At 35.8% G+C, this 1,083,075-nt stretch overlaps 3 protein-coding genes and 1 pseudogene across 6 annotated transcripts; all 4 read right to left on the bottom strand.

Annotated features, from left to right (window-relative positions):
- Nucleotides 1-18,002: 18,002 nt before the first annotated feature.
- Nucleotides 18,003-221,631, bottom strand: Akt (AKT serine/threonine protein kinase). 4 transcript variants are annotated; one of them, XM_081771806.1, is made up of 11 exons: nt 221,533-221,631; nt 198,122-198,198; nt 121,257-121,380; nt 80,044-80,278; nt 66,728-66,890; nt 61,759-61,956; nt 58,229-58,420; nt 54,760-54,900; nt 41,137-41,274; nt 30,847-31,011; nt 18,003-21,048 (listed from the first exon to the last, which is right to left on the bottom strand). In XM_081771806.1, exons 3-11 carry the CDS (start codon nt 121,327-121,329, stop codon nt 20,815-20,817), a joined length of 1,539 nt encoding a protein of 512 aa, XP_081627932.1. In that variant the 5' UTR covers nt 121,330-121,380; nt 198,122-198,198; nt 221,533-221,631; the 3' UTR covers nt 18,003-20,814. The 4 variants fall into 4 exon arrangements, with proteins under 4 accessions (XP_081627932.1, XP_081627930.1, XP_081627934.1 ...); XM_081771804.1 differs by having other exon boundaries at nt 221,344-221,605; XM_081771808.1 differs by having other exon boundaries at nt 54,772-54,900; nt 221,344-221,604.
- A 94,555-nt stretch (nt 221,632-316,186) lies between these two features.
- On the bottom strand, nt 316,187-832,858 carry Appl (amyloid-beta-like protein). The gene is made up of 12 exons (XM_081771803.1): nt 832,701-832,858; nt 621,823-622,005; nt 523,049-523,175; nt 439,483-439,704; nt 347,816-348,180; nt 346,032-346,129; nt 342,117-342,273; nt 338,646-338,836; nt 333,360-333,520; nt 328,106-328,356; nt 323,223-323,369; nt 316,187-318,634 (listed from the first exon to the last, which is right to left on the bottom strand). The coding sequence occupies exons 1-12, from the start codon at nt 832,773-832,775 to the stop codon at nt 318,524-318,526; spliced, it is 2,088 nt and encodes a 695-aa protein (XP_081627929.1). The 5' UTR covers nt 832,776-832,858; the 3' UTR covers nt 316,187-318,523.
- An 80,654-nt stretch (nt 832,859-913,512) lies between these two features.
- Nucleotides 913,513-914,148, bottom strand: LOC145660979 (uncharacterized). Its single transcript, XM_081726429.1, has one exon. The coding sequence runs from the start codon at nt 914,146-914,148 to the stop codon at nt 913,513-913,515; it is 636 nt and encodes a 211-aa protein (XP_081582555.1).
- A 59,780-nt stretch (nt 914,149-973,928) lies between these two features.
- Nucleotides 973,929-974,366, bottom strand: LOC145660978 (protein GVQW3 pseudogene; annotated as a pseudogene).
- Nucleotides 974,367-1,083,075: the final 108,709 nt, after the last annotated feature.

The following is a 1,083,075-nucleotide window of genomic DNA, read 5'->3' as shown; positions in this document are numbered from 1 at the left end:
TGTGACTGAACGGTATATGATATGCTTACCTGAATTACATTAATGATGGAATGTTTTTTGTAATAGGATAACATGAGTTTCTTTTTGAGAAGATGTGAATGACCAGAACATGACGCTATGTTGTGTTTTAAGAGAATAAGTGAATGCCCTTGTTCACGTGAATAACATGTACGCTCGAAAGAAAAGTGTAATTGTTCATTAAACTTTGTAAATGAAAACTATTAAAATTTGTGTTAACAAGTGGAATCCTAATAGTGTTTTACTATGTGAGGGATGTGTTTATGATTCCGCGCAACAAATGTTGCACAGATGTCTTTATGAAGACATCAAGTAATCTACTTTCAAGTAATCACAATCAATTATCTCTCTGTATTAAGACGAAATTTGGTTGTAACAGGGAAGCGAAACTATGTAGGACTGAGGGCAAATGACAAACCGGCCACAAGAAAACATTGGGGTGAGCATGTTGTGATCCTGAGGAAAAGTCTCAATGGACACAACCAGACATCACTGACCGTTTGGTCACTGTTTTTTATAAAACAGTAGAAGGTAACGGTATTCTGGATTTCGGTGGAATTGCTTGAAACCATGATAACAAATATCGTTATAGCCAGCTGTTTCAAAACACTTGGACCTGTAGTAGCCAAACGGTCAATAATTGATGGGTGTGCCCATTAAGACTTTTTCTCATGATAAGAAGATCTACAACATATCGCACACTCGGTGGAAAAGTGTTAAAACCAGTGGCGAAGCGTGTAGGGTAGGCCCGATAAACTAGTAACGCAATAACATTTAGTGTATCATAAAATGTTTAAAATTATAGTCAGAATTCTTTTTTCTTATTGAGTTAAACAGAAAAACTACCAAAACTACGTATTTTAAAGAACTTTCTTAGTTTTATTTCTAACACTGTTTAGAGTCAAATTTATGTGCATGTATACAGTTTTTTTGGGGGCGGAGTTAATTTAATAACAATGAATGAATATTTATGTAAGCAAAAGTAGACGGAAAGTAGTCAATTATTATTATTTTTATTATATTATTATTATTATTATTATTATTATTATTAAACAAATATTTACATGAGAAAAACACGCAATAGTGAAACATTCCCATTTAGCTGCACTGCAAATATTTTGAAGTGCAGTTCATATTTTCTGTCTGGGAATTGCAGGGGAAATAAGGGGAATTTTCTTCTCACTTGATGTTTTTATTTCCTGGATATTTGAAAATGGAAGGAGAGAAAAAATGTACATTCTTACAGTTAACTGTCAAATTTTTGGGGTAAGTGTTTGTTACTTGCACCTCCCGCTTTAAAGTAAGTACAACACTGCATTTAATTAATGCATCACGTGATAATGACTTCACTAGAAATGTTAATGCTCAGAAGGAACTTCATTTGAATCAACGCAAGATATTTAATATTGTATTCCACGCAGAGACATATTTAAGGGGGTAGCTTCCGGGCTTAAGCAATCACCAAAATTTTATCACAACTTTTTATTGTTTTATAGATATATCACAGAATTTTCACATTTCCAGGAATAAAGTTAGCAAAACCTCTCCCGAAACAAGAAAACAAAATCGTAAATACCCCACTGATTCTATGAAATGGTAAACTCAACTAAAATTACACAGAAATATTATTATTTTATTGTATGGTAGCGTTTGGTAAATTTATACATACGTTTAATGCACTAGACTTATATTTTACAAGCTATTATGGACCAGGCCCTATGTAGGAAAAAACGGCTACTTTGAATAACTCTTGAGAGTATATACCTAAAATAAACAAGTTATCACTAATAGAAATACATAATACTACACACAAACTTCGTATCCTGTGTTCAAGAAATCATTTTATAACATATTAGGATTGAAAGATGCCTTTAACGCTAAAACTCCCAGAGGCCAGCCTTTGCGCCTTCTCAACAATGCGTACAATACCCAGCGATAATAGCTTCGTTCTGTGAGCAGCATAGCCCGTAAACCTGTCTAGCGAACTGGTGAGGCTCAGATGCAAGAACCTCCTAGTGTTTCCAACCTAGTATTTTGCTACCAAAAAAACAAAAATGTTGAAGTATTGACTTTATTTTGTAAAAAATCAAAGTTAAAGAAAATATATGGTGTAAAACCGGCAGATGCAGCACTTGCATCATTAAACGTGCTGGTACACCGTGTATCTCGCGTATTTCGGTATACAAGCAGGACACCGAAACAAAACTTGGGCACCCCACTATGTTTACTGTGCATGTGTTGAAGGACTAAGACGGTGGTTAACGGGAGAACAACAGGCTTTCAGATTTCGCGTTCCGATGGGGTGCCGCGAGCCACAAAATCACAGTGCTCATTGTGGCGTTTGTTCAACCAATGTTTACGGTTTCAATATCAAGACTAAAAGAAACATTGTCTCTCCAAAGTGCCATCGGCGTCATGTCCTGTCCCTCATATTCCAGACGTGTCCGTGCTAGTGCAACCAGAACGTTTGCCTGATGTAGGTGGTTCCGAAAATGAAATCACCGACGAGAACAACGACTCTTTCGAACCTAGCACGTCTGAACCACAACCATGGACATAATCGGAACTGAACGATGTAATTCGCGACTTACATCTCACCAAACAGGGGACAGAACTACTTCGTTCCAGGCCAGAAGAAAAGAATTTGCTAGCAACTGGCACTTCGTTGTCCTGGTTCAGGCACAGAGAACAACGATTTCTTCCAGATTTGTCGAAAGGAGGAGACTTAGCATTCTGCAATGATGTGTGTGGACTGTTTCAGACATTTAACATTCCGTACAAAAGCACTGATTGGAGACTATTCATTTATTCGTAGAAACGAAACCTAGCAGTTTGCCTGCTTGACAATGAAAACAGGTATGCGACATTCTGTACACTTGCAAGAACGTTACGAAAATTTACCATTTGTTCTCCAGGAAATGAAGTATGATGATCATCAATGGGTCATGTGTGGTGATTTTAAGGTAATATCGATTATACAACTACGCCATTAAGTCGCATATTTGTGATATTTTTCGACATATACTAGATCTGGTACATTGGCATTTGCAAACAAGTCTGACGTGATGGAAACAAACTAAGGTCCTTTTTAGATTAAGCGCACCAAGATACATAGGAATCCATCATCAAATGTTGAAAAACAGAACCATTGCAGGCTAGTGAGTGCTTGAACTTTTCAGGTAAACAGTATCCGCCCGATACCCATTGCGTTTGGTTTACTCGATCCTTATACCTGATAAACCCGTTTGGCCTGTTAGGACTGTTTGACCCGATAGACTCGTTATAAGTTCGTACATGATAATTAGAACAATTTGTGTTACGATAATAAAGTGAAACAACACACTATTTACAATCATGACAGACTAAGCATGTTTTCATAAAAACGGGGTTATCAGGTCAACCCTATTCATATGGTTCAATCGGGCAAACCCGATTCATACGAGTAAAAATGCAATATCGGTCCAACGGGCGGTCTAGGCTTAGACCTGCTTGTCCCTGGGGGTGGGATAAGAGGATAGCCAATCACCACCCTTCAGATTTGCCTAACTTACTGCAAGGTCACTCAACCTCAACCGTCTACTGCGCTCAGCGAGCTACGAGTAACCGAACTGGCAACTCCGCATAAAAGTCACTCCAATTTTTCGCGGGAAGCCAACAATGTTATACCTTCCGTACTATAGTTGATTGTTGAGGTGACAATGAGGTAGTTATTATATTTCATAACTGTACAAAAGTATCCCAAATTTACATCGTATAAAACTACATTCTAAGTTAGGTTCATTTTTATTTTTTTAAAATAAATATACTTCCCTTTGGAATTTATTTTATAAGTCTCAACTTAGAAATGTACAACTTACTGTAGATACATTACTATTGCGAAATCAGTATTTATGCGTACGTTATAACATAGCAAAGGCTATCGAAAAATGATTTTACATTGTAAACATTTTATCCTATATAAGATGAGGTAAATACGTTCACATTTTAATTATACAATTCTGATAATAACATTTGCAAATAAAAAGTGCATATCAAGTTGGCAACACTGCATATTACAGCATTGATGTTAATGCATTACAATTGCGACAGTGTGTATAATATTACTAAAATTTCTTAAAGATTACTTAAATTCGTTTGAAGTTATTTGAATTTATCTTAAAATTTTACCATTGTTTGAGTTCACTTTGCCCAAATCTTTATTGTGCTATAATTTCATTATTTATCACCATTAGCAGTAAAACTTTGGACTAGATTACATACTTCGAGAGGCTATTTAAATCTGTTTTTCGAATAGGCGAAGTTTATTTTACAATTGAGAAGCATTCCTTGTAAGTTCAGTTTGATTTAAATGAATTTCTTTCTACTTCACATATCAATTTGAACATGAGCAAGTTAAAGGATCCAAGGTAGTGGAGGGTAAAATTTTGCAAACTGTTATAAGATTGCATCCAGTGCTTTCATTGGAAAATGGATAACGTTATCGCACCTTCTCGAGAAAAGTGATACAAGTCAAAAAACCTAAAGGTCCAAGTTCGTATCCCTCGCGAGAAAAGTGACATAAGACGAAATTTATCATTTTTGTTCTAATACACTCTAATTTTGGGATAATTTTAAAGCTATGTTCACAACACTTTTACACATAAAAGGAAAAACCATTGTGATTATAAAATAACTTTAAAACAAGTTACGAGTTATGTCATTTTTCTCGCGTGGGATACGAACTTAGACCTTTAGGTTTTTTGACTTGTGCCACTTTTCTCGAGAAGGTGTGATTTATGAACTTTATATAAAATGCATATGAAAAGAAAAGGACCCCGCACAATCCTTATGGACATTGGATTTTGGTGAAATTGTTTGAAACCGTGATATGGTGTATATATTGTGTTCCTGAGAAAAAGCCTCAATGGGCACAACCACCAACCACTGACCGTTTGGCCACTACAGGGCCACTTTTTTGTAAACAGTCGAAGATACCGATAGGCCTATTCTGGATTTCGGTGGAAATGACCGAAACTGTGATATCGCATACCCGATGGAAGACTCTTACAAGTCAAAAATACATATTTGTGGGAAAATGACTTTTAAATTGTTATTCTATCAAAATTGCTCCCTGGAATACTGGTATTTCTGCTATCTAGGCGTTATTTTTTCAGTTACGTTTATGCGAAAATACCAGCAGGTAGAGCTTGCTTCTCTCTCCATTCTCTTTTGAACGATGATAACTCAAAATTTCCTTTTTTTTTTTTTTTGAGTTGTAACCAGTGGCGAAGCGTACTATGAGGCTCTGAGGCCGGATCTGCCGGTTTACGTTGCAAACGATTAGTTGTTACCATAAACAAACAGATGGCAACATTTCCTATGTCCTGATATCTATCCATACGTTTCATATTTGTGCTGCTTTTAGACATAGAACACATTGTGATACTTACGATTTGCAAACAATTCTGACGTGATGGACAAAAACCAAGATCATTTTATGTATTAAGCGCACCAAGATACATAGGAATCCATCGTCCAATGTTGAAAAACATGACATAACCGAAATAATGCAGGCCTGTGTTACCGGTATAGGTTAAAATCATACTTAAGAGCTCTAATTGTTTGCATTCACTTTTTATTTTATTTTATTTTATTTCTTTTAGTTAGCCGACCAACGAACTTAGAGATACATAAATATAAATGCTCAAATCTAAATTACTGCATTATATTATTGCAATGAGCATGAACGTGATTTACTATTAGGAGTTAGCGTGGTGCACTAATGTTAGTCTTTTATAAAAAGCATTATTATTATTATTATTATTATTATTATTATTATTATTATTATTATTATTATTATTATTATTATTATTATTATTATTATTATTATTATCGTTTATACCCTTCATGCAACTTATAATCAATCTCACATAAAGCACTATATCAAACTTGATTGAATATCATTTTGAAAATTCTCAGATAAATAGATAAAATAAACAATTGGAACTTGACACTTCAAGAGTTTAAAACATGTCCTCGTTCTCGTTATCCTCACTTGTTGGACATGTCTACATGACAACATGATCCTTGTCTCCAACAAAAACATTTTGCAAGACACGATAACTTTGTTAAATGTTCTGGGAAAACATTATTATTATTATTATTATTATTATTCGACAGGCCGTCTGTCTACAATGACAATTTAAAACTTTTTTCTTTAAAAAAGAAATGATTAAAAAACATTCTATTAAGTACCTAGATCCTCATATTTATTAATGTATGCAGATTAATATGTGAGTAATAAAGCTATCATTATTAATTTCCTAGATATTTTGAATTTTAATGAAAAAGATTATTCTTGATTGGTAGAGATAACAAATTATGTTATGTTATCTATGATTTCAGTTGAAATAGTAGTCTGAAGAAGGAAGTGATATACTTCCGAAACTGTTACATTTCTCGTTAATTTATAATAAAGAATACAGACAGCCTTGTAAGAAAGTTATGTTTAATTTATATTAATTTCCTGTGTATAGTATCCTAATTTGTAGTTTGTTCAGTTTTTATCGTCCAGTAACGTGACGAATCACATTAGAAAGAAACTTATCAATTATTGGCCTGTCTAACTATATCATAAAGTTACAAAAAAATGTACTTACGAGCAGAGCAGACAAACAGGCAGTATTTTTATTATTAAGCCTACTACTAATATTATTATTATTAGCAATAATAATAGGCCTAATGATAACTAAATTCCTGGCGCAACAGCCCTTAGAAGGCCTGGCCTTATGGCACTCATTCCTGTGGGGTGATGTGTTGTCAGCAGATCGGCTACCCTCGTCATTAATGCTTGCTTCCTGGACTGCAGTTCGCTACTTTTTTTCTTTCAAGTAGCTCCCAATTGTCCTCACGACGCTGGGTGGACGCTGCAGCGCAAACACCGTCTGGTGAGTACGAATAGTCACACCAATCTTTCCTCTGACAAGACCCAGGACTGCTTGACTTCGCTGATCTCATAGGGAGTGATATTTCAGTGTGACTAGGACGTTGGTAATAAAATAATAAATGCTTATTGAAATAGTGAGAAAATTAGCTAGGAAATATAGATAAGTACTAAACTGACTCCCTGGAGCTACGGTCCATGAGGGGCTGTGCCTACCCAATGTCGCAATGCAACAAGCATCAGCTACGCACTGAAAATATTCGAGATAGGAATATCTCGGGTTTTAAACTGTCTTTTTTATGGAGTGCTCGAAGTGGAAGATCTAAGAAAGTATACCCCGCATACTCCCCCTCTTCTATTTAGAGCATTGCCTTTACGTTATTTATGAAAAAAAAAAAAAAAACATAATGCAAAGGCTTGTATCGGGAGTAAAGAAGATTTGCTCTATTCGACAACATTTACATACTTCCCGACATAATAAACATCAAAGTAATTCGTGTTTTAAGCTGAACAAAGTAGAATAAAATCGCTTTCATATATTGTCACATGATGTGGGCTGATTGCAAAACCTAGCTACCGAAATATACGTTCCTCAATCACGCTGTAAAAGCTGCAAATGCCAGACGGAACAAACGCTGTACGGTGCTACTATGATAACCGTAATGGGGTTAGCCATACTGAGAGCTTTAAACAGTTCTACCTAAATTGGAGCGGCAATGCCGAAATCTAGTTACAATGAAGGATTTATGGTAGGGACGTAAACCCTTAGATCTTGACCTTCGAGGAAAAAATTGGTTATGTTTTGTCGCTCAGGCCATTGCTTTAGAATTCTGTCCACCAAATTGAAAGCCATCTAGTTGCACAAATCTTCAACAATTTCAAAGGGTTTTCCCCGTAATTTATGATTTCATTATTTGTTTGTATTCTTCTTGACGGATGGGTGATAAAGAAAACCAGTTATATGTTTCCCTTAAAAGGAATTCAATATTCCTTGGAAGAGTAGATTCAGAAGCGTGAGACACTGCCAGCAGTAGAGAATGGCAAACATCCCAGAAGAACTAAATGAGACAAACCGAATCATTCTTTCAAAATTCTGTATACTCCGTTGTTCACTCCTGTCATTACCGAAGCATTGTCCGTGCCAATGCCTGCAAGATTTTTTACATTCAGTCCCAAATTTTTCAGCATGTTTACGAGCATCAAAGCGATGTCTCACGCACTAGCTGAAGGGAGGGAAACAAGTACTAGGAACGTTGAAATAACCCGATACTGAGATACACTAACATACCGCATTACAACACCTAGTTGTTTGGTTACACTAACGTCCGTTGATTCGTCCAAAATAATGCTATATTTATTATCTCCAATATCAGTCACAATTTTTTTGCTGGAAATGTGGAGGTAACACATCACGAATAATCTCACTGTATTTGATTCGACCTAACCTAATTTTTGGACTTGCCGCGGAATCCGAAAACACTGCCTTCTGCAACTCTGGTTGGACTCATAACTAGGGGTAAACGATATTTGAGGTAGCGTCTTCGAAGTGTGCAATTTTGAATTTTCTTCATGCTTTCTACTTTTAAGGTGTTTATCAATGCCACTTACCTTTACGTAAAATGTAGTTTTGCAATAAGCACATAATGCTTTGGTTGAATCTCCATCAACTGGCTTTAGCCAGCCTTTAAATTTTGAATCACTTTCCCATTCCTTCCTATAATGTTGACTATACGATTTTATAATAATAATAATAATAATAATAATAATAATAATAATAATAATAATAATAATAATAATAATAATAATAATAATAATAATAATAATATTTGAGAGGAAATTCATATTGCTTTCGTATTGGAACACTTCACCCAACTCACCCCACGAAAATTTCTGTATAATTTATATTAAGAACAACCGCATTTAACTTAATATACAAATCATACGCACTACACTGAACCAGAAAAGCACAATGTTCTCCAGCGCCACTGTCACTCCCCACCACGGTCCCTGATCTCACACCTCTTGACTTTTATCTGTGGGGTTATTTGAAATCAATTGTGTGCGAGGTAAAAATCAACAACGTAGCCCATCTCTGCCGGCGTACTGAGAAGGCATGTGCCTCTGTTGACCCATAGGCCCTGCGACGTGTGCAGCAGGACTGGCAAAAAAAGACTCCGATTGTGAATGCAGCGCAATGGAAGTCATATTGAGCATATGCTGTAATGCCGACTGACAAGTGTCCCAAAATTTAACGTCATAAGCCTACATAAATAAAGATATCGCAAAACGGATTGAACAGGTGTATTCTTCAGAAATAGGCAGTGTAAAATGATACACAACATGACTCCCTTCCCATGTGAAAAATGTAACCCAAATCCAAGATGACCGACGCTGTCGCCATAGCTCCTATAAGTTGCGTCCCCACCTATAGACACCCCATACCAAACGACATTATGATTACTCACACCGTTCGACTTCTATAGAGGTGTATCCAGACTTTTGCTTCACCCTGTATATTAATTTCTTCAATTCTTACCTGCTTGAAGCTGAAGAGGAAGGACGTGTTTCGATATCTTGATTAGCTGTTCCATCTGTAGATAATACTTCAATTTCATGTGGATCATCTACACTTCTCTCACGTTTCTCAGATCCAGACTCAGTTTTAAATTCATAACAGTTCAGTGGATGCTTTGTTTTCATATGGTTGATAACAGCAGAAGTGTTTCCAGATTTTGAAGAAATGACAGCTTTACAGTAATGTTACCAATATTCCACTTAACTTCGTCATCGCACGTATTGTAATAATGCCACACAAATAATCTTTTCGCTGACATTTTCACTATACAGTAACTTAAACACACTTTCCAGCAACGTTTCAGCTTGAATTAGTATAAAATTGTTTCCCACAGAAAAATCTGATTACAACTGAAGTCCGTGTAATCGCAATGGGTTTGAAAGACATTGATTGGCTTTTTTGTTTTGGAAAAGAAAGGAACAGTGATAAGTATTGTATGTAAAACACGACAGGAGAGAGAATATTTCTTTCAACAACTGCAAAGCAAATAACTGCACGACCGTCTTTCTTTGAAAGTCTGCAACGTAATACTAAGCAGCTGAGAGAACTCTTGAGGAAATAATGTTTTTTTCTTTTTTCCTTAAGAAGTGATCGGAAGTTATTTTGAAATGGAAATTGAATCAGAGCCATATGAAATGTAAGTCAGAGCATGTATGTTTTTCTCCCCTTTTCCCTTCATCCCTTTTCTCTCTCCTTGGTTTGATCCCCGAACAACTAAGTTTGTGGTGGACAATATCGTGTCCGTAGGGTTTTCTTGGGGTATTCCCGTTCCCTCCCATTCTCATTCCACCAATTATTCCATCATTATTCACTTGCCTTAATCATCCTTCTCCTTTAGCTTACAGGGCATATTCGTGGGACGTTAAACTGGAAGATTTCATTTCATTTTCCTTTAGTCTCCTTCTGTCATATGAAAAGTTCTCCCTTGTGCATAGTACCATGCCATGAGGGCATATAGAGAGTGCGGAGTTAATTCTCCAAACTTTATTGATCTCAGTCGTTCGGCCGCATCCCCCCCTCCAATGTATCCATTGAATCTGAGGTTGGTAATGCCCCAGAGCCTCTTGGCATCGTATGTATAAAATCAAATGTCGTACGGTAACCAAGAGCAACATATACTTGACATATGTATTTAAACCAATCCCCTTTAAAATTGGACAACTCATTCGAAACTTATTGTAGCTTTCACACGACTACGCTCAAAGTAAGAACAAATACTCGGATTCGTGAAAACTCCCCTTGTTGTACGGCAACTAAAACAATAAATATCTGGCGAAAGCTAAGGAAAACATTTAAAAGTTAAGTTCAATCAAAATTGGACAATTCGTTCGAAAGTTATCATCGGATGTCACATACAGACAGACAGGACGACCTATAATAGAAAGCTTCGCACCCACATTCTCAAGGTTTGTTTCACTGATACTCGAAGTTCAGATATTACACGAAATTTCGGCAGTCTCAAATACTCGAAGGGCTTCGAGTGCCGGATAATAAATTTTTGAAACGGAAGTTCGATAAGTTTGCAGCCTTATCGAATTTCCTTACCTCTATCCAGAACTTTAAATTAAACCCCCGAAATCAGATGTAAACTTCTTTTTCTGCCTACTATTGGCGCAATCGGCAAAGTAACTGTTAGTAGACTATAATGGTGTCTTGGATTCCAATCCCGTTCGGGTGTTGCAAGTTTTCTCTTGCTCTCTCTCTTTTCTGACAGACTGCTTAAGTCTTGTACAGATCTGTGGAGAAAAAACTTTTCTTTCACTTCATTTCTAAGCAGACAACTTTTAAAATGAACACCCTGCATATATGTAATACATATTATGTACAACTAATAACCTCAAAGACATCGTTTCTTCCGAATACTCCGATAATCCCAAACTTTTTCAAAATATACAAGCGACTCGACAAATGCGATCATATTGATATATTTCTGTATTTGCTGCTTTCAAACAATATGAGAGTCCCGAACAGTTCGAGAGTCTCGAACTTGTCGAATGCTTCTTACGTTTCGAGTGCCTCAAACATTTCGAGTCTCGAAAGTTTGATAATTCGATAAAATTAAAATTGTTTATCGACGAAATGGTTTTGAAATTTTATCGAATTTTTATCGATTACTCGATTATCGGAACAGCCCTAGTTCCAATATCATCACTAAGTTAATCCTTTCCTGCTGGCTTTTTCTTCATCATAATAGTAACCACAGAATCCAAGCTTTCACATACGGCCTCACACAATGGTGTAATAGAGTATTTGTCTCGGAAATCTGTTACTGCAACTTTAGCAGGCATGTTTTTATACTTTTCTGTTGGCTATTTTTTCCTCTTTCAATTTTTCTGCACAGGAGCGGCAAATTTTCTGCGATCACATCGCAGATCGCGGCATGTTCTGCTATGCCCCCCCCCACCTGTTTTATAATCATTCATTTTCAATAAACGCCTATCACCTTTAGCCTAAAGAGTATAAACGTGGGGCATTAAATTAAAAATTGTATTCCTCTATTATCGTACTTTGATAATGGCTGTATTATTTCATATACTGAAATTCAAAGTGTTGTAATCTTGGAAGATATTTAGCATGATGTAGTTACTAGACTATGTAATTTGAATGTTTACAGCAATTTGGGGCCATTATTCTTTTCCTATCAGACGTTATCACCGCAGTAGCATATTTTGTTTTTCATAATCTCTTTTTCAAGAGGTCTTAAACCCAGAAATCCCTTGCGTACGCCACTAATCACATGAAATTGTATATGGATTTATTTAGTGTACTTTTCACGACTTTTCGTTGTATGGTTAGCAAACGCGACTTTGAAGTGAAAGGTTCGGGTTCGATCCTCGGTGGGAATTCATTGGTTTGGATCCCACCTTAAACTGTAGGTCAACGTCGCATGTAGGTTTGATGCTCAACGAGATGCTAAACTCCAAATGAACTAACCAATTAAGTTTCTTATTTTATTACTTGGAGTAAAATTAATTTTAAATAGAGAACTTCTGAACATTTGTTTTCATACAAGATATCATAGCCAGAAAAACAGGGGGTAGAATGTCTTAAAAACTACAATCCTTATTAGAGGAACCTAAAGCTGATTTAAAATGCCATTTTATTCGGTGTTAAAAATCACAATATTTTCTCCTCTGTATAGTCTTGTTTCAGCGATTGCGATACTATTGTGTCGACTTGAGCTAGTGACTGATTTTGGCATCCATATTTCAGAATATCACACTTCCCTACTGGCTTTTCAGTTCAAATTTGATCACAATGTGTTTCTGAGCTTCCAAATAGATTTTCAGACTGGTAAGGTCCCAAAAAGTTGCCCTGAATTACGATGAAATTTGTCATCAATGGGCGGAGTAGATAAACAGGACCTCCGGTTTCTTGCTCCAAATTTGGTCATAATGTGTTATTGAGGTCTCGAACACTATTTTCAGAAACATTTCAACTACGGACGGACACGGAGAGAGAGAGAGAGAGAGAGAGGAAGATTTGGTTATATTTTATTTTAGGTATGTAATTAACCCGTTGAAGAAAGTAACGATTACATTAATCAGTTTACAATTTTATGTTATTTTTTTATAATTTAATCAATTAAATTTTGCAAGAGTTGATTTTTAATTGCCAATCGTTAAAAATTCATAACTATTACAAATTATACGTTATTTTTTAAGATATGTGAAATGGACATCCTGTAAAAACTACGCGGCTTTCCAAAAACTTCGCATGCGATTCCACTACAGATTTGCAAGCTGCTCTCCCCGCCCCCTTACCCCCAAATGTCTCCTACTAGGCAAGAGGATGATAAAATCAATATTATTTAAAGATGAAAATAACCTAAAGTTTTTCCAACGTTTGGTCTACCCTATTTTACGGGAATAATCTGCATTTTTTTTCACGGAGTTTGATTTTATTATAGCACATTTTATTTCTTGAAAGTGTTTCCAGAAAATATTTCATAGTGCAACTCTCGAATTTACTTCGAAACATTGACTCTTGATAGTATAATATGTTATCTTTATGGAATCTCAGAAATCGTGTATCACTTGAAGGAATTTTTGTAAATTTCAGACTTGTTTACTAAAACTTAAGTGGGTGAAGTTTGCTTGGAGGAAAGGAGGAGAAAACGGTTTGGTTGTACAATTTATTACAGTATCGAATATTAAAAAGTGATCGGTAGGTGTCGGGGAACGTTGCCTTGTTTCTCAAATAAATAAATAAATAAATAAATAAATAAATAAATAAATAAAATAAAAACGTAATGTTCAAGAAAAATTCTATCATAGTTTTGTGCAATTTATGAGGTTTCTGTGGTCTAAAATTTTCCGAAAACACTGGTGGAGACCTCAGGAATATATTGTGATCAAATTTGAATCGAAAAGTCTCTGGAAAATAACTTATTCTGTATACTTCCACTTTATAAATAAAGTTTTCCTAATATATATTTTAATTGCAGTCTTTGGTCAGATCCTTAATCATTAAATAATGATTGATAATAGTAATGATTGAGGATCTGATCAAAGACTTTGCAATCTCGATTATTATTATTATTATTATTTGGTTTAGGAATTAATTCGTGCGGGTGGACAAGAGATGGCGCAACGAACGGAGCGTCCCACAGTTCCGTGTATCCACACATGTGTTGCAAACCCCTGTCATCGCGTATCGTTCGTAGTATAGGGCAGTGGATTAAAGCGTCAACAACACCAGTTTGTAGTTAAGTGAACATGGCGCAATTTGTGCCTGATAAAGTGTTTTTGCGGGGTGTCCTGCTGCATTACTTTAACATGCAGAAAAGTGCGACTGAAAGTCATCGTATTTTGGTGGAAGTGTATGGTGACCATGCTCTAGCTGAGCGAACGTGTCAGAAGTGGTTTGCATGGTTTAGAAGTGGTGATTTCGGCTTGGCAGACCAAGAGCGAGCTGGACAGCCAAAAAAATTTCAAGACGAAGAATTGACAGCATTGCTCGAGCAGGATTCGTGTCAAACGCAGGAACAACTTGCAGCAGCATTAGGCGTTGATCAAACAACAGTCTCCAAACGCTTGCAAGCCATGGGAATGATTCAAAAGATGTCACATTGGGTTCCACATGAATTGAAAGACAGAGACGTTGAAAGACGAAAAACCATTTGCGAATTGCTGCTTCAACGACAGAGCAGAAAGGGGTTTCTGCATCGAATTATTACGGGTGATGAGAAGTGGATCCATTACGAGAACCCTAAACGAAAAAAGGCCTGGGTGAAACCAGGTGAACCAGGTCCATCACAACCAAAACGAGATATTCACTGTGCAAAGGTTATGCTGTGCATATGGTGGGATATGAAAGGTGTGGTGTACTATGAGCTGCTGCAACCGGGTGAAACTATGAATGGAGAACGTTATCGACGACAATTAATGCGTTTGAAGCAAGCTCTGGCCAGAACACGACCAGAATGGGAGAACAGACATGATAAACTTATTGTTCAACATGATAACGCTCGCCCACATGTCGCAAAACCGGTCAAAACCTATTTAGAAAATGTCGGATGGGAAGTTTTACCCCACCCGCCGTATTCACCAGACGTTGCTCCTTCGGATTACTACTTGTTCGATTGCATGAACAACGATTTGATTGGACAGCGGTTTACTTCTTCAGAAGATATCGAAACATGGGTCTCTGACTGGATCGCTTCCAAGGATGAGGACTTCTTTCGCCACAGAATCCGTACATTGCCTGACAGATGGGCGAAAGTGGTGGCTAGCGATGGACAATATTTTTCTTAAGGTATTTATGTATTTTGTGTTTGTACTACAGCTTCAATGTGTGCGTACCAACCGCACGAATTAATTCCTAGACCAAATATTATTACTTCCGCAGTTTTTTTTTTTTTCGGTACTGACGTTGTACAAAAATTATACGAATTTCGCAGACTGCATATAAAGTTTCCTCTGCTTTAATTTAGGCTATGTAGAGACTTCTCTCAAGTTCACGACCTTTTGTGTAGGTTTGCACTCTGTGTGCTTTTATTATTAATGTACCATATATATATATATATTAGTGATTACTTTTTCATTTAATGTGGAGAGGATGGGCAGTGATTTCCGGATATTGGATCAGCTGCACCATTTGCAGTGTTGTACCATATAGCCCAGTGTTGCATGGTAAATTGGACTATGGAAAATTGATATGGTGCTCTCTGCGCTTGAAGTCCTAAGTACGCGATTATTTTGCTTACTGATTAATCCACCTCTGCACATCTCACAAAAATTATGCATTTACTCGCCTATGGCAATGTTGTCAGTTCTTTATTTTCAACCCACGTTTTCTATACATTGTAACATTGGATGTACACACATAACCCACATAAACTCGCTTTTTGCGCGTTTCTGTGTGTGGCTTTGGTATAAATATTTGCAGACTTAAGTTGATTCTCACCTCTCTCTCTTCAATCTATTCTAAACTCAATAATAAAAGCAGTAAATGTAGGATGCTAAAAATCAGTATGACTACAGCTCGCCACGTGATTCCTCACACCAAATATGGTTTCATCAAGGACTTGAAAAAATAATAAAGACATGGAAAATTTCATTGGAAGGGAAATGATTGTAGTTTTGTCAAAAAAGGTCGGACATCTCTTCTTGAAAACCCCTGTACTCTTCCCCAAGTCAGAATTAAATCAAACAAGTGTGTATTTGCTTTGGCTACTTGAGTTTTTATTTCGAGTCAAAGTATTATACTCTATACGGTGCCAGAATATGACCTTTTAAAGCAAGATAGATGGCCAACTTTTTTGAACAAGATTATATAAAGGATAGTTAAACTTCAGAAGAGATACAACATATCTATTATTACTATTAATAAAATATCTGAACGTCACGAATATCTTTATTTGGCCTGTAATGAGACTGGATTATTTTGGAAATAAAATGTATTGATCCGATTGGTAGAACTTGTTAAAATTCTCCGAAGTATTCTCCTTGGCTATCGACACATCGCTGCCAGCGCGAATTCCACGCAGTGGCTTCCTGGAAGTCAACTTTCGACAACCTCCCTAGAACACCCATCGTTGCTACTTGGATGGCCACAACGTCATCAAAATGGCGAATTTTCAACCTTCTTTTGAACTTTAGAACTTTGAGAATAGAAAAATCAGCTGGGCAACGTCGGGACTGTACAGTGGCAGCGACAACGTCGATTCTAGCCAGTAATGATGTCACAACGAACGTGATGTGACTCTTGCGAGTTATTGTAGTCGAGTTTCCAGCATTGTAGTCTTCCTGTATACCATTCCTTTCTCGTCAAAGACGACAATGAGCATTTTATTGATCGTCGACTTCGACATCCTTGCCTTTTTGGGGCGTGGGGACTCTTTGTTATGTCACTCCGAACTTTAGGGCTTACTTTCAGGGTTGTATTGCAACACCCAAAATTCGACGGCTGTTATTACGTTGTCTAAAAAGGCCGGGCCACTCTCCACTTGCTCCAACACTTGACGGGAAATGTCAAGCCGTTTTTCCTTTGTCCGTCATAAAGCATTTTTGGCACCAACTTGTCACAAATCTTGCGAAAGTGATTTTGGAGCACATCTGCTTACGAAGCATTGGTCACTATTCCCTTCTCCCTGTAATATTCCAAAATTACACTATTTTCATCCCTGATGAGAGTGAGCTGAACTATTCCTGCTAATGGCTGGATGCGGAATTTTTGAGTTTTGGCGATTATACTATGGCGCCATTGTTTGCTCGCTCTCTTTTCTTCAGGTTAGTGGATTCAATTTTATCTCCTGTAACAATTCTGTGTATGTCTGTCTTCGGCCTAAAAATAAAGCATAAATTCCTCACAGGCATAAAATACCATTATTTTTCAAGTCAGCAAGCAGCCAACTGAGGTGGCATCAATTTCGCAGACACGTTATAAAACCGCAATATATCACGGACAATTGTGTGGATTAAAAGAAAATGGTAGCTACTTCATTCAAACTAATGTGCTTATTTTCCTTCACAAGCTCTTCCCACTGTGGCCATGTTTGTCACCAGTCGATGTGTCTGAGGCAGTCGTGGTCCTCCTCCACGGAAGTTACACCACTTTTAAAACTATCTACATCTCTCATATACTTGCTGCAGGACGTCTGAAAAATTACCGCACTGCACTTTCATCCTGTGGTGAATATAAATTGGTTTAATATTTTCACTACTAAAAAAGACGTTAAAGATCGCTGCTCTAACGTGGTTCATGTCGTCAATGGCGCGGCCTTCTTAGCACTGGCGCTGCTTTCCTGTTCAGTGTTCCTAAATGATCCTTCTTGAGATTTTATACAACTGCTTTTAATAATGTTTGTATGTTCGGTTTATCCTGACATTACATACATATTTCGCACTTCACTTTTAAAAAGGGAGGACATGAATATATCTACAACATGCTAATAAACTTTTGAGATTATTATCTATGCAGGGAACAATGGATAGTTAAGTGGAAAGGACAGAACATATTTGATAGATCAAAATTACAACCACACAAGATTAAAAATTCTATTTATATTGTAATGTCGTGAACTCTTTCACAACAGAATGCAACAAAAACAGATCCACTGGTATAAAAGAACGCAACAGAAATTACGGATCCACAGCTTTAACTAAGGTTCAACACAAATATTAATAATAGTATTTTTTTTTTCTTCTTTTTACTCTAGTACTGACAATGAGGTCAACAAAGTCTTCAAGTCTGAACTTAAACATTAATAGAATTAATACAGCCGAAAATTATTTTACACTTATCTTCAAGATTACAATGTTAATCTTACTTCTCAAACCCAAGACAATTAAACATTTTCAATAAATAAGCTGATTTCGAAATACCTCTTTGAAGTAACTCTTAAAGCAATCAGAAAATTCGCCATATTTTTTTTTTTTCCATCACCACAGTAACTGAACAAATGCTACACAACAGAAGTTATATTAACAATTTCTTTAATAAAACGTTTTTTTTTTCGTAAAGGCATTACAATAAATATTGGTCACTGGTAATCAAAGTAAAATTTAAAAATAATCTTATATATATTCTTTGAAAATATTCCATTTCCTTATAAGATTTCATCATAGCTGTTCAACTATATAAGTAAATATTTCTGTTGCAAAAGATAATTAAAATCTCTATTTACACAATAATCAGTTTTCATTTACAAAAATCCAGATAGAATTAAGAAGCTCTAAAGGATTATTTTACTCCATGAAAATGTAAGGAAGATAAAGTATACAAGAACAAACTCAAACGTTTTGGAGTGCTCAACTGTGTTGTATATAAAGATTCTTATCCAGAAAAAAATCTACAGCAGTTAAACAACTCTCTCATCTGTAAATATGTTCAGTTATGGGCCAATCTATGTATGTATGCTATTTAATTACTTAATAAATTCTTGTTTTCAATTATATTTTCTTTGGGATCATGTCACTGTTACAAAACTACCGAAATCAATTATATTTGTCACTGAACTTTCCCTGTTTACATATAATATACAATACAAGAAAAGGTAGTGGTTAATTCGAGAGTTTAAGTTCAAAATTTATTTTGTAATAAGTAACTAAAGATTTATTTTCTCTATTAATATGAAAAAATTAAAAGAAGACACTACAGCAACGAAAAAAAAAATGTAAACTTATTTGGATCAGAAAGTTACAGTAAATTAAGGATAAGAATATCTTTAATCAATTCATAAACAGCATTGCCAGTCGACACAATCTGAGTAAAACAAGTACTCGACAATCTCCATGTAAGTATACTGAAGAGCTATTTATATCTCAAAAGAAAATGCTAAAGAGCTTATTACTATGTATTATAGCGTCATCTATTTTAAAGCTCTACATATTTTCAACAGAGTAGATAAGAAGTCATGCTTATTTATTTTCAGAAGTTAATCCCATAAAATGAAAGAAAATTACTAACTAAAGGAAATTACTACCATTATGATGAAAGATTTTTGCTTCTAGAACTTACGAGTAAAAGCGTATTGCTAAGGCTCTAGTGTGCATGACAGAAGAACTCAACATGGGTTACATTATTTAAATCAAGATTTTATACAGTTGTTTTTCGTGGGAGGTAGGATTAAATTGAACAGTATGCTAACTCGCTCAAGAATTTAATCATTATGTCTCTTACTTCAAGCTGTGATTTCTGAATAATCTTTGCATTTATAAGCTTTCGGTTCTCCTCTAGAGCCTTCTTTACGAACGATAAAAACAGAAGAAAAGTAAAATGAAGGAATAGATAAGGTGTATATTCACCGATCTTCCTCGGCAAATCCATTCTTTTGTATTTCCTTGATAGTTTATCTTTGTTTATATTTTATTTTTATCTTCAATGCGCAAGGGTTCAAAAGAGAGCCAAAAGCTTAAAAGTTCAAAGAAGCGTTATTCAGCAATCCGAAGTTGAAATAAGTGAGATGAGTGTTAAACTGTTTCATATTTTTATTACTACTAAAACATTTAATGAATTATCAACCCACCCTCCTTTTAATTCATACCTGTTTAATCTTTACTTAACAAGCACAGAGGCTGAATTATCATCTCCATATATGACTATGGAGTATATTTTCCTTTTCTTTTAATAAACTGCCAGAGCATTAACTTGTTTTGCATATGATTTTCGATGATCTAATAGTAAAAAGTAATGGCGCGAAAGAAATTAAAATAAAAATAATTCCGATGTTGACTGGAATCCGTATAGATTCTTTACTAAGGAAAGATGTTATTTTAATATAACGATCGCTATATAACGAACAGAAATCAACCGAGTTAAAGCAGATATAATATTAACACAGGAGCAACTAAATTGGAGTACAGAAATCGACGTCATGCGATTATTAGTATGCGGAAAACCTCATTCTTTCATTCATTTCTTACACTCTTCCTTATCATTAACACAAATACACACATTGTAATTCTAAGGACTATTTTACAAAATAGAACCCAAAGATACACGATTTATAGGCAAGTATTTTTAACATGATCAAAGAGGGGTAAAAAGTTCAACATTATTATAACGTATATGTCAATTGCCCAATTCATTATTTTATATATGGGACTTACAGGATACCTGTAACACAGACCATCGAATTTCAAAATACTTATCACAATTCTAAGGTTTCTTCATAGAGCGAACATCAGCTGCTGATACCACTCAGTTTTGGCATACGAAGTTGTTTCACATGTCCTCCTTGAGAGGACCCAGTGAATTCAGAATGCCACAAAGCACTATGGAGGGGAAAAAAAACTAAAAAATAAAAATAATAAAACAATGTTTTCAGCACAAAGCACCATAGAACTTAAATTATTCACTGTTGAATACTTCGTGCCAATGACCCACTTGCAGCTGAGCTTCCTAGTGTTGAACTAAGGTCCTGATATGAAAACTGAGAGAAATAAGGTTGTTCCATTTCCTCAGATATACTGTTCAAAGGACCATCATGTTCAGGTGGAGTCAATTCCACAGATTCACCAGTGAATTCAGAATCAAAGTACCGTGTATCGGTGTCAGACGTCACCAGAGGTTTGAAAGGTGGTGCAATCTGAAAGAAAAGTGTCGAAAATTATATATTTTTAAAGTAAATAGAAATATGCAAGTGTAACATAATTGGTATAAATATTCTCAGGTTATGTTTTCAAAGACGACATTTTAAAAATATGTTTATAACCATGGTTTAGAAATTCGAAGTTTCAGGGCACAGATGTTTGAAATATTGTCAGCAAAAGTAAATTACCATGAAGCTGAAAATCAAAAGAAAGCTGCGTATTTACATCAGTTAACGAAACAAAACTAAAAGAAGGAAAGAACATCGGCAAAATCCGTTCATACTTTTCTTTCTTTTTTTATTGTTGGGAAACATGAGTTTGGTGAATGCATTACGTAAGTTTTGCAATATTTTAAAATGGAATGCGTGACCAACCATATTTCAGATTCCCATTCGCACTATCTCACGTATTTCTTGGTGAAGAAAGATAGTAAAAACAGGCTAATGTGATTTTTCATCGTGCGCAGATGACGCAGAATGGATTTAATGAACACACTGCTAATAGTAATTCCTTATCCCTTATGTTTGCCAAATCTGAGTTCTATTTAACATATATAATAGAGTAATTAAAACTAACTCGATATTTGGACTCAATCCACTGTGTTGTGGACAGGGATGTAGCCACGAGAGGAGGGAGATGCGGTTTATCTGTTATGTATTTATTGAACTTGTTTAATGCCTACAACAAATTAAGAATATCAACACATTAAAATAATTAAAACAACTACATACTCATTCCCTTTATCATTTTCATTTGCGTAGATGGATGTACACAATTGCAATTTACGACTATTATTAACACATAACAGTGCCAAGGTTTTTATTATTATTATTATTATTATTATTATTATTATTATTATTATTATTATAACTGTCTATACAAGGAAGGTCCTTATTTTTCCACTTGCGACTTGTTTATTGAATCCCCCCTAAAATGGTTCCATATTGTACAAAGTAACGTATGTAAAAAATTAGCTCAATTGAATAAATTAAATGGCGCTCCAAGCTACCTCAAGTTTTCAATGCAGTTACAATCTATCTTCTAATATAAACAAAAAGAGTTTGTTTGTGTTTTTGTCTGTCTGTGTGCGGCCTGGGGATCAGACGAGTGGACCGAGAGTTACCAAATTTTGGTCAGGGGTACCTTGGCCCAGGCCCCAGATCAAGACGAAGCCCTTTTTTCAAATTTCGAACCAGGGGAGTCTCAGGGGGGCGTTTACCGGAACCGGCTTGGGAATCAGACAAATTGACCGAGAGTTACCAAATTTTAGTCACGAATACCTTGGTCTAGGCTCCAGACCAGAGTTAAACGTTTTTGTCAAAGTTCGGACCAAGGGAGTTTACCGGGACATGTAAAAGTAGTAGCAAATGACCGATATTAGTGTCGAATTCATTCTTCCCAAACGGACATGACACCTTTGCCTCATACTGTATATCGAAAATGCATTCAAAACTTGAGATCGCTTGGGTTACCATTTAATATTATTCAATAAAGCTAATTTTTCTCATGGGTTACTTTGGTCTGATATAGAATCGTTTTAGAGGGTGATTCCAAAAACAATTCGCAAGTGGAAAAATAAGGACCACCCTAATCTATAATCATACAAACGGGAAGTCAAACAAATGGACTTCCATAAACAATATTGGTTTCTATATGAAGACTTTATTGGTCCATTTCCTACAACCTGCGATTCTCATTTCACGAACTGCCCAGACTCATGCTACGTTAAGCAGCATACTGATAATAATAATAATAATAATAATAATAATAGTAATAATGTTTAAATGTTTATTAGGGACAAACAGCTACAGCCACAAAGTGCCCCCAAGAAGGATTATACAAATATTGGGCGCTTACATTTAAACATAACATAAAAATGAAACATACAAATATATATATATATATATATATATATATATATATATATGCAATGGGTATTACAGATAAAAATACAATGAAAAACATAATGAGAAAACAAATAAGCAGAAATATCATCTTAAGTACATCTCAAACAAACAAACAATAATAATAATAATAATAATAATAATAATAATAATAATAATAATAATAATAATAATATGTATAGTGAGTTATTACTGCTTTCATATTTTGAAAAAAAAAAAAAAAGACTTGGTTTGTAGAATGTAAAAACCTTTTCTTCACTGTGGTACGCCGTTGGGTGTGGATACCTATAGAACACGCCTGAGTCCCAAAACCTTGCAGAACCACGTCATGTTGAAGACACCGTAAATTAAGCGAAGGAATGAAGAACTGCATGTTACTGTGTTGAATATATTGAGATATAAAAAGTTTTGAAATACACGCTGACATGTCAGCATTTAATTAGTGGTTGCAATAGTTTGAATTTCGGAGTCAAGTAACTATGTGAGAACTATAGGCGGCCTTACCCTTTGCGGGACTTAGGGCGAACAAGCTCTGCGGAGCCCTTCACCGGTGTCATGACATAATTTCAAACGTAAAAGTGTTGACCACAGAATATCGCCTGGACAATATCTACAGGAAATAAATAATTTATCTAGATTTCAGCAGTGCTTGTTAACAAATCAGTAATATTGTAGGAAGCTGCTAAACACAAGTGATGCCTCAAGAATAATGGAGCACAGCTAGTATTTTAACAACTTTTATTTTTTTTCGGCGTACTCGCCAGATCTAGCATCGTGTTACTTTTTCCTGTTCCACAGAATGAAAAAATCTAAAAGCGAAGCGTTTTGATGATGTGGAGGCTGTAAGAAGAGCTTCGTAGAGTGCACTGGACTATATCAAATTTGAAGAGTTCCAGAGGTGCTTCAAACAGTGGGAAAGAAGATTGGAGAAATGCATCGCATCTAATGGAGAGTACTTTGAAGGAAACTGAAAGAATTTTGTATAAAACTTAATTTTTTTAGAACAAAAGTCCTGTTTCTTTCGCCCCCCCCCCCCCACACACAGGAGACGATCGTACTGCTTACTACTTTATTTGTTTCTTATCGATGAATATATTACTTTTATGATGCCTTTCTATTCATATTAGTTCTACATTATGAGAAAATTTTGGTAAAAACACCTAGTGGTAATATTTACTTGTGTTCCGTAATTTTTCTTTTTGTGTTGAACTTCTTTCTCTTCTTGTCTCATGAAATAAGTAATAAAAAGTTCATTCTTACTTTGTGTGCTATGGATAATGGTTTCTAACGTTTTCTGATTAGAACTTGCTTTCCATGCCAGCTTTGACGTTTCTTTGTTTTCACTATATATTCACTCATTTATACATTTAACAAGCTTCCAGACCCACATACAAAGCTAATTCACTCTGGAATTATTAATAGTTAATAAGAATAACGATGGAAAAAGGAGCGGAAAGGGTTTATATAAAGGTAGTGCTTGGCAGAACTAGGGATATCTCGAAAAAAAAAAAAAAAAAAAAAAAAAAAAAAAATCCTCCGGAAACGAATCCTGAACCTATCGATTGCAAAGCAAGAACGCTAACTACTAATCTACACCCACTTCGTACATATACACAAGATGTTATCAAACATTAATGCTTATCATCCAAAGAACAAAAAATAGTAACAAACGAACAAATGTTATTACGTAGTACAACTGCTAAAGATGCCACATTTTTTGACACGTATTTCTTACTGGATAGATCATATCTACAAAAAAGATTACCAGGAAATGGCGTATCAATCGAGACCTCGTTAATATCAAGTCGGTGTGAAAAACTAAAATACTTAGCTACTCAAAATTCGCCTTCTGCAACCAAACACTTTTGCCATCGATCAGCCAATAACTGGAATCTGTGGCGAAAGAAATTTGGAACTACAATGCGGAAGTCCTCACCTGTACGTTATACAGCCCAATCACCAGGGACAATCTTCCCTCCTAGGAAGTGATCGAGATGCCGGAAGAGGTGGTATTGAGTGGGAGAAATACCGGGGGAACACAGTAGAGAAGGAAGGGTTTCATACTGCAACTCACGGAGAGTCTGCACCGTCCTTTGCGCGACATATGAATGAACGTTGCCGTCCAGCAAGAGGACACCATATCTGTTAACCATTGCTGGATACCTGAGGACAAGTTTGTAGTGTATTTCATCGAGTTCTGCACCATAACGATCTGAACTGATGCTTTCACCTCACATCAGAAAGACATGGATTATTCACACCATCCAATCACGATGGTTAATCACGATCCAACCATTATTCTGACCGTTTACATTGTGATAGTAGATCCATTTTTCATTTGAAACTTTCTCGGTTATTCCTTACTCTCAGCAGATGGCGAGTTTTGTTAGCCGGTGTTTACTCATATGGCACCCTTCAGTCTAATTTCCACCTTACCGACTGCACGGAGATGTCAAATCACAGTGATATGGTGTGTGCCTACTTCATCTGCAATGACCGAAGAAAGTTCGCTTCCATACTGTTCTTGAGGAGCTCATCTGTATATACTGGTCGGTGACATTTGCAATGCTGTCACCGGATCGAAATTTGACAAACCAACGGCGAATGGTGCGTTCATTCGCCATTTCTAACTCAAATACACTGTTAATGCTTTCTGTGGCTTGTGCTGTAAAATGTCAGTTTCAATTCGTGAAGAAAAATTACTCGCAATTGTGTGATCTTGATGGTGCATCTTCATACTACAATGTTCAACAATACACTACCTCCTAACTGTCTCGGTACCCCAGCCTATGTGTTGGAGAACAGAGTTTGTGACGTTAGACGCATAACTTTAGTTCATTCTTGTGTTGCGTTGCTGAGGCGAGTTTCCCACCAGACATCAAAGTATGCATTTCATTCACGCCTATCCAATACGAATTTCGGGTTTAGCCGAACTGAAGTGGGACATCATGATGTATTTCTGTCTAACTTAATGATGGGTTGATGACAGAATTACAATTAACATATTTTATGTGTATTACAGTGAAACAAAGACTGTATGATCCAAGAAAATACTAGAAAAATGGATACGGAAATTACGTTACGAAATGTATCTGTATAAAAATAAATATGGAATATATGCAGACTAAACATTCTTTGCGTAGCAACCAGGTTGTTTGAATTAAGAACTGAACACATCTCAGTAATTTCTCGACACAAAACAAAACTCTTTTTACATATTTACCTCCTACGTTGTTCGGCACTCTTCTATAGATTTTACATCGCTGCAACAAACTTGCATTGATACATTTTGTTTACAAACTTGCATTTAGCATTATGAACTTTCTTTTAAATCAAAGATATCAATCTTTCTTTTGTTGTTAAGACTTTATGCTATATTGTACTTTTTCTAACATCACTACTATTTCAATATTAAAATTCTTGCTTTATACTTATACTAAGCTTAAAGGCCCGTTCTTCGCACAGGAAACTGAAATGAATTTTAAGCCCCTGACAATGTGTACTTGAATCAAAGTGAAATGAAGAAACCTCAGCCAGACCCCAATTCTACGTTTAAAATCCATTTCAGATGGTGCAGCCATTACTCTCCGTGAACAATTAAGACCTCTTTCCTCTATTGAGATATGCATTTCAATCAAAAGGAAATTATAAAAACCAACGTTGACCCAAGTGCTATGTTCAAAAATTTACTTACTTTGGCCATTTTACTAACAGAAAATGTGAAAATAGCTTTTTTTTTAAAAAAAAAAAAAATCCTCTTCCATTTAGAAGCGGAATTTTCAAAAATGTTTAGGCACGTAACCATTTTCTTTTTAATAAGGAGTTATACAAGGTTGATTCAGCATGCTCCGCTTCTGATCCACTTCCAGTTATAGCAGACACTTGTAATTTTAGGCATGACATCAAACATCATTTAGACTAATGTGCACAAAGTTTGAAGTACTTACAATTTTTCTGTTCTTTACAGGTTGTTGATCAGTAAGAAGTGTAGCTTGATTGGAAAACATGGAAAAACATAGCTCCGAGCAATGGCACAATACTTAATGAAGAAACATCTAATAACGAAAGACATTCGTGCTGATACGGTGGAAACTCTTGGGGACTCTTATAACCCCTCATATGACAAAGTGAAACGATGGCGCAGTGAATTTAAATGACTTGTGAAGATGAGCACGATGGTGGTCCATCTGCAATTGTCACCATGACAGAAACGATGACAAAAGTGCATGGCATCATTTCGACTGACCGACGAGTGACTATTCGTCACATACAAGAGACATGTAGTATCTCAACTGTCAGTGTTAATTTAATTATTCATAAACATTTATTATTAAATAAAAAGATATCTGGATGGTGGCTTCCAAGAATACTGACACGTCCAGATCAGAAGAGGACACGTTGTGTAACAATTCGGAACCCGTTACGGATGATCAAGACTGACAAACGAAAGTTCTTGCGGAGATTTATAACCATTGATGAAATGTGGATTCACCACTGCGATTCTGAGTGTAAACGCCAAAGTATGTAATGGAATCACTCCCACTCACCAAGAAATTCGCGGTCCAACAATCAAAGGGCAAAGTAATGGTATCTGCTTTTTGGGATACAGACCGAATTACATTCATTGATTATCTCGAACAGGGAAAGACAATCACATGTGTTTATTCTGCATCTCTAATTGGAAAATTACGTACTTCCATCAAAGAGAAACGCCATAGAATGTTGGACTGTTGTGTGTTGTTTCATTGCGATACCGCACCCGAACACACCTTCCAAGTTGCAGTGGCTGCAATTCATGAACCAGGGTTCGAACTCATCCGCCATGCTCCAGATCTGGCCCCCAGTGACCTCTATCTGTTCCCTAACCTGAAAAAGGCCTTTCATGGCAGATATTTTCGTAGCGATTTTGAGATGACGGACACTGTGGATATTTGGCTCCAGGACCAACCAGAAGACCTTTTCTTCTGCTGGGATTGAAGCATTGGAGAGTTGATTGGAAAAGAGTATTAATGTTGCAGCAAACTATATGGAAAAATAACAGTGGTTTGGTTCTCGTGTGGGGATTCCATCTATGTTAAGGGCAGAGCATGCTGAACCACTTTGGTATGTATACCAATTTTCATCTCTCTAACATGAGAGACTCATGAGATATTCAATTTTTGGCGTACATTTTAAATTCTTTTTCCCCTTTAGGATATGCATTTTAATGAAAGTGACACTATATACAGCTGGCTCGAGCTACGTGATAACTGAGTTCAATAATTTATTTGAAACAATTCAGCCATTTTTCTATGATGATGAGGCAGATAACGTCGATGTAATTTTTACGCAATGATAAATTATGGAAATATATCTTTTTCTTTTCTCCCCTCCCCCCTTACTTAGTTCAATTTTCAAAAACTGCTGGGACATATGTTCACTTACGTTTAGTGAAGAGTTTATATACCGAGTTTCATCTTCCTATATTTTGGAGTTTCTGAGGTTACTTCTGACATAAATTTGAACCCCCTCCCACCCTTTAGGAAACGCATTTTAATTAAAAAAAAAAAAAAAAACTATGGTAAAATTCCAGCTTAAGGAATTATTAACTATATTCAAAAATTTATTTGAAACAGTTCATCTGTTTTCTCGTGATGATGAGAATATAATGTAAATTATTATAATACATAGCGTAAGCTCCCGTTCTTTATATGGGGGAATAAGGTTTAATGAATACTACATTTATACCCTCACGTGTGTGGCTATTTGTGGCACACTTTATACATTATCAGCAAACTTCTGCCGGGCCGAGGGATTGAAGGAAGCGGGGTGGTGCAAGCTCGACTTGATCTTCACTTCCTTCTCTTTCTTCTATGTCAAACAATATCAAGAAACACACACATATATGTTTAATAATTTAAATGAAAAGTTTAAAATAAAAAATGTCACTTTTTTAAATCTAAGGGATTTCGAGATAAGGACATCTTATTACAGAATTTGCAACTACCTTACTTTTCACTCCCTTACAAGTCGAATTTCGATAATAAAGTGTTTATCTCCCGGAATTCCCTAAGTTTAAAGATATGATATTTGCTACTTTGATTTTTTATTTAAAATAACTAGACATATGTTTCAAGGTATTTTGATACTTGACCTACTGAATCTTCCCACTTCTTTTTCTTCTCTTCTATCAAATATCAAAATACATTGAAACACGTGTTTACTTATTTTAAGTGAAATATCCAAATAATAAATTTCATGTCTAACCTTAAGCAATTCTGAGATATGGATATGATTATATGATAATTGCAACCACAGCCCTATTTCTTCCCATATCTTTTCTTCCCTTCTAAGTAAAAATTAAAAACAAACGCTGTAATCCGTGGTTAACTATATGAAATTAAATATCAAAATATCGAATTTCAATTCTCTAATTTTCAGAACACACAGGCATTCTCCTTTGATGGGCATAAATTTTTATTTTTAAATCTAAAAATGAAACGCAGCTATATAAAATTGTGTAAAATAACTAATTTCAAGTTTAATGGCTCTTTATGTCTTTATTCTCCAAACTTCAAGTCTATAACCTTGAGAGACTCAGAGATATGGAAATAATAGTTGTCACTCCCATTTTCACGTTTCACTCATCGAATTTTCAAAAATTCTTTCTTAGTGGTACCTTATGGCACAAATCTTTTGTATTGTCTAAATTTCAATTTTCTACCTTAAGCAATTTGGCTTAGACATACTCTGAGTGAACACTTGAAGAACATCCATATACATCGTCCAACTCGGATGGAATTCTTACTACAGAACGCACAGGGTTGGTAGCTAGCAGCTTAAAGGTCTTCGGACAACACGAGTATAGTTGTATTCTGGGTGGATCTGTTGTGTGTGTGGATCACAGTGTCTGCAATGCCAAACGATGCCAGACAGCGCCTACTGCGTAACAAACTTTACGCGTGGCCATATAGTAGGACTAGAAGACTAGAGTGCTCGTCATCCATCGATGGTTTACACGATAGGAGAAGGTACAGGGTTCCCACAGCAGGCGTACCCCTGCGATGCACCGAGGAACCCATAGACAGAAGGGTCGTTTGGATCGTATTAAATGACAAGACAATCAGAGCTGCTACTCCACCACCCTGTGAGCGCTCGAACACTGAACATTCGATTGTTGAAGAGGCACGTCTATGCTCTCGCATTTTCTCGCACGATTACCCCTCATACTTGCTCATCGCCACAAATATATTTGGTAGTATCGGGAGAGGCTGCAATGATCAAGCAAATGGAGAGCGGTGGTATTAAGCGACGAGAGTGTTTTCTTAACGGTTGTTGTGTGTGTCCACAGATATGTAGAAAGAGAGAATCTTCACTGTCTGTTTACACTTGCTACACAAGACCCATACCTCATAGTTAAGAATAAAGGGAAATAAGCTACAAGGCCCGCTCGCCTCTATTTTCCCTCAGGAAAATATTAACTGTACATTCGTGACATCATCGATCCTATCACCAACCTTACCTAAACCTTTTACTGTACCACATTTTCTGATAATTCGCATCTGCATATCGCCAGAGCAACTCAGTGAGCTTTAGTCAGTATAGGTCTTCTAACTTGGCTACTTGCTTTCCGGATCTAAACTCTATCAAGCAAATGGGAGTGTGCATTACCATCAGCTGGGGGTCTAGAAAGCGTACTCAGCTACTCCGAAGTCAATATGTTTAGTTAGTAAACTGGAACGCTGTTACTATTATTTTAAAATAAACGTTGCTTTGTTCAGTGATTTATTTTTCTACTTCAAGTTATTTAAGATAGCAAAGCTAATATGAGTAAGTTAGTTAATATCTATGTACCTCACCATATTTTAGAGTTTAAACATACTACAGTGTGCTTAAACATAATATACTTACTTTCTTCTTAACTAAGTCTGACCAGTTAATACAGCTAAAGAAAGCATGTGCCATGATCTCTTTTGCATCATCAGGCCCACCTCCGAGTCTTTTGTTTGGGTCTTTTGCTAAGAGTCCACTCAGCACATCTTTGGCTTCTGATGAAATGGTGCGGGGAAATTTCACCTTCAAAATTTAATAAATAAATAAATAGTAATAATAATAATAATAATAAAAATCAATTACTAACTACGACTAAACATTTGTATAAAAATGTATTTTTACTAGTAAAACTTAAGCATAGTCGCAAAATATCGTCCTTCATTTTATTTTTCTTTTGCTTGTACTAACTTACAAACCAAGGGACTGAAATATTTCAGAAGCTTGTACAGCGCGTCAAGGTATACCACCATGCCAAATTTAATTCAGAACAAACTAGTTCGGCTTAAATCGTACGATATATAGTGTGTGATTTTTCAGGAAAAAACAAATGACGGACGAAAATAGGCCAACAACGCTCCAGCACAGGAAAATGGAGCAGAGAACATGCACCCTTGACCGTCGATGACTGGATACTCTAAGTACTGGACCATCGATGACTGGATGGCCCAATGAGTTCTCTTTCACCTTCTTTCAAGCAACAGACTGTGTTTATGAATGACGAACGTGCAAGCAAGCTTATGCTCCTGACTGTTTCTTCCGAACCATGTAGCACAGCAACAGCTCTGTGATGTGAGAAGCAACTTTCTGGTATTCCATGAGTCATGCAATTATGCTCTCGTGATGCATTATTCAAGTCATTATATCGTCGTATGAGAACCAAAGTAATGGAATTTTTGGAAGGAAGTCTTAAGAATGGAATTTTTATTTGCTTCGATTATGAACATAATTCTGAGAGGTCCCCTTGGTGTTATTTGAGTGTTATTGGAGTTGACTTTGTCATTGACTTGCCTGCTATGCAATAATGTGTTTATCATCTTATTAAAACATTTGTTTGAAAAAAAATCAACATATTTCCCTTTCTCCTTTAAACCTACGAAAATGGAGTTACGTTTCTTTGGTTCTTATATGATGACATGAACATTTTAGGTGATAAGTGAATCCTATGACCCACATGTTTTTTTCGACCATTAACTAAACTTTCCAAGATAACAACGCACCAATTCACACTTTTACTGAAGCTGTTGAGAAATCATTTCATGAACATCGGAATGGGTTACACTTAACACCTCCCCTTGTCTGTCCTATCCCCATACATTATTTGAACACGTTGGTCAGTTCTGGAGCTCAGATTCCGAAGCAGATATTCTCCTCTATTCCCAATGACGAAACTGAGTATTGTACTACACAAGAAATAGTACAATATTCCTCTGGAAACCATTAGTGACTTATAGGCCTCCAATGCTTACAGAATTAAAGCTGTTCTGTGGATTAACAGTGGTCCCACGCCGTATTAATACAGTAAGTTGAATTACCTTAAGTTGTTTGTATTATTTTCATAACGATCTCATATGCATCACTTTCCGTGTTCCATTTTCTCAGAATGGCCATTGTCACAAAATTTTAAGTATATTTTGTTACTAGTGCGTTTTCGTAATAAAAGAAAAAAAAATCATTATATTACGTGTTACTAGTGCGTTTTCGTAATAAAAGAAAAAAAATCATTATATTACGTGCGGTTCTTTCCTTAAGGTCTTAACAAAAAAAGTTACTAACGTGGACAATAAGTAAATACATTATAATCTACCTGCCAATAAACTCAAAACACTAGGGTCAGGATTATGGCCATTTGATTATATATATATATATATATATATATATATATATATATATATATATATATATATATATATATATATATATATATATATATATATATATATATATATATATATTAAAAAATGAAATTATATACGCTGCAAATGAAAAACTATTTGCTGTTATACAGTATACACATCTTAAAATCTTTGTTGTTGTTCTACTGTGGTTAATGATTATGGTAAAAGTGTTGATGATGTTATATTAAACTTCTGTCCAGAGTTTCAATCTTGGAATGTAATTTTGATTTTTCAGTGATTCCTACATATTCTGTATTTTTCCTGGACAGAAGTTGGAATTACATTAGTGATATCTTTCTCGTCGTCATTATCGCACCCCCCTCCCCCCCAAAAAAGAAGAAAGAAGTGTATATAATGTGTAGTAGCAGCAAATAGTTCTTAATCACAAATACAATAGTTCTTAGTCACTTCCAAAATGTTCACTTTATACCAGGCCCGTATTTATATATTGTGCGCCCCTGTGCTCTAAATAATTAGCCGCCCTCCCTCCCCACACAAACCTATGTCTCAAACAAGGAAACAAACATACCAGCCCCTGTCAAGTAGCAGTTTAGGTATTACAAGTTACAAAAGTTACAACGTAATTTTAAGTGGCTTAATTCTCTCAATGATGATTCTGACGTGGTGTTCTGCCCGAAGGTGAACCCATGGTAGTTTGCCATTGCCTTTCACGGGATGACGATGACGACTACTAACGACGGGACCTACAGCTTAACTTGGGATCCGAACCACTTGTGTCCTTACCGGGAATCGAACCGGGAACCCCTTGATTACAAAGCAACGACCTTAACCACTCATCCCTTGGGAGACATTCTCATAATACTGGCATGTAATTTATTCATGTAGGTTTTAATTTACTGTCCGGAAAAAATGCATTCTATTAATTCTTAATCAACCGTTATGTCATTTTTATATTTCACAATTTCATTTGAATTATGATTGAATTTCTTAAATATTTAATCTTATTATTCTAATAGTAAAATATGGAATAAAACCTAGGTAGTGTGTTTGACATTGTTTATTCTGAACTTATCACAATTAAAAATTATATTGAGTTTAGTACAAAGCATTTTATAAAACTTCATATGTAAAAAATTATATTAGTTTACATGAGTATGTATTCTTTCATATGTTTTTAAGCTACTCGAACGAATAAGAGAAACTTTCTCCAAACTCTTGACGTCACTGTGAGACACCAATAATTATTGGTGATAACTGATAAGAATTTTTTTTTTTTTTTTTATATTATTCACCATCAATACTGGTTTAATAGCATCTACATTAATAATACAATAATCTGTCTGTCTGTCTGTCTGTAGCCCTTTTCAACCCGAAAACCATAATAGATAGAAACATAAAATGTTAATGTTTTAAAGCTCTCAGAGAAATGATACAAATAACTTGTTCCGAGTCCCTAGGTCACACCTGAGCTGAGATATGGGGTGCAAAATCCCCATAAGAATAACATGGGGGCAATTTAAATATAATCGAAAACGACCAATATTAGATGTGAATTCATAGTTTCTGAGGTCGCTGAGATTAACAATAAGTTTTAATCCAATTCAACTTCAAGGTCATATTCCACTCCCTGAGATTTTAAAAGTAATCGAAAATGACAGACATTAGTGTTGAATTCATAGTTTTCGAGGTCACTTAGTTGAACGGTTATCAGTTTTCATGATGTTCAAGTTCATCTCCACCATTTGGGATGGAAGTGGAAGAGACTGACTTTTTAAAAATAATCATAAAGCTAGCTAACTACTAACTACTGTAATTAGAGCGAATTAAGCACATTAACACACTTTCTCGCACTTGTGCGAGGCTCTGTGGGTTGCTAGTTTTAAACAGGGTTGGCAAAAACCATGTTTAAAAAAAAAAAGTTTTTTTTTGGTTTAAACCAGTTTTTTTTTTTTTTTTTTTTTTTTGTTTAAATAATTTGTTCTGAGTATTTATATTAGAATTTGTTCCGAGTATTTGAAATAACCAAAAAACCCGTTTTTTTTGGTTTAAAGCCGTTTTTTAACCAAGCTTTTTGGTTTAAATAGTTTGCTCTTTGTATTTATACTACATATGCACAAAAATACATTTGTTTCGCCTTGGTGTTATTATGCAATAACGGTGTTATTCTAGAAGGGATCACATAAAGCTTAAAAAGGAATCCAAACCGCTTCTCGGCTTACAGAGAAATTGTCCTCTATTTGGATTCGAAACCGGGACTAATTGGCCACAAATGCGATGAGTCTGCCGACTCACTCACGAAGGACTCCTGATAAAAATTCGTTGAACTGATTTTTACATACTTGTTAATATAATTGTCAAGAGTCATTTCAGAAGGACAAAAGATACACAGTTACAGAAGTGAAACCATTATACAGAATTATATAAGTATTAAAATAAAATAAAATAAGTATGAACAATTTCAAAATACTGCAGAGTGCAGAAGAACTAATTTAGCTCAAGTTAGTTCACTACGACTTTTATTAGTCCAAGCTAGTTTAAGAAACACCACGACTTAATTTGCATATCAGTAAGGAAAGTGAATAAAGATACGAATTATTCGAGGCCAATTTGGCTCTGACCCACTTTATACATAAAAAAATCCCAAAGATATTTTTGATTTCAATAAATGCTTCTCGTGGAGTTTATATGACAAAAAAGTTCGAAATTTTGATGTATCTTATCAACGTCAACATTACTGAAACGAAACAATATTTAGAATTTTTACTTTGATTGCAATTGCATAATAATAATAGCTAAGAAAATATTACAAAAGAAACATTCATAACATTATAAAATGTTGCTTTCGTAGTAGAATATCTCTAAATAACGAATGGGAAATTTAGGTCTGAATATAATACGAATAGTATACGAGAGTGAAACGTCATAACCACAAAAGTATGTTCCAAGCTTTTACGAATACGTATTGAAGACCTATAGCAACAATTTTAAGAGATTTGACTTACAAGAGAGTCCTTGTTTCTCTGACCATAAAAAGTTGTCACTGCATTTAATAAAAATAGTTTTCGCCATATTGTGAATTCTCATGTTTTACTTCCGAACTCCTCATATTCTATACTTTAAGGATTAGTTTAAAATTAAAAATTTAGATTCTGTTTCAGCAAATCACAAATCATCACTAGAGATTCGTAAGAAATCTAAATACACGGTTCAATAGTAGTACACATATTTCTCATAAACCACAAGGAGGAAAACACTTAGAACTCCTCAGAGTCTTCAACATCGACAGGCACTTCTTTGTTGACTACTTTAAAAAGAAACACAAGGTTGGACGCTTTTTGAATGTCCAATCTATTTCTAATTTTAGAATGTACTAGGCCAAACGAAGAAAAACTTCTCTGCACACTTGCAGAAAGTCCGGCTGTGAACAGCTGTTCAATTATTGGAAACACTTTTACAGTAAATTTATCAAAGTCATTTCTCTGACCAGTCATACGCTGTCACCTCGTCAGTCACTTGTGGTTGGAAAAGTGTTTTTTGGGATGGAGATGATTTTGCTTGAAACTTTATTATTAATGGTAGTAATTGTGAGTCGGGGTATCTTTCATTAGCGAAATTCAGAGCAGATTGCTTTTCTTCTGCGGTAAGGTCCAGGTCGGTTTTTTTTTCTCTGGGATCTAGCAGGTACGCCAGAAGATGAACTGGACTAATTGCTATGTCGTACCTCTCTTTCACTTTCTTCTTAGAAGCATCTTCCGTGATTAAGTTAAGTAGCTCCCTCCATGCTCTGACTGACTTTGAGAGAGTGCAGTCATTTTTCTGCACCTTGTTTAATGCATCTGAAGTTGGTGTTAGAAGTTCCCCAAGATCTTCACCATTCCTTTACAGAAAAACATTCGAAACCTTTTGTTGAACATTTTTATCGATAGCATCGCGATTTTCTTCACATATTTTTATTAGAGTCGGCCAAGCTTTGATTTAAGACTGAAACCAGTCTACTAGTGTGTTCCATCAAACTTCACTTGGTACGACAAGTTTTGTACACCCAGATTAACGGAAACATGCATTGGCGTAGTGGTTGTTCTGAAATATTTGATAATACTAAGTACATGTTTTTTAATGTCAGACATTAGGAGGTCATTACTTAGAAGATTCAGGATATGGGCAGAGCATCCATATGTGATGACATCCGAACTTCCCCCCCGTTTTGTATATTTTTTTCCTCATTTTTGTTACATTTGCGGTACTATCAGTAACAACTGATCTTACTTTGACTGAAAATTCCTCCTCACATTTTCGAATACTGTCTTTGTAACATCAGCGAGACTCCGCAGTGTGAGGTTTACCATAAGTATCAACCGTGTCTACCAGGTAAACATCTCCATTTGCTGTAGTTATTGTCACACATATAATAGGTTCATTATGAACATTTGACCAACCATCAAAACCGACGCATACCTGTTTCACCTTAAAGAATGTGAGTAATTTTGTCCCTTTCCTCTTCACGAATGAAATCTAAGAGAGGTCCCCCGATTTCTTTCCTGTTTGGCGAGCAGTATCCAGAACGCAAGTCATTCATCAGTTTGATAAACTGAGGATGTTCCACACTTCTAAAAGCAGAGTTTGTGGCAAATATGTAACGAGCAACTTGATGGTCCAGTTTCTGTTTTTGAATTGGAGTGATCTTAGTAGTGTAAGAATCCAACGAGCTGGGGCGCTTTCTCTGAAGTTGTGAAGTTGTAGAAGTACGCACATCGCTAATATATTTCGAAGTGGAAGGAATACTGGATTCTGCTTGAGAAGACTATTGCACCGATGTCCCACTTAATGCTGAAGGTGACGAAAAGCTTGTTGTACTATCTGGAAGAAAAGAAAAAAAAGAAAAAAAAAAACAAGCTTAGTAATTCTAATACAAAAAATTCTGAAAAAAGTAAAAAGGTTCAGAAATTTATTTAGTAGAAAAAAGTCTTTCATCAAGAATTTATTTAGTAGTAAAAGTCTTTCAACAAGAATTTATTTAGCAGGGAAAGTCTTTCAAGAATTTATTTAGTAAAAATATAAAAGTATTTCATCAAGAATTTATTTAGTAGGAAAAAGTCTTTCAGAGTTGTCATTCGAATTTAGCTGGAGCGAAAGCAGTACCACTTTATAATCAAGAAACTTGCTTTATTCGCTAGGGGTTCGCTCCAAGGCCTTGCGTTCTGGCTTGATGGAGGCTTCGCCCACAGACTCCGTAACTTATTTCTTTCTCTAGAATCAGAGAACATTATTTCTTGTGCGTTACACTTTGAAATTTGCAAATTGATTCTAGGGATACTCTTGCTGGGCTTTATGATTTTTTTTTTTTTTTTTAAATTGTATGTTTGTAGCTATCGAACTTTTATTTTAATTCATTTTTACAAGAGAGAGATATTTTGTCCACCTATCCATATAGCCTTAGGGGCACTTTTTCAACGGAATTAAATACCATACTTGAAACAAGTTATCCATTTTTGCCTCGGTGCGAAGCCTCAACGTCATGCAAATCCTTTCATGGTGTATTTCAAGCAGTGACCCAACGTACTTTGCTAAAAATCTTTGTTTCTATTGAAATTATAACGTCTTTGCGAAATCTGGTGGACAATTTCATCGAGAACGAGGTATGCTTTACGAATCTTACATCAACAATGTATTCTGCCATTAATGGCAGGCCATTCTTGTGAACTAAGAGGTTTTCAAATCTTACATTGGAGGGAAAAATTAAAACAAAATATGTAAGAAACAACTTCATGTCTTCTGCTTACACACACACACACACACAAAGGGGGGGAGGGGGGGACAAGATATTTCCAGGCAAAATTGTGCGATTCAAAAGGATATTTAATTGAGTGGTGAGAGAATAAACAAATTTCATTTTAGTGTTTGCTTTTTTGCACGAAGGAAGTAAGTCTGAAAAACTTTGCTGGCTCACGAACAATTGAGAAATGATGCCAATTTTGTATCTCATATTAACAGGCCTATAGACTTAAATCACCACTTGTTTTTAACTTTTAAAAATTGAGGGGGGAAACTGAATAAAATATTAAAATCTTTGGAAATTGGGCTGCATAGGGTCATGTAACTCTATGGTATGAACTCAGGAATGTTTTAAATAACTTATTTCTAACTGAAATACCTGATAGGCCAGGCCAATGATTATTTCAGTGCACAGAAGTGGGAAAATGTATGAAAAATAGGTATTGTAATGAAATTTCCGCCGAGATCTCAAGCACCCGGAGGAGGAATTGAGGAATCTTCCCCGGACCACCCCCTGAAATCATCACTGGCCCACACTATAACGCCACAATTTGTGGGTCATCAGATATTTCAGCTAGAATTAAGTTATTTAAAACATTTCTTATCTCATACCATAGAGTTCCCGTGACCTCTCTACTTTCCAAAATTATACTTTAGTTTCCTCACATTAAAATAAATAAATAAATAAATAAAATAAAATAAATAAAAATGTAGGGATTTTAGCCCATAAGCCTCATGTTTCTTTTCAGAAAATCGAAAGGTGAAAAAGTTTGTTTCCCAATAGGTATTCATATTGTCCGGACCAAATTTTCAAACTACTTATTTTTAAAGTTCACGCTACATCACTGACACTCATAGCACGTTAAACCTAGGCTTTCATTTTATAAGACTTCTTAGCGTTCTCGTTCTCATTCAGAGCTGAAGGGTGTAAGCCGGGCTTATCAAATCTCCAGGTCAGTCATTCCGACAAATTTTCGAGGTTTCCCCTCAGTTATACCAGGCGAGTGCCGTGGTGGTTCCTTACACTTTTATTTCTTTCAAATTGTCATCCTTGCTCATTGTGAATAATTCCAATGTAAATTGGTTAGCCTTGCAGCCTATTATTTAGATATATTTTACTAAATAGATAAATTAATTGAACATTAAATAAATAGAATGCTCTTACCTGATTCCTCTTCAGATTCCCTTTCATGGCTGTCACTGGAGCATTTCTGCAAATGTTTCTTCATCCTTGCAACTTGCCCTTTTAATTCAAGTTCGCATTTTTTTCACCTTGCTCGTCTTCCTTTTCTGTTATCTTTTTTACTACGCCGAAAAAAGTCCACGCTGTTCCGAAAGTAGGCATCGAAAGAAATGAAATGTTCAACTTCCTGGTCTAACAGGATAAGTAACGCTATTAAAACCAAGTTTTACAAGAAAAGTTCTCAGGTCGGTGTACTCACTACTTGAGTAATCACTATCTGATTTCGTACTACGTAGCAGCAGAATGGAAGTTCCACCCACTTCGCTCCAACACCAATAGTGTATTCGCTTATCGGAAATCGGAACTGTTTCATTATAAAGTGGTTGGTTTAAACCAGCCAACCCTAGTTTTAAATATTACTTTATTGTGAATCTTTATTATTATTATTATTATTATTATTAAAAAAAAAAATTGCTGCCCTGTGCTAGAGCACAGAATAGCACTTACCTAAATACGGACCTGCTTTATATGTGAAATTCCCCTACATCCCTAACCCCATTAAAATCTTTTCTTACGTATGTCTTGACAGCGAAAACTCAACGTCTAACATGTCTGTTTAAACTGAATTACAGGACAATACAGCAGAGCAGCTGAGTACTTTTTGAGTTCGTTGTATAAATAATATAGTTTAATTTCTATATATATAACTAATTTTGCAAAAAGAAGAAAGAAAACTAAGTTTATGTACTCACCTTTCTACCTGCAACTTCGTTCAATAATCGCGTCTTTAAAAGTTTTTCAAGTTAACTTATTTTTTCAACAATATGACTGAGAAAAATGGTCAGGGTCAATTGAATACACTTATTTGAAGGAAGTCCCAAGGAGAGATAAGTACATATAAGCTATAAAATGTTCTCTACGTACCACTTATACTGAGAAGAAAAGAAATTATAAAGTGAACATTTAACCTTTTCCTTTAGACCTGACAACAAATTACGACACTTGAAAATATAAAAAACAAAAATATCCTACGTAAACTCATCTTATGAAAGAAAAAGTAAGGCTGCTGTGGTTCAGTGGTAGAGCACTCACTTCGCGTGGTGATGGTGGGCAAACACCGTGTGCACAGCACAGGGTTCTCCCGTTTTCTTCCACTTTCTACATTCCACCACTTCGTTCACTTTTATCTTCACCGTTTTTTGTAGCCTCGGAGGATAAACATGGAACGTACAATAACACCCAGAATGCGAAATGTGATGTAATAGTGATATTTTCTTTTTCTTTTGATTCGGAGTTACATTAGGATACTCTTATTTTTATATTTTCTTGACATCAATATTTAATCAGTATTAAATTTCGAAGAGGAATATCACAATCAAATTACAGTCTATATACCATGAACTTTTATTTATTTACTTATTCGGAATATGAAAACTAGAACTTGAAATAACCTTATTATGACATACTGTTGCTTATTGGGTGTTGTAATATTTTACTAAAAATCAATAAACGAAATATAATGGAACAGTTACCTTAATACTTTTAACTTTTACTTACATCTTCCATTAGAATCAACGTGAACAGAACATCATGATCCTTATTGTAAAATGGGAGTCTTCCACACATCATTTCATACATTACAACACCCACGCCCCACCAATCTACTGCTCGCCCGTAATCATTGTCCTCTAACACCTAGAAATTACAATCAGGTGATTAATCAGTATTTTATTATTGATTTCATATGCATTAAAAAATATTTTAACGATTCGAATTCCTAATCATAAAATTTTTCAACTATTTCAAGTTATGGCCAGTCAGCCCATGATACAAAGAACTTTTCATACACCTAGTACGTCGATTACCATATACGCCATTTTTCACTAGAATTACTAGATATACTACCAAACTCTTCTTTGTATCTACCAAATATTTTAAAAGGTACAGCAATGGCATACAATTGTAAACGTGGAGTTAAAAAGAAGCTTGCACCTCACACACTTCATGCCTACAAATTCACATAAACTGGAACATCATCTTAGAGTAAATGAAAACAAAGTTCTCTGAATTGTTAACATAATAGTCTTTAGCTAGAAAAGTAAGAAAAAGAGAATATTTAGCTACATTGTGAACTGAAGGTAACCTGAAAGGTAAAAACTTTCACATGCCACCGAACTTTAAGGTTTTTAGTATGATACACTGACAACAGTCCAAAATTCTCGAATATTTACGGGAATTCGGAGTGTATCCATTTCTAATACAGCTAACACACCTGATTACCCTTGAAAAACAACTTCTGAAGCAGCTTTTTCTAGGGCTCTGGAGACATCCTCAATTTTTGGACAGAAAATTTACGTCGCCTTCTGGCTAACTTCAAACTTGACCCTTTTGAGTTTTCTTGAAGTCTTGAAAATAGAAAGCATTCCTAAGGTGCCAAATCCGGTGATTATAATTTCTGCAGGATGATACATGCTTAGGCCAACAGCACTGTAATATCTCAAGGAGGTTGTTTACGCAGCACTCAGGTGGTCGTGAACAAGCAACGTGAAAACGTGTGGACAAAGTCACTCTGCCTAGTCTACGTCAAGGAGTGCAATATAAACATACGGTTATGTTTCGAACAGGGTCGCAAGATCAGAATACGTAGAGCGCTTCTCGCACCGCGAAATTAGTGACATAACAGTGATGCTTATGTGAAAGCATTGACGAAGATAACCGTACGCAAAAATGATCGGGCAGTTGACCATGCAATGTGAGCACACTACGGGTTTACAAACACCTTGAGTACATGACGGCGTGACGGATCGTACAGTATCGATTTCCGCCCGACGCCGGAGCACACTAACAGGTCTGGACCCATCAGAGTCTGCTGGACGCTGGATAGGTGACACCACCCATTTAAATGGGTTTCCATTGACCCAGAATCATAAATGCCTCAAGATACAATGGGCTCATAAACAGTCACTGACGTACTGGTGGTAGACGTTCGCCGCTTCCACCGGTCGTGCAGTGATAATCGCACACCTTTTAGAAGCTACTGTAGTGATACAATATACCAATGTGCATTATCGAGCGTCAGAGCGACCGAACGGTAGGTGTGATGGTACGAGGCGCCTTTCGATACAATATGATTCCAGTTGCTATGCACTGAAGGCAAATCCTTACCTGTGGCCGCTAAACCAGAGAAGTTTCTGAAGCTGGAAGCATATCCTTCTCTTAGTAAACTACGGACACTATATTTCAGCAAGACAATGCCCGGTCATATGACTTCCATGCTCTGCAAGTCTTCTTCGAGAAGCGACGGGTACCGCTGTTTCTCTTTCGGCACAATCCCTTGAGATATCAGCCTTCACCCATGAGTGGGTATCTTGTTAATCAAGGTTCTTCATCAGACAATGTCTTGATCTTCTAGACTAGCATGAAAGCGTGGACCCAAAAGACTTTTTTACTGTTCTTGCTGTTGGGGGAAGAAGACCAGAGTCTTCGTCTTCCAGAAGAGAGCAGGTATCGTAAGCAGGTGGGGTGTAGGTTTCGCACTGCCCTACCCAAGGTTCTTGTGCGTTGGTGCACTGAGCGATTTAGCTTAAACCTATCTTTAGAAGGAGTAGTACTTGATTGGGTGTGGGTTTCGCACCGCCCAATCTGGTGAATCCTTTGAAGGGAGGCGAGACCACAGCACGCTAATCCACGTCCCCGTCGGTTCTTCTGGGCAACAGCTGGCAAAGTGATTAGCGTCCCAATTGGGATATTTAATCGTAGATAGGCGGGAATCTATCCACGAAAGAGGGAAGGCCTAGCAAGTCAAGGATGGCACCCTCAAAGGGGAAGCCGGAGGACAAGGGGAGGAAGACCCGAGCCACTGGCAAGGAGTCGCCCAAACCGAACCCGAAGGCGAACCCAGCTGCCAACGAAAGTGGCAGTACCAGTGCTCCAAGAAAAGAAAACTTGGAGAGCAAGCCAATGGCTACAATGCAGCCACCGAGCAGGCAACCCGAGCAGCCTCTCAATGACAGCAACGTCAGCGAGAGTGGCTCGGAGGTAGGCACTTCCTCGTCGGGTTCTGAACCGGAGGAAGTGGAAAGTGTACCAAACACCCACCGTCTGCTCATGGAGAGCGCGGAATTTCTGGATTCTACTCTCAAAGTGGAAGAAAGAGTAACCGAAAAGGCAATGCATCGCCTAAAGGACAGGCTGATTCAATGGGCCATCGAACGGGGCAGGCTCCTGGGGAAGATCGAGCAACTGCAGGTCATGAACCAGGAACTAACGCTCAAATTGGTTACTCAACTAAAGGAGAGCCAACCTCAACCTGTGTCTTTCGCAAAGGTAGCTGCCAGGGCTGTCTCAAACGTGCAGGGACAGACCACTAGGGCAAAACCAGTGGCGCAGCCGCGACATGAGGTATTCATCAAGCCAAAAGCAGATGAAACCCCCAAGGACATCAGGAAGACCCTGACGCAGGAACTTAACCCTGCGAAAGAAGCAATTAAGATCAGGGCGGTGAGGAACGCAGGTAACAGCGTGGTCATTGAGACTGAATCGGCATCAGACCTGAGGAAAATCCAGGACAATCAGGAACTCTCGGCGAAGCTTAGGGTTGAGCTTCCGAAAAAACGGGATCCACTGGTCATCATCTATGATATACCGGAGGGCAAAAGTTCCGAGGAACTCATTGAAGAGGTGCACAGCCAAAACTTCGGTGATGACTTGCCCCTCTCTGAGTTTAAAAAGAACTTCAGGCCGAGGTTCAAAGCTGGACCGAAGGGAAAGCCAACAGTCTATCACGTGGTCGAGGTCTCGGCCAAAATGCGGAATCACTTACTGGTCCGAAAACGCATCTTTATGGGTTTTCAGTCCATGGCAGTCAAGGACTTCCTTGTTGTGCCTCAGTGTTACAAGTGTAGGGACCTAGGTCACGTCACTAGACACTGTAGGTCGGAGCAGGTGTGCTCCCATTGTGGTGTTAAAGACCACAAAAAGGAAGCATGTCCTCGTAAAGACCGTGAAGCTACTTGCATCCCATGTAAGAAGCGTAAGCGAACTTGCTCCGGGAAAGACCAAGGATTGCGCCACGTACAAAGTCCTGTTGCAAAGGATAGTCGATCACACCGACTATGGGCTGTAATTTAGCTAAAACGGCAACACAACTGGTAAATCGAGTGGTCGGAGCATGTAATACCTATAAGGTATTACAATTGAACGCAATGCGATCCAAATCAGTTATGTATGAGGTCCGCAAACTTGCGGAAGACATGTCGCTCTGCAAGAACCCTATACAGAGTATGGCAATTTATCGGCCTTGCCTCTCATGGCACAGGTAGCGATAAAAGGACAGAAGCCAAAAGCTGCGCTCGTACTGCTGAACCGGAGTCTTCGGATGACGGTGGTCTCACAATTGTCGTATGAGTACACTATCTGCGCGGAAGTGCAGAGCCCGCAAGGGACGATCATTCTACTGTGCATGTACTTTCAGTTTAGCCATCCCATTGAATCGTTCTTAGACAGGGTGCGGGAGATACTAGCTGTATTTCCCAGAAGGCAGGCAGTCATCATGTCTGATGCCAATGCCAAGTCTCCCCTCTGGTACTCTCGAGTGCTTGACAACAGGGGGGAATTGGTAGAAGAGCTCATCCACGAGTTTCGGCTGACTGTGGCAAACAGGCCTAGTCATGTTCCCACCTGCTCAAATAGAGTAGGAGCTACTGGGAACATTGACATTACTCTAGTTAACGAACCAGCCATCGGCGTGGTACAGGACTGGAAAGTGCATGACGCAACGTGGTTACTTTCGCACTGACAATTGAAAGGAATGGAGTCCAAGGGGCAGAAGTTCCTGAGAGACCAAAATACAACCCTAGGCTCCTTAACTGGGAGCTGCTTAGGGATGTGCTGGATCTGACTCCCGTCATGGCACCCACGGTAGACGAGTCAGCTCGCAGACTACAAGAAGCCATTGTGAATGCTATTGAACGCAGCCAGCAGCCACCTCGCCCGCTGGGTGTAGCTTCCATGCCCTATTGGACGCGACGCCTCTCGAGGTTACAAGCGGCCAGCAGAAGGGAAAGGAAGCTGTACCAGTCTGCACCAGACCCGGACGTCCGACGGGACAGACTAGCAAGATATAGGGCGGCGAAGAGGACCTTCGAAAAGGCTCTCAACGTTGCAAGGGCTGCCTCGTGGGAGAACTACGTCCAGAGCAATCTGGAGACTGATCCCTGGGGTATACCTTATAAAATTGTCAGCAAAAAGATTCGAGCACCGGAGGTCATGCAAACCCGCCAAAAAAGTGCTAATGCGCTCACGGAGGGAGGGCAGGAGACGGGTGAGCTCCTGCTCAAGGTTCTCCTCCCGGATGACAATCCAGAGGAGGACGATGCAGACCAAAGAAGGATGCGCGATGAAGCCAACAACGACTATGACGCCGAAGAGGACATTCCTATGTTCTCGGAGGCAGAACTAAAGGAGGCAATCTCAGGGCTGCGGTCCGGACGGGCTGCAGGTCCAGACGGGATAAGGCCCGAAGTTGTAAAGCAATGTTCTAATGAACTTGCTGGCCCGCTGACAACCTTGTACAATGCATGTCTGGAACAGAGGAGAGTGCCTGCTATCTGGAAAAACGCAGAAACGGTCGTCTTCAGCAAAGGCGAGGATAAGGATCCTCAGGATCCGAAATCGTACAGGCCAATTTCCCTATTGAATGTGCTGGGCAAAGTTCAAGAAAAGTTGCTTATCCAGAGGTTGACTCTGCACCGCCAGAGAACTGGGATGGTTGCCAATCAGTACGGTTTCCGACCGCGGAAATCAACTGAGGACGCAATAAACCATGCGCTCAGGGTGATCAAGGAGTCTCCAATGAAATATACCATAGGTATGTTCGTTGACATTTCTGGGGCTTTCGATAATCTCTGGTGGCCAACCCTTTTCGGGCGCCTCAGGGAGATGCGTTGCCCTAAGAACTTGTATGAGATGTTCCGCGATTATTGCAGGGACAGGAACACGAGGTTCCAGATCGGAGATGTTTGCATCTCCAGAACCTGCACCAAGGGCTGTCCCCAGGGATCTGTGTGCGGACCAACATTCTGGGACGTAGCGACTGAACCACTCCTAACGGAGATACTGGGAATGCCTGAGACAACTTATCTGGCGGCATTCGCGGACGACTTGCACGTACGCACGGGGGGAGACTCCCGCAGAGAAATAGAGGCAAAGGGAAATGCTATTTTAGCAATACTTGATGCCTGGTGTAGCAGGAATAAGTTGACTGTTTCAGTCAACAAGACGGTCTATATGCTATTTGGGGAAAAGCTCCTCCGGGATCCAATCCTAAAGCTCGGCAGACAGACCATCAAAAGGGTTCGTTACACCAAATACCTCGGAGTGATTCTAGATGAATCACTCAATATGCAGAAGCATATTGAGTATTCCTGCAACCGAGCAAGTAGCATAGCACAGAGGATCCCCTCTCTAGGAGGAAGGAAGTTCCAACTCCAACCCGGCCACGTCAAAGTGTACAATGACAGCTTGTGGACCTCAGTGTTGGCCTATTGCGCAAGCACGTGGGCACATCGGCTTGTCGTGCGCGATGAGAACATCCGAAAGGTGAACAGAGTGCAACGCTCGATCCTTATGCCATTGAGTGGAGCATATAGGACAACTCCCGGGAACGCACTCTGTGCAATTCTGGGAATAGTCCCTGTACATCTGAGGATACTCGAACGAGCTGCTAACTACTGGATTAGGAAGAATCTTCCCGAGAAGACAGTGGATATACTCGGCCGTCTGTGCCTAACAAAGGCAGAGACTAAAGCCCGGGTAGTGAGCAGGTGGCAGGCGGAATGGGATGATTCCGAGAAGGGAAGGAGAACCCATGACGTTCTCCCGGATGTGGCCGAAAGGCTGCAAATGGGATACATGCGCCCAGGGAAAGGCCTTGTACACTTTGTAACAGGACATGGTCCGTACAATGCTAAGCTCAATCAATTGGGCTTGGCTAGAGCGCCACAGTGTGATTGTGGGCGTGCCCTGGGCACCCCGGAACATACTGTCATCGAATGCGCGCTTGTTCAGCAGGTTCAACCGGCTGAGCGAGCAAGGTTGTTGCATATACCGCTAGGGACGCCTTGCGTTCCGAAGCACTATGCGCCGACTTGGGAAGGCTCACCACCGCAGTGTCTTCCTTTTATAAGGAAAGATACTGCGAGCTTCTCAGAGAGAGGCGCGGAATTCTCCCACGGGAACACAATGGAATTGACGAGCGTCTGCAGCAGGAGTGAAACCTTGTAAATAGTGTAAATATCGTGTACCAAACGAACTCCAACTCGGAGGGATCCGGATGACGAGCTCTTAAGCGCGCCATAGACGCACGCACTTGCATTACCAACATGTATGAAAGGTTTCTTTCATCAAGCATCTTGAAAGAATTTTTTGCCCACACACGTACCAACGTGCTGTCCAACATACTGAAAGTAGTTGGAGAAATGTGGAGGACGAGGAAACGCGTGCTTTTTCTTTCTGCAACTGCACGACCTTGGCATGCGACGGAGGAGAGACTCACGTGATTTCTTCCGCTATCGTGATTGGCGGACCTAAATATAAAACAGCCACCTTGCATGAACGAGCCCCATACACGGTAAACATGCACGCAGAACGGCAAAAACATCAAACATGTTTTCAGAAGATTTTGAAAACTTTTAACATGAATGAACGAGGCCATACACGATTAACTTGCCTGTGGTTTTATCATTTTTCATACAAGTCGGGCTGTTTCTTCAGGCATGTGTTTACGTGTATGGGCTGCTATACGCACAGCAGACAGCTGACAAGGAATGCTTGCATTCCGCTGAGGCAAGGACTTCCCGATTCTTCTTCCTCCCCCAAACCCTGCCAGGGGATGAGGGATTCCTATGGGTCTCCCGCTGACTCCCAAATGGGAAACTAACGCGTCCCATTGGGTCTGGTAGCGTATGTGGTACCTCAACACGGTAAAAAATGAGGAAGCCCTCTGGGCGGCCCTACCGGGGGAGAGCAGTGGCCACGGCCCTTCTCCCAAACGGCGACCTACACGTGCTGTTGGGTCCGGGAAGAGATACTCAGTATTTCAGCGTGTACGTGGTACCTCAACACGTAAAAGAGAGGTAGTCCCGTACTGCTTGGACGATCCTACCGGGAGGGGAGAGTCGGATTTCTGCCTGCCAGGAGGACCAAACGGAAACGGGAAAGGTCCAATCCCAGATATCTGGGCAACGGTACTAATTCCGCGGAAGGGAGGTAACCCTACAGGATATGGGCCGGCTCCAAACTCAAATGGTGACTTACACGTACCATTGGATCCGGGGTAAGATGCACTGCATCTCGACGTGTGTGTGGTACCTCTACATACGGCGGTTGCCAGTTGAACGATAGAGGTAGGCAGGGCCGGGACACAAGCCCCCTCAGGCATTGCCTGGGGTTCCCGGATTGGGTTGGACTCTACCGGGTTGTGGTCATACCGTGGGATTCGGTAGCATATGGGAACCAATCCCAGGAACCTGGGTAACGGTGAACGTATGCGGGAGGTGAGCTCGCCTTATAACGCTCGGGCACCATGCCTGCAGAGTATGGTAGGGCCTGACTCGCTAGCAGGACTGCCTCCACCAGTAGGTTAACTGGTAGGCACTCAGGACTTCGGTCTGGCCACGCAGTGGGCGTATTCCACTCCCTCAGAGAATGGGGGTTACATCGCTTCGGCGAGTCAGAATTAGGGGACAAATTCTGATGGTGCACTACGTGCACGAGGATCAATAGCGTATATTGAGGAATTACGGGCGGGGTGCGACACTTTGAAGCGGTACCCGTCCATCAAATAGACCGAACGGTCGCGGACATGCTCCCCATGCATGCAACTAAGCGTGGTATAGTAGACCACTAGCTCCTAATGTTCTTGCTGCTCTGCTAACGTATATAGATTCTCAAGGTTTTTTTTTTTTTTCTAAACAGCTTTTCTTTAGAGAAGCGATGTAATTTTCCATAGGCTTGGTAGTTTTTTGTTTACCACCTAATATATAATTTGGTGGGATTTTTTGCGAAAATAAAATACCAGCTAATAACAATTAGGAAGTGAATCCGACCATATCAGCGTTGCCAGATCTAGCATAATGATGCTAGATCTAGCATAATTTGCATGTCTCTAGCACCTAGCATCTTGCTTTTAGCATCCTGCCCAAATCTAGCACAATTTCAGCAAGTTATCAAAAAGCCGTAAAACCTGGAGAAGTTGGTCGTGGGAAGAAAAAGAACGGCAGAAATGTATCCTCTTCCATTGATTCATACACTCGGTAAACCATACAGGCAGTCTTATTTTCCTAAGTAAGTTCGGAACGGCTTTGGGCTTTTTTTTGTGGCTCCACCCAGGGTTTTCTAATCCTTTAACTCCGAGGCATGGGCGGAGCTATGGGGGCCATTCTCCCCCCAACTTTTTGACAACTTCACCATCTTTACTTCTGACTTCATGATCATATTTATTCCTGAAATGACAGCTCCGAGACCGACCAAAAATCTGCCCCCTCCCCCAGCAGACGATTCCCAACTCCGCTTATGCTGCGAAGTAATTTTCTTTCAAAATATGTAAACAAAAACTTTGCATTCATTTATACGATATATACGCCATTGAGTTTGGCAACGACTGCAGTAATTTAGTTGAGTTAAAATTTTGGTGCGTGAAGTATTGAGTTCTATCCATGCATTCTTGCTCTCTGTGTATTTTAAGTTACGTTATCGTATCTCAACTTTGTTTTTTTTAAACTCCTGAATTAGTAATTATGAGGATCTAGCATAATTTGACCGAATCTAGCATAAGTTCGATCAGGTTTTGGAATAATTCCGAGCTGTGAGTCTGGCAACGCTGGACCATATAAATGAGACTCTCAGCGCTCATTCCTTTTCCAAAGCAGGGTACCTTGACAAGCATCCAGGCCCATTTCAAACTCCCACTGAATATTGCTTCGGTAGTATCAACAATGTACTAATCCTAGTTTCGTTACAAGGGATATACGAGGAGCTGCTGCTTTGTTGCGAACAACTATCTTCTACAGCTTCAATGGATGTTTCTAATTTAGAAACATCATCTTGCTCTTCTAAATCGTTATCGGAATTATCATCACCATCACCATCTTCATCCGGTTTCAAGTCGCCATTGATCACCAATGTTTGTATCTCATTTACTACACTTTCGTTTTCTTCCAACAACTTTTTAATTCTTTTAAAGACACTGTATTCTTTCGACGATGGATCATCACTCAATGTCACAATAATCGAAGGCTTTATATTTCAAACAAACCGATCAACACTCGAGAAATCCACCTCACCTGATAACTTATTTTCCGCTACAACTTCATTACTGTATTCGACTGCTGTAGTCCATTTTTCATCCAGATATCACACGCGGCGTTCGTCCCACGAAGATGAACAAAGGAAGTTCGGTGAAAAATATAGTAAGTGGTGAAAAACAGTGCTTTACGTACAGTACGTAATAATTGCATTCTAATCTAGCTCTGGTCAGATTTAAAAAGCAAACTGGAATTTCATTGCATTTTTTTTTTTTTTAAATCTTTATGAACAAGATCTATATCAATCCTACCTGGTTTTAAATTTTAATGGAGAAGAAAGTAAACCTTTATCCCACTGACAAAAACTTTAGATTGCTCACTTGGTAAAGACGTAGTAAGATGAACAATATCACGAATTCTATTTGTTGGTGACTCGGATGAACAAGGCTCACACCTAGACGAGTCGAGTTAATAAAGGAAGTTAATATCTATACAGATACGAAGTAGACCACAACAACCTCTCTCCTTGTTTTGAAGTATTAAAGGATTATTTTTTAAAACCTTTAAATTATCATGGCATATGGATTCAATGATGTCCAACCAACGTTCAATAAAAAGCTGGTTAACTATTAAGTAACAAAGATTTGAGAAAATTATTTACTCTTTAAATCAGTGGCTCGTAACGTGGGAAGGGAAGGGGGGTAATCGTGAAGAGGAGCAAGCAAGCTATTGACAGAAATAAACTGGAATTTGTAATCACAAATATTACGAATATTATACCTACCTACCTACCTACCTACCTACCTACCTACCTACCTACCTACCTACCTACCTACCTACCTACCTACCTACCTACCTACCTACCTACCTACCTACCTACCTACCTACCTACCTACCTACCTACCTACCTACCTACCTACCTACCTACCTACCTACCTACCTACCTACCTACCTACCTACCTACCTACCTACCTACCTACCTACCTACCTACCTACCTACCTACCTACCTACCTACCTACCTACCTACCTACCTACCTACCTACCTACCTACCTACCTACCTACCTACCTACCTACCTACCTACCTACCTACCTACCTACCTACCTACCTACCTACCTACCTACCTACCTACCTACCTACCTACCTACCTACCTACCTACCTACCTACCTACCTACCTACCTACCTACCTACCTACCTACCTACCTACCTACCTACCTACCTACCTACCTACCTACCTACCTACCTACCTACCTACCTACCTACCTACCTACCTACCTACCTACCTACCTACCTACCTACCTACCTACCTACCTACCTACCTACCTACCTACCTACCTACCTACCTACCTACCTACCTACCTACCTACCTACCTACCTACCTACCTACCTACCTACCTACCTACCTACCTACCTACCTACCTACCTACCTACCTACCTACCTACCTACCTACCTACCTACCTACCTACCTACCTACCTACCTACCTACCTACCTACCTACCTACCTACCTACCTACCTACCTACCTACCTACCTACCTACCTACCTACCTACCTACCTACCTACCTACCTACCTACCTACCTACCTACCTACCTACCTACCTACCTACCTACCTACCTACCTACCTACCTACCTACCTACCTACCTACCTACCTACCTACCTACCTACCTACCTACCTACCTACCTACCTACCTACCTACCTACCTACCTACCTACCTACCTACCTACCTACCTACCTACCTACCTACCTACCTACCTACCTACCTACCTACCTACCTACCTACCTACCTACCTACCTACCTACCTACCTATCTATCTATCTATCTATCTATCTACCTATCTATATATATATATATATATATATATATATATATATATATATAGCTATAGTGTCTGTAACAAAATAACTGCACACTTAACCCAACACAAGAAATATTGTGTTTTTGATGATTCATAACAAATAATACTATTCATATTAAACATTACATCTATCCAAGCCCTTTGTTGCTATGTATGTTAATAACTTAGAAACTTAACTGTTCACATAATGCCATGATTTATGTCTATATGATACAAATAGTCTGGGTATGTTGCTTTTAAATAAATTAATACTATTAACATACTGCAAAATATGACATTACATTAATGATTTTTATAAGCAAAACTTAACGTATATGTACAAGTGAAAGACATAATGAATGTTAAGATAAACAAAAAAGTTCATTTTTCTATAAATGTCTCTCAGAACATGATATCCCATCCCTTAGCTACTTTCAGTGCTGCCAACCTCTGTGACATGCTGTACACCAATGTTTGGCATTCATCAACCTCTGTTTTTTGGTACCATACAACAATGGCTTAAATACCCATTGTCCTGGTCTTAAAGATTATTTCCTGAAGAAGATGGGACATAAGGTGCCACAAATTCTCAATGGGGTTCATATCAATGGGGTTGTAGATTTTTTTGTGAATAATGATTTATGCTATATTATCTGGATTATAGCACATATTTCTGTGAGTAGTAATTTACAGATCATTATAAGTTTAGTATTGAAATATGAACAAAATCGCCTAATTCGTTTTTTAGAAAATAATTACAGAAAGCTAATTCCCAACAGTAAACTACTCCTTGTGGATTTTGATCATAAGCAATGACTTAACTCGTCTTGTAGGATTAATAGTACCATATTCATGAAATATGAACAAAATCGCCTGAGTCGTTTTAGAGAAAACAGTCCGATAAAATCTCATCTTCCAAGAATAAACTACCTCTTGTGGGTTTTTTCACAACAAATAAATTATGCAATATTATTAAGTTAATAATGAAACATTTATTTATGACATATGAACAAAATTGTCTGAATCATTTTTCAAAAAAACTGTTTGAAAAAAATCACCTCTTGTGGATTTTTTAAGACAAAAATTATGCCATACTGTTAGTTTATTAATGAAAATTTAATTATGAAACATGAACAAAATTGTCAGGGTCGTTTTCGAAAAAATCGTCCAGAAAGAACCAACAAAATAGTAAACCACTACATCTGGATTTTTCCTTAAAAAAAAACTACTTACACCATATTTCAGAGTTGTAAATGAAACTTTGATTTATGAAATATGGACAAAATCGCTAGAGCTGTTTCTGATGATAGTGTAGTATTTCTAATTTCCTCGTTAGTAAGACTATTCATGGCTTTGGATTAATAAGAGACAAAAATGAAGGAACGTGATTAATTGGAAAGTTAACACGAAGACTTATAGGATTGGCTGAAGGCCTCAGTAAATAAGAAAAATAAATAAATAAATAAAAATAAAAAAAAAGTACAATAATGACTATATATATGCCTGTTAAAAGAATTTAAACTTTTTTATAACAATGACTATATATATGACGGTTAAAGAATTTAAACTTTGTTATAACAACATTTATATATATGTCTGTATTTTCATTAATTTTGATAGTGTCTGAAGAAGGATATGCTAGATATCCGAAACAGTTACAAATTATAATTTAAAATGAAGTAAAGTTTTAAGCTTTGGTCAGTGTCTCTTTTGTTAAAACTAATTTCCTCTTCACTAAACTACTCTTATTTTGGAGGGTAGGGAGAAAATTCGAAAAGCTCCAATACAAAAACTTATGAAAACATAAAGTTTAAAATTTTGTCTCGATATTTTTGAACAATGAGGCCTCTACGTGAATGAATCGTAACCTTTAGATCAGAGTGAACGGATGAAAATAAGCACAGACATCCGAAAATCCGTTTTGAGCCAAGGCCATGAAACGTACATCTTTTGAAATCTTGAATTCGAGTTTCTTTCTCTTTCTCCCATCGTCACTCGAAAGGAAAATGATCATACGTAAAGCAATTTCAATTAATACCTGCGAACATACCTCCGGAGCAAGGTATTCAGGAGTTCCACAGAAGGTTTTCGTAGTTCTTCCATACGTGATATCTTCTTTACAAAGTCCAAAGTCTGCTATTTTGATATGTCCATCCTTGTCCAACAGCAAATTTTCCAGCTAAAAATGGTAATAATACATATCATAAGTAATATGTCAAAACCAATTAGGCAGAACTTCCTATTAACAATACTTAATATATTAGAGAATGAACATATACAGGGTGGACCGTTTAGTTTAAAACGCCCTTGTAATTTTAAACTAATAGATAAAAAACGCTGAAATTTATACCTTGCAAATATCGACAGGGGAGGACATTATTTGGTATACCTGTAAATACCACAAGGTAAAAAGTGTTGCCACCCAACGTGAGGTTTTATTATTTTCAAATGGCAGCAAGTCAGATTATTACACATTTCAAATCTACATGTTAAAATTAAAAGATAACTTACAATGTTACATTCATTATTCAGTGTTAGAAACTAAAGGCGCTACGGCATTACGAACATCCAAATTTTGGTGGCATCTACAGCAGTAACAACGCCAAGTGGGACACACGAGGCAAAGCACAGCCAAAGTACTTTAGTGTCTAATAATATTATCATGATATGATGGATTTCAAATGAATACGAACAAAGTTACAAGGGATTAAAAATTTTACTTTTTCGAAAGCCTATATTTCGAAATTGCTTAGGTAAGTATCCATTTACTTTCATAGATGGTTTTCAAGATATGTAAAGATCACAATGCCGTTTACAGCAATTTGAAGTCATAGAGAGTACCGTTCCTTGCCATAATAACTGACATAATGTAACCCATGACTTAAATAGCCCATTAAATTTATATATGCAGCATCTGCAACTAAGTTTTCTACTACAACCATTGGGGCAATTCAGTTGTAAAATTCGCCATTTCTATGCTGTTTGTTCTTGAGAAAGATATAATGATGGTTCCTCGTTGAAAAATCATGACAAAATAATTTAAAAAACGAAGCCAAGACAGAAAAAGTACAGATCGAGGACCAGTTTTGGTTTCAAAAAGAATACTGGAACGCGAGAAGCAATGCTTACATTAAAACATCGATAGAATAAAGTATTCGAGATGGAAAATCAATTTACGAAGTATTAATGGATTTGGAGAAGTAAACATTTCATAATGCAGAATGGAGCAAAATATTTGTAGTGATGTGACCCCACGCTGGGCAACTTATTATATTTGGTCATATTTTAGAATGTGAGCTGTACGAAATGACTGTTTATATTATTATAACCAGAAATTATTATATTAATACAGACGATGACGCTATACATCAGACATACATAAACACACACACATACTCACACATTATATATATATATATATATATATATATATATATATATATATATATATATATATATATATAGAGAGAGAGAGAGAGAGAGAGAGGGGGGGGGGTAGTTGGTGAGTGCTTCATTATATGTCCGTAGCCAAACTCCCTCTATAAAAATTGTTGCGAAAGTACTGCAGGATTCTAAAACATGGATAGGGCACGTACTGGTTCCTACATGAAATCTTGACCCGACTACGGTAGGTCCCATAGTATTGGAGCTATGAACCTTTAAACTTCATTTTCTCATGTTTTCGGCAGTTTATACCTCCGAAAGGAAGCATTTGTGCACACCCAGGTTGGTTTATACTTTTCGTCTTATCTTGGTGTCAGGAATCACCTCTCAAACGCTGTTGTTGGTGGTGTTATAATATATATATATATATATATATATATATATATATATATATATATATAGTGGATGTGTGTACATGTATATACTTATGTCCCTTACTTATGTATAAACTTATGCACCTTACAAATTTCTATATAAAACCTGGTGTTTCCGGTCACACAGGTCTTTCCACGTGATAAAATTCTTGGTTTTGATCGGCCATGATGAGATCAAGCTGTAATTCAAGACCTTAACTCGGAACGAAGTGAGGAATGTAGACTCTTTTGTTTGTTTGTACGAAATTTAATTTAGAATATTGAAATATGTAGTGAAAGCGTGAAAAATAATACTATTAGTATTGATTATTGTTATACAGTTTATATAGTGCTCAAGTTATTGATTCAAGTAACGTGTTGCCGGATTATTCGCGTTGTTGAGAAATTGAAGTCATAAATTTGAAAGGCAAGGGCCTGAGAGGTTTATCCTCTTGACAGTTCCACTGGGTACTATTAGTAAAGCTAATTGTTAATTTATTTTTGTGTTAGTAAATATCGCTTTTTCTTATTTGTACTATAGTTTTTTTTTTATTTTTAATTTTTTTTAAAAATTAATAAAAAAGATATTCTGGATGCAAAAGTTAACCCATATAATTGCCCTAATTTATGTTACCGGTAATATTAATTAACACATGTCTGAGCTTTGCATGTAATACCGGGTATCAGCTGTTTTGGTTGTTCTGTTCTGAAGGTTTGGATTTCATGTAATAATCTGTGAAACAATCCCCGTCCTGAATAGTACAAATCGGAAACCAGCGTTGGTTACATGTTCAAGATTCTGAAGGAACAAATTATGAAGAGCGAAAAATAATACATAGTTTAGTAAATTAATTATGAAGAGTTATACAGTTTATTAACTTTTTTTTTTTTTAATCATCCTCCTTACAAAGTTCTTCGCTTCTAAGCTTTCGACTTTCCCCTAGAGTCTTAGTCACGGAGGTTAAACGAAAGAAGAAAAAGAATAGAAACATCAAGGAATAAACATGGAACGGACTTACCAATAGAAGAGCTGTGTTGACGGAAACGTCAAGTACATCAGCGATCAACGGATGAAGATGATGCAAACTAAAATATATTTTATATCATATCATATTTTAGTTTGCATCATCATCATCCGTTGATCGCTGACGTACTTGACAACGTGTTTCCGTACAACACAGCTCTTTCCTTGGTAAGACCGTTCCATTTTTATTTCTTGATATTTCTATTCTTTTTCTTCCTGTTTTTAACCTCCGTGACCAAGACTCCAGGGGAGAGTCGAAAGCTTGACAGAAATCTGTAGGTAGAATAATAGAATTCCTGAGCGTGGTTTTGCATTGTTTTAAGTTCTTCAACCTGAGACTGCAACATGTCTATACTATTTACGGAACAAGGATCTAACTAACAAAAAAAAATTATATATATATATATATATATATATATATATATATATATATATATATATATATATATATATATAAAATAAAATAAAATAAAAATAAAAGTAAAAATAAAAGGTTAATATTTTAGAGGGGAAAATTCACCGGTGATAAAACTAGCCCATCCCAGTTCCTCCTAAGGTGTTGGGAAGCATTTAAAACTTAAATAGAACTCCATTTTTTTTTTATTTTTTATTTTTATTTCAGATTCAGATTATACGGGGAAATATAAGTAAATTTTATTTGATTTTTGCGATAGAGTTGTACCTACCTTCAAATCCCTATAGATTATACCTTCTTCGTGCAAATACGCTAAGGCAGATATTATTTCTGCTCCATAAAATCTCGTTCTATCTTCTGAAAACACTCTTTCTCTTGACAGATGGAAAAATAATTCCCCACCATTTACATATTCCATCACGAAACATAATCGATCAGCTGTTTGAAAAGAGTATTTTAAAGACTGAAAGAAAAAAAGTAACACATTAGAACAGGATACACACTAAGAGCGAGATATTACTATACTCAATAAACGAAAACTAATTTTAGAACATTTGCATAAAAATAAATATATCAACAGAAATGTTATATTCAATACTCAATAACCACACATTTTTAGTCCACCAGCATCCTGTGATGTCGCTTTAGAATGGATATTTCACTTTCAAAAAAATGAAATTTACGAGGAGCAGTGCTGGCTGGAAGTTTTTCACTTTTAATGGCTGGAAATTAAATGAGCTCACTGCACCGATTATTTTCTAACGTAAATTTACACTAAATTAAAGACGTAATCATTTTATATAAGATATCATCATTGGTAGAAAGATTAGTATACGAACATGACTTCATCAGAACGAAAAATCGTAAGTTCAGATCTAAGGCAACTTAGATAAATAATGGGATTTTATAATAAAGAATTAAACTTAAAATAACTATGGTAAAACTTCCGTACATACAATTTAGACTGAGCTATAAGCAGAAATAGTGTTTAGTAACAATAATTACAAGAAAAATCCTTATAAATCAATATTTTTTAAGAATATGAATTAACATGTTCACAATGAGATGAATGTAAAGGCAGCTCAGTTGCTAATAGATGGCAGCACATCCCCTTTCAATTTATTTATTTACTTATGGAAAGACAATATTCATATCAATTCAGTCAAACCCAAAAGATGGATGTTAAAGCTTTGTTCACAGACAAAACTGAATAAGTAATTAGAAGATAATATGTGCAGTTTTTCTCATTATTTTGTTTCATTCATTGTTTAGATTATTATTATTATTATTATTATTATTATTATTATTATTTTTTTTTTTTTTTTTTTTTTTAACTTTACTCTACTCTTCAACAACATGTTTGTAATTTTAATATCCCTTCGTAATGAACGGAAAGAAATAAACTTTTTAAAAAATACACAGATTAATCTCTGATTATGATTCTATTATGTTTCAACATCCGTCTTTTGAATTTTTTGACTGAATTATAGTGAAAAATTATTGTGTGTGCTTTCAGCCCCTTTCCCCCCCTCCGCAAAAGAGGGACGATAACTTTACTTTTATACTCATTGTACTGTACATCGTAAGCGTACTATTTTATTTACTCCATCTAATACTTAATGTTTCGGTGTTCCCTGAAGTAGTGAATGTTAGCGTGAAGTAAAATGGAAGCCACTGTTCACTAATATTTACTGTGTCTTACAAACATATCTTCTTAAAGAAGCTACTTTTATAAACGATACTAGTGTCCTGTAGGTTACTTCTGAATAAAGGCTATTTCATGGCGTGAAGAAAATAAAAGAGAAGTGTCAAGATGTAATATTTAATTATAGAATGTTTAATCGAAATTAATGCCATGGATAAACTAAATTTACATAGTAAATAGGAAAAAAAAAATCTTCATTTTCAAATTAGTTTATTAGTAACAATCGAGAACATCAATAATTGTAGGTAACAAAATAAAAAAAAAATTGTAGTACAAAAACATCAGCAATCTTGTCTGTACCCTACTCAAACTAAAACCTGCTAAATGAATTATTGGGTTAATAATGACATTTTACACAAGTGTTACTTCTTAGATATATGAAACCACATTTACACTGAAAACTTGAAATAGCCTTTCTGAACTGGAGGGAAATATAGAAACATTCAGTTTAGGTTGGTGCCAAACTTTTCCCTTAGTGTAACAACACAAAGCAGTCCACTAGCAGCTAAATAAAGGTTTATAGTGACGAGGATATTCTTCCACTACACCCAGTTTCAGCATCCATTGTGTTATCGAGCAAGTGGTAATCTTATGTACGACTAGTGTTATCAAGTGAGTGCATTAGAAATTAATGAAGTAAATGATAATAAACCTTTTTGAGATACACTGTATTCAATGACATTACAAATGCTCTTTTGTATATCTAATTTATGAACGTCATATATAAATACTTAACACTATTTAACAGTAGATACAGTTAATAATATGAAAAAGATAAAAAATAACACTAATTTTTCTTTCAAAACCTGTGTATTTGCATGGATAAACTAGACAGCTCAACACTAATGAGTTTTACGAAAGAATACAGAAGAAGAGGAAATTTATTTGTATCACATATTCCTATTTATAGGAGAGAACATCTCTCAATAAGAATAGTGATTATTATGTTTTAGCGTGAATATATTTTACGCATCATTTGTTATACCATTCTCTGTCCTGCTGAAACTACTTTCTTCAGACACTTTCACTAATTATAGATTATTCAGTGTTCTTACAGCAGATAAAATAAAGGAATAACTACGTCAAAACACTACTTGCGTACATTTTATTAGCTATAAATAGTAATTTTTCATACAAAATATGGTATAATAAATTAAGTAAGAGTTGGTAGAATTTAACTGTTTTTGACTGAATTTCTAATAAAGTACCTTTAAGAGATAATAGTAACAAACTGACACAGTGAGACATGACATAGCTAAATTAAATACTTGTAATTTTTAGAAAAGGGACAGAAACTTTGCTTCCTCGGTTTACAATGAACCGTATCTTTAACATGTTTCCTTCCTATGCTCTACTAAAAATAAAACTAAGGATCTAAAATTTTAAACTAATGGTGATTCACAGACGGCTTTCACAGAGATGGCTAGATGTATGTCATACGATGTATGTTCAATTATGAAATAATACTAGTCTGTCAGTTATTAGAACTTCTTTGATAAGCAACTAACTTTTCTTTTCACTAAATTCTATTCTACAACCTCTTGGGGCTTTTTGCAATATTCAAAATTATCATGAATCTAAAACACGAAAGAAGTTCTAACGTACAAGGAACTGGAGAGATTATTACTATCACAGATCCGCAGCTAGTAATGACCCTATACACCAGTAAGCTGTTTTAAGAAGAGGTCAAAGAAAAAAAATTATACTTCAGGCGGACCAACAGATTTCTTTTAAAAAAATACATTTTACGAAATTCTTGTAATGCTAGGCTTTATAATGACTGAAGGATGTTGACGAGAAATGTGATGAATGAAATTGTGAGTATTTCTAAAAGTGTCTCATAAATTGATTCGAACTGGAATAGACTGATTCTCACAAATGAAGTAAAATTAGTCAGATTAGGAATCAAGCTGCGAGAAAAATGGAATCTTTCAGGAGATTGTATGTGACCGGCGGGCCGTAGTTTATCCATTACTCTTATAGGCTGTTAAGTATCCTAACAACTGCCTTTACCACCCATCCCTGTTGTTCCTTTTCTTTCGATTACCGATAAATACACTGATAGTGTGTGTTCAACAAAACCATTGTCTACTTACAATTAGAAATGGATGACTCGTTGTCCTAAGAACTCTGTTTTCTGTTAACGTATGAGCCACTTCATCTTTCTTGATAATCACTTCTTTCTTTAAGATTTTTATAGCATACAAGTGACCTGTTGTTTTTTCTCTACATAAAATTACTTTACCAAAAGTTCCTTTCCCTAAAACTTTCAAGAATTCGAAATTTTCTAGTGTCTGAAAATAAAAATAGTGATAATTAATACAATAATGTTGTAGTTAAGCATGAAAAATAGTGATATTAAATATTCTTTAAAAAGTTACTTAAAATGTTCATTATAACAACACAGAATAATGAATTTTAATAAGTGTGTATATAATAAGCGAAAATACGGTATGGTTATTTGCCAGTTACTGACAAGTATTACAAAATTGATTACTTTACATTTAATTTAAATATCTCTTCACATATGAATTAATCTCTACACGAAGAACGATTTACTTTTAATAGAATTCAACAAGGCAATTTCATTCGTTAGAAATGTTAACAATTGCTACTCTATACAGACATAATAATAATAAATATATATGAACAAATATCGATGCATAATTAAGGAAATTTACTATTATACAGTAATAATTTACACTTGCGATACAAGAAAATAATTATTATGAATGGTAACTTTTGTAAAATTATCTCACATTAAGAAAAAATATCAAGAAATTTTAATACTGTAGTTACACAGAATATAGATTAATAAAATGCTCTTTCTACACATTGTTGTACGTTAAATAAACCAAATCAAACTAATAACACAAAGAGTGAAAAGTGAATGTCTGGACCGAGACTCGAACCCGGGATCCCCAGCATACCGTGCCGATGCGTTAATAGTGATAATTAATACAATAATGTTGTTGTAAGTATGGAAAAAATATTAAATATTCTTTAAAAAGTTCCTTAAAATGTTAATTATAACACAGAATAATAAATTTTAATAAATGTGTACATAATAGGCGAAAATAAGGTATGGTTATTTGCCACCCACCCAGGCCGCTTCCCAGAACAGCCACACACTCTCTCACTCCCTAAGTCGGTGCTCTGCATTCAGACCACTCCCACCAAACTAATTTCATATCTGAAGGTGAACTCTAAACTCTACTTTTCTGACTACCCTAAATTCCACTTTCTAAAAAGGTAACCGAGAAAGTTCTGTCGCTTTTTGTGGAGGTCTGTGTTCAACTAGCCCTTACACCCTCAGTTGAATGCGAATGGAGATAAGACGAAGGTCGGTTGTTGGTCTGGGTATATCCAACATACTACCTGATTGTGACAGTTCAGTTACACCGTGAACTTGCGTAAGGACAGAGTGAACACGGAACCTCCACAGAGCGTCATAAGAGTGTGTATGCTGTACGACTTCAAACTGGGGTCAAATGCCGCTGCAGCGGGCGGAAGATACGCCAGGCCTTTGGTGAGGGTGTCGTGACTACGCGGACAGTGCAGCGGTAGTTTAACAAGTTTAAGAACGGTGATGAAACACTCGAAGACTCACCACATGGCGGAAGATCAACACATGCACAAAATTAAGATCTTCACGCAGCAATTGAGCCGAACAGTGACCAGACATGTGAGGAACTGGAACTACAATTCAGTGTGTGTGAAAAAGCCATTCGGCAGCATCTCCATCAACTTGGGAAGCACTACATGTTGTGTCGATGGGTCCCGCATGTTTTGACTCCGGGCAAGAAGACAACGCGAGCAGACACCTGTGTTTCTTTGCTATCTCGTCTGAGAAAGGAGCTATTTCTGGACAGGGTGTTGACATGTAATGAGAAGCGGGTCCTGTAAGAAACTTCATGGCGCCGTCATCATTAATTAGCATCCCATGAACCAGTTGCAAAACAGCTGAAACGAGCACTGCACAAGAAAAAGGTCTTCCTATGTATTTGGTGGACTGCTCGCGGCATCGTCCATCGGGAACTGCTACCAGCTGGTCAGAGCATCAATCAACTGTGTACTATCCGCAGTTGAGCCGTGTTCAAGAAAAACTCAAAACTCTGGAGCCAGCACTTCTGAATCGCTAACGGGTCCTCCTGTTACAGGACAACGCTAAGCCCCACGTGGCTAGGATGACCCGGGACACCATTTTACGCCTTAGATGGGAAACACTATTGCATCCGCTATAATCCCCGGACATTGCACCGTCCGATTATGACCTCTCCCATTCCTTGGACAATCACCTTAGAGGACGAGAATTCAAATCCATAGTAGAGGAACCTTCTTCGCTTCACGACCACCAAGTTCTACCGCGATGGAATCCATGGCCTTCCATAACATTGGCAGAAGGTCGTCGACGCTGATGGGGACTATTTTTGATCTTCCAGGTACGTCATGGGTGACATATCGATGTTCGAAGGAGGTGGGTAAAAAAGCGACAGAACTTTCTTTGTTACCTTTATAGCAAAATATTTTACAAGTGTACGGTGAAAATTGGTTTATGAAGTGCGTACCAGAATCACTGGTTATTTTCTTATACATCAAACAATTTTAATTTCCAGTTGTTGCTTAAGATATTTCTGTGGCCACTCTTATCTACTTTAATACATTGGGGGCAACATAAGTTGAATCACTTCGATGTTTTTATCTTGAAAATGTCTATCCGAATCAGTAAGATAGTGCATTGTTCTTATAAACAAAAACTGATTTAAGGATGCCAACTTCAAAAATATAATTCCATCTCAAGAGGTAAAAAATGCCATTTTGTTTTTGAAAATGAAATTGAATTTTACGTCCCACGATTATGCCGGCTAGGCTAAAGGAGACAGTGATGCTGAGAAATGAACGAAATTGTGGAATGAAGAAAAAGAGGAACCCCGAGAAAACCCACGCATATGGTGTCTGTCCACTACAAAGTTTGGCGCGAGCCGGGATCGAACAAGGGACTCCAAGTACCAGAGGTGAATGCTCTGCCATTGAGCCACTGTGGACCCCCATTTTGTCTTTGAATTTCCCACTTAATACTGATTATATATATAACATAGAATATGAAATAAATAAACTACTGTATATTACTCCCTTTTTCAATATTTGAGTAACGATTATTCCTTGCTTGTAAAAAATTTATGAGTAAGTGTTCTTAGTATTCGAAAATAAATAAAGTTCGTTATCAGAAATACAGTACAGTTATCTGAGCCTTTATTTCTGATTTTTGAGAATCATACTTATGATTGTCACTTCACAAACCACACGCACTATCCAGATAAACTACTTCGAGCCGAACTTTGACAGTTAACCCTGATTTCACACTTACTGATGATTCACTATACCTATTTCCCAACTCTAAAGAATTTTGTTGGCGTGGATTCTTAAAAATTCCATAAATGTGGTCAATTTCGAGAAAAAAGAATCCCTTTATTTCTTTCCCAAACATTAATGTCAAAAAATGCCACAAAATGAGGTTTTATCCCACGGGTTTGCATCAATGAACTGATTGAGGGGATTATTCACTTGCCCAAAAGTCGAATATGTTTGATGGTCAGATTTACCTTATTTTGTCTCAGATGATGGCATAAATACTAAAATAGTGTTATTTCCTTTTAGTTACCATGGTGACCATTTTTTAAATATAAACATGTGAACCGACAGGTGTGTTTTCTTTTATGTCTTGTACATGAATACTATAATAAGATATGTAGAATGATATAATAATGGCTGTAAATTTATTTACAATTGTAGAATACTTTAACCATGAAACAAAATTTGTGGAAAAGCGTCATACGAAGTGGCTGTTAAATTCGTGGCCTGAGGTACTAAGTAATCATTCTTTTACTCATTAATGATAGCACTAATTGCAACAATCTTTGGTAGTATAAACATCACCTCATTTCAATAACGATCTCATTACGCTTTAGTTGTGGAACGTCAAACATCGCCATGTCAGCCAAATCCGAAAATTCTAACTATTTTGAGTACCACGCCGTGGTAAAAATATCTCGTGAAGAAAGGAAAATTGCCCCTAAAAAAAACCGTCAACCTTACAGGATTCTGAGGCAAGGAAAAAAATGGGCCCGCCTACCTTAACAAGGATGAGAGAGTTGTGATGATTACTCCCACCAAAGGCGTCCTGTGGTATTGGTCACTGAAGAAAATATCGCAAAAGTCGAAAAATTAACTCTAGCAGAGCGGAGAATAAAACTCTGCCAGACAGCGGAAGTGTTGAAGATTGGTAAAGAACGGGTCGGATAAATTTTGCACGAACATTTAAATATAATGAATGATGAGGATTTATTAAAAAACGAGCGATGGGTACCGAAAATGCTCATGTCGCTGGACAAGCAACAACGACTGGAAAGTTGTATGTATGTATATATATATCGCCCGAATCATAACTCTAGATGAGATTCGGATTCGCCAATATGATCCAGATTCGAAACAAAAGTCTATGCAATGGATTTTTTAAAAAATGAGAAAGGCCGCTAAAGAAAATCAAGATGGAAAAGTCGAGTTCACACCTTATGACGGCTGTTTTTTTAAGACACTGAAGGTGTATAGTTGATCGATTATCTGGCAAAGGGAACTACAATGAATGGTCGATATTACGTAGATTTATTAGCTCGGGTTCCTGAGGCACTCTTACAGAAGCGATGTGGGAAACTCAGCCATGGAGTGCTGTTTTCGTAGAACAACAAACCAGTTCACACGGTGTGAGTTTCGACACAGGCATTAAAACAGAAATAGACCACTTATCCTACAGCCCGAACGACTATCATCTTCTTCCGATCTAAAATACGAGTAACGAGGCTGCAGATTTGAAGATGAGAACGGAAACAAATGCATATTTTTGGATCGATTTTACGCTCACAGATAAGATATATAAAACTTGTATTAATAATGAAGGGCAAAGTAAAGAGTATATTGTGAGACATAGCTATCAGACTGAGACAACTAGTGATACGCCATTGCTGTTTAAACTCTTTCAAAGTTTATACAAAATACATAAATACGTACAACTTTCTTCTTTCCTGAACTCTTGATGTTTGACTGTCCCTGTAGTGAAAACTTTATACTTAAATCGTCATTTGAATCAACAGATGACATTTCCACATCTTCCGTGTTCTCCAATTCGGATAGTCTCTCAGCTACATATTGAATGGCTTTTACCCAGTCTTCTCTGTGGAAACAAAACAATTTCAATCGATATGAAATTAATATCAATCATATTACTATCATGTACACTCATGTCCAAAATGATTGTCGCATATCTATAACTATCTTCTTGTAAGAATATAATTTGATAAAAGTTTTTTCAGGGTCCTTTTAATACTGATACTATGTGTATAATCGGGAAATGTATATTTGTGGTAAATTTCATAGGGAAAGATTTATAAATACGAAAATTACCAGGGAAGCAAGAAAGTTCGTGCGCTTTTGAACCACTCCCGCTTCCATTTGGCTGCTGCGGCGACATCTGTCCCCGTAGCATGAACGTTTTGACTGTTTGGGAAAGCTTATTCATCGACGCATCAGCCACGGTGAATATAACAACGCATTTGTCAGTGTAGGGTGTAAAAATCGCTCGTGATCATGTCAGTGTCAAATGAAGTTTTTAGAGCTTGTTTGCTTTACGAGTTTAAATTGGGGACAAATGGTGCAGAAGCAGCTAGAAAAATATGTGTTGCGCTCGGAGAGGGTGTAATAAGTAAATGTACAGCACAAAAATGGTTCCAGACCTTTTCAACTGGTGACGAGACCTTTCAAGATAAGCCTCGCTCTGGGAGGCCTAAATCAGTGGATATGGACCACCTGAAGGCCTCTATTGAAGATTATTGCAGTCAAACATGTGAGGAACTTGCTCACCGATTCGAGGTAAGCAGGAAAATTATTCGGGTAAGTCTGCATCAGTTGGGGAAGACCTGAAAACTGGGTCAGAGGGTCTCTCACGAGCTGACCGCTATGAGCCAAGTTCTAAGACTGAATATCTGTTCATTTTTGTTGACGAGACACAAAATCTGTCCAATTTTGGACCGTATAATAACTTGTGATGAGAAGTGGCTCATGTATGACAATAAACGACGGCCATACCATTGGCTATCACCGAATGATCCGAAGCCTTTGACTGCAAAACCGAACATCCATCAACACAAGGTTTTGCTCTGTGTTTGGTGGACTACAAACGGTATCGTGCACTACAAATTCCTGGAACGTGGTAAGACAATTACCAAAGATGTATACTCATCACAACTGAGAACGGTAGCCATCAAACTGACCCAGAAACAGCCAGCACTAGTGAACAAAAGAGGTGTGCTCTATAACCAGGACAACGCGCGCTCTCACACCGCAAAACAGGCGCTGGAAGTAATCTCAGAACTTGGTTGGGACCTTGTATCTCATCTTCCCTACTCCCCAGATGTCGCTCCTTCGGACTGCCATTTATTCTTGGCCATAGACAACTTTATGCGTGGCAGGCAGTTCAAGACTGAACAAGACGTCAAAAATGCAGTTGCTGAGTTTTCCGAGTCTCGGGAACAAATATTCTACAAAACTGGCATTTACAAGCTTGTTGAGCGCTGGGAGAAGGTTGTAGAAGCAAATGGAGGCTATTTTGCCGAATAAACAAACCGTTAAAACCCTGTAATTGACAGTTTTCTTCCATAGTATAAAAGCGCACGAACTTTCTTGCTTCCCTGGTAGAATGAATAAAACAAAATCTTGCTAAATGGACAAGAAAGTTTTATTTTCGTTTTATTGTTATTATTTACTGCTCTTTTGACATGAAATTTGCCACATACATGTCTTTACCGATTATACACATACAAACATTATAAGAAATACCGGGCGATTTCCTTATCAAATTATATTCCTAAAACAACATATTTATAGACATGCGACAATAATTTTGGACATGAGTGTACATATACTTACCTACGTGATTAATTAATAATTTTTTTTTAAGAATCTCATTTTGTAATCTTCTACTTTGTATATAATTATGTCTACAAATTACATGTCTATTAAATATATATGCACACACACCACTGTTATAGAAACTATGTGACTATATACATACAAGAAAATCTTGAGCCTAAGCCCTGACGAAAAGTGCCCACGGGAAGCTCTTGAAATGTAAGAATTAATAAAGAGAATAAATGAAGAAATAAAAACTACGAAATGTTAAACAATAACAGGTGCATTTTGTACAATTGGCAATGCTATTGTTTCCTCCTTTGTGTATCTTTCAATCACATAATTTAGAGCGTGTTAAGTGCAGTTGCTTTAGTGCAGTCGCAAAGTGTTACATTGTTTTCACGCATCTTTTGACGTTGGCGCACCACACACTCCGCTACTAGATACGTCAAAGAATTTCTTGTACAAACTGGCATTGTGTTCACACGATGATCTTGCTGCTACAACAATACTATTGGTTCTGATTACAGTGTTAGTGTTGCACTTGTATTATTGAAGTAATAGAGAAGGAAGAGGATCATATCAGTTGATTGTCACAAGAAAGTTAACACGAGGAAACGGCTGAAGATGGAGATGAAAGTGATTTACGATCCGACTGACAGTGAAAGTGAACACAAGTTAAAAAAAAAAAAAAAAAAAAAATGCTGAGTTAATTAGTTTTGATAATGATTCAGATAATGTCATATACAATACGGAAGACTATTATTTTGGCAAGGTTGGCACTACCAATGTGAAAAAAAAAAAAAATCCTCCATCAAATACAAAAACGAGATCTTTTAATATTATAAGAACACGTATTGTATGTGCGAAAAGTGAGACCAAGGACTGTGAAAGTCCTTTACAATGCTTCCAATTATGTGTTAGTGATGACATACTGGAAACAATCGTGCAATACACGAACACAAGCTTCAGAAAATTCTTCTGATCATAAGGGATGTATGCACGAATTTATTCCGGGGAGATCTAATTTAATATCAGGACAATTTGTGCTAAACTTTGTAAAATCACCCCTAAAATTAGACTAAATTTACAAAAAAGTCGGGATTTCGGGAGTGTTCGGACTCCTAGGGCTCCACTCCCTGCATACGTCCCTGGTGATCATTGGAAGCATGAAGTTTGTCCATGGCACGAACATACAAATGAAATGAACAAAATTTGGATAACTTCTGCGTAAAGAGATTGTACTGGACTGGAGATTTTTCAGACCACTATTACTTTACAGCGCTTGACGTTCAAGTCTCAAGTGTCTTCGATTTGATAGAAAAGTTGCGATCATAGATTTCCAATGCATTCTCTTTAATAGCATTGTTCTTCAGTTTCAAGGTCTGAATAATTTGCTCAGATACAAGATGTTAGTTAACCTATCTTGATGATACAATGTGATGCGGTAAAATCTACTTTCTTTTTTAAAACATATCTAGCAAACATAAGTTATTTTATTTATGTTATTTTTTATTTACAAACTCTAGGTAAAGTGTAATTTTGCATACTGACGGAATAGCGTAAAGCAAATTACAAAATTAACAAAAACCTGATTGTAATCACACCAAATCTCGAAATAAGATAGCCCATAAACGCCATCATCATCAAGGCAAAGTGTGAAAATAATTTGGTCGGTCGCTTTCTTGTGTTCTCAGAATAGTTTCAAATAGTACTAGTTTAAAATTTTTCATCGTTAACGTTTCTCTTCCATTTCCTAAATTTTACGGTAAATTACAATTGTATACAAGCACACATCCACTTCTTTCATTTTTGTTGTGAGTAAATAGAAAGAGTTTGAATTTTAGGGATATATCGGAGCTGGTGTGAGTTGTACCAACAGATTGTTCGTTGTTGTACTTTCTATGTAGGTTGTTTCACGAGTTGAGGATTTAAGGATTGATATAGTGTCCTCGGTGGATATTCTGAAAAGCATTTGGGTGTAAATAATGTTAGTGGTTACAAGATTCCTTTAAGGATTTATTATTGGAAAGAAATACAAGAATTGTGACACATTGAGTCTATGCACGTTTATGAGTAATCTAGCGTCCTGACTGGGAAAGTTCGTACCCCAGAATGATACTATTAGAATTTGCCCGCGGGATTTCAATACTGAGATTAATTAAACAGAAAGCTAATCATGTCAGCTCTACCGTATTTATTTTAAATTTTTCACTTGCTTTACACTGAAGATTTCTGAAAAAAAAAAAAAAAAAAAAAGACAAAGAAAAAAGAAAACTACATAGAATTTCAAAAATCAAAGCAAACTATATAGATTTTCAAAAATCAAAGCTTAAGTTAAGAAGCTTCCCGTTACTTTCTTACGCAACTTCCCCTCATTTCTTTAAAGAGCTCCCAGACGTCTCGGATTTATATCATCTGTCCCCCCCCCCCCCCAAATTGTTTAGAGCTCCACTGTGTGCGGTTGAAGACTTCTTCGCAACCCAGACTCCTTTCGAAACGGAATCTAATCGTTGGGTAAGCCAAGGCATAATTTTGTGGTTGCAAACGGCCACTATTTTCATTAACCAGGAATTGCACTTTTCCCTTTGTTTTTCCCCCTTCCTCTTGAAACTGATGCATCTGGGGTGGATATTTCATTCGCACCAACTAATAGGCTTACTACAATAATACATTAAATAACTGTTCTGGAAATCTATTTTCATGATGAACTCAAGAATGTGTGACAAGAGTGTTTAAAATAAAAACATTAAAAGTGCGATAAAACTCCAAAATTTGTACCATTGATCTGTAAATTGTCAAAAGTTATCATTGTTGTTGGAAGGGATGATCAGCATGTGGTATCATTATTGAGGAACACTGAAAAAGGAAGCAGTCTCTCTGCAAAAATGGATACTTCATTGGTGACATGTACCGCGAAAGAGCAGCAATCTGTCGTATGTGTTTTTGAGTAGTAGTGAAAGTGTTAAACCAAACTGAAGTTCACGAGGAAGGTACAGTGTGGTGACTTGTGTGTGTCCCTCATGAAGTCTATCACGAGCAGTGTGCAAAGTTTAAAAGTGGAGCAACTTCTGTGTAGGATGGCTCACTACCTGACAAGGCATATCGAGTGGTTACGACGGAAGACATTACCGTAGTGGAAGAGCTTGTGAAGGAAAACAAACTCGACTTCGGTGAAAGAAATGGCTAACACTCTGGATATTAGTGTTGTTCATGATGTACTGTGGTTCAATAAAGTATCTGAGAGATTGGTTCCATATGAATCGACTGCTAAATTGACAGACCATCGTGTTGATGCTTGTGATGAACTTTTGCATCGTTTTCATGCCAAATATGATGTATTTCTGAGCAGAATTCTTACAGAATATGAAACCTGTGTTTACTAGCAATAACCTGAACAAAAGACAGTGAACAAGGAATGCGTCAATGCTCGTTGCTTCCCCATTCTTAGAAAATTCTGCACCCAACCATTGGCTAAAACTCAAACTCATGTTCGTTCTCTTCTAAAGTGAAAATGGGAAATTTTGTAACATTACTTAGAAAAAAGAACAACAGTGACCAGTGCTTCATACGCAAAAGTGCTCTAATGTCATCTTTGTATGCAGACCTGCTTCGATATCATCTTTGCCCCGCAATCAGGAGTAACCGACGAGATCTTCTAACTTCATGCATTTTGTTACATCATGACAACGCCCGACCTAATATTGTCCGTTTCACGATGTTCGGAATCTAGGATATCAAATTTGAGTGTCTCATACTCGCCCTATTCTCTAGATCTATGACATGTTTCGAGACCGTCCAAAGAGGCGATACGAGATAAGCATTTCTGAGGCAATGATGAAGTGAAAGTCGTGATTCACGAATGGCTAGGGTTACAACCAAACATTTTTCTCACAAGGTATCCATACACTTCATTATGTACATTATTGAAACTACCTAAAAATATGAAGATGTTTATTTTTCTCCTTTTCTTTGTCTTTCTTTTTTTTAGCAAATTAAAAAAAGAAGTTCTTATTTGAACAACTCTTGTAACATATTCTCGAATTTATTTGATAATGAAAATACAACGGCTACTTTTACCTCTATTTTTATACATGAAAGTCAAAGTCAATTTACTTCTTAAGTTCAACCATGAAAATAAATTCATAAAACGATACTTTAATATTTTATGAGCCTTCATTTCCAACAAATATAGGCATGACTTACGCATAACTATTACTGGTAATAACCAACAGAGATTTTGTGATTACCAGTACTCACAGTCAATGTTGGTAACAGAAATTCAATTTCCAACATTCACCAGTCCAGGTGGTGATTACTGATAAGCGCGGTTGGCTTCCGGTTATCACAACATTTCCAACCTTCTTTTATTACTCTTTAGGATTGGTGGTGTGATTTTGTACTAAATGGACATACATGCTCCAACAAAAGATAAAAATGACGATATAAAGAATAGCTTTTACGAAGAAGTAAAACATCCATTTGGCAAATTTCCGCAATAACATACAAAAATTCGATTAAGGGATTTCAATGTGACGATAGGACGAGAAGAAATTTTTAAACCAATTAAGGATTACGAAACTGCATAAGTAATGAAAATGGCGATAGACTGATTAATTTTACAACATCCAGTTTCATCATGAAGAAAATTCTCAGATCACGACATTCATAAAATAATAAAATAGCTAACGTTTCAGTACACAAAAGAAAACAGCCTAGCGTAATTGATATTAGGTCGTTTAGAGGAGCGGACTGACACTAATCACTGCCACTACCTGGTAGCAGTGATAATAAGAGAGAGATTATCGCTGAAGAAAGAAAATCATCAGGATCTGAAAACTGAGATGGGAAAGTCAGGGAAAAATGAATATCAGACTGAAGCGTCGAATAGATTCTCGGTTTTAGATGGTTAGAATTCACTGGTGCTGGGGATACTGGATTAAAATTACGGCTAGTATTAACATTTCAGTAAAGGAAAAATTGGGGAACGTGGAAATACATAGGACCAAGCCATGGTTCGATCAAGAATGAATTAAACTAGCAGAGAAGAAAAAACGGGCAAAACTACGTTGGGTAGAAATCCGAACGATATACCTGAACAAAATTTTGGTGGCATTAAATGGAGTGTCTTCCAAAACTTACAAAACAAAGAAACTTTTTTTTTTCAAAGCTAAAATTATTGAACTTGAAAATAGTGAAAACAAAAATATTCGGAACATTATAAGGGCATCAACGAATTTAAGAAAGGTTATCAACCTTGCGCTTATATATTTGAAAGAAAGCGGAAAGAACAGTTCTCACGGATACAGATAGTATTTTGAATAGATTGAAAGATTCCTCCAACAATTGCTTAACATGCAGCCAGTGACGTGTATATAGCAGAACCGTATTTTCCAGAGCGTAACTGAACAGAAATAGAAATTGCTATAAAGAAATTAAAGAAAAAATTTTCGGGGGCAAGTGAATTTCCTGTTGAGTTAATTTTTGCTGAAGGGGGGAAATTTTGAAACGAGATACACAAGCTCATTCTCCTCATTTGGAACAAAGAGGAATTGCCATTGCCATTGGTAATTGTCAATTAACAAAAAAGGAGACAAAGCTGTTCGTAATAATTATCGAGGCACCTCTCTTAACATCATATAAAATCCTTTCAAATATTCTCTTAGGAAGACTGAACCCCTACGCAGATGAAATTATTGGAAATTATCAATGCAGATTTAGGCGAAATCGACGAACTATCGACCAGATATTTATCATTGGTCAAATACTCGAGAAGAAGTGGGAATACAATCCTTCTGTACACTGATTATTTACTTCAGAAAGGTCTACGACTTAATTACGAGGGAAACACTCTACAACATTCTTCTTGAATTTGGTATAGAGTAACTAAACGTTAGATTAATTAATACGTGTTTAAATGAATCCAAAAGTAAAGTCCGAATAGGAAAATATCATTTGGAGAATGGCTTGAAACAAGGAGCTGCGTTATAGCTATTATTATTCAATTTTGTTCTGGAATACGCTACGGAAAATCAACGACAGTAATCAGGACCTAGAGCTGCAGATCCTCATTCAGGTTATGGTGTATGTTGATGATTTAAATCTGATAGAATATTATATGAGAATAGAAAGAAGTGCAGAGGTTTTATTAAACTCCTGCAGAGACATAGATTTAGAAGAAAACGCACAGAAAACCAGGGTGGATTGATTTAAATCAGTCTGATTTAAATCACGATTTAAATCAAGATTTAAATCACTTGATTTTTTTAATAAAAATCGTTGATATAAATCGAATTCCTAAATAAATTAATTTAAAATGAAAATAAGTAAAATCCCGTTTCTGTTCTGTTATTTCGATTATGGAAGTTAATAATATAATACAATGAGACTCAAATGTACAGTATAGTATGAAAACAAGTGTCATGCAGAGGATGGTTAGGGAAAATTCCGTTTTGAACAGGTAACGGAGCAATCCTTCTTTCTTCTTTTCGTAACATTGGGTTTGGGTTTTAAAATCGTTAACTATTCAATGGGGAAATCACCATTGACATTTAAGACGAAAATTCTTTTTTGTGCGTGTCTGTTTGTTTGTCCTCAGATAATAGGGCGTATTTAGAGGGGTCCTATCCCCCCTTTTTTTGTTAATTTTATAACTTTAGCCGAAATTTATGTATTTCATGCCGCAAGCTGGTTCTGAGTTTTTAAAAATAGGCCCCTGCCAAATATCAGTAACTTTTGTGAAAAAAAAAGTGTCTTTTTGATAAACGTTGCTGTACTTTTTCCTTAATGCTTTGACCTTTTAAATTATATCACCTATTTTTAGGTGATATGGTAGAATCTTCATTATTCAATTTAAAAAGTACCAATAAGGCTTTTTACTTCGTTTTCTTTAAGGCTGGAGGCATTTTAGAACACGTTACTTATGCTTTCACGCAGAGTTGGCTGGTTTAAACCATGCAAAAAACGAAAAATGTTTGTAAAAGTGTAAGTTTTCGTAAAATCTTCCACACACACATTAGTGGGTTACCGCGTGTCACTCCCGCATATTATTCCTATTATATTCAAATTTAAATTCCCCATTCATTACTCAAAGAAATTAGCCCTACAAAAGCAACTTTTTTTTGTAAGGTTATGAATGTTTCTTTTGTGATTTTTTTAATAGTTTGTTATTATTGTTATCAGGGTTGGCTGGTTTAAACTTTGGTTTAAACCAGCTGTTTAAAAAAAAAAAAAAAAAAAAAGGTTTAAACCAAAAAAACGAAAAATGTTCGTAAAAGTGTAAGTGTTTGTAAAATCTTGATGAACACACATTTGTGGGTTATCACATTTCACTCCAGTATATTATTCGTATTATATTCAAACTAAATTCCGCATTCATTACTCAAAAAGATTATACTACAAAATCAACTTTTTTTTTTTTTTTTTATAAGTTTATGAATGTTTCGTTTGTGATTTTTTTTTAATAATTTATTGTTGTTATGTAATTGCAATCAAAGAAAAATTCTAAATATTCTTTCGTTTCAATAATGTTTACTATTGATAAAATACATCGAAATGCCGTATTTTGTGTGCGTGTGGGTGGGTGGGTGAGAGGTCATACAAATCCCACGAGAGGCATTTAGTGAAATCAGAAGTATCTTTGATATCTATTTATGTATAAATGTGTCTGAGCCAAAGTGGACTCAAATAATTTGTATTTTTATTCTTTATTCACTGATATGCAAATTAAGTCATTGTATTTCTTTAACTTGGACTAATAAAAGTCGTTGTTAACTAAGTTGGACTAAATTAGATCTTCTGTACTCTGTAGTACTTTGAAATTGTCCATATGTAATTCTGTACAATGGTTTCACTTGTGCAACTGTTTATCTTTTTGTCCCTCTGAAATGACTCTTGACAATTACATTAACATGTATGTAAAGATCAGTGTAACATATTTTTATCGGGAGTCCTTCGTGAGTGGGTCGGCAGACGTATCGCATTTGTGGTCTATTAGTCCTGGTTCCGAGTTCAAATGGAGGACAATTTCCCTCGGATCTAAGTCGAGAAGCGGTTTGGATTCCACTTTCTCCACTCGGAACCAGGACTAAGGTCCACTTTAATAAGGTCTACTTTAAGCTTATGTGACCCCTTCCAGCATAACCCAGTTGTTGCATAATAACACCAAGGCGAAACAAACTTATTTCTGTCCATATATGATATGAATACATAGAACAAATTATTTAAACCAAAAAGCCTGGTTTAAACCAAAAAAAAAAAAAAAAAAAACCGGTTTCTTGGTTTTTTCAATAAAAACCATGGTTTTTGCCAACCCTGATTGTTATGCAATTGCAATCAAAGGAAAATTCTAAATATTGTATCGTTTTAGTAATGTTTACTATTGATAATATACATCAAAATATCGTACTTTGGGGAAGGGGGGTCATACAAACCCCCCGACAGGCATTTACTGAAATCAGAAATATCTTTGGTATCTATTTATGTATAAATGGGTCAGAGCCAAAGTCGACTCAAATAATTCTTATTTTTATTCACTTTTCTTACTGATACGCAAATTAAGTCGTTGTATTTCTTTAACTTGGACTAATCAAAGTCGTAGTGAACTAATTTGGACTTAATTAGTTCTGTACTCTGAAGTATTTTGAAACTGTCCATATGTAATTCTGTATAATGGTTTCACTTGCGCAATTGTTTATCTTTTTGTCCTTCTGAAACGACTCTTGACAATTATATTAACAAGTATGTAAAGATCAGTACAATGCATTTTTATCAGGAGTCCTTCGTGAGTGAGTCAGCAGACGTATCGCATTTGTGGCCAATTAGTCCAGTTTTCAAGTTCAAATGGAGGACAATTTGTTTCGGATGTAAGAGACGAGAAACGGTTTGGACTCCGCTTTAAGCTTATGTGATCCGTTCCAGCACAACCCGGTTGTTCAATAATAACACCAAAGTGAAACAAACTTATTTCTGTTCATATGTGATATATAAATACATAGAGTAAATTATTTAATAAAAAAAAACTTGAACCAAAAAACCAGGTTTAAACAAAAAAAACTGACTTTTTGTTGTTTTTTTCAATAAAAACCATGGTTTCTGCCAACCCTGCCACGCCTTTCTGCGTTGAGGCATAGTATGTGATGACGTCATAAATTTAAAAAGATATTTTTTGTTATGGGTATTATTATTATTATTATTATTATTTGGCGGGTTACATTTTGCATTCAGAAGACTGAAATTTTGCATACTCGTTCAGTGCACCCCTTAATAATTTTCAGATGTTTTCAGATCTCTGCGTGGAAACAGTGGGGTCCCGAGGGGCAAAAATGTTTAAAAAAGGATATTTTTTAATAAAAAATAGCTTTTTTCGTGATTTTCCCGTCTCAGATGAAGACATATGAATGGTGCCGTTTGAAAGGCTGTTCTATTCTGAAGAAAATGATGTACGTACTATGCTCCTAGGATAAATAGGGATGTCTCAGGAAACTGTTACCTGAGATCCTGTTTTATACGGGAATCTGGGGTATTTGGGGAATATTATTTTTCACGGGCTTACTTTTGCACCTACAAGATTGAAATTTTGCACATTTACTCAGTGCACCCCTCAGTATTTTTCAGATTTGTTTCAGATCTCTGCCTTAAAACAGGGGAAGGGGTCCACAGAGGTAAATTTTTTTTTAAAAAAAAAGTACATTTTTAACAGAAAATTCCTTTTTTTCGTTATTTACCCGGCCCAGATACATGATGGAGACATGTGAAGGGTACTGTTTGAAAATTTGTTTTATTTTGAAGAGAATAATGTACAAATCATGATCTTAGAATAAATAGGGATGTCTGAGGAAATTTTTATATTAAATCCGGGTCATCTGGGCATTGTGGGAATGTTCTTAGCTCATTGTTAAATGGTTTCCTCACTCATACTACTCAAAAGAGAAGCTTGAAATTTTGTACACACATTTAGTACACCCCTTAGCATTTCCCAGTTGATTTTGAGATCCGTGCTGTAAGACAGGGGTATCCAGAGGGGACCAAATTTAAAAAAAAAATCTAAAAAAATTCCGATTACTCTCAAAATTTCCCGCTTCAGGGACATGATAAGAAAATGTGAATGTTACCGTTTCAAAAGCTGTTCTATTCTAAAGAGAGTGATGCATGTACCATGATCCGAGGATAAATAGGGATGGTGATGTAGCTGCTTGACTGAAAGTCTATAATTTACCTTTAAAAAGAGCCATAATTTAAAAGCGTTAAGAAACATTGTTTGGGACTGATATAGGTTAACGATTGGGGATAATTCAAAACTCAACCCCAATACTTTCACTTAAATGGCATAATTAGCATTGAATACTAATTCCTAATGCTTTATCTTCAATTCGCGACTTGTATTATACCAGGAGAAAGATTTGATTTAAATTAAAAAAAAATCAACATAAATGATTTTTATTTAAAAAATCATGATTTTTTTCCACCCTGCAGAAAACTAAAGCATGGAAATTCACCGTGGCCATGGTACTGGAATTTATGGACATGTTAAAATATCAAATAGTATCTTCGACGAAGTGGATACTTTTAAATAAGGTTCAACATTAACAAACTAAAACCATCAATAAAAAAGTAAATGTCGATTGAAAACGGAAAATTCGTGTTATTATTCAGTTTGAATTCTTTTGTCTTCGCGAGTTCTGTCGACGAATTTGAAGCTTAAAATATATAAACTGATAATTACGACTTTTGTGATGTATGATTGCGGAACATGGTGGGGAAGAAAAGTATTTGTGAATAAAATTCTGAAGCAAATATTCAGTCCCAAGAGGGACCGGAATGAGGAATGGCGGAAAATTCATGACGAGAAACTCCATAATTTATACTGTTTACGAAACAGTTCGGATTATCAAGTCTACGAGTCTCGGATGAGTATGTCATGTAACCAGAATCTAAGCGCTTTCAAAATTTTAACTGGAAATCCAACCAGAAAAAAAAAAAAAAAAAAGGGAACACTTAGTCGTGGATGGGAGGAGAATATTAAGATGGATCTTGCAGAAACAGGAATACAAAGCAAACACTGAATCCAGAAGTCGTTGTAGAGCTCCTGTGAACGTGGCATTCAGCCTTCGGGTCCTATAGGGCATAGAGTTAGTTGGAGAGATGTGATAAGTAATTCATATGAATTTTATTTCATTTTTAAACTAATGGTTAATTTGAGGGTATAAGAACAAATCTTGAGGATCACTTACGGTTCACGGACCACACTTTGAAAAATGGTGATGTAGATAATAGAATATATGAACAGACAGAACTTCACTCTCAATTCTATCTAGAACTTAACAACATAATACAATATTACATTTAATGTGCTATGCAAATGAAAAGATAAACTTTACTTTCAGTACCTTATCAATATTATACTCCTATACTCAACATACCTCTCCTTTTCTGATTCCACATGAAACGTTCTTTCTATGACTGTAGTCCACTGAAGACCTCGAATGATGAATGTGTAAGGTTTCGGCCTATCAACACTCATTATTTGACAGCCTTTAACAGTAAAATTATTCAAGGGATCACTTAGGCCATGCTCTGGTTTATTCTTGAATCCTATTAGAGATCCATCATCCAATAGCACAAAGTACCTTGACCGCCAATTCTTGATATGTTCACCTGGAAAAGAAAAAGAATATATTGCTGTAACAAATCCGAATGTTGAGATGTTTAGAAAAACAAAGCAAATTAAAATAGGCATAATGTTTTCATATTTGTAAGTTTGTGTAATACTGAGACGAGTTATTTTACTTTTCATTCATAAAGCATTAAAAAGAATAATATAGAATGACAGGTAGATTTAGTGGCATATTTAAAATAATTTAACCTCATAAGTTATCAAACACACTGTCAAGAGTTGTTATTGTCACTACTAACCTCTCAAATATAATTTCATCCACTAATATTTACTCCTACTTCAACCATACACAGAAAAACTTGTGTATTTCTGTAGGAGTATAAATAAATAAAACTTACAAAGTTAGCTGGTTTTGTAAAATTTTAAGTACATTTCTAAAATAAATTCATGAATGAATCTTCGAATTGAGGTATACTGTGAATATATAGCTTCACAAAGGTAAAGTTTTAATTTAGTTATACAATTTAAATTTTCAAACGGAAAATTATTATTATTATTATTAATTATTATTTTGTGCTATAAAAACCTAAACTGTGGGGAAGTGGTTGTGAAAAGTGAAAGTTTTGTCAACTCGTGTCTACGAGCACAGCAAGAAACAGGAATAAAATTACACACGCTATTCATTCTCATGAAGATAGGATTTTCTATTCATTCACAAACTCAGAGACAAGAGCAGGCGCGTGCATTTTTTTTCTCACGGTTCATAAATTATCTTCACAAGCTATAAGAACAATGTCCAAAAGAACACATCATCTTAAAGTTTTACAAGAAAAGGATTGGACCCAACATATAAACTGCTCGATATTTGTCTGGGTATTTTAAATTTCTCTTAGATATTAGTAAGAAATTCCTTCCTTTCGACACACTTTTATTATTATTATTATTATTATTATTATTATTATTATTATTATTATTATTATTATTATTATTATTATTATTATTATTATTATTTCAGAACATCCTATTGTTATAAACCACTTGCTCTGTTCTCTTCCTTTTTCATGTTACAGTTCTTCGTTGAGAGTTCTTCCAATTACACATGAAAACCGAGAGCTAACATATCCCAATGGTACGTATACCACGGGAGCAGATAAAAATCAAAGAACGAAATATATTGCAGTGCAAATAGTAAATTCTGTCTTTTTTATTTTTCCGATATTAATTTTGGTACGTCATGTTCCGTAATTATCTACTTGGTTTTTCGCTCTACAGTGGCAGATAAGTATGGTGTGCATCAAGGATACTACCAAGCTACAGATTAGCGCATATTTCTGAAATCCTGTTCGTACGTTTTTCAGACGTTTTTCCATAGGGGGGAAAAACTATGATATACTCGACACTACTTCACTGAAGTGGCGGATCCACGGGAAGGGGTGATCGCCCCCCAGAAGTCCGTCCTGGATCTGCCCCTGCTTCACTGAATACTATATCAAATGTACAGTCTCGTGAAGGTGGAAATCTGATATGTATGCTTCATATACTTGCTCATCTCAATCCAGCGCGAAGTGCTCTTCGTTTGTATGTGTCACCGCATTATGTCTGTTTCTGGGTTAGATTGTGTTTCTTTGATGCCGGTAACACTTGAATGCATCCTGGTAGGAAGTACAGAAGTATTTCATGGTATTCACATTATGTAACACTTCCTATTTAGGTTGGATGCTCAATAATGAACTGTGAAATGGGCTTGCAAAAAAAAAAAAAAAAAAAAAAACAGAAATTAGATGTTTCTCTCGAAGATGAGCTGTTCTATGATGTGAGCAGTGCCGCTTACACAAATCAGGAAACCAATACAATTCGGTGCTCTCTTCCCTTCAGTGAGATCATTCATTCTCTGTTTTTTCTTTACAAGACTACGAAGGTAAGTCAATAAGTAACTGCAACATTTTTTAAATTTCTTTTCAGGTTGGCTTTACTGCACTCTATGCTCACTAAACGCTATGTGTCACCGTTGGCTTCACCCATGCTAGGTTGCAGTGCTATCACATAAGTCTGCTTTGCACTGTTGCGAGGTAAAGATGGCCGTGCTACTTTCTGTGTGTACCAGCGTTCTGTCATCCGTCTTTTGTGATCTGAAAGCCGAAGCCGAAATTCATAGAAGACTTTCAGCACAATACGGGGACAATGTGTTGTCACAGTGAAGTGTTTACAAGTGGATTGAACAGTTCAAAAGTCGTCGAACAAACGTGAAGGATGTGGAAAGAGCAGGGCGCCCAGCTACAGCAACAACTGGTTACATTATCGAACGAGTCCGTGCCTTGATTCTGAATAACAGACGAGTAACTGTTGATGAAGTGGCAACATATGCAGATTAGTCTTGGTTCTGTATGTGACATCCTGCATAACAGGCCAACTTTCACAAAGTCTGTGCAAGCTCTATGTCACAAAGTGTTCTGAAAAAAACTCGATAAAGAGCACAGGCGAAACCGTGTGAGAATCTGTCAGCACCTACTGGACCGTTATGCTAACGAAGGTGAAGTGTTTCTCAGGCGAACCATCAATGGAGGGAAACGTGAACTCATCATCTGAACCAGAGAGCAAACGCCAAGAGCATGGAATGGAAGACCCTGAATCTCCCGTCAAGAAGAAATTCAAGGGTCAACCTTCTGCAGGAAAGAAGAGACTCACAGTGTTTTGGAACTCACAAGTGCCAATCCTGGAACATTACCTCGAAAAGGGTTAACAATACACAGCAAAAGGTACAGTGATATGCTGGTAAGCAAGTTCAAGACTGCAATTCGTAATAAACGCAGAGGTCGACCATCGGAAGGCATTCTTGTGTTGCATGACAATGCGCGTTAACATACCGCCGCCTACATCATCAAACTCTTCAGACGCTGCGTTTCGAGGTGCTGGAGCATCCTACATACAGTCCCGGGTCCACTTAAAGATGCTCTCACCATCAGAGGGAGGCCGTCGATTCAGCTCCGATCAACAAGTGAAGGAAATGGTTGGTGCATTCGTTACTTGCTGCGCACCAAAATAATAATAATAATAATAATAATAATAATAATAATAATAATAATAATAATAATAATAATAATAATAATAATAATAAAATAAACTTTTTTGTGCAGAGCGTATCGGAAAACTTGTGCAACGATGGACAAGGTGTATTAAAAAGCAGGGCGACTGTTGAAAAATCGTATGAACAAAAACATTGTACTCTTATGGTAATGAATAATAAAAATTGATTGCACATTGTCTTATCCTCGTATTTTAGTTCTCACATAAAACGGGTAGTTTTCTTGTATTCTGTTGTGGTTCATTTCATACTATGCAACCGGAAATTAAACCCAGGAACCCTTTAAAACATTATGTATGCTAATCTAACCAGAGCCAATAGGTTAGTGAGGAAAGCTCTCATTTATATATATTATTTATTTATTTTATTACGAAAAAACTGAAACGTAACGGGATGTGGGCAGCGTTTCTTTCAGAAATATTGTTCCTGGGGACACAGTATTCCGGGGGGGGGGGGGAAGCAATGCTGATACTATTATAGTTATTATTATATTATAGACGTATTATTTTGTTCTGCTCCGGGGCACTCTTAGAACTCCAGGAGGCAGTGCCCCCCCCCCCCCCAAAAAAAGGTTTGGAAGAAACACTGGATGTGGGACGTTATATAGGGTAGTGTGCGTAAAGTCATCTGTCGCCAGAAGTCAGCCACATATGGAAAAAAAATCTTATCAAATAGAACTAAAGAGTCACATTTGCTGTTAAATTATCAGTCGAGTGGATGGTTTACCTTCCAGTAGTCAGCCGCCAGTTTGTTGTACACGTGAGATATCTGGCGTAAAAAGAGTAGATTTACATTTGAATGGATGTTAACGAACCATAAAGAGCACGTGGTTTTCTTACGAAAAAAATAAGGACAATTTTTGTTGTAAGTGGTATAGTAACATAAGGACAATTTTTGTTGTAAGTGGTATAGTAATACTGCATACTTTAAATTTAATTTGTAACATTTCTCGGATGTTAAAAATGGCCCAAAAACACTTTTAACTCAAAATTTTGTAGGAAAAAGTAGTTTTTCCGTGCGACGGTGGGAGCCTGAGAAATGGATATAAATTTGGAAGAATACGTATTCCAATACTCGCTCGCCTGGGGCTGACTACTGGAAATATGGGTATTCTGCGCGATCAGCACACAGCTTGGTAGTTTAGAAGAAGAACGTGCTGTCTATAAAACAGAATGTAGAATGACGAATTTGGAAAGTGAAATAAAATCTTTGAGTTTTACGTCCCACGGTTATGCCGGTTAGGATAAAGGAGACGGTGATGATGAGTAATGAATGAAATGGTGGAATGAAGAAAGTGGGAGGAAACGGGAGAACCCGAGGAAACCCACGCACACAGTTTGTCCACCACAAAGTTCACTTGGCGAGGGCTGGGATCGAACCCGGGACCCCAAGCACCAGAGGTGAACACTTTACTACTGAGCCACCGCGACCTCCACAATGACGAATTTGGATCTAGTTTTCCAATGGTCAGCGCTCTGTTCTCCAAAAAAGACTGAGTACTGGCTAACCGATATTAAGCCGTTCGCTGATACATATGTCTTTGTCTACAATAATTACAATAGCTTGTTTGTCTATAATTACAGGCTAAAGCCTAGGTCTACTATTTGTACTTCGTCATTATAATTTTTAGCAATATAACTGATATTAAAAAAAAATAAATTCTGTTAACCAAAGAAGTAAAAGACATGTCTTGTTCTTGCTTAGTCGGGAAAACCTAATGACGGGTACATGCAAGACAAAGTAAGAGAGGAGTGGACTTGCTCTTGCATCACTAACTTAGACTTTGTCTTTATACGTTTGTCACTAACTTAATCTTGACTTTGTTTTTTATGTTTGAATAAATTAAGGAGAAAGTTCTAGAGCACATACAGTGAAAGTCATAAGTATTCGTACACCTACTGCAAGCAATGAATAAATGCATGTAGCTCCGACTTTGTTGGAGATAGAACATTGAAACAAACGGCACTACATACTCCATTAAGTTCTTTATCATTTACAAAACAAACGTTCCGTGAATATGAAAACATAGACAAATAATGGCAAAAGAAACAAAAATGAACATGTTTTTGATGTGTCAAAAGTATTCGTACACTTACGAAACGTCCAGAAAGAATATGATTGTGCATGATTCAATACTTGGTCGGGCACCTTTTGGTCCTAACTACAGCTAGAAGGCGCTTCAGTATCGAGTGAACCAAATGTCGAGCATCTTTGACTGTTATAGAAGCTTCTTCCTGTTCATCTCGGAAACAAAAAGTTTCTTCCGACCAACGCGCCCATTATAACCTTGCTTGTTGTACGCACGACACACAGTGCTTTCCGAAACTAACATACAGCTCACAGATTACGAGAAGAGCCCTAAAAGAGGGGAAGCGGGGAAATGTCAGCGACACGGTCAAGTCCATTTTCGGTTTTTGAGGTGTGGTCTATACTTAGATGTCGTCTGCTACTCCGGGTAGTTATCTGTGTGCTATTCCGTGATGTCATTTGAAACCCCCGTGCGAAAAGCGGGCGAGCCCATACCTACATCACACTATTTCTGCTAGGGTTCTTCTCGTCATCTGTGAGCTGTACATGATTCAGTTGCTTCTGCCGCCATCTGCGGAGCACTGATTCTTGGGTTTTTCTTAATTTTACTCAGCAGTATGCGCTCACATTTTCCCAAGATCTTCCGTGGACATCCACTTCGTGATGTTTTTGACTGTGTTTGTTGCGCAGAATCGATCTATGATTGACTGCACGGTCGAACATGGTTTTCCGATAATATCTGATATCTTTCGTAAGGATTTGCAGTCAATGATAGATTGTTATGAAGCCTTATAACTATTTTTCTTTCTGCATCTGTTGTCCCCATTTCTTTTTTACCTATTACGTCTTCCATCTTGAATCTTTCTTTGAACTTGAATGATATTTCACTGGCTTGTGGTTGTGTTTAGCTTTGCAAACCGCCAGAGGGCGTTCTGTGTGAACAATCTCTAATTTTAGTGTACGAACACTTTTGACCCATCAAAAACATGTTCATTTTTGCTTCTTTTACCATTATTTGTCTAGATCTTGCATCGTTTGGCCTAATCCTCGTTTCGCCTAACCAATTATCTGACACTTTTCTGACAGTAAAAAATAAGCTTTATGCCTGCCATTTAAGGCGAAATAAGGATACTCGTTTGGCCTAATCCTCGTTTTGCCTAAAATGGTGGACTATAAAAAAAATCGTGGAGATAAAACTGGAGGGAAATTTTTCGAAAGAAAAAAATATTCCCTACTATGTGAAGAACTGAGAAATACAGATGCAAAAACAGTTAAATCCCTCTTCCATATTCAGTTTCATAAACTGTTAAATCCCAAACCTGCAAATATCCTAATGAGAAAAGCGGAATCAAACCCGGTTAATTCCATATTTCAAACAATTTGAGGCTTCGTACTGTATAGGATTAGTTTAGTAATCTGAATATTTATTGCAACTCTTCGTAAATCATTCGAAATTTTATTTAGCAGAATTTGAAGTGTGTGCTTTCATTGTTTTTTTTTTTATTTTTGGACTGAAAATTGAAAAAAAGAAAAGAAAATGAAATCTCTATTTTTACGTCCCACGGTTATGCCAGTTAGGCTAAAAAAAGACGGTGATGATGAGAAATGAATGAAATGGTGGAATTAAGAAAGTGGGAGGAAACGGGAGAACCCCGAGAAAACCCACGAGCACGGTGTTTGTCTATCACAAAATCCACATGGCGCGAGCTGGTGGTCGATCAGGGACCCCAAGCACCGGAGGTGAACGCAATACTACTGAGCCACCGCGCACCCTGGACTGAAAATGGAGACACTATACGTCTTAACCTAACTGTTCGTGAAACTTTTCTGTGCTTATTTGCTTTTCTTTAATAATTACTAGACAAATGCACGCAAAATCGAAAGGAAACGATACCCAAGCAGCGATGATCATAATTTTGTTATCAGACAATACCAAAATTGTCTAGAAAACGTACACGACACATGAAAAACTGGAACCGAAATGTAGCCAAAAAGACAAGGTGAGTGGACTATGATTAAAAGTCGTTTGTTTTGTATTTCAGGGTAACTCTTTACTTTGAACAGCACATTGTTGGATTAGGTTCTTCTGTAAACGGTCTCTTCAGATTCAGCAGAACCTCTTTCTTAAAATGTCTCGTGTCAATTATCATTCAAAATTATAACATGCTTCTGGTACATGTTAAAAAATTTTTGCCAGTTATTTACCATTTCTGATTCTCTTTCTGCCACTGTTTTGCTCAAACTCAACATTTGCACATTTTGTTTTGCTATATTTCAAATTCATATATTGGGATAATTGGCAAATTAATATTCACCCTATGTTAGTCCATAAAAGGTTACAAACTCTTCCAAAATATAGTCATTCAGTTTAGAAATGTATACGGATAGGTATAATTAACTCCGCTTGTAGTTACGAAGAGTTTGACGATTGAAAGCAGCTCAAAGCTCACGTTTTACAAAGAGGTTTTTGAGGAATAGGAAACCGAGAAAATGGTGATTCACCAGAGGACGATGACGATATGGATTTCCATTTAGTAGATGATGATGGAGAAGAGCTTATATAATTCAATTTTTTGCACATTTGGATCCATTGTTTTCAATTTAGAACAATATTAATGTAGCATTTATGTATCCATATTCATTTGTGCCAACCTTGTGCAATGTATAGTTGATAATACATCCCCCCCATATTTTAGTAGGCATAATAATGATTTCTGACTCTGACTCCCTTTCTTTTTGATAAGTTTTGTATCTTGAGCTTCAAAATGGCCGCTCGTCCAGATGCAGAAGTTGTTATTTCAATTTACATACGCAAAACCTGTTAAATCCAAACTATTTTCTTCAATAACGCAATTCACAGACTAGTGTGATTATACAGCTTTCGACAGACCAATACTAACATTATTCTTAATTTTTTAATGTTCTCTAGTTTCTAATGTTATTTTACAATTATGACGTGTTTAAACAGTTTTTCTCGATTTGTCACAAATTTTAAAATATGAATTTAACGGGTTTTGCTATTCACCTACTCATATATATTCGTATATATCCATGGTCCAAGTAAATACATAAAGGAGTTTTGGTAATCCTAACTCCTCGAAAATAGTTAGTATAATATTAATCTATATATTTTGCATTTCTTAATTCTTTATATACTAGGGAATTTTCTCTTATATAATTTCCCTCTAGTTGATTTTCCACGATTTTTTCTTATTGTCCGCCATTTTAGACGTAACGAGGATTAGGCCAAACTAGGATCCTTTTTTCCGCCTAAAATGGCGGACACAAATCTTATCATTTATCTGTCATAAAAGTGTCAGATAATTGGTTAGGCGAAACGAGGATTAGGCCAAACGTGGCGACACGATTTGTCTATGTTTTCGCATTCACGAAACGTGTATTTGATAAATAATAAAGAACTTAATGGAGAAAGCAGTGTCGTTTGTTTCAATGTTCTATCTCCAACAAAGTCGGAGCTACAGGGAAATAACCATAGCTTGAAGTCGGTGCACGAATACTTATGACTTTCACTGTATAGGTCCGCACATATAGGAGAAACTGGTTACTAGCCAGATTGTTTCCTTGTTTTATCAATCCTCAATACTCAATTCCTACCGAGCCAGCGATAGCGATTAAAGGCGAATTGGTAGAAAGGCTGTTTTTCTTTCTTTATAATAATACCTCAATAAGAATACGGGCCAATGTTTTAGAACGGCAGGTGGCGACTGGTATCCTGCACAAGGCAACTAAGAAGCAGTTTTCTTTAATTGTAGATGCAGACTGTCATAAAACATCATTTTAACTCTTAATTAAGACATTTTTTAATCTTAACTGAGATTTTCAGGTCAAAAATGCCGCCTGTTATAAAGAAAATGATTGTGAAACGTCCGATTCATCAATATTCAGAAGATTCGCTAGTGAACGCTCCTCGAGGAACTAGGAAAGAAAATATGTATATTCTTGAAGCAAGTCGAAGATAGTGTGCGAAGATGGACATCTGTTTACATAGTCCTGTTTGCAGAACAAAACCGTACAATGAGTCCAAATACTATATTACGCGAATACTAACACGACAAATTAGTAGAGTGGCTCAAGTATTCGGCAAAGACAGGTTTTGCACAAAAGAGATCCAATTTACTAAATACTGTGCTTGATATTGTAAAGTCAGATTGGCATGTGGGATTTCTTCGCCTCTTAAGGATTTGGTTCTAAGAACACCTGAACGGATAAACCTAGCAAAAGCAGAATTACAGAAGAAAGTATTAGGAAGTGATACAAGAAACTAGAGCAATTTTAAGCGGAATTGGTGCGCAAGATAGTATATTGGATGAATTTTTAATGTGGACAAGACAAGTTTCTGAATGTGTCCCAAAGGAGCCTGAAAAAACATTTATGAAGTTCAAAGAGGAAACGCAAAGGAAACTATTACAGTTCTTTTTACATTCTGCGCGAATGGCGATACTGTTACATCTATGATAGTTTTTTTCGTATATCAGATCACAAGCAGCTGGCATACACAGTGTTCCATCATAATGGTTTATTGGAAAATCTGATAGTGGCTGGATGAAGAGTGAAACTTTGTATGAATACTAAGTAATTGTTTACATAAGTGGTTACTGGAGAAAAACATTACTAAACCTAAACCTGTTTTACTTATAGTTAATGATCATTCCATTCATTTAACGATGGAACTCAATAAATTCTGCAGTGAAACCGAATAATTCTGTATGCGCTACCGCCAAACGCCACCCACATTCTACAACCTGCTGATGATGGTGTTTTCGAACCACTCAAATCAAAACGGAAAACGCATGTCACAAACTGGACTTCATTCCCACAACACGTAAATAGAGTTTTAACCAAGACCTTATTCTGTTTTGGAAGAAGTAGTGCTCAAAACCAGAAATCATACGAAAAGTTCGTGGCTTGTATCGCTCCTGACTTGGTAGACTACAAAAATGCACCCAAAACACTTTAAAAGCTAGAGACAACTACAGAGCATACATCAGTTTCAATTATTCCAACAAAAGAGGACTACCAGGCAGTTGTGAAAGTTATTGAATACTCGAAACCGACACTTGAAGAAAAAGCAATTACTATTGAAGTTCTTCAGGAAACTAAAAGGGCTGCTGACCCTGAAGAAAATATATCTATCATTTTAGGAACGCAAAATGATCCTAACCCTACTTCCTCCCTCAACCAGTCTAAATCTACATTCTGCTGGAACGGAGGCTGTGTCAGATGTTAGAAACGACGTCTTGAATGAACCTCAGCGAATCCAACTGCGCTGAGGATACTGCTTTCAAACTGCCTTCTACTAGTTTTACACTAATGAATGTATACATACCTATTGTTCTGTCTGAAGACGATCGTAACTACTTTGCTACATCAATACTTGCCAGTCGAACATTCGATACTCTTAGTCCACGAACATACGAAATTTCTCCAACAGGTCTTATAGAGTCTACAAATAGATCTGTTTTCATTAGAAATAGATATTACGTCTGCCTCTAACCAACAAAACAACAAATCCCTTATGCTTTTTCTTGTGAAACAACTAAAAGTGGAAGATCTGCTTTGATTTCTATAATCGAAAATGCCACAAGTAATTCCATAACCTCATAAGAAAGTCAAATACCTACATCGAACATTTCCACAACCCCAGCAAGAGTTACTCCACCTGTTTTTGATCAATATCGTTTGGTAGGTCCTATCAAAAATACTACCAAAAATGTATCCAAAGAAAAACCTCCACATCCAATATTCTCTGAGACATTGAGAAATTATGATACAGAATGAAAAAAACGAAGAAGAACTTCTAAACCAAAAAAAGGGAAAGAAATAAACCTGCAAAAGTCACGCAGAAAGAAACGGACTGTCAAGACAAGAAGAGTTAGTAGTTCAGAAGATAAACATTCCGGAAGTTTTTGAAAGCTGTGCAAAGTGTAAAGCCTGCGAAGAATTGACAAGTGATATTGAGGGGGGGAAAACTACAAAATATTGGGAGTGATTTTTGTGATTGGGGTACCATTTAAAATGCACGTGTCAGTAAATTATACGAAGAAGCTGCTCAACAAGAGTTCGTGTGTCCTGAGTGTGCTTAATGGGCTTGGTATAACAGCATTTATGTGATGGCTAAGAGTATTTTTTTTTTTTTTTTTTTAATATTGTCATGATTTTGGTAGAGTCAATAATGGATCGAGATTTTATCCTTTCACCAATTTAAACGTTACTCCGTGTAATGATCTAGGCAGTGAAAGTGATTACTGAAAATGATTTTATTTTTTTATTTTTTGTAATTTAACGAAGTTTAAAATTTCTTTATGTCGCCGACTACTGGCATATTTACCCTAGTCAAAGTTTTGTCAACAGAAATCCAAGTGTATACAGCAATAAACCGAAACAAAACTACATACTATTCATTCTCGCGAAGCTACCATTTTCTCTTCATTCATTCAATGAATGAACTTGGACGTGTGAACACAAGAGCATTTTTTCCTCGCGGTTCACAGATTATTTCCGCAAGCAATACGAGAAAAGAATCAAACTTAAGGTTATAATTAATATATTTTCACAGACTGTTAGACAATAATAATAATAAATCATAATAAAGAGCCGCGGTAGCTCACTTCTGGTTCATGGATTGTCTGGTTCAATTCCAGCCGCACAACTACGCTTTGTGGTGGACAAATACCGTGTAAGTTAGTTCTCTCGCGGCTCTCCCATTTCCTCCCACTTTCTGCATTTCACCATTTCATTCATTATCATCATCACCGTCTGCCTTTGTCACGGTGCATAATCGTGGGACGTTAAACTCAATGATGATAACATCAAAAGTAAAATAATATTTCAAGGATCCCATCACGCAAATATCACCATCGCAATAAGTATTTTTCCAATGCTGACTACTGACAGGTCTTTTATTGCAAACTGACACGTTCCACGCAATGTAGTCCGCCGTTGTGATGAAAAGAACTGTCCATTAATTATAATAATCTCAGCCGGCAAAAGTTTGTTTATGTCTGGGTTGGCAACACTACCGACACAAGGCCACGTCCCGTTTTGGCCTGTTACGTTTTCCGTAACTTGATTCGAATTCAAATGACAACACGGAAACAAGTGGTAATGTAAAATACACAGAAGCCATTTCTGGTAAAAGCAACATGACGCTCACATTACTTAGTAAGCAGACACTGAACAAGCAAGATGACGGCATGACGTCAAAAGATCAAATTAATATTTTGGCGGGTTCATGCAAAATTGTCGTCATTTGAATCATAAAATTGGCAACGTTGTTCCAGACAGCAGCCCCCCTTCTTATAGTGACGCTGATACGTAAACAGGGGGCCGAAATTAGTAGCGTGTCTGGGTGGCGAAGAGCAGTCCTCGATGATCTACATCCTCAACTCAGGAATGTGTGAGAAGACACGTCATTGGAATCCGACAAAAACACGCGCAAGCGCATCCCAGGTATTACACTAAGAAGCAGACAATATATTTAGCGAACCTGTTCATTTCAGTTCACGGAAAGCCCTCTCTCTCGTTGCTAGGCACTCTCCGTGCAACGTAGAAAAGAAATAACACCATTTAGTTGCGATGATAAATGACTTTTCCACAATGGGAGCGTGTATTTCCTATCGACCTATTATTACTCAGTCTATTGATACGAATATTTTTTAAAAAGTTTCCCATCCTTTCTTTTTTATTTATTTATTTATTTATATTAAAGGAAAAGATATCAAAATTTGGGCTTTGCAGATATTAGTAAGGAATAAAATCAACTATGCTCATTGTTAGCGAGTAAAATGTACTTGATGTAAGACAGGCAATCGCTAGTTATAATTAGGGGCTAAGAATGGAATGAACGAGACAAGACTTGATACAGAAGCGGTCGACAAATAGTCTCGGTCTAGTCTTGAGTCGAAAATCGTCCTCTCGGTCTCGATCTCGTCTCTATCAACAAAATATTTGTCTCGATCGTGGTCTCGAAAGAAATTTATGAAATTAAAAATGCGCAAGTATTATCCTCTTACAGCCTGTCGTTTATGCTTTTTTTTTTTTTTTTTTTTTTAAATTTTTCATTTCATCCTCGGATGTACAATTACTCTAGCACCTGTACCCCTTTTTCGTGTTAGATAATGGGCTAATTTCATTCTATATTGTATGTATTCGCGAATTCAATTTCTAGTGGGTATGTCAAACATAGGATAAAACCCAAATAGTGATTCAGATCCTACTTCAAACCAGTGGTTCCCAGCCATTTTTTACGGATGATACATTACTGAATTCCATGACATAGCGATACACTTGCTTGATTTATTAATAATAGGCATATAATTGTGTAAACCTATTAGCTATCAAGTAATAACTCCATGTAGTACTACTCAGCATTGTTGCTGATGCTGAAGGCATTGACTGATACAGTGTGTCTCAAAATTGATTTTAACTAATTATTAAATGCTTCATGATTCCTAAACCCTAAAATGTCGCAACGTATCCTACGGAACTGTGCGACACACTGGTTGGGAACCACTGCTTTAAGCAATATAAATTGTCTCATATAGCGGAGTAGCGTAGGAGCAAGGATGTGGAAGACAGCGGTCCTGGCCTTAAGGAAGGTACTATCTCGGCATTCTCCTGGTAGGACTGAGCTTTGTAGTAATAAACATTGTCACCCATGTAAATAATTAGCGTCACCAACGTAAATATGTTTGTGAGAAAAGCACATATTAATACCATCACATTTTGCAAAAATGTTAATAACGAAATAAATATTTATATGTATATACAACGCTAAATACGAATTTTGCTTCGTAACAAAGATAATCGATCTTGTAGGTGGCATGTAAATGGCATGGAGGTCAGAAGCACTATACTACAGACCATTGGTTCCCATTGGATGTGTCACGAAATTTTGAAATTTATAAGTCATTAAACATTTAATAACATTGTTCTACAAGGGTTTGATTACTGTGATAAAAATGAGTGATCCTATACGAAATTACCGCTCTAAATCCGAATCCGACAATAAAAATGGCCGATTAGGGATAGTTTTCTAGTAATTTGATTGATATATATCGGGTGTTGCAAAATAAGTGTTACAACTCTTGGGAGGTGAATCCTGCCACTGAGACAAGAAAAAAAGTTCTCTTGAACTTTCGGCTATCGGACATAGTTTCAGATCTACAAGGTGCCGAAAGCGTGGGAAAATGACTTTCAGACGCTAATAGTTCGGAAACTATCCAACGTAAAGAGGGCGGGTAAAAAAATTCACTGAAGAAGTCATACCTGCTGTATTGAATTTTGCATGTTTCACAATCCTACCATGCACGCGCAAGGGATTCCCCAAAGGAACGTAGGGAGTCCCGAATAATCTGCTAAATGAAAATCGGTCTAAATGGATACGAATTGATGGGGTTTCTACCAGGTAACAATAATTCGTTTGTATTAAGTCGATATCTGGAACAAATACAAAATGGTGGACACCTTCATGCTCGTTGTGTGTGGTTGCATAATCGCCAGGTACGGATGATTGGCAACAGTGAAGTTCTGAGTATTAGGTGTAGCGAATTTGTACTCAGATGCTATAGAAAGACATCTGGAGTGTCGGTAGAGCACAACAGATGGAGCAGGTTGATTCACATATGTGGAACATGTAAGATTATTCATGGCTTTGGATTAATTGTTTTAACAAAAGAGACACTGACCAAAGCTTAAAACTTTATTTTAAATTATAATTTGTAACTGTTTCGGATATCTAGCATATCCTTCTTCAGACACGATCGAAATTTTCATTAATTTTCATTCAAAATTCAGGTCTGTATTTTCATTAATTTCGATCGTGTCTGAAGAAGGATATGCTAGATATCCGAAACAGTTACAAATTATAATTTAAAATAAAGTTTTAAGCTTTGGTCAGTGTCTCTTTTGTGGAACATGTAATGAAAAATGCCCAGAAATGCACTCATACTCAGTAAACGTGAGTTCAAAGCGTCGGAAATGTAAGGATTAGCGTCAAGAACATGAAAGTCAATTCACCAATAATTTTCCCTCAAACCGACGCAATATGATGTGCACGGTTGCATACCAATAAGGATGCAACAACTGAGGCCAAGTTGAAATTGTGCAAGGGGTCTCACTAAGAAACTGGGAAAACTAAATGAATGTCTCTAGTGGGATCACATGATCGATATTAAAATGCGGCCAATGTGTGTGTTGATATCGACATGTAGATAATGGACAAATGTGAACATGTGCCACTAATGCTGGGACACCATCCCACGTGGGAAAAATAGGAAAATAACTACTCGGGTTCTGAATCTGAGGCCGTGGGCTCCCAGTAGGATTGGAAACTGCGACCACGCGAGCGAAAGCGAGCGTACTAGCCCTGAGGCTCGAGGGAGCCTGACTTTCTCTGTATACATTTCTTTGAGGAGTACCCACTTTGTTTGGCAAGAGCTCTTGTACAGCCTTCCGACATGCTTGTGTGTTACATTTTGTTACTCCTGCTGCACAGTTGTAAACAATCAGAGCTTTAAGATGTTTCTTCCTATTTCTCATGTCGTTTTATTTTCCATATGTATGGTGTTCAAGCTGTAGTGTTACATGTGCCAAATTTGTTCATTTTCGTCTTTGTCTTGGCATGTGTAATGTGTGTAAGATACATATTTCTCGAGGTATTTTGATATCGAGTACATCATACGTCCCAGAAGACATATGTCCCATGAGACATGATACAAGTTTGTTATTTTCACGCTCTATCACAATTTGAACCATGGATTAAGAGATTTCTTTTCATATGTGTCGACTGTGGGACAATATCCCAAACAAAGTGGGCCAATGATACAATTTTGTTCTAGTTACGTTCTACCAAAAAGTGCACCAGATGTAATAGCAGAATGTACAACGTTATTTTCCTAGCTTTCGCATGTAAGACGGTGTCCCAGCAGTAGTGGGACATGTTGACATTTGTCCATTAGCTACATGTCGATATCAACACACACATTGGCCACATTTCAATATCGATCATGCGATCCCACTAGAGGCATTCATTTAGTTTACCCAGTTTCTTAGTGAGTCCCCTTGCACAATTTCAACTTGGCCTCAGTTGTTGCATCCTTATTGGTATGCAACCGTGCACATCATATTGCGTCGGTTTGAGGGAAAATTATTGGTGAATTGACTTTCATGTTCTTGACGCTAATCCTTACATTTCCGACGCTTTGAACTCACGTTTACTGAGTATGAGTGCATTTCTGGGCATTTTTCATTACATATTCCACATATGTGAATCAACCTGCTCCATCTGTTGTGCTCTACCGACACTCCAGATGTCTTTCTATAGCATCTGAGTACAAATTCGCTACACCTAATACTCAGAACTTCACTGTTGCCAATCATCCGTACCTGGCGATTATGCAACCACACACAACGAGCATGAAGGTGTCCACCATTTTGTATTTGTTCCAGATATCGACTTAATACAAACGAATTATTGTTACCTGGTAGAAACTCCATCAATTCATATCCATTTAGACAGATTTTCATTTAGCAGATTATTCGGGACTCCCTACGTTCCTTTGGGGAATCCCTTGCGCGTGCATGGTAGGATTGTGAAACATGCAAAATTCAATACAGCAGGTATGACTTCTTCAGTGAATTTTTTACCCGCCCTCTTTACGTTGGATAGTTTCCGAACTATTAGCGTCCGAAAGTCATTTTCCCACGCTTTCGGCACCTTGTAGATCTGAAACTATGTCCGATAGCCGAAAATTCAAGAGAACTTTTTTTCTTGTCTCAGTGGCAGGATTCACCTCCCAAGAGTTGTAACACTTATTTTGCAACACCCGATATATATATATATATATATATATATATATATATATATATATATATGTGTGTGTGTGTGTGTGTGTGTGTGTGTGTGTGTTTTAAAGTGTTCAACGCTCGCAGTTCCGAAGCAGAGAAAGCGCTTGAAAGAGAATCTCAGAGATTTACATTTTCAAAAACAATTGAACGCAGAGGGCGCTCTGAAAAATTACACACGAGGTTAGAACTCCAGCGACATTCTTCACGTTAAACAGTGCTGAAATACAGGCCTCTGAAATCCACGCTTCTGACACCGTCGAACTCCAATATTACGTGCATTGGTAAAAAAAAAAAAGGGGGGGGGGAGGCCTTTCTTTCAGTGACAATAATTGCCCCGTTTTCATGTACGATCATCTGAACATCCTGTGTATACAATGTAGTAGTTCATAAAATACTGCGTTTTTAGTAGATAGTAATTTGAATATAATCTTTCTTTTCCTGACTCTTGTATGTAGTCGTGTAATGTTGGTACTCCTGTTCCGATAGGGTTTTGTTTTAGTATCCAGATCTTGGTATTACTGTTAGGAGAGTTTTGTTTGAGTACTTGAATTTGTGTTGCTGGTGAGTGGCAAACATTTTGTTTACGCTGATTTTAGTGTTTCTCAAATACACAAAGGAACTGAGACAGTAAAAGAACTGTTGTAGTGTTCTAGAAAATGTCTCGCCGTCGCAGCTGTCGGTATAGTCCAGACAACTTCTGTTACATTTGTGGGATGTCACCTTTTTTTCGAAATAGGAAGAAAATCTCGCCTATCAAAGAAAGCTTACAAATACTACTTTGGAGTAGCAGTTCGAGACCAGGATAAAGAGTGGGCCCCACATGTGTGTTGTGCAAATTGTTATTGTAAATTAATTAAGTGGTGGTCAGGTAAAAGTAATGTATTATTTGCTGTACCCATGGTATGGAAGGAACCACGAGACCATTTAAGATTGTTATTTTTGTTTAACGAAATTTCAAGGTTTCACAAATAAGAAATCGAAGCGACACATTGTTTACCCGGATTTACTTTCTGCCACACTGTGAAGTTTGCCTGTACCTTTAAGACCAACAGACAAGGGCGTGATAAGTGAAAGTGAAGAAAGCAGCTCTGAAGAAATTAATACATCACAAGAAACAAATGATCCTCTATATCAAGGAACGAGTGATTCAGCTCCCCGGTTGTTACTATAGCCAAATTTAAATGATATAGTGCGTGATCTCGGTCTAAGTAAACACCATGAGGAACTGCTAGGTTCGAGATTGCAGAAATATAATCTTTTACACCCTAGTACAAATATCAGTGTATTTCGGCACAGGGAACGTACTTTTAGTCCGTATTTTTCAAGTGAAAAAACGCTGACATTTTGCAACGACGTTTATAGACTAATGAAAGCTTTGGACATCAAATACAAGCCAGAGGAGTAGAGACTTTTTATAGGTGGGTCGAAAGTTACTCTCAAGGGTGTTTTGCTCCACAATACACTGCAATACACTGGTAATACACTGCCCTCTATTTCAATTGCATATGCAAGTTTAGGTAAGGAAAGTTACGAGATTCTAATATTAATTAAATACAGTGAGCATAAGCGGAAAGTATGTGATGATTTCAAAGCAACTGCGTTGTTATTGGGAACGCAACAAGGCTACACAAAATATGCACGTTTCCTTTGCGAATGGAATTTTCGAGATAGGAACTCTCATTATCTAAAAAAGAAATGGCCCGAACGAAATTAGGTAGTTGGTGAAAAAAAAAGTGCAGCGTGAAAGTCTCGTCGAGTGTGAAGATACAATTCTTCCACCGCTTCACATAAGACTGGGCCTCATCAAGCAGTTTGTAAAGGTTATGGATCCAACTGGCCCTGCGTTTGCATATCTCGTTGAAATTTTTTTTGTCTTTCAGCTGCAAAAATAAAGGAAGTGTATTTGTGGGCCCTCAGATTCGAGCACTACAAAAAAGATCACCGTTTCGAAGAATGTCTGACAGAAAAAGAAAAGCGAGCATGGATATGCTTTTGTAAAGTAGTGGACAATTTACTTGGAAGAAACAGAGCTTCCAATTACAAGGAACTAATGACTGAAATGATTGAAGTCTATAGTTAGGATGCAATATAATATGTCTTTGAAAGTTCATTTCATGGATTCTTATTTGGACTTTTTTTTCCGGAGTTGTAGTGATGTATCGGACGAACACGGAGAAAGGTTTCATAAAGACATTTCTACTATGGAGAAACGTCATGAAGGGAAGTGCATGCCTACCATGTTAACGGACTATTGTTGGACAATTACTAGGGACAAGAAAGACGTGTGAAGTACAAAAGAAAAAAAAAATAGTCAAGAGACCTATAATTTTGTGCCAACAAATTAATACATATACATTTTGGTATTCACTGTAAAGATGTATTTAAACCTAATGCATACCTGAATGTTGTCTTTATTATGTCTAATATTGTAAAGTATGAGGCTTTTTAATAGGTTACAGTTCGAGCATGTACAGTTAACCTGCTCGTGAAGTTCTGCCAACCTGTTTAAAAATTATTATGTAACATAATAACCAACAACAGATTTGAATTCTGCGCTAAAATTCAAATAAAGTCAACTTTTTGTTCAAAAAAAAAAAAGAAAAAAGAAAAAGAAAAGAAAGAAAAGTTAATATTTGCAGAACAATGTAATTAGTTAAAATCAATCTTGAGAAAGAATTACCAGTCAACGCTTCCAGCGGCAGCAACAAATCAGTACTCTGTATAGAAACTACACTACTGAAATGTGTTGTGAGTCAAAAAAGGTTGGGAAACACTGCTATTGATCAGCTCAGTCTCTCCGATCTCGCAGAAATACTACGCAATCCTATAAAGCGCTTATACAGTGTTTATCAAAATTACACGTATTACCCCAATGTTGCTGGTTAAGTGGCTATAACTCATAATCTCTCCTAAATTATCGTAGTTCAGTCCTCATTAACTCAGACTAAATATATGAATTTCTTGCTAGCCACATGAGCTTGAAATTAATACCTGGAAAGCACACCATTTATTTAAATCAGAAACGTAATAAGATATGTCGCGCGACAAAAAAGGGCCGATATTTTTTACGCGAGGTCGGCAACACTGATGAGTTGAGCATGCGTTGGAGCATGTCCTTGTATTCTGTACTTGCAACCGGGATACAATCGTCCGAGTGGAGTTACATACGTGCGAGCAGTAGTAAGGTGAAATGGCTGATGCTGCCGTAATACAAAATCTCTCAAAATGTGGGTGAGATCTGATATACGATTTCTGAACGCCAAAGGATACGAATGCATTTCACAGCCATCGGGAACTGCGTGCCATTTACGAACCGACATTAATCAATGGAGGGAAGGTCAGGCAATGGTAGTGTGTTTCGGAAGGGCGTTCTAATGTTAATAAGCGTAGCGAAAGACTTAGTATAGAGACAGGCAATCTGGTGCAACACGTTAACGAGAAGGTACGATCCAATCGCCGGTTCACAATAACTGAACTCGCCAAAGATTTTCTAGAAGTGTCTGCGAAAACAGTGCATCAAACTGTGTAGGACAAGCAGGGTTATCACAAACTATATGCGAGTTGAGTGCCAAAAATGTTGACAGACGCTCACAAAGAACAGAGAATGACAGATGCACGTGTTTTGGTCCACTTGGGGGAGGATGGGGACGGCCGCTTTTCTCCATAGTGACGATGTATGAAATCTGGGGACGAAGCAGTATCAATGCAATGGCGGCACTCTGGTTCTCTTAAAGCGAAGAAATTCAAACAAACACCATTAGTTCACAAAATCACGGCAATCGTTTCTTGTGGAATTCTTGCAACCAGGAGGAACAATTACAGCAGATGTGAATTGCCAAGCACTGAACAATCTGCGACGGGCCATCCAAAGTCGGCAGAGAGGAATGTTACGCTCTGTAATTCTTCTGATCCATGACAAAGCAAGTCCATACACAGCTGCTTGTACTGTTGAGACAATTCAAAGATTTCGATAGAATATTCATTCATCCTCCTTACAGCCCCAACCTTGCTCCCAGCTATTTCTTTCTTTTTCTTCACCTGAAAAAGTGCCTTACATCGAAGTGAAGTTAATGACAGTGAAGTGCTCAAGACATCAGTTCTGGACTACCTGCACTCCCAGGCTGTAGATTTTTACACAAAGGGAATACAGAAACTTATGCACGCTATCAGAAATGTTTGGAGGTTCATGGTGACTATGTCGAAAAATAGCCAAGATACATATTTGTATATGAAGCAGAGTAAATTTCTTGTATCATTTTCTATTTTTTTTCTTTTTTAATATTGCGTCTTTTATTGTTATTTTTTTACATGCGCTTCATGTATAGAAATAATACATCAATACAAAATATCTTGGTATATGCGCTATCAAAGTTTCAAGTTCTTTTCAATCTTTCTTTTTATTTCTTTTCACTTTCTGAAAAATTGTAACTCTACGTCAACTTTGTTACCATCACAATACCTACTACATACACCGTATATGTAGCATCTTTTCCACTTACGAATCCTAATACGGTAGAAAACATTAAAGTTTTTTTTTTTTAAGTAGGTTCCCCGCCCATATTGTAAATATTGACAATTATATCAACGACTACTAATGAATTACCTCCTGCGAAATTTGTATGAAATGTGGAACAGGACACAGCAAACATTTGTTTCACTCATAAACATATCGGTTCACTTTTTTTAAAAAATGGTTACGTTTTCCCATATAGAACGTAATCACTACATCGTCCTAAATATCGGATCAGGTTGCACTAACGTATCTAAAATTAAAGTACACATTCAATTAGAGCAAAACTCTAAAACGCTTGCAACATCAATTCTCCACTGCATGAATATATTTAAGAGACTTCCATTTTTTAAATCGTACAACCCAACTCAGAGTCAATGACCATACCTTGAAAGAAACCTAAAATGTAATTAGTTCTGGTAATCCACAAGTAGTTGTACTACAAAAGGTTTTTAAAAAATTCACGAAATGATTCACAAATGGCAGCTCTAGTTTCAAACAGCTTTATGTTATTTACGGCCCATCTTCCGTTCTGAAAGTCTGTATTATTGTTTAGATCAGGGAACCACAGCCGAAGTTATAGTAAATCGTTCTGCAATTGCAGTACATACGCCACACGCGTTATTTTACGTTGTTGTTTTTAAATGACAAATATGAACATTAAAGCAGTTATTGAATATTTGGTGAAGAAGAATATAAAGCAATAGAAAAACATAATGGTATCTCTGAAAGACTCAATTCCGTCCTCTTCAACTGCTGTCAAGTGGACATCTTAGTTTAAGCGAGATCCTCAAAGCCTAGAAGATGAACCGCGAAGTGGATTACAAAAATTTTACTTATACCAGATCTCATTGAAAAAGTGCGATAGTCGATTAAAAGTAAGTAATACTGCAGAAGCTCTTAATTATCACGTGTGCGAATATTTTACATTTCGACCGAAGGACTGCGTGAAGAGACTGTTTTCAAGATGAGTGACACGACTGTAGGAAACTAATCAGAATGGAAACCTCTTAATTCCGTTTTAGCAATTAATTTTATCCGTCGATTTATAGTCATTGATAAAAACATGGGTACACTTTACTCATGAAACGAAACAACAGTGAAAATAGTGGAAAAATCCTAATTCACCTCCGAAGATCACCATGTGTATGAGATCTGCCGCATCATGGCGGATTCAGTATATTTGGGGAACCTTTCAAAAGGTACCCTTCTGCCTGGCTACCTTTCATCTGGTAAAAACCATCACCGCTAAACACTATGCAAAGATTCTGTACACACAGGAAACAATGATGGGAAGCAGCCGAGTTTATCAAAGACAAAACTAATTGTGTCTCACGACAATGCTCGCTTTCACACTTCCGATGGATAAAAATAATGAGCTGAGGTATGATTTACGGCCGAATTCGTCAGATTTGGCTCAATTAAAATTCCAACTCTTTCCAAAGCTGAAAATGAAATGAAATCTAAGTTTTACGTCCAACAGTTATGCCGGTTACGCTAAAGGAGACGGTGATGATGAGATGTAAGTGAAATGAAGAAAGTGGGAGGAAACGGGAGAACCCCGAGAAAACCCACGAGCACGGTGTTTGTCCATCACAAAGTCCACACGGCCCGAGCTGGGATCGAACCAAGAACCCCAAGCACCAAAGGTGAACGCTCTACCATTGAGCCACCGCGCCCCCTCTTTCCCAAGCTGAAAAAAACTACCTAGTGGCTTCGACTTTTTTTCTCTCAGACGAACAGGTATCAAAACATTTGAGCAGATCCAGCTTTGAGCGCTATAAACTACAATAAATACTCGCCCGCGAGTGAGATCTAAAATCTGTGTACGATAGTTGCCAGCTATCCAGAGAAAACGTGCTAAATCTAAATCACAAAGTGCCTACATAAACACACACCAAACGGAAAGCACTGTTTAGTGATATTAAAGAAAATGTATTTTATATATTATTTTATAATATATAAATAACACAGGGTGTCCAATATACAACGCAACCCGGAGTTTGGGATAGTAGAACTTTTGAACCTGAAGCGATACACAATGGTTATACCAAAATGAAGCATTGTTCATGCGTATATTTTTAAACTAGGAAGCAACGATTGAAATACACTAGGAACCACACAATGTTGTCAGATGTAATGGAAGGTGTAGGCCTAAATCTTTTTTTTTTTTCAAAACATGTAAATTGACTCATATCTCATACGTATGGACGTTCTGTTATTAATTTTCAGTTTGTTTAGTTGGAGTAGTTGGAAACTATGGAGCAGTAAAAAGAATTTTTCATTTCCACCCATAACTAATCGGATGAGGCCTCTGTAATGGGGAAGTAGGGATATCGTAGTTTTCATCTGAATTGGAAACATTGCTGATGTTTCTGTCTACAATATGCAATTCCTGAAAACAACGAAAAAGAAACTGAAATTATCACGATAAAACTTTTACTTACATGCACCCGGCAACACTGCTATTCATTTCTATGGAGCTACTTAAAGCAAGAGGTATACAAGAAACATTCTGAAACTACACAAGACCTGCAAACGAACATTCGCAGTGTCATTAAGAACGCTTCTACTCTTCGTAAAGTTGCTGCTGCCAAGATTGTGAAACGTGTGGACAAGTGTTAGAATCAAAACAGGGGGCACTCCCAGCATCGCTGCAGAGCTGATAACTCGTTTCGCGATAGCAGCAGTGTTGCCTGGTGCATGTAAGTAAAAGTTTTATCATGATGATTTCAAAGTTTCCTTTTCATTGTTTTCAGGAACTGCATAATGTAGACAGATCCTTAACACACCTTTTGATGCACTGAAACATCAACAATGTTGCCAACTCAGTGTTAATTTATGAAAACTTCAAATCCCTAAGTCTCCCCTTATAGAGCCCTCATCCGATTAGTTATGCGTGGAAATGAAAAATTCCTTTTTCTGCTCCATAGTTTCCAAGGTACTACAACTAAACAAACTGAAAATTAACGTATAAGTTATGCGTCAATTTACAGGTTTTGCAAAAAAAAAAAAGTTACACCTGGTAACACTGTGTGGTTCCTAGTGTACTTCAATCGTTGTTTCCTAGTTTAAAAATATTTGCATGAACAATGCTTCATTTTGGTATAACCATTATTTGTGTATCACTTCAGGTTCAAAAGTTCTACTATCCCAAACTCCAGGTTGCATTGTATATTGGACACCCTGTATAATGTAAATTTAATATATAATATAAATGTGCACCTTCACACACGCACTTCCGTGCAAGTGAGCCGTGGCTCTGGAGTTGCTATGAAGAAAATAATACGCTGTTTTATGAGAGCCCTTCACAAGTGAGCGTGAACTCAGTTGCAATGAAAAAATATGTACATAAATTTGATATTGAAAATTTTATCATTTTGGTGTTACTCTGATGAAATGCACATTTTATTATACAGTTCGTTAAACGAAGATATAGACATCCTGAAGTAACTGAAATTTTTTTTTTCATCTTTCCTCAATTTAGGAAAAACTAACGTGAACCTGTATTTACGTTGTTTATTTCATTTAATATGTTGGGCAAAAGTGCTTTAATAAGCATAGACAAACAAGTCTGGCAAGGGAACTGTTATCATAGTAACCATGCGATTGCCCTTAACAACGAATCAACAAAGACTGCTATCTGCGACTGAAAATATAGCATCTACAAGATAAGATTATTCATGACATTATATTATTTTCCTCTTCTTTTTCTATTGTATAGCGAGTGCATACGTTAAGAGTACAATGCAAGAGGACGCCATGTTATTATGCAGAAGTGTACTGAATCGCTGTGAAACAAGTACAGTAGAATCCCGATTATCCGAGCTAATGTGGACCTGATGTAACTCACGTAAGCAAAAACTCGGTTAACACGGATGTATTCATTTAAAAATGTACAGTATTTACTATTATTGTTTATTGACTATTTCTCTTTATTATTACTGTATTTATTATTTTTATTGGGCATACAGTGCAGTACCTATATTCGTAAGCCCCACCAATATTACCTCCAACCATAAGTGCTCTAATTAAATTACTTGGGGTCCAGATAATTTGCAGTTTGTAAAACGTCTGGGCAGATGCAACCCAACTTACACGTAACTTTTCTCGGCACTGACAGAAGTTGGTAGCACTGAGTCAGGCCTTTATGCAGGTAAAATGTTAAAGTAAGTGACGAACGAAACATTTTAAGATGAACCTGTATGGTTCGGATTGTGTTGTCGAATGAACACCATACATTATTCTCAATATTGCTGTGTATGTAATATATTATTTCTTTATATACTATATGTTCAAAGAAATAAAAACACTGACCACGCATGAATTAGAAAATGCTTGAAAGTAGGTAAAAATATCAAATCTAGAACTGATTTTTTTAAAAAAAATATTGTTTCCATTGACAGAACTTCTCAAATTCCCCTAATTCCAACATCTTTTTCTTCTGGAGAGGAGATCTTGCATGTCACTGAGTGTGTATTGAAATTGAAACATTTGAAAGTTTGAACCTGGCTGGGATTCGAACCCGGATCTCTGCCATACGAGTTTTATGTTTTGCCAATCTTTATTTTTTTAAAATTCGCCCCAACCATGGTATTGTTCGCCAGTGGAACATCATGTCCTTTCGACTTATTCCAAACACGACAGGGACACGAACACAGAAATATCGAGGACAGTTAAAAAAATTCCCATCTTGCTCTTCAGAGGCATTCGAACCCCCAATGGGCTTCACCTCACAATCATCAGTAATCTACCACAAATTCCTCATACAAAGATAAGAAAATAAACTAGTAGTTACGGAAGATACAAATAGAACTTTCTATTTCTACATAAGTTGATACCAGGGTGGAAAAAATCATGATTTATTTTAAAAAAATCATTTTTGTTGATTTTTTTGATTTAAATCAAATCTTTCTTCTTGTATAATACAAGTCGCGAACTGAAGAAAAAGCATTAGGAATTAGTACTAAATGCTAATTATGCCGTTTAAGTGAAAGTATTGGGGTTGAATTATCCCTAATCGTTAATCTATATCAATCACAAACAATGTTTCTTAACCCTTTTAAATTATGGCTCTTTTTAAAGGTAAACTATAGACTCCTTATCATGTCCGTGAAGCGGAAAATTTTGAGTAATCGTTTTTTTTCTTTTTACTTTTTTAAAAATTTTGATCCCCTTTGGATTCCCCTGTGTTAACGCACAATCTCAAAATGAACTGCGAAATACTAAGGGGTGTACTATAAATGTGTGTACAAAATTTCAAGCTTCTATCTTGAGTAGTAAGGATGAGGAAACTATTTAATAATGAGCTACGAACATTCCCACAATGTCCCAGATGACCCGGATGTAATATAAAAATTTCCTCAGACATCCCTATTTATCCTAGGATCATGATTTGTAAATTATTCTCTTCAGAATAAAACAAATTTTCAAATGGTACCCCTCAAACGCCTCCATCATGTATCTGGAGCGGGTAAATCACGAAAAAAAGGAATTTTCTGTTTATATATATATATATATATATATATATATATATATATATATATATATATATATATATATATATATATATATATATATATACCTCTGTGGACCCCTCCCCTGTTTTAAGGCAGAGATCAGAAACAAATCTGAAAAATACTGAGGGGTGCACTGAGTAAATGTGCAAAATTTCAATCTTGTAGGTGCAAAAGTAAGCCCGCGAAAAATTATATTCCCCAAATACCCTAGATTCCCGTATAAAACAGGATCTCAGGTAACAGTTTCCTGAGACATCCCTATTTATCCTAGGAGCATAGTACGTACATCATTTTCTTCAGAATAGAACAGCCTTTCAAACGGTACCATTCATATGTCTCCATCTGAGACAGGAAAATCATGAAAAAAGCTATTTTTTGTTAAAAATATCCTTTTCTTTAAAACATTTTTTTTTTTTGCCCCTCTGGACCCCGCTGTTTCCACGCAGAGATCTAAATCATCTGAAAATTATTATGGGGTGCACTGAACGACTGTGCAAAATTTCAGTCTTCTGAATGCAAAATGTAAACCGCCAAAAAATAATAATACGCATAACAAAAATATCTTTTTGACGTCATCATACACTATGCCTTAACGCAGAAAGGCGTGAAAGCATATGTAACGTGTTCTTAAAATGCCTCCAGTCTTGAAGAAAACGAAGTAAAAACCTTATTGGTACTTTTTTAATCGAATAATGAAGATTCTACCCTATCACCTAGAAATAGGTTATATTATTTAAAAGGTTAAGCATTACGGAAAAAGTACATCAACGTTTATCAAAATGACACCTTTTATCACAAAAGTTACTGATATTTGGCAGGAGCCTATTTTTAAAAATTCAGAACTGCCTTGCGGCATGAAATACATAAATATAGCCTAAAGTTATAAAATTTAAAAAAAATGGAGAGGGGATAGGACCCCTCTAAATACGCCCTATTATCTGGGAACAAACAAACGGACACGCCCAAAAAAGAATTTTCGTCTTAAATGTCGATGGTGATTTCCCCGTTGGAATAGTTAACGATTTTAAAACCCAAACCTAGTGTTAAGAAAGGAAGAAAGTAGGATTGCTCCGTTACCTGTTCAAAACGGGTTTTTCCCTAATCATCCTCTGCATGACACTTGTTTTCATAGTATACTGTACATTTGAGTCCCATTGTATTATGATTATTAACTTCCATAATCGAAATAACAGAACAGAAACCGGATTTTACTTATTTTCACTTTAAATTAATTTATTTCGGAATTCGACTTAAATCAACGATTTTTATTTAAAAAATCAAGTGATTTAAATCTTGATTTATATCGTGATTTAAATCAGACTGATTCAAATCAAGCCACCCTGGTTGATACAATTCAAAGAATGCGAAAATAATGTATCGCGTCTTTTCATCTTTGGAAATTAGAAGTTAAGGTGACAATGTAAACTGGGTCCATTGTTAAAAACTATGAAGTAGCCTCAACTCGAACGTTTTGTGATATTTTCCTCACTGATGAAGGTCTATATAACTTGTTTTTGAATTACAGAAGGAAATCTCGAGTGTCATTGTGACACTCACATAAGAACGTCTCTTTATACGATCATTAGTATCTTGTGTATAGTCTTACAGACAACGATTTTAACTAGCTAATAATTTGAGTGGAAGCTGCAGTGACGCGGTAGGTAAGTGGTTTGCGCATTGAACTTCTATTCGGCGGACCGGGTTCAAATCCCGACCAGGTTCAAACTTTCTCAAATGTTTCAATTTTAATACACTCAGTGTGACGAGCAAAATCTCCTCTCCAGAAAGACAAGATGTTGGAACTAGGGGAATTGGAGAAGTTCTGTCAATGGAAACAATGATTTACAAAATTACTTTTAGCAGTTGTTCTAAATTTGATATATTCACCTACTTTCAAGCATTTTCTGGTTCATGCGTGATCAGTGTTTTTATTTCTTTGAACATACAGTATATAAAGGTATAATATATTTACACATACAGCAATATTGAGAATTATATATGTGTTCATTGGACAACACACTCTGATCCATAAAGATTCATCTCAGAATGGAGAAATGTTTCGTGCGTCCTCATAATTTTACTCGCATAAAGACCTGACCTGGGGTTGCTACAAACTTCTGTCAGTGCCGAAAATGTTACGTGTAAGTTGGGTTGCATCTGCCCAGGCATTTTACAAACTGCAAACTATCTCGATCCCAAGTAATGCAATTAGCCATTTTCTCCAGTCACCAACAGTCACTTTACCAATCACTTGCCACCTTTTTGAGAGTTTCACCACGATCTAGTTGTTTAATAGCTGTACGCTTTTCTTCTCATGATAAAATACGTTTTCTTTTTGCAATCATTCCCACAAGTAGTCAAGAGAACCAGGAGAAACACCCATCGCCGCTTACACTGCTCTGTTAGACAAAATACGCCTTTCGTGATTTCGGCTCAAAAACTGATATTCGAGACGTGCAACAATTAAAGTTCGCTGGCTTAAATATGGCAGCGTCGGGAGGGGATCGTTATCTTTACGCTAGCTTCATTTTCCCTTTGTTGCTGACACAAAAGCCTGTAGACTACTATTATTGTAACTAGACTAGTTTTTAAAATATTTTTTGTTTGGTTTAAGCTCGGATAATCGGTACTCTACTGTATTCTGAAATATAGTGCATTTAAATGATTGCAAATAGGTGTACCAATATATACTTAACGTAGTAAGTAGCAGTCATATTTTTACATGAGTTATACTACAAAATAAAACCGAATTGAGGGAAAATATAACGAACGTTTGTTATGTTGTATATTTTCTTTTCCTTTTTTCCTTGCAATTTATCGCCAAGATAAGGCCGCAGTTTCTGACTAACATGGCTGCCATTTTGGTATCACTATCTTTTGAGTGGCTCAGAAGTATTCAATGTCTTCACACTACAGGTTCACATGAGCGGCAATACGAGAGACTCACAAGATCTATTGCACTTACTATTACTAAAGCGCTCTCTCATATCTGTCATTTTCAATCATTCTTATAAGGTATTTCTTCCTCTCCTCCTTCCTGTGTTGCGTGGTTGAATTTGGATTTAAACGGCATCGGAAGTGTAATTGTTCATCTCAGTGATCCTGAAACTATGGATTCGACACTAATATTGGTCATTTTTGATCATTTTTATATATCTACCCTCTCCTCCCCTCCTCACGTCGCGGGGCTGAATTTGGATGTAAATGGGATCGGAGGTGTCACTGTTCAACTCAGCGACCCCGAAAACTATGAATTCAACACTAAGATTGGTTATTTTCGATCATTTTTATAATAGGAAGTTCATAAAATAAGTTTCGTTTTGACCTTTCTCCGTAGAACGCTACGATTGCAGTTCCGCTCATGCGCACTAGTTACTCTGATCCAAGCAGAACGAAATAACGCTGTTTTGAGATCGCTCTGTGTTGGGTATCATTTGTTGTGATTGTTTATAATGACAGCGCTGACCAAAAATCCCACCGCTTGTGAAATTAGATCTGTGATTCATTTTCTGGGTTTCAATAGGGAGAAGATGGGTCCGATAATTTAAAGAAGGGAGTCCTCCATCTGTGGCTTCTGATGAACTGGTGAGTGCAGTCGAAGAAAGGATTAAAAACAACTGTAGGTTTACGATTAATGCTCTTAGTCTTGAATTTCCACAAATTTCACGAGCAGTACTTTACGAGAATGTTCTTGAAAAACTGGGTTTTCGTAAACTTTGCGCATGTTGGATGTCTAAACTTCTTACTGAAGAACGCAAACAAACAATGGATGGGCAGCGCACTTGATTTTCTAACACGTTATCATCATGATGATAAGATTTTATCGCAGATAGTCACGGGGGATTAAACTTGGGTTGCTTATGACACCCCTGAAACGAAACGGCAATCCATGGAATGGAGGCACACTTCGTCCCCAATAAAGCTTAAACTATATAATTCTCGACACCCCGAAAAAGTCATGTACACAGTGTTTTAGGACAGACAAGGCATTTTACTGATTGAATTTTTACCACGAGGCGAAACAACCAATAAAAATGTTTACTGCGAGACACTTAAGAAACTGCGCCGCGCAATACAGAACAAGCGCAGAGCAATGCTCTCAAAAGGTGTGGTTTTCATTCATGACAACACCCGACCACACATTGCGAATGTGACCAAACAACTCCTTGAAAGCTTGGCTGGGACGTTTTTGGCCATCCTCCGTTCAGTCCCGATCTCGCTCCCAGCGACTTCCATCTCTTTCTGCATCTGAAGTCTTTTTTTGGTGGTAAGCACTTCAACAGTTAAAGGAGTTAAAAGAACATGTTGCCATATAGTTGACAACACAGGCGGCAACATTCTATGACGCAGGAATACATAAACTTACCAAGTTATGAAAAATGCCTGGAAAATTACGGGAGCTATGTGGAAAAGTAGTGTAAGTATTACTGATTTTTGTACATTGCTTTCTTTATCTATACTCGATTTCTTTTATTATTATTATTATTATTTATTTATTTATTTATTTATTACCAAATGGAACTTACTTTCCGAAAGAACTTCGTATATCTCCTCTCCCCTCAAGTTGCAGGGCTCATTCTGGATTTAAATAAAATTTGGAAGTGTTACTGTTCATCTCAGCGACCCCCGGAAACTAGAGATTCGACACCAATATTGAACATTTTCCATCAGTTTTAAATGTCTCTCCCCCTCCCCTAAGTTGCACCGTCAAAGTAATATGATAAAATCCATCCCAGGTCCGAACCTTAACTATATTGAAAATTTGATTGGGAAAGATCGATAGGGTGGTTCAAGAGTTATTAACTCACAAGTATAGTCACTTTCATTTTTATATATTCCTCCCTCCTTCCCCTCCCCTACGTTGCTCCGTCAAAGTGAAACGATAAAAATCATCCTAGGGCCAAACCTCATCTATGTTGAATATTTGATTGAGATCGGTCGGGTGGTTCAAGAGATTGAGAGTCACAGTCATTTTCAATTTTATAATATAGATTTTTTTGAATGAAGTCGAGTCTCCTTCAACACATAGCTATTAGAGGGAGAATCCTACACTAGAAAGTAGGAATTGAACCGCAGAGAACTCAGCTGCATATTATACATAATTGTAAAATTTTGCTGCAGCATAAAAATAGTGTAATATTTATCGATTTTTAAAATTTAGAGAGTCAAGATAGAATGCTAATTAAATAACTTCAACAAATAATATTGATGATACAATGTTTTCTCTCTCACTATTTTCTCCCTCTAGGGTAATGATAATTCCATCTACTGATATCCATAATGAATGCCAAATTATCTGTTTTTGACCAACACACTATCCGATTTTTTATAAATTCTAGCACGGAACTTATTTATTACCTTAAATACTGAAATTTAGGCGTCAGACAATTTAATTATCTTTAAATATGTTTTCTTGTAAGATAGCTGTCAACTCATTTAGTTATGATGAACACCAACGTGAAGAATTTTCAACACAAACAAAGAGATAAGATATAAACAAATCAATCTCATTTATCATAAATTATAGCAGCCTCTCACTTATTTACTTAAAGAGTACTGCAGTATTAATGGCATACAACAAATTTTATGGCACTCCTCTTAGCTCGCCAGCCTTCAGGGAAGAAACGTTGCAGGTTCGATGCTAGGCTATGTAAGCTTGTGATGCACAACCTCGTATATAAGTTCCCTCATCATTTCACCAATTACTTCATTAGCATTCACTTCCATCAGCCGTTTCCTTTAGTTTATAAGGCATAAGAAGAGAGGTACTAAGACTGAGACGAACATTTATGAGTCAAGCCCCTTTAACTCGCTTGACTGCGAGAATAAGTCAAGCAGTTAAGAGGATTGAAAATACCATCATCATATTAGAATTTCGATGTATAGTACAGTTGGCCAAAGTAAATGTAATATATGTACGTAATCCAAATACTAGAAAGTAGGAATCCACATAACATATATTATTTTCTTTTGCCGAAAACTTTTTAGAGCAATTTGCTATAACACGCGATAAGCACATAAGCAGCATATGGACGGTTACAAGTAATTCCGTTTGATACAGTCTAACCATCTATACACAGACTAACTGCTCTAAATCATGAAATCATATTTTTCTTTTCAAAAATTACTTCGGATACTTTCTGTTTAAATAACCGTTCCTTATTTGTCCTTACAAACTGAAGAAAAAAGCTCACTCATGACACTGACAACAAAATTTACAAGTTCAGAGCTCTAAATTAAACAAAATACCTTACATTTCTAGAGTGATACTTAGTGCACCACCCCATAAACCAGTGAGTGATTGCTAACTGGTGCGTTGCCAGTCCTATTGTATGTGTCGCCAAATTTAAGAATTTAAAAATCGTTAAACATTCAATAACAATCTAGAGACAGACTGTACCAGTTAACTCACCCAACGGCAGCAATAATTCTCATTACTGCATAGTTACTACTTTATAAATACTTGTAGGCTTATAATAATAATAATAATAACAAACCAAGTTTTGTCGCGATGTTGTAAGTGTTCAGTAAAGTGTGACGTCAGTCAAAGGAGGTTGCTACTACTTTACCTGAAATATATTACTAAATAAAACATCGTATACTGGTCTGCCTGTGGATGGGAGTATAGGGTTTAGGCTATATAGCAAGAGCATTTGGCGCCTATTTTTAAATACAGGTTTTTAAACTCTATAATATACTGTATATAAATTTTAATTAATTTTGTGCAGCGGAACAGATTACACACAGAAAAATCACGCAAACCATCATTAAGAGCACGAAAATTAGGAATTTGCAACAAGCAATTTTACTGCTTTATGGCCACTCCAACTATAGATATTTTTTAAGTTTCCAGTCCACATCGCTAATATATTGATTACAATTATCTTTAGCTTATTCTCACACGAAAATATACTAGACAATTACCCATTAAAAAAATTTACTGTAAATATGTATTTACTGATGTTCACATAGTTTAAGGAGCTTTAGAAGATAAATTAATACTGTTACAAATGACTTACCTTTGAGATACCTACTCATTACACATGAAAGGTACTAATAACTATTACTGTACGTCTTTCTATTTAATTATGATGTACACAGTTTTAAACAGTTTCAGAAATGCACATACGTTAATTTACACTAAGCATTACATTTATAATTTTATTGAGTAATAGTGATGTAACAATTTTTAACTATGTTTAATAAGTAATCTTATATACACTAAATAAAGTTGAATGTCCACTGTACAAATTCGTACGATTGACTTTGCATACTTAAAGGTAACTGTACGAAGGAGACTAAATCATTTAAAAATATTGTGTATGTGTACCCTAACCGTCTTCAATGAGTTTGGAAAAATGAAATGAAATCTTTGAGTTTTACGTCCCACGGTTATGTCGGTTAAGCTAAAGGAGACGGTGATAATGAGAAATGAGTGAAATGGTGGAATGAAGAAAGTGGAAGGAAAAGGGAGAACCCCGAGAAAACCCACGCACACTGTGTCTGTCCACCACAAAGTTCATTTGGTGGGGGCTGGGATCGAACCCGGGACCCCAAGCACCAGAGGTGAACGCTCTACCACTGAGCCACCGCGGACCCTCAATGAGTTTGGAAACTAAAGTAAATGTATCATACTTCTTTTAAGTTCCTTTGCTTTAAATATTAACCAATTAGCTTGGATCCCAAGCAACGCCAATTTCATAAACTTTCTTTCCGTGCAAATGACGGGCTAACTAGTTTCATTGTACCGTAATGGAACTATCCCGCGATGAAATATTCAAATTATTATTACTAGTTGGTCTGTAATTTGTTTCCTATTTATTTATTTATTTATTTATTCGAAAGCTGAAATACTGAAAGAATAATTTATTTAAACATTACATTGATAAATATAATCATAAATACGAGTTTAAGAACATATAAAATAATGATAACTTATGACTCTTTTTTCCAAATACAAAAAAAGTAATGAATAAAAATATGCATATGTTCCAAATTTACGGTGTGGAGAATAACTTATATGGCAAACGCTAACAGAAAATTAGAAATAGTTATTAAGTGATAGAACACGCGCTATATAACGTGAATGTGATGGAAAATGACAACTCAGCAGTTATCTTTCTAAAGAACAACATATCTATTTACATTCAGTTTATTGGTTGCTGTTTCAATAAAATCTGACTTCTGATCATCTGAATTATGACCTTTGTCTAAAGTGTTGTTGTAACACTGACAAGTACACAACATAACTTGGGAAACTTGATTAGATGGAAAAGGTCATTTACACAGATTAGAAATATTAATAACCCAAGTAATCTCGTTCGTAGAGTATTATAACTTACGGACAAGAATTATGAAAAGCGATCACTCTGATTTTAGGTTATGTCATTTCGGTTAATCATACCAACAAGTAATTTGGGCGAGAGCTTAATTTCTTTATAACCAATCAGTCCAGCTGCAACGTTATTTTTGTTCCGTTCCTGGAAAGAGTTTGCAAAATAATATTACGAAGGGAAGAAATAATACTGAAAGAACTGAACTACACTGACTTTCACTAACCGGAAAAACCGTCGTTTGTATAGTCAATACCAAAAGACTTTCTGTTTTTAAAATCTACAGTTAATATTTTCTTTCTCTCTAATCAATTTTCTATTGCTTACGTTCGCCAAGTTTTGTTGCAACAGCCGATTAAAAAATAAACGTTACTGAACAGTATCAACGCTTTCTAGAGTTATTCTTAAATAGGTTTTCGTACTTTTAAAAAAATCCGGAAAAAACAAATTAACGTAGAAATTAAAATATATATATATATATATTAACAATTTAACCCCATTATATTTTACAAAGAAAAAGTTTTTGAACTGTGTTCTAGTGTATACAGAATCCGCAAAAGTTATATGATAAGTGTCCCGATGAAACTCACTATCAGAATAATTTGATCATAGAAATGGAAATAGATTGTTGTACTATATCTATTCTTACTATTTTTATTATATGCTTAGCGATTTTATACGGAGACGGAACACACTGCATAGCTATAAATTTCCTTTCCGCGTGCATATTAATTTTCATTGAATATATATATATATATATATATATATATATATATATATATATATATATATATATATATATATATATATATATATATATATATATATATATATATATATATATATATATATATATATATATTCTTCGAAGTCGTGTTCTAGGCCCACTTACCGTCACTGAAGCTGGTTGACACTGGATAAAGTTACTTTGTTGCTTTATCCTACTGATTAAAATGTATTAAACGAAACAAAATCCTGCGAGTTAGAGTGAAGAGTTTGGAGAATCATGACGTACCTCATATATATACGCCTATACTTCGACTTCGCATATATACTTCGACTTCGTACTGTGTTAAGAAGCTAGATGCTTTACAGACGCCCTTCACAAAATGTTCTGAAAGTTAGTCACTGATAACAGATAAGTATTTAAAAAATGGGGGGGGGGAGTAATATTGAAAGATAACCGGGTGGACCCGACGTGGTGAATTACTCCAGAAGATTAGTGTAGAAGTGTAGAAACAATTATTACACCTTATTTCCAGAAATAAGCTGCTGACCAACATAAATTACAAGTAACCATATGGCAAAATTTGTGAACATCTGTTTCATTCGTCTAATCTTTCACGATAAATCACTGGCATTGAAAACTGTCGAAGAATAGCAACATCATAACTTCCCTCCCCAACAAAGCGAAATTCCTTCTAACAAAGTTGGAGAAAGAATTTAGCTTAACAATGACTAAATCTAGAATGGAAATACAACTACAGGCGCCAATTATGCCAACTTGTAAATAAAATTATGGGAGAAAGTGAAACCAGGAAGGCGAGATATGTAGCTAGAAGTGTGACTCCCACAAGAGATTCCATATTATGGTTTTAATATAGCAAAAAAGGTAACCAGCCATGTGCACAGCCACGTGTGCTCTATTTAGTTTACTCATCCAATCTTACACCATCTAACTTACTATTTTCCTTCACTGTCATCATTTTCTGACGACCACTTTACAGATCAACCTCATCATTCACAGGCACAGTAAATTATTACGTGCTTCATTATCAAAGGCAAAGTGGTTACACAGAAATGGTCTACATACAGTCTATGTCAAGAATTACTAGGCTAAGAATATCTGTAGGTAAATCAAGGCGATTATTTACAACTAGAGATTAAAAAGCCTGCTTTCTTGAGGAGGAGTTTTCTTAAAGCTTGCTTTAAAAAAAAAAAAAAGAAGAAGAAGAAAAGAAAAGCTGAAATTTTCGTTTTTTTTTTTTTTGACATTTTATGACTTTCTCGTTAAGTCCCCTTTTCTTTTTTTGTAGTGTATGCTGCAATTATGAAAATGTGTTTAAAACATTCTGTATTTGCGATCCCAGGATCAGTCGTGTCTGGTTGTCTTGACGGATTTCAAACTGTTATTGAAGCTATTTCCAGGAAGTGTATGTTATGCAACCACAATACCTCCAATGTCGTTTTGGTTGCTTAACTACCTCATCAAATTTCTGAAAGTTTTACGTCTTGGTATGTTTTCTGGTTCCCTAAATGCAATCTGGCGAGCAGGATAAATCACCATGGATCAAGAAATAATATATAATACAACATTAAAAGGTAAAAACGGCTATTTTGGCTATGATGTTAGTTGAAAATTATTATTCATAGAATTCATTTTTTCTTTACTGTTGTATCGTGTTACAATTTTTGAAGTCCGAAATTTTTGGATAACGTTTTAGATTTTCTCTCTCGAATTTAAGGGCTCCAATGAAGTTTTAATTTATTCATAAACTTTAAATGAATTTTGTTCCACGAAATCTACTACATTTTCTGAATAGTTATTGTTAACACTATTAAACATTTTAGTAGAACATTTTTGTCGCTGAAGGTTAATTTAATAGCTTTATAAACAATGCTTTGGCATTGTTTCTTCCAGATATGTTTTTGGGGGGCACTGCCCCCCCCTCCCGAAGGTCTGAGAGTGCCCCCCCGGAGAAGACCAAAATAATACCTCTATAGTATAATAAATAGAATAGTACCGTGTGAAAATACTACGTGGCCCTCCGTATACTAAGTGTGCCCCCGGGAATATTTAGTACAGGGCGGTCGGTGGTCCGGAAGTGGGCGTACCCCTAAGTGGTGTTTTCTGTCGGTTTTAGGTTTTACCCAGATTTGTTTGGTAACATTGCTTGGCATTGGGGGTTTCATAAAGTAACAAGTAAGAAACACTCGATATCACACAACGCAGGAATTACGAGCAGCTGTGGAACACGCCTTCACCCTCGCGACTCCGAAGTATCTCCGCAAAACATCTACAAGAATTTGGAACAAAATTCAGCTGTGTTACGACATGAATGGTGATCATACCGATGTTTATGACTCTTAAGACTTCAAAGTAACTGTGTATAGACATTCTACCATAACTAACACTATTCAGTTGAAACTAAAGGGGGTACGCCCACTTCCGGACCACCCTGTATGCTAACAATGCTTAAAGGGAATTCGAAGCGCCGCCTTCAAATGCCAAAACTCCGTCCTTAAGTAGGCGGCTATTTAAAGCGTTCGCAAAGGGTTTCTATTGCTCATGCGTACGATTGGAATAAGCTGACCATGTACACCCTGTTTCAAAAAGAATATACGTATTACGAAGAATTATTTTGTCCAAACTATCGATCGCTGCGCCTCGGCTCGGCTATTGGAAAACGAATACATACTCTAGTCTATATTAATAGCCTCTAGATGTCAGTTGTCTTCTGTTTTGCTTAGTATCCGTCATATGTTTAAAATGGCTACTCCGCAGCAGAAATCATTTTGTGTTCTCGAGTTTGCGAAGTGCAATTCCGTGATTACAGTGCAAAGACGTTTCAGGTTGAGGTACCAAATTGATCCTCCGAATGGGTGGAACATTCGCAGATTGTATCGACAGTTTGTAGATACAGGATGTGTATTCTCTATTCCATGAATACATGTGCAGTTTGTATATAAAGGATGCCGCCTTCTATGTGTGGGGGCTTGTGCCATAAATAAGTCATCGTCCGCGAGAACTTGTGGAAAACACCCTCGATAACTAAATGGCCAACCAGAACCCTCATTTCCTGCATTTGACAACCGCTCGTCAGGTCCACGTGGAGTGCTTAGTTGCCACAGTTCGAACCGCTGTCCTTTCAGTCAGTGTTTAGAAGATTGCTGTTCAACATATATAGTTTTCTTATATATATACTCTATATTATATTCGATTGTAACAAGATGTGGAGACCCTGGGAGCAAAATTCAGCGAATGAACTTGTAAATAACATGCAGCAAGGTGATCAGACATTGCAACCCCGCACATGCGGTCAAAAGAGGGTTGGAGGGAGGAAGGGATACTGTTGTAAAATCCAGCAGGGGAAGTTCAAACAATTTGCCGAACTGCACATCTATTGATGGAATACACAATATGTAAAGGAAAGAGTCCAGGCCGCCCTCGTGTTCCTGAAGAAAATGTTGCACGAATTCAAACTGCTTTATAACGTAGTCCTTCAAAATGAACTCGTCGTGCCAGTCAGGAGTTACAAGTGCCGACAACAACAATTTGGCGTGTTTTGAGACGTCGGTTGGTTATGAAGCCGTACAAGTTACAGCTGTTACAAGCTCTGCGTCCTGATGACAAACGCAAACGTGTGACATTTTGTAACGAGATTCTAGATGCTATTGACAATGATAACACTTTTGCACAACGCATCGTGTTCAGTGATGAAGCGACTTTCCGTGTTAGTGGTCAGGTAAACAAACAAAAATGTTCTAATTTGGGACCTACAGAACCCACATGCAGTCACTGAACATGTACGAGATTCGCCCAAAGTCAATGTGTTTTGTGCGATATCCCGACCATCTGTTTACGGCTCATTCTTCTTTAATGGAAACACGGTTAACAGTCAGCAGTATCTCGCTATTACAAAACTGGTTGTTTCTGAGGCTGCACGAAGACAACTTCATTTTCCAACAAGACGGGGCACCCCCTCACAAGAGTCTCCAAGTGCGTGAACATCTGAATGAAACTCTACAGAACCGCTGGATTGGTCGTCAAGGAGCTGGCGACTTAGCATGTCTCAGCTGGCCTCCACGGTCACCGGATTTAGCACCCTGTGACTTCTTCCTGTAGGGTTTCGTTAAAGACAACGTTTATGTACCACCACTCACACAGATCCTGGAAGAGTTGAAGAACCGGATCAGTACTGCCATAACATCACTGACGCAGGACATGCTTGCCCGAGTACGGGAGGTATTGGAGTATTGATGTGATATTGTTCGTGTCGCTGATGGAGGACATATTGAACATCTGTAATTTGAACCTTGAACTGTAATTTGAACTTGAGAGGTTCGTAAATGTGTGTGTAAAATTTCATATTCGTATGTCTTAAAGTTTAATAAATATATGCATTCGAAATACGTATATTCTTTTTGAAACAGGGTGTATTTAAATGTGGATGGCTAATCACAATGAGCTGCAAACGCGAAAGCAATAAAAACCGGAGAAAACGTCGGATGGAGCGTATTTGATGCGTTTCGGAACAAAGATTTCTAAAGGAAGAAAAAAAAGGAAAGACGGATTGCCAGGCAAAGGAATTTTAGCAAGAAACAGCTGCTTGGAAGATGTTTTGTGCAGAGTATTGGAACTCTGCTATTATAGACGTGGCAAAAAAAAAAAAAAAAAAAAAGACCTGAAAACCTGACTGGCTCATAGTATGATTTATAACTAAGCGATGTAAAGTTACAGAGTAGCCCCCAGGTCGCGTTTGCTGCGGGTGGTAACGCATCAAAAACGCATTCTCGAATAGCCATGCGGTTAGAATAAATACCATAAAAGTGGAGAAAATGGAAAAGTCCAACATACTTAGAACATATTGTTGACCATGAAATTATTCTATAAAACTCAGCTGTCTACCTTGACGCTCTTATAATTGATATATTTGAGAAAAGAGCAGATTAACTTACCTCTCTTAAAGAGCCATCCCTCCTTCACTACGTTGGCGGGATGTGTGCTACCTGACCCTGTCGACTCCGACATTATGTCGTCGTGTATCGCCAGGGCCAGTCACACTCAGCTAGCTTCCCAATCCTGGAAGAGAAAGAAAAAAATACTTATGGAAAGCCTGTATAAAATAATATCTTTGTTTTACGTCCCACAATGATGCCCTGTAGGCTAAAGGAGACTGTGATGATGAAAATGAATGAAATGGTGCTATGAAGAAAGTAGGAGAAACCCCATGCACACAACGTCTGTTTACCACAAATCCCATTTCACATTACGAAGCAGGGACGCCACGCACCAGAGGTGAATACTCTACCACTGAGCCACTGTGGCTCACAAGTCTAATATAACAATAAGAACAAACAAACAATTGCATAACCAAACACTAAAAATAAATAAATAGCAATGTCACCTGTACACCACGTGAAGAATTTTTATTGGCATTTTCTCAATTGTTGAAACCGGAAGTAGTAGTATATTTATACCAATTTATACCACTTCCCATTTTAGTAGAGAGATTAAAGTGGAGATGCAATATATTCTTAGAACGCTTAATTGATTACAGAAAACCGCTTCTCCCTATCTGGTACAGTTTTCACTCTATAACGATCAACGTTTAAACCGAGCTCTATCTTTTTTATTCTATGTAGACCAGCGTTTCCCAACCGGTGTGCCGCGAATGGGCCGATGGTGTGCCGCGAAGAAATCGAGACAAAATTATTAATTCTATTACAATCAAATTGCAAGACATTGAGTCTCACATTATATTTATGAGGAAAAATGTATATATGTGTTTCACATTACTATGAACCTCTACTATGAATCTACAATTTTAAGTTTCATACTCTGTTAATATTCTGTACATTTTTAATGTTAGAAAAGTATTTGTTATCGTTGTTATCACCATTATTATCGCAGATTATTGCTTCTTTATTGTTGCAGATTATTTCGGAACTTGAAATTTTAAAATATCATTCAATCCTTTCGACAAAGCAAACATGGATACAAATGACCTACATTTGTGTTTTAAAAGTACAAAAGATTTGTTCCTTTGTTCTTTAATGATGTTCCTTCTTAATGAAAGTTTGGATACAGTTTTCGAAAAAGAAAGCGTATTTTTAAAAGCCTGAGTGCTATACTTCATTGTAATTGTTTTCTATTTTTAAATTAGAATGAAAAATAAGCATAATGATTTACCACGGAGGAAAACAAGTGATCGAGCTTTCTTCTCTGTGAAAAGGATATCAGTAATCACAGGAAAAATTACCACGGTATTATATATTTACAAATAATAATAATAATAATAATAATAATAATAATAATAATAAATATGAGTGTGCCGCGAGAATTCAAGTTACATCTGTAGTGTGCCGCAAGTTGAAAAAGGTTAGGAAACGCTGATGTAGACAAATGTTGAAACCGAAAGTTGTAGGGAATTGCAACCACTTCCGGTTTTAAAGGAGTAAAGGATGGAGACGTAATGTATTTTGGGACGCTTAATCGATTGCAGACAACTGCATCTATCTATCTTTTATAGTTTTTGCTCTACAGCGATAAACGTTAAAACCAGAATTGGTTAATTTCTACCACTTTCGGTTTGAGTATCGGCTCGAAAAACTAACTCGGTTCCTAACTTTTGATCTACATTCTGACCAAATTTGGTGATGATTGATCAAATAGTTCTCGATATCTTCTTGTCTCCCGGATGGAAGATATATATATATATATATATATATATATATATATATATATATATATATATATATATATATATATATATATATATATATATATATCATAAGAAAAGCAATCATTTTACAATACTTTAGAAACTATACAGAGCCTGAACAGCGCTAGAAAAGCTAAATTCGTGTATTTACATTACTTTGTATTTATTCATGAGAACGAAATTTTGTCTTAGTAGGGAAAAAGAAACATCTTTTCTGACGTACGTCTTGTCAAAAATTTTATTTCATCTACAAATTGAGGACAACAGCCCACATTTCTGCTTCTGTCATTGTTCAACAGAAATGGAAGTTGGAAACATCAGTCCTGTACTTTCACACTGTTTTACTACCCGTTCAGCTATTTCGATTTTCTGTTCTATAGTGTATTCTTAAGTATTAACGAAAACTATTTCCGTAATCGAGCCAATTCTGTCTATTATCCATCTAAGAAAAATGGAAACGACTGTCATAATTGCTTACTGAAGATCAAGTGCACGCGTGCCGTAAGATTCTGGGTACTACAAAAAGAGCTGGGGACAAGCTGGCTCAGAGGTAGAGCGCTATCCCTGGTACATGGTATCTGGTTCGATACTCGGTCAAGTAAGTTTGTGACGGACAACATTGTGTACATGGGTTTTCTCAGGATACCCTCGCTTCCTTCCACATTATCACTCCAATTCTTCCATCATCACTCACTAGCCTTAATCATCCGTCTCCCTTAGCCTAAAGGGCATAAACGTGGAACGTCAAACTGAACAATTTCATTTCATACTACAAAAAGATTACTTAGTCTACTATTGAACAAAGAGCGTTTTACTCACGATTTCGATATTTGTTACACTGTATCTTACACCCACAATATTTATAAGATGCTTTACTAATTTTAAATTCAACAATGAAATTATGATGTAGTCAGTGATGAAAATTTTCCGGAAAATTTTCCGATTCATAAAAACATACTCCACTTATTCCTACATCGTTGTTAAGCCGTGATGTGAGGTGGAAAATTTTCTTCTATATTCTTCCGGAAAATTTTCCGTTTTTAAATATCAGTGATCAAGTAACAATTCCTCAGTATTCATAAAATTGACTAAAATCATGTATAGAAATGTTAAAAAGTGAAAGATCGTTAAAACAATCTGAAAATTTTCATGGCTCACACAATTTTCAGTACTATGTAGGACCAAGTGAAACAATTTTTCATGAATCGAAAAATTGTCTGTCCTGTACAGTAATAAACATTTTTCGGAAAATTTTGAAACGGAAAATTTTCCGATTTATAAAAACATATTCCACTTAAACCTACATCGTTGTTTAGCCGTGATGTGAGGTGGAAAATTTTCTTCTATATTTTTCCGGAAAATTTTCTGTTGTTAACAAATACCAGTGATCAAGTAACAGTTCCTCTGTATTCATAAAATTTTCCGATGAGACAGAGAAACAGTGTAAAATTTTACTTCCCAACTTGAAATATTAGAAACTATTTTGGTTCCCGAAAGTTAATTGGAAAATTATAATTGGTTGCTAACTTTCCTCTACAGAAATTCAATTTTGTAGCTCAATGTGCAGTTAAACATAGTGGAAAATTTTCCACCAAACATCACTATACATAATATCCTAAATTGTCCGGATTATGAAAAGTTTTTTCTACTTGTTTCTACATCGTGATGAAAATTTTCCGATCTATGAAAATTCCTTTCACTTGTTTGTACAGAGCAATAAAACTTTCCTATTCACAAAAAGTTTTTTTTACTTTTTGCTTCAAAATGATGAAAATTTTCCGACTCATAAAAAGTTCAATTTTTCCATATTAAACAGAAAATATTTCGATTCATGAAAAATTGTTTAACTTGTTTCTACATAGTACTGAAAATTGTCTGACCTATGAAAATTTTCAGATTCTTTAAACGATCTTTCACTTTTTAACTCGGAAAATTTTCCACCTCACATCACTAGATGAAGTATCATATCTATATTTTTCACAAGATTAATAATATGCAGTTCGAAAGCCTTGTGTCTTGCACACCTTGAACAGGGCCTCTATATATATTAATTCTGTCGGCCTAAACAAACACCTCGTGATCTTGGAACCTTGATTCTGCCAGAAATACTATTACTATTACAAATTATAGTGGGTGCAAACAACTTGGCGGCTGACACGAATATTCAACACTCAACACACAAATGATCACAATGGATGAAAAAATAAAATTATAAGTCTCTTCTCCGAAGATAATGATAAATGTAATAGGGAAATAGAATAAGCGAACAGATAAGTGTGGCTAAAACAGTTTCTACATTTTGAGCCACACAAATGTCAGGAAACTGCTTATATAAACTGGAAATTATATAAAACTGGACATTTTTATTTCCAAATGAGAGAAAGAAAGAAAGAGAGGGAGGAACTTACATAATACTTTTTTTTTATGGACATGGAAATTAGAAGGTGTAAAGCCCAGCAATTCTATATCCACTTCAATTCTTCTAATCCGTACCTTCATTAAAAAAAAAAAAAATGTTGGGGACCCAAGGCTTTCCAGACTCAATCAGAAAATATCGCACGAAAGGCTCGGAGATTTACCGCAACCATAATTCCATTTGCTCTTCGAAACAAATGCAGGAACAGTTCCTTATGAAAATTGAGCTATCGTAACAGGAGACAAGCAGTTAATGTGAACAGCACACTGAGTAAGAAAAGCAGATGTGAAATAACTCACAAACGTACGTAAGAGAACAGGGAGGTAACCAAAAAGATTGCGTAATAAGAAACAGCTGTTTGATACGAACTGTATTTACGTTTAATACATTTACAAAACGAGATCCTACTGTTACTCCTTTATATGATTATGAATATACAAAATTTCTCCCTTCAGTCTGCGAACTCATTAATTGCACACTTCGCAGACTTTACTCTAAACCATAAAGTGATAATGATCTACAGTAGCTTGCATTTTCCTTCCATGAGTACCCAACTTCCTGTTGGTGAGCTGCAATTCGTTATAATTGGATCCTAGTTCCTGCATGCCTTTCAGTGTTCCCATGTCACAACAGCATCCGCAGCTAATAAAACCATCTGCGTGCTGGTAATTGTTGCTTCATAATTTTGTTTTTCTAACCATTAGCACAGCGAACTTTACTTCGTATCTATTACCTTCAAGTCAAGATTATAAACTTTCAGGAAATAATGATACGTTCTAAGAAGTGTAATTACGTTCACCCTGACATTACAGTTATTCCATGTATCCATTACAACTGTAGCAGAATAATATTGCACCAAAGATGGCATTAATAAGATTTTACTTAATTAGTATTACAGTGTATCTGGCTCTAACGACTTCTGTAGTAAAGTGTAGAAAGCAACTAATGAATGACTTAACGATAAGTATATTCAAATTTAGATATCCTACCAAACAAATATATGATCCCTATCGGTTGGATAATGGGCAACTCACAAAACTTCTGCTTTGTTACTATGAAAATAATTTTAAATTAAACTGTATTTAAAAATGGTTGTCCGTCTAAATAAATAAATAATAAAAAAAAAAATCAAATGTGTGCATTGATCAGCAAATTAGAGTTCAGAAGCACTTGGAGGATAACACAACTTGGATCAAATATTATTTAATCCATATCAGAAGTGTTGGGTAATATGTTTTTCATGAACCAAGAGAATGACTGGTCTATTCTGTATGCGAAGGATGTGATTATTTTGTTGCTATAAATATTCTTCATCTCCCTGTCTGACTCCGAATACTTTCATCCAGTGATGTATTTTGTTGACTACCGGCAGTAGCCCACAACATTACAAAGAAAATTCTATAACACGTATGAACTCATTTGTATAAGTTTACAGTTTATTTTTTAAAAAACGTTTCTCTCAAGTTTTTGCAAACGTGAATACGTACTAAGATACAGCCGTTATCAGCTCTGTGTGTAGTCCATCTCGCTTTTTTTGCGAAAGTAGCAATGTGGCAATAGTCTAGAAACCGCTGCCTAATGTCAGCAGCCAGAATCATACCACGTGTACATATTCACGTTTGCTGCGTCGTAACAGTGTATTAAGAAGCTATTAGGTTCTTGTGGTTACTGCCGAACTTACCACTTTCCTTGGGTACGAAGAGTAAATGAAAATTATGTGAGTAATGACTGTACCCATTTTGGTGGTTTCTGGGATCGATGGGAGAATTGGCTGTCATTACTCACACAACTTAAATTTATTCTGATGAGAGGAATATTGGAGTAGAGGTATATATCGGAAAAAATAAATACTAGCAAAAAAAGTGTTCATTTTGTTATTTTTGCACACATTTTTGTTACAGAGTAACTAGAAAGTTTACTTGTAAGCTTAAACCTCAGTAGGATAATTTAAGATTAAATAACAAAATCTGAATCTTTTTCAGTGTTGCAAACTGATGGGTAAATTGAAGCGGATTTGTTTCAGTACTGGAAAAGTGTTGCTTGATGTTTTTTAGTAGCTTTCTGTTTGCAGCCATTTAAAAACGCGAAAATAAATACTGATTTTCTAAATGGCTGGGAATCGAAAGCAGATAAGGGAGTCGTGATAACGGTATCACATGTAAAATAATATAGTCTAGCGATCTCTTGTTCCACTCTTCGATTATCTATTTGATGATATCACACAATTACTATAAAATTAGCGGTATTTTAATTTCGCCGTGATGGGGCCTCTCAAATATCAAATAGTGTTTTCTTCTAATACACTAGTAACAATACACTTCTAGCAGTGGCACATATACTCCTAACAGTTACGGACATGTTTTAAGAACATGCAACATTTGATTATATTAATTCGATTTTTTATAAATGGTTGCATATTTCTCTCAAAAGTAGAAAAATGCATAAAAATGTACGTAGAAATTAAAATTTTGTAATGTAAATAATTAGAATTCCATAATATCAACTGTTTTGATTACTTGTAGTTCAAAAGCACATACTTTAAAATGCATTATTGCATATATTAAAAATATAACTATAAATACATAAACAGTGCCCTCGAAGAATGACAGTCTACTACCTGAGAGGTGGCATCTTAGAGAGAAAGCTTCTCTAACGAAACGGGTCGTTATATGGAATACTAGCGTATACATTCGCGAAACACCGTGGACAGTATTCTTCATCTCTTCCCCTTCTTGCATCCCATTTCTCTTCATCTTCGATATTGAATGCAAGTTAAGATCACATATACAACAAAATAACTATTTGGTCTACCTCACTCCCCCTAAGGATAAGCAATTCCCGAAACTTTGTCTTACTTATTGCCTGGGGTGCAACGAGAACATTTATACAGAATTTCAGGGTTCTCTGCCTTAAAGTTTTGGAGATCTAATTAACATCAAAATCATTTAAGCCCTAATCCCCCACCCTTAGAACATGTAGTTTTTACCTATTATGCATTATTTACAGTCTAGGGTGACACAACATTTATTCAAAAATTTTAGGTGTTACGTCTGGTAGTTTCTGAGGTGTGTTCATGAGTGAATCAGTCAGTGAATTTACTTATATTATGAGTATACTCGTATACATATTATTTCTTCTGATAACCGATCACAAAAGTTTCTACGTTGTGTATAACAGAAATTACATTTTTTAAGTGATTTCTTTTAAAAAATACTATTCTAATTTTTGAATTGTACTGCAGAAATATTTCATTTTAATTCTGATTCACGTGACAAATTAATGATGAAATCGGATTCTACAGTAACACCAAGTGTATTTTCTGCATAGTGACAAAATGAAATAAAATTTTAGAGTTTTACGTCCCACGCATATGTCGGTTAGGCTAAAGGAGACTGTGATGATGAGAGGATGAATGAAATGGTTGAATGAAGAAAGTGGGAGAACCCCGAGAAAAACCATGCAGGCGGTGTTTGTCCACCACAAAGTTCACTTGGCGGGAGCAGGGTTTGAACCCGGGACCCCAAGCACCAGAGGTGAACGCTCTACCACTGAGCCACCATGGCCTCCAAAATGGAGCTTAAGGCTTCTATTTGCTGCGTTTGAAAGCAAAGGAAAATCCCATATCTATTAAACTAAAGCAAACTAAGGTTAGTAATGGATATTCAACAATATTACTAATATTTAACGACGAAAAAAGTCCGAAGATGAAACATTTAATAATGGATAGATTTCACTGAGCTGAACAAAATATGGGCATCATCATCATCATCATCATCATAGGTATTCTGCCATTACTGGCAGGTCACTTACTGCAGCTGAGAAGCTTACATGCTCCACGGTCTTCCGTGAACCTCTTGGTTTTCACGTACGATTTTTCTTTTGATATCGTTCATTAACTGGAGTTTCCTCTTCCCCTCCCTCTCTTTCTTACCGCCATACCCTCTAACATGTCCCTTATGGTACAGTTCCTTCTTGGCCAATGTCCCAGCCAGTTTCTCTTCATCTCCTTAATAATATCTAAAAATGTTCTTTTCTTCTCCATCATTTTTAACATCCTCTCATACGGTTTCCGGTCGACCCAAATAATTCTCTCCATGTTTCCAGTCGTTTTCCATCATTTTTGCGATGTTCATGTTTTAGACCCATACAGAACAACACTCCACACGAAGCGTTTTATGAGTCTTTTTCTCAACTCTTTATTCAAAGTCCCAGAAAATAGTCTTTTCTTCGTCCTAAAGGCTTCTTTCGTCATTCCTATCCTTGTTTTTATTTATTTCACATTCACACTTCATATAATTGCTAATACTACTACTCAAGTATCCAAAACTACGCATTTGTTCTATTTTCTCTCCTCCTACTTCTATATTTGACACACACCCCTTCGTTCCAATCACCGTGGCTTTTGTCTTTCTAACATTTATTTTAATCTCATATTCTTCACAGCTCTTCCTCAAGTTTTCTAACATCTTATCGATTTTCTCTTCAGATTCCGCAATAAATGCCATATCATCCGCAACTAGGGTTGCCAGACGTCCGGTTTTTGGACATAAAAACCGATGTCCGGCTTTGTACTCAAACCGGACGTGCTTTTGTCCTCCATTCCGAGTTTGAAGACTAATTTATAAAACAAGTCAAAGTTTCAAGGTTGCCAGAATGGAGGTAGAATAAATAAGTTATTAGTACAATGACTTAACGAACCAAATTCCTTCATTTGACTCCTTGCTGTCTGCTGTTAGAAAGCTAAAAATTGATGATCTTAACATGGATGAATTCTATGAGGAATATTGTTTAATGAAGGAAATAATTTCGTCTGGAAATCTTCAGGAACTTGTATCTGATGAAGAAAAGTATGCACGAATTTTTACGGAGTTGTCATCTCCTACAAACTTGAGGAATTTGAAACTCGTAGCATCTTATATTTTCTCCATATCGAATTGTAATGCAGAATGTGACAGAATATTCTCAAGAATGAAATTAATTTGGACGAATATTAGAAACAGAGTTAGTGTTGATACTGTGAAGGCTGAACTTCAAATCTTATGAATTATAGTAGTGATGGTGATTCTGAAACATGTTTGTGTGCAACAATGTATAATAGGTTCTTAAGTGATAAATCATTGACAGAAACAGCTCAAACGGACAAAAAAGTATCATTAGTATTGCTGTCTGCTAGTGAGTCATCATTTTGTAGTTATACTTTTTGTATTAGTTTACTTTGATAATGTATTAACTTCTATATTGTTTTTCTTCTTTGAAATGTGCTATTTGATATAATCTGGAAGCAAACTTAGGTTTCGGTAAAAGTTTTTTTTTTCTCCTTTTATTTCTTTAGTGACTAAGTCAAAATGTCCTCCTTTCTGATTTTTACAAATCTGGCAACCCTATCTGCAACCCGTGTACACATAATATGGGTGAGTGTAAATCCTCATGGGTAGTCTTCGAGAACATTGATAAAAATGTTTCTTATTTTGTACACTTAAAAATATATATTGTAGGGTAATCACGCTACCTATTAACACGAAACTGATGAACTGATAGAAACTTTAATTTTTTGTTTGAACTATAATATTGTCGAAAGGTAAGACATAACATCAATCGATAAATCACATCGAATTAAACAAAATGTTCTCAGATCAATTCTCATGCGTGATTTTTGAGAAAATAAAGAAAAACTAATTTTTATGGTGTTAAAAGATATGTCGCTCTTTACCAATCTGATGCATTTCATATTTTTTATTCTGTTGGAAGAGTTTATCTATTTTACTTATTTATTTATTTATTTAATTCATGTACTATCCATGCTTTGATTTCTTCTAACACTGACGCCCATACTACTTTAACTGCTGACCGATTGTTTAATTATTAAAATTTGAGAATAAATTTGAGAATATAAACATAATGAAACAAAAGGGAAGACTGGTTTTACAAATACTAAATATAAATTATGCAGAAGTCATCGTTGTTTTTTCCCTTTTATTTTTCCTTTCACAGAAGTCGTACTGTTTACTTGAAAGCCACGAAAACATCTTATCTATTTACACTGTATTGACTTTATCAAACTCAACACTTGTATTATCCTATTATTATATCATGAATTTTCCTTTTTTTTTTTCAAATGAATAACTCACTAACATTTTATCAGTTATGAATTAACATTGTCAGCAGATTGTTTGAATTGATAATCCTTAGTATTGAACAGATAAGAACGTATCTTCGATTTTATTTATTCAAGAATTTCAGAAACTAGTGTCAACTTAAGAAGAAGAAAAATGCAAGTAATTGTTTTCATTGTCTTTGAAGCACAACAGTTTTTAAATATTTAAATCACAGGATTTCTTAAGCAGCTCATGCCGGCTGGTCGAACAGTCATTTCCAACTGGATGCTCTGTCACGTCGTAGTTTGGTGCTCGGATTCTCAGTAGGAGTAAACCACTCAGAAAGCAAAGAGAAAGTAGCAAACGTATAGTTGATATATGACAGTGGTGACAGGAAAACTGGGCGTAGTCGATGGATTCATATAACACTACTGTCGATTCATGACTAATTGAACACTGCCAACACTTCTTTTATTCTATTCTACCGACTTCGTTCCCCATTTTCTTTTTTTTTTTCGCTCAACCTGTTCCCTTTCTCTTGAATTGTAAAAGCTCGCTCCTACGTCATATATGGATTAGTTGGAAATGAAATAAATATTTCAGTTTTATGTCTCACGTTTATGCTCTTTAAGCTAAAGAGGATTATGATTAAGGCAAGTGAATAATAGAACAATTGGTGGAATGAGAATGTGAAAGGAAACTTAATATCCCGAGAAAACCTACGAACACAATGTTGTCCCCCACAAACTATATAAGGGATCGAACCAGGGACCCCACGCAGCAGGGATAAGTGCTCTACCATTGAGTCACCGTGCCCCCCATGGACCAGTTGGAAATGACATTTTAAAATCATTAGGCTGCTATCTAAGACAAGGCGAGACATGTTTGCCCGCTAAAAGCATGACATATCCTTTCATTACTCATTTCATCATCATCCTTGATTTTATATCGCCGCCTTTAGCCTAAAACGCACAATTTGGAACGTAACACCGAAAATCAATAATTAAAATTTATCAGTATATTTTTTTAAACGTAAAACCACCTTCAAACGCAGATACTTTAAAGGTGTGTTTATTGTCTATTCTTAACGTGAACTGGAGTTACTGAACAATTCTACTTTCTATTTGCTCTACATACGGTCGTGAGTTACTGTATTGTGAACCATAGCATGCTAAGAAATAGCTTCCTTGGGAACAAAGATGCCGCATTGGCGATAAGACAAATTTTCTCAGACATGAGCATCTTCTAAAACTCATCATCACAGATCAAGGTCACGCACTACTCTAAATTCCTATTTTACTTCTCTTTTTACAGAACCTGGAAAGAAAACTAAGTTGATGACATTTTTCATGAATCATTACCATACGCTACACTACCAGCTACAATATACACTTTTGTTTATACGGTTTACATGAAAAATCATAATATTCTCGCAGCCAGTTTGGATATAAGTGATATATCTTCTTTTTCGGGAAGACGTTAAACCATATTCTATTAGAGAACGGAAATGAGTTAATTAATTAACCTTCATCTCGATCGTTAACAGCATCATTTATCTCATCCACAGCTCCCGTTTTCCCGAGCTGTCATACAATAATGATCAATTGAATCAATTAGTTCAACACTTAATTACAAGCACTTCCTTCACATGGAGCTCAATGAAATGTGCAGTTAGCATCTCAATAAACTAAACGCAAGCCTATTCATTCATAAATGTAGCTACATTTCGTGATCCTCTTTAACAGAGTCTGTTTTTCGTCTAGCGTAACCGGGTTACCACACACAGTCTCAGATAGGATTCGGGTATGGAGACAGAATTTTCGAAACTGAAAACAAATACCTCTGAAACTGCGGTAAGGTGACTACCTATCAAACAGATGAATGCGTTACATTCACGGCGGGGAGGTATTTATTTATTTATTTATTTTCGTTACACCTTCGTTCAATTACGGCTCAGGCATTCACACATAACGGCAAAATGAGTATTTGAACAAACCTGAGGTGGAAGGCTAGAATGTTGAGAGTGCATTCCATGTACGTGGCCCAAGCACTTACATTAGGTTAGTTTGACATTAAAACTTAGAAACTATACTAGTTTTAGTTGGACTCGTGAATACTCAATCACGTGTCCCGAATAGGTAGCATTTCCATGCTTTTCTTGTTCTATCGTGAGGCACTTGGGAAACAACTTCAATTAAAAGACAGCGTACTTCAATCTAGAAAGCCAAAAATAATGATAATGGGGAGCCGATGTATTCACCACAAATCACCAAATTGAAAGCCGTCTTGATGACCATAACCCTTCAAGTGCTGTAAAGCCACAATTTTATTCTACTTGTTTTTTCGGTGAACTTCCAGTGGATACGAGGCGATCTTGGTGCTACGTGAAGTGCAGTTGGTATATACTTATATCGAAGATCTAGTACAAAAAGAATTACTATTTGTTTGATTTACCTATGCATGCGGCAAAGTTGCAAAACTAATTTCCTTGTTTACAAATGACATCAGCCACATGGCTAGGTTGCCAAAGGCACTAGTTTACTTGAGATTTCCTTCATATGCAGTTTTCAAAAACTCAAAGCAATATACTGAACCGAATGAAATTTAATGAAAGCGATCATGCACATATTTTAAGTCATTTTTTGCGCGAATACGTTTACTGTACAGGATGTAACTTAATGTAAAAATGTCGAGAGGTGATTCCTGACACCTAAATAAGCAAACAAGGATGAACATATGACATATTGGTCATATTGGCAGTTAGCGAGGGCCGAAAGCAGGAGAGCAGTATGTTCAAAGCGGTAGATATCGGCGTGTAGAGAGACCATCATACGTTCGTTGGACACATTACAGGAGATGTTTGAAGTGTCTGCCATAGACAGCAATGCATTCATGACAACGCCGGATCACGGATTGACGAACCCGTTTGTGGATACCTAGGTCACAGCGAACAGTAGCACAGGCGTTATGGATACCCTAAGTCGTTAACATCGTTGACAGGAGTAACATACACTACACTTTTAAGGTTGGTTTAAAGAGACAAGTTTTACTGATACGTGTCACTACAGTCTTCGTATCTCTCTCATGTATTTTTTTACCTTTCACGAAAATTCACAGGTTTCTCTTACATTGCAAACTACAAATTTTTAGAGAGGGAACTTCGTAACCTATCGGAGGCAACAATACGTGCCGATTTTTTATTTAGAATTTTCTTCATTCTTGGAATGGCTTAATTGTTGAAATTGAATATCCAAATCTTTAACAATATACAACTATTTCAACAATGAAGAAAATTCTAAATAAAAACTTGGTACGGATTGTTGCCTACGATAAGTTATGAAGTTCGTTCTCTAAAAATTTGAGGTCTAGTTTGAAGAGAAATTCTGAATTTTCGTGAAAGGTAAAAGACACATGAGAGATACGAAGACTGTAGTGACATCTATCGGCAAAATTTGTCTCTTTAAACCAAGTGTCGCTACAGATAAAAAATCCAGAGGATCCAGGTCCGGAGACCGGGCAGGCCAATTGACTTGACCGTCACGCCCGATCCAACGTCTTGGGAAGCTGCTGTTCAACCACCGGCAAACATTCACATTGAAGTGTGCACGAGCTCCATCATGCATACACCACATGTTGCAGCGAATCGATAGAGAAACATTTTTCAATAATTTGGACAGTGTATCTTGCAAGAAGATCAAATACTGTGCTCCATTCAGTCTTCGGGATAGCATGCATGGGCCGATCAGTTGATCATGGACAATACTACATCATACATTCGAGTCCAAATTGGTGTTGCTGATAAAAGATAACCGTATCATGAGGATGTGCATCTACCTACGTGTATGTGTTATTTATATTGATACCATTCCTTCCAAACGTGGCCTCGTCAGTGAACAGTAATGATGCCTGAAACAGCATGATGGAGTGATATGTTGAATAAATACTGGCATAATGCTTCATGTGGTTGGAAATCTGCTTCCGTCAGTCTTTGTACTCTTTGCAAGTGGAATAAGATGCACGACATTTTCATGAACGGAAACCACACAGACAAAGAAACATGCATTTCACGGCCAAGTTCCCTCGTACTCGTACTTGGTTCATTGCCTACAGCATCTAACATACGTTCGTCTATAAGAGATGTTCGTACAGGATGGGGTCAATCAGCAAAATTTTTATGTTTACAAGTTAGTTAGTTTGGTTAAACTTAATGAGCTCTATCGATTGGTATATATTTCGTGGTTGGATTTTTTCCCCCGTTAAACGCTAATAACATTGTAGGATTGAGAGGAAGCAAAAGTAGATGAGTAGATGGAGCTAGAATGGATTAAGAGATCCGATTTAACATGGGCCATTAATTTTCATTACGAATCTAGTTTTTGTTTGTTTGTTTTTAATGGCACCATAGTTCAATGTAAACGACAGATGCGTAATGCAGCTTAACCGACGAAAGCTTCATGGAGCATATTAAATTTTGTAGACAGATATAACCTACACGACTGATCAGAGATATAGATGGCTAGGATTTTTTTAACAAAACTGTATTTCTTTCTTTCTTTTTATTTACAAAGATTGATTTGACAAGTTCACCAACTACTTAAAGTTTTAAAATAATACTTTAAGAAACACGAAAAAGGTTGAAAAAACAACAATGCCATAATACAAGAAAAATAATGAAAGCATTTTGTGGGAAAAAAAATTAGAAGAGTTTGAGCTTCTGCTCTCAGACAAAACAGAGCGTTTCGTCACTAACGAAATACGAAGCTTTTCGAAACATCAGGAAAATACCTTGCAGGGAAACAGCAGTGAAGAAATTCTTATTTTTGTTACAACTTTTCAGAACTTTTAGGCGGAAGTAACGTACGGAATGGACTCTTATCTGACGTTATTCATATTTCAAAACATTTTTTAGGAAGAGAAGGCAAGGCAAGCAAGATAAACCACAAACCTTAAAAGTTTTGTGTCATTCAGGAAGTGCACATTGATATGATAATGCAAAACGCGGAAACTTGATGGCGCCACGAATTGGATGAAAGCTTGAGACTGCCCAACAGATCGATAGGCGTAATAAACGTGGCTCGGAAGTATTTCGATTGCTTGGTTTTCCCTATAAATCATCCATAAATTCATATACTACCGCAGTTATCAGTATTATCATCAAATAAAATATAAAAGTAAGTGAAGATGATTATCTAATACTGTAAGTACGAAATGGGGGATATTTTGAGTGTTATTTTTAACACACGTTTAACTTTTGATGTGCGTTTACAAAGGCTATAGGCTTACATTCAGTTAATATTGGTCGGTTGGATTTTAGTTGGGAGGCTATATGAGAGTTGATCTACAGCTTAATGTGGGAACCGAACCACATGACCTACCACCGGGAATCGAATTCGGGTCTCCCGCCTCAAAGGCGTGTATACTAACCACATAGTGAGGACGGAACTAAGTTATTATTTACAGCCTATTGACGTAGAGGCAATTCTGTGTACGACCCGAAAATTGTATTAAAATCAAGTCATTTATTCCGAGCTATTGTTACGGACAATGAAATCTAGAGATGGAATGCCTATTTGCTTTTCACTAGCAATGTTAACATGTTTTTAAAGTGTGTATGCGTCTTGCACTTCGCTACTGTTATTGGTTTAAATTATTATTATTATTATATACCAAACAGTTTTAGCTCTATCTTCAATTACAACACTCACTCTTCTAGGAGATTCGTTTTGAGTATAGTCGGAGCGATACCCGGGGAACGCGCCGGTCAACGAAGCAGAGGAACAGTGTGTCCAACCAGGAAGCGTAAGACAGTACATGCAACATGAAGCCCCGCATTATCCTGCTGAGATATACTCTCCGGCAGGACCTGCACTAAAAGGACCAAAATATGGTCCAGAACTTCGTCAATTTATTGTTGGCTGGCCAAATGTCAGTCAATGCGTACGAGATACGAACGGGAACGGAATCCAATGCCACCCCACAGAACACGGGTGACGGACCACGCAGCGAGACCAATGTAGGCATCGCCCAGCTTAATGTCACGATACCGCCAGATACGGATATGCCCATCATTATGGTGCAGACAGACACGGCACTCCTCTGAAACGAGGGTTTCCTGACATTCGTCTCTCCATATGCAACGTTCGCGATACGATCGTAGTAGTCTCCTATAGCTATGTTATGCGGTCAACGCAAGCCGCAGCAATTGACGCACTAAAAATATATCCCGTTCTCCAGATGACGTAGAACTATTCGTGGGGATACTGGGTGTTGTACAAGTTTCCAGAACTTGCACCACTGTGTGGTATGTAAATGTTCGATCTGCCAGAACCATATACACAAATCGTCTGTGCTCATGGTCCATGGTATGACGCGGTCGTTGGGATTCGGCGTAGTGCTTTCGTGGAGCCATTGAGTTTATGGGACTTCTACTATGGCCGCATTTCGTCAAATATGTCGCGGAAAAATAAACCACATTCGCGATATTATAAGGTCGAAACCAGCTGGAAGAACTGTGTATTCGATGACGCGGTATCTTTTGACCGTACGCACACACTCATGTTACAATAACCATTATCTACTGTGGTTCTCTGGCTGGCTTCAGCTTACTGTCACTAGATGGCATGCCCGGTTCCTTCACTGTTTGACAGCGCTGTCGAGCTAATCAACTGTTTATCCTTTCATGCTACAATATTCGGCAAATCTGAACTTCCTACAATGTCTCCCTGTTGGTACTATATTTTTAATGGCAAGCAATGTATTCAATACCAAAGGCGTGCGATTTCTCTGTAACTTTGGGGGGAGGGCATATGAGGATTATAAGACAAACTGAATTCAAATTATGCCAAATATTATATATTCATAAATACAATGTGGAGGTCCACATGAGCTTTGGGGGGTCCGGGCTCCCCTCCGCCCCCCAGGATCGGCGCCTTGGGCGTTCCCCAGTACTGGCTTCTATCAGTAACTACCTATTCTTTAAAGCAGGGTTTCTCAGCCTATTACATTTCACGGTCCCCAGTTATCATACCCTCTTCCCAGTGACAACCGTAATGATTTTCAATTTGTAATAAATTTCGATTATTGTTGCTTATCACTTTATATATATATATATATATATATATATATATATATATATATATATATATATATATATATAATGTGTAAGTATATATAGTAATATCAGTTTGATAATAAGTATGGAAATAAAAATATGTATAAAAAAATAAGAAATTTCAAAATAATATTTAAAAATATATTTTTCGCACTAGATCCTAATTACATTTCTATTTTCCTCTCCCCCTCGCGATCCTTCAGGTTAAACTCCGCTCTAAAGAATCCAGTCTTTTAAGGAATGCAAAGTTACAAAACCTGCAGTTTAAATATGCTCTCAATCCTAAGTTAACAGGAAATTTTTGAACGTACATAATTATCAATTGTTGTAAGGATAAGCAATGGTAACAATTCCATCTCAACTGTGATTTTAGCATCTCTATAGACAAAATAGTGTGACGTCACAACCGTGTGGTTGCCATGGTATTTGTAGTTTTATTTTCTAAACAACATGGCTTAGGAACCTAAGTACAAAGCGAAAACAGTGACGTGTTAACTTCCGTATTTCAAACAGAGTAAAAACACTTGTATATGTTTTTTTTTAATCCAATGAAAAACTACGAAAAAACAGAAAACGCAAGCAATTAGGTAAATATGTTAAAATATGTCAGGCGACGAAACTGAAATGTTTCCCCTGGTATCGTAGATTTTGGGATTTATACATTTGGAGGTTATGTTATGCGTCAAAATATGCTTAGCTTATTTATTATGGGATATTAAATTTAAATAATTCTGGAAAATTTTTATTTAGTACCATCAGTATTACACATTACATTCCAAACGTGTAGGTCTACAGAAAAAGAATTTAAAACTTCTGCTGAACCACTCATAATTGGATTTTCTTGTACTGTCAATATAGATGTTTAAGGTACCGTAAGTAGGAAATATGAGGAAAGATTTGATGCATATTAACCGATCAGAAATTGGTCCAGATTGAAAATTCTCAGAACGCATATCGTTACAACCTTCGTGTCTAGTGATGAGCGCAAGAGTCTTGGTCTTGCAGTTTTTGCAAGACCAAGAATCCCGATGCAAGACCAAGATCAAGGGGTGCAAGACCAAGACTCTTGCGCAAGAGTCTTGCACAAGTACCGATACTACCTACTTTTTTATATAGATGTAAAAAGGAAGAGAAAAAATAATTACACCTTTCACTTGAATTTTTTTGGCTTCAGTAAAAATTTCACTAGAGTAAATATGTTCCCAGTAGCAATGCTATCCATGTGTGTAGATCTGCTCCTCTAGTATATAGGCCCAGTATGTATTTTTTTTTTTCGAATCGGTTGTTCCCGTTTTCTGTAGTTATTACTCGTTTTCAAGCTACACAGGTGTCATTCTAATCAAAGCTTCTTGCACACAAAGAAATTTATCATTGGTGCTGAATTACGATGCATTCCTGCGTTTAGAAGATGACCGAGACCATAATATGAATTGTTACAACGTATAAGAACTTCAGTGTCTAATTTACTTTGGTCATCATTTGATTCATTTCCTGCAGTCCATGATTGGATTTTGGGAAATCATACGAAGAATAGTTGTGTCCATAAGAAGAGGATAAGCAAAAAGTAAACTAAAACATGTTATGGCCGCAGCGGGTCAGTGGTAGAGCGTTTGCCCCTTGTGTACGGGGTCCCTGGTTCGATCCCAGATTGCGCCATGTAAGCTTTTTTGGTGGAGAAACGCCGTGCACGTGGGTTATCTCGAGTTTTTCCCGTTTCATCCCACTTCCTTCATTCCACCATTTTATTTATTTCTCATTATCACCGTCTCACTTATCCTCGGTGCATAATCGTGGGACTTGAAACTAGATATTTTGTTTCATTTCAAAACATGTTCGTGTTCTTCTTCTTCCAAAACTATAGAGAAATGTAGTATTAAACATCAGTAATTCCGTACAACACAGGTGCCGACTACATGGGTATGGCCTTGGCTCCGAGGCTTAAGCATCCGTTGGAAATGTTTGTGTGCTCATATCGAATTGTGCTTAATATCGAAATAACTTTCTTGACATTGACAAAAACTTAGTGCATCTGATCGCAACTTTGACTTCATGGTCGGATCTTATACGTTGAATAATTGTTTATCAGTATAACATTTAGCCTAATAAGGTATACGGTACATCGAGGATTGAGCGATATAGCATTATACAACAATAAATAACCCATATTCACAAGTGAGAGTGATTTTGTACAATTACTTCAAATAACTTTGAGTTTGATGCCGTTATTTTGTATTTCCAATATAGGTCAAAAGTATTTATATAAATTGAGTTTACACAAAAGATATACAGTTGAGTCGTTTTCAGGTCTCACTCAAATTATTCTAAAATATTAACAGGTTTGATTAATAATCATTATTAATTAATTAATTTATTTATTTTTATTTATTTATTTATTTTTTTTTTTTTGTGAATATTTCTAAAAATTTCATTATCATCATAGCTATTCTGCCATTATTGGCAGGTTACTTGCTGGAACTGAAAAGCTTCAATGTACAGTGGCATTCAGCTAGTCTCTTCGTCTTGACGGTAGCAATTTTCTGTTTTAATATCTTCCTCCAAATACTGTCTCCTTCACCTCTCCTCTCCCTCTCTTTCTTTCCATCATACCCTCTAGCACGTCCCTCATAATACAGTTCCTCCTCAGCCAATGTCCCAACCAGTTCCTCTTCCTCCTCTTAATTACATCTAAAAATTCTTCTTTTCTCCCCTACTTCTACTATTTCTAATACCTTCTCATTCGTAAAGCCTCCATTTTCTCTCGCTTTTGCGTAATGTCCATGTGTCTGTCCCATAGAGTACATATTGGAATCAATAAAACAATTACAAGTTTTTTCAATACAAAGATTAGCTAATCGTGGTTGAAAAGAAAAAATCTGACGCCTTTAGAGTGTAAAAATAATTTTGTGATTCATGGTATTTCAGTAATCTGTTCCGTCTTGATTCTCTTTTATGCGTCTCAGGGGTAGCCTCCCCAGTTTGGGAACCAGTGGAGTGTTGGATCTGTTAAAAAAATATGAAAAGATTCGAAATGTTGTGATTTGTCTTATAAGTAATGAAGCGTGGGCATCCATTGAAGAAAATTAAAGGTCGTCGCCTATGTTGTATACTGTCATCATACTTACAAGAAGGTAAACTATATTATATTTAGGAACATACGTTGTATTCCCGTTACTATTGGCGCATTATAGAATTTATTCTCTTATATCCAGAGTATAATTTGCCTTTGAAAAGCATAAAATTTGTTAAAAGCAAGACTTGCAAGACTCTTGCAAGCAAGACCAAGACTGGATGTGCAAGACCAAGACCACTCCGGTCTTGGTCTTGGTCTTGCATTTGCTCATCACTATTCGTGTTCTTTTATTTTATTTATTGATTGTTATTTTCTTTATTTCGTAGCCACTATAACTATGCACTCGTATTTTAAAGGGTGGGCGTAAAATATTTAAATGTGCCAATATAATTAACATTATTTTGAAAGTAGGCAATTTTTTTCCTTGTACACAAATCGTATATTTATTCTATATTCATTGTGCCGACAGCTCATTAATCTTTGCCTTAAAGGTTTTACATTGCATATAGTTGCTTTTGTTCATTGTGCATTACGTGGTAATAGCGCACACATTATTTATAGAATTTCAATCTTATTAGATTACATGGAGATGTAGCCCCTGTAGAAAAAGGTTTCTTATATGTTATTTCGTCAATGACTAGATTTCACATGTAAATTTTCTAAATAAGAACCCATTTTCTTAATCTGACTTTTCCTGCCAACTTTACTTTGTCCTCAAAATATTCTAAAATTATTATTAACTATGTTCTCTTATTAACAGTATACTTCATAGTATTCCTATCGCTTAATGCATTTGTTTAGAAAAAAACATGGCGATCGCCATGGTAACGAAGAGGAATAAAACGGGAACTGTAACATTCGCTACCGACAGTAGCAACATCATGCGGCGCATCTGTAAAGCTTCTGCTTTCATCAGTCAACGGCAGTATTATCTGTGCTTAGCTGATCTTATTATAGAAAAGTCAAAATCAACCTATTAACAAGTAAGTGTGGTAATTACAAACGATCAGAAAGAAAATACTATATCTAATGAAGACAACGTTAAGTTGTCCAAACTAACACTTATTTGTTTTAATAAGTAACTGTATTAAGCACTGGTCAGAAGTTGTTAGTTATTCATAAAACTATGCTTTTACTTAGGGCGACAATATATCTTTGTTATGTTAACTCATGCTTCTGGATTTTGCGGCCTAAAAAGGCATGCTTGACCACTACAAAATAACTAAGCACGAAAAATGAGAAAAGTGAACAAGGGGAAAATAAAACAGCAGTGTTTCAACTACGGATCTCTTTTTGAAAATGACAAAAAGGGAAATTTACATCCACTCCCGGAACCGAAACCGGAAATCTGAGAATGCAAAAGTAGGTAAAATCTTAGTTTTACTTGGTTTATAAAATTTACAAAACAGTAAAACTGCAAACTTAATTTAAAAATACGATTCTCGAAATGGCGCGAATCACAAGGACATTTGAATACAAATACCACCACTTCTTGCTTATTATAATAAACATCCTGAGGGCGTCAACTTCGTAACATCAGTTAAGACAAGATTTGTGGCTTTTGTATTTAATTAGCTAATATTTGTATGGCAAATATTAGCCTTTCTTTCGCTAAGTTAATCTGTCTTAACATTTGTGAGGTTTGTGAATGAACAGGAGTAAAACAAACTCATTCAGCATGCACTTTCCCGGATATGAGAAAAATCGTAAGAGGAACTTACGCTCTCACAAAACAGATAACACACACACAAACATACACACTAACGTTCAATCACCCAGTATCCGGCTAACATTTTATTTATTCTTTCATTTAATCTGTATTATGCTCTCTAGAACAGAGATTTGTACTAGATAACATAACAACCTAGATTTGTTCTAGATAACAAAGAATCTAGATATAAAAAAAGAGACCAAAGAATATAAAATATACGAACTGCGTATTTCACAGTTATAAAACTGACTAGATCGAAAGAATCTTTAAAATTTCCACAACATAGCTGCTTCAAAGACAATCTCGCAAATCATGCCTTAACTACTCTGAGCTTTATATTATTTTAGAAACTTTTTCGAAACTGCCTTCCAGTTAGATCAAATCACAGAACTCTGTTCTCCCCTCTGCCTCAACAATTAACCTGGATAAGAGTGCAAGATCGTCATACTGAAATCAGTAGCCATCGATATTTCTGTAAATAACAATCCTTGGGGGGCCTTGGGGGTGAAAATTGCAAACATTTCTGTACAATGTTTGTAAACATTGTAAATATTTTATTACTGAATGTCATAGCCTTATTAGAAAAGTGACAACTTAAGATCATCAACCTGTCAGGAGAGCGACTTGAAGATTGGCACCCCTGCCGGTTGATATGCACAAATGACAATTGCTCCCTGGGGGCAAGGGGGATTGTATATCTTCACCTCAGATTTATATATATTATATATATATATATATATATATATATATATATATATATATATATATATATATATATATATATATAGTGTTGTAAAAAAACGGTTTTTTTCTGTGAAGTTTTTTTTCAATAAAAAACATCGTTCTTTTTCATGTTTTTTTTTTCAAATGTCTGTTTTTTTTCTGGCAGCTATTATTTATTGATTTATCTTGAAGATTATTGAAATGATCAATAGAACTTGAATCGAAGCCCTCGTAATTTACAAATCATTTGTTTCCTTGTACCTATACGAGCAAAATCGTGTGATTATTCCTTTCGGACCCAGATCATTTTTGGCGTTTTCCTACTTTGTCAATTAGTAACTTATTGCTCAAAAACCATTTACCCTATTGATATGGTTAAGACCTTGTTTTTTAGAAAAGGAATGTGGCTATTTTTTGGTGTACGTTACATTGCAGTGTTGCGAGCGGGTGGGAAATTACTGAGGGAAATGTAGGGGTGAAAATTTACAAAAAATCCCTAACCGAATTTCAAGATTTTTGTATCTAGCACCACTGATGCCATATGGGTCTAAGTCACCTAAAAAAAATTCTTTGGTGCATTGACAAGGTACAGTGAAAACCTAAAGTCGCTGGCTTCCATTCAAAGAGAGAAAGAAAAAATTCTATGTTTCCATACACATGAAATATTGACACTTTTTACGCCTCAGAAGCAAAAACCAACAGATATGCCGGGGCTACAGCTTCTCTAATTATCCTATTGAAACTTTTTATGGTGCGTTCTGTAGGCTAAAGAGAAGGCTTTCAGGTAGTGGTACATTTGTTGCAACGTAGCGAGCAAGAGGGAAATAATAGAGGGGAAAGGGAAATTTGCCAATTTTTTTTACTTAAAATCAGGAATTAATTGTTTTGGCTGAAAACACTGTCATAAAACAGACGTAAAGTATCTGAAAGTAAACCTTCGTACCCCAAGAATACTCCGTACAAGTATCATGGCGATATCTAACAAAGTAAGCATATTTTTTAAAAAAAAAATCTCATTCTACCTCAGAAATTCACAATTTTCTTAACATTTACAGAACATAGTTTATTATAAGCCTTAACTGTACTTTCCCTAATTATTCTACCGAAACTTTTTATGGTGTGCTGTGTAGGCCAAGAACGAGGCTTTCAGACAGTGGTACGTTTGTTCGAATGTAGCCAACAATAGGGAAATGATAGAGACAAAAAGGGATTTTTTTACAAAATTTCTCCCTAAAATCGGAAATTAAAATTTTCTGTAGCTGACAACAGTGCTAGCAGACACACACAAACTATCTTAAAAGAAGCTTTGGTATCCCTATAATATACCCTACAAGTATTGTGACAATATCTAATAAAGTAAGCAGGTCATTAAAAAATATTTCAGTCTACCTAAAAAAATCACAGTTATCTTTCCACTTAGAGAACAAGATCTACTGTAAACCTTAACTGTACTTCCCCTAACTTCCTATTGAAACTTTCTATAGTGCGTTGTGAAGGGTAAAGACAAGACTTTCAGACACTGGCACTTTTGTTCCTATGTAGCCAACAAGAGGGATATAATAGACAAAACACGTAACTTTCCCCTAACATCTTGAATTAAAATTTTCCGTAGCTGGCAACACTGCTATCAGACAGACGAAAACTATCTTAAAATAAACACTGGTACATTACTAATATATCCTACAAGTATCATAGCGATATTTAAGAAACAATGCTTTTAATTACCAAAAATATATTTCGATGAATAGAAAAGTAGGGGAAAATCAAGAGTTAGAACCTTAATCCGAATTTTTCGTGCTTCCCCTAATTACCCCACTGTAACGATATGTACCCAAGTTTGTTCAGTAAGAACAAATGTTCGACTGACGTAAGTTGACTTGCACTCGGACGTATAGGTACGGTTTATAACAAAAATTTCGAATTTTTTGCCCAAATTTAAGATGATTTTAATTTCCGTAGTTGGCAACACTGCGCGCAAGCCCGTCCAATTGATATCAACAATTAGGTATCCATCGGACGTATCTACCTGACAAGTCTTAAGGAGGTCTCTCTACAACGAATGAAGCTACAGGGGAAAAGTAATAAAGAAAATTCGAAAATTCTCGAATTTTTGACTGGGGTGAAATTTGAGAGGGAAATTCGACACACAGAAGAAAAAGAAACTAAAATGATAAACTATGGACCAACCATATTTGGCAAGAAATATATATATATATATATATATATATATATATATATATATATATATATATATATATATATATATATATATATACCGATATCTTAATTAGTGACCATACAGGAGCGGATTAAAAAATTGACATATCCGTATGTGCCACTTTGGCCACCTGGGTCCGAAAGGGTTACGAGTGTACATTTAATTAGATTTTTTGACTACTAACTCTTGTTGTTGTATTAATTATAGTCTTGACTAATAATAATATCGTTGTTGTAGACAATCACAATCTCTACTTTTTACATCTTAGTTTCAATACTGATGCTGAGAAATGCAGGGTGTTTCAAAATAAATATCGGGGAATTAAGTCTTCGTAGTACTTAATACATTTCACGCACAATTATAAATAATACATCAAATAAAAGAACACCTCAAACAGTTTTTGCTTCAAGTGTTCGATGTGAGCTTCATTCGTCACATGGCACACATTGAGTCAATAGGTGAGAAAGGCCCAAGGCCCATAAACTTTCCGCCGTATGGCACAAAACATTCAATTCACACAGACGGTTACACTGTAACTACAGATTCAGTCTTTGCAAAGTTAAAACACACAAAGCTTTCTGGTCTCTAGTCTCCATCTTTGCTACTTGCTCTTTCTAACGGCAGACAGAGGAAACAATGCATAGCATGCGTGTGTACAAAACTGTTTGAGTTGCTCTTTTATTTGATAATACTTACAATTGTAAGTTAATTGTAATAGATACAATAGTTACAATTGTAATAGATACTACAAAGTTTCAAAACCCTAATATTCATTTTGAAACACCCTGCTTTACTTCAAATTATGTCATCCTATATTCATGTCTTGTATGTACACTCATGTCCAAGATTATTGTTGCATGTCTAGAAATATGTTGTAGGAATATAATTTGATAACGAATCCGCCTGGTATTTCTTATAATGTTAGTATGTGTATAATCGGCAAAGACATGTATGTGGCAAATTTCATGTCAAAACAGCAGTAAATAAGAACAATAAAACGAAAATAAAACTTTCTTTCCATTTAGCAACAGTTTCTTTTACTCTTTCCCATTTTCGTATTTATAATTCTTTTCCTTTGAAATTTACCACAAATCCTGCAAAATCATTATCAAATTATATTCTTACAAGAAGACAGTTATAGATATGCGACAATCATTGTGGACATGAGTGTACATATCATCGGACCGGCCCTAGGCAATTTGTCGCCCGCGCAATGACGTAATTTGCCGCCTAAATCTTTCTCCAGAAAGAACAAATCTTAAAAGTCACGATTTTAAGTATGCTACTCCAGCATGAACAACGAAAGGGAGGGGAAACTACACTCGCACTCAGAAAGGCTTAAATACTTACTACAAATACAATATTGTTGTGTCTGTTTTTTTCTTTAAATATTAATCTATTATGTTAGTAAAAGATAAAGCAAATACATCTGAAAGATGGTAATCCTTTTTATAGAATTCAATATCGAGTTTCAATCTCAGCATATCAGTTTGCAATTATAGTGCAACTAGCTCTTTTGCCTTTATTTCTTGATTTTCCTTCTACATCTGTTATTTTTTTTAAAAAAAATGTTTCCACTTTCCATGATAATCTTATTTGCGACAAAGACAAGAGAAGCTTTCAAATCAGAACTTTGATAAGTAACCAAAGGGGACAGGCATTCGAGAATTGAGTTCCTGTATTTGACAACAATCAAGCAATTTATTCTGGGATTTATTTTACCATTTGCTTTAGCACTGATCATGTGACTTAAACTAATGCGACCTAAACATAATTTATGAATGTAGTATTCAAATAGAATGTCAGCTTAGTCAGTGGTGCCCACCCCCCTCATATCCATGACGCACCCCCCTCAATTGTCTATCCGTAGGTGTTCTTCCATGAAAAAAATCTTTTCTATTAATTTTTACACACCCTCAAGCATATTTATATAGATTTTTAACCCCCCCCCAAATATTTCAATGACGCAATTTGCGTCATAGCCCCCCTTGTGGGCACCCCTGGCTTAGTAAATTTAGCTACCATGATCATGAAGTCTGTCTCCGACAAGAAATATTTATTTTAAATAAAACACTTATGACAGATATTGCATCCCAGTGCAAATGCACGTGTTGCACATATGATAGAGCCAGCAATGCATATCATATATCTAGTAGACAAATTATTAATATGATATTCAGAAAATATTAGTAGGCAAATTAGTATTAGTTTTTATCTTTAGACAAGTTATTTGTATTTTTTAATTATTTTCGTACTTATTAAAGGCCTACTTTCACGAAAAAAAAAAAACAAACAAATGTTCATTTATACTTTTATTTCTTCGTTGATATTGGTGAAACAGTACAGAAACACGGATTATTAGTAGGTACGCTACTCATATAAATTTTAAAATATTTGTACCGTATCAGTATCTAGTGTTTAATTTATGTTGCATTTTATGGTAATTACACCTACATAAAAATACTTCAGACTTAAATGACGTAAGATACATTACAAATGACTATTTGAAAAAAAACGAAATTTAGAAAAAAAACGAGAGGCAATGTTTTTTTCTAAAAAAAAACGTACATTTCTGAAAAAAAAACGAACGGTTTTTTTTCTATTTACAACACTATATATATATATATATATATATATATATATATATATATATATATATATATATATATATATATATATATATATATATAGGGTGTTTCAAAACACCGACAACGTTTCTTCCGGAGTTATAAGCTGCTGAATATAGTAGGGGAGCTTACGGGAAGTATCCTGCACTTTGTGTTAAAAAGGTGCCACTCGGATATGTTGTTTCCCTGATCCAACTAAGCAGGAATCGAAGTGGCCCCACTCCGACAGGTGGCCAGAATCCAATATGGCGGCTATCAAAGATGGCCGCCTCTGCGAATTCATAGTGTTGGTTTTAGAGGCCTATATCTCCTTAACTAATAGTCCAATCTTTACGATTCAAAAACTAAATGACGTAGAAGATAACAGGGTCTAATAAATGAGCAAACGGTTTTACCTAACACTGAAATTAACACCTACAGAAATTATTTAATTTGGAACTCTACATTTCTTATGATGGAGTTTACTCAATTTTATAAAAATAACAAGTAAAAGGCTGGGATTATCGAAAAAGATGTCGTATAACTTTTTAAAGAGTGTTAAATTATCTTTCGTTTGGTGTATAGTTCTTTCAGATTGCTTAATAAGCAACGAAGTTATGACAATTTAAATTTTCGCGTTGAGTCGATTGATCTTCCCAAATTTCGAACGAGAGTTCATTTACAGTAATAAAACATCACGGATGGATGCGGCATTGTACGAAACAAATCATTCTTTTGTGATGTATTCTTCATAAGTCCCACTTCCACCAGAAGCACAAAGTAGCCTGATCAACAGGCCCGTATACAGGGGGGTCTAGGGGGCCGGCTCCCCCTAAATTTTTGCTGGCCCCCTAAAGTTTTCACGGTAGGTTTGCAAATGAACTATAATATGGTGAAGAACTATGATATGGTTGGATCGCCCCCCTAACTTCAGCCTGCCCCCCCTATTTTTGGGCTGGATACGGGCCTGATGACCAAGCTCGGTTATAAATCCAATATGGCGGCCATTAATTATGATTCATAAAAATTATATTGTTTCGAAATATTGACCTGAGTATCTAGATTTGTACCTGAGTATCTAGATTTGTAAACGAATATGGACAAAGTAATATCACCTATTCTATTACTATTCACTTTTACACATGAACCAAGTTTAAGAATATCTTAAGAAATTACGTGTGTAGCGTCACGATAGAAAAGTTATATTGTTTCTTCTGAATTGAAAGAGGAACTGCACAGGAAGACTAAGAAGTAAGTTCTGTCTTTAAACCATAGACATTGGCTTTATATTCTTTACAATATTATAAGGAAATTACATAAAGCAATATATTGTTATAAATTAGAATGTAAATAATTTATTTCGTATTGTAAGGACAGAAACACAACGCAAACACTTGGTTCGATAATTTGAAATTCACAATATATCTTTTGGATTTTCTATGTGTACAAATAGTTTTATGATTTCGACGAACAGTTAATATTACTTTGTGTACAAGCTATTCTATAAAGAATCATACATTTAAGTTTATCTATTTATTGGTACGTCCAACGTGGTGTAAATTTACTGTGGATCAACTGAATTTTGAAAAATAATGAGTGCTACTTACATGAAAGTTTTATTGGTCTAGATCTTCGTTTTCAGTTTCCATCACGTTTCCACATGTCCCCCTACACATAGAACAAAAAAGCTGCACGGGACGCTTGCACTTCTACAACGATATCTTGTGGTACATGTCTTGCACACACATTTCAAAAAGAGTTTCCTACATGCTTCGTATACAACTGGAATGGAAGTCCATGTTAGAGAAAGTTCACTTCCATTGTCAGTCCATCCCCAGTTTACTGATGAAGGAATATGTGCTGTCTTCTTTATTGCCTGGGCCCAGATTTGTCCAGCTTGGTATGCTGCAAACTTGGTGTGAAGAAGCAAGGCATCACAAGTTGGAGGAAGCGCAGTAAGAGATCTGCCCTTTTCCAAAAAGAATTCTTACCGGGCTTCATTAACTTTAAATTTTTCATTTGTTTTTGAATATAATAGGACAACATATCGTTGCAGTGAATTAAAACAATCTTCGCTTATGTTGATTACAGGGTGTGAAATTGTTAGAAAAGCTGTGGTCACCTCTGGATACAAAATCCATGTTTTCCATGCTTATAATTTTCCATGTCCGAGAAAGTATGACACTGTATCACTTCCTGTAAATGCGTGGAGGAGGCCTCGTAACGCAGTTGATTTTTCTTCTCCTAATGCTATTGAAATATGATGAACTGGGAGAAATCAATGACGTTTCTTGGTGCCGAAAGATATCCATAATTCTTCTAAACTGTGTCGCTCAAAGTCGTAGAAAAACGATACAGCAAGTATTACATCTGTGTCTACTGTGCGGATAACTGTCTTCTTGTGTCCATTTAACTACATCAAAGCAATGTAACACGATCCTACTATGAGCTTCTTCTAAATGATTTCCTGATGATTTGTTTGAAAATTTTTGAAGATTTCTTGAAGTTTCTATGTGATATCCATTGCTTGTTGCTACCTCAAAGTAAGTTCCTTCCTTTTCACACACAGACTTTCCAACAAAAAGGAACAGTTCTTCTTTATTTTCGTCATTACGAAGGAAATCGTTCCACTTCCTAGGAATTGGTGTTACTTTCGTCCTTATTCCTACATCCCTACTTTTTCTTGTGGGAGATTTTATGCTCTTTGAAGAGTATCTATCCCATATCAGATCCACTCGCTTTGCATGGAATGTGTCTGTTTCTCTGTGAACATATTCGAAGAAATTACACTGGAAATAATCACAAAATGTTTCTACCGATGCTGGTTGCAAAATGTGAACCAAAACTGCTCCATCAAATAATAAAAGATCACAAGAATTAGGAAAGTGTTCTTCTTTGATGTTCGCTTCACTCTCAAGAAGCATAACTAAGTCGGACTTTTTTTGAGGATTGTGAGTTATGGCAGAGACAGTGGAATTGGTTGACTCTCGTGCTGAAAGAATTCATCCAAGTCAAGTCGTCTTGTTTGACTGACGCGTAGTAAGCAAGAGAATAGCTCAACGTCCATTTTAAGTAATTTTATTTCATTCCTGTTTGTTTTATTCTTTTGAAGGAAAGAATGAAGCACTAGAGAAGATTTTTTCATGGGCGAAAAGAATGGCTTGGTACATTCTACTAATCTTTCTTGCACAAATTCCTTGTACATATTAGACCCTTTTTTCTTCTGCTGAATATAGGGATTCAATTATATCACCGCTATAGATGATTCTGGAAGCAACATTAACAAGTCCATTATTTTCTTCAAACGGATTCCCCAATTCAACGAAAACTTCTTTCATCTTTTCAACATACGATTTAAATCTTTCTTGCATCGACGAGTAATCTTCATGGTGCTTATTATCAGGATCATATTCATTATATGACATTTTGAATTCATTAATTAGTCTACTAATTTCTGGTCCCTCTGTCATGCATTTAATAAGAGCATTGTCGTCGTGTAAGAAACCAATCGCCCCTCCATCCCCCTTTATAATTTTGTTATTCTGTTCGTGAGCTTGATCTATAGCTATTGCAAAGAAAGGTTTAATGTCTTTCTTATCACAAAGTAACCCATTTCGAAAGCATTCATAATCTCAGGATATGTTTCTTCCAACTTCTTCAAATCTAAAATGCGAACGGGAAGCCAACGAGCATAGCTAAGGTAGTCCATTGCGAAAAACAATTCTGCCATTAGTTTTGGTGTTTCAACGTAGAGCTTAAAATTTCCTTGACGTATGGCTCTGATGTAAATTAAGAGTAAAATCACGAGACGGTAATATATTATCCAAAAGTTAAGCGTTGGACACGAAGATTTCTTTTAAGTGCACCAGTCATTGAAAAATTGCCCTGATGAAGAATTCTGATATGCATCACGCGGCAAATGATGTAAAACTGTCAAAGTAATCTGATGAGCAAAGCGAGCTTTTGTAATGTGAGTTACTTTCAATATACTGTCAGCGGTTCCTGGTGTTGCTACATCTGACTTGTATAAAATTTCTACCCAACCACTTCCATCTAACCATTTGCCTATAAGATGCAGGAAGGTTTGTTCGATGTATAATCCTCCCAGCATCAGAATTTGATGATCTTCGCCATATAACTCTGGCCAATTCCTTTGAATTCGTTTCCCCAAGGCAAATAGTGGTTGATCAGTTACAAGAACCGGAACTTGTCCTTTGTTGAGTTTGTCTGTAAGTTCTGGTACAACATTTATTTCGTGCCGTATCATAGCAACAGATTTAGAGTTTTCCTTAAACAACGAAAGCAGGCAGCATATACTTGGCATTTGCAGAGTTTCAGTTTTCGAGGCATGGTGTACAGACCAAGTGCAAGTAGAGCCATTTTTTAAGCATGCTTCAAGCCAACACTCCTAGTTTTTTTCTTCTGCGAAAACTCCACTTCGTGGAAGACCTTTCTCTACAAACTGCGGGTTCTGTTGAAGTAAAACTGGTTCCTTATTAGTGATATAAGCAGGAGGTACTATAGTATAATTATCGAGGGGAGCAGAAGCAGTTCTCATTTTTATATTCACTTATCCAGTAAGACATGGTCACATCGAATGCTAGGGTTATCCTTAGAAGGATGCTGGAAAATAGAAATGCTCGTACCATGAAAAGAATCCTTTGATGTTGTACTAGAAGAATTGTAGTCAATATTATCTAATGCTGCAATGGTTAAAATACCTCGACGAAGAGTGGAAGGACACACCCATTTTGTCACTTTGATTTATCAAGCACTGAGAAAGACTTCAAGATATTTCCTGTACACGTGTAGACGAATTGCCTAATGAATGCAATTCATTTATGAGAGATTTTTTACGAGTTTTAGCATACACGCTCAGCCCAATATAGAGAGGAAGAGGTGGCATGCGCTTGCGTTTATGCCTTGCTGCTTCTGTTTCAATATCGCCTGCTTTCTGATGGAAATTATAAAATATAAGCTAACTAATAGTTGAAGTGCTTGACTTGCGTTGCTATCAGGGGTGACAAATAAACCATAAAGTAACATATTAACAGCAGCTATTAGTGAAGGAGGAACAGAATCTTCGTGGCAGTGATTCTCAAATTTTCCTGCAAAATGACTTTTGTGGTTTGCCATATCCTTTCGAAGCATCCTAACAACACGAGTTAGTGCCATAGCATCTTCATCAATGTCTTTCTCCAGCTCACTTATTCTATCAGATCCTTCTGAAAGTAAAACATATTCTCTGCCAGACAGATTAGCTGTTAGCTCGGGCATGTGACGAAAAATCCTTTCACGAAATCTTGTACTATGAACGTCTATTTCTTCTGATTCAGGCTTCTTCATAATCGTCATTAACCGTGTTTTGTACAATTTAAGAAGATCGATCATTTTGAATCGACGACTTCTTGGTAACACAAGAATTGCGTAGCGGCCTCAAACTTTGCCTTTTTGTGTGATTCCGAACTATTCTCGCCGAAACATTACACGGGATTTACACTACTGTTACTTTCAATGGAAATACTTCGAGAATAGTGCAGTTGTTATTACTCCAAATCTTTTAACCACTCAGTTCTATCTGATTCTTTTGGCGTATTTCGAAATATGATTTGGAGTTCATTCCTTCCCATACTTACTCTGTGGGGCAGAAGGATGGGGGAGAGAAAAATGTTTGTTATTACTTTGTCGTACTTGTTTATAAATCTAGATACTGCAATAAATATTTCGAAAAAGACTTATCTTTATGGATGGTAATTAATGGCCGCCATATTGGATTCAGATAACCGGGCTCGGTCAGGCTGTCTTGTGCTCTGGCGAAAATGGGACTTCTGAAGAACACATCATAAGAGAACGATCCGTTTCGTACAATGCAGCATCCATCAGTGATGTTTTATTGCGGTAAATGAACTCTCGTTCAAAATTTGGGAAAATTAATCAACGCAACGTGAATCTTTAAATTGTCATAACTTTGTTGCTTATTAACCAATCTGAGCGAACTATACACCAAACGAAAGATAATTTAACACTCTTTAAAAAGTTATACGACATCTTTTTCGATAATCCCAGCCGTTTACTTGTTATTTTTAAAAAATTGAGTAAACTCCATCATAAGAAATGTAAAGTTCCAAATTAAATAATTTCTGTAGGTGTTAATTTCAGTGTTAGGTAAAACCGTTTGCTCATTTATTAGACCCTGTTATCTTCTACGTCATTTAGTTTTTGAATCGTAAAGATTGGACTATTAGTTAAGGAGATATAGGCCTCTAAAACCAACACTATGAATTCGCAGAGGCGGCCATCTTTGATAGCCGCCATATTGGATTCTGGCCACCTGCCGGAGTGGGGCCACTTCGATTCCTGCTTAGTTGGATCAGGGGAACAACATATCCGAGTGGCACCTTTTTAACACAAAGTGCAGGGTTTGGCCATTTTTTTGCCTTAAGCTCCCCTACTAATATATGAAAAATGAACTTCAAAGGCCCATAGCTCCAAAAACTATGGACCTACCGGGTCAAGACTTCACTTAGGAACTAATATATGCGCTATCCAAATATACATGTTCCAGAATCCTAAATTACTCACACAACAATTTTTTATAGAGAGTGTTTGGCTACGGGCATATAATACGAGGTACTCACCAACTACCTCTATAAAAGTTGTTGCGGAAGTATAACAGGATTTTGAAACTTGGGTATCTGGATAGGGCGCATACTAGTTCCTAAATGAAGTCTTGACCCGACTACGGTAGGACCCATAGTTTTGGAGCTACGAACCTTTAAAGTTTATTTTTTCATGTTTTCGGCAGCCTATATACTAACTCCGAAAGGAAGCATTTGTACACCAAGTTGGTCTATACTTTTTGTTTTATCTTGATGTCAGGAATCAACTCCTAAGCACTGTCGGTGTAGTTTTGAAACACACTGTATATGCAAACCTCTCCTAGCCTTTTGGAACATTTTCAACATTATATACCAATAAGGGTACTTTTTTTTTAGTTTTTCAATTTTCTATTAAAGCTACTATGTATTCCTTAATGGTTCTAAGGTGCGTACACACTGGACTATGAAACTATTAGGTGAGTATACGCCATATTACATCCCTGATTGGCAATTGCTGTTGTCACTGTTGAGATGCCTTTACACTTTACACATACTAACACTAAATAAAGGAAATAGGGCGTATACTCTTCAACTCAAAGAGTTACTGTACATTTTTAAGGAGTCAATTTTGAAAAATAATTAAAAGCTTTATTTTGATTTAGTACAAAAGTAGTGTTTAATGGGTTACAGTAATTGGATATTTCGCGTACCTACTTAGTGCGTATTTCCGTTCAACATTCATTGCTAGAAATAAAACAAGCTATTATTATCATCTGAAATATGCGTTCTACGCATGCGGAGAAAAAGTAAACGGATATTTGAATCCCTTTCCCTCTTAGGATACATACCAGAAAGAAAGCGTAACGATAAAATCCATGTATACTCTACTCTCGATATCCAGTGGAACACGCCTTTTGATCAAAATGATATGATTTTCTTTTAATAAATTAATTTAAAAAGCTTGAAATGAGTACTAACTAGGGACAGCCAACTCTGGAATCCGGAAAGTAAAATCGGAAAAAATCCTGATTTCAGAAAAATTCCAATTTCGGAAAATTCTAAATTCCGGATTGTGAAATTTCCGATTCCGGAAAATTTGTCATCCCTAGTCTAACTATGTTCCAAATTAATTTCAAACGAGACTGCCATTCCATTCACCCCAAAAACTATGGATTCTACACTAATCTTACTTGTCAGTCATTTTAATTTTACTGTTTTCTACCCACCCACCATGTCGATTAGGGATGCACATGAGACGAGTAGAGACAATTTCTCTGACAAAATTCGAGTCGAGACAAAGCTCTTCCAATAGAGAAATATACATTTTTCGAGTCGAGACATCGATTTTACAGCACATTTTCGAGACGAGACAGCCTCAAATATTGTCTCGTGTGCATCCCTAATGTCGATGAGGATGAACTTGAACATGGAGAGGTCACTATTCATCTCAGCGACTCCTAACCGCGAACTATGGACTGCACACTAATATCGGTCGTTCTGGATTATTTTTGCGGTATTTTTGACACCCATTTCCACCTCTTGGGGTGTCATACCCTTAGTATTTTTTTTTTTTCAGATTATACGCCGTGCTTCACGTTCCAGAGTTATACTGGAAAACACACACACATATCTATATATATATATATATATATATATATATATATATATATATATATATATATATATATATATATATATATATAGAGAGAGAGAGAGAGAGAGAGAGAGAGAGAGAGAGAGAGAGAGAGAGAGAGAGGAAGAGCGGTAATTTGGATCCCCAATTTTATTTTTAAACAGAAATTTGTCAATATACACATGTATTGAATACTATTAGAAGAAAACAATTCTTTGTTTATTTGTACAATGTTTGAACACAACAATTTCACTTACGTTGTATTACGTTTTCAGTTATTCCTTGTTAAATAAAAAATGGTGAGCTTTGCCCGTTTGCAAACTGGTCGGATAAAGTGAACCCCCGGATCACAAAATCATAAGTAATAAAAAGAGACGACGTACAATAACTAAAATACATGTACTACGCGCTCTTCATTCACTTTTATGCCAGAATTAACAATTCACAGTTATCTGAGCACTACTTAGCTCTCCCGAGCTGAGCAATATCTATTCTTTACACAAATCACAAACATAACGCTCAACATTATCTAATCCAGTGCATGTTTCATGCCACCACTCAAAACACTGTGCGCACTGGATCCACTTCTCGCCACCACAATCTTCGCTAAATTTTATACCACAAAGAACGCAAGAGACATCGTTACCCTCAAGTTGATTATCATTCACATGAGTGGAAAGTGTTTGCTTTTTTCGTCGCGTTTGAACCATGTCCAAAATTTAAATAACAAGATTATTTTAAGCGTTTAGTTGATGCTGCTAAAACTTGTTGTCTGAAAGGGTTGGACGTAACAACACATGTAGACCCCGTAGCTCTGACACGTCCACCATGTGTTGCAGATGGAAGATATGGTGGTGGTGGTATCAAGACTTGGGAAGGAGGATCTCCGAATTCGGAGTTTGATGACGTGGAAAGTTGACATATGGCATCAGAATCCACAGGCATCACTGATAATAACTTTATAAATTTTACGTTATTAGTGTAATAAATAGTAACACAAAAAATAAAACACTCTACTCAAAAGATCGAGCAAAGTGGACTCTACTCCAGTTTAACCGCCATATTGGGGTCCACTTTAGCCGCCAACAGGGATGTTACATGTTTCTTGAATAAATTACATGGTACTCATTTTAAGGTCTCACCAAGCTAACGTAACATACAACAATATTTCATTAGTGATACAACATTGTTTATACAATCCTGCATGTACAGATTATAAGAAGAAAACCGTACACAAACATATCTTTGAAAAATGTTAGAATCGTCTTCACACACACAATAGTATCTCCTGACTCGACTACAATGACCTCCTTACTGAAAATTTACGTAGATGACTGGGGACGAGAGTGACACCTTCTGACAGTATTACCAGTTCGCTGTCCTCATTTATTCCGGAGAAAAACAAGAGGTCCACTTTACCTGCCCGGGTCCACTATACACGCACTTCCTCCCCCCCCCCTCTCTCTCTCTCTCAGGGTGAGTCAGAAGTCCTTGGACACCTGCATAAGTTTGAAAATCGACGGGAAAAGTAAAAAGTGATGATGGAAACAGAGGTTTGATGAGGGGCCGCAACTTTTGGAGTGTATGTCATTCATGGCGGCCATCTTGAAATCCGCCATTTTGATTCAAATCTTTTTTTTAAATGGGAAGGGGGTGCATGCCACATCAAATAACACTAGCTTGAGCACAGTTATTTAGTGGTGTATTTTTTTTCTATCTTGTACAGTTTAGAAGTTATTAATGTTCAAAGGTGGGAAATTACCTTGATACTGACCCAGTTCTCTCTTTGTTCCAGGTGATTTAAAATGGGCCTGACACGTAAACAGAAGATCGAAATCCTTCTTAGATCAGGGGAACGCAGCTACCGAACAATAGCAGCTGACTACAATAGACGGCACCCAGACAGAGAACCGGTATTGCACAGCACGGTGGCTCACGTGATCACCAAATTCCGGGAGACGGGCTCTGTTCAAGATAGGGCACGTAGTGGGCGACCAAAGACTGCCACCAATGAGGAAACTGCAACGGCGGTTGTTGCGTCGTTTGTGAAAAGTCCTAAACGAAGTACCTGTCGTGTGTTCCTAGCATGTGCAATAAGCCAATCCTTCGTTGTCCGGATATTGCACGCCAATCAGTGGCATCCTTACAAGCTGCACATGCAACATAAACGGAATGAGGATGACCCTGATCGCCGGTTGGAGTTCTGCATGTGGGCTACTGAACAACACGAACTGGATCCTGCCCATGCGTTTGCCAAGGGCATACTGTTCAGCGACGAGGCGTATTTCACTTTGAACGGGGAGGTTAATCGACATAATTGTCGATACTGGTGTGACTCAAATCCAAACTGGGTTGACCCGAGTCGAGAACATAGTCCAGCGAAGGTGATGGTGTGGTGTGGCATATGGGACACCCGCATCACTGGGCCATTTTTCATTTACAACACCTTCACTGTACCACAGTATCTGATGCTGCTGCAGGACCTTGTGTTCCCTGCCACACTGAACTCTGACGGCATTTTCCCATCTTATTTTCAACACGATGGAGCCCCTCCACACTATGGACTTGTTGTCCGTGAATGGTTGGATGAACAACTGCCAGGGAAGTGGATTGATCGCCGTGGTCCCGTGGAGTGGCCGCCCAGATCCTCTGACCTAACGCCCCTTGATTTTTATCTATGGGGACATCTTAAGCAGATAGTGTATGCTGAGACAATACGTGATTTGAGACACCTGGAGGAATGCATCCAACAAGCCTGTGACCAAATTTCAGGAGACATTCTCCTCCGTGTGCAGTCAGAGTGGCTGCGGCGACTACAGTTGTGCATTGCACGGGATGGACAACACGTAGAATATGTTTTGTAGCATTCAGTATCAAGGTAATTTCCCACCTTTGAACATTAATAACTTCTAAACTGTACAAGATAGAAAAAAGAAACAAATTACACCACTAAATTCCTGAGCTCGAGCTAGTGTTATTTGATGTGTCATACACCCCCCTTCCCATTTAAAAAAGTGACTTGAATCCAAAATGGCGGATTTCAAGATGGCGGCCATGAATGACATACACTTTAAAAGTTGCGGCCGCTCATTAAACCTCTGTTCCCATCACTTTTTACTTTTCCCGTCGTTTTTCATTTATGCAGGTGTCCAAGGACTTTTAACTCACCTTATATATATATAAAAGCAAACTTGGGCTTCAATGTCATAGGGATTGTAACATGCCAGCTTAAAGACCCCGAAAACCATGGATTCGGCACTCATTTCGGTAATTTTACACTTTTAATTTTTTACCCCTTCTTACCCCCATATCAATGAGAGCTGAACTTGTACTTCAAAGGTATCGCGTGTGACTATTCATCTCAGCGACTCCTAAAACTATGGATTCGACTATAATATCGGTGGTTTTTCAATATTTTTACACGTTCCACCTCCAAGACGCTAGGGGTCTTACGCCACTGGGAGCTGAAGATGCCGTAAACGACATCTATAATGTCACTATTCATCTCAACGATCCAGAAAACTTTTGGTTCGTCACTAATACCGACCATTTTCGATTATTTTAACCTGTCACCGAACTCACCGCCTTCCCATCTTAACTAGGGATGATAACGGCGACTGAACTTGAACTTATACGGCACTCACATTGTCACATTCATCTCAGTGACCACACTGAAAACTACGACTGACACTAATATCTTCTTTTTTTTAAATTTCCTACGTTTTCCCTTTTGATACCCCTTAGTGGCCCAGCATTTTTTTTTTTAATTTTCAGATAATAAGTCATGTGTTTGGTTACAACTGAGCCAGGGTTCCACAATTATGCTAGAATATATATAGAGAGATCGGCAGGTCTGGGAATTTATAGTAGCTCCCCCTTTACGTTCGCGTCTCATGTTTCTTCCATGTTTTTCGATCTTCGGCTTTCTCTTTCAACTCCCAATATTTTCTTCTATTTTTCAAATAATCAATCAGTTAGTTATGTGTTTCTTTTGCTACTCCTCGCTTTCCTTCCATTTTTTCCTCTATGACGTTATGAAGAAGACAATTGCTTCGCAAGATGTGTCCAATTCGCCTTCCTATGAAGGATGCTAATTAAAAGCGTTTTCTTTTCTGCTACCTGTTCTAAAACAGCCACGTTTATTACTCTCCTCGTCCACTTTATCTTCTTCATATTCTTCCAACACTACAATTCGACGCTCTTTAAACATTTCTTCTCCAACTTTCGTAATATCCAAGTTTCCGAACTATATTTCCGTAATATCGAAGTCCCATTGATCAGCTTCTTCCTTAGTACAATGGTAAGCCTTTTAGTTAGGAGTGATCTGATCTTGCTGAATGTCTCTTTGGCTAAGGTAATTCTTTTTGGTGCAGTAAGTGTCTCTTGTAAAAAGACTTCCCAGATATTTGAAATGATCAACCTCTTCAAGTTCTATTTGTTCTACTCTGATCTGTAAGGAATTGTTTTCACGAAATAACCTCATGACTTTAGAGTTTTTCGATTACTTTCCAGTGTCAACTATTATATTCTTCATATCCTGCAGTTCTTTGGTGCAAGCTATAATAACCGTGTCATCTGCATACCTCACCTTGTTAATGATCTGTCCTCCAATCTTGAGAACTCCAACTTCCACTAATGCTTTCTCCATGCAGCACTCTCTGTAAACGTTGAATAATTGGGCGATATACTATATCCTTGTCTGACTCCTCTCCCAACCCCAACACTTGCTTTCATCTTGATTAAGCGCAACTTTACTTTTTGTTCCGTATACACGGACTGCGAATGGGTCAACGATCCCTTCTAGCAATAAAAAAAATGATAACGAGTCCCATATACTTCAGAAATTCTCCAATTACTAGCATACAAAAGATTAGAGAATATTATCTGCACATATAGCATGAACCGGCAGAAGTAACGTTCTTATAGTGTTACGGGATAAACCCTTCGCTAGATAAACCTGATCTATTCTCTGAAATAACGTTGTGATTAAATGGGTAATATCACACTTCAGCCTATTTTATGGTGAGACAACAATCCAACAGATAATATAACCGTCACCAGGTTATAGACGTATTTTGTGGACGCTCTGTATATTTCGTAAAGACAGTGATTATTTTTTCGATTTATACCGTACTTATTCTGCGACGCAAATAAGTTCTTTCTTGGGTGGGAATTGCTTCTTTCCCACGCAATTGAACAATGAAGTCTTTCATCATTTTTTCATATATATACTTAAAACATTGCTTTGTGGTGAAAACATTTCAGTAAGCGACGAAGCTTATCAGTGTTTCTCCCTGACTTATTAATATGCAAAAACTATGTGCTATGGTCATTTGGAACTGAATTAAGTGTATCTTCCAATCATTTATGGAAATACTGAGATCTGCAGCACATCAGGTGCAGAAACGACTGAATAGCACCAGCCACATCGCTTTAGCACCTCGTTATCTAAATGTTCCCACAGTCAAGTTATTGCAATGTCTTGTGCGTCGTGGCCAGTGGACTAATATTAACGTCAACTCTTTTTTATGTTCTATTTGCATGTACATATAGGTGTTTTAACCTGAGTGCTTTTAAGAATGAACTGTCAACATTGATTAATGGACCAATGCAGCTCGTATCTCGAACCTCTTGGTTCGGGGAGTGTTACTCCATGTTTCGAAGCAACAGTCACGCACGTTGTGTCAAGCATCAAGTATAATATTGTGCTAAGTGGCACAAGCTATTAGCTGGTGAAGGACGTTTTCTTACGGCTAGCCCCTATCAATGAGTCCTAGGTTCGTATACCTTGTGCGTAAAGTTATAAACGCGCCCTCCAACATTAGCATTCCACTTTGGAGACTATGTAATTTTGTTGAAGACTCGTGTCGACTCTTCAGGACTGTTTGGAGCAGCAACCATATTACTACGTGGGATTATCCCGGCAACTTTCCCCTCGGTGCTAATCTCCCAAGTGCATCAATGGTGTGAGAAAAGCATTTATAGTGAAATCTCAATTATAATCTTCCGGATATATATATATATATATATATATATATATCAAAGTAGTAAAGGGCTACAGTGTAGTGAAGAAGTAGTGTGATTTTAATAATGGGAATAAGTGTTAAGTGTTGTGATCGTTTCTCTTGTTTATTTTTCTTTTTAATAGTGTTCTAATAAATAAGAACAGTGTCGTTTAACCCAGTGTGCTTTCGTTGTGTCTGTGAGTGATGTTTGTGTGTGTTGTGGTCTGGATGACCGTCTGATCGTCCGTGAGGTTTTCGAGACGAGACATCCGAACCTCTCGGCGCCTAATGCTAATCTTATCACTGAGACCGACAAGCAATTTGGGAACAATCCTGTAATCCCTTTTTGGAGATGCCCTTCAACGTCTTACCCAGGTAAGTCCAGGTCTACGGACAATACTCATTGGTAGGGCAACGGAGGACAGAACCACGAACAGCGACCAGAGGCAATTACAATATCTAAGTTTCCTTGGGGTTCCTATCTCCTCTCATTTTCCCATTTGTCCATTTGTACTTATTATTCGTCTCCTTTAACAACCTTTAGGGCATCACGAGACGTTCCATCAGATTTTAGACACTCATTTTTAAAAGCTGGTTAAAATTATCAGTCTTCGATATATTATTATTATTATTATTATTATTATTATTATTGGACATCGCAACCTACTACGCTGTGTGTGTTCAAGCGAACCAATCATTCTTTCAAAAACAGACTATGTAAGCGAAGAAACTCTTCAAATAGTGACAAAAAATATAATTCGTATTCGAAAATTCAACAGATTTTAACGTTTCGTGGCCTTTTCATGATGGACTTACGTTTTTTGTACTGCAGAGATCTATGTAGACCAAACTTCGCGGTTTTAAAGGTTTCATTTAGACCCAATTCTTCCTTCCAGGGGGACTTCCGTATCCTCCTACAGTCAAAAATAGTTTGTTGGTGACCAAAATCGAAATATTGACTCATATCTCGAAAACAATTCTTAGTAAATATTCTAATTTCAAAAAGAAAGATATAGTAGGACCTTCCTAATCCGGCATTTTACGGTTCGGCATATTTTGTAGTCCGGTTCGTGTTTTTCCCAGGTGGATTCCAACAAAAGCTACAATTCTGCAGAACTCATAAATTTGTGAATAATCTGTAAGTTTTTTGAAGAAGAGATCAAAATCGCGGAAGCAACGTGACTTTTATAACCAACAAGGCTCATGTTCAGTTTTTGTTGCAACAGAGCAGCTTATTACAACTTCTTTAAATATCATGGTACGGTATTCCCATATTTATTTTTTGCTGTGCTTTTCACTAATACAGGAATATTCAAATAAATATTCAACGTTCGAACTTAATTTTGTACTTATTGCATTATAAATAAGAACAATATTTTAAACCCCGCACTTTTTTAGAATAACAAAATACTCTGTAGGATATTTATATAGTTTGCACAGGATCAGAATGTGCGTAAACACATGAGAAACATGTTTCAATTACTGGCGTTTTCATTTAGAGTGATTTATCTTTGATATCCCCGTTCAAGATATATCGACATTAGATAATCCGGCATGGAAATGGCCCCGAAAATGCCGGTAAAATCTCTCAATTTAACGTTCCACGATTATGCCTTTGAAGTTAAGCAAGATGGATGGAATGGGAGTAGGAGGAAACAGGAGTACATCGAGAAAACCTGAGGACACGATATTGTTCACCACAAGGTTATTTGACCGGGGATCGAACCAAGGCCCCATGCACCAGAAGTAAGTGCTCTACCACTGAGCTACCGTGTCCCCATACATGTCGGATTAACGAGCGCTACTGTAATAATACTTTCATATAGCTCTAGTTATGTCTAGACGAAAAGTCCATGAAGGATTTTGCAAAGTATTGCGAATGAGTACTATTACTTTCTCACCAACGCTTTATCAATTTTGAACACATTCTATCAGTAATCCTATAGTGTGTAACTATTTGTTGTTCGCGAAATCTCGAAAACAACTATAATGATTTTGTTCATATTTCATAGACAATTAACATTTAAGAATCTACAATATGGAATAATCAAAACTTCTCACAAAAATCAGAAAAGATAATTTACTGACGGCATGTCCTTCAGCTTTTTTCTTCCTTTTTTCTTTCGAAAACTGCTGTCACGATTTTGCTCACATTTCATAATTATTTTAATAATAACTCTTTGTATGCCATGACATATAAATCAACTTAACAAATGGAATTATTTTTAATCAACTTGTATGATTAAAGAAATAAACTTATCTAGCCTCTAAAAAATTTCGACTGTACACTTGCATAATCTTTTAATAATCAACTGCTGCTGAGTGACAAAAAATAGTGCGGTAACCGACGTCATTTATTAACTTTGAAATATTCCTGAGTACTTAGGGTCGAGTGCGCGTTCTTCCTGTAACCTACGAACAAATTTCTTCCCTTTGAGATCTGTCACTTGGATTTCTCAAGTACTTGTTTCATGTCTGTAACAAATTTATTTTCGTAATTATATTTACAACTGTATTCTTTTGGGAATTAAACAGACAATGAGTCATTCTAAAAAATCATCTCGAAACATGATAAGATACAGAAGACAAACACGCAAAGTCTAGGACACACAATTTAAAAGAAAAGAAAAAGAAAAAGAAAAAAAACTTTCATTACAATGAAACTGATGACCTTGCACGACAAGATTGATGTTATTAATATCGAAGAGAAACACGGAGCCAAAGCCATTTAAGTTACTACAATAATCTTTGTATCCTGAGTGGGAAAATTTGTAAAGATTCTACTGATATGTTTCCATAACATATGACCAATGTTACAAATATAGGTTACAATTATGCTTTACGCAAGGGTTAATGATTTTTAAACAACTACACGTCTAAGACTTCTTTCAATATTCTAACAAAAATATAGATGAAGTAAAAGAGCAATTCTGTGTAATGAACAAAATAATAGCCAGATTAAGTATCCTGTGGGTACAAATACCCACTTTCAGCATCACTTGCAAGAATGTGCGTGGGTTTTCTCGAGGTTCTCTCGTTTTCTCCCATTTCGTATCATCATAGTCTCCTTTAGCCAAGCCGGCATAAGTGTGGGACATAGGACGACGCCACTGGTCCCGGCGTTCATAAAATATATTATTCTCTTCTTTTCCTTTCTTCCGACTAAGTAGACAGTGTGAATAGAAGGAGCGATAGATTGTGATGAATACCAAGATATGCAGGAAGGAAATGATCCATGTAGTATTCTCAAGAAGGCTGCTACGAGGAAGAAAATATAGAGTTCTAGGAGAATCTGGGCCGTAAACTTCGCAGCATCCCAACAGAGGAAAGTCATTGTGAGTGGTGACTTAAATGGACATGTCAGTAGAAGTAGAGAAAGGATTTAGAAAATACACGGTAACTAGTATTGGAAGAAAATGTAGAAAGAGAGTGATAGACTTTGCGATGGTATTGGATTCGGCAATTTGTAATACACACATTTTCAAGAGGAAGGAGCACTTTTTGATATACAAGAGTAGTGGAAAAGAAAATCGATTAAATTCTGTGCAAATAGGCCCGCTTTCGTTTGTGTTCAGTTGTGCAAAAGCATGCAAGTGGCGTTTGTTCCGTTCTCCTAATTCCATGATCATTACCACATCTATATGTAAGGGGATTAGCTCCCCCTTGCATCCACGACACCCATCGTCGAACTGGACCGCGGTATTATGGCACTAAATGTATCAGCAAAGTGTCATTGAAATCCAATCCCAGTTACGAAAGTTAATGTGTTCACAAGGTTACGTTATAGGATAGATAGATATAACGCACGGCGAAGTCCATTATCACCTAGTTAATTGTTAAGTTATTGTGTCACAAAGGGTGAAATTTTGGCATTGCAGCATGTTTTTTCTGTTGTTCCAGGTGATGTAAGATATCGCTAACAATCCCCAGGGTAATTGCGACTGAGTTTAATGTATCCCACCCAGAGAGGTAGAACATCTCACACGTTGCAGCATTCAAGTTTTTGAAGTTGTATGAGACGGGCTCGGTGCACAAGGATCGATCTGGACACCCGAGGACCGCTACTGGCGACGACTAAGCGACAGAAGTGTTGGTTGCTGTTGTGAAAAGCCCAAAACGCAGTTCTCGTCGTGGGGCATCCAAAACAGAAATCAGTCAGCGATCAGTGCTACGGGTGCTGCATATAAACAAGTAGCAACCATACAAGCTGCAACTCCCGTAGTGGTTAACAGATGAAGATCCAGACAGACAAGTGCAGTTTGCTGAAGGGACCACAGAAAGAAGTGAGGAAGTTCTTTTCAGTGATAAAGCATTATTTTTCGTAAGAGGTCAATAAACAAATTCACAGATACTGGAGTGACACAAACCCAGATTGGCGCCAAGACAGCAAAGAAGTGGGTGGGGAAAAGTGGTGGAATGTGGTGTGGAATCTGGGGGACGCGCATGATTGGATCATACTTCATCCACGGCACCCTGACTGGTGAGAAATATCGAGATCTGCTCGAGAATGATGTGTTCCCTGCTCTCTTAAATGAGGACGGTGATTTCCCAACCTTTTTCCAGCGTGACGGGGCTTCACCCCACTATGTTATATTCACGCCAATGGCTCGATAGACATTTTCCGGGACTTTGGATAGGGCGATGGGAACCGATAGAGTGGCCACCACGAACCCCAGATCTTACGCCGCTAGACTTCTTCCTCTGGGGCCATCTGAAGAACCTGGTTTATCAAGAATCCATCCGTGATATCCATCTGATGCAGCAAATTCTGCAATGTTGTGAAACCGTCGACCCTGGACATGCTGTTGCAAATAAATGTGGATTGACAGAGGAGCCTTGTAGTGTGTCTTGCTCAAGAATAGCACATAGGACACATGCTGTAATGCCAAATGTTCACCCTCTGTGATGCAATAACTTCTTAACCAATAACGGTAGGTGAAAAATGGACTGCACCACTGTTTCCCTGAGATCGAGCTTGTGTCAAATGATACCCCACATGCCCCCTCCCCATTTAAAAATCCAAAGCTGAATCCAAGATGGCCGTCATGGCAACCATGTCGTGCAATATGGTCCATTATCCACCCGAACAACATATACCATGAACCAAGTGTGAACGTCAAGCCATTCGTGTGCTACTAGGGTGTTAACTGACTTATGCCTCAGCCTGTACAACACAAATAAATACTATTCCTGCGGTGGCTCTGAAGATTTTTTTGCTTATCATCCAGTAATTTGACAAGTTAAATGATTTATCATTACTAATGTAGTATCTCAATGTCAACAATTTAATCATTTACTACTTTTACAGTTATATTTGATCATATTGGTCAATTTGTTTCAATCATTTCACGACAATTACTGTAGAATTATTACATGTCATCAAACTATTATTGAAAATTGTGTACGTGCAGATATCAAGTACAGCCTTGAGACCAACTAAAAGGATGAGTCCAAAGACTGTCTACAGAGCGGTTTACTTAACAAGATCATCTTATTCTTAGTGTGCTTGCCGGACCTTCTGGAATGTCGTCTTCTATCTTTTGCAAGGGTAATGAAAATGTGCGAAAATGCGTCTCTTAAATACGTAAGTGTAAACGACCATGTTATCATTCTCACAGTCAATTTATTTTGTCTCTTTGTTACTGTAGTAAATGATCATGTCAGATAATTGTGTTCCAATCTCCCGATATTGAGAAAAATGTAATCTTCAAATTATTCAGTAAACATGTTTTTGGATTCAAGGTTATTATGACTTCTTTTTTAATGAAATGAAATCTTTAAGTTGTACTTCCTACAATTATGCTGGCTAGGCTAAAGGAGATGGTGTTAAGGAGAAATGAATGAAATGGTGGAATGAATAAAGTGGGAGGAAACGAGAAAACCCACACACATGGTGTTTGTCCACAACGAAGCTCACTTGGCGCGAGGTGGGATCGAACCAAGGACCCTATGAACCAGAGGTAAACGTTCTACCACTGAGCTACAGCGGCCCAAATTTAAAAATTAGATGTAAATAATTAAAGTAAATTGTTTGGTATAGGGAAATTATTTATTATATGTTTAACACATTTAACATAACGTTATATTTTGTCATGTTTTAAACAAATGCTTCACTTTATTATCAGCAATCTGACAAGATAAGTGATTTATCATAATTAACAATCACTAATGTGATTTCTCAATGTCAGTAATTCAATCATTTACTACCTTTACGGTTATATTCAATCATATTTGTCAATTCATTTGAATCATTTTACGATGATTACTGTTCAATTATTAAACGACATAAGCTTCACAGAATACTACCTAGGTATATGACAATGATTCAATTTGCGTCTACAGAAAGATGACTGTTTAGTTAGAGCTAGAAGAGTAAACAATGAACTAGTAACTCGAAAAATTCAGCTATCAGATATTTGTGCGTTTATCCTAGAATATTATGCTTGTTTCGTTTTCACTACTACTGCTATTAAGGGAAACATAACCGGTGTATGAATAAATAAGTTTAATACTAAACTGCCAACACCAAACTTGATCAACACACAAGGCAAGTTAAAAAAAAAAAATCCATATTCAGTAGGAATAGTTCACATACGAGCACAAATTGATTATTGATTGTTATTGATTAATACTTAAATTGATTAGTGATAACATGAGCACAATGTTATTGATTAAGTATGAACTTATGTATGTAAAGTGCAAAACAAGGCTGCACTGCAATAATTATCTTTCCTTTGTCGGTATTGCAATGAACGAAGGTGCAAGAATGGACACGGCACAATACAGAGTAGTGATTCGATTTTTCCTGCAAGGCAAAGCTCACAAACAAATGCATGAGAAAATATCTGCGGCATATGGTGAAGAATATCCTTTGTATAATGCTGTTGCTGATACTGAGTAGTACATATACTTCAAATGTGGATGTACGAACATAAGGGGCAAAGAAAGATATGGTAGACCGTCAACAGCAGTGAGTGATGAGATGATCCGAAAAAGAAAAAGAAAATTGAAACAATCATAAATGAAGATCGCCGGATGAAATATTCCATGATATTCACCTAAGTATTGGGTCAAAGGAAACTATCATACGTGACCAAATGCATATGTATGCACGGTGGATCCTTCGTTTGCGGACAAAGACTGGAATGTTCAAGACAATTGCTGGACCTTGCTAACCATGACACAAATTCGTTTTCTTCCAACTAGTGGCAATGGATGACACGTAGATTAACCACTTTGCTAGAAAAAGAAACAAAAATGAACATTACGACTCTCCGTTTCCTAAGAAGGCAAAAGTCCAAATGTCTGCAAAGGCAATGCTACCCGTTTTCTAGAAGGAACGTGGCATTATTCCCCACAGATTTACCAAAAGGCCACACAATTACTGGGCAATATTCTGGCCAAATTGTGTGACAAAATTAAACATTGCAACGAGGAATGCAGTCCAAAAGTATGTTCAGATGATGTCATCCTACATGACAACGAGCGTGTCCATGCGTTCTATTTTGCCCTTGTCAAAGCACTTAGCCGTGGCTCTATTTTGCCCCATCCTAAATACTCCCCGGGTCTGGCGCCTTCGAACTTTTTTTTCTTCCCCAATATGAAATTATTTTTACGGGACAAACATTTTCAACACGACAATGACGATTTCCGCGACAGAAGCTTGCAACTTTTTTCGACTATCTGAACTGTTTTTTTTTTTTTTTTTTTCACAGACCTTTAACGAGAAATAGAAGAAAGATTTGTAAGATCACAGTAGTAAATTCGAAGTCGTTGATCCTTTGTGTGCTATGTTGTTTTATCACTTTAGACTGAAAGCCTACGTAAGACATAAGATCAGTGGAATGCCAACAAAAAAGAAAAAATCCATGTTAAATTTACTATTTCTCTTGACGTAAATGGTAAACCACTTTTAAAAAATCGAATTTACCAAAGTATATTTAACAACTTGCATAAGTTGCTTGAACAAACCATACAAAAACCACAATTGAAATGACCTCAATGGAGACCAAGAGAGAAGGATGATGGCAATAAACGGAGTCTGTGATCGATCTTTCACGCCTCACGGCAACTGCAAAATGTGTTTTAGTGCACCGCATCATGCATCCCCAGGTAACGAACAGTTAGAACCACACCTGCATACTGCACTGCAGATAATCTGCATCAATGCCGTTAACTTCTCAAGAAAACATTTAAGAACAAGAATTAAAATTTTCCTATCGAAAAGCAGTAATACCTGTACATTCGTGTTAACTATGTAGCAGGACTGTTACGCTGCATGAAATAGTTGAAGAGTCAAAACCGTAAAAAGCATTAGGTATGTCACTCACGACGCGAATTTGAGTCCTGTCTCGGAGAGTCGTCATAGTAATTTGTTAGTGATATCTAATTTAACCTGTAAGGTTCATCATCGAACACAAAACTACTACATCATCATAATTATAATACAATTATTACAATTATACAACTTAGTCATATCACTATTACTTTAAATGGAAAATTATTAGAGTTCTAAACTATGCTATGCATAAATGTCGGAAGTCTTATATGAATAGATATATCCGTCCGTCCGTCTCTCTGTCTATAGGAATCAAAGCAAAAACGCTAACATATCAAAAAGTGGTTTTCTGCAATCGATTAAATGCGCCAATAATGGGTTCCATTCTCTCCACCATCCTCTTATTCAAACCGGATGTAGATGAAATTAACGATTTCCAGTATTAAAGGTTTTCGCTGTAGAACAAGAACGGTAATAGATCACGACAAGCAGAGTTCAGCAATCGATTTAATGTCTCAAGAGGAGATAACATCACCATCTGCAATTCTACCAAAACCGGAAGTACACGGTGTCCAATATACAACGCAACCCGGAGTATAGGATAGTACAAATTTTAAACCTGAAACGATACACAATTAATGGTTATACCAAAATGAAGCCTTGTTCCATAACATCCAAAATTGTCCGGATTATGAAAAGTTTTTTCCACTTGTTTCTACATCGTGATGAAAATTTTCCGATCTATGAAAATTCCTTTCACTTGTTTCTACAGAGCAATAAAACTTTCCGATTCACAAAAAGTTGTTTTACTTTTTGCTTCAAAATGATGAAAATTTTCCGAATCATAAAAAGTTCTTTGTCCGTATAAGACAGCAAATAATTCGATTCCTGATAAAATATTTAACTTGTTCCAACATAGTACTGAAAATTGTCTGAGCCATGAAAATTTTCAGATTCTTTAAACGATCTTTCACTTTTTAACATTTCTATACATGAATTCAATCAATTTTATGATTGCTGAGGAATTGTTACTTGATTACTGATATTTTTTGAACGGAAAATTTTTCGAAAAAATATAGCGGAAAATTTTCCGAAATGGAAAATTTTCCACCTCACATCACTAATTCTACTTTAACTCAAAATCTTACAGTGCTAACATAGCACATACTCTCATAGTCGACGTAAATCATGTGTTACTGCCGTTATAAATAAACGTACCAATATGGTGTTGTTCTCATCAAGGATCATCTTAAAAGTAGTAGAACCTTAATATATCAAGCTAATGTACGTTAATATTTAAAAAATATTGAGATTTTGGATGTCAAAATTCAGAATTTATTTATTGTGATTTGAAAATAACGTTATGAAACCACATATGCACAATTTTGTTCGATTATATTCTGCCGATTTTCCGGTAACACTATAATCCCATCGCTATAGAATTACTGTGTTTTCTGGTCAAGAAATTGAAACACATGGTTTTCAGAGACATCTTTTGAAACTAACTTATCATTCAGGGAATTCTGCAGAGACCGAAACAAATAATCTGACGGTGCTCGGTTCGGCCTATACGGTAGGTGCATTAAATACTCTGTCTCGTTTCCTTAATTTCTGACGAGTCGTTAAATATGTATGCGGCCTGGCATAGTTAGCGTGGCATACGACACCATTTCTGTTGAACAGTCCCGGTCATTTCTTTTGAACTGCTAGGTGTACTCGCGCTAATTGTCGACAGTACATGTCCGAGTCCATAGTTCTGCGCAGCTACAGCAGTTCGTGATGCAAATGATGCCCTTCCAATCCCACCAAATACACAATATAACCTTCCGCGCGTCAGTGTGGGCTTTGTCCAGATTGTGGAACTTCTCGCTTTGACCATGATCTTTTTCGCACATTCCTGTCGTAGGATATCCACTTTTCGTCACTCATGATTAACCTCTTCAGAAATCGCTCGAGTTCGTTAGTTTTCAGTAAAGACTGGCAGATAGAAATTGAAATGAGTAAATGATTTTGAGTCAGATCATGTGGCACCCTAACTCGACTTTTACCAGAATATCATCCGTTTTTGTAGTAATTGGTCGTCCACTGCGAGAAGCCCGTTTGACATAAAAATTTCCACCAAAACGAAAGTGACTGAATCATTTTTTGGCTGTTGCTTTTGTTAATATATCTTACCTATAAAAAGCCCAAATTTCTCCATAGAGCTATGCAGCATTTGCGCCTGTATCGAAATAAAATTGTAAAATATACACCACTTTTTAGCAAAGTTCACTCATCTTCAAGGCGCAATATCTTCCGTCTGACTATAATGAATTCCAACATTTTTTGCACATCTACCAGCTTCAACTGGCAGCTGTTAAATGACGTTAGGCCTGACCTACTACGGCTAATATAGCCTCAGATTTGGAACACTAATGCTATCTCATGTGCAAATGGCAATACTTTTTAAGCTACCTGATAATTTTGCCACTTTTACCTGACTGTAAAATATCACACTGACATGTAATAAAATATGTTCTTAATTTGCAGGTGATTATACAAACACAAATAGCAGAGGAAAACACACAGCTATAATCCCAATCCGCAAGACTTTTGGTGGCAATGTGGGAAGATGGATTAAGAAGTTTTATGAAGAGAGAACTTGGATGGCTGACAAACGTCGCAGGGGGAGGCCCCGCAAGTGCTGTGAATGATGTGAACAGAGAAACAATGAATGAACTCATTACAACTCATCGTCGTGTAACTATCCAGGAATTGTGTGTTGCAATTGTGGTCATGGTACGATGAAAACTTTGTTCGTAATCTCAGCAGTAGAAAAAAAGGTCCGAAATATTTAACATAAAAACAAGGTAAGCAAAGGCTGACGGGAACGTAATGATAGGGGATGAATCCTAGAATTTCCTCTACGAAAAACTCTTTGAATCATACGGCATCGAAATTACCTAACGAAGGTGAAAACCATTCGATCCTCACGGAAACTTACGTGATGATCAGATTTTCTAGGGCTCATTTTCAAAACTTCCTTGAGCATGGTGAAAATAGTAGGCCTACACAGTGTCCGATGGTGTGAAGTTTAAAGTAGTTGTGGAAAGTCAGATAAAGGAAGAAATACCACATTCAACTGAATAGTATTGTAATGCACCATCATAATGTCTGGCCAACACACCAATAGAAACGTCACAACAGGTTATTGCTAAAATGGGGTGAGATGTGATGATCGAACCTTCACAACAGTTCTGATTTGGCTTCTTTAGATTTCCACTTACTCTTCCCTCCGAAAACCAACTTTTGTGGATAACGTTGAGGATGTAAATGACATCTAAATTTGCTACGAATGTATGGGTAACCAAACAGTAACCAATATTTTTCTAGAGAGGGTTTTCACAGTAAATTAGACAAAGGACAATTTTTGAATAGGTTTACATTGTAGAGAACATTTGTATCTATTTTAACACCAACTTTCAATTTTTCTTCAGAAAATAGAGCTATAGGCATATTACATCCATAGCTAACACCAAACTCATAATCACACTTGTTTTTTGTTTGTTTGTTTTTTATTTTTATTATTTTATCAGTTTAGTATATCATACTGATTAACCACGCCTATGAATATTCAGTAGTAAGTACTGCATCCTGGTCCTCGACTAACACAATGAATTTTAATATAACAGCTTTCCTGCCTTTTTAGCTGCCTATATACTACAATAACATGATCTATTTGCTGTAATGACAATGTATTCCAATTTCCCACGAACACAAAATTTCCTTGTAATAACTATAACGCCGTAATTTTCTGCGGAAAACAAAGTAAAAATTACTACGAAATAAAATTTCTAGCTTTACATCCCACGCATATATCCTGCCTAAAGGAGACGGATTAATGAACTACATGGAAGATCTAATATCACAACGGTAATATCTTACTTTCATTGAAAGATATGAACTGGAGACGAAATTATTGCAGATCTTACTGTTTCCGCGCAGACTGATGAAATCATTGATTCTTCTTACACTGAATTAAACTTCTAATAAAATTATGCACTTTTAATGTAATATTTTAAGGGAAGCTGCCTATCTTTTTCTACACTTTAGTATCCCGCTGAAATATTGTTTCTCTCTCTTCTACGCTTCTGGTATATTTGGACATAAATACACTACAGAAAAGCAGAAACACATTTCTATGCAACAGGTACTTGCCAGGAGTCACAAGCACCAGGTATTTCATTGAAACTTGTTTCTTGGAGGCATTTTCTCATTTTTGCTGTGTCACTATCTGTAAGTTCATTGTACGAACATTCATGGTCATTTTTTTTTTTTTTACTTTATTTCTTTTCATATGTTATTAGATGGAAAAAATGGGCTTACAGTACAAGCTACCTATACAACTTAGCTACTCGACTTTCTCTCTTAATATATATATATATATATATATATATATATATATATATATATATATTAATAGATTTGATTACTAGTTGAATGTCATCGAAAGGCCTCTGTACAGTATTTAGATCCCGCAAGACTTAACATTGGAGAGCAGAAGCTAAAAAACACGTTCGCATCCTCCCATTTCGGTGGCCCAAACGAAGACATAAAAACAGAAGAGTAGCTAAAAGGATAACACAGAGATCAACCAGACACACCCACACAAAGAAACATCCGGGACGGCAAAAATTCCAAGGCCTACAACCTTCTCACTTATTGTCGGTTTGTTAAAGTCCACGCCAAGAATGACAAGATTGAAGGCCACCCACGAAGAATACAAATCGTACAGTAAACTTTACTTCGACATTATACGTAAAATGAGTCAGCAAGGTCGAACAAAAAGAATTTGAATAAAGCATTTTCATCTAAAGGTGTAACGTAACAAAAATTGCACAAGCCAAGTTGTTATACGAAAATACATTACAAAGATTCAAAGAACCAAACCAATACTGCCTCCTACAACTTCTACTCAAAGGCCAAGCATAGCTTAGTGTTACAGTTCGGGAGTTGCTTTGACAATAAAGCACGTTACTGACCTAAGATATGAAACTAAAAAAGTCAGTGCCTATATTCGATACCTTCTACTTAACTTAAACTAACAGATAAAATGATGTGGGTGCAAAGGTGCACGTGCATCCCCCCTCGTTGTAAATATACACTATCTAAAATGAGAAGCTAGAAGTGAAAATAGCAACACATCCGAAACTTTCTGCCATCATGTTTCCGTTTGGGGCTTAAAAGAAAGCAGAGCTTTGCAGAAGCAATAGTTTAAGTTGATTTTAAGAAGGTTGAAGGAAAAGAATTCGCCAAGCAAAATATTACATTTGTCAAGTAGGGAAGAAACAGAAGGCAGGAGGAGAGAAGGGCATTTTTGTCCTGCATTCCACTTGCGACCTTTTTTAAAATACTTTCTTTTCTATGCATCAGTGTTGTCAGGGGTAAAGAACATTGTCACATGTTACTTGAAGAGTTTCAGTATGGTTGGTTATTTTGGTAATTATTGGTGCACCCCCTCAGACAATTCTAGATCCGGCCCTGTGTGGGTGTGTCCATAATCAGATTTTCGCATAGAAAGTAGTCATCTAGAGCCACTCAATTTTGTATACAGATACATCTTCACCAGATCTAATCGTGTAAAAGTAGTATTTCATTTTATACCAGGGTTGGCTGGTTTAAACCAGCTGGTTTTTTTTTTTTTTTTTTTAAAAGTTTAAACCAAAAAACGAAAAATAATTGGAAAAGTGTGTGTAAGTGTTCGTAAAATCTTGATGAACGCACATTTGTGGGTTGTCGCGTGTCACTCCCGCATATTATTCGTATTATATTTAGACCTAAATTCCCCATTCATTACTCAAAGAGATTATACTACAAAAGCAACTTTTTTTATAAGTTTATGAATGTGTCTTCTGTGATTTTTTATAGTTTGTTGTTATTGTTATGCAATTGCAATCAAAGAAAAATTCTAAATATTGTTTCGTTTTAATAATGTTTACTATTGATAAAATACATCGAATGACCGTACTTTGGGGGGAAGGGGTCATACAAACCCCACGAGAGGCATTTACTAAAATCAGAAGTATCTTTGGTATCTATTTATGTATAAATGAGTCAGAGCCAAAGTAGATTCAAATAATTCTTCTCTTTATTCACTTTTCTTACTGATATGCAAATTAAGTCGTCGTATTTCTTTAACTTGGACTAATAAAGGTCGTAGTGAACTAATTTCGACTTAATTAGTTCTTCTGTACTCTTCAGTATTTTGAAATTGTCCATTTGTAATTCTGTACAATGGTTTCACTTGTGCAACTGTTTATCTTTTTGTCCTACTCAAATGATTCTTGACAATTATACAATTATATTAAATTTATATAAAGATCAGTACAAAGTATCAGGAGTCCTTCGTGAGTGAGTCGGCAGACGTATCGCATTTGTGACCAATTAGCCCCGGTTTCGAGTTCAAATGGAGGACAATTTGTTTCGGATGTAAGTCGAGAAACGGTTTGGACTCCGCTTTAAGCTTATGTGACCCCTTCCAGCATAACCCGGTTGTTGCATAATAACACTAAGGTGAAGCAAACTTATTTCTGTCCATATGTGATATAAATACATAGAGCAAATTATTTAAACCAAAAAAGCCTGGTTTAAACAAAAAAAAAAAAAAATGCCAACCCTGTTTTATACTCAAGGGTATGGAAGTGAAAATGAAATGTTCGAGCTTCACGTTCCAAAGTTATGCCCTTCAGATTAAAGGAGATGGGAGGGGTGCGTGGGATTGGGATGTCAAAATTTAAAGTGCATAAACGTATAGTGAACCATATTACCCGTAAAGTAGACAACCAAAAAGTTTTTCCTGTCATCCAGATTGCATAACTTCAGATCTTTGAATTCTTTTGCATTAATTTTATTCAACTCCACCGAGAATAAGTTGAGGCATTATCGAAGACATTGCTCTTTATATATTTCATGCATTTCTTTACCTTCAAAGATGATCCATAAACACTATTCTTCCCATGAGAAGAACGGATATTCAGCTAATATTTAATGCTTGCATTAATTCCAAATGCTGGTCAATTTTAAGTTCATTTCTGCGTTTTCGGTTAGTCACACAACTAGGTAAACGAATTATATGAAAACATTATTCCCTGACATGGACACCCATATAAGAGAGCAGCATGGAGCTGAAGTGCTCCCCTACTAGTTCTTGTCACTTTGGTCCATTTTGTACTTGTATGTGTTTAAAACACACACTATTTCTCAGTGCAGTTAGTGAAACAGCTATTACGTAAAATATGGCTCCTTTAGTCTTTGATACAGGCATATAACGAACAAGCATACAATTTAATTATTTCCAATAATATTTAACGGAGGAAATGAATTTTAAAAATCATTAACGTGAACACTATCCGTTAAGAAAATGTCTCAGACTCCTGGTGGCAATCCTGATTATCATATATCTACCACTGTTCGTGCACATAAAGCACATTTTACCTCGCAAAAAGTATTATTATTATTATTCAAAAGAAAAGCAGTAAGACACCCAAGAACTCCTACGAATTTGTCGAATTTTTAAAAACAAGAGCCATAATATATTGGGATTTTTACCTAGTAAATGGTACTATTTCACATAGATTTTGCGTACAACACTCGAGAAAAACATTCTATAAAATTTCCGACACTTACGCACACCATAATATGAAGTGTAATTCCGACACTTGTTCATTAATACAGTTTGGAAGTCTAAAATGAGCGATTTTGAAACTTTATTACAAAAATGACGGATTCGAAGCTTTATCAGAATGTCTGGTATTAACTCATCTCAAATTCATTTCCAAGTTTCTTTTGAGACTATCTATAATTTGTAAGTTTTATTTCCTTTGACGTCAAAAGGTTGTCGTATTATGTTACTTGGCGATGATCCAGAAGCATAAAGAAAAGATGAACATGTGATCTGCATAACGTAACATTATCCTATAAATCCTTTCACATCATTCAACTTTGTATCTGTTACACTCCAAACGAAATGTCTGATGTAATCATACAAGTTACAAATAATACTTAAAAGTAACCAAATATCTAGTTCGTTTGAAGCTCTAAACCATACAACATGAAAACATTTATTAGTATTATGAGCGAAGTCAGTCTATCACAGAGTTTCTCAAACATTTATCAAAAAGAGGCCATTTTATTAGCCAAAATACTCTACGGATAACCTATCTCTTGGCACCTTCGGTAGAGAATTATATATGTAAGTTTTTAATGTTTTGAGCACATATCAAAATGTTTATATTTTAAGAATAATATTAATTAAAATTTCCTTAATTTCACATTGGTACTAGCAGAATACCCGTTTTTCGCACGAGAATAGTTTGATTTTGGACAGAAAGGGCTAAATTTGGATTTAACGGCATCAGATGTGTTACTGTTCGTCTCATCGACTCCGAAAACTATGGATTCGACCCTAATATCGGTTATTTTCGATCAATTTTAAGTATTTCCCTCCTCCCCCTTTCCTACGTTGCACTGTCAAAGTGAAATGATAAAAATCACCCTACTTAAGAACCTCGTCTACATGACAAATTTGATCAAGACCGGTCAAGAGTTATTCAGTTTTAGGCTTCTTTATTTTTATATTTCTCCCCCTTTCCCTAAATTACACTGTCCAAGTGAAATTATAAAAAACATCCCAGGCCCGAACTTCATCTATGCTGAAAATTTGATCGAGATCGGTCGAGTAGTTCACGAGGTACGAAGTAATAAACATATCGACTTTAATTCTTTATATATACCCTATATAAATTAACAGAAACACTAGTCATTAAAAAATGTTGGGTATTAAAAGTATCTTATTACAATACAGTAGACTTCCGACTAACCGTCCTAATGTAGCGGAAGATATGCCGGAGATCTATAATTTTCACTTTTTGCCCATTCATATCATTCGATTACGTGCGGTTTGCTACAACTCGATTTTATTGTTGTTTACCACAGTATTGTTATTATTATCTTGTAATCCTGATGACTGACACAAAATCGATTCATAAGCTAAGGGTTGTCAGATGACTAGAAATGTATTATAACAATCTAATCCATTATAAATGGAATACATACAGACGGCGTCAAACATGTTATCAGATCACTGTACTATCTGCTGAGTTGGTTCAAATAAGTTCAAGCACTCTTAAGATAATTCTTGGGACACTGAATCGATTAAAAAAAAAAAATCTCGATGTATCTTACCTTTCTTTTTGATACCGGTCGATCGACAGACGGACAGACATAGCCGTTCTGTTAAGATTTCCGACACTTATCTACGAATAGTTTTAAAGTCTAGTAAGTAAGATACCTCTGTAAGTGGGATTAAGTGCTCTCTTACGATCTCTCATATCCAGGTTTGACACTATATTCCAGCACAATGGATCCAAAACTGTACCATGTGGTAAGTGCCCTACATGTAAAATAGTTATCATTCGCAAGAAGGTAGCCAGCACAAAGCCTTTTCTCCCTCACTTTTATATATATTTTATTTTGGCAGCGCATACGAATGTCTGTCATGAAATCTTGCTACCCAATTTTTGTGATCATTGAGGACAATAGCTATTTCAGTATATTTAATATATGAAAGTTTTTAAAGTTTTAGACCAGCGTTTCCCAACCTTTTTAAACTTGCGGCACACTATAAGTGTAACTTGAATTCCCGCGGCACACTCATGTAGATATTATTATTATTATTATTTGTAAATATGAAATATAGTGGTAACTTTTTCTTTGATTACTGATCTCCTTCTCACAGGGAAGAAAGCTCGATCACTGATTTCCCCCCGTGGTATATCATTATGCTTATTTTTTTCATTCTAATTTAAAAATAGAAAACAACTGCAATGAGATATGGGACCAAGGCTTTTAAAAATACACTTTTTCTTGAAAACTGTATCCAACCTCTCACTAAGAAGGAAGATCACTAAATAACGAATGAACAAACAAATCTCTTTTACTTTTAAAACACAAATGTAGGTAATTTGCATGCATGTTTACTTTGTCGAAAGGACAGAATGCATTTTAAAATTTTAAGTTACGAAACAGTCTGCAACAATAAAGAAGCAATAATGGTCATAACAATGATAACAAATACTATTTTCAACATTAAAAATGTACAGAAAAGTAACAGTGTGAAAGTCAAAATTGTAGATACATAGTAGAGGTTCATGTTAATGTTAAATATAAATATACATTTTTCTCTATGTCTTGCAATTTGACTGCTACAGAATTAATAATTTGTTTCGATTTCCTCGCGGCACACCAGCGGCCCATTCACGGCACACCAGTGTGCCGCGGCACACCGGTTGGGAAACGCTGTTTTAGACTAACATTTTACGTTGAACGTAAAATGTATCAATGTATCATGTAGTTTTCCATATTATTATTGAGTATAATAATATTAAGTATACTCATTTCCTAAAATAAAGTCGTCGTCTGTTGAAATAGTCTCATGACAGTTTCATGAGCTAAAACTGGTCAACAATAATAAAAATATGGTTAGTAAAATACATTTGCGAGATTCTGCTACAAATATCTTCCCCTCGTGGTTATATCCCTGTTATTCGATAAATTTGAAATAAATGGAATACTTAATTTCCCGTGTTTTTATTTTTTTTTTTTTTTTCAATTATCCTTAAATCGTCCTTCGCATCAAGTTTCCTTCAAATCATATTCTATTTTTCACCATTACTATTAAAGAAGCATACAGAATTCACCATGATTCATATTAGAAGACTTCATTTTTATTACAGCAGCTGTCACTTTATATCAATCCCCTTCACTCTAACACGTGTTCTACCTTTCCAAATCATCTGAGTCATCTTTAGATTATCATACTTATTAATAGACCTTTATCACAACTAATTAATAGTGTCTTCTTTGAGCAAAAGATAAGGGTTTTTAAATGAAACTGATTTTCAGAAAATACTTTTTACTCTTATATTATTGGGAAGTCATGCTGGAAGCTGCCAATAGTGGACCCGCGTAGCGCAGTCGCTAACGCTTTCGTTTTTGGTGCGAACGGTGCCGGGTTCGATTCCCTATGAGGACATCTGGTCGACAAAGTTGAAAAGCTTTTTCAGGCTAGTCATCCTGAGTGAGATTCTGCTGGGTAAATGTCGGGATGGGATCAAACATAATGGTCCTAGGCCGGTTCCTTTCTTCTCCATTCCTTTCCAATTCCTTAGTAATGTGAGCGCCGAGGGACATCATCGCACAAACGTTAACGGGCTAACTTAGGCATAGATACCAAAAGTCAGAGATTTAATTCCTATTCCTGGAAGTTGTCATAAGCTAGGAAATATCAGGATCTCCGATAGTAATGTCTGAGCTACCAGTAGAGAACAGCTGAATGAAAAAAAAAAAAAGAAAGAAAAGAAAGAAAGAAAACAGAAAATCAATCTAGTCGTGTGGATAAATATACTTAAATATTTTCCACTCCTTGATGAACAATGGAATATAGTCGTTAAGAAAAGGTGTTCTTTAAATCTTAAGTGTAGTTTTCCAAATTTCATGCTTATTCATTTGTTTACTTAATGTCACTGCAAGAATTAAGTGATTTAGTATTAGAAATATTGTGTCACTGTTAGGGAAAATCAAACAGCAATCTGCTAGTTACCATGAATGTTTTTCATAAATAAATACATAATAATCTATTGCAATAGTTTATAAACTATGAACACAACATCAAACTGACAACGGATAACATACCTTTCAAAGCCATAAAAAAATTAAAAGTTTTCTCGATTTACTAGAAAAGTACGGATGAGAAAGAATATCTATCCTCAAGATCTATCACTTTATTCAGCTCGATGTGGTCTATCGATTGATGTGTCTTACCTTTGATTGTCTTGCCTTTGGACAATATTATAGTTAAATAAAAAATTAAAGCCTCGAAGATAATCATACTACATACTGTAGTCTTGCTAGTATCATAATGAAAAGCTTCATTAGTGTATACTTCAGTATCAGTTTCATCTTAATAGATGGCGTAAATAAAGCACACCATTAACTTCTAGGTTTACACACACAAAAAAAAAAGTTTTTTTTTTCGAGTTTCCCGAAAACTACACATGAGGATTTACTCTATCATTTTATTCAGCTCAAGAGATGTACTGATTGGTATATGCCTCAATCTTTGGACATTTTTTTTCTTTTGTTACTTGCTAATTATATTGTAGAATTTACTCGAAAAAAAATCTATTTTAACCCCTGATTTTACTGACAACATGAAAGTTATTCCATCCTACATTTTTCAAAAGTGTAGTGTCAAGGAAGACTTGAAAAATACACAATTTTCACGAAGTAAATCAATGGTTTATAAATAATTCATGAGCTTTTCAATTAGCTCTTGTATTTTATACATAGGTTGTTGTTGTACAGTGGTGAAAATTAATTAATTGTGCACAAATACCTGAAAATGAACTTAAAACTAAAGTAAATTCATGAGAATTTGGTACGAGTCTTAGGGCAATCTACTTAAGTATATCTTATTGTGCTGAATAGTGTTGAGAATTCAGATACTGTAGTAAGTAATGCTATGATGTCACTGCAGATACACAATTAACAAGATTCAGGACACGGTTATGGCAGACAGAAGAATCACCATCAGTTACATCGTGAATTCTACTAGCTTATACAATGAGAATAGTCTGTAACATATTAACAAAACATTTCTCTATGAAAACAGTGTCAGGGGTATCTTCTAAAATCTGACTTTTGAGCATTGCAGTATCGGAATATGTTGAACAGTTCTTTCACCCATGTATCGGAAATACTCAAAGGCTTTTTATCCTATTCACGATAGGGTACGAGAAACGCAAACTGACTACAACGCAAACAAATTATTTTTAAAAAATCATAAAGTGTCAACAAGATGGGTATCTAGGAGCTGGCAGATTAATATCGCATCAGAAAATTGTATTCCAGTGGACTTTCCGACAGGTATCATTAGCGTTGTAAAGGGTCGGAGGGGGGGGGTTTGGGGGAAAAAGAACCTTTTTTTATCGTTTTTCCCAGGGCCGGAAAATAATGAGAAAAAGAAAAAATAGTTTTTACACTTTTTTAAGCAGTTCTTTGTTACACAGTTTTTGCAAAACTAAATCTAAGTAGCAAATTTTGTACAATACCCTGTTCTTCTTGTATGCATCTGCAAATCTACGCTCATTGAAATTACATGAAAAACATATAAATACACAGAATATGCCCTCACCATTCGAAACTTTTACGTGGTGGAGTTAGATGTAAACTAGGGATGGCCAGAAGGATCCGGATCTCGGATATCCGGATACTATAATATCCGGATCCGGATCCTATAAGATCCGGATCTCGGATCCAGATCCGAAATTTCGGATCTTGGATCCGGATATCCGGTTCCTGGATCCGGATCCGAAATTTCGGATCTTGGATCCGGATCCGAAGTTTCGGATCTTGGATCCGGATCCGGAATTTCGGATCTTGGATCCGGATCCGGAATTTCGGATCTTAGATCCGGATCCGAAGTTTTGTATCTTGAATCCGGATCCGGAATTTTGGATCTTGGATCCGAAGTTTCGAATACTGGATCCGGATCCGAAGTTTCGAATACTGGATCCGGATGTTCGGTTCCTCTATCCACACCCGAAATTTCGAAGTTCAGATTCGGACTCCTGATTTGAATATTTTAGGCCTTAGATTAAGACCCAGTACTAAAATATCCATATGTATAAAATTGACTAGGCGAATTTTATCTAACTCAGTGGGAAGACAATTCAATTTAAATGACAAAAGATTACATGAAAATCTCATTTTCACATTTTTCGGGGTTAGACCACTGTTGCGCACACCCCATCATTTAGTCTTTAGTATATCTTTAAACGTACTACAAGTATGCCACTTTCATCTCAAGTCAGTAATTGTATAGATCTGCCTTTTGTTATATATTAATCGAGTTAGGATTAAAACTCGATTGTTTGTGAGACCTATGATAATATTTTCAGAATGAGTTATAACGTTGAAAAACTGCATAGTAATGCTGCATATTTTCTTTGTGCCACATTGGAATTTAATGTAGTCTATCTTATACAGTCGGCTCTTATGATTAATTCAATGATCTGAACTCCTGCAGCATTACGCTAAAATCATGGATGTCTTTGAATTTTCGTCATTATTTCTATTTTTTATTACGAGCAAAATAAATATCATAAGCGGCATTTTACATAATACATATAGACGCAGTTCAGTCAGTTGATTGCTTAAAGTTTATAGCAAAGCTATTACATTTCTAAGACACTGGCGGCTTTAGGACAAAATCCATGGCTTTCCCATAAAATCTTAAATCTCGCTATATAAAAAGGGCAAAGTCCTGAGTGAGTGAGTGACAGATCACCGTACAGGCCAAATCGCTTAAGCTACAAACGTGAAATTTGGACAGTTTATAGGCTTTGTGACGTAGGATACTACTAAGGAAGGACTTTGGGAAATTCGACGAGGAAGGGGGGAAAATGGGGTGGAAAATATTGTTGATTCTTGACGTTAGATACTTCAAATTTGGTATTTAATTTGGATTTCTCATTGAAAATAATTTGATACTTGTTAAAGTGCTTTTTGATATTTAAATTAGAAGGGGCAGGGAAGATGTAGAAAGTAAAAGAACGGGTGGTACTTGCAATTATTGCAATTAGTATAATAATATGCCTATATCTTGGAAACTTAAAGGGTTAGAAACATGGAATTTGGTATTTGGACTTCTCACTTAAAATAATTAGATATGTATTTCAACGTTTTTTTGATATGTGGCCCAGAAGGGAAGAAAAAGGGCGAGAAGAAAATTGAGTGGAGATTAGAATTATTGTATTAATATGTTCAATCATTTAAGGTTAGAGACTTGAAATTTGGTATTTGCATTTCTCATTGAAAATAATTTGAAATGTGTTTCAGTGTTTTTTGACGTTTTAGTAAAAAGGAAAAGAGAAGAGATAGAAAGGAAAGAGGGTGGGGATTGTAATTATTATAATAACATGTCGATATCTGGGAACCTCTGAAGGTTAGGAGCATAGAATTTGGTATTTGGACTTTACATTTGAAATAATTAGGTATGTACTTAAGCGTTTTTTGATGTATATCTTAGAGGGGAAGAAAATGGGCGGAGAGAAAAGACTTTTATATCTCGGAATCCTGGAATGATAGAGAAATGAAACTTGTTATTTGAACAAAAATTCGTTACGAAATCTTTGAGTTTTACGTCCCACGCTTATGCCAGTTAGGCTAAAGGAGACGGTGATTATGAGAAATAAATGAAATGAAGAAAGTGGGAGGAAACGGGAAAACCCCGAGAAAACCCACGAGCACGATGTTTGTCCACCACAAAGTCCACACGGCGCGAGCTGGGATCGAACCAGGGACCCCAAGCACCGGAGGTGAACGCTCTACCACTGAGCCACCGCGCCCTCTTAAAAATTCGTTATGTTTGCAGGCGTATGATGTGCGAGGCCGTAGACCGAGCAAATGTGTGGGCTAGGGGGAAAGCCCCCATGTACTCGCACTGAAATTCGGTATGTCTCGGGATACCGGAATTTTATTACATACAATTTGATATTTGAACTGATTCGGTATGGTTGTAGGTTTACGAGGTACGAGGTCATAGGCCGATCAAATGAGATATCAGAGGGTCTAAGGGCAAATCCCCAGACATTTCTTTTTAAATTGATTATGATTAGAGGCTTTAGTGGTGCGAGGCCCTAGTAACGGGGGTCTAGTGGCGAAGCCCCCAACTAGCCGAGGTCTATTAAGTACATAAATGTATTTGCGTAATGACTGGTAATTGCATGTATGCCTGTGGACAAAATTGCATAAGTAGCCATGAGAAATGACAATCCTTTAAGATAAAAATTTTAAAAAGCTACCAAAATGTACTCTTGAATGAGTTGTATATTATGTTTGCACAGGGCCGAATCCAGAACGGACTCCTGGAGGGGGCGGATGGATGCTTAGGGGGCGGTTGGGGATGCTAGCAGTGAAAAATTACTTAGATGATCTGAAATTGCCACAAATTACTACTAAAGTACACTGTTAATGGTGGCGCTGGGTAGAGGCGAACGACTTTTCGCCCTCCCCCTGCATCCGCCTATGTGTTTACATGAATGATATAGCTCCTTATACAACCTATGCAGAGTTAATAGTAGTGGATTACTAATTACAAAGATACGTGTTACTGCTCGAGGCTCCATATGGTATTTTGTATACACATACAGTACATTAATACATTGATTTTGATACATTAATTGCCATTTAGAACTTCATCTCTACTACAATTCCTAATTCTAACTGGAGTGGTACGGTCACAGAGAAACGTATTTTTAAAGAAAGAAAAAAATCTCATCTAGAGCAAGAAAAGGAAGTTGCTCCTTAATTTGATTTGATCTATATTTTATGGGCTGTTCTATTAGCAATGGCCTAGCCCATCACGACTAGGAAATGGCCTCATTCAGTGATCACAATAACTCAGAAAGAATTAGAAAAGTAAGCAGCCTGAGTCTAATGAAGAAGCTTGGGCTTGAGACTAAGGTTTCATCCCAGCATTTGACTAGTGTTACAGAAAACAAAGGACAAATTTCCATCAGGACGACCGCTTTAAAAAAGATTTACTACCTTTTCGGTCAAGTATTTCCACTAGAATCGAATCTGACAATGAGATTGCTCTCACCTAAGTCGACAGTTTTACTCAATCAAATTTGGAGTAATTGTGACATATTAAGGCACGAAAACCAAATATCAACAGATGAAGAGAACGCAAGGCTGTCACACGATCAGATACCAAAAGTGTCTTAAAATCTTATTTTAAGCATAGGAATGAAAATCACTTTGTCAATAATTTCGAAAATTTTGCTGATTCGGAACACCCGAATTTTCTGACACAGTTTCGAATCCGGATCCAAGATCCGGTTTTTCAGGTCTGGATCCAAGATCCGAAATTTCGGATCCGGATCCAATATCCGAAATTTCGGATCCGGATCCAAGATCCGAAATTTCGGATCCAGATCCAAGATCCGTGTTTTCAGATCCGGATCCAAGATCCGTTTTTCGGATCCGGATCCAAGATCCGTGTTTTCAGATCCGGATCCAAGATCCGTGTTTTCGGATCCGGATCCAAGATCCGTGTTTTCGGATCCGGATCCAAGATCCGTGTTTTCGGATCCGGATCTAAGATACGTTTTTTCGGATCCGGATCCAAGATCCGTGTTTTCGGATCCGGATCCAAGATCCGTGTTTTCGGATCCGGATCTAAGATACGTTTTTTCGGATCCGGATCCAAGATCCGAAATCTTGGATCCGGATCCAGTGTCCGGATATCCGGACCCAAGTGGATCCGGATATCCGGATCCAAAAATATCCGGATCTGGCCATCCCTAATGTAAACCGACTCATATGTTTCCTTTGGTACGTCCCCGCGGTCGCACTAAAAGTAATGTGCTGAAATTATTGTTTAGTATTGTTTAAGTTCAGAAAATAACATACCTGACAAACTTTGAATTATGACCATAATTGATTATTTTCTGGCTGGCACAGACGTAAACACTAAACTACGTGTGAACATTAAATCGAACTGTTACATAACTTATTAAGTATCGCTATTCTTTCAATAATTGTGTTGGTCGAACAACAGTTTATGTGCAATGCACAGTTCGTTCAATTTAGCCTTCCAGTTGTCACTATTTGAATAACTAGTGATTAGTTTCCTGATTGCGATTACAAAAATATGCTCTTCATTGATTTTAATAAGTCGTTGTTATAAGAACAGACTCCATTTAACGTAAAATTTTAATAAGTTTGTTCCATGTACAATATCTTCGTCAATTCTTGTTCTTAGTAGCAACTAATGATTTTTTTTTTTTTTTTTTCAAAAACTTTGCAAAGTTCAAATCCCAGCTTTGATGGCAAATTCATCGGGAAATAAAGATTTGCAAAGGAAAATATTTTACATGCTTATTAACCAAGCCAAGGGCTATCTCCATCCCGAGTTTAGTCCAGACAGAATGTGTTCTGTAGAGCGCATACAGTACATACTGACCTTGAGATTAAATTTTTGAAAGAGGAATCAAATGTACTAGACGGGTTTCACCTTATCATTATCATAGGTATTCTGCCATTATTGGCAGGTCACTTGCGCAACTGAGAAGCTTCCATGCTCCACTGTCTTCAGCTAACTTCTTGGTCTTCACGTATAATTTTTCTGATTTGATATCGTCCGTCCATCAATTGTAGCCTTCTTCACACTCTTTTTCCTGCCACCATACCCTCCAGCACTGCCCTCATGATACAGTTCCTTCTTAGCCAATATTCCAATTAGTTTCACTTCCTTTTCTCAATAATATTTAAAATTGTTCTTTTCTTCCCCATTTCTAACACCCTCTCATTGTTTTTTCACTCGACCTAGCTAATTCTTCCATTCTTCTCTACACCCATATTTCATAAGCTTCCAGTCGTTTTTAATAATTTGTGCGTAATATCCATTTTCTGCAACATATAGTACAATTATAATTCAGAACGTTCAAAAATGCAGAATATTTGTTATATAGAGTGAGGTAAATGATGAAAATACTTTGATATAGGAGGAACAATCTGTATGTTCCATAATAATTTTCACATCTAGTCAGCGTCAGATTGGCACATTCATGGGCTCTCGGCTACCATGTGTCATGAATTTTCCTTACGGGAAACTTTCGTGTTCAGGTATCCATAATAAACCCAATTACTAATAATATATACTATATATTGTGGGGATAACATCCTGGCCTTTTCTCTGTGCAGCTACAGGCATGTAGTTTGAGGCTTAACAATCAGTTGATAAGAAAGGCAAAACTGCAGTTTCGAGACGAATGCTGGTGAAAAGAAAGTTGTTTTCCTATAAAATCAAAAAAGCATTCAATACAGTAACTTTTGTTTCAGCGTATCACAGGAATTTCATTGATAACATCATTCTTATCAATATTCACAAACAAGTCTTGCTCTACATTCATTAATATTACTGAAAACAGTCAATTTTCACTTAATGAAGATCTTAGTTGGTTTTTAATTATTTCAAGTTTAGAAGAAACACGCTCACAAGTCATTTGTGTACTGAAGGGGTCATTACAAATTTGAACACGGTGTATAAATTATTGAACAGTCCAAACTCAGATGCAAGTTCATACAGAAAAGGGAATGAACAAAATAAAACACTTTGATCACTCTCTCTTCTTAATATCTCGATGGACTTCATTCTTTATCGAGTCATTTTCTGTCTCTTGTTCGGTTTCAGAAACTTGATGTAAATCATAATCCTTAACTTTCCTCAGTTGTCTCTGTTGTACTTTCTCTTCTACATTTCCGTGAACAGGGATGAAATTCTTATACTGATTTGCGAAACGCTTTAGTTCTATCAATACATCACTTCTCTTCACTTTCGACAGACAAGAAACAGTAAGCAGACTGGAAAAAAATCATCTCAATACATTTTGGATCCAAGAACAATCAATCAGCAAAGTTCGTTTGGAACAAACCTCTCCTCAATACTCCTGATTGCACAATCGAGAATATTAACATAGGATATCTCGAACTGTTAAAAAGGTGAATACGCTTTAGGGTCAGTCCATGTCAATTCATCCAGGTCATGAAACCCATAGTCTCAGAATGGCATGAGGATTTTTCTGTTTACTCTACTTGCCATCCTTATTGATCACACCAAATGTTAATTTGATATCTTATATACTTTTTTAGTTAAATTTTTTTTTTTTTTTTTAGTTTGGTAAAATATAAGTTTTTGTTGTTGCCGAGGGTTAAAGAAATTACGACATTGATATACTAAAAAGATCATAACTTTGTTAATTCTCATCATATCACAATGATTGTTTCACTAAAATGATCACAATAAGATACAGAATAAGGTAAAAATACATTCAGCTACTTGTACTTGAATTGTTGTAGTAAATATTAGCTCAAACCTGGATATTACGATTTTTTTAAAAGAAAAAACATAAAATTTTAAAATACAGTAAAAACTTAAAGGCACTACATAAACCAAAGTACAGTGAAACTTGCTTAAACCGGAACTTGAATAAGACGGAAATCTGTCTATAGCGGACATTTTTCAAAGTCCCGGCAGCTCTTATGGGAATTCCTTTACAAATAGTTTCTGTAAAACGGAATCTTCCGTAACGCGGAAACGGAAAGCAAAAATAGTCCCAGGGAACCTTTGAAGCTTGCATAAAACGGAATCTCTTTTTCGCAGTGGAAGGCTGCAAAAGGTTACCTTTCATCTCTCTTGTGCGTGTCTTATTTGGAGGTGAAGTGATGAATATGGAATGCCACTTAATAGAACAAGTGAACCCTCCTCCATTAGTTCTTGCCTTTAAATAATGCATCACAAAATACCGCTACAGATTTGACCTCGTTTTCCTATGACGATCTTTTTGCTGTTTGGAAGCACTGAAGCAGATGATTGACAGGTTATTATTGTTCATGTACCATTTTTTCTATCTGCATTTGCTTTCAATCCTCCACCTGTGAACTTGGTCTGGTCTTAAAATAATGTTGGAGTCCACAAGTCTTTTAAAAAAAAAGAATGAAATCTTTATTTTACGTCCCACGGTTATGCCGGTTAGGCTAAAGGAGACGGTGATGATGAGAGATGAGTGAAATGGTGGAATGAGGAAAGTGGGAGGAAACGGGAGAACTCAGAAAAACCCACTAGCACGCTGTTTGTCCACCACAACGTCCAAACGGGGCAAGCTGGGATCGAACCAGAGACCCCGAGCACCGGAGGGAACACTCTACCACTGAGCCACTGTGTGTGTATGTGTGTGTGCGTGCGTGCGTGTGCGTGTAGAGTATGAAAGACTGCATTTTGGAGTTCCACAGCAAATATAAAGGTAAACTATAAAACCATTTCCATCTGTCTTATTTTTGTAGCTATTTTCAGATTTGTATAAAACGGAAATCTGTTCAAAACGGAAACAAAATTTGGACCCGTCGCTTTCCGCTTTATACAAGTTTCACTGTATTTTATATGTATTTATAAGCCTAAAGGCATGAGCTAATGTGTTCTGAAGGAAAAACTGTGGGTTTTTAACTGCAAATATTTTTAAACCATTTATCTTTAGAGTACGGCCAGGTGTTTTAAGAAAATCGTAGACCTTCACGTTGGTAGCCCTAGCGTTGTCCCTAATTGTCACAGGGACATGAACCATATCACGTTACAAAGCTTATGGAACACAGATTCCAACAAGATAACTTCTGTGCCCTCTCGTTTCCAACCCACAGAAGAAGAAAAATGGCTTTTTAAAAAAAAATGTTTTGTCGGACTCTGGCAACACTGTTCATTGTCATACGCAGGAAAAAAAATTCTCGCATACACACCAGACATTGGGTGGAATCATATAAAAAATAAAGGGCCTAGGTACAATAGCTTGCGAGATAAAAATTCGAAACCTCGTATATACTATGGTCAACCTGTATATATTTTACGAAGGAACTGTGGTCTACCCTCAGGTTGGCAACCCTGTCGTCTTCCCTAATTGTCACAGAGACGCGAATGATATCTCGTTGCAAAGCTTACGGAACACTGATTCCAATGAGTTAACTTTTGTGCCCCCCTCCCCCGGTTCCCAACCCACAAAAGAAGAAAATTGCTATTCACTATGAGTTTAATGAATTATACATATTCATCACATACAACAGATTGAATATAATCAGTGAACGACTGAAGTGGTTCATTTACTATTTACACCATAGAGGTCCTGAAGTAGAATTACAGAAAATATTTAAGTAAAACACTAACAACATTTTATTTCTGGGCTTACATTTGTTTCAACATCTTGTTGCACTGATGATTGATTGAACCTATTTCCTTTTCGGAAAAATAATACATTCTTCCGGATGCTTTTGTGACTGGGAGGGGGGGGGGTACAAATGAAATTATGTTACTCATAGGAATCCAGCAAACATCTTCTTTTGGGGGCCAGTGAAAAGATGTAGCAGGCCCATGGGGATGGATAAATTTAATTTTAACGTCTCCTTCATCTTCATGTTTTGGCAAAACTAATCCAAAATACCACCGGTCATCATAAAGGCATGCAATGTAATTGTGCACACCCACATCAGGCATTTTCACCGAATGATTTTCTCCAGAAAAGTTGAATATTGTGCAAAAGTTGTCATCTAAACTTACTCGTTTTGTTGCAGTGGAGTCTTCAGATTTGGGCTCAAAGTGATGAAGACTACGTTTTCCAGGTACTGCCCTGGATTAAGTGAAACGCCCTTCTAAGTTTTTTCGTCCTCTATCAATGATTCTTTTCTAATCATTGTGAACTTTATATTTTCTATATTTTCCTTGCAAAAATAATAAAAAAAATTCGGAATTATCAATAGCATTACCAGGACTACGATGGAGACTTGCTTTTGTCACGATGCGCTTGACAGTGCCACCTATACCGTCACAAGGAGACTTCCAATGGCTAGTGGCAAAAAAAACACCATGTAGCTTTTAATCCAAAGTCTTTTTCATGAACTCATGTGGTTCGGATTCCACGTTAATCAGTAGGTCCACGTCTCATATAGCCTCGCTGCTGAAAGGGACGCTAAACTGAAATCAACTCAACTCTTTTTCATGAACCTGAGGGCTGTAGGATTCGCACTCCTCAAGATACCGAACGAAATTGCTACCTAAACTGATATAAGATTCCAACGAACTGTTTTGATTTGTGAAATACTTTGTGAAACGATCTTACTTTCTAAATACATTAAATATATTTTTAATTTATTAAAAACTAAGACAGTTATCGAAAGCGCTTATGAGTAAAAATAATAAAATTATATTTTGGTTATTTGATTTTAAAGTTTACTGTAAAATCTTATGTGCAGTTGTATTAGTTCTAGAACATTGATAAATTTACTGCAGCTTAAATAATTTAACATCTTCAGCTTGATTAAAATGTCATAATTTTATTACGCCTTACATGTAAATCATTCAATGAGTTTTTCAGAAAGTAAAATGTGCACTATTTTAACCCTTAGAAGATGCCTGGCTCATCCCTTTCTGTTAGCGCCAGTCGGGGGCCGCGGTAGCTCAGTGGTAGAGCGTTCACCTCTGGTGCTTGGGATCCCAGGTTCGATCCCAGCCCCCACCAAGTGAACTTTGTGGTGGACAAACACCGTGTGCGTGGGTTTTCTCGGGGTTCTCCCGTTTCCTCCCACTTTCTTCATTCCACCATTTCATTCATTACTCATCATCACCGTCTCCTTTAGCCTAACGGGCATAATCGTGGGACGTAAAACTCAAAGATTTCATTTCATTTCATTTTTCTTAGCACCAGTACTTCAAACTTCTGTTGCTCGGCTCCTAATGAACCTAGACTGTGCCTCCCCATGCCGAATCCGTAGGAGGAAGTGATTTTTCTTTTATGACAAAAAACAGTGTTGTCAAAGTCCCACAAAAGTCAAAGATGATTTTCATCTTCTTTTGTGGGTTGGAAGCCGGGGGGGAGGGGGCACAACAGTTACCTCATTGGAACCAGTGTTCCGTAAGCTTTGCAACGGGGTATCATTCGCGTCTCTGTGACAATTAGGGAAGTCGCCAGGGTTGCCAAGCTGAGGGTAGACCACAGTTCCTTCGTAAAATATATACAGGTTAACCATAGTATATACGAGGTTTCAAATTTTTATCTCGCAAGCTATTGTACCTAGGTCCTTTATTTTTTATATGATTCCACCCAATGTCTGGTGTGTATGCGAGAATTTTTTTTCCTGTTCAGGTTCAGGTTCAAGGTATTTTCCTTCCTTCTCTTCGGAAGTTTGGATTCTGAAAAAAAGAAAAAAATAAAGTAAATATACTGCTTTTTTTTCATTTAACGTTTTCCATTTTCTTTTTCCACCAAAATTCAAGAAGTTCTTTGGTTTTATCTATTTCTTTCTCACTTAGTTCCCTTCCATTTACATTAAAGCCTAGCCTCCAAGCTAATTTAATCAAATTTCCTTCCTCTTTCACTTCTTCGATCCATTGCCATTTTTCCCTGATTTTTTGGGTTTCTTCACATTTTAACAATAAGTGTTCTAATGTTTCATCTTCTTTAAAACATAATTGACATTTTTTGTTCACTTCTTCCTGTGTATGACAATGAACAGTGTTGCCAGAGTCCGACAAAATTTTTTTTTAAAAAAGCCATTTTTCTTCTTCTTCTGTGGGTTGGAAACGAGAGGGCACAGAAGTTATCTTGTTGGAATCTGTGTTCCATAAGCTTTGTAACGTGATATGGTTCATGTCCCTGTGACAATTAGGGACAACGCTAGGGCTGCCAACGTGAAGGTCTACGATTTTCTTAAAACACCTGGCCGTACTCTAAAGATAAATGGTTTAAAAATATTTGCAGTTAAAAACCCACAGTTTTTCCTTCAGAACACATTAGCTCATGCCTTTAGGCTTATAAATACATATAAAATACTTTGGTTTATGTAGTGCCTTTAAGTTTTTACTGTATTTTAAAATTTTATGTTTTTTCTTTAAAAAAATCGTAATATCCAGGTTTGAGCTAATATTTACTACAACAATTCAAGTACAAGTAGCTGAATGTATTTTTACCTTATTCTGTATCTTATTGTGATCATTTTAGTGAAACAATCATTGTGATATGATGAGAATTAACAAAGTTATGATCTTTTTAGTATATCAATGTCGTAATCTCTTTAACCCTCGGCAACAACAAAAACTTATATTTTACCAAACTAAAAAAAAAATTTAACTAAAAAAGTATATAAGATATCAAATTAACATTTGGTGTGATCAATAAGGATGGCAAGTAGAGTAAACAGAAAAATCCTCATGCCATTCTGAGACTATGGGTTTCATTTGATATTTTAACTGGATGATTTGAAATGGACTGACCCTTTATCATTACATTACTCCCCAAACATTTATTTTTGACAGAAATTCGTTTCTCAGGGAAGACAAGTTCAATCTTAATTTTTCTTTTTCTTTTTTTTTTTTTTTTTTTAAAAAAAAAGCATTAACATCTGCTAAACTTTTATATTTTAGATATAATCTCTAAATCCTTTATCCAGTCTCAATTATGAAGTAACTATCAGAATGTTTGTTCTTTGATTTAGGAAGAATAAGGTTTGTGGAAGGTATTTAGACTAAAACTATATAACTTGTATAAATCTTTTGAGTTTCAAAATAGTTGATGCACGAAAAGTTACGAAAACTCTAGCCCGTTTCATTCTTTGCGCTTACATTTCGTAGAACTGAATGTTATCTTTAGCATAGGTTGCACGGGATATATTTATTAAAAACTTCAAACTTCAATACTCTAAGAGATTTGAAGACCAGCAACAAAACATTCAAGACCCCCCCCCCTATTTCCCCGTTAGAAGTTCTATCTTGCAAAATCTGTCTTATCTGCAACTTAAGGTAAGAGGATATTATTTCTTCAAGATTTCAAAGTTCTGCTTCTAATAGTTTCAGTTTTGGAGAACGCCAGAAAAACTTTCACTCCTTCCACACACACCCTTTACGATCCGAATCTCTTAAACTCCAATCTTACAAGCCATCTGGGTACAAAATTATTTCTGCAAAATTTCAAGGTTCTACTTTTAATAGTTTCGGCGATCTAACAAGTGAATTAATTACTGGATTTAACCTTATAGATATGTAAGTTGAATCAAGATCATTCATTCTTCACTCAATTCCATTATTATTGGCTAGGAGCTTTGATTTCATCATAGTTGTCAAAATTGATGCAAGAAATTTTAAATTTTAAAGTTCATTAAAGACAATGCATATTGAGAGAAATGATATACAAATAAGTTTTTTTCTAATTTTCTAATCTTTCCGAAAAAAAAAACTGTTTTCCCACGCGGTTCAAAATTTCCGGAAATTTCACAACTCTACGTATCAAGCAAATTCACAAAGCTTTCTATTCCAAGTGACGGGGGATGAAAATTGATTTACCACTTTCGCCAAAGTCCATAACAGTTTCTATGCAGTAGTACACCACCTCTTTCCTTCCTCCAAAGGGATTTGAGGCAAAACACTAACCAGAATGCCAACTATTCCACAAGACACGGAGATACTGCTATTACATTATTAACTGAATCATGAAAAAAACAACATACGTTGATACATATTTACGCCAAAATCGGAATCAGGAACAAAAGGAGGAACCTAAGATAAGTATGGTTCTGCTACATCAGGATCACAGAAAACAATGTGTTGCAATGGCTATCACTCATACTCTGATCTCGAATTGGGGGATCAACTGTCGTGCTCATCCACCTTACCATACGTAGCTTTTACCTGTTTCCAAAACTGAAGCGACATGCCTGATGAAGACAGACATTTGTGGATAAGAATGGCACCAGGGATTTATCCGATGTATGCTATTACGAGCATAAGGATAGTTTCTTCCAATAGATCATTGTAGCTTTGTAGATGAACTAAATGTACCGAGAAAGCATGGAACTATGTTCAAAAATAATCGTATTTACTTTCTGTATTATTTTGATTTTTTAAAATGAGCATTACAGGATATTAAATGCCCATCATACGTAACTTTTTCCCCCTGGGAATAAAAGAAAGAAGTATAATATTAAAGCAATTTTTCTTACCCCAGTGGTGCTGCAGAGCTGTATCACAGTTTCAACCTTCCTGAACACGCATTCTGACAGACGTTTCCATTCTTTATCTAAAATGAACAAATAGAAAATACTATTTTAAATATGTAGTAGTTAAACTGCTACTAAAAACTTATTCGATTTAATTCCAACGTATCACAGAAACAACATATTCCAACAAATCAGAATAACACACACGAAATTACTAGGAAGAGGCATATATGCAAGAAATGCTCATAGAACTCATATTGCATGATAAATATCCGTACATATATTCATTGCTGAAAAGTAATAATCTACGGAAGTTCATTTTAGATAATACAAGTTGATGCTGCTAATACCAAAGTAGTAGATCACAACTAATAAAAATTCCAAACCTTCATATATGATTTCACAATTGATCCGTGTTTTCATATAAACTTTAATATACACAAACAAACATTTTACAGGCCACTAGTCACAAATTTAGAAAACTTTTATGGATTCGCTTTAATATAAGAATCCACCTATTTAATGTCTTGCTATCATGTTTCCCTTCTTCTACCTTCAACCACACTTTTTATCACAACCCTTATACTAAATTTATTCTTAACCTAGTGATGCTGTGCATTGCGGAAGCTACCTACTCTCTCTAATTTCAACTTCAAATTATAGGAGCAGTGATTCACGAATTCGAATAATAATAATAATAATAAATAATAATAATAATGGTATGAAGTATTAAAAAATTGGAATATATATGAAGAATATTTGTTATTATTTAAAATAAATATATCCTGTTAAAATCTGACTTAATGATTATGTTAGTTAAAATAACTAATCTGACTCATCTATTTGAATATTCCATTAATAAAATATGTTTGCGTCGCATTGGTTCACATCTTGACAATGCAGGTCAGTTGAAAACTCGAGTAAGTGCATTTTCAATTACATTCATGACTTGACTTTTACTAAATTTAAAATGCCTACTATTGATTACATTAATCAAATTTCAGTAATTAAGTAATATTCATCTAATATAAATAAGAGTTTGTTTGTGTGTCTGTTTGTGTGCGGCCTGGGGACCAGACGAGTGGACCGAGAGTTACCAAAATTTGGTCACGCGTACCTTGGTCCAGGCCCCAGATCAAGGTAAAGCATTTTTTTGTCAAACTTCGAACCAGGGGGCGTTTACCGGGATATATAAAAGTAGTAGAAAATGACCGATATTAGTGTCGAATTCATAGTTTTCGCGGTCGCTGAAATGAATGGTGATACTCCCACAGGCGTTGACTTCCAAATACAGCCCTCCTGCGAAGAATGGGTATATTCAGCTAGTTCTAAATATTTACAAAATTATAACATTATACATGGTCTGTACTTTAAGTAATGAGGATATTTTTGTCTTGACGCGACTATACGTCAGAGTGCGCTGGGACCAGTTGGAGTCGGTAGCGGGAGTTTGACCTTGAAAGCGCTCCAAGCGGCAGTTTGCTGCTAGCTTCCGTTGAGGCATGATCAAGCGCGGCGTGCACATCTGCAAAGAAGTGTGTGCAAGAGCAAAATGCAGCAAAGCATTGAACAACGTTACGCAACCAAATTTTGTGTTCTTCTTGGAAAATCTGGTGCATCAACGCTGGAAATGATTCGGCAAACGTATAATAGCAACAGTTTATAACAAGCCCAAGTTTTTAGGTGACACAAAATGTTCAAAGAAGGTCGGGAGAGCGTAGAAGACGAACCCCGCACAGGTCGCCCGTCGACCTCAAGAACGGGAGACAACGAACTACGTGTGCGAGATTTGCTAAACTCGGACCGGCGTTTAAGTGTTCGTTTTATCGCGGATACGCTAGGAATCGATAAAATGGTTATTCATAAAATCATCACCAAGGATCTTGGGATGAGGAAAATTTGTGCCAAGCTCGTCCAGAAAGTTTTGACGAACGAGCAAATGCAAAACCGTGGGGCCGTTTCGAAAGATCTTTTGGCACGCATTGAAAAAACTCTGTTTTTGGACAATGTCATTACTAGAGATGAAAGCTGGATCTTCGAATACGACCCCGAAACAAAACGATAGAGCACCGAATGGCACACTCCGCAGTAGTCTCTTACAAAACACGCATGTCCAATTCCAGAATCAAAGCATTGCTGATTGTGATTTTCAACAAGAAATGTGTAGTCCACTCGGAATTTGTGTCTGAAGGATAGACAGTCAATGGCGTCTTCTACGTGGAAGTGTTAAAATGATCAAAGAGACGGGTCAACCGAGTGCGACCAGAAATTGTCGCCGATTGGAAGCTCCATCATGACAATGCGCCATGTCATACCTACTTCGAGTTTACAGAGTACCTGACGAAAACTTGCATCACAACGATTCCTCAGCCTCACTACTGCCCCGACCCTGCCCCTGCAGACTGCTTTCTCTTTCCCAGAGTGAAAAAAGTCCTCAAAGGACACCACCCCGGAACTCTGGATACTATCAAAGCTGCTTGACGCGTGCTCTAAAGGCTGTTCCAGTTGTTGACTTTCAGGGAGCGTACGAAGCGCGGAAAACTTACCTGCAAAAGTGTGTTGACGCTCAAGGAACATACCTTGAAGACTATTAAATGTTTGTAGTGATATCTGTAATTTTTTTCAGGATTTATTATCACTACTTAAAACACAGGCCCTTGATTTTTAATTGTAGAATAACATTAATTTTGATTTTCATGCATCATAATGATTTGTCTTTACGAACTGTCGTCCATCTTCAGACATATTGACATTGTTTGTTGGAGAGAATCTGTCTAGTAAGTTGATTTTGCTATATGCCTATAGTATGTTTAAGTAGTCTAGCACGGGCGTCTCTGGGCGGGGGACAGGGGGTGCACGTCCTCCGCAAAAAATTATGTAGAAGAGGCAATGGGAGGAAGCTGAGCGTATTTATTTGAACGAAGTAAAGAAATAGGATGAAAAAATAAATGTCATATTTATTGTTTAGTAGTTTTGCATTGGTAACGACGTTCACCCTCACTTTTAACCCTGTTTCACATCCACTTCTTCCTGGAAACAAAGTGTAAGAGTACAGAAAACAATGCTCACTCAACTTTACCTAACAATTAGAATACGCGTGATAAGCATCTGCCCTCTGTTGCTAACGCTAATTAGAATAACCGGTTTACACATTGCAAAACGTGTTAAGGTTATACACGGTGTCCAAATGTCCCTACGGATTTTCTCACTTGCTATGAAACAATCTTTGGATCTAAACTGAGTCTTTATACTGTATACCTTATGTAGCCCAATCTTTATATGGAGTGTACAATTACAGTGACTAGCAGAATTATTCGGACAGATCCAGTGAAGTACATATAACGGGCTATGGCTTCGAAATGAAAACATATTTTGTACGCAACAATACACAAGAAAAAGGAGCTATATACGCATACCTGAAAAACACAATGAAGCGTGTAGTTGCTGTCAACAGAACGGATATAATTAATCGCAATGAAAATCATACCCAAATTTTCCCCAGCAAAATTATTCGGACAGTACGACATTTGTGAAATAATGTGAGCACTATGAGACGTGGCGCTAGTGCTGAGGGTTGTGTTAAGTACTGTAGTCGTTATCGTGGCAGTTAGATACTATAATTCGTTGTCAACACGAAGAATGGGTCAAAGAGGAAAGAACACGACATTTGAAAAGCGGCAATTAGCAATTTTTCATTATGAAAAAGATAAAAGGTGCAGAAAAATTGCAGAGATGTCGCAAATGAAAAAAGTGCAGTATGTGATATTATCAAGCGATACAAGGTTGAGGATAGAGTTGATTTCCTCCCTAACACGGGACGTCCAAAGACCATTTTCGGACAGACGGGAATCCGCCATAGTCCGAAAAAAAGATAAACGAATCAAGGATCAACGAAAGGATCAGTAAAAAAAGAATCAATCAGCTCCAAAAATCGCTGCCGAGGTTGGAGAATAAATGGGGATGGACGTGAGTCCCGATACAGTTAGAAGAGTCCTGAGGAGAACTAGTTTTCATGGCCGCGTAGCATGCAGAAAGCCTCATATCAACAAAACAAAGAGGAAGAAAAGACTAGTTTTGCAAAATAATACCAGTATATGGGTGCCAACTGGTGGAACTACGTGATTTTTTCTGGTGAAAGTAAATTCAATATCTTCTGTTCTGATCGGAAGGTAATTGTGTGGAGAAGAAACAATACCGAGCTGGAGGAACAATATTTGCAGCCGTCAGTAAAATACAAAGGAGGGAGCGTAATGGTATATGGCTGCATGTCAGCGTCTGGAGTAGATGAGTTGGTGTTCATTGAACAGTCAATGAACAAACACTTCTACCTGCAAATTCTCAAAGATAATTTAAAGAAGAAGGCAGAAAATGGGGATATTAGATACATTCAAATTCTACCCGAAACACAGCTCATATTGTAAATCTGTGGTTACTATACAATTGCCCAAAGACATTCCATCCCCCTCTCCAGTCTCCAGATATGAAACCCATTGAACATTTGTGGGATAAACTAGACAAGCAAGTTCGAAATGTGTGATAAACTAGAGAAACAAGTTCGAAAAATATGCATAACCTCGAAGGCACATCTGAAGGACGTGCTTCGTCAAGAATGGGCCAAGATTATTGTTGCATACACTCGCAAACTTGTGAATGGTATGCCAAATACTCTACATGCAGTTCTTAAGCAGAAAGGACTGCCTACTAGATATTGAGTTTTATATTTTTTGCTCGATAAGTGTCATATCTGGTCAGGTGTCCGAATAATTTTGCAACACCCGAATTCGTATTGTTTGTTTTGATCTCGCTACTTTAGATTGTTTGTTAAGTTATTTTATTTTCGAAGTGTAAATTTGTTTATGTTTGTTGGATGTCAGAGAAAATGATAGCATATTATTTGCATTTCCTTTTTCTTTGAAATAAATCCCATCTTTTGTTCAAACACTATGGTGTCCGAATAATTCTGCTAGTCACTGTATCACCCCTCCTTGAAAAACTCCACTCTGGGTGTATTTGGGTTCTGTTTCAGAAGCTATGCTTGACATGAGTTGGTTCATGCGTCAACATCCCAGAGACGGAGTGAGTCAACAGTATGTGATCCACTGCGACTCACCATGACCTACTCTGACCCACCGACCCATTCTGTTCAGTGCATTATAGACAGCATCTTCTGAACACTGGTGAATTTGTCTACGTTTTATCTTCAAAGCCTCCATTTTCCTTCCCTTTTCATTTGTTTCTATTTACTGTGCAGAAAGAACTTTAGGTATTTTAGATATTGATATTTGTAATTGTAATAATACAAATATGACTTACTACTTGGCTTTCGAGGGTTTCTTTCTTTCTTTCTTTCTTTATGGCCTACTTTACTTTGATTTGAAACTTTCAAATTTAATCCTATTTTCCACTGAAAAGTATCTGTAATTCAATATATTACAATTAAATTGAAATTCATTGTAATATAGCCCATGACAAACAATTTACCATTTTATATCGTAAAAATCAGATCCACTGGTATTGTAACGGAGCGGTGTTGAGCAATTGACCGTAGTAATCCAAATTCCGATTAGTGATAATTTCACAGCCTTGTCATATTACAAGTGTAAACTATTTAGTTAGTGGAGAGGAGGGCGTGCATCATGGGTCAGAGTTGATCATGATGGGTTTGGGTGAGTGGTGGGTCAAGTTTTCATTCACCCACGTCATCTCTGCAACACCCACTTCAATTCCTCAACCACATGGGAAATTGAGCTTAAACTAATTGTGCTTCATCCACTTATTTTATTACTGAGTTGATATTATTCCTATGGAAAGGGAAAAAAAGAATAAGCCGATAAGATCTATTACATAAGAATTTCTTACATTTTTTAATGACTGCACATCTGCATAATGATAAAAGATCAACATTTTTTTTTTTTTTTTTTTTTTTTTTTTACATTTTACGATATTTGTATGTCAAACATTGTTCTAATGTTTATTTTTAAATGGTTCTTTCTTTTCCACGCACTATCATCATCACATGCGAAAAGTTTACTTTCCCTGATCAACATACATTTGACCTTAAGGCATATTAAATATGAAACAAATGTGGCAATATTACACAGTGTGCGTCATACAGCTTCGTGTGTTTACGTAAGATGCCACAACGAAAAAAAAAATACATGTATAAAATGTAATAATAGCTATACAGTAGTGTTCTGAGCCGAACACGCTATTTTCCCCACTGTATCAGTGATATCAACTTTGATCTTTATGTCAGACAATCCAAACAGCCTGTTACTTTCGATTGAAGTGCGTGATCAATTAATAACACACTATACCCTACATGTGGCACAATGATCTATAAGGATGAGGATATTTGATCAGTGGCAGAGCGCTCATTTCTGATGCGGAGGGTCTCAAATTCGATCCAGGATATGAGGGATTGAACTAAACGAGTTTTGTTTCACCCAGGGGCGGATCCAGGGGTGGACGATCGCCCCCCCAGAAGAGGAAACTTTCTTATTTTATATATATAAATAAAACCCATCCCAAAGTTTGGAGCCCTTAAAAGTAGCAGTATGACAACCCACCGCCTCCCACCCCCAGAAGTCGGTCCTGGATCCGCCCCTGGTTTCACCAGTGCAACTACGCCAGACTTTCAAACCATGTGAAACCATGCTGATGTTTGGGAGAGTTATAGTTTCTAGTCTCGGAGACGAGAACGGCAACACTAGTGATGATTCAAGCCCCGATTGAGGTTCGAACCCCACATTAATAGTAGGTCCAGTTCTTCATAAACTCGGCATTGAGTAAGGATACAATACACAAGTCAGAATTCCATATGTAGAATACAATACAACAGACACTATATAATACACGTACGCCACTGAGGTCAAGTGGTTAACGTGCTGCTGTATGTGTGTGGGCGTGATTACGGGTTCGATTCCCCTGGGGTACTTGCTTTGCATACAGACACCATAATGGTTTGGAAACCCACGTTAAACAATTTATTTCATCCTGAAGCCTTCGATGCTGCTGGTACATTAATTAATAGATATGTTTCTCCGAGCTTTTGACTATTCTTTTCAATGAGTTAGTACCAAATAAAATAATGATCCCAATGGTACAGAACTCTTAAGAAGTTTTCTTTTTTGTTTTTAAATATATGTGAAGATACGTATTTTCACACGAATTACAAGGAAATATTGTCATACTCCTAACATTAATATCAAAGCAAGTCAATATAAGAGTCGGACAAAAAAATCCCTCCGGTCGGACAAAATATGTTACCCTCAATATTAGAAAGCAATCCGACCTACCGCATTCTCCCGCACACAGGTCGATCGATGCCTAGTGTGGAAGAAAGAAAAGGAAAAACAGAAACAGGGCTATCCAACAGAATTGTGGGTCTTCTACAAAGTGGAGGGTTATATATTTAATCACATTCGAGAAAGATTAATGGTTTCGAAAATAAATACACGTATTCACTTGTTAGAAGACAACATAGGCATACAGTAGCTGTCGCTAACTCATTAAGTAGACGTTAATTAATGATATCCATAATTATGGGGAAAACTGAACATTACGTCTGCAAATGTAGTGTTTCCTACTATCACTATTCAATCTTGCTCACAGTCAAAGCATCATTGCTGATGTTTTGCACATTCTCTATCACAACTAATGCTCCCAATGCCTGCATTACAATGCACTAGAATTAGAAAAAAGAAAAAATGACCACAGCTGATACGAGGGCCATGCCTCAAGTTTTTTTTAGCTCTTATTGATAGTTTTTCAAAGTACTCTCCACGGACACGAATACACTTTTGCATCCTTTCAAACCACTTAGAAAACTGTTTATTCCACACTCTTTCGTCTATATGTCCACAGACTCCAAATAAGCACCAATCGCGTTATCATCCTATGAAAAGCGACGTCCACGCAAGTGTTCCTTCACTTTGGAAAACAAAAAAAAAAAAAAAAAAAAAAAATCGCACTAGGCCAAGTCCGGCGAATAGGGTGGATGTGGCAACACTGACTCCTTTCTGGTTCAAAAAGTCTACAGTTCTTGCAGCACTGTGGGCACTTGCATTGTCATGATGCAACAGAAGATGACCGAGTTTTGATCTTGGATGTTGGGCCTTCCATTTCTTGAACACAGTGGGGAGACAAACTGTTGAATACCACTCAGCATTCACCGTACGCCGATTGTCAAGTACAACAGTCGCAACATGTCCCTTCCGTGAGAAAAAAGACGCAACCATTTTCTTTCCAACACTCCGAGGTCTCTTCACTTTGGTTGGGGGATCTTCATTTGTCGAAGCACCACACTTGCGACTGCTACTTGGTAAGCGGATCGTAATGATAAATCCATGTTTCGTCACCCGTGATGATGTTGTAAACATCACGACTTTCCCCTTGGTTGAATTTATTCAACATAAATTCACACCATTTTACCCCACCCTCTTTTTCCCTTTCCGTGAGTAAATGGGAGAGCCAACGAGAACACCTTTTCCTGAGACCTAAGTGTTCATGCATAACTGTCTGCGCTGCTGTTGACCCAATGTTGAGAGTCGCTTCGATCTCCAGGAAAGATACATGGGGATCATCTTTCACCATTTGCTTCACAGCTTCGATGTTTTCGGGAGTCACTGCAGTGTTTGGCCGTCCGGAACGAGGTTCATCTTCAAGTGGCGTACGTCCCCTTTTAAATTCCCAAAACCAATTTCCAACACTGGCTCGCGAAGGAGCAGATTCCCCAAAGTTTCAAGGCATTGCTCCATGGTTAAGCCCTTCTTGTAATCGTAGAAAATCATAGCGCGAAAGTCACGTCTTTACAGCTCCATGGCTAACTAAACAATGGATTATGCGCGCTTCCTTCTCTCTCTCATCTCTGACCATGCTATCACAGACTCATTGTTGCCATTGATGGCTTAAGTCACAAAATATCAGTGTCGAATGCAATAAACAAAATGCTGTGATGTTAGATTATTGCGCTGCTAAAAACTTTCGGCAAGGCCCTCGTATAACTTAATTGTACCAAGATTGTCTTCGAATTCTGGCAATTAAGGCACATTTAGTTAACAGTGTATTCCTACGTTAACCAACAACAATTGGCTGAAACAAGCCACAAAATACAAAACACTATCTGCGTGATTTTGACACTATTGTACTTTTTCTTGGCGGGTATTTTTCCTCTGTCTTATAAACTACTTTAACTGCATTATAATTGTAATCTTGCTGCGTTCCATTTACACTGCCTGATTATTATATGGTATAGAACATGTCAAAGATGTGAGTATACATATATATTCATATTATACTAAAAACGTAATTACCTTTACAATATTTTCATATTTTATTTACAATAATATTTCTTTTGTTACCCTACTCTAAAATCCACCCTGCGAAAATGAATTTTCTAGTGTTATGTCCCACAATTGTGATGTGTGAGCTAAACGAGATGATTATTTTTTACTTAATGAAACGGTAATGATGGGAATCAATGTAGTGGAATAAAAAAAAGGGGGAAAACCTAAGCGCAAGCACAAAGACCACCTGGCGCGATCTGGGATCGAACCAGGGACTTCACGCACCAGAGGTGAACACACTACCCTGAATCACCGCTGTCCCGAAACGGATGATTAATGGAAGTAGACCTAAATGATTATGAAAACTTATAGAATGAGAATGTACGAGGAAGCGGGAGGACTCAAATAAACTACGGACACGGGTTGTCCAGATCATACTCACTTTGTGATCAAGCCGAGGGTCCCTCGCTTTACTGAGCCACCATGCCACTTCTCAAATAATGATATGCAGGGGAACTTATTAAGTGGCCCCACGTAGCGCAGTCGTTAACGTTCTCGCCTTCGGTGTCAGTAGTCGGAAAAATATAACAGCTTTTTCACATCAGCCATCCTGAGTGAGATTTTTCTACGTTTTTTCGAATTCACACCAGGCAAATGCCGAGATGGTACCTAATGTAATGGTCCCAGGCCGCATTCTTCCTTTCCCATTCCTTTCTTCCTCCGCAATTCCCCAGGTAGTGTGATTGTCGTGGGTCTTATCCTCATAAGTGAGGAGTTAATACGACCATAATGTCGAAAACCCAGAAATCTAATTCCTAAACTCCTCGTTATATTGTATTTTGTACATACGGTTCAAAAGTCCATAAGATATTTTAAACAGTTACAATGTTGTCCAATTCTTAACTTATCCAGATAGTACGATAGTATCTGCGATAATACGCTGCTCTGATTAGAAATAGTAGTTCAGACACTACTTCACTCATTGTGGTTTATATATAAAAGGTACGTTTCAGCGAATTTATCATATAACCAAGCTTTTTAAATGTTTCAGCTTTTATTCTTAGTGACTCAAGGCAAGGTAGAACAGATCGTAGTCTCACATGATGCTAAAACGGTACATAATGATGAGTCTTGCTTGTTTATAAGGGAGAATGCAGTAACTGTGAGGGTGACACAAAAGACACAAGAATTTTCACTGAGATAGAGGCTGCCGAAAGATAGGCACGACCACAAACCATCAGAGATGAACTGAAAACCATGATTGAAACTGATACAATTTACATTTGTCGGAACTGCAAGAATGATTCAGAGAAGATAATACTGAAATTCGAGACAAGAGTTGAGTTGCGCATGCCTCCAGGAAGATAAAGACGGCCCATTACAACGAAGGTTGTTGACGAGATCGCTGTGGTTGTAGAGGACCATGTAGCACATGTATTCCGCCATCAATGCTTGGGCGGTATCACAGGAATTGTCCACCCCGTGGTCAACAGTGAGGAAACTTCTTAGGGTTATTTTACATTAGTATCCTTACGGGATTCACAGTGCAGCAACTGAAACCCCAAGATCCGCCGCAACACCTTGAGTTTGCCCTTCTGTTTATGCCACGGATAGAAGTAGACGACACGTGGCCGTGAGGTATCTTGTGGACTGATGAGGCATATTTTACACTAGAAGAGGCAGTGAACACGAGAAACTGCCGGGTATGGTGCTCAGATAATCTGCATGTTATGCAGAAATAGTTATTACACTCTGCGTACGTGACTGTGTGGTGTGGATTCACAGGAACGTTCATCATTGACAGTTTTTCTTTGAGGAAATGACACCCCAAGAAGTTGTCACCTGTACCGTGACATCAGTACTTTATAGGGACCCATTAGTGTGACATGTGATTCCTGCGTTACAGGTACGAAACTGTTTTCATGCGAGACGGGGCAACGGGCAACACCGTACATCGGTCACAACTTGAAAGAAGTGTTTTGTGAAAAATTTACTGCATGCTGATCGCATCATCTCCCGAAGTTTTCCAGATGCGTGACCAGCAAGATCCCCCGATCTAAATTTATATGACTTCTGGCTGTGGCGAATTTATAGCTCTTTCAATGTTTCTTATAGACTGAAATAGTGTGACGTCACATCCGTCTCGTTGCCATGGTGATCGTAGTTTTATTTTCTAAACAACATGGCCTAAGAACCTAAGCACAAAGCGAAAACAATAACGCGTTAACTTCCGGATTGCAAAAACAACACTTGTATATGTTTAAAAATATTAAATGAATGAAGCTAGCAATTAGGTAAATAATCAGTTAAAATATGTTACGCGTTGAAAGTGAAATGTTTCCCCTGATATCGTGGATTTTGTGTAGCTTATTTATACATTTGGATGTTACGTTAAGTGCCAAAATATACTTAGCTTATTTATTATTGGATATTAAATTCAAATAATGCTGGAAAATTTTTATTTAGTACCATCACATATCACCATCAATATCACACATTACATTAAAAAACCTTTAGATCTACAGAAATAGTGTTTAAAACTTATGCTGAACCATACATAATTGGATGTTTTCTTGTACTATTAGTATATATTTTTAAAGTAAGTAGGAAATATAATTCAGGTCCTATGCATGTTAACCGATCAGAAATTGGTCCTGATTGAAAATTCTCAGATCAAATGTGTTTGTTATATTTTCACTGTGCCGACAGCTCATCAATCTGTTCCATAGAGTTTTTACATTGGGTATAGTTGCTTTTGTTCATTGTGCATTGAGTGGTAATGGCGCTGGCATCACTTATGCAATTTCTATCTTGTCAGATTACCTAGAGATGTGGCCCCTGTAGAAAAAGGTTCCTTATGTGTTACTTCGTTAATTGCAAAATTTAATTGTAAATTTTCTAAATAATGGACCCATATTCTTAATCTGTATTTTCTCCCTGCCAACTTTACTTTGTACTCAAAATATTCTAAAATTATTATTAATTGCGTGTTCTTATTAACAGTATATTCATTCATTCATTTATTTGCCTGTTTCATTAGCTTACAAAGCATGAGAAATTCTCATGTAAGCATTACAGTTGTCAGAAAGAAAAAAAAAACATACAATATTGTCAAGTACCAGAGGTATACATCATGCATCTTTCTAAAATATAAAACCACATAAATAGGATACACTAAGTATAAAAACATGACAACTTACATCTAATTAGGTAACTGTTTGTACCACACCAGGCATGTACTCACGGGTAAGTATCTGTTACCAACTCTTCAGTTAATGAGTCATTTGAATATTCTTTAATTGTATAATAGCACTTTTCAGTAAGTAGATTATATAAAGTCTTACCAAGAATGGAAACATTGGTCATATTTTTCAAGTACAGGGGAAGTTTATTATACAATCTAACACAATTCATGTACACGGTTTTGCTTATATTAGCATATTTTTGATGCATCACAAATATGTCACTACCTTGTCTTGTATTATGGCTATGAACATTTTTGTTAAAGATAAAAAGATGCTTGTTTTTCACAGTAAAAAGAATAGATTTATAGATGTATAAGCTGGGGAGTGTTAAAATTTTTGCTTCTCTGAAAACCTTTTTACATGTCGATTTTGTGGGTAACCCAAAAATTATTCTAATCGCTTTCTTTTGCAATCGGAAAGTGCTTAAACTATTTTCAGCAGATCCCCAGTGTATTATGCCGAAGTTAATTAATGAATTAAACTTGGCGTAGTAAAAGCTAAGAAGTGCTTCTCTCGATACAGTACCTTGAAGTTTGTATAAGGCAAAACACACGCTACTTAGTTTCTTGTTTAAAGTGGAGATATGAGCAGACCATGAAAGATCATCACTTATGATTACACCTAAAAGCTTTGTTATGCAAGAATATTGGAGTAAGTTAGAAGATATTTTTATTCTAGGTGATATACGCGGTTTCCCTGGAAAATGAAAATGTAAGAGAATCGACTTATCATGATTTATAATTAACCTATTCGCTGTTAACCATTTTACTAATTTGTCCGTAAAAATGTCAGATTTCCTCTCAACTTCTTCTATTGATTTTCCTGATATTATCATACTGATGTCATCAGCATATAGAATACATTTTGCTGGATGCATAAATTCTAACAAGTCATTTATATATATCAGGAAGAGAATAGTATACCTATCGGTTCATGCATTTGTTTAGAAAAAAAAAAAAAAAACATAGCGATCACCATGGTAACGAAGAGGAAATGACGACATCACTATTCCAGTCTATTTTTCAAAGGACAAAATTGTCAATATTTCCACACTTTCTTCTTTAAGGGTTTGTCTCCTTTCCGTGACTACGGAGTTGTATTCTGAAAAACATCTTTCAAAATCAACGTTGGAAGCTGGCAATGAAACTGCTTCAAGAGCACATGCAACAAAATCTCAGGGGCAAACTTTCACTAACCAACCGATCTAAAAATAACAGGACTGATGTTCTTCTGTGAATTACATTTTGTTGCAAAGGAAATTTGTGTTATTTTATTAGTATTACCGGCTAACATGGCGATTTCGCGAATCTATCACCTTATGCAGTGCATTTCGGTGTTATTTTGAAAAAAAGTACCAAATTCGCGTTATTTCGCGATTTAAACATCAAAAACGGCCTTTTAATATATATTTAGGTATGTCTATATATTTTACTTTACCTTTTCAAGTTTTCAATGTTATCGTTAAAAACGAAAACTTCGCGTCCCTAGATATAAGTCTTCGCAGTACAGACCGTTAATACCATGAATTAAATAGCAAATTCATTTTGAAAATACAAGGAACATCTGACTCGACTTGAAGAAGAAATAAATAAAACCATACCATTAAAATTCTAGTTCATCTCAATAAAATTAGAAAAATAATTAAGGTGGAATATGTACCAGACACCGTTAACCAACATTTTTTTTTTTTTTTTAATAATTTTAGCCTTTCTATTTTTTTCTCTATGCTTCGACAACGATCTAATCTGATTAAAACATTTTATGGTTGGAATATCCAGTTTTTAGTGTAAACGCTTTCCTCGAAGAATGAATGAAATTTATAGTTTAATGCCCATGATTGGACTCAGCAAGAGAACGCAGACTGATGATAAGCACAAGGGGTCGATACTACAAGAATTAGTGAAATAAGAAAGTAAGAGGAAACAGGAGAATCCCAGAAGCCATCTGTCCGGGATCGAACCAGAGTTCTTTGATCAGAAATTAGCACTGCTGTGCTACTGACAACTCCATGTGTTACTTTAAATAAATTTTCAATTATGAATGTTATAAACCCGCTCTAGTTTCTTTATTCTAACTACGAAATAGTGACAGAAATACATAAATAAATTTACCTACAAAAGACACGAAAAAGAAATCAGTCGGAAAGACGAAGGAAAGTAATTTGTATGACTACAACTAAAAGAATGTACAATAAATTAAGAAACAAACCTTTTGTTGAATGTACATTTGCACTTATCAATGCGACGTAAGTATTACACCAGAGTCAGTTTCGATACTTACTTACATCTTCTTCAGTCCTGGTTAGATTCAAATTCACTTCGACATATCGAAGATTTTCTCAATAAAAATTATGCTAAAACGCTTCATTACTAAATATAGGATTTGGTAATACTGATTTTTCGGGACTGCTTTTGACATGGCATCATTTAAATACTGAAAGTTACATTAAAAATAAACAAAATCTGATTAAGGCAAACCCTTACTATTACTAATTTGTGTTACATCTTCCGCAATATGGGCCTATCATTGTCTTTCTCATACATGTTATATTTTTGAACCTAATTTAAAATTCAGAACTTATATAAGTGGAAGGAATACTTGGTTGTTGGACGAACTCCCCTCTCATCTTCTGAACTATATAAGCTGTAGCTTTAGACGCTTCTTTCATAATGATGTCTCATAAAGGTAAGATATATTATTGAAACTCTAACACAGACAGATTAGTAGTAAGCTTTTGCTTGGTCAGGTTCTACTGTTACTTAAGTTATACACGTAGTTCCGAAGCTAGAATGAGCAGTATTCTTACAGTTGCAATGCTAATAGTGAAGACTCATGTAATAATTTGAATAAGGTGTATACAATTATACTCAGGAGTGGCTGGTATAATGATGGTCCACTGTATTCATACGTCAAAAATTCATTTGGCGTTGTTTATATGCTTTATCAAATATTAATTTTTCTTCTAACCTATAAACAGCAACAAATATATTAATATAAAAACGAAAGATTTGAGAAAGTTCAGAAACTTCAAAAAGGAACATTTTCATACCAATGCATGGAGTGCATAATTGGCATTATCATGTTTAACTGTAAATAAAATGGAATTGATGCTTTCAGTTATTTATAATGAATTTAAAACAACGCTTTTTTTTAAACAAAAGTTTTCACGTCTTAAAAAGCTTACAGACTAGTCTCGTTAGTACAAATTTTTATTAACCAAAAACTAACGTAAACTAAACGTTGAAGCAACAATTAAAACACTGGGTTTTTCTCCTCAAAGTTTACTTCCAAACTAAATGTATACATGCTAACCTAAAATCTAACTTATTTTCACATGACTAACAATGGAGCATAGGTTTCATTAAAATTAATTTTGCGCTGTTTCGTTTTTAGTATAGTAATCGCTCACAGCTTCAAGATCGTCAATCACTTTGTCGTAATTAAACGTACATGCTGTTTCTATGTATAAAAGAAATTCTTCCAGTAAACCTTGTCCACGTGGAGAATGCTAACTATTTTTATTACTTTCACGACAGAAAATTCATTCAAGATATTTGGGTGCACGAAGCTTTATACAACGATGGACATAATGATCTATATAGTTTTAATTCGTGAAGCAACTGCATTGCACAAGGTAGATATACTTTACACTGTTTTCCAGCTTTGCATTACCATCATCTTCCTCTTTTTCATGTCTATGATCATATTTGTCATTATCAGCTTCAACACTTACAATATCCTCCTTTTAACATATTGGTTGACCATAATCCTTACAATAACCAGCAAATTGAAGCAGTTCCTCTGAAATTTGTTATTTGCCCACTTTACAGCTAGGGTATTTTCCATCAGTATTTATATTAATCTTACAATCACTGTTATTATATATATTGAAAGAACACAATAACATCTATCTTCTACGACCAACAAAACGGAACTGGTATTTAGATAACTGACTTTTACTATCGGAATAAAAATTTTGCTCTTTGACGTAACAACGGATGAGAAATGCAAGTGTGAAAAGATAGAAGAGAAAAGCATAACTTCACATCAATTATTTACAGTTTTTTGCTCAACAAATTGAACTCAGCGAGTAGATTTCCTCTTCCTTTTCATTCGGAACATAAACTTGCGAAATATATACACATAAAACATGGACTTCTTCTAAGCCTTGGTCCCAGAACAATGAAGTTGAAAAGTGCTCTGCCTTTCCATAACAATAATAAACTAGAAAGAAATGTTTTTTTAAAATATCGCCGGCTTCCCAATAGCGACAGTTTAAAAGTCAAGTATAAGTATGATTCTTATATATATATATATATATATATATATATATATAACTGACTCATTAACAACAGATACTATGAAGCAAAATCACGCAATGTTCGAGGTACAATCACCTATCCAACCCTTTGATGCTGATAAACTGAAGATTAAAACGTTCAATTTTAAAAATGTAATTTATTTTCTATCCAGATAGAAGTTAGCTAGAAATATTTTTCATGTTGGTCTGCTCTCTGGGGTTTAATAGGGCCCACCAATACCTAAAATTGGGGTGGCATCACCGTGTATTTGCAGGGTAGCAGGCTAGACAGTCCGCCCTTGATTACACCTTAATTCTTGTAGTTACGCTGATACCAACAATTACTATAATACGATATGCACGTAGCAGCAGAAGCAGATGTAAGGTAACAAGTGGAAGAATTTGCACCTAATCGGTACTGATGATACAATCGAATACCGAAATATTCACTAGCATAATAGAACTATTGAGCACTAGAAAATACAACTTTACTCTCAATAGCAGAAAAAAAATCATTTGTAGTTTTCGTTACTTTATACAAACCTTTCAAATACTTAAAAATTAAATTTGCTAAATAATATATTAAAAATATAAGAAAACCATAGAAAGATGAGATGTCAGTCAACAAGAGTACATTACAAAATCAATGAAGAGTTCCCAGCAGCACAATAAGTACAATTATTAATGAAAGAACTTTTAAATATGATTAACAAAATCTATATATATACACACAGTAGACTCCCAACTATCCGGCCTAGTTTTAAAAGGAAAACTGCGTAATAAAATTGGAATTTTCCTTTTTGAACAATCTCCTCGAACTGTAACCTGATATCATCTGCTTGCATTACGATGAGAACCCTACGATGCAGAAGGGGACTAAAACGGAGAAGCATCCATCTAGCTTATCAAGGACTTTTTAAAAAATTAAAAAACTTTTGACACTTTTTATCTTAGGTTTACCTTTTCACATTTCTGTAATCATTTACCAATGAACAGTGAAGTAAGTTTAAATCGTTTTCTTGTTAAAAAATTAGGCCAAGCCTCACGTTAATAAGTGGTATAGATTCATACTACACAGTGTACATAATATTTATGTTCTCTGCAATTAAGTTCAGACATATGATGAAATTTACATTAAAACGTGCATTTTAATATTTTTATTCTTGGATTTCCTATTTCTTGCAGTTAAGTATTAAAACGTGCATTACAATGCATAACAAACATTTATAAAATATTGGTCTGTACTAAAAGGTCAAAAAATGTGACTAAGACCGGGTTTCCGATATAAAAAGTTTTTTTTTTTTTTTTTTTTTTTTTTTTTATGGTGTTGGTGAGGCAAGTAGTGAATGATGATAAAACTTCCGCTGTTATCTGTCCTGATCTTCTGCCACACTAGGTCGGATAGTCCGTAGTATATAGTCCGTGAGGGTCCGTAGTATATATAGGGTGTTAATAAACTATACCGACAAACTGTAAGGGGTGATTTTTCACATCAAAATAAGTGAAAAATTTCATATGGACCTATGACGAAAAGTGCATAGTTTCAGAGCTAAGGCTGTGCAAAATCGCGATAAAGCTAAATTTCAAAAGGCCCTATTCCGAATTCCAGAAACTGTGGATGGTGGTTCGTATCATTTAAAGGAAGCCATGCATACACAATCCAAAAGTGCATATTTCATCAATTGTCAATAGGTGTAGAGAGTATTCCCAACAGGGTGTAATTCTCCAATATGTGTTGAATAGAGTTTTCAGATATACAATGATTTCAAGAAGGGTCCAAAGTAAGCAGGAGGTAAACCTTGACAACAATGGACATCCAATGCTTCGGAGGGAAGACAGAAGTGTTAGGAACCGGCAGCTCCATGTTACTTTGTGTTCAGGATAACGTGTGATATGTATTTCGTCACGGTATATTACACGTTTTCTTCACTTATAAGCGTGAAAAAAAATCGCACCATGTGTTTTCCCGAGTACGAGAGACCGTGCCGCTGACGATCCTTAACACTTCCAACATCGCGCCAAAGGATTCCGTGTTCACTGCTATCAAGGCTTATCGTTTACCTGCTTTGGACCAATCATAAAGTCAGAGCGTATCTCAACATTCGGTTGATGGCATGTCTGGGACTTTCATCCTGCAAGGAATAACCTGTACACCCACTGAACATGAATGATATATGCATTTTTGGATTGCGTATGCGTGACTTCCTTTACGCTAATAAGAACCACCATCTACAGTCTCTCGAATCCGAAATAGGGCCACTTGAAATTTGGCCTTTTCGCGATTTTGGACAGCCTTAGCTCTGAAATTATGCACTTTTCGCCATATGTCCAAATGAACTTTTTCTCTTATTTTGATGTGAGAAATCACCTCTTAAAGTCTGTTGGTATAGTTCATTAACACCCTGTATATACAGGTATATATGTATATCGCTTGCATGTTTTCAGTATTTTCTACTGAATACGTAGTGGAAGGTTCACAAGAGTAAATTTTAGCACCTAGAATGCAGGAAGAAAACAGTATACTCAACTTTACAGGGCACGCATGTAAAAGTTAAACAAGATTTAACCAGAAACTCAGATGCTAATATTACCAGCACGAATTCGGGATTCAAAGAAGCATTTAAGAAGAATGTTTCATCTACAGAGGACGGTGGAAATCTCCACAGAAACAAGACACATTTCTGGGTAAGCCAATTTTTCTTTATCTTAAATATTTTAAATCTTATCTCTTAAACATTTTAAATCTTATACAGGCAAACATATTAAACACGGATATTTTGCATCATATTACATGATCAGTTATACCAGAGGTTATCATAGAGTTATCTTCCGGATCGCTTATCATGGAGTTTAAAATGGCACATTTACATAAAGGCAAAACTAATAAAACAAGCAAGAAAAATTAAAAAGAAAAATATAATGTAGTTAATAAATGTACTAGATGCTTCCAATATTTCAAAATAAATAAATAAATAAAAAAAAAAAAACATTCATCAAACATCAAGTTGCCGAACAAAGGAAACCAGCTAGTGCGGGACAGAGACAAAAATGTAAAATATTTGGGTGAAAGGAACCGAACAATCGTCGTACATATGATTTATGAAGTGCTGTAAACATGAAAAACTTGAAAATATTGCAATCATTAGTTCTTATTGTGGTAACTCTACTCTAATTACGAGAAAAATATCCGATATTCAAAATGCAGTATTTAAAAGAAAATGAAATAATTCAGAGCAACGTCCCATGATCATGCCCTTTAGGCTAACAGAGACGATTAAGGCAAATGATTGATGATGGAACAATTGGTGGAATGAGAAAGTGGGAGGAAACGGGAGTATCCCGAGAAAACTTACGAACCCAAGAGTTGTCCACCACAAACTTACTAGGCCGGGGATCAAACCAAAAACACCATACACCGCAGGTAAGCGCTCTACAACTGAGCCAACGTTTCAGAAAACATTGGAAGTATGAGCTAGATGTCACATATCCATTTTCGTTCTAAAGTGGAATGCGCCAATCAATAGGCATTCCATCTAATGACAATGATGGCGGGAAAAGAACTTTATGCACAACAACTGAGTGTAATTTATGTTACAAATCATCTTACACCAGCACTTAAAAAAAAAGAAAGAAAGAAAGAAAGAAAAAGAAAAACTGAAAATGTGTTAGGAAGCACTTAATACAACCCTGCCTTGAAAATCACCGCCTTAAATTTATACAAAATGTTCAAATCCTGTAATATGTACACTCATGTCCAAAATTAATATCGCATATCTATAAATATGTTGTTGTAGGAGTATAATTTGATAACGAATTCACCCGGTATTTTTTATAATGTTAGGATGTGTATAATCGGCAAAGACATGTACGTGGAAAATTTCATGTCAAAAGAGCAGTAAATAACAACAATAAAACGAAAATAAAATTTCCTTGTCCATTTAGCAACATTTTGTTTTACTCTTTCTAATTTTTGTAGTTATAATTCTTTTACTATGAATTTTAGCACAGATATAAATTTCACGATTATACACATAGTATCAGTATTAAAAATACCCTGCAAAGTCATTATCAAATTATATTCTTACGACAAGACAGTTTCTAGATATGCGACAATAATTTTGGATACGAGTGTACCAAAATATATATTTTTTTAAAAAAATCAACCTACACCAAGAGGTTGTCTTGATCAATTTGGCGAGAAGAACTACATCCACAAATTTGCTGAGGAAAAACAAAATATTTGAGAACTACAAATTTACGTACCCGTAATTCTTTCTTTCAATGCAAATATGTTTCCAAACACCTTCCTCCCCTCAACCGTAGGTTGCCGAGCAACATGGAAATTTTAAAACTTTTCTCTCTCTTGGGAGAGCTGTTTTATACTATGATAAGGTCTCTTCTTCATAACTGCATCTATAGACATTCTATCCTTGGTCTTCCCAACATCAGTACTAAAAAACTCCACTCTGGTCAGCATATATTCGAAAACTTAGCAAGTTTTCCTATAGCTTACAGGTTAGAGTTTTCGTGCAAATTAAGGATTTGTGTACTACAGCATACTGACTATATATATACATATATGCAGGGCAAGTCAAAATGATGGGATTGATTTCAGAAATTTGTTCTGTGAAATATACAAATTAATGAACATACGTTATAATAAGAGATGTGCTTCGGAAGATTTAGTTTCCACTTTCTATCGCTAAAAGTCAGCAGCTAGCATGAAATGAATTACTAATATTGACCGCAACATGCTACAAAAGTTTTGGTGTGTGTCATGTTACGCGAGGTGTTCACCCAGAACACTTGTGATGTATGAAGAAAATTTTGACTAGCATATGATTCACAAATCACATATGCTCAATTAGATTTCTGAAATGGGGTCCATAATTTTGACTTCCACTTATAATGTTATCTTGGAAAAGTGCCGTTTCTAATGCCTTTAGATATTGTACTCCATCGGCGTATTAGGGGGGGTCCGGGCTTAAGCCCCCCCCCCCCCCCCCCGAAATCTTACTATAGTAAAGTATATGAAATATCTTGCAGAATTTCCTATTTTCAGGCAAAGCCCCTCCCCCCCCCGAAAGTTAGCAAAGCCCCTCCCGTAAACAAAATCGTAAATACGCCACTGACGGCGCATATAGACAATGATCATACATACACTGCCCTATTGATAAAATCGATAATGTCATATATTCTGATCTTTAACATATTTACACGATTTTCAACTTACAGACATGCTCACACGTCAGTATTTGTTCCTAATTAAATCAGCGGGGAAGATAAGAGCATGAGCGAGTATAACTGAAGGTTTCGGTGCCGAAAGCTCAGAGACCGAAGATATTTGACGTCATTATGACTTAAAAGTATGTTGGCAAAGCGCACAGAAGGTGTTAAGAGGGTTTGTACTTTGTACAAGCTCTCCTCTTGCGAAAGATTATATGGTAATGATGCATATATTATATATATTACTTCAACTTTTCTACTTTAACTGGGACGAACGGCACCTGTGTCAATGAGTTCCTTAGATACTAATCTTTCCTTGTGAAGTAACACATTTTACCTGTAAATTTTGCGAATAGTGGCACCCAAATGCATAATTTGTACCAAGAGCTATCCTATACATTATAGTTTACGAACACAACACATATGTTAAGCAGAAATTCAAGAAAACAATTATTTGCATACAGAAGAATATCTCTCATTGAAAAAATATGCTTTAAAAAAATCGTACTTTAATCAAGTGGTAAATAGAGCCGGTCACTTCAAATACAGTACCGGTATGTAGAGCATAATCGACGATCAAAGCGAGACACGCAAAACTGCAACCTCTCTCAACAGAAACAGCAATTCCGAGTTACATCTGTTATAATTTTATCTTGTAGTTCTATCTGCATTCTTACTCTCTCGCTATTATTTCTTTCCTGAATTTTCAAAGCAGGTTATAAACGAATTATAGTGTTTAAATACTGTAGTACTGTACAAATATGCACCAAATGTACAAGGGCAACACGCCGACAAACCATTAAAAATAAACATAACGGAATTCACAACAGTTTGCTGCTATTTGAAGGTCAATCTACAAATCAACAGCATAACAAAGTAACAATAATCTTCTCTGCTGCATTCCGGTCCTGGCATAATCTCATGTCTGACCTTCACGAATGATTCCGCACTTATTTCTGCACCGTAAGGCTAGGTACTTACTGCCCGTTCTTTACGATTTTTATGCAAAGAACATAAACAAAGTATTCCCTGTTACGTTCTTGCACCTCCTTATATTTGTTCGGCTTAAATTCAACTAAAATATTATCAACCGTAACATAATTGTGATAATTTTTGTTCATTTCCCATCTAACTTGTTCAAAATACGCAGGAAGTTTTTATTCTTACCTTCCTTGCCAGTATTTCAGCAAAAAATACAGACGTTTGTAAATGCCGTTCACAAACACTCACTGAATATACAAACACAGCAAATTATCACAAAACTGTTACACCTATCACAAAACACATACAATATCGACAACGCACTAAACATAAAGTTTACATCCTGCGCACCCGTAAAAATCAACACATTCTCACCAGCCAAAGACACTGCACAGAAAACAGCATATCCATCCCATCCAACTGCTACTTGCTAGTTGTTGTTACTTGGCTAGCCGTTTCTGACGTCACGTCAAGCTCTTTTCACAGTAAACCGTGCTGCTATCTAGTGAATGAGACAGAAGTACATTCATTCATAAAATTCTGTTCTAATATTAATGCGTGCTACGTTATTATGTCTGTCGAGCTTGCAGTCTTGCGAAACGTACGTACGGTGTGTGTACAAATGTTAGCGTATCGTACTCAATAGAAACTGAAGAATCAAAATTTCTCCTTGATTTCCGCGTTTCTGTTACAATGATATACAATAGTGTACGTAGTAAGAGGTGACAGGCCCGTATCCAGGAGGGTCTAGGAGGGCCGGACTCCCCCTAAATTTTCGCTGCCACCTAAAATTTTCACGGTAGGCTTCAAATGAACTATAATATGATTGGATATCCGCCCCCTAACTTCGCCCCCCCTACATTTTTGGGCTGGCTACCGGCCTGAGAGGTGGGGGGACTGATGTTAAAGTACCTCTCTCCTTTTTATTTTTAGAAAATCATCATTTTCAAGTGCAAGGAGTAAAGATTGAGTTTTAAAAAAAAGAAAAAAACTAGTCGGTAAAATACAGTTTTGCCCGAAAGCCAATGAGTGAAAATTTCCTGTTGCAATATATACAAAAAGTAATGAAAAACAAAATGCAAGTAAACTTCTCTATATAGAGGAGTTTCTGACTCGTCAAAGCTTGTCAAACTGATTAACCTAGAAACTTGCAATGTGGCCGAATTTTGTGACTTCGAATTAAGACATATTCTATTTGATACGTGCAGAAAGAATAACGCGAAATATTGTCCACTGTAACACGTCGGGGTACTTATTAGGGATGGCCAGAACCGGTTCCTAGTGGAACCGGTTTTCGGGTCTGAACGGATCCGGTTCTAGAAGATCCGGTTTTTCGGATCCAGTTCTAGAAGATCCGGTTTTTCGGATCCAGGTCTAGAACCGGTTCTTCGGATCCAGGTCTAGAACCGGTTCTTCGGATCCAGGTCTGGAACCGGTTCTGAATCAGAACCGGTTCCGCTGGAACCGAAACTTTGTGACCATCCCTACGCTAAACCCAAGCTCCTGGCAAGCTGTGAACAGTATGCTAGATGAAATGGTGGAAGCGACAGGCAGGCGCCCAGGCGGCGGCAGCTTGTCTCATTTGGCTAAATAAACTGGGTAACTGGCAAACTCATTGGTTAAACAGGCAAACTGGCCAACTCATTTGGCTAGACACCCACTGGTGGACCAAATTTTTTTTTCTGGGGGCACAAGCGTGTCTGGGCGAGGAAGGCACAAGCGCATGGTCCTCTTTGCATTATTTTTGAAGGTGATCTTTATGCCTCATTTCTGGGTCTTTGGGGGCTTTCGGATCCAGGTCTGGAACCGGTTCCTAAGATCCGGTTCTGGAACCGGGTTTTCAGATCCAGATCTGGAACCGGTTCCTAAGATCCGGTTCTGGAACCGAGTTTTCAGATCCAGATCTGGAACCGGTTCCTAAGATCCGGTTCTGGAACCGGGTTTTCGGATCCAGGTATGGAACCGGTTCCTAAGATCCGGTTTTGGAACTGGGTTTTCGGATCCAGGTCGGGAACCGGTTCCAGAACCGGTTCTGAAAACCGGATCTCCAAGAACCGGTTCCTCGCGGAACCGGTTCCGCCGGAACCGAAACTTTATGGCCATCCCTAGTACTTATCAGTACTGTATACGCTCGAATTGATCTTTTAGTGTGCTGTTTATCCTTTTCCCAATAAATTAGCTTTTGAAAGTAGAAATAACACATTTCAGAAAGTAAGAGCTTCTTTGAAAGTCATATCTATTAACGTGTGAGCAACTGGAAAAACTTATTTGCTAATATAATTCAACAAATAGAATGAGGTCCGTAAACTGTTTGTTTATCGAAAGAAAAGGGAATAAACCTTCATATCATAACAAATAACACAAATTGAACACACTACTTTAGATAACGGAAACAGAAGTTAATAATGCAAGGGCGGGGAGGTTAGAAAGGTAAGTGCAATTGGACTACATAATTTCTTGTTTAGATGAAAGGTTTTTAGTGCACCAGGATTCCATGTGATTTCTTTAGTACCTTAAGATATCACGTTCCAATAGTCACATCCAGTGACGATTTCAGGAAGTTCACTGGAAAATTTACCCCGGAGCTAGGGAAATTCCTCTCAGGCTAATATCTTCGATCATGTTCAATATATATAGTAGATTACTAGTAATTTAGCAATATAGTACACTTCCCAATTATCCGAGGTTCGATGAAGTTATACCTCAGATACGAAAGCCTCATATAATAGGATGGTGAAATGTGTTTTGAGGTTACTTTCTAAATAAGTAAATGAACATCTTTATTATCAATACCTCCATAGTTAAGTCTACAGAAAAATGGTTTTAAAGAAAAACAGTTTTAAGAATGATACAGTAAAATGAAATCGTTCATGAACTACACAACTTTACGAAAACTAAATTTAAATTTAATTACGGGTACTACAGGTGCAGGAGGAGGGGATGTCTGTAACTACACGAAAAGGCTTCAGATTGGGCGTAAGAGTCTGATCAGGACCAGAGCCGTAGTTAGTGGGGACAGGGGGGCGGTCGCCCGGGCGCTGATAGCAAGGGGGCACCGAACGAGCAAGAAGAAAGAAAAGGTTGGCCAAGAGCAAACGACGCGGCGGCGTCCCGTATAAGTATTAGCGCCATACCAAATCAATATTGTAGTCGGTTTGCAAAAAAAAAAAAAAAAAAAAATGCTCGCTCCGCTCGCAATCCACACGTTTCAATGAGTCACAACAAATTATTACTTATTACTTTGATTTGTTAAAAAACAGTGTGATATATGAAGTGCCGAGTAATAACTTATTGAGTACACAGGAGCGGTTTCAAAATCGAGAACGATCGAAGTCTGAAATACGTGTTCGCCGTTGTGATGGTGATGAGTTTGCTTAGTTAATTACGCTTTTCTACCCAATCGAGTTAATCACGATGGTGAGAATAAAGGTATGAAAATGAGAGAAGTTAAGAGACACATGCAAGTTGCTGTTTGCGCGGGAATATTAGCACTAGAAATGAACGTAAATAAGGGTAACAATAACATTTTCGAACTTGTAGAATAGTGGCTTAAGGGGTCAGATCTTAAATCAACGAATTTCGTCTTTTTCAAAGGCTGATAACTTCGAGTGATTTTTCTTTATTCCATTGACATACATATGTATAAAATGCTTCCAATTTGAAGGAATTTATTGGGATCATTTCTCCATCAACTACCTGTATTGCCAGGATTTTTTTTCTGTGTATACCTATCTACCAGGCAACAAAGAAAGTTCGTGCGGTTTTTACACCTGCCTCTAGTTTTCGTGAGATAGCAATCATTTCCGCCGCCAGGGTTTGTTTAGTACGCAGTAATCAGGGTTTGTTTACTGTATGAGTTCAAGTTGGGCACAAAAGGCGCGGAAGCAGCAAGAAAAATATGTCCAGCGTTTGGGGAAGGTACAATTAATGAATAAGCAGCTTAAAAGTGGTTTCAGACCACCTATATCCTTTGTCTGTGTTTCAGACCTTTTCGACGGCGATGAAACACTTGAAGACAAACCTCGATCGGACAGACCAAAATCTCTCGATTTACACCAACTCAAGGCAGCAATTGAAGAGGATTCAAGTCAAACGTATCAAGAACTCGCTCAAAGATTTGGGGTAAGCGATGAAACCATTCGTGTGTACTTGCATGAGCTTGGAAAATCGTGGAAACTGAGTAAGTGGATCCTTCATGTGCTGACTGCTGCGAACCGTCTCCAACAACTCAACATTTGCTCTTCCTTGCTGACTAGGAACAACAACTGTCCAATTTTGGACCGCATTTTGACGTGTAATGAAAAGTGTGTAATGTACGATAAAAAAAAAAAAAAAAAAAACGCTTGAACCATTGGTTGTCAAATGACTCAATCCATGCCTCTAAGTGCAAAACCTGCTCTTCATCAGCGGAAGATGATGCTGTGTGTATGGTGGACTACCGCTGGGATTGTGCATTATAAGTTCTTGGAAAGTGGTAAAACCATAACCAAAGAGATGTACTCAGCACAATTGCAGAGTAGCCGAACAGCTTGCAAAAAAAAAAAAAAAAAAAAAAAAAAAAAAGCACTAGTGAATAGGAAGGATGTTATTGTCCACCAACACAACGCTAGACCTCATACAGCAAAGATGACCCTGTAGGTGATTTCTTCTCTCGGCTAGGAACTTCTGCCACATCCAGCGTATTCACCAGACATTGCTCCATCAGACTACCATTTTTTGTCTATGGACAACCATATGCGCAATCGACAATTCAAAACTCGAGAAGAGGTTGAAAATGCGGTGGCGCAGGTTTTTGAGCCCCAACACAAAGATTTCTTCAAAAATGGCATCTACACGATTATAAAACGATGGGAGAAGGTTGTAGAAGCGGATGGTGGATATTTTGAGGAATAAACAGAAGGTAAACGCCATTTTTTGGAACTTTTTTTTTGTACTGAAACCGCACGAACTTTCTTGGTTACCTGGTAGTTGTGTTTTGTTTTATCTATCTACATACATACAATATACAGGGTGTTTCAGAACAATACCGACAACGCTCGGGAGACGATTCCTGACACCAAGATAAAATAAAAAGTATAGACTAACCTGGGTGCACAAGTGCATCCTTTCGGAGTTATATGCCACCGAAAACATGAAAAAATGAACTTTAAAGGCCCAAGACTATGGGGTCTACCCTAGTCGAGTCAAGACTTTATTTAGGAACTAATATGTGCCCTAATCAAATATCTATGTTTCAGAATCCTGTGGTACTTCCGCAACAACTTTTATAAAGGTAGTTGGTGAGTATTTCAAATTATATGCCCGTAGCCAAACTGCCTCTATAAAAATTATTCCGTGAGTACCTTAGGATTCTGAAACTTGGATTTTTGGATAGGGCTCATATTAGTTCCTAAGTGAAGTCTTGACCCGACTACGGTAGGTCTCATAATATTGGAGCTATGGACCTTTAAAGTTCATTTTTTCATGTTTTCAGCAGACTATAACTCCGAAAGGAAGTATTTGTGCACCCAAGTTGTGTTATCTTGGTGTCACTATTCTTATTTTAAGGATTTTAGTGCGTAAACGGCGGGCACTAGGACAGTGACAGCCACTGGTGCATTTACCGTACTATACGTAGGTGACAGAACAGTAAAGTGAATTCACGTTTGTTTACCGACTAATTTGATGAAAATTACTAATTTGTGTGAGTATGTGTGTCAGTGCTACTGTTCACAGGGACCTTTTGGATTTTACTTTCCTTAATTCGTTAGCTGAACACAATTCTTTTAAGACAGTGAAGAAAAGGGAGATTTTATGCTTACCTGTTTCCTAATAGATCACCTTAACAGTAGTAATCTTACTACATTATTACATATTCAATGCACTTCTAGAGCAAAAGAAGCATTCTAGAATAAAAATGTTTCAAATAAAATTTTCCTATTTTCTTCCGTACATTCTAAATCTTGATTTTAAAAGTTGCCACTTTCTTTTTTTTTTTTTTTACTATCGATTTCCGATCTTTTTTGGAAATTCAAAATATTAGCAGTTAGTGATTCAGTTGGGGGAAAATGTTTATTACAACTCATCAACTTCCGGGTCTCCATATTTGTTATGGGGACACGATAGCTCAGTATTAGAGCGCTTATCTCTGATGTGTGGGGTCCTTAGTTCGATCCCTGGCCAAGTAAATTTTTTGGTGGACAGCATCGTGTCCGTGGGTTCCTCAGGATATTTCTGTTTCCTCCAACTGCTTCATTCCACCAATGATTCCATCATCATTCACTTGCCTTAATCATCGTCTCCCTTAGCCTAAAGAGCATAAGCGTGGGACGTTAAACTAATAGTTAATTTCATTTTTTCCATATTTGTTACTGGACTGCAGAAAATCTAAGACGAATATTTTCTGTAACAGCATCCGGTGTTCAGGTCCAACTAAACCACCACACAACAGTAAATTTCGAACGTTTTGAGTAAGAGGGATGCAGTGACTCAGTGGTAGAGTGTTCACCTCTAATGTAGGGGTCCCTGGTTTCATCCCAGCCCGCGCCAAGTGGACTTTGTGATGGACAAACACCATGTACACTCATGTCCAAAATTATTGTCGCATGTCTATAAATATGTTGTTGTAGGAATATAATTTGATAAGGAATTCGGAATTTGATAAGGTATTTCTTATAATGTTAGTATGTGTATAATCGGCAAAGACATGTATGTGGCAAATTTCATGTCAAAAGAGCAGTAAATAAGAACAATAAAACGAAAATAAATTTTCTTGTCCATTTAGCAACATTTTGTTTTGCTCATTCTAATTTTCGTATTTATAATTCTTTCTCTATTAAATTTACCACAAATACATTTCCCGATTATACGCATAGTATCAGTATTAAAAGCACCCTGCAAAATCATTATCAAATTATATTCTTACAGGAAGACAGTTATAGATATGCGACAATCATTTTGGACATGAGTGTACGTGGGTTTTCTAGGGGCTCTCCCACTTTGTTCATTCCGCCATTTCATTTCTCATCATTACCGTCTCCGGACTGGCATAACCATGGGACGTTAAACTGAAAAATTCAATTTTTATTTGTTTTCAGTAAGACTCTTGCTTTCACATAGGCATCAGTTTCCACAAATTTTCAGTACTTTTTTTGTTTTCTGCATGGTGAGTCAAATGCCAGTTTACATAGAGATTTCTTATAGTCATGTTTAATATCTCTACACCTTTAGCATCAATGCATTTGTCTAATCAACGTTTCCAGTTCTGGGAACCTTTTATATGTTCTGCACAATGCGTGTCTTTAGGCCCTGGATATTCTGAATCGTACCTGAGTAGATTGCTGCCTTGAAATGACCCCCAAAACATATAAATTCACCGATGTTAGATCTCGAAACTCAATGAGATCACAGTGTTGAATCCCTGAGTCAGGAAACTGGACATCAATTATTTATTGAGAAAAAGTGTATTTTGGTTCTTCGTCATGTTCTTCTAAGCAGTTCGACTGATTTTAAGCAATTTCTTTTTATAGCTATCAGGACTGTTGGTGGCCAGATATAATAATAATAATAATAATAATAATAATAATAATAATAATAATAATAATAATAATAATAATAGCAAAGCATTGGCAAAAGATATGCAGCTATTTAATGTTCGTTACTGCTGTTGATAATTTAATATTACTGTTGTCCACGAGATGAGAAATAAGGTTTCCTTGTTTCGCTTTGTAAATCTATGTACGAGAGACATACCGAATTTTTTGACAAGAAAGCTATATCATAAACAAAAAAAAAAAAAACAATGTCATAACAAAATACAATCTTTTGGTTATTTTCCCACAGAGCCGCCTCCGCGACTGATACTTTGTAGTACCAAAAATCAACTTTAGGAACCCTTCAGGTAAAAATCAGTGCTCAGCGATTCTTCATAGCTTGTTGCACTTCTTCGTTGCTTTCAAAGTGTTGTCTCGATAGTGCTGACTTCAAAACAGGGAAAGGGAAAGTCTGTTGGGGCAATATTGAGGCTGTAGGTCGAGTGATTCAATCTATCCCATCCCAGACGATAAATGTGTTCTGCAATATCTCTTGAAGGGTGGAGTCTTACATTGCCATCCAAGAACAAAAGTCTTTGACTCAAGAGCTCTGATATCTTGCGAAGAATGGTGGACTTTAGTTTGCTTAGTGTGTGGCGCAATAGTGTGCCGCATTGACTGTCCCCGTAGTGAGGAAATCAAGTAATACGACATCTCTCGAGTCTCAGGAGGACATTGTGAGCATAGTTTTCCCTGCAGACTACAGCATTTAATTTTTTTCGTGATTGGTGAGCTTTGGTGTTTCCATGTAACTGAGACAACCTTGATCTCTGGAATAAAATTATGCACCCATGACTCTTCGGCTGTGATGGTCCTGAACAAGAAGTAATTGCCCTAACACTCGTACGGTATCAGGTGTTCGAGATTTCTTGTCCCTCGTACAGTCTTGTGATCAGGAATGAGGCCTCTCGCACCTATCTTGCCGACTGTTGGGTGAAAAGCGTTAGCTAATACGTGAGTGGGCGGTACGTTGTTAGGGAAGTTTTATGTGTAAATAATATAGGCCTAGATGATTATGTCGTGAGTTTTGAGTTAAGTTTTAGATACGAACGATACTAAGAATTGCAGTATAGTAAAGTTGAGATTTAGTTGTGGAATTACGAATATGATTTGTGTTGTTTAAGAATCACTAGGGGCAAAGAAAGATATGCAATAATTATAGGAGGAGTCCAAGTTCTGTGGTCTGTCAGGTACAGAGAAAATGTAAGCCAGTTAAATGGAGTATAAACATATGTAATAAAACATTTTGCTTTTACATACCGACATCTTCCGATATCCCAACACGGTATATATTATGTGGTGGGCTCGAGCATGCCCAACATCCAATGGGGATACTGCATCGAACAAAGTTATGCGCCTGTTGGTAATCACCGTTTCCTGCACTCTGTCCACTTTTGTTGCAGTCGTGAAGTGGGAGGGGCGCCCAGATTGGTCTTCAACTTTCACACTCTGCCTTTCTTCATTGAACATTGTACACAAGCTTCCAACTATTTGACAGGACATAACGTTGTTTCCATAGATGCTCTGTAGGCGTGGATGAACACTATTCTCACACGTTTAATTTTTTTCATATTTATTTTAATCTCAAATAATTTTCACAAATTTTCTTTATTATTATTATTATTATTATTATTATTATTATTATTATTATTATTATTATTATTATTATTATTATTATTATTTGATATCAAATTGATTTTCAATCTAGATTCCGGAGCGGAACCATATCATGTGAAAAGCAAATATACAACGCTCTGTAATCGTTTACCAAACATCGTTAGGGTCATCAAGTCTAGGAGGCTCAGGTAGACAGATCATGTAGTCAAAATGAATGAACGAAGGAAACCTCTCAAAATTTTAACTGAAAATCCAATCGGAAAACATCCATTAGGAAGACCTAAGCCCAGATGGGAGAATAATATTAAGATGAATCTCGCAGAAATAGGAGTATAAAGTAGAGTTGAGTTGATTTTGAGTTTAACGTCCCGTTCAGCAGCGAGGCTATATGAGACGTGAACCTACTGATTAACGTGGAATCCCAACCACATGAGCTCCCGGAATATAAAGTAGAAACTGGATCCAATTGGCTGTGGACAAAAGTCAATAGAGAACTTCTGTGAACGTGGCATTGAACCTCCGGGTTCCATAGGCCATAGAGTTACCTGGGTAGTTAGGTCTTATACCATTAATCATGTATTACAAAATCAATGTTTGAATCCTAACATTTGGTGATAGCTAGTGTTACCCAGGAACCGAGAAATTTATCTTCTTGTGTGCAACACTATTTAATAGAAGTTTTCGTAAGATTCGCTGTTCTCTCGGAATACACGTGTATCAAGTTCATCATATTGATACCTACATTAGTAACCTTCCAAAAATCGACCTCAAGTGATGAATTTATTTTATCACGAATGCAAGAAAATTCTTTGAAGAAAGTTTAACCGCTTTGCTCCAACTGTTACGTATAATTTTATTCAGAAATGTATATATATATAATGATCATCATATTTAATAAATAATAATAATAATTTAAGGTATTTTCGTAAGTAAAAAAAAAAAAAAAAAAAAGATGGACGTTCGGAACTTTGTGATCAACACTACGAAAGTGATTTAAGAAAAAAAAAACGAATACACTTTTGAATAAAACAACGTCACTTGCAATTTTTAATATTTTAGAATATATTTTTCCTTGCCGTTTCTTAATTAGTCCACTGGGAACACGTGACTCAGTGGTAGAGAGCTCTTCTCAGATGCGTGGCATACCTGGTTCGATGCCGGACAATTAATTTTGTGATGGACAATATCGTGTCCGTAGATTTTCTCTGGATACTCGCGTTTCCTCCTCATTCTCATTCTATCACTATTCACTTGCCTTAATCATTCGTCTGCCTTAAGGTTAGTGTAAAGGGACAAGTTTTGCCGATAGATGGCACTACAGTCTTCGTATCTCTTCCATGTATTTTTTACCTTTCACGAAAATTTACAATATCTTTTACAAATTTCAACGTAGAGACTTCAAATTTTTAGGAAAGGAACTTCATAACCTATTAAAGGGAACAATCCGTGCCGATTTTTTATTTAGAATTTTCTTCATTGTTGAAACAGTTCTATTGTTAAAGGTTTGGATATCCACTTCAACAATCAAGCCATTTCAACAATGAAGAAAATTCTAAATAAAAAATTGGCACGAATTGTTCCCTTTAATAGGTTATGAAGTTACTTTTCTAAAAATTTGAAGTCTGTAGGTTGAAATTTGTAACAGAAATTATGAATTTTCGTGAAAGGTAAAAAAATACATGGAAGAGATACGAAGATTGTACTGCCATCTATCGACAAAACTTGTCCCTTTAAACCAACCTTAACATGAATTACATAATCATGGAACGTTAAACTGGAATATTTTATTTCATTTTCGTTTCTAATTAATTCAAATACTTCTCAAAATAAAGGATTTCTCAAATCGTGCTATAGAATGAAAAGAAAGAGTTTCTTTTGTTAGTAATACTATTGCAGTTAAATTACTACATCTTGTGTTGGGGAAGGGGAGGGGGTGCTGTTTTCATGACAATCATTCATGGATATGAAAATTTGTGATCGCATTGACTATTCTGTTTTCAAATATTTCATTTTTACACAATTAGCAGAGCCTGATTTCGAAATTAATGAAAAGACAATGTGTCATCGAAGATAAGCACGCTTATAAAAGTGTAAGGAAATAAGATTTGAGTAGCAAATAAACAAACTAAACAGGCACAATATTTGATCAAAACTAATGCACATGAAAATGAAGTTAAAAAAGGAAAATTGTGTAAACATGCAGCGAAAGAAATGTTGGATGTTTCATTAGCACGAAGACTAGGCACAAACTTTCGACTATTCGGCTCCGTGTATACTGACACAACTCACCACCCACTTGTAACGTATTATGTTTCAGAGATCAAATTCCAAATCAGCATGATACGCCCCCTATCACCAAGAGAAACTTAAGAAGCAAACCATGGACTGTTATCATACATTTCTCTGACAAAATAAAAGAGAGAGTGAGAAAGAAGCAAAGAAAGAAAGAAAGAAAGAGAGAGAGAGAGAGTACTGTTAGAAACATGTACTTACTCCATACTGATTTGTATGTAACAATAACTGCAAGAAGTATGGATCTATTTGATTAGGGTTACCATAGACAGACTTAAAAAAATATATATTTCATCAAAAAAAAAAAAAAAGAGAGAGAGAGAGAGAGAGAAAGGGAAAAGAGTAAAGTAAAAGAATGCGAAAAAAAGATATGTACTTCGACAACTTTCAATGGCATAAGAGAAAAATAGAATTTATACAAGGAGGAGGAAAAAATCCTATTCTTAGGGCGCTAAATCGATTGAAAGAAACCGTTTCTCGATATCATTTAATGTTTTTACTCTGTAGAAATCAGTATTGACACCGGAAATAATATAAAATATCACTTCCGGTTTTGGGAGAAATTGCGAATAATAACGATATACTTCCTTGAGATACTAAATCGACTGAAAAAAAAAGACCGCTTGTCACTATTTATCATCGTTTTTGTTCTACGGCAATAAACGTTTAAACTGGAAATGGTTCATTGAGGCTCAGTTTGAATAACAGCTTAACGGAGATGACAGGTTCTATTTTTGGGACATTGAATAGATTGTAGAAAACAGCTTCTTCCTATCTCTTACCATTTTTACTCTGATATCTGTCAATATACTGACGAACGGACGAATAAAGCTGTTCTATAGTACTTCCGAGACTTATGCGTAGTAATTTGAAAGTCTAAAAAGTGTCAGCGATATCGAGAAACGGTTTTTTGGAATCGATTCAACGTCACAAGAATAGATTCCTTCTCCGACTGGGTTTCAACATTGATGACCATAAAACAATAACGGTAATATATAGGGTGTTTCAAAACAACACCGACAACGGTGATTCCTGACACCAAGATAAGACAAAAAGTATATACCAACTTGGGTGCACAAATGCTTCCTTTCGGAGTTATAGGCTGCCGAAAACATGAAAAAATAAAGTTTAAAAGTCCATAGCTCCAAAACTATGGGGCCTATCGTAGTCGGGTCAAAACTTTACTTAGAAACTAATATGTGTGCTATCCAAAAATACATGTTTCAGAATCCTAAGGTACACACGCAACAATTTTTATAGCGGGAGTTTGGCTACGGGCATATAATTTCAAGTACTCTCCAACAACCTCTAAAAATTGTTGCGGAAGTACCGGGGGACTGGGAACCTTGGGTATTTGGATACAATACATACTAGTTCCTAAGTGAAGTCTTGACCCGACTACGGTAGGACCCATAGTTTTGGAACTATGAGTCTTTAAATTTAGCTTTTTTATGTTTTTAGCAGCCTATAACTCCGAAAGGAAGCATTTGTGCACCCAGGTTGGTCTATACTTTTCGCCTTATCTTGGTGTCAGGAATAATCTCCCAAACGCTGTGAGTATTGTTTTCAAACACCCTGTACAGAGATACGTTTTTTTTTTCTGTAATTGATCGAGAGTCTCAAGAAAACGTAAAATCTCCGCCTGTAGGCCTAAACCTTGTAGTTTCAATATTGAATTGCCTAGAGAAAAAACGGTAAGAAATATCGAATAGCGTTTTCTTTTTTAATCGATTCCACGTCTCAAGAATGGATTTTATCTCGGTTAACTCTCCAAACCAGAAGAGGTAGAAATCAACCGTTTCCGGTTTCAACTTTAATAGCAATACAACCAAAACTATAACAGTAAGTGACAAGCAGTTCTTTGTAATTGATTCAATGTTTCAAAAAGGGATACCCATCTGCACCCTACTCGTATTATTCTGCTTAAACCGGAAGTAGTAAAATTTACTAGTACTTCTGGTATAACGTTGATGGTCATACAACAAAAGTGGTAACAGATATTTGGAGTCAATTCAGCGTGTTAAGAAAATATATTATCTACTGGAACTGGAGATAATAGAAATTTAGTAATACTTCCGTTTTCAGTATTTATCTCCATGAAATAAAAGCTGTAAAAGATATCGAGAAGCGGTTTTAGTAATCGAATCAACTTTCCATGAAAAGATACCATCTTCATCTATATTACTGTACTAAAACCAGAAGTGGTAAAATAGACGAAAACATTACTAGTGTTTTGGGTTTCAACGTTGATTTCCATACAACAAAAGCGGTAATAGATAGCAACAAGAGGTTTCTTGTAATCAATTCAGTGTCTCAACAAACCTTACCATCTCCACCCCAAAACAGTCTACTAAAACTGAAAGGGGTGGAAAGGGCCTGTGACACATCCATAAGGTGTCTGGGCCACAACAACAAATTTTGATGAAACTTGGTAGACTAATAGGACACCTTGCAAAACTAATGTAATTAGCAGGAATTTGTCGAAAAAGCTGTAGTTTCTGAGATACAGTCGATTCAGTAAAGATGACATTTGTCGTGATATCTCGAGAACGGATCCACCGAGATCAAGCAAACTTTGCAAGCCATAGTAGATACATGATAGCCTTGAAACGAAATTAAAACGAATTGTCTGCACCTGCGCAGAACTGCGCAGAATGCGCAAATAGTTGTGCGCATGCGTATATCTCGAAAACGTGAAGACTGCGATATATTTTTCTCTTGCTTAGTTTGAACTATACGACGAGTATAACATAATGCAAGAAAAAAAAAGACTTCAAGCAATTGAGGTGAGAAGATGTTGGGGTGGTCTGCCCCCCGGACACCCGCCTCTAGTTACGCACTCTGTCTGGCTTCTCAGTCATACATTTCCATTACACCTGTGTAGAAGTAATATAGTTAACGTTAATAGTCGCCATATTCGGGTCGTAGTGATATCAAGTACTGTAAGTCATCAATGTTGCACAACAGTAACACAGTATTAAGAGAGCGTAAGGATAAACTATGAGGCCTATAGTCGCGATCTATTGAAACTAGTGATAGGCACAAAAACAGGTTTTTCGGTTTTCGGTTTTTAGGAAAACCGAAACCGGGTTTTGAAAGTTTCAAAAACCCGATTTTTCACCGAAATCGGTTCGGTTTTCACCGAATCCGGTTATCCATTTTGTACAAAGCAGGTTCGGTTTTTCACCGGATCCGGTTTCGGTTTTATTCAAACCCGGTTCCGTTTTTTTCAAAATTGGTTTTATTTCTGACGAGAATAGTATCCGTTATTCTCCGGAAATCGATTCCGTTTCCACACAAATAGTTTTATGTTTTACAAAAGTTTTCACAAAAATCAGTTTTGGTGATAAACCGAACCGGTTTTGAAGGAAATGAAACCGGGTTCAGTGAAAAACTGAAAAGGTTTTGGTGAAAACCGGACCGGTTTTTGGAGAAAACCGAAATGTCGGTTTCTCGGATTTCGGTTTTTCTAGAAAACGGTTTTCGGTTTTTTATAAAAGAAAACGGTTTTCCCCATCCCTAATTGGAACCAGGCTATACTTTTTGTGACGAGACTGTTTCACGCGACGAAATGAGACAACCCCAAAGATCTCGCCTCATGGCCACACTAACTATGTATAGGTAACCCTATGATTTTGCAAGTTTCTTTGAAGCCTGCATCACACTGACGTGTTGCAATAGACCGCGACAATGGGCATGACAGTTTATCCTTATGCTCTCTTAATACTGTGTTACTGTTATGCAACATTGATGACTTACAGTACTTGATATCACTATGGTGACTATTAACGTTAACTATATTACTTCTACACAGGTGTAATGGAAATGTATGACTGAGAAGCCAGACAGAGTGCGTAACTAGAGGCGGGTGTATGGGGGCAGACCACCCCAACATCTTCTCACCTCAATTGCTTGAAAACGCTCACCTTTGAGTCTAGTTTTTTTCTTGCATTATGTTATACTCGTCGTATAGTTCAAACTAAGCAAGAGAAAAATATATCGCAGTCTTCACGTTTTCGAGATATACGCATGCCCACAACTATTTGCGCATTCTGTGCAGTTCTGCGCAGGTGCAGACAATTCGTTTTAATTTCGTTTCAAGGCTATCATATATCTACTATGGCTTGCAAAGTTTGCTTGCTCTCGGTGGATCCGTTCTCGAGATATCACGACAAATGTCATCTTTACTGAATCGACTGTATCTCAGAAACTATAGCTTTTTCGACAAATTCCTGCTAATTACATTAGTTTTGCAAGGTGTCCTATTAGTCTACCAAGTTTCATCAAAATCGGTTGTTGTGGCCCAGACATCTTATGGATGTGTCACAGGCCCTTTCGTAGTGTACTTCCGGTTACAATATTGATCCCAAAGAGGAAAAATGGAAAGACATATCGAAAAGTGTTTTCTTGAAAACGATCCACAGTCCAAAGAATAGATTAATCTTATATTCGAACTAAAAGTGGTAGAAATCATTCATTTCCGATTTCAACGTTTAACGCCATAGAACAAGAACGGAAACAGATAACGAAAAATTGTCATCTACCATCGATGGAGCGTCTTAAGGAAATATTCCATCTTTGTCTGTATATTTCTACTAAGACCAGAAGCGGTAGAAATTTACTACTTAACAAGTTTCATCTTTCAGCATTACTCGTATTCCTCGATTGCAGCCGGGAGTTATAGAACTGTAGCAATATTGAATTGGTAGTATATAGTTTGGAAGTCTATCGTAATTCCACAACTGTGGAACAAAACACATTAGTTAAAATAGTATTATTAAACTGTCATTATATTGGTATTTATAAAAGAAAATACATATTGGTCATTAAACAATTTGAAGGTTATTTAGAATAAATATTTTATATAATAATAATAATAATAATAATAATAATAATAATAATAATAATAATAATAATAATAATAATAATAGATCTATGGCTATATATATAGTACAGCTATTAGAATTTGTATAATCTTTATCTTGTAAAAGTATATAACCTACCTATTTATGATCCTTAAGTATAGTGCGTAATACGAAATTCACTTGAATTTTTATATGTAAAATGAAATGAAATCTTTAAGCCTGACGTTTCACGCTTATGCCGGCTAGGCTCAAGAAGACCGTGATGATGAGAAAGGAATGAAATAGTGGAATGGTGGAAGAAAACAAGAGTATCCCTAGAAAATCTACGCACACGATGTTTATCTCCCACAAAGTTGACTTGGCGCGAGCTGGGATCGAACTAAAAACCCCATGCATCCCAGGTGAACGCTCTAACACTGAGCCTACCACAGTTAAAAAAGCTAAACTTCTAGTCACGAGAGTGTATAAGTAGAGACCTTGGTTATATTTCAATTTGCTTCGGTGTACACACGGAAAAGAAAGTATTTGATAGTTGACAAATTTGCTTTTGCCATTAACTCGGGAACAAATGAATTAATTTCGATACTTTTGTTGTTATCCTTAGAATAGTTATAATTTGATAACTTGCCAAAATCGGTACTCTAATAATTTAATTTATTCTTGAGTTATTAGGGAAAGAAAATTTCTCAACTGAAGAATACTTTCTATCATGACTACTAAAAAAAAAAAAAAAAAAAAAAAAAAAAGTGAGTACGATAGGCTACGATTCCTAAAGAGTAGAAATAGTAAGTAACGTGTCGAAGTTTCCGTTTGTGTTTGAAAACAGGATAAACAGATATCACACTGTTGAAAATGGCATAGGTCTAGGACAAGGGATGGGGAATCTTATTTGTTTTAAGAGTCACATTAATAATGTCCATTTCTCAAGAAGGCCACATATGATACTTTTGAATAGATGCTTTTTTGTAGTTATTTTACAGTTACTAGTTACAGGATTACATTAATATTTTACATGAAAAGGTACAGGTATAACACAATAACATATTAAAGGGATAATATAAGAAATATTATCATTTATTTGCTTTTTGCTATTTATTATCATCTATATTAGTTGTAATAAGAAGTGTGAACGTGAAATAAAAGCAAGGATAGGAATGGCGAAAGAAGCCTTTAGGAGGAAGAAAAGTCTGTTTTGTGGGACCTTGAATAAAGAGTTGAGAAAAGACCCAGAAAATGCTTCGTGGAGCACTGTGCTGTATGAGTCAGAAGCATGAACATAAAAAAAGATGGAAGCTTTCGAAATGTGGAAATGTGAATGTGGAGAAAAATGGAGAGAATTAGATGGGTCGAGAGGAAGACGAACGAGAGGGTCTTAGAAATGACAGGGGAGAAAAGAACGATTTTAGACAGAAAGAGAGAAAGATAAAATGATTAGGGCATTGGCAAAGAAGGAACTGTATCATAAGGAATGTGCTGAAGGGTATGGTGGCAGGAAGGCCGCACTTTCTGACTGAAGACTGAAGGTAGAACTAGAAAATGCTTTTTTACAAAACCAAAAGTGTTATGAGTTTTTTAAGTGGGAGGAGGTGAGAGTACTGTGGGAAAATCCATACATACGAAGTTGCTCCGTCGTAACACTCACATATTCTAGAATTGATCTCGGATCCTTGTGTGGAGAATAGATGAACGCTATAGCACTTAATGATGTTCAAGGTTTTCATGTTAACAGCGTGCGAAATCCTGGAGTGATGGGATGATTTCTCTCACTTAAATAATAATAATAATAATAAAGAAAAGACCACAACTAATAAGTAACTGGGGGTGAGTAAAGTGATTTACAGTTGTCAGAAGTTTGTAAATTATTTACAGCAATTCATATAATTAACGGATGAACCAGTGGATAGCGGTATCCTTAATCTTACATAGTTTAATACTTATGGATATTCAATTATGTTTTTTTCGATATATATTTTTTTATATTCCTATTTCCTACTTACTTCGACACAATGAGGACGTCAGCTTTAATTTCTTGGGGGAAGGGAGTGGAGGAACAGATAAATTTTTGGTGTAACTATTCTTTTTATACCGAAAATAAGTTTTATATTACTGCACATACTGGTACGTAGGCCCCTATTTGTACAGTACCTTATAACACAATATCTGGGGAACAGTTGGGAGGTGGAAAATGATAACGGGAGCCTCCCGTCCCCTTCCTCCCCTTTTTGCGACGTCACTGCTTCGACTGTGATGATTTCGCACCTTTGCATGTGTATATCAGGTAATATCCTAATTAAAAGTCTCGAGTAATATTTCATAACCTATTCATAATGAGTAATTATCGCCCTTTAGCCTTGTAAGTGTGACAGAATATCTGAGAAAACCAAAGAACGTTGCAACTCTATGGTAACAATCTCTATGACACGCGTGTACTCAGCTCTGAGATACAATTAGACCTAATTAAGAACATAATAGAAAAAAATGCAAGGGCATTGTTTCTAATTTTGTAACGGGAAGTAAAAATTAGAACAACTATTCATATTTAGATTGAAGTTTTTTTTTTCTTCCTTTCATTTTCGTTGTACGTACGTTTTTCGGTGATGTAAGAAGCAAGAAATAGTAGGAATGTGTGTCAACAAACTACGACTTATTTATTAATAGACTACCACGAAAGACGGAAGCCGTCAAGGATGAGTACGCTACGAACTACGGATAAAGTACAGAAAGAACGTCGCAGAACTTACAAATGATAGTTATATACCTGAACACTAATAGCACATGGCCTTCACTCCTGTGAACTGTCTGCGTAACATTTTCACATTTGCTTAGGAGTTGCGTCACGTGGGTACGCTGTTAGATTTGTAGATCTGGTTGACGATTTCTCATCTTTCTTGCCTGTTTTTTCTCGTTTCCGACCAATGGCGTAGCTAGATTTATTTTTCTAGAGCTGCCTTCCCACACACTATTGCACTGTACCAACAACAGTTAAAGACGTTAATCACTTCAAAAATTAGTCCATTTAAAAATATGTTTTCCACTGCACAATCCAGTTTTAAATTCATTGCTTCTTATATTGATAACTAGTAGTGATGTATACAGAATGCCATCAAGGGAGGGGTGGGTCCGTAGCCAAGAGAAACGATATCAATTTTGAAAGTGCTGACTTGAGATTAACCTTATTCATACATATATACCAAGGGAAACTGAAAGTTATAGGGGGGCTGAAGGTGTTCGCAAGGGGTTCAGGCCCTTGTCCACCCTCTCATACGGACCTGAGGGAGTACAAGCATCCAAATTCAAATCACTTCTGGACATATGTATTTTTCATTCATATTTTAATATAGTAATTTATATCTTTTCATATCGTGTAGAACGAACAGGTTAAAACCTAGGGTGACCAGATTTTTTTAAATCCAAAAGAGTATATATACAGTATATATATCTATGTAAAAAAAAAATTGACACTAAGTATAAAGTTAAACACAAACAAACTATTTGCTGAGCAAAACAATATATTCACATAAAAAACTACATGCGTGTTACAGTTTCGCCAACTAACATTTTGGCTTCAGTTGGGATGAAGCCAAAATGTTAGTTGGCGAAACTGTAACACGCATGTAGTTTTTTATGTGAATATATTGTTTTGCTCAGCAAATAGTTTGTTTGTGTTTAAGTATATACAAAGCAAAGCTTCTACTTATGGATAATATTAAGTATAAAGACAAGGTGAATTACAGTATTTTATCTAATGCGCATGCAAATGAGTTAAATACTTCACCATCATTCATACTTCTGCGACAATCTTGCTTTCTTGTGTAAGTTAATGTCATCCTTTATTGCCAGTCTGAACTCTTCACAGATCATGCTTACACTGAACTTCACTTTCATCACTTGTTCCAGTGTCGACACTGTGAGTTGACTTTTTTCCTCGCTCTAGTGTTAATAGCATTGAAGAGCCTCTCACAATCAACATTAGTGCCCGGTAAAGTAAACAAGAATTGCACGAGTGGCACAATCACTTTTAAATTTGACCCACCCCGCACTAAATCTTTGTACACTATTTTCCATTTGCCCATCATTGTCTCTCTTTTCTCTCCCCATTGTTCAAGGTGTTCTTTAACACATCTGGGCAAATTTTTGACACTTACTGGGTATTGCACAGTAAGTGTCAAAATTATCATTATCACTGAATTCCAACGAACTGTCTACATGTTTTACCTGCTCATAGAAATATACAAACGACTCCTGAAATTCTTCATAGGTAACTGATGTGTCAAGTAGTAAATATTTCATCTTGTTTACTTCTCCGAAAAAACGTTGTGACCACATCTCTAAGTATGTTATCACTGCAAAGTAAAACCTTCTTGACACTAAGTAGGCATATTCCTCTTTTACATTCCCTTCTTTTACAAGTTTCGTAAGTAAATTTCTAGCAGAAAACGAAAAAAAGTTTTGTTCAATTCTATCTTTGTATTTCCTCAGAAGTTCAAAATATTCAACAGAAACTTCAGTCGCTGTTATATCCTCTTTCTCAATTTTTGTAATTGTTTCAGTGAACAAGATTAGCTGAGTATGCAGGAATACAGCCACAACTCACGTGTTTCGTCTCGAAAGAAATTGACTATAGCTATTGGAGCATTTTCATCACTCAAAAAATACCCCTTAAGTGGTTCATACTGACGTATAGTTTTTTCTACACACGGAAGCAGAGACAAGAATCTCGTCTTTGAGTGATACAAAAGACCCTCATAATGACAACCAATGAACTCACAAAAGTTTTTCAAATTTTCTGTCCTTACAGTAAAAATACTGAAATGGTTGCATATTTTAAAAACCAAATTCTCAACATCGATCGGTATTACTCTCGAACACGCCACAGAAATTTCATTGTGAAGGATATGAGCCCCACACCCGATAGGCAAAACATTTTTCTTCAACCTGAACTCTAGTTCGCTATGCACGTTTCCTGTTGTTTTATTTTCTATGCTTCCAAAATTTACTGGTGCATTATCAGCTACAAAACCGATGACCTTATTTTCCAAACAAAACTGACGTAATGTACCCATTAATACGTTCGACACAGTTTCCGAGGTTTCATTTGACATGCTATGAATTTTTAGAAGACATGTTTTTACATTAATATGAGTATCTACTTCACAGTACCGCACTAAAACAGGCATGAGTTTGGTTGCTTTACGATTGGAAGCATCACAAGCAACAACAACGAAAGGAGCCTTTTTAACACTATTACTTAAAATATTTTCTGACCACACTCCCACCACATTTGTTAACAAAGCCTCCGTTTTCGTTCTCGCACATGCAAATTTTTTATTCACTGTTGATTTCAAAAGTTTGCTAGTGCAGTCCATGTTTCTAAAAGAGTGGTTATGTTTAACATTATGGTATGACCACACAAGTTCTAGTCGAATTAAATCTAGCTCTTCTGAAGATTCTGTGGTGAAAAAAAAACTATCCAACTTACCTGCTTCGGAAGTTGATGAGCATTCAGTGTGTGACTTAGATTTTATACGTTGTTGTATATCATATTTACCTTTATTTTTTTATAGAGAACTCCTTCTTACATACCGTGCACCATGCTTTGTAAACATCGTTACTGCGGGCCCTTATAATGCAAGGATAGCTTATTTCAAACGCTTGATTATACTGGCATTTTCCTCGCGACATTGTTAATAAAATAAATCATTCCAATCCTCGAATAATATAATTGATTGAGTGTACGTACGCACGTTAATTAGAATAATAATCACTGCTGATTCCCACTACCAAGAACTCACTCACTTTGAAGGGAAATTAAAACCCCGTACCATGAACTGTAGGAATACCAGATATAAATTCCGAAAATCTAAATCATTCCAGGTACTCAAATCAATTTAATTAACAATTTAATAATTAAAACGTTGAAAGTTTGGATAAATCGATCACTTTAATTTTGCCGTCTTTACTATAGTTTTAGTACTAACTAATAAAAACAGTTTAGTTATATTATTATTATTATTATTATTATTATTATTATTATTATTATTATTATTATTATTATTATTATTATTATTATTATTATTATTTTGTTTTGCAAAAAGAAAATCTGGCAACCCTACAATGCAACGAGGACGAGAAACGCAGCACAGCGCAGCGGGTCTGCTACTACGAAGTACTAAACAGTGCTGTCAACGTCCAAGTTTTTACAGGAAAAAAAAAATGCGATTTTCAATGGGAAAATGTATTAAACGTTAAATGAAATTGAAAATGCCATAAAAGAGTATAATTCGATATTTTTGGGAAGAAAAAAGAGTATAGAGTATATGAACCTCGAAAAGAGTATAATACTCTTAAAAAGAGTATGTCTGGTCACCCTATTAAAACCTCTCTTTTGCACATGCCACTGATCAGGTACGGAGGAAGAATTTCATTTCGGGCAGGAACAAGGATATGAAAATCTTTCGAGGTTTCTGCTTCAGGAACTTCCTTTTTTGCCTATAGGACTGAACATTCCGACTGGGAAGCACACACACCTAAATTTATAATTCATTAAATATTAATTTATCAAACATCTATCAGAAAAAAAGAAAGAAAAATCCTTTTCATTTCTCTTTAAAGTATGGACATACACTTACTACAAAACGCAATGAAAAGAGTTCATCTCCGTTCACAAAAAGTTTTTTTTTTTTTTAATTTTGATTTATTTATTTATTTATTGTCCGCTAGTGGTCATAACATCTTTTCAACATTAGGTGACAGGTGGGAATGGATTGATAGAAACTTAAGTCCTGTAAGCCGCTCCCCAGACATGATGTTTCGGAGACATGACTTGATTCTGTACATTGAAGAAAATGATCTCAATTCTCCAGCAAAGTAGTTGAAACAGATACCAAGCTAAGATATTGAGTAGCTTGCTGATTGTTGGAAAGAAGGCTGGATTACAGGCATCCAGCGTATCCATAATTTTGGCAGGTTCATGATGACATTTTTCACACCACATACTGTATTCAACCTCAAGGATGGATTCTGAAGCATTTTCAGTACTATTTTTTAAATATGTAGGAACAAGTGAAACAATTTTTCATGAATCGAAATATTTTCTGTCTTCTATGGAAAAATTGAAAAACTTTTTATGAGTCGGAAAATTTTCATCAATTTGAAGCAAAAAGTGAAACAACTTTTTGTGAATCGGAAAGTTTTATTGCTCTGTAGAAACAAGTGAAAGGAATTTTAATGGATCGGAAAATTTTCATTACGATGTAAAAGCAAGTGGAAAAACTTTCATAAGCCGGACAGTTTTGGATATTACATATAGTGATGTTAGTTGGAAAATTTTCCACTATATTTAACTTCACATTGAGATATAAAATTCAATTCCTGTAGAGGAAAATTACACAGCAATTATAATTTTCCAATTAGCTTTCGGGAACCAGAAAATTTTCAAATATTTCAACTTGTGATGTAAAAATTTAGACAGTGTTTCTCTCTCTCTCTCTCTCTCTCTCTCTCTCTCTGTGTGTGTGTGTGTGTGTGTGTGTGTGTGTGTGTGTGTGTGTGTGTGTGAAGTGTAGGGAACATTTATCGAGTTCGTAGAGAACAAATATTTCATTCCAATATTTAAAATTTAACAAGAAATCGAAAACAAACCTTTGTGAATTTATCAATTATTTGAAAAACAGAAAATTTCACTATTTCTTCACATATAGGCTTCTGTAATGAAATAACTACATGAAAGTTCATGATGAAGATTATATTCGTAACAGAAAATAAGAAGAAATGCTTCGATTTTATTGTGTTTAACACTCGTAAATCATAATTTTAATATTGGAATTTTGTATAATCAACATCTTAGATCAGATATTTGTATTGTAAAACTACCATTATTATGTATAAAAATGTATTGGAAATAATCATGATTCGATAGAACAAGTACATACATATATAAGAAAGAAATGTGTTTTTTTTTTCACTTTGTAAATTAAAATGAAATTACTTGTTGCTTTTAGAACGCAGCGCTAATAGTGCAGCTTTTTACATTTCTTTTATTGTTTTATTGGAAGAACAACTACACAAATCAGCTTCCTTATTAGTTATATTTCACTTTCTCTTCTGAATGAATATATGAATAAATAAATGTTGATTTCCAGAAAATGGTCAGTATTTGTTTTCATGAGTTACTTAAACTCGAATTTTGGATAGTCAAAAAATTTACAGTAGGCACTTTATATTATCTCTACTTATTTATAAATGTTGCAGTATGTAAATCTAGAAAAGTAGTAAAGCTATTAGAAAACTTCGTTTTACGTGTGTTAAACTGACGAAATATAATTTTGTGAGATCAAAGGTGGATTCTGAGGGAAGAACGCATTGAAGTTTTTGAAACATTTTTGAAGAAATGAAGAATCGTTAGATTTTCACTTCATGAAACTTTTTAAGACATTATTTATTACCAATAAAGTTTACAGCTAGCCAACGATGTACAAATAAGTAAAGTATGTTTTTATGAATCGGAAAATATTCAAATATTCATCACTTTTAATAAATTTAAATTTTAAGTAATAAAATGGGATATTTGTACGCTACGAACTCGATGTATGTTCTAGGCTCTTCACACACACACACATTATATATATATATATATATATATATATATATATATATATATATATATATATATATATATATATATATATATATATATATATATATATATATATTTGGTCTAGGAATTAATTCGTGCGGTTGGTACGCACACATTGAAGCTGTAGTACAAACACAAAATACATACATACCTTAAGAAAAATATTGTCCATCGCTAGCCACCACTTTCGCCCATCTGTCAGGCAATGTACGGATTCCGTGGCGAAAGAAGTCCTCATCCTTGGAAGCGATCCAGTCAGAGACCCATGTTTCGATATCTTCTGAAGAAGTAAACCGCTGTCCAATCAAATCGTTGTTCATGCAATCGAACAAGTAGTAGTACGAAGGAGCAACGTCTGGTGAATACGGCGGGTGGGGTAAAACTTCCCATCCGACATTTTCTAAATAGGTTTTGACCGGTTTTGCGACATGTGGGCGAGCGTTATCATGTTGAACAATAAGTTTATCATGTCTGTTCTCCCATTCTGGTCGTGTTCTGGCCAGAGCTTGCTTCAAACGCATTAATTGTCGTCGATAACGTTCTCCATTCATAGTTTCACCCGGTTGCAGCAGCTCATAGTACACCACACCTTTCATATCCCACCATATGCACAGCATAACCTTTGCACAGTGAATATCTCGTTTTGGTTGTGATGGACCTGGTTTACCTGGTTTCACCCAGACCTTTTTTCGTTTAGGGTTCTCGTAATGGATCCACTTCTCATCACCCGTAATAATTCGATGCAGAAACCCCTTTCTGCTCTGTCGTTGAAGCAGCAATTTCGTCTTTCAACGTCTCTGTCTTTCAATTCATGTGGAACCCAATGTGACATCTTTTGAATCATTCCCATGGCTTTCAAGCGTTTGGAGACTGTTGTTTGATCAACGCCTAATGCTGCTGCAAGTTGTTCCTGCGTTTGACACGAATCCTGCTCGAGCAATGCTGTCAATTCTTCGTCTTGAAATTTTTTTGGCTGTCCAGCTCGCTCTTGGTCTGCCAAGCCGAAATCACCACTTCTAAACCGTGCAAACCACTTCTGACACGTTCGCTCAGCTAGAGCATGGTCACCATACACTTCCACCAAAATACGATGACTTTCAGTCGCACTTTTCTGCATGTTAAAGTAATGCAGCAGGACACCCCGCAAAAACACTTTATCAGGCACAAATTGCGCCATGTTCACTTAACTACAAACTGGTGTTGTTGACGCTTTAATCCACTGCCCTATACTACGAACGATACGTGATGACAGGGGTTTGCAACACATGTGTGGATACACGGAACTGTGGGACGCTCCGTTCGTTGCGCCATCTCTTGTCCACCCGCACGAATTAATTCCTAGACCAAATATATATATATATATATATATATATATATATATATATATATATATATATATATATATATATATATATATATATATATATATATATATAGAGAGAGAGAGAGAGAGAGAGAGAGAGAGAGAGTTGAATTGAATTGATTTTGAGTTTAACGTCCCTTTCAGAAGCGAGGCTATGTGAGACGGAACCAACTGTTTAACGTGGAATCCAAATTACATGAGCTCCCGCCGGAAATCGAAGCAGGTCTCCCATGCCAAAGGCGCATATGCTAACCGCTTAGCAACGAAGGGTCTTGCAGAGTGAGAGAGAGAGAAACACTATGTAAACTTTTACTTCCCAACTTGAAATATTAGAAAATTTTCCGTTTCCGGAAAGCTACTTGGAAAATTATAATTTGTTGCTGACTAACTTTCCTCTACAGAAATTCAATTTTGTAGCTCAATGTGCAGTTAAGTATAGTGGAAAATTTTCCACCTAACATCACTATATATAATATCCAAAATTGTCCGGCTTATAAAAAGTTTTTTCGACTTGTTTCTACATCGTAATGAAAATTTTTCGATCTATGAGTATTCCTTTCACTTGTTTCTACAGAGCAATAAAACTTTCCGATTCACAATAGGTTGTTTAACTTTTTGCTTCAAAATGATGAAAATTTTCCTACTCGTAAATAGTTCTTCAATTTTTCCATACAAGACAGAAAATATTTCGATTCATAAAAAATTGTTTCGCTTGTTCCTACATAGTACTGAAAATTGTCTGAGCCATGAAAATTTTAAGATTCTTTAAACGATCTTTCACTTTTTAACATTTCTATACATGAATTCAATCAATTTTATGAATACTGAGGAATTGTTACTTGATTACTGATTTTTTTAGAACGGAAAAATTTCCGGAAAAATATAGCGGAAAATTTTCCGAAATGGAAAGTTTTCCACCTCGCATCACTGGTACTAATACAGATCTCGCTCGATTTTCACTGGTTATTGCACCCCTTTGTGATTAAGGCAGTTGCTAACGCAGTGTTTTCTTTCTACATAATACAGGATTCGATTCCTAGTGGGATGAGAGTAACGTTGGCGATTTCAGATCACGCAGTAGGACTCGTCTCATATAATCTCGATGAATATTCGAACCCAAGAGGATCGGAAATGGGGAATGGCGGAAACTTCACAACGAGGAACTACAAAATTTATACGATTTACCAAACATTGTTAGGGTCATCAAGTCTAGGAGGCTCAGGTGGACAGGTCATGTAGCCAGAATGGAAGAAAGTAGGAACGCTTTCGAAGTTTTAACTGGAAATTCTATCGGAAAGCGATCGTTAGGAAGACCAAAGCGCGGATAGGAAGACAGTATTGAGATGGATCTCAGAGAAATAGAAGTACAAAGTAGAAACTGAATTCAATTGGCCAAGGATAGAAGTCAATGGAAAACTTTTGTGAACGTGGAATTGAACCTTCCGGTTCCATAGCCCCAATCGAGTTAGTTTGTTTTATGTATAATGTAATTAGTTTTGTTACTGTTTGTATGAATATTTACATTTCAAATTTTCACCTTTTTCCCAATATTTTCGACTTTTGAAACCAAGATTTTGCACCTAAAATTCAAACTCTAATCATTATTACATGTCCTTCAGGCTTTAAAAATGATTTTCTCTTAAATTATCTCGAGTACGAAATCACGTATACTATATAAAGCGCAGGCGAAGAGCTTCAAAACAAACATTCTCGATCAAATCGGATATACGTTCACTATACTACGTAGTATAAACGGATGTATTTTTCAGCGTTGAGAGGTATCACGATAGTTCATTAACAGTTATCCTACGTTGATAATGGTAGTCTAAAACTAATACGCTGTTTGTTTAATAGAGTTAAATTGTTGAACAATTAACTAATATTATTACACTTAATTTTTCAATGCGTATGTAGGTGTGTGTATAGAAAGTTGAGTTTTTTTTTTTTTTTGAATGGTCGCAAGTTCTGCGTTAAGGAAAGAAAATCCGCCTCTACTTGATGACGTTTCAGGAAGTTTTCTTTACGGGAAAAAAATTGAAAAGAAAAAAATAACATCCTGTTTACATTTATACTCGTATTCTTACACAATAAACATACGGATATATGCAACATGTTATGTAATGATAGGAAATTAAAGGAAGTCTAGACTACGTACTCTCATACTGAATTTACGCGTACAGCAGGAGCGAGAAGTGACGAATTCAGACATTTTCACCCTGGAGAGAATGTAAATTTTTCTTGAGCTTCCTCGTGGTTAAGCGGTTAGCATACGTACTTTTGGTGTGGGAGACCTGGGTTCGAATCCTGGCGGGAGCTCATGTCGTTCGGATCCCACGTTAAACTGTAGGTCCATGTCTCATATAGCCTCGCTACTGAAAATCAAATCAAATTATTCTTGGAGTGGTGGGTAGGAGAAGAGATATTTTCTCACCTGTGAATATTATGTTTGATAAAACATGATCTACAGCCAGTGATGAAAATTTTCCGATTCATAAAAACATTCTGCACATATTCCTACATCGTTGTTTAGCCGTGATGTGAGCTGGAAAATTTTCTTCTATATTTTTTCCGGAAAATTTTCAATTCTTAACAAATATCAGTGATCAAGTAACAGTTCCTCAGTATTCATAAAATTGATTGAATTCATGTATAGATATGTTAAAAAGTGAAAGATCGTTTAAAGAATCTGAACATTTTCATGGCTCAGACAATTTTCAGTACTATGTAGGAACAAGTGAAACAATTTTTCATGAATCGAAACATTTTGTCTTGTATGGAAAAATTGAGGAACTTTTTATGAGTCAGAAATTTATCATCGTTTTGAAGCAAAAAGTAAAACAACTTTTTATGAATCGGAAAGTTTTATTCTCTGTAGGAACAAGTGAAAGGAATTTTTATGAATCGGAAAATTTTCTTCACGATGTAGAAACAAGTGATTTTTTTTTTTCATAATCCGGACAATTTTGGATATTATGTATACACGACTCCAAAAGTGCATTACCACCTGCAATTCTCCCTTTCCTGCAATAGCAGGCAACCCAAAAAGCTCAGCGCTTGGGTTGGTTGCACATTCGAAAGGCGTTGGGCCAAACCTCAATTTTGTTACAAATATATCAGTGTGGCAAACTGCAAATAAGAGAATAAAATAAATTGTTAAGACTTACCATTTTATTATCGTGATGGCAATGGATGACATAAAAGTTACAAAATCATCTTACCTAAGCAGTTCAAACAAGGTGAATGGTAAGAAACACACATAAGAGGAAAGCAGTTTCTTTCCTTTTCCAAAAGAAAATCTCGTAAAAAAGAAAAAGATTTTATAATGTAAAGGTTTAATATAAAAGCCTAACACCCCAAAACAAACATCCACACGACACAGAAAGAGAGAGAAACACAGAATAAGGAACACCAATGGTTTAGCTGACTAGCGGGCCTCTCATACAAGATAAAGAGATGGAACCCTAGTTGTAAACCTAATTGTTATAATAATAATAATAATAATAATAATAATAATAATAATAATAATAATAATAATAATAATAATAATAATAATTATTATTATTATTATTATTATTATTATTATTATTATTATTATTATTATTATTATTATTAAAAATCGTCTACTTTCCCAATCTCTGACCTACCTAAGAGCATGTCTGTATATAGCGGTCATGTGAGTACCTTTTGTCAATGAGTGGCCCTAAAGGTAAAAGGGATGCAAATCTCTGAGAGAGAGGAACAAAAAACTTTCTTCTGATAAATTCCAGGGGAAAGTTCGAGGAATTGCTTTCGACGGGTGCTTTCTTGTTTTTCGGGGACAGAAAATTGTATCGGCTAAGAAATTACAGTATATAATATTGCAAATTTGCAAGTGCATTTATTTACAATGCAATTTGAGGTAATAAAGAAATTGAGGACTTCCGGACAAACGACTTGTCAAGTCCAAAAAGTGAAACTATAAAGGAGATAGCTTCACAAGGATTTCTATTCATCTGATTTTCTTCAAACTTGGCACATATATACTAGACCGAAAATAAATGTAAACATGTTTTTTTTTGTTTCTTTCGGAGAACAGGTTAAAGGAGGCAAAGGGTCCCTTTTAAAAAAAGGGTACCTTTGATTTAAAAGGACCAAATTAAAGGAACGATACTCTGCCGATGCAAAGATGACTTCAAAGTACAAAATACGGGTTTTGAAGTTTTTTACAGAGAAGTTTTGCAGAGGCAATGCTCCTTCGAAATGAGAAAGGACTCCGAACAATCTTTATGGAAATTGGATTTCGGTGGAATTGCTTGGAACCGTGTTATGTTGTAGATATTATGTTCCTGAGAAAAAGTCTCAATGGACACAACCAAAAATCGTTGGCCGTTTGGCCACCATGAGGCCACTTTCTTAAAAAAAGCCGAAGAAAATGACATTCGAGATTTTGGACAAAAATACTAAAACCGTGATGTTGTAGATATTGTGATTCCGAAAGGTCCTAATGGCCATAACCACCAAACACTGATATTTGGCCACTACAGGGCTACTTTTTTGAAAACAGCCAAAAATAGTGATATTCTGGATTTCAATGAAAATCAGTAAAACTTGATGGGTTGTAGGTGTTGTGATCCTGAGAAAAAGTCTCAATAAGCACAACCACCAATCACTGACCGTTTGGCAACTACAGAGCCACATTTTTGGCAACAGCAGAACTTAACGTTATTTTGGATTTCATAGCAATTGCTTGAAACGGTGATATGTTGTAGATATTGTGATTCTGGGAAAAGGTATTAATGAGCAAAACCACTAATCACTGATCGTTTGGCCACTACGAGGCCACTGTTTTGAAAGTAACCGAAGATGGCGATGTTCTTGATTTCGGTAAAAATGACTAAAACTGTGATATGTTGTAGATATTGAGATTTTGAGAAAAGGTCTTAATGGGCACAAACACTAATCCATGACCGTTTGGCCACAATGAGGCCACTTTCTTGAAAGTAACCGAAGATGGCTATGTTCTGGATTTCGGTAAAATCACTGAAACTGTGATATTTTGTAGATATTGTGATTCGGAGAAAAGCTCTTAATGAGCACAACCACTAATCACTGATCGTTTGGACACCACGAGGCCACTATTTTGAAAGTAAACGAAGATAGACACTTTCTGGATTTCGGTAAAATGACTGAAACTGTAATATGTTGTAGATGTGGTAATTTTGAGAAAAGGTCTTAATGGGCACAAACACTAATCAATGACCGTTTGGCCACAACGAGGCCACTTTCTTGAAAGTAACCGAAGATGGCCATGTTCTGGATGTTGGTAAAATCACTGAAACTGTGATATTTTGTAGATATTGTGATTCAGAGAAAAGGTCTTAATGAGCACAACCACTAATCACTGATCGTTTGGCCACCACGAGGCCACTATTTTGAAAGTAATCGAAGATGGCGATGTTCTTGATTTCGGTAAAAATGACTAAAACTGTGATATGTTGTAGATATTGTGATTCTGAGAAAATGTCCTAATGGGTACAACCAATAATTACTGACCGTTAGGCCACTTTTTTGAAAGTAACGGAACATGGTGATGTTCTGGATTTCGGTAAAAATGACTGAAACTGTGATATGTTGTAGATGTGGTGATTCTAAGAAAAAGTCTTAATAGGCACAACCATTAATCATTGACCTTTGGCCACTACAGGGCGACTTTTTTGAATGTAACGGAACATGGTGATGTTCTGGATTTCGGTAAGAATGACTGAAACTGTGAAATGTTGTAGATGTGGTGATTCTAAGAAAAGGTCTTAATAGGCACAACCATTAGTCACTGACCTTTGGCCACAACCAGGCCACTTTCTTGAAAGCAACCGAAAATATTGATGGCCTGTATTTCGGTAAACTTGACTGAAATTGGGATATGTTGTAACCATTGTGATTTGAGAAAAGTCTTAATGGGCACAGCCAATAATCACTGGCCGTTTGGACACTACGAGGGCACTTTTTTGAAAGTAACGGAACATGGTGATATTCTGGATTTCGGTAAAAATAACTGAAACTGTGATATGTTGTAGATGTGGTGATTCTGAGAAAATGTCCTAATGGGCACAACCAATAATTACCGACCGTTTGGCCACTACAGGGCCACGGTGATGTTCTGGATTTCGGTAAAAATGACTGAAACTGTGATATGTTGTAGATCTTCTGATTCCGAGAAAAGGTCTCAATGGGCACACCCACTAATCACTGACCGTTTGGCAACAACCAGGTCACTTTCTTGAAAGTAACCGAAAATGGTGATGTTCTGGATTTTGGTAAAAATTACTGAAACTGTGATATGTTGTAGATCTTGTGATTCTGAGAAAATGTCCTAATGGGCACAACCAATAAATACTGAGCGTTTGGCCATTACCGGGCCACTTTCTTGAAAGTAACGGAACATGGTGTTGTTCTAGATTTCGATAGAAATGACTGAAACTGTGATATATTGTAGATATTGTGATTCTGAGAAAATGTCCTAATGGGCACAACCAATAAATACTGAGCGTTTGGCCATTACAGGGCCACTTTTTTTAAAGTAACAGAACATGGTGATGTTCTGGATTTAGGTACAAATGACTGAAACTTTGATATGTTATAGATCTTGTGATTCTGAGAAAAGGACACAACCACTAACCACTGACCGTTTGGCCACTACAGGGCCACTTTTTGGAAAGTAATCCAAAATATTGATTTTCTGGATTTCATTAAAAATGACTGAAACTGTGATATGTTGTAGATATTGTGATTATGAGAAAATGTCCTAATGGGCACAACCAATAATTACTGACCATTTGGCCACTACCGGGCCACTTTCTTGAAATAACGGAACATAGTGATGTTCTGGATTTCGATAGAAATGACTGAAACTGTGATATGTTGTAGATCTTGTGATTCCGAGAAAAGGTCTCAATGGTCACACATACTACTCAGTTTCCGTTTGGCCATTACAGGCCACTATCTTGAAAGTAACCGAAAATTTTGATGTCCTGGATTTCGGTAAAAATGACTGAAACTGTGATATGTTGTAGATTGCTGATTCTGAGGGAAGGTCCTAATAGGCACAACCACTAATCGCTGACCATTGGCCAGAAGCAGGCCGCTTTCTTGAAAGAACTGAAAATATTGAAATTCTGGATTTCGGTAAAAATGACTGAAACTGTGATACGTTGTAGATATTGTGATTCTGAGAAAAAGTCTTAATGGGTACAGCCAATAATTTCTGGCCGTTTGGACACTACGAGACCACATTTTTGAAAGTAAGCTAAAATGGTGATGTTCTGGAATTAGGTAAAATGACTAAAACTGTGAGATGTTGTAGATATTGTGATTATGAGAAAATGTCCTAATGAGAACAACCAAAAAATTACTGTCCGTTTAGCCACAACCAGGCCAATTGAAAGTAACCAAAGATGGTGACATTCTAGATTTCGGTAAAAATGACTGAAACTGTGATATGTTGTAGATCTTGTAATTCTGAGAAAATGGTACAACACCTAATCAGTAACCGTTTGGCCACTACAGGGCCACTTTTTGGATAGTAATCGAAAATGTTGATGTTCTGGATTTCGGTAAAAATGACTGGAACTGTGATATGTTGTAGATCTTGTGATTCCGAGAAAAGGTCTGAATGGGCATACCCACTAATCACTGACAGTTTGGCCATTACAGGGCCACTTTTTTAAAGTAACGGAACATGGTGATGTTCTGGATTTAGGTACAAATGACTGAAAAGTGATATGTTTTAGATCTTGTAAGGTCTCCATGGGCACACAAACTAATCACTGACCTTTGGCCACAACCAGGCCACTTTCTTGAAAGTAATCGAAGATGATGTTCTGGATTTCGAAAAAATAAAACTGTGATATGTTGTAGATCTTGTGATTCTGAGAAAAGGGCACAACCACTAATCACTCAACGTTTGGCCACTACAGGGCCACTTTTTGGAAAGTAATCGAATATGTTGATTTTCTGGATTTCGCTAAAAATGACTGAAACTGTGATATGTTGTAGATGTGGTGATTCTGAGAAAATGTCCTAATGGGCACAACTAATAATTACTGACCGTTTTGCCACTACCGGGCCACTTTCTTGAAAGTAACGGAACATGGTGATGTTCTGGATTTCGACAGAAGTGACTGAAACTGTGATATGATGTAAATCTTGTGATTCCGAGAAAAGGTCTTAATGGGCACACACACTAATCAATTTCCGTTTGGCCATTACAGGCCACTTTCTTGAAAGTAACCGAAAATGTTGATGTCCTGGATTTCAGTAAAAATGACTGAAACTGTGATATGTTGTAGATATTGTGATTCTGAGAGAAAGTCTTAGTGGGCACAGCCAATAATTTCTGGCCGTTTGGACACTACGAGACCACATTTTTGAAAGTAAGCTAAAATGGTGATGTTCTGGAATTAGGTAAAATGACTAAAACTGTGAGATGTTGTAGATATTGTGATTATGAGAAAATGTCCTAATGAGAACAACCAAAAAATTACTGTCCGTTTAGCCACAACCAGGCCAATTGAAAGTAACCAAAGATGGTGACATTCTAGATTTCGGTAAAAATGACTGAAACTGTGATATGTTGTAGATATTGTGATTCTGAGAAAAGGATTTGATAGGCACAACCACTACTCACTGACCGTTTCGCCACTACAGGGCCAATTTTGGAAAGTAATCGAAAATGTTGATTTTCTGGGTTTCGGTAAAAATGACTGAAACTGTGATATGTTGTAGATATTGTGATCCTGAGAAAAGGATTTAATAGGCACAACCACTAATCACTGATCGTTTCGATACTACAGGGCCACTTTTTTTTTAAAGTAAGCGAGGATGGTGATGTTCTGGATTTCTTAAAAAAATAACTGAAACTGTGATATGTTGTAGATCTTGAGATTCAGAGAAAAGGTCTCCATGGGCACACCCACTAATCACTGACCGTTTGGCCACAACCAGGCCACTTTCTTGAAAGTAAGCGAGGATGGTGATGTTCTGGATTTCGGTAAAAATGACTGAAACTGTGATATGTTGTAGATCTTGTAATTCTGAGAAAATGGTACAACACCTAATCAGTAACCGTTTGGCCACTACAGGGCCACTTTTTGGATAGTAATCGAAAATGTTGATGTTCTGGATTTCGGTAAAAATGACTGGAACTGTGATATGTTGTAGATCTTGTGATTCCGAGAAAAGGTCTGAATGGGCATACCCACTAATCACTGACAGTTTGGCCATTACAGGGCCACTTTTTTAAAGTAACGGAACATGGTGATGTTCTGGATTTAGGTACAAATGACTGAAAAGTGATATGTTTTAGATTTTGTAAGGTCTCCATGGGCACACAAACTAATCACTGACCTTTGGCCACAACCAGGCCACTTTCTTGAAAGTAATCGAAGATGATGTTCTGGATTTCGAAAAAATAAAACTGTGATATGTTGTAGATCTTGTGATTCTGAGAAAAGGGCACAACCACTAATCATTCAACGTTTGGCCACTACAGGGCCACTTTTTGGAAAGTAATCGAATATGTTGATTTTCTGGATTTCGCTAAAAATGACTGAAACTGTGATATGTTGTAGATGTGGTGATTCTGAGAAAATGTCCTAATGGGCACAACTAATAATTACTGACCGTTTGGCCACTACCGGGCCACTTTCTTGAAAGTAACGGAACATGGTGATGTTCTGGATTTCGACAGAAGTGACTGAAACTGTGATATGATGTAAATCTTGTGATTCCGAGAAAAGGTCTTAATGGGCACACACACTAATCAATTTCCGTTTGGCCATTACAGGCCACTTTCTTGAAAGTAACCGAAAATGTTGATGTTCTGGATTTCGGTAAAAATGACTGAAATAATGGAGTGTCAGTGGGTCAATTGGATTAAGATTTTTAAGTGGGTTGTGGGTCAACAGGATATGACTCACTGCAACACACAACCCACCGTGACCCACTTTGACCAAACAATCCGTTCTGACCCACGCTGACCCACCGAACTACTGTGACTCACCAACCCATTCTGCTCAGTGCATTGTAGACAGCTTCTTCTGAGCACTGGTGAATTTGTGTACGTTTTACTTTCAAGGTTTTCTTTTTTCTTCTTTTTCACTTGTTTCTATTGAAGAAAGAACTTCAGGCACTCTTGCAGAACTTTAGGAAATTGATCATATTTGCAATTGTAATAATAGCAATAGGACTTACTTCTTGACTTTTCAGACACAGCCTAATAGTTTTTAGAGGAGCTAACTAAACTAACTAACTAACTAACTCTATGGCCTATGGAACCCGGAGGTTCAGTGCCGCGTTCACAAAAGTTCTCCACTGACTTCTATCCTTAGCTAATTGCATCCAGTTTCTACTTTGTATTCCTATCTCTGCGAGATCCATCTTAATATTATCCTCCCATCTGCGCCTAGGTCTTCCTAATGGTCGTTTTCCTATGGGTCTACCAGTCAAGACTTTGAAAGCGTTTCTACTTTCTTCCATTCTAGCTACATGACCTGCCCACCTAAGCCTCCTAGACTTGACGACCCTAACAATGTTGGGTAAACCGTATAAACTATGTAGTTCCTCGTTATGAAGCTTCCGCCATTCCCCATTCTCGTTCCTCTTGGGTCCGAATATTCTTCTCAGGATCCTGTTTTCAAATACTTTCAGTCTATGTTCTTCCCTCAGAGTAAGCGACCATGTTTCGCAACCATACAGAACAACAGGCCTGATTATCGTTTTATATATTTTAAGGTTCAAATTCCTCGACAGAATTCGCGACGACAAGAGATTTTGAACCGAGTAGTAACACGAATTCCCTGCTTTTAGTCGACATTTAATTTCTTCGTGAATATGATTTTCGTCTGTTAATATTGATCCTAAATATTTGAAAGTATCCACTTTATCAAAAGCATCATTTAATATTTTAACGCCTCCACAATTTGCCGTATTACGGTCCCGACGCACTTCCATGTATTTAGTTTTCTCTGCATTTACTTCTAAACCCATGTCCCTGCAAGCGTTTAATAAGATCTCTGCATTTATTTCTACTGTTCTCCTATCCTCCCCTATTAAATTTACATCATCAGCATATGCCATAACCTGGTGAATGCCGTTCAACTCTAGGCCCTGGTTGCTATCTTTGATTTTCCTTACGGCGTATTCCAGCACGAAGTTAAATAATAATGGCGACAACGCATCTCCTTGTTTCAGGCCATTTTCGACGTGGAAGCTCGTGGACAACAATTTTCCTACCCGGACTTTACTTTGGGATTCACTTAAACATATATTAATTAATCTAATTAGCTTTCTCGGTATTCCAAGTTCTGTAAGAACGTTGTATAATGTTTCTCTCCTAACCGAGTCGTAAGCCTTTCTAAAATCAATAAATAGTTGATGTACCGGGGTATTGTATTCCCACTTCTTTTCGAGTATTTGGCGAATGGTAAATATTTGGTCGATAGTTGATCGATTTCGTCTAAATCCGCACTGATAATCTCCAATAATTTCATCTGCGTATGGGGTCAATCTTGCTAACAGAATATTTGAAAGGATTTTATAGGATGTTGACAGAAGAGAAATGCCTCGATAATTATTACAGTCAGTTTTGTCGCCTTTCTTGTGAATTGGAACAATAATTGACTCTTTCCACTCTTGTGGCAATTCTTCCTTGTGCCAGATAAGGAGAATGAGTTTGTGTATCTTGTTCCACAATTTTTCGCCTCCAGCTAAAATTAACTCAGCCGAAATTTCATCTACACCCGGAGATTTGTGTTTCTTTAATTTCTTTATAGCGGCTTCCACTTCTATTCGATTGGGTTCTGGAATATACGGTTCTGCGGTGTGTATCTCCTTTTCTCCACGCACATTAGTTTTTGGCTGCGTGTTCAGCAAATCGTCAAAGAAATCTTTCCATCTATTTAAGATGCTATCCGTATCAGTGAGAACTGTTCCGTCAGATTTCTTTTAGAGGAGCTAACTACTTGTTTTATTTTGAATCATCTATAATGTATGAATTATTATATAAAAATCTAATATAACTATGTATGTGTGATCATCAACATCAAAGTCAACTGAAATTACATTTGGCATATACATAGTTAGGCCCTAATCTCAATATCATTTTTTAAAACTCCCTTTTGTTGGGGGGGGGGGCATTTTCTATATATAGGATTGATTTCTAAAAATAATCGAAAACGATCGATATTAGTTGACTGCCTAATATTGATATTAGGCAGTCCTTGATATGAACCACCGTGACTGCCATGATATAAATTTAACTTCAACTGCTTCTTCAATGTTCTTCTTTTTAGTTTTTACTTTCTATGGCTAGAGTCGAGGGTGAAAAAAGATATGCTGTTCAGAAAATGCTGTTTACAATGCAGTGAGCAGAGTGGGTCATGGTGGGTGATGGGTCACGGTGGGTGGTGGGTCACATGCTGTTGACCCACGTCCCACTCAGAAAACTCGACCCACCGACCCACTCACCCACTCCAACTCTGGTTAACGTTTCGGCGTCTGGAGTAAACAAGTTCTGCCAGGGAACTTTTTTCTTTCAAAATGTATTTTTATATGTTCATATTTATTATTATTATTAATTATTTTCTTGTATTTTTTCCTACATTATCTTAGATTAGTGACCGCGGTTTAGGATAGATTATGTAAAGTCAAATACGGTTATGTATATTTACATTTTCGTTTCTTTCTTTCAAAATGCACTCCTATCTGTTCACGTAGTCCAAACGTAGGCATACACCTCTGTATTGATCAACTATAACATTCTAGTGTATGAGTTTATTTGCTTCGGCTCTTCTGAGCTTAAGATGTAAGTAAAAACATATTAAGAACAAATAATAAAGAAACTAAGTCTACCTGATGGATAAAAATAGGAAATTATATAAAATGCAATGAGCTGATCAGTACGGTACTGTATACGTACTTTTGGGCCACCCTGTATATTATTAATAATTTATTTCTTGCATTTAATAATAACTAGCTGAAAATAACCACTTTTTGCATGGGTCAGATAAAATATCTATGTAAACAAACTGAACAACGAAACGAAAAAATATCGGTAATTTTCTACTACTTTTACATAACGCGGGAAACGCCCCTTGAGACCCCCTGGTTCAAAATTTAAAAAGAACGCCTCTGGCTCCCAAGCGATGGGATCTGTATTTAGAATTCAACGCCTCTGGAAGAATCACGATTCATCTCAGCGACCGTGAAAACTAAGGATTTGATACTAATATAGGTCATTTTGGAGTATTTTTACGTGTTTCTGTACATCTCCCCCTCCCGGTGACCCCGGCCCGCACGCAATGGTAGCTGATTTTGAAAGTCATCGCTAATTGAAGTGTCACCATTGATCTCAGTGACCGTGAAAACTATGAATTCGACACAAATATCGGCAATTTTCTAATATTATTACATGTCTCGGTAAACGTCCCCCTCCCCTGAGACCCCTGGTTCGATTTTTTAAAAATAAAAACCACTTGGTCCTGGTCTGGGGCCTGGACAAAAGTATCCGTTATTAAAATTTAGTAACTTTTTGTCAACTCGTCTGATCCCCAGGCCGCACACAGACAGACACACAAGCAAACTCGAACAAATAGAACAAACAGCGTTCTTTCGCATAGAATGTTGTTGCTTCCACCCAGCCTAAGTGCCGGAGGGCTTCTTTTATACGTAAACACGTCTATTGAATCTGCCTCTTCTATCGAAGTAATGGGTCACGTGTAGTGCTAGTATTAGCTACTTTGTTGTTATTGACCTTGAAGAACTAACAAATGGTTTCACATCAAGTCACAAGTCGCTTTGGTCCGTGAAGTTGATATACAGTAGAAATGACCTATGCATTACTCACCCGGTGTGAAATAGAAATATTATGTTGGTTTTATCTGAACACCCACAAATCTGTTATAGCAAGAGGCCTTTCCACAACTACTTCCAATCTAGATTAAATTTCACGGCTAACTTTTTGAATCATACACAAAAGTATCATTGATATGTTAGTATTAATAATATTTATGGAACCAAAGACAGGTTTTAAACTACCAAACTGTGCTGTGCATAAAGTCGGAAATCTTATAGAGTGGTTTCATCCGTGTGTCTGTTGATAGATACCAAAGCAAAGACAGAAAGTGATATAGAGACAGGGGCGGATCGCCCCCTCAGAAGAGGAAACTTTCTTATTTTTTATATATAAATAAAATCCATCCCAGAGTTTGGAACCCTTAAAAGTAGCATTATGACAACCCACCGCCCCCCCCCAGAAGTCGGTCCTGGATCCGCTCCTGTATAGAGAAATGGTTTTCTGCTATTGATTCTTCACCCAATGAATAGAATAGGTTCCATCTCATCCGTTAACTTTATATTGAACCCAGAAGTGGTTCAAATTAGCAATTTCCGGTTCTAACATTTAACCCATAGATGAAAACGGTGACATACATGAAAACGTTTTTTTTTTTTTGTAAACGATTGCGCGTGTATAGGCAACATATCATGGTCATTCACAATCTCGACTAAAATGGAAAATGGTTTAAATTTATTATTACTTCCGGTTTCAAAAACAGTTTCAACTTTCATCGTCATAGCATAAAACGGTAACATAGCGAGAACTGATTTTTGAAAACGAGTTATCATCTAGAGTCAACATCATGGGTACACAAAATATTCTACCGAAATTATAAATGGTTGAAATTTACTATTACTTCCGGTTTCAATTTCCAATTTCCACCTAATAGAAATAGTAAATGCTTCAAGATGTGGTCTTTTGCAATTAATTCAGTATCCAAAGAATATATTTTATTTCCTCCGTTAACCTTCTACTCAAACCGGAATTGCTTCAAATTAGCCATTTCCGATTTCAACGTTTGTCGATATATAAAGAAAATGATAACGGATAGTGAGAAGTGGTTTCTGCAAACGATGTAGAGTCTAAAGACAAATATCTACAATACTAAATTCGTCTGTAGTTAGAATTTATTATAACTTCTGTTTTCAATAACGGTTTCAACGTTTATCGCTATAGAATGAAAACGGCAGCAGATAGCTAGAAACAGTTTTAAGCAAACGATTCAGCCTCTCAACAAACATATCGTTACTATCCATATAACTCTACTAAAACTGGAAATTATTCAAATTTACTAGTACTTCCTGTTCCAATACTGATTTCCGTAGAGCAAAAATGGTAAAAGATATTAAAAAGTGACTTTTTGCAATCGATTCATCGTCTCAAGAATAGCCTCCTCCATCTCCGTGGCAGCTTTGATCAAACCAGAATTTATTAAAATTAGCCATATTATGTTTGAACGTTCCTCGCCATAGAGCAAAAACAGTAACAGATAGAACATTTTTGTCCAAACGATTTACCGTCTCTAGGCAACATACCATAATTATTGTCAACACCCTACCGGAACAGGAAGTGGTTCAAATTAACTATTACTTCCTATCTCAATTCTTTTTTCCATAGATCAAAACAATAGGAGATATCAGGATACGTCTTTTTTTTTACGATCAACAGGAAGTGGTTCCAATTAACTATCATTTCCTATTTCAATTGTTGTTTGCAGGAATCAAAACAATAGGAGATATCAAGATACGGCTTTTTTAAATATATCAGAGTCGTAAGGAAATGTTCCTCCAAGAATTCAGCATCCCAAGAATACTTTCCACCAATTCCTATTCAAAAAAGAAGTAGCTGAAGTTAGCCAAGCTCGGTTTCAACGTGTATTGCTACATTTTTAATCTATGACTAAAAGTTTCAACTTGTTGCATATATTAGAGGAGTTACCAGTACCAATACCAAACTAAAAGAAGTGAGTATCGTTTCACAGTATGAAACGAAGATTTCCAAACAATATGAATTCAATAGTGAAACTTGAAGTAGTGTTATCATCTGTCACAAAAGAAAATGTACGTTTTTCGCGGGATAGTATGTTTCTATCACCTCTCGATTTAATTAAATGTTTTAAAGGAGCAATCCCTAACCATAAATCGATAAACGTATTACCTCTCGTTTTGCAGCTCAGACAAGATACGATAGAAATATCGTAAACCTTAATAGAAAGACAAAACAGCTACGTTCTTTTACAAGCTTGAAACTTACGAATATTAGCAGTATATATTTACAGAGTAGGGAGTTTCTGCTACGTTATTCCGTAGTTCATTGGATCCGTACAGAACTACCACTCAGATGCTATGTGAGCTTTGTGGTGGACAAATACCGTGTGCGTGGGAGTTTCCGGGGTGGTCCCGCTTCCTCCCACTGTTTTCGTTCCACCAATTCATCCCATCATCATCCATACAGCCTGAGCCGTAGTTACCTAAAGAACGTATGACAAAGTCAAGTACTTGACCTACTAAGTAGAATTTGGTACGCTACCTTTAGACCACGGAGGCCAAAACCGTGAACTGGCGTGCTCATAAAATCAGTGCAATTTGTAGTTATGTTCAATTAGCAAGCCAAATACCAAATGATGTTACATGTTCCTGTATTCTTTATATCATAGTATGATACTACAAATATAACAAAATATTATGATAAAATAAATCACCAAGACGCCAGGGCGGATTAGGTGTTCCTGGAACGGTGGCTCAGTGATTGAGCGTTCACCACTGGTGGATGGCGTCCCTGGTTCGATCCCAGGTCTCGCCAAATGAAATTTGTGGTGGACAAACACCGTGTGTGGGGGTTCTCGACGTTCTCCCGTTTCCTCCCACTTTATCAATTCCACCATTTCATTTCATTTATTCCACCATCATCACCGTCTCCTTTAGCCTAGCCGGCATAACTGTGGGGCGTAAAACTCAAAGATTTCATTTGCATTGTTTTGTTTTCGTATTACTAGTAATAGCAGTAGTGGTATTCGCTGTCGTATTAGTATAGTAATAAGTAGTAGCAGTAGTTGTAATAGTAACAGTAGTAGCAGTGGCGGCAATAGTGGAATTAGCACTAGCATTCATAATCGCAATAGTAATAATAGTATTAGCAGTAGTAGTTGTAGTATTAGTATCACATACGGTGTAGAAGTTTTACATATCTTCTCTGTTACTTGTAATGCATTAATGAGTGTAGTATAAGACTTTTACGTCCATGAGCTGTATTATTGTATAATAAACATGGCTGGACAGAGCAAGCACAAATAACAAATAGACAGACAGTATAGGGATATAGAAAACAAACCTGGGGTAACTTTTCACACGATTTTCCTATTTGAGAAGGACAAATAGACAGTGCAATATTATGACGACATATTTCTCATTTTCCATTACATATTGAAGGATTGACTTGATTTATCAACTTGGTTGTTCTCAGGCCGGTTACGCCCGGCCCGTTTAGAGCCCGGCTCCTTTGTGCCCGGCCAGTTTAGAGTCCGGCCCATTCTCTGCCCGGCTCGAGATTCGGGCCGGATCGGGTCGAGACGGACACAGAATACAGATCCATCCGGGCCGTCTTCGGACCTGGCTTTGCAGGGCTCTGGTCTACAGACACACGGATAAAACCGTTTTATAAGACTTCCAGCATTTATGCACAGCATAGGTTTGAAGGTCATTTCTATATTAACTTCATGAATTAAAGGGAACTTGTATTCCTCGAAAGGCATTTGTTGGTCCTTCAAGGTCAATCGAACAGTGAAAAAACTGATACTAGGAGTATTTTAACACGCCACTCACTACAACGATATAACAATGCTGCCTCCGGCTGTTAATAAAAGGCTTAACTAGCTGGAACTCGCTAGTACAGGAGCAATGTTATATGCCAAACAACGTTGTACTATGTAAGAAATGCTAGGGGTTGTTCTGTCTATGTGCGCCGCCTCCTTGGTGTTCCCTGGTTAAAGCACTCACACAAATAATCTTGTCAGGGCGCTGCAGGCAAGATTTTTAGTTTCGAAACATAATAAACATAATAAAATAAATATTTCTCTCTTGACACTATTAAAAAATAAACAATTAAAACATAGAGATGGGAGTTAAAATTTCTAACCTCTAAAACATAATTGATTGTTTCAAATGTGTTTTTGCAAAGGCAACCAAGGAACACACTAAGTTAGTCACTTTATACTTTATGTCCACAACAAAATCCTTGCAGGGGGCGCGGTGGCTCAGTGGTAGAATATTCACCTCTGGTGCTTGGGGTCCCGGGTTCGATCACAGTCCCCGCCAAGTGAACCTTGTGGTGGACAAACACCATGCTCGTGGGTTTTCGCGGGGCACTCCCGTTTCCTACCACTTTCTTCATTCCACCATTTCATTCATCTCTCATCATCACCGTCTCCTTTAGCCTAACCGGCATAACCGTGGGACGCAAGACTCAAAGATTTCATTTTCAAAATCCTTGCAAGTTCTTTTTGCAATATCGTTAAAATTATTTTCTTTTATGATGATATTTTCATTTTAATTTGTATGAATGTAGTATTTTCTTTTAGTAACGTTTGATAATATCACTGCCTCTTGCACTCATTGTGCATCATGTAAGTTGTTGAAAATATACACTAAATACCACGATTATATATGTTGGGAATATGCATTACAGGAATTAAACTTGAACCCGGGTTTCAACCTGTTTCTTTACGTTTAAGTCAGCCGTGTTACCGACTGAGCTAGGACAGTCCCAACCTATCCTTATATTACCGGTATATTTTACTTTATCACAGAACAGCCCTTTATGACAGTGTTCATAAAAGATTTTAACTAAAAAGAAATCAATCAAAAAAAATCGAGACTCCCCTGAAAACATATAACTCGTCCCGCCATTTATATGCACCCACATACATTTTGGAAAGTCGGCGCCGTTGGTTCTATCTGTTGTGTTTGAAATCAGTGTTTCTTTCAGAAACTATGTTCCGGGGGCGGGGCACACTTCGTATTCCGGGGGCACTATCGATAACTTTCTAGTTTTTATTATATTATAGATGTATTATTTTGGTCTCTTCCGGGGGGCACTCTCAGAGCTCCGGGCAGGCAGTACCCCTAAAAACACTTCTGGAAGAAGCACTGTTTGAAATACACCTAATCTAATATAAATAAAATAAAAACTTGTTTGTGTGTCTGTCTGTCTATATGTATGTATCTGTGTGCTGCCTGGAGATCACACAAGAGGACCGAGAGTTACCAAATTTTGATCTTGGGTACCTTGGCCCAGGTTCCGGATCAAGACGAAGCGTTTTTTTTAAATCGAACCAGGAAGTCTCAGGAGACGTTTACAGGGATATGTAAAAGTAGTAGAAGATAACCGATATTAGTGTCGAATTCAAAGTTTTGGCGGTCGCTGAGATCAATGGTGAAACTCCGATTGCATTAACTTCCAAATTAACCCCACTTAGTTGAGGGTCGGGGTACCGGAGATGATAACTGACATGTAAAAATAATCCAAAATGGCCGATATTAATGTCAAATCCAAAGTTTTCGCATTCGCTGAAATCAACAGTGATACTATAGAGGCGTTGACTTCCAAATACAGCCACCATGCGAATAATGGTTTTTTCTGATAGTTATTAATAAATGCAAGAAATAAATTATTAATAATAAATGGGAACAGATAGGAATGCATTTTGAAAGAAAGAAACGAAATTGTAAACATACATAACCATGTCTGACTTTACATAATCTATCCTAAACCACGATCACTAATCTAACAAGAAGAAAGTAGACATTGGTAAATTAACTTCGGGGTCATTTTTCGCGAGGTAGTATTGCACATTTAAAATATGAATATTTAGGGATGCGCACGAGTCGAGACATGTCTCGAATCTGGACTGAAATTCGAATTGACACACTTTGTAAAATTCGAGACGAGTCAAGACAAATTTATTTCTCGACTCTAATTTTCGAGCCGAGACACGAGTCGAGTCGAGACTTTTCGTAAAAATCTCGACTCGACTCGAATGTGTCGAAAATCTTTCTATAATTTTTAATATTATTTTGAAGAAAGTATTCAGTCAGAAACAGCCTTGAAACCAATTCCAGTATTTCTTACTTTAGAAAGGTACCGAACGCATAAACTTAATGGTTAATCTTTCGAAATCAAGATTTAATTTTCAGCTCAATTCCGTTAATTAAAACTAATAATTAATGTCGTGATATTTGATTGTACTTCAAATATTATAATAATAATAATAATAATAATAATAATAATAATAATAATAATAATAATAATAATAATAATAATGCTCTGGGGGACATACACGTGAGCATGTATCTAGTATAGCTCGAGCAAGGCACAATGACGGCCGACGCGTATCGCACACTGCTTGCAGACTACGTACACCCCTTGATGACGACCATGTTTCCCAACGGTAGTGGCATTTTTCGACAAAATAATGCACCATGTCACAAGGCTAGGAGTGTGATGAAGTGGTTCAAGAAATGTTCAACAATGTTCTATATCTGTTGACGATGTGCGAATTACAAGGGGGATGAGGGAAATCCCCATTGGTAATACTATATGCTCCTATAGCCAAAGGAGATTTCCCTCCATGTCAAAGAACTATGTGCTGTGTAATTAAAATGTATGAGTTGTTTTATCTGTTGTGTGTATGAAATAAATTATTAAAAAATGCAACAAATAAATTATTAACAATACATGTGATCTCTATTTTGAAAAAAAGAAAAGAAACGGTAAACATACGTAACCGTATTTAATTATACATAATGTGACTAAACTAACCGATGGTAACTAATCTAGAATAATGTAGGAAAGATACAAGAAAGCAATTAATAATAATAAATATCAATATATAGAAATATATTTTGAAAGAACAATGTTTCCCAGAAGTAACTTTGTAAATTTAGGATTTAGGATTTTGATTTCTGGGCTTTCGGCATCTGAGACCATTTAACCCGTCACGTTCGAGGGATGACATCTCTAGGCGAACACACTTTCCGAGGAAAGGGAAGGAAGAAAGGATTGGGGAAGAAAGGAAGTGATCTGAAACCTAAGGTATCACCCTGGCATCTTCCTGGTGTGAATGTGGAAAACCAAGGAAAATCTCATTCAAGGTGACTGGCCTGAAAAACTTTTAAATTTTTCAACCGAGTGCCCCCTCCAGGAATCGAACACATGACCGCCTTCATGTAACCATATAAACGTATGTTTGTCTATTCCATTACAATGCGAATAGGCGAAATTGGAACAATGTTGCATCGGAGTCAGTCAATTAGTTCGAATAAAATCTGTTATTCATAGCACAATCCCTTCGAGGACATTTCCAAGATCGAGGCAGTAACCCACATGGTCGAAAGTAGTGTTTCCACGAGATGAGACGAGAGAAGACTTCAAGCTGTCTAGTCTCGTGAGACGAGACACGAGAAATGTCTCGTCTCGTGGCAACACTAGAGCGGATGAGGCCCACAAAAAGGAGCTGTTATACAAAGTGGTTAAAATTACAGCTTTTAACCACTTTTGTTTGGTTATCAGCACAACACACAACACGACTACAATCTTCCAATCAGTGTTTCTTTCAGAAAAAATGGTATATTTAGGATTCCGGGGGTACTGCTGGTATTATTCTATTATAGATGTATTATTTTGGTCTCCCCGTGGGGGGTACTCTTAGAGTTCCAGGGGCAGCACGCCAAAAACATGTCTGGAAGAAACACTGCTTAAAACAACGACTACTTAGTTTCGACCACGGGCGCCCGAAGGGAGGGGGAAGGGGCCCGGCCGCCCTTGCTCACGAAAATATATGTGTAATATAGCAAACTACGTATATTAAATATCAGGCGTAATATAGCAATCAAGGAGATGACCCCCTTAAAAATTCTTCGGGCGCCAATGGTTTCCAGTAATGAATTATTACGACAGGAATATTTGTCAATATCGTCGGTACAGTCGAAATCCTTCCCCACTTATTCTGAAATCCTTTTTTCAAAACCTCTGGCGCCACTTCAAAATATAAGAAGGCCCATGTGACTTTCTGATTTCAAAAATGACTTTGGTTCGAATAACATCATAAAACAATAAAACGAAACTAAATTTTATTGTCAAACCAGCATCCTTTAAAACTCAGTACAGGAAAAGGCCTACACGTTTCTGTCTTTGTTCGGAACGAGAAAACTCATGAACAATGGTTAGTTGCTGATGAAACTGGCATTAAGAGAACTTGTATTTCTATAAAGGATTTTTATACATAGATATAACCACCAGCCCTCGGAATGAAATATTCTGAAACACTGATCTCAAAGAATGGTTTAACATTTTACTTGAATCTGGAAAAGTATCACTAAATATTTAAACTTGAATCGGTTGGAAAATAGAAATGAAAGCTGTTTGTAAGAATCATTTAAAAAATAACTTTAGGTCTTCCTTGTTCTTTTAGGATAGTCCTCATTTGAAATAATAAACGCTGGTATACTTTCGAAGGCAATAATTTATTCCGAGTTAATAAATTTTTAAACAATTTCAAAAACTGTCTTTTCATTTTTGAGATATGAGACGATACGAGGCATTTCAAGAGACGTCTCGTCTCGTCTCGGAAACGAGACGGGACAAGTAGTCTGTCTCGTCTCGTGTCTCGTATCAAAGGTTTCTGTCTGGTCTCGTGGCAACACTAGTTGAAAGAAAGAAACTAATGAAATCTTTGGGTTTTACGTCCCACGATTATGCCGGTTAGGCTAAAGGAGACGGTGATGATGAGTAATGAATGAAATGGTGAAATGAACAAAGCGGGAGAACCCCGAGAAAACCCACGCACACGGTGTTTGTCCACCACAAAGTTCACTTGTCGGGGACTGGGATCGAACCCGGACCCCAAGCACCAAAGTTGAACGCTCTACCACTGAGCCGCCGCGGCCCCAAGAAAGAAACAAATATGTAAAGATACATATATGAGTACACACACACGGATAAAGTAGTCATACATGTATTTTAATCTTCTGATTACTTAACCCTGACTAAGATTGCAAGAAAGTAATTATTAAGAAGAAATATAAACATATAGAAACGTATTTTGAAATGGAAAAAAAGCAAACCGTACCAGCCGTGATATGAATCTGTGTTGCCCACTCAACAAGCAGACACCTTACCGAATTATCTGCAGAAGAACTTGCAATTTGTGGTTTTGAAGCTTTATTTATACTGTGTGTTACGTAACGACGCTACGGAATGTCATTACCAGTGCGACCACCTCATTCAAGACCCTTTTTGTAAATTGTTTGAGGAAAAAAGAGTGATTTCGTAAATCAACAAGACGGATCTTGTATATAGAGGGTGTAACTAAAAGGTACGACAAAACTTCATGGGTGGATTCCTTATTGGTAGACAAGCAAAAACGTTCCGATGACCATATGTCGGGAAATGCATCCTTCCAGAATTACGGCCTTTGAGCTGACTACTGGTGTGAAATAGTCACATTCTGGTCGCTCCTTAATGTGTCTCAATTTAAACCTCAATATATCAAACTCTGATTAAGATAGAAAGGTAATTTTAGTAGCAACGTGTTCTGCAAAAATTAAGCTTTCCGCTGATACGCATTTTATGAGTATATCCCCAAGGAATGCCATCTCCAAAATGCTGATGCAAAAATCAAACAAAAAACAAGTAATTACCCTCCCATGTCCACCGTGGTACTCCCACACATACATAAAATATACAGCGTGAGTCCAAAGGCCTTGGACACCTGCATAAGTGAAAATCGACGGGAAAAGTAAAAAGTAATGATGGGAACAGAGGTTTGATGAGGGGCCGCAACTTTTGAAGTGTATGTCATCTTGAAATCCGCCATTTTGGATTCACGTCATTTTTTAAATGGGAAGGGGGTGTATGACCCATCAAATAACACTAGCTTGAGCTCAGGAATTTTGTGGTGTAATTTGTTTTTCCTATCTAGTACAGTTTAGAAGTTATGAATGTTCAAAGGTGGGAAATTACCCTGATACTGAATGCTACAACACATGTTCTACGTGTTGTCCATTTCGTGCAATGCACAACTGTAGTCCCTGCAACCACTCTGACTGGAGTCTCACACGGAGGAGATGTTTCTTGAAGTTTGGTCACAGGCTAGTTGGATGCGTTCCTCCAGGTGTCTCAATTCACGGATTGTCTCAGCATACACTATCTGCTTAAGATGTCCCCATAGATAAAAATCAAGGGGCGTTAAGTCAGGGGATCTGGGCAGCCACTCCACGGGACCACGGCGACCAATTCACTTCCGTGCCAGTTGCTCATCCAACCATTGACGGACACCAAGTCTATAGTGTGGAGGGATCCATCGTGCTGAAAATAAGATGGGAAAATGCCGTCAGCGTTCAGTGTGGCAGGGAACACAAAGTCCTGCAACAGCATCAGATACTGTGGTGCAGTTAAGGTGTTGTAACTGAAAAATGGCCCAATGATGCGGGTGTCCCATATGCCACACCAAACCATCACCTTCGCTGGACTATGTTCTTGACTCGGATCAATCCAGATCGGATTTACGTCACACCAGTGTCGACAATTATGTTGATTAACCTCCCCGTTCAAAGTGACATACACCTCGTCACTGAACAGTATGCCCTTGACAAACGCAGGATCCAGTTCGTGTTGTTCAGTAGCCCACATGCAGAACTCCAACCGGCGATCAGGGTCATCCTCGTTCAGTTTATGTTGCATGTGCAGCTTGTAAGGATGCCACTGATTGGTGTGGAATATCCGGATAACGGAGGATTGGCTTATTGGACATGCTAGGGACACACGACGGGTACTTCGTGTAGGACTTTTCACAAACGACCCAACAACTGCCGTTGCAGTTTCGTCATTGGTGGCAGTCTTTGGTCGCGCACTACGTGCCCTATCTTGAACAGAGCCCGTCTCTCGGAATTTGGTGATTACGTGAGCCACCATGCTGTGCGATACCGGTTCTCTGTCTGAGTACCGTCAGTTGTAGTCAGCTGCTATTGTTCGGTAGCTGCGTTCCACTGATATAAGGATGATTTCGATCTTCTGTTAACGTGTCAGACCTATTTTAGATCACCTGGAACAGAGAGAACTGGGTCAGTATCAAGGTAATTTCCCACTTTTGAACATTAATAACTCCTAAACTGTACAAGATAGAAAAAAACAAATTACACCACTAAATTTCTGAGCTCAAGCTAGTGTTATTTGATGTGACATACTTTCCCATTTAAAAAAAGACTTGAATCCAAAATGGCGGATTTCGAGATGGCGGCCATGAATTACAGACTCCAAAAGTTGCAGCCCCTCATCAAACCTCTTTTCCCATCATCATTTTTTACTTTTCCCGTCGATTTTAAAACTTATGCAGGTGTCCAAGACTTTTGACTCACCCTATATATATAGGCGGAAAGCATCGTCCTTTAGAAATACATAGATGTCAAAAATATCTTCCTAGGTTAATTAGGGTCTGAGTTATTGAGGTTTAAATTGAGTCACATTAAGGAGCGACCAGAATATGACTATTTCCACCATTAGGCGGCTCAATGGCCGTAACTCTGTAATGATACATTTCCCGACATATGGTCATATGAACGATTTTGCTTGTCTACCCATAAGGAATCCACCTCTGAAATTTTGCCGTACCTTTTAGTTACACCCTGTATATATGTGTGTTGGTGCAACAATAAGTTCGCAAGAATATAGATTAATTCATTTTTGATTTTAATCTACACAACAAATGCTTTTTATGAAAGCAAGGAGCCTGCGAGTTAAAGATGGTTAAAGACCGTAAATAAAATTGAAGATCTGAATTGCAGAACATCCGAAGTCCACCGGAGTACTTTTTTGTTTTTTGAAGAAAGACAAGAAGATTATACTTGGAATGCTATTCTGTTTAGCTGAAATTATTTTGATTTTTTTTAAAAAAAGTTTTGACTTGGACTTACGTATTATGCAAGTGAATAACCCTGAAACATAGATGCTAACATAAAAAACAGAAAACGAAAAATACGAAGAAAAAGAGTGGACTTGGGATGTTTTGTAATTCAGGTTTTCAATTCAAACTTCAAATGGAACTGGGGTAACTCGCAGACAATGGCTGACTTAACACTTTGATAATAGCTGGTGTAATGGCTGGTTTGAGAACACAATTGATATGGCCTCTGTAGCTAAGTAGACTCCCACCCTTCCCCCTCAACATTGGATACGGAAATGAAAAACTTATTTAGAATTTGATTGTTGATTCCAGTATATTTCAAGCATCACTTCTCGAAATCTGGGCCTGTGATATGTCAATATATCGCTATCATCGATATCTATATTATCATATATCAACATTCGATATCCCAAATATATGGACATGAATATAATCATTCTAAATTTTCGATATCGATATTCGGGGAGTGGGGATACGAGGTATAAAGGTCCCCTAAGACTTGCGATGGATGAAGAAATTAAACTTACTTTTTGCAAGATTGTTTTCTAATCATAATATCTTTATTACCAAACATTGCAATGTAAATACATCCACTTGCAAATTTGCAATATTATATGATGTAATTTCTTAGGCGCTAGAACTTTTTTGTTCCCTGAAGAAAGAAAAAAAACTCACGTGGAAAAGCAAGTACTTCGAACTTTGAACTAGAATTTACCGTAAGAAAGTTTTTTGTTTCTCTTCCTTGGAGATTTCCATCCCTTTTGGCCTTTGGGACCGCTAATTGGCAAAAGGTGCACACATGATCGCTATATGCATTTATGCTCTGAGGCAGAGTCAGAGACTTAGAAAAGGAAACGACTTTTCAATAATAATAATAATAATAATAATAATAATAATAATAATAATAATAATAATAATAATAATCATCATCATCATCATCATTATTATTATTATTATTATCATTATTATTATTATTATTATTATTATTATTATTATTATAACAATGGGGTTTACAACTAGGGTCTTGTCTCTTTATCTTGCATGGGAAGGCCGCAAGTCTGCTACGCCACTGGTGTCCCCTATTCTGTGTTTGTCTCTTTTTCGTTTCGTGTAGATATTTGTTTTTGTGCTGTTAGGCTTTTATATGAAACTTTTATATTATGTAACTTTTTCTTTTTATGAGTTTCTTTTTTTTTGGGTGGGGCGGGGGGAAAGAGAGAAATGCTTTCTTCTGATATCTGTTTCTTACCATTCATCTTGTTTGAACTGCTTAAGTAAGTCATTTTGTAACTTTTGATGTCATCCAACTCCATCACAAGAATAAAATTGTCATTCTTAACAATTTGTTTTATTCCCTTATTTGCAGTTTGCCACACTGATATATTTGTGAAAAAATTGAGGTTTTGTCCAACGCCTTTCGAATTCGCAACCAACCCAACCGCCGAGCTTTTTGGGTTGCCTGCTATTGCAGGAAAAGGAGAATTGCAGGTGGTAATGCACTTTTGGAGTCGTGTATACATTGATGTTTGGTGGAAAATTTTCCACTATACTTAACTGCACATTCAGCTATAAAATTCAATTCCTGTAGAGGAAAGTTAGACAGCAACAAATTATCATTTTCCAATTTGCTTTCGGAAACCAGAAAATTTTCTAATATTTCAAGTTGGAAGAAAAAAATACAGTGTTTCTCTCTCTCTCTCTCTCTCTCTCTCTCTGTGTGTGTTTGTGTGTGTGTGTGTGTGTGTGTGTGTGTGTGTAAAGTACAAGGAACATGCATCGAGTTCGTAGAGAACAAATATCCCATTCCAATATTTAAAATGTAACAAGAAATTGAAAAGAAACCTTTGTGAATTTATCAATTTCAGAAACAGAAAATTCCGCTATTTCTTCACATGTAGGCCTGCCTATGTAATGAAATAACTACATTAAAGTTCCATATGATTATTTTTGTAACAGAAAATAAGAAAAAATGATTTTATGTGTTTAACACTCTTAAATCATAATTTCAATATTGTAATTTTGCATAATCAACAACTTAGACCAGATATTTGTATTGTAAAACTACCATTATTATGTATAAAAATGTATTAGAAATAATAACGATTTGATACAAGTATATCTATCTATCTATTTATCTATCTATCTATCTATCTATCTATCTATCTATCTATCTATCTATCTATCTATCTATCTATATATATATATATATATATATATATATATATATATATATATATATATATATAAGAAATATGTTTTTTTATTTTATAACTTAAAATGAAATTACTTGTTGCTTTTAGAACGCAGCACTAATAGTGCAGCTTTTCATGTTTCCTTTATTATTTTATTGGGAGAACAACTACACAAATCAGCTTCCTTGTTAGTTATATTTCACTTTCTCTTCTGAATGAATATATGAATAAATAAATGTTTATTTCCAGAAAATGGTCAGTATTTGGTTTCATGAGTTTTAGGTAGTCAAAATTCATGACTCGAATTTTGGGTAGTCAAAAATTTACAGTAGGCACTTTATATTATATCTACTTATTTATAAATGTTGCAGTATGTAAATCTAGAAAAGTAGTAAAGCTATGAGAAAACCGTGTTATGTCTATTAAACTGACGAAATCTAATATTGTAAGATCAAAGGTGGATTCTGAGGGAAGAACGCATTGAAGTTTTTAAAACATTCTTGAAATGAAAAATCGTTAGATTTTCATTTCATGAAACTTTTCAAGACAATATTTATTACCAATAAATTTTACGGCTAAACAACGATGTAGGAATGAGTGAAGTATGTTTTTACGAATCGGAAAATATCCGTGACTGTCAATAAATTGAAATGTTAAATAATAGAATGGGATATTTGTACTCTACGAACTCAATGTATGTTCTCTGCAGTTTGCATACGCACGCACACACACACACACACACACACACACACACACACACACACACACACACACACACAGAGAGAGAGAGAGAGAGAGAGAGAGAGAGAGAGAGAGGAGTTGAATTGAGTTGATTTTGAGTTTAACGTCCCTTTCAGCAGCGAGACTATATAGGACGGGACCAACTGATTATCGTGGAATCCGAACTACATGAGCTCCCGCTGAGAATCGAAGCCAGGTCTTCCATGCCAAAGGTGCGTATGCTAACCGCTTATTAACGAAGGAGCTCGCAGAGGAAGAGAGAGAGAGAGAGAGAAATACTGTGTAAAATTTCAGTTCCCAACTTGAAATATTAAAATTTTTCGGTTCCCGAAAGCTAGGAAAATTATAATTTGTTGATGACTAACTTTCCTCTACAGAAATTCAATTTTGTAGCTCAATGTATAGTTAAATGTATTGGAAAATTTTCCACCTATCATCACGATACATAAACATCCAAAATTGTCCGGCTTATGAAAAGTTTTTTTCCACTTGTTTCTACATTGTGATGAAAATTTTTCGATCTATGAATATTCCTTTCACTTGTTTCTACAGAGCAATAAAACTCCGATTCACAAAAAGTTGCTTTACTTTTGCTTCAAAATGATGAAAATTTTCCGAATCATAAAAATTTCTTCAATTTTTCCATACAAGACAGAAAATATTTCGATTCATGAAAAATTATTTAACTTTTTCCTACATAGTACTGAAAATTGTCTGAGCCATGAAAATTTTCAGATTCTTTAAACGATCTTTCACTTTGCAACATTTCTATACATGAATTCAACCAATTTTATGAATGCTGAGGAATTATTACTTGATTACTGATATTTTTTAGAACGGAAAATTTTCCGGAAAAATATAGCGGAAAATTTTCCACCTCACCACTATCTACAGCATTTGGAATATTTTTAAAAATTAGAAATTGAGATCTATCACACTTCGTGATGGTGCCAGACTGATAGAAGAGTGTGCCTAGGAGTTATCCAGCCCAAAATTTCAGGTTCAGATTGCTCAACAGGTATTAATCAGGGTCGTAACTACAATGGCGCGAAACCCAGCAATGCGGGGGGGAGGGGGCTGGTTTAACCAGTAAGATTGCAAATTAAAGAAATGAAGATAACCGCTTGATAAAATGAATAGATAATTTTGAATTTGTATTTCTTATAGTGATAATGTCCACAGTATTGTCGGAAGTAAATATAGTATGTAAATTACTTCAGGAAAAACTTTGTGACCACAACCCTTTTAGGATTTCCATTTTTTGAGGTAAACTTTATTAGACTTTCACTTAAACAGCTACTGCTTCCCTACTATTTATCGTAGGATCATGGTTCATACCTCTTTTTTTTTTTTTTTTTTTTTTTTTTCAGGATAGAGCATACTTTCCTACGGTACCAGTCGCTTATCCGTATTGTACACCAGAAATGGGAAAATCGGGAAAAACCGGGAGATTTTTTTTTAAAAAAAATCGAAATTGGGCCCTTCTGGCTTGGGTCTGGAGTCACGTAGGGATCTGAATTTTTTAAAAATACGTTGTTATGTACATAACATGAGTGTGCAAAATGTCAGTCTTGTATCTTGAAAACTGAGGTCGGTAGAAATTTTTCAAAGTCTGAAGATGACCCATTTTTTCATATATATATATATTTCAAACATGTACTGCGTCATTACTGTTTGACTTAGAGTCATGGTTGAAACGCCACTTTCTTCAGTATAACAAGCACTTTCCAACGGTACTACTCACATATCCGTATCATACACCTGAACTGGAAAAGTCGGGAAAAACCGGAAATTTGTTGACCTCCTCGGTACACTTGCGCCCCTCGGATCCGACCTTGGTTTTACGTAGGGATCTCAAAAAAATTGAGAAGTACCCAAAGATACACACATATGCGAAGATTCAATCTGATGTCTTGCAAACTAAAACCGTGAAAAATTTTTGAAATTTGCATTAAAAAAAAAAAATAAAATAAAGTCATGCACCTTCTTCCCCACTGAGCGCCCCCAAGTAGACCATCGGGTTTCAAAATGCATCTGGGGTGTTCTTTGCTCCATCCTTGACTTGACCAATAAAAAAAAAACCGGCTTAAATATCTGTTATAGAACCTAAATAAGCGGTCAAAGACGATACTACGCCATGTTAACAAAAGTTTCCAAAAATCCTGCAAGGGTTAAAATAGGAGTGTCGGCTACAAGAGAAAAGGAGTCACTACAATATTCTGAAGGAAGAAGCAATTAAACTGTGTGAAAAGTAGAATGTTCAGACATCATTTAGATTCAATCGATTCAAAAAGGTCAAAAGTTATTTTGATGAGTTGTGTGAAGATAATCGTCTCAGTGACAGTAAATTAAACTTTAGAATTAATATCTGTATTAACCTATTTGACATACTAGATTCATAGTAATGCTGTCGTCTTACATCTTTGTGTGATACAGTATCCAAATTTTCCTATTTGTTTCCTGTTACTATAATTCATCTCACTGATGAAATTCTACGACGGGCACAGATACTTCAAACAACTTACAGCTGTGATATTAGTTCTTCTTTTCCGATGGAAATAATTTGTTTTGTGAAACAGCTGAAATAAATGTTCAGAATTCTGTGTTGGACGTAACAAGGCTTTTAATTGTGACATATAAGTCATTGGCGTCTACTTCTGTGTTGGACGTAAAAAGGCTTAAAATTGTGAAATATGTCATTGGCGTCTAGCTTTTTAGAACTATTACCACGTATTTGTCGTTTTTGACGCTCTCTGTCTATGTCAGTTCTGCGGAGAGGTTGTTCTCAAAATTTAAATTAGTAGAGAACTATGTGGGAAACACAATGGGCCAAAATAGATTAAGTAATCTAGCATTGCTCTCAATAAATGTGGACGAAGCTGAAAAAATGTATGTACGGGAGTTAGTAAAGGATTTTACTGACAAGAAGGAGACCATTCAATTAATTCTTGCTACCCTTCATGAAGACTGATGTCACTGACTGCAAAGAGTTCAGTCCATCTTCCCTTCTCAAGCTTATTGAATAAATTATATGTATAACAAAGTGGTTTCCATTTATGAATATTGAGACCTAGTAGTTACATGCATTTAACCATTATTCAAAGATACAAGGAAATATGGTTGTTTGTTATGTTATCTATCATTCAACAGGAAGACGTTGTTAAGGCGGGGGACCTGGTTATTCTCTTGCGGGGGGGGGGGGGCATGAAACGTAGTTACGCCACTGGTATCAATTAATGTATGTTTATATTGACTCTCAGGCAAACTTATAGGACTTACTTGAAAATTCATCTATTGGACATAATCCTGTCTTGTTTTCTGTGCAAATTCGATTCATGGCATTATAGATTGAATAGAATCTCAGTGGCGACTCCAGAGTTCTACAAAAGGGAAATCACATTGATAGTGGCAGCAAAACCGGCTTTGTTCCCGTTCCACAAAAAACCCTCTTTCCCATGCTTTTGGGCCTCCAGGCATTCTTTAAATTCTGATGTAAGGCACAAATATTACATGAAAAATAACAAGGAATTTGTTATTGCATAACCATATATCCCGTAGCCCCTATATGTCTTATTTTCAGAATTATGAACTAAATTTTATATACTTTACTCAGCACAAAGAATTAAATATATTCCAGAAGTGGAAAGCACTGATGTCAACATTGTTCAATTTATTTCCTCAATTTACCCTTAAATTTTTCAATAGATTCTACCAAAATCATTCAATTTACAAGCCCATTAGCATTTATACTTACAATGTTAGACTCTACTAGCATCAATAACTCGCTTCTCTGGGTTAAAATAAGAACAATTAGTAACATGTTTCGTTATTCAGTTACTTTTTACTATTATTGAAGCTCTCTCTGATATCGGTCACTTTCGATCATCTATATATATAAAAGAGAACGCACAAATCCTTTGTTACCTCATCACGCTAATACGGCTGAACCAATTTATTTCATTTTTGGGGGGTTATTAGGATTTGGACCCTAGATGGTTTTTATCATATCACTTTAATTTTTAATTACCAGTGTCTTGAGATAATTGACCATTCAAGTGTCCATAACGTACAAATCCTTTGTTAGTTCATCATAGGTAAAAATAAACGTATTTATATGCAACCCGCATGACCGTGTCACTCGGCGGGTTAACATAAATGACAGGCGATATAATGTTAACATTTACTGCAATCTACTATGGTTTTTATCATATCACTTGAAAGCGAAAAAGTAAAAATTATCTAAGTAACAAAGTTTATTGCGTTCCGGGGTGACCGCAGCGAAGCGGGGCGGGTTAACATAAATGACAGGCGATATAATGTTAACATTTACTGCAATCTTCTATGGTTTTTATCATATCACTTGAAAGCGAAAAAGTAAAAATTATCTAAGTAACAAAGTTTATTGCGTTCCGGGGTGACCGCAGCGAAGCGGGGTGAACGCTGCTAGTTTTATATATATATATATATATATATATATATATATATATATATATATATATCCCTCTCCTCCTTCTCCAAGCTGCAAGGTCGAATTTGAATCTAAACGGCATCAGAAGTGTCACTGTTCATCTCAGCGACCCCGAAAACTATGGATTCGGCACTAACGTTGGTCATTTTCCTTGATTTTACACATCTCCTTTCTTCCCCTCCCTCAAGCTGCGGTGCTGAATTTGGACGTAAACCGGATCGGAAGTGTCACTGTTCATCTGAGCGACCTTGAAAATTATGATTCGACACTAATATTGGTCATTTTTTATTATTTTTATATATCTCCCCTCCCTTCTCCAAGTTGCGGTGCTGAATTTGGATTTAATCAGCATCGGAAGAATCACTGTTCATCTCAGGGACTCCGAAAACTATGGATGCGACTTTAATATTAGTCATTTTTGGTCATTTTATGTATCTTCCCCCTCCTCCCCTAAGTTGCTCCGTCAAAGTGAAATGATAAAAAAAACAACATCTCAGGCCGAACCTTACCTGTGTTAAAAACTTGACCGAGATTGATCGTTTGATTCAATAGTTATTAAGTTTTATTTATTTTTTATAACTCCCCCTCCCCTACGTTCTACTGTCAAAGTAAAATAATAAAAGTCATCATAGGCCCAAATCTCATCCATTTGAAGATTTGATCGAGATATCGGGTGGTTCAAGAGTTAATAAGTTATATTTATTTTTATATATCTCTCCCTCCTCTCTCCCTCCCCGAAGTTCTATAGTCAAAATGATATGATGAACCTCATCTATGTTGAAATTTTGATTGAGATCGATCGGTTGGTTCAAGAGTGATGAAGTCACAGAGACACTTATTTTTATTTTTATTTTCATTTTTTTTTACATATTTCTCCCTTCCCCCTCCCCTCTGTTTTGTCGTTAAAGTAAAATGACAAAATCGTCCCAGGTCCGAACCTCCTCTATGTTGAAAATTTGATCGAGATCGGTTAGGTGGTTCAAGAGTTATTAATTTATTTTCATATTATATATATATATATATATATATATATATATATATATATATATATATATATATATATTAAGTCTCAAATCTAGTTATTTTTATTTTTATATATCTCTCGTAACCTTTTCTTAAAATGGTCCCAGGTTCGATTCAAGGTCTTGAAATATGCGTTTATGGTTGTTCTGTGGTAGGGATTCAGAGTTTTACGTAGCGTAGCGGCTATGACTAGAAGAAGCTTGGCGTGCTTTCATGATGATACGAAAAAAAAAAGTCCAATTATGGCTGGCCGTTGATCTGAAACAAAAAAATGCACTAAAACGGATCGTAAGTTAGTACTGTCTGATGAAATAAAGCTTGATTAAACTTCATTTCAAGCAATATCAATGTCTCGGTCTGGCTATGGCTTACCAAACGGTTCATCTCTCAAAACTTAGTCCCAAATATTTCTTCAAGACAATTAAAATTTTAAAATCAGTAAACAGCTATGGTTAAATATTTTCAAGAAGTTTGAAAATTTCGAATTATTTCTTTTGTTCGAAACTTTAACTTTCAGTTCGACAATTTTGGTTTGAAATTTTAGGTCCAAAAATTTGATTTGAAAATTTCGTTATAAAAATTTTTTTAGTTCGAAAACAGGTTGAAACTTTTAATTCGAAAAATTTTAGTTTCCACTTTCTAGTTCTAACATTTGCATTGAAATGTTTTGGTTCGAAAATTTTGATTCCATTTTTTCGAAAAATTTTAGCTTAAAATTTCTAGTTCAAAAATTTCAGTGTGAAACTGATTGGTTTCAAAAATTTGAATTCGAAAATTTTAGTTTCAACTTTCTAGTTCAAAAATTTGGACTGAAATGTTTTAGTTCGAAAATTTTGATTTCATTTTTCGAAAATTTTAGTTTAAAATTTCTAGTTCAAAAATTTCAGTGTGAAATTGTGTGGTTTGAAAAAATTTGAATTCGAAAAGTTTTATTTCAATTTTTTTTGTTCGAAAAAATTAGTTTCAACTTTCTAGTTCTAAAATTGGTTTGAAATGTTTTGATTCGAAAATTTTAGTTTAGAATTTCTAGTTTAAATATTTCAGTGTGAAATTGTTTGATTTAAAAAGTTGAATTCGAAAAGTTTTATTTCAAATTTTAGTTCGATGTTTATAATTCGAAAATATTGATTTCAACTTTTTTGTTCGAAAAGTTTAGTTTGATGTTTTTAATTCGAAAATTTCAGTTTGAATATTTTTGATTTGAAAAAATTTGAGTTCGAAAAAATTTAGTTTCAAATTTTCACTTGAACTTTTGTAATAACTGGAAAATAGTGGACTCAAAATTTAATCGAATAGTTAAAAACCGTTTATTTGTTAATCGAATAGTTAAAAACCGATAAATTTTAATCGAATAGTTAAAAACCGGATAACGTTTGGCGGTTAACCGTGAAACAATTCCCTCTTTGCACTCACTGAAAAATTTTGGCTAAAATATTTTGAGATGATTTTAACTAAACCATCAATGTTATTTAAGATATAAATTACACGAACTAACACCAAGACCAAGAAGGTAACCTTAAAATATCGTGGTTCTCTCTTATCAAAAAGCTTAAGAGGAGTGCATAGGGGTATTATAGTGATCTATATTAGGGTTCTATACTATTATACCAAATGTTTAAATTGGGCGATTTCCAAAATTTAAGGGGTGGGCCAGGGTACCCCTCCCAAATTTTTAAAGGGGTGCACAAATGTACCTATGTCTTATGATAGGGCATAGACCCCTATATATAACCATATAACCATATAATGTAATAGGACATCATCCAAGAGAATAAATTAGGCCAAAAAGACCAAACACGTGGTTGGGCAATTTATAAAATTTAAGGGGTGGGCCAAGGTACCATTCCCAAAAATTTCAAGGGATGCACAAATGTACCTATGTCTTATGATAGGGAATAGACCCCTATACATGACCATATAACCATATAAGGTAATAGGTCCTCATCCAAAAGGATAAATTGGATCAAAAAACCAAGCACGTGGTACATCATATTGCTTATGTTTATATTTTGGCAATTTTGTACCCTAAAACGGAACGAAGTGAACCACCCAAATTTATCATGATACATATTAGAGTCCAGTAGTATAATACCGAATGCTTAAACTGGAAAATTTCCAAAATTTAAGGGTGGGCTATGGTACTCCTCCCAAATTTTAAAGGGGTGCACAGACGTACCTATGTCTTATAATAGGAAATGTACATCTGTATATGTCCATATAACTATATAAGGTAATAGGACCTCATCCAAGGTGATAAAATGAGCCAAAATACCAAACACGTGGTTGCAGTAAAATTTGGTAATTTTGTGTCCCTAAAAGGAACGAGGTGGACCACCCAAATTTATAATAATATATATTAGAGCCCTATACTATTATACCAAATGTTTAAATTGGGCAATTTCCAAAATTGAAGGGTGTGGGCCAAAGTACTCCACCCAAATTTTAAAGGGGTGCACAAATATACCCATATCTTATGAAAGATAATGAACCCCTGTATACGCCCATATAACTATATAAGGTAATAGGACCTCATCCAAGAGGATAAATTGGGCCAAAAGACCAAACACGTGGTACAACGTATTGCTTACGTTTATATTTTGGCAATTTTGTACCCCTAAAAGGGAACATGTTTTCCCCTGTTTCGTCCTATCATTTCTCATCACCATCGTTTTCACGGGGGGACGTTACATTCAACATTTCCAAGAATTGAACTCGGGACGATTGCAAGGTATCCATGTTCACCCCTGAAGCGGAACAAATGGATCACAAAGTACTTATCAAATTTAAGGAAATAATTTTAAATATGCCTCCATATAACGTAATAAGGCTCCAAAGGAAACGATAACTCCCAAAAAGTAAACCATTGTACTCTATTATATAACAAAAATGTCTCGTGAAAGATAATAGGATAAGTTAAAAACATCCAAATTTTAATATTTTTTATACTCATCAAAGAGTACGAGGTGCGATACTCCCCTCCCTCCCCCAACTCCTGATGTAAATCAATTTGATCTTATGTGTCCTGAGTGATCCCTGCCCCTGAGTAAACATAAGCAAAATTTCAATAGGTAATGCAATCCCGGCCAAAACATCTCTAACTCATTCGTTATGGTCCATGTGTGGGGGGGTCCCAAAAGTGAAATAGGATCACCCGACGTCAAGCAATCACATTACCTCAAACCAAATACCTCTACTTCATTCGCACCAGTAAGGGAGGTGGTGGCTCAATGGTAGAGCGTTCACCTCTGCTGTATGGGGTCCCTGGTTCAAAGTAGTTTTGTGGTGGGTAACATTATGCTCCAGTTTCCTCCCACACTTTCATTCCTTTCTCATCGTCACCTTTAGCCTAATCGTGGGACGTAAAACTAAAGATTTCATTTGCACCAGTGTTAGTCCATCTCATCAAAGGGATAACAATCCGAACCGCATGAGCTTCTTCCGGGAATCGAACCCTGGTCTCCCACGTTAAAGTCGCATACGCTAACCGGTTAGCCACGGAGGAACTCCAAAGTTTTCGAGTTACTCCTAATACTAATTTATACTATTACTGGGGTCTACTAATTCATAATGTAATAGGTCATCAAGAAAGAGATCAAACCTTGTTTTGGTAATTTTATACCCATAAAAGGGAACGAAACAAGCCATCATAAGCTCCAAGCTAAAAAAATCCCAGTTCAGTGACGTCAAACGAACATATTAGCTCGAACCAACTACCTCTCATTCATTCATACCAGTAAAGGTGCGGTGGCTCAGTGGTAGAGCGTTCACCTCTGCTGTATGGGCCTTTAGCCTAACCGGCATAATCGTGGGACGTACAACTAAAGATTTCATTTGCACCCGTGTTAGTCCATCTCATCAAAAATATAACAATCTCCAAATTTTATGCCATAAAAGGGAACGAAAGCATTCGTAAACCTGTACTATTTCATAACGTAATGAATCATCAAGACCATATTTTTAGTAATTTTAAAGAATCATCATGACCTCTGATCCAATACTCCCAATTCAATGACGTCATAGCATGGCCAAGGTACCTCTGACTCATTCGTACCATCGTGCATGGCCCCTGAATAAGCAAAAGCAAAATTTCAATAGGTGACGTAATCCCTGGCCAAAGCATCCCTGATTCATTCACTATGGTGCATGGGGACCCAAAATTGGATTATTAAGAGTTCGGTAGAGTGGGGCCAATACTACTGTTATTAAGTTGTATTTATTTTTTCTATTTCCCCCTTCTCCCCCTCCCCTAAGTTCTACCTTCAAAATGAATAACTAAAAACACTCCCAGGCCAGAACCGCATCTGCGTAAAAAAATTTGGTCGTGATCAGTCGGGCGGTTCAAGAGATTAAGAGTCACAAACATGGTCTTTCAATTTTATAATATAGACTAGATTAACAGCGTAGTTTGAAATGGATACAAAAATCTAAGGACTAATGATGAAAAGTTAACTAGCTTTGTTTCTGACATACGAGGTGTGTTCAAAACGTATTGAACCCTTGGTTGGCAAAAATGCATTTATTGATTTGGAAAACCGAAAGACTAACCCCCTTCTATTTGGTAATGCACATACTTCTCTCAGCGCTCCCGTCATTGTTGGAAACACTCTTGGAACGCAGTTTTTGAAATGGTGAGCAACCATGCTGTCGCATTCCACATGATATCTTCTCTTGACTCAAATAGAGTCCCTTTTAGTGGCATTTTCAAGTTGGGAAATAACCAAAAGTCACACGGAGCGATATTGGGTGATTAGAGAGACTGACGACACACAGGAATGTTGTGTTTGGCGATGAAAGCTTGAATCAAATTTTGCGGATACTCTGCTTATGCCCAAATTCTCGTTCAAAATTAAATGTACCGATCCGATTGAATGGTTTCCGCTTCGGTATCGCCAAGCTTTCGGCAAAATTTGATACAATATCGCTGCTCAAGTTTTTCTCTCATTTTACAAACAACTAAAATCCGACCACCACTCACTACACGTCTTCACTCGTTAGCCGACTGACTGCGACTGACCCGACTGACGCTTTCTGCGGCACTGTTGCCAATACTCACTGGCAAAATGTCGCTGAATTCAGTTCTCAAAGTCACTAGAAAATCGCTAAAACAGATAGTTGCCGAATTTAAGCTTAAAAGCGATGTTTCGTTTTCTTTTATTTTCTTTCTTTCTTCATTTTAAACAATACTGTAGAAATATATATATGTAAATATAATGAATTAGAAAAGAAACCACTTGAAATGACGTACCTATTCGCAAACAAATACTGGAGTTATTCCGTACCAGTCTTCGCAAATGTATATGTACAACAACGCAATGCAAAAAGTTCAGAAAGTCATTATAACTGCTATATCAATTATAGCAAAATAAATCGCAAATTTTGAGCTGCGTTGACCCAAACGGCTACGAAATTTGCCTGATGTCTCCTCCTCCATACTTCTTCTCTCGTGCGTAATTAAAGAAACTGACCTTTTCAAGGGAAGTTGAAAAAAAAATCGCCCAGATCGCACCCTTTAATATCTTCAGTTTATCAATTACACAACATGCACTACATAGCATATACTGCAACTAGATACAGTCGAAAATTCATTTAAAATAGCCTAGTTCAGTGTTGGTTGAACTACGTCCTACGGACCAGATGCGGCTCTCTGAAAGGTTCTATCCTGTCCGTGACATGCTACCTAATCTGAGAAATGAAAAGAAGAATTAGGTTCCTTCGAAATATTTGTATGAAAAACAGACTGACACATGAAAATTTATTTTCACTTCTGAAAATGACTTTATTCAAATTCGAACCACATTATGGAAAACTTCAATCATTAATAGGGCTTATTATTACAAGAATGATATCAAATATAGGATTCATCTTTTCAAAATTTATTTTGGAACGCATAAGATTTTTCATTTTTTCCCTCGGCCCTTCTCTAAAAAATGAAATGGAATTTTTGAGTTCTATGTCCCACGGTTATGCTGCCTATGGTAAAGGAGACGGTGATGATGAAATAATGAATAAAATGTTGGAATGAAGAAAGTGGAAAGAAACGGGAGAACCCCGAGAATACCACGCACACGGGGTTTGTCCACCACAAAGTTTACTTGGCGCGAACTAGGATCGAACCAGAAACCCCAAGCACCAGAGGTGAACGGTCTACCACTGAGCCACTGCAGCCCCTTTCTCTAAAAAGAAGTTTGCCCATCACTGCCTAGTTCCTTGTGTGGAAAACGAATGTGGAGTAACCAGTGTACGAATTAGATAATCTATATTGGGGAGGGGGGATAAAATTAGGCCAACAGAATGTAAAGTTTGAAGATGCAATAATTCAAAATGAAACAATAATGCCTTATCCCTCCCCCCTCACATACGGAGCTCAGGAAGTCTAGACTTACATTTACTTTACTCTTAGGTTACAGATGAGTTGATTCACTATGTGCTTCGTTAGTCAAATAAAGTATAAACATTACATTGATATTTTCCAGACAACATTATTGGCGTGGATAGCAAACTGTGCAGCGAAAAGAAAGATGGACAAATAAAAGATAATTTTAAAAAGCCCGCTCCAGTTGAAATCCTTATACAGACACAGACAATCACATGGAGAACCAGTCATATTAGCAAATGCTGAAGCAAATCTTCAATTATGCGCTTACTCACCTTCACTAACATCCCCAGCGCATCCCCAGCGTGTACGTTAACATATAGCCACGAAAGAATATATCTCATTGTCAGATTTTGAGTAGTTTCAAAAGTTCATTTCCGTAAACTGTAAAATACAGTGACTACTATGCTAATTACCACAAATTAAACGCAACTTTTGAGTTGCATACACGCAAACTACTAGGGAATGAGGACCATGCGCTAACAAGGAATATACTGGAAAATGAAATACGACAAAAATAAACACGGCATGATAATCGATATAAATGAAGAGGATGAATATGACATGTCAGACCTTCGCCAAGTATGGTGGAAGAAGTTATTTGTTTACTTCTTCTTGGCCAACCGTTAAGAGCATTTATAAATCCATATGTTATGTTGTGACTTTGTTATGCGCAATTAGTATATTCAAATTCACGAACGATGACGAACTGAAGGGTAATGGGAATACAGTTGCAGTTTACAACCGTAGTCATAATAATATAGTTCAACTAAACAAAGATGAAAATAGTGGGTAAATTAGAAATGATCAGAAGTGAATAGTTTACATCGCTTATTTCGAAATACAGCTAGAAGTTTAAACTTACAAGAAACGACAAAAATCATTGAAAATTGGCGTTATACTAAGCATAGTTTGGGGAGGGGAATTAAGCATCCCCAGTGGGGATACTTCAGCTGACTTCTTTAGGGGGAACAAAATGTGATTGAGGGGAGAAATCCCCCTCATCCCCCCGGTATTCCCACCCTGGGAGTAATCACTAGCAAATAATTTCCTCCTCGCCCTGTCCCGAACTGTAGAGTGTCAATTGATCTGATACCAACTACCGTTGTCAAGAAGTTGTGTTGTCAGTTCTAACAAGGCACAGGGGAATTCCTGAATTGTCACACATGGTGTATGCAGGTGGTGACATCATGAACCACCTAACTTATTCACGAATTATGAATTATGCCCAGTGGTATTCACATAGTGTTTCTCGTTTATTTTGTTGATCGTCTCTTGACAATAGCTCAGAAAATAATATAGACATTTTTAAATGCAAACCGCTAAATGAACTCTTCAGTTTTGTCGCCAAGACATTCCAAAACTCGCTTTAAAAAGTCTTAGTCACTTCTGTAAAAAAAAAAAAAAAAAATGTTGCTATCTGCTTCTCCAAATCCGCTAGATTGGCAACGCGGGCGGGAAAAAATTACGGAAACTCATCTCAGGAACGGGAATTCTGTTCTGCAGACGCGAAAAAAAATTCATGAGTGTCCCCTCTACATCTACATTGAAGAAAGTCTCCAGCGCTGCATTGGTTTACGCGAGAAAAATATGGTTTGATATTAATATTTTCTAAAGCAAATGAGTAATTCATTCGACTTACTGTTTAACGTTGAATCTTTAGCTCATATCGGGAATCGAATCCTGGTATCCTATGCTGAAGACGCGTTTATTAACCATTTATGCTCGAGGAATCTCCAAGATATAAGTGAAGTTTCGTAAGTCTAACGGGAACTGAATTTATTGAATCCTCTGTGAGTGTTCTCCGCCTTAAACCTACCCTACATTCAGAGTTCGAATCAGGGGGCAGACGGGGGAGGGAAATTTTCGTCTCTCGACAAAGAAGAATTTCTTTCTTGCCAGGAAAAAAAAAGCAACTTGAATATATATGGGAAAGCGGGTTAGTTGCAAGACTTTTGAAATTTTCAGTTTCAAAAAAGTTGTATAAATCTAGGTTATCAACATACGCCCAAGCTTTGTAGGTGCAAGGTGGAATACATTCCACTTGCACAGAAAATTTGAGAACTTCGACACACACATACTTTTTTGGGAAATTTAAAATTTCCAAACCCTTTGTTGCAACTTGTGGGGCAAGTTGCAACAATTAATTGGGTACATCGCAACACATGACAATATAAATAAAAATAAGAACATAAATCTTAATTTATACAACAATACGAATATTATGATATTGTAGGTAGCGCTTACATCACACATTGTCTTCTCTAACAGAAGTTTAAAAAACTTATACTCCTAAAGAACAAAATTGCAATACTATCAGGCTAATCCGCTCTGAATGTAATATGTGGTGCAGTTACCTTATATGTACGTAGCCTAATCAAAAATATGACGTAATATTTTAAACTTTAGGTAGGCTTAAACCTAAATTTAGTATAATTATAGGTTACAAAGTTAGTAAAGGAATATGGAAATAAAAGAAGCACTTTCTTTATTGAGCAAGTGTACGTACAAATGTATGCTAAGTTGGGAAGTTTGGGTGGGGGGGTGGGCGCACCCGGCGGAATCCCCTGTGAGTGCGTCCCTGTATTGTACCCATTCCATTCTATTATTTTCATGTCTTGAAACCATAAATTATTTTTCTTCTGCAGCGAGAGTCATTTGTACATGAAGCATTAAAAAAAATAATAATAAATAAAAAAAATAGTCTCACGCTCAAAGAAATGTTGGCAATTCAGAGAAGGCCAATACTTTAAATGAGGATAACAAAAGTGAACCTTTAATTTAGCGTGCCAAAGTACTACCATGAGCAAAATAAATGACGCGTCTCTTTATTTTGAAGTTTTTTGAAAATATCTCCGTTTTCTTTATATGTTCGAAATCTCGGGGTTTCCCCAGCAGGACAGGTTAATAACAAACCCGTTTTTAATATTTGTGTTAGATATTAGCTTAAAATAAAGAAATTAGAAGCAAAAAACATTAAATCGACAGAAATCTCGAGAATTACCAACTCTGCTAAAGTGGGAAATTTTCAAGAACGCGAGGGAATTCTGCAGTTCAACACGAAGCAGCGACATCTATGTCAGTGAGAGAAGCGTGGATTAGATCTACAAACGAAAATTTTAACGAAATATTTCTCGTATGTCTTATTATATGCATTATCAGCGAACTCCAAATATATGAATCTATGCTAAGTATTAACGTATAGATAGTGCAAATAGTGTAAATTACCTATGGAAAAAGACGAGTTGTTAGCCCAATCGTAATGAAAAATCGTCTTTACTGTAGAACAGGTTCAGCTTACGTAAGAAAGCAAATAGCTCAGTTAGATAAAGTAACGAGTTTGTATACCGAAGGTAGACGGTTCGAATCCCGTGAAGGACTGTTGTCATTTTTATCACTAAGGTTATTTTATTTATTTTTTATTTGGGAAAGAATCAAATTGTAACATATGTGTAAAACTCATGACGATACCAAAAAAAAAAAAAAAAAAAAAGAGAGAGAGAGAGAGAAAATATCGTCGCATTTGCATTAGTGTCTCTAATTTTTGTTTGCAAACAGAATCGTAATTATTTCCCCTGTGCTCACTGATGCATAACGAATGTTTTCCAGTAAATGTTAATTCTAATTTGGAGAATTTTATAGTTTCACAATTCCTCACTACATAGTCTTCTATCTACGTGTTTGGATATTTTGATAACAGATTTCCCTATTAAATGTTTAATTTTCTCTATAAATATTTGTCTTAAATTGAAATTGTTTTGAATTTACTACATAAGCAAAGTTGCCCGAAGGAGGAGAGCTCAAGTAATAGATATTCTACGTAAAAGCAACCTATTGTAGAATGATGATGCTTCTTACCTTCAGCACATAATCTTAACGTTAGAGAGTCAGAGAGAGAAAAATCCTGTTTTTCCTCCCCTATGACCACTCATCTTAAAGCTCTACCTATAATGATTCGTGTCACATAATTTCGGCTCTCCAAAGACATTCATATTTATTATTATTATTATTATTATTATTATTATTATTATTATTATTATTATTATTATTATTATTATTATTAGACCCTATTATTATTATTATTATTCCTGAATATGCCACCATTACATAATGTTGTAACTTTAGACATCTTAGTTTAATGTGCTTTCTTTAGTAATAATATGAGCAACCACGTCACAAAATTTAAAATGTATAAGGGGGCACGACGTTTTATTTCCCCTCCTCTCTTTTCAGCACCCTCCAACACAAGGTATATAATTTCTGAGAAGTAGGGCAGACAAAATGAATAAGAAATATATTTAGAGCATCCTTTCCTCCTTCGTGAATGTAATATCACGTAGCATTTTTTATTCTACCTAAGACGACCCTAGGCCGTTATGGTTAGGTAACAAAAGAAATACCTAACATATTTATAGCGCCCCTTAACTGTAATATTACCTCTTCTTTATTTGTTCGAGGCTTCCCTACACAACCAAGGGTGACAAAAAGAATAGGAAAAGTGTCTAAAGATTACAAAAGACTTTATATTTTGTCAGAAACAAGGCAGTATATACACAACATTGCTTTCGTTAACAAGTGTTTCACCCTTGAGTCGCTTATAAAATTAGGCAGAATAACTTTTGCCGATCATTGTTCTAGAGGGATTTGTCCAGGATGGTTTGGTGTCGAGCTAATAACGATGAGTATGTTTATTTACATCACTGTTAAAGAAATAGCAAACTTTCTGAAAGGAACTTACTTAGGAAACAGATCTTCCTTCTACTTAGCCAGAGACCACTCTGAAAAATTGCATCTGACGTTCTGAGTGAAAGTTCTATGGGACTATTAGAAAAATATATTCCCGTTTCCACGCTGATGGTAGAATTTCTTAAACCGTTATTGAATTACGTTCGAAGGGTAGGCGTAAATAGCGCCCCCGCAACAATGTGGCGTGGGGACCGCACAAGCTGCAAGGCCAAAAAGTATACAGAAAGTACGCAGGGGCGGAGCAGGCCAAATTTTCACACGGGCAAAGTGACTTTTTGGCGCCCTTCCCCTAGTAGTAGCCTATATTTTACATTTTATCATAGTGTTTTTAATAGTTTAAACCAGGAGCGTCATTTCAGATTTTGCTTTGGGGGGGGCAAGACCTCTTGATATAAGTAAAATTTCGCGTTTTTCCCTGATTTACTACTATTCTAATGATAAAATCTATATACATCTCAAACTCAGGGGGGGCAAATGCCCCTCCCTGCCCTCCCTAAATGACGCCCTGTTTTAAATCCATTTTCAAAAAGAAATCCTTACCTAGGAAAACTTCACAAAGAATATGGCCCGCTATAAACAATACCAACTCCACCCCCCCTGGTCTAGTGGCTAGCACGCCTGCCTTCTGTGGTACCGGGTCCAATTCCCGGTGGATTACTGTTGAACGATAAAAGTGGTTCGGATTCCACTATAATTAGTATCCACATCTCCCTTGCCCATTAAGGCATAACCGTAGAACGCTAAACTCAAGCAAACAAACAAACAATACTTAATTCCCGGCACTCTTTATTCTACATGCCACCTCTCAATTTTTCGATACAGCCCCCTTAGTACTATGAAACTCTCTTCTTCCATAGTGAAATGGAAAAAGATCATATAATTGCCACTACTTTACAAGAATATAAACCAAAAACGTCAGTATTAAGCACATTATAAAATTTACTTTTTGAGTCTCGTTTTGGTGCCCCTCTTTCTCTGGCGCCCCGGGCAGTCGCCCGGCCCTTAGTCCGCCCTTGAAAATACGGACGCATAACTAAGGACTGCGGAGGAGAGGTTAACCTTCATGTTATGCCACTGGTTTGACGTGTTTGAAATGTTCAGTAAGTGATCGGTTAGTGAAATAATTTCGACAGTTACTGATTAAAGTTTAGCTAAGACAAAGCTACCTAATCAAATGCATTTGATATCGGGATGTCACAATTTGATTTTTCCTCACATAAAAAAGATAAAAACAATAGTAATAAAAACCCTTACTCGTACTGGGCTCCTAACTAACTAACAACCTAATTCTTACAGACTAGTTGCTCTGACCAACTGAGTTTCGATTTCTTACGCGAAAGAAGTCTGTTATATTAAGAGGCATGCTTTTCATTATCAAAACTGTTCGAAATAATACGAACATGGCTTAAGAACAGAGACGGAACTGAATTACCACTCGATTGACCTTGAGGGCAAATCACCAAAGCGTAGCTATAAACGTAAGTTCAGCATGCATTTCTCTGGAGTTGTGTTCAGTATTCCTATCTGCCAGTCATGCTTGTTCGTAGGAGTAATATGCTACAAACCTCACCTTTCGATACAGCACAATAGCAAAAGAATAAAAGGGAAGGAATTCTTGCCCTTGTGAACGTTGGATACCACCATGTGCAATAAAACTGTCGCGTCTCCTTGAAGTGATATTTTATCGAAAATAACTCGTTTTCCTTTATATAGTCTATTCGAAGTTTTTGAGGGTTTCAAAATGAGGAAATGTTACTGACAAACAAGGACGCATTTAGGGGTGGGTCCAGGGGGCCCGGACCCCCTCTGAAACCCCAACTTTTTTGTAAATTTAGCCTAATTTTGGGGATTATCTTTTAAAATTTTATTATAATTTATCCTAATATTGAATTCGGACCCGTCCCGAAATAAATTACTGCATACGTGTCTCTGACAATTTTCAATATATTCGTTAAATAATAAAGTAAAATAACTAAATTAGGAGCAAAAAGCTTTAATAATAATAATAATAATAATAATAATAATAATAATAATAATAATAATAATAATAATAATAATAATAATAATTGAAGCGAGCTTAACGAGTTTCAACCGTACGACTCAACCAACGTTTGGGTGCCTGTTAGTTCGTCTGCTCCTCTCATAAAAGACATTTCATTTTAGTGAAACTAGTAAGTGCCTTCTTTTAGCTCTGCGGAGTAACTATTGCTTGGAATATGAATCTGCAAAACATAAGAGGTAAAATTAACCAAATGGTGCAAGTTTCCACTTATATATATAAAACAATTTTGCAATATCAACTACGTGAATCTTGTCCCATAAAAAAGCCGAAACCCCTACACCGAAGAGCCCTCCGAGATTTGATCATTGTCCACACGGACTGAAATTGTCATTTGAAGCCAAGACTCTAATATGAAGCCAATAATTTCTTTAAAATAGACGGAAAATTCGGAAGTTATAAGCATTTTCATATTTTTGCCTTTTCCCATAAGGGAGCCGTAGCCCCCTATACTGAAGAGCCCCCCCCCCGGAGATTTGATCATTGTCCACTCGGACTGAATTTGTCATTTGGAACCAACACTTTAATACGAAGCAAAATATTTCTTTAAAATAGACGAAAAATTCGAAAGTTATAAACATGTTAACAATTTTGCCTTTTCTCATAAGGGGGCCGTATTAGCCTACACTGAAGAGCCCCACGAGATTTGATCATTGACCACTTGGACTGAAACTCTCATTTGAAACCAAAACTTTCATATGAAGCCAAAAATTAAACTTTTACATCAATTTAAACTGACTGGGTTCCGGTTCCCCCCACTATTGTTTAGTTTAGTTAAGTGGTAATTTGTGACAGCTTCACATCATCAAAAGAATATTTCACTTCCCCTCCCCTGCCCCAGGAGTTCGTGCTGGATCCACCCCTGGAATCAATAGACACTCTTCCTATTCTTTTTGTCACCCTTGATTGTGTAGGGGCTCCCTCGTACAAATAAAGAAGCGGTAATATTACAATCAAGGGGCGCTATATATTAGGTATTTTTTTAGTTACCTACCCCTAACCGCACAGGGCCATCTTTCGTATAATAAAAAATATTACGTGATATTCCAATCATGAAAGGGGAGAGGATGCTGTAAATATATTTCTTATTCATTTTGTCTGTCCTGCTTATCAAAAATTACTTTCAGTTGGAAGGGTACTGAAATGAGAGGGGCAAAATAAAAAGTCGTACCCCCTCCTTCATGGTTGCTCAAATAAGTACTAAAGAAAGCATTTTAAACTAAGATATTTAAGATTTAAACTAGGAAACTAAGATATCCTTACATTATGTAAGGATGGCATATTCAGGATTATTATTATTATTATTATTATTATTATTTTTATTATTATTATTATTATTATTATTAATAATAATAATATTATTATTATTATTTGAATGTTTTTGGAGCACCGAAATTTTGTGAGACGAACAATGATATGTAGAGGTTTAAGATGGGTGGTCATAGAGGAGGAAAAGCAGGATTTTTCTCTGTCTGACTCTCTAACGTAAAGATTATGTGCTGAAGGTAAGAAGCATCATCATTCTACAATAGGTTGCTTTTACGTAGAATATCAATTACTTGAGTTCTCCTCCTTGGGTCTACTTGCCTTATGTAGTAAATTCAAAACAATTTCAATTCAATACAAATACATTGTAAAACTTTTCCGTAAAACATCTAGGGAAAATTAAACATTTAATAGGGCCATCTGTTATCAAAATATCCAAACACGTAGATAGAAGACTATCTAGTGAGAAATATTGTGAAACTTTATAAAATTCTCCAAATTAGAATTAACATTTACTGGGAAACATTCGTTATGCGCCAGCGAGCATATGGTGAGCAGTGAGCACAGCGGAAATAATTACGAAACTGTTTGCAAACAAAATTAGGGACGCTAGTGCAAGTGCGACAACGGCATTTTTTCTTTTTTTGGTATCGTCATGAGTTTTACACATACGTTACAATTTGATTCTTTCCCACATAAAAAAATAAATAAAATAACCGTAGTGTAGTGATAAAAATGACAACGGCATTTCCAGGGGATCGAACCCGCTACCTTCAGTATACAGACTCGTTGCTTTAACTAACTGAGCTATTTGCTTTTTAGGTGAACTGAGCCTGTTCCGGTAAAGACAATATTTCATTACGATCGTCCTACCAATTCGTCCTTTTCCATAGATAATTTCCACTATTTGCTCTATCTTTATGTTAATACTTAGCATATATTCATATATTTGGAGTTTGCAGATAATGCATATAATAAGACATACTAGAAATATTCGTTAAAAGTTTAGTTTGTAGATTTAATCCAGATTTCTCTCAATGACATAGATGTCGCTGCTTCGTGTTGAAATGCAGAATTCCCTCGTGTTCTTGAAAATTTCCCACTTTAGCAGAGTTGGTAATTCTCGAGATTTCTGTCGATTTAATGTTTTTTGCTTCTAATTTCTTTATTTTAAGCTAATATCTAACACAAATATTAAAAACGGGTTTGTTATAAACCTGTCCTGCTGGGGAAACCTTCCGAAATTTCGAACATATAAAGAAAACGGAGATATTTTCAAAAAACTTCAAAATAAAGAGACGCGTCATTTATTTTGCTCATGGTAGTACATTTAGAAATACAATTTCTTGCAACATTTTAGTCAGTGTTCAAATTAAACTTCCGAACGAGAGGGGAATGCTTATGTATTGTCGCTATAAATGTAGAAGGCGAAAAAAGGGATAATGTTATGTTACTTCTGTGATACGAGCCGGACAAATTTTTACGAAAGGTTAATTTCCCCGGCATTCCCCGTTAATTCGAACTATAGTTTTAGTTAGGGGGGAACACAGAAAATTTAGGAAACGCTGAGCCCGTCCTAGCCCTCTCTGACTACGGGCCTGAACCATAACTCATTGTGGGTTATAATAATAACAGATACATTTATTTTTATTTTTTCGCTGTCACGTTGCAACGAATTGCTAAAATATCACGTCTATAAGATTTTGAAGTAGTTACTCCTCTCGACACTAGATAGCAGAACAGGAAAGATCAATTGTGACATCTGGAGAAAGAAATATGAATGAATTGCTAGGTGTAAATACTGAATACAGAGTTTGCTATGTCTGCTCTCTCTTCGAAGGGCAGTGACCCCAAAAACATGTCTGCTCTCTCTAAAACCTACTCTTGACCCATCCTTCTGCTCTCTTTTTTCCCAACACACATTTACTTTTAATGAGGAGTTCATATGTCGAGTTTCATTTTCCTAACTTTAGGATTTATGTGCTAATCTATTTTGGAGAAAACATTTGAATCCCCTTTACCTCCCTCAACAATACATTTAAAAAAAAAAATCCCTTCTTATTTATTTCTCTCGTAACAAAAGAAGTTTTCTATTCAAACCTCACGTTTCTATATAGATATTAATATGGCCTGAATTTTCAGTGAATCACTTTCATGCTTCCATATAATCGTACATATTGCCCTCCTCTACCCGTTGCAAGAGAGTAATTTTCGATAACACTGAAATACGGGTTATTTTTATTTTTATTTTTATTTAAGAGTTTATGTAACGAACTTCACACTTCGAACTTATGTAAATCTTCACATTCAGCACTTTCTGAACATATAATGGGAAATGTTTAATATTATAGAAATTATTCCCCTTACCCTCCTCAGAAGCGGAAATTTTGCAGACATTGAAATACTGTTTCATTATTCTTATTTAAGAGTTTATGTACCGATTTTCACATCTCCAATTTTTTAAAAATGAGCATTTTCTTAAAAAAAAAAAAAAAAAAAAGAGATATGGATATTATAGTATTGACCATCTTCCCCCCCCCCTAAGGATCGGAATTTTCCAAAATATTGATACATTGGTCTCATTAACTGTATTTAAATTTATATACCACATTTCACGTCTCTAACTTAAGAAAATCCCCATATATGATACTTTGTGAATTAATAAAGAAAAGGATTCAATATTATAGAAATGTCACCTCTTTCCCCCTTATCAATTTTCAAAATTGCTGAAACACATATTCTCTTATTTTTAATTAAGATTTTACGAAGCGAATTTCACCTCTTCAACTTAAGCGAATTCTTACATTGGGCACTTTCTCAAATTAAAAGAAAAAGGGAAATTGGATGTTATTGAATTGACTCCAGTTTTCCTTTCTTAAAGAGCAGAATTTTCGAATACGCTGAAATATGTTTCCATTTATTTTTATATGAGTCTATATACCGAATTTCACATATTTAACTTAAGTGAATTCACATATTCGACACTTCCTCAATTGGGAAGCGAAATTTAGATGTTAGATCCTACAAAATCATTTTTTTTAGGAAGAGGAATTTTGGAAACTGATAGTTCCCTTATTTTTTAAATGAGGACTCATATAGACCTACCAAATTTTTCGTGTTCAACTAAGCAAATCCCCAAATTCGGCACCTTTCGAATAAATAAAGGCAAATGTCAGTATTAAAGAAATTGTCCCTCCTTCCCACCTTAAGAGCGAAATTTTCGGAAACGTTGAAACACGTATTCGCTTATTTTTATTAAAGATTTTATATACTGAATTTTACATCTTCAACTTAAATAAATCATCACATTTCGTACTTTGTGAATAAATAAATGAAAATTTCAATATTAAAGAAGTGTCCCTTTTTCTCCCCTAAGAAGCGAAATTTTCGAAAATGCTGGAACATACATTATCTTATTTATACCCAAGAGTTTATATATCGAATTTTACATCTCCAACTTTAGCGAATTATCACATTTGGTACTTTATAATTAAACAAAGGGAAATTTCAGTATTTTAGAAATGTTAATCTTGTTCCCTTTTGGAGTGAAAATTTCGATAACACTGAAACACAGCCCTTATTTTCAATGAAGGGTTCATATGCCGAGTTTCATCTAACACCAGGGATTCTTGAAGGAAATTTTGACCTCCTCCCCTTATAATGTATATTTCCAAAAATCCTTCTTTATCCCTTACCTTCTTGACAAAAGGACTATTCTCTCCGAATTTCACGTTAATACTACAGTAGTACGGTATGGGCAACCATGAGCCATCCATTTTTTTTTCTTTTTTTAAATATGAAGTGTATTTACCACGTGTGAATTAATAGTACTAACGGAAAGCAGCTATCTCATAGGAGACTGTGAAAGAAGCAAAAAATGTCTAGTAAACATAGGGCGGAAAATGCCTCCTTCCAAAGTTCTGAGATGTTCAAAATAACTGAAAATAAATTTTAAAACTCCATGGCTCGAAAACTAATGGACCTGTCGTAATCGGGTCAAGAAATTACACAGGAGCTAGTATACGACCTACCTAAATATCCACGTTTTAGAATCCTATGGTAAAGACGCAATGAATTGTATAGAGGAAGTTGGGATACGAAGAGACACTTTTGAGTACTCATTAAGTACAAATAATAATATTCATGTGGATGCAATTTTAAAATAATTTATTTTATTTTATTTTTTGTTAGTAATCGGAAATGATTAATATCATCTTTCCCTTTCACGTGGCAACCAACATTATTTTCAGGAGTTATGGAACCACACACAATATAGTTTAAAGAAAAGATGTTCGTAATAAGATGGAATCAAATTTTGACTCGAAATTTAATTTGGTAATGTGTGAAGGACGTATTTACGAACTTGCTCTTGTTTAAGAAAAAAATGATCAAAATACTTCATAACACAGACTTGGACCACCACTTTTATGTGGAAATTCGTAGTTGTTTTATAAAGAGCTTAACCATTGTAATCTAGTTGGTCATTAGAAGGTATATACGTTTGAGAAAAACTGTCTGAAAAGAAAAGTAAGATCTCTGATATGCTGACTGTTGAACCACTGAATTGGCATGCATATATATATATTTCCAATACTGCTTCTTTGCTTTGTATGAGAACTAAACGATTTAAAAAATATTTTTTTTTTTGGATATTTACACGAAATAAATCCGTTTATAATACTTCCAGTAGTTTGTGGTGTCTGCAATATAACGTTTGAGTTGTTACAGCGAAGTAGCCACGGGGAAAAGAAGGTGGCAAACAGAAACTCAGGATCCCAAACGATTTTGTACCTCTATTAAACGTGTTTAAAGCTTGGATGTTTACAGTAAATGAAGAATATTTATATAGATTGGTGCGAATGAAATGCCCACCCCATGTTCGTCATTTCCAGAGGCTAAAAATATCAACTACAATAATTCGTTAATGAAAATAATCAATTACACACTTTTGCCATCGTTCAGCCAACGATTGGATTCCGTAGCGAAAGAAGTATGGATGCGGAAAAGTTCTGAACCAGACTTTACATCGGCAAATAAGGGAAGGTCCACTCTCCCAAGTAGTGACTGAGACGCAGAAGCTATGGTAGTTAGTGGTAAAGATATCAAGGTAGAAGAATAGTTTCATACCGCAACTCACGGAGAATATGTACCATCTTTTGCGGTACATCACGTCCGTCGATCATTGCTATATGCTGAAGAACAAGTTTGCGGTACATTTCATTTAATTCAGAGCTGATATTTGGTATCTCCCCCAATTTTGCACATATGTTACTTACTTCACAAAATATAGCTGAGCGAGCGAAAGGGTTTAGAAGCCCGCAGGATCTGTTTTTTTTTCTATCTTTATCATAATTTAGACAAAAACAAGATACTCGACTCTGGAGGCATGAAACTAGTTGGGGGATATGCCATCCGAATTCAGCACTGTAACGATCTGCATTGATAGTTTCACCTCACTTGATAAGGACATGATGGATTTCTCCCACCATAACTCATGTCAGCAACAACACATTCTGTGGATAGAGGAGTAATTTAGGAAACCTTCCTGGTTGATTACATTCCAGTCATTATCCTGATGATTTACGATTGTCATACTAAATCTTTTTTTTTTTTTTTTTCATTTGAAATGACAATCCGATACCAGAAACATTCTCGGTTATTCCTTACCAGATAGCGATTTTTGGTCGGTGTCAATTCATGTGGCACTCATGAGTTCAACCTTTCCACCTTACTGATTGCAAGGAGCCGCCGGACGACAGCCGTATGGTTTCTGCAAACTTGTCTGAAGTGGTACGAACTTTTTGAGGATCGACTTCGCGGTGTTTCTGAGGAGCTCAATCAAACATAATGTTAGTTGGTGCCCATAGACTCATTGTGCAAGGCTGTGTCACCGGAACGAACATGCTATGTCACAAACCAACGGCGAATTCGTCATTCCTGGCCCAAATGTTCCGTTATCTATTTATTACTATCATTATTCTTATTTCCAGCTTGCTGTGTAGAATATCTTAAGTTTCAGTTGGTAAAGGAAAATCATTCGCAATTGTGTGTTATTCATGGTGCACTTTCATACGATATTATTCAAAAGCGCACTACCTTCAAGACTGGTAACATAACATGTTTGTCGGACATGTGACTGAGTTTGTGACGTTAGACATGTGCACTTAGTCCATCCCTGTGTTCTGTTGCTGAGATGAGTTTTCCAGCAGACGTCAAAGCAGATATTTAATTTGCACCACCTTATTAACAAAAGATGAAATATATTTTGTAATAATAAATCAAGTCAATACGTGATACAAATTGTAGGCCACAACACTGATGTTTGGTGATTCATTTTCAACATTGACACGTATGCTCGCACCACACAGGCATTTTGTTACATTGGCAAAAGGGGAAGTAAGCTTTACTTGCACTTGAAATGAAATATTGTAAAACATTTCTTCAGATAACTTTCTGAAAAAAAAGAAATATCCAACAAATCAACAAGTTGCAAATATTTTGAGCAAATTTTGAAAGAAAAGCATTGTCCGAACTTTGCAAGTAATTATTAGTGCAATATTAATTGCTTTCAGATGTCGAAAAGGATGCACATAGCAACGAATTTATCGCTTTACTATTTCATTAAAGTGTCTGAATTTCTTCTAATTTTCTCTTTTTAATTTTTTTTTAAATAAACGCATACTTATAAATGGACTTCCATTAAAAAAAAAAAATTGCTTCCGTATGCAGGAGCGGATTAAGGGCGGAGCCAATGGAGCTCAGACTCCGGGGCCCACTTAAAATCCTTCTGTTTAATACTAAAATACAGCAATCAACTTATTATAGTATAAGCTTCAGACCCATGCTAATTTTTTTCAGCAGCATTTAACTGTTAATAATGAATGTAATTATTTAACTGTTAATAATGAATGTAACTAAACTAATTATTGTAAACTTGTAGCACATTAAAATATTATAGCATAGTTCTCGGTGGTTCGATAAGCCTATGAGGCTGTGGAAGGCAGCAAAGAAAATATATGCACTTGAACTATTCGTAACATAGGGCCCCCTTGAAATAGTCGGCTCCAAGGCCCCAAAAACTTGAATCCGACCCTGTCTGTATGGATAGATTATTATTGGTACATTCCGTACAACTTATGACTACCTTCACACGCTGTGAAAGTCTATGTTTCAATAAGGCTATTTTTGTTAGTTCATTCATTATTAATTTAACACTATTCCTCAGATGATGTCTAGTTTCTCAAGATCAAGCTCATTAAGAGCTTTCAGGAATATCATGGAAATAAATCAACCGTACATGTTTAGCAAAAATTCACTTTATGTTATTTAACCAGATTAAGATTGTACCAATTACTACTTGCATAGTAAACTATCTTGTTTTCACGGAGTGCAATGCACATGGAACAATGTTGTGAAATGCAACAAAATTAAATAGCCTGGAGTGAGGATGAATTGAATTACTTTCTTGGCGTTTACCACTGAGCCACTATGCCCTCTCACCATTGTTTTGTGTCTGCAGATAATTAAGTGCAAGCCAATAATTTTAATTTTAGTTGCATAACAACCGTAGTCAAACAAGAGACTTGGGCTTCGATTTAATTGCAACTTGCAGTGTTTCCAACAAATGTGCATGTGAACAGTCTTGCCATAATATAGAAAAGGGGAAATTTTTATGTCTGTGTTATTACTAAAGACCGGACGTTATAACAAAATGTCATATTTTGCCATTTAAAAAAAAGAAAGAAAAGAAAAAAACTTTGATGAATGCCATTTCTTAAGTAAATTGCCATATTTGCCATTTCCTGACTGCTGCTTTTTTTTAATTTTTCCTTGCAACGGGAAATGTGACATGTTGCTAACTGATAGAGCAGAACGCATTGTCACTCAATGAGATAAGGAATTTAAGGTTTCTAGCTGGTTCGTCGGAGGGGCTGAATCACCGTATTATTGACCACCTGAGTCCCACAAATTCCTGGAAAGAATAGAAGCTAGCAGATGCTCCGATGACAAATTATTTCTTCAGTTAAAGGAATTCAGTCTTGTTTGTTTCTTAGTGCTGTTCTGTGAGTTACTGTTTCTCTCTGACTATGTTGGACTTTCATGAAAGACAAAATTGCTGACTTTGTAAAATAATTTGGACGGGACATGTTTTCAACAGATGAAGCAGCGTTATTTTGCAGAATTTGTAAAAAAATCTGTTTGTGCTCGTTATTTTGTGACACATCATCTAAGTACCACAAAGCACAAGACAGCAACTAACAAGAAGTGCAGTACAGATAAGACCACTCAACTATTACCAGTGTTTTGTGCATCCAATTTACGCCACAACCAGTTAGCGTATAATTTGCGTAGTGCGTTCGTTGCGGCCGATATCCCTGTTTCCAAATTGGAAAATCAGTCTCTGAAGAGCTTTCTAGAAACGTACGCAAAATGAGAAGTACCTTGCGAATCTACATTAAGAAAGACATACTTAAAGGCTACATATATTGATGCCATTGGAAATATCCGAAGGGAGCTTGGAGACAGCAATATTTTCATTTCCATAGACGAAACCACTGATGCTGTGGGTAGATTCATCTGCAACGTTATAGTTGGGACCATGAACCCTGGACAACCATCGAAGATTTTTCGGTCCATGTTCGGTGAAGGGCCTAACCTAACCTAATATAACGTTATATTATGTAATCAAACAAAAATCAATGGAAAGAAGTGGAGAAATTGCAAATTTCATGTGGAAGAAATTACTGGAGCCCCTTAACGGAACATTTACCGACTTTTCTTCTTACAGCAGACGTTGTGGAGAAAACCAACAGCTCACTTTATCGCAAGTATTTAACAGTGCTCTGAATCTTCTTTGGCCTGACGGAATAAAATATGACCGTGTTCTTCTCTTCCTGACTGATGCAGCAACATACATGAAGACAGCAGGTGAGGCACTTGAACTTATTTTCCCCCAAATGTTACATTTGACATGCTTGGCACACGCCTTGCATAGAGTTGCAGAAACAGTTTGTATATTCTTCCTGGACATTGACAACCTTATTTCAAATGTAAAGATCTTTATTAAAGCACCTTCTAGAGTTGGAGTCTTCAAAGAGATTGCACCAGATATACCACTGTCTCCAATCCCAGCTTTGACGAGGTGAGGAACATGGTTGGAAATAGATTTTTACTATGCCGAGCATTTCGACAAAATCGACGAAATTGTCAACGTATTGATGAAAGGATGCTTCTTCTATTAGAATTGCATCCGTGAAGAATGATCTCACATTTATCTTTTCAAATTTCTCACAGATACCAACGTCAATAATTTCCCTGCGAAAACAAAATCTGGAACATGGGCTGCTATGAACGTCTTTGATGGTGTAATGAAAGATATATCCAATATTCCCGATGAAAAAAGTGAAGTTTTGAAGAAAAAGTGTGGCCGTCTTGTTAGTGAAAACCGCGACTTGCAGAAAATTAGAAATATGTCTAAAGTTTTGGAAGGTGAGAGCACCGTTGATGTGGTTTTGGATCCCATTGTTGTCGCGTAATTTAAATGCTCCTCTCACATCGGTAAATGTTGAAAGATCGTTTTCGCGTCTCAAACGAATCTTAACAGACAAGCGACATAATCTTACGGTCAAAAATTAAAAGAAGACTTCTTGTTATTACATGCAACAAGAAGTGAAATATGTGCTGTGTAGCAGACTGCTTTCCCGAGAGCCAAGGTAGGCTTATCTCTGTTCACGTTTCTCTAACAAGGTAGGCGTATCTCTCTTTGTTACACGTTTCTTTTTCATAGACACACACATAAGATTATTTTTGTTAAGCTTTCCCTGTGCTGCAAAAACTGCTAATATTTATGTTCTATGTACTTTTTTAAAAAATCTGATGTGTCCTCTTTTCTCATGATTCCAAGGTCATGAATTAAATTAGTGATACTTGCAATGATTATTTTACTCATCATTACTTTGCTATTAAATTTAATGATCTCCGTAGTATTAGAGATAAACGATTTTTTTTTTATCACTAAGACGAAGTCTTAAAAGTAAAACGAATATTCTGATTTCTGCCCAGGCCGGTAGCCAGCCCAAAACTGTAAGGGGGCCCGATCCAATCATATTATAGTTTGTTTGCAAGCCTACCGTGAAAATTTTAGGGGCCAGTAAAAATTTAGGGGGTGCCCCCCCTAGATCCCTTGGATTCGGGCCTGTTTCTGCCACATGAAGCGTAATTTTTGGAATTTATTTTGCCATTTGCCTGCCATTTTTGGTGTTTTATTTTGCCATAACTTCCCGTCTTTAGCTATTACCAAAACCTTATGAAGATTTAAACTATCTGTGTGTACTAGATGTCCTATGGTAAAAAATTCTAACAGATAAAGAAGCTGATGCATGTCCATTTTGGTGTGTTTACAAATTAGATTGCTGAAAAGTTCCGTCTCTACAATATTGAACAAGAAACAAATCAAACAGTAACATAATTCGCATTACCCTCAAGCAAATATGCGTCATATTGCAGTTGGGCAGCTTACTTGGAACATGCCTTGAGGAACCATTTTTTTTTTTAAATCAAAAGTTTCTCTTTTCAAAAAGTATCCCGAATTTAGGTGGTAAAGTAATATAGGCAAATGTTATAATCACAGAGATCATCAAGCTCATTTTCTACAACTTCATCAATCAGTCTATTTGTAGCAGTAGCAAACTGGCATTACTCACTTGGACATGCACGAAACATACCTAGGTAGAAAAGTTTACCTCGAAGTGTACGTACGGCGCCCCAAACTGCGCCTGGAGCAAGCAATGTTTTAGCTATTCAACAGAAAACCACTTTGCTTACGCGTGTAACATTAAACAAGATCATCAGAACATCGAAGATATAGAGGTGACGGAGTTTAACCAGTTGGAAGATGCAAAGAACGTAATGAAATCCAAAAAGTTCACGATTAGTTTAATTAACTAAGATTAGATTCCATTGAATTCGCATCACAGAAAAATCAGTAAAATACCTCATAGTCATGAAGTACACTGTTTGGATCTTTGGGTAGATTTAAACACTTGAACAGGTTGCCAGCTGATATTTGTCACGGAGGAAATTGTATATTAGGGAGAGTTATGGGGTGTGGATATCGGCAAATTATAGCCATTATACACTTACTGAGCTACAAGGAAAAAAAAAAAAAAAAAAAGGAAGAGGTATTCGGAAAAGAGGTCCAGCTACAAGTTGTTGATGGTTTCTAAAAGCAGTGAAGAATAGGATGCGGCAAAGGAGAAATAGGCGAAGCCAACCTAAAGTAGATGATAGAAGAAGACAAAAGAGTCAAAAGCAGTAAATTCAGTATGTCTGTGCCAGTTTTCCGTAATGCGTTCTAATTATGTAAGTGAAGCGGTTATCAGCACATTTGACGAATTCACAGACACGATTGTATAAGAGAGTGTTTATATCATGATCCAATTCTTTACAAGTGAAGTTAGTTCCGTATTTTCTAATGTTTTGTAAACTAATATCACTAAAATGAAATTATCGTAGATTTGACTCGAAATAAATTAGATCTAAGAAATCTACGATTAGGACTACCACACAATGAACCAGTTGCTACAGGAAAAATGGTTTATTATTATACTAATGTTGAATTTTATTAGAAAAAGAGGGAGAAATTATTTTTCTTCATTTAGTTGTAGACTGGGAAGAGTAAGGGAATGAAGAATAAAATAATTTCTCAAAGTGTTTTTTGTAATTGCGCGAATCACTTGTTGTAATAGGAGTTATATTTACTTTTGTTGATTTAGAAGATTTAAGTTCTGTATAGAGTAAAAGACACTCAGCATTTCTTTTACTCTCACTACAAATGATGTGCGTCAACACAGCTCACCCTGAAACGACTAAAACTAAAACACTTCAGAAAATTGGAGCATAACAAGTTATCATAATACCATTCTTCTTTTCAAGGCTATTGATAATTATAAGTCCGAAACATCTTTGAACATCTTTCGGAACTAGAAACAAGCAAGCGGTTATAACTTAGGTACTAATAAATTATAAGTCAACAAAAATGCTCATCAGTAAACAGCTGACGCTGAAAGCAGGAGAAAAAAACGTATGAATAATTCGTCTTCCTATTAATAAACATCCTGAATGAAAGAAAATGGTTGTTCGGGAACACTAATATTATTTCAAAAAGTAAATAATATGTTCCCGAAATGGGAATGCATTTGAATAGACATTTTTAATAGTTTCTCAAGAAAATTGTTTTGTAGAAAAAAGAAGACGAAAATGGCACAGAAACATTAGGGGACTCAGCCCACTCAATGATATAATTAGGGGCCTCAAGGGGTTTGATTCCTCAGGTTACTGAAATATTTATTTATGAATTAAGAACAAAGTCAACTGAACAGTTTCTGAAAAAAAAAAAGAAGTCTAAAAAAGAAAATGACTAGGTTCGTGGCTTCACACGTTGTTGTCTTCAGTGTGAACAGAGATTATGAACGATACAATATATGTGTGTCACGGACAGTTACGTCCATATTATACACATGCGTCCATATTATATGGTAAAAGTTTTCTGCGTAATATCTTGCTGAAGGGGAGATTAAAACTCTTAGACCACTTCTTCTGTATCCCACTGGTCACACGTTATTGCACTTGTGTAGTAATGGTGAGTAATTACATTATATGGCTTGAACCCAAAATACATTTTTTAATATTATTAATGGCTGAAATAATAGATTTTATCATTTGAGATTAACTTATTTGCTGAACATATCCGAAATTCTTTTTTTTTTCTATTGTAATATGAACAAGAAAATTATCATGAAACGTCTATAGCAGATAAATCATACAAATAAAATAACAGACGTCCCAATCGCTCCCTGTCCATATTCCAGGAAAAATACATCAAATTACCATCTGCATCAACTTAGTATTCTAACTGTTTAAGACTTTTGAATCAATCCAGAGCTCCTCGTCGCTAAGCGGTTAGCGTGCGCGCCTTTGTTGTGAAAGACGAGGGTTCGATTCCCGGCGGAAGCTCATGTGGTTCGGATACACGTAAAACTGTAGGTCCACGTCTCATATGGTCTCGCTGCTGAAAGGAACTCTAAAGCCAAAAATCAATCAAATCTTAAAATCGATCCAGTACTCCCCCCAGGTTGCTTCTTAAATATATGAAAAATGGCGGCTCAGGCGCTTCCGGCCTAGTATTCAGGGATAAAATATAGCCTATCACCATATGCATTATATTGGGTTTTCAACAGAAATACCTGCAGGATATTTTAAGGAGTGGGAGAAAAAGACCGATACACAAAAATAAAAATGAAATGAAATATTTCGGTTTTACGTTCCACGATTGTACCGTGCAGATAAAAGGTAATGTATGATGGGAATGAATGAAATGGGGAAATGAAGAAAGAGAACTCAAGAAAAGCAACATATACGGTGTTTGTCCACCACAAAGTCTACTGGTGCGAGCACACACACACACAAGCGAAGTCATGAATATACGTACCTTGATACACGTAATATTTCATGTGAAACAATTAATATTAACCCACATTGCATAACTTTATTTGCTAGAGTAAATATGTTAAATAATGGAGTGGATTAGTAAAGAAATCTAACTTTTTTTGATTTGTATTTCGAAAAACCGAACCTCTTTAGTAACTCCAGGGGAGGGCAATTGCCATCTTTGGTCTCTGCTGCGGGCGCCCATGGATTTGAGTGATGAAGAAAAAATTAAAATGCTTTCATTCTAATTTCTCACATTAAGAATACAAAATACGGGCCCAAGTTCTCGCTGCCCCGTATGCCAGGATAAAATATAGTTCATCACCATTTGCATTAAATACGCTTCTAATCGTGAAATAATTTTTAAAATCTTCAGTCGTTTTTGACGAATTAACTGGTTTGAAACGTGCAACACAAAGTTGATCACATGATTTTACTCGCTTGCCCCAGCGTGTTTCTCGTTCATGGTGTAGCTATCGTTGCAGTATCAAGGTTTTATTTTTTGATTTGTCTGGATGTTGGTATTCAGATTTCATTTCAGAAAAAAAGTGGCAGACTTTGAACAGCCAACTTTAGGATTTTGTGTAATTCGTTGCCCACCTATTTTACCTACTACTCTGTTTTTATACTAGCTGGTAGTCGTCTCTTCTTGCGATATCTAAAGACGGTAAGAGAAGTTTGCAACTCTCACATTCTGATACTACTTTTCATGGTTTGCTTTAATTTTATGTAAATCAATAATTAGTATTCATCTACTAGGATGCTGCAGTGAATATCTAACATAGCCTCATGACAGAAAAATGTAATAAAATGTCAAAATGTTGAATCCATACACTTTCTGTGTTGTGTGCTGAACAGGGTTGGAAATTATATAATAGAGCAGCATAAAAATTACCGTGTTCTATCTAGAATTATCGAACACAGTGTACTTAATAATAATAGTAATATAAACGTAAAACATTGGGATATTTTGTTATCTTACGCTCCGAACGTACGTCCTGCCTGAACGTTTTACATGAAAGAAAATAGCACAACACCCTATATAAATTTCATTCTCTCTATACTTCTAAAAATAACAATCAATTTCAAGATCTGAGTCACGCGAATATAATCTACTTATTTTAAGAAGGTATGCTTTTAGAAGAGTCGATATTAAATTCAGTTCCTGGAATACTATTAATTTCAAATGCGGATCGATTATTTTAATATTATGAAACATCAGTATTATTCCTGCCTTAAAAATAAATAAATTGCTATTCCTGCCAGAAAGTGGTAGTTACGAAATTTAGCTTTCTGTTTAACGTCCTATGAATATGCTCCGAGATTAAGCAAGTCAGTGATGATTAATGAATGAAATGGTGGAATGAAGAATGTGGGAGGAAACGGGAGAACTCCGAAATAATACACGCATATGATGTTTATCCACCATCAAACTTCAGAGCAAGCTAGGATCGAACCAGGCAATAATGATTTCGGACTTTTTATCCCGGAGGAATTTCAATACCCAGAGCGTTTAAGTAGTACTGCGAAAATATTGGTATTGATCACGATCGGATTTGTCTACCGGGGGGAGGGGAATTTCGTAGCTACGTGGGCCACCCCTAAAATCATAACTGAAACCAGGGATCCGCGCAGAGATGAACATTATACTATTATACTACTGAGCCTCTGTGTTTCTTTAAAATAGTAAATTGGATCCTAATTTAAAAATAGATGTAACAAATAAATGTCTTTCTAAAATAAATTCTTATTTTAAGTATTTCTTCACATCAGTATTTGGATTTTTATTTTCTTCACTGAGTTAATGTCTAAATAGGACTTTTCAAGAATCAGTTGATGTTATTTAAAAAAAAATCTACAGTATAACAGAAATTGAGTAACAAACAACGTCGACTATTTCGCTGAAAGAAAGATTGTTTTAAGAGTTCAGGGAGGGAAAAAAAAATCGAAGTATGCACGGAAAATGTGAGGTAGGCCTGTGTGATTCTTCAAACTTCGATTTACTTCAAGTTTTAACATATAACTAAAGTGTCATGAAGATTGTAATAGTGACAGTGCAAGTAAATGTCATTTTACTTCTGTTTTTTGAAATCTTCAACTCATTTCGGAATAAAGATCGGCTTTCCTCTCTACCTCCTATGCAACAGATGTGTCATGTGTTTCCAGGAAAGACCAAAGTATTTTACAAATATTATTACTTACAACCTGCTGATTTCGACAGGTTTTTGACAAAGTACTCCGTGGTTTTGTTTCCAAGGAAGCTCACCAGAGAAGGCCATGTGAGGACACTTGAATTGGCAGTGAAATAAAGCACACGAAACAAACGGTTAGTCGTCATAGTCTATTTGGATATATGATATTGTCACTACTTCGATCTCTCTCTTTTTTCTTTTTCTTTCTTTTTTTTCTTTTTTTTTTTTTTAATCGTTCTAAATTTCAAATACAAGTTATATTTAAAATTTGCGCTTTACAACTACTGTATTTTCTTGTACAGTAGCTATGTTTTGATCATACTCCGTACAGTCAAGCAAACTATGGTGTATACAGCAATATTGTTCAACTCTCTATAAAAATGCTGAGGAAATGAGTAAGATCTAAGAGAATTTGTAAGGATTTAGGCAAGGTTGTTATAAAATAGAGGATGCACCCATACTGCAAATTCACGAAGCCATACGTTACAGCTTCGCAATGCCTATTTAACCATCTTTGTTGAATCAACATATAAACTACAATGTCTTACGTTCTGTTTTTGAAAATTAAGCAAACAATATGAAATGAGCTCGATCACGAAACCAACTGAGGTTAATGAGCTCAAACCCGAGTCCTACCTGATAGTAATGAGTTCGAGCCACGTTAAAGGTTACGATTCCAATCCCGAACAAAATTATTGCGCGCGAGCCCAAATGAAACAAACCTAACTGCGGATAGAGCCCGAGCTCCACATAAGTGCAAACTCCACTGATATCAGTAAGCTCGAGCTCCATTTATTATAGTGAGCTCGAGCCCAGTTTGATTTGATTTTCAGTTTAGAATCCCTTTCAGCAGCAAGGTTATATGAGACTTGGATCTACAGCTTTACGTTGGGATCCGAACCAACATTACTTCCAGCCGGAAATTGAACCTTGGTCTCCCCGCTAAAGTCGAGCCCAAGTAAACAAGTGCCAGAAAAAAGATTAGAGAGTGCGGGAGCCTCATTGGAGAATGTCAGACCGAGACCGAGTAAGTGCGAGCCTCATTCAAGAATGTGAGCCCGAAGCCAAATAAGCGTGAGCCTCAATGAGAATGATAACGGCGCTCGAGTAAAACTGAGTGTAGAAGCCCAACCCCGAGCCCAATAAGCGTGTTCCTGAAAGATATTAGTGATCACGAGCTCCAAGGAGGCTAATGAGTGCGAGCTTTATTGAAAAATGGAGCCCGAATAAGCACGAGTCTCAAAGAGAATAGAGAGCGCTTGCCCTTGAAGGTAATGAACATGAGCACAAATGAGTTCAAGCCTCACTGACATCATTGAGCACGAGCCCATTGGTGGCAGTGAGCCCGACCCCACTGAGTGTAGTGTGTTCGAGCCGAAGTAAAAGTGTACTTCAACGAAATTAGTGAGCGCGAACTTCAAGGAGGCTAGTGAGTGAGATCCTCATTGGAGAATATGAGCCTGGGCCGGCGTAAGCACAAGCCTCAACGGGAATAGGAACACGAGCCCATTGAAGATAATGAAAACAAGCCCGTAAGCTGTACGTGTAACCATTTTGAACGTTAAAGCGAAGATTTAAATAAAAATAATCGCAATAAACACTACATGCTCACTGAAGAACTTAATATTTTGAGCGAACATTTATGGCGGCAAAGAGAGGAGCCAATCAGGTTTAGCAATGCTCTCTTGTTTTTCGGCTTCACCGAGTTACGGGAACGACGATAGCAATGGGCAAGTCCTCTATACGTCCTTGCATTTAGGGTTCTTTTCTCGGACTTAGTCTCTGGAAAGCAATCTACGTTTTTGCGATCAGAAATGTGTACAATAAAGGAAGAAATCCGAAAACTGGAAATTTCCTCCTACAAGGACGAAAATTAGGTGACATGGCAAAATTATACATGCAATTACATTACTTGATTCAAAACCTATAGAGTACTATCGGTAGACATGGAAACTTGAAATTTGGCACAAATATAGGATCAGTGATACAAATAACGGAACAATTCGAAAACTGGGAATTTTCCCCTCCAAGTAGGAAAATTAGGGGTCAGAGGATTTCTTTTTATAGTTACGTCACTTGATTAAAAACGTAGAAAACTTCTAAGGGCACTTCCACTAGACATAACTTCAAATTTGGTACAAATGTAGAATTTGTGGTACGGAAAGGAAAAAATATCCGAAAACTAACAATTTCCCTCTCTAAGGAAGGAAAATTAGTGGGGCTGTTCAAAACTACATAGTGTTACATCACTTACGATGGTTCAAAACAAATAGGGTACTTCTCGTATACATGGAAAATTGAAATTTAGTGCAAATGTAGGATTTGCAATACAAATAAAGGGAAAAAAAATCCAAAAACTGGAAAAGTCTATCCTCCAAGAAGGAAAGTTAAGTGGAAAGGACAAAATTACATATCATTACGTCATTTATGACGATTAAAAACCTACAGGATTCTTTCTATAAACATGGAAACTTGAAGTTTGGCACAAGTGTAGGATTTTTGTAGTACAAATAAAGGGAGAAAAAATTCGAACACTTGAAATTTCCCCCTCCGTAGAGGAAACCTACAGGGTTAAAGCCGAAAATTAGATCATGTCACATCACTTATGAAAATGGTTGGAAACCTATAGAGTTTATGTAAATATTGAAACTTGTAAGTTGGAATAAATGTGGAATTTATAGTACGAGTTAAAAGTCCCGAAACTCGAAATTTCCTCCTCTATGGAGGAAATGCAGGAGCAAAGTGAGAAATTACACTTATGAAAACTATTCAAAATCTATAGCCTACTTCCTGTAAATATGCAAACTTGAAATTTAGTACGCATGAAAGAGATAAGTTGCAATAAAATACAAAAAAAATCTCTCTGAGATGGGGAATTAGAGGGCAAAGGCAAAATTGCAAAATTTACATTAACTTGTGAAGACTATTATAAACTTCTACCGTCCTTCCTGTAAACATAAAAAACTTTCAGATCTGAGTAAGTGAGAAATCCTAACACATACAGTAGAACAATTCCTCTAAACAAAGGATTTTAAATTCCACACAAATGTAAGTATTTGGTATAAGCAATGATAAAACTACTAAAAAATGTTAACTCTGCCAGTTCATGGAGAATAACAGGGACACAGGTACGTTTTAAATTGTATACTGGATCGTTGAGTTTCTGTCACTAAACAAACAAACAAACAAAACAAAAAAAAAGTACTTCCTATAAACGAGGAAATCTGGAACTTGAAAGGGAAAAGTAAAGATTGAATATTTATTACTGTCATTATTTAATACACAAGAAATCTAATGGTCTATCTGCTACTTTAGATACTAAGGAGACTACTAACAATGCTTTCCAAAAAATCCACTAGAATCACAAATATGAAAAACAGAGCAAAGTTTTTATTTCATTCGCCGAAAAAAAAAATCTAAAACGATATCAAGTATTATTGAAATTCAAAAATTGGAAAATGAAATTTGCAACTTTAGTGCTGAAAAGTTCTATACAGTATGGTCTATAGAGGCTTTTGCCTGGCAAGTTGTTCTCGGCAAATTTCATATTCCGATTTTCGAACTTCAGCAGAGCTTGGCATTGTTTCAGATTTCTATTCTTTTTCTTGCCGAATGAAATAATAAAGATACGAGATGCTTTTGGTGGGATTCGTATAATAGTTTTAGGTACAACCGGTAATCCTATTTAATCGGAAACGTTAACAACGGCAAATTTTTGGAAGGATGTTGACAATACGTTTATATCAAAAAGCACTATCGGCAATATCTCAATCCGCTGTGTGTATATAACGGTTTTAGTTGTAAATTACGGAGTGTTGCTACGCAGGCGTTGAATTTCGCTCTTACAATAGGCAACTGAAAATAGAAACAGCTGTTTCTCATTGTACGACTCGCCAAGTTAGTGGCGGAAATTTATATAGTCATTAAGCTTTTCAACAGGGGGAAGACGGTCAGTTTTTTCAACTATGATTCTAAAGGCTATACAAAAGTTGAAAATTAGAATTATTTGGAAGAACTGAGAAGTTATCGCTTCATTACACTGAAGAACAAGTCAACATCCTTTCCATGAAAGCTACTCTTGACATCTTACAGTCTGAAGAAGCCAGATGCTTGATAGAGGTTATTGGCCTGATGGAATTGACAAGAAAAATCTTGCATCATAAACGACTGACACTGTGGGACTCGAACTCAGGATCTCCAGAAGCATTTATATACGTTCACCCTTAATTTTGTGATACCAAGCTGAACAATAATTTGCATCAATTTGTCAAACAGGGATACAATTCAGATTTTTTTTAAAAAAAAAGACTAATTAATAACTCTTACATTTATTTATTGTTAGATAAAATTACAATGGCCACGGATCACGATGCTGAGTAGTATAGTTGATTGTTTATTCACACTACATTTAAGTGAATAAATAAAAGATATTCAGGGAAACACCAACCCTTTTCATAACAATCATATTAGCACGCAAAAAAGAAGCACCACAGAACAAAAAGAGACTTAAAAGCTAGAACAAACACATGAAAAAATTACAGTATAAAATCAGTATGGCACCTATCAATCGACTCACTGGTGGGTTGGCATCTTCCTCATCTTCTTCAAAATCTGGACAGAGAAGCTACTGTTAGGAATTCTTTAATTTATTTATCTCTGTTATTAATTATTGTTCATCAACCTTAACTCAATAGAGTTTTCTGTGGCCATTGCAACTATGAAAAAAAACTGACTTATTTTTTTACGAACATGAAACAATAGACAAAAAACGTAGAAAGAGAGAAATATAGACAACAAAAAAATACAACAACAGCAGCTTCTCTATCCATTTTAAACATTCTGTAAACAATTCCCTATAGCTGAAGCAAACAGCAAATGTTACTGCTTCACAAGCACATATAAGTTTCCTTCATTGATCATTTTATTAATTAATTAGTCAATCAGAGCGAATTTTTCTTGACACATTTGTTAAATATCCATAATATTTGTTAATTATTTCGAGATTCTCACATAGATATAATAACAGCTAAAGGGACATAGTCTGCTAAGTACCTCTGCTCTAACCTGACATACTGTACAGCTTATGACAAGAATAACTAAGATTAGCAATGAAGGAATGTGTAATACGAGTCGTGCCTGATATTTTTGTTTTTTCTTCTCCCAATCAAGAAAAAAATATATTAAAGATAAAATTATCTTTCACTTTCCACCATATTATTAATAACTAGACATATTTTTATTTTTTTAAAATACCACTACAGACACCGATTTGTCACAGCGTACAACAAATTTAAATACTAAGACACTTTCATATTGGCAAAAATGTTAAGAAGTGACAATATGTGTGCCTAACTGTACAAGATTTTCATTTTTTTAAAGAGATATTTGGTGCAAACTGACTCATCTCCTAGTATGTATAATGCTTACATATAGGAGAAGTGTTCTTTTCAAATTTAAAATTAAACTGACATCCTTCTTGTATTAATTAATTAAACAAAAAAGAATTCCTTTATCAAAATTCATTCATTATTATTAGCTGCTATTATTTCACATCATATCGGCAGAATTAATAATGATATACACGATTCATGAAATGGGCAAAATGTACAGCATACAAACTTCCCTCCATAATTGTAATAATACTGATATATCCTGTGCAATCACTGAACTTAGCAGAATATATATATATATATTATATTATATGTATATTTATATATATACTTTTTTATTATAGTCAGTAGTCCCCTTACGTTTTCAGCTGTAGAAGATAAATGCACTACACTTGGAATAACTACCATGGAAGGACACTTTTCCTCATTAAATAAAATGGACATAAGTGATTCTTTTTTTGTTTTCTTTTTACAAAAGCTGGCAAATACTTCTTAAAGAGTGGGGAAACTAAAAATCATTTATAGAAATGTTTAGCTACAACTACCAATGCTACTCTGTGTCATTTTTTGTCTTGGACATACAAAAGAGATGTTCATACAAGGGGTACAGCCACATCCGTTTTATTGATGATACACCATTATTATAATTATTATTATTATTACTTTCTGCTTACAAATTAACTTTATACAAAACTTCAACATATACAAACTATTAATGTACCCCTTTGAATGACATCCCTATTAAATGAGCCTATTGTCAGCTTTTCCCTCGTCTATTTAATGAACTTTTCATCTCTTCGGAGGGTTGTGTTGTTATTCTCCACATTTTAGTTTGATAATATTAGCCAATTCCATATAACTTCCCTTTTGACAGAAAGAAATATACAAAACACTGGAATAAAAACCTTGAAGGTGGAATGGCTTGAAGCTACGTACGAATAATAGAGGAATACACTCAGTTTTCTTTGTAGAGTTTTCACCACAATACAAAAGAATGATATATGTATATATATATATTATTTTACAGTTCTTGTTTTTCTTTATCCATAAATATTTTGTCAGCCAATTTGCTTTCTGTTACTGGAGTTTGATCAAGCTTTTTTTTTTTCTTTCTTTTTTTTTAATGTCTGAGAAGTTCATTGTAGTTTTAGTGAAATCTAACTAAGGGTCACTGACCAGCCATATGAAAAGAAAAACACTATGAACTTCTCTTGGGAGCAATGAAGAGCTCTTTGTTCTTGAAGAATGAAGATTTTTATTTACTCCTTAGCTTCGAAATATTTATAAGTTGGATTTTCATAGCCATTGATTTGCATGTTGGCAACATGTCGCTCTTCGGGAGTTGCGGCTTGGTCAACCTCCACAAATCCCTGAAACAAACATTTCAAAAATAGCTTACAGTAAAGTATCAAGCTTACAGTAAAGACGCTAAAAATGCTATAGTGGAATATTGCAATAATACATTAATATAGCAATCCCATCAAAACTTAAGACTTAACTCTTTCGCTACCACCGAGACGTATGTGTCTCATCATAGTTTCTAGCACAACCAATGGTAATTTGACGTTATCGTATAACCAGAGGCAAAACTTGTTTCACACTGCAACATCTGTACAAAGACTCATGCCACTGAACAAATTTATTATATAAAACTGCTTCAAACAAATTTCTCATATAAAACTACTTTGATTTAAATATAATGATGAAGTGATTGTCAGTAGGTTAAGTTACCAACTTGTCAAACTTTTGTAGTTATATACACATTCTAAATATTTTTATGCCAACACATATAATAGGTGTAAATATACGAAATTCATTTACTTCATTACCAAAGGAACATACTGTGTATGTCCCACGTAAAATACCACTGGAATACTTAAATCACATTCCTTCCACCGTTCAAAAAAGAAGTTTTTTTTTTCCTTTCCTTTCTAACGAGTTATTTAAAATAACTATATACTAATGTCATTCGGTAGTATATAAAGGTTATACACTACTAAGTTTTCCTATAGCAGAAAAAATCGTCCATTGATCGTCATTTACATAACAATTAATAAATTTGTTAAGTTCACCCCACATTTTGATGACATGTAACTGAGGAACCAAAGGTTTCCACTTGACCAAATTTGAAATAGTGCTAGATTTAATGAGTTCAGCAGGCATTTGCAATATGGTGTGCACAGCTTTGGTTCCCGGAGTATCGTGAATCAAGTTTGGGATTTGGACCTAGTCGCAAAAAAATTAATGGCCAATAACTAAAGAATCAAAGGTCTATACATTATAGTATTTCATATGCCTAGCAAGGCTGTCAAGTTCTATCATCTCAAATTTGATGAAGATCTAATGTGTTCGCATCTAAATTGCAATTAGTTTTTTTTTTTTTTTTTTTTTAATTGTTTTGTTTTTGGACTAAAATTGGACTAAGTGAAAACCTTGACTTTGATGGGCAATAAATTGGAAATCAAAAGTCTCCACTTGAGCACATATAAAATGGTAGTAGATTTTAATTGGCCTAGCTGGCTTATGAAATATTATGGAGTTATTGGTCAACGAAGTTGGGGTTTGGACTTAGTCAACAAATAAGTTCAAACCCTAACTCTGATGACCAAATGTCTGTACATCATGATATTTCACTACTACAGGATGGACAATATAGTTGACACTGGAAGTACTTCATATGGGGTACTGAACTGTATGGTTTAAAGACTTCGATATTATGAAAGTTAGAGAAGAAATATTTAGAGAGCTTTGAAATGTGGTGTTGAAGAAAGATGGAGAAGATAAAATGAACAGTGAGAATTACAAAACGAAGATGTTTTAAAACGGATAGGAAGGAAGAAGACGCTTTTAGCCTGCATCCTTCGTAGGAACGCCAACTGAACTCGACACAACGTGAAAAAATTTTTGTCTTCATACCGCAATTGAGGGAAAGATGGAAGAAAAGCGAACAGTAGTAAGAAAATGAACACAACAGATCGATGATTTTAAAAATAGAAGAACATTTTGGGAATTAAAGAAAAGAAGCTGAAGATCGAGAAACGTGGAAGAAGTATTTCCAGGCCAAACCTTCTCCTCCTTCTTCTTCTTCTTCTTCTTCTTCTTAATAATAATAATAATAATAATAATAATAATAATAATAATAATAATAATAATAATAATAATAATAATAATAATAATAATAATAATAAACTCATTAGCTACCTTTGTGACTGATAAACCAAACGAAGGACAATAATAAAGTAAAACTGGCTACATTGATAACTTGTTAATATATTAAAGCATTGAAAGATATCACTGTATTGTTTCAAAACACAACAATTATATACACACACACACAGAAATGTATTACTTATCTACAAATAGTGAAAACGTCATCTCACTGAATGAGAAAGATACACTATACTATAAGTGCTTTTCCTCTGATTGCAATGTTGAAATGCAGGATCGCGTCACGTCAGATGTACATTGATAGAGTTGTGAGCATGAAATATTTCAAAATGAGATATTTGCTAGAGCTGTCTATGCAAATTGAACACCTTTACTGATTGCAGAAAATCCGTACTGGGAAGATCTTTTTCGGAAATTGCAACTGACATGGAAAATGTCCAGTCGATTTCCACTGTCAGAATCACACCATGACTTGATTCGATTATGCTTTATGTCCAGGAGTGAATTTAAGATAGAAAGCGCTTCATCATTTGGACTAATGTGTGATGGGTGGACAAACATAAGAAGAGAAAGTATCTTTAACTTTGTTGTAACTACACCCGAGCTAGTTTTTCATAAGTTCTTTCCAACTAAAACTGCGAAACATGATGCTCCATACATTGCTAAAACCGTAACTGATGTGATGGAACAAGTCGGACCAGAAAAGTTCATTGGCATAGTAACAGATAACGCAGCAAATATGAAAGCAGCAAGAAGAAAAGTGGAAGAAAATGACTTACATGTCACAACTTATGGTTGTAAGGCACACGGTCAGAACTTGCTTATTAAGGGCATTGCGAAAACAGATAGCCTGAAGCACCTTATTGGCCAAATAAAAAGTGATAAACGAAATCAATGGGAGTACAGTGGTGAATGCAATGTTCAGGGAGGCGAACTTTTCCACGGGCCAAATACCATCCACTCAGTATCAATCAAGTGGTTTTCCACCATGTCAGGTTTCGAAGAAACTGTAGGTGGCTTCCGAAAAGGTGCAGATTTTGTTCTTTTTGGAGAAAGAACCGCATCATTAAGCTAGCGTATATGTTAGTTAAATTTTAGACCGGCTATATAAGGTGAATGGCGATGAATTGGGGTTCGCCGAAGACCAACACTAACAAACACACGTGGGGTTTTCGGGTATTCGCTACTTGATGCGACTGGGCTCTTAATTTCTGAACTTTTCTCGGGAACAAGAATTGTTTGAGTGGAAACGTCGGACGTCTGGATTGCCACAGGTTTACAAAAAGTAGCTGCAACACTGGCAAAGGGCATAGAAAGCGAGGAAGGGAGGTTTTGTGTGAAGCGACACTTAGAGTCGGCTGCAGAGATCTTCTCAATAACCATTGGCTCTCGGATAAGTTTTTCACGTTGAAAGGCTGGACCGTCCCGAGACCAAGCAGAATGCTCGCAATTGCAATTAACACAAAAAGGCTTGGTCACTGTACAGGGTTCCACACAATGAGTACCCTTGCCACAATTAGCACAAAAAGCACCACTCGAATTACACGACGTGCTGGTATGCTCGAAGTATTGACATTTGAAACAGCGCAGGGGACTGTGGATTAAGTCTATAATAACCAGCCTTCAAGTAGTCCGGAAGTGTAGTAATGAGTTTATCTGACTTCCTACTTTTAATGCGAGCTATCTTTACAACATGTTGGTCAGCCAGCTTCGATTTAACCTCCCCTCAGTGGCGTTTAGGAGACTCCAACATGATATCACACCGCGAGAGACCAATAACATGCCATTACATAATTTCTTGATATCTTTAACCTGTCCGGCGTTATAAGTAATAACTTTACTAATGAGGAAAGGGGAAACACCCTAAATATCACATGGACAGTTAACTTTATCATTGTCACTAGCAGTATTATCTTTAATACAAGATATCGGTTACAGGCGTCGCGATACTTGTCTTTTCCATAGTATCTACAACTTGAGAGTTTGTCTCACTCTCACTTGTTTTGGACTTTTTACAAGAGGGTGAGCCCATATATACATATTTTGCTGCGAATAAAGATTAATCCAATCAAAACACAAATTTATTTCTGTACTTAGCTAGATAATTCCTTTGCATTTTAAAAGTTGCTTCATAAGAATTCTTCATTGTATTTCCCATTACGAGAAATTATTATTATCTTATTAGTAATCGGAATAGGGGTCTCAAGTGTTCAAAGTCGAACGTGGAATATATCTTCTGAATTACAATTTTGACAGATTTACGGTAAGTCAGATTGTCGTTGCAAAAGAATAATAAATATTACTTTTTATTTTAAGTAAAATTTCATTTTTAGCATTTGTAGGGATATACCTAAAAGCTATTAAAATGGTGGCCCAATTTCAGAAATTATACACTTATTATTATTATTAATACATATATGTTTTTAAGTAGTAAGTACAAGTACTACATATGAGTGACATGACTGTTGTCTGAAAATAAAACATTTTCGATGTTTCTTCTTATTTTATTTCTTTGTTCTCCTCTCTTGGCTTAACTATTAATTTTGATCGAGTCTTTGAGTAATCAACTTCAAGAAAAACAATACCAGATCGTATTTTTATGTTAATAATAATAATAATAAAACTTATTTAGAGTGTTGCAAAAAGAAAAGTAAATACTTTGTTCTCGTAGTATAGATCACTTTGGGTAAAAGATTATACGAAAATAACAACTATCCTTTTCCTATAGTCCTTCTTAGAAATAATTATAATAAGATAACATCTTGGAAATAATGAACGACAAGTACTAACCTGGTTGTGAGGCAGTCGAGCGTTCCTTCTTCGAAGAACGGCGATTCCAACTATCATAGCGCCCATCAGAGCAATGCCAGCAAAGGCTAATGTGAAGTAGATACTCTTATTCTCTTTATGGTATACTTCTCTTCTAACAGAGTATGTCTAAAACAAAAGAAAGAGTATGTCTGAAAATATTTATATAATAAAAAATAATTCTGGAACATTTCCATGAACACGATTCCTAAAATTACATAATGTAAAATAGGTATAGTATTCAAGATCACATTATTAAATTTTAGTAGTAAAAGAGATGAGCTGTGAAATATTTTCCAATAATTCAATTTACGAAGATTGTAAAGTTGGACAAAGAGTCTCTTATAGTGAAACAACAATTTCCAGTCTTTTTCAGTTTCTGGCACACTTGTGCAATTTAAATCTACGATATATCTATAATTTAAAAAAAAAAAAAAAAAAAAAAAAAAAAAAAAAAAAAAAAAAAAAAAAAAAAAACAAACTATGGAACTGTAACTTCCTACCAAACAACGAAAAAAAAAGTTATTGTTATCACTTTGGAAGTTTATTAGAAACCTTTCTATAATTAGAGCTGGTAGATATCTATCTGTGTACAAAATATGGGTGGTTCTAGGTGACTCCTTTCTATAGGCGAATAGAAAGTTATATAATACAGAACTCCACAACACATATTCGTCACCGAATATTACACATATAAGTAAATAGAAAAGTATGAAATGATTAATTAACTAACTTATTTAACGAATTTCCATATACAGCCTCTAAGGACAATTTGACTTGAAATTAACAATACAATGGCAAAGGAAGAGGAAGATATTATTCCAATATTCGTCTGGTGGAACTGCGGAAAGAACCCTGGAAGAATCTCAGTCAGGATGGTCGGCCACCAGATTAGAATCCTAAATACTAACTTACGCTTGTTCGTTAAATATATCTATGTGCTCAAATGGGAAATATACGATGAGATGCATTGAGTGTCAGTTGGCACATCTTTGAAGAAAAAGGAACTCTTTGGACAAGCTAAGTAGAAGAGAGTAATGTAATTAGAATTGGATGTTAAGGAAATAATTACCAATCTATACTGGATGGAATCCAATGGATTCATTGGCAGGCTTTACTAAACTACGATTTTGTTAATCTGTGGAAAGCGAGATTGTGTGCTAGTTAACATATTATATATATATATATATATATATATATATATATATATATATATATATATATATATATATATATATATATATATATAAGTTCTTTCATGAAATAATTGGTTCTTTACGCACAATTTTTCAAAGCTGGATTTTCCGCCTTCAAGAATTACAATTACCTAGGTAGAAAACTATTTTATACTATTAGTTTTAACATGGTTTTGAGTTATTTCGCGAGAAACAATCATAAATTGAAAATACTTAGAGATAAAATGCAGATGTATCTAGTTTAAGAATATAAAAGTTTTATTTAATGAAGTCGACTTTTCACATCTAGGATGTAATATAATTATGATAAGGATATATTTTCCAAACAGTTGCTATATTTTTTAAACTTAATTTATGAACATGTTTCTATAGGATTATACGACACACGGAAGTGCTATATTCTCATATATTCTTTTCTTGGATTTTAATTTTGAATCCCTGCTCTAAAATCCAAATGCTTAATTGATAATACATCATCATATGCAATGTACCGCACTAATTTACAGATATTTATCAATTTAATAAAGACATCTTTAGAAAGTGCAACTTAACATATTAATATGGCGTTGGATAACCTTTCGCCTTTAGAACAACTCTGATGTGATGTAGAATTGAGTCACAGAAATCGTGAAGCAAGTGGAATATTACACCACTGCGGGTGTAAAGGCATCACTCAGTTCCATAAGAGACGGAGTCGGTTATCTGCGCCGGATTCGTGTCTTCAAAATGGACTATAGATGTTCACTTACGTATGTTCAGGTTTGAGGAGTAAGAGAGCCTAGGATCATTCCAGTGTTCCTCGAATTACACCACAATAGCTCAAGCTGCGTAATGGGCACATTATCATCCTGGAATTTGGCGTTGTTGCCCGGAAACATATGGATCATAGGATGCACATAGTCTCCTAAAAAGGCGACATAATCACGGGCAGTGATGTGACCGGTTAAAGTCAGCACAAGACTCGCTCAAAACTACGTTAATGCGGTCTATACCATCACAGAGCCGCCGCCATGTTATAAGGTCGGCAGACATACTGCGGAACATAACGCTTCTTTCTCGGGTTCCGCCACATATAAACACGACCCGTGGTTTGTAATAAGGTGAACGATGACTCATACCTTATTACACGTTTGCAGTCATCAGCGGTTCACGCTGCATGTTCGGAGCACCATTGGTGTCGTGTTGAAGCCGTGGTGGGTCCTTAGCAGCGGTTTCGCCCCTACAACCCGATCTCGTATACTCATGTCTTGTAACTTATAGTGTACGTACTATGATTATCAGTATAGGCTCTGAGAAATGCTGCTCGAGTTTTCAGTCACTTGCAGCTGACGATTCTGAGTAACAATCCGTTTAAATGCTCGGCGAGATCTGTCACTGAGAGTTTTCTTCCGATTTCTATTCCTCTTCTCTGATATGGCTTAGCCGTGAGTTTTGTAGTCTATCACCACTTTGGACACTATCCCTCGGGATACATCTAACATACTTGCCACTAGCGCCACGCTCACACCACATAAAAGGGCGTTAATTTGTCATTTTTGGAAACAAAAGGTTTCGTTCATTTTATACTATTTTAGTCTGTTCAATTCACTGCACACTGTCACTCTACTGCTCCCTTATTTTGCTCACTCTAGTCTTTCCCTTATTTTGTCATTACTGCATTAATTAGAATACCGTATTTAATTAGTTTATAGACATGAAAACAGCAATGTGTTCTGTGCTAAACCAGCCAAAGATATTAGTATGCGATGCAATTATTATTACTTAGGTGGATAGTGCTTGGTGTGATGTGAGGTAATTTGTATAAAGGACCTCATAGTCATAAGGTCATGGTGACTTAGTGATGGATCAGCATACTGTGACATTTTCTGTATTCCAGCTTCCTCCTGATTTGTACATGTCGGTCTCCATTTACTTAGAGCGAAGATAAATTTCAAGAATAATCCATAAGATAAATTATCGCCGGATATTTATGCCATTTTCCATTGCTTAGAAAAAAAAAGAATTTGAATCATCATTGGTTTAAAAGTGAAATCGTGGAAAGAAAAGTAAAATATTACAAAACATGTACGTTAAAAACCTATTTTTCTTTTTTTAATTATTCAAACGATCGAATATCGGCTTAAACATTGGAGGCTTTAGTTTTCCATATGAATTTATATTTCGTGAAGACTTGATTACAAACTTATAAACTACCTGAAGTCAATTCGAACAATTAACACTTTTTGTTCCACATCTCTGAACATTTTTAACATGAACTAAAAATCCTGGAAAATAACTGAATCACATGAGTAAGTCAGAACATTTCATTCTACGAGAACATTTCATTCGTTCTCGTATTGTTTTTAATATGTGCATATTGTTGTGTAACATTTCTATGATTTTCAGGTAATACGTCGTGTGTTTTATTTCCGAACCGACAACTGTTTCGCTGATCTTATCGCCAGCTTCCTAAGGGTCAGCATTAAGATTAACGAAACAATCGTCGGTTTAGGATTAAAACACACGACGTATTACCTGATAAATCACAATGAGAAATGTTGAACTATCGTCGTGCAAGCTTAAAACAACGAATATTGTTGGGTAGGGTTTATAATTTGTACTTCTCTTAAATGAAATGTCAAAACGAGTACTATAGTCAGAAACATTGATGGAATCATGACTGACTGACTGACTGACTAACATACATACATACATACATACATACATACATACATACATACATACATACAGTGCGCGCGGAAGTATTGACGCCTAAAGCTTGGTGTCAATATTTTTCGCGTTTTTACACACCATCCGCGTACTTCCTTAATGACACCGCGTAAAGTATTGTCGCTCGCCTGCAGGAAACTCGCCTGTTGTGTTAGTTGCTGTAGAGTAACAAGTTTCAATTTGCTCTGGTGGGTCGACAGGATTACTTGGAGTGTGCACGTGCTCTTGGTATTTCATGTAATTTTGATGCTGCTCTATGTGTGTTGCGATCTCATTTCTTTGTGACACGATGCCTTACTGCGTTCTGATACCTGGTGAAACTGAGGCGGTGATTGCCCTGTTTAAAGCTGGTAAAAAATCAAAGATATCTTTAGGCAAACGGGTCTGAAGCTGAGAACAGTACAGCATTTAGTGAAACGTTTTAAGGAGGAAGGAGAAGTCAAAATGCCCCATCCAAAACCAAAGTCTGGTAGGTCTAGGCAAGTGTCTCAAAGAACGCTAAAGATCATGAAAAGGTAGTTGCAGACGCAACCTTCTTTAACAGCTAGGGAATTAAAAGAAAACAATCCTGCATTGCTTGGTAATGTGTCCCTACGGATGGCGCAGGAGAAAATCCATGGCAACTTAGGTCTAAGTAATTACAGAGCTTCCGGAAACGCCTTCTTACAGAGGATCATCGTAAGAAAAGACTGGCTTTCTGTAATAAAATTAAAATGTTTGGACTGTTAATGACTGAAAAAAAAAAAAAAAAAAAAAGTGCTGTGGACTGATGAAGCCACGTTTTTCGTTAGTGGCACTGGCTGCCAGCGAATGTACCGTCTTCCTGGTGACGATTCCACCCTTCCTCAGCAACACATGTCCATCTGTAAAACACCCTGCCACTATATCGGGCTCCGAATTTTCATTATTTCTACTGAATACATTTTTAAAAATACGAAATTATAGTACATAAATACTTACTGCTTCATTGTGGCTAACATCATGTGTCTGCGCATGAGCAACCTTTACTGCCTCTTCGTGATGTGTTTGGATAGCTGGATCGGAGTCTGGAATAGGTGCAATTCTTTCATCTTCCATGTTCTCTGGATCGAATTTTCGGACTTTTTTACCCAACGCTGCTTCCACTCGCTTCTTTTCTTCTCGAAGCTCTTGTCGTTCCTTTTTCCTCTGCTCCTTGCGCTGCTTCTCCAGTTGGCGCTGACGTTCTTTTTCTACAACACAAACAAGTAAAATAATATGATAAAGGAAGGATTTTCAGCACATCACTATGCATGATAATGAAAACACAGCATCTAATAACAACTCTTTTGTGGGTTGAGTCAAGTTTACTTCAAAGAACACCCTGAAGAAAGAATTGAAAATCCAATTTATTAGCATAATGAAGATGTAAAATCGTACCAGTTAACTTACCTCAGAAGTAATATGTAATAATATTAGGAATTTTGACGCTACTTTTCTTGTTAAGAATTGAAATTACAAGATGTTCCGAAATTCTTGTTACAATGTTTGAGAAGTGATTCACTTCACTAAAATAAGCCAAGAAGTTCATTGTATGGTTCGATACGCTTACGTGTACGCAACTATTATAAATATGCTTCAGTCACGAACAAATGTTATTGTGTTCAAAACATAAACACTAGCAGGCAATGAAAGTCGGATACGAGGAAGGATCGGAAGAAAACCAAAGATGGCCGACCTCTCCTGCAAGAGGATGGAGGCATCAGTCTACAGCTGATCAATAACCTATCAACACCTTTCTCCTGGGGCCGCAATGGGCTATGGAGTAAAACCCTTTAAGCTTATCTCTGGAGGATACAATGAGCTACAGAGAAATCCTATAATAAGTCTCCTGAGGCTGCAGTGAGCGAAAGAGAATTCCTTTAATCTCCTACTCCGGAGGTTGCAATGATCGGGAGCGGAGGAATTTTCGTCATAACCTAGTCATATTGAACTTTTATATTCGAAGCCACTATTGTGTGTGTCAAGGACTTGATAAACTCTGAAAACATTTAGTGATTTACAAAGAAACTTTGCAAACTGTTATAGATATTTATTTTATAAATAAAAATAGGTGAAGGACCTTATATCCCGGACTTTTATTAGACTCTACCGAACAAAACATTGCAATATGTACAAAGAATCGAAATCACCTTTGTTTGAAGTTACAAGAATAGATGAAAAGCAAACTTTTGAAGACCACTTAATCTCTATTCACTTCATCATACCGAATTAAGGATCTTAGTACATTACGAAACGAATTTTCCGTAAGAATATAGCAATCTCGAATAATCAGTCTAGGGAAGATATTAATACGAAAAATCCCTTCTTAACGTTCTGAATTGGATACCATTCGCTAGTTTTAAATTTTTCTTTTAAATTTTCTACGGTTTTTAAGTCAATGGTGTTTACCTTATGTAGTTTTGAAATTCACTTTCACACACATTGCGAAGCTCGTAACTGAGAAACGGAACAAATATATAAAGCTGCATAAGGCGTAACTGTCCACTTTACTTACAATTCTTCATACTGAGTTGCACGACATACATTCACACGATAATCAAACCTGATGTAGCATGTTCGCTGTAATGGCTTGTAATGGATATATTACGAAGACCCAGATGGCAGTGTACAATGGTGGTACATAAACGCTGTCTTTAATTACTCCATAAAAAAAACGCATTTTGTAATCGCATGGTGTAAGATCCGGCAAGCTGAATGGTAAGGAAGAAGGTCATTTGCAGCACGTCAGATGCGATGTGGAAAAACAATTGAGTAGTAGCCCCATAAAAAATGTAGGACGCTCCGTCCAGTTACAGAATGAAATCATCTTAATTGGTATTTAGTTGAGGTAACAACCAGTTTTCCAACTTGTTCAGAAATCAAGTGTTAGCCACAGTTGCTTTAGTAAAGAAAAATGGACCGTCGCTTTTTCGTGGAACAACACACAGAAAACGTTTACTTTTGAAGAATTACGTTGGTGCTCTACCTATGGATGTGGTTGTTCGGTTCCCCAGACACTATCTGTTCTCCTCGCCCCTTATGTGCAATGTGTCTTCATCGTAGATGATGTCTACGGAAGCATTTTCCTCAGTCTTCAACTGCATCTTCTACCGGAAGTTACATCTTTCACTTGTTTGCTAATTTAAAAGAATGAATATATCATGCATCTTATGTGACTTAAAACATGGTCCCGCAATAAGAACGAGAAACGAATTGCTGCCAGTGCATGAGAAACTTGGAGAGTTACCCCTGCTGACGGTTTCGGTTGTGATCATGTAAGCTGAGAAATAAATTTTGGTACTAACTTTTGAAAACAACACATACTTTTGAGTATGCCTTGTACTTGTTAAACAAAATACACACATACAGGGAAGGTATTAAAGAGAGATGTTTAGCTTTTAAATCTTCAACCATTTGTTGACGTTGTATGAAAGAAAGAAAGAAAAAGCCCTAGACAGATAGTAAATAGAATACTGTGCCTCTGTTCCCATTGAAAGGTTTCAAGAAATTCAAAATGGTTGACAGTGAAATTACGGCTCATATGCAATTAACGTTTATAAAACAACGCAAATGTTGCTCTTTCATGATTTTAAAAACAATAGGTATGTGATTATTTTAGACCTTCTAATGACACGCTCAGGAATTCTAATTATCATTCTACTCACAGTTTTATGCAATTCCTGCATACCACTGCTTTTCCGAGCTTTCGACTTTCCCCTGGAGTCTTGGGCACGGGGGATAAAAATAGAGATGAAAAATAAAAACATCAGCAAAATAAAAGATTTATCAGGGTAGGGCAGTGCTGGAGACTTCTTGTCCAAACTAAAGAACACATGTCAAGTGATGGACACGAGGGTTCCCGGTATTTTATGTGTAATCTTTAGTTTGAACAAAGTGCCTCCAGTACTGCGCTACCCCGATAGATCTGTTTCTTTTATTTTCCTGATGTTTTTATTTTTCCTTCCCGTTTTTACTCGCCATGCCCAGACACCAGTGGAGAGTTGAAAAGTCAGAAGTGCAAGTGGTATTTAGGAATTGCATAATCCTGTAAATAGAATAATGGGTGATTAATTTTCTTAGAATAAAATTGCCTTAGAAAAGTTGAACGTTGTTTCTTTCAATCACCTACAATAACACTTTTGTCTGCAAATTTAGTATTCCAATAATTTTGATACTGATTCTTTCAAAAAAGATTATTTTAAACATTACTGAATTTCAATGTTTTCGAACAATACCACAACTAGTTTGTGGCTACCATCCACCTATTATTCACTTAATGTTGGAATTTACTTAAGTTTTAATGTTCAACCTATTAAACAAACTTAGTCTATTGAAATTTACATTTTTGTTTACGTATTGAACAGCCACTGTAAGAATTTTATCGAAAAAATCATGAATCTTGATTTTGTTACATAAATAAGATATCCGATCCAGATGTGTGTTCTGCAAGCTCCGATTCTTGCTTTCGACATATTAGATATATATGGAAGTTTCTATTATTGTTATATGGTTTCATTGGATTCTCATCCTTCACTTGATTTTCCTTTAAAAAAATCATTACCGCAACGACAATATATAGTATATATATATATATATATATATATATATATATATATATATATATATATATATATATATATATATATATATATATGTATATATATCGTGCGTCCTTAGGTAAACTCATCCGATCTTCATAATTTTCATCCAATCTCCTTAGTACTCAGGAGTCTTTTGAGTCCCGAGTTATGGGCTATTAAAGCTCGAGTACGAACTTATTTTCTCAAATTTCCTCTATTTGCTATTTAGAACAACACCATATCGAACAAATCTGTCAAACATTAATTTCAGCCATAACAGGGTTCTTACAAGATAATTTTTATCTTTTTCCCCTGTCTTTTTTCTGATTTCCAGGTGACAGATCAATCATTTTCCCTGACCTACGGCATCTAATGAGGTAAAGGTGTATTAACGAAGCTTCCCTGTACGAGCTAAACAAAAGCTTGGTTAATAACAGTGGATAAGGAAACACGTAAACTAATCAAAGAATCTGTACTTGAGCTACGGAATAAATTTTATAAGACATCTTAAATTAATACAAATCAATGGAATATTTTACAATAAATAAACAAATTAAAAAAAAAAAAACTCCCTTCTCCCCAACGAGCAATTGACACATTAGGATTTTCAGGAAAGTATCAAGATACTGATTCAGTCAATTTCAAAGAAAATGAGACTGGCTCTTGAAAAATGTAGTAAATAAAGAAAAACAAATGAATTATTTTATTAAGTTATTTCAATTTTTCTTCTAACTTCATAAAAAGAGAATATTGAAAGAATGTTTTGTATTTGCTTATGAAGGTAAATAAAGGTATATATTCAAGATTTGGGTGAGGGCACATTACAGCTGCCGACAATTCTCGAACCTTCCTTTTCTTGTTCCTTTTTTTAAAAAACAATATTATTTATGTTAAGCGTACAAACATTGTATTGTGCAAAATGTTAAGGTGTAAAAAACAAAGACAAATGATATTAAATAGCTAGCTGTAACAGCTCAGTAGCACTACATGAAAGCTTCCTACAGTGACAACTATTTTAATTTAATTAATGTTTTAAAATTATTACAATAATTTCTTTACAAAGTTGTTAAATGTAAAAGAAAAAGTAATATCGTACAAAACATTAAAATGTAAAATAAACGTTAAATGATATTACTAAATAACACAATTACTTAAACTGACTGCTTCAGATTTGCTTAAGTGGGTTCCCGTGTTTGAACTATCGGTTTGTCTCAACAATAAGCAAAATGAAAAACTATTTTCTAAACAAAATCCCCAATTTTACCTGATATCAGATTTGTAAGAAGCCTGCATAAAACAGTAAATAATGATACAACTGATGAGCCATGCTGTAAAGGCAGTGTACCCAGAATGAAGATTTGCTAAAATCAATAAAGGTTACTGATTTCTGCAATGTGGAAACTCATTAATTAAAATTTCCATTACTAAGTCTAATCTACTGAAGTATTATATTCCATAATAAAAGACTTTTAAATAAATAAATAAAACTCAACAGATATTTTCAGCATTAGCTCAGAATAGCGTATATGACATACATGACAATATTCATGCAATTTTTATCATCACAGGTTGCTGAATTACCAACTGTATAGAAATATGATTAAAAGAAAGAGACAAAAGAATACGATGCATACCTTCTTGTTTAGCTGCCACTTCTGCCCTGTATTTTTCGAGAATAGCAGACTCGGCATCTCGTGTCATGGCTAACAGAGAGCCTGGAGTTTCATCCTTGCTTCTTAAAGCTTGGATATAATCTTCCATTAATTGTCGGATCTTTGAAGAAAGGTCTGGGAACCTAAAGAGAAAGTACTTATTACTACTGCTCCTTACTGTAATACATTGCTTATTGTTTAAACTATTTCTTTACAGTAGTATAAAATTTGCGCTGTGAATATATAATTTCTAAAGTGATGCAAAACTGCAGATTTCTACCATATTGTTATTTATTTATATTTGAACTCAACTCGAAAAGGAATTACGTAAGACAAAGATGTTTTCTTAATGTTTATTACAAGCGTTTGTTGTTGCACTCTTATTTTGGACTTCTAAGATCGTTGAATATCCATGAGCAATTATGCTATTCTACTACTTGTCTTATTGATAGGAAGATGGATAAGTTCTGTCATATTTCTTACATAACAATCGTGGAGTAAAGTGATTAGAAAAAAGAAAATACATAATTTACAAACATTTTAACTTCGTTAATGATGCATTTCTTTTATGAGCAAGATTCAAGCAATAGAAGAGGTTGAAAAAACTGCTACGTTCAACGAATTATTTCAAGCCTTGAAGTCACATCCGTCGCAGCAATAGTAATCACAATTCTGTATCTAACGCGTTGAAGATCATGGCTGAAAAGCACTATTAAACAATATTTGGGGAATGATCCGAAGCTTCAGAAAGGAAGTAATGCCTTAGACTCAAATAATGTTCCCTGATTATAACGAAGGTTCAAGACCTCCTTGCTGGTCAAGTGGCTGGTGCGAGCGCCTTTGGTGTACATGGTTCCGGGTTCGATTCCAGGTGGGAGATTGAAATATGAACGTATCACAATTCCTCCTTAAACTGTAGTTCTACTTCTCATATAGCCTTGGTACTACAAAGAACCGCTAAACTTCAACAACAACAACAACAACAACAACAACAACAACAACAACAACAACAACAACAACAACAACAACAACAACAACAACAACAACAACAACAACAACAACAACAACAACAACAACAACAACAACAACAACAACAACAACAACAACAACAACAACAACAACAACAACAACAACAACAACAACAACAACAACAACAACAACAACAACAACAACAACAACAACAACAACAACAACAACAACAACAACAACAACAACAACAACAACAACAACAACAACAACAACAACAACAACAACAACAACAACAACAACAACAACAACAACAACAACAACAACAACAACAACAACAACAACAACAACAACAACAACAACAACAACAACAACAACAACAACAACAATAATAATAATAATAATAATAATAATAATAATAATAATAATAATAATAATAATAATAATAATAATAATAATAATAATAATAATAGTAGTAGTAGTAGTAGTAGTAGTAGTAGTAGTATAGTAGTAGTAGTAGTAGTAGTAGTAGTAGTAGTAGTAGTAGTAAAATTTAAAAAAAAAAAAAACAGGAAGAATGATGTGTCAAGGAGATGGTTAACATCAGCATAAATTTAAAAAAAAGTACGAAGTTCGTTTCTGGAAGAATTTTACTTAGAAGATCTCAGCAATTATTTAATAACTTGGAAACTTACAACTTCATACGTTATGAAAATGAATATGACACAATATCCGATTCAGATTGAAAAATCGTTAAAATAAATACACGTAACAAATTGGATATACGTAATTAGGCACACAAGGTCTCTATTGCGAATATCGTAATATAATAGATACGAAGATGTGGTTTATTCCTTTCTGTGGTACACACAGTGCCACTCTCATATGCTAAAGCAGCAAAACTATTGAAAGAAATAAAGCATGTGGCGCACGAAATCTCATACACATAAATTTCCTAATATAATATTTAATATACAAAATGTGTGATGCAACTGAACACTGATTCATTCTTTGGAATGTGCATGACCAATGTCATGAAAAGACATATTCAATATGTGCACCTCTTTGGCGTATCACATCCCAGACACGAACATTGACGTTATTTACAACCCTAAGACACAAGTTCTCTCCAATTCCCTTATTTAAAAAAAACAGCCAGGATGGTTGTTTACAGTTTTATGAGATTTCGTGGTTTCCTCTGGTAGACAGTTTTCTTTAAATATCCCCATAAGAAATAATCATAGGGATCCGGACTGTGTGGCGGCCACATTATACCATATGGAGAGCTGAGGACCGTATGAGGTCGAGCTCCGTCTTGCATGAACTAGGGAGAAAATTGTTTTGCAACATGTTCGTTAAAAAAAAAAAAAAATCTTTAACTCCATAGTTTTCTGCCTTACGCACAATATTAGAAGCATCTCGCGACCAAATCTCACATTCTCCTTGTGCACACAACCGTTTAGAGGAACATGAACCTCGTCAAAAAAATGTGTGTTGTAAGTTACTGCATCACCTTCTGCTATAGCCCATTCAGAAACTGAACACGTCTACCTTTATCTGTCACAGTTTACGCAACACTGTAATTTTGTATGGAAATGATTGCAGATCCTTCTGGAAAATTCTCTGAAGAGGACGATGTGCAATGCCTAACTTCTGGTTGATTTTAGCGGGGTTCCGCGGCAATATTCTCTGGAGTACGACTGTGGCGGGACGCGGTCGTTTCCTTTTCAAGACACTACCATCAGTTTCAAACTTTGTGGACAGTCTACACATAGATTTTCTGCGTAAAAAACACTGTTTTTACTTTCTGCTCAAGGGTCAACCGGCCTTTGTCCTCCATGTTGAGAACAAACGAACGGCACATAACACATGCACGGAATTCACAAAAGTTGAGCCATACATAAATCTATGTTACATATGCCAAAATCAGAACACATTAAACCTTTACACTTGAATTTTATTACATATTTTCAGTGTATGACATTTCGTGCGCTACCCTGTATATAACTAATCTCTTCATAGCCATCTTCAAGACACAATAAAATTATTTGCCTATTTATAATGAATACTTTCAACTGTAATATTTTATTTATTTATTTATAATAGGTTTCAGATACAGCACTAGGCCATACTAAGATTTTCAACCATTCTACTATACGTTCTCAATATAGTTTTATGTTCGATTTACAGCGCAGTTGTTGCTCGGGAAATTGACTGATCTGGCGTATGACTGAAACAGCCCATAATTTATGAATTTGGAACAGACCAAAACTCAGTAAATATTATCTGAATAACTGAATAGTTACAGATAATGAGACAAAATGTATTCGCTTCATGTTTGTATTACAGCTTCAAAACGCTAGAATCAATGACCATGAAAAACATAGTCATCGCTACTTTGAAATAACAGTATAATATACAAGTATAAATCAGAATGCAAAATGACCACCGTTTCATTTAACTAATGTATTTTAACTTAAAATGAAGATGAGAAATACAAAACACGAAATATTAAAAACTCTAACAGTAACATTAAAGTTATTCAAAATTAAATTAATATTATAGTATGGAAATCGACGTTATTTAATACAATGGGCTAGAATTTTTAAGAGGGGCATATAGTGATGGGTCATGAATGTATGAAATAATATTTTCTATTAACGCTGAAGATTCACAGTAATTTGTAACTCTTGAACGTATTCCTAACGTAATATAAATTTAGACAGCTTGATTGACTTTTATGCCTTATAACGTCATACATGAGTGTCATTCCTCATGCTTTGTTTTTACCCAAGTGTATCGATGTTTCCGGGATATTTTTCATTTTTCCCTATGATCAATTTCGTCTGTGACACTCGCTGCTGTGGGTACCACCGGCTGACATGTCGAATCTGTTGCTGTGGGCTATGTGTACCATCCGTGATACTCGCACCTACTACTCTTCTACGCCGCATAATCGGCCAGAGGACAGATTCAACAAGGTTGAGTGCTGTAGGAATGGCCTCTCAATGACATATCAGAGTGGTCCACGGCTGGTTGAAAAAGACCGCTCAGTAGTAAGATTGTTAATTAATGATCAAAATGGGTAAGGATCAATTTCGGTATTTGAAACTTCACGTCGAGCAAGGTTTACAAGAGGAACTACGTTTACTAAAGTTTTGATTATCTATTTCTGATGCTTAACGAACTATTATTTTTTTATTTTTTAGTCAAGTGTGCCAATATTTTTTTCTTCTTTCTTTCTTTCCTATGATCAATTTCGTCTTTACTAAATGATAGTGAAGAGTAACGCTAGAAGTAAGGAATATTGAACTGAACACCAGTTTGAAGAATTCTGTGTTGCATTTAACATTTGTTTGTACCTAGTTATGACATTATGCCAGTTCTTGTTTAGTTTGTCCTGTTCAAAACTTAATTGTAAGGATGTGGTATGCTTCAAAATCAGTTCTTGCAATTTGTGTTATAGCATTATGTAAAACCTACTCATTTTCAATTTCATGTTATATCAATTCTGAAAATATCGTGTTCATGTTTTTTATATTTCTGATATGGTCCCTACCTGTATTTTTATTTTTGTCATTAATATGTAATATCCAATGCACTGACATACTGCCTCGCACACCCTAGAACTCGTATTATTTACAATGTAATACCTTTTCTAATCAGTACGCAACATTTCAAGATCTCTGGTTTAGAACTTAGTTATGTATTATTTGCCCCTGCTCGGAAATGAATCATGGTTATTTCGTAATTCACGATTAAACGTTTTTAACGTGCTAGTAATAAATAAATAGATTAAAAAAAAAACATATCTTTTTGTTTTCATTACTGCTTGTGAATGGTTTTTGTCCTTTTTTTGTTACATTTTTTAAAAACTGGTACGATATACAGTATGTATACACTATTAGGTGTTTACAATTGTTTCTCTTAAAATAATAGTACAAAATGTCCCCTAAAATAACAAACAGTTTATACTTGACTGAAGAAAGCACCAGAATGTGTTGAACGTACTTCGAGGGTCCCGAGCAACTAGGCAATTAATATTAGACTGTTCTGAATTCTGAATTCAGTCAACAGTAATTACAGAATGATGCATAATGTAGTTATTCCCTGTGATACTTACTTTTATTCTATCTGTGTTTATATTTAGCTTTCCTTAAGTAACAACGAAGCGAAAACCACATTAAATTGCCTTTACCTGCACACAATAATTTACATTAAATCTCCGAAGCGGATTAAGGAGCATGCGATTGCCTTTGTATTTTAAAAGTTTATGTACCCGTTGCAGATTGTGTAACTTACCTATCGAGCATCTGTAGTGACTGGTTGACCATCTTGTCAATGTCAGTGAGATGTTCCAAAGTAATACCCTTCTCCCGCTCGGCTTGTTCAAAACTGGAGCTCAGCAAGTGCCGATAGTGGGATATTGTATGGTGTCTGTCTTTGTGCAATGCACGCAATAACTTTTGAAGACACTTCTGCACCCGATGAGTCTGCCACAAGAAATAAGTATACATTCAGTAAAGCATATAATATACCTGTATAATAGTATACATATCAGTAACGTAGCTTCAACGATCATATACATACAACATTGAAGTTCTGTATCCTGTTGTCTGCTGAGTGTATATTTTATTAAGTTAGAGTGTTTTAATTTCCTGATTTGGTCTAATGAAGTTGAAAATCTAGTACTCATGAATGTTAATCACATAATTCTATGTTGAAGAATTAAACATCAACATTGCCAAAGTGCTTTTTCAAAAGATTCAATAGACTTTTGTCATTTTGTATACATAAGAAAACTGTTTAAATGCAAAAAATTATATCATTAAGTTTGTAGACCTCATCATTCTTCAGCTGTACATACCAAAAGCACAAGATGACATATAATGAGAAATGAGAAGACTACCATGTGAATGTCCCAAATTCTACCGATGAAGGTACCAAATATAACCGAAACTATCTAGTAAATTTAATTCTAGACACAGTAAAAAAAGAGTAAGTAAGAAATTTCTCTTAAAAGATTAAGTAAAAAATAGGCTTTCCGCTTTTTCTCAAGAAATTATTTATTTGAATCCCTGGAAAATTATGAGTTGATATTTTAGAGGAATCAAGCTGGTCATTTCAATTATACTGTTTTCTTTTTTCTTCTCCTTTCTTGAGATGTTATAGTTTGTTAGTATTTTTAGACCTCGTTTTTACTTGTTATTGGCATTAAAATTTTATATAAGAGCAGTAAAGTTTCAATATGATATGATATATCATGCGCATAATTTTAGTATATTACACTGTCCTCACGTTTTACGTTTCTGTCACTATGATTGGCAATTCTTTGAATATGTGTTTCACTGAGTATGATAAGCATACGTAATTAACTTCAAATGTGACACGCCCTCTGAGAGGTTAGGAAGTATACAGTTCTGGTAGTAAAAGTATCCATATATTGTTCAGTATCACTCTTACTGTAAACCGAATCAGGTAAACGTTAATCGAAAACTGTCAGAATTCACCACGAAACTTGGTATATATAGAAAAGAACTTTACGAAAATAAATGTTAACATACTGCGAAAACAAGTTGCATATTATCTACATTCCTCGAACATACACTGACAAGTCAACACATCATGAGTACTTAAATATCTGGTATGTCCAATTTTGGCTCGCACGACAGCAGCAATACGGTTTGGCATGAAAGCAATGAGACCTTACTAGGTGACTGGAGGTACGGCGCACATCTGCACATAAAAGTCACTTAATTCCTGTAAATCCCGCGGAGGATGGGGTAAGGGGTGATGAGTTCAGATCTGATGTTCGATGATATCCCAAAGGAGTTCAACTGGAGTCAAAGGAGTTCAACAAGACTGGGTGAGTTTGGGGCCCATTGCAGCAAAAATTTACCACTGTGCTCTTCGAATCACTGCATCACAACATTTGGCCTTGTGACAAAATGCGTTCTCTTGCTGAAAAATCCCACTACCAGCTGGAAATATGGCTCACATGAATGAGTGCACATGATCAGGAGCGACCTGCCGTTAGGTAGGAGCCATCGTGGTGACCTCCACTCTGCATAACCACATGATATGAAGGTCGGCCTGTTGTCGTCTTATTGTGCATGACTCGAGCAGCTGCTCCACTAGAATTCTCGGTGAACCTTTGCTCAGACACACTTGTGGCGTCTTGTTCACTATTAAAGTCTTCTGTTAATTCTGCAATAGTTTGTGCCATACCCTACTATACCACCCTCAACAGCCAACGCCTTCCGATATTTTTAATGAGGTGTGACTGCCCATTTCTTGTGGTTCGGAGGTGGTTTCACCATTCTTTTCCCGCATTTGGAAAACATTAACAACAGTAGATCGCGAAAACCTGACAAGTTGCTGTTTCCGAGATGCTTGTTTACAGCCGTCTATCCTTCAGAATCTTGCCCCAATCAAATTCTGATATATCGCCGGCCTTCCCCATTCTACGCATAAGCATCATAGTGACTGATCGAATTTGACGAATGGTTCTGCTATATTTCAGGTCTCCTACGTCAGCCCAACGACTTCGTTCAAATGGTAGCAGATAATCATACTGTTTTGGCTGTTGAGTGCATATTTTGATATTACATCAGAGAGAAAAAAAAAAGTCCAAAACCTTTGTTGTGTTACAGAATTTTCAGAAAAGCGTTCATATTCATCTCAGTTTAATGTAGTATTTATTTACCCTTTTCTTATTCACTGTCAACTTTCATTAAACTGTATATTTTTCATTTTCTTTCTTTCTATTTTTGACCATCTACTATTCATGTAGCATATTCTTTTTTTTTTTTTTTTTTTCAATTATCCTACGAATTTTGGGATACATTTAACGAACTTGCGTTAAAATTCGTTTCGCACTTTTTTATGTAATACCATCGATTATTATCACACGCCTGTTCTAGCCACATTTCGTCGCCCGCAAGAACAGTAGATTTCATAATTTGTTACGTGGTGGTGTTAAAGTTTGCAGACAACGAAAAGCAAAATAGGGCAACGGAATTTACAAGCAGATGTTAATAACTTACATTTAAGCCAAGTTGCTTATATCAGTACTACAAAATCCCAAAACAGAAAAAAAAAAAAATATTAAGTTTAAAGAACTTTACACAACAACACACGAGGAAGGCTATGTATGTGATAAAAATATATAAAAAGACAAACATGTAACAGTTTTGACACACAAATTGTTGCGTTTGTTTTTACACATTTTTATCACACAGCCTTGCTCCGTGTGTTCTTGTCTTTAGTCTGACAATATGAAAACAAAGCCTGATAGAATACTTAAAGGACTTTGTAAGTAAAAAGAAGTAATAACTTCTTTGATGCTCTGCTTGAAGTATACCCGTATCTTGTACAATTCTAAAAATAAATAGTACAAAAGGAATAACAGTATTCGATACTCATGGAAGAAGTCTAACCGAAAGCACAACATAGTGTCAATTTCATATATATATCTACGCTTTTATTATCTCACTTATTTTAGGGTAGCGAATATCTCTTGATACCCTACCGGTAGACAAATACCAAATAATTTAGGATTTCCCATTAAATATATTGGAAGAATTACACTAATTACACTAATTAGTTGGAAGAAAAAGGATAATCATGGTATCACGCTCATAAAATTTAGGTAGAACCACTAACATCATTTGCAAGGTAACTTCTGGGTTTGATTTCGTGAGTCTGCGTTTAAGATCAACAAATCTTTCATTAATACAACTTAAACTGAATGACAACTTCACCCGTACATACATTTGGTGGATTCTCATTAAGTGCCTCTGTATAGCATGTCATGGCTTCCTTCTTCCTTTCGTTGATATGAGCCATTACTCGCTGTTGATGCATCGCTACTAACTGATGTTTCTCGGCATCTCCTTCCTCTTCCAAGGCTTGGACGGTTTTCTGGAATCTGTACAGATGAATACAATTCACATTAAAATTAATCCAAGTAGTTTAACCCTATGGTATGAAATTAAATGTGCTATTTTCCATAAATAGTAGCTTTGCTTTGTATATACTTATAACACAAACAATTTGCTGAACAAAACAATATATTCCCATTTAAAAACTACATACGTGTTAGTTGGCGAAATGAATATATTGTTTTGCTCAGCAAATAGTTCGTTTGTGTTTAAATGTGATAGTTACAGAATATGGAGTATATCGAAACTGATGTATGGTTCTACTGTATTAAGAATGAAGTATCACGTTCTAAATAATTATAATCTTAAACTACAGAAGTGAAAGTTACTCTCGTCTCTGTAACGATAATCTGGATAAATATGTAAATGTTGTTATGGACAATGGCCCGGTACGGAAGATATCATTTTCTTTTATGGCCAGACCTGTACATTTACGTTGTTAGGTTTTGTGGGCAGACAGATTTTTAGGCAGTTAAGATATAATACGCAAGAATGCCATTGTGAATGGATGTATGTTAAATTTAAAAAGAAGAAATATTGTAAAAAAAAAAAAAAAAATAAATAAATAAAATAAAAAATAAATAAAAAAATAAAATAAAATATAAGGTAGATGTTGAAAAGTCTTCGGAAATATATAAGTTTAAATTTATTTTATTTTGTGTGTTATCATTGAACAACGTGAATTACGTCTTAAGTAGTTCAATAATCATATTCTGAAGAACTTAAGGCAAATATGTAACTAACTACCAAAAAATAACTGAAGTTAGAATAAATGTTATAGCTCTAACTTGTAGGTAGAAGATTGTGTTTTCAAATATGCACTAAACGAGTCCACGAAACAGCGTAATCTACACGTATAAACTAACTAACTAACTATATATGTATATATAATGCATAAGACAGAAAGAGAGAGAGAGAGAGAGAGAGAGGGAGAGAGAGAATGTGTGTGTGAGTGAGTATGATTTTATTACATGCTCACTGAAACAAATGAACATTTTAACGATCAGATTTCGTTTAATTTTACACATAGTTGCTTAAATGTATCGCTTTGTAAAAACAAGTTTAGTTTTATTACAGAGTTACGGTTAAGCAAGTTATTTATTTATTTATTTTTTTTTTTTTTAAAATTTAAGAGATCAAAACAAGCAACATTTACATGATTTTGTACAACAAAATAGCACACTGATGTCTATATTAATTTTAATAAAATGAAGGAAAATAGGTTTTCATATAAATTAATAACCTAAGACTAAAAGATTATATTGATATTGTTGAGTTGAGTTGATTTTAGTTTAGCGTCCCTTTCTGCAGCGAGGCTATATAAGACGTGGACCTACTGATTAACGTGGAATCCGAACCACATGAGCTCCCGCCGGGAATCGAACCTGGGTCTCCCACGCCAATATTGATATTGTTGAAGTGACTAGTACGAAGACCTAAAATGTTTGAAGATTTGTATTTTATGTTTGAGAATATGCATGTATTCTGCGGTTAGTATATACTAAATAGAATGTTTATATAATTTGAATTTCATTGACGTAATAAAACGCTTTCCTCTTTCTTTCTGGACGTGCTACTTATGAACTAAGGATTTCTAGTTTGTCTACCCAGGCTTCCAAATCCGGTAGAGATAATCCTAGTTTATTTGTTTTCTTCTTATACTCTGTGAAATTAGGTCTGGAATTTCAAAACATGACTTAACGGAGTTAATTCGCATTGTTCGTTTGTGGTCACGAGCATGGACTCGCTAAACTGACAGAAAGATCACTACTGCCGGGAATATTGCTAGATATGGAGAACATTGCTTGGAAAAATCTTCCTCGAGTTATCACCTACAATTCCTTTCCTACCTCTTTTGTTTTCTGTTTGAAACTTGTTTAATTTTAAAAAAGGTTCTACTAAGCGCGGACCCAAACACCTATTACTTGCTGAAGTCGTAGTGACCAGTGACTTGTAAAACTTCCCAGAGCAAAGTTTCTCAGCCTGTAATACGTCAGTGAAAAAGGTTGAGAACTCCTCTCCTCGAGAAGTTTCAATGTTTGAACAAAATTTGTGAATTGTCACTAGATACGAAATTTTAGCACATCCGAATTAACAGTTACTATTAAGTTTCACAAAATCTTTCTATCTTAAGTCAGTGGTGGAGTGCTCACCTCTGGTACGGACCCAGCCATACGAGTTAGAGAATTTTCCCGTTTCCTACCGCATTCTCATTTCACAAAAATTTACTTTTGTTGATCATCCGTCTCTTTTACTCTAAAGGGTATAAACGTGAAACTAGTAATTTCATTTGTATCATAAGTGTGTCGATTTTGCAGTTGTAAATATTACCTTCTACAGTTATAAATAAATAAATAAATAAATAAAAAAAAACCTTAGTATAGTAGCATTTCCTTGAGAACTGAATTACTAAACCTGTAGCTTTATATTATTGTTCTGTTTTACTTGCAGTGAGTAAAGTTTACTAAACTACAACTAATACTCATGTAAAAGTAATTGTGGCTGACAATTATAGCGCATAAATTAATTTACAAAACATTATTGTGTTACAAACACAAGTTCTTCGTTATATCCATGAGTTAAATGACATCTTGTTAAACGCAAATGAACAATATTGGTAGTTTAATTAAGTACACGAGGGGTAAATAAGGATCCAAATCGTCTCATGTTATTAATATTCTACTATAGCTACCACTTCATCTCATACTTACAGTTAAAAAAATGTGAATGTATTCGGAAACAATTGTTGTGGAAAAGTAACAAGGAATAACATTTTCCTGGTAATATATTCACAGAAGGTCATCGCTGAATTCTATTGATTGTTTATAAGAGAACTCCAGGAAGATAGAGGACAAGGAGAGAAAAGCAAAGACCTGGAGTAGAAAGCCTGACAGTGATTAATGAGCTTCTATTTCAACAGCAGTGATACAATCGATATTAGAGATTACACAATTGCTGCTACACTACGAAAGCTTACGAACACATGAACCGTCGTGATTATAGTATAGTATAGTACATGAGAGATCGCTTTTGTTCAAACAGTAAATATCAGGAAAACAACATCTCTTGATACTTTTAAGGGAGATTCATTAGAACCATTCCACTATAGTTAAAACATCTTAAATACTAGGTTAGTAATGAAGCTATATAGTAGAGAAAGAAAAAATACTTTTACTAGTCACTTAAAGAGAAGATAAGACTCTGGAAATTGGTGAGCTACCAGTAAATAAAACTCTTCAATGGTATAAACAAAACTATCCGTAAATCTCCCTTATGTTTGAGGATTCTTTTAAAACAATAATGCTGCAGAAATAAACAACTACAATTGAGATAATTAATTGCTTACTGGAAATATATTCTTAACTATATATACACATACAATACTGCAAATAGATACAGGTTAACTGAGTTATTTCAAGGTATAAGACAAATGAAAAAAAATAATAAACTGTGTAACACAAACAAGATTGAATGAAGATCACTTGGAAAGAATGGATACAAAAGAAAATTAAGAATAAACTTAAGACAAAGCTGAAGAACTAAAACTATAATCTTACTATGTTAATACGATAGTCGTACATAAAATAAATTGGAAACTACTCTAATGAGCCCATCTGTTAATCACAAGGAAGAATTAGAAAATGCTGAAAACTATTCTCACTTTCTGTGTAGCAACACTATGTTTTTATTATTTAAATTTCTCCGAAAAATGGCAATAAACTATCTCAATACGTTGAAATTATACCTTAATGTCATTTTCTTCTTGAAATCATCAGCTGCCTTTGGATCGGTGCTTCGCATGTCCTGATACCTTTCTTCTAAGTCAGACCAGTCTTTCATAACCTGAAATGTAAATAATAACAATAAAAAGTGTCAGGATGAAAAATATTACGACTATACACAGATATATTTTACAATCAGCAGTAGAATAAAAGACATGGGCCACTGCACTAAACTTTCTCTCTCCAATTTTTGAAACTAAATCACGTTATACTGCTATTATTTCTGATATATTTATTTGTGAAACACGAACACAATTATAGGCGTTTTCAATAGTAACTTCAACCAAAGAAAACTCATCCCAAAAAGTAAACTACCCAAGAAATAATTTACGCAACATTTTAGGTTATTAATGAAATATTACTTACGAAATACGAAGAAAATCGTCTGAGTCGATTTTGACAAACGTTTGAAAAGGAATTCATTCCCAAGAGCAACCTATCTCTTCTTGACTACTTCATGAGAAATGGCATATCGTGTATTCTGAGGTTATAAATGAAACGTTTATTTGAGAAATGTAAACATAATTGACTGAGAAATTTTTGAGAATATCACTTGAAAAAAAAAAAAAAAAAAAAAAAAAAAAAAAAAACCCTCAAGAGTACACTACACCTTGTGGATTTTTTGAGGAAAAATAAGTAATGCCATTATGATGTTATTAATGAAATATGCATTTAGTTACGAAATATGAACAAAATTGCCTGAGTAGCTTTTCAGAAAAAAGCCCGAGAAAAAAATCCCCCCCCCCCCCCCAGAATAAAGTATCTCTTATAGGTTCTAACGAAATATGTATGAAATACGAACAGAATTGTTTTTGTAGTTTTAGAGAAAATATCCTCCCCCCCCCCCCCCCAAAAAAAAAAGTATCCCCAAAAGTGAACTACTACTTGTATGTTCCTTCACAATATGTGATGTGATTTATGTCATATTGTCAGGTTAGTAATAAAATATTTACTTATGAAATATGAACAAGATTGCGTGAGTCTCGTTTGAGACAATGGCGTGCAAAAAATTCATTCCCCAAGAGTAACTACCCCTTCTGAATATTTTCAGGACAAGTGAATTACCAACGAAATATTTATTTATGAAGTATGAATAAAATCACTGAAGTCGCTTTTGAGAAAATCTAAAACTATGTACAGTTATTGAAGTTCAGGTAGGTAGGTCAGGCCTACTGTCGATGTCGAAATCATCGATTTCTAAAATCCATGTTACAAGAAAATTACGCTTTAAAGTTGACAGCTTTTTTGAAAGGTTAGGTATCTCTTTAGAGTGCAAAGTATATTTAGGAAAACTTTAAGAACTTTTTAGTTTAAAAAGTATGTTAAGAACAATGGAATAGTGAAATAAAAAAAAAAAAAAAAAAACACTGGTTCTCGAAATACTACAAGTTCCAATAAAACTAGTAACGCTACATTTGTAAATATACAAAACAGTTTTTGTACACTGTGCAGAAGTACTCTGTTGGCGAAAATAGTATCTAATACAGTTATCTTTTATACGCACTCCTTTAACCGTCGTAAAGCATTTGTAATGATTTGATACTAGTAACCCTGTACTTGTAAACCTAAAATACAGCAGTATTGCTTAGTACTTAATTTTACCCTGTAAAAATTTATTCCTTATAAACATGTTTTGAATGCAGAGTATTGAAGTTTGTCTGTAAATTTTGCAAAATACGGTGTGCTAAACTTGACCAACACGTTTTTAGCACGTTTTGAATTTAACTTTTAGAAATAGTCTACTTACTTTAGTGACTTTCTCGCGGTGCATTTCTTCCAACCGCTGCTGGGCTTCCTTAAATGCCTGGTGTTCAATGCGTGGGTCGAAATGAGTAAAGTATGGATCTGGAGTTGGAACTCCAGTTTTGGGCGTCTCCGAGGTTGGTGATGATGATGGAGCAACAGTACTACTCAGCTTCTCATCCTCCACATAGTCTTCCTCATCTTCCTCATCACCAGCTTCTTCCTCGTCATCTGGCTCGGAATCATCATCATCTTCATCATCGTCTTCATCTTCATCCATTTCATCATCTTCGTTATCTAGTGCTTCCTCTATTTCATCTTTGTTTTTCAAGGTGGCAAGATCCAGTGGTTTCTTTGGCTTCAGATTGTCTGAAAGCAGAAGAGTCTTGTCTTACTATATGATGTATTATATTGAACATACAAGCTTTATTGAAGAAAGAAAGAAAACGGCAGAATGCAATACACTGACCCCTCGTTTTAACAGATAGAAAGAGAGGACATCGGTCTGTTGTGGCTAATATTCACAATTACATTACGAAGGAAGAGGGATAATACAGTACTGTACTCCAAGGCGTGATTTCAGATTTTGCTTTGGGGAGTGGGGGAAGGACCCTAGATGCCAGTAGATTTTCAATTTTTTATTCGTATCTTATGGATTAAAATATATACAAATAAACTCAGGGGGAGGCAATTTTCCCTACAAGCAGCTTTAAATACCGCCCCTAACTGTACTTTTAATGAAGCACACTATCCGATCTGGCAATATCAAATAGCTTACACTGTATATATACACAATATAATACAGTAAACTCAACATTTTTAGTTTAACATAAGGACTAACACTGAATCAGAAGCTCCAGATTTTGTTTGTTGTTTCTGATATCCGTTAAATGGAGGTCCGTAAAATCGAGGGATAAATGTATTCTAACACAACAATACGGAAGGAAAACTGCAATTCGCAAGTTCAGTAACAAATCAAAAATACCGGTAGTTTCCCAATGTTATATTTTACGATTAGAGAAATAACATTTTGTATCTAGCACACATTATAGATTCATTTATTTCTTACACATTTCAGCAGTTGCAATATTGATTTATTACTTTGAAAACAATATTCTTAAGTTTCTCTTGCCACACTTTTTCCTTTACACTTTCTGCTGCATGTATGTAAAAGAAAAGCAAGAGAGAAAGAGAGAGCACATACACACAAGTATATTTTAGGAAAAATTAAACTGCCACTTCGTATGAAAAGAAATCAAAAGAAAGAAAAAATACAGAACGAATGAATTCGCCCCCCTTTTTTTAATAAGAAAAAGTTATTACATTAGTATTAAGAGTAAAATACTACAGTTAATTTTCAAGAATATTCGAGGCGCACAATCATTTCGTGAATTTATATAATGCTGAAATTATGTCTAAAATTGTATCACTGGTATTAACTGTCAAGAAACGCTTGACATGTTCATAACATGGTGCAAAAACTAAACATTAAAAAGAAATTGAATTGTGAACTTTATTAATATTTCCTGTACTATATTTATAATTATATTGATACGAATCAGAGATATTTATGTGCCAAGTTGTGTGAATAATGTCCTTTGCATTTATAAACAGTAAATTGAAAAGCACAAATGTACTGTATATCTATCTTGCTGCCTCTGTGCCTTAATTACATATTCAAGTCGTAGATTTCAACTAAATCAGCAATCTGTTTTGCTGGCTGTAAGCCAAAACAACAAACAAATGAAAATCGAACACTGGCAGCAGCTTGCCAGATGTTCGCCATGAATACAAACTTCAATAATTTCAGTTGAAATTATGAGAATCACCTGTCAGTTTAAAACCAAAATCGATAAATATCTCTCGCCTCATATATGCCGTAACGGATGTAGATAAAAATCGGGACAGCAGCTAGAGTACAATGACCAAATACAACCCATATAAAAACGCACCCACAATTGCATTGTAATTATTAAGTTCTTTTTTTTTCTTTCTTGTCTTTTCCTTTGCATGATGAAAACGTCATTAAAATCATGACATTTGGAAATATTATTATTGCTATTAATAGTAGTAATAAAATGTTTGGTGAAAGTTTTTCAGCTTTATATAGAAATATGTCTAATACTATGAATGTATTTTCAGATATTTGTTAGGGTTGTAAGATGATTTTTAATTCATTTTCTACTATTTTTTTTTAAAATTATATATCCTCTACATGGGTTTTTCCTTTACTACATACCCTACGGCAATCACAATCGTGACTCATTTCTATAGCAGCAAAATTTGTAAAGCAACATTATAATTTCATGCAAAAATAAAAGTAAATTGAAGGGAATTGCATGCTACGGCTCCCAACAAAATATTTGATCATCGTAACTACTGCCGAAGAATATATGAGTGGAAATCTATAAAAGTATAATTTGCCTATTATACATAGCATATGGATGAAAACTTAGACACTAATACGGATAAACAAGGTCTATGACTCTGTTGATATTTTCAATTCATTTTTACAATAACTTTTTTTTATTTACATTGTTTATTATTGTTACCGGTAGTCATTTTAGATAGGTATCCTACTAGCATTAGCATCCTCTAGGATACAATATGTTAGACTCGCATTATCGATTACAATTTTATTACAGCCACGATGTTCCTTTACTTTTTAAAATCTTAAGAAATCGTGTTCCATTTAATTTTAAACATTTCAGTGTACATTACACATTTTTAAAGTTCAACTATTGCTTGTTTATTACAAAATTGTACTTTCTCTACTACTTTGATTCTTGGTTCCTTCAATTAGCTATTTCGACCGTAATATTTATTCCTTCTTCTTTACCAATAATTTTCAAAGGTAAAGACCAGACTTTACCAAGAATATACCAACCTTTCTATTAAAATTCTAGGTTGTTTTCACTTTCTAACATTTCTCTGATTGTTCTTTCTATGTACGTTTTACTTCTACCTTTAATACTTCTGGATCTTGAAATAAAATTTTATGTTCTTCCACCACTTCACTCATTTCTCTCTGTTACCCGGCATAATCGTAGGACGCAAAACTCAAGATTTTATTTCACTTTTCTCTGCAACCGTATTTGTATGGTCTAATGTGTTCCTTTGTTTTTCCGTGGATACGATAATCGCACTTTGTCCTATATAACACATTCCATATAAACATCTTAGTCTTATATAACTACAGATATCATACCAAGTTGTCAAAAAAGTATTGAGTCTCTGGAGGTCAAAACTGAGAATACATTTATTGTGGTTTGAAAATAACATTACGAAACCACATCTGCGCCATTTTGTTCGATCAACTACTGTCATCTTTCTGTCAACACCATAAATCCGTCGCTATAGAACTTCCGTTGTTTCTGGTCCAAAAAACTGGCCATGTAGTTTTGACAGGCCCCTTTTGAAATTAACACAATCCAGGAAGTTCTGCAGAAATCGAAACAAGCGAGTCTGACGGTGCCAGGCCCACGCTATATGGTGGATGCATTAAAACCGTCAAGTTCCTTCAATTCTTGATACGTCATTAAAGTTGTATACGATCTGGCATTGTCAGCGCGGTATAGGACACTCTTTCTGTTGATCAGTTTCGGCCATTTCATTTGAATTACTAAGTAAAAGTAAAAGTAAGCTAAATGTCAACAATACAGGTCTGTGACTATCGTTTTACTCGGCACCAGCAGCTCGTGATACACGATGCCCTTCTAATCCCATCCAAAACCTTCTTGGGCGTCCATGTGGGCTTTGCTACAGACTTTGGAGCTTCTTCTCGCTTTGCACGATCTTTTTCGCATATTGTTGTCGTACTTTTTATTACTCGTGATCAAACACTTCAGAAATGGCTCGAATTCGTTACATTCGAGAAGAGACTCGCAGATAAGATATTCGATCGATTAAATGTTTTTCAGTGAAATCTATGACTCTTAAACGTCAAGCTTTTTTGGTAGCCAATTTTCTCCAAATGTTTTAACACTGTTTGATGAGGAATGTTTAAATTCTTGGTGATGCCAAGACTACTTACATGCTAGTCTTGCTCAACTTATCAGATTATCACCCACTTTTGCTGTGATTGTTCGCCCACTGCGAGAAGCATTTGATTATCGAAATTTCAAGAACGAAAGCGACTGATCCATCTTTTGGCTGTTGCTTCTGTTAACGTATCTTGCCCATAAACAACAAAACTTTCTTCATGGGCCTGCGCAGCATATGCGCCTATATCGAAATAAAATAGTGAAATATAGCGCATTTTCCAGGAAAACTTCATTCATATTCACGGCGCAATACCTTACATCTGATTATAAAAGTTTCAACACTTTTGGCACATCTATTGGCTTTGTCAGCTGTCAAATGATGTAAGGCCCGACCCGCTGCGACTCATACAGCCTGAGATTTGGAACATTAACATTTTGTGCGCAAAGGGCTCACTACTTTTTAGACTACCTGTTGCACTAAAATATGAACGTGAGATATGTCATATGAGACCAAATTAGTGATTGGTTAACGTATAAAGAAATGCACATTCCGCATAAACATGGTTACACACAAAAGCTGGCAGTAGAATATTCTATTGTGCAAAGACATAAAGTTTGTTTCATGATGTAGCAATATCAAAGTCAGAAGTAACGTACAGTCCGCAGCAAAAAACCTGCAACATGAGCATGTAAGTTTATTGTGAAACTACGCCTAACAGCGCAGGGAATCAACCTAACGTCTAAGTGGCACGAATCACGCCAGGAGACACCTTGGTGTCCTCCCCTGCACATTTATTTTAGAACAAAAGACTTCGTCGTTTCACAATAAACTTACATGCTCATGTTGCAGGTTTTTTGCTGCGGACTGTACGAGGAAATAATAATACGAAAAGTAATAATAATAATAATAATAATAATAATAATAATAATAATAATAATAATAATAATAATAATAATAGAAAAAACGACACATTCTTAAGTGAGCTCTGGTCTTCACTTCAAGATTATTGAATAAGGAATATGTAGAAACGAAAAAGATAGTTGAAAAGTCAGAAATCAATAATAACAAAGAACCATGCTACAAGAAACACACAATGTAAAAATACGATTTAGTATTTTCTTATACGAAAATTAAACACATTTTAAGAAGAAAAAACGAACTAACATTATAGTGTAAAAATAATAAACAGTGAAAATCTATGTTAATGTACTTTCGAGAATGTCAGAATAACGAAGGAAACTAACTAACGTTAGGAGAAATAATAAACACGTGGTGATTTCTCAAACAAGATTGCTTTACTGTAAAAATGAAGATAGACAGGTGAATTTGTAAATGAATATTTGAAGCAAAAACAAATGGTGTAGGCTACATAAAACAAAACTGCAAAATACATGTATACTCGTTGTAGAACATACTGTGAGCAATTAGATCGGGAAGTCACAAGGTAGGCGGTGTTGAGGTATACCAGGGAAGGAATGGGAAAATAATGTACGCCGAGATCTAACATCTTGCAAAGAACAAACCTTTTGTCTATCTTTTTTTAATTTTTAAATACGGTATTTCTCCTAAAAATCACATTTAAAAGAGTCAATACATAGGATACAATTCGTCCACTTCTGAAGTTGTGGTGAATTTTGTTAAACTATTAAATACTAGAATAAGTAAATCCTGAATGTTCTCTGGAACAAACCGATTTTTTTTTCTCTCTCTGCAAATCAAAATTTAAAAAATAGAATATGGTAGTTGTAAATTTCGGATCTAAGCTACGCCCAAGTATGGAAAATTTTATAGAACGATTCTATCTGTCTAGTATGAGAGTAAAAACATAAGATAAATATTTTTTTCATGTTTTTCTTTAACTTAAGATGGTCGAATCGTGTCGTCCAATTTTGCAACCTAATTTAACTTATTTTTCCAAGTCATACAATGATGAAATTTTGTACAGGAACGTAAGTCAGGTGACAATACAATATTTCACTGTTACTTCTATATATTTACTTACATTATTTATATTGTAAGGACACCCACATCATAACAGAAACACATGTCAATACAACATGTGTTATTGATTGTAAACAGTGTAGCAGACAAGCCGACACGAAAGACACCGAGGGAAGCCGAAAGAAGACGGACCTCACGAAAGGACCCGAAGAGGACAAATAAAAGCCCAACCACCGAGGGACCTGGCATCAGTCGACCAACTGATCAACTAACCAACACCTGCCCTAAGGTCGCATTGGACTAGGGATCCTCACTACAACGAAGCCTTGCGATGCTGCCTTGAGCTGAGGAGGCTTTCCTTCAAGACTCACCAGAACCTGCAGGTGCTTTGGAGACTGCCTTGAGATTAGGGGCACCGTGCAAAACACCTATTTCCTCTCATCTGGTCAATAACAAGATAGACACTATTTTACTCTTTGTAATCAAAGACATTTGTAATTATCAATTTTATAATAAATTGGTGAAGGGGAAAAGACTAGCCCGGACCGTCATTTAGTCTCTACCTATAAAATCATTACAATATTAATATTGCTCTCTATGAATTATATATCCTATTACTGTTATGCAACAAAAAATGCTTTGGAGTTGGCATACACAATATAACATGCAAATGATGTTTTAGATTGGTGAAGTACGGAAGACTTCAAGAGCTGATTAAATGTGAAAACATAAGAAAAGAATAAGCTTTTATAAAGTGCACAAAAAGGAGATCCTTCTGTGACTAAAATGAAGATAGGATCTAAGCCTGTTAAAGCATTGGGTGGGATGATTATAATGGATTATAGCAAAGCACCTAATGGGCTTTAAATTTTAGTATTATTTCTTTCATTTTACTGCACAAAAATTTTCTTATGCACATATATTTTTTTTAAAATCTCCCGCCAGGTAGACTATATTGTCGAAAGAGACAAGAGTCCACAGGTATGTAGGAAAGGAAAGGAACAAATTTCTACAACAATAGAAAATGTATTTGAATTATGACTAAAAAGCACAAAATAAAATATTTAAAGAAAAATCACAGTTTCCTTACAAACATAATAAAATAAAATATATCATAGTAAAAAGTACAAAATAATTATTTCCAAGAAAATTACTTTTTTAAAAAAAAATATTTACGCATGACTAAAAGTTTTTTTTTTTTTTTTGAAAACAGAATCATTTTTTTAGTCCGACTTGTTTCGATATGAATTCTGAGTCCCAAACTACGACTCTTTACTCTTATTTCAGTATTGAGACCGACGTAGTAAAACAGTATTTACGACTTGTAAATTATTCATTGCAGCTTTGGAAAATTCAAGATTGCTAATAAAACTCCAATTGACCAAAGTAGTATATATATATATATATTTTAAGATTATATATTTGTGTTACATTTATGTTATATTCTGTTATATTTGTATTACAGACAGATAATGTGTCTGAGGGAGACTATGTTACATAGCCGAAACTGTAACACAAATATATAATCTTTATATATATATATATATATATATATATATATATATATATATATATATATATATATATATATATATATATATATATTGCTTTGGTCAGTTGAAGTATTTACGAGTACCTTTCTCAAATTTTGATAACCTGTATCTCTGAAAACTGTACGAGCTAGGTAAAATCTACCACTTCAGGCTTCAATATTAGATCTCCATGTTTTGGAATGACAAAAATTACTTCGAAATGTGAGTGTGGAGAAGAATGGAGGGAATTAACTGGGTCGAGTGGAAAACGAATTACGGTGATTCGACTCCAACTTGAACTGTCTGTTTACGTCTTATATAGCCTTGACACTTAAAAGGGAAGCCAGTCTAACGTGATACTTTGAAATTGTTTAAATGTGATTGGGGAACTCACAGTAAAACCTAATTTAAGTCAGTCACTTTCGATAATAAATCTTGAGATCATGTAATTACAAAATAACTTCTGGTTAGTCAGTTGTGAACTGTATAATATCTAAATATTTTATACTGAAAACTTGTAAACACCAACTAAAACCAGCTTCTAGTCAATCAAAAAGGAGAGTCACCTATTACCCATGAACAAGTGCTATTTAGTAATGATAAAAGAGACAAAATGCCACTACTGCAGAACGAAACACGAAGGTATTTTTCGAATATTTTTCTTGAACCCTAAGATTTCTCTCTCTCTCTCTCTCTCCTCCTTGACCCATAGCTTTTATTGCCTTCTTCCTGCTACAAGCTGCATCACGGGAAATATCAATCTGCGATCATCTTCCTGTCGTCTTCTTTCCGTCTCTTGTGCGGTGAATTCATCATGTCATCCGTTGGCCCCACCCGACGAACACTCAAAGGCTTCTTCTATTACGACATTTCGGGCTGTGACGTGATGAATAATTCATGTAGCAAAATGACTGTCTAGGTACGTCATGGATCCTGAATTGGCACCTGCTGCTTGCACAATCATCTTGGATTAAGAAGCTAACGCATTAAGCTACTGGCAGAAATGAAGGAAAAACTCACTTTTACTGCCGTTTTCAACCATGGAATTTCAATCAACTCAGTTTTACTTAACAAGAAGAGACTACCCTGGTTTGCAGAAAATTAATAACTAATCTCAATTTCGGAAAGAATACGACGACACAACAAGAATACAACGATCCTCAACAATCAATACATAAATCAGAATTTTTTTGAAATTGAACATGACAACGGAATTCTAGATACAACATACAAGAAATGTGAAACCAAAATATAGCAAAAGCCACTGGTTCCGTTGCTTTCAATTAACTATCACAGACAATGATTACGGTCGCTCCACGAAGTGAATACCACCATATCTTCAGGGTTGAACACCTGCGCCATTTATATTTTCTAACCTATTTTTCCTTTGAAATGGACGACGAGTTTAGTAGTTTGATCTTTTTTCAAATCTCTTATCGCTTTTGAAAATTAAACTTTGTGATATGTAGAATTAACATTTACGTAGCAAATTTAATTTAAACAATATTACAGTTATAAGTAATGCAAATTTATCTCGACACAACAAGGGACACTTAAACACACTTGAAGAGGGGGGAATACGGTAACTCAGTGAGTCCTCACTTCTGACGTGTGAGATTCCTGATTCGATCTCAGGCCTAAGTGTTTGCGGTGAATAAAAGTCGTGTCCATGGGTTTTATCGGGATTCTCTTGCTTACATTTACATTTCATTAATTATATGTATTCCTTACAAAACATAATCATGGAACATAAAACTAGAAATTTCATTGAAAGATGTAAGTAAAATCAAAACATTAAACAGTAGATTTGAAAGTACTGTGGAGAATACTTTCCCAAATATACTAAAAAAAAAAGCGGCTAAGAACAAATATGGCCGGGGTACTTAACACCCTTAATATACTAACCATAAACAATGTTTCAAATAAAGAGATCCGTATTTTCAACGTTTTAATACGTGGATTACGTTGTACAAATACGGTATTCATGCTCATAAAAATCTACAAACCGAGAACCGATTTCTTGTGATATTCATCTTAACCCAGTTTTCCTCCTAGACACATTTGAGACGATTTTAAAGATAATACATTATAAGAAAAAGAGAAAAACTAAGTATATTGGAAATGCCAATGTATAAAGTATGAAATTTGAGCAAATGATACATCTTAATTACTTTTTTTTTCTACCACTACTAATTCCTTCTTTTCCTCCGTTCATGAACGTAGTTATGAATGGGATTCAAACAACACATGCCCCCACCGGGAATCGCTCATTCTTCCGCAGTAACGACTACAAAGTTAACCACTTAGTCACAAATGAGTTCTTTACTTAATAAACAGAGTCTATTGCATACATTTGGATATCACTAATACCATACCTTATTTTGGATAAGGAGCAAATACTCTAAAATTTCCTGGGGGGGCGCGGTGGCTCAGTGGTAGAGCGTTCACCTCTGGTGCTTGGGGTCCCGGGTTCGATCCCAGCCCCCGCCAAGTGAACTTTGTGGTGGACAAACACCGTGCTCGTGGGTTTTCTCGGGGTTCTCCCGTTTCCTCCCACTTTCTTCATTCCACCATTTCACTCATCTCTCATTATCACCGTCTCCTTTAGCCTAATCGGCATAACCGTGGGACGTAAAACTCAAAGATTCCATTTCATTTTTTCTAAAATTTCCTGGTATTATTGAAACATATTTTCTAGGAAGTTACAAACTCTCTTTTACATATGTTTTGATAGTTACGCATGTTGATGAGGTTTCCGTCATTACCGAACTCAAGTACGGATTACACGATTGAAGAGTTAAATTTTGTAACTATTTTGAATAACAGAAGTGAGACTGTGTGTTCACTAGAAATAATTGTTCTTTTTCTGATGATTCTTACGAGCTAACAAAAATACTTCTTTCTCAGGAAATCTTAAAGGCTATTAACATTATAATTGTGAATTTGTCTATAAATATTCTATTGTAATCTATTTTATTTTCGCTTGTCAGTGATTGGTGACAATTATGGAATTTAGTTAATTTATTCCAGCTATATTTTAAATAAATAAACATATTTGTTGTTTTTAATGTCAATGTTCAGTATCAAGACTTGAATAATATTGTATAACGCTATTAAGTGAATATGTATATTATAATTATTATTCTAGTGGTACTCAAAATATTTTGTCTGAAATACTTCTGGTATTCAAGATCATACTCAAAAGCAATGGCATTTTATTTCTGATATATACTCACAATCATATGTAACATGTATCATATATTTACTTAACCACATCTGTACAATCTATGTATTTAGAATAATATTACTCTACTGTTTCTGATTATTATTATTAGACCTATTATATGCATGTATTAAACAACCAAATAAAACAGACTATTTTATAACATAAATAACATATTGCTATTTTATATCGAAAGAGAAAATAATTTATATGTAGAAATATTAACCATGGTTAAAGTTCATATTGTAATATATATTTTTTTTTTTTTTTTTTAAAAGTTCTCTCTGGAGTGATGTTTTTCCCTCGTTGGAAGTCATCTGGAAATCCTTTCTCTTCTTTTCATGGACATTATGCAAATGTGATTGGTAAATGTAGACACTGATACCACTCCTGTGACTGACTCAACGGCACAATTTTTAGAGATGATATCATTTCTTTCGAAGGAGAAGAAGAATATTCCAACGCAATACTATGCAAGTGACACAGACACAATGATCGCGTCACTCGAGATGCATTTTTATTTCGGAGTGGAAAAAGAACGAAAGAAAAACAAGTAAATTTTATTACATTTTTCTTCACAGATAAAAATGTCACTTTTATTCCTTCGATATAATTCAAATTCTAATACAGTTCTTTGGTTGATGATGTTGCAAAATGTGACGACTCAAATGTTCTCTGCCCTTGTGTGTTTAGCGTCTTCTTTCAGGTATTTTATTTTCTTTGCTTAATACGGAAGGAAATGTTGTGAAGTGTTTTCAGTGATAATATAGGCAACAAATAAATACAGTAAATACAGTTTATCTCACAAAATTTCCGTTCATATCGAAGAAACAATAGTTTTCCATATAAATCAATGGGCTAAGAAATCAAGAATGTGCAGGTATTTAACACATTTAATTGAGGTACAAAGAAAATAATATAATAATAATAATGTTTATTTTCTGTGCCATGAACAGCCTAACGACAAAAATACAACACTTTATCCGACAAAAGCAAACACACATTGCATACAATGTAACCTACCTACTGAAACAATAAAACATAATGGTAAAATAAAATAGTATCGAATTATTAATTCTTTGTCAAATTAATACCAAATATTTTTAGTCTCAAAATAGATACATCGTCGAAAATACTAAAAAAAAAAAAAAAAAAAAAAAAAAAAAAAAAAAAAAAAAAAAAAGGTCAAACTCTAAAATTCATGCTTCTATACTGATAAAAATAAACTAACTTAAAAGAATTGGTCAATCTCCTTAAAAGTACAGATTTTGGATTCAAAGGAACTAATGTTAATCCTTTTGTCGCACTATACATTGGTAACCTTATATTATGCAATATTCACTATGGGGTCATTCCATGTCAAATCATCTAGAGCACTGTACTTCAATGTCTCAGATTCTCTTCAAAAATTTTTCATACATAAATGCCAATGAAATTATGCTAAATTAATTTTTTCTGATTTTTTGGACGAGAAATGGGCCGGGGAGAAATTTTTGAAATATGTGAATTTTGCTTCAATTTCACTATTTGGCACTCAGCATCATGGATCTAAATTACCATAACTTCCTTATTTTTGAAGTTATTGGGCTCATCCAGGTGTCAAATGAAAGCTTAATTTTCGCTCTTTCAGTAGATCTTGAGTAACCTTGCAAAAGGCTACACTGTCGAACATTAATGAGAATACAAACAAATTTTAGGGTTTTTTACAAATTGTGCCATTGCTCAAAAGTCACAACTATGAAACTTTTGAAACTTTTTTTGTACACTTCTCCAAAACATAATTGCATGCCCGACTTTTTCTAAGTCCCTTAAAATTCTAAGTTTGGCAACAACGCGTTCTGAGTGAGAGGAGGGGAAGGAATGGAAAAAGAAACAAGACTTATGAACACAGCTCACAGTTTGCTGTTTAAAATTCTCAGTTCTTCTTTTGTTACTTCTAATAACGACACTTCTAGTACAAAACAGTACCTTAGCATAAATGCAGCAAACTTTCTTCTTTTTTAAAAAGGAAAACACACACTTTTCAACGAAAAACAAAGATCGTCATAAAAACAAGGGTAGTTAAGGAGTTCGTTATCTATCAATGCAACTGAAGGAGCGTTCTCTAGTTGTTCCGATAGCCTGCGTGTTAAGTAGTCTATTTTTGTGTTGATGCAATATTTTAATCTGGTTCGAATCCCACTCGATGCATTTATTTTTTTTTATTTTGTAATTTTTCATTTATTCTTGCCTTACATTTTTATAGTACACGTATTACACGGAGGTGATGGACAACTTTCTAATTTATCCAAAAATAAGTGTACAGGCGTAGAACCTTTCCTACATATCCCAATGTGAGTCCCCCTATGGTAATACCAAAACTACACATTACACCAGTTCTATTTTTAAGCATACCTAATATTTACTAAAATGATTATTTGAAAAATTTTAAAATGTGACAGTTGTCACTTTAGAGTAGGGATGACCAAAATTTTCCGGAATCGGAAATTTCACTTTCTGGAATTTTTCCGAATTACGAAATTTTTCCGATTTTACTTTCCGGAATCCGGAAAATACAAATTCCGGAATTGGCCATCACTACTTAAGAGGAAAGCCATCATCTGTTGACAACAGTAAAACTGTATATTTCTGTACATTTAAAACACAAATTATAATAATAATAATAATACTTGCAAAAATACCAAAAGCACTCTTTTTATTTTTTAACCATATCATGTATGTGCTAAGATGATTCTATTAAAAAGGTTTCAAAAGTTTCATAGTTGTAACTTAGAGCAATGACACAATTTGTAACAAAACTTAAAACATATATCAGTACATAAAAAATAATAATTACAAAAATACAAAAAAAAACACCTTTATTTTTTAACCATACCAAGTACGTGTTAAGATGAATGTACAAAAACAAGTTCCAAAGCTTCATAATTGTAACTTCTGAGCAATGGCACAATTTGTAAAAAACCCTAAAATTTGTTTGTATTCCCATTAATGTTCGACAGTGTAGCGTTTTGCCAGGTTACTTAAGATCTATTGAAAGAGCGAAAATTAAGCTTTCATTTGACACCTGGATGAGCCCAATAACTTCAAAAATAAGGAAGCTATGGTAATTTAGATCCATGATGCTGAGTGCCAAATAGTGAAATTGAAGCAAAATTCACATATTTCAAAAATTTCTCCCCGGCCCATTTGTCATCCAAAAAATCGGAAAAAAAATTAACATAATTTCATTGGTATTTATGTTTGAAAAATTTTGAAGAGAATCTGAGACATTGAAGCACAGTCATGTTTTAAAATTAGGTGATTTGACATGGAATGATTCTATAATATCTATTGTCTAGTATTTTCTTAATAAAATCTTTTTTAATAAGGTTTAAATTTTATTTCAAACGGGTCAGCCGTTTTTCCGTGATGCGATAACAAACAACGTAGATTTCAATGTTTCAAAACCGGAATCTTAAAAACGATGGGGTACGTGTGGAAATTGGCAAACTCATCTCCTTCACTACTCATGCCGACAGGAGATAAACTTTGACTTACAATGGCATCAGGAATATCACTGATCATTTCAGCGACTCTGAAAATTGTGGATTCGATAACAATACGTTTATCAAAAGAGCCCTGATATCTCTCTGACAGGAGATGACAATATCCGTCGGCGTTGCCTCTATGAGAAAATAAAGAGATGAGGAGAATAAATAACGACGAGCAACGCCTTTCTAGGCTGAGTGACATGCCCGTTCTGGACAAACTTGGGTTTAAACGTCGTCTGGACTGTCACAAATCAGCTTAGTGATCCTGAAAACTAAGTTCGACGCTAATATCGGTCGTTTTATATTATTTTTACATGTGAATCCCTCTCTCACGCTAATTAGGACTAAACTTAGACTTACTATTCATCTCGGCGACCCGGAAAATCAAGATTCGACACTAATACCGGTCTTTTCGATTATTTTCATATCAACCCCTTCCCCTTTTCCTAGGGGTGCTTATGGCCTCGACTAAACTTAAGTTTAAGTGTAATTAGGACTGTCATCAATCAGCTTAGCGACTCTGAAACCTAAGGATTCGACATCAATATCGGTCATTCTCGATGTTCTCTAGAGATGCTACGGTGTCCTACTCCCACAGCATTCTTTTCCAGATTGTAAGTAATGTATAATTGTACCAGGCGTTCCAAACACATGAACATTTACAAGCGTCCATTTTTATATATAGATAGATCAGATAGATTTTAAGAATTCAAATATTTATAATACCACCATTGCACATGCAGTTTTGCACTAAAAGATAAAATAAAATAATCACTATTAGTGTAAATATTACATTCTAAGGCCTATTCCTGTAATGTACAATGTAACAGGTACTGTAAATCCTTCTGGCAATTTTATTTATTTGTTTCCCAAGATCAAAGAAGGATCCGCGATATTTTAATGACAATGATTAATTGTACTTACCGAATGAATAACATTTAATTAATCATTTTATACATTTCATATATAAGTATAAAAATGCAGAACTAAAATACTCAATTTACTATATCAAGAAAGTTCTGTCGCTTTTGTGGAGGTCTGTGGTCAATTGGCCTCACACCATGATCTGAATACAAATGGATATAAGGCGAAGGTCAGTTATTGGTGTGGGTATATCCACCATAATATCTGCTTGTGACAGTTCAGTTACATCGTGAACTTGCGTAAGGACAGAGTGAACATGAGATCTCCACAGAGCGTCAAAGGGCATATATGCTGTACGAGTTCAAACTGGGACCAAAAGCCGCTGCAGCGGGGCGGAAGATATGCCAGGTCTTTGGTGAGGATATCGTGACTACGCGAACAGTGCAACGGTGGTTTAACAAGTTTAAGGACGTGACGAAACATTCGAAGATGGAACACGTGCCGGAAGACCAACACATGTACAAAACGAAGATCTGCAGGCAACAATTGAGGCGAACAGTGGTCAGACATGTGAGGAATTGGGACTATCATTCAGTGTGAGTGGAGAAACCATTCGGCAGCACCTCCATTAACGTGGGGAGCATTACAAGCTGGGTCGGTGGGTCCCACGTGATTTGACTCCGGGCCACAAGGCAACGCGAGCAGACACCTGTGTTTCTTTGCTGTCTCGTCTGAGCAAGGAGCCATTTCTGGACAGGGTGCTGACATGTGATGAGAAGTTTACCCTGTACGAAGCTCCACGTCGCCGTCATCATTGGTTAGCATCCCATGAACCGGTTCCAAAACAGTAGAAACACTGCACCAGAAGAAGTTCCTGCTGTATGTTTGGTGGACTACTCGCTGCATCGTGCATCGGGAACTGCTACCAGCTGGTCAGAGCATCAATGCAACTGTGTACTGTCAGCAGTTGAGCCATGTTCAAGAAAAACTCAAAACTCTGGAGCCCGCACTTCTGAATCGCACAGGTGATTCTTTGAAACACCGCACTCCTCCTACAAGACAACGCTACGCCCCACGTAGCTAGGATGACCCGGGATACCATTCTACGCCTTGGATGGGAAACACTATTGCATCCGCCATACTCACCGGACACTGCACCGTCCGATTACAGGGTTCCCACAAAAAAGTGAAGATTGATTTCTCTGACATTCCGTGACATAAATTCTAGTTTTCCCTGACAAATTCTTGAATATAAATTGGAAGATATGGGGTAAATTCTATCATACACTTTTTTTTTAACGACTTCCTTCATCAGCCTAGTCGTCCAGCACACTCCTTTAGTTCAACATGAGTAATTGTTATTTACACAAAATTTAACATGTAGGTATATAATAATATATTTATGATACGGTACCAAATACCCTGACATTTCAAATTAGACTTTATTTGCTTGAAGCAACAATAAAGAGCAACGTAACATGTGCCAAGAACTCTCTCCCTGAGATCTAATATCAGTCCTAAAATGACATGAAATGAAATCTTTAAGTTTTACGTTCCATAGTTAAGTCGGCTAAGCTAAAGGAGACGGTGATGATGAGAAATGAATGAGATAGTAGAATGAAGAAAGTGAGAGGAAACGGGAGAACCCCGAGAAAACCCAGGTACACGGTGTTTGTCCACCACAAAGTTCACCTGGCGGGGATGGATCGAACCAAGGACCCCATGCACCTGAGGTGAACGCTATACTACTGAGCGACCAAGGCCCAGTACCAATTCTAATATTGGCAGCTCCGAGACATTTTAATCCTCTCATTTACATTTTAAATAGAATTTTGTTTTGCTTTCAGTTTTTGAATTTCTACTATGACAGCATCTTGTTCTTGTTTGTAACCTAATTCGATTTGTTTCTTGTTCTCTTCCAATTTCTTAACTTCAGCACTTAGTTTTCTTTTTTCACCTTTGATTTTACTTTTCATTGCACTTAGATTCGTTCTGTTTAAGATATTCATCATAGCGTCTCCGAGCTAAACGAATTGAGAGAAGCATTCTTCGATCAACAAGAATAAATTCCTCACCTCCATAGTACATAATTGCATCATGCACTGGCCTCTGTGCTACTAGAGAATCTTCGATTTGGTTTTCTACAATAACTGTCTTATTGCCTGAGAATCCGCCCTCCACTGAGGCATTGTCGTGGGATGAAATTAAACAGAATTTCACAATATGCTACAAATCAACTTTTCTTGCTTCTTGGACATTACCTTTGCAAAGAATCATCTAACCTGATACTGACCATCTTCTCTTCGTATTCTCTGAAGTCAACTGCAAGAGACCCCTGGATTTCATTACAGAAAGACATAAATTGACACTTTGTTTCTCAGTTACAGAATCAGATATTCTTTTCTATTATGTTCATGCTGAGTTTGTAGGATGCGTTTCATCCTAGTCTGAGCAACTTGTGGATTGTTCTTTTGTAGCCTGGGGTCCAAAGTTGACAGAGCACGTACCAGTTTGTACTTCAGAGGGCTCCTTTTTACAATCTTGATTGTGCCCAGAAAAAGTTTCGACAGTTACGCCTGAAAGCTAGTTTATCTAATGCTTTCAGTTCTTTCAGTAGTTTTTCCTTCTTAAAACCGATGTCCACGAAGATGACAAGTCATACTTTGATTTTTGCTTTAACATGATCAATTATCCTCCGTCTGTCTAACACATAAATACATACACATACACACAGTACCTCACTCCCTCAGCACGAAATAGCAATACAGCATCACTGACATGATTAAGAAAGATATCATTGTGGACTTCTTCACATGTTAATCTGTACAACTGATACAGAAGAAACAATGTTAAATTGAAAAAAAAAAAAAAGAATGTTACACTTGCGCATTTATGTTCCCTGACTTTCCACGACATTTTACGCAAAATGCATGATTTCCATGACTTTCCCTGATTTTCCAGGACCCTGGATTATCACCTGTTCTATTCCTTGTACAATCACCTTAGAGGACTCCAGTTCAAATCCCTATTAGAGGTACAAAATGCACTTGATACTCTCTTCGCTTTACCGCCCACCAAGGTCTACCGCGATGGAATCCATGGCCTTCCAGAACGTTGGCAGAAGGTCGTCGATGCTGATGGGGAGCTATTTTTGATCTTCCAGGTACGTCTTAGGTGACATATTGATGTTCGAAGGTGGTGGGTGAAAATGCGACAGAACTTTCTTGTTTACCTTTATAGAACAGAATATATGTTTCCCTCGACCAAGCCGATATAAATAATTTCCTTGTTCTGTTAAATGTTATTCCATTAGCATAAAGAAGATTGTCTGCAAATCATCATTGCAAATATAGAACAAACACGTTGGTGGCCGAAAAATAAATCTTTCTTTGAAAAATAATTTGAAGCATGGTCACGCAGACACGGTCAAGCTTAAGTGATATTGTTGATCCATATTGAAAAATCTGTTTAAACTTGAATATTGTATTGGATCACTTACTAAAGTAAATCTCTACCACACAGCATAGTTTAACATTTAACAGCTGACATTATGTCCCTTCGTTTCCCCCCCTTTGGTTACTACCGTTTCTTTGCCCGTAAATGAAATCAGGCTTTCAGTAACCAGAACGGTGCTGGACTATTAATACTTATGAATATTCATGGACCACATGAATTTTAATATCTTCATCGCTGGAGGATATCAACTCAATTACTCGAATTTGTGTACTAACTAAATTGAACAGTTACACAAGAATAGCGGATTTTAAGATATTTTCATATTTCTATCTACATATTTAAAAGGGCATAAGTTTGGAGACAATTCTTTACCTGTGCAACATGAAATATACAGGAAAATCTAACAACGTGTATATAACTCTTATCTTAAAAACAATGTTGCGTGTAATTTTCCAGAAGAAGGAAGTGACATAGCTATGTTCACAAACGAAGGTGTCAACTTCTGATTTTATTGATAATGCTAAATAATTCTTTGAACTGCTGTAACTGAAGATATTGCTTCTGAAATTTAAAATCAACAAATCTAGTTTATAACACACATACACAAAATACTTTTTACAATGACATTTTTAGTTAGGGTATTATTTTTTTCGAGTTTAAACTCTCACGATTTTGTACCGAGCTAAGAGTGGCGGTGACGGTAAGATGAATGCAAATGGTGAAATGAAGAAAGTGGGAAGAAATGGGAGAACCCCGAGAAAACCAATGCACACAATGTTTGTCCACCACAAGTCTACTTAACGGGAGTTAGTGGTGAACCAGCGACTCCACGCGCCATAGGTGAGCGTTCTCTCAACTGAGGTTAAGGAATTTAATTTGTGCTTAATTTATGCATTTAAATAATTTAAATTATTCCAACCCCATTCATCATATTTAAATTTCTATTGTTACCGAACTGTTTTATTATAACGTGCGTATTCGTTCTTATTATGTCATCACTACAGATTTATGGTTTCTTCATTTGGGTATTTTGTTTCTAAATATGTATTTCTTTCTTGTTTCCCGATAATATTCAGAAGTAATAAATGAAGCTCAATAAGAATACACACATCCGCACTATTGAAATAGTGATTAGTTTAAATTTCTATCGCCTTTGTTAGTGCCATTTTCTTTAACTTCATTTCTGCTTCTGATGCTTTTGAATCTTCAAACTTGAAACGCTCGCATAATAGAATGTTATGCCACCGACAACTTGTAAGTGTACCTATCTTCTGATGTGTTTATTTTTTCTTTAATTGTTTGTTCAATATATTCTACATTCACACTTTAATCAGTTAGAGATCTTAAATTGGTCTCAATCTTTCCTGTGTTTTATTTACTATTTATTGTATAGCTATGCAATAAAAGGGTAAATAAGGACGAAATATTACCTTTATATTTGTTTAATACTGTACTTTAACCCTCGGATGCATGTGTGGGGTCATTTTGACCCCAACATGCTTTTATTTCCTAGTATTACAAGGAAATCTCAATGAAAAATCCTGATGTTCTGTGACATCTAAGCAGGATGCTTCAACTACAAAAGAATGTAAACACATTTGTTTTGCAAGTTATTATTATTTATTTTTTTTACCATTTTTTATCATTACCCATCTATTACATATGTGGGGTCAATTTGACCCCAGTTTCAAAATAGTTTAGAAACGTTCAAAATAAAAAGTTTGGCCTGGATATAATGTTCAGCTATACCCAAAGTAGAGAAAATCTTTTAAAATCAGTATTCCCCGGTGGATAAGTGGTTACTCTCACCGCCTTGTAATCAAGGGGTCCCGGGTTCGATTCCCGGTGGGGACACATGTGATTCGGATCCCACGTTAAACTGTAGGTCCCGTCCTTAGGACGTCATCATCATCCCATGGAAGGCAATGAAAAACCACCATGGGCTCATCTTGCCCAGGGACCTTCGGGTCAAAGACCTGCCTTAGGGCAGAACAACAATCATCATCATTCGAATTATCGAGGGATGATGATGAATCTTTTTGTAAAACTGGATATTTTTTATAAGTTTTGATTTCGAGATCTTATTTTCTCTGGGAATAAACTTATGCTCTTGTAAAATTTCCATAAATTCGCATATTGCTGCAAGTATAGTAAAAATTTGTCGCGAATAAAAGGTTGTTTTATCTTATTTGAAAATATTTTTTTTCCACTGTAACCTGACAACACTGCAATCAGTTGTTGTTGACAGACCGCGTGTATAGTCGGACGACATTTCTACAGTGCTCCGCTCTCATGTTTGTTTGTGTTGCAGAAACAATTGCACACCGTTTGTGAAAGAACGCCGCATTTTAGGTTTGAACAAGTGCATGCTTATTGCTTTTACGTGATTTTATAAAATCCTGTTTATTAGACTGAAAGTGCCATAGACAGTAATGACAAAAAGAGGATTGTCTCTAAATGAAATAAACGAACTGCTTACGGAGGAGGATGATAATGGTGTTGCCAGCAACTTGGACAGTTTTGACGAAGATGATGGAGTTTCAGAGGAGGAAAACATTCCGAGGGAAGACAGTGATTTTGAAATGGATAATGGTGGTGATGATGATGAAGAAGAAGAAGAAGATGCAAGGGATGAGCAAGCGTCTTTCGGTATGATTTCGAAGAATGGAATTGAGTGGAAAAGCAAACCACCCGGTGTTCACCAGACTGCTAGGCACAACATCGTAAGGAATGTACAAGGTCTCCCGCGGGGCTTTGTCTTGACGTCACCCAAAGATGCCTTTGATTTGTTCATTTCCCGTAACATTTTGGAGGAAATTGTGCAGTGCACGAATTTAGAAGGAAGAAGAGTGGCAGTGAAATCAGTGAAAAAGTGGACTGACCTAACATTAGAAGAGCTTCAGGCTTTTATTGGCATCCTTCTTATCGCAGGTACTGAGAGAAGTTGGGATGTTCCTATTCGCGAACTTTTTCTCAACAAATTCGCTAATCCGAAATACAAAGCAACTTTTGGCGTGAATCGTTTCGAAGATATCAGAAGACTGCTCCGGTTCGATGACAAGCGAACCCGCGCTTTGCGTCTGGAAACTGATCACATGGCTGCATTTCGATATATCTGGACACTTTTCATAGAAAATTGTCGAAAAGTTATGGTTCCCGGAGTTTTCCTCACGATTGATGAACAGTTAGTGCCTTTCCGTGGGAGATGCAAGTTTGTGCAGTATATGCCAAGTAAACCAGGTAAATACGGCATTAAGATCTTCTGGTTGTGTGATGCTGAGAACTTTTACGCAAAAGACGGTTTAGTGTACTTGGGACGACAGCCAGGGGAACCAGTTCAAACTAACCTCGCCAGCAACGTCGTGAAGACATTGTGCTACACGCTGCGGAACTCCGGCAGTAATATCACAACTGATCAGTTTTTCACAAGTTATGATTTAGCTAAGGAACTGTTGGTACAAAATGTAACTATTGTTGGTACAATAAAGAAAAACAGACGTGAAATTCCACCTGCGCTGGTCAATGTTAAGTCAAGACAGCCTAGCACATCACAATTCGTCTTCAATAAAGATGTTACCCTAGTAAGCTACGTACCGAAAAAGAATAAGAACGTCATTCTACTCAGCACCATGCATCATGACACAGGCGTGGATGAGGAAGATTCCAAGAAGAAGCCAGAAATCATAAAATTTTACAACCAAACAAAGAGTGGAGTTGACGCCATGGACAAATTGGTTCAAACATACACCTGTAGGAGACAGACGCGTCGCTGGCCAATGGCCCTCTTTTATAATGTAATCAACGTAGGCGCTCTCAATGCATACACATGCTACTTATCACAACATCCGGATTATCATTCAGGGATCAGTCACAAGCGCCGTGTCTTTCTAACTGAGTTGGCGAACGAACTGATTCTTCCTCACATCAGGCTGAGGTGCCACAGTTTGAACCTAAAGAAACCAGTGATTGATGCGATGAAACTCTGCGGTGTAGAGAGGGAAACAAAGGCATTGGCTCCTACATCTTCGAACAAGAGAGTAAGATGTCAGATCTGTACAAGGGAAGAGGACAGGAAGACATCACAGCGTTGCAGCAGATGTGAGAAGTATGTGTGCAAATTTCATAGTAGTGTGTTAGTAGTGTGTTCTGAATGTCAGTGATGTGTATTGATGTGACAAAGCCAAAACATGGGTACTTTCTTCATATTTAGTGTTGTTTTCCTTGCTCAAGAAATCTTTTGTTTCAAGTAAGATTATGGTGCTGAATTGCAGCTCGGATAAGTGTAAGTGAACTGTTACTCATATTAATATGAAGAAGAGTGAACTATTTTTAACTATTCGGAAAGCGAGGAAGAGGAAAACAGTTAAAATATCTGAACAATATTTGTAATTGGTTTATTCCTTATATTAATGAATAAAACGCGATAACCTGAACTATATACCTTGCCTAATGTAACCTAATCTAAACAAACTTAACATACCTCCGCATTACCTAACTTAACCAAACCTAACGTAATCTAATTAACCTAACATGCATACTATGTTATATTATTATCAACCAAATATTGCGTGGGGTCAAATTGACCCCACATATGTAAAAGTGTAGAAAAAAAGCGACATGCATCCGAGGGTTAATTTTATAACTGGGTCGCTCTCATACATGAAGTTATAGCTGTTACTTCTCTTTGAGATCCCATAATTGATATGTATCATGTTGCTGATTCAACGCTCTTCTTTTCACTTTATATTTTAGTACCTTCAAAACAGATATTGAATAGCGAAGACCTCTGTTTTATACTTTTAGCTTTAATACGCACACAAACATACACAAATCTCTAAGAATAACACTGAATCAACAATATATGATGAAGTAACGAGAATTAACATGTCACGAAAAAGAAAAAGAAAAGAAATGCATATGAGAGAATTCAGTAATAAAATTAGTGAAGTACCGAAGAAATGTAAAAATGTGTTTATTCCTACAAATAAATGCAGGTAACATTAAAGTAAGTTAAAGGAATATTTACTACCCACTCCTGACATATACAGATTCACATGTGAATATAGAATATGATTACTAACTGAAGAATATGATTAAGGATCCAATTGTGTTTTGTTGCAATACTGGGAAATAAATTGTAATCACTGGCTTTTTATAGTAATTTTGTAAATCGGTTTTATATATATTGTACGGTATATTGAAAGCAGAATGCCTCATCCAAAATCAATATTGAGAAAACCACCTGAGTATGGAATATAGTTTATTTTTCATTTTGTGAAGTGCTCCAAAATAGTAAGAAAAACCTTCGTTAAAATCATTACCACAATTGTATTACGAGTTTTTTCCGGATCTTCATTTCGGAGAAAAACTGTCTTGTTTTATATCACAAACTATTGCTCTACAAGTTGTGGATTTTTAAGTAAGATTTGTGATATGAAAGAGGCGTTGCTCCTAAACGAAGATCCCGAAAATACTCGTAATAAAATTATGTATTGATGATTTTAACGAAGGCTTCGTTCACTCTTAGAATAGTTGTATTTTGGAGCACGTCTTAAAATTAAAAATAAACTGTTAGTTGCTCCTAAATGAAGAATCTTGAAAATAATAAGATTATATACTTTTTTTTTCTTGCACTCGGCAACAGCTGCATCTTGGAGTTACCTCTTAAAACGAAAAATAAATTATATCCATAATTAAATGCTCTGAAGCATGTAGAATAGATTCATAACTAATGTTTTACTTTTATTTCGGAAATAGATGTATACTTTGCGATATATGTTAAAACGAAAAATAAATGATATTTCACACCACATCGCCCTTCCCAATAACAGATTTCAGACTGGTCAGTCTAAAAGTTTTCAATATACAACAGCTGTCGAATAGTATTTTAAGACCGTCAGAGAAATTTACAAAAAGGTAACAAACTTCTTTTTTCTATTTTATTCACTGTTATTCTCCGACCTTTTCCTTTCCTTTTTCTTTCTTCTTTATAGCCAAGTCAAGAACGGCGAACTGCTCTTTATTTATGCAAGAGTTTCCTGACTGCCTCTGGTGCCAATTTTCTTCACAATGTCCAGTCATTTTGACTAATTTTCCTGACTACTTATAGCTACATTTCTCAAAGCTAAAGCAGTTTTCGCAGCATGGAGCTCATTCCACGTTCAAAATTGCTCAAAAAGCCGACATAAATATAGGGTTTGCTTAGAAATCTAAATATTAATGTGTTGATTTTTCAATTAAAACTGGAATTTATACACTTTACAAAAAGAGATGATTTTATTTTTGAATAAAATGCTGAAGAGAGAAAAGCATCTCGTTGAACGCGAACATTTCTGGAGATATGAGTAAGAATTGATGAATTTGTACTATTAATTCTTCCCTTTAAAATGTTTTTTTTTGGTTTAACGTCCCACGATTATGTCCTTTAAGTTATAGAAGACGGATGATTAACGGGAGTGAATGTGAAATTAATTTTTTGTGCTCTCTCATTGGGAATCGAATCCGGGCTCAACCATTGGGAATCGAACTAAAGACACATGCTATAGCACTAGCTCAGCGGATGAGGAATAGCTTTTTTTTTTTTTTTTTCAGTTTGAGGTCTCTATCTTAGCGATCAGTGAATAGAATGATTAAGCTGCAGGCAGCATTAATCCGAATTGTGCATATTCGCGAACGATATCCCTGAAGTCTACGAGTCACAAGACGAAATGCTAATGCACGTGGGACTTCTTCCAAAGATGAGACAAAAGGCTATTCTGAATATTAATAGACACCTATACATGGGATAGAATGGAGCTCCTATTTACGTGGTATTTATTTTTGACACTATTACAGTTGAAACGACGGCAATATTAGCAGCATTAAATTCAATTATTAGTACAACGATAAATCCTTCAAAACTCATTGCACGTGAGGACAAAGGTTTTTTTTTTTTTTTTTCAGTGAATGTGCTAAAGATTAAATTGATTTGGTATAAGCACTTTGATTTTGGATTCCATGTTAAACTAGACCCGTTTCATGTAGCTTTCGCGCTGAAAACAGATTTAATATTGCAATCAGATAAGAGTATTTATTGTAGAAATGAAAAATGAAATGAAATCTTTAAGTTTTACGTCCCACGGTTATGCCGGTTAGGCTAAAGGAGACGGTGATAATGAGAGATGAGTGAAATGGTGGAATGAAGAAAGTGGGAGGAAACGGGAGAACCCCGAGAAAACCCACGAGCACGGTGTTTGACCACCACAAAGTCCACGCGGCGCCAGCTGGAATCCGGGACCCCAAGCACCGGAGGTGAACGCTCTACCACTGAGCCACCGCGCTCCCTATTGTAGAAATGAATATCCACTTATTATTAACATACTAAAAAGTACTATTAATAATAAATGAAATTACTTGTCAGTAGCAATGTTTTCAATAAGAAACGAACAGAGAAAACTGAACAGAATTTGTAATGTATTAACTAAGAAGAAAGACAACCGCTGATAGTATTAAATGAAAACGCGAATCTTCACTTGCCACGATATCAATTAACAATAATCATATCCACTGGTTCTTACAGCCTTATTCCCTCAATTTACGATCATCGTAAGCTTAAAAATGTTTCCAAGTATTTTATTCTGTTTTTGTGAAACATGTTTTCCTTTGTAGGAAAATAAGAAGGTTAGATTTATTTTGTATTTTCTGTACCTTAGTTCTAACTACATCAGATATGAATATATTGCGACAGACTTTTAGAAGCTACACATAAAACTTAGAATTACAAGCACAGAAAATATAAAGTGAACTGTGATAGAAGACTGTCTGCTGTTTTTCAATCAACGGAGACGAAAATTTTGTGAAGTTCTCCTTAAAAGAAACATAAAATATAATCTACAACCTTGGATAGCCTATGTACTTGTTCAATTAATTTCTAGTACCAACGTTACTTCCAATTCCATTTTACGATATATTACGATTTCTCTGATGTTTAATGGGAAATTTAACAAGGAAGACATTTGATCCGCTCAATGTAATTGATTTCTTTCTTAAATAACAGAATCTCGTAATCCTTTGCTCCCTGACTGAACTCTAGCCAGCCTTCCATAGAAAGACGAGAATCTAATTTGATTCAGTCTGAAATAAGCATATAATTCAATTAGAATATTTCCTAATCAATTACTCTACCTACATTCAGTTTTCATCCAAGTTAGAGAAAGAACTTTTGCTTCTGGGTAATTATACTTTCTCTTCGATTAAGTTCTCTTTTATCAAATTTTAGTTCAATACGGTCTTCGTACTAGCTTTTTTATCTTTTGCTCTTTTCCTTTCCAACAGAGCACAACACTCATTCAATCAAGAAATGATTAACCTATTTGACATTGCTATATTTAATTTCTTAGATTTACCGAAATGAATAATTATATTATTTTTCTATTTTCAGAATGACAGAAAGGAAAAAGGGTGAAATCTGAGAATAATACAATGTTAAACGCTTGTCATTCTGCAGGTTTTCCTGCGAGCTACCATCAGGAAAAGCTGGCACATAGCCACTAAATAATGTATTTGTGGTACTGCTTGCTCGTGCATGTTAACTAACAAATGCATATAGAGGAAGAGCAGCAAATAAAATTACAATCTAAGCAAAAACTGCTGGCTACAGCAATGAAACCCTTTCGTCTAAACCTCTCCTCCTTTTTTTTTTTTTTTTTTTTTGTTGTTTTAATTTAAAACAAAGTGAGTTTCATTTCACAATGTGAAACTACGGTAGACCTCCAAAGAGCCATTACTTGCATATTATACATTTGATCTATGGCGACAAAAGTTAAAACCGTAAATCGTTAATCTGAACTTCTTTTGGTTTAAATAGGAGGTTAAGAGAGGAGAGACAACCTACTCTTGGGAATCTGAGTCAACTGCAAAAACTGCTTCTCGATATCTCTCACAGTTTTTGCACTACGGAATTCAGTATTGAAGCCGGAAGTAGTAAATTTCAACCACTTTCGCTTTCGGCAGGGTGTTATGGGTTGTGATTCTATATTCCCTTGAGACCCTGAACTGATTGCAGATCACAATTATTCACCATTTGTGTTCTATGGCGATAAATGTTGATACTGAAAGTAGTTAATCTGAGCCACTTCCGGCTTGAATAGAGGATTATCAGAGAAAACAGAATTAATTCTTGGAAAAACGAACCAATTGTAAAAAAAAAAAAAAAAAAAAAAAAAAAAAACGCATCTCGGTATCTCTTATCGTTTTTGCCATAAGAAATCACTATTGAAATTTGCAGTAGTAGTAAATTTGAACAACTTCCGGTTTTGGTAGAATGTTGTGAATAGTCATGATATGTTGTCCTGCGACGCCGAATTGCTTGCAAAAATAGCTTCACGCTATTTGTTACCGTTTACGTTATATGACAACAAACGTTGAAACCGGAAATAGTTGATTTGAAATATTTTCGGTTTGAATACAGGGATAATGGAAGGGATGGTACGTATTCTTAGAACGTTGAATCGACTGCCAAAAACATCTCGATATCTGTTACCATTCTTGCTCTATGGAAATCAGTATTGAAGTCAGAAGTTGTAATAAATTTGAATGCCTTCGGTTTTGGTAGAGTGTTGCGGGTTGTGATTATATGCTCTCTTGAGAAACTGAATCAATTGCAGAAAACAGCTTGTGGCTATCTATTACCATTTATTTTTATGGCGACAAATATTGAAATCTGAAATGGCTAATCTGAACTACTTCTGATACAAAATGAGGGTTTATGTAGGAGATAAAACCTTTTGGAACAACGAATTGATTGAAAAAAAAAAAAAAACTGTATATCTCTTACCGTTTTTGCTCTATGGAAATCAGTATTTAAAACGGACTTAATTGTGAATTTCAATCATTTCCGGTTTGGGTCGAGTGTTACGGGCTGTGGTTATAAGCTCCATTAATACCTTGAATCGATTGCAGAAAACCGCTTGTGGCTATCTATTACTATTTTTGTTGTATGACGATAAGTGATAAAACATGAAATTGATAACTTGTGCCACTTCCAGTTTGAACAGCGTGTTAACGTAGAAGATGGAACCTATTCTTGGGACAATGAATCGACTGCGAAAAGTCAAATTTCAATATCTCTCACCGTCTTCGCTGTGGAAATCAGTATTGGTAGAATGCTATGGGTTGTCATTATATGCTCTTCTGAGACTCTAAATCGACTGCAGAAACAGCTTGTAGCTATCTATTAACATTTTTGTTCTACAGCCGTAAGTGTTGAAAGGACGGAAATTGTTAATTTGAACTATTTCTGGTTTGAATGGAAGGTTAAAGGAGAAGATAGGCCTATTCTCAGTATGCTGAATCGATAGTAGAAAACAGCATCTCGATATCTCTTGCCGTTTTTGCTTTGCGGAAATCAATATTGAAACCGGAAGTAATAGTAAATTTGGACCACTTTCGGTTTTAGTAGAATATTGCGGATATCATGTCTTAAGACGCTGAGCAGCTTACGAAGAAACTGCTTCTCGCTATATATTATTCGTTTTCGTTCCACAGCGGTAAACGTTGAAACCAGAAATCGGTAATTGAACCACTTCCGGTTTGAATAGAGGGTTAACAGAGAAGACGGAACATCTTGTCGGGACACTGAATCGAGTGCAAGAAGCCGCTTCTCGATATCTCTTACCGTTTTTCCTAATACTTGTCGACAGATGGGCAAAGGCGTTCTATAGTACTTCCTTCACTTACAGTGAGTCAATAAAGTATTCGTACACCTCGTAATTTTGTAAAAATCGCGCCAGTGAAGCGCTATTTCATATGGAATGCCTGGAGAAAATAACACTGTTGCTGCAGTATGGCCCAGACAATTTATTCCATACAAAAAATCCACAACAAAAGTATAACATTTGCTAGAAAAAAATATAAAACAACAATAAACAATTTTAAGGTCCCAAACAAGTATTCGTACACCCAGCATTTTCTTGGAAGTGTGTTTGTTTTTGGACAAATCTCGGTTCGCTGGCTACGTGGGGAAGGAAAGGGTAGGTATGAGTGACGATAGATGTCTCGTCACTTCGGCCACAACGATCTTGGTGCACTCACTGAACTGCTGAGCGAGTACTACAGTCAACCCTGTCAACATGGGCCGGAAAGGGAAAGAAACGTCACTGGAGGAGCGGAGGCTCATTCTACGCCTCCACAACAAGTGCAAATCGCTGCGGGAGATATCGGAGCTAGTCGATAGGCCACGGTCAACGGTACAAAGTGTGATAGACCGTTTCTGTGTGACAAAATCTCTGCACAATAGGAGGAGGACTGGACGACCCCCATCTCTCAGCGAGCAAGACAAGCGTGTCATAGTCCGCACGATCAAGAAAAATCCCCGAACTAGTGCCCCTAAAGTTGCTGCAGAGCTAGAGCGACTCGGTACCAAGGTATGCAACGAAACAGTCCGCAAACAGCTACGGGCCGCTGGGTACAATGGACGGACTCCCCGTAGGAAGTTTTGGGTGAACGAGAAGAACCGGAAGAAACGCCTCGCTTTCGCGAAGGAACACTTGGCAGACACCCCAGAGCAGTGGGAGCGCGTTATCTTCTCGGATGAAAGTAAATTTAACATTTTTGGATCAGACGATAGCCAGAAAGTGTGGCGGCAAAAAAATGCAGAACTTGAACCTCGCAATCTGTTGGCAACAGTGAAGTATGGTGGTGGTAGTGTGCTTGTGTGGGGGTGCATGAGTGCCGCTGGGGTTGGAAACCTACACTTCATTGATGGAATCATGGACCACAAAATGTATATAGACATATTGAAACAAAATTTGGATGCTAGTGCTGCAAAACTAGGACTAGGCAAAAATTATGTATTTCAACAGGACAATGACCCCAAGCACACAGCTCAAACTACTAAGCTGTGGCTTCTGTACAATTGCCCTAAACAACTACATACACCTCCCCAATCTCCTGACATGAACCCAATTGAACATTTGTGGAGTTATCTTGAGAAGCAGATTAGAAAAAGAGTGATTTCTAATGCGTGTGACCTGAAAAATGCTTTGGCAGAGGAATGGGATAAAATTCCATCCTCAGTGACTGCTAAGTGTGTTAAAAACGTTCCCAAGAGGTTGCAAGCAGTTATCAAGGCCAACGGTTATCCCACCAGATATTAGAATAGTGAAAACGGCTGTGATAGTGATGATATCTGATGGACTGTACGAATACTTGTTTGTGATCTTAAAAATGATTTATTTTTGTTTTGTTATTTTTTCTACCAGAAAATTTATTTTTGTTGTGGATTTTTTGTATTGAATAAATGACCTGTGCCATACTGCAGCAAAAGCATTATCTTTTTCATGGGTTCCATGCGAATTAGCGCTGCACTGGCGCAATATTTACAAAATTTCGAGGTGTACGAATACTTTCTGGACTCACTGTATACATAGCAAAGTTTGAAAGTCTAAAAAGTAACTTTGAATTATAGAATTTCTGAAAATAGCGTTGATGCTATCAACAATTGTTTAAGATGTTTTTAAAACTTTCTTTAAATTTATTTTAAGTGCTTTTACATAGAGTGTACTTAAATAAATTATGCAAGTTTTCGCGTCTTCCACATTGCATAGTCACATAGAAAAATTGATTATTTTTATTTTCAAGAAACAAACAACTGAAATTGGACATGCATCAATTACTAACAACGTTGGCTTACGTGCATATGAAAACAAAATTTTATATAGTGCAAGTTCTATGTTTGACCAATAAACCGTACGCTCTGTTTATTCTGAGACAAGATACATATTAGTATTCTATAAAAATGTTAATTGTGTGAAGTAAGCATAGAACAGTTGTTTTCAATCTTTGTTTACCTATTCTTATTTAAGATGCTAGTGGGAATATGAAAGGAAGTCTTGAGGAATCTCCTAGAAACATCTACGGTATGTCTAAAACTTTGTTTTCATATTACTTAAACAGACTACAAGACACAGGCCCATATCCAAGGGGGATCGCCCCCCCCCTAAAAATTTTCACGGTAGGCTTGGAAATGAACTATAATATGATGATAAACTATTATATGGTCTAATCAGGCCTCCCCTAACTTCTACCGCCCCCCTACATTTTTGGGCTGGCTACCGGCCTATACAGAAATCAGAAACTTATTTGGTATGGAATGTGTAAATTTATTGAAGAAGAAAAGAGAGTTCGATTTCTTTCATAAGACTTTTCCCCCCACTAATATGGTCTCGAAAGTTTTTTCTGTTTTGAATGCATTTTCAAATCTACCTCTAAACCAGGGTTGAAAAAATAGTTTTTTTTAAAAAAAGAACAAAACGTGTGTTTAAAATATGAAAAAGGTGTTCAAAATGCTTTAAACATGTTTTAAAACACACGAAAAAACGTTTTAAACATTTTGAACAGTTTAAAACATGATTTTAAACGTATTTCAAAATCGTGTAATAACGTATTTATTAACACTTTTTTTCTCTTGCAACCGATCTTTTCATTTATTTTATTCTCTTAAGACTATATTGTGTTGGGTACAGAATATTTCAGTATCTAATTGTCAACTTATTTCACATTACGACTCCTTTTTATTACATCCTCTTGCCAGTGACCCTCGTAAGTACCTTCTTGGTTGTAATAAGCTTCTTAGGTAGATTTTAATATCTACCTACTATGGAGATTTCACACAATCTATCAATATACATGGCAAAACAAAAGTCCTAACCATTCTTGTGTGTTGAGAACGGGTTGAGGGAAAATGATGAAACTTAAAAGTGGTTTAACGCATCAGATGGTGCTATCAAGCATCATGGCGGACATCTTTGCTTGGTATTCGAAATTTCAAATGCAAAGGAAGTGATGTTACATGTTTTAAGGCTAGAATTTTACCAGAAATACGGTTGTGCGGTTATTTTAGCCCCAAAAGCAAGTCATTTCGGAGTTACCGCTTCTAAAAGTTTTCTAGATATGCCTTTAGGGGCTAAGCTTGCGTTTCGTTGAGGCAGGTGAGATTTTTGTTGCAAAATTTCATTACTATTTCAGAACACGATGCCAATAAAATTTTTAAAATAATAAATTTTCGAAAAGTAATGTTTGAAGCACACTTCATGTTGTGTTAACTCTAGAATCCTTTCTGCAAGCCTATGTAATTGGTTGTTTTTTGAGTCAATTTATTGAAGAAAGGTAATATTTGGGGCGTTCAGAGCACAATGGATCCAAATTCATTTTCAATAAAGTTCAGTTTCATTAGCAAATGAATTCTATTTCAAAACGTAATATCTTCGCAGTCAGGAGTTCAAAACAAATGTTATTAAAACCATGCGAAAAAGGAATGGGATATTTTCATAGGACAGCCGCTAGACAAGGGTGTCAGTGAGACTGGAGGGCAACCGCTCTCATTCCCACCCTGAATTTCAGATTTTGGGGGCAGTAAGGCAGTTTTATAAATCTTTTGTTAAGAAACTCCAAAAGAACAAACTTGTAGTCCTTACACCGAATAAATACGGAGAACATACAGATGATTAAAACTGGAAAGTTGGTTAGGCAAAATTTCCAAAATTTTAAGCAGGCCTGAAACTCGAAAGTGGAGCTACCTTTGGAATCCTTGGGCCAAAAAACATATAAGAGAGCAATATAGGCTTATAGCTCCTTACGGCCAACGGTAATGGATTATAATTGATCAAAATCCGTATAGGTATTAGTTTACCTATATTTTTCAGTCTTAAGAGAACAAACAAACAAGTAAGCAAGTTTTTTAAAATGGAATATGCCGCTTCAAAAATGTTAAAACTTGTTGCTCTTTTAAAATTCTAGGCTACAGCCTACTCAGCCTATTTAGAAATCCAGCCCTGATATATCTCTGCTGACAAGTCGTACTCCTGCATTCGTTTTTGTACACCTGTTGTAGTGGGTCATCCGACGCTTCCATAAACATTGCAGCATATACAAGAGTCCCATGGAGTCCCGAGACCTAATGCTGCTGAGGTACCCGTTTTGTAATTCAGATGGTACGTTACCAACTTGATTAATACGAAAACAACGTACCTAAGTACTCGGTGACTTTCTGAACACATAGCACTTTCGAGAAAACTGTTGAAAAGTTTAAATTTATACTTAATATACATATTCCATAATAAATAAGTCAAACCTCATAGTTTCAGGTTCTAAGTGATGCACTTGTAATAAACAAATTAAATTAAATGAATAACAAATGAAAATACTTTGACTGAAAGTAGGTATATGTAAGCAGAAACAGAATTTAATAACAGTTACCACTCTTACTAGATATATGTGGCCCAATTTATTAATACGTTTATTATTTATTTATTTATTTATGAAAACCCACATTTCGTTTATCGTGATGCTATTTATTCTGGGTAGTTTAGTTTCATCTCAACTAATCTAGAGAGGAAGTATTCGTGCTTCTGCTAAGTACGGTAGTTTTCTCTGCATTTTGTTGTTGGCTGTATTCCATTTCGCTGTTAGCTATCGTAAGCATGATTGTTCCAATTACGTGAGCATGTTAATTAGTCACAATGGGACCTTTGTAGATGTTGAATGTTTCGTGAGTTTTTGTTAGACGAGAATGATGGTGCAGGAAGATGTTTCCACGGTGGAAATAAAACATGATCACGTTGAATAGGGAGAAATACTTCGTCGTTTCAACGTTGGAACTTTCCCTAGAAACTTAGCTATATATATACTGACACAAAAATTAAATCTGGGACAATTCGAGGAAAGTACAGAGGTTCGCGTGTTGTGAATGACCTTTTCGCGTTCTTGTAGATGAAAGGAAAGAAAAGGTCATATGGTTGCTGCAACATTCTGATTGTAAATTCAACATTAACTATTATTCTAAGGATGTTATATCTTCGGGCAAATTTGTCATTTCATGAATCAATAATAAATAACTTAACATTTGTAATTTTTAAAATGTGGATGCTCTATATACGAGGATGTCATTCATAAGTCTTGCAATATTCTAGTACATAATATACTTGTATTTATTACAGTACAATGAAACCAGGTTAATATTCCTAATATAGCCTCTCATATTGGACTGTCTGTCAGCTCCTCGATTCCACCTTAATAACACATCTTGTACTTAGAGGCAAAGAAGTCGGTCACTGTTGTTTTCACCGCTTGAAGTAGTAATCCGAAAAGACATACAATCAAGTTCCTATTTGCCAAGTTTGATGCCATCAAGTTCCTGATTATTATTTTTTTTTTTGTTTTTCGATTCGAGTGTGGTTTTGCATTATCCTGTTGCAGCACAGGGCGCTTTCGGTTCACCAATACAGAATATTTTCGGTGTAGTGCAGGATACATGCGCTCTAACTGTTTGAAATAAAGATTGGAATTGATGGTGTGACGGTTAGCAACGAATTCGAAATGAATTATCCCCTCGTAGTTCTACAATACATTGGTTTTCTTTTGCTGAGAATCAAAATATTACTAAACAAAATAAGTGGGTATCTATTCGTCGATAGATTACTATACGTTTTGATTTCGGTATCTCAGGTGTCGGATAAAATGCTGTCCGAGCGAAAAAGGCTCGTAGGCTATTTGGCATAAAGAATGTAACCGATATGGCAACTACAATGCGAGCTGGCAATATCGTCGTTAAAGATCACGCTAGTGTAGTCTGTCAGGGTTGACCACGTCCTCTTTTGTTAGTGTCTTGTTATTACTGAAGTTGCAAGTTTGGAGTTTAAAATTTCAAATAGATATTAGATACATTTTTTTAATGTTTGAGTGCAGTGCAGTGTACTTGGAAAACCGATAAGAGTGAAATAAAAATATAACAATGGCTTCTTAATTCTACTCTAAACTCAGATTATTCTTTTAAAAAATAATCTACCAATCAAAAAGAAAGGCGAAGTACTGGAGGATGTAAACCTGATCTTGATATTGATGACCCAATGACTGACGTTGTCATCCCTAGTTGTTTTGAGCATAGCACTGCATCTGTTCCACCTTTTGAGATGAAGTTATTGATAATAGTGGAAGTTGTAAATTCAGAAAGTATATATATACCTAGTCTAGCCATGAATACTGTCACAAACTTTTGGCTTTGACTGTAGAACCTGTTGTGCAGATGGCATGGTACAATTTAGCTCAAGGTCAGCCCTGGCCAGTGTGTGTCGAACAGGGAAAGATAACGGGTTGGTCTGCTTCGCTTAAGCATGGAGTACGAAAATAGAGTTGCAGTGATACTGAAAGCAAGACAGCTCCTACAGTGGTAAGCCAACAATGGACATCGGCAAATCCTCTTTACCGACGAGAAAATCTTTACCATTGAAGAGAGCTTTAACCACCAAAATGATAGAATATATGGGGCAAGCTCTCGAGAAGCTCGTGGGAGAGTTCCTAAGGTTCAGAGAGGTCACCACCCCTCCTCAGTCATGGTTTGGTGGTGGGTGAGCTATGAAGGCCACACCAGACTTCACTTTTGTGAGCAAGGTGTAAAAACAAGTGCCAGGGTATATGTGGAAACTGTGCTGGAGCCTATTGTGAAGGACTTGAGTGACATCATGTTTAACAATGATCACTGGACCTTCCAGCAGGATTCTGCGCCAGTTCATAAGGCAAGGATGACACAACAATGGTTGGAGGCCAAGGTACCAGATTTCATCTCCAGTTCTGAGTGGCCTTCTGGTAGCCTCAATTTAAACCCTCTGGACTACAAACTGTGGCAGTGTTAGAAGACATGGTCTGCAAGAAAAGACACCCTTCGCTGGAAAGTTTGACGCGTTCCTTGGTGGCAGCAGTGGCGGATTTTCCGATTGATACTCTCCGTACTGCAATGGATGACTGGCCCAAGAGACTAAAAGCCTGTGTGTCGTGCCAATGGTGGACATTTTGAAGTTTGATAGGTGCCAATTGTAAAGAATGTATGTGGTTATAACATATTAAAAGCAAATTGAAAAATCTCAAACCGTACTTCATATATTCACAAAAAAGTATGTGACAGAATTTATGGCTAGACTAGGTTTAACTGTATTTGAAAAAGGATCCAGCTTTATGGGTTTAAAATGATGTCACTAGATATTTAATAGCAAAACATGGCCTTGATCAGAATATTTCATCTTATTTCACTAAACGTACAAGATCATAATAAAAACTAAAACCAATCCCTATCCAAATCACTGCTTGAACGAAAATTTACAAAATGTTTGAGTTAATAACAGAAATAATGTGATTTCTGAAAGTAAAGGATCAAAATTGTGTGGACCCTGTTGGGTATTTAATGAGTCATAAATTTCAATTTGACCATAAGGATGGTTTCAATAATTTGAAAAACGGAAAAATGAATATACATTATCATGAAAATTCACTTATAGGTAAGTCCTTAATAATTAGTTAAAAAGCAAGAGCCACTGCTCTCAATCGTGTTGGTAAAATGCTTATAAAATAATTAGACAATGAAATTTACTATTGGAGAAATGTTTTAACAGGAGTTGTTGCGACTATTAAAGCCTTAAGGTCAAGGGAGTTCGCTCTTAGAGATGACAACGAAATTTAGGTTCAAATGGAAATGGAAACTTTCTTATGGCGCTAGAGTTAAAAGCTGAATTCGACCCTTTCTTGGTAAAATATATAGTTGGTAACTATGGTAACTGACAGTGGTAGTACATATTATCTTTTCTCTTCAACAGGTAACAAAATAATTGACTTAATGGCTCAAAAAGTATCGTCAGTCTCAATTTGTCAATCCTATATATATATATATATATATATATATATATATATATATATATATATATATATATATATATATATATATATATATATATATATATGTATATATAAATCGTTGACTCAATCCCGGATGTGTCACAGGTAGTCCTAGCTATTAGATATGTTATAAGTGATTGTGTACGTTATCAACGTTTTCTTATTGTTATTGCATCAGCTGAACACAAAGCGTAACATGTGTTTCAAACCATTACACATGATCTTGATGAATTGAAAATAAAAATTAATTATTGTAAAAGGCAGTTCTATGATAATGCGTCGAAAATGGCAGCAATCTACACTGGTATGCTTGCCGGCCAAAATAGCAGACAGGGCTTCTTTTACTCTATCCATGCCACGTGCGGCACATTTCTTAAATCTTGTTGGAACTGCCGCTGCAGAGTCATGCACAGAAATTTGCAAATTTTGCCTGCTGCAGCAAGAGGCATATATATTTTTCACAAAATATACTAAAAGATCGGGGGTGTTTGATGGAAGAAATATTTACGAATGTCAAGAAAGTACGTACAACTCGTTGGTCATCAAGAGATTGTGCTTATCGAAGTTTGAGAGAGACTTGGGAACAAATCCAAAATGCTTTGGCATATATACACACAATGATGTTACGGAAAAAGCAATTATTAGGTGTGAAGATCAAGGAATTCTTCGACAGCTTCATCGATATGAAGCAGTGTTTATGGTATATTTTTGGAACATTGTACTTTACAGGATTCATAAAACACTTAAAGCTATAAAAAGCGGATGTCCAGACGCTTTGACGGTTTAGGTAATTTGAAGAATATGTCAATGATCAGAGAAACAAATTAGAATCCTTTGGAACACTGGCAATGAATTAAAAAAAAAAAAAAAAACTGAACGATAAGGACAGTAGATGACAGCATATATAGGAAAAGTTTGGCATAATGAAAATTAAAACAAAAATAGAGAGAGGAATTTCACAGGAAGAGATGATCTCAGAATAAACATTTTTTTCATTTATCATTGATTATACTTTCTTTGAAGCAAAGCAGAAAGTATACAGTGGAGGTTACGCGCTTTTTGTGGTGCTGTGATTTGTTAAGTCCCAAGCTTCAGAAGAGTATATATATCCATAAGTATCTATCATTACTCTTCTGTTGTCATTATTCAAGAAGATATTGTGTATCTGCATACATAAGTGACGAAGTAGGTCTGTCCAAAATTAAAATCCTACAGCTGCCTCTCAAATAGATCAGCTTATTTATTTATTTATTTCGTTTAAATGGCAAAGATAAAGCAGGTGTGTTTTGGTGTCTGCTTCATGACGTTGAGCCGCCTATAGAAAATCTCTACTATAGTTAAATTTAAGAGCTTACTTTTTATAAAAGTCTACTAAATATTAGGTTTTGAAACATACTTCTGAGGGTTTAAATGGCTCGTTTTCAAGTAGCATATTCCCAGAATTTTCCGGGAAGGGACAAACTTCCGATAGGGGCGGCAAATCAACCTCGATTTACAGAAAAAAACAACCTAAATACAGCTCCCCTGGAAATATCCAAACTAGTGAACTCGGCTCTCGGGGTCAATCGGAATAAAACTCAATAGCCTGTGTACATGCAAATGTCTTATAAATGGATACCGAGTCAGAGCCCAAGCTCGAGCGAACGAAAGCAATGAAGCTATAGTGAGCGAAAGTTCAACCCTTATTGAGAGCAAGCTCAATGAGGTTAATAGCCCGACGTCTTACTCAAGGTAACGAGTCAGTACCCAAGCCGCTGTTGGAGCTAAATGTGTAGGTCTACACAGTTTCCACTCGCTATGGCCTCAAACTCAGAAACAGTACAGCTTGTTCGTCCTCCAAGAGAACAATAGATACATGTATTTAATACAGACGCAAACTGTACGTCCTCGCAACGAAGTTAGTAGTCATATTATTAATTCACAATATAAATTCATATTAGACAATGCAAAATGGAAAAGTACAACAAGATGCTCCTGTACTGTACTGTACGTGCTACTATGCATATATTTAACAATTCTATGGAATTTATGAATGAGGTAGGAGGACGTGTTATTTCTAAGAACTTACTCGCGTCTTTTATGGAAGATAATTTATCATGATCACCCACGTACTCTTACTGAATTCCTGTAATAACTGTATGCATGGCCGGCGCTACTAAGAGATGCCAAATACTCCTCTGACTTTTTTTTTTATATGTGTAAAACATACTATTTCATTAATAATTGAACCCATGAATTCTTCCGTTTTGTTTAAAATTGATTAACATCAACTACTTAGCTACAACTGTTAACGTAACTGTTGCTATAACTCAATTATGATGAATTGATATTGATTTTATATTTTTTAAAAATATCTGTCATTTGTTAAAAGTTTTGTTGGAAATTTCAACTGTGCTGTGCCGTGGAAAATGAAAGCCAGGGGCGAGAGTATACGACGGCGCCCCCGTACATATGAGTGAGGTCGACAAACCAGCCACGAAGCGCAATAAAATTTTCAAAAATAAACTCTACTTTTCCTTGATTTTGAGCATTTTTATTAATGTTTACCTTCCATTTTATATATGTGCACATGCACATCGTCCCGAATTTTGCGTCGCAGTTGCTCCGCTTGCCCTCAACACTGTACAGCACTGAATTTCAATGCCCTGAAAGATTCTTTACAAATCGACTCAAAGGAACACATTAAAATGCTAGACGCAATCTTAGTGGTAATCACATCATCCAGGTTTATTATTGATATGGTAATTATTTAGCGAAATTCGTCATTTATTTATTTATTTAACAATCACCAGATACAGCTCAAAGGCCATTTTATACTGGATACCTAACAACAATAACAATGGAAAGGATTTGGGAAGGTATCGGACAGGACCTGTGTGGTAGGTAGCATCCCGGCATTTGCCTGGTTGGACTGAGGGAAACCCTGGAAAACCCCAGTCAGGATGGTCGGCAGCGGGAATTGAACCCACGATCTCCCGAATGCGAAACCAACGCTCTACCATTGAGCTACAAACATACAGTACTACGTACCCTATAGTGACCGAGCCTACATTGAGAACATTCAAATGCTGGCGACGTTGAATTTGAAATACCAAGACAATGTCAACACATTATGTGCACACGTTCAACAAACTTGTGAACACACTGTTTTGGTACCGATTCGATCTCGCTGCAGCTCTCAACAACCGTATTTAAATAATAATAATAATAATAATAATAATAATAATAATAATAATAATCAGAAAATGTAAAATAGTGCTTCCGTCAGCTAATATTTTGCATGTCTCAATTCGTTTATCGCTGGCTTGGATCTAAGTATTTCCCTTAAAACCACAATTGCTGGGAACTGTCTGTTTCCATCAACCTAAGACTGTTGTCGTTTAACAAGTACATCAAACTCATTTTAAAAAAAAGTATCGCTACAAACAATGACTTCCAAACGTCTATTACATCCGAAAACTGGCTCAAACTTCTCTAATAGATCCTTCTGCAGCTTCTGTCGAGATTTTACAGGCTGACTTGATGACTCAAAGGAGCTTTATTTTGCAAAGTGTGAGAAGACGTGACTAAGACGTAGAAATGTGTGAATAGTCTTTCCTGAAGTTTCCACCTTTTGACTCAATTTCTAGCAGTGCTGTTAAAATAAAATATCTGTTACTCGCTCCGAGTTTCTTTGCGACTGTGAAATACGTCGTGTGTCGGGATAACAGATTTCATGTTAAACAAAGTGACACCTGCTACTGATGATAATTAGACGTGATAAATAATATATTTCCCCTCTGTAATTCTGCAAAACAAAAATGGCGGGAACTAGTATCTCTTTGCTGAGAATGATCCCAATTTTTCGATTTTCTGAAGAACTAATACATACACTAATATGTAAGAATATCAAAATGCAAAACTCGCTTTATCCATTCAGTTTATATATATAAAACACGAAAAGCAAATTTACTCCTCAACAACAATGCAAACAGCAGCATTGACGAGTGCTACGTTTTTCGAACTCTTTGTCAATTAGGTCGTAAAAGCTTTCATTAACTAGAACATATAAGCAGAAAATAGAAATCATCATTGCAAGATCATCAACGGAAGAAAAAATGATAATCGATGGACAAGAGCAATACTTAACTAGATACCAAAAAACCAGAAACGAACTAGCAAACATCCGCATACAAGGTTGTGTAACGAAATCAAGAAGTACTGTGGAATAACCTGAAAAAGAATTACCCAATATAAATGACTCTGGAGAAGAGTTGGAGTGACTATGATCCAGCAGTTTATTGACAAAAATTGATTATGATATTATTGATATGAAGAACGACACCAGAAGGAACTATTGAATCCCATGCAAACCCAATGTTTCAGTTTTGGATAAGCCCAGAGTATAAGACATACATAAAAATGACACATCTAGAGTGCGTCTGGAAGAAATTAAACGTTGATCCTCCTCCCCACGCAACTACTAAAGAAAAATTAGAGGAACTCTCAAAACTGAGGTTGTTAGAAGAACCTAATTTTGATTACTAGACCACAACATGCACAACACATAATTACTTCATTTTCGTGACTATCTAGAAAGTTCTCGTTATTCTGAAGGTTTAATGAATATAACTCAACAGAAGGCTTCATGACGTTCAGATCTTAGCGGCAATTCACTTTCGAAATTATATCGTTATGAGGTTTCGAGATAACCAAATTAATGAAAAGTATTCTTCCTGTTTACCGAAGTTCTTTTACCTGTAAACTGGTTTCCATGGAAACAAAAAAGTTTCTGCTCTCATAAACACATATCACAAGTAATTGTGAAGGGAAATATAGCAACAAGAAAGCAAAAATAATATATACTTTTCATACATGCTCTCAGCATGCATACATCTAGAGTTTTATTCTACGCAATAGTATTAGTTTAAATATCTCATTACGTTTTACTGTATAGATTAGTATACCGGAAAATGTGGCACGTCCGCGAATCTTATAGAAACACTATTCATAGTTCATTCTCCAAAAACATAACGTCCTAGTTTTAAAAACAACTGAACACCTATTCTGATTCACACCCTGTCTCCCAGGAACACCTGCAAGATTTTTTCTGAGGGGGCAAAAAGATTAACACACAAACGAAGTCGCGAATATACACACCTTGATGCAGATAATATATCATACAAAACTACAGAAGGTTGATATGTCTGGGTGTCTGATTATAGAAAAAAAAAAAAAAAAAAAAAACCGGGACCACCACCGGTTGCCCTCGATGTGAGTATGATGTATCTTATGCAGCCAATAGCCCTATACCATAAATTCCATTCTGGGAGGCTCCGTTGAAGTACAAGAGCGGGAATCTTGAGCCACTCTTCCTGACAGGCTTTCCAGAGGCCACGGACAGTGGTGACACGACGAGATGCAAGTGCTCTTTTCAATAGGCCAAGCCCGCATATAAATACTTATAAAAATCAATTGAACTGGTATCGGGTGACTTCACTGGTATGTTCTGCAAAGGAATAACCTGGATGACGGTGTTTGCCATCAGACGTTGCAGAAATCTCTGTATAGAACGGGACGTATGTTATGAGGCCTTATCCATATCACACAGACTTGATTTGTTGTATTTCCATACAAACAAAGCACAGCTTCTGTATAAAATCGGTGTGAGAATATGTTGCTGATAAAATGCGGAGTTGATTTTGCAGTTTTTAGGCACCTGAGGAATCGTTAATTTGCCTTCATAACAGCATCCTGCGACAACTAGAAATTTCTTCGAGAAACTTTCCTTGCATTGATGGATGAAGTAAGGACGCGTTTTCGCGTCTCGTGGGGTGTACGTTACGGACCGAATTTTGACAAAATCTGGTAGATAAATCCATGCTTTATCGAGTGTAGCAACACACTTCCATTCCCCCCCCCCCCCCAGATAGCTGGCGTTCGTAGAGGCACCTGCAGTTTTTTTTTCTCCCTCTGATGGGTCGCAGACATGACCATGGCACTGAACACCATCCGGACCTTTAAGTTGCCACGCAGGTTGCGGTTCATAGTTGACTGTCATGTACAATCGTCTCACCATCACACGTTGTGTAGGAGGGTTTTCCTTTAGGATCATTCGGCGTTATGCCAGTATGTATTTTCAGGAACATTTATCTCATATTGTGCAAGTAGACATGGGATAGTCTTCCACGTCAGAAATAAGTTTTGGTACTCAAGGGGTACGCCATATCTTCAGATCAAATAGTTTATAAAACATATTTAGTGTTTGCAACAACAAAATAAGAATGTAACTTTTAATAATACGAAAATATAATTACACCCAATTAAAGTATATTCTAATACTCTACATTTACACTAGTACCGTACATTGACCTGCCAGAACATAATAACCACCTACTTTCATATCTGGTAAGTCCACCTTCGGCTCGCGCGACGGCAGCAATGTGGTTTAGTATGGAAGCAATGAGGCTTTAGTAGGTGGCTGGAGGTATGACGCACCACATCTGCACACGTAAGTAACTTAATTCCTGTAAATTCTGCAAAGGAGTTTATGTGCTCGGATTTGACGTTCAATGACATCCTAAAGGTATTCAACTGGGTTAAGCCGGGTGACTGAGAGTGCCACTGCAGCAATTTACCTTCACCACTGTGCTTCATGAACAACTGCAGAACAACGTTGACCTTGTGACAAGGAGTGTTATCCTGCTGAAAGATGCCATTACCAGCTGAAAATACGGTTGACACAAATGGGTATACGTGATCAGCACTGACCCGCCACTAGCTAAGAGTTATCACAGTGCCTTTCACACACATCACAGGGCCGATGGATGACCATATAAAGGTTCTTGAAATGATAATGTAGTCACCACTGGTATCATCATCTTGCTGTGCACGTCTCGAGCACCTGTTTCCCTGGAGACAAAGGATTCTGACCCGGCCATCGATATGAAGTCAGTATTGTGATTCTTCGGACCATACAACATTGTTCAATCGCTCTGCAGACCAATGACGATGGAGATGTGCCCATTCCAGTTGTTATCGATGACGCCGTGCGGGGTATTTGTTGTGGAGACCCATATTTAACAGTGTATGATGAACTGTTTGCTCAGGCACATTCGTAAATTTTCCATTGTTAAAGTCTGATAAAATCTGCTGTTATTTGTGCAACATTACGCATCCTATCTTGTACCAACTTCAACAGTCTAAGACGAGCGACTTCTTGTGGTTTGGTGATGGGTTTCACCGTCCTTTTCCCATCTTTGGAAGATTCTAACCACGGCCTCCTGACAAGTCACCTCACTCCCCGATCACTTGACAAGTCGCGCTGTTTCCAAAATGATCGTTGCCAGCCATCTGGCAACCACAGTCTGGCTTCTATCCATTCTACGCACAAGATCACACTGAAACTGATGGAGTGAGATCCCTGTCACCGTCTGCTATGCGGTTCTGCTGTGCCCCGTGCCTCTTACGTCAGACAACGATTCCGTTCAGAAAATAGATGTTCATAATGTTTTGCCTGGTCAGTGAATATTTCAACAGATGTCATTTACGGTGTCGTTTTGGATCTCAGCTTCTTAGAAGTGTCACAAGAATGTATAGGCAATAATTTTATACTACTGAGTACTATCTGCATACTGAGAATTATATTCTATACCTTCTAGTACGGAGACTTGGGTTTGACTCTGGAAAGACAATAAGTGGAACAGATTCCACATTAAGTTGTAGATCACGACGAATATACTCTTAGTGCTAAAAAAAAAAAAGCTACTGTAATTTCAAACGCAAAATTACATAGCACCGCATAAAAAGTAAAACGTGTGAAATTAAGACTATATTAAGCCTTCTGAGAAAGGGAAAAAGTAATTCTGAGAAGAAAAAATATCGACTTATTAAAAGACTTGTTGATACAATCTTAGATATAATGCATAGAAACAGTCTTCTGCAAATATGAATATCTGCATGTCTAATAATAATAATAATAATAATAATAATAATAATAATAATAATAATAATAATAATAATAATAATAATAATAATAATAATAATAATAATTGCTGTATCCATTCAGATATTGACGTGAGTGAACTATTTGCGGTTTCGGTTAAACTTCAGCTTATTGATTTGAAGCAATAAGAGAACAAGTAGAGTGTAATTATGAAACCAAAATGTGGAGATATACATGTGCATAAATTGATGATCGAACAAGCTTTGTGGCTGAAACGCCCGCAGGATTTTTTCTAAATGGAGGGAGGTGAAGGCCTACACTGAAGCGAAGCTTTAAATACACACACACCTTAGTGTACATAATACTTCATGTAAACAGCGATTATTAAGCACATTGCATAACTTTATTAACCACAGTAACTATATTAAATACAACAGTTAATGACAAAGGAAATTTAAATTTCATGCATTTCGAAAAACTAAGCGAAGAGGGGCAATTGCATCTTCCATATACTATGCTGCAGGTGGGTATGCTCTGTGGTATGTTGTTAAAGTGGCTTCCTTTGAATAATACAGGGGTTAGTCATAAAGCTTGCAATATTTCCAAAACCCAAACACCAATCGTGTATATACGCCATGATCGACCTTAAATACACGGTAAATGGCTCAAGAAGTGGTGTGGTAATGTATTATTTAACACGAAGGCCACCACGAGGAGTGTTCAACAACGTCTGATACATTAACTCTAACTGTATGAGTTTGAACTCATGTATAACGCTACGACAGCAACCTAAGACATTTGTTATGTGAAAGGGGAAAACACGGAGAACCATAGCACAGCAACTCTTGGTTCCAGAAATTCCATGCAGGTTGTAGACATGTCGAAGATCAGCCAAGGTCCAGTGCCCTAGGTTAATAGATTCTGAGGTTGTTCGACACGACATTAAGAAAAATCCATCCGTCAGCACAGGACGATTGTCAAACCAACTCTGCATGCTCCAGTCCACTGTCGTGTGTCACCTTCACGAACTCACGAAAACTATTAGAAGTTGCCTCAGTGTGCTACATGTGTGACGACAACTACTGAAAAATTAATTCATGTGTATTTCCTGAAACAAATTGTTACATGCGACGAAAAGAATCCTTTTCCGTAATCAGAATGTGCGAAAAGAGTGATTGAGCAAGAAGCAACTTCAAAAACAGGTCCGTTTCGAGCTTAAGTTATGCTTTGTGTGTGTGATGGAATTACGAGGGTGAAATTCATTTCGAGTTCATTCCTGACGGTCGTACCTTCAATGCTCATCTTTATTCTGAACAGCTGGAACGGATATACGCCGCACTAAGCAAACATTATCCTCCACTGAGGAGCCGAAAGCGCGCTCTGCTGCAACAGGATAACACAAAATCACATTCGGTTCGAAAAACGCAACAAAAGATTCAGAAATTTGCTGAGGACCCAGTATATAGTCGTGACCTTGCCCCTTAGAATTATTACCCATTTTGGTCCATGACACAATTCTTGAAATCACGCTTCTCCAACCAGCAGGAGGTGGAAACGGCAGTGGCTGACTTCCTTGCGTCTAAAGACAAGGCAGGCACCGACGTGAAATAGAGGAACTGACAGGAAGGTGGATGGAGATAGCTATACTTTGAATATTAACCTGATTTCACTGTACTGTAATAAATACAGTGTGTTGAGTACTAGAATATTACGACTCACTCTTGTGGTAGGCTGACAAAGATCTGATGACAGAATATTTTTTTTTTAATGCACTACAAATTAATGTTTAAAAATTGCATTTTAATTTACACTGATTAAACTTAAATGGTACTGTTAATGACAGGAAATCTAGCATCAAATAAACAAAAGTCCATTATGCATATCTTATTTTTATTCAAGAGATGATATTATGATATTTATATGATACAAAACGTTAAATTTACATGAGCAAATCACAAAAAAAGTTTTGTTTTTATCTCTGCCCACAATATGCATTTAAATTCAAACACATATGAATGCGTATCGTCACTTATTAATAGGCATGTGTCACGTAACCTGACAATTACAAAACTTTTCTGAACAACCGTTTCATGCAACTACAGCATTTAATAAAGGTTAAATATTATTGACATGAACTCTTTACATTACGTTAACTTTTCCCACAGTTCTTTCAGTAAGTTCAACATACACACATACGTATTCCGATTTGATTTCAAGGTTGGTATCATCCACACACCAACATAGCTCATTGGCAGGCAGGGACGTAGGGTAAGCTGAGGAGTACTCACTTTGAAGTCGGAGATATTCCTGGTTTAGTACAAGTTGCTGGTGCTACTGAACAGTTTTTCTGAGTAATAAAAGATTACCATCCTCTTAATACATATTCGTGCCCTAATAACCTGGTTGCATAATTCCAATATTATTTTGTGCAACCTGGACACTGAAGTTTCCTTTAAGATGAACTGATTACTTTAATTACAGCTATCTACTCACAAAACTGGATCAGTGCATAGAACAGAAAATTCTGTTGGATGATGCAGTACGATCAACTTAACAGATTCATCCAGTTAATGTGAATAATATTCCAAAAAGCTTTAAAAAAAAACAGTAGTTTAGTACTGTCTTTTTCACTTGAATTAAGACTACAAATGCTACATACAGTAGCATCAGTAGTTGATGTGCTGACCAGATCACGTATCAGTAATTTATTCAAAAACGGATAAAACAACACGTTATCGTTGTAATCCTTTATAGAATAAATTGTTCAGTTTATTAGTTCACATAAATGAGAAGCCAGTTAGACATGCCATGTACTATTATTCCTTAAAATTTTCACCTACGTAAGTTAGGCGATCACTGATGAAACAAGAATTGACAGGCAACACATAGAACAATGGTTCCCCACCTTGTTCACCTGTTGTACCCTTTCGTTAACCCTGTATACTTTACGCCTCTCCTTCCCAGTCGTTTCTCATGTGCTTTTCGTCTAACCTCTTCTGCGATTTCAGACGTAGCACTAAATTGTCAAATCTTTATATTATTATTATTATTATTATTATTATTATTATTATTGACCAATTTATGTTTACTTCGAGCAAGACTTATGCATATTTTGTGTATCAGCATTATTATGATTATTATTTTTACCAGTTTTGATCTAAATAAAACCACAGTTCTTACTCAATAGTTTTTTTTTTTTTTTTGTTTGTTTGTATCTGTACGGCGTTTTAACGCCTCTTTGTTACAACATTGTAATTATGAATATAGTTTATTTCTGTTAGTAGTTTGCGCTCCCTTCCTCTCTCTTCACGCCCCTAGGTTAGGAACCACTGAAGTAGAATGATAAATTTCACAGCATCTCTCTCAATAAGGACATACAAACTTCCCACAAAATAACTTAATTTTGTTTATCCAGTACTCAATTTGTCAATCTTCTTAACGGTGTTAAGTAGCATGCCGTCTTTGATTTTAAGCCAATTGATTTATATGAGAAAATTATATTTTGCTACTTTCTTTAAAATGAACTGGAATTTTAATTATGTGATTTCTTCTTCCAAGACTGGCTAAATGTCATGTCCTTGTGAAAATAAATTTGTAAGATATATTAATGTAATATTAGTTAATTTAAATTTTATTATTAAATGTTGAGATTATGCATAACAAAACTTAATTTTCACAATATTGAAATATAAGTATGCATATTTAAAGAAGAAATAAAATTAAAACCGTTAAAATTCGACGTCATTTCACACAAAACAAACGTAATTTACCGTAAATCAATGATGGCGCATGTAAATAACACTGTTAAACAAATTAATAACTATTTTGCAATTAACAGTGCGTTTTAATATTTTTTTCCTGCAACCAATATTTTAGCATTTTTTCGGTTTACATTGATCATGACATAATATCTTCATTAAGAATATGAAAAGGAGGCTTCTTTTTCTGCTTTTCATATGCTGTATTATACATGTGAAAGTCAAGATATAAAGTGGTTAAATGAAATATTGCATTTACCAACTTCTCTTTTAGGCGATAGAAAACGTAAGACAAAGACAAGGAGAAAAGGAAAGACGATCAGTGAGAGAGAAAACTACGCACTGACTGTGTGAAAACGCACTATCAGGAATGTAAGTTACCAGTCAAACTTTTTGGGAACTGAAACACTTGCCACAAGCTCTGTGATGGAGGGACATCGGGCGTTGTCTAAGACAAGTCACGCAAGAAACACCGAACGCCAAGTTAGATCTAAAAGAGCCAAGTAACTGAACGAAATATTGCTGAAGAATCTACACACAGAGCACTTTTACGCGACTTTAGTCTGAATAAACTTAGGAAATTTACGCAATGAAAACGTCTAGTAAGGCATATGGAAATGCCTTAAATGAAAAATTACACTCTCTATCCATTTTCTTTAGTGTATACTATTTTGTTCAATACGTGTTTAATGCTGCAAGGTTCTAATCGGAAAGCCTGTGAGAAAGAGACCTTCGAGCAGACAATGAAAGTAAACGGATGATATGAAACAGGATTTCAGGGGGAAAGAAAGTACAAACGAAACTGAATACGAACCTACGACAAGATTGTATTTATGTGGCAATCGATCTTTTTGGTTCATAGCTGTATTTAGTTGGATTTATGTTTACTAAATTATGCTGTTTACTAAATTATTCTATGTTAGTATTTCAATACAAAAAAATCAATGATTGGGTTTTATTTATATCAACTGTGTTACTGGAGTTAATAATATTTTACACAGCAAAGTATATGACACATATTGTTGCTTCAAATCTTCACGGGGTCTATAATACACATTATATAAAGAATTTGGTCAGCAGCGAAACTATATAAGATGAGACCTACAGTTTAAAAGGGAATATCTATAGTGAAACCGATACTCTTCCACCGGGGCCACGTGCGCCAAAGGTATGCGTGCTAGTCACTAGACCAGTCGTTCCAAACTTTTTTGACTAATGACGCACTTCGCTGAACACCAACGACAACGCCACACACTCGTTTGGATTTTTATTAGTAATACATATAAATTATAACAGTGTAAGCCTTTAAGTTTCTATAAACTAGTGACACCATGCACTACTCAGCATCGTTGCTGTGTTGGGGGCGTTGGTTGGTGCGTGAACTGTGTATACGTTCTGACAGGGGAACGTAATTCAATATCACCGGAGAAAACACTGCTGCGAGTCAGCGAATATGCGAAAAAATGAAATGATAATTGTCTTTCAGTTATACGTCTCACGATTATGCCATGTACGTTAAAGGAGACGGTGATGATGGGAAATGAATGAAACTATGGAATGAAGAAAGTGGGAGAAAACGGAAGAACCCCGAGAAACCCACGCACCAGAGGTTAACGCTCTACCACTGAGCAACCGCGGCTCTCAGAGAATAAGTAACATTGAGTAGTGGTGTATCTTAATGAAAACCATGTCCAGTTGTTGCAATTTCAATAAACGTAACACATTTTAAAATAAGTCTTGTACAACCACGAATGTAAAATAAGTAAAGGTTGAAGTCGTAAGAAATAAAGGCTCTTACCTTTACTTATTAATGTTCGTGACTGTACAAATTACATTACTAACTATACGGTACATTTTATGTTATAAATAATTATTTCGAGTCGAACATCAATTTAATGTTGTTGTGAAGATTGATAAATTTTCGATTTCAAATGGTCAGGGTGTATTGGTTGAATGATTTTCTTAAAAACCTTTAGGGCTATCTCAAGAGTACCAGGGAATGTGATACATTTAAAAAGAATGCAATGATGTAAAAATGGTTTTAAAAAAATATTAATGTTAAATTATGCTCTTTTACTGAAAACGTGGAACGATTGTGTGTGAGGTCGAGCTCCAACTGGTTGGTTGGTTAGTTAGTTTGGACTTCAACACACCTTTTAGGACAGATTATATGAGACCTACAATTTAAGCTTAACGTGGGATCTGAAATATATGAGCTTCCACCGGGAACAAAACTAGGCTCTCCAACGGAAAAAAAAAAAAACGTATGCTAATCATATAGCTATGAAGTTGCTTCTAGGAGCTCCGACATAAAATTGAACCGAAACCAAAGTAGTTATTTTAAATTTGACGACAGTTACGCAAGTTTCTGTTTGTAACGTTGTTTTATGAAAAACTGCTATTATAAACTGACAGGGAGAACTAAAAAAAAAAAAAAAAAACTTAGGACAACTGAACAATCAAAATTCGGCCATGGAAAAGGGTAAATATCCAGTTTCTTTGGGTTATGATACGGCGAGGTTGAGAAGGATCCGTATAATTTAAACTACAGTCAAAATTTGGGTAAGCATAATTTGTATTACAAAAGACGTGATCTTCATTGATTAATTAGGGTTTTGAGAGGACGTCAGCGATGAAAATAATCTGAAAAATATTTTATCTTCAACACATCCGGTTTGGGATTCGAGAGCAGTCAAACACCCTGGTTTTAACAGTCTTCAACTCATTCGAGTCTACAGAATTTAATCGACAGACAGCAACATTACATCGAACCAAATAACTGTATTATATTCAGTTTCTACAAATTACTCACTACTTGCAGTACATTGCCGAAAGCCCTAAAGCGAGCTGACAGTGAGCTAGATCTATGACTTTTCATAAATTTGACAAATTGAATAGACTTTTTCTTTTAACGTTTCAAATTGTGTTAATTTCGAAATATTTATTTTTTCTGTTTTATCAAGATTAATTTGGAGAATGAGAACTTGTGAAGATCATTTCTCAATACTTGAACATACTGTTATTCAAAGTTGAGTGCTGTGGCTCAAACAAACTGATTTTCACGTAGCGGGACAAATCCACTTTCCTGATGCAGCACATAAAGCATTGGTCCCTTGCCAAATCTAAAGCAGCGCTCACCCTACGAAAGAAAGAACTTTGATGTCTATGGTAAAATTTCATGAAGATCTTCCAAAGTAGCGCAAGACGTCGCCATGAAGCTTTACTGAAACCAACCAATCAATACAAGATTTACTCGCCAGCCATTCGTCGTCTACTATATATTTTATTATACGACAACAAAGGAATTATTGTCACTAAAGCTATTTGTTCCTTTGTAATTAAGTGAAATATGATGGCATACTTGAAGCTTTAGAGTTTTTCTTCTTTTTAACTAAAGATAACTTCAGTTTGAGAAACTATAATATACAGTTAAATGAAATCAGTTACGAAATTTGTCTGAGTACATAACACATAATCACTAACTGACGAAAGAAAAATACATGTAATTCTAAAGAATAACTAAATTTATAATTGTATATTCCCACTCTTTCTGCTTCAGCATTATCCGCACCTACAAACTTAATAAGCTTTCCCCAACTCAAACCTACTTTGTTTCTTTCATACTTATGGATGCCCTCTTCGCTGGTCTCGAGGCTAGCGATTGCGCGGGAACCGGATTCGATTCAAGGTAGAGAAGCATTTTGAACGCATTAAAGTCGTTTGGATTTCACCTCAAACTGTAGATCCATGTCACAGACAGACTCGGTGCTGAAAAGGGACGCTAAAATTTCAACAAACTAATACTTAGTGATGGTGAGAGATTCCTTGGTGGCTAACGATTTGAGTTTCCTCCTTTGCTTTGGAAAATCTGGTTCCATTCGCAGTGGAAATTTATTTGATTCAGATCTTATGTTAAACTGTGGGTCCATGTTTCATATAGTTTTAGGTATATGTTACAAGACAGATAAAACTCCGAACACTACTAACAAACAGTTAATACATGAGAGAACAGAGGAAGAAATGCGAGCTTCTTGTTGGGTCTTAATACAAGAGTACTATCACTTTCCTCTTTCCCTAAAGAATTATAGAAGCCAGAAAATAAATTTTCTATAATGCACATTCAACGGTTTTGGAACATAAAAGGAATAAACGCATTCAGCCGCGTAATAAATCACGCATTAAATTAGATGGTAAGATAAAACCTTATCAAAGCGTCAAGATGAGCTAAGTTAATACCAACGTTGTTATCATAATTTGTAGCCAAAGCAACAGGTGAGATTTACAAGCTTGGCTAAATTCCGAAGCTGCCGCTGCTGCTTGTACCAACAAACTTCCGGAACATATTTTGCTTAGAGCTGCTTTACTCACATTACACATTTTCTGCATCTGATGAAGAAGCATTCTTCAAAGGAAATTTCAAAATTGGTATACCGTTCACAACAAAAATTAAATGATTATAAAGAGAAACAAGTCATACAAAATCCTGCAATAATACATTCATCATTTCTCCACAATTCGTAGTTCAAGTTTATATTTATCTATGTTCCGAACTATTCTGTCATCTGTCAATTGTACTAATTAATATAACTTGTATTTTAAAAACATGATTTGATGTGCATTTAATTTCTTAATAATCGCGTGTAATACTAACTGAAGGGTTGGCCATATTACGCGATGAGATTTTTACAACCGAAGAAATCAACTAATTTGCAAATGGAATATTTAAGAGGTAACTGCCAAAGGCATAACTCAAATGAAAAATCGTGAAGACCTTTCGTATTCTATTGCATACACAAAAACTCTACTACTGAATGTCTATACACTTACAAATGAAAATGGGAACTCTTTTTGGACAATTTAACATGTATTTCAGACAAAAAATTATTTATTAACGTTTGTGCATTATTTATTCATTATTGATTGAATTACATAACATGATACTGCACTTGCATTGCTAATATATTTTACGGTAACTGGCGAATAAGATAATAGAATAATTTTCTGCGTTCCTATAGAGACCAAGTTGCAAACAAATGAAGAATATTTTCCACTAGGTCAGTGCTCAAAAATCTCACAAGGCAGGGTACCCAGGTGTAACAAGCCGATTGTGATAAGATTGCACAGACATGAAGAACATCGAAAAAGAAGCGACACGTATTTTTTATATAGGCCAACAAGCACAAAGAAAGGGTCAAATAGGGGAATAAAAACGGGGTCAAAATGAGATTATGTGGAATATAGCGAGAACGAGAAGAGATATCGGAAAAGTTTAAATGCACGAAATACTACCCATAGTCGACGCAATTCAATGAGGTAGAACGCGCCCATGAGAAGAGAGCAGAACATCCGAAAATGGACCAATCACGTGTACAACATTGTCACAATGTGTTATGCAAATGAGTGGAAAGGGTGATAAGGAGCAGGAAGAAAGAAGAAACGAAAACAGAAAATAAGTGGTTTTGCTTTGGGTGCATATGTTGCTCGTATGCGAAAGAGACGCAGATTTATCTCAATGCCCGAATATGGGATAACACGCAGGAAGGATGCAAACACCGTTCATATAGAAGCCAGCGAGACAGCATTGCGCGGTGGGTTGCATATATCGCGTAATGAGAACAACGATGAGATGGATGTTGGAAACGAAAATGTGTGTACGCAGTAGTAACACAAAAACAAAATTGTTCTATTACTGTTATGTCGTACGCGTATTTTCGTAGTGATATAAAGTTGATACTCATGTATCGTACTGATATTAATGTTGCTGTTTATCTTAAGTATGTGGACCACCTGCTATTACATTCTACTAGAGATGCAAAAAAACCGGCTTTTTTGAATCGATGGTTTTTTTCACATAAAAAGCCGGCTTTTTTGAAAAAAAAACCGAGAATTTTGGAAATTTTGGCTTTTTTCATTTTCATGATTTTTCTATCCAAATAGCTTTCTTATAGTATATTCTATAGTCAGATAAGATTTCCACGACCTGAATGCCATATTTAGCTCTGTAATTCACCATCAACATGGATGGAGCACATATTTTACGAATTAAAGCTAACATGAAGAATGTAGTATTTGAGGGCAATTTTACAGGTTATTTAACTTTATTTTAACTTTTGAGTTATCGACATTTTTTTCCTTCTCTAGATCATTTTAGTTTGTCATCCGTGTTTCATTTCTAAGAGCTTAGTACTCCAGCTTCTAGCACGAAAGTTAAACTTACGTTTTTCTATATATCCGTCAAAGCATACGTTTTTCAATATGTCCGTCAAACCGTATTTGCACATTTCTGTTATACTGTAGTTGTGCAATGATTTAGCAATAATTTTCCAGATACAACCTTGAATACCAATTTATACAAATAATCAATAGCGGATTTAGAAAAGTACTTTGGGAGGGGTTTCTCTGATTGTTTCGTTTTCTAAAAAGTTCTAATTTTATTTGGGAGGTGCTTGAAGTTTATGAGTACATGCATAACTAATATTTCGTTTCGTTTATATGTTTAGCAATAATCTTCCGGATACAACCTTGAAGATCATTTTATACTGAGAATCAGTGGCGAATTTAAAAAAGTGTTTTGGGAGGGGTTTTCTTACTACTAATGTTTAGTTTTTTCTAAACATTCGTAATTTTTATTTGACGGGAGCTTAAAGTTTATGAGTAAAGACATAACTAATAGATATTTCGTTCGTTTTAGACATTCCACAACTTTGGAGAACAGGCTTCAGTCCGAAAGACCGATCCTCTAACCTTCGCAAAACCGTCACTGCTGGTAATTAGTAATAATAACGATTTAAAAACAATAAGAAAGGAAGTCGGCCAACTCCTACACTCCTAGTCGGCCAGTACACGCACTATTTCTACATTCTCAGATGGAATGAAGGAAGGCTTTGTCAGAATGGTCGAATGCTGGGTTGAATCCCGGACTTCCCGATAGAAGCGCAAAAGCCAACCACTCAGTCACGTTTGTTGTGCAGTTGTATTTAGCTTAACTTAAATATATTCCGTAGTCTTTTTTTTTTCCGTAATGATATGTTGAATCCCTCTTGTTAAAAATTCAGAAAACTTGAGGACTGGGTAAACCGTGATGGTGGTCAAGGGCGCTCATGTTGTGGTTTCCAAAGAGGGGAAGTATAAGCGACGTTTCAAAAATAGTTTCAAATTTTGCTGTAACTAATGTAAAAATCCTATTGGATTTTCAATATTCTGAAGTACATTTTCCTCTAGGAAGGGGGGGCAAGCGCCCCCTTAACCCCCCTGATGGGCGCCCTTGATGGTGGTTATAAAAAACTTGACTGTAGAATTGCAAGAATATACAGAACCATGTGCAGCCTTTAATTGTATCATACAAATCTAAGTATTTCTCTTATGTTTTATTTTAATTTTATTTTGTTTCAAAAAGAGGGTATGGAATATTTTGAAGTAAAAATACTACATACAATTTTGCTAGTTATTTGTGTATTTTTTGAAAGAAGTTTTTACTCTTAGGGTTGGCTCGTTTACACCAGCTTTTTTTTTTTTTAAAAAATAACTGGTTTAATCTAAAAAAATTAAAAGAACAAAAATGCGAATCGTGTGAACTTCATAGTGACGTTTCACATGTCAAACCATCTCCATTAGTCTTATTTCCTTTTCACCTTTTAATCAAGGTGTCCCATGTTCAATTGTCGGTCGAACCACAACCCTTCTTTCATGTGTAAACCAAGTACTCTTTCGGATGTCACTTTAAGCGAAAGTCTTCTCCTTGATAACCTCGGTATTACGTAAGGATGTTAAGCCTAAACATACAAAACGAAACCAAATTATATATTTCTGCATGCCTGTTGTTTTATAAAGAAGCGAAGGTTGCTTAAATATATTGATTAAAATTGGTAAAATTTATCGATTGCCTACTTAGCTTCCAACATTAGCTTGGATTGGACTTTCAATGATACCTACATACTAAATTTGTAATTTAATACCTCAGTTTTAGAAAAATAAACACACTGCTGAACAAGACTGCACTTATTTAATATAAAATTAAAAACACATTTACACGTGACGTTTCGATCTTCTATCCAAGATCCTCATCAGACGTACACTCACGTCTGATGAGGATCTTGGATAGAAGATCGAAACGTCACGTGTAAATGTGTTTTTATATTAAATAAGTGCAGTCTTGTTCAGCAGTGTGTTTATTTTTCTAATTTTATTCGCAAGACGTTGACTATGATTGTGTGTCACTCAGTTTTAGCGTACTGATTATAATACGTTGACCTTTAAATTTTACATGCAAATTAAATTTTACAGGATTTTCCCGTTATTGTTTTACATTTAAAAGAATGACGGGATTTTCCCGATGGCTAGGGCGGGAGTTTCTCAATTTAAGAAATTTACTGACCGGACTTCTTAAAGCTTATGGGACCTCTTCCAGCATAACCCCGTTGTTGAATAATAACACCAAGGTGAAACAAACTTATTTCTGTGATTATGTAATACAAATACATAAAGCAAAATATCTAAATCAAAAAACCTGGTTTAAACCCCAAAAAAGCCTGGTTTAAACTGCCCCCCCAAAACGGGTTTTTGGCATTTTCAGAAACAACGATGGTTCTTGCCAACTCTGCTTACTTTTGTATATAGGAGGTTAAAATGTGTTTATTATATACATTGGTTAATCCTTTGGAATTCATAATGTAAAAATGTTGAAGTAAAATTGTTTAAAATATCTTTTCGAAATTCATGGTTTACTTTCGAGGTTTTATATTCTTATCGGCATCAACCACTAATTAAATGACTTTCTGTGTTATAGAGAAGCGAAACAAAGTCTGCTTTATCGATTTAAAGCAGAATTTTGAAAAAAGCCCAAAATTTCCCAAGCAAAAAAGCAAAGCAGAAAAAACCGAGTTTTTTTTCCAAAAAAGCCGGTTTTTTTCCGAGCCCTTGCATCTCTACATTCTACTGTGCTATGAATTTTTGTTCCTATTCCCGATATATGCAACCCACTGCGCAGTACTGTCTCGCTGGCTGCCTATACGAACGGCGTTTGAATCCTTCCTGCGTGTTATCCCATCTTCGGGCATTGAGATAAATCTGCGTTTTTTTCGCATACGGGCAACATATGCACCCAAAGCAAAAACACGTATTTTCTGTTTTCGTTTCTTCTTTCTTCCTGCTTCTTATCACCCTTTTTGCTCATTTTCGTAACATATTGTGACAATGTTGTGCACGTGATTGGTCCATTTTCGGATGTCTTGCTCTCTTCTCATGGGTGCGTTCTACCTCATTGAATTGCGTCGACTATGGGTAGTATTTCGTATATTTAACCTTTGCTGATATCTCTTTTCGTTCTCGCCATATTCCACAATCTCATTTTGACCCCATTTTTATGCCCCTATTTGACCCTTTCAATGCGCTTGTTGGCCGATATAAAAACATACGTGTCGCTTATTTTCCAATGTTCTTTATGTTTGTTCAATCTTATCACAATCGGTGTGTTACACCTGGGTACCCTGCCTTGTCAGTAGATAAATATTAAAATATACTATAATCACACTAACAAGAGGCCAACGTCTCTCATTTGCTTAAATATGAATTTATAATTAAAATATTTTAGAAGAATTAGGTAAATCATAATTAAACGTAATAACTGGAAGAACGGTACGACAGTTCAGTAGTAGTTGTTCATCTCTGGTGAAAAGATCGTAATTCAGATTCAGGTCATATCACCCCGTCTCTTAATTTGCAATCCTTTTCGTTATAGATGCAAAGCCCTGGCATGATTAAATAATTTAAGATGTTAAGCTATCTGTCGCGCAAAGTTTATCGCGGGTTCGAAATCCATTTATCCTGCTAAGAGTTTAAAGTCTCAGATACAACACTAATCACTGTTTGGTTTGCACTTACTACAAGGCTAATACAAGGCTATCAGACAGACTACATTCACCTGCACATACATCAGCTCAACTGTGTCAGTCCGAGAAGAACCCTAGCAGAAGTAGTATGACGTAGGTATGGGCTCGCGCACTTTTCGCACGGGGTTTCAAATGACACCACGGAATAGCACACATAACTTTTCCCGGAGTAGCAGACGACATCTAAGTATAGACCACACCTCAAAAACCGAAAATGGACTTGACCGTGTCGTTGACCTTTCCCCGCTACCCCTGTTTTAGGGTTCTTCTCGTCATCTGTCAGCAATAATGAAAGCAGCGTTGCCATTCAGAGAAACTGCCATATATTTAACCGAGGATTCGAGTTCAACAAAAATTGGACGTGTTTGCATTCTGACTTCTAAGCTCTAAGTGAATATTTGATTTTTTAGTGTGTTAGGTGCTGAAATCGCTTTAAAACTTTACATGAATAACGACAAAAGGCAATTACTTGCTCCGCAACGCATTTTGACTATGGAAATTACATTATGCGAATAGCCTTTTACTTACTACAGACACACATACATAGAGCGCATAGCGTACGAAATACAAAGACACGTTTGATTTTTTTTAAAGAAAAAAAAGCTCGAAATCACTATTCATCCTACCTCTGGGGTTAAAGGCTTCTAATTATTATGCTTTGTGAAATCGTCGACTGATACGGCACGCTCTAAAGTGTGTACGCTAAAAATCGAGTAACAAAAAGGTAAATTCAATGGACTTGTAATTTTAGTTAGTCTTAGGACTTAGTACAATAAGTCATAATTGCATGAAGAATACAACACAATATACTATTCGAAGTGCCACTTGGAAGTAAACGTACAGTCCCTAACATTTGTTGTATTACATATTATATATATATATATATGTGTGTGTGTGTGTGTGATCAAAAGTATCCAGACACCTGGCTGAAAATGACTTACATGTTCGTGGCGCCCTCCATCGGTACTGCTGGAATTCAATATGGTGTTAGCCCATCCTTAGCCTTGATGACAGTTTCCACTCTCGCAGGTATACTTTCAATCGGTTGTGCTGGAAGGTTTCTTGGGGAATGGCAGCCCATTCTTCACGAAGTGCTGAACTGAGGAGAGGTATCGATGTAGGTCGGTGAGGCCTGGCATAAAGTGGGCGTTCTAAAACATACCAAAGGTGTTCTATAGGATTCAAGTCAGGGCTCCGTGCAGGCTAGTGCATTACAGGGATGTTGTGGTAGTGTAACCACTCAGCCACAGACCGTGAAGTATGAACAGTTATTCGATCGCGTTGAAAGATGCAATCCCCGTCCCTGAATTGCTCTTTAACAATGGGAAGCAAGAAGATGTTTAAAACATTAATGTAGGCCTGCGCTGTGAGAGTGACACGCAAAACAACAAGAGGTGCAAGCCCCCTCCAAGAAAAACACGACCACACCACAACACCACCACCTCCGAATTTTATTGTTGACACTACACACGCTGACAGATTACGTTCACCGGGCATTCGCCATACCCACACCCTGCCATCGGATCGCCACATTGTGTACCGTGATTCGTCACTCCACACGCTTTTCCTCTGTTCAATCGTCCAATGTTTACGCTCCTTACACCAAGCGAGGTGTCGTTTGATATTTACTTGCGTGAAGTGTGGCTTACGAGCAGCCACTCGACCATGAAATCCAAGTTTTCTCACCTCACGCCTAACTGTCATAGTACTTGGAATGGATCCTGATGCAGTTTGAAATTCCTGTGTGATGGTCTGGATAGATGTTTGCCTATTACACTTTACGACCCTTTTCAACTGTCGTGGTCTCTCAGTCAACAGACGAGGTCAGCCTGTACGCTTTGGACCTAGGGATGTTTAGGAGTGTGGAAATCTCGCATACAGACTTCTGACACAAGCGACACCCAATCACCTGACCACGTTTGAATTCCGTAAGTTCCGCGGAGCGCCCATTCTGCTTTCTCACGATGTCTAATGACTACTGAGGTCGCTGATAATGAGTACCTGGCAGTAGGTGGCAGCACAATGCACCTAATATGAAAAACGTATGTTTTGGTAGGTGTCCGGGTACTTTTGATCACATAGTATATAATACCTACTACTTTTCTTTTATTTTAAGATTGTTTAATTTGATCACCAACAGTCTACTGTCATTTATTCAGGGCAGTGAAACGGTGCAGTGCATGAGATGTTAATTTGTGAGAAAGAATAAGTCTCTCGCGAAAACTCCATCTATTCTTTCTTTCAGTGCATACTGAGTCATAATCCTTCCCTTTTTGTCTGATTCGCAACTGATAGCTTATTTGGAAAATTGAAAACATAAAAAGACTTCTACAAGCAGCAGTACAAAAGATAATAAGCTTCTGAGAAAGGACGCTCCTAAAATTATGAACAGCAAGATTATTTTCAAAAATGAAAAGTGACTACAAATTCATAGTTGATTCTGGGTAGTGCTATATATTACCTGTTAAACAACACCGTATGACTAACTATTCTCGGAACTCTTCTTTTCCTTCTTCCGCTACTATTTATTTTAAAAAAAATGCATTATCATCCCACTTTATTTATCATTACCTTCTCTAGCTTAAAAAGCATAATCATAATGGAATGTTAAAACTACAAAAAATTTTATGAAAGTTGAATGGATTCGATGTTTTCACTTAGCAACTCTAAAACTAGTATCAACTGTTCTTTAACCTTTGTCTAGGCCAAGACAGATGAAAAATTTTAGTGCTTTATGCGTGAAGGCAGTTTTCTAATGATAGTCCTCTAAGTCCTATACGTCAGAATTTCGCCGTTATATCAACGTGAAACGGTAATGAAAGTAATCGAATGTAACGTAAAGAATAAATATTTTATATTGTTTTTCCACTATTAACTTTACATCTCATCTCTCATCATATTAACCTTTAGGCCAAAAGCTATACAAGACGCACATTCCTCAACGCAACACAAAACTTGCGATTTGGTTTATGCTAAATCTACGTATAAATATGACTTTTTTTTTTTTCGTTGCGTTGCGTTGCTGTACTCAGAATTTTGTGAAGACTGGTACGAAATGCACCCCGTTCAGTTACCTACCTATGTAAATTAAATGAATTAAATCTACCACTGAGTACAACACTCACAATTATTTTAGTTGCCACTATATTTAAGTAATGTCTAAATAATGCAATACTACCTTGGGGTGAAGTTCTAACCTTCTGTTCTTTTGTACTGCTACTCAGTATAGATGAAGGAAGAGAATAAACTGCTAATATTACAATATTCATATGAAAATTGATTCCTACAACACGTACACCAATTGATTTAAAATAAAGTAACAGAATTATTAGTTTCACACATGAATATACTGTGGTGGCAAATTTCATCAGAAGAATAACCAATAACGGATACAGTACATTTACTCTAAATACACTACGCACAAAAGGAAAGAAAGAAATCTGCTGAATAATCAATTGATGTACGGATAATTTACTAGTGTCACGTAGGTAATTGCAATAGGGAATTATATATATTAAAATCTTCCTTCTGTATAATTATAAATAAATATTAATAATCCATACAGAAATCTCAATTCTATGATATTATTAGCGTTTACCGAAACGCTCTTATTGAGCACAAAGAAATGACATCCTTGAGTATAAGAAGCTCATGTATAGTTAACGCGAAATTGGGAGGAAAACTAAATGAAATGAAATCTTTGCGTTTAACGTCTACGACTGTGCCTGTTTAGGCTAAGGGAGATGACGATTACAACGTGACGTACTAAAAAATAATAATAATAATAATAATAATAATAATAATAATAATAATAATAATAATAATAATAATAATAATAATAATAAAATAAATAAATGAAAATAAAAACAACGAAATTTACCATTTTTCTTTTGCTTGTTTTTCATAAGTGAAAGGAGATACTGAAATTCAACTTACCACAATCATAGATAATGTTATTCTACAACAGAAAATATGAACCTGAAGAATTTTCAGTGATGCCATCCATAGAAATTATAGCGTTACCAGAATATCATTTCCCCCAAAATCTAAGTTAAGGCAGCGATATGTATCATGTTGTTTTGGTATCCTGTGAACTACTTTTTAAATAACATTATTATTTAATTTTAATTTTGTTGATTACAAACTAAATACAACTATTATTTAAAAAGTAGTTCACAGGATTCCAAGACAACATGATACGTAATCAAATGCAGTTGAGTTCGTTCCTCTAGTCGCTGCCTTAACTTTGATTTTGGGGGAAATGATATTCTGGTAACACTGTAATTTCTATGGATGGTATCACTGAAAATTCTTCAGGTTCAAATTTTCTAACATTATCTATGATTGTGGTAAGTTGCATTTCATTATTTTCTTTCACTTATGAAAAACAAGCAAAAGAAAAATGGTAAATTTTGTAATTTTTTAAGTATATGAGGTTTTTAAAGCAAGGGAATGATGATGGAAGAATTGGTGGAATGAGAAAGTGGGAGGAAACGGAAGTATCCTGAGAAAACCCACGAACACGATGTTATCCACCACAAACCTACTTGACCGGGGATGGAACCAAGGACCAGAAGTAAGCGCTCAACCACTGAGCCAATGTGCACCCCCCCAATTGAGGAAAACAATTAACTTGTAAACTTAAACTTAAAAAGTGATGCTGTACCAGAACCTGTCACTTATTGAGTTAAACCTAATACTGAAATATATCCTAATTAAGCTCTTCATTATGACAGTAGCATGACGAAGTACAGAAGGTGTTTAATGAGATACGGCTTAAAATTATGATTAACTCTTAAATTTTAATTTCCGTTTACCTAAGTTACTCAAATATAAGACATATATCAGCCGATGGATCACATTATGCAGAACAAAACAACATGTCTGACGGTAGATTTTGATGTGGTTTACGAGAAAAATAATAATAAATCGAACTTTTAAGGCCTTAAAAAGTACGTAATTCGTTGCCAACCACAATTAACAGTTTTTAATTTCCTGGAAGAAGTTATTTATTTAACTTCTCAAGAGCCCGATTTCTGCTTATGAAAAAATCTGGCGACAAGAATATTGAGAACATGTATTTTAATCACGGCCATCACACCGAGGACAAAGTATGTAGAACTCCATTAAAAAAAAAAAAAAAAAAAAAAACCGAAGTGAGTAACACGTCATGTATCACGAACTTCATACAAGAAAATTTATTCGAGGTTACACTACTTATTACGAAATCATCGATCTATTTACTTACTTTGTATTGCGTAGCTTTACTGGTATACTAGTAATTGAAGATAGAAGCTCGCTACGTGTAATGGCAGAACTGAGATAACTAGTTTCTGTTTAATCCGTTTATTTAGAACTTGTATAAAACTCGATTTTAAAAAAGAACTTTAGGCAATACTTTCTAACAGAACAAAAGCTTCGGGTATCTATAAATGAATTAAATAAAACTCTTTTTCTCTACGTAATACAATGGTTGCTTCCTTACCAAAAAAATATCTTTTTTTAAATACACATGGAAGTAAGAAAGAAGTTCTCGTGTCATAATCTGCTAAATCAGCTTAACAAGCATTGCCTCAGAGGCTGTCTTTCAACTAAATTCCTAACCTTTCTTTTCATTTTTTTCTGTCTTTATGACATGAAAAGGAAACTACACACAAAAAATTTAAGCGAAGTGTTATACTTGTGAGTTATAAAGAAAAATATAGTTTTAAAAGAAATTTTCAGTAGCACACACACACAAGCGTATCCACATGCTGTTATCGAGCGAGACCAGATAATAGGTTCCATGCGACCGACTATGCAGGCTGCTATGACGACAGCCTGGCGTAACTATCGATCCGTTCAGCAACACACCTCAACGCTGCGGAGCCCCGGAGGCTACCAGCCTTCTACGCAATGTCTCAGCACAGAGACTCCCTATTAGTATGTGCATAATAAAAAAGATCGAAACAGAAAGCAACGCTAAGCACGCTGTTCAAAAAATCAAAACAGTTCTCTACTATTTACTGCAAATAATATTAGCGGCCAAAAAAAAAAAAAAAAAAAAATAAATAAATAAATCTCTGATATGGTTACATCCATTCTGACACACTATAATTAGCTACCTATTGTAAAACTATGATTAGGTAAAACTATGATTAGGATTCATTCGACATTCAAAATTATATATATGATATAATGGATTCAGATACCCTTAACATTTATACTGCAACTGTATTACTGTAAATATACAAAACGCTATACCTATAATTATACGATATAAAAGCGAAAGATAATTCTATCACACATAATAAATAAACGATATAAAAGCGAATGATCATTCTATCACACATAATAAATAAAGACAAATTAAGCGCATTTTGAAAAACCACATGACATCATAGTATTAAGAAATTAAAATTTCTTGGCAGTGGACTATCTTATTAAAACTATGAACAATGAAAACAACTAAATTGAGGATATGATGAACTATCTGCTCTATACATACGAGTGACAATGTTAAGAATAAAATAGGGCTTAACATAACAGGCTGGTTAACGTAAGTAGACATGTAATATACAATTATTATTTCTAAGAGAAGAAACAATTATTAATTACAGGCAATGATACCAGTGAAACAATCTAACAAGCAATATTTATCTCAAGGGGTTTAAAAAATTCTGTGTTTTACTCAAACATAAGTTTCAAGTGGAGTAAATACTTGTTGCTGACATATCTTTATTATTACTTCACATAAAGTATCAGTGGCATAAAATAATTTCAACAGTTGTGAAATATAGATTCTGTAGATAGTATGTATGTGAAAAAGTAAACAAAAATCTAGTCAAACACAAATAAATCTAGTAATGAAATAAATGTTTTGAACTTTTCAAAAAGCCTAAGAAGATTATTGATCGTGTTCGAAGGAGAGAAAAAAAGTTATTGCTCTTTGCAGGGCTGGAATTCTTGATTCCACCTAGAAACAGAAAAACAAAACTATATTTAGACAGTACGTTGTATCTATATTACGATCACTTCTTGTCCCTGTTTGATATGGGTATCAAGTAGTACATGGGCAGAAAAATCTAAATGGTCATTGCTTTGCTACTGTCTGCAGCACATGCTTGTTGTCTTGGCAACCGATACGTAACAAAACTCTGTAAGAAATCAACGGACTAATTTACGAACACACATCCTATCTTAAATTGTTTCATTTTCTACCGTAATTCAGGAAAAACAATATAAAGTGCTATGTTATTTTCTAAAACAGGAAACAACAAGCGCACTGGATGACTATACAAAGAAAACTATATCAATTAATTTTTCTAATTATACCTATTTACAACATCCAATGAAGATCACCGTAGTGGAAAATGGAATTTAGTGGATCTAAATGAAAACCAGATGTTTCTCTACGCGACGAAGGGCCTATACACAAAAACGTTTTTTTTTTTTAATTGGTAAGCTAGGTCAGATAAAAGAACGTGGATTTTAGCGTTTGATATATGTAGACACTCAACAGTGATATTAAGAAACTAACTGCATAATGTATTAATGATGAAGTTGCGTAATGTTAGCACAGAAAACATTATAATGAACACACAATTCACGGGAACGACTAGTACCACGAGTGCCAGTGATAATCCGCAACATATTCAGAACACAATATGGTGTATGTGGTAAAATACACTATTATAACACACATCCAACTGATGAAGAAAATATGTTTAAAACCTCTCACAGAGAAAAGCGTAGACTTAGTGAGAACGTTGGATCATGAACAACAGTTTTCAAAACCTGTGTTTTCTTTTCTTTCCTAAATCCCTGATGGCAAACTCTCATCTTTTGTACGAGAGAGCCGGGTTCAATCTACAATAAGCGTACACGCACAGGTTTTGATCTGACAAAACTGTCTCATGTCTCAGTTGATTCATGTCTCACAACCCTCAGTGCTAAAAAGGAAAAATAAACTCAAAACAAACAGTTTCCATTTTCGAAACTTTCGCTCCTTTTCTACAAACATAATCCCCTTAACTGTGTGCCTCTCAACTATCAAATAACTTATATCAGAAATAGGGATGGATATATCACACGTGGATAATCTAAATCCATCGAATATTGTACCAGTAACCAATAGTTCACTTACATTATATTAATGCGAGAAATCATATCAAGGTATATAAAATGTTAAGCTGATTGTCATTCCTATACAATCACTATATATGTTTTTCGCATCGGCTATCGCTATTTAATAATACCACACTGAACGCAATCACAACGAACTATCACATAAATTATTTTGATTTATACTTGGAACATTTCTACTTCACAAGCATATACTGGGTACATTAACATACGTGAAAATTTTAGAGGTTTTGTGATATTGAGTTTAACACAGCACAACTAGATTTATATCGAGGAAACTGGAGATACTGGCGCAAGTTCCTTTATATAAGACACAAAACGCATAAAACAAACTTTGAAGCAATGACCACTTGGGTGTAAAATGCGATAAAAGCCTTTGAAGAGAATCCAAACCCCAAAATCTCTCTTTCCTCCTCTCTTCTTCGTTGATAGTCATACAAAGGAAACAAACAAAAATTACACGGGCGGAGCGTTTCTGTGAAGCTAAATATACACAGTATAGTATATCACTAACTTTGTTAGTTTACGAATGACGGTATATCGTTACTACAGACATCTTTGGAGCATGATTTGTCCCTCATGTCTAATGCACTGGAAACTTTGGCAAAGCACTTCATGTAACACTTTAATGTAACAATATAAACGAATGAGCTTGTAAAGCCAACACAACATTCATATAACAACACTTGCGAATGGCTAACACACACACACACATTTTTCACGACCGTATGTGCAACATTATATATATGAAAATAAACACGTATATTATTCAAGACACTTCCCATTACTGAATACATTGAGAAATAGAGCATTAATTGCCTCCCTACTTCATAATGCTTCTTGAATTAAGAGAAGCGAAATGTTGACAAACCCCTGACACTTATACTACCGAGCACAACAATTATTGCAATGTGTGTTGCCTACCCCCCAGGCTTTCTACCAAATCATTTTTATTTCTAACCACATTATGCTTGAATACGTTGGCTAGTTGGCATTCACCATCCTTAAAGGACCCCCCCCCCCTCCCGAATGCTAACCTACATCCAAGAGAAAGTTTTTAAAATATGGTCTTAGGTGCTAGGTTTCAACATCAATAGAGATATGTAACTACTTATCGAAAATCCCTTGGATTGAATTTTCCGGTCTGCTTTAACAATTACGAGACTTTTAGTATATATAAAGGCATTGTATAAGGCTCTTGTCACCACGGTATGGCGCGAACTTAGGTTGAGGATTGAGAAGGTTTTGAGATATAGAAATTAGCTGTTCGCAGTCGCGGACAGACTACAAGGGATGATCCTCCAGCTTGGGGATTTGGCGTAAGGCTAACAACTTTATCCTGTTATAAACACTTGTTCAGAAATATTTACAGAAGTCTTGGACTAGGACTGATAACTTGGCACGAACTCAGCAAAGTAAAATGGACATGAGACTTGGAATATAAAATATAAGAAGTCTTTATAGGGCAGGCGGAGTATTCGAGTCCAGAAATGTTACGTTCTTTTACGCGGAAGGAAATAATAATCACCAAGTGGGAACAGGGTTTTTCGTTCACAAGCGAATATCAGCAATTAAACGGGTTGAATTTGTTAATGATTGACTTTCATTTATCACACTAACGGATTGGTCATATGATATTATTGTCACAATGTATGTGCCCAAACAGAAGATAAGGATAGCGATATAAAAGTTTTTTTTTCAAAGGATAATAATAATAGGTATTTGATCAACACCCACGACACCATATGAAAATTCTACAGGTATTTGACCATCACCCGCGATGCTATTTGAAAATTCTATTAGGGGATTTCACTGCGAAGGTAAGACGAAAAGAAAAACATTTTCAAACCAATTACAAAAATGAAAGTCTGCATAAGGCAAGTAATGACAACAGCGTTAGACTAGTGAACTTTACAACATCCAAAAACCTTATCGTGAAAAGTACAAAATTCCCACATAGCGACGTTCGTAAATATACCTGGACCTCGCCAGATGGAAAAACCCAATCAAATTTAACACTTTTTAAAAGAGATAAAACAGTCTATCATAATTGATGTTTAACCATTCAGAGGAGCTGATTGTGACACTGATCACTATCTGGTAGCAGCGATAATAAGAAAGAGATAAATATTCAACATCTGGAAACAGAGAGGTTTAATTTAAAGAAATTAGAGCAGAGCCAGGTGAAAGGGGAATACTAGATTGAAGCATCGAATAGATTCTCGGCTTTAAAATGTTGCAATGGTGTTGAGGATATTTGGGTTGAAATTGTGAATAGTATTGAAATTTCAGCAAAAGAAAAATCCGGGCATGTGGATATATATAGGAACAAACCATGGTTCGACCACGAATGTACTTAACTAGCAGAGAAGAGAAAATAGGCAAAATTGCGATGGGTACAAGTCCGAACGATATAACTGTACAAAATTTCGTTGACATCAGGCGGGAAATTTCCCAAACTTTTAGAACAAAGTCAAAATTAATGAACTTCAAGATAATAGTCAAAACAAAAACATTCGGGACATGTATAAGGGCATAAACGAATTTAAGAAAGGCTACCAACCTCGCTCTTATATATTAAAGAAAGTCGAGAGAACCATTTTTACAACAGAGATAGCATTTTGAAAAGATAGAAAGATTTTTTGATCTTTTACTTAACACGCAGCCCAAAAATTAATGTTCGTGGAGAATGTGAAATGCACACAGCAGAGCCGTATATTCCAGACTCTAATTGAACAGAAGCAGAAATTGTTACAAAGCACTTTAGACGAAATTCAGGTTGAGTTAATTTTATCTGGAGGGGAAAAATTATGGAACAAGATACACAAAGTTGCCACGAGAGTGGAAAGAATAAATTACTGTTTCAATTCACAAGAAAGGTGATAAAACTGACTAATAATTATCTACGTACTTCTCTTCTGTCAACATCTTATAAAATCCTCTCAAACATATTAGCAAGACTGATCCCATATACAGATGAAATTATTGAATAATATTAGAGCGGATTTAGACGAAATCGATCAATTACTGACCAAATATTTATCATTCGGCAAATACTCGAGACGAAATGGGACCACAATACTTTGGTACATCAATTATTTATCAATTTTAGAAAGATCTATGACTCTGCTAGGAGGCAAACATTGTACAACATTCTTACAGAATTTTGAATACCGAAAAAGCTAGTTAGATGCATTAAGATGTGTTTAAATGAATCCCAAAGTAAAATCTGAGTTGGAAATTTCCTGTCCATGAGCTTTCACTTCGAGAATGGTCTGAAACAAGGAGATGCGTTGTTGTCATTATTATTCAACTTCGTTCTGAAGTACGCTATAAGGAAAATAGGAACACTTTGAAAGTTTTAACTTTAATTTAATCTGCAAAATGACCATTTGGAAGACCTAGGTGCAGATGGGAGGATACTATTAAGGTGAATCTCGCAGAAATGGGAATACAAAGCAAAAAGTGGATCCTGGTGGCTAAGGACAGAAATCAATGGAAAGCTTTCGTTAACGCGGCATTGAATCTTCGGGTTCCATAGACCATAGAGTGAGTAAAGACAGCACCACACTGAGCAAGGCTATGTGATAATATATATACAGCACATAATCACGTAACAATTTCAATACAATAAGTATTTCTTCATCAGACTTCCACTTCATCAGAGAAGAAGTGGAAGTCTGATGAAGACATAGTTATTGTGTTGGAACTGTTACGTGATTGTGTATTATATTATATATACTGTATATATATATATATATATATATATATATATATATTATCACTAGCCTTGCTCAGTGTGGTGTTGTGTTTAGTTTAACAATATGGAAACAAAGCCTGATAGAACAGTTGAAGTAAGTACTGTGTAAGACTCTTTCTAATAAATGTTAAATATAATTCAGTCATCTAAAAGCACTGGTGTGCCGTAGACTATAATTTTACATTTACCGTGTTGTTCACTGTCATTTATGCGTTATCTACATCTTGCTTTCTACGCAAATTATCTAGACAACGTAGACTACGAATAATGTGATTTAATTATGGCAGAGTTAAAAAAGCAACAATAGAATTGGAAAGAGTAGTACAACACAATATAGAATAATACAGATTCCGGATTCTCCTCAACAAAAGAGAAGCAGTAAGTAGATGAAATTTATTTTTATATTACTATCTCGTGTATTACTCAGATGAAGTATAAGTTAAAAAATAAAATTTTTACACTCCTATCTGAGAGAGAACAAAATAACTTCGAATTCAAATGTCTATGATTACGAGGGTTAGTCAAGAAAGACTTGGACTGATTTTTTCCCGGCAGTTCTGTTAACGCTGGAGCTTCATAGTTTGGCATACAAGTAGGGTGGGTCTTGTTGTGCATATATAAAAAATGTTGTTAAGGAATCATTGCATGTTTGGTAACCACGACTGTTTATTGCAGGTGATGTTCTGCGCCGCCTCTAGAAGTCGCCTGTAGAAGAAATGGAGTCATTACGAGATGAACAATTTGCAGCTATACGGTTCTGCTATCGCCTGGGGAAAAGTGCAACAGAAACTCTAGGAATGTTGAGAGCAGCCTACAAAGATGACGCTCTGCCACGAAGTACCGTGTTCTGGTGGTTCAAAGAGTTTAAAGAGGGCCGAATAACAATCACGAAAGCTGGTGGACCAGGTGTATCAGCGTCAGCTGTTACTGAGGTGAACATTAACACGGCAGCAGTCATTGTTAGAGAAGATCGCCGCATCAGTATCGACGATCTGGCAGCCGCACTACGCATATCTCATGGCAGTGCCTTCAAAATTTTGCATGACCACCTCCACATGAGCCGAGTGTGTGCGCGATGGATTCCGCGACTCCTGACACCAGAGCAGAAGGCCGTTCGAGTGGAGACTTGCAGGGAGCTGTTGCAAAGGTTTGAGGATGGTGGAGACGCCTACCGCACCGTGTGACTTTTTTCTATTCCCTGCCCTAAAATCCAGACTGCGTGGACGCCGCTTCTCCGATAATTCCGAGGTTCTGAAGGCATCGGAGGCGGTTTTGAAGGACCTCTCAAAGAATGGCCTGCGACACGTGTTTGAGGACTGGAAGACTCGAATGAAAAAGTGCATTCAAATGGGCGGGGACTACTTTGAAAAGGATCATGTGCCTGTTGCTGAGTAATAATAAATTGCCTAGAAAAAAAATCAGTCCAAGTCTTTCTTGACTAGCCCTCGTACAATTACATTTTCTTTCTTCTTTAAATATTCTGTGGTTAGTACTTCGGAGATTTAAAACCTTAAAACCAGAATACGTGCTAGATTAAGTAGATTACGTACAGAAACTAGATTACTCTAGTCTTACATTGTTTACATTGTCTGTGCATTGTTTACATGTAAACGTAGATTATCGATTTTTAGGAGTAGATGCACATCATTGCTTGAAACTCATTGCAATTACGTGCGCTCCGGACTCAAATAAGCGTTCACCTCTTTTGAAGTGCTACGAGATGAATTCAATCCCATGTCACAGCGCATACGACTTTATGCTAGTACAGAAACAAGCCTATAGATTTGATTTTCTCGAATTATTAACGTATCCACCTAAATTCGTATTTCCTTTGTTCCGCTATGCATTCTGACTTATCCCGACATTTAGTTTTACATATAAAAATACCACCTCATTTTCAAATACCCGTACTTTATAGCTTTGCGATAAAGGAAGATACAAACTACTGCGAATGATCTGATCACAACATCGTAATGTAAGTTGTATGAAATTTTATTTAATCTCCGCACTTCACATTTAAAGATAATACAAAATCATCACATTGATTTTACTACCCATTTTCTAAATACAAAACTTGCTTCCATACTTTGCTATGATGGTACAATAATTGCAAAGGCCACGAAATATAAGCGGCATTAAAGAGGGAAAACAGTTTACAACTGTTCCTTTCATGCAAAGCCCGTATCATCATCGTCTCTCCTCCCACCCCATATCCTCTCGTAAAGTTACGCTTTTATTCTTTTCTCTATTTCTTTTTTAAATTTGTATTTTGCTTGAAAAGTTTTCCCCATGATGCATCACAAAGTTCTCCACCTGCTCTGATGCTGACTGTGCGAAACGACCGTGCTATCAACTCAAAAAATATGATGTTCTTCATCTTTCTCATCTCCTCAGCTTCCTACCTCCTCCATCCCTCTGAAATATTGCTCACGCCCTTCGTCCTGCGAGAACCCATTTCACGGTGAAGATATATATCCGCACCTCATGCTGCCAAATCTAGGCAATAGGGTAACATTGTCGGGCGACCTCATAGGGTTATCTCGCAATGTATAACGATGTTTCAAGCAGATAATATCAACCTAATGCTTACGCTCGTTTTACAACTGAATTATTCTTAGGTTGTACGCCATTTAAGTCACAGTTTATAAAAAGGAAAAATATATATTTAACCTGTCATCTTTCTGAAAGGAAGAAAAATGTGTCAGAAGATTTTTTTGTTCTAGATTTTTTGCATTTTCAATTACGTTTCACATTAATTAAAATTAAACTTTCGAAAAGCAAACTATACCGATGCTTGATAACATTTTAGAATGAAAAGAATTTATATATTCGTCAGTGACAAAAATTTCACAGTATTAATGTCCAACTACTACTCTTCAATAATCCAAATTTTGCTGCCTTTCAAAATAAAAAGAAAGAAAGAAAAAGAAAAAATGTAATTGAAGTACCAAAGAAAACTTAAAGAAATTATAGTGAAATAATAAATCAAACCAACTTTTCTTATTAGCTGTAGAACTGTTAGGAGATCATTAGTGACCACATGTAAATTGTGAATGCGTTGAATGTTACTGTCATGCAAAGACTTAGCAGCAGGCACAAGGTAAGTTATCCTCCTCTTTCTTCAAATATTATCCATACATCTTGATCGAAATATATATATTTATTTATTTCTGTTTGTGCACAGTCTATAATTCGAATCATCAAGAAAGATATTCCAGAGTGCTTCTGCTCTTTAATGAATTTTAACCCCTTAACATATGGTATAATATAGGGACAATAATTACACACGAAAGCTTCTTTTCAACAGTAAACTCCACACATTATTCTTAGCAATCACAGTATTAGCAGCACAATGAAGGAGCAAAAACGATAACACAATACATTTATAATATTTACGTTTCTTCTGCACTACTGGCTCTAAAAAATATTATTCCTGGAAAACTTCAAAGGATACATGATCCAGTTTATTACAATTCTCTGCTTGCAAGCAAAATTAGAAATACATTCGCTATTCATTAACAACCAATTTCACATTAATCATTATGATATGGTATTTGAATGAAAGTAAAGTTGACATTATGATCTGGTAACACACACTTTCATAAATCTTAAAGCAACAAACATACATCGTGTTATTCACCAAGCATACTTTTTTTTAAAAAAAAAAAAAAAAAGATTGATATACAGTTTCCAACTGAGTTTATATGACAAAATAAATTGTACCTAACTCCTATCATGATACCATAGTTTACATAGAATGTCATAAAAGAGCAACTGACCAGTATGTTTTACTGAAACCGAAGTTACTTTCCGAAGTTACTTTCCGAACTGAAGTTTCGTTCCTACTAAAAATTAAATATCTAGTCTCCTTTCGTAATAGTCGTCCACAATGTACTGAATATTATTTGCTGCAATATCTAACAACGTTGTTAGGCCAATTTTTAACATGCAGATTAACTTTAAAAGAACTTTTTCTAACTAATGTGCCGATACACATATCTGTCAGATGAATAAAACTAATCAATACATTATTATACATTTTCTTTAAATTCTATAAGAAACTTGGTTAAAATTCCATAAGAATTGAACCAAAAGATTTCGAAATCAATACGCCTCTATAGATTAATTTTACCATCACCTGATATAGACATGTTAATATCGTTTCTATTGCAATATTTTGCAGAAAAGTTTTTTGCTTTATTGCTAATTAAAAAATACTTCAGCTCCATATTAACAAGTAGAAGTGTTTCATGCACATCACTGGTGGAGTTTATTTTGTATTACATGATGTTTTTTTTTCTAGGAATGGGTAAAACTGTTTTCAGAAACCGAAAACCCACATTTCGGTTTTCTCCAAAACTGGTTTCGGTTTCCTGAAAACTGATACGGGTTTTTACTGAAACAGTTTTCATTTTTCTGCAATAGTTTTCGGTTTCTACTAAAACCAGTATGATACTGGCCGATTTCCTTTCTTATTCTTGTATAGTACTAATTTCCAAACAAGTTAACGAAGAAGCAAGAAGTTTGTTAGAAAACTGAACTTTTTTTTTTTTTTTTTTTTTTTTTTTTTTTTTAGTTTTCACAAACCTACCTCAGTTTTCTGAAAACTGAAAAAGCTAATCTTGTGCCCACCACTAGCTTTCTCAATATTCAAACCGGAAGCGGAAGTAAATTTGTGAAGTGACTTTCGTATTCCTTTGCAACCTTCAAAAAGAAACATTGTAACTATGTTTTGTCACTGCGTACACGAGTGTTTACTGATTGGTGATGAGGGAAGTTGTTTCGTGTGCTTCCCGCAACATTTCTGCTACAGCACGTGCCTATGTTTCCTGTCGCTATGACGTGGGATACTCGTCTCACCCTGACACCATCACCCTCTCATAGGACAAAATAACCAATGCTACATAATCTCGTCCTCCTCTAACAGCGACCGAACAGTTATTTTTTCCAAACTATAATAATAGATGCAATCTCATTAAGTTATGTCAATATTAAGCAATGGAAAAATTAAGTAATGGCGCTGGTATGTAACAGCAAGTATATTTATCCTTATAAGAATTCTTTCTTTTCATCTATTACTTAATTTATTCTGCAAATTCATGAATACAGATACTTTTCCCCATTAAGTTTTATTTCTCAATGTCTTTCGATGTACACAGTATATAGCGTACGAACATACTAACAGTAACTCCAATCATACAAAATCTTCTATATATATAAAAGAGAACGTACAAATCCTTTGTTAGCTCATCACGCTAATACGGCTGAACCAATTTCTTTCATTTTTGGGGGGTTATTAAGATTTGGACCCTAGATGGTTTTTATCATATCACTTTAATTTTCAATTACCAGTGTCTTGAGATAATTGACCATTCAAGTGTCCATAACGTAGAAATCCTTTGTTAGCTCATCATAGCTAAATCTAACCGTATTTATATGCAACCCACATGACCGTGTCACTCGGCGGGTTAACATAAATGACAGGCGATATAATGTTAACATTTACTGCAATCTTCTATGGTTTTTATCATATCACTTGAAAGCGAAAAAGTAAAAATTATCTAAGTAACAAAGTTTATTGCGTTCCGGGGTGACCCCAGCGAAGCGGGGTGAACGCCGCTAGTAAGTTAATAAATTCATAATGTACACATTTCATTCTATGACAACATGGAGTCTTAATTTCGCTACATAAAATCTTAATTTTCTTGAAGTGAATGAACAATATTGATATCGCTCGATAAGCTATTTGATTTTCTCATGCACTTACAGGTTTGTCTTGTTTATGTTCATTAGAATCACTCGGGAGCAGCCGATAACCTGCCTGCTTGATTCTGCAACATCTTTAAATAGTGGCGCAAACTCCGCGTATTTTGTCATTGGATGTAACTGTTTTCTCTTAAAATTTTGATTTAGGTCCAAGATTTCGATTTCATATAGAAATGAGCTTTGAGTAGGATTCAAAATGTTCTTAGTATGCTTATCAATATACAGTATAACCTCGTTAACACGAACTCGCTTAAGCCGAACACTCGGTTAGGACGAACAAAATTTCGGTCCCGGCATCGCTGTACGTTATTTTATAGAAAGTTTTATCGATTAACACGAATTTCGGTTAGCACGAATTACGAACTAATTTTTAGTCCCTTGAGTCAGTAAATGTTTTCATTTAACACGAACTTTCAATCCTTTGTTGTTGTTGTTGTTGTTATTTTTTTTTCAGATCATTTTTCTTATTTTAGATTTCATTCCAGATCAGTTTTTGTCATACAGTATTTATACAGACGAAAATTGCCTTGTAAATAAGAGAAAAACCAGGAACGGGCATCTTTCCTCTCTTATGAGGTGTTGATTCTGTCCTCCGTCAAGCGCTGAACATGCAGGTGCTTGGCAGACGAGCTGGCGACGGCTCGAGACAAAAATCTTAACTCCAAACTGGTGACAGCAGTCATAAATACCTTTCCATTACTAGCGGTACCCACCCTGCTAGCCGAGTTGTCAATTTTATAACTTGACCTTGATTTTCTGCGTGTAAATTCCATTTGCGGAGAGCACTTGCGCTTGCTGTTTCCACCACTTGACCTTCTGTGTTCTGTGTTGTTCCAAACTGATGTTATAAAGAGGATTGATTGACGTAGTAGCAATGTAAACTTTTTAAAAAAAATCTTCGAAGATATGATAATAAACTTACTGTAGTGTTTTCACCGAAACTAGTCTCGATCTCGATCTCGCCTCGAATTTGAGACCGAATCGTGCTTTTCGAAATCGAGACGAGACCGAAACTGTCTGTCTCGTCTTGATACCATTCTGTGGATGGTATCAAGACGGAGAATAGTTTTGGTCTCGTCTCGAATTTGGAACCGAGACTGCTTTTCGAAATTGAGACGAGACCGAGACTACTCAGTTTCGTCTCGATACCATCTCTAGTGTTTTCTATGACATACATAATATACTGTAGTGGTATGCATTGTCTGTATACTGTAGTGCGTATGTGTGGAGAAAATGTATTCGCATAATAAAATTTGGATCCTCGGTTAACACGAATTTTTTTTAACACGAACTCCTGATTTTTCAGTCCCTTGGAATTCGTGTTAACGAGGGTTTACTGTATTACGTACCATAATATATTGAATCTGTTTTGGACTATTTTCTTATGAAAGAATTAGCTGTAGTTCGTCCATTCTCATTATGAACTTACAAATGATTTTCACTTTTTCTTGAGGAATGGTTGGCAAGCAGTTATATCGTTTCAGAAAAATGGGTCAGAATGTTAATCATATCACACACACACACACACAAAGAAAAAAAGAAAGAAAGAATAAGAAAACGAAAAATCAGTTGTGTTTGCTGTTCCTATTTAAGGTATTATGTTTCTTATACTTCAGATCATTGCATGCCCGTTCATTATAGACAAGGTAAAAAAAAAAAATAATAAAAAATAAAAAAAATCACTGATTCAATACGAAGTACTGCAGTGTATAAGGTTAATTAATGATGTAATAATATGTATGTCATCTTTTAAAATTGCAATCAGATTAAACGAATATCTAAGAGATGTGAAACTGTATGTCCGATGTCATGGTTGTCAAAACATTCGAAGGAATCAAAGACGTAAGAAATTTATAATGTTGGATAGAAGGTTTTATTACTTTTGAATTCTTTTTTGTTTGGTTGCGGAGAAATTAAAAGGAAGGCACTATATTCATTTTACACAATGTTTTTCTTAATTCGTATATAGAACCTAAACGGATTTTTAGTTTGATGAATGAGGTGTCGATTGAGTCTTCATATTCTCGTGATTGATACTTGGTATATGGCGTCACATTTTCTGTGGACCATCAAATAAAACGATAAGTCGTGAGGATTCAAAACGTAACTTACTTTATGAATATTTTATTATGTATAGCAAATGAAATTAACGAATTCTCTATTCAATAAACAAGTAGTTAGTAGTTTTTTTTTTAACTTCTTAAAAATGAACAACTGCTTACTCCAAAGATTTATCTCATCTCTATTGGAAAAGTATAAGGAGCTCAATATTCTGAATGGAAACGGTGAGTACAAATGTAAATTGGTTAGCGTACGCGTATTCAGTGGGGGAGTCCCACGTTCGATTCTTGGCGAAAGCTCACGTAGTTTGGATCTCACGTTACACTGTAGGTCCACGTCTCTCAGAGCCTCGCTGCTGAAAGAGACGCTAACCTCTAATCTATCCATCCAGCCATAATTCTGCTAGTGCGACCACATAAACCAACAGAGTACAGGTAGGGATGACTCTGAATTCAAAATTTTATGTTGGTTCGCAGCTAACAGAAACGTTAGGCGTATGTATTAAATATAATAAAGTTTAGTTGGAGCAAACTGCAGGTTTGGGGTCATTAACATGAACTCTGACCGGTAATATAAATGGCAGAAGTAATTTAAAGTATGGTTCAGCCCTTCTTCCTGCTAATGCGTGTCTACGTTTATATACTCGTTCAAAGATTCAGAAGAAAGAAAATGGCCCCTAGTCCTGCTATCACAAGCCCACGCCACTTTTTTTTTTTGGGACAACACTTTCAAACTGCAGGCTGCATTGTTTACAAAGGCTGAAAAACTTAGTGAAAACGAAAATACTACTTCTGGTTCTAGTAGGGAGATTAGAGTGGAGATGAAATATATTCTTTAGCGCTTAATTGATCGCAGTAAACCTCTGCTAGCCATCTACAATAATTTATGTTCTTTGGCGATTAACGTTAAAACCAGAAGTGGCTGATCTGACGCTTTCGGTTTGAACAGAGGGTTAGGAGAAAAGATGGTACCTATTTTTATAAATCGAATGAATAAATCGATTTTTTAAAAAAAACGCTTTTTGCTATCTCTTATAATGTCTGTTCTATGTAGATCAATATTTAATCCAGAAGTTGAAATGTATTTTCATCTCTTCTAGTTTTAGTAAAGTTAAAATCGCAGATGATATCTATTCTTCGGACACTTAATCGATTGCAGGAAACCGCTTATCGCTATCTATTGCCGTTTTTGCTCTATAGTGATCAACGTAATCGAAAACTGTTAATTTCTATCACTTCTGGTGGATGAATCACCTTCATTAATGAATCTGGAACTTAACTTTTCACCCTGTACATCACGACCAAAATTGATTATGGTTCATCAAGTAGTTCTTCAGATTATCTGTCCCTGTTCGGACGGATACAGGGACAGGAAGCATAAATATTAATATATTAAGCCCTTTCTCCGAAGTATTGCTGCTTCCTAACAGCCATTCTATGTAAAATACCAAACATTTTTATTTTCAAAATACAAACAAAAAGTAAAAATCATGTCACGAAAAGTTGTGCTACGACGTTCTAAGATGCTGTTCAAAGTTGGAAAATATCTTATTAATTAAATAAACGATCAAGACACCATTATAATGTTTCACAGATATTTCTATTAAACTGACTATCTAATCTTGAACAAGTACGCACACTTTAAAACTTTATACAAAGTAACACTTAAAACTACGGCATGAATCAGACAGAAGAATACATACATCTCTCTTCTTATTCTTGACGGTATTCTTAGGTTTGATGATGTCATTGCTATAGTATGCAGTGTTATAGAGTAATTTGGGGCAATATGCGCAGTTTTTGACATTGGGCCTTCTAAAATTGTAACTATCGGACCAAGAAACCCGAAAACTTAGGGAAATATACTTACATCTTTCTGCTACCTACGAATGTAAAATATGTTTATCAACTCAGTTTAGTAGAGAAAATAATGGAGTTAAAAGTGACCCTTCCAAAACGGGCATATTGCCCCAATATCGGGGTAAAAAGCACATATAGGGAAAATTTGCGCACATCTGCATCAAAAAATATGTTTGGAACTATTCTCTGCTTTATTGATAGATTCATATAAATATCAGTAGAAATAAATGTTAACAATACTAATGTACTATTGCTATACAATATCTACGCCTTGAGCAATTAGTAGTCTAGGCAGAATTATGGAACATTGTTCTTAATACCTAATCCAAATCATTAACACACCGTAGGACCTACACATTAAAAAAAAAGTAGCATATATAAATGTTTGCATTGAAAATATTTATGAGTACTGCAATAATTATGGACACACCTGTACAACATGCACTGTATGTAGATTAAACATAACTTATATAGTGTAAATATATGCCTACATAGCCTAGTAAAGGTTCTAATGTACTGCACTTCAGAAACAAGTCACATTAGTTTTCCCGTTTGGACATCAAAAATTATATATGGAAGTGATTTTAACAGTTGTCACAAGTTAACAATACATTGTTTCTTACGTTTTTTTTTTCTGACGCACGTTTCATGATACCACTTGAAACAACTCATACACTTAACTCAATCACCCATGTTGGTTGCTTCACTTGCATATTAATAGCCATTACAGGCAGCACAATAATTGTTGGGATCTGCCATTGTCTGACGTGTGTGAGGTTCGAGTAACTCATTTCGGCTGCAAACAATTCCTACAGTTTCCTTTGCTCGGATATTGCGTTTAAGTTTCTTGTTTTGGGCGCATGATGGACCTGTAACCTTCCGTTTCTTCTTTTTGAGAATATCAATATGTTGCGGGGTTGTTAGACATGTTGCACTTCTGGTAGACGGAGTGCGTGTAGCCTCTTGAAGGGTAGGAACAGGCATGATATCTTGAAATGACGTAGTTTGACCCCTACTTTTATCACCACCATGCACTTTTGCTGCAGCAATTCATTCATTTCGTGAAGCAGTTCCTTGTATTCCTTCAGATTGTCTGCAAGTACTGGTTGAAGGTTCTGCCGAAGTGTCGCCTGGGATTGTATCCACCTGAAACGCACTAATTGGTATGGTATCAGGGTTTAATGGATAAATTCCACATGTGCGGAAATCATTCAGTGCTGAACCCACAGTAGCAGCTTTGCCCCACGCTGCAGCAAAAAGAGATCCAAAAACAAATTTACTTATCTTCCTTCCTCTATTCTGCCGAATGAAAGCTGAACACTGTTCATTCCAATAGTGCTTTAATGGCCGATATATTGCTCTGTCTAAGGGTTGTAGCCAGTGTGTAGTATGGCTTGGAAGGCACAATAGAGCTATTTGATTATCTTCACAGAATTGAATTGCTTCAATGTTATTGTAGTGTGTTGTGTGACCATCTAATAACAGCAGAACTCTTCCTTGAGACTTGTGATGCTGAAAATGTTGTAACCAGAGCATAAATGTTTCCTCTGTCATGTATCCTGAATCAGTCATAGCAACTGCGGAGCCTGGTGGTAGCCCATCCTGAAATTCTCTCATGCTAACACCCTTAAAAATGATAAAGGGCGGAACGTAAACCCGTGAAGCACTCATACACCCCATTACAGTAACTGTTTTCCCCTTCTCCCCGTAGTTTGCCGATTTTGCATGCACCGATTTTTTTGCCTTTAGCCGCCAACACTTTTCCCGGTTTAAATATCATTTGCAAACCCGTCTCGTCACAGTTGAAAATATGTGATGGGAGGCAAACGATTACCTCCAGGGTTTTCCATGTGTTCATCGAGGAGTTTGAAAAACTTGTCACATTCTGCTTTATTCAAAGAAGTTGAACGTGTGTAAGAGAGGGGTTGAGCCTTTCGAACACTAACAACATTGTTCCGTTGCAGCAACCCATACAACCAATCATATCCTGCAGTTTCAGTGCGCGAACAAAATGGGTGTTTTAGTCCATTCTTCTCTGCATATTGATTATATGTGATTTTTCGAGTGTCAGCCATAGTTAGTGGAAAACCCTTTGATTCCAACTGCAATAAATGTATTACTAAGTCCTTCTCCGCTGAACCAAGTACTATGGGTCTTCCTAATTTTGGTCTATACATAACGTCTCTGTTGAACTCTTTCAGGAAACCCTCTGAAATCATCACTGATCACGACGCGCACTTACAGTTACAATCGTGCAGCTATACAGTTGAATCTCCCCCCCCAAAAAAAAAATTGTTACGCTTTTATCACATCATACAAAATGAAACATTAACGTTTGGGGTAATTTGCACATATGTGCATTTTATCTTTAGATATATATGCGCATTTACCCCCAAAGTGTAAATTTTACTACCACTGGCAACCCTTAATTACAGATAAACTCGGTGGCCATTATGCCGAGTGCGGACAAGCACGAATACCTCATGCTTCCATTCCACCTTGGAATCCTGTTCTAATAGCAATGGATTGTTGTTTGTAACTATATCTATAGTATTTCAAAGTTATATCAAACCATATGAAAATAAATTTTATACACTGAAAGGATTATTTATCTACGAAAACTGCGTTTCTTCTTGCGGTACGATTCTTCCCTTCTGTGCTCTCGTGACATACAACTCAACTTGCTCAGTCTTGCCAGGTAGCCAAGAAACCTTGCCCTGTGCATTTTTTCAGTATGTGCAATTTACCCAGAACCACTCTATTATGCCTTTTTTTTTTTTTTTTTTGTTACGCATGTTAACTTATTCACAATTAGTATAAGTTTAATTCTCAGATGTAAGTAGATGCCAAAAAATATACTAGCCTAATTTTATAACATTCTAAGTTTTATGACGCTTTCTCTGTTCAATTTCAATTCAGCTTTTAGTTGTAGCTATTTGTAGCAAAAAATTAATTTAAAATTATCAGGGAAAACAAATAACATATTGCACTTGAACAGAAAAGATAATAAGAAATTAGTGAGAGTTTCAGAATTCGAAAATTTTTAAATCGAACCCACTATTTTCAATTTTATTTTTAAAAAATCAAAAGATATATGTATTCAGCTTGTAACCCGTCCTACAAAAGGAAAGGATAGGACCTTTTTACAGTAGAAAGTAAGAAAGAAGTAACTTTCCCTGTATTTTTATAATTATTATTTTTATTCGAATTCTAGCATCCGATATTGATTTCACTCTTACAATAATCTACCTTTCAATATGCTAGTGTTTTATTTCTGAAACTGTAGGCTCTCAATAATAATATGCTCGCTGATAGACGGCTGAGAATACTACGATAATACTCGGCAGAGCTCTTCTTTGTTTGATAACGTCATATTTTCCGAGAAGCAGAGAATTTACTGATACGCTTGTCTTACGCTGAATAGGTATGAAGGCTATTGAATACGGATTTCTAATAAACAGAGAAAATAAAAGGTCCATACAAACAAAAAAAGAGGGGAGGGAATAGAACCCAAGCTTTAGCGTTTTGCTTTCAGTAATAGAAAGAGAGCTGTTTTTGACTGAAATGGGAGCTTTAAAAATAATTCAAGTGCAAACGTGGAAGTTACAAATCTACTGAGCTGATACCATTCAAGTCAAACTGCTGTTCAAGCACAAAGTAAACTATAACAATGCTCCAAATACGATTTAACTTGTCATAATTGCCCATGTGATTTTTAGCATTTAGTCCAGTCTCTTGAATTTGATTATTATGGACTGCTCTGCACGCAACTGTGGCTTCTGCTATCTTCAACCTGTAATTTTTTACCAGAGCAAAAGAATAACATACAAAAATAACCATAAATACCGAATGAAATATGTACAGAAAATGGATGCTGTCCCTCTATTTCTCTTACATAGAAGGGAATATTATAACTTGCTGGCATAAGAACAGTCATATTGATAATCAAAAATTACTTTGTTCCGATTAAAACAAGGGGTTTCATTTCAAGGTTTCATTTTCAACGATTACTACATATAACCGTCACCAACATGGTGCGAATTCATAACAGTAGAAGCGTGTGTGTGGAAGGGGGCAGAGGGAGACAGAAATGTACCAAAAAAAAAAAAAAAAAACTCGCACTGGGTTATTTCGACATAGACAGTTCACTTATTTAAGCATCCATAATAGCTATGCAAGACTAGGAATACCATTAACCACTAGTTCACCTATTAGTTACATCAGGGATAAAAGTGGATCTGAAAAGGTAGGGGGGCGCTTGACGTCACGCTGTCCCCCGTGCCTATCTTTGTCCATTGTATTATTTATAAAGAGAGGGACGCCACGGATATTTTCGTGAGGTGAAGGGACGTCGTCCTCTCGCGTTCCCCCTCAATTTTACTCCTACGAAATACAAGTTTATTATGTATGAATGACTGTACGGAACGCTTCTGACAATAGTGTTACTTTATTCACCCCTAGTACGCTTTTAGTGTGGGAGATTTTTCTACCAAAATATTAAGTATGCGTGTGTCGGGGGGATTTCTCCTCATTCTCTCCAGGATTTCACATTTTGATCACCAACTGCAGAAGAGTTCTAATATCTCAAAAGTTCTGTTTGGGCCATTGAAAGTTAACATCAGAGAGTAACACATTAACTTAAAAGAGTAGGTAATAGTTACATTTTTCAGCACGCGAAAAAAAAAAAAAAAAAAAAACTATGTTCACGAATAATAGTAGTAGTTAGATTGATATGACTTGTACAAACTTTGAAACCAAAATTTCAGATGCTTTAATTTTCAGAAACTTCTTCAAAATATGTAAGTTTTGATTTGATTGTTTTTGTAATCAAACTCACAAAACGCTGAAATTATTCGCTGAAACTCACCCGAATGAAGTAGTTACTAACATTGTCAGTACATGTTACTATACAAAGAACATCCGATCATGACACTAGTAAAAAGTGTCCACACTTGGATAAATTTCTAATTACACATTTTATGCTAACTTGAAGACATTGAATCTAAAGAACCTATTTTAAAACTTATTAATTCTTGGCGTCACAGCAAAAATAACCTCAAAGTTGGAGTTTTTGAAGTACCTCTTATGACAATAGTAAACGTGCCTAAGTTTGGATACATTGTTAGTTGCGTTTTTTTTCTTTTTACATTAATTTAAGGGTGCTAAATCTAAACAAACTATTTTAAAATCTATTAGTTTCCGGCGTCACGCGAAAAATGTCTTCAAAGTTGGGATAAACATTGGCTTTATTCATAATAATAATAATAATAAAAGAAATTCATTAAATATGTTGTACTACAAATCATATACATGTGGTTTTCTTCATTAAAAATATTAAAAAATACAATTACAAATATATCGAAGCGTGGGCAACTTTTACTATTGACTAACTTGTACTTCAAAGACTCCAACTTCGAGGTAATTTTTCTCGTGACGCCATGGATGGATGTTTTAAAACAGTTTCTTTGGATTCAGGACCCTCAAGTTAGTCTAAAATGCGTAATTAAAAGTTTATCCAAGCTTGGGGATCGTTTACTATTGTCATGATCGGATGTTCTTTGTATAAAATTAATAATAAAAAAAAAAAAAAACCCAAGACTGGGTAACTTTTAACTAGCGGCATGATCAGAAGCAACATACACAATAATTAACATTGTAGTCCCGTTGACAACTTTGAATCTAATCAGGGCTTCCTAAAAATATAACACAGAACTCTGTATGTTCAACGATAACTTCTTTTTTTTTCGGTAGGAAGACAAGGATTACTTCAATCTGCAAAAGTGACAACTATCTTAAGGAATCTGTTATCCACGAGAGATTTTAATTTCAACAGAAAAGTCAACGTTGAACAATGTATCTACTTTATCATATATTTTTTTCCCTCTCCATACAAACACCAACGACGAGGAAAGTTCAACTGGCAAATAAGGACCGAAGGGACGAATTGGAAATGGCTGAACAAACAAACGACTAAGACTTCTGGATTGGATTTTTGCTTCCTTTTTGCTCTCACTCTGCAAGCAGGTCCGTCTGAAGGCCAACACACACAAGAAAGTATTGTGCTGTTGTCATAGCGACGACTGCAGCAGATTTCTAGCGTGCTAACTCCCGAAAAATTCTTTAAACGACATGTCTAAAAGCGAAGATGAGATTCTTACGTAACTTCGTGTAAGAACGTTCATGAGCATACATCAAGTATTAAACAAACTACAGAACAGGGCAGGTATAGCCAGTTTATAAAGTAATAGACATCTCATATACGCTAAAATCTTACTCTAATCATGGAATTAGTATCCATAGGATGTTTGTAAGAATTTGCTTTGGCGAGAAAATAGTAGTAAATAATTTCTCGCAAGGAATAACTGGATGATACTGTTATTGTTATTATTTAAATGACTTCACAAACATGCTTTCACATTGCTGAAATTATACTATGCTTGACATTATGAACGGACTTTTAAGAACCTACTTACAGATAAAATGTTTCACATACAGCTACGTTGCCATTTAAACTAGAACTGCTAAAACGAAACTTTTATTTATACGCTAAGTTTTACAAAAGTAATATTTTTGAGCTTAATTTGTAGGCTTATCTATCATCAAGACTAAACATGTCGATATCGCTCGGAAATGGAAGAGAGAAATAGGAATTGCCCGAGAATATTCCCTGAGAGAGAGGTGACCACCCTTTTGTCCAAAGGACAATTGGTCCAATGGACATTTCGTCCAAAGACAATTGGTCCAAAGGACATTTCGTCCAAAAGACAATTGGTCCAAAGGACATTTCGTCCAAAAGACAATTGGTCCAAAGGACATTTCGTCCAAAAGACAATTGGTCCAAAGGACATTTCGTCCAAAAGACAATTGGTTCAAAGGACATTTCGTCCAAACACATTTGGTCTAAAGGACATTTTGTCCAAAAGACAATTGGTCCAAGGGACATTTCGTCCAGGGATGTTTAGTTCAAAGCACATTTCATCCAAAGGACATTTGGTCCGGTAACTCTTGGGGGTCCGGGGTTTGTTTCTGTTAGAAGAATAAAAAAGTGATGCATATAACATTATGACTCAGTAGCTTTCTATTTCTAAAGGAACAGAAGAAATATATGCTGAGATATTCAGAAAAACGTAAACGCCTGGAAACAAAATGGCCGAACAACAGGACTGAGGGAAGGGTTGGAGTGTGAATGTTGCTGCAATAACTGCTAACATGACATCTAAAATTTTAATGTTGTGAATGAAATAGTTTTAAAATAAGTACCGGTAACTAAAATTAATGGAGTTTAAATTTGAATAAGTTAAATATTAGGTATTCAAACCCTTGTGTTAGAAAAGTGAAAAATAATGTGTGTCAAGTTTCTTTGAAGAAATACTGAGAATAGAAAAATACACACGTGAGAAATATATTCTTTTTACCGTTAATAATACTCTTAAACAGTCACATTCTTGGCTGCAACATTGTGATAAGGGATTGCCGAAGTTACATTCTATCAATAGTCTACGAATAGAAACCAGACTTGTGGTTAACCTGAAACGGTACTTATATTCTACACGAAATGTTCCAATATTTGTCAGACGTTTTAACATAATTAGTAAGTTGTATGACAAATCAAAATTGTTAACTTTTCTTGTATTTTTATTTCAGTGTTACTCCTCATGCAAATACAGTATATACTTTGGCTTTCGTATTAATTATCTCGGTACAGTACAGTACATTTCAGATATCCATTGCAAAGTCTCAAACCAAATAGAAGATTCACATGACCATGCAGAGGCAATGTTGTCCTCAAATGAAGAGGGAGTTTGCTCTTCAAAGGGCTATTTATTATTTCGGGAGGAGGTGAATTCCTTAACCAACGAAGCTACAACTGTATTTCTGCAAAGCTAAAACTGTATTTTTGTAAACTTATTAATGAAAGCAAAGAAAGGTGGCCATTTTGTTTTCAGGTGTTTACGTTTTTCTGAATGTTTGTTCTATCGAAATGAAAATTGTGGAATAAACCTCTATTTCAAATTTCCTTTAGAAATAAGAAGCTACTGAGTCAATGTTATAGGCATCACTTTTACTCTTCTAATAGAAACAAACCCCGGACCTCCAAGCGTTACCGGACCAAATGTCTTTTGGACGAAATATGCTTTGATCTAAACATCCCTGGACGAAATGTTTCTTGGACCAATTTTCTTTTGGACGAAATGTTCTTTGGACCAAATGTCTTTTGGATGAAATGTCCTTTGAACCAATTGTCTTTTGGACGAAATGTCCTTCGGACGAATTGTCCTTTGAACCAAATGTGTTTGGACTAAATGTTCTTTGGACGAAACGACCCCAACCGAGAGAGAGAGAGAAATCAACCAAAATAGTCGGCACTTTATTTCTTAACTTAACTAACCTATCAAACTGTTGTATTCTGGTTAGTTTGTTTATTTCGACATTTCTATGCTACCAAATAATTTTATTTGGTAGTGTTGAGTACATAAAAAAATTCGAACTACACTAAACACGTATTGCATACATATGTTTTGAAAATGTCTCGTGGGTATAAATAATGATTTCTCTTTTCTCTCTCTCGCTCTTTTCTATAGCTTTCAGTCTAACAATATATGAATTGAAAAACTTTCAACAGTTTATTATATGCAAGAGTCGATTTCATATTAATAATAAATAATAACCAACAGAACAATTCATCACGTAACATCTAATGTTAAAAAATTTCCTTTCTTTAACGACACAAAGTAGTTAATATGAAAATAATTTCATTTCGAAACCATTTTCCACGAAGATATATTTATAATAAGAATATGCGTACGATTTACGTACCGATTGGCAAATTATTTCCATGATCATTACGTTCTTAACTTAGCCTCATCATGAAGCAGAAACACAAATTGAAACATATTGTTACTGTAGCGACAATTCTTTAATTTGGCACTTCTTCGAAGGCGAATGACTCATCTTTATACAATAAAGAATAAACAGGGAAAGTTGGATTCGTTATCACTGTAACCTTAACGAAAACATTACACTTCCTTAATACTGCATTCCTGACAACTGCAACTTAAATACCTAACTTGGGTATATTTTAGTGGACAACATTACGATAATATTATAACTTGGTATCACGTCGAATTCGGTCTAATTTTCAATCCCATCAGAAATGTGTCTCAATTTACGTTTTCTTTTATATCTATTAAAGAATACGACGTGCTTTCTTTCTTTTTGAGGGAGGAGGAGGGTAAGTATTTTTGAGATGGTGATGATGAACGAAATGGTGAAATGAAAAAAATGGGAGGAAACGGAAGAACCCGAGAAAATCCACGCACAGTGTTTGTCCACCAGAGTCCATCTGGCGGGAACTAGGATCGAACTAGGGACCCAGCATACCATTGAACTACCGCGGCCCAAATAGGCCTACGGCATTGTTGCAGGCTTATATAAATTAAAATTAAAACCGAAAATTAACAAAGTTTTTTGTATATTTAGTACGAAATATATAAATTACAAAATCAAAGAAAATAATCTCTGCAGTATGAAACAAGGGAAAGAAAGATATTTAATCACTCGGACTAGCGTATTAACCAACAGGCAGCAAAGTTCTTGGTTTAATTGCATTTATGTTACCATCTGCTTTTCTCTTTATATCTTCCAGTAAGAACAAGTTCATTACATCTAACAGTAGAAGATCTAATTACGATAGCCACAAGAACTAAATTGCAGAATCTTTCCAACAATGATGAGTTAACAGAATAGAAAATTAGTTTACTAGTGACACAAATAGCAATAGTATATTACTCGCCGGAGATGGCTTTGAGTAACAACATTCACCTTCAGAAATACATCGTTATATGAAGTTTGCAGTTTCCAATTTCCTGATGTAGTCTTATTTCATAGGCAAGTTCAATTAAAGTGCTTAAATAAGTACATTTTATATTTTTCTAAATTATTTCTTGTACTTACATTAGTATCTAGATGACTTGCGTGTGCATCGTATTACGAATTTAAGTTGCAGCTTTTATAAAATGAAGTCAAAAGGTACAATGAAACTCTTATTTAATACAAGTGTAATAATCATAAACAACTTTAAAACATGTTAAGAGAAGCAGTCACTGCGATAGAGCCATGCTTTTCCGAATAAGAATCGTGATTTGCTGCATCCTGACAAGGGTTGCACGGTGACTTAATGCTAGAGAGCTTACCTCTGATGCGTGGGGACCCTGGTACGATCCACGGCCAAGTAAGTTTGTGGTGGACAATATCGTGTCCGTGGGTTTACTCGGGGTCCTCTGACTTTCTCATTCCATCAATTTTTCCATCATCATTTACTTGCCTTACTCATCGTCTCCCTTACCCTACAAGAGCATAATTGTGGGACTTTCAACTGAAATATTTCGTTTTTTTTTTTTCTGGATAGCTTGAGAGTTCTCTAAAACTTAGAAAGGGCAAAGGTGTCGCCTTTTCAGAACGGTGAATGTTTGAATCTCAGTATCTCGGTATGGCGATTTGTTCAACGAACGTCCTATTTTACATGTAATTCTTGTTTCTTTTTGATGAACGAGTTCCTAAGAATTAGTACACAAACACTCAAGAACAAATCTACCTACTTTAAAAAGCAAAAGACAGAAATTCCATGCCCGGCTTTATGTGGTATGTGATGGCAAGCATCAAAGAAATGGAGGTGGTTCTTAAATTATTTCCATCTTTTCTTGCTCTCCATTTCAATCTTTTTATTAAGTCTCATTCATATCTACACAGAATTTATTTTTTACCAGATTATCTTCTCCATGATAATAAAGAGTTTCATGTGAAATATTACACTAAAGATCCACTTTCCAAAAAAGATGGATTTTAACACCAGTTGAACACTTTTAAATTGCACACTAAGAAAATTTTCTACAAATTCTAGCTGGTGTAGATTAAGCTATTTATTTTTCGTTTATTTCGATATGGTACCAAACAGAAGACTATTTGGCTAGAACTTTTATCACATTTTGATCACATATATTCCTTGAACTAAGTAACATCTTTCATCGAATCTGTTTCCACTTCACGTCGGATTATTTTTTGATGGTTCTCAGTTTTTCATTACGAAAAAAAATGAACAATATGCACAAAGTTCCTTTATTCGTATAAGGACTGCTTTCCTTGAAGTAACTGGATTTTAAATTATTCGAACAAAAGTTTTCTTGTATTTGGAAATAGCTCTGAGTACGAGTACTATTTCCTTCAGCAACTTATGTGATATGTGAAGTATGGACCTGTTTCTTACTACTTATCAATATTGGAATTTGAATTTGGAAGAAACTTACCTTTATAATGCTTAGGGCAGCACACAAATTCCACTCCAGAAAACACCGAGATTCCACAAGGTAACAGCATAGCGAAGCTTCGCAGGACCATCTCCTTTTCTTGACACGCATGAGCTGCCGTCAAGTTCCATCTATCGAACTCCCAGCACTTTGTTTGGTTATGGATATGGTCGAAGAGACAATTTTCGGGGACGAGCAGTGCGTCGCTTTGGAATGGACCCTCTGCAAAGAGCAGGAAAAATATATATAGTTTTGATATTTAGTAAAGAAAAAAATGTTAAATATACCAAACTTCATGTAAAAATGTTAAATATCCTGTTTTCTATGGATCTGTCAATGAAAGGAAATATATAATTTTGATGGTAAACTGAAACAGCTCTCGTACTGATGCTAGCATATCATGACCTGAATCCAAATCAAAGCTTATTGAACAGTCAAAATTTTATCAATAGAACAAACAGATCGAGTAACCAAACAATCAGTAGAATGAGCGTGTGGTAACAGGTTGGGGACAAGGGGTAATAATGATCGGCGGGGAGTTCCGAACACGTTAATTTTCAGGAAGTGGAAACGTTAACAAACCAACTGCAATGCTCAGTTGTTTCTTCTCGTAATGCACTTTTACCAGAGATACTGAAGTATATTATATAAGGACTATTTTTTTAAAGTAAGGTCCGATTGTCGATAGAAACAAAACTAGCAGAGTGTCATACATTTTTAGTTATTTCCTTTGTACACATTAAACTACTTTTTTTTTTTACATACCATGTTTGTTTAAACATTTATCAAAATATTCGATAAGTCTGTGCATGCCCACGTCGTAGAAATCACTCGCTTATAACCGAAGCCAATCTTCAACCGTTGTTTTCACTTCTTTATCGGTGTCAAACCGCAGCTTGGCGAAGAACTGCTTCAGGTAGGGGAACAGATGATAATTGCTCGGCGCAAAGTCCGGGCTGTACGGTGGGAGGTCCAGTAGCTCCTATCCAAAAGAATTAACCTGAATTTGGGCAGCACATTGAGGGCGTGCATTGTTATGCAGCAACAAAACAATAGATGGCAGTAGGCAACGGCGCTTATTCTGTATCTCGCATGCAGACATTGTCTGTTTGGCTTTCTTTTTGATTAGAGATGTTATGTCACCTTTCCATTGACTGTCGCTTCAGATGGTGAACCTATGTTTCGTCCCCTGTGAAAATGTGGTCCAACAATTGATCTTCTATCGGATAAAAAAAAGTCAAAGCACAAGCCAGTCTCGTCTTTTTGTATTCCTCGGTAAGCAGTCTGAAAAACCATCATGCGCACAGTTTTCGAAACTTTAAGGTTTCAGAAACAATTGTGTGCAGCACCGATCGTAAAACGTCACGGAACATTTCCGTAAGTGGTGTTGCAACATTTCCCGTGACAAAGTGGAAATCGTGGTTTTAAGGGATATTTGCGTCAACTGCGTCTGTGAAGAAAATCGGCCCGTTCGGTGTTCATCATGAATATTATCCCGCCCGTTCTTGAACGATCGCACCTATTTACGCAACTTGCGGACACTCATTGCATTCGGGCCGTACACCTCATATACCTACGATGAATTTCTACTGCTGACATTCTTTGCTGTCAAAAATCGAATCACAAACCTTATTTCACACTTGGCGGGATGCTCAATTTGACGAAACATTTCAACTGACCACACTGATGCTACTACTGCAACTGATACAGCCTCATGCCCAAAGCATATTTGGAGACAGCACGCGTGCGCATTTCAACAAAAAATAAACATAGCCAATAGCCGCAATGAAAACAACGGTTACAGGTGGATAATATCTACGACGAGGGCATACCAAAACCTGTCGAACGCTATGATAAATGTTTAAACAAACATGGTAACTATGTATATATATATATATATAAAAAAAATTGCTTAATATGCACAGAAGAAATAACCAAATATGTATGGCACTATGTTTACCTGTTTTGTTTCTATTGACAATTGGACCTTACTTAAAAACAGCCCTCGTATATACATATGAGCTGCATAAAAAGTAACGACAATGTTGCTATAATTCGTACCTATGGCTTTACACACAGTACACTTGCCACATTCATTCAATGTAACTGCCACCCATCTTTTATCACCTTCTGTTACACATGTGGAAGGCATCGTACACCGTCAGCGCGTTCACATTTGTTGATATCGCGCAGGGACCGCCATATGGCACGGATGATGGCTTCTCTTGTGTCATAGTACTTCCCGCGAAGTGGTGTTGCAACATCTCCCACTGCCACTGATGCAAAGGTTCCATCACGTAAGACACTTCCTTTCATGAAGGATGATGGGAGTCTGTGTCCGAAAATGTCATCACTTTCTTGGGAATGCTGTACAAAGGTGTCGCAGGAAGTTGCAACAGTAGCTTGCATCCAGTGATCCGTCTGTTCTTGAGGTACAGCATAGTGCAGGATGACTCCACGAGTATTGTTAAGCCACAATGAACATTCCCTTCAACACCAATACCGTGCGCAGAACGCACGTTCTTTGCGAAAGGGGAACCAGGATGTTTCCATTCCTGGATTGACTCTTCAACCGTGGTTAATACGACCGAACCCAGGTTTCGTCTATAGTGACAATTCCCCCAAGAAAGTCTTCACCCTCCCTCTGGTAGTGGTTTAGCAATTTTTGTGCAAGTGGTAGCAATGACATTATTGCACCTCGGTAATTTGATATGATATCCAAGGCGCCACAAATCTGCGGAACCCAAAAGTATCATGTAGAATGTGTAGCACTATTTTATGGTACACGACTAACTCACAGAGCATCGGCGATCAGCATGCACCAGGGGGTCAAGAAGCTAACTGCTGTTATCCGTTGGGGTCTTCTCGAATAGGGGCATCTTGAACGGCTTCTTTGCCTTCACGAAACACTTTATATCATCGTGCCACCGTACAATATGGCAAATTGCCTGAAACCATAACAGCCGCTTCAATCTCGATCCATGCATGTTGTTCATCTTTCGGAAACATTATTATGGTGCTTCTCTACTTCACGACACTGCTGCTCTTGACTGAATAACCTACAGTCGTTACCACTCGCCTCATTTCTTCGCCTTACTTCTCCTTACCAGCTATAGAACTCTTGTAGTGCTAAGAATAACCCTTCTGAAGTGACAATTTTGCGACTACTTTTATCCAACCTATATATAAAGGTGAGCAGCTAGTTGTAGTCACGTAACACTAACATCATTTCTCTGTGTGTACTAATAATTATTATTTTATTGCTGGAATTGTAAAACATCGACTTAATACATTGAAATATTATCTTCCTGTTGCACTTTAATCAGACAGAAAGTGTAAAATTCCACTCACGTCCAGTTTGGATTTGCTCCACTACAAAATTAAATATCGAAATTGAGTTTGCATTTCAAGAATTAAATGAAAAATAATTTGAGTAAGGTTGTACAGCGACAATTCCAGGCGTTTCTAAACATATATAAAATTTAGTAAACGTGCCAGGAAATGCAGTCAAAATAATACGGCAGCTTTTATAATGTGTGAATTAATAGCTCAAAGCTGAACAGAGTTTTCTGCATTTTCTGCAAGGAAAAATACTTGAAGCATCCTACGAAGAATTGGATTCAGTGTTGTACGTACTATGTGGTGTAATGCTGAAAGTAGTGTAGTGATTTCGACCGAGAAAGCTCGAGAAAAAATTACACTTGTAACCTGTGAGGTAGAAAAGAAACAAAATAGTTGTAGACAAAGCCTACAGTGAACTATGAAAACTGCATAATTTGCATATCTTGTACCAGCTCCTGTCAACAATAGGACTGCATAATCAAGAATATTCAGACATACAGAGGCGAGCGCCATAATGTAGCCGTTATTTTTCATTACTAGGTTAGGTTAGGATAAGATGAAGTAAGACGTAGTATTAATTTTATATATCGTATATTTCGTTACTATAGGCAGGCCGTTCGTACTTATCGCACTAGTGGTAAATAGGAATATTCATATGCAATTTTTAACTTGCCATATATTCTCTACTGTTTAAGATAATGATCAACTAATATATCAGTTTGAAACACAATACACCAATCTTTCATTTAACATATAAATCTTCTGCTCGAGGTTACGGTCTTTCAGAAACGAGGTCGAAATTCTTAACCGTTCGGCATTATTCTTCGCTTCCCTATCTTCAACAGAAACCGGCAATATATATCCAGAATAATGCCAACAAATAGACGTTATCAGCTGAATTTGAGACAGGCACAGCAACTATCTTTTACCATGTTTACAAGTATGATATTCTGAGTTTTGCGTAGATAGTGGGGAGGTACAGTGCTGCCAACTAGTCTGAAGATGTCGATTAATCTTAGGAGATATTTAGTTGTTTCAATCGAGAAACTATGTTTTAAATTAAGCAAATACATGCACAACTGGCTGGTTAGTTGTTCGGAGTTTAACGACCTGTTTAGTACTGAGACTATTTGAGATATAGGTCTGCAGCTTAACGTAAGATTCTACACTGACGTTCCACTGAATTAGGCTTGTTTGACTGTTTGAAGTTTTCGTACTGCCACGCCCACATACATGCTGACCTGCTGACTCGCATTGAGAGCATAAATAGGCAGGACTTGTGGTTACAAGACGCAGTAATCATCACAAGCGGAACACGACAAGCACGGAAGTGTTTGACCAAGGGAGATTGATGGCACTCGAAGAATAGGGCACTGCATTTCAAAGACTGTGAATCAACCGGGTTCTTGCGTACCAAAAATTCCAAGTATGTGTCGAGATTATGCAAATATAAGGAAGATATCTGGGAACAGGTTACAAAGCACAGATTAATGCGCCCTCAATCAATGTGGACTGCGCCAGTTGAACGAAATCGAGCGAACCAATATGAACGAGACACCATCTCAAATCACATCCCAGCTGAATGAGGGTTCCATCGGAAGTTACAGTGCACGGATAGTTCAATGTTTCCCGCATTACCTTGCCTTCAGGAGCCGCACACCAACCCGAGTGCCTCAGCTCATAGGTTACTATCGGACTGAATGAGTGCCTTGCATGGACTCGAAGGCACAGGGCCTGGATCATGTAACAGTGGAAATGGGTAGCCTGGAGTGATGAGCCCCGATTCCGGTTGCATCGTTGCGATGGGGGGGGGGGGATCTGAATCTAGAGACAACAGCATGGAGCATGGACCCCGCATGTCAGGTTGTTACAAAACAAATTGGGGTAGGTCTATTACGGCCTGGGGTATCTTCAGTTGGGCATCATTTGGATCATTAGTCCGCGTAAGAGGATCCCTGAATATCAATTGGAATGTGAACATCCTGGGAGATCATGCACACCCACTCATGACAATGGTTCATGCCAACAGGACGGGCATTTTCCAACATGACACCTATCAGCCCAGAGGTATGGGACAACTGCAGAGTGGGGTTCGAGGAATATTCTACTGACCTCCAATTAATGTAGTGCCCCCTCCGCGCAGTCCAGATATGAATTCAGTGGAACATCTGTGGGACGCTGGGAAAAGAACTCTATACAATAGACAGCTCCAACTGTGGGTCGCTGTGGAGGAGGTATAACTTGCAATCTTCAGACTACGTCCAGAAGCTGGTAAAGTCATTACCTCGCTACGGTACTAAGTTGGTGTACCTAATTCAGTGACAGATCAGTGTACAAAGGACTGAACGCTATTATTTCATAGGAAAGAACGTTTATTCTCCATAATCGCTACTGCACGAAGAATGTTACATTATTCCTTGGGAGACAATTCAGACGTTATATGCCTTAATTTCGGTAATATTATATGGTACTAAATGTGGTACAATGCAGTGTTAGTCAGGAAGCTGATTTTTGTAAAGGCGTTTCCATTATTTTAATACATATCTCTATATACTCTGCGTGACCGAAATCTGGATCCCGCTTGCTTTCATCTTACAGTATTTGCTATTGTCAACCGAAAAGAAAGTTCTGAGAGGTATTTATCTCTGCATTCATTTTCACTGAATACATATTTAAATTTTGTAAAAACATAAAAAAAATATAAATTCGTGATTAAGTAAAAAGTTTTGGTGGGAATAACAGTGAAGAAACTTTGCTATATTATAACAGCAATATACCGCTCTCACAAAATCCATTCTGAATTAACAATGACCACTCCTATACATTTTCATTTACTACTAAGTCTTCCTTTGCATACCAAATAAATCTAAACGGTGTTCACGTAACATTCAAATTCCCTTCAATAAAAATAATACAAAGAAAGGAAGAAATACCAATAATAATTAAAAAAAAGTGTACACAAAACACAATGTTCAACAAAATTAAAAATTTACTTCGCTCAGAGGTTGAAAAAGAAAAGAGCTTAATTATTTTTTTTAAAAAAAATCCTCCTAGAACAGCGCTGTTTTCATGAGGATTTGCTTCCATACGAAAGGAGAGAAAGAAGAGAAAGAAGAACGATAATTCTTGTGGTCTATTGTATGTCTTCCGTAACTTTCTTCCGCCGAAACGGAATTCATTTTACATTCCACGCACACTTACTATTCTCGTTCTTCAAACTCCAGACAATTACAAGGGAAACAAAATTCGAGGGTTAGTATTACAGAAAGCCTGCCTAGTTGTTAGTCATCTCCCTTACCCTTTTCATCATCACTTCAGTATTGTGAAAACAGAACTACATTAATCAACAACATAGGAAATCATTACACTTGAGATGCTGAAGAATATCTGCTAATGGAGAAGACTATTTAGCTCGGCCAACGTACTCGAAACTTCCTTGCCACCAACAAACAATGGAATCACAGAGCTCTCAACGTAGTCTGGATTGGGGGATTCCTTCTTAACACAAGCAATCAAGATACGAGTATTTGTGTACATCGTGCAGTGTTACTAACCTCACTACCATTCTACTAAATAATTCAAATATGTACACTATTTGTATAATCTTTAAAACTCTTACAGCTACTATATTCTACGTTCCATTTTAAAATTAAAGCTTCTCTTCTGTTTAATATAATAAATTTATCATGTTATAAAATAATAATAAATACGTAGCTCAGTTTGGGATCTCGAATTTCTATAGTACCTTTTTAGAACACTTTTCGTTTATATAGAGAACGAAAGATTGGATAGCACGCTTCAGCGACTGCTTCCTTTTACATTCACTTTCCTTTAAGATATGTATAATATCTTTAATATCTAAACAACTGTTCTTGCAAACCTCAGTAATAATAGTGGAATTCTACACCTAATTTTGAAACGTATCACACGTTTATAAATATTTTATATCATTTCCACTTCACTCCACTATAATAACTATAATATATATATTTAACCTAGTGGATTTTAACATAGAAAGGGTTAATTTGGATAAGGACGCATAACACATTCGAAATTTTACAATAATTCTAAAGTTTTCGTATCATGTTTTATAGAGTATATGGATAACTAGCAGCGTTCACCCCGCTTCGCTGCGGTCACCCCGGAACGCAATAAACTTTGTTACTTAGATAATTTTTACTTTTTCGCTTTCAAGTGATATGATAAAAACCATAGAAGATTGCACTAATGTTAACATTATATCGCCTGTCATTTATGTTAACCCGCCCCGCTTCGCTGCGGTCACCCCAACCCGCCCCGCTTCGCTGCGGTCATCCCGGAACGCAATAAACTTTGTTACTTAGATAATTTTTACTTTTTCGCTTTCAAGTGATTTATAGCGCTTGTCAGTTATGTTAACCCGCCGAGTCACAGGGTCATGCGGGTTGCATATAAATACGTTTATTTTTATACCTATGATGAACTAATAACAAAGGATTTGTACGTATGGACACCTGAATGGTCAATTATCTCAAGACACTGGTAATTGAAAATTAAAGTGATATGATAAAAAACATCTAGGGTCCACATCCTAACAACCCCCCAAAAATGAAAGAAATCGGTTCAGCCGTATTAGCGTGATGAGCGGACAAAGGATTTTTTGTACGTATTGACACCTGATTGGTCAATTATCTCAAGACACTGGTAATTGAAAATTAAAGTGATATGATAAAAACCATCTAGGGTCCAAATCCTAACAACCCCCCAAAAATGAAAGAAATCGGTTCAGCCGTATTAGCGTGATGAGCGGACAAAGGATTTTGTGCGTTCTCTTTTATATATATAGATTTAGATGTGCTTGTAGAGACCACAAACAACCTAAATTACACAATATAATCCGTAAAACTTAACACAAAAACTATCTATCTATTAAAATGCTACAATAGCAATTAAAAGCGCCTGAGCTCTAACCTATAACTTTAGCTTTCAAATCTTTCATTTACGGTTATGTGTGATTTCACGTTTTAACAAACATTTTAAGTATTTGTACTTTAAATAGTCTAAATTAGTTAACTATATCTTTTTTCATAAAGTTTATGATATAAAATTATTGTTCAAAGCCTTTGTATTTTAATAAGCCTTTTCTAAAATTAATGCATGTGAGTTGTGCTTCCATCTTCCGAGTTCTTTTAAACTATGTTTATATGTTTGTGGGTCAATCCTTTCGACAAGGAGATCTCGGAAACTACAGGCTCTAGAAAAAGATGACGTTTTCACTGATCGATTGGAAATTTTGCGTAGATTGTCCAGTTCTAATTGAATATTAAAAAAAAAAAACATGGTCATTATTTCTTTATTACATTTTTTTAGGGTACGCTGGAGACGTTGAAATTAAAAAAAAGAAAAACTAAAGCATCATATCCTATGCGTTATACATTCCAACACCACAATGTTGTATATTGGGGTTGTATATGTCTCAGGCGTTTGTTCCATGGCCAAATAATAGTGAAAAAGTTATTTTTTTGAGTGTTTTGCCCAATGAACACCATATATAACTGACATTATAATTTATTGTATATGTAATGTATTTGCTTATTACGTACTGCATGCAAGAAGAAAGAAAACACTGGTCATACATGAATTAGAAACTCCAACCGGAAGTAGGCTCAAATTTTGCAAACGGTGCGAGATATTGAGAAAAAATAATCGAAAAAATCTCCCCTTTATGATATCCCTTGCCGATTTTTTTTTTAAAATCAAGACGTCTTTCACTTGTGTCTGTAAAGGGACATGTACATATGTTGTGAGGAATGAGAAGGAGATGTATGCTCATATGCGAATGATGCGCTGTGTAGAGAGCGCAGGTTCAGCTAGTATATATTTTAAAATTTCAGATACGTTAATAAGTACTTATCCAAATTAATCCTTCGTACTAAAGTAAATTTGATTTCACTAAACTTGCAACCAAGCTATTATTTGATTTTATTGTACCAGTTGCTTGGTTCAGATCATAATTTGCAATTCTACTTAATCTTCATTTATAAATTAACATAATTTCTCTTTCTTCAAATACAAAAAATGTTATAAAGCGGGTAGTCGGACTTGCACAACGGTCAAGCGTTCCCGTCAGGAATGCAGAGCTTCTATCTCGATTCAAATTATACCATGTAACCTTCATGGCAAAACAACACTATGTATATACGTTGACTTAGAAATTTCCGAACTTAGAGTTGAGTTGATTGCATCAAGTAGGCCTACTAAGACTTTTCTTTTAGTCGAATACAAGAATTCCGCCCATGCACATTTCAACAAGTTTTTTTTTTTTTTTTTTTCCACAAGAGGTACTGTCTAGCATTCCAACTCTCTGACAAATTGCTATAAGCTGCTATTAAAATATCTGGCTCATTCAGCGATTTCAGTTTAAACGAAAGATTCGCAAAAATAACAACGATACTGAACAATATGTTTGAACATAACAGCAAGCGCACGTTTTAATATCACTGTGTTAGTTGGCAACCGTGAAGCAGCAAAAGAATGAAAATGAGAGCGGGCTATCTCGTGGCTGCAGAGAGACGATAACAAGGCACCTTGTCTCCTTCCGGAAAATTGAGTATTTTCCTGCATCTTCCATTTCACGCCATTTACCAACAGAAAATTGTCTTACAGAGAGCACATGCGCTGCGCATTCTCCTAAAACATGTTTACAGCTGCTTGATTACATGTAATAAGATTTCTATTCGAAGAAGTAGAAGCAATATCGTGAAGATGATGCAATAACAAAGACAAAAAGCGACGTTAGCATGAATATTTGGGACTCATTGCCTCCCATACCCACGCTGATGAATCGTCTAGAAAGTTTGTTACTTAGCAATAAATTTTCATTCTTCGCTGTTTTAAAAGTAACCTAATTATCTAGAAGTAGCTCAAAATATTCATCCAAGTCTGTCTTAACGTTTTTCTGAGATTTGATTTATATAAAATAGGTTCTTTGCAGGATGTTAATGAACTCTTTGGGTACCACAGCATCCATTGATACGATGGAGATAGTTTCCTAATTGATAGGCTGTACATACATGCACCAAAACCTGTATTTTTTGTTTCCACCTGTTCTTGGACGGACCACTCAATAAATAAACAACGTAAAATATAACATAATTAGTAAATTTTATTAACTCCAAAAGTAATGCCTTAATTATTGTGATTTAAAAAAAAAGGTTCGTGCATGCAACTATGAAATAAAAATTTGTATTTCAAAGTATAATATATTTTCAGACTTTTAGTTTTTTTGTTGCTTTCTTAGGATTGTAGTATCTAATCCTTTGAAAGACAAACAAAACTGAGATCTGATATATTAACGATTGTCCATTACTGCAAGTAAAATCTTCCAATAACACACGAGAGGATTTCTTTCAATATTTTCTACGTTAATTAAAGCTAGAGAAAAACTTATTTCTATAGGTTACTAGCATGCCTTAAAAATTATGCCATGCTTATCAACTGACGTATGATCTTAATTGCAACAAGCGATTACAGTAATACTATTCTATAAAGAATTTATTATTAAAACCATATATAATTTATCCTGACAAAAGACAACTGAACTACCATCACACTAATATTTTCAAAGACATTCTTTGAAATCAGAATACAGTATATTATATATCATACGACTGATATCTAGAACCAATACAATTATCAAATATGAAGTTAAAATATTCAAATTTCATTTTAGTTCAGACCCTAAATTGTTATCGTACCGAACATATAAATTATATCACAAAATGAATATTAGACGAAAACAGGAAAACAAGCTGCTGGATGAAACCAGAGTAGTAATAATTTCTAAAAAATGAAGAGAAAAAGAGGGATTAGCGCTTACACGATGTAGAACACGCCTTTGTGACCACGAATGGAAAAGTGAATCAGCATAAATTATCGTTATCAAGAATTTACAGCAGAGCACATGATGACATTCCGTATCCAAAGAGATTGTGGTCATTTCGGTTTAGGCACGGTGGCTCGTTACTTGCATTTGTACATTATCTTCTACAGGCCGTACAATAGATAATACGGGAAACTACTGGAGTGACTGCATGCCTTAGGGAAAAGCACTTCATTTACAGTCTCATTTACAGAAGTTCATGGAACACATCGCAACGTAAATCCCAACTGTTTCCGCGGATTATCTCAAGAGATTTTTGCTTAAAATTACATTTTTTCCCCTGTCCTACATAAGCCTTTCATGTATGTTGCATGCATAAAAGCTAGAATTAACCACATGTGTGTACAAACCCTGCATGTGCGCGAATACCGACTATAGGGTGTTTCAAAATAACATATTATATATATATATATATAGGATGTTTCAAAATAACACAGACAACGTTTGGGAGGTGATTCCTGACGCCAAGATAAGACGAAAAGTATATACCAACCTGATTGTACAAATGCTTCCTTTTGGAGTTACAGGGTACCGAAAACATGAAAATATGAACTTTAAAGGTCCATAGCTCAGAAACTACGGAACCTACCGTAGTTAGGTCAAGACTTCACTTAGGAACTAGTATGTGCCCTAGCCAGATATCCATGTTTCAGAATCATGCGATGCTTCCGCAACGATTTTCATAGAGGTATATTATATATATATATATAAGAAGAGGAAAGAGAGAAAGGAGATTGCAAGCGCATTTTATTATTTCAATCAATCGGCCTGTCACGAAAATTTCCAATATACTGCATCGATATAAGACAACGGAAATTGTATATTGCTTCTTTTAACATTCGTATTCAGTTGCAAACACTGCCTTCATAAAGACCCATAATCAATTGAACTTGAGGAATAATAGTACTTTAAAGTTGTAAGTTTGATTTAATGTAGCAGCTGAAGTAGTGGTCGTTGAAATAAAACGAAAGATCAATAGCTATAAACAGTTGACTCAGAAACTCACAGAAATCACTTCCTAAACTTTCAATTTATTAATACGATTGATTAAAATAAGCGAGTATTTAAGAGAAAATTTAGGAGGGCGCACCGGGACATGTACCAGTGTCCCGGTGGACCAACACGGACGTGGGTATGCCTACTGTATGGCAAAGTGAACGTTGAACTTCGTAATAAAGAAATGTTGTATGGAAAATTTTACGGTTCATTACCAGAAGAATTTATAAACAGTTTTGAATGCATATAGCACCACGCAAGTAGACTGAGTAGCAAATTCCACAACATCCACCCACACAGAAACGCTTTGTACCTTGTATGTTTTAAGTGAACAACCGTCTGAAATACACTCGAAATATTTGAAGAAGTATTAAATATCAGTCCAATACGAACACTTTCCAATAAATTTCAAATCGTGATTGTTGCGATTTGCATGGTCGAACTATTATATGATTTTAAAGTTTTAGTCTTCCTATTCTTTCCAATTCTTTCTAACGACAAACGATCCGAGTTTCAATTCAAATTTCATGATGACGGTCTACTTAGAACTATATAATTGATTTAATCAATCTAACTGCGACAACAAATGGAAACGTCGAATATCATCGTACTAATCACGAAGCAATTTACCAACTCTCGGAAACTGCTTATATAGTTTCAAAGACTACGTTAACTCCAAATCTTACAATCGACTCATCTGATAATGCGTTTGACAGCAATTATAGTTAATTATAGATGAAAGAGCAGAATAAGTAAATCAGACAATAAAGAAAGTACTACAGAATATCGAATAGTAACAAAGAGTACATTAATTTAAACTAAACACTTTTTCACTGCAAACACAATTTCCGCAACACAAGTATTGAGTTCATGTAGTTTAAAATTACTAATATTGAAAACATTCACGGCAAAAGCTCATAAATCAATTTTTCGTATACAGGGCAATTGAAAATTATTTGAACCATAAAAATACGTTCCATGAAGATCAAATACGGCATTAATACATTAGAACACAGTTTCTTTTACAACATGCCTAAATAACATGATACTACGGTCAAGTGCGAGACTGATAGTGGCGGGGCAACATGACTGTCAAGAACTACCAGCAAAGAACTCTATTGAAAAGTGAAAATGAAACGAAATTGTTGTTAAGTTTTACATTCCACGGTTAAGCGTGCTAGGCTAAAGAAGACGGTGATGATGAGAAATGAATGAAATGGTGGAAAGTGGGAGGAAACGGGAGAACACCCAAGAAAACCCACGCAAAGGACGTTTGTCCACCACAAAGCTCATTTCGCGCGAGCTGAGATCGAACTACGAACCCCATGCACCAGAGGTAAAGCTCCATCACAGAGCCACCGCGGCCTTTAACTCTATTCAAAATTGGTAGGATAAATACCAGCAAACGTTTCACAGAGAAGGGTGTATGTTCAAGGGCACCACCTTTAATTTGTAAGTTTGTGACAATAAATCGTACTTTTGGCACCAGTTCCGTTATTTATTTATTTACTTTTTGCCAGACCTCGTAATTGTCGGGCACCCGCAAATATACACATTACATGGAGGGATTTGAAAATAGTAATTAGTTCATATAATATTGTTATGAAGATATTAACTGTCCCACTTTTTATATTGTTTATATTTTTCATCGTCTTTTAAGTTATCACTAAAATTAAAAAAAAGGAGGATGAGCATAGAGAAGAAAGTGCACTAGTCTTTAAAAAATGTTAAGTGAAAGCGATATGTGCCCTTGAGATAATATTGGTAGTAATTTGAGTGTATGCTTTATAATGTAATAACTCGCAGATAGTCCAGTGATTCAATGATAAATATCTCCAAATTAGTAAGGATTATTTATAGTACTGTGTAAATATAAGAGTGTCAAAACTAGATTCATACACTTATTTTGAAAACAGACGAAGTCGGCCTGTACGCTTTTGTGCTGTACGTGTCCCTTCACGTTTCCACTTCACTATCACATCAGACACAGTGGACAGGCAGTAGGTGGCAGCATAATGCACCTAATATGAAAAAACGTATGTTTTGGGAGTGTCTGGATACTTTTGATCACATAGTATATATATAGCCCTCCTCCGCCCTCAAGTTGCGGGGCTGAATTTGAATTTAAACGGCATCGAAAGTGTCACTGTTCATCTTAGTGACCCCGAAAAGTAAGGATTCAACACTAATATCGGTTATTTTCAATCATTTTAAAATATCTTCGCCTCTCCTAAATTGGACCGTTAAAGTAAAATTATAGAAACCATCCCAAGCCCGAACCCCATCTATGTTGAAAATTTGAACGAGATCGATCGGGTGGTTGAAGAATTACTATGTCATAAATATTGTTACTATGAACTCATTAAAAATGAATGAACACATGTTTCCAGCGTTTTCGAATATTCTGCTTCTAAAGAAAAAAAAAGGAGCAATTTCTACAGTATTTAAATTTCTTGTTTTACAAAGTTTATTCTTACGAAGGAGGACACTTTTGCTAGTGTATATATATATATATATATATATATATATATATTCCATGAGTATTTCCATCTTCTGAACATATTTTGTCCCCCATCACGTACAATATTCAGAATGAGTGATGCTTTCAAAATTAGTCTGCTTAATGTGGAAAAGCGGCCTGCATTTTCTGTAGTACGTAATCTACTTAGCGCTAAACAGAAAGGGGAATGGAGAGAGCCCTTTCGCACTAGTGCTTATAAATAAACCAAACAAGTTCTCCGACGACATCGTGGGTGCCTTCACAAGAGCAAACCCGTATTAGAAAATGTCAGTTGGAAGAAACGAACCTTCCATGTTTAGAACAAAAAGATCAATGGAACTAACGTTAGCATGTATAAATAGAATCAACAACTCTTGCGTGAACTGAAGAAAAAAAATCTGTTCTCTGCGTAAGAGTTCTGATGAAAATCTGTAGAAATTTCAGTCCTTTTTAAATGCAAAATTAGATCGTCCTATTGAAATTTAACAATATTTTTATTACAATAGACTATACAACTATTACATTAGACTATACTGATCCTAGACAGATTCCCTTTCCCTAGATTTACGCAATCTGGTTTTGAATTAAATTTTGGTAGATACAATTGTATATAGTTGATTTTTAGTTTAGCGTCTTGTTCAGCAGCGAGGCTATATGAGACGTGGACCGACTGATTAACGTGGAATCCGAACCACATGAGCTCCCGCCGGGAATCGAACCCGGGTCTCCCACGCCAAAAGCGCGTTCGCTAACCGCTTAGCCACGAAGGAGCTCTACAATTGTATATAGTACGAACATTCCTATACAAATTAATATGTACAGCAAATTACTTGCTTATAGAAATAAATCGGACGATTTGAAGAATCGATGACGATTTTCTTATTTGCTTGTTTTAACACTAAAAAAATAACGAGTGACAGGAGAAATTCTCTTAAAATTACCGAGATCTTTTTTGCTTGGCACCAAGTGAATTAACTACTGTTGGACCGCTTGAGAGGGAAAGGCGTTCGTCGTCAATTATTTTAAAAATCGATGTAGCTCTTTGTCGTATGAATTGAGCCCTACTTTTTAATGAAAAGAGACTCTTCTGACAAAGAGTAGGGAATGGAGCGAAAAAAAAATCAAAGATTTCCAATTAAATAGAACTAGGTGTCAAAAGTTATGTATTAACTAGTATAACATTCGTGATGTTTTCATAATTTTTGTACTTCATCTTCATTTCCTGCAAGAGCCTGAAATGTTTGCAATTTTTATGAAAATTTGAATTTTTTGAAAATATTGAAATATTTTTAAAGCTGACCAATGAAATCGAACTAGGTAACAAAAGTTGCATATAGGAAAAAGTTTAACCAATTATGAGGATTTACCAATTATTTTTAAGCGATTGAAGGAAGTTTCCCGGCCATAAAAAAAAAAAAAAAAAAAAAAAAGACGTCAGAAACAACACAAACCAAAGATATATGTGGAATATTTGGAAAGCAATCTCTGCTGGTGAGTGTTCACGGAATCTTGCGTCAAGGAGTCCTGGAAAATTATCCCATGCAAGATGGATCACTACTGCCAACAGAGTGCTTGGAGTGTACATTAGCACTACTGAGCCATCTTCAAACTTGACGGAGCTGATTACACTCAGGAGCTGAAAGTGTATACTCCGATGTGGTTTTACATTAAATGTTACCCTACTATCAAGGATGCTCCTATGAACTTATATCGTACTATAGTATTTTCACAGCAATAAACTGAAGCTAATTGTAGATAGAACAATTCAGCGCAATGGTTTCTTCGCGCATCCGGAGAATTTATTGGTATCTATGCTCGCTGATGATCGAAAGCATATTCGAGAACTAGCTATGCGTAGAATCCTTGACGCAAGATCAAAAAGCTCACACCAAACACCTCCTGCACGCAAGTTCAGTATTCCAGCAGTACACTTTAGTGCTCAGGATTACATTGACCTAATCAACTGGCAGGAACGCGAAGTAACCGACCCACCCCTGAGCTACTTGTCGGAGGAGGATCTACAGAAATGTGTAACAGAAGGTTCAACTGCCCTTCCGCCTGTTTTCCGCTTGCCATGTCATACCCAAGGAGTCGAGAGGTGCGTTAAAACTGTTATCAAAGCTTCGTCTGAAGTGTGTGGTGGATGGATTTATCACAGAAAGACTTTTGGATAGGTCAATTATGACCACATTCGAAACAAAATCCGAATACAAACCAACGAGTTTAAGAGATAATTTCCAAAGGTAGGGTGGGATTACTTTTGTGTTGATAGATATATATTTATTATGAACTTATATCTTGCAATAGTTTACAAATTTAAGCATATATTTATTATGTAAACTATTACAAGATACAAGTTTGTAGTAAAAAATTTAATACTTGTTAATAAAAACTTTATGCTTCTATAATACCAATACAGTCTGTAATCCTCTGATGGTTGCCGAAAACATTCTGAACACACTGAAATAGGCCGGAACTGGACAAAAAGTGTATTCACTCTTCTAGCTAATACACAAGAGTCAACATATGAACACAAGAAAAAAACGCATAGACAAAAAGGGGAATGCTAAGTCTTCAAAATCGAATAGTTATTCATCAATTTAATACTTTAAAAAAATAAGAATCAGGTGATAGAATCTCATGTCAATATTACCAACATTGGCCATCTACACTTCACTTCATTAAGATAACATATAAAACGCTGAACCTCAATAAACGAACAGTCACTGCGAAATTAATAAATAGGGATTACTGATACGAGGAATGCTTTTGTAAATTTCCTCCATATTCTCCATGTAGTAATATTTGGACGCTTAACCGGTTCCAATTAGCAGGAAATGAAGAAAAACACTATATGGAATGGCGAAAGCAATTGTACGTTATTCGAGATTAAAAATAATCCAACTGTGTGCATATCATAATTGGAATTGAGCAAGTTTCTAAAATGGCAACATGTTATACAGCTTCAGTGATGATATGCTTGGAAAGAAAAGAAAAAAGAAAAGCTTACGACAATTATTTCCCTCCACATCGGTGTTTGGCAACCATTTTCTGGTCGCGGCTAAACTTCATAGAACACACCAAAATGTTATTCTCCTAAAAATCTATTATATGACAATTCAATGTTTAGTGTAATTGGTTAGTATAATCAACCTATTATTATTATTATTAAACAAATCGAATCCGTAATTTATAAACATATTTTAACATTTCTTGTGGCAGGTCAATACAATGGATGTAAGCTCTATATACGCAGTTATTCTAGTCAAGAAAATACAATTTTTTACTTGTATTAAAAGTAGATAATTCTACTCATGCCTTCAATGTGATACTTGTGCCTGCCGAACTGCACACAGACAACTGATTCATGAAGGAATCGTTAACAATGCAAGTTTCATTTCTCCGTGGACAGATTTGAGTATTTCCCTCTTTGTTGTTTTAACTTCAACGTCGAGAAGCTTAGTTTACAGAAATACATAGTTTAAAATGAATTTGGCGACTTATTATGTACTCATAACAGAGATATTATGTAATCCTTGAAATTTTACTAGGAATTTCTCAACCAAAGACTATTTTCAGTGTCTTTTTATGAGGAAGCAGGCACGTGCAGTGTTTCACCTATTTGTGTGGTTCTTTGGCCTTCACGATAAGTTCAGCTAACATATAAATAGCATTCCGTAATTTACTAAAACACATACTGTAACAATCAGAAACATTCTTAATTTCTTTTTGTATTCCAATAACCGATGAAAATTCTGTACAGATGAAATGCGGCAAAAAATTAAACATTGTCAAAAGGATATGGAATACAGTAACTACTATAAAATACTAAGAATAATGAAAACTGACAAATTTCTTACAATAGGTAAAAGTTCGCGTCACACATTTTACCTTCTCAGTCATACCAGTGTATAGCGGCAAATAGTTGCGGAATACTGTCATACATCAATGACAAAAATTTGACTCGATCTTGACATCATCCACCAGGATTATAGTTAGGATACTAAAGTCTTAAGAGAAAAGCAGAAGATGTAATATTTTTATGCAAAGGACAAACATAAATTGCCAATTCAGAAAAAAAAATCATAAGAATAGTATCATAAGGAAAAATTACAGAATTTTAATGAAAAATTCTCTCTTGAACAGGATGTAAAGTATTGCTATTTCTGACTCTTCATAACAGTTTGTTCTCAAAGTTCTGTGTTCCTGAAGGAAGATTTTGATGATGAACCTATACTATATATTGAAGGCTCTACTGTAAACCCAGAAAGGGGATCTGACCAGTTCAAATTGATGGCTGTTTATGGATTTTTTGTTTGTTTGTTTGTTATATAGCACTCCAGATGAAGCGGTGACGCTGCTGTTCCCTTGACGTTATGTGATCTATGGTGCTGCTGTAGTTTCCGTCGTCTGCAACTTGTAGTACACCAACGTAAGGTATAGTACTCTATCGTAAAGTCTTGGTAGTTGTTTATAAATAGGAACACGTGTAGAATGTTTTGTAAACAGAATCACATCTTGGGTGTTTATAAACATAAGCATGTAGTATATTACAATATTTAAAAGTAATGTGTCCCTTCGTGGCCAAGTGGCTAATGCCGGTGCTTTCTGTACGCGTAGTCCCAGTCTGACTTCCAGTGGGGTATTCAGCCTCGGGTACAAACCAAACTAGTGGTTCGGATCTCACTTCAGTGCTAATTTCATGTAGATAAAGTAATGAAAGGAACGATAAACTTTGACCAAAAATCGAGCTTTAAAAGCAGTGGCGTATTAAGGGGGGCTTTCGAAGCCCCCCGAAATTCTATTTACTATACTGAAGGAAATAAAATATCTTGCTGAATTTTCAATTTTCAGGACTAAAGTTAGGGAAGCCCCCGAAACAAAATCGTAAATACGCCACTGTTTAAAAGTTACTTGTAAATAGACCTGTTAGATCATACAACCAGCTTTCGTCAACTGTTGACACGTTTATTAGTCAATGCAACTATGTAACTGTAATGTATTTTATTTTTAATATCTATGTTTGTTGCTATTACTTGTTCATTTTCTCTATTTGTTATTTTGTTCAATACAAAACGAGCTTTTCAGTGTCGTATCTGAAATATTTAGCAAATAAAACCGAAACTCCATATTTGTATATACAACGTGCTGCCTTCTTTCAGCACAAATTGCTACTTAATTTTTAAAACAAAGTTTCTAGTCCAATATACCATAGCATTGCTTTTAGTCAACTACCCCTACTCATCGATTACAGCATGAACCATAAACCAGACTTAATTACCAACCACATAAACATTACACATATCGACATTTTGATGTGCCAAGAAATTTAGATGTTCTTTATGCCTCCTCCCTCTCTCTCGCCAGTCCGCATTCCACCCCTTTCTCGTCCACGAACGGGGATTACGTTTTATTGGCATGCGGACATCACGTGATGCGAGTCTGTAATGGAGTTCCCATGTTATAAGACAACACAAAGGTTGGTTTCTAGGAAACCGATATAAACTAACCCTTATAAGAAAAATACGGGTAAAGAATACTCTCCCAGTCAATTTCTTGCAGATATTATCGTTTTCTAGTTTTACCCTCTCCTTTCATTTTCGTGACATTAGGATTTCTTTTGCCTCGGAAAATGACGAATAGCGTTATTTTCCAACTATGGCGCAAATTTACGATTTGCTCATTCATATTCATTAAGTTTGTTCGCATTTCAAATTTCAAGAAAAAATAACGTGCGAAAAAAAAAATCGAATTATGTATATAGAGCATAAGAAAATAGTATATACATAGGTACGGGATCCAATATCTAAAAACGATTGGTAGGATTTCTTCCTTACTAAAGGAAACAATGACAAGTTACAACTCAGAACTCACATATGTTTTTCGTTCTTTTCCTCATTTCATTTATAACAAATGCGGGGGTTGTACTGAAAGTTTTGGGAGAATGATAGAACGCAATAACATCAAAGCACAGCAATTTTGACGCTTTTCAAAGTACTTCCCCTGTACAGCAATGCATTGCTTCATGCAATAGAATCACATCTTGAAACATTTATGCCATTCCGAAGTTGGTACCTGTGAAACATGCAATTTATGCCTCGATGGCTTTCTCTGGAGTCCCACGCAACATGTTTTTGATTGTTGGGAACAAGAAGTCACTGGGGGCTAAATTAAGGGAATAAGCCGGATATGTCATGACCAACGTTTTCCTGGTCCAGAAAATCATTTGTGGCAGATGCTATGTGCGAGCTGGCATTGTCGCGATGCAGAATGATTCGACGGTGGGGTTGGGGTGCCTGCTCACATTCAGTACTTTTGGTAGACATATGATTGTGTACCATTCTGCATTGACTGTTATACGATTCTCCAGTGGAACAGTTGCAATATGACCTGATTTACCCCCCACCCCACCCCAAAAAAATGATGCAATCATTTGCTTGGAAACACTGCGTGCACGAACAACTTTGCTTCGTTTAGGTTCATCGCGGAATATTCACACAGCAGATTATCGCTTTGTTTCCGGTTCGTACGCATAAATCCCCGTTTCACCACCTGTTACGATGTTAAAACACCAAATCAAATGATCCAGACTTGAACCGCTTCGTCATAGTTTTGCACCCCTTCACATGGGCGTCTTTTTGTGCTAAGTTAAATTATGTGGGATCCAACGAGCGCAAAATTTTTTCACACCTAAATTATCATGCAATATTCTTTGTATTTGGCTCATGTCAATTCCTAAGGTTCTCTGAATTTCACGATAAGTCACATGTCGATCAATGTTATTTAATTCACGAACAGCTTCAATGTTTTGGGGCACAATGGCTGTCGATGGACGACCACATATAAAACGTAGCAGTCATCCGACGAACACACAAGGCTGTGTTAACCCTCGGCGAAAATCGTAATAAATCATGGCACGGAAGTGCTCTCTCGTCAGCTTTTTTTTTTTTTTTTTTTTTTTTTTTATCACGACCATCTCACTTCAAACTGGTGCCCTGCAACGACGAAGATTACGAGTTACATATGGTTTTGCGTTTAGAGGAGCGAAGATGACAGTTTATAAGAACAACATGATCTAACAAATTACATTATTCCCAGTATGTGATTCCTGAAACTTTCAGTGCAAACCTCGTAAGTGGAAGATTTAAAATGATTCGTTAACATTATTTGCTATCAAATTTAATACTTATGCATGAGGCATGACAGCAGGGATGGAAATGGAATTCCAGAACTCGGGATGATCGCTGATATACAGTCTGATAGGGCCAAGTTACCGATTTGTTGAAAACCGGTGTCGTTATGTTCTAAGAGGGACGAAACAGAATAAAACGAAAAGTTCTTCGTGTGATTTTAACAATTTGTTCTTTCTTGAACTTTTACTAAGGGGACGCCGTCTCCTTCTATCATTCCTCATTTCTACCCCTGCACGACAGTTAGTAGTCGAGCGGGTTCAGGTCCGGGCTGCTAGAGATGTTGAGAAGGAAATTTGGAACGTTGGCCGTAGTCACTCCTGTGTTGACAGTGACTTGTGCGCCGAAGCAAAATCCTGATGGAAGGTTCATTGTTGTTTATAGAGAACATGGTTTGTACTCAGTGGTTTCATAAGTCGCTCCAACATTGTTTTGGTTCACAGTATTCACACATTTTCATCCCTTGTTCACAAAAATTGAGACGTTTTGTGCTGCTGAATTTCACACCCCACCACACCACGATTGACGCTGAACGATGGATTTTTTTGCATTCTGGAAACATGTTCAGCAGCTTGCGCTGCTGGTGCGTACACACGGTTATTTTGAGTATTACACTGCTCAACTGTGATCAGCTTCTCGTCAGAAAAGAGAACTGTCCTGTGATTCACTTCCTGCGTAATGCTTGAAGAGACGTTTGGCGTTCACCACACTCTGCTGGTGTAGCCCATCATTCAAGAAGTTGGTGTTTGTAGACTCTGAGTTCCAGGTCCAACCGAGGTTTACGCACTTGTGAGATGTTGGTCTCTAAATGGACATCACTGATTGAGCCCTGACGAGATTTCACCGAATCATTACAGCTACGGTTTTAAGTACCTGCGGTGTCCTCACTGTGCGCAGCCTGCCACTACGCTGGAAGTCACTGACCTACTAGTTTCATTGTAACGCTGGATGATGTGGTAGACAAATCGTTCACTGATTAGGGTTTTAGGATGGCGGAGATCTGTGGTGATGGCATGCCCACCTTGTATATCGCCATGACTGTAACATGTTTCTCGTAGTCGCCCACTCCATCGTTACACGTTTCTACTGCCACGCGTCTCACTGTGGAATGAACAGCTCACGGACCCACTTCGCCCGAGATACTCACCTGGTAACACTCATTTATACCCAGCATTGGCAAATGGTGGTCAAACTCAATGACAATATTTATGAAATAACTACGTATATACCGCAGTCCCGCACCAAAATTTAAATAAAGGTTTTTATAAGATTCTCCAGGTAAGATTTTCGAATTCATTTCTTGCCCCCAAAATCAAGGGTAGTATACTGAAGGGTGAAAATTAAAAAAAAAAAAAAAATTCTCGAAAACGGCTCTATTGATTTTTTTATATTTCATATAGGGGAGGCCGGAAAATTGAAGAACACAGGAATAATATCAAACACACCCGTTTCGATCAAAAGATGCTCTTTAAAAAATCGACAGTGCCGCACTATATCGGATAGGCTTGGTAACCTTCAGTTCACAGCTCGGAGACAGTCGTTCAGCGGACTGGCGGCAATAACATAATTTGTTCTTTCCCCGATTGTCCTATAACTTCGAGTCTACACTTTCGCCTAGGTAAGTTTACTTTTGTTATACCAAGATTGTTACAAACCAGGCTAAATTATTCATGCTCTATTTTAGCATTTATTTTGTATAATACAACTAGCTGTAATGCACTCACAGCCTTAGTTCTAACCTTTACAACAAATAAATAAATACAAATAAAAAATGACATTTCATGGGAGATTGCTGGCCAGAAATTTCGTCATTATTCTGGGGTGGAATGGTGAATGAGTAAACGAAAAGCTAAAGCATATATTTTGATTCAGGTACTAAGAGCTAATGCTAGGTTTTAATTTTTATGGCAATTTTCTTAAATTCATATTCCTTTATTTCCTTTACAAGAGTAAATGAAAAAATGAAATGAAATCTTTGAGTTTTACGTCCCACAGTTATGCCGGTTAGGCTAAAGGAGACGGTGATTATGAGAAATGAATGAAATGGTGGAATGAAGAAAGTGGGAGGAAACGGGAGAACCCAGAGAAAACCCACGAGCACAGTGTTTGTCCACCACCGCAAGCTGGGATCAAACCAGGGACCCCAAGCACCAGAGGTGAACGCTCTACTGAGCCGCTGCGCCCCCTACACAAGAGTAAATGAGCTTTTATTTAGCCTATGAATAGCTTTCCTTTGAAATAAATCGAAAGATCGAGTTTCTTTATGTTCCTCATTATGGTAAGTTCTTTATGCAATATAATGTCTATTAAAGATATAAATAATAAAATTACACTATATCTTCTATGTATATACAGATTACCTCGACCACCGGGACAGCCTCCATTAAAGATACATTTTTTAAACTAACAGTTTTGGTTTAAAAGATTTAATTTTCTTTTGCACTTTGGTAAGTAGAATATCGTCGTCGGCAATTCAAAACCTGCTATGTGTATTTTGCAGGAGAAGCGAAAAACAGTATCCTGGTTAGATTTTTCGCTTTATAAAAGTGATGTTATAAGTAATATTTGATGCTGCACGTAACTTGATACCTTCTCAAGTAACTTGAAAAGATATCAAGTTACGTGCAGCATCAAATATTACTTATAACATCACTTTTATAAAGCGAAAAATCTAACCAGGATACTGTTTTTCGCTTCTCCTGAAAAATGCACATAGCAGGTTTTGAATTGCCGACGACGATATACTCCGAACTTTCTACCGACAAAATATCTCAATTTTATGTTGGGACACAAAGTTATCTACATTGCAAGGCTACCCTAACAATATTTCATTAACAACATATTGTGATATATATATATATATATATATATATATATATATATATATATATATATATATATATATATATATATATATATATTGTAAGGATCCCCACATCATAACAGAAGCACATGTCAATACAACACGTGTTATTGATTGTAAACAATGTAGCAGACAAGTCGACACGGAAGACACCGAGGAAAGCCGAAAGAAGACGGACCTCACGAAAGGACCCGAAGAGGACAGATAAAAGCCCAACCACCGAGGGACCTGGCATCAGTCGACCAACTGATCAACTAACCAACACCTGCCCTGAGGTCGCATTGGACTACGGGTACACCTATCCTTACCCGAGGTCGCATTGGACTAGGGATCCTTACTACAACCAAGCCTCGCGAAGCTGCCTTGGGCTGAGGGGGCTATCCTTCAAGACTCACCAGAACCAGTAGATGCCTTGGAGACTGCCTTGAGAGAAGGGCACCGTGCATAACACCTACTTCCTCTTATCTGGTCAATAACAAGATAGACACTATTTTACTCTTTGTAATCAAAGATATTTGTAATTGTCAATTTTATAATAAATTGGTTGAGTGGAAAAAGACTAGCCCAGACCGTTATTTACCCTCTACCTATAAAATCATTAATATATATATATATTTATATTAATGACTTGTAGTTGATTCTTGGAGGAGAGTTCTTTAGGAGGATTTCCCAAAAATGGCAAGCAATGTTGTTCATACTTCATACGTAAATATCTCATTAATAATCTACCAATATGGCATAACTCATTTGTCCTGAAAAAAATCTCCGAGAGGTGGTTTATTCTTGAGGGTAAACTTTTTTCTTTCAGGGACGACTTTCTCAAAAAAACAACTCAGGAGGTATTGTTCATAGTTCATGAATAAATGTTTTATTAATAACGTAACAATACGATATAACATATTTGTCCTGAAAAAATCTGTAAGTAGTTTATTTTTGGATGTGAGACTTTTCGGTCGATTTTCTCAAAAACGACTCAGTTATTCATATTTCATACACAGAAATTTCATTAAAAACCTAACAATATGGCATAACTAATTTTTTTCTGAAAAATCCAGAACGGGTAGTCACTCTTGGGTGTGAGTACTTTCGAACGATTTTCCCAAAACTTACTGTGACGATTTTATTCATATATCTTAAATAAAAGTTTTATTGATAAAACTGAAATACAGGATAAATAATCTCTAGAGGCGAAACTTTTTCGCAACAATTTTGATATTTTGTAGCATTAATTATCACAATTTTCGCATTTATTTATTTTTTTAAATGTAAGACAAGTATTTTTTTTAAAATATGGTACTTGTAAACAATATATTTTTGGTACTAAGGTGTATCTAATACAAAAATTTGGATATATCTTGATTAGGTGCACATTCTAGCTAATGTATTCACTGAAATATAGAAATTAACGCAAACTTTTAAACACTTCCTCTAACCTCATCCTTACTTAAAGAGTAGCATGCAGCAAGACATTACCAATTCTTTTTAAGTTTGTTCTCCTGTCAGTAACAATCATATTATACTTGGAAAAGAATCTCTCGGCATTAACACTCAAGACTGGCAACCACATTGAACGTAACGAGCTGACTGCAAATGACCTGTGGTTAATATTAAACTGTTTAATAATGATACAATGTCAACTTCCTTATCCTCACTATTGAGAACGTCAATAACTTTACTTTTAAATTTACCGTAAGCAACCAACAGATCATGAAGATGAGCTCCTTCGTGGCTAAGCGGTTAGCGTACGCGCCTTTGGCGTGGGAGACCCGGGTTCGATTCCCGGCGGAAGCTCATGTGGTTCGGATTCCACGTTAATCAGTAGGTCCTGTCTCATACTGAAAGGGACGTCCTTCGCTGCTGAAAGGGACGTTAAACTAAAAATCGACCAATCAAGATCATGAAGATTTTCACCATAGAACACAGTCAACGTTTTAAACAACAGTTCAGTTTTGTTGATGTGAACATCTTTATGAAATGAAACGGTTTCTGGATCAAATAGCTCTCAGAGCTTTTCCGAAACTCCTCACACAGAATTATCGTCACTTGCTTGTCTGTAATTTTGCAGCTTCACCTATGCTTTTGACACACAGGTTTTCAATTTTACCTCAACTTCAACCTGATGAGAAGCACTACCGTTTTTAATTAACTCTGTAGTAGCAGACTCAAATTTTCCTGCTTGAGCTAACTCTAATTTATTTTGCAAGTTTTTCGTTTCCCCAACAATAAGGTGAGCATAATGTTCTCGGCTGGCCTTAGTGACGCACAAAGAAGCGTTGATAATCCCAAAAAGTGACATCACGGCATGCAAGCTTAAGGATTTTATGGAGAACTTAAATTAGGGTCGTGCACATTTTCAGTAAAATGAAACGATTTTTACGTTAAATAATATTGGTAATGCGCTTCTTAGTTATTATTAGCAATAATTAGCAAGAATTCCATTTTTTCGATTTAATTCGTATTTATCGCACGTAATGCCGAATTTTGCGAAAATTCGCGATAATATAAACGTCACTTCTGGCTCTAAATCGAAAAGTTTCAGGTTTCCTGAAACACATACGCATTTTTTTTAACGTTTCGCACAAATCGCATTAGCGAATAAGTTGCGTCTCTAGTAATCTCTTATGAAAAATCTACAGAGTGAGGTTCTTTTCAGACGATTTTCTCAAAAAAGCAATCGATTTTGTTCGTATCATAAATAAATATTTCACTAATCCTGTACTGCTGCGTAATTCACTCCCTGAAAATACTCATAATGGGCAGTTTCTCCCGGGATTTTTTTTTTTTTTTTTTACAATTTTCTCAAATATGATCCATGTGACTGTTGATATTTTATAAACAAGCGTTTCATTAACAATCATAATATATGGTATAAATCATTTAAAAGTCCACAAGAGGTAGTTAACTTTTGAAGATAGGTTTTCTTCAAGCCATGTTTTCGTTGCTGCTACCGCTTATAGCGAGTCTACCGCTTGTCGTAAATTTTACCAAAACGCTTTAAATTTCTGTTCGTATTTCACAAGAAAACTTCCATTAATAACTTCAGATTAACATGATTTAGTTTAAGAAACTGGAGCGAGAAAGTTTAGTGAGCGGTGGTCCGTACCTTTTATTGGATTAATATTCGATTCAAGAGAACAAGGGCATAGTCGGAGACCACTTATGATCCGCGGACTAGTTCGAGAAATGCTGTTCTACAACATTGAGTACAATTCGCATCACTATAATTATATCAAAATAACACTTTTATATTTCCAAGAAACTAATACTAGAAAATAGTACTTAATCAATCATAGCTACTTTTAGCGTGCACGTCACAACGAAAACGATTTCCATGAAAACTGTTTTAACACAATTAATGTGATAGTTGCAATTAGTTAGCATTTTGGAGAAAGGCAGTGATAGGGACATAATTCTTTTTGTTTCTCTGTGTAAAAGCTATTTTGCCAAGGAAGCACATGTTTCCAATAACAGCAGCTCACAATGTTTCAGGCTGTCTGACTTCGTTGGAGCCACCACCATATCGCTTCGACGATTCTTTTCCAACCTTCCACACGCGAAGTTCTGTAATATAGAGGTTATGACCTCGGAGCTCGAATCGATTCCTTGAGGTTGTTCTTCAATGGAAGAGCAAACCAGCCAAAGTGACAGCCAGTGTGGAGTCGAAGATTGAAACTATAATAAGGGTCACTCTGTACTAACATTATATACATTACATAGCATATACACATATAATAACAGGAGCTATACATGCAGACATTGAATCGAAACTAATCTTCCATTCCTATTCACAAATCAATAAACAAGTCTCTTTACTTGCGTTTAAAATGTGCGTGTCCTATTGACAAATAACACTGAACCTCATTTTTATTAGCAACTACACACACCTGCCATCATATGAAATTTGGATCTGTTCATGTATTCTAATTTTTAAAATAATACCGTAATTGGCGAATCACAGATTTACATTACCGTGGTTAAAACAGCGTATGGAATCATTATTTCGGTACATATTTTAATTAAAATTAGCTACCACTATTTTTATCTATCTATCTATATCTATATATCTATATCTATATATATATATATATCTATATCTATCTATCTATCTATCTATCTATCTATCTATCTATCTATCTATCTATCTATCTATATATATATATAGAGGTAGTAGCTAATAACAATTAGTGGTTAGCTTACATGAAAACACTTGTAAAAACTATTAATGCAAAAAGTTACTTTTCCGCCCTCCTCACTGATCTATGGTTAGCGCGTAGATCTTTGATGCACCTAGATCCGGGTTCGATTTTCGGTGGGGAAGCACAAAACAATTAAATTCACAATCATTCACCTTCATCAATCATCCATGTCCTTTAACCTAAAAGGCATAAACGTTGGACGTTAAACTAAAAAATCATTCTTTATGCCCAAAGATTCAACATGCACTCCAAAGTGTACATGCAGTCCAATTTTCATATTTAAAATTCTATATACACCATTGGGTATTAAACAAGGACCACCAAGAAGGATAGGTTAAAAGTCTTAAATGTAAAATAACCTATAGCTCTGTATGATGTGTGAAAAACTTGGGAGAAGTCAGTAGCTCGAAGTTCACTATGGGCCTTCAGAACGTATGTGGCACAACGAAGGAGAGAGAGGATGTGATTGCTGATGCCCTCCTAAATATGGCAACCTTTGAGTACATTGCTAAAGCTCATCAATCGATCAATCGTAACTGAATGTGGTCAAGTGCAAGACCTTGTGCCATCATGGATCAGACGTGCTCAACGCGTGAGAGATCAGGTGAACGCGCTGGCTACGGAAGCATAGAAAATCATGTCTAGGAAATGTATGCTGAGACGCACGAATCTGCAGTAAATGGATCATAACTGGCTCCAGCATATCATTGTAGAATTGTTGGTTAGTCAAGATTTGTCAATGTGTATTCGATGCGAAAAAGCACGGAATCCAATGAAACCTCTACCATAACGTGCGGTGTGGCGATCCAAAGTGCAGTCATTGCCTAGACTGTTGCCACGGTACTGTTAGAATAGATGTGACCATTATGCCGCAAGAAGCGGGATTCATTCTAAAGGAAGATATCGTGCCATTGTACTCTCACTGACCGACGTTCGCGGCACCATTGGGACCGCACATGCATATGTTGTGCAGTCAGGAAGCTGCAGCATTGGACCCGTGCAAATATGCCACCACCGAAAGACGGCAATAGACTACTTGTAAGACATACTGGTGCTCAACAGTTTTGAATTACAGTTCTGAACAGTGTGCCAGTGTTCGGAATGTTTTTTTTTTTTTTTTTTTGATCTGTCATAACCGTGCATACAAGAAATCTGTCCTTTTGGTCTGTGCCGTGACGCGGAACCTGAAATATTGAACGTTGTTGGGTACTGCCTTTCTGAAGCCATCGATTTCATACTCCCATCACAGTAGCACATTCCGTTCAACACCAGTATCGCGGAAGGATAATTCGCAGCCATGGTGTGACACAATACTTCCACAAGGGCGGAAACCTGTTGGAATTGCTATCACATTAGATGACAAGGTCTTACTCAACCGTTCATATACATTTACATCACAACACTCGACCACTATTGATATATGGCTCTCTGGTTTACCATTGATTGCTGCTTCCAGAAGGTATGGCCGGTGTACGCGATGAGTCATGACCCTGCACTGCTGATAATTAATCTGCGTGAGGTTAATCGGATGCCTCCTTCTTGGAATTACATCTTTACTGTCAATGGTGTAAGATTATATAATGAATCCGAGTATCATTTTTAAATCTAATTCAAAATATTGTGGTAATTCATTTACTTCGCTAGTTCGTTTTTCATTTAGCTTTTGTATTCGTTAAATTCTGAATTTCAATTCGGAGCTGTGACATCGATCTGAAATCTAACTCTCTTGGAGTCGAAATAGTAGAGACAGCAAGTGCACATGATAGTCTGTAAGCCTTTCAAGTACACTAAATTCAGATCCTGTCATAGTTCGGCGCAAGCATAGAGGTCTTGTTCTTTGCAACCTTAGTGTTGATAAGGACGTAAGGCGAGGAAGCTAATAATTAATACAAGCTTACAACATTTTGTCTTATGAAAAGGAGGTTGCGAAATATGTATACAAGGAAAGTACAGTCCAACACAGCAATAAAAAAATATGAACATAATTTTAACGAACTTTTACCTTCCCAAACTCCTTTGGGGATAACAACAGAGTTATTCAATGAATCGCTCCACTTTATAAGTATGTACCTAGGTATATACACAATATGGTAGCTATTCTACACCTACTATTGTAACTAATTTTAACGTACATAACATTGATTTCCTAAACACCTGTTCAAGCTTCGAGTTTTCCAGTTGAACTGCTAGAAATTGGAACGGAAAATGCTTGTGCTGGAGGAGAAATGAGGTGCCGAGTGCAGATGCTGCTGATGTGAGAAAAGGTTCTCCCATCTACGTCAAATGCGTCTTCAAGAGGCAAATACTATTAGCAACACACTGTCAACTGTCCTAATAAATGTTCATGCCAGTCAGATGTTTAAGAATATTCTGTTCCGAAGATTAACAGGAAATCTTACAACTTCCCATTGACTTTATTGTTATAATACAACTATCTTCCCTGATAATGGTCTAGCTACAATTGCTATGATTACTTTGATTTTGTTTCCAGTTTTGAATCAATAAATCTTATCGTATACAGGTAAACTTCACTGAAAGTTTCCGAAACTGTCGAATCGAGTTTAGTTTATTATCTTTAAATAAAACTATACGTGGTTCTTCTTTAATCATATACATTTAAGTGTAGTGAAGCTTATAGGCTGATTGACTCATTATTCTGTATTTTTCAAACCACCGTCGATCAGCGTAATGTTAATATTCGTTTGCTTCGTTGGAGGCGTATGTACGAGTACATATGCGAAGTTTGTGGTATGGGACATATACGTTCTCTGTAGAAATCGACTCTCACCACTCTTGTGCCAAAGACAAGGATGAATATTATTTAGCTACGAAGCTTAAAGCAATTTAGTACGTAATCTATTAATACGAAACTTCTGCTAAAATACATTTATATTATTATTATTATTATTATTATTATTTATTAAATCCACACTGCATGATTTCTCTTCAAAGAATAGACAACGAATCAATTACGTTTTAATATGAAATAATATTTGCGTGTTTATCGAAGACTATAAACAAATTTAAAACGACTTTTGAAGTATTTGTAAATTTATTTTCTAGCTTCTTCATGACTATGCTTAGCATACCCGGGTTCAATTTCAGATGAAAGATTACATGGTTCGAATCCTACGTTAAACTTTAAGAACATATCTCCTATAGCATCGGCACTGAAAGGGACCTTCAGTTCCAATCCCCAAGAACACATAATTAATAGAGTAACGATACACCCTTTCTTACCACAAACTTTGCCTGTAAGGGAAGTCTTAAAGAAAACCTGTATTTTCCAACCTTTTATAGATACTGTAAGGTCTACTTTCCAAAACTGTAACTTTTATTTTGTTGCTGCTATGTTTGAAATAAATGAGAGAGATGGAAATAAGAGCATCAGTAAATATTACGTACATTAAGAACAGTCTTGAATTTTAACGCAAAGCAGACACTGTCGATTAAGATAATATCAACACACCGATTCCTCATCTAATAGACAAGTGACAATTTAAAAATGTTCCTTATTGATATATGAGGTTGAAAATGACCCTAAAGGCTACGAATAAAAAAGGTAAACATCGCAGATGAAGGTATACATCCTTCCAATAGAAAGCAACTGTGTAAAGTCTGGTCATGTTTACCTGCAGCAGTGCAAATATTCAAATCGCCTTTCTGAAAAGTTGATAAATTTTAAGTTGTGTCACTTTTCTACTTAAGGAGCAAAATTTCTGACAATTAATTACAACATAGGCTATTATATCTGCATTTTTTTTAATTCATGATCTTTCTAATCGCTTTAAGTCTACTGTCAATGGGAACTTATATTTCTGTTCTATATATAATTTAGGTAAATTACATATGGCCTCTAATAAAGTATTTACAATTTTCAAGGAAGACAGTTTATTGTTCATCCAGAGGGAAAACACGTAATTAGATTTATCTAAGAAATTTATCCTATTGTTATTCCCAATTTTACTTTTAAACCGTTGGAAAATTGCCAGAGAGAAGTTTAAAGAATGCAGTGCATGTGCATCACTTATGGTGCATTGCGGAAGTATATAAAACCTAACCACGTACTCCAGCGTCTTGGTAACCTTCGTAAATGGCTGGTGTTGAAAGAAGGAAGAGCAACGAACTGCTTTTTGCTTTCCTCTTCCACTACAACTGTTCCTCATCGATCCTGGAGTCCCATCCTTTCTTTCTCGGATTGGATTATAATTCTAAGAAGAAAACTCGCCTTTTAGTACATATTTGTGATACGTACAGTTTTTATATATGTATGTTGTTTTGAACATGATCGGCACAACAAACAATGCATACTTCGAATTAACTGGGACTCCATAAATTTAAACTCCTTTTTGATTATATAAATAACATCGTTCATCAATATGCGGAAGTAATATGACACGTTTACATTATCATATAATCGACACTATCAGATAAATGATCATTTAAAGCCGTTTCTCATTATCTTAGCTGGAATTCTACTTTACGTAAGAGTCTAAGGAAAGTGATCTAAGCTAATTAAACTCAACCCAGTCGCACTAGAGTGAAGGACAGACCGCGACCACCCACCTTGTGATAATAGATTGTACCTAGGACCCTAATACCAATGGAGTTCGTTACTTTGTAACACAGGCAATTCCTCAATTGTCCTTCAATGCTGAATCAAGACTGACATATCCCCCACCAGGAACCGAACCCGACATTACGTGCACCACATTCTTATTTTCTCGGTACCACGTGCGTATACCAGGTCGCAGGTTCGGTTCCCGGTGGAGATCGGTTGAGTTGAGTTGACTGAGTTTTACGTCCCGTTCAGCAGCGAGGCTATATGAGACGTGGACCTACTGATTAACGTGCAATCCGAACCACATTAGCTCCCGCCGCCGGTGGAGATCGGGTACAAGCCCGAGAAGTGGTTTAGATTCCATTTTAAGCAGTAGGTTTAGTCTCATACAGCCTGTGTTGGAAAGAGACGTTAAACCTTACTTAATCAGATCAGAATACCTGCACCAAATGTACGTATTCTCGCTAGTTATTCAGATACATGGGAGTTTAAAGGAAACGATGTCCAAAGTTCCTTCGTGGTAGATATTACAAATGAATCCATGTGCATGATACTATATCAAGCTGATTCCTATGGCTCAGTATTGGTATTGTATTATATCAAGAAAATTCTTAACTTTATTCCACTCCACCTATTCTCACGACTGTAAGTCAATAATCTGATGGTACGCAAGAGAATCTGAAAACTATTGTATGTAACCGAGATTTTTTTTTTTTTTTTTTTTTGGTCTTTGTTTCACGAGAGACTTGCAAATGCATTGTTCAATCACTAAAAAAGTCTATTATTAACCCTTAACTAGTGTGGTGGATATCTGTTACACAACTGGTGTGGTATGGATCGACCCAAACATTTTCTTAAGCTAAACATACTAAACATAAAAGACGAACAATGTGAAAACGTTTTTTTTAAACGTTTATTCACACCTTTCGCACCATTTGTGTGTATTTATTCAATAGCAAATTTTAGCATCATATTTGTTTTCTTATTCGAAAAGCATTACTTATAATAAAAATAAGTTTTTTTTTTCTTTAATTATGTTTTAAACCTGTCTTCAATACAGACATTTAGAAAAAAAAAGGCAATACACTGTTTAGTTTTTGTTCGTACGACACACCTCATTCTACATGACAACTTACACCAACTCTAACTATACAGTTTCTACAAATAGGTCTGCTATCCATAGAGATGTTCCTTTCATCCAATTTGGGGAAAGTGAACATAAGCTAGCAACATTGATATTCTATGTTTCTACTTTTGGACAGACAGGCGCCGAGAACGAACTTTTTCTTCTATTGTGTGCGTATATAGAGCAATAACTCCTTGTGCAGACTATTATGAGAATTAGGCCTACCGCTCACTGGCGACTAAACACTTGCGCAACTATCTTGTCGCTGTCGCCTAGTCAGCAACTTCACAGCGACAAAACATTTTTACTGCCACCGATTGTCACACCCTCGCTTACTGACGACGGAAACAGAAAAGTTGCCAGGCATTTGATATCACCATTTGGAGGGATCGGGCACAGTACGATGGACTTCGAAGAATGTGCTATTATTTGTGCGCTAATGCTGAATTTAAGAAGGATGAAAAGAAGAAAAAAAGAAATACTGGGTACATCCTATATACAGTGAGAGATTGCTGAAGAGAAAATTTTACAGGCTATATAGTGATTTACGCAATTATCCCTCGATGTTCTTTAGCTACTGTCAGACTACTTGAAGAAAGTCTAATAGTAACATTAAGGTAGTATGTACTGTGTGTGTATTAGATAAATAATAAATAAATAAACCTGTAAAATAATCGTTAATAATATAGTCAGACCCCCTAATAACATTGGTCCATTTAGTTGTACTGAGATATCAGATTCAAAATCTAATACGGTTCGGTGGTAAAGCGTTCACCTCTGATCCATAGGTTTCCTGGTTCGATCGCAGCTCACGCCAAGTGGGGTTTGTGGCGAACAAATACCGTGTTCATAGGTTTTCCCCATTTCCTCCCACTTTCTTCATCCTGCCATTTCATTCATTCTCATCATCACTGTCTCCTTTAGCCTACCCGGCATAACCGTGGAACATAAAACTCCTTTCATTTTAAAATGTAACAGACTCCTGTGTAAATACCTGAGTTATTTTTTTTTTCTTATCTAGAAAGCTTATTCCAGTATATTACAATAGCGAAACACACTTCCTCTCACAATTTCTTCTTTAAATTTATATCTGAATATTCTTGAAAACTTTTTTTTAAATATAACGCTGGGTGTTTCTCTTTTTCCTCAATTTTTCATTGTCTTCATCACTAATTAAAGACATACATGTATTAGCTTCCATTGCGAACACTTCTTTTCATACACTACACACGGAACGAACTGTTATGTGAAAAAACTTGTAGAAAACATTTATTTTTTACCTCTCTGCTTGGAGGTACACTCATGTCCAAAATTATTGTTGCATGTCTATAAATATGTTGTTTAGGAATGGTAATTTGATAACGAATTTGCCCGGTATTTCTTATAATGTTAGTATGTGTATAATCGGCAATGACATGTATGTGGCAAATTTCATGTCAAAAGAGCATAAATACGAATAAAACGAAAATAAAACTTTCTTGTCTATTTAGAAACATTTTGTTTTACTCATTCTAATTTTCGTATTTATAATTCTTTTCTTATGAAATTTATCACAAATATACATTTCCCGATTATGCACATAGTATCAGTATTAAAAGTACCGTGCAAAATCATTAGCAAATTATATTCTTACAAGAAGACAGTTATAGATATGGGACAATCATTTTGGACATGAGAGTACCTCGGCAACTTTTCTGTCGCCGTCGCCGCAGTGAGCGGACTCCCGTAAGACTCAATGCATTTAGAAAGAGCAACAAGATAGTTACCCGACAAAATGTTGCCAGTGGGCGGTAGGCCTTAATTTCTACGCAGTTTCTCACAGACCTAAAAAGTAGCGACAAACCTGTAGTTACCAAAAAGGCATCAAAGCCCATCTCTGATTGGACAGTTCATTTTAAATAATCAATCATTGACATTCTTACTTCAAGTACACATTTTGACAGTCAGGTAACGGACCTTGAAAGTAAGGCGCAATCATTCGGTCCGGGAGGTGAACAGTGTCAGGACCACGAAGTAGAGTCCTCCCGCCGACTAGTGAATAAGTGATTTTGTTAGCAATTGGTCCGGGAGATTAATATTATTAGGACCAGGAAGTACTAGAGTCTCAAGTTTGAGTGACGATTGGCAATGCATGGTATGTTGCCCTGGTGAGAGAGATGATTGCGAACTTCATATATTACGTCCTTAATTATAGTGTAAAGGTGAGATTGACGTAGCCTCTCACACCAACGATAACAGGTCATTTGCACTTCTCACATGATTCGATTGTTCACTGTCGGTATCGTGTTCATTTTCCTCCTGATTATCTTCACCCTCAGAAACATCACTTTCAAATTCACTTATATCCGAATAAGTTTCATCCAACACTGTCCTTCGTATGTGTTCGTCACTCACGTCAGCACTAAATTTTGACGTGAGCTGCATGCCATATTCACAAAATGTAATGTACAGAATCGTAACACTCGGCATACACCTTAGTCAAAATAGAATGTTTAATAAAAAGAGTTCGAAAATTTATCAAATACGTCGGAACAAAGTTTGTAACACTAACCGTGTGGTATCGGTCTTGAAGACGCGAGCGCGCTGTAACTACCCAACTGGATGATTCGTTTTCAGCTATAATGTTTCTCAAAGAGTAATGCAAAAATTTCAGCTACTGCCTGGCGCAACCATCTAGCGTGAACAATCAAAAATATACATCCGATCTCTTACTCGTTACAGCAATCTGACCCGTATCACACCAAAAGGGTTAACGGAAGTTTCGTACGTAAGATTCAGAAGGCCATGTGTAACACGTTTAACAAAATATGCTGGAAGTAATTTATCAGTGTAAAGAAAAACTACACTTGCTTACGGAGTAAAAAGAATGCTAACTTTGTATGAGAAAGAGAGAGGACTAACTTGCGTGTAGCAGAATCAATGAAAAAGGAATATTATCTTCATAGTGGTACACAGCTATACATTTAAAGAGCAAAAACGTATTTGACAGCAAGTACTGAAGACAAATTACTCGTATCGTACGAAGAAGAATAGAATTACTGACAAACTTACTTATCAACCAAATGTTGAAGACAGAAGGGAAATAGGGACAATACAAACGTACACAACAAAATTCACGAGAATACGGGCGACTTCGATCGGAGCTACAAGACAAAACCGTAGTACTATCCTTTGTTAGAACTTCCACAGAAATCCTGAATTCCGCTGTTGTGCGTACCACTATTTGACTGCATACCACACAGAACAAATGAATCATTGTTGGCGAATACCGCGTCTATGACACGTGAGTTGAAAACCGATTTAACTCTGAGCATTTGTACTACTACTAGTACTATTCTCTTTCTAATTCCAGCATTTTACTCTGATCAATACACTGTACTATCTATATTCATTCTACACGAAACTTCTTAACACTCTAATCTAGTGTAATAAAATTTTAGTATAACAATTTATATACTTATATAAAATATAGCTACAGGGTATTTCAGAATAACTATAAACGTTAAATAGGTTTTCTACACAAAGGCAAGATTTATGGGATGAAAAAGCGAAGTAGGATTAGTTCAGGGATGCAAATAAGCAATAAAATTTTACTAGCTCAAGAAAAAAGCTACTAGCCCACATTTCACAATAGAAATAATTTACTTACCTTCGGTATGATATTAAATACTCGCCCGCGCCGATGAACCACTCGCCCCGGGCGAATGGTTATTTGCATCCCTGGATGAGTTACTTAGTGAAATTCCTGTCCGCTTAACAAAAACTAATATGTGGAAAACACTTTACCCCCCAACCACAGGTTCTACGTGTATTGGGAATTTATTGGCTCTAGTCCTCTTTATTACCTGCAGTACTGTTGTTAAAGCTAATAGTAACAGACTTACTATGTTGTGAAACGTTTGAAGCTCACATAGGGAGACGTCTTCTCGGATATAAAATAACGTACCCCGCCGTCTCAATTCGCATCCGCAGATAGTGATATATATATATATATATATATATATATATATATATATATATATATATATATATATATATATATATATATAGGATCTCAAATGTCCCCTGACATAGAGAAACTCTGTTATTGTAAGAGTTACAGCAAATTGTAAGAGGGGGAAACCGTCCCTAAATATTGTGTTCATGAATCCAACAATAAAGCTATTAAGGTCAATACTTTAAACATACCGAAATAAGAGTTTACGGTACTGTCCCCCTTTTTTGTCCAATCTTTCTTCTTCTCAAAACCGCTGGCGTCAACAAGCCAGCTAGCAATTCCCATCGATTAAGATTTGAATCACCTTTGGGACTTTAAAGAAAAGAAAGAAAGGCTGTTCAATTAATTTAGAACAGATAGAGAACGAAATTAGCCCCTACACAAGCACTGTACGTACAGGATGTTTCAAGGGGAAAGGTCACTACTTTGGGAAATGGTAGTATGGGTGACTGATTCTAAGCACAAAAAAAAAAAAAAAAAAAAAAAAAGTATGAATATGGGTACTATTTTCAACGGTCTGAGAGATACAGATTGAGAACCATTTTTTACCTTGTTGCTTATTGCTAAGCCTGTACCGGTAGTTATTCTACATACGTGAGCCATAGTGCATTTGAAAGGTGATGGAATGGCCTTTCCAACAGTATGTAACATGTGGTAGTGGTGTTCTTGGAAGGGAAGTTATTAAAGTACATTTGGGAAAATTAAGACTATTTGAGAAATTGGATGGCAGCACTGATTCCCAAATTTCCTTTAACAACTTTCCTTCCAAGGACACTACTGCCACATGTTACATACCAGTGGAAAGGTCTTTCAAATGTGCTATGTCTCTCCTCTGTAGAATAACTACAGGGTAAGCAATAAGCAAAAAAAGTCAAAAATGGTTCACAACCTGCAGCTCACAAACCACTGAAAACAGGACATGTTCATATGAACTTTTTTTGCTTAGGATCACCCATACTACCATTTCTCAAAGTATTGACCTTTCCGTCTGAAACACTCTGCATAGCAGCTTACGAATATGTTATAGCGTTTAACTTTATGGCGACTCTTTAGCAAAATAAGCAGGAGTTTTGCAGAACTCGTTGTGTATTCAATATCCACTGCTTTGCAGAATATTGCCCTTCTCGTGAGAGTATAAATTCTGTTTCATGTCCTTGATGCGCGTAGTGTAATATTCGCTGAATTTAAATTATACACTTCTGTGTTGTATGTACACCAAACAAAGGTTTTAAATCATTCAATTATTATTAATGGTAGTTGTTATTTCCTCAATTATTATTAATGATAGATTAACGACAGTTTCGTTTTAGCACCACCGCTATCGTATAGAATGGCGGAGATAGACAATTCCAGCTTACAAAGCCGAAAAGAGTCAACTGACCACGTATCAGCGAGCTGAAAGTGTACTATCTGGGCAGAATTCCTCTAGGCTTGTCGCACCATAAAGGAAGAACTCTTCTACGAACCATATTTATCGAACTGGAAAGGAAGCCAGATTGCTTCTTTTGAACTACAAATTTCTTATTTTACCTTCGGCACAATTATCAATACGGAAACTATGTATTGCTAATACTAAATGCAAGTTTGTAGATAATAAAAGAAATTTGTATTGCAGAAAAGAAATTATATATATATATATATATATATATATATATATATATATATATATATATATATATATATATATATATATATATATATATATATATATACTTGTTACTTTGGTGTGAGTAGTTCAAGTCTTATTTCAAACTACTTCTATTCTTGTACATTATTTAACATTGCCAGTAACGAATTCAATATCCCCATGTTTTCTTAACTCCCTATATGATCTAATGTGGAGTAGGAAATAGAGTTTCGAAGTTGGTTCATTCTTTTTGAACAATCCTGTATACTTAACGTTAGTTTTAAGTCAATTCCAGAAAAAGTAAGACGCTGAAACTAAAAGTAAATATGTAATTTCATTACGACCAGTGATAGTAACGTTCACGAAATTCCCTTAACGAGATATTAAATGATATTTATAATGTTAGTTTTTGAGGTCGTTGAAGAGAGACTCGTTGCTTCTAACCTACACTGATATTGTACTGTATGAAAAGATCAAACTCTCACAATCTGTTTTCTGTTGTCACAAAAGCGTATTGTCGAGATTTGAGAATTATATTTAACTAGAATTAGGTTCGGATATATATATATATATATATATATATATATATATATATATATATATATATATATATATATTCAAATTGCGTATCCCAGCCAAACAAGGAAGATACACGGTTGCAACTAATATGCAGGAATTCATACAATGGGCGCGAGGAGGAATAGAGGAGTCGGCACCCTAGCCCTGTCAACAGAAATAAACACTTTTACACAATTTTATTTAATACAGGCGTTTAGAAAATTTAACACGATCGTACACGGTGTAAATCATAAAATATACGGACTTAATTTTTAAAATAACGCGAATCAAAATTTTTCTCAATTTCTTTCACTGTGCATTCTCAGCTCCTACATTTCTCGATTTTTTTATGTTCGTTCCTTCCCAGCTTGCACTGTCAATATCTAAAACTGCATGAAACGGCAATTTAGTTAATGCGGCCATCCGCAAAATTCACCTACTGATTCGTATATCCCAATGGCTGACATTACTAGTCTTCATTTCTCGCTTCGGTTATCTGATTCCAATTTACAGCCCCAGAGGAAATGCCAGAGTTTTATGTTCGGATTTAGTACTGTGAATGACATTCATGTCATCAGCATCCGTAACAAATGAGCAGGAACCGTGTGTATGTATATTAGTGTGCTATAACACACTTCGCTTTAAGGTTTTAATTTTCGCGTTTTGACTCAAGGAGTATCATCCGTAGCTTCAGTAATGAAAACGGATTTATACATCTTCATAGAGAATAGGTTCCGTTAATCGACGAGTACGCTGAATTTTTTGTTACAATAAGAAGACAGCGCTTCTTTCAAAGATATTGAATAGCTTAGATTTCGTATCTTGTACTGTATCCACGCCCTCATTTTCGATCTGTTTATTGAGCGCTGTTTAGTGTTGAATGACTTCGTTACGTACTTCTGTCATACCTTTATAATCACTAATCGAATATTCACTTGCAAATTGCCCCCCTCTTCTTTTCTAAAAAACGAATACACTTCACTTGTAACTTGCATTAATCGGAAGAGGATATTCTTGTAAGTCATGGTAATCTGCAAAACGCTAAAGAACAATGTGATAAAGTGTATTGCCGTAGGCTGTCTAAATGTGCAGTTTCAGTAATTTAATACTGTATTTCCACACACTATTAATACAGAAAATACTATTTTTATGCATTTATATGTGACAGGTTTGTGGAAAAAAAATTTAAAACAGTCCAATGGGTTTTATTGTGCAAAATTGGATTTTATTAAAGTTTGTCCATACATTTAAATCCGTACTCCTACTTAAAATACAATTTAAGAATTTATGTTTTATTGTACACAAACTATGGAATTCCCTTGTCACACAAACGGAACCCGTGATACCTTCCTTATCAGTGTTTCGTGGGACACACGTTGCACCAATGGCACTTGCTTATTTCAATTTCTTGATAGAATGAAGTAGACAATTTTGCAGCGTAACGAACAGGTTGTTAATCCCATATATGATATAAAATAGAATTAGAATCCCCTATATAGTGTTTTGCAATCGGTGTGCCGCACCGAGGGGAGGGTGAAAGGTATGATGCAAATTTTTACCTATTCTTAGAAATTAACTGTTGAAATCTAAATTTTACGTCCTACCGTTATGCCGGCTAGGCTAAAAGAGACGATGATGGTGAGAAATGAATGAAATGGTGGAGTGAAGAAAATGGGAGAAAACAGGAGAATCCCGAAAAAACCCATGCACACACTGTTTGTCCAGCACAAAGCTCACTTAGCGCGAGCTGGGAAAGAATCAAGGACCTCATACATCAGAGATGAAAGTCCTACCACTGAAATTGTTGAGTTTTATACTAATAATAATATCCCAGTTACTATGCTTTATATTCTTTGTACAACATTTTGTTCTCTATCGTATTTTATTCCATACACAGTATTTTCATTGGTTGCTGAAACAAACAAACAAACAGAAAGGAAACGCATATACAACGTTCACAACTGCTAAAGTACGTGTTTCAGAAAATGTACAGAAACCTAGCTATAAGGTAGCCAGAATTATCATAAAGGGAAAAAACACACACACACACACACAAGTAGCTGAAACGCTGTTGAAAGCTAAGGAGGAGGTGCCAATGAAGAGATGGTGAAAATATTCCTGGATTCAGATGGTAGTAAGAAAATTTCTAAAATCCCTATCTACTGATAAATCACTTCCAAATTTGAACTGGGGTTCTCGACGTTGACTGAAATTAAAACATCAGAGTGGGAAAGACTAAAATTCGTCGATTAAGACATGAGAGTTCATTATCAACGATTCATCGAATAGGCTGATTGCGTGCAGTTAAGAAGCCACAAGTACCACATTGAAAGTATAAGTACAATTATTTAGTTTAAGGTGGATCACCACCCGGAAATCAGCACATATTTTAGCTCATTTTCTTAACTACTGCGCAATGAAACGCTACTTATTATAATTATTGTACTATAAGATAAAGTTATTTTTCAGCTACAATAAAAGACACTGATTTATTTGGTTGTCTCTTCCGATATCGAAAAGGTAACAAATGAAAGAAAATATATGATTCGTTTTACAATGGGCACACAAGATGCCACCTGCTGTTAGATCTTACTAGAAGTGTTCCATTTTATGAAATACTTATTTTAATGTGTAAAGTTCTTTAATGTAACGATCTTATTACGAAATAGATATGTTTGACCATTTTTCGTATTACGTTTCAGATTTTATTTAAATATTAATTTACATTTAAGGAAATAGATTTTGAGAAGAATCTTGCGCAGAGCGCCATAATGCGTTCTTTCCAAATTTGTACGTTTATTTCCTGGATTCTAGCGTTGCACTTCGAGAAGCGGAAGTTAGCTGTGAATTGCAGTAAGGGTCAAAAACTAATTTCCCCAGCAAGTATCCAAGCAGAATTCGATGATTACTTCCTTTATTATCTGGCATCAGTAAACACTCGACACTACCTGGCAACGCCGCGCTATTCAAGCAGTGTTTAGCACAGCACTGTGAACACTGTAGTGATTCACCTTAATGTTAATAACATTTGTATTTTCTACAGTAAAAGAACTTTATATATAATGATCCATTGCAGTTACGTGTCATGATATATTTTAACTCCTGTTCGTATATATTAGGCAACTAACAAATGCAGGATTCGGTTGATTTAATAATATTAACAGAATAATAACAATAATAGACTAATTACAATACACATTTGTATTAAATTTGTAAAATTCATTTTTGAGAAAAATAACTTATAGGTATGCCGTGCTGAATCTTGGATAATTTATGTGCCGCAAGTAGAAAAAAGTGGAACATACTTCGACCGTACTTTACGGATGGCCGCCATGTTGGATAGGGACACGCTAGCGACATCTAGTTTTCAAAATTGGTCTCTATACATGATTATCTTTCAAACGAGATACAACACGGTGGGGGTTCCTATTTAAAATTTTGTAGTTACCCCCCGTAACTCCCTTAGGCCCTTCTCTTGGGGGAAGGTTCTCCATATCAGCATAATGTTGTCTCTTATGTCCCTTGAAGGTTACAAAAGGTTCATGTTTCTATCTGCTTTGGTTCATTCAGGAGACGGGCCTTAGTGTTATTCGTGGAACGCACTATATATATACAGGGTGGAAAAATTTATCTGGAACATCCGTCCTAACGGAGAAACCAGAAGAGGGGAAAAAAGCGAGCACTAAGGAGGGAACTTTGCACGAAGCACTACACGAGCACGAAGAACAAAGGAGGGAGACATCGTTTTATGTATTAAACAGCACCACCCAGTGAAGTGTTACCATTCCAGTATAAAGATCTATTTTTTTTTTTTTTTCAAATGGCACTACGTCAGATCAACATTGACGTAGTATTTCAAATCAACATGTTAAACGAAAACTTAAAATCATAAACATCCAAAGTTTGGAAGCCTTTATCACACATACAGCACAATGGAGGTGGACAAGACAATGCATATCGGAAGTATGTACCCCACCTTATAGTTGCTTCGTGCAAAGTTTCGCTTTTCTGGTTTCTCCGTTATCACGGATGTTCCAGATAAATTGTCCACCCTATATATATATATATATATATATATATATATATATATATATATATATATATATATATATATATATACTACCCCCGAAAAGTTTCCGGACAAACACGAAATAAAGAAATTTTTAAAATGTAACATAAGAATGCATTACAATTTGCTCACAAATGAAAGGTGAAACATTTCAGAATCCGACGGGAGAAAAGGTCTTGGCCTGTTGTGGATGAATGATGAACGTAAGAAAAATAAACTTAAATATCGCGCCGTTGTGATGGTGCATTACGTACGCGTGCGATACAAAACTGCCATTACACTGCAAATTGAAGGTCGAACACACAATAAATGCCTCATAGGTGTCTCTCAAGCTGCTCTGTCTACTTCTCTCTAATATCTCACTGTTGGGAGTTGTTTATTGCACGCTAGTTGCGTGTGTGTGTGTGTGTATTGAAGTGAGGTGTAAAGTGTTTCCTATTATCAGCATAACGCCCCGTACGAAAAGGGAATTAGGCATTGAAACGAGAGCAAAAATAGTTACTTTACGAGAAGGCTATACAATACGGAAAATAGCCGCAAAAGTGAAAATACCCCATACTACAGGCATGATACCTTAATACAATTTGCTGAAACAGGGTAAAATCGCTCTCGAGCAAGATCTGGAAGGCCTAGAGGTACTACTGCAAGGGAGAACAAGTACATTATAGTGACAAGCAAACGCGACAGGTTGAAAACAGTGCCCCAAGTGCAAGCTGAAGTGAACGAAACTCGTGTAAAACCGATCAGCTATGAAACTGTTCGGACGCGGTTAGTTAATGCGGGATTAAACGGTCGTGTGGCAACTAGGAAACCGCTCTTGCGTCCTCAAAACAAAAAGAAAAGATTGCTGTGGGCAAGAAAATTTGCAAGCTGGGGGCCAGAGCAGTGGAACAAGTGTTTATTTACTGACGAATCAAAGTTTGAGCTCTTCAGTCATAGACGCAGGGTTTTCGTGCGTCGCTCCAAGGGCGAAAGACTGCTTCCGTCGTGTATTTTGCCAACCGTAAAGCACAGGGTGGTTCTGTGATGGGTGGGGTTGCTTTGGTAAAAATCATGTGGGGGATTTAGTGCAAATACAGGGTGAAATGCAGAAAGAACAGTACCATCAGAATTTTATCAGACACGCAGTGCCATCTGGGAAGAGGCTCATTGGTCATGGGTTCATCATGCAACAAGACAATGACCCAAATCACACATCCCGACTTTGTAGAGGGTATTTGTCAGCAAAAGAGCAACAGGGAGATCTCAAGAATATGGTGTGGCCCCCACAATCACCGGATTGTAATCCAATTGAGTTACTGTGGGGTGAGCTTGATAGGGCAGTTCGAAAGATGCGTCCCTCTAGCGAGAAACACTTATTTGAGTGTCTTCGCAAAGCCTGGATAGCAATCAAACCCGAAACTCTACAGAAACTAATACGGCGAGTGCCCAAAGTCTGTAAAGCTGTTGTTACAGCACGTGGAGGCTACTTTGATGAATCAAAGATTTAAATTTTTGACAAAACAATGGTCCATTTCTGTTAACTTTCTGTATTTTCCTCTCAAGGTTCCAGAAAAAAATAAATTCAATTCATATGTCTTTGTTTTTTGTCGAATACACGTAAAGTATACATAAACCTACTTTGTACGGAAACTTTTCGGTGGCAGTGTATATGCGTGTGTGGGGGAAGAATATTTCAAACAAGCTGACAGTAGGAAATTTTCATTTCTTTCTACATTTCCAACAGTACAGGAGAATATATTATAAAGGTAGAAACAAAAGTCAGAAGGATATGTCTTTCCTCTTGAGAACAGCGAGAAATCTCAACTAAAAATTGGAAGAACTTCTCAGATGTGTAACGGAGGAGAGAAGACATCGAAATATTGTTCGAAAAAAAAAAAAAAAAAAAAAACGATAGATACAAGAATGGATTTGCCGACTTCGTTCAAAAGTGAAGTTCGTCGTATTGATTTTTCCGCCGCTGCTTGGAGGGTGCATAAAGCAAAAGGAAATAAAGAACAAATAAAGGCAAAAGAAAAGAGAATATACACAAGAAGGATGTGGGAGGTACAGGAAGAAAGAAACCATCATATAAGAATGGGGAAACATAAAGGCTACGATGAATGTACTTTATCTTGAACGTTTGCCTCCCGGAACATCGTACGAAGGGGGACTAATGGCAGTCACTTCTTCTACAGTACCCACAAACGTCCATAGAAAGCGCAATACAAGCCAATATCAGAGAGTTCTTTTCCTATCGAAATATAGTATGCTCCCAGAAATGGAGGCAAACTTCAACGAAACGACAACGACTCAACTACAATATACAATAAAATGTTCCTTGGCTTCATGTTTACATAGATACTACAAAGAGGATTTAACAACATTTAAATTCATTATCATATTAACCAATTTGTCCGCTCTCATGTTCTAATCTGTTAGGTTCAAAACAAAACAGAATGAACACAATTTTACACTACATTCACGATAAAGGGATAATTTCATTCATAAGTTTGAAATAAATAAATGAACTGCATTTTCTTACTAATAGAGAGCTCAACTTTATATAATGAACTTCTCATTTTATGAGTTGCGTCTTCCAAAACACAAATGCCATTGTTTGTAAATGGAATTTTATGATAAAAAAGACGTCGTAAATGACATGTTTCATATCGCATAGCACATCGTCTGTCTACCGCTGACCCTAATGATGGAAACACGAACTAGAAGCAACCATGAAGTCTACGTTGTAACGCCCAGTGTGCAACCAACTGCTTTCTCATTGCCATACTGAGTCGAGGTTGTGATGAGTGGACACTATTTTATTTTCACAGATTAGTTTATTTTAGTGATACTGACATGAGCTCGAATCAAACAGAAACTGCATCATCATTGTTCTTAAATAGTTTTCTTTTTTCAGTTATAATTTTAACCCTTATTTTGATCTTATTAGAAAATTAATTTTTTGAATTTTAAGTCCCACGATTATGCCGGCTAGGCTAAAGGAGACAGTGGTGATGATAAATGAATGAAATGGTGGAATGAGGAAAGTGGGAGGAGACGGGAGAACCTTGAGGAAACCCACGCACATGATGTTTGTCCACCACAAAGTTCACTTTGCGGGAGCAGGGTTTGAAGCCGAGACCCCATGCACCAGATGTGAACGCTCTACCACTGAGCCACCGCGGCCCGTCTTGATCTTATTAGAGTGTATCCTTTACATCATTATTTTAATTTTGTTACGATAAAATGCACTTCTTACCACTGAACACGAAGTCTGTGGACTTTTGAACTGAGTTTCCATTGTGAATGAATTTCAGTAAATCATGATGGATCCTTACCTGTCCATCTTTTGAAAATTACACTTCTATCTTTTCCTTTGGAGTTTTATGAAAGGCAAGTAATATTTTCAACCTCGGGGAGCTGAAGCGTAAACAATTTTAGGGAGTACCACCAGATTTTCAAGTCCTATATTCAGGGTTTACCCAAGTGGGCCCAGCCCGAAAAAAAACCGACCCGCCTGAAAAAATCCATTTTCAAACCCACCTGGGTTTTTGAGCTTTTTGTTAGTATATTATTGGTACAATTAAGGTGATCACATTGAAAGTGATTTTTATCAGATCTTGGACTTTCCTTGGACGAATTAGATCTTTCATGTAAAAAGTATACAACATTCAACGTTAGACCTATATAAAGCTCTGAATGCACTGACAATAAAAAGCTTACCTTAGCTTGACGTAATTACAGAACAAAGTAATGTATGGATTGTCTTTATAGCCTATTTGAAGTAAAATATGCAATTTTATATTTTAGAAAATACTTTCCGTGAATAGTGTGCTCGGCGATGCCAGGGAACGTTATCCCTCATACATTTGACGAGTTTAAGGCCATGGGTGCTTGTACCACCGGTAAATATGTAAATACATTAGTATGATTTCATACATTTGATGGTAACACAAGTATTCTTCAGTAAAATTTTGTTTCCAACAACAGTAGTGTAGTGTAGTTCCGTCATTAGTTGTTACTCTTCAAATAAGCATTCTGTAGAATCAACACACCAGCAATAGCGTAAAAATTCTTGTCACGTTTAAGAAGCTTAATACTCGGAGTTCCGAAGACTATGTAACACTATTATTTCAGGTACTGAATTTAAACTTCAGTACTGGTGGAAGTGTCGATGTACAGTAAAGAAAGCTGCATTTTCGGGGGAAACCCGTCGTGAAAGAAGTGCTCGGGAAATTCCCGCAACTGAACGCACAAAGCATCGGAATTGAACATTTAAACAATAAAACTATTTATTTTAAGATAGAAGATATTTAATTTCATTTAAAACATTTTGAAACATTTAGTTTATAAAATACTAGCAGCGTTCACCCCGCTTCGCTGCGGTCACCCCGGAACGCAATAAACTTTGTTACTTAGATAATTTTTACTTTTTCGCTTTCAAATTGCAGTAAATGTTAACATTATAGCGCCTGTCATTTATGTTAACCCGCCGAGTGACACGGTCATGCGGGTTGCATATAAATACGTTTATTTTTATACCTATGATGAACTAACAAAGTGATTTGTACGTTATGGACACTTGAATGGTCAATTATCTCAAGACACTGGTAATTAAAAATTAAAGTGATATGATAAAAACCATCTAGGGTCCAAATCCTAATAACCCCCCAAAAATGAAAGAAATTGGTTCAGCCGTATTAGCGTGATGAGCTAACAAAGGATTTGTGCGTTCTCTTTTATATAATAGATAAATTATCTTTTTGTTAGTTGTTTTAAATTCATTTTCGGGAAAGAACCGTCTTGTTAGCGCTAGGAAAATTTCCGTAATTGAACGCGCAAAATATCGGAAGTAAACTTCAACAATAAAACCATTTATTTTACGCTGGAACATATTTGCCATATAAGACATTTTGAAACATTTATTCTATAATACATGAAAGATATCTTTGTTTTAAATTAATATATTTGATATTCATATTTGGCGAACGTAACTAAGGCTCCTGAGATGACTCGATCTACATTTGTTCGTTTGTCTGCCTGTACCACACCTACAGATACAACTTTCGGTCTTTTAAGTCTAAATTTTCAGGGTACAAGCACAAGACACACTACATTTCTTGTATAGATTTCGGCGGCATATCAACGTAAAAATTTCAAAATGTCGGCAATCTTTTTTTAAAAAAAAAAAAATAGTAGGTATCCACGCTACAAGGCACAATTGTGGGTCTTTTGACTAGAAATTTTCAGAGTAGAAGCACGAGACAGTCTAAATTAGCTGTATATATATTTTGGCGGCGATCCAACATAAAATTTCAAAATGGCTGCTATTTTTCAACGAGTGGATATCCACGCTACAGGGTGCAATTTTCGGATTCTTAAGCTTAAATTTTGAGAATAGAAGCAAGAGACGTTCTAAATTTGCTGTATACATTTTCTCGGCGATCCAATGTAAAATTTCAAAATGGCGGCCATTTTTTCAAAACAGTAGTGAACAGAATATTGTTGCAAGTTGAGACTATGACAATCTTGAAATATAAATCACATTTTAACACTTTTACCACAAAGACATTGAAATATTAAAAAAAAAAAAAAAAAAAAAAAAAAAAACCAACTAAACCCGAAAAAACAATTAAGCCCGAAAAAACCCATATGGGCCCAGGTGGGTTGGATTTTTCAAAAATATCCGGGTTTTCAAGCCCTGCCTATATTCGTCCCACGTTTAATCGCGATCTCTTAATCACGAAAAACCACCCGCTTTTTTGGATTGGGGAAAAATCTAAGATGACTTTGTTCATAAAGTGTTCCTATATTCAACATAAATCGCTACATCTCTGTCAATCTCAATCGCGATTGAGTTAAATTTGGATTTGCGCTTAGGGTCCGGCCAAGAGCTATTTGCCCACTGCGTGTGCGCAGAAACCGTTTGCTAATAAGAAATCTGCTCTAATGCACAGTAATTTTCTTTGTTTTTAATGTAATGCACTGAACAGGGGCGGATACAGGGGGGGGGGGCGATCGCCCCCCCAGAAGAGGAAACTTTCTTATTTTACATATATAAGTAAAACCCATCCCAAAGTTTGGAGACCTTAAAAGTAGCAGTATGACAACCCCTTCCCCAGAAGTCGGTCCTGGATCCGCACCTGGCACTGGAGGTTGTATACGAATGAATATTCGTTTGTGGATGTTGTGACAAACATACTTGAATTATTCATGACTTCATAAACTACAAGAATGCCGAAGGACAATTTCAAGTGTACGTTTAAAGATTCTTATAGAAGGAAATTTACGTTTGTTCGCCAGGGCAGAACTCACTTTGAACCATAATGTACACTCTGGAGAACTCAGTTTCTTAGAAAAGTACATTGGAAGTGTCACCTAACAAAGAAATCACTTAAAAGAAAAAAAAAATCCGAAGGATCCCACATCAGTATTTGTAATACACAAGTACACATCAGTACTTGTTTAGAATCCCCAACTTTAATTTTAAAATATGGCAATCCTAAGTACATTAACTACAACCTAGACATTCTGCGAACAATTAAATGAGTTTATCTGAAGGTACTGTATATACAATGCCAAACTGAACTATTGAATTGACGATTTAAATGGAAGAAACTCAACAATATATATATATATATATATATATATATATATATATATATATATATATATATATATATATATATATATATATATATATATAATATCCACAGGGATTTATGGAACAGCCGGCAAATCGGCTGCATTGAAACTAAATGTTCCGGCTTTGATTCTTGGCGAGGGTAATACCATGAGAAGTGTCTTCTCTTAAAATTGTCTCTCTTGGTGGACGGTTCAGGTATGATTAAAATGCTAATATAAACTCAAACAAACCATCGAAGTGGAAAGTAACCATAGGCGTGCTAAGGAATAAATGCAACAGATTACTTCTCAACGTGTAATCATACGAACATGGATTACGTGACTGATTCTGTATGGTGACTCGTTCGTGGGGAAGCCTGAGGGATTTCACTGCCAAGCTTCCGCTAAGCTTGCAATTAATACGCAAGCAGCACTGAATGTCGGCCGAACTAACGAGACACAAAATCCAAGAGATTAAAATGTTTACGCCAAATGCCAAATAGAACATCTTTCGCAATTTAACTTAGTTTTGTTACCATGTGAAAAATATATATGCTTTACATTTGATTACAACTTTAAAAAGTAATTTCCAATCCTATTTCGATAATTTCCAATTCGTAAATCCATTGATGACCTCACATTCCAAAGAAGAGAACTAACAATCTAAATTTTTATATTTTATTCTATTTATTTAATATTTATTAACAGTAAATGCTGCGAAGGCCCATACTTTTGTTACGATTATCTAACGTGATTTAAGTATTAGCGATTTTTTAAATTGTATTATTACAATATAGACTCTATGCAGTCAAGCAACATTACAAACAAGACGTACAAGATTTGGACTAAATTCAATAAGTATTACTTTTTCCCCTTCGAAATATATTTTTATTTTCTGGCGTATGTTAACTAGTTACAATCTAAGTTTAAATTAAATGACGTCATTTCGGTTTAATGTTCCAAACTTACTCCTTACACGCTAAAAGACAGATGATAAAGACGCTCTATCATTACGAAACGAATGGATAAAATATACAAGTGTGGGGAAACAAGAGAATCCACGACACAATGCTGTCCACCACAAATTGTCATAGGCTTCGATCGAACTTACGAGTCTTTACATCAAATGTGAGCGCTCTACCGTTGGCCAAATGAAAACCCACAGCATTACGCATACACAACGAATAAAACAATTTAGATCGTGTTAAGCAGATAAAAGCTAAATATTGATTGTTACGTGTATAATACCGCATTAAGAAGCGTAAGGAGATAAATGATTGCGCACTATGGTATTATATTAATTATTGGAAAACTGTAATAGAATTGTTATTTTCCAAACTACTGATATTTTATTTTTTTCTTTCTTAATATAGACCTTTCTGGTCTATAGACCTCTTCTCCTCTCCTGATTAAGCTTTCGACTAATCCCAATAGAAGGCTTAAGAAACTTTTCCTGTAACGAGGTTTGCTAACTTTCTTCTTTTCCAAAGTTGAACTAACTCAGCTAACCTGTCACATTCAGACAGCTTTACACATCATTTCCTGGTAGTTTTGTTGTTCGAACTTTCAAAAATCTGAGTTTATATAGGTTATTTCGGAACCATATTAGGGAGATGCTTTCCCTGTAAATATGGTAAAATAAGAGTACACACTACTTACAAATTGTTTTTTTTTTTTTTTTAATTCTAGTCTGTTAAGAGGGAGAAGGAGTGAGCCACAGCGGCCGAAATATTGGTGTTCAATTTAACATGGGATCTCAATCATTTTTTAGGGAAATCATGGTTTCACTTCGTTGTTTCGCAAAAATGTCTCAATAGCTCACTCAATATGATGCATCTCATTTTAAAGGTGCAATTTGAACTCTGTGCGTGATATTTTCTTCTTATAAATACGGATAATTATAATCCAAATTCCCATAAGAAAATTATCAAAATTAGGGGGGAAAATCTTCTGTTGTTTTACAGTAAGGAAAAGAGCTAAAAACTTCGGACTTTTTTGAGAATGGAGTACTATCTTTGTATTTGTGCGCTACTGTACTATTTTTTCGCTGTTTCCAAATATATCCATTACACAATCGATGAGAAATTATATCCTTCATCATTGAATCTACAGAAATCAGAAATCAGATTTTTTCGTGTTCACGTACTTGGCCGTCTAACTGCTAGATGGCACTATAGTCATTCCTCATCCCACTTTCCTTCTCAGCGGGAGTCAGTTCTTTTGAAGACCTACTTTGAACTTCTTAACAGGGGCGGGAGGAAGGAACTCATTGTGAAGAACGGGAACTTCAAACACGAGGAATGGCAAAATTTATGACCTCTTTAGTTGATGGTTTCTGTTTCAGCAGTACAGTGTATTTCTAGATGGTTTCTATGAGAAGTAATTTAGGAAGTCAACTTTTCGACAAAGATTTGTGAAGGAGAAGCCGAACCAGTCTTCGTTTATGTATTCCAAGAAAGAAATGAAAACTTCCTGCAGGACTGAGAATATACATGCAAGAGAAAAGATAAGATACATTATTATAATCTTTAGGGTAGATTAATCCCCGAAATATTCCTTGTTTACCTGCCAAAAACATCAAGAATAATATAGAGCTCTTTCATCAGCTTCCATCGTACAATAAGACACACACACATACTATATACATCAAGGCCGGCCTTAGGTGGTGCGGGGCCCGATTGGGAACATTTTGTGGGGCACCGGGTTTATAACTAATTTGCACCAAGGTATGTAGAGCCTATATATATATATATATATATATATATATATATATATATATATATATATATATATATGGTCTAACTCAAATGTCAATACAGACAGTGAATGAATTTTTAAAATACATGTTTCACCCTTGCGCTTCGCAATTTTTAAAGAAGGTTCTGTACCAGTATTTCATAGTTTTCATCTCTTACAAGTGAACTTATCGATGTCGAAATTTAGTTTCTTGGCCAACTTGGCAGAGAAATTTAGAATATCAAGAAACGAGCGTAAGCAAAATTTAAAGTGTTTCTGTCCATAAAGATGGCCGCAGTGGCGAAAAACCTGACTGACCAGAACAAGCCATAACAATGCGTTTTAAATTTGAAATTTTCGTTTTATTTGTAAAACGGGTAAACGGATGAAAACCAAAACCACATTAACCGACACCGGGGGAAGTAGACATCTATTTGAGGGTATGCTTATCATGGCTGCTATCTTGTGTCTCACTTAACTTCTATTTTCTTTCTAATAGGAAGGCGGTCGCATGTAATATATCAAATTGGGGTAAACTTTTACGAGAAATACAGTGGTGCAGACTATGTTTCCATAAGTTTATATTTGTAAGACATACTGAAATACACATTGATATAAATTAGTTGGTTCAAAGATTCCTTAACAGCTGTATCTTTTTGAAAACAATTGAAGTCAGTGAAACCTAATGTACGCTAGTGAGAACATCGTAGGTAGCTACTTATGAAAGGTATAATCAGCTCGAAATCGTCATCGACTGTAGACAAAATGAAATGGTGATGAGAGGATTACAAACTTCAAGGAACTGATTGCAGATGAATGACATATTTTCCATTGGGTTCTTCTAGTTAGAATACAAACCTTCATAAGCAGCCACCTATTCAGTATGAACTAGTATACATTTGTTTTTCCTGACTTCATTTTTCAAAAGAAAAAAAATCCACGGGATTTTTTGCAGGAGAGGGCAAAGTTTGTCTTATGGTTTTGAATTTTTAATATAAATACAATATAATAAGAGAAAAGATATGCAAAGAGCTCGCACTGAGGCTGATTTATTTGATACCATCTCGGTAGTATCACATGACGTAATCAGTAAAAACGCCAGGAACTTTTACTTAGTGGGATGTTCAAAATAAAAAGGGTGTGCACCCAGAATAATGATATACATTTTTACACTAACTCAAAGAAAACAATATTTTTACGCCCAGGGATGCGTGTAAGGAAATTTAGGGGAGTGTTAAGGTGTGTAAGATACTCCCTAGACATAAGATCTATTTTTACAACAGAAGTTATAAACATAAAAAAACTAAAGAAACTACTGCAGCATTAAATTCAGAAAATATTTGCTTATGCCCGGAAGCAATATAAACTATTCATTTACTTGTTAGGGAGATGCAATACCTTCCCTTGTGGAGTCCATGGATATACCTGTATTGTAATATGCTGTTGTGTGTACTTGATAAACCGAGAGTAGCAGAACAGATTCACTTGACTGGGGGCCTCGCGAACATAATGGCATGTATTAGGAGCAAAATTTAGTCATAGGGACCACAACACACTTGTTTGCTTTGAGCCTAATATAGCCCTACTGTTAAAACGGTACTGGAGAGTAGATTAGAGACTGGACAGTAGAGTAGACGACTCTAGCGCGGGGCCCGATTGGGAGCAATCGGTCTAAGGCCGGCCTTGATATATATATATATATATATATATATATATATATATATATATATATATATATATATATATATACAGTGGCGGATCCAGGATATGATCAAGGGGGGAGCTAAACCATAGTTTGCCTGTTTATCCAGAGTAAACAGAATTGAAGCCCATTTTATCCAGTGTATACCTGAGCGTCAAGGGGGGGGGGGCTATAACCTCTATAGCCACTCTTGGATCCGCACCTGTATATGTATACTATTTACAGTGCCGGATTTACGTATAAGATAAACAAGCTATAGCTTAGGGCCCCGCTCTCTTGGGGGCTCCAAAATCTAAAGAAAAACTGGATATACATTTCTACAATATAAGAAAATTTTAAAAAAATTAAATTTAATTTAATATATGTAGCAAGTGCTTCCTACTGTGTAGCCTACATTCATGGTGCTCCATGTAATTAATGGGGCTCCTTCTGCTAGTCTGCTTCCTAAATTATCTCTAGTTTCTTTATTTCTGTATGTAGGGTGCCTATGTTCATCTGGACACATAAAGGGCCCCATTACCTTAAACAGCTTGGGGCCCCACTAAACCTAAATCCGACTCTGACTATCTATTTATGCATGTTTTCTCTCTCTCTTTTCGAAGCAGTGTTTCTTTGATATTGCTTCCAATTCTGGCAGGTTTTACCAAGGGGGAAGAGTCCTTACTCATTCCAGGCATTCAAACTAGGGACTGGACTACTTGCTTCCAACATTCCGTCCCCCATGTATCCCGGTCTGAATCAATTGTCTAAAGCCCATAAAACGCCCAAATTCAAATGTAGATGTTGCTCATCAGTGTCGACACCTAAATATTTCTCAATCAACGGTAGGGGTGTTTGGTACCCTCAATCTGTCTCCCTCTTATTAGCGGAGAAACCTCTATATTCGGTAGTAATTCTTAAAAAAAAAAAAAAAGGTGCTCTTTAATGTATGTAGTAACGCATAGGAAACTAAATTTTAATATACCCTAGTAGTATAAGAACGCATCATACGGTACCTTACCAAAATAAACACCCTATGCCAAGGATGGAAACATTAACAATAATAAAAAAGATAATAATAAACATTTTAAAGAAATTCTTTCATTAATCAAGTCGCACTTAAAAGTAAAAAGCAATTTTGTTTATGCATGACTTAAAAAAAATGAGATGCACTCTAACACAGGCTTAAAGTTACTTTATAAATTCTTAAAATAACACGCCCCATTCTTTTTATTTAGTCTTGCATAAACAAAATTATTTTTAATTTTTTATTGCGAATTGATTAACAATAGAATGTCTTTAAAAGGTGTTTTATCATTTTTTTATTCGTTGGACACATTTTCCAAATCCTAAAGTGATATGCAACCAGGGAAACCAGGCTGGTTAAAGACTATTATTTATTTTAGGATAAAGAAGTTGAAAATAAAAAACATATTAAAATTTGCTTTTAATATAAATAGATATATTGCAAAGTATGAAAGTAACAATGGAATATTGTATTGTCACCGGACTTACGTCGCTCTGCAACAGTTCTTAGTTCTATGACGTTAGGAAATAAGTTCAATTTATACGAACACTTATTCAATGTTTGAAACAAACACCTGTTACGTCATTGTACACTGATGTCCAAAATGATTGTCGCATATCTATAACTATCTTCTTGTAAGAGTATAATATAATAATGATTTTGCTGGGTACTTTTAATACTGATACTATGTGTACAATTGGGAAATGTATATGTGGTAAATTTCATAGGAAAATATTTATAAATACGAAAATTAGAATGAGTAAAACAAAATGTTGCTAAATGGACACGAAAGTTTTATTTTCGTTTTATTGTTCTTATTTACTGCTCGTTTGACATGAAATTTGCCACATACATGTCTCTGCCGATTGTACACATACTAACATTATAATAAATACCGGATGAATTCGTTATCAAATTATATTCCTACAACAATATATTTATAGATATGCGACAATAATTTTGAACATGAGTGTACCTTCCTGAAGAAGGTGACACATCCTTTAATTATATTGTTAATGAAGTGGTCTATTTCCCCAAATAAAAACCAACATCAAGCGGGACATATGCTCCCTCCTGTCCTTCTAAGCCGGTCCCCAAGGCTGAATGTAACATTGCGGCCCTTTCCTGTTGTGATAGGAAAAACTCAGGATTGTCGGCCACTGGTATCGAATGTGAAGGTGAGAGGGTAAATCCAGTGGTCATATTTTGAGAAAAAAAATAAAAATAAGGAAATGGATTCCACTAAAAAAGAGTCACATTGTCAATACATTTCAGATCTTTGACTGGGTTTTCTGCCTTTCAATTCCATTTTTTTTAAACCACGAAGGCTCTAAATAAATTAGAATATCGACTCTCCCGTGTTTTCTTTTTTCCTTTCTTTTAATATTGGCATGATTCTTCATTTTATATCAGACTCTTCTCGCACTATTCTACTATTTACCATAGGTAGAATCCTTTGAGGAAGAGACAGGCGACAAGTGCTTTAGTTCTCTATGGTATGTTTGTGATCGTTGTAGATATTTGAGTGGCTCTCTAGACACGGGGCTGAGGGCTGATATCATGTTCGTCCCTCTTTATTTTTTCTTCAGTTCTGTTTCTCTTTTAGCCAAAACAAGGAATTTCACTCTTTTGTCCCATTTGCAGCCGTAACCTAACCACCCCCTCCTGCGCTGTCCAACTTTGACCACATGCAGGGGAAAAGAAGGAAAAGGAGGGGTGCCATTTGCTTTGACGGCATTTCAGCAACAACCCCATCTGTTGCCAAAATAAGGAAACACTTTGTACGGCTGATATCTTCGATTTGTCAAGATCACTTGAGTCCCGCCGACTCTTAATCAGGTTGTTTTAGTCTATATTACACACTACGTTTTCCTCAATTTCTTCTAATCGTATTCGTATTTGGTAGAACTGTTTGATATAGACGTGGCGTAAGTATAGTGCTATACTTACGAGATTACCATTTAAAGCGAATGATTAAAAATATTTTGTTTGTATTACTGTAGTTAGAAGTTTCGGTTCTGATGCTGACTACATAACAAATATCTTACCACTAATTTTTTACCCTCAAATAGTATATAGTTCAGAATATCGCACGAGTCTACGGTATGGATCAAGTCCTCATTTTTGGTGTGAAGGATTGGGCTTCGACTCCAACACATCGTATTCGTTCACTTTCTCATTTCATCTTACCTCCATTTATTATTCCCGGGACGTAAAACTGACGACGACTTTTCACAGAAATTGACATCATCTTTAGACGCTAAACTTTCAGAAATAAGTACAATTTTAGCACAATGTGTGCTGAATTTCTGCTAGTTTAGATGAAATTTTAAAAATAGAAGCAAATAAATTCCATTACGTACGAATAATAGTATTTTTGATGCACAATGCGATTATGCAGAAGATAGATAACACCCATTGCCAAAAATTATGTGAAATTATTCAATATGAGCAGATTACGCAACTGTCAAGTTTGGAAACTATTCAGTTGGATGGGTTGAAGGATACAATGTAGTTATATACAGGTAGTTATAAATTTAATGTAAATATATCTGGAGTTGAAAACACGTCAGATGTTCAAGCTGGCAACGGTCAGGCGGCGACCGTAGTACAGACTATTGGGTGATGGTGTATTAGGGCAAACTCTGTACTATATGTTAAGGACAATGTGATCAGATAGTAGTATTCTTTAAAATCAACATTTTAAATTGTTACAACTACTGTTTGATTAGGTTAGGTCAAATTGTTTCCAAATTTACCGTATAACATCAAAACATCAGAACTGCAGAAACCTATTTATTACTAGTTCCACCAGATGATGTATCTATAGATGGGTGGCTACTACCTTGGAATCTGTAACTTATCCATTCCAATACTTCTATTCGGACTATATTTTATCTTACAAACCTAATATACCTTTACAATATATTTAAATAGCTACCTCCACAATTACCATTTACAGAATTAATTTCCAATATCAGGCTGATGATGAAGTACCAGATGCTCTTCTTCTATTATTTAGGAACTAACACAATATTCTTTTATTTAACTTCTGAATGACAAATCATCCTTCTCTTCTTCCTTATTGGCTAGACTCAATTTACGTAACACTTTGCCTGTAGAGCAATTAAAGCTCTGGAGGACTTACGGGAGGCCGAGGTATAACTGACAGTATCCTGACTCAGTAGGTGCTTTCCCTACCTGGCACTTTGCGAATGTGTGAAGCCTTCGAAAACTTCAACGGCATCTCTTCATCGTCGTCCGAACAACATACCAATCTCTGAGAAACTCGGCAACAATGCGACTGCAAAGGCCCTGAGAAGTTTGTTCTATCATGGTTCAATAACTATAGTCCATTTGACGTGAAACTAACAATTTAATCTCTATCGCGACTGGAGCTGTTTCTGAAGCTTGAGTTAACTGCGATTCTGCGGAAACTTTGGGGAAAGCCTGTGTAGAGAGAATGGCTGGGAAGGATTTGGAAATGTAAAATTGAAGAGATCTGACCGAGTAAAACCTATTTCGTACACAGGTATGTCTTAAGATGCATGAAAATGCGGTCCCGGTAGATACGAATCAATTATTTATGTGTATGGCATGTATGATGAAAACAGAAGAGATCTAAACATGTATCTAAAGTACGAGTTAGCCTCTTATCCACCGACGCTATTCCGAAACACGGAATTAAGAAAAACGAACCAATCTTCAATCTGTGATATCTTCCAGTCGAGCGCTCCTAGTGATGATATCAAAGAAATGTTGTCTCATGAGTATAAAATTATAGTGGATGGAGACATGCTGCTTTGAAAAGTTGTTTCGCCAATTTCAGTTACATACGATTAAGTTTTTCAATCCTATGTGAGCTATGTTAAAACTCACTCACCAAATTATAGACTGTAGTTTTCGATGGTTAAGGTGATGATACCACTAAAGAGCAAGAACAAATCCGAAGGGCAAGAAACGTAGCTCTTCAAATATTTTAGCTGAAGGTGCAAAAATGGTTACATGTAGTCAAGGAGATTTTTTGTCCAACAGTTAAAAAAAAAAAAAAAAAAAACTAATAAAACAATTGAAAATTCGTCTAGAAGGAAGGAATCTATGTGAAGGAAGCCAATGGAGATGCTGATGCCTTAATAGTTGCTACTGCTTCGGAAAAAGTCGAATGTAACGACTGCAAAGTGACTGTGGCAGCTTCAGATAATGACATTCTGGTAAGGTTTGTGGCTATGATCTCTAATGGAGCAACCATTAATCTCCTCACGACCAGAGTTGGGTCATATGTGGCCCGATTATACAATATTTCAGATATCCAAAACAAGATTGATGATATGAAAAAACATACTTTTCATGCATGTCGTGAGTGGAAGAGATACTACTTCTGCTATTTACATGAAAGGGAAAATGCTTGGAGTATACTCGGAAACAACTCGAACTACAGGAAACGGTGGATATATTTAATACGACTGACGCAGATTGTGAGGAGATATCAGAAGCGTGAGAGAAGTTCCTCACTGAATTTCGTAACGCCCGTGATTTTAAACCATTAGATCAACTGAGGGTTTACAAGTGCAACAGACATGTGGCCAAGACTGCAATAACTACCTAAATTAATTTAACAATTCTGCCTTTAACGTCAACTGCACCACGTCAACATTTTCTCCGAGGTACCACCAAAACAACAGTGGCTACGAAATGATCTGGACGCTTCACAATCGGATTGGAGACTTTTAAATGGCAAATATACTCCTCAACTTACCATACTATTGCCTGCACCCGAGGAGCTACTACATATCATATCCTGCAACTGCAAGGGAGGCTGCACCAAAAAAAGGAACTGCAAATGCAAAACGGCTGGACTCCCATGCTCCAAAATGTATGGATGATTTTATGAGTTATGTCCAGATAAAGCAGTTGACTATGAAGATGAAGCAGACGAGATCGAACTTCGCCTCTAATGAAACAAGGTAAGAAAATATTTATCTTTAAAAAGATCATTTTTACTTTGTATATCACTGCAACTGTCCTTAAGAAGCACCCGTTGTATTACGTTAAAGTATCCCAATACTTAATAATGAATATAACTACCTAATGTTGATTGTAAATGTAACCTTTAGGTATAAAATGCAGAAACGAGAAAGTGGCGGAGATGACACAACCTACCCTGAGATAAAATTGGGAGCTCAGTGATAACGCGAATTACGTAAAAGCGCGACGTGTTTTGTTTAAATGTTTATATACACTCAATTGCTAATATTACATATAAAATACGTATATATGTCATTGGATTTAAATACCTGCAATATTTCAGGTGTCCAGAGTAAAAAAAAAAAAAAAAAAAAGTGATTATTTTAGTTGCTTTATAAGTTTTATATCTTTGTGCGACGGCACACGATGTAAAATGAACACCTCACAATAAAGCCCCTCCCCCTTTTTTAATCTTTCATTGGAGTTCTATTTGAACTCCGTACGCCTGTTTGTTTGGATTTACGAGCGATTCCTTGCGTTTCTCCAGCGTTCCAGCAGTTCAGCCACCTGGAATTCCATGAAGCGACCATGGGAGACTAGGGGACCTTTGATGTGTTGTTCAGGACATCAAATACAGCGAATGTACCTATTTTCAGCTTTACACAATTATTTGTAATATTATTACGTAAAGTATCTGGTCTACAGGTGCTCACATAATAGTTTCGTGAACGATGAGCTATAGTGCAGTGCGCGTCACTTTAACGCATGTGGCTCCGTAACTATTAGTCGTACATGCACTACAAAGATACCAATGGAAAGATGAAAGTTTGCTGACGCTTTTTTCACTCGGGTAGTTTTACGATATCTGTGATAGCAAAACGTCCATAACCAAGCAAAGAAAAAGCGAGTTCGTTTCATTTCGACTTTTGAGGGGTTCAATAGTTTCGTGCGGCCCTGGATAGTCTCTAATTAAAACAATATACAGCTTAAATTAAAGCCCTATTATTTATCTTTCATTTGAGACCTATTTTAGCTTTGTGAGTTTAGCTGTTTGTATGTAACAACCATTTCAGTGATAACTTTTGTTTCTCCAGACTTTAACAGCCTGGAACTCCAGGAAGCGACCACGGGATATTAGGGGACTTTTGATATGTTGTTCAGGATATGAAATAGTCTAACGCTGAAAATTGGCAGATTTATTCCAATTTTTGCACGCTTCAAACCTAAACTGACTGGGCTAAATGTAGTTTAATTTTGTACTTGAAAGTTTTTTTTTTTTTTTTTTTTTTTTGACAGAGTCCATAGTTTTTGAGTTATTTAAGAACAACTTTCAACCTTCTTCACTGTTCGTCGACCCCACACATTCGAGGACTTCTAGTATGTCATTTAGGGCTCTCTTTCCGCAACTATGCCCAATTCCAAAACTACAAGATTTATTTTATTATTATTATTATTAATAATATTATCATCATCATCAGAGTGGTTTTGGTCTGGACTTCGTTGACTCGATTGGAATGCTAATAGCAATTTCAATATTTTGTAACTACACCAGTCCTCAATAAAATTAAACAGATCAAATGTTTTATTGTCAACTAAGAAGCTATAAATATCGATCGCATAAAAGGAGTCCTTAATGGAAATATGAACGTGTAAAAACGAAATAGTAGCTTTATATATAAACAATGCAAAATTTTATTTTATGTAACAGAAATATCGACTCAATAAAAGAAAAAAGGTGAAAAACATTTTAAATCAAAAGTTGTCCTTTGAGTTCGAAAAGGCAATAAGAAATCTGCCTGTCATGTGAGTATGAAACATCAGAGAATGCTCATTTAGGTTTCTTCCATCTAGAAGCGCGACGGACTGTAAAGTTCTTTGTGCATCAAAGAAAAGTCTGTGAAGCGTAAACTCTTTTGCTTCGTAAAAGGAAATGAATTTGCACTCAGAATACAATTGAAAAACAGATTCAAGCTTCAAGGCAGATGTACACCACACGCGCACATCCACACAAAAAAACACACGCGCCATGAATATTAGAGAACTAGCAAGTTTCTCCTTGTTTTCGACGAACTCCTCCCTAAAATGTAAATGAAGAATATTAAATCGAGGTTGGGGCATGGAGTAACTGATTTAACAAAAGACAGAAATGAAAACATGTAACACAAAGTTCTATTCTACGTACATTTAATATTAAATAAACGTTACCGCATAATTTTGACAAACAATTAAACCATGCTTGCATGCATCATGAACTTCTTTCAAATTAATTATTTATACAATGTGAAGATAAAGCAATGAAATCTTTGCACATACATTTTTTTTTTTAAATACAGCAGATGTTTAGTTGGGAGAGAAATTTACTACTAATACGCTGATAATATTGTTATTTCTGTTACCATAAGAAAATTCGACAAGTCTGATTATCTAATATCCTGGTCTGAAATATCTTAAAAAGAATTTTCTTTAAAATACACACACATGTAGAGGCCAATTTAGATACAAAATTTAACATTTGCCTTCAAAAAGACTAACTTTAGGGTCCTAGTTAATTGTCATAAAAATAACTATTTGCCTTACAAATTCAAGGATTTTGGCTGCGGTTTTCGTGCAGGAATCTGGTAATTTTCTCCCGAATAATAAACATACTTTTAGAAGCACTTATATATATATATATATATATATATATATATATATATATATATATATATATATATATATATATATATATATATATATATATATATATATATATATTCGCGAGCTTTTTATTTCAAAGTAATATATTTTTAAGACATTACGTACGTCTACTATTGCTTTTTTGGAGATACATCCTTCGTACTGCACTCCAGCCCTAATATCATAATATAACTGAGTGCATATATCCATAACCCAAATTAAGAATCAGCAGAACTGTATAACGATTTCAATGTAAAATTACTTTCCCGGGAATTAAATGCGTTCATAGTTTTGAAGTAACATTATCAAGATCTGTTCACGATGGGAAAGAGGATTTCACCTTTCGTGAAACTGTATTTCTTGTATGTACAGTCAGTGATAAAAGTTCTTCTATTTGGTAAAATTAGTTTCGGAAATAAGACAGAATGGAAAGACAATTTGACTAGTTTTCAGTAAATTAAAAAAAAAAAATGAAATTTTCTGCACCTTCCAGCCTTGAAACTTGGTGAAACTGTGTACGTTCTACCATCATTCCCAATGAGCCGTAGCTAGAGATTTTGGCACCCGGGGCGAAGTAGAATTCGGTGGCCCGTACATCCATGTCAGTGATTTTGTTTTTAAACATATAAAAGAAGCAGTTTTTATGATGCTGAATTTTTATCAAGCTGCTTTAGACAGACCATTGCAACAGCCAAATGCGATTATTACGTACTGTTTTACAAATAAGAACTGTTTTCAAGAGGCTTATTTTGGACTTTTTTTTGTTAAACTTGAAAAAAACTAGCTTTGGTTGCTAAACAGATCCACTTGGAGAACAGTTATGGAAATGTTTTTAAAATGTTCGAAATGGGTGAACTTTTCCAGTAATAATTGTAAATGTTTAAAATTTTATTATGTATGTGACCACACAAGTAACATTTTAATTTCGATTCTTTTATGGTAAATATATATACTGTGAAATTTAACGGAAATTCAGAAGGAGCTTCTTTGCGAATTTTTTTAATATTAATTGATGGAGATGAAGAATATGTTTAATGTTCGTACTTAAAATTCAAAATATAGTTTAGCTACTACCTATTCGAAATTACAGAAATTGCTTAATTTCTTCATGAAAGTTCTGAATTTGTTATTTATTATTAATTAACATATTAAAAATACACTAACACATATACTATATAATATGTGTGTATATGTTTTCTATGTATGTAGATAGACAAAAATGTCACACAACTACATACGAATACACAAAAATTATATTGCCGATAGAAGTAGTTGTTGGAGAAATGACCCCAATAAATTCCCTCTGATTAGAAGAATTTCATATATCAATGGAATGAAAAAAAAAATCACTGTTGAACGATCAGTGAAAAAAACAAAATTCGTTCCCTTTTAAGCTCCTATTCTACAACTGCTTCAACTTCGAAAATGTTTATTATTTCCCTTGTTTACCTTCATTTTAAATATACTCGCACAACAGCAGCTTGCGTGTATCTTTTCACTCCTATCAGTTTGATACCTTCACTCACCATCGTGATTAATCCGACTGAGTAGAAAAGCGGCATTAACTAACCAACTCATCACTATCAAAACGTTGAACACATAATTTCAGACTAACCGTTTTTTTTTTTTTTATTTATTATTATTTTGGAAATGCTCCTACGTACACTGTCATTACTCGGCACCTTATACATCACATCGTCATTAACAATAAGTATATATATATATAAAACTTTTTCAAGCAATAAGTAAAAAGTTATGATCCTTATTGAAACATTTGGATTTCGAGCGGAGCGAGCAAGAAAATTTTTACCAAATTATTTATTTGTGCGAACCGACAACAATGTTGATTTAATAGGGCGCCGCGTCGTTCACTCTTTTCCAACAAACTCTTGCTCGTTCAGAGCCCTCTTGCTACCAGCGCCCGGGGTGACGGCCCGCTCCGCCCCCCTTAGTTACGGCTCTATTCCCAAAATAAATTTTGCCAAATGCAAAGAACTTTTGTCGTTGACATAATTTTTCTGTTAAAGAAAGTAGTTTCATCATTTCATTCCGAGTACAGTGAAAGGATTAATTCGAGAAATGTGAATGGACATTTAATAAGGCTTAGCAAGTTTCATTTTGAATACAGAGTTGTTGCTAGGGATATGTACCGTAAAACAATGGAAATGTGGGTAGGAATTCCCTTCGGTAGAAAAGGTTTTACCTAAAGCTTTTATACATTTTATTCTCTTACAACTACACATAACCTAGTTTTTCACTACTTGAGGTTAACTGTTTACAAAGAAAGAATGAATTATGTAGCCTCTGTTTCCTACAATTTTCTAGAATAATTAGTCATTAAATACCTTAAATAAGTCACGAATATGCGCCCTCTTATCGCAGTTTATTAAATTGTAATCTTCAACAATTAATCTAGTTTTCTGTGATTTCGGCCATGACACTGAGCAACTCTGGACTGAACTTATCTCTTTTCATTATTGTCATTATCTTAATTTGTTTTGGTTTCTGAGGCAAGAAGAAAACTTTAGTACCATATACTCAATCTATTTAGGATTTTTTTGGGAACATTAGTTGCCATATCAAATAAGAAATTCGGTTATTTCAGTTCAATCTGCGAAGAACACTAATACTGGAATTCATTTCAATATACTCATTTGAGGATTTCATTCGAATTTCACAACTTGACACTTTCTCGACAAATAACACTTTTCATTTTTCTGTAAAAGATTTCATATCAGCACAGTGGATTAGCACCTCTCGCTATATGTGTCTCATACAGCTATATGTAATTCTATTTCTACACGAATAGACTTATCCCGTAAAAACAAACACTATCACATGTCAAGCGGGAAAGGGAAAGGATTTGTCAATGTTTGTTCCGTAGATAAAAAGATATATTTGCTTTCGAAAGGGTGATATTTCTTCCCTCTATTCCTCAATAATCGAGAAGGATGATCGTAGAATAGCGATTCAAAATACCTTAACGAGATTTCATATAGCTTCCTATAAAAAATGGCCATGAAAAGATAATTTTAAATTATATCCCGTAAAAAAGGTGGTATTTATTTTCCAGTCTACCCACCTCTACGGACGTCAAAGCTTTGATGAACTGACATAACAATATCATGATCAATTTAGCTAGATACGGTGTTAGCGACTCGCTAGTAGAGGGTACTATCTTGACGATATACAATTAAGACAGCCGAACTCTTATTGCAAAGAAGTTTGCTACTCTCTAAGCAAGAGCCGCCTCTGTAGTTTCCCATTCAAAATCGATTCCCGATTCCGAATTCGACAGCTATGTTTTCGGGATATAGTTCAAGCTTCCCCCGTCGTCGATAAAAAGCTGCAATACAATTAGGAGATAGGTCATGAATGATGATAAAAACAGCCGGGTAAATTGAAGGTGCTGGTATAGAATCTGATGTTGCGAACAGCTCATAAGCTAAAATACAAAACTTTCTTAAAACCATTGTACAATCAATTACAACAGATCAGAAAATTTTATAGTATATAATGAATACAAGAGTTGTTGATTCAGCAGCTTAAGGCCCTTGTCGGAAGGTTAATACAGGATGGCCCAAAAGTAGGTATACACCCTGCATTGATGAAGTAAGTATAGCATTTTAGTTTATGGGCTTATTTGCTTCGACTCTTCCGAGCTTACGATGTAAATAAAAACACATTAAGAACAAATAATAAAGAAACTAAGTCTTCCTGATATATAACAATATATACGGTACTGTATACCTACTTTTGGGCGACCCAGTATATTCAAATTACAAGGTTCGAGCTGATTTATAAAACAAGGCTAAAATCAAGTCAGTCAATTTCATAAATATCATTTTCAGTGCTATGCAGATTAAAATTTCATTTAACTATCATTTAAAAGAATTAACCAACTTTACTTAAAATTACACATCCGGCAGAAACACGATCTTGGTCACTTTATTGTCGTATTTCGACATAAAAGACTGGTTGATTGGCTAAAAGATATACTCAAAGTACATAACAAGATCAATACTGGCAGTTAGATCTCTTGTTATAAAGTTTTAAAAAAATAATTTTTATAAGAAACGCTCTGCTACTTTTTCTTAGCATGAAATAAACACATGTGTTCATTTTAAATTGTTGTAAGACTCTACCACTCTTCTCAGTATTTCACATTTTGAATTTAGTGCAACCAACGTAGATTGATTCCTTACAATCAACATTCTTATTCCTACATTTTAAAAGAAATATTCGCTACTATATTTGTTATCCAATACGACTTGAATACTGAATTTGTCATTTCCTTCTTTCCAATAGCGACTGAAGTCCCAAATAAGTTAATCAATACTCGTAGTCACGTGAATAGTAATCCTTTTTCATCTTATAACATAGTAGCTTTATAAAACATTTCTGAACAGCTTCAATTTTGTTCACAAGTGTATTAGATAAACTGTTCTAGACAGAAACAAATTCAAGTTTGGATCTAACAACTGTCTTATATAGGTGCATATAGGAACAACCATTTATAAAAATAAGGTAACTATTTAAATATAAAATCTATTACAGGGTAGCCACGGAAAAGACCCACCTCTCCTGAGATTGAAGGAGTGGTTTTGTAAAAACAAACAAAATATTTGATGGTACAGAAAAAATACACACACGTGTCATTAATGAAAAGATATGTATTCATCAAAATTGAATCTTTCTTTGTAAAATGACACATGTCAGAAAAACCAAGTTTTGAGAAAAGTGAGGAAAACTATACTACACAGTATTGTTTCTCCAAAAATGTCTATTTATTTATTATATACTAAGTGCAGGCAACAGCTTGACAGGTGCAGATATCTCACAAAATGTGTGTCTACGCGTAGCAAACACAATATTGTCGTTAATTTTATGTCTGACAAAACTTGACGTGTGTCGTTAAAAAAAAAAAAAAAAACTATTCAATTACAGAGGTCGTTCAGCCTACATTTGGACAATTTCGAATAACCTAAAAATTTAGAAGAATCCATGGCGCCAGATTTCAACTGATATCTTGAAAACTAAGGGCAGGAAAAAAATGATATTTACGTTAAGAAAGAAAGCTAGTAACGCCTGTCCGTACCCATTTGGCGCCGCCAAAATAACCAACCGGTTCCAAAACGCATCTCGGGTGTTGTCTATGCTTGACCAATAAAAAAACCCGGGTTCAATACGTATTATATGAGCTTAATAAGCGTTTAAACGCCAACACTACTCCATGGTACAGATTTGTACCAAAAATCCCCAAAGGGTTAAAATCAATTTAAACTGAGATATAATAAAAATTATGGTAAGATAGGGCGTAAAATAATGTTCTAAATTTTCAAGTGAAGCAACGAATCTTTTTGAAGAATGGGTGCTCGTATTTTTTGCAGAGTTTCTTTCTTTCTTTCTCTCATACACATCCACACGCACACGCATAGGCTAGAGAGTAAAAAGGAGAGGAGAGGAGAGAGAGAGAGAGAGAGAGATCTTGATGCGGCGGACTACTAGCCACTTTTAACTCCTTCTGCACGAATAACTAGCTACTGGATTTTAAGTTAAAAACCCCTATCATGCTCACCAAACTGGGACGAAAATTCGTCGTTATCTGAAGTTTCACGCTTCCTTAGACCAACGTGGCTCTTTATCTTGATCTCGTAAATCTTAGAGGAACGGTTTACTTTCTTACTTGACGACGGCATCGATTCTCTGAACAGCTTGGATAGCAAAAGTTAACTATTGGTGGAGTTATTTAATGATCCAACGTGTATCCGAATGCAATTTAGGTTTATATTCCCCTTTAATCTTCTACGTATCCTTGGAACTTGGCTGATGGGTCCTTTTCTGAATTATGTCTTCATATTTCTTTTCCAATACAGACCACATCGATTCAGCACAGACCATTGCTGTCTTCATCGTACTCGCCACGAACGTCAAAGAAGTAAAACTAACATTAATGCACTTTTCTTGTACATATTACAAATATGGTTTAATCTTTAAAAATCACGAGTTTTTAAGTCTCATTTTAGAGTTTAACATCGGAAGCTGCTGATCGCATATTAATTAACTTAGATTCATAGTTTACACATCAAAGAGAGTGAAACAATTTTCTAAAGATACCACTCACACGCCTCCTACTTTTAAAATTCATGTTACTTTTCAAGAAAACGAACACGTGACAACCTACTTGGGCTCCTTACTGGGTTCCAGGTTGCAGGTGTGTCTACGAAAGGCGCTTCAAAAATAATACATTCCCTGCCTTTGAGACGTTCTCGGATTATTGAAATTCGGATAATAGATATGAAAGTAAAAAAATATTTTCGAATTATATATGTAGTGCGAAATCTGTGTTCAACACTAATAAATACATTTTAGGAAGATTCTACTGGTACTCTACTAGGTAATATTACTTTAGATTTACGGTTCGTACATCACTTTCTTTAGAACAGAGCTGGCTTTCGAATGATACCACACATGTATATCATACGATCCGTAAATCTGGGAAAAATTCGGGATATTTTCCTGAAACTTTTACTGAAAAAAGTATATTATACATATATGGGTGTTCCAAGCGGTTAAGTACTTATACAAAAGTACTCCGGAAAATTCTAGATGTACTAGGATATTGCCAAATTTCATTGAAATAATTTGGTACTTACGAAGATAAAGGTTTTCGCATCAAGGATAACAGTTTTTATAGCATAATAAATTAATTATGACAGACAGAAACAGAGTTATGCCGAGGTAAATTGCGTACCTGCAGTTACCATTTAACTAACTGTAAGTATGATCAGTAACAAATAAAGTAAAACACCTACCCATGTTGCAAGGGTTAAGTAGGACCTCAAAGAAAGAAAGAAAATTACGTGTTCAGTAGTTTTTAGAACAATTATACATTAAAATAACCGTCCAGGGAACAAGGAAATATACGAAAACAATGTCTTTAGTAATATTAGAGATAGTGGTGCTGGAAACCACGAAGTTCGTTTTCCTGGAATTTGTATCCGCTTCCGTAATGATTAACTGTGCTAATTTCACATGTGCAATCGAACTTTACGTGCTTCGGTTGCATTGGCTCGAGTCCCTTTTGTCACGGAACAGAAACTCACACTACGTAGAATAAAATGTAGTACACAGCAAGTGAATTACCAATCAATTTCATTCGGTCATACACATCTATTATCACGTAAGGGTGCCTGTTCACCACGATCTATATACAACACTCCCTAAATTTTCTCGCCACGTGCCCACGACAAGCAATATTTACTACTGTATCGAACTTTCTCAATGGTTCTGATTCCAAGTAACCCTTTCTCATGATACTGTCTTGAATAAAAGCACTGTTCTTGTATGGATTATAAACAGTGTAACCTCCATTAACGACATCACCTTAATACGGGCATTTTTTTCCCTGTGAAAATATATATCACACCCCCAGAATAAGACTGTTGTAGTTCAAAATATATTTTAAACTGCTATCAATTTTTATTGTAATCCGTATGTATCTAAGGAACTTTTTTCTACAATAGTTAACAGTATAAATTCTCAAAACAAGATTTCTTTTTAGATACGTTTTTTTTTTGGGGGGGGGCTTACCTGTATAAGTGACATTTTAGAGTTATGCCAATCTTCTGGGGTATGTATTACTACGGGGCAGAAACATTCCTTTTACACACACGGACAGTCTTCTTCCTTTCCTCAACATTTGAGTAACTTCATAACGGATACGAATTCGTCTCAGTTCATATGTATATAGCGCACAAAATACTTTCTGAATTTCAAAGTATATCTGCGACACAGTGTAGTACACAGAAAGTTCCTTCCCCACAAAATGTCTTTGTCAAAAGTCAATGATTTGGTGAGCCATCACAAAAACAGTTCTAAGCTGCACTTTAAAAACTATTTTCTCTATTCATAATAAATTGTTTTAACGTGAGAATCCTAGAAAACCATCAATGAGGTACTTTCACTTCTAGTGCATTCAGTATCTGAATTAAGATACATTTTTCGGGGGATGACACCTACTTAAGAGGAAATTTATACCATACATGCAATATATTCTGTAATACACGCCCACATAAATACAGGGTTCCCACAAAAAAGTGAAGATCGATTTCCCTGATATTCCTGACACAAATTTTTGTTTTCCCTGACATAAATTCTTGAATATAAATGGGAAAATATGGGGTAAGTTCTATCATACACTTTTTTAACGGCCTCCTTCATCCCCATAGCCGTCCAACACACACTTTTAATTACCATTTACATAATCGTTGTGTTCAATATGAATAATTGTTATTTACACAAAATTTAACACGTATGTATATAATAATATATGTATGATACAGTAACACATACTTTCACACTGCAAATTAGACTTTTTTGCTCGAAAACAAAACAATAAAAGGCAGGCAGCACTTTGCATTCGTTTCCGTTTAAGATATTCATCATAGCGTCCCCGAGCTGAACGAACTGAGAAGCATTCTTCGACCAATAGAAAGAAATTCCCACCTCCAGTACATAATTGCATCATGCACTCGCCTCTGTGCTACCAGAGGATCTTCCGTTTGGTTTTCTACAATAAGTGTCTTATTGACTGAGAACTCGCCCTCCACTGAGGCATTGCCATGGGATAATATTAAACATATTTTCAAAAAATGTTACAGACCGGATTAATCTTGTTTCTTGGAAATTATCTTTGCGAAGAAGTCATCTAACCTAATGCTGACCGTATTCTCTTCGTATTCTCTGAAGTCAACTGCAAGAGACCTCTGGATTTCAGTATAGAAGGACATAAATTGACACTTTGCTTTCTTAGGTACAAAATCAGATATTCTGTTATGCTCATGCTAGTTTGTAGGATACGTTTCATCCTAATCTGAGGAAGTTCTGGATTTTTCTTTTGTAGGCTGGGTCCAAAGCTGACAGAGTACATACCATTTTGTACTTCAGAGGGCTCCTTTCCACAATCTTCTTGATTGTGCCTAGCAAAAAGTTTCGATAGTCAAGCCTGAAAGCTAGTTTATTATCTGATGCTTTCAGTTCTTTCACTGTCTTACACCAATGTCCACCTTTCTTATTTCTAGTAAATTTTCATTTACAGTCAAATCCAAAGCAAGAAGCTTCACTACACTGTCAGCAAATTTCATAATGTTTTGTTTGACACAACGACTCAAATTTCTTACGAGAGAGAGAAGTTCTGAGTACAGGAAACAAACAAATGACTCAAGACTCTGGAATTTCCTTTAAAATGGTCAACATTGTGCTGTGACGGTTTTGAAGAAACACAATTTACATTTCATGAAGTGTCTTACACATTTAGGTTCTCTGACTTTCCATGACATTTTACGCAAAATGCATGATTTCCCTGAGTTCCCCTGGCATGTTTTCATTTTCCTGACATTCCCCGATTTTTCAGAATGTGGGAACCCTGAAATATATCCTCCAGCAATACTTTTGTCTCTGGACAAAGGAGGATTTCTTTTTCCATCCCAGTAATTCGAACACTGACTTCAGCATTTTGATATTAGGCTATAGTTACATTTATATCTAATATATTTACAGTATACTGTACTCAATCACAGCATAAATTGTGTGCAATAGTATACTGTACTCAATCACAGCATAAATTGTGTGCAATCTAAATTTTCTGTAATTTCTCAGTGTTGACCACAAGACGAGAATCGAAATGTAACGAGTCTCGTGAGCAATACTAGTTCACCTACATCATAGATCTCGACCAAACACTGTTTTCGTATTATGATTCATAGTATAACAATCATCAACTGATCAAGTGATTGTACGAACATAACGAAAAACACTTATCAACGTTTAAAATCTTATTATATCATACTCTTCGTGGACTTCTTGTGATGTAGACGGATTTTGATAATTTTAGGATGAAATTAAGAAAAACATCAAGGCACAAATTTTGTACACGTACATTTAAACAATGAGATGAAAAAAACTTTCTGAAAATCGAAATGAGACAGAATTCTTAAAAAATCGAGACGAGACAAGAAAATCTTATTTTACTTCTCATCTCGTGGTAACATCACTACTCTCTGTAACGGATAACAGCCATTTACGAACAAATAATCACGTCCTATCAGTGTTCATTAATCGGAGGTTTCACTCTATGTTTTGTATAAATTTTAAAAAATGTTTCACTCTTACTAAAATTCTAATGATGCACATTGTATCATGATCCCCTTGTGGGTCGGAGTCATTTAAAAAAAAAAAAAAATGGAAAGTAGCAAATTTTGTTCCACATTCCGAATACACGCAAGGAAATAAGGTACTTTGGTTTATTTTTCCTTTAAAGCGACTCATTCGCCCTAAAATGGCAATGAAAACGAGATGATAAAATAAGTTTACTATATAGGACGCCAGTCATTGATCCATTCTAAAGTTAACCAAGGTAGTTGGGGTTCAATCTCTAATGTGGGTAAATGTTTTGTATTTTGCTTTTGCATTAAACTGGAGGGTCATGTCTTCTATATCTTTGAAGACGGATTAAGTATGTTGGTGATAGGTATAAAAAATAACATACAAGAACTGAAATAGTGACACCAATTAATCTTGAATCCCAAATTTTATACTCAAGAATCCAGTGTCCATTCTACACCACATGGATTATGTACGAAACCTTCTTTCCCGGCTTGAAATAGTTTAAAACACTAAAATTGAGTGACAAATGTTCCTCAAAATTAAGGTCCTGAATTTTCACATATTTGTAATATATTTTAAATAGATTGATAAATGAACTTTTAACAAAATCATAATCATAAAAATTGTAAATCCAATTTTGTTAGTAATCTTCACCGCTCTGAAGATTAGAATTTTGAAAAGTTGTCAATTTAACATCCTAAAAACACGTATTTGAAATTGTATGTTATAATCCGAAATGTTCCTAAAAGAGTAAGAGACGTTTAAAATCATATTCTCGTGTTTCAAGTTTACCTACGACATAGTAGTATATTCTCATGAAGAGAAGGATGATACATGTATAGTTAAAAAAAAAAAGTAACTTATTTTTTACAGTTTTTTCTTTTTCTCTTTCTCTGCTCCCAAAGGAAACGGCTTGGAGCCATTCATTCTCTAAATTGGAAAACTTTTTTGGACGTGCCTGTATGAGCTGCTCATAAATTAAACCAGAAACGGAATGATTTCAAGTTGGTAAAATGAGCCTGTCTCAGTGTTCTAGATTATTACGGTATATAATTTGATTGACACAGTATATAATTTTTCATCGAACTTTAACTTGCATTCCTTATAAACTCGTCTTTAGCATATGTCTTATTTTGTTCGATCTTTATCTATAATACCGAATTCTGATTTCCTTAATGAACGTGTTCCTGTACATACTTAATAATCCAGGAAATGCTCGACTAACAAAGCTGTATTCATTGTACTAAAAATAAAAAAAAATAAAAAATCATCAGTGTCAATTTTTTTTGTAACTACTTAAACTACTATATATTTAAAATATATCAAAACCGACAGTACTACGAATATTTTTATTAATGTCAAAATTTTCAATCGAGTGTACACTTAGGTCGAAAGGTACTTTTACTCTTTTGAGGAACAGTATATTTTCCAGTTAATATTTTAAAGTATCTGATAAATTAGAACGTCGTTATCCATTTGAATAAAAGCAGTTTCTTAACTTACAGAAATCTCGCCTCTTTCTCTTCGTAAAAATAAAGTACTTCTTCAAACCTATAGATACGAATAGTCTTACGAAAACAGCAAAAAGCCTGTTGAAATTTTACGAACATTTCAGAACTTTAGTGAAAATGAAGAAACGGATTAAAAAAAGAGCGGAAGTAGGTAATCAAGTAGTACCTGACGTGACAAGTGGAGTAGAGTGGGTAGCCAAAACTATGCTGGGCGTGCTGTTAAATACAATATCCTTCGCAACAAACCTCGTCTGTCATAGACTCTACCATGCGTTACGTCATATTGAAGATGTTGCTTTTGTTAGTGCTTTTCGCTTATTCATAGACGAAAAAAAATGAGAAACATTATGAAATGCACCGTTACTGAAGCTTATAGACAGCTTAGAGATCCACTTTGGAAGTTGTCACTTGCGGAGTTTGAATAATTTCTAGCAATACTGATATTCGGTACTACAGGTATATCCACAAACGAACAAGAAATATGACCCAGTGTTTTACATGAACATAATGGAAAGAAAGAGATTGGAACCTCGAAATAATGAAGAATCTTCGATTTGATAAAAAGACTACTAGATTTTCAAGACTAAAAGCAAACAAGTTTGCTTTGGCATCTGCATCGTGGAATCCGTTAATTGGGAATTCTACCAAGCAATATAAGCCTTATGAAAGTGTGTGTATTGACAAATCGTTATTCTCTAAGATCAGATGCGAATTCGTGCAATATATGCTAATAAGACAGGCTTACTTGGAACTTAAATTTTGGCTGTTTACAGATTTAAAATTAAGATGTGCACTGAATGGCATTCCACAGTGGCGTATTTACGATTTTGTTTCGGGAGGGGCTTTGCTAACTTTCCGGGGGGGCTTTGCCTGGAAATGTGAAAATTCTGCAAGATATTTCATTTAATTTACTATACTAAGTAAGATTTCGGGGGAGCTTAAGCCCGGAAGCCACCCCCCTAAATACGCCACTGGCATACCTGAGAAAGAACCAAGAACGATATCGAAACCTACAACTACGCGAATATATTGTTGTCAAGTTGATGGAGCCTTTATTCAACAGAGCTAAACGTTGCTTGCAACAACTTTTTTAGAAGTACAAGAAAAGGTCTTAATATGCTAATGAAGTTCAGTAAACGTCATATTAATTTATCAACTCCACTTTTCTTCACTCGATTTTTCTTAATGTTTCTATTCACCCCATGGGTAGGGGTGAATAGAAACAATGACTTTATTTTCATTGTTGTTTCTTTTATACTATTGGAAAGGTAAAAGGAAACAGCGTATTTGTTGAAACGAACTATTTATTTGATACCTGCAAGGGTGTAAGTTCAATAAGACCAGTATTACACCAGTTCCAATACTATGTACAGCATAGTTTGGAAGCTTAAATATGTGAAAAATCCAAAGAAACAAGACGGCAAACAATTACTCTCGAAGCTATCGATACTAAACTGACAGAACTATCTTAACATAATCGAGACAAGACTAAAACAGACACTTAAATATCCTGATTCTATCTCAAGTTATGACGTAACAATTGTTAAAACCCATTTCCAGTATACCTGAATCCATGTAAATCCCCTATGGCAGTGGTTCTCAAAGTGGGGTGCATGGACCCCTGGGGGTTAATGGGACCTAGCCAGTGGGTCCGCGACGCCTAAAAATTGAAATGTATTGTAATAAAATGAAACTCACAGCTGTTACGCAAGAAGTATTTTTAAGATTAAGAAACTGTAGCTGTAGGTAGTTCGAGTACAAAACAATAACTATTCATCATTTCCAATATTCAAGTATTTCGTTGATTCTTCGGGTGAAAAACTCTGCTGAAATGCACAAAACACTTGTAGGACACTTGAAACCGAGCTGCAAGTTTTCCAGAATATTTCCCTGTTCCACAATCTGGTAATTGTTGGATTGACAATTCTTTCACTAATGTAGAAATACATGACATAGAAATATAAGGTAAAAATCTCTCTTAACACAGAACAAGAACAGCTATGCGCTGTGAGTATGAAAAGTTATCTAAAAAGGCATTGTAACATTTGATGCCTTTCCCTTCCACTTACTTATCTTAGCAGACCTTTTCTACTCTTTGCAGTATTAAAGCCTTAAAGCGAAATAGTCTTAATGTGGAATCAGACCTAAGATTAGTGCTGACAAAACTCATTCTAGATTTCAGTTTAATTGTGGAAAAACACGAAGAATTTAATTCCTCAGTAACCTCACATTTGAGACCATAGTATATCAAGTGGATTTCCTAAAAATCAGTCTTGAAAGTTACCGCATTTTCAATTGAAATTTCGCTCTCTAGGAAACAATCACGTACCTTTAGAATAAGTTACTTATTGCATTATTTTTCTTGATCTTTTTCTTGTCAGTGGTAATTCCAATTAGTATATTTGTAAATAAACATGTGAAATTACAGATAGTATTGCAAGGGGGTCCGCAGATCACTTTCCGAATGGACAGAGGGTCTGCGTTAGAACCACTGCCCTATGGGGTCTAAATACTGTGGAAAAATATAATTTATACTAAAATCGTTAGAATTGCACTACTGTAATAGTAGATATTATCCTTCATGGTTTCGACGTTGCGCGAAAATATTCAACGATAAATAAACTATCTTCAAGGGGAGAAATGAACGTTGCAAGGAAAATAAGGAAACATATGAGGTCGAGCTTAGTTCTGTGGAATGGTATGTAAATGCTCTACAGTAAGAATCGTATAGGAAAATAAAAGATGATATACGAGAAAGAAAATTTATCCTGCTACAATCTAAATTTGTATTTCTTATTAAAGGAAGTAAGAGAGTTTGAGAAACATCATAATCGAAAAGTGCAATACTGTAATATACGTTACAAAATAGCTATTAAGATTTTAATTTCCTCTGCGAACATATTTTAAATCAAAGCTCCTCTCTATAATTTTCTTAACAATACTGATACAATCTTACCTTATAATTTAATACGCGCACTCAAAAAGGTATTTGAAGTATCTCAGCTTCCAATGTATTGATTTTATGTCTGTAACAAATGTAAATACGAAGGGAAGAATAACTTTGGTCGTAACAGAAAGAAACACACAGTTCCACTCATCTCTCGCATTTTCACTTTTCGAATTTATATTTACGATCCAGCATAAAACCAGCAGCGATACTTTTTTGTTCACTAAAATTTGCTGTTCTTATCAACGTAAATGTCTCACCATTTTAATCCCGTGAAGCTCCTATTACCCTCGGCGGGGTAGAGAAAGAAAGAGAGAGAAAAAACCTTTATCACAATTTTGATACAAAATCATCAGAAGTTAAGCTCCATTTATGCTACCTCATGTCACACAAACAACGAAGAAAAAAATCCGTTCTAGATAGCAGTGAAGCGCATGGCAGAAGATTTGCGAAAAGAAAGAAAAAGTATGACTCACACCCTTTCCAAGTTATTTCCTAAACACAACAATAAAACTGGAAGATATGTTTTAATAGTAAATATACTGACAAAATAAACATTAATTGGAAGTTACTACGAAATGACTCCAATCAAAATTACGATTACAAAGATTGTATTTATGATCAGAGATTTTAATCTCTTAATGCCAGAATGAAGATGAAACATATGGAAAAGGAAAATGAAACATATTGAACACTAAGAAAACCTATATTTTGCAGATGTGATCAAGTATGGTGGTACGGAATGGAAGAATGCAGCTACGTTCATTGCTACATCAAGACAAAAGTTTTAGAGGCGGATCGACAATTCATAAATGACTTGTCAATGGTAACTCGCACTTATTCGTGTGTTTCATTAAGTTAAATATCCCACTATTTTAATTGTGTACAATTTATTTCAAGTTTTATTTATTTACATCTGAATAACATATATAATTTTTATTTACGAATTTGAATTTTACAGTGACAAATTCTATCCTAACGATCCTTGTTGCCCGTTAGCATTGTAGTGATCTAATATAAGGCATTAGCTAACGATCGCAAGACTGTCTATCGTGGGATCGAATTTCACTCAAAGTATGTGTGTTAGTAGTATTATTTTCCACTATCATTTCATTATTATCATTTATGTCTATGGTCTATATTCGCACCCGTAAGTATTCGCACCCTTTTTTGTGACAGCAGTACTCGCGCGGAGGTCCAACAGACCCCAAATTGATACTTTTTTTTTAACAATAAAAAATGCTTTTTTAATAATTAAGACAATGTAGTATAACTCTAGACGTGTTTTTGAAAGTATTTGCTGCAATTAGATTTTTTGTATTCATTTTGAGACATTTTTTTCTTCATCAGAACTTCTGGCTAGCAACACAAAATTTACCTGTTTGGGGGTCTGTGTACACCCCGCGCGAGTACTTAAGGGTTAACCTAAACGACAGGACTCGGGAATGTAAAATCAAAAATACAATACAATCATCTTTGTTAAAGCAAAGGCATGAACAATTTTGAATCTTGACTGTAGAAATAAAAGAAAATTTGCAATAAACTACATCACGATGATCAGTGACGAAACTTAAACCTAAAGAGTCAGTTTCTACTTCATGAAAGAAAGAAAAATGGGAGATAATTAAAGCTTTGACCTTAAGAAGGTACGTATTAATAAACAATCATTTTGATTGAATTTGAGTAGATACAAAATAAAATTCACTAACAGGTTTTGTTCCTACATTAAGCTTCTTGAACCATTTTAGAATTTTTTAGCTCCTTTAGAAGCCCGGTAAGCTATTAAAGATCTAAGTTTAAATTTAAAAAATAATGGCAAGAATCTATTATATAAAAGAGAACGCACAAATCCTTTGTTAGCTCATCACGCTAATACGGCTGAACCAATTTCTTTTATTTTTGGGGGGTTATTAGGATTTGGACCCTAGATGGTTTTTATCATATCACTTTAATTTTTAATTACCAGTGTCTTGAGATAATTGACCATTCAAGTGTCCATACGTACAAATCCTTTGTTATTAGTTCATCATAGGTAAAAATAAACGTATTTATATGCAACCCGCATGACCGTGTCACTCGGCGGGTTAACATAAATGACAGGCGCTATAATGTTAACATTTACTGCAATTTGAAAGCGAAAAAGTAAAAATTATCTAAGTAACAAAGTTTATTGCGTTCCGGGGTGACCGCAGCGAAGCGGGGTGAACGCTGCTAGTTATAAATAAAACTTAATTTGCTATTTCGGCAACTATAATTTCGATTAAGAAAATTTTCTTATTCTCAATTAGAACAGGAAAAACAAAGTGACTTAATTATTAAGTGCTATATATATATATATATATATATATATATATATATATATATATATATATATATATATATATATATATATATATATATAAACGAAATTTTGAACCTCAGAGGCAACTCTGCCCAAATTATTTCTTAGGTGGAATGAAGTTCACATATTTTCCTTACGTTACTTAAGCTAAACAGTATATTATATATATAAAGACTGGAAGAACTGAAATGTGGGTGTGGAGAATGGAGAGAATTAGCTGAGTTGACGGGAAAACGAATGAGAGGGTGTCAGAAATGGTGGGGGAGTAAATAGTTTTAAATGTACCTGAAAAGTGGAAAAGAAACTGATTGGGACATTTGTTGAGAAGAAACTCTATCATGAGGGGCATAACAGAGGGTATGGTAGCAGGAGAGAGAAGAGAAGGGAGCTACAGTTGATGGATGGAAGATCAAAACAGAAAAATCGTACGTGAAGACGAAGAGATTAGCTGAAGATCGTGACGATAGAACATGAAAACTTTTCAGTTGCAGCAAGTGACTGCCAATAATTGCAGAATACCTATGATGATGATGATGATGCTTGATGGATGCTGACTCAAAATAATTCAAAACTTGCTTAGAATTAGAACTAATACAAACCACTATACTAAGCTTACCACTGGAAAGGGTTAAACGAGTATTGCTCTTGGTACGTTAACTCAATTACAACTTTTAAAAAAATGACTGCAAGTTTACTTCTGAGCAATTAAATATCGAGTTTGATTCAAATCATTTTATTGATCCTATTTTCTAGAAGTATTCTGTTCACAGAATATACTTCAAAAGCAGATTAACCTTATCTGAGTTTTCACCATACTGCTTTTAGTTCCCGGCTGTTTGTAGTGTTTGCAAAGTGTTTTTATTGCTCATGCGTACACTTGAAATACGCTGACCATGTATTTAAATGTGTATGGCTAATCACAAATGCGAAAGTAATACAAACGCGGAGAAAACGTCAGCTCGAGCGTATTTGGTGCGTTTAACAATAGACCGCCTGCTGTTTAAAAGATGTCAAAAGGAAGTTAAAAAAAGGAAAGACGTGTTGCCAGGCACGGGGATTTTAGCAAGAAACAGCTGCTTTGAAGATGCTTTGTGCAGAGTACTGGAACTCTGCTACTATAGACCTGGACTTGGCAAAAAAAGACCTGGAAACCCTGACTGGCTCACAGTATTATTTATAACTCTGGCGAAAGTAAAGTTACCAAATAGCCATCTTGGTCGCGTTCGCTCTAGGGGGTAACGCTTCGAAAACGCATTCTCAAATAGCCACAGACTTAAATCCAATTTCAAGTTCTGTATGGTTTTCATGCAGACAATAATCTATATCTTCGAATCTATTTTGAGTAACAGTGACGTTCAGTGGACTGAGTTGGCCGTAACAGCTGAAAATATAGCTCTCTAAGGAATGAATAAAGCTTAACTCCGTCTTGTCGTACGGCACTCTTGTCCTTCTAAAGCAATCAATACTTCTCACCAAAAGACACTGAAGAAAAATCTGTGGAGAGATTCTCATGCATGTATCAGGCTTGTTAAAGAAGGATATTCAATTCTTTCCAGATGTCCAAGCAGATAAGCAGATTAAGGACAATTCAGAATGTCACGGTAGGAAGTTTTCCGACAGATTACTATTCAAGAATTTATTCTTACTTCTGAAGATACAACACTACTTTCCGACAGTTTACCAAAATTATCTGGACATTGAACAAAATAATACAAGCCTAAGGAAATGTCTCTGTAGAACATATTTATCTTTCAATATTACGCGAAAATTTATCTCCTCTTCTCCCCTGATAAAATATACACTTCACTGTGAGAATCTTCGTACAAGAATACAGAGGAACTGTGTTGTCTTTCTAGTGCTACTTAACTCCATTCATTTCATTAGATAAAACATGTGAAATACTATATTACACTTACAATATATATCTTTCACCACAGGAAATATTAATAAATATTACACTTACCTAGGCAGCGGTATGGTTTCACCCATCGTGCACCTTTACATTTCTTGTGCCCTACTTTGCACCAATTCTGTATCTTGAGATAGTGGCTAGATTCTACAATATTGGTGATATCTCGTTTTGGATACACCTGTAATAAAATTATAACATTCAATCAACTGCAAGTAATTTTACTGGGAAAAATGATAAATGCAAATATCAGAATAAGAATGACTAACTTGCCGGTTTTATTTGATCGGCATAAAGAAGATAAAGAAAAGATATTTTCCAGCTTGAAACAAGTAAAGTTGAAGTTACATGCTTCTTCATTTTTCTTTTCTAACTCAATCAAATGAGAAAAAAGCATAATGAATTATTAAGACAAAGCTACCTCGCAAGAATGGAAACTGTATTTAAGGTAAGAACGCAATAATAATAATAAATTTAAATATTTAGAAGTAATAATAAATAGTAAGAAAAAACAAGATTGATAAATGTTAGATTGATTAATTGACAGAAATGGATGCTACTACTTAAAAAAAGAAGAAACTTTATATTCGCCGCTATTATCGAAGAAATTGAAAGAAAACTATAAAAAACAGTTTTGATTGTTATGCTGAATGGTTGCTAAAATTGGTCGCTAACTAGCACAGAGGAAACAGGCTCAAGGTTTCGAAAATAAGATTTTGAGATAAAATAATAGTCGTAAACTAGATGAATAGCCAGTTGTATACAGAGTTGCACAACGCGGGATTCAATTATATATATATATATATATATATATATATATATATATATATATATATATATATATATATATATATGTGTGTGTGTGTGTGTGTCATTTAGGGAGATCTCGACACTTTTAAGGTCTGGCAAAGCTAGTGACCATACACGCACGCGAGAAGAAACATTCAGTACGTGCAAGGTTAGTGTTGGTTCTCAGTGACAAGTTGCATATGCACAGAAGTTAATTTTACTCCTTGCAAAGGAAGCAGAAGCCTCTAAAATAGGTACATAAAGCTTTATTTAAGAAAAAAATATCCATGTTATAAGTTTCAGTAAGCCAAAAATAAGGTATAGTCTAGCGGTAATATATGTTGATGAAAGGAGGCAAAGGATCGGTATTATGATAGAGTATACCCTGTGTATGCAATGTCACGCTGACACACACTGCTTGTTACAGTGACAACACGTGTCAGCTTTTGTTAATCAATGCATCTAGGGGATAAATCGACAGTGATTGTAGGGAGATTTCGACATGTAGTTCCTTTGTTATAGGGAAAATCATCAGACAAACGGTTTATGTTAGTGTATACATCATAGGTTTAGGTTACATAACAGACAAGCTTTCCCAGTTTCTGGGTCATTTAGTTCGGTATAAGACTAATGGTAAAATATGTTTGGTTTTAGATAAGCACAATACACGTGACAATGATCCTGATGTATTGAAGAAAGTCTCTAATGCTGGTACAGAAAGCCTCTAATGTTGGTATAGAAATGCTGTCCCCCACTACACAGTACTCAAAATTGTCAATCCTTAATATGTCTTTCTTCTGCAGTTTGAACAACAATTTCAAATTATCTTATGGGAACTTCGTTCATAGGAACCCTGGCAAAATGTTGTGAAAGACTATGAAAGGCAGTTTCAGTTGGAAGAAATCAGCCTTTGTTGTATTTTTCAATCCGAAAATGATTGTTAAATTGCAATTTTCGATTACTATGGGCAGCAAACACTGAAAGCAATACGTTGGAAAACAAGAGTAAAACGAAGTCGTTTTTAACGAGTTTACATTGTTTCAGTGTTCCTCTTGTATTTCAACTCGGGTTGTAATGAATCGCAGCAAAGTTTGCAAATAAGCCATACGCAGATAGTAGCCACCTTAGAGCTAATATTTCATTGCGTTTTATGTTTCTTGTACTCCAAAAATGTGAAGGAATCCATTGTTTATATAGTGTCGATATCTCCCTTAGTAAGTGTCGATTTCTCCCGCAAGATTTTCAGAGCCTACTAATCCACAGCAGTCCGTTTGTGTGTTCTTGTACTTTGAAATACTACATTTCGTGGGAAGGTTTCGTGTTTCCTAGCTAGGGCAAAGATTACTGTCAAGCATTATCGCTTTTGCAGAATACAAGTATCATAACTTTCATAGTAGTATCGATTTGTTTCTTAACGTGTCGAAATGTCCTTAAATGACCCTATATATCGATATTTGTTTCCGAATATTTATTTTTAAAAAGTGAGTATCGTTCCACAGTGCGAAACTAAGTCTTCCAAATAATGCAAATTCAATACCCAAACTTGAAGTAGTGTATCTACAGGTACTAGTTGCAATAGAGTAAGAAAATCAAAGATAAAAACCGCTGAACTCATATTAAAAAGCCATTCTTCGCTTTCCTTTTTTTTAAAATGACGATAAAGCCTGCAACCAAGAATTATTTATTTCAACCACTTCCGGTTTACATAGAGGGATAAGGGAGGAGAAAGAACCTATTCTTGGGACACTAAATGTATTGCAAAAGGCCACAATTTAATATCTTGAACCGCTTTTGCTCTGGTTAAATCAGTATTGAAACCAGAATCAATAGTAAATTTGAACCACGCCCGGTTTTGGTAGAGTATTGTGGATAGTTATATGTTGTCTTGAAATGCTAAATCGTTTTCTAAAAAATCTCGCTGTTACCGTTTTTGTTCTATGTTGATAAACGCTGAAACCGGTATTGAAACCGAAAGTAATAGTAAATTTGGAAAACTGGTTTCGATAGTGTCGTGGATAATCATGATTTGCTGTCCTGGGAACATTAATCATTTGCAAAAAACAGCTTCTTGGTATTTGTTACAATTTTCGTTCTACGGTGATAAACGTTGGAACAGTAAATGGTTGATTTTCTTTTTACCCCTTCCGGTTTGAATAGAGGATCAACAGAACATATTAAACTTATCCTTGGGACACTGGATCGATTGTAAAACACCGCATCTTGATAGCATTTACTGTTTTCGCTTTACGGACATCAGTATTGAAACCACAAGTAATACTAAATTTGAACCACTTCTGTTTTGACAGTGTCGTAGATAATCATAGTTTGCTGTATTGGAAAGATGAATCATTTGCATTAAAATATCTTGCTATCTGTTAGTTTTCGTTCTATGACGATAAACGTTAGAACCGACATTCGGTCTGGTCGATTGTTATGGATTGCCATATGTTGTCTTGAATCGTTTGCAAAAAAGCCACTTCTTGTTATGTTACCCTTTTCATTCAATGGTGATAAACGTTGACACTGGAAATTAATTTGAACCTCTTCCGATTTGAATAGCGTTAACGGAGGAGATGAAAACTACCCTTGCGACCCCGAATCGATTGCAAAAAACTGCGTCTCGATCTCTTACCGTTTTTGCTCTGATATCTGTCGACAGACGGACGGACAAAGTCGTTCTAGAAGACTTCCGACATATATGAACATCATCACTTGGAAGTCTGAAATGTGAGATTTTATCATCCTCATTTATCTGGCAATCACCGTAAATTTTCAGGACTTACTTCCTATATGTACGTACGAAGTATGTTCCTTTGATCAAACCATAATTCGTGTTTGTTTAAAAATTCCTGAGAATAAATATTACGCATACACAGCACAACGGATTTATCACACTCCATAACATTCTACGTAATATTACAACTCCGGTGACAGCGATGTAGAATACATTTTAAAGGAGTCATTGCAAGTAAATATACCGATATATCAAAGATGAGTAGAATATGCTGATCGCATAGAGAAAACGCACTGTGTGCATGAGTCTATTAATGTAATTAAAATGACTTGTATATTATGTCAGTTCACAATCCTTTGGTTCACGCGACTTGGGTAGGTTAATCGGCTTTTATATGCTACATCACTAAAACGTTTAAATCAACATTGTTCGCTGCTATTAATTACTTTGAAAGATAATATTTTCTTTTTTTAAAAATGTAAGTATGTGAATAGTTTTAGTGAACACTGAAGCGGTAGGGGGAGGGCAGAAATTTCATATTATTACGTTTATCTTCTGAACCGATTGACATACTCTCAAAATTTGTTGTACAGGGTTATTTTAATGCATAGACCACATTCACTTGTAGTACGTTGAAATTTTTGTCTGGAACGTGTGAAGATATAAAAAGAACGAATTTAATATAGACCCAACAGGAGAATGGGAGGTTTTCCTGAACCACTGGAATGAGGAATGACTTTAGGACTAGAGAACTCCAGTAATGCGAATTCCTGTTTCCGGAAAGGGAAACCAGAGGTTCTAGGAAGAGCTGACATTTCAACTAACCATGAATAAATTAGAACGTGAAAAATTATTACACCATCTTCTTATATCTTTCTCATATACGATTTAGTACGAAATATACGATAGTATGGTTCTCAAATTACGTATCCATTAATAAATGGAAACAAACAAGGAATATGTTTTTGACATTTCTTTACATTGATACGGGTCTTAAGAACCTATACAGATTATTCGCTATATGCTATATAAACAATAAAATAAAATAAAATAATTTGAAGACGGATCAAGAGAGTTAACCCTCATCACATGTTTCAGCAAAGTGGAATTTGAACGTGTATGATACCAAAGTTGTATGCAACTTTTGGAAAGTTTACATTATTTGAAACAACTGTTCTAAAACAGAACATGCTCTATTAGTACCAAACATTACTTCAAAGAAAACAAACGAAAACCACTGTGCGTTGGTGCTAAACGTGGACACAGGAAGCAACTGAAATGCTTATTAATGCCTACAAGCATCATCCTGTTTTGCAGAACTGTAAACTTAAAAGAATATTACAATAAATACAAACAAAAAGAAGCCTTTGAAAAAACTTGTGGCTGAAGTTAGGCTGGTAAGGCCAGAGACTATAGTTTGGTGAGTGTTCACATTTCACATGTACGGTTCATATTTCCAATTGGTCCTTCATTTTAAGATTTACGATTTAAATCAGCTTGCTTTTAAATAACAGTCCCAAGCGGTGCACTCTGCTTACAAACAAATGTAACAATTGTATGAAGAGATGTAAACAAATGAGCAGCAAATTTAACTTTTGTATTTGATCGTTAATACTGCATGCAAAAGTTCCAGCCAACTTATTTGACCGAATGGCTATCAAAGATAAGTTTCATACAATATCTGACAGAAAATTGTGACCATGTATAACAGGCTTAAGAAATTAAAGTATAATGATATTCAAAGTAGCAGTACGCTCCATCAGGCTGCTTTTTAGACATGTTAATACAGAATTAAACACTTCTCATAGTAAGATTATTAATATTAATTTAGTTGTAGAAATAAGACTTCATCATCTCTAACAGTTAATTTTACATTCTCGAGAGATTAATATAACACTACGTTTTTACTTTGGCCGTCTACTTTTTATTTATGACTGAGATAACCGCATGGAAACTGACTTATCGGTCTCCAGGCAGTCGAGGTAAGCAAACATAGATATCTTCTCTAAATACTGGCATTTCTTTTTTCTTTTTCCACAGCACTTTATGAAGGGAACACGTAGAATATAACCAGTAGCATCCTGCATTCCCATTTCACTTTTTCTGAATGCATAATCAGTGTACTTTTGCCCGTAAAATTACCTAAGTTCACGAGTTTGATTAAATTTTAACATTGCATTAAAAAAAAAAGAAAAAGAAAGAAAAGAAGAGAAAAATACATTCCGCCAGCTGCAAAGAGTCTTCACAAAGTCAGTCTCCTTCTACTACAACAGCGACAAAATATTTCCTCTTCATTCTTCAGAAAATTTACAGAGGAGAAGCTACGACCGTTAATAAAGTTTCCAACAAGAAAATGTCAGCCACTGGATGAAGTTCCTAGAACTTCTGACTCTATACTTGCGTTTCGTTCCAGTGGACAAAATGAATGCCGAAGTTGGAAAGGCGGGTGAAGAGATTAACTAGATTCTGTAACTGACAACAAATTAGAACTGAAAAAGTCTGACTACGCACACATCGACATCGATTTTTGTACCAATATTAATAATACACTATTTGTGGACTTGGACATTCACTTAATTAATTGGTTTACCCCCTCTAATGAGCGAATTGATGAGATAACAACATTGTACCTGCAAAGTTCGTCACCAGTGTAGCAGGTCTTGATATCTTTACAAAACTAATGTGTGCAACGAAGCATATGTATGTTTTATTTGGAATTGTATTGATATTTATACGTTCAGTTACGACGTGGCAAATCCTTGATCTCAAAAGATAATGAGTAGAGACCGGATGTTAAGCAAATGCCTATTCTTTAGTATTAAAGATATGATCAAAAATAACGTTTTAAAGTTTATATGAGGGTTATAGTTTCGATTAAGCCAATTTTATTTTGCCTATTTCGCTCCTTACTGCCTAAATAATTGCTTTTGTGCCTAATATTGCTTATTATATAAACTGTCTTCAAAATAAGCCTTCATTGGGAAAATATATAATTTATATAACATACCAAACTGAAAATTAAGAAGAAATAAGAAAAAAGACGAAAAACTTTACTAGTCCCAGGACCTGCCAAAAGGCAGAATACTTGATAATAATAAAAACATACACATACATTAGTTGTTTGTAAACACAACCACGTGGAGGGAGGTAAGCCTCCTAGATCATCGTGCCTCCCTTCTCGATTTACATGCCTGCCTCTGTGGGGAAAATTTTGTCTCAATATCTTATGTAGAAGGAAATGATGATAGAAATGATCTCCTCTGTCGGTTCCCCTCCCTCATGATTTCGAATCCGGTTCTTGCCTCAAAGTTCGTCTTTTTAAATCGTACTATTGAATTTTTGTATGCAGAATCAACAGAAGCTACTGTAGCCGTATATACGACTATTACATACTATTAATACTAAAAAGAAACTACATAATGTAATCGCTTTTTTATAATTTCATTTAACATTGCATTTATTTATTACTTTTATGTAAAACTTACCATATTTTAGGTTTATTTTGTCCTGTTGCCTGCAAGCTAAAATCCATTTCTGGAGACATTACCCCTCTTTTTGAGGAAATCTAAAGTATTTTATATTAGTTCCCTTTGTTTTCTGTAATAAAATTACTACAGCCGTGCACTGCACAGTTAGGCATTCTCGATATCATTTAAAAGAACAAAGTAACAAAGAATTTAGACTTGTCACTTAAGAGCCTGCCTTACTAAAAATAATACAAAATTTAACATTTTTCTTTTGCTTGTTTATTCATCAGTGAAAGGAGATAATGAAATGCAAGTCACCACAATCATAGATAATGCTATTCTACAACAGAAAATGTGAACCTGAAGAATGTTCAGTGTTGCCATCCATAGAAATAACAGTGTTGCCAGAAAAACAATTTCCCTAAAATCTAAGTTAAGACGGCGAGTAGAGGAATGAACTCAACTGCATTTGATTACGTATCATGTTGTTTTGGTTTCCAGTGAACTACTTTTTAATTAATATTATTATTTAGTTTTAATAACTCTATGTTAAAACTATTTCGTTTATTACAAACTAAATACAACTATTATTTAAAAAGTAGTTCACAGGAAACCAAAACAATACGATACGTAACCAAATACAGTTGTGTTTGTTCCTCTACTCGCTGCCTTAACTTAGATTTTAGGGAAATTGTTTTTCTGGCAACACTGTAATTTCTATGGATGGCAACACTGAACATTCTTCAGATTTATATTTTCTGTTGTAGAATAGCATTATCTATGATTGTGGTGACTTGCATTTCATTATCTCCTTTCACTGATGAATAAACAAGCAAAAGAAAAATGTTAAATTTTGTATTATTTTTAGTAAGGCAGGCTCTTAAAGCCGCGCCTTTTCCCGTTCTCTCTTGCAAACCAGATGACGTCTCAGCCACGACAGCGCTCCAGGCGACATGCGCATGCAACCACCTTGTAGTCTTTCCACCATGGGGTGGTCATGATAATCTTATTTTTCGTAATGGGCACATCAATGAAGGATCGAGGTATTGCAAGGTGGATTCCTTTCTTTCTTTGAAACAGGAAAATTGTCGTGGGACACCACGTAACGTATGGATGACACGGGCATCATGTCGTTGGACAAAAAAGGTGGTAAGCCGCAGGAAGGGGTAAAATATGGTTCAAACTCTGCCGTAACCTAGACATGAATACTATATAAAATATTTGGCATCTTCTAGAACAAAGTTGCACAAACGGCCAGTCACTCAAACCCACAAATAATAAAAGTATTAATGTTGCGGCACTCTATGCGAATACTATCACCTGTGATAGGATGTCATCGATGACTTACTGGATATCATGCCACGTAAAGTCGGAGTTTTACATGTTGTCAAGGTGCACTGGTACGTAGCAATGGATACAGACTCATTTTCGGAGTGGCAATTTATTTACAACAGGCTAGTGTGCATAGGCCTATATAAAATGACTGATTTCTTCTACAGAGAAACACGATCATGGACTTAGTTTATTTCCAAACTTATTAACATTGACATTCATTAACGAATTCATTGCAATGTATATTTTAAAGTAACATTAAGTCTCAAAGTATTAATTTTAGACGTGTCTAGTAAGAAAATAAGTCTAAGAAATTGCTTCTTTTAGATTTTTTTTCTTTTTAAGATTTGCAGTCCTCATCTATTAAATTGTCTTAGTACTATGCAAATTCAAAACATATTACACTAAGTTACAGCATACAAGTGAATGTTCTCTTTTATTTAATTAGAAATGATAAAACAGACATTTTTAGAAAGTAGTATTTACATGAGGGGGTAAATTTAGGGAACGGTTCATTTGTGCCACCCAAATTGTATATTTAAGTTAGAGCTCTTTTGCAAATATTATTTCATAATTTCAGACACGATAAGGTTTAAATTACGCTCAATGATCTTGAATGATCAGAACGTTTAGGTAGAAGTTCATGGGCGGGCAAACATGGTCTTTGTCCCTCCTTTAGAATTGATGGAGGGTAACTGCATCCCCTGACCCCCGATTCATACAACCACCGCAATGGGAAGTGGTTTCTTTCGTCGTATTCAATCCCAAATAACCTCTGTATTAAGTTCGTATGATTCTTCAGAAATTGGTTGGGATGGGCTCGTATTCACGGACTGGGTTAGGACACTTCTTGTGACTACAACTCTGACATCGTTCCGTCTTCACACACGTGTTGAGTCACTCCTATTAGGCACGTTGCACAGTCTGCTTTTGATGCATCAACATATAGGACAATTTAAGTTACTGTGCTCATGGACACGTCTATTCATAAATGCCTTTTTTTTCACTCTGTCATATATTTTATTCGACCCATCTGGATAAACTGTTTCCAAACAACCGAATAAACATTCACGCTTATTACATGTAATGATTGTGCGTATGCAGTGATTTTTTTTTTTTTTCGAATCACCATCATAAGCAATAGAGACTGAATATTAGTTCCAGATAGTGATTTTTGCATTATTTCCCTTTCTGCTTAGTTATGCTTCTAATATTACCAGCTCTCTTGTTTCTTCCCATTTTCTACATCTCAAAATTAATCATTATTATTTTAACTTCTTTTTAAACTCAAATAGTTGTGGTGCAGGACATTATTTTTTTTTTTTTAAAAAATCAAGTTTAGAAATCCAAGTGACAGTATTAAAACATCAACAACTTTGTTATCCTAATGTGAATCTGTACGCACCATTTTCCAGTAGTTATTGTAAATACGCAAGAAATTATTTTCCATATATTCACTCATTTAAATCTCCATTTTCTTGATATGTTAACAGGAAAGAAGAAACAAAACTGAATGTTACGTGACATCTTAGCTGGGTTCAGGATGTTGTTATAAGATCAGAAACATCCTCTTATATTCCCTGCTTAAGGTTTTTCTCCCTATCTTTCTTACTCCTTCTCTTTTTCTTTGGAAGTCACTTAATCACATTGCTTGGCGATGTTTGTTCCGCTTTATCGTTGAGCTGTAGCTACGAGGTGTTTCTGAGCTGTGAGCGTAAAGGGAAGCATGATGGATGGGATAACGGAGAAGGTTTTTTCTTCTTTCGCGATACCCTTGGAAAACTACGTTCACTGTCAGTGATCTCCAAAGTCAGCTATTTCTGTTGTGTTTTGATGAATCATTAAATCACGATTTATTATTGAATAACCTTACCTCATACACAGGAAAATCTAATGGTAACAATACGCAAACTGCTTTTTATTAGTGTAAAATTTACAAATTATCCTACGAATGTGTAATTATTTTAAAATCTCGAAAGATTAAATTAGTAAACAGAAAGTACAAGTTGTAGAATAATTCATGAGAACAAAGATAATTGTATTTCCGGAATGCGATAATAAGGAAGGTTGTTAATATCAACAAATATATGACAACTGATATATATATACTAAATCATAGCTTTTTTATGTAATATACTTGTTGTATAAGTTGGTTCTGGTATCCTGTGTATAGCCCAGCCGAAATGTACTAACTGTAAAATGTACACTTCTTTTGCTATAGAACTGCGACTAGAAAAGCGATGTATAAAGCATGTCTATAACTCTAGGAAACTTTCTGAATACATATTATGTGAAAAATGACAGGATTTAAAATTTTTATGTACAGAGTGGTGTCATGGCGAGTGTGTTGGAGCAGGCAGGGTAAAGTGATTGTGTAAACAAAACTGCTGGCGCTCTGACATTCGTATGACGAGTCGGTCCACTGCATAGAAGCATTAAGTGTGAATATTTATCTTTTGTAATTTCAGCTTTTTCATATTAAGCTTCCCTACATGAAAATTTGTCATGTCCTTGAGGAGCTTCAGATGGAGTCTCTTGTAGCCTGATCGAAGGTGCTTGTTTTGTAGAAAATAATTGTCGGTGACCTCTTCAAGACTCTTATTTTCATCAAGTTCTTCCAGTGCACATCTTTTTCCTTACTTTATTTTCAAATTTATAAAATTCTAAGATCTTTGGGAGTTTCTTGAAGTTGAGAAAGTCAGTATGCTGTACCTTTACTACCTTTTCTACAAGCCAGTTTGAACACAGGCACCAGTTGTGATGGAACGTAAATATTTTGTGCTTTCTTCAAAGCTGTATGTTGTGGGGAACATCGCCCTCACTTTGCCTATGAAAGCTTTCAAGATACTTGAGAAATATTTCATTGATATTTGTACTAAGAATGACGATGTACAGAAGCATGGATCCAATAATAGAATTTTTGTTCTGACCTCCGCAACCGTCTGCAAAAGGTCAGCCCTTACCCACACCTTTTCATCTTTTTTTTTTCTTAAAAAAAAAACTGCGTAGCCACTTCTGATAAACCTCTCCCACTATCTTATGCCAAATAAAACAAGAGCAGTCTCTGCTTGCTAGATCATAAGCGGTCAGGTTAAAAACAAAGTATCGCCTTTGTAGAAAACCGATTTCGTTTGTAAGCGGTAGATGGGAAACTTGCTGCAGATCAAAGCACAACAAACTTTTTTTCTTCTATATTGCACCTTCCTTGCATTTCTCTTTCAATTCACTCACTTCCCCCCCCCCCTTTCAGCAATGTGTGCGTCATTTTTTTCTAGTTGCTGTGTCTCAACTTCATCATTACCTTAGTAATAATAATTAACGAGAATACTGATACTTTTTCGGGTGATGTTATGAGAGGTTCTGTTTCTTAAACACTCTCCAACACACTTTGAAAGATCGGGAACAGGGTGCGAATTGGCGGGGGGGATGCCAGGGATTTCCCCCCTGACAAAAATCTTTCCCACCCTGGAGAAGAAAAATTTTATCCCTGCCAGGGATAACTTTTTCCCCCTCTGGAGTATTTTTAAATGGACATAAAATAAGATAGAAAAAGGGAACAATTCTTACTCTGCGTAGCTAACCTAAATATTACTTGAGTGAAAATTTATGAAAGATCTCACATCTCAACTGTTTTGTACTTGTTAGTGTATATATATAGGGGGGGGGGAGGACTGGGTGCGCATATGGGTGAAATTCTCCCCCCCTGGGAAAATTTTTCAATTCGCACACTGATCGGGAATGTAATCTTGGTGGTTAAGTTCTTTCTTATAGAGGTCGTACATTTTAGTAATACTTAGATCTTCACTTTGTCACAAATAATAATTATACATATACTGGTATATTTTAAAACAAATTACATATTAAGATGGAAAAATCAAATAGAAAGTCGTTTGAGATACGACTATACGTGAAAAATGTGAAGTTACATGAGTTCATCTTACAAAGTGTCGTTCTTCGAGTGTTTGAGAGATCTATAATTCCCTAAAACTGAGATACAATGAACATCAAGTTGGTTACTTCACTGTTATCTTTAAGAATTGAGACAGGACTGTTAGAGAGAACTATAGAACTCCTAAAAGGGAATTTGTGAGTAGTCGTAATTTTTTTTTTTTTTTTTTTTTTTTTTTTTTTTTTTTTTTTTACTACGACAGTTAGCAAAGAAATGGGACGATATGTAGTCTTGCATGGGTGAGATCCATCATATTATGGAGATCTCCAAGCTTCTACTTTGAAATCACCTGAGCGGATTCGTTCTCGTCGGGAGAGCAAAAAGATTTTCATTTGCATGCATACATAATTCAATTTACGAAACTGTTGATCGTGGTAAGCGAAAACTCTTTGCTGACTGGGTTATGAATAGACTGGTTGCAAACGAGCATGCCGGAAAACAAATTATTTTCAGTGATGAGATTCCCTTTCACTTAAGAGGATTTGTCAATAAACATAATTCCGGGATGTGGAACTGAATCTGCAAATGATCCAAGCGCGTGAAATGCATCCACTGAAAACGACTCTGTGGTTTGTGATTTGGGAAGATGGAGTGACTGGGCCTCTTTTTTTTTCTTTGAAAATGATACGGAGAATATAGTTACCGTTAATGTAACAATACTGTAACATGATTCGCAATAAGTAGTGGCCTACTCTCGACAATATAGAGAAGCTCAACAATCTCTGGTTTCAGCAAGATGGAGCGACCTGTCAGCCACACAATGAGACGGACAATTGCCTTACTACACGAAAAATTCCCGCAACGAGTAATCATTTACTGTGGTGACTAGGATGGCCGGTACGGTCAAGTGAACTCTCACCCTGCAATTTCTTCTTGTGTGGGTTTCTGAAATCACAGGTGTATAATACCAAAGCACACACTCTTTTGGAACCGGAAGTGGGTATCACAAGCGTGATCGGAGGCATCGGGTTAGATCTCTGTGAGAAAGTTGTCACAAATTTAGTGCACTGCATAAGTTTATGCAGACTCGGTATGGATGAGCATATGCCTCAGATTGTGTTGCATATGTAAATGGGAGATGTTACAGATCGCATATACATAATATAATCCATTTTGATGAAGCATTACCTATTGTATTTTTATCCTTCAAATTCTGCGTCCTCTATGGAACAACTTACATTTAAGCCTTGATACTGTGTATTATTTTTTAAATAAAAATAAAAATGAAGGTAATATTCTACAATACCAGATTTCATCTACTTTTCTAAATGTAAATTAAGCCACAGTATCCAGAATGTTTAGAAATGAGAACTCCTACGTCTATCAGCATTAATTTGGTCACCAACTTAAAAATTCAAATAATACTGAAATTATACGAAGTTAAAACTGACGAAAATTTACACAAATACTGCTCTTAAGTATATTACACAATAATTATAATAGTACCGGTTGGAGTATAATGTGTTACAAAGGTAGATAGAAGTTGTTAAAATATAATTTGTGAGACTGCGATAAACAAGATATAATTCAAGATAAAGGTTTGTATGTTGTTTGGAGCAGAATTAACGAAACAGAAGATTTATATATAGATATTAGTAAAGAAATATAACAAAGAGATATCAAGATCAACAAATCAATAAAAACATCGATAAGAAACCGATATTAGTTATATGTACGTTCAATGTGTTATTTCTCTTGCATACAACAGTGGTACTACTACAAATTTACCACGGAAAAGAAACAACGGTGTTTCTGATTATCAATAAAGCATTACTATCTAACTGGTACATGGAGAAAAACCTAGAAGTGAAATAAAAGCCAACAAGGGAACATTCCGATTTGGTGAATTCGATTGCTGAAAATGATTGCTAGCGCTGGATTCAGCAGCAAAAGAAACAGAGAAAAAGAGGGTGTTTCGTGGCAGACCGTATACAGGGTGGGAGATAAGTGACGGCAAAGTGCGAAGATAGACCGTAGAAAATGTCTAGAATTGCCATTTTAATTTTGAAACGAGTAGAGATATTGAGGTCAACTTGGATACGAGGAATGCATGTAGAGCTGACTGAATAGACATAATGTGAATCATAGGAGACATCTGAAAAGCCGCCATGTTGGTATTACCGCAAGAAGAATATATGGGAAAGGGGTCATGTAGCATGTAGATCTTGACGCACACCGTCTATTGAAATCAATAGTGGACTAGACAGTTTGATACCTCTGCAAGAGGAGGCGTTCCACGCTAGGGAAATGTAGCAATACTATCGTAAAGGCAGCGTGAATAAGGAACTACCACAAACGTGAATGAAGCCACTTTCCAGCCAACAAAAGTCCCAATCTACCCAATATTCGTTCACATGCTGGTAAAAGTACAATTACGAGCAAGGACAACCTGCAAGAGTTCATGACTGACATTTTCTGGCCTTCTATAGAGCAGATAAAACTGCTGTTTCTCGTTGCCTCATGGAGAACCAATAAAGATGAACAGTTGGTGCAGAAACCGGACAATGTTGAAATTACCTATTCCTTATCCCTGATGGTTGCACGTCACTCATACAACCGTTGGATTTTTTTTTTCGTCTGTATAAGAATTTCGTAAAATATATAACAGTTTCGTCTGTATAAGAATTTCGTAAAATATATAACAGATACAGTTTTTCTGTCACCTGACTTCAAAACATGACAACGGGACAACTTCATTAACTTGCATTAACTCACCCACTTCCAGTTTATAGCAAGAAGTTTCCAAACTATGATTAGATATGCTTTCTACAAAACTGAATATCTTGTTTGTCGAAAAAAAAATTAAAGTTACTTTTTTTTGTATGTAACACTGAAATCCGTCAGACTGTGAGCTATGGCTATTCGTGTCTCTATCAAAATTTTTCGACAAACTTTAAAAAAATAGATGTAGAATATAATAAATTATATTCAAACTCGTATCTTAAAACAAAATAAGTAATGTCTAGAGTAATTAACTTAATAAACAGGTTTATAACTCAGGTTCTTATCTACATATGAAATCATAACGCATGAGTTACCTCTATTAAAAGTTTATTTAGAAAAAGCAGTGTTGGGAAGTAACATAACGCAAGTAACGCGTTACTTTTTAAGTAACGTTTCCTAGTAACGCGTTACATTTTTCCCCAAAGTAACTGTAACGGTAACGCCTTACAAATTTTTAAGTAACGTACCTAGTTTGCGTTACTTTTTTCGCGTTACATTTCGGATGAGTAACTACAATATATGTATTTTTTTTCGGAAACAAATGTTTTTTTCTTGTAGGTGAATTTCTCAGAATGAAACAATCGAGCATGAACTACGTATGTCAGTGACCGACAGACACACAGAGAAACAGATAAGTTCGTAGTGCCACTTGCTGTTTTTTGAAGATGAGGACAGCCTTAGGGAAATCACGTGTACTGATTGCAAGCACCTGGAAGATTTTGTCGTAGATTTTGACAGCTCCAAATCAATACATTCAGTGAGTGAACTAGGAGTGAAATGATACCGGTACTCTATTTTATTTTGATTTGTGTTGTTTTTATAAAGATGGATATCGAAAATATTTTACCGTTCGAACATTTGAAAGAATACTTTTTTCTTGATGGTGAAAGATTTGAGGATGATGGTGGACAGAATTTAAAAGTAAAGTGTTTCCAATTCGAATCGAGTTGGCGGATATTTTTCCAGTCGAGTTCTCGGGTCGAGCTCAAAGATGTATGTTTCTAGTCGACTTGAGTGTCAAAGAAAACTCGCTCGAACTCGCTCGTGTCCATCCCTACGAGTGACACAGTATGGCATTTTATCAATGTTACATTATATGAAATGAAATGAAATGAAATCTTTGAATTTTACGTCCCACGGTTATGCCGGTTAGGCTAAAGGAGACGTTGATGATGAGAGATGAGTGAAAATGGTGGAATGAAGAAAGTGGGAGGAAACGGGAGAACCCCGAAAAAACCCACGAGCACAGTGTTTGTCCACCACAAAGTTCACTTGGCGGGGGCTGGGATCGAACCCGGGACCCCAAGCACCAGAGGTGAACGCTCTGCCACTGAGCCACCGCGCCCCCCTTACATTATATGAAAATGTTCATATATCAAGTAAAAATTTGTCCTTGCATTCACATAAAGCTATTCAGAACGTATAATAATAATAATAATAATAATAATAATAATAGCGGTAGTAATAGTACTACGGAAAATTGAAGTCATAATTTTTTCACATTTTTAAAGTTTCGGACCTAAAAGTAACGCGTTAGTAACGCGTTACTTTCAAAGTAAAGTAACAGTTACTTTGGGGGGACAAGTAACGCATTACTAACGCGTTACATTTTAAGAGAAAGTAAAGTAACTTGTAACGCGTTACATTTTTACAAGTAACTTACCCAACACTGAGAAAAAGTTGATAATTCTATGAAATATCTTTCTTTAAAAGTGCATGAGATATTCCTGTTAAGTATCCTCTTCTCTAATTCCTTAATTTTTCTCTAGTTTTAGTAAACTTTATTAAGCTAAAGTTTCTCTAATTATGTGCCTGTGGCAGACAAAAGGGTTAGCCCTTACTAAAAGCGTCCTCTGTCAACTTATAAAGGGCATTGACTCACTACATCAACAGCCCTGACCTACAACCCTATTTCGTGTACTCCCTTAAATAGGAGATGCTATAGGGATAGGTAGGAAAGGGGAATGAGTTCGCCTTATAGTAGCGAAAGATCCTTAAATAGATCTGGCAGGTAAAGGTTAGATAAGAGCCATACTCCCTGAAATAGGAGATATGATTCAAAAAATCTAAAAACTCTATCAGTAGCCTCTCACGAGTCCACTTCGAGGGATCGAACCCAGGAATCTGTGTTTAGAGTATTCATAAAACCTAATTTGTCCTGCAAGAGGAACAAATTACTTTATAACCGACCAAAGCCGTATAAGCTTCAGTTTTGAACACGTACTCAAAAATTCTAATATCAGGGAATTGTTACTCTAAATGCCATATCCACCTAAATATGGAATGTGGCATACGCCAGCGCCGGCAGCTTATATATTTTGCATATGAATTTTCAAGTGACCGTCCAATTAAAAACTTTACATGTCCAATCTCACTATGAAAGATGCCAGTACAAAAATTAATGGAAAGAAGTGTCGGAGTACATACATTATATGGACTTAATTTTCTACATTTCACATATACGGTACAAGAAAACAATTTTAAAAACAGTAGCGTAGCTAGGATTGCTTTTAGGGCAATTAAAATTCTGAGGGGCCATTCGTGTTCAGTGCGCTTTCCTAAGTAAAGAAAAATAGCACACACTAATTATATATTGAGCGACTGTGGTTAGGTTTCTGGTAAAGTAACGGAGTTTTATTATATACTCAGGTAGATCAACATTGAGTGTACTAAAACTTGCGCCCGTGCTCAACGGGGAGTGATGCTAAATGTAAAAAGAGAAAATATTTATTTATTGAGCTGAGTGAAGCAAAGCTCTTATACTCGGGTTAGCCGTTTGGTTGTCCGCGAACTCCTCCTAGACCGTTTGGCCGATCTCAACCAAACTTAGCACGCTGATAGAGTATGTCGTGCTGAGTGACAACATAGGTCGAAATCAAAAATCCGATGTACCATCGAGGAATAATCACCGAAAAACGCTTACTCCTAGACCGTTTGGCCGATCTCAACCAAACTTAGCACGCTGATAGAGTATGTCGTGCTGAGTGACAACATAGGTCGAAATAAAAAATCCGATGTACCATCGAGGAATAATCACCGAAAAACGCTTCCTGATTACGTAGTTTAAGCTCGCTCAGCTCATTTCATTGCAATCGGGTATATCCATTGCATTCCTAGTTTATTTATAAATGTTTCAGATTTCAGACCCATTTTACACTGAAACAATGTAAAAACGTATAAAGAAATAACAAAAAAGAAAAAAAAGAAAAATAAAATATACAATTATATACAGAGTGGCCCAAAAGTAGGTATACAGCCCTGTATTGATCAAATATGACATTTTAGTTTACTAAGATAATGAGTTTATTTGCTTCAGCCTATTCCGAGTTCAATGTATGAGTGAAAATAAATTAAAAACAAATACTAAACTGAACTACTTCAAACTTGTATGAATAACAATAACTAAATTATATAAAAAACCAGGGTCGATCAATATGGGACTGTATACCTACTTTTGGCCACCTTGTATATACAATAATACTACCATATTTACAGAGACTTTGTTTTTAAAACGATTCTCAGAGTAAAAAATCAGCCTGAAGTATAAGGAACGTTGTCTAGTCGATAGTCTGGGTGTTACATATGTTGGTAGCGTATGACTGCGAGTAAAGCGAGAAGATACGCGAAAATTGAGAACTGGGACCAGTAAATCGGAGTTAATTTTCCCATTGATAATTTTATGGAGAAACGGCAAGTCTGCAACCATGCGTCGAGTTTCGGAGTTCTGTTTTATTAAGACTACGCACTGAAGGAACTCTGTTTCACAATGGAAAAAAAAAGTTGACAGAATCAAAACGAGATAAGTTTGAAGCACATGCCATATTCCATATCAGTGAGCAATATTCCATTTTAGGAGATACAAAAGCTTTGAAGAAAATACTGAGTGATTTGAGATCGCGAATTTCAGTAAATCTGTAAAGAATATCCAGTACTCTCATAGCACTTTTCACAGTAAGGCTAAGTATTTGTGATCAGCAAATATTAGTTTCTCATCGAATAATACTTCGAGGTCTTTGTGTGTTGCAACTCTTTCGACAGGACTATTATTAATACATCTGTGATACATTTTATATTTCTTCAAAGATGTACTGAGAGTGCCAACATTTTTGAGGGTTTAGTTTTAAGTTCCAAGTCGCACATCAGTCAGTAAGTTTAGTGAGAATTTATTGAAGTCGTAAAGCATCTTCTATGGTAGATACTATTTTATGGAAAATTTTACAATTGTCAGCAAAGAGAATACTGTTCGTAGTTGGTAGGCACAGGAAGGAAAGGAGATCAAGTGGGCCTAGAACACTACCCTGAAAGAACTGGGCTAAATTTGGATTATGCATCTGGCAGAATAACACGTTGCATACCATCAGTGAAATAATCCTTTAGCAGATGCAGGAATCTGTCATGAAGATTAAAATCTATTGGATAGCTTGTAAAGAAGCAGATGGATATAATTTTATCGAAAGCTTTGGAGAAATCTCAGTATATTACATACACCCAGTTGAGAAGTTTCTGAGACGCAGTTCATAACATGAATAAGGAATTCTGATAGGTTGGTGAGGCACGATTTTCGTTGCAAGACGCCATGCTGTGCAATGTTCAAATAAGAGGCTGTGAACTTGTGAAGTCTGTCCTTAATTATTTTCTCACAAATAATTGACAACGGAGAAAGAGAAATCGGTCTATATGAACATACATCAGACTTAGTGCCAAATTTATAGGCTGGAATAAAGTTAGCCCGTTTCCAAAGTTGGGGGAAAAGCCTTCTGTAAAACATCAATATATATATATATATATATATATATATATATATATATATATATATATAAGCGGTATAAGCAATTGACGAGGCTGTATTGCGAAGGAAGATCGTATAAATATTGTCAGGCCCAAGAGCACGATATCATTTGATATTTAACCTCCAGGGTCTTGTTTCAGCGGTAAACCCCATTAAAAATATGACGATGAGGCGACATCGCACGACAGACTACAACACAAGTGTCGAATTTTGAATGTTAGTTTTCCGAAAAATCGATTTGAACACCACTAGTTTTTACTCGGTGTCCCGCACGATATTCGAACGCCTCGTATGGGTATCTTAGTGAACCATACTCCAGCCCTTTTAATTCTATCCTAGGTCAAACATAAAAAAATGCTAAAATACATGTTTGATTATATTTTAAATGAATACTCTAAATGCCAAATCTCATGTGTTCAACTTTAAGGTATTCCAAGATATGGACGTCTTATAATAATTACAATCCGCACTTTTTTCTTCTCACCTCTTTTACTCCTTCCTAGGCCAATGTATGTATTGCCATATATATAACACTAAAACACGTTTAATTACATAAAATTATACTATATTCCGCCCCAGGTACCGGACAAACAGACACGACTATAATATAAAATTTTCACTTAACACTATAAGAACCTTCACCTTCATTCTTTCAGTTAATGTCATTAAGAGATTTACTCCCCCTGAAACTTATTTTCTCTGAAGTTGTCACTATTTTACAAGCCTCGCCACAACTTTGTCTTCTGCTGATCGTCTCAGTATTGTAGGTCAGGCGTGCAAATTAAACGCTTCAGTACGCGGAGGAAGTTCTAATCCCTCAGTTAATTATTAATCACAAGAGATGGCTTGTAATTTCGTCCCATACTACGACAGGAAATAGTACGTTCTTAAACATTAAGTGCTCCATCTTCCTTGTGCTAATTTAATATTAGATCTGCAAAGACAAACACTTTTCAACTAAACACGAAAATCCACTTATGCACTCCGTTTCAACGGTGCCAGAAAACTATGTTCATTATTAGTAGTAGTATTTAGCTCCGAAGATAAATATACTCCAATAGACAGCAAATTAACATTAAAACTAGATTTCTTATATCTGCTGTAAATTTTACTCAGAAATATATTTTTGAGGATCAAATTTATTTTTCGCAAGTACAACAAAACTCTCTCACTTAACAGTTAAAAGCCTGAAGAAACAATTGATAGAAGTACTGAATTAATCTTTAATACAATAATTATTTGGGAATAAAAGCATGCTTCATCATAGGTACCGGTATTACCGACGATCATTACACCCCGATAAGGCATGTGCATCAATACAGTGAAATCTTTTTGGTAGATGGGGTTCTTCGTTCGACCTCAGCTCCTATCAAGTGAACTTTGTGATGGATAAAGATCGCGTACGTGAGATTTCTCGATTTCGAGGCTCTTCCGTTTCGCTTTCTCAATTCCACCACAATTTGGTTCATTATCATCACCACCGTCCCCTTTGGCCTGGAAGCAAAATCGTGGGTCGTTAAAAAAAAAAAAAATCGATTGAAATCATTACCTCTGTTACTAGGTAAGCCATAATGTCATATATGAAATTGACTATGAAATGAAAACTGAAATCTTTCACTGTAATCCCATGATTGTGACCTTTATGCTAAGGAAGACAGACGATGATTAAAGCAAGTGAATGATTATGGAACTATTGGTGGTATGAGCAAGAGGAAGGATACGGGAGTACCCCGCGAAAACTCACGAACACGATGGGGTTTACCACAAGTTTACTTGACGGGGATCGAATCAGGGACTCAATCACCAGAAGTAAGCTCTCTACCACTGACCCACCATGTTCCCCAATGAAATGGACTAATTGGTTAACTGTTCTGACGCCATGGTTTGCAGATCAATAACGTAAGTTCATAAAAAGAATCGCCAGATTCCTGGATACAAAGATACGGGCACTTTCAATTTAACTGGAAATTGATGAAATTAATTAATTAAAGGAAACTACCTTTTACAGCATATTTATACAAGATAAACATTGAAATGAAAAGTACTGTCACAAAATTAGCAATACGAAAATTACAACTCGAAGATCGAAATAACATATTTCCGGTTTCACTAAGAGAATTTTTTCTTCTTCTCGCTCACAATTACCTGTACCATAAACTTGCCCCACAGGCCACTTCGGTTCTCTCACAGGGATCAAAATCCGTTTTGTAACCCTTCATGTATCTTTTAAATGAAGCAGCACAAAACTCCTACTATTTTCCTTAGTGGGTGTGTAATCTGTTCAGCGATATGAATATAGTAACTAATTAATCTACTTTTCGAGTCCAAAAGAAAAATAATATTTTGTCAGTAAGTAAGATATGGACATGGACGTCTTAAAATACAATTTGTCCATACAAAATATGGACGTACACATAAATATAAGTAAAATTTAAAAAAAAATCCAAGTTCGCCTTCATTTGTACTTTTTCTACACCTTAATTGGGATGAAAGCTACTATTTGCCATATGGCCCACCTACCATACCGGAGTATCATACACAACACCCAGGTACGTATGCAGGAATTTATCTCGAAAGGAATTCAAAGATTTTGGAGAGATCCAAATTGTCATCGTTTGCGGTGGCGACTATGTGCAGTCCTAGGTGAGTTATAAACTTTTGTGTAGGTAAGGAGGTAACACTTGAACATATACAATATAAATAAAAAGGTGTGATATGCAATGAACGATACACTCAATTCAACAAATAAATAAGAAAATAAACACCTTTTGGTCTGACTCCAATTAGAGCCCCGAGATATTTTCAATGAGATAACTGTTAATTACCTATCCACTCACTCACACTCACACACAACAGAAAGGAAACTGATACTAACCCAAATGTTGGTTCAAATTTAAGAAAGTCTACTAACTTCAAATCTGCAGTTTTACTTTGACACTAAATTGATAAATAGTGTCTCAATTCGCGTTTAGATTTCTTCCTTGATTGCTTTTCTGGACGATTCATAGAGGAGAATTGGCTCTCAGTCCACTATGTGGTTAAATCCAGATTCATTTATCTTCCCTCCACCGCAATAAACTTTACAGCTCGGAAAAGTGATCCAGTAATCAATACAGCAAGAGAACCAAAACTTCACGTTGAAGAAAATGTCTTTTTATTTTTCTCCTCCAGAAATTTGTTCTGCTCCATCTTTGCCTTCAAAATCGCTCTCTTCTTGTTGATTGATCACCTTAGTGGCTTTGCTGCACAAACGAGAGGCAAAGCCACAAGGCACACAGCACCACAATAACCATCCCAGGAATAGAAGATTCCCCTGTAGTCCCTCCAGCCCAATGGAATATTCATCATCTCGTGGTTCGGCTGCATATTCAGTTCTACACAATGGGAACTTGAAAGCCCAAATGCAATGAGTGTTTGCAAACTAAAAACATATGTTACACAGAAAGCACTGTCATACATACCTATGCATAATAGTGCAATATCATACGAAAAAATGCACAAATGATGAGTAGAAAACTACAATTGCTGTTCCAATATATTAATCTATTAACATTTTGCGACAATAACACTAACTAAACGATTTAGAAAAGCTCAATATAGCAGCAAGATATTAGTCAGCGAAGTTTCTTTTAATTTTACTACAGTTAATAAATTCATATTATTAAAACGCGTTGCTGAACACCGATAAATTGGTATATATATATATATATACCCCTATAAGAAAGGATTTTTATAAGCATATCCCTTATAGACATCGTTCTTCATCTGCGTTTTATTATTTCTGTTCAAGACTGATCTTTAATTCTAATTTAAACAGTATTTATTATGTTTTATTATAACCAACGAATTGATTCATAAATATGATTATGCTAACTTACGAACCAAAAACATGCACACCATAATATTGTCGGTCAAGGTTTACCACCATGCCAAAATGATCCAGACCGGATGACATCGGCTATTCTATTGTTTTCAAAAAAAACTCAAAATTTGATCGCCTCAAACTCGAGAACCGCAACTCGCAGAGCGTAATATTTCACATGTTTATATAGTAGGTCAAGTTCTATCTTTATGCCAAGTTTGATCTCGATTGGATGAGATCCGTCTGTTTTATTGTTTTTAAAAATCTTCCACATACTTATATAGCACGTGAAAGTCTGCCACCATGTCAAGTTTGATTCTAGGGATGTACCGATATGTCGGTATCGGTAATATCGGCCACTTTTGGGAGTATCGGTATCGGCAAATGGACCCCGATATTTACCGTTACATTTTCCGAACTATTTTCAATTTGTTTATTATTAGCAATGACACTTATATTTCATCAATTTCTTTTAAAGTTTATCTAAATTATTATCAATTGTACAGTCGATTTCTTTATGCATGTATACGCCTTGATTTGCACTACTCGTACTTAACTGATATTTTTAGTCCCTCTATATCAAAATTCTCGTACACAAAAGCCAAAAGGACCTGTCAGGATGTGTTGTGAAGGGCTGAAAAAAAAATTTGGGCAAAAAGCCAGTTTACCGTTTTCCCGAGCTTGGAAAAAAAACGGAAAATTTGGGAAAAATTGAAATTGTCGAATATTTTACTACATTATACTTTTAACTCTACATGCTAGCGACATCTACATGTTAGCGTTACACAGAGGCTGTCATGTTTTTGTATCATAAACAGGATTTTTATTTTTACAGAAGTGAAAGACGAAAGTGCTCAAACGCCATAAAGATTGAAATGAAACGTCCCAAGGTAATGCACCGAGGCTAAGGGAGACAGTGACGATGATAATGAATGAATGAATGAAATGGTGGAATGAAGGAAGTGGAAAGAAACGGGAGATCCACAAGAAAACTAACCCACATAGTGTTTGCTCACCACAAAAGCCAACTTGGCGCGAACTTGGTTGGAACGAGGAACCTCACGTACCATGAAAATGGAGCTTGGTAATGTAATGTTACATTATTTGAATTAGCAGTCGTTAAATAATTTACAAGCAGATTATGGACACTTAATTTATAATTGATACGTCATAATAAGATGTCATTTTCTAACGTATATTTACTATTTCATATGTTTAAGCCTATTCTAGCCAAGTGGTCTGGCCCTGATCCATGATTTGGGGTACTAAGCTTCAGATTAACACCGGAGTAGTGTTCACACTAGTGGTGAGCAGAAAAATCGATTTTCGGATCTTAGAAAAACAATAGTTCTGTTTTAAAACCGGCATGATTTTCTACCGAAAAACGGTTTCAGTGAAAAATTGAACAGAAAACCGCAATGACGGTTTTTCAATTTCTGTAGAAACAGTTTATTTATTTATTGAAACAGAACACAACATGTATTATACCCAATTACAGTGTTCATCTTTCATGAAATAATATATTTACAATTTCCCTTTTAAACCTTGTGAGGCAATCAGAATAAATATCTATATTATTTGTCATTTTTAAGAGTTTGTTGTAGGTTGCATTAATCCTCTATGTTGGCGACTTATTTAGGATATTCGTCCTTACTTTTGCTCAATAAAAGAAGTTACAGTTTCTGGACGTGTTTTTCTACCTGGTACGTTTATTTCAAAGCAATTCGTTGCAGTCTAGCTTATTATTAAGTATCTTGAATAAAAATATCATGTCAGATAACGTTCTTCTTTGTTTGAGGGTTAGAGTTTCAAAATTCCTATTTAACGAATTAGAGTTTTCAGTTCTTGGGAAAATGTTTGTTTCCTTATATATAGATATCTAAGAAATTTGGACTGGATTTTTTCTATTTTTAGTGAGTTAATTTTTGTATCTGGGTTCCATACAAGCGTCGCATATTCGAGTTTCGATCGAACGTAAGTTTGATACAATTTTTGAAGCGTGGCAGGTTTACGAAATTCTCTACTAATTTTTAGAAGGGATAAGGGTTGTTGCTTATCCCTAATTCATACTACTTCTTTAAACAGTAGGTCTCGCTCATACAGACTCACAGCTGAAAAGGGGCGTGAAATACCGTTTATGTATAGGGAATCCATTCAACTAATCAATTAATCACTTACCAATGGATAGTTAATTTTTTTTTTTTTATAAGCATGGAAATATTCAGGAATATCATACTTCTAATTCTGTTCCCTTCAACACCCTAATATACTTTGAGATGATATACACTAACTGTTATATGAAAGAATGTAAAGTACATAAATGACAATATTTCGCTATTTGCTTTCCTTTTTTAAGTAGGAAGGGCATCCATTCGCTTCGTTTTTTGTTTAAGTACGCGATGTCATAGACTGTACGTGGTGACCACAATTTACGGACCGCTTAAACTTAGCCAGAAAATGGTTAAACTCATTATATAATAATAATAATAATAATAATAATAATAATAATAATAATAATAATAATAATAATAATAATAATAATAATATTCACAATGTCAGTTATATTAAGCAAGTAATATTGATCAATAAATAAATAAAATCTTCGAAAATTATGCAGATGAGAGTATTTTACTCTCAGACAAGAAAGTCCTGTTGGTTGTATTGGGTTTCGCATCCTTTCAGCACCGAGACTACAGCTATGAGACGTGGACCTATAGTTTAAAGTGGAATCCGAACCATCGTAACGTGCTCAAATTTTTCATGGCTCTCCCATAAGGAATCGAACCCGGGATCCTGTTGCACCAAAGACACATGCGCTGGCCAATATGTCAGCGCGGAGGGCTACAAATCATAGGTTAGAATGTTTAGAACCCTTCTCAGTAATAAGTTTGATTAATATTTGCAGACAGTATTTCTGCACTGTTGCTTAGTCCTCTTGATTTAATTTGTAACTTACTATTTGTCTTTTTAACAATTATTATTTACTTAAATATACATTGACTGCTACACAAAACGGAATAATAAACCTTTCGTGTTGGTCAAATGGCTAGCGCGCGCATTCCGTAGACGTGATCCAGAGTTTGATTTTCCGTGGGAGAGGTTCAGGCCTTATATAGCTTTGGTGCTAAAAAGGATAGTTTAAACTTCAACAAACAAGTAAATAATGAACGAAAAATTAAAATTCTTACACGCACAAACATCAATTAAGTATATCTCGAATATATTAGTTCGCGAGTAACTGAGCTCTGATTATAAAAGTGTTAAACAAAGTAACTAACTTCAGAGATGCATTTTATAATTTAAAATATGGTTTGAAACTTTTTAATGTGTAAAAGTTCAATCTGAACTTCAAAATAAACAGATTTTTTTTTCAAAAAAAATATTTTAAAGTCATTGTATCTTAAATTATACAGAGAAAACATCTATTTTTATAAAGATCAGCATAAAAACCACATTTTTAACTGGTTATGACGGAATGATGTATATTAAATGCAAGAATACAATCTCACTGTATCAGGAAATGGAATAATTAAAGAAAATACGATTAGCAATTAAAATATAGACGTTTTACACATTGCATTATCATGTTTGGCCTACAGAGTTGGAGCTGAGTTACACGTGAGTGTGTAATAGCTACTTACGACTTCCAGAGTGAATCTTTTAAAAATATCCTAATTAGAATTCCTAAAGGAAAAACAAAAGATCAATAACTACGAAACAGGACTACATTTTGAACTCCGCTTCTCGGAAACTTAGCAATATGCCACTGTATTTTTTTTCCCGCACTCGTTCAACACCAACAACGGTTACCAATCTTTTTTTTTTTTTTAATGAAAATAGGTTTTTCTTGTAAAATTCTACTAGGCTTTTCATCCAAGACTTTTTTCACTCCTAGACGTCTCCAACAACACTCGCCAGCAGATAAAACTATTCCTATCACGTCTTCAACAAAAGGTCTGTTGAAAACGTGCCTTCTCAGAAGTATTGCAAACACCTTCTCGAGTTCGGCCATCCAGAATGAAACGGAAGAAAAAAAGAAATGGGAAACTTCCAACTTTTCGAGTATTCTCTCTTTCTTTTTCTCTCTCGCTGTTTTTTGTAATGCATCCATGCTTTTTAAACTTAAAAAAGTGCTGCGCCATGAAAAAAAAATGCATGCACGGATTAGCACGCATTTCTTCTGAATCGCCACAATGCTTCAAAGTCCGAAATGATTCATATCACTGGTGACTTTGACTGTATTCAGCTTCTTATTATATCAGTGAATGCACGAATAATTTAATTTAATTTAATAACATATTTAACCCTTAGAATCCCGGAAAATAATACTAACGAACTGTCAAATATAGTCTTGGGGTCCACTGGACCCCACTGGGAGTCCTAGGAAAGATGCTAAGAACAGCGTTAGCAAAGTATAGCACTGTACATGGTAATTGAATATTTTGTACTTAATACAATTGAAGACTTAGAATTCAATATTAGTACCATATAAGAATATAATTCTAATATTTCATAGTTTAAAATTGAGTCATATAAAGTAAAATATAACAAAGTAAAACATTAAAATAGCCCAAATCTTAATGATTAGATTGTCTAATAGTAATATATAACTATAAAAGAAATTTATGTATGAAATGTTATAGCATTATAAAAGTACTAAAAACCTAACAACCCTAATTCCTAAGGGTTCTGTCTTCTGTTATTAAACATAGTAAGTAAGATGCTTAATACAGAGTTCTTTGTACTGACTGTATAATTTATTTTCTAGAATGGACTCTAAACATTTTAACGCTTGTTGTTCCCTTGTTTATGATAAAATATCTAGAAGAAGAAGAAGAACAACAACAACAACTACTACTACTACTACTACTACACTTCTTTCTCCAGTTCATTTCTGCAAAATTCCTTCAAACCAATTTTAGTCTGTCAGAGATCCAGATACTGTTCCATACTTTACAGTGCTTGTCCACCAATTCTTCATGATGCACTCCATCAAACGAGCTACTACTTATTAGATATTAGCACTCCTAAAGATTCACCGTTAATAGAAACATTCTGGAAAGCCTTTAACCGTATATGAACTACCTAAAAAAGAAAATCTGTACGAATATTGAGGACATTTTAAAGAAGATCGTCAACGTACATGTTTTGAAGTTTGGCAATGTTGTAAAAGTGTTTGGGTGTAAATGGATCTCAATTACAGGTCTGGCGTTAAATAGCTATACGTCGTTGTCAAACTGAGTTTTAAGAAAAGTTTTCCCAAATTATTTAATCCTGAAATGGCTCTCCATTTGGGATCCATGACTGATTCCATCACTAGAAGATTTATTAGAAACTTATTTTAGTCTTCATACTTTCCTCCTCCTCCTCAGTTTCAAATAATTAACAGCAAAAAGGCAGGTCAAAACTTTTAATGCAATCAGCTTAAGAATCAGGGATGTCCAAACTGGGGATTCCAACTTTCGAGCGCAATCAAGCTAGAGCCTGAGTCCGGACGAGTTCAAGCCCCATCGAGGATAGTGAACTTAAGCCCTTTGTGAGCATGAGCTCATTAAGGAAGAGGTCGAGTAATCCCCAATTACAATATAGCTATCTCTGATAAAGGACAGATGAAATGCTTCAGACTTAATAGAACAAAATAACTGATAAACCTAATCGGAAAGCCCTTTCAGAATAAGTTAACCGAAGTTTTACGGGCGAAACATTTTGAGTTGTAAATGAAGTGAAAAGCGTAAAAACAGGATCGTGCACATCTATTTTGTCTACACTGCAACCAATATATTTAGTTTTTTTCTTTCTTTAATGTACATTTACCAGCAAAAAATAGGGTAGGTTATACATACCCTATACATTATTTTGTCAATAACTTCGGAAGTAAATGTTCAATTAAATTCTACATGGTGATCCATAAGTCTTAGTACAGTGGATTATTTTGGAAACAAGCATGATTAAAGCAAATCTCACTAGCGGAGGGCGGACTTGGGTAAAGAAGCTACCGATTGATGCATGCGTGAAGAATGGCTGCCATCTTGAATCCAGGTTATATTTTCAAATAGGAAGTTAGGCATGTGACACATTAATTTTTTTTTTTTTAGGGGAATGCAGTCCCGCAAGCAGAAATGCGTTATCATGTCCCGTTCCAAAGTTATGACGCCCCAAAGTGCCACCTACAGGATGTCTCCGTCCATTTCAACCCACAATCGGAGTCTCTTAATCCAGTCCTCCTGAATCCGTTACCAACACAGCGGGGATGATGCTATCACAGGCGTCCTGAATACGTTCCTGTAGGTGTGCAACATCCCGAATTTTCTCCTGATACACAAGGTGTTTTAAATGTTCTCATAAAAAAAATCCAAGGGAGTGAGGTCCGGTGACCAGGATGGCCACTCCACAGAGCCTTGGCGACCGATCCAATGTCCAGGAAAATGCAGATCCAAGCACTCCCGCACAGACAGCTCATTGCGCGGTGCGGCACTATCTTGCTGAAAATATCGCGGCAATGTGGCATCAGGGCGGAGAAGCAACGGAAATACCAACTCTTGTAACATGTTTAGATATCGGACACCATTTAGGGTACCAGGAATGAATAAGGGTCCTATGATCGACGTGTTTCATATGCCACACCACACCACGATATGAGCAGGGGTAACCCTCTTGCAGGGATTGATCGCATGTGGGTTTGCATCCGACCAATATCGTATGTTCTGGCGATTCACTTCCCCATTCAATTAAAAATTTACCTCGTCTGTGAAAACGCTGCTGAAAGATTATGGACAAGCTGCAGCTTGAAGGGATGCCACTTGTTCGTATGGAGAATCCTCATCACGGAAGCACGTGGCGCGCCTGTTACCGCTGATAGTTGTCTTGTGCTCTGCTTCGGACTTATCACACTCGCAGCAAGCACCATTGTGGATGTCTCCTCATCTGTCGCGGTTCCTGGGGGATCTGACCGTGGTCTGTCGGCAACGTTACCAGTTACACTGAATTCTCTAATGAGATAGCTAACGGTGTTGTGGCTTATTGCAGGTCTTTCGGGGTGGCGCGCGTTGAAGTCCTGGGCAATCACACAACTGCTTCTTTCCCCTGAAATTAGGATGATCTCAATTTTTCTCCTGCTTCGTCAGTGTCATCTCGCTCTACCTGCAACTACAAGAAAACGTGTTAAATTTGGGGCGTCACGTCTTTCTTGCAGTGTTAGTGCCATGTCGCTCTCCCTGTAAGGAAACAGAAAACTCACCTTTGGGGCGTCATAACTTTGGAACGGGACATGATAACGCATTTCTGCTTGTGGGCCTGCATTCCCCTGCATAAAACAGTGTTAATTGATGTATCACCTGCCTACCTTCCTATTTGAAATAATAATAATAATAATAATAATAATAATAATAATAATAATAATAATAATAATAATAATAATAATAATAATAATAATAATAATAATAATAATAATAACCTGGATGGCCGCCGTTCACCACGCATGCATCAATCGGTAGCTTCTTTACCCAAGTCCGTCCTTCGATAGTCAGATTTCCTTTAATCATGTTTGTTTCCAAAATAATCCACTGTACTAAGACTTGTGGACCACCCTATAGTTTCTGATTTCAAGGAAACGTAGTTCATAACTTCTTCCTCTTCGTTCCTTCCAAGGTCAACTAGCAGACTGGCAAGTTGTAAGAGACTTTCTGTATTGATAATCGTTATTACTTTATGATACTCTCTACGGGTTAATGAATAGATAAGTAGACTGCCAGAGATTTTTGAAATGAAAATTAGCACTCAAACTTAGAAAGATTGGTCACCCCTGTTTTATTGCTTTAACACTCAATCCTACTTTCTACACAGATTCAATGAAGACATATAATCAATGTTAAATTATAAGCAGTCTACTACAGATTTTTCTACAGGAATAATTATTTAAAATTTTGCCGAAAATATCTGTAAACGAGAAACTGCATTAAAATATCGATCCCCCGACACAAACAGAACTAAAAATTTCTTTTAAATGTTGGGTACTGGTATTTGATCCGTCCGTTAAGAATTGCTCTCAGCTAATTTGCAATGTCTCAACGTTATTACGGAACCACAAAATCCATTTAGATTTTGAAATAAAGTGGTGCAAATCTTCCTTAAGGTGAGAGCTGAACAAATGCTACGAGAGAAATGAGATGAGTTAGTCTGCTCTTCTTAGTTCCATTAAGAATGGAAAATGATAGAAGAGTAGAAGGGGGGGGGGGATAATACTCCTCATATAGAAGCCTGAGAAACAAAATGTTTTTTTTTTTTTTTCGGAAAAGCAAAGAAATCTGCAAGAAAAGCTTTTGCGCTCAACATTAAATTCCTTTTTTTCTTTAAGCCACAAGCTTTTTGTTTCTCTTGAACAACCTACCTATTAAGAAAAAAGGTCTACAGTACAATAAAAAAATTAAGTCATGTTTTCACTTCGCATTATAATTTCTTCATTCAAAGCTACAGGTTAAATTTATCCTGAAAGGTCATGGCTTTGTACTTTTATTTCCTTATACTTTATTATTTATTGCATATCCATGCGTTCATATATGAATTACTGACCATCAAAAAGAGGGAAATCAAGTACAGCCCAAGCAAATCTGAGTATGTTAAATGATGAAGATACCCATAAGACGCATCTATTTCAATACTGTCAATTGCTTGGTGAGTAATAACTATGTCTACAGAGATTCCAACATTCTGAAATTTTCGTATCCGTAACCATGTTTATAACCACTGCATTCATCTGCAAGCAATCAAATATTTAAAAGTAACAGTATAATAACAACGAAGCTTATTTGAACTTGTTAAAACATTGATGTTACAGAAGATGTGAATATATGCGTAACATCGTGCAAGTTCCTTCTTTCTTATGCACTACGGTGATGATAATTTGCACCGAGGGCACATTCCAGCAGAGCGAGCGTGGATCTGTGAAACAACCTCACGCTTGTTGTCTTCCTCTCCCACAGGTCCCATCCCACAAAAGCGACAAAGCAGCTGCGGTTCAGATCACGCCCCAATGCAGCTGAACCACAGTATTACGCCCACCGATAAGAGCGAGCCAGACCAGACCACTAGAAGTAAATACCACAGAACTCTCCTCTCTCACACACACTCTCCAAACTTCGAGTTGTACTGCACTCATAGGGAGGCTACTTTTTACCATTATTATAATATCTTGGGCATACATATATTTGTGGTATTTCATCCAAGAACGAACTCAAGTTAGCACTCAACAAATTTTTACCCAATCTCAGATGCAGTGGCATATGTAAAATTTCATCAAGGACGGCGGGGGGAGTGTTTATGTCTTTAATCTAACTCAGTCTAACATACTTCCAGAGCAAATGTGATTATATGTATATTTTAATATGGTAAATTTATATTTTTCAATAACGGCTTGCTCAAGGAAGGGCTAAACCCCAGACACCCAAGGGCGCCGATTTCTCTGTAACTTTGGGGGGGCCCAATCAGATGTGGGTTTGTATATTCATAGAAAAATACATACAACAATACATATAAAAGTACAAATTTATAAAAATACATGGGGGCCCTGATGAGCTTGGGGGGGGGGGGCGGCCCACCAGGATCGGCGCCCTTGCAGACATTCCGTGTGTACGCTACTGCTAAGATAATTTACAACCTTAATTGATCGGGACAGACGTGTTCTTACCTGTCACACGGTTGCTAATCGGTTTGTGTGTAGCAGCATATCAGTCGCCAGTAAATCATATTTTTTTGGTCAGAGTTCGATATCCTACGATTCAGTTCTCCAATTACTTTAAATGAAATGGAATATTTTAGTTTTACGTCCGACGATTATGCCCTGTAAGCTAAAGGAAAAGGATGGTTTACTAAAATGAATTATTATGAAAGAAATGATGGAATAAGAATGTGGAAGGACACAGGAGAACCTTGACAAACTCACAGAAACGATGTTGGTTATCAAAAACTCTCTTGGCTGGGGTCGAACCAGATACCACTCGCACCAGAGGTAAGAGTTCTGGAAGTGAGCAACGCACCCTCAATTAAGATGACACGTCAATGATGAATATCTACCGCATGACATCGGGGAGGCACAGTGGCTCAGTAGTACAGCGCTTACCTCTGGTGCGCGGGACCCTGGTTCCATCCCCGGCCAAGTAATTTTGTGGTGGACAACATCGTGTCCGTGGGTTTTCTCGGGGTACTCTCATTTTTTCTACTTTATCATTCCACCAATTCTTTCATCACTCATTTGTCTTAACCCTTGGAGGGCCAAACTATTTAGCACACGCAGAATGCCAAGGGGGGTACAAAATGGACCCCAACGTATTTTTGTTTTAATATGTGTTTGGTCGTTAGAATTTTGAAAATATCGTGTAATATATATATATCTTAAAATTTATTTAAGCCTTTTTAGTAAGTTTTCAGGAGGATGATGTTGGGTTGACAGAAGTATAACACACTTCTTTGGCTCTGGTACGTATGACACTAGTATCATCTTATTTGTAAACGCAAAAAGAGAAGAATGCGCATCTGTGTGCTTATTACTGGTATCTCCCTTTTGTTTTTCCGTAAGGTCCCGGTTAGATTCAGTTTTTGATTCAGAAGTTCTTCCGCCAAATCAAAATCAGTAAAAACAAATATGTAGTTGGTTATACCCTCTCCTGACCCATACGCATGCTGTACCAAATCGCAAGCCAAACGTTTTCAGTACTCTCTTTCAGGTTGTGGTCCTGTTTTTCCCAAATATACTTGAAAGTTCACTGTGTAATGATACCTTACGTCATCTAACACCCACACTTTTATTTTATACCGACCAGGTTTAGATTTCATATAAACCCTGAAGGGACATTTAACTCTAAATACCGCTTGCTGTTCATCTACAGTTACGTACGGCCCGGGTTCGAAACACACTCTGCAGTTTCTTGCCAAATGTTCGCACACATCCCTTATAGTAGCAAATATGCCTGTTCGTTTTCTTTCTTCTCTTGACAGTTTGTCATCAAAGCAAATAAGGAAAAGAATCAAATTGAACCTCGCTCTTGGCACTGTCTCTGCATACATATCACGACGCATAGTTTCTTCATTTCTTCTACGTCTTCTTGGTTTTCGTGCAAAACTCTACTAATCAACAATAGGCCGAAGAAAGCTTGTATTTCTGTCTTATCAGTGGGAACAAATCTTCGTTTCTTTTCGGGATGAATTTCATTCCACTTATTCACCAATCTTTTACCTTCTTCATTCGTGTCATCCATTATTTGCAGAAGAAAACAGTCTTTTATCGTTTCAACATCCTGAGATTTCTTAGTGAGACCAGGTGAAGCCATCAAAATATTAGCAACAGGAATTCTCGAAGCACCGGGGGCTTTCTTACACCATATAATATGCCCACGAGGCAGAAAAGTGTCACTGTTGTTATCACTTGAAATATCGATGTCATCATTTTCATCACTTTGGTAATCACATTCTTCTTCTAAATTCTCAACATAATCTTCTTCAGATGAAGAATCATATGAGAGAAGTTCCGATTCTATTTCTTGGTCGGTCAGAGATGCACGGTCCATTCAGGAGATTTATCTAGTTGTTACACAATGATACTCAACGCCAAATGACAATTTCAATGTTTTCATCATTCTTTTCTGGATTTATTATGTTACGAAGCATAGTGCCAGGCCAAATGTGAAAGAATGCGCATTGCAATAATTTATATTTTTTCCATAGAGTGCCGAGTGGGGTACATTTTGGACCCCAATCAAGAAATGGTATTTTCAACGAAAAATAACATGTTTTATATATTAAAAAAAAAATCATTTCCTTATTTTTCATTTACTAAAACTCAGCTATAAGAAAAATTGAAAACTAACAGCCATTACTTACCGAGTTATCATAGAAAAATATAAGTGGAGTACAAATCATACCCCGCTTGGCCCTCCAAGGGTTAATAATCGTCTCCCTTAGCCTAAATGACATAATCGTAGGACGTCAAACTGAATGATTTCATTTTACATCCGAAATATTACATGGTTGAGATAAATCCGTTGAGATAAGCTTTTCTTTTGTTCTTCGTAAATGTACTATTATGCTTGTCAAAAATGGATGCGTTGTTATTTACAATGTGTATTCAATTATGACTTCCACGCTTATAAAATTTCCCACATACACCCACATGATAATTTCAATAAAAGAAAGTGGAGGAGAGAAGGGGGGGTGAAGGATCAATCTAAAACTATCAATCATCTGTCTATAACAGACTCCTCGTTTATACACAAAGAACAATGTTCTTTGAAAACGGAAAACTATCTATATAATCGTTGAGCCACCATTTCCTGCACTGCCTTTCATTTGACTAGCAAGTGTAATAAGCACATCTTTGCTGGGTGAAGAGATCTGCAAGGCATGCTGAATTACGTCTCTTCATGCTCCATTATGATCTTCCGAGCTTCTGTGTTCATTTGCTATATGCTCGTTCGTTTCTCTTCATCTCCCCATTCAATTTTACTTCACCGGGGAAAATAGGAATTTGTGGATAGCGTAGTGTTCAATCCATTCCATACATATAAGATAGGGAAAAAGAAAGTACTCTTTTGTGGTTTCTCCCTCTTAGCCTATGGTCACAGTGCATCCGATTTTTCACTCTGACGATTAGGGCCGACTGGTCGGCCGATCGTGTCTGCCGACTGCTTGGTCACACTACAAATGGATCCGTAGTCAGTCTGTCTTCTTGTGGGATACAGTATGGACGAGGAATTGCTGGTTGCTGCTATAGAAAACCCCGTGTTAAAAATATTACTTTTAGAGGAAGGTAGGAGCGAATATGTAAATAGACATACTATTTTTGAAGAAAGAGAGAAATATGGCGAGTTTCACACGCTATTTCCAATGTTGGTGGAGCAGCCACAAAAGTTTTTTCAGTACCTCAGAATACAACAGGATACATTTTGGCACATTTTACAGAAGATCCGAGGACGCATAGAGGAGCAAAGTAATTTTCGAAAATGTACATCAGCAGAAGAACGGATTGCTGTAACATGTAAATGGGAGTCTCAATACTTGCGATGAGTTGTAAACCACCCGCTAATCTGGCGTAGTCTGACGACAAAAACAAAATAATTTGTTTCCGATCGTGGTCGGTCGAAGTCGTCCGTAGTCGCCAGACATGTCGGCGCCAGTCTGATCACGTACACTTCTCTCAATGCATTTGTTTATTTCACCGATGTCGTCAGAGTATGTCAGACTAAAAAATCGGTGAAAATCGGATCCACTGTGACCATAGGCCAAGTCAATGAGGTTCCATGTACAATCGACTTGTTCACATGACTAAACGGTCGATTACAAAATCACAGATGCGTGCCACAATGAAACTCAAATTCTGCTGTTATCTTTCAACTTTTCTTACGACTCCCGTTTACTAAGTAATTTTCGATTTCACTATTCCAAATACGAATACTACGGTTACGATTCTTCCACGTTTGAGTGATATCTGATATAAAATCTGCAAGATCGGGTTTATTTTATCTTTTTAGAGTTTTTAAGACTTTTAGTGAGTATTACATCAAATATAATACCGTAAGCTTTTAATTTATAGAGATACTGACACACTCAAGTTTTTACAACTCATGTTTAAGCAGCTATCTCGTGCTAAGATGGAGGCTGGAGTGTTTATAAAACCGCAAATGATGATAATGATGCAGCCCTTGAGTTCTCCACGTTGCTAACTGAGACTGAAAAAGAAGTCTGGAGCAGTTGTGTGGCAGTCGTTCAGTGTTTCTTAGGATATTACAAAGAAAAAAAAAAAAAATGTGGAACTTATAAATATGGTGACAAACTACGGCGAAACATATTGTACGATGTCATTTAAGTTAATGTTTACGATGTCATTATACATATTCTTGCCTCCCATCTGGACAGTTTTAAGGAAAATATGGGTACAGAGGACCCCCGTGAGCGCTTTCACCAAGACATGACTTTCGAACGCGTTATCAAGGACAATATAATGAACATAATGAGAAATTACATCTGGGGGCTAATTCATGAAAATGATGGTATGCATAAACGAAAATCTAGGAAAAGGACACAGTTCTAAAGTATGCACAGGTGTACATGGATATCTATCATGGTCGCACGAAGGGGACAGAGAGGGGCCCGGGTCCCCTAGCTCACGACAATATATACGTAAAATAGCAAGCCATCTATATTAAATATCAGAAATATCAGATTACAGAGGTTGCTCAGCCTACGTTTGGGCGAATTCGTTCCTTTCTCCTCCCGGGCAGAATTGACTCACCCGACCTGGCTCGTGGCGTCCTCCAGTGTTGTGCAGTGGCTTCCTAGGAACGGAGTTGTTTTTCCGCGCGGACGACAATAACGCACAAAACAGGACCATTGTTGTGAATGTTGTGTTAAATTTGTTTCCAATTGTGTGGTTTTCCGATCTGTGACCAAAATGCCGCCCAAACTAAGCCGGTTTTGGGAAGGCTATGTTGCGGCTCTTTATGACGCCCACTTTACTGTTTCTGTCATTAGAAAACAGTGCAAGAAGAATGGTTGCAACATTAGTTTAAGTGGAATAAAAAATGTTATTAAAAAGTATAAAGGCAAAGAAGTTCCACCTTTTGGATCACCAACGAAGTTGCCTAGGAAGCGGGAATGAACCAAGGCCACCTCCACCATGCAGAAGAAACTTCGCAAAATGGCAATGCAAGAAAATCCACCAATACAAAGGTGTATGGCTAATCGTCTTGGCGTGTCTTTGGGGTCTGTGAGCCGGACCTTACACCATCAACTCAAGCTGGAAAAAGTCATGAAAGCTTGCGGCCATTTTCTCATGGATGCCCACCAAAAGGAACGAAAGTGTAACGCCCGGAAGCTGTACGAACGGCATCTGGAAAAACAAAGGTGGATGTAGGCCTACGTCGTAACGCTCGATGAAGCATGAATTTACCTTTCCGACTGCGGCAAACCGAGAGTCATCATGTACCGAGAGAAAGGCGCCAAGAACTTCAGAAGGTGGGTCCGTGTCTGTAAAGAATCCTTCCCAAAAGGGTTCATGGTCGTTACTGGCTACTGTTACCGAGGTAAACTGAAGATTCGTAGGGTGGCGAAGAACTGCAAAATAAATTCGCAGTATTTTCAGGAGTACATCATGCGGCCCATCTACGAGCATGAGATTCCAATAATGTACAGAAATGACGCCAATCTGGTGCGCATTCACATGGACAAGGCCTCATCACATACTTCACGATCATCCCTCGCATTCTACAAGGAGATGGAGGAGGCAAGTGGTATACAGGTAATACCTTTCAATGAGGTACCTGTTAAATCTCCAGATTCAAGTCCTATGGACTACTGTGGATTTGGATTGCTGAAGCGGGCTTTGGGGAAACGTCGTGTGACAACTGTGGAAGGACTTTGGAAAGTTGTGCAAAGGGAATAGAACAAGATTCCCCTCCCAGTTCTTCAGAGAAGCCTATTACAGTAGAAATTACGCTCTCCGGCTATTGTTAGGAACCAAGGGAAACGCATCGAGCACTTACGGACCTGGCGTCATGGATTCTTCTAAATTTTTAGGTAAGTCGAAATTGGTCAAATGTAGACTGAACAACCTCTGTAATATAGCAACCATGGAAATGGCTCCCTAAAAAATTCTTCGAGCGGCCCTGATATTTATGTACCCATGTTATGTATTTAAGGAGCCTGCTCTTTTAATGTTATAATAGGGGTGTTGAGGAACTTACAAACTCCTTTAATTAATTTAAATGCAAAGTTTAATACGTTTCATAGCGTTATCTGTTTTTGCAAAACAAATTGATGTTAAACTTACAAAAGCGAAGTTTCTTGAGAATTATGCACATTTTCGTAAATGTTCAATGAATATGATTAAGGTATCGACAATAGCAACCGAAGGACAAAATTTAAAAAAAAAAAAAAAAATGTTGCATAGAGCTATCACCGACAGGAATTCGTTGGTGGTAGAGATACGTTTCTCTGGGATAAATAGAAGTTCAGATTCTAGAAGGAGGTGTTCACTAATGAACGATACTGTAATGATAATCTTTCCCATGTGCGTCTGTTAAACCCAGATACCATTGTCCCAAATTGAGTTTGTGGACGATAAAGCCGGGTCTCATCCCTTGCAGCTGTGAATGAACAGTTCAGAAGAAAGAATGCCCAGTAAATGGAGTAGCCTGCTTGTTTGTCTGATTTAAATTTCATGAAAAATTAGTACGACGCCTCGGCGAGAAAAAAAAAAAAAAAAACTAGAAAATGTCAAGACAGCGCTACAAAAGGAATGGGATGCGCTACCACATGAAATTCCGAGTATCATCGTGAAAGTATGGGACAATATGCAATGTATGCATTCTCGTTAGTGGTGATCATATCCCTTGTTAAGAACCAACGTTTTCCATCATTACATTTAGGAAGGAGACTACGATTACAAAAATATGGTTTGCTTTCCACCATATGAGCAAGTTACTTATCTGCTCACCTACATTTTCTTTTCTCTTTAATGAAATTGTTTTCATAAAATTTAAGTACATTATGTATATTTGGAGTGAAGCTAGTTTGCTGAACAAGTAAACAAAGTTTTGAGGCTGCATGATAAACCCTTCATTGGTCTATATAAACTGAAATCGGCCTTTCCTACTATCGTCCTATTCACTACTACTGTCACCCGCAGCATTAATCTCAGAGCTATTATATTGTAAATTATAGACATATATTACGTAACTGTCCTTTTCAAGCAGCTAGAAGCAACTGAGATTTAAAATGGCCTTGACCAGCCTATATAACCCCTCCTTACTTAACAACTCATTCACATCAGGATCCATAATCAAGATTCCAAATAAATTACTCCATTAGGGCAACTCCCTCATTTCCGTACAAAGGTATGTTCAAGAACAGAAGAATGAAATCACAACAACGGAAAAGCAATTTCCGGTATTGGTTCTGGAATGAAACCTACTGGCACATATTTTGTCTTCCTGCTTTTTGAACTAACAAGCACGGTCCTGTTTAAAATAATAATACTAATAATTCGAAAACTGTAGGCGAAAACTCGAGTAATACAGGCGTGTTCTATTTGCTTGTTTACTTATTACAAAGTTGATAAAGAGGTATCCCTATCTGGAGTACAAAGCTTTTATAAAAGAAGGGCACATCGGCCAACACGTGAACATTGCTTGAGGTGATGATTTCAGAAGATCCACCCCGAAGAGGGGAGAGGGATTTCAACATATTGACAGTGAAAATGGTACTGTGAATAAACCTGGTAATCCTTCTTTAGCATGATCAAGGAAATGCCCCGGGAACTCATACCTCCCGGCAGGCCCGCATTTATATATTGTGCGTCTCTGTGCTCTAAATAATCCCCCTCCCCGAAAACGACCAATGTTATAGTCGAATTCATAGTTATTTTGGGATCGCTGAGATGAATGGTGAAACTTTGATCGCATTAACTTCCAAACTCACCCCATTCGGCTGCGGGCCGGAGGCCATCGGAGGGTCTGGAGGGGAGACTGAGACATTTAAGAATAATCCAAAATGGCCGATACTAGTGTCAAATCCATAGTTTTCGCGGTCGCTGAGATGAAGGGTGATACTCCCACAGGCATTGACTTCCAAATACTGCCCCATGCAAAGAATGGGTATTTCAGCTAGTTTTTAAATAAAATTCAACAATATTATTGTTGTTTAACGGAGGAAAGTCTTATATATATATATCTTGCTGAGCTGAACGTAATCGTGATGGTATAAGAGTGTAAATTCTCATGAGTAGCTTTCGAAAAGTTAGTTTTTGTGAATTTAAAAATTGATTCTGTACGATAATTACGCAATTTATATATATATATATGTATATATATAAACTACATTGGGCTATACACTAAACAAGTTTTTCATTATGACACTAGTAAGACGACAGTACGGAATATGATTAATGAGATACGGTTTACAATTATAATTGACTTTTAAAACTACGATACTGTTCAAAGATGAGACATATATCAGTCGACAGACCATACCGAGCTGAAAAACATAAGATGTTTGACGGTAAATTCCGATGTGTAGTCTAAAAAAACAAGAGAAACCAATTTTTATGGTGCTAAAATTCTGTCACTCACTGCCAATAATAATAATTTGGATATTCCTGAAATAGATTATTTATTTGTGCACTAAACAGACCCTACATATTTATAATGCGTTGTTGAGTAGCAGATTGTAATTATTGTTGTTTTCTAACGGTATTGTTGTAAAATTTTCCCTTCTACACTATAGGACAGATTATATCATGTAGACCAGTGTTTCCAAACCTTGGGGGGGGGGGGGAGAGAATAAAGAGTGAGCAAAGGTGACGCAAGCTACTGACAAAAACAGCAAAACTGTGAAATTATGAATACAGGTCAACTTGTTATGACCATTTGTAAAAATATAGCTTTAGTGAACATCACACACACTGTGTGTTTGACATTCAGTCTCAGTGGCGAAACGTAATCCCACGAGTAGGGTAGACCCAACAAACTAATAGCACAAATAGCATTTAATGTATAATAAAATGTTTAACGTTATAGTCATAATTAGGCCCAACAAACTAATAGCACAAATAGCATTTAATGTTAAATAAAATGTTTAACATTATAGTCATAATTCTATTTTCCGTATTGATTTAAACAAAAAAAACTAGCAAATCTATTTATTGCTAGCAACTTTTTATTGTTTTATATAAATTACAGAATAGGAATAAAGTTAGCAAAACCTCTCCCGAAACAAGAAAAAAAAACCTCGAAACAAAATCGTAAATACCCCACTGACTCTAAGAAATGGAGAACTCAACTAAAATTACACACAAATATAATTATTTTACCCTGTACGGTAGCGTTTGGTAAATTTATACGTATGTTTAATGTATCAGACTTACATATATTCTACATGCTTTTATAGACTAGGTCCCATGTAGATAAAAAAAAAAAGTACGTACCCTGAATAACTCCTGCGAGTACATACCTAAATTAAACAAGTTATCACTAACAGAAATGCACAATTATACACAGAAACTTCTTACTCTGTGTTAAGTAACACTAAACCCCCAGAGGCAAGCTTCGCACCTTTCCAACAATGCGTGCAATCCCCAGCAATAAAAGCTTCGCTCCCTGAGTAGCATAGCCCGTAAGCCTGTCTAGCGAGCTGGTGAGGCTCAGATGGAAGGAACTCCGAGTGTTTGGTTTAAAAAAAAACACGAAATATTGAAGTACTGACTTTATTTTATAAGAAACCAAAGATAAAGAAAACAGGGTAGGCCCGGCCTCAGAGCCTCATAATACTCTTCGCTACTGTTCAGTCTTTCCTATACCTATGCAATGAGAGTCCACAATAATCTCGGAATTAGTTAACTGGATGGTAGACTTCGCGCAACTTCGTAAGGGGGAGTCATTTGAACTCTGTAGTTGGACTTCAGAAAAAAAAAAGACCATGTGTTTCATCATTTGCAGATTTTAAAGGTTGGAAAATTCGCCTATTCCTTGCCGTATACAATCGTCAGCAAGAATATACGTATAGTCAAAAACTTTGGAGTGTGTAAGCCGAAGTACAGTTCGCTGTAACTTGAAGTTTTGGTAAACCAAACTCCTTTTTTTTTAAAAAAAAAAAAAAAAAAAAAAAAGTGTACTTTCTTTTCAGTTGAGCTACTTCGTGGCTAAGCGGTTAGCGTACGCGCCTATGGCGTGGGAGACCCGGGTTCGATTCCCGGCGGGAGCTCATGTGGTTCGGATTCCACGTTAATCGGTAGGACCACGTCTCATATAGCCTCGCTGCTGAACGGGACATTACACTCAAACTCAACAACAACTCAACTTCTTTTCAGTTACAGATGCATATACTTGTCTTTCTTTGGAACTTATTCGTAATAAAGGAAGTTGTATGAATGGATATACCCAAACCACTTTTGGATAGTTCAGTGAAAGGTCTCTCGTAAGAGGACTCCCTGGTTCGATACGAGGCCATGAGAGTTTGTGGTAGACAACATTGTGTCCACAAGGTTTCTCTGAGTTCTTACATAATCATTACACCAACTCTTTCATAATGATTTGCTTTTATTAATCATTTGTCTCCTTTAGCTTATTGTGCACATTCGTGGAAGGTAAAATTGAAATATTTAATTTTTCCATTATTCTCTATACTCATATTTCGAATAATTGTCATTGCGTATTATTGCTCTTTCATGATTCCCACATTTCTGCTCTCACGAAACATACAATGAATCTTTTTCACATACGTGAAAATAGTAACTCATTATTAAACGTCACACAAAACATGCCTTTTTTCTTCCTAAAGGCTTCTTTCGCCATTCCTATTCTTACTGCAATTTCCTGTTCACATATTAATCACATATTCACTTACATCTTCACTCATTCCATGAAAGTAGTGAAGTATGCATTAATGTATAATGAATCCATACTATGACATATGAAACAAGAATCAAGTTACCACTAAATTTTCTGAGAATTAAAAAAAAAAAAAAAAAAAAGTTGATTACAGTACATACAAATATTTTATCGTTACACAGTAAAATATGATGGTATTAATACTGATGATTATCACTCCGCATGATTACCACTTTAGTGTGTTATTTCAACACCGAAGGTTTGGTGTTGCGGTTAACACAGGACAGTGTTGCCGGTATGACACAGAGACAGTGTTAAGAATCTTAAGAAACTTGGTCAATGTGCAAAGAAATACGGAATAAGGAACACCGCCACGGTGGTTCTTTCAATGTTAGTAAGATCCCAGCAAGAATGGCGAACGCAAGCCATTGCTTGCACTTGCAGATTATAATTTATTTTGGTCTCTGCAGAACTCCCTGAATAGAGGCCTGTGAAAGCCACGTCCCCCCCCCCCCTTAAAAAAACAGAAACCACAGAAGTTTTATAGCAATGAGATTATGATGCTCCGGAAAAAAGGCAGAACTTTTTTCAAACAAAATGATGTATATGTGATTTGATAATGTTATTTTCAAATCACAATAAATGTTTTCTCAATTCTGACCTAAAAATGTTCAATATTTTTTAGACAATCTGACATATATATTATGCCGATCATAGATGTTCATAAAGTAGCGTATATCTTGTGAAAATGTTAGGACTATAGTACTACTCATGTACACTCATGTCCAAAATGATTGTCGCATATCTATAATTGCCTTCTTGTAAGAATATAATTTGATAATGATTTTGCAGGGTACTTTTAATACTGATATTATGTGTATAATCATGAAATGTATATTTGTGGTGAATTTCACAGGAAAAGAATTATAAATACGGATATCAGAATGAGTAAAACAAAATGTTGTTAAATGGACAAAAAAGTTTTATTTTCGTTTTATTGTTCTTATTTATTGCTCTTCTGACATGAAATTTGCCACATACATGTCTTTGCCGATTATACACATATAAACATTATAAGAAATACCGGGCGAATTCGTTATCAAAATATATTCCTACAACTACATATTTATAGACATGCAACAATAATTTTGGACATGAGTGTACATACTCGAGTTTAAGGGATGGATCTTATTTACTTCAAGAGCATATTTGAATTATATCACCAAGAAATAATGTTTTAGTACTATTGTTGTAAACAATTACGCATATAAAATAACATTTCTGCTGAGTTCCTGATATCCATGTGAAGAGGTATACGCATATATAAGCCAAGTGAAAAAGTGAAACAATGTGCCCTTTTCTCGACCTTGCAGAAGCTTAATTCTCAGAATCTTTCGTGCAAGTAGCTAACACGCAAGGAAGTCACCTCCGAACAGGTGTTCAGCTCTCTGAAACTAACTAATGCTCATATGTTCTACACAGAAGTACAACAATTACAATCATATCCTTTTTATTTCTTTCTTTCGTGAAAACAACAAAAGTATATGCAAATGTGTTGCTCTCTTCCTTCCTTAAGCAGAATTAACAAGACACATTGCCTAAAGACACTACACGACGCTACTTTAACTTCCTTATATTCTCACAAAAACAGAATGAATTTTATGTACTTCAGCTTTCATAAAATTGATTCTTTCGTAAGATAAATATCGCTACACAGAGTGGCCAAGAAATTAGGGGATCTTCAACAGAGCTTTCCGTTATCGTTTGTGTATTTATTTCAAAAGCTCTTCACTAACATTACAGTACCACGGCAGAGAAAACTGACCGAAATGAATGCTCGCAATAAAACAAGTGGATCAGATTAGGCCCCAAATGAATAATTCGGAATACTTCCGAGACCTTATGCCGCCAGATCTTTTTAAGTCTTCGCCAAGTTATTCTCGATGAGTAGAGACACGATTTTTTGGTGACACGCGAAAACGCGAAATGTATCAGTTTTGTATAAAAATGTTTTGTACCTAAAATATACATTTTTCACTTTGTGTTAGGCCATGTAACGCTTGCGATTAAACGCGAAATTCAGTCGAATTAGCGAAATTTGCAACAAGTCTATATATTTCACGAAATTTACACAAAAATTTCAATTTTTCGACGCTTTTACGATTTATTCATTACCATTATTTGGCAAATACTAGCAACGTGATGAAAATTCCCATTTTTCAGAAAATAGACCACCATGAATTTTTAAAATTCTATGTGCAGTTACAAAATGAGCTTTAAACGGTATCTATTGCTGAAAGTGGATAGGAAGGAGTGTTGCGGGATAGATGAGCATTCAGAAATCGCTGGTAGGTGTCTCCAACTAATGTGATATCAGTTTCGAATATTGACGTGGAGAAGGCTCTCTCTTCTTACAATAGCATACTTACCAACAAAAGAACAAATTTAACACCAGAAAACATTGAAAGAATGCTTACGAGTTATTTGCAAAAGTAAACTGTGAACACTAAAGTTATTTTTTTCTATTAATGTTTTCTCTGTGTGTGTGTGTTTTTCTTTAAATGATTCTTTTATTCAATGAGAATGCTTAGTATTATATTTTAGAAACTCAAATATTGTTTAATATAGTCATACATGCGTTATGATGATTGATTAGTGGAAATGAAGGAGAAATAAAGGGTAACTAATTTTAATTGCCAGGGAAAATAGTGTTCTTACATTGAATTTTTATTCACCGATTTTATCCCGCTTTACGCATATTTTTTATAACGAAATTACGAATTCTTATTTACCACAAAGTCGTGTCTCTATCGATGAGTCAATTCATGTGAAATAAAATAGTTAAGCACGGGAAAACGTTAGAATAAACTTTAAATTTACATCAATTTGAATGATATTGATTCTACAAGCTTTTACAACAAAGTTCCATTATGATATTCTTCTTTTACAGGACATGTAAAAATTTGGTGAAGAGAGCATCTGTGCTCTCTTAAACATAGATCATCGAAGACGTCTTAGTTCCTATTGTCATGGATTTTTAAGGGCATCTCAGCCCCAGTCACGGGAGACACCTTGGTTCCCACTGTTATTCTTCTTGCATGAAACGAAGGGTTAACATAAAATTTTGTTATAAGTTAGAGAGATCAGCAACAGAAACCTATGAGATGTATGACGATGAAAAAGGGTGACCATCAGGGGGGGCAAGGTGGGGCGCTCGCCCCCCCCCCATAAGAGGAAATCGTACTTGGGAATATCGAAAGCCTAACAGAAGTTTTACATTAGTTATAGCAAAATTTGAAACTATATTTGAAACCTCGCTTATATTTGCTTCCCTTGGAAACCACAACATGGGCGCCCTTGACGATGACTGATGTTTAGAAGGGCATAGGAACTATCACTGCCAAACTTATAATGTCCTGCAAGAGAATATCATAGCCTCACATGATAAATATTTTTTATTACCAGTTACATAATACCAGCATCAGTTTTGGAATTTTACTGTCAAACCTTGTATGTCGAAAATTTCTTTAGACAGTGTTTCATATAGTTTATTTGTAGTTTTATTTCTTTATATTAAATTCTCTTCAACAATTGTTTTACTATAGTGCATCAAACATTGATTTACTATTTCGTTGCCACATTGTAGATTAAACCATGGGTTGAATTTCGTACTATTGCTATGACAAGATAACGATAGTCCAGTCGTAGAGCGCTTATCCCTACAGCAGAAGCTTGATTCCAGGCCGAGAATTCCACATTTTTTTTTTTTTTTTTGTGTGTATCTATATTCATCCTACTTTTCAGCATTCTACTAATTACATAATCATTTGCTCATGTTTACCATTTGTAATATTTGGCCTGCACAGCATAATCGGGGATACTAATTTAAAAGAATATTTCTTTGTTTTAGAGCAGTAACGTGAATTGTCTATTCGTCGCGATTTACACGTCTTACCAATATTCATAGAAGTACACATACATTTATCTTTATTAAGAGAGAATATACTATATTATGACCTCAGGGGAGCACCCACGCGGAGTCCACCAGGTCCAAACGTCTAAAAAAAAAATTCCCAGCTCAACAGACACTTGTACACTTTTTAAATAGATCTATACTTGTTTAACAGGGAAATGATTGAACCAACATAAACATTTGCTTTTACACTTTATCTGTACACTTTCTCTCATAAAAACAAGCTAGTTCTATTTTTTTTTTTAATATAGGTGGAAGTATTTTACAACTACTTACGGGGTACAGAATAAAACTCGTTCCATACTACATAGACGTACTAGCTTGTAGTAGTTATTGGATCCCCCCTCCCCCCAAAAAATAGGTGTGCGCCTGTATCAATGTACGTTTTGATTTACTTCTGGTGCTTGGGGTCCCGGGTTCGATCCCCGCCCCCGCCAAGTGAACTTTGTGGTGGACAAACACCGTGTGCGTGGGTTTTCTCGGGGTTCTCCCGTTTCCTCCCACTTTCTTCATTCCACCATTTCATTCATTACTCATCATCACCGTCTCCTTTAGCCTAACCGGCATAACCGTGGGACGTAAAACTCAAAGATTTCATTTCATTTTTTTTTTTTGATTTACTTCCTCAAGTAAACCGAGGTAATGAAGGGCAGAACCTATTACTCAACTGATATCTCAATACTGAGGCTTTTGTTTATATTATTATTATTATTATTATTATTATTATTATTATTATTATTATTATTATTATTATTATTATTATTATTCGTGATATATCCAGCAGATTTGACTGCGATAACCGCATCCTAAACGTTGTATGTTTCGTTTCAGAATACGTAAGATAAAATCTGTAATTAAACTATAAACCTGTTGCTGTTAAAATTACTACTTTCTCAAACTGTAGAATTATATCAGGGGTGCCCACTAGGGGGGGCTATGACGCAAAGTGCGTCATTGAAATATTTGGGGGGGGGTTAAAAATCTGTATAAATATGTTTGAGGGGGCGTAAAAATTAATGGAAAAGATTTTTTTCATGGAAGAACACCTACGGGTAGACAATTGGGGGGGGTGCGTCATGGACATAAGGGGGGGTGGGCACCACTGATTATATACTTAAATATTACGTGAAAATCAAACGATTATGCTGGTTTTCAATGCTATGAAGAAAAATCTGTACATGTAAAGTAGACATATACAACAACGAATTAAGTTTATTCGTTAAATGAGATGAAAACAAATTTATATTTTTACACGACAATTAGAGAACCAACGAACACGACGTTGTCCACCACAAACTCACTTTACCCGGGATCGAACATGTGATGCCTAGCACCAGAGCTGAGCGTTCTGACACTGAGCCACCGTAAAAAAAAAAAAAAAAAAAAAGGTTTAAAAGCTCAAATTTCTACGATTTTATCATTATTTAAAGTTAAACTAACAACAAATAGCTTTTAGAAAATCAAAGAGTAGTAGCTCTATCTGATGAGGAAAATCATCACATACTAGCACACACACACACACAATCATAATACCAGCAAATAGAACAATTATCCTAAGCCACTAAAGTAGATGTAGATAGTATCAAAATATATGTAGGTAGATATAACTACAGAAATATCGTGCAAAATAACAAAACTTTCGACGGTTTAAATTATTTTCGGGTCCGAAATTTCCCTACTTGCCGCCTTCAAGAAATTATCAGTAAGTGAAGGTGGATTTTAAAAAAATCTATAATACGAAGGGTGTAGTATAAATGATTTACACTTTCATTTCTCCTTCCAGGTGCAGTGGAACAAAGTTGGGAAGGAAATGACAGGCACCTGGGACCTTCACCTACTAACTGGGAGGCGCTGGCAACGAGAACGATGGCAGCGCCTTGTGTTGTTCTAGAGACCTGAACGGGTCGAATTTTTCGGCCCGAGCCCAATCCAGCCGGAACGTGCCCAGGCCCGGCCCAGCCCGGGCCCGGCCCGGCCCGATAAGTTTTTCAAAATTCTTGGCCCAAGCCCGGCCCGGGCCCGATAAATTTTAAAAGTTTTTGGCCCGACCCCGGCCCGATATTTTTTTTAAAATTAGCTCGAGCCCGAATCTTTCTCAAAATTTAGTACTAAATTTGACCTAACCCTCAGAAACATTTTCTAAACTCTGGTTCACAACCTGACACTTGCCTCTCGAATGGTACCATTGCCTCCTAGATCTTTGCCTATCATCGAGAGAACAAAAACTCCATTCTAACTTGATTGGTTTTTAGTATAAAGTGAAGATGGCAATATTGTTTAGCGACAGGCAAAACATTCCCACCCCTTCTTTTTATATTTTGAGTTCAGTGAAGGTCAAGGTCAGAGCTCAACTTACCGCATAATTAATGCAATCCTCTATAGTGTAAGTGAAGCCGCTAAGCAACACAAACTGTAAATAGCTATTGCATTCTTTCTAACATTTTTCACGGGCACACTTCTTCAACGTTTGGCTTTATTCCAATTATCGTTTAACGAAAGTCAATAATTATTAAAGAATTGCAATTGATCGGCCCCAGCCCGGCCCGACCTGAAGAGAAATCAGTGTCGGCCAGCCCAAGCCCGGCCCGGCCCAAAGAAATAACAGTGTCGGCCCGCCCAAGCCCGGCCCGGCCCGCCCAAGCCCGGCCCGTGCAGGTCTATATGTTGTCTATTTCTTGAACCCTTGTGAATGTTACTAACAAACAACACGTAGTTACTGTAAAAAGAGGGCGTGGCCGCTTCTGAAATTCATGGGTGATTTGTTCCAGTGAATGAAGAATATGCATCGTCGCTGAGAACTGTGTATAACTGGGTAAAATGTTAGGAAGTGGGTAGCACCACAACGAAAAATGAAATGAAATCTTTAAATTTTACGTCCCATGATTATGCCGGTTAGGCTAAAGGAGACGGTGGTGAGAGATGAGTGAAATGGTGGAATGAAAAAAGTGGGAGGAAACGGGATAACCCCGAGCACGGTGTTTGTCCACCACAAAGTCCACACGGCGCGAGCTGGGATCGAACCAGAGACCCCAAGCACCGGAGGTAAACACTCTACCACTGAGCCACCGCGAGCACCTCAACGAAAAAGAGGACAGTTCTGGAAGGAAAGTGACAACACCAGTCATAATCGCCGTGGTAGACAAACCACACAAGAGAACAAGTGCACCACATTCTATAAAATGAAGGTTGCCAAAGGACTAACCAGAAATCCTGCAGCGCATAGTGCACAACCACATACAATTGGGGAAGGTCAGTGCAAGATGGTTCCAAAACTCTTGTCTGCAGAGCAAAAACGTCGTCGTGTGCAGGGATCATGATCCCGAAGATTTCATGTCTAGGCTTGTGACTGGTGATGAGACCTGGCTCCATTACCATAAGCCGACGACGAAGCACAATAAATGCAGTGGCAGCATCGTGACAGTCCACCGTCAAGGAATATCGACCACCACCTTCAGCAGGGAAGTTATGGTTACAGTGTTTTGGAATAGGAAAGCCATTATCTTGATCGATTGGCTAGGAGGAGCCACGATTAACAGTGCAGCATATGTGGGGACCCTCAGATATTTGCGTCGTGTCTTTCAAAGAAAGCGGCCAGGAAATTGGGCGAAAGGAATGCTTCTGCAACACGATAGTGCACGTCCTAATGCAAACTGGAAAATAACTGTACCATTCCTACTTTTCGGACCTGATCCCAGTGATTACCACCTGTTCGGTGCAATGAAAAAATCTCTGCGTGGTCGTCAGTTTGCAGATGTTCATGAACTTGAACCAACTGCCCAAACAAGGTACGTTGGACTCGAAACAATTGGTTCCAGGAGGATCTTCTGAAGCTGACACACTGCTGGCAAAAGTGAATAAAGGAAAATTATATTGAGAAGATAGGCACATAAGTTACACCTGTATGAATATGCCTTAAAAAAAAAAAAAAGTGTCATAGTACGCCCCTTATAATTCACAGAACTGTGTTTTAAAAATCCAGATTAGATCTGCTGACGAAAAAGTGCACTAACTACTTAAGTTTGAATAGTAGCATCTTCTAAGTAGCACCTTGCTCAACAATACACCAGTTTCAGCATTCCTGTCACTGTTGGAAAGCGGCCTGCGAGCAATTTCGCACAAGCGAATCCGTAATCTCTTAGTCGGCAATGGTGTAAAAACTGACTTTTCAGCTGCATATTCATCTTCCTGAAAAAGAGGCAGGAGTCCAATCTGTCGAATACGGTAGGTATGGCAGTAACATATGATCGAAGGGAAATTAAGAACGTGAAGTACTTGGTTAGAATGAACCGTTATAATTGAAAATCCAATTTCCAAACGCCACACATTATGTTGCTGTTGTCGAATGTTCTCCCTCAAGTACATGCAAAAATGTGTATTGATGGACTGGCTCTGAGAGACGAATTCGCGATTAACAATGCCGCGAATACAAAAAATATTGACCAACTCTCGCCTTTTTTAAATCGTGACTTTCTTTGCGACCCGTTGACACAAAAATCGACACCGGTGATGATCTTCGACTTTTGTCCTGAGCACGCTCACGAAGATCTTGGCACACTTTTGCGCGATCTTCTTTCTGCTCAGAAAGCAGCAGTAGGAGGGAAAAAAATTAGCAGCGATACGTCACATGTTCAATTCCTACGTTAGGATTGTCTGTACAGCACACCAACAATCTCTACAATCTTGCTGTACTTCTTCCGACGAACTTCATACTCGGTTTCAATGATTCGTTCCACATTTTTGGGTATGATACTCCTAGAAAATCATCCAGATCGCTCGTTGTCTTCAAAACTTTTGAAGCTCTAATCTCACTCGAAACACTATGTACGACTCATCGCCTTATTATCGTAAACTTGCCGCAGCATGCTCACTAGTTGTATGACATTTATTCAGTAAGACAAAATTTTATGTTGGACCGTAGTTCCAACTTTCTGTTCACGATATAATCGCAGATTACCTCATACATGTGCTCACAAAAGAACACCACTAGAACAATTAGTGATGATAATATTGTCTTATCAAGACAAGTTCAGTATAACTGCGACAGCAACTTTATACTGTTATCTGTTGGTTAGCTAAAGAATTTGGAAATTTATGATATAGCCTTTTATATAAGACAATTAAAATATTTGTTAACGAATCACGTTAAAGAAAGATCTTTGCATTCGAATTACAACAAAAACCAAGTTCCGTCATGCTACATCATTACTTAACAAAATTACAACATACTAAGTGAATTTAGGTTATAACACCTCCATATTTTTTCAGGACTGGTAACAGATAGAAACGTGAGCACTCGTTGTCAATCCGTGATAGAGATGGCAACACCCGTACTGCACACAGAACTCCAGCGGCAGCGGTGAGAGTGATGATTGTTTTCGATACTTACGATACTAGTACTTTCCTTCATTTGCGTGGTGTGACACTGCCTGAAATTCATCGCCAGTTCAGTGAGATATGTGATGATGGTGGTGATGGATGTGTCCAATGTGCATTCGTGAGTGCGACAATTCAAAGCAGGCATAACATTACGTGATAACAAACCAAAACAATCTCGGTCTCGCACAACCCGGACCGACGACATGATCAAACCAGTGGAGAAAGTTATTTTAGAGTGTAGAGCACATCGCCTCCAAAGTTGTAGTTTTCGTACACACTGTCATCACACCAGCTTGTGCGAGGCCGAGATTGTCTTGGTGTGTTGTCACACGACGTTCTACCTTCTTTGAACTGGTGCACCCACAAAAGCACATTAGACACATTCATAACACCATCATCACTTGTTTCACTTAACTGGCGATGAGTTTTAAGCGGTGTCACACCACGCAAATGGAGAAAAAGAATGATTATACACTGTTCTTGTGTCGCCATTTTACGAGTATCGTTAAATATCAAAAACAGTCATCACTCTCACCGTTGCCGCTACAGTTCTGTGTGCTGTACGGTATTGCCATTTCTGTCACGCACTGATAAGGAATGCTCGCGTATTTTAAAACAAACAGCGCGTTTCTATCTGTTACCAGTCCTGATATGAAAATTAGAGATGTTATAACTTGAATGTAACTCGTAGAAGTGAAAATATGTTCACGCTACGTAATTCGTTTAAAAAGTGGTATTACAAACACCAGCACTTGATTCCCCCTCCTTTCTCTCTCTCTCTCTCTCTTATGTAATTGGAAAAATACAGAAAACCATATGCCATTAACATACTGAGCTCATTCCAATATTCGAAACTCTATTTTTTCTTTCTTTAGAATTGCCATCAGCGCTCTCTTTCCTCTAAAATCCGTTTAAAGCGGCGGAATAACGTTGCACACACGCGCGAATTAGCTGATGGTGGTTTTACCAACGTAAAAGCTGACAAATCTCTTTAATGTCGGGTCTTAACTAAGGGTCTCCGGCTTTCGACAGAGGGAAAAGGCATCTAAGCTCCTGTAATTTGCCACTAACCATGTATGTCCGATACTCCTTAAAGTCGTAAATAACCACTGTGAATTTTAATACGGACTTTGAAATCATGAATGCAATTGTAAGCACGTACGAGAAAACTACACAGAAAATGCTCACTTTTACTACTTTTTCAGGAAAGTAAAATACACCAGCATTCAAACCGCTGACTTAAATATCAACTTCAAAATAGTACTTATTTATATATATATATATATATATATATATATATATATATATATATATATATATATATATATATATATATATATATATATATATATATATATATATATATATATATATATATATATATATATATCTCCTTGGCATTACAGATCCAAAAGACAATGGTCAGACAGTGCTCATTTAACTGATTAATATATGATCATCACACTAATTCTCAACGACATTATTTGCGTTTTCCAAGGATTCAGAGAATTTCCAAATTGCTTTACAATGCCGAGCCAACATCGAAAATTCTCTTTCATGTCGAGAATTGAACTCGAGACAAGGGCGCGCGTAAACCATTCGTTAAAGTGACAGCACTATTGCCTTCTTTAAAATATATCCTGGCCAATTCTTTTCCATGTTATTCTACCGATTTTGTGATTTCATCACACCAACTTGTGTGAAGACTTTTTCTCGACAGCTTTTTGTTTCTTTGTATCCCGTATATCAGTATTCCTGTCCACTACTTTTTTTTTTTTTTTTTTTCAATGCAATATGTCCTGCCAACTTCCGATTCAGGATTTTATTTTCATGATAATATCCATCACTTTTGTAACTTCGTAATTTATTTCCTGTCCGTCCAGACAATTCCTAACACACCTCTTTCCATGCTTCCTTTAGTGGTCTGCGGATCTTGAATGTCTGATTTTTGTTTTTTCTCCATACATCTGATCAATAGATCAAAACGTGTATTGATTTTTTTTTTTTTAAGTTTGAGACTCATTGCTTTTAAACATGACGATATTCCTTCCGAATGCACTCCAACTTCATTTGATATATCGATAAATTTCTTCTGTAATGTTGAGGTCAATGGATATCTTCTACCTCGAGTGTACAAGGTTTGTACTAACTTATCGTATTATGTTCATGTAGACTTAAATTTACTTATAACTATTTTACTGTAATATTAGTATCTTCCTCCACGTCGCAGCTGGTAACTGTGACAACTAAAACAGTTGATATCATTCCCATTAAATGAACACTTTAACATTACAGGAACAGCATCTTGGACAAAATGACACACATGAGCAATTATTCATTGGAAGAGAGCTGTATATTTGAGTCCACTAGTCCATATATCAAATTTCATGTCTCTACCCTTCAGAGATGGACATTATAATTGACAGCCAGTCCCTCCCTCCCTAACATGTCGAATTTCCAAAAATTCTTACCCCGGCGCAAGAGTAAGATCATAAATCTTATGTACTGTCTAAATTTGAAGTTCCTAGTTTAAGCAGTTTGGCCTGGACATTGGTCAGTCAGTCAGGATATATACACAACATATTTCTGTCATCTGGGGACAAATTGTGGACAAATAAACAGACGATGAAAGAGAAGTAAATTGAGAATCTTTTACCATTGAGCCACTTTTTTTTTTTTTTTTTCAAGTTTGGAAAAATAAAATAATATTGAGAGGATTAAATCTGGCAAATAGAGTGCGTGAGGAAACAATTCGAATTCACTGATTTCGGTCATCCTCATAACGAATGTGAGAACTGGTGCATTGTCTTAGTAAAAAAACACTTTTTCGCCAAATTCGCCAAACACATTTCTTCTTGATTTTATCACTCAAACGCTGCAGTAAGTTTACATAATATTCACCGTGGATTGTTTTCCCGTTCAAAAAAAAAAAAAAAAAAAAAAAAAAAAAAAAAAAAAATGATGCCATGACCTTCGACCAACAGATGGAACTGTCTTCTTTGGAGCTGATTCTCCCCTTTCAGTTTGTTTTGACTGTCCCTTCGTCTCATAAGTGTGAAGTGATGGACCCATGTTTCACCCATGGTTATGAATCGACGCAAAAACTTGGCTTATTGCTGTAAAACGTCGCCAAACATTCGATTCAAATATCCTCACAACTCTGTTTTAGTTCCATTGAGAGTAAACGCAGCACCCACCTCACGCACAGCTTTCTTACGACCAAATGTTAGTCAATATGTGTTGTACAGCACTTTTTAAAATCCCTGCCACGTCTGCTAGCTTGCCCACCTTCAATCGATGGTCATTTACTACCTTTTTGTGGATTTTCTTCACCATATTTGACGTGGTGAACTCATTTTGTCGACCACTACGATGTTATCTTTGCTGCTCGTACAGCCTCGCTTTAACTCCGGCACCCAATACTTTACTGTTGTAAACGAAGGAGCAGACTTTCTCAGAGCAACATCTAGCTCAGCTTTGATATTGGTTGAACTGAGATCAAATGAAAGTATTGTATCACCTAACGATGACTTTTTTTCATGTTTACATATTCACTGAGAACGTGCTCTATTGATGGCTACCAAACAAATACTAAACAATGTAGCATTTTTAAACTTCAAACTTAAGTTTTATAAGGAGTGATACTTTCGACCATAGTAAAATTTTTCAAATAACAACCGCCATCTAAACGTCAGGTCGGGTACTTCTCATAATACCTTCGTTCTTTTACCATAGAGTTATCACTATGTGCGGTAGTGTGTGATATGTGTTCCTGTTTCCTGTTATCCGAAGAATTCGAAGAATGCTAATGTTAAAGTTTCTGTTTCACAGTAGAGGTGGTGGTAGCGCCAGCCTGCAATTTAACAGATCGCTCAACTGCTGCACGGTCCATTGTGGATTTCGATTCTGTGGTAGTACTTTCCAGGTCGTTTAACGTAGAAGATGGTGTGCTCTTTCAGAATCCCCGGGAATTTCTCCAGAAGTAGTGGTGGTTTGAGTAGCAATGGATATTGATGCTGTTGTGTAGTGTTCACCGCCGGCGCAACAGGAAGGTAACATATATGAGTGCTGACATCAGCAGCAGCCTACAAACAGAAGTTAGTGGTGGTTTGATGTATCACTTGGCCTGAGCAGCAGAAGTTTTTTCAGTATTTGTAAGTTCACGGATTACTTTTTCGTCTTCGAATGTTTGGCAGTCACGAGACCAAACCGAATGTGCTGTTCTGCAATTGGCACACACAAGCGGAGCTGTACATTGTGTTGGGCAATGTGCTGCATCAGAACAATTGTGACAGACGGCACAGGCAATGCATAATATAGATGAGTGGCCAAAATGCTGGTATTTAAAATATTTAATGATACAGGAATCTGTCAGTTGTAGCTCGCCATACTTGTGGGTGTGAATTCGCTTAACGTCCATAACATGCTGCTCCAGCAATTCATCCTTGATCTCGGCTTCCAACAAGCTTCGAAGGTCAAAACAACTATCATGCCTTTCCTTATATTCAGTTGATGTGCTTCGACTTGTATTGGGACTGTGCCCAATGTAGTACATCTGAACGATGATGTCTTTCTTGTTTATAGTTTGTACAAGAACAGTTTCAATTCTAAGTTTGCGAATGTGCCCCAGTAGAGAAGTTCCAATGTCAGTATGTTACAAATGTCTAAGTAGAATAAGTGGTGGAAGTTTATTTAAACTACCAGCAGTATCTTCCTTTGCTTCCAGAAAATCAGGCCAGCTCCTTACAGGGCATCATGTTGAACATTATTCCTCTGTGGCAGATTAGTGATTTGGGCACTCATCCACAGCAAGGATTTTACGAGAAGGGTGATGACTCTCCCAATCTGAAGTTCCGTAGAATTGGACAATGGGGCTGCCACAGTCCTGACGTCGGGACCACTTCTTCGAAGGCGGGACTCCTAATAATTTGTTGTCGCCCTTGGTCGTGAAGATGTGCTAGCAAATATTCCGTTTTCGCAAACTCGGGAACAAGCGCGCAAACATGTAATGCTTCGGATGTCCTCTTTGTGGAAATCTTTCACGATATAAACCTAGCAGCTTCATGACATTTTTCATTAGCCATTCCATAGGTAAACACCATATCTGCAAATGCAACATAGTCAACCGCAATCTGCATTGCACTACTAAAGTACTTACTGTCACAACGGCACTACGCCAGTCTGTCAGCACTAGGACTGCCGAGAAGTATTAAACGAAACACCACCTCGGGCAAGTAATAGCTGATACGGTAGGCAAGTGACCGCTACAAACTACACTACTGTAGTAGAGAGTGCGTGATTACATTCATCATTAGTTCCAATTTGCACTCCATCTACAGGCCGTTTCCTGGCACTCAGTGTGTTTGTCTTGTCTCAAACAGAAAACCTGTTCAATGCCATGGAATGGAACTGTCGTACACAACCGCGACGAGAACACAAAGAAACCTGAGAGACTAGTGTTACGAGACGAGATGAGAGCTTTTAAAATATTTGCAAAATGAGACAAGAAACAGTTCTTTGGGTCTCGTGTGGAAAACTAAAATTGCTTCATACTATTTCATTTGACCGGATCAGGTTCCAACGTTTTATTTTCAGTTATTAAGTATTCCTATTTTTCGGAGGGTTATACTCAGACACGAAACTTTTTGGGTTAATGGCATGTAACGCAGATTCGTTCTTTCGCGATTGCTCATAATATTTCCCCACGACCAATCCTTAACTCCAATCCAATTCGTAGCTCGTGTCTTCGCACACTAATGTTTTCTTCAAATTTGATTCATAGTTCAGGTCTACCCGAAACAACTTTAATATGCACAATTGACGATTTCTCGTTGTATTTTTGTTTCAGATGTATAAAATATCTTACTTTCCTTTTAATATTTCCCTTGCACCACCCTGCTTCCGATCCATTCCCACCATAATGAAATCTTAAGTACTAATAATGCATATTGAATCTGGCTGGGCCTTAATTCGACATTTCGTTCTTGAGTTATGGCCATTTTGGGGTCATTGCGACAAATCTTCTGTGACCTCCATCATCAAAGCGACGCAATTCCGTACACTTGTTCCTATTCTTAATCAAATTGTTTCTTTTGCCATAGTCTATCATCACTCTTGAGTTTGTCCCGAAGTTAGGGAACATCCTCTCTCTCTCTCTCTCTATTATATATATATATATATATATATATATATATATATATATATATATATATATATATCTTTGACTGTTCGTTTATTTTACCAGTAGTTTGAAGAAGTAACCCAGAAACTGCTGTTCGGAATGTGTCAACAGCTACTTCACGTGACACCACGCAAATTATTTTTATGAGTGGGAATAAAAAGAAGTCAATAGATATTAAATTCAACAAGTAAGTATAACGAGTCATTAACTTTAATATTTACTGGAAAAGATCAATAGTCTGGTGTCCCGAATAAGAACTGGCGTTATGGTGGTGAAGAATAATAATACAATGATTTGGGATTGTTTTACGCAAGTCATTGATAACCTTTGGCAAACACTCTAGAACTCATTATTTACAGCCCTTTGGTTTTCTAAAGTTAGGATTGCTACATGTCCGGTGCAGCAGAAAAACAAGGAATCATCTGCTTGTCAATCTTCTCAAACGAACACCTTTTGTTGGTGTCAACTATCTTTGAAATACACAAACAGTGGATTGCTGTTTTATTTCGGTTTCGTATGAACAGATCCAAGTTTCAATCTCTACAACGATGTAGTACACCAAATTTGACTTGCATGGTTTGAAGTTTTTGAACATTTCTTTTCACCAATTGACAATATCTTCTTTTTGAGTTTCGGTCAAGATTGTGTGGGATTCAACGGCTTCAAAGTTTAGGTGACCATACAAAATAGTATTTGTTTCATGTCAATGTGTAACAATACCTGAATTTCACGGTATATCACATACTGACCTCAATCATTTTACGTGCAATATCATTACTGGCAACAATACACGTAGATGGACGATCTTTACGAAATTCATCACTGATAAATCCATGACCACGCTGGAACTCAGTAAACCAATTGTGCACAGTTCTGCTGGATAGTGCTTCATCCACAAGAAGCCAAATAAAAGTCGCTCCATGTGTTCCGGTGTTAACCTACATCTGAAGTAATTTAAAATGCATTGAACGAATGTGTTCACGAGAAATTTCCATTTCTCACAAAAACAACTATTTCAAACTGCTATGTAAAACAAACTAATAGGCTTAAACAAACAAAACAACTCAAGATAATTTAAACATATAAATGTATATTCTTTCAAATTTTATAATATCGGAACACTAGCGCCACTAATAGTTTACAGGGACTTTTCAACCATCCCTCCTATTAATCAATACTATAATAGCATACTGATGAAAAAGTGATACATCAGTGTATAATCCCCCCATCCCAAAGCAATACCTAAAATGACACACCTTCTACAGTTGCCGAATTAATCGTACGGACATTAGAACTTGGAATTCCATTCAACACATACGTAGTATTAGGAAGAAGAATATTTCGACCTTACCAATTTACTGATGATAATACACAGAAACGTAGCGAAGTACATAATTTAGTTGTCATCCTTTCTCTGGAAACGCTTTTTAGTGATAAGTGTGCGATTTATCGTACTAACAATATCGTGTTTTTGGCGAAAGCACAAAATACAACTATAGAAGTAGTGGGCTTTTCTGTAACCATGGCTAGCTTTCAATGTGCCTGCCCACAGGCTCAGTCGCTGCTGGGAATACACCACTTAGAAATCAAAGGAAAGTGATTTGAATTTTCCAAGCTCTGTAACCTTCATTCCATATATAAAAAATCAGACACAACAGCGCTCCCCGCTGGTTTAGTGGCTAAGGCGTGCACCTTCGGACATGGTCCAGGTTTCAATTATCAGAGTGAGTGCATTGAAATTTGAGCACATTACAGTGGTCTGGGTTCTATTTTAATTCTGCAAGATATTCAATTTAAGATAGTAAATACAATTTCGGGAGGCTTAAGCCCGGACGCCCCTTTTAAATACGTCACTGGCCATACATATTGTAGTTTTTTTTACTATCCTAATTAATTTCTAGTCTTTTTTTTTAACCATAAAAGAACAGAATCGTGAACATAAACTTCAAAACACAATACAATAAATTTCCGCTAAAATTAGAATATGTTATATACTGACTGCAACACATTCCACTTTCGCTTTAAAGAATATAATAATAATAATAATAATAATAATAATAATAATAATAATAATAATAATAATAATAATAATAATAATAATAGCTTTATAAATAAAAATGAACGTTACGAGGTTTAAAAGGTAAGTCTAACCTTAGACCGCTGCACCAATTATGATGATTTTTTTATCATGAGTCGATTCAAACCTACCTTAAGGTTTAGCACATTTTCGGAAAAGAGGAGAGGGAAAACATGTAGAAATAATCGAAAACAACCGATATTAGTATCCAATCCATAGTTTTCGAATCGCTGAGATGTACAGTGACACTCTCGATATTGTTTAAGTTCAAATTCATCCCCCATGCCTATCCTAAGGATGGAAGGGATTCAAATATCCTAATACCGTACGGAAAAACGGGCATTGCAGATGATATATTTATACTGCAGGCGCCTGAATTTCATTGACTGTATTTTTAATGGAGACTTCAAAATCGAGACTATTTACCCCTGTCACGAAAAGATCAAAGACCAGGATATGCTTATCACAAAAGACATCCCAAAATAAAACCAAAAACCAATTATCAATATCACAAACCATTTTATCAAAATCAGACTTCTCAATTTTTTTTTTTTAATTTACTGTAAGATAGACGAGATACTACAACAAAACAAAATGATCTATAAAATTAAAAACTAAAAGAATAAATAATAAACAGAAAAAGTCTAACAAGAATAATAATTAAAATCAATACTGAAGTAAAACAAGTCTAAACAAAAAAAAAAATAATAATAAAAAAAAAACACCAGAGTAAGTCGTCTATTTTAATGGCACGAATACGGTCACAAAAGACTGCGATGTGACTACAATTTTAAGGCAGTCCTAAACGTTATCTAAGCGTTTCAATTTGCCGGTGTTATTTCAACATACTTCTCAAAGACTCTAAACAAACGGTTTATTTCAATACTCCAAAGACTTCGGTTATTTTCAATTGAGTGAGAAGACGAAACCACAACAAATATTTCGATAAGCGGAAGGTGAAATGTGAGTTAGTTCACAAATTCACATTCAACCAGTTGGTTTTTTGGACATAATGCAATTACTTCTTGGATATAATAAAATCCAGAAGGAATTCTACTGAGTAATTAATTCGAGGATTATATCAGCCACATTTCTCACGCACAAAGCGAAAGAACCCATGGCATGCTTAGTTCCATTTCAGTAAACTGTAATAAATGAATACATAAATACGCAACTTCAGCAACAAATTCTGGCATTTTCGCATTATTCATGAAAAACAAATACATCTTTGCTCCATTTTGTGTCATCCCCGGTGATGAAACACGAAAGACAAGTCCTCATTAATTATCCTACAGCTCTCTTCGGAAGTCAACTAGTGTTGAAGATATCCCTTGTTAGGTTATTGAATAGGATGAGAGCGATGTCAGGTCGCATCATAAAAGCAATATGTCAAGTCTTTGAAAGGCACTAACGAAATCTTCGCTGCAGTACAAGTTGCTTTTCCATGCAAAGCAAGATGAAAATTCGTGAACATCAACCCATCAACGGAAAATAAGGCCAAAGAAAAACCTTTTGTGTTGAGAACTGACAGTTTGTAAGTCACAACATAATGAAAAATTAGTAAATCATTACCATAAGACTTATTCAGCTTGACCTAAATGAATATTCCAGATTATATGCAAGGTGGTAGACAAAGACGGAACTACAACCACGCTGAACTTATTTTAGTCAATCCCTATCATATTTTCCACCATTATTTTATTTAGACGGTTATTTATTTTCACTAAACATCACAGTACTACATGAACTCTATAGCAAATCCGGAAATTTATCGCTAAAGAAACAAGTGTGCACCAGTGAATCCAAATAGGCGCCAATCTAATCCACTCAAGATTATTGAAATGAAATAATTGACGGAATGAGAATATGAGAGCCGAGAATGGTGTGTGCCGAGAAAGCCCACGAATACAATTACGGATTTATGTTGATTCTATTCCCAGATAAGTTCCAACCTTTAACTTAGCTTCTGCTGGGTTTTACCTTTGTAAATAAAATGACGTTGGCTAAATATTAAACGACTGCGTCCTTATTCTATAGTAAGATATGAGGGTCCAACCATTTAAGCCGCAAAACCAATTTCAAAAAATAAAGGATTATTCCTTCCCGTAATAACATTTATTGTTTCTACCGCAAACACAGACCTACTACACTTCACGACCTCATTAAGTACTTTTTTCAGAAACTACTTTAACTCACATCGCTCCATGTTCACATAACCGTTCTTACGACGCGGGTGGTCTTGGTCTTGCACATCTAGTTTTGGTCTTGGTCTTGCACTGGAACACTTGGTATTGATCTTGGTCTTGCTTGCAAGTCTTGCTTTTAAGAAATTTTATGCTTTTCATAGGTAAATTTTACTCTGGATATAAGGGATAATAAATTCTACAATGCGCCAATAGTAACGGAAATGCAATGTATAATATAATATAGTTTACCTTCATGTATGTATGATGATAGTGTAGAAACAGGTGATGACCTTTATTTTTTTAATGGGTGCCCACGCTTCACTACTTATAAGATAAATCACAACGTTTCGTAATTTATATATATATTAGAAGATCCAACACTTTACTCGTTCCCAAACTGGGGAGGCTACCCCTGAGACGCATGAAAGAAGATCAAGACGGAACAGATTATTGAAATACCATGAACTGCAAATTTTTTTTTTTTTTTTTTTACACTCTAAGGCGTCAGATTTTTTTCAACCACGATTAGCTAATCCTTGTATAGAACAGACTTCCAATTAAATATTGAGATTTTGTTTTACTGATTCCAATATGTACTCTCTTGGGCATAAACATGGACATTACGCAAAAGCGATGAAAAAATGCAGGCTTTCGAAATGTGGGCATGGAGAGGAAAAAGGAGAAAATTGGCTGTGTTGAACGGAAAACGAATGAGAAGGCTTTAGAAATATTAGCAGTAGGCGAAAAAAGAAGAATTTTAGATGTTGTTAAGAGGAGGAAGAGGAGGTAATCACCTTCAATTTTATTATATAGATTTATTGTTGTGGTATAATGTTATATCGCTCAATCCTCAGTGTCGTACACCTAAGGAGACTAAAAGTTATATTGATAAACAATTGTTCAGCGTATAAGCATCCGCCCATGAAATGAAACTTGCGGTCACATGTACTAAGTTGTTGTCAGTGTCATGAAAATGTTCTTTTGATATTAATTTTATGAGCACATATTAAAATTTTCCAACGGATGCTTGAGCCTCGGAGCCAAGGCCATATACATGTAGTCGGCATCTATGGTGTACGGAATTACTGATGTTAAATATTACATTTCTCTTTAGTTTAGAAGAACACCACTAATATGGTTGAAATGAAATGAGGTATCTAGTTTAACGTCCCACGATTATGCACCAAGGCTAAGGGAGACGGTAATGATGAGAAATGACTGAAATGGTGGAATGAAGAAAGGAGGAGGAAACGGAAAAACCCTGAGAAAACCCATGCAAACGGTAATTGTCCACCAAAAGAGCTCACATGGCGCAAGATGACACCTGTGTGACAAAACGAGGAATATCTACAGAAAACGCGAACAACCAATTCGGAAAAGACATACTGGAGCTATATACTACAGAGCAGATCGAGTCACACGGATTACTGTAGCTATATACTATAGGGCAGATCGAGTCACACGGATTACTGTAGCTATATACTATAGGGCAGATCGAGTCACACGGATTACTTAAACTACTGGGAACACATTCACTCCTATTGCATTTTTACTGAAGCCAAGAAATTCAAGTAAAAGTTATAATGATTTTAAACTTTTTTACGTTCTATAAAAGAATTCAAGTAGTATCGGTACGTGCGCAAGAGTCTTGGTCTTGGTCTTCCAGCCCTTGGTCTTGGTCTTGGTCTTGGTCTTGCATCGGGATTCCTGGTCTTGGTCTTGCATCGGGATTCCTGGTCTTGGTGTTGGTCTTGCATGCAAGACTCTTTCAAAAACTGCAAGACCAAGACTCTTACGGTCATCACTACTGGAAACAACTCACTCTTGAAATCGCATCTAGTCCTCCATTAGAGGCATGTACAAATTTATCAATATTTCAATCTTATTTGAGATCTGCACGAGCCGGAATTTTTAGCCCGGGTCCGGCCCGGCCCGTAAAATTATAATGTGAGGTCCGACCCGTGTCCGTAATATGTTTTAGCCGGCCTGAGCTCGTGTAATAATCAAATGAGCTCTAAATGAGCCCGAATTACAGAAACAATAATTAACACAAAATTGTATTTTCATTTACAGCAATTTTGCAATTGTCCTTTAGAGTAAGTTTGTTTTATCTTGGCACACTTCCTGGCAGTGCACTTGGTTGGCCTTTAAAGCAGTTTCTGCTAGCACTCACGTGAAGGTTTTAATCCAACAGACGTCCTACTGGCTTTGTTGTGTAAGTGACGCTAATCGTCAGCCAGGCCATCACATTAGGTTATTGCTATTTGGCGGGCATTTGAAGTGTTTAGTTGCCATGCGAATAAGTGTGCTACAGTGATTTGTAAGTAGTGGGCGTTTTGTTGGTTTCCTAGAGAGTCATTCCAGGTCAAATCAACACAATTTGAAAACAAAATTTACCTTACCATGTCAGATCTTAATGAAATTATATAGAGGTCATCTTGTATCAAGACTAAGAAAAATACCAAATTTAAACTTCAGCCGTTATTGAAGATAGGTTATGTAGTCTTAAAAAAAAAAAAAAAAAAAAAAAAAAAAAAAAAAAAAAGTTCAATGAATTTTGAAATTGAAATTGCAGCTCTCCTAATTGAGTTAGAGAGCTGGTTTACGTGTCACTGTACAGAATTTCTCATGCTCTTTCCTGTGGTGTACAGTATCATATAGGCTAATACAGAATTGTTTTTCAAAATCAAAATTGTCTCTACAGTAACTATCTGGTTCATGTTAGCTTTGATAGTGAATTAACATCAATCTCTGAGAAAAGCACAAGGTTTTTAAGTGAAATATTGTTGTGCAACAGCTTCGCCAAATAGCTAAAACATTTGGCTTCATGACACACTATGGCGCTGTTCATGATCTGTGATCTGAATGTTTAGATAGTTGGCAAGACTGTTACACATCAATACTTTAATGAAAAATTTTGTGCCCTGCTCACAGATTGTTGTTTTTCTGTTTCTTCAGCATTATTTTGCAAGATTTCGAAGGTAATGTTACTCAAGCTTTTAAAAGAAAATTTTACCTCGATGCAGGTTTCGAGTATATTACATGACTATTCTTTACCGAACCTCATATTATATATATATAATTATTTTACTACGTAGTTTCACTTATTGATATTAAGCTTCAGCTTCATTGTAAATTTGAATAAACCTGAATTGATCACGCGACGTTTTTTTTTTTTTTTTTCAATCTTTCGAACAATAGTCAATTTCTACTTCTGAATTTCCCAAACATTTAGCAATAGCACGTAAGATCGTAATGGTGCGTTGATTTACCACTCTGGATTTTATTTGAATTCGGCTATGTTGGAAATGTTAGAATTTTCGATCACTTAAACTAATCTTATTTCACGGAATAGTAAAAGGAAAAAAAAACTACCTCGTTTATTTTTCTCGCTATTACAGAACTATCAGAACTACTTAAGATAATTGTTTTATGAACAGATATATAAACTCTCAACGAATTCTTCTAAATATAAAATACTTCTAAATATTCATTTTGAAATTAAAACTACGTATCGAAAGTTATACTTCGAAACTGAAGATAGAAGAAGTGGTTATCTAACTTCCACTTAAGTAACCACTCAACTAAAGTAAAATAAATCAAGCGGAAACCCTGAGAAATTCGCATTGGAAACCATGCAAGATTTCTGCAAAGCAAGCAACTCCAGTCTTAGGCCATTCACTAGTGGTGGGTGCTGCTTTTCCTCTTATCGTAATCAGCCCAAGTAGACTTATGCGAAGAAAAAGTGCTCAATGGTGCTCATTTAAAGACGACAACGAGCGCAGTCTTCTTGAAGAGGGCAGTACGGGCCTTTTCATTAGAAGATCTTCCAATACGACAAAATCAGTTCGAGATATACGCTGTTCCTACACTTTGCAAAACAGCTTTTCTCTCTCATTTTCTCTCTCTCTCTCTCTCTCTCTCTGAACCACGAAACACACATTCCACCTAACATGAACATTTTTCTTATTATTATTATTAAACTACATTAAAATTTACAGGAACGTGTGGAGTCTGTAACTGTTAAAGCCTACAGAAGCACTCGAATTTTCCGTACATAATAAACATATCCATACCAGCTTTACAAATGCAATATGAATTGTATATTATTATTTAGTTGGTTGAATGGGAGTTCAGTGCACCTATCAGCAGCCAGGCTATATGAGACGAGGACTTAAAGCTTAACGTAGAAATCAAGCTACAGGAGCTGCTGCGCCGGAAATGCTTATGTTGCACAATTCTCTGTTAAACGTAGAACTTAGTAAATTATAATATTGTTTGTTGCAATGAGTCGATTGAAAAATTTAACACATGTACCTGCAAATTAAATCATAAATTCTTCCGATTCCCGCGATTCCCTTGCTTCTTTTAAGCATGCAAGTTTTTCATCACACCCCAGATCGGCTGGTTATCCTACACTATAAAGCTCTATAATAGTGTCTTACTCTTAGTACCCGGCTATTTAGTAGCGTTTGCAAAGCGTATTTATTGCACATGCGTACGCTTGGAATACGCTGACCATGTATTTAAATGTAGATGGCTAATCACAAACGCGAAAGCAATAAAAACGCGGAGAAAACGTCAGCTCGAGCGTATTTGGTGCGTTTCGGAACAATAGACCGCCTGCTGTTTAAAAGATATCTAAAGAAAAGACAAAAAGGAAAGACGTGTTGCCAGGCACGGGGATTTTAGAAATAAACAGCTGCTTGGAAGATGCTTTTTGCAAAGTATTGGAACTCTGCTAGTATAGACCTGGACCTGACAAAAAGACCCGGAAACCCTGACTGGCTCTCAGTATGATTTATAACTCTGGCAAAAGTAAAATTACCGAGTAGCCACTTTGACCACGTTCCCTTCGGGGGGTAACGCATTCTCAAATACCCATACAATTAGACAGAAATGCTGAAGTGAAGCGCGATTCACTATGTGACCTGTTCTGCCGCAGTCTTTTCACCCCATTCTTTTACTTTCCATTTTCACAATAAGGGTGTTCATGCGCGGCGACAAAAAATACAGAAGCGTGCTTCATCTGAAAGTTTTTGAGATAAAAGAAATGGATGAGTCAAGCGTGACATGTTTTTCCGCTAGTACTTGTGAGTTCCAAAGACATGAGATACATATGGAACTTACAATGGTTATATTTTGCATTGACCTACAGGCATAATAATGAAAGAATTACAGTTATTATTTAAATTTCCGAGATAATTATTAGAAAAAACAAATGGATCGAATATAAGAAATGCAATGAAACGTATTTACATGAAAATAACTAGGAGCACACACCAGTCTATGCTTTCCTTACCTAGCAAATGTGTTGTTTCGAACGAAAATGTGAGTTTTGGTAGTTACGTTGAGAATGGAAGTGACCAAGTTACTGAATTCATCCACTGGCGTGTGAGACCTGGCGAGAGTTCATGTGGTTCGAATTCCACGTTAATCAATAGGTCCACGTCTCATATGGCCTCGCTGCTGAAATGGACGCTAAACTTAAAAAATCAAATCAAACTGATTCATCCATTGGAACACACAACTAGATTACATCTGAGAAAATGAATTCTTTACTCAAGCAGAGCTTCACTTGCTTCGGTTGAATCACGCTGTGGCACGAAAGGGACTAGAGAAAAGTGGGTGAATACCGCGCACTTAAGGTTTAATTGCGAATTGCGCAAACATTTTGGGATGAAAATGACTAAGAACTCAGGAACATATAACCACATCCTTTACCTTTAGACGTATGTATAAGCTACTATGTCAACTTCATTACATAATGAAAAAACAAGCGTGAAAGTGAGTAGGCAAATGCGCGGTATTCACCACCCCTGTAGGGTAATAGCGCGCAGATAATTTTCTAATATTAAATAATCCAATGTAACATAGAAACCAAATAAGTGTTTATGTACTGAATAATCTACAGGTACTACGCACTATAAACTTGAACTACTGAAAACAGATACAATAAACTTGAAATACTATACTTGAAATGAAATACTTGAAGTAAAACTTAAAATAGGGTCTACTGCAAGCATTAACACAAACTATTGTCAAGTCTACTTGTACAATGTTTCTTCTGTCCAGCTTTTGCGTTTGGTTTTCTTTAAGTACTTTTTCGGCGTGTGCGAAAATACGAGGGGAAGAAATTTTTGAGTATATTTTGTCCCCTAAAAAACAATGAGGGGGAGAACCGCGCACTAATTGAATACATTGCGCGCCATTACCCCATATGCACCTTCATACAGAAAAAGTAATTGAAAATAGAACATGCTAATATTGTCGTGTAGTTGTTTTATATTTTAAAGGAACATAGTATTCTACGTACGTTAGCAACATAATTTCCTTCTTCAAAACACATCCAACACACAACGTTTTAATGTCTCTGTTCAAATTATAAGCACCTTCCCGCTTCGTCTTTCAGCATGAACTGCGCAGTTATTATGGCGCGCACAGCCAACTGTTACATGTATTGTTTCATTCCTTGTTCGCTACCTGTCACTTGCCATTACACATAACATGCTCTGCGATATCATAGAGAAACCATGATGAGCGGTTTTACCCTCCTGCGCGGTATTCACCCACTTTCCTCTACTGAGATTTCGTAACATACGGTATTGGTATTTTATTTCAACACTCGTACTTTATTACGTGGTTCATGAGGTTAATGTATAATTACTATGGTTCATCATAACGTCTCATTAACAACTTATTTTTGTCGAAGGGTTGAAAACTTGTCGTCTTACTCCATGCCCTAAATCTTAAGTCTCACCACAGACGAAACATACTTTCTTCACTGAGTTCTCTCCTTTGGATAGTCAATCCAGCCCCACTGAACCTAAACCGAGTTCTTGCTTATCCATCGTAGTTTCATGGTGCACATTGCTTTTGGTCTGCACAAGATTGAATCTATTCTCGGGACGCTGGATCACTATGCAGAAACTTCTCTATATATCTTACCGTTTCTGCTCTGATATCTGTCGACAGATAAACTGACATTGTCACTCCTCAAGATTTGTGATACTCACGCCTAGCATAGTTTGGAAGCTAAAAACTTAGTCAATCGACAAGGCTATTTATCTATTACTTTTACCTACGTAACAAGAGTTTATTTAAACTTTATTTCACGAGCTCAAAGTGTAACTTTGCATAGATCTAAGCTGACTATATTGAAAAATAACAAAGTATTCCTTACACAACAGAATTTACATGATTAACTTCAGTAGTAGTCAATATCTAAAATGAAGTTTTAAAAAAGTACCACACACACACTAACGATCTGCTTCGAACAAGTGTATCTCCAGCAAAAATCAATGACGCACAACCAAAGAGTTGTTAAACCTTAACACCTGCATTTTGTGAACTTCCCCTTACACCATCGATACATTATTAAACACCCCAGTTTGTTACCGTTCACATTCCGTGTTTTCCCGTCAGTTTTCGTCTAGCTAGGAACGCGTATTTCATCATGGTACGATCAATACACAAAGTGGAATGAGGAAACATTAAATGAGGATTCTGGAAACAGGGAGCGATGCACACACATACATATACATCCTACGAAGGGTCGGCTGGCCTTTCGGAGTTTCTTTTTCCTCAAGGCTCCGTCCTGAAGAAAATCCCACCCGTCCATTAAAGTTTCATCCGGTAGGAGGAAATCAGCCGCGAGAAAGAGAAGTGCCGACACTTCCATCGATCTCAACACACTCTGCATAGCTGGAAACCTTCAACACGTCAAGTACATTAACAAACATGACAAAAGCCACTATCATGAACATCGCCTTCAGGTCGTTTGATAGATACAAACTTCTATCCATAAACAAACACTATATACAAAGCGTTGTTTAGCAATCCTCTTTCTCGCTCGAAGTCTAATTTTTTTCTCAAATTCATACTGAAAGACACTATTTCGACCTGTAGATACCAAGTATTTGAAGCCCAAATACATTAAACTGCGTAAACGAAGTACATAGTGAATGGGTGTTACTAATAACATACTGATATGTAAAATAATGTTACGCACTATACTGAAACACACACATTATATATGTATGCCACAAAACGTTTAGCTGTAGCCGCATCTCATGGCTACTTTGCTCGTTTATACTAATAGTAAAAATTCTAAGTCGCATAATCATTAAAAAAATCCTTCACTTGATTTTTATTTTACGTACACTATAAGTTAAGAACCAAAAGTTTGCACAACATAATTCACTTGCAATATTTCACAAGTTTGTAGACTACATGTAGATTACCATCATGCCAAAGTTTCGTCCACATCGGATGAGTTCGGTTGAATTCGAACGATGACTGTGTCTCTGTCATTAGTTTCCGGGAAAATACAGTGAAAAACGAAAATTAATCGTTGTTTGAATATGATTATTCACATTTCATTAGTATTATTATTACTAGTATTACTTATTGTAAGCTATTGTTAAATAACTTTATTGAAATCAACAGACCCAAGCAACAGTGCTTTTACCAGCGTACATTTACATTACAGTGCTTTTCCCAACTCCTGTTACGCCAACAATGTTAATTTTTATCACCATTCTCGGCACAGAGTGTAGCATCCACCCAGTTTTTTTTTTCTCCTGCCCTAGTGATTGTTTCCACTCAGTACAGGAGATAATTGTAAAAAAAAAAAAAAAAAAATTAGTTGGAAATATTTAAATCCCCCCTGTTATTTTTCTCCTCCAGGTATACTTACAATAATCTGTACATCGTCATTACCTTTCAATTGAGATTTAGTTTTCGTCTTTACATCAACTACAGGGTGTACTATACGCAATTAACGGAAACTCAGCAGGTTTCAGGGACTGCAGAGGTACTCTTCTATCTCGAAAACCAGGGAGAATAGACCATATGCTAACTTTTTGCCTTAGTATGACCTCCCCTAGCATCTCCCAATAATATATATATAATCGTTTTATTTCTAAAAAATAATGGTACCGGTATATTGCATACCTTTCAGAATAATAATAATAATAATAATAATAATAATAATAATAATAATAATAATAATCATCATCATCTCCAGTAGCATATCACTGCAATCTTGGAACTAAAAATTCTTACGTACATATACATGAAAACGCTTTAAAATGTTTGATTCTTACATATTAATTTTATAATACAATAGACGTAATAATAATCAATATTTCTTAGTTATTTGTTTCTTCCTTTTTCCTCTTTCTCTTTCTCCAAACGGGAGAAAGTAAGCTGCTATTGTTTGTTTTCAAAAGGCATCAAAAGTTCGACAAATACTGAATTTCAATAACAACACTCGTACAGTACACTGTTCACATAATGTTCTTCAGAATACTAATCATGATATCAAAGTGTTCTACAAACCTCTACTAAATTAATGCATAAACTTTGAGAAAAAATCTAGGGCATGTTTTAACTTAATTCTCTTCCTAATAGATTTAAAACAGGAACTGAGCAAAGGCTCATCTGCAGAGAAAGTACAGAGGTGGAGTTCCAACAGATTTTTTGTACTGGCTTTCAATTTAGTCGAACTTCAGCGACAGACAAATTTGTTGGGATTTCGTTTTGGGGCGTCAACGCGTCAATCTTTTCAGAAAAAAGTCTGGTCGGTTCAGAGCCTTTATGCTTCATGGTAACGTACGAGGGGAGAATGAAAAAAGTGGAGTGCGACGACGTGTCAGCAAGCGAAAAACAGAAGGATCCACATATTTCTAGACTTTGAATACAATTAACTGATTTCAAGAATGATTCGCAACTCTTCCTCTAAAAAGAGAAAAAGAAAAATAAAAGCTGATTTTCAACAAAACAATATATTTATTATTTGGTATTTTCGAAGTTTCTCATCAACTCCCAACCCGTTTTTCTTTTTAGACATAAGAGGAAATATTCCGTTCTCATTAAAAAGGTGCCGGTACGTCGTACCGTTGCATACCGACAGAAATTTATATATATACATTTATTCAAGGTGGGGTCCCCCTTCTGCTGATCCTGGTTTAGCTGCACCATTAGCAGTATTGCATCATACGAACAATGGTAATTTCGGCTATGAAAAATGTATATAGTACCCCTTTCACTTTTTGCTTAATGGGTAATTCAGCCCTAATTGTAGTAGTGTAAATCCTCCAACTGTACAACAAAACAAACTCTAGGCATAAAACCTAATAACGAAAAACAGATTGAGCTAATACATTTCATCACCTATGGCAGAAAATGCTAAATAATTAAAACTGTAAAAACGTGCCTAGAAATGCTGAAGTCGAAGCACCCAAAGGAACAATGTTCCCTTCTTCTTATTATTATTTTTTCTTAAAAAATCTCCTTCAGTTCATTTTTTATTTATTTCAAGGCAAAAGTTCCTGACAGAACGTTTTTTTTTCTTTCGTTTTCAGTTTTAACAAAACTTATGAAGTTCATGCTTTCGAATAAAATTCTGAAATTCATAAAGGAAGAACACAAAGTTTTTCTTGCAAGTTTGTAAGAGCTTCCAACAATCAGCCTAAAGGGTACTAGTGATTCTGAAGACTGGCAATATCAAACTATGAAAAGATTTTTATTTGTTTATTTAATAAAAAGGAATAAGTATATAACAGTAAATGTTAAATAAATATGCACAACAACCGAAGTAAATTGCATTTTTAATTCCCTCACTGTAGTGGAAAAAATTCTCATCTAACTTTCATTTTTACCTTTGGCTATTTTTACGTTTCACTGCTAATACGCGGAACAGACGAAGGCTAACTATCCTATTCAATATTACTAACTTTCCGTATCAAAGAAGTTAAGTTTACATTTTGTTTCATCTTTCTGAAAGCCCTACGAATATTAAATCAATATATTTAAAAAGAAAACAAAAAGCTTTCTTTGAAAAACTAACTTGAAAAATAAAACGAGTAAATAGCTTTATATATTGTATATATTGCTTTAGCGTTTTCGGCTTTACAATTTCAGATTATTACAGATCAGGTAATTATAGATTACACAAAGGATTTGAAAAACGATGCACTTGATCAGTGATCATTCATACAGACTCATGACCATCAAGTGTATAGTAGAAAATTCTCTTACCATAATCATGGTTTTTAAGATGCTAACTAAAGCAATGTTGATATCAAGGGTTGGATGAACCACACCAAGACCATGAAATATTCAATAAAAAAATCTGTAACATACGAAGAATGTATCGCAACTGGTAGTAATGTACGGTATATGTAACCCTGAAGTGAACCATTTCCAATTCTGCTAACAATATGAAATTAAGATATTAGGGAGATTGGGGTGATGCGAAGGCCATAGATCGAGAAAATAATATGTCATATCTTGTGTCTTTGGATGAAGTACTTATATATATATATATATATATATATATATATATATATATATATATATATATATATATATATATATATATATATATATATATATATATATATATATATATATATATATATTTGGAGGAGAGAACGAGAAATTCTGTACTTCTGTAACACAATGACCTCAGAACACATCACAAATATACAATTCAAAACAGTCCCCTTGACAGCTACGTAGCGATGTAACATTGCTTCCATTCTCCGTGGCACGATGGAAAGCTTTTGCTGGAATACCTTTTCAACTCGTTGGTTACGCTCTTCTCGATATTACCGAAAGAACCAAAATGATGCCCTATCTTTTTTATATTAAGTTTAACGTCCCACGAATATGCACCGAGGCTGAGAGACGGTGATGATGAGAAACGTATGAAAGGTGCAATTAACAGGGAGAAAAGGGGAGAACCTTGAGAAAACCCACGCATACTGTGATTGTCCACTACAAAGCTCACTTGGTGCGAGCTGGGATCGAATCAGGGATCCACGCACCACAGGTGAGCGCTTTACCACTGAGCCACCGCGGCCCCTGATGTCCTATCAAGTGGCTTTTGACCAAAGGAAATAAAAATAAGTCACAAAGACCGAAATCTCACGAATAGGGGGCTGAGGAACCTTAGACTATTTTTTAATCCCAAAAATGTATTGATGTAAACTACAGTACGAATGGTGCAGCACCCAAGTGCGTGCAATGTCTGGTCGTACACGTGACACTCGTTTTCTGAGTCTTTCAAGGACTTTCCGATAAATAAAAAAGTTTGATTAAGCTTGTCTGGTGGCGCAAATTCCTCGTGAATAATCCCCGACAATAAAAAGCATCAATTTGATTTTCGATTTGCTGATTTTCGTTTTATTGGGACGGGAAGAGTTTGCAGTGTACCACTCCCAGTTTTGGCGTTTTATCTCGGGACCATATTCAAAAATTCATGATTCATCACCTGTGATGGCACAACTGAAGAATTCTGGCTCCCTTTAAGGCGGTTCTGAATGTCAAGACAGATGTGAGGTTTTTTGGAACTACAATGATCCATACTCCTCTCATGTTTAAATTCTGTCTTCAAACTTGATGGACGATACCACAATCAAATTTAAGTCACTAATAATTACCCTCATCGTCAATCGACGATCTGATCTCACAAGACTTCACTCTTTCATTCGTCTTTGAATCTGAATGTCTTCTCGCACGAGATTTTTCCTCCACCTGTTCTCGACCTTCTAAAAAGGGCTTGTACCACCTGAACACTTGTGCCTTGGAAAGAAATGGTCTCCAAAAGCCCTTTGTAACTTTTCGTAAGTCACAGTACCGGATTCGCCACGCTTTACATAAAATTTGATGGCACAACATTACTCAAACCTTGCCGGTCCATTTTTCTAACGCACCTCACAAATACATCTTCATTTTAGACGCTCTCAACAATCGTGCAGCAGCTGGAGCCAAGTTTAAACTTGTATTGAATGAACAGCAAGGGTTAACTGCCGTGTGAAAATGAGACAGCAGCGTTGTCAGATCGTGCAGTGTTGAATCTCATTACCTTTGTAACACGTTTCGTGGTTTCACATATCATAGTAGGTATACAATAAAATAAGTATATTATATTCATATTAGTGTAGCCGCTGTTCAATAAAATATTTTAAAATTACACCATAAAATTTGGATTTTGACAGGGTGGATAAGCCTCATTTTGGATGGATCATGGCCTTCAGCGCACCTCATTAATTCCATTTTCATGTTTTCATTAACATTTGTTCATCCATTATGCAGAGGATTTTCCCAGAGTTGCAAATAGCTCAATAGGGCTCCTACAAAGTCAAACGGGTAAGAACCAAAATCAACGTTCAACCAGATATCCAACATTTTACTACTATCAAATAAATGTAAATTAAACATTAAAATCGATGCGAATTCCAACTCATGACGATATCTTTACAGAATCTTGATTTTAATTTCTCAAGTAACCACAGTCCGCCTCAATAACGCATTCCTCTAAGGAGCAGTATCAAAAAAGGTATTCAGATCCATACTCTGTACAGTTTTCAGTAAACTTTATGTAAACTGTATTTATTATCTCTCTACCCCTTAATTTGGAAATTTTCGCGAAGTCCAAAGAAATTCTCAAAAAGGAGATAGTGTAGGTCATTCCGTACCACTCTCCCAAAACGTGCGAAGAGTGATACAACTCAAAAAATGTAAAACGACATTATAACTGCTGTGCCGAATATCGCAAATTTTGCGTTGCAATGATGCAAATTGCTATGGTATGTGTCGAGTATTATTTCCAACCAGTCACGGCTATTAAGTCTTATTTCAAGTGTTGATATATTGGCGATAGTTTGATATATCTAAGTCCACGTTTTGATGGGAAAATCACTTGCAAAATGTATAGTTTTCACATATTTTCAATGCGATGTTAAGAACGACGTTTTAAGTAGAATAAACCATGTAAAAAATGAATATTCATGAAATATATAATATTAAAAACAACTCCGAGAGACAACGGAGTCATGAAAAGGAACTGTTTCATTCTTTACAAATAACGGAAAAAGAAATCAATAAATTAAAAAAAATGAAATTAAATGGATAATAATACTATGTTAATTCAAAATAGTGTTAGGCTTAGCTAGTTTATCTACTATTTAAAGTATGAAAATTGTGATCTCAACTAAAATAAACTACAATGAGCAAACATGACGTCAATCTCTTCATTACCATACTAGTTCTGGCTCACTCCGTGAAGTGAATACATATAGTCTTTTCAGTGAATATAATGGTATTTTACGACATCAACCTGTACAAACTATTATATTTCTTTGTTCTTAGCCTTGCAAATTTTAGTATGGTTTAGGTTAAAATAAAGGAACAAATCGCGACCACGATTCGATCAAAAGGCGACTGAAGGAGACTAAAATAAGTCCAACGTAATATCTTTCTCCTTTCTTCGAGGTAATTCCTGAATAGAAACGAGAAAAGAAAAATCTGCTGTCAGGAACGAGAGAGCCGGAAATTGGATTCAGGAGAGCGAATCCTGAAAGTTTGAGAGCCTCCCCGCATATGCGAAGTGGACGTTATCAAGTGACATTCCCAGCTACCATCTTCCTGGCAAATTCTAAAGGGAAATGACTCCCAAAGACAGCTGAACCTTCGATTCTTACAAAGACAAAGATCACCAAGATCTTCACTCAAAGAAAAAAGAAACAAGAAAAAAAACGGAACTTCCCAACCCACGTTTCATTCTTCTCAAAAATTGGTTCTATTACAATCAATTCTGTTCCTCTCACTTCTTGATTTAAACAAACCTAAACATAAAATAATTTTTCGAAATCTATTATTTACAAAGTATCAATGTAGATTTCGTATTCATTTGTATTTGTAGAAATTCAAAGTACATTTAGAGTATCTGAATAGAAGAGGCTATCTGGATTTACTCTTTGGTCCTTTGGGTGCCTGTTATAAGACATTTAAAGATCAACAAGACTGAATCCAAGTTAATTTTGGCAGGCATCAAAAAAAGTCTAACGCTTATTGTTAGTAGAGTATTCCAATATTAGATTTCCCTTAAACCACATTAGAATTCCACACAGTCCATTAAAAATGTTTATTAAATTGATTTAACTCTTTATTGCAATTGAAAATGCACATCTTTAAGGAGACGTTATTTACAAATAATTGTTAAAAAGTTATTAATGGGGATTTGAGTTACAGTTAATAGTTAACATTGTATATGTTCCAATTAGTTATTTATATGAAATTGTTCACACATAACTTGAGTGAGAGGACTTGGATTTGATTCCCGGTGGATTCTTATAATAAAATATAGATTTATTTCTAACTCATGCATCATTTGGTGTTGGACAGGTCCCAAATTGAACAGAACCTATATTGACCAGTGGTGTATCCAAGGGGGTTTCGGAGTTTAAACCCTTCCATGAGCAAAACATTATGGAAAAATAAGCATTTACTATACTAATATCAAAATCCCCTTGTCCTCAGAGTAAATACAATTGAGTGCCTAAACTCCCTTGACGAAATTCTGCGTACGCCACTGATCCTGATTAATTCTTTTGATGGAAACTACACCTACATTATTATTATTATTATTATTATTATTATTATTATTATTATTATTATTATTATTATTATATCTAGAATCCGCTTTGCATCAACAAAATATTTTCCGTTCACGATTTCAGAACCGGTCTGTCTCATCCTAAGGCAAATCTCTAATAAGTACAAAAAGGCGCAGGAAGAAAGTACATTAAGGACGCTAGAAATTCTAAGAGCTTGTCTTGTAAAACCTTCCGGCACTTTGCACACTTTACTAATTATCACATGACATGTTCATCATGCTGATTACTTTCTTCTTTGGAAGTACAGAAGTTTTGAGTTACTAAAAGCCATCTTTTATCCAATCTTCCAATTTATTTTTCATTTTTGTATTTAAGAATTTGTCTTTCATAGTCCAAATAATACCAATTTGAGTCGGAATCTCTTACCGGTGATTCCTTAAACTTTCTCTTGCATGTATCTTTAGTTTTATTATAGTACCAATATTTATCTTGGGCAGCTGAGATGAACGCCTTAGTGTGTAGACTCTGTATTCACACACTAATTCAGTAAGTAAAAGGTGATGATGTGAGTTCCGTGAACTAGAGACCTGCACGGGCCGGGCCCAACCCGAGGCCCGAAGCCCGGCCCGGCCCGCGGGCCGGGCTTGGGCGGGCCAACTCTGTTATTTCTTTGGGCCGGGCCGGGCTTGGGCGGGCCGACAATGTTATTTCTTCGGGCCGGGCCGGGCTTGGGCGGGCCGACAATGTTATTTCTTCGGGCCGGGCCGGGCTTGGGCTGGCCGACACTGATTTCTCTTCAGGTTGGGCCGGGCTGGGGCCGATCAATTACAATTCTTTAATAATTATTGACTTTCGTTAAATTGGAATAAAGTCAAATGTTGAAGAAGTGTGTCCGTGAAAAATGTAACAAAGAATGTAATAGCTATTTACTTTTTCTGTTGCTTAGCGGCTCCACTTTCACTATAGAGGATTGCAGGCATTATGCGGTAAATTGAGCTCTGACCTTTACCTTCACTAAACCTAAAATATGACAAGAAGAGGTGGGAATGTTTTGCCTGTCGCAAAACAATATTGCCATCTTCACTTTATACTAAAAATCAATTAAGTTAGATTTTTGTTACAGGAAATGGAGTTCTTGTTCTCTCGATGACGGGCAAAGTTCTAACAGGCAATAGTACCATTCGGAAGGCAAGCGTCAGGTTGTGAACCAAAGTTTAGAAAATGTTTCTGAGGGTTAGGTCAAATTTAGTACTAAATTTTGAGAATGATTCGGGCTCGAGCTAATTAAAAAAAATATCGGGCCGGGATCGGGCCAAAAACTTTTAAAATTTATCGAGCCCGGGCCGGGCTTGGGCCAAGAATTTTGAAAAACTTATCGGGCCGGGCCGGGCTCGGGCCGAAAATCTCCAAAACTTTTCGGGCCCGGGCTGGGCCGGGCCTAGGTACGTTCGGGCTGGATTGGGCTCGGGCCGAAAAATTCGGCCCGTGCAGGTCTCTACCGTGAACCCATCACGTCTTACATAACCTGTATGGTTTATTTTGGTATTGGACAATATGTTGTTCACTGTAAGCTCACATTACTCGAGATGGAACCAGAGACCCATTGCACAAGAAGTGAGCCATACAACTCAGCTACCATGTTCTCTATAATATACTCGTAAGCGAAGTTTATAGGCCATCTGAAAAATATTTCCCCATATATTAGCCGGTGCATGTGATGAAATTTATGTTTATATACATTTTTTAAAGTTAAATTTATTGCTAGTTTGGTACATTGTAAGTCTACAAAATTCAGATTGCCATTATTTTCTTATCCGAAAGCCTTTGATGATCAGACAGATCAATACGTCAACCCCACAGATCGATACGTCAATCCCATTATTCTATTTACACATGGGCAAAGTGTTATTCTTGTAACAGTAACATTTGGTTATTATTAAAAATCCGAAGCTTAATGCTTTTGTTTCATCGCAATTCAAAACCAGATTTGGGGAAAATAGTGAAAATAGGTTATTCTCTAATTCTGATAAGTGTATATAGGCTACCTGATCCAAGTTGATGTTGTGAAATGTCGGAAGTAATAAAGCTCCTGTACTTGGTGAACGATCGAAAACACCAGAATATAGAGAGGAAAATGTGTTTTATTAGTATTCTTGACAAATTACATTTGCAAGAGAACTGTTTTAAAAATCTCGTTAGCTGAAAGTACTGTTTCATGATGCAAGAGGTGAAGCTTCAGCTCAAAAGTGTACATGTGCTCCAAAGTACTTCTTCCAAATCAGAGACTGTTATTCTTTAATCCTGAAAGACTAAGACTTCGAAATCATCTGATAAATCTTCGGCATAAGACAATTACTGGTGTGAATAAGGACAGGGTTTTGTAATTTAGAACAAAGTCAAACAGACTAATTTGGTAGTGCATACCACCACCACCACCACCAAAAAAAGCAAGCCAAGTTCTGAATTAAGTACTTACGCTGAACAGACGGTGGCAATATATTGCCAGTAAATACTGTAACCAACTACTTTTCTTTAAAGGTTCACTTTTTTAATTATTGTGATAAAGTCGGCAAAAGTAATTTTGAATTTAACTGTTACGAGTTACTATAACATTTGTTGTTGATGACTGTAAGCTTGAACTACGCATTCTGACAAGTTCATGAATCTCTCACATCTCACATTTTAAGCTGGTATCTACAGGGGTTATACAACTAATATTGTTTTCGTGTTCCCCTCGTTCTCCAATCCGATTATAGAAGCCTCATACATTGAGGGTTGTCACGAGTGCATCCGGATAAGGTACATATTAACTGTGGGTGATGTTAATGGAGAACGGTATACTAACACTGCTACTTCTAATAATCTTCATCTTGGCACCTCGCAAACAGATCCCTTATTTAGAACTTGATATGTTGTTCTTTGAGAAGGTTCTAATGCACAATCTGGGAAGCTTTATTAGCGCCATTCCAGTGATTTATGAAATAGCAGAAAGCATATCTTGTATGTGTGCAGTCCTCACAAATCCTTTATTTACACATTTACTACAATTCCGAGTACAATGCGTATTAGTATCAACTACAGTATACAGTCCGTGTATAAATGACAAGCTCCCTTGACCAAAAGGGATGATACCGAGACCAGTCTCGGTATAGTTCTCGTCTCGTCTCGAAATTTCGAGACGGGACTGACATTTATAAGCTAAGAGACTGATACTAACATTTCGACTTGCTTGAGACGAGGCCGAGACAGATGCTTGTAACTCGAGATAAGGCTAAGAGTTATTAAAATTATCTTTACCCAAAATTTTCACATTGTTAAGTTACATGTAAGACAGTGGAGCAATTGCCCTAGAATGGGTGCAGTCATAGGCACCACATGAAAAATGGGGTTAAATGACACCTCTGATCAAGTGGTATATCGAAAGGGTTTTGAACAACACAAGATGTAAAATTTGGTTTGAATATGTTTTATTCTTTTCAAGTCATATTAATTACTCAAAGAGCATGATGCCAGCATATTTCGAAACCTAATTTTGTACAATAAACTCACAATATTTTAAGCTTCCAACATTGTTTTTCAACATAATTCAGGAATTATCCAGAAAGGATATGCTGAAATATTTTCGTTTTACTACGGCCGTTCGTATATCATTTTTCCTTTGAAACTGAGTGTAAAATAATCAGATTGCAGAACAGTAGAAGCAAAAGTTTCGCAATAGAATAGGACAAGATCATGAAAAGGAAAAGGCACAAAATTAAGCCAGAGATTTGATTAGAACTATCAACCAGAGCGTTACATTAGAAACGTGTAACAAACTGCATATCAATATTTAAAAAAAAAAAAATCAAACACACTATCCCTCACGTACTATAATTTAAGATAATCCCAATATTTGTAGTGAAATAACGAATTCAGTGCGTTATCTGGTATATGGGACTGAATAACACTGGTTCAGCAGGATAGTAATGGAGTTTTATGAATTCAATTGTATATTGAGGTTATATGTGGGAAGATCTATTGCTTAAAGTAGGATGTAGATCACCATTCAAGTTTTATATCCAAGGCTCGATACATCCACTTGAGTAGTGAATCTGAGAAACGCAGCGAAGGCATGAGCAGCAGCCATTTAGCAATAAAGGGATACATGACTTACAATAATGTCCCAGTCAAGAATGAAATGAAGAAAAAAGAGAGAGCAAACAACAAGATGATACTATTTATACATTTTAAATTTCACATACTTTATATCGAGAATATCGAGACCGATATTGAGACAACCGTCTATAGATCGAAACTAGACGCACTTCTCGACTTGAGACCGAGATCGAGACCGTTATTTGTGAACCAAGATGAGACCGAGATTGTATGAAGTATTGTCTCGTCTCGATAACATCCCTATATGATCAACAAGTTTTACCATCAGGACCTGGTATAACCTGACCAGGATAGCTGTGCGGTTTTGGGAGGATGGCGCTGCTGTTGTGTTTACATCAGTTTCTTGGCAAGCGCGGTGGAACAGGGGAGTGGAGAGTTTCACTTTGCAGTGTATCCAACGGTTTTTTAAAGTTGCAGTTTAGATGTTACGCATAGTCTAATCTCTTTACGCTTAATAAAAAACGCCGTAACTTATCTATGTATTGTAGTGAACCATTCCTGAAGTAATGCAGATGTATTGTGAATAGTGATATGGGTGATTCTGAAATTAAGGGGAATTTTCAGTCCCTCTGATTTTTCAGCCTCTAGATATGCAATATTAAAGTAACAAAGTTATTATTAAATAAAAAATAATTAGTACTTTATGTTCCCAGATTTTATTTTAACATTTATTTTATTTTTCTGCTTTTAAAAAAGCGAAAAATATGTGAAATGTAACCTCCGTGGAGTGTCCCCACCAGCATTTTTCAACATTAACAGAAGAGAAAAATATGTTTTCACTAGAAAATTCGTGAAAAATCCGCATAAGTTACTACTGTAAGACATAAATAATGAAACTACTTAGCAAGAAATTAAATTTTAAGGTCATTGTCATGGCCTATTTAATGCGAAAATATTGTCCCTGGGTTGTGAGGTAACCTCCATGGAGTACTTTTAAAATTACCAGAAACTCTACTAGGAAGCAACACTGTCCAGTCTCTAGATCTGGAAGTGAAGCTCAGAGCAGCCATTTTGTGAGTGATATGTTGATAAGTATGTGTGCAGTATTGTGTTCGTGAAAAATTTTCACATCTTGTGAAAAACAGGTGCGTACTCTTTGATCTTGTAACCTCCATGTATTTGCTAGTTTTATTATTAAAAATGTTGAAAATGTTTTTTCAATTGATTATTGTTAAAATAGCAGTTTTCCTACCAAAAATGAAGTCATTGCATATATAGTCTTCTAGCTTTGAGTATCAGGCTGTCTGAAGTGCACTTTTGTAACCTCCATGGAAGTAACCTCCATGGCTTCTATCTAGCATGGAGGTTACACATGATCCACGGAGGTTACCATAATGAGCATTTCATGATATTATTATAAATAATAGTTATATATTTGAGTTACTATGAGCTTCTTATTGAAATGCTACCTATTAGAGCTACCCGGAGGAAAAATCCAAAAATTCCATTATATGTTTGCTAAACATGCTACTATAATATCAATTACATGTTGTTTTCAATAATATCTGATTTGGGTGATGAATATTGAATTAAAATTTAATTAGTTGTTATACATGAGTAAAATTTCGAAATAGAACATCTGTACCATTTGTTGTTGTTGTTGAACAAAAGCACTAAATGTTTGAAGTTAGGTGTTAGGATGTGCACTTTGTAGAGTCCAAGCTAATAAAAAAAGGTTTGTTGCTGATTAAACCTGGATTATTAAAATTATTGATTTACTTTTTTATTTTATAGAGAGAATGGCACCAAGAAAAAGGAATGGTAGTGAAAAGGTAACAATGGAATCAAATAAAAGCGTTAATTGTGGAGAGAAAAAGCCAAGTAAGGTATCAGAAATAGAAAAATGAAAAGAGAATCAGAAAGACGAAGAAGAGAAAGAATAAAAACAGATCCTGTATTATACGAATAATTCAAAATAAAAGAGAGAGATAGATACAAAGCCAGAACTACAACCGGAATGATTTTTTAAAAAATAGCAGACATGAGTAAACGAGAGAAAAGAGCCCAGAGAAAAAAGTACGTGAAAAAGTTAGAAGGCATAAAGAAAAGAAGAAACGAAGAAAAGAAGGAAGCAGTAAATAAAATGCTGGAAGAGGCAACTCCTCCTGACAGTGATAATGGTGGTAACAATCGAAATGTCTTAAGGAATGATATTGTTGGGCCTAATTTTGAACGGGTAGAAACCAGCCGAAAGAAAAATGGTAAGAAAATTGCAAAACGAAATAGAACTAACAAGGAGAAAGCAGACTTTGGTAAATGAGCTTCGGGGTCATTTTTCGCGAAATGCTAGTGCATATTTAAAGTGTTAATATTACAAACTGGGAGAGCGCAACAGCCAAAAATAACGGAGAAAAAGCGTTTTGAAGTTTCCGACTGGCCGCATATATCGTACGACGCATGAAGTTATCAAGTGACGGCGTGTCAGATTGAGGAATATCTACGACTCACGTGCAAAGGGTGCCGGGTTCGGTTTCCGCCCGAGTCAACTTTACTTTTTTTTTTTTTTTGCTTCAACCAATAAAGTAGCCATTTGTAGCTACAAGTAAACTATTAATTCTCCATTATGTTTATTATGAATAAAACAATAGATATGTTGAAATCAGTTGTAAAATCCTTCAATGTTCCATGTTAACTATCAACAAAATGTAATCTATTCCGTAAATGTATTGGTATCACGAGTTATATTATGATTGCCGCAGTCATTGTGTAAAAAATGTTCTTCACGCTTCGTGTTTACATCTGTTGACAGTGCGCGAATTATAACTGAAATGAGGGGGGGGCAATCTCCTTTGGTTATAGCTACCAAAGGGGATGGAAGTGCCGTCAAGTGACATGGGGAAGAAACACATTGGTATTAAATATGCGCAGACTAAGCTGCCTTCAATGTAATCCTGACACTAAATGCAGTCATTTTCATGAGGGACAATACAACTCTGTGCCTGCTGCACAGAGAAAAATCCGTTCTCCGGACAGCGGTAACAAATATACGGTATCCGCTTGCTTACTATAGAAATCAGTACGGAGCATACGTTATCCGTATGCTACATAAGCATTGCCCTTAGATGTTACATCATGCAGTTGCAGAATGTCTGACATCTAACAGTTTTCCGTATATAACATGCATATACTTCTGTTACCTTCGTCAGCAATATGTTATATACGTCCATTTGTATGTGAGATCCTGACCGCCGACATTGTTTCATATGGAAAGTACATATAGATGGAACACTTACACAGAAAGTATTATAAAACATGCGTTTTCAGTTATACGTCTGCTGTACGTTAAGTCCAAAAACTACAGGAATTACGCATGTAACCTTTTTAAGTACGCCACCTACAATTTTTTTCTCAGTGTGTTTCAACCATAAAGTGTATTCTTTTATGTAACAGCATTTATGAACTGCTACAACTTGTTTTTTAGATCTTCGTACTCTTACTCTAACCTAACGATGTTAAGAAGTTTCATTATAGTTACGTGTTAAAAGTTCCGTATTTTTACTTAACTACTGCACCCAGTACCAAATAAATCTCAACAAACTTGTGTTATCAAGATGTGTAATCCGCCAGTGACAACGAAAACTATGCCAATTTTTTTGGGATATCGACAGAATTTACACAGCAAACTCTTTTGTTATGTTGAAATTATGTACTCCAGAAACACCATCAGACATTACGTGGCCTTAAAATGTCTACTAACATCTCCGAATAAAGTTGAGTTTTTTACAGAATAGAGGCAGAACTCATAATTGTGTTTCCCTCAAAAGCAAATAGAGCCACTGCGGATACTAAAGACATTGTTACGGGATTGGAACAGCTTTTCTTGGAAAATAGAACATTCCGGTTTACGTTTACTGTAATTTTAGCTGTGTGCACAAATCTATATTAAGCATTCAATTCAAAATATTACATTGTCTTACATTTTACCAGTGAATAAAACTTAAATATATCGTCACTGAGTATGTTTTGTAACCTCCGTGGATATTAATGTAACCACCGTGTTTGTCAAAATAATAAATTACCATTTTTTTTTTTTTTTTAAAAATATATTTTCTTGACCTCATCCACTGTAATGTTTGTATTTGTTTAGCCCTTAGGTGTGTAAAAAATAAATTACACATTATTTCTCCGATTTTTAATTTTAAGATTTTTCCAATGCCAAAATTCCCCTTAATTTCAGAATCACCCATATATGAATGGAAATTATAAATTTAAGAACAACATAGCACAGTTGACAATTCAGTGAGCTTCTACCGTGTATTAAGCAGAATGTATAAAAATTGCTTACGTTTTATTCGATTTCATTATAAAACAGTAGCAGCCTGTAAAACGCAGGAATGACAATGTCCAGTGGCGTATTTAGAGGGGGCTTCCGGGCTTAAGCCCCCCCGAAATCTTACTTACTATAGTAAAGTATACGAAATATCTTGCAGAATTTTCACATTTTCAGGCAAAGCCCCCCCGAAAGTTAGCAAAACCCTCCCCGAAATAAAATCGTAAATACGCCACTGACAATGTCAGTGACTAAATTTTAATTTTGGGTTGATAGCTTAGAGTTTTGCGCAATATCTTATAACTGTAAGTTTAAATCAAGTTAAGGTTGAGGCTCATGATGCTGCTGTTTAAGTGTATGTTTATCGATTGACAAATAAATTATTTTTTCGAGTTTTAGCCAGGGAGGAATCTCGAAACGTTTCCTCTCGAGAACTGTGAAAGTCCTTTCCGTTGGTCTATTGGCCAGCGCATGTGTTTTTATTCTATGTGGTTTGGGTTTGATTCCCATTGAGAGAACAAAATTTAATTTTACAATCTTTCACTTTCATTAATCATTTGTCTCCTCTAGCATAAACAACATAATCATGGGACGTTAAAATAAAGAAATTTCATTTTTTTGTTCGAGAAATGTGAACCGTTTGGGGGAAAAGGAGGTGAAGAATTTTTTCCTTCATTTTTTAAAGATTTATGGGATTGGATAGCTTGCCTTTAGGGATTGATTTGTACAATTTGGTTCAGTGCACCCTTCTTTTAGGATCATTATAGAAATCCATTCTTTGGTAGAGTTCGAAAAACATCAGCGTATGGGTAGTGTAAGAGTAAGTATCATTGCTTCAGCACACAATAAATTTTATTTATGAGAAAAGAAATTGCATCTGGACTAACTCCGAATTTCTCTCAGGTTTTAGCTATCAGGTCACAAAGAATTAAATCTACTAACTGTTTTCACACACAATATAATTTTGAAACTTGGGAGCCTAGTGTTATATTTGTGTCTGTGGTATATAATAATGCTGATACGTTATTCTGTTGAACATCTTAAAGGTATTTGTCGATTGACTTCAGAGCACTGAGTTTAGCCCGTAAACACAAGTTGCCTATAGTTCAAACATATCAGATGTACGGTCTTGTTTAATAAAACCTGCTCCTCCCTGTCCTCTATCTGAAAAGTCCTATATTGTTATTCACATATGAAATTCAAAGGCAAAGTCAATCGTCTTTATTCAGTTGTATTTTTATTTCAAGTGTAAGTATTAAAATGCGCTACGCATGGTTGCAAGAGGTTGGGTGGCTTTTTTTTAAAACACTGAACTGACATATCTAACATTGGCACTCATCTTCTTTATAAATTGATGTAAGAAACGGCCGATTGATTTCCAGCCAACTACTTCATCACCGGTATCTTTGAGCAATGAGATAACAATGGAAGACAAACTTCGTTCTTTTCAAACTTGATACTTTGAAAAACTTATGAAAGTGGTTTTGTTATTCAAATACATATTCGCTCTAATCAATTTCAGAAGTAACATTAATCTTAGAATAACGTAATGGCTGTAAGAGTTACCCTGAAAATGTATTTTGTATATTTTCTTTTTTACGTAATTCAGAGATTTTGTCTGAATTTTACTGGAGTAATAAGGAACCTTCAATTATCAGGCACCCCATTTTAATCTCTCCCCCTCCGCAGTCAATGCAACACTTCTAACCGTCTCCCCAGGGGTCCTGGGTCCACCCCTGATTGAGATGGTACATAAAAATAACTTGTGGCAGAAATATATTTTTTAAAATTACTAAACCATGCTAAATAATGACAGAGATCAGACAAAATTATCTTTATGTACCATCTCAATCAGGGGGTGGACCCAGGATCCCTGGGGAGACGGTTAGGAGTGTGGCGGTGAAAGATTATCAGTTCTCTCTCTCACCAAACTTTTGAAGTACATCCGAATATGATGTCAATGCAAAAGAATTTTCTTACTCAAGACCCCGATCGCTCCGCCCCTGACTTGAGCATATGCGTGAAGTGGTTTATTACGAACAAGACAGAAAGAACTGTGATAGATTGGTTACAGACCTGTGATAGATTGATTACAGAACTGAGATAGATTGATTACAAGTAGTCCGGTTAGAAACACTGCTGCTTGCATTTTAGTTCCAAAACCGGCCGCCCGCACTCGTTCGCTGGTTGTGTTATACAAGAATTATACAAACGAAATTAAAAGTTTATATAAAATTTATATGTAAACTTTATGTAAACTTTTGGTAAAGAAATTTTATAGCTGAAATTGGATTTTGGGAAATCCACTACTATAATATACGTAGAAGTGTATATGGTTTACAAAACTAATAACAGCTCTTTCATGGTTATGTAGTAAGCGTTGGTGTGGGAGAGTGGTTCGATTCCAGGCAGGAGCTCGTGTGGTTTGAATCCAACGTTAACGTACAGATCAGCGTCTCATACAGTCTTGCTGCTTAAAGGGATGATAAATTCGAACTCAACCAAACAACAAAATTGATAAAAGTAGAACTGACCGGGGATATTTGTTAGCCATGTCAACATCAACACGTTCCACATTCTAACAGTAACAACCAGAACTAATTATAAAAACTGTTTTGTCTGTAACTTTTAATATTTCTTTGTATACGAAACAAATGAAAGATTCATTACAATTAGTTTCCCTAAATTTAATTTCACACTTAAAATCAAACTTAACATTAATCTTATTATTATTGTACTAACACTGATAGAATGCCATTTTATATCATGGGGCACAAAAACATAAACTTAACCACAATTTACCGCACAATGGAATGGGATCTAACACTTGATGTGTTTTTATAGCATGTCATCACACACACGTTCATAATCTATTTCTATGCGCACAATTTAAACACCACTCTATTGCTTTGTTTTACATTCATATCTTCGCTATATGTGCAACAGAGGGGAGAAATGCACATATTTATAAAACCGACTATAAATTTCTTCATTCCATTTTCTTCCGTATTCCACGTGGCATGCGGTTTTAACGACTCCAACCTTCCGAAGGATTCTTTGTCAGAGAACAAGAGTACAATGACATGCAGCACAGCCTGCGTTTGTGTGTATTCCTGATTTATAACAGTGTTAAAACAACGAACCCATGAGAGGGAGACCAGTAACAAAATAGCATTTTCGACCCTCGGGTTGGCTTCCCCGGTTGAACCCAACGTAAAGGAAGATATTTATGTGCGGATGATGTGGTAGACCCGTGCAGACAATCCACCGGAAAATGACCAGCACCAGCTTCACCACATGCAAAGAAAATCTCTCCTACAAAGATTCATGCACCTAAGAAATTCTTACTGTCATACTCTGTTCAAAATCGACGAAAATTCTTTTGTCTGAGGAACGTATGTGATATGCGTATGTATGAGCGGTAATCTGTGAAATTACAAAATTTACGCTTGCTCTATTATTTTTAATATCGGTCTGAAACGCTCGATTATATTTATCTACAAATATATATTTTGTGTAACTTCTTCGCAGATTTGATATCTGTTTTTAAATATTTAAATCTATTTTTACTTAATTCAGAATAAATTATTTAGAAAAAATATTAAGAATATTTTTTAAAATTATTTTTAATAGAGATATTAGCGCTCTAAGTGGTAAGTACAGAACGCCTGAAATGGAAAAGTTTGTTCAGCTAAACACACCGGAATGCTGCACATAAAGTTCATGTAACTTAACAGCTTACTAACAAGTCAATATACTAAACCAATCATAATTGCAAGATTGCGGTGACACCCAGATACATTTTCAGATTCAGTTGTTTCTGTAACTAAGTTTTAATCGTGCAAAAATCAGAAATACAACTAATCATATTATTATAATCTGTGTGTATACGACATTTTACGACTAGCTAAATGAGAATTAATTTCATTATAGCAGAGAAATAATATAGTGTATGCCGGTCACAAATCTGCCTTTCTACAATGCAAATACCACTTCGATCAAAATCTAACAACAACAAATTATTGCCTTCCCGGAACTCAAAAAGGGAAAAGAATTCGTATAAATAAGATCTGTAGAGACCCGTCATACGTAAGAAAGAGAGTTCCATCATAACTAAATGAATTCAATTCAGTTTTAGAGCAAAAAACGAAGAAAACGTACAATAAGATAATAGGTAATATTTACTTGCCTTTTGGACAAGTCCCAGCACAAATTAGCCTAACAAAGGCAATGCCTTCAATTGAGTGGAAACACAATACAAGAAGGAAAATACTGGGTTAAACGATTTTATCTAACTGGAACAAATAAAAAATAAAAGCACGCTTTCTTTAAAATAAAACATTCTTAACTGAATGCTTTCTTTAAAAAGAATTCTAAACAAAATAAAGCAAATTGTACTAAAAAGTTAATAATAATAATAATAATAATAATAATGTTTTCAAGAAAATTACTTCTTAAACATTTTTATTTATACATAACTAAAATCAAAAACATTGGGGAGCGCTCTCATATATAACCCCGTGATAAATCTTCATGTTACTATTATAAGGACTTATAACTTTTATTTACTATTGACATAAATTAAGGTATCTATTAAAATGCTACAATACCAACAAAAGCCCTTGAGCTTCAACTTATAACATTGGATATCAAACCTTTGATTTACGGTTATTTGCGATTTCTCACGTTTAAGAGACATATGTTTTATATTATGTGTTCTCTAAATAAATTATTTAAATAAATCTTTTTCATAAAGTTTATTTTTTTAAATTATTGTTCAAAGCCTTTGTATTTTAATAACACTTTTCCAAAACCAATGCAAATGAATTGTGCTGCCATCTTTGGAGTTTTTTAAACTATACGTTTGTGGGCGTTTATATGTTTGTGGCCAATACTTTCGACAATGAGATCTCGGAAACTCCAGGCGCTAGAAATATGATGTTTTCACTGATCGACTGCAATTTTTATGTAGATTGTCCAGTTCCAATTGAATATTAAAAAAAAAAAAAAAACATAGCCATTATTTCTTTATTACATTTTTACGGGTACACTGGAAGTGTTGAAATTAGAAAACTAAAGCATATCCTACGCATTATACATTCGTACACCACATAACTGTATACAGGGTTTGCATACCTCTCAGGGTGTTCCATGGCCAAATTAGGCCTATAATGAAAAACGAAGGATAACCATTTCTCTAGTCTGAGTTGAATCTTTACTGTTTGGAGTGTTTTGCCAAATGAACACCATATATCATTGACATTATAATTAATTGTGTGTGTAATGTATTTGCTTACTACATACTGCATGCAAGAAGAAAACACTGATCAAACATGAATTAAAAACTTCAACCGGAAGTAGGCTCAAATCTTTCAAACGGTGCGATATTGAAAAAGTAATCGAAAAAAAAATCTCCCCTTTACGGTATCTCTTGCCGATTTTTATCAAGACGACTTTCACTTGTGTGTGTACAGATGTGAGGAATAGCAAGGAGATTCATGCTCATATGTACATGATGCGCTGTGTAGCGAGCGCTAGTTTAGCTAGTCTATATATTAAAATGCTAGGTTTATATGCTTGTCCCCAATCCTTTCGACAATAAGATCTCGAAAACCACAAGTGCTAGAAACGTGCCGTTTTCACTGGTCGATTCCAAATTTTGTGCAGATTGTCCAAGTTCTCATTCAAATTTTCAAAAAAAAAAAAAAAAAAAAAAAAGAGTGTTGTTATTGTTCTATTCAACATTTTAGGGGTCGTTTTGACACCGTAAGATTAACATTGTTGCAGGCCGAAACTACTGTGTTAGGCAACCAGTAGAGAAGTTACGTATGGCGGGTTGAGGGGCATTGCACGCGCTTTGCTTAAATCTGGATGGTGAAGCCTATTGCACGCTGGTAACTTCAAAGGCCTCAAGAGACGCAATGAGGTGTACTCGGACGAATATGGATTTATTAGAAAAAAATACTTCCACTTGATATCGTGTTACTTCTACAAATTTGCTACAAACTCACTCACACATCTACACATAGCAATTCATTTCCTTTGTGAGTCTCCTACACTTTACTTGTGTGAGTAAGGAGACATGCATAGTGGGAAGGAGATTCGTGGTTATAACAGAACGATGCGCTGTGTAGACAGCGCAGGTTCAGCAAATAATTTAATTACATCCTATTGCATGAGTTGAGGAATTTATAAATTGATCATATATGAGAGCTCCCCATGTTTTTCTTTTTTAAGTCATACATATATATAATTTTTAGAAGTCATTTTCTTGAAAAGGAAACTTTATTATGTTACTTTTTAGAATGATTTGTTTATTTTTAAGAAAAAATATGATTATAAAAATATTCTATTTTTTACCGTTTTAGTTATAATTAAATAGGAACGTTTCTATCTTTGATAGGATTTTGTTAGTGTCTTTCGACTCTGTCTTTTGACACTACTGTCGAACTGAGGAAATGATTCAAAATTACTTTTAATTAGAATATGTAAAAATATATAAAACTAAAATGGAATATTATAGCCTATTGCCACCTGACTTATGTCGGTGTACAAAATTCCATCATTGTATGACGAAAAATGAGCTAAAGTTGTAAGATTTTAGGACATGATTAAACCATTGTTAATGGCTCAGTATTAGAGTGTCCATCTCTGGTGCATGGGATTCCTGGTTCGATCGAAGCTCGCGCCAAGTGAACTTTCTGGTGGACATACACCGTTTGCGTGGGTTTTGTCAGGGTTCTTCCGTTTCCTCCCACTTTATTCATTCTACCATTCCATTCATTTCTCATTACCACCGTTTCCTTTAGACTAACCGGCATATACGTGGGACGTAAAACTCAAATATATTATTTTAATATTATATTATATATATAACGCAACAGCTGAAATGCGTGGGGCAGGAGGCGGGTACAAGTAAATCGATGATCGATCGATCCAGGGCGCAGTAAAACTACAGGGTGTCCAATATACAATACAACCCGGAGTTTGGGATAGTAGAACTTTTGAACCTGAAGTCATACACAAATTATGGTTATACCAAAATGAAGCCTTGTTCATGCATGCTAGGAAACAACGATTGAAGTACACTAGGAACCACACAGTGTTGCCAGATGTAATCGAAGGTGTAAATGAATTTTTTGAAATCATGTAAATTGACTCAACTCCTACGTATGGATATTATGTCGTTAATTTTCAGTTTGTTTAGTTGTAGTAGTTTGAAAACTATGGAGCAGAAAAAAGAACTTTTCATTTCCACTGATAACTAATCGGATGAGGCCTCTGTAAGGAAGAAGTAGGGAAATCGTAGTTTCCATAAATTAACCTCTGAATTGCCAACCCTGCTAATGTTTCTGTGCATCAAAATGTATGCTAAGAATCTGTCTACATTATGCAATTCCTGAAAACAAACTTTGAAATCATCATGATAAAACTTTTACTTACATGCACTTGGCAACACTGCTATTAATTTCTATGGGGCTACTTAAAGCAAGAGGTACACAAGAACAATTCTCGAACTATTCAAGACCTGAAAACGAACATTTGCAGTGCCAGTGAGAAAATTAACACTTCTAATCTTCGTAAAGTTGCTGCCAACATGGTGAAACGTGTGAACCAGTGTTTGAATCAAAAACAGGGGACACTTCCAGCATCTGCTGTAGAGCTGGTAACTCATTTCTGATAGTAGCAGTGTTGTCGGGTGCATGTAAGGAAAAGTTTTATCATGATAATTTCAAAGTTTGTTTTTCATTGTTTTCAGGAATTACATAATGTAGACAGATCCTTAACACACCTTTTGATGGACTGAAACATAAGCAGAGTTGCCAATTCAGAGTGTTAATTTATGAAAACTACGATTTCCCTACTCCCCCCTTACAGAGGCCTCATCCGATTAGTTACCGGTGGAAATGAAAAATCCCTTTTTTCTGCTCCATAGTTTCCAAGCTAAGTCAACCAAACAAACTGAAAATTAACGACAGAACATCCATACGTATGAGTTATGAGTCAATTTACATGTTTTGCAAAAAAAAAAAAAAAAAAAAAAAAAATCATTTACACCTTCGGTTACATCTGGCAACACTGTGTGGTTCCTAGCTTACTTCAATCGTTGCTTCCTAGTTTTAAAACATATGCATGAACAAGGTTTCATTTTAGTATAACCATAATTTGTGTATGACTTCAGGTTCAAAGGTTCTACTATTCCAAACCCCGGGTTGATTGTATATTGGACACCCTGTAGTTGCGCCACTGCTGCTCGGCTCTTAATGGCATTGAACACAATTTGTAAAATAAATACTGTGTTATGAGTTGGAATCACCCTATGCTAATGTGTGGCATAATTTTGTACGCCGTCAACAGTTACGTAAGAAGATCCTGCACAGTGTCCCAGATCTTGTGCTAGTGATGAAGCATATTTCCACTTAAGTAGACGTATAAACGAACAAAATTTCCGCTAATGGTCTGATCATAACCCCCGAATCCTGCACGAAAGACGATTGCATTCTGATAAAGTGACAATGTTTTGTACAATTTACAGATGACATTATTGGTCCATAATTTTTGAAGAGGATGGTGTAACAGTTACGGTCACGTCCCACCTTGACATTGCCATGCTTGTGAACTTCTTACGGATTCAACTTCAGAACTTAGGAATGGATAACCATGATGTGTGGTCCCAAGAAGATGGCGCTACAGCGCGCACCGTTAGAATATCAATAAGTGTCTTCAGAGAGCTGGTTTCTGGAAAACTGATCGCGTTACGTGAGGATGTTGTCTAGCAGCTTGTTTATCAGATCTGTCTAGCCGTCTATTTATCAGATCTCGCCCCAAATGATTGTTTTATTTGGGGCCACCTTAAAGCTAAGATTTACACACACCGCTTCCACACTTCTTGCCGATCTCAAGAGGGTAATTCAAGCAGTAGTAGCAGCTATTCCATAAGATATGAGACATCGGGTGGCGATAGATTTCAGACATCGTTCAGTATGGACATGTGTATTGTTTGCAATTGACCACATTTACTTAACCCTGTTCGACCTAAGCTCTAAACTGCGGTAAACAAAGCCACGTGAAACTAAATCTCGCTGATTTGCTCTTGGTCTACCGACGCTTGTACTCCTCCGCAAAATAGTTTATATGATTTGATTATTACTTTCACTATGAAGCTCTATATAAAACTGCTACATTATTATAAATGACAAAAATATAATATGGATTATCTAATAAAACTGCAATGAAGTGTGGTTCATGAAACAATAGAAATAAACACTAAGTATGCGCAGTAATTATCGCGCCAATTCAACTGTGGACGTGTGTTCTGCTTTCAAGCCTGAAAGACGGCTGGCATGAATCCCGGTTCAGCGAGTGTTGTGAAACACCAACAAAATAAACCTTACTCACTAAGCAATAATTGTTTACCAGTAAAATTATTTTATAAAAAAATCTTTCGAGTTTTTACCTTTCTTCTCTGCTGCTGCTGTAAGTATCTGGACAGCACGAGACAGTATTGTCAAACTGCACGTGTATAATTTGCTCCTCCCCATGGGGAGTGGGAGTGATACATCATTTGCCAATCGTATTTGTGACAAGCGGAAGGATACAAATATTATGTTTCCCGGAGTTTAGAGCTTACGCTGAACAGGGAAAAAACATCATTTTCAAAAAGTCATTATAAACTGTTGTCATACCATTGTATATTTTTGAATAAACAAATTTCTCTCTGCAGTCCTTTTTGTTTTATTATCCATTCAAATGTGGGAGTTTTTTGTGGGGGGGGGATACTCTGCATAAATCGAAGCACAAAATTATTCTAATCTACTTAAATATGCAGAATCGTTTTCTGCATAATTTCGCAAACTAAAGACAGTCTGCATAGATTTCGCTGATGCAGTCTGGAGACCCACTGATGCAGATTCCGAAAGCAGAATTCCAAAAGTAGAATGAACTTATTGTTACAGTCAACTATCTTTTATACTCAATCTTTAACTTTTGTCCCTGTTTTCCTGCACCTATACAGCTATCTTTAGAATCTGACCTATATGTGATATCTTGCTTGCTGTTTTAAATATAACTTTGCGTTTATAAATAAAGTGAATGGTATGTTTTCTTTTCAACATTAAATCAATATATAAAAAAATAAGTTTTAAACTTTTTACACGTTTTACGAAAAAATTCAACAGAAGCATGAGGGAAGATCCATACAAAAAAAAAAAAAAAAGAAAAAAGAAAAAACTGATGTTCACCTGAACGTAAGAAAATAAGAATTGTGTTCTGATATGAACAGATTGTTATCGTGGACTGCAAGCGTGAAAAGTGATCATTATTGCACCACTCTATACAAACTGTATCGCAAATTTCAACAGTATCGACAAAGAAAGTGAACCCAAATTGTCTTGTTGCAAAATTGCACAGCACTCCACAAATATAAAACTAACTGTATTTATTGGAGTGGGAGTTAATACTCCTTTTACATGTTGAGTTTTCTTCAGATTTCGATCTCATATCAAGTGACTACGTTCAGTTCAGTGAAATGAGAAATCTCCTTCGTAGCCGCTGATTTCCGGACAGGAAACCCCTCAAAACTATTTCCATGACGTTATACCACAGGTCCCCACTCCACTACTTACTCTGCAAGATATTTTCTTAACGCCCTTCATTATAACATTTTTCTTTGTTGAAGTAGTTCGATATTTTCGACGTAAACAGTAACTAGTGATACATCACTGGCAAGGGCGCCCATTAAGGGGGCAAGGGGGCGTCGTTCCCCCTCTACAGGAAATTGTAATCGGAAGATCGAAAACCCAATAGAATTTTTAGAATAGTTACAGCAAAATTTGAAACTATGTTTGAAATGTTCCCCCCATGGAAACCACATGGGCGCCCTTGATTACTGGCGTTAAATTATTGAAAAAGTAGTGGCCAATACGACAGTATTTAAATTTTCAATGATTTTCCGATTGAAAGATCACGAGAATTATTAATTTCTTCTCTAAATAGGCACCTACCCTTAGACTGTCTTGATGCCCATCACTTGCCTCTTAACATGCTATCGTTCAAGGTTTCAGTGCCCACACTGGAAACCTACAAGCCATATGAAAGCTCCCAGGAAAGTGGCAAACTCAATATATAATCAACATATTTATGATAAATCTAGAAATGTTCCGAGAACTCAAATATCATTATTACTTACCTTCTTGCAGTATTCAAGTATTTCCATTTTGTCCTTCAAACATGTGGCCTTATTATCCAGGTCGCTTATCCATCGACCGGACTCTGTCATATGTTGATTGTGATACGGGGTCTTTGAATCGCAGATCATCGCTACCTGGGGTTCAAAGTGGGCTGCTGGAACGTCGACCGTGCCTGCCAATGCCTGCAAATAAACGTTACACAAAAATTAATGTATACTAGTACAATTATATGTTCAACTGTAAGTTACTTTACACTATGAATTCTATTATTATTGCAATTCAATGTAACGAAACAATATGACTTACAAAGCTAATATTGAGAGCTAAGATTTTTAAATGTTGTATCTTAATCTTTTTCTACGAATGTAAAAAAATGAAATGAAATCTTAAGTTTTACGTTCCACGATTATGCCGGTTAGGCTAAAGGAGACGGTGATGATGAGAGATGAGTGAAAGGGTGGAATGAAGAAAGTGGGAGGAAACGGAAAAACCCCGAGAAAACCCACGAGCACGGTGTTTGTCCACCACAAAGTTCACTTGGCGGAGGCTGTGAACCCAAGCACCAGAGGTGAACGCTCTACCACTGAGCCACCGCGCCCCCCTTTTCTACGAATGTATCCAAAACATTCAATCAATGTATATGTTTTGGCTGCACCTTTCTGCACTTTTTTCGATCCAAGCACCTTTTCTCAATGTGACCCTTTTCTAGTTTTTAAAAAAATGCTGCATTCTATTCGTATAATGAAACAAAAATCATGTGCGGCATCACATTACTTTCGCTTCAGTGCAGTCTTCTCAGGCGAAAGCTATTGAATAGGAAGCAAAGTGAGGGGGCAACATTAAAATAACCAATCATGGCTATCGCCTATCGCTATTACTGAGTGTTTTTTTCTAAATACAAGTACAGTGGACCATTTGTGAATGCTCACGCACAGCCATTGGCTAAAATGCCCGCTTTTGATCCAGGGTTTGATTCACGGTGGTACAATTTTTCGTGTTGGTACAGAATCGCGAAAGTTTTACAAATTAAGAAAATGCGAACTTCGTTCTAGAAAGCCATAACTGTAGGGAAGCCAACGGGCTGACAAAACACAGCTCAAATAAATGAATCTGAAACGCAAATCTCTTCTCAACATGTGTGCCATGGGGATCATATATTATTTGGTAATATAGTATACTTAGAATGATGTAGCACAGCGTCCTCTTTACTTTTATTTTAATAACTGGTGAAAAAATTGTTATATTAACAATAAATAAATAAATAAATAAAGGTTGTTTATCACCATCTAAGTTTCAGCGACACTGTAGTTAATGTCATAATGAATGATAAAGGTATATTTCAGGATCAATTTCATCTTAATAGGTGGCGTGGTTATCATACAGCATCCACTTTTTAAGTTTAAAAAATATTAGTTTCCTCAATTTTCTCAAAAACTACGCATGAGGATATATACTTACAAAATTATGTTCTGCTCAATGAGATCTATCAATTGCCTTATATAAAAGAAGTCCTGACAGTGACTGACTGATCAATGCCGAGGCAAACCACTTAAGCTAGAAACTTGAAATTTGGACGGCGTAAGATTTGTGGTGTACGATCCCAAGGAAGAATTTATGAAAACTCGCAGGGGAAGGGGGAAGAGGGGTGACAACTATTATGTTAAAATGTCCATATCTCGGAATCTCTGAATATTAGAGACATGAAATTTGCTATCTAGACTCCTCATTTAAACTAAATTAGACATGTTTCAGCTTTTCTGATATTTGATCTAGAATGGAAGAGGAGGTGGTAAGAAGGAAAATGGGTGGAAATTACAATTATTATAATAACATTTCCATATCTCGGAATCTCTTAAGGTTTAGAGTTTTCATTGAAAATAATTAAAGACACGTTTAATCTTTTTTTAAAAAAAGATACTTTCCCTACAAACTAAGAACTAAGGCGAAAAGAAACGAAGAATCGAGCTTGTAATTGTAAAAATAAGATGCACATATCTCGAAATCCCTTGGGGTTAGAGACATGAAAACTGGCGTTAAGGCGTTTTCCTCAGAAGAAAAGGGTGCGGTTGGACTTAAAGGGTGCCAAAATTGTCACCAAATAAATTACGGGCCCCGAAAACTATGGATTTTGACACTAATATCGGACATTTTCAATTATTTTTTACATGTCACCATACACGCCCTCAGAAGTACTAATGGGTGCTGAATTTAGATTTAAATAGCATTGGAAGTGTCATTGTTCACCTCAGCAACCCCGAAAAGTACGGATTCGACACTAATGTCTACTGTTTTCGATCATTTTTATGTCGCCCAACCTACTCCTCCTAGATGAGCTAGAGGATCTTATGCCTTTTCAATATGAAGCTGTTCCTGCCGAACGCACTCCATTCTAACTTAACACGTCAGTTAATTTCTTCTTTAATGCTACAATCCACACATATCTTCCGTCCCATATAAACGTAGGCAGGCGCGGGTCCAAGGAAGGCTATAGCCCCCCCCCCCCTTGACGCTCAGGTATACACTGGATAAAATGGGCTTCAATCCTGCTTTACACTGGATAAAGCAGCAAACTATGGTTTAGCCCCTCTCTTGATCATATCCTGGATCCGCCACTGAACGTAGGTATTCACTTCTAGTTCCGCACTTTCAACTTTAATTTTTGTCTTCGTTGCGAAGTTGTTGAACATCACCTTAGTCTTTTCCATATTCATTTTCGACCCGATTTCCTTGCTCCTGATACAAAGTTTTTCTATCATATCTTGTAGATCTGTAGATCTATGTGTCTGTGTTTGTGAGAGAGAGAGAGCGAGAGAGAGAGAGAGAGAAAACGATGTCACTAGCGAAACGACCACAGCATAAATACAATGTGTATCAGAAGTCTGGTGTATCAAAACACCAACTTTGTTACGTGTAAAGATACAAAAAAATAGAAAGAGGAAAAAGTTGTTGGAAGTAAGATGTTTTCAATCTAAAGTGGTGGAATTTTTCCAATCGGACTAGTCGTTTGGATTCCACATTGATAAGACACCGTATGTTAAATGAACTAATGTTGTCAGTTCAGAAGACTGTTTCCTTGGGCCCTCATCATTCCAACAATATAGTTTTATATATATTCGAGGTGTTCCAGGTTCCCTGACATAACAATGAGCTCGTACCTTATGGTGTCATTTTTGCCCTCGCCCTTACGTTCCGTTCGAATAGGCTGCTAAACTGACAATGTTACTTTTTCTTTAACATAGGACGCTATACTAATATAAAGCCCAAAGGACTGGGAAAAATTCACAACCTTAGGTTGGAAACCAGCTATTTCCAACAATTTTTATCTTATTCCATTGTTTCATATCTCTACTTACGTATAAAAGAGTTGGCCTATGGTCACGAACTTTTCATACATATCTTTGAACATGTTTTTCCCGTAATGCTAAATCTGATTAAAACACAATTTCAGAAAATCCACTTGAACGGCCAAGCATACTTTATGCTTTACATAAATTCAAAATCTACAGTCTATATAACTTAAAATCAGGCATGTAAATGGGAGCTATACACACAGAAAAATCTTAAAATTTTATTTCATGTTGAACAAAACGGTAATGTTTTCCAACGTTCTGGAACCTCCATAAGAACATTAGCAAATCTGTTTTATGGATGGTTTAATGCTCGCTTCCGACGCTTTTAACAGATACTAGTAAACGACAACAGAAATAAAACACATGTTACTGACATGCAACGATCCAGAGAAAGCCATCTGATCGAAATCCATGAATCCCACAACCCCCCCTCCCCACCAACAACGAAAATCCAATACTACGACTGTAGTCTCTAGTGACATTAAACTCGATTTGAACCTAAAAACAACAGAAGTACGTCAGAGAAAACTCAATTTGGTTGATACGGATTAAAAGTCACATTTCTACGGGAAATAAATTACATGCGGGTTACCTCACAAAATGAACCTGCTTTGAGCTGAATCATTTAAATGCGGTTTAAACTGCGCCACTACATTTCACAGTTCAACTACCGTTAATACGCCGTCGTCTTCTCTGGAGAGACAATTCACCACATCAAGGTTTACACCTATGCACACAATGTTGTAGCATAATCATTTAATACTCCGAAGTTGCTCTAAGAACAGTTTCATCAACATATAATTTCCAATACTCTCTTAAATCAGGAATGGTTCAAGCTCATATACAAGTTTTATAACGACTTTATTAATTTGTCAGCAATTCCTAGTAGATAATACTAAATATGGCAATTTAAGCAGCAGCCATGTATGGACAAGCTTTATTTTCTTTTAATTTGCACATACAATACTAAGCTGATAAAAATTAATTTTGTGTTTGGCAATGTCAGTGGAGTATATGTAGTCCATGCGAGAGGCAGGTGGAGATGATGTATGTAAAGAACTGCACGATTTGAAGGCTTTTACGGTAGTTAAAAAGGTAAGAGTGTGACGCATTTGATGTGTCGAAGTCGACGAGGAATGAACGAGTGTTGCACACTGTCGAGGACAACATAAAGGGAAATGTATCGTTTGGAGCACAAATCTTTTAATTTCATGACGAAATGTATAGTTTATTGATGCTGCACTAGTACCAACTCAAATAAAATGTCATATTTCGGGAATATAATGGGAACAAATCGTGGTAATATACATCATTAACGTTTTCTTATAATACAGAAACAAAATATCTATCACTTTGGAGACTGTATATGTTGTTGTAATGCATTTTCGTATGTTACATAAATTTCTACAAATTATAGTTATGATTTGAATGTTTCTCTATGTTCTGTTTTCACAAGGCGCGTAACATTCCCCCCCCCCCCCTTACGAGGATACTGGCTTCATTTGTCCGAATATACACATTTGATTTCATCCATGATCGAAATTGGAACAACTTTTAAAATGCTACAATCTGTTAAGGACGATGGGTTAGCTATGGTATAACTATTCGACCGATGTGAGCGTAAGATTAAATATTCAACTTACTGACAAATCTATAGCCCAGCCATTGAAATCGCTATACGTGTCAACGTCCTAAACCAATGGTGGATGTCATTTCTCTCGAAAATTGCAGAAAAAAAGTATTCGTTTTGAACGACATTTTGTAAAACGTCGACCATGATTTTATTCATACTTCCCAACTTATAGTTAGCTGTTAACTTATACTAACTTAACTTATAGTTAGCTGTCGACTTACTACCACCCGCATTTACAGTCGGTGATAAAGATTGTTAGGTGATCAATATAATGTGACTTGTAATAATAATAATAATAATAATAATAATAATACTAATAATAATAATAAGCAGCAATAGTTCTACATTATATGATTCAACATGGTAATTGTACCTATCTTTTTTTGCAAACTATGAATATGTATGCTATTCTTTATAGATCAGATAAATGAATGAAGAAAGAAATTAATATCTTGTTTTGGTGACTACAAAAGCAAACCTTTTTCGGAAATTGTCATGTAGTCTGAACAATCCATTATGCGAATAACTGAATATCCGTTATTTGAATGAAATTAGTTTTTCGGATAACGAACAATTATTCAAATATTGAAAACGCATTCTAATATTCGAATAACAACAGAAATTATTTGAATAACGCATACTCAATAATTTTATCACCCCTATTTCAAACCACTCTCTGTCTGAATCTATGAACACTTCATGTATAGCAAGATATGACTAAAGAGACTGCTATTCGAAGCTACAATATAAGTAGAAAGGATATAAACTTAGGTACATATTTTTGATGAAGTTATTTCATTGATTTGAAGATTCATCTGTCAAACATTCAAAATACACAGAATTTATAGTAGCAATTGTTTCTATTAAAGATACTAATTCCAGTATTTCTCATCAAGAGGCAACATTCCACACTCGCAATTTAGAAAGAAAAGAATTATTTCGTGGAAAAAAATTTCATTATAGAATTCCATGATATATGATGATGGAAAAAATGAGGACACGCGAGTTCGACATTTCAATTGCGCTCTTAAGACTGCTGAACCATGCAGAAAAATTGCATGTCATTTCCTTCCCTTCGTTTTGCGAAACCTGAAACGAATGAAACTTACATGTTTACTTGAAAACATGACATTGAAGAAAGGGCAGTGATTTCTGCTTTGCGGTTCGACCGCCCAGTCATTCTTTGATGACAATGACATAGTGCAAACTACCACAATTTGAATGCCAATTAGGAAAGTCGATATGAACTAAAAAGAAAAGTAAAAAGGCTTCGAACTGCACATAACTTACCAAATGTGATATTACTTACAGACAGTGGCGTAGGGAAAGGGGGGCCGGAGGGGCCGGGCCCCCCAAAGAGGTCCGACAATGTACTTTGGTACTTTGATGTTTGTAATTTTTTATATATTTTTATGTTTATATATTTTTTTGTTTGTAATTTTTCTATATGTACCTATAACAGCACTTGCCCCCCCCCCCAAACACACATCCTGGCTACGCTACTGCTTCCAGAAGTATCAAAGGCAAACATTTTAAACGCATTTCTGAATTTCGGGTTAGCTGCAGCAGAAGGCGGCTCCGAAATGAAAATCTTACGCAGAAATTAAAAGAATCAGACGAAATGTCAGCATGATTTATATATATATATAAAAGTATACACATCATCATTGTAGAGTGAGTAATTATTGGGAAAAACGCAGTTCAATTGTAGAGTAGTATATGAATTGGTGTATTGATTCAATATTAGGTAAACATGCAACAGAACGTGATGTGTCAATGTTTCAAACCCACTGTCTTAGTAACTAACCTAGGACGTGTATGCTGCAACGATGTACGGTAGAACCGAAATGTACAGTGGAAGGAAATGAAAACGAAGTTGCATTGTAACTGAATGTGGTTAAGATTTACTTTATGAATGCAAAATTGTGGAACAATATTTTGATGTCGAAAAGAAACACGTGCAAGACATGCGTTTTTATGCCGTATGAAGTATTTTTAAATTATCCTCGTTTATGCATATACTCACGATCCTGCTCTTTACGGATGCGCTCCTGCTTTGACACTGTTAGATAGCATTTGTGCTTTCTAATAGAACATCTAGCATAAGTTAGTTTGTAAGTTCGTTCGTGTCGTATGCACTGTAGTTTCTTCACATGTCCACACACACACTGAATTTTCCTCAGCCCTCCTAAAGTGAATCTGACCCGTTAATGCAACTCATCCCTTTAGAAACAATTTTTAAAACAGTAAGAATAAGTATTTGTCAGAATATCCATTCAAACACGCAACAAAAACGATCGATATCATTCACGAATTCTTAATAGCAATTTCGAAACTATATGCTGCATCGTAGTGAGAAAGATTGTTTTCATTAGTGTGTAGTTTGCAGCGCTTTAAAAGTACCAATTTTGCACACTAATGTAATATAAATGCATACGTATCTAGGCAAGAGCAAAGAAATCATGAAAATAAGAAATAATTCTGATGAACAGTTAGAAGTGGAGAACGGAAATCAAACAGGAGTAATTGAAAGAAAGGCACATTAAAATAACAGCAAATAATTAATAATACAGCAGGTGTAGGTGTCATCCGGGACCGCCATCAGCAGAAGATTAGCCCAAATATTTACCGCTACAAATATGTTTTTCAATTTTATAATTAATAACATCTAAAATGTTACTATACTTTTGATTGGCCAGCCAATGTTACTACACTGGAAAGTACAGGTAAAAAGAAAATGAAACTGTGCTGAGATAATTATTTAGTTGGTAATATTTTGCAAATAAGGACAATATATAAATAATATGTTAGTTATAACTTAAACACTAAGTTAGTTATTTCAACTCTTCAATGGTGTTTGTTTGATTTTGATGTTCGATTTAAAATATGTATCACTTCATTCCAGATAACGGATATTGTTACAATACACTGAAAGTAGTATTTTAAAATCACACAATACTAGCACATTGTCCGTTCTTCGTACGAGGAGAATACATTTCACTGTGAACATAAAGGGCAATGGGCTAAATTTGGATTTAAATGACATCGGAAGTGTCACTGTTCGTCTCATCGACCCCGAGAACTATGTAATCGACCATTTTTCAATCATATATCCATTCCCTCCCCCAAGTTGCAGGGCTGAATTTGGATTTAAAAGACATCGGAAGTGTCACTGATCATCTCAGCGACCCCGAAAACTATGGATTCAACACTAATATCGGTCATGTTATATCATTTTTTAAACATCTTCCCCACCCCTTCCGTATGTTCCACAAAGTAAAATAAAAACCACCCCAAGCTCGAAACTTATCTATCTTAAAATATTGATAGAGATCAGTCGGGTGGTTCAAAAGTTGTTTTATTGATTTTTTTTATATATCTTCTCCTCCTCTCCCCCGCCCTAAACGTTTTACCGTCAAAGTAAAAAGATAAAAAACCACGCCAGGCTCGAACCTCGTTCTTGTTGAAAATTTGATCGAGACTGGTCGGATAGTTCAAGAGTTATGAAGTCACAAACATAGTCACTTTCAATTTTATATATTAGATTACTAGCGTATAACGAAAAGAAAAATGTACAAAGATGAGACACATACGAGGAGTGATCAGAAAGTTAACGTTACGAAGCCTGCAGGGAAACTTGTATATATTGTTTCATACAACCAATAAGGCTAACAGATAGTAAATACATTAGATTATTTTTCGACAGTCTCCGTATCGGCTGAGGCACTTGTCGCATCGGGGTATGAGTTTGAAGATTCCCTCCTAGTAAAAATCCTGTCTTCGCGTATTTAGCTACATTGTCACGAAGTATTTCATCTCTTCGTCTAAAGCGAAGTAAAGGCTTGCTAGGTGAACAAGTGAAAGTCGCTTCGAGCGATGTCTGGCTGCAAGGAGAGTGCTCGATGATGTCTCAGTTGTGTTCAAATCGGTTGATACCATGCTGGGTTGATCATTGTGCTCCTCGTCGGTGATATTTTCTCTACCAGCCGCAAACTTTGGACGCCATTCTACGACATGCTAACGAGACATTACAGTTTCTCCGTAAATCTCTACCAGCTGCCGGCGAATTTCAGCCGCGGTTACATGTTTCGCCCGCATAAATCAAATAACCGGGCGGACTTCTTCGTGAGACCAGTTTTCCAAACGTGTGTGTTTACACTAAAGATGTTATAAAATAATGTCTGCCCTTATAAAATCTTGAAACCACAGTCACAGTTTTGCCACCCCTACTCTGCCAACTCCGCCCAATAACATCGCAATGTTTTGAGCCAACAATCATAGCGGAAACGAGAATAGCCAATCAGACGTGTCGATGCTCGGTCGTTTTTTGGCTTCACTGACTTAATAGGATGAAGATACATATGGACAGATCCTCTATTTTATAACATTCTTGGTTTACGTGCACGTTTATGCATTTGTGTTTACATACAACTATCGCCGTAGGTGGCGGATAGATGAAACTGCACAGTTGCCAACTCCATGTATTAAAAATTACCGTGCTCGTCATTCCTCTTCAACAGACGAAACTGGAGAAATATCGATCTTGTAACCTTAGTTTCTGATCCCTGTGAAACCAACAAACATGAGACACATCGAATTATGATATCCACCAAAAACTTATAGGGCCTGGGATTGAACTATGGATCTCTTGTAATAAAGGTGAGCACTAAACCTAGTTTTTATTTACTAAAAAAAGAAGAAGAAAACTTATTCAACTCTTTCTTAACCTATTCGAGCGGTCTGAGACGTTTCGCGATGATCGTAATTCATGAGGTGAAACCCATTGGAGATTCTAATCTCTCTGAAGATCATGGACGTTATTAACTGTCTTCAGTGTTTCTGTGTTCGTACCCCTGTGGAGTCTATTAGTCATGAACAGTATACGCAAGAGGAAATAATAATCAAAAAGATATTTTGTTTGAAAGAAATGTTATAGAACGCTCACCTGACGCAAGGAGTCTAGTTCGATCCAAGACCACATGAATTTGTGGTGGACAAATCGTGCCCGTGAATTTTCTCGGCGTTCTTCCGTTTCTTCACACATTATCTATTCCCCAATTCTTCAAAATTATGTACTTGCATTAATCATCCGCCTGAGTTAGTTTAAAAGGACACAATCATGGGACGAACAATAAAAATTTTATTTCACTTTTCATGTTCATTTATTGATTTCTTATCTTTTGTTGAAAATATAAGAAGTTGAATATAGTTGTTTGAACTAATTCTCAAACGTACTCCGATGCATACAAACACACTTTTGCAACTTTTAAATTAGTTCGTGATATGAAATGCATTATCTCACATATTATTACGGGGCAAAGTCAGTAACAAGAGGATGGTATTTTTTAACAAATGTACACGAAAATAATGTTTCAGCACTCCCCGTTACATTTTAATTTTCCATATTGCACTGGCAGTTTTATTAAACGAATTTCTTTGTTCGGGTCATATCTCTTGATTAATCCTGATTTTAACATCCCTTTCAGCGTCGAGAATATCCCTACAAGGGACGTAGATTTCGAACTGCCGCACCGAAGACGCATACGTTAATCATTTGCCACGAGGGAGTTTCCGAGCATGTTAGAATTTAGTATGAAATGTTATATGTTTGTTTTCGTGTTTGTTTTTCTGTATTTCAATATATAAACAAAGAAAGAAATGGATAAATGGCTATCATTTATGTAGTATTCAGGATACTTTTCACTTGATTGTTTTGTAACTTAAACTTTAAACATACGCGTAATCCAATTTGTTAGCTGTTTTCTTCAAAGAAATAAGAAATACGGTAGTTCAACTTTTACGAACGTACCTGTATCTACTGTTTTGCAGCGCGTTCTCTGTTGTTTGCTCCAACGATCACAGAAAATTGTCATGACCACAACGTGGGAAAGACCTTTGCAAGCCTGTTGTTATAACTCAGACAGGGGCGGGAGAGATCATATTTGGCGAGATTGACTTTTCATCTTATTGTCAGACATATTCGTTCATTAACAAACAACTGAAAGTTTCAAGGGTGGCTTACTGTGGTTGCAGGGAGACTGAGACCCCTGACTATGGACCTGGACCCTTGACAAGCTTGCTCTACGCGATCCATCTCTCGCTGAATGTAGGGCACAATCCTTAGTTTCATAGTTAGCAGAGCAGGGCCGCCCACAGGGGGGATGTATGGCGCAAGTTGCGCCATTGAGAAAAATTTTGGGGGGGATTTTACTCTACTTTCGAACTAGCAATTTTACTAGCATTAAAACACAATTTTGAGAAGCTAATTTTCAAAAATTTTCCGGGGTGAATCCCCGTACCCCTGCTTCGATACTCGATGAATGAAGTACCGCGCGAAAGTATAGATGGTACTCTAAGCCCGGTTCTTGTCAGTGATTTGTGTGAGTATGAAAGAGTGTGAAGAACTTTGTGAAGAAGTTAATGTGTTTAGTAAATTGTACAAAGTAAGCTACCTGAACATTGATTTAGCCGATGTACTTTGCTCGAGTGACGGGAGTCAGAGTGAAAATAATGAAGACGACTCCCAAGATTCTTGTGAGGACAAATCTGATGGTGTAAGTAATGACGATAAAATGACCAAACAAAGATAACTGAATCAATGGTGGAGAAAGGATTCATTAGGCCTTACAGGTGTTTGTTGAATATGTCTGGTTTTCCATACCTAACAATATTATACCAGATACTTCTGTCATTACCAGCAACGAGTTGCTCAGCAGAGAGGATTATGTGTAAAGTAAAGATTGTAAAAAATAGACTAAGAAGCAGCATGGGAGATGTATGGCTCTCCGACATGCTTGTCCTTTCTTCCGAAAAAGACATTTTAGAATGCATTTCCAACAGCGATATTATAGACAAATTTGCTTTGTCGAGTGAGCAAAGAAAAAAATTATTACTCTATAAAGGACATCAAGGGTAGGTTAATGTCACCACCACGACCAGTAATAATTTAATCCAACAAAATCATTCCTGTAAAAAAAGTATGAGCGGCCTTAAAAAGAAGTGAAATCACAAAAATGAGCGCCAAGTTCTGGTGAACAACAGTTACAAACACTCAAGGAATCGCTTTCAAATTTAGATTTGAAATTTGCCTATGTTGTCTGTTGAAAATTATAAAGTAGTTTGACATAATTGTGAGCTAGTGGCAACCATACAGACAACGGCCAAATTTCAAATCTATATTTGAAGTGAGCCAGTGAGTGTTTGTAACTGTTGTCCACCAGAACTTGGCACCTATTTTTGTGATTTCATTTCTTTTTAAGGCCACTCGTACTTGGCTCTTTTACAGGAATGTTTTTCTGTTGGATATCACTTCTTTTTGTAGGCTAATTTCGAGGATAACATTTTCTTTTGGTATCAAACTCAATAACTTGTAACTTGCGTCTTACTTTTCATGTACAAGGGAATTATATCAATATTTTGTAAAGAAAAAATAATACTACTAATTGTAAAAAAACAATGCCTGTGCCATACACAGTGTGTAGAAGTTTTTATACCCTTCAATATCCTTATAGAACATATTTAGTATTGTACACTACCAAGACTACTAATAAAAGTAATGCCATTTTTATAATTACTACTGGCTCTACTACTACTACTACTACTACTACAAGCATTCAATAATAATACTACAGGAAATAAAAACAACAAAAATAACAATTACTAGTACTATAAAAAACTACTGCTACACTGGGCAATTGTTTTTAGAGGACTTGAGTTTTGAGGAGGGAAGAGATTATTAGTTTTGGGGGGGAGTGCGCCATCAGCTTTGGGGGGGGATGGGCACCCCTGAGCAGAAGTGATGGCCACTTTCTAGAAAATAATAATCAAACTTGAGGGCCATTTTCCATATCTCTTTCCCCGCCTAAGGCCAAGATTCGCTGAATGTGCGTGTCATACATTTCCTGAATCTTTGTTGTATTCTCCGTATCCTGCTTGTTTCATGTATCTACGCCAAGTAGAACTTAATATACGAAATGTGAATTATATGAAATTTGTATTTTTTAAAACTGTCCCGGTACCAATGACCTTATCTTACAGAATGGGGTTTGGATTTGAGTTTAATGTCTCCTTCCCTAACAACCTATATGAGACGTGTATTCCAAACCACATGAGCTCCCACCGGAAGTCGAACCCGGGTCTCCGACGCCACAGGCGTGTAGGAAATCCGTATAGCCACAAGGGAGCTCTCTTGCAGAATGAGCTTGGTAATCAGAAGCTTACACAAATATTTCCATAGTTAAAAATCAAGTCTGATTTCAGATACATATATATATTTATTGTCTACACACTTATTACGTCTGGAGTTATGAAAAAGGGAACAAATCATACATTATTAATTTTTTATTTGCGGGCCGGATCTAGCCTGTCTAAGTCTGTTTCTCCCTAGCCCCATTATTTCAATACACATTAATCTAACGCAAAACAATAATTGAGTCGATTTAATAAAAAGCTAACGTTAATTCTTACAATCATACTTCTGCTGCAGAAAATATTTGTATCAAGTAACGTTAAGTAGGCCTACATTCGCGTAATAAAATTGTACTAGTGTTTAGGAGAAATCACGTATCTTTGAGAACCTCACTCCTATGAAAGCATAAAGTATCTGTTCAAATATTTCTTACATGGTGAATGTTTCGAACATCCTCGCATTATCCCCCCCTTCCCCCCCAAAAAAAAATAAATAATCGTCGTGTATAGTTTACAAAATACTTTACCCAAAATGTCAGTGTTAACTGTTTAACAAACGTAAGAAGAAACTGTAATCATGTATCACTATTTCAATAATATAAAAACACATCATCTTTTCTGGCGGTACGACATACCCAAAATCTCTCCTTAAAAAAATATAATTATGACACAAAATACGTTTGAATTGAATTAATGAAACACACTCACCATATACAGTGAATGTAAAAAGTATTCATACACCTTGGAAAAGGGCAACATGTAACATATCACGGTGAACAAACACCAGTTGAACTGAAAATTTGTATTTTATTTGGTCTAGGAATTAATTCGTGCGTTTTTTAATAAAAATTGAAGCTTTATTTCAAAAACAAAGTAAATGAATACGTTAACAAAAATATTGTCCATCGCTAGCCACTACTTTCTCCCATCTTTCAGGCAATTTACGGATTCCGTGTCGAAAGAATTCCTCATCTTTTGACGCAATCTAATCAAAGATCCATTTCTTGATATTTTCTGAAGAAGTGAACCGCTGTCCAATCAAATCGTTATTCACGCAATCGATCAAGTAGTAGTCAGACGGAGCAGTGTCTGGTGAATATCGCGGGTGGAGTAACACTTTCCATCCGACATTTTCCAAATAGGTTTTGACCGGTTTTGCGACATGTGGTCGAGCGTTATCATCTTGATAAATAAGTTTATTATGCCTGTTATTCCATTCTGGTCGTTTTCAGGCCAGAGCTTGCTTCAAACGCATTAATTGTTGTCGATAGCGGTGTCCATTAATAGTTTCACCAAGTTTCAGAAGTTCATAGTACACCACACGTTTCAAATCCCACCATATATACAGTATAACCTTTGCACAATGAATATCTCGTTTCGGTTGTGAAGGACCTGGTTCACCTTGCTTCACCCAGGCCTTTTTTCGTTGAGGATTCTCGTAATGAATCCACTTCTCATCACCAGTTACAATTCGATGCAAAAATCCCTTCCTTTTCTGTCTTTGAAGCAGCAATTCGCAAACGGTTTTTCTTCTTTGAACGTCTTTCTTTTCAATTCATGTGAAACCCAATAAGACATCTTTTGAATCATTCCTATGGCTTTGAGACGTTTGGAAACTGTTGTTTGCTCAACTCCAAATGCTTCTGCAAGTTCGTCCTGCGTTTGACACGAATCCTGATCAAGCAATGCTCTCAATTCCTCATCTTCAAATTCTTTTGGCTGTCCAAATTGCTTTTGGTCTTCCAAGCTGAAATCACCACCTTTAAACCGTGCAAACCACTTCTGACACGTTCGCTCAGCTAGAGCATGGTCACCAAGCACTTCCACTAAAATATGATGACTTGCGGTAGCACTTTTCTTCATGTTAAAGCAATGATGAATAACTCCCCGCAAAAACACTTTATCAGGCACAAAATGCGCCATTTTCAGTTGAAGAAAAAATGTTGTTGTTTCCGCTTCAAGCAACTGACATATACTAAACAAGATGCTCAAAGACAGTAGTTTTCAACGCATGTTTGGATCAACGAAACTATGGGACAATAAGCTAGTTACGCCATCTTTTGTAAAACCGCACGAATTAATTCCTAGACCAAATATTTCTTCAAGTGTAGGAAATATAACACAAAAGTACACTGATATGAAACAAATTGGGATTGTAGCAAACAAAGAAGCTAAATTCAAAAAGGTAGTGAAAAGAAAGAAATATCAATCAACAAAAAGTATTCATACACTTCACTTAGTGTCTTTGTTTTCGTCACATAGGGCCATTTTAGTAGTTTGTAGGATATCCTTTTGATATTATAATAGCTTTAATACGCTTTGACTTTGATGCTGCCAAATCTTTGGTCTTTGATGAGGGAATTTTCTGCCATTCCTCTTGCAGAGCATTTTCCAAGTCTTGTTTATTTCAAATCGGTCGTTTTCTAATATGTTTTGTCAATTTGGCCCAATGGATACTCAATCGGATAAATGTTGAGGAATTGGGGAGGTGTTGGCATCTACTTTGGCGCATTGCACAAGATCCGAAGGCGTGTGTTTAAAGTGGAATGCTTTGGATCATTGTTCTGCATTAATATAAAGTTATGTCTAAAGCCCATTTGTTCAGCAGATGAATAGGGTTCGATTTTAAAATGTCAATGTACTGATGACGGTTCATCGTACCATCTATAAAATACAAGGACCCTACACCAGAGGCACTCATACACCCCCAAACCATAATAGAACCACCACCACGTTTCACTGTGAGTTTCAAGGTTTGTTTTTGAAACTCTGGATTCTTTCGCCTCCACACAATGGTTCGTCCATCCGATGCAAATATGTTGAATTTGCATTCATCCGTAAATATCACACGGTTCCAGAATTCTTGTGGTATATTTCAGTGCGTTTTGGCAAATGTCAACGTTTTTCTCCTATTGACTTCACTCACAAAATATTTTCTTTGGGCTACCCGACATGAAAGAAGCGCTTTCTCATGTAATTGCGAATGGTAGAATGTGAGACATGCACTTTAAGTTCATTATAAAGCTCACTTGCAAGCCCTGGCACACTCAAACGTGGACGCTTTTTTTTTTTTATTTTTTTATTTTTCGAACCATCAATGACTGACAATGTGCGTTTAATTTCACTGGCGACCTGTTCTACTTGCGTTCTTCAACGTTTTTCTCTGTCCCATTCTATCAGTAACACTTTGAATAGTCCCTCTAGGCCAACCAACAATGCTTGCAATTTATGAAAGTAATTTACACTAGTTATGCAGACGAATTATAATTCATCGTTTCTCTTCTGCAATTTTAGGGCATTTATGTCCCATACTGCCGCACTCCCAAACTCCGCAGTAACATTGTAAACTTGAAAGCATTGCACGGGAATGTAGAGGAAACTAGAGTACCTTCACATGCCCGTCATTCGTTTCTGTACACGGAGAGTGAAGTATTAATGTGAGAGTTCTGGTACTGTATGAATACTTTCTGTGCATGGATTATCATACCTTTCTCTTTTTTTTCTCTGTAAACCAAGGTTGGAATAGCATTTTTTGTTTATACTTCCCCAAGTCTTCCAGTGAGTTGGACCTACATATCATGGAAGCGGAATAAAACCTCATTCTTTAAAAAAATATTGCCTGTATGAATACTTTTTACACTCATTGTATCTTATGTAGCAATACTCTGTTTCCCTTCAGTTAAAGCATTGAATCTTCAAAAAAATATATATGGCAACTTCTTGACAAAATGTTCTGACTATGAGGAAAACACGATGTTTTTTTTAAAAAAAATAACTGATTTTTTAGCTTTAAAAGTTATCAGTAGAACAAAAAGATGTTTCCGGTAATTGAATTTAGTTCTAGCGGGAACTCTGACGAAAAGTTGCAATGTCGTTTGATCAATATTCCATTTCCTGCCGCCGTAGCTTTTTCTACTTCGCACACACAACATTCGATGCGCAGCTACTGACAGAATGTAAACCGTAATTTTTTTTTTTCGCTGAAGAAGAGCAACCATTCTTCTCTACTAATGTAAACATGATGAAAATAGTTCTGTATTTACACAACTTTTCCTTCAATCACATTATTTTTATTATTTTGAAACAGCACGCAAGATACGATAATTTTTAAAGAAAGTTATGAAATTAACTATTATTGTCAATTTACTTTGTTTTCTATCTACATTTTTAGAGCATTCTGGAGTGCAACTAGTAATTCCATTTAACCTTCTCTGATTCGGCTTTTCTTAACAAATAAACAGAAAATAAGACAATGGAAAATATCATCACAGGTTTAGAAAATTAGGCATGCGCAAACAACTAAAATCTTACAACACAATGTATTAATTTGTGATAAAAGAACATAACTACAAATTAAAAAAAAAAAACCCCTTTTCAAAAACTCCTGAATTAGAGTCTTAACGCTTAATTTATTTCATTCGCATCCAATTTCAACACTATAGGAGTATCCAACTTAGCTATTAGAGAAGTGATTTCCAACGTATAAGCTTAGCATAGGGTTTAAATCATATATACTCCCACCGGAGATTGAACCAGCCCCACATCAAAAGCAAGACCTCCAACCATTTGACAGCGTAGAATTTCAGTCTCTCCACACCTCTTCACAGCTGTTGTTACTATCTAGTCAAAGACAGTGAATCATCCAATAACATATTCTTTACATCCCTTTACTATGATTACCACTTGCAACTGGACTAATCTTTTCGTAAACGAAACATCTATGTTAGAGGTCTGCACGGGCCAGAATTTTTAGCCCGGGTCGAGCCCGGCCCGACCCGAGTCCGAAATATGTTTAAGCATTTAGGTCCGAGCCCGGCCCGAGCTCGTCTGATAATCAAATGAGCCCGAAACAAGCCCGAATTACAGAAACTTAATAATTAACTTGTATTTTTATTTACAGCACTTGGCTGTTTAATTTTGCAGTTGTGTTTTGAGAGTTCTTTACACACACACACACACACACAAAAAAAAAAAAACGGTCTGGAAAGAACGGTGAAGTATCGTTGTACAGTATATTTACAAAGTTGGTCCGAAAAGGCTCGAGAAACATGGTTGTATATTTAAAAATTACGGTCCGAGTCCGGCCTGGGCCCGAAGTGATATATGCTCTGTAGACCCGAGTCCGGCCCGAGCCCGTGCAGACCTCTAAACTGTGAATATGAGAAGTATGCTCAAAATAAATTGTACTTTATTGTATTCGACGAATCTCTATTGCTCATTTTATAACATCTTAAGTACCGTCCCCCTCAAAGTACTCCCTCTACTGGCAATACACTATTCCCAATATTTCTTCTATTTTTGGGAGAGCTTCCTGGAACGCACATTCTAGGATGGCGCGCACGACTCTTGTCGCATTGTCTTAAATCTCCACTCTTGTTTGGAAACTTATCGTCCTTTCAGGGTGGTTTTAAGTTTGGGAAACAGGAAAAGTTTGCTGGGACTACGTCCACAGAATAGGATGGGTGGGGAACAATGGGAGTCTAATATTTTACTAGATAACTGCAGATGAGAAGTGACGCGTGAGCCGGCGCACAGTGGACGAAATGCACAATCTAGCTGTGCAAAAGTCCAAAATGAAGTTGCTTGGAATTGCAGACATTGTATCTGTAATGAGTCATAAAGAAACCACAGATGACAGGAACAGCAGTAGAAAAAATATTACGTTCTGCACGGAAATGGGTTTGTACTTATAAAAGACGGGTTGTGATACAGCAGCAGGCACTACTAATAGTGGTCTGATTTACAAAGTTAACCCATCGTTCTTAGCGTTTGCTCAACTGTTAGGAATCGAGAGCTGCTGCATTTGCTGCCGAGAGCTGCTGCAATACATTAATGCTCTTGTATGCAATGATAGCTACAGCTGCAGCAAACTGCAATCTAATGATGTTTTTAATCATTTCAGATATAAAGCCTATATCCCGGAGAGCTATTTCAAATTTGGCATGAAGAAAGAATCCTAACTACCAAAAATGCTGCAGTTGCAACATATGTTTGGAGCAGACTGGGATTGGAGAAGACAAACACAGATGAAAACGAGTACATTCAGCAGCAAATAAACAATTTTAATTGCAAATTGTATCACAAATGGCAGAAATCGAGTCGTGTACTGAAGGCATTTTTATCACGAGAATGTAAATAGCTGGATAACAATGTCCGCTTTGTGCCTTAACAGCAACAAGATGAGGTCTCTGAAACAATACCCCACAAGTTTGCTGCATCTTTTCCCCCAAACAAACAAACTACTTTGTGCGGCAAACGCTAATTCTTCTATTGAATGTGTCTTCACTAACGGGGAAAATTTCTCTTCTTCGCTGATACAGATAGTTGATCAAATTCATTCGGTGGTCTTCCGCGTGTGCTGCAGGATGATTATCCTGGTTCTGAATCATCTTGTTGCTGTTAAGGCATAAAGCTGACATTGTTATCCAGCCACTTAAGATTCTCGTGATAAAAATGCCCTTCAGTACAGGACTCGATTTCTGCCATTTTTGATACAATTTGCAATTAAAACTGTTTATTTGCCGCTGAATGTACTCGTTTTCATCTGTGTTTGTCTTCTCCAGTCCCAGTCTGCTCCAAACATGTGTTGCAACTGCAACTGCACATACTTTCGTATACAAACAGCAACTTCTGATATTGTACGCGTACTACTTGTGGCAAACTCATTTAATTTTTCAGTCAATTTGTATTTCAATCACTGTACATCCTTGCAGCAGCTCTCGATTTCTAACAGTCAAGCAAACGTTGAGCACAATGGGTTAACTTCAACCGTCTAAATCTGACCACTATTAGTAATTCCTGCTGCTGTATCACAACCCGTCTTTTCTAGTGCACACTCATTTCCGTGCAGAACGTAATATTTTATTTATTTATTTATTTATTTATTTATTTATTTATTTTTTACTGTTGTTCCTGCTTTATTTTGGACTTTTGCACAGCTAGATTGTGCATTTCTTCCACTGTAGGGCACATTGTCAAATTTTGATGGCATGTTCCTATGCTGATGTACACCTAGCAACTTCTCGAACGATTTTCACGAATCACATCACTAACACTCTCGATATTGTCGTCATCTGTTGATATGGAAGGACGTTCAGGCCTGGGATCTTCACCGATCGACTTTCTGCCCTTTTCAAAACGCTTAAATCACTCTTAGCACTGCGTTCGACTCATATAGTCCTCTTCGTATTTTTAGCTAAGCAATTGAAATGTCCCTAAAATTTTTGAAAAGTTTCTAGCAAATTTTCACAAACACACACACACACACAAACACACGTTGTCCTTCAAGCTCTTTCAATGTCATTTTGTCACTAACCCGACGAATAGCTTGTGCACATCCTCACTTCAACGGCTATAGCTCGGCGGCTAATAGTCATAGCGAAACGAAGCAAATGGCAATTTGTTGTCTAAACCTGCCGCTAGGTGCACTCAATGTGCCAATTGACGCACTATTTCTAAAGTTAGGTGTTTTTTTAAACACACCTTGTATATATAATAGACCAAAATATGACCTTCAAATTTTAAACCAAACACTGAAAGTAATTATGGTGAAGGAATTACATCGTGCTTGACACACATTTTGCATACAGTATTACTGATTTACAATTTATTTCATTTATTAGTTCCTTCAATATGAAATAAATTTACTTTTATATTACAGATGAGTAGAAGAAAGGCTGACATTGGCGTATCATTGACACCTTTAATTAAAAGATAAAATAAGAAACAGCAGTTTTATAAATAGTAAAAATAAAATGTCTTTCCATATAAGTGCTTAACCGTATATGCAAAATGAGGATGAAAGAAATGCTAATTTTTTGCTTTCTCACTGAAACATAACATAAGCCCGAAGTGATACATGCACAGAGTCCGTTTCAGATTGATCTTGTTGGGAAGAAGAAAGCTTCCAACACTGACTGTTGGGAGATTGAATTAGTACGTACGATTCATGGCAATATGAAAATTCAGATTAAGAGAAGCAAGAATTGTATTTACTGTGCATTATTATGTTCATTTATATGACTTTTGTTTATATTGCCTAAATTTTATATATATGTTTATATTGTTGGCATTTTCAGTAAAAAATCGTGATTGGTATTGAAGTACGTGTGAAGTAGTATATTTTGATAATGATTTATTTGCAGTGTTGATATATAACTTATTTATACATGGCAATGTTTATGTGTAGTTAGGCCAATGTAGTAAGCTTAACGTTATATGCAAATTTCTTATTGAAATATCTACTGCAGTATCCACAATAAATTTAAATACATGTAACACTAACAAAGAATTTTGACTAAATAACGAAAGGTGGTCATTAATGTACTTTTTTAATACACAGTACTTGCCTAATACTAATTTCCGTGCATATCTTGAAATCCGAATTTAATCCCTGAACAAGAATTCGAATTACACATTACAAACAAAAAGTTTTTGGTCTCCGGAACTCGATCAACTACATTTTTTGATCAGATACATATTCAGGGGATGGACAAAAATACGGAAACAATTGAAAAATTGCACATTACCTTTATTAATAGCGAGAACTAACACCTTTGGCACGCAGAACGGTCTGCAGTCGACTGGGAATGGAAAAATACAGGTCGCGTATGGTTTCAAAAAAGGATGCTGTATCATTCTTATGTCGAAGCAGATACAAGTTGTTAGAGAGACGACGGTGATTGTAGCGGGCTCGCACCTTGATCTCTAAAACTGACCACAAGGGCTCAATGATACTGACAAGTAAACCTTACGTTTGGGTGAATCGAGTTGCTGACTGAGACACATATGAGAAAGTAGTACTAAATGTGGTCAGTATTTCAGTGAAGTTTTAGGTGCGAAGCTCCTGGGGTTTAGGAGATACAGCTACCAGAACATCACATGGAAGTACAGAATAGTCTTCATACAGTTGGAGGTAAAAGCTCTATAAGACCTCTCGTAACGACAAAAGGTGAATAACAAATATATGGGTACATATTAGGACTAGGGAGAAGTCATATAGTAAGGGTATACCTGACGGCGGCCATCTTGAAATGCGCCATTTTGAATTAAGGTTAAGTTTTTAAAATAGGAATAGGGTCATGTGATACATGATTTAAGGCGCAAATTCAATCAGAAGAACAATGGTGACGTTAATTTTGATTTACGCGCAATTGGTAAACAGTTACAGGGAAACTAAATATTATTGCAGCATATGTATTAGTAGTTTACCTCACCTTGTAAATTTTGTGTTAGTGATAATAATTAAATAAAAAGCAGGTGGATAAATATTAGGTCTATGGTAAGAGTTGCCTTGATGGCGGCCAGGTTCAAATCCGCCATTTTGAATCAGACAAAAGTTTTAAACAAAACGCATAACAGTGACACCTTATTAATAGCAAATTTTACCATAACTCCAACGGTATAACCATTTTTGCTTTATCATTAACCAGCATTTGTTATCGCATAAACAAGTTGCTAATTTAAGGAAAAATGACCAAAGTGGAATTGAGTCATAATTGAACTTGGGTCTTTCTTCCAGAAAAGTCCTCAATTAGTACAATCAGTATGTAGTTCAGAAAAGAGTGCATGACTTGCACAAATGCTCTGCTCACAGTGAGCACACCTGACAAAGGCAATCGAGTTACACTTGACACATTTGTCGTTAACAATTCCGTCAAAGCAATAGTCGTAAGGAGCGATCCATTTAATTTTGTGCTGGTTAATGATAAAGCAAAAATTGTTATACCGTTGGAGTTATGGTAAAATTTGCTATTAATAAGGTGTCACTGTTATGCGTTTTGTTTAAAACTTTTGTCTGATTCAAAATGGCGGATTTGAACATGGTCGCCATCAAGGCAACTCTTACCATAGACCTAATATTTATCCACCTGCTTTTTATTTAATTATTATCACTAACACAAAATTTACAAGGTGAGGTAAACTACTAATACATATGCTGCAATAATATTTAATTTCCCTGTAACTGTTTACCAATTGCGCGTAAATCAAAATTAACGTCACCATTGTTCTTCTGATTGAATTTGCGCCTTAAATCATGTATCACATGACCCTATTCCTATTTTAAAAACTTAACCTTAATTCAAAATGGCGCATTTCAAGATGGCCGCCGTCAGGTATACCCTTACTATATGACTTCTCCCTAGTCCTAATATGTACCCATATATTTGTTATTCACCTTTTGTCGTTACGAGAGGTCTTATAGAGCTTTTACCTCCAACTGTATGAAGACTATTCTGTACTTCCATGTGATGTTCTGGTAGCTGTATCTCCTAAACCCCTGGAGCTTCGCACCTAAAACTTCACTGAAATACTGACCACATTTAGTACTACTTTCTCATATGTGTCTCAGTCAGCAACTCGATTCACCCAAACGTAAGGTTTACTTGTGAGGTCTAGCGATTGTGGAGGCCATGGTAGATGTGGCACCTTATCTTCGTGCTTACCAAACAAGTCCTGGACGATGTGAGCTGTATGAACAGGGGTCGAACCACCGCTATGCTTCACTGTTGGTAACAACAGACAGTCTGTATCGTACGCTTGTACTGCTGTTCTCCACATGGGGCGGCCAGCAGTTGGAAACAATGTAAAGGAAGACTTATCCGACCAGATGACAGTCTTCCACTGCTTCATTGTCCAGTTTTTATCGGCGATGCACCACTGTCTCGGTATAGCAACATGGTCATCAGCCACGAGTGGTCTGGGAATTTAAGATCTGCTATAAATACCGTGCTTGTGGAGTTCATCCTCTGCTTGACGCTAACAGGGTTTGTAAGCACTGTATTCAGCTTAGCTGTGGCTTTTGGCGCCGTCGTGATCTTCGGCTTGGTCATAATCCTACCCAATGTGCGTCTGTCTCTGTCACACAACACACACTTGCGTCCACGCTGGTGCTTCGCTGATGTGGTGTTTCCGGAACACTCGTAAGAAGTCATGATCTTCGAGACTGTGCCTCTTGATACACCAAACATCGGAGCTTTCGTCACGGAAGCTTCCACCACACGCACACTCACAATCTGCCCTCTTTGGAACTCAGCTCAGACATGATTCACGATAAACCTGCATGGACCGGTCTTGAACTGTAACTGGCCCATCTCTTCGATTGGTTAGGTTATACACCTCACACGATGTGCCGGTAACCAAAGCGACACCTACCATTCAGACGCAAATTGTGTTTGAAATGGCTACCTCTTTTATATTAGGTGTTTCCATATTTTTGTCCTCCTGTATATATACACAGAAGATATTAAAAGAATGTATATACAAATATCTTCCTTGTAAAAACAAAATATGTGGCGTAGCCTTAGGAAATGACAAGAAGCCCGGGACTCCCTGTTTACAAAAATGTTCTTTTGTTATATATGCAAAAGATTAAAAGGTAAAGTTATTCTTTCGACATATCGAAGCTTGATTCAAGTTCGAAAACATGATGATGCTATTTAATATTATTTTCAAGTACTTCACAATAAGAACACATCGAAACGAAGGAGACAAATGTTTTCACAGAATCTAAATTTCATATTTTAAAAACAAAATTTAACAATTTTCAGATTCGTTTTAGCCTGTATAAATAATAGTAATCGAAATAAAAACTATAAATTGTCATAACACGATCACTAACAGCAGAATATTCCACAGAAATTATCGAAATAACTGTATTTGCATCTAAATCTTAATCTTATGTATATTGGGTTAAGTGTATTGGGTAAGTTGACTCAAGCAACCACACCTTCCACTTACATCACTTTGTATTGAGTACAGAAAGTTTGTTTAAATAAAGAATTTTTAAAATTAAAACTTACTACAACACTAACTGATTCATCACGTGAACAGCATAGTTCATTGCGAATACAAATTAATCCTTGACGGAAGATATCCCATGACTCTGGGACAGCTGCCTTCGTCTACGGGTAGTTCGTTACTCGCGAGAAAATTACTCTCGAAAAGAAAGAATACATCATTAAGGGTATTAATCAATTGAAAAATACTCTTCTGTTCACGAGCCTATTTCACTACAGGTATGATTTTACCATCTTCTAATATTCTGTCTCATAATTTACGACTTTTAAAATACTTGTGAAATAGTAACTTTTGCATTACTAGCGAACTGCTGCACATCTCCACAATATAAAATTATATATGATTAATTTGTTTTGGGATTAAATGAGTAGTGTATATGGATATGTAAAGTTTATTCACTATAAACCGTATACAATCAATAACCTCATTCGAATCACTTAACAGTTGAGACCATGAGTATCAACTTTATGGAACCTGGGGGGCCAAACTCCCAACATTATAAACATTAACGATGCGTGCAGAGTTCCGAAATGATTTTGCTCAAGATCATCATCTAATATTTTATTTCTCTTGTCTTGCATAGCTTACTCGTAATTGTACCACACGAACTTAACATTAAATACACGTTTGAAATGTTCATTAACTTCGGGGGTTGAGACCACTACGCTATCAACTTTGGAGGGGGGTGATATGGCAATTATACAAAGCATGTTGTATACTCAATTCTAAACAATCTGAAGTCGTAAACACGGCTTTCTGAAAATACTGATACGTATGATATTTAGTTACCCTCGAAATCAAGAAATAAAGTAGAAATAATCCTAAAGTTTGAAGCCTATCTTCTTTCTAAGATTTCAACTCACATTGATATAGAATGTTTCAATACATTGGCTTGCAAGAAATACACGGAGAAAAGAAAATATTAAATAATCTATACTTGCTATAATCCCACCTGAAAGAATGTATCTTCTGTGAAAATGGTGTGTTATTTTTTTCCAACATGACTACACACGGTTAAGCAGTTCAAATGGTAGTTTAATTTCGCAACGTGAATCAAACCATAAATAAATAAATAACTTCACGTATGTATCCGACTGTGGCATAAACAGGTCACTTAAAACTACCTTTAAGTTTGTTTTTTTTTTTTAACACTTTAAAATATAATCTAATGGTGGCAAATGATGATAATATGCAACGCAACATAAGGTTTCATCGATCGTAGTTTTGAGTTGCACAGTAACATTGTTCACCAGATTAATATGATGTAGCACTAATGAAATTGAATCCATTCGCATATACACTAGGGAATATAACAGCAATTCATATTCAATTTAATTTCATTTGCATTGAAAATTTTATCTGAATATTACAGTCTCCGATAAACATCTACAGCAGCTGCAAATCATACTATCCGACTGGATGAGAATTTAACAAGTAAAATTAAAATTGTTTAGATATTCCCATCGATTCTTCTGCTACAGACAGCACACAAATAGTAAAGTCAAACACACTGATTACTAATAGTTGTTAAGACAATTTCAACAAAATTACGTAGAACTTTTTATTTCAAAACTATCAATTTCTCACGTATCCCGCAAATGTGTACGACTGGAAATGTTAACATTTAAAAATAAGTTTCTCTATTAATGCGAACATATATTCTTTAAATACACAACCAGAACAATTTGTTTCCCCCAACTAACGAACTTGATGAGACTGATTTCATTGCTGACAATTAAAACATGTTGCATCTCAACTGAGCCGTTGATTTCTAGAATATAATCTACGTACTTGTGGTAAAAGAAACTAAGCCATTTAGAAGTTAAATCCTGGACGTATGGCATTCGTGTTAGCAAAATCACTTATTAAACTGTGGAACCAACAACAAAAAGGTTATATGAATTAAAATATCTTTGGGATTTCAAAATTAAAGCTACATCTTCATCAAAACAGTTCGTCTCGCTATTAATGTGTGTCTTTTTATTATTTAAGTTGCGAACAACACATTACTACTTGTTTCGACAACAAACTAGTAAATTATGTATCGGCTTATAAGAAATATTAATCTGAAACTGTGGCTTCATCATTCAATACGATCTTTGATTGCGCGCGTGGTTATATTCAACACACAATGCCGATCACAATGAGATGATTTACTCAACAACAGATCTTAAGTACTGTACGTCCTATCACTATAGAAAACTCATGGCCAGCGGATAAATAATAACACAATGAAGATTAGTTTTAACTTGTAACACGTCTCGATTCTACTTGTGAGTACAAAAATGTATTGAAGAAGGGGTGTGTCCTGGTGGACCGCTTCCTCCCAAATATTCAGTCTTTATTTGAATTTTGTGCGAACCAGTCAGCAATGATCTACGATCAACTAGATACAGGTTTTTATGATGCAGCTGCGAGGAACTGCGTTCTAATCTTGCATCTATTATTAATATTGTGACTATATTTTTAAGATTTCCCTCTGGTTCCTATCGCGTGAATGCCGATATGGTACCTTTAAATAATTACAAGGAACATGACAAATTATTGGTCTAGATTGTGTAAAAAAAAAATAACCTTTAAATAAACGTTTAAGATGTTTTAAGTACACAGTGTTAGCATCAATGATTCATCGGGTTACAAAACATTGTGTATAAGACGTACAAAGATGAGTGATAACATAAAAAGATGCACACACTCACCAAGTTTAAGTAGCATATCACAGCTGTTCAATGCCAAATGGCAAAGCAGTTCGTTCCATATAGTCAACGGCATGTTCCCGTCAATGTTCGTCACAGGATAGTGGTGCGTTTCTTTAGTACTTGCAGTATTGCTGGCATCGGGATAGATAAACTGTGTCCGTATGTACCCTCGCACAGAGAAATCACAAGGAGTGAGACCTGGAGACCTCCTCCGGTTGTTAAGAACTAGGGATGGCCAAAAGTTTCCGGAATACGGAAAATTTATTTTGCGGAATCGGAAATTTCACTTTCCGGATTTCGGAAAAATTGCGGAATTTTTCCGACTTTAATTTTCGGATTCCGGAAAGTAAAAATTCCGAAACTGGCTATCCCTATTAAGAACTAAGTGTTAAGCTCCTTCACAGTTGAGTAGTTCGGGTTTATTGCTCGTGATTTTGCACTAAATCTTCTACTAGAGGACTATAAAGATACCGGCACAAACCTTACAACTATAAATTCGAATCTCAAGTTAAATTAGCAAGTTCCGTACTTCGAAATATTAGTAAGGATACAAGGACTAATAAACAAACAGTAATACCGAAATGAAGAAATACGAAAAGGATAAGTGTGCATCTTTTTCTTCACAAAAATTTATTTTGTTCTCAATGCATTCTCAAAACTGAAAAGTTACTCAAGTAATTATTTTGCAATTAATAACCATAGAACACAGTACCTTCGTAGGTATAAATTTCCCGTAATTATACTAAAAGGTAAATATTTTTAATTGTGGCAAATTGATTAAAACGTTAATAAAAGGAAAAACGTTGTACATTTCACTATGTAAGCGTCAAAGTACAAGCGGAATAATATGATGTTGCATATTGTAGACGAAAGATAAAGCACATCGCAACAATCACCTGCTTACAAGATAAAGTTGTGCTTGAGAGATAATAATGTGTTTGCAGACGAGCCAAAACAATATAAGAAAAACTAAATTTACTAACGTCGTATCCTTAGTCTTACAAATAATACAAGAGAAAACGTATAGGTTTGAAGCTTACTGTAGTAACGTAACTTTTGTAATTAATTACTCACTTCGTTTGAAGGTTGGTGGTAAACATGGAATGATTTAATTATTTACCTATGCTGTGCTAATTGTTTAATCTACATTCTTGATATCAATCAGATATTCCGTTCTTGGCCCTTCAACTTTCATTTCCAGCAATGCTAGTCCATTCTACATGACAAAATAAACGGCTATTCGTATTTCTTCTTTTCTCTATTGTGGTCAACACGTGTCTCTTTTAGTATGCTTCTCTTAATACTTGTATGTCTGTTACGTCTGTTCATGATATGAAAGCTTTATTCTTCAACACACAACTGAATACCTCCATTTTCCCCCTGGTTTCCTAAGAGTAAGAAATTGGGATTCGGTGCGTTATACTGCAAAGATCTTTCTGCATCCATCAATGTCTAAAATTCAATAAAGTGTGGTACGAAGACGACAATATAAGAGAAAATACGATAAAACACTGACAAAAGCACTACGCTAAATTAGCAACGCAGAGGAGTTTTCTTTTGCCTGGGCTACGCTGCATGGATAAAAAAAAAAGCCTCAAGTTGGTATGAAAGATAAAAGATATATCGGGATTGTCAATTGAACTGGAAGCGAAAAATGCATACAGTGACAATAGACAGGGAACCAACACATAGGGCAAAGCACAAAATTAATTAAGTGTAAACACTAGGACAATCACAATACGAGTAGGATATGGAGTGATTAAAAACAAAAACCTGAGAGATCTTTCAGTGGTCATTTTCGACCAATATTGGTAAGTCTGCTGGTAGAACAAAGTCAGCTTGAAGCTTAGCATGATTAGAACAGTCCACAAACAGCTGCTAAGTCCTTTATCTAGTTCTACAGATCACACATAATGGTGGGTCTCCGCCACGCAGCAGAAATCGAAGTCTTTACTGTGAATGTTCGATGCAAAATAGAGTTAGAATTCGTTCCTCCAATCGAGAAGGTCCTGAGAGCTGACAGTCCAGACACCAAATGCAGGTAATTTATGTTGATGCAGGTATATGTAATTTATTGTCGATGGCTTGGTCTCATTCAAGATGTTAGTGCAGATGTAACTGAGCAATGAATAGCGAACAAAGACCCGTGTGAAGTATGAGAAGACGGAGCTCTCTTCCTTCTTGGGCAGCAACTTTCGTTGCACGATCTGATGCCAACAGGGATTGGAACCCCTAAAAGAGTTGTATTATACGTCCCCGTGTTAATAACCTATGACGTGACAAAGAGTTGCTGGACGAAAGGATGTTTACTTTACACATCAAGGAGGCTACTAAAACACACTGAGAATCACAATAGATTAGTCCTTCGCAGATATACCTAGGTAAAGAGACATAAGTAAAATTTGTAAAATTTCAACCAGCTCAGAAGTGAACACTGAGAAAAGGTGTGAAAGTTAAAACCATAAGTACGTGTAGGAGTGAAAAACGCACATTCGATATCAGCATCTTTCGAATCATAGTTAAGTCTTGAAACTGCTGTAAGAGGGAGCGGAACTCATAGAAATTCGTGAAGGCTGGTGCTTGGCTTTTTGTGTGCCAAATGGAAAAAAATAGTTGGACGGAGTATCTTCCATGGAGGTGTGGGTAAATAAAAACTGACATAATGGGAAACTTAAACGACAATGTTACCCAAACGTTTCAGAGCACGAATTCCAAAAGGTCTGGTTGGATCGTGCCTAATAAGGTTCGTAGCGCTGCCTTGCTTCCAGTGCAAAAGATGAAGGATGGTGAGGTATTTGTTTTAGATGAGATACTGTACATATATTGCACAAGTTCAAACAGTTTCATTCGATTTCAATCAAAATTAGTATGACAACAGACCTTGATCTGCTACACAAGCTTGTGAAATACTCTGGTGTATAGACCTTTGATTCCTGAGTTATACGCAAATTAAAAATCAAATGAAGAACGAGTTATTTACAACTATACTTTTCTTTACTATTTCTTCGCTTTCACTCACATTTACGGTTTCACTCACGTTTAGTAAGCATAACCTTATGAAGATCTTTCCTTTTTCTGGTACAAATACGATGTAGTCCACACGTCTTATTGTACTTCTCGATTCTCTTACATTTTCTAGGGGAGAGGGACGTGAAGAATTTTTTCACAGCGTTTTCATCTATATACTGAATAAGAGTGGTGGAAGTCTCTCTTTCCTCATACCTTCCTCTATTTTCGCTTCCTCCTGATTCTCTTCCTAATACTGGGGTATTTTGTTCCTGCAAAGTTCACATATATTCATCCGTATTCAATCTTCAAGCTCCGTACGACATTTAGTACAATGGTCAGTCTCAACTATCGACGCACTTTCAATATCAAAGAAAGCTATAAATACACCACTGTTAACTCTTGTGGTAATAGATTCTGTATTGCTTTTTGTGTTTCTCGCCTGAATCCAAATTGTTCTTTCGATTACTTTTTCTCCATTGGTAGATACACACAGGTTTATTGATGCAGTATCTGTAGTAAGCGCATTTTTGTGCTGTCTTCTTCGCAATGAAAATTATGATATTCTTGTCAAAATTTGACGGCTATTTACCGACGTGTACATTTCAGTTACTGATTTAAACAGTTCTTTCACAGCTGTTACTACTCCATTTATTTGAACAGTTGGTTTGATATTTTATTGAAACATTCTTTCGCCCCTTGTAATGCATTCTCAAATTTATCCTTTCAAAACAGAGAATTTAAAAAGTCTTACTCTACTGATTTCCTTCTTCAACTGATTCACTGAATGAGCCATTTCCTTCGTAAAACTCCTTTACATAATCCGTCAATCACATATAATCACATAATCCGATTTCCATCTCTCTTCTATAATTTCCAATTACTATATTCTATCACAAAATCTCCATGAAGGCCTTCTCTATGTTCCATTTGCTCATACTTTACCCAATTCTTTGTATTTATTGTCAATCCATGTTTCTTCCGCTTCCTTTGCCTCCGTTTAGTATGTTCCTAAATGTCCTGTATTCTCACTCATTAATTTGTCTTTTGAGTTGTATCATCTATTAAATCCAATCCTATTATTCAGGAGTTATGTGGTATTTTATATTATTTATTATATTATTTATAGCTGTTATGCCCGTTCTTTGCACGGGTCAGAAAAAATATCTATGTTAACAAACTAAACAACGAAAGAACAATTAAACATATCTTTCTTTGTGAATACATATCCGACAAAGTAGATGTGTTTCCATTGGGATGACTTTAATAGTAAACACGATTTATACTTAATTCAATCATTAACTAACCTGTTTTTAACCACAATGAAACCATCTACTACTAAACAGAAGAAAAACAACATGAATGTAGACAAAAGTATGGATTTCACACAAATATTAGCCACTTCCGATTATTTTTACATGTCTCGGTACCCTTTGGCGAGGGAGACCCGAGTTAGATTCTCGGCGGGAGCTCAGTTGGTTCGGATTCCACATTGATCTGTAGGTTTACGTCTCATATAGCCTCGCTGCTGAACGGTACGTTAAACTCAAAATCAACAACTCAACCCCCAAAGGTGACCCCCCAGCCCACATACAATGATGGCTGCTAATGAAAGTGTCATCATTGATCTTAGCGACCGCGAAAACTATGGATTTGACACTAATATCGGTCATTTTGGATTATTTTTACATGTCTCGGTAACCCCCTTTATTATGGGCCCCGTTCCTTAGGTGATGGGGGCTAAATTTCAAAGTATACATTTCTTGAGTTTCACCATAGATATCAGCGCCCCCGAAAATAATGGATTTGACAATAATGAATTTCACACAAATATCGGTCATTTCCAATTATTTTTACATGTCTCGGTACCCCACCACCACCACCACAAGTGACCCCGGCGCACATACAATGCTGGCTGAGATTCAAAGTCATCGCTAATGGAAGTATTGTCATTGATCTTAGCAACCGCTAAAATTATGGATTTGATACTAATACACCGTAGTTTTGGATAATTTTACAAGTCTCGGTAACCCTCTTTATTACGGGCCCCATTTCTGATAGGGGCTAAATTTAAAAGTAAACACTTCTTGATTTTCATCATAGATCTCAGCGCCCCCGAAAACTACGGATTTGACATTAATATCGGTCATTTTGGATTATTTTTCACGTTTCGGTATCCCCCCTCGGTGATCCGCGCCCGGAGCAGAATGGGGTGAATTTGGAAGTTAATGCGATCGGAGTTTTACAATTGATCTCAGCAACCGCGAAAATATGAACTTGACATTAATATCGGTCATTTTCTACTACTCTTACATATCCCGGTAAACGCCAGCCCTGAGACCCCCCCTGCTTCGAATTTTGAAAAAAACTCTTCGTCTTGGTCTGGACCAAGGTACCCGTGATCAAAATTTGATAACTCTCAGTTCACCAGGCCGCACAGAGAGACACAAACTAACTCTATTTTATTTATATTAGATTAGCTGCTGAGGGCTAAATTTGAAAGTAAACGTGATCTTGAATTTCACCATTAATCTCAGCGACCGTGAAAACTATGTATTTGGCACTAATATCGGTCATTCTAGATTATTTTTACATGTCTCGGTATTTCCCCTCCCCGTGAACTCCGGCCCGAATACAATGGTAGCTGAATCTGGAAGTCATCGCTAATAGAAGTTTCACTATTGCTTTCAGTGACCGCGAAATGAATTTGACACTAATATCGGCCATTTTCTACTACTTTTACACGGTCTAGTAAACTCCCCCCCCGAGACTCCCTTGTTCGAAATTTAAAAAAAAAAAAACGCTTCGTCTTGGTCTGAAGCCTGTACTAAAGCACCCGTGATCCAAATTTGGTAACTGTTGGTCCATTCGTGACTGGTCCCCAGGCCGCACACTCAGAAACACACAAAAACAAACTCTTTATTTTATTTATATTAGATTTATACACAAGTTGATGATTTGTCACAATGGTTGTTTGAAGACATTTCGAGTATTCGTACTTTTTTTTTTTTTCACCTGCTCACTAGTCTGTATTTTGACAATGTCAGACGTAACTGGCTTTACATTAACACTATGTTATGATGAATCTGCCCCTGGATAGCTCTGGCTTACTTTTGCTTTGCTTATGTATTGCCGAACTAAAATATATTTGTTTCCCCCATTTATTACTGTTCCATGGGTTCTATCAAGTATATTTTCTGTTTTCATTATTATCCCTTGCTGAAAATGGGTAATCATTATTGAAGAATTTCAGCTTCTACAGAGCTCTACTAACTATTTTCCTCTTGCTTTATTTCTTCTCAATCCAGAGATTTCTTGAAAGTATTTTTGTTTTTTCGAGGCGAAAACCGTTATTCAGAGTACTCTTTCAATACTGAAGTAACTTGCTTCCCATCTTTCAAAGTTCATAATGTACCACTGGAACAGAAACAGACATTACAAATATATCTACCCCAAATCCTACATGCAACTTACTACTGGATTAAGAAAAACAGAACCACTTTTCGCTACGTGCATCACTATCCTCATCCTTCAGACGATTAGTTTCCAACATAAAGGCCCAGAAGCTTTATGCTATTCTAAATTCTACACACACTACAGTACATTTAAAAAATTCGAATATTTTCCGATCTTTTAATCTAGTACACGGGTGTTTCTTGATCTACAAGTACTATGAATATTCGAAACGTTAGTCTCTATGGTTTCATCGGATCAAACTTCGACCAAAATAAATAACATTTCGTAGGACCTGGTCATATTGAATATCTCTTAGGGAGACTTAATAAGAATTACTAATATTAAATTGCAGCTCAATTAAAGAGAGATCTCTCAAATATGAGTATCACTCGTCACTACGAAATTTCTGAAGAAAATGCAATGGGAATTTTTTATTAATTTTCCGGCAAAAATCTATCCTGTTCCTGAATGTTATGGAAACACTTGATAACTTAATATATACAGGTACTTATCTTATTTACGAATTACTCACGAGACACATGTACTCATTGCTATCGCATAGTAATAGTAGTAGTGTTATAAGCGACTGAAAAATAATCAGCAGAAGCAACCGCCTACTGTCTCCTTGACAAGGGAAAATTTCATTTTAGTTGCAACAGCCGGCTGAAGGAGGCTGCTGCCTCAGGAGCTTTCCTCTCGAGGAAATTGTGTTTCAAAGTTGTTCCATGAACATCGCTCGATAAACGCTCCCGAATCTCGGCGCATCAAATGGAATCTCCGTCAAACGACACACCCAAGCTATCATAAAAAGAATGCGACAGCATATTGAATATGAAAACGAGTTGAGGGAAGCCACGAACATGAACTTCCCTAAACATTTTGCGACATGTCACTGCTGCAAGATAATCAGTTTTACGCCCATTAGCTGTCTAATTACCTTGTAACATCAGTGATTAACGAAAAATAGGCTGCAACTAATGTTCTCCTCGAAGCAAATGCTCAACCATCAACGCTCAAAAATCTATGGTCTCACTTGGAAAAATCAATGAATAGCGGACACCAAATCATTCTATCTTTCTTTAAACGCTTTTTCGTTTCTTTTTTTTTTCTTTCTTTCTTTCTTTCTTTCCTCTCCACGCGAGTATATCGCGTTCAACCACTGATGAAGAGACATTTTCTTAGAATGAGTATCTTCTCTACTTCATTTAAATCTAACATCATTCGATCAAAGACCAGCAACACAACTGGCTCAAGTAATGGAGTCTCTTCCTCACGAGGTTTTACGTTCCTTGAAAAAGTGACCCTATTAAGACTTTTACCAAGCTTACTAAAGACAGGATTTTTACAATTCTAAATAACATACGCATGAACTTCCATCGAAAATGTAAAGTCCCCCTTCTTCATGAAGGCACGTACAATTTATACAGCAATAAAAAATAGTCCTTTGACTTCGGATGTTTTAGTCAGTCATTACTTAATCATATTACACAAATTTGCATATTATTATTATTATTATTATTATTAAGCAATTAACAGAAACAATTTCTTCCTAAATAAATTAACACAAACTTTAGAACTAATACAATATATGAAAACTCAACAAAATTTTTGGATCCTAATCACAACATTTCTAACAGGCGATTCTTTCGGAAGATATATTCGTAAGTTACTTCGTCAATATCAACGTGGCAACCTCCTTCGCTCTGAATGTACGTTTTGTTGGCTTTTAGTTTGCTAAATTACCGCTCAGATTCTGCCATCGTCAAAGGCAACGTGAGCTATAGCTGCAAAAGTACAATGAAATCCGGAGCACTACAAATAATGAAATCGATGTCTTTTTTGTTAAGTTTTTCTCATTATTATCCAGTAAGAAAGTAAACTTTTATTCATTCTCAGCTGAAAAATTATTAAATATCGTCAAATACAGTATTATTTCAGTCATTGAACAGTGTGTTCATGGTAGCATTGCCAGATTTTTTAGATTGATTGATTGATTGAGAGTTTTACGTCCCGTTCAGCAGCGAGGCTATATGAGACGTGGACCTACCGATTAACGTGGAATCCGAACCACATGAGCTCCCGCCGGGAATCGAACCCGGGTCTCCAGATTTTTTAGAGAGAAAAAGGAAGCTTTTACGATTTTACGATTTAGGAGGAGGAATATAATGAACACATACAATGCATCGTTTTACATAGTAACGCAGAATACTATTAACTAGGACAGATTCATTTAAAATAATTGCAACAGATAAAACACAAAAACTACATTAAAATAGATTCTCGTTTCACATAGTGTCGATGCTGACGACACTACACTCAAATCGAACCAACCAGGTATATGACATGCCTTTTAATTGTATTTTAATGAAGACAATGCATCTATTAACAGTTCCACATCCTTTTTTACACGGACAAAAATTAACAAATGAATTCACCTCATTCTAACTTGAGGCTAAAATAATGTTTAAAAAATTAGAGATCACGAAACTCATAGTAAGCAGAGAGAGAATTCGTGTCACAGGAGGCTCTTAAGTTTCCCGTCTAATAAGACCATATAAAATAGTAAGGGAACGGGGAAGAAGATGCTTAAAAATATAAGTATATATTATTCTTAAATATAAGGTTGAGGTGCGGGTTAGATAGGAGGTAGAAGTACAACCTGTTGCATTTTCTCTATAAATACTAAGTTCATCGTTAGGTTGCATTGTTAATATTATGAGAAATTAGTTTCCCTCCTCCTATTTATTTATTTTTCACACTAACTTATAAAAACATTTTAACGGTATTCAAAACTGTAATTTGTTTCATTTTTTTTAAAAAAAAGAAATAATTTTATAAGGAGAATGAAAACGTATAACGTAAAATGTGTCAGAAAAACGTAAAACTTATGGGGAAAACGTAAGATCTGGAAACCCTAGTTCACGGTGAATTAAGTAGCATTTTAAGAACTAACCTGAAAATGTTAAAAGAGAAAAGTGTGAAATAATATAAATTCTAAAAAGTGGATTCTAAAATCCTTAAGTTAATCTTCCAAAATCATTAAGTTGATTTTTGAAGTAAGACCCCTTTTGTCGTGCGCCCCCATTATTGCGAGCCCGTTAATTACGCCATTGAATATGTGTTGGGAGTATGCTCCCAATTCACTCAATTCAAATCCTGATTGTCCTGTATTAGATTTGAAATAAAAAATCTTACGAGATATTCATGGCACTCCTTTTCCAACTAATTTATCATCATGTATTTGCATCTACAGGGTGTCCAATATACAATGCAACCCGGGGTTTGGGATAGTAGAACTTTTCAGCCTGAAGTGATATATGAATAATGGTTATACCAAAATGAAGCCTTGTTCAATGCATGCATTTTTAAACTAGGAAGCAACGATTGAAGTACACTAGGAACCATACAGTGTTGCCAGATGTAACTGAAGGTGTAAATAACTTTTTTTTTTTTTTTTTTTTTTTGCAAAACATGTAAATTAACTCGTAACTCATACGTATGAATATTCTGTCGTTAATTTTCAGTTTTTTTAGTTCGAGTAGCTTGGAAACTATGGAGCAGAAAAAAGAATTTTTCATTTCCACCGATAACTAATCGGATGAGACCTCTGTAAGGGGGAACTAGGGAAATCGTAGTTTTCATAGATAAACACACTGAATTGGTAACTCCGCTGATGTTTCAGTGCATCAAAAGGTGTGTTAAGGATCTGTCTACATTATGCAATTCCTGAAAACAATGAAAAACAAACTTTGAAATTATCATCATAAAACTTCTACTTATATGCACCCGGCAACACTGCTACTATCAGAAATGAGTTACCAGCTGTACAGTCGATGCTGAGAGTGTCCCCTGTTTTGATTCAAACAGGGTTAATGTTCTCATTGGCACTGCGAATGTTCGTTTCCAGGTCTTGAATAGTTCGAGAATTCTTCTTGTATACCTCTTGCTTTAAATAGCCCCACAGAAATGAATAGCAGTGTTGCCGGGTGCATGTGTTTTCTTATCAGCTTCTGCGCTTCTATTGAACAGTATTATTGGTCTCGAGACTTGCTTAAAGAAAAATTATTATTATTGTTACTGAAGAGGTATTTGTAAGTGGCTGGTTGATTCCTACTCACTCGTAATTGCACATCTAACTTACTTGCCATTGGTGACGAACCGGTGGAGAGCCATGATTCAAATCTTACATTAAACTGTAGGACCACGTCTCATATAACCTTGGTTTCTAAAACCAAACTTTAAACAAACTGACATTTTGTCACTTATTTCTTGGAGTGGTGTGTACTTTGATTTATTATAAATTACTCAAATGTAAATGATACCGATTGTAACGTATATTGGAACCACCATTTAAAATGTAATGATTAATTTATATTATATTTTATGTTACGTTTCAGCCCACAGTCCGGGTAATTCTTAAAATATATAAAAACGATCAAATCACATTAAATCAGGCAACTTATATCACTATTACCTTTATTCTCCAAACTCCATTAATTATACTTTTATTTTTCGATTGTCATGGCAACATTTAACCCTTATTATCCCGAATTATTTTTTTAAACTATTTTTTGTGAATTATGTTTACGTACTTTCCTAACACGATAAAAAAAACAACGTTTTTCATTTGTTACCTTCTTCATTTATCCAAGGTAACAAGATTCGGTTTGATGCTATTATTCTCGATTCCTGTTGGTATGGATTAATCAACTTCAATTCATTATATACGGATATTACAAAATCAGATTCTTATCAATTTTGGGATCAAACCGTCTGTTTCGAACCAAGGCGTCTCGATTTGCCAACATGAAATCGTTCTCGAAATTAGAAAGTAAAGCATTTTTAAAATCTAGATAATTACGTAAATTGCTTCGGATTGCTTTGAATCATACGGAACACGGCGGTAATAAACTATGAGGCAGAATTTTCAACAATTTAGATTTATCTACTCCCATTAAATCACACTCTTCCTCGAATTTTTCTAGGAAAGTGCTGGTTGGGATGTCATCTGATTTTCCACTAGATTTTGTCAGGGATCTGATTTCACTAAATCGAAAATGGTTATTTTTACCAGTATGCTTACGATGTTTGGAATTTACGTAGACGTTTTTCCGACGGTGAGATGAGTGATTTCTTCTACCATTTCCCTCTAGACTAGCTTCACTATCGTCCTTTTCGGAATACCCTTCGGATGAATTACTATCCTCCGCTACTCCTCTGGATTCATATGGTATGGGTTCAATATTGACAGCCGGAAATCGATCATTTGCCGTACTAAATTTCTCCTTGATTGTATTTACTTCTTTCTGCAATTCCGTGATCTGACTAGTATGCTCATTCACCTGTGTCTCAACCACATCTACTGCACTTTGTACAATTGTAAATTTGGTGTTGATTTGCTGTTATCTGATCTAAATTATTATCCATTCGCTGAGTCATAACCTGTGTAATTTGTTCAAGTTTTTGTTCAAATTTAATGTCCATTTGTTGCGTTAGTTGATGTGTTATGGATTGATTTATTTGATGGGACATTTGCTCTAGCTGGGTATCCATTCTTTGCTGTTGCTGTGATATTTGGTGGGACATTTGCTCTAGCTGAATATCCATATTTTGCTGTTGTTGAGATATTTGCTGACGAAGCTGTCTTATAAGATCAACCACGCTCGTTAAAGAGTTCATATCTGGTAGCTCTGCATCACCAGCTTCCTCATTCATATTTTCATTTCCAGACACACTCATTTTTGTTTCTATAGATTATTTTCCCACTTCTGAGTAAAGTGTACTCGGTGTTGAACTCTATGCTGAAACAGCTTTACTCTACTTCAAACTAATCTCAATACTCCTAGTCGGTAAACCACCATCTAAAATGTAACGTCCTGATAACACCATGGAACCACCATTTAAAATGTAATAGTTAATTTATATTATACGTATATTTTACGTTACATTCCAGCCCATAGTCCGTGTAGTTCTTAAAATATATAAACACGATCAAATCACATTAAATAAGGCACGACAACTTATATCACTATTACCTTTATTCTCCAAACTCCATTAATTATACTTTTATTTTTCGATTGTCATGGCAACGTTTAACCCTTATTATCCCGAATTATTTTTTTAAACTATTTTTTGTGAATTGTGTTTACGTACTTTCCTAATACCATAAAAACAAAAAACAACGTTTTTCATTTGTTACCTTCTTCATTTATAGTTAAGGGATTAGATTTTACTAGTAAATGAACAAAGCAAAGAAGCAGATATTTAGCGTTGGTTTTCTAAACGTTAATTTCCGTTGCCATATGGAATAAAACAGGGATAAAACAGGTTAAATAAACGACTATCTGCTGTTACGATAACTATAAATGCAACGATTATACACATAAAATCAACATATATTTCAACTATTGAGATTAAATCTTATTTCTTTCTATTTAGAATCAACAACATATATATTCTTTTTTCTTCTTCTTTTACACGACAGATTGTGTATTTTTATGCACCGTTATACAAAACAAAGATATAAAAAATAGAAGAAATTACAAAATAGATATACAGTATCGTTGTACGATAATTTAGTTCAATAATTTGAGTTTTGAATAAATTAAATTCGGTGAATTCCTGAGTGTCACAACTTGAAATAAAGATTAATTTATAGTAATAATGTTTATTATTAAAGATTCAGATCACGAAAATTATCATAGTTGAATTCAATACTTAAAAAATTTACAATAAACAAGAAGTACGTAATAATGAAATACTATTACTGATATTTAGGAAAGTCTTGAGTTGATAGAATTCTTTGAACGCTCATTCAACCGCAACTACAGGTCCTCTACGCAGTCCTGACTTCCGATTTTGTATCTTCATATACGATCCGTATCCACACTGATATTATAACTACAGCTGTATTAATTATTAATGTTTGTATTTCTGCTTCATTATTCTGATCATCTGTACAAAGAAAGAAACCGATTTGCCATAACAGCATGGAGCAAACTATCATATCAATCAATATGCATTCACGTCACACAGTGTAACACAAAGTATCATCATCAAAGTACACCAGAGGGCATTAATCATATACATATTATCCGCTGGCACATTGGCCTTTTATTTAGGTTCAATACATGAAAATCAGTGAACTGGATCTCAAGAAACAGATTTAAAACCAAACGAAAAGTGTAAAATGGAATGGATGATTAGTTAGATAATACGGAAAAGAGGTAATGCCACTGTTTCAAACAGAAAAGTTAAAACGTGTTCATTCTGTTTGTCAATGCAAATATATACTTGTTGTCAGTTTCAAACACGTACTCTTCCGCATCCAAAAATATTCCAGTAGCGAGGCGCCTGGAATTTGCAAACCTTAAACGTATTCGTTCACATCAGAACGCAAAACGAAATGCTTTAGGCAACTGCCTCTTCGGTTTCTTCCTCTTTTGTATCTAATGGAACTACGCTTTCCAGTATGCATCAGCAGCACCCACAATATTTGAAGCCTGTATATATCCAAGTCTAAAGGTATCCTTTGATCGCAGTTTATATCTAATTTTCACTCAGGCAATAGCGTGCAATTGAAACAGGATTACGGTTTTCGCAAAAGAACAAATATTTTATAAAAGCTTCTTGTGGTTCAATTTGATCCAAAGACTGTGTAAGAATTTTAAAATTTTGATATGCAAAGAGAAAATAGGTTATTTGTGTGTAGAACTACAGTATACGTATTCTTTCTTTTGAATGTAGTACACTTCTCCGATAATTGAGCGTTTTTATTTTATTTTTCTACTTATTTTTTGAAATTATCCGTTTCTTTCGAATGTACACAACAAGTGGCCTTTGAAAATAATCTCTTATTTATGACTGTGAATAAGTCCTTTTCAGGACTTTTACGGCAACAAGAAGCACTTTGAGTACTCCACACTTTGGAGTAATCATCTTCCTCTATGCTACTAAAATCAGACGCTGCAGCTTTCGTGAATGGCCAGATCTGTTATTATTCCGAATTTCATATAAATGAATCATATATAAAATTTGATTTTCACAAATATTATACTTCTAAGTAAGTTTAAAAAAAACTTTCGAGTCCCGACTCAAGGACACACTGCCTCCTTATGCCAATGCTACCAAGAGATTTAAGTATAGATCCAATTACTAATACGGCGGAAGAGATTTCATCAAGAAAACTATGCTCTACAAGAGACCTTTAATCTGTTCTCTTTCTTCACTTGTGTCTCTTTGTCATTATAAGCAACTATTACCAATGGCTTATAGGTTGGATTGTAAAAAATACGGATACATCGAATCGATATTGGTATTTTAAAATTCGGAATATCGGTTATCACCGCAAGTACTGAAATAGACCAATGCCAAATATATATATATGTAACTACCTATGTTGAAAATATTAAAAACAGACTAAATTGATCACTCGAATTTACCCACCCCGAATAATAGTAGTAAGTTAATCGTATGTGATAAAGACAAATGAAGTGACAGAAGGCAATAGAATTTATATGGAGGTTTAACCACAAATTTGGTGAGGCAGAAGCACTCCTTGCCTCAAATTGACAACACTCATTGCGACCGACTCAGGAATGTACAGGAGAAACTCACTTAGTTGGAAGAAATGGACCTACGTCCGCATTTAGTACATAATCCTGACCTTGTGTTCGCCTACCGCCTCTTTCGTTTGCAGGGGTTCTCCCTGTAAGGCTGGTGCGAGCTCCTCTAATTAAAACCGCCAACTAGTTATTATTTCAGAAAAATTTCCTACAATGATCTAGTAAACAACTTTAATGTTCAAACTCTAGAAAAAAGAAGATGGATGTTGGACTTGTTATTCTTATGCAAGTTATTAAATAATAAAATTGATTGTATAGAGTTGGTCTCGAAAATATCTCTGCCGATTCCCACTTGCAAACCCAGAGTAGATAACACAGGGACATTTTATTGTGCGAAAGCCAGAAGTAATATATTATATTAACTCCCTTATGTGGAGGCTGTCTACATTATACAATGACACTGTAAATAAGCATGATAAAGTGGATGTATTTAGTCTTTCAGAAAACAGGTTCAGATCATATGTGAAACAAGAAATTTTCTGTAGAAATAATTAAGAAATTTATACACCTGTATATGTAACATTTACTGCATGTACACAATACTGTAGTTGGGAATTAGGCCTGTTGTGTTGTATATTAAATAAATAAACAAACTTTAAAAATAAGAAATTGTGCCGATATGGCACTGAACAGTTGGTCGGCAAATGGCAAAGGGCGCTCGAAATTAAGGGTTTAACCTCTAGGTCGGCGGTATATTGATAACCAAGCAGAAGTTCTATACTGTGAGCAATGCAACAAAGCCTCGTTCTCAAGCACGTGATAAACAAAGGCCTCTCCAACGCTGTCAATGCACTCTGTCCTCTCCGCAACCTCTTCAGGCCTGACTGCCTTCCTCTGGTAAATACGTGGCCGCTCTTTTTGACTTCATGTATATCTTCCCGTTCTGTCGCTATGAAGTGAACATGGCAAAAATGGCATTTATTTCGACTGACCCTCGTATATCTACTTTTGTTTATGTATATGACATTTGAAAATATTTTTGTTTTACTGTTAATGATAATAAACAGTCGGAAGTATTCTTGGCTCTTAATGCAACAAGCCAAACATTCACTTGTAAAATATTATATACATATTTAAGACCGAAACAGAACACACTTTTACAACATCGCAAGCAACCGTTTGCTTTATCTATATTCTCAGTTATGTTTAATGCTGATATCAAATTAATGTTTATGCGAGAGCCCCTTTTTGTATGATGTCAAGGATGGATTAAAAGAAAATTACGTTATACAAAATAAGCACTGAAATTCGAAAATATTAAAACACCTGACAAAGTTAACGACAGTATCGCAATCCGGCTTTATTTCTCTCGACCATTTCTATCGTACAGCTTTTGGAAGATTAAAAAGTTATTTTACAACAACAGAAAACTAAGTTAGCATGTTTTATACGCTAATGAATTCTTCGTTCCTTGCCATATGTTTCAAAGTTATGAAAACAGTAGTGCTTTTAATAAGGAACTTTTCCCGAGTCGCATGCAAAATAGAAGTTCACTCAAGATTGGTTATTCAGAACAAATGGTAATAGGTGGGGCTAAACTTTCTGGATAAGAGGGAAGAGAGAACAGCGAAACAAAAGAAATTTGTTCTTTAGCTTGACATGAAGCAAACTGCTTTAGTAAAGTTGAAGTGATGGCCTTGTGAGAATTTGCGGGGAAATATGAAAGTTCTTCTCTGCTAACTGAGATGTCTGTCGTCTGGGCTCTCTTCTTTTTATCTAACCCTTTCTCCTCCTGCAGCTCTTGCTGTCTCCATCGTTTTCCCTTAGGCGATCCTGCCAATCTTCTTCGAAATTAAGTGCAATGGCGAAGTAATTGAAACTGAGTTTGTCACCTTAATTTACAGGAATTGGCGACTAATGTTAAAACAGATTAAATTACTTTTTCCTTTTCTCATTTTTAACACAAATTTCTGGCAGAGATTAGTAATGAAACATTTTGGACATTAATATGGTATCTTAAAAAGCAATTAAGCTTCATTTCAACCATATGTTGACGAAAAGGCCAACATCGTGAATTTATTACGTTTTTATACTCTCAGGTTTGAAAAAAAAATCACTGCAGTAATCAATAAAATGTAATTAGAGATCATTTAAGTACGGATGTGAATCTTTTTTAAAAAAAAGAAAAAATAAAAGAAAATTTATGTATATGGCACGTGGAATAACTGCTGTTTAAAGCTCCAAATTTTCCTTTGAACAAGTTCTTTAATTATATTAACATTAAAACAAATTACGTATCTAAATAAATAAATATATGAATTATCTCTAGTTGCCTTCTAATGATATTAACTATTATTATTTTTAGACTGTCAACCTTTTAAGATCTTATGGTACAATTTGTACCCTATGGGTGTTTTATGGTACTTTGCGTTATAACTCTCCTATTTGGGCTTTTTTGTCCTTTTTTTTTTTAGTCTAAAGGCATTGTAGAACACGTTACATATGGCTTGACGCCTTCCTGTGTCGAGACATAGGAGGTGATGATGTCGTAACTTTAAAAAATATATGTTCGTTTGATAGGCCTATTTTCATTATTTGGGGGGGGGGGGTACTTTTGCACCTAGAAGATTGAGATTTTGCACAAACATTCAGTCCACCGAGTAGTAATTATCAATTTTTTTTTCAGATCTCTCCATTAGCACACGGGGGGTCCAGAGGGGAAAAATGTTAAAAAAGGGATATTTTGTTATCAAAAATCCCTTTCTTGCTATTATTATGCCTCAGATACATGATGAGACATATGAATGGTACCGTTTGAAAGGCAGTTCTATTCTGAAGAGAATTGTGTTTGAATCATGATCCTAGGGTAATTAGCGATATACAAGAAAAATTTTAACAAAAATCCTTTATACGGGAATTTGGGGTATTCTGGGTATATTTTTTTGGCGGGCTTACTTCTGCACCTAGAAGATTGAAATTTTGCACAAACATTCAGCCCACCCAGTATTATTTATCAGATTTTTCAGATCTCTGCGTTAAAACAGGGGGGTTCAGAGGGGCAGAAAGTTTAAAAAAGGGATATTTTAACCAAAAAATCCCTTTTTCGAGATTTTCCCGACTCAGACACATGATGGAGACATGTGAATGGTACCGTTTGAAATATAGTTCTATTCTAAAGAGAATGATGGACGAACCATGATTCTAGGATGAATATGGATGTCTCAGGATTTTTTTAAACCTGAGATCAGGGCTTTGCGGTAATCTTGGGCATTGTGGGGATTATTGATAAAAAAATTTCCCGCCCTTTCTATTCACGATAAAAGCTTGGAATTTGGTACACACATTTAATCTATTGAGTAGTATTTATCTGAATTTTTTTTCAGATCTATACGTTCACATAGGACCGTTCCAGATGGGCCCAAAGTGTGACCAAAAACCTTTTCCCGGAAATTTTTCCTTTTCCCTCTCCTGGTATACGGTATGGGCATGTAGGTGGTACCATTTGAAAGCCTACTCTATTCTGAAGAGAATGAGGTATGAACCATGTTCCTAGGATAAATAGTGATGATGCAGTAGTTGCTTGACTGAAAGTCTAAAATATGCCCGAAAATCCCAAGATCTTAAAAGGGTTAAGAGCTACAGGTCTAACGTGGATGCAGATATTAAAGAAAAGAATTTCCCGATCATTGTTCTACACACTGTTAATTATTGAGTGTCTTGTATTAAAGTCTGATTATCCTTTTGAAGCTAATAACCACTAGAACAATACTGTACTTCGCTATATGCTTTCAAAACCCTATATACGAGTAAATATAAAACGGTAATACGAAATCACCCACTTTAGAAGTTTCGATTCGTCTCGATTCTCGAAATGCTTTTCTCGTCTCGTCTAGTTTTGTAAAATTGTGCATTTGATTTCTGCAAGTAATCTACACTTATCAGCAAGATATTAAAATGCTATATAAGGGTAATTGTTGAATAATTACACAGTCACACACACAAAATAAATAAAAATAAAATAAAAATTCTGTGCAGCAGGTCCCAGGGTATGGATTCGATATTTTGATACGCAGAATCTAAATTTCGAAACCCCAGGACAATTAACCGTGTCAATTTTGTTTTATAGGCGAAAAACTTGAGCGATTTTGAATAGGGAGGACCTTGGGGAGGACACACGTTTTTCGCCCATAAAGAGACACGGTCAATCGTCCTGAAGCTTCGAAATTTGGATTCGGTGTAACAAAATATATCGAATCCATATCCGGGGGGTCTGCTGCACAGAACTTCTGTTTTTTGTGTTATCATTAACTAAAAAAGATACATTTCCTCAGGTTTCTCAATCAATGTTCACACCCAAACGAACATAAAAGTCGTTCACAGCATAGAACTACTAGTAACTGATATTAACAAGGCAAACATAACAATTGTAATGTTCCTCGTCTTGCCTCGAATTAAAAATGTGCTCGTTTCGACTCTCATCTTGCTTCCGAGACAATAGAGGAAATTGTTCATCTCGTGGGCAACACTGTTCACCACACTTCACCTGAATTTTGGACTGATACAATTTAAAGCAACATGAACAAACTTTCCCATGAAGGACTTTTAAACTTTATAAATATCACTACTTTGATATGGGCAAAATATGCTTTAAAATGGCAGCAAAAGCAGAATATGAGCAGGAAAGAAAATATGTATAAAGATCGAGAAGGAAAACGTTGAAAGCATATCCTAAGAATAAAAAGGTGTCATTTCTTAAGGATACAAAAGTGTCGTTCGTAATAAATTCACATGTAAGTTTCTTCCGTTGCACGTGAAATTGGCGACCATGGACTTGCCTTCTAAGTCACAAATAAAAAGCATAAAAATTGGAGCTTTTGAGGTGAGACTGAAACAGCAGTGTGTGTGTGTGTGTGTGTGTGTAGAAAGCGAAGAGAACAAGACAGCGTTGAGATCAAGAGGGGAAGATAATCTTGTTTCACGTGCTCCCCTGAGAGAAGAAAAAAAGAATGAACCACACAGATGATGGTGGTTTCAACCTTTCCCTCCTACAGACGAAATGCCCAGTGACCTGAGAAAAAGATACGGGGTGAAGTTTCAACACTGCTTTCAAATTTCATGCATAAAATTCCCCTTCTAAAAAAGCTTAGCAAATATAAGCCTACCCACTGTTTGCTTTCCGTCTGATTATCATGAAATACCTCCGGAGTGTAAAACCCAAACTACGAAGGACATGAAAGTACATTCTTTCCTGAGATTTTAACTGGAAAACTGTTTACTGTACTTATGTAAGGGATGCAGCTCATTCTATTTATTACAGGGGAATAACTTGATAATGAGGTTAATTGATTCCAAGACCGCATATTTCAAAGTATTTTAAAATAGCTTAAATGTTCCACTCTTCGCACGGAAATAAGTGTTATGCAAAATATCTGAAGGTAAAGAAATGAGTTAAATAAATAACGAATAATCAGTGGCGGTGGTTGGACGTTAAAAGTGTGTGTGTGGGGGGGGAGGAGACATGATCTAGATATGTGTATGTCAGTGTTAGTTTTCCTGGCTGTTTCTAACACTTTGTTTGACGAAAGATTGTATGACTAATAAAATACTATCTTTTTCAGTTAAAATACGTATATCGTATTTCATATTTTATTAAGTAAATTTACAAGAGCAACGCAAGTAGGTACTAGCCCTTTTGAACTCAAACAACGAAAGTGTAAGAAGAAAGATTTCTTGCTCATGAACATCTTAATATTTTGTCTGGAAAATTGTGTGATCAGATTATAAAATAACAAATTTGCAAAAGAAATAAATAGAAAGGATAATATTAGTCATAGTAATGAATAATGAGCCTTGTTTTGTAGGTTACATTGAAACTGGGGATTAATGAACAACTTATTTTTCAATTCTACACATCCCATTAAATATGTTACTACTCTTAGAAAAGGAAAGAGAGTAAATACTGGAAGCATATGCTACGACATTTAAAGAAATACGCAATTGCAATATTAATTGATTTGAATTGCAATTAAAACGCAATTCCTGTAGCGTTCTTAATCCACGGAAAGACAAATAACCAATACTCACTGATGCAATGACAAATATTATATGGCACCATTTTTTTCTATGAACCACTAACACATACAAAAACTTTACATTTCCAAATGAAACTATATATATTAAAGAGTCATTTCAAAAAAGTAGGGTCAACTGACCCCTCCTGCCTCCCCAATCGCCGCCACTGTGAAGAATAACACTTTCGCCGTTGCCCTTGTTAATATGAGAAACAAATAAATAAACCCTGGTAGACAGAAAAAAATCACCCACTAGAAATTTAACTAGTAAAAAAATGGGATATGGAAAACTACTTTTAAAGTCTCGTTAAAATATTTACAGAATGACTCTGCCGAGATAATCACTATAGCTATATACTGCGAAAAGAGAGTTCAAAAAGTCTTTTTCGTTAAAGAGTTATCGTGTGAGCTAATGGACGGACGGAAGTACCGTTTAACTGTTGATGCTAATGGATTGACTCCATGAACGAACTACGTCAAGATAATCATTCTATCTCTAGCATAATAATAATAATAATAATAATAATAATAATAATAATAATAATAATAATAATAATAATAATAATATTTGCTTCCGTTCAAGAGTCATCGTGAGGAGTAACGCGTTCGGGCGTACTAATATTACAATATTACGTGTAAGTTCCAATACTACGTGTAAGTGTAATAATACTATGTGATTTTTAGTAATAACGAAGAGAAATCTCCTCCTGTTATGTAAACCCGCATAACAAATATATTGAAAACAAACATATTGATATATCGAGCGCAAAATTGAAAAACCGGTCTCATACACGATTAGGATTGTGAAGATCTATCTGTATATACAATTTGGTATCTCCAGGTGACTCCTATCTACGGGAAAATCTGATTACACATATACACACACTATTTTATAATTAAAGTAGCTTTATTTTGCTTGTTCATCTCAAAAATTAGAATTAATAAACAAGTTTAAAAATGAAAAAAAAAATAACTAATAATTAAAAATCGACAGTTGTGATAAAATGTCATAAATTTCATATTTTGCCAGTTACAAGATATCGTAAATAACATTTATTGTGAACATTGGTCATATTTGTAATTTTATGGTTGTTTCTTGAATTTTGTTTACTTTTCTAGCGGAAACATGTATTTCGCCGCTATCATGGAATGCAGACCCCAGTGAGATAAGAAATTTAACACTCATCGCCGGAAGGGATGACTCATTGTTGACCAATGAAATATATGCAAAGCACGATGTGCACTTAAAACATGTTGCTATAAATACCAAAGTTGAGCTGCGATTCAAATACTATAATCCTTTCGCACCGGTAGATGCTGAACAATTCGTTTTCATGCCTCAAATGTATTTTAACGGACAGACAAGTTGTGTACGGATCACTTGAAGAAAGATACCATGCAACAAGAAATGAACTATAATAAGTCATGTGTAATATGGCATAAATGCTGCATTAAGTGCCATGGTACAGTTTAAATTATGATCCCTTTTTTAGCATTTGGTTAAATTATTCATTATCATATTTTCTCTGCAATTTTATGTTTATGATTCTAATATTTCTATGATTGATAATTTTCTATCATATTCTTCGTTTTGATTTATTCTGGTTAAGACATAATTTATACGGTGAAATTTATTTCGGGGGGAGTCAAAAACTTTTATGGGGAGTCCAAATTCAAAACGAGGATAAATTATATTAAAATTTGTAAATCTTTACAGAAAAGTCGGGATTTCGGAGAGAATCTGGACCCTACAACCCACCTTTGCATACGTCCCTGGTTCTGGTTATTGATACTTTCGAAGTCAATAGCAAATAAAGCCAGTGCTATTTACAGACCTTAATGAAAATTAACACATTTAATGTGAGCTATTCGTAAATTAATGACATAAAAATACAATCATAATATTTTGCACTATGAACTTCACTACCATTTTCAGTGTTTTATATTGCTTGTCTTTGCTAGTAACAGAAAATCCTTCTACACATTCATAAAGTTGTACAAGAATATACATTTCTTCAACCGTAAACGAAAATTAAAACACTTCAGTTTCATGTAAGCATTTATGTTCTATACATTAAAGCAGACGAAAGACTAATGAACGTAAATGTTTAATGTTGGGATATATTTTAAAGCAAAGTACTACTTAATTAACTTGCTAACTTTACTACTCACTAGCGTTGGGAGTAGAAACTATTCATGGTCTAACTTTAATATCTCAATATACCCTGGGTACATGGACGTACACTGTTGCAACCACTAACTTTCAGTACATACGAGTTTACTCTTCAACAAGCCGGAGCAGCGCTGGTTCAGTGGTAGAGTTCAAGTTTAGTGTATGGGGCCCTTGGTTCGATCTCAAGTCGTGCCAAGTGAATTTTTGGTGAACAAACACCATGTGCGTCGGTTTCCTCCTGGTTCTCCCGTTTCTTTCCACTTTCTTCATTCCTCTATCTCCTTCATTTCTCCTAATCGCCCTCTCTTTTAGCCTAGCCGGCATAACCTGGGACGTAATATTCAAAAATTTTATTTATTCTTCAACAAGCTTATCTTGTCGTACTTTTTACCTCTATAGCTTCCTCAAATTAACATTATTTAGTACTGAAAACTATTACACTAACTTCGGCCCCTTACGGCTCATAATCCTTATTACCTCAGATATTTATGGCTCATTTTCCAATATTTTTTTTTAACCATTTTATACAGGGAGTCCCATTTTAATATTTCCACGAAAATATCTTGAAAACGGTTGAACATAAATAAACTGAATAAAAACTCAAATAGAAAATACAATGGGGTAAATCGAATGGTGATGTCGCGGTGCTCCCCAGGGCCGCTGTTCAAGGGAGCCCGGGGTCCAACTTTAAAATTTTAAATGAAAACATGGGGCGTGTGACACCTCGTTTGATAGATCCTTAAAAACTAAAAAGCGATGTGGCAAAAGATTGCACATGCTCATACCATATACCAGGAGAGGGGAAAATGATGTAAAAGGGAAAATTTCGGGGGATTTTTTTTCACACTTTGAGCCCCTCTGGAACGGCCCTGTGTGAACGTAGAGATCTCAAAAAAAAAAAAAAAACCTCTGATAAATAGTACTTGGTATACTGAATGTGTGTGCCAAATTTCAAGTTTCTATCTTGAATAGTAAGGGCGGAAGAAATTTTATCAAGAATTCCCACAATGTCCCAAATTACCGCAAAACACCATGGTCTCAAGTAAAAAATTTCCTGAGACATCTCTATTTACCCTAGGACTATAATCCGCCAATCATTCTCTTCAGAATAGAACTGCCTTTCAGGCGGTATCATTACATGTCTCCCTCATGTATCTAAGGCGGGAAAATCTCGAATAAAGGAATGTTTGGTCCAAATATCGCTTTTTCCAACTTTTAGCCCCTCTGGACCCCCCTGTTTTAACGCAGAGATCTGAAAAAATCTGATAAATACTACTAGGTAAGCTGAATGTTTATACACAATTTCAATCTTCCAGGTGCAAAAGTAAGCCCCCCCAAAAATATATATACCGACAATGTACCGTATTCCCGTATACAGAAGGATATTTTGTAAAAATTCCCTGAGACATCCCTAATTACTCTAGGGTCATGTTTCGCCTATCATTCTCTTCAGAATAGAACTGCCTTTCAGACGGTATGACTCACGTGTCTCCATCATGTATCTAAGGCGGGAAAATTCCGAAAAAAGGGATTTTTTGGTAAAAATATCCCGTTTTTCAACTTTTTGCCCCTCTGGATCCCCCCCCCCCTGTTTTAACGCAGAAATCTGAAAAAAATCTGGTAAATAATACTCGGTGGACTGAATGTTTGTGCAAAATTTCAATCTTCTACGTGCAAAAATAAGCCCGCCAAAAATAATGAACATACGCTTAATAAAAGAAAATATATATTTTAGAATTATGACGTCATCACCTCCTATGTCTCGTCGCAGGAAGGTGTGAAACCATACGTAAGGTCTTCTACAATGCCTCTGGACTTGAAAAACAAAAAGGAAAAAAAGAAAAAAAAACGGACGAAAAAGCTCAAATAGGAGAGTTATAACACAATGTACAATGAATCACCCGTATGGTACAAATTGTACCATAGGATCCCCAAAGGGCTAATAAACCAATTTTGTGCAGACGACTTTTGAGCAAAACCAACTTTTGTACACACTGTTCTAAAATTGCATTGTTCGACAAATTGGTTTCGCATTTTAATGGATCCATTTTTGCACAAATCATTGCCAAATCATTGCCTCATAAAAACACATTTCAAATAATTTTATTGTATAGATACAATTTGCAAAAGCTAAGGTTCTTATTTGCAATTTCACCGTTCCTTCCCGTCCCGCTTCACCCACTTACGGAGGACGTTGGAGCGATTATTTTCTAGGAATTAGATTTCCCCCTTTGCATTATGGCACTTTTACTCTGATCATCATCTTCTCTGTTGCAACATTTTCGAGCCCTGAAATTATAAATACCCTCTGTGATTTCCTACAAAAGTTGTATTCTGTTCATCCGTTATTATCTTCAACCGTTTTCATATCAGTGATACTGAACGTTTTATCTGATAAAGGAGCCATGTCTTGGCGGCCATTTTGAAAACAGTGACCCATATGAACAATCTTTTACCACAACACTGTTTAGTGTATAAAGATCTATCGAACGAGTTATCACTTGACCCATATTTTCGTTTAAAATTTCTAATCTAGGCCTGGGCCCCCATGACAACATCATTCGATTTGCTGCATGGCTTTCCTATTTGAGTTTTTGTTTGGTTCATTTATGTTCAACCGTTTTCATATTAGTAGAACTGGACGTTTATCTGATACAGGTAACATATCTTGGCGGCCATTTTGAATACTGTGACAGATATGAAAAATCTTTTGCCACATCGCTTTTTACTTTTTAAGGATCTATCGAACGAGGTGTCACTCGCCCCATGTTTTCATTTAAAATTTTGAAGTTGGACCCCGGGCCCCCTTGAAGAGCGGCCCTGGAGAGCACCGCAACATCACCGTTCAATTTGCCCCATTGTATTTTCTATTAGGGTTTTTGTTCAGTGCATTTATGTTCAGACGTTTTCGAGATATTTGCATGGAAAGATTACAATGGGCCACCATGTATACTATAAACATTATATGGTAACGCGCTTCAATTGTTCTGAAACATCTGAATACCTTGTACCGTTATTTAAAAAGTAATACCTTGTCCAAAACCATAACTGATAAACCATCAACAATTACGATGGGAATAGAATGTGAGAGAAAACGGGAAAAGGTTCGAGAAAACCCACTGACTTTATGTTGTGTGCCACTAAGTCTTATGGTCGGTAATCGAACCAGCAAGCCCCTGTAGCAGAAATGAGCGCTCTACCACGTGCCTCATTCTTCAATTGTAGTTAATAATACAGTGATACAAGCTAATACCTCGACTGGGGTTATATACACGAGCACATGCTATTAACTTATATATGGGCTATATATATATATATATGAATTGACAAATCTATTGACAATTGAGAAATATTTGCAATAATAATAACTGCATTAGAAGAACCAGCGTTATGCAAGATATTCCTATATTTACTTCGTTGAAAAATGCCTCTATCGAGCTAAGTTCTTATACTTCGTTTTAACGTTTTTCGGGGAGGGGGGAACGGAAAGGGAATCTTTAGTTCTTTTCACAAAATCTGGTGTCGAGAATTTTGCGCCTGGGAAATTTGCGCCCTACCTCAAGAAGCGGGAAAATTGCGCCCGCGTTGTACCTGCACCGGGAAGTTTGCGCACTGCGAAAGAAAAGAACTTGTTCGAGCTCACGCATCTGCTCAGAGTGGCGGACATTACAGAGTAAATAATCCTCCCCCACATCCGTGCCACCTGTAATTTATTTTCATTGGCTGATTGTGATAGCTTGGGGCTATATAAGGGGAGAATAAACTTCAATAATAAGCCAAACAAACACTACGGATCAACACAATTGTGTATATGAAGTGTAACTCCAGCATAAAAATATTGCACATAGTTTTCTTGATAATATTACTGAAATGATTTTACATTTACTTTACATTTAGCGTAAGACGGTGTTACTTTACACCAGAATTAGGAATTTTAAAGGAAATCGCATGCAACTTACAAACGTAATGATTTAGAACACTGTATTTTAAACATATAATAGCTAGATATACACGGAAAACATTTATGCAAGTGCATTATTAAACATTTAGTATGACTATAGTTATTCAAATGTAAATTTTTGTGCAAAGTAATCCTATAGATGGGGATACTTGGGTGAAGCCCATCCAAATTACATGATTTCTTTTTTTTTTTTTAATCTAATGTTAGTCATTCCTATACGTATAAGCTTCAAGCTCCCCCCCCCCCCCAGTTCAGCGATTTCTTTTAAAAAAACTAGGCTTTTCTGAGTGAAGCCCCTCTCAAACTAATTTTCTGGATCCGCCACTGTTAGTAATTTATTTTCCAACAAGAAATCCATTCCGGCATCTACCTAAATAGGAAACTTAGCTAAAATTAGAGGGCAGGATGTACTAGCAGTAGTAATTTCCTATCTAAGGGTTACTTTGGACCGCAGCAAAGTAGTTACGATTAGAGGCTGAAACCGCCTTCTCCCAGTTTTATCTTCTTTATGACGCTAAAATGTTTCACACTAGTTTCAACTATTGTTTCAAAGTCCCATTATGCACGTAGTATTCTACTAAATTGACTTAACTTTGACGAAATTCTTTGTAGGTGATATCTTTCAAATTCTGTCGGCCTTTACAGTGACTGCTTTCCATACCTCTACAACAAACAGTCCCGGTAATTAGAACTGAAGTTAACCGCCAATATTATAGTCAAAATACAGTTATATGTTCTATCTTACGGTAATGATTGAAACTTTCTCTTTACAGTTCACGGTTTTAACGACAGAGGTCTGTGCAACTATTTTCATACTTTTACAAAATAACCCCTGATGTGCAAAGTAACCCCGTCTTACGGTAATTTTCTATATTTTGTGTCCTGAAAAGCCAAACAGCTCGCGAGGATTGTGGACAGAGATATCGGGGTAGAGCCAAACAGCCTTGTATAGATTATACTCACATAGTTCGAATTAATTATATTAATATCAGTAACTTACACTTCTATTGTAAATATTGTAGCATAGTGAAAAATTGTTTTCGTATGGATTGCCCTATAGTGAACTAAAATTTTATTTTTTCCGCTTAGTTCGGGAATCACTGAAACGACGAAAGGGAAGACTGGTTGAAGTGTGAGGGGAACCTACTTTACAAGATACAAAAACAAGTTAAATTGTAGGGCGCAAACATCTCAGTGGAAATATATAATGGGCGCATTTTCCCCTCTTTTTATGGTAGGGCACAAATTTCCCGGGCGGAAAATTCTCGCATCGACAAAATCTAATATGTGTTAGAAGTGATCGACGAGAAAGATTTTATTATTTTTTTTTTTTTCGATTGACCACCTTGATAAGGAATGGTGGATGAAAAATTCTTCCATATACTTAGCGCTGGAGCACTACTGTAGTCTACATCAATATCTATCAGTATTCACCAAAAAGCAGAAAAGAGGTAATGTTCTCGTCGCCTTCCGACTGAATTAGAAGCTTGGCGCTTTATTAATCTTATGAACAGTATAGTACTGTTCATGAAACTCAAAATGCTTTTACAACTGTTATGTTCTGCATTTGCCTTAATATTTGGTATCAGCCTAAGTAGGCATTTAATGGAGCAAGGATTCACATTCAATGATCCATCTAATTAGTAGTCTATAGCACACAAAATTGAGAAACTCATGGGAACATAAATTCACATTATAATTAAGCTTCTACTCATTTTATTTTATTTTTATTAATTTTTTTATTTTATTTTATTTATTTATTTATTTATTAAAATTTGAAATTGTTACGTGCCCTTGCAACTATTACATTTTGGTTTCGGAACATGAACTACATGCTTTACTAAATTTACACTTCAAAAGCAACATTGAACAGTTAAGTACTCGTTTCTGTATTAAAATTTGATAACCAATAAAGTGGAAAGAATTTCTATAATCATATTGGTTGGTTGATTAGAAATACCGTCATTCATTGGCCAGCTGGAACTGACTGTCTTATACTATACGTATTGTTTTTTTAGTAACAAAGTTGTTTTATCCCTTAAAAATGTTTTTAGAAAAATGCTTAACAAAAAAAAGCTTTGAGAAATAAATCAAAATGTAATGAGCGCAATACTATTACATAACTTGCTATGGTAATTTTATCACCATTATACTGTACTAAATCGATCTGACCGTTGTATAAAGCCCTTCCTTGATAAAACCTCACAGGAATAATTTCCAATTTGCTTTGTAAAACAGAATAAAAGAAACATACTGGTCTACGCCTTGATATCTGCAAACCAAGATGCATTTCTCTACTATTCTGTTCGTCTTCTACTTCAACGTCCGCTACTCTTCTTCGGTGATGTAATTGGTAATTCAGTTCCACAAGGAAACCTTCAAGCCGATCAACAAAACCATTGAAATTCATTAGTGAGCTCCCTGAACAAACAGAAAAGACTGACGCAGGAGTAATTAACTCTCTGAGGTAGATCGAGGACGTAAATATATACCTTTTTCTTTGTTTTTCTGTAGACAAAGTTTTCTCCTGAAAATTTAATGGAGTATTGTGTACCTGCTGAAAGGCGTTCAACGATCTGTTGTTAGTCAATACTTCCATTTATATTTAAGCACTGGAAAAATGAATAAAAATATAGCCTACGTTACCAGTGTTAGAAATACACAAGCCAGTAAAACTGCATATCGAACTCACATGCATGCTTTTGTCAATAATTTTAGAACCAATTTACAAATTTCAGTGCCATTTTCATCGATTGGTTTAATGCTTTATTGCAACTTAACGTACTTTTTCAGTGTTCAGACTACATGAAACAGCATATATTACTTAAAATAGGGTAACAACAATGGACATTTCTACTGATTTGTTATTGCTCTCAAGAAAACCTTCAAAGCTAGCTGAATACGGAGAACACTTCCTTTCGCTCATGCGACGATTCTAACTAGTCGAAATTTGCGATTGAATTCCGGTCTGCTACTCGTGCGCTTAAAACTATGACAACCATGTTTGTATGTCGGTACATGGGAAAAGGTCTGCATCACTCACTAGGGAGACGGCTTAGCGAAAGATACGATGCAAGTTTTTCAAATGTGTACGACGTGGCTAATAACACAAAGAATAAGAAAAGTAACAGAATTTAAGGTTTATTTAAAAGAAAAAAAAAACAAGCTATATATTTATTACCAACTAGCAGCGTTCACCCCGCTTCGCTGCGGTCACCCCGGAACGCAATAAACTTTGTTACTTAGATAATTTTTACTTTTTCGCTTTATCGCCTGTCATTTATGTTAACCCGCCGAGTGACACGGTCATGCGGGTTGCATATAAATACGTTTATTTTTACCTATGATGAACTAACAAAGGATTTGTACGTTATGGACACTTGAATGGTCAATTATCTCAAGACACTGGTAATTGAAAATTAAAGTGATATGATAAAAACCATCTAGGGTCCAAATCCTAATAACCCCCCAAAAATGAAAGAAATTGGTTCAGCCGTATTAGCGTGATGAGGGAACAAAGGATTTGTACGTTCTCTTTTATATATATAGATTACTAGCAGCGTTCACCCCGCTTCGCTGCGGTCACCCCGGAACGCAATAAACTTTGTTACTTAGATAATTTTTACTTTTTCGCTTTCAAATTGCAGTAAATGTTAACATTATAGCGCCTGTCATTTATGTTAACCCGCCGAGTGACACGGTCATGCGGGTTGCATACAAATACGTTTATTTTTATACCTATGATGAACTAACAAAGGATTTGTACGTTATGGACACTTGAATGGTCAATTATCTCAAGACACTGGTAATTAAAAATTAAAGTGATATGATAAAAACCATCTAGGGTCCAAATCCTAATAACCCCCCAAAAATGAAAGAAATTGGTTCAGCCGTATTAGCGTGATGAGCTAACAAAGGATTTGTGCGTTCTCTTTTATATAATAGATTTGAATCAGGACAAAGCTAAAATGTACTAATTTGCTAAGTTATTGACATTGCAGCATGAAGTAAGAAACTAATTAATATTCTCATGTTTCAATCACCGACCGTCCTTACGAAGCGAATTTTACTCATTCTTAAGAAAAAATCAACAATATAAAAGCATAGTTATTTGATAGTATAGTGTTAATTTCTTATATGCAAGTTCATCATGGATTCGATAGTTATGCGCTCAGGGGGAAACCCAAGGAAATTAGTACATGAAAAAACATTTCTCCCAGTAAAAATAATCTAAATTCTTTATTGAGTTCAACACAAGGATGCACAAACTTACGCTGATAATGGACGTTTCCTTTTTGACCAAAGGGTGTAATTTAAAGACACTTACAACGAGATACTTTGTATCGGTTGATAATTACTTGTATCTTGGGCAGAAAGTGCTTCTACACAAGCACTATACCTGATGTAATGTTACTTAAAAATAACAGAAGAAGAATGTTTTTAATATATGTAAGAAATATACATTATTATTGTATAGTTGGTTGCTATGTAGTTGTTTATAGATACAATAATTAACATGTATGATTGCAAGACAGTTTGTGTGAATATACGTTAAAAGAGAATCAACGAATAAATTATCTAACACTTATCATGGACTTGTAATTTCAGTAGAAAAGGTGATAATACTAGTGAATATAATTACGGAAGATATTTTAAGGTGTAAACGATTACTGTCACTAAAAGATATACTTATATTATTAGCCGAACCAGGGTTAACGACTACCTTTGGTGAGTCGTTGTACACTTTACACATTCTGATAATTTACTAGTGCTATTATCGAACCACTTTACACATTAGCAATATTATTTCATAATAATATCTTGGCACTTATTGTTGTTTTCTTCAGAAATGGAACACACTTGTAAATTGTTTATATTAGTCCATGTGAACATTTACAAATTGGCTGAAGTGTTTTGAGCACATGAGTTTACATTTAAACCAACAAATAAACAGGCATGGTCTCACAGTAATGATAACAAATTAGTTATAGTGGCTTATTACTGAATAAAATAAAATGAATTTTCTACTTTTATGTTCCACGAATATGTATTGTAGGCAAAGGGAGACGGATGAATAATGAGAGTGAATGATTATAAAATAATCGGTGGAATGTTCATGTGGGAGGAAACGTCTGAATCGCGAGAAAACCCACGGACACGATATTGTCCATCACAAATTCATACGGCTTGAATTCGAACCAGCTGCCACTCACACTAGAGGTCAGCACTCCACTATTGATCCACTGTGTCCTTTCATAATGAATGTTTGTGATATGTCATGACGAGTAATGAACACAATATTCTGTTACAGTGAGTGAAACAATATAAGAGAAATCAATCTACTGGACGAAAATTAACAAAGGCTGAACTCTTAAAACGTTTCTTATATATCTTGTGGACCTCAGAACACAAAACACAATACTTTCACGACATATTTTGCAAATGTACTACCATATACCAAGCATTAATAATCTCAGAGCTGAGGGCAGGCTTGTAGCACTCAGGGAGGCCCTGTAGGAGTTTGGGGGGTTAATCCAACCATATTATAGTTCATCACCATATTATGGTTTATTTGCAATCCTACCTTGAAAAGTTTAGGGTGCAGTAAAAATTTAGGAGGGGGGCAGCCTCCCAGGGATACTAACCTATCTGAAGGGGAGAAGAATATAAATAAACTTATGTTTGTATACTGAGAACACTATTTCGTGTGAGGTTATTGAAAAGAAAAAGCTGAAGTTTTAAAGTAAGAACGTAAGTAACACATAATGAATTTGTCAATATTCCTCTTGTTTAGGCTCAAAAGATCCTGGACACCAGGTAGTCAAGGCGATTGGAAATAGGTGTCTGGCTCAGAAATAAGTTAAATCAAAAATAAAATTATGAAGGCCCATGTATGAAATTGTATTATTATGGTGCCTAGGTTTGAGAACCGGCACCTAGGTCACATGAAAAATTCTCGAACACTTATCTTGTTCATGATGGTCTTTCGGCAGCCTAACCATCTGTCTACATCTATTCGCTATTAGATTCCTTCAGCTTCAAACCACCGCGGTGACCACAAAAGCATTTCCCTTGTAGAAATATAAGAAAGTAAAGCGCTATATAATACGATTCTTGTAGCATTAAGATAATAGTTGTAGCAATGGTGTGGGGTGACCGATTGCTAATATGCAGAGTAAATAGAAAAATGAAAGGATGTAATAGGATATGAATATTTTAAAAGGATTAAGAGCTTTTTGGTGCAGAAAGTGCTCATTTGTAGCCGTAGTATAATAGCATGGAGATTCACGACAAATCTTCAAAATAAAGGAAAGCTGTATGATGGCCTAGATATTCTCAATCTGCGCATGAACTGGTATATGCTTTGGCTCTAATGTTTTTGGGGTAATACAATAGTAAAGTAATCCTCCTTAAATGTATAAGTATCTAAAATATTTGTAATAATAGAACATTACAAATGTTTTTGAGGTATTTTGGGGTATTTTTTTAGACTTTCAATCAAGCAGCTACTGCATCGTCACTATTTATTCTAGGATCATGGTTCATACCTCATTCTCTTCAGAATGGAGCTGTCTTTAAATTGTACCACTTGCATGCTCATACCATATACCAGGAGCGGGAAAAATGTCAAAGAGAAAATTTCAGAGGGAAAAACTTTTTTCACACTTCGGGCCCCTCTGGAATGGCCCTGTGTGAACGTAGACATCTAAAAAAAAAAAAAATCTGATAAACAGTACTTTGTATACTGAATGTGTGTGCCAAATTTCATGTTTCTATCTTCAATACTAAGGGCGGGAGAAATTTTATCGAGAATTCCGACAAAGCCCCAAATTACCCTAGGATCATGTTTCGCCCATCATTCTCTTCAGAATAGAACTGCCTTTCAGGCGGTACCATTCACATGTCTCCATCATGTATCTAAGGCGGAAAATACCCGAAAAAAGGGATTTTTTGGTCGAAATATCCCTTTTTTCAACTTTTAGCCCCTCTGGACCCCCTGTTTTAACGCATAAATCTAAAAAAAAAAAAATCTGTTAAATACTACTCGGTGGACTGAATGTTGGTGCACAATTTCAATCTTCTAGGTGCAAAAATAAGCCCGCCAAAAATATATATACCGACAATGCCCAATATTTCCCTATACAGAAGGATATTTTGTAAAAATTATCTGAGACATCCCTAATTACCCTCGGGTCATGTTTCGCCCATCATTCTCTTCAGAATAGAACTGCCTTTCAGACGGTATGACTCACGTGTCTCCATCATGTATCTAAGGCGGGAAAATCCCGAAGAAAGGGATTTTTTGGTAAAAATATCTTTTTTCAGCCCTTTGCCCCTCTGGATCCCACCCTGTTTTAACGCAGAAATCTGAAAAAAAATCTGGTAAATACTACTCGGTGGACTGAATGTTTGTGCAAAATTTCAATCTTCTACGTGCAAAAATAAGCCCGCCAAAAATAGTGAACAAAGGCTTAATAAAAGAAAATATATATTTTAGAATTATGACGTCATCACCTCCTATGTCTCGTCGCAGGAAGGTGTGAAACCATACGTAAGGTTTTCTACAATGCCTCTGGACTTGAAAAACAAAACAAAAAAAAAAAAAAAAAAAACGGACGAAAAAGCTCAAATACGAGAGTTATAACGCAATGTACCATGAAACACCCGTATGGTACAAATTGTACCATAGGATCCCCAAAGGGTTGAGCTCCAAACTCGGGAATGGGTTTTATATATATAAAGAAAGTTTCCTCTTCTGGGGGCGGGGCGATTGCACTCTACCCCCGAGAATAAGCTCCCTAATCAAAATGACATAATAAAAACCAAGATTGAGGAGCGTACTGTTCCACAAGTAATTCGAAAGGGGACATTCGCTTTCCCCATGACCCCGAAAACTATGGATTCGACACCAATTTTCAGTATTTTGGAAATTTTATTTTTTATTTTATTTTTTCTTTTTTTTAATTTGTCATTCCCCATGCGGATGGAGTCTATTCATCTCAGCGAACTCAAGACTATGCACTTGCCTGTAAGTAGGGTGGTGGAACTTGGCCCCCGTTCTTTGATCTACTGCGCATGCGCAAACTGTTCCGGTTCCCCCGGCGCACCGAGTAGCCTTTTACGACACACGGGAACACGCATGCGCAGAAACATTACACACAGCAGCAAGACTATGAACGACCATGACACTGCCAGTAGTGTTTTTTCACCTATTATATAACATCAAGGATGTGCTCGTTCTCTTTTACGAGCACTGTTTTTGAATGGCAGAGATTAAAAAATAATAACAGCATTTAACAAGTCTGGTTATTCACAAACACACACACACACTCACTTGTATACTTGCACAGTTTCAATTTAGTACAAATTACACGCATGCGCTAAAAAAATACAGTTTCAACTCCCACTTCCGTTACCGATTAAACACACCACCACTAGAATCAAACCACAGACTACACAGGCTTCAACATAGGACTATGAACACATATTCCAACTCCTATTGAACACAGAGCAGTGTTCAACACATACTTGATTTACGGAGCACTTGGTAGAGCATGAGCAAACTGTTCCGGTTGCAGTGCCAGTTCTGGTTTCGGAGCAGACTACGCAACGAGTACCCTTTTACGACTGTGACCTATTGTAGCGATTGCGCAAGCTGTTCCGCTTCCTGTTCCGAAAAAATAACAGCTGCGGTTTCTCAGAGGTTCGCTCTCACTTCGAGTGTCGTCTTATTTAGCTTATCCGGCATATTCGTGGGACGTAACTTAAAAATTGCATTTCGCGCAAACACACACACACACACACAGACATGGTTTACGGAGAACTTCCGATTAAGAAGAGTATGGTATTGGTAGTTTTCTAGGTCGTTCATTTCGCTGTATATTATCATCTTATAATATAGTATTATCGTTGTTGCTGCTAAACACTCTTTAAATACGATACAGGAATCCATGAGTTAAATGATGCAGGGTACCCGCGCCAGCGAACAAGTACCTGTTTACCTTTCACCTCTAAAATCTCATCTATTTCAAAAACACCGGGTAACAGTACCTGTTGTAATTCCTCTTCGTAAAATGTACCGTCAATCCAACATAAACTATCGGATCTAGGTAAAAACAAATATGCTATTCGTAATCAGCATCTACGAAGACCTCTATATGCCGAGTTTCATCCAAATCGGTTGAAATAGTCATAAAAAGGGCATATCTCATATAAACTGTAAGACGTAGGTTAATATATATATATATATATATATATATATATATATATATATATATATATATATATATATATATATATATGATATTCGTACTCAGCATGTTCGAAAACCCCTATATGCCGAGTTTTATCGAAATCGTTTAAAATTGTCATAAAACGGACGTATCCCACATAAACTACATGATCTAGGTTTAAAAAAAAAAATAAATATGATATTCCTAATCAGCATGTTCGAAAACCCCTATATACTGAGTTTCATCCAAATCGGTTAAAATTGATATAGAAAGGGCGTATCCCACATAAACTAAAATGTAATATCTGCACTATACGTCATAGTCGTAAAAGGCTGTAAAAACACCGCCGCCAATGTCATACTGGTCCTGCTCCTGTGTTATCGAAACCGGAAATGGAACAATACTTGGAATCGGAATTGTAATGTTTCTGCGCATGCCTGTTATTTCTACTAAATTGGAACTGTAATTTTATTGGACATGCGCTACCATGCGGTTGTGTGTGTGTTTTAATCTCTGCTTCACTCTTTTCGTCGTAAAAGAGTGAACGAGGAAAACCGATGGACTTTGTATGTTATTTAGGCACCGCTTCTGCATTTCTGCATGTGGTCATAACCTTTCTACACTGGGAGTTGCGTAGTCTGTTGCTGCTGTGCCATAGCCTTTCTTGCGTAATCTAAAAAATTCTGCTATGCTCGTAGTCGGGTGCAGCTTCTCCGGTGTTGTGTATTCGGAACCGGAACTTCTACTCCAACTTGAGTCGGAACAGTTTGCTCATGCACCACAAAATGCTCCGTAAACCAGGTGTGTGTGTATGTGTGAGCTGGAAAGGAAATCTCACGCAAGCGGTAAGCGAACCACTGCTCTATTCTGCTCAATAGGAGTTCGAATATGTGTTCATAATTCAATGTTGTAGCCTTTGTAGTCTGTTGCTGCTCCTGCTGTGTTCAGTCGGAACCGAGAGTGGAAGTTGGAACTGCGCATGCGTAACCATGTGTGTGAATGAAAAGTATGTCATAGTCTTTAATAACGGTTCAAAAAAGGAGCCGTAATAGCCTACTCGTTGCGTAGTCTGCTCCGGGGGAACCGGTTATGGTACTGGAACTTGAGTCGGAACAGGAACCGGAACAATTTGTTTATGAGCTACCAAGTGCTCCGTAAACCAGATGTGTGTATGTGAGCTGGAAAGGAAACCACACGCAAGCGGTGAGCGAACCACTGCTCTACGATGTTCAATAGGAGTTGGAATATGTGCTCATAGTCCTATGTTGTAGCCTTTGTGGTCTGTGGTCTGCTGCTGTCTTCAATCGGAACCGGAAGTGGGAGTTAGAACTGTAATTTCTACTAAACTGGGACTGTGCATGCGTAAACAAGTGTGTGTGTGTGTGAATGAATATAGGTCATAGTATTTTATAACGGTTCAAAAGAGGAATCGTAACAGTCTACTTACTGGATAGAGTCTACATGTTACTGAGAATAAATTTACGCACCTTATGTACGCACGGTACACTCTTCCAGATACAATACTCCTAGACATTACTAAAACAGGTGTTCAAATTCTTTTCGCTCCTATCGGTATCATGCGTGGATACGGAGTCTTACATTATCATACACATGCCACAATATTTCATTGTTATTTTTCTACACACATGGCGGATATTTTCCTTTAGGTGATCCATGTTTCTGGGTCTGAGCTGAGTTTAGATACCCCTACAAACAAAAAGTCTAACAGCACTTGGTCAGGAGACCTGGGTGCCCATTCCAAAAGACCCTTGTGACCATCCACTGCACAGGAAGCACTTCGTTCAGCCATTGTCGTACTGTACAGCTATAATGTTGCGATGCTCCATCGAGATGAAAATAAAAGTCTCGATCCCAAGTACATGTCATCCAGATACGGCTGCAGTGTGTTCTCCAGATGATGTAGGTATTAGTCTCATGTTAACCTGTCAGGCAAGAAAAAGAAGGCCTAATAATACATTGCCGTGTATCCCACATCACACAATCACTTGAGGATCAATTTGATAGTGAGCTTCCACAACTATGTTTGGGTTACATATACACCAGTACATAGCACTGTGTCTGTTGACTATACCGTTAAGATGGAAAGCAGCCTTATTGCTGAACAGAATGTCATCCTCTTGATTAGAATCCTGTATCTGCTGCCATTCCTTTGTCTGCGTGATCCCCATGTAACTTGTATCAAATGTATCTTGTAAGGATGGTACTGTACAAGTGATAAAATTCTGGACACCTTCGTACTGATTGTTCCGGACTGTCACCTTCGCAGCTACATCAATACTCATGCTGTAGGAAGTTCCACATCACGGTCGTCCACTACGGAGCCTGTCTGTCACCTGTTTTGTGATGAGCATTGAAATGAGTTGGTGGGACGTTGCTACCTGATTTGGATGACGCCTGGGATGTTCTGCTGCTACTTCCAGTTAAAGGAGCGCCATTTCATTTTTTTCCTGTATGAGTCCATATCACTTCTAGAAAACACACGTGTTAAAAGGAAATTAATAGAACAGCACCAAATTGTTCCCAGACGTAGCATTAGACACAGACAGACAGGCATAATTTGACAGGCATAATTTGACAGATACGTAAATTGCTCACCACTGCACTCGTGATAATCAAACTCAATAACGCTCGTAATATTTTTTACAGGTATACGTTATGACCTTTACAACTTGATTCAGTTGCCTCACAATATACCATTTACTCGGATTTACATACCCGTTATTTCTTCTTCGAGTCTAAAAGTAAAACTACTACTATTCACTGTTCTGGCAGTATATTTCAATTACCTTTAGGAATGTTAAATGTTTTGAAACAAAATAATGACCTGTGAGGGAGGTGGAAGTGTGTCTCGTGCGAAGCTCCATGCCATCAAACTGTACAGGAACGCTCGATGTTTTCTAAACAACTGAATTTACGTTCTCTTTACTAACTTTTTCCGCAATAGAAACAATTTAGTTTTACTATTATTTTCCAAGAAATAGACATGACTACTTACCGACTCACAAATCGTCAAATTTTTCGGAGATATTTTTGCTTCAGTGCCAAAATTACATCAGATCCAGTCTTTCTTCCAGAGAATTTTGCCCGGGGTGTAAAAGAAAAATGTGAAGGGGCAGCATTGAGATATGTACTAAAGAACATATCCTGTATGAGAAGAACATGTAATCGCAATTTAGCCCCGGGACAGCGGCAACCCAACCCGGGGGAAGGGGAGCCAAAGCCTCCACGGGAAGCTGCCTGGCAGAAACACTAAAAGATCTAGTTTACATTATATTTATATTACTTCAGTCCCATCGAATAGTTAGCGCGTTGTTACAGGTTGGATTCTTCGGGGAAGCAGAATTAAGAGGTAAGAGAACTCCGCTCTAAAAATAGTCAATAACAATGATTGGAATCATGCTTACTGTACATCAACCACTGTTACCTGTTTAGTCGCCCATGACTTTTCGTGGCTGTAATGCCGTGTGGTTTCTTATTTATTGTATAAAACATTTTAGTAAATGACATGGTAGAATACATTTGATTAAAACGAATAGGTAACTGAGAAAAAAGTTAGGTACTTTAAATTTTGAAGTTCTGATCATCCCAATAAAGAAGTCCTAGATACGTTTGTGTCTGTGGACGGTCTTTAAGAAGAACTTTTAATATTAATATTGTTTCAGAATAATTTTCTGTAATTCATATAGCCCTACCCTCCACATTAAATAAAATCCTCTTCACAAAAGAAATGTATTGGAATATGTGTTTCTCTTCGTATTTCTAATTACAAGATGAATGCTCAAGTTTCTATGTATTTTTGTCAGTCCCTTCTAATTTACAAGAATATTTTAAGAATTTGAGATGTATACAACTAAAATCAATTAGAATTTTTAAAAGTAGAACTAGTAGAAGTGAACGTTCTCGCAAGGAAAGAACAATGCTTAATGAATATAAAACCACAAACTTGAATATTATAAAAAATACTCCTCCCTTCCCCTTTCAAAGCGGAATTTTCGAAAACGCTGCAACACACTTCTCATTTTTAATGAAGAGCTCATCTTTAATGAAGAGAGCATACACCGAATTAAACACCTCTAACTTTCTTGGATTCCTGGCCTCCTCGATCCCCTGATATTACACCTCTTGACTTCTTTTTATGGGGTTATGTCGAGAACCTAGTGTACCGTATGCCCGTGCATGATGATGATTTGAAAGTAAGAATAACGGCAGCTATTGAGAAGGTTGATGTTGATATGTTAGAACGGGTTTGGACCAAGTTGGAATATCGATTTCATACTGTACTAGGGGGCGCATGTACAACTTGATTAAAGAACCAGATAAACTTTCTGAGTTAGTGCATCAGACAAATTTTACTCTGTCTCTCTGGACAAATTAATGACAAGTCAAGTTATATGAAACTGAATTTGTAACGTACCTTCTGGGACAACTTTAAGTTTTCTTTAGTTCAGTTAGCGTTAAGTGAAATGTTAAGATCTAATCCCACGAAAGCTATTTATAAACAGCAAACGTCTAAGTGCGTCAGGCTAATTTCTAATAGTACTTACGCTACTAAATGTTGCTAGTGTGCAGACGATTTACCTATTTAAACCTATTGCGACGATTTAATTGCAACTTACAAACTGTATAGTTTCAATTTAGTTTTTCAAAATTGGACAATTGCCTTAACAATGTTTAGATTTGAGCATTAATATTTGTGTAACTGTATGTTGATTGGTGTGCGAATTAAATCAATCAACAAATAAAATTTGTGAAATGTATTCAATCTGAGCTTTTAATTAAGCACAATTTTCACCTACAGTGTACAGCGCCCCGAAGACCCTGACACCACAACATCTATTTAATTATAAACAAAAATTAAAAATAGAATTCACTGATCCTACACGCGACGAACTCCATCGACAACCGCAAAACATATTCTTTGGTATCTTGCATAACTGTTTACTTTAGAACTTTGCAGTGAAGAAGCCTTGGGTTGTACACGTATATTAAACCAATACTTTATCCTTCATTCTTATTTGCATAACTTGACCTACTTCGTATTTTTATCTTGTCTCTTCTCTTCACACACCTGTGCGAAAAAAATAACAAATATCACATCTTCACCCAGAGCAACTGAAACTGATGGCTCTTAAGTAGTGATATAGGAATTTATAGCTATTGAAGTTAATGAAATGAAAATGAAATGAAATCTTTGAGTTTTACGTCCCACGGTTATGCCGGTTAGGCTAAAGGAGACGGTGATGATGAGAGATGAATGAAATGGTGGAATGAAGAAAGTGGGAGGAAACGGGAGAACCCCGAGAAAAGTTAATGAAATATCGAAAAATGTAATTATTTAAGCTGAGACATGTTTATCCATTAATAGTAACTGACCAAAAAAAACTTTCATTGCTTTCTCAACACACGTGCTATCGGGAAGTACATCATCTTCCGTAAATACGGCTGAAGTTATGAAATCAGGCATAAATAAGTAAATTATAGTAGTTACGGGGAAAGTGTCCATACGGGAAAAATGAGCACTACTATGTTTAATCCTAATTGGCAACATTCGTCAATATGGTGGGTGTGATATGGGAAAATTGCTTAGTAGCAGAGGTTATTCAAAGGAAGAAATAAAATTTTGATGCTAAGTACGACCGCTGTATTTTAGCAAGGTTTGATGTACCCTTAAAACAGTATACAAACTATTACTAGAAAAAAAAATCTATGCGTAATTAAGCAGATCGAGAGGTATGCATATTTAGTATCAAGTCCGGAATGTAGCATGCTGCAGTTCACATGGCGCTGACAACAACATTATGTCAGTGTTGTAAAATTAAAGATTTTTGTTTGTTTGGGTAAAATGTACATATTCATTCACAAGGAAAATGAACTATGAAAATTACTCCAAGAATGCAATAGAAACGCTGTTAAGATGGCGCTCTTGAAGCATATTGCAGCCGTGCTTCACTGATCCAAACGACTACATTCTCCCCGTTTACACAATAGTAAAGTGATGGTGTTAAAACAACTTCGTGTTATTTCAACACTAAGTGCATCGTCATCCTAGCGTATCATAGTATCTCGTAACTAACAGTTAAAATGTTTTTTTTCTATAAGCAAAGATTTACAAAGTATAGTTGACATGCACACCAAGCAATGAACAACGTGTTATCCTTCACGAGAGTAGTTTTGTGGGCGCATGAATTTTCTAGCAATACTTCTTTGAGTTCTGCCATCTGTCGTCCCCATAGAGTTACTAACGTTGACACGAGATGGACAATTGGTGCCACTATATTATTATTCCAGCTATTAACCTGTTGTCAATTCAACAGTTATTTGTTTCCTAACTGTATGGCAAAATCCAGTCACCTGCTATTTCGTACAATGTATAAGCGAGTTATCAAGTGAAGATCCTAATAAGATTTCTAACTAGAATTCACTTAAAACATACACTATCCATTATTTAAAAACTCAATTTACTAACGGATAGGGACGTGAAGTTTTCATTTATTTTATTCCTGAAATCGATGTTATTTTTGCCCAAAATCGGTGTTATTTTTCACGATTTAAAGAAACAAATAGGGGTTATTTGCTTTATTCTGTAATAGTTTTGAAAAGCAAGTATATTGTAAACATAGAGAAAGTGGTCTGTGAAAGCTAATTAAAATAAAATATAATTTTAAAATTAAACGAATAGTTTTAAATGTTGACTTCTTAAATTTAAAAGAATAAATTATATTTTTAGACTTACCATCTGAGAAAAAAATGACTCCTAAACTTGGATTTATTTAATGAATGATTTGAATACATATACCGACTAAAAACACACTGCAGTGTTTCTTAACATTTTCTTCACTTAAAAAAAAAAAAAAAAATCACAATATACTTTCTAAAAGGCAATTTATATTTACCAACAAACATTTTCACTTAAAGTCGAATTTATAGTTTCTTCAATGTTTCTTATTTTTCAAAGGACAAAATTGTCAATACTTCCACATGTTATTTAAGGTTTTGCCTCCTTACCGTAATTACAGTTATATTCTGAAAAATATCTTTCAGAATCAACGTTGGAAGCTGGCAGATGTCGCTTCAAGAGCACAGGCAGCAAAATTTCAGGGGCAAACTTTCACTAACCAACCGGTCTAAAAATAACAGGACTGATGATCTTCTGTGAATCACATTTTGTTACAAAGGAAACGGTGTTACTTTATTAGTATTACCGGCCAACATGGCGATTTCGCCAATCTATCGCCTTATGCAGTGCATTTCGGTGTTGTTTTTTTTTAATTGCTAATTTCGCGATTTAAAAAACACCAAAAACGGCCTTCTATCACATATCTATACTTTGGCTTTTTCAAGTTTTTGAGGTTATCGTTAAAACGAAAACTTCACGTCCCTACTAATGCATTACAAGAGGACCTTACTTTCGAAGCGTCAAATACGCAGTGATTTAATTGTTTTTTTTATAAATTGTCTAAATGAAATATGTTAATATGCTGTGTCTATCGAAATACTGTGTTACTAGTGTTCACGGAGTCCCAGGAAATTTTGCGATGGGAGAGTACTGTGAACGCATTACGGTGGTTCGGATTCGATCTTAAATTGTAGTAGTCTCACATAGGCTCGGAGCTAAACTTCAACAAACACCAACAACCGTTGTGGTTTCCCAAACTTTTGTGTCTTTTATTGCACAAAAAGTGAAAGATCCTTGGCCAAACGAGATATTCATAAATTCCAAGACATCGAAGTAATATGTGCATATTAGGGCAACGTAAAACTTTTAGAGTTAAAGAGAACAAATGGACATCATACGTGCGGCATACCACACGATTCCGTGCTTTCTCACTGAACATTTGTAGTTATAAAGAACATAAAAACAAATAGGGTCTATTAAAGTATTTCAAATTATTGTTAACTTTTATTCTTACAATATATTAATTTGTCACGGGTGAAGTGGAGCACAAACAGATTTAACGGTTAATTTCTCATTCATGCTGCATAATGAAAACATATATACATACATACACATTTAACAAAACAAAATATGTGGCTAACACCCATAAAAATAAAAATGACGTACATTATGCTCTTGACCTTTACGGTATGTTCGTTAAACACGCCTTCTTGGATTCCATCTTTCATTATGGCAATAAAATTACTATCGGTGAAGGTCATATATAGTTCTGTACTCAAAGGAATATTAAAAAAAAAAAAAAAAAACTAGCAGTGTAGGTACAATAAAACCACAATGTCACTGTAGTACGCGTAAGTAAATAGATGACAAATGTAAGTGAAAACGGATGACAAAAGGAGAAGAAAAAAAGAAACCACAACAAAACCGACGGAAAATTGTATCCTTTACACTAAGGTTAGTTGATAGATTTGTTTATAAAGTTCAATTGAAGATCATTCAACTGCTATCTAAATAAAAGCAATTGAATCCAATTCTTGGATCCAATGACTCATCTTTCACTTAACTTCTGCTTACTTGAAATCAAATAAAAAATTAAAATGAAGTTATTTTTTATTTAAGTCTTCGTTCTTGTCACATAAGAAATCTGTATCACTTTTTAATTCAAGATGACTCGATTTAATTTTATTTGTTCCTTAATTCTTCGACTTCAAACCCTCAGACTCTAACATTAGAGGAACGTCCATTGACGTGAACCTGTGATTCTCATATTCCAGTGTTAGGGTAGGGATATGCCGAAGATACCTTGCGATCGAGGTCGAGGTTTAAGTCGCAGTTGCACCGTCGATATTGGTACAAATTCATGTATTCAAATGAGTAAACGCATGCCGAAGATGTACGCTACATCGCGACCTAGATGTCGACCGTGAGGGTGAATTAGTGGTCGCGATGATAAACAACTGAGTTTGTTTTTACATCGATGTTCATCGGAGGCATCGCTGTGGCTCGTGTTCTCATTGGCTCTCCCTGAAGCGTTACACGGAATAGTCTTCATTTGTTTAGAATTTCGTCTGCAGAGGATTGTGTGTGTCTATGCTCGAGAGGTTTTGTTGCACTATTATATTTAATTATGAACGACAATAGAACTAATGGGGAATGTTCCAGCAATATGGAATAAGAAATACAAACAACATCATAATAGGCAAGTTTTAAATAGAGAATGGAAGAAAATAGCAACTGAAATGGGAATATCAGATAAGTTATTTATTTTAGAATTATACTGTAGCTTAGTATTATTATAAGGCAGTGCCGGTCACAGGGAGGGAGCTTTTGGGCTTAAGTCCGTAAATTGTAGATTTTTTTTTTTTTAAAAAAAAGAAGCTACTGTTAATCATATCTATACTTAAAAATTCCACCACCACCACCACAATTCCGAGATTAATAAAAAGGGTTTCTTCTAAATTCGTTATTGATATAAGGTAAAGAAATACCTGTAAAGACAGGCACGTATCCATAGGGAGGAAACGTCGAATAATGGAATTGCAGCGCCGAAATTTCATTTGCTGCAGTTAATACCCCCTCCACCTCGAAACCTGAAGACATACCTGATTTATTTAATTAAATTTTACTGGGAAACGATTTCTCGCCTGAGTGCTGAAAGAGGGCATTTTCTTCACAGAAAACTGAATAAAAGGTAAAGGTCTTTGATTTAGAATATTGATAGAGATGAACAAGAGATATCATCATCATAGGTATTCTGCCTTTATTGGCAGGTCACTTGCCGCTGCTGAGAAACTTCCATGCTCCACGGTCCTCCGCTAACCTCTTCGTCTTCGCGTATGATCTTTCTGTTTTAATATCATCCATTAATTGTAGTCTCCTTCGCCCTCTCCCTCTCTTTCCCGCCACCATACCCTCTAGGACGTCCCTCATGATAAAATCTCTTCTTAGGCCCAACCAGTTTCTCTTCCTATTAATATCTAAAAGTGTTCTTTTCTCATCCACCATTTCTAACACTCTCTCATTCGTTTTCCGCTCGACCCAACTAATTCTTTCCATTCTTCTCCACACCCACATTTCGAAGGCTTCCAGTCGATTTTCATCACCTTTACGTAATGTCCACATTTCCGCCCCATACAGTACAATAATCCACACGAAGCATTTTATGAGTCTTTTTCTCAACTCTTTATTCAAGGTCCCACAAGAGATGCAAGGACCCACAAGAGAACAAGAGATGAGACTCAGATATTTTTTCGAAACAAAAGACGACACTTTGGTATTTCTCATATCTCGTCTCGCGTCCATCTCTATTTATAAACTAGTCCTTTCAATTTCAAAATGCGTTTTCGCAATGATTTTTATGCACTAACGGAATAATTTCACATGCGTCACAGCAATGTTTGTCCTTAAACTGAGAACTTAACAGCGAGGGTGCGACCTCCTCGCTATGTGCGCCCTTCATCCATCACGACCTAGACATCGAGGTAGCGACCGCGACTTAAACCTCGACCTCGACCGCGAGGTATCTTCGGCATGTCCCTACCCTTAAAAAGGCCATATCGGGAATCAAACAGTTCCCCTCGGTTACACTCTCCTCACCACTTGTTTGTTAGTACGAAAAGTAGACGTCATTTCCAAATAATTAACGATATTTATTTTTTTAAGAACTCGAAATACACAGAATCATGTCTTTGGTACTGAGAGTAGCTAATAATCCTTCCCGTGGCGTTGAACATATGATTCAAGTAATGAAGTCAGTGTCGTCTGAGACTGCTGCTAAGAACAAGGCTTGCAATGTTCAAAATATTGTTTTTATCCGATTTTACAACAGTTTAAAAACCTGTTTTATATAAAGCAAGGGAGACTCGTCAACCTATAATCATAGTGTCATATTTTTCTAGAAAACATATTTAAAATTTTTCGTAACTTCTGGGAAATTATGGAACTCCTTTTCGTACAATGACCTATAGCTATACGCCTTATAAGGAATTCATTTAACAACGATTTGTATTTCCTCTCTTGCCATTTTGGTGACAGTTCATAATAATAATAATAATAATAATAATAATAGTAATAATAATAATAGAAGTTTCAGATAAACATTTTACGCTGGAAATAATTCATGTATTTGAAAGTACTTCAGAAGGGAGTTGGATATAGCCTATATACTTACTCAAAGTACTATACTAATATTCGCCTGATCGGATGAGGAAAAACTGGGGAAACTACCGTAGATCAGGATATGAACCTTCGGGATTCCAACCCAAAGCGTGATTTCAAAGTGAGAATTGTCACCTGGTCTGGTTATACTTCAAGTTGAATCGCAAATTCCTTTATCCTAATACATTTCATGCTATGTATTACTGTCTTGTAATTCTACAGGGACTGTCAAAAACTACACACTCATGTAAAGAGTTTTTATTTTATTTCATTTTATTATTTTTTTTTTAAAGATTACTTGCAGCAAGAATTAATCACCACACGGATTCAATGGTATAGGGTTCACATTCAACGCTCAGAATTGTAAGTTCAGGTCGAGCGCCATGTAAATTTTAAGATGAACGATCCTACGATATCCTCTTGGTTTCACTTTATAATTCAACAAACTAAGTCTCCTTTATAAACCTATATTCTTATTACTTTGGTCCCTAATACTGTCGTCTACAAGCATTAGTAGAAAAATCATATTCACTTGCGATGTTAAGCAAAAATGTACACGTTCACGGCTCAATTTATTCTTTTCTTATTTTCGTCCCTCAGAGAATGTGTTAAACAACAATAGACAATCTTTGAGGCTTGCTTTAAAGACTTAAATAAACTAAAAAATTATATTACGTGTTGTACTTTCATTCAGGGGAAAGGTAGTTCAGTGGTAGGGCTATCACTCTGGTAGAGAGGTCCCTGGTTCGATCCCTGACCATCTGCATTTAGGTGCACAAGTGTCCGTGGGCTATCTTGGGTTTTCCAGTCTCCTCCCACATTTTCGTTCTACCTATTATTTCAAATCATTCGCTTTTATTGACTATATGGCATAACCATGGAACACAAGCCTAAAATATTTTATTTTTTATTTTCACCAGAAAAAAAAAATTGAGTACCTCCTCACACACATACAGAATATATTTTTATGGTTTTCTTTACATCTTCAATATATACGGTAGCCATATCCACTTATTGTTATGACACTGTGGGGATCTTCTTACATGTACGTTGAATGCTCACGAAATTCTCATCACAGAGAAAAATCTCGAGTTTTCTGTGCTCCAGTCACGATAAAAATGGAATAAGAGTGACTCCTCCAACGTAAACTCTGCTATCTTCCTGTACAGACGGTCTCGCACCAAACATATTTTTCTTCGCTCAGACGAAAAAGAGAAACAAAAAAAGAAAAGGAATAAAATGAGAATAGAAACGAGAACAAGAAGGAAAATAAATCGGACATGCAAAGCGTCTTAAAATTGGATATACGCCCACAAAATGTCAAGTATAAATAGCTTCTTATCTTGTGAATATCTCTTTTCTCATACCTTTATTTTCAAATCTAGGTCTCCTGCACGTGCTTCACTCTAATCTATAATAGGCTACGAGGTAGAGGAATTGGAATAATTCTCGGTTTGTGAGTAATTGTTCAAGATTTGCAAGAGTTTGCTACATTGTCTTTAATGAATTCTGCATTGTTCTTCAGTTACTCACGATTTTTGAAGATACTTTTACTTCACACCACAAATATGAAGTATTACTGTAAACGAGATGATCCTCGTACATGACTCCTTTTAATATTCCAGAGATCTCATTCGTGGCTAAGTGGTTACGGACGATTCCCAGTGGGAGCTCATGTGATTCGGATTCCACGTTAATCAGTAGGTCCACGTCTCATATAGCCTCGCTGCTCAACGGGACGTTAAAATCGCAATCAACTCAACTTTTAATATTCCAGCATAATTAGCAATAAAGTTTTATCCATGTAGGATGTGTAAATATGTGTAACATAGCTAACTATGAAATAGGCATGAAATACCACTGTGAAATATAGGGAGTTTGCCGTGAATTAGTGGTACAATCCTAACCTCTGGAGCGAGACTAGGGGGGTGAGAACTCTATTATAAATTACGCTATGTGGACAATACGAGTCCATACTATTTGTCTAGTGTAACGTCAAGTTGAAAGAAATTTGGAAACACGCAATCAGGATATTTGGATCATGAAGGACTTCTGATCTCTGTGCCCGATTTATGAAAAACAAAGACCGATTAATTCTTAAGCAAAGTATAATATACGCCTATGCGATTCATTAGATATGATAAAAAAAAAAAAAAAAAAAAAAAAGACAATGAAATGTTACAGTCATTCACGAGGGCACATTTAACTGAATGGTGCCTGGTTAGCACAGATGATTCCAATACTAATTTTAGACTGGAGCTTGCCATCTCTTAATTCAGGCAGCTTTCAATGGTAGCACCAAGGATCAATTTCGAAAAAATTAGCGCCCATATGGAGTCGAATATGTGGTTATGTCTACCAACGACACAAATTAAATACGGATCTGGCAATATAGGAGCTCATACATATGTTAATAATTCATAATTAAAATATTTTCCTCTTACATTTCGAGTACACACTCTCTTTTATAGTTTCAACCTATCAACAGAGTGGCAAATGAATTCTCACTTCAACTTAAAATAGAAGTCAGGTTATTTTATTACACAGTATATTACTGTCTATTCCTGGATAAACTCACTAGAGAAAGTGAATGCGTCGTCAGTTGCAACTCTAAATACACAAAAAGAATAAAAGGAGCAAGTTGCTTTTAATATGTAACCTTATATAATTTTAATCTATGAGCTCTTTACCAAGCTATGCTTGCATCATCTGGCACACATCACATGAATATTTCCTCTCACAATGCGCAAGATACCGGGTTGTTCTGAAGATTTATTCGTCAACAGGGATACAAGAAGGCAAGGGAACGCTCCGTGTATCCCAGAGGATGCATGCCTGTGATCTGCAACTGAGCAGGTAACATGATTCACGACTCGCGTGGGTCTTCAAAAGTCATTAAATATATATAGTCATTGGCATCACGGGAGAGCTCTTCCTGCTAACAAAAGCCACCTCTACTTAATGTACATCAATATGTAATTTCCAACCACATTATAACAAGGTTTTAAAAGGTTCTACAAATGTAGAAATATTTCAAGAATCGGGAACTTCTAGGACGGATGGTGCATGTACCCGTGTGAACTTCGTATTTCTTAATTTGCATTTGTTTTCTTCATAGAAAAAGATGATATCCTTTGATATCCTTACTCCAGAGGTTGATTCATTTATATTGAGCCGAACTTGAATGTGCCACTTACTTAGAAAATTATGTTTCCACCACCGGTTGCATTCGATCTTCAAACCACCTATACTAACAATCGCCTGGCATCGGAGTTTCCATTACATGGGAATGTGTTGCAGTTGGACCATGGGTATTGCATCCACTTCTCTTTACAGGCTTTCCACAGGCCGGAGATGGTGCGGACTCGACGATAGGGCAGGTGCTACTTGAGGAATCCAAAAGCACAAGCGGCACCATCCATTGGACTCCGCTGGACTGGCATCTGAACTCTGATAGGGATATCAGAGAAGGGGACTTCCGAAATTCCAGTTTCCTGTTCCATACAGCGATAGAATTCCAGTGATGTTTTCGCTGTGTGGGTGGATGCCTTGTCTGGTGTAGTTTATTATGCTTCAAGTCTTGTCCATACAATGCTGTGATTCATGCTGATACATTTCAGTTAGGACTTGAGCCTGGTTGTACACAGTGTTGATTTTGATGCTTCGCTCCACCTTTCGAAGACGCAGTTTGCCCCTGTACGAAAAACCGACCACAATCATGAACCCTTTTGGGGAACCGTTCAAGCTGCTCGCGTCGGCGTGGTGGCCCCAGGACTTTGTGCCGCATATTTCCGTATAATACGATTCATAGTGGCACAACCTACACGAAAATTACGCACTTAACATATTTCTACGATGCGCAACGCCGTGAATTTAGCGTCGCAGAGGGCCACAACCCAGAATCTGATTAATTTCGGCGGCATCAGACTATGCTCGACCACATTTTTCTACTTAGTGTAAGGAGATAATGCTGCTTGCAACCTTCCAATCTCACGGCGATGGGTTGTGCATGCGCGCTACAGCTGCACATTGACTTCGGAACTACCGTGACATGGAGAAATCAAATTTCATCTGTAGAAATCAATATCTCCGTATCTTTCTACATTAGAAAGAAAATTTAAAAAAATGACAAATCGGTCTTGCTATATCTACATATTATGTAATTGTAAAGTCAAATTGTTTTGTACTTGCCGAGAAAAGAAAAGAAATGTGTGTGATCAAAGTTATACTTGGTGTGGAGATACTTTGATCATTCTTGATTTTGTCATGCAATATCAAAGAAAACGCAAAACCACCATAAAAGCTAGAAAAAGGAAAGGAAATGTCCGTTAGTTTACCGCAGGTTCCAGGGGCGGATAAAGGGGGGGGGGCGATCGCCTCCCCAGAAGAGGAAACTTCCTTATTTTATATATAAATAAAACCCATCTTAGAGTTTGGAGCTCTTAAAAGTAGCTCTAAGTAGCAGTATTACAACCCCTCCCCAGAAATCTGTCCTGGACCGCCCCTGGTAGGTTCACATGTGGGAGATACAAGTAGTAAATAACCAAAATAAATGACATTGCGAATATGTATGAACTTTTATAGTGAGAATGTAGCTGTAATATGGTACATTGGATGATTCGAGAAGTTGAAACATAACACTACACAGTGAAACATGTGAAAAAATGCGATAAGATGTTCACATAGCTTGTGGTTCCATCTAATGATTTGGCTTCTCACTCAAAGTATATAACGCAAAAAAAATGGCAAACAAAAGAAGAAAACGTAAGAAAAGTGAACAAAAAACTTTAAACTTCAATCACTTGGACATCCGCAGGAAAGACATAATATAGGTTCCCATCGTGTTCTACATCAGGGGAAGAGTTTGAAAGGATCCCAACTTTATCATCTGGTTGGATGACGCAGACATTATCAGCAACAAGCTTGAATACTCTTTTATTTGCGCTAGGGATGCGCACGAGACGAGATTTGTGGCTGTCTCGACTCGAAAATGTGCCGTAAAAGTGGTCTCGATTCGAAAAATGTATATTTCTCTATTGGAAGAGCCGTGTCTCAACTCGAATTTTGTCAGGAAAATGCTGTCTCGACTCGTCTCGTGCGCATCCCTAATTTGCGTCAATCCTTTTGAGGCCTACGACGATTATTTCGGGTTCAGTGTCTGTTATTTGACACAAATATTTGTAAATTTTTTTCTCCTTCGCTGGGAAACAAATTTTGCTACAATATACTGAAACCTGTTAGGTAAATGTTGCGTGTGAGGCATCACTGGAGAAGGGGTGCTCTTTCTATCCCGGGGTAGTCGCTGTCAGTGTCTCCCTCTGGTGTAGTTACAGCGGTAGATATACTACATCCAGGTGCAACATCTAGTCTTTTCTTCTTACTGGGTAGTTTGCTTGGCGTATCGGTACCGAATCGCTGCTCTTTGAGCAGAGTGGTTAACGCATCTTCGACACCATTTGGATTTTGTACTTTGAAATACGTGAGACATGCGCGCCAGACTTCCTTCGTGGGTCTAAAACAATATCCGGTGGCTGAGAAAGATGTGTGGAGTTACGAACCAAGCAAATAAAATCAACTGCACTTTCAGCGCATAATGACAAATTGTCACCAATTAGCAAATTTCGACCTTCTAAACATTTCACGTGTGATAGAAAGATGGTTTTGAACCAGTCACGGAATGTAGCTCCATCCATTTATCCCATAGGTTGATCAATGTTGCCCCTATGATGTGATCAAAGTTACCCCTTCAGTTTTAACCTTTTCTACCACATACATGAGAGAATACATTTTGATTCGTGTTTTTTCTATACTCCCAGTGGTATCAAACACAAGTTATGCTCAGTTCGATTGGTATATATTTTACGCTTACCTTTGTAGGTGGGAAGTTTGGCAGACGTTTGTTACGCTTTTTCACTGCAGATAAAGCACTTCCTCGTAGGGACACATGCGAACTGGTTGACAGCTGTGTCGTAAGTACATGACGTGACTATTAGGGCGTACACATTCGAAGAATAACTACGATGTATTTTGTATTGATGCCGCTAGGTGACTCTCTATTCACTTTGGAACTTTTGATCAAAGTATCCCCATGATTTAAAGTATCCTCATGTCACAGTATATAACTGAATTAATTACTGTATATGATTTGTGAGTAAGAAAATACATGTGCATTTCAAAGTAATCTCCATTTAAGTTATGTAACGAGTAATCGAACGTTCTGAAGAAAAAACAATGTACGTCGAAGGTTCAATATTCGAATCATTATTGAAATTTCCTGGCTCTTCGGATTTTCCAAAGGTAATACCTGTGTGATGCGGTTTTAGGGATTTTCACTTCGTTCTTCCTTCGGAGTGAATACCAAACCTCGACACAGAGTCTTAGGTAATATGCTGATTTTATTTCCAATTGCTTTTTGTGTTTGTGTGTGAAAGATGGGAAAAAGTTAATTTATGATTATAATGTTACTAGAGATTTAAATGTCACCTATTATTATTGAAACACCTACCGAACGGATACGTCTGATAACTACTATCCAGGTTTACAGTGTATTTTGTACTAACGTTTACCTGTTGCGTCATTGCTTATAATTGGGGCGCGGTGGCTCAGTGCTAGAGCGTTCACCTCCGGTGCTTGGGGTCCCTGGTTCGATCCCAGCTCGCGCCATGTTGACTTTGTGGTGGATAAACACAGTTGCTCGTGGGTTTTCTCTGTGTTCTCCCGTTTCCTCCCACTTCATTCATTACACCATTTCACTCATCTCTCATCATCACCGTCTCCTTTAGCCTAACCGGCATAACCGTGGGAAGTAAATCTTATTTCATTTCATTTTTCATTGCTTATAATTATATCGCCATTTCACAGGATCATGTGCATCCTATGGTCCAGGTGTTATTTTCAGATAATGCGCCTCCCAGCTTGAGCAGCTGCGGTGCGGTTTAAGGAACATCGCAATCAGAGGCGGGTCTGGCCTGGGGGGACTTACGCCCCCTTCAGTTTTTTGAGTGACAAAAATAATTGAAACGGCTATTTATATATTTTTGAAAGTTTATAGTAAACTTATGATATACCAATCATAGTCTGGGTTCTGGTTGCCCCCTCCCACTTTTTATCTTCTAGATTAACCTCTCATCGGGATGAAGTTCAACATCTCTTTATGCCCGCCGAATCCCGAATCTGAACATAACTGATACTGAACACAGGTGATCCGTTTTAAAGGGTGTCTTCCCGTTGTGCCTACTTCCCGTTATGCCTACAGGCCCTCCAGCACTTTGTAGAAAATATTTTTAATGATCTTATCTGTAGGCAGAACGGTAATTCCCGTTGTGCCTACTTCCCGTTCTGCCTACTCTTTCGAGACGGGGAATTCTGTGCAGGGAGGGATCTTTTCTAGGGATTTTTTCTTTAGTAATTCTAATAGATTCTGTAAGAAGAATAACTATTCCTTTAAATTTCATCATATATTTTAAATGTTATCTTACTTGCTCTTCTCAGAAAAAATGACTAGGTACAGTTTTGTTATTAGCAGCGTTATTCACGTCTACTTTAGTAGAGATGTGTTTTTTTAATACTTACAGAGAAATGGAAAATTAATTGATTCAGTTACAAGAAAATAAACTTATTTCGGTCTAATATCAAGTCATTTCACAACAAAATTTTATTCAGTTTTCCAGTAGTTCATCTCCAACATTCTAAGGCTCGCAGTACGTAATAGGTGCTACAGTTCACATCCTCAAAATATATTTGGCCATATATTAAACAAACAATGCAAGAAGATGCATAATTCGGTCTCTTTTCTTTTTCTAAAAAAAGCCTTTGTCTTCTACATCACAGATCTTTTTCCGGCATCACCTCTATATATGATCAGGTGCTTTGTCCTCTATACATGATTCTGTATTACACGCAATATGTCGTACTTATATTGTAAAAAAAGAAAAAAATGGGACCGCAATGGCTCAGGGGTAGAGCGTTCACCTCTGGTGCATGGGGTCCATGGTTCGATCCCAGCTCGAGCCAGGTGAGCTTTGTGGTGGACAAACACCGTGTGCGTTGGTTTTCTCGGTGTTCTACCGTTTTCTCCTACTTTCCACTATTTCATTCATTTCTCATCATCACCGTCTCCTTTAGCCTAGCCAGCATTACCGTAGGACGTAAAACTTAAAAATTTCATTTCATTTCATTTATACTGTCAATGTAAATACTAAATACCACATATCGTCAATATACCCAATGTAATTTAAATAAAGATCTCATAATCGTTGTTCAAAATGTAAACAGTATGCAACCACATCTATGTAAGCCATCAAGCCTATTACACGTGGTTCCAGCCTTCCTAATAATCAGCTGTTGCAGCAAGAACAGAGTGAGAATGAAGCTTGTATGCTGATGTTGGAGGTAGGAAAAAAGCCGAAGGAACCAAAGCTGAAATATAAGCGAATTGAACAAAAAATAAAATCATTGAAGGCACGTCTGGAATCACATGTAATAGACTTGGTGGCTTACACAGATGCAGTTGCATACTGTTTGCATTTAGAACAGTGATGGTGAGATGTTTTAAATATATTGGCTATATTAACGATATATGGTATTAACATTGACGATATGTAGTATTTACATTGACAATATAAGTATATGTAACATTGCATGTAGTATAGAATCGTGTTAGAAGACAAATTACCTGTTAAGGTAATGCCAAAGAAGGAGCAGTGATGTAAAAGACAAAGGCTCTTTTTTTTCAAAAGGGCCGCCTTATGCATCCTCTTGCATTGTTTGTTTAATGTATGGCCGAACATGTCTTGAGGATGTGAATTGTGGCACTTTTTAGTACTGCAAGCCTTAGTATGCTGGAGATAAACTACTGGAAAACCGATTAAAATTCGGTTGTGAAATGAATTGATATTGGCCCGAAGTAAGTCTGTTTCGTGTTCGTTTCAGATACAATGTCAAACGGGTTACTGGCAACTGAATCAATCAATTCGAGGAAAGAGATATGATGGAGACAAACACTCTTTTTAAAGGCCGCCTTATGCATCCTCTTGCGTTGTTTGTTTAATAGTTGGCCAGACATGTCTTGGGGATGTGAACTGTGGCATTTTTTAGTACTGCAAGTCTTAGCATGCTGGAGGTAAACTACCGGAAACCCAAATAAAATTTTGTTCTGAAATTGCTTGATATTAGATCTTTTTTTTTTTTTAATGTTTGTTTCACATACAATGTCTAACATTCTTGCAACTGAGTCAACCAATTTTCCATGTATGATGAAACTTGTAGAGGTGGTGGTTGTTTTTACAGAAGCTTTTAGAAATACTAAAGAAATATTCCCTACAAAAATTCCTCCCTGCACATAATTCCCCGTCTCGAAAGAGTAGGCACAACGGGAAGTAGGCACAACGGGAATTACCGTTCTGCCTAGAGATAAGATAATTAAAAATATTTTCTTTAAAGTGCTGGAGGGTCTGTAGGCAGAACGGGAAGTAGGCACAACGGGAATGAACCGTTTTAAAGACACGAACCCAACGCAATTTCAGACGCCACCCTCTCTCACACAACTGAGTAATGCACTGCATGCGGAATGGTGTACTATTCCACCTGCTACCATTCATCCCTGACTCCATTGGACGTCGTGAATAGTGGTCCAACGCCATATTAATCTTGTAATTCGCACTTTTTTTTTCATTAAATATATGAATCTGTATATAGTATAAAACTACAGGCAAGCACGAATGGACCGCACCTGCTTTTATCTTCCTACTACCTCCACACCTACGTCAAGGAAGTCCTACGCGACAAAATAAACAGAATATAAGCCAGAGGTAATCGTCACGACAGACATGTAAACTATCTTTGAAATGACGTAACGCATTATATGCGCTTCCGGCAGAATTTTAAATATTCCAATAATGTTGGGTTTCAAGCAGCTATGGTTCTCTGGATGCCATCCAACAACTCAAAGAATGAACCAGAAACTGCTTCAGATTCTTTCTACGAAGGCATTATTAGATCACGTGCTTAGCTAAGTCATACAGACGATTATCCATAGAAAGTTTTTGGATGTATACACATAAATATTCGCTATATTTCTATTACATTAATAGTGAACACTAAAGAAAGCTACATGTAAAATGAAAACCACAGCAAGGATAGCCAATTTATTTTTTAATTTATATTACACTTCACTTAACATTTAATTCTGCAAACAATTTGCATTAAGTGAAAACTAACGTGAACATTTTCTTTGCTTGCCCTAATGTAGTACCAAATTTATTTGGTCGTTAATCATCATATAAGGTAAACGCGCCTGAATTTGACAGGTACCCGAATTCGACATACCTGTGCTTAAATGTTGTGAAATAAGCGTAAGATGTCATCCCTGAGATCGTGAATAGAAGTGGCAACATTATGGGAGTGTCTTTTCTCGTGTCAAAAGCGCGGTTACAGAAGATGAGTCATATGTATGGAGAAAAGAAGTACATTGTTGTGTGTGTGACAGTCTTCGAGAAAAAACACATAATCTTAAGAAAATCATAAGACGGCAGATTATTTTCGTAAGACCTTTATTAAAGTTAGGTTTGTTTCAAGCAAATAGTGGTACTTTAATGTTGTAAAGGACTTTCAATCAGTGCGTTTTGTTTTCTTCTGTGAGGACAAAGGTTGTGATGTAACATGAACGAGGGGTTGTCGAAAACACGAGCCTTATTTGTAACGTGAACCGGATTTCGACAAGGTTGTCGAATTCATGCTCAGTAGTGCAAATATAATTTTAACTGACTATCTAAACGTACAAGTATGTTCAAAGTCTTTTATAAAGCTATTTGTTACATAATTCTCCGATAGTTGTAACCTCAGTTCGATATGAATGTCGAAATCAGGTTCGTGCATGTCGAATTGAGGATCATCGAAGTAACTACTCAGTTCAGAAAATTTAAGTTGTGTTCTTTTGACCGTCTGATAATTTCTGCATAATAATAAAACAATATTTGAAGCTGAGAAGAGATTACTACTACTAATAATGCCGACTTAATGTTTTACATGGATATAATTGAAGGTGTCGAATTCAGATACCGCAACTGTCGAAACCAGGTGAAGTGTATCGAATTCGGGTTCCATTGGCGAGTTCCAGTTTCATAAAAAATTTTAACATTAGCATTTGAGCCTTGAAGTGACTTTTAGTATTAGTAGAGACTGTACATTTCAAGGAAAAAAGTGGGCCAACACCGACCAATATTATGGCCACAATAGGCAATTGATTTTGAAAAAGGTCCTTTACCTGTCGAAATCCGGTGCGTTTACCTTATATTATTGTTTTCATTTTTTCAAGTATGTGACTACAGTACAGATTCAATATTTGCATGTTGCCAGTGGTGTTATTCTAATTTTTTAACAACCAGTTATGTATATATATACACTTCCTGTAGCAAAAAGTAATTGTAGCGATTTATTTTAGATATTACATAGTAAGGAATAACAATATGTCCTTTTTTTCTTTATTCTGGATCTATTTTATTTCAGAAGCGCTATTCCTTCCTTTTAAAAAAGAAAATCTTTCCACACTCACTATGTCTTCAACCTACAAGAGGGTTTCCACTCGATATATCTTCGTCCAATTGTCTCCGAACTGAAAGTTTCTCCCGAGCTATTTCTGTTACCTATCAAGCAACGAATTCAAAACACTTCATCAATGCCTACTACTACTAACCATGCTCGCATATCTCTCACGTACGATTCCGGAAAAGAATGGATACTATCAAAGACATTAGTTCCACGCTCGGTCTCTTTCCCATATTTCAGGTGAAGAACTCGCCTTTTAACTGGAGGAATTTAACAACCGTATTCAGACACCTAAATACTCGGTTTTCGAAGTCATACGTGTAAAGCCATTTTCTAGTTATTCAGTGAACTGCCTGCACGCATCAGTTGTCCAAAGACGCACATTAACACAAGACAGATACTACACGACTCAATTATAAAGTTATGTCAGTAATTCTTCCCTGATGCAGTCTCTGTGTTTACTTTTCGAATGAAGAATGAGACTGAATAATAATCTGATAACAACGTTAGTTTCTAATAGGATCCATTGGCGGGTTCTGTTCCTACAACTCTGAAAACTCAGGTTTCTTTATATGTTATGTCTGACTAGGTTTGATTTGTATCTTTATAGAACACCAATGATGGCATCTGCTATTTACTAGAGTTCCGAGCCAGGCATACTTCGAATGTGCACAGACCACCATGCAAGACCTCGCATAGAACAATCCTTTGGCCACTAGACTGTCTCGATTTCAAGAGCTGGATTGCAGAACCACGCCACTGGTCCTCTAAGCATTAATGGATTTCTCTGAACAATTCATTTTCATTAAACAATTTTAACAAATGCGTACAGCAACAACAACCAAAGAGTAACCTTTTCAACATCGTAATCAAATAAAATCTATTTCTATTGTATCATCCATAAATATAGCTATACAAACTTGTTCCATCATTTTACTTTTAAATGATGGCAAATATTCCACAATTCCAACAAGATATTTGATAAACGTCATAAACCTAAAACTCCATGGACTGCAGCCCAAATGTTAAGAAACATTAATAAGTTTATTCAAGTTTGGTTATTGGTGTAAATTTCAATCCAGTGTTTTTTTTTTTTTTTTTTTCTGTGAAATGTACATTTCATTATAGGTCTACATAATGAAGATTCAATGAACACAAAAACAAGATTTCAATATACGTTTCCATTTATATGTAAATTAACGTTTACTTGGTCTAAACATTCACAGTATGATCGAATAAATTATGCTAGGTTTAGCCGAACTTAAAAAAAAAGAAAAGAAAAGAAAAAAAGCGCTGATCGGTGTTTTCCGTAGGTGCTAAATTCACTCGAACTAAAGCTCGTACAACTTTAATAATAATAATAATAATAATAATAATAATAATAATAATAATAATAATAATAATAATAATAATAACAACAAAAGATAGAATTTAGAACGCCATGATAATGATTTAGATATAAATGTCATTTCAGAAAATGTTACTTCTTTTTCTTTTAAAGTTCTTTCTAATATCTCGGATATTATCATTACAGAAAGAAGTTGTCTTGGAAAAGAAAGTAAAATGGAGCGAATTTTAGTTAGAATCAGGGTGTGATGCATTCCATAGTAAACTGAACGTAACTTGTTTTTAAAAGTTATTTATTTACTTACGAAAATACGAAAAATAAAATATATTTTGCTCTTAATCTACAAAATTATAAATTCATCACTGATCTACCAAAGGAATAATTCATTTCTATCGCCCTTATTTATAATTACTCACCAACCATTAGTTTCTCAGATAGCGTGCTTCTTCAACACACTTACCTAGAATGAAAAAAAAAATCATCATGATACAATATTTACCAATTTAAAATATCCATAAGAATATTATTAACCAAAAGAATATTCTTATTAACATTCTTTAATAAGAATATTATTGAACTATTCTAACACGTGCCCATTGCCTACGGGTGACTTCATAATTCTAAACATGTCCTGCTCTCACGCAAGTTTCTGAACTTCAGGCTTGGCTACACAAAGCTAGCAACCAACTGTGAAATGCTACCTTCTCTAACAAGTTCGGTTAATAAACACATACATGCACACAAGTAAATAAATATTTTCATAATTTTAGCTAACAGCAAACTATATACTTCCATACATACACACATATACATACATAGTACGTACGTACTATTGAGTAAAGCCAACATGAGAGATCAGGACTTCGAATAATTTTAAAGAAACTCTATCTTCTCAACTTTAAGTTACACTTCTCTTCATAGTTCTTTAATGTTATTTTACACCATCAATATAGGAAAAGGTTAACGATAAGCTGCGGTGAAAATAGGAGTTTCTAGAGGTGAAAGGTTTGTTATTAACGTTAAGAAAGTAACTTGATAAACACAAACTTGATTTAAATAATTCTGAAACTACATTTCTGGAATAAAGATAATACGACAAGCGTTCGTTCTAACACAAATATATATTGCGTGTTTCACTATCTTACAAATTCGTGTCAGTACCCTCGACCCGGGACCACCCGAACTAAAGACACGATGTATAAGCAGGGGTTTTACGATCAAAGCCAAGACGGAGAGAACAGGTTGAGCAACGGAAGGGAGGGAATAAGATAGGTAGAATGGAATATAACAAGTGTTGTCAGTGTATTAGTCAAAATCCACGACCGTCTCCCTTAGACTAAAGGGCAAAATTGTGGGGACGTTGAACTGAAAGATTTCATTTCATGGATCCACGAGTAGTGTATCTGCAAAACTATCAACTATGCCTTGTTTCCATGTCACCATTGTCTTTTATCAACGCTAGGTTTGGTGTCTTACTGTCTCTGTGTGTTTTCCTGATACATGTATCAGCAGCAAACTACGAGGTCACAAAACTCAGTTGCAAACAACTATATACAAGCTGACGAAAGTGCCAATTTCACATTTCAAACCATCAACATAAGAAGTAACTCGGCAAGGAGCCAGGTGCTCGATGCGATTGAGAGGAGAAATCCTGTAAAACTTCAGTCAATAAGATTTTTATTATTATTATTATTTTTATTTTTTTAATTTTACGTCCCTTTTCAGCAGTGAGGCTATATGAAGCGTTTCAGTCAATAAGAATAAACATGGAACGGCAGACGAACCGGAGACCTCCAAGCGAGAAAGTTAACCCTTGACCTAACGCTCCGCATTATTATTATTATTATTATTATTATTATTATTATTATTATTATTATTATTATTTCTACTTGAAGAGTTTCTTAACTACCTATGTATCATGCCATATTACTTACAGGTGTGAATTAGAGATGGACAAAATTTTCCGGAATCGAAAATTTCACTTTTCCGAATGAACTTTTTCCGAATTCCGGAAAGTAAAAATTCCGGAATTGACCATCCCTAGTGTGAATCGAAATCTTTTGGAAGAAAGATCCGAGTGAGTCTGTCTTAACATGGTTATCAGTAAAGTAACATTATAATTTGTACTCACCATTTCACATATGATACTGAAAACTTAAATTTGTGAGAAATCTCAAACAATTAAAATAAAAGTTTATCTGTTTGGGGTTCGATGGAGGTGGGAGAACATCTTGTTCGGATCTCAAATTAAACTAAACAAACCCATATACTATTGGTGCTGAAAAACTTCTAAAACTCAAAATAATTTCATCAAAAATATCCAGATTTTCAAAGAAAAATGCGTAGCAAGGATTTCTTATGCAGAAGTATACAATGAAGAATATAACATGCTGCAGCCAAGTACTTGGAGTGTTCGCCTTCACCACAGCTTCGTTTGCAATGAAAGGCAAATATGCCTGAGCATATAGAAGCTAAAATTAAAGCAGCCATATCTATTTTGTTTATCTCTATTTGGCAGGAGCATGGATGTTCAACAGAAAAAAAAAAAACTTCAAGATTAAATACTGGGTTAGTCACATCACTCCTATACACTACCTTAAATTTCATTCTTAGTATGTCACGTGTCAATCAGGTATGCACAGAATACACTATAAATTCATTCAATAAAAGAATAGGAATTATATTTCTAGGCTTTCGGAACCTATAGCCATTTAGCTTGTCACGTATGAGGAATGACGTCCCTCGGTAATCACATTCTCAGGGAAACTGGAGAAGGAAGGAAGTGGCCTGGAATCTTTATGGTACCATTCCGGTGTTTGCCTAGTATGAATGAGGAAAATCTTACTATGGCTGACCTGAAAAGGCTCTTACACCTATTCAACCCAATCTACCCACCAGAAATTGAGCCCGTGCACGCTCGCACCAAAGGCGAGATCGTTCAATATGAAACAATAAAAACCTCTTATATATATATATATATATATATATATATATATATATATATATATATATATATATATATATATATATATATGCAGGGTGTTAATGAACTATACCGACAAACAGTAAGAGGTGATTCCTCACATTAAAATAAAAGTTCATATGGACCAGTGGGGAGAAGTGCATAGTTTCAGAGCTAGGGCTATCCAAAATCGCGAAGACGCCAAATTTCAAGAGGCCCTATTTCGAATTCGAGAAACAGTGGATAATGGTCCTTATTACCATAAAGGAAGTCATGCATACACAGTGCAAAAATGCACATTTCATTAAATGTTCAATGAGTGCACAGAGTATTCCTTGCAAGGTGAAATTCCCAGGCATGCCATCAACCAAATTTTGAGAAATGCACTGATTTTATGATTCGCCCGAAGTAGGCAAACAATAAGTTTTGATAGCAGTGAACACGGAATCCTTTGGCGCGATGTCGGAAGTGTTCAGGATCGTCAGCAGCATGGTCTCTCGCACTCGGGAAAATGCATGCTGCGATGTTTTCTTTCACGCTTACAAGTGAAGAAAGTGTGAAATATATCATGATGAAATACATCGTATCACACGTTATTCGAGACACAAAAAAAACATGGAGCTGCTCGTTCCTAACACATGACTTCCCTCGGAAGCACTGGATGTCCATTGTTGTCAAGGCTTACCTCCTGTCTACTCAGGACCCTCTTTGAAATCAAGGTATATCTGAAAAGTCTATTGACACCAGTGGCGGCGGTTAGACGTTAGAAGTGGGGGGGCAAGACATGATCTGAACAATTGTATATCAATGTTAGAGTTCCTGGTTGTTTCTAACACTCTTTGATGAAAGGTTGTATAACTAATAGGATACTATCTTTTTTCACTTAAAATGCCGTATATCGTATTTCTATTTTATTAAGTAAATTCATGAGAGCAATACAGGTAGGTACTAGCCCTTTATACACTTAAACAACGAAAGTGTAAGAAGAGATTTGAGTTCCTGCTCATGAACATCTTAAAATTCTGTCTGGAAAATTGTGTGATCATATTATTTAATAAATTTGCAAAACAAATAAATAGAAGGGATAATATTAATCATATTAATGATTAATGACGCTTGTTTTGCACAAGTTATATAGAAACTGGGAATTAATGAACAATTTATACTTTTAATTCCACACATGGCATTAAATGAATATTTTTAGTCTTAGAAAATGAAATACAGTAAGTACTGCAAGCATATATGACATTTCAAGAAATATGCAATTGCAATATTAATTGCTTTGAATTGCAATTAAAACATAATTCCTGTAGCTTTCTTAACTCCATGGGAAGACAAATAACCAATACGTACTCACGCAACGGCAAATATCATATGGCAGCATTTTTTCTATGAAACAGTAATACATACAAAACTTTACGAGGGTGTCCACATTCTGGAAAATAAGTGAAAGTCATGGAAAGGTCAGGGAAGTAAAAATGTATCAGGTGAAGTCAGGGAAATTGCAGACTGGTCAGGGAAAGTCAGGGGAAAAGTGATTTAGGTCCATTGTTCAATTACTGAATTTATGAAATAGGATTGATTTCTTTACTGTTACTGGATGCAAAATGTGGTGTTCCCAATGATGATATTGAGGGAGTCAATGTTCTCTGATATAGTCGTTGAAACTAATTTTCTGCGTAAAACACATCAAACTACATCCTGGCATATTTGCTCAAAAGGGTAGACGCTATTCTAGAAGAATTGCATGGTGCCAAGAGGATATCTGGACAAGTGGCTGAGAACGCGAAGCAATAGTATCTCCAGCTCACAGTGAAAGTTCAGACTGAAAAATTTAAGGAACACTCGAATGAATTCATAGCCAATGATAGAGATGGTATTGGACTTGATGAGTTTTTTACTTAGTCTTAGGAAATGGGAAGAACTTCGTTGACTTATGCTCAGTTATGAAATTGTGTTGTATCTTCTTTCACGGAAACACATTTTTTTGAAAGTGGTTTCACAATAAATAAAATTTTCATTGTTGACAACTTACAAGAAGAATCTCTGGTGGCTCAACGGATCATATATGATTCTGTGATGAGAATAGGTGGATCATCAGGATTAATAATTACAAGAGGTATGATAAATTCAGTGATAAGTACAATGAGACAATATCAGGTGTATTTGGAAAAGAAAAGAGAAATAAATGCTGGAGACGAGAAGGGGAGAGAAACGGAAGATTCAGCAACAACTAAAGGAGCTGGAGGAAGAATAGAAAATTAACCTGCGAAGACAAGAATATTCAGATCAATGAGAAGAAAACTATGCGAGAAAGTATGAAAACAAATTTCTAAATTTGTTGCATTTAACAAGTGCACTAGCAAAAGTATGTGTTACATAATGCTTTTTTTTAATAATCAGTAAAATCATGTATGAACTGTTTATTACTATAGGCAATATTATAATGCTGTGTAATTGGTATTATAATGTGTAAGCATATAATGTGTATTTTTTTCATATCTTAAGTACTCTGTATACTGCACACTTTCGTTTGTAACTTTAAATTTTGTATAATATGTAGGCCTAATCAATAACGGCCTAATGCACATGTTTGTAAATTTACATTCCTTTAGAAAATAAATTGAAAACGAAAGAAACAGAAGTGGAATAGAACAAGGCTAACTATGGGGAGTGTGGAGGCTGGGGTCTCTTTCTTTTTTCTATATTTTTAAGTTATTCAGGGGTCAGGGAAATCTGGAACTTTCGTCATGGAAAGTCAGGGAAAAGTCAGAAATCTTTTCTCAAAATTGTACGGACATTTCCGTTTACATTTCCAAATGAAATTATATAAATTAGGGCGTCACTTCAAAAAGTGGGGGGGCAACTGCCCCTTCTTGCCCCCCCTAATCGTCGCCCATGATTGACACCATATCTGAGATTTACACCCTGTAGAGAATACCCTATATACCTATTGAAAATTGATGAAATATGCACTTCTGGATTGTGTATGCGTGACTTCTACGCTAATAATGAAGACGATCCACAGTTTATGGAATTCGAAATAGAGCCTGTTGAAATTTAGCTTTTTCGCGATTTTGCACAGTCCTAGCTCTGAAACTATGCACTTTTCCCCATATGTTCATATGAACTTTTTCTCTTATTTTGATGTAAGGAATCACCTCCTACAGTTTGTCGGTATAGTTCATTAACAGCTTGTATATTATATATATTAGAGAGAGAGAGAGAGATAAAGAGAGAGAGAGAGAGAGAGAGAGAATGTATACGTATAGATGTGATTGGCTTGCTGCATGGTATTCACGTTTACAGGTACTTCTGCTTACAGATTCCACTATTTGAGTGGGAATTCACAGCAAAGGTTGTTTTGTCAGAGGCTATTTGACAGAGAATCGTAACTAAGTTATTGCAGCCAGTCGGCATAATATGGAAAGTAACGTGATGCATATTTTAACTCAGAGATCAAACTGTTACATCACACACGAATGGATGCATTTTACAATGTCGGTCACGTTAATACGAAAAACAATCAAGGAAAAATTTAATCTAGCACTTTTTGTATTATATATATATATATCGATGATAATCAACAAAAAAAGGTTCGCGTGCTTGCGTAATATCTAGTTAAACGTAGTGTCACTAGATACAGAGCATTTTGCTATCGAATGTAATGTAAATAATGAAAGTGTGACACTCTCTTTCGCATGATTATCTATGATAGATTCTCAACTGGTGTTCCGCGGCCACGTTTTCATGCCGTTGTTGCACAAATCTCAACAACGGTACCCTATGGTTCTAATTTCCTTTACATGTTTTAGAATCTACGCGTGGGACAGAAGTTGGTTTGAGTTACAATGGACACAACATCAACGCTACCTTTTCAGAAGTTTAAACATGCTGGTAGTGTTACCTGCGAGACGAGAAGACAGATCTTTTAATTCAAGATGAGACCAGACATTTCTTGTTCCCTTGAGCAACACTAGTTCACCCACGTCTTAGTTCTCAAACACTGTTTTCGTGTTACATGATTCATAGGATAAAAACTAATTTGATAAAGTGATTGCACGAACATAATGAACATTTATTGACGTTTAAAGATATGCAAACCATTGCTCAACGTATTTTAATAATAAATAAGACTTAAGTGTTTTTAAATATATCACACCCTTCGTTGACATCTCGTGAAGCGGAAGGGTTCTGGAACAGCTTATACAGGAAATTAAAGAAACAAATCAGGGCATAAAGTTTGTTCATACGTTTACACTACGAGACGAGAGAACCTTATGCCTCGTTTCGCCTCATGGGCAGAATAACTTACAAATAAGGATGAGGGGGAAGAAAGAAAACTATCTTAAAAAAAAAAAAAAAAAAACAATGATGTACAAGAATTGTACAGTTTAAGAAGATATTTTTTTATTGAAACATGATACACTTTGAATGTCTCACTAAAAATGATACTGCTATTTCAACGATCTTTCCAATAGCTGCATTATCTCTACGCTAGATAACCTTCTCTACAGGATTTTTCCATATTATCACGCAAATTCATCTTGTGGTCGTTTAAATTAGCACTGATACGGAATCTTTCATATATAATCACATTTAACAAGAACATACAAACATTTAAATATAAAAGAGGAGGAACTGGAAGCAATTGCTAGACATTCTCGCTAGCATATATATCCCGTTACTTCTTCAGTTACTGAACTAACTTCAGATTGGTATCTTTAATTGAATGACTTCTTTAATGTTAATTCGTCGATCTCTCATAAAAGGCAGCTGTCAGAAATTCTCATTAGTGCAAAGTATGAATATTTGCGGGATAAAAATTGAAATTGGATTGTTTATTCAGAAAAAAAATATGGGGAAAAACTTGTGATGATGATGAAATAATAATAATAATAATAATAATAATAATAATAATAATAATAATAATAATTATTATTATTATTATTATTATTATTATTATTATTATTATTATTATTATTATTATTGTATTTAATTGATATTACAAGAAAGGGAGGAATTTTAAAGAAATAATTGATTAGCTGATTGGTTTGATTTTCTTTTGCGTCCTTGTGCAACATAAAAGTTTTAAAGAATATGATTGATCTACAATTTACGAAGGATGAGCTACGGACCACATCAATACTTGGCTCCGATTAAACGTTGGCAGGTCCACAGACCATCATATAATATCACCCTCACAGAACATATGCCCCACCACATTATCTCGCTCCCAAGAGATCTGGAATGCAAACATGCAATATGCCCGGTTACAAGAAATCGTGTTTGCGTTTAAAGTTTATTACATAAAACTAAATGTAACAGCATAATTTACTGAAATTATACTAGTTTCACGGTAAATTGAGAAGACACGGCAAAAAAAAAAAAAAAAAAAAAAAAAAAAAAACAACTGTAAACTAGCTAACAGAACTGATTCTGCATAGACAGCATTCTCGAAAGTTACAGCTTGAGCTTTCTGTGGCATTCTTCATCTTTATTTCCTTTCATTTAAAGTTTATTTTAGCACCCAAAATTCATATTCCTCCTAGCTAATTCCAGACTTCTTTCCTTCGTATGGTATCCCATATAGTACATAGAAACTCGAAATTTCTTATTGAAAACAATAATTTAAAAAAAAAAATGTCTATCCTTTATGGACAGTTATTAGCATTCCACAATCGGTTTGCACAATTCAATTAAGATGGCAAAATAGTTAGCTGTGTAATAGTTACTATACGTGTTTGCAACACTTGTTTCATTCCAAGCTCAGGTTCCAGTGGTTAAAAAGATAATATTAAAGTTTACCGGAAAAAAGATGTAATGAAGCAACAGGAATAAAGTATATAAACATTCATTATATTTTATGCCTCTGTGTCACAAAATTCACACATTACCAAAGTAAAATGTTTTGTATCTCTAGCAAAATAGTTGTTTTTCCTTTTTTTTTTTTTTTTTTTTGGCGAATTTCCCTTCTGACATTCTATAGATGATAAAAAAATGAGAATATGAAACAAAAGTTTACAAATAAGATGGCGTAGTGGCAATCTTGCTTACTCACCAAAATAACGTTCATGCATTTACATTTAACTTAAGCTATTGAAGTGATTTTAGCTCCATATATCGTATCGACCCCGGAAAGCAGAAAAGTGCTAAGCGCCATTCTCCTTGATTTCCAACTAAGTGCATATCCTGACTTCACATTTTATGTTTAGTGTTGCCAGAAAAGAGACAAGTGGCAGGAGACAATATGAAAGGTCTGCGGTTAAAAACTGAATTCTAGAAGAATGAAAGAATCGGAATTAATTAGTATTTCATTCGTTTTTATGCTCTCCTCATAAATTTGCAGTTTGGCGCTTAGCACCTTTTTGCTTTCTAGAGGCGATATGTGTCTCAAATGTACGAAAGTCAACCGCGGTTTGGGTCAGAGCGCAAGTTTTCTTTCATCCAAAATCTCAAGATGATTCCAAGGAGTTGAACTGAGTCATCAAAGTCACATCTACAAGCTGCATGATGCCAGCTGACGCACGCATTCTTTCTTGTCAAAAATAAAGCAATATGTTCCATTAAAAAAAAAAAAAAAAAAAAAAAAAAAAAATGGGTCATGAACTTGATCCCTTTCGTAACGATGTTTGCGGACCGAAATTATTTTTTCCATTGAGATTAATGTCAACATAATCCGTTCTATCCTAAAAATCATGGTGATTCTTCTTTACTTTCTGTATTTTTAATAAATAATATAGAATGAAAATAAAATTATCCTTTTTTAACTTCAAATAAGTTAACACTAAATTAAACAAAACACCCTGGGGGCTAAAGTAACACAAAAAGTGAAAAAGACAAGAATAAAAAGTAGTTTTTCAACCCAACATCCTAACAAATAATATTATGGCAAACGTGAGCATGTGTGTATGTTCGTACCCCGAAATACTGTTCGTGAGTCGAGGGGAAAACTGTTCACAAAATTTGTTTGTAAACATATTTGTTCGTGAAGAGAGAAGTTTGTGAATTACAATTATTCTGTATAAAGTTAGTTTCAATACAGACATGTAAGCTGAATCTTCAGTCATGAGCCATATTCAGTAATACTCGGCAGAACTGTGGAAAACTATCTTGCTGCGCAAAGGTTTTCAATGAGTTGCTCACCGAATTCCACCCCCACAAATCCTCTATTATTCTGTTTTTGCCAGGTTGATTGATTTAAATCAAAGCGACTTAAATCACTATTTAAATAGAATGATTTTTTTTTTTTAAAAAAAAAGGATATTTGACTTTTTTCTTAAAACAAATAAAATGCGACACACTATGTCGCATGTCAGTCTGAAACTCGCATCTCAACCTGTATGAGGTAGGGTCTTAATATATATATATATATATATATATATATATATATATATATATAAGATTACAATTAATGGGGATGAACTTCGACAATGCATTGATTTAACCATTTCATATTGTATAGAGAACTTGAGGAGAAAGCTTGAATCCACATAACATTCAATATTCACAATTTTCACTTAGTTCAGAATTGTGTATTTCAAGCAATAACTAAAACGTATATGGTGTATAACGCCGACTTAACAGTTTGAAATGAATGTTTGAACATAGTATTTACCTCTAAGTAGTTTTTCTTTTCTTTTCTTTTTTCTTTTTTTTTCTTTTTTTTTTTTTTTTAATTATGTTACTTTCATCAAAATGTATATCCTAAGGGAAGAAAGGTTCAAAATTAATGACAGAAATCTCTCCCACAAGCACTTCTAGTTAGGCAGCTGGTACTTGGTATATAAAATCCTTATTGAAAGTAAATTCAGATGTGTTCCAATGTTCTCGAAAATTCTGAATCTAAAGGAGGAACATTTTTTGTAATATTTCAATTTCCTACTTTGTATTCATAAAATGGCGAAAGTGACTTCACGATTAAACATAACTTGGGTTGACCTGGGTATTTATCATCAGCTCAACGTTTGGAACAAAATACGTATTCTACAGAAACGGGGGAAGTAGAGTTCGCAAATAATAAAGGCCGCAACATTAGCACATGAGATTTGGGTTTTTATCTTTGCATTTCATTTCAAATAGCATTCTAAGCGGGTAGAAAAGTGTGTTGAAATATATCTATCTTATATTTGCTATAAAAATATTCTTCTCGTACTAAGAACGTACTTCTCGCCTAGTTGTTAATTCTGTAAATAAAAAAAATGAAAAGTATAAAGAAAAACTCATCCTTGATTAAAACATCTACTTATAAAAGATCTACTAATAATATCTACTTATAATACATATGATGGTATTATTTTTGTCATACTAGAAGCAGGTAACTTGAAATAAAATATTTCTATTCATACACAATTCATGTTGATATATATGTTCACCTTGAATAAATTTACAATTTTAAAGACCCTGATATTTATTACTGGAAAGTTGTGATGAAATAGGTATTTTAAAAAGATGTTTATATAAAGTTTACTGGCTATAAACTAGGTGTGCAAAGCAATGCTTTTCTTTTTCAGTTAGGACCTTAGTTGGAAAGTATTTCGATGATCTACACAAGCTGCTGCGGTTTGTCTTTTGTTTTATGAACTAACTTTGAAGATTTAAAAAAGTGGTTTTACGTTTAATGGATGTTAGTGATATGAGTTTTAGATGTGCTAGAAGCTCATCATTGTTAATGCTATTGGGTAGAATAACAAATCAGAGTTTTAGAGTATTGGAATGTACTGGAAATGAGTATAAAAGAATGAACAGAAAAGAAGTACAAGAACGTGTTCTCCATGTTAGGTAGAAAGAATTAGTCTATAAGCACATACTGCCACGGTATCCGAGTTGGTATAAGCCTGATTGTTTTAAAGTTCAAGAATTTTAAACTTGTGGTAGGCTTACTGGCCTATTTAAGGTGGTCCATTTCTAGATATAGCGGTACAAGATGATTTACCTATCGATATTGAAGTTAGCTAGCTACTATATGGGTAAACTTAAAATTCTAACAACTGCTAAATTGTATCATATTCTACACGTATACATTTTACTTTGTACAAGTTCTTCACGATTGAGATGTTTAAAAAGAAACATGTACTGAATTCTGGGATCACTGTAACTGCCCATTGATATGTTAGGAAAACTGTAAGATACTGCTACCAATTGTCACATGTGGGAAACTTTGACGAAAATATAATACATATCAGGAAACACCCAGTTTCATTTCTATTCTAACATCACATAATAAACCCGAAACCTCATTGTTTACCAACTAGAAAAGAAATATTATTTAAATTGTACTTCGTCTTTTTAAAACAATCAAGAACAAATGATTTACATTTTTTAAAAAGTTGATTTAAATAAAAAATAGTTTTTTCAAAAGGAAAATAATTTTTTCAACCCCAGATTTAGCAAACCAAGACAACAGCATTGCTGACGCGTTGTCTTTCAGCGTGAGATTGAAACATGCTCTCACGAACCAACATATTTCATAAAATGTTCACATTATGGTACGGAGTTTGGATCTACGTCTCATATTGCCTAGGTGATAAAAAATACAAATTAAATTTTGAATGAACCAAGAAACAAACCCACGTAATCTCTCCAATAGTAAAACGTGTCAAGTGAGACGGGACAACACACTATAACTTGTAAAACAGCTACATAGTTTTGTGTTACCTCTCAGTTCCCGTAGCGCTGGAGTGAAGTGATGCGTAAAAGTGAACTTAAATGCCCAGTAGAAGAGCCTACTGATGGGCTTTTGCTTCTTAATTTTGGACCTGCCATTTACCAAGCTTATAAGTAGTTAGCTTGTGCATTAGGTTTAAGTGTATAAACGAAGTAATGAACGATCTTACACAATTTGCATGATTTTATGTATGTAGAGTTATTTAAATATAAAATTTTACGAATAATATTGGACGGTACCAACAGTCAAATCCTTTGTTACCTACAAGCACACACATTTCCAAAACTCCAGTATCCAGTTTACGAACATTTTCTTTATTATGGACTCCTGTGCATATAAATATAAATAATTCTTTAAAAAATTAGAGCTCTTGATATCGAAGAAGTGGCACTTATTGTTTATAAGAAGCTGTACTACAACTAATAGACCTATCTATGTTTATTCCCTCTTGAATTCATATACGTCTCTTACGGCTACACCTTCTATATTATAGCTCCAGCCCATTGCTTTTCATGTGTTCGGTTGAAGTACTATAGGTATAAACTCAATGAGAAAAACTATTTTGAGTACACTTCAAGCTCCCCTAACAGTTTGCGCCCGACTGACCACGAAATGCGGGAGTTTATCAAACTGGAATTTGTTCTGGGTCGATTCCCACAGTGAACTAAAAGATCAATACTTCGTCTACACACGTTGTATATGTGTGTGCGTGTGTCCATGAGAACAGAAAGAAGAGGGGAGGTTAACTCAAACTCCAGGCATTTCTCCTATCATCAATACAATAATATTGAGGCTCGCAACCCATTCGCTAAATGGTAAATCCCCTTTTTTTCTCATTTTTTTTAAAATAACAACTTTTTCAATTCTTTGTTGCTCTTCTATCCAAAACCAAACCTCGGGCCGAATTTAGAACTTGTATTATGAAATGGGTATAGAATTTGCAGTGGCCTTTCATATATGTATTTCACTAGACAAAGCATTGCTATATAAAAGAAACGTTCAACTCCCCTGATCAGCTTCTACACCCGAATGCTCTTCAGCATACTGACAGAGTATACAGCAATTCGATGAAATTGATTTAAGAGTACGTCTCAACTAAAATATGTCTACGGCTAACAGAGAATTTAAATTTTAGTATTAACTAAACCATAACTACGAAAAATCTTAAATCAACACTCCAAGAATACTCGCCTTCTCTCAGTCGCTATTACTACTCTTTAGATTCCCAACCAACATAGTTCATACATGATTTAGCAAAAGATTATTATATTAACGACTGTTTAAAACATCACATCTTATTTACGATCTAACTTAAAACACAACTGAACTCATACCTATCTCCAAAGTTTGTTTTTATTGGAGTTCAACATCCGTCTTCAGCACCGAGGTTATAATGAGATGTGAGGAGTTTAATATGGAAACAGAATCACTTACACTTCTGACGGGAACCAAACCTGGGGATTCCAAATCAAATGAGAGAACGGAAACTAGAGTTTACCTCCAAAGTAACTTTCAATGTACCAAAATGTACCAGTTTTGTGCCTGAAATTCACAATTTCACTAGATTCTCAATACATCGAACAATCATGCCCTGCACGCCAATTAAGGCACTTCCATTTATTTAAATAAATAAAGGTACCTCAAGGATAACCATCAAAAGCATGAGTGGATAATATCTAAGTCAATATGAGCTTGTAACTCTGATATGCACTACCATCAGGGTTGTTGGAATTTTCTACAACTTCAAAACTCCACGTAAAGTCCATAAAAAAAACACAATAAAACAAAAAAAACTCCAAAAATATACTTCAAAACTCGGATTGAAGTGATAACCTTAATGTGATCAATCATAATTAGTTTCCTCAGTCGAGTATCTCAGTACGCGCCTAGTTGCTGAATAGGTTTTAAATATGTATTTATCAAAAGAAGAACTCGATCTAGAACAAAATACCATTAAAAAAGTAGTTCGGGAATCATGCTTAACGAATTTGGTTGTTCTCAAATTCGCCGTAACGGCGTTCAACTGTAATCAGTGACAAAAGACAATACTACTACGTTCCCTTTTATTTTTGTAGTACATACTCGCATTTAGTACATATAACGATACGTGTATTTTTCTACCTGTACTTTAACATCTTTGGGCAGAATGTACTTCAAATTGATGCACAAGCTATTTAAGAAAAGGAAGAAGATATATATATAAATGTAATTGTTTTGCTGTTGATATACGTCAGTAATTTTCACAACGTGGGGAACTAAAGAGCAAAATGGGAATTTATGCCTCTCGAAATGGGGTTTTATATTTTTTCAGGTTGACATCATTGTGCATATGCACTTTTTAGTTTAGCTAGTTCCTTCTCAACTGATGTCCCACAAAGTTCATCTTTCTTTTCAACTACATCTAAAATTGTTACTTTCTATTCTACTATTACTAACACATTTCTTAATTCGTTTTAGTTTGCTGTTTTGTGCTAAAATAGGGATTCGTTGTCATAGCAACGTAAAATAAATATATAATTCCACAACCATCTTGTGTAAACTGCATGCACAACTTTTAAGGTGTATAAATGTTTAATTTGTTACACGATATAATAAAAGGTAATATCTTGATGCAGTGTACGAAATGGTTTTAGATGAATTGTCTTGTCTTGTCTTGTTCACTATTATCAGTGTTCTATGGGCGCACCAGGTTTTTCACCAGTATATGCTATAAATGTGGAATAAATTCGTTATTCATTTTCCAAAAATAATTTATAAACCACAAATAGTATAAACTTTCAATAAAGCAATATATTTCCCATTTTGATTTGCTGTTTCTAATGATCTATTTCCACTATGAATGCAATGTTTGTCAGGTTTTCCTGTGTCGTAATTTATATCTGGGTTAGTAAAAAGATGAATAAAAATATTTTCTAGTATTTTTGTTGTTGCATATTACTTCGCTGTATTTCATATGATCCATTAGTAATATTATGTAGTGATTTTTTTTTTTTTAAATATTTATATCAGATTTTACAAAAAAAGTTACTAGTGCTTTGATTGGTTGCCAGTTGTTAGTTGCTAATATGTATTTATAGGAGAAAGGTGCATATCCGAGATAAAAATATAACTGCTTTAATAGCTGGGATCGTAGAGATTGAAACAATTCACATTCAAAAATAATATGATTAATAGTTCCTATTCCTTTATCGCACCAACAATGATATGTGGGTTTTTTTCTTATTTGATATAATTTTAAAGGTGATAGCGCTGTTCCAAAAATAAGTCGGTAGTAAATTATAATTTCTCGGCGAGTCCATGTTTTAATATTTTGTTTCATTGAATTTTGAAGAGGAGTAGTAATTAACCAATAAAATTCACCAGGTAGTGGTTGTTGTTTGTCATACCATTTGTTTAACTCGTCCTTATGATATTCTTTGATGAGATTAAAATAATTTCTGGATGATAGTTTTATATCCGTTGGTTGTCCTTCTATACATGCTGTTTTCGCCGCTTTATCTATAATATTACTATTTACTTCAATATTAACATGAGCCTTAATAAAAGTGAAATAAATTTTATAATTATTTTCAGTCATGTTACGATATAAATATTTAATATTCAGGATGCTCCAGGTTGTAGAGTTGTTCCAGTGAATAGAGTTTAATGCTGTCAGCACACTTAACGAATCTGAGCAGATAACAGATTTTTCTATTTTATATTTTTTGATGTATAATAATGCTTGCCGGATGGCAAATGCTTCTCCTTCAAAAATTGTTGTATTAATGGGTAACTTATACTTGAGTGTTGTTGTACTGGATGGTATATATATTGCTGCTCCTACATTGATATTATTGTATTTTGATGCGTCTGTATATATGAATGTTGCATCTTCATCAAATTTTTGTTTAAATTCTTTCCATAGATGTTGATAAATTTTTTCTTTTAGATCTTCGTTTGATACCGAGATATAAGTCGGTTTCATCACTGCTATTTGTGTTGTATTAACCTTATATTTCCAGACAAAGCATGGAAGAGATGGAACTTTATGTACCCTCGTGTTTAATATTTTAAAATTTAGATAAGCCTGAATTATCCATGGATAATTACGAGTGTAAGGAAGATTTCGTTTCTTAAGTAATATTTCTAACTGTTGAAGTTTGGTAATAATAGGTGATTTTGTTTTGCCAAATGCTTTTAATAGAAATTTTGATGCCAACATAGAAAATAATATTGGTAATGGAGTATATTCTGATTCCTTTAATAATGCCATTTTTGGGCAGAATGACGGTTGTGAAAATATTATTTTTGTTAAATTATATATTGATTGTTCTAAGCATTTATAATATAAACCAGACTTGTTATAAAATATACTACCATATGAAATTTTCGAAATATATCCTTGATGTAGTATTGGTAATAGCGTGAATGGATTGATTCCCCATCGCTTTGATGATAGACATTTAATTAAACTTAAATATTTCATATGTTCTTTACTCAGTGATTGTAGTTGTAATTTCCAATTTAATTTCCGATCTAATAATATACCCAAATATTTTATATGATTTTCTGATTTCAATTTATTATCATGGTAGGTCAATTGATGTTGTTGTAAATTCCTTTTCCTGGAGAAAATAATGAATTTTGTTTTATTCCAGTTTAGTTCTAGTCCATTATTATTCATCCATTTATTAATTTTGTCTAAATTTTTCTCCATGTTTGGTATTGAATGTTCCACTTGTGTTGTATAAGATCTTATCTGGATATCGTCAGCAAAACAAGTAATGCTGGTATTATCCAATGTTAAATTTATTAAATCAGCAATATAAATATTAAATAAAATCGGACTTAATTTACTCCCTTGTAATAAGCCTAATGAAGTAATCCTCGGTGCTGAATATGAATTCTTCACTTTTATAAAAACCTGTCTGTTAATCAAAGTATTATGTATGATTCTAATCATCTTTCCGGGAATATGAAGTTTATACATTTTTTCCACTAGGATATCTATTATCACATGATCATATGCTCCCTTTATATCAAATGATGTAACCAATAGAGCTCCTCTTGAAATAAAAGCTTTATAAATATCAAGTATTAATATCGTTAATGCATCATATGTTGAAAAATTTTTTCTAAAACCAGTTATATTGAAGGAGAAAGTTTGTGAGTTTTCTAAAAACCAATTTAATCTGTTTAATACTAAATTTTCGAAAATTTTGTATGAACAAGATAATAAAGAAATTGGTCGGAAGTTATTTGCTGCATTTGGATCTGTACCATTTTTTGGGATAGGTAATATTAACACTTTTTTCCAGTTTAATGGTATTTGTCCTGTATTCCAAATGTGGTTGTAGTAATTTAATAACATCTGTAATCCATTAGTTGGTAGATTTTTATAATGCAAATAACTAATGCCATCAATTCCCGGTGTAGTATTTTTACGTATATTTCTTAATACAGTTTCTAATTCAGCCATGGTGAAGTTCTTATCCAGTTCGGAATTCGTATTAGAAAATAAAAATTTGGATAGTAAACGCCGATCATTATTGACGGTGCATGGTGTTAATTTTAAATGAAAATTAGGTATCCATTCTAAATCATGCAGATAAATTTGATTATCATGTTTGGAGTGATATTGTTGAAGTTTTTTCCAGAAATTCCATATTTTATAAAGGTGGAGTTCGATCAGATAAAGTATTACAGAATTCTTGCCATTTTGAGCGTTTAGTTTGATTAATGATTCTTTTTGTTTGAGCTCTTTGTTGTTGATATTTGAAGAAAGCTTTTGGTGTGCGTGTCGATATGAAAATTTTGAAGGTTTGGATAGTTTGATTCACATGTTTTTGACATAGTGTATTCCACCAGATGGGTTTTTGATGTTTCTTCTCAGATGATTGTCTAAATTTTCGTTCTGAATTTTTTGTTTCTTTATTCAAAATAGAAATTGTAGTTTTTATCAATTTAAATATTTCTGAAGTATTCTGGTCTTGATTGATTTGATTTTGAATTATATGTTGATAGTCTGTCCATGATATATTCGTGGTCACATGTTGTAATTTTGATTTAAAGGTAATATTTTTCCTGTCATTATGATTAAGTCCTGTTGAAATAAAGTGGGTTTTAAAAATAATTGGAAAATGATCGCTGGAGAAAGTATGAAAATACGTTTGCCATTCTGTTTCTATATAATGTGAGCTCTTCGTCAGTGTTAAATCTGGAGCACTTAATATATTATTTTGTATTCTAGTAGAAGATCCATTATTGAGATATATATAAGATGAATTTAACAATTCTTTAAGAAAACTCCTACCACCTGAATCAGTTCTATTTGATCCCCATAATTCAGAATGAATGTTAAAATCTCCACCTATATAATCAATATCATTGTTAGCGAATAATTGTTTTCAAAAGTTATGATCCACGATTATTTTTGGAGGTATATAAATATTAATTATTTTTAGGTTCTCAATCATTATACCAAGCAGTTGAATATGTGAATGTATATTTTGTAAACTAAAATTTAAATTTTTAAAACTTAAATGATTTTTAACACAAATAGCAATTCCTCCGTGAGCATCATGCCGAATCTGATTAATACATTGATATCCTTTGAGTTTTAGAGGAATTCTTGGTGTGCACCAAGTTTCTTGTAATAAAATAATATCAGGAAAAAAAATAGATACTAATATTTTTAAATATTGTAACTTGCCATATATACTCTGTGCATTCCATTGTATTATGGTTAGTCTTTCTTTTTTGCAAATGGCCATATAAGATGCTACTCTACAATTTTAATAATGTAAATACATTATTTAAAGCTGCATCAAATTGATTTTGCGAAAAAGTATCCTGTCTAGATATGGCATACGTATATAAAATTTTTTTAATGCCTTCTCGTATTTTTTGTTGGTCTTGAATATTTAAGGTCACGTTTGATGATGAATTTATACCCATCCATTGATCCTGATTCTGTGATGAGTGATTCCATCCTGACTGATTAGTGAAAGTTGAATTGTCGTTGTTAATTGGTCCCTTTACGTATGCGTTTTGTAATTCCTTTTTATTCTGAGTATTTTGTTGCAATAATAAGGATTTATTTTTAACTGGACATGTGTTTTCTGTATTTTGTTTCTCACTAATGTTTTTAACTAATCCAGTTTCCCTTTGTGATTGTAGGATTTTATTACTAAAGTCAAAAGATGTAGAAGCTTGGGCATGTTTGTTATTTTTGTTACCAATTTTTGTATATTCTCGGTATGTAGCTGTATTGTGTGTTTTCCATGCATTACTTTCCACATGTCCTCTGCGTCGTTTTTCAGGTGGTGAGTCTGAAATATCTTTCATGGATTGAACCCAAGTAGACATACGATTTATTGGAGGAGATAGGGGAGTTACTAAAGGTGGCATATTATCATAATTGAGGGCTGACGCGAACGTTTTTTGTTGAAACACTGAATTATTTTCAGATGTCGGCCTATAATTGTTATTATGTTTGTCGCTATCTTGACTTGAATTACTTGTCACGTTATTAGAATTTTTCAGAAGAGCATTAGCTTCATTAAATGATATCTTCTCCCTAGCCATGAGTTCCATCAATTTATTTTGTCTAATTCGTTCTGGACATTGTGAATAGTCAGCTGCGTGTTTTCCTCCGCAATTTATACAATGAAGGGGGTTAGTACATTGATCAGCTGAATGTGGTAATCCACATTTAATGCATAGCACTTTATTTAAGCGGCAATTCTTTTTTCGATGACCATATTTATTGCATCCCATGATGCATTGTCTTACAACTGGTATATATGTATGTACAGTGCGTTTAATGTAATATAACTTAATATCTGTTGGTAATTGTTGTGAGTCAAACGTTAATATAACAGTAGCGGTTGGTTGAATTTCACTTTTTGCGATTTTTTTATATATTCTTCTGGCAGAAGTGACAGGAAAGTCACTTTTAATATCATTTAGTAGATCGTTCATTTCTATTTCCGTTTCTATTCCATGTACTACACCAGTGGTGTATATTAAATGGTGGGGTATATATGCTTCCCATTTATTTTGATCAAGAATGGGATGCTCTAGGAATTTATTAGCTTCCTCACCTGACCTGAACTTAATTTTTAGTAGGTTTCTACCTATTTTATCTACTGTTTCGATTCCTGGAATTTCCGCAAGGAATAGTTTTCTACTTATAGACATGATGTGTTTTTTGCCTAGTTCCTCAATGGTTGACTTCACGAAAACAAAATATGGCGCAAGGTGATGCGGTTTATATTTTGTCTTACTAATTTCCGTAAAATTATTTTGAGTTTTTATAGGTTTTTCTACTTTGCTACCTATAGTTTGGATGCCATGTACGGAAGATGACATCAATCTTTTCGTTTGTTCAATGTTAGTATTTGTTTCTGTATTGGAACTTTGTTCCATGTCCATAATATTATTATCTGATTGTATTGTAGTTTCTTCGCATTCAACTTCCGTTTCATTAATCATTTTCTATTTCTGTTTTAAGTTTTATATATACAACATAACATAATGTAATCACTTTAAGATAAAAAACCTATATACACAAATAAAAATTATTAATGTTAATTAATTCAAACACTTATTACATAAAATATAAGAACGTTCTCACCAATACTGGATTGATCTGGAACAGTCTAGAGAAATCCACCGACCTCACTAAACACGTAATGTTTTAATTGTCTGTGAGTTAGTTTCGATGGTTTTTCTTCTGTTATTTTATCACTGTTTATGATTTTCAGCACTAGTTATTACACTCGATATAAGATTGAGTTTATAATATCTTGAACACAATGATTATTTAATAAATGTAGTATTAAGCGACATAAGTTGCTATCCATCCGCCGCCATTTGCACCCCGCTATTTCCAGATGAATTAGTAGCCTAGTAATTGCTATATAAAAATTTATATGAATATGGGGTTTCGTCGTTATATACAACTGTCTTTCTCCATATGTCAGTTAACCACAAATCAAAAATGTTTCACTGCTCAACACTACATTTAGATAATTATACACATACAAACGAAAAAGAATTACATTAAAAAGAAAACAACATATCTTACGATAACGAGCTGAAGTGCCCGTTCCTGGGGAGAAGAGGCTAATCGAAAATATTTTAGCCCATTTCTGCTTAGGATACGCATTTTAATAAAACTCTAATGACAAAAATCCATATGATACTCTACTTTTGCCATAAATTTTGAAACGCTCTATTCCCTTAGAACATATCAAAGACATTACAAACGCTTTACTTGAAAAAGGAAATTACTAAAAATCTACCTCTATTTGCAACTCTACATCTGGATAATTACGCACAAAAATGCGAAAAATAGTTCCATCAAAAAAGGAGATCGGGAAACTTGCATTTTTCTTGCGTATCTGGTGGAATACGAGATGTATAGTACGATTATCACATGTTAAAAAGATTGCTTTGATCGTAAAATATGCAGCAAAATAACAAATTGGCAAATGAAAATGAGATTTAGAAAAAATTCTTACCCACATTTCAGTTCTTCCAAATAAATAAATAATAAAAGTCCAGTTCTCTTTTAAATTCTTGCATTTTAAAAGGAAAATCTTGACTTCTAGTTAAATAGCTATTGCTTCAGTAGTATTCTTCCGAGTATCGTAACTGATACGTAACTTTCTTCAGAATAAAACAAGCTTTCAAACGGTATTATGCATATATGTGCATGATGTACAAGAAGAGAAATTTAGAGCTAAAATGGAGAAATTTCCCCTCTAAAAAATCACTGTTTTGAAGTTTGGTGTCCCCTGGAGCGGCACTGACTACAGGTAACCTAACATAATGTGCCTTGAAAAATACTACGGTCTATACATAATGCATGTGCCAAATTTCATACCAAGAATACTTAACAAGGAGGAAAAATATTAATCTTGTTTGACAATACCAAATTTCATATATACGTAAATAAAGGAAAACAGTTCCATATACTAAATAATAAATAGAATATACAAAATAAATTTCCCAAACACAGTGCTACTAATCCGAGTATCATGGTCAATACGTCACTCTCTTCATAACGAAACAAGTTTTCAAGTGGTATCATGCTCGTGTGTTCATAATGTACTAAAAGGGAAATTTACAATAAACAGGGAAATTCACTCATTTTTTGACCTGAAAATTTGGCTGCTCCTACAGCAGTCCTAGCTACGAACACCGAATATACCAAGGTAATCTACCTTGAAAAATTACTATGGCCTATACGTTATGCGTATTTCAAGTTCCGCTGTAATATCTAACATAGTTGCAGAGAAAATATTTCTCAATCTTGTTTGACAACACAAATGAGATACTATCGGAAAATCGAACCCAGTAACAACACACTTATCCGTCTAATATAGAAAGTATTACAGTCAAATTACACACCCGATTACCGTTCGCAAACAGAAATGCAACAAATCCACATAATAGCAGAGCCAGTGATAATCCAGTGAGAGCCAAACAACTCTCACTTACCTTGTTTGGCTCAGAACTAAATCATAAAATTTTCTGGATGTAAGGAGGGAAATAAGGAGAGGGGAAGGGGAAAGTGTCATAATGATCATTTCTTAATATATGGACATGAATTGTGAACCTACAGTATGGACAAACAAGACTGATAAACTTTCTTTTCCTTCCAAATTTGCGAAGTAAAGTCTGAAATGTTTCTACGCTACCCCAAAACAAGTGGCTTGGTTTCAAACAAAACTTGAAGGGATGTCATCGCCTTATATCGTAGAACGCAAGGAGTGGAAAATCCTTTTTGTTATACGTGTATATGCTCTAGACATAAGACCAGGAGTACGTAAAAGTGAAGGGGAACGAGGGACGCCGTTCCACTACTTCCAGATAATATGTCGTCCCTCCACTTTCTAAAAAAAAATTACAATGGGCAAAGATAGGCACCGGGGACGGCGTGACGTCATGCGTCCCCCTTACCTTTTCAGATCTACTTTTACCCCTGCATAAGACTAAAATATTACTTTGAAGCAAGCACATAGGTTCTAGGGGATAATAATCGATTATATGTGTGCATGACACAGCGTTTGTACCAAAAGGGTTAATACAATGTAAAGGCGCTTTCTTTCATATTTAGCCTCTGAGTAAAAGGTACTATTTTAGTATTTGCCAGGCATGTTTTGAGGAAATTTAAAGAAATCCTCATTCAGGATGGCTAGTCTTTTATTCCTATTATAAGAGAAAATTGCTGTTTAGCCCCCCTTTTAGGGGTGTAAACACGAAAGTTCATTTTCCTTATGGGAGATTCAATGTTAAATTTTAGAAGCAGTTTTCTCGAATAATTATTCGTGAAGATTTTGGATCAAATGAGTTGTATTTGTTACAAAATGCAAAAACACTCATTCACAAAGCTAGTAAAGCCGTCTCAAACATTATTTTGCGAAGGTCCCCCTTGTGGGGGGCAAGGGGCGTAAAAAGGTGGTGGGTGATATGTTACCAAAATCCCAAAATTTATTTTCGGAATGCCAGTAAGTGTGAGATTAATCACAAATGTCCCAGAATTAATGTTCCAATGTCCTTACATGTAAGAGTGACTGATAATGGGGCTACAGTCCCCTTTCAAAAATAAAAAAAATCACCATAAATATCCTTAGTAGGAACATACGAGACGAAGGTATTTTTGTTAATTAATGTAAAATTAGGCGTCATTGTATCAAATGAATATGCGTTTTTCAAATCTGGAATGTTATTTTGATAACGCACCGCCTTAGGGGGGCACAGGAGGCGAAGCACTCTATGATGGATCTTTATAAAAATTCTAAATTTTGTTCCGGAAATACCAGTGAGCGTCAGATTTTTCACCACTGTCACAGAATTAATATTCTAATGATCCTTGCATGTGCCAGTGACTTATATGGGGCTATAGCCCCCTTTCAAAAATAAAAAAAATCACCATAAATATCCTTAGCAGTGACATACGAAAAGAAGGTACTTTTTGTCAATTAGTGTGTAATTTGGCGTCGTTGTAGCACAAAGGTATGAGTTTTTCACATCTGAAATGTTATTGTAGTAACCACTGCCTTAGGGGGGCACAAGGGACGAAGCATCAGATGATAGACCTTTATAAAAATTCCAAATTTTGTTCCGGAAATGCCAGTGAGGGTCAGATTAATCACAAATGTCACAGAATTAATATTCCGATGCTCCTTGCATGTGTCAATGACTGATATGGGGCTACAGCCTCCCTTCCAAAAATCATATTAAAAATTCACCATAAGTATCCTTAGCAGGAACATACTGGAAGAAACTATTTTTTAAAAATTAATTAAGTTAAATTTAGTGTTATTGTGCAAAAAAGATGTGTCTTTTAATATGGGATGTCACTTTGGTACCACACCGCCTTAGGAGGCACAGGGGGCGAAGCATAAAATGATGGATGTTTATAAAAATTTCAAATTTTATTCTGGAAATGCCAGTGAGCATCAGATTAATCATAAATTTCGCAGAATTAATATTCCGATGTTTTTTTGCATGTGCCAGAGATTGATATGGCGCTACAGCCCCCTTCCAAAAAATCACATAAAAATTAGCCATGAATATTTTAGCAGGGACATCCGAGAAACCATTATTTCTTGTCAAATTAATGTAAAATAATTTGTTATCTTAGGAAAAAGGTACGCGTTTTTGAAATATAAAACGTTATTTTGGTGACACCGGATTAGGAGGGCACAGGGCGCGCAGCATAAGCATTTGAATCTTTATTTTAAAAAAATCCAAATTTTATTCTGGAAGTGTGAATGAGTATCAGATTAATCACAAATGACATAGAATTAAGATTCCGATGCTCCTTGCATGTGCCAGTGATTGATGTGGGGCTACAGCCCCCTTCCACAAATCACGATAAATATCCTTAACAGGGACACACCGGAAGAAGCTATTTTTTTAAATCAAGTAATGTGAAATTTGGCGCTGGCGTGTTTTTTAATTCGGTATAATTTTGATAACGCACCACCTTTAGGATCTTTATGAAAATTACAAATTTTGTTTTGAAAACGCTAATGAGCGTGAGATTAGTCACAAATGTCACAGAATTAATATTCCGATGCTCTTTGCATGCCCCAGTGATTTATATGGGCTAGAGCCCCCTTCCAAAAATCACAAAAATTCACAATAAATAAGTCATAATTAATATGTAAGTTGTCATTATTGCAAAACAAAAAAAAAAAATACAATAAACCTGGAAATTACTGTAAATGAATAACTTCTGTCAGTATAACTGATTATGCATATAGCTTTGTTGTTATCGTGTCACTGGAATATATCAAAGAATTTTATGTTTTTAAAAATCACTTTGGGCTCTTTTTATAGCAGAAAATCTCACACACAAATCACCTACGTATTTTCTACACACTTAAGCAGAGCCATCTCGAAATAGAACACAAAATGACAATGGAAAACGTAGCAGGAACAAAAAAAATATCTTAATGAAAAGTAAGATCTTAAAAATTAAAAGTGAGCTTTAAGTTTCAATATTGTTTGCTTTTTTCGTAAAAAGAAAAAGCATGTATTTTCATTACTTCTTACACAATAACCGTATTATCCAACTTTCCATATAACAACTTACTCGTATGTACTGAAGACGTAATACACCCGGACGTAATACACGGTTGTAATAGAAACAAATGTTTCCTGAGGAATAAGAATCAGTTGCTGGAAATTATTCTTTGTTGGAAACAACTCTTTTTGGCTCTACTATCACTAATTGTTTAAAAAGATCATTAACCTAAGTGTAAAACCCATAAAATCAACTTACTTTTATTCGGCATGCCCTCCTGAACGAGCAAGACATAAATTAATGCGATTTACTAAAGAAACTGTGAACACCTTCTCCAACATATCCGGAGTGATCATCTCTATACTGTGGACCAAAAATCGCATGGTGTAAGATCCGGACTTCTTGGTGGCCATTCGACACTTGACCCCATAGAAATAACCCGTTCCCCAAATTTCTCTCTCAAAAGATTTATAGTCGTAGTTGAGCGATGCGCTGGCGCTCCATCTTGCATAAACCATAATTCATCGCTTTGACCTAAATTTAAACGATCAAGTTCAGCAAATACTTTTTCTCTTAGTAGCTTTTGGTATGATGACGGTGTTACATTTTCATCAAAAAAGAAAGGTCCTATCACCTCAGTCACAGTTATACCACACCAAACCATTATTCCTCGTTTGTCCATTGACACTTCTGATCTCACGTTCGGCTGTATCGATGACCAATATCTTGCATGTGATGAGGACACAGAACCATTTAAGAAGAATTTTGCTTCATCGGAAAACATCAGTTGAAATAAGAACATAGGGTTTTCATTTAACTTCTCGATAAACCAGTTACAGTTACAGAAATAAACACGTCAGCATAATCACTTGCACACAATTCAGAAACCATTCGGACCTTGTATGATTTTACCTTCAAGTTTCTTAAAATTCTTTGTAGCGTAGTTTTCTTAATATTTAAGCCTAAGCTTCGACGAGCAAGGGATTTCCACGGTGAATTAGTAACAGATAACAACACATGTCTTTTTGTTTCTTCTGTAGATACACTTGGAGATCATCCTGCACTTTTTCTAGATGCAAGATGAGCAGTGTGAAAACAATTGCTGCGGAACTGTTTGTACAAATGGTGAATTTGCATATCGTGTACTTTTAATCCGAGTTCTTTAACTATACGGGATCTTGTTGCTCTTGCAGATTTTTCTGATAAACTGTACCATTCAATTACATTAGCACGCTGATCCTGAGTTAAAGACTGCGTGGTCGAAGGACACTACAATATGAATGCACTCTTAAAGTATACTGGAAACGACAAGTAATTATCAAATGATTAAGCCAGTCTATAACCGAGATTCACCTACTATGTAATGTCCATTTCCGAAGAAGTAAATCTAACCCAGATGTTGATTACAGACACGAAATCCTATTGAACTGTCAACACGTTAACTCGTAAACCGTTGGTGTAGTGCGATGAGAAAAGGTCTGAAACTGTTGTAGCACACATGAACAAGAAGTTGAGCCAGGAATTAGAGGGTGTTTTATAAACAAAAGTTTGTTGACATTGCTTAAAATCAGCTTACAGTGGGACACCAACAAATGATTCGGAAGTGTTCCAGTGCTTCTTAAACACACATCTCTTAGCATGCATTCTGAATAGGCCAGAGAGAAGCATGGAAGATAATAAAACAAAGTGGCGTGGTTCTTTAAATGATTTTGGGACCGGGAAGGGGGAATTGAATCACTAAAGTGGTCGCTGGCATATGGAAGTAGCTTCTAAACATTAATTTTGATATATTTCCAAATATTTTGACGCTCACGGGAAATAACGAAAAGTTTGAATTTTTCTTACTGCCTATCTTCCCCAATTTGGAGGTTTGGCGTAATAGAACTAGAAACGCATGTACCATCATAGATGAAAGGGGAAGAAGGGTAGGAATGGAGAGGAATGGTATCGTATTTTCTACCTAAAACTGCTAATTTACAGCAAAATTCGTATAAATATAGAGCAAATTGCTTTCCGCATTTTACATTGAAACTCCAGTTAGGCCAATCAAATTTTGAGTTGACGCCACTAAAAGAGATCAACACATGACAATTATCATATTGTCGCTTTAGCTCTTTTTCTAAACAAACATTTTTCGACAACAATGCCAAATTTCAGTTTAATAATGAAAAATATATACCTTCTGCCAGTAGGTCCTTGCGTATAAGGACATTCATCATGAATTTCAATTGTTTTATGAAAGGGGATTGTAGCCTAATATCAGTCACTGGTACAGTCCGCAGCAAAAAAACCTGCAACATGAGCATATATGTTTATTGTGAAACAACGAAGTCTTTTGCTCCAAAATAAGTGTGCAGGGGAGGACGCCGAGGTTTCTCCTGGCGTGATTCATACCACTTAGACGTTATGTTGATTCCCTGTGCTGTTAGTCGTAGTTTCATAATAAACTTACATGCTCATGTTGCAGGGTCTTTGCTGCGGATTGTATATACATGGAAATAGCATAGGAGCATTAATTATGTGCACCTTGCAATTAATTTCATGCTCATTGGCACTACCAAAATAAAATTTGGAATTTTTATACTTCGGCCCCTTGCCCTCCAAAGCCAGAAATTACCAATCGCGTCCTTTGTTCCCTGTTACCAAAATAACATTTCAGATTTGGAAAATACATAACTTTTTATTACAATAACGCCCAATTTCACATTAATCGACCAATAGAAAAAAAGCTTCTTCTGGTATGTCCCTGTTAAGGATATTTATCGTGATTTTTGGTGATTTGTGGAAGGTGGCTGTAGCACCACATCAATCACTGGCACATGCAAGGAGCATCGGAATATTAATTCTGTGTCATTTGTGATTAATCTAATACTCATTCACACTTCCAGAATAAAATTTGGAATTTTTATAAACATCCATCATTTTATGTTCGCCCCCTGTGCCCCCTAAGTAGGTGCGTTATCAAAATAACATTCCAGATTTGAAAAACGCATACTCTTTTGATACAATGGCGCCTAATTTTACATTAATTAAAAAAAATACCTTCTCATATGTCCCTACTATGGATATTTATGGTCATTTTTTATTTTTGAAAGGGGGCTATAGCCCCATATAAGTCACTGACACACGCAAGGAGCATTAGAATATTAATTCTGTGACAGTGGTGAAAAATCTGACGCTCACTGGCATTTCCGGAACAAAAGTTTGAATTTTTATAAAGATCCATCATCGAGTGCTTCGCCCCCTGTGCCCCCCTAAGGCGGTGCGTTATCAAAATAACATTCCAGATTTGAAAAACGCATACTTTTTTGATACAATGACGCCTAATTTTACAATAATTAACAAAAATACCTTCTTCTCGTATGTCCATACTAAGGATATTTATGGTGATTTTTTTATTTTTGAAAGGGGGCTATAGCCCCATATAAGTCACTGACACATGCAAGGAAAATTAGAATATTAATTCTGTGACAGTGGTAAAAAATCTGACGCACACTGGTATTTCCGGAACAAAATTTAGAATTTTTATAAAGATCCATCATCAAGTGCTTTGCCTCCTGTGCCCCCCTAAGGCGGTGCGTTATCAAAATAACATTCCAGATTTGAAAAACGCATATTCATTTGATACAATGACGCCTAATTTTACATTAATTAACAAAAATACCTTCGTCTCGTATGTTCCTACTAAGGATATTTATGGTGATTTTTTTTATTTTTGAAAGGGGACTGTAGCCCCATTATCAGTCACTCTTACATGTAAGGACATTGGAACATTAATTCTGGGACATTTGTGATTAATCTCACACTTACTGGCATTCCGAAAATAAATTTTGGGATTTTGGTAACATATCACCCACCACCTTTTTACGCCCCTTGCCCCCCACAAGGGGGACCTTCGCAAAATAATGTTTGAGACGGCTTTACTAGCTTTGTGAATGAGTGTTTTTGCATTTTGTAACAAATACAACTCATTTGATCCAAAATCTTCACGAATAATTATTCGAGAAAACTGCTTCTAAAATTTAACATTGAATCTCCCATAAGGAAAATGAACTTTCGTGTTTACACCCCTAAAAGGGGGGCTAAACAGCAATTTTCTCTTATTTTCTTTAGAAATTCAAAAATTCAGATATTTCTCAATAAGAGTGCCAAATTTTACATTAATAGTGTATAAACTTCATCATCTCCCAGCGCTGTAGAAAATAACACGAATTATGGAACAGTCTGTATATATTACAGGGGATTTTATTCCTATTATATATTACTGTACATAGAATTATCCACCTCTTTGTTACTCTACAAAATGGTCTACTTTCTCGAATCCAGAAATAGAAATATAAGCGAATGCCAAGTGCAAAGTGTCCCACCAAAACGCGGATGGGTTCTTTTTGTTCGATAAGGCATTTCATTCCAAATAAGTACAATAGAGCAGAAGTACTTAAGTGGTATTTTAAGTAGGAATACGGCTTTAAATGTACGTTGAAATTTAATAAGAATCAATTTTGCCCAATAAAGCCCGACTTTGTCCATTATAACCTAATTTTATCCAATAAAACCAAAGAGCCCTGACTATGGTACGGATGTTTGACTAAAATGTTTCCTGGAGCCGTTTATAAGAATACTGCATTTACCGGTTTCAATCAGCTGCCAGTTAGTGCATCATGGGAGAAATCCCATGATGCACTATCCGACTATAATTCTGAAGTAAGTATTTTGGTACTACTTATTAATAGTAACTTGCAAACACCAAGGGTATGAATACAATTCCTAAGATCATCCACAATAAAATACGGCTGAGGGCAAAAATAAAACTTATGGTACTCTAGATATACCAATATGACGGGGTTGTAAGAAAAATTATTGCTTTTAAGGATAAAACTCATCTGAATGTTGGAACGTACAAACTAAATGAGAATGATCAATCGAATTAAAAATCGAACAATAATAGGCTTAATAATATCATCAACATACAGATTTTATCATCATCAGCAGGTCGCTTGCCGCAATTAAGAAGCTTCCATGTATTACGGTACTCCGCTAATCTCGACGTACAGACCTGGGTTCGAATTTCCGCGGGTGCTAATGTGGTTCGGATTCCACGTTAGGCTGTAGGTTTACGTCTTATGTAGCCTCGCCACTGAAAGAGATTCTAAACTCATATCCAATCCAATCTTCTTGACATACGAACTGAGGCGTTCTGGGCAGTAAGGGCGAACTTAAAAGTTACATGCAAACAGATTCGAAAATTACATTTGAAATGTTCGATCGGTACTACCAGACTGCTCTGAGGCAGTCAGTTTTCCTGCCTGTATGTATACATAATTTGTGAAAGTTGTTCCTTTTCTCCTTAGAAAATATACTTTCAACATAAATGGACGATTATTAATGGCCTTTCAGAGTTCATTTTCAAGAAACAAATCTTTGTTGAACATGGCCTTACAGCTCGAAATGCCTCAATTGTCCTGTTTAATACTGTACATTAATTCAGTTTTCTTCCATCACAGATTTTTTTCAATATATGTCCTAAGAAGTTTTATTTTCACCTTTCTAACCACTCTCAGTATTGATCTTTCCGCACCTTTCACTAATATTTCGCCATTGGATTTTCGTTCTACGCTACTAAACTTCTCCGTTCGTCTTTTCGAAAGGTTACACGAGTTTTTCATCTCTCTACATAAAATCCATGTATATGCCCTATAGTACAATATTTTACACGAACTCTGATTACACTGTCTGCGACTCTTTGCTTAACGACCTACAAAATACGCTTCTTTCTACAGAATCCTTCTATTATTCCTATTCTAGATTTTATTTCTCGTTTACATTTCAGATCTAAGCTAATACTGCCACGGAGATACCTAGATTCCTCAACTGACAGTCACCCGTTCTACTTTCTCCCTTCCAATTTCAACATTTTACACAGCTCCTTTTTTTTCAAACACTATTTATTGATTTAGTCTTTTTGACTTATCTTTTGATAGTGTAATATCAATATTGTAAACGAAAATATAGTTACCGACGATGATCTAGTGTTTATTGTACTTTGAGACAAGTTTGAAATGCCCATACCAGAAATGAGAAATGAACAGGAAACCACGATAGATAATGTATTAATCGAATCAATTAAGAATAAGGAAAAGATTTAAAGGAAATGGGAAAGCCGTGTGCATTCTGCTTATTGACCTAGAAAAGGCTTCGGTCAAGTAAAGCCTAAGCTATTGACAGGAGAACTGAAGAAGGTGGAGTTGGAACGGAACAATAAGACTATATGCACTAACACATAAATAGTACAACAGAGAAAGAAATGCCAGAAGAAAGTGTTACAGCAAAGGAAATTCAACAAGGTTGTTGCCTCTTACCAATTTTATTTAATATCTACCTAGAAGAGATACAAAAGAAAGATGATACTTCAGTGTGAGGTATAATGATTACGAATATATGGTTTGCAGATGAAACAGACGAAGTAGCGGAAGCTGAAGATAAAATTAATAAGATGTTGGAAGATTTGAGAACCTGCAAAGAATAAGGAAGTTAAATTAAACACTAGGAAGACGAAAGCAATAGTAATTGAAACTAAACAGTTAGCACAAAATATCAGGTTGTCTAAAAAGTATTGAGTTTTTGTAGGTCAAAACTGACAATACATTTATTATTGAAAAATAACATGAGATCACATATGCGTAATTTTGTTCGATGACCTTCAGCAATTTTTCCGACACCATAATCCTGTCTCAATAGAACTTCTGAAGATTCTGGTTAAAAATTTGTGGCATGTGGGTTTTCACAGGCCTCTTTTGAAACTAACTTGATACCATTAAAGGAAATCTACAGAGACCGGAACAAACAACAGTCTGACTGTGTCAGGTCCAGGATATACAGTGGATGCATAGAAAAACTCCCAGTCAAGTTTTCTTACTTTTTGACGAGTTGTTAAAGATGTATGTGGTTTGTTGTTGTCATCGTGACATATGACGCGCTTTCTGTTGAGCAATTCCGGACCTTTACTTTGAACTGCTAGGCGTACTTACTCTAAACGTCGACAGTAGGTCCAAGTCCATCGTTATTTCCAACGGAAGCAGCTCGTGATGCACGACGCCCTTTCAATCCTACCAAACATACAGAATACCTTAGTGGACATTAGTGTGGGATTTATTACAGACTGTGGAGCTCCCCCCTCCCTTCGGACACGATTTTTTCATGCATTATCCTCGTAAGTCATCCACTTTCATCACGCGAGAGCAACCACTCAGAAATAGCTTGAATTCGTTACGTTTCAAAAAAGATTCAGTCAGAATAGTAAAGCTTTTGAGTCAGACTGTGTGGCACCCAAATGTTGAGCTTCTTTTGTACCCAGCTATGTCCAAATGGTTTAACATTGTTTAGTGATGGATGGTTCGGTTATTGGCAATGCCATGACTGCTTACATGCCAGTCGTACTTGGCTTTTACCAAAATATCCACTTTTGTTGTGACTCGTCACTCACTGCGAGTATCATTTTAGATATCCAAATTTTCATCCCGGAAGCGACTGAAGCGTCTTTTCGTTGTTGCTTTTTGATAACGTATCTTCCCCATAAATGCCACAAATGTCTTCACGGACCTGCGCAACATTTGCGTCTTTATCGAAATTGTAAAATGTACTTTTTCTTTTTTGCGGAGAGTTCACTCATCTTTACGGTGCAATATCTTACGTCTTAACATAAGAATTACGACACTTTCTTTATACCTATTAACTTCAACTATCAGCTGTCAAATGACGTAAGTCCATATCATGCGCAATAGGCTCAATACTTTGTACACTGCCTGTTGCTGAAGCAGGACTAGGAGGAAAGAAAGCAGTACACGTAACTAATTGTCAATATCTGGATTGTGTTATTAGTGAAGACAAACTGTGAATGTGAAATAAATAAATAAAAAAGATTAGGAATGGTGAAAGGAACACTTTGGAAAAAGAATAAAGGAGTTAATAAAAACTCACAAAATGTTTCGTGTGAAGTATAGTACTATACTGATGCAGAAATGTGAACACTGCGTTACGAAAAAAAGAAAAGATGGTGTGAAAAGTGTGTATAGAGGAAAAATATCTCGATCGAACAGAAAATAAATGATCAAGTGTTGGGAACGATGGGGGAATTTTAAATGCAAGATACAAGTTGAAAGAGAAATTAGTTGGAGCATTGGATGAGAATAAATCGTATTATGAGAGGCGTGATAGAAGGTACGGTGGAAGGAAACAGGAGAAATAGCTTACAACTGAGGAAACGTTTTACAATAGAGAATTGTTAGGTCTAGACGGAAGTGGTTAGATTAAAAACGTGGTGAATGGAAAATACTCAGTTTGCGGCATATGTCTTAATAATAATAAAGATTCATCCCATATTTTCTCAGTTTTAAACATTCTAACACTTCGTTAATTTTGGTTTTAGGAATTCGTTATAAGAGCATCAACTGCAACACGAACACACTTAACATCAAAATTCTAATTATCAGGCAGGCATATAATAATTAATATGCAGCATGAAAGTTCTATCCTCGATAATCCTTTTAATGAGTATAGAAAATAGAATGATTATTAAATAGAAAATAGGAGGAACATTGATCCATACTCAGATTCTACAGATTTACGAGATCGTATTGTAATATATTGACTATTTAATAAGCTTAAAAAGAAAAAGAAAAACAACTCTCACAAAATCCACTAAATAAAAAGTTTACAGCTAACAAGCACAGAGCACTTGCTCTCGCTAGTCACCTTCAGCTAGTTCATCAAACTTTTTATGGAAAATGCTGATGACCACGACACCATGACAATCGATAACAAGATACTCTTGGGAGAATTCTGAATTCAAGGTCAAGCACCTTCAACTCATCTACATTCAGGAGAGCGACGAAAATGCACAATAAACAACGATGGGAGAAAAGGAAGACTAGTTTCAGAGCCTGTTGTTCAGCAAATTAGTAGAGCACTAATTTGAAACGAATGTAGTACGTAAGTGAGAAAAAGAACAAAAACCTAATTCTCAATCTCACAAATAAATTAAAGAAATTATTATTTTTCGTTTTTCTTGTAATTGTATTATATATATATGCACTATCTAAAAGATAGAGGGAGGGGTTGACGCTGTCTTCATTTCTACTTTAATAAAGGTATAAATAAAAAAAAATAACGCTATAATTGTGGGTTTTTCACAAAAATCTTTAGAAGCCCTTCTTTCATATTTTTTTGCCCATTATTAATTTAATAAAATTGCACTGTAATACATATAGGCTATATAATATTACATAGAATAAACATGTACGGTTCTCATTAGTTTTAGACAGGTTCTGTACACTTCATTCATAGCCTCAACATAATAAACGAAACTTAAAATGTGGTGTGGCGGCTCAGTGGAAGAACGATCAACTTCTGGTGCTATGGATCCCTGACTCTATCCCACGCCAGCCGAGTCCTGGTGGTCAACACTGCATCCGTAGGTTTTCTTGGAATCTCCCGTATTCTCATTCCACCAATTCTTTTGAAATCACTCACTTCCATATAGTCATCCATTTCCTTTCCTAAAGGAAATAACTGAGGAAAGATTTCATTTAAAAAAAAAAAAAACTTTTATATAGAATAAATTTTGTGAACTCAATATCGCAATATCTGCTGACAAAATAATTGACAATTTCTACCATGTTTCTTAGTTTTGATTTTTTTTTTTTTTTTTGTGGGATAATGCATAATTTTTCGAATTTTTGAGTGTCAACTTGACGTTTAATCAAATTACAATTAATTTAACTGTTTTTCAAAATTATGAACCCGGATAACACATCGTCAAGTAGTAGGAGAGAGATTATTTCGTACACAGAAACCGCACAACAGTATGCCGCAGTTATGCCACTATCCATAAATTAAAGAACTAATTACAAAATCTGGACTTATGAATTCTGTAAACGATACAACTAACATAATCGTGAAATTCACGCTCCCCAATGAGAGACCTCATTATCAAAATCCACAGGATGTGAAAACGAAATAAACCTTTGACTAGACACACTGGTGGCCACATCGGAGTTTACGACACACATGCATTTCACAAATAATAACCATAAATTGCACAGATATATCCATTTGCACGCAACAATTTACTGATCAATTAACCACTATCCTATTGACAGAAAGCAATTATCCAGCATTCCAGAACGCCTGGATATTATGCGGAATTCTGATAGGTAATTGGCAACCTCTCGGATAAGAAAAAATGACAGTTACTTCTATTGCTTCAGTATATGAAGTATTTAACTTGCAAGAAGAAATATTAATGAAAACCTTTATACGCGTCATAAGTGTCTCAGTTTCCATGTTAATGCCCATGTAAATATAGTTTCCATACAGAAGGCATATGTTCTCAAACTAATGGTAATACCACACACACACACACACACACACACTCACACACACACATTAGAGGTTTCTATATAAATGCGTTATCTGTATGACTTCAAATAGCGTGTACGTTTAAGAAAATAAATATACAACGTAATAAATAGAAAATAACAATAACAATTTTAACATTTTTTACACTTAGGTTGGTCTACGATGCTTAATCATCTAAAGAAGCAGTCAATAACCGATACTGACCAAGCCTCAATTTGAAACGTAAACCCGAACAAAAATAGATTTTTTAACACTGCCAAGCAAATTTTCAGTGTGAAAGACAGCGAAGGAACCTCCCAAACCACTCTTGTTTCGTGTTAAACATACACTTGTATGAGCAAAGCTTTAGCGATTAATTTTCACTTCGTACTTGCCAAATATGCTTTATTCTTTTTCAGCACACCTGCGCTCCTCAAAAATATCTAATGATTTTTGCCTACAAAATCAAACATTGTCACACGTGAAATGTTCATTATTTTCTTATGGATTAGCTATTATGGCTTATCTATGATCTGTATGATAAAAATGAATAATGCCAGTGCTTTACAGGGCTTACCTTCCTTTATTCGTGTTTAGCAAGTGAACAGTGAACTTTTCACAGTGTAGAAGAGCCCAGACTAACTTATTGATAAGGCTACAAAAGCACCATTACTAAATAAAATGTGGAAAAGGGAATATTGAACTTGCATACACATTTTTTAAAATTATTTTCTATCTTGTATTCACTTATATAGCAAAGGAACGTGTAAAACAGCCGAAAATATTTTAGGATTAAATAGAAAGAAAAAGGATAGTTTGCTTCAATAAAAACAAGTTAGACTTTCTTCCATCTTCTTGGCTTACGTACCTTCATATGCTTTGCTTTTTATTACAATAGTTCGATTTAATAAAGCATCTATTAAAATGCTACGAAAGCTATAAAAACGCCTGAACTCCAACCTCTAAATTTTGATTTCAAATCTTTGATTTACGGTTATTTGTGATTTCACGTTAAACAACGACAATATTTTAAAGTATGTGTACTTTAAAAGAACACTTAAATAGACCTTGTTATATATATAGTTTATGTTTTAAAACTATTGTTGCACCCTATTGTTCAAAGCCTTTGTATTTTAATAAACCTTCTCCAAAATCAATGCAACTGAATTGTGCTGCCATCTTTGCAGTTATTTTAAACTATACGTTTGTGGCCAATCTTTTCGACAATGAGATCTTGGAAACTACAGGCTCTAGAAAGATCACGTCTTCACTGATCGATTGAAAATTTGTGTAGATTGTCCAGTTGTAATTGAATATTTTTTTAAAAAAAAAACATGGCCATTATTTCTTTATTACATTTTTACGGGTATACTAGAAGTGTTGAAATTAAAAAAAATAAATAAATAAAAAGGATAGCATCATATACTACGCATTATACATTCCACCATTAATTGTATATATGGGTTGCATATCCCTCAGGCGTTTATTTCCTGGCCAAATTGCAATGAAAAACAAAGGATAACCATTTCCCCAATCTAAGTTAAATCTTTATTTTTTGGAGTGTTTTGCCCAATGAACACCATATATCACTGAGATTATAACTAATTGTGTGTGTAATGTATTTGCTTATTACATACTGCATGCAAGAAGAAAACACTGATCGTACATGAATTAGAAACTCCAACCTGAAGTAGACTCAAATCTTGCAAACGGTGCGAGATATTGAAAAAAAATAATTGAAAAAAATCTCCCTTTACGGTCTCTTAACGATTTTTATCAAGACTCTTTCATTTGTGTCTGTAAAGGGATATGTACAGATATGAGGAATAACAAGGAGATTCATACTCATATGTGAATGATGCGCTATGTAGAGAGCGCAGGTTCAGCTAGTCTATATATTAAAATTCTAGGTTTATATGTTTGTCCGCAATCTTTTTCACAATGAGGTCTCGAAAACCATAAGTACTGGAAACGTGCCGTTTTCACTGAAATTTTGTGTACATTATCCAGTTCTCATTCAAATTTTCACAAACCGTGTCGTTATTGTTCTATTCAACATTTTAAAGTCTGTTTTGAACCCTTAAGATTAACATTGCTGCAGGCCGAAAATACAGTAATAGACAACTAGTAGAGAAGTTACGTATGGCGGCTTGATGGACATTGCAGGCGCTTTGCTTAAATCTGAATGGCAAAACATATTGCATACTGTCAACTTCAAATGCCTCAAAAGACGCAATGAGACGTACTCAGACGGATATGGATTTTTTAGAATAAAATATATTGCTACTTGATTTCATGTTACTTCTACAAATTTGCTACAATCTCACTCCAACATCTCGACATAGCAATTCACTTCCTTTGTAAGTCTCCTATCCTTTACTTGTGTGAGTAAGGAGACAAGCACAGTGGGAAGGATATTCATGGTCATGACAGAACGATGCGCTGAGTAGACAGTGCAGGTTCTGCTGCTTTGCATTAAAAATCAATAAAAAAATAGCATTATCATGATATTTAATAACTATGAAATGAAATCTCTAGACTTATGTACCATGATGGTCTTTTACGCTAAGGAGACGGATGATTAATGAAAGTAAATGATTATAAAAGAATTGGTGGGATAAGAATGTGGGAAGAGACGGGAGAACCACAAGATTACCCACGGACTTAATGTTATAACCACAAATACACAGTCTGGGATCAAACCAAGGTCCCTTCACACCAAAAGTGATCTCTCCGCCACTGAGCCACCTGACATGTCTACGGTACAACAATATCGGAACTTATAAGACAGTTCGATAATACACCAACGGCTGAATAACACTTCAATTATTTGTAGGACTACTTCTTAATAAGAGAAAAATTATTTCGAATAATTACTTTTTTAAATAAAGACTACTTGAACTTTGCGCATCATACTAATACAATCATAAATCTCCTTCTCACTTTTTCACTATATTTATACATACTTTTTATAGACCAGTATAGGACAGAAGAGCCAACAAAGAGAGCGATTGCTATAGACCAGTGGTCGCCAAACTTATGAAGCTTCTGAGCTTATTATTGAATATTCTTCCTTTTGGCAGGTTCTGGAACTAAATATATATATATTTTTTTAATTTTAGATTTAGGCCTGAAAATGTTTCTTCCATGTTTTTTAAACTTCATCTTCCTCTTTTAACTCCCAATATTTTCTTCTGTTTCTCAGATCATCTATCAATTGTGTTCTTCTTCCTACTACTCGCTTTCTTTCCATCTTTCCTTCTATGACGGTGTGAAGAAGATAATTTCTTCGCAAGATGTGTCCAATCCAATTGGCCTTCTTACGAAGGATGTTGGCTAGAAATGTCCTCTTCTCTCCTATCCGCTTTAAAACATCTTCGTTTGTAGCTCTTTCTATTCATTTTATCTTCTTCATCTTCCGCGAACATCACATTTCGAAGCTCTCTAAATATTTCTTCTCTAATTTCCGTAATGTCCAGTCCAATACTCCATATATAGCACTTGACCAACTTCTTCTTAGTCCAATATTGAGCTTGCTAGCTAAGAGTGGTCTTTTCTTGATGAATGCTTCTTTGGCTATGGCTATTCTTGACCTGATCTCTTTGGTGCAGTAACCGTCTCTCGTCAAAATACTTTCCAGATACTTGAAATTCTCGATCTCTTCAAGTTCTTTTTGTTATACTCTGACTCATAAGGTCGCGTTTCGTCGGGATATTCTCATGACTTTCGACTTTTTTATGTTGATTTCCATTCCATATAGTTTTCCAGTGTCAAATATCTTGTCAATCATCTCCTATAGTCCTTCTTCGGTTCTAGCTATAATAACCGTATCATTTGCATACCTGCTCTTGTTAATGATCTGCCGTCCAATGTTGAAATCCCCAATTCTCCTTCATTAAACTTCACTGCAGATGTTGAATAATTGTGGTGACACACTACATCCTTGTCTGACTCCTCTTCCGATCTCCATTCATTCAAGCGCATCTTCACTTGTTGTCCTATGTACAAGTTTCGAATGAGTCGTCGGTCTCTCCAGTTGACTCCGATTTCTTTAAGTATTTTCAAAAATTTTGTTCAACTGACCCGATCGAAAGCTTTTTGCCAGTCGATGAAGAACAAACATAGCTCTTCCTTTACATCAAGAACTCGTTCTGATATAATTCTCATCAATCCAATAGCATCGCTGGTGCCTTTTCCTTTTCGGAATCCAAACTGATCTTCTACTAACATCTCTTCTGCCTTACTTTCCAGCCGTCTATTCAGTATGGGTGAAATAATCTTTCCAGTGTGGGAAATAAGGCTAATGATTTTGTGCTTGCTGTACTTCTTTGCTTGCTTTATCTTGCACAATGCAATCATTGTAACATCAAGAAAATCCTTTGGCCATTCTCTCCTAAGGTAGATCTTGTTAATAAGTGAAGTCAGTACTTTCAGTGCACTGCCTCCTAATTACTTGAGCAAATCTACTGGTATATCATCTTCTCCAGTGGCCTTTCTCCTTCGCATGTCTTTGCTTCTAATACTTCACTTTTCAATATACTGGTCCTTTTTCATCATCATCCACCTCTTTCTCTGCTTCACCATGCCGCTTTTAAATCCTACTGTGAGCTACCAACCGAAAGAACTACTAACTTAAAAAAAAAAATCTTACATCCGTGTATTGCCTTCCGAATTACGGTTAGCCAACCGGAGCATTAACGCGATCCACCGAAGATATCCTCGCAAGCTACTAGTAGCTTGTGATCGACGGTCTGGCGATTACTGCTACAGACGAACATATAAACGTAGCATTGTAATATACATATGTTGGAGTGAGTTTGTGACGAACTTGGAGAAGCGATAGATGTTGTCGAATGGAAAATTATATTCTCATAAACCCATATCCGATTACGGCTCCACCGGCCTTTGATATTACTTGCATAATAGGTTTGGCCTTTCAGATTAACGCAAAGTGCCTGTAATGTCCATCAACCCGCTACACACAGCTCTTCTACTGGTTGCCTCGCACAAGGAAATTAACCTTAACAATAACGCTCTAGAGATAATGTTAATCTTACGAGCTCAAAATAACCCCTAAAACGTTGAATAGAAAAATTAATGGCATACTTTTTTTTTTTTTTTTGAAAATTTCAACGAGAATTGCCAAATGTGCTACTGACTAGCAAAAAAAAGCACGTTTCTAGAGCTTGTGACTTCTGAGGACTCAATATTGAAAGGAATTGACCACAAACATATAAATGTACTATTTCAACATAGAGATGATTCAACTCTACTTGCATTGGTAAAAATAACTGAAGAGTATTTTGGTCTGACACTACTTTTCCCTACCTGCATTATTGTTTTATACAGTAGCCGGAAAATGACTTTGCAATCGGAAAACACGTGAACTATTCTTGAGTAGAGTGAATGAACAGGACCATGCAGGTATATATACTGTATTGCAACGTTAGCAGGGCTTCTGGGAGGAAGTAAATGTAAACTAGCAGCGACAGCAAGCATCTGCTGAGAATCAGACACATATGCAGCAACCACCTTGACAGCGACAGCAAGTCAAGGTGTTTGCATCGTACGTCATATATATATATATATAATATGCACCCTCATCTGTGTTACCCACTGACCAAACTTAATAATTTCAATGTTCCTGTGGCGTACATTTCAAGCTTAACAAAGGGTTGGTTGGGTGATTGCAATGTTGAACTTTCCGAGTTCATGAAGTGAACGAGTTCGAAGCCAATTCTTAACCGCAAAGTGCAGAGCACAAGGAATTAATAAGATTGAGTAGAAAGGGAAGCCTAATGTCCCCACCCTTCGTATCGTGAGAACTCTTAGTCAGCCAGCCAGGCTCCATTATTCATGAGCGACTAGACGACTCAGGCGGCATCCCATTGACTCGATGCCGTTAACATCGATTTTGTTTTCGTATTCCGTTCTGCAAGTACTCTCAAAATTCCACGTCGCCATTACTGGTGCTTTTTTTCTGTTTTACCAAGAGGGCATATTGTGATTTAAACACGAGTATCAAATACTGGTTTTCGGACAACGGAATTATGAAATGTCAAATCAGAGTATATCGAACTGACTGTTACATATAGCAAAAAATACAGAGACAATAAGAAAAATATAGTTTGAAAACAATTGTTATTCTTTATCTTTATTCCCGCCTACTACTACCGTCTCTCTGAAACCGTGTGAATCTAGGCAAGGAATAAGTAAAGTTTTCGCAATCACATAAAAAATCCTCGGTTATTTTTTTAAGTGTCATGTATTCAAAGTTTTACACCCTTATCAGCACATGCTCCAGCGCTTTACCGCAGGCAATATTTCGCCTCTTCCTCTGCGCCCTCTACTGAATTAATGCAAGAGAATTGCATTCCTATTCTCTGAACCATAAAACCTATATACATCATATTTTCTACTTTAGTCCAACGCAACGGTTCTAAAGAAACTGTAAGAACATTAAAATTTCTCCTTCGTGATGTAATTTGAAATGAAATTAAAATAAAGCTACTAGTTTTACGTCCCATAGTTATGTACCAACGTTAAGAGAAACGAGAATGATGAGAATGAATGAAAATGGTGAAGTAAAGAAAGTGGGAGGAAACGAAAGGACTCCGTGAAAATCCACCAACACGGTGTTTGTCCACCACAAAATGAGCTGTAATATAAAAAAATGATATCTATGCAGAAATTCTTTCTCAATTGTCCTGACACCAGAGCAGAAATCATGGCAATCACGAAGTAATGTCTACGTGATGAACAGTTCCCAAATGCATTTATTGTCTCCTCCTAGCTCTCTTGTTCGCGAATTATCCACATTGAATTCGTATAAGTAAATTGAGATATTCATTTTTAGTGTATAAATAAGACTTCCTATACTAAATTTGCATCAATACGTTGCGTCGTTCAAAAGTGAAACGTAACAATATAAATGTGGATTTCCCGCTTTCTAGTACTTCGAAAATTTCAATATTAAAAATTCCCTAAGAAACGACATGAATTCCCTAATATTGCTTATCATCATATAAAAATCGATGTTCGCAAAGTATTTTTTTTCGTGGTGACATGGTTACAGTTATATTTCTGTGTGTGTAGTTTTTAAAAACTTTCATTTTGCACAATAGACGTAAAATAATACAACTTGACAGTGTTGTTTTCCTCTGTTATTGAAACCGTTAGGAATTATTTTAATTTTAATAAATAAGTATATAATCTGGTCAGAAACATATTAATTTTAGATTTGACCATTAACACATGTATCACCACATGTCTAGGCTTCTAATAACCTAATTGCATGTACTTTACAGCTACCACATTCGCTCTAATTTTGTTCATGGGTAAAGGACAAAAAAATGAGCTCATATGTATTTTGATGTGTCGCTCTTTGATGATGCAGCTAGGGCGGAAAAGTTAGTTAATTTAAAGGAATTGCCGAATATCATTAACAGAATTAATGAAGAAATCGATATTGATTTAGTATTTGTTTTTCCTTGCAAAGTACACACAATGTAATTCCAAAAGTTTTCACTTCATTTCAACTATTACAAAAACATGGAATATATCTGAACGCTTGAAACTTGTTCCTTTGTCATTCCCTACATTCCACTTTCTTTACTTTTTTCTATGCATAAACAAGTGAAGACTCTTCTGCTACCCACGCAATGATGGGCAACACTATTAAGCAGAAATCATGCTACCACACCCAACATTTCATTACAAAAAAGCACCGCAAGTTAATCACGATTCCCTCTCTTCAAAAAAAAAAAAAAAAAAAAAAAAAATCAAGAAAATACGTCTGTACGGAAATACACAATCATCTTCCATTGTCTTTTAATGCGTGACTAGCATGTCCAAGTAATAATCTTCGACAATGACAGTTTCTACAAGACAGGAAAGTCAAGGAAACCATTGTAATACTGATATACGCTTCGAATCATGAACATAGAACCCAAGAGAAGAATAAAGTCAACAGAAAAATGGAAATTCATGTGCTGGACCGGAAGTGGATAGAGTGACACGGTCACATGGGTTTTCCAGAACTATCAGAAGAACACCTGCCACCAACGAGTTTAGTCAACAAAATTCATTCTACGATTTACTTCTAAACCTGCTGGCATTATACACCTTTCACATTCTTAATGTATCCCTTTCTGACGCAAACGAGTTTCACTTTTTATATACACATTACCTTCATTCTTATTATACTTTCGTAACATGTGGGTTGGGTTGGACAAATGAAGTCAGTTTGGAAGACTGTACGTATTTTGTGTTTCTAGAAAAGAAGAAAGAAAAAACTCCTGAAACATCCAAATGTTGCTGAGTTCTTTTTTATATGTGCTACCAGCAAAATACAGTAAGAAGACAGTTATTTTCTTCTTATATATTTTTCTTCTTTTACCATTCTATAAAATCCTTTCAAATATTCTATTAGCAAGATTGACCCCATACGCAGATGAAATTATTGGAGATTATCAGTGCGGATTTAGACGAAATCGATCGACTATCGACCAAATTTTTACTATTTGCCAAATACTCGAAAAATAGTGGGAATACAATACCCCGGTACATCAACTATTTATTGATTTTAGAAAGGCGTACGACTCGGTTAGGAGAGAAACATTATACAACGTCCTTACAGAACTTGGAATACCGAGAAAGCTAATTAGATTAATTAAGACATGTTTAAATGAATCCAAAAATAAATTCGATTTGTCAATATTGTTCCTTACCAGCGCCATAACTAAGATTTTTTTCTGGGGGGGGGGGCAAGCATTAATACGCGTATTTGGGCCCCTAGAAAAAGTTTTTCCTAATTCTTGGGCCCCCTTTCTTCATCTTACTCTTTATGCCTTCCGCACGGCACGGTCTGCGGGGCCGTCAGTTACGTCCCTGGAACCGTTCCATACATCACAAATTAATTAAGGGAACAATATTGACAAATCTCAAAGCCATACGAATAAATATTATTTCTAGGGCCCAACATATCTATCGAAATGGGCCCACGATTCATTTTTGTTTTATTTACCTTTTGTGTGCTGTTTTGTTTATGTAATGTACTGAACTCGTTTGATGCTTCATTTATGATTTCATGTTCGTATCGTATAAGGAGTAAGAAAATTTTGTCTTAAAGTTCTTTCCCCCCCTCGAACGGCGGGAAGCTTCCCTGGGAGGGCAGTTGACCCTCCTACCCTCCACAAGTTACGGCCCTGTTCCTTAGATACAACTACAGTACAAATGATTATAAAGGTATTGAATGAAATCTATAAAATAAGATTATTTAAAGTAGGTTTTGAGCCTCATAAAATAGGGCATAAGTTTATATTTATTGCTCATATCTCTTATACAATCAAGCCGATCGTCTTGAGTTGGTAAAAATAGGGTTCTCATACAACACGAATATTAACCTAGGCCTATCTACCTATATCGTTTTGAATTCATTATTTCCTATTATCACCACTCTTCATAAAATTCACCTACATAGTTAACATGTAACCGTTCTTAAAGTACTGAACACATTCACATCACGAATTTCCTTCTGGTTATCCTATCGTTCGATACAACTATGTAGCTCCCCCATTCAGTGATCTCCCGCCGACTCATATACCAACACAGACAAGGAAGGGTATCGAGGCACATACTAAATACAACTTTACTTCGTCTCATTATCTCATTACAAATGAGATGTTGGTAAAGGAAGCAAAAGTGAGCACAGGCCTCCTTTGATTTTTCAATCACAATACAAACAAAAGGCATTATTACTACTACTACTTTTATTATTATTATTATTATTATTATTATTATTATTATTATTATTATTATTATTATTATTATTAGAATGTGTAACGAGTTATTATAGCTAGGTTTATGGCTTGCATGGGTATTTAACACTGTACGGAAAAAATTGTCTTCCCCCGGAAAATCTATCAACACGTCCCTGCGCACGTCCATGAGCGTATGTCGGATGTTCTATTATTCTACAGGTCAAAATAAAGCGAAAGTGTTATATGCTTTATCCTCCGGGGCTTCTGGGGAATCAAAATTTGGCAATGTTGCAGATTAACTTATAACCATTTGCATTATTCTACGAATTCTATCAAGCAGTTACATCGAATAATAAATGATGCTACTATCAATCTATATCGACTTTAACTGCCACCTGGAAAGAACTGATGTAACTATTTGATAGACTTGTAGATCTATTCTATGGATCTCTATCCGCGACGTTGCCACGTAGTCTAATTCGCGTCTCCAGACAAGGACCGGAAAGGTATACACAAATATATATATATTTTGCTTCGCTTCCACTTGTGGAATAGTGCCTGTGCTACGTGGGCACCATTTTTAGAACACCCGATATATCTACAAAGTGCCAAACATAAGATTTCGAATGATATTAACAAGGCAGAGGCAGCATGATTTATGGCCACTGCTATGTATGAAAGTGCTCGAATTTCTACACTAATTTTGCGGAACCTACATAGAACACGGAGATATCCTGCAGTCCATCAGAATGTTATATGCTCGGAAGCCTCTAGAAAAATGACCACTCCATTTTGTGCCGCGTCAGTCATGCCGGATTTAGATACGAGCCGCTACTGGTCTTATTATTAACTTAATCAACCAAGATTCTGATTGCACTATTTCCAAAAGTCAAGTACAGTGAACTCTCGACTATCCGGTCCAGTTTAAAAAAAAAAGGGGGGGAGAGAGAGAATGTTTCTAAATTATTTACTCGACTTGCAACGGGTTCATAAAAATGCAACTGTATCAAGGAGAAATAGCATCTAACAAGAACATTTTCAACAACTAAAAACCGTAGGTTTCGACTCTTTTATGCCTATCTTTTCACATTTGTGTAATCATTTGTGAATAATTTGTTAATTTAAAATTTTATGTATGTACAACGTACCGAGAAAACCCGGCGTACCGAGAACCCCGAAAAAACCCACGAGCACGGTGTTTGTCCACCACAAAGTCCACACGGCGCGAGTTGGGATCGAACCAGGGACCCCAAGCACCGGAGGTGAACGCTCTACCACTGAGCCACCGTGCCCCCCAGCGTACATTGAGTTCTCAACCTGTGATCCGCTTCTGGGCAGTACGTACGACTTATGATAATACGTCAGTGGAAAAGTTGAAAACCCTAGTTTACATTACTATTTCATGTTCCCTGCAATTGAGTCAGACGTTATTAAATATCTTAAAATGGGAACAATATTTTTATTCTTTGACTTCCTTTCTCTGTAATATTTTTAAAACGTGCAGTACAATAACAAATATTTATCAAGTACTGGTCTGTACTAAAAGCAAGGTTAGAAATTGTTAATAAGAGCAGAATTTCATATAAAAAGAGTTTTTAGTAGTACAAGAGGAGCCCTTAGAAAACCCATTAATGAACGTGACATGTTAAAATCCCAGCAAAGTGCCAGGTTCAAGAATTAATTTTAAACAGTTCAGAAGTTTTCTAATGACGAGACAGACAACGTTAATTTGAATATGGAAGAAACAAATATAAATTTCCTCCTTCTCCCTTCAGAAGAGGATTTTTCGAAAGCACGGGGACACGTGTCAAATTTTAATGTTAGGCTTATACACCGCATTTTATCTTCCTAACTTATGCGTCTACTGAGATCCTCAATTTTTTGGCATGAACTTCAAATACCTTTCCTCTCTAAGGATACGTAGAGATATGACAAAAACCCAGAATGAGGTAGATACTATGTTCAAAAACTATTTTAAAATGTTCACCCTGTTATTTATATAGCTATGACATGTATTACAACGATATATAAAATTTTGTACTAAAAATTGTGAGTATTGAATGTTAAATAAATTCAAGTGTTATCCTCAAGTCTCCTGTATAATATGAAGTAATTAAATTATGTACAGTGCGAAAACTTCCTTGACCATTAGGGTCTAAGTTTAATCTTTTATATTATATTAGAAGTCAGAAACGAACATGTACAAGGAAGTTTAATCGCAACTTGTACGAACAGCATAAGTGGTTATGTGAATGTGAAATTAAAAATGCTTTCTTTTGTTTTCCCTGTTTGTTGTTCGGAGCGGGGGAAGATGCATGGAGTAAAAAGGTGCGGATATCCAGCATCTGCACGACAAAATAAATAATAATAAACATAAAAATTCGTCAGCTCATATCAGACACGTTCTAATCTCACTGTGTTGGGAAGTGTGAATATTGCTGCTCAACTAGATGCTAGTTATAATCATCAATTGCATTTGGTTTCGTGGCACCTTCGAATTGGCTTCAAAAGGACATGATGAAAAACAGACTTCTTCGAATCGAGGCGTATTTCGTAGATTAATTAATTTTGGTGCAGAACTTGACAGTGCCTTCAAGAGTCATTTAGAAAGCACAATAATTTTCAAGAGTATGTCAAAAATCATACAAAATGAGCTTCTCCATTGCATACTTGAAGCATGCCATGAAGAAATCGCTATTATTATTTATACCAGTGGCGGAGCCAGGGGCGACTGCCCCCACAGAAGAGGAAACTTTTATTTTATATATAAATAATACCCATCCCAGAGTTTGGAGCTTTTAAAAGTAGCTCTAAGTAGCAGTATTACAACCCACCGTCCCCCTAGAAGTTGTCCTGGATCCGCCCCTGATTTATACTATTATTATTATTATTATTTATATCATTATTACTTATAATAATAATAATAATAATAATAATAATAATAATAATAATAATAATAATAATAATAATGAAAAAGGAGAGGTCATCCATTGTGCACCACCTAAAATTCAAAGCACGAGCCGCCACTGATATATATATATCTTCAGACACAATATCTTCCAATAAGCACGTAAGAACACAAGCATGCAGTTCCCAGTCTTGCTGGGCCTGACAACGAAGTATCTTTACAGCGTAACCAAGAACAATGTATTAACGTCATACATTGAAGGTCAGTAAAACTAGCTGCTGCACAAGAACGCAATACGACTTCTAACGCAGATGAAACAAGTGCGATCGATTAGCAATGTTGCAGACGATTAATTCTTATCGTTGTTTCGAAGTTTTGAAACTTTTTACCTAGCTGGGTAGAGATAAGAAAGCCTACAAATCTAAAATTAATCACAAAACAACGAAAAGTTTATTCACGGGTTTTATTAGACAGCACCGGATGCGGAGGAAACATCTACATTCTTGCACAAATTTTGCGTGTATTACATAATGCATAATTACAAAATCTCCAAAGAAAGAAAAACATCAACAGGAAGTCATGTTCTTAAGAATGTCACAATACCTCAGATAATCACACACCATCTCTGCAACGTTTAGAGGATACTAGGTGATATGTGCATATCTTCTACAACTTCAACAATTTTCTTTTCATGAATAAGAACCAGTAAAAAAAAAAAAAAAAAAAAGAGTAATGTCTTATTCTACGAAAATATAATTACCCTAATTTCTTCCAGTATTACTTCTTCACTCTATTCAAAGTAAAAATATTGTAATAAATATGCCTACATTAAAAATTTAAAAGATGAAGAAATTACATTCTTGCATTACAAATTTAACCCACATAGGTTAATTTGATATATATATATATATATATATATATACAAAAGATTGAAAAACAACATTAGAATCAAATTTATATTTTTGTTTGCTTGGTTTTTACATTAAATACCGTATAATAAACATAATAATTCATTATGATAATTGCGAACTACTACGTGTTTCGCATCACAACTATATCATTTTTCTCAATAACATTACTGTTCTTTGATGAAATTTTGCAATTGAACAAGTAGTTCATCTAGAAAATCAACTCGATTGTCTGTGGAGCGGTCCCTGGTTCTATTCCTGATGGGAACACTCGGTCCAAAAGTGTAAAAGATTTTCAGGCCAACCATCCTAGTGAGGTTTTCCTTATTCACACCAGGCAAATGCCAGGATGATACATAATTCATACATAATGGTTCTAGATCGCTTCCTTTCTCATTCCTTTCTTCGTCCCCAATTCCCCGTGTAGTATGGCCGCCAAAGGACATCATCACTCAAACATGACGGGCTCACATGACCATAGATGCCAATAATTCAGAAATCTATTCTAATATTGCCTATGTATTTCATACAAAAATATTGTATTTAAATGAATAATAATATCTTTCTAGCCATCTGACATTACATTCAAAGTAAAACTCTGTAAAATCAATAAGTGTTTTATCTACCACATTTAGCGTAACTTACTTTGAAGTTCCCATAAGGCAACACAACCCTTGAACTCTTTTCATATAGAAAATAATGAAATTTACAGTTTCATTATTAATGTAACGTGATATTATTTCGAAACAAAACAAAACAAAACAAAACAAAAAAAAACTCTCCGTTGTAGGGAATTAAAATAGTTGTTATGCATGTATACACAGATTCAAGCCATTAAATTGAAGTTCTCAAAATTAATGAAAGATTCCTTTCTGCAGCGTTTTCATTTTTTCGTAACAGAAAATATCTTCAACAGAAGATTTCAAAACCACAAGAAAAAAATAAAAAGATTAGGCGATGATACGTTTTCTACAAACTCACATAGCAGAAAGAATTCCATAGAAATTCTCAAAATATATACTGCAACAATGGCCCCTCTTTCTTCCTCACTCCCACAATTTATTCCGACATCGCTCTACTGAAGTATGCAATGAATTTCTATATTTATTTACTAACCAGTACGTCAAGAAAAAAAGACGAAATAACCTTCAATATATAATAGCCAAACTCGCTGTCAATTTTCCAATAACCACTCTATTCATTAGAGAATACCACGAAATGAAGGAAGAAATTTAATAACATGCCTCTACCCATACATGAAATATGGAATGTTTCAGAGATGAACAGATTGCAATTTATTTTATTACCTTCACTCGCTTTTCTTAAAAGTGCAAACCTTCTCCCTTCAGGTACATTTCAAACAACAAACACACATTTCTAGCATTCTAGCATAATGTACCTTCGGCTTCTATTCTATGGTCCAGGATTGTCTTTAGATTCCCTCGACTTTCATTTTTATATTAAACCGTGCTTTTATTCTGGCAATACGCAACAGTACGTAGCCCGATACATTTTTCTCTGAAGGTTTTAAAAAATAAGATTTCTCTAGCCATTTATCATTTTTGTATTTGTGAAACCAATTTTTCAATTTAAACTGATTTGAAGAATAGAATTACAGCAATTTCTTCTCTTGTTTAGATTTTGACGCCTGACTTCGGAGTAGCTAAAATTATGTTTAAATGAAAGTAAAGCTATTCGTAGTTTTCGCAAACATCTTCAGGGAAACTGTGTCTCAGACATACTATTTCTTCTAAAGCACACTTCTAAAGTCTTGATAATTGTAATATATCCCAGCCAATGTAAGAAATGATGTGTTTCCATTACCGGTTGTGTTCGATCTTCAGACCACTTCTATCACCTATAGCCTGGCATCGGAGTTCCCACTGCAGGAGATTACGTTGTAACTGGACCATGGTTATTGCATCCCACTCTTGTTTCCAGGCTTTTCACAGGCCGGTGATGGTATGAACTAGACGATGGGAGAGGTGCCGCTTGAGGAGTCCGAAAGCACAATAGTCCAATGGACTGGCATATGGACTCTTGAAAAAGATGTTAGTGAAGGACATTGCCGAAATTCCTGTTTCCAGTTCCATACGGGAGTAGAATTCCAGCGATGTTTTCGTTGTGTGAGTGGATGCCTTGTCTTGGTGCAGTGCTACCTATTTCACGTCTTATGTGCACAATACTGGGATTTCATGCTGGTACATTTCAGTTAGGACACGGGTCTGGTAGTATGCAGCACTGATTTTGACGTTTTTCATCAGCTTTCGGAGACGCAGTTCTGTAACGCGCCAGCAGATGATAACGCAAGGTTGCACGCACAGACACAGGAAGCACCGACCTTCATATGTCAGTTTGTTGAGAGACATCGTGTTGTATACATCGAGAGCTGCGCAGCTGGTACTATTCTGGTCACGTGCGTTACCACGTCTGTGGTTTCATCATGGACAGCAAATTATAACAAGCGAACATGAAATTCTGTGTGAAACTGGGCACATCCGCCACACAGAAGCTTGACATGATTCGGCAAGTGTACAGTGACCCTGCAACCTGCAATGAGTCTTTCGAGATGTTTTGAGTGGCACGCGCGCTCAAGAGCGAAAGAACATCACTGGAAGATGACGAAAGGTCACGACGACCTTCAACAAGCACGACATCCGACAATATAGAAATCATTCGGCAACTTGTGCATGAGGATAATCGGAAATCAATCGATAATATTGCTGCCATTGTCGATGTGTCACACGGAACGGAGCAGGCAATCTTCACATGTGATTTGAACATGCGCCGTGTTACTGCCAAGTACGTCCCACAGGCTGCTGACCCAGGAGCAGAAGGAACACCGGGTCGAAGCCTGCCAAGAACTCGTCCACCCCACCCCACCCTTAGATGAACGATTACGACCCTGAGACAAGGCAATAAGTCTTCACAGAGAATAACTCATCATTTCCATGACTGAAAAAGGTGCGTCACATCAGGCCGCAGCTCGACCCAAGTGCATGCTCATCGTCTTTTTTCGAAATTCGCAGCATTGTGCATCAGAAATTCGTCCCCAGGAGCCAAACCATCAGTAGTGAGTTCTACTGCAAGATTTTAAGGCATCTGAGGGAGGACATTCGACGAAAGCGACTGGATCTGTAATGCGCGAAAAAACTCGGTGCTCCATGACGACAATGCACCCTGTCATCGTGCTTTCCTCACAAATAAGTTTCTCAGTAGATCGCACTTCCGCATCCGCCTACTCGCCAGATTTGGATGTTGCGGACTTCGACTTCTTCCCGAAACTGAAGATTCAGCTCAAAGGTCCCGTTTAGACACCACTACAGAGATCCAGGGCGAATCGCAGAAGATGCTTGACACGCTTCGAAGAGAAGACTTCCAGGACATATTCCAGCAATGGCAGAAACGCTGGGAGCGCTATATTGCTGTACAAAGTGACTATTTGAAGGTGATAGGCGCGCGTAAACGTAGATAAATAAAGTACTTTCTTGTAAACAGAACCAGTCTCCAAACTTTTTGATACCACCTCGTATATGATCATGTGATTCTTGATTCCTACTTTGAATCCTCAAATATACGTTAAGGTTTTCTGCGGAAAAGAAACTCAAAATTAGTTTACCCTTAAATTAAGTTTTTCTAGCTGTTTTTACCATGTTGCAAAAGAAACACACACACATTAAGGTCTATTATGACAAAGTTACAGTTAGAAAAAGATATTTTATATACACAGATTCAATGGCATACGCAAGGGGAGTTAGGGATTTTAACTTCCCCTGAATAAGATATTGAGAAACAAGCATTTATCATATTAAGATACGAACACCCGGAATTATATAAATTTGGTAGCTTGAATCCACCCCTTGACAAACTTCACCGTACGGCACTGCAAAAAACTGCAAAAAATGCGCTAAGCAAAATTCTAGGTTACAGTATTGGTAGTATCAGTAATAACTGCTGTTATCTATCTGTGTCTGAAGATGAAAGCTTCATATTGCAAAGTTATTACTTTAAAAGTTGTATGAACCAGAATATATTCAAATTTGTAACTGGAACTCTGTGTGCCTCTAGTCATTACGTAGGCTAATGAAAGTTAGTTCACAGGAGGAAATACAATACATCACCACAATGCTAAACACACTACCGATATTCCAATATTTAACATCATTAGACAATAAAGGAATAAAGTGAGATGCGTACATATCAATTAACTTTAGTAGGCAGATCAATCTCCAATATATATATATATATACTATTACTTAATACAAAGATTTGAAATCCGCATTTGAACTATTCTCTCAAAGATTACAAGATTTATCTGCATTTCTAACATTCGATGATATAATTAGTTTTCTATAACTGCAGCGAACTAGTAATTTTTACATTTAAAAAAAAGAAAAGAGAAAGAATGTACTCAGCACGCTGGTCTACAAGGGTTAAGTAGTACAAGATAACAAATTTTCTCTATAGACTGAAATAGTGTGACGTCACATCCTTCTCGTTGCCATGGTGATCGCCATTTTATTTTCTAAACAACAAGTAGCCTAAATACCTAAAACCTATATGCAAAACGAAAACAGTGATGAAATATTTCGGAACTACAGAGTGAAAGAAAAAAGTTTCTTTTTTAAATATTTCTAATCAATGAAACTGAAGGAAAAAAGTTAGAAAAGGTAATTAGAAAATAAAAAAGTTAAATACTGTTACGTGCATGACAAGCATTGAAACTGAAATCAACGATTTCACATGTCTTGTGAATTTTTTCTTCTGATATCGTATATTTTGAGAATTTCTACATTTTCGAGTTAAACTTTAAAGTATCCTTACCTCGTTCATAATCATATATTAACTTTAAATAATTCCGCAAAACTAATATGAGTATGATATAGATATACTATTGCAACTTTGAACAGGATTATTGTTTAACAGTTGTTTAAAATATATACTGAACCATTCATAATTGGATGTGTAATTATTGTATTTTTTAAAATAATTTTGTTTAAAAAAAAGTTGACAGAGAATATAAGAAAAGATGTTACCTATATCCACTGATGGTCTGGATTGAATATTTCTAAAGGCTAGCCTTTTCTTTCTTTTGTAATGTTGTATACTTAGAAATAATATTGTGCACTACCATTATAAAAGAGTAGACATTAGAAGTGTAACTGCCAAAATAGAATTAATATTATTCTAAAATACTTTTTTTCTTTTTTTTTTTAAATCATATATTTTTACAGCTTTCTCTGTGCCGACAGTTTGTCAATCTAAACGTTAGGGAGTTTATATTAACTATTCGATTTCTACCTTATTATTTAGGGATGTGAAGCTTTTAGAAATAAGCTCCTTTAGCTCTATTAGGATCACGCGTTTGTATAGAAAAGACCGTACGTGGGACAGTTCGACTTAAACTGTCGACAGTGTAGTGTAATATATTAGTATGTGCAGCAGTTACAATATAGTGACAAAGATCATTCTCAGTACAAGTTTTTTTTTTTTGTATGTGTGTGTGTGTGTGTGTGTGTGTGTGTGTTACCTGTTGGATGGATAAAAATATTTTTAATTTGAATTAAACATTGATTTTGCTTTAACCCATACATTCTTTTCTAGCCAGAACCACCGTATGTCGCCGACGTGTTACTACGCGGAGTTCATAACCACACCTGTCGTGTCTAATCACCTGGCTCCAACTGGCAGTAACTGCATCTGTCTGGACGCCCTTGGAATGTAAATTTCTCAGGTAAATTTAGTTTCGAAGCTTAATGGAGACATAAAAACTAATTGAAACCTAAAAAGTAGGTTTTTTTTTTTTTTTTTTTTTCAAGTGACTAGAGCAGTTATTTCGCTTCAATGTGAAATCCTACGGAAGATAAGTAGTTGCAAGATTTTAACATCATTTCAAGTTCTCAGTATAATACAATCCCGTAATAACATATGCTGGAGAAATGATTGTTTTTTTACACTTTGTAAAGAAAGAATAAACAATAAACATACAGAATTATGTAGTAATCAGAAAATACTCTACACAACAAAATATGAGTAATATGCAACTTCATACTCAAACAAGAAATTTTTAGTTGAGACATGTCAACGCAATTAACTCTTTTTAACGATCAAACACGCAAAATTCATAAATTCAGCAATTTACTCTAAATTGGAAACGATATAAAAGGAGAAATACAATTAATTTCACATTTTTATTGATTTATATACTTTGCAAGTGTAACAGGCATTAAAAATCTCAAAGAAAAAGCATAATGAACAAGATTTTTTTGTATATGGTAAGAAAATCATCCCTGTCTGTCTTGACACAAAGAAACACTACTTTCTGGCGTACACCTTACGATTCATTACGATGATTAATGGGCTGCAGAAGAAAAATAAGTTTTTATCAGCAAACTTCGTATCTCTCTCTCTTTTATGATTCATTGTTCAAGTTTCTATATAGACTTTAGATTCTATATATTTATATCCAGCATCTTAAAAGTACACTTGAAAAACCTACTGACCAATTGTTAATCACTGTTCAGTGATATGGCATCACTTCCAGTGATGTAAATTTTCCGATTCATAAAAACATACTCCACTTATTCCTACATCGTTGTTTAGCCGTAAAATATATTCGTACCAAATATTGTCTGAAAAAAAGTTTCATGAAGTGAAAATCTAACGATTCTTCGTTTCTCCAAAGTGTATCAAAACCTTCGATATATTCTTCCCTCAGAGTTCACCTTTGATCTCACAAAATCATATTTCGTTAATTTAATACGCGTAAGACGATGTTTTGCTCTCATAGCTTTAAACACATTAAAATCAAAGCATTTCTTCTTATCTTCTATTACAAAAATAATCTTCATTAGGAACATCAGGAACTGGAACTTTTATGTTTTATGTAGTCATTTCATTACGTAGACAGGTGTATATGTAAAGAAATACTGGAATTTACTGTTTTTGAAATATCTGATAAATTCACAAAGGATTCTTTTTGCTTTCTTGTTACATTTTAAACAATGGAATTATATATTTGTACTCTACGAACTCGATTTACGTTCCCTGTGCTTTACACACACACACACACACACACACACACACATACACACACTTGCACACACACATTAACACACACGTAGACAGAGAAATACTACGTAAGTTTTTACTTCTCAACTCAAAAGTATAAGAAAATTTTCCGGTTCCCGAAAGCTAACTGGAAAATTATAATTTGTTGCTGTCTAACTTTCCTCTAGAGGAATTCAATTTTATAGCTCAATGTGCAGTTAAATATAGTAGAAAATTTTCCACCTAACATCACTAAAACTGTTCGGGTAATGAAAAGTTTTTCCAGTTGTTTCTGCACCGTAATGAAAATCTTCCGATCCACCAAAATTCCTTTTACTTGTTTCTACAGAGAAACGAATAAAACTTTCCGATTCATAAAAAATTGTTCTACTTTTTGCTTTAAAATTATGAAAATTTTCAGACAAAAAGTTTTTCAATTCTTCCATACGCGACAGAAAATTTTTCGATTCATGTAATATTGCTTCACTTGTTCCTACACAGCACCCAAAATTTTCTGAGCCATAAAAATTTTCTGATTCTTTAAACGATCTTTCACTTCTTAAAATTTCTATGCATGAAGTCCATCAATTTTATGATTAATGAGAAATTTTCACTTGATCACTGATATGTATTTAGAACGGAAATTTTTTCCGGAAAAGTATAGGGGAAAATTTTCTGAAATGGAAAATTTTCCACCTCACATCACAGTAACTCTTGTATTAACAAATATCCAATATTGTCAGTTTCAGACATACAGCACATCACAGGAAGAATTCTGAAATGGCAGTTATGTTACGTCATTCCAAACTCTGACAGTATTCAGTTTCAAAGTCACTAACTAAATCATAACTGTAATGTGTTTTTTCACAAGTAATAATAAATATGTACCAAATAATAAACACTAAAACTAATTTAAAATAATTAAAGTGATTATCGGATGTACTGATGTGCTTAAGTACCTTTGTTGTTTTATAAAAACTGCAAATTAATATATTTTCGGTTGCAAGTTGGGGAGATCATTGAACTATGAAGTATCTATATCTAACAAGTACTGTGTTAAACCAAATATATTTTTTTAATGTGCCTGTTTCTTAGTGTTCTTAGGTCTAAATTTTTATGCTGAAACATTTCAGTGTTTTAGCCAATTGTCTGCTTCAAATGTCAGAGTTTTACCCAGAAAATAATTTTATCCTAAATCAAAGAAATCACGATTTATACCACCGAAATCTGAAGTTCTACTATATAGTTTTCAGCATTGATAACTGCAGACAGCTTCATGTGATGTATCGGCGAAGAGTAACATCGTCCGCTGAAATAGTTTAAAATTATTTCGCGTTTAGAAGATATGGATTTCCCAATAATCTCTCAAGCTACTTCAAGGATACACAAGCAGCAAGAGATCCCATGTTATATACAACTGAATTACCAGTGCCAATGCCCCACCTGCCTTTTATTTCAATTATTAGCTACTATAATCGTGTTGTAAATTGTACTACCCAAGTTGTATGACTCCAACGAATGATGGCGTTATTTAACTGCAAACCGTGGTCACTTCAACAATGAAGGTCTACACACAAACATGAATTCTTAAAGACATCAGAAGACTTCCCATTCCATCTACTCATATGTCCTTGCAGATCCGAACGGAAGTTATACAAGAAATTATACAACGTATGATTATTAATTAACTGTATCCGGTCCTTTCTTTAGCTTTAAAAAAATCTTAGATTTGTTGCAACACCGAACTTTTCTTTGTTCATACAAAACGAACGGGAAACAATGAGACGCATACAACCAAACTGAACTAATGTGGTTATTAGGCATCAATAGAAACATCCATACGGGTTTACCAATAAAAACGTCACTAATTTGAAATTATGTCCTGGCAACACTATCTGAATTGGATAGAAAAAAACTGTTATAATCCGTGCAGTAGTCTATGGTAAATTAGCACGAAGAGATGCACAATTCAACAATACAAAAATTATTTGAATTTACCTTCAAAATGTGAAAGAGCTGGATGTATTCTGTGGAAAAATGGTCATGTGAACTGGACCAGATCATATGCTTTCTCTCTCCCTGGATTATTTGTTTTATTTATTTATATATTCATTTTTGGATCACCTCATATCTCAAGGGTATGAGAACAAACCACGAACCAAACTGAAAGGAAACAATGAATGCACTATTCCAAATTTTCCACACAATATATGTGCGAAAGTGGTGTAAAACTGGACCTTCAGAATCTATTCCACCCACCGAAGCAGAGGACATTTGAATCATAATGTCACTGATAGTTTTTCAAAACAAAACAAAAATAACTTTTCCCTTTTTTCTTGTTGTTTCATTTTATCTTATTTTAAAGTTTTGACGTTCTTACTGGTAAAGTTCTGTTGTACTTCGAGACAGAAAAATCGAAAAACATACACTTTATTGATACAACTTTTAGCAAACCATAATGTACTGAAGTTACTGTGAATGAACGCTAGAATACGAGAGAGAGAAGCAAAGTGAAGGGGCACAAAGCTGCACAACGAACTCTAGTATTAATTTCATTGCACCTGTAAATAACCAATAACCTGTAAATAAAGGATGGAATTTGTCAAGTTCTCTGCTTATTTCGATAATGAGAAGTTCAAACAAATACTGATATGACACCAGAATATAATTACGAGAAGAATAGTGGCGTCTGACGCAAGTTTGATGACAGAGTTCGATTACCTCCCTTGGTCTTCCTCATGATTCATCCGCCTTTGCGTGATCCAGAAGCTCTCCCGCGAGTTACAGCAAACTGCTTCCTCGCAGGTGGGAGATGAAGATAGACAACGTGGAAGAAAAGAGCGAACACATGACACCCTGACAATAAAACTTTAGTTTTCCATTTCACGAAAATTGACTTATATGGTTGGAAGACAGTAATGCATTAAAAAAAAAAAAGTGTTCCTTTATCGCTTCTTTGCACTAACTTTTCGCATGATGCATAAGAAAGAAGAATCAAATCTCAGAATTCAAATACAAATTTAAGAAAAGGAAATAAGAAATGTGAAACAGTTGAACATAAACCAAAACTTTTAGGCAAATACAATATAAAGATCCGGAAGCGAAAAAGCTATGAAGAGACAAGTAGATACTCTTCTAGCTTCATGAAAGAAAGAAAGAAAAAAAACTACTGAATACCGGAAGAAAACAAATCACGTTACTTGTTTCCTAGAAAATAACGAGTCTTCACTCATTTGCCTTAAGCATAGTAACTTTATAAAAAAATTCAAGACTATACACGATATGTAAAAAGAATAAAATTAGATTTTTCTTTCCACACGAAGAAACTTCAGGAACTTTATCTTTAAAAAAAGGAACATTCCTATCTATTATAGTATAAATAGATTTTTATACTAAAAACAAAACAAACTGAGTACGGTCTGGGGTAGAAATTTCCTTAGGAATATTACTTGTTTCGATCTCCAGCTTCGTTCAGGATGTAGTATATTAATTACTGCATCAGAATTACACAAACTATTATACAGTTAGAAATCTGCTATTCGTATTCGCTTTCCTCTTAACCAGGGTTTGGTTTTTTCAAAAAACAAACTAACTGGTTTACACCAAAAAACGAAAAATATTCGTAAAAGTGTGTTTGTAAATTCTTGATGAACACACATTTGTGGGTTATCACGTTTCACTCCCGTATATTATTCGTATTATATTCAGACCTAAATTCCCCATTCATTACTCAAAAAGATTATACTACAAGAGCAAATTTTTTTTATATATAAGTTTATAAATGTTTGTTTTGTGATTTTTTGTAGTTATTATTATGTAATTGCAATCAAAGAAAAATTCTAAATATTGTTTCTTTTCAATGTTTACTACTGATAAAATACATCGAAATGCCGTACTTTTGTGTGTGTGTGGAGGGGGTCATACAGACCCCACGAGAGGCATTTAGTGAAATGAGAAGTATCTTTTGTATCTATTTATGTATAAATGAGTCTGAGCCAAAGTGGACTCAAATAATTCGAATCTTTATTCACTTTTCTTACTGATATGCAAATTAAGTCGTTGTATTTCTTTAATTTGGACCAATAAAAGTCGTTGTTAACTAACTTGAACTAAATTAGTTGTTCTGTACTCCGTAGTACTTTGAAATTGTCCATAGGCAATTCTGTATATTTCACTTGTGCAACTGTTTATCTTTTTGTCCTTCTGAAATGACTCTTGACAGTTATATTAAGAAGCATGTAAAGATTAGTACAACGTATTTTTTATGAAGATTCCTTCGTGAGTGAGTCGGCAGACGTATCGCATTTGTGACCAATTAGTCCTAGTTCCGAGTTCAAATGGAGGACAATTTCTCTCGGATGTAACTCGAGAAGCAGTTTTTATTCCGCTTTAAGCTTATGTGACCCCTTCCAGCATAACCCGGCTGTTGCATAATAACATCAAGGCGAAACAAATTTATTTGTCCGTATATGATATGAATATATAGAGCAAATTATTTAAACCAAATAAACCTGGTTTAAACCCAAAAAAAACTTTTTTTTTTCAATAAAAACCATGGTTTTTGCCAACCCTGCTCTTAACTAAGTTGTTTTTAATATTAAAGTTTTAATGTTACCAGCTTATATATTTTCTTCAAGCTCCCATGTTTCCTTCCATCAATGTTCATATACATTTTTTTAACCATTTACAATCAATTAATGTCAGTCCTGTTTAGTATACAGAGTGTAATGTCTTGCCCCCTAAAAGCTTATTCCATATTTCATAACTAAAACTATAATACTGTATATACAATTGTGCAAGTATACACTAATGTATGCTACTATATGAAAGAGTAAAAGTACTTCATTCATCAACGCTATTGCTAAAACCATGTAATTTGAACAGAAAATAACTTTGTCACGTATGCAAAGGATACGAAACGACCATTCACCATGACACGTCATTAGCATGGTCATGGGATATCTGCACTTGATGTCAATGTGTCATTCTTCTTTCAGAAGGATAAATTCCCTCCCAGCCTACCCATTAACATTTTCATTTTTCCACAAGCACCATCACACACCTGTCTCAAATTCATATTTCTTTAAAATAATACTAATAACCTTCATATGTTTCTGGCTTTCGTGTACACAAATATCGAATTCCTTCCATCATGGTTCTTTTCCACTATGGTTCATTTCTCAAAAATATCTAAACAGACGGGCCTTCAACGAATAGCGGTTTCATTCCGTTCGCACTTATGGCTCAAAAGTTCGAGTTGCGCGACTTTTCGGACACACTGTAGAATATATTTTCTTGAATATATTTTGATTTAATTCAATTGCTCTTCTTTCTCCCTAGGTTCACATTAAGTCATCAGAGGAGTTAGGAACAGACATTACACAAATGACACCTCGAAGACAAGAATAAGACTGGCACGCTACGTTCACGTGTTTAACAAAATCCATCTTATATAGAGTCGTTCGGGGAAAGATGCAATACGGGGAAAGACGCATCTTTCGTTCTCACTGCGTGACCTTGAGTGCAATTGGTAGCATGATACATTGATTGTGTGTGGAGGTGACTTGGGAAGAAAAGTTGGACGTTACATTCGATGGTAACTAAAAACTTATGTTTTTATTCGGTTAAAATTAAAATTCAATCTCTTTAAAAGACGCCAAAATGAAATTAGGTGTTAAGAATTTGCTCAGAAATATCTATCATATCGGAATGTAAAGTAGCAATATGCAAATACATGAAAGGTAGAAGGGTAATTTTCCTTTCTGCGCTAAGGTTCTTTGATTTCCACGTGCACTTCGCTCAGTAGACGGTAGTGGCATGTTCCCCCGACTGTTGGGAAAGATGCATCAAATTTCTCGGGGAAAGATGCCATCGATCTGCTTCGGGGAAAGAAGCCTTTCTGGTTATTTTCGAAGAAAATTAATGATAACTTTTTAGTAAAAATAAAAGTACCGTGCCTAGGTAGTCGTAGAAGTCCGTATTTTCTGTGCTAACGAAATATATTATATTCAATGCTATTATTAGTAAAATAAAAAAATAATTTAAAATTCCAAAATGTGTATGTAGACCAGACGGCCATTTTATAATTATCTATGTTTGCTACAGATTGTTTTTGAGTCCACAATGCCCCAAAGAGTATCCAATCGTGGCCAGTGGAATGCAGTAAGTCTTCAGATCGCTCAGAGTAAGTTTCTACAGAAGGAATGACTGCATTTCAGGCCACCAATTTCTACGGCATTTCATATCGAACACTTGAAAGACGTAAAGCGAAATCAGGTAACTTCAGTGGAAAAAAGTGAAACTATTTGTTGATTGCGTGTTGCACGCAGAACGTCATTCTCTACCATTGAAGTATTTTGAAGGGAAAGAATAAAAAATCTGAGTGGGAAGATGATCTTCTCATTAGTGCACAAATCGTTATGAATCAGATATCAGTTTATGTTAACTCTGACATATTTATGTATAGGTTGCAAACAGTTCATTTCCAGGAAACCTCCCGGACGTGTGATTTTGCTGTTGGAGGGCACTCGTCACATTGTACTTATTCAGACATGCTGCAAACAGCGTCAGACAATGATTTAATATTATTGTTTCTTCCGAGTTATAATACGCATTGGCTACAACAACATAACCACTTACAACCTCAAGTCGTTTCTCATACTTCTGAAGCTTTTTCCTTTTTTTTTTTTTTTTTTTTACAATGTTTTCCAAAACTGACAACGTACTTATCCTAACACGAAAGTGACTCGGGTGCAGTTTCTTTCACTTTTGAGAAAAGCATAGGAGAAAGCAGCTGTTACCAATAACGCTACAGCAGGATTTGTTGCTTGTGGGATATATATCCGTACAATCCTGAAGCTGTACCCGATGGAGCTTACACAACTTCAGACCTGATAATTCCTGAATGGATGCCAATCATACAGAATCCGTTTGCGGAATAGGAGATATCATTTTCAACATAACAGATTTCGAGGAAATCAAATCGAACAGGTTCCAAGCATATCTTCAGAAGTTCCAGTGGGTACTACAACATCTATAGGCCTACGTAAACCTTTACACTCTAGTAGACCTTTATCTGCAAGTAGTAGATCTTCAACTCCTACAAACATGGCTCTGTCTTCATGCGTGTTACCTGCTCCTACCTTCACTAATTCTCAGACAAACCGCAAAAGCCAAATTAAAATTCTTACGTTCTCAGATCACAGGAAAGCACCTAAGCAGTGCAAGGAAAGTAAGACGAAGAAATCGTCTCGGCCTCCAACTATAAAAGACAATACCTATTTCCCTTGTGAAACTACAAGTAATGGAGATCAGTGTTCAAAAGAAATTACACCACTACGTGCACTTCAAGTACCTTCGGAAGATTATTGTGCTTTCTATGGGCGATGCTATTATTATAATAATGGTGCTTCGGTTGAGTGGCAACAATGCATTGGATGCAAAGTATGGTGACACGAAACATGCAGCAAACAACCAGATATTTGCGATATTTGTCTCAAGAATAAGAATGCTGAAAAAATGTAGTGTAGAATGTTTGCCCAAAAGTTTCAACGGATTATATATTATTGTCATGGACATGTTCAATAGACTCAAAAACTAAAATGACCAAACATTATGTCATCTATGCTACTTTATGTGCTAATATGTTTCATTTATAATATTAAACATTGAGGAGTGTAAGCGTACTTGTTCCGAACAACATAAATATATATTTTTAGTGCAGTAGATATTTTCTATCATGTAATCTCTTACTGCAGTTCAACCTCACTTTGTACTTTATTAAAATAATAATAATAATAATAATAATAATAATAATAATAATAATAATAATAAAGGAAAGTGTAGACATGCTTTACTTTATTGTAAATAAGCGTTTGAATCATATCTTTTTTATATATTACATCTATTCCTTTCCTAATACGCGCGTTACACGATTCCGATTCCTGAGCCATCTCCCCCCGATTAATGAGGCATCTTTCCCCGCACAGTTGGGGGAAGATGGCAAATTGTAATGTTGTGTTTGTCCTCTTCCAACGTTTTGACTTTGCAATGTTCTGAAACGAAACTTCCTGTGCAGTTTACCAAGGGACCAACCTTCGAAGTTGTACCAATTGCTTTTTCCTGTACACAATTTTCAACGAGCTATGACCTTCTAAACATAAAATTAGGGCGTCTTCCCCCGAACCACTCTACATGGAATTAGTACTATATAATATCAGTTCGTCCTACAAGTAATGTTTTCTCGATGATCGCAGCAATGACATAATCTGACAAGCAAAAATAAAGAAAATGGCACGTGCCACATCTGTGACAGATAGGGCACTTCAGCAGTGTGTAGAACAATCTACTCCACGTTTTGAAATTGTGGCTTGTGTTTGATCATGGCAGTCTCAAAAGATCATATAAAGATGTCGTGCTATATGAATTTCATCAGGTACATTCAACCAGTACAGCAGCACGAATAGTGATGAGCACAAGAGTCTTGGTCTTGCAGTTTTTGCAAGAGTCTTGCATGCAAGACCAAGACCATACCTGTAAGACCAAGACGCTTGCGCAATAGTCTTGCACAAGTACCGGCACTACTTGAATTTCTTTTATATAATGTAAAAAAGGAGATGGATTTCTTGGCCTCAGTAAAAATACTGCTGGAGTGGACGTGTTTCCAGTAGTTTATGCAACCCGTGTGAGTCGATCTGCCCCTGTAGCATATAGCTACAGTATGTCGTTTTCTGAATTAGTTGTTCGCGTTTTCTGTAGACACTGCTCGTTTCCAAGCCACACAGGTGTCATCTTCCGCCATGTGAGCTTTTTTGGTGGACAACCACTGTGTACGTGGATTTTCTCGGCGTTTTTCCGTTTCCTCCTACTTTCTTCATTACACCATTTCAGTCATTTCTCATTACCGTCTTAGTGAATAATCGTGGGACATTAAACTAGATACTTCATTTCATTTCAAAGCATATTAGTGGTGTCCTTCTTCCAAAACTAAAGAGAAATATAGTAATGAACATCGGTAATACCGTACACCGTAGGTGTCGACTACATAGGTATAGCCTTGGCTCCGAGACTCAAACATCGGTTGGAAATTTTTAATGTGCGCTCATAAAATTAATATCAAAATAACATTTTCATGACATCGACAAAAACTTAGTGCATATGACCGCAAGTTTGATTTCATGGGAGGATGCTTATACATTGAATAATTGCTTATTAATATAACTTTTAGCCTCCTTAGGTATATGGCACATCGAGGATTGAGCGATATAACATTATACTACAACAATAATCTCCAGTATCTATTAAAATACTATAATAGCATTGAAAGCGCCTGAGCTCCATTTTATAACTTTTGATTTCGACCTTTGATTTACGGTTGTTTGTGATTTCACGTTTAACATAAACAAATATTTTAAAATATGTGTACTTTAAACATAAATTATTTAATTAACCTTTTTCATAACGTTTATTTCTTAAAATTATTGTTCAAAGGCTTTGTATTTTAATAAGCCTTTTCCAAAATAAATGCAAATGTATTGTGTTACCATCTATGGAGATTTTTTTAAACTATACGTTTGTGAACGTTTATATGTTTGTGGCCAATCCTTTCGACAATGAGATCTCGGAAGCTACAGGCTCTAGAAAGATGACGTTTTCGCTGATCGATTGCACATTTTGTTTAGTTTGTCCAGTTCTAATTGAATATTAAAAAAAAAAAAAAAAACATGACCATAATTCCTTTATTACATTTTAACGGGTAAACTGGTGTTGAAATTTAAAAAAGTTGAGTTGAATTTCAGTTTAGCGTCCCTTTCAGCAGCGAGGCTATGTGAGGCGTGGACCTACTGATTGACGTGAAATCCGAACCACATGACCTCTCGCCGGGAAATGAACCCGGGTCTCCCGCGCCAAGGGCGCGTACGCTAACCGCTTAGCCACGGAGGAGCTCGAAATTAAGAAAGAAAAAACTGAAGTATCATATCCTACGCATTATACGTTCCAACACTACATGATTGTATACAAGGGTTGCATATCTTTCCGGCGTTTGTTTCATGGCCAAATGATAATGAAAATCGAAGGATAACCATTTCTCCAGTTGAATCTTTATTGTTTGGAGAGTTTTGCCCAATGAACACCATATGTCACTGGCATTATAATTAATTGTGTGTGTAATGTATTTGCTTATTAAATGCTGCATGTAAGAAGAAAGAAAACACTGATCATACATGGATTAAAAACTCGAATCGGAAGTAGGCTCAAATCTTGTAAACGGTGCGAGATATTGAAAAAGTAATCGAAAAAAATCTTCTCTTTATGGTATCTCTTGCCAATTTTTATCAAGACGTCTTTAACTTGAGTCTGTAAAGGGACATGTACAGATGTTTTGAGGAATGATAAGGAGATTCATGCTCATATGAGAATGATGGGCTGTGTAGAGAGCGCAGGTTCAGCTAGTCTATATTATAAAATTGAAAGTAACTATTTTTGTGACTCCTAATCTCTTGAACCAACCGACCGATCTCGATCAAATTTTTAACATAGATGAGGTTTGGGCCTGGAAGTATTTTCATCATTTCACTTTGTCGGTAAAACTTAGGGGAGGGGAGAAGGGGGAGTTAGAAAATAGTAAATAAAACTTAATAACTTTTGAACCAAAAGACCAATCTCGATTAAATTTTTAACATAGATGAGGTTCAAGCCTGGAATGTTGTCAGTTCACTTTGACGGAGCAACGTAGGGGAGGACGGGGGAATGTACAAAAATCAATATTAATAAAAATAAAAGTGACTAGGTTTGTGACAATAACTCTTGAACCGATCTCAATCAAATTTTTAACATGTATGTAGTTCGATCCTGAAAAGTTTTTTAGAGTTTGTTTCAGATTGATGGTAGAACCTGGGGTGGAGGAGGAGAGGGAAGGTATATATATAAAAAATAAAACAACTTTTGAAACACCCGACCGATCTTGATCAAATTTTCAACATAGTCGAAGTTCAGGCCTGGAGCGCTTTTTATCATTTTAGTTTGACGGTGCAACGTAGGGGATGGGGAGGAGGAAGATATATGTAAAATAATAAAAATATAAGTGACTTTATCACTCTTGAACCAGCCGATCGATCTCAATCAAATTTTCAATATAAATGAGGTTCGGACTTAGGGTGTTTTTTATCAAATCTCTCTGATGGTAGAACTTAGGGAGGGGAGGAAAATGTACAAAAATAAATAAAATTTAATAACTCGAACCACCCGACCGAACTCGATCTCATTTCCAACATAGACGAGGATCGGCCCTGAAATGGTTACTGTCATATCACTTTGACGGTGCAGTTTAGGGGAGCGAGAGAGGAAATATATTTAAAAATAATCGAAAATGACCGATATTAAAATGGAATCTATAATTTTGGAGGTCGCTGAGATAAAAAGTGACACTTCCGATGCTGTTTAAATCCAAATTCAGCCCCGTAGCTTGGCGGAGGGAAGGGAAGAGAGATAAAAATGATCGAAAATGACCGATATCAGAGCGCGCTTTACTAATAGTAAAAAGTGACTGACTAACGAAATATATTATTATTATTATTATTATTATTATTAGTAGTAGTAGTAGTAATTTAACCCAACGAAGTGGGTAATTGATGCTAGTAATCCATATTCACAAGTGAGACTTCAAATAACTTGGGAGTTTAATGCCGTTATTTTGTATTTCTAATACAGGTCAGAAGTATTTATATAAATTGAGTTTACACAAAAGATAAGACAGTTGAGTCGTTTTCAGTTTTCACTCAAATTATTCTAAAATATTAAGAGGTTTGATAATAATAATAATAATTTTTTTTTTTTTTTTTTTTTTTGGTCAATATTGCTAAACATATGATCATCATAGTAGCTATTCTGCTATTATTGACAGGTTACTTGTTGCTGTTGCAACTGAGAAGGTTCGGCGTTCGGTGGTCCTCCGATAGTCTCTTCGTCTTCACGTAGCAATTTTCTGTTTTAATACCTTCCTTCAACTAGTCTCTTTCGCTCCCTCCCTCTCTTTCCTTTCACAATACCCTCTAACACGTCCCTCATAAAACAGTTTCTCCTCAGCCAATGTCCTAACCAGTTCCTCTTCCTCCTCTTAACAATATCTAAAATTCTTATTTTATTTCCCCTGCTGCTAATATTTCTAACACCTCATTCGTTTTCCGTTCAACACAGCTAATTCTCTCCTTTTTACTCAATGCCCATGTTTCGAAAGCCTGCAATTTTTTCATCGCTTTTGCGTAATGTCAATGTTTCTACTCCATATAGTACATATTGGAATCAGTAAAATGAAATCTCAATATTTAATTAGAAGTTTGTTTAATACAAGGATTAGCTCATCGTGGTTGAAAAGAAAGATCTGGCGCCTTTAGAGTGTAAAAATAATTTTTCAATTCATGGTATTTCAATAAATCTGTGCCGTCTTGATTTTCTTTCATGCGTCTCAGGGGTAGCTTCCCCAGTTTGTTAAAAGTGTAAACAGATAACGAAACGTTGATTTAGGCATATCTTATAAGTAGTGAAGCGTGGACACCCATTTAAAAAAAAATAAAGGTCATCACCTATGTTGTACACTATCATCACACTTACACGAAGTTAAACTATATTACATTTAGAAACATACATTGTATTTCCATTACTATTGGCGCATTGTGGAGTTTACCTCTTATATCCATAGTAAAATTTGCCTATGAGATTTCTTAAATGCAAGACTTGCAAGACTCTTGCATGCAAGACCAAGACCAGCCCGGTCTTGGTCTTCGTCTTGCATTTGCTCATCACTAAGCACGAAACATCAATGCTGTGTATGTTCAGCATGTTTTGGATATGCGGAAGTGTCGAAGATAGTTCCATAGGTTTCGGTCTGGGAACACCAGCCTCACCGATAAGCTACAAAAAGGGAAATCTGTGCATCTGGACAACGTTGCCCTGCGAACAGTGATGAAGTCAAATCTAATGCAAACTGTTGAACAAATGGCCAGCGAACTCCATGTAACCCATTGGATCGTTCATCGTCATCTGGAGGATCTTGGGTACATGAGATGAAAAGTTGGTCCTCTATCATAATATTACACGAAAAATCACCAAATACCTAAAGGGGGTGCCGGCGCCGAAACAGTGTCTCCACCCTCTGAAAATTGATATTGAGGGTCAAGGGCGTCCATGTTGTGGTTTCCAGGGGGGCAAGTATAAGTGACGTTTCAAAAATAGTTTCAAATTTTGCTGTAACTAATGTAAAAATTCTATTGGATTTTCGATATTCTGAAGTACAATATCCTCTAAGGAAGGGGGCAAGCGCCCCACCTTGTTACCCCTGATGGGCGCCCTTGTTGAGGGTATAAAGGGATATTCGTGGGATAACCCACGTAAACAGACAATCAATGCAGATACCTATTGTCAGCAGTCTGAATGTGTACGGACTACATTGTTGGAGAAACATCCTGCTCTGATTCAGCGCAAGAGTGTGATCAAAACGGTGATAAAACGCGCCCACAACGGAAGGACCTGCAGTAAGATCGAAGAATATGCCAGGGAGAAAATTCCTACCCGGCGTTTTCACTAGATCTTGCAGCAAGTGCACTTGTCTGTTTTCGCAGTCTGCAACCCCACCTTTCCGGAAAAACACTGCAAGACAAGAATGATGTGCGATGAACAATGACGCAGTTCTTTGTCTCCGAAACTAGGGAGTTCTTTCAGTGGAGGATTGAACAACTAGTTGGCAGGTGCCAGAATGTGGAATCCGATGGAGACTATTTTCTTGACTAACGGTAGTATTCCAGGGAAGTTATCTTCTTTTCTTCACAGTACAAGAATACGACATTATTTATGAGATGACCCGGTATTATACCAGAATAATATTGCCTCAAAAGGTATATACATGTATATTCCACGAACTACAATAGTACCGTTTAAAAAAATATATCCAAAGAGGAGACATATACCAATCGATTGATCTTACTAAGCTGAACAAAATTATATACCTGAGTGTAAAAGCTCATACGTAGTTTCCGAGAAAATGGAAGGAAAAAACGATTAATTTGTAAGCCTAAAAAATTATGCTGCACGAGAACTATGTCACTCACTGTGGTGAAACTCATACGATATATAACCTCATTAAGCTCTTTACTGTGACACTAACAACGTCACAGTACATAGTATGATAATTGTTACATAGCCTAAAACAGGCCCGAAACCAGCCACAGAGGTTTGGGGGGCATGAATATGTTAGGGGGGCAAGTCATTAAAAATTCCCTTACAAATATCTAAATTATGATTTTTCCATTAATAATAGCATTTTGTATTGAGGTCTGGACGGGCCACGAAAAGTTTAGGGGGGCCTAGCCCCCTAGTCCCCCTCTGGTTGCGGGCCTGGTCTAAAACTATCATTAACTCAAATTTTAACTGAAATGTTATCCAAAGATAACACATATATCAGTTTATAGATATCATTCATTGTCAATAATAATTACAGCCTTAATTTAGTTGAAAGAAACTGATATCTATGTACTGTAAATACGTATAACAAAACACACTGTTAATTTAGCAGAGTGTTGTTTGATTTCCTAACACTTGACACACAGTCTTACGCACATGCTATTTGTAAAAGTATTCCCCAATACTATCTCCATTTTGTTCTTGCTGTATTTGATTACGCTTTCTGCTATATAAATTATCGTGATTTTCAAGTAAAAAACACACCAGTTTTACAACACCTGTAAGAAGGTATTAGATTCATAAGATATTTATGAAGTTTTCCTCAGTGTATGAATTTCTATATTACACTATGTTTTATCATCTCGATCAGAAGGTTTCATTACTACCTATTAGATAACGTTACAAAATAACAGAAGTAGCTACTATATTATATTAAAAAACAAAAATCATAATGCAATATTCCGAAATTCAAACGGATAGTCATCTATCTACATACACGAAAAATGAGCGAAAAATACTGTGACCCATTTGATTTCAAAACCTTTGTGTAAACTATAATTAAATTCCTCAGGCGATGTCATATTCTCTATTATCGTCTTCAGGCATTCAAACTTAAAAATATATTTTATACACATGAAAAAAATATACTGAACAAAATACAAAAGGTTTTTACCAAATAAAAGGAAAAACAACAGTCACGTCACTGGCCATCTCATTACCATTGCAAATTTATGACTCGTAATAAATATGCACAAACAACAAAACCCGCAAAACTGAATAAAATAAATTAAGTCCCCCTTATCCCTCAAGAACAGGTTATGGAAACATGGAAGACAATAGACGCTGCGCACGACTACCAAGAAATATAAACATATAGGCGGTTTCCTGCTTATTTGCGGAGCCATCCACGCACGAAAGCGTATAAACACCAAGGAAAACTCAAAGCACCTGCTCTTCGGCTCGTTTCAAGCTAAGACTGCGCCTCAATTATTATTATTATTATTCTGGAAGTGGTTTTCAACACGCAAAACAACTGTTTCAATTTTACTACCTGAAACAATACACAGTAAGAAGATATACCAAAAACAATTTTAAATGAATAGAAATAATGTTTACATAATAAAATTCCGGTTACGAGTTAAGTATGGATTCATTCCCATAATTATTAAGTTTATTCTCACAAACAGATTATCAGATAATCCTCTTACTTCAGCAGTAATAATAGTTTTAAGGTCCTTTTTTTTTTCATAAACAGTGTAAGTCAATCTTATCAACAAAACTTCTTCATTCTAGCTCTTTCCCCATTTCAGAAAATCAGTTTCATTTTACCATCCGACGAGAAAAAAATCAAGGTTTATTCCTATTCCACTCACATTTATGAAAACATTCAATTATATTAAAAATATAATAATACTTGAAACTTTTTTTAAAGTTAATTAGATTTCTAGCTTTTGCACCTAGGGCTGTCAGATCTCCATCCACCGTCCGAAGTGCCCTGGTTCGACATAACATTCTACGATATATTGTATATTATATAAACATTGCCAGTCAAAAGTTTCAAAAAACACTGAAATATTAAGTTAGGCTTGTAATACAGTGTAATAGTTTACGAACAGAGTGAATGTTTTAACAACAGAATAACATAATGACGTTATCCAACAAAAGAAATTGGCAAATTCGGTAAATGTTCTTCTCAAAGAAATCGCCCTTCGCCGCGATCACAAGTTTCACCAATCGGGCATGCGGTTTACAAGTTTTTGCAAACACTCACCTAAAATATTACTCCAGGCGTTCTGGAGAACTTCAAACATATCATGAGCAGATGTTGGACAGTCTTTTCGTACACTTCTGTCAAGCTCTACCCAGAGAAGTTCGATGGGGTTAAGATCTGGACACTGGGGAGACCATTCCATGATACAAATATTTCCTTCGTCCTATTTCTTTTTAAGATAATTTGGATAGATTTCGGACGCGTGCTTCGAGTCATTATCCTGCTAAAAAGTTAATCTGTGACCAATCAGAAGGAACAGCAACCAGAAGGAATAGCTTACGTGTTTAAAATACAATGATAACGATCATTGTTCAGATCTTCTTGTATTCTGTGAAGCGAACCAACTTCAGAACTTGTGAAACACTCCCAAACCACCACAAAGGTCCTCCATGTTTATTAGTAGGGTTACACAGTCTAAACGTAACAGATCTTCGAACGTAAACTCGACGTCGTTATCCAAACAGTTGAAATTTTGACTCATCTGTCCATAACATGTTTTTCACAGGTCTATTGTCCAATTTTTGTGCTTGAAAGCACACTGAATTCTATTTTGCTTGTTTCTAAGCCACAGCAATGGTTTCTATACAGCAACTCTTCCCCTGAGGCCAGCTACTCTCAAACGTTGTTTCACAGTAATAACTGAAATTTTTGTAAGGTGGCTACGATTAAATTCCGATTGAAGTCCGGTAGAGTAAGCTTCCTAATTCTGTTGCTAGACACTACAATAGTACGATCTTCCGCATGTAACATAAAGCCGTCCATCTAGATTTTTGTCCACGTTCATTCGCATTCGCTAAAAAAAAGTTTGATGGAATCACTAACGGTAGATGGAGCCAAATTTGGAAGCTGTTTGACGAATCAAATCACCGACTTTAATTTAAAACATTTTGACTATGCATATTATCTCGAGATGAGGAATTAGATGTTCAAGTTTGTAAATTTATGATCAGAACGAGGAAATAAATAATAGATGTCTAGTTAGCTCCTTAATTGCATTTCATTTTCGTCTCATATCTTAGTAACGTAAATAATTTATGTTTGTTACACATTTTACAGGGATACAGGGAAGAAATAGCAAGAGAAAATTTCACTTCCTAAAAAAGAAACTAAACAGCAGTATTTAATTGCTACCGTTCTTGTTCACTCAACAAAGTGCCTCCTCCGTAAATTAATATTGTCACAAAGCTATGAGCAAATAGCCGTACAGGTTAATTACAAGGTACAGGAGGAACAATTTTACTCTTCTGTTAAAATAATGCACCTTTCTTTTTACGCATAAAAAAAGCAAAATAAGTCAAATAAATAAGGACAGTTCTTTATTATGTTAACACCGTAACTTCTGGAAAGCTTATGCAATGATATTGTGACCAACTTTCTTTTCTTTCTTTTTTCTTTTTTTTAATACAGAAGTATAAGTACGGATGTTTAGTTACCGTCCGCTTTGCAAGTATTTCCTCTCTCTTAACCATGTCGGTCTCGGCGTCCCCCACAGGGGATATAAAATATTATATTATTGATGCTTTACAACTTTAAAATCAGACTGGCAACATTGAAAACTGTTTACAGGGGATAATCATAGATGGATCATCCCTTGTAAACAGTTTTCAATGTTGCAAATCGGATTTTAATGTTGTAAAGCAATAATAATGTCGCCATACTTTATGTCCCCTGTGGGGGACGCCGGGACCGACATGGTTAATAAACGCAATAGCTCTATACTCATGTGGGACTCAGGGAAGCCAGACTTGATTGGTTGTTTTTGGACATATGCTCAATAGAATGATTTCCATTGTCTCTATTTCTGAGCTTTCTAGGCTGAAGGTAGTTAGTTACCTTTTCACTGAAGACTCTCTCCAATTATTTTGTCGTTCAGTCAATCTCAAAATACAGTGTTCTTATGTGCAATAGAATAGGTATGTTAACCGTCCGTCGACATGGTAGCAAAACAAACTTTTTTAGTATCTGTTCAAAATTCGTTCTAGCATCAAATCTTGTTTAATTTAGCAAAAATATAATTTCAATTCGCACATAAATTGCTTTAATAAAATTAAGACTTGTACTGGAAAATTCTCTGATCAAATCACACAAGAATGATAAAATATAATTTTCCTTCATCTCACACACACACACACACCATGTATATATATATATATATATATATATATATATATATATATATATATATATATATATATATATATATATATATATATATATATGTGTGTGTGTGTGTGTGTGTGTGTGTGGGGCTTGGGTCTAAAAGGATCAATGTTAAAAAATACCATTTTGAGGAAAACGCACGTAAAGTTTCCTACAATTTTTTGTTTGAAGGTATTTCAAACACACTTGCAAATAGAAAATTCATACTTTTACCAATGAAAAATATGTTTATGACCTATCGGATACTTGCATTTTCATGAATATCTCAGCTTATATCCGAGATATTTCTTGACATTGGCCCTTTATTGAAAGTTGCTTGAGCTTGCTTACAAATTATGCTTTGAACATAAGACATTCTGCTATAATATGCAATTGCCATGAAAATTATGTAGCTAATCTTCTTCTTGAAGTGAAACATTAAGCAAATAAGTGAAATTTTAACAAGTGTTTCCTTATTGTATTACAAATCCCAAAACAACGCTAGACACTTGTTAAGGATAAATAGCCTATATCAAAATGTGATTGAACTCAGAAAATGGCTAGAAATGGCTAAAAGCAAAAAGCACATGGCTAGAAAAGCTACTAGCGGCTTTTTTGAAAATTTGTGGCTAGCCAGGTTCTCAAAATGTCCAGATCTAGCCACAAAGTGGCTCAATTGGCAACCCTATGCAGTGTTAACAAAATATACACTTTTAACCATGATTGGTCACTATGAACCAAATTAATGTCAGATTTACACTCACAGACAAAAGCACAACCTTATTACCTTATTTTCCTTTAGGTGTCACACAAAAGACGCCGCCTTTCAAGTCAAACAATAAGTATAAACATTGTAGGCCAGTCAAAATAATGAAAAAAAGTACCTTACCCGGTACAAATTGTAACAAACTCTGTTTCGATTTTATGATAGAGAAAAGCAATCTAAAGAACATATCAAAAGTGTAGCAAAATCTGACAAGCCACAGATATAGCTATACTTGCACATTTTAAAATATTAAAATAGAAAAACCAATTCATTCAATCTTAGGTTAAATTAAATTAGCCTAAAATATGAGCACGTGCGGTTCACAAAAGTGAAGATATTATAGGTTGCAATTCAAGACGGTTGTAACAAATTAAAATAAAAGGTGGTGATATTCTATTACCTACACCTTCCTCATGCGGAGTATTTAAATCAAATTTACCTGGAAATGAATTGTGGAAACACCATAATTTCCAAAAACGTACTTTTAAGCATAAAGCAAATTTGCTTCCAATATACTACAGAAAAAAAAAAAAAAACTTACAGATAACTTTTGAAGGAAATTTCTAATTGTAAAATTACGAGACAACTGGTTGTTATAACTTAATCTGTTAGATAGTTCAACGGTTTCAGTCAATGTTCTTACAACAATAGTTAATAACTTTGCCAACGAGTGGGAAAATAAATATTAATCAGTGTTGCTGCCACCACCTTCCTCTGCTTTTGAAATAATAATAATAATAATAATAATAATAATAATAATAATAATAATCCACAACATAATAGCAAAGAACTTCTCACAATAATTACAGCAAGTGAAGATTGAACAACCCATACTTTGCCAACCTAACAAACCATGGAGAACACCTGTATGAACATAATAAACTGGTATAACTGGTTTCATTAAACGTTGGAAGATCATCCTAAATACTGTGACAAAATGCAGCCTGAGATTCGTATTTGACAAAATCTTAAAAATTAATACTGATTTTGAATTGCTTTACTGTTTCATTGTTGTACTACCGAATTCAATAAAGAAATTAGAACGCAAGTGTTTAATACAAAAGAAAAACACACAAAAAGTAGGTATCAATACATATCTTTGAATTTTATGTCCCACGATTATGCCAGCTAGGCTAAAGGAGACGGTGATGAAGAGAAATGAATAAAATAGTGGAATGAAGAAAGTGGGAGGAAACGGGAGAACCCCCAGGAACACACGCACACGGTGTCTGTCCATCACAAAGTTCAACCGGCGCAAGCTGGGATCGAACCAAGGACCCACTGCACCAGAGGTGAACACTCCACTACTGAGCCACCGCGGCCCCTAGGCAGGGTTTGAAAAAACCCGGGTATTTTTGAAAAAACCCAACCCACCTGGGCCCATGTGGGTTTTTTCGGGTTTTATAGGGTTTTTTCGGGTTTAATTGGGTTTTTTCGAAATATTTCACTCTCTTTGGGGTAAAAATGTTAAAATATGATTTACATTTCATGAGTGTCATTGTCACAACTTGCAACAACTTTCTATTCAATGCTGTTTTGAAAAAATGCCAACATTTTGAAATTTTATATTGGATCGCCGAAAAAGTCTATACATCAAATTTAGAATGTCTTGTGCTTCTATCCTCAAAATATCAACTTAAAGAGTCCGAAAATTGTACCTTGTAGCATGGATAACCGCTATTTTGAAAAATGGATGCCATTTTGAAATTTTATGATGCCAAAATATATACAGCTAATTTAGTCTCTCGTGCTTCTACTTTGAAAATTTCAACTTGAAAGACCTAAAATTGCGCTTTGTAGCGTGGATATCACCAGCGGCGCAAATTTGTCTTCAACATTGGGGGGAAGGTAAGACGATATATATATATATATATATATATATATATATATATATATATATATATATATATATATATATATATATATATATATATATGCGATGTACAAAATATTTATGACGGCGAAAAACAATGCTGGGGAGGATTACCCATGTCGGTCCCGGCGTCCTCTACAGGGAACGTAAAATATGACGACATTATTATTGCTTTATAACTTTAAAATCCGACCAGCAACATTGAAAACTGTTCACAAGGGATGATCCAAATATGATCATTCCCTGTAAACAATTCTCAATGTTGCCAGTCTGATTTTAAAGTTGTAAAGCAATAATAATATCGTCATATTTTATGTCCCCTGTGTGGGACTCCGGGACAACATGGGTAGGGGAGCAGAGTTGTCTTTACCATTGGGAGGCGGTCCGATTTGAGGCTTATTCTGGGAGGTATCAATTTCATCTCACTTTCCTTTGTGACAGTTGGACACAAATCATCACATTTCTTCCTAAAAGACACATTTTCAATCGGATTATTGAGGGGGACAGTTCCAAGATTGTAGGGGATATGTCCCCATCATCCCCCGGGATTTTCGCCAGTGGATATCAGCTATTTTTTAAAAAAAAATAAGGGCGCCATTTTGTAATTTTACGTTGGTATGCTGCCAAAATCTAAACAGAAAATTTAGAGTGTTTCTGGTTTGTATCCTGAAAATTTAAAAGACCGAAAGTTGAACACTGTGTGGTAAAGGCAGACAAACTAACAAATGTAGATCGAGTCATCCTAGGAGCCTCAGTGACGTTCGCCAAATATGAATACCAAATAGCTATATTAATTTAAAACAGACATAATTCATCAAAATGTCTTAAATATTTTTCAACGTAAAATAAATGGTCTTTCGATGCTTCGTGCATTCAATTACGGGAATTACTCGAGCACTTGTTGCAAGACCGTTCTTTTCCGAAAATTAATTTAAAACAATTAACAAAGATAGGCCTATAATTCATATTTTATAAAGTAAATGTTTCAAAATGTCTAAAATGAAATGAAATATCCTCCAGCGTAAAATAAATAAATTTATTGTTGAAGTATTCACTTTCGATGCTTTGTGGGTTCAATTGCGGGAATTTCCCGAACACTTCTTTTACGACGGGTTTTCCCTGAAAATGCAGCTTGCTTTACTGTATACCGAAACTTCCATTAATAATTAAGTTTGAATGCAGCACTTGAAATAGTAAGCGTTACGTAGTCTTCGGAGCTCCGAGCATTAAGCTTCTTAATTTTGACAAGAATTTTTACGTTATTGCTAGTGTTGATTCTACAGAATGCTTATTTGAAGGCTAGCAACAAATGAGTGAACTTAACTGTTGTTGGAAAACCAAATTTTACTGAATACTTTTGTTACCATCAAAGGTAAGAAATAATACTAATAGTTTTACTAATGTATTTACATATCTACTGTTAGTACCGGCACCTATGACCTTAAATCCGTCAACGTATGAGGGATAACGTTCCTCGGTGGCGCCGAGTCAGGAAACACACTATTCACGGAAAGTATTTTCTAAAATATACAATCGCTTACTTTACTTCAAATAGGCTATAAGCATAATCCGCACATTAATTTGTTCTACAATTATCTCAAGCTAAGGAGAGGTTTTTTATTTATTTATTTATTTATTCATTCATTCAGTGCATTTAAAGCTTTATAAAGGTCTTACGTTGAATATTGTTGTCTATCTTAACATGAAACAGGGCCGGCGCGAGGGGGGGTCGAGCCGTGCCACCGCCCAGGGCGGCAAGTCTAATGGGCGGCAAAATTTGAAAAAGGAAAGAATACTATCAAAATATAATGCTTCGTAATAGGCCCACATGGAAAAATAAAATTGTGTTCACCTGAGAATATAATTGAACTTGCTTCATTCACATTCAGGAAAATACTCACTCAGGAAATTCAGAGTATCCCCCCCTGCATTTTCAATTATCAAACTACTAGTCGCATGTATCTCGTTCAATTTTTCCCTTGCAGTGGCGTAGATAAAATTTTCAGCTAGGGTGGGTAATATTATTAAAGTGTCTTTCTATTCATTCCAGAATACAATTTAAGCCGTCAATTCACAGATAACTGTTACAAGTACACATTATATAATGGTGAAACTGTGTTCAGAAAGTGGTTAGTTTATTCCGAAAGTAAGAATACTGTTTTCTGTTTTTGTTGCAAATTATTTTCCACAAGTATAATATCTTTCACAGTTGATGGCTGTAACAATTGGCGACACACCTCTGAAGTTTTGGTTAGTCATGATAGGTATCCCATTCAGTTTGAGTTGCAAAGAAGGTGGATGGAGCTTTCGATAAGACTGAAGAGTGGTCTTCCAATTGAGGAAAAACACTAGAAAATGTTAACTGCCGAAACACAACATTGGAAGAACGCTAACAGAACGACTAGTTGCAATAATATAGTTTTTAGGTGAACAATGTCTACTGTTACGCAGAACATCAGATAAACTTTACACAAGTAATAATGATAATTTTCTAAACTGGTAGAATTCTCTGCAAAGTTTGATAGCGTCAACACATTAAAAGAACCAACGCAGGTCAAAATAAATACCAAAATTACTTAGGAAAAATGTCCAAAATGAAATTATTCAAATTTTTAGTGAACAAATAAAAAGTAAAATATTGTCTTTGTTGAGAGCTGCAAAATATTATAATATAATACTACACTGTACGCCAGATATTTCTAGTACAGAACAAATGGCAATAATCGTTCGTTTTGTACAAATTACAAACAATAATGGAGGATGCCTTGTAAAATTTGCGAACACTTCCTTGGTTTCATACCGGTAACAGATACTACTGGTTTAGGACTGACAGAAGTAATAATTAAACAGCTAAAGGAAATGAACATTTCTATCAAAGACATGAGGAATCTAGGATATGATTTGGTACCAATATGAAACGCAAACATTCCGGTATTCAGAAGAGAATTTTAGAAATAAATCTCCAAGCCTTCTATATTTCTTGCAGTAGTCATTCACTAAACCTTGTCGTTAACGATGCAGCCGCATCATCTCAGTACCCTGTTTCATTTTTTTTTTTTTTTTTTTTTTTTTTTGTATACTTGAAAAAGTTTATGACTTTTTCTGCGTCAGTTCAACGTTGGGCTATACTAAAGGAACATACTGTATTAGCAGTCTCACTTTAAGCACCACAAGGTGGGAGAGCCGAATTGATGCTCTGACTCCACTTAGATGTGAAGTAGGGGAGGTTTGTGATGCCTTACTTAAAATAAGTAACGATAACAGAATACCTAGGTAGATAAAATGGTCGCCCACCATGTTCTATGTATAGTAAACCAGCTGCCTGACTTTACTTTCTTTTGCTCGACTCGTTATCTGATATGATTTTTTACTCCACATAAACATAGTAAGCAAAGTCTCCAAACCATTGATTCTCATGTGTTGGATGCAATGGGGTTTCTTGAAAATGTATTTGAGTTTTTTGAGAGGTGCAGAAATGATGCAAAGTTTCAATCTTACTTAGTTGATGCGATGGAGTTGACATCAGCATTAGATATGGACGATCCAGGGATAGGTAATTCAGTACAAGCTCGAAGTCGAAAGAAGGAGACACAGTTTCAGTACGAGGCAGAGTATGAAGCTATTGAAGATCCACCAGATACAAGATCGATTTATATTACAAAGTTCTAGATGTAATTGTGTTAGCTTTAAGAGGAAGATTTGAGCAACTTATACATCACAGCTAGTACCGTATTCCGACTGTCTTTACGATATAAGTAGTTTTCAAGATATACCACTTGAACTTTTGTGTGAAAAGTGTACTAAATTTGCCATCATTTTAACACACGAAGAATGGAAAGATGAAAACATGATTTGATTCGAAAGACTAACTGAAAGTGTTATCTGCTATAATTAAGCCTAAAAGTTCACCAAAACAGACTTTAAAATTAATAAACATAATTAATTAAGAAACATAACTTTGCTCCCAATGTCAGTGTTGCACTAAGGATTTTGTTAATTTTATCGGAACAGTGACAAATGAAGAAAGAAGTTTTTCGATACTTAAGCTTATTAAAAGCCATCTACATTCTTCCATGCCTGAAACGCGCTTGAGTGGTGTAGCCATGGCTAAAACATTGAACTACGCGAATGTGATAAAGGAATTTGCTCACATCAAAGCAAGAAAAGTTTCTTTCAATTACCTTCTGTTATGTTAAATTTATGTATCTCCATTGTGTTTTGATATAAAGTAAGCTTAAACATTAAAATTCTTGGTCTTGACTAAATCATTTTTTTAAAATTTTGTTTTCTGTATGCACTGCTTCACATCACAGATATACAACGAAATTGTGCATACTGAATATTGTGTCATGTACGGACGGAGTCGTTTAAATATTACGTAAGCATTCGAGGGAGGTAGTTCAATTTTTTGTTCACTTTTCCATTTCATACATGTTTTTAAATGGGGCATATTAGTTTATCGTGACTTTTGAACGTTTTCTTTCAAAATAAGGTTTGCGGATTAAAGGGGCGGCATGTGAAAGTACCGCCCAGGGCGGCAAAACTGCTAGCGCCGGCCCTGACATGAAAGCATATAATTCGCCCAAAGAAAGTTTAAAATCTGATAAAAATAACTTTCAACGTGATCACCTTAGTTGTACCAATAATACAATAACAAAAAAGTCAAAAACCCAGGTGGGTTTTAAGATGGGTTTTTTTCGGGCTGGGCCCACTTCGGCAAACCCTGCCCCTAGGTATCAATACAATATCAATGCCTACTACACACTGTATAATCATCGCATGGTAGTCAGTACGCCAAATACCACCTTTGGAAGTGAATAAAGAAATCTCCTAGACGGTCCCAGTATATTTTCTATAATACACCTGTATAGCGTATTTTAGATGCATTTAAATGCAATACTTTCGAAAAGTATTATATATTTCGATATTATAAAGAGTTACATATATTCCCCTATATGAAGTATTCCCCTCTCGAAGCTTCGAGGCAGTGCCCATGTAAGTTTAGGAAAATGCCATCCTCTCAAAATGCATATCCGAAGTTACATGTTCATTGTTAAAAACTAATTCCTACGTGAAGCGTATCGGTAATAAACGTGGAATGGAAAGCTGAAAATGGAAGAAGAATGCAATGTGTTAGTAACAGAGAGTTTTATCCAGACATGTTAATGGAGGAATTCCCCAAAGTATTAGAATTTCCCCGATAGAAGTTGTTTAACAGAGAAAACATTAATATAGCATGAAAAATTGACCTTACACTTCATTTGTACTCTTTCTCTTATTCCGTAAAAACAATTTCGTTCCATTATTTTTATTTTGAAAATCTAAATGGAAGTATTTTACAATTACTTATCGTCTTTTAGGGTGCAGAATAATACCCGTTCAATAGTACATAGATGTAGTGCCTTGTAGCATCGGACCCCCCCCCCCTCAAAAAAAAAAAAAAGCTTAAACCGCTCACAGTAAAAATTTCTGGGTGCGTGGCTGATGTAGATGATGATGAAGAATATGATATTCCCTACAGCTTTATATTCTCCTTTCCGAAATCGAGAAAATTGAATAAAACATTGAATAAAAGTATGAAAGTGGTTCTGCGTCAAAATGATTTGGATGACCATTTCAGGTAGCGACAGAAGTGAGAACTATTATACTTGTGCAAAGGAATACGAGAAAAACGATGTTGTCCAAATTTTGCATATGAACTAAAGTGATGTGTCCAAGATATAGAAAATATAACACGATTTGTGACTATTATTTTATGTGAGTAGTATAGGATTGATACAAGCCGCTGACAGATTAACAAAATTCACAACTCAATGGTATTTAGTTGCGCCGACAACCGAAACATCAATCGAGAATAAGTATTGCTGACAGATGACGAGAAGAACCCTAAAACAGGGGAAGCGGGGAAAGGTCAACGACACGGTCAAGTCCATTTTCGGTTTTTGAGGTGTGGTCTATACTTAGATGCCGTCTGCTACTCCGGGTAAAGTTATATGTGTGTTATTCCGTGGTGTCATTTGAAACCCCGTGCGAAAAGTGCGCGAGCCCATACCTACGTCATACTACTTCTGCTAGGGTTCTTCTCGTCATCCGTCCACAGGTGTCAGGCGAATAATGTCCCAGTCATAGAACACCCTTTACACCAGTCCTCGATCATAAGACTAGCCAAAGATACAGAAATGATCTCGTTATCTCTGGTTTCATGTGAAGTATTTTACACCAGGCATAAACGTTATGCATCGGATAAACAAATGATTGTGTGGTCGTGGAGGTGAGGATCAATGCCTTCTGTTGATCAGAAACGCTTGCACTAGCGTCGGATTTTTGGTTTCACGCCATTCATCGTTAACTTCGACTGTTTTCGTCATTATCGCTCTAATACGAAGATAAAATTTACCCCTTTATTTCTCAAAAACAAATTCACTCTTTCCTTCAAATATAGTTATTCGCATCCTCTCTTAGTTCAAGACCATATATATATATATATATATATATATATATATATATATATATATATATATATATATATATATATATATATATATATATATATATATATATATATATAAAGTCCTAGTGTCTATTGCTGCATTTTCAGTAATCTTTCGCTGCTGTTTCCTTACGAGCTCATAGCTACGGGAGGACTCGAGTTCGCTACGTCTCAGGCAAGTTACCGAAGATACTCTCAGAAGAAGGAAGCAGCAGAAAGTATCCGAAAATTCAGCAATTTAATTCATAAATGGAGAATAGGAAAATAAGGTAAATACGTTTTGTAGTAAAAATATATTCTTCGTGCAATATCACATCACATTTAATTCATGGCCTACTCATACCTAGCTAAAAGAAACTCCTGAAAATCTAATTGCGTGTATGCCTGATCTGCCAGAAATTTCTTTGCGAAAACGTAATGAGAAAGTGGTTCATTAGGGAGTTGAACTCGAGCCCTATACTGATGAATGCGAGATCGTGGAACCTGTTCGTCGCCAAATTGTTTTAGGAATTTTTGTTGGACGGTTGACCAGGGAAGGGTAGAGAGATTTTGGGTGGAGAACCAATGTTGAGCGGGTCCAGAAAGGGACTTTTCGAAAATCTTTATGCATTTTGAGTCATCCCAGTTATTGACCAGTGCGATCTTCAAAAAATTTTGTAAAAATAAATCCGCGCTTTGTTCCTTGGACGCACTGTATATATCGGGAATGATGGAAGAAATGCCTGCCATATTGTTTGAATTTTGAGCTTGAGGTGTGTTTAAGGGAATGAAAGAAGCCTGACTGCGAGTCGTGGGCATGACAAGAGAATGTGAGAAATGAAATGACCACAATGGAGTTAACAAAGCAAAAAAAGTGCCTTATATGTGTGAAAAGAGGAACACAAACACTAAGAACCACACGAGAGAGATTCCTCTGGGGGAGCCATAATATGTTTAATAATGTTGCTTAATATGTTACTAATAATATGATACTAATTATGTGATGCTAATAATGGTACTGAATATAGTAACAATCAACTGTCACGTTAAGTAGTCTGAATTTTAATAAAATGACAAGTGTCATATATTTGTGGTATTTATTAAAACCGTCACCATAAATGTAAATGATATAGATACAAACAATATTTACAATATCATGATGTGAAATATAAGTAGTACGATGGTAGGGTCTATCAAGGAGAAATCCCTGATACTCTCGTGTGTTTATAATGTCTTGTAGTCCTCCCCTCACGACATTTATGTCATGTAAAAGTTCATCAGCGCAAAGCTCATACTCACAAACACAGGCCTTCCATCACCGCTGTCAGTCCTGGGTGGTTCCTCTGGACGCAGAATAAATGTACCATACCACACTCTCAGCAGGTGTAGGTCGAATGATGATAATTTTTAAAAATGCCTGGTTTTATAGTATCACTAAAAACTGTTTTAGTTTTAACAAGGCACTGTTTATTCTGGAAAATATGTTTTTTTCAATTTAAAATAGACACCTTGAAGATTTTAACTAATATGTTTTGGACACCATCACCTTGAATAAGCTTGATATTATCACTTTGAAGGTTTTTATGTTTTGATGCCACTGAAAAATCCGTTTGCGTAGGACGTGTTGTTTTTCGTGGTTGTATCGTATTGTTAATCTTGATAGAATTTTCACAAGGAGAAATCACGATGTATATTAGTGTTTAATAATTTTAAACTTTTCATCGTTTGATGATTTTGGGATTCACTTTTTCAAAAAACATCCCACTCCTCACATTGTTTTTCAAGCACGCAGGAGACTTGTCATACCACCCCGTTCAGCTAAAGCAGTTCCTCTCAAGGTTAACGGTCACTTTCCAAATACATCCTTCCGGCTACATACTCCTATCTTACGAAACTTAAGTAACTGTTATATGACGCATGCTGTTGTTTCCATAGATAACCTTGTTTTGCCACTTGCAAACGTCTCGTCTCGTCCCCAGATTATAAAGGCCAATACTCCCATTGTTATTGGTTCTATATTTTCACCACCGGAACAAAACACTAACGCTTACACCATCAGACAGGTTCATTTTCCCACGGACGAGGACGCTTCACGACACAAAGCACAACGCCTTAAAGAAATCGGTCATCTCATTGACATTAACAAATTTCACTTTTCCCCTGACATGAACGAACATCAAACTGCTCAAATGAAGGCGCTACTTTCTGAATATGCTTTTCTTTTTCAATGGCACGACAATGATTTTACAAAAATACCCACCTTTTCGGCCACGTTAGACTTAGAATCGGACGTTCCCTTTCAGTCCCCCCAATTCGTCATTCCACATAGACTTAGACCGCGAGCAAGAGAACTCGTCCTGCGCCTCATTAATCAAGGAGTGTTTGAACAATCAGATTCTCAGTATAGAAATAACATATTATTTGTTTTAAAACCAAATTCCAAAACTGAGCTAAGGGCCGTTTTTGATCTCAGGGGCCTTAACTCCCGTTCAAGAACAATAGCCTCTCCTTTAGAAGATATACAGGACGTTCTAGAGTCTCTTTCTGACTCAGTTTGGTTCAACTCCTTTGATTTACACTCCAGTTTCTATCAATTAGACTTAGATCCCAAGGACAGACCGGCCACTGCGTTCTCCATTAAGGGTCTTTCTCTCCCCTTCAATCATCTTCAATTGACATCTGTTCCTCAGGGTTTCAAAAATGCCTCCATTTTACTTCAACAAGCTCTTCAAACCATTTATAGGGACATCTTCCCCAACAATATTACATCATTCGTTGACGACATGTATGTCCACGCAGATTCATTCGATCAGATGATGATTGTGCTTCGTGCCTTCTTTCAGCAAGCCGCCAAACATTCTCTGCTCTTTAACATTAAAAAATCAGTTTTCGGATCAAAAAGAATTAAATGTTTAGGCCATATTATTGACAATCACACTCTACAACCTGACCCTGATAAGATTTCAGCTTTAGCTCAGGCACCCAGACCGGCCACTCTCAAAAGCCTCAAAAGCTGGTTAGCCAGTGCAAATTTTTTCCGACGTTTTTTCAAAAATGTTTCCATCATTCTTGCACCCCTTTATCAGGCTCTGTCAAACAACCCTAAAAAGCTCATCTGGACTCCTGAGCGCGTTCAAGCGTTTGAAACAATGCAGAAACTTCTAACCTCACCCCCCGTACTTGCTCTATATTCCACCCGCAATACACACCACATTCTCATGACAGACGCCGCCTCAGTAGGCGTCGGGGCGGTGTTATTACAGAAAGATCTCACTACTAACGTTGTACAACCTGTTTGCTATGTCTCTTCCAGACATCCCAAAACCGTTTCCCCCCTTCCAATCTTCCATCAAGAATTATATGCAGTGTACTTTTCTCTCCGGAAATTAGAAAAATATTTGTTAGGCCACCATTTCACCCTAGTTACTGACAATATATCTCTTCTTGCTGTTCGGAAAACAATTGTTCCATCCTCAAAAATTTTGAGATGGTTAAACTACATTAATACATTTGACTTTACAATCAAACATGCAAAAAGCCATCAGAACCCCATAGCTGATTATCTTAGTAGGCATCCTGCTCCTCTTACGCAAGACACGATAGACATGGACAATGAAGTTGTGCCTGATTCTGTACTTCTAACTATCGATAACAACTTGGATCTATCTCGCCTACAGGGTGAAGATAAATTCTTCTCCAAAATTATCGAGACTCTTAACAAACGAGACGAGACAGATCCTTCATTCCAACGTCTCAACAAACAATACGTTATTCAGAAAGGCATACTTTACAAAAAACTGTACCGAGTACCTAACTCTCGATTACTGCTCTGCGTACCCGATAGTCTTAAACCAGCTTTATTCGATGAGTATCATGACTCAATGACTCACATAGGTTTTACCAAGATGTATTGGATGTTGCGATACAAGTATTTCTTTCCGCGCCTAAAATCATGGCTAGCTCAGAAACTTAAATCATGTAAAGGCTGCGCCATCTTTAAACGCAATTACATGCCTAATAACCCCACAATTCAGCGTTTTCCTCAGTCAGGCCTATTTGAAACCTTTTCTTTGGACCTAGCAGGCAAGCTAATACCCAGCGATCCCGAAGGTTTCCAATACTTTTATGCAGCTACGGACCACTGTACTGGATTCACCATTACTCATCCCATAACAACTCCAAACAGCGACAACTTCATCAATTTCATCACAAACCATATCATTCTTCCATATAATACTCCTCGCACAATCTACTTAGATCTTCAGAGTTCACACCGGTCTACCGTATCGTTAAACTTTCTCAAGTCTCTTAACATAACAGTTAAGTACGGCCTACCCTACCAACATCGTTCTCTAGGCACAGTCGAACAAAGATTAGGCTCCTTGCAAACGAGTCTCAAATTTCTGTGCCAAGACAACCAGAAATTTTGGCCTCGCTTCCTTGCGCATGCCACTGCGGCTCTGAATAAATCACCCTTAACTTCCATTGGTCTATCTCCTCATTTTCTCCTCTATGGCGTTCATCCCACTTTACCATTAGACAATTTGCTACATGTTCAACAAGAAACTTTGAATACTAATGATCGCCTACTTGCACTCAAAGAAATGAGGGACCTCGTTGAATTTCGAAAACACCAAGTTTTCACTGATCTGAAGAAGCGCATTGAGAAGGTCAAAAATCCAACACAGTTCTTCCCTGACAGTTTAGTTATGGTCTTAGATACCTCACCAAAACCTAACACTTGTAAGCCATTATCCCGTCTTTATAAGGGACCCTACAAAGTGATTTCGAATGTCTCGGCTGATGAGTATCTTCTAGATATTGATGGGAAGCCAACGGTCATTGCTAAGACCCGTTTGAAACTGTACATCCCACCTACAAACCCAGACCCCGAATTTGAGTATAAGTACAAGCGCTTCCTCAGTACCTCTAAATAGGATCCGACCACACATTACTTCAAAACCCAACTACCAATTACATTTCACGTTATGTTTTGATTATCTAATTTAACGTTCCTAGTGAAACATGATCCCTTTCTGTAGTACCACACTGGCAAAACTTCCGACTTTGTCTCTCGTTATGCCATAATTACAGATACAGGTAGGCAACACACATTACAGGCAATATTTCTCCCGTGCGGCATTTTTTTTTCTTCTTCCGGTAGTTCATTATTATTGCATATGCTTCGTCTCCTGTTTTTAGGCAACCCGCTGTACATGTACTATTTCTCCCGTGCAACGACTCCTAGTTACGCTCATAACAAACTCTACGCTTTTCCTTCTCCCCATAAGCAATATACCGGCATCATTCATTATTCACGTCATTTTTTCTTTCCTAGGCGCGCAAGGAAAGACTCTCCATCTCATTTCCTTCTTGCGTCCTTTTTTGGGAACGGCTGGACCGACCCCACATGATATCACTAAGGTCGCTAGGACGAAATGCTTTCTCTCATCCATACACAATTTTTTGGTACTTACCTCGTACCCTGTCCTCCGCCATTTTCATTCCTCGTTCTACATATCTTAACAAATCCTCTCATTATGATGATAATAAAACACAAACCCACCACCACACATTCGCGGACGGTACACATTAATTGCCATTGCTACTCGCGTCTCCATTTTTTTTTTCTTAACACCCGTATACAAGCTCCTTTTGCTCACAACTGGCAAACCTCACGCAGTTTCTCCCGAATCATTTGTCTTCCAGGTCAACTTACGGTACCTTGGCCAGGAATAAACTACGTCTCACTAATATATATATATATATTTTCCTTCTGTCCTACTTAATGGCAAATTCACTCTTCATTTCTATACTTCTTCTACTATAACGGAATCTTTCGCTATCCACGACCATACTTCCGTACACAGCACACACAGTAATAGTAAACATGATCATAAAAAAAAAAAAAAATCAATAAATAAATAAATAAATAAAAATAAAATAAGGGGCTCGTCTCTTACAATTTTTTTTTCTCTCTTTTCTTTTAGCATCCTCTTCTTTCTGGTTATACCCGGTGTTGCAGCTGGCGACTTTATTCCCATATCTTTATACATTGCAATCCCCCTCATCTTTCTCTTCTTTATCATTGGTGGCTTCTTTTACATCAAGTTTTTTTTTAACTCATAAATTTCGTCGCTCCTTTACCCACCCAACGCCTACCAGCCACACTTACACCGTATCTTACACACCTCCCGCTGCTCTGAACCCAATCTATCTTCCTCTTTTTCATACCAATAACGTCACACACCCCGGAATCTCCGTATCTCCCTAAAGATTGATCAGGTGCCTTCTTCATTACAGTTCGCCATTATACATATTTTTACGTTATCCCTTTTGTTCCTTGTACGTTACTTTTGCAATTATCTCTTCTCCCTCTTTTCTTTCTTTTAATCCTTTAAAAAAAAAAAATAGGTTTTCACAATGGTCTTTAACAAGTAATTCAGTGCCTCCTGTCATGTAATTTCTTTTCCGCATCCGGCCTATTTTCACAAACGCACCTGGGCTACCCATCATCTTGCTACCCGTTCCCATGGATGATGCCTACCAAGTCGCAGTTTCCTTTTCTGGATGATGGACCTCTCGACTTCCCGACCACAAGATGCTGTCCATTCTGGCTCAAGGATCAAGCCTTCCAGATAGCAGACTTCCAGGAGATAGCCCTTGACTCTCGACGTGCTGCACCACCACGATCAGGATTTCCCGAGTTCCAGCCTTCCCGGATACACTATTGGGATCACGCTCGACATCTACACGGATCCAGCAGTTTTAGTGATTTTTTTCTCGTGTGTGTGTTTACTAGTGCCTCCTTCCTCTAGTGTTTTTGTTTCTTTCTTTTGTGCACCAGCCTCATGGTTATAAAAGTCAAACGATGAAAAATTTTAAGGGATTCCATGTCACTGGTTCTCATGAACAGTTGACCATTGTACTTTATTAAAAGGGGGATTATTATATTCCCAAAATCATCAAACGATGAAAAGTTTAAAATTATTAAACACTAATATACATCGTGATTTCTCCTTGTGAAAATTCTATCAAGATTAACAATACGATACAACCACGAAAAACAACACGTCCTACGCAAACGGATTTTTCAGTGGCATCAAAACATAAAAACCTTCAAAGTGATAATATCAAGCTTATTCAAGGTGATGGTGTCCAAAACATATTAGTTAAAATCTTCAAGGTGTCTATTTTAAATTGAAAAAAACATATTTTCCAGAATAAACAGTGCCTTATTAAAACTAAAACAGTTTTTAGTGATACTATAAAACCAGGCATTTTTAAAAATTATCATCATTCGACCTACACCTGCTGAGAGTGTGGTATGGTACAATTATTCTGCGTCCAGAGGAACCACCCAGGACTGACAGCGGTGATGGAAGGCCTGTGTTTGTGAGTATGAGCTTTGCGCTGATGAACTTTTACATGACATAAATGTCGTGAGGAGAGGACTACAAGACATTATAAACACACGAGAGTATCAGGGATTTCTCCTTGATAGACCCTACCATCGTACTACTTATATTTCACATCATGATATTGTAAATATTGTTTGTATCTATATCATTTACATTTATGGTGACGGTTTTAATAAATACCACAAATATATGACACTTGTCATTTTATTAAAATTCAGACTACTTAACGTGACAGTTGATTGTTACTATATTCAGTACCATTATTAGCATCACATAATTAGTATCATATTATTAGTAACATATTAAGCAACATTATTAAACATATTAATATGAAAACAGCATAACTTTATTAAAAATTCAAGTAATAGTTTTAAAAAATATTTCAAATTATTTAGAGAGAGTGTACAAGGTGTGTCCCGAAAAGAATGCACCCATTTTTATTTTAAGAAATTTATTGAACCGATTCTTCGAAATACATCCCTCCTGCTTCAACACACTTGTTCCAACGCGATTTTCATGCTTTATATGCGTCCTGGAAGTCCGTCACAGGGATGTCCTTTAGTAACCTCGTCGTAGCCGTCTTGATGTCTTCCACGGTCCCCAAATGCTGTACTTTGAGGGTTTTTTTTTTTTTTTTTTTTAACTTTGGAAACACAAAGAAGTCAGGCGGGCCAAATCAAGAATGAAAGACGGCTGGGGGAGCGTTCAGATTAAACAAAACTTTACCGCGTATCGCTGCTCGAGTTTTTTTCCATCTTGATTTGGACCGAGCATACACAGGCACTCCACGAGCTCGGAGAAGACTGGCGCTGGTCGCGCTGTGTTTCCAAGACTGCACCCACTCTTCCGTGCAAGCGGCAACGTTCTGAGACGGAGTCGCGGCAGAAGAAAATGAGGTGCATTAATTTCGGGACAGCCCCTGTATGTCTCAATATATTCACTGTTCATTGTTCATACCACAAATAAAGACACAGGTACAGTAAACAGAACAAACACAAATCAAAATTGCAAGATCCAACAGGCAGTGCATTTCAAAAACGTTCATTTGTTTCGTTTTGTTTTCGGTCCAGTCATGTATAGGATCGTGGCGGCGACAAGATTATCGTTTGGTTAAAGAAAATAGATACTTCAGTGTTATTTCAAACTGGAAGTGTGAATGAAGTACAATCGCACTGCAGACTTAAATCTGATTCACTAACATGATTTTTAATGAGAACACGTTAAGCAAGGAAGAGGAGGGAATAAGGTACGTAAAATGGTATAAAACAAAGTGTTGGCAGTGTACGAACAGTCATTAACCCATACATAGTATATCCGCAAAACCATCGACTACGCCTTGTCTGCCTATCACCACTGCTATCAACACTAGGTTTGTTGACTTCTTGTTCTCTGTGTGTGTGATTTATTGAGAACTCCACTAGCAAACTGTAATATTATATACAGGGTATTTCAAAACAACACCGACAACGTTTGGGAAGTGATTCCTGACACCAAGGTAATTAAAAGGTAAGACAAAATGTATAGACCAACCTGGGTGCACAAATGCTTCCTTTCGGAGTTATAGGTTACCGAAAACATTAAAAAAAAGAAAAAGAAAAAAAAGAAAAAAAGAAAAAGAAAAGAACTTTTAAAGGTCCATAACTCCAAAACTATGGAACCTACCGTAGTCGGGCGAAGACTTCACTTAGGAACTGATATGTGCCCTATCGAAATATCCAAGTTTCAGAATCCTGAGGTACTTCTGCAACAATTTTTATAAAAGTAGTTGGTGAGTATTTCAAATTATATGCCCATAGCTGAACTCCGTATATAAAAATTGTTGCGTGATCACCTTAGGATTCTGAAACGTGTATTTTTGGGTAGCGTGCACATTAGTTAATAGGTAAAGTCTTGACCCGACTGAGGTAGGTTCGATAGTTTTGGAGCTATCGACCTTTAAGGTTCATTTTTTCATGTTTTCGGCAGCCTATAACTCCGAAAGGAAGCATTTGTGCACCCAGGTTAGTCTATAATTTATGTCTTGTCTTGGTGTGAGGAATCATCTCCCAAACGTTGTCGGTGTTGTTTTGAAACACCTTGCATAAAGCATCCAGTTGGAAATGACTGAATTGGAAGAATTCGTGACAAGTTTGAGTAAGATGGTTGAGTTGAGTTGATTGTGAGTTTAGTGTCCCTTTCAGCAGCGAGGCTATACGACACTAGACCTACTGATTAACGTGGAATCCGAACCACATGAGCTCCCGCTGGTAATCGAACCCAGATCTCCCACGCCAAAGGCTTGAGCAAGATGGAACCAGGCACGTATCCAAGGGGGGGTTCGAACCCCCCCCTTCGAGACCAGAAATGAAAAAAATTAAGGATGAAACAAAATGAAATGAGAAAACGAAGGATCAGCGTTAAAAATAACTATAGGAAGCTTTTGGTTACTCTTTCTTATGAGGAGATTTGTATTACTTGCAACATGGTGGCGAGGTGAGCGAGATATCCTGGAAGAGTCAGGGAATTTGCAATATCTAGAAAAGTTACGGAATTCTCAGAATTTCTGCTACTAATCAGGGAGATTTCAAGCTTCCGAAAGCATAGTGCCGTTGTTTAACAGCGTGGACATTTTTTTATTATAATTTTTCATCGCATCCATGCAGAATCAAACATGTTATTTCAAAAACAATTTTCTACTGATCTTTTGACCTGTCATTTGGAACAGACAGTAGTTGACGGAATAATAAAAACAAAAATTTATGTGGAAAGAAATTCTGTTAACATTTGATTCAACAAAGAAAGGAACGCAGATATCGTAAAATACTTTACAAGACATTATTGAGTATGTACTGTTTATAATAGTGAATATGTACTTTTTATAATAGTTGAGGTCATAATAAAAGGAAAATTATTATATTTGAATAAACAGAGGAACGACGTAATTAGTTTATAATCTTTTTTTCAATACCTTTTTTTTTTTATTTTACTCGAGATTTCTTCATAGTTTATTAAAATACTTAACAACATATCCCCATTTTACTGTCTTAACAAACCAATATATGTTGATAGTAAAGTAGTTTAAATTGATCGAGCTCCTGGGCCTTCAGAATTTTATGTCACGCCTTCTCCCCTCCCCCCTTTACGAAATCCTTGCTAAACGAACCAATATATGTTCCAGTAAAGAAACTTTAGAATGGTCGAGCCGCTGGTGTGATTACCACAGTATTTCATGTCACGGACCCCCACCCCCCCTCCCTTCACGAAATCCTGACTACGTGCCTGGAACAGTACTAGATGTACGAAAGAACTGATGTGGAAGGAAAAGAGTATGAAGATGAAATGAAACCAATGAGGTGCTAATATAGGCATTAATACAATCCTCAAAGAAATTTGTTAAAAAAAAAATTTAAAAAAATCCTAGTAAAACTGATGCAAAGACAATTATTGTCCATCGCACATTGTAGACAGGGCAGTTTTAGGATTTTAATTTTGGGCAAGCCCGCTCCCTCGCTTATGGATACATATCAGGGTTGGCAAAAACCAGGGTTCTTATTGAAAAAAAAAACAACAAAAAACTGTTTTTTTTTTGTTTGTTTTGTTTTTTTTTAGGGTACAACTTTCAGTCTTTTAAGTTGAAATTTTCAGGTTACAAGCACGAGACATTCCTGTATACATTTTGGCGGCATACCAATGTAAAATTTCAAAATGATGGCCTTTTTTTTCAAAATAGCGGGTATCCACGCTAAAGCGTAATTTTCGGTCTTTTAAGTTGAAACGTTCAGAGTAAAAGCACGAGAGACTCTAAATTAGCTGTATTTATTTTGGCGGCGATCCAATGTAAAATTTCAAAATGGCGGTCATTTTTCAAAACAGCAGTGAATAGAAAGTTGTTGCAAGTTGTGACAATGACAATCTTGAAATGTAAATCATATTTTAACACTTTTACCCCAAAGACATTTAAATATTTCGAAAAAAAAAAAAAAACAATTAAACCCGAAAATAACCGAAAAAAACATATGGGCCCAGGCGGGTTGGGTTTTTTCAAAAATACCCGAGATTTTTAAAACCCTGGTTAAAGTTACATTGTTTTGGGAAGTGTGCATCCACTGTACGATGCAAAGCACAGCGCAGCAGCAATGATTGTGAAAACGAGTGGTACAAGGGATGGCAATATCAACAGGGGTAGTTTAAAGGGTCATCCATCGTTGACCCAGATATGATAAAGGCGTAATGTAAACAAGAACAGGTATATCTCTCCAAGAAACTATATACTGTGGACATTATCCGGACAGTTGTCTACAGGAAACACCGCCCTAACGGCACCTTGCCAAACATGCAGTGTAACACAAACCACAATAGTATCATCCTCAAAGATTTGTGTACCTAAAAGAACATCGCAAGGGGAAGGGTCACAATCTAGCACCCAGACATGTTCAGACGAGACACGAATGCACAAAAGCTATACGTACAACATTTTGTACATGACATATGACAATGGTTGTTACTCTCTTAAGTCTGAACCGACGATAGCAATAAACCCAGGGCCACTTTCTACGTTCAGCTAATGAAAAGGGCCGCCCAATATTTGTCCGGGAATGTTGACAGTACTTTGCAACTACTGTATATATATGGAATTTCATGGTGGTGCAAAATTTCTGCGCCCATGCGTAGTTGCCAATTCATCATGTCCATTCCAAGGTCAGGTAAATGCAGCCTACTTTCAGACAGAAGTCATGGCACCTTTATACACAATTCAATCAGATCTCCCAATTGTATGACAATGGTACCCGAAAGGCATGGGTCCTTATGGACAAACCATCCGGTCACGCCATTCGGTTTTCAGTGTGGTGTAAGATCAACGAATGAAGATAGATTAATGTGTGTATTATTCCTCTTTCGTCCACCCCTGTAGTCCCTGATCCTTCCCAAAATGAACTTCTGCCTCTTTGGCTTGCTGGAACGAGGACTTTAATGACGACGTCACATCCCACTAGTGGGGTGTCCGGAAAGCCCATCAAGCAGTGCGATCCTGCAATTTTACCCCCTACTTTCGTCTAACATTTCCACAGTAGAAATTACATTGCAGAACGGCAGTCATAGGTAGTGGGCATCACATCAAGCATAACCGGTTTGGAGAAGGGGACTGTCGTGAAGTCTGTCAACGTTTGGCCATTTTACGAGAATCTACCCTGCGTTAAAAAAAAAAAAAAAAAATCGAAATTAATTCATTATTTTGTATCAAAACTTCGGTAAACAGCTTCCACATTTTATACTCTTATGCATTTTATTGTATTGATTACATATGATAAATTACATTTTATCACTATTAATACAATTTGCATAATTTACATATTATCCGCGCTAGGTTTAAAACTTATGAACTAATACATCACACAGGTGAGGAAAGTAAAGATCATTGACCTTCAAATACATTTCACGAGTAAATGTTTATCACATTATCACCTTCTCATGTTTACATTTGTATATAAAGAGTACCAAAGGGAAGAAAAAAAAACATTTTAAGATACTTTAACTGACCAGAAGAAACAGATCTTGCGTGGTTTTGCCTGCTACCCGCAATGCCTCTTCAGAAGCCTGAATGAGAAGACCTAGTAACTTTTCATTTTTTTCACAACAGAAGCACGTTGAACGCTTCGAATGCAGATGAGATGAAGATTAAAAGAAGGCTCAATAACTCAATTTCAACCCGTGGGAAACAGTCGAGCTCTGCACGAAGCAGAACAAATTTTGTGCTACACAAAGCTTATATGTACGCCCGCACCCTTCCCTTTACTTCTCACAATAGCAGGAGAAGCACGTAATTTCATTTCTTCCTTTACAGAACAACCCTGAATGAAGTAATCTCCCTAGTTCCCTTCCTCCCAGTACCGAATTTTGGTATGCATCTCAGGAGATCTCATCTACAAATAGCATTTACGGGTGACGCTAACTCTTGCTCACTTGAGAAGAAACAACACCAATAGGTCTGCTCAAACACGTACATACTTCATATCCAAGGCTTATTCTTCACATGCATCTACTAACTTCCATTTACAACAGAGTTACAAAATGTGTCACGCTACAAGCATGTCTGGTTTCATAATAGTAGACGGTTTTCGACAACTCATGGTGTGTGTTTGTTTTATCACAGTGAACATATTAACAGCTAACAAACCTAAAAATAGCTCAAAATTCGTAAATAATATGTCAAGATGATTTTGTTTTACAAAATTTAGTTTAGAACTTCCTCGTGGCTACACGGTTAGCGGATTCGTCTTCGGTGTAGGAGACCCTAGTTCGATTCCCGGCGGGTCGTGGTTCGGATTCTGTTATTCTGTAGTCCCACGTCTCATACAGCCTCGATACTGAACGGGACGCTCCCCTTTCGCTCTTCAAGCGATTTATTATACATTAGCGTTTATTGTATCGACTTTGACAACCAAGGACGATAAAAAAAAAAAGCAGTATGTGACTCAAAAATGGGAAAATTAAAAAAAAATCCTATGTACTGATCAAATTTGCCACTGACAGGGAATACTTTTAGGAGGATAATATAATGTTACAGGTTTAGGCTATTGCTACTGTTTTTAAGTTAAGCATATCACTATAAAGGTAGCCAAGAAAGTTATACTGCTTTTTTCACCCACCACCTTCGAACATCGATATGTCACCTAAGATGTACATGGAAGATCAAAAATAGTCCTCATCAGCAGCCCTTTGCCAACGTTCTGGAAGACCATGAATTCCATCGCGGTACAGCTTGGTGGGTCGTGAAGCGAAGGTAGTATCAAGTGCATTTTGCACCTCTACTAGGGATCCGAACTGGCGTCCTCTAAGGTGATTATCCAAGGAACGGAACAGGTGATAATCGGACGGTGCAATGTCCGAGGAGTATGGCGGATGCAATAGTGTTTCACATCCAAGACATAGAATAATGCCCCGGGTCATCCTAGCCACGTGGGGCTTAGCGATGTCCTGTAACAGGAGGACTCCTTTGCGATTCAGAAGCTCAGAACTCGAGTTTTGAGTTTTTCTTGAACACAGCTCAACTGCTAAGAGTACACAGCTGCATTGATGCTCTGACCAGCTGGTAGCAGTTCTCGATGCACGATGCCGCCAGCAGTCCACCAAAAACACAGGAGGACCTTCTCCTGATGCAGTGCTGGTTTCGGGTGTTTTGGAACCGGTTTATGGGATGCTAACCAATTATGACGGCACCGTGGAGCTTCGTACAGGACCCACTTCTCATCACATGTCAACACCCTATCCTCCTCCTTCCTCAGACGAGACAGGAAGGAAACACAGTGTCTGCTCGTGTTGCCTTCTGGCCCGGAGTCAAATAATGTGGAACCCATCGACCCAACTTGTACTGTTTCCCAAGTTGATGGAGGTGCTGCCGAATGATTTCTCCATTCACACTGAATTGTAATCCCAGTCCCTTACATGTCTGGCCATTGTTCGCCTCAATTATTGCCTGAAGATCTTCATTTTGTACATGTGTTGGTTTCCCGGCACGTGGTGCGTCTCCGAGTGTTTAGTCACCGTCCTTTAACTTGGTAAACCACCGCTGACTGTCCGCGTAGTCACGGCACCCTCAACAAAGGCCTGGCATATCTTCTGGCCCGCTGCAGTAGTATGTTGGATATATCCCTCCAACAACTGACCTTCGTTTTATCTCCATTCGCATTCAACTCACGGTGTGAGTGCCAATTGAACACAGACCTCCACAAAAAGCAACAGAACTTTCTTGGTTACCTTTATAGTTCCCATAGAGTTTTAGTAGTAGTCGATTATTATACGATGTGGGTTTGTGTGAATGGCTAAAATGGAGAGTAAGTCAGTTTACAATGTTTCATTCGCTCCCGTACTCTGATTTTCGCTCATAACAGACGAAATCATCATAATGTAATGAAACTTGCTAGGACATGTTTCGGTATGTAAGAAGCACAGGGATGTCATTGGAGATGCTGCCACAGTATCTAGTCCTTGAGTGGGCCTTGTCGGCCATTGGCCTTATTGTGACAGGAACAAACAGCCTCACTGCTGACGCTCCCATTGAATCATAATCATTCAATTATTATTTTTGGCGTCGGCAGGGACATATGTGCGTCAATGCACAATATGGAATCCTTGAAGCGATTCCTAAAAGACGAAACACGGCTCCATTATGGGTCGTAAATTTCCGGAATGCTCGGTTTGGTACTACTGAGAATCCTCACAGTGCATGAAACTCCTCTTCATAATGAACAATTAGAATGATGTACACTGTCAAGGCACCGCATTATTGGACTCTTTCGACACAACAGTCCACACAGATGTATATCTGGAAATCTTCCACGAGTTTGTAAATAAGTTGGATAAGAAGGAACTCCGCAACGCTTACTTTCAGCAGAAGAGCGTCATTTGTTACACTTCCAACGCCAAAATACACACACATATATACAAACTGTGTTTATTCGTGTAATTTCCAAAGGTCGTACGCCATTCAAAACACCTGACCTTACCACACAGGGTATCTTCATTGTGCATTCTGAAACGAAAGACTTGTAGTAGACCTTGATTCCTAATGTGCTGGTTACTACCTGTAACATGGAGAGATGTAAACAGATATGCATTGGTACTAATGGCGACATTTCCACCACTTGCTAAGACATCATCCACCATACCTCTCATACACCACGGTAAGTTTGTAAGAAATCTGATTACAGTATGATCAATAATTTGACTTTCATATGCAAAAATCAGAAACTAGAAATGACTCTGTATTATGTTGGTTTCATGTAGAAGAGTTCCTGTGCTAATAAGATTGTGGATGGACAGAATCAGGAATACCTATCCGTACTATGTTTAGAAGTATTCCATTAAATATACGTGAAAAATAATGCCTTTGTTATGCTTATTTAGATAGTTCTAGAGAACATATGTGGTATTCATCCTGACAATCATTTGGGAGAGGTCCTTGGAGTATGAGAGGTAAAGTTTAAAGTAATATCATTTATACATGTAATTCTGCACTTAGCTGAACTTGGAAAGAGTATTTCATGACCACCATAACCATGGGCAGCGATTATGGGGGGGGGGGGCAGTTGTCCCCTCCACTTTTTTGAAGTAACTCATTAATGTATATAGCCTCATTTAGAAATGTAAAATTTTTGTATGTATTACTGGTTCATAGAAAAAAGTGGTGCCACATAATGTTTGTCGTTGCGTGAGTACGTATTAGTTGTCTTCCCGTGGAGTTAAGCTGCATGAATTGAGTTTTAATTGCCACGGAAAATAACCCCAAAATTAACCTATTGGAGCACAACAATTCCAGCATACTTTCTCTTCTTCTTACAAGCGTTCGATATGTTCGTCAGCCGCTTTGAAACTAATTCGCAAAAAAGAAGTCTTTCAGAAGTTATTCTTTAATTGCACAAAAATTGTCAGTTCCAAAATGTCTTTTCTTCTTTCCAATAGTACGGAATATTGATTAAAAAGAGAATAATATAAAACAATTTCTACCTTTTCATTATTTTGCAGTGTAATATACGAGTAAAGTGGTGTGTTTAGGGGGTGTACGAATGTATACACAATTAAATTTAGTGAATTCAACGTAATTCTAGGTTTTATAATTATTTTGTGTAACTGGAGTGTGGAGTGATTGTAATATTAAAGTATTGTGTTTTGATGTGTTCGAAGAAAGGGAAAACTGCATCTAATGGCAACAAACGTGCTTCGGGAAGCTGCAAAAGCAAATATTTCTTTAAATGTCGTAGCACATGCTTGTAGTATTTGCTGTTCTTCTAAGAGTAATAAGTAATAACATACATTTAATAGCATGTGTAGGATTAAAAATTAAGTTGTTCATTAATACCCAGTTTCAATATAACTTTTGCAAAACAAGCCTCATTATTCATTACTATGTATTTGCTTTTTATGTATTTGCTTTGCAAATTTGTTATTAACTGATCATACAATTTTCCAGACAATTTTAAGATGTTCATGATCAAGGAATCAAATCTCTTCTTACACTTTCGTTGTTTAAGAGTATCAAGGGCTAGTACCTACCCCCGTTGCTCTTGTCAATTTACTTAATAAAATATGAACTACGATATACGGTATTTTAACCAAAAAATATAGTATCCTATTAGTTATACAACCTTTCGTCAAACAAATTATTAGAAACAACCAGGGGAACTAAGATTGATATGATTGATATACAAATATTAAGATCATGCCTTGCCCCCCGTCCCCCACGTTTAACGTCCAATCGCCGCCACTGACCATAACAATACACGTCTTTAAAACGTCCCGTGATTATCCTCCGAGGCTGCGAGAGATGGTGCTTATGATAATGAACGAAATGGTGGAATGAAGAAAGTGGGAGGCAACGGGAGAAACCAAGAAATCCCACTTGGTACAAGGTGGGATCGAAACAGGAATCCCATGCACCACATGCGGTACATGTAATTGTTGTACCAGTTAGTACAACTTACTGTGTTACCTCTAGCAAGTAATAACTATTTTGAAGACATTTTAACAAATACTATTGCGAACAAGTTATTTTACATTAGCAAGAAAAACAATATTCACTACAAATCAATCACAGCGCTATACAATGCGAAAATCATTAACTTGTCAATAAACTGAAACACATACAAATTAATTGTATATACAGGGTGTCTACTAAACTTCCAAAATGAAATTTCGTGACTTTTTTGAGACCTTTTCTTTACTAATCATAAAATTTCTTAACATTCTCAAGAGCGAATTTGGGTGCGAATTAGACAGAATTCCCATGCTTGCGATAGAAGCGTGCTTTGCTTCCATTTGGAAGCATCTAAAGCCGACCAGACACTTTTGGCGGTGAATTTTGACGTTTTATAGAACAAAATCTTCCAGTCTGTACTTATAATTGTACATATTAAAAAAAAAATCGTGACCCAAAAGCTAATTTCTTGACTTTTATGACCGTTTTCTGATTTCGTGACTTTTCCGGGACTTTTGTGACCGATAGATGCCCTGATATATTGGTTGGTTGGTTACAGTTTAATACTCTTTCCGGCAATCACACTATATAAGACATGGAACTACAGCTTAAGGTGCAATCCGAACCACTGTTATAAGTTGATATTTTTCAAGGCTTATCCACAGAGAATCGAACCCAGAACCTCGTGCACCAAAGAAGTGTGCTAGCCACTAGGTCAGCGAATTATATATATATATATATATATATATATATATATATATATATATATATATATATATATATATATATATATATATATATATATATATATTAACCAGCAGATTTTTATAACGAGAAAGTCTGCTGATTGGCCGACCTTTAAAAAGGGCAAAAGATCGTTAACTAAAAAATGTTATTCCTGTTTTTAAAATACTAAATTTTCTACAACTTGATGTTCATCGCTTCAGTTTCCCACCATCTTTAATCATCAAAGAACCCTTGTCATCATCTTTTCCCCTCTTACAAAATGTCAACGGTCCCTCTTCGCTCACGACATACAAAGCATTCGAGGTGAAATACGCCTAGCTCAGCTTACAATTTATCACAACTCCCCCTCTTATTGACTTGCTCGAGGGAGTAGTCAAAGATCTTAGCTGATAGTTCACCACAACTATTAGACAGCATTTATTTTCCCTTCTCTTTAGTCTCACTGTAGTCTAATATATGTACATCCCGCCACATCGATCAGCAGTGATCTCTTTCACTCACAAGAGGTTAATAAAGTTGATTACTAGAATAAATATATCCACATCTAATAAGCATAAACTTATATATGTAAAGCTGAATGTTTGTTCCGTAAACAATTCCGCACCACTGGCTTGGTGTACATGTAGGTAACAACAGGAAAGAGACCAAAAGGTACTTAGAATATTTTTATGTATATCCTGAAGTGATACAGTTCAAAGGATAGAAGGTAACTTAGAATGTACGCCCACAACTGATTATTTCAGAAACCCCCAAAATTAGGGAGATGAATTTCCAGCATATAAATTATTTATTAAAAATAACTGAACATGTGTTCCAGCGTTATCGAAAATTCTGCTTCTAAGGAGGTTTCTATGTCTTATTTCTACTCCACATCATTACGAGAAAACGGCAGACCCGTCTGAAGTGAATTTTGGAGTATAGTACGTGGGTCGATCTGGATTATTACTACTTTAACTGTATTGAAATACGCATTCTAAGCGGAAAGGAGGTTCAAATACACTTCTCAAATATTTTCCATAAACATTACTCTTCTAACGTGAAGACCGTGCATTTTAGTATAAAAATTAATCACAATTTCCTCATCAATACTTCCTTCCTACAATAAAATTTAACACTGATGTGCCTCGTTATAGCTGCAATAACATATCTGTAATAAGCAACCATATTTTCTTTCTAGTATATTTCATAAGCGCATATCACAAATACTTCACAAATATTTAAGTTAACAAACAATTATGGTAAAGAACTATGATTTATCCACACAACACAGAGATTTATTGGTAGGAAATAAACACAGAGAAAGTGAAAAAAAAAATAGCTTCGTACCAGTTTACAAACAGCAATCAGTCTTAATTTAAGAACTGTCCTTCATAAAGTCTACCAAAACTAAAAATCAAGATTAAGATAAAACTATGATAAATTTCGATCGTGATAAGATACCAGAAGATTTATACAGAAATGCACTCAATCCTTCCTATGAAGTTCGTTTATCCTGCACTTTGAAATGATGAGTCAAATGTTCCGCAATTTAAAATAATATTATTAGTAAAACAAACATTCGAAAATTTCCAATTAGCACTCTTACACAGAATATGAAGAATTATAGCACATATGGCACCTCTCGAATTTATCTTATCTAATTCAATGTCTCACTCACATCAGGAAAAACAAACTCCTCGAAAAGCTTCACCAAACATGAATTAATGTAAACTATGATTGTTATTATTACTCGCCATGACAAGAAATGAGGTTTAGTTGAATATAGTACAAATAACGTGAAGTCTAATGAAGATTAATAAACCACAAATATGAGCTACAAAATTCTTACAAGTACCGATAATATAATCTTTGCAATGTTTCTCCGGGGAAAATGCAACAAAATACACGGCCGACAAGCCTCTTAAGTTCACATAGAAAGGGTTTTTACCCTATTCAGACGTTAATATTAACTCATACTATTATTTAGAATAGAATAGAGGTAGGGTTAGACTGTTCGAGAACGCATTTTTGATGCGTTAGTCCCCGCAGTGAACGCGACGCAGGTGGCTACTCGGTAATTTTACTTTCGCCAATTATAAATCATACTGTAAGCCATTCAGGGTTTCCATTTTTTTTTTTTTTTTTTTTTTTTTGCCAGTTCTAGGTCTATAATAGCAGAATTCCAATACTCTACACAAAGCATCTTCCAAGCAGTTGTTTCTTGCTAAAATCCCCTTGCCTGGCACCACGTCTTTCCTTTTTTCCTTTCCTTTTCTTTAACAACAGGCAGTATATTGTTCCGAAACGCACTAAATACGCTCGAGCCGACGTTTTCTGCGCGTTTTTATTGCTTTCGCGTTTTCAGCGCATTGTGATTAGCCATCCACATTTAAATACATGGTCATCGTATTCCAAGCGTACGCTTGAGCAATAAAAACGCTTTGCGAACGCTTCGAATAAACGCCCAGTAAAAATGACTCATCAACGCCTACGCCATAAACGTAAAATTTAAACAAAATGCTCTTTTTGGCACGAAAGCAACACATAAACTCATGAAAAATAACACAGGTTTCCGGTTTATATACATATATATAATCCACTCCATACGTAATTCTAACTCCCCCTTCTTCACTCAAAAAGTGTCCAATATGAGAATTCTTTTAAGTTGGCGATATGAAATTCGGTAAACTACAAATAAAACGGGAAAAAGATTTTTTTTTTTTTTTTTGAAAATTCAGCTTCTGAATGGGGGAAGTTAGCATTTCTATACTATTCTTTTCCTTTCTTCTTTTTTTCAGAAATGATCCAAAGTCAGGGTTCACTTAAGTTGGGAGTGTGAATTCGGTATATAATTTATTCATTAAAATTAAGCGAGCTCATGTTGCACTCTTTTCAAAGATACCGCTTGTAAAGAAAGACAATTTTTACAATATTGAAATTCATTAAACCTTATTTTTCCCCTGCGAAGACCGGGCAATATTGCTAGTTTGATATAAAGCTAACACTGCAATATAACAAAATTATTATTCGTTTTAGAATATGTTTCTTAGATTTCGTATGAAAAGTAGTCACTGTAATTAGTGGTACCTCCTTTTAAGTAGACTGGATTGTTCAAACTTCTTATCTGAAAATTCATAGCTTAAACTGTGTAAATGAGAGCGGAATACAGGTCTACCGAACGACACAACCATGAGAAATAAAAGCATAGGTCACGATAGGCCTACGAAGTTTCCAATTGCTTGTAAAGCGTAATCGTACACCAGGCGTGCAAGAATTCCTTACATAGATACGGAACCAAAAGAAATGCTTACATTTCCATTGTTTGGAATGCTGCCATTGGCTGAAATGATATAACAGATAAAGTGCTGCAGTCAGACTTGTCAATTTCTTCCTGGTTATATGTATTAACAATTCATTGGAATGTCCGTATATTCCGGAACGAATCTAAAACTCATTTATTCGTAGATTTGATTATAATCTGGCTCAATTTAAGAAAATAGTGTACAACTCTTTGTTATCACCTCTCTCTCCACAAATTAGTACGAGAATCACTTAAAAAAAAAAAAAAAAAAAAAAAAAAAGTTCTCGGGAAGACGAATCATACATTTATTTACCTCTTGAAAATTGTTTATCTATTAATAATTTTCCTGACATTAATACACTTGGTATAACAATATTAATATTATTCAAACCTTTACGCTGTGGTGGAACATAGCTTCCTCCAGACCTACAAAATACTCCTCTAGTAATGCTTTAAGCTCTTGTTTGGTACTTTTTCAGCTTCAGAAACAGACAAAAATCTGAGTGAGTCGAATAAATAAGGTGGATGTTGCAGTAGCAAATCATATACCAATTCATTAGTTTCGCCCATTGCTACGAAACCCGTATAGGGGCGAATAATGTCCTACTGCTACATGAGCTTCTTCCCCGATAAACTCGCATCTTTTTACCGTTTTGATTTTATTTTATTTTGTATTCTTAGCTGAGAGATATAGATTGTTGAATTTTGGCTATTATCAGGAGGAATTGTGATATTTGTGAATCACATTTCCTTTGGCATTAGTTTGGTTTGCTTAGTTGATCTTCTCGCACCAATTAACATCTCATATTGATGAAACTTTGGGTTGCTCCTTGGTCTATGCTTAATTATTCAAATTGCCACCGGCCTATTTTCAGCAATACACTATGTATCAAAAATTGAGTTAGCTTTTAATAGAGTAATTCACATCTGCCGAGATGTGAATTTTGGTTGACTCTTACATACCCTACATGCCAATGGTGCATCTTCATTTGCCTTTATTTACACGTTGGTCGGGGCATATATTACGGCTCTTATCTTTACCTTCACACTTGAAGAGTAGGTGTTGCCATTCTACTTTTAGTAATAGCAACAGCCTTCGTGGGATACGTCTTACCATGAGGTCAAATGTCTTTCTGAGGGGCAACAGTTATTACAAATCTACTCTCAGCTATTCCCTATCTAGGAACAATATTAGTACAATGAATTTGAGAGGGATTCGCCGTAGACAATGCTACCTTAAATCGATTCTTTGCTTTCCACTTCCTCTTACCTTTCATCGTCGCTGTTATGTCAATAGTACACCTCCTATTCCTCCATCAAACAGGCTCTAACAACCCCTTAGGACTTAACAGAAGCCAAGATAAAATTCCTTTCCATCCCTATTTCTCAACAAAAGACACTATTGGATTTTTTTGGAGAAGAAATTTATTCTTGGAATACATGAAAGTTTCTCGCTGTCTATTACCGCTTTTACTGTTGTGACCAATTAAAAAACTGAAAATGATGGATTTCTACCACTTGTGGTTTGACTATCACCACTATCAACGAACTCTATTCCTAATATTTGACCCTCTACACCCTGGCCAAAATTGATGGTGATGCATCAAGTAGGTCTTCAGATTTTTTTTTTTTTCTCCCGGACAGACGGAGAATGTAGCTGGAGATAATGATTCCCACAATGAACTGTTGCGTCAAATCCGTATCATACCGCTGAAGAATTGGCCAAGGAACTCCAGAGCACACATTTGACTGTTGACTCTATAGCAGCGTTTCCCAACCTTTTTCAACTTGCGGCACACTACGGGTGTTACCTGGATTCTCGTGGCACACTTATAGATATTATTATTTGTAAAAATAAAGCACAGTTGTATTTTTTTCTGTGATTATTGATCTCCTCCCAGAGAAGAAAGCTCTTTCACTGTTTTTTTCCCTTGGTAAATCATTAAGCTTATTTTTTATTCTAATTTAAAACAGAAAACAATTGCAATGAAATATTGGACTCAGGTTTCTAAAAATACGATTTCTGTTTAAAAACTGTATCCAACCTTTTACTAAGAAGGAATATCACTAAATAACGAACAAACAAACAAATCTTTTACTTTTAAAACACATATATAGGTAATTTGTCGATGGATTGAATGATATTTTAAATTTTGAAGTTACGAAATAGTCTGCAACAATAAAGAAGCAATAATGATCATAACAATTATAACAAATACTTTTTTGAACATTAGAAATGTACAGAACAGTAACCTGGTATGAAACTTAAGATTGTAGATTCATAGTAGAGGTGCATAGTAATGTGAAATACAAATATACATTTTTCCCTAAGTTTTGCAATTTGATTGCTATAAAATTAATAATTTTGTTTCGATTCCTCGCGGCACACCAGCAGCCCATTCACGGCACACCGGTTGGGAAACGCTGCTCTATAGTATGTAATGTAAAATACTGTAAATGATATAGTTAAAGCACAGTACATTTCTACCTGTTCAAACAACCTTCAAATAGTTTTTTAGGCTAAGCACTAATCTGAAAAGAAGCAATGGGATTATTGTACTATAAAAAAGAATCTTTAAAAAACGAGAAAAAATATCGCGTCTTTTATTGAAAAATTTTTTTTTCAACATTGTATGGGGCACTTCTTGTATGGTTATATTTTGGTCGTCTTCTCTCAGTTAATGGTCTTTCTAGCAATCCTACAGTATGTCCAGAGTTGAGAAAGGTGGATGACACTCGGTGCGATTGTAGTTTAGCGTCCTTTCACCGAAGCTATATGAGACATATACCTAAAGTTCAGGAGGAATCCGAACCACCGTAATATGTTCGAACTATTCAAGGAATCGAATACGGAACTCCTTACACTACTGGTGCGCGCGCTAACTACTAGATCAGCGGGAAGGGTGCTTTGATACTTGGAATTACCTATGAAACGTGAGAAGAAATTCTATTGTAAAATTCTCTTACTCGATCTTATTCTAACCAGCTACAGAAATCCTAGGTGATCATATTTTCGATGAAAGAGGAGAGAAAGCTACGCGTGATGCTATGTCATAATAATTCATGGAAAACTGTTGTTCTTGTCTGCTGTAATATTTCAAAAACACGTGAACCTCCGTTTCGTCGTGAAAAGCACTTTAGGAAACAAGTAACCTCTTCCGTAGCTGTCAAATAAACATCGTAACAAACGAGAACTTTCACTTTTTGAAAACAAACACGTTAGCAAACAAACATATGTACGTCTGTGTTTTCACAGCATCACTTACTGACAATAGCGTGCAAAATCCGATCAAAGCTACGCAGTTCTATTCATCGCGAGTCCGTAATGAAGCAAATGGATACTGTTGACATTAAGAATCGTGATATAATCGTAAACCTGAAACGTTTACTTCTCATTATATTGCACTAAAGGAAATTTTAAAATCACTACTACATTATTTGCAGAAACAAAAAAAAAAAAAAAAAAAAAAAAAAAATAAATAAATAAAATAAAATAAACTACCATGCTTCATTCGAAATAAAATTAAGGCTCATAGTATTCGTTAGTATTATTAAATAATAACTCAAACTTCTCATTCGTTGGATTGGAGCTTAGCGTCCCGTTCAGCACCAACTGCATAAGCTTCAGCCGGGAATCGAACCCAAGTCTCCCGCGCCGAAGATGCATACGCTGACCATTTCAGCCACGAATGAGCTCCTTGAGTATGTTGAGCACATCCGTTAAGATACAATGATCTTGATAACCTTAGATCATCTCGAATTTGAGTATTATTTTAATTGAAATTTGTATCGAAAGGTTTGAATATCCCTATACTCTAAATTCTATTACGTTCTTAACTTCACAATTCAGTTTTACATTGTGAAACTACAGTAGACTTACGAACTACTGGCATTCAATACTGAAACCAGAAGCAGAATATTTTCCGGTTGCAATAGAGAGAAAAGATCAGAGCTGAAAACTGTTTTTCAGACATCAAACCACTATGAAAATGTTTCTCCCTATTTCTGACAATTATTACTATACAGGAATCAATACTGAAACCAGAAATCGAACTTGTTTCTCCTACTTCTGGTTTCAGTAGAACAAAAGTTGAGATGAAATCTTTCTTAAACTCCAGAATCCATATTTAAAAACTCGTTTGCCGCCACCTACTGCTGTTTCCGGCCGCTCTATGAGAACCAATTTTGGAATGTGAAATGGTAATTTCTACCACTTCCGGTTCCAATAGAAGAATAAAGTCAGAAATGAAACTATTCTTGCGGTAATGAATTCATATCCAGAAAAACCTTTTCTCGCTACCTGTTACATTTTTTTTCATTATGGTGATCAGTGTTGAAACTGGAATTCTTTGATTTCCACCGCTTCCGGTTTGATTAGATAAATAAATGCCAGAAAATTCTTTGGTTGCTAAATCCATAACACGAAGTAATTTCTCATTCCTTCTTACCGTGTTTTCTCCGTGGACATCAATTTTGAAACCGGAACTAGTACTGAATTTCTAACACTTCCGGTTCTAGAATGGAGATTGGAGTAGAGATTGAATCTATTCTTGAGATGCTGGCTGAATCGATCCCAGAAAAACAGATTCTCGGTATCTATTATAGTTTTCGCTTTGTGATGATTAACGTCGAAGCCGCAATAGATAAACTTGTACCACTTCCGGTTTGATCAACATATTGCTGAGACGCTGAATCGATACCAAAGAACCATTTCTTGCTGTCTCTTACTATTGCTGCTCTGATGTCTGTCGAGAAACAAGACAGACGTAGTCGTTCTGTAAGATTTCATATACTTACGCATAACATTTTGAAAGCCCAATAATAATAATAATAATAATAATAATAATAATAATAATAATAATAATAATAATAATAATAATAATAATAATAAAGACTGTGATATCGAATAAATTACAAGCAGAATAGGATAAAGTTCAATACTTCAGAAAACAAAATTTTTATACAGCAGAGATCAACAAACTGTCGTTGTGGCGTGAGACAAAGTACACATAAGATGCACCATCAAAGCGACCATCAATTCCGTCCCTAGTTTTTCAAACTGGTCATTCATTTCCGTCTTGCCTTTCATATCGAAGTTAAGTTTATAAGAAACCATACCTAGCCCCTAAATGTGATCCAAAGCTTTTAAACAGTGTCATCGGTAAAGAAAAAACAAAATGATGATATCTTTCACTCATCATTCACTCGTACGCCAGTTAAAAATAGCTCATTTGAATTATGCTACTGAGATTGACTCACATATCGAGGTTGGCAAACCATGCGTTCACTGTCCAGATCTGTGGAGATACTGAATGCTGGTCATTAACACATGACCTTGTGTGTCTATCATGGAATTAAAATATGACCTTGTGTCTCTGTCATGAAAATCATTTAAAGTTGTAGAAGCTTCTCTAAACAAAGTGTAATTAACGTTGCTTCCGCAATCTTGACCAATGTAAAAAAAAAAAAAACTAGAGAATTTTTAAGTTGAAAATGATAGTCTATACGCGTTTTGCACCTGCTGCAGTTTTGTATTAATCTATCAGTATAAATTACCACGGCATTACAGCACTCCAGATGTGGTACAACTACTTTGAACTTGGACGAAAGTTTCCTTCAACTGTGTTGACAGGAACTTTCTCCACTTGCAGAGGGAATGAAGTGTTCCAACGCCCTTCTACATGCTGTATTTATTTGCTCAGACCAAGTTAAGAAACGGTTAAATAAAATACCCACATTTTGGATAGTGGAAGATAAGGAAATATCTATTCCGTCTGAAGTTATATTGGAAAGAATCAAAATGTCTAATAAAGCGGCTACAAAATCGGGAGCAATTTAAATGAACTTCAATTTGAGGAAATTTATACACAAACTATTATCTGCTATACATTTAACTAAATATGCAAATCTTCCATCATCTTTGCTATACGGATATTATTTTACCTCGGTGAAGTAGATAAATACAACTGACTACGATTCCCATACCTGTGATATCTACAATGTTATAAAGTTTGTAGTAAGTCATTAATATAAAAGCAAAAGAGCCTACCTTCGGGGATACTCCAAATAACCCTTTGCCAAGAGGAAACAGCTGGGAAGTATTACATACTGTTTTCGCTAATGCAAACGATTTTGAGTTCATTTAACAGTACAGGAGAAGCGAAACTACCGTTCAAGTTTCTGGAACAAAATATGGTTCACTGACTGAAATGTTTTGCTTTAATCGAGCGAAGTAAATATAGTTATCATCTTCTTGGCTGGTTGGTTGTATTGCAGTTTAGCGCACCGAGGCTACATTGGCACGTGGATCTACAGTTAAGATGGAATCCGAAACTACGTAATGTGTTCATTATTCCAAGGCTCTCCCAGGAATCGAAGTGGGTTTCCGTACACGCACGCTAGTCACTATCGTCTAGCAGAGCATATATCATCAATTATTGTAAAAGCTGTATTTGCAATGAAATACATTTGCCTAGTAGTAGCGCTTTTTCTTTCTTTGTGTGTTAACCTTCGCCCATGCCCTTAAAACCTAATCACACATGGCAGCATATAACGCACTTTCTTAACTTCCCTGGATTTGTATGTTTTAGCTACATTGAAATAAAAATAAGTTTTCTGCTTTTTTATTTCTTTTTAATTTTATTTATTTATTTTTTTTTTTTTAACCTCATGCACGAGCTAATACCTACGCAAGCATATCGAAGTTCTTACCGGAGCAACTCATATCATATAGAGCATGTTTACACGCTTTTTCACATAATATTTGTCACTGTAACTTTTGACAATATAATTACAACGTTCAACCGCAACATTCCTCGTGTCGGCACAGTATGTAGTTTGTAAAATGCTTTACAGAATTCACTAAATGGAATGCATTGGTTTTATAATCATTACCAAAAAAAAAAAAATGTCTGTGCGAAGCTAAGCAAATTCTGAAAAGTTAAAAGAACAGATACAATTTAATTGCCCTCAATTTTACAATTTAATGGTTAACTTCCTTACCAATTTCATTTCCATGCACTATTATACGGGCATTAATCTCATTTTCAGTGGTTGCTTACATATACACTCGCTACGTGAATTCTGAATTACATTATCAATACGCCATAATTAGCATTCAAGTGTTCTTGAGAACAATAAAACGAAAGGGTGCTACTGCAATTTTGTCTGAATGATATTCATGTATCTTCTATACATGAATGCCAAATGAAATGATCTCCATTTCTACACTATAACAACAGCGAATCAAAGACAATATCCACTAGTATACCGCTATGCATTGTCTGAATATCCCCTTCCGTTCGGTGCGTAATAGCCTTTACCCCATTCCCTTCTCGTAGTATTTGCTCCACGAGCTGAACATATCTCTATGCATCACCTACTATCATGGCGATTTGTTACTAGCAAATAGAAAAACTCTCAACAAAGTGTTGCAACTATAAAGAACAAATTTGGCTGAGTAATCGATATGGAGTTTACATATCATCCCCGTAAACGCTAAGATCACAGTGACTGCCATAACGACGCTTTCCATTTAATTGCATCTTGATGCTACAAGATTATGTGTTCAAGTCTATGGATACTCAACCAACTCATACTGGGAATCGAATCCCAGACCATGCACACCAAAGACGAGCGTGCTTCCATTTGGTGTCAATTCAACATATCACGGATAAAGGTACAGCCTTGATAGAATCAAAAATGAACAAAATGTTTAATGTCCTATGGCATTAACACACTTTGCTAAGTTCGCCCTCACTTTTTTGAATTTTAGTGAATAACTAAGAGAATGAAGAATATAAAATATGCAGAAAGTAAGCCAGGTACTATCTACAAAATATCATTAAATAAACTAACAACTAATTCCAAATATTTCCTTGTATACCATCAATTTGGGTATGCAGTTTATGGCGTTATAACTGTTGGGCGGGCCTGAAAACAATTATTGGCCCATATATATAAACGAAACTGAATTAATTGGTGGAATGAGAATGATGAAAAAAGGGAAATCCGACAAAACACAGACACGAGGTTTGCTACCACAAACTCACATGTCCTGGGACCCCTCTCTCATGCCTCCCTTTTTCATAGTAATAAATCTAAACTTGGAACAATATGGGATGTTATATTGTTTATGTAAACCACAACATCTGAGTCTCTATTATTTTACATTAAAGAGTGTCAATCGATCACTAGCAAAAATAACGAGTCTTGGGTTAACCGTGATTAATTATATCGACAAGAATAGGATATTCTTATCACGTAATACTAACGAGTTATTATCTGAAGGTCATTCCTAACATTTTAGAATTACAAAATGCAACACTATTTTCAATCTGACTCGTCTTAAAACAAAGTTTCGTCATTGATTAATTACGAATATCTTTCATTGCTGAATTGACATTCAAATGCCAGAACCACTTCATACGAGAGAGCAGTCTTTATTATCACAATACCAGGGTTGGCTGGTTTAAACCATAGTTTAAACCAGCTTTTTTTTTTTTTTTTTTTCAAAAAAACAACTGGTTTAAACCAAAAAACGAAAAATGTTCGTAAAAGTGTGTGCTCGTAAAATCTTGAACACACATTTGTGGGTTATCACGTTTCACTCCAGTATATTATTCCTATTATAACCAGACCAAAATTCCCCATTCATTACTCAAAGAGATTATACTACAAAAGCAACTTTTATTTTTTTATAAGTTTATGAATGCTTCTGTGGTGATTTTTTAATAATTTGTTATTACTGTTATGCAATTGCAATCAAAGAAAAATTCTAAATATTGTTTCGTTTTAATAATGTTTACTATTGATAAAATACATCGAAATGTTATACTTTTTTGGTGGGCTATACAAATCCCACGAGAGACATTCATTGAAATCAGAAGTATCTTTGGTATACATTTATGTATAAATGGGTCAGAGCCAACATTTATGTATAAATGGGTCAGAGCCAAAGTTGACTCAAATAATTAGTATCTTTATTCATTTTCCTCACTGATATTCAAATTAAATCGTTGTATTTCTTAAACTTGGACTAATAAAAGTCGTAGTGAAAAAACTTGAACTAAAATAGTTCTTCTATATTCTGCAGTATTTTGAAACTGCCCATAAGTAGTTCTGTTAATGGTTTCACTTGTGCAACTGTTTATCTTTTTGTTCTGAAATGACTCTTGACAATTATATTAACAAGTATGTAAAGATCAGTACAAGGTATTTTTTTATCAGGAGTCCTTCGTGAGTAAGTCGGCAGACGTATTGCATTTGTGGTCAATTAGTCTCAGTTTCGAGTTTAAATGGAGAACAATTTCTCTCGAATGTAAGCCGAGAAGCGGTTTGGATTTCGCTTTAAGCTTATGTGACCTCTTCCATCATAACCCAGTTGTTGCATGGTAACACCAAGACGAAACAAACTTCTTTCTGTCCACATGTGATATAAATACATAGAGCAAATTATTTAAACCAAGAAAACCTGGTTTTAACAAAAGAAAAAAAAAATCAACAAAAACCATGGTTTTTGCCAACTCTGCACAATATTGACCTGGAAGTATTCCTGTAAAACTTCATCGACATCTCAAGCAAAATTTGCCGATCGCTATTCTTCAGGACGTTTTTACGTTTAACTCATGTTACGTAGTTGGATAATCATGTAGTTGCATATTTCATTACGTAGTTGCATATTTCAGTATGGTTCCTCAGCAGCGCTAAATCAATTGTAAGAATTCATAGATCCAGTAATTAAACAAGTAGCAGAACTTCTATAAAGTACTTATTATTTAGTTTAACGTTCCATTATTATGTACCAAATCTAAGGAAGATGGTGATAATTGTGGAACGAATTACGGGAGAAAGAAAAAGAGAGTAAACGGAAGAGCTCCGAGAAAACCCACGCACACGGTGTTTGTAAAACACAAAGCTCACTTGGTGCAAGCTAGAATCAAATCAAGAACATCACGCACCACATGCGAGCGCTCTAACACTGAACAACCGCGGACCCCGAGAGAGTAGAATACTATTCATTTGTATCATATTACAATAAGGAATTTTTACTGTGTATTTCAACAAAATATATTTACTATATCATCACTAGCAATCATTGTCAATCTACTGTTGGACCAATGTCTCTCCAACTCTTGTGCTCAGACATTTATTTTTGTATCTATCAGGTTACTCCGTGTAACGTGGGTTCCTGTCACCACGGCATGGCGCGTCCTCAGATTGCGGATCGAGGAGAAGGCCTCTAGATATAGAGGTTAGCTGCGAATATACTGAATAAGCAGTAGCGGACAGCCGACTACGAACGGTCCTCCAGCTTGGGGGTTTGGGTAGGGCTAACAACCTCATCCTGTAAAAAAAAGCACTTGTTCAGGAATATTCACAAAAGCCTCGGGCAAGAACTGATAACTTGGCACGACCTCAACAAAAGAAAATGGACATGAGATTTGGAACATGGATTATTAGGAGTCTTTATAGGGCAGGAAAGTTAAAATCCGTAACAAGTAAGTTAGAGAAATACAGAATGGACCTAGTAGGAGTTCAGGAAGTTAGGTGGGAAGGAAATGGATGCAGTTAGCTAGGGATAGAAGTCAGTGGAGAGTTTTTGTGAACGCGGCATTGAACCTCCGGGTTCCACAGGCCATAGAGTTAGTTAGTTTAGTTATGTATCAGGTTACTCCGTGGTTCGATCCTAGTTCGCACTAAGTGATCTTGGCGGTGAACAAACACCGATACATCGTTTTTCCTGAGATTCTCCCGTTTTTTCGCACTTTCGATATTCTACCTTTTTGTTCATTATCATTATCACAGTCTCCCTTACACTTGGAAAACAATGAACTAAGTACTCTTTAAAAACTTTTGTGTACGTCTTTCACAGTAATAATATTTTCAAAACAAGAGGATACTAACTCAAGAGATTCATATTATATTCAGTTTCTTTTGACCTCATCACTGTTTACTTTGCATACAAAGTACTGCAAAATAGAATTCTAGGATGTAACACGAATTGCTCAGATCTGCCGAGGAAGGTGTCGGGAACATCGAAACAGTACAATTAATAGTACAGTAAATATTGCTGTAATTGCAACACGAAGATAAATTACTACTAATATTCCTGGTAAAAGATTCCAGTTTCAAATCATATACGTAACAACGCAGTACTGCTCCCATTGTGGACGAGATAGCTAACACACATGCTTTGTGTGGATGAGGTTCCGAGTTCGATCTTTGGTGGGGGCGAACTTACCTCGGATTAAAACCGAATAGGCCTCAATCCAACATTACACAGTAGGTATCATCGAAAATATTCTTACGTCAAAACTCCAACCAATCAATATGTCAACGCCGTAGGCAGTACAGATCTTGAGACAATAAAGGGATTTTTTTTTTTCCCCAGAAATTTTCAAAATACATATACGGGGCCGGATTTAGAAGGGTGCACCAGAGAACGTCCACCCCTCCTCCGTTCTGAATATACACTATCTAAAGTGAGAAACTGGCAATGGAAATAGGAATACTTTCTTAAAATTTCATGTCATGTTTCCGTTTCGGACTTAAAAGAAAGCGGGTTTGCTAAACACAATAGTTTTAAGCCACTTCCTCATACACATCACAGATGCCTAAAGGCTTTTAAAAAAAATTACATTTGATTCAAATGTACTGATAGTTATTGGTGCACCCCCCTCAGAAAATCCTGGATCCGGTCCTGTATATATGTTTCGAGTCACTGGAAAATTTAGAGGAAAAAAAAAAAAAAAAACTAGAGTTTCAACACCAGTCTAATTCACAGTATCACAGGAAAATAATATAGCTCGAATTTTCTTCAAAAAGGAGTGTGGATTTTTTTTTTTTTGTTTCTTTCTTTCATTCTTTTTCTACCACAGTACTTGTCACAAACACATGAAATGTACCCTTAAATGATGGGTGGGAAATTATAGCCGGGAAAAATTAAGTACCTTTCAGAAAATTTCCTCCCTTTCGGAATGTTTTGACAACTGAATATGAAGGATAGTGACCTTTGATCAACATCTTTGAATGCAACGAGCCTAACTGCGATATTTCTTTGTCAATGAGTCCGAATTACTTCCTCACGCACCCTATTTGCCAGATTTAGACCACTCGGATTATTTCCTCTTTCCAAACTTGAAAAAATAGCTCGGTTGCAAAAAATTTACCAACAATGAAGAGGTGGGATATGTGATTAATGGCTATTTTGAGGAGCTCAACAACTCAAACTATAAACAGGGTATCGAAGCTATTGAACGTCGCTGGGAAAAGTGTGCCGAGGTAAAAAGAGACTATGTTGACAGATATTTTTTAATTTGTTAGGACGGGCACTTTTGGAACTACTCTTGTAGAATACTAAAAAATACTCCAATGCACTGATAATTATCTTCAATATTCCGTATAAAAAACAAGACCACAGCTAGGTTTATGGTAGGAAAACACCGGCGATGGGCGTGGGTTGCGGTTTTCCAGTTTTAATTTACTTTCTTCATTCCAGTATTACGTTCACACAGTCTCTCTTAGCCTAGGAGCATAATCATGGAACGTTAAAATATATAAATAAATAAACTGTCGATTTTATTTCCAGTAATAGGCCTTATTTCGGAAAGAAACTCTTGATGCGCAGGATCCCTTTCTCCTAGACCGACAGAATTTAAAACGCCGCTGAACGGAATTGACCGAAATTTCAATTAATATAATTTGACTTCATTTCAATACAATCATTGATGAGGTATCTTCTTGAACGGCAAAGATTTAGAGGGTAGTGTATTTATTACCGCACAAAATATACTACACCCGAAGGCATTTCTACCGGGAAAATATTGACACTCCCACTTACGAAACATATTTCATGATTTACATGCATCATTAAAATAAATAAATAAATAAATAAATAAAAACATAAACAAGCAGTAAAAATACATGCAGATTCTATCGTAATTAAAATGAGTTGTAAAAAATCACTTCACATTATCTAGGTAAGTAGTGTCTTTCTATATCTCATACGGTGAGTAATCACGGAAGTGTTACAAGGCTACGCCTTCAATTTTCATTAAAAAAAAAAAAAAAAAAAAGATCAATTAGACTGGTTGAATCCACAGTAGCAACAACTTCCTGGTAATCTTAAAACCATTTAACTCTCATATTTGCTGGCGACGAATGTAGAATTTCGTAGGAAAGAAAAACGGAATTAGGAATCACCAAATCGCGAAAATGAAATGATGGAACCATGTCTAAAAAAATGTTACGGCCAAAATTGAGATTCATCTATAACTCCTCGTATTGGGCTCGCCTACCATGCAACACTTTACACCAGAAACTAAAAACAGTCGTACTTCCCTCACTTTTTAAATTCTAGATTCCCGTGCTGTTAATGAAATAGTATAATTTAAACAAAATATTGCGCACTATAAGTAGTTAAAGAATGGCCTTTTGCAAGACACTACTACGGAAAATGTAAACATACACAAATACTTTTATGTAAAAGAAATAAACAACTACGTGAAGACCGACTCTGGAGATAGCCGAAACATACAGAGGGTTAGAACGCTGCTTATAAAGAATCACTGAGTAAATCTGTCGCTTAATTCCTTCTGCTTATAACCTAATCGAAATAATACCCGAACACGTATTTTGAAGATTGTAACTTCTCATTCTTCCTAGAACATAAAAAAAAAGCATCTAACCTGATAAAAGACTCTGCAAAATACGGTAACAATAATCTGCATTTAAGCTTTACAAACCCTCAGCAATTATGCACGCATATGAATATTTTAAAAGCATGAAACTATTTAAATATCAGTACAGCATACTTTAAAGATCCTATGTATGTGAACAAATGGTTATTTGCAGATCAGTAACCAATGCCAAGCCAAAGCAGTCATTTGGAGAGACCCAAGGGGGGGTGGGGGGAATTCACCTTTCCCCGACTTAGCCGTATAGCAATATACTTTTTTTTTCCTTTAATGAAATTCCGTGCTATCCCACTTATAGGACATACTTATATTCAATAAATAGGTCTACGAGCATTCTTAGTAGAAAATACATTCCCACTGCCTTAGAAAGTGTTCCTTAAAAAAGATGCATTAATGGGTGCAGATTAACTTTAGCAGAGCTGAATATTAATACAGCGTGTGGACATGTAGCATAAAAACTATAGTGCACAAAACACGAACCAACTTATGCTAGGTGACCACTAAAAAGCACGAAAGCTACCTTTCCAAGCCAGAGCAGGAAGACATGCGGCATCGTATTCGTATCGAGCAGGCGCTTCTGTGACGGTGGGTATACGCATAAAGATAGTGAGAAACATATGTCTTGCGTGTGGACAAAGTGCACAACACTTTATGACCACTTTGTACAGTATTTATTCCGTTAAGCCCAGCCAACTTTCAACATGACAACAATTACTTAAGAATAGGTTAGGTTAGGTTAGGTCATATTTCTCTTTCCTCGTACACAGGTTTGGCCTGCCGGGGCTTTTTCCTTTGTATATTGCCTTCACATAGCACTTCATTTTATCATGTCTTCCTTATAAACTACTGTGCGTTAAAAAAAAAAAAAAAAAAAAGCATACTATTCATTTTGGATTCCTATCTTACTATACATATGAGAGCAGTGCCGCATCTCCCATTAGGCCAACTACGCCTAAAGCGCAAGATTTAAACATTAAATAATATTTTTTTCGTGTTTTTCGTCACGCAGTTATAGCTGAAGCATCTAGTAAGTGGTGTTTAACTGTAATAAATTGTTAATCCACTAATTAAGCATAAAATTGGTTAGTTATATTTTCTAAGTCAGGGATAAAGCGGTGTAGACACACGCAATTATTGGGGATGCCGACAGCAAACGTGCATAGGAGCGCAGAGTTCCTAAATTCGGCACTGGGTGAGGGTGAAATCAAGTAACATACTTCTTCCGTAAATGTTATAAATTTATGCCCCCATAAAATGAGATTCTTATATGAGTGGAGAATCTTGCTCTTCTCTTGCAAAATCTGAAATGAGACTTTTCTGCAAAGTAGGTCTGTATTAAAGTTGAATTCAGTGGCGTATTTACGATTTTGTTTCGGGAGGGGCTTTGCTAACTTTCGGGGGGGGGGGGGCTTTGCCTGGAAATGTGAAAATTCTGCAAGATATTTCATTTACTTTACTATACTAAGTAAGATTTCGGGGGGGGGGCTTAAGCCCGGAAGCCACCCCCCTAAATACGCCACTGGTTGAATTATACTTTCTACATGATTCTGCGTTCTAGAAATCCTATTCAATTAACTCCCTCCTGCGTGAATATTAGGCTGCAATGCATGGACTAATTACTCTTAAAGAGTTATTTTTAAATTGTAATTTCTTTTCTGCTCAGGTGGCTTCCGACGAGCTTATTCACTACTAGAAGCTTAAAATAATAACCCTTATACTTAGAAAAGTATGTTTACAATATTATAAGCAAGTTGAGAGCCAAATATTTCAGTACTAAATATTTGTGAAATACGCCGTCTCGAACTCTAACATTTTACTATTGACTTTGTAGACTTTCATTATTAACAAAATTTTAAAATGTCCTAAGAATATATTCTCATAGTTAGTTATTTCTTGATCGATCATTTGTTTAGAAATTTGAATCTCGCAGAGAAGTCAATGGAACGAAAAGTGATACGATGTAAACGTGTTAGGTAGCTGATAACCTTTGTATTATCTACATACATACTAATTTGATAAGACTGTTAAATCGTGCAATTACAACCATCTGTTTACGATAAACAAGCGAAAAAAGAAAAAAATGACTGGGATTCAGCGTAAGATGACAAGAACCAACCATCTTGTATGAGAAATTGATACTTCACGCAACGTCTTCCGGCTTCTTTTAATAGCTTGTTCGATTTCTAGAAAACACTAGTTTATAAATAATAGTATAGTGCCTCTTTCCACTATCAGCGGAAGTATTTATTTAAATGTTTAGTGGAAATAAACAGCAGTATTTGTATTAGGCAACGCCTTGTTTACATCTGTTTCCTTCTAGATCACACTACGAAGTCTTGTTGTCAAATATCTAATAACATTTGTTATGTTTCCATACTCACATACCACTCTGTCTTCAATTTCCATTCAAATATTTCAAAATTACAAAAATCAATGCCTTGGCCTTGATTACTCAATACAAGGGCGCACTGTACACATATTATTTTATTTTCATACAATATTCACTACTGCTACATATTACTGATTCTTTTCTTACCTCCACATAACTGTAAACGCCTTTAGATATTAAAAGTAAAGAAAACAGAGACCAGAAGTTGGAGAGTTCCAACATTTCGAACAAATTTTCTCAGAGCTACACTCACACAGTCACTATCACTTGTATTTTCACTGCACTACAAAGACTGAAGAGTGAAGATGGCGAACTGGAGGATATCTCCAAAGGATGTGTAACGCATCGTATGATTGGTCAGTAAGCACACCTGCGCACGAGAGTTACTGGCGAGTGACGGAGAGCTCAACGTTTGGAAGGCTCTTGAACATAACCGTACGATTTTAGCTGTCTTTTTAATCCTTCAGAAGAAATTATTGATTATTAAAAGAATTAATGCCTAACAGTTCTTGTTACTAGTCGACAGTAATTATCATTTATGGCTTGCTATCATTTTTTTTTTTAATTTGCAGAGATGAACTTCCCTTACAAGAAAAAAAAAATACCTACAGCATCTTCAATAAATGTATAACATTGAATTTGTAGATAAATAAAAAGCTGTTTTCAGTACGTATTTTAAAATTAATTTATGGTCAGATGTGTTTGATACTACTGGTAAAACACTAGGGCAAGACGACACATGTCTTTCACAACCCGGGATGCAAACCTAACTCTTCCTATGGAAGATTGCAGATTTTCTGTTCATCCGACCTTGACCGTTCAACTGCAATGCAAGCGCTGTTATGTCAGTCAGCTGTGAACGGTAATAACTTCCCTGTGATTAAATTTTGCTCGGTGAAGCGATAGTTCACTAAACAATACAAAAGATTATTCCTTTCAAGACGATTTAATTTTTTAATTCCAGTACAAATATACGTAATAGTAGGAGGTAATAAAAAAAATGCGACAGTCTCATGTCGTACTCTGGGAAGAAGACTTTTTTGATATCGCATTGATTAATCAATATGCAATTATTTTACTCTCATTTATATCACATATTTCGTATTAAGATTGATTTTAATTTCTGAGTCTACGAAAGACTGTGCCCGGAAAGGTATAAGGCAATGTCTATCTGAGTGCTCTGCTAAAAGGAAGGTTCTAGCCTGTTTACTGTAACATAACTAGCTGAGAGCCCATCCGCTGGTCTAGTAGCTAGCGCATATGTGCCTTTGGCGCGCGTGGTTCGGGGTTCGTTTCCCGTTGGAAGAGCACAAGAGAAAAGTAATAATATCACAATCATTCACTTTCATCAATCATCAGTTTCCCTCAGACTAAAGAATATAATCGTTTTTAACTAATTAATAAGAAAATATTTTTTTTCGTAGCTATATGAAGCTACTAAGCCAGTTAGGTAGGGAGTAGGGTGTCCAGATCCTTTTCTTATGGTTCAAATAATGACATGGTAAATCAGTAATTAGGAGCTGGTGTAGAGGAACAGGTTGAGAATTATGGTTAGGAGTAGAACTATGTAACGTTTGTGAAATTTATTACAGAGGTAATCGTTTGTACTCGTCAATTAATATTCCTGCTATATAAAGCGCTATGATTTCAACCCCTCCTTTAAAAAAAAATAAAATAAAATAGTCTATCCTGGGTCAAGTGGTTCAGAATTAGCAAGTAAAAGTAATTCAGATTAATTTTGGCCATTTCTAGTTTCAATAATAAATGCCCCTACAAAGCCCTAGCCGGGAATGTCATAAAAAATGAAAGTGGAATAATGCTTCGAAAGCGTTTTCTAAGGAAGAGAAGTAGGATGGCGTTCCTCCGTAGAATATTGTGGCCTAAAATATCATCTTATGGCTTCTTTTTCTATATTTCAATACTTTACGGTCTTTTCAACAATCATATATTCTTATAACAGGAAGTTGCCACAATAAATTCTATTCATGGTCGCCCTCAAGGTGGGGGGGGGGTCAGGGAATTGTTATTCCCTGGATTTTCGAAGCGGGTTTCAGTTCTTGGAAATACTGTCAAAACATGGTAGGTTTGCTTACTCATTATGCATATAAAGTATTTAATATGCATTTTTGTATTAAATATTATAGTGCAGGATACTTATTGCCGCGGTGGCTCAGTGGTAGAGCTTTCACCTCTGGTGCGTAGGGTCCCAGGTTCGATCCCAGCCCTGCCAAGTGAACTTTGTGGTGGACAAACACCGTGTGCGTGGGTTTTCTCGGGGTTCTTCCGTTTCCTCCCACTTTCTTCATTCCATTTCATTCATCACTCATCATCACCGTCTCCTTTAGCCTAACCGGCATAAGCGTGGGACGTAAAACTCAAAGATTTCATTTCATTTCATAACACTCTCCGGACCCCCTGCCATGGTTACGCACAAAGTATGTAGAGACCTTGCCAGCCATCCAGCGTTGCCAGATCCAGCATAATGATGCAAGATCTTGCATAATTTGCATGTCTTTAGCATCTAGCATCTTGCTTTTAGCATCCTGCCCAAATCTAGCATAATTTCAGCAAGTCTGTCAAAAAACTGCAAAACCTGGAGATGAGAAAAACACATTGCTGAACAAGACTGCACTTATTTAATATAAAAAAAACACATTTACCTAGGGCCAGTGCACTGCAACGTAGGCTACAATTGCGACAGAAAAAAATGTTTCCTTAATTTTTATATAAACCCTGTATAATCTTGAGATTTTGAGTTAAGGGCTAAGAAAAGAAATTAAAATACTGTATTACATATGCAACCCCCATAAACACTTGTTATGACCTGCTTAAGTTTTCTGGTGTGGCCTATGCATTTATTTTTTTATTATTATTATTATTATTATTATTATTATTATTATTTTGTGTGTGTAAGATCTAGTTTTGAAATATGTACGTACATTGTGTATTACAATTAAAAAGTAACATGGAGACCGTCTTGTTACACATTATGGTAGTTTATTTGAGTTTCAACTTAATTTCGAAAAGTTACCCATTTCATTCAATACCCATCTGATTAAAGTAACCTACGACTAGCAGAATTGCCCATTTTTGGTAAGGAAGAGTAAGGCTTACGGAAAAATCTCAAAACTATATAAATTTTATCTAGTTTTACTTTATTTGTTGATGCAAATTCAATTTTACTGGAGTTACGAAATTTCTACACAACCATTCCTAAATAGCTTTCCACGACTCCCAATCCTAAATCTGTGGATCCACTCAACTCATGCAAATTATTGGGTAAAATCTTTAGTCTATTTCCATCAACCTAAAGTACATTTTTTTAGATTAGCTCATAAATGTCATATTGTTGAAGTTAAGACAAAGTTAGATTGCTTGCTTGCATCCGAAATCGTAACATTCTCCCCGTTCCACAAAATTCTTTGACCCTAAATTAATTTTCAAAAAATCCCCTAAATGTCTTTTGCTACTCTCTAAACTTATCCAAATAACTTTTCTCATAAGCGATTCATAAGTGGAAATATAGTATCTATGTAGTATACAATTTTTCAAACAAGAAAAATTTATGCCAAGATTGTGCCAAAAGATTACCTCTGTAATAAATTTCACAAACGTTACATAGTTCTTTCATAGTTCTACACAACCACTCGCAAGATCACAGTGCTTTCAAGAGTTGTGAGCGTACAAGTTACAACGCATCGAAAATGAATCAAAATTGTTAGAATCTGTAATCACTTCTAACGAAATATGGATTTTTATCTACGACCTAGAGACTAAGGTAGCGTGGAAGCGCCCCTGTTTCCCCAGAACGAACAAAACACATACACTGCGTCCAAATTCAAGGCAATACTGCTTGTTTTTCTTGGCATTTATGGAATTGTAATGTTTGAGTTGGTTCCTACTAGCAGAACAGTCAATCAGCACTACTGCATTAAGGTTTTGGCCTGATTGTGGAAAAATGGATAGATTCTGCACCAGAGCAATGCACCACCCAAAATGATTCTGTCTATTAGACAATTACTGACGTGTAAAAACATTACTGCCATGGAACATCTCTACACTCGCAGGATTTTGCACTATGTGACTTTTTTTTTTCTTTTCCCGAAAGCAAAGTCTAGTCTGGTGGAACCCGTTTTGTCAGTTGAAGTAAAGTTGTAAATGGCAGACCTTGTACGTGAACTCACAAGAAAGTGACTTCCAGAATTGTTACCAACAGTGATAGGAAGGAATCCCGAACTGTGTATATTCAGAATAGGACTGTTTCAAAAGTGATTACTAGAGGCAAATTATGAAATTTGATATTCTAACCATCATTCGTAGAGCAATGGGATCCATTCCATTCCAATGTTTCCATTCCAGCAATGTTTCCATTCCATTGTTGGATCGAAATAGCCTGTTTTAAAATTTCATATTTCATACTTAATACTTTGACAAAATGTGAGTAAAAATCTCCACATTTTTTCACATTAGGTAGCTACATACATATATCGCTCGGTGGAATTGGAGTTTAGCCTTCTTTTCAGCGCCGAGGCCATAATGAGAGGTAGGCCTACATTCTAAGTTGGAATCCGAATCATCGTAATGTGTTCACTTTTTTTTTTTTTTTTTTTTTTTAAGTCTCTCTCACAGGGAATTGCACTCTCGATTCGGTGCACCAAAGGCATGCCCGCTAGCCACAAAACCAACGATAAGGGTTACTGTGTATATGTCGTATGCCTAAGATGCTCTCTAACTTTCTTGAATCCAGTAATCTAGCATCACTTTCAAGCATAAGTGTATTTTGCCTCTCAAATGTACAATGCGAAATTTCTTTCATATCAAATCAATACTAAAGGGGGTTTATTGTAGGGGCTACGAATCTCCAGTAAAAGTTTCGGAGCGAATCTTCTGATTTCGAGCGCAAGAAAATAATTTAAGTTGATCTGAACCTCGATAAAACTAATTTAAAGGCGCCTGTGAAAAAAATGTCCTTTGCCGGAGGTGTGTATGAACAGAACGTTTTAACTAACCATTGCGTGAATTTGTATGAATCCATCATTGGGGCACGAGTAAAATATTTGACTCGGTCTTGAAATTGCGAAAATTTGCTTTAGAATAATTGTGTGAGAAGTTTCTGTAGCTCCAGTAAAGCGTCAACAAGTATCCTGAAACTAGAAAAAACTACATTAACTAACTAACTCTATGGCCTATGGAACCCGAAGGTTCAATGCCTCGTTCACAAAAGCTCTCCACTGACTTCTATCCTTAGCTAACTGCATCCAGTTTCTACTCTGTATTCCAATCTCTGCGAGATCCATCTTAATATTGTCCTCCCATCTGCGCCTAGGTCTTCCTAATGGTAGTTTCCGATTGGTCTTCCAGTCAAGACTTTGAAAGCGTTTCTACTTTCTTCCATTCTAGCTACATGACCCGCCCACCTAAGCCTCCTAGACTTGACGACCCTAACAATGTTGGATAAACCATATAAATTATGTAGTTCCTCGTTATGAAGTTTCCGCCATTCCCCATTCCCGTTCCTCTTGGGTCCGAATATTCGTCTCAGGATCTTGTTCTCAAATACTTTCAGTCTATGTTCTTCCCTCAGAGTAAGTGACCATGTTTCGCAGCCATACAGGCATGATTATCGTTTTGTATATTTTAAGTTTCAAATTCCTCGACAGAATTCGCGACGACAAGAGATTTTGAACCGAATAGTAACACGAATTCCCTGCTTTTAGTCGACATTTAATTTCTCCGCGAATATGATTTTCCTCTGTTAATATTGATCCTAGATATTTGAAAGTATCCACTTTATCAAAAGTATTATTTAGTATTTTAACGCAACCATAATTTGCTGTATTCCGGTCCCGACGCACTTCCATGTATTTAGTTTTCTCTGCATTTACTTCTACATTAGTCTTTTTTTTTTTTTTTTTTTTTTTTAGATATTTTCGAATCTATCAAGTATTTTAAATAGATCTTACTTTATTCTTTCCGTGCGAAGAAGGGCAATTTTATTAATAATAATAGAAATACTTCGTGCATTATTTTGCAAGAATTTTATTTGTAACTTTAAAATTCTAATATAGATGTTACCGTTTTCATTTTTGGAAAACAAAACAAATTTTGAAATTTTTCTGTAATGTTTATGTATTTTTAATCATAAGGTAAGTAGTTGTTCTGGTTTCTTTAACTGTCTTTCTAGTTGATTTTCTGTCGAAGTGATCATTTTGTTTATATTTTAAGCAGGGAGCAGTATTTAGTTAAATGATTTGGCATCATTACCATTGAAACTTACTTTGTAAATATTTTATGCGTTCGAGAGTCACTGTGTCTCCTCACGCACGTTTTATTTTTGTGTTACACACGTGATATTACTTCCTGCCAGTATTATGTACTCAATGCTGCCAGTTATTTACCAGATGTTGCCGTGCAATTCTAGAATCAGAATGCGATAGCAAGATTTTTTTTTTTTTTAAATCTATTTCTCTTTCCCTTAATTGCTGTAACGTTGCTATGGTTTCCAACTACGATTATCAAATAAAGTGCAAAGATAATATTGAACATATGGAACTGCTTACTTTTGCTGAGAGCAATATGTTCTTACGTTAGCATTATTAGCTCTATTTGGTGTATCTTCAAGAATATATTGGTTTTTGCTCCAAGCTAAATACAATCCGCAGCATTTAGATATATTCAAAACCATAAAATTGTCGCATTTCCTTCATATACAATATTGTTACTTGTTTGTTTAAATTCTATATAATGTGTTGTTTAAATTCTATATATTAAGGTGCTACAATGGCAACAAAGGCGCCTGAGCTCCAACCTATAACTTTGGATATCAACCCTTTGATTTACAGTTATTTGTAATTTTACGTTTAATAAAGACAAATATTTTAAAGTATGTGTACTTTAAATAAATAATTTAAATTGATCCGTTTTTCATAAAGTTTATCTTTTTAAATTGTTGCTCAAAGCCTTTGTATTTTAATAAGCTTTTTCCAAAATCAATTCAAATGATTCGTGCTGTCATCTTTGGAGTTCTTTTAAACTATACGTTTGTGGTCGTTTATATGTTTGTGGACACTCCTTTCGACAATAAGATCTCGGAAACTACAGACTCTAGAAAGATGATGTTTTCACTGATCGATTGCAAATTTTATGCAGATTGTCCAGTTCTAATTGAATATTTAAAAAAACGTGACCAATATTTCTTTATTACATTTTTACGGGTACACTGGAAGTGTTGAAATTAGAAAAAAACTAAAGCATCATATCCCACGCATTATACATTCCAACACCACATAATTGTATACAATGTTTGCATACCTCTCAATGGTCAAATGGTGATGAAAAACGAAGGATAACCATTTCTCCAGTCTAAGATGAATCTTTATTGTTTTAGTGTTTTCTCCAATGGACATCATGTATCACTGACATTATAATTAATTATGTATGTAAAGTATTTACTTATTACATACTGCATGCAAGAAGAAAGAAAACACTGATTATACATGATTGAAAACTCCAAATGGAAGTAAGCTCAATCTTGCAAACAATGCGAGATATTGAAAAAAAAATATCGAAAAAATCTCCCTTTTATGGTACCCCTTGCCAATTTTTATCAAGACGTCTTTCATTTGTGTTTCTAAAGGGACATGTACAGATTTGTGAGGAGTCAGAAGGAGATTCATGTTCATATGTGAAATGATTCGCTGTGTAGAGAGCACAGGCTCAGCTAGTTTAAATTAATCTTTATAACATATATTTATATACTGTACATATTTGCATGACTCTTTATAGATAGTCTTCACACTATGATATGCTTACATACACATGAATTATGTATAACATTGTATTTTAAAAAAAAAACAAGTTTTGGTGAATCTTAATGAATCCACACAAAACTATCTCCTTTTCAGTATTCCAGTTAGTTTTAGATGAAAATTTACAGTAATGCGTTTCGTAAACTTTTATGTAACTTGAATAGTACGTAAGTAGGATTTGTTCATAAGAAAGTGCAATATATTCATATGTATATTATTTCACATACTTTTATTCTACCAAATTATTAGCGTTTAACGGAGGAAAATGTGCAAAGTTGAGTCCTATACCAATCAATAGATCTTATTCAGTAGAATAAAATGATATATATATATATATATATATATATATATATATATATATATATATATATATATATATATATATATATATATATATATATATATATATATATATATGTAACGCCTCATGCGTAGTTTTCGAAAAAAAAATGAGAAAAATATTAATTTGTAAACATGAAAATTAATACTGTGCGAGAAGGATGCCACATTTTGAGGTGTAACTGACATTGAAATATACTCTCATTATGCTCTTTTTATGTCACTTGCAAGATAACCGTATAATAGTATGAATAATGAGATATAACCAGAAATCATCACTAATTCTAAAATTTTAATTTTTGCTTAACTAAAATATTGTTCAAACATAAGACATACGCCAGTTCATAGATCACATAGAGTTAAACAAAATAAAATGCATTTGTGGTTTCCAAGAAAGTAGATAAAAACCCTGACACAAAATCTATGTTGTTTGTTGCAAATAATTACTGATAGTTTTTTTATATATATATTTTGCTAAAAGAAATACTTATTTACGAACTGTACATACAGAATGGCCCAAAAGTAGGTATACAGTCCTGTACTGATCTTACGGTATTTTCAATAATTTATTTATTGTTACCCATACAGGTATTGATTTAGTTTCTTCATTTTTTTTCACTGATACTTTAAACTTGGAAAAGACCGAAGCAAACAAATTCATTATCTTAATAAAATAAAATGTCGTACCAGATCGATGCAGGTCTGTATACTTACTTTTGGACGGCCTGTATAGCAAAATACACTTTTAACTAACATATTGTTTGTTTTTTCCTAATGGGGACACACAACCCCCGTAAGCAAATATACAACATGCAAATGAAACATCATGCAGCAGTATTTACTCGGGTTTAACTACCTCCCCATGGTCATTAAATCCATCAACTATGGGGATTAAAGTGACTTTGTAGATCTGGACGGTCTGCGTGGTCTTCTACCATTTCTGCCATTCTGCGTGGTCTTCTGCTTTCCGTATGCTTTGATCCTGAATGGACGTCCAATGATGTTATAGGTCTGGCCAATCCATCTTTTTCCTGTTCTGGATGTGTAATTGTGTAGTCTCCTACCAATAAATTTGCCTTGGACTATTAGCTTTTCTAATTTGTAATTTGTCATTTTTTCTTCTCATAATGTGTCCAAAGAATTGTAATATTCCTCTCTCTACAAGGGTACTGATATGGATTTCTATTTTTCGATGATGGATTCATGTATTCTCTTGAACGTTCATGAGATTCTTAACGTGAGATTCCATGAGAACGTCCATGTATTCTCTTGAACATCCTCCCATATTACTACATTCCGAAAGCATTAATATGTTTTCTGTCTTTAGCTTTTACTGTCTAAATTTTACAGTCATAGAGGAAGGTCGAGAACGCAAGTGAGTAGTGCCTCTTCAAAACTCGCCTTATCCATTTCAGTAAATTTTTCAGAAAACAAAAAAAAAAAAAAAAAAAAAAAAACTGCTTGTTATTTTATTTTCTAATCTTAGTACACGAAACTTTGACTGTTGCTTCTCTGTAATCATAGAAATGGCTTTAAAATTTCATTTTAAAATTTAATGCGTGTATACTATGAAAAAGAAATCTTTTGAAAATTGAAATGAGTAAGTTTTGCACAGGCAATATTGATAAGACAAGTTATATTGCAAAAATTTAGGTTAGGTTTGGTCAATATAGGTAAAGTTAAATAAAAGGGTATTTATTAAGTTTACGCAACATTGTCTTAATAAAACGGGGTTACTTTAATTTTAGTGTAGTTTAGAAAAGTATAAGTTCAATACTATAGGTAGGCTACACTGAAACAGCTATCATTAGTTTAGTTATAGTAAACCTCAACAAAAATACTGTAAGGAGACTACAGTGAACCAACTACCATTAGTTTGTGTCCAAGAGATTTATAAAGTTGCAAAATCAATATTAGATCACAGATTCAAGACAATCTGGGTCACAATCCAATGGTTCACACGCGGGATTTTCACAAGGGTGATGTTCCTCCTCTGCAGCGATGTCTTTACTGTACAACTCACAGAACATTTTGTGAAACCTCAGGACATCAGTTGTGCTGCCCAGATCTCCTCATAATACGAACTGACAGTCACTAATGTGATAACAGCAAAAACTTATAGACGCAAGATTATTGTCTACTAATCATATAATAATCGTCTGCTATAGATTGATCACATAGCAGTACCAATAATCACTGCTCGCCACAAACAAGCCACCTCATTGGTCGAAATGGACAAGAAAAGTTTTGCACTGGCACTGCTTGGAAATATAGCAGTTTTGCACCGGCAACCATAATTCAAATTCGAATTGTTGTTCTTTATAGCCATGTTTCTGACGAGAATGACATGACATTTGAAGAGGTCATATCCAACATTACTGAATTCAGTTACAAACTCAAATATATATATATATATATATATATATATATATATATATATATATATATATATATATATATATATATATATATATATATATATACAGGGTGGGCCATTTTAATTAATCCACGGAAATATCTGAAAAATGATAAAACATAGAAGAAATTTTTGAAGTACACGTTATATATGGCTAAGGGGGAAAACCAATTCCGCCAAAAGTACCCCTCCCCGCTCCCCTAAATGGGGGTAACGGGGGGTAACTTTGAAATGTCAAATGGGAACATGGGTCGAGTAATACCTCGTTCGAAAGGTCTTGGAAAACTAAGTAACGCTGTACCAAAAGATGTTTCTTATTGTGCACCTGTTTCAAAATGGCCGCCATGATATGGTTCGGAAACTCCAGTACCCGTAGTATGAAAACCATGGAAGGTAAATGAATGGAACAAAATTGAAATACGTAAATATCATAGGGCATATCTAATGATGTAATCCCTGTGATCCCAGTGGCCTCCCTGAAGGGGTCTTGTGGGCTAACTTCAAAATTTCAATGTCCGACCGGACAACGGTTCGGGCGTACGCTTGACCTACCCAATGCTGTTTGGAAGGCAGACTTCATGCATAGAGAATTGGTGCACTAAGTTAACGCGGATGGCCACAGTTACATTTTGATTAACTATTAGCATTCATGTCATATTGTGAGCTTGATGGACGAAACGGTGTGTACGTATATCCCCGAAATGCTTTCTGAATAACCAGCACGCATTGCATAAAAGTTTCTCTTTTTTTAGTCACTACAGCGTCATCCTTACAAACAAATGTTTCAATCACACCATACCTATTTGTAAGGTTAGCCTTAATTTACGAATTAAAGTAGAGTTCTCGTTTGAACTTTCACTTTACTTTCCACCCCACTCACATACAGAGCGTAGGGAGAGATTATTTTGCAGTACTTGGAGTTCTCTCTATACATAGTGGCAATTTTAATCTAATATTTTTATCTCTGTTGTATTATTCTCGAGCCTTGGAACGCCTCCTTGGTTTTCCTATTTAATTTTCGTTATTTTCATCGGTGAAAGGGCGAAGTGGCGTAACTTGAAAACGTGATTTTGAGTTATGACCACCATCTATCCTCATTTAACCTTCTCTATCAACTATAAATTTCATACCAGAATTCCTTATATTAACAGAGGTATGAACGTTCTAAAAATGGCGTATTTTGAAATGTAAAGCAAGATATAACGTTGAACGAGACATTTTAAATCGCTCTCCTGTAAAATTATAAAAATCAAGATACGCCACTTCGCCCTTTCACCGACGCTATGAGCACTAGACGTTTTCTTAGACACAGCCACCATGTCTTTGCGATCATTTTGAAAACGGTGTCTCATGTCGAAAATTTTCTTACAGAAGCTGTTTGATATTAATTTGTCTATGTAACGTGATGTTACTCGCTTCAAGCTGCTATTTGGAATTTTCAAGTTGGCCCCGGATACCTTTCAGTTGGCCCTTGTAGTCACCCCGACAACACCTCTCGATGTGCCTTACGTCAGTTAGCTACTCCAGTTTTTCTTTTGTTGATTTATCTCCAATCGCTTTCATACTACCGGTACTAAACTTTTTCTCTGACACGGATACTATGTTTCGGCGGCCTTTTGAGAACACTGCCATTTCACATCAATCGTTTTCTCCTGCAATATGTTAGATTTTGCAAGTTTTATCGAAGGAGGTACCACTCGACTCATGTTACTATTTGAAATTTTGAAGTTAGCCCCCAAGATCCCTTTAGGGGGGCCACTGGGATCACAGAGACCACACCGTTCGATATGCCCTATGATATTTACGTATTTCAATTTTGTTCCATTCATTTACCTTCCATGGTTTTCACACTACGGGTACTGGAGTTTCCGAACGATATTATGGCGGCCATTTTGAAACCGGTGCACAATATGGAACATCTTTTGGTACAGCGTTACTTAGTTTTCCAAGACCTTTCGAACGAGGTATTACTCGACCCATGTTCCCATTTGACATTTCAAAGTTACCCCCCGTTACCCCCATTTAGGGGGGGGGCGGGGAGGGGTACTTTTGGCGGAATTGGGTTTCACCCTTAGCAATATATAACGTGTACTTGAAACATTTCTTCTATGTTTTATCATTTTTCAGATATTTCCGTGGATTAATTAAAATGGCCCACCCTGTATATATATATATATATATATATATATATATATATATATATATATATATATATATATATATATATATATATATATATATATATATTTTAAGTGGATAAGGCGAGTTTTGGAAAGTCACTACTCAAGTGAATCTATTTCTTCTTTGTATTGAATTATATACAGTCACCAGTTGCATCCACTACGAAAATATAAAAAATGTATATTAATATATAATCTATATTTTATATGTATACTAGCAGCGTTCACCCCGCTTCGCTGCGGTCACCCCGGAACGCAATAAACGTTGTTACTTAGATAATTTTTACTTTTTCGCTTTCAAGTGATATGATAAAAACCATAGAAGATTGCAGTAAATGTTAACATTATATCGCCTGTCATTTATGTTAACCCGCCCCGCTTCGCTGCGGTCACCCCGGAACGCAATAAACTTTGTTACTTAGATAATTTTTACTTTTTCGCTTTCAAGTGATATGATAAAAACCATAGTAGATTGCAGTAAATGTTAACATTATATCGCCTGTCATTTATGTTAACCCGCCGAGTGACACGGTCATGCGGGTTGCATATAAATACGTTTATTTTTATACCTATGATGAACTAACAAAGGATTTGTACGTTATGGACACTTGAATGGTCAATTATCTCAAGACACTGGTAATTAAAAATTAAAGTGATATGATAAAAACCATCTAGGGTCCAAATCCTAATAACCCCCCAAAAATGAAAGAAATTGGTTCAGCCGTATTAGCGTGATGAGCTAACAAAGGATTTGTGCGTTCTCTTTTATATAATAGATAATATGTGTGTGGTATGGATTACAAAGACTCAAAAGTCGCAAACATGTTCATACAAGCTAGTATTTATAATTTTCGAGATTTACTACATAATCGTGAATTACATATTACGATTACATAATCGTAATCGAGATTTATTACATAATGTTAATCGCGCATTACGTAAGTAGGGAGGTTAATGTATTTTAATTTATAGTGTAGCAGTTTTAGTTGTACTCAGTTCAGTATGGTACGTATGATGTTAGCATAACTGTGGCCAACAATGCCATCAAGGCTTTTGTCTAAGGTTGCTTATGAGGTTTGTATTATGCGAATCTCTTCTTACAAGAATACATCGATAATTATAAAGATTTTTAAATAATAGTGAATATTATGCCACTGAAGATTTAAAATGAAGCTGCTAAGATGTTTGGATTTCAACATTTCTCTATGAAGTGCTAAAGGTGAGACAAATTTTCGAATAAGTGTGAAGAAATTCCAATTTATGATATTTGAAAATAGGTACTTATGACTTGATAATCCGTTTAATGAAGAAAAAACTTAATACTATAGTTATATTCCAGATACTTAGATTGTGAACCAAGATTTGATTTGATTTGATTTTCAATTGGGGTCCCTTTCAGCAGCAAGGCTACACATAAAACGTGGACCTACAACTTAATAGGTTTCGAACCCGCCGGAAATCAAACCCGTGTTTCCGATGTCAAAGTCGCATACGCTAACCACTTAGCCACGAGGAAGCTCTGTGAACCAAGATTCAAAACATTAATTAGGAATCGTGTGCTGGGTGTTGTGGTTTATAATTTGCACAGAGGAATCCCATATTCAATTACAGTAGGAGAAGCTATTCAACTTCAGCTTAACGCCTCACGATTATGCTCTTTAGGCTAAGGGAGGGGAAGAGAAATCTATTCAATGTTAATTAAGAATATTGTAAACATAGGTATTGGTAACCATTGGTACAATCTGTTCAGAGCCCAGATTAACCTAAAATGTTCTTTGATAGCTTTCTTGGAGCTCTGAGTTAGTACGATTGGCTAGAAACAAATTTAATTTTATAGCCTAGATACTGTACATTCCGATCGATTAAGTTGAACATAACCTAGATTTGTATTGTCTGAGAAATATTTTTTAAAAAAGAAAAGATCTGGGTAATACAGTTGCAAGTGTAGATAATAGTTAAAAGCAACTTACATACAGTAAAATGAATAATGTTAAATCCAGTGATTCGAGTCACTGAGTTTCAGTGATAGAACGACCACTTCTGGCTCTATTTCAATCATGTCGGTTTTCCTATCCATGTGTTTTATAATGGTTCTCCCATTTCCTTCAACACTATCATTCCAAAAATCCTTCTCTATTCCTATATTTCTTTTCACTTCATTTCATTTTAATTTGCAAAATTAGTATTTCTACTAATTTCATTAGTCATTGGAAATTCTTCTCCATGGTTGTCCACAATAAGAAGACTAACCATTCCGAATCTTGTAACAGAGAAACACTAGTAGTGGCTTTTGAGGGAAATCACATCAATTAAATTTTTAACTTTATTGGTACAAGTTAAGAAAACAAAGCTTCGTACAATCTCAGAAAGCTGTATACGACAGTCAGTGCATAAGGAAAGTTTTCTTAAATTAGCTTGCAACGCTAAAATCGAAAACTTTACCTCTATGATTTTCTTTATAAGCTGCAATAACCGAAACTCATTTGAAAAGAGTTTATTAATCTGACATGTTTAGTTTCATTTTCATCTCGCTGATACAGATATCAAAAAATTCTCTTTGTAACTTTCGCTCTCTTTTTGGATATTCATGTAAAGGCGCCTGACTGGTAAAGTGCATACCAGAGAATCGTCTTTTTTTCATGAAGGTGTCTTAGAAACCTTTAGCTCTCAAGTAATTTCGAGTTGCAAATAACTCTTGTTTCATTAACGATAGGTATAAGCAGACGCATATAATTTTTCAAAAATATAACTTGATTCTTAATGTTTTGTACTTTATTTGAAATGAAGCAATGTATATTAACAGATGCACTACGTAAAAAAATGATGCACGCAGATATATATATTTTAAAAAAAATCTTTAGCGAAGCGCCAGAAATATAACATTACACGAAGTATTTTCTTTCAAGTTATGAATGAACATGCTTCCTTAAGCTGTAAACACTGTTTTTATCACAAAATAAACACTGAATTTACTTACTCTATGTACATTTCTTGTTACAGTACATAAAACCCATAAATATAAGCATACAAAAAGAACTTGAAATTTATTCTCCGTTAATTGATGGTTAGTATTTGTTTTGTGGACGTGTTATCAGAGTATAACTTATTGGGAAATATAGATTTCTGGTGCTACCTTTAGCTGTAGTTGCACGTCACAACCTTGGTATTCAAAAGCCTTGATGATAAAGTGCAAAGTAAAGAAACACATTATAATTTAAAATTGATTTTTTTTTAAAAAAATGTCAATTATTATAGTTGCATTAAACATACACACTTACTTTTTTTAAATGTTCCATATTCTTATGTAAATTATTTAAATAGTATTTACTGCTTAAAAGCTAGTACAAAGAGAACGCCTTTGCCCTTCCTGAAGTCAATTAATTAATGGTGCTTTTCCTTGAATATAATAACAATATTTTCTAAGAAAACGTTATAATCTTTCACGGTTGTTTAACAGCAAGAACTTATTTTGCAGAATGCAAATAAGATTTATTAGTGAATCGTATTTGAACTTAAAAAAAAACAGTTAACACAATTCCATTTCTAATGTAACCTGATATTTTTTACCTCCTGTACCCACTGCTTTATTACACTGGTTTACATCATTTTACATACACAGAATGTTTATTTTAAATTCAAATGACCGTTTAGTCTGCTTACAAGCGAAATACGTGTACTCGTAAAAGAAAATTCTTCTTTTATTTTTTTCTGCCCAAGACTGACCTTTAATTCATATTACACAATATAAATGATTTTTCTACCCAAAACTGACTTTTGCTTGCTATTTATTAGGTTTCTTTTATGTCCAACATATTGGTTTAAAGCTTCATGCGTAACTTAGGAACCAAAAACCTTCACACCATGTTTCACACGTTTATATTAACAGGTCAAGACTTACCACCATGCCAAATTTGGTCCCGATCGAAGAAGTTTGATATTTTTCCGAAAACAATGTTCAAGATTTGTTCTCCTTTATTCGGAAATCAAATGTCTGCACAACATTATATTTTACATGCTATAACAACGAATGAGTTCGGTGCATGACTTCGTATTCAGAAATATGAACCAAAGTTTGATCGTCCATAAAACGGGAACCGAAAACCTTCACAACATATTTCTAATAATTTCATACGCTTCTTATATAACAGGTCAAAAATTTACTACAACGTCAAGTTTGAACCAACGAAGATTAAAATATTGTATACGTTACAAGTGAAATTCAATTCATTATTTTATTATTATTATTATTATTATTATTATTATTATTATTATTATTATTATTATTATTATTATTATTATTATTATTATTATTATTTTAAAATTAGAAATATAATAAATTTCCAGTGGATTGAAATTTAACTCAATTATGAATGAAAAATGATGTTCACACATCTACTGTTTCTATTCCTAATGCTATCTTAATATCTCCTTAATAAGTCATAACCCAAACCACTATCCATTTAGTGGTCTCTACCTTCTAACATAGAACCCATCTTTTAATATCTTGTAATATCTTTTTTTTGTTCCCTTTAATTAGAAATGCAGGTGCATTATGTATTCCATAAATGAAGTAGATTAACTAATAACTACGGCTAATAAAGAACCACTATTTTTTCTTTTTTTTCTTTTTTTCTTTTTTTCTTTTTTCTTTTTTTCTTTTTTTTTTTTTTTGATGGCACTATTCCCTTGAAATGATCCACAATTTAGAAGTCTTCAAATAGCAAGAAATTGTACAATAACTCAAAAGAATAATCCGTAGGAAATATTAGGAATATATGGAATACATTCTTGTTTGTTAAAATATTCATAGTTCCAGAAAATTTGGTTACTTCTTTAAAAGCCCCTGTTTTAGTTTCACATACTATTACTTCAATTTATTTATTTATTTGCACTTTGAACATGAAATTAAATCCCTAAGTGCGTAATGTTCTTCGACTTTTCTAACACCTATGTGCAAGTTCCCCCAAAATTCGAAATATCAAATGATAAATTTCGTGTTGGTATTTCAAGATTAGCATTCCCAACTTCAATGCGAACGATCTGAATGAGATTTTCAGTGGAAGTAAATATTTCATAGATTCTGAGACTGATTATCAATTCTCACTCAATTAACTTCATTGATAAAAAGAACGCTAAACTTCAATCAATTATTGTTTGTCTTCATCAATCAATGTTGTTTATCAGTTGTAATGTTCAATTGTGATGCAAATTACATAATAAAAATGTTATCTTGTATAGGTGTAATTGTAATTGTATAGGTGTTATCTTGTATAGGTTGATATGCGTAATTGAAGTTTGACTCTACGCACGCACGCACACACACACACACACACACACACATATATATATATATATATATATATATATATATATATATATATATATATATATATATATATATATATATATATATATATATATATATATATATATATACAATACATATACATCATATCCAACACATACACAAAGACGTTTCTTATAGCACAGTTGAGTGCGTAAAATGACTATATTACTGAAATATCATGAATGTGCTTATTGCATTCACTGTTAACTACAATTTTCTCTTTTATTAATATTAAAATCACAAGTTTAAAAAGATTTTTATATGTTTCTATCATTTGCTATAGTATTTATAGAAACGCCATGGTAATTTATTTACATACATAACCAAGTTCCTTATATCACGTAATAAATCAATGAATACTTTGTCAATTTTATGCTATCAATTAAGGCAAATTATAGTCTTACTATAAATCCTTAACATAAAAAAGTGAACTTCGGAAAACAAAGTTGCCAACTTGGAAAACTGAAAAATCTGGACAAATCGCAAGTTACACAATTAAAATTCAGAATATACCATATTTTGTTTTTGTTTCTCTACGATGAACTTAAGAGTTTTGAAAAATTGAAAGTGCTACTTTTTTGTCTAATGTCCCACGATCATGCGTATTAGTAAGGATAATTTATATTTCTGGAGAACGTTCAAAAAATCGTATCACAAACAAATACCATGATCGATAAAATATAATACGAGTATATCAGTGACAGGAACAATTGACATCGAGAACTTTTTCTACAATTCTTTTACTTTAGGTTCCAATTAATATAAAAGTGTGAGGTTATGAAATTGAGAAAATTTAGTAGCAACTTAGGTATGTCGATTTATATATATTCCAAATACCACGGAACTGATGTAATTCAAACAATTAGAAAAAGTTAAAGGAAGCACTGATTACTGCACTTGATAATACAGTGAAACCTGTCTTTAGCGGAATCGAGCGGGACTTGCAAAAATTTCCGTTAAAGTCAGGTTTCCGCTTAGTGGAGGTAGACCTTTTCTCTTAAAAAAAATACATGCTTATAAAGGGGCATACTGAGAAAATATATTGCTGTACGTACATTGTTCGATTACAGTACTTCTTTCTTCTACGAATAAATACACAAAAAAGTTTAAATGAATACAAAATATACTATGCGCACGTTTTCTTTACTTTTCTAATAGCCAAGCAGGGTTTTCTGTGTACACTGCTGCTTGGCTGCTTGATTTTCCGCATACACTTTAGCCTGAGAAATTATACTAAGTGAATCAGAATCATTTTTCCGTAAGACAAATTTTTCAGTTCCTTTAAACTTCTGAGAGCATCTTGATATGTATTTATTCTACACTCTTCTTCGAACTCGGTATCGTATTCCTCTTCTTCCTCTATCTCGTTTCCTTCTTTCCGACATTCCGTATGATTTTTGATTAAGTTGTGGGGATTAAGGACAATATGTGGGGGTGAATATGAGTAGTGGTTGGGGAAGGTAAACACTGTCCAGAAATATTTAACAAAAGAACTAACATTTTATCGCAGACAGTGTAATGTATATGTCTCACAAAATGTCTAAATATCTTCTAAACGCTGTAGTCCGGAACTCAGAATTTTCCGTTAAATGTTTATTTTTCTTTCCGTTGTCCGCGTAACACAGTTTCCGCTTAATGAATAGACTTTTTACACGTTTTGTTCTCCAAAATTCATGGGACCGTGAAATATTTCCGTTTAAGACAGTTTTCCGTTTAATAAAGGGTCCGTTGAAGACAGGTTTTACTGTATTACATACTATAAAATTAAAACCAGTAGTAGTAACAATACACAAGTAACAACAACTTTATCGAACTTTTTAAACATTTCTTTTAAAAACTGGAGTAAAGTAATAAGTATAAAATTATCCCAATTTACAAATCAGGTGATCATGAAAATATTTAAAAATTAAAGGCCTATAAAAGTTTAGTGAATATGTTCTCTAAAATTTTTGAATTAATTATGTACGAACATGTATATTTAAGTGTAAAAAATATTTTAGCCGAAGCACAACATGTATTCTACAAAGGCAGATTGATTGTAATCAATCATAATAGTTTTACTGATTTTACAAATGTTGCATTAAAATGAAATTTACACGTTGATGTTATATATATATCGATATGTCAAAGAACCTCGACATCATTGATCATAAATTTCTCCTTTATAAACTATGAAATGTCCAACTATCATTAATATATACTATATGATTTGAAAATTATCTGTCAAATAGACCTTTTAAGGTGAAAATTGGCAACGTATGATTTACTCAGGGTCTGTAAATGATTTACGCGCAAAAATCAAACATACAAAAATATTACTGAAATGTTTACATGATTACATGAACTATTGATAACTATTGATTACATGAAATGTTTTAGAATAGTTAATGTTGAATATGATAACTACTTGTTAAGAAAAAGATTTAGATATAATAAATTACTGGTGCAGAGGTAATTTATTAGATATCAACTGTAGAAAAACTAAATGTATAACATTTAAAAACAAAATTCAATATTTTGTCAGTACACAGGAGTAAAAATGAACAAGAAAGAACAAATGAAATTCTAGATGTTGTATACGACAGACAGCTCAAATTTGGCAGTCATATAGATGATTCGATACAAGAAGAGAAAAATGCTGTAAGTTTTATATTCATACAACGGTCTGATTTTAAAAATAGCTATTTATACATTTATTTACACAAGACATTTGTTAGATCTAAACTACAGTTTGATTCAGTCATATGGAACAACATCTCTAATACGCTAGTAAACAAAATAGAAGAGTATCAGAAATGTTTTCTTAGAATACTTAATTATAAAATGAAAAAGAACTTCATAAAATTTTCATAATTATGAATATTTGCTAAATTATTGGGGACTCAACTCTGGTTGAAGAAAATTCATTGACCTATCATTAATTGAAATGGTTTTAGTCAAAAAGTGCTGTAGCAAATATTGTTTCGAAAATGTAAGTATAAGAGTACTAAATTATAGAATAAGGAATCAATTGACATTGATCCCATTAAGTTCGAAGTGTGAGATACTAAGAAGAGCTACAAAAGTAATTTAAACTGATCATAATTATATACTGAAAAATGTCTTACAGAGTATTTGTCATATAGATTAAGGAATGTATTAAATTTATGACAAAGAATTATTTTCCAGCATGTAATAAATGTTATATTTATTTTCAATGTATTCTAACCAACATGACAACAAAGTGATATATTTTAATTTGATGAACACGAAAATGAAGAAACTTCGACTAATTTGGTTTAAATGAAACTACTTTATTTCGAAAATCGTATATTAGAACATTGACTATTTTTACTTGATCTTGATTTTTAAACCACTTAAAAGCCAGGTCTACTGTGCCATCCGGCAGTGAATAATTTTGTTATGGTGAGGTTTTGACCTGGCGAGATTTGCCTGCGAAACTTTGATTTAGCAAAATTTTGTCCCTCAAGGTTTTGGTCACGCCAGCTTTGGCTAGGCGAACTTCAGTTCGCGAGGTTCTGTTTGTCGAAATTTTCGCCAGGTGAGGTTGTGGGCGGTGAGCTTTTGCCCAGATGAAATTTTGGCCCATGTAGTTTTGTCCATATGGCATCCCTTGTCGTTAGTACGATTTGCGGGGATGATACTATATAGACGTGTTTAAACGAAATAAATAAATAAATAAATAAAATACAAGCATGGATATACATACACTAATCATACACCTTCATATGTAAAACAGCCCTTTTAGTTAGTATTTCAGTGACACAATAAATGTATTAGTATAAAAGTAACGGATTATGGAGAACATTTATTACATAATGTGTGAACTAAAAGAAAGTACAGACAAAGTGTTTTGTGACTAATTTTAAAATGCAGCATTATGTTATGAAACGCTTACAGAGCATAAACACTTAAAGTTATGCAGAATAATACTTAGAGAAGAATAGGTGAAAGACTTGACCACTGTCATTATTTAAAAAATGGTTGTTTCCTGATTAATCTATTATATTTCATAACGTTATAGGTTACTTGTGACACTGATAGATAAACATTGTTTCCGAATACAGCTGCATTTATTCTTTTACTATAACTGTTGTATCACCATCGATACATTTCACAATTTATTTTTAGGTTTCAGGACAAAACGTGACACCTTAAAGTATAGTTTTGTTTTTCAAGAAATCTTTCATTTAACGTATCAAATTATGACCTTCGCGCTAAAGTTGACGAATAGGAAATATAAAGTAAATAATTATGAAAGAATTAAAAGAAAAATACTGGAAGAAATGGAAGAATGTATAGGAAATTTGCAGACCCGAAGTTGCCTATCATAAATTTGTATGGTATTGAATTGAGCCTAGAAATCCATCCAACAGGGATAAGCGCTCTACTGCCAGATCTTTTTTGTGGTTACCCAGAAACCAAACGATATTTGCGTGTGATTTCCATTAGTAACTTAATTAAGTTATAATCATCATCATAGGTATTCTGCCTTTATTGGCAGGTCACTTGCCGCAGCTGAGAAGCTTCCATGCTCCACGGTCCTCCGCTAACCTTTTCGTCTTCGCGTATGATCTTTCTGTTTTAATATCATCCATTAATTATAGTCTCTTTCGCCCCCTCCCTCTCTTTCCCGCCACCATACCCTCTAGGACGTCCATCATGATGCAATCTCTTCTTAGGCAATGTCCCAACCAGTTTCTCTTCCTCTTCCTAATAATATCTAAAAGTGTTCTTTTCTCACCCACCATTTCTAACACTCTCTCATTCGTTTTCAGCTCGACCCAACTAATTCTTTCCATTCTTCTCCACGCCCACATTTCGAAGGCTTCCAGTCGATTTTCGTCACCTTTACGTAAGGTCCACGTTTCCGCCCCATACAGTACAACACTCCACACGAAGCATTTTATGAGTCTTTTTCTCAACTCTTTGTTCAAGGTCCCACAAAACAGACTTTTCTTTCTTTTAAAGGCTTCTTTCGCCATTCCTATCCTTGCTTTTATTTCACGTTCGCATTTCATGTCATTACTAAGAACACTACCCAGGTATCGAAAACTATTCACTTGTTCTATTTTCTCCCCTCCTACTTTTATATTTGACAAAGACCCCTTCGTTCCAATCACCATGGCTTTTGTCTTTCTAACATTTATTTTCATCCTATATTCTTCAAAGCCCTTTCTCATTTTTTCTAACATTTTATTGATTTTCTTTTCAGATTCTGCAACAAGCGCCATATCGTCTGCAAATCTTATACATCTAATCATTCTACCTCCTACCGAAATGCCATCATCATCATGTAGGCTCTTTTTCACTATTTCTTCTAGATAGACATTAAATAGTGTTGGTGAGAGGCAGCATCCTTGTCGAACTCCCCTTCCAATTGCACTCTCTTCCGTCAGTTCTTCCCCTATCCTAACACTTACTTGTTGGTTCATGTATAAGTTTCTTATGAGTCTTCTATCTTTCCATTCCAACCCTATCTTTGTTAGAACTCCCAACAACAATTCCCAATTCACGCGGTCAAAAGCCTTTTCTAGATCAATAAATACAACATACACCTCTTTCCCTTTTTCTATAAATCTTTCACCGATCACCCTTAATAATCCAATAGCATCTCTTGTGCCCTTGCCTCTTCTGAACCCGAACTGCTCTTCCTCAACATCTTTATTTGTTCTTCCATATAACCTTCTGTTCAGTATTCGGAGCAGAATTTTAGCTGCATGAGATATGAGACTAATAGTTCTATAATCCTCACATCTCTTTGGGTTCGATTTCTTAGCCATCGGTATCATGATCGTTTTCAGAAAGTCTCTTGGCCATTCTCCTGTTTCATATATTTCATTGCATAGTCGCCACAATTCTTTCTTTCCCTTGTCTCCTATATTTTTAATGAATTCAATTGGTATGTTATCTATTCCTTTTGTCTTTCCATTCCTAATCTCGGATATAGCCTTTTCAAACTCATCCCGAAGAATACTAAATCCTTTATCATCCTCGCCTACTTCATTTTCCACTTCAACATTTAGGCTACACGGTCTATCCCTACTCTCATATAAGTCTTCAATGTATTCTTTCCACCTTCCTATGACCTCATTTCTCTCGCTGACTACCTTCCCATTCTTATTTTCTACTGCCATCATAATACTCCCTTGTTTCCTCCGAAATTCCATAGATGTCACCTCCTTGTACATTTCCTCATATTTCCCAACTCTTTCTAATTCTTCTATGTCCTCGCATTTTCTTTTGTAAAACCCTTCCCTCGCTTTGTCTGTTTCTCTTCGTAATTCATTATTTAACTTTCTGTACATCTTTCTGCCCTCTTCTGTATCAACCTGTTTCCACATCTTCCTCTCCCTCATTTTCTGCAACATCTGCTCCGTAACCCATGGTTTCTTAGCAGTTTTGTGTTCGCGGTAACCTACTGCTTCTTCTGCCGCCTGCTGTAAGCAACGTTTAATATGTTCCCACCGTGCGTTACTACCTGCGCCTATCCTTTCCTCGTTTGAACATTTTTCTTCGAATTTTTCAGCGAAAAGATTTCTTATTTCCTCGTTTTTCAACTTTTCAGTATTCAACACTTTGTTACCTACTTTTCTTCTGCCTACATTTTTCAGTTGAATATCTACTTCGGCCAGCACAAGATTATGATCAGAGAAAATATCAGCCCCGGGAAGGGTCTTCGCGTTCTTTAAGCTATTCCGATACCTGTCCTGAATCATAACATAGTCTATCTGATATCTTCTGCCGTCTATTGGTGATTTCCATGTATATCTTCTTCTCTTGTGCTGATTGAACCAAGTGTTCCCAATTACTAGTGAATTCTGTCTACAGAAATTCACCAGTCCCTCTCCCCTTTAATTTCTTTCGCCTAAACCATATTTGCCTACGATACTACCTTCCTGTTTTTCTCCCACAACTGCATTGAAATCTCCCATTAGAATTATGCATGCACCCTTCTTCTCCCTATCTATAATTTCTTCTATTTTCTCATAATTTTCCTCGACTTCTTCATTTGCATGCGAAGTCGTCGGTGCATATGTCTGTATCACCACTAGATCCTTCGTTTTCCCTTTAAGTCTTAACATCATAACTCTATCATCAATAACTTCTACTTTCACTACCTTCTCCTTTAAGCGCTTTCCAAGAATTATTCCTACGCCATTATGACCGCCCTTTTCATTACCTGAGTAAAACATTCTATATCCTTCGCTGTTCAATACCCCATTACCTTCCCATCTAACTTCACAAACTCCTACCAAATCTAAATTATTTTGTTTCATTTCTTCTTTAAGATTTTCCAATTTTCCTCCCTGTAACATAGTACGTACGTTCCATGTCCCTATCCTAAACCTTTTGCTCTTCCTTGTCTTTTTTTCTCTGTTTGTCTTCCCCCCATTATTACTTTCTCGTCCAATAGTCCTTCCCAAGCCATCCCCCTCCCGGAGATCCGAATGAGGGAATATTTTACCTCCGGAACTACATTTTGACCTGCGAAAGACCATTGTTCATATGTTCTCTTTTTGCTGCCAGCAAACTAGGGAAAATAGAGTGGTGGTTTCCCGTTGCCTTCCACCCCGCAGTATCCCAGCCGTTAAAGTCACTCTGACCACGCCTGGGACTAGTGTCCAAGTTGCCGTACCAATCACTATGATTTCCGCCACCTTGGCTACTGGAGAACTGCTGCCTTCTCCCAGAACACTCTTCGCCTGGCTACTCCATTTAGACCAATTCGGTAGGGGGGTGGCCCTTCTGGTAGTGAACTACCACCGACACAGCTCTAAATTTCACTGTAGCACGCAATCCTCCCCACCCGACACATAAGTGTCTTCGTAAAGGTGGTGTTTATCGGGGAGGCAAGTTATAATATAAAGAAAAATATAGTTTCATGAATTTACATTGGTAAATTTGAGGTTATAAACTGTGTATGAAAATTACTAATCAGGAAAACAATAACTTTTTTGATATATATATATATATATATAGTGCCCTTTTATCAAGTGTTACGTATGAAGCTAAAGAAATCTACAGACCTATATTCCCCTTAGATCCACGGATGCATATATATATATATATATATATATATATATATATATATATATATATAAACTAATGTGTATTTTCTCCTTATAAAACCACATTGCGATATTTCTATTCCGTCATAAGCTTATTCCGTTAAACTCAACATTGAGTTAATCTTAGGAAATGGAAAACTTCTGGAACAAAATCCCACTGAAATACGATATTTTTAAGAAGAAAAGATACGAACAAAGCGGCAAAGAACGAGGGATTTCTGTCTTTGTAGAGACTCGCATTTTACTTCCTGCGTGGATGGAAGAAAAAAGTGTAGAAAGGAGAAAAAATAACAACAAAGAACACAAAAACCAAACGAAAAGAAACAAGTAGAAAAAGGAAAGTAAAAAAAAAAAACTAAACTCTCTTTCCTCTCATTGCATCAGAAATCCGCAACTCTTCTGGTTTGAAAACTTTCCAGCAAATGCATTGGACTCGGGGAGTCGATATCCCAAGTAGGTCAGTCACATCAGATTGCAGATCTATCCCTGTGAATTATGTATGCTTCTGGTCTCTTCGGTTAAAAATAAGGATGAAGGATCAAATAAAATTAACATTACGAAAAAAATAATATTATTATATATATGAACACACTGGTACCTCCTTACCGTTCCAATTCATTAATAATATTGTTACAAATCTTTATAAATTATGATTTACTAAGGGGACTAAAGTTATTTTAATATGTAAATGCATGTTGAGAATTAATTTGTATTTTTGATTTCCATCATTGGCAATATTCAATCACTTAAACAAATACATGATTTCATACATTAAGTTGTTATAGTAAATTAGTACTATAGTTTTTGTAACAGATTATTACTGTATTTAAGTACAATGATAGTGTGTGACAATTGGCAATACAAATTGCATTGTGTTTAACTTTAGGCCAATATATAATACTGAAGCTCTCTGTGAGCCAGTAGTACGGCGGCACTTAAGTAGCACCTCCTACAGACTGTGTCGACAATCACAGTCTGCGTGAGTTACATGACATGAGCATATGGTTTGGGATTGCACAGGCAAAACTGCTAATAAGGACACATAATGCTTTAACATATAGCCAATGGTGCCGCGAAAAGGCAATAATGGACCACTCATATCTGGAAATCATCTAATGTGGTCCGATGAGTCACTATTCAACTGATTGCAAACTATGGACCGTGTTTGGTGGTCGCAGAAAGAAGTGCATGATCCGCAGTGTCCCCGCTCAACTAAGAAATATAGCGGAGGTTCTGTTATATGTCATACCGCAATATCTTGGTTTCGAGTGGGTCGCGCCATTGCACTTGATTATGTAATAATTTATGGTGTGATGTTCATCCTATGCTCCAGATGTTGTTTCTGAGCAATGTCACAATATTACAGGATGCTAATTTGCCCATTCACGCAGTGGAGCTATTGCGGCGTTGTTTAAGGAAGATTAAGATGAAGTTGAACTCCTTCCCTGGCACACGCAACCAAGAATCATCAAAATCCAACTCAGAAAAGACCATAATTAAATATTTGTTGTCTGTTTTGAAGATATGAATCCGGCAGAGATTTCTGCTTCCATCCTCTCACAAATTTGAGTGATGCATTGTACGTGAAATGTTGTGTCATTCCATTTGCTACCATTCACGACCTCTGTGACTCCATTCCACACCGCATCTGAATTGTTCTGAGGGTGAAAGGTGGTTCAACCCCTATTAATCTGGTAATTTGCATTTTTCAGGTATTTCCATTAAATAGATACAGGGTGTCCCATGAGGAAGGGGCAATATTTGGGAAATGGTGGTATAAGTGATTCTAAGCGAAAAAGTTCATATGAACATAGGTGCTAATCTCAACGGTTTGAGAGCTACACGTTGTGAACCATTTTTGACTTTGTTGCGTTTTGTTCACACTGTAACTATTTTACAAAGGTAAGACATAGCAGATTTGAAAGGTGATTGAACGACCTTTCCAACGGTATGCATCATGTGGCAGTGTTATCTTCGGAAGGGAAGCTATTGAAATAAATTCGAGAAAGTCAAGGTTATTTAAAGAAATTGGATGGCAACACTAATTCCAAAATATCCCTCTATAATATCTCTTCCAAAGATACCACTACCACTACCACGTTTTGCATATCACTGGAACGGTCATTCATCATCTTTCAAATCCGCTATGTACCACCTCTGTAGAATAGCTACAGGGTAAACAATAATCAATATAAAGTAAAAATGGTTCACAACCTGTAGCTCTCAAACCGTTGAGATTAGTACCTATGTTCATATGAACTTTTTTGCTTAGAGTCACCCATACTACCATTTTCCACAATATTGCCCCTTCCTTCTGGGACACCCTATATATATATATAGCGTTGAGTTTAATGCAAAGAAGTTACCAAGGGTAATAATCATGATATTATTTTTTAACACCGAAAAAATATTATTTAGATAATTAATAAATATTAAAGAATATTGAGAATGTAATACAATTATACATGTATTGAAATGACTCTGTGTGAATAAGGGAGCATAACCCTGATTGTGAGAATGCAAATACGCGTAGATGTGTTTATTGTAATAAGGTGTTATTTACTCTAAAGCTCAGTTCTTGTTAACTTTCAAATCACTTATTGTTTATGTTTTTAATTTTGTTGATTTGCCTTTTAAATTTTATGTTTTAATATATTTTTAAGTTTCCAGTTCATCACCTGCAAATTATTATTTTTTATTTAATTTTGTTTGGTTATGACTTTTCCATTCTTTGTTCATGTTTCCATAACAAAATGTTATATTATGTTAAACTAAAACAAACAAAAGTTTTATTTTATTTTATATTCAAATTTATGTTGTTCTTGCATAGCAATTGGAAGATTTCAGCTTTCAACCACATGGGTGATCATTGTGACCAGAATTTTACAAAGTTTCCTCTCCACACCAAGCGAATGATGGATATTTTTCTTTTTTAAAAAAAGTTAAACGTATCAAGTTTATACTCCGAGGCTAAAGGATGAATGAAGTGGCAATATGAAGTCACTGGGAAGAAACAGAAGAACCCTTAAAGAAAACCACAGAGTGGTGTTCTGGGTAAATAAGGGATGATATATTTAATATGTAAGCCTTGAACAATTTTCAACCTGCGCTCCATTATCAATGTATCGAGAGTAAAATAGTCTTCCAGTAGTATGTAGAAGAATGCATATACAATTTAGAATCTTCTTTCTAATTATTGTAATTATGTCCCACCCAGCAAGAAGAAAGTAGTCCTTCAAATAGTTAAATTGATATGAATAGCAAGAAGAAAACAACACGTTAGGTTCCCTAGTCTGTCCAAAAAAGGGATACTATGATCAATTATCTTTCGGAGTTGAAAAAGGAGAAGAATGTTATGGAAAAAAAATTTTGGCCGACAGAATAATACTATGGAAATAATAGCGAGAGGAAAAACGACAAAGCAAGATTTGAATATGAATAGAATCACGTTACAAGAAGGAAACTTGGAAGGAAAAACAATGTTTTAAAAAGTATGTATGTAGGACGTTTTTACTCAAATAATGAGAAAGGCAGCTGTAATAGTGTGGGAGTAATTTTGAGTAATCGTCTGCAAGGGAAGACAACGAAAGTAGAATTTGGGTAATGATGAAGTAAGGGTAATGGTAAAATGAGTGTATATTAATAATACGGACGTAGGTACTGACAACTGGAAAATATTTGAAGAAGTAGAATAAAACTTTTAAAAAATTAAAGTTCATGAGAACCATCAGTTCGAAGAATCATAGGAAGAGAGAAGAGGAGCTTGTAAAGCGTAACTGTATTGAGAAACTTGATGCTGCAATGAAGAGGCAACGGAAAGCTGGTATAACATGTTCATAAAGTTTCTGCAAAAGAAATAAGAAAAGAGACAGGACACACTTGTAATTGGGAACACCTTGTTCAACCAGCACAAGACAAGATCTACATGGAAGTTAATGGATGGAGATACCAAATACGCTATGTCTGATTCAGACACGTAGAGGAATAGTTTAAAGAACGCAAAGATTTTGCCTGGGCCTGGATACTAAAACGTTCTGTGGAAAGGAGGTAGACACAATGGAACAATGGAAAGGAAAAATCATGAAATTGATTCGTATAAAAATTCAATGAAAAGCATGGAGTTGTGAAAAAGATAGTTGCAGATACTAACATGCGGTAGAGCATATTAAAATTTCTTGAACCAAAACCAGGCTACAGCAGTAGGATACAGCTAACGACTAAGAAACTGTTAATTAGGAAATATTCCAGGAAAAAGGGAAAGTAAGATCTGGAAACATGATATCTGAGAAAGACAAAAAAAAAAAAAAAAAAAAGAGAGAGAGTGGTGCAAGTACTGTAGTTAAATAACGAATTACAATGGAAAACAAGTAGAGGTAGGGGAGCTGCAAATGAAAATATGTAAAAGATAATTTAGAAGAGATAGGAAATTATGAGGGAATGTACAGACAGTGAAGTCAGTAAAAAAAAAAAAAGATAAGAAAAAAGGGGGAAACAAGGAGGCATTACGAAAAAATACACTTAGAAAATAAGATTGGGAAGATGTCACTGAGCGGAGCAAAGGTTTAGAAAGATTGATATAACATATTAAGGATTCATATGAAAGTAGAAAATGACCTTTTATGCTAGAAGTTGAAAAGAGAAATATGCAAGGATGATGAATGATTTGCGACACTTTGGAACTATTTTGAGAAAGTGATGTTTGAGATAAGGAATGAATGTGCAATTGAAATGGATAATATACCAATTAAGATTTTCAACCCTTTCTAAGCAGATTCAGTTTTTTTAAATAAAAATATAATATTATATTTCAGAAGGAGATATATGCCTTTTGTATAGTAAAGAATATTACATTAGAAGAGAAGTAAATACAATAAAATATGTTTGTTTTTTTTATGTTAGCCTCTGATATTGCACTATTGTGAGCATTGAAGAGTAGATATGAAGCTAGGATGCCACTTAGTGGCTTTAAATTCAAATACAGTAGAGTATCGATTATCCGAGCTAATGTGGACCTGATCTAACTCGGATAAGCAAAAACTCGGTTAACACGCAGGCACATAGCCAAGGGGGGTCCAGACCTCTCTTCGAGACCAGAAATGAAAAAAATTGATGAAACCAAAAGAAACGAGAAAAAGAAGAATCAGCATTAAAAATAAAAAGCTACAGCAAGCTTTGGTTACTCTTTCTTATGAGGAGATTTGTATTACTTGCAATAAATGGTGGCGAATGAGCAGCATATTCTGGAAAAGTCAGGGAATTTGAAATTTCTAGAAAAGTTACGGAATTCTCAGATTTCTGTTACTAGTCAGGGAGATTTCAAGCCTTCGAAGGCATAGTGCCATTCTGTAATAATGTGGACATTTTTTTATCATAATTTTTTCGTCATCGCTTCTCTGCAGTATCAAACATGTTATTTCAGAAACATGTTTTCTACTGCTCCTTTAACCTGTCATTTGGAACAGACAGTAGTTGGCGAAATAATGAAAACAAAAAAAGTTATGTGGAAAGAAATTTCAGTTAACATTTGATTCAACAGAGATAGGAACACAGGTATTGTAAAATATTTTACAAGACATTATTGAATATGTATTTTTTATAATCTATATATATAAAAGAGAACGTACAAATTCCTTTGTCCGCTCATCACGCTAATACGGCTGAACCAATTTCTTTTATTTTTGGGGGGTTATTAGGATTTGGACCCTAGATGGTTTTTATCATATCACTTTAATTTTCAATTACCAGTGTCTTGAGATAATTGACCATTCAGGTGTCCACAAATCCTTTGTTAGTTCATCATAGGTAAAAATAAACGTATTTATATGCAACCCGCATGACCGTGTGACTCGGCGGGTTAACATAAATGACAGGCGTTATAATGGTTTTTATCATATCACTTGAAAGCGAAAAAGTAAAAATTATCTAAGTAACAAAGTTTATTGCGTTCGGGGGTGACCGCAGCGAAGCGGGGCGGGTTAACATAAATGACAGGCGATATAATGTTAACATTTACTGCAATCTTCTATGGTTTTTATCATATCACTTGAAAGCGAAAAAGTAAAAATTATCTAAGTAACAAAGTTTATTGCGTTCCGGGGTGACCGCAGCGAAGCGGGGTGAACGCTGCTAGGTGAATAAATATAAGAATGATATTGAGAAAATGAAAATAATATATTATTTTATGAATTGTAATTTTTATATATACGAGGGCTATTCAAAAGGTAAGGTAACTATTGTACATGAAATGTCTAAGGGTCCAGAATTCTTTCTTTACTTGTGATCAATTTAAAGAAGTTCCATAGTTCGGGAGCCATTATACAACGATAGTGTCTATTTTTGTGTGTATTTTCTAAGTATTGATAATATTTAGGGCAAACGTGCAATTTTAAAGGCACAAGCAATTAAGAAGAAGAAAAATATAAAAAATAATTTAAATATTTGCATCATATCGAGTTATTTTCTTAATTTCGTTGCTATAACGACTTGTTTATCTGTTTGATATCGTTGTTGTGGTAACTAAGAAAGATAATACATTAGGAAGAGCAATCTTGTATAGACTGAATGTATAATATTTTAATGTGACAAACTAGATATATGTTGAAAGTGAATATATATATATTCAAAAGTGCATAATTGTGTTGTTTAATTCATGATAATCCCGTGATTTGTATAAATATACATTTGGAACCAGGGAAAATAACGTAACGAAAGTAAATAACGTTACACGTGGTGACGTCCACTTTTAATGAAAAAACACTTTTGGTAGGGGATAATTTAATAATACGTATCAGGGAGAGGATCCCACAAATTTCCATGAAATGTGATGATTACATCGCATGAAATAAGGATGAATTTAAGGGTTTTGGATCCGATAAAATAACTTATTTTGTTGTCGACTTTCGGAAGAAAACATAAAGGCAATTTTGGACAACAGTTTAGAATATATGTTTCATCTATAAGATAATAAGTGACCACACTGGAATGTTTACTCACATCACATAAAATCATTTTTTTCCTCTTACAAGAATCTAATTGTAAACAAAAATTTGAAGTCTGTTTGATGCCATATTACTACATAAAAGTGGTTTTGTGTGTTTAAAATCTTCGCTAAAGTTAATTGTTCTCTTGAATTTACTGTAAATAATTCTGACCCAGAAAACAAATGATATTGTTCTGTTGCAGGGGTTCATTATTTTCTTATGCTACATTTTGAAGAGTGAAACACCTATCCATATTCAGGTAATGCTGAAATTGGACTTCAAGAATGCTATTGATATGGATGACACTTCAGACTCTCTTGATAACCCTTTAAAACGTAAGTTAAACAGAAAGTATCACTAAATCATTAACCACATTAATCGTTGGTCATTTAATTAACCACATTATTAAAAACCTTACATCATTTTCTTGTGGGCTCAACAAAGCGTCTCAAGTAGCAAAAAAAGAAAAAGAACAGAAAAGGAAGAAAGAAATAAAAAAAGATAAATGGAAGAAAAGAAAAGATACAATGGAGAGAAACCATCGGACGGTTGGCTAATCGTTGGAGTGGAACACCAAACTTTTATTAATGTGGGGCCTTCAGCTAATCTTTGGAGTGAAACCCAAATATTTAATAAAGTAGAGCTTTCAGCTAATCGTTGGAGTGCAAAGCCAAACATTTATTAAAATAAAACGTTCAGCTAACTGTTGGATTGGAAAGCTAAATATTTATTAAAGTAGGGCTTTCAGCTAGTAATGGATATGCACTTTTTATAAGAGTTGATGTCTTAATGAAAGGAAATTGTTACATTGGAATGAACAAAGGAAGGATTGTAAAATCTTTTTCAATACCTTTTTTTTTTTTAAATTCCTCTACTTGAGATTTCTTCATAGTTTGTTATCTAAATACTAACATATCCTCATTTTTTGTCCTAACAAACCAATATATGTTGCCAGTAAAATAGTTTAGAATGATCGAACCCCTGATGTGATGACCACAGTATTTCATGTCGTGGACAGTGGCGAAGCGTAATCCCACAAGTAGGGTAGGCCCGATAAACTAATATTTGAAAATGGAGGGGGAGGAAAAGGGAGTACATTCTTACTGTTAGCTGTCAAATTTCCTGGAGGGATGTACGATTTACATTTCTGTGCTTTCGGCATCTATGGTCATTTAGCCCGTCACGTTTGAGGGATGACATCCCTCGGCGAGCACACTATCCAGGGAAACGGAAGGAAGAAAGCGTCCTGGGACATATAAGTTAGGTACTACCACGGCATTCGCCTGGTGTGAATGAGGAAAACCCAGGAAAACCTCATTCAGGGTGAATGGCCTGAAAAAGCGTTTTACATTTTTTTCGACCGAGTGCCCCCATCGGGAATCGAACTCAGGACCGCTTGCACTGAAGGCAAGAACGTTAGCGACTACGCTACAAATTTCTTGGATAAGCATTTGTTACTTGCATCTTCCACTTTAAAATAAATACAATATCGTATTTAATTAGTACATCACGTAATAATGACTTCACTAGAAATGTTAATGCCCAGAAGGAACTTCATTTGAATCAACGCAAAATATTTAAAACTGTATTCTATGCATTGGCATAAAACTAAACTCCCAGAGGCGAGCCTTTGCACAGTCCCAAGAATGCGTGCAATACCCAGCAATAATAGCTTCGCTCACTGAACAGCATAGCCCGTAAGCCTGTCTAGCAGGCTGATGAGGCTCAGACGGAAGGGTCTCCAAGTGTTTTCAACCTACTATTTTTCTTACTGAGAAAACCTAAATATTGAAGTATTGACTTTATTTTATAAGAAATCAAAGATAAAGAAAATATAAGGTAGGAAACAGGGTAGGCCCGGCCTCAGAGCCTCATAGTACGCTTCGTCACTGATCACGGACCCCCCCCCCCTTTGCGAAATCCTGGGTATATAAGGAATTAGGCATTATACAGTAAATAAAATGCAGCTTTGATATTGGTACTTTCATAATTGAAACACAATACAAATAAGGCACTGTTCAGCACAAACATATAAAAGATCTTTAAACATCTACTTTCGTTTTAATGCTTTCTATTCGCACCCGCAAATGGTAAATTTGACGTATAAGCTACAGACAAAGAGCTGAAAAACACCAAGAATACAGCATAAAACTAGTTAAATATAGAGCTTCTAGGAAGTAAGTTTTTATCTTTTGTTTCTTAAAATGGCTGACCATATTCGTTCTTCGTGTGATAAATTACTAAAATGTGGTAATGTCGGGATCACAAATAGAACATATTTCAAGTAAGCAGAATATATGTTCAAATCACTACATTATGGAGGGAAGACTTGAGCTAGGACAGCCTCCATAGCCAAGGGCGCCCATCAGGGGGGGCAAGGTAGGGCGCTCGCCCCCTATAGGAAGTTGTACTTGGGAATATCAAAAACCCAATAGAATTTTTACATTAGTTATAGCAAAATTTGAAACTATATTTGAAATATCGCTTATACTTGCCCCCCTTGAAAACCACAACATGGGCGCCCTTGTCCATGGCTACGACACTTCAGGATATCTATTGTGATGAAAATATTACGATGTTTTTAAAAATAAAATTATATTGGTATTTTTTTATTTTAAAAAAATATGAAACAAAAGTAGTGAAACATTTCTAATATTAATTACTGTTAGGATACAATATAAGGACTTTGTTGTAATAATTATAAACATGAGTTGAAGTTGTTATCAAAATTTAAGCTGATTTATTTCAGCTCCTATAATAGATTTCTTTATCTCCTTTACTCTTCACTGCTTCTTTCTATGCTTCGGATTTTCCTCTCTGTTTTATGCTAGGAATCTAGGGCGACGTCGCTTTTCTTCGCTTCGAAAGACAAGATATGGATTTCGATTTCGCTCTTTTTTTCTTTCTTTCTCAGTAAGTTGCAGACCAGACCGCAACAGTCCTGTTTCCCAAATCAGGAAACAGATTCACTCGCCGTCTGTTTTTCTAGTGAGTCACAAGTTTAAACTTTGTCTTTCATTTTTAATATCAGTGATCTGATATTCTCAATGTTCTGAATCGCGTCACCTGTAACTGAGCACAGGCAAACAGTACTGGTTCTTCCTGTCTACGGAAATAAAATAACAGATCATAAAGAGAAACTTGTGCTAGGACTGTGATAGTGAATTTTTGAAAGATGAAAAAACGGAAGTTCTATATGAGATAGGAATATAATTTATTGAGTTCTACATGTGATATAAAACTTGCTAAGGAGAAAGCGATGGATTCATTGTGAACTTTGATTCATTTATTATTTATTGATTTATTTATTATTATTTTAATAACGTTAAATGAGATATTCAGTTTAGCATCTAACTAAGATTATATCCTGTATACCAAAGAAGACAGGTGATTAATGAAAATGAATGAAAATGGAAGATTATTTAAAATGAGGAAATGAGAAAAAACGGGAGAAGTCCAAGAAAATCCACGGATACGATGTTGTACGCAGCACGTTCACATGTTATGGGATTGATCCAGGGGTTAATTTCTTTAACATTTTTAGAGCTCCACATATAAAATTTGAATTATATATTGAGATCAATATTTCCGGTCAGAAATGACTACTCAGTTTACTCCTTATTTGGTTATGTCTTAAATAATCTAAAACTTCAATACATAACATGGAGATACGAAAATACACTACAAATTCTTATTACTCCACACGTATTACATCCTGCTGATAATACGCACGTAGTCTTTTTTTTTTAAAAAATAAACTTTGCTTGGGGGAATAGTAAATGTGATGATGTACAATGTTCATTATATTTCGATTCCAGCAATTGTAACATATTTCTATAAAGTCCTACTTAATTACAAATTAAATTAACTGATCAACATAACTTTAGCTGAAAATATATGCATAATTCTTGTAAATAAAAGGGCTGAACGAAAGGCGTGCGGTGTGATTAATGAACGGGCCCCGGATAACAAATAGTAAAACCAGACGATTGGTAGCACTATTTGTGCCCCAGAGAAAGAGTCGAAGGCAAACATGGTGTGCTAAATAACTTGTTGCAGCAAACAGAAGATATAGAAGAGCATTAGATGGGGAAAATATGTGGGTATTTTCTATTAGTGTCTGCATATAAGAAAATCAACAGTTAATCAACTGGCTTATACTGTATTTGGCTAAACCTTCAATAAGAATTTCAGAAAATTCCCTGAAATGTTAGGCAGTAAACTAACATCTTACACGCCTTGAAATTAGGAGATTTTAAGTGGAATGACCCATACAGAATCAGACACGTAAGAATCTTTGATACGATAAGTTATTATTTAAAATTTCCTAAGTGATTTTAAAAATGAACTGTACTGGATCGAGACATGGCAATGAAGTTGGCCATATGTGCTGTTCTGAAATCTCTTCGTTGATCTCTGTTCGTACAAGTAGTGTTCTGCGTTGCCCAGTTGTATTGAACAACTATGATTTTCTATGCGAATTGTTTATGAAATTTTAGTTCTTTGAAATTCAAATTTCGAAAGTAACAAATCCGGTCACGAAAAGTAAAATCTCTGTATAATACGTTATTTTTGTCAACATATTATACTAAAAATAAACTGCACTCTGTCAATTGTTACTTGAAACTGACTAATATCGCCACGTGTTACAGCGAGTAGTATTTTCTGCCTTCTCCAAACTTCCATCATTTTGCGCAAGGATAAAGATAAAAACATTTGAAGGTCAAAGGTCCAACTTGTGCTCCTTATGCTATGAATAAGAACTGCTTGAGATGTTTCACTGTAATGATACATCCTATCATTCACGGCGGTTCAAACGCTGGAAATTGTTGACCAAACTTGATCAAACAAACGTCTACAATTAGCATCGAGAAATTTTTACATATACCGTAAAGAAAATTAGTGTGTTCTTAGGCCTCTACTAAAATAGTTTATGTTAGTAAAGCAGCCGATTAAACGTTGAAAATCGTTGATCATATCTGATTAAAAGTATCGAATCTGAAATGTAAGGGAGCTAGCTCACTTTTCTGTTATTTATACCTCTGTTAGTAAAGCTGATCAAACGTAGGAAACTGTTGATTAAACCTGATCAAACGATTCTCGTCGAGAAATTTCGAATCTAGTGAAATGGGAGGTCAGTGTGTAGGTAGCTCCGCTACTTAAATAGCTTAAATCTATGTTCGTAAAGCCGATCAAACGTTGAAAATTATAGACTGCAGCTAATCAAACGACTATCAAACGATTGCCATAATGAAGTGTGTAGTCGGAGGTGTATGGAGAATAGCCCTCTTTTCTATTCTTCATACCTCTGTTAAAAGGTTGATCAAACGTTGGAAATTGTTGATCAAATCTTATCAAACAAAGATAAAATGATTAGCGTCGAGAAATCGAATCTGGTGTAAACGGTACCAGCGTGTGTTTTGCTCCCCGACTAAAGTAGGTTATATTTATGTTAATAAAGCCTATTAAATTTTGAAAATTATTGATCACACCTAATCAATCAATGATGAAAGATTGACATAATAAAGTGTGTAATCAGAGGTGTAGGGGGGATTAGCCCTCTCTTTTCTATCCTTTACACCTCAGTTTTGAAATTGATCAAATGCTGGAAATGTACTTATCCACTCTACTAACAATGTGTTATATTTATGGTAGTACAGCCGACAAAATGTTGAAAATTTTGATTATATCTGATCAAACGATTGATATTATAAAGTATTGAATAGTAAGTGTACGGGGGGGGGGGGGGTAGCCCCAACAGTGATGCTAAAAGCAAAATCAAATCCGATATCCTTTCTATATCTCGATTGGCAAAGTTTATCAAACGTTGAAAATTGTTGATCAAACGATTAACATCGAGAAATTTCGAACATGGCGTAAAGAAAGGAGGGGCTAGCTTATACTCACTATACGAAAGCCTGAGTACTGTACGGTCCATAATTTATTTGGGCTAACGTAATTAGTGAGTAAAATAAATTAATAACAACTATGTGTTGAGTTCGACGCTATTATTGGAGGACTATATTCTCGGACATCAATAACTATGTGATTATAAACAATGACGCCGTTTTTCCTTTACGCTCATGATATCTGAGATTCTGCTGTGGGCAGGTAGTACACACTTTGGTTGAGTGGCTAAATAAATCTAAGCCTCTTAGGCAATACAGATATTAAGATAGGCTAACTTCATGCAAGACTTCAAATTTTTTGTCTAGCTGCTATATGGATGATTAAGGTCTTATGTCTTGGTTAGCATCTTACCAAATTTCAGTGTTGAGCCGATTTAGTTATTGAGATATGTGCGCCGAAGGTTTAGGAGGCCAACTTCATACAAGTCGTTGAGTGTCTGAGCTGGTTGAGATAATAGGTGGGGGAGATATTATTCCTTGCAGGTTGTCTGAGATAGAAAATTTCAGCTTTTGGGCCAATATAGTTGCTGATATGCGGGAGTCGAAAATTTTGAGAGTTAACTTCACGCGAGCCGCTTAATTTTCTGAGTTAGTAGAGATTTTACGTGGGCCAGGTAATACTCCGTATAGGCTGCCTTGCCCGGCATTTTTCAGTATTTGGGGCGAATTTGGTTCGTGAGTAAAACCAATTACAGCTATTATTTGTTAAGTTCGAAGCTATAATTGGAGCTCTATATTCTCGAACATCTAAACTATATTTGTGAAGAATAGTGACTGCGCGGTTCAGTTCTGTTGCGACTAGTCAAGATTCTGCCTGGGCCAGATAGCACTCTGGGCGAGTAAGCAGGTAAATCTAACCCCTTTGAGTCAACACTGTTAAAAATAATTTCTTAAATTTGAGAAACCATTTCTTATCTGTGCACCGAGACAATATTTCCTTAGAAATGAGACTTGGCAATTCCCATTCATAAGGAAAGTAACAATATATTTTCTCGTTTCGCTTTATACAACCTCATCTACTTTTCTTCATTTCTCATTAATGAGAGTTTCAAACTCTTTTTTTCTAAGAAAAGATATTCTCGGTGCACAGGTAAGAAACGGTTTCTCAGATTTAAGAAAGTATTTTTAATAGTGAACATATGATAATTAACAATAAATGGGTGCTATTTCGACGTCCATATCTCAGTAAATATGTTGACTCAAAAACAACTGTAGTTTTGAGACAACCTGTTTCAATTGAATCATATACCGTTCTTTTAATATTAATGTTTGGAGTATTTTATGCAAAGCTGGGGTTGCAACAAAAAGGATAGCAGTAACAGTTCTCCTTTCTCTTAAAACGAAAACTTGTTTTCGGACTTCTCCGACTTCTCCCATCGATCCATCGTATTAGTTTCTTACATATGAATTGAAGTAGAAGTTATTGTTTTTGATCGAGACTAAAGCAGATATTATGCATGAATATATTTTACTCTTTCACAAAACTATTAGAGTTTGTCTAGAACTAAATTTTCTCTAGACACTATTGCCAATATTAAATTTTGCACAATACAAGAAATAAGAGTCGGCAAAAGAAGTAAACTAATAAAGAATATGATATGTTTTTATATATATATATATATATATATATATATATATATATATATATATATATATATATATATATATATATATATATATATATATATATATATATATATATAAAAGAAAAACAGATTTTAAAAATATAACACAGTTGTCTGTGGATGGATTCTTATGTGCAGTATAATACAATTTAATAAACTACATTCAGATCTTATCTTCTCTTACTAAACGAAATTATAGAGAACAGAAAAAACTGCTTTAAGTTGTTGAAGCCAACTGATTAAAAATGTGAAGCAAAAATTTTAATCTATGTTACATCGGGAAAATCCACGTTTAATCTACGTGAAATCGGGACAAACAGTAACTTTCAAGAGTTACGACTGTTTCAAAAGGGACATATGGCACCCATACAGTAATTAAAATAAAAAATCATCATACTCATGAAGAAATCTAACTTTAATATGATAAATATTGCTTCCTACGTCTGATACAGACCGCGCTACAGAATTTGATACAAAATTTTGCCTTTGAAATTGCTGATTTGCAGGTACATAGGCAACCCAACTTACGTCTTCAAGTGATAAGTTAGTTATGTTCGATTTTCAATTTCTCCTTCTCTCCTTGCCATGTTTAGTGTTCCGCTGCTTGAGGTAATGTACTCCTTTTATTCAGAGAGAAATTTGCCTGGAGCGATACACACACACACACACACACACACGATACTAATAGTAACGTATATGCTACTTATATGAATCTCCAGCATAATAGTTTACAAGTTAGTAATGACATCTATAATTACGTTACATTTTGTGTGTAAGTTGATTTATAGGGGGAAAATTCTCATAAACATGGCTGTCGCGTGGACGGGGTGACCGGGGCAATTGCGACCAAAGGGGGCGCCGGGACGACAAATCAACAAAATTCAAGGAATTCAGATTATGTTAGTAAATGATTTTTTTAAAAAAATGTTATTTGAGATATTTTAATAATGATCAGGTTACGACGAAGAAAAATTTATTTATTTATTTCGTAAGGACGACACAACAGGCTTAATGTCCAGTTATAGTGTCCTCTACATAATTATCTAAGATACACTATTATACATTCATTATTATACATACACAAATATACGTCGTCTAATTATGCAGAAGTTATTACCTGACAATTGTTTTGAACTTGTTTTCGAAAATACTAAATACATTTACTACATGAAATTTAATCATTTCCTTGTATAAAGCAAACATTCTCCACAGAGGAGACTTATGTAATATGTTAGTTCTTGCTTTTCTACAATAGAATGTCCCCGTGTTTGCTGTTCTAGTCTTGCCTGTTGGGAACTTCTGAAACTAATTCTGAACAGTAAATTTTACCGTTTAATAATTTATGTAAGAACAAAAAATCAAAACCCATCTCCTTTTCTCTAATGTTTGAAAACTAAAATTCGGTACTAAGTCTTCATAGGGTACATACTTTCGGTAGAAACCGTTTGTCTTGTATGCAAGCATTTAAAAAAATTTAAACTATGTATTTTCTATTGCATCAGAGTATTTAGTGACATTTGGTGTTCAAACAGTACAACAGTATTCTAATTTTGACCTTATATACGAAAAATATAACCTTATAAATGTTGATTCTTAGTAGAAATCCTGCTCTATCCAATAAATTAATAGGATCCTGGTTTCTATAAGCACTACTCGTTATTGCGACAACGTGTTAAGCAAAGGTTAATTTGCTTTATTTAAAAAAAAAAAAAAAAACTCAGATCTTTGATAGTATTTGGAAGAAAGTGCCACTTATTTTATACGCAAAGTTAATGGATTTTCTTTCCTCGTGAAAGACAGAGATTTACATTTGGACACATTCAGGACTAATTTATTCTTATCACACCATATTTGAACTCTGTGTAAGTTTCATGCAGTCATCAATTGAACTTACTTTGGAGTATAATTTGAGATCATCAGTAAAAAAAGAACAACTTAAGAAGTTTTAATTTACAGAGAAATGTCATTAATAACAAGAAGAAACAACAGGGGACCTAGATGAGATCCTTCTGAGATACCGATAGAGTATTGAACTTGAAAATTACCAGTAATGTAAAACACCGTCCAGGATTATTCAACTGGAACTCTCTCCAGCCCTCTGTGAGAAGTTTTGTTTTTAAATCTTCAAATATTTGTATCGTTATTTATACATTCTATGCTATTACTATATTGATGTGTAAAGTTCAAAATAAACGAGAATAGCAATCGATTTCAATAATTCAAAACGATGTTTTTGCTAACTTCTATGTTTTAACGGCAAAAGCCATTCACTTTTTAAAAAAATGACATAATACTAACTTATTTTGTCTTACATTATGATCTTACATTCCATATTTAAATCTAGGAGTACAGAATAAACTCTGGTTGTTTTTCGTAATGCACTGGAAGGGGGGGGGGGCTGAGAATTCTCGTCCCCAGCGTTTACAACCCACGCGACGGCCCTGCTCATAAATAATGTATTATACTACAAAACATACAAATTGGAATTTCATATGAACCAATGAGAGCAGTACATGCCATTTTCAAACCATCGGTGGAAAATTAGCTTCCTGCGAGTGAATATTGCGACATATCTCGTCTCACTAAAGAGGATACAGTATACCTGTTGGTGGCTTTCCTTGTATCATAGTTGCAGCGTTACAACAAGCAAGTTTCTTGATGTAAAATAACTCTCAAGTCCAAACTGACTCGGCTGCCGCGCACAATAACACCCTTTATTTCATTGTACTCCATACCTAAAGCAACGTTGCCACTCTGCAAGAATCTTGTAACTGTAAGGAGTCAAACCGTTTTCAACTTTCTGGATCGTCTTGCTTGCTACCTGCTATCGCCCTCCCACTGACATAAAGGAAAAAAATCGCCGCTTCCAAAACGACGGGTTCTTTTGGGCGTGATGAGGAAGCGCGCCAAAACACACGTTTTTACGACTGCCAGAGGAAATAATTATTCAACATTCACCCAAATAGAATAGAAATACCAAACAGGAAGTTCAGTTGTTATTATTTCAAAATTAATGATAGTAATAATAATGGGCTTCTAACTGTAAGAGTGGAGTCTATAGATTTTGGTGAATTGGCCTCCGAACCTATGCGTTTCATAATAATAATAATAATAATAATAATAATAACAATATGCTGTAGTTGTAGAAGTAGTAGTAGTCGTAATTCACATTTCTAAAGCTTATATTTTATCTACGATACAAGTTTTCTTTTCTTATTAGGTCTATTGTACGTAGAACGAATAACCTATCTCCTTTTGCTTTCTTGACCCCCTTTTCATTTTAGATGGCGAAGTATTCACTTTTACACTTTTTTTTTTTTTTTTTTTTGTCCACTAGCCCAGTCAATGAAGGGAAAATGTCGGAACAAATTTGTAACAAGCTGAATTATCTACCAATCGTTAGCACCCATTTAAAAGTATAATTTCTCAAAAGTCTCTTAAATTCCCTCGATGCTTGTCCCGCTATCCCAATCAACCCCCCTTTCGAAGCGTTCACTGTTTCACTCGCATCTTCGTTACTATGTATCTTAGCGAGTTCATTCCTTTTTTATACTTAAGATTACGTAATGCAAATAAGATTCAGTACAATTTTTAGCTGGAAGTATCTGTTTAGGAGATATTTGTATAATAAATCGTGAAAACACCCGCTTGCATCGTGAAACACGGATCGACAGCGGCAGCATGGCGCAACAACTGACTCCTCCCCCCTTCCCCTTCTCTGACGTTACCCTTGTCTCACTATTAGGTGTGATTTAAATAATGAATAGAATAGAAACGATCGTAATATAATATTATCCTTTGATGTTAAAATATCCTTTCAAAAGTAGACAGATATAAGTAGGTTCCTAATTCTGAAAGAAATTCATATTCAATTGCACTATTAATTTTGGTTCGAGGGGAATAACCCCTGACAATGTAAGGAAGTTCTAGATTATTCTACCAATTGAAACTAAACTTTTAGTTAAACTAGGGACAGAGATATTCACCGGGAGTGGGTCCTAAGGGTCCAGACCCCCTCGCATTTATCGATGTATCTGTAAATTTTTCCTAATTTTAGGGGTAATTATACAAATGTCAATACAATTTGACCTCATTTTGAACTTGGTCTCCCCGAAATAAATTCCTTCGTACATCCTTGACTACGGGTGCATTCACAGGTGGCAACTGTTGGTCTAGTCCTCAAACAATTTCCTGTCTCCCAAATGGGTTTCGTCTGTTATGTGTTTATTAAAAGCGAATGAACAATGTTTATAATAGAATATGGAAGAGTGTTCATAATAGAATATGGACAATATTTTAAACCACATCAAAACATTAAAATACTTAAACAACCGACAATAATCCACTTTCTTACTCTCATTTGCCTAACTGGGTGCATACAGTTGCGAATCTATTATACAGTACTTTACCAGCTTTGGGCAAACATTTTTAGGAGAAGGACAAAGAAAAAAGAAAAAAACTTTAGGTGAGCTAAGCCTTATTAATGATTGAAGTTTCTTATAATCTGTTTCGAACTAGAATGCACTAATCCTCATTAGCAGTTCTATGTCCATCAGTTAGTCTTTTTCTAATACAACTCTTTCGTAGTAACCCCATTCTTCTTTTCGTTCTCCAAATTAGGTATAATGTCCCGGGTCGGATAGAATGTTTCTTTTAACGGGTCACATCTGTCTCCCGGGCCGTAGTTTGCACATCATTGAACTATACTATTGCATGACAGTGTCTGAGTTTGATCTTATTCGATGAATTTCTCTATGAGCTTCTTCTACTAGTTTTTTCTTTCTTTTCTACTTATACCCATATAAAAGCAAAGTCAAACAAATCAACTTCCATTAACAATTTTTGTTTGTCTGGTACATTTCCTATAACCTGTGATTAGCGCTTTCGAAAATTCAGCACTTAAAGGGAAAAAGGATACATTTGAATAAGTTTCATATTTTCCATTATGTGTTCAGGAAATTATAAGGATTCGCTTAAGTTAGTGGTGCGAAATTTGATAAACTCTTTAACTAAAAATAAGGGAAAACGTGTTTTAGTGTTTTCAAAAATTCTTATCCTAATTGAGGATGACCGGTCAATTTCTGTATCAAAATTTCAGATGTTTAGTCAAATATGAAGATTCCCTTAAGTTGGTGGTGTGAAATCACCATTATAACTACTAATTAAATCTTGGGAATGCAGCGTTTTCTAAGATTCCTTCTGTAAGGGGGACAACCTCTTTAATAAGTATAAAACATTCAGAATCTTGCGGGAGCTCATTTGGTTCGGATTCCACGTTAATCAGTAGGTCCACGTCCCATATAGCCTCGCTGCTGAAAGGGATGTTAAACTCAAATCAACAACAACAATTCAGAATCTCCATCCACAACATGTCCAGCGTGAACTTTTGCTGAAGTTGGAGTTCTGAAATTTGGTATATCCTATGTAAACTTAAATTTTATACATAACGGACTACGTATATCAGTGTTTACGAAACTTCCACTCTTAAAGAAAAAAGGTCAATCTATTATTATATGAAAGAGTGAAAGTAACCCACTGATCAACGCTCAAGCCATACTAATATATGTAGAAACGTGATATTTGGAAGAAAACTCATTTTAATACGATAGCAAGGAATCAGAAAAGACTTTTATTTATAATAGTACCCAAATGGGAGAGGAGGTAAAGGGGGTTCAAATGTTTTACCGAGAGTTGAGTATATCAGGAATTCCTTATGTTAGGGAGATTAATCTCGGCACATCAACTCGTCGGTGTAAATAACTGAACACACCTTGCAGCCGTTTCAAAAATTTCGTTGTTGAAGAAGGAATAAAGGACAATGTCTGTAATATTTCAAATTTTGCGATTCTTTGTTTAGAAAAAGGTCAAATGTGAGGATCTGCTTAAGTTGGATGAGTGTATTTCCGTATTTGAACTCTTAATTAAAAATAGGGAATACATGTTTCAGCATTTCCTAAAATTCCTCTTTCTGAGGGAGAAAGGAGGCACTTAGTAGTATTCAAGGTTCCGATTTTATATTTCCTAATCCTTATTCTAACCTTGCAAACAAATAATAATAATAATAATAATAATCGGAAACCACGTAAACATGAAGAAAAAATACTATGTATAGGATAAGGATGTTATAAATCATCCTATTAAATCGGTGAAGCCAAAAAGCAACCGAACATCTGATTGGCTACTTTCGTTTCTGCCATGATTGTTGGCTCAAAGCATTGCGATCCTATTTGGCGGAGTGGGCAGAGTAGGGATGGCGAAACTGTGACGTATGGCTTCAAGATTTTGTTGTAAAGGCAGATCCTCTATTTTATAAGATCCTTGGTATAGGTAGACACCATCTGTCATCCAGGCAGAACCTTGTAATGAGGAGGTTTTACTATTTGTCCACTAGAGTGCAGTGCTACATGGGTGGAGATATTTTTCTTGCTTTTGAGAAAGCTTTAATGAGTAAACAGTAAATAGAAAGATGGAGCTGCAAGATTTTTTAATGACAACTACAAGATTCTTCCAGGGTGGCAACGTCGCTTAAAAAACAGTGAGACTTGTAGAAGAAGTAGCGCTTTCAAATATATCTATATCCATCTATCTATCTATCTATCTATCTATCTATCTATCTATCTATCTATCTATCTATCTATCTATATATATATATATATATATATATATATATATATATATATATATATATATATATATATATATATATAGTTAAAAGTCTCTGCATTTTTATGAACACATCAAAATTATTCAAAACAATAATATTCATAAATTAATGCATTACTAGCTGATCTAGAAGACCAGCTATCTATATATATATCATTATGATTCATCAGGAAAACATAGAATATCCTTATGATTAATTGTTTCTGCACCTTTTTATGATATAATGTAAGTTTAAATATGTATAACATCATGCAACATATATATGCATGATGTTATACAACATATTTCAACTTACATTATATCATTTAAGAAAGATGAAGAAAGAGTTCAAAAAAAAAATTGTTTTTACGAACATTCATTCAACAGTAACACGTTATTCCATAATAATCATGCTTTACAAGGTAAGTCCTAAATTAGCGTACTGAAATAATCATCTACATCAGTATATATTACTTCCTTTAATACGTAAGTACTTAGTTAATGAGGAAGTTTCGTTATTGAGTTTTATGTATTAAAAATCATCCTCATTATTTGTATTCTTCAGAGTCAGAAGTAGACTCCATGCTACTTATAATAAATATACATTTCTTTCGTCCCTCTTTGAGTTTAGAGAGATATTTAATTCCCACTAAAAATCTCACAGATTTACCATGTCGTTTTCAATTTCCTCAAACTCTTCTTTACGTAACACTTCCATTTTCTCTCGATAATCCTCTTTCGCTGTAAGCGAAGCCGCTGCATATTAAAGCCTTTCATCTATTATTTCTCTGAATCCATCTTTTCGTCTAAATGTTATATCCCTCAGCGATTCCTCATGATTTATCTTCCTACGCTAGTAAAAGCGTGTACCATCCCTGAGAAGAACGAGAAAGAAGGGAATATCATGATTCGAATTGAAATACAATTGTACGGAATCTCGGTTTGGATAGGATGAGTAGCGGGAAAAGCGGTGTAGAAAAGCTGAAAAAAAATTATTAAAAAGTTTGAAATCAGACTAATATTGCATATCGTTCAATACGATTGAAATACAAAGATAAACGTTGAAGTAGATAAAATCGAATCATAAGAAAATTACCAAAGAGTAGTGTTTGAAATTCAACTAAATTTACATTCAAATGATTTTACATTTGTTGTACTTGTAGATAACAAAAGCAGAATGCAGAACTTTGTAGCGAATTCTAACCTGTTGTTACATACACTCCGCTAAAAGGTGATGAATGAAACCAACAACGTAAATAAATATCTATATCTATCTTCCTATTTATCTAACTATTTTTAGAGAGAGTGAGAGTTTAGTGTTAAAACTAACAAGCAGGTCTCTTAATATAAGATAGTAGTATGAATATGTAAGATTATCTCAAAGGTTTTCGATTTCAAAATTTGTGTTGCTTCACAAATAGTCAACAATTGAGTTGATTTTTACTACATACGTGTATTCGGATCCAATAGTTATTTGCATCGCGCTGGAAACTAAAATGTTGATACGCATGCCTGCATGTCGAAAGTAGGTTTTCTAGATCAGCTAGTAATGCATTAATTTATAAATATTATTATTTTGAGTAATTTTGATGTGTTTATAAAAATGTAGAGACTTTTAACTATATATATATATATATATATATATATATATATATATATATATATATATATAGTCAGTTTTGTTTCCTATTTGTGAAACTATGGTAGATATCCAAATAATGAGAGTTCAATATTAAGGCCGGAAGTACTAGAGCTATCAATTCTGGTTGTTAACAGACGGATAAGTCGAGATGGAACTTTATTCTATGAACACTGAATTAATACCAAAAGCAATTTCTCGCTGTCTCTTACAAATTTGGTCTATAGGAATCAAGACTGAAACAGGAAGTTAAGGAATGGGTACCAGTCGAGCTAAAACTCGACTCGACTCGAAACTTGACTCGAATATTACTCGAATTTCTAGTCGAGTAACTGTTTTTGAGGTCGTGTTTCGAGTCGAGTCGAATTTGAAAAATGACTCGCTCGTTCAGCTCGTTTAACTCGTTTCGAAATCATTACCAAATTAGACTGAAAGCGAAAACCATGAAAAACGTAAGCAGTAATGTGGAATACTTTTAGAATAGAACACTACTCGTATCTCGTCTCGTCTCGATAACGAGACGACAATAGATTTTTATGACGAGAAAGTCCCAAATGTTATGAGCACCAACTGTGTGGTTCTTACTATCAAGGTATATACTGTAGTTCTTACCATCAAGGCTGAGACCTGCGGGGTCGAATTTTTGAGCCCAAGCAGAAGCCCAATACGGGTAGTGATGTCAACTGGCTCGGTTGGGATGAGACATCGGCTAGGCTCAATGAGCCGATAGCTCGAGCCTGCTCGGTTGGGGTGAGCCAGCAACTCAGTTCAGGTGACCCATCAGCTCGAGCCAGCTCCGTTGAAACGAGTCCATTGGCTCGGTTCGACTTAGCTCAACTGAGCCTATGGCTCTAACCGGCTAGGTTGGGGTGAGCCATCAGCTCGGTTCGATTCGGGTGAGCCATTGGCTCGGTTCGATTCGGGTGAGTCATTGGCTCGAGCTGGCTCGGTTGTGTGAGATGTTGGCTCAGCTCACTTCTCAGTTCAGCTCGATAGTGAATGAGCTGTGAGCCGAGCCGCTCAAGCCGTTGACAACCCTAAACCCGTGCCAAGCAGTTTTGAACATGTTTGGCTAGCGCCCTATAACTTTTAACAATTTTTGGCCCGAGCCCGAATACTTCATCCTTCGGAACTCAAACCCAGAACCTCGTAAACGATGTCCTTGTCTCCCGAAGACATCTCGACGACCGAGATCGGTAGTCAACTAGTTTTTACTGGTAGTATTCAGATACAAAACGCCTATCTTTCATGGTTGTACAGAGCTCCTCCTTGGCTAAGCGGTTAGCGTACGTGTCTTTGGCGTGGGAGACCCGGGTTCGATTCCCGGCGGGAGCTCAGGTGGTTCAGATTCCACGTTAGTCAGTAGGTCCACGTCTCATACAGCCTCGCTGCTGAATGGTACGTTAAACTCAAAATCAACTCAACCAATTCATGGTTATACACAGTTTTGCTAATAATAATAATAATAATAATAATAATAATAATAATAATAATAATAATAATAATAATAATAATAATAATAAGTTGTAGTAATAGTAGTAGTATCATTGATAATTATATTGTGTATGTAGGATACTTGAAGAGAGTACTTGAAACTACACACAGGACAGCTCGTTTTGGCTCGACTCGAGTCGAAACTCGACCCGAATTCGAGTCGAGTTGGAGGTAATTTTTCGAGCCGAGTTCTCGAGTTGAGCTGAAAGATGCCTGTTTCGAGTCGAGTCGAGTTTCAATGAAAATTCGCTCGAACTCGCTCGTGCCCATCTCTACAGAAGTTGTACTACATGTTTACTGCCTGCTCTTTCAATAGAATAATAAGAGCTAAAACGCAATCTATTCTAGGGATCCTGAATCCACATTAGAAACCATTTATCGACCCTATGAAATGTTTCTTTCAAGGAAAATCAATGTTCGAACTGAAAGTGGTAGTCAAATTCTAAACTTCGGTTTTAGTACAGAGTTAAAGGGGTTGATGAAACCTATTCTTGGGATGATGAATTCATTAAAAAAAAATCTCACTATCTCTCACCACTTTTGCTCGATACCTGTTCCACAGAACAACGAACAAAACCTTACGGAATTCCTATACTTATGCACAGTCTAATAGGTTAAAATTTGCAAAATGATTAATCGTAATTTTTGAAATTAGTGTAGTTTCTTCTCTGTGGTGTATTCTGAAAACTTAAGTATCTAATGTAATCCATGTTCAATACAAAGTCTTAGAATTAAACTCTTCTGTCCTAAATAAAATCGTCTACTGTCAGGAACTTTATCATCGAAATTTAGCACTTGACTGTTAAAAATGTCTTTACGCAACTGGCAGAACATCATTAATCGGAAGTTTCTCTTCCTTCAAATTCATCAAATAAGTTTGGGAAAGGAGCACAAGAAAGGAACAACCAAGAAATAAAAAGAAGATAAATAGAGGAGATGGGATGATGAAACAGAAGAAGAAATCAAACTCCACAAAACAACTTTCCTGGTTTCCTTCTTGACACGCTGTCCTTCTCTTCTTCTGCAATCTTCACATTTTATCTACAACTTCCATTTACTCTACGTTTACAACTTCCACATAGACGCTAAAATCATTCAAGAGAAACTTTGTGTGTTCCGTGAAATTCAGATATATATATATATATATATATATATATATATATATATATATATATATATATATATATATATATATATAAACAAACTTACAACACAGAGTAGCGAAAAGACAGAAAGAGGAAGAAGGGATGAGAGTTAAGAAAACTCGAGGGTGCTTCCTTTGCTTGCCTTTCTTGAGGACCTGAAAATGTCACTAGAGAACTTGGCTAACACGTTTAATGGCGTGTTAAGCTGGTTACTATAAGGTATTTAAACCAAAAACCAACAACCACTATCCATAATCAAGAGAGGCATCGCGATAATGGTTTCCACCAGGGTTTGCATTCTGAGAAGTCGATTATAGTCTCGAAGTAATAATAAGAACAAGTTACCTTCTAAAAGATTTTCTTTTATTATTTATTTTACTCTTTACGACATGCATAGAGCTTACAAGGAACCTCATGTAGAGACAAAAGAGGCCCCGAACCAGGTTTTTCTCTTCAGTCTCTCTATTCAGAAGGCAAATCCCGGGCGGAGAATTCATTTTCTTATATAAACAAGGAAATGGAAGCAAATCCATTTCAGTAATAAGAAAGGAAGAAGAAAAAGAACAATAAAAAAGGAATCACTTGTTTCCACTGATGGATTTTTATAAACACATTTATAAAGAAATGTTCTTGCAAGATTTAGCTACCGTAAGCACAAATTGGCAGTGGTTTAATATTTGGTTCGCTTGCTTTGATCATATATAATATTGTTTTTAAAAAGTAATAAAGTTTCCCATTCCAAATTAAACCTGCAAATATTAGTTTGATGGCAGGTATGTATTCAGGAAACAACTAGATGTTTTTCGTTTGAAGAAGAATTGACCCTAATCGACATCTTCACTATGTTTTAAGACTAAAAGGACCCAACATTCTACGACCAATCTGATTTCTGGACAATAATACTTAATCAGCTTTATCCGCCATTCAATTTCTATAATATATGAATTTTGATCTTTTTTCGTGACAATTACCTCACATGTAAACGTTAATAATATTATGGACAAACACTAAAAATATTTTAGAATTTCGATTTTATTGACTAGAATCTAATACTGCTTTTCGGCACCGACGATATGTGAGTTGGAACCCATCTTAAAGTTGAATCCTAAGCGTTACTTCTCATGTTTGTATACGAGATAAATTCCCCACTGAGAATCGAACTCGGAACCATACATGTTAGATACTTAGCCGCGAACGAACACTCGAAATAAGTTTTATTCACTCAGTTTTTTATTTAATTGTAGGTCTTCTTCACTTCCTGAATGCATTTGACTTAGAAGATTTTCTTTTGAACTTTGAATAACTTCATCTCATGTTGAAAACATTAAAAATGTTTGCATTCTTAAAATAAATTTAATGTATACAGTGAAATTTCAGTTATCCGGAATTTGTGAGTTCAGGACCTAATATGGGTACGCAGAAATCCGAATTAATTTGGGAAATCATAAAAGAAAAGAATACGAGGTGAAATTTCACAAATATCCAATATCAGTTTGTTAATTAAAGTGATAGCTCTAATATGCCGTATGTTGAAAATAAGATCACTTTTAATTAAATAAATTATAAATACAAAAAAATTCCAATAAAATATAAATTTTAAAATTAATTTAAATAAAAATTTCAAATGAAATTATACTTTTATAAATAATACATACAGTTCGTATTTTATTTTATTTTAACAATGCATGACAATATCGTATCTTCGTATTCTGATATTGAACCAGATATTTGGTGATTCGGATTAGTGGAGCTCGGATAGTTGAAGTTATATTGTATTTTAATTAGAAATGCAAGAACTTGAAAACAAACGGCTTTTTCATTAAAAAAAAAAAAAAAAACTAATTTTAGCCACATCTTTTTAGCCCAAGTAATGTTGGACTATTTTGGACATTTCGATTTAAAAGAAGAAATAACAGTACGTACGTTTGATATATATATATATATATATATATATATATATATATATATATATATATATATATATATATATATATATATATATATATATATATATATATATTAAACACGAAAAAGCATTTGATTACAGTATTCGGAAGAAAGAAACAAAGCCGAAAACTTCATTAAAGAAAGAAAATGTGTCGCTCGATAGAAAGGAATAAGAAAGCAAACAGTGGACTTAATGAGATTTGTTAAGTTTCAACGAATTGTTTCTACAGTTATTAATATTCAATGACAAAAAGTATTTTAGTAAATATTTGAATAGTGTTAAGTAATAACTGGTCCGAATATTTACTAGTTTGATTTTGTGCAACAACATTAACGTTTAGAATCTACGCGTGAATTAAACTTCAGTTAGTAACGTTTTAAGAACTAAAGATACATTTTATGTATGAGCTTATGCGGAACAAATATATCTATCTACATACATGACGTTTATTAAGGTGTTTAAAACTCGAGGGGAGACGTATATATAAAGGATATTTCTAAACAACACCAACAACGTTTGGGAGGTGATTCCTGACACCAAGATAAGACAAAAAGTATAGACGAACTTGGATGCACAAATGCTTCCTTTCAGAGTTATAGGCTGCCGAAAACATGAAAAAAATAAGCTTTAAAGGTTCATAGCTCCAAATCTATGGGACCTACTGTAGTCAGGTCAAGACCTCACTTAGGAACTAATACGTACCCTATCCAAATATCCATGCTTCAGAATCCTAAGGTACTCAAGCAACAATTTTTAAATAGGGAGTTTGGCTACGGGCATATAATTTGAAGTACCGGTACTCACCAACTTCCTCTATAAAAATTGTTGCGGAGGTACCACAGGATTCTGAAACATGGATATTTGGATAGAGGCACATACTAGTTCCTAACTGAAGTCTTGATCCGGTAGATCCCATAGTATTGGAGCCATGGACTTTTAAATTTTATTTTTTTATGTTTTTGGCAGCATGTAACTCCGAAAGGAAACGTTTGCGCTCCCACTTTGGTCTATACTTTTTTCTTATCTTGGTGTCAGGAATCATCTCCCAAACGTTGTCGGTTTTTGTTTCGAAATATATATATATATATATATATATATATATATATATATATATTCGTGTAACGTGGGTTCCTGTCACCACGACATGGCGCGTCCTCAGGTTGAGGATCGAGGAGAAGGCCTCTACATTTAGAGGTTAGCTGCGAATATAGTGAATAAGCAGTCGCGGACAGTCCACTAGGAGTGGTCCTCCAGCTTGGGGGTTTGGGCAAGGCTAACAACCTCATCCTGTAAAAAAAAAAAAAAAAAAAAAAAAAAAAAAAAGCACTTGTTCAGAAATATTCACAAAAGCCTAGGACAAGGACTGATAACTTGGCACGACCTCAGCAAAAGAAAATGGACATGAGATTTGGAACTTGGAATATTAGAAGTCTTTATAGAACAGGCGCGTTAAAATCCGTAACTAGTGAGTTAGAGAAATACTGGATGGACCTAGTAGGAGTTCAGTAAATTAGGTGGGAAGGAAATGGATCTGTGGATTCCGGAAATTTTACGGGAAAGGAAATAAAAATCACCAGTTAGGAACAGTATTTTTCGTTCACAAACGAATATTATCAGCAATTAAACGGGTTGAATTTGTTACTGACAGACTTTCTTTTATTACTCTTAAGGGACGGTGGTGTAATATTGTTTTAAATGTACATGCCCCAACTGAAGATAATGATGACGATATAAATGACAGTTTTTACGAAGAAGTGGAACGAATATTTGACCAACTCCCGCGATACAGTATGAAAATTCTATTAGGGGATTTCAATGCGAAGGTAGGACGAGAGGATATTTTCAAACCTATTATAGGGAACGAAAGTCTGCATAAGGGGAGTAATGACAACGGTGTTAGACTCGTGAACTCTGCAACATCCAAAACTCTAATCGTGAAGAGTACAAATTCCCACATCGCGATGTTCATAAATACACTTGGACATCACCAGACGGAAAAACTCATAATCAAATTGATCGCGTTTTAGTAGATAGAAGAAGGTAATCTAGCATAATTGATGTCCGGTAGTTTAGAGGGGCTGATTGTGACACTGATCACTACCTGATAGCAGCGATAATACGAGAGAGATTTATCGTTGAATAAAGGTAATATTCATTGTCCGAAAACGGAGATTCAATTTAAAGAAATTAGAAGAGAGCCAGGTAAGAGAGGAATACCAGATTGAAGTTTCGAATAGATTCTCGGCTTTAGAAGATTCGGAGTGCACTAGTGTTGAGGACACCTGAATCGAAATTAGAGATAGCATTAAAATTTCAGCAAAAGAGAAATTGGGACACGTGGAAATACGTAGGAACAAACCATGGTTCGACGAGGAATGCATTAAACTAGAAGAGAAGAGAAAACAGGGAAAGTTACGCTGGCTACAAAATCCGAATGAAATAACTACACAAAATTTCGCAGATACCAGACGGGAAACTTCCAGAACTTTTAGAACAAAGAAACGCGATTTTTTAAAAGCTAAAATTAAGGAACTTGAAGATAATAGTAAAAATAAAAACATCCGGGACATGTATAAGGGGATCAGCGAATTTAAGAAAGGCTATCAACCTCGTGCTTATATATTAAAGAAATCTGACGGCACAGTTCTCACTGATACGGATAGCATCTTAAATAAATAGAAAGATTTCTTTGACGATTTGCTTAACATGAAACCAAAAACTAGTGTGCGTGGAGAAAAGGAGATACAAACCGCAGAAACGTATATTCCAGAACCCAACCGAATAGAAGTAGAAACCGCTATAAAGAAATTAAAGAAACCCAAATCTCCGGGTGTAGATGAAATTCCGACTGAGTTAATTTTAGCTGGAGGCGAAAAATTGTGGAACAAGATACACAAACTCATTCTCCTTATCTGGAACAAGGAAGAATTGCCACAAGAATGGAAAGAATCAACCATTGTTCCAATTCACAAGAAAGGCGACAATACTGACTGTAATAATTATCGAAGCATTTCTCTTCTGTCAACATTCTATAAAATCCTTTCAAATATTTTATTAACAAGATTGATCCCATAACCAGATGAAATTATTGGAGATTATCAGTGCGGATTTAGACGAAATCGAACAACTATCGACCAAATATTTACCATTCGCCAAATACTCGAAAAAAGTGGGAATACAATAAACCGGTACATCAACTATTTATTGATTTTAGAAAGGCGTACGGCTCGGTTAGGAGAGAAACATTATACAACGTTCTTACAAAACTTGGAATACCGAGAAAGCAAATTAGATTAATTAAGATATGTTTAAATGAAAAAAATGAAATGAAATCTTTGAGTTTTACGCCCCACGCTTATGCCGGTTAGGCTAAAGGAGACAGTGATTATGAGAAATGAATGAAATGGTGGAATGAAGAAAGTGGGAGGAAACGGGAGAACCCCGAGAAAACCCACGCACACGGTGTTTGTCCACCACAAAATTCACTTGGCGGGAGCAGGGTTTGAACCCAGGACCCCATGCACCAGAGGTGAACGCTTTACCACTGAGCCACCGCGGCCCCATATATTTAAATGAATTCCAAAGTAAAGTCCGGGTAGGAAAATTTTTGTCCACGAGTTTTCACGTCGAAAATGGCCTTACACGAGGAGATGCGTTGTCGCCATTATCATTTAACTTTGTTCTGGAATACGCTATAAGTAAAATCAAAGATAGCAACCAGGGCCTAGAGTTGAACGGTATTCACCAGGTTATGGCATTTGCTGATGATGTAAATTAATAGGAGATGATAGGAGAACAACAGAAAGAAATGCAGAGATCTTATTAAACTCTTGCAGGGACATGGGTTTAGAAGTAAATGCAGAGAAAACAAAATACATGTAAGTGCATCGGGACCGTAATACAGCAAATTATGGATGCATTAAAATATTAAATGATTTTGATAAAGTGGATAGTTTCAAATATCTAGGAACAATTTAACAGAGGAAAATCATATTCACGAAGAAATTAAATGTCGACTAAAAGCAGGGAATTCGTGTTACTATTCGGTTCAAAATCTCTTGTCGTCGCGAATTCTGTCGAGGACTGAAGCTTAAATTATACAAAACGATAATCATGCCTGTTGTTCTGTATGGTTGCGAAACATGGTCGCTTACTCTGAGGGAAGAACATAGACTGAAAGTATTTGAGATCAAGATCCTAAGACGAATATTCGGACCCAAGAGGAACGGGAATGGGGAATGGCTTAAACTTCATAACGAGGAACTACATAATTTATACGGTTTACCCAACATTGTTAGGGTCGTCAAGTCTAGGAGGCTTAGGTAGGCAGGTCATGTAGCTAGAATGGAAGGAAGTAGAAACGCTTTCAAAGTCTTGACTGGAAGACCAATCGGAAAACTACCATTAGGAAGACCTAGGCGCAGATAAGAGGACAATATTAAGATTGATCTCGCAGAGATTGGAATACAAAGTAGAAACTGGATGCAGTTAGCTATGGATAGAAGTCAGTGGAGAGCTTTTGTGAACGCGGCATTGAATCTCTGGGTTCCATAGGCCATAGAATTATATATATATATATATAGAAAATGAGGATATTGTTTATATCTATATAAAACCAGCGCGATACATATAAACAATACCCTCATTTCAAACATATTGACATGATATAACACTAAAGAAAGTAGTAATTCTTTGAATAATAACCCACCTTTAATTTCGCAAACTGAAGTTATATTAGGTTCAAGTAGAATATATGAAGCTGACAATAACGTTTCCTTACAGAACGAAATACAAGTGAAATTTTATATCAAACCCAAAATTATATTGTTATTTGGTTTATCTCTTTTTTCTTGTCTACCAATTTGAATTTATTCAACCCGAAAAACACATATGACAAGATATAGGGTATATCTTTCAGGCACTAGATTAAGTACTTAAGCAACCAAAACGACACCGTAACTGTGTTGGGTTGCATAACAGGATTAAAAATGGAGGTGACACTAGACTTGAACGAGAAAGTCACAAAAAGTAAAAAAAAAAAAAAAAAAAAAAAAAAAATCGGTTTTTGAAAACTTCTCTAATATTAAATCATCGATATATAAGGTTCTTATATACCGTAATACTGAAATTGAGTGTTCTAGAGAATAAATTTTATACATATTTACGTCAGTACTTAATGCAATTCTTTTTTTTTTTAGTGGTTTCAAGGATTTCAAACACAGTTCCTTCACATTGCAGTGTATCTATAATTTCATTTGACATAATTTAGAAGCGAATAGCTCTCAAACCGAGTTTTGAACCCCAAGATTTCCCCTTCTCTTATCCTAGTATGACTAGTATGTATTTTGGATTGGGTTCAATGAGTGACTGGAGACTGTTTTCTCCGAGAAACAAAACTAATAGCAATTCCGAGAAAAAAACAAAAACACGTTAACCATTCAGTTATGGTGATTCCTTATATTACTATGCGCTTCGTTGTATTTGGAAAGCTTTCATAAGTGGTCACGAAACAACTATTGATTTCAACCTTCGCTTTTAAGTCATAACAAGAAAACGAGAAAATTCCAACTAAACAAAATACCTTGAAAAAAGAAGATTAACCAACGGTATTCTGTTCTGAAAAGATTATTTTACCAGAAACTCGCTTTGGGAAGATTTTGACTAGAAATACAGATCGCTATCAAAATAATATGAAAACGATTTGGTCTGAGTTTATTGTCCCTTTCAGCAGCGAAGCTATATGAGACATGGACCTACAGCTTTACGTGGGATCCGAACAACATGAGCTCACGTTGGAAATCAAAAGATGTGCACAATACCCCTATAGCCACGAGGGAGCTCTGTTAGTGAAAACATCGAAAGACTAGCTTATTAGCACGGCGTGAGACCATCGGTAGCCTCTAGAACAGCTCTGATTCGTTCGTGATATGGAAACATATGTCACAAATGGTTTCTAGAGCAACATTGTAAAATTTTTGATGTAGTACAAAACTCAATTCCGTCAGTGGCAGAATTTGTGTATATGAAATAACCACAAGTGTTCAATTGTGTTTCGATCTGGGAATTAAAAAACCTTTTTAAAAAAGTTCATTTCAATGCTAATAAAACCACGTGTCAATACCTCCAGCATGAATTGTGCATTATTGTTTCGGAAGATTGCATCATTAGCTGGAAATAGAGATGCAAGGGCTCGGAAAAAAACCGGCTTTTTTGGAAAAAAACTCGGTTTTTTCTGCTTCGCTTTTTTGCTTCGGAAATTTTGGGCTTTTTTCAAAATTCTGCTTTAAATCGATAAAGCAGACTTTGTTTCGCTTCTCTATAACACAGAAAGTCATTTAATTAGTGGTTGATGCCGATAATAATATAAAACCTCGAAAGTAAACCATGAATTTCGAAAAGATATTTTAAACAATTTTACTTCAACATTTTTACATTATGAATTCCAAAGGATTAACCAATGTATATAATAAACACATTTTAACCTCCTATATACAAAAGTAAGCAGAGTTGGCAAAAACCATGGTTGTTTCTGAAAATGCCAAAAACCCGTTTTTGGGGGGCAGTTTAAACCAGGCTTTTTTGGAGTTTAAACCAGATTTTTTGATTTAGATATTTTGCTTTATGTATTTATATTGCATATTCACAGAAATAAGTTTGTTTCGCCTTGGTGTTATTATTCAACAACGGGGCTATGCTGGAAGAGGTCCCATAAGCTTAAAGAAGTCCGGTCAGTAAATTTCTTAAATTGAGAAACTCCCGCCCTAGCCATCGGGAAAATCCCGTCATTCTTTTAAATGTAAAACAATAACGGGAAAATCCTGTAAAATGTAATTTGCATGTAAAATTTAAAGGTCAACGTATTATAATCAGTACGCTAAAACTGAGGTATTAAATTACAAATTTAGTATGTAGGTATCATTGAAAGTCCAATCCAAGCTAATGTTGTAAGCTAAGTAGGCAATCGATAAATTTTACCAATTTTAATCAATATATTTAAGCAACCTTCGCTTCTTTATAAAACAAGAGGCATGCAGAAATATATATAATTTGGTTTCGTTTCGTATGTTTAGGCTTAACATCCTTACGTAATACTGAGGTTATCAAGGAGAAGACTTTCGCTTAAAGTGACATCTGAAAGAGTACTTGGTTTACACATGAAAGAAGGGTTGTGGTTCGACCGAGAATTGAACATGGGACACCTTGATTAAAAGGTGAAAAGGAAATAAGACTAATGCAGATGGTTTGACATGTGAAACGTCACCATGAAGTTCACACGATTCGCATTTTTGTTCTTTTAATTTTTTTAGTTTAAACCAGTTAATAATAATAATAATAAAAAAGGTGGTGTAACCGAGCCAACCCTAAGAGTAAAAACTTCTTTTAAAAAATAAACAAATAACTAGCAAAATTCTATGTAGTATTTTTACTTCAAAATATTCCATACCCTCTTTTTGAAACAAAATAAAATTAAAATAAATCATAAGAAAAATACTTAGATTTATATGATACAATTAAAGGCTGCACATCTGGAACTTTTGGTTCTGTATATTCTTGAAATTCTACAGTCAAGTTTTTTATAACCACCATGAAGGGCGCCCATCAGGGGGGTTAAGAAGGCGCTTGCCCCCCATAGACGAAAATGTACTTCAGAATATTGAAAATCCAATAGGATTTTTACATTAGTTACAGCAAAATTTGAAACTATTTTTGAAACGTCGCTTATACTTGCCCCTCCTTGGAAACCACAACATGGGCGCCCTTGACCACCATCACGGTTTACCCAGTCCTCAAGTTTTCTGAATTTTTAACAAGAGGGATTCAACATATCATTACGGAACTTAAAAAAAAAAAAAAAAGACTACGGAAGAAGTTAAGCTAAATACAACTGCACAACAAACGTGACTGAGTGGTTGGCTTTTGCGCTTCTATCGGGAAGTCCGGGATTCAACCCAGCATTCGACCATTCTGACAAAGCCTTCCTTCATTCCATCTGAGAATGTAGAAATAGTGCGTGTAGTGACCGACTAGGAGTGTAGGAGTTGGCTGACTTCCTTTCTTATTGTTTTTAAATCGTTATTATTACTAATTACCAGCAGTGACGGTTTTGCGAAGGTTAGAGGATCGGTCTTTCGGACTGAAGCCTGTTCTCCAAAGTTGTGGAATGTCTAAAACGAACGAAATATCTATTATTTATGCCTTTACTCATAAACTTTAAGCTCCCGTCAAATAAAAATTACGAATGTTTAGAAAAACTAAACATTAGTAGTAAGAAAACGCCTCCCAAAACACTTTTTTAAATTCGCCACTGATTCTCAGTATAAAATGATCTTCAAGGTTGTATCCGGAAGATTATTGCTAAACATATAAACGAAACGAAATTTTAGTTATGCCTGTACTCATAAACTTCAAGCACCTCCCAAATAAAATTAGGACTTTTTAGAAAACGAAACAATCAGAGAAACCTCTCCCAAAGTACTTTTCTAAATCCGCTATTGATTATTTGTATAAATTGGTATTCAAGGTTGTATCTGGAAAATTATTGCTAAATCATTGCACAACTACAGTATAACAGAAATGTGGAAATACGGTTTGACGGAAATATTGAAAAACGTATGCTTTGACGGATATACAGAAAAACGTAAGTTTAACTTTCGTGCTAGAAGCTGGAGTACTAAGCTCTTAGAAATGAAACACGGATGACAAACTAAAATGATCTAGAGAAGGAAAAAAATGTCGATAACTCAAAAGTTAAAATAAAGTTAAATAGCCTGTAAAATTGCCCTCAAATACTACATTCTTCATGTTAGCTTTAATTCGTAAAATATGTGCTCCATCCATCTTGATGGTGAATTACAGAGCTAAATATGGCATTCAGGTCGTGGAAATCTTATCTAACTATAGAATATACTATAAGAAAGCTATTTGGATAGAAAAATCATGAAAATGAAAAAAGCCAAAATTTCCAAAATTCTCGGTTTTTTTCCAAAAAAGCCGGCTTTTTATGTGAAAAAAAACATCGATTCAAAAAAGCCGGCTTTTTTGCATCTCTAGCTGGAAACAACATATGGACCAAAGGACACACGTGCAGGGTCGTCATTAAGGGGTGGTAAGGAGGGATCCCCCTCAAAGTTACTAATTTCTTAACAAGTTGGCAAATTAAAATACCTAGTTGGCAATTTTAAGAATGTCGTTTTGTTCAATTGATTTATTTGGTTTAACATTTTCTTAAGTACCCAGTTACTGTAAATTATTATTAGTTCTTTTATAGACTATTTTCCTATCGGTAGTTTCCTATCTTGAAATTTGTTGCAAGTGATCAGACTTCACTTTTGTTCATTTGATATTCTTAAACATTTTGAAGAATCTTTAACACTAGAAGTCCGCATTGAATATTGTAATATTAAGTCCGCATGGGGTCAAATTCGACCCCACACTTGTCTTAGTAGCAATTACGTTTGCTTATTTATTTATTTCACTGATTTCGAGTTAATTAAAACATATTAAATAATAGTAAGGCATCTCATATAGCCTCACTGCTGAACGGGACGTCAAACTTAAAATCAAAATCAAATCAAATAGTAAGGTATACATGTGAATAACCCATATAATTATCAATATTTAATACAAGTAAAAATGTAAGAAATATCATAACATATATCACGTTGGGGTCAAAAAGAATCCAAGAGTACTTCTAGTGTTAATGAAAAATAGGGAAATTGTACCACTGAGAAAAGCAGAATAGAGGTGGCGTGCAAAATTAAAACAAAGACGGACAGAAGAGGCGTTTCGTTAGCAGGTAGAACATTGGACGCAAAAGCATTTAATATAAGAACGTATACAAGACAACAGGCAGATTGTGGAGATTAACAAGAGAATAATAAGAATTCATATTAATAAAAACAAGAACAAGGCAGTGACTGGTTAGTATAAACTTTTTACCATGTATAGTATGGAAATTTGACAAATTTAAGGTTTTTTCCTAATAGTAAAATGTCAAAGGGAAGTAGAATTTGATACCAGAGTCCACCGTGTCTGTTTTGTGTATGAATAGACCTTTCTCTTTGAAACAAAAAGTGATCATATTAATACAGAGGACAACAATAGCTTATTTCAGTTCTCTTTTGCAGTAGGACTTTCTGTTCTATTTAGAAGGCTTTTCGAGTAGGAAGAACTGAACAAAAGTGTGTTTTGGGAATGGTATCACAGTAGGTTTCTGGTGGTGTTGTTCGGTGGGGGGAAAGCTACAATGAGTGAGTAAAGTCATTTCATCGCCTTCGCTGTGAACCTAAGTGCAAGATTCCAAAAGTCACATTTTTGGGTTCCAAACAATACGTCTGATGGGCTTCCGTACGAAATACACGTTGATTACGTATGAATTACTGTAATTATTTTGCAAACTTCTGATATTATTTCACTGTATTGTTTTCACCAATAAGGTTTTAGTGGGGGAAATTTGACAAAAAATATTTAGTAGGGGAAATTCCTCCGTTCCCCAAGAATTTCACATCCTGCTTTTCACCATAAATTCCACCATTTCAATTCGATAATGAATTTAATGTAGAAGTCAATTCTCATACATTAAAATATGTATTATAGTGCATTTTTCTCTTCTCTAACCACAAACATTATTCATTTTGGTAGAAAATCATTCTACAAAGATATTCTCTCAAGCTTTCTCCCTCTTCTCTGCCAGAGCCTTGTTCCGCATCCTATCCAACAAGCTCCAGCGTTTTACCAAACGTCTTTAAAATATGAAATAGATGAGCTAAAGAGGTATGTACAATATGTGCAATATTATTACGTTGGGAACAGCACTGAGCTTTACCACACTGTTAACTAGAGGATGAGGTGATAAGATTTTTTTTTGTTTGATTTGTTTAACGTACCACGAATATGCCGGGTAGGCTAAAAGAAACTTGGACCTAGTGATTATAGTGGAATCTGAACCACATTGGTCGTTCAATTCTTTCCTACCGGGAATAGAACCCGGAACCCCAAGCGACAAAAGCTCGCAAGTTCTAGCCACTAGATTAGTGGGGCGGGCAAGATTATTTGTTTGTTAGTGGCGATTCAAAAGAGAAGTTATGTTATAAAGATATAAAAGTATGTCAGAAAGTGCAGAAATATTCCCAGTGAATATTAAATATATGCACAATACCACTTGCATATTTTTCATTCACAATTCAATTCAGGATTCTCTCCACAATATCGTCATGTCTTCAGGTTGATTGATTGATTGGGTGTTATAATGTGAACGTCAGCATCAATGTAATTTGCCCCCGTCCCAGTAAAAAGTGTTGAGATAGTCGGACTGCCAAATAAAAGTCAAACATTTAAAACGCAACACGAAAAAAAAAAACAACAACAACAACAACAACGCTGGTCAGATGGTGTATTCTCTTTAATGGAGAATGTGTGGAGAAACACTTAGAAAAATCGAGTCTTTTATTGCGCAATTATCCTCAGTTGCATTGCGTTTACTATTTTCACATTTACCTATTTGTTGAATGTATCGGTTAATTTTCGAAGAAATAAAGCAAGATACATACATAATTTTCATTGACTAATGCTCTACAGTTGCCTCATTAAACTACACTTAATTAGCATGAAAGGTAATCCGCAGCGTTATCCAACACTCCTTCCAAGCATTGTTGTTACTTGTTATTGACAAATACAATAAACCTCCAGGTTCTTTTTCTCGGCGGGGCATTAAGTGGGACAAATATGAAAATAAGGTTGCTCTAATAGTTTTCCATAGGGTTGGTAAAAGTGAGACTAAGATTTTCGAAACACTTGGCAACTTTTATCAAGACTTGGCATTTTTTAAAATCAAAACTTGGCAATTTCAAGTTTCACCCCCCCCCCCTAATCTTGCAATGCTCGCACGCCGCTGCACACGTCAACGTAATGACTGGCGGTAATAAGCCCTGTGAACGTAATCGCAGGACTCTCAGAGTACTAGGAAATTGCAGTCTATAGCATCACTGAGCAGCCGCCGTATTTCACGACAGAGACAGAGATAGTTCTGACCGTCAGCTCCTTGATTGTCCGCCATACATAAACACTGCCTGTTGTTGAGAATAAGGGGAAAGAGAACCCATCGAACCATATTATGCGTTTTCAATCATTGACTGTCACCTTTTTGTGTTCTCGACATAATTTTCTTTGGACTAAATCATTGTTGGTGGTAATTAATGGTTTGGAAATTGCAACCGACCGCTAATGTTCACGTTATGTTTGCATCGGACTGTGATTATCGCAGTAGGCTGTTCCAGATGGTGGTTGAGTTTCGCAGTCACTTTGTTGCTTCGCTCTATTGGTCCTAGGTGACAGTTCTCTTTAATACTCGACGATCCCTGCAACTCAGTGTTCTCTTCGTTCACCCCTGGTGCATAGGGTCCTGGGTTTGATCCCAGCTCGCGCCACATGATCTTTGTGGTGGATGAACACCGTGTACGTGGGTTTTCTCTGGGTTCTTCCATTTCCTCCCACCTTTCATATTCCACTATTTCATTCATTTTACATCACCACCGTCTCCTTTAGCCTAGGCAGCATAATCGTGGGACGTAAAACAAAGATTTCATTTATTTTTTTGTGTTCTCTTCCGCCCAATATTACGCTTTGCCGATGTTATTCTACCATGAGTTCGGTAGGTTGTCCTCACCTTGCTCACTGTTAATAATAAAAAGAAACTATTGTGCATGTGGTACCGGGTTAATTTTCGATAGGAATGCATAGACTTATGTATTGAATAATCACTCATCAATACCTACTTTAGACTCTTCAGGTTTACGGGATATTGTAGGTCGAGCGATATAACATTATTACGATAATAATAATAATACCTTGGTGTAATTTTAACATTATTTCTTTAAAGAACTTGATGTTTGACGTTGTTAATTTCTATTTTCAAAAATGTAAAATGCTTTATGTAAAGTAGAAGCCAGTTGAATCGCCTTCAATTTTCACTCAAATTATCCTATTTTCACTCAAATCATTACTATTTTAATCATTTTCCAGCTCCTTATTTTGGCAAATATTGCTAAATATGTTTGAAATTTACAAACAAAATCTTCATGTTACGAATTTTGTTCAATATAAAGTTTAGGAAATTGTACCTCTTTTATTTTTTTTAAATATTTATTTATTTATTTTTAGCCTTTGAAAGTTAAAAATAATTTCACGGGTCATTTTACTCCAGCAGCTCTTGAGTCTTTCTCTTCTCTCAGGAAGAATTTGGGAACTATTGTTCTATTGGATTTATTAAAAAAAAGAAAAAGAAAAGGAAAAGAAAATAATAATAATAATAATAATAATAATAATAATAATAATAATAATAATAATAATAATAATAATAATAATAATAATAATAATAATAATAAAAATAAAATGAATATTTGACGTTAGTGCTCGACGCCTGAGCACCCACTCAGAAGCTTAAAAAGTCGGCGCCTATGCAGGCATCTCAATCTTATGTTTAAGAATAATTTTGATGTAGGCAGTAGGATGCAGACATCTTAGCCTTCATTTGTCAATACTGTCCCAATTATATGACAGTTTCAATATGATGATGCCAGGAACAGAAGATATTGTGAATGAATAAAAGCAGAACTCTTAAGTGATTGTGAATTTCGATATGTCCTGCAAGGGTTTTTTGAACATGCCATATAAGAAAGGATGTGAGACTGTTAGGAGATGCAATATCTTCATTAAAATACAATTAAAAGGCAACGAAGATTTGCGTAATGTACTTGGTTGTTTGTATTTTAGTTTACCGTCTCTTTCATCACCGAAGCTATATGAAAGAAGAACCTAGAGCTTAACATAGAACCCGAAACATATGAGCTTCCAGCGGGCTACACCAGTTTCCAACTAAAATATTACTCTATATTATTATGTGAAAACATACACCGGTATGTGTATTGTTAATCGTAAATTCTGAATATGGGGTATCCATCCAAAAGCGTAAAATCTTTCTTTTCCCACCAGAAAAAAGGCAATCATATCTTTGGAAGTATAGGGATCAGAAAGTGATAATAAATAAATCATTTTCATGCGTTACAAACTCAAGAGAGTAAGGATCTTCCAGACACAGCTCTTGGACCTTCATGGCCATTCATAAATATGGGCAGAGACAGAGAGAAAGAACAAATAAATAATGTGAATAGTGATGGAAGAATTAGTAGAAGGAAGTGGCAAAGTGGGAGGAAAACTAGGAAATCCATGGACCACACATTAAAATTGTCTCGGATCGACCTTTCGCATCAGATGTGAGTGCTCTATATATTCAAAACTAACAATGAAAATGAACAGAAGAAGGCAAATGAGCAACAAAAGGAATTGCACACAAGAATTAGGTCTACCACAAAGGATGAGACTTATTTCACACATGCCATGTCCACGACAGATAATCCAATGAAACATACGTATGTTAAAGCACTACATGAGTTAATACGAAAAAATCATATTAGTTTGGACATAAAACAAAAAACATACATTGCAGTTTTTTTTTTAAAAAAAGCCTTTTTTTGTAATTTTCCCATATACGGTAACGTTAAATCCATAGTCAATTTTCGCGACTGGTTTGACCTTTGTCCAAACTAATATGGTTTTTCGTATTAACTCAAGTAGTGCTTTAACATATATATAAGATTCATGGGATTATCTGCCGGGGAAGCCTATGGGAAATGAGCCTTATCCTTTCCCTGGAAGCAAATCCTGGTTTTGAATGGACTGCAGATTCTTGCATGGAGGCAATGAGCTCAACGTGTCCCAAGAGCATAGAGCGACGAAAAAAAAAAAAAAAAAAAAAAGATCAAAACCAATAAACACTGTCAACATCACCAAAAAACGCCAAAATCACCAACAAACGCCAGCTACAAGTTCAGATTATTTTTACATCACCCACGCATTGATGATACACTGGATAAAGCACCTACTATTAGACGCGCTTTTCCACTCGTATACTAACAAGTAACACTTCCCAAGGTAACACTCCGATTTTGATAAAATTTGGCAAGCAGATACTACACATGAAATAAACGATAACGTGATTTTTATTTTCTGTGGGAAAACGGTTTTAGGGGGAAAAAGCCCCCATCCAAAATTTTGAAAGTTGACGCCCGAAAGACAAGAAGAAGTGAACCGAAGTGAATGAAATTGTGCACAAGTATTGTAGACATAAAATGAGGGAATGCGGGTTTCATATTTTCCTCGAGAAAACGGTTAGGTGGGGCAAGGACCCCTACAAACATTTGATAACGAAATATCAAAAGTGCTAATAACAGTATGTCAGATGTGTATAAAGGACATGGAGAATTGCAACAAAACTTTGTGTATGGACAATACGCAAAAAATAAACGAAAACGAGTTTTCTATTTTCTACGGAAAAAACGGTTTTAGGGTAAAAAGTCCCCACCCAAAATTTTGAAATTTGACGCCCAAAGAGCAAGAAGAAGTGGGCCAAAGTGAATGAAATTGTGCACAGATATTGTGGGCGTAAAATGAGGTAATTAGGTTTCGTATTTTCCTGGAAAAAAGCGGTTGAGTGGGCACGGACTTTCTAAACCGTTCATTACGAAATGTCAAAAGTACAAATAAGTATACGTCAGAAGTTCCTAAAGAATATGGAGAATTGGAACGAAACTTCGTATAGGGACAATTTGCAAAACAATACATGAAACACGTTTTAATTGTGCAGACAAAACAGTGTTGACCTAAAGTAAATGAAATTGTGTATAGATATTGTATAGACCCTATGTAAATTAAGTCATTTCGTGTTTCTCAAGTGTCCCTATCCGTTTGCTTCAAATTTGGAACATCAACAGCAAACAGGAAATTAATCGACACGTGTTTTTGTTTATGCGGAGAAACATTGTAAGGGCTAAAGGTGTCTTCTGAAATACTATAAAAATACGTTGTACGGTTTGTGCTTGTTCTTGATCTGCCAAATTTGAAGAAATCGGATGGAGACACTTGTGAAACACGAAAGGTCTTATTTTACATATCCAATATCTACATACAATTTCATTCCTTTTGATCCACTCCTTTCGTCACTCAACGCCTCGGTCCACTCAAGTTTTTTTTTCTTTTTAGGAAAATAAAAAACACGTATTCTCTCATCTTACTTCTACAATATTTGTGCACAATTTCATTCACTTCGGTCCAATTCTTGCCTTTCGGGCGTCAAATTTCAAAATTCTGGAGGGGCTAAAACCGTTTTTCCGCAGAAAATAAAAAACCGTGTTCGTTTATTTTTTGCCTATTGTTCCTACACAAAGCTTCGTTGCAATTCTTCATGTCCTAGGCAACTTCTGACAGTGTTACTAACACTTTTGATATTCATGGTCAAAGGTTGGAGGGGTCCGTGCCGCACCCAACCGGTTTTTCCAGGAAAATACGAAAATACCGGTTTTTCCGTACTACCTCATTTTTCGTCTACAATATCTGTGCACAATTTCATTCACTTTGGTCCACTTCTTCTTGCCCTTCGGGCGTCAATTTTCAAAATTTTGGGTGGGGACTTTTTACCCTAAAACCGTTTTTCCGTAGAAAATAGAAAACTCGTTTTCGTTTATTTTTTGCGTATTGTCCATACACAAAGTTTCGTTGCAATCCTCCATGTCCTTTACACACATCTGACATACTGTTATTAGCACTTTTGATATTTCGTGATCATATGTTTGTAGGGGTCCTTGCCCCACCTAACCGTTTTCTCGAGGAAAATACGAAACCCGCATTCCCTCATTTTATGTCTACAATACCTGTGCACAATTTCATTCACTTCTTCTTGTCTTTCGGGCGTCAACTTTCAAAATTTTGGATGGGGGCTTTTGTCCCCTAAAACCGTTTTCCCGCAGAAAATAAAAATAACCTGTATTCGTTTATTTTTTGCGTATTGTTCATACACAGTTTTCTTGCAATTCGTTATGTCCTTTACACATCTGACATACTGTTACTAACACTTTTGATATTTCGTGATCAAAGGTTTGAAGGAGTCCGTGCCCCATCCAACCGTTTTTCCCAGGAAAATACGAAACCCGTATTCCCTCATTTTATGAGTACAATATTTGTGCACATTTCATTCACTTCGGTTCACTTCTTCTTGCCTTTCGGGTGTCAACTTTCAAAATTTTGGGTGGGGGTTTTCGCCCCCTAAAACAGTTGTTCCACAGAAAATAAAAAACACGTATTCGTTTATTTTATGTGTAGTATCTACCTGCCAAATTTTATCAAAATCGGAGTGTTACACTTGAGAAGTGTTACTTGTAAGTAATGCAACAGAGAATGGAAAACGTGTTTATCATTGTAATCTCAGTGATGAATCAGTAATTTTATCAGTATTTATTTTTTTAAGTGTGGCAATACATACTACTTTGTACACCTTTGAAACACTATGCTGACATTTGTATGTGTCCCCGGATAAGATTTATTTAGGATTTATCTAAGAGAACAAGAAACTTGGATAGACCAGAAGGTTAACTGATCTAGTTGACAATCTTCCATTAATCCAAATGCGAGGTGACAGTTGCTCTTAGGACACATCTCGAAACATTTTGTGGATCAACTGCAACAGCTGTTATGTCAATACGATTTGTGTTGGATGCTTATCGTGAATACTAATTGCATTACTATGGCAACAACGCCATCGACGAATCAGTCAATCAGCATGCGATGACACGTCACTAAAATCTATTGTCAATTGATTCAAGAACATCGAAATACCAACAAGCTAGCAACGGTGGGAAAATAATCTTGAAAGTTTCTCGTCAACGGGATGTTGCTCTCCTTTAAATAAGGCTTATTTTCTGTTCAACTTACCAATTGCACCAAGAGAGAGATAAGGTTAACGTTATTTTCTCATTCAAAATATTACATTTATTTGAACCCCTCATATACAGATATCTCAATGAGAACATATAGAAATTTAGTCATACTTTTCCTAAAGGCAGTCTGTCTCGCTCTTAAGGAAAACAATTATCGCATAAATACGTAAGAATCCACATTGCACCGTCCGCCCAGAGGAAAAAATTGTAACTGGAGATAGTTTTCCAGACGACAAAGAACATTGAAGAACTTCCTTCGAGACGGACGAGGTGATGAAATGTAGTTGATTCAAAACTTGTTGAAAGAAAAGAAAAAAAAATGGTAGGGAGGACACTTTTGGACCTATCGTAACCTCACAATTTTAAATTCAACAGTTCAGAGTCTGCACAAGGAGTTCAGAGTCTCATGTAGTAATTTCTAAAGAAAGATTAAATCAGCATAACTTATTTGCATCAAGTACATCCTCATTTCCACAGTAGCTATGTATGTTTTAAATCCATCAAGGAAAATACTTTCCACCATTTACAAATATCTATATTTTTTAAAAAAATATATCAAATCTCCATGTGAAGATTAGTTTATTTGATGAGAGATTTAGAATTCCAAATAATTCATTTCTAAATTTGTCCTTTACGACAAATTTACTGGTGGTGTTGGAACGTTGAGTTGATCTAAATGTCTACATAATAGTAGTTTCCATTCAATTATACTTTATATAATCCAATATAGGATCTAATTCTTCATTTAAATGACGTATTTGGAGTCTTTATTTAATATTTAATGTTTCATATGTAGCAATTAGATGCTGAGATTTCGGATAACTTTTAGAAGTGAATACTCACAGGGATGTACCAAGCGGGGCTCATGAGTTTTTCAGGGGGAACGGACTTTTACATACTAAAAGCGAATCGAAAGCCTTGTTGCAGAATGTGAAAGCATTAATAACTCACCATGTATAGACCACATATATATTACACATATTATTACACATGTATATACATATATGTTACATATAGTTGTGGCCCCGCATAGCGTAGTCAGTCAAGCTCTCGCCTTCGGTGCGAGAGGTCCCAGGTTCAATTCTCGGTGGTGGCACTCAGTAGAAAAAGTGTAAAAAGCTTTTTTAGGCCAGCCATCCTGAATGAGGTTTTCCTCATTCACACCAGGCAAATGCCGGTGGTGGTACCTAACTTATAGGTCCCAGGCCGCTTCCTTCCATCCCTTTCCCCCAATAGTGTGCTCGCCGAGGGATGTCATCCCTCATACCTGACGGGCTAAATGGCCATAGGTGCCGAACGCTCAGAAATCTATCCTAAGTTCCTAATATTTGCAGTTGATTCATGGGATTTGACATTGCGCAAAATCACAATCACAAGTAGGGCCAATAAACTATTCATAAGAAAAAAAAAAACTTGTTTTAGAAAGTCAATTTGTTTGACTTCGCCTTTACATATATATATAAAAATGGAGAAAATGGAGAAAAATCGAAGAGAAAATAAAGTCACTCCCAGATACTGTAGTGAGTTAATAAAATAGTACCTATGTGCATCTCATCACCCAGTTGAAACTGAGCCGTCTGGCTGGTCATAGCCTTTGATGGTTGTGGGAAGAATGTAATACTTCTTAACAAAAATTTCAACAGTATTTCAATACTGTGTAACTAAAGAAAATTGAAAAGAATATAACTTCTTTCTTGTCTGTCTGTCCCCCAATTCACATCACCTCTCTCGGTGTATTGAAAGAAAATATTGAACTTCGTGTCTCCAGAACTTACAAAGTACTCTGGTCGACCATGTGTCCCACATTTCAGCCGATGACGTCAAATAATGCTTGGTATATATATATATATATATATATATATATATATATATATATATATATATATATATATATATATATATATATATATATAAATGTGTGTGTGTGTGTGTGTGTGTGTGTGTATGTATGTGTATGTGTGTGTGTGTGTCAGTGAAAGCTTACTTCTTCATTATGGCAATTATTTATTAGTGAACTCCATGATATTAGTGACTCTGGCTGCTGATTGCACTAACTATTTATTCCATTTGGGAAATTCGTAATTAGTATAATGTGTTGACACGGTTTAGAATGTTTTATCTTTCATACCTATTCCATTATATAAAAGAAAGTAAAAGTGACTAACAGCTATACTATTATAGCTAGAAAAATAAAATTTCGACAACCAACTCCTTTAGGTATAAAAAGAAGGGATAAGAAAGTATTATTTGAAATACGTATCCTAAGGGAGGTTAAAGGAAGGTTCAAATATTTTTGTTCCTAAATTGAAGTGAATCACATTAGGAAGATAACACTTGGCATATGACCTTCTCCGCTCTTAAATAGGAAAAGGGGGCTATTTTTGTCTTACAAATTTCGATTCTTTATTTTTTCTTCTAAATATTATCCCCAGTTAGCTCAGGTCGGCTTTGTGAATCGCTTTCCTCCACCTGTTTCTATCTTGTGTCAAATCCATTGTGACACCTCACTGCACCATATCTTCTTTGGTTGGCCTTTATTGTTTGTTCAAGGTAGCATAGTTAGCACCCATTATTGGATGGGTTAATTTGAATTTTTTGTTTTAAAAAAGTGAAGAAAAAATTGAAGCAAAAAATATAATAAATATAATATAACAAAACACTTCATTTAATATAGCTAACTTAATCTTATCACAACTTCTGTCGTAAGAATTGGACACTCAACAATCTAGGGAAAATTTGATAAGAAAGGGAAAATTTTGTGTCAGTTGAGGGAAATTTTCTTAAGGAAACCTACGAACACTGCATAGAACCAGGCCCGTATCCACAGGGTGTCTAGGGGGCTGGCGCACCCCTAAATTTTTGCTGGCTCCCTCTAAAATTTTCACGGTAGGCTTGCAAATGAACTATAATATGGTTGGATGGACCCCCACTAAGTTCAGCCGGGCCCCCTCTACATTTTGGGGCTGGCTACCGGCCTGCATAGAACACATCTTTGACTACCGTAACCAAAAAATTATCTTTGTCCAAATATCTGTGAACAATATTATAAGTTAGTTAAACAGAAAGCAGAGTTAAAGAGTGAACTATAATTTTGTATTATATCTCGTTAGCCGCACTGTGTGTTTGTCATGTTAGATTCCCATAATAAAAAGCGTGATGAAAGTATTCTTCAGATCAGGTATACTTTCATCTTAATATGTGGCATGGTTATCGTATAGCATTAATTTTGAGTTTAATAAAATCGTTTTTCTCGAAACCTACACATGATTTGCACACACTGATATGATTGTCTTAACCTCAATGAGATATACAGTATCTAATGGTATATGGCTGATCTTTGGACTTTTTCGTTAAATGCGAGTAATATTGTTGAATTTTCTTCAAACTCTGTTTCTTCAAGCATTTTGATAGAATAACCAGTGGTTCTTAACCTTTTTTCACTGACGACACACTTTACTGAAGTCCAGGACATCGCAACACTTGTTTATTTTCATTATAAATAATATCTATTATAATAGTGAAACAAATTAGTTTTTATAATCCCACATAGGATAGCGAGACTAATCCGCAATGGACAACGGGGCATCCCGGATCATCCGAATTTGCTCCCGGGACATCCATAAGATCTCCGCGGAATATCCAAATGTCCGCTAATATCCCGAAAAACGGGATATTCAACGGGACCTCAAAGGGATGTCCACTGGTAAATCGTGGGATAATGTGGTCCTAGGTGTGTCCGGCGTGGAATGTTCCTAGGATCCCTCGTTCCATCCGGGACGTCCCGTGGACATCCTACGTGGGAATACTTTAGGATGTCCCATGCAAGACATCCATGGGATATCTACTCATTGTCCTGATAATCTCGGGAACTATATAGGATAATTGGGATCAAAATGGAACGTCCTAGAGACATCCTGTGCTATATGGGATGACTATATAGCACTGAGCATTATTGCTACCGATGGAGGTATTGACTGGTACAGTCTATCTTGATTTTAACTAATTATTATTAAAGTCTTCATGATTTTTAAATTCTAAAATTTCACGACATACCTTAGGGGATTGCATGATACACTAGTGTGTCGCGACACATCGGTTACGAACCACTGGAGTAACACAATATCGTTAGGCAATGTGGAAGCTATTCGAATTGGAGGAATGGATGAAAGACCTAAGAAACTCCGCTCTGAATATAATGACAATAGGAATCGATGTGCTGACCACATATCTCCCAACTAAAAAGCCTTCAGGTTGATAATAACCGTTATTGTTCATGTGTTCATCCTCAGATTAACACAAACCTGTTACAGTGTAAATTATTTTCATAGAATGAACAGAGTAAATCCGTTTTTGCTTGATATTCTATGGAGAGAACAACATGGCCAAACAAAAAAGGATTCATATATAGTCACCAATGTTACCCCGAATGCTAATTAAAATATCACAACACCAAATGATAGTTACGTATTGTTAGTGTGAAAAACAGTGGTCTAACGGTCTATTGTTTTCATTACATTACTGAATGGACATTCAACCAATGCCGTGTTAATTGCCATCAAATGCCCATAAATTCATTGCGCGTTGCTCCCTAGAAACTTCCACTAAATTCCACCAAACAAAATGTGTTGTAGGTTTACGAGTGAACGTGGGCTAGTTAATATTTGTTTACATTTGTATAGTGTTTCGTTTTTGTTTCAACAACACTTCAAAAAGAAAGAAAGAATGAAACGACAGTTTCATAATGATTAGACGGACAGCTACCAATTTAATTTCAGTGTGAAAAGACACAGAGCAAGATAGATTTGGTATATATTCCAAGGTTTGAACTAAATTAAAACTTCTCACTTACTGTATTTGAATCACAAAGGACTCAAATTAACAACGCGATAAATTGTAATTTTTACTGCTACTACTACAGGACTAGCTCGAAAGAGTAATACACCTGGAAGTACGAACTAAATAGATGGTTCTGATCGGTTGGCGTTATCCGTTTCTTGCCACGTAAAATACATATAACAGAAATCAAACACTTACTACTATCGGTTCTCGAGGGCAAGCATGCTAGCGCTACGAGCTACTAACGGATTTCTTTTGGCGTGGGTTCAAACCCGGCTCAAGGAAAGTTTTTTAAATTTTTTCCAAATTTTCATAACACTTTTTTCATTAAAATAAGATGAAAATAATACTCAAAAAGTTATTTACTTACTTTTTTGCAGATAAATAGTAGTAGTAGTAATAGTACTACTACTAGTAGTAGTAGTAGGAGAAGTAGTAGTAGGAGGAGGAGTAGGGGCGGGTTAGAAGCCCCGCAGGGCTCGTTTTCTTCCACCTTGACCCCCATGATATAAATTTTATGACCAACAAAAAAAAAGCTGGCTAGGGTGGCGCGCCCAAAAAAAACTTACTTCCGGGAGTATTACTGTCCCGAGCGGGTCGTCTACTTTTACTAATAGTAATAAATTTCCACGTTAAGTGTAGATTGATGTCCAACATAGTCTCATGCTAGAAAGACGTTAAACTCTAAATCAATCAACCCACTTCTATGAATACACTCTTAAAAATTCAGGTAGTTTCGCAGAGAAATCGCCGTAAATTGTACAGGTCTTTTACCAGAATGGATATTTCAGGTAGAATTTCAGTACTTTAGTACAATTAGCCAGCATTTGACAAATGCCATTTTGAGATGTTTGGAATTGTTAACATATTTCTAATAACCGAATCAGAATTAAGTTATAACAAAAATGTAACTTTTAGAAATGTGATTTACCAGGTATTATTTATTCTGTATTAATTGTAGAACAATTTGATGAGTTATTAAATACTTTTAGCCTAACCTCTCATCGTCTCGTGGGTGTATTAAGATTGCTCTTAGAGCAAGTGGATCGCGCTTGCGGTCTTCAGCTTCGGCGCATGTCAACATGAATCAGTATAAACAAACAAACAAAACAATCTTTTTAGAGCTATTTATTCAATTGGTGTGAATAATTGTCTGATTAATACAAAGAAATTATTGTAACTTTTCCGGTGAAACTGTGTCGTCTCCAATTGCCAGATATTTCACCGGAAAAATTCCGGTATTATTAAAGTGTGTATTGCTACTGTTGTTGCTGCTGCTACTACTACTAATAATTATTATAACAAGGGAGTTTCGTTTTCGCATTGTGAATCTACGGTAGACTTACACACTATGCGAACTCAATTCTTCAATCGGAAGTAATAGATCTATAATTTTCGGTTGAAATAGAGATTTAGTCAGAGATGGAAGCTGTTCTTCAAGCGCTGACTCCATAGCAGAAACTGTTTCTTGGCATCTCTTACAATTACGACTATATAGGAACCAACATTGAAATCGGAAATTCTGGTACTCTTTACTTCTTCTGATTTCAGCAGAAAAATAGAGCTGAAGTAAAACTTATTCCTGGGACGCTAAATTCATATCTAAAAGCAATTTCTTGTATCTCTGTTTTTAGTCTATGGACATCAAAATTGAAATCGAAACTGATAGTAGATTTAGTACCATCCGATGTATAATCTTCAGCTATGTCTTACACATAAACAATAATAAACTTTGTAACTTTCTTGATCATTCCTCGTAAACAAATAAATAACCATATACGCCCTTGTAATGTTAGCACATTTTTACCCGAAATTTCAATTAAAATTTCAGGGTGCAGACCCTACACGGGTCCTCTAGTTCATAAGTTCGAAACAAATGCAACGTGTTTTAGAAAACGAACAAAAATTCCGCATGTTAATATCGCTATATAAGGTACTTAGCTACGCATATATGAGCTATTCCTTTCGTAATTATTGGTTAATACTCCTATTTCCCTATTTCATAAATAGTAGATAGTAGAAAAAGACGGAATCTTAAAATGTGGAAATGCTAGTGGAAATATTACACGGGGCAATAAATTTTCCTTCTATACTTCCCGAGAAATTGAGATGTGAACATTACACTGGCGTATACAATATATACATTCTTCTCATGTTTTTTCCTTACCCGTACCCTGTACTGATTTAGTTCATTTTCATATTCCGGAACGTATCTTGTGCTAATGGGGAATAGATATGGTAGGTTAGGTTAGGCAATTTTATTGGTGGGGAATAAAGAAAGAAAGGTGGATATACTGTAGTTCTGAATGTAACTGATTATTTTGCTTAGGTTTAATGATTTCTGATGTACCTAATACTATCAGAGGAACGAACTTCACAACACAATGCTTCAAAAGAACGAGTTACACTGAGAAAAAAATGTAGGTGGCGTACTAAAAAGATAGGTTACATGCGTAATTCCTGTAGTTTTTGGACAACGTACAGCAAACGTATTACTGAAAACACATGTTTTATAATACTTTCTGTATAAGTGTTCCATCTATACGCAATTTCCGTATGAAACAATATAGGCGATCAGGATCTCAAATACAAATGGACGTATATAACATACAACTGACGAAGGTAACATACATATATGTATGTAATACAAGGAAGACTATTAGATATCAGACATCCTGCAACGGTATGATGTAACATCTAAGGGCAGTGCCTATGTAGCATATGGATAACATATGCTCCATACTGATTTCCATAGTAAGCAAGAGGATTCCGTATATTTGTATATACAATATACCGCTGTCCGGAGAACGGATTTTTCTCACAAGGGAAGAGAGGGAGTTTATATATAGCAAAGTAGAAGATGATTTATACACCAATCGAAAGCACTAATGACGCCTATTACGAAACTGTAATAAAAATTTTCCGAATGCATATACTGTGCGAGTTATATGAGTATACAGGGTGTCCAGAAAATAAGTTTTCACCCCTAGAAATCGCAAACTATGAGACAGATGCAAAAACAAGGAAACACGTGTTTGATCATTTTAAAAGTATAACGTATCAAAGCAAAAAGTGTTGTCCCAGGGTCACCCGTAGAGTCCCAGGTGGGGTCCAACTCAACAATTGCAAAAGGTAGGGGTGTCAAGAAGCATATCGTTGGAAAGCTGTTGAAAAATGAAAGAAGACCGAACAAGTCTCGACTCTCTAAAATTATCTCTGTAAAATGGCGGCCGGTTAAAATGTACATCTTCATTTCGATTCTCCGAGCGCATTCACTTTCCATTTTGCAATCGGCACTTGTTGTCATTGTGAGACATTTGCACGTACCGTATTCACTGTGAATGGTGCAAGATTTTTTTTGTTTGAATCATTTTTTAATTGATAATCCGGACAACAAGCATAAGTACCACTATTGTACAATCATAAACATAAATAAGTAGAGGTAAGAGTCGTTATTTCTTATGGCTCCAACTTTTACTTCTTTATGTTCGTGGTTGTATATACATTATACGTTAACTAGTCAGTTCTATACTCAACCATGTCAAATGTTACGTCTTTTCTTTTCCTTATTTCTTAATTTGCTTTTATTTTATTATATTGTTTTTATTTATTTAGACATTACTGGGCTCTAAGAGCAGAATATCACAGTAATGACATTTCTTTTATTTCTGTTGAGTACAAGAATTAAAGTGAAAATAAACTAAAACCGGCTACAGAGAGAAGAATTAAAACGCAAGATGTTTGCACAGTCTTATCCTAGAGCGTCCAGACTTGTGCCATCTGCTTTCATTTAACAACAGTTTTAAATGATGTGCTACTTGACCCCCCTTGCCATTTGAAAATTTTGAGTAGAACCCCATCTGGGACCCTGGGACAAATATTTTTACTTTCAATCATTGTACTTTTGAAAAGATGACACACGGGTTTTCTTGTTTTGATATCTCTCTCCCCGTTTCAGTTTTTTTTTTTGGTGGGGGTGGACATAGCTTTACAATGTTTTTGCTGACATTTTGAACGGAGGCCATTTTATACAGGGTAATTTTAGAGAGTCGAGACATGTTCCGTACTCTTTCATTTCCCAACAGCTTTCCAACGATATGCTTCTTGGCCCCCCATAATTTTGCAATTTTTGATTTGATTTGCTTTTGAGTTTAAAGCCCCTTTCAGCAAAGACGCTATATAAGACGTGGACTTACTGATTAACGTGGAATCCTAACCACATGAGCTCCCGCCGGGAATCGAACCCGGGTCTCCCACTCAAATGGCCCGTACGCTAACCGCTTAGCCACGAAGGAGCTCTACAATTTTTGAGTTGGACCCCGCCTGGGACCCTACGGGTGGTCCTCGAACAACATTTTTTGCTTTGATATATTATACTTTTAAAATGATCAAACACGTGTGTCCCTGTTTTGGCATCTGTCTCATCGTTTGCGATTTCTAGGGGGTGGAAACGGATTTTCTGAACACCCTGTATATTCATATAACTCGCACAGCATATGCATTCGGAAAATTTTTATTGCAGTTTCGTGATAGGTGTCATTAGTGCTTTCGATTGGTGTATAAACCATCTTCCACTTCGATATATAGTCTCCCTCTCTTCCCTTGTCAGTGTAAAACAGTCCGGAAGGAAGCTATGCATGATGTTTTCAGAACATCAACAAGAAAAAATGTACAAAGCCAAACAAACATGTGTACTTATTATTTATACAGGGTGAGTCATAAGTCTCCATACAAATGATGATAATACACTACAGTTATAAAATATGTTCCACATGTTTCCCTTGCATGTCGAGACAAAATGACTGGCGTTCCAACCAATTCCGACGAACATTTGTCAATGTTGCACTTGTTACTTGTTTGCAAGCTGCACTGATTTTTTGTTTAAGATGATCCAAATCCCGAATTTTCTCCTGGTACACAATGGATTTCAGGTGGCCCCACAAATGAAAATCCATGGAAGTGAGGTCTGGTGAACTTGGTGGCCACTCCACCGGACCACGTCGACCGATCCAATGCCCAGGGAACCGCTGGTTCAGCCATCGGCGCGCTTCAATGCCGTAGTGGGGAGGTGCTCCGTCCTGCTGAAAAAATACAGGGAAGTCCCCACTCTCATCGAAGATTGACATTAAGATGTCATTTTTCAACATGTCAAGATAACCTTTGGCATTAAGGTTTCCTTCAATGAAAAAGGGGCCAACAATCATGTTACCCCATATCCCGCACCATACCATGAGTTTCATTGCACCTTGCTGTTTGCACTCAGACATCCAATGTGGGTTGGTATCACTCCAGTACTTCACCTTTTGCCTGTTCACCTCACCACTAACATAAAAATTTGCCTCATCTGAAAAAGGGATGGTACTAACGAAATCATGATCACTATGGTACATGTTTAGTGCTCATTCACAAAACTCTGCCCTGTGATCAGGATCGTCTTCTGACAGCTTCTGCAATATTTGTAGCTTGAATGGGTGCCACTGGTTAGTATGCAAGATACGCATGACACTGCTTTGGCTGATACCAATTTCTGCAGAGAGGCGTCGGGTTCCCTTTTTCGGACTCTTGACCATCGCTGCCAGCACCATCGTTGACGTAACTTCATTTGTTGCCGTCTTCGGTCTTCCACATCGAGGTTCGCCAGCCACAGAATCTGTCCTCTTGAATTTCTGAACGAGTTTGGCCACTGTGTCATGGGTTATCTGGGCTCTGTGTGTTTCATTGAACGCACGTGCTACATGACGCGTGGTACCACTACCAGCCAACAGAATGATGTCAATACGTTCTTCCTTCGTGTCATTCTTTCGTTTCTTTTACTTTGGTTCAACTGCCTGGAAAATAAAAAAATAAACATTAGACATCTTGTATGGAGACTTACTACCTGGAAAATACGTAAAACATAAACATTAGTCATCTTGTATGGAAACTTACTACCTGGAGTATGAAAAATAAACATTAGTCATCTTGTATGGATACTTACTACCTAGAAAATAAAAAAATAAACATTAGTCATCTTGTATGGAGACTTACTACCTGGAAAATCAAAAATAAACATTAGTCATCTTGTATGGAGACTTATGACTCACCCTGTAGCAATTTTGTAGTTCTCAAATTAGAAATGTCATTCACTGGATGTTCTGGATGTCCACTCTAAAATTTATTTTGCCTGTTGTCAGCAATGGAGTTTGATAAAATCCAGTTTCTAAATTTCTTGCTATCCTGTTCAGTGTTCTCAACAAGTGCCTTCATAAAATAACTAAATTACACGTAATCTAGCTAAAAATGGCTAAACTTTTCTAATATTGTGACTAAATTTTTAGCTAACAGAATTTGACAATAATGCAATCCAAATGTGTTGTACTTTTATTATACAGCTGTAATACTGTAATACTGTAATTCCTTTTCGTATTCTCAAATTAAACATCCTTACCCTATACTTGATTTATTATTATTATTATTATTATTATTATTATTATTATTATTATTATTATTATTATTATTATTATTATTATTATTATTATTATTATTATTATTGTGCAGCATAATTTGCTTGCATTATTGATAGAGATGCTAGACATCCCTTAATTTAAATTCTTCGTGCCTAATCTTTGCTGTAATATTGGTCTCATGTCAATTGCATTATTGTCCTAACATAACACAACACAACACTAACCATTCACGCCAAATATACACTCAAAATTCTCATTCGTATATTGATTGAGCGTTGATATTAGCTGGGAAAATGTATTTCGAGAATCCCGATTTGCTGTGAAACGTGCTAGTAAACAAGAATGATGAATAAGATACGTACAACATATTGTGTTGTGGTTGGTAACGTGAAGCAACACAACAAGCAAAAGGGTTATTAAAATAGCAAACCATACTTTCTGTTCTGATTCATAATTTTAGAGATTTTTTTTTAATTGGACAAGATGTTCAACTACCAATAAATACAAATGGCTAGAAATTGGAAACTTCGAACGTAGAGTTTACCAAAATTATATCTCATAGCTAAACTACGTTTTTACTGGCTGAACATAATGTCAAACTGCTTAGATTTAGCTATAATTTGGCTAAATTGGCAATGATGATCCTATCGCCCTCACTCGACAGAAAGGTAGCAATGCTGCGCCTGATAAGAGCAATACTGCACTTAAATCTATTTTTTTTAGAGATATGTTCTTTACAGCAGTGTTGCCAACTGTAGGGATATGCTGACATTTTTGCTAATGGCAGGAACTGATTTTTGCAAATTTGCTATGAAATGTAGGTTTTCTTTTTTTTTTCCCAAAACTTAATAACGTGCAATTAATGGTCGTATGATATCACCATGCTTCACACTATTCTAAGTGTACCTGAGCTACCGATCCTGGTTTCGATTGATTCAGGTGTTAGCTTCCAAAAAGAAGGAAAATACCATAGAATATGAGTTAATTGTAATGACGTTTCTCTAGGTTGACCGGCACTGAAACAGAGAGAAACAAAATTGGGGTCATGGCTTCTAAATTTACTTTTAGAGAAATCCTTCCTGAAGAAAAAAAAGTGACTCTAGAACTTCTGACATAAAAAAACTGAAAAGAATTCTGAACTAATCTTTAATACAATAAAACTATAATCATGTAAATTATCAACAACAAATATCTACAACATATACGGTATTATAAAATATATGTGGCATAAATAATTAGTTTTAAGTAAATTAATACTCAAGTTTGTAGAATTAGTTCATTCGCCCACAGACCCGTAGAATTTTGAATCCGGGTACCCCAGGTGAAGCCCGGGAATTTAACAAACTCTGAAAATGATATATCTACAGAACGTTTCAAATATTAGTAACAAATATAATGTTTTATTTAAAATTTGTCTCAATTCAATGAAATCGCTTTAACGAGCAGTTTTTGAATCCATTCTACACGTGAAAAAACAAATTTAAAAATTGCAAGTTCATAAGTTTAATTATGTTTTGAAGAAAATAAGTATAGAACAATAAGAATTAGTCTTTGTCTCTGACTTAATATGGTTTACAGAAAAGTCTAACTGTGAATTGAGTTTAATATGTATAAATTCTTTATTGAGTTAGGAAACAATATCCTAGAAAATCAAAATTCTAGAGGGAAAGCAATTTTCTCCATTTTTTTCTATTCTATCATTATATCAGATGGCGACATCTGTGTGAAAGTGAATTCCATATCTACAATTCCACATTTATATGTGTGAAATGTGCCCGAAGTAATTAGCAATATAGATGTTTTAACGAGAAAGTTACGGAATTCGCTTTAGCTACGGCATCTAATTTGATTTTCTGGTTTAGGTTGTTCCTTTCTCGGACGTTTTAGTAGCGTTCCTCTGGGAAGTGTCAAGCTTACTGGAAGACTTCCGAGTTTAGCAAACACACACACACACACACACACACACACACACACACACACACAAAACACGCGCTATATTATGTATACATACAACATGTATACATAGGAAGCGAGCGGAATATAAGAGGCAGGGCATTGCCCTCCCTTACGGAAATGAGGAGATGCTACTCTGGTCCCTTTCCCCAGAAATTAAAGGATACGACTTCTGCCAGAGAGAAGATAACTGGAAAATGAACTCACTGCCTAGAACTTCTTCATATTCTCTATTCGCAGATGGAATTTACGATGAGTCATCTCTAAATCATTAAACTATTATAGTAGAATATTAACAAGGAAAATGGTTTTTTCAACATCCACAGCTTATGGAACAATGTGACCCTTGACGACTAAGAGGTTAACGCGCAGAATTTGTCTGTTCGTGTTACGGGATTCGGTCCCCGGTAAAAGCGCTTGTTTCGGATAAAACACAACTAATGATTCGGATCCCACTTTTAGAAGTAAGTTTTCTCTCATGTGTTTTTGATATCAAAAAGAAAGTGAAGCTCGTATCACAGTACCTATAATTCACACGATCAATTAGGAAGATTTCTTTTTCAGTATTTTAAGCTGCTGTCTGAACAGTTTCACAATGGCAGACTTTATAACAATAGCGTCTCTGTCCAGAGTTAATGCTAATTCAAGATAATAGTTTCATTCGCACTTGTTATTTTTAATTTTAGCCTCTGAGAAGCGAGATGGTAAAATGAAATGAAATGAAATGAAATCATTGAGTTTTACGTCCCACGGTTATGCCTGTTAGACTAAAGGAGACGGTGATGATGAGAGATGAGTGAAATGGTGGAATGAAGGAAGTGGGAGGAAACGGGAGAACCCCGAGAAAACCCACGAGCACGGGGTTTGTCCACCACAAAGTTCACTTGGCGAGGGCTGGGATCGAACCCGGGACCTCAAGCACCAGAAGTGAACGCTCTACCACTGAGCCACCGCGCCCCCCAGAAGCGAGATGGTGTAAGAGAAGAATGAGTTTCCCTTGTGTTCATTTGCATCTGAGAGATTCTGCAATTACTGAATCACCTATTAAGTTTTTTTCGCCCATAGAACGGAAATACATTTTGAGCTAGTAACGCTCAACAACTCCACTATAATTGAGTACCTCAGAACTCTCAATACTTCTCAATAAACGGAACATTAAAGTAAACAAAACTGCATCTTTAATGTAGACTGATAATTTATTAATAGCGAAGAGCAATAATAATAATAATAAATCTTGGGTAATTTATTTTCAAAATTTCCGTCATCCTAGCAAAAAAAAAAAAGAAAAAAAGAAAAAGAAAAAGAAAAAGAAAGAAAGAAAGAAAGAAAAAGAAAGAAAGAAAGAAAAAGAAAGAAAGAAAGGCTTACTAGAGAAAAACTTTAAGTAGGGTAGACTAATGAATAATATTGGTACTGGAGCAAAATGAATTGTCGATGTTTTCTAGGCTAGTTTGCTGCAAGCTGACGAGATCATCAAAATACGGTTAGGCCAGATTAGTTAACTCAAAAGGATTATGTTTAGCGGTTCTTCGTTCATTGTGTCTTATATTAATACTTGGATTTCGCTGTTACCTACAGATATTTTGATCGTGTACCTCATTGTTGCTCGTAGTGTATTTATGGGTTTTAATCGAATCAGTTGATAAAGAGAGATTAGTACTGACGATATTTGATCAAACTTTTCTCTGATTGGTTGAGGGACATCACTATAGACCGAATGTTATGCAAAATGCTTATTCTTTAATATTAAAGATATGATCGAATATAACGTTTTAAAGTTTATATGGCGGGTTATAGTTTCAATTTAAGACAATGTTATTTTGCCTATTTCGCCCATTCCTGCCTAAATAATTCCTTTAGAGCATAAAGTTGCCTATTTAATGCATTTTCTTCCTAATAAGACTTTATTGGGGAAAAATACATAATTTAGTATTTGAAGAAATTCCGAGAAATATAAGTGTTGTTTGTAGTGATAAGATATCGTAAAACTTTGGATTGCTATGTGTACTGATAAAATGCTATAAAACTTTGAACTGTTGTGTGTACTGATAAGTGTTTAAAATTTGGATTGTTATTTGTAGTGATAAAGTGCTGTAGAGAATGTATTTACCAAATGTACATGGACTGTATGTCAAACTTCGTTTTTATTTATACAGTAAAAGAAGATATTAACAAACAAGTATGTTTCTTTATTCTTTGAACATTATCTGTAACTTGAATAATTTTTTAAAATTGTATTAAGTATTTTTCTTCATTATTTCGAGTATTTTCTTCATTTTAGTGCCTATTTTTTAAATTTTAAGTGTCTATTTTCCAGGTTTTTAATATCTAAACATCCGGTCTCTAGACATCATGTTATATGATCACGTAGTATGACGTCATAGGGGTCAATTCCCTCTTATTTGGTAGGGATAATTTTGCCCACCCCTTAAATTTCGGGAAGAGTAATGGGACTGCTCCCCTTAAAATATGTAAATTGCCAAATTTAAAACTTTGGTATGCTAATATAGAACCCGGGTGTGCACCTCTGTAAGGTTGGGTGCTCCATCTCGTTCCCTTTGATGGATAAAAAATGCTTAAAATGTAAATTTAGGTTTCTAATTTTATCCTCTTTGATGAGACCTTATTACCTTTTATGATTATAGGGCAAGTATAGAGGTCAATCTCTCGTTTTATAGTACATGGTTATACCTCAAATTTTGGAAGGTTACCTAGGACCACACCTTAAGTTTGGGATTTTTTTTTAAAATCAAAAGTTGGCAAATGTTCTCTAGGACCCAAATATATACTACTGTTAATTTAAGTGGTCTATCTCGCTCTCTTTCATGGGTAAAAGTTGCAAAAACTAAAAATTTGAACAGTTTTGACCTAATTTTGATATTTGATGAGGGTTTATCACATTATATAATTATTTAGTTGAGAATAGGAGTCCATTCTCTTTTATAAGACATGGACTATATTGAGGTATTCTTCTAAATTTTTGGGTCCGCCCACCTCTTAAATTTATTAATTGTCAAAAAACAAATTTTGACAAACGTTTTCTAGGGTCTAAATTTATATTACTGTAAGTTTGTATGATACTGCTTATCTCATTCTGTTGATTAAAAAATGCCAAATATTGAACATTTCAAGATTATTGATGTGACTTCGACACGTTATATGATTATATGGTTCAGTACAGGCATCTATTCCCGTTCGTAGAGCATGGGAATCCCTTTCGTAGAGCATGGGAATAATCATGCACTCCTCTTAAATTTTAGGAAGATTACATTGCTACACCTTTAAATTTAGGAATTGTGAAAAACAACATTTGGTAAATGTTCGTAGAACTCGATTATATATTTCTATAATGTTGAATGTTCCACTTTATTCCCTTCTACGGGTAAAAATGTCAAAAATTAAAAATTTGCAGATTTTAACCTATTGTATCATCTTTGATAACGCTTTAGTGTATTATAGTGTACAGGAGTCAATTCTCTTTCATAAGACATGGGTACAATGATGCTTCCTTTCAAAATTTGGGAGTGGTACATTGGACTACTCATTAAATTTGGGATTTTTTAAAAATTAAATTTAGTAAGTGTTTTCTAGGTCTCGAATATATAACAGTAAATTTAGGTGGTCATGCCTATACTCTTCTATGGGCAAAAAACTGCCAAAATATTCGTATTACAATGTGTTTCTTATGCAGTCGGTTATTGATCTGTGGTGATATAATTGAGTACAGGGGTAAGTTGTCTTTCATAGGACATAGGTACCTCGATTCACTCCTCTTAAATTTAGAGAAGGGTACATTGAATCACATCTTAAAATTGGGAATTGTGGCAAAACGAAATTTGGTAAATGTTCTCTATGACATAAATATGCAGCGTGGACCGAAAGTGGGCGTACCCGTAATTGGTGTTTTCTGACGGTTTTAGATTTTACCCAAATTTGTTTCGTAACATTGCTTGCCTCAACTGGAGGAAAATTTTATCAAAGACACTGTTGTGATACAGCAGAATGAACCACCAGCACACTTCGCGATTCACCTGAATCAGACGTTTCCTGGCCGCTGGATTGGAAGAGGTTGTGCATTTTCACCAGCTCCCTTTGCTTGGCTTACAAGAAGTCCCGATCTGGCGACACCAGACAATGCTCTCTAGGGTTTCATAAAGCAACAAGTAAGGAACACTCGATATCATACAACACAGGAATTACGAGCAGCTGTGGAACACGCCTCGTGACTCCGAGTATCTCCGCAAACATCTGCGAGAACTTGGCTCAGAATTCAGCTGTGTTATGACATGGATGGTGATCACATCGATGTTTATGACTCTTAATACTCTTAAGACTTCAAGGTAACTGTGTACAGACATTCTAAAATAACTAACACTATACGGTTGAAACTAAAGGGGGAGGTACACCCACTTCCGGACCACCCTGTATATTTTTGTAAATTTGATTTGCATTGCTTGTTCCCTTTTATGATTACAAAGTTGTCCCAAAAAATTCAAAATTTGGAGATTTTTGACCTATTATATCTTCTTTGAAGAAGTTTTAGTATATTATATGAATATATAGATGAGTACAGGAATCAATTTTAACTATACAAAGATTGTTACAGTTCATGCTATTTCTCAAGTCTTTAGTTCTGTTATTCTACGAGCAGCACTATTGCTGGATGCAGATAACGAGCTAAAGAAAAAGTAATTTGATTCTTGAATACAAACAACTTACGGGTCTTCTTTAGTTGTGAGAGCGACAAACATAAACTTCATATAACCTTGAAAACTGAAGCTTTATATCTGTGTCTGTGAAATCAAAAACTAAAACTCCTAATGGATGTAAGCGGATCATAGATGGCAGAATATTATGATATGTCATATGGAACCGACATCAATTAACAAGTTTTCCTTTATTCACATTTCACACTAAAAGCTCATTTTCTGAATTTTTGGTGTTCATCGTTGTCTTTAAGTTATCCACCACAATTTTTTTAAAAAGTGGGGCTGAGGGTAGCGAAAACCCTTAACTGATAGTTTAAATCAAATCTCATGCTAGACAAGAGTGGCCTTGTGCTGAATCTTTCTGACGCGTCATTAGTGTTATACTAAGGAGTTCGAGTAACATATGTTTCCTGCAGTAGTCAGACCTTTAGTATGACGCTAATCATACGTCAAAACGACTCTGCATAAGGCGGGAGATGGCTTAATTGTGATTTGCAGTGTATACAGATGACATATCTAATGTATATGCTGTTCTAAAATAGTACCTTCAAAGGCATGCAGTGAAATAGTTGCTTCCAAACTATGGTTAGAAACATGGTAGATTTTTTTAAAGGCAAAGCAGCAGAGGCACATTTTACAAAAGCTATCCGAAAGAACAAAAGAATAAAAGAAATAGTAGACGCGGAAAATGGCTGCGCTCCGTGAAACGTCGCATGTCAGTTCGAAGCTTCATTTCATGCTTCATTACACTGTTAAATCCTTCCTTGCTCAGTGGAATAATCATAACAAAAGCGTTCGTGCGACTAACTACCGCCAACTTCATTTCCTTCGTTTCAATCTCTTCCCTCCACTATTTTTTCTTCCTATGTTTTTTTTTCTCTCTTTGCTCTGACAGAGGGAAGAATATTTTTCATTAAAAAAAAAAGGTATGAGTTTTTCTTCTCTTTTCAGAATGCCTCTTTAAATGCCACATTTTCACATAACTGCAAAATATTGAATATAGATAAGCTATGGAGATTTCCGATTTTGGTTTTCCAGGAAATACCTTCTGACTAATAGGCCTAAATATGAAACGAAGGTTGTTTCATCGTCATATACATAAAGATACTTTTAATTATAAGTTACAGATATGTTTTATTTTGTATATCTATGTAACAGAGAGAGAGGGAGATTCAAGCTAATACAGGTTGAAATACAATACATTCCGCTACTTTATCTAATATATATAAAACTAAAGGTCGTCTTGCACAGATTGGCATAGCTAATATTTTTATTAATATGAATATGATGATGATATGATTATGAGGCTTCAAAATGGTAATTATTGTTGTTTCTTATTGTTCACAGGTTAACCACAATGGACATTGAAGTAGACATCAGAACCCGACAACGGTTGGTAATGGAATTCTTGTTCAAAACCAGTGGTTAATTAGCCACATCAATTCATAGGAAGTTACTTCCGGTTTATGGAGATCACACATTGAACCGCGCCAGTAACCTACGCTGGTTGCAGCGGTTTGAGAAAATCCAGATCAGGCTGTAAAATCATAGCCTTTTTCTGGAATCAGTTCGGTCTCATTTTCATAGCCTTCTAGGATCATGGCTCTACAATTAACAAAGGAGGTTTCTGTTTGTCAATGATAAGTACAACGTTCTCTCCAGACCAAGAGACCGGAGCTGCAAGGTAAGGTCATCAAACTACATCATATATCTAATGCCAAGCCTCGCACAACCATAATGACAGAGCAGAAAATTATGAAAATAGGATTGAAAGTTGTTCCTCAGCCTTCCTATAGTCCAGATTTGGCTCCTTCGGATTTCTTCCTGTTTGGTCGCCTAAAGGCCCACCTACGAGGGAAAATATTCGATACTGACAAGGCCCTAATTGCTTGTGTGAAAAAATGGTATAAAAGTCAGCCTCCTGAATTTTACCAAAGTGCTTTCAAGGCATGGAAAGAACGTTCTACGAGATGTGGAGGCTACACTGATTGATATGGTTTTGTAGCCAAAGGACCAAAGTATGTTTACCTAAAATTTCAATATTATATTGCAACTATTAATATGAATTTAAAAAAAAACTTGCATGTCGAAAACAAATGTATGCCGATCCACCTCAAAACTTTGTTTCCTTATTCTCTTACAAGAGCATACAGTGAGTTAGCATCGATGTTCAGCAACACTTGTTAGTAGTGCTTTAGGTAGACCATTAAAGCATAATGTCCAAAAGGAAAGGAAGAAAAGACTTACTTATAGGTTTTTAAACTAAAAAATAGTTCCTAATTTTGGACATTGAACAATAAAGGAAGTATTGCGGATAAAATACAAAAGCAAGTGAGTAAAATTCTGTAGAATTAAGATAATCACATCGGAACATTATTTTGAAATTATTAAAGAACAAATTAATCAACTGAGTATTACTTTAACAATCAGAATTAGTTTACACAAGCATATCACAAACCGTAACCTAATCTAATAAGCATTTTTAAAAGTGCAAACTAAATGTGTTATTCTGAACACGATAAAACGTGGTTTAATTTCCAGACAAAATCCGTTTTATTGACAAAGTTAAGAAGTGTAAATTTCAGAATAATGACAAGTGATCTCGAAATTTAGATCAAAGAACACATGGAACAGTTGAATTTTTTTTTACAATCAGGAACATCGAATGAAAGATATTGCATTATATGTCTAAGCTTTCAGTCCCATGTTTGCCAGATCATGATGTCTTGCTGAGAACAATTAATACCAGAACCAAGAAGATCTGAAGACTTCTGGTATTAAAATCATTAACAGCATCTGCATGTCCTATCAAAATACACCCTTTCGTTACTTCTTCGATTTTCACATCTTCCATGGTGATCGATATGAGGATCACCCAGACACAATTTTAGAAAGCGAGGAAGAGATTCATCTAAAGATTTAAAGAATTTTTGATCCGAAAGAAGACATGAAGCAAGCTATTAGACCATCTCACGAAGAAATAACATCTTGGACCGTATTCACGAGTACATGCATTAGGTAGTATTCACAAAATAATTTCCAGTTTCATTTGGCAAAATAGCTAACACAAGAGACATCTGTTTAGGGTGATGATTATTCTACGTTTTTCATTCGTTCATTCGAGTCTTAAATGACGCATAGCCATTCGTGCGATAATCAGATTTCATAAAAACTTGCGGGCAGAGACCTACGCAAGTCAGCAAGCAAAATTTTATGTGCAGAATGGATAACATTCTTCTAGTGCTGCCACAAAGAAATACTTTATCTGGGCATTTTAGCTTTATGTGTTGAATAAGTCATGTCTGTATTTGTCTATAAAGAGTGCAAAAGTATATATACAATTATAAAAGTTCTTGTTTTCTTTATTAGTAGTTATGTATTATACAACGAGTTCTTGATTATGAAAACTACAATAATAACTTCTTGAGGTCACAATCAGGATAATATAGGAATTACAATTAAGTACAATCCCCTAACTGTCATAGTACTTGGGGTGGATCCTGATGCAGTTTGGAATTCCTGTGTGATGGTCTGGGTGATGGTTTACGACCCTTTTCAACTGTCGGCGGTCTCTGTCAGTCAACAGACGAGGTCGGCCCGTACGCTTTTGTTCTGTACATGTCCTTTCACGTTTCCACTTCACTATCACATCAGACACAGTGGACCTAGGGAGGTTTAGGAGTGTGGAAATCTCGCGTACAGACTTCTGACACAAGTGACACCCAATCACCTGACCACGTTCGAAGTCCGTGAGTTCCATGGGGCGCCCTATTCTGCTTTCTCATGATGTCTAATGACTACTGAGATCGCTGATAATGAGTACCTGGCAGTAGGTGGCAGCACAATGCAACTAATATGAAAAACGTATGTTTTTGGGGTGTGTCCGGATACTTTTGATCACATAGTGTATGTATGTAATAGTGTATTTTGTGGGTGAGAAGATCATTACATTTTAGCAGTGTTCGGTTTCAGAGTTCGGTATATCTTTATTCGTGAATTCACGCAATACTGGTAACTACATTTTTAATAGCATTTTTTTTTTTAAATTTTGGATTTCACAATTACAGTTGGATTTTATAAATTAAAATTTGTTCTCATTTTTGTTATTGTTGAAAAGAAATGATGTAATGAGATTAACATACAAAGCTACTCGATGTGGGATTCGAACTATTACTTAATATTTTTATACGAGAAAAGTCCTCTTACAGGGTACCGAACCAGTGACAACGTGCACAGAAAGCACACACTTTAGCAACTTAGCAAATTGCAAGTGAATGTGGGGTTAGAGTTTTTTTTTTTTTTTTTTTTTTTTAATGGTGTAGGATCTTTTCGACATTCTTTGTATTAGGCAGGAGACAAAAAGCTGAGGCTGTCTCGTCTTGAAAATGTGTCAGAAAAGCGACGTCTTGTTTCGAAAAATGCATCTGTTTACGTTGGAAGAAATTCGTCTAGTCTCAAATCTCGTGATGAAAATTCTGTGTAATCTCGTCTCGTCTGCAACCCTACTTTCCAGGTATCATTGCTAACTATTTCCCGTCAGCGTTATATCCAGTCTCCTCGGAAAATCTAAAGCTCTAAGGAGAATGCCAAATTCATCACCTACACGCTACACCTATATCTTAAAGAGGAAATTGGGGAGAATTCCCCCTAAAATATCTCCATAAAACATTGTTTTCAGCGTAAGCCGATCTGAACTGAAAACAAAATCTGTAAAGCCAGTAACCAGTGGTCTCACCTAGACTGGATTTTCTGCTACTTTTTCTCCACCTCGGAATTAGAGATGTGCTCTATCATTTTATCCAAAAAGTACAACATAATTTGGCAAATTATCATACTTGCCAATTAGCTCTCGGTAATCACTGCCATACTTTTTTGGTGGTGGATTTTATGAGAGACTTAAAACTAGCTATTCAATTTCTTTATGACAAAAATAAATAAATAAATAAAAATTGCAAATTCCAAGCGGAAACACCGTATCAACAAAATTAAATATTTTCTCCGATAGCTAAATTGGAGTTTTATTAAAAATTGCACATTAATGTCAACCTGTACAATTTACTTCCGGAAGCCATTAGACCATTTGTAATCCGAGTTTTAAACATCATCAGCTCTCTATTTAAGCAGTGAAGCAGAATTTACTAATTTCAGAGAGCTGTTGTGTGCCATGCGAGTCATCACATAATTATCAACGGTCCATTAAAATGACAGCAGTTTTTATTAGGCACTCGTCACACAGATCAGTCACATTACAGGCTAAAGCGTGTTCAATAAATTTGCTGACAGTTAAAAAAGATGAAGGGAGGCGGAGTGGTTAGTATCTGCTGGGATTTGAAATCGTTTCGGTTTTTTTTTTTTTTTTCCCTGGGTGTTGGCTATCGGTATAATCAACCGAATGCTGCAGACGCAAACCATTTTGCAGGTGTAGCCGATATGTTTTTTAGAGACGTACATATATATGGAGAAGGATGTAGCAGAGCAAAAGGGGCAGATATGTTTTGTTGGGGGGAGAGATTTTGGATGAGTTTACAACTAGAGGGTGAGGCAAATGGTCATCTGGCGTTCAGAAGCGACCAGTAGTCAAAGGGCGAGAAAAAAATGTTAAAACTCACATGACAAAATATTACATCGATTGTAGGTACATGCTTGTCCGCACGAATACAAAGCATAACGTTAGAAAATGTATTCCTCGAAAAATCAATTTTCATTGCAATTGAAGCTCGTTTACTGATGGAACATGCTATATACATTTTTTGTTTTGTTTCTAACTTCTGTTATTGTTGTTGTTTTTGTTCACCTGCAGGAATTTTGTACAGTATGCAAAAGAGCGATGAATGGAATTTGTTTGCACATTGGTTATAATGCCTAGAGCTATTTGTTGCTGATGGTATGCTCTCTCATTTCATAACCATGTTAAAACGCTTTCCAAACATACGGACCCACTGTAATTACTTTTTTCCCCCCTTCTTTGTTGCCTAAATCGCTTCGAGCTTGCCGGATGCGGTGGGTAATTTTATTCTCTGATAGGTAATTTTATTTTTTCATTATTAGTAATAGCATCAGTTTTTTTTAAAGGAAAGTAGTTAATATCTAGTATGTTATACTTTTTTCTAGAAGGAAATAGGAAATATACTACCCTAACCTAAGTTAATAGACACCTTAAAAGAAATGAACCTGTGGTCATTGCTACGTAGTAATTCACAGAAGGAACCATCCATTTGCCATAGTGGAACTCTCTTTCTTGCACATAAAACTTTGTCTTCAAGCCTACATGCCATGGCATTCAGTAAGCGCTGGGAGTTTGTGTAATTTTAGATGTGGGAGATGCCAAACATTCTCTATAGCAATGATGGGCAAACCTTTTAAAGAGAGGGCAAAAGAAAATAGAAGAAAGTTTAGGCGGACCAATACAATTTATTAAAGACAACAATGGTACATTTTACAAACTTCTTGTAATAATAAGCCCTATTATTGATAACCTCGAACTGGGGTGCACTGATTCTGAGAATTGAAGTTAAATGCTCTTTGCTCGGTTTGTTTATAACTCAAATCTTTCATATTCCTCTTTTCGTTTGTCAAATTAAAACTCATGTCACGGACCAGACGGAACATTGAAGGGGTCGCATCTGGGGGTTACATGCACAGGACCGACACGGCGTAGGATCGACACGGCATAGGATCGACACGGCGTAGGATCGACACGGCATAGGATCGACACGGCGTAGGATCGACACGGCATAGGATCGACACGGCACAGAACCGAAACGGCACAGGATCGACACGGCATAGGATCGACAGCAGAACTTTCATACGATCGAAATAATAAAAAATACATTATTTTATAATTACGCAATATTAAGTAACAATTATTTTCTCAAGGATATATAGGAGAGAACCGTCATACGATCGAAACGGCATAGGAACGAAACGGCGTAGGATCGACACGGCATAGGACCGAAACGGCACAGGGCCGACACGGCACAGGATCGACACGGCACAGGATCGACACGGCACAGGACCGAAACGGCATAGGATCGACACGGCACAGGATCGACACGGCACAGGATCGACATTCTGTAGGGTGGTCAACACTTTCTGAAAATATCAATATCGCATATCCCTCACCTTGAATTTGTGGATATAAAAAATTGTAAGAATAAATAATTCTAAATGGTCTATTTTTTAAAAAAATTATATATATATATATATATACAAATTGTATAAAAATATTGTGCGTAATATATCCATGCCGTAATAAATACACCTTTAATTTTGTGATATTAAAAAAATACGCTAAATAACTCCAATAGTTGATTCGAGGTTTTCAATACCGAATAAATAATATTATTTGTCTGATATTTTTATAATGCTGTAATTTTTTATGTATACTAAGTTGAAGTATGTACATGTAACTGCAATTTTAAAACTGTAGGCTTAGAATTTGCGTTTGGATTTTTTTTTTAAGCGAAGCAATGCACCTATGTTAAGTTGCCTCCTTTCAAATTTCGAATTGAAATCGGAAGCCAATCGTTTGTTTTTCGTTTGTTATTGACTTTTTTGAAGAAAAATAGTAAAAATCGTATCTTTCTTAAAACATAAAGAGATGTTTACAAAATAAAGTTGGTATATGGCCAAATTTACCCTTGTTCCTCCACTTAAAATCTTGATTGAAAATCAAAATCAATTGTTTGATATGCGTATGCTACTAATTATTTTGAAAAAGAATAGTCTGTTTCGAAAAACATAAAGAGTCTTTTCAAGAGAAATGGGTGATGGAATTTCATATTGGCTCCACTTTAAAGTCTCGAATCAAAACCGAAGCCAAGCGTTTCTTATTGGTTGTTTTTAAGAGCAAATCGCTTGTTTCGAAAAAATAGAGAAAGAGATTTACAAAATAAATTTAGAATGTGATCAAATTCAATCTGATTCCTTTACTTACAAATTTCGATTCAAGACCAAAATCAATCGTTTGATATGGATTTGTTGTTGCTTGTTTGGAAGAAAAGTAATTTGATTCGAAAAACATAAGAATATAATTAAGAAATAATGTTGATGAAGGTGATTTGTTTCGGGGCGGTTTGCTTATTTTGAATAAAAAATCACTTGTTTCAAAACAACCAGTAAAATATATCTATTTCCAGGATACATTTGGTGGTCAACTTCATACTGTTTTTTCTGCTTTTAAATATCGATTCAATACTCAAGCTAATAACATGTTTTCCTTTCTTATTGATAGGTTTGAAGAGGAAATAGTTTGTTTTGAAAATTATTAAGAGTCATTTACAAAATAAGGTTGGGTGGGCCAACTTTTTGGTGGTATTTCAAATTTCGATTTAAAATCAAACTCAATCATTTATTTTTCGTTCGTTATTGATTGTTTTGAAGAAAAACTAAGAACCATTAAAGAAATTTTTATAGTAAAGGTGGTCACCTTCACAGGGTTCCTGCACTTCAAATTTCGTTCAAAGCATAAAACGGTTCAAATAATAAGAGAAACACAATCAGTACTCTACGCAAATGTTTAGGGGGTTCAGGGGCTTTAGGAACACAAGTTTATATAATATCAAGTGTTTATATATATAAACGTGCTAATATGATAAACGTGCTTAATTTTGCATAATACCTTGCTCAAGGGGGGTTTCAAAGTCCTTAATCCCTTTACTTCAGTACGCCACTAAACATCAATTATAAGTCATTCGTTATCCAAATTGTACTTCTTGTACTGATTCAATCCTTAATTTTAAAGTTCAAAATTATATGAGCACTTATTATGCTATTGGAAAAGAGCACATATTTTATGACAGTGCAAGGTAGTTTCTTGTTTTAACAATTGAAAGAAAGGAAAACACCAATAAAAGTAATAATAATACCTGACACGAATTCCGATAGTAAATCATATTTTATTATCTTATTTGAAACTTTGAGAAAATTGAAGCTCTACACCGAATACAAATTGGATAATAAGCAATGCTTTATAATTGCTTGATAAATTTCAAATTGAGAACAAAGAGAGTGATACTGTTTAAAAGAAAGATTGGACAAAAACAAGAATTTTAGGAATGATCTAAAAAATGGATCAAAGTATTATGATCTTGGCTAATATTAATTTTTGGATCAGTTACCATAAAATATTCGAACGGTCTCTAAATCGAGTTTTCTCCAGATATGTAGTTCTCCAGGTATAAGGAGTAAAAGAAAAATTTCGATTAATTAAATATTTTGGATTTTTTTTTATAACGGGCCACAAAATTTTTGGACGGTCCCTAAATCGACTTTTCATATTTTTTACGCAATAAGCATATCACACTGAGTTAAGTGATATCTTGGGTTGGGTTACACTATATGTAGTTCTCCATATATAAGACATACAATAAAATTATTGATTGAATGAAATATATTGGACTTTTTGGATCAGGGGCTACAAACGTTTGGACGGTCCCTAAATCAAGGTTTCGTATTACTTTCGGAATAAGCACATCATGCTGAGTTAAGTGATAGTTTTGGTTTGGCTGCACTATATGTAGTTCTTCAGATATAAGACGTACACGATTTTTTTTTTTATTGAATGAAATATATTAGATTTTTTGGATCAAGGGCAACAGAATTTTTGAATGGCCCCTAAATCGAGCTTTCGTTTTATTCAGGCACTAAGCACATCATACTGAGTTCAGTCATAGTTTAGGTTTGGGTACACTATATGTTGTTCTCCAGATATAAAGCCTACAAGAAATTTATTGTCTGAAATATATTGGATCTTTTGATCCAATAATAGTCCTTCATCCTCCATTTATACATTAAGCAAGTAACAGTATAACGTGTACATTACGTGATACACTTTGTATTTTATGGTGTGATGTTTAATAATAAATTATTAACAGAATACCCGTTCTTCGCACGGGGAGAATAGTTTCATTTTGAGCATAAAGGGCAATGGAATCTGAGTATGGATTTAAACTGCATCGGGAGTGTTACTGTTCGTCTGAGTGACTCCAAATACTATTTCATCGACACTAATATCGGTATTATTTTTTATCATTATATATATAGTGTGTAACTTCATTAATGTAATGAACGTCTGGAGGTGATTCCTGGACTCGGAAGAAGAATTTAAATGAAACGAAGTCTTTAGCTTATCATAATTATAACTTCTATGCCAATGGTAACGGATGATCAATCAACGGCTTCCTGTTCAACTTAAGAGTGTGTAAAAATGAGAAAAAAATAACTTTGATCCAGAGTAGGTTTATAACGACTGTGCATAAGACAGTCAGGGGCAAAAGATCATGTACGATGAACTAGAGTATAAGGGATTCTTCACATAACAACAGTGATTCCCACAAATTATGTGAATATAATTTGAGCCAAAGTAAGCTAGATTAAAAGATTTCCTCCCCGTAATGCGTAAATCCGTGGAAGATAATAACTACGAGTACAGAAGGAATGAAATTCGACGATACTCAAGGTGTTGCGCGTGTTGCACAAGGAAAGAAAGAAATACAATTTCAAATTATCGATTTATTCTGTTTCGTACAAGGTAGGATAACTGTGAAATACTCAGAGGTACCTTGTACAGTATTTGCGCAATGCAGTATGTGTACACGAGACAGCTATGAAGAATAACAGTTCACAGTCTGATATTGTCGACCGTTGACCGCATTGCAAAGATGACATCGGCGAAGCAAATTTTTCCGCCTGTGATCAAGCACATCTGAAATTTCGTAGATGATTGCCGCAGCTATATTACATCGAGCTACAAGTTCTTCGACTGTCGTGGCCGGAGTTTCATACGTATCCCCGAAATAAAAAATCAAGCAGCGTGAGGTAGAATGAACGAGGTTGTCATAACACAGGTTTTTCTCTCCCAATCTGGGAATGTTTCATTTAGGTAAGTCTGCATATTCCTGTCAAAATGTGCAGGTGTACTATCATACTGAAATCACATCTGCTGTCTTATGTTCAAGGGCACATGTTCTATCAATTTTGGGAGACAATTACGTAAAAATAAAAGATACGTACTCCCACACAGGCAGACCGATAATAAATAAGATCCTACCACAAAATTATCCACCACACCACACCAAATTTCTGCTGCTGATCGTTTACTAGAGTTGCATGTGGGTTTTTACGCCATACACATGATAGTTTCAAGACGGTTTTGATCATTCGACGTACGCTGTCTTCAAGTTCAGCTGTCCATATGGGGCTATTTCCTCCGATTTCACGTACGAGAAACCGAAGGGACCCCTCTCTCGAAGTCGAATATGGAGGCGTGGAAAAATACAAGGAAAGTTACTCTCTTTTGAGGACGACGGTCACGATGTAAACGCCTCACTTCTGGGCTATTGCCCTTTGCTACTCCATAAATGAGTTGCATATCTGCCAGCTCGTGGACAGGGTAATCTTCCATCGCGCAGGCGTGTACAGGTTAACACAATCAATTTTACTTAAACACCAACGTCTACACTTTTACACGACCTTAAATACCTGGACACAACCCTCTACCGTTGAACACAACATTTCCCATCCTGTTATACAGCAATTACACGTGTAACAGTAGAGCATCTGACTATGTATATCACTCACAAGTTGCGTAGATGCTTATTACAACTCAGCTATGCTAACTGAAGCCATTCCACAATAAAACTTCAAGACAGCCTTCTGTAAGCCACTCGCATTGGCACACAAGGGACGATAGTTCCGTAGGTATTCCTCCGTGTAGGTATTCCATACAGCTCTAAGGTATGTACATTAGAATGTCGAAAAAAGACTATCCTTTTTTTAAAATGTACTTTCAACGAGCTTCCTTTGAGAAAATTTCTCCGGCAATGATAAAATCAAAATGTAAGTGGTCTACACTAGGATAGTATTTTGGTATATTCACAATAGCAATGAAGTTTTTCATAGCTCAGGGAAAAGTTGAGGTTTGCCAACTCGAAGGAAGGGGAAAACGCCATCAAAAGTATTCCTGGGAGAAGATTCATCTAACGGATAAATCAAGTATACTATTCCAGCGCACTTCTTGGTATCGTTATGCAACGTGTACAACATCCCTTGTTTCCCCACTTTTGTTGCTTCTGTGCACAGAAGTACCATATTCCACGGAATTACATATTACGAGGAAGAAACCGTTTAATGCAGCTTACTTTTGCCCTATATCTATTCACACAATATTTGGAATCCCTGGGTCATGTGGAGAATTCCTTGTACACTCGTTCATCACATATGATCTTTGCATTTTTCGATGTTATATTTATTTACATGCCGCCTGACTGTCCTATGCACAGTCGTTTTAAACCTAATCTGGATCAAAGTTATTTTTCCTTTTTCACACACTCTTGGACAGGAAGCCGTTCATTTATCATCCGTTACCATTAGCCTAGAAGATATAAGTGTGATACGTTAAAGACTTCGTTCCATTTAAAATCTTCTTCCGAGACGTCATTATGTACTGAGACAAAATAGATGAATCACACATGTGTATCTCTCTTTCTTTCGAATTCTGAGTGTTCTTCTAACTTGAACGATGCACTATTATTTTTTAATGTTAAATCTTGTACTTGATTGATCATTTCTTCATTCAACGTTTGATAAAATACTCAAAGGAATACTCCAGTTTCTTTGGAAGTCATCCTTGCATCGTCACTATACACTAATCGAATCTACGACTAAAAACAATGGACATTCTTCTGCCCGACTTCAATCCGACGTTTTGTTCATGAGTTATGGCGGTTTATACATTTTTCCGACAAATTTTCGGGTGTTACACCCAGGTTGTTGTATAGTTTTTGTTTTATTTCGGTGTCAGGAATCACCTAACGACGTTTGTTATATTAATTAAGTTACACCCTATATATATACGGGCGCCATTTTATGTATTAAAAAAACCAAATTTGTTTAGTAACGTAAATAGCTAAACTATGAAAACGTATTTACTAGAGAAACACTTTTTAGTTCTTGTAATAATTTTCTCTCAAACAAACTGAAGGTAAATATATACCAATAAATCAATACAGCTATATTTTAGAAAATGAAATGAAATCTTTGAGTTTTACGTCCCACGATTATGCCGGTTAGGCTGAAGGAGACGGTGATTATGAGAAATGAATGAAATGGTGGAATGAAGAAAGTGGGAGGAAACGGGAGAACCCCGAGAATATCCACGCACACGGCGTTTATCGACCACAAAGTTCACTTGGCGGGAGCAGGGTTTGAACCCGAGACTCCATGCACCAGGGGTGAACGCTCTACCACTGACCCACCGCGGCTCCAGCTATATTTTAGAAATACAATAGGCACTGATTTTTCGAAGACTGCTCTAATACATAGGAACAATCAAATTTGTAAATAGAGAGTTTTCTTTTTAAATAAAACAAACTGAATTGCTTAAACTGCGCTATATCGATTGGTTTCAGCATCTGATTTTTTAAAAATAAATAATTAGCAGCACGAAAAATTCCTATATTATCTTCGAAAATAGACCTACATGTTAATTGCTTTACTGGCTTTATACTTTTTTTTTTTTTTTTTTTTGAAAAAGTGATTGTAGGGGAAGATGGGGCTAGTTGCAACAATTTTCAGGTCTGTTTTTTTACTCGAAAATTATTATAGATATAAAAACTATATTGAGTGTACTAAAAGGTACATGCCTTAACTACATACCAAAAAAAGAGAAGTGCAAAACATCGAAGGGCAGTTTTGATAGCATCCACTTTTTGAACTAAGTCCGACTGTTGACACTTGCCCTACCCATGGGGTAAATTGCAACATCATCTGGGGTAAGTTGCAACAATCGGACTTGATTCAGAAATTTAATGCTATCAAATCTACAGCTTGAACATCGCTTCACTCATTTTCACTGTGGCAGTCAATGTCTATAATCTATACAGATGTAGTACGGATTTCTCTCGGAACACGACCAATGAGACCACTTCTCACAACATAAACACTGTACCCAGTCTTCTTTTGTATCCTGTTCTTCGTACGGTTCTTCAGAAACCAAACAGACGACTTGAGAATAAATTCTTCTCAGCTGATGATTTTACGTTTTCGGTTGTTTTTAGATGCTTCTTTTTCATTTCGAAAGTACTTTTTTCTAGAGTGTTTGTAAGAATAGCACATCTCTTCCTTTTCCGAGCTGTCAGTTTTCTAGTTCCAGATTTTGGATAGAACCATACATGTTCAGGAGATCATCTGAAGGATTCTACACTATCTTCTTAGATGCATTTGCAGGTGATCCATGAAGCTCACTTTGACCTGCAGTCTGAAGTTCTAACTGAGAAGATGAAAGGAAACAACTACTACTAGGCACTGCAAGCAATAAGCCATCACTGTTGTCCTATAATAATAATAATAATAATAATAATAATAATAATAATAATAATAATAATAATAATAATAATAATGGAATAATAATAATACTCTTAGTTTTATTACCTACAACAATTGTTCATATAACAATGCTTAACCGCAAAAATTTCTATTTCAATGGCATGCGGCATGTTGCAACAGATGTTGCAAGTTACCCCATCGAAATATTTATATATAAAAGCTTTCCTTCCCACTAAATAGCAGGTAACATGGGAACAGAAATATAATGTCATTGTACTTCAACTGTTATACTATTTGGGTACTACATCTTACTTATTGTTATTACATATATGTAAGGAGTAGTTAGTGCTCTCAAATGGGTCAGGTCGGGTCGGGTCAACTCGCGTCGGGTTGTCGTGTCGGGTCAGTCGGGTCAGCTCAAGTCGGGTTGTCGTGTCGGGTCAGCTCGGGTCGGGTTGTCGGATCGGGGTCAATCGGGTCAGCTCGGGTCGGTTTGTCGGGTCGGGTCAATCGTGTCAGCTCGGGTCGGGTTGTCGGGTCAGGCCAATCGGGTCGGGTTGTCGGGTCAGGCCAATCGGGTCGGGTTATCGGGTCTGGTCAATAGGGTCAGCTCGGGTCGGGTTGTCGGGTCGGGTTAGTCGGGTCGAGTTGTAGAGTCGGGTCAATCGGGTCAGCTCGGGTCGGGTTGTCGGGTCAGGTCAATCGGATCGGATCACTGGTCGGGTCACTCGGGTCGGGTCGGGTCAGTCAATTCTAGTCACGGGTCGGGTCGGGTCGGTCTTGAACCCGACCCGACCCGTTGAGAGCACTAGGTATAGTAAAGAAAGAAATGGTACCAGGTTATGCGTACGCTGATGATGTAAATTTAATAGGGGATGATGGGAGAACAATAGAAAGAAATGCAAAGGTCTTATTAAACGCTTGCAGGACAAGGGTTTAGAAGTAAATGCAGAGAAAACTAAATACATGGAAGTGAGTTGGGAACGTAATACGGCCAATTATGAATGCGTTAAAATATTAAATAATACTTCTGATAAAGTGGATACTTTCAAATATCTAGGATAACGAAAATCATTTTCACGAAGAAATTAAATGTCAACTAAAACAGGGAATTAGTGTTATTATTCAGTTCAAAATCTCTTGTCGTCGCGAATTCAGTCGAGGAGTTTGAGGCTTAAAATATATAAAACAGTAATCATACCTGTTGTTCTGTATGGTTTCGAAACATGGTCGCTTACTCTGAGGGAAGAACATAGACTGAAAGTATTTGAGAACAAGATGCTCAGACGAATATTCGGACCCAAGAGGAATGGCGGAAACTTCATAACGAGGAACTACATAAATTATACGGCTTACCAAACATTGTTAGGATCATTAACTCTAGGAGGCTTAGGTGGGCAGGACATATAGCCAGGCAGGGGTGAATTCAGGGGGTGGCCCGGGGGAATCTCCCCCCGAAGAAAATTCATCCCCCCCGGAGAAATTAAAAAAAATTCAGTCACAAAATGTAGAAATTTGCTTTTCTTTTCGTGCACGTGCAGACAAAATCCGATCTCTCAATATACATATAAATGACGCAGACCCATTCTATATAAGTATTAAGCATATAACATGTAAGATAGAATACCAAATAGCAGCGGCGGCTGGTACTAATGTTGCATGGTTGTGCAACCGGACATTTTTTTAATACTTAAAATATTTTTAAGTATTAAAGTAGTGTATCAGTGAAAAATAAACCTTTGATCTTGAGCGCAAAACAGTATTGATGCATTTCTGAAAAAAGTCAATTAAAAAACGGAAAGAAAGAGATGATTTACATTTCCAGTGGCAGCCAACGTTGTCACTGGAAGCAGTAACATTGAGCATATGGCAGCGAGCTCCTATTTCTTAACATGGAGAAGTGGATTTATTCTTGCATCGCTCCTATCTTCCCGTATTGCTCTTTTGCGATTGCATTTTCTCCCGCAACTGGTCAGCTTCTGTAATAGTTACGAATTCCTCCTCTTAGCAGCGCTTGACTCAATTGATAGGGTGAGAGAGATACAGAGAATCTTTATTAAGCCTATTACTAATATTACATATTAATATTAGCAATAATAATAATGATAACTAAATTCATGGCGCAACAGCCTTTAGAAGGCATGGACTTATGGCACTCATTTCTGTGGGGTAATGTGTTTATAGGTCTGCACGGGCTCGGGCTACTATGATAACCGTAATGGGGCTAGCCATACTGAGAGCTTTATACAGTTCTACCTGAGTTAGAGCGGCAACGCCGGAATCTGGTTACAATGAAGGATTTATGGTAGGGACAAGTAAACCCTTAGATCTTTACTTACTATATATATATATATATATATATATATATATATATATATATATATATATATATATATATATATATATATATATATATATAGATAGATAGATAGATAGATAGATAGATAGATAGATATAGATATAGATAGATAGATAGATAGATAGATAGATAGATAGATAGATAGATAGATAGATAGATAGATAGATAGATAGATAGATAGATAGATAGATAGATATCGAGTGTTGCAAAATAAGTGTTACAACTCTTGAGAGGTGACTCCTGCCACTGAGACAAGAAAAAAAGTTCTCTTGAACTTTCGGCTATCGGACATAGTTTCGGATCTACAAAGCGTGGAAAAATGAGTTTCGGACGCCAATAGTTCGGAAACTAACCAACATAAAGAGGGCGGGTAAAAAATTCACTGAAGAAGTCATACCTGCTCCATTGAATTTTGCATGTTTCACAATCCTACCATGCACGCGCAAGGGTTCCCCAAAGGAACGTAGGGAGTCCCGGATAATCTTCCAAGTGAAACTTGGTCTAAATGGATATGAATTGATAAGCTTGTACCAGGTAACAATAATTCGTTTGTATTAAGTCGATATCTGGAACAAATATAAAATGGCGGACACCATGCCCGTTGTGTGTGGTTGCATAATCGCCAGGTATGGATGCCGGACAACAGTGATGTTCTGAGTATTAAGTATAGCGAATTTGTACTCAAATGCTCTAGAAAGACATCTGCAATGTCGGTAGAGCATAACAGTGAAACAGGGTGATTCAAATGTGTGGAAACACTTTACGAAAAATCCCCAGAATGCACTCATACTCAGTAAACGTGAGTTCAAATCGTCGGAAATGTAAGGATTAGCGTCAAGAACATGAAAGCCATTGCCAATTCATCAATAATATTCCCTCAAACTGATGCCATGTGATGTGCACGGTTGCATACCAATAAGGATGCGATAACTGAAGCCAAGTTACTTTACATATATATGATTGTTATTAGTAAGAAGATAAATAAGAAAATAATCAGGCAGTATATTATAAGGAAAGAACATTAATGATCATAACGAAGGATTAGGTATAGAATGCACGATACGTATGATATAGTAATGGGCGTGAATGATGTGGCGAGATGCATACACAGGACAACACGTGGGTGACATTAGTTAGACAAATGAGCTTATCTTTAGCCTAGAGTCTGCTCTATTCAATGATGAAAATGAATGAGTCCCATGTTAGTAAATAATGGTAATCACTGTGCTGGAAATGATGGGTGAATGAGAGGAAGATGTTCATGAATGACGTAATCGGCGATGATAAGTAAAGAGGGATCTAACGGTGGTAGATTATAGGAGCGAAAGTGGAGAATGATAGTAATGGTGAGGTGTTGGGTGAAATGCTAAATAACGCATTGTATCCTGAAGTAAAGGATGTCGGTTTTCCAAACGTCTGGTGATATATGTTAGCCGAAGTTTTCCAAGAAAGTATTGTAAGGTCGGAAAGGTAATTTGGCGGAGTGTGCAATTAAAACAGTTATCGTGGAATATGAAAAGAACACGAGAAGCTGACTTCCAACACGAGGCCGAAACGTGTAAGTAGCCAGTAATGAAATTTAATGCATAAATGATATATTTACTCTTAAAACAATTCTAAGCGATATAGCCCAAGACTTATCCTATGTCTGGCGTGTTATTTCAAATCATTTTGCTAATATGATAATCTTTGTAAGTCAAACAAAATATCTATTATTATTTTAAACTCTGTTAAACTAACCTTTGTGACACACAGAGTTTGACCCTGGTTTAGCAGATACACAGTAGTGACCAACAGATTCCCTTTTGTTGTATGTATACCTTATGTAAATAAACTATCATCATCATTATATATTTTCTCAATTATTCCATTTTGCAATTGTTAAATAAGATTAACAAAAGGTTGTAAGAACTAATAGCGTTATATTAACAAAGGTTCACCAAGTAGTTTATAAAATAATATCGTCCTTATTTGTAATGGAATTGCAGGGGCTTATCGCCCAGCCTTGTTAGGAAGAAGAAGCATATACAGTTTATTGCATTGCAGATAGCATACCCTACAGGGAAATAAAATCATAGGTCACACTCTATCACTGTACTACCAAACCAAACTAGTAATATTCCAAGACAAGAACCATTGTCTTGTTCTAAAAATAACACTAGACTAGTAAGTGATAACACAATACGTGTACAGAAACCAATACATAGTCATTCAGGGTATAGCCAGCAAGTTTTTCTAGAGGGCCTTCATTTTTACAAACTAAAAACAAATCAAAAGTTTCTTTCAAGATTATGAAAGAATTAATAACACATAGATACATATGTATTTCAGAAGTACATATTATTATTATTATTATTATTATTATTATTATTATTATTATTATTATTATTATTATTATTATTATTATTATTATTATTATTATTGTTATTAATATTTAGTAGTAGTAGTAGTAGTAGTAGTAGTATAGTAGTAGTAGTAGAAGTAGTATATTTCATATATGCTACATTTCTGAGACTTGAGTCTTGATAGTACGTGAAGTTTAAATCAAAGGTTATGTTACGGACGGCAAATGATGGCTTAACACCAAAAACATATTCTGGCCGGGACCGGAGGTTAGTCTGTTTTATGTTTATTAAACGTGTTTAATAATTACAGCAAATGAAATATGTTTATAATAGAATGTGAAAGAATACAGTTTTAAAAGAATTAAACTACATCAACATGTTAAAATAATTAAAAGAACCTAATTCATCAGCCACTTTGTACTCTCGTTTGCTTAACTGGATGAACCGAGGCCTAAAGGAAAAAGAGTTTTCTGCCCAAATCTCATAAGCAGTGGGATATTTTAATATTATAGAAACTGACCCTCCTTTCGCTTAGAAGTGTAATTTTCAAGACGCTGAAACATATAGTATTTTATTACTTTTAGTTAAAAGTTCAAATGCCGAGTTTCACGCATCTAGCTTAAACAAATCCTTCCTTAATTTATTTACATATTTTCTGAGTAAGTAATGGGGAAATCGAACATAAAAAAATGTGCTCCCTTTGCTCTTTCCCTTTTATGTGTTCAATTTTCAATTTTCAATTTTCAGTTTTTTTTTTTAAAATAGGAAAGCTTATATGCCAAGTTTTATTTTACTAGCTTTAGAAACTTGCGAGATACACTACCCTTTAAAAAAATCTTACCCCACCCTTTTTACGATACTTATTTCCAAAAATTCTTTCTTATGTACTGCTTTCATAAGAAAATTATATTTTATAACTAAAATTTATCGACTCTACTTGTAGTAGTATGCCCAAAAATCACTCATCTTTACTCTTTTATATAAGAGTACAGAAGATAAATACAGTCAAACAAATGGACTTCCATGAACAGTTTCCGATTTCTTATAACTAACTTATTCGTACATTTCCCACAAGCTGTGGTTTTAAATTTACGCTCTGTCAAGGTCCAGGTTTCAAAAAGGAAGTAACTGGAAATACAATAATATTATGTATTTATGTACATGTGTAATATGTATAAATTTATTGTCTTATTGAAGCTTTTGTAATCTGAAAATAAACTTTTGATTTGCTTTTAATATATAAAAATCAAGCTCCCCTAGAAAAAATTGCAGGCTACACCCCTAAATGACTATGTAGTAATTTCTGCAAAAATGGCACACGACCTAAAATTTAGGTCTAGTGCCTATATTTTTAGGACTTGTGCCGTTTAGAACTTATGAATGTCACCCAATGTATTGCATAGTAAATGTTCTTTGTTCAATTTTAAATTTACTGCGTTCTTTATGTATACCGTTGGTATTTAATGTTCACTCGTGAAATGTCTAGTGAGCTTTTGTCTTAATTAAGTAAACTTTGGTGGATTTTTGTCTTATTCTTAATAAAATTCGATCCACACAGTATATATTGAAATTCTGAATGTTTTCTTGCTTTCAGAAGTCTGGTAAAATATGCTTTTTAAACATTTTTTCAATTTTTTATTTATTTATTTTTGTTTTAGGAATTTGTCTTGGGATTCTCGTATCTCCATTCGAAAGAAACGAATTTCTTAACTAATTATGTAATTAATTCTTAGAATGAAATAAGTTGTATTATGTAATTCACGTATAAGTGCAGAACAGATAGTGATAATAATAATCTTAGTAGTACAAATATAGTTGTTATTGTTGGAATTAGCTACGTTCGTGACATTATTGCCAACTAGTTGCTGCATCGTCGCAATTTCGTGGGGTGGTGGCGAATTTCAGAACTAAAGCAAGTGAATGAAAAAGGCACAAGACCTAAACGGCACAAGTCCTAAAAGGCAGAAGTCCTAAACGCCAGAAGTCCTAAAAATCATATCGCGGCACAAGTCCTAAACGGCAGAAATCCTAAAAATCATACCGTGCCACAAGTCCTAAACTGCAGAAGTACTAAAATTCAGGTCTAGTGCCTATATTTTTAGGAGTTCTGCCGTTTAGGACTTCTGGATGACACCCAACACATCATGCTGCCTCAGTGATGGTTTGGTGGGGAGTGAGCTACTCAAGCACAACCCAGCTGTATTTTTGCGAACAAGGTGTTAAAACATCTGCCAAGGTATACCAGAACACAGTGCTAACACCTATAGTGTAACCACTATCTGCTACCATGTTCCCTGGAGAAAGGTGGACCTTCCAACAGGATTCCGCTCCAGGCCACACAGCGAAACCAACTTAGGACTGGCTGGCGCGGAACGTCCCTCACTTCATTTCTACCATTGATTGGCCTTCTAGCAGCCCGGATCTTAACCCGTTGGACTACAAACTTAGGGCAGTACTTCAGGCAAAGGTCTGCCATAAACGGCATCCATCTGTCGACAGTCAGAAACAATCTTGGCCCGAGCAGTGAACAATTTTCCCATGGACAGTTTTGGGTAAGTTACATGTAAAAATGTAACGCGTTACAAGTTACTTTACTTTTTCCTAAAATGTAACGCGTTACTTGCCCCCAAAAAGTAACTGTTACTTTACTTCGAAAGTAACGCGTTACTTTTAGGTCTGAAACTTAGAATATGTGAACAAATGTTATCACTTCAATTTTCCGTACTACTATTACTATCGCTTTTATTATTATTATTATTATTATTATTATTATTATTATTATTATTATTATTATTATTATTATTGCCCTTTCTGAATTGCTTTATGTAAATGCAAGGACACATTTTTACTTGACAGCTATAAGTTATGAATATTTTCATATAAGGTAACATTGGCTAAAATGCCATACTGCGTTACTCGTACGGATGGGCTAGGGTAACCAGACGTACTGATTTTCGCAGTACAGTACTGTTTTTCAAAGAGCTGTCCTGCGTGTTGCGAAGATGTCTAGGAAATCGAGAAATATCCTTCTTCTTTAAAATGTCCTGCGAAATGTCCAGAGTTAATTTATTTGCAATATCTTAATGTTTCATTCTTTATTCACAATATTTTGAATCAAACACACTCTTTTCCTGAATGATGAACCGCTGTGTTTTTTAACACTCCTCAGAAGACTAGGGATGGAGAACAATCAACAAACCATTTTTTACAATACATCGCTTTTACTGAGAAGGCCTTGTTGAGATATCGGTAAAGTAGGAAAGATTTCTTATTGAACTTATGACAGTGATGCTAACCAAGTTAAATAGCAGTTCCTTTGTGCCGGACTAAATTTTCTTTCATTTCTTAAAATAATACCACGCTTCGAAATTTATTATTATTATTGTTATTATTATTATTTAGCCCAACACGAACTTTGACTGTACGTTCATAAAATAAACCAATTTGTTATTCATCAAAGCATTTGGAGTTGTGTTTAATTCCTTTAATAATTTTGTTCAGTGCTTCTTCTTAACAAAAATGTTCATTAACTTAAGGTTAACATTAATTGAAATAATGATATGCGTATTGCCGACGCAGTAAGATATATACAGTACTATTATACTTGTGTCCTACTTTTCGATTGTTAGAATGTGGTCATCCTACGATGGGCACGAGTGAGTACGAGCGAGTATTCTTTGAAACTCGATTCGACTAAAAACAGACATCTTTGAACGCGATTCGAAAAATTTCCTCCAACTCGACTCGAATTCGGGTCGAGTCGAACCAAATCTGGTTTGTAGTTTCGAGTATTCTCTTCAAGTATCTTGCATAGACAATATAGGTTATCAATGATACTAGTACTACTACTAGTACAACTTTTATTATTATTAATAATAATAATAAATAATAATTATAATTATAATTATAACAACACTGTGTTTAAACATGAAACAAACGCGGTCTGTGTTTGAATACTAAAAAACTAGTTGATTGCTAACCTCGGTAGTCGTGAATTCTAGGAGTCAAGGATATTGTTCACGAGCTTGTGAATTTGGGTTGAGGGTTTAGGTTGAGTATTCGGGCTCGAGCCAAACATTGTTAAAAGTTATAGGGCACTGGCCAAATATCTTCAAAACTGTTCGGCCCGGGTTTACAATTGTAAACAACTTGAGCAGCTGGGCTCACAGCTCACTCACTATGGACCCGAACCGAGAAGTGAGCCGAGCCAACAGCTCACCGAACCGTGTCAGCAAGAGCCTTCGGCCCAGATGAGCCGAACCGAGCAGATGGTTCATCCAACCAAGCCAGCTCGAGCCGATGGTTCACCCCAAGCGAACCGGCTCGAGCCATCGGCTCAGTTATTACTTCCCAACTGAGCTTCTTATTAAAAAAGTCTCTTGTGGTCTCGATATCGAGACGAGAAGACATGCGAGCATGTTTCCTCTAGTGAGCAACATTAAAAGTATTCCATATTACTACTTAGCTTACATTTCTCATGGCTTTCGCTTTCTAGTGGAATCAGGCCATGATTTCAAAACGAGTTAAAACGTAATAATAATAATAATAATAATAATAATAATAATAATAATAATAATAATAATAATAATAATAATAATAAATATAAGTATTCCATACATATAGAAATGCTTTTGACCAAGCACACAAGAAATTATATTTTGTCCATTTAGCACTATCATTCTTTTGTCACTCACAATTATTAATATTCATATAGTAAATATCTTATAATTCTTATATTTTAAAATCAATTGACAGGTCTCTGATGCTTTTATGAGAAATAAATATTTGGTTTTATAGATACTACGCAGTGGGGATGATCGTGCGTCGTTTCGGTCCTATGCCGTGTCGATCCTGTGCCGTGTCGATCCTGTGCCGTGTCGATCCTGTGCCGTTTCGTTCCTATGCCGTGTCGATCCTGTGCCGTGTCGATCCTGTGCCGTGTCGATCCTGTGCCGTTTCGTTCCTATGCCGTGTCGGCTCTATGCCGTTTCGATCGTACGTATTCTATGCATATAACTTGCACAGGCATAGAATCGACAGGAGTTTATAATTTGTAAGAGCAAAGATTAAACAGATAATAAAAATATTATTTTTTTAGGCACATGATTAAAAGTTAAATTATTTCAGAGCAGCGGCGTGAGAGCAAAACGGCACAGGATCGACACGGCATAGGATCGACACGGCATAGGACCGAAACGGCACAGGATCGACACGGCACAGGACCGAAACAGGTTTCTGAGCTGAATTGTCGGTCGTATGCCGTGTCGATCCTGTGCCGTGTCGATCCTGTGCCGCATCCCCGCATCTGGTCCGCGGACAGTAATTTGTGCATCACTGCTCTATAAAATTTATGTCTGGGAACTGTTAGGTTCACGGAAGAATTTGAACCCCATTTTGCTTCTTCCAGCAGGTAGTCAGCTTTACCTTGTAAATGATGCTCCATCCATGAACCCTAGAGGTTCAGTGGTAGGGTTCTTTGGTGGGGTGCTGACTGCCACGGGTGCTGACTGCCACAGCCAATTATTGGTGCTGATTGCCACGACTGGCGCTGATTGCCAATATCAAGGTGCTGACTGCCACGATGGCGTGCTGACTGCCACGAGCCTGAGAGAAAGTTGCTAGACGTAACATTACCGGACGCCAAGAAGCATGAAAGAAACTAGATTATCCTTAGGATCGTGTTGTTCAGAACAACACCTAACAAAGGTAAACAGGTCTCTGTATGTACACTCATGTCCAAAATTATTGTTACATGATATGTTGTTCTAGTAATATAATTTGATAACGAATTCGCCCAGTATTTCTAATAATGTTAGTATGTGTATAATCGGCAAAGACAAGTATGTGGTAAATTTCATGTCAAAAGAGCAGTAAATAAGAACAATAAAACGAAAATAAAATTTTCTTGTCCATTTAGTAACATTTTATTTTACTCATTATGATTTTCGTACTTATAATTCTTTTCCTATGAAATTTATCACAAATATAAATTTCCTGATTATACACATAATATAAGTATTAAAAGTACTCTACAAAATTATCAAATTATATTCTTAGAAGAAGACAGTTATAGATATGCGAAAATAATTTTAGACATGAGTGTACTTTCAGTTTTTTCAGGTAGCGGTGCGTACAAAATTGGTACGATTTATGTCTTCTCACTTGAACTCCCTATGTCAGCATGAACTGTGTATAGCAGTGCAAATTGTTTCGAGCAGCTCTTGAAAGTTCCATCAAAAAAGCACTGCTGGCTGTACCTCACAAGGGAAGTTCAGGAGAAAGTACTCGCCTGCAGAGAAACTAAGCATGTCATTTGGAGTCCCAATTCATGCTGATTATAACAAGCTAATAAAATTCCTGTACGGTTGAGAACGGTTCGAGATATTCAACTTGGAAGTTTATATGAGAAAATGAGTGGGGATATACGAATTTATACGCGTTAAGTACAACATAATTAGTAACGAATATTGACATACGAATTGAAAGCTATCGGAAGTAACAGAAAAAAAAAAAGTGTTTCGCAATAACTAACGGGTTTGTTAGATATAATTAGTCATTACATTGTTCACAATAATCATAGGTTAGAGATGAAAATTGACCACTGTTGTTCTTCTGTTTTATGAAGAAATAACGCAGGCAAAATACTCCCTTGCACCATGAACATTTTATATGTGCAATTGTGTTGCATCCGTCAAGACAACAGTTCGCAGAACCAAAGCAAAAAGCAAATTCGAAAAGTGATTCAAAAGTTATAGGCCTATAATTTGTTCGTAACCTGCCTTGCAGAACGCAAACTGAAACAATCCAATGTATCGCGGTGATCGGAAGTGATTTGTATGGACACGAACTTTATTTGATTGTTTCGTTGGTACATTATAACGTCCAGATGAAGATTCATACTATGTACAAATCTCCTGCCATAATCTTTGATTGATCAGAATCAAAACACATCAAATGGTTGCACAAATCGTGTGCAATTCATTGGTATCTTCTCAGCCATTAGGTCTTTGCCATCCGTCATGCAACTTGTAATGGACAATTTGTCTGTGAATGGACCCCAGTGATCAAGCAATAGCAATTTCAAACCATCAGGCTTCGCCATGGGTGAGAATACTTAAGGCATTGAAACGTGCATCCACTCATTTTCTCATATAAATTTCCAAGCTGAATATCTCGAACAGTTCTCAACGTACAGGAGTTTTATTATCTGTTGTAATCAGCATGAATTGGTCCTTCAAATGACATGCTTATTCCTCTGCAGGCGAGTGCTTCTCCCAAACTTCCCTTGTCAGCTGGCTTCAGACCATCATATCCATTAAATAATACAATAAAACAATTAATATAAACAATGAAATGTGCAAATTGTACATATAACAGAAAAGACAATCCTTTTATAAACATCCAAGTGTATGTTGTCCCACTTAGTGAGCAACTTTGTAACTTATAGGAAACTACATAGATTTGCTGTGATGATTACTAAATTAATCCCTACTAAATTAATTAATTAATCATAAATTTAGTATGAGGGATTAAATCCACTCTTTCCAAATACAGTTTCTCCCAGGCTCGTGGCAGTCAGCACGCCGTCGTGGCAGTTAGCACCTTCATATTTGCAATCAGCGAAAGTCGTGGCAGTCAGCACCAATAATTGGCTGTGGCAGTCAGCACCCGTGGCAATCAGCACCTATCCGGTTCTTTTGGGAGTGTTATCCCTGGTTGACTCCTAGTTTCCACAAAGTGGGCTTTATGGTGGATAATTACCGTATGCTTGGGTTTTCTGAGGGTTCTCTTGCTTCTTTCCACTTTAATCATTCCACCATTATCATCTATCTCATTATCACCGTCTCCCTTAGCCTCGGTGCATGATTGTGGAACGTTAATTTTTTTTTTAAATCTTGAATTGTGTGACGTACCGGAACTTTTCATCTTCTTCAAAGAAGGATAGCAATACAACTTGCAATGCCTCGATCTATTTCGCAGGAATGATGTGTCCATTGTAAGAAAAGTGTTGTGACTTGATCCATTTGGCCCTGGTCCAATTGTTTCCCCGTGTCATTGGAGATTTTGCAAACAAAGTTTTTTATTATTTTTTTTAACGGTGAGTCAGTACATTGCAACTTATGCAAGTACTTCCGGATGGTTTGTGCTGATGCGCAAACTCGGTTGCGATGTCATTTTGACAGATTTGAATGACTTAGTCCTTGGGTTCCAAATGACTGCACGCTTTAAACATGATCCCGATCGACCCGGTCTTGAGTCTACGCGTGCCTTTCTTCTGTTTGAACTGTACTATATAATTCTATGGACAGTTGCTAATGGTACATGTTACACAGTATTGATGGTGCGCTGATCCACTCTCAGTTCCAAATACACAACCTCTGGTAAACTTTATCAGCTTCTCTCAGCCACATTCGCCCACCATGATGCCAAGTCTATAAATTGTACTGCATGCTTACACCACCATATAATTCACACTTACCATTACTTTGCATTCAATTGGTGTTTTCATTAAATTATGTTACTGTACGGATGTCTATTTACTTATATTAGGATAGTGTTCAGTTGCAACTGCAATCTACGCCTATCATACTTGAATATAGTTGCCAATCTTACATAAGTAAGCTTGTGTACAGGTGCTTACATACACAAGCTCATATCATGATTACACAAAATAAGTTGTTGTTGGATAGTTCTGCAATAAATATTTATTATCATCTTTTCAGACTTAAATGTTGTTTTGGGTTAAACAGAACCTGAAAACCTTTGGTAATGAAGTACTTTTATCGTTCAGAGGACATATTGCTTACATGCCTCTGGACCCCCCCCCCCCCCCCCTGTTTTAACGCAGAGATCTAAAAACAGTCTGATAAATACTACTCGGTGGACTGAATGTTTGTGCAAAATTTCAATCTTTTTGGTACAAAAGTAAGCCCGCCAAAAAAAAATATACCTACAACATCCCATATTCCCGTATAAAACAGGATCTTGGGTAAAAATTCCCTGAGAAATCCTTAATTATCCTGGGATCATGGTTCGCACACCATTCTCTTGAGAATAGAACTGCCTTTCATATGGTACCATTCACATGTCTCCATCATGTATCTGAGGCGGGAAAATAGTGAAAAAAAAAAGTTTTTTTTGTAAGCATTGTCTTTTTTTTTTTTTATTACCCTTTTCCCACTCTGGACCTCTCTTGTGCTAACGCAGAAATCTGAAAAAATCTGATAAATACTATTTGGTGGACTGAATGTTTGTGCAAAATTTCAATCTTCTAGGTGCAAAAGTAAGCTCGCCAAAAATAATGAAAATAGGCCTAACAAAAATATTTTTTAAAGTTATAACGTCATCACCTCCTATGTCTCGACGCAGAAAGGCGTGAAACTATACGTAACGTGTACTACAATGTCTCTAGACTTTTAAAAAAAGGGCAAAAAAGCTCAAATAGGAGAATTATAACGCAAAGTACTATAGAACACCCGTATTGTTCCAAAGATCTTAAAGGGTTAATGGAGGTAATTAGATGTTAAAATCAAGTTTGAGTCAAGTGAGTACATACAATGATTCATTAATTCGAAATTTTTACTGGAAAAAATGAACAGTTTGATGTGCTGAGTGGGAATGCGTTGTGGTGGTGAAGAATGATGCAACAATTTGGATTTGTTTTACGCAATTCATTGATGACCTCTGTTAAATAAATTATTACCTATCACTCAGTATTTAAGTCCATTGATCTTCTAAACCTATAGTTGCCACATGTGCGGTGTAACTTAACAATCAAGCAAATATTTGCATGCAGCATCCCTCGAACCAACAACTTTTGTTGATTTCCGCTCATTTTGATTCACCCAAACAATGAATTACTGTTTACTTTCGGGTTCGTATCCAAGTTTCATCCCTGCAACAAAGTAGCTCACCAAAATTTGACTTACTTCGATTGAATTTCTTGAGCACCGACACAAAATAGTTTTTGAACTCCGGTCAAGTTTTGTGGATTGAACGGATCCCAGAAGAAGTTTCCGTACGTTCAAGTAACCATCAAATATATTCTTTCATGTCAATGTGTAAGGATCCCAGAATGTCACGTCACATGCCACATGCCGATCTACCTCAATCATTTCACTCACAATATCAACATTACTGACAAGAACAGACGTGGATGGACACTTTAACGAAATTCATCACTGAGAAATGTGTAACCTACGCTGGATTTCGAAAAACCAATAGTACACAGTCCTATTGGATGGTGCTTCATCCCGAAAACCAAATGAAGTAATTTGATGCATTGTTTTGGAGTTAAACTACGTTTGAAATCATAAAAATTTGTTATCCGAAATTGTTCACGAGAAATTACCATTTCTCACACAAAATTGTATCTTCAAACTAGGGATGGCCAGATCCGGATATTTTTGGATCCGGATATCCAGACACTGGATCCGGATCCCAGATTTCGGATCTTGGATCCGGATCCGAAAATAACGGGTCTTGAATCCAGATCCGAAATTTCGGATCTTGGATCCGGATCCGAAAAAACGGATCTTGAACCCGGATCCGAAATTTCGGATCTTGGATCCAGACCCCAAAAAAACGGATCTTGGATCCGGACCCCAAAAAACGGATCTTGGATCCGAATCCTAAATTTCGGATTTTGGATCCGGATCCGAAACTCCGTGTCAGAAAATTCGGGTGTTCTGAATCAGCAAAGTTTTCGAAATTATTGACAAAGTGATTTTCAATCCTATGCTTAAAATAGGATTTTAAGACACTTGTGGTATGTGATCGTGTGACAGCCTTGCGTTCTCTTCATTCTGTTGATATTTGGTTTTTGTGCCTTAATATGTCACAATTACACCAAATTTGATTGACTAAAACTGTCGACTTTGGTGAGAGCAATCTCACTGTCAGATTCGATTCTAGTGGAAATACTCGATCGAGAAGGTAATAAATCTTTTTTAAAGCTGACGTCCTGATAGAAATTTTCCCTTTGTTTTCTGTAACACTAGTCAAATGCTGGGATGAAACAGTCTCAAGCCCAAGCTTCTTCATTAGGCTCACTTTGCTTACTTTTCTAATTCTTTCTGAGTTATTGTGGTCACTGAATAAGGTCATTTCCTAGTCGTGATGGGCTAGGCCATAGCTAATAGAACAGCCCATAAAATATAGATCAAATCAAATTAAGGAGCAACTTTCTTTTCTTGCTCTTGATGATATTTTTTTCTTTCTTTAATAATACGTTTTTCTGTAGCCGTACCACCCCAGTTAGTATTAAGAATTGTAGTAGAGATAAAGTTCTAAATGTCAATTAATATATCAAAATTAATGTATTAATCTAGTTGTATGTGTATATAAAATACCATATGCAGCCTCGAGCAGAAACACGTATCTTTATAATTAGTAATCCACTACTATTAAGTCTGCATAGGTTGTATAAGGAGCTATATCATTCATGCAAACACATAGGTGGATCCAGGGGAGGGCGAAAAGTCGTTCGATCTACCCAGCGGCACTATTAACAGTGTACTTTAGTAGTAATTAATTTGTGGCAATTCCAGATCATCTAAGTAATTTTTTACTGCTAGCATCCCCAACCGCCCCCCTAAGAATACATCCGCCCCCTCCAGCAGTCCGTTCTGAATTCGTCCCTGCGCAAACATAATATACAGCTCATTCGAGAGTACATTTTGTTGGCTTTTTAAATTTTTTATTTTAAAGGGTTGTCATTTCTCTTGGCTACTTATGCAATTTTGTTCACAGGGATACATGCAATTTTCAGTCATTACGCAAATACATTTATATACTTATTAGACTGTGGCTTTTTGGGCTTCGCCACTAGACCCGCGTTACTACGGCCTCGCACCACAAAAGCCTCATAATCATAATCAATTTAAAAAGAAATGTCTGGGGATTCGCTCTTAGATCCTCTGATATCTCATTTTTGATCGGTCTACGGCCTCGCACCTCGTAAACCTACAACCATACCGAATCTCAGTTCAAATATCAAGTTGTATGTAGCAACATTCCGGCATCCCGAGATATACCGAATTTCAGTGCGAGTACATGGAGGCTGCCCACATATTTGCTCGGTCTACGGTCTCGCACATCATACGCCTGCAAACATAACGAATTTTTGTTCAAATAACAAGTTTCATTTCTCTAACATTCCAGGATTCCGATATATAAAAATCTTTTCTTCCCGCCTCTTTAATTCCCTTTCTAAGACATCAACGCTTAAGTACATATCTAATTATTTCAAATGAAAAGTCCAAATACCAAATTCTATGCTCCTAACCTTCAGAGGTTCCCAGATATCGACATGTTATTATAATAATTACAATTCCCAACCTCTTTCCTTTCCATCTCTTTTCTTTTCCTTTTTACGAAAACATCAAAAAACACTGAAACACACGTCAAATTATTTTCAATGAGAAAGCCAAATACCAAATTTGAAGTATCTAACGTCAAGAATCTCGGAGATATGGCCATTTTATTGAAATATTTTCCACCCCATTTCCCCCTTCCTCGACGAATTTCCCAAAGTCCTTCCTTAGTGGTTTCCTACGTCACAGATCCTATATACTGTTCAAATTTCAAGTTTCTAGCTTAAGCGGTTTTCCCTGTATGGTGATCTGTCATTCACTCACTCAGTCACTCAGGACTTTGCCCTTTTTATATACAGAGATTTAAGATTTTATGGGAAAGCCATGGATTTTGTTCTAAAACCGCCAGTGTCTTAGAGATGTAATGCTTTGCTATAAATTTTAAGCAATCAACTGACTGATCTGCATCTATATGTATTATGTAAAATACCGCTTATGATATTTATTTTGCTCGTAATAAAAAAAAAAAAAAAATAGAAATGATTACGAAAATTCAAAGACATTCATGATTTTAGCGTAATGCTGCAGGAGTTCCGATCATTAGGTTAATCATAAGAGCCGACTGTATAAGATAGACTACATTAATTTCCAATGTGGGACAAAGAAAATATGCAGCATTACTATGCAGTTTTTCAACGTTATAATTCAATCTGAAAATATTACCATAGGTCTCATAAACAATTGAATTTTAATCCTAACTCGATTAATATATAACAAAAGGTAGATCTATACAACTACTGACTTGAGATGCAAGTGGCATACTTGTAGTGCGTTTAAACATATACTAAAGACTAAATGATGGGGTGTGCGCAACAGTGGTCTAACCCCGAAAAATGTGAAAATGAGATTTTGATGTAATCTCTTGTCATTTAAATTGAACTGTCTTCCCACTGAGTTAGATAAAATTCACCTAGTAAATTTTATATATATATGATACATATGAATACTTAAGTCTGAGTCTGAATCTAAGGCCTAAAATATTCCAAACAGGAGTCCGAATCTGAACTTCGAAATTTCGGATCTGGATCCAGGAACCGAAATTTCGGATCCGGATCCAATATGCGATATTCCAGATCCGGATCCAAGATCCGAAATTTCGGATCCGGATCTTACAGGATCCGGATATCCGAGATCCGGATCCGTCTGGCCATCCCTACTTTAAACAGCAGTGAAAAATAAACGAATCATTTTAAACAAGCGTCCAATGATAATTTAATCATAGAAAGGTTCATTTCTTCAATTTTTTATAGTAGCGGAGCATTGCGACATTGTAATTAGTAGTTTGCAGAATTTTTTTCCAGCAGCCCTCGTATCATATTTTTCATGTAATCGTCTCTCGCTGAGTGGCTAGTGTGTTCGACACTATAACATAGGGAACTCGACCCAAGACCTCGTGTACCAAAGACACAAGAGCAATGGTTGACGAAGGATATAATTACAAATCAAAATTGTCCAATTACTTCAGTACTTAATATTTAGGTTAATTTTGATATTAGTTGGTTCGCTGGGTTGAACTTTAATATTCCTTTAACTATCAAGGCTGTATGAGATGTAAACCTATAGCTTACGTTGGAGTTCGAATCACATGAGTTCCCGGGTATCCCGCGCCAAAGATATGTACACTAACGATATAGCTACGAGGGAGCAATTCGATATTAACATACCTCGAACAGAGACGATGAAATATCGGAGACATTCAAAAGCTTACTATTAAGCAATATTTTATCAATTTCCTTATTTTGTGAATACAGATCAGAATTTAAAACCTTGTAAATTGATTGATTGAGTAGTTGGAGTTGTCGCCCTTTTCAGCATCAACGTATATGAGGCGTGAACCTACAATTTGGAGTGGAATACGAACCACCGTAATGTGTTGAAATTTCAAGGCTGACACACTGAGAATCGAACCTGGGACACTATGTACTAAAGGTAAGTATGCTAGCCGATATACCAGCGGGGAGAACTAAAAGCTAGTAAAATTGTATTACTTGCAAACAATATTTTTAGCTGATAATTCTTCTATTTTGTATATTATGTTAAGAAGTTCATTATTATTATTATTATTATTATTATTATTATTATTATTATTATTATTATTATTATTATTATTATTATTATTATTATTATTATGTGTTTTAATAAACTGTAACGATAGCGTATAGCGCTGGAATGGTCAAAAACATAATGTGGAAAGGGCTTTAATGACAGTTGAGAAGGGGGAAGCAAAGTAAACCCTATTTCTGATGTTCTGAGAGAACGCGAGCTGTAATGATCAGCTGCATGTAAATGAGTAGTTAGAGAAAATAGCATGGGTACGTGCTATTTCCGGAATATAATGAGTAGCTACCGCTTTATGATTCCCAAAAGCTGGCAGATCTTAATAGAACATGTCTGGTGTACACACACACAAATACGAGTAGTCCAACTGTTGGGAATGAAAGTAATATTAAGTTTCTAGAGGGAAAAAAATCATATTAATAATAGTAACTTCATTTTCTGTGTTGTGAACAGTCAGAAAATTTGTAATATAGAATGAACCAGGTTGTGGTCCTTGTCAGAAGGTTAATATAATCAAATTACAAGGTTCAAGCTGATTTATAAAATAAGATTAAAATAGATACAGTAAATTTCATTATAGCTATACCATTTACAAAACTATGGAAATTAAAGCTTCATTTAACTATCATTTAAAGAATGAGTTAATCTTGCTTAAACTTGCATATCTGGCAAGCAAAAGATTCTCGTCACTTATTGTCATGTCTCAACATAGAAGATTGGTTATTTGAATAAAAGATTATAGCTAAAGATGTTCTGAAAATACAATGAAGATTGGGAGTTAAATTCCTTGTCATAAAGTCAAAACGGCTTATTTTTTGTAAAATTGCTCTGTTATTTCTCCCAACATATGTCCATTTTAAATTGTTGGTCATTGCCACTCTTCTCAAATAATTCGCGTTTTGAATTTTGTGCTACCAATGTTGACTGACTCCTTACACTATAAATCGGCAATCTTATTTCTACATTTTTCAAGCAGTATTTTCTACTATATTTGTTATCCAATACCATTTGAATAAAGTATTTAAATAAATAAATAATAAGTTATTAGTATTTTAAGTTTACTTGCTCAAACATTTGAACACAATCATGGTTAAAAGTACTTCTTCGTTAATGAAATTATAATACTCACAATCACGTCCACTCAGATAAATTGTTAGCATTCTCTTCTTTTGCGAGTTCGATCTTTGATGGAAAATATATGAAAGAAAATCTTTAAGTTATACGATACTTATGCCCTCTAGGCTAAGAGAGTCGGACGATTAGTGAAAGTGAATGATTATGAAAGAATTGGTGGAATGATATGTGGGAGGAAACTGAGGACCCCCGGAAAATTCACGTACACGATGTTTTCACCGCAAATTTATATGATCTAGGATCGAACTAAGGACACCTTACACCAGATATGAGCGCTCTATCACTGAGCTACTACGCTCCCAGATCTCCGGTGGAAGTACTTGCTACACATTGAACTATAGCTTCAAGTCTCAATACAGCAAGCGTGTTGGAAAGTGGCGATAAACTCCAAACAACGTATTTTGTAATAAAATGAAGGTCTTGATCACGAACTTTCCTCTTGCTTCTGAAAGCATAGCCGAAATACATATTTCCAATCGACCATTTTTCTTAAGTCTTGAAACCAGACCCATAGCAAAGGGATGAGCTGTCTGAGCTCAGTACAACCTTTGTAACTGAAAATTGTGATTCCAATACATTATTTTTCTTTGGTCTTGAAGGATCTCAGAACTAGGGGAAGGCAGTTGGACTAATTTTTCATACCATTACTCTCCTTGTACAATGTTCTGATCTAAAAATAAATCAACTGAGAACAAACTCCATTCTTGCGAGTAAAAGGGTGTACAATCCTTGAATCTTTAAACTTTATCAACATACACTATATGACAAACAGTATCCGTACACACATCTGAAACTACATCCTTGTAGTTAGCTCATTGGCCCATCTCACCTAGTAGCATCAGTACAGGGTTGGCTCACACTTTACATTTATGAGAGCCTCCACTCTCGTAGCCATCCTTCCGATCAGACAGCGAAAGGTTTTCTGAGGAATGTAAGCCGATTCTTCAGAAAGAGGTGCAATGAGGATAAGCAATTATGTGGGTCTTTGTGGTCTGAATCGAAGTCGGTCTTCATAAATAACCTATAAATGAGAAATCGGGTTCAAATAAGGACTGTAAACAGGGCAGATCATTACTGTGAGATTGTTGTTGTGAAACCACTCTGAAACAGAGATTACGGCATGAACAGTTGTTCTGCCGTGTTCATACACACTATAATCATGCTGTTACATCTGTAATACCAATTATCTAACAACGCTGGAAGTTTGTGAAGTCTACAGAGCAGTCCAACCTGTTTTGTTGCGCTATCTCATTACAACTTCGGATACTACCCTCTGAGAAGTTATAAATTGCTTGTCGTATTTCAGAAGATGTCGCTGTATTGTCTGTAGATGTCGCTGAATTGTGATGCTGAAAAGCACTCTAGGTCAGTGTTCGTAGTTGGAGGGAAATTTAACAATGTAGGGAAATTTCGTAGGGAAATTTTGGAAAAACGGATTTTCTTCGATAAAACTTGAAAATCCAGGGAAATTGTCGTGCTAACACTGATTGATATATAAATGCTTGAATTTTTCTTGTTCTTCAGAAATAAACCAATACAACAGTAATAGCGCTGTATGTGTGAGCGTGTGTATGTGTGTTCAAAGTAACATAATTTTCACCCGTTTTTGGCTGATTATTTGTGTATTTTTGTAAAAAAAAAAAAAAAAAAAAAAAAAAGGAATAGAAGCAAAAAAATGTGGTTGACTGTTTAATATACCTACATTAATCTTATCACATAATTTCTGTCATAGGAATTGACCAATCCACAAACTAGAGAGGGGGCGCAGTGGCTAAGTAGTAGAGCATTCGCCTCTGGTGTGGGGGTCCTGTGGTTCGATCCCAACTCGCGTCAAGTGGACTTTGTGGTGGCCAAACACCGTTTCCATGGGTTTTCTTGGGGTTTTTCCATTTCCTCTCACTTTATTCATCTCATCATTGCACTCATTTCTCATCATCAACGTCTCCTTTAGCCTAACCGGGATAACTGTGAAACTTAAAACAGAGATTTCATTTCATTTAGAAACTTGGGAAAATTTGATAAGAAAAGGGAAAATTGTGTGTCAGTTGAGAGAAATTTTCTTACAGAACACTGCTCTAGGTGATATCCGAATATTGTTGATCACATAATGTTTGTTCATCTAACAAGAACATTATTTCTATTTTTCACTTTTAATTTTGTGGATTTTACAGTAACAATAGCAATGTATCTTAATGTATCAAAAAGTTTTCAGTACACAGATTCATACAAGCTCTTGACTTTACAACTAATCAATTTGTCAATGGAATCATTTATACATTAGGTGTGTACAGAGTACGTGGTTAAATTATTTCAACTTATTTCTCAATATCGATTTATAACTTCTCAGAGACTAAGCAAATACATTTTTCAGAAGAACAATTTATTTTGAACTAACTACACAAGGAAAAAAATGTGATTATATAAATGCATAAAAAACACACACTCACTAACATTTATTTCCATTGTGAGGAAAATTCAAGAGAGAAAAATTAATTTTTGAGGAAAAGTTTTAAAAAACTGTTGTTTTCCTTATAACAGCTAGTATTTAAACGGGAACCATTATTTTCCTCTTTGACATCACAAGCTCAGTTTTTCTCTTTTTCGTATGTAAAAGGCATAAAGGCATCCTTTTTCATCTTGCATAATTTGTTAGAACTTCCTTTCTCTGAATCATGTATAATAGATAGAGAAAACTAATCGATATTTCCAGCCATCCATTAGACCTTGATTATTCGCTTATACGTGATTTAATTTTACAATTAAAGCAATCAGTCAAATAATTAACTCCTAATCCTATTAACTTGAATATAACCTCCGAAATGATTCAATTACGGTAACAGTTTCACAAGAGAATAAGCTATTTTTCTATGTTTCTTTCCTGTTATTATCATCAATATACTTGCTTCATACTAATAGGCAAGTGATCAAAGGGAAAGCGTGGTTCCTCCTGAGCACCGGTTCTAGCTTGCTTACCTTAGCAACCAGATGAGACCATTACTCCAGTACAGCAGGTGTAGGATGGTCAGCTCCTCCCCCGTAGTGGTTCTGAATATATTTGAAATATTGGATATTAAAGAATTATAGTAGAGAAACTGGTTGGTAATTAGGTACAGAGACACTACATATATAAGAATAATATTATTCATATATTCGTTAGACAGGTTAAATTTGACCTTATTTCCCATGAGAAAGTTAAGGATAAGGATGATATTATTATGACTCTAATTCAGTGTTTCTCAAAATGTGTTTCGCGGAACTCTGGGGTTCCGCAAAGAGTTCCTAGAGGGAAAAAAATCGCAAATTTCTATCTCATCTAAAAGTTGGTTTTAATTTTGGGTCCTTCGCAACTTGTTTTCGGAAGTTTGAACCTGAATAATTATATATATGAATTTTTGAAAAAAACGAAAATGACAAAAGCTCCTCTCAGACACTTCTTTCGAACAGTAGCGAAAAAGGTTTCGAAATTCGAAAATAAAACCTAAAAATCTTCTGGAACGGTTTCCCCCCTTTTTCGAGTGGGAAATTTCAATTTTTTCCGGTGTACAAACCAATATCAAGGAAACGAATAGAATTCGGAAGTCTTTATCTTATCTAGAAGTGAGTTGGAATTTTGAGTAACTTAGTGTTTTAATCAAAAAATCTAGATTCTTACCAAAGTAGGAAATAATATACGATTCAGGTTCCCTATAAGATTCCAAACTCCACAAAATATATTTATTTTTACAGAAGAATATCCAGTCATTCCATCATTAATGGTGACCAGTGTCTAATATTGTAATCACTGATTGCAATTTTCCTATTTCCATACGTTCGTTTTTCAAATCATTGTAAATCGTCCGTGATTGTACATGGGTCCTAAAGTCAGTTCTAAAACTATCAAAAACCCGCTGTGGAAAGATGTTTTAATTGTGTTCTCTATAAGCAGGACAACAATTCTATGTTGCTGCAAACTTGGCAACAATGTACAACCGTTTCTGATTTCTTCTTGGGGTAAACAAATAAATGCAGATCTGTAACGTTCAGTTTTAACTGTCTTTTTAATTAAGCTTGAATTTCATTGCATTCATTTCTAAGTTTAATCTCAATCAAGATAGACCGATTGACTCAAAACAGGGTCATTAAGGGTTTCGTTTAATTGTCACAAACCTTCATCGTCTTCTAAAGTGGCTGAAACAAAGAATGTGTCCGATGAAGAGGAAATGAGAGCTCAAGATCCTGATGTACAGTAAGGAACACTTCTGGATAATACACTTTTGCCCTAAATTTCCATATGGGTGTACCATCCAGAAGTGTCCCTTACTGTACAACAGAATCAGTCAGTGTGTAATATGTGGTAGAGTTTTCTTAAGAGTTCCATGGCTCCTGCAAAATTACGGGCCCGAGTTTCAATATAAAAATATTGATTTATTTGAGAACGTCGCGAGTTACTAAATACACAAAAGAGCTTAGCTCAGACGTCTTTTAGGAAGAATTTAAAAAAAAAAAAAAAACAAAAACAAAAAAAAACAGAAGCCTCTTTCATTGTAAGTTATAAATTAGCACAGGCAGACGAGGCTCACACACTATAGCCCTTTAGTGCCTTTTTCAAATGACACAGTCGCACGCCATATTGAAGAGTTGAACCGTCGGCTCAAGTGATCTTTTGCACTATAAATAGATGAGTCAACCGATGTGGCAGGTCTGGCTGTTCTTGTACGTTACCATTATGAAGAAATTGTGGAAGAAGATACGTTATTATGTAAACCTCTCCCATCTAATGCATCTTTGTCAGAATTTTATAGAATTATTAATGAGTATTTAGAAGAAAATCACATGCCATAGGACAACTGCACTGATGGTGCGAAGACATTGGTAGGAAAATAGCTGGCGCTGATACACATAAGGGAAGTGGTGAAAATTGCAAAAGTATTATTGTATATTGCATGGTCAAGCATTGGCCATGAAGAAAATGCCATAGCCCCTCAAAAGCTCCTTGATGAAGCAGTCATAATCATAAATTTTATCAAGTCAAGGGCACTAACTGAAAGGCTCTTCAAAATTCGACAACATGAGAAGCCTCCATATATAAACCCTCGTTTTCCATATAGTAGTCAGATGGCTTTCTCGCGGTAAAGCTTTAAGCAGGCTTTTCGAACGAAGAGATGCGGTAAGAGTTTTCTTCATCAATCACCACTTCGAGCTGGAAGAACGTTTGAGTGATCAACATTGACTGTTTAGGCTTGCCTATCTAGCTGACATATTCGTGAAAATGAATTAGGTCAATCTGTTCCTTCAAGGATAGAACGCAAACGTATTTACAGCAGAGGACAAAATCACGGCTTTTAAGAGGAAGTTACAGTTCTGGAACAGAAGTATCACTCAGTGTGAATATGACGTGTTCCCTTCATCCAAAGATTTCCTTGAGGAGAACGAAGAGGATCTCGGAAAATTCGATGACACTAATAAAGAATTTATTGAACATTTGGAGAATTTGGAGCACACTGTAAATCAGTATTTTCCAGAAAAAGAAAGTGAAAATCATCAACATCAGTGAGTAAATAATCCATATGATATCCAAGGAAAGCCTCCTCGCCTTATCGTTGACGAACACGAGAATTTAATAGACTTGATGTCTGATTCATTCCTTCAACTTCAGTTCAAGAAACTGATATTGATAGACTTGTGGTACCAGTTGAGAAAAGAATACTCGAGGTTATCGAAGAAAACTACTGAGGTGCTATTTTCTTTTGTAAGTACCTATTTATGTGAAACTGGATTTTCTATGTAGCCTGTTTCTACCGAAAGCATATACCGAAACAGACTGGATGCGGAACCAGATATGAGACTGCAGCTTTCCGCCATAAAATCTGATATTAAAGAACTCTACAGGCGCAACAATAAGCCCACTTCTCCCATTGAAGCCTCAGAACATGTGGTATGTCTTGTTGAAAAATGATTCTCATGTCACATTAGGTTTCAGGGGAAGATCGAAGAACGGTTATCGGAGGACCAGTTTGGATTCAGGAGGAAAAGAGGAACAAGGGAAGCAATACAGAGTCTGCGGTTGATCATGGAAAAGCACATCAGAATAAACAAACCAATTGTGATAGCATTTGTAGATATAGAGAAAGCTTTTGACAACGTAGATTGGAATATCATGTTTAGAACGTTGAAGAATCTGAAAGTAGATTACAGAGACAGAAGAATAATATACCAACTTTATAGGAACCAGACAGCTGTTATAGGAAGATCAAAAGGAAGAAAGAATAAGTGAACCAGTGAGGCAAGGATGGGGACTTTCACCTCTTCTGTTCAAGGTCTATATAGAAGAAGCTATGAAAGAATTCTTGGATAAAAAGGAGAAAGCGTAAAAGTAAACGGTCAGGTTTTCAGCACAATAAGGTTTGCTTATGACATAGTATTGATAGCGGAGAACGATGAGAACATGCAGGAAGCACTTTCAAACTTGAACAACCAACTTGAAAAAACATGCAAAATGAAGAAAAATAAGAAGAAAACGAAAGTTATAAATTGCATAAGAGCAGGACAGGAAGGAGTAAACGTATGGCTAGATGGAGAGAAAATTGAAGACGTTTAGACGTTCCCCTATTTAGGAAGTCTAATATCCTCAAACGAAAGAAGTGAAAAAGACGTAAGTTCCAGAATACCACAGGCTAAACAAGCATTCAACAGGAAAAGGGGAATACTAACATCAAGAAATGTGTCGCTGGACGTTCGTAAACGATTTATTAAGACATTGGTATGGAACGTGGCGCTGTACGGATCAGAGACGTGGACATTGGGAAAAGCTGAAATACCCAAGCTGGAAGCATTTGAAATGTGGTGTTGGCGCAGAATGCTGCACATATCATGGGCCGAAAGGAAAAGGAATGAAGACGTACTAAAGGAAGCTAATGAAAGACGACAGATCATAAAAATAATAGGAAAAAAGAAGAAACAGGATGCTTGGCCATCTTATTCGACGCTCCGATTGGATCACTGTGCTGATAGAGGGAAAGGCAGAAGGAAAACCAGGAAGAGGAAGACCAAGGATAGAATATATGGATGCAGTTACGAAGAAAAGGCATTATCAAAGTGCAAAACAGCTCTCCCAAGCGAGAAAAAAGTTTTAAAATTCCATGTTGCCCACCAACCTATGGTTGAGGTGAACAAGAAGAAGGCTTTCATAAACATTCCAAAATATTAAATTACGGTACTGTAAAAGTGATCATATTTACAGTAATTTATTGCATTTTAAAATAATATTGATGCTAAGTCGCATAATACTATCAAATCTTTAAAAAATGCCTTTCTCTTCAATGATGGTGCATAATAAATAGCATTACTATTAAAAATTGTCGAATAATTTAATACTATTTTCGTGGGTTCAGCCATTTTATTTTGGACGTGAAAGGGTGCCATGAATGAAAAGTTTGAGAAACTCTGCTCCAATTAATCCACTGTTTTCGTGTAGAGAATAACCGGAACGCAAATAGGTCTGGGGGGCGCGGTGGCTCAGTGGTAGAGCGTTCACCTCTGGTGCTTGGGGTCCCGGGTTCGATCCCAGCCTCCGCCAAGTGAACTTTGTGGTGGACAAACACCGTGCTCGTGGGTTTTCTCGGGGTTCTCCCGTTTCCTCTCACTTTCTTCATTCCACCATTTCACTCATCTCTCATAATCACCGTCTCCTTTAGCCTAACCGGCATAACCGTGGGACGTAAAACTCAACGATTTCATTTCATTTCAAATAGGTCTATTTCTGTTCATATTGATGTCTAACTATGGCCTATGGGACCCGAAGGTCCAATGCCGCGTTCACAAATCTCCCCATTGACTTCTATCCTTAGCCAACTGGATTCAATTTCTACTTTGTATTGCTATTTCTAAGAGATCCATTTAATATTGTCCTCTATCTGCATTTAGCTCTTGCTAATGGTTTTCCGATTGGACTTCCAGTTAAAAACTCTGAAAACGTTCCTACTTTCTTCTAGTCTGGCTACATGACTTGCCCACCTGAGCCTCTTAGATTTTATGACTCTAACAATGTTTGGTAAACGGTATAGATTATGCAGTTCCTCGTTAAGAATTTTCCACCATTCTCCATTCTTGATCGTCTTGAGTTTGAATATTCGTCTCAGGATCTTGTTCCCCAAAACTTTCAATCTACGTTCTTCCCTCAGAGTAAGCGATCATGCTTCGCAACCATACAAAACGACAGGCATGATTATCATTTTTTATATTTTAAGCTTCAATTTCCACAACGGAATTCGAGAAGTTGCTATTTTACCTTTTTTAGCTGCACGAATATTTACTTTTGCATAAGATTATACAGTTTTATTCTATATAATTATTATCTTCTGAAACTAATTACAGTAGGGCGTCGATAATCCGCACGTCGAAAATCCGAACGCGGTCCTAGAAGCTTTTTACATTTTGTCTTAGCGCTAGCAATAAACAAACAAAAGGATAAGCTCATTCATATTTAATTGTTTTCATACATATTTTTATTTTCCCTTAGGCCTATACAAGTCAAATTTTAAGTCTGAGGTGCAAGGACAGTGTAATTTAGCGTACGAGCAGGTTCTTCAGAAACATTAAATTTAAGTAGCCTTACGTACTGTATTGTAATTACTGTATGTACTGTATAACCATTGTATCGATAAAAGAACATAACCTCAAGTATATTTAAGCCTAAAAGGCATTTTCTTGGACATTTTCGAAAATCCGAACTACCTGCGGTCCCAATTAATTCGGATTTTCGACTTTCTACTGTATCTCGTATTTAAATTATAACACCATTTATTTTATTTTTAAAAATATTTTCGATTGGAAGAATTTTATATATTTTTAAAAGTCTTCAGATGTGTACCAAAATCCTTATCACCAATTTAAATATAATGTAATGCGCTATAGTGCAAGCCTAGAATAGCGGCGCATTACAAACTAACATCGGTTTGTTTCCATCCTTATAGATGGAGTTATACTGGTAACAATTGACTAAATGACCTACCACCTCTCACCCATGACCATTACAGCTAATTGGGATTAGTTAGGCAGAGCATAAAGAAATCAAGTCCAGTTACTAAAGTGGTAAGGAAAAAAGACATAAAGTTTGTATAGAACATTTAAGTGAATGGACATTCTGCATGCATTTATTTCTTATTATTTTTACATTATAATCTTATTTACAATATCCGGACACGAATCTTTAAGTACTGAAAGGAGCTCCAGGTAAAGATGAAATATTGTATGTCCGATATGACCAAAAGTATACTTGATTCCCTTTGAGGATTGAAAGCTTTTCTAGTGTGCCAGTCGGTTATTTAAGAACAGTTCATCAACATGGATAGAAGCAAAGATGTGACAATGGCAAAAAAGAAAAAATGGTCATTCTATTTTGGTGTGACTATGGTTAGCCAATAGATTAATTCATTCGATTTTTAAAATATATGTTTTAAATGTATATATCTGTCCAACATTCCCACAAGGGATGGTGTAACACGCGTATAAACACAAAATAGAATCAGAAGTTTGGCTGCGAAAAGATCCTGACCAACTCTTGATCCGCGGCGAGTTTTGCATCTGGTCAACCAAATATATATTTTAAAACCGCCAGGAATTACTGTAGTCCGTGAATGCAGGTCCATCCTCATTAATTTCCTAAAGAACATTGAGAAGGGAACTTCACGCAGTGGACATTTGGAGTAAAGTACTACGAGCAGGCGCAGAAAGCAAAGTCAAGGCGATTCCTAGAGGCAGTATTCAATGATAAAAACACAGACATGAAACTGTTTCGGACTGGAAACATATAATATGCCATTGTGTTTTTATTTGTATTTCATGGAGTGCACCAAAAGCCTAATGAAACATTCCACCAGCAGTCAGTGGATGATTGTTTTCGAAGCTCGAAGAGGTTATTTGGTAATATGGAGGCGTTTTTTTTTTTTTTTTTTTTTTTTTTTTTTTTTTTTTTTTTTTACCATGACTTGTGCTCTTCCCCGATAAACAGGTCTACGAAGACAATTATGTGTCGGATGGGGAAGATTGCATGCAACAGTGAAATTTAGAGCTATGTTGGCGGTAGTTCGCTACCAGAAGGGTCACTCTTACCGAACTGGTCTAAATGGGGTAACCAGACGAAGAGTGTTCTGAGAAAAGACCAGCAGCTCTCCATGAGCTAAGTTGGCGGAAATCAGAGTGATTGGTACAGCTACTTGGATATTAGTCCCAGGTGTGGTCAGAGTAACTTCTTGGTTACTGTGGGTGGAAGGCAACGGGAAACCATCACTCTATTTTTCCTGGTTGTCTGACAACAAAAAGAGAACATATGTGCAATGGTCTTTCGCAAGTGAAAATATAGATCGGGAGGTAAGATCCCCATTTGGATTTCCGAGAGGGATTGTCTTGGAAAGAATTATTGGACGAGAAAATAATAATGTGGGAAAGATAGATAAAGAAAGACCAGCAAGAGCAAAATGTATAGGATAGGGACATGAAACGCATGTATCATGTTGCAGGGAGGGATACTAGAAAATCTGAAAATGGAAACGAAACAAAATAATCTAGATTTGGTAGGAGTTTGTGAAGTTAGATGGGAAGATAATGGGGTATTGAACAGCGAAGGGTATAAAACGTTTTACTCAGGTAATGGAAAGGATACACATAAATGGTGTAGGAATAATTCTTGGTAAGTCCTTAAAACAGAAGGTAGTGAAAGTAGAATTTGTTGATGATAGAGTTATGATGCTAAGACTTAAATGAAGAAAAAAGGATATAATGATGATATAGACATATGCTCCGACGACATCGCGTACAACTGAAGAAGTAGTGGAAAATTACGAGAAAATAGAATAAATTGTAGACAGGGAGAAGAGGGGTTTATGTGTAACTGTAAGGAGAGATTTCAATGCAGTTGTGGGAGAAAAACAGAAAGTAGTGTCGTAGGCAAATATTGTTTAGGTGAAAGAAATAAAAGGGGAGAGGACTGGTCAATTTTTTAGACAGAATTCACTAGACATTGGGAACACTTGGTTCAATTAGCACAAGAGAATGAATATATATATATATATATATATATATATATATATATATATATATATATATATATATATATATATATATATATATATATATATATATATATCAAGGTCCGTCGACCCTACTGTTCCTTTCCTCTTTTAAGGTCGCGTCATAACTACCCTTCTTTGAAAACCGAAGATGCAGTAAAATTGTGACGTCACGGCGGGAGCAGAAACAGCTTTCGCCCAAGGTCCTTGTCATTCACCCTTGCTTGTTTCTTTGATTTTTGCAGGAAAGTGAGTGATTCTTGCTTTCCTGTATTAAGAAAACATTAATTACTGTAGTGCTCGTGTTAGCCTATAAGCATGTCGAATTGTACACTAAGTACTTGTCATAATTATAGTAGAAATACTACGGGTTCCAAAGTTATTTATCATGTATTTCCCTCGGATCCTTTGCGGAAAGTTTCGCAAAAGAAATGCTGTCGGAAAGACATCTTTAAAGTTGAAAACGCCAGCGTCTATTCCGATAATTTTATTCCCGAAGCTTATGGACATAATTTAAAATGTGAGCTTCTAAATATTCTACCCAAGAAAAAGTTTAAACAAGATGTGCCTTCACTAAACTTACCATTACCATACGGAACCGTGTTGATGTAAATAATGAAATAATTAAATGTACGGAAATTAGGTGTTTAAAGAAAAAGCAAATCAAGACATTGGGGTGCAGCCAGATGAAATAACTATTGTGACTGAAACAAAAGTAACTCTTTGTTTATGTTATTTTCCGTTTGTTCTGTGGAGAGTGAGGGGCATAAACCAAAAGAAGAGCTCTCCTTTTTGCGTAAAGAGAACGAAAAACTGAAGTCTAACAGTGTGTACAAAACCAAAATAATATGTTTACAAACGAAGTTAAAAGAATTGGAAAGCAAATATAATAAAGAATTAATTTCAAATGCCAGTTCTAAAATATAATATTGTGATAGTTTCAATAAAGTTGTTAATAACCGGGTGATGATATATTACTAAAAAGTTTTACACTAGGCCAAGTATATATGCTAATAAATGGCAAGAAAAAACTAAGATGGATTGATTCAGATATCATTCGTGCATTAACGCAACACGCATCATTGATAAATTATACAATCATCTGCGGTTACAAGTTTGAATCCCCGTACCCAATGTGTCAACATTTCGACGTTGTATGCAAAAAATACGTTTTTTTTTTCTGGTATTCTTACCCCAGTTTTGAAAATTTTGACTTAGCAAGGGCGCTACTTAAAGAGTGTGGAAACATTTTCGGTGCTTATATTTGATGAATTGAATGTTAATAGGCGCGTATGCTATGACCAAGAGGTTTATTTATTTTTAGGACCACACAGAAATGTCCAGGTGGCAATGATTCGAGGATTAATAGATGTGTGGAAACAGCCAGTGCATTATGATTTCGATAAGACTATGAAAAGTAAAAAAAAATTACTCTTCGAAATCATATCGGAAGTTGAAGTCTCAGGATTCAAGATAGTTGCGATTCTTTCGAAGTTCAATGGTGGCAATATGAGGCTATGTGGTGGTCTCGTTTCACCTTCTTCCAGGTGGATGGAAGCAATAAACTAGTATAAAGTTATATTTCGAACATTTCACAAAAAACTGTGAATCGAAGAAAAGAAAAAGAATGTGATTGGCCGACCGTTTTATGTCCTAAAAAAGACAATTCGCTCTTGAAACTATTCGACAAGGCTAAGACATACTTCAGAATTCGGTTTTTGAATAGAAAAACACAGGAACTCCGCAGGAGGAGTGTTCTTTAAGAGGGAGAAGGAGTGCGCCACAGCGGCCGGAATATTGGTGTTCAATTTAACATGGGATCTCAACCATTTTTTAGGCAAATCACGGTTTCATTTTGTTCTTTCGCAAAAATGTCTCAGTAGCGCACTAAATATGATGCATCTCATTTTAAAGGTGCAATTTGAACGCTGTGCGTGATATTTTCTTCTTATAAATACAGATAATTATAATCCAAATTCCCATAAGAAAATGATCAAAATCAGACGGAAAAGTCTTCTGTTTTTTTACAGTCAGGAAAAGAGCTAAAAACTCCGGACTTTTTTTGAGAATGGAGTACAATCTTTGTATTTGTGCGCTACTGTACTATTTTTTCGCTGTTTCCAAAGACATCCATTTCACAATCGATGAGAAATTATATCCTTCATAATTGAATCTACAGAAATCAGAAATCAGATTTTTTCGTGTTCACGTACTTGGCCGTATAACTGCTAGATGGCACTATAGTCATTCCTCATCCCACTTTCCTTCTCAGCGGGAGCCAGTCCTTTTGAAAATCTACTTTGAACTTCTTAACAGGGGCGGGAGAAAGGAAATCATTGTGAAGAACGGGAACTTCAAACACGAGGAATGGCAAAATTTATGACCTCTTTGGTTGATGGTTTCTGTTTCAGCAGTACAGTGTGTTTGTAGATGGTTTCTGTGAGAAGAAGTAATTTGTGTTTGTAGGATAAAGTCAACCTTTCGACAAAAATTTGTGAAGGAGAAGCCGAACCAAAGTCTTCGTTTATCTATTCCAAGAAAGAAATGAAAACTTCCTGCAGGCTAAGAATATACATGCAAGAGAAAAAATAAGATACATTATTATAATCTTTAGGATAGGTTAATTCCCGAAATATTCTTTGTTTACCTGTCAAAAAATGAAGAATAATATGGTATAAAGCTCTTTCATCAGCTTCCATCGTACAACATACTAGACACATGTACATGTATGTATTACATACATGTACATATATATATAGTGGCGGATCCAGGATATGATCAAGGGAGGAGGTAAACCATAGTTTGCCTCTTTATCCAGAGTAAACAGGATTGAAGCCCATTTTATCCAGTGTATACCTGAGCGTCAAGGGGGGGGGGCTATAGCCTCTATAGCCACCCTTGGATCCGCGCCTGTATATGTATACTATTTACAGTGCCGGAGTTACGTGTAAGCGAAACGAGCTATAGCTTAGGGCCCCGCTCTCTTGGGGGCCCCAAAATCTAAAGAAAAATTGGATTTCTAAAATATAAGAAAATTTAAAAAAATAAAGTAAAATTTATATATACGTAGCAACAGTGCTTCCTGCTGTGTAGCCTACGTTCGTGTAATTAATAGGGCTCCTTCTACCAGTCTGCTTCCTAAATTATCTCTAGTTTCTTCATTGCTGTATGTAGGGTGCGTATGTTCATCTGGACACATAAAGGACCCCATTACCTTAAACAGCTTGGGGCCCCACTAAACCTAAATCCGACTCTGACTATTTATGCATGTTTGCTCCCTCTTTTTTCGAAGCAGTGCTTCTTTGATATTGCTTCCAATTTCGGCAGGTTTTACCAAGGGGGGAAGAGTCCTTACTCATTCCAGGCATTCAAAATAGGGACTGGACTACTTGCTTCCAACATTCTGTCTCCCATGTTTCCCGGTCTGAATCAATTGTCTAAAGCCCATAAAACATTCAAATTCATATGTAGATGTTGCTCATCAGTGTCGACACCTAAATATTTCTCAATCAACGGTAGGGGTGTTTGGTATCCTCAATCTGTCTCCCTCTTATTAGCGGAGCGGTAGTAATATTCGGTAGTAATTCTTTTAAAAAAATGTTTTTAATGTATGTAGTAACGCATAGGAAACTAAATTTTAATATACCCTAGTAGTATAGAAACGTACCATACGGTACCTTACCAAAGTAAACACCCTATGCCAAGGACGCAAACATTAACAATAATAAAAAAAGATAATAATAAACATTTTAAAGATATTCTTTCATTAATCAAGTCGCACTTAAAAGTTTAAAAAAATGTTTATGCGTGACTAAAAAAAAGGGATGCGCTCTCATATAGGCTTACAGTTACTTTATAAATTCTTAAAATGACGCACTCCATTCTTTTTATTTAGTCTTGCATAAACAAAATTATTTTTAACTTTTTAGTGGGAATTTATTAACAAAAGAATGTCTTTAAAAGGTGTCTTATCATTTTTTCTAATTCATTGGACACCTTTTCCAAATCCTAAAGTGATATGCAACCAGGGATACCAGGGCTGGTTAAAGGCTAGTATTTATTTTAGGATAAGGAAGTTGAAAATAAAAACATATTAAAATTTGCTTTTAAAATAAATAGATATATTGCAAAGTATGAAAGTAAGAATGGAATATTGTATTGTCACCGGACTTACATCGCTCTGCAACAGTTCTTAGTTCTATGACTTCAGGAAATAAGTTCAATTTATACGAACACTTATTTAATGTTTGAAACGAACACCTGTTACATCCTTGTACACTCATGTCCAAAATGATTGTCGCATTTCTATAACTGTCTTCTTGTAAAAATATCATGTAATAATGATTTTGCAGGAGACTTTTAATACTGATACTATGTGTACAATCGGGAAATATATGTGGTAAATTTCATAGGAAAATACAGTAATTATAAATACGAAGATTAGAATGAGTAAAATAAAATGTTGCTAAATGGACACGAAAGTTTTGTTTTCGTTTTATTGTTCTTATTTACTGCTCTTTTGACATGAAATTTGCCACATACATGTCTTTGCCGATTGTACGCATACTAACATTATAAGAAATACCGGGTGAATTCGTTATCAAATTATATTCCTACAATAACATATTTATAGACATGCGACAATAATTTTGGACATGAGTGACACATCTTTTAATTCTATTGTTAATGAAGTGGTCTATTTCCCCCAATAAAAACCAACATCAAGCAGGGCATGTGCTCCCTCCTGTCCTTCTAAGCCGGCTCCCAAGGCTGAATGTAACATTGCGGCTTTTTCCTGTTATAATAGGGAAAACTCAGGATGGTCAGCAACTGGTATCGAACCCAGGATCATTCGAATGTGAAGGTGAGAGAGAGGGTAAATCTGGTGGTCATATTTTGAAAAGAAAATAAGGAAATGGATTCCACTAAAAAAATGATTCACATTGTCAATACATTTCAAATCTTTGTCTGGGTTTTCTGCCTTTCAATTCCAAGTTGTTTTTTTTTTTTTTAAACCACGAAGGCTCTAAATAAATTAGAATATCGACTCTCCCGTGTGTGTGTGTGTGTGTGTGTGTGTGTGTTTTTTAATAATAATATTGGCATGGTTCTTCATTTTATATCAGATTCTTCCCGCACTATTCTGTTATTTACCATAGGTAGAATCCTTTGAGAAAGAGAAAGGCGACAAGTGCTTTAGTTCTCTATGGTATGTTTCTGACCGTTGTAGATATTTGAGTGGCTCTCTGACAGGGAGCTGACGGCTGATATCATGTTGGTCCCTCTTATTTGTTTCTTCAGTTCTGTTTCTCTTTTAGCCAAAAGAAAAGAATTTCACTCTTCTGTCCCATTTACAGCCGTAACCATCCCCCTCCTACGCTGTCCAACTTTGACCACATGCAGGGGAAAACGAAGGAAAAGGACGGGTGCATTTGCTTTGACGGCATTTCAGCGACAACCCCATCTGTTGCCAAAATAAGGAAACACTTTGCACTGCGATATCTTCGATTTGTCAAGGTCACTTGACTCCCACCGGCTCTGATAGTGGATGCAAAGCTATTCTTCAAGTGCTACTCAATGCTATAGTGAGTACATATTGTATCTGTATGTAGTCTATTTTTATTGCATTTAAAAATGTGTTTTCCTTTGCAAATCGCTACGGCGGCACATAGGCTTAGCACACGATATTTGCCCGCGGTGACGTCACACTACAGCTGGAGAAAGTGGCTACGCAGAAACAGGGAGTTATGAAGGGATCTGTAAAAGCGCGGAACAGTAGGGTCGACGGACCTTGTATATATATATATATATATATATATATATATATATATATATATATATATATATATATATATATACAGGGTCAGTTTTCATACGCTTCCTGGAAGGTGGAAACTGGAATGCTGTTCAACTGCCTCGTCACGGCCTGTTGTAATGCTTCCACCGAGCTGTAATGATGCCCTTTCAGGGTGGTTTTGAGGTAGGGGAAGAGGAAAAAGTCTGGTGGGGAAAGGTCGGGACTGTAGGGTGGCTGAGGCAAGGTTGCAATGTTATGTTGGGCCAGATACGCCACCACTCGGAAGGCTGTGTGGCTCGGCGCATTGTCATGATGTAGTCGCCAGGAGTTGGCGATGGCTGGGCGGACGCGGACGATGCGTTTCCTCAGCCGTTCCAGGACCTGGAGATAAAAAAAAACTGCATTGACAGTTTGTCCGTGTGGAACAAATTCCCTGTGGATCACTCCTTGTGAATCGAAAAAGTAAATGAGCATGCTTTTCACTTTTGATTTCATTATGCGCGCCTTTTTGGGGCGTGGGGAATTTCGGGTGTGCCATTCCGCGCTTTGACGTTTGGTCGCAAGGTCATACTCAAACGTCTACGTCTTGTCCCCAGTCACCACATTGTCTAACAAGTTTGGATTTTCACTCACTTCTTCGAGAAGGTCCTGGCAGATCCGTTTGCGAACGTCCTTTTGCTCGCCTGTCAGCACTCGCGACACTAACTTTGTACAAATTTTCCTCATTTGCAATTGTTCGTGCACAATTTCGTGAACTTGGGTTTTTAGCAATGCCAAGTTCATCGGCAATTATGCGAACAGTTAATCTTCCGTCACTGTCCAGCAAATTCTTCACTCTTGCAACATTTTCCTCCGTTTTGGAGCTCGAAGGTCGTCCTGACCGTGCAGCGTGTTCAACTTCTTCTCTCCCCTCCCTAAACAGCTTGTGAAACTCAAACACACTCGGTCTTTCAATGGCGTTATCACCGTACGCCGTCTTGATCATTTCATGAGTCTCTTTCCCGGTTTTACCGAGCTTCACGCAAAATTTGATGGCGTAACGCTGTTTCAAAAGATTGGCCATGACGCAGCGTGACGAGGGTCACTCGCAGAGGTTACGATGACGAGTGATCTTTACCCTGCTATGGCTGGCAGCCAACTGGCGCTGCTTCTTGTCTTTCCTTAGACCCACCTCAACCAACAACAGGTGGAGTAACCGCCGTCAGTCTGTAAAAAGGAAAGAAAAAAACAGTCCTACTACTTTAAGGACTGATCCTGTGGCCGAAGATATCAGATAGACTGTTATGGTTCAAGATAGGTATCGAAATAGCTTGAAGAACGCGAAAACCTTTCCTGAGGTCGACATTTTCTCTTATCATAACCTTGTGCTGGCCAAAGTGAAAAATGTAGACAGAAAAAAAAATAGGTAGTAGGTAGAATACTGAAAAGTTGAAAAACGAAGAAGTAAGAAATATTTTCTTTTAAAAATTCCAAGAAAAATACTCAAACGAGGAAAGGATAGGTGCAGGTTTGTAAAAGAGGGTGGGAGCATATTAAATTTTGCATACAGCAGGGTGAAGAAGGAGTAATAGGTTATCGCGAATACAAAAAAAAAAAAAAAAGACTAGGAAACATTAGTTTACTGAACAGACGTCGCAGAAGATGAGGGAAGGGAAGACGTGGAAACAGATTGATACAGAAGAGGACAGAAAGGTGTACAGGAAGTTAAACAACAAGTTACAAAAGAAAGTAGACTGAACAAGGAAAGTGTCTTAAATGTGAGGACACAGAATTAGAAATAGTTGGGAAATATGAGGGAATGTACAAGGAGGTGAAATCTATGGAACTTCGGTTAAACAAGGGTATATATAACAATGCCAGTAGAAAATAAGAATGGGAATATGGGTAGCGAGAGAAGGGAAGTCTTAAGAAGATGGAAAGAGTGTGTTAAGAACTTATATAAGAGTAAGGATAAACCGTGTGGCCTAGATGTTAAAGTAGAATATGAAGTACGCGAGAATGATAAAGGGTTTAGTATTCTTCGAGATGAATTTGGAAAAGCTATACCGGAGATTAGGAATAGAAAGATAACCGGGATAGATAATATACCTACGAATTCATTAAGGATATAGGCGTCAAAGGCAAGAAAGAATAGTTCCGACTCTGTAATGAAATATGTATACGAAACAAGAGAGTGGTCAAAATACTTCCTGAATACGATCATGATATTAATGACTAAGAAATCGAACCCAGAGAGATGTGAGGATTATAGAACTATTAGTCTCATATCTCATGCAGCAAAACTTTTGCTTCGAATACTGAACAGAAGTTTGTATTCAAGAACAAAATAAACCTTGAGGAGGTAGGGTTCGAGTTCAATACTTTTAAAATTGCACATCGCTATTTAGTGTTTCTGTATTTTGAAAAAAAAAAATCAACTGAAAACCTTTTAGAATTTTTGTGAAACAGGCTTGCACAAATATTTCATACAGACTTACATTGTCAAAATCCTAAATCTATTAATTCCAATCAGTAATATATACATCCAATTACAAAATTTTTACACGCGAGTCTTGAAAAACCTTGAATAACGAATGCAGATATTATGTTTCAAATATCACATGGTTCTAGACAGTAAGTAATGATCATATATAAATATCTGAATGCATAGTACAAGCATAATGATTTCTTTGTATAGAGCTATTGTATGTCAATGTAATATATATTTAAATATAAAGGAGGATGCTTCACATTTAGACTGTCATTTGCATTACAATTAGGTATGCAAAACACGACATTTTTGAAACATTCCAAGTTTGTCATTTTTGTATGTAGTATTCAATGACGATCTTTCGCTCTGTTTTCAAAATATGCATGTAACTGGTCAACCTGAACCACTTATTTATCCATTCCAGTTTCAAATAAATTACAAAAGTTTCCTTGTAGCTATAAATTCACTCTCAATGGGAGTGAAGGACATTCTTTGTAGCTAGGCATATAAAATAACGGCTTTGTGTGGTGACATTCTTCTGACTGGGATGAAAAGGCACAGTTACTGGAGAATACTTGTGATGTTTTGAATGAATAAGGATGAAAAGATAGAGAGCAATAAAAAAGAAACTAACGCTTATGCCATGAGTAAAAAGTACCCATGCTTGGATAAATTTCTAGTTGAGCATTTTTGAAGCGAGTGTTAGCGGAATTTTTACTATTCGACTCGATTGGCATTTGTGTCTATCCGTCCGTCTGTTCCACAATAAGTCTCGTAAAATTTATCAGATTTCGATGATTTGTATGTGTTTTCCTTTCACTTGTATAAATAACCCTAGTGTTTGGGATTGTAATCCATATAGCATAAGTGAGATGAAATCCAGTCCATGTTGCAAGTTTATATATGTTCATGGAATTCAATTTTCCAATATAAACCATGTAAAAAAATTATCATGACAAAACGTAATGTATATTTTCTTTACTGCATTGGGAATACTCCAACCCTAGCTTTAAAATCTTCCAAGGACGAGAGTATGAATTCAGCCCCTTACCTTCAATTAAAAAATATGTTCCACGATAATTGTAGTTTAAAAAACGATAATTGTAGTTTTGAGTTTGGAATAATATGTCGTACATTTTCTTTGAAGCTTCCCAATCTGCAGAGAGTTAAAATAGGCGAAATTGGATTTAACCATCCATTCTTCCCCTCTACATTTATTTTGGAGTTTCACGATAAATTTTCTAAAATTCATTCGGTTTAGATACAATATAATGCACATTCTTTTAACTCATTTCCACAGCCCCTGTTCTTAAGATTTATAATTCAACTCCCTCATATGTATTGATTACCTCCCACTCCACCCTCAGATTAAAAAACATGATCCAATATATGTTTGTAAAAAATATTAGATCTTCATGGAATATGGCGTAATTTTTTTCACTACTTGAATTTAAAAATCAATCGAGAGAGAGAGAGAGAGAGAGTACCTCCCCTAGCTTAAAAAATATGTTCTGTGATAATTCATAAATATCATTCGATTTTAACAAATATGATGTACCTGTATGTGTTTATTGAGGTTTTCACATAATCCCCATTCTTGTAGTTGAAGTCAAACAAATATTAGGACTGACTTACTCTCTTCTCCCCCCCCCCCCACCGAGAACATTTTTTTTTAAAATCAAATTAACTTTCGTACAAGGTACAATTTTGTCAAATGTAATCTATATTTTTTTTCCTAAAAATTCCCAATCGTCTGAATTGCTTGAGGTTGAAGTGGACCAATAATGAGGGAGTGCCTCTCCCCTATTTTATATAACATATCTTCTTGAATATGAAAAAAAACACTCATTTTTATAGAAGATTTTGTGTCGGACATTAGAGATTTACGCATACACCTATATTTTGGGGGTGAAATTAGTGAGACGGAAGATTGCTCGCTTTAATAATGCACAGCGTCATTAGTATTAGTTTGTCCTTTCTACGCCCGCCAGGAATTTGAATGAAATCGTAGATTCTCACGTTAGAGGCACTGGTGATCCCCCTAATTATCACAGAGTCAAGACTCATACAGCATTGAAAAGTTTATAGAACACAGATTCCAACGAGATAACATTTGTGCAATTCCCAATTCACTGAAAAGATGTCTTATATGGAATTTTGCTGAAAATAAATCTAATTTACGTCAAAAAACTAAAACTTTAAAAAGTGGACAACTTTGCCCCTTTCGACTTCCCATATAAGCAACAGGTACATATACAGGGTATTGCCTGAAGTAGAGTACTTCATTGCTTCACGTACAAATTTTTATGAGTGTATCCCCAAGGGGGGAATGCCTCCAAAGAACCTGATACAAAAAACCTGAGGCAAAAAGACTTTACCCTCCCCCTCAGCTGTGGCACCCCCACATACATAAAATGCATATCGGTGGAGGTATTGCGGTTTAAAGCCTTGACACAGCAGTTGTGTCAGTGGGTGTTTAAAGGTTAAGAATGCTGCATTGAATAAGCTTAATTTTGAAACATACCCGTCTATGGTGTCACGAGAAAATTACCTGAAAGTTGGGATATTTATATTTATTAATATCCCAAGTTGGAGATCACTTTCCAAGGCACCTCACTGATGCGTATGTTTCAAAATATTTCCATTGGATTCAGCATCCTCAAAACAGTATAAAAAAGCGCAATTAGAATTGTATCCAGGTGTAGTTTTGCCATAGGAATGTATAAACGTTACTACAAATATCCCAACTCTGAGGTCCATTTAAAAGAATTAAAGGCGTGTTTCAGCGTTTTTAAATACTTTCCGTACAAGGGAAGAAAAACAGTAGAAAAAAGATCGAGGTTGGAATTGTTAAAATAAGATAGACATATCTCAAAATTCCCTAAGGTTAGAGACATAACATTTGATATTTAGGCTTTTCATTCAAAATAATTAAAGACATGTTTCAGCGTTTTTTTTTATTTTTATTTTTATTTATTTATTTATTTTTTTTTTAGATATTTCACTCACAAAGGAAGAACAAAGAGTGGGGGTACAACTGTTCAAAAAAAGTGCCTATATGAAATGAAATTCTTCAGTTTAACGCCTCAGAATTATGCTCCTTAGGGAAAATAGACGAATGATTAAGGCAAGTAAATAATGTTGGAATATTGGTGGAATGCAAATGTGGGAGGAAACAGGAGTACCCTGAGAAAACCTATGGACACGATGTTCATTACAAAGATGACCATATTTCGAAAGCCCTTAAGGTTAGAAGCATGAAATTCGATATGTATACTTCTCAAAGACTGAAATAAGAGATCGGTGGTTTGGAAGGAAAGTTCTCAGCTAGCCAAAGGCTAATTATATTTATAGTATTAATGTTTATAGTGAGTTAGTTAGAACTAGAAACCTCTGACATTCATATTGGTTCACAGTAGATACTTAATTCCGAGTATAAATTCCTACTGTTCTCGTTACATTCCTTATCAAAATTAAAATGTTCACAAAAAATAACTTAAGTATTACCTTGTAAAAAAACAAATAAAATTGTTATAAATCTTCAAAACCTTTCACAGAGTTCTCAGCACATCAACACTTTCAACCTTCCCAATTTACTCCACAATATCTTAAACGTTCCCTACTTTTAATCGGGAACAAATATCAGTGTGTATTTACTAAATGTGTATATTAATTATATTCCATTCCAATATATTGTAAAAAAAAGATATTAACTGAATATTACTTTCTGCCACAGTTCATGGGTGACGATGTAGAAATGACGTCTAAAACGAAATTGAATTTTTCTATTGTGTCTCTCTGAATGTTCCTGCCGCCATCCCGTCGTATGTGAGTGAGATGAAAGCTATTTCTATTAACGAGTTGTTGGTGTTCTCATGTCTCCAATCTCTTAGGCAACGGAGCTGAGGTCACTGTACGAGCTATTGCTTTGACAGGTCGATGTCGGGGAATTCTTCTGTTTCCATGTCTCTTTTATTCATAAAATTGCACAACCAATATTGACTATTATTGACAGTGTCTTGGTAACGTCATATCTTGAGGACAGAACTTCATGTAAAGATTCATTAGTTCTGAAAATAAATATGTTTAAAAAAAATGTGTATAAATGAATTCATCATAGGCTCACAGTACTTTCTTTTTAAATTAACATTTTGTTTCATTATATCAATTTTATTTCTATAATTTCCTTTAAATTCTTTGAGGAGAGATCAATAATTGAGACCCATTTTCAGACGTAGTTTCATGCCACATCCACATCCTCGACACTGAAGAGGAAATAATAGTATATTTATGTAACAAAATAATCTAAATCCAGTATGTGCCTAGGTATTTTATTTACATTTTGTGAATAACAAATTTATAAACAAAACAAACTGAATGATGATAAGTTAATAATAATGAAAGATGTAACTTATGGTTTACCATTCCCAATTTGATAAAAGTGTTGCCGTCAGGTAAATGAAGAGTAAAACGTAAACAATAATTATTATAGAAGCTGTTGCTTTAAAAAATTAAAAACTTAGAGGAAATATTAGTGGGTTATAGGAACAGAAGCATCATTTCAGGTTTTGCTTGGGAGTGGGTAAGAGGTTAAGACGTGTATAGGAAGTCTATTGGAAATATTTTTATTTACTGCGGGTAGTATTTGAGTTCTCAATAGTAGCTTATCAAAAGGTAAATTTTCTAAAATCTATCTGATTTTACTGATGGCCGTGTGTTCTTTAAGGTTTCTTTAAGACTTGGCAAATATGATGCCTTGGGTTAAAATCAATCAGAAATAAGGGTTTAACGGGACGGAGTAAAAATCATGAGTTCAAGACAATTCTTGTATCATAATTGGAATTCGTACATTTTAGAGGAGCAAAGCCATGAAACATGTTCTTTTTTTCCTGACAGAACGAAATAGAGACTCTGTTCATTTTTAAAGGAACGAATATGTAAAATATATATATATATATATATATATATATATATATATATATATATATATATATATATATATATATATATATATATATATATATATATATATATATATATATATATATTTCAATTACTTACCGAGCAAATGTAATTTCGTATTTAAAGAACTACTGTTCATGCCAATAGTAAAAATGACCACAGTTGGATATATTTCTACTTGCGTTTTTAACACTAATTAACACACGCAGAATCTAATTGGAATGTTGTTAAACATTCATCCATAGGACCATTTTTGTTTATATACAGGGTGTTTCAAAACAACACCAACAACGTTTGGGAGGTGACTCCTGACACCAAGATAAGAAAAAAAGTATAGACCAACCTCGGTGCAAATGCTTTCTATCTGCCGAAAACACGAAAAAATGAAGTTTAGAAGTCCATAGCTCCAATACTATGGGACCTACCGTAGCCGCGTCAAGGCTTTATTTAGGAATAGTATGTGCCCTATCCAAATATCCATGTTTCAGAATCCTGCGGCACTTCCACAACAATTCTTATAGAGGTAGTTGGTATGCCAGTAGCCAGCACCGTAACTTAGATTTTTCTGGGGGGCAAGTAATTATACGCGTATTTGTGCCCCCGTAGAAAAAGTTGTTTTTCTAATTCCTGGGCCCCTTCTTTTCATGTTTCTCTTACTTTTTACTTGTATGGCCTCCGGAGTCTGTGGGTCCTCTCGCAGGCCGTTAGTTACGCCCCTGGACCCGTTCCATAAACAACAGATTAATTAAGTGCATAATATTGATAAATCTCAAGGGTCCCTAATATAGACATTTTTTTTTTTACTGAAATGGGTTCAGGGCTCATTTTTGTTTTATTTACCTTTTGTGTGTCGTTTTGTTTATGTAATATAGTGAACTTGTTTGATGCTTCATCTATAATTTCATGTTCGTATTGTATGTGGAGTAAGACAATTTTGTCTTAAAATAGGCCTCCCTCGAAGGGCGGGGAGCTTCCCTGGGGCAGTTGGCCCTCTGCCCTCCACAAGTTACGGCCCTCCCCGTAGACATTTCAAATTATATGCCCGTAGCCAAACTGTCTCTATAAAAAATGTTCCGTTAGTACTTTGGGATTCTGAAACATTTTTTTTTTATAGCGCGCATTTTAGTTCCTAAGTAAAGTCTTCATCGACTACGGTAAATCTCATAGTTTTGAAGTTATGGACCTTTTAACTTAATTTTTTCATGTTTTCGGCAGCCTATAACTGCGAAAGGAAACATTTGTATGCCTAGATTGGTCTATAACTTTCGTCTTATCTTGATGTCAGGAATCACCTTTCAAACGTTGTCGGTGTTGTTTTGAAACACCCTTATAAGATATTATTGGTCGTAAACAAGAAATTTCTTAAGTATATCATACAAAAAATACAAATTAATCATATAAATACATCTTTCTTATTAAACTGATGGTTGTTTACTAAGACAATTAATTTAAGAATTAACACTGTTTTAAAATGCAAAATAATAATAATAATAATAATAATAATAATAATAATAATAATAATAATAATAATAATAATAATAATAATAATAATAATAATAATAATAATAATAATAATAATAATATGTAAGCATAAAAGATGTGATCTATTATTAAGTACATTAATAAAAGCTATTAAAAATAAGCCAAAGAGAAGAGAAGAGTAGAATGAGAAGAATCAACTGTAGTGCTTGGTTGATAGCCAGATGTACCAGGATCTTTCTCATCAGCAGGAACGCTTAGATCTATACAGAAAATTTCAACTTTAAGGTAATTATCCAGTTTAAAACTACAGGAGTACAAAAAGTGATTATATTAAGCCTAATTATACGCATATAAACACACGTTTATAATCGCCTATCTGAAGTACTTGTATAATTGCACTGTTCGGTGAACTTTTTAATTTACTTTTTGCTAAATGTTTCTTAATTATCATATATGTATTTTAAAACCTAAACTACATAGAAATCGTGTTTAATTGTTACACAAGATATTTTGTTAATTAACCTATTTTAGATGGGTATAAACGAATTTATGAGCCAATCTACAAGTCTTTTTCTCGTGACTCGATGGACACACAAGTTTAAGAATATTTCCATTGGAGTCCGGGTTCTCAAATTGGTATGAAAATAGCAAATAGAAATGTATCCAAGCGTGAGCATTTTAACCATTTACCAAGTAAACGGACAAAATCTCGCCAAATCTCATGTGACCATAACATCACGGACCAAAATCTAGTCTTGTTCGCCGCATCGTCCGAAACCTTGCGCACCAAAATTCACAGGTCGAAATCATGCCATAGCGACATACAGATGATGATCAGAAAAATGGAAACACCTGAACGAAATTGCAACTTACCAGATTAATATGGTGTCGGGCCACCTTTCGCCATCAGAACAGCCTGGATGCGACGTAGGATGGAGGCATAGAGGTCGTGAATGGTAGCAAGTGGAATTTTACACCATTCCTCATGCAGGGCATCGGCCAGTTCTGTGAGAGAGGATGGAGGTGGAAATCGTCGCCGGAGTCGTGTTTCCAAGACGGACCAAAGATGTTCAATTATGTTGAGATCTGGGGATTGGGCGGGCCAGGGGAGTTGTTGAACTTCATCTCGATGTTCCTCAAACCACGCTGCAACAACGCCAGCTGTGCGAATGGGTGCATTATCATCCTGGAAGATGACGTCATTGTCCGGGAACAACATCCGGACCATAGGATGCAAGTGGTCTCCTAAAATTGCGACATAATCGTTGGCAGTGATTCGTCCGCTAAGTGTGACCACAGGACCCAATGAAAACCATGATATGGCGGCCCACAGCATCACCGAGCCGCCGCCATGTTTCACAGTTGGGCGGAGACACTCCAGATCATAAGCTTCTTTGGGCGCTGTCCACACATAAACACGGCCCGTGGTTGGGAATAGGGTGAAGGATGACTCATCCGACCATATCGCACGTTTCCAGTCCTCAACGGTCCAAGTTGCATGGCCGCGGCACCATTTGCGGCGTGCGAAAGCGTTATGGTCCCTGATGAGCGGTTTGGCCCGTGCAACACGACCCCGTATGTTTATGTCATGTAATTCGCGGCGGATTGTGATTGTCGAAACAGGGTGGGGGAGGTGCTGATTGAGTTCCTCCGTCACTTGCTCCGCAGTGGCACGACGGTTCTGCGTGACAATGCGCTTTAATACCCAACGTGACCTGTCACTCATGATTTTCTTCCGCCCACTTTTCCGCTTCCCCGATGTGGTTTCCCCGTGTGTTGTGTAGGCCGTAATCACCTTCGACACTGTCCCACGCGACACACCTAACACAGTAGCCACTGCCGTCACACTCACTCCATATAACCGCGCACCAACAATTTGCCCTCTTTGAAAATCTGAGAGGTCTCCAATTTTACACTACCTCCGTCTGCTGCAGCCTGTTCCACTGCGCCTGACGTAGTATGGAGACCGACCTAACACCCACCACCAGCGGTCCGGCGCTGCGGGCGCTACGACACCACTGCCAACCCATACATCTAACGTGTTGCCAACTACAGGTGTTTTCATTTTTCTGATCACCATCTGTATATAAGAGTTTCTGGAGTCAAAATAATAATAATAATAATAATAATAATAATAATAATAATAATAATAATAATAATAATAATAATAATAAATGTACATATTTTGAGTAACAGTTATGCAGCGAGGCTAAGGCAGATGTTGCTAATGATGATAACTGAAATGAAGGAAATGGAAGAAACGGGAGAACATCGAGACAATCCACGCACAGGGTGTTTGGTCACCACAAAACCCACGAGTTAGGATAGAACCAGGATCTCCACTCACCAGAAGTGAGCTCTCTACTATTGAGATACTGCAATCCTTATTAATAATAATTAGATGAAGGAGGTGGAGCAGAAATACCTAAGTAACATAAAACCAGAAATGCTTACTTTACATACTAAAAAACTAGAAGCATTAAAAAATCGACATGTTCGAAGTTAATGATATAATCATAAAATAAACCGAAATTAGGATATATCTTGTCATCGAATCAATTTTATAAAGGTAGTAAAGAAAGTTCTGTCGCTTTCTGTGGAGGTCTGTGTTCCATTGGCTCTCACGCCGTAAGTCATTTGGTAGCATCCCATGAACTGGTTCCAAAAAGGTCCACCTGTGTATTTGGTGGATTGCTCGCGGCATCGTATATCGGGAACTGCTACAAGTTGGTCAGAGCATCAATGTAACTGTGCACTGTCAGCAGTTGAGCCATGTTCAAGAAAAACTCAAAACTCTGAAGCCAGCACTTCTGAATTGCAAAGGGACCTCCTGTTACAGGACGTGGCTAGGATGACCCGGGACACCCTTCTACGCCTTGGATGGGAAACACTATTGCATCCGCCATACTCCTCGGACATTGCATCGTCCGATGATCACCTGTTCTATTCCTTGGACAATCACCTTTGAGGACACCAGTTCATATCAATAGTATAGGTTCAAAATGCACTTGATACTTTCTTCGCTTCATTACCCACCAAGTTGTACCACGATGGAACCCATGACCTTCCAGAACTTTGGCACGATGTCGTCGATGCTGATGGGGACTAGTTTTGATCTTCAGGTACATCTTAGGTGACATATCGATGTTCGAATGTTGTGGGTGAATAAGCGACTGAACATTCTTGGTTACCTTTATAATTAAATTAACGTTGGGGATGAACGTCATCTGGACAGAGGAACGGCATCTGAAATAAAAACTTAAGTTTAACATCCCATTCTTACGATTTTTCGGCTATAAGAATGCGGATGAAATATGAGAAAGTAGAAGGAAAGGAGAGAACCCCGAGAGAAAACCCCCAACAAGGTGTGAATAGCATTTTTTTTTAGTGTCTCTTCTCCATCAAATATCTAATACCTTGTGTATATTCGGTTTAAGATTCACTAGCACTACTATTACTACTATTCCTACTATTACTACTATTACTACTACTACTACTACTGCTATTACTACTACCACTGATAATAATAATAATAATAATAATAAAAACTAAATAAAATCTTTTGCTTAGCGTTCCACGTTACGTCCTGTTTGTTAAAGCAAACGGATAATAAAAAATGAAAATTGTTGGAGATGAAACGATATATGAAATAAGGAAATGAGAGGAAAAGAGGAGATCCTATGCAATTCATGGATACAATATCGTCCTCCATCTCTCATATGGCAACATGGACAACAGAAGTGGGAAAATGCATATTGATTTGTAAAATTTGTACAATGTAAAATTATGGAGAAATATGAGAAAGTTGTGTGTGATGTGTGATATATCAGAGAATATTTTTAATTTACACATTCAAAACAAATACAAAATATTGAATTATGAAATCTGAGTAAACAGACGTGGGTTTATTAAATAAAAATGGCCAAAGTGTAAATATTTGATTTAAAGCATTTAATTAACAGAAATTTGTAATTAAGGAAAATCTTGTTACATCACTGGCCCTGCTACATCCTGTTTTTTTTTTCTCTGCCTCTTTATTTAAATGTTGTCTTGTACAGTTACGACACAGGACCAAATACGCTAAAATTTAGTGCTTTGATTGCTGATGTGATTATTGAATGCTGTACAACGTAGCAGGGATTGGTATTTATGAATAAATGGATACAATTAATATTAATGGTAGAATTATAAATAGTTTTGCATCACTAAATAATGCACTAGGTAGACTTGGGCCAGTACACGAGAGAAACATTTTGAATAACTAACGAACTACGTAGCTCATAAGACTTATAAGAAAATTGAAAATCCCATATACCAATTCATTATATCTGCATTTTTTTATTGCTTACGAAAAGGAATGTGGAAGTTGTAGTACAAGAACAGAATACTTATTTCTTTGTGTTCAAGTGCACTATTTGAAGCAGTAATAGCCCATATGAAACAGAAGCATTCTTATATATATATATAGGGTGTTAATAAACAAGATCAGATGACAAACTGAAACAGGTGATTCCTCACATCAAAATAAGAAAAAAGTTCATTGGTCGGAAGTGCAGAATTTCAGAGCTAGGTTGTCCAAAATCGTGGGAAAATCAACTTCGGGGACGAATATCTCCAAAACTATTAACCATTCAGCGGAGGCGGCATGTCATTGCCTTAGACTTGTAATCTGCTCTATCCAAAAATGCATTAATTTGAATAGTTCAATGGCGGCGCAAGGGAGTCTCCCACAGGAAGTGGTGTGTCTCGGATATTGCGATAGGGCAAATGAGCTCAATTCGTGACAAATTGAACGTCGTCTAAACATGTAAGAAAAATTCGTTGACAGACAATCGATATTTTGAAAAGAATCAAGATGGTGAAGGATTTTTGGTGTGTTGTGCGTGGTTACATAACCACTACGGGACCTGATTGTAGTGGATAAAATGAAATTAAATAAAATCATTTCATCTGTAGGTTCATGATCCACAATTATGACCTGCGTGCTAAAGGAGAGATATTAATAATACGTAGTGATTTTGGAAAAAAATGGTGTAATGAGGATTTGCGTGAAAATTGAAATATCCCCTGAAAAAAACGAAGAAAACGAAAAGCGCACACTACCACTGCGTTACCACGTACCCCCTTTTCCCCTCTTAAGTTGCAGCAACAGATTGTTGGCAACGTATGGGAGGTGATGACACATAGAAGAAACAATGTTGGTTACGTAACAAAAAGGAAGAAATGTCTTGTTATAAAGGTAGAGACTTCGAGAAGAATTGGTACCTTCTCCTCCCATATTTGTTATAAACAAATTAACATTCCATAGTGTTGCCTCTTAGCTAAAGGAGGCGGATGATTAAAGAAATTTGAAAAGAGTTAAAGGAATGATAATACGATAGATAATGGGAGAACTGCGAGGAAATCCATGGACACTCCTAGAAATGCACCTGCACATGTCCTCGGCCATGTGGGTAACGTGGTAGATAGTAATAGGAAAGAAGACACACGGTGTAGCCAGATAGTCACAATGCTGAGAGTGTCATTAAATGGATCTGAGACGATGAAACCAGTACCTACACTGTGCCATGCAAGATCACATGGACATATCTAGGAACAATAGTACATCTACATTTAAAAGAATATCCCTCCTTACACCACTTCTTCCTTCTTTGATGTACAAGTATATGAGATTATTACAGCAACAGTGAAAACAAATTGTAAATAAATTGAGAACTCGTTGTTTACGGGTGCACTCACATTGGCCACAACGAATGAATATCATCATGCACCTCCTTGTAATCAAGGGATACCGGGTGCGATTGCTAGGAGTTACAAAAGGTAGGTCACAACTTCATTTATAGTGGTATCGGTACTGAGAAAGATCATAAGACTATAACATGACGCATACACTAAGAAACTTACCTTTACCAAGGGCATGCACTAAAGCGGTAAAAAATCAACATGTTTTATTTCGAACACGAGAAATCATGGTTTAGTAGTCTATGACCATATACATAGATGGAAACCATATATAAACTATTAAAATGCATATGTCACCAATGCACGATGTGTGTGCAAGTTATTTTGCAGAAGGTATAAAGGATTCTTAGACATGCTTGTCCAAATTATGCAAAACGTAAACCTTGACCTTTACGGAATGCGTTAATGGGAAGTCGATATAGAGGCTAGATGGAAGCCATTGCGTCAACTATGCTTGATTGTATACCAAAATCAATAAAAAACAATAGCAATGAAATTACATCACTCCATATTCAAACAACTAACTTTATACGCAACTCTAGAGAAGCTACTCAAAACTTCGTCCAACGTCAATACAGGCATTGAAACGGCAACACAGTGAACCCCAACACGTGTTAACATATGTGGTGCCTCCGTGATGCTTTGGCTAGTGGCAACAATTCTTGCAACTAGTTTTTCTTCAGACAGTACAGGTGTTTCGTAACAAGGGCTTTCATATGCCAGCAAAGAAAAAATCTAGTGGATTTAGATCCGGTGAACGAGCAGTTCATCTCGCAGGACCACCTGACCCTACCTATTGCTCCGGATTCACATGATTCAGGTATTCCCGCACGTCATGTGAAGAATAGGACGGGCTCCGTCATGTTGGAACCAAATGTGATGACGGAGTTTTAGCGGAATCTCCTCCAATGATTCTGGTACATCGTTAGTCAAGAAATAATGATAAAACTGTCCGTTTAATCAAGCTGGTAGAAGATATGGGAAAATGAGGTAATCTCCCGAAATACCAGCCCAGATATTCACTATGAACATATTAGTGAAAGATATGGATTAGGACGTGTGAATTTTCCTAGTCCCATACATGATTATTTCGGCTATTCAACACAATATCTTTTGTAAAGTACATTTCGTCACTAAAAAATATCTTCACTGGAAATATACTCACACATTTGATGCAACCACTCACAGAAGCTCACAGTAAACCGTAATCATTGTCTGACAGATACTGTACTTTTAGTAATTGATACATACTTAACTGCTGTTTTCGTAATATGCTGCTGTTTCTGCTACTGTTTCTAGTACATTGTGCTACTGTTTCTAGTACATCGTGCTTCTATCACGAATCCTTCAGTCCGTGGAACACCGGTGTCGTGCATATTCCGTACATACACCCAGTTCGGCGTAGTCGTGCAAAGACATTCGCAAACACGAAATGATGAGGAGTTTGTCTTGCGGGATATCTTCCTTAATATATCTGGTTGTCGCTCGCCCACATCCACAAGCTTTATCATACAGAAAAACTATATCTACTAGTTCCTCAATTTGATAGTTGGCTATTTTCATCCTACCACTTGATAGTCCCGATATGGTTGAATAATATGCTAAGTGAAAACAACTAATAGACAGAGTTGTAAATAGAAAATAACCTTTGTGTACAGGACCCACTTCATTACATGTGAACACCCTGTCCAGAAATGGCTCCTTCGTCAGACAAGACAGCAAAGAAACATAGGTGTCTGATCGTGTTGCCTTCTGGCCCGGAGTCAAATCATGTGGGACCCATCGACCCAACTTGTAGTGCTTTCCAAGTTGATGGAGGTGGTACCGAATGGTTTCTCCACTCACACTGAATTGTAGTTCCAGTTCCTCACATGTCTGGCCACTGTTCGCCTCAGATGCTGCCTGAAGGTCTTCATTATGTACATGTGTTCATCTTCCGGCACGTGCTGTGTCTTCGAGTGTTTCATCATCGTCCTTAAACTTCTTAGTCATCCGCTGCACTGTTCACGTAGTCACGATATCCTCACCAAAGGCCTGGTATATCTTCTGCCCTGCTACAGCAGTGTTTGACCCCAGTTTGAACTCGTACAGGATTCATGCCCTTATGATGTTCTGTGGCGGTCCCATCTTCACTCTGCCCTTACGCAAGTTCACGGTATAACTGAACTGCCACAACCAGGTAGTATGTTGGAATTTTTTCTATACCAAAATGCAAGGACATTTCATGGAAAATTCTTACATTATTCCTGTACAATGTATCTAGCGCCAAGGTTAAATCAGAAGTGTTCAATCCACTTAGAGCAGAACTTGTGCTTTTATTTTATTTAAAACGGGCCACAGGTACTCAGTGTAGAGCGTTCAGCTTTGATGCGTGGGGTCCCTGGTTGGATACCAGCTCGCACCGAGAGGCTTTCTGAGAGACAAATACCAAGTGCGTGTGCTTTCTTATGGATTTTCCGCTTCCTCTGACTTTTCATTCCACCATTTAATTGATTTATCATCACCGTCTCTTATGACCTACACTACATAACTGTAAGACGTAAATTTAATTTAATTTTCATTTAAAACACATACTGAAACATATTTTTCACACACACAATTTTACGTTTCTCGTTTTCGATCGTGTTATATTGTATGGCATAACAAATTAAGCCCTTTTTGTCACTAAAGCCGTTTGACTATCGAAATTCATCCTTCAAAAGTATTGGTTGCTACAGTGATAATTATGTTAATACTTTCCTCGTTCTGGAGAAATACCCAATTTTGACGATCTCCTAGTATTTCTAGTTAACTATGTAGATCCTTCTAATAGTCTACTTCACTTCCGTCGATAATTTAATTCCTGTTCCTTGTCTGTAATAGAATCCTTTTTTTTAAAAAATCTACTATATGAGTCTTATATGTTATTAAGTTTTTGTTTACGTTAGACTCCCCTTCACTTGTATTATACACAATGTGATTGTCTTTCTTTATAACTTCATTCTTCTTTGTCGTATTAGTCATCCTTACGTTAGTTTGAAGTACTCTTCTCACTACATCTTCTATCCTGATACCAAAAATTGTTTTCGTTAATTACTTTAACTACTAAGTACTTCACAAATTTACTTACTCCTCCCTGAAAATTACTCCCCAAACTGTGTTTCCGATACTTAAACCATTTGCACTTTCCATGTCGTGCGAATATTCTACTTTTTCATTCTATTTTCTCAATTGTTTTCTAGATTGTTCTCGTACTAATTCCAAAATTGTCAAAAAAGGAGAAGTTACCCCAAGAGTAAGATAACAGCTTCTCGTACTAACCATAAGATCTTGGTTTGTGACTTTAAATGAAAGGTAAGGGTCACCGCACTATACTTTCTCGGTCCAATTCCTTAAACTAAATTATGTTGTTATTAATGAAATATTTTCTTGTGAAATATGAACACAATTGTAAGGCCTTTTCAGAAAACTTTACTCAGAGAAAAGTGATCCCCAAAAGTAAACTACCCCCTTGTAGGTTTTCCCATAAGAAATTATTTAAGTCATATGTTAGGGTTATTAATGAAATATTTGTTTATAAAATAACAACAACATTGCATTAGTTATATTTTACAAAATTGTTAAAAAAGAAGGAGAAGTCACCCCAAGAGAAAGCTTCCATCATGAATATTCTCAAGGAAGTGATTTATGCAACATATAGAAATAATGAAATATGTACTGTATTTATGAAATATGACCAAAATCGGCTGTCGCTTTTAAGAAACTCTGAGAAAAGAAACTCATCTCCAAAAGTAAATTACTTTTTCTGTATTTTTTCGTACGGAATAATTTACACATTATAAAGTTATTAACGAAATATTTATGAATTATGAAGAAAATTTCATTAGTCATTTTTGAGAAAAACGTCCGGAGAAGATCTTTCAATAACAAATTCAATAACAAATTTAGTTAAAACTAAGCAATCTATTTTTAATAATAATAGTATTATTGTTCCGGGAATGATAAGATAATATCATTTTCACTGTATAACGATCAACGTTAAAACCGGAAGTGGTTGATTTCTATCACTACCAATTTTAATAAACAGATTAAAATAGAGATGGAATATATTTTGGGTGCGCTTAATTGATAACAGCTTCTTCTTCTTCTTATTATTATTATTTTTTGTTGTTGTTGTTCTAAAGCGATCAATGTTAAAAGCAGACGTGGTTGATCTGTGCCACTTCTGGATTGAATAGAGGATTAAGAGAGAAGATGGTACCTATTCTTAGAGCACTAGATTAATTCAGAAAAGAACACTTCTCGCTACCTATTATAGTTTTGGTTCTCTGTAGATCAATATTCAAACTTGAAGTTGTAGTGGATTTTGACCACTTCTGGTTTTAGGAGAGAGCTAAGGATGAAGACGTAATGCTTTTGGGGGGCGTTTTTGCTAATAACATTTTCGCTCATCAGCTATCAACGTTAAAATCTATAATGAGTTCAGAATAATAAAAGAAAAAATACATATAATCTATTGATCAGTATGAGAGCCATCTGTTATATACCGTAGAGATTTTGAACTGTTGGCTCAACTGTTATTTCCGCTAAAACCACCAAGTTTATGATTTTGTGAAACGTAGATTAAGGACAGCAACAATAAATTCCTCTAAAAACCCATCGTCCTCGGACATGAATTCGCAATAAACACACACACACACACACACACACACATATATATATATATATATATATATATATATATATATATATATATATATATATATATATATATATATATATATATATATATCGTTTTCAAGAAAATCGAAAATCTGAAATTTCGTGGCGCTAAGAAGTACCTCATTTGATTTGTTTTCAGTTTAGCGTCTCTTTCAGCAGTGAGGCTACATGAGACGTGGACCTACAGCTTAACGTGGGATTCGAGCCACAGGCGCTCCCGCTGGGAATGGAACCCGGGTCTCCCACGCCAAAGGCGCATACGCTAACCGTTTAGCCACGATGGAGCTCAAGTATCTCGTTTGCTGCTAATAATAATTGACAGTTCTTGTTTCGCTGGAAGAAATTGTTATTTATTTATGAATTACATATGATGTAAAATGCACTGTTATTCAGCATATTGTTATTCATCTTTACCCAACAATCAAGGGCGCCGAATTCTCTGTAAATTTGGGAGGCGCATTCATTTGCAGAAAGCATATATGAGGATTTTAAGACAAATTGCATTCAATTCAAGCCAAATATTGTAAAGTTACGAATACAATAAGGGGGCCCTCATGAGCTTTGGGAAGCCCGGGCACCCTCTCGGTCCCTCAGGATCAGCGCCCTTGCCAATAATGACACATATACTAATTGTAATTAAATGATTCTTTATTAGTATTGCTTAATGATGATGTAATTTAAAGCATACTTTCAAGACGGTTAGTGTTTAAATTAGTTACTGTATCATTAAATTGTGTCAGTGTTTGTATCAATAGTTCTGAAAGGTTTAATAGGTCAAAAAGAAGAACATTAACTCATTGAAAAAAAAATTAAAAATACTTTACCTTTCTCGACTGCTTTTAGTTCTACGGCTCTGAATTCTATTTTAAAGGTAGAACAGAGAAAATTTCATTTACGTTTCCTTACTTTAACCCCAACTACCTGTGTGCTGGGGGTACAATTTACAAAACGTTTTACTTGTCTGCCTTTCAGAAAGACACACACCTAGGTTCCTTGCAGCTCTATGCAGATTTTCCTTCAGCACTATGGCTACCACGAGGGTATTCCTTGTAACAGTGCTAACTGAATCAAACAAGGGATTACAACTTCACCTTCATGTTTGTTTGCATTTGCTTGGTGTAGCAGTTTGTTCGCGTGAGTTGAATGAGAAAACGAACAAACTTTTACCTCGTTAGCAAATCAACGTTCGTCTACCTCGCCCTCTCCACAAATTACTATTGTTTGCGCACTTCCTGTTCAAGTCATTTTCGTCACGAGGTAAAATTTCATTTTACGGGAAACTGAAGGTTAACACATTACACTATTTGAATGTAATAGAAAGAGCATGAAAGCCTTTTCACTTTATATTACATCACTGACTGGAAATTACTTTTCGTAAGACTGGATTTACAGGTGAATGGCGATTATTCTTCACCAAATTTATATATGAAGGGCATTGGAGAATATAACGGTAACTAATATTGAATTTATTGTTGGTTGCCATTGCATTTCCCTTTGCTCTTCATATATATACAAGAGTAAATCAATTGCCTCACTCATCAACAGAACTCTGTGAAGAAAGATGGTTGTCGTAAGTCGTAGGGAATAGGGGAGTCGCTATATTTTAATCTTCCATTTGAGAATTTAGAAAAATATAAATAAAAATAAAAATGAATTTCGGTATTTTGTTGATTTATACGTACGTATGTTTTGTTAATGGTAAATTTAGTATCGGACTTCCGAAGAGAAACATAAAATAATAATAGTAATGGCCGTGTCTATAGCGTCGACTCCTAGTCACGACCCCTCTTCAGTTGTATTAGAAAGAGGAAAAGAAAGAGCGAAGAGGAAGAAGAAGGTAGGAGAAAAGAAGGAAAAGAGGAAGAGGAAAATAAGAAAGGAAGAAGGAACTAGAGATGAAGAATTACTGGATAATGATGGGAATATGGTAAAGAAACTTGAATAGTTATTGAAAAGGTGATTCATACCCGACTGTTATTACTTGAGAATCAACTCTGAAGTGATCCCGAAGAGACACATGTTCCCTCATACTGCCCTGACCCTGATCCAGGCAATAGCACAAGTGGGAGTTGCCCTGACCCAGCCCAGGCGATGAGAAGTTTTAATTTAATCGTTTGTCTGTTATTTCCGAATGTTGAATAACCTTTATCCAGTATCTGAATTTCCACAATGGAGATCGAACACACATCTGAATTAGACAAGGAAAGAAAATAATATCAAATTGATTTCCACATTTTCCACAAATAGAAGTTCTCAAGATTTTTGAAAAGACTGTCGTTATCCAAGCTCATCCTGTTATTTTGGCTTTCCTCCCAGAGCCGATTTAGAATAATTTAGATTAAAATTAGTTATCTTTCATGACCTCGGTCATGCACCAATACACAAATAATATAGTATTACACACATATTATAAACACTATCGTCGTAAATCAAGCTTAAAAACTACTACTTAAAGCTAAATTTGTCACTCATTCACACACACACACATACCTACAGGACAATGTATTGATATAGGTGATTCAGTTTAAAAAGAAACTATAATCTAACTACAGTTGGTCAACATTTATTGCATCTATTAAGAATTTAAACATAAAGAAAATATTTATAACATGCAATTAAATACACATATAAAAGTATCATTCTACATGGAATCTTGGATTACATCAATATGAATTTAATCTTATCAGAAAGATGAGAGAAAGACAAATAATACAAAAAGAATAGTTAAAATGTGCATTTGGATAAATCTAGTTACATTCTATAATCTTTCGTATTAAAAAAAAAACAACTTAAAATGATGGTTAAAATGAGTCTGTATCTCATATGAAATAAAGAAAACTAAAAGAAAAAAATGGTTCGACGACTCCTTTCTCGTACTTTCAGATGACTTTTTATATCGAACGTTTGTAAGGCACCCTTTTAGTGTCCATGCACCTAAATTCACTTTATTTAAATAGACACATATGAACTAGTCCTTATAATTTCTGAACAACACATATTCAGTTTGTAAACTTATTTATTTATACATTTTTTTATTCTCCGAGATTAAGGAAATGAAGCTTTGTCACTAATTTCACAGCGACTACGTCATTTTGTTATTATATTTGTTATCCCGTTCATTTACTACCACCTTGTATCACATTAGGTGCACACAATTATAATTATATTCACACACTACGTAGGAAACGAGAATTTTTTAAGTTCATGAAGGTTTTGTTTTCGTATCGAAATCACCATTAATGAAGTGAGCACCATTTAGGTTTGAGGATTCGAATATGATGAATGAAATGAAAATGTGATTGCACAGGAAGATTTCAGGTTTATGAACTTGTGGGTAAATTTAATAATAAATTAGGGTTACGATGACCTGCCTTAATTTCATGCCACATGCAGTTAGTATAATAACAGACGATGTTAATATTTGCATATGTTAATTAACCATGTTGCAAAGCTTAAAGAAAATATCTAACATGCCGCTGCATACTCTTAATTCACATTTTATATTCGTCGAATATTTCGAAACTATGGCAACCAACGACCGTTCGAAGTAGGCACCAAGACCCTTTACACATATTTAACTACGTAAATCAACATTATACATTTTACTGTAATATCACATTTATATTCAACATGTATTTATATCTCAACATACATATACTCAATTATCATTTAATCTTTCAAATCAATGACCCCGATTAATAAAATTCTAAGGTTGCAACACTTCACACAAGAAAAATCAGACTATATAACTTATTAATCGCGCATAATGGTAATAATTTATATTCTCAAACAATTTTAAAGAGAGAACATTTAAAATGCAAGGCAGGCACGTAAACACAGAAATTATATATATAAATGACTGAAAATGCTAGTAATACTTATGGGCCCAAACATCCGGTACGTTCGAAAAGTATTGGATCCCCCCAAAAATTTCATTATCCTGACTGTAATGGCACATTACATCCGAAATTAAACCTTGAAATTTTGTCCCAAAGTTCACCTGGGATCTGGGCTGTAGATAGACGGGATTTTTCGAAATGCGGCCAAAAAGACTGAATAACGGAGCGTGATTTTTTTTTTTTTTTACGTTCACGAGATCTTCGAAACTTTAGGCGTAGAACCTTGAAACTTTGTATTGTACAAATGTTCTTGAATTTCAAGTAGTTTAGACGAACCTTTTTTTTTTTTTTTTTTTTTTGAAGTGAAGCCCCAAGGGAGGATAAGGCGGCTTGAATGATTTCTTGACGTTCGCCAAATCTTCGAAACTATTGAAGGTACAACCATGAAATTTTGTAGAAATGTTTTCTTGTAGTTTAAGCTGTAGATAAAACGGGATTTTGTTTGAAATGCCGGCGCTAAGGGGGATATCAAACTTCAATGATTTCCTGGAGTTCGCCACATTTCTGAAACTATCAGGTGAAAACTCTTGAAATTTTATATAAACGTTTCCCTTGCACATGAAGCTGCAAATAAGACGGGAGTTTTCGAAATGCGGCCTCTAAGTGGTATAATTGACAAGGTAACATTCCGATTTCGTGAATTCAATTGCTGATAATGATTACTAGCATTGGATTCAGCACCAAAAGAAACAGAGGAAAGGAGGGCGTTTAGTGGCAGGCCGTATATAGGGCAGGGTTGTTTTGTTTAAAACAAAATGTTTAAAACAAATTTTATACATAATTCTATATACGTTTTAAACATTTTGTTTTAAACACGTGTACACACTTGCACCTGAGACATATGCAACCCGTATATATAACAGTGTGGTGTTGGAATGTATAACGCGTAGGACATGATGCTTTTGTTTTTTAAATTTCAACGCTTCCAGTGTACCCTAAAAAATGTAATAAAGAAATAATTGCCATGTTTTTTAATATTCAATTAGAACTGGATAATCTACGCAATAATTTGCAATCGATCAGTGAAAATGTCACCTTTCTAGAGCCTGGAGTTTCCGAGATCTCACTGTCAAAAGGATTGACCACAAACATATAAACGTCCACAACATAGTTTAAAAGAACTCAGTAGATGAAAGCACAATTCACATGCATTGGTTTTAGAGAAGGCTTATTAAAATACAAAGGCTTTGAACAATAATTGTATATCATAAACTTTATGAAAAAGATCTAGCTGACTAATTTACTTAAAGTACACATACTTAAAATGTTTGTCTCTGTTATACGTGAAATCACACATAACCATAAATGAAAGATTTGAAAGCCAAAATTATAGGTTGGAGCTCAGGCGCTTTTAATTGCTATTGTAGCATTTTAATAGATGCATGTTTATTTTTATTTTATTTTATTTTTGTAAAAGAAAACTGCCAGAGAAAGAAAATTGTCCAAAAGTGCTTCCTATTCAGAAGACTATTTTCTTCTTATGTGAAAGTTTTGATCTTTCGTGGCTACAGCAGGTCAATATGGTGATCTACAATTTATTTTTCTGTTTTTCCTTTATTTTTAACGTTTATTGTACTATTTAAATGCTTCTCAGTTAACTTGCGAGAAAGTGTCGTAGTCGAATGTTGGACTACCTGTAGAACTCATATTAAAAACAAATAAAAGAATTATAATGGAACCAAGTTTTGTGTTGTATTCAGAAAACCAACAAAGCGTTCTTTGCTAAATTGCTTTTTTGAAATTAAAAAAAAATTGCAGGCATTCGTTGATACAGTACATGTTGGTTCAGTCTCCATACATACATACTTTAAAAGAAAGAAAGAAAAACTACGTGACAAGGTGCAATCTAGTGTTTTATATCATTGCCGCTAAAGAGGGGCGTCCATTTAGAGATCATTAGACTCCTAGCCTGAATTTCAGATTTTGGAAGAAATAATGAAGAGTTAGGAACCCTTTACTGAGCAAAGTTCACACACACACACACAAATTGAAATCCTTACACCAAATAAATACGGACTTTGATCAGTTATAATCCATTTCTATTGACCGTAAAGAGCTATAGGCCTATATTACTCTTTTGTATATTTTGGCCCAAGGATTAGAAAGGTGGCTCTACTTTCGGGTTTCGGGCTTGCTTATTCAGGAAATTGGGCCTCTCCAGTTTTGATCATCTATATTTTCTTAGTAGTTATTGGGTGTAAGGACCTCAAACTTGTTCTATTGGACTTTGCTTATCAAAAGATTTCTAAAACTTCCTTACTGCCCCCAAAATCTGAAATTCAGAGTGGGGGCGTGGCGACTGCCTCCTGCCCCACTGACGCCGCTATCTAGCGGCTGTCATATGGAACTATCCTACGGCCTTTCACGTGGTTTTGGTTACATTTATTTCGGACTCTTGCTTGCGAAGATATTACGTTTTGAAATAGAATCCATTTGCTGAGCAAAACTGAATCTTATTGAAAATGGATTTGGATCCATTGTGCTCTGAATGCCCCAAATATTACTTTTCCTCAATATATTACTGACCAGAAAAAAAAAGCAACCAATTACGTAGGCTTGCAGAAAATATTCTAAAGTTAGCACAACATGAATTGTGCTTCAAACATTAATTTTCAAAAATTTATTATTTTAAAATAATTTTATTAAGATCAGTATTCAAAAATAGTAATCAAATTTTGCAACTAAAATCTCATCTGCCTCCATGAAACGTGAGCTTAGCCCCTAAGGGCATAATTAGAAAACTTTCAGAAGCAGTAACTCCGAAAAGACTTGTTTTAGGGCTAAAATAACTGCAGAAGCATATTTCTGGTAAACTTGTATCCTTAAACATATAACATGACTCCATTTGCATTTGAAATTTCCAATCAAAGATGGCCTCCATAATGCTTTATAGCACCATCTAATGTGTCAGACTACTAAAAAAAGTTTCATCATTCTTCATCCACACACAAGGGTTGTGAGGACTTTTGTTTCACCTCTTATATTGCTAGATTGTGTCAAATCTCCAAAGTATTTTAAAATCTACCTAAAAAGCTTATTGCAAAAAAAAAAAAAAAAAAAAAAAAAACTTATGAGGGTCACTAGCAAGAGGGTATAATAAAAGGGGGTTGTCATATGAAATAAGTTTAGAATTACTAATCTATACTGAAATATTCTGTACCCAACACAGTGTAGTCTTAACAAGAATAAAATAAATGAAGAGATCGGTTGCAAGCAGTGGTGCTATTCAGCCGGTTCTCACCGGTTTGCTAGAACCGGTTGATAAAATACTTCGACTTCGCAGAACCGTTTGTTATACCCAGACATAGCAGTAAATTTTACTTACTTATACCCAGGAGCACTAAATTTTAGTCTAACTATCTTTGTTTTTAGAAATTCTTAAATCTAAAGGGTTAAATATATGATTCTGCAGAACAAAGTGGTTAATTTCTTAATTTCAAATGCTCAAATATCAACAATGAAAACTGGGATCACATTAGTGTAACGGTGAAGGTTATTTATATTTGAAACGCATACATATTATTATCAATACTTGTCGATCCATTGCTGGATTAATGTCGTTCCAATACTTTTTGACAACCATCTATCTTGGGTAATTTGTTTCCAAGATATTCGCAGTAGTACCTAATTTCGTCACACCACCTTGTATTAGGATGCTGTGTAGGTCTCTAATTGTCACTTGTGGTATCCAGTAAAAAAATGGCTTTTGTCTACCTTGTACAGTTTCTTTCCTAAGAGAGTTATATCTATTTTTCCACATATCCATCTACTCTCTCTCTCTTTATATATATATATATATATATATACAGGGTGTTTCAAAAAGACACGGCAAAAATGCAGGGGCAAATTCCTTACGAGTAGACAAGTAAAAACGTTCATATGAACATATGTCCGGAAATGCATCGTTACAGAGCTATAGCCACTGACACCACCTGACGGTGTGAAATAGTCACCTTCTGTCCGGAACTGTTTCCTGACGTATTACCAGAGTGTCGTGTGTGAAAGAATATGCAACCCAGGTTCGAACGAAATTAATTAAGCCGATTGCGCGTTGAATGGTACAAGAATCAGAAAAAAACGCGCAAATAATGCATAATAATTGGTACTTTTAATGTCCGTATTGGAAAGTGCAACACTAATACAAATGGCAGTGAGAAAAACGCACCCAAAAATGCAATTACACATGCTCATCAGGCATAAGAAAATACCATAACGAAAGCATCGTGCAGGAGCTACAACCCAAGGAATGAAGGAGGGAAATGTTGAACGCAAGATGTCTCGCGAGTAGGTGTGGAGGAGTACCATGGCTGACAACAAGAATCATTGCTGATGGACAGCATTTTTAATTAGATTAGTTACAAGTTAAAACATAGGATTTGCCGAAAGGTGCATGAAGTTTTGGACGCACTCTCAGGTCTAGGAGGCCATTGCAACATTAACATCTCGAAGATATTTAAGACAGAAAAGTTACTGTAATTGGAGCTGGGTACAATGTGAGATGAAGTGACAGTAGTGCTGTGAAACAGAAGTGTACATTCGAAGTAAGCAAATTGTGCTGTGGAACAGACGACGTGGTGAGAATTGACTGCACTTAGTGGTGTGGAACAGAAACGGGAAAAGTGACTACAACTTGTGCTTTGGAAGACGGAAATACGTGTTTGTGGAGCAAGTGTATGTACGTATCAACAGACAGTGGTGTTTAGGACAGAAGTGAAACATGTACACGAATGCAGAATTAGCAGATATGCATTTCACATATGGATTAGCGGATGGAAATGCACTAGAAGCACGGCGTCTGTACCAGGAGAGATACCCCGGACGTCACATTCCAGACAGAAAAACATTTGAATCCCTTCATCGCCGCCGGCGTGAGTATGGAAGTTTTGCGCCCCATGCTGCTGGAAACAGTGGCAGACCAAGAGCTATGACCCCCGAGGTAGAAGAGCAGATATTGGATGCTTTTCGACACAATCCGGAGAACAGCACACGAGGAGTAGGTATGAGACTGAATGTACCTCACGCACAGATATGGCGTGTTTGTCGACGAGCGAACCTGTATCCGTATCACCTTCAGCGAGTGCAGGCTTTGTCGCCAGCCGATCATCAGCCGAGAGTACGCTTTTGCCAATGGTACCGCGAGCAGTGCGCCGTCAATCCAAACTTCGCATCTGCAATAGTGTTTACAGATGAGGCGCAGTTCACACGTGACGGCATCTTCAATTTCCATAATGCACATGTCTGGTCGCCAGATAATCCTCATGCGATCAGTCAAAGAAGACATTAACAACAGTTTGCTCTAAATGTGTGGTGTGATGTGCGACACTTTTCTAGGTCCATACATACTCCCACCGAGACTGACCGGAAACAACTATCGAGACTTCTTGGAAACCCACATTCCAGATGTACTGGATACTGTACCCCTGGCTCTGCGTCCAATGTTACATTTTATGCATGACGGTGCGCCAGCGCATTTCAGTGTTACAGCCCGGCAGTATCTAAATGCCGTATTCCCTGGCAGATGGATAGGGCGTGGAGGACCAGTTGCTTGGCCTCCACGCTCACCAGATCTAAATCCATTGGACTATTACCTGTGGGGACATTATTTAAAGTTGTTGGTCTACGCATTTGCTGTGGTTATTGAGAAGACGCTTCGTATTCGTATCGAAGCAGCTTGCCAGCGACTACGGAACACCCCTGGTACTTGGGCACGCGTTCGTTCATCCATGCGGCGACAGGCTGCAGCTTGCATTCGGGCAGAAGGAGGACATTTTCAGCACTTACTGTAAGGTACTACAGTATCGATTTTGTGGTGCTGGTGATGCACACAATTTACTGTTTGTGGTTGTAACTCTTGTTTGATAATGGTTCTTTGGACTTTATGACTATACCTGTGTCGTTTTGCTTTTCTCACTGCCATTTGTATTAGTGTTGCACTTTCCAATACGAACATTAAAAGTACCAATTATTATGCATTATTTGCGAGTGTTTTTTCTGATTCTTGTACCATGCAACGCGCAATCGGCTTAATTAATTTCGTTCGAACCTGTGTTGCACATTCTTTCACACACGACACTCTGGTAATACGTAGGGAAACAGTTCCGGACAGAAGGTGACTATTTCACACCGTCAGGTGGTGTCAGTGGCTATAGCTCTGTAACGATGCATTTCCGGATATATGTTCATATGAACGTTTTTACTCGTCTACCCGTAAGGAATCTGCCCCTGGCGTAGTGCCATTTGAAAAAACATCTTTATATTGGGTTGGCAACACTGTTTGTTGGGTGTAGGTCTATACAGAACCGGTTGTTTAAAAATATATTTAAAATCATGTTTTAAACTGTTCAAAACTTTTAAAACATGTTTTTTCTTGTGTTTAAATCATGGTTGAAACATTTTGAACATCTTTTTTATGTTTTAAACATGTTTTATTGTTTTTGCTTTTTTTAAAAACAACTGTTTTTCCAATACTGACACAGGGTGGGAGATAAGTGATGGTAAAGTGCGAAGATCGAGTAGGAGGATTGAGGTCAAATGTTGGATGTGAGGAATGCATGTTGAATTACAGTGAATAGGTGAAATGTGAATCATGGGAAATATCTGAAAACCCGCCATGTTGGAATTAGCGCAAGAAGAATATACGGGAAAGAGGCCATGTGGCATATGGCTTTTGACGTACATTGTCTATTGAAATCAATAGTGGCCAATACAGATTGAGACCTCTGTAACAGGAGGCTTTCCACACTATGTCAATGTAGCAATACTGTCGTAAAGAAGACTTGCATACGGAACAACCACAAACGTGAATGAGGCTACTTTCCAGCCAAAAAACGTCCCGATCCACCCAATATTGGTTCATATGCAACTAAAAGTGCAAAAATGACCAAGAACAATGAGACAGAGTTCATGAATGACGTTTTCTGGCCTTCTATAGAGCATATAAAACTGCTGCTCCTCACTGATTCATAAAGCTACTAAAGATGAAGAGTTGGTATAAAACCAGACAATGTAGGTCTTAGCCGACTCCTTATCCTTGATGGTTGCATGTCACTCATACAACCGTTGAATATGTTCTTCTTCCGTCCGTATAAGAATTTCTTAAATATATAACAAATACCGTTTGTCTGTCATCCGACTTCAAAATATGGCAATGGGACTTCATGAACTTGCAATCACTTACCCACTTCCAGTTTACAGTAGCAAGGTTTCAAGTTATGATTAGATATGCTTTCTACAAAACTGGATATTTCAAACAGCACCTGGCGCATTCATGACACCTGTCGTGCTTCAATTTCAATACCAGCGACAGCTGCGACGACCTCGATTGCCCATCTTTATCGTTTCTCAAATGTGTCCACTGTTGTCTCAACTTTTGAATCACCACACAATCTTTTTTAAGTTCCATAACAATTGCAATTAAACAGAGTTCTCAAACTGTATTGGCGACTATTATTTCAATAGACGGTGTGCGTCAAGAGTCATATGCCACATAACCCCTTTCCCGTATATTTTTCTAGTGCTAATTCCAACATGGCAGCTTTTCAGATGTCCCCCATGATTCACATTGCTTCTATTCAGTGGAGCTCTACATGCATTCCTCACATCCAACATTTGACCTCAATCCCCCTACTCGTTTCAAAATTAACATGGCATTTCTAGACATTTTCTATCTCTGCGCTTTGCCCTCACTTATCTCCCACCCTGCATATGGTCTGCCACTAAACACCCTCTTTCTCTCTGTTTCTTTTGGTGCTGAATCCCGTGCTAGCAATCATTTTCAGCCACGGAATTCACCAAATCGGAATGTGTCCCTTGTGAGTTTGGAGGATTTTATGCCGTTTGCCACATCTCCAAAACTATAATAGGCATACGATCTTGAAATATTGTATAAATGTACTCCTTGCAATAGATAAGGCGGGATTTCTTGCAATGTGGCTCTTAATGCGGAATAACGGAGCTTGAATGTTTTTTTGTTGTTCGTCAGATGTTCGAAATTATTAGCAAAGAACCTTCAAATTTTGTAGAAATATAATATTTCAAGTTGAATTATCTTTTGGCGTTCACTACCTCTCTGAACTTATTAAACGTATATTCTTGAAATTTCGTACAAATGTTCTTGTCTTGCACTTTACGTTATAGATAGATTTTTCGAAACGCTACCACTAAGGAAGATAAGGGGGCTTCAATATATATATATATATATATATTTGATGTTCTCTAGATTTCCGAAACTATTAGACGTACAATCCTGAAATATTGTATAAATATTCTCCTTTTCCATTTTAAATTGTAGATAAAGTGGGACTTCTTGCAATGTTGCCCCTAATGGGGGATAAGGGGGCTTGAATGCTTTTTGCCGTTCATTAGATCTTCGAAATTACTAGCAAAGAACTTTGAAATGTTCTATTATTTCAAGTTGCAGATAAAAGGAATTTCTTTTAATGAAATCTATGACGGGGGAAGGGGGATGGTGTTAAGTTTTTTTTTTTTTTTTTGCCGTCCACCATATCTCCAAAACTATTGGTTTAAAATCCTGAAATTTTGTATAAATGATCTAGCACTCTAGACTGTAGATAAGACAGATTATTTCAAAATGCGTTTAGGGAGTTTAACGTCCCTTTGAGCAGCGAAGCTATATGAGACGGGACCAACTGATTAATGTGGAATCCGAACCACACGAGCTCTCGTCGTATTTTTAAGTGCGGTCTATAAGGTGAGATAAGGGGACTTGAATTGTCTTTTGAAGTTCGCTACCTCTCCGAAGTTATTAAACGTATATTCTTGAAATTCCGTGTAAATGTTCTTGTGTTTCACTTTACGTTGTAGATAAGTCGGGATTTTTGGAAACGTTACCGCTGATGGGGCGTTTACACTTAGTCGATTTGTGGTCGATTCAGTTGATCTGACGTCACTTTCGACTCAGTCGACTGTGTAAACAAGATTTCGACTGAATTGCCTGCTGGTCGAAAGCGACTAATCGACTGGCAACTGAATTGAAACATGTTCTATTTTCTGTGGTCGATTCGATCAGATTGCCCAGCGAAGACGATTAGGTTGCCTAGTGTAAACATCTGATTCCAAAAAGTTTTCATCGGAAAGGAAAAGTGTCTTGGAAATATCCCGTTTCGGTACAGCTGAGATGATATTACTTTTATAATTATATGAGGAAAATGAATGCTTATGAAAAAAAGAAAGAAAGAAAGAAAGAAAGAAAGAAAAGAAAAGAAAAATAAAGCTCTACAGGAATATTGCTGCTAGAGGAACGGCAGTAGAAGCAATTATTCTTCAAATGAATTTAAAAATCTACAACTGCGGATATACAGAATAAAATTAAAAATATCAAAAGGCTTCGAAAAGGTTAGGTGCAGGTGTGAAAGAAATATCCTAACCAAAGATAGATTGGTTTGGTTCATGAAGTTTATAACTTTTTACACATTATTCAATCTCCATTAGTATTTACAAGTTTACTTTTGCCGCATCACTAGAAAGAATTGTTGAAAAATTATAATTCTTTTACTAATTTTCTTCTTATTATACCCTAAAAGGTTTCCACTGGGCGACATGAAAATATCTCACTTGGCATAGATAAAATTAAAGGGGGCCACAAGTAATTGGTGAAAAACTACATTTATTTTACGATTTTCGTATAAATACAGCTTCCGGATGTGTAGAATAAAAGCTACAGTGGAAAAACACAAACAAACCTGTGCTAGATGATAAGAACAATGTTATCAACCCGAGTCAGAGCAGGGCGAAGCTGGTGGTAGCGCGGGTGAGCGGTGTTCGAAGTTACCATGCGCGCCAGGGATGGTAGGTATGCGCGCAACCGAGGGTAGTAGAAAGAAGTTGATTTTGGCAATGATACGAGCTTTAATAGCACTGGTCATGGTTTCATACTAGTAACGCTCCACTTGTAAACACAAAATATAGGTTCTATATACTGTGCAAAAATATGCCGCCGGTGGAAAATAGCACCTAATAGAGCCATCTTTCATATGCACATACTTATATTATACGTCGTAAATCACTTGTAATAATTTTATACTAGTAACTCTACACTTGTAAACCTAAAATACAGGTGTATTATTTTGTATTTACTTCTGATGCCTGCAGAAATTTGTTCCTTATAAACACGTTTTTTCACGCAAAGTATTGAATCTTACTGTAAATCTTCCAAAATGGCCAAAATAACACCTGCACCTGTTAGTAACATGGTATGTGTTATGATATGACCTGTTAAAAATACTCTAATATTTTGTGCTAAGCAAAGGTTTCGCCGTTTCTATCCTGTGTAGTTTAGGTACGATTCTCGCTTTGCTTTCGGTGCGAGCTGTCTCGGGTTCGATTCCCGGTGGGGCACTCGGTCGAAAAAGTGTAAAAAGGTTTTTCAGACCAGCCATCCTGAATGAGATTTTCCTGTGTTATCCTCATTCATAATAGGCAAATGCCGGGATAGTACGTAATATATAGATCCGAGGGCGCTTCTTTCCTTCTCGAATCTTTTCTTCCTTTCCTTTCCCCGGATAGTGTACTCGCCGAGGGACGTCATCTCTCAAAAACATGACGGGCTAACATTGCCTTAGTTTCCGAAAGCCCAGAAATCTAAATCCTAAATTCAACCAGTCTCGCTTTTAGTAGCTACCTAGAACATGTTTTATTTACTGTTAGTTTTTATGGCACTACGCTCTATTTGTGCCGCTAACAAGTCAGCCTTTTAAAACTAAATCTGCATCCAGTAATGCAAGTCTTCCCTTCTGCAAGAGTATAAATGACATTGAAAGAAACTGATATATTATGATTCTAAGTATGTGTACCTAAACTGGACTGCACGGTTTCTACTTATTAATGATTATACTAGTAACAAATTTTTGTTCTTCTTTATTATTATTTATTTGTTATGATGTTATTTATTTTTTAAACATATTAATTTCAACTGTGTAACATATTAATTTCAACCAGCGGAGTGTTTCTCTATAATATAGTGAAAGTGTATTTTATGTTTACAAGTGGTATACTAAGGTTACGATGAGTGAGTCGATATGAACGACGTCTGTGTAATATATGAATTTCAACCAGCGGAGTGTTTCTCTATAATATAGGGAAAGTGTATTATATGTTTACAAGTTTAGAGTTATTACTGTGAAACCACAAAAAGTGATTAAACCTGCATAAAAATCCTCTACTGAAAATTCTTTCATCAAAATACACGTACGTGTTGCTCCTAGATACTGTCTTCTTAATACCAATACTATTATCCAACACCATTTTCTTTTATTTCCCCTTGTCATTGCTATTTAATTTCGTCCCTTAATTTTTCTGCTATAGCACGGGAAATTGTTCCAATTACTTTCCGCTTGGACATCTTTAGAATTGCCAGTCGATTTCAAATCGACCAGACGAGAGCGAGTCGACAAGCAGCATTCAATTTCTGTTTAAACAATTGAACACATCCACCGATCTGATTCGGCCTAGTCGCTTCGATTTAGTCGCAAATGCAGAGAGTCGATTTAGCCGTGCGACTAAATCGACCAAGTGAATACAGTGCTTAAGGAAGATAAAGGGGCTTTAACACAGATATTTAATGTTCGCTAGATCTTCGAAACTATTAGGCGCACAAACTTGAAATTTTATGTGAGTAATCACCTTGCACTCTGGGCCAGTGGTTCCAAACCGCTGTGTCGTGAGATTTTAGAATTTAAAAATCTTGAAACATTAAACAATTAGTTAAAATCAATTTTACCAGTCAATGTCTCCAGCTTCAACAGCAATGTTCAGTACTACATAGAATCACTACTGTATAGAAACATATAGTCTTGCACGTTTGTATTTTATATTATTATTAATGAAACATTAAACAAACATTTTACGATGTCGTTGGCATTCAGTGAAGTGTGCCCTCAGTCAAAAAAGTTTGGGAACTGCTGCTCTAGGCTGTAGATAAGAGAATATTTTGTGAAATGGGCCCCTAAGTAGGTGGCTCTTCATAGCATTCGCAAAGCGTTTTTATTGCTCATGCCTACTCTTGGAAATGGAATACGCTGACTATGTATTTAAATGTGGATGGCTAATCACAATACGCTGCAAACGCGAAGGAAACGTCAGCTCGAGCGTATTTGGTGCGTTTCGGAATAATAGACTACCTGCTATTTAAAAGATGTCTAAAGGAAGGGAAAAAAGGAAATACGTGTTGAGAGGCAAGGGGATTTTAGCAAGAAACAGCTGCTTGTAAGATGCTTTGTGCAGAGTATTGGAACTCTGCTATTATAGACTTGGACCTGGAAACCCTGACTGGCTCACAGTACAACTGGCGAAAGTAAAATTACCGGGTAGCCACCAAGATCGCATTCGCTGCGGAGATAACGCATCAAAAACGCGTTCTTGAATAGCCTAACCCTAATGGGGAATAAGAGGGCTTGAATGATTTTATATATTTGTTATTTTTTTCTGTACATCAGAACCTATTAGATCTTTAGTATCTTAAAATTTTGTATACATTTTGTCGTTACACTCTACGCTCTACACAAGACAATATTTTGCGAAATGCGGTGAAATGTTGCAACGTTTAATTAGTGTATTTCACTTTTCTTCTTAACTCATTAACGTCACATTCGCTTCCTGGTTCATTTTATGCATTACATTGATTAAATTATTTACTTTGTGAGATTTAAATAATAAGTGTTTATTATCTATGAAAAAGAATATATATATGTAAGAACTACAGTACAATCACTTTTTATTATATTCACTATTACATCTTTTTATATCATCTTTATTTTCTCTTTTTAATTAGTGCACAATTTCAAGCACATTTCGCCTACGTTCTCGTTGTATAATGGCTTGAGAATACAGGGAATTACAAAACTCAATTTAAAATATAATTTTGTAAAGAACCCTGGATACAATTTTCAAGTATGAGATACATTATGATTATATTGATTGCTACTTTTCTCATATTTTGATCAACCCTCATAAAAAAAAAACATCAGTTTACATTAAGTTACAATAAAACTATATGACCTTTCTACACAGCATATCACACCTCATGTGTTATAACAAAATTCCCTTAAAATAAATATATATTCCTCATATAATTATCTCTAATACCTAGGTATAACATATTTTATTATTTTTTTATCCTAATGTTACTATTAATACACCATATGGTTACTTATTTTCACACAATATAAATACATATGTTTTTAAATGTGTCATATAGGCTATGTGGAGATTATTGTAATCCAATAGATATATCTTGAGGTATATAAAGATATTTCAACTAAATTATTTCGAACTACTTACAAAGAAAAGAATCTGGTGCATGGCTACAGGCAACACCGTCAAAAAATATTGGAACTTTCTTGGACAACAACACGTTTCAAATTTGTGTAGCTCTACGTCTCGGTTTAAATATCTGCCATAGTTTCAAATGTACATGTCAAGAACAGGTTGATGAAAAAGGCTTACATGCGTTAAGCTGTTCTAGGAGTGGAGGTCGAATTTCTCGTCATGGAGAACTGAATAATATAATAAGACGAGCTCTTGCCAGCATTGATGTCCCAAGTATTTTAGAACCATCTGGAATGTCAAGAGATGATGGGAAACGACCAGATGGAGTAACATTAACCCCTTGGAAAATGGGGCAACGACTGGTATGGGACGTTACATGTGTTGACACTTTTGCACCTTCCCATTTACCTTCAACATGTAAAGAGGCAGGAAATGCTGCTGAGACAGCCTGTAAACGAAAACACACCAAATATTCAAAATTAAAAGAAGATCATATGTTCATCGCCTTTGCTACAGAAACTATGGGAGTTTTTAGCCGGGAAGCTAGGGAGTTCCTAAAGGAAATTGGGTCGAACTTAAACCTCAAGACGGGAGATACGAGAAGTGCACAATTTTTACTTCAGCGTATTAGTTTAGCAATACAGAGAGGTAATGCGGTCAGCATTTTAAGTTCCTTCCCTTCTTCAAAAATGGAAGAAGTTTTTTATTTGAGATGAACCTGAATTTATGAACACTTTCGACTGAAAAGTTTATAAACTAAATTTTGTCAACTCCGTAATATTTTCTCCTGTTACTTCCAAACATGTGGAGGATAGACTTATTCGCTATTTTTAGTTATGAAGTTAATTTGTTCTATACACACACACACACAAAGTACTAGTTGCATTTTCCATCATTGTTACTGTCATTATCCTTATTATTTATTTTGTAAAGTATATGTAGCAACCAGCAAGTAATATTTACTTTACATATGCAAAAAAATATAGAAACAAATTAGCAATGTAAAAAAATTACTGTAACATTATATTTTGTATTCCAGAAAAAAAATAATGTAACATACACTATATTTTTTAAAATCAAGATTACAAGTTGATATATTCGAAATCAAAATTTAAGAACTTACAATTTAATGAAAGGAGTTGTTCAGATTCTGATATTAGCAAATGATAAGAATAACATTTAAAATTACCGTCATTAAAACACAGCAGATAAATCTAAGTATAGAACACAACATAATACAATTAACAGATAAAAAGAAATTAGATAATGCTAAAATCCACTCCATACTAATAATATTAAACTTGTAAACATTCCATTTTCCTTTTCTTTGACCTTCGTGATGAAAAATTAGATTTCGAGAACATACGCAAGATGTGCCAGGCCTTTGGTAAGGGTATCATGACTACACGGAGAGTGAAGCGGTGGTTTAACAAGTTTAAGGACGGTGACGAAACACTCGAAGACGCACCACGTGCCTCAAGACCAACACATGTACAAAATGAAGATCTTCAGGCAGCAATTGAGACGGACAGTGGCCAGACATGTGAGGAACTGAGACTACAATTCACTGTGAGTAAAGAAACCATTCGGTAGGACCTACATCAACTTGGGAAGCACTAGAAGTTAGGTCCCACATGATTTGACTCCGGGCCAGGAGGCAACGCGAGCAGACACCCGTGTTTCATTGCTGTCTCGTCTGAGGAAGGAGCCATTTCTGGACAGGTTGTGGACATGTGATGAGAAGTGGGCCTGTCCGAAGCTCCACGGCGCCGTCATCATTGATTAGCATCCCATAAAATAAACCGAAATTAGGATATATCTTGTCATCGAATCAATTTTATAAATGTAGTAAAGAAAGTTCTGTCACTTTCTGTGGAGGTCTGTGTTCCATTGGCCCTCACGCCGTAAGTCATTGGTTAGCATCTCATGAACCGGCTCAAAAACAGCCGAAGCCAGCATTACACCAGAAGACGGCCCTCCTGTGTGTTTGGTGGACTGCTCGTGGCATCGTGCATCGAGAACTGCTACCAGCTGGTCAGAGAATCAATGCAACTCTGTACTGTCAGTAGTTGAGCCGTGTTGAAGACAAACTCAAAACTCTGGAGCCAGCACTTCCGAATCGCAAAGGGGTTCTCCTGTTACAGGACAATTTTATGTCCCACGTGGCTAAAATGACCCGGAACACCATTCTACGCCTTGGATGGGAAACACTATTGTATACTCTCCGGACATTGCACCGCCCGATTATCACCTGTTCCATTCCTTGGGCAATCACCTTAGAGGACGCCAGTTGAAATCCCTAATAGCGATGTAAGATACACTTGATATATTCTTCGCTTCATGGCCCACCAAGTTCTACTGCGATGGAATCCATGGCCTTCCAGAATGTTGGTAGAAAGTCGTCGATGCGGATGGGGCCTACGTTTGATTTTCCAGGTACTTTTTAGGTGACATATCGATGTTCGAATATGGTGGGTGAGAAAGCGACAGAACTTTCTTGGTTACCTTTATATCTTTCGAAGTACTGTTTTTGTTATACACTTATAATATTATAGAGTTTCAAATGGATGTATTAACGTGTCCCAATGTTTGTTAAGAGGTCGAACAAAGGTGTATATTTGCAATATTCATTGCACATTTTTTTTTCCAGTGCGTTATTAATTCATTTTAAAATTTTACTGAAACCATTTTTATGTAATAGTTGCTTCAAATCCAAAAGAGAAACATTCTGCATTATTGATATTAAAAAATACTTTTAACCGTAGGTGGTTCAAACACATCATTAATTTCCCGACATGTGCAATATACGATAGTAGCCTACAGGTTAGTATCTGCTCTTTGAAAAGCGTTTTTACCAATTAATTTTAGTATTTGCTTTATCTACAAATACAGTAACATTCAATAGCTTGGAACACCGTTCTGATTCTCCTACATGTGCAAATGTATTAGAAATGAAAAAAAAATGTACTAAAGAACCTGTAGGCAGCTTCTGTGATATATTTTTATTTACTATATAAATTCAATATTACATAGATATATCTAGAAATGTGCTTTACTATTAGTTTTATAATATTAGGAGAAAAGAATGAATTCTGCGAACCTCAGTTCATACTACATTAGTAGACTAATCAAACTTGGTAGTTAATCAATAAATAGACTTATGTAGAAAAAAACATACAGTGTTTTAACATTAAACGCAGAATTTCTCTAATTAATTTGAAGTGTTGATATTGATTTGTAGAAATCATGCAACATTATCATCAATTGCTTGGTGGAAGAATGCTACTCACCAACACTCAGATACTCGTAGATGATTTATTGTAATTAATGATGCCGTTCATAATAAGAATTCTTTCTTTAGAATGGGGTTGAATTTACCTCCTTGTCTTCGAACAATTTCAACCCATAAACAATAAAGAGTAATATTAAGATGTAGCGAAATACATCTTATGAGAAACGTTTTTCGAGATCTGTTTCATTTTACAGTTTTCAGGAATATTTCAGATTCATTTTGTAGCCATTTCTAGAGCCTATATGTGTGTTATCTGAAATACATATAATATTGTATGTAATCACACAGAATTTAGGGGTTACAAGACAGAAAAGAGACATTGGTATTACAAAAGAGCGAGAAAAATGAAATCTTTAAGTTTTACGCCCCACGGTTATGCCGGTTAGGCTAAAGGAGACGGTGATGATAAGTGAAATGAAGAAAGTGGGAGGAAACGGGAGAACCCCGAGAAAACCCACTAGCACGGTGTTTGCCCACCACAAAGTCCACATGGCGCGAGTTGGGATCGAACCAGGGACTCCAAGCACCGGAGTTGAACGCTCTAGCACTGAGCCACCGCGCCCCCCACAACACAAAAGAGCGAGAGTTCCTCGTCAATATATAGTTAGAGCATGCGTCTTTGGTACCAGAATTCGTGTTCTGGTGTCAGTTCACGAGCCTTAGATTTTCCGTTAAGCTCTAGGTCCACGTCTTATATAGCTCGATGCTGAAAGAAACGCTAAACTTCAGTCCCCCAGCTACATAATTACAAAAGAGTGCTTTAAAAAAAGATGGAAATAGTCTTGCTCACGGGGCGAGACGAAATAAGAAATTAGGTGTCCTCGTCTCGTTCAGATCCTCGAAAAACTCTTACTCGTGTAATTTAGATTGTCGAAAATATTTTCTCGTGTCGTCTGGAAAATTTCTCGTCTCATTTTGTGAATATATGTACAAAATTTATGCACTGATATCTAGAAGTATGAGAATCCTTCCGTGTAACGAGAGGTCCATGAAGGGTGTGATATAACAACATTTAAATCATATTTATTATTGGAGTGTGTTGTGTTATGACTTTCATATCTTTAAACATTTTATGTACGTCTACCATTTTGTTTGTAGAATCAATTTATCACCTTACCTTTATAGATTTTACACTATGAATCATGTAGCACTAAAACAGTGTTTAAGAGCTTAGACTACTATTGCCTACGAGACTAGTGAAATTTCTGGTCTTTTCTCGAATGTTCTTCTTCATCCTATTCCTTGTTTTCCTTCCATCTCTCTTATGGCGGTATAAAGAAGACAATTCCTTAGCAAAGATGTGTCAAATCCAGTTGACCTTCCTACGAAGGATGTTGACTGGAAGAGTCCTCGTCTCTCAGATCCGTTTTAAAACATTTTCGTTTGTTACTCTCTCTCTCTCTCTCTCTGTCCATTTTATTTTTCTCCATCTTCCTTCTACACCAAATTTCTTCTCGATTATAGTGTCGAAAACGAGACAAGAATTTTCATGTTTCTCAGCTCGTCTCCAATTTAAAATTTATTTCTTATATCTTCTCGTGTCGTATGAAATTTCATATGGGTAATATTAACTGAAAGTGTTTGATATGTAGGTTATGGTATGATGAAGAATGGGGAAGATTAGCTGCATGGAAGGAAAACCCAATGGGATAGTACGTATTAATAAAAGTTTGGGAGAGAACAATACTGAAAGTGGGTAAAAGAAGAGAGAAGTAAAATTGTTAAGGGGTTATTAACTGAGAAGAAATGGTCTTACTTGTTAGTCGTAAAGAGCTAGAAGCTAAGATAGAAAGTAAACGAAACCAGGAAGAAGAAAATTGCGAATTGACTGATGAAACTAAAGACGTTATTCTTACGCCAAATCGAAGAGATTAACTATTAATCGTTGTGCAAGGAAGCTTTTAATTTAGAGCAATTGATCTGCTAATAATGAGTTAATGCTTATAATAATAGTGATTATTAATTTGAATACTAGAATAGATAGAATAAATAGATGTCATATTTAATAATGTTATTTCGTTTGCATTATCGTGTACCTATAGAATTTACCAATTAGAATCTTCTAATTAGAAACTAGAATCTTCCAATTGTCTTCAGAAGTTGCAATAACTAATTAGTAGCAGATAACAACTGCAAGCAGTGATGTGAATGCGTCGAGTAAGAATGCAAACAATTGTAAGCTTTATTATTATTACTATTATTATTATTATTATTATTATTATTATTATTACTTCTGCAAACTTGTTTTCACTCATTACTTTGCTAGAGCAGCGTTTCCCAACCTTTTTTCCTTTGGGGCACACCAAAGCACGCTTCAAACTTCCGTCCTGCATGCGATTTTTTTTCCTAGATACAAAAAGGTAAACACTAAAAAACAAATACAATTTATTATTACTATTATTATCTAACGACTATGAGATACAAAGCTCACAAGCAAATTACGTAAGACTCTTGAATAGAAACATATTAACATAAAAGTAACTTACGACTCTTGAGGAGGAATATAAGACCATTCAGCTTTCCAGTTTTAAACTTGGAAGATGCATGTGAAATCAAGCCGATTGGCGATAAATTTTTAATTTTCTTCTAAACATAATTTCTTTACCGAAGATCTTAGAAGACATTAAAAATCTCGCCACACACCGTGTCTCAGCAAAGCGGTTGAGAAACGCTGTGCTAGACATATATTTTTCAAAATGTTTGCAGTAATAATGATTTAATTAGACAAATTCTTTAATAGTATTAACGTGTAACGAGGGAAAATGTTCAAAAACGAGACAGATAACAATCGATAATCTCGTTGAGCTGAACGGATTCTGGCATGAGTAAATGCTAATCTTCATACGTAGGTTTTTCGAGAAAACCTTTTTTTTTGGGGGGGGGGGGTAAACCTCAATATTAATGTTGTACGATAACCACACTACCTTTTAAGATAAAACTTGTACTGAAATAAACTCTCATCGAGATTTTTCGATATGACACTAGCAAGACAACAGTAGATAATATGGTTAATTCTTAAACTTTATTTTTTATATACATATTGGTCAAAGATAGGTCATATTAATTGGTAGATCATATCAAATATTGAATAAAATTACATGCATTCAGATAAATCCTCATACCTACCTCTCGAGAAACCGGAGAAAACCTAATTGTAATGGCGCTTAAAAGTGTGTTATTTATTGCCAATAACAATGCATGGTTTTTGTATTGTGCTGGAACAGAGTTTTTGTTTATTCCTTTACGCATGTGTACTAAACATGTTTAAAAAAACTGTTAGGCAGTAGACTGAACCCATTGCTGTTTGCGTCTCTTACACTACTTTTAATTTAAGACAGTTCTGCATATTGTAATGATCACAACTTATTACAATTGTTTATTTATTTATTTATTTATTTATTTATTTTTAGTGACAAAGTTGGAATGTAACTCACAAAGAGTTAACAGAACATAAGAACTAAAGAAAGAATCTAATTGAGATACCTCATAACATTATGAACTGGTACATTTTACCCAAAAATACGAGGGCTACTGAGAACATTTCTGCAAACTACTACTTAACAATGGCGCTAGTGTTTTGCTATTATAAAATTTCGACGAACAGACCTTTTTCTGTTTAAATTATCTTTTATTGTTTGTTCGAACATATTCGCTTATTTTTCACAGCAGTTTAAAATAGTTTTGTGAGACAAATGGAAATTTATCGGGAACATTTTCAGCCATTTTTTATGAGTTCAAATGTAGCTTAACACCGAAACAATTCATCAAAGAGACTTCATTTGATTTTTGGGAACGAAGCATCATCAATTTGGGACTGTGTATAATTAGCTTTTAGAATTCCAGCGTGGTTGCACATTTCTCAGTTAATAAATTTTGTAAAGATCGTCCATCCACGTCTGCTGTTGCCAGTAATGTTGATGGTTGAGCGTGAAATGATTGAGAGAGATCGGCATGCGACACACTGTGAGATTTTGGCATTCTTGGACATTGACATGAAAACAATACAAACAATTTTGCATAGTAACCTGAAGGTACGAGCCGATGAATTCTACACAACTTGACCGAAGCGCAAGAACAGGTTCGTGTCAATTCATATAAAGAAATGCTTAAAAAAATATACAAGCCAAAACTTGGATTTATTCATATAAATCCGAAACCAAACAGCAATTCACTATTTCAGTATTTCAAAATTAGTCTAAACCAACAAAAACTGTTCGAGGAGTACTGTCAAACAAATGATTGCTATATTTTTCGGTTACTCTAGTCCAAGGCCGTCGCGTGTTTTTAAGCGCCAGGGGCCAGAATTCCCAGGCACTCCCCTCCAGTGTGTTATGAAAAACAACCAGAGTTTATTCTGTACTCCTAAGTTTAAATATGGAATGTGTAATCACAATGTAAGACAAAAAAAAGTTGATATTATGCCACTTTAAAAAAATTGAATGGCCTTTGTAGTTAAAACATAAAAGTCAATGAAAACAGGTTTTGAATTATTGAAATCGAGTGCTATTGTAGTTTATTTTGAACTTGATATATATCAACATATCTGCATATGTTTATACATAGAACATACAAATAACGATACAAATATTAAATCCCAATGTTTAAGTGATAACAAACTTTGTAATTTTCTGACTTTCTCTAAAAACCAACAAAATAAAATTTTCTTCCCTTGTGATTAACACATAAATTCTTCAATAAATTTAAGATCGGGAACACCGGAAAAGGTGGTCTGGGAATACCCCTCCGAGTACACAAGGTTCGACAGTACCCCTCAAAACTGTTTCTAAACCTTAAGCCTTAAAATTGCATTGTAATGCCTTTTTAATATCAGTTTTCAGTTAAACCAATAAAGGATAGCTTAAATTTGAATTTTTTTAAAGATTTCTTTTTCCATTTTAGTAGAGAGGGAGGGACCCTTGAATCCTCTCCATGGCTACGTTTCTGGTACCGGTAGTTAATAAACACAGTTGTTGTATGAGGTTAGTACAGAATTGAAGGACTGAAAAGATATTTATTCTGTTATTGATTGGAAAGCACGTGCGAAGTTGTATTTGTGATGCTAACCGATTACTATCAAGTGGTGTGAAAATAAGCAGATAATTGTAGTATTCCAGTTATTGTGGTATTACTTGAGCATTTCTTGGATGGAATAGCAATAAAGCAATGTTATTGAATTCTACTGAAGTTTCTTCAGTTTGCACCAAACTGTCATACGGATAAGAAGTAAGTAGTAGCAGATCTCCAAGGTAAAGGTTCCCAAGATAAAAACTCTTCTCACAGAGGGCTGGAGAGAGTTCGAGCTGAGTAATCCTAGACGATATTTTACATTACCGATAATCTTACTTAGCCGTGGCCTGGTCATTAAAATTTTTGATTTAACATTATTGTTTTTCTTTAAATAATTTACCTCCATAATCTGAATTTCTTGAATTTTCTTGATTTGTCGTCCCGGGGCCCCCTTGGTCGCGGCGCCCTGGGCGATCGCCCCGGTCGCCCCACCCATGCGACTGCCCTGCTCTGGTCATGTAGCAACCTTGGCAGCGAGTGCGTTTGATACGTCATCAAATAAAAAAAAACACGTATGGAATATCAAAAGTTTTAACCATTGAATTATAAGCAACTCCGTGAAAATTGAAAGATGGAGGGGGGGGGGTTAACCTGTACTTGTAAAACGAATGAGTTGAGTACAGGAAAACAATGATAACGTAATACTCATGTAAGCTGAACTGTGGAAAGAGTTCAAGTTTTAAATAACAACATATTAATCATGCTGTTACTTCAACCTTGAACTTGTTTTTCTGTACTCAATTCATTCGTTTTTAAATGACGGTTACCATTGTTTCTCCCCATGGCCATCATTACTCGTATATGGAATATAAATTATAACTTTGAACATGCTGTTTCAATTCTTGTCACATATTCTGTGCATACTTGTATATTTTGATAAAATTTTCCTTTTTGTACGTCGTAAATTATATATATATATATATATATGAAAAATCAATCCTCGCAGAAATAAAGATAATACCTTTCATTATAAAATTCGTTGATTCCAAAAATCAATGTTATGCTTGAAAAACCGAGAAATGATCATATTTTGATCGGTACCTTACGCATCAGAGTAGAACAAAGAGAACTTGAAGGGATTTCGATCATTTCAAGTATTTGGGAATTTCACGAAAAACACTTACTATACCAAAGTAATCAGGTCAAGAATTGCCATAGCCAAAGAACCATTCAACAAGACGGAATAGACAAAGAGAGTAACAAATGAAGATGTTTTGAAACGGATAGGCAAAAATACTTAATAATAAATTGTATATAGTATCTACATGGAGCAGAGTAAAAAGTTTTTAAGAATAAAGTTAACTACACATTTTTCAACTGTCAGAAAATAGAAAAAATCCAGTCCAAATTTCTTAGATATCTTGTATATAAGGAAACAAACATTTTCCCAAGAACTGAAAACACTAATTCATTAAATAGGAATTTTGAAACTCTAACCCTCAAAGAAAGAAGAACGTTATCTGACATGATATTTTTGTACAAGGTACTTAATAATAAGCTAAACTGCAACGAATTGCTTTCGAGCTTTCAAATAAACGTTCCAGGTAGAAAAACACGTCCAGAAAACTATAACTTCTTTTATTGTGCAAAAGCAAGGACTAATATCCTAAATAAGTCGCCAACATGGAGGATTAGTGCAACCTACAACAGACTCTTAAAAATGACAAATGATATAGATATTTACGCTGATTGCCTCACAAGGTTTAAAAGGGAAATTGTAAATATATTATTTCATGAAAGATGAACACTGTAATTGGGTATAATACCTGTTGTGTTCTGTTTCAATAAATAAATAAATAAATAATTTTTCACTCAGGTGTTATTATCACTGCGAGCACATGTTATTTTCACTCGTTACACCTCACGTTATACTATCTCACATTACAAATTATCAAAGATTATGAATGACCGATAACGCTCGTTCAACTGAATGATGTGTAGTAAATGAATTGCTTCAAAACACCATAATTTCGTGGATTTCAAGGCTGGACCTTTCTACCTATTTAAGTAGCTTCCTAGATGCCTAACGTTGCGGTGTTATGTCTACAGCAATAGGGATGCGCACGAGACGAGTCGAGACAGGATTTTCCTGACAAAATTCGAGTCGAGACACGGCTCTTCCAATAGAGAAATATACAGTTTTCGAGTCGAGACATCACTTTTACAGCACATTTTCGAGACGAGACAGCCACAAATCTTGTCTCGTGCGCATCCCTATACAGCAAAAGTATGCCGCTGTCAAGTATTTAGCCCAGAATTCTTCGCACCAACTATTAGACAACACGGAAGTAGAAGTATGAAACGCTTGTTTAATTACAAAACTTTCAACTGGCAAACTAGCAATGTTACAACATGTCATATTTTCATAGTCTTTTTATACAATTTAACAAATGAATAGAATTAACAAATTCTACTGGCTTGGGTGAAACCAAGAGAAAAACAAATTATATTGAGATTTCCATGAAACAGAACATGAGAGGAAACTAATAGGATTTTCTCTGTACTGGAATACCTATACTTTTCTGGAAATTGGTTTATGTCGTTGCTAATTCCCGCTTCATTGGAAGCTTTTAGTAGCTTAACATGGTCCGTGGAGTACCAACTTATCCAGCGATAGTGTTCATTTCTGTTGAAATTCGTGTTGTTTACTCACAAACGGTGTTAAGTAGACATGACAAAGAAAGAAAACAAACACAAAAATATAAAAGAAATCGTATTACCATACATATAGGCTACATGCAAGATATTCATATCGACAGACTTACAGAATAAATAGTTGACACACACACACACACACACACTCACATATATATGGGGTATTGGGGTGAGAAGTAACAAATGATGTCCAATGGAAACACTTTTGCTTTAAGTCAATATCAGCGAACGCTCCATATCCAGCTTACTGGTCTTAAGTTGCGAGCAGACAAGGCCACAGCTGAATGTGAATTATGATACTGAGAAATTGATACCCCTGTTACATCTCTAGTATAGTTTTTTTTTCTTCATATTCGTTGCTGTTGTTATGTTGTGAACTGATGGATCTGTATTTTTGTTGTGTGAAGTATGTAGCATATCGTTTAGGTTTATATATTTGTGGACTATTTTTGTTCTCGACTCATTTCGTTTTAATTATTTAACATGCTTTAATATGTCATATGCAAGAACAAAATACAAAGAATGCATGCGAACTTATATACTCATGTGCGTGTCATGCATGCACCCCACTCCCACCCCATGATCGGCCTCCATGCACGCACCTTCTCACGTTTGAATTGGGAACATGTATAGCACCGTTTTCCAGCTTTATATTCACTCTGATCAAGTTACCATAAGAAGTTATATGATTTCCGCCAACTTTACTGAACACCTACTGCCTATCCTCAAGAGAATGACTACTTCATTTAAACTAAATTGACGTGGATGGTCTATCTGATAGTAAACTACCATCAACTTAGTTATAAAGAACGTTACGATCATCTTGTGGAAAACTAGTTTAGGTAAAATCCGGCAAATTTATTATATAACATAGTATTCGATGTCTTTGCCAAGACTCTTAATGGACACCTGCTGTGTGCTGTCAAAGTTGAATGATTTATGCAATTTTGAGTATAACCATACACATATTCTTATAGAATTATTTTTAGATCAAAAGAAGAATGAATAAATCGTTAAATAATAACTGATAATGAATCAATAAAAGTACACATAAACCATGCACTTTAACAGCTCCTGCTTGGAAAAACTATCAGCTTCTGAGTCTAGTATATGTTGAAACTTTAAATTAATTACTGGGACCTCAAAAATTCAGAATATATAAATATTAGCGAATTTGATCTAAATCTAGTTTTCGCAAGAATATGTGGTTCCACTCAAATTGCATAAATCACGTACTTGGATGATTCTTAGTAGTACATTGTTAGTTTCTGAGCTTTATGGTACTTGTGATCATTGGTATCTGCGATCATTGTGATCATTGACTTGTGATCAGACACCCTTGTCGATAAGAATGAATGGTTCTATTTACGATCGCAAAAACTAGTCACTTTGATAGCTAGTAGCACAACTTCTATCGGTTTCTTGGTTTTGTGATCATTATGATTTTCGGTCATATATTGTAAGGAACCATATTTCAAAGGACCCGTATCATATTATTTATAGCAAATTGTTTGTAGTTCTTTAGTTTGCAATTCTCTCCACCCTATACACAAAGGTATATGTGTACATGTGGTTAACAAGGAGAAAACTAGAAAAGAATAAAAGAAAAATCTTAGTGAAATTTTAGTAAGTTTCCCAACATCTATGTAATGAAATGAAAATTAGGAAAAATTTTCAACCACGATGATAGTTTCAAGCTTTGATGCAGGAACATTTTAAACACCGAACAGCGGATGTAGTTACGAGCATTTTATACTAACACTGTACTACTCCAAAACAAAGTTGACTCAATATAGTTTCATTTAATTATCGAAAATGTATATTTATGAATACAGAGTTAGCATAATAGAATTTTGACCTTCTGCTATTAAAAAATGGAATGCAATTGTGTAACAATGATACGTAAATATGTAACCATGGGAAAATCTAACAAGAATTTTCGAAATTATTCAAAAAATGCATCAAACGATTGCGATCTTGGCCAAGAATTTTCGGAATGATCCAAAAAATGCATCAAAAGATTGCGAACTTGACCAATGATTTGTTTTTGAATCAGGTACCAGAAAATTTTTGAACGGCCCCTAAGTCGAGTTTTCATACTTTTTTACGGAATAAGCACATCATACTGAGTGAAGCGATAGTTTGGGTTTGACTACACTATATATAGTTCTCGAGATATGAGGTGTACAAGAAAATTTTTGATTGAATGAAATACGGTATATTGGATTTTTTTGATCAGGGGCCAAAAAATTTTTGAAGGGCTCCTAAATCAAGTTTTTATATTTTTAGCGAATAAGCACATCACACTGAGTAAATTTTTAGTTTTGGTTTAGATACACTATACGCAGTTCTCAAAATATGGGGCGTACAAAAAATGTTTGATTGAATGAAATATATTGAATTTTTTGAATCAGTGTCTACTACAACATTTTTGAACGGCTCCTAAATCGATTTTTCGTATTTTTAACTGAATAAACACATCACGCTGAATAAATTGTTACTTTTGGTTTGACTACACTATATGTAGTTATCAAGATATGGGGCGTACAAGAAAATGTTTGATTGAATTAAATATATTGAATTTTGTGGATATGGGGCACAAAATTTTTGAACGGCCCCTAAATCGATTTTTGGTATTTTTTACGGAATAAGCACATCATACTGAGTAAATTGTTAGTTTTGGTTTGGGTACACTATATGTAGTTCTCGAGATATAAGGCCTAGAAGAAAATTTTTGCCTGAAATATATTGGATCTTTCGATCCAAAAAATCGAATTTGATACTAATTTCTATTTGAAAACATATGTCAAAACAGAGAGACCAGATTAATAATTAGAGTTCTAGCTTTACAATCCGAAGGTTCAAGATACAAATCCCGCAAGTAGACAGTCTAATACTCAGCCAACCATCGGAATGCTGGGATGGGGTAGGGTGGTAGCTTACAGATTTTACCGAAAGTTATTTTTCATATGTGTGTAATTGTTAATTTTTCCTTATGTAAAATTACTGTGTACAGATGCAACAATGTTAATAAGAGCATTTAAATTGACATTGTAATTCAGTTCAGAAATTTAATGTTTGACAGACTATTGAAATCCTGCATTAATGTATCCTGCTTTCAGAAGTTACTAAAAAATTATAAAAAAATAAAGATTCATTCTGGCATAGTTTCCACGAGTTTACACACACACACACACACACACTCACACACAAGTTGACAAGATTCTTCCTTAAAAAATAAAACTAGCAAGAAGATAAGTTACGCAATAAGTACTTTGATGTATTTCGCATAGTTATATTCTAGACGCTATGCGCCTATCTGCTGCATTATTGCAATGAAATCATGGGCAGTTAAATTAATAAACCTCGTAGAAAAGTGGCGTAACTAAGAGTTTGGGAGTTCCCATGGAAACAGCATGGAAGGGCTTCTTCTGCAAGTTGTAGTGTGAAGGCTATCTGGTACGTAACATGTCAATAATATTTTAAAATTATATAGGATTCTTCTTAGAACTTTTGTTCCCGATATGACGATGAATTCGGGACTGTTGTATTCTGGAATACATTCATACGTTTTAGAAATAATAGCTCAATGAATCATTATTATACATTGTACTCCAATATTGTAATTTGGACATCTTCCACTACATTGCGATGTTAAATGGAATATCAAATCATAAAGTTAATTGTATGTATCTTTGTTATATATTCGTATAGTCTTTAAGTATCTATTTTATATTGTACTCACGGAGGACACGAAACAATGGTAGAGGGCTTACCTCTCATGTTAGCAGTCTTTGGTTTAATCCCAAGCGAAATGAGATTGGGGTATCAGTCCGTGCAGTTCCTAGGATTTGTCCCTTTCCTCCCACATTTTCATGCCACCATTTTTTCATAATCACTCACTGCCATTAATTGCATGTCTCTTTTATTCTAAAGACTATAACCGTGCAATGTCAAACTACAAATTTCATTTAATTTTCTATATATTGTATTGGAAGTTTAACATTTCCGTTATTTATTTATAAGGTTTTGGATACAGCTGACAGCTATTTTACACTGAAACATAAAGAACAAGGAAAGGAAAATTTGTAACGTTTTCCAAGGCCTATATATTAATGTTAACGTCACATTCGTATAGACCGGGAACAACCTTAAAGTAAAGTTTGGATAGCCTTCCTCGAACCAGATCACCCCCTACTGAGAAGGGTCAAGCTAACCACAACTTTCCATAACGTTGTTTATGTATTATACTAGGTATAAATGTTATTTCTTGTGAGGCAAGAAGTAATCATACGAGAAACAAGTTAATTAAATGTAATAATTAAAAAAAGAGCTTGTTCTGTAACAGTGGCGCACTGAGACATAAAAGGCACAGGCGTGGGTTAATCATGGGCGCCTTCTCTCTCTCTCTCTCTACACACAAACACACACACACACACACACACACACACACACACATATATATATATATATATATATATATATATATATATATATATATATATATATATATATATATGTAGGGTTTGGAGGCTGCTGCACATGCACACTCCTCTTTGTCGTAATTATACACTATCTAAAATGAGAAGCTGATAACAACACTTTCCAAAAATTTCTGCCTTCATGTGATTCTGATTATTCTTTTGCATGATACAAGTATCCATAATTTTCCAAATGTCCATGATTAGGGAAATTCCTGATCTAAACAATCAAATTAATTATATAATGCAAATTATACCGATACAAAGCGGCGGTGACTCAGTTGTTAAAGCTTTGATTTCGGAAAATCGTGGGTTTAGTTCCCGAGATTGGACACAGAGCTTCTCCAGGGCGTTTCCTCATTCACACCACAGATACCTAAAAGCAATAAAATAATAATAATAATAATAATAATAATTGCACCCCCCGTCAGAAAATCCTAATATATATATAGGGGATATATATATATATATATATATATATATATATATATATATATATATATATATATATATATATATATATAGGGGTTGAGATGTTTACGGCTGAGATTCATAGGGATTAAAATACGCAATAAACAATACTATTTTGTAGCAATAAAATATAGTACCGCCGTCAAATGGGGTGAATAGAAACATGGGGGTGAATAGAAACAAACACTCCCAGATTAGTTTTGGATTTATCTGGACGATAAATTAATCAACAAAACTGAAATTTCTTAACATAGTCTTATATGGCTAAAGTGTTCACAGCAGAGACAAAATGTTTTAGTGAGTTGGGAACACTGAGGTAGATGGCAGCAGCGTTAATATGTTACTGAAATCCTATACGGTATTTTGGCGCTCCGCAAACTTTCTTGGTAAGTATGACATTTTCATATTTGTTGCGTTTGAACATATGCCTATTTTGTAGTTTGTTGTTTCATTTAATGAGGTTCATAGTAAAAGTTTTCCTTTTTTAAATTATTTGTAATCAAAATTTAACTTTACTGGGTTATTGTTATGATTTTTAATTAATGGTGTGAATAGAAACACTTCTTGAGGAGTGGAAAATTTTTGAGGAGCGAGAAAAAGGACCTGATAGGAATGAATCAACCATCTCTAAGAACAAATTTCCGTCTTCTTAAAAAAAATAATAAAAAAAACTGAAGGCGGTAAATATAAGGGCTGGATTTGAAAAGTGTGGAATTTTTCCCCTTTCTCGAGACCAAGTACTGAGGATGCTGCCAAAAAGACACACTGAACGAGAAGAAACAGAACAGCAAGAAACATTTCAGACTGTAGACCGTTCCCTTATGGGTCTTCTCAAGAGCATGCGAGAAAATGAAAAAAATTAAACACGGAAGAAGAGAGTACGAATAGATGTTGTTTCTGGTAAGAATTTTGGTTTGTTTTCTGAAAGTGATACTTTCATCAAATCACAACGAAACTCAACCTGGGCTCTCTTACTCCGACAGCAACGGAACGAACGGATCTCTCTCGAACAAGAAAGTTGATGCATGTAGAACACTCGTCATCAGAGAGCTTCGACTATTATTCTCTTCACGATAGTGACAAAGATTTAAGTTTAACCCATGTATTGTCGGAAGGCAACACTCCAGAAGACAACATTCCAAACGATCACGAACTAGATGATGGTTTTCTAAAGCTGGTGATTTTGCTGTGGTAAAGGTTTATGGGAAGCTAAAATACTCGGTAAGGCTATTCACTACCCAAGTGCGAAATTGTGAACATGGTGGATATATGGGAGTGTTTTATAAGAGCACCAAAAACAATGAAATTTTCAGAAACTTTTGAAGAATCGTTCTTACTACATGAGGATATTGTGAAGAAACTGTTGGGTCCTATTAGGAGTTGGTCAGCACGCTTTAAGTATATGATAAGTTTCCCTAGTAATTTCAGTGGTTAAGTCCTTTTTTTTTTTTAAATATCATCAAAACTGTATGGTCGTTTGTACCTACTTTGTACATTGTATTGTTTTATAAGTTTGTAACTTAGATAATGTTGGTCTTATTGAACTTATATCTTGCAGATATCAAATAAATAATTCGTTTCAACAAACACACTGTTTCTTTTTACCTTTCCAATAGTATAAAAGGAACAACAATGAAAATAAAGTCATTGTTTCTATTCACCCCTACCCATGGGGTGAATAAAAACATTAAAAAAATCAAGGTGAAGAAAAGTGGAGTTGATAAATTAATATGACGTTTACTTAACTTCATTAGCATATTAAGACCGGTTTTTTGGAATACTTTGATACGCGAAATCTTTAACGTCACCAAACTTATATACTCATATAGCCAAAAATGTGTTTCTATTCACCCCATTTGACGGTATACATCCTAAATGGCCTAAATATAGTATACACTACCCTACTTATACAATTTCACAATCATTGCAATTACAAAAATAATATAACTACATACAATGTAAGAGAAGTAATTAACTAACATGACTTCTTTGCTAGTACACACGGATGGAAATTTAAATTCTTTAACTACTCTTAACTTGTAAGTTTAATATTTGGTTTAACGTATGTGGCTTGATATGAATAACGATACAAAAAAGAATTTAAAACAATCAGTTAACTTAAATTGAATTTGCATTAAATGTATTATGGGAATTACACGGGAGTATATCTTTTTTTTTTTTTTTTTTTTTTTTTTTTTTTTTTTTTTGCAAAAAAGGATTTGCTGTTTAGGTAAAAACATCACCGTTACACTTTAATTGTTAAAACATCGGCATCAAAACCAGAGGCGGCGCTCTGCCCCCCGCAAAGGCGGAATGGTGTGTGTGTGAGAGCGAGGAAGGCTAAAAGGAGCTCAGCTTGAACCCTTTCTTAGCTGAACGATAGAAAGACCACTTGGCTTAGCGGAACGATAAGAGTGGTCTAGCGGAGCGAAGCATCCCACGAGTGTTCAATTTTAACTATGTTTGCCTCTCCTTCCAAGTATGCAACACATGAGAACTGTGAAGCTCAATTCAAATGCAAATTAATAGGATTCCAAGTACATATCTTACAGAGTGAGGAATCGGGGGCTCTACTTTAGAATTCTGACGCATGAGTCCCTAGTATGCAGAATAAGGTTTAAGGGACCTTCTTGCCAAATGTGTAACACTCCGGCAAATCCGACAGTTTCTAGGGGACTTGACCCCCGACCACAGGTTTTGTTCCTTAGAACTCCGCGAATGTGTGGCATCTCCAGACCCCCTTTCTTTGCCTTCCCTTATATTTCCTAAAATTACGTTTCTGTCAAAAGGGCTCAAAATCTTTTGTTCGTGGGGGGGGGGGGTATCTGAAAAGCTGCCACTGGTCAAAACAGGCAAATAGTACCAATAATTGATTACCCCGGTAACTCTTCAGGGAACCGTAATCAACTGTTGAGTAACTTCATACAGCTTCATTCAGTATACCTAATAAATATGACGTTATAGCAGTTCTGCCTTTTGGGATTCATTCTTTTTAAAATAGGACATTAAACTTTGAATGCCAAATTAAAGTCCTGCTGTTATTGGTGCACTTCTTTTTAGAAGAGCGTAGCCAGGCATTTAATAAAATAAATTAAAAGGGCCCATGTGGCCATGGCCTTACCATCAACGACGAAGGAGCTCTCTTGGGGCCAATCAAGGGGCTCCATCATATATATCTGTTCGCATAGGATTAGTTCTACTTCAGTGGTAGTATGTGAAAATTATTATTATTATTATTATTATTATTATTATTGACTCAAGGGTCCCAGGTGGGAATCCCTGCCCGGGCCAGTCCGCCCTGTTCTGTAATCTTTATGTTCCGGATTTCATACTAATATTCTCCATTCTTATAGAATTCTATAGTTTCTGATAGTTACACTGGTGGATATGGTTACTTTTCTTTTTCAGGCTTTAAGAGTCAAATAATGTTCGGATTTATAACCAGCAAAACCATATACATATATTTAAAAACTACACATTTTTCCATTGCATGTACCGAAATATTAACCAAAATCAAAGAACAAATTGAAACTATCCGACATTTTTAAGATTATTATATATTCTCTCCATGAGAATTATCATTAAATATTATACTAAAAAAAAATCTACCGCAGCTGATTGCATATTTAAGGTACGTTAGCCTGGTTCATGTCGGTTGCAGAAACACTGACACATCTGCATATTTTGCATTTTATTTAACTGTAGAAAGATATACTCATTGCGAAATGCAAATAAAAGCTTGTAGTGAATACATGTATATCGGCAATGCGGCATCTCTCAAACGAAACACACAAAATTGTGCTCACAAACACTTCGCTCTCCAACCGCATGTGATACGGAGAAACATTAAATTAGCGAGAGCTAGAAGCATTGGCCCTTTGATTGATCACATGAAACTTTAGAAAAATGACTATCGTTAGTATATTGTCTCTCTATTGAATTTTTACCCACTTTTTTCTTCCAATTTTTCTTTTGTCATTTTCAAAGTCATTTTTAAAAAAATTCTCAAAGCCAAAAAAGAGATTTGGAAAAGAGAAAAAAATAGCCGTTTCTCGCTTAAAAACCACGCCCATTGGTGGATCAATAGTGTTCTGACTGTTGAAACAAAGGGTCTCTGGCGCGAGTCCATGTGGCAGGAGTTGAAATGTACACCAGCTGAGCTATAATCACAAAAGACATCAAGGCCGGATAGTCAATATCTTCTCGACACTTGCAAACCCCCCCCCACTGTGCTCTTTATAGTTTAAGATATCATTTCTATGACACATTATGGTCTCGTATCAGAAACAAGTAGCCCATTTCTTATTATTCGAACAAATCCCAAGCCTTAACTGCTTATGATAAGCTCAAATATATATTACGTATTTGCCTCAAAGATGGAATGTTAACTCTTAATTATTTATGCTACTTAATAATTCTTTTTATCTTTGAACAAAGGAGAATTCATTTTGGCACCTTGGAAGTCGCTGCAAATTTGTTGAGAAAATATTTTCGAGGTGAATTAAAGAGTATGAAGCACTAGAAACTGTAGATGTCTACTGAGTTAATGTTGCTCCCTTGCTGTGTCTTTCAATTTGCAATTAAAATGAATGTTTGGCAAAATATACGGAATCAATAAAATTTATGTTTACATCAATTTTCTTTAGATTTATTAATAATAACAGAACACACACACACACACACACACACACACACACACACGTATAACACGTCGAAGCAGAAAAGGGTTTATGTTAAAAGTTGAAGTTGAATAGTAGAAAATGTTACAACAGACAGAGATCTAAAATCTATATGGGAAGGATATTCCAATAATTCACATCATTTTCTACAAATTTTGCAAAAAATTAATTAAACCCACAAGAAAAGATTTCCGAAATTTGAAGTAAACTATATTCGTTGTTTTAGTTTCACATCCCCTTGTTATACTCTGATGCTAAGGGATGGTGATGTTGATGATGAACCAAGGGGTGGAATGAAGTAAGTGGGTGGAAACGGAGAACTCTAAAAAATCCATCCATACGGTATTTGTCCACCATAAAGCACACTTGATGCGAGTTGGGATCGAACCAGTAATACCATACACCAGGGGTGAGCGCTTGAAAGCTATGTTCATATATAGATAATTTGTGATTATCTGATAATATTATACATACTGAATAAGTATATTTCTATTTAATATTTTGTAAAAATGTTATTTGTTTTATTGTCTTAGAAAAATAGTTTAACTCTATGCTAATAAATGACTTTCACTACCATTCATTAGCGCTTAAGGACTATACACTAGAATTTTCTGTGTTAGCCAATGTTAGTTTAGAAAATAACATTGTATTTGAGAGAACTGAATGAAACGGTAACATTCCATGCATCTCTATCTACTAATTAAAGTTATTTTTCTGATCATCCAATCTTCGATCCTCTTTTGAAAATCTGCTAATGTCTATATCTAACACTATGACGCTGCTATTAATGGTTCTGACTGGATTGATTTGGCCCAGACTAGATTTCGATGTTGTTTTTTTGTTTTACTTTTTATTTATGCAGCATTGATCCCACCGGGTTATTTTAAAATCATCCAATTAATATCTAGGTATCTTATAAACCCGCCAAAATATATCACAAGAAACAATGCATTATTTATACATAAATCATAGGTATAATACAATTTCAAATATCAATAAAAATACACAGTGTGTCCAGTGGGAAAATGTGACTGATTTTTTTGCCACAGAATCAAGAGCACCATCTACGCAGAAGCATATGTAGCAACATATTTCCACTATCTTCCGTCAAAGTTGCAAAGCACTAGTAGGGACGGTCGATGCGTACAGATCTTGTGACTGACAGAATCCGTTGAATGTGGGTCGGAGAGTCTTGTCCCTTCTATTCCGAGCTCTAACGCTTTGTAATTGGTTCGTACTAAAAGCACTATGCTTCATTACTTGTTTCAATGCCTGACATGAATCCTGGCCCCACATCAACACCTTGTTCCGTGTCTCTGCAGTGTTCTACTCTGCAATGCTTACTTGCGTAACTGAGTGTGTGTGTGTGGCACAAACCGTGCACAGACTTCCCATTAGTCCAAATTTTGGTTAGAATGAGACAGACAGTGGACTTCGGTATTCGAGTGAGATCCTTGATGAGCCTTGCAGGTGCACAACGATTCTTGCATATAGTTTCCGTCTCTGAACGTTTTCGTCAGTTCTTAGAGTAAATGCTGATCCTTCCCGTGGATCATCTGCAATGTTCTCCCAATCAACACGAAATCTTACATATCATTTAAACACACTCTTATGGTTCAATGTCGTAAACAGTTTGAATCCCTTGAAACGCCTCTCTTGCACTTTTACCCCATTTGAAACAGAATTTAACGTTGGAACATTGCTTCCTATCCGACCGAAGTTCAGCAGGTACTGTCACTCACAAGATCCATAAGCATCAACCCTCGCTGCTAGCACTTTGCAATTTTGATGGAAGATAGTTGAAATGTGTCGCTACATTGTACATATACTACTCCATAGATGGCGCTGGTGATGTTACAAAAATTTTTGCGACTATTCCCACTGAACAGACTGTATATTCAATACATTTACATAAAATAGTATTCCTCTTGGAAACCAGGCAGCTTATATCTTAACTTTGTTTAGGCAGGTAATTTAGTAGTGATCAGAAGCTTCAGTCCACAAACGGACTACAAAACTGATTAAGAATCTGGACATCATGCTCTAGTTGCAATGACAGTCGGAACGAAAAAGAGAATGATAACTAGAAACAATAGCTTTAAAAATATATGGATTTACTACTCAGTTGGGCAGTACACGAGTATGAATAATACATAAGAATCATGTTCAGGTTTTTATTTCATTATTTAAAAATAAACACCTCTGTCAAGCATCTGATACCTTAAAGATTACATGAAATCAGGTAGCCTGTGTTGGAGGAATATTAGTTGCTATGCATAAGTGAATGTCTACAGACAGTGGCGGCGGTTGGATGTTAAAAGTGGGGGGTCAAGATATGATCTGAATATTTGCATATAAATGTTAGTTTTCCTGCTTGTTTCTAATATTTTGTTTGACAAAAGGTTGTATAGCTAATAGGATACTATCTTTTTTAGTTAAAATAACGTATATAGTATTTCATATTTTATTAAGTAAATTGACAAGAGCGAGAGCAACGCCAATAGGTAGTAGCCCTTTGTACTCTTAAAAACAAAAGTGTAAGAAGAGATTTGATACCTTGCTCATGAACATCTTAAAATTCTGTCTGGAAAACTGTGTGATCAGATTATTGAATAACAAATTTGCAAAACAAATAAATAGAAAGAATAATATTAATCATAGTAATAAATAATGATGCTTGTTTTGCAAAAGTCATATTCAAAGAGGGATTAATGAACAACTTAATTTTTAATTCCGCACATGCTATTAAAGGTATATTATTACTCTAAGAAAATGAAAGACAATAAATACTACAAGCATATGTTACGACACCCTTTTGGGATCCTGACTTTTTGGGCTATTTTTTAGACTTTCAGTCAAGCAGCTACTGCATCGTCACTATTTATCCTAGGATCATGGTTCATACCTCATTCTTTTCAGAATAGAGCTGGCTTTCAAATGGTACCACTTGCGTGCTCATACCATATACCAGAAGCGGGAAAAAATGTCAAAGTGATAATTTCGGAGGGAAAAATTTTTTTCTCGAACTTTGGCCCTCCCTGGACCCCCCCTATGTGATCGTAGCCATCTAAAAAAATCTGAGAAATAGTACTTGGTATACTGAATGTGTGTGCCAAATTTCAAGTTTTTATCTTGAATAGTAAGGGCGGGAAAATTTTTATCAAAAATTCCCACAGTGCCCCAAAGTACCATAAAACACTATGATCTCAGGGAAAAAATTCCTTAGACATCCCTAATTACCCTAGGACTATAATCCGTCAATCATTCTGTTCAGAATAGAACTGTCTTTCAGGCGGTACCATTCATATGTCTCCATCATTTATCTAAGGCGGGAAATTCCTGAAAAAAGGGATTTTTTGGGGGCAAAATTTCCCTTTTTTCAACTTTTGCCCCTCTGGACCCCCCTTGTTTTTACGCAGAAATCGGAAAAAAACTTCTGGTAAATACTACTCGGTGGACTGAATGTTTGTGCAAAATTTCAATCTTCTACGTGAAAAAATAGGCCCGCCAGAAAAAATTTCCCTACCATGCCCCACTTTTACCCTATACAGAAGTATATTTGGATAAAAATTCACTGAGACGGCCCTAATTACCCTAGAATAATAATTCGACCGTCGTTCTCTTCAGAATGAAACGGCCTTTCAGACGGTATGACTCACGTGGTCCTATCATGTATGCGAGGCGGGAAAATGATGAGAAACGGGATTTTGGGGGTAAAAAATCCCTATTTTTACCCCTTTTCCCCTCTGGTTCCCTCCCTGTTTTAGCACCGACATCAGAACAAAAACTCTGGTAAATACTACTCAATGAACTGAATGTTTGTGCAAAATTTCAATCTTCTACGTAGAAAAATAAGCCCGCCAAAAAATATTGAACATAGGCTTAGAAAATGAGAAAATAAATTTTTGACTTATGACGTCATCACCTCCTATGTCTGGACGCAGGACGGTCTGAAACCATACGTAATGTCTTCTACAAGGCCTCTGGACTTAAAAAACAAAAAAAATCCGGACGAAAAAGCTCAAATAGAAGAGAAATAACGCAATGTACCATGAAAAGTGCATATGGTACAAATTGTACCATAGGATCCCCAATACATAAGAATCATGTTCAGGTTTTTATTTCATTATTTAAAAATAAACACCTCTGTCAAGCATCTGATACCTTAAAGATTACATGAAATCAGGTAGCCTGTGTTGGAGGAATATTAGTTACTATGCATAAGTGAATGTCTACTGTCCTACAGATATGTAATGAAGTTACGTATAATTATTTATTTCGTGTATATGTGGTGTTCCTACTTCTAATATATCTCGTTACTTCGGCTCCTTATTTTAAGTTTTCTGCATGCCTCTTAGAAACATATGGAAAGAAACTGACAATATTACCCTTGCTCTGGACGAGGGGTGATCCAAAAGTAATGATAACGAATATGTAGTACAACAGTTATGGTTTAAAACTATGTTTATTTTTTTACATAGTCCCCTTACAAGACGATACATTTCGTCAACCTTTTTTCTAAACTCTGAATATTCTTTAAAAAATTGTCTTGACCCTCCCAAAATGCTTCCACAGAGACCATCACCTTGCTATCTTCTTCAAATTTCTTGCCCCTAAGTTTTCCTTGAGCCAGGAAGAGAAGTAAAAGTCGCTGGAGGATATATATGAAAAATGGAACGGGTGTTCTAGCAGTTCAAAGCCTGCTTCTCAGATGACAGCCATTGCAACTCCAGTTTTGTTTGCGGGTGAACTGTGTCCTTCGGTTAAAATTCTCGGCACCCAATGGACGAATACCTTTCTTATGTGCACTGGCGCAAATCCCGGGGGGGACGAGGGGGACATGTCCCCCCCAATCTTGGACCTGGGGGGGACTGTCCCCCCTAATAATCTGATTTAAAAAGTGCTTTTTCGGATAAGTGTCATGATTTGTGTCCGACTGCCCCAAAGGAATGTAAGATGAAATTGATTTCTCTTGGCTTTTCCATTTTTTTAAAAAAAGAATAGTATTCCGTAGTATTTCAAACTGAGCTTCGTGCTGTAGTGAGTTTAGTAGTCTCATCAATATGTATTAATTCCACTTTCGCTATTTGGGCACAAATTGCAATAAATGCCAGAGGAGGATATGCTCCTCTCCTCATGCTGGAAAGTTGTCTCAGCTGTAGGTACGGGCACAAATTCCGGGGAAATGGGGAGACATGTCCCCCCCAACATTGGAACTGGAGGCTCTCCCAATAATCCGATTTGAAAAGTGCTTTTTGCAGATAACTGTGATGAGTTGTGTCCGACTGCCACAAAGGAAAGAGAGATGAAATTTGCTTCTCTTGGCTTTTCCATTTTTAATGAAAATGAAGGCGTGCGACTGTGCGTGACGTAACCTGATATGAAATCTTATCTCCTCCTCTCCCCTAGGCCCTAGCACACGAAGAGTATATAGACTATCCAATGTCAGTAGAACCCATCTTTTCAGTAAATGCGCATTTAATCTGTTTGTAGTATCAGCTTAGGCATCTACTCATGCTTCGTAAGCTAACTCTATAGCCTATGGAACCCGGAGGTTCAATTCCGCGTTCACAAAAGCTCTCCACTGACATCTATTCTTAGCCAACTGGATCCAGTTTCTACTTTGTATTCCTATCTCTGCGAGATCCATCTTAATATTGTCTTCTCATCTGCGCCTAGGTCTTCTTAATAGTCGTTTTCCGATTGGTCTTACCGCTAACACTTTGAAAGCGTTCCTACTTTCTTCCATCCTGGCTACATGTCCTGCCTACTTAAGTCTCCTAGACTTGATGACCTTAACAATGTTTGGTAAGCCGTATAATTTACGTAGTTCGTCGTTATGAAGTTTCCCCCATTCCCGTTCCTCTTGGTCCGAATATTTCTCTCGGGATCTTGTTCTCAAATACTTTCAGTCTATGCTCTGCACTCAGTAAGCGACCATGTTTCGAAATCATACAGAACAACAGGTATGATTATCGTTTTATATATTTTAAGCTTCAAATCCCTCGACAGAATTCGCGACGACAAGAGGTATTGAACTGAATAATAACACGAATTCCCTGTTTTTAGTCGTGAATATGATTTTCGTATGTTAATATTGATCCTAGATATTTGAAAGTATCCACTTTATCAAAAGTATTATTTAATATTTTAACACATACATAATTTGCCGTATTACGGTCCCGACGCACTTCCATTTATTTAGTTTTCTCTGCATTTACTTCTAAACCCATGTCCATGCAAGCGCGTCTAATAAGACCTCTGCATTTCTTTCTATTTTTCTCCTATCATCCCATACTAAATTTACATAATCAGCGTACGCATAACCTGGTGAACACCGTTCAGCTCTAGGCCCAACCTGGTTGCTATCTTTGATTTTCCTTATAGCGTATTCCAGGACAAAGTTGAATGATAATGGCGACAACGCATCTTCTTGTTTCAGGTCATTCTTAACGTGAAAGCTCGTGGCCAAAAATTTTCCTACCCGGACTTTACTTTGGGATTCATTTAAACATGTCTTAATTGATCTAATAAGCTTTTTCGGTATTCCAAATTCTGTAAGAACGTTGTACAATGTTTCTCTCCTAACCGAGTTATAAGCCTTTCTAAAATCAATAAATAGTTGATGTACCGGACTACTGTATTCCCGCTTGTTTTCGAGTATTTGGCGAATGGTAAATATTTGGTCGATAGTTGATCGATTTCGTCTAAATCCACACTGATAATCTCCAAAAATTTCGTCTGCGTATGGGGTCAATCTTGCTAATAGAATGTTTGAAAGGATTTTATAGGATGTTAACAGAAGAGAGATGCCTCGATATTTATTACAGTCAGTTTTGTCGCCTTTCTTGTGGATTGGAACAATGATTGATTCTTCCCACTCTTGTGGCAATTCTTCCTTGTTGTAGATAAGGAGAATGAGTTTGTGTATCTTGTTCCACAATTTTTTGTCTCCAGCTAAAATTAACTCAGCAGGAATTTCGTTTACACCCGAGATTTGTGTTTCTTTAATTTCTTTATAGCGATTTTTACTTCTATTCGATTGGGTTCTGGAATATATGGTTCTGCGGTGTGTATCTTCCTTTCTCCACGCACATTAGTTTTTGGCTCCGTGTTAAGCAAATCGTCAAAGAAATCTTTCCATCTATTTAAAATGCTATCTGTATCAGTGAGAACTGTTCCATCAGCTTTCTTTCATATATGAGAACGAGGTTGATAGCCTTTCTTAAATTCGTTGATTCGTTTATACATGTCCCGAATGTTTTTATTTTTACTATTATCTTCAAGTTCCTAAATTTTAGCTTTCAAAATATCGCGTTTCTTTGTTCTGAAAGTTTTGGAAGTTCCTCGCCTGATGTCTACAAAATTTTGTGTAGTTATTTCATTCGGATTTTGTAGCCAATGTAGTTTTGCCTGTTTTCTCTTCTCTGCTAGTTCGAACCATGGTTTGTTCCTACGTATTTCCGCGTGTCCCAATTTTTCTTTTGAGAGAGGATGTTTCGTAAGCAAAGAAAAGAATTCAATTGCTGGAATATTTTTCTCTATAATCTTAAGGTTACATCTGTTAAGTAAAGAGTATGACATGCGTCAGATTTCTGAAACGATTCCTGTAATGCTATTGAGATTATAATCATTTTGCTCAAAGAGTATTGTTGCGTCATACATAATTGATATTCTTTCTTCATAGTTTTGGGGAAGTCGTCATTTATATTATTATATTACTACAAAACAATTTTAACGTGGATCTTTGTGGATGCCTAATTAGAAACATACCAATTATAAATATGCATGTATTCAGATTTCAGAATGTTTTCACGGCAGTGATTTGTAGTACTGATATGTACTATTACTTCATCTACATCACCTAATGTATAATATACTCTACAACAGTTGATCAGATTCATCTACCGTAATATGAGTTTCATCTCCCTTATCTAGAATAAGCCTCAAATCTGCCCACCTTCGAATGTTGAAGACAGCCAATGGCGTATTTAGGATTTTCTTTCGAGGGCTATGCCCAACACAAGGAAGGAAGTGGGCAATTGCCCACCTGAGTTTGAGAATTAAATATATTTTAATTTATGCATAAATTGGTTATAATGGCAAGAATTACAGATCGATAAATCCTATATGATATGGTACAAAAATTTAGAAGTGAATCTAACCGTTTATTCTATTCATACAAGAAAAAGAAGGCATCCTCTTGGCCGTCCTAATTTCCCGGGCTAATTATTCCCCCGTTTGATTTTCTTTAATTCAAACATTTCCTTCTTTTAAAAATAACTAAACGATATAATTGTTCCTTTGTTATAATAACTAAAGTCCTGTCATGTTGATATCCGCGCATATTGGTGTGGAACACTAGTTTCGCTTATCAACTCCTCTTAGTTTTGATGTTACTGATGATGGCCAACTTGAATCACAACTGACAACGGTCGATAAAGTATGATGGGAGAAATGAAAGTAGTAACGTCAAGAAAAAGAAACAGAAAAATAGAAAGGATGACAGAAAGAACAATTAAGGACGCAGTTCTTACATGGAATGAAATTTGACAAGCACAGTATTATTTCTGAACAAAAAGCATAAGAAAATGGAAAGTCAATGACATTCTTAGAAATGGTAAGAAGGATTATTGTTGTATGTGGAATGCGTAATACTAACAAATTATTTCGAGGGGAGAATGAGCCCGATAGCCTCCTAAATACGTCACTGAAGACAATTCTGCTCCCCTGGTCCTTCACAGCATTGTATTTCAACTTCATACATATTTTGAGCATCGCTTATATATATATATATATATATATATATATATATATATATATATATATATGGGAACGTCTTACCCGTCCCCCCCAATGTTGAAGACAGATTTGCGCCTATGCTTATGTGCAGATTATTGATAAGAATCTCTTGAATGCTGCTGTATGAGATCCCTGTGACCTCAGTTAAATGTCTTATGGACACTATACGGTCTGGCAAGACATCATCTTCGACTTTTTGACGTTATCCTCGGTGAGGGACGTCGAAGAGAAACTTCTTGATCTTTGTCTTCCGTGGATGTATCTGCCCAGATTAAATTACTTGCATCATCGTGCAATTGTGAGATATGGAGGAGCAGAGTTCCCCAGTGTTTCCACTAAATCAGCGTATATTTAGTTTCTCGGATTTTTTTTTTTTTTTTTTTTTTTTTTTGCCAAGTAAAGATGCTTGATAACAGCTCTCAGTTTTTCTTCCATTTGCGTGTAATCACCTCGACTGCTTGTATTGAAATGGATCTCTATGCTATATTTTATTTTTTTTTTAATAGAGATCTGTTGAGAGTACAGAGAAACGAATTTTTTATTTATATTTTTAGTGTTTTACAAATCGTTTAAATTAAGTGTCTCCACTTTACATCGACATAGAATTTTGGGCGTTTAGGCCACAAGGGAATTAACTCAAATTACCGAGGTTGTGAGAAAAAGAAACAGAAAATTTGTACGGTATTCTAAATACACGAAAAAATTAACAGCACTTATCACATTATAAGAGTTATTTACAACATATAATAACGAATCTTTTAAATGCCGGAAGAAATTTCAGATAAAGATCTCAAAGATGAAATACGTCCAAAATGACCAAAAGTGAACTTGATTCCTTTGTGGACTGAACGCGTCCAATTATTCGCATGGTGTATGTCAGGTAACAACCCTCACGTTCATATACGTAAGACATAATATTTGTACACTCAGAGCATGAAAAAAGTATTTTAAATTTTAATATGGAGTAAAATAAATTCAATATACTAACATGACAGAATGCATATTGGTGTACTCAATCTCTGTCCATAAAATTTGATTGTTTCATTTCAGTAGCATTGCAGAAATAGGCAACGGTCTCTCTTTTTATATATAAAGCATACATAATTATCTATCTGAACAAACAATCCAGTAAAGAAATACTAGTAAGTGAGTTACGAAAATTTGTTTATTTTTATATATTTGATCTGTATAAGACCTATTGATGTTTAATCTAACTCGTCACTTCAATTTCCATATAAGAAAAAAGATACAATAGATGATATGAAAAAAATGTGATTCATGTGAAACCGACCTTAAACAACTTATCAATTTATTGATGGTCAATGTTGAGTTTTTTAAAGAGATCTTTTTTAGTAAATAATTTTGGAGTTTCTAATATCCGATTTCAACACCAAGGTAACATGAAATGGGGTTTATTTACCCAAAGTGGAATCCGACCTACCACTTTCATTGTTATCAGAGGAAAGCATCTCTACCGGAAATCCAATCAATCACCTCAGTACAGAAAATATGTGACTAGGAATAAGTCCAAGATTTTTAATGAACTTGGCCCAAAATTAACTCCTGACAGTATACATAGGGTCAAAAAACCCCAGCAAAGAGTTACACAGACGACCCATGCACTCCTGTGAAAGTAAAATGTTATATATTCGTGATATTTCTTTTCTCTCTTAGTATACTGGGGTTCTTACAAGGTATTTCCCACATATACTATCTAGGGTTATAAGAACTCGTGTAAAACTACAATTACCGTAATTCCTTCCAAGAGTATTCGTTAAAATTTTGCACATTGCAAGAAATATATATATATATGACATTCCAGGTAATTAGGGGGGACAATTCAACGAAAGTTCCTTGGAACCTGAACGCTCGAAAAGTACATTTCAAGTGTTCGAGTTATATCAAACTGTTCGGTGGCAGCCAATTCTCGTGCCTATATAATTGTGGAATTCTTCAGTGTTTCCCTTAGAAAATATAGTTTCAAAATAAATTAACGATCGTTCAGAGCGCATTTTCTGAAATCAAGCCTTTGTTGAATTCGTCCTTACAATCTGAAACGCCTGATATTAACATTTTACAAAGTATCTTTTCTTGTTATTACAGAAGTCTTTTACTAAAATTGTAATTTCTTTTTCGAAAGTTCCTTTTGTTAAGACGTTTTGTCACTGAAGTGTTGATATCACATCGACCCCACAGACGAACTGCTCAACGGTGAATGGTGATTGTTGATAATAACTGAAAAATAATTTATGCATGTCAATCAGGCATAAATTCATATCCGTAGAACTACTTTAAAACCTGATTAATAATAATATATTAATTTGAACTTGGTCTACTGATAACTTCGACTGTACAATTATTGCCTCCAATACATATAAAAATAGTTATGATTTGTCTGAATACGAACGAAATGCGCTTTGTTTGTTTTATTCAACATGGAAGTTTCTCTACTTACCTATGCGTTGAACACTAAACGCAACTACACACAGAATCGTTAATTTGCGGATTTAAAATTTTATGAGAAAATTGCGAGACAATGGTTTTGAATGTAAATCAACATACTATAATCTGGAGATATCATAACATATAATTTATTGATTCTGGGCTCTCAATGCAATATTCAAAGATTTTCCACTGAATTTGGCTGACGTTTTGGCTTCTCGGTTTCTAGAGCCTGCATCGTGCTCTGCGTCAATGCACAGGGGTTGTCCGCGACTTCTAAAGCCCTGCAATTAGTCGTATGCGTAGTGGGAGTTGCGGCAGTTCATACCACTTTAATTGGTCCCCATTCATTAGTGACGATTGGAAGTTGGTGCACTCAATACTCCTGCGATTCCACAATAACTGCGATTAAAGGTAAAGAGAGCCAGGAACTATAGTTTATCTTTTAATGCTTTTATTAAACAAAGAGGATATTTTGGTATTATTTTCTTTCTTTTTTTAAAAACTTATGAGCATATTTACCAGAAATGCTATTATAATCTTCTTAATAATGAAAGCTGAGCCGTATATCAGATTTATATATATATATATAAAAAACGATTAGTTTGTAGCGTTTTAATGTTTACTTCACGTGCAATTTTAATTCATTTTTATATCTCATGAACAATAAAAATTACCAAACATTAGTACAGCGAAAAAAACCAACAGACTATAACATATAATCTACAGCATACAACATTTCCTGATTGCTTTACAGCTTCAGGCTATCAAAGAATATATAGATGTGAACCAAATGATTTACACACAAATAACTATTATGATTTCTATTTACAACTCGTCTTTTAATAGCAATATTGAATATATTATAACAATTTCTATTTATCAACAAACTCTCTGCTATCTTCATTAAGAGTTTCTTTTGTGATACCTTCTTCTTACAGACTTCTAGCTTGCTAACTATAATATAAATTCATCAGATATTATTATCTAGTATTATTGCCTACCTACAGGAGACGATGGTACGAGAGTAGAGCTGACATTAAATCAATTTTATTTTTGTGGTCTTTGAAGACATTTTATAGGAGCAAATTTAATAAATTCAAACAAATTAAAAATTAAGTTTATAATTTTATTATAAGTTTATAAGTTTAAATTAATTAATCTCCATACCTTCTCTAGTTATTTAATCTTAAACTTCTACTCTGAAGTGAAATTGAATCACTAGAAAGTAAAATTAGATGTAAAGAGAAAATATAAAAAAGTTGGTTATCATATCCTTAATAGCTTTTCTGCATTTCATTGAATACATGCAATAAAATTTTAAACAATTAAGTTGAATATTCACAATGTCAGAATTTCTTCATTTTCTTTTAGACTTTCATCCACAAAAGCAAGAGTTTCTCTGATTTGTGTAATAAAACTATAATTTTAATTTCTTACTATACTTTTTATTGGTATCTTACACAACAATGTACATTTTTTACTAGACAATACCTATTTTATTTTATGCTGATAATCTATAAGCTTTCTTATGATCGCACAAACCAATTTCATATCAGTAGCATATAGTCGGGAAGTTACATTTCTCAACTTGAACGTAAAACTTTCTTAAATCCACAAAGTATAAATCAACATAAGAAACGCTGGATCAATACGTGTGAGAACTTCTAAAACTGCATAAGCAAACATATTATATATACGAGGAAGCTTAGATAAGTTTTCAGTCTAATACAGTAAATTAACTCGTATTTCAAAATCCTTTCAGTATGTTATGTAGCCATCATTTAGAGGATGATTTTACACACACACACACACACACACACACACACACACACACACACACACACACACACACACACACACACACACACACACACACACACTCACTCATTCACTCACACACAGACAAACATAAATATATTTTAAATATTTCTCTTTTGTTGCAAGTTTGAAGTCACCATACCGGAGCACAGTATGACTTTTACAATACTGAAAAGTAAGACACAAATTACGCCATAGTATAGTGTGCAGCATAAGTGTTTTATTATCATGGGATAGAATTGCTACAGGATCGCTGTACGAGTGTATCAACCTCAAGGGGAACTGCATTTAATAAAATGCTATCAGTGTGAACCTGGCATCATGTTTTCATTTCGAGGTCGGAAACATATTTAACCTCTCTCACATATCTTCTAAACACTAAAATAATTCTCATGCATGAATCCACCTCAAATTCAAAATTCGGAAGACTGTATTCAGAATTTTGAATGTTGTCATAGACTACTTTCATGCCATTAAAAACAAGTACTCGTACCGTAGGCTGTTAACCAGTGCATTATAATGCATATATTTGGAAAAAGTCTTTAAAATGTACACATCAGTGTTAAGGTTGATTGTTAATTGATTTCCACTAGCACAAAAGTTATTCACACGCTAATACAATGCATATAACTTATTTTATACGTCTAGACCTGATGACAGTGTTTATCTCCATAATTTGTAGGTATGATGAATGGTAGTTGTATATACATAATCTGAGAGGAATGACTAATCCTTAGTCCCAGAAATGAAATCCTAATTTTTGACATCTCCCCTGTAGTAAGCAGGCAAATAAAATTAATTATATTACGTTACTTTCTAAAGACATTTTAAAAATAAAAATATAACCTTACATAATTGAATCAGTTAACGCGAAAAGGGTTTCAGTCAAACAAACTTACTTTTGAAAAATATGAAAAACATTGCAGTTTTGAAACTATAAAATCAAAATGAACTATATTTTGTGTGTAGCTAACAATTATATTAATCGAGTGCTCTATTGTAAAATCATTTTTATACTCATTGCCATTGTAAAAAACAATGGTTTCCGTTATGGACTGAAAAGTTCTTCTTGGATGTGAATTATAGACGAAGCTCTGTGTGCATGTAATTTTATTTAGTTATTATTTTTTGTTCTTTTTTAAACACAGCACTGTGTTAAGACGTTTTCTGCCAGGTTCCAGACGTTGCAATTCTACCAACCGAATGGGACGACTATGCAGAAAGGATTTCAGTCACTGACTCTAGCCCATGCTGCCTAGAATAATCGAAGTTGACATCTGTTTATAAAATGTTAGACCAATGAAAATGACGCTCTTTATAAATAGAAGCATAGGTGTACCCAATAGGAACAAAAATCCGATGTTGATTCCTCCATTTTGATGATTGATGCCCTTTTTGCATGAACTAATTCAATTGTAATTTGAGATATTTTTAAAACATAACATTAAAATATGAGATTTAAGTACTCAACACTTGAGACTTTAGATCTAGAAGTCCCAGAATTTCTGGATTCAGGATGTGAGTTAGAACCTGGGGTTACAATTGAATCGGTATTTATTAAAACAACGCCAGTCACTATTTAAACGACTATAAATTTTACTGATCTTAAGAAATCTCTGTGAATAGGATTATCATTTACTGAAAAAACTACGTGCTTTTCTTACTCGTAAATGTTGTCTTTCAGTGTTGTTTTAGATCTAAATATTAGCTGTATCAATACAAACTCCCGAAAGCAGAAAAACAGAAAAACTTGAAAATAACGACTAAAGTTGTTTTAACAAATGACGATTCAATATGTATAAAGATGCTTAATGTATATAAAGAGAAAGAACAGAAATACAGAATGTTTGAGTATACCATCTGAAGATATTATGCTTCAATATGCTAAGAAAGATTCTCTGAAATCGTTTTGGATATCATAACTAATTCTTATTGGCAGCGACAAGCAAACTTGATTGCATGTGAAGAAGTTACACAATAAACGAAGCTAATTAACTAGTAATTTTTCTTAAGAGAATCAAAATATTTTCATAAATACTAGATAGCTTTGTGTCGGAACAATAATGCAGCAACATGCATGCCACAGTAGAAAATACATCGAATTGTACCTTTAACCCTTAACGGTTCACTACCTTTTTCTGTCTGCTTCCGGCACTGCTTGCAAAACAACATATCCACAGATGACTTCCCGCGTAAAATTCTCCAGAGTTGTCACCAGGGGGCAATAACTGCTCTACCATCGCGGAGAGTATGTACAGAAATAACCACAAAAAACAATACCTGAAAATAATACTCTTCAAACGCAATAGGCAAGATCAAAAAATATGTAGCAAAATTTGAATGAAAACTCGTTACGGGTTAAATTAATTTTTGTTATGACATAAAGTTTTTAGTACAGCAAAGATTATTATTTTATTCATTAATGCAAGTAGACATATTGTAGTAGTAATGGGGTTACTTCAGGACACTTTTTGGCCCCTGGGTCCCTGGCTGGGGTCAATGACCTAGGGGTACATAGGACCACCCCCTCTAAATTTTGGCAGGGGTACCATGGCCCACCCCCTAAATTTTGGCAGGGGTACATAGGACCACCCCCCTTAAATTTTGGAAATTGCCAAATCTAAAAATTTGGTATGGTAGCCTAGGACCACAGTATGTACCTCTATTAGTATTGGGTGTCTATGTCGTTCCCTTTCATGGGTAAAAAATTGCCAAAAAGTCAAATTTCGGGGTTTTTGACCTAATTTATCCCCTTTGATGAGGTGTTATTACCCTATATGGTTATATGGGCGTATACAGGGGTCCATTCCCTTTCATAAGACATGGGTATATTGATGCACCCCTTGAAAAATTTGGGAGGGGTACCTTGGCCCACCCCTTAAATTTTGGAAATTGACCAATTTAAACATTGGGTATTATAGTACAGGACCCTAATATGTATTATGATAAATTTGGGTGGTCCACCTCGTTCCCTTCTAGGGGTACAAAATTGCCAAAATATAAACGTAAGCAATACGTAGTACCACGTGTTTGGTTTTTGGTCGATTTTATCCCCTTTGATGAGGTGTTATTATCCTATATAGTTATATGGTCATGTATAGGGGTCCATTACCTTTCATAAGATATGGGTATATTTGTGCACTCCTTTAAAAATTTGGGAGGGGTACTTTGGCCCACCCCTTAAATTTTAGAAATTGCTCATTTTATATATGTGGTATTATAGTACTGGACCCTAACATGTATTATGATAAATTTGGGTGGTCCACCTCGTTCCCTTTTAGGGGTACAAAATTGCCAAAATATAAACGTAAGCAATACGTTGTACCACGTGTTTGTTCTTTTGGCCCAATTTATCCTCTTGGATGAGGTTCTATTACCTTATATGGTTATGTATAGGAGTCTATTCCCTATCATAAGACATAGGTACATTTGTGCACTCCTTTAAAAATTTGGAAGGGGTACTTTGGCCCACCCCTTAAATTTTAGAAATTGCTCATTTTATATATGTGGTATTATAGTACTGGACCCTAACATGTATTATGATAAATTTGGGTGGTCCACCTCGTTCCCTTTTAGGGGTACAAAATTGCCAAAATATAAACGTAAGCAATACGTTGTACCACGTGTTTGGTTTTGACCTAAGTTATCCCCTTGGATGAGGTCCTATTACCTTATATGGTTATATGGTTATGTATAGGGGTCTATTCCCTATCATAAGACATAGGTACATTTGTGCACTCCTTTAAAAATTTGTGAGGGGTACCTTGGCCCACCCCTTAAATTTTAGAAATTGCTCATTTTATATATTTGGTATTATAGTACTGGACCCTAACATCTATTATGATAAATTTGGGTGGTTCACCTCGTTCCCTTTTAGGGGTACAAAATTGTCAAAATATAAACGTAAGCAATACGTTGTACCACGTGTTTGTTTTGGCTCAATTTATCCCCTTGGATGAGGTCCTATTACCTTATATGATTATATGGTTATGTATATTGGTCCATTCCCTATTATAAGACATGGGTATGTTGATGCACCCTTTAAAAATTTGGGAGGGGTATCTTGACTCATCCACTCAGTTTTAGAAATTGTTTAATATAAGCATTTGGTATCTTCGTACAGGTCTTCAATATGTACCACTATAAATTTGGATGGTCCACATCGTTCCCTTTCATGGGTAAAGAACTACCAAAAATCAAATTTCGGAGGTTATTGACCCTTTGATAAGTATTTAGCACGTTATATGGTTTATTACCTTTATATGTTTTTGTTCTCTTTTAAATTTGGGAATTATAAAATAACATAATTTGGTAAACGTTTTCTAGGATCCATTGTAGATGTTGGTGTTCTTCTTATGGCCAAATATTCAAAATTTAAAGGTTATTGACCGGCTTTATTATTGAATAACTACAGGATTTATTACTTTTTCATAAGACACAGGTGTATTTGTGTACCAATCTTAAATTTTGGGAGGTGTACATTTCTTATTGTCATATCAATAATTGGTAATTGTTCTTAAAATTGGATAGTATCTCATTCATTGGGTAAATCATTATGATCACGTGATCAGTTATTGACCTATGATGGGATTAGGAGTCCAGGACATTGGTACATTTAAACTTTGTAGGATAATTTGAGAATGCGTCATTGGTATTGATTATTACAGCCAAATATAAACGTAAGCAATACGATGTACCACGTGATTGACCTTGATGAGGTAGTGTACAGGGATACATAGCTAACCTTATTGAATCTTATGACTCATAGTCTTAAGGGAATACATGCTACAACACTGGCAAAGTTATTGTTGATGCAATTTGATTGGTTGATCACTATCTTTCGTGCAATCTGATTGACTGATCACTATCTTTCGTGCAATCTGATTGGTTGCTGATTTTCAAATCTTTGCTGCATTCAGTTTTAAGTTTTGTTTAACATTTAAAAATCTTGGTTTCGTTCAACATTTTGCACTCAGTGATAAATATGATCAAAACCGTTTATTTGTTAATCGAATAGTTAGAAACCGGATAAAGTTTGACGGTTAACCGTGAAACGAGAAATTTTTTTAGTTTGAAAATTTTTTGTTTGAAAACTCTTGTTTCAAATTTGTTTCAGAATTTTTGAATTTTTTGTTTCAGAATTTTGTTTGAAATTTATGTTTCAAAATTATTTGTTTGAAAATTTTTTTTGTGTGAAAATTTTTAATTTTTTTGTTGCAAAATTTTGTTTGAAAATTTTTTGTTTAAAATTTTTTGTTCGAAATTTTTGTTTTGAAATTTTTCGTTTCCAAATTTTTTGTTTAAAATTTTTTTGTTTCGAATTTTTTTTTTCAAAATTTTGTTTGAAATTTTTTTTCGTTTTAAAATTTTGTTTGAATTTTCCGTTTCCAAATTTTTTCGTTTCAAAAATTTTGTTTCAAAGTTTTGGTTTGACCTTTTTAAAAGTTTGTGCACTCATTAGTAAAGAACCGGAACTGTTTAGAACTAAAACCTCTGGCAACATTGTGGTGCAATAGTACACATCAGAATAGGGGTTGTACTTGAAATGAAAAAACACAATTCATTGAAATGGATCATTTTATTACACTCCACATACATCCATACCAGATAGTGGTTCTGGATATTGTCGATACAGTGTATTTTGAACTTCTTGCACTAGTTTGTCTTTAGCGTATAATTTTAATTCCAATTGAAGAATTTTAAGGTCTATTGCAATATCAATTGGTGGAAACTCAATGTCCATTTGATCACAAATAAACTGTTTATCAATACAGCTATGCACCCACGATGTTGACAACCATCACAATATCTAGATACATGTTGTACAACATGCATAACACATTTTCCAAAATAGTACTTTTTCAGGAATATACTTGTTTTGTTGCACACTTCCACTGCATGTTTAACACACTGAAATACGCTGATGAATTTGTTCCATTCCGTTTGTGTTAGATACACCATGTTGCGAGGGACATGGAATGTACTCTTTTTACGTAACAGCACCATCTTCTCTTCGAGGACTGTACGCAGCACCACTTCATGATTTGAGCCTAATGATTTGACTATGGTCACATTTAGCTCATCATGAAAATAATCGTTCATTTGGTCGATTCGTGAACATAATATTTGCCATTCTTCAAAGGTCAGTTGTACACCAAATTGTTCTGCTTTGCCCAATCGAATTACTGGTTCAAATGTTCTAGCACTGATACCAATCATCACATGTTTTGTTTGAAATATATTTATTGGATAATAGCTTGCGAAGATGAACTCTTTATCGTTAGAAGTACACATCTTTCCTCCTGAAAAGCACTTGCTCAAATGATTTCGTGGGATGACAGTGTATTGGTTGATTTATAGAACTACGGCTGACGTCATTGGAAAGGAATGTGCTGACGTTTGAATTCATGGTTTCATCACAGTTGCTGACGTCATGCTGACCAACCAAATTCATACAACTATGTCTGACGTCAAAGGAATGTGCTGACGTTTGAATTCATGATTTCATCACAATTGCTGACGAATCTGGCTGTGTACTAAATTCAAATTGATGACTTCGACCCAAGAATCCTTTGTAACATAAAGATACAGATCCAGTATTTAAGAAACGCAGCATTTCTTCTTGTTTTGATGCTTCCATGGGTAAATATCTTGCTGGTAAAATTATATTCTTATCATTTTCAAGCTTCACTACGATTCTTAATCCAAATTTTGTGGGGATTTTTTGGCTAGCTAAGATTCTATAAGGTACATTCTGTTGTAAATTAGTAATCTTGGTAAATGATTTCATCACATCACGTGTGTTTAGAAACTGCAGACAAGTAGCCATGATGATGTTATTATGAATACTAACTCGAACGATACTTATATAAGATGCAAAACTGATGACGTTGCATTATCATGTTCTGACGTGTACTATTGCACCGCAATGTTGCCAGAGGTTTTGTTCTAAACAGTTTCGGTTCTTTACTAATGAGTGCACAAACTTTTAAAAATGTCAAACCAAAATTTTGAAACAAACATTTCAAAAAAAATTCAAACGAAAAAATTTCAAACCAAATTTTCTTCTAAGCAGTTCCGGTTCTTCACTAATGAGTGCACAAACTTAAAAATTTTAAACAAAAAAATTTGGAAACGAAAAATTTCAAACAAAAATTTCGAACAAAAAATTTTAAACAAAAAATTTTCAAACAAAATTTTGCAACAAAAAAATTAAAAATTTTCACACAAAAAAATTTTCAAACAAAAAATTTTGAAACATAAATTTCAAACAAAATTCTGAAACAAAAAATTCAAACACAAATTTGAAACAAGAGTTTTCAAACAAAAAATTTTCAAACTAAAAAAATTTCACGTTTCACGGTTAACCGTCAAACTTTATCCGGTTTCTAACTATTCGATTAACAAATAAACGGTTTTGATCATATTTATCACTGAGTGCAAAATGTTGAACGAAACCAAGATTTTTAAATGTTAAACAAAACTTAAAACTGAATGCAGCAAAGATTTGAAAATCAGCAACCAATCAGATTGCACGAAAGATAGTGATCAGTCAATCAGATTGCACGAAAGATAGTGATCAACCAATCAAATTGCATCAACAATAACTTTGCCAGTGTTGTAGCATGTATTCCCTTAAGACTATGAGTCATAAGATTCAATAAGGTTAGCTATGTATCCCTGTACACTACCTCATCAAGGTCAATCACGTGGTACATCGTATTGCTTACGTTTATATTTGGCTGTAATAATCAATACCAATGACGCATTCTCAAATTATCCTACAAAGTTTAAATGTACCAATGTCCTGGACTCCTAATCCCATCATAGGTCAATAACTGATCACGTGATCATAATGATTTACCCAATGAATGAGATACTATCCAATTTTAAGAACAATTACCAATTATTGATATGACAATAAGAAATGTACACCTCCCAAAATTTAAGATTGGTACACAAATACACCTGTGTCTTATGAAAAAGTAATAAATCCTGTAGTTATTCAATAATAAAGCCGGTCAATAACCTTTAAATTTTGAATATTTGGCCATAAGAAGAACACCAACATCTACAATGGGTCCTAGAAAACGTTTACCAAATTATGTTATTTTATAATTCCCAAATTTAAAAGAGAACAAAAACATATAAAGGTAATAAACCATATAACGTGCTAAATACTTATCAAAGGGTCAATAACCTCCGAAATTTGATTTTTGGTAGTTCTTTACCCATGAAAGGGAACGATGTGGACCATCCAAATTTATAGTGGTACATATTGAAGACCTGTACGAAGATACCAAATGCTTATATTAAACAATTTCTAAAACTGAGTGGATGAGTCAAGATACCCCTCCCAAGTTTTTAAAGGGTGCATCAATGTACTCATGTCTTATGATAGGAAATGAACCTATATACATGACCATATGACCATATACGGTATAAGACCGCATCAAACGGGATAAATTGGGCCAAAAACCAAACACGTGATACAACATATTGCTTATGTTTATATTTTGGCATTTTTTTTTACTCATGAAAGGGAACAAGGTGGACCACCCAAATTTATCATGATACATATTGAGGTCATGTACTATGATAGCGAATGCTTAAATTGAAAAATTTCCAAAATTTAAGGGATTGGCTATGGTACCCCTCCCGGGGTGCATCAATGTATCTTATGATAGAAAATGGACCCCTATACATGACCATATAATCATATTAGGTAATAGGACCTCATCCAAGTGAATAAATTAGGTGAAAAACGAAACACGTGGTTGTACTAAAATTTGGCAATTTCGTACCCATGAAAGGGAACGAGATGGACCACCCAAATTTATAGTAATATATATATATATATTAGGGTCTTATACTATTATACCAAATGTTTAAATTGGGCAATTTCCAAAATAAAGAGGTGGGCCAAGGTACCCCTCCCAAATTTTTAAAGGGTGCATCAACATACCCATGTCTTATAATAGGGAATGGACCAATATACATAACCATATAATCATATAAGGTAATAGGACCTCATCCAAGGGGATAAATTGAGCCAAAACAAACACGTGGTACAACGTATTGCTTACGTTTATATTTTGACAATTTTGTACCCCTAAAAGGGAACGAGGTGAACCACCCAAATTTATCATAATAGATGTTAGGGTCCAGTACTATAATACCAAATATATAAAATGAGCAATTTCTAAAATTTAAGGGGTGGGCCAAGGTACCCCTCACAAATTTTTAAAGGAGTGCACAAATGTACCTATGTCTTATGATAGGGAATAGACCCCTATACATAACCATATAACCATATAAGGTAATAGGACCTCATCCAAGGGGATAACTTAGGTCAAAACCAAACACGTGGTACAACGTATTGCTTACGTTTATATTTTGGCAATTTTGTACCCCTAAAAGGGAACGAGGTGGACCACCCAAATTTATCATAATACATGTTAGGGTCCAGTACTATAATACCACATATATAAAATGAGCAATTTCTAAAATTTAAGGGGTGGGCCAAAGTACCCCTCCCAAATTTTTAAAGGAGTGCACAAATGTACCTATGTCTTATGATAGGGAATAGACTCCTATACATAACCATATAAGGTAATAGAACCTCATCCAAGAGGATAAATTGGGCCAAAAGAACAAACACGTGGTACAACGTATTGCTTACGTTTATATTTTGGCAATTTTGTAGCCCTAGAAGGGAACGAGGTGGACCACCCAAATTTATTATAATACATGTTAGGGTCCAATACTATAATACCAAATATATAAAATGAGCAATTTCCAAAATTTAAGGGGTGGGCCAAAGTACCCCTCCCAAATTTTTAAAGGAGTGCACAAATATACCCATATCTTATGAAAGGTAATGGACCCCTATACATGACCATATAACTATATAGGATAATAACACCTCATCAAAGGGGATAAAATCGACCAAAAACCAAACACGTGGTACTACGTATTGCTTACGTTTATATTTTGGCAATTTTGTACCCCTAGAAGGGAACGAGGTGGACCACCCAAATTTATCATAATACATATTAGGGTCCTGTACTATAATACCCAATGTTTAAATTGGTCAATTTCCAAAATTTAAGGGGTGGGCCAAGGTACCCCTCCCAAATTTTTCAAGGGGTGCATCAATATACCCATGTCTTATGAAAGGGAATGGACCCCTGTATACGCCCATATAACCATATAGGGTAATAACACCTCATCAAAGGGGATAAATTAGGTCAAAAACCCCCGAAATTTGACTTTTTGGCAATTTTTTACCCATGAAAGGGAACGACATAGACACCCAATACTAATAGAGGTACATACTGTGGTCCTAGGCTACCATACCAAATTTTTAGATTTGGCAATTTCCAAAATTTAAGGGGGGTGGTCCTATGTACCCCTGCCAAAATTTAGGGGGTGGGCCATGGTACCCCTGCCAAAATTTAGAGGGGGTGGTCCTATGTACCCCTAGGTCATTGACCCCAGCCAGGGACCATGGGTCCTGAGGCAGGGACCCAGGGGCCAAAAAGTGTCCTGAAGTAACCCCATTACTACTATTGTAATTTATTTTTTCTTGATTCTGATCAGTTTGCATAAAACAACTTCTTCTTCTAAGCCTTTACCCCCAGTTAGCTGGGATCGGCTTTTAGGATCGTTGTCCTCCACCTGTTTCTTCCTTGTGCCATCCGCTGTAACACCTCTCTGTACCTATTGTTCTTAACACAATCTACCCATTTCTTCCTTGGCCGGCCTCGGGCTTGTTTCCCACTGGCTTCTATAGTATGATCAGTTTACATAAAACATTATCTTCAAAGAATATGTTTTAATTTACTAAACATATCAAGGAAAACAGTTGTTTGAACAGAGAGAGAGCTCTCTCCCTTCTTTTCATATATGATATAATTTACAGTACATAAGGATAGTACTCATTTGTTGCATATTGTAGTTTTGAGTTCGATTCTAAATGGGATATACGTGCTTTCGGTTGCAAGTTAAACTGACTCTCTCTTTCTTAGAGCTTAAGCTAAAAAGGAAGTGAAATTCCCGTGGAACAAACACGTATGATAGTAAATAACATATTAGAATAATGTACATATTTTTAATAAAGCCAGTAGCTAGCAGAAAATTTCAGAGGAAGGCAAGTAAAGGTTAAGAAACTATACTGTGTCTTTCCGACTATTAGTCAGCGTAATGTAAAGATCCAGAAGAAATTATTTGGACCATGCTCCATATCTCCCGTAACTACAGATGCTTGAAATTAAAGTGGGTTGATGTAAATTTAATGTGTTTTTAAATATATCAAATTAGTTTCGTTTCATACTTAGCAGCTACGATAAATTTCTAGACTATGCAAAATTCAATATTAAAACCAAAAGTAGTAGATCTATAGGTTCTGGCTGTAATAGAGAGATAACAAGATTACTCTTACACCGATGAAATTTACTCTTGGGACGCTGTAGTCATACCAAAATGCCATTTCTCGCCATCTATTACCGTTTTAGATCTAGAAAGATTAATATTGAAACGGAAGTGGTAGTAGGTTTCTACCTTTCCAGTCACAACAATAGAATAAAGTTGAAGATAGAACATATTCTTGCTATACTGAATCTGTATCAAAAAACTGTTTCTATTTCTTGCTGTCTCATACAGCTTTTGGCCTGTGAAAATTAATATTGATACCGGAAATGGTAGTAGATTATTACCACTTCTGTTTTAGTAAAGAGTTTAAAGTTCAGATAGATTATTTTCATGGGGCGCTTAATCGATTGCAGAAAACTGCTTCTTACTATTTATTACCGTTTTTGCTCTATGGTGATCAACGTTAAATTCGATTCAACGTTCGTTTCTTCAACTTTCAGTTTGAGTAGAGAGTTAAGAGAAAAAATGAAACATATCCTTGGGACATTGAATAGTTTCAAAAATCCACTTCTTGATATCTCTTACTCTTCGTGCTGTGGAAATCAAAACTGAAGCCTGAAGTTATAGTGATTGTTTACTACCTCAAGTAGAGTCATAAAGATAGAAATAGAATCTTTTCTTGAAACACTGCAGTGACAACAGACAATCGCTTTGAGCTATCTACTGCCGTTTTTATTCTGCAGTGATCAACATTAAAACCGAAAATACTTGATTTCTACCACTTCCGGTTTATATATCGGATTAAGAAAGAAGATGAAACCTGTTCCTCGAACCCTGAATCGATTTAAAAGAAAACACTTTTCGGAATCTTCTACCGGTTTTGCTCTGATCCTGTTGGCATACAGATAGATGAACATAGCCATGCAATAATATTTCTCACACTTATGAATAGAATAATTTGGAAAGCTAAGAAGTGAGCAGATACAAATTAAATCAAACAACTTAAGCATATTTATAAATAGATTTTTTAAAAAAGAAAATGTGTAGTTGATACTTTTGAAATCACTGGAACTAGTATTTATTCAAGATTTTTGGTGTAATAACTTTCGTTTACTATTAACGTGAGAGTGGTTGTCTTGTATATACCTTGATGTAGTAAAAGGGAACGAGAAATATTCCCTGACCGCTATCAGGCTTCCTCCCCCCACTTTTCGTGACCAAGATCGAAATCCAATGACGAACTCCTGTGTCGTTGGCAAAAGGGCTGTGGGAAAAGTGACTAATGTGTTTACTCGGAAGTGGGAAGTTTTCCCCCATCCTTCCATCACAGCCTCTATTCATTAGTAAGCAACCCTAGTCTATGGACAGAAATAGCAAAGACCTCTCTCACGAGAAACAAAGAATACGGCTAATACGATATATTAATGGATATTTGATATATTCACTTCCTACTCTAGATCCTTTCCCTCTTACTTCTTCTCTTTTCTTTATCAAGAAAAAGAAAAAGAATTCTGGATTTCGTGACTGTTAGATATAGTCTCTGGTTCTCTAAACACGGAATCTTCGTTTCTATTCGTCGTTTGCTGAAAGAATGGAAAGTGATTATAAAAGGTGAACTTGTATTTAAAGGTGAAAAACTTGAAGAAAAACCTTTAAATTTAGTTGAAACATTTGGTTAGCTTTTTTTTTTTTTTTTTTTTTTTTTTGTCTGAGTATTCTGCATGAAGGCGGGTTCTAAGCAATTTTTATGACGTACCATTTCCAGGGTTATCATTAAGCACCTCAATTCTTTTTTCACAGAGGTGCATCAAAGCGTTTATCTCTGGTGCATGGGGTCCCTGATTCGATCCCAGTTCGCGGCAAGTGGACTTTGTGGCGGACAAACACCGTGTGCCTGGGTTTCCTCTGGACTCTCCCGTTTCCTCCCACTTTATTCATTCATTTCACCTCACCACCGTCTCCTTTAGCCTAACTGGCATAATCGTGGGACGTAAAACTCAAAGATTTCATTTCATTTCATTTTCCACAGAAAAGACAAGCATATCTGTTTTTAACTTTTTAACACATAGCTTATCTGCATATATGGTGCAGTGTTGAATTCAGTAGTAGTAAGCCTTCGTAAATGTGGTGATTTCTTGACTTTTAGATATGGTTGGCATGAATACGTCAATTAATGAACTGCCTCACTATTGTATATCTAAGGATGCGCTATCAAATGTTTCTGGTGATTTTCGATGTATCATCCGAGCGTATTAATGTGCTATTTTTACTGTACGATTTGTTATTTTGGTGTGTGAACATTTTCGTTGAATGTTTTCTTCATATAAGATAATGGCACAGTTACGTCTTACTTTCAAGTTATTATTTCATTTGTCAGTATTTGACAATATTTTGCACACATATGTTATCTCATGCAATTTTTCCAACGAACTAAAAAGAAAAAAAGGTACAAATTAGATTTGAATTGTGGATTGCTGCGTGAAAGTTCAGTACGCTGATTCCGTGACTAAACCATATATTGGCAAACGAGATGACATTAGTGACTTTACATTTCTTCTTTTAATTTGATTCTTTGTTAATCATTAGCTTTAATCTACTAGCATATTCTGTACATACCTGAAATACCTTCGTATTAACAGTGTGTAACGATAGTTTGGAACTTCTTGTTTGCAATACCTAGTTACGAAGTTCCAGAACGATAACTTTTATATTCTAGCACGTTCAGTCACACCACACATCGTACACTAAATTATTGATCCTCAAATCTTCATTGCATCACAAGTTTGTTGCTTATTGCCGTCAGCAAGTAAACTTTGGGAAAAGCCTCTTCTCTGATAGGTTAATCTGAATCCACTATATATATTTTCCAATCTTATTTTACTGTTTGAGAGCATAACTAGTGGTAAGTGCGAATGGAATGAAAGCCCTCTGATTATCTCGGAACTAGTAACATTATGAGGGAAGGAGATGTCTTAATCACAGTACTTTATTAACTTGCGATTATAACAATTAAAAAACAACACTGGATTAGCTTAAAATGAGTTAAATCTGTTATTGTCGACAATATAGACTTCGATAAGAGTCGATATAGGATGGACAGAGTTTAACGTCATACTCTACGCCAAGACTGTATTCGATATAAAGTAGTACAAACAAAACGCAAAAATCTTTCTGATGGCCCCGGCATGTAAGGAAATAGGTCTCGAAGTGAATGAAGAGAGACGAATTCTGTTTCCGTACCCAGAATTTTTTGTTGGGAGGGTTCCAAAGGTTCTGGTATCCAATAATATAACACACTACATTTGGGAAGTATTGAATGGAAGTTATTCTACAATCGAAAAATAACGCTAATTAATTTTTAAGTACTGTCGCCTATATTCTCACTGAAAATGATAAAACTATATTTTTTTCAGAAAAGAAATAGTACAGATAATGAATAAGGTCAAATATCTAGTCTCATGATAATTTCTCTGCTAAACAACACTGAAATTGTAGTTTTATTAAGAAAGCGTGCAAATGTATATCGAGTTACATTTTTTTTTGGGAGAGGGTCCGGACCCGGTGCCCCCCACGTGGGTGCGCCCTAAGTGACAAGTCGAGATTACGCGCAAGCATTCTAATCAATAAACATAATGTAGAAAAGATGAATAAATTTAGATGTATAAATACTTGGAAAGGGTAAGAAGTAAAGTGAACGAAAAAATCAGGAAACTGATACTACTGTAACGAGAGTTAAAGCCAAAAATCTTTAAAAGAATAAATATGTGTATCGTTTTTCATAATCGTGAAAGTTTGTTCCTGACGAGCAAAGAACAAAATATGAAGGTTCCCGAAAACAATTTTTAAAAAATCGCGTAAAGAGAAGCCAACATATGACTGAATTTAGAAAGCTATAATGCAAAACTTCCCAATAGCTCAGGTTTCAATAATTATCTTTCTGACAAAAAAAAAAAAAAAAAATCGAGATGTCTAAGATCAGCTGAACATGTCTGTTGCGTAGGAACGCATAGAGTCCTGGTTGGGAAGACCTTTACGTACAGACAAATAAGATGTTATTTTAAAGCAGTATCTTAAAAAAGTGGATAGTAACAATGAAGATAAAATTGGCTTGGTAGAGTAGGATCCAAGGGTGAAAGAAAACGTTGTCCGTTGCCATAGAAACCGCCGTTTCCAGGGCAACAGATCCCGTCACGGTTAGCCAATATTGAAAGAAAACAAAGTAAACGAAGAAAAATAATAATAGTGCAAGGTACTGGAGAGGAGTCGCTACAAATTAATTCTCTTTAACGAGGACGATTACGAAACATCACCTACTGATTGAAATCCAGATTATTTTCCAATAAAGTAAATTTCAATTAAACTTTTGGTTATTGTTAATTATCCCATATCGGACTCCCGAAGAAAACTCATCTAAACAACTTATTGACCGTGCCCATAGCGACTACTCTCAATCATGACTCCGTTTTCTTTCATTTAGAAATAGAAAAAAAAGAAGAAAGTAGAAGGGTAAAAGAAGGAGGTATAAAAAGAAGAAAGAAAAAGAAGTAGGGTATTTTAATAAGAAACAGATTACTGGATAATTCCGGAAATATAGTAAAAGGTCGGGAAAGTCCTCGAAAGATGAATCATTCTAAATGTTATTAACGACTAATCAATTTTGGAATGCTTCGGTATAGACACATGTTCCCTCATACCACCCAGACCTAGCTCCAGGCACCACGATCATGGGGTTGCCCAGACCTAGACCTGGAAATGAGAAAAGTGAAATTTAATTCTTTGTAAAGTTATTCCAACCGGTGATTGATAACCATCCAGCATCTGAACTCTGTCCTCTAGGATCGACCACACATATGAATTAGCCAAGGAAAAAAAATCAAACTTATAAACTCAATATAAATTTATGTGTCGTATCAATCGAAGTCTCAACTTCCTGGAAGAAAGATGTCGTATTTAGGCTTATCCTGCTATTTTTGCTTCACTCCTCGAGCCGATTTAAACCATTAGTAGCGGTCCTTCATGACCTAGGTTATTTACCTTAACACATATATTAAAACATGACACATATATTACAGATGTTAATATGACAAATGATATCACTAAAATTACTTAAATTAAATCTATCATGCATTCACACGCTCACTCACTCAGGACAGTGTATATATGTTTAAAGGAAACCAACTAACTACAAGGGTACAAATAGTTTATTACATTCATAGTGAAAAAAAAGACAAACATATAATTATGAAGAAAATATTAAAAGCACAAGTTCTTGGTTATATATTAATAGAGTACATAGTATTAAATTTTAGTAAGTTTTTATATATTCAATCATATTGACAAATGGAAAAAAAAATAATTACATGTATCATATCTTAGGCATGCTAAAACAAAATTATGATTTGCGACATACGCAAAGAAGACACTTATTTCACTTAAAAAAAAATTGGACAAAGAGGAAAGAAAAAAAAACTTTTTGGTGTATTAGAACTTATATGAGTCTCTACCTCACATTGGGTAATAAGATATTAATGATTTTGAGCGTTCAAATCACAAATCACGCACTACTCATAGTGTCCAAAACATTTCGCTCCATTTAACTTCGTTCGTGTTTATATATATCTCTATATGTATATATATCTATTGGTTTACAAAACCATTCGTCGTCTATACTTGGTTTATAACTTTTAACAGTTTATATCTGCAATCGCACACTGCGACGCTTTATACCCATCCAGGGATTTCGAAAAATCACTATCGCTAGAGGATGTTTCTCCTCTTAGACGGTTAATTTCCAAACTTATTAATTGAATAGTTTTAAGTTATTTATGCAACACTGGGACATGTCATGAGACCTTTCCTTAGGATCACTTTCGTATATATTTGTATATAATTCGGATTTTTAAAACGATCTCCCGCAGATGTACGGAGTATAAAGGTTTAAATTGAGGATAAAAAAAAACTGATCAAGTCACAGGATACATATACAGGTGAGAAGGATTCAAGGTACACTTTTCACAATGGTTTTTGGTTGGTAGTTCAGGGATAATATTCGTTATGATGTGGATTACGTTTAGACCTGCCGTTACTTTCCAATACATGCCATTACAGAATTACATGAGGTATCATTTACATTTATTCAAAAGAAAAGGAAAATTACTTAAGTGCACGGCGGTATTCATGACAAAATCTACATTCTCAAATTCGTCGGAAAACTCACTGGCAAACTATAGCAACCAATACACGTTTAGGGGGGACAGACACGAGCGCTCTTACATATACTCATAATACATTTAATATCATACTTTTACTTTAAAATCATATTCACATATTAAGTACATATACATTTCGACGTATTCACTTTTCTCTCTCTCTCTCTATATATATATATATATATATTTAAATTCAATAAATGCGCACACATTTAAATTAATCACCCCAATAATAAAATTTTTTACAAGGTTGCAAACATTGTCCCAAAACAAATGACTTCCGACATTACATATGAAAAAGAAAATCGCTTTTCTACCTGATACCGCGCATCTATAAATTTTTTCACTTTTATATATTCAATTCGTACTTAAATAATGAAAAAAAAACTTTGTAAGGCAGGCACGTAACACAGAGCATTTCTAAAGATATAACTAGATAAACCAAAGTACAATTTCTGGGCCCAGGTTAACTACAAGGTAATTGAAAACCAAAACAGAAAGGAAAGTGACCAACGGATTACAAAAAAAAAAAACTTAAGAGGGACGACGGTGAGAGAACGTAATCGAAGTGTCGTCAACTACGAAGTCTTTGTTCATTTCGGCGATAGGTCAAAATGTGATGGAGGACCCACTCACTATCTACTTTATCCATGAATCGTGTCTTGCAACGTCTCAGCTGGTAATTTCAGATCAGAGTTGTACGTTAAATAAATCGTAAGTGACACGTTCAAAATCGGGGGGGGGGGGGAAGGTTGAAAATTTGGAAAAAAAAATCTTGAAGTAATGAAGACAGAGAGAGGGATAGAGAAGAAGGAAGACGAAGAATAGGGGCGCCAAAGACTTAAGTGAGAAATAACTAACGCTACAAAGATAGAAGTCGAATTTCGCTCTCAACAAAATCCATAGCCAAAATATTCTTAACATGCCAAAAAGGGTGGTCTACACAAATGCGTAGACTCAAGGGGCGCCCTGCTGCCAAGGATGCAAGTTCTGTGTCCATCAGATCCCAATCCCACAAGAGTTTGCTTGTAAGATTGAAATCCGATCCCCGTATCCGGCCCAGACCAGCAGGATAAAAGGAGAGGGGGAAAGGGACCAGGTAACTGCGTCCCCAATTTTGAAATCTCTAAGTAAAAAAAAATATTCGACCCCTTAGAAAAACTAAGAAGGTTCAAGGACAGTAATGAAACTAGAGTAATAGCTAAGATATCCCTAATTAGTGATTTGCCAAAATAAAAAAAAATTAAATAAACTGAATTTTGGATCGTTGATTTCTATTGCCAAACCTCACCGATAGCTACCCTGCGCAGACACGCCACAGTCTGGGATGTCGTTAATTTCCCTCGTCTAATTAAACTAAGAAAAGAAATGAAAATACTTAAAGGGACTAGGGGTCGACATCCGGGTACGCGAAAATAAATTTCAATAACTAATTGTTTTGATTCTGTAACCCTATCAGAGCTGTCGCCTCCATGAACATTGTAAGCTAGCCTGAGTAGGTAACGTGAAGGGGAAAAAAATCTCACGGAGCAGGATATTCTATTTTAAAAAACCGACCAGAAAATATAATTCACTACAGCCCCGTTCTATAGCTACTATTGTCTTTTCATAATTTATTATTCAATATGTCTAGTCAACGATTATATGATGCTACCCCTTCTATCAGATGGTATTACTATGGTTGATTATTATTATAACACATAAAACTACAAAGTATTACCATAGTCCGACTATATATTGCCCTCCGGTCCGCGTGATATCATGGTGCAGGGGTCAGAACTTGAGATGTTTGTAGCTACACGTATCTATTCAATATCTATATATCAACACGCGGCGAAATATTCACTGGGCTACTATATATATATTTAACTATATGGGCGTTCTATCTTCTATATTCATTTACTACAATATTCATATACTTTATATTCATATTCACATTAATATTCATTTGCCACGACGCTATATTCTACAAACACCCTGTTTCCTCTATCTACGCCCAGCCTATTTACACATTTCATCATAATACTTTAAAATCTATAGTCACTACAAACATTTCCCATTCCGATCACCGCACGACAACCTCACTCGAACTCAAGACTCTTTCACACACACACAATACTATGTAATACCTGGTAGCTTTATTAAGAACAAAAAAAAAAATCCTACGTATGTTCACTGAAAATAGAATTATCCGCGATAATATTTAATGTTTATAAAATTCTGCAGCAACAATGAGCTTCTGCAGCCACGAAGAAAAAAATGGACATTTATTATAATTTCAAAGCGAAGAACTAGCATCATATCGCCCGACTTCTGTTAAAAATTTACGTATTGTTTATTTACTTAAATATCTCGATTTCTAGACTATGCAGAATGTTGAAACTTTCAGAATATATTAATTTTGGGTCACTTGACCTAACTGTACATTCATATGGGCTGTGAATTATACCTTCTAGGTTTTATTTCGGAAAGAAAGGTCAATTTCATGAAAACTAAATCACTAAGCATCTCGACAGAAGAATGGCGGTTAGTACTGACTTTTGACACTAGGGCTAGCGACGATATAATCAACCCTTGAACAACTGAATGTGACCTTGTACACGGAATTATTATACTATATTAAGTTCACTATTAAATATTGTGTATGAGTTCACTTAATGACGGAATAATAAAGAATTTATCGCATAGTAAATACTACACTGTCCATATTTAATTATCTCACACACTCTTTCATCACTTAACTACCACAATTACTACTACTAGAACATGTTTCTACATTACGAACACATACATGCCACATTCATACTACACACTACATTAATACATGTTATACTAATAAATATACACAGAAAACATTCATATTTTACCATTTTAAATCGGCTCTATGAAAGGAAAGGGGAAGAAAGGAAACAGGGCCAACTGGCCCTGTATTCACTAAATCACATTCTTGAGTGTTTAATTAATGCCCTGAGGGGACATATCGGAGTCTTAGCTAACAATAGGACCCCTGCCCTGAAGGGGCAGGAACCCGGAAACAAACTAAATGTTCAACTCATCCCGCTGGAAGCCGTACTCCCAATTTGGGAGTCAGATAGGAGCCCTTACTGTAAATTTACACGTACATTGTGATTACTATTCTAACTACGACAAAATTAAATACCGCCATGTATGTTAAAAAAAAATCACTCGCTACCTACATAAACAAATCTCTATATGGACAGGTCTTGTAACCCTCAATTAGCAGGAAAATTGGAAGGTGGAAATATGATGGGAAACACTGATCTTCAGAACCGGTTTTAGAAAAGAAAACAGAAATCACACCACTTCTGAATCCTGTCCATATCGATCGGCAGATGAAATCATGGCGTCAGTATATTGCCCTTACTATTTCAGCCTTTTTTAGTCCAGTTTTGACTATGAAATTTAACAGTTCATGGCTCCTCAAGACTTCCAGTGATTTTTACATGTTAATAAACTCCCAAATATTACCTTGTTTGCAGCTGTTCTACTCCTTTTTCAACTTTTTGAGCTAGACGATCCAAATCTAGTGTCTTCAGCGAGACGTTCCAACATGGAATGGAATAATTGCGCCCTAATATCATAGCGTGGGTTTATCAGCCAATCAAAACTAAGCATTTTGGCGGTGGGGCTTTGAAACGAATAAAATTTGGTAAAATCTGGATTAAACTAGATTTTAGAAGGACCTAGGTATCTAAAAGAGAGGTGAAGGGTGGTCCTGAAAATTCTGTCGAATTTTAGATTGGTTATTTGATCTGGAAAGTTCCGTCCAATAGTGGATCTATATTTTCGGATAGCACTGACACCGTAAGAATTGTAATAATCCATTTACATATACATATGCAAGACTTATAACTAATTTAAAATATAAATAAAGATATTGATTCCCAAAACTATAATTCCTAATAAATTTTTTACAGTTTTCCATGCTAATTTGAAATAGAATAATGAACAATATTACGAATTATATGAACAGCCAGAAATTTTTTGTTAAACGTCAGGTACAGTCGGTGCAAAAAATTTCGGGCACCCTCCTATTAAAAACATAATCTCATTAGACTGTAATGGCATATTACAAGGGCTCCTCAAAGCACTTCACTGCGCTTACCCCAATTTTTAATTTTAGCGAATTACTTAATGATAATTATGAACATCAAAAATTTAAACATAAGCTAGACAGTATATGCTGCATACTGTTAGTAAACTAACAACTGTGTTATATTTATTTCTTATAAGACAGAAATCTGAATGCGCAATTAACAAAGTCATAACTGTCGAAAACTCAGATTTTTGCACTATTTGTAAGGTCTTGAAAGCAACCATTATTCAACTTAACATTATTTTACAGAAGCTATCTGGCTCACTTTTAGAATTTTTGATGTTTTTCGTCTTTTTAGTTATTTACTAAAATTGAAGAAAGTGAGAGGAAGCGTAAAACAGACCCTTAAGTCGTAGGTAAATCATAATGCCACCATTTTTGTAACTATTTCTTACTCTCAATATGAAAGTGCTGCGTCCATGTTTTGTCTGCTCTGATTAAACCTGAAAGAATGTTCTCAACATCTTCTTGGCACAACATCAACAACTTCATTGATTTCTGTCTTGCATCCTTCTTTTGGAAAGCAGTCAAGATGCGTCATGTTCAGCTGGGAGTGGGTTTTCCTATTTAAAAATGGATATGAAGGAATTTTTCCTACTAAGTTTACATTAATTTCCACTTCCTGAATAATTCACACATAGACATTTGATGATCTTTAATAATAAGTTATTCCACTTTCTTGATGTAATATCATCAATGTTTCACCCAAATTGAACTCCAATTTTACTCCAACTTTTATAATGTTTAAGTCAGTGCTCCATGCTCAATACAGTAGGATAATTCTTTATTCTTATTTATCAATCATTTCCTGCACTCGTTTGCAAAATTTCTTCTTCATAAAAAGCAAACAACCTATTATATGCCCTATGTTTTTATTCTCTGTGTAGTAGGATTAAATAAAAGGTACGAGCCCACCGCACCTAATTTTCTGGCTCCAATTTCTTAAACTAAATCATGTTATACTGTAGTTACTAATGAAACACTTTCTTGCGAAACACGAACAAAATTACAAGTCATTTTCCGACAACTTCGCCCGAAGAAAAGTCACCGTCAAAAGTAAATGATCACTAACGGATTTCTTTTCATAAGACATGACTTGCGTCATATATTAGGCTTATTTATAAAATATATGTTAACAACAAAAATACACGACTTGTATTTGAGAAAATTGTAAACGAAAGTGAATAAAGTAATAGGACGCTCATCCCAAAAGTAAACTACCTTTTGTGGAATTTTCATAAGAAATCACTTATCCTCTATTGTGGTGTTGTTTACGAAATATTTATTTATAAAATATTACAAAAGTCACCTGAGTTATTGTTGAGAAAGCAGATTGAAGGTACCTAAACTTCAAAGTAAATCATCGCCCCTAAAATTGGATTAAATTTACATAGGAGTTAGGATTTCGGGAGCACCCTCATTACCCTCCGACCCTCCTCCTGCGATTCAGTCTGTAAATGGATTTATCAGAAACGTTGTGCAATAGACATATTTGTTGACGCTGAATACTTTGAAATAAATCTGAACTAAATTTGAGTATTATTGTTCATGTTATTACTATTATTCTGTTGTAAGTTGAATATATTATTATGAACACATTTCATTCTATCATGAACGCACTCCAATGTCATTCTGTAATTGTCTCAATAATATTTTAACGAGTTTACGCTATGGCATGGTAACTACACTATGGTAAGATCACAATACTCAAAGTACTTAAAAAAACAAGTTTTTTTATACGTGAACTAGTTCTCCCTTTTTCTTCATTACGAGTATATAATTAATGCTCTCTAATATTTTTTTTACATTACAACACATATTCATTCAGGGATGTAGCCAGCAAGTTGTTCTATGTAAACATGACTCAATGTGTTGCTAACGAAGAAAGAAGAATGCTGTATTTCAATTCTGAGTAACTTGGCACATAGTTATTGGAAAACTGTTAAGGAAACAAATTTACATTAAATAAAACAAAAAAAGCAAATATTTCCACAAGTTTCATTTACAAATCGTGAACAGGCATTCCACCAATCAGAGATAAGCATTTATTTACATTTTCTAATTTTGGCCAGCCACAAACAAGCATTTGTTTACATCTTACAAATGTATAACTCTTTTACCATTCAGAAGTATGTTTTTACTCGATGGTAAAATATTATAACATTTAAATTCCACCCGACTGAAGAGTTTTTATATATACTACCTTACTGTGCCTATAGTAATGATTGTTATTTAGGAAAGGACAGAGATCGGTCAATTAACCATACAGTAAAAGAATGGTTGTCCATAATTGCATATAATATGCAACCTAATCTGTTAGGTCATATTGTTCCAGTTTATATATTTATGTTACCATTATTCTTAATATTTCAACTTCTGTACCTAGGAAATGTTGACCGAATTACCTTAATATCAAAAGTCACTTTTAAAAAAATACAAATTTTCTTATTATTACTTTAAGAATTTTCCATGCCATGAAGGAGAATCAATTCAGTTTACGCAAGAGCAGTTATATGTCTTTAACTATGTTATTGTTCAGTTAGTTGCACGCTCGCAATCAGAAGGTTAAGAGCTCAGTAAAATTGTAGATGGCCAACATATATCGCGTAGATGTACTCGTAGTAAAATAATGGTAAGCTATGATTGCTAATTTCATTTCAGAGAATTCTCTGAAATGATATAAGAAAATTAAGAGATCCTGACAGCAACTGCAATTGTCGGGGAAATAATTAGTATTAATTTTCCCTTAAATCTAAATATCCCTATTTACGAAGATGAGGCAGAAAGGGAATTAGGCAAACAGGAATTCCTGTTCTACCTAAAGATAAGATTAGATAAAAATGTATTACAAAGTGCTGCAGGGTCATTAGGCAGAACAAGAAGACACCGTGGTTATTTGAGTATAGAAAAATGTGTGTGAAATGAAGCCACGGGCGTTATTCGAGAATCATAAGACAATCAGAATGGCGACATATTCTGCAGCGTTACGTAGCAGAGGAGAGTAGTATTCTTCAACAGGTTGTGACTGGTGATGAAACAATATTGCATCTATTCAATTCATGAAAGGAATGGGCATCCATAGAATGAAAGAATGCATATATTTCACGGAAGAAGAAATTCAGACTGGTTGCATCCAGGAGTGTTCTGTGTACTGTATTCTGGGACTGTGCTGGTGTGCTACTAACCATTATTGGAAATGGGGAGAAACTTTGAATGTTGAAAGACATAGCTGGACACTTCTCAAGTTGCTGGATGCCTGGTCCTGGTCTCCTCCGCCATGGTGTGATCCTTCTGGATGATAATGCGAGTCTCCATTCAGCACAAAAAAACTATTGTTTTATTTAGCGTTCACGCTGGGAACGACTAGAACACCGCCTACAGCCTTGATCTACCCTCTAGTGACTTTTTCCACACTTTAAAGCAGAACTTGGCTGGCCACTATGATCTGACATGTAATGATGTAAAAACCACTGTCTGATGGAAGTTATAAGAACTTGACGCAGATTTCTGTGGAACCGATATGGAAAACCTTATCTACCATTGCTACAAGTGCTTGAACATAAAAAGATGATTACATCGAGAACTAGTGTTGAGTTTACACATGCATTGTATCTTTATATTTTTTTACTATCAATTCAAGTTAAGATACTGCCTTTATATGTATGTAAAGATTTGTTTTATATATGTTAGAGATGTTTTTATTAATTACAGATATTATATTAAATAACGTTAGTCTTAAGTTAACTGCACTTGCACTATAGTTGAATTTGGACATCACAAAAGTATGATTCTTCATAAAATGACAGAACATGCGTTCCCAAACAGTGGTTAAAATGCACTGCCCTCACACATTTTACAGTATGTAACTTAGAATAGTTACCAAAATATGTAGTAAAAACACCCAAGTACTGCAATATGTAAATTTTCTGAGTTAACATTAATCATTCGTGTGTTGTAACTACCTTGTAATAGTGTTTTTTGAGTGATAATAAGTAGTACACGAGGCATTGTTGTACAGATTCTGTGTATAATAGATCAGGAGTCTGTGGTACAGTATAGGAGACCTCTCCAATTCTCAAATAGGATAAGCTGTTGGTATGGAGTTAGTTGGAGAAAGTCTATCTCTTTCAAATATTCTCTCTACTACTACCTAGTACTCGTGTTATTTTGTTTCATTCTTTCCTCCATTCTGTATGATATAATCTCAACAAGATGAGACGAGGCATACTTTTTTTCGGTATAATGTCCTGTTTTTTATTTTTATTTTATTTTCCTTTCCTTTCCTTTTTCATTATTTAATGATTTATTTTACATTACTGAAGAATTACAAAACCTTTTACCCTTCTACTGGTTTGAGAGAAAGCTGAAAATAGATCAATTAAATTTCAAATTAGTAATTTAGACTTTGCAGATAGGCTATAATCGGTCTCTCTTTCTTACTCTTTTGCTCTTTGTTAATTTGTCAATTTCTCTCCTATGTGTAGGTCAGTTTTTAAGCATCAAATGCGGTAAAGACTTCGTACTTCATCATTGTTGACACAACTGAGAGCTTCATTGAATGAAGTGTGATTCACAATTCCTCCGCAAGTGATTTGTGAGTTCCATGCCTCAATCCTGCGCCGAATACAAATTATTTTAAAGGTGAAAGGTGTATTTCAGGCCAATGCCATTTTAATAAAGTAAGTTGCGTTTTGTTAAGGTTTTTTCAAATATTTTCGTTTGTATCCTTCCCCCCTCTCTTTCTCTCTCTCTCTCTCTCTCTCTCTCTCTCTCTCTCTCTCTCTATATATATATATATATATATATATATATATATATATATATATATATATATATATGGATGAAACATTTAGGAAATAAAAATTGAGAACATTATTACATACATAAATCTTCGTTCCGCATTCCTTGCCCTCTGCAAAACGTTTCGTCCATATTTTTATTTGTTTCTTTTTACGTCACAGTGTGGCGCCACAAGTGCTGCTGCCTCTTGCTGTGTCTGTGACGGGTCAAAGTTATTTCCTTGTTCCAGAGTTGCTTGCTGGTCTCGAAAGTTCTCAGAGTCCGAGTAGTACTGCTTTCAACTGTCTGCTGTTGGGAGGGAGAGAAGATGGGGGCTTCCCGTGTAAAGTGTTCTATAGGGATGAGACACCGAAAATAAGAGATTGGATAATCCCAGAGGAACAGAAGTAGATGGAGGGGAAGTAAGGTTCGCGAAACTTCAAAAGCTTGACTGCTGGACCCAATTAATTTGTCTCGGCTCCATTCACTCTCATCTTAGCTCCAATCTCTAAGAGCTGATTAATTCCCTTGAGGGAAAAAGAAGAAAAGTTGTGAGGGAAATATGAAGAGAAAGAAAGAAAATAAAAAAAGAACGCTTGCGTGACATTACTACTTCCTGTTTACCGTACCCTCTTTGTTTCATGTTCTGTTTATTTTTCTTTGTGTTTCTATGTCAATGCATGGTAGTTGTATGTTGTCACCTCGTTTAGATAATGGAGTGAGTTAACAGGAAGACATTCCTACAATTTGATTACACTAACATTTCTCGGAAGAACTGCCGCTCATCAAATGGTAAAAGTGTCTACGCTTGGATAAATTTTGAATTGCACTTTTTAAACGCAATTTGAGAACGCAGAATCCGCTGGGGCTTTGCGTAACATATCCATCTATGTCTATGAGGTCAGGACAAAAATTACCTCAAATGATTGGGATATAAATAAATATTAAAATCCCAACTTTGAAGTCATTTTTAAGAGAAAGCCAGTAATTATCCACTTAAGCGAAAACAAAAAGTGTTCTTGGACCTACAAAATTAATAGTAGGACTGTTCTATGCAACCAGTTCTACTCTTATACAAAGTGGGATTATCTAACCTAAAGAAGTTATGTCCGTGAACCTGGCCCCACCCACATCGGCACTAATTTTAAAACAAATGCCAAAAATTAGTGCCCAATTAGTGCTGACGACCTGTAATGTTAAAAAAAAATGTGCCGTTACACAGACTTCAAAAAACAAAAAAGATTCTGGGTGGGGCTAGGTTCACGCTAGCCCCACCCACTCAACCGATCGAGATGAAACCTTTACCCAACGTTAGTGTTAAATTAGTGCTGTCGATACCGCATAAAAAGAAAATTAGTGCTATTATCAAAAGGCCAAAATATATTCGAAAATGTTCAATGGCGGCATCATCAAAGAAAACCAAAGATCCCTCATATTTATGGTAAGATATATAGCACGAATCTTCTTTCTATGCAGTATCGTCAGCACTAATTTTTGGCATAGTTTACAAAATTACTGTTCCATTATTAAAAGTGGGTGGGGCTGTCTTCACGTGAACCTGGCCCCACCCACAGCGGCACTACTTTTGAAACATATGACAAAAGTTAGGGCCGAATTAGTGCTGACGACCTGTAATGTTAAAAAAATGAGTGTTGTTACACAATCGTCAAAAAACAAAAACGATTTTGGGTGGGGCTAGGTTCACGCTAGCCCCACCCACTCAACCGAGTGAGATGAAACCTATGCACAATGTTAGTGTTAAATTAGTGCTGTCGATACCGCATAAAAAGAAAATTAGTGCCACTATCAGTAGGCCAAACATAGAAAATCTAATATGGCGGCATCATCAAAGACAACAATCGATCCTCATTTTTATCATACTATACATAGCACTAATTTTCTTTGTATGCGGCATCCTCAGCACTAATATAGCACTAATTTTTGGCATGGTTTTCAAAATTAGTGCTGTTACACAAACGTCAAAAAACTAAAAAGAAATGGGTGGGGCTAGCGTGAACCTAGCCCCACCCACTCAACCGATTGAGATGAAACCTATACACAATGTTAGTGTTAAATTAGTGCTGTCGATATCGTATAAAAAGAAAATTAGTGCCACTATCAGTAGGCCAAATAATTCGAAAATCTAATATGGCGGCATCATCAAAGAAAACAATTGATCCTCATTTTTATCATACTATACATAGCACTAATTTTCTTTCTATGCGGCATCCTCAGCACTAATATAGCACTAATTTTTGGCATGGTTTTCAAAATTAGTGCTGTTACACAAACGTCAAAAAACTAAATGAAATGGGTGGGGCTAGCGTGAACCTAGCCCCACCCACTCAACCGATTGAGATGAAACCTATGCACAATGTTAGTGTTAAATTAGTGCTGTCGATACCGCATAAAAAGAAAATTAGTGCAATTATCACTGGGCCAAATAATTCGAAAATCTAATATGGCGGCATCATCAAAGGAAACTATCGATTCTTATTTTTATCATACTATACATAGCACTAATTTTCTTTCTATGCGGCATCGTCAGCACTAATATAGCACTAATTTTTGGCATAGTTTTCAAAATTAGTGCTGTTACACAAACGTCAAAAAACTAAAAAGAAGTGGGTGGGGCTAGCGTGAACCTAGCCCCACCCACTCAACCGATTGAGATGAAACCTATACACAATGTTAGTGTTAAATTAGTGCTGTCGATACCGCATAAAAAGAAAATTAGTGCCATTATCATTAGGCCAAATAATTCGAAAATCTAATATGGTGGCATCATCAAAGACAACAATCGATCCTCATTTTTATCATACTATACATAGCACTAATTTTCTTTCTATGCGGCATCGTCAGCACTAATATAGCACTAATTTTTGGCATGGTTTTCAAAATTAGTGCTGTTACACAAACGTCAAAAAACTAAAAAGAAATGGGTGGGGCTAGCGTGAACCTGGCCCCACCCACTCAACCGATTGAGATGAAACCTATACACAATGTTAGTGTTAAATTAGTGCTGTCGATACCGCATAAAAAGAAAATTAGTGCCATTATCACTAGGCCAAATAATTCGAAAATCTAATATGGCGGCATCATCAAAGGAAACAATCGATCCTCATTTTTATCATACTATACATAGCACTAATTTTCTTTCTATGCGGCATCGTTAGCACTAATATAGCACTAATTTTTGGCATGGTTTTCAAAATTAGTGCTGTTACACAAACGTCAAAAAACTAAAAAGAAATGGGTGGGGCTAGCGTGAACCTGGCCCCACCCACTCAACCGATTGAGATGAAACCTATGCACAATGTTAGTGTTAAATTAGTGCTGTCGATACCGCATAAAAAGAAAATTAGTGCCATTATGACTAGGCCAAATATATTCGAAAATCTAATATGGCGGCATCATCAAAGAAACCAATCGATCCTCATTTTTATCATATTATACATAGCACTAATTTTCTTTCTATGCGGTATCGTCAGCACTAATTCAGCACTATTTTTGGCATAGTTTACAAAATCAGTGCTATTACACAAACTGCTAAAACCGCACTAATGTTTCCTTTATTGCTTATCTGGAGGTGGTGAGTTATATGTCATGAATCTCCCATATGAAATACATGGGGATATTTTATTGTTCCATTTCCTATCACATTCGAAAGCTTTAATTACCTCTAATAATGCAATTGTTAGTGATTCGTAAGTGCTTCGTAGTGCACCAACAACTGAAGTTAATGTTTTATTAGTATAGGTGCTACAAATAAAATAGGTTTGAACGTTAGGGTGAAGTTAGTTGTCCCACTTCAAGTACTAACTAAAAAATGAGTGGCATTCGTTAGTACATCGTTAGTGCTTCAAAAAACTAACAGTTGCAATAATATTGGACTATTAGTTTAGTTATGGCCAATTACATGTCACGAAATTCACATAAGAAATGTATGGGGAATTTTTCATTGCATTGATTCCCGCCAAATTTATATGCACTAATAATCTCTTCTAAGGAAATCGTTAATGCATTTTTAGTTCTTCTTTGTGCACCAACATCTAATGTTAGTGTTTCGTTAGTATAGGCCGTGCGTGAACCTTGCGCCCCCACTTCAAGTACTAACGTAAATATTAGTACCATTGCTTAGTGCATTTTTAGTGGTTGTATGAAACACTAACAATTTCGTTAGTGCTTCACTGTTAGTGTATTTATGTCCAATTACATGTCAGAGAACACAGATAAGAAATTTATGTTGAATTTTTCATTGCGTCAAATTTGCGCCAAATTCAAAAGCACTAATGATCTCCTCTAGTGCAATCGTAAGTGCATCATTAGTACTTCTTAGTGCAGCAACCACTAACGCTAGTGCTTCATTCGTGTAGGTGCTAAAAGTAAAATATCTTTCGAGGTTTGCTTGAACTCCCCCCCGAAAAAATTAGTGATATTCATTAGTATATCGATTGTGCTTCCATTAAACACTAACAGCTTGTATAGAATTTGATGTTTCTGAAGTTGGCCCTTCAATAAAAATCTTCAATAAATCACAATATATGGTAGCACTAACGTTAATGCTTAGTACGTTTAAATGCACTAACAATGCTATAACGATTCACGTTAACCCCATGTTTCTACATCAATTTGTATAGATATGGATATTTCTGGAGTTGTCCCCCAACCAAAAATCTCCAATAACTCGTAAACTCTGATACCACTAACGTTAGTGCTTAATGCGTTTACGCGCACTAACGATGCACTAAGGATTGCCATTAACCCCAAATTTCTACGTCAATTTATATGGAATTTGATATTTTTGAAGTTGGCCCCCACCAAAAATTTTCAATAACTCGTAAAATCTGATATCACTAACGTTAGTGCTTAGTGCGTTTAGTGGATAATGATTCACTAACAATTGCTACGTTTGTTGTAATTTGGAAGATGGGAGCCAAACTTCAGACACGTCACATAGAAAGAATATTATTGCTATGTATAAACGTGCTTGTAGTTGGCTCCCATCTCTTCCAAATTACACCAAACGTCACACATCGTTAGTGCTTTGTTAGTGCACTTAAACGCACTAAGCACAAAGGGTAGTGCTATCTGAGTTTACGAGTAATTGAAGATTTTTGGTGAGGGGCGAACTTCAGAAATATCAGATTCCATACAAATTTACGTAAAACATGGAGTTAACGGCAGTCGTTAGTGCATCGTTAGTGCACTTAAACGCACTAAGCACTAACGTTAGTGCCATCATATTTTGTGATTTATTGAATACTTTTGGTATTGGGGCTGCTTTAGAAATATCAAAATCCGTACAAATGGACGTAGAAACATGGGGTTAACGGCAATCACTAATCCATCTTTAGTGGGGAGAATAACTACATATGAAGTTAGCCCCTACCAAAAATCTTCAATATCTCGTAAATTGTGATTGCACTAACGTGTACTAACCATGCACTAACGATGTACGACGTTTGTTGTAATTTGGTAGAGGTAGGGAGAGAGCAACTTCAAACACGTCGCATAGAAATAAAAATATTGCTATGTATACACGTGCTTGAAGTTGGCCCCCCACCTCTCCCAAATTATACCAAACGTCGCACATCGTTAATGCATGGAAAGTGCACTTAAACGCACTAAGCACTAACGTTAGTGCTATCAGCGTTTACGAGTTACTGGAGTTTTTGGTGGGGGCAACTTCAGAAATATCCAAATCTATACAAATTGACGTAGAAACATGGAGTTAACGGCAATCGTTAGTACATCGATAGTAGATCACTTAAACGCACTAAACAATAACGTTAGTGCTATCATATTTTGGGATTTATTCAAGATTTTTGGGGGAGGCAACTTCAGAAATATCAAATTCCATATAAATTGACGTAGAAACATAGGGTCAACAGTAATCACTAATGCATCGTTGTGCCCTTAAACGCACTAAGCAATAACGTTAGTGCTAGCACATATTGGGATTTATTCAAGATTCTTAGTGAGGGCAACTTCAAAAATATCCAAATCTATACAAATTGACGTAGAAACATGGGCTTAATGACAAATCGTTAGTGTATTGTTAGAATACTTAAACGCACGAGGCACTAACGTCATTGCTACCATATTTTGGTATTTCTTCAAGGCTTTCGGTGGGGACAAACTACAGAAATATCAAATTGTATACAAGCTGTTAGTGTCTTCTAGAACTAATGAATGACACTAACTTTCTCGTTAGTTCTTGAAGTGGGGAAAGTTCAAGCCAACTTCCAAATATATTTTAGTTTTAGCATCTACACTAATGAAGCACTAACGTTAGGGGTTGTTACACTAACACTGCACTAACGATTGCACTAGAAGAGGTCATGAGTGCTTTTAAATGTGATGGAACTTTGATATACTGAGAAATTCCTCATAAATTTCTTATAAACACTCACGAAACTCTTTCTAGAAGCACTAACGATGCACTAACGAATCGCACTAATTTTTTCCTAAGTGCTTACAGTAAGGCCTAAGTTCATACTATTTCCCAAAGTATTTTACATGTTGCACCTATACTAATGAAGCACTAACGTTACGTGTTGGTGCATTAAGAAGCACTAATGATGCGCTAACGAATGGCTCTAATTTTTCCGTTAGTGGTTGAAGTATCTGTAGCAGCGAGAAATTGTCCCACGAAGGGTTTTCCTTCTAACACCTTCAATCGCTAGTGCATCGTTAATGATTCTTAGTGCATTAAAGCCTATCGTTAATGCTTTATTACTATAGGAGCTACAAATAAAAACCTTTTGTGGCGCCAAGTTGACGCTGCACCTGAAATTTCAAGTACTAATGAAAAACTTAGTGTCATTCGTTAGTGCTTCCTAGTGCACCGACAACTAACGTTAGTGCTCCATTAGTGTAAGCTCTACAAGTAGAAAAACATTTGGGACCAGCGTGAGTTTGGCTCCCATTTTAAGCACTAACGGAAAGTAAGTTTCATTCGTTCATGCATCGTTTGTGCTTCTACAAAACACACATAGTTTCGTAAATGCATAACTATTGATGTAGATATGGCTAATTACATGTCACGAAACATCATAAGAAATCCATGGGGAAGTTTTCATTCCGTTAAATTTCCACCAAAATCAAAAGCACTGATGAACCCTTCCAGCGCAATTGTTAGTGCATCGCTAGTGCTTCTTAATGAACAACAACCTACCGTTCCTGATTTATTAATCTAGGTGCTACAAGTAAATACAAAACCTTTGAAAACAGCGTTAACTTGGCAGAAATAACGAAAATATTAGTGCCTTTTTTGCCGTTTGTGTAAAAGCACTAATTTTGAAAACTATGCCAAAAATTAGTGCTAAATTAGTGCTGACGATGCCGCATAGAAAGAAAATTAGTGCTATGTATAGTATGATAAAAATGAGGATCGATTGTTTCCTTTGATGATGCCGCCATATTAGATTTTCGAATATATTTGGCCTAGTTATAATGTCACTAATTTTCTTTTTATGCGGTACCGACAGCACTAATTTAACACTAACATTGTGCATAGGTTTCATCTCAATCGGTTGAGTGGGTGCGGCTAGGTTCACGCTAGACCCACCCACTTCTTTTTAGTTTTTTGATGTTTGTGTAACAGCACTAATTTTGAAAACCATGCCAAAAATTAGTGCTATATTAGTGCTGACGATGCCGCATAGAAAGAAAATTAGTGCTATGTATAGTATGATAAAAATGAGGATCGATAGTTTCCTTTGATGATGCCGCCATATTAGATTTTCGAATTATTTGGCCTACTGATAGTGGCACTAATTTTCTTTTTATACGATATCGACAGCACTAATTTAACACTAACATTGTGTATAGGTTTCATCTCAATCGGTTGAGTGGGTGGGGCTAGGTTCACGCTACCCCACCCACTTCTTCTTATTTTTTGACGTTTGTGTAATAGCACTAATTTTGAAAATTGTGCCAAAAATTAGTGCTGTATTAGTGCTGACGATACCACATAGGTAGAAAATTAGTGCTATGTATAGTATGATAAAAATGAGGATCGACTGTTTTCTTTCATGATGTCGCCATAATAGATTTTCGAATATATGTGGCCTAGTAATAATGACACTAATTTTCTTTTTATGCGGTATGGACAGCACTAATTTAACACTAACATTGTGTATAGGTTTCATCTCACTCGGTTGAGTGGGTGGGGCTAGCGTGAACCTAGCCCCACCCAAAATCGTTTTTGTTTTTTGACGTTTGTGTAACAGCACTAATTTTTTTAACATTACAGGTCGTCAGCACTAATTCGGCCCTAACTTTTGTCATATGTTTTAAAATTAGTGCCGCTGTGGGTGGGGCCAGGTTCACGTGAAGACAGCCCCACCCACTTTTAATAATGGAACTGTAATTTTGTAAACTATGCCAAAAATTAGTGCTAAATTAGTGCTGATGATACTGCATAGAAAGAAAATTCGTGCTATATATCATCATAGAAATGAGGGATCTTTGGTTCTCTTTGATGATGCCGCCATTGAACATTTTCGAATATATTTTGCCCTTCTGATAATAGCACTAATTTTCTTTTTATGTGGTATCGACAGCACTAATTTAACACTAACCTTGGGTATAGGTTTCATCTCAATCGGTTGAGTGAGTGGGGCTAGGTTCACGCTAGCCCCACCCACTTCTTTTTAGTTTTTTGACGTTTGTGTAACAGCACTAATTTTGAAAACCATGCCAAAAATTAGTGCTATATTAGTGCTGACGATGCCGCATAGAAAGAAAATTAGTGCTATGTATAGTATGATAAAAATGAAGATCGATAGTTTCCTTTGATGATGCCGCCATATTAGATTTTCGAATTATTTGGCCTACTGATAGTGGGACTAATTTTCTTTTTATACGATATCGACAGCACTAATTTAACACTAACATTGTGTATAGGTTTCATCTCAATCGGTTGAGTGGGTGGGGCTAGGTTCACGCTACCCCCACCCACTTCTTAGTTTTTTGACGTTTGTGTAATAGCACTAATTTTGAAAATTGTGCCAAAATTAGTGCTATATTAGTGCTGACGATGCCGCATAGAAAGAAAATTAGTGCTATATATAGTATGATAAAAATGAGGATCGACTGTTTTCTTTGATGATGCCGCCATATTAAATTTTCGAATTATTTGGCATACTGATAGTGGCACTAATTTTCTTTTTATGCAGTATCGACAGCACTAATTTAACACTAACATTGTGTATAGGTTTCATCTCACTCGGTTGAGTGGGTGGGGCTAGCGTGAACCTAGCCCCACCCAAAATCGTTTTTGTTTTTTGACGTTTGTGTAACAGCACTAATTTTTTTAACATTACAGGTCGTCAGCACTAATTCGGCCCTAACTTTTGTCATATGTTTTAAAATTAGTGCCGCTGTGGGTGGGGCCAGGTTCACGTGAAGACAGCCCCACCCACTTTTAATAATGGAACAGTAATTTTGTAAACTATGCCAAAAATTAGTGCTAAATTAGTGCTGACGATACTGCATAGAAAGAAAATTCGTGCTATATATCATCATAGAAATGAGGGATCTTTGGTTCTCTTTGATGATGCCGCCATTGAACATTTTCGAATATATTTTGGCCTTCTGATAATAGCACTAATTTTCTTTTTATGTGGTATCGACAGCACTAATTTAACACTAACCTTGGGTATAGGTTTCATCTCAATCGGTTGAGTGGGTGGGGCTAGCGTGAACCTAACCCCACCCATTTCTTTTTAGTTTTTTGACGTTTGTGTAACAGCACTAATTTTGGAAACCATGCCAAAAATTAGTGCTATATTAGTGCTGACGATGCCGCATAGAAAGAAAATTAGTGCTATGTATATTATGATAAAAATGAGGATCGATAATTTCCTTTGATGATGCCGCCATATTAGATTTTCGAATTATTTGGCCTAGTGATAACGGCACTAATTTTCTTTTTATGCGGTATCGACAGCACTAATTTAACACTAACATTGTGTATAGGTTTCATCTCAATCGGTTGAGTGGGTGGGGCTAGGTTCACGCTAGCCCCACCCACTTCTTTTTAGTTTTTTGACGTTTGTGTAACAGCACTAATTTTGAAAACTATGCCAAAAATTAGTGCTGTTTTAGAGCTGACGATACCACATAGGTAGAAAATTAGTGCTATGTATAGTATGATAAAAATGAGGATCGATTGTTTTCTTTGATGATGCCGCCATATTAGATTTTCGAATTATTTGGCCTAGTTATAATGGCACTAATTTTCTTTTTATGCGGTACCGACAGCACTAATTTAACACTAACATTGTGTATAGGTTTCATCTCAATCGGTTGAGTGAGTGGGGCCAGGTTCACGCTAGCCCCACCCACTTCTTTTTAGTTTTTTGACGTTTGTGTAACAGCACTAATTTTGAAAACCATGCCAAAAATTAGTGCTATATTAGTGCTGACGATGCCGCATAGAAAGAAAATTAGTGCTATGTATAGTATGATAAAAATGAAGATCGATAGTTTCCTTTGATGATGCCGCCATATTAGATTTTCGAATTATTTGGCCTACTGATAGTGGGACTAATTTTCTTTTTATACGATATCGACAGCACTAATTTAACACTAACATTGTGTATAGGTTTCATCTCAATCGGTTGAGTGGGTGGGGCTAGGTTCACGCTACCCCCACCCACTTCTTCTTAGTTTTTTGACGTTTGTGTAATAGCACTAATTTTGAAAATTGTGCCAAAATTAGTGCTATATTAGTGCTGACGATGCCGCATAGAAAGAAAATTAGTGCTATATATAGTATGATAAAAATGAGGATCGACTGTTTTCTTTGATGATGCCGCCATATTAAATTTTCGAATTATTTGGCATACTGATAGTGGCACTAATTTTCTTTTTATGCAGTATCGACAGCACTAATTTAACACTAACATTGTGTATAGGTTTCATCTCACTCGGTTGAGTGGGTGGGGCTAGCGTGAACCTAGCCCCACCCAAAATCGTTTTTGTTTTTTGACGTTTGTGTAACAGCACTAATTTTTTTAACATTACAGGTCGTCAGCACTAATTCGGCCCTAACTTTTGTCATATGTTTTAAAATTAGTGCCGCTGTGGGTGGGGCCAGGTTCACGTGAAGACAGCCCCACCCACTTTTAATAATGGAACAGTAATTTTGTAAACTATGCCAAAAATTAGTGCTAAATTAGTGCTGACGATACTGCATAGAAAGAAAATTCGTGCTATATATCATCATAGAAATGAGGGATCTTTGGTTCTCTTTGATGATGCCGCCATTGAACATTTTCGAATATATTTTGGCCTTCTGATAATAGCACTAATATTCTTTTTATGTGGTATCGACAGCACTAATTTAACACTAACCTTGGGTATAGGTTTCATCTCAATCGGTTGAGTGGGTGGGGCTAGCGTGAACCTAGCCCCACCCATTTCTTTTTAGTTTTTTGACGTTTGTGTAACAGCACTAATTTTGGAAACCATGCCAAAAATTAGTGCTATATTAGTGCTGACGATGCCGCATAGAAAGAAAATTAGTGCTATGTATATTATGATAAAAATGAGGATCGATAATTTCCTTTGATGATGCCGCCATATTAGATTTTCGAATTATTTGGCCTAGTGATAACGGCACTAATTTTCTTTTTATGCGGTATCGACAGCACTAATTTAACACTAACATTGTGTATAGGTTTCATCTCAATCGGTTGAGTGGGTGGGGCTAGGTTCACGCTAGCCCCACCCACTTCTTTTTAGTTTTTTGACGTTTGTGTAACAGCACTAATTTTGAAAACTATGCCAAAAATTAGTGCTGTTTTAGAGCTGACGATACCACATAGGTAGAAAATTAGTGCTATGTATAGTATGATAAAAATGAGGATCGATTGTTTTCTTTGATGATGCCGCCATAATAGATTTTCGAATATATTTGGCCTACTGATAGTGGCACTAATTTTCTTTTTATGTGGTATCGACAGCACTAATTTACCACTAACATTGTGCATAGGTTTCATCTCACTCGGTTAAGTGGGTGGGGCTAGCGTGAACCTAGCCCCACCCAAAATCGTTTTTGTTTTTTGACGTTTGTGTAACAGCACTAATTTTTTTAACATTACAGGTCGTCAGCACTAATTCGGCCCTAACTTTTGTCATATGTTTTAAAATTAATGCCGCTGTGGGTGGGGCCAGGTTCACGTGAAGACAGCCCCACCCACTTTTAATAATGGAACAGTAATTTTGTAAACTATGCCAAAAATTAGTGCTAAATTAGTGCTGACGATACTGCATAGAAAGAAGATTCGTGCTATATATCTTATTATAAAAATGAGGGATCTTTGGTTCTCTTTGATGATGCCGCCATTGATCATTTTCGAATATATTTTGGCCTTCTGATAATAGCACTAATTTTCTTTTTATGTGGTATCGACAGCACTAATTTAACACTAACCTTGGGTATAGGTTTCATCCCGATCGGTTGAGTGGGTGGGGCTAGCGTGAACCTAGCCCCACCCAGAATCTTTTTTGTTTTTTGAAGTCTGTGTAACGGCACAAATTTTTTTAACATTACAGGTCGTCAGCACTAATTGGGCACTAATTTTTGGAATATGTTTTAAAATTAGTGCCGATGTGGGTGGGGCCAGGTTTACGGACATAGCAAAATATACTGCATTCGGTTATATTTGGTTGGATTACATTAAGTTACGTTAGATTATTAGGTGAGCAGTTTTACTATACGGATCCATAGTATAAGTACTAGTAGTAGTAGGAGTAGCAGCAGCAGCAGCAGCAGTAGTAGTAGTAGTAGTAGGAGGAGGAGGAGGAGGAGGAGGAGAAGGAGGAGGAACAGGTTAGTAGCCGCGCAAGAGTTGGATGGGTTCTGTTCTTGACATGAAATAGGCAAATTAAAGATTTGCCCAAATTTTTCTGTACATTTTACAGTCTATGGATCCGTATAGTAAAACAAATCTACCTCTCCGCGAAATAGTCCATCTGCCTCCACATACAGTGCCGCTTACAACATCAAAAACAACCAGCAAATACAAG

This window comes from Thermobia domestica, chromosome 9 (genome assembly GCF_964235325.1).
Source record: "Thermobia domestica chromosome 9, izTheDome1.hap1.1, whole genome shotgun sequence".
NCBI lineage: Eukaryota > Metazoa > Arthropoda > Insecta > Zygentoma > Lepismatidae > Thermobia > Thermobia domestica.
This window is presented reverse-complemented; position numbering and strand designations above follow the sequence as displayed.

Coding starts and splice junctions, on each gene's coding strand:
- Akt (XM_081771806.1), bottom strand. CDS start 121,329: ATGTCGGAGTCGACAGGGTCAGGTAGCACACATCCCGCCAACGTAGTG. Junction 58,421..61,758: donor CGAGTCATCCATTTCTAATT/GTAAGTAGACAA, acceptor TTTTTCTTTCAG/TCTTTAAAATACTCTTTTCA. Junction 21,049..30,846: donor CAGACTTAGTTAAGAAGAAA/GTAAGTATATTA, acceptor CTTTTCTTTCAG/ATTGCACCACCTTTCAAACC.
- Appl (XM_081771803.1), bottom strand. CDS start 832,775: ATGTTGGAACTCTCCAACTTCTGGTCTCTGTTTTCTTTACTTTTAATA. Junction 439,705..523,048: donor GAAACCATACCGCTGCCTAG/GTAAGTGTAATA, acceptor TGCTCTTTGCAG/AGGGTCCATTCCAAAGCGAC. Junction 348,181..439,482: donor CTGCCCTAAGCATTATAAAG/GTAAGTTTCTTC, acceptor TTCTGCTTTCAG/ACAATCTGAAGCCAAAGAAA.
- LOC145660979 (XM_081726429.1), bottom strand. CDS start 914,148: ATGTACCATAGTGATCATGATTTCGTTAGTACCATCCCTTTTTCAGAT.